This window comes from Callithrix jacchus, chromosome 4 (assembly GCF_049354715.1).
Source record: "Callithrix jacchus isolate 240 chromosome 4, calJac240_pri, whole genome shotgun sequence".
In the NCBI taxonomy this organism is placed as follows: domain Eukaryota; kingdom Metazoa; phylum Chordata; class Mammalia; order Primates; family Cebidae; genus Callithrix; species Callithrix jacchus.
In genome coordinates, this window is record NC_133505.1 from 134,143,112 (window position 1) to 135,215,789 (window position 1,072,678).

The 1,072,678-nt window shown below is 35.8% G+C and overlaps 4 protein-coding genes, 2 non-coding genes and 2 pseudogenes across 26 annotated transcripts; 4 read left to right on the plus strand and 4 right to left on the minus strand.

The window, feature by feature from the left end:
* Positions 1 to 8,198: 8,198 nt before the first annotated feature.
* C4H6orf58 (chromosome 4 C6orf58 homolog) lies at positions 8,199 to 35,974 on the plus strand. The gene is made up of 6 exons (XM_002746943.6): positions 8,199 to 8,511; positions 9,703 to 9,789; positions 11,227 to 11,411; positions 12,156 to 12,256; positions 34,211 to 34,449; positions 35,662 to 35,974. The coding sequence occupies exons 1-6, from the start codon at positions 8,211 to 8,213 to the stop codon at positions 35,739 to 35,741; spliced, it is 993 nt and encodes a 330-aa protein (XP_002746989.3). The 5' UTR covers positions 8,199 to 8,210; the 3' UTR covers positions 35,742 to 35,974.
* A 51,038-nt stretch (positions 35,975 to 87,012) lies between these two features.
* Positions 87,013 to 87,088, minus strand: LOC118153374 (small nucleolar RNA SNORD65). Its single transcript, XR_004742613.3, has one exon. It is a non-coding gene; the product is annotated as a small nucleolar RNA SNORD65 (small nucleolar RNA).
* A 2,477-nt stretch (positions 87,089 to 89,565) lies between these two features.
* Positions 89,566 to 316,091, minus strand: THEMIS (thymocyte selection associated). Of its 5 annotated transcripts, none has more exons than XM_008995003.5 (6): positions 315,875 to 316,091; positions 258,078 to 258,236; positions 227,066 to 227,524; positions 209,279 to 210,327; positions 101,381 to 101,534; positions 89,566 to 91,387 (listed from the first exon to the last, which is right to left on the minus strand). In XM_008995003.5, exons 1-6 carry the CDS (start codon positions 315,963 to 315,965, stop codon positions 91,356 to 91,358), a joined length of 1,944 nt encoding a protein of 647 aa, XP_008993251.4. In that variant the 5' UTR covers positions 315,966 to 316,091; the 3' UTR covers positions 89,566 to 91,355. The 5 variants fall into 5 exon arrangements, with proteins under 5 accessions (XP_008993251.4, XP_054110395.2, XP_054110397.2 ...); XM_035296652.3 differs by lacking the exons at positions 89,566 to 91,387; positions 101,381 to 101,534 and adding exons at positions 151,084 to 162,453; positions 175,729 to 175,781; XM_054254420.2 differs by lacking the exon at positions 89,566 to 91,387 and having other exon boundaries at positions 97,166 to 101,534.
* LOC100402818 (nuclear pore glycoprotein p62-like) lies at positions 148,936 to 150,734 on the plus strand. The gene is given in 2 exon segments (XM_008995009.5): positions 148,936 to 150,547; positions 150,549 to 150,734. Coding segments are annotated over 2 exon segments (1,578 nt in total). The 5' UTR covers positions 148,936 to 149,155.
* Positions 316,092 to 323,649: 7,558 nt separating the features above from the next.
* Positions 323,650 to 325,091, plus strand: LOC100403533 (enolase-phosphatase E1 pseudogene; annotated as a pseudogene).
* A 58,031-nt stretch (positions 325,092 to 383,122) lies between these two features.
* PTPRK (protein tyrosine phosphatase receptor type K) lies at positions 383,123 to 957,168 on the minus strand. Of its 17 annotated transcripts, none has more exons than XM_054254423.2 (34): positions 956,830 to 957,168; positions 823,861 to 823,983; positions 747,459 to 747,730; positions 672,363 to 672,444; positions 669,899 to 670,014; positions 649,829 to 650,003; positions 615,453 to 615,746; positions 514,990 to 515,292; positions 509,679 to 509,788; positions 508,376 to 508,577; positions 504,361 to 504,466; positions 489,146 to 489,419; positions 486,392 to 486,428; positions 425,186 to 425,321; positions 424,108 to 424,149; positions 422,104 to 422,133; positions 417,012 to 417,172; positions 415,157 to 415,192; positions 410,760 to 410,944; positions 408,970 to 409,057; positions 407,514 to 407,590; positions 407,308 to 407,325; positions 404,739 to 404,775; positions 403,352 to 403,449; positions 402,836 to 402,952; positions 397,805 to 397,959; positions 396,414 to 396,549; positions 396,006 to 396,155; positions 394,661 to 394,834; positions 390,895 to 391,026; positions 390,632 to 390,757; positions 387,938 to 388,101; positions 387,307 to 387,442; positions 383,123 to 384,616 (listed from the first exon to the last, which is right to left on the minus strand). In XM_054254423.2, the coding sequence occupies exons 1-34, from the start codon at positions 956,924 to 956,926 to the stop codon at positions 384,563 to 384,565; spliced, it is 4,443 nt and encodes a 1,480-aa protein (XP_054110398.1). In that variant the 5' UTR covers positions 956,927 to 957,168; the 3' UTR covers positions 383,123 to 384,562. The 17 variants fall into 17 exon arrangements, with proteins under 17 accessions (XP_054110398.1, XP_017826871.3, XP_078226202.1 ...); XM_017971382.4 differs by having other exon boundaries at positions 425,186 to 425,324; XM_078370076.1 differs by lacking the exon at positions 424,108 to 424,149.
* Positions 957,169 to 1,024,168: 67,000 nt separating this feature from the next.
* LOC100403894 (elongation factor 1-delta pseudogene) lies at positions 1,024,169 to 1,024,936 on the minus strand (annotated as a pseudogene).
* A 36,057-nt stretch (positions 1,024,937 to 1,060,993) lies between these two features.
* Positions 1,060,994 to 1,061,100, plus strand: LOC118153398 (small nucleolar RNA U13). The gene has a single exon (XR_004742636.1). It is a non-coding gene; the product is annotated as a small nucleolar RNA U13 (small nucleolar RNA).
* The last annotated feature ends 11,578 nt before the right edge of the window (positions 1,061,101 to 1,072,678 follow it).

The following is a 1,072,678-nucleotide window of genomic DNA, read 5'->3' on the forward strand; positions in this document are numbered from 1 at the left end:
ACCACGTGGGAGAGGATTTCCAGAAAGCTGGCAATCCGGCGCAGGTGAGGGAGCACAGACTTATATCCTGGGAGAAACCCCCACCTTCTCCAAGACCCTGGGCCAATGAAAGGAGTTCCTTAGAACTTCCGCTGGAATGATTGACTTTTAGTTTTTTCCCCCGGCTCCCGGGAAATTCAAACCTAAACTGTTGAAGTTCCCAGATGGAGAGAGATGGAAGCGGGGCATGGCGCTGGGAAATTCTTGCCCTTAAAGCTACACCCCGTCATGGACCCGGAAAGAGAACACATTCCCTCAGTGGCACCCTCTTGTTTACAGCTTCTGCAAAACAGAGCGGTGGAAGGAGGAGCAGGTGAGTAATGAGAGATGTTGGAGACCTAATCCTCTCCAGTGACACCATAAGTAGGGGAAAATTTTTGGTTGCACCCACACGGAGCAAAGCTTTTAGCTTCTCACTCATCTTATAAATATTTAATATATTTTTTTGAAATAAATGTTTCTACTTTTGTTGTGCGCCTTTAGGTCGGCTTCCTGGGACTTTAATTGGTTGCTTTTTGGTTTGTTTGCTTTTTTACTGAGGATGTGAAATAATGTAGGGTATTGGCTTCTTTTTAAAAATATTTAAGTATTTTTAAATGCCTTATTTAAAATGTGAACAAATAAATTCTTCATCCTATATCCCTAGTAGCTACTTTTTTGCTTGTCCCATTTTCGGAGCCAAATTTTTTATTAAATTATATTTTCAATTAAAGTAATATAGATATATGCATGTGTGTATGTATATACATATACATATACACTTTTATACTTCTTAATGGTTTTCTTATACCTATGTTTTATTATATTCGTTCTTTAGATGCTATCTCTGAAGTTCATACCATGAAAGATTTAACACTTTTACTACAAACTACACACACACATTTCTTTTTATCCTATATTCCTAGAATTGTTAACTAAAATTTGCTGTGAAATAACGTTTAATTATTATAATTATGTAATATTATTGGCACCTGACCTACAAAGCATAATCCTATTTCTTTCTTATGCAAACTTTTTCTTCTTCCTTAATAATTGCTAAATTTTTCTCTTTTTTTTTTAGTTTTCTCTGTACTGAATACAAGTCACTAACTTTTATAGAGCTCTAAAAGTTTTTCCAATATCATCAGTCACCAGGTAATGTATGTTTTATTTAATATTTTTGAAAGTACTCTTTTTGGAATCCCCCATCCTCATGATCAAAAATATTATTGCTCTCTCCATCTCAAAATTCCCTTTATTAATATAATGGAAATTCCATCTCTTCTGTTTCACATTCCCTGTTTCTCAAATCAGTGTTATCCCCTTTCTTGGTTTGTCTGTTTATTTGGTAGCACTTATATTCCAGGAGTTTTCAGTGAAAGTTTCAGAGGAAGAAAATTTTTTGAGATCTTGCATATCAAAAATATTTATATTTTATCCCTACACCTGTCAGTTCGGCTGGGTATTCAATTCTGGTTCTAGCTAGCTAGTTCTAGCTTCTCAGGATTTTGTTAAGTATTGCTTTATTTTCTTCTACCTCCCAGTGCTTTATCTGAAGAGTTAGTGGATTTCTGACTCATAATCCTTTCAACGTGACATACTTCTGGAAAATTTTGGCGATTGCTATTATTATAATAAAACTCATAGGAGATACTTATTTTCTCAATGGTCTCTGCAGAAATTGCTCTGTCTTAAGTATTGAGTATTGCTGTGGTGAAATATGAATGACTCTGTTTGTTCTGTCTTTCTATGTGTTTTGTTTACTTTGCCTGGATTCCGCTTACTCTGTTTTCATCTGTTATGTTCAGTAATGTCACCAGGATATGGTTCAATGCAGGTTATTCCGTGTCTTTTGGTGCTGCCAGTTCAAAACGTTCTTAATTTCGGGAAATCTTCCTTGAGCTTTTTTATTCAACTTTTTTCTTACTCTCTTCTTCAGATAGGAAAGAAAAATTATATGTACTGGTCCTTTTCTTTCCCTATATGTAAACGTTTTAATAATTGTCATGTCTTTTTCCAATATTTATCCTTTTCTATTTCATTTTGAATGATTTCTTCAGGATAGCGTATTAAGTACCCAACATTATTTATATCATTTATAATTGTCACTTGTTGTTTTCTGTAACAATTTTATATTCTCTTCATCTCTAGAGCCCATCAAGTCTATTTATCATCTTTTCTGATATGTTGCAATTTTTTGAGAGCTTATATCACCTTTTTGTAACACTTTATCTTAGTGATCTTTGTTGTCCATAATTTCTGAGATCATACATAATTAATATCTGAACTCTTTTTTATTAATTTATTTTTATTTAGTTATTTTATTTTATTTTATTTTTTTGAGACGGAGTTTGGCTCTTGTTACCCAGGCTGGAGTGCAATGGCGTGATCTCGGCTCACTGCAACCTCTGCCTCCCGGGTTCAGGCAATTCTCCTGCCTCAGCCTCCCGAGTAGCTGGGATTACAGGCACGCACCACCACGCCTAGTTAATTTTTTGTATTTTTAGTAGAGACCGGGTTTCACCATGTTGCCCAGGATGGTCTCGATCTCTTGAGCTTGTGATCCACCCGCTTCGGCCTCCGAAAGTGCTGGGATTACAGGCTTGAGCCACTGCGCCCGGCCTATTTAGTTATTTTTATCATACTTTAAGTTCTGGGATAAATGTACAGAATGTGCAAGTTTGTTACATAGGTATGTATGTGCCATGGTGGTTTGCTGCACCCATCACTCCGTCATCTACATTAGGTATTTCTCCTAATGCTATCCCTCCCTTTACCCTCTAGCCCCCGGCAGGCCCCGGTGTGTGATGTTTCTCTCTCTGTGCCCGTATGTTCTCATTGTGTCTAAACTCTTTTTCTGTCTTCTAGTATAATTTCTCTTGTGATATAAGTTGTTTATATTTTGATTGTATTACTTCCCCATTTTCCCCCAAAATATGTTTTAAGAATATTTTTTCATCTTATTCATATATATTTCCAATTTCTATTATGCACTATCATTGCTTGCTAAGACTAAGCTTATCTTAAATGGGGTCAGTTAAGGAATATCTGAAGAAAGAACAGAGGAAGAATGAACTAGAAAAGGCTACAGCCTTGATTAAACACAGTTCCCCTAATAAATCTCTATCAAATTTGTACTTATTTTTTCCACAACCATATCTCTCCTTAACTGTCTGAATCTATGTATTTTGAATTTCATCTGGGTAATTATCAGGATCCAGGTATTTTGGGCAGCACACAGTAAAACCCCTCATCTCATCAGTTCTTAGTTGTATTATCTGGTGACTTCACCTTCTTCTCCCTCCTTTACCAAGTGTCATATCTGACAGTGTTCTCTCTCAAAGGGGAAAAATTACAGATAATTACATCACACTTTGGCCTGATGTATATTTCATGGAAGATTTTGAACCCTATCTCTAATATATTTTAAAATCATGTCTCTAATTATATTCCATGTTGTGACTCTAAACCCGCCAAAAAGGTAATGCATTACCTGTATTATGTCAAGGAGTTCAGTAAATATCTTTGTCTTCATGTGTAGTATGTTTTATATTATTTGATAAATATGCTTTATAGTCTGTGATTTTCAAATGTATTCATATCTTTGTTCCAAAGAAGATGTCATCTTGGTGGTTTCTTTCTTGCTTTCATTCTCAGTATTTCATACCATAAGGAAATGAATGAAAATCCTATTACACTGTAAATAGGAACCACTTTCAGAGAAAAAAGTATACCCATAGGGTATTTGATCAGGAAAAATATAATTACTCTCATATACGAAAATGCTTGTATAAATATATGTGATATGACCCTGCAAATTAACTGTAAGATAATACTGCTTCTTAAGTGTCAGCCAGTTAAGTGTTTTGGGATATTTGCCAAGAATGTTTATTTTATGTTAGAAAATAACATAAAATATAGCTTTTCTTTTCTTTTTGTAAATTTTTAAAAAGTTTTGATTCTTACCACTCTACATGTGTGGCCATAAGCTGCGTGTTTTGCATACAAAAGAATCTAAGCTTTTCTACTGTTACTGAGAATGGGAAAAGGAGGAGCATGATGACTGCACTGATGTAATTCAATAATATAACCAAATCATTGGTAAGTCAAGGCATATATTTATTCAGTAATATAATCAAATCATTGATAAGTCAAGGTGCATATTTATTCAATAATATAGCCAAATCATTGATAGGTCAAGGCACACATTTAAACGAATATAGAAATGGATCAAACATATACCAGAGTGGTTGTTCAATTTTAATGAAGGCTTTAAAAATAGTTTTATACTCTTTTACTCCTTTTGCCTACATCTTTTTATTTGTGTTTTTCAGTTCCTCTGTGTAACAGGAAAGAATGGTTTTATTATTCTCTTTTTGTACAGGAGCAAATTTAGAGCCCTCCAATTTACACTGCTAGTGACAAGCTTAAGATAACATAATGGATCCTCTGTCCTCAATCTTCTGACAGTTGCCTTAACATGGTCATCTAAATATACAATTGCAATCAGCATTCTAGGAAAATGAATAAAATATCTGCAAGTGCCATAAAATGCAGATTTTTGAACACAGTTTCTTCTCTTAAGTAAGTTGAAATTTCCCTATCATATTATTTCATCATTATATTGAGGCACAACCCCACATAGCCTACAAGTGCCCTTGCTTTGACATCAGGCAGACCTGGGATCAAAATTCGGCTTTCTCACCTGCAACCTGTATGACTTTGGAGAAGTCCTTAACCCTGATAAATCTTAGTTTTCTTATTGGTAAATTAGGATATTAGTATTTATTTCACATTAATCTTTTTGAGTTTGAGTAATTGTTTGTATGTGTGTGACTCAAACATACATCTATCCAATATCTAATACAAATTATCTTCCTAAATATCACAAACTTACCTTGAAAAGGAGTTATAATTAGATTTAGGAGCATGTAACACTATTTCTACTTTATAGTTTAAAAAAATGAGGCACAGAAATGTTAAAAGACAAAATTAGAGTGTCTGTTCAGATTAGGTTCTCCAAGCAGTATAAATCCAGCAAAAAATATATTGCCTTAAGTTAAAATTTTATTTCTTTCATAGAGCCAGCAATCCAGAAGTAGACAGTATAGACCTGTATGAATACTAGAAACTAAATAAAAGCCTTCTAATTTATTGTCCTTCTACCTTTTCTTGCTCCTTCATAATCTAAGACAGCGTTAGTCGCTAGTTACATTTACATTCTAGCCAGCAGAGGAAGAAATAACAAAGAATAGAGGACAAGGTGTAAAGGAGATTCCTTGAAAGCTGCAACTTAACAATTTGGCCAGAGCTTTATCACATAGCTACATCCAGCAGTGAGACTAAATAATATAATCTTTATTCCTGGAAGAGTGCGTTGTGCTAAGTATGAAGGGTGTTCGTACAAAGAAATAAAAGAAGAGTGAATATCTGGGTATGTATCTATCAGTGCATGCTGTGATATTTTGATGTTCACTTGAGGTTTATTTGTAAGCTTCTAACTTATTTCCTCTTCTATTAATAATTTTTGTATGAGAAGATCCAGATTTTACTCTTGACATTATTTCTTTTATATCTTTAACAAATATCTTTACATCAAGATATAATCTTACTTCTTTCCCACTGTATATGGGGATTCCAATAACTACAACACCAGTAGACACATAAGCAATGTCTAGATCTAGTTACAGTATGGCTCCTCACTAAATTCTTATTTGTATTTTGGTCTTCTTTTTTTTTTTGAGATGGAGTTTCGCTCTTGTTACCCAGCCTGGAGTGCAATGGCGCGATCTCAGCTCACTGCAACCTCCACCTTTTGGGTTCAGGTAATTCTCCTGCCTCAGCCTCCTGAGTAGCTGGGATTACAGGCACGCGCCACCATGCCCAGCTAATTTTTTGTATTTTTAGTAGAGATGGGGTTTCATCACGTTGACCAGGATGGTCTTGATCTCTTGACCTCGTGATCCACCCACCTCGGCCTCCCAAAGTGCTGGGATTACAGGCTTGAGCCACCGTGCCCGGCCTGGTCTTCTTTTAAAATCTTTTTCTTACAGTTCAATATTTCTGGTTGTTTTTTTTTTTTTAATGTGTAACTGGTCACACTATTACATCAGTGACTGTGGTGTGTTACTTTAATTTTTGAGACCTTATAATAATCTTCTAATATCTGTTATGGAAAGTTTCCTTTCACTCTTATTTTCCATTATCATTATTAGAGTTTTTCTATTTTCTTCATAATTTATTTTTTAGATAAACTGTAGTATCAGCTGTTTTTCTAAAAATTCTTCTAGAAAGTATGTCTAAAAATCCTGTTAATATTTTTCATTTATTGTGCAAATTTAGAGATTAATATGGTGATAATATTGAGTCTATTGAGAAACACTGTATGAGTTTAAAACTGTTAATTTCATTTAGTAGTCTTAAAGATTTTTCCAAACAGATCTGCCATAATTACACACTTATATGTTGGCCCTTTTGTAGACTTTATAATAAGGACTTTTCTTCCATTTTCATCCATTACATTTTCCAATTGCTTTTATATATAAAAGCTGTTGATTTATATATAGTAATTTAGTTCTTAACAACTTTAGTAAATTTTTTCTTTGCAGTTACCCTTCCAGTTTATTCTCTTATATTTTTTGAATACTGTCATATCATCTGTAAGAACAGCAGTAGCACATCTTCATTCTCAATTTTATAACTCTAATTTATTGATCTTTACTAACGTTATAATTTGGTATCCTGAAAGAAAAGTTAAATGATTATAATGCTGGTGGTTGGTTTTTTTTTTTAATTTCTGACTTTAAAGGGATATCTCTTAAGATTTCTGTATTGAGAACACCCCTGGCATTTGGTTTAGAGAAAAACATCTTGTAGTACATTTTCATGCATGTATTCCTATGAAGATTTAATATACTTTTTAAATTTCCAGAATGCTTGTGTTGTTGATCAAGAAGATAAGGGCAATTCCTACCATTCCGTTTTATGTTAATACATCTGAAAAATTAAATTATTAATCATCAAGTGGCTATTGGGTAAATAATATGACAAGAAAAAAGAGTGGAATCATGCTATAGGATATTTAATGTGGACCATGCCAGGAGTGAGCAGTATCATTGACCTGCTATGGAGCATATGAATCTAATTATGTGAATAATTGAGCTTTTCAGATGCATTACCTATTAATTAGGCACGAATTTTGACTATGTGTGAATAAAACCCCAATAACAGTGGTTGAAACAAGGGAGAAGGGTGTTTCTTGCTCAGGTAAAACTCATGTGTAGGAATTCAAGGACATCTCATAGCTCCACAGCCTTCTGGAATTCAAGCTACCTCCAGCTTTGCATTCTGTCATCCCTAAGACAGTGCCTTGTGTTTAGGGGTCAGGATTGAATTTCAACCATCACATCAATAATCCCAGCCACAACAAGGAGGAAAGTAAGAGGAATTGACACTGCCCTCCATTTTAGGACATGCCCCAGAAATTATGGACACTATTTCTGTTTATGTCTCAGTGGTTCACACTTAGTCACATGGTTGCTTATGCAAAGGAAACTAGAAATTTAGCTTTAATTATGGGAGACCATGTTCTCAGCTAAAATTCTAAGGCTCTTTTACTAATAAGGAATGAAAATAGATATTAAGAATTAGCAGGTGTTTTTTTCAGCAGGCTGACTTTCATTATTGAATTGAGCTGATTAGACATTTATAAAGTTTCTTTCTTGAAGCAGGAAGTTGTATTACAACTGGTTCACACATATTTTTTAGTACACCTTTGAACATTATTATAAATCCTGGTATTTCCATCGTCAGTTATTTAATATTTTTCATGAAGGATATTAAAGTCTTTTTATGAGAGGAAAGCGTTCTAATGCCATTTGTGATGTATTTTGTAATCACAATGTAGCCTGGGAAATTTCTGGAAGGTTTTTGTTTATACATAGTTTTATCTAATACATTATAAATGAGCCTAACCTTGTATTTAGGTTCTGACACAGTATTCTGACACAGAAGAGGCTGGAAAGTTTAATTATCCTGAATGTTTGCTAATACATCAATTTCCTCTATATTTTCACCCTATCCAGGAAAAAAAGCAAAGTGTTGATAAGCTGTGAGATAAGCAGATATCATGACTTCCTCTTCCATTCTCCAATAAAAGCCCTGCCACAATCTCAATCCCCAGCTCTGGCACAATGGCTTTTCTTCCTTCCTGGGTTTGTGTACTAGTTGGTTGCTTTTCTGTTTCTTTAGCAGGGCCTTCCAACCTCTCAGATTTAGAGCCCCCTCTGTGGAAGGACAGTCCTGGTCAGCTCAGTGACTACAGGGTGGAGAACAGTATGTACATTATTAATCCCTGGGTATACCTTGAGAGAATGGGGATGTATAAAATCCTATTGAACCAGACAGCTAGGTATTTTGCAAAGTTTGCACCAGAAAATGAACAAAATATTTTATGGGGATTGCCTCTGCAATATGGCTGGCAATATAGGACAGGTAAGAATGACTCTTGCTTTCATTGTAATCATTTACCAATAGATCTGTGAAGTATTTGGGAAATAAGACGCTGTATATACTGTACCATGTTTGTAAAAGTTGATTCTTTGTGTTGCTCTCTTTTCCCTTATAATCATTGTTTCCCTACATTTTCTTCTCCTTCTTCACAAATCCTTCTTTTGTGGGTTGTGTGTTACTATTAGAAACTTCATTGAGGCACAAGATATCGTTATCAACTGTGAAAGACATCACATCTCATCTATTGGCATTTTGCGAATATTTATTGAAATTCTACTAAGTGCCACACTCCTTTCTAAGGAATGAGATAAACAGAACAGTCAAGGAGATATACAAAGGGATGTCAAATTAGTTTGAATTTCTTCAAGTTCTAATTATGACTATGGATATGAGGTTATAAAGAAGCATTACATTCTTCATGAGGATCTTTCTCTGCAAATGATTGCTTCTGTTGGAAATAAGGTACTTTACAGTGTATAGACAGAAGTTACATTTTGGGTTAAAATACGGATGAATTGAAAGACACTTTTGTTCTGGTTGATAGAAGCTCATGAGAAAGAGTTGCCCACCCACTCCATATTGATAACACAGCCAACAAAGAAATTATTGTGTGAGACAGATTAAGAAAACAGCAATTTCATTTGGCAAGAAAAACGATGATTATTTTCTAATATTTACATAATGTGTAAATATAGGTGAAACATTTTTGGTGCTTTTTCCTACTTCGCATCACAACCTTATAATGTAGTTAATATTATTATCCCTATGTCATAGATGAGAAAACTAAGGCATTAGAGGTTATTTAGATAAAGCCAAGCTAGTAAGTGGTGGAGCAGGGGTTTGTTTTGACGCTTGACCATCTCTTCTCATCTGTATGCATATTGCTTCATAGTTTGATCAGGAGGTAGAGGGGGAAGTAGAAGAGAAAATCCTTACAAAGAAAGCAGTATTTTGGACCTATAATTCAAAGCAGAAAACTGTGGTGTTGTTAAAGGAAAGAAATTGATTGGGATCTAAAAAATAAAAGATAAAAAGGAGTGATGGGAATACAAACATATCATTCAGAAATAAATGCTTTTCTATCTACAAACAGAATTCATCTGGTTAAGCAACAGTTATAGCCGGTTTCAAAATGTGTATAATAAATACAACTGTGCATCCTCTCTCCTCTAGGGAGATTAGCTGATCCAACCCGAAGGACAAACTGTGGCTATGAATCTGGAGATCTTATGTGTGTCTCTGTGGACAGTTGGTGGGCTGGTATGTTCATTTAAGTGGCAAAATAGTTATTAACCTTTCCCGAAAGAAAGCATTCAAACCTAAAATCTTAAGGACAGAGACAGAACTAAAACAATCCTGTTCCTTTTTTAAAAGGGAATCTTTCACATATATCTTACAGCCTTTAGGTCACATCATAGGATTTAACAGCCACAATGTCAGTAATGATTCCTTAGGACATATCCAGCTTTTCACCGCAGAACTAAAATAAGGTTCTATAAAAGCAATGGCCTCTGAGGGGCCAGCTCTGGCAGTTAGGTGGGAGGTCCGACTGTTGACAAAGAATCTCCAGAATAAGGAAGGATGAGAAGTGAGAAACCAAGACAAGATGCTTTTTTATTTTGCTCAGACCAGATGTGTTTAATATGGAAACCAATAAATATGCCAGAGATTAATACCTACTACAATTCATTATACCAATCTGTAATCTCAGGCTTTAATCATATACTTAATGCTAAAATAACCAGAAGGTATTTTCTAATTCTTTCATTAAATTTTATGCTTTAGTAATGAAACCAATTTATACCACAAATCCTTAGAGGTATTTCTCAATAAGTAGAAACTTGATCACATTAAATTTCACTTTTTCAGAGCAACACACGTCATATGTAAACTTAGGCATTTTCCACTTACTGCCCCTAATTTTTCCCTTTCAAAGACCCACAAATAGTAGTGGTAAAGATCTAGAATTCAGAGTTTGTTATTCTTAGATTGGTTTAGTAGTTTGGAGGATCAGCTTGCTAGGACTCCATTCACAAATGCCTATATAGAATAAAATATTTGACATCACTGATTTCTAGTGGAAATCTGCATAAGCCTAATATTCAACTAATGAAAATGTCTGAGCCTGCTGGAACAGGTTTTATATATAGGTAAATTTTTAAACAATTTAAAAATAGTCTTATTTGATTGTTAGTCCAGTTATCCAATGTCAAAACTTATCTAAAATTTTTGCTTTAAAGGCATAAAATAAGACAAAAATTTAGTGATATTATGGTTACAAATTAAACTTACACACACACACACACACACACACACAAAACAAAAAACATTCATTTACCGAAGCTATAATCATGTTAAAATATTTTAGAAAAAAATGCAAATACAGTTCACAATAAAACCATAATGAGAGGTATTGTACCATTCTGTGGAAAAGTTGATAGCTTTCTTCCATTTTTACTTAATGCTTTGAAAAATGAATATTATACAGTCCATTAAAACATCATCGTCAACTACTTTAGCCAACATATGATATATTTATGATTATAGGGTTATTAACAGAAACACAGTGAAAGTTATATATTTGATCCTTAGGGGGATTTTTGGTCAGTTTTTTTTCCTAGTGCTTAACTTTTATCAAAATATCCTCTTTGAAATTTGTTAGTGCTTGTGGTAATAATAAGTCTTTTGTTCTTACAGATTTGAATTATTTTCTGTGTTCATTACCCTTTCTTGCTGCGGTTGATTCTGGTATAATGGGGATATCATCAGACCAAGTCAATCTTTTGCCCCCACCCAAGAATCAGAGGAAGTTTTGTTATAATGTTTCTAGCTGTCATTCATCCTTCCCTGAGACAATGAGCAAGTGGAACATCTTTTACCAGGTTTTTTTTTTAATACTCTTAGGAGATGGGAAGAGAATTTATTTTGTCATGTAATTCTTTCTAGGATTATTTGTGCATTACATAATATTTTTCTTAGTATGCAAATCTAAATTGCTATGCATGTTATATTAATAATATCTGTTATAGTAGCGTCATGAGTCATTAACACCTACTGCCTCAATATAGCATTACCATAAATCTATCCATTCTTCTTGCCTCAAATACATTATACACAAGTGGTGAGCATACAGGATACTTTGCTGAATGGTAGGCTATTCTGATTAATTGAAACTTCATGCTGACTAGGATATTAAAAAAAATTTAACTAAAATTAATGAAGAAAAAATATATTTATTTGTACTTCAGTAGATTATTGCATTAGTTTAGATTTAATGAAACATTTTAACAAGATATTTTTGTTACTCAAGATTTTATGGTAATTTTAACAATGTTAGTAGGAAAAAATAAAGACCTTCTGATCACTATAAAAATAGACCTTGAAAATACTTTATTTCAAGTTCGATATCTCTAGATGCATGTGCTATTATTAAAACTTATGAATCCTTGTGTATTCTTTAAAGAGTGTTAGGCCTTAAGGCCATATATGTATATATATTTCTTAGAAATAAAATTCTCCTTTTATGTAGAATATTGCTAAATTATATTTCTGAGCATGACTAAATTTCAGGGAGAAGGATTGTCACAGTTGCTCAATTATTAATAAATTTGACCTCTTTATCTTAGCATTTGCAGTCACCTTTTAGTAAGTTTGATGATCTGTTGAAGTACTTATGGACTGCACATACTTCAACCCTGGCAGATACTATCAAAAGCTTTGAAGACAGGTAAGAATGTATATCTAATGTATCTCTATTTAATATGCTAAATAATTTTGGGCATTATTTGTATATTTTTCTTCTTCTAGAGTGTTTTTCAATCTTTATATTAAATAATAAGCCTAACCATTAAAGATTATAGTAAATATGTGTAAATATTTTAACTTGATCAGGCTAAAAAAAGTGTTTTATGAAAGGGAAAATTTTGAGAAAAACAGCCATGTATGAAAAAACAAGCAACATGCAACACATTTTCCTAATTGTAGAAAACAAAAGGAAATATAAATATGTAGATGACTTATTATTTAATCATAGACACTATTACAAGAACAATTGTAGATAAGATAAATGTAGCAGAATTCACTTAAGCATTGATTGATTCATTAATCAGCACCATCTTGAACCAATAGAGGCTCAGAGAGCTTTGCCCAGTGATGTGGGCAGGCAGTATTCGTAGACAGAAAAAGAAAGTGACATGTAGAAACACCTTAATTGGTTATAGCTCAATATTTGCCTTATTTGGATATAGTGTGATGAGAAATTTGCCTTATATGGCATGGTTTGATTAGTTGGCAGCCTGTGATTTGCTGAAGCTCAGCTGCCATGATTGGCTGAGACTTATATTCGTTACAAGAAAATACTCTTAAATTTGGTTGCAGTTTGTTTACAGACTACATTAAGCTGCAGTTTGTTACATATTGTTGCAATTTTAGGCCAAACTTAATTTAACAATTCTCCACCTTTTGGTCTGCCTCTCAAATTTAAGAGGTCAACCAAACCTTGGGCATTGACACCACTCTCTGTCACTTTCATAATGGACTTACTTGGTATTGGTATGGAATTCACAGTTCATAACATCAGGACAGTTGACTGATTATTTATGTTCTCTTTATATTTTCATTATTCTTACTGTAGTGAGATCATTTCACATAGAATGAATAGCTGCATAAAAGGATTTAAGACTTGGGAGGTTAAGGTGCATCAGGGAGACTATTATGATGGCTATCAGGAGGCTAATACTAAGAGACTGAAGAGTACTCCTTAGCCTATGTGAATTGAATCAACCTAAATCAAACATATAAATAATAATCCAGAAGAAAAATCGACTTGTTTTTACCAAGCAACTTGTTTGTTGATTTCTTACAACTGAGTTTCTACCCTACCACATGAATTTATTTAAAAGTACAGCAAGAGGTGTTAGCTAGTACACATGTTCCTCCCTATAGGTAGTCCAAAGCAATCTAGTTACCTTATATACCCTCAGCAAGAAAATCTAAAGAAGTTTGCTGGACAGTTACAGCCTCTGCAGTAAAATCAGCTATGGTAACTAATCTATGAGACATATTTCTAACCGTAACCTCATTTATATTGATGCAAAGCCAGGGGAGAAATTTTGTACCCCACAATGCCTATTAAGAAGAATTTATACCTGCTGGTGAATTCCTCTTTATTATTTCATAGTTCAAATTAAGAGTTGTAGACCAATATCCAGTTTCCAATTAGTTATGGAGTGACCGCAGTACCCTCAGAATCCCTTAATTGCCAGTGGCTCCTTATTTTGCCATTACTGAGACATGGATTTGCCAACATATGTGGTTGGCTGTTAAATTTTCCACGAATAAAAATATATTCTGGAGGGACACTATAGACAGTCTTTTGCGTGAGATGCTTTGTACATTATGAGTCACCAATACGGGAGCATTAGTAATATTTGTCTAAGATCTCATTTTTAATCATTGAATGGTTAGAAGATACTAACAACCAAAAAATTAGGACTATAAATTTGCCTAAAAATGTTGAATTATCTTCCTTTTGTTTTTCAAATTCAATTTTTGGCTTAATTATAAAACTCTTACTATAGGTTTTGCTTACTGTTAGATTTTAAAGAGGCAATCTGAATATTTGAGTCTAAAGGCCCAGCTGTATAGGAAGAACTAGATATTGCACTTGGAATATCAATGAACTTTCTCACAAGGTGAACCAGAGTATCTCTAAGATCATGCGAAGATGTAGGTTTAATATGACATATGTAATACTCAGTTAAGTTCCATGTAGAAGTAATTGATTGTGAAATACTGACTTATCATATATATTGCCATATATGAACATAAAAGAAACATGGGCAAAAAAGGAAAAGGAGCAAAGGCTTCATGTTGACAGAGGAGAAAATACTTTATTTATGATCTTGGGAAAGCTGTCCATATCAAGGATGCCAACTTCTTCTGGGGAAAACACTTCTCTAGTCAGTTTTACCTGGAAGTTTCCAATGGGTGTACAGTACCAAGGGTCTGGAGGGGCTCTCTTGAGTTGAGAAATGTGCATCCAAGACTTAAATCCTTAAATCCCTAAATCCCTAAAGTTTTGCTACAGAAAAGAGCTTAGTATGGTCTCTTCTGATGGAGTTCAAGGGCAGTCTTTCTTTGGCGTCATTTCTAAAAGAACCAATCTCTAGGTTCTAGATCATGAAAGATATGGTTGTTATCAGTTGGTGAGCCACAAAGGGCTTTTTTTATCTGGTGAAAATATGCTTTGGCAAAATGCATTAAAGCCTCACAATTTAAAGTCATGTCAGAGTTTAAAAGAACATGAGATATATGAGGTTTTATTATTAGAGACATAGACCTTCCAATAACTATTTCATAAGAGTCAGTCTGTGTTTACCTGTAGGAGTGGATTTGATTGCTGCCAATCAGTAGGACCTTTGACCAATGCAATCCAACAAAATCTGTTAACTTTGTCTAATGCCACTGTGTTTGTAATACTTTTTAAAACTGTTTTACAACTTTTCCAGTAAAATGAGTACCTATATTGCTAGACATGCTCCAGGAATGCCGTATAAAGACATTATCTTATAACCTTTTCACTATTGTTATAGCATTGGCCTTTCTGCATAGAAAAGCACCTATAGAACCAGAAAATATGCATTGAAGGTGGCAATTGAATTAAACATATCTGTACGTGTTCAAATGATCCAGCATCTGCCAAAAGTGTATCACTTGAGTTTTTTATTGTCTTACCAGCATTATCAGTTTAACAAACCAAGTATTGTTTATAAGGCATTTCTAAATAGTCACTTCACCAATATTTTCTTCATAATTTGGATTATTTTATCTTTTCTATGATGAATACAGAGCTTTTAATAATGGAAGCTTTTAGGACCCAGGAGGGACTCGGAGGCCATCTTTGCTTTCCATGAGTTGACATTGAACATTGAATTTATATCTTTTTAAATGTCAGTTTTGTATTTCCAAATCAGGTGAATAACATCGCTTATTAAATAGGTTTTTGTAGGGAATTTGAATTGAGTCAATCTTATGACATTTGTTCAAATTGCTTATCTAAACAATTTCAGTACTGGCTGACATAGCATGAAAATCTGCCAAAGCATTTTCTTAGTAATCAATTAATTCTTGTTTTACTTGATGTTGCCTTAGAAGTTTTATGCCTTAGAAGTTTTTTAGATAGGAACTTAGAAGTTCATCTCTAAGGGCTCTGGAAAGTCATGCCCTACATACCGTACATTCTCATCAGATGGGTTTTATTTAACTCTATGTTTCATGACTTACCTTCCAATCTGACTATGGCATAACATTATGTGACAATCAGTCTCTTCATAACAGTTCTGGGAATTCTCATTCAGTCCAATGGGATGATCAGATTTCTAGGAATTTCATAAAACTCCTGCAACATATATTAATAACACATCCATACAAATACAACTTAAAGAAGGTTTAACATTACTTATTATTTGACACTGCTTCCCGTGTAATTTACCAAATAGGCCTGATTACTTTAATATCTCTCTTTTTATAAGGAGAGATATCCTTCTGAGATGTTCCAAAGGCCCATCTGCAAAGTTCCAAAGTTAATTTGAGGTCACTAAAAAGACTTGACTTAGAATTTGATTTTTGGAAGCTTGCCAAAAAAATCAAAGATTTAAAATACTTGATCAAAATAGGATCACAGATCATTTAAAAATAATAGTCATTCATTTTAACCAGAGTGATAATTTAAAGACTTTGAAGGCAAATACAGAAAATTACAGTTATAGAAAAACCTTCGATCTTTTATAGAGAGGGCTCAGTTTTTTAAATGATCAAAAAACCTAATAGGAAATTATCTTAGTAAAATGCAGAATCTTTGTTTTCTAGGACAATTTCTTTAACAATAAAGAAAAACTTTGCACAATGTCCTGCTCAGAACAGACCAATACTCTAAGAAAACCTTGGTTTAGCACAGGAAACAAATTCTAGTTTTGTATCAGTGTACCTTTGTTATTAATGCTCAATTTTTAGAAAAATATATAAATAATTCTCTTCTAATTTTAGCCAACTTGATCATACACGGAATTTTTTTTCACAAGATTTATCTTTCAGAAACCTTTTATAACTTTCTTATACATTCAATTTTTGTCCTATACTTCTCATTTTGGCACAACCGGTCATTCTATACCAGGATAAAATTTGCTCTCCTTTTTCTTTAACAAAACAAAACATCCTCATGTATTACAGCTTTTTTTTAACCAAAAGCACATTTTGCCTGTCTATTTGGATATAGCTTTGTTTTTCTTATTTCTAGTGATTTTAATTATGTATAATTAAAAATCTTAACTCTTATTAACCTTAATTTCTAGTGAACACTAGGAAAAAGCAATTGTGAATTGTCCTACCAGTACTCTGTAGACTGATAAATATATAAGTTGTACTTTCTAGAAGCATGTGTTTTCTCATGGTAAATTTGTCAATGTGGCACAAAATATATATTTAACACTCCCAAATACCTGTGGTCCCTCTGTAATAAAAAACTGTAGAGGAAGCAAAATATTATTTCTATTAAAGACTAAGCTCTGATTTTTTAATCTTGCACAAATTCCTATCTAAGGGGTCGGAGAAGTCATGCCCTACAAACCATAAATTCTCATCAGATGGGTTTTATTTAACTCTATGTATCATGACTTACTTTCCAGTCTGACTATAGCATAACATTATGTGACAAAGAAAATCAAAATATTTTATCCCAAAACATGTTTCTCTGCCATATTTTGAAATGGCCTTGCAACACTGTCCTTCCTGGGGGAAATTTGCATTTGTAAAGAATCTCTGATAACATAGCTAGAGCTTTTTTTCGAGGCCCTCGCAATCATGAAGAGATTAACTGAGAGTCCAATACTTTTTAAAGGTCTGTATAGGAAACATTTGTCACCTATTATCTATCTCCAAGGGAAGCTGCTATGAGACTTCAAAAGAACCCGTGGTCACCACAATTTTTATCTTAACCTGAACATTTCCGTTAATCCCAGGTCTTTAGACAAACTCAAATAATTGTCCACCAGAAAATGTTTAAATTTACCTATAGCCTGAAACCACCCCACCCCCCTGCTTTGAATTGTCCCACCTCTCTGGACCAAACAAGTATATTTTTCAAATGAATTTTACTGATGTCTCATGCCTCTCCAAAATGTATAAAACTAAACTGCACCCCAGCCACCTTGGGCACATGTTCTTGGGACCTCCTCGGGGCTGTGTCATAGGCCATCATGACTCATATTTATCTCAGAATAAATCTCTTCAAATATTTTAGAGTTCGACACTTTTCATTGACACTATCTTTTCAGGTTTCTTTCTTTTTGGGCTGAGAATTAAATTTTTGTTTGTATAGGCTTTTCTCAGTCTCAAGTTTACATTGTTGATGATCACGCTGTTAAGAAACATTTTGGTATAAGAAGGACATCTTTCACATGGGAATTTTATCTTGCTTATGTCCATTTAACGTATGTTTGGATGGCTCACAAAGATCAAATGTTAAACAGCTAATCGTTAGCTTATTTTTTTGTCTGACTAATTTTGTAATATAGAGTTGACATAAGCTTATTTGTCCTGCCATTAAACCTGGTAGGAAAAAATCATGCATCCTTATTGTATTTAATGGTGATAACTGTGAGGATATGCCTGTTTTAATCAAACCAACAATATTCTCATTTACCGAAGGTTACCAAAGTCATGTAAACTCGAAAAGCTTACATGACTTTGTTCTGGCTTTTCTGAAAGAATACTTAAATTATATAGGCACTTCTTTTCTTTTCTTTTTTTAAATTTTTTTTATTGTACTTTAGGTTCTGGGGTACATGTGCGGATCATGCAGGATTGTTGCATAGGTACATATATGGGAATGTGATTTGCTGCCTCCATCCCCCATCACCTACATCTGGCATTTCTCCCCATATTATCCCTCCCCAACCTCCCTACCCACTGCTGTCTTTCCCCTAGTCTCCCACAACAGACCCCGGTGTGAGATGCTCTCCTCCCTGTGTCCATGTGTTCTCATTGTTCAATACCCACCTATGAGTGAGAACATACAGTGTTTGGTTTTCTGTTGTGTCCATTTGCTGAGAATGATGGTTTCCAGATTCATCCATGTCCCTACAAAGGACACGAATGTGTCATAGTTTTTTATGGCTGCATAGTATTCTATGGTGTATATGTGCCACATTTTCCTTGTCTGGTCTATCACCGTTGGGTGTTTGGGTTGGTTCCAGGTCTTTGCTGTTGTACACAGTGCTGCCATGAACATATGTGTGCATGTGTCTTTATAATAGAATGATTTATAATCCTTTGGATATATATATACCCAGTAATGGGATTGCCGGGTCAAATGGAATTTCTATTTCTAGGTCCTTGAGGAATCACCACACTGTCTTCCACAATGGTTGAACTAATTTACACTCCCACCAACAGTGTAAAAGTGTTCCTATTTCTACACATCCTCTCCAGCATCTGTTGTCTCCAGATTTTTTAGGGATTGCCATTCTAACTTATGTGAGATGGTATCTCAATGTGGTTTTGATTTGCATTTCTCTAATGACCAGTGATGATGAGCATTTTTTCATATGTTTGTTGGCCTTATATATGTCTTCTGAAAAGTGTCTGTTCATGTCCTTCACCCACTTTTGAATGGGTTTGTTTGTTTTTTTTTCTTGTAAATCTGTTTTAGTTCTTTGTAGATTCTGGATATTAGCCCTCTGTCAGATGGGTAGATTGCAAAAATTTTTTCCCTTTCTGTTGGTTGCTGGTTCACTCTAATGATTATTTCTTTTGCTGTGCAGAAGCTCTGGAGTTTAATTAGATCCCATTTGTCTATTTTGGCTTTTGTTACCAGTGTTTTTAGTGTTTTAGTCATGAAGTCCTTGCCTATGCCTATGTCCTAAATGGTTTTGCCTGGATTTTCTTCTAGGGTGTTTATGGTGTTAGGTCTTATGTTTAAGTCTTTAATCCATCTGGAATTAATTTTAGTGTAAAGTGTCAGGAAGGGATCTAGTTTCTGTTTTCTGCACATGGCTAGCCAGTTTTCCCAAACACCATTTATTAAACAGGGAATCCTTTCCCCATTGCTTGTTTTTGTCAGGTTTGTCAAAGATCAGATGGTTGTAGATATGTGGTGTTGCTTCTGAGGCCTCTGTTCTGCTCCATTGGTTTGTATCTCTGTTTTGGTCCAGTATCATACTGTTTTGATTACTGTAGCTTTGTAGTATAGTTTGAAGTCAGGTAGTGTGATGCCTCCAGCTTTTTTCTTTTTGCTGAGGATTGTCTTGGTTATGCGGGCTCTCTTTTGGTTCCATATGAAGTTTAAGGTTGTATTTTCCAGTTCTGTGAAGAGGGTCATAGGTAGCTTTATGGGGATAGCATTGAATGTATAAATTACTTTAGGCAGTATGGGCATTTTCACAATATTGATTCTTTCTAACCATGAGCATGGAATGTTTTTCCATCTGTTTGTGTCCTCTCTTATTTCCTTGAGCAGTGGTTTGTAGTTCTCCTTGAAGAGGTCCTTTACATCCTTTGTTAGTTGTATTCCTAGGTATTTTATTCTCTTTGTAGCAGTTGTGAATGGGAGTTTGCTCTTGATTTGGCTGTCTTTTAGTCTGTTATTGGTGTATAGGAATGCTTGTGATTTCTGCACATTGATTTTGTATCCTGAGACTTTGTTGAAGTTGCTTATCAGTTTCAGGAGATTTGGGGGCTGAGATGATGGGGTCTTCTAAATAAACAATCATGTTGTCTACAAACAGACAATTTGACTTCCTCCTTTCCTAATGAATACACTTTATTTCTTTTTCTTGCCTGAATGCTCTGGCTAGAACTTCCAATGATATTTTGAATAGGGGTGGTGAGAGAGGGCATCCTTGTCTAGTTCCAGATTTCAATGGAAATGCTTCCAGTTTTTGCCCATTCAGTATGATATTGGTAGTGGGTTTGTCATAAATAGCTTTTTTTCCCCCGGGATGAAGCCTGCTTGATCATGATGGATAAGTTTTTTGATGTGCTTTTGCAGTTCGTTTGCCAGGATTTTATGGAAGATTTTTTGCGTCGATATTCATCATGGATATTGACCTGAAGTTTTCAGTTTTTGTTGAGTCTCTGCTGGGTTTTGGTAAAGGATGATGTTTGTCTTATAAAATGATTTGGGAAGGATTCCTTCTTTTTGGATTGTTTGGAATAGTTTCAGAAAGAGTGGTACCAGCTCCTCTTTGTACATCTGGTAGAATTCTGTTGTGAACCCATCTGGACCTCTGGACCTGGGCTTTTTTTGGTTGGTAGGCTATTAATTGCTGCCTCAACTTTAGCCCTTGTTATTGGTCTATTTAAGGTTACTACTTCTTCCTGGTTTAGGATTGGGAGGGTGCAGGTATCCAGGAATTTATCCATTTCTTCCAGGTGTACTGGTTTATGTGCATAGAGTTGTTTGTAGTAATGTCTGATGGTAGTTTGTATTTCTGTGGAATCAATGGTGATATCTCTTTTAATGGTTTTTATTGCATCAATTTAATTCTTCTCTCTTTTCTTTTATATTAATCTGGCTAACAGTCTATATTGTTGATCTTTTCAAAAATCAGCTCCTGGATTTATTGATTTTTTGAAGGGTTTTTTGTGTCTCTATTTCCTTCAGGTCTGCTCTGATCTCAGTTATTTCTTGTCTTCTGCTAGCTTTTGAGTTTTTTTAATCTTGCTCCTCTAGCTCTTTCAATTTTGATGATAGGGTGTCAATTTTAGATCTTTCCTTGCTTCTCGTGTGGGCATTTCTTGCTATAAATTTTCCTATAGACACAGCTTTAAATGTGTCCCAGCAATTCTGGTATGTTGTATATTCATTCTCATTGGTTTTGAAGAACATCTTTATTTCTGCCTTAATTTCATTGTTTATCCAGTCAACATTCAAGAGCCAGTTGTTTAGTTTCCATGAAGTTGTGCGGTTCTGAATTAGTTTCTTAATCCTGAGTTCTAAATTGATAGCACTAAACAAACAAGCCCATTCAAAAGTGGGCAAAGGATATGAACAGATACTTGACGAAAGAAGACATATATTAGGCCAACAATCATATGAAAAAATGCTCATCGTCACTGGTCATCAGAGAGATGCAAATCAAAACCACATTGAGATACCATCTCACGCCAGTTAGAATGGCGATCATTAAAAAATCTGGAGACAACAGATGCTGGAGAGGATGTGGAGAAAAAGGAACACTTTTACACTGTTGGTGGGAGTGTAAATTAGTTCAACCATTGTGGAAGACAGTGTGGCGATTCCTCAAGGCCTTAGAAATAGAAATTCCATTTGACCCAGCAATCCCATTACTGGGTATATATCCAAAAGACTATAAATTGTTTTACTATAAGGACACATGTACACGAATGTTCATTGCAGCACTGTTTACAATAGCAAAGACCTGGAATCAACCCAAATGCCCATTGATAATAGACTGGATTGGAAAAATGTGGCACATATACACCATGGAATATTATGCAGCAATCAGAAATGATGAGTTCGTGTCGTTTGTAGGGACATGGATGAATCTGGAAAACATCATCCTCAGCAAACTGACACAAGAGCAGAAAATGAAACACCGCATATTCTCACTCATAGGTGGGTGATGAAAAATGAGAACACATGGACACAGAAAGGGGAGTACTAAACACCGGGGTCTATTGGGGGGAAAAGGGGAGGGCCAGTGGGAGGGGGAGGTGGGGAGGGATAGCCTGGGGAGAAATGCCAAATGTGGGTGAAGGGGAGAAGAAAAGCAAAGCACACTGCCATGTGTGTACCTACGCAACTGTCTTGCATGCTCTGCTCATGTACCCCAAAACCTATAATCCAATAAAAAATTAAAAAAAAAAAATTGATAGCACTGTGGTTTGAGAGACTGTTATGATTTCCATTCTTCTACATTTGTTGAGGAGTGATTTACTTCCAATTATGTGGTCAGTTTTAGAGTAAGTGCAACATGTTGCTGAGAAGAATGTATATTCTGTGGATTTGGGGTGGAGAGTTCTGTAAATGTCTATGAGATCTGAGTTCAAGTCCTGGATATCATTATTAATTTTCTGTCTCATTGGTCTGTCTAATATTGACAGTGGAGTGTTAAAGTCTCCCACTATTGTGTGGGAGTCTAAGTCTCTTTGTAGGTTGATAAGAACTTGCTTTATGTATCTGGGTGCTCCTGTATTGGGTGCACATATATTTAGGATCATTAGCTCTTCTTGTTGCATTGATCCTTTTACCATTAGGTAATGCCTTTCTTTGTTTCTTTTGATCTTTGTTGGTTGAAAGTGTATTTTATCAGAGACTAGGATTGAAACCCCTGCTTTTTCTTGCTCTCCATTTGCTTGGTAAATCTTCCTCCATCCCTTTATTTTGAGCCTATGTTTGTCCTTGCACATGAGATGGATTTCCTGAATACAGCACACTAATGGGTTTTGACTTTTTATCCAATTTGCCAGTCTATGTCTTCTGATTGGGGCATTGAATCCATTTACATTTAAGGTTAATATTGTTATATATGAATCTGATCCTGCCATTTTGATGCTAGCTGGTTGTTTTGTCTGTTAGTTGATGCAGTTTCTTCATTGTGTCGATGGTCTTTACCATTTGATACGTTTTTAGAGTAGCTGGTACTAGTTGTTCCTTTCTATGTTCAGTGCTTCTTTTAGGAGATCTTATAAGGCAGGCCTGGGAGTGTCGAAATCTCTCAGTAATTGCTTGTTCATAAAGGATTTTATTTCTACTTTGTTTATGAAGCTTAATTTGGCTGGATATGAAATTCTAGGTTGAAAGTTCTTTTCTTTAAGGATGTTGAATATTGGCCCCCACTCTCTTCTGGCTTGTAGGGTTTCTGCTGAGACATTCTTTGTGAGTCTGATGGGCTTCCCTCTGTGGGTAACCTGACCTTTCTCTCTCTGGCTGCCCTTAGCACTTTTTCCTTCATTTCAACCCTGGTGAATCTGATGATTATGTGCCTTAGGGTTGCTCTTCTTCAGGAATATCTTCGTGGTGTTCTCTGTATTTCCTGGACTTGAATGTTGGCCTGCCTTGCTAGGTTGGGGAAGTTCTCTTGGATAATATCCTGAAGAGTGTTTTTCAGCTTGGATTCATTCTCTCGGTCACATTCAGATACACCTATCAAACGTAGATTAGGTCTTTTCACATAATCCCATAATTCTTGCAGCCTCCGTTCATTACTTTTCATTCTTTTTTCTCTAATCTTGCCTTCCCATTTTATTTCATCGAGTTGATCTTCTACCTGTGATATCCTTTCTTTTGCTTGGTCTCTTCAGCTTTGAAACTTGTATATGCTTCGTGAAGTTCTCGTGTTGTTTTTCAGCTCCATCCATTCCTTAGATTTATATTCTTATTTAAGCTGTTTATTCTCATTAGCATTTTGTCTAACCTTTTTTCAAGATTCTTAGTTTCTTTGCATTGGGTTAAAACATGTTCCTTTAGCTCAGAGAACTTTGTTATTACCCACCTTCTGAAGCCTGTTTCTGTCAATTCATCAGACTCATTCTCCATCCAGCTTTGTTCCCTTGCTGGTGCATTGTGATCCCTTGGAGGAGGAGAGGCATTCTGGTTTTGAGTGTTTTCATCCTTTTTGCACTGGTTTCTTCCCACCTTTGTAAATTCATCTACCTGTTGTCTTTGTAGTTGGTGACTTTCTGATGGGGTCTCTGAGTGGATATCCTTTTTGTTGATGTTGAAGTTATTTCTTTCTGTTTTTTAGCTTTCCTTCTAACAGTTAGGCCCCTCTGCTGCAGGACTGCTGGAGGTCCACTCCAGACCCTACTTGCCTGGGGATTACCTACAGTGGCTGCAGAACAATAAAGGTTGCTGCTGGTTTCTTCTTCTATTATCTTCATCCCAGGAGGGTACCTGCCAGATGTCATCCTGAGCTCTCCTTTATGAAGTGTCTCTTTGTATATATAAGGGTCGGGGAGCTGCTTCAGGAGGCAATCTGTCCCTTATAAGAGTTCAAGTGCTGAGCTGGGAGTTCCATTGTTCCATTCACAGCTGCTAGGCAGGTACATTTAAGTCTGCTGCAGTGGAACTCATAACCACCTTTTTTCCCAGGTGTTCTGTCCTGGGAAGGTGGGGCTTTATAAGTTTCTGATGTGCTGCTGCCTTTTTTCAGAGATGTACTGCCCAGCAAAGAGGTAATCTAGTCACAGTCTGCCAGCAGAAGTGTTGCTGAGCTGCCATGGGCTCTGCCCAGCTGCTGTGTGAACTTCCTTCTCGTTTCGTTTAGAGGTACAGGTAGAACTAACTCAGTAATGGTGGTCTGCCTCAGTAATGATGATTGCTTTGGTAATGGCAGACTGCCTCAGTAAAGGTGGACTGCCTTGGTAATGACTGACTGCCTTGGTAATGGTGGATTGCCTTGGTAATGGCTGACACCCTTTCCCCCACCAAGCTGGACCATTCTGGGTCCAGCTGCACCTGCTGCAAAACTCTCAATCCAGAGCGTTTCAGATTGCTGGTCTTTGTGCGAGTGGGACCCGTTGAGACAGATCACCTGGCTCCCTGTTTCAGTCCCCTTTTGTTCAATTGAATGGGTGGCTCTGTCTCCCAGGCATTCCAGGTGCCAATTGAAATAGTTGCCCAGATTTGTGTGAGTTTTTGTGCAGAGACCTGTGGCACTGGCTGAAATAGCCATGCTGGAAACTCATGGTGCTTTTCCACCTGGGAATCTCCTGGTCTCTGGGCAGCAAAAACTCATTTGGAAATGCAGTGATCACTCACCCTCTGTGTTGTTCTTTCTGGGAACTGCACTCCAGAGCTCTTCCTATTTGGCTCTCTGGGATCTCTCTCTGGCACTTATTTTCTTTAAATCAATTAAATACAGCTCCTCTATAATTTAATTTTAGCACTATCATAAGGAAATAGAAAAATATCACATATATATTATACATATAGACATACATAAACATATAGATGCAAACAGATCTTATTGAGATGGGAGAGTTCCCTGGATCCCTTTGCAGGACTTGTGACAGGGGTGTGGCTTGCTTACTTGGCCACCGTGTTCAAATGCCCTGTGGGATAGGGAGCATGCAAGTGAGCCAGTGCTGGCCCTGGAGGCTGGGGCAAGTGTTTTTGGACTCTGGCCCCATGGTACCATCTAGGGGTGTGTTACAATTGATGATCTTTTACTGTTACTGTTTGTGGATGGGTACGTATTAACCAGCTCAGTGGAGAGTCAGGATGTCAGCCTTTTACATCCTGCCCTTCTGGTACCCAGGTACTTGTCCAGTGTCCAGGAAGAATCAGGTCACGTTGGACTTGAAGGATGGTGAATGCAGAGATTTTATAGAGTGATGGAAGCAGCTGTCAGTGGGATAAGTGGGGAGCTAGAAATGGGATGAAGTGGGAAGATAACAACTTCTCTCTGGCCATCCTACAGTCTTTTCAATATACAGATGCTTCTTCTCTTCTTCTCTGCTACACCACTCTGCTCCTCTGCCAGTGGAGTTTGGGGTTTTTATGAGTACAGGATGGGAGGATGGTGAGCCAGAGTAGTTTCAGGAAAAGCAACTTTTGGGTGGGAAAACAGAGATGTGAAGTTCTCATTTAGGGTCGTGGGACCAGGCTTATAGGTGGGGACTTTGCTGGGGAATTGCCCTTTTCTAGCCAGTATTTTCCTGCCTCCTGTCTGTATCATTATGATTTTATTTTAAAAGTTTTAGACATGTGCCAGATACAGTAATACAAGCTCATTAATTTATTAAAGTATATCTGGATCCAAAATTGTCTTTTTCTGGCCAATGATGCAAGACTATCTGCTGATATGGCCAAAAAAAACCCTCCTTTGTGTGTGTGTGTGTGTGTGTGTGTGTGTGTGTGTGTGTGTGTGAGAGAGAGAGAGAGAGAGAGAGAGAGAGAGAGAGAGAGAGAGAGAGAAAACTTTTAGAAATGTTCACTTACAAGTTTAAGGTTCCATTTCCAAATAGTTCATTTTTTTTCTTTAGCTCTCTCTCTCTAAATTTGCTTTTCTAAAGAAATGTCTCTTACAGAAGGTCAGGTAGAAAATTTACATCTCAGAGGTAAAGAGCTTAGACTTCAGGTTTGAATAACATCATTTGCCTAAACCAACAAATAAGGGTATAGGTAAAGGCCTAGTTAAGACACAATGGCCAGGAAGAGTAACCTAAACAAAGGCAAGGCTTGTTATGTAGATGTTAACCAATGCCTTCTCCATTTTAACAGTTTCTAGTGACCTAGTCCTCCTTTTGTTCCCGTTGTAGAGAAGGAGACACTTTTACAAATTGAGATTTTCCTTAGAGATGTGATTTTTTTTTTCTTATTAGACAAGAATTTTTTTATGCCTGTACTCAGCACAGAAACGTCTAATCTTATAGTCACAGATTAATTCATCTTTTAGGTTAGTTTGTTTTCACAATTGAATGACAGACCCATAAATGGTTGTTTTTCCAAGAAAGAGTTTTGGGGCAAACAGTGAAGATTATGACAGTAAGAAAGAGGTAAACAGATTTGGCAGAGCATATAATGAGCAGGGGTTTTACAAGCAAGGTTTCAGTGGACTGAGAAGTCAACATGGGAGAAGCAGGGTCAAACTGAAAAAACGGAGAGGGCTAATTCTTACAAATGTTTTTTCTGCAAATGGTCAAAGTGTCAATTAGACAGGATTGAACACAAGGACTTTTCAGATTGATTTGAAGCCCCTCTCCTACAAAAATCCACCATTCAGAGAGTTTTTCTGTCTGAGGGAATGGTTGATTATTATACTAAAAGTGAAGCCCTTGTGGTTTCTTTTAGTAGGGAAACAGCACAGACAAAGGGAGTGGAGTCATCAGATGGCTGGTGTAAACATACTTTTTTTTTCTAATGTCTTGGCTGCTTACAATAAAAGCAGACATCTCAATGCACAAGTTTCTTTAGTTTGGGACCCCTTGGTTTGAATTTTAAAATAGGTATGAATAAGTCTTTTTTGTCCCTGTAGCTGTTGTAACTATGAAGATAAGCACCTGTTTGCATTTTGTAAGGAGTTTCCTCACTGTGGCCTATGTAATTCTAAATTATCTTTGGTAAAATGCACCCATTTCTCTAAAAAAGCATAGGTTCTGGGTCCATAGTTTTCTTTTTAAATAACATTAAATTGGCTGAAGTGCCAGATGGAGGAGTTCCAGAATCCTTGGATCCAGATGAACCCATGATTTCCTATCTTTTGGTAACCAGACCTACGTACTGACCACAGTCCAGTCTCTATCTGACCCAGTCAGACACCTGAGGCTTCTCTATAGGACCACTCCTGTTACTGTCATGACTTTTAAATGTAGTCCAGATCAAAAAAATGCTCAAGTGAATTCAAAGAGACTAAGACACAAGTTCTTGCAGCTTGAATCTAAGAAAGAAAGAACTCACAACCCCGGTTGCTGTTAAGAAATCGATGTGCACAATGAGCCCTGGAAAGGACCTTTGCTTGGTTACTTGGTGCTTCTGGGGGTCGCTAGAGGTTTATTTGTTTTGGTGTCTCCCATTCATGTTATAGGTTTTCCTCAGCTATCTAGTAATAGTAGAGTGTCTGCTCCTATTTAAAAAGAAGCACTTAGAAGACTGACTGCATGAGTAGAAGTTTTCTACTAAGAACATACCTCTAGAGTAATCTTGCTGGGTTGTTTAACTGTTGACACTGTTGTAGAAAAAAAACAGGTTCTTGTCACATGACCAGGAAAAGTCAAGCACACAGACACTTTGAAGGATGAGGGGAATGGAATTTATGGGTCAAAAGGGAAAAATAACTCTCAGCAAACCAACTGAGAGTCCTGCTAGCAGGTTTCCCACTTGACAGTTTGAACACTGGGCCAACACTCGAGTGAAAAAAGCAGGCTCCTCCCCTGTGTAAGGTGCAAATTCCCTGTGGCTTCACCCCATCCCCCCAGTGCACATGGGGAAATGCTCAGACAAGGGCCTGGGCAGGTTTCCTCATCCGCACAAAAGCATCTGATATGAACACTTGTAGAGTGGTTTGGGGATTCTCTGGGCCACCCCTTTTTATCTGGCTAGGCATTTGGCTGTCTCAACACTATAGTTCCAATAACTTGAAGTCTTTTCTCTTGAGCCCACCCAGTTTCCAGAAGAGATATTTTCAGTCACCTGCTTCAAAAGTGAAGGCCTGGCTCCCAGTATTACTGAAGTCAGGAGAGAGGGAAAAAGCAAGAGGAAGTGTCTTTGTATATCATTTTCATTTATATCCCCCGTTTCCAAGGTGGTATTTGTACCTTCAACCATGATTAGTCACACAGTTCAAGGGCCCTCTGTTCTACCTTCTCAGGGAGAGGAGTGGCAGTTACCCACTATTTGAAATCTGGGAAGAAATCTTTGTATATGATTGCTTCTTTTTTTTTTTTTTTTTTTTACAAGTTGATTTCTTTTTTTTTTGAGAGAAGGAAAGAAAAAAAAAAGTAAGTAAAGGAGAGGAAGAGAAAGAGGGAGAGTAAATGGAAATATTGCTTTATTTTGAAAAAAATTGGGTATTAATAATGGCCAATCAATGTTTCATTTAAACTTATGGGTAGGTGTGATGTGGTATTGACAAGAATGTATATTTTGTGTATTTGAAGTGGAGAGCTCTATAAATATTTATTAAGTTTACTTGTTCTGGATCTGAGTTCGAGTCCTTGATATCCTTATTAATTTTCTGTCTCATTGAATCTAAGTCTCGTATCTGGGTGTTAGGATCGTTAGCTCTTGTTGTTGCATTGATCCTTTTACCACTATATCTTTGTTGCTTTAAAATCTATTTTATCTGATACAAGAATTGCAACTCCTGCTTTTTATTTATTTATTATTTATTTTTGCTGTCCATTTGGTTGGTAAATCTTTCTCCATCCCTTTGTTTTGAGTCTTTGTGTATCCTTGCATGTGAAACAGGTCTGGATGTAACATGCCGTTGGGTTTTGGCTGTGTCTTTTGATTGGGAATTTAGTCAATTTAAATTTAGGGTTACTGCCATTTGATGTTGACTGGCTGTTTTATCCATTTGTTGGTGTAAATTCTTCTTTATGTTGGTGCTCTTTACTTTTTGGTGTATTTTTAGAAAGGCTAATACTGGTTGTTTCTTTCTGTGTATAATGCTTCTTTCAGAAGCTCTTGTAAAGCAGGCCTGGTGGTAATAAAATCTCTGAGTTCTTGCTTGTTCATAAAAGATTTTATTTTTCCTTCAGTTGTGAGGCTTAGTTTGGCTGGATATGAAATTCTGGGCTGAAGGTTCTGTTCTTTGAGGATGTTGAATATTGGCCCCCACTCTCTTCTGGCCTGTAGAGTTTCTGCCGAGAGATCTGCTGTAAGTCTGATAGGCTTGCCTTTGTGGGTTATCTGACCTTTCTCTCTGGCTGCCCTTAGTATCTTCTCCTTCGTTTCAACCCTGGTGAATCTAACGATTATGTGCCTTGGGGTTGCTCTTCTTGAGGAATATCTTTGTGGTGTTCTCTGTATTACCTGGGGTTGAATGTTGACCTGCTTTGCTAGTTTAGGAAAATTTTCCTGAATAATATCCTGAAGGGTATTTTCCAGCTTGGATTCGTTCTCTCCGTGGCATTCAGGTACACCTATCAAACGTAAATTTGGTCTTTTCACATAGTCCCACATTTCTTGGAGACTTTGCTCATTCCTTTTTATCCTTTTTTCTCTAATCTTTTCTTCACGTTTTATTTCATTAAGTTGGATTTTGACCTCTGATATCCCTTCTTCTGCTTGAACAATTCGAGTGTTTAAACCTGTGCATACTTCTCGGAGTTCCTGTATTGTATTCTTCAGTTTCATTAATTCACTCATACTCCTCTCTAAGTTGTCTATTCTCAATAGGATTTCATCAAACCTTTTTTCAAAGTTCCTAGTTTCTTTACGTTGGGCTACAACATGTTCTTTTAACTCACCGAAGTTTGTTATTATCCATTCCTTGAAGAGTGATTCTGTCATCAGGAGGCGCTCGTTCTCCATCAAGCCTTGTTCCATTGTTGATGTGGAACTGTGATCATCTTTAGAGGGAGAGGCGTTCTGACTTTGAATATTCTCAGCTTTTTTACGCTGGTTTCTTCCCATCATTGTAAATTTATCCTCCTGTCGTCTTTGAAATTACCAACTTTCAGATTAGGTCTCTTGAGTGGACGTCCAGGTTGTTAGTTCCCAGGGCCAGAGCAGCGGCGTTAAAACTGATGGTGCTTTTCTGGCCAGGATTCTCCTGTCGGGCTTCCGTCTTGTGTCCGTAGTAGGTGACTCTGCCTTCCCGGGGCTCCAAACCTCGGTCAGAAGGGGAACCGTTCCCGTTTACTCTGCACCGAGCGCTGCCGCCTCGAGGTGCCGGCGGAACCGCTGCGCCGACCACGAGAGTCGCGCTGGCGACTCGTGTGTTTCCACCACTGGGGGATCTTCTGCTTCGTGAGCGACCAGACTTTGTCTGAAAGTGTGGCGTCCTCTAGTTCTCCGCGCCTTCCCTGAGAGCTGCAATCCCGGGATGTTAGCGATCGGCCATCTTGGATCGTTCTCTCTATGATTGCTTCTTTAAAGGCTTTTAATCTCCCTGATTTTAGCAATCTCCTTTTACCCAGAGGGTATTACTCAGACTTACATCGAGCAGAATTCTACAAATTATATCAGCATTATTTTTCTATTTTCCTTTTTAGTTGCTTAGAATTTAGTTTTCTAGATTCTATTAAATCTTTTCAACTAGTTCTTTTTGATTTTCAGCTTCTAAAATCTTGTGGCTCCCCACAAGTTCTGAGTTTATTTCTTGTGTCATTTTAAAGGCAATGTGGTAGGTTGCAAAAGTACAAGTATTTGTTAAAAGCAGCATTTTTACTAAAAAACTCTTTTACCTAAAAATTCCCTTCTATTGTCTCTTTAATTGGGATCAGTTCAGAATATAATAATGTATTGTGTTATGGATATATTTATATATAGACACACTATTAAGAAAGCTAAAATTACATGTTTTCCATTAATTCACCTCACTGAAATTTTAATAAAAGTTCCTCAGACAATTTAAATATTTTCAAAGCTTTATCTTGGTGAAAGGTAAATCTTTTAATATGATTATTATGGAAGATTTTAAATGTCTGCTTATGTGCTCTGATTTGTTAATCTACCTGTTTATCAGGTCTCTGGTTTGTCAAGTTCTATGAATTCATATTATAAGATTCAAGGCTAATGATTGTTCCTTGAAATAAAGTAATAATGTATAAATTAAGATGTTTTGCTTTGAAGTTCCACAGACCTGAGTCTGAAATACTGGCTCATTTGACCTAGGAATTCAAACAGGGAGAAACTCAATTTTCTTATTTTTGAAATAGCAATAACAATAGTACATGCCACATAGGGCAATTTTGAGGATTAATTAAGAAATCTGTAAGTTATGCTTAATGTACTACTGGCAAATGAGAAATATTCAATATAAAGTAACTATTATCACCATGATAAAGCAGTAGAGAGGAGTAGAAAAGAACATGGTTTAAAGGCACAGTGCCGGGGTTTAAAGCAGGGCCCTGCAATCTACTATGTGTGTGGCCCTGAGTTAAGTTAGCTTTGTTTGAAAGAAAGCACCCCAGTCAAAAATCACTGAACCTCAGTGTCATACAGCTGTGTTTATTGCTCAGGTGTCTGGGGTTTAGCTAAGCAGCTCTGCTGATCTTTCGTGGGTTCACTCTCATGTTGGTTGATTTTGATTGGCTCCAGCAGGGATGACTGGGGAAGCTCAACACTGTTCCACATCTCATTCTACATCAGATAAACCTAGGAGTTTCCCATAGTAATGGCAGAATTGCAAGAAAGAAAAACCAAATTGTGAAAAATGCATTTTAAGTTTAAGCTATGTCAAAATAGTTAATATTGCATTTTCCTAGTCAAGTTACACGACTGAATCAGAAGTGGGAATTTCTGCCTATCACCCAATGTAGGAAGAACCAGTACTGAAAGTTACATGGCAGAAGACAGAACTGTAGGGATTGGTGAAGAACTGGGGCCATGGTTGCTATCTGTTACATGCTGTGAACCAACCTTAAACGCTCATCTGTTAGTTTCTTTAGGTGAATGCATATTAAGGAGTGTTTACTTGAGACAATACTGAATATTTTGTAGCTTGCCTATACTCATATAAAACTCTGTGGCTCTGGATCCTTGGATTGACTGACTTATGTATACCTGCATTTCAACTTTATGTGAACCATTTCAAATGTACTTTAATTCTTTTTTAGTGACATTCTGATTGTTAGGTGAACTGACCAACAAATCATTCAACTGATGCATTTAAAGAGGTTCCTATTCAATTTCTTCACTGCACTTGTGATTTCTTTGTATTGAACTGGTGCCCTCATCTCTTTTCTCCATTCCCAGTGATTCTGACTCACTTGAAATTTGTTTAATACACTGTTACTAGGGCTCTGTGGCTCTTGCTCAAAACCTTTATGACTTCGCATTTCCTTTCATCTTTGGTAGGTAGGTGACTACGATGTATTAAGGGGCATTGGATCCAGACCAAATACTTCTGTCATCAACAATCCAACTCTGCCCACCCTACCACTTCCAAGTATAGGGCAGGGAGGATCCCACAAGCATGTGAGTCAAACAGACAGGAAGTATTATCTGGGTTATGTTATAGTTTAATTTCGACAAGCATAATGCAAGCACTTTCTGTTTAATGGATCCCTTCTATGTTACTGTCAAAATAAAATCAGATAATTAATTTCTAGACATCATACTAGAATATAACTAGAGAGCAAATCTTCAGCTATGTGGATGACATGGTGTTATGGGAATATAGGAGAGAAGAAAGTGGTAGATTCCACCTCAGGTGGGCTGGAAAGTTTTGTGAAGAAGGTAACTATGATGAGACTTGAAACAGAATGTACCTGATGAACCATATGGTGAGTATACAATGTCTCAGGAAGAACAAGTCTGTTTGCAAAAGTACAGGTTGTTTAGCATGCTTAGACAGCTGATAGAAAGAGAAGACATGTATTTTATAGTTCTAAAACTACTGAATATACCTTTAATCTTTGTACTGTAATTACTTGTCCCCATTTCTTAGGAGAAACTAAACTTTCTCACCTATTATGGGGACAAATAGTTACAGAGGCTTTTCTAATAATTATAGTCTTTTTCTAACAATTACAGAGGCTTTTTTCTACCAGAGGCTTCCAGTGGTAGAAAAACTCCAATTATTTAGAAATTAGATAGTAAAAATCAGACATCTATTTTTCTAGAATGTTCTGTTTCTGGAATCTCCTGACTTCAAGAAATCAAGATTCACAAAAGATATTTGAGTCTAGCAAAAATTTTGTCTTAGACTTCTGGTATTTATCTCTATATTGCCAGAGATTATGATTTAAAAATGGCCTTACTTTTGGTTATTAGGTGATATTCAAGTATAATGTGCTTAAAGAAAATAAAATGCAATATAAAATGTAAACAGTTTATGAGATGATTCTTCCTAGATTTAGAATTTTAATAAGCCCTCTTCACATCCCCTGAGGGATGGAATAAAGTCATCACATTATCAAACCTATTTTCTAAATTATAAAATTATGAATTCAGTTTTTTGGCAAGAAACAGTTTTTTCTGAAGGCAATGAGGTTAAAATTCTGAGGTGACTAATTGTAATTAAATACTTTTCCATTTGTCTTTTAGATATGATTATTATTCTAAAACAGAAGCACATTTTGAGAGAAGCTGGGTAGTGGCTGTGGAATATATAGCTGCAGTCCACTTTCCCACAACCTTAATTAGAACATATAACTTCCAGAAGGGCCTGCCACCACGAATTCTTGTTACTACTGATGTAGCCCCTTTCATCAATGACTTTACTACTTTTCAGAATGTAGTCCTGTTACTTCTAAATATGCTTGGCAATATGGATAAGTCTACAGGTAAGAATCTTTAAGTGATACTTTTCAAAATCAGTATTATGTTGAAAAAATAGAGGAAGAAATAACAAATCAGTGATATAAACATTACAGCACTCTAAAGTTATAATTTCCTGTGGGTATCCATTGTATTTCTTTAGCAATAATCACTCTTGATATATGGAAGAACCACTTAATGAGCACACATTTTAATCTTCTTACTCATGGCCTGTCCTTGGAGTCCATGTTGAACTTGAAGTTGGCAAACCAGCTGAAACACTTTTTTTTTGTTCTACACACCCATATATATTCCTTATTTTGCTCATCAGATTTTTTTAAAGTAAAATCCTTCTTTTCTGCTCTTAAATTTAAAGAAAATGAAGACATTTCAAAAGAAACCCTACCATGATTAATGGAATGACTAGCAATTTGGCTTACCTGATAGTTCCCTTCATTCAATACTATTAGTCACGGAAGAAGGCTTTTATTTCCAACCTTCAAATGCTGGATCTTCTAGTGAGTGAAAAAAACAGAGGATTCTTTATTGACCACTTTGAAAATGACCATATCATTCCTATTTGCCATACATGCACTGAACCATTGAGCCAAACTTAAAATGTAATTATTCTATTAGTATTTTTCAAAGCAAAAACATAAAGTCTGAAAGATATAAATGGAGCAAATGAAGCATGAATAAATTAAATCTGTATTTTTAAAAACCTCTGCATCAGTGAGAGTAACAAAAACATCTAAACATTTATAGACTTCATGCAATTGAAGTTTTTCCTTTGGTGCTAGCGCAGCATTCTCTGTCAGTGGGCAGCTTTCCTTCACACAATGAGTAGCAGACCAAGTCTCCTTCATTCTGTGAAAATTTTGGCGGCAGCCTTTTTCTTAAAATGAGTTGATCCAACTGATTCTGTTTAATGGATGTATAGTGTTATTACTAGTTATTGCCAATAATATAACAATGACATTTCATATATTTTTTCTTGCATAATTTATTATTTTACCACCAAATTCATAGAAAAAACATGTAATAAAGTTGATAAGTCAGATATTGCCTAATGGTATTGCCAATAATGCAATGAATGACATGCTATGTTTACTTTTCTTTGTATAATTTATGATTTTACCACTAAATTAGTAGAAATAAAATAAAATAAAATTATGAACTATATATTGCCAAAAGGTATTTTCAAGAGTTTACATGTAATAATTTTGTATCTTTTACAGGTTATCTTTGTACAGAAAAACCTAATGAATATAGCAGTCACTTGGAATCTAGCTCTAGAGATTATGGAAATAACTCCTGAAACATTTAATCTGAAACTTCAGGAAACGATTAATGAATTAAAAATGAAAAACTCTAAATTGACACAGTAATTTTGAAAATTTAATGTAATTGTGACCATGTAGTTTTATTTCTGATATTTTTGATTTATGCTTGTTAAGATCTCGTACATGCATTAAAAACTTAAATGCATTCAAATGGAAACAATGATTATTTTGCTCACGATTTTTAAATTCATTAATAAATAAAATAAGATAAAAGGAGATTGCATTATGCTACCAAAAAATAGCTGAGAAATTAACAAACATATTAAACTTATGTAGCTTTTTTGTTATCCTATTTTCAAATTTCATTACATTTAGACTAAAATATATTGCTGATTTATAACCAAAATCCAGATCGTTTTGAAATAAAATACTGACAGGCAGTTTAAATTTTTAAAATTCATAAAACAGAACTGGATGGTAGAATACACTAACTCATGTGTCAGTTTTTTCTGTGTTTTTGCTGATCACTAGTTTATAGCAATTATACAGCAAAGTTTCTTTCCTTTCACACACACTTGATAATGAATTCATTATATGTAAAATACATTATTAATAAGAATACATTGGCCAGGAAGTGGTGATTTCCAGAGCTGACATGAAGCTTTCATACAAAGATTTTCCCAGGGTCTCATCCGCAGACTAAATCTACCTACTAACTGTTGGGAAATGAAATTGGACAAATTGGTTTGAATTTGTCCAGTATTGGAATTTGTCCAAGCAAATTGGTTTGAATACCAGTACTGGAGTAGGAAAGATGTAGTTTAAATCTCAGCAATGGCTGGGCGTGGTGGCTGATACCTGGAATCTCAGCACTTTTGGAGGCCGAGGTGGGTGGATCACTTGAGGTCAGGAGTTCAAGATGAGCCTGGGCAAGATGGTGAAACTTCATCTCTACTAAAAATACAAAAATTAGTTGGGCATGGTGGCATGTGCTTGTAATCCTGGCCACTTGGGAGGCTGAGGCAGGAGAATCACTTGAGCACAGGAGGCAGAGATTGCAGTGACCTGAGATCACACCACTGCACTCCAGCCTGGGCAAAAGAATGACTCTGTCTCAAAAACAAAAAATATCTCAATTCTGGTTTGCCAGTTGAGTTGAACTTGGACAATTTCTCTAGCACTGTCTGTGATTTCAGTTTACTTATTATTATACAACCTACATTGCTAGATTATATTGGGGAGTCAATAAAAGCATAAATACAAGGTGGCTAGTGATGTAGAAAAAACCGGGTTCCTGTTACATGACCAGGACAGATTAGGCTTGCAGACACTTTGAAGAAGGAGGACGAATGGAATTTATTGGGCAAAAAGGCAAAAACTCAGCAAAGTGAGAGGGGTTCTTGTTGACAGACTCCCATCTCACAGATTAAATCCCAGGTTACCACACAGGAACAGGAGAGGCCAGACTACTACCCTCTGCAAACAGCACGAACTTCCAAGGCTCCATCCCATCCCCTTGGTGTGCAGGCCAGTTGGACTGGAGATTCTTCAAGACCAGCAGTCTGGTTTTTCAGCCTTTGGGTTGTTTTAGGTTTAAGGGCGGGACTTGAATGGGGGACCTTTGGCTTTCTCCTGTCTCTATCATCTCCCCCTCTAAAAAAGTACAGTTACCCACCAACTAAAGAAGTACATCTAACTGCCCTTAGTATAGGAATAAGGATAAGGATGAAGACTGATCTTCACTGCTTCCTGCTGACGGGGGCATTATTTTGGGGAAATGGCAGTTAGAGCTCCCTCAGAGGCCTATCTGTGGGTTCTTGGCAAAAGGAGACATAGACCAAGGCTCTGGTTACATGATTGTTCGGAGTTTGATGGCCTGAGGTGAGAAGAGACAAACTGGATATTAGAAAACATATATCCAAACAGAAGAAGGGAGGATTAAGGACAGCTCAGAAATCCTGAGGCCTTTCACCAGTTTGCACAGTGAGAGGGAGGCCAAAAGCCTGACTGGAAAAAAAAAACAAGAAAAGCTTTTTACCGTTTTGTTAGCATGTTAGGCTTCTGGGTTCACTTCCCCTGAGCCCAATTCTAAGCCAACCAGTTTAAGGTTTGGGAAATTAACGCTTCCCATTTTGGAGGATGCATCTGAGGGCAATGTCCTGTAGTTTGGAAACACAATTACCTATCAGTGAAAGGGATAGATGAGAATAAAGGAAAAAGGAAGGATTTTTTTCAGAGGAGTCCAAGAGGTTCAGGACGCATTCAAAAGGGGTACAAACTAAAGATAAATGAATAGCCACTCATCTAGAAAGAGGGGAGCAGCAGGTGTCCCTGGTTCCTTTCTCTTCCTAGCAAATACCCAGGGCACATGAGAGAGGGAAAATGAGACATTCCTCTTTCTTTCCTCTGTCCTTGTATTCACAAATCTTGATGACCTTAACAGGGTGCCACCCATGTGTGTTAAAGAGGCTTTCACCTATGTTAACAGGGGGGCCTAGGGGATGGGAGTATCCCCTCTTATGCATATGTGTCCTATCACCCCTGCATGAATTCCCTAGACCTCATTTATGCCATGGATGTTAGCATGGTCTTTATCCGTGGAAGGAGAGGCTTGGCTTAATTGGCAGGAATCAGTCACACTCACCTGTGTTGTGCCTTTTAACTTCTGTTATCATCTGGCTCTGCATCCCTCAGATCCAATTTTCTTTTCTAGGGCTTTGACCAGAAGCTTGTAATTGAGTTTGGGACAAAAATGTGTCTTGTGGGGGTTGCAAGGACTTCTTATATCATAAGCAAAAGGCAAAGGTGAAGCTGTGGAATTGAGTCTTCCTCCAACAAGGGAGAGAAAAGGATGTCTTGTGACATGCTCAAATAACTGGTAGCCACATTTATGCTTCCTAAGATTTGAGTGCATTGTGGTTGGCTTTGGTTAGCTCCCTTTGTCTTACTTTCCCAAAAAGGAAACCTCCAAGTTAGGGGCACCCCGTTTATTCCCATCACCTGACAGGATTTGCAGGATAATTGCCCAGAACTAGAATATTGATCCAAATTTTTACATTACCCATTTCCTTTTGCTCCTTCTGAGCCGCAGTCAGAGATGGTTGGTTCACAAGAACAAGCAGGGTTAGTGTAAAATGTAGGCAAAAACTTAAAAAAACTAATGAACTAATGAGTTTAGAACTTAATGACAAATATATGATGAGTTTTTCTCTCTCTCCAGTCCTCATTTTTGTTAAAAAAACAAATCATGAGAAGACTGAGTCATTTGCATAGTAGACTTCAGTCTTATACTTGACCTGACTGTTTGCATAAAGTGCAGCAAGAATAATTATCTCTACATAGGACTTTTAGATTGGCTTTGAGGGAACTGTATTCCAAAAGGAATCTCAGATAAGAGATTAGTAATATGTTTTTATTAATAATAATAAGCTTTTAAAGCTGAGCCCAGCCATGGATTTCTATCTTGAATACCTGTTGGGTGGTCTTCTCTTAAAGTCCCAAGATAAACTTGGAGCTCCTGGTCCTGTTAGAAGCTGACATTCTTCACTGACCACAGGTCAGGAACTTTGTACAGGGACTGTGTAGAGAAGAGTATGAGGCCAGTTTTTCCCAAGAGGCTTTTATCACCTCTGCAAATTGAGCTTGACTCCTTAAAGGGAAGCATATCCTTCCAGTCAAAACCAGTTTTGACTGGTTTCTCCAATTGCGTCCTGTTGCAAAGAAAATGGATTCTTATTGCAGTGATGCAAACAACTATACTGCCATAAGTTAAGATTAGTCAAAACTACTTTCCAGATTATAGAGGAACAAGACAGAGAGAAACAAACATGCTTCAAGTTTTTTTTTCACAGAAGTGTACTTGCCCTGAAAAACAAAACAAGTATCAGCAGTATTCCAAGCAAATGTCAAAAGATTGCTTCAGTTTTCTGAGTTCAGTCCATTTAGTTAACTTGTTTTGCTTGATGTTCATGAATATTTTAGCTCTTCATAGTCCTGTACGTCTTTCCTTTATTCCAATGTCACAATTTCCAAAGTTATTGGAAACGTGTATTTGAGAGCACCTGCCAAATTTTTATAGCTTGTTATAAACCATCTTTTAAAAATGATTATAACAAGACAACAATTGTCTATGAATAACAAAATGTCCAAGGTAGTTACAATTAGAAACACATTTGAAAATGAAGTTTGGTTATGTCCATGATTTTCAATAATTTAACATAACAACCTTATTTATGACTGATAACCTATATTTTAGACATTAGAATTTTTGAAATCCCATAGAATTTTGGAACATATATTAGCATTATTCACCAAAAAAGATTGAACACCATTTTGTTAATCCCATTTACCTAAATATGTCAAATAATTCTGTTTTACCTTCCTTTTGGATACTCTAGGGGTTCTCTGGTCCTTCCAAAAGCCAGGCATTAGGAAAGACAATTTTGAAACTGAAGTTTGATTTTTGGGAAGCCTGTTAAACATGTTAGAGATTTAAAACATTATGTTATGAAATAGAATTACAGATTACCATAAATTATTTTGACAAAATGACTCAGAAATATTAAAACAGCAAATACTTTTTATTGCCCTTTACAAATTTTGCTCAAGAGCAGATTAGTGTCTTAAGAATACCTTGTTGTGCTTTGATTTCACTGCTCAATTTATAGAAATACCTTATAATATCTTTTTGAATTTAGTCAATATTATGTTCACACATGGAATTTTGCAAGATTAAGTTTTTTAATCCTTCCATCACTTGTTTAAACATTTATTCTTATCTTATCTAATTTAAAACAATTATTTAACCCTAGGCAAGAATTTATATTTTTATGTTTTTTATAACCTTTTATTAAAAACACATTTTACTTTCCTTACACACCTTGCTTGGAAATCTATTTCCAGTAGTCTCAATTACATGTCATAATGGTAAGTTTTAGCAATTAAAAAAATTTTTTTCTTGGTTTGTAGTCTTGCTGTGTTGTCCAGGCTGGAGTGCAGTGGCATGATCTCAACTCACTGTAACCTCCACTTCCTGGGTTCAAGTAATTCTCTGACTCAGCCTTCTAAGTAGCTGGATCACAGGCGCCCACCACCATGCCTGGCTAATGTTTGGATTTTTAGTAGAGACAAGGTTTCACCATCATTGGCCAGGTTGATCTTGAACTCCTGACCTTGTGATCCACCTGCCTCGGCCTCTAAAAGTGCATTAAAAAAAAAATTTTTAATGTAAAACCTGGTAGGTCCTTTTGATTATGTGCTAGGTGCAGCCAAGGTATGACTCCTTCTGGCATAATTAAGAAGATGATTGGTTTCATATGTCCCTAGGCCTTACCAATTGTGAAGATGTCAAATTGAAAAGTTCTCAAAAACCAAAAATGCGGTTTAGAACCTTAAAACATATAGCCAACCTGGTATCTGACCTGCCTAATTTAGTCAACCTATTTATATTTTGATGACATCTGCATTTTGCCAAAAATCTTTAGAGCTGTTTTTATTTCCCAAAGATTAAAGTCAAGTGAATTGAAAATTACCACAGCTTTTATCTTTTCTTTAAAAAAATATTTGATTCAGGCCGGGCGCGGTGGCTCAAGCCTGTAATCCCAGCACTTTGGGAGACCGAGGCGGGTGGATCACGAGATCGAGACCATCCTGGTCAACATGGTGAAACCCCGTCTCTACTAGGAATACAAAAAATTAGCTGGGCATGGTGGTGCGTGCCTGTAATCCCAGCTACTCGGGAGGCTGAAGCAGGAGAATTGCCTGAACCCAGGAGGCGGAGGTTGCGGTGAGCCGAGATTGCGGTGAGCCGAGATTGCGCCACTGCACTCCCGCCTGGGTAACAAGTCCGAAACTCCGTCTCAAAAAAAAAAATTTTTTTTTGATTCAAGTGCTTGTCTTCCTTTAGGTCAATTACGATTCTTTTCATAGACCTCACACATAACACACATATAACTACACAGACAGGCAAATCTCCTTTTTGGATTATTGGCATCTGAGTGGATTATCCAATGTCCTCTTTGGATTATTGGTCTCTGAGTGGAGCCCTTTAAAACACAATGCTAGGAAAACATGCAGCTTTTAAGGCTTAAGAAACAGGCATAGATGGGGCAAGACAGATTTTGAGAGGGATCTAACTGCTTTTGATTCCTGGGGTCCCATCAAGAAAACGAAACTGTCTCCCCTCTCATGCATGCATTGAGAGTGACAAGGCAAAATTGAGGAAAAATAATTAAGTCAACTGAGAAAAATACCTTTTAATAGCAAAACAAGGTCCACAAAAAGAAAAATATAAAGACCTTTTAAATGTAACTATAACTTGATGTCCACTTTTAATTAAGCTTAGCACTCCTTAAGAAAATCCTTTTAATTCACTTAGTACCCAAAAGGTGACCAATATTTCTGGCTTTCAAACTTTACTAAAGGCCCAGAGAGAAAGGAAAATCCAAGGCAGTTTATGGAAAAGAAAAGGACCAGCAGATGGCAAAACTCATACTGACACCAACCTGAAAGCACTCATTCCCTAAGTGAGGATTGAATTTGGGCTGCATGGAGACTAAACAAAGCATTGCCATGGGTCTACAGGCGACCTCCCCTTCCCACAAGGATGTAAAATGAGATGGAAGCCTGCAGCAGAGTTTGCTCTGGATCATAAAGAAAAGCATGCAAAACACACCAATTGCCTACAGCTTAAGACCCGCCCCACACATTTTTTCTCACAATTAAAACCCTGCAGAACACATAAACCATGATCCCCATCATTTCCAGCCCAGCAAAACATCTTCCAAAAGAAAAAAAAAAAAACAAACAACCACATTGTTTAAAAGTCAACAGCTGACAGGGTAGAGAAAAAGAAATGAAGGGCTGTGTTAACTGCTGACAGGTGGAGAAGAGAAAAGAAATGACTGGGAAGAACATCTTATTCTTATGCAAGTGGTTCCCCCACCAGGGAGAGAAACTTCATTGCTGTGTGACAGAATTGGACTTGGGGAGGGAGAGACTCCACAGATGCATGGTGGGGAATGCCAGGGGCCCAATGGGGCCTGGGCAGCAAATGACTCATTACTGCTCTGTGTGGCCATTGCACACACATGTGGAAGACATGGACAGCTGGTAGGGAAGGTGCGTGTAGGGAGCTGCCCCACCCAATCATCCATGCAGCCACTTGTAGAAATTGGGTTTGTGTGGACCACCTCCAGTATTGTAAAAAAAAAAAAGAAAAAAAGAAAGAAAGAAAAAAAGATAGATATTATTACTGTCCTAAAAAATAAAAGAGGAATGCCATAGGACCAAAAGGCTCAGAAGCGAAAGTGAGAGGTTTTGGGTCCCCATTTTGCTCACCCTTTCTTGGGTCCCACATTGGGTGCCAAAAATGTTGTAGAAAATAAATGGGTTCTTGTCATATGACCAGAAAAGATTAGGCTCACAGACACTTTGAAGGGTGAGGGGGAATGGAATTTATTGAGCAAAAACAAAAAAACTAACTGGGAGCAGAGGCTCATTCCTGTAATCCTAGTACTGGGAGGCCAGAGCTGGCAGATTGCTTGAACCCGGGAGTTTGAGACCAACCTGGACGACATGGTGAAACCCCATCTCTACAAAATACAGAAAAATTAGCCAGGTGTGGTGGCATGAAACCTGTGGTCCCAGCTACTCATGATAGTGAATAAGTCTCATGAGAACTGATGATTTTATGAAGAAAGTGCACATAATCTTGCCTGCCACCATGTAACATGGTGCCTTTGCTCCTCCTTCACTTTTTGCCATGATTGCGAGGCCTCCCCAGCCATGTGGAACTGTGCACCCATGAAATGTCTTTTTTTTTTTTTATAAATGTGTATACAGACACACACACACACACACACACACACACACACACACACCCCTGTTGGCCATTTGCATTTCTTCTTTAGAAAAATGACTATTCATGTCTTTTGTCGATTATTTTAATTAGATAATAATTATTTTTATTGAGTTGTGTGAGTTCTTTATAAATTCTAGATATTAATCCCTTGTCATATGTATAATTTGCAAATATTTTCTCCTATTCTATAGGTTGTTTCTCTGTTGATTGTTTTCCTTGCTGTGCAGAAGATTTTTAGTTTGATATAGCCCCATTTGTTTGTTTTTGTTTTTGTCACTCCTTCTTTGGAGGTCTTGTCTGAAAAATTCTTGCCCAGATTGATGTCATGTAGCATTTCTGCTGTGTCTTCTAGTTATTTCATAGTTTTGGGCAATAAGGTCTTTAATCCATTTTTATTTGATTTCTGTATACAATGAGAAATAGGTATCACATTTTATTTTATTTTATTATTCTGTGTGTCGATATCTGATTTTCCTAGCACCATTTATTGAAGAGTTTGTCTTTTCCTCAATGTGTTCTTGGCGGATTTGTCAACAATCAGATTGTTCTAAATGTCTAAATTTATTTCTGGGCTTGCTGTTGTGTTCCATTGGTCTTTGTGTCTGTTTTAATGCCAACACCACACTGTTTTATTATAGTTTTGTAGTCTATTTAAAAATCAGACAGTGTGATGCCTCCTGCTTACTTATTTTTGCTAAATATTGCTTTGGCTATTTGGAGTCTTTTATGTTTCGTTGTGAATTTTAAGATTTTTTTTTTATGTCTGTGAATAATGAATTTGAAATTTTGATAAAGATTGCATTGAATTTGTAGATTTGTGTAGCATGGACATTTTAATAATATTGATTTTTCCAATCATGAACATGGGATATATTTCCATTTGTTTGTCTCCTCTTCACCCTTCTTTGAACAATGTTTCATATTTTTAATTGCACAAACCTTTCACCTCCTTTGTCAGATTTATTTTCAGGTATTTTTGTAGCTATTATAAATGAGATTGCTTTCTTGATTTATTTCTTAGGTAGTTTGCTATTAAGGTTTTGAAATGCTACTAGTTTTTGTAGGTTGATTTTGTTCCCTGCAACTTTATTGAATTTGTTTATTAGTTCTAACAGTATTTTTTTGTTGGAGTCTGTTTTTTTCTCTATATAAAGATTGGATTGTCTCCAAAGAGGGAAAATTTGTCTTTCTTCTTTCCAATACGGATACCTTTTTTTTTTTTCTTTCTCTTCCCTAATTGCTTTGGTTAAGATCTCCAGTGCTATGTTAAATAGCTGTGGTGAAAATGGATTCTTGTTTCAGATCTTAAAGGAGAAGCTTTCTACTCCTCCGTTCAGTATAAAGTGGGCTGTGGCTTGATCAAATATAGCCTTTTTCATGTTGAGATATGTTTCTTTTATACATAATTTGTTGAGAGATTTTTATAATGAAGATACATTGACTTTTGTCAAATGCTCTTTCTGCATCTTTTGAAATGATTATGGGTTTTTAATACTTCATTCTGTGAATGTAATATTCCACGTTTATCGATTTGTGTATCTTAAGCATCCATGCATTTCTTGGATGAATCCCATTTGATCATGGTGAATAATCTTTTTAATGTGCTGTTGAATCCGATTTCTAGTCTTTGTCCAGGGATTTTTGCAGCTATGCTCATCACCTTTTCGAAAAACAAATCTTTGTTTTATTGAGATTTTATAGTTTTTGTTTCTATTTTACTTATTTGTGCTTTGGCTTTTATTATTTTTTTCCCCTCTATTAATTTTGGGCTTAGTTCGTTCTTGCTTTTTTAGTTTCTTGCAGTGTACTGTTAGTTTATTGAGACCTCTCTTCTTTTTGGACGTAGATGTTTATTGCTATAATTTTCCCTTTAAAAACTACTTTTGCTGTTTCCCTTATTTTTAGTATACTATGTTTCTGTTTTCATTTGTCTCAAGAATATTTTAGAATTCTTTTTAAATTTCTTCATTGACTTATTGTATTTTAGGAGCATGATGTTTAATTTCCATGTTTTTATACATTTTTCCAAGAAGTTCCTGTTGTTAATTTCTATTTTTGTACCACTATTGTCAGAAAAGATATTTGATATGATTTCATTTTTTTGAACTTTTAAAAACTTGTTTTACCATGGCTAACATGTGATGCATCCTAGAGAATGTTCCATTTGCCTTTTAGAAGAATGTGAATTTCTATAGCTGTTGAATGTTCTGTAAATGTCTGTTAGGTCCATTTGGTCTAGAGTTCAGTGAGAATCTGATATTCCTTTGCTGATTATCGGTCTAGATGATGCATTTATTGCTAAAAGTTGGGTATTGCATTTCCCTACTGTTACTGTATTGCTCTCTGTCTCTTTAGATCTATTAATGTTTGCTTTATATATTTAGGTGCCCCATTGTTAACTGCATATATATATAGATATGATTGTTATATCTTCTTATTTCTTTTGACCCCTTTATAATTATGTAATGGACTTGTCTCTTATAGTTTTGACTTGAGGTCTATTTTATCTGATATAAATACAGCTACTCCTGCTTTTTTTTAAAATTTCCATTGGCATGGAATATTTTTTTCCATTCATTCATTTTCAGTCTATGCCTTCACTTGAAGGTAAAGTGCATCTCTATAGGCAGCATGAAGTTGGGTCTTATTTTTTAATCCATTGAGCAATTAGATAATTTAATACATTTACATTAAAGGTAATCATTGATGGGTGATGGCTTGCTTTTGTGATGTTGTTATGTGTTTTCTGGTTGTTTTGTAGAATCTTTGTTTCTTTCTTTTTCTCTTACTGTCTTCCTTTGTGATTAAGTGATTTTTTTATTAGTATGTTTTGATCTGGTTTTTTATTTTTAGTGTATCTATTAAATGTTTTTGTTTTGCAGTTACCACGAGGCTTACCAAAAATGTCTTACGGCTATAATAGGTTATTTTGAATTGGTAACAATTTAATTTTGATTGTAAGAAGAAACCCGCTTTACTTTTTAGCTCCGTTACCTCCCACATTTTGCATTTTTGATGTCTTAATTTATATCTTTTTATATTGTTTATCTTTTAGCAAAGTTTTGTAATTATTATTTTCATTTGTTTTGTCTTTTAACCTTCCTATGATGGATGTAAGTGATTTATGTTCCACAATTGTCTTATTAGAATATTCTGAATTTTCTTTATACCTTCAGATGTTATTGTGCTAAACATAGCATTTTTTGGTTTCGGTTTGAAGAACTTCATTTAACGTTTCTTTAAATCAGGCCTGATTGCAATAAATTTCCTCAACTTTTTCGTTTGGGACTGTTTTTATTTCTCCTACTTTCTCAGGTATACTTTTGCGAAGCACAATATTCTTGGTTGTACATTTTATGTGTGTGTGTTTGGGGGGTGGTTTGTTAGCACTTTTTCTTCATTTAGTCTTCAATGTCTGAGTTTGTGACCTTTCTATTTCAGTAGGCTTGTTTAGAAATTCTGAGCAAATTGGCTTTTGTATTCTGTGTAACCACTAGAGGGCACCCGATGACCAGGTTAGATGCAAATCTCACAATGATTCTACCACTAACCTGTGTTCCAGCTGGATGGGCTGATAGATTTACAGAGGACCCTCCAGGTCATATGGGAGAGCCAGTCAGGCTCTAGTTTCCAGAGCATCTGTGGACTGTGCTTCCCGCAGTGTGGGACCCGTAAACAGCCTCTCTGGTGTGGGATCTCCTCTGGCCGGGATGGTGAGCCACTGCCAAGTTCCACTGCTGGCTGCCGCTAGCCCCACCCCACCCTCTGACTAGAACCAACTTCTAGTGGTTCGGCCTCATAAGTACTTGCAATGCTCCCTGTGGGCTGATGCAGAGTGAATCTCTCACTGAGGGACCCAAAATAGTGGAGAAGCCTACTGTTCACCTCTGTCCAGCTCATTTTTTCACTGTGAGTCCAGAGGGATTTTCTGCATGTGTTTCCAGAATGGCTTGGAGGGGACAAGCATCACGGTCACTGAGACCCGATTCCCTTACTATCCCACCACAATTGTATTCATCTTTGCTGTCTAGGGGGCTTCATCATCTCATTCACATGTTCAGGTTCCCTTAGCTCTTGTGAAGATTCTTGTGGATAGTGGTTCAAATTGATGTCACTGTTGGAATGAGATGGCTGGAGAGATCTACTCGGCCATTTTGCTTTGCCTGGCAGCTAGAAATAGCATTTTTCGAAGAGAAAATAATTTGTACAAAAGTGTGGAGATACAAAAGATAATAAAGTATAAGAAGTATTTTTACATGTCTAAGTATATGCGCTGGAATTGTTGTAAATAAGACTGTTGACTGTAAATAGGTGGTTGTTAACCACGTCGTGGAAGCTGATATAACTTAATGAGGAAAAGGAAAAAGAGTAAGAGTTTTAATGATGGGGTTGACATGAACCAATAAAAGTATATGTTAAACTTAGCCAATATACTGTAAATTTTACCTAGATCAGGGGATGGCAATCTATGGCCCTGGGCCAAATCCAGCCCACCACTTGTTCTCAAAAATAAAATTTTACTGAAACATACCATGCCCATTCACTTAGATACTGTCTGTTGCTTTTTTGCCCTACAAAAACTGGGTAGATTAGTTGATAGAGACTTAATAGGCTACAAAATTCAAAATATTACTACTTGGTCTTTTATACAAAAAGTCGGATGATCCCCAGTGTAGATTAATAAGCCTATAAGAATGCCCAGGGAGTATTTTTTTTCTAAAAGAACCCCCAAAACCAGGATGAGTCTTCTCTAAACACATATTAAAGTTTATCATACAGACACAATCGTTAGACATGTGAGAACTGAGTAATGCACAAGATGGACAGATTACTAGCTCACTGGAGTAGAATTTATAAAACAGAATTTCTGGATGAAAAAATAATCTAGCAATAGATTTTGTTTTTTAAAAATAGTATATGATAAATATAGGATCATGGAGGAAAGGATTATTACATTTAGGCAATTGGGTTCATTGACTAAATATAAGGAAAAAGGAATAAAGGTGTACCTCTTTCTCAAATTTATACCAAAATAAATTTCATAAACTCTATTCAGTCATTCCACTTTAAATAATATAATTTAAGGATGTAAAAAGACCCATTGTGTCACAGCTTATACAGGAAAGATATTTTGCAGCAACTTTACTGAATGTTCGTTAAGGAATTAATGGTTAAATAAATAACATATTTATATTATGGAGTTTCATGCAACTTTTTAAAATGAAACAAATTATAGATAAGCAGGTGATGATACACAGATAGTTGATGGATAGTTAATAGATAGTTGATAGGTCTGAAAAGGGAAGAACATGTTTATAATAAATCTCTTGGGAGCCTTCTAGATCTGGGAAGTAAGTGCACCTTCCAGGGCTAGCGAATTTCTGAGGGTGTTGGACAGCTAGCCTGAAATGTGGCTTCCAAGTGCAGAGAGGCCATTTCAAGGCCATCCCCACTAACATTCAGATGTGACCTCATGCACCAAGCCCATATTTCCCTGGCCCTAAATCTTTCTAAGGTCAGTTGCCAGGCAACTAGAGAACATCCTTATAGTTCTGAGCTTGCCAGAATCGTTCAATCTGGCCTATCCTAAACTGTTCACTCTGCCCTATCTTGCCTTTTCTGTGGAAATCCCAAATAAAGGGTCTGGCCTTTGACCTCCCCTTGCTTCTGTCATCTGCCTCCTGACCATCCTCACATTTCCTTTATGGGCCTGTTCCCTTCTCTCAGGAAATGTAAGTAATAAATTGTTCTTCTAGTGCAACTGGCCTTTCTGTATCATCACTCAGATATAACTCTATAAATGAAATCCTAGGTGTAATTTTAGATCAGAGGTGTCTCGAAGTGTAGAACCTATCCAGTCATACTTGTTGGAGAAGGCTGAATACCAAACACGTTCCAGCAGATGCCCTACATAGCAGCAGAGGCATACGTACCCAGGGAAGTAGGTGAGAGGTATAATGAATGACTGAAATTAAACTGTCAAGTTCCACTGTCAGGAAGCAGGCCAAACACCTGCTTAAATTAGTCATAGCACAGTGAGGCCAAGAGGATCTAGGCTTGATGCACAGGAGATGGTTTATTTAGAATCCCTGCACTACAACCTGATTTGTGGGCCCAGCCCTGCCCTGGATGCCTGTACTTTGTTTTTATTCTAGTCACATGAGTTTTCAGAAAACCCTTTATCAGAAAAATCTGTCCAAGCCTTAGATCTAATTCAACAGATATTTTTTGAGTAGTAACCTCATTCCTGGTGCTATGTCAGTACTGGCCTACAATAATGAAAAAGGTGGAAAAGATCTGTGTCTCTGAGATATTTAACAAAGGATGACTCTAAAAATGTAATCTCTAACGAAAGCAAATAATTCAAATATGTAATAGAAGAATATTACCCTAAAGCTGACTTCTTATTGTAATTTTTAAAATTACGTAGAGAAGAACCAAACACATAAGCAATGCTAGAAACCACAGAAGAAGAATACATTATTTTAATGTCAGTAAACCTTGTCATTGGCATAAGGAGGGTTATGTTATATTAGTAGGGCAGTGAAAATTTTGTTGTTGCTTTTATCATCAATTATCACATTTTTGCTAATAGCACACTTTTGCTTATAGAAGAAGTGGCAAACCATTTTTTAAAGGGCCAGATGGTAAATATTTCAATTTTGGTGGGCAGCTCTATTATTGTATGCCCAAACTAGAAATGGACAAGATGTAAACTTATGGATATGGCCAAGTTCCACTAAAACTTAATTTACACCATGGACAAGATTAGGCCCATAGGTTGCTGACCTGTGCCTTTGAAGTCTTTTAGACAATATTGATAACACTGATACTTAGAACTCAGCTTGGCCTATCTAAGAACACATTATCAAATCATTCTAAATTCAACAGAAAGCTTCATTTTATTGTTCACCGCTCTTGGAAATGATACCTTGCATCACTTTTCATTTTTAAAAAACCTATTTACTGAACATCTATTAAGCATAAAATTTATGTAATTCTCATAAATAAAAATTTTTATTTTTAGGCAGATATTTTTTAATATCCTCCGGAATATTTCCTTAAGAAAATTGTAGGTTAAAAGTTATGGAAGTTCTGATAAAACAGTGGTATCTGCAGGTTGGGCATAGCAGCAGAATCATTATGTAAGGAAAGATTTTGTGGAGAACGTGGCATAAAAAGGTTGGAGCAGTTGTCTTCCTTCAATCCATTCCCAACTGCCTCTTGAATACCGGTATTTGGGATAGAATGAGTTATATAGAAATAAGTAAATAAATAAATATTTTATTTATACACATAGCAGGTCTTTCTATATAACTTGTTCTATCCCAAATACTGGAATTCAAGAGGCAGTTGGGAATGGATTGAAGGAAGACAACTGAAGCAATCGATAGACACAGTCCAGGGCCCTAAAGTAATTCTTCCAACTCTCCTTATTGCCCTTTGAGCTCATGAATTTTATTTTTCCTGTACAAATTTCCCATTTCTCCGTTTTACATATCTAAAGTAAAAATTAGTTTGTGTGGTATTTTTATTGAGTAAAGAAGTGTTTCCAAAATAATTCTCCACGAATACTTTTGCTTCTTCCCAGTCCAGAGGCAGTTGGTGCATCTATTAAAGGATGAATTCAAGATGAACATGACTTGGATGTTAGATAGCATATTGCTCCAGAGAGAGTTCACATCTTATTCCTGCTAGAATCACTTGTTTACAGTACAGTGTAGTAATCACTCGCTCCACTCTCCAAACTAAAGGTGAGAAAGATGAGATGTTTCTTTTTTCTCTCTTTCTCCCACTTTTGTCTCTCACATGCACACATGCAGAATAGAATGATACACCAGCTGCTCCATATATGTTCCAAGTTTACTTCAGGGTTCATCTCCTGTGATGCAATGCTACTGCATGCCAGAGTGAACATCTGTCACCTATTGCACTACCCCGTGAAACTAAGCATGAATAACTCATGCTAAGGCAATCTGTCAGTAATAAATGTTCTGTTCTCTGATCCAGAGGCAAGATTTCTCTCCTGCTAGAAATTACATATACATGAAAAAATGATATTTGAAATTATATATATACACATATATGTATGAAATAGTTTTTATATATTATGAAGAAATTCTATAAAAGCACAGAAGGCTGATGGGAATAGATAGCAGACAGATTGTCCAAACTGTATGGTCATTTGGGCAATATATGAGACTTTGTTTCCTTTTAATATTTCAAGGGATACAATCACAGCTGCCAGGAGATTATGGATCATTTATTAAAAGTAGAACGTTTGAGTTCACTGACCCTTCTCTAAGTCATTGCAGTAGGGTATTGTGGTTCCAAAATAATTAAAAAGCACAAATAAAAACCTATCAATAAATCATAGGTGTTCACTTAAATCCCCAAGCACAACAATGTTATCTCCTTTGTTAAATGAACTTTAACTTGGTAACTTCGCACTTTCTGAGAATGGGCCCCCATTTCCAAGTTTTCTAAAGGAATATCTGTGGAATTCAAGAAAATTATAGTGTTACCTTTGACCACAGAAGAAATGGTGATAAGTGGTTGTATTCTGGATATCTGAATGTAGTACCAATGTGATTTCTTGACGGATTAGGTATAAGGTATAAAAGGAGGAAGGATGGCATAAGTGATTCCAGGATAAATATTTTTCTTCCCTTCTTTTTCTGAACAATTCAGTGCCAAATCCATCTGGTAGACAAGGGTAAAAAACGGTGGAAAGGGAGTCATGGTGACCAAACATGGAGATCCAGAGCCTAAGCGAGGTGAAGAAGTTGTGTTCACAAAAGGTGAGGCTGTGTGGGAAAACAGAGTATAAACCTGGATAGGAAAGCAGTGTCACAGAGGGGAAGCCCAGCATGAAGGGTCAACATGCAAGCAGTGTGAAGAGGGAATTCAGCAACAGAGGCCATGTAGTATAAGATATTGGAGTCCAAACAGGATGACAAGCCATCCATGAAGATGAGGAGGCTGTGGCACAGATGATGGATGGATTTATATACAGAAAAATTAAACAAGTGCATATTTAAAGCTAATGGAAGCCACATTCTTTCACTGTTAGAGAATGAAGTTTCAAACATTGAAGTGTGATAACTAATCAATCTCTGTGCCGTTGGTTTGGAACTAGCAATATTGGTGTGAACTCATAATTTGTAATATACATAGAAGAGATAGACAATGAGTTCTAAATAAATAAATGATAGACACAGAGATAGATGAATATAGAGGTGAATGTATGCATCAACTGAGAGAGTCTATGAGCAGGAATATCGTATAAGTCATAAACACATCTACCACTTAGAACTTGACTTCTTCAAAATATTATATTTCAATAAATGAAACAAGAGTGTCTTAGCGAAATGGATAATTCTAAGAATAAGACAGGTAAAGTATAATATACACTGTTTTGCCAGAAAGCAATAAAGTGTTCAAAAATAGATGGATATATTGTCAAAGGGAGCTTCCACTGGCCACGACAAACAAATGGAGTATCAAAATAAATAATAAAGCACAGAAATCCACTGAATAAAATGGAAAACATGAATAGAGAGATATAACAAAATAAACGAATGTTTTAAATTTTGATGAGAGACCGGGTGTTTACATAGATTCAAAATACTTCCTCATATACATCTACAATACATATTTATGCTATATAATATATAAATATACATGCAAATACATCTATAATACATGTACATAATATATAGAATATAATAATACACGTATAACATAGGAATGCATTAAATATAAAGAAGTATAACAAATATAGGTAGCAAACATGGAACATAAGCAATAACAAATAATATGAATATAGATATAAATAAAGTATACAGTATAATTGCAGTTAAAATATTGTTCTGCCATTACTGCTATAGTTCATTTTCAACAGAGAAGCTAGATTTGGTCACTCCTCTGCTCAAAAGTCTTCTCTTTCTCTATGTTCCCCATCCTATTCCAACTTTGAAAAAAAAGTTCTTACAGTAGGTTACAAGTGCCTACCCAATTGCTCTAATTACATCTCCTTTTTTTTTTTCTTGTTGCCTTGTTTAATTATCTTGCTGAGGAAGTCAGACCAGCTTCTAATTTCCAACTGCTGTGCTTCCTGTTTGCCTCAAATAGTCTAACTCCAGTTATTTTCCTGGCTCTTTCTCTCTCTTCCTTCATATCTCTGCTGAAATAACTTTCCTCAGCAAGACCTCACTGACAAACCTTTCAAAATTCAAGATGGTTCAATATCTTCTAGTATTCTTTGTTGTTTTTCTTCAAATCTTTTTCCCTTAGCATCGTGTATTTACTAAGTCTGTCATGGGAATGTAACCTCAATGAGATCACAGATTTCTATCTTTTTTTCTTGGTACAATACAACTAGGGTTTAGGACAGTGTCCTTCACAAAGGAAGTACAAATTAGTATTTCTTGAATAAAGAATGTTTTTCAAATTAAATGAGATAAAGTTTCTTTTGTGTAAAATACATTCAAAATATTTAAAAAACTTTCTAATCTCTTTCTTTATTAAACTATAAACCAAGGGATTGTATATTATTCATTCATTTTCCCCACAAAAACCACTGTAGCATTCAATAAATATTCATTTTAATTGATCAATCAATTAATAACTTCCTGAATTAATGACTTATTGAAAGGAAAGTCTAGTCTCCTGAATTCTGTACCATTTGATAAGGTTGCCTAGCTGTGTTTTATTTAGTTCTTACCTCCCTGATACATGTGGTATCAGTGAGTGTTCAGAGATTTTTCCTGCAATTGGCCCCTAATAATGATTTCATTAATACAAAAAAGAAATCATTCTCTTTGCTTCCTTACTTACTTCATTCTTCCTTGTTTTTTTTCTTACTTTCTCACTTAATTTTCACTCCCTTAGATTCCTTTCTTATATAGATTGTCTTCGACTTATGATGGCTTGATGACTTAAGATTTTTCAACTTTATGATGGTGCAAAAGAGATACATGTTCAACAGAAACTGTACTTTGAATTTTGAAATTTTCTTGGGCTGGTGATACATGACACTACGGTCTCGCCTGATGAGGGTCAGTGGCAGCGAACCACAGTTCCGGTCAGTCACACAATCATAAGGGCAAACAACTGACATTTTACAGTGTACCATGTTGCCAGTATTCAATTTATTGAATATTGTGCTCTGTTTTTGTTTCCCATGATGTCTACAAAATGCCCATCTGTGTATAGTATTCAATACTTTATTATCTAATAAACTTTGTGTTAGATGATTTTGCCCAGCTGTATGCTGATATGAGTGTTCTGAGCATGTTTAAGGTAGGCTAGGCTAAGCTATGTTGTTAGATAAGTTAGGTTAAATGCATTTTTCACTTACAATATTTTCTTTTTTTTTTTTTGAGACGGAGTTTCGCTCTTGTTACCCAGGCTGGAGTGCAATGGCGCGATCTCGGCTCACTGCATCCTCCGCCCCCTGGGTTCAGGCAATTCTCCTGCCTCAGCCTCCTGAGTAGCTGGGATTACAGGCACGCGCCACCATGCCCAGCTAATTTTTTGTAATTTTTTTTAGTAGAGATGGGGTTTCACCATGTTGACCAGGATGGTCTCCATCTGTTGACCTCGTGATCCACCCGCCTCGGCCTCCCAAAGTGCTGGGATTACAGGCTTGAGCCACCGCACCCTGCCACTTACAATATTTTCAACTTACAATGGATTTCTTGGGACATAATCCTTCAAGAAGCATCTGTGCTGAGTAATTTGATTTCTAAATGGGTCCTGGTGTTAGCAAAAAAATGTATATTAATCTTTTTAGTCAGGTTATGGAATAGAACAGGCAAATATGTTTTTATTCATTTTATTTATTTATTCAAATATATTTTGGTTATGGAATAGAACAGGCAAATACATTTTTATTCAGCCAAATTAAACATGGATAATAAGTTAAAAATTTAAAATTGAAATTCTGAAAATATTGTGTTGGGTCTTTTCGATTTATATACTGAGATGGAGTTTGGTGCACTATATATTTATAGAGATTGACACCCTGGAAGGAAGAGAGGAAAATAAGTAGAATTGGACAAAGACACAAGTTGAACTGTAGTGCAGCTCTACAAAGCCTCAGCCACTCAGCGGGGAGGTCTGGACGGAATATTGCTGAGTGTGAGCTAGCATGAGGGACTCACACACATAAAATAACTTCTTAAAGTAACAGTAGAATATTCTTCTCCATGGACCTTACTGGGTATTTGCTGGAAAGTTCAGGGACAGCTGGGGAACTAAAAAACCTTCTTTCTTGGTATATACCTGGTGGAAGACAGAGAAGGAAGACAGAGAAGCTGAAAAGGCGCATCCCACCTAGATCATTTTTCCCAATTCTGCTTGATGATACAAAGTATTTAAACTGCTAGTAATGAGGTAGCAATTCCAATTAACCTACTTCATCTGGGAAAAGGGTACCGGAAAGGAAAATCCTAACCCTGGTGGAAGGGCAGGAAGCCAAATGTAATTCAGATAATTAGAAATCCTGTACCTCCAGAAGGGGACACAGTCATTGATAAAGTCCTGAGTTAGATACTTAGAGCCTGAGTATGACTGAGGATGAAGTGATAGAACTGAAGATGAACAAGAAAACAGAGGATGACCCTGAATACCGACTACACGATAGCAAGCATCAAATTACAAGTAACAAACTACTAGCACTGAGAGAAGAGTAAACTCACGGAGAGAGACCCTCACTGAGGCATAGGCTGATGCAGAAAAAGCCTGAAGTTGAGGGTGGAAAATGGCTGTTAGAACAGTTCTCCAGCAAGCTGGGTTTCACCTTAAGCATCAGAGAACACTAGAGACAGATTAAGCTAGTGATGCACTGAGTCATCACAGCAGCAAAACACAAAGCCAGCTCAAATCTCCACAGGGCTTTCTCACCCCTTCCAAACTGAAAGCCTATCAGAATAAGACACCTGCCCCTTACAAGCATATTCTTTGCCATGTTTTTACTGTTCTACATGTGCTGATAGGCTTTCAACCAAAAATTATGTGTCACATAAAAATGTTATGAAATTAAAATCTACTGTCAAGAGACAAAAACAATTAACAGAACCAAAGTCACATATGCCACAGATGTTGAAACTCTCTGGCAGGGAATTGAAATGAGCTATGATTAAATTATTAAAGATTTTAGTGGAAAAGGTAGATAGCAGCATGAATAGATGGAAAATTTCAACAGAGACATAAAACTATAAGAGAAGCAAGAAATGTCAGAAATTAATAATAAGACCCTCAAACAGTATAGAGGTGAAAAACGTTCTTCATGAGCTTATCAGAAAACTCCACAGAGCTGAGGAAAGATCAGTGAACTCAAAGTTAGGTCGATAGAAATTACTCAAAATAAAACTAGAGAAAAAAATAGTACAAAACCAGAACAGAGAACAAAAGATCTGTAAGATAATATCAAACAACTTAACATTTGTATAATTTAAATCTCAGAAGAAGAAAGGAGATAAAATAGGGCAGAAATATTTTCAAAAATATTGATAGAGACTTTTCCAAAAATAAGGAAAGACTGGAATTCCCCAGAGCAAGGACTCTTGAAGAACACCCAGTAGGATAAATATCTTCTTCCAACATAGCTAGGTATATCATACTCAAACTGACATCATCCAAAGATAAAAAGAAAACATTAGAGGTTAACAAAAGACAAGTTACACAGAAAAAGTGACAGTGTTTCAACAGGTATCTCATCAGAAACTATAGAGATCACCAGACTATAAAGTAAAACCTATGTATTTTAAAAAAAAAAGAATGAAAAATTAAGCACATGAGAAATAATTTTTCGGTGAAAAAACAAGGCAAATGCCACCACAACTGCTACCATGAACATCATCAATATAAAAAACAAAATGGATAATTTGCTTCTGGCTAAACATGTTACAAGAAAACGTTAGAAGTTCTTCAGGAAGAAGAAATGTAGTACCTGGCAAATGCTGAAAAAAATGAATAACGCTAGATATAATAAAAAGCAAAGTAAATATAAAGTTCACATACATAACTTTAACAGGCCACTTACTATGTAAAGCAAATATGATAGCAATATGTTTATTTCATCTGTAAAAGTAAAAATTTTCATATATAAAGGTAAAATGCTGCAATCCCTAGACAACCAATATGGATTTTTAACGGGACCTGAATGACAGCAAGCTATTTAGATAAAAGGAAATAATCAAAAGTACTCATTGCAGAACAAGGCAGAAAAAGTAAAGGCAATAATTAAGGGACATACCTCTTTGCTGTTATTAGAATCTAAACATACAAAAATTAGATTGAATATAAATGACCTCAACATACAAGTTAAAGACTGTGATTGTTTAGATAAAAAAAATTGACTCAGTTATACACTGTAAGATAGCTATAAATATAAAGACAGGATAATTAGAAGATTGATTTTATGAGAATTCCAGTCTCTAAAATTTTCTACTTAGAAATTTATTTTTCTTAAAATAATAGTTCAAATATGAGAACACAAGACACAGCATTTTAAAACGTATCTTTCATAGATTTTTAGGCTATATATCCTATAAACTTTACTCTCATTCTGAAGTTTAAAAAATAATTTGTCGAAACCAATAATTCACTTCATAATTTTTCATTATTTGATTTGAATATCAGGTTGCGATGGGCATCTGTGAACAGTTTGGACATAATTATTCAGTTTGTATATCCCTTCCTGAAAACAATCCACAGATTCTCTGAATAAAGTGGAGCATTACTGCCGATTTTTCTAGTCTGTGACTGTATGTGTGTTAGTTCTCTACAGCTTGTTGGAGCCAGTGTGCACACCAAATATAGGGAAACCAATTCAGAGGCTACATTCAACTAGATCATATGTACCTCCAGGGAATGTCTATTTCGAAAATGATGAATCAGTTTTCGGCTGTGAGCCCATAACTTATAAACTGATGTGGACTCTAGAGCTATGGGAAGAAATGATGAATCACATGCAAATAGAGTAAAGGAAGCCAATCTATATAAATCAGGGGAAGAATAAATGCAAGGTACAGAGAGAAGTGAAAATGAATTTTCATAAAGCTCGAGAAACATGGAGTATTTTATTTGGCTCCTGACTTTTCAGCCTTTGGTTATCATATCCAGTGGAAACTGTTTGCTTTTTCATCCTGTTGTTTCTAAGCAATATTATTGCACTCCACATAAATTATAAACTATTTCCTTTGGTTTTCTAATTTGCTTTACTTATTCACTTCATGAAACTAAATTACTGTAATCTTTAATTACTAATTAAGATACTGCCAACTACCATTTCTAATACAAAAGAACAATTCCTATTGTCTTAAAGTGATCAGTAGAAAACACACACTGTTGACTTGAACAACGCTGGTGTCAGGGTTGCTAGATCCCCCTGCAGTCAAAATCTATGTATAACTTTTGACTCCCCCAAACTTAACTACTAAAACCCTATTGTTGACCAAAAGCTTTATCAATAATATAAATGGTTAACACCTATATATAACATATAACATACATGTATATGTTTTGTATGTTGCATTTTTATAATAAAGTAAGCTGGAGAAAAAAATGTTGTAAAGAAAATCACAAGGAAGAGAAAATATATTTGGTATTCATTAAGTGGAGGCAGATCATCATGAAGGCCTTCTTCCTCATCATCTTCATGTTGAGTAAGGTTAAGGAGAAAGAGGAAAAGGAGGGGTTAGTCTTTCTGTCTCAGGGGTGGCTGTGGTAGAAGAAACTCTGCATATAAGTGAACCCAGGCAGTTCAAACCTGTGTTGTTCAAAGGTCGACTGAACATTACTTTGTAATGAGACACTCAAAAATTTATCATATGTTTATCATAGTGCAAATACTAATGTACCACTTTCTTATATCCATCTTTGAATATATACAAAGCAGAGATAATCTTATGAATGGTTTGGTAGTAGCAATAATGCCCCACAAAAGATAGCCAGGCCTAAATACCCAGAACACATGGTATGTTAACTTAAATGGCAAAAGAAACTTTGCAGATGTGATTAAGTCAAATATTGCAGTGGGAGATTATCCTGGATAATTTGGGTTGGCCAGTTATAATCATGGTGTTCCTTCTAAGTGACAACGAGAGGCCAGAAAGTTAGAATTAGTCATTCTACTGGCTTTGAAGAAAGGGATCATAAGCCAAAGAATGAGCATGGCCTCTAGAAACCACAGAAAGCAAGAGAACTGATTCTCCTCTTGAGCCTCCAGAAGGATCTTTTTTTAAAATTTTATTTATTTATTTATTTATTATTTTTTAGGAAGGGAGGAAGGGAGGAAGGGAGGAAAGGAGGAAGGGAGGGAGGAAGGAAGGGAGGGAGGGAGGGAGGGAGGGAGGGAGAGAAAGAAGGGAAGGAAGGAAATCAAGCAATGAGAGAGACATTGCCGTCCTGGATCTGGAGGTCTAGAGTTGATTTCTTTTTTTCTTTTTTTGAGAGAAGGAAAGAAAAAAAAAGGAGTGAAGGAGAAGAAGAAAGAGAAAGAAAAAGAGGGAGAGAGAATGGAAATGTTTTATTCTAAAAAAAAATGGGTATTAATAATGGCCAATCAATGTTTCATTTAAACCTATGAGTAGGTGTGATGTGCTATTGACAAGAATGTATATTTTGTGTATTTGAAGTGGAGAGCTCTAAAAATATTTATTAAGTTTACTTGTTCCGGATTTGAGTTCGAGTCCTTGATATCCTTATTAATTTTCTGTCTCATTGAGTCTAAGTCTCTATGTATCTGGGTGTTAGGATCGTTAGCTCTTGTTGTTGCATTGATCCTATTACCACTATATCTTTGCTGCTTTAAAATCTATTTTACCAGATACGAGAATTGCAAATCCTGCTTTTTATTTATTAATTTATTTATTTTTGCTCTCCATTTGGTTGATAAATCTCTCTCCATCCCTTTGTTTTGAGTCTTTGTGTATCCTTGCATGTGAAATGGGTCTGGATGTAACATGCCATTGGGTTTTGGCTGTATCTTTTGATTGGGAGATTTAGTCAATTTAAATTTAGGATTACTGCCACTTGATGTTAACTGGCTGTTTTATCCATTCGTTGATGTAAATTCTTCTTTATGTTGATGCTCTTTACTTTTTGGTATATTTTTAGAAAGGCTAATACTGGTTGTTTCTTTCTATGTGTAATGCTTCTTTCAGAAGCTCTTGTAAAGCAGGCCTGGTGGTAATAAAATCTCTGAGTACTTGCTTGTTCAAAAAAGATTTTATTTTTCCTTCAGTTGTGAAGCTTAGTTTGGCTGGATATGAAATTCTGGCCTGAAAGTTCTGTTCTTTAAGGATGTTGAATATTGGCCCTCACTCTCTTCTGGCTTGTAGAGTTTCTGCTGAGAGATCTGCTGTAAGTCTGATAGGCTTCCCTTTGTGGGTAACCTGACCTTTCTCTCTGGCTGCCCTTAGTATTTTCTCCTTTGTTTCAACCCTGGTGAATCTAACAATTATGTGCCTTGGCGTTGCTCTTCTTGAGGAATATCTTTGTGTGTTCTCTGTATTACCTGGGGTTGAATATTGTCCTGCTTTGCTAGTTTAGGAAAATTTTCCTGAATAATATCCTGAAGGGTATTTTCCAACTTGGATTCATTCTCTCTGTCGCATTCAGGTACACCTATCAAATATAAATTTGGTCTTTTCACATAGTCCCACATTTCTTGGAGACTTTGCTCATTCCTTTTTATCCTTTTTTCTCTAATCTTGTCTTCTCGTTTTATTTCATTAAGTTGGACTTCGAACTCTGATATCCTTTCTTCTGCTTGAACAATTCGAGTGTTTAAACCTGCGCATACTTCTCGGAGTTCCTGCATTGTATTCTTCAGTTCCATTAATTCACTTATATTCCTCTCTAAGTTGTCTATTCTCATTAGGATTTCGTCAAACCTTTTTTGAAAGTTCTTAGTTTCTTTACATTGGGCTACAACATGTTCTTTTAACTCACAGAAGTTTCTTATTATCCATCTTCTGAAGCTTGATTCTGTTAATGGGATGTGCTTGTTCTCCATCAAGCCTTGTTCCCTTGTTGATGAGGAACTGTGATCCTCTTTAGAGGGAGAGGTGTTCTGATTTTGAATATTCTCAGCCTTTTTACGCTGGTTTCTTCCCAGCATTGTAAATTTATCCACCTGTCATCTTTGTAATTACCAACTTTCAAATTAGGTCTCTGAGTGGACATCCAAGTTGTTAATTCCCAGGGCTGAAATATGAGCAACCCACTGCGCTGGCCAAAACAGCGGCCTTAAGACTGATGGTGCTTTTCTGCCTGGGAATCTCCAGTCTGGCTTCCTTCTTGAGTCCATAATAGGTGACTCAGCCTTCCTGGAGCTACAAACCTCAGTCAGAAGGGGAACCAGTCCCGTTTACTCTGCACCAAGAGCTGCCACGCCGAGGTGCTGGCACAACCTCTGCACCGGCCACAAGAGTCGCACTGGCGACCTGTGTGGCTCCTCCAAACCTCGTTCTGAAGGGGAACCAGTCCCGTTTACTCTGCACCGAGAGCTGCCATGCCGAGGTGCCAGCGAAACCACTGTGCTGGCCACAAGAGTCGTGCTGGCGACCCGTGGAGCTCCTCCACTGGGAATCTTCTGCTCCGTGAGCGACCAAAATTTGTCTGAAAGTGTGGTGTCCTCTCATTCTCTGAGCTTTCACTGGGAGCTGCAATCCCAAGATGTTAGCGATTGGCCATCTTGGATCGTTCTCCAGAAGGATCTTAACTTCATCACCTTTTTGATTTTCATCCAGTGAACCCGTTTCAGAGTTATGATCTCCAGAGCTGCAATATATTGAATGTGTATTGTTTTAAGCCTCCAAGGGAGTGTTAAGTTGTTATAGCAGCAGAAGGAAACTAATACGAATGGTTTAAAATCATTAGGTTTCTTTTAATAGTGAAGTTGCTATAATTTGATATAAGTATGTCTCATGTTCTTTGATTACTGGAGTTGAATGCTATAGTAATAATTAATTTTTGATATCTTATTGGTATCTTGTTCATCAAACGTGTACTCTGTGTAACAATTACTATATAGTATGTGTTATACTGGATGCTCACTACCTTCTGATTATTGAACTAGTCATTTTTTATAATCAAAATCTGTAAAGTCTTCAATCATGTTAATTTTTTCAATAAGGATGTTGAACTACAGACAAATTTCCTAAGTTTCTTAGGTTTAAACAGCTGACACCAGGTGGAAAATGGCAGAATGTCAATGCAAACTTGTCTTTCTGACATCAGCACTTGCACTATTTTATAACACTACTTACCCGTAGGCTCATTTACTCTTTTATTTTTCCAAATAGTGTGTTTGTATATTTTGCCTGTGGATAGGGCTCTCTGTAAATCTGTGGAAACAATCTTTATAATAGCTATTGAAAGAAAGTTACCAAGAAGACAAGCAAGAGGGAGAGCTACCGTTTTGTCAGTAGACATTGTCTCTTCTTAATGGAGAGAAATTTTGCCCTCTGTTACTCTGAAATACTCCAAAAAAGTATGTGCTGAAAAGCAGACATTCATAACATAGTTTTTGGAACCTTGAGATAACTGATAATACAGGCAGAAGACAGCCAAACATGGCCCAGGTCAATGTGCACAAGGGGCTTGCCTAAACATACCCATGGTGAAAAAAATACCCTTAACTCATATGCAGTAAGAGAAATACATCCACGTGGAGTGGCTTAGACTGAGGGCCTGCATGCGCATTGGGAGAATGGGTGGAGCCACCCGGAATTCCTGCTTTATGCTGGGGAGGAACTAGGCCTCTTCAGCTCTTGTGTGGTAGCCTGGTGTTCAGTTTACTGAGATGGAAAACCTGCCTGCAGGCCTTTTTTTTTTTGTTGAGACTTTTCTTTTTGCCTAATAAATCCACTCTTGTCACCCTCCTAACTCTTTCTGGTTGTGAGGCAAGAACCCAGATTTTAGCTGAACTAAGGAGCAAAAAATCCTGTATCACGGACAACCTCTCAAAATACTGATAAAGGCCGGGCGTGGTGGCTCAAGCCTGTAATCCCAGCACTTTGGGAGGCCGAGGCGGGTGGAGCATGACGTCAAGAGATCAAGACCATCCTGGTCAACATGGTGAAACCCCATCTCTACTAAAAATACAAAAAATTAGCTGGGCATGGTGGCGTGTGCCTGTAATCCCAGCTACTCAGGAGGCTGAGGCAGGAGAATTGCCTGAACCCAGGAGGTGGAGGTTGCGGTGAGCCGAGATCGCGCCATTGCACTCCAGCCTGGGTAACAAGAGTGAAATTCCGTCTCAAAAAAAAAAAAAAAAAAATACTGATAAATCAGTAGTACATTCTAAACTATCAGTTCATTTTTAAGTGTTTTAGAATCCAAGTTTATTAACCAAATTTTTATTTAAAAAGTGCCTTTTGACTCATGACCATAAAATCTATTCCCCCAACTTTCATTAAATTAATTTAGGCAGAATAACACCCAAAAGCCCAATCAAGTTTTATTACTTTATTAATTTATCAGCACTTGTCAGTTATCCAACTGAATCAACATTGGATAGTAAACATTTTACTTATTATTGATGTTAACTCAATAATTATTAATTAGTCAAATTAGCAGCAATGTCGGTTTTAATTTTAAAATGCAGGCGTAGATAATGATAAAATTACCTAAACATGAAAAGCCAAGGATAAATTTTTGAGAGAATTGTTCCTCAATAAATTACCTTTGTATATTTTTATTTCATTATATATCTAGAAGCATTTAACTTAAAAAATAAAGGATAAATTTCAAAATTGCTAGAAAATGTTTTCTTGCAACTGTTAACTTCATCAAGAATTTCCATATAGTAAGAAACAATGTTTCTAGAAAAATAATAAATATGTTTAAAAGTTGTAGGACAAATTTCTATTTTGATCTCAAATGTTGAAAGGATTTACAACAAATTCAGTTTAATTAGTATCAAATTAACATATATTCATATACATTCTTTAATAGAACATAAAATGTTTTGCTCTTTTAAATATATATTATGCCTTAAAATTTAAACTGATAAGACACATAAGTAACTAAAAATTAAAGATGACAAATAAAGTGATGTTTAAAGAAATGAAAACCGGTAAAAAATGAAGTGCCATTTTTCACATTTTAGACTGTTGCAAATTAAAGTTTGCTAATACTCATTTTTGATGTCTACATAGAAGTGTAAACCTTAATAAATAGTTTGCATTGTCCTGTCTTTTGTTTTTGTTTTGGCAAGAACATAAGCTATAACATAGTCTTTAATTGCCACTTGGTAATACCTGATTCATACATTCATTTTTAGTATTTCACTGTGTCATTTTTCCAACAAATTAAGCTAATACAAGTACACATTAAATGACACTTTGCATTGCCTCAAAGTGGAAAAATATAAATTAATTCAATAGAAAGTTACGTGTTACTTAATGAGAATGACATGTGTAAATATTTGCCAACTTTCTAATATCCCAAAGATACCTAGCTGTGCCATATATATAATTTATTTATGCAAACACCAAAGCTTTTATCAAACTAATTTTCTTATTTATATTCATTAATGTGTGTAAGATTTTTTTGTAGGAGTGAACCCCAAACATAAAATAGTATGTATCAGTCAAGAATTAGTATATGAAGGTTAGGAGGTGATGATGGAGAGAGTAAGTTTTATTTACATTTAATAACTTTCTGTAGCAATTGAAATTGTGGTAACATATATAGAATAGATTTTTGAAATAAGTAAAATTATAGTCATAAATATCAAATGTTATTAAAATATAGGGGAAAATATTTAGTAATGGTGTGGATTTTGAGGAGAAAAAGTGAGGATGGATTGATCAGTCAATCTGTAAGAAGGAAAGATACAGAACACTTAGGCATAGGCCTACACTAGTAGTAAGCCCGGGCAGCCACACTAGATAAGCAGATTGTTCTATAGACTAAACATTACCTTGGATGACTTTTCCCATCTGGTTGAGATAAATAAATAACTATATTTGAAAATGCTAAAATAATGGAGACTTGAAGACTCAGGAATCTTAAGGCCTACAGACTTAGGATACAAGAATATCCAGTCTAGTTTATGTTGTAGATCAAAATCTTAAATTTCCTGATGTCAAAAATGTAGTTGAATGTCATATCAAAAAGTTTGTTCGGGGTGTGACATGGTGGCTCACACCTGTAATGCCAGCACTTTGGGAGGCCGAGGCAGGCAGATTCCTTGAGCCAAGGAGTATCAGAGTAGCCTGGGTAGTGTGGTGAAATGTTATCTCTACAAAAAATACAAAAATTAGCCAGGTGTGGTGGTGCGCATCTGTAGTCCCAGCTACTTGGGAGGCTGAAGTGGGAGGATCACTTGAGCCTGGAAGGCAGAGGTTGCAGTGAGCCAAGCTCTCCCCACTGCACTCCAGCATGGGCAACAGAGTGAGACTCGGTCTCAAAAAAAAAAAAAAAAAAAAGACAAAACAGTTTGTTCAGTGTATTTTTACTACTATAAATTGAACATGCTCAACTGAAAAAATATTTTTATCAATGGTATCATGTTTATTTTTTTCTATTCTTGAAATAATTAAAAATATGTGCCAAGGCATTGTTTCTGAATTCCCAGCATCAATTAAAGCATGCAATTACTGGAATAGGCTAGGATGCAAACTAGTTAGTTTAATGACATTTCAATTAATTGTTTTGTTTCTCTTTATTATATTCTATAGTTATTAAATTTATGCTATTAAGTTATATTTAACAACTCAGTATAAATACAAAGCTAATTTTAGTGAAACTGGAACTTGTAAAAATCTATAAATATAATCTTTAAATGTAATAAACTCTAAGCATTCAATCCTTGACTCTTTACCTACAAGGAAGTTAGAATATTTTATATTGTCTGAGACTCAAATGAACTTTCCATATCTGAAAATGTGGCAAAGAGAGATGGCAGAAGACCAAATGTTGTGATTTTCCTATCAGTGAGGCATAGGTAAGAAGGAACTTTTTTCAGCTAGGACTTCCAGTACTATCTTAAATAGAAGTGGTGAGACTGGATACATTCTTTCATTGTTCCAGTTCTCAAGGGCAATGCAGCCAGCTTTTGTCCATTCAGTATGATGTTGACGATAGGTTTATCATAGATGGCTCTTATTATTTTGAAGAATATTCCTTCAAGGCCTAGATTGTTGGAGGTTTTAATATGAAGGAATATGGAATTTTATTGAAAACATTTTCTTGAGTAAATCATGTGTTTTATTTTTTGTTTTGTTTATGTGATGAATCACATTTATTGATTCATATATGTCGAACCAACCTTGTTTCCTACGGATAAAGACTACTTGATCTTTGTGAAATTTTTTTTTTTTAACGTGATGCTGGATTTGGTTTGCTAGTATTTTGTTGAGGACTTTTGTATCTATGTTCATCAAGAATATTTGCCTGAAGTTTTATGCTTTTGTTATGTCTCTGTCAGGTTTTGGCATCAGGATGATGCCAGCCTTATAGATTAAGTTAGAGAGGAATTCCTTCTCCTCAATGTTTTGGAGTAGTGTCAGTAGGAATGATACCAGCTCTTCTTTGTACAACTGGTATAATTCAGCTGTGAATCTGTCTGGTTCTGGGCTGTTTGTTTGTTTTTTGGTTGGAAGGCTATTGATTATTAATTTAATTGATTATTAATTTAATTGCAGATCCCCGAAAAGACAAGTATCAGTACTGGTCTTTTCATGTATTTAATTTCTTCCTGGTTCCGTCTTGGGAGGTTGTATGCTTTCAGGAATTTATGCATTTCTTCTAGATTTTCTAGCTTGTGTGCATACAGTTGTTCCTAGATGCCTCTGAGGGATTTTTGTATATCTATGGAGTCAGTAGTAACATCCCCTTTGTCATTTCTGATTGTGTTTATTTGTATCTTCTCTCTTATTTTCTTTATTAGTCTAGCTATTGATCTATCTTATTAATTCTTTCAGAAAACCAACTCATGGATTTATTGATCTTTAGTGTGGTTTTTTGTTTCCCAATGTCCTTTAGTTAAGCTCTGACTTTGGTTATTTCTTGTCTTCTGCTAGATTCGGGGTTGGTATGCTCTCGTTTCTCTAGTTCCTCTAGTTGTAATGTTAGGTTGTTAATTTGAGCTCTTTCTAACCTTTTGATGTGGAAGTTTAGTGGCATAAATTTCCCTCTTAATACTGCTTTAGCTGTGTTACAGAGATTCTTGTATGCTGTATCATTTTTCTTATTTTTTCTAAAACATTTCTTGATTTCTGCCATAATTTCATTATTTACCCAGAAGTCATTAATGATCAGGTTGTTTAGTTTTCATGCAACTGGATGATTTTGAGTAATTTTCTTATTATTGATTGCCATTTTATTGTGCCATGGACCAAGAGTGTGGTTGGTATGATTTTAGATTTTTTGAATTTGCTGATGCTGAGGATTGTTTTCTGTTTGACTGTGTGGTCAATTTTAGAGTATGATCCATGTGCAGGTCTTTGTTAGTTTTCTGTTGATGATCTGTCTAATGCTGTTAATGGGTTGTTGAAGTCTTCCACTGTTATTGTGTATTTATCTAAGTCTCTACATTGGTAAGAACTTGCTTTATGAATCTGGGTGAACCCATGTTGGGGGCATACATATTTAGGATAATTTGTATTTTCATTGAATGGAGCCCCTTACTGTTATGTAATGCCCTTCCTTGTCTTTTTTTTTTTTTAATCTTTGCTGGTTTAAAGTCTGTTTTGTCTGAAATTAAAATAGCAATCCCTGCTTTTTCCTGTTTGCTGTTTGCTGGGTAGGTTTCTCTTCATCTTTTTACATTGAGCTTATGTGTGTCATTGCATGTGAGGTACGTTTCTTGAAGCCAGTATATCATTTGGTCTTGCTTCTTTATCCAACTTGCCACTCTATGTCTTTGAATTGGGGGTATTTAGTCCATTTCCATTCAAGGTTAGTATTTATATGTGTGGATTTGATTCTGTCATCATATTAGCTGGTTATTATGCTGACTTGTTTGTGCAGTTGCTTGATAGTGTCACTGGTCTATGTATTTAAGTGTGTGGTGGTAATGGTCTTTTATTTCCATATTTACTCCCTTCAGGTCCTCTACTAAGGCAGGTCTGGTGGTAATGAATTTCTTTAGCATTTGCTTCTCTAAAAAGGAGCTTATTTTTCCTTCACTTATGAAGATTGGTTTGGCTGGATATGAAATTCTTGGTTGTAATATATTTTCTTTAAGAATGCTGAATATGGACCCCCAATCTTTTCTGGCTTATAGTATTTTTGCTGAAAGGTCTGATGGAGTTTCCTTTGTAGGTGACTTGCACCTTCTGTCTAGTTGCATTTAACAGTCTTTCATTCTGTCCTTGGAGAATCTGATGACAATGTGTCTTGGGGAAGATCTTCTTCTATAGTTTTTTCAGGGGTTCTGTAGATTTCTTGAATTTGAATGTTGACTTTTCTATCAATGTTGGGGAAATTTTTATGGATTATAACCTGAAATATGTTTTACAAGTTATTTGCTTTTCCTCTCTTTCAGGGACACTAGTGAGTCATAGATTTGGTCTTTTTACACAATCCCATATTTCTTGAAGTGTTTGTTCATTCTTCTGTATTGTTTTTTCTTTATTTTTGTCTGAGTTATTTCAGAGAGCTGGTCTTTAAGCTCTGAGATTTTTTTTTCCTCGGCTTGGTTGATTCTGCAGTTAATACTTGCAATTATATTCTGAAATTCTCAAAGTGAGTTTTTCAGCCTTATCAAATCAGTTTGGTTCTATCTTAAAATGGTAATTTCATCTTTCATCTCCTGTATCATTTTATTGTATTCTTTGCGGTCATTCAGATTTGATTTCAACTTTATCCTGAATCTTTGTTCCTATCCACATTCTCAATTCTATTTCTGTCATTTCAGCCATTTCACCCTGGTTAAGAACCACTGTTGCAGACCCAGTGCAATCATTTAGAGATAAGGAAACACTCTGGCTTTTTGAATTGCCAAAGTTCTTGCATTGGTTCTTTCTCATCTTTTCAGGGTGATGTTCCTTAAATCTTTGAAGATGCTGTCCTTTGATTTTTTTTCTTTTATATTATTTGATGTCCTTGATTGTTTGATTGTAGTATAAGGTGGGTTCAGTAAACTGACCTAGTTTCTGGGAAATTTTAGGGGGCCAGCACTCAGCTTAGGACTTCTAATCTGCCTGCTCTAACTCTGGAGGGTTGATAGTGGGCCTCTAGCTATGCCTTCTGGCCACTCATGATTTGGAATTTATATATTTTATTTTTATTTGTTAAAAATATTCACAATTATGCATTTGAGCAAGTTTAAAATAGCTGCTTTAATGTCCCTGTCAGATAATTCCAACATCTATGTCATCTGATTGTAGGCATTATTTTTCCATCAAATTTGACATTTTCATCTCCCTACACACACACACACACACACACACACACACACACACACACACAGATACAAATACATATATATATATATATTTGGCTGTATCCTGGTGGAAATTTTGATTATTATGCTATAGGACTCTGGGTTTTACTTAAATCCTATGGAAATGTTGATATTTTGGGTTTTACAAGCAATAGCTACTTGTTAAAACGAAAGTTCAGGCTACAAATTTCTACTCATCTTCTATAGGCTATAGTTACTGCTTCAGCTCCATTTCAGAGTTTTTGCAGTGGCTCAGTACTTTCTGTATTTCTTCCTTGTGTACACTATTCAGTTGTCAGTCTGGGACCTATATAAGAACCTATTTGTTAGCTCAGTTCTCCAAAGTCTTTGGTATGCTGACTAGAATCAGATTCATGCATATGCAGGTCGAAGTCAGCCCAGAAGTTCACAAACAACTTTATGGGTGTTTTTTCTGAATTCTCATTTATTATAGCATCTCATTCTATAAAATAGATTAAGTGCTGCTCCTGGCATTGCAGCACTGCTGATTTTTGTAAGGTTGGAACAAGTAAACAGAGTAATAAACAAAAATAGATTGGTTAACATCGGGTTACTCCAGGTTACTTTTAAGGGTTAAAGCAAAGAGGACTTTTTAATTACACTGACTCAGGTAGACAGGCCCCTTCTAATTGGTTGCTGCAAATATGCCAATTTCAGAAAAGTGTTATTTAGTATTCCATGACTGAGTTAAATTAAAACAGAGTGAGAACAATGAGTCTAGATTCTGATTCCATAAAAGAGACCCATAATGCAATTTGAGCAAATGGTTGTGTTAGGAATGTTGCTTAAGTTAGCTGCTGGGTGGACTGAAGGATCTCTTAAATAATGTAAAGATTTGGGTTTGGCATGAGAGATTCAACACTCTTCAAGTTACCCACAGAAGCTACTAATTGTGAGATTCTAATGACAGTATTATACTTCCAAGCAAAAGAGGGAAGCGTAAGAAAGGAAAAAAATTAAGAAGGGTAAGAGTCTCATGATGATAAGTCTTATTCTTTTGTCTTTGTAAAAGCTGTCCACAACTTGAAGTTGCCAACTTGTCACCCTGTTTGCAGTATGAAGGTCTCTGGTTATGGCATTTCACATTTCAGTGAACTCTCAAGGCACAAGGTTGCCCCTAGAAATTGATATTGAGTTGTCCAGATTACAGGGCTTCAAGAACAGAACTGTTTTTGTCATTAGTGTAAGCCAGATATTGAAGGAAACATGAAAAGTTTCAAGATCCAGTCCAGTCTACAGGTAGATAATATAAATTCAAAAACCGCCAGGCATGGTGGCTCATGCCTGTCTGCCTGGCACTTTGGGAAGCCGAGGCAGACAGATCACCTGAAGTCAGGAGTTCAAGACCAGCCTGGCCAACATGGCAACACTCCATCTCTACTAAAAATACAAAAATTAGCTGGATGTAGTGGCAGCTACCTGTAATCCCAGCTACTCAGGGAGCTGAGGTAGAAGAATCTCTTGAATCCAGGAGGCGGAGCTTGCAGTGAGCCGAGACCATGCTACTGCACTCCAGCCTGGGTGACAGGGCGAGACTCCATCTCAAAAAAAAAAAAAAAAAAGAAGAAAAATAAAAAACAATGAATAGAGCTATAATCCCAATAACAAGTATACTATAGTTTTTTCTGAAACATAATTTTTCTCCCTACAGTCACCCTAATTTCTACCTAAGTTAATCAAAGTAAGACTAATTTGTTTACAAAAATAAATTCTCATCATACTTTGCCTGATTATGTAAGCACAACAAAAATAGTGATTGACAATATAGACCTCTTTTTTCACATTAAAAACTTCTAGTATAACTATGAAGCAAATCCTTATCTTTCTTTTTTTAAAACTTATTTTTGGTTTAGGGGTACATGCGGTATAGGTAAACTTGTGTCACAGGGGTTTATTTTACAGATTATTTCATGAGCCAGGTATTAAGCCTAGTACACAATAGTTACCTTTCTGTTCCTCTCTCCTCTCATCCTCCACCCTCAAGTAGACCCCAAGGTCTGATTTTCCCTTCTTTGTGTTCATGACTTCTCATCATTCAGCTCCCCACTTATAAGTGAGAACATGAGTTATTTGGTATTCTATTCCTGTGTTAACTTGCTAAAGATAATAGCCTCCCACTCCATCCATGCTCCTTCAAAATACATGATCTTGTTCTTTTTTATGGCAGTATAGTATTCCACGGTGTACAGATACCACATTTTCTTTACTCAATCTGTCATCGATGGGCATTTAGGTTGATACCATGTCTTTGCTATTGTGAATAGTGCTGCAGTGAACATTCACATGCACGTGCCTTTATGGTAGAATGATTTATATTCCTCTGGGTATATACCCAGTAAAGGGATTGTTGAGTTTAATGGTAGTTTTGCTTTCAGTTCTTTAGAGTTGCCATCCTCCTTTCTACAATGGTTGAGCTAATTTACACTTCAATCATTAGTGTATAAGTGTTTCCTTTTCTCTGCAACCTCACCAGCATCTGTTATTTTATGATTTTCTAATAATAGACATTCTGACTAATGTGAGATGGCATCTCACTGTGGTTTTGATTTACATTTCTCTAATTCTCAGTGATATTGAACTATTTTTCATAAGCTTGGCCACTACATACATATCTTATTTTTAGAATTGTCTGTCCATGTCCTTTGCCCACTTTTTAATGGGGTTGTTTTTCTTGTAAATTTGTTTATGCTTCTTATAAATGCTGGATATTAGACCTTTTTCAGATGCATAGTTTGCAAATATTTTCTCCCATTTTGTAGATTGGCTGATTAATCTTTTCATAATTTCTTTTGTTGTGCAGAAGCTCGTAAGTTTAATTAGATCTCATTTGTCATTTTTTGCTTTTGTTAATATTGCTTTCAGTGTCTTTGTCATAATATCTTTGCCCATTCCTATGTCCAGGATGATATTGTGTAGGTTGTCTTCCAAAATTTTAACAGTTTTGGGTTTTACATTTAAGTCTTTAACTCATCTCTTGATTTGATTTTTGTATATGGTGTAAGGAAGGGGTCCAGCTTCAATCATCTGCACATGGCTAACCAGTTATCCCAGCACCATTTACTGAATAGGAAGTCTTTTAACATTGTTTATTTGTTTAACTTTGCCAAAGATCAGATGGCCATAGGTGTGCAGCCTTATTTCTGGACTCTCTACTCCGCTCCACTGGTCTATGTGCCTGTTTTTTGTATCAGTACTATGCTGATTTGGTTACTCTAGCCCTGTAATATGTTTCGAAGTCAGGTAACATGATGTTTCCAGCTTCGTTCTTTTGCTTATAATTGCCTTGACTATGCAGGCTCTTTTTTGGCTCCTATGAATTTTTATATAAGTTTTTTTCCTAGTTCTGTGAAGAACGTCATTGGTAGTTTCATAGCAATAGCATTGAATATATAAATTGCTTTGGGCAGTATGCCATTTTGATAATATCAATACATCCTATCCATGAGCATGGAATGCGTTTCTGTCTCTTTGTCTTTTCTGATTTCCTTGAGCAGTGTTTTGTTATTTTCATTGTAGAGAGCTTTTACCTCCCTGGTTACCTGTTTCCCTAGGTATTTTATTCTTTTAACGGCAGTTGTGAATGGGATTGCCTTCCTGATTTAGCTCTCAATTTGGTTGTTGTTGGTCCTTTTAAGTTTGCTTTGCTGAATCTTTTTATAAGAAATATCAAAAGTTATGCTATTCTGGTAGCTAATCCTCTTCTGTTACTATTTAGACAAGAATTCCACTCCTCTCTCAAGATTTACTTATGGTCATGTGCTCAGAAATGCTCAAATGGGTACAACCATCACCAAGGGTAGGATGGGAGGGCAGAGGGGAAATAAAATACGAAGCATCAGTTCTTGGGAAAAAAAGAGAGAGAAATATCAGATTCGACTTTTAAAAGCCTCTCAAGCCTATAATGTCAAGTCAAGGACTCACCATCAAGCTTTGCTTGCAATACCTATAGATTTTAGTGAATTCCCCTTGTCTTGGGCTCTCCAAAATACCCTGAGGTTCCTGGGCCTGCCAGGAAGTGAAATTCCTTACTCACTATGAGGCTGACAATTTGTGAAGCTAGATGTTCTTTATATCTTCTTAAAGATGGTATTCCAGTCAGAGTCTTAGTAATATAACCAGTATTTCCAACTGTGTGCTGTTTTAAAGAAAACAGAGTCTTTCTGAACTTTTGCAAATCACTATACTGCCATAAAATAAAAAGATCAACAAGTAGCTTTACGAATTCTAGAAGAATCAGGTAGGGAGAAAAGGCAAATATTTTAATTATGTTGACAAAAGTGTGTGTTACCAATGTGCTATAGATGGCTTAAAAGAAAAAATTAAAAGTTTTCTTAGTTCAGGAAAATAAAACATTAAAGGACCTTCAAAGTTTTGAAAAGAAAGTAAAAAAACATTATCCTCAGCAGAATAAACATCACACAATTAATTCTTGTTTTGTTTGATCTTGGTATAGCAGTTGTATGAAGCCATTTGGTTTTTCATTATAATTTGGAAAATTCTTACCCAGTCCAATGATAAGATCATAAAGTTATCAGCAGCAATCTGTATTTCAGAGTACTTGTTAGAGTCTTTTTTATTAATCCCCTTGATGATAAGGCAATTTTGAACTGTAGCTGATTACAAACATTTTCAGAGAAGAATCAAAGTAAAACAACTGTGAATGACAAGAGTTAAATTGCCCATTGTTAAAAAAATCTGATGACAGCTCATTATAATAACAATGTAATTACAAGACTGTTTGGTTATTTTTGTGACATAACTATATTTCAGATTTGGATGTTACTACCTTTGAGCATGTAAAGAAAAAATGATTAAGTGAACTTAGAAGCAATTTTTTTAAAACTTGAATATTACAAATTTTAACTTGCTGTATGTTCCAGCTTAACTGAATGTTAGAATTGAATTCTATATTGTATTTAAAAAACACTGGTGAAAACACGGGAGAAGCAAGCTTTTGAGAAATGCAACTGCTTAGATTTATAAACTAGACAACTAGCAACATCTAGTGGTCATGCTCATGATCAACCCTGTTTTCATTTTCATTGTTGCTTGGAATTAACTTGCATTTCATGGTCGGCAGATATTTTGAATTAAGTAAAAACCACATGTGAAAAAACCCCCCAAAATTAAAGTAAACGTCAGTTTCAATGTTTATGTGTAGGTTTACAATAAACTGAAGTTTAGTTTCAATGTATATGTGTTGTAGGTTTAATGTATATGTGTGGTAAACCTACAACACATATACATTGTCATAGGTAATGTATATATAATTTAGGTTTACCACACAGATACATTGTGTTCACATGGTTTTTTCTCTGTGGGCAATTATTTCCATGTCCGAATTTCCTCTTCCTATAAGGACACTAATTGTATTGGATTGTAGCCCTCCATATACCTCACTTTACTAAAGTACTAGAGTTTAGGACTTTAACATATTAATTTTGGATGGTCACAATTCAACCCAAAACCCTCCAACTCTCTCTGGCCCTCCAAAATTCGTGTCCTCTTTACATGCAAAATATATGTTTCTTCCCAAAAGCTCAAAATATTTAAACCATTTCAGTATAAAATCCAAGTCTAAAAGATCATCTAAATATCTAAATCAGGCAGAGTGATATCCAAGGTATGATTATCGTCAGGCAAAATTCCTCTTCAACATGAATCTATGGAACTGCAAAAGTTATCAGCTTACGAAATGAAGTGGTAGGGCTGGCATAAACATCTTGTTCCCAAAAGGGATAAATCAGAAAGAAGAAAGGGGTCAGAGGTCCCAGGCAAGACTAAAACCTACCAGGGCAAATTTTAGTAGACTTTAAAGCCCAAGAATAATCCCTTTTGTCTCAATCCTTTGTCTTTAGGACCCACTGGGAAGGTGAGCCTGCCCTCCACTGGGGTGGTTGTTTTGCTCCCTATCCTGGATAATGGCAGCCTGGCTTGCTGAAACCAAGGAGGTGGCCCCACCCTTCGAAACCTGGGAACAGACAGTCCTGCCACCCAGGCCTGAGACTCTGGGCCAATGACAATAGTGGCAGTCCTACCTTTGGAGTCACTTTTCTCTTTTCTTGAAGATTAGCACAGATTTTCAGCCGGGTACCCCAATTGACTCATGCTATAGAATCTCAGAATTCTGGTAGCTCTTCTTCGCTCTCTCCCATCACTGTCCCTTTTACTCCAAGCTGGCAGTTTTTCTCTGATATAAAATTCTCAGAAATAACCTTTTTGGTTTCATCGGTATCCAAGCCATCAGACAAGAGTGTCCTCCACAGATCTTTCCTGGTTAATCATATCTCTATTCCTGGCTTTTGCTGAAACCGTTGATTCAATCCATGAGTCACATTGATAATCTCCTTATGAAATGAATGACCAGTCACACCCTTGTCTTCTGTTCGGAACAAGCTTTCTCATTTTTGGCCATATGAATAAACTGATCATTTCCTAAATCTCAAGTTCTGACTCCTTTATTCTTAATGATTCTTTGATATATCTCTCTTCTCTTGCATTTTACTGTAAGCATCAAAAAGGAACCTGGCCACACTTTCAAGTCTGCTTAGAATTCACCTCAGCTAAATACCAGGGTTAATCACTTACAGGTTCTACCTTCCATAAAACACTAGAGCACAATTCAGTCGTGTTCTTTGCCACTGTATCATAGATATTGCTTTTGTTCCGGTGTTTAAAACATATTTCTCATTTCCATCTAAGGTTTCACAGTGGTACTTATCAATTTTTTTTTTTTTTTTGAGACAGATTCTTGCTCTGTTGCCAAGCTGGAGTGTAGTGGCACAATCTCAGCTCATTGCAACCTCTAACTCCCGGTTCAAGTGATTCTCCTGCCTCAAGCTCCAGAGTAGTTGGGGATTACAGCCACCACAACCAGCTCCATGGTAGCACTTTTAATGTCCATGTTTCTATCAACAGTTGCTTCAAGGCAACCTAAGCATTTTCTGACATGGCTTCATCAGTCTTCCAGCCTCTACTCATTACCCATTTCCAAAGCCACTTCCACATTTACAGTTATTTTTACAGTTGGCATCCCACTCCCAGTATCAAAATCTGTATTAATTTGTTAGGGCAATCATAACAAAAAACAAAACACCACTTGCTAGAGGGTTTAAATAACAAAAGTTTATTTTCTCAGAGTTCTGGAAGCAAGGAGTCTGAGACCACAGTGTCAGCGGAGTTTTGTGACTTGTTTTATTTTTTAGGCTGCCCTTCATAGATTGTAGATAGCTTTCTCTCTGTCTTTACATAGCCTTTCCTCTGTGTACGTGTATGTCTAACATCCAAATTTCCTCTTCTTATAAAGGAACCAGTCTATTGGATTGGGCCCATATGACCCTTTTTACCTTAATTATGTCTATCCCAAATATAGTCATGTTCTGAGGCACTGGGTGTGAAGGCTTTGATATATGATTTTGGGGAGGCACAATTCAGCTCAAAATATATGATAACAAACACACAAATGCATGTATGTATATGTAAATGTATATGTACACTACCCTAAAATTTGTGTCTACAGCCTAGGACCCCTCTCCTGACTCAAATATGCAATTGTGTGATGGCTAAAAGGCATACAAAAATTAATGTGTCCCAAACTGAGTCTCTGAGAATCACTCCCAAATCAGCACTTCCTGCACTATTTCTTATTATTCAATGGTAACTCCATTTGAATGGGCCAAAATTCTTCAGGTCATCCTTGACTCCTCTCTGTTTCCCACAACTACATCCATGTCTTCCAAAAATTCTAATAGCTCTACCTTTCCAAAATACGTACGAAATTTGATTCTCATTCTTACCACCAGATTCAAGCAACTGTCATCTCTGGAGGATTGGTGCATTAGCACCCACGCTGATATTATTTTTGCTTCTGCTCTTCCTCGCATATATTGTACTCTCAGACCACAGGCATAACAGTTCTAGGAAAATAAGAAATCGACAGTGCTTTTTCAAAACCCTCCAGTGAGTCTCATCTCATTCATGAAAAGCTAAATTCCTTAATGTTACCTCTAAGGCTTTATATTTTCTGGTGTTCTTTACTTTTCTTTCATTTTTCTTAGCTATTCTCCAATTCAAGAACCCCTGGGTCAACACTGAACATATGTGTGCTTTGACTTCAAGGCTTTTGTACTTGTTAATGTCACTGCCTTGGTACTCTCTCTCCAGATGTTCATATGGGTAGCGTGATCGCTTCCTCAGGATTTTACTGGGATTTTCCTTTTCCTTGAGACTTTTTCTGCTATCTCATGAGCACTGTCACTTCTAGAGCTCCTTCCCTGTATTAATGTTTCTCCTTAAAAATTATCAATATTCATTCTACTATATATTTTATTTGTTTATTTTATAAGTTATCAAGAAACAGTAGATTTAAAATTAACTTTTGCAAAATCAAGTTATTCCTTCATGTTCATTATCCTGGGCTTATATATGTTTTGCAGAATGCTATTATCTGATCTTTGACAATTTAAATTAATGTTTCTCTATACAACTTGATGACTAATAATTTTGCTTTTATGGTCAGTAATTACATAGATTTTGTGACATAATTATAAATCTCTGAGAATATTTAAAAATAGCCATTCAATTTAATTGAATCATTTATGGTTGTTATTGATAACTTGATGTTATAAAATTTTTAATGATAGTCTTTGACAACCTATTGTGAATAGTCAAAACCTTTTAAAATAATGTTCAGATTATTTTTTAACAATGTTTAGGTTTTTAAAACTTTTAATCTTTATATGGAAAATAGAGCACACTATCTGACTCACCAGACTTTTTATAACATTAGGGCATATAATATTTGAACTTCATTATAGACAAGGTAAGAATCTTAATCCATACAGCTATGAGATCAGGGCCAGGTTTGCTGTCTTTTAAGAAGAATGTGAGGACAATGGGTGAATATTCCCTGTTTCCTTAATATCCACTGTTTCAGATGCTATATTAAAATTTTAGTATATCACACAAGTCTATAAGGAAGGTTGCTCTTTCTGGCTGAAAAAATCTGTGAGTTTTCCCTTCCTGTATAATGTCCACCCTTAATTCAATTGACTACGAACAAGCAACAGCACATTCACTGAGATGAAACAATTATACAGGGCATGTTCTCCTGTCATGGGTGTGGTTCAATGTATTTCACAGAAGCTATGTACTACACATTGACTGAAAAGATACCACCAAATTCTTAGTGGGTAGAACTCCCCAGCCAGGTCCAGAAAATAGAAAGAAATTTCTCTACTAAGTTATTAATTTGGAAACTTATTTTCTTCATTTTGTGAGTTCCTAAATTGTATGGCTTAAAAAATCAAGCCAGATAGTTTTAAAGTATTATGACCAGCTGCTTTACTGTTGTTAGTTTTTCACTTTTATCTGGAGAATTAATTAAAATATTAAGGAGATAATTCTAAAGTCTAGAAATTCCACAGCTTAAATTTTGCAGATGATACATTTTTTAAAAAAGGCAAAAGTTTGGTACAAATATAGTATCTACGCTTTCTTCATGTTTCTAGGATAGTCCTTCCTTATTATAATCCAATAAAAAGAGTTGACTTCTCATCTCACAAGATCAATAGGAAATCTAATCTCTTTCAAGGTCTCCTCCCCAAGTCTTTGGAAGGAGGGGGTGTCCTAAAAAGTGCCTATGTGATCCATAAATTTATCTAATTTATTTCTCATCACAGTAAATCTGTCTACTACTCCAGATCTTCTACTGGTCACATTTTGTAGTGTTATAACTATCTTTTTTAGCTGTGTGTGGTTCCTACGTTTCTATAACTTCTCACCAAGTATAGGCCACTCTTCTATAAATTATTTAATTAACATCTCGATGTAATATTTCAAAACACTTCATAGAAAATTTTTGGCAAAAGTAAATAATTAAAAGGTGGGAGAAAAGTACATTGTACATACTAGATGATGTGGCTCCTGATTTTCACAGGATATGTGCTTCCACTAAACATTTCCCAACTTTGCTCACTCTTCTTAAGTCTAAAAAGTGCCACCATATTGCAAGAACTAGACCACGTGGCTAGAAAAGAGATTGATAGAACAGAGATAGCAGAAACAGACTGAAATGTACATGATTCACTGGATTTCAATCAACTTGCAAAGGCAATTCAATAGAAAAAGAAGTCTGTTTAACAAATAGTGATGGCACACGTAAATATCTATTGGGGAAATAAAGTCAGGAAGCAAGAAGAAACAAAGCACTTTTACAACCTTGCCTCCTCATACCATATATAAATATTAACTCAAACAGACCACATATCTAAATGTAAAATCTAAAAATTCTAGAAGAAAATACAGTAGAAACTGTTTATGACTTGTGTTAGGCAAATTTTTTTTACATATGACACGAAAAACATGATCCATAAAATAAAATTATAAATCAAACTTCATTAAAGTTAAGAACTGTGTTTTAATAGACTATTTTAACAAGATGAAAGATAAACCACAGATCAAGTAAAAGTATTTGCAAATCACATTTCTGCTGAAGGACTTGTAAATAATATTTACATACATATTTATGACTCAAATTTCAATAAAAATGAAAACTTATTCTAAATGAGAATTATTAGAAAAAATTAATTATTTTTATGTAATGGGAGAAGGAAAACATTAGAGTAGGCTTCCTCTAATAGTGTGCTATTTAGTCTGATTAGTCTATAAACAATATCAATAAATATTTTTGCTAGTATTTCATTGCTAATCTCTGACTTAGAAATAGGAACTCTTTATGTATCTTTCCATGAATTGGAAATATGCAGCCTAGCATGAGATATCCTCAGAATGCAGAAAAGCAAAAAAAAAAAAAAAATTAAATGTCAGGGTTATGTCTAAAAGGTATAAATATCATATGCATTAAGTACTTTAAGCACTTTGATGACACAGACTAAAGAGTCAGCTTTTACTTTCAATTTGACATACATTGCAGAAAGCATTTATTTCTGACAAAATGATTTGGGCCATTTTAAGGAACATGCTGAAGAAAATGTACTTCTTATCTTTTATTAGCATGTGAGATAAATATAAGAAAATATTTATGAGATCATCTCTATAGAAAAAATGCATTCCAGCAAGATAGCAGAGCTAAAGTATGTGCCTAATAACATTACAGTTGATAAACTAAACTGCACACAGGGGATTCTAGTATGTATTTTATGGGAAGTTTGCTGAATATCTGCATTCTTTGTCAGCCAGATCAAATAGCAATGTTTTCCTTATGTCATTTTTCCTCTATTTATTTTTGTATATATAAGACATTTACATATACAAAACATACACTACATATATAATAAATAAGAAATATAACACTGTCAATACACTTCAAGTCCCTTAGGCTCTCATCTCCAATCTCTCCTCAACCTTTATCCCAGGAGCAAGTACTATTCTGAAACTTGTGCTTTATTACACATAGGCAGTGAAGAGCATAATTCTACAGTGCAAAGCTTCCTTAATTTAAACTTATGTATATTTTGATATAATCATAACACAGATTAATATATGGAATATTCTCTCTATAGAAACACCCAGATACATAAGACCTATAAAAAGACTTAGACTCTCACACAATAATAGTGGGAGACTTCAACATCAATATTAGATAGATCAATGAGACAGAAAATTAATAAGGATATCCAGGACTTGAACTTAGATCCAGAATAAGTAAACTTAATAAACATTTATAGAGCTCTCCACTTTAAATACATAAAATATACATTCTTGTCAGTACCACATCACACCTACTCATAGGTTTAAATGAATATTGATCGGCCATTACTAAGCACAATTATTGGCATAAAAGAGGTTTTCAATAACCATTTATAGTATAAAGCAACATTCCCGTTCTCTCTCCCTCTTTTTCTTCCTCTTTCTTCCTCTCCTTCACTCCTTTTTTTTCTTTCTTTCCTTCTCTCCTTTCTTTTTTTCTAATAAATAAAAAAATAAATAAAATAAAAGAAAAAAAAGAAGATGGAGTTGAGGAGTATGGGGGTTATTCTTTTCCCCAACTTTAATGGAAACTTGCCAAGTTCCACTAGGACAGAAAGAGGGATCAGAATGGAAGGCCCAGAAGATCACCAGCCAGGGCCAGGTAAAAACAAACAAAAACAAACAAATAAATAAATAAATAAATGGAATATTCTTAGCACCCCAGAGACCTCTTGTGTGCCTCCCCAGCCAGTCATAAACAAACCAAATGCAATGTCATACTTCTTTCTATTATCTTAAAGCACTGTTGCCTTTTCTTAATATTTATATAAACCAAATCATACAGTAAATACTATTTTGTCTCTCATTGTTATGGTTATGGTTTTTAAATATATTCATGCTGTTGCATTTTTGTGTAGTTTATCCTTTTTCGTTGCTACATCAATTTCCATTGCATGGTTACGCTACAATGTATTTGTCTATTCTACTACTCCTGGGCATGGGTTGTTTCCAGTTTGAAACTAGTTTGAATAAAACCTTTAGCAGTATCTTTGTACATGTCTTATTGATACGAAGCTAAACACATTTAGTTTTGTTGGATTCACACAAGTAGAAATTCTGGGTCATAGAGTAGGTGTCTGTTTAGCTTTAATAGACAGTGCCAAACAGTTTTCCAAATAAATTTATCAATTTAAACTCCCACCGGTAATATGTGAGAGTTCTGGCTGCTCCATACTTTATTCAAAACTTGTTCTTTTCATTTAAAAAAAAACGTTTAGCCATCTGGTAGGATTATAATGATATATCTTGTGGTAGTTTCAATTTGCATTTGCCTAAAGATCGCTGTGATTTTGAACAGATTTTTAAGTTCATTATCCTTTTGAACATCCTCTTTTATGAAGCTCCTGCTTAGTTCTTTACACTTTCTTCAGATTGGCTTGTCTGAGCCTTTTATACATTCTGGATACCATTCTTTTATCGGTCATATATATTGCAAATACCTTCCAGTCTGTAATTATTTTTTAATATTCTACTTCTTCTTGATTATCAGATTTTTTTTTCTGGACTTATTTTTTTTCTTTGAGTATACTCTTTAGATATTCTTTTACCAAGAATTCAATTGACAGCAAGCCTCCTCGGTTTTGTTTATCTGTTTTTTTAATATGCTGTGTCCAATCTAGGTTTGTTTATTTTTAGTTTTTAATTTTGAAAATCTTTTAACTAGATTAACGGTTCTCACTGGACAGCTTTTCCCCTTGGCACCTCATCTTCCAGCTTTTGTATTAGGCTTAGAAAAGTCAACTGTTTGTCTAATTGATGTCCCAGTCCTGTTTTATATTCTCCTTCTGAAATTTCACTATGAGTTGTCAGGAAATTACTCCTTTATTCTTCTTGAAATATGCCACTGTATTTTCTAAATCTGAAATTTTGTATTTTTTATTATTTCTAGAAAGTTCTCAGGCATCAGCTCTTTGAATATTACTTCTGCCTTGCACCACTCTCTGAATTTCTCCTACTATTCCTCCAATTAAGAAAATATTCTGCCTTCTTAAACTCTTCTCAGTGTTTTTTAACACCTCTTTAATAGTTTTCACTGTCTTGTTTCCTTGCTGCATTCTGGGTAATTAATTAAGGTCTACCATCTCAGGAACTTTCTCTTCTGCTGTGTCTAATCTGGGTTTGTTTGTTTGTTTGTTTTTTAGTTATTATATTCATCATTATATTAGTCCATTTTCATGCTGCTGATAAAGACATAACTGAGACTGGGCAATTTACAAAAAGAAAGTGGGTTATTGGACATACAGTGCTTTGTGGCTGGGGAGGCCTCGCAAATATGGTGGAAGGTGAAAGGCACATCTCACATGGTGGCAGACAAGAGAAGAGACCTTGTGAAGGGAAAATCCCCTTTTTAAAACCATCAGATCTTGGGAGATTCATTCACTCTCACAAGAACAGCATGGGAAAGACCTGCCCCCATGATTCAATTACCTCCTACTGACTCGCTCCCACAACACATGGAAACTCAAGATGAGATTTGGGTAGGGACACAGCCAAACCATATTAATCATTTCTAGTATTTTATATTTATTTTGTACTCTTGCAAAAACAAGACCATTAGAATGAGTTTTACATTCATACTGTCAATCAAACATACAAGAAACAAAATGTTTACCAAGCACTAAGTTTGCTTAGCTTTAATAAAGGGTATGAAACAGATAGCAAGTACTATGTAGGGCAAGAAAGTCCTGGAGGGCTCAGACACCAAGCTGCAGCTTCTTATGTGCTCAATCATTTCACTGTTCTCAAGAAATGACAGGAATATGTTGAGTGATGATCACATCAGCAAACACAAGCCACAGGGACTAGGGTCCCACAGCTTAACAGCTTAAGTAACTTGCTAGTCACCTAAAGGGGTATGTATCTAGCTCCCATTCTTTAGTACCACTTTGGCACATTAATAACAGAATACATGATAAACAATTGTAATAATTATGTAAAGAGTGCTTAGATTTATACTTTCATAAATACTCAGTACAAATTCTCTCTGATAGGAGCATTTGAGGATCAGATAATAATGAATCTCCTTGGCCAGGTCCATCTCACATTGGGTGCATTGGTTTTACAGACCCTACCCATGATCATTTCCTCATTTCTCAGGTTATAATCAAAACAGACACATATATTGTCTCTTGGAACCATAACAATGGTTTCTTGGTTTGTGGTGAAAGGCTATTATAATAAAAAAAGCTGAGCTGAATGAAATTACCTTTATTTACTCCTGGCCGAAGTAATAAATATAAAACAAATGTTGTATTCTAAGTATATTGGCATAAATCACTGCTACCCTCAAAGAATTAAAGAATTCATGGATGATGGACTCTGTCATATTTACATTTAATTTAGCAGCGGGTCCCTACAAAAACTTGATATATTATGTAACTGACAGGAAACTTAGCTAAGTAGTGGCCCTAATAACAGGTACTGTATTTTTACCAGACCAGTAAATTTACTAGACCAGACAAGTTCATTCTTTTTAATACCTTTCAAGAAGGATCAAAAACAGTTCTCATGTCAATTTCACCTCAGGGCAATTCTAACTCTCCTGCCTTCTGCCACTACAGAGTCCAAATGACCAAGTTCACCTGGAAATGCTATAATACATCATGATCGTTCATTATTAGAAAAATACTACGTTATTTTGACAAGGTGTAAAAACTATGGGTTCCCTCATAAGACACATACAATCCAGGGACTGTTAGATAAACCTTGCAAAAATTTAAGATGTTGCCATATGGATAAAATTTTTAGGATTCCAGTGAGCTAAGGAAGCTAGGATATCTCCTCAGACAAGAACAAGTTATGGCACTGTCTTTATTTGTTCTGGATTGCTATAACAAAATGCCTTAGACTGGGTAATTTATAAAGAATAGAAATGTATTACCATTCTGGAGGCTAAGAAGTCTAAGATCAAGGCACCAGAAGATTTGAGGGCTGATAAGGGCTTGCTTTGTTTCAAAGATGCACCTCTTGCTGCATCCTCACATGGCAAAAGGGAGAAAGGACACTTTTCAACCTCTTTTGTAAGATAACTCATCCCATTCCTGAGAGTAGAACCATCATGACTTAATTACTTCTGTAAAGCCCCATATTTTAGCATTATCACATTGGGTATTGGTTTCCAACATATGAATTTTGGAAGACACCAACATTCAGACCATAGCATGTACTTTACACCTCTTTCTACTAAGAAAGCATTTAGCAAGCCTTTTGGAGGTGGATAGGCAGTTTATGCCACACTTGAGTATACTGCTCTGAATAAAATCTCTGGCAAGCTCTAACAGGAGAATTACTGTGCAATCCCTGGAACATGGCCATAACATTTTATCACAGAACTACACGACATTTGAAAAGCAGCTGTCACCATGCTACTTTACCAAGTAGGGAACCGATATATGACAATGGAACATTGTGTAATCATATGACCGAAGCTGCCCTCTTGAGCTGGTTGCTTGAGCTGGTCAGATGCATGAATTCATAAGATCAAGTAAGCCCAGCAGCAGCAGCACTTTGCAAGATAGATGCAGCACATTCAGGACTGGGGTGGAGCAGGTCCAGATGATACAAATGAGCTATCCCAATGAGTGACTGATGAGACCTTCAAGTCACTCACCCACCATTGTTGTACCTGCATTTTTTAATTCAGCTTACACTTCCAGAGATCATGGTGAAGTTCTCTGTAAACATTAATAAAATGAAGTGGATTCATTCATGGATGGGTCAACTTGGTGTATTAGCAGAGGCCCAAAATGGATTACAGTTGCACGAAAGCCCCACTTAGGAGAGGGTCTGAAAGACGAGGATGAACTGAAATCCTCCCGGTGGACAGAGTTGCATGCATCTGGTTGTCCACTTTGTGTGTAAAGAGAAAAACAGCCTGTAATCAGGATAAACATAGATTCCTTGGCAAGCACTTCAATAGCAAATGGCTTAGCTGGTTAGTCAAATACTTGGATACAGATAAAGTTGAATATGAAGGAAAAAAATATCTGAAGAAGAGAATGACTACACCTGTGGAAATGGAGAAAAGGTGTGAAAATTTTGTATAGCACATTAGTGTTCATCAGAGAGCATCTGTACTATCAAATCAATTAGAAAGTTGACTCGATCAGTAGATATCAACTAGCCTCTGTCTTTAGTGATTCCAGTACTTACACAAAGGACTCATGAGTGGAGAAACCATCATGGCAAATATGACTAAGTCATGGGCCAACAGCACGAACTTTCTCACAAAGGCTGACCTAGTTACTGTTACTGTTAAGGGTTCAACTTTCCTGTCACAAAGACCTATGTTTGGCCCTCTCCCTGATAAGGTGCCATCCTTGAAGAAACAATCCAGTCAGTTGGTAAGAATTTTATTACATTAAATCCCTTTGATCCCAGAAGAATCTATGCTTTCTCATAACTGAAATCGAAACATATTATAGGTATTAGTTTACTTTCCCTTTCCACAGTGCCTCAGCCAGCTCTGCCACAGAAGGGTCACAGAATTTCTGTTCTCCCAACATGATATCCTGTTATATCAACTCAGACCAAGTGACACAATTCACCACTACACAATCTGCCGGTAATTCCAGCTATTTTGGGTGATTCCATCATTTGATCAAGTGACACAATTCATCACAAGGGAGATGCAACAGTGGGATATACCTATGGGACTCATTTGTCCTATCATATAGTACATAATTTGGAAGCTGCTTGACTTTGTAACAAATTTTCAAAGGTTCAGCTGAGGGATCAGCATAGTAGTATAATCCATGCTCCAGGATATCCTTAGGATCGGGCTGGAAAGATTAGGTTAGACTTCTCATGAAACCACATATTTATCTAGATATTCTCATGCCCTGCTCTGCTTCTTCCACTTCCATACAGGTTTCTCCTAAGAATACTCCAATAAACCACTGAACAAAGATCTCCCCCCTTAACCTGTGCTTCTAGGGGACTACAGCTAAGATAACAAGGAGTAGATGAGTATTTGTCATGACACATAACAGTGGAAGTGGGAAAGAGAAAACTCAAAGAGAAAAAGATGCCAGACTCCAAAACTAAAAAGCCTTGATCTAACATTTAACATATAATTTAGAACAGATATATATTATAAAATAATAACAGATAAATGTATTGAGGACTTACTTTTTGCCAAAGCTCAAAGCACTTTACATATATTAATTCACTAAATTATCACAACAACTCTACAATGTAGATTCTATTTTAATCCTTATTATATATATATATATATATATATATATAATAGGGATTAAATTCATATATATATATGTATATGAATTTGAAGCAGAAAGAGGCACACAAACTTATCCCAGGCAATCCAGTAAATAGGGAGTCAGTAGTCAGACCTGGGCAGTCTGACCTGAGTTCTCGTATTCCTTACTTTAATCAGTTCACTCAGCAAACATATATTGAGTCCCAGATAGATGCCAGACACTATTCTAAGTGCCTGGATGTAGTGCAGAAACCAATAAGAAATCCTGCCTTCAGGGAGTTTACATTCTAGTTTAAAAGAGACAGAAAAAAATGTGTAAAATATATAATTTGTTATGTTAGATAGAATAAACTATTACAGGGAAAATTAAGGCAGGGAAGGAGATAGAAAGACCAAGAGGAGTTGAGGTTACAGTTTGAGATTAGGGTGGCCTGCCCACACTGAGAAGGAAATATGTGGAAAAGCCTGAAGGAAGTATGGGAGTGACCTGTTTGGAGAGGTGAGCTAAAAGTGTTCCAGGTGGGGAGAACAGCAAATTCAAAGGCCTTGGGGTAGGAGTAGCCCTGGCCCGGTTGATGAGTAATGGTGCATTAGTCCATTCTCACACTGCTAATAAAGACATGCCCACAACTGGGCAATTTATAAAGGAAAGACTTTATAAATTGACTTTATAAAGTCAATTTATAATTGACTCACAGTTCAGCATGGTTGGGGAGGGCTCAGGAAACTTATAATCATGGAAGAAGGGGAAGAAAATACGTCCTTCTTCACATGGTGGCAGCAAGATGTTTTGAGCAAAAGTGGAAAAAAGCCTTTATAAAAGTCATCAGATCTCATGAGAACTCATTCACTAACAGGAGAACAGCATGGGGGAAACTACCCCCATGACTGAATTACCTCCCACTGGGTGCCCCCCACGACATGTGGGGATTATGGGAACTACAATTTAAGATGAGATTTAGGTGGGGACACACCCAAACCATATCAAATGGGACGGTCAGCATGACTTGACCAAAGTGAATAAGAAGAATCCAGAGAGATAATGGGAATAGATTGTGTACACCTTTCTAAAATATGTGGTGTATAATAATAGTTCATTCTGGCTCTCACAATCAGAATAGCTTGATAGGTAGCAAGAGCAGGAATGAGAAGAATTGTTACAGGGCTTTTGCAATAATCCAAAAGAGATGACTGAAGCTGGGACCACAGCCGTAGAATTAGAAGCAGTCAGAAGTGTTACAACTGTGGAAATATTTTCATGGTAAAATCAAAAGAATACTTTTATTCCATTGGATTTCATTTTTAGTATTTCAGCCTACTGGGGTTATAATTAGATCCTAATTCTGACTCTCCCCAGAGTTTTACACATTATCTTCCTTTTAGAGGCAACTTGAACCAAGGACTGTTGGATAAATACCTATAAGTCTCATTACATGTTGACTTTGATCTTAAACTGTTTTTATATTAAAATCCTGGATATAAGAGTTGAGCTAGCCCATCTCAACAATCACATTTTCCTCTTTCCATTTCTCACTCCTTTCTGACAGCCTTTTCCAAAACTGCTTGACTGATTCAATTAGGAAGAGGCCAGTATTAATAATTGGTAGTCTTGGCACCTATCTCTGCAGCTTGACCATGCTGTGAAGTTTGGTCATTATGCTTGAGCTCAGCACTGTAAGTCCACAGGAGATGGAGGGGACACAGGGAGGACAATCTCTCTCCTGGCTTTAAAAAAAAAACAAGCAGCTCCCTCCTTAGTGACCAGTTGATTTCAATTCCAGTTAAAGAATATTTTAACTTAATTGTTACAGGAAGATAGTTATTCTAGAGTTAAACATAGAAGAGAACACATCCAAATAAAAATTAGGAAATTTATTTTCAATCTTCCCAAATCTCCAATAGTTGAACATGAAGTTTATTACACTTTTCAATATTAAGACAACTGGAAATGCAGTATGTGAAAGGACTTATATTTAGAAATGTTATATATGATTTCTATTAGAAAGCTCTTGATAATTTACAACCAAAGTAAGATATGCATTCTCTTAATTCTCTAATCAAAGAGTTGTACTTACTAAAATTACAAATTTAATTGTTCTCATATTCCAAATAAAAATATTAATTATTCACTATTATTTGAAAATAACAAATTATGTGAGTCTAAAACACCCATAATGCATTTGGCCAAGGTTGTTAGGTTGAGTTAAGATTCTCTGTGGCCTTCAATAACCAAATGTGGGGCTTAGAAAAGTTTTTGTTCTTGTCTGTACAGGCAGAATAAATAAAAGTAAAACTATCCCATAAAATTCTAGAAATTGTAGATAAGAAATGATATTACCACAATCAAATCACAAAGCAATTTTTAGAACATTAGAAATCAGGATTCGTTATCATTTAAAAAGAAAAACAATAAGGGAAAGTAAGCTTAATCAGAATATAAACATTGAAAAATCTCTAACTGTATTTCTTTTGTTAAAAAGTTGACTCACAATTTATTGTCTTCAGAAACATTTTGATACAAAATCAACAAATTTCTCCATATACATAAAGTAAGTATGAGATAGGATGTTATCTAACAGATTTTGTACAGAGTATGATCTATGGATGAAGTTCAAGCTTTACTATTAAATTCCTATGTAACATTAACCAGATAGCCTGTCTCTTCATTCTGTTAGAGGAAAAATCATATTGTTCTTGTATGCTTAATACATAATAAGATAAATTATCAAAATGTTGGAGCCCTTAAAGTAATTTTTAATAGATGATGCAACTGTAAGAACATAATTCTAATGTATACTAATTAAGAATCGCTTTGGTTTATTGTCAACCAAATTTATTATATCTCATTATAATTTTATTGCCTTTTTCCTTCCATCAAATGTTATGATTAAGTAGATAATTCTCCTACAATCTTAATATACATTCATCTAAAGAATTATCTGGTATACAGGACATAAAATATTAAGACATCATCTCAGAAATCTGGTGAAATTTCAGTCATGAACTTGTTGGGCATGAAAAAGAAGGTTATGGAAAAACTCCTATGATTCTCAATGGCTTTGGCTGTTGAAATTCAAGCATATTCATCACACAGTGTATTTCATAAATACACTGAATGTGAAGCCAAACTCCTTTCCACAGTTCCAAGGGATGTGGATAAGAAACCTGGACATTTTAAATCACTCAGATACAGTTATTTTTCTTTAGGTCTTGTTAGAAATGATGATAGCACTAAAAATGGCAAAACACATTCTGAAAAAAATGAAAATATTTGGTGGGCTTTTATCCCCTTTCAGACTGGTTTTACTCAGAAACTGAAATACAAAATTATTTCTCAATTACTTAGTTGTTGGTAGCAGAAATAAGAACCCCCCCAAAAATGTGCACCTTAAATAAATATCTCCTAAGTAACAACAAAGCAATACATACAGGTTTAGACACAACAGAATAGACTGTAGGAATTCTATACCATAGGTTTCTCTAAGTTCTATCTGTTAAAACGTTTAAGGTTGTTCTCTTGTTTACAGCGATGAGTCAAGTTTCTTCTGGAGTCTGTTGGGAAATACTTGCTTTTCAGTTAGAAGGCTAGCTTCCTTTTTCACTGCAACATCTATGTTTGCTGCCTAAGTGGCTTCTGTCACATCTTGTTATATTTGATGTTTTTCATTTTTGAACATTTCTATAAATGAAAAAATAAGAAGCATTTATCAGAAACAAGTATTGAAAATAACCAGAAAGGAAACTGGCTGCTTTCAAATACTGTTGACACCCACATGCATATATGCTTTTTGAGAAATGGTTGGAAGTAAAACAGAAAGAGCTAACAAAATAAAATGGGGGGGGGGGAGGAAAACCAGAAGAAAGTAAGCTCTTCAGAAACAAGGTGGATACTTGTAGAAGGTAGGAGACAATAGCTTAGATGTAGAAGTGTTTTTCCATGGACAAAATGCTTGTCTTGGCATTTTAGTTCATCCTTATAAAAACTCTATCATATGGATAATGTAAGGTAGAAAACTGAGGCCTCAATGAAGTTGAGACCTGCCTAGAAATCACACCGCTAGCAAGATGATGAAGCTGATTGTGTCTAACAATGTCTGTTTCTGGACTCAACAGTCTTTGGCTGTGGCACTATGCCTACAGAATAGAATACAAGCTTAGTTAGGAGTTCTAAGAACTACAGAGGAGGAAAAACGTACCGAGTAATTGTTAAACTGAAGAAAAACCAATAGGACTCCAGCATAAGCTGTACTATCTAGTTAGAGTTCCCAGTTAACATATACACAGACCTGGCATTAACGCAACATGTCAGACTCTCAAATAAAGCAAGCTAAGCTACAAATAGGAATTGTGCCTGTCTTCAGGCAAGACACTTAATTCCTTTCTACTGTGGCTTTACGGAACACAATGGATGGGTGATTAAAAGAAGCCCTAAAAGTAAGCACTGCAAGTGTTTAAGAGGAACAGAAAGCCAGAAATCTCTCTGACCTTCCCCTGCCTCTGTTCTACTAGAGGTTAGTTAAGTGCTAGCTGCCTGGACCTGGAGAGAAAGTCTCTGTTGGTCTTCCTCCTGAGTACTCAACAGCCTATAACTGCTTCCCTCCCTCCCTCCCACTCTCTCTCTCCCTTTCTCCCTCTCTCCCTTTCCTTTCCCTTCCTTCCTTCTTCCTTCCTTCCCTCCCTCCCTCCCTCCCTCCCTCCCTCCCTCCCTTCCTTCCTTCCTTCCTTCCTTCCTTCCTTCCTTCCTTCCTTCCTTCCTTCCTTCCTTCCTTCCTTTTCTTCCTTTCCCTTCCTTCATTCCATTCCTTTATTCCTTCCATTTGTTTTCCTTCCCTTCTTCCCCTCTCCCATTTTTCCTCACTTTCTTCCTTCTTTTCTTCCTCCTTCCTCTCTTCTTCTTTGAATTCTTTTTCTGTCACACTAACTTTATAACCTAAAGTAATTTACCTAACCTTTATGTGTCTCATTTTCTCATATTTTTTAAAGGAGAAGGAGAGGTATAAGGAGGATAATACTGCCTATTGAATGGAATAATCACAAAGATAGAATATGTCAATAAATGCAGAAAGATTGAAATTATCTCACCATCTCTTAGCGACTTTTACAATGTATGTGAAACACAGAAACAAAATATGCAGTTCTCTGGCTCCTGAGGAGGTCACAGACTAATTTAGAAAGAAGAAAGGTAATGTCAAAGAAGAAAGAGGAGGAGTATCTCTACACACCAGGTTAATTCCCCTAATGGTCTGAATTTCTTTCTTCTATCAACATTTCCTTCAGTACTATCTGGAGCTGGGAACTGGAGTGGTCAGTGGACCGATGAGGAAGAGAACCCGGACTGCATGTTCTCCTAGATTTTCTTCCCTCTCCTCATGATCCACTGTCTTCAATGGCTGCCTTTAGATTTTTAGATGTTTCTTATATGACAAACAGTAATAAAACCACATACTGTAGAATATTAACATTTTAGATAAAAGAACACAAGATTTTTAGGCAGTATGCCCAGATTTAATTCCCACTTCTATCATTTACTATCTTTGTGACTTTATCTATAAAAAGGAATAACAGCAATATTTCTTCCTTACAGTGCTGCTTTTTCTTAGGGAGCAGGGGGATGGGATGAAGGAAAATGAAATAAATGAATTGTAGTACAGAGAATTGGAATCTGAAGACCTAGATCCGATTCCTGGGTCTACAACTTAACTGGATGTGTGTCTTGAGGAATCTCTGAATTCCATTTTCTTATCAGTGAATAAGTTTTCATTATAATAACTGAATCATAGAGAGTTGAGGAAATGTCAAATGAAATAATGATCTTGCAAGTACTTTGTAAAATGTAAAGTGCTAGAGAAATATTACTTGCTATTACCATCTCAGAGTCATATAAAACTATTACAAGCATGCAGTTTGAAAGTTCAGTCTGTCATCTTGACAGTTATTGGTCTAACTCTCCCTTGTCAATAAGCCGATTTAAGGTAGTACATAATCAAGCAGAAAAATGGGAGTTGAGGTAATTAAAATAATTAGATTATTTCCAAATAAAATACTGGGATTTAAACAATCTTAGTTTTAGAGGGGACCTTTTAGGTCATCTCGCCCTGCCTGATCTAACCCAATCTTCACCCAGTGCAGTGGTCCTCTAAATTGAATCTGTGCTCTGGTGGCAAGCTATACTTGACAGCAGAAGATTCCACATTGAATCAAAACTATGTTCCTTAGCATACCAACTTTCAAGAAATATCAAAATGTGCAAGAACTTTTTTTTTCTGACAATGATTTAGGTTTTAAAATCCAAATTGATTTAAAGCCTTTTTCTTTTTGGCATTCATCACCTATTCCTTTTGGAAATGTCACACGTTTAATAAGAAGATGACGATTTCATTGAAATGAATATTCACTGAAGTAGTTACTCAGATGATCATACTAACTGAGGTATTTATAATCATGTAGACTAAGTTCCTTGGAGATCAAATGAAGTATTTCCCACTTAGAAGAGTAGACATAGAATGGAGTTTCATTTTGCTTTTCTCTCTCAAAAACATGGGCTGAAGGGGTGTCCTTCAATGGTTAGAATTACATCTTTCTAAGAATAATCTACAAAATGAAGTTATGAGCATAAAATTACACCGATAATTATTGGAATAAGAAGGTTAATATGAAAGAAAATTTCCATTTCCTCATATTTTGGAGGAATCAAGCTGAAGTACATCTAGAAGTAATTTACATTATCTTATAAAGCTGATGTTTCCTAAAGCGTTAATTTGAAGGAAAAATATTCCCTCTTCATTTTTCTTTTAGGGAACTTTGAGTGCCAGTCACCTGAAATTGCTCAACGTGATGGCGAACATTCAAACCTGCCATGAGCCATCTACCTCTTTTAGGATGCAACTTGATTATGGTTTCCTGGATTCTCTTCTGAGCAGTTTCAACTGGAATTTCATTCATGTTTTCGTATTTGTACCCACCATTATCTTCCCTTTCCTTATATCTTTTGTAATCAAATTGTTGGCTGAGACTGAACAAACAAGTAATACAAGTTAATAGCTGCTTTATTTCCCCTCTCATTTGAAGTGATGAAGTGGGTATTGGATTATGTTTCAGAGATGAGTCTTTGTACTCTTGGCAACTGTTTTTGCATGCAGAAAATATTTGATGGAATCCACATGTAATCTGTCGAGCACAAGATAGGAGTATGGAGTTCATTTTTGTATTCAAGAAATACTTTTTTTTTTTTAGATGGAGTTTCGCTCTTGTTACCCAGGCTGGAGTGCAATGGCGCGATCTCGGCTCACTGCAACCTCTGCCTCCTGGGTTCAGGCAATTCTCCTGCCTCAGCCTCCCGGGTAGCCAGGATTACAGGCACGCGCCACCATGCCCAGCTAATTTTTTGTATTTTTAGTAGAGATGGGGTTTCACCATGTTGACCAGGATGGTCTCGATCTGTTGACCTCATGATCCACCTGCCTCGGTCTCCCAAAGTGCTGGGATTACAGGCTTGAGCCACTGCGCCCAGCCCTCAAGAAATACTTAATGTGAACCTCTTATGAGCCAGAGACTTTCCTATAACCTAAGGGTAGAGCAAACTGATAAAAATCCCTGCCTTCATAGTGACCTTAGGTGGAGTAGGTGACCAATAATCAAAATAAAAAGAACAGTGAAAAATATGTTAGAGAGCATAAAGGGGGCAGACGGTCTCAGACAGGAGGGTTATAGTTTTAAAATAAGGTGATCACCAAGAAGGTAGCCATTGAAGAAGACCTAAAGGAAGTGAAGCCGAAAGCCAACATGGATCTCTGGGGAAAGACTGTGGCATTTAGATAAAACAGTCTGTGCCAACCTTGAGGATAGAGCTCTTCTAGGGTTTCTAAGAAACCACTACAAAGCCAACATATCCAGAGTAGTGAGAAAGGAGGAGAAGTAGGGAGGCCACTGGAGGATATTAATGAGAGGAGTTACACAATCTGATTTAAGATGATAATATACTTACTCTGGCTGTTGTGTTGAGAATGGACACTATGGACCAAGTGTGGGAGCAAATAGACTAGTTAGAAAGCAACTGCCAGAATCTGGATAAGAGACAGTGGTAGATAGCAGCAGATAGTTTAGACTTGGTTGGTAGCAGTAGCCATGAAAAAACAAATGAGCATATTCTAGATGTGGTTTGAAGATAAAGCCAATAAGACTTTCTGATAGAGTGGGTGTGATAAGTGAGAAGAACAGAAAGGTTGTTCACAATTCTTCTAGTGCATTATTTTTCAAAGTGTGATGTATAGAACCCCTATAGCAGATTCGCCTGAGATATGTTGAAATACATCCCTGTGGTGTATCTGAGAACCTCTGAATCATATTTTTTCTCTAAAGAGCCAGACGGTAAATATCTGCTACCATTATTTGACTGTGCTGAGAGAGCACTAAAGCAGTCATAGACAATGTTTAAATAAATGTAGATGTGTGCCAATAAAACTTTACTTATAGACACTACAATTTGAATTTTATATAATTTTTACATGTCAAAAATTATTTTTAATATTCTTTAACATTTGAAAATGAAAAAGCAAATATTTCTAGCTCCCCAGCCATAAAAAGACAGGCAATGGGACCTATTAATATTTTACCCACAGGCCATGATGGTTTGCTACGCTCTAGAGAATAGATCCCAAGAATATGTATTTTTAACATACACATTAAGAGATATTTTAAAGCACAAGAACTTTCATGTAAGGTAAGTATTTTTATTCTAATTGTAAAGATCAGTAAACAAAGTCAGAAACAAATGTGACATTCTTTGAATTAGAGCTTAGTCTTGGGTCTGTCTCATTGCAAAATTTGCACTTTCTATGATCCCCCAGCACCTTGTGGAATATTTTCCCAGGGGTTAATATTTCTGTTCAACCCTAGATGGAGCAGAGAGCAGAGTAACAAGAAAAGAAAAGGTTGCTTTGCCTAGAGAACTGTTTTTCCCTCTCAATATGGTACACAGTTTTGCTTTTATAATTAACATTCTGCTGATGAGATCTCCCATTGGTGCAGGCTTACGAGTAAGATTTCCATGGAGAGCAAGTACTGCAAGAAATAAATTAATCTCTAGGGAAGAAGAGGGGCCAGGTTGTCAGTGCTCACACAACTGCCTAATAGGAAATGATATTTCAGAACTGTTCAAAGAATGAAATGACTGGGTTCTCCTTGCAGCACTTTCTTAAACATTTAAATCTTCTGAGAAGAGGGAGATAGATTGATATAAAACGAAGAGCAATCTTATAATATTTTTCATTAGGGTATCAGTATTTCCAAACTAAAATAGCATTATCTAGAAATGTAAAATAAATTCTACTAAATCATTATTTTGTTTATATTATGAAAAAGCTGCATTGATGTTAAATATAAAGATGAAAGGATAGATTTTTAAATCATCACTTGAAAACTATGCAATATTTTTAATAACAGGTTTTCTAGACTTTGGAATAAGGTAATTTTTGCACTTAGAACACTACTTAGAATAACATTGAATTATTGAGGTGTTTTTTCATTAAAATTAAGAAACAGCATGTGTTTTATGATTTAAACTACCTGTCTCTTGATTACATATAATGAGCCATTCAATTAAGGTCTTTAATATAGAACGCCCGATTTGTCTAATCCTCAAAATGGTCCTGATAGGGAACTTACTTATGTTTTATTTTCCATGATACAAATAAGATCTGAAGTTTACATTAAACATTTGGGTTAAACTAAAGCTACAGAATCACTCTTTATTCTCTAGCTTCCACCTTGGCCTAAGTGGAGAGCTTTCCCAGGGAGTTTGTTTTTTCTTACCTGTTTAATTTCCCAAATTAAGTAGGATCTTAGATGTGAATCACCTGTATGTGAGTCTCTCTTAGAGACAGGACCATTTGAGTCTAACAATTTCAATGCTGTAACTCAGAATAACCCATAGAATCACAGGCTTTCAGAACCGACAGGGCATATAGATTATCTGGTGTACCCATTATTTTGGTGGGGTGTCTGGGTTTCATTTTCTAGCCTAGGGTTTTTCTTACTATTCGACAAGTCTAATTTATGAAGGACAAGCAGTAGCACAGATTTAGTGTAAAGTGGTAGGAAATTCAAAGAACATAGTCAAAGCTACAGAAGGAGAAAATTACATTAGAAAATACGGATTAGGAGTGTACAGAATTTGCTCATTAGAAAACATTTGTGTTTATGTAGGGCAAAAACAAATAAGCATATTTAAAAGGTCATCCTTCCTGGCAAAGATTTCAGTTTCTAGAGAGACATAAGGAGGTAAAAGGAAAATGGCCCCCTGTTTTGCCAGGAAGATAACCAGAAGCAATGGCAGCAATTAATGAATGACCCACATAATACCCAGATCCGCCTCAGAACTAAATAATCATCCTCTTATACCAAATGGCTGTGCCCTTGGCTGAAAAAATCCACATTGCCCATAGCCACAGACCCTTCTCAGGGACAGCTGCATCCAATGATTGTTTGATGCAGGGGGTATAAAGGTCTGTTCCCCACCTTCTAATTCAGGACAACCTTAAAGAGCCATGCCAATTCCAGAGCTCCCTACAGGATCATTTGAGGTCTTTGTTGTGACTGTGTATCATGGTTCAATTTCTCCCTCTGTCCAGACCTGCTTCTGGGACTCTGCCTGAAGCGCTGTTCTGAGACCACTTCCCAATCAACTTTCCACATGCAAATCAGCCCAGGGAACTGGATGCAACAAATAACTAACTCAATGAAAACATTTCCACTTAACACATGCTATCAACTAAAAATAGGCCTTAAGCTGAATAAACACTGAAGTCCTGTGCTCGTCCTCAGCTATTGCTGCTGAGGTAAGATGGGGAAAGAGTCCATCAGAAAGAGTCAGGGCATCCATGTCGCTACATAATTGGAGTGTTTCTTTTACTCTGAGGAATCAATGACATTAGCAAAGAGGGTTTCTCATCCTTTCCAATATTCATAGCATTCACGAAGGCCACAACATTTCCAAGAGCATACTGTTCTCAAAGGCAAAAAATGCAAACAGAAACTCAAGAGACTGAAAGATCCGTAACATCAAGTGGCCACAGCCAGGAATTTACAGAGCATACTGTAGGAAAACAAAGTTTTCCTTAGCAATCAATTTGTAAAGACTCAGTAGTTAATGATTACAGCTTGACTTCATTGTAGTTTACGATATACTCTAACTTTAAATCCCATGATATATAGCACTACCAGTAACTCAATTTTACAAATAATGGAATAGTCTTTTTAACAAATTGCTCATGGTACATAGCTACCTAATGGGGAAGCCAAAATGTACACCCAGAAATCTCGGTTCAGTCTCTAAAGGTGTGCACTTTGTCATTCTATCACTTAATCACCCTGCTTTCAGACAACTATTTTTTTAGTAATTTATGAATAAAATAACATGTAGAATTAATAATAATGTTTTTAAAATAAGGCATGGGCATCACCAAGCAACCAGAGTGAATCAAGAACCCACAGAAGAAGGTCATCGAGAATATCTAGTGAAATGTTTTCATCAGTTTCTTAGTGAAGATATCAGCGGCTGGCAGCATTAATCTTGAGTGAAGGTTTACTGTACTCTTGGCTGGAATAGAGTCTTATTACACAATTCATGTTCATCATTCACAGCAAAATTCTAGTTGTTGACATTGAATACCAAGATAAATAATTCCCTTTAGTACAATTATTAGATACATACTTGAAAAAGTTCCACCCCATTTAACTGAAAGAATTAGGTCTGGGTATCCTGAAAGAGCAATGCTAGAAAAGGAAAGCAACACCCCTATCTTAATTAGGCTTTTTTTTTTTTAAGTCCGTGATATGCTATAAATTCTCTGCAACTGTTACTCTTATCAAAGAGAATTTAGGAAATGACTGAGTTATGTCTAAGCATTAGAAAGAGGAGAAAGCTCAGAAAACACCTAATCTACCCATCCTGAACTCAAAGGAGGCTACTACATACTCCATGAGCTATCCATGTGAAGTATGGTAAGTGTAAAGTATGGCTCCAATGAGTCTTTTCTTTTTGGAAATGAAGAACATACACTATATTATATAGATAAAAATAAACTTTGAAAAATTATATTTTTGCTCTATTCCACTTTTGCATTTTTATATATAGAATTATCACACAATTATAATCCATAATGAAGAAAGACAGTAATTTATTGCATTTACAAATGGGAAAGCAAATAAAAAATATTGCCAAGATGTTCATACTGGGTAATTTCTAAATAAATGGATGTTAAAATCAAATTGATTTAGGAAAGGAGATTCCATTTTACTCTCTTGAATGAAGTTAAGGAGTGTCATTTGCCTGGAACCACTGCTTTAATTCCAGGTCATCCTTGTCTCTAAAATCATCACTTCCATGTAATATGGTTCAAAGCATGTGCTGCTCTGGTCTGTAACATACGCTGTACTACTCACTCAGGGCACAAAGCTGGGACTACTGCTGTACCATGCCCGAAAGATTCACATACAAGAGAAGATTAGGTAACATTTCCCTCTGATTGAAACAAAAACTTTGATGTCAGGAATTGTGTTATCTGGTACTTTTTAGAATCCACAATCTTAAAGAAAAAGAAAAAAAAAACAGTTTCCAATGAATTAATAATGGCTTGAGACTCTACATGCTGCAGCGATTTCACTGCAGTGGTTGTTTCTTTTATAGTCACACTTGATTAGTATTAGAAATTTGGAGGAATTGCAATATGCATGGTTTTCAAAGCCCTTTACAGAATTTCATTTTTCTCACTCGGAGAGAGTCAATGAAAAGGTAATAAGAAAAGATCTATGGGACGTATTTATAGGAGTGTCAGAAGCCTGTAAGCTAACTACGTGAAAGAACCCAGATTGTGCAGACCGGGTTTGGAGCAGGAACACTTCAGAGACTTTATATCTAGTATTTTGACTTTTACATGTCCTTGGAGAAGAAAGCGTGCTAGCTACAAAACCAAATAAGGAGGAGAAAGGAACAAACCGTATGCTTAAGAATAATTACAGTTTCAATTTTCCCATGAACTAAATGTGAAGTTTCAAAGATAAAGTGTAATAGAAATTGAGGGGGTTTGGTGTGTCTAAAATATTGGCAAGAAACAAACTTCTTATTTCCCTTGCTATCTCATCCCAAATTTCTGCCATATGGAAGTTAGTCTGGGTAGCTTAATTGAATGCTATCAACTCCTCCGCAAGTCCATTTGCTTTTGTTTTGCCCTCAGTAGAGATGAAAAATATCAGATCACAATCTCTATAAATGATAATAATTCAAGCTTGCAGTCAATGACTTATCTGACACTTTCTTAAATTTAACACGTGTCAATTATTTTAACATCTTTTCAAGAAAGTAATTCTTGTTGTTCATTGTTCTAGAAAAAATATCAAAATTTTATTATCACAACAATACAAGCAATCTTAAAACACTTCATTGGCCATGAAAACCATAAATGAGGCGAAAAATCTAATAACGAAAAACAATAAACATTACTATTATTATTGTGAGTGTTCAATATTATGCCTCATGTAAAACTTTATTTCAATGTGATTTGCAGGGCAGGGTAGTCACTTTGGCTGAGCCATATATTCCAAACAAAATAGCAGTAAGAATCTGTCCACTGCACCTTTGTCATGTGGACAGTTAAACTACTGTGGTTGAACTGACCTGTAGTCACATTAGTACTGGCTACTGCTGTGGCCCCGCAGTAGCTCCTCTCGTTCTCTACAGCCATGAAATCATTCTGACTACCAACTGGTACTTTTGAATCCAGGCCAGCTTGATTCTGGTGAAGTTTCTTGGATATGTCTACATGATGATGCTGAAATGACACAGGTCAGAGTGATTGATATTACAAGTAAATTATCAGTCCAAAATAAATGTTTCACAGAGCTATGAACGATTTATCACATGGCAAGTCATTTAGGTATGTCTGAAACAGAACATTCGACATGTCAAAGCAAGTTACAAATTATAGGTTTATCAACTTATTTTGGAAATATAGGTGTACAATTTTTGAAGCAATCTAAGTAACTAGAATAAGAAGTCATTTTAGGCATAGAAAACCATCTTCAAAGACCATTTGTGTATATTACTTTCTTTTTGTGAAACTTATAAAATATTTTTCATTTGGAACATTTTCACTTAGTTTTTATTCTTATAGTTAACTAATCCAGCACTTCATTATCTATTACATAATTACATACTATATAATTAAAGCAGATTTCATTTCTGTATTATCTGTATGCTTTATATAAAACAAATCATAACATCTGCTATAAATTAACCCACATTTTTAGGTGCATTATGCGAATTTGACAAAGTTCCTCTAGTCAATTTTAGAGTAATTAATTCATCATAACAATGAATTATTAAGGCACGGCATCAATGGCCCTATAACTCATCTCACATGTAAGAGATATCACAGCATTTGACATTATACTGACACACTGTATGCTTCAAAAGAATCATCAGATGGGAGCAAAAAATAAAGATTCCAATTGAAAATTCAACTTCCAGTACTTAATTAATTCATACCAAGTCCAGACTAAAATTTTATCAATTTAAATAAAATTACAGAATATGTCAATATTAGATAATCAATTATGGCCATTCAGCCTAGCCATGTTGGCTCACTAAAGGATAGTACAATGGACAACTTCCTGTGAAGTATTTCCAATAGACTGTATATAGCATGAAATTCATTAAAAGCCCGATTTTATAAAGCCAACGGCTTTTAAAGCTTGAGAAGGGCCAGTAAGGAAATTAGGCTTTAGAATGATTAAATAATTCACTTGAGTTAACAAATGAACAATGCTGAGCCTGAACCCTGGATGGTGTTCTTTATGATTGATTTCTTGAGATTTTTAATGCAGTGAACTGGATGCACAGATAGCCCTCACTCTTCACTCCTCTCTGTATCCATGTCCTTTCTAAAGAATTTTGCAGTGCTATCCTACTCTGACTTTTGACCTCTCAAAGTGGCTTCTTCTGGCCTAACAGAATATTGACACAGGGGCTTGAAAGAGGCTTGCACAATTGTTTTTGCTCATTCCTTAACTTCCACTATGCCATGAGGCTATGCCTGTATTAGCTGACCACAGATTAAACACGAGATGGGCAGAGTTAGGTCACCCCAGCTGTCCAAGCTGAAGCAACCAACAACCAGAGGAGCCCGAGACATTTGGGTGAAACCAGCCTAGATCACCTGAGATCAGCTCAGGTCAGCTGAATTCCACAGCTTCGTGAACAAAATGAATGTGCTTTTGGTTGTATGCCATTATGTTTTTCTGGTGGTTATGCAGCATTGTATGCTGACAGATAACTGGTACCTTCAACCACCATATATCTATAGTATCCCAGATACTGGATATCGCGTGAGAATACATTTCCAACATGACATTCTCTCAGACTCAAAATTATTCAAACACAATGTCTTACATTGTTTGTGCAAATAAAGTACGGTAAGTCATTAGTAGATATTTCTCAAATTCCTTTTCTAATGGCAAAGGAAGAGATCCTAGTGATACTACCAGAGACAGCTCAAAAGATTAGTGTTTGGATGCTGGTATTAACTAGAACTAAATACCCTGCTTGTTTATGTTTAGCTCCTCCACAAACCGTAAAAACATAAGTCTAAGGCTGGGCACGGTGGCTCATGCCTACAATCCCAGCACTTTGGGAGGCCAAGGCAGGTGGATCACGAGGTCAAGAGATCAAGACCATCCTGGTCAACATGGCGAAACCTCGTCTCTACTAAAAATAGAAAAAGTTAGCTGGGCACGGTGGGGCGTGCCTGTAATCCCAGCTACTCAGAATGCTGAGGCAGGAGAATTGCCTGAACCCAGGAGGCGGAGGTTGCGGTGAGCCGAGATTGCGCCATTGCATTCCAGCCTCAGTAACAAGAGTGAAACTCTGTCTCAAAAAAAACAAAAACATAAGTCTATCACGGTAATTTTTAAAATTTATTGTCAGGCCTACATTATCATATAGTTTTTGGAAAGAAGCAGATTTCAGCATCCAACTACTTTCCTGATTCTGAATTAGATACCTTGAAAAATATATTATCATTTCAAGTTATGACATGAGTATTAAATCGCAGTTTCTCAGAACCGAGCAATGCAATAAAGAAGGAATAAGCTTCATATTTGTTCATACCAAATTCAATTGGAAATATTAAAACATTGAGGGAAAGTTAAGAATTCATGCAAGTTATGTATATTCTAATATATTTCAGACTGAAAAGAAAGAAATGCTGAACTTATTTACACATGAAAGGATTGTTGTGAATGCCTGAGAGAGAAAATGACCCCTTGATCAGAATAGTTTCTGTATTGTAAAGGTCCTGTGCTTCCTGGTGCAAACCTCTGGCAGACTGGACATTTTATAAACATATTAGTGTATCAGTGATTAAGAACCTCATTTTGCTGGAAACCGTGCCCACAGTGGAGTCTCTTCTTAGGCAAACCCGGTTAGATTTTCCAACTTCTCTTTTACATTACATATTATAGCCAGGCTGCCGTACTGAGGTCCTAACGTAAAGGGAGGTGGGTGTCTCTTAAGTTACTGACCCTGCCACGCTCCCTCTTCCTTGTTTACTTGGCCCCTCCTTCTAGTTCCCTGGGTTTGCATATTATACTCTGGCATCTCTTTTCTGCTACAATAAAATTCCCACAACGTTTCATTTATTTATTTTTGTTTTTTGAGACGGAGTTTCACTCTTGTTACCCAGGCTGGAGTGCAATGGCGCGATCTCGGCTCACCGCAACCTCCGCCTCCTGGGTTCAGGCAATTCTCCTGCCTCAGCCTCCTGAGTAGCTGGGATTACAGGCACGCGCCACCATGCCCAGATAATTTTTTATATTTTTAGTAGCGACGGGGTTTCACCATGTTGACCAGGATGGTCTCGATCTCTTGACCTAGTGATCCACCCGCCTCAGCCTCCCAAAGTGCTGGGATTACAGGCGTGAGCCACCGCGCTCGGCCAACGTTTCATTCTTAACTGCCCAACTGCCCTCCACTAACTCTCAATTCTCTCTCTTCCCTCTTCCCTTTCCTATCTCTCAAATTCTTCCACTGTGTCTTGATAACTTTATGGTTTGCAAGCTTCACTACATATTAAACTTCTCTTCTGAACATTGTCTCTACCTTCTTACACTGACTAAAATCCCATTCTTCTTTGAAGACACCACTTCTGTGAATGATGCTGGCTGCTTATTCTACATCCCTGCCACCCTGAAGTGGAGGATCCTGTTACCCTGAGTGTCGTTCATTGCATCCTTACCTCCTTACAAGACATGCCTACTGCTTTGATGTTCCTGTCTAAACTAGCTATGCACCATCTCCCTTCTTGTTGGTATCATCTATCTACTAATCTCTATGCATCTTTCATGAAAAGGTTTGGCACCTGGAATGTTGTCTTTTCTAGCCCCAGCATCGCCATAATCTTGGACAATATCCACATCTACATAAACACCCTATCTTATTCATCCCTGGATCTCCTTATTACAAATGAATTTCTCATTTTTCTACCTCATGCTTTCAGTCCCAAGATCACAAATGAAGTCTACTGTAATCACCTGAAATGTTTCCACTTACAATATTATTAAATATGTTCCTCTTTCACTTCATCGCCTATCCTCAAGTTTATTCTCTTCACTCCAGCCAAATCTCCCTTCTCCAAGACTGCTTTTACTACAATCCCTGCCAAGGCTATTCATGGACCTCACTGGGATCCACTGATCCCTCTACTTTCTCTATATCCATCACTCCTTTGCTCTTTTTTTTCTTCTCTATTCTGTTTCTGAACAGCATCCATTTCTGTTCAGAAACTTCAATCTGGCCAATAACCTGCCAGACTTAAACTTGTTCGACTTCTCGGCAGCATCTGACATGTCTAGTCACCTCCTTTGGCTTCCAATGTTCCTCCTACCAATCTGAGTGCTTATTCTTAGACTCCTTTTCTGGAGTATCCTTAATTTACTCAAACAGTGAGGGTCAAGAGGCTTCAAGGTTCTGTTATTTCCCCAGCTTTCTTTTTACCATTCCTATATAATTTCAGCAATCATGTGGCTTATCTATCACCTGTAGAGATGGTAGGGGTAGGTAGAGATTTATGAAATGAGATGAAGTGTAGAGAGGCAGGAGCTTACATGCCTTAGTAAGCACTTTGGACTCCAATTCTAATGTCCTTTCAGGTCCACAATCTCACCACTCTACCTTCCTGTCTGAAGGCTTGGCTATTCTGTTTGCCTAAAACATTCTTAGTAAAATTTCCCCCTTAATTTTATGAAGTCTTGGTTTCCTGCAAGTTTCCCTCACTGCATAAACCTTAGCCAGCACCCTATTTTCTAATCTTTGTGCAACTCGTTCTTCTACTGTAATGCAATTTTTAGAATTACAATCAAATAATACCTGTTTTCATGGTTAATATCTATCTCCCTGGCTAAAACTCCCTGAAAGTAAAAGCTATGCCCGCCCTGTTCACTGTCCTCTTATCTCAAGGTTTTAAATATAGTAGGCATTAAATAACTACATATTAAATAAATAGGCAAATTCATGAATAAAACACAGACTTAATTTTTATGACTTTTTATTTAACTAGTTATCAATGATCACTGCTTAGTCACGTTCACAGGCATAAGCAAAGTAATGTATATCATTATTCCTAACAGTATTGCTTATCGTCATATATTAGTAGATAAAATCACATAAAATGCAATTACATTTTACCTTGTTTTATCCATAAAGACACATATTTCAAATCCTGTGCTTTTAAATAAACTCATTACTGAAATCATGCAAAACTATATTTATACAGTATCCCATATAGCTCTGAATCAAATTACGTGGGTTAACTATCTATGGAAGTTACAAATCTAAGAATGGTTATGTTAGGGAAAGAGAATTGAGAACTAAGTGTGTAAAGAGAGTGGCCCCTATTGCCCTCGGTGTGAGAGCATAGCCTGCCAGCAACTGAAGAAATAAAACCCTCTGTCAGGCCCTGCTTCTGTAATGTCAAGTCTTCAACCTGAAGGTAGGGTCCAGAGAAAAATGAGAAAACTACAATGTTTGCAAATAATGGACAGGGACATAGACAAATTTGAACTGCCACGCATCAGGCCTTTGTGACCATGCTGTAGTTGAACTTCAAAAATAAGTTCTATTTATTCTATGTAATTTCCATGTAACTTGTTATTAGACATGAAACATTACAATCCTGTCTACTAATATGAAATGACTATTAAATTATTTAATGTTATTCTTGGCTCGTAGTTCACATGTTGTTTTTAATGTTCCTGCTAAAAGTAAGGATGCAATTATAAGGTACTGAATATTTGTTTCACAAAGAAAGAAAGAAACAAATAAATATTACCCAGAGAAGTTAACCCAGATGTCCGTGAAAAAAATGGAAAGAGTTCTTCAAATCCATCTTTCATCTCATACCTAAGGCCATGCTGTTGAGTAAAATCATACTTTTTCAATTTATTGAGATTCCCAGGTCATGATTGTATTTATTTGTGCCCCTTCTCCCCAAGGGCAAATGGGCTTGTTTTTCCTTAGAGAGCAACAAAGGACCTGTCTTGGCCAGGGACTAAACATCACTCATATTTAAAGCAACATGAAGTATCCCAGATAATGTACTTTCCTTTTTACTTTGTAAAAAAAAAATCAATCCTCTCCTGACTAAAAAAAGCAACCTCCTTCTCTGCTTATATAAACACTGCTACTTTCCACTGCCTGTACTTTTTCACTTCAGAAAGTAAATTTAAGTGAAGAAATTTCAAGTGAAATTTGAGAAGAAATCACACATTAACCAACTTTCTTCAAGAGAATTAAATTCTACTTAAAATACCAACAATAACAATAATTCAGAGACTATACATAAATAAAAGAGAATAAAAATCTAATCACAACAAATACAGGCTTGCTGTGGATATGCAAACTATCATTCTAGAAAATCATGAAGTCCTGTACATAATCTGTCTCTTTGTGTGTGTGTGTGTGTGTGTGTGTATGTGTGTGTTCTATTCTGTTACATGGTTGAATCACCATAAATAATTTAGAAGATGATCAAGTGTTTTTATAAAAACTAATTAATTTCTCATTGTGCATTATAAAGGTCCATAGTGTAATAGAGGCAAATATTTTTTAAAAAGATATAAACTGTGAAAAATAATCTAAAACTGCTCATTCATATAGACAGTCATCTCTTTTGGACAATATTCTGAGGTTTCCTAAATTATCCATATATACTCAAACCGCCCTTTCTGCTCAGAATGTCTTCTTTATACCAATTCAAAGAGATGCTTCTGAGCTTGTTTGACCCTCTCCCAAAGACATGCCATCTTGACCCTTTCCTGTCCCTTGCAGCCTTACGTTGTTTACAGAGGATTTGCTCAAGCCTGTGTTTGGCAGGCCTTGCTTCATTAGCTCATCAGAAACTCATTTCCCTCTTTTGGCTTTTCCTGGAACTTTAGGCTGTGACTTTCCCAGGTGAGAGTCCGTGCTGGTGTCACCCTCCTTGGCTAGTGTTCCTCCTCCCTGAACTCTCACACCCTCTCATTCAAATGTGACCTTGCTGGCTTGGTCTGGGTTGGCAGTTGATCAGGGACTTCACCAGCAGTCACAGGTGTTTGCATGTGGCTTGACACTAAGACATTACTGGGATCAACAGTGGTTAATAGAAGGGACAGACTCTTTCTTCTGTGCTTATTCCAAGTACCTTCAGAAAGTCAGACATTTAAAAGAGTTGGCATCTACCCTGACTTTTTCTTGGGTCAGAGGAGAGCCAGTAGGCCTATGGAAAAGAAAGATGCCTGAATTTATTTCCTTAGTTGCCCTAATAAGAGAAGACAGTACCTCCATCTCAGCCCTTCAAAGATCTATTCTTTTTCCTCAACTAGCTGGGACCAGACCCAAGAAAAACCATCCTTGCTGTAACTGATTAGAAATCTTCTCACAGGCCGGGCGCGGTGGCTCAAGCCTGTAATCCCAGCACTTTGGGAGGCCGAGGCGGGTGGATCACAAGGTCAAGAGATGGAGACCATCCTGGTTAACATGGTGAAACCCCGTCTCTACTAAAAAATATACAAAAAATTAGCTGGGCATGGTGGCGCGTGCCTGTAATCCCAATTACTCAGGAGGCTGAGGCAGGAGAATTGCCTGAACCCAGGAGGTGGAGGTTGCGTGAGCCGAGATCGCGCCATTGCACTCCAGCCTGGGTAACAAGTGCGAAACTCCGTCTCAAAAAAAAAAGAAATCTTCTCACATATCACATATCAAAGATCTTACTGTGTCCTCTGGGAAAGGAATTCTTCATTACTATCCTATTTTATACTTCACTTTCAAAGATATGTTTCAAGAATATATCAAGCAATAAAGTAGGAGATTAACAGCACTCATATTTCAGATACAGCTTTCACTTGCATCTTCCTTTATTTTCCCTGATGAAAGCTGAGATCTAGGTAATTTGATATCTAGAAGTCCCACCATCTTGATTTATGTTGATTTAATCACCCTCTTGGAAAAAATCAAATCCTAGTTCATGGATGCGGGAAGAACTCAATATAATCACATTGAAACGAGTTTAAGAATTTTGATTGAAACGAGTTTAAGAATTTTAATCTACAATGCTTAGGTGGAGAACCTCTTACCATACTTCCATCAAGCTCAAATCAATGTGCTTCTTGCTACTCTAACGTTCTGTGAAGTTAGCCAAAGATGAAATGAACATTTGAAGCAAGGCTTAGCCGAAACTTTTTATTTTAAAATAACACCTGAATTGACAGCTAATCTGTACAATTATTATTCTTAAGGATATAAACAAGAATTTTTTTCTACCCTTAAAGATGTTAGCCTTGTCACTCCAGATATTGGACAATCGTGCAAAAGAATTTTCTATTTTAGAGACGCTGTGGCGAGTGCCTCCTCTTCAAAATGCCAAAGGCGGCTTAGAAAAATGCTGATGTAATGAACACTGGAGTAGCTCTTTGTGTAGAGATAAATCTTCTTCCTTATTTTGTCTTCCTGAAAATTTAGAATTAATTAATTTTCATGGTTATTGTCGTAACCTTCCTAGCTTCTATTTTAATGGGAAACCATAACTCTTAGAGCCTGTAAGTGTAATCTGTGGCCAAAGGGCAGGAAAATTAATCTTATTTCAAATTATGAAAACAGAAATTACAGTGGAATCAGCTATGTGACACATTTTTTGTTAGATGAGTTTTTGGTGAAATTAGTTTTGAATTAGTGGACATATGAATAGCATTTGAACAGTGTCCAGCAGGGTGACAGTTGCTGCAGATGGCAGATGGGAACTCTGGTGTACTTTATAATAGGTCTGTCTGTATCTAGGAAAATTATTCTCAATTCATTTTTTTAATTACCTTTGAAATCATCTTAGCCTTCTGAGTATTAAAATACAGCTTTCACATGAGTCTTTAAAAGGTTTACATCTGGCAATCTGATTTAAAACATTGCTGTATTAATATTTGAGCTAGAAATGATTTTAATGAGTATGACTCATCTCACTATTTCTTCAAGCATTCAAACTACTGGATATAAACTATTAAATGGCATTCTTGCTACCAAATTGTTGCTAAAATATAAAATGCATGCACTGTTGTGACTAGGTGCCCCTCAAGGATGTGGGTCTTGGAGGCTGCTTTCTGTCTCCTCAGCTCAACTTAAGCCTGACAATATTTCTTTGAAACCCCTTCCATAAAAGCTGCTCTTCTGACCTCTTCTAACTCACAAGCCCTATTTCTGATCCCCCTTTTAAGGTATTGTCTGGCAAGACCAACCTTTTCTAAATTTCTATAGATTCCAGGTGTGGCCCTTCATCTTCAGGATCCTTGCGCATTTTGCTCAGAATGGCCTCTAGCTCATGTTCTCCTCTTTGCTCTCCCTCTCCAAACATGACATCAACAGACCTGAATGTTAACACCACTGCTGAACTTCTTTTTAGTCTTTTTTTTTAGCCTCTTGTAAGTATAATCAGAACATGGACCTCACTGTTCATCAGAATTTCTCCATCCTCATGATCTTGGATTCTAGCACTCTCCTCTCTGCTCTCACTTGCTGCTACTAACACTGCTTTTCCCACTCAGTCTTTTTTTTTTTTGCCATTGTTTTACTTTTATTTTTCATCAAAGCAATACATTCACACTGTAATAAATCAAACAGTGCAGAAGAGTTAGAAAGGAAAGCAAAAGTCTCCTGATCCAACATTTCCAATCCCCAAAAGCAACTCTGTCTTACTATTTCTGCTTTTTAGTTTTGCTGGAGGCTACATCTGTAACACTTGCACATCTTGACTTATGAGCTTAAATTACTTTCAAATCCTAACCTAAAAGACAAAGATTTAGTTAATTTATACCACTCCGTTCCCTTTCCACAGTTGCATGATCATTTATTCATTCAGCAAGTATATAATAAGCAACAAGTATGAAAAGGTATTGGGGATATTCTACTAAGAAAGAAGACGCAAAAATTTCCCTGCCCTCCTTGAGCTTATCCTGTGTGTGTGAGTTGGGATCGGGGGTGAAGTGTCAGGGAGGAACAGCCAACAACAATACATCAGGAAAATACATAGCATAAGTGCAATGGGAAAAAAAGAAACAGAGAAGTGGACGGACAGTGTAGAGTAGGGCAGGAAGGTTGCAATTTTAGATCAACATTTGAGCAAAGATCTGAATGGGCAAGTCTTTCATTATATTTGAGCAAAGATATGAATGAAAAACATATTTTCATTCGTATCTTTAAATACACTTAAACCCCCTCTCAGTCTTTCATTATTTTTACCTATTGGCTTCTTCCTTGCCTCACTTGTCTCTCCACCCAAGGGGCTTTAAAACCTGCACTTTCACAACTTTCTTACTGTGATGGTCAGATCTTCACTTTCCATTCTACTCCTTTTGCCAATCTTTCTTTCTTTCTCTCTCTCTTTCTTTCTTTCCTCTCCCTCTCTTCACTCATCCCCAGATGTGGCAAGCACATTGCTGGTTTAGAAGAAAAACAAAACTTGAAATTTTCTATTTGTTTTTGACATACATTCATGTTATCTGGTGACATGTGGGTCCTCAATGTTGCTCAGTTTTCTGAGGATCTCTGCTTTCCTTCTTTTCGCGGGGTTTATGGAAAATATTTTAAGGTTTTTTCTCTTTCATCCAAGCTCACAATGGAAATCTGGCATTCCTCATTTTAGAACATTACTCAATCACTTAATTCATTGAGATTGTGGCCATCTGAAATCAATTCCCATAGCTCTCCTCTCTTTCCTTAGAAACAACACTTGATCTCTTCTGTTTCTTACTGACTCACAAACTGTCCAGTCCTTTTTCCAATGTAAGTGCCTCCCCCTTGGAATATGACCGCTTCTCTTCCACTCTTCCCATGACATACTTAATCAATTATTCTTCCAACTCCTCATGTATTCTCTGATGCTCTTCCTCCATTGCCTCGTTTATTTTTCTGACAAACTTTAACAAGAGCAGGAAGGAAGGAAGGTTGGTTTGAGATGATATTTAATCATTTAATATTTTTATTATTGAGTTTAAAATCCACTGCAACTCTTTGGAAGATTTTATCAAAGGTTAGAAATTTTGCTTCCATGTTTTTAAGGTTTACAACGTGAGAGGTTTTATAGGTTGCACACTATTTTCAGCAATGAAAGCACATAACATCAAAAATATTCCCAAATAATCAATTTCCAAAATATTCTCCATAGAATGATTCTTTTATTAGAGTTATGTTTTCATCTTTGAATTAAACAGCCAGCTCAAGTGTGTATGTGCGTGTTCCTGACTACCAACAGGCACTAATCCTGGATTAAGTAGGCGAATTTGAATGCTCACCATTTTGTGAAATAAAACTTAATGCTAATACATCCTTAATTTTGGAAAAAGTGTTACTTCACAAGATTATTAGCAAAATTTTAGATGATGAAAACAATTCCATAGTCAATCCCCTTCTCACAGAGTATCATGAGGTCCCGCTATATTTTTAAACCTTTGCTTCTATAAATTATGCATATTTAGTATATCCTGCAGAATTTGGTAAACGTCTGGTTATCATTTCTTTGCTGCAATAACATGTCTACAATGACACTGGGGATTTCATATGTGAATTTATTTCTCCAGACTTTTTTAAGGAACACTTTAACAATTCTGGACAATGCATCTACTGTATCAGTGGTTGTACTTCCTCAACTTACCATAAAGAAATGCTTTTACTAAAGAAGTCATTAAGGGATAGAATAATGGCTTCCCCAATACATAAAAAAAATACTTCTTTGTGTATTTCATCATTGGAACACAATCAAGTAAATATAATAAACAGATGTGTCAGGAAAAAAAGAACTCTCATGGAACTTATAGAAAAATCTCCCTCAACTGAGTCATTTGTTCATACAAACTATAGTAACAGCTAACATTTATTTTGTGCTTACTAAGTGTCAGGCATTATTCTAAGCTGTTACATGTATTAGCATACTGAAATCTTCAGCATTTTTTCCTAAGCATTTCCCAAGAGCATTTTCATGTAAAAAAAAAGGTTCTAATTTGTCACCATGTTGTTTCTTTATGTGATTTTAGCCATATTTAGGAAGAACCAGTGTATGTAGCTTTTGTGAATCACTTTTTTTTTTTTTTGAGATGGAATCTTGCTGTGTCATTCAGGCTGGAGTGTAGTGGCGTGATCTCAGCTCAGTGCAACCTCCACCTCCCAGGTTCAAGCAGTTCTCCTGCTTCAGCCTCCCCAGTAGTTGGGATTACAGGTGCATGTCACCATTCCCAGCTAATTTTTTTTTTGTATATTTATATAGTAGAGACAGTGTTTCACCTTATTAGCCAAGATGGTCTCGATCTCCTGACCTCGTGATCCACCCACTGTAGCCTCCCAAATGCTGAGATTACAGGTGTGAGTCACTGCACCCAGCCATTTTTTTTTTTAACTCGTAAGAGTTAACGTTAATTTTGGTGAATCTTAAATGTTATGCAATATTGGGTTGAGTATACCATAATTTTATACAGTGCTGAAAAACTACAGACAAGTACCTTCATATTCTTGTTGCTCAGTTTTAAAATATATTGTTAGTCATTATGGCTTCATTTTCTGAGTGTCTAATATCACATAACATGGTAAAGTCTGTTGTCACTGTGAGTGTTTTAAAATTTTCATTTCAATCATTTTAATTTCAAAATTTTGGCTTATATCTTGATGGGTATGGTTCATTCATCTGTGTTTTTTTTTTTCCTCTTAATACTAGAAGCGTTAAAACTGTCAGGTTTTTTAAAACTGTTCTCTTTTGCTTATAAGTACAATATTTTACTTACAGTAGTATATAATACTTTCAGGAAATGCACAGATAATAAAGACACAGCTCAATGACTTGATATAATTTGAATGCATCATGTAACCATTACCCATATTTGGAAATAAAATATTAATAGGCCCCAGCAGCTTCTTCATGCTTCAACCTAGTCACATTTCCAGTGCCTTTCTCCCAAAGCTAATTCTTATTCTGACACCTAGTCTCATAGTCTAATTTTCTCCCCTGTTTGGGAACTCTATATACCTTGAATCATATAATATAATCTTTTGTCTGGCTTCCTTCTTTATATCCATAGCATCATTCCATTGTATGGCTAAACCAGAATGTATTTACTTACTCTACTACTGAGGATATTTGAGTAATTTCCAATTTTTAGCTGTTACAAATAATGCTGTTGTGAATATTCCTATTCATGTGTTTTTGTGCACATGTAAAACATTTCTATTGGGTGGACATATGAATGTGTTGCTGTAGGTATGTAAGTGCTGGGTCACATGACAGCTTTAGTAGAGTTTGCAAACAGATTCCCAGAGCAATACACTCTCTCTAGGGGTACATGAAGTAGCAGTTTCTCCATATTCTTGCTAAGACTTGGTACTCTCAATCTATTTAACCGTTCTAGTGGATTCAGTGGTGTTCGTGTTATCACCTCATTGGTTTAATTTGCCTTTCCCAGATGACTGATGAGATTAAATAATTTTCAATGTTACGTTGCTCATTGGAAGTACTTACTGTGAAACACCTAAGTTGTGAAGTAACTATTTGAGTGTTTTGCCCACTTTGTCTATTGTGCTATTGTATTTTTATATTGACTGATACCATTTCTTTATATATTCTGAATACAAATTCTCTTTGGTATCCCTTATCTATTTTGCAAACAGATTCCCCTGCTTTGTAGCTTGGGTTTCACTTTCTTAATGTTGTCTCTAGTAATGTAATCTTTAATTTGCAGGTTTTCAGTAATTCTAAAAATTGCTTGTCCATCTTGTGATATTTGGTTTTGTTTAAACTAGTGAATACGATGTTCAAAGAACTTAACCATGTTTATAGAATCTGTAGTCTAATAATTCCCTGTCATCAAGAGTACCACAGTGCAACCCTTAGGTGGGGGTTCCTGCCTCAGAGACACTCAATCTCTGGAAACTAAAAACAAGATCCAGTAGCCACAACTGCCCATTAACTTTGAGTTAACAATGATTATAAACAGCTACCAGTTTTATGAGAAAGAAACAACCAGATGTTACGTAACTCCTGATGAAAATACATCAACATCATACTTACTCTCTATTCCTAAAATATCAAATCTGAATCTATCACGCCTCAATATTTACCTGTCAATTCTCAGGAAAATAAAACAAAAGAATGTTTTGGGAGGAGGCCCACTCACAGACAAAACACTCCTAGAATATACGATGTCTAGAAAAGACTATATCTAGTATATATGATGTGTAGTAAACAGAAAAGAAACCGATATATAAGAAAATCCTGTAAAGTGTAAGGAATCTAGTAACAGAAATATTTGGAAAACAACAAATGGCACTAAAATATCACCAGTTAATTCCAGTTTCTGCATGAGTGGCTCTATGTAACCAGCAAAAGGAAAATTATTTCTACTCACTTTGCAACCATAGCAATACAATCTGCAACATTCATACTGTGACAAACTCCATAAAACAAATCCAGTTTCTCCAACAAATTGACAAAAAATGGAGGAAACCTATAGATTAAAGAAGGTTTTAAAAGATAGCAATCAATTGCAACTCGTGCACCTATGTAGATCCTGATTTGCACCATAAGAAAACATGAGGCAACTACACAAATTTGAATCTTGGTAAGTGTTCAGGTGTGGCACTGTATCGTTTTAAAGAATCCCTACATTTTAGAGTCATGATCTACTGAATAATTTGCTGATTAAATTATGTGAAATGGTGTCTGTTTTGTTTTGTTTCCTCTAAAAGAGCCAGTGGGGGCTAAGAATGAGGAATATAGATGAAGCAAATTGGTCTTGAGTTAACGGTTGATGAGGTCAGGTAATAGGTACCTGGAGGTTCATTACACTACTCTCTTACTTTTTGTATATGCTTGAAATTTTTGTAAGAAAACGTTAAAAATAGTTTGGTTTAAAGCTTGAAATCAAGACAATATTTGGCTTGTGTACATGAAGACACATAAAAAATATACTGGAGTTTAGGAATTACGATATTGTTTCTTAACTAATCTCTTCTAAATTCAAAATTGAAGATCATTATTACATTAAGATGATATTGTTAGATCTGTAGTCTCAGTAGATGAGAAATTTAGAGACTTGATTCTGTACTACTCCAGAAGCTAAAACAGAAGCTATAATTTAGGCATGATTGCAAGAATTAGACAGGGACTAAGGTTGCAATCTAACAACAAGACTGAGCAAATGAATGCTGGGCCTTTAACCTTTGTAACTTGCTCTCAGAAATGTCTTGATAATTAAAGACTAAATCTGTTACAAATAGGGGTGTGTGTGTGTGTGTGTGTAGAGAGAGAAAGCATTAGTCTGTATCCTTTGTAGCAACCTGAGCTTTCCTGAACTTCACGCTATATCTGATGGGAACAATGGCCTTCAGTGAAAAGATAATCCATAGTTAACAGACAATTTGGACACACATGATTTTTTAAAAACACTGATTGCATATTTGTGTGATATGTTTGGGATTTTTAGCCTTTAAGTAGAGGATATGTGGTATTTTCCAAGTCAACATTGTGGACCATGAGAGGCACCTGGAAGAACAACTTTGGAATCAGCTGACACTGTGATCGGGAAGGCCTGGTTCTACAGACCAGGAACAATCTGCCATGTATGTTGACAACTTCAGAAAACTCTGGAATGACAGTTTCCAGGGCAGTTTTTCTGAATTTGTAGGTCAACATTAGTGGGTGATGAAGTTGTTTCACACATGGTCAACTCTGTGCCACCTGCTACAAGATGTTGGAACAGGTATATTTATTTATTTAATGATGATCAATGATTCTTCCAAGGAACATCAAGGATATCAGCCAGTATAGGCTCTTTTTGAGAATTTTCAGCTCCAAATCTTAAAAGCATTCATCAAACTACACAAATTATTTTTTGTTAAGCAAACTATCATAAGTAAATCCAGTCATATGAACCTGGAAGGATTTGCTGGTAGGTACTAACACTGACCACATGTTTCATTGTGGCCAAGCTTACCATCCATCATGGATTTTGTGCTTGGTTAATTACATGGAGTGAAAGAGACAAGGGTGTTTAGCCTAGTTGTCTTTTTTACCTGTATCTAAAATTCTCACTTAGTAAAGAACAAAACAATTAGACATTTTATTTCTCTTTTGGGGTTTTAGTGATGCATGTTTAAAACTGTGTATTTAGAGAAAATTGTTTTTATTATACATAATTTATAAATTCAGCAGAGACGAATTTATAGAGAGAATACTGAATATGTAGTTGTCTCTCACAAACACACAAACACAAACACATATATACTACCTGACATTCTGCAGAAAATGTTTCAACACATTCCCACATTCACTCTGATAGGAGTGAAATTTAGTAAATTAGCAAATAAAAATGATAATAGGGGATACTTAAGAGCTGAGTACTTATTGTTATGGTTCTCTAACACTCAGATCTAACCCCTGGATCACATAGGCACTTTAAATACGTTAAAATTTCTATGGGAGTATGTGATCTAGCATTATCATTTGCCAAGGTGACACTCAGTTGACAGAGGAACTATAAATCTGATCGAGTACAAAAGGATTAAACAATATCCTCAAATGCAAATCAAATTAGTCTAGGCTGAAGACTCATTTTCAGACCTATGTTTAGATTACCTTCTTTATTTGCCATTTAATTAATTTCTCTATTTACTTCTATTTCCTAATGTAGTCTGAGTTGTGAGTCAGGTTGCCCTTTTTGTAACAAGAGGGATTATCCCAGTTTTGAAAACTATGACATAAGAAAAACCAAATGATCCAAAAAACAAATCTTGACATGTCACAGAAAAGATAAAACAACAAAATAAAAGGATAAAACTTCTAAAACAATCAGCCAGTATACAGTTTAACTAACTATTAGGTATTAGTTAAAATGTTTCTCCTTTGATGCCTAGAGTGTTTGGTTTAAATTTTCATTTCACTCTTGCCTTTAAAGTTAGGCTGTAAACAAATGCTTAATAAAGCAACCAGGAGGTTGTGACTTGTATTTTGGTAGTAATTTTATATTCCCACCAGATGGCAGTCTTCCCTGGCTCTTGGCAACTACCTTCCAGAGTGTAGCTATTCCTTGCTGAGGAAGCAGTGTCATTCTATCTACGTACTCAGTTTGAATATGGGAAATCTGCCAGGACTCCATGGCTCCAGGATAAGATGTCTCTCATTTGAAAAGAGACTTCCATGGGCAGAGGTTTTTATTTTTCAAGTCGTACATATATCTTCAGGACAAAGACTATTTACATAAACTCTAGGTTTAAGTTGAGCCTCTCAAGATCACAGTTGGCACCTTTTCTTGATGTTCAGAACTCCGAGAGGCTGGTAAATGTGCTAGTGAATGTTTCAGAGTATTGTGTTTCTTAAAGCAGAGCCAAGTAAGTATTCAAATGCCAACCGTATCTCAAGTATTCTCATCTAATCTTAGCTCCTGGAATATTTACTTAAAACATTTTCATTTTCTTGGCAAAGAGCTATGTAAATACATTTAATTTTACCTTTTTTAATACATATTTCCCTGAGATCTTGACTAATGTGTTAGATATGAGGCTTTTACTCACTAACCACATGGGCACAAATATATTATAAACCAATTAAAGAATAAAAGGCTTATCACAATGATCGGTGACATTTGCATTCAGGAGTCATAAACAACTAAGAATTAATCAACTCTCTTTACTGCTAGAAAGAACCTTAATGTGTTTTTTAACTTACTTAATTTTAATTTGTACCTCTAACAAATTCATACCCCTGACCGGGATCAGTATTAGTGGATGGCTTTTTCAGGACAGGACTTCACACAATCTTAGATACTGTTTATACTTTATACAAGGTGTTTGTGTAGGAAAAAGGAGGGGGGCTTTGGGGAAAGAGACTTCAAGGTAGGGCATGATGATAACTCAGGGAGATACATCTGATGTGGGCCTCTCTCCTTCTCACCTTGGTTTTGTTATACTTACACCTAATAGAAACAGAAGCTATTGAACAAAGTTATGAGTAAATCCTACCCTGGCATAGGGTCTGATTCTCTCACTTCACCTCCACTCAATAATATAGTATGCTGCAATTCTAGAGAATATAAGCCATTTTAATATGCATAATATAAAGCATGAATTCAGTACAACTATAAGTAAAAAATACTCATTACCCAGAACTAAATTCACTGTGATCCACAAAGAATCAGACTGTAATACAATTGCCAAATAATTAGCATATACGGATACAATCATGCATAGAAAAGGAAAATCTATGGCTGGAGAAGTTGGGGCCAAATTATTTAGGTAAACAAAGCAACATGGACAGGCCTTAGTGTTCTTTAGGGCAGTTGAAACTGAGAAAATTTTATCTAATTTCACTAGCAAAGAGCTATAGGGTTTTTCATATACAATTAGAGTTGTCAATTTAACTTCTCTAATTCCTCTAGTCCTTCAATTCTATTGCCTACACTGTAAATTTCAGACTACTACCTATGACCTTGCAGATTATTCTACAACCCTATTTCACAACTCTTCTTCTATGCTTTGCTTTGTAATTCCCTGAGTAAGCCCTGATTTTGCTTATTTTCAAGTCTGGCCTGCTAGATGGTATGCTCTTGGGAGTCTTTCTACTTGTTCACCTTGGAAATTTTCACTGAGCCCTTGATTCACATGTGGTGAATTAATTAATCAATTAAATAACTCAGGAGAGATTTTCTGTCTGGGCCATTTCTATAGAATTTCAAAATGCCTAGAATATATATAAATATTCATATTTATATGAACAGCTATGTTCATAGCTGATAATTCCAAGCTAATTTCTTGGAAAGTCCCATGTATTATATTAGTTTCCTAGGGCTGTTATAGCCAATTACCACAAAGACGGTGTCTTAATGAAAACATTAATATAAATATACTCTAAAAGTTCTGGAGGTCATTAAGTTTGGTATTCCTTTGCTCATGGCTGCACCATTCTAACCCCTATCTTCATTTCCACATTGACTTTTCTGTACTTGTGTGTGTCTAAACTCTCTCAGCCTCTCTCTTACAAGCATATTGTGATGGCATTTAGAGTCCACCCACCATTCCATGGCAAACACCACTTCTCAAGATACTTAATCATATGTTTTGCCATATAAGAGAATATTCAAGAAGAGTCAAAAGAGAAGCATTTGGGAACTAGGTCAGAAGGTGAATAAGAAGCCCAAGATAAAAAATGAATTTCAGTTCCAAGGAGAAAATGAGTTGAGAGAGAGAGAGACAGAGAGCAAGAGTGAACAAATTATGGGAAAAAATTAAGAAATTATTTCTAGCTGCCTTTAAAACTCAGAATAAAGGAAGAACTAGCCAGTTGGAAGGAAGAGGTGATTATGTAAAACAGAGATGGCCTAGGCTGCCTATTTAATGCTGTTACCCTAACAAATCATGACAAGCTTGTCAAATAAAAGAGATTTTGTATGAATCAGCAATCTCCTATTTTCCTGATATTGTTTCACTCTAAGGTCCTAGTATATGAATAGCCAAAAACACACAGTGGTTCTTAATACCATTAATTGCAGGGCTGACATTCACTGGTGTGCACTGCTGCAGAGCAGATATGCATTCATTCTCAATAACACGGGCTCTGATTGGCCGGTGCCCATGTCAATTTTCTCCAGTATCATCTCCAACAGTACCAATGGGAGTATAAGGACAGGGTTGGAAAAGAGCCATTGGAGAAGAGAGCCCTGGACCTTGAGGTACAAATAATTCTCCCCTGATTCCTCCAGGGAAAGAAGTTGGAAATTAATTAGAGCAGTGACAACAGGAACCTAATTGATTTTTTTTTTCTGCTTTGTAGGTTTTTTCTGGGCAGGTGGGAACAAAAGATATTTAAAATCATTTAAAATCCCTGTGAAATAAAATGCTGGAAACTCAAATGTCTTCAGAGCCCATGAAGCAGGGCTCAAGACAGAAAAAAAAAGTAAGGATCATATTTGTGACTAATTCTGTGCTTAAAGTTACCAGTTTGAGACATCTGGTAGATAGCATCTAGTGGATGTGAATGTTGCTAAAAAAATCTTTATTAGAAGTAAAGTTCAGACTGTTCACAGTTATATCCCAGTGATTATTTTAAAAATGCAACAAATGTGTTTTGATCAAACTCTACTGCACAGTCAATCCAACTGCTTTTCCTGAAAGTGGTTCTTAACTGGCCTGAAACTTCCCAATGTCATCAAAAAGGGTGACTATATATAAGTCCAGGCTTGTTTTGCTGACCTGCTTTGGAAGACATGAGAACATAAATAACTATGCCATTTTTTCTTTAACTGTCTGAAAATAAAGCTAGTATGTGCTTACAAATGGCTGTGGAGAAGAAGAGAATTTATATATTGAAGCAATTTGTAATGAACATAGCATTATATCTCCAGAAAGCATTTATGAGTTACTAGAACTCCACTATATAAACTATAAACCATTTACTACTATCTTTTTTTCTTAAGTAAAAAGAAATAAGAATTTAGGGGAGATTTTGTGAGATATATATATATATATTTCATATTACCAGCAAGTACTCTAAAATTCAAAAGGCTTTTTAAAAATTTTGCTTTTGTAATAATGTTTGAAAATATTTCCACTTCTCTCTTACCCTCCATCATATACAGAGAGATGTTTGCACATTTGCTTCCCACACCTGAAAACTACTTAAATTTTATAGATAACATTTATTAGAACCCAATAAAACCCTACAAATACTGTAGCTCTGTAGGAAATTCTGTTTTACATTTGCAGACATAGTATCCAACTTTACTATTTCTCAACAAACATGAGGTTTGTAGGCACAGAAGCTACAAAAGCTAGCAGTTCGCAACACACAAATTATAAACCTATGATGAAGCTTACCATTTCCTTTAAACTTGCTGTTAAGTTTTCAGGCGTATTTTTTAACACCTTTTTAAGGGTCAAATAATGGTATGTACATCATTTAAAATTAAATTATTATTTTTATTTTCCTTGATGCCCCTTCTGATCTTGAAAATAGCTGATAGAATAGCATTGTTTGGTGTTGCTTATCAAATTTTATTTGCAATATTATAGACTTAGAATCATAGAAGGAGGAAAAATTATCTAGACATGTAACATACTCCACAACAAAATAAAGATGCGAAAATAAAGTGAAGGAGGAGAATAAACCAACTAAGGATATATGACACCTTCAGAATGAATTATTAAGGTTTGAAGCACTCAAAAATCTAGAGGTACAGCAGAGTCTTTGACTAGGTATTTAGAAACGTTGATTTCTTGAGTCCTCTAAGTAACCTGTGGAAGTCATTTATGGTTACACTGCCTTTCAGTTAATCCTTTACTGCACCAGTTCATTCTCATAACAGAGATCAAATTAATTTCTTAATCTGCAATATAGGACAAACAGCTTCTGGCTGGCCAAAATAATGGGTCAAGGTTACATGAGACTGATCAGGCTAGATATATAGAAGGCACCATTAAAACCCATTAGGTGACAGTTGGTCCCAAGCAACCGGCAGTAGTGAAAAATGATAAAAGATATTACTGCAGAAGAAGTGAAGACAATTTAAACACATTCTAGGTGGGATGGTGATGAGTATCACATGAAGTATAAGGAGAGTGGGCAAGGAGGAATTGAGCCATTGTGGAAAGCAGCGTGAAGGTCTATCAAGAAATTAAATATAGAATCGCCAGGCTGAGCACCGTGGCTCACCCCTGTAATCCAAGCAATTTTGGAAGGCCAAGGTAGGCAGATCACCTGATGTCAGGAGTTTGAGACCAGCCTGGCAAACATGGTGAAACCCCGTCTCTATCAAATAATGCAAAAAAAAAAAAAAAATTAGCTGGGCATGGTGGTACATGCCTATAATCCCACCTACTTGGGAGGCTGAGGCAGGAGAATCACTTGAAGCCAGAAGGCAGAGGTTGCAAATATAGAATCACCAAATGATCCAGCCATTCTGCTTCTGGCTATGTATTCAAAAACAACTGAAAGCAGAGACTCTAACAGATAGTTGTAACCAATGCTCACAGTAGCATTATCCACAATAGTCAAAATGTAGAAGCTATCCAAGTGACCATCCATGGATGAATGGATCAACAAAATATTTTGTAGACATATAATGGAATATTATTCAGACTTAAAAAGGAAGGTATTCTGTCACATGCTACAATATGAATGAACCCTAAAGACAGTAGGGTAAGTGAAATACACCAGATACAAAAGGACAAAGATTGTTATGATATCACTTACATGAGATATCTAGAGCAGTCAAATTCATAGACATGGAAAGTAGGATGGTGGTTGTCAGGGGCTGGGGGATGGGGAGGAAATAAAAAGTTATTATTTAAGGGGTACAGATTTTTGTTTGAGATGATAAAAACAGTTTGGGAGATGGAGATGATGGTGATGGTTACATAACAATGTGAATGCCCTTAATACACTGAAACTGTAAACCTAAAAATTGTTAAAATGGTAAAAATTTATATTATGTATATTTTTACCATGAATAAAAAAAGAATATGAAGAATATTTCTTCTTGGATTTTGCAAAAATCATTTATTAAAAAGGCCAACATACAGAAGAACAAATTATTTTAGAAATAGCATATAGCACGCAAAAGTTGATTCATTAAAGAAATGTGAGAGAGAAAATGGGCTATTCTCCTGAGGAAGGTAAACAAGCTAATAAGTAATTGGTCCAAAGAATACTAAAAGGCAAAAACACCAGTAGGTGACTGTGTTATCCAGGTTAAAATAATGATATCTCAGATCCAGTGACTGTCTGGCATTAGAGCCCCTTAATTTTATCACTTGACTGCTACTTTTCTGGGCATAAAACATGCCCGATATGAAGCCTAAGCCTAGGAAAATGCCATCACCCTCCATTTTTCTCCCACCCAAAGCCAAGTTAAATGAAAAAGTCTGCTTGACATTTAGGAATTTGTAGGTATGAATGAAATGAAGGGGAAAAGTTTATTTAGAAACATGACTGGTGTTTAAGCGGAGTTAAGAGACTGAGATCTCGGGAAAAAGAGTAAGACAGAATGGTGATATTCAGAGGATGCTCCATTCAGTCCTTACATGTAATGGGAGTATGAAGGGTTTCTTAGGATGGGGTCTCTTAAGAAAAATGTACAAGTGTTTTTTAGTTGCCATGGTATTAGCTTTGTGGGCAGATGCTGAATTCAAACACAACTATAGACATGTTATTGTGCCCCAGGCTGCTTCACATATGTGAAGATGAAAAGGATGATTAAAACAAATCCTTTAATAAGTCGTATCCCAAATTCCTCAGGTATACAATGCATCGCAAATGCAAATCTATTTAGAATCATTTCCATTGAATACAATATATAAATGGTGAAAAGCAAATCTGTTTTTCTATATTTCTCTAGTCATTTCTATATTATGACTATAGATATTTCCTTAGGTTAAAGAGTGACTCACTAGATTTCCTTCCAACAGAAAAGCATGTTATCCTTTAAAATGTTTTTGATCCAGAAAAAAAGTAGATAGTAAAGCCAAGAAACTGAAAACTGGAAATAAGACTTTTATGAAATATTGAAACTGATCCACTTTTCAACATCTGATATCAGGTACAAGGATCAGTGTTGACCCTAGGACGAACTGTTTACTGACTGTACCAGAAAACTACTCTCCAATAAGTTGCAGAAGCTTCAAGTGTCTTTATTGGGTTTACCAGAGTCTGGTCATATCGTTCAGGATGTTAAAGAGGGGCTTATTCTTTGGAAATATTTGGTGAAAACAACATAGGTTTTTTACAGTCTCTTGTTGATCATTTTGTCTCTGTCAATTCCTCAGCCTCTTAATAAACTTATGTTACCACCAGGCTCTTTATACTGCATCACCTCCAAGAAATGTACAATTGAACAGAATGAGCGTAAAGACTAACAGTGACATCTGCATGTCCATGCTCATTGCAGCATTATTCACAGTAGCCAGATAGGGAAATAATCCATATATCCATCGACATATGAATTAATAAAAAACATGATATATTTATATAATGAAATATTATTCAGCCTTTAAAAAGAAGGAAATCTGGGCTGGGTGTGGTGGCTCACGCCTGTAATCCCAGCACTTTTGGAGTCCGAGGCGGGTGGATCACGAGGTCAAGAGATCAAGACCATCTTGGTCAACATGGTGAAATCCCATCTCTACTAAAAATACAAAAAATTAGCTGGGCATTGTGGCGCGTGCCTGTAATCCCAGCTACTCAGAAGGCTGAGGCAGGACAATTGCCTGAACCCAGGAGGCGGAGGTTGCGGTGAGCCGAGATCGGCCATTGCACTCCAGCCTGGGTAACAAGAGCGAAACTCCATCTCAAGAAAAAAAAAAAAAAAGAAGGAAATCCTATCACTTGTGACAACATGGATGGACCTGGAAGGCATCATGCTTAATGAAATAAGTCAGTCACAGAAGGACAAACACTGCATGATTCCACTTGCATCAGCTATCTAAAATGGTCAAGCTTGTGAAAACAGGAAAAAGAACAATGATTGCCAGGAGATAAGAGGAGACATTAGGTGTTCTTGTTCAATGGATTTAAAGTTACATTGATACAAGATGGGTATCTAGACATATGCTGTACAACATGGTGGCTATGGTTCACAATACAATACTGTGCACTTACAGGTTTAGAAGGGTAGATCTCATGTTAAGTGTTCTTAACACACACATACACATGCACACGCAAAAAGATGTAAGGAGACTTTTGGATCTGAAGAATATGTTTATCACCTTGATTGAGGTTTAATATCACGGATGTTTACTTATGTATGTCTAGACTCATCAAATTGTATACATTAAATATATACAGTTTTATTGTATATCAGTTATACCTCCAAAAAGCTGCCAAAAGAAAAATGAAATGAAACAATGGAACTTATGTCAACATAGCTCCTGAGCTTAGAGATATTTGAACAATACTCTCTTTAATGCCAAAAAACAATCAGCCAAGCTGATCCAAGTCTCACTTTGAGGAGCTTAAATTATTCCCCAATCCTTATGGAAAGCATTTTGAAAATGTGTTTCGAGGAGTTTAAATATGACTGAACCCTTGATCAATAATAATTCTACTTGTGGAAAATATGCCTAAGTAATTAATCTTAAATCTAAAATGCTTTAGAGAGAAAAATTAGAAGCATTCAATTGATAATCAAAATACCCAAATAATGCAGAATAACTAGGGAAATTGTGGTGAATCCATAAGGTAAATATTTAAAACCATCAAAAAAGATGACATATGATGTTTATAAATATTTTTATGCTATAATTTTACATGGAAAGAGCAAATAACAGTATGGGTATAGTTGAACAATGTATCTGTACTATGGCATCAAACTACAAGTACTGGCCTGTTGCTATCAACATATTATATAGTTGTTATCAACATGATATATAGTTTTATGCCCTGAGAGTGAATTTGGAGTCCAGTTTTATTTCAACATATTCAACTATGTTCTCTTTCGCACAATGGAAAAAAATTAGTGAGACTACAGGTTGTTTCCTGACAGAAAGATGAGTTAAATAACATCCACACCAGTTCGATCTTCTATTGTTAGTCTTTATTTTTTTTTGTTTTAGTTCTTTAGTTGTGAAACATAGATAATTAGCTAATTGCTATACATGTACAAAAATTTGGTTATTCCACAGAATATGTGCACTCACAAAAGACCTAACTGGTTTCTATTAAGGTGAGAGTCATACCTGTAAATTCTCTTGCTTTGAAGAATTTAACACATTTTGTTTAATTAAAGGGAAAAGTTTTTAACTCAATGTTTAAACCTATTCTCTTTGATTTATAAATATGAGTAGAATTATCAAAGATCATTCATACTATTAGAATAAGCTTTAGAGGCATAAAATGTTTGATATTAATATGCATGTTTAGAAGACTGAAACTATTTGTTTCAAACTCAGTTTATACCCATCTATTTCTCCACGTCTTTCCAAGTGTTTTTTTGACTTGTTCTACTTCCTAGGAATAATTATCTATTAAATATAATTAGGTTTGACAGAAAACCCAAAATATTAATGGCTTAATGAAGGTATTCTATTTCTTTTTCACAGAAAAATACAGTAGAGGTAGGCTGTCCAAGGTAGCCTGCAAGGGATGCTGTGAAAGACAGTATTTATGCTAGAGGCCATACCCTAAAAATCAGGGATTCTATAGTACTAAGGGGAAGCAAAGAACAATCATGAAACTATTAGCAATCTGCCACACAGACACTGCTCTTCATTATATTCCTATAGCACCTAGCACAGTGCTTTGCACAAAATAAGTGCCCAAGAAATATTTGATTAAAATTACCTTTAAAAATGAATTTAACTGAGATAAGATTATTCAATCACAAATTTGGTAATGTGATCTAATTATTTATTTCAAGTAACAAATCAAAGATGTGCTAAAAGATTTAACAAGGGTACACTGCATATTAAAATATTTTTAACACTGAAAAATTAAATTAGAAACAATAAATGACCAACAATACAACATTGACTATATATGTTAAATATAGATATATTATAGATATCTATAATTATATTATATATCTATATATTATATAATTATATATCTATATACTATACTATATATAGTATAATATATAATAAATAATAATATATAATAAAAAATATATAATAAATCTATATAGTATGTCTATTGGAATTTGAAACCACGAAGTCAATGCATTATAAATACAAGAGCTATTCTTTTAGTAAAGGTATGTATCTGGATTTCCATAACAGTGGCACAAAACATAGTCAAACTAGATCTTTTTATCTGATTTGAGACAGAAAAAATCTGTTTGTTCTAACAGTGACTATATAATTGCTGATGCAATTTTAAGTGAATAAAGTTTATGAGAAAGTTAAAGTAGAATAAAGATGCTGCTTAAACAAGAGAAATTTATATAGTATGTCTATATAGATTTATTATATATCTATATATATCTACAGCTATCATATCTACATATTATAGCTATCTATAATTATAGTTATCTATATACTGAGAATATATATTCTCTTATATCTATATATTCTCTTATACTTTTTTTTTCTGAAACACCCTCTCAACACGCACATCCACTTTTGCACCAAAAGCAAATTAACTGTAAATAACGAAAGGAATAAAAAGAATAAACTTCCAAGGAAACCATAACAACAATTGAAAATGAAAATGGTCTCAAATATGTTACATGTTATGAAAATAGCACATACAAGAACACTCAATTTTTCCAGTTTGTTTTCTGCAATTAGCAATGATGCTGAAGTGGAGCTAATGGCTGGCAGAATCCAGTGGTGTTAGGATAATAGCTTGCCTCTATTTGGTGGATTGCATCCATTTGGGTTTATTCACTTGAAGAAAGCCATTTTCTTTTGCTATAACAGTACCTGAAACTGGATAACTAATACAGAGAAGAGTTTTATTCTGGCTCATTGTTCTGGAGTCTGGGAAGTCTAAGAATGAGTGGCTCTATCTGGTCAGCTTCTGGTGATGGCTTTATGCTGTGGCAAAAGATGGAGAAGTGGAAAGGGGGAAGTGGACACATGTGAAAAGGGGCAAAACACTAGGGGTAGTCTCACTTTATAACAACCCACTCTCACAGTAAATAATCCAGTCCCATGACAGCAAACACTCACTCGCTTTTGTGAAAATTAGCCCAGTCCTACAAGAGCAGCATTAATTCCTCTAATGACCTAATCACCTCTTAAAGGCTCTACCTCTTAATACCATCACACCAGAGAAGAAATTTCCAACACATGATTGCTGGAGAAGACAGTCAAACCATAACAGAAGCTCTGCTTTACCAACACTCATACTCAAGATCTGACAGCCAAATGGAGGTGTCATGGATACTGCAGCGAAATGGGACTCAAAAAACAAGGCTTTAAAGCGTTTAATCTCAGTTCTGTTACCACTACTACAAAACCCTGAGAAAGTCACAAACTCTCAGAAACTCAATTTCCAGGTATACCTATAATAATATAAGTATATGCTATTTAGAAGCTTGAGTTAAAATTTGATATTCATACCTGAAATTATTTAATAGTGAAAGGAGACCTAGTTTAAAAACCAGGAAATGTAAACACCCATCTCAGTTCCACTCTGAAATTTTATTGATATTAGATTAGACAGTATGCCAGGAACTAATGGTATATCTATAAATGAGGGAGTGGAGTAAGATGAACTTTAAGGTCCCATTCAGTTTAACATTCCACAGTTCTTCATGCCCGGCCTCTATAACAATTTTTTTTTTTTGAGACGTAGTTTCGCTCTTGTTACCCAGGCTGGAGTGCAATGGCCGATCTCGGCGCACCGCAACCTCCGCCTCCAGGGTTCAGACAATTCTCCTGCTTCAGCCTCAGGAGTAGCTAGGATTACAGGCACGCGCCACCATGCCCAGCTATTTTTTTTGTAATTTTAGTAGAGACGGGGTTTCACCATGTTGACCAGGATGGTCTCGATCTCTTCCCCTCATGATCCACCCACCTCAGCCTCCCAAAGTGCCGGGATTACAGTATAACAATTTTTATGCTAGAATATTACCTTTGGCAAAAATCTTACAGTAAAACTTGATCCAGCTTAGAGGATATTATGCCTTTTGAATCTAGAGCTCTCTGTATGGTGAAAGCTATTTTTCTTATCTGAATAAGACCCTTATTGTTATGGCTATACCCTTCAGAGTATAACTTAACAACAGCATAAAGATATGTGGTGGTTGTAAGCTGCAAATGAAGAAACTGGGCTCAATATTTACTAAAACTCCAGGATTGATGCTTTCTATGTCGAGTTAGTGGGGAAGAAAAGTCTTCATGAAACCAGATATAAAGTATTACACATCAGCAGCTTATTTTGAAAGAAAATTGGAGCAGAAAAGAATGGTCATAATTATTTTTAAAATGTTCTATCATGTTTTCATTTCTCCCTTACAATTTTTGCTGTGTGTGCTATATGCCTTCATAGGATGTGGCATCCCTAATGTAACAGTAAACTTACAGGTAAGTCTTAAACAGATGCTCTGACAGGACAAGTGACTTTAGAGAATTTGTGAAAGGCAGTAAGACTCCAATTAAATAATCTTATTCTATAAGATCCTGACAAAGCATTACTGGGCCATAGGGTTAAGTGTTTCTGGAACTTACTAGATTGAAGATGAAGTTTAAGCCATAAAATAGGCCTTATCCCCTGGACATATAGCTGAACTGAAAATTTATTAGAGCAAAATACATCATTCAGAATTCCTGCTAGCTCCACTGACCACAATAACACCATGTTTTATAGAATGTCGGAGTAGATTTGGAGTTTTGAGTAGAACAAGGTATTAATAGAAAGGCACTTTGCTTAGTCATTTCTCAGGCATTAATAAAAAGTCATTCCTAACCACTGCTCATTTCTGTATAGAATGGGGACACTGCATCCTAGATCACTTAGAAAGGCTTATCAGAAATACTCTAAAAAATGAAATGTTAATGGAGTCATTATAATCTTTGTTGTTATGAAGGATTATCATGTCCAGGTCTCAATCAACTAACTTTATTAAGCTTACGTTGTATTGAGGAGGCTGTCCTTACAGAAGTGAAAAAAATTACTGATATTCCTGCTCTAATGGTCATCTTTAGCTGAGAAAACATATTTTATCTTGAGTGGGAATAAAACAAGAAAATGATATGGTTTGTATTTAATTTTATTTAGTCAGGCATTTTTTTTCATAGTTTTGATCTATAAGTAAAGTCCCCTCAGCTAGACATTACAAGCACTGATTTTATTTATTTCTATACATACCTCATATAATAATTTGTATGATCAATTTGAAAAAGGAAACACAAACAAACCTACGAATTAAAGGCACAGTTTAATTCATGCCTGATCATAAATTTGAAACCAGGAAGTCAATGCATTATAAATACAGGAGGTATTCTTTTAGTAAAGGTATGTATTTGGATTTTTATAACAGTGGCACAAAACACAGTCAAACTACATCTTTTTATCTGATATGAGACAGGAAAAATCTGCTTGTTCTAACATTGACTCTATAATTGCTGATGCAATTTTTAGTTAACAATTAAAGTTTATGAGAATGTTTAAGTAGAATAAAGAAGCTGCTTAAACAAGAGAAAATCCCTGTTACATATAAAAGAATATTCATAAGACTATCAGTAGATTTCTTAGCTGAAACTCTACAGGCCAGGAGAATAAGATTATATATTCAAAGTGCTGGAAAAATTGTCAGCCTAGAATATTTCACCAGGCAAAGTTGTCCTTCAGGAATAAAGAGAAATACTTTCCCAGACAAACAAAAGTTGAGAGATCTTATCATCTCTAGACCTTACAAGATATACTAAAGGGAAGTATTTGAGGTGAAATGAAAGAATACTAATTAGCAACATGAAAACCAGACAGTATGAAACTCACTGGTAAAGATAATGGTATAGTCAAATCTAAAACACTCATGTTACAGTGGAAGTACATAAATAACTTTTAACTCTTGTATAAAAGTTAAAAACAAATGTATTAAAAGTAACTATAGCTATAATAAATTGTCAATAGAAACTGAGAGTGGTAAATAGTGGCATCAGTAACAAAATGTGTGTTGAGAAAGAAGTAAAAGTGTAAAGTTATTCTTTGTGATCAAAGTTCATTGTAACTAGCTTAAAATAGACTGTTATAACTACAAGATCTTTTATGTAAGTCTCATAGCAATAACAAATAAAAACCTTTAGCAGATACAAAAAAATAGAGAAAGGAATCAAAGCATATCACTATAAAAGTAACCAAATCACAAGGAAAGACAGATAAAAGGAACAGAAGAACTCACTTCAGCTTTAAGAACAAAGTGAAGTAATCAAAGAAAGACATTTCATGAAACAGTAACCAAAAGAATGTGGAAGTGGTGGCAATACTTTATATGAGACAAAATAGACTTTAAATAAAAAATTATTACAGGAAACAAAGAGGATCATCAATAACAATAAAAGTGTAAATTTATTGAGAGATTATAACAATTGTAAATATATATGCACCCAACATCTGAGCACCTAACCATATAAAGCAAATACTAACAGAACTAAAGGGATAAATAGACAGCAATATACTAGTATCAGGAGACTCTAATACTACACTTCATTAATGGATTTGTTATTCAGACAGAAAATCAGTAAGAGAATACTGAACTAGAACAACTATAGACCAAATGGATCTAACAGTAATATTCAGAACATTCCATCAAACAAACAGTAGCAGAATATATATTTTTCACAATCACACATGTATTATTCCCCCAAATAGATAATATTTCAGACCACAAAACAAGTCTTAATACATTTAAGAAGACTGACATCATATCGTGTATCATCTTCAATCACAATGGCATGAAATTAGAAACAAGAAGAAGATTAAATGGACCACTATTGAATAATCAGTAGGTCAGAAATCAAAAGGGATATTAAAACTTGTCTTGAGACAAACAAAAACAAAAACACAACATATCTAAACTTATAGGATGTAGCCAAAGCCATTTTAAAAGGAAAAGTTTTCATAGTAAATACCTACATGAAAAAAGGAGTAAGATTTGAGCATACCACCTAAATTTACACCTCAAGGAACTAGAAAAGAAGAATAAAATAAGCCCAAAGTTAATAGAGGGGAGGAAGTGAGTTAGAACAGAAATAAATAAAATAGGGACTAAAAAAGTAGAAAAGAGTAATAAAATGAAGAGTTTTTTTTTTTTTGAAAAATAAAATTAGCAAACATTTAGCTAGAGTAACTAAGAAAAAAGAAGAGTCAAATAAAAATGAATGTACATTAAAGAAAGACCATCACAAGTGATACTACAGAAATATGAAAGATCATAATGGACTATGATGAACAAATATACAACAACATATTGGTAAACCAAGAAGAAAGGGATTTATTCCTAGAAACATGAAATGTATGGTTGCCTTCCTAGAAACATACAAACTACCAATACCCAATCATGAAGAAAAAAGAAAATTTGAGCCAACCAATTATGAGTAAGAAGACTGAATTAGTAATCAAAACCTCTCAACAAAGAAAAGTCTAGGACCTGATAGCTTTACTGGTAAATTCTACCAAACACTTAAAGAAAAATTAACATCAATTCTTCTCCAATTCTTCTAAAAAATTAAAGAGGAAGAAATATGTTCAGGCATCTTTTACAAGACCAGTATTACTCTGCTACCAAAGTCGGACAAGGACCCAATGAAAATAGAAAACCACAGACCAATATACCTGATGAACATAGATGCAAAAATGCTCAACAAAATATTAGCAAAATGAATTCAATAACATTTTAAAAATCATTCACTATGAGAAAGATTTTCCCCTGGCATACAAGCATGGTTCAACATATACAAATCAATAAACATGATCTACCACATTAACAGAATGAAAAATAAAAATTACATAATCATCTCCACAGATTTAGAAAAGCATTTGCCAAAATCTAACATCCCATCATGATTTAAAAAAATCTCATTCATTAGGTGTAAAAGGAACATGCTTTAATATAATACAGGTCACATATGACAAGCCCACAGCCAACATCATACTCAAGGGTCAAAAGCTGAAAGCTTTTCTTCAAAGATCACAAACAGGAACTGTAAAGACTCCACTAAAATACTGTTAGAAAAAGCAAATAAATTAAGTAAACTTGCAGGATACAAAATCAACATACAAAAGTCAGTCTCATTTCCATACACCAGTAATAAGCTATCTGAAATAGAAATTAATAAAACAATACATCTTAAAATAGCATCAAAATAATAAAATACTTGAGAATAAAATTAACCAAGTATGCAAAAGATCAGTACACTAAAATCTATAAAGCATTATTGTGAGAAATTGAAGAAAGCAAGCAAAAGTAAAAGATACCTACATTCACGGATTTGAAGAACTAATACTGTTAAGATGTCCATATTGCACAAAGAAATCTATGGATTCAATGCAATCACCATCAAAATTCCAATGGCATTTTTTTCCCCCAGAAATAGAAAAAAGCAATCCTAAAATTTATATGGAAGCACAAATGATCTGGAATAGCTAAATCAATCTTGAAAAAGGACAACAAAGATGTTCTGGAGTATAATAGAATGCAGACCATAACAGAATACTGATTGCCAGGGGCTGATGGGAGGGTGAAGTGCGGAGGTGGTAGGCAAAGGGTACAATTGCATTTTGCAAGTTGTGTCCTGAAGGTCCTATGGCTAACAACACTGTATTCTTACACTTTAAAATTTCTAAGAGGATAGCTCTTATAGTAATAATAATAATAATAAATGATTATGATGATGAAAATAATAAAGAGGCCAGAAGAAATTTTGGGAATTGACAAATAAATATCCATGGCCTTAATGGTGATGATGGTTTTATGGGTTTATACTTATCCCCAACTCATTGAGTTGTATACATTGAATATGTGCAGATATTTTCATGTCAATTGTACCTCAATAAATTGTTATTTTAAAGAAGTTGCTTAATATTTATTTCACATTTTTAAAATGCTTTACAAAACATATATTATACAAATGTTTACAACTTACAAAAGAGTTTTATTTCTACATTTGGATAAAGGGCTTTTGGAGACTTTTTCTACAAAGCATTCTCAACCATAGGTTTCCAGCCTCTTCTACCACAATTACTTTAATGTAGTTGAACTTTAATACAAATAATATTTGCAAACAAACTCATATTTAGTACATAATGCTTATGATAAAATTGCAAAATATGTTTACAGTTGAAACTCAGGCTCCTGTGGCCTGATGCTGCAACAGACCCAGATTATTCCTCTCTCACCACTCTGCCATTCTTGGCATGCCAATTTTGTCCATTGATCAATTACTCTTATCATCACAAGACTGCTACCAGAAACAACTCAGCGAAATTCTTCTTTGTTCATATACACTGAAACGCCTTTCTCCCTCAAATGAAATAATATAATTTCCTCCATTCAGTCTCAAAGGGCAAGCTTGGATCATGTGCTTACTTTCAAACTATTAATAGTTGTTAGGGAATTGTCTTAAATTAATGATAAAATAACCCTAAGAGTCATGACAGAGGTATATAAAAAAAGAGAGTTTATATTAGGAAAAAGGGGGACAGTAATGCATTCTGGGTATTCAGGCTACAAAGAGTTGTGGGTATAGCAGTGGAGTCAATAAAAACAGATTAGCAAAGGGTAAATGGTGGCAATGGTTAAAATTAGTAAACTGTCTATAAATTATGGCTATCCATAATGTTCACACAAAATATGTATGGAAGGTTGCGTTTCTAGAAATTACTGCAACTCACTGGAGAACTTTCTCAAGAAATCAGGCAAGAATTATCATAAAGCTCCATCACATTCATTCTTTCCCTTTTTAAAACCCTCCTTTAAAAACTATTTGGCAGCTTATTATTTGAGTAACTTCTTTAAATAAAAATCTTGGTTTGCTGTATGCAAGGCATCTTTTCCTGAAAACTGCCAGAATCTACAGACTACATATTCCAAAACTATGTAATGCTCTAGCACTATATCTAGCTTTAGTGTCACTATCACCAATTAGATTTGGAAGACAAAATTGGAGGCAATAGCCCATGTTAGGCATTGAATCCCTAAATTTAAAAAATACTTAAACACTTTTCAATTAAAAGTTGTAAGGGATTGGTTAGTTTGGCTTCCCAGTCTAAAGAAGCTTTGGATTTCTACTGAGAAAACAACATAAAATTCAATGAACAAGAATTGTGAAGCTTACAATAAAATGTTTAATATTACACATTTTGATCCAAAATATACATTTTTTCCATTACCTTATATAAAGCTTGAAGCAACCAGCTAGCATATCAAGGCATCCTTTTTTAAAGATTTTTAAAATTTTGCTTTCAACTTACTATAAGTTTTAATTCTGTATTGTATAAACATTTTATACAATTAAAGTAACAGCAGAAAATAGCAACATTCTCATTATCCATACTTTAGCAATTAATATTCAATCCAACCCATCCAAGTACAAAAAAGTATCCATATAATCAAAATGCATCATTAAGTAACCTTTTTGTTTTTATTTTAAAAAAATACTTTATCATCATCGTCTTTAAAAAAAATTAGGAATTTTGATTGAGCTTGGTGGCTCACACTTGTAATCCCAGCACTTTAGGAGATGGGCAGATCACTTGAGTCAGGAGTTCAAGACCAGCCAGGCCAGGCCAAAATGGTGAAACCCTGTGACTACTAAAAATACAAAAATTAGCTCAGCATAGTGGTACATGCTTGCTGTCCCAGCTACTCAGAAGACTGAGAAAGGAGAATTGCTTGAAGCTGGGAGGCAGAAGTTGCAGTCAGCTGAGATCGCCCCATGGCATGCCAGTCTGGGCCACAGAGTGAGACTCCATTTCAAAAACAAAAACAAAAACAAAACAAAACAAAACAGGAATTTTTAACACCGTTTAATTTAATTTTCTAAAAATCTACTTGTAAAAGAATTGATATGCAAGTAAGTATTCATTTGCATTATATTACAATTATAATTATACAAGGCTGTTGTTGGGTGTAACCAGTAGAACACAAACATCTCCTTGATCTGTAGATCAAGGCCACAAATGCAACTATAAAATCATGGACCAATTTTACTATAACTAACGTCATTTCTAATCAATTTCACTTTTTTGCAGCAGCACAAAAGATGGAAACAATAGTTTGTACACCTGTTATTTCTAATGGCTGCTTTTGATAAGATGATAATAAAAATAAAGTGATGAAAATGATCAATGTAAAAAACATTTCAGAAACCATTATGGCGCTTTGAACTGAAGCTTTTGTTTTTTTCCTCTAACTCCTCTAATTGTCACTCAACTGCATCATCTATTATTTTTACTAATTATTAGCTGTTTATGAATATGACAGCTACTGTACTTAACTGAAGAAATACAGCCTAGAGAGATTATATCTTTCTTGTATTTTAATATGCAGGTCAAATTAATTCCAAAAGTGAGTTTCATCCGACTGGTTCCTTGCTCAGCTTCTATGAGGCTGCAGTAATGTCACTTTGAACTCCTGAATGCAACTAGTTTGCCATCCAATTATTTATATCCAAATAAAAAAAATGCTACGACAATTAATCTGAGATTTTTTTCCTGATAAATGAACATAGACTTTTCAATTCATCTGTCTTCTCATTAAAACATTTCTGTCAATTTGTGATGTATGTGGCAGAAGTAATAATAAATTAGTATTGTATATATTTTTAAAAACACCTTATTTTAGAAAAAAAGTAGAAAATAAAAAATATCTGTACTTCAAGTAAAAAAAATTCTTTTATTCCATAATAAAGTTTTTCAACAGAACTTTCTCTGATGATAGAAATGTTCTATATCTGTGTTCCCCATTACACTGGCTGCATGTAGTCATTAAATGCTTGAAGTGTGACTAGTTCAAATAAGTAAATAAAATTTTAATTTTAGCTAATTTAAATTTAAAAGCCCCAGCTGACTAGTGGCTATATTAGTCATAATCTATAGTATACTCTGTGCCATGGATTTCTGCAATTATTGTTGAAGTACTGACAATGTATCTAAGCCTTGCATAAATATACAAATTTATTCCCGAATGGACAAAAATGTACTAAAAATGTGACAAGTTCTAGAGATACTAATAAGTTTAAGTACTTTGTAAGTAAAAAGAAATTAATTCACCAATGTGTAGATAAATGGCAGATAGCTATAGACGTATAAATATATTTACATATATAAATATGTAAGTGAAAATGACATATGTCACATATGTCACATTTTATTGGCCAGGTCAAGTCATATAGACAAGTTGGATATCAGTATAGCTGAGAATATTATCTTCAGAAATTACCTGGTAGAGGGTGATTAGATAAAAAAGGGAAGCAAATATTTTGACAATAATTATTCTTTATAGATTAATAGGTACATATATACATACAGATAAATTATATTCACCTGAGAACAACCCAGGATTGAAGCTCTCGTTGAATCCGCGGAGAGGTGAGTCAGAGCTGCATTTACAGACAGATCTTTGTTGCCCACAGAACAGGGAAATTCCCAAGTATAAAGGAGATGCGGGACGCCAGGCAGAGGTACTGCCTGGCGAAGCTGGCAGCCGAGGTGGTGGCGGCCGGCCCTACCCAGTGCTCCCCCCAGGGCGCGCTTGTCTGGGTGCCCTGTTGAACCGGCAACCTGAGACTTGAGAGGGCTGGACTTGAGACTGAACGGGACTTGGACAGTGGGCCAGCCCAGGGGACTGCAGGGACACAGCGTTTGGGGCAGCCCAGTGGGACGGACAAAACCGTGATTTCAAACGCTCCCTGTGCAGACGGTCCCTGAGATGCTCTGTGGGGGAGGGGCGTCCACCATTACCGAGGCAACCCGCCCCTACTGAGATACACGCCCACTGCTGACGCAGCCTGCATTGCTGAGGCAACCCGCCCCTACAGAGATACACGCCCACTGCTGATGCAGCCTGCCATTGCCGAGGCAACCCACTACAACAGAGAGATTCTGCCGCAGAGTGTAGCCCGTGGCAGAGACTGCAGCAGAAGAGCAGAGCCTGCAGCAACAGGGAGAACCACACAACAGTAGGGCGGAGCCTCGGCAGGCAAACAGTGACTAGACTGCCTCCTAGCTGGGCAGGACACCTCAACGGACATCCAAAAATAAAACCCGAACCCCCCAAGACAGAGCATTTGAGACAAAAAGGGTTTTTTTAATGAGCTCTGTTGCAGCAGAATCAAACATAGCAGCCTAACAGCCCTGAATGAACAACAGAGTTCACAGCTCAGCAATTGAGCTCCTATAAAGTACAGACTGTCTCCTCAAGCAGCTCCCTGACCCCTCTATATCCAAAAGACTGACATTTGGCAGGCATCATCCTGGGACAAAGATAGCAGAAAAAGAAACTGGTAGCATCCCTCCCTGTGCCACAGCTGCTATAGGTGCACCCCAGACAAGCAGGGCCTGGAGTGGACCTCAGCAGTCGTACAGTGAAGGGGCTAGACTGGTAGAAGGAAAACCAAGTAACAGAAATACTTCATCATCAACAATCTGGGTGTCTACTTAGAGACCCAATCGAAAAGTCAGCAACTACGCAGATGAGAAGTGGATAAATCCACAAAGATGGGAAGAAACCAGCGCAAAAAGGAGAAAAACACCCGAAACCAGAACACCTCGCCTCCTAGAAAGGACCAAAACTCCTCACCAGCAAGGGAACAAAGCTGGGCGGAGAATGACTGTGACGAAATGACGAAATTAGACTTCAGAAGGTGGATAATGAGAAACTTTTGTGACCTAAAAGAACATGTATTAAATCAATGGAAAGAAACTAAGGAACTTGAAAAATGATATGAAAAAAGATTTGAGGAAATGATAACAAGAATGGATAACTTAGAGAGAAATATGAATGAATTAAAGGAGCTGAAAAACACAATACGAGAATTTCATGAAGCATGCACAAGTTTCAATAGCCGAATTGACAAAGCAGAAGAAAGAATATCCAAAGTCGAAGACCAACTCAATGAAATAAAACAAGAAACCAAGATTAGAGAAAAAAGCGCAAAAGGAATGAACAAAGTCTCCAAGAAATGTGGGACTATGTGAAAAGACCTAACCTACGTTTGATAGGTGTACGAGAAGGGGACGAAGAGAATGAATCCAAGCTGGAAAATACTCTTCAGGACATTATCCAGAAAAATTTCCCCCACCTAGCAAGACAGGCCAACACTCAAATGCAGGGAATACAGAGAACACCACAAAGATATTCCACAAGAAGAGCAACCTCAAAGCACATAATCGTCAGATTCAACAAGGTTGAAATAAAGGAGAAAATACTAAGGGCAGCCAGAGAGAAAGGTCGAGTTACCCACAAAGGGAAGCCCATCAGACTCACAGCAGATCTCTCGGCAGAAACACTACAAGCCAGAAGAGAGTGGGGGCCAATATTCAACATTCTTAAAGAAAAGAACTTTTAACCCAGAATTTCATATCCAGCCAAACTGAGCTTCATAAGTGAAGGAAAAATAAAATCCTTTGCAAACACGCAAGTACTCAGAGATTTTGTCACCACCAGGCCTGCTTTACAAGAGCTCCTAAAAGAGGCACTACACATAGAAAGGAACAACCAGTACCAGCCATTCCAAAATCACACTAAATGCTAAAGAGCATCAACATAATGAAGAATCTACAACAACTAATGGGCAAAACAGCCACTTAGCATCAAAATGGCAGTATCAAATTCACACATAACAATATTAACCTTAAATGTAAATGGACTAAATGCACCAATCAAAAGACACAGATGGCAAATTGGATAAAAATCCAAAACCCATCAGTGTGCTGTATCCAGGAAACCCATCTCATATGCAAGGATACACAAAGGCTCAAAATAAAGGGATGAAGGAAAATTTACCAAGCAAATGGAGAGCAAAAAAAGCAGGAGTTGCAATTCTCATCTCTGATAAAATAGACTTTAAAGCAACAAAGATCAAAAGAGACAAAGAAGGCCATTACATAATGATAAAAGGATCGATACAACAAGAAGAGCTAATGATCTTAAACATATATGGACCCAATGCAGGAGCACCCAGATACATAAGGCAAGTTCTTAATGACTTACAAAGAGACTTAGACTCCCACACAATAATAGTGGGTGACTTTAACACTGCACTATCAATATTAGACAGATCAACCAGACAGAAAATCAACAAGGATATCCAGGGCTTGAACTCAGACCTGGAGCAAGCAAACCTGATTGACATTTACAGAACTCTCCACCCCAAATCCACAGAATATACATTCTTCTCAGCACCACATCACACCTACTCTAAAATTGACCACATAATTGGAAGTAAAGCACTGCTCAGCAAATGCAAAACAACTGAAATCATAACAAACAGCCTCTCAGACCATAGTGCAATCAAGTTAGAACTCAGAATTCAGAAACCAACCCAGAACCGCACAGCTTCATGGAAACTGAACAACTGGCTCTTGAATGTTGACTGGGTAAACAATGAAATGAAGGCAGAAATAAAGAAGTTGTTCGAAACCAATGAGAACGAAAACACAACATGCCAGAATCTCTGGGACACATTTAAAGCAGTCTCTAGAGGAAAGTATATAGCAATAAGTGCCCATATCAGGAGAATGAAGAGATCCAAAATTGACACCCTTTCATCAAAATTGAAAGAGCTAGAGGAGCAAGATAAAAAAAAAAAAAAAAACTCAAAACCCAGCAGAAGACAAGAAATAACTAAGATCAGAGCTGAACTGAAGGAGATTGAGACATGAAAAACCCTTCAAAAATCAATAAATCCAAGAGCTGGTTTTTTGAAAAGATCAACAAAATAGACAGACCACTAGCCAGATTGATTAAAAATAAAAGAGAGAACAACCAAATACATGCAATAAAAAATGATAAAGGGGAAATCACCACAGATTCCACAGAAATTCAAACCATCATCAGAGAATATTACAAACAACTCTATGCACATCAACTAGTAAACCTGGAAGAAATGGATAAATTCCTGGACTCCTGTGTCCTCCCAAGCCTAAACCAGGAGGAAGCTGAAACTATGAACAGACTAATAACAAGGTCAGAAGTCAAGGCAGCAATTAAGAGCCTACCACACAAAAAAATCCCTGGTCCAGAAGAGTTCACAGCCGAATTCTACCAGACCCACAAAGAGGAGCTGGTACCGTTCCTTCTAAAACTATTCCAAATAATCCAAAAAGAGGGAATCCTTCCCAAATCATTTTATGAGACCAACATCATCCTGATACCAAAACCCGGCAGAGACCCAACGAGAAAAGAAAACTTCAGGCCAATATCCATGATAAACATAGATGCAAAAATCTTCAATAAAATATTGGCAAGCCGATTGCAACAGCAAATCAAAAAACTTATTCATCATGATCAAGTAGGATTCATCCCAGGGATGCAAGGCTGGTTCAACATACGCAAGTCTATCAACGTAATTCACCACATAAACAGAACCAAAAACAAAAACCACATGATTATCTCAATTGATGCAGAGAAGGCATTTGACAAAATTCAACAGCCCTTTATGCTAAAAACTCTCAATAAACTTGGTATCAATGGAACGTATCTCAAAGTAATAAAAGCTACTTATGACAAACCAACAGCCCATATCATACTGAATGGGCAAAAACTGGAAGCATTCCCTTTGAAATCTGGCACTAGACAAGGATGCCCTCTTTCACCACTCCTATTCAATATAGTACTGGAAGTTCTAGCCAGAGCAATCAGGCAAGAAAAAGAAATAAAGGGTATTCAAATAGGAAAGGTGGAAGCCAAATTGTCTCTATTTGCAGACGACATGATAGTATATCTAGAAGACCCCATCATCTCAGCCCAAAAACTTCTGAAACTGATAAGCAACTTCAGCAAAGTCTCAGGATATAAAATCAATGTGCAAAAATCACAAGCATTCCTCTACACCAATAACAGACTTAAAGAAAGCCAAATCAAGAACGAATTGCCATTCACAATTGCTACAAAAAGAATAAAATACCTTGGAATACAACTCACAAGGAACGTAAGGGACCTCTTCAAGGAGAACTACAAACCACTGCTCAATGAAATCAGAGAGGACATAAACAGATGGAGAAACATTCCATGTTCATGGTTAGAAAGAATTAGTATTGTGAAAATGGCTATACTGCCCAAAGTAATTTACAGAATCAATGCTATCCCCATCAAGCTACCATTGACTTTCTTCACAGAACTGGAAAAAACCACCATGAACTTCATATGGAACCAAAAGAGAGCCTGCATAGCCTAGCCAAGTCAATTCTAAGCAAAAAGAACACAGCCGGGGGCATCACACTACCGGATTTCAAACTATACTACAAGGCTACAGTAATCAAAACAGCATGGTACTGGTACCAAAACAGAGATATAGACCAATGGAACAAAACAGAGGCACCAGAGGCAACACAACATATCTACAACTATACAATCTTTGATAAACCTGACAAAAACAAGCAATGGGGAAACGATTCCCTGTTTAACAAATGGTGTTGGGAAAACTGGCTAGCCATGTGCAGAAAGCAGAAACTGGACCCCTTTCTGACACCTTACACTAAAATTAACTCCAGATGGATTAAAGACTTAAACACAAGACCGGGCACGATAAAAACCCTAGAAGGAAATCTAGGCAAAACTATCCAGGACATAGGAGTAGGCAAGGACTTCATGAACAAAACACCAAAAGCATTGGCAACAAAAGCCAAAATAGACAAATGGGACCTAATGAAACTCTACAGCTTCTGCTCGGCAAAAGAAACAGTCACTAGAGTGAATCGGCAACCAACAGAATGGGAAAAAATGTTTGCAGTTTACCCATCTGACAAAGGGCTGATATCTAGAATTTACAAAGAACTCAAACGGATTTACAGGAAAAAAACAAACAAGCCCATTCAAAAGTGGTCAAAGGATATGAACAGACACTTTATGAAAGAAGACATATATGAGGCCAACAATCATATGAAAAAATGCTCATCGTCACTGGTCATCAGAGAGATGCAAATCAAAACCACATTGAAATACCATCTCACGCCACTTAGAATGGTGATCATTAAAAAATCTGGAGACAACAGATGCTGGAGAGGATGTGGAGAAAAAGGAACACTTTTACACTGTTGGGGGGAGTGTAAATTAGTTCAGCCATTGTTGAAGACAGTGTGGTGATTCCTCAAGGCCTTAGACATAGAAACTCCATTTGACCCAGCAATGCCATTACTGGGTATATATCCAAAGGACTATAAATCGTTCTACTATAAGGACACATGTACACAAATGTTAATTGCAGCACTGTTTACAATAGCAAAGATCTGGAATCAACCCAAATGCCCATTGATAATAGACTGGATTGGAAAAATGTGGCACATATACACCATGGAATATTATGCAGCAATCAGAAATGATGAGTTCGTGTCGTTTGTAGGGACATGGATGAATCTGGAGAACATAATCCTCAGCAAACTGACACAAGAACAGAAAATGAAACACCGCATATTCTCACTCATAGGCGGGTGATAAAAAATGAGAACACATGGCCACAGGGAGGGGAGTACTAAACACTGGGGGCTATTGGGGGGAAAAGGGGAGGGCCAGTGGGAGGGAGAGGTGGGGAGGGATAACCTGGGAAGAAATGCCAAATGTGGGTGAAGGGGAGAAAGGAAGCAAAATACACTGCCATGTGTGTACCTATGCAACTGTCTTGCATGCTCTGCTCATGTACCCCAAAACCTAAAATGCAATAAAAAATATAAAAAAAATTATATTCCCCTACAAATATGTATATATGTGTATATATATAGACACACACACACAGGTATATGTTATATATAAATACACATATAGGTATGTAACTATATATATTTAACAATATATATATTTATATACTTATACATGTTCATTACAAAAGAGATTTTAATTGGTTAATAATTATACATAAAATTAACAGATTACAAATATTAATAATTAAGAATAGGCCAGGCATGGTGGCTCAGGCCTGTAATCCCAGCACTTTGGGAGGCTGAGGCGGGTGGATCACGAGGTCAAGAGATCAAGGCCATCCTGGTCAACATGGTGAAACACCGTCTTTACTAAAAATACAAAAATTAGCTGGGCATGGTGGTGCCTGCCTGTAGTCCCAGCTACTCGGGAGGCTGAGGTAGGAGAATTGCCTGAACCCAGGAGGAGGAGGTTATGGTGAGCCGAGATCATGCCATTGCACTCCAGCCTGGGTAAGAAGAATGAAACTCCATCTCAACAACAACAACAAAAAAGAATAAAATAAAAATAAGATATAATTTAAAAGGAGGGAGTATACAAATATCAAATTGTAAGATATTTTATGGTTGATAGGGTTGGACTGTAAATTGGGTTATGAACTTCCTAGTATCCCAAAAGAGGAAATATATTTTCAATTGCTACACTAGTATTAATCATGACCCACAAAGAGATCAACTTCTTAGAGAAACATGGCTTAATTGGAAAAATTTATGAAAACACTTTGTAATAATGAAAAACCCATTCCTTAACAATTACATTGTAAAAATATATATTATAAATATGTAATACTACAATAAATGAATAGCCCTAATGCCTCACAGGTGCTTAGTACATATTTCTTGAATGGAAAAAAGAAAGGCAGAAATGTCAAGTTCCGTACAGAAGAAAGATGAATAAAAAGTCACTTAATGTAAGCCAAAGATGTAACATTAAAGCTGAAAAAAGTAAAAAATTTTTTACAAGAAGGCAACTATATAAATATGTGTATGAATATGAAGATTTCTAATTGCATGAGTTAATACAAAAATGTTTAGAGTATATAGAAAAATGAATGAACTGCAGGTGATACAGGTAATCACTCATGAAAGAAAGAAAAAATTATTGGATCATTTTGTGAAAAAGAAACTGTTTCTTTATTGAGCAAGTAACACAATCAGAATTGTAATAAAAGTTTACAAGACTTTTGAATCCAAAGTTGTATAATTTAAGCCAGATACTTAGGTAATTGGTACAGTATTATGCATACTTTATGAACTTATGAAATAATTAACCAACAAAAGAACTCAACGCTGGAGATGTCAAGAAGTCTGGAAAGAATTATACTATGAGATAGTCATATTAGATACTCTATTTTGAAATGGCTGTGTATTTCATACAGAATTTGGTTGTATTTTCAGAATTCAAGAAGAGTATCTTTATTTTAATTAGTAATGAAGAGGAGTTTGCTAATTAAGTATAAATTTATATGGGGGAATGAAGTAATACTTTTAAATAAAGAGGTTTGATTATAAGAAAATTTTATATTTATCATTATTAAACTTTTAGAACACAGCACAATGCTCTCAAAATTTTGAGGTTTTCTTGGTCCATAGTCACACATATGTAGGCTGATAACAAAATATACATCTTATCTGTAACCTCTTCCCTAATCACTGGATTCATATAAATTAAATATATTCAACTATCCTCCAAGGGTGATGTTGGATGTTAAAAGGGTAGGAACATTTAATTTCAAATTTAATATTTCAAAAACTTAATTTTTCACTCCTCCTCAAACATATTTACATGCCAGATTTCCCCATTGCAATAAGTGGAAAATTTGTTCTCCCATCTCTGTATGTTAACCTTGGAGTCAGCCTCAACCCTTTATCTCACATTTGTTCATCACTGAATTATGTTGACTTTGTCTTAAAAAACATCTAGCATGTAACCACATCTCATCACATCTAGATCCCTGGTCCAAGTCACCACTCCCTCTTCACAGGATTATTTAAAAGGGTTTTCATATGCTCCTTCTTTCCTTCCTTTCTTTTCTTCTTTCTTTTTTCTTTCTTTCTTTTTCTTTCTTTTCTCTCTCTCTCCCACCCCCCCTTTCTCTCTCTCTCTCTTTCCCTTTATAATCTCTCATTCACAGGGTAACCAAAGGAATTATTTCAAAATGTTAATTAGATTATGTAGCTTCCGAACTGAAAACCCGATGATTTTTATGGTGTCAAGTCTTATGTCCATGTTTCTCATTCATTTTGACTAAACATTTACATATGGTATAAGGTAAGAATCGAATTTCTATGGTTTTTGGGGTTTTTTTTTCATGTGGATTTCTAGTTTTCTCAACACTATTTGTTGAACAGATAATTCTCCCTCCTTGTATATTCTTGTCAATCTTATCAAAGATAATTTGACCACATATATGTAAATTTACTTTTGGACTTTGTATTCTGTTCTGTTCCATTGGGTTATATGTCTGCCTTTATGACAATGCCATACTGTTTTGATTACTGTAGTTTTGTAACATATTTTAAAATCAGGAAATATGGTGCATCCAGCTCATTCTTTCTCAATAGTAATTTGACTATTTATGGCTTTCATGGCTTCACATGAATTTCAGAATTATTTTTTTTCCATTTTTGTATAAACTTCCATTGAAATTTTGATAGGTATTACATTAAATCTGTATTTAATGTGGGGTAGTATGATAATTTTAACAATTTACAATCTTCCAAGCTCAGCATAGTGGCTCAACCTGTAATCCCATCATTTTGGGAAGCTTGGATGAGGGGGTTACTTGAAGCTAGGAGTTCAAGAATGGCTGGGAAAACATAGCAATACTCTATCTCTACAAAAATTTAAAAACCAGCCAGGCATGGTGGTACAAGCCTGCAGTCCTAGGTACTCGAGAGGCTGAGGCAGGAGAATTGTTTGGGCCCAGGAGTTAAAGGTTGCAGTGACCTATGGTCATGCCACTGCATTCCATCCTGTATGGCAGAGTGAGACCCTGTCTCTAAAAAGAGAGAAAAAAAATTTAAATTCTTCTAGACATAAATGTAAGACCTGAAGCTGTAAAACTCCTAGAATAAACCATATTAGAAAAGCTTACTGACATTGGTCTTAGCAATTATTTCATGTATATGACACCAAAGGTACAGGCAACAAAAAATAAAGGAGTCTACATCAAACTAAAAAAGCTTCTGCACAACAAAGGAAACAATTGACAAAATAATAAGACAACCTATGGAATGGGAGAAAATATTTGCAAATAATATACCTGGTTAGGGTTAATATCCCCAAAAAAACCTGATTAAAAATGGACTAAGGAGTTAAGGAGACATTTCTCTCAAGAAAACATACAAGGAAATGCAAATTATAACCACAGTGAGACAGCACCTCACACCTGTCAGGATGGTTATTGCCAAAGAAATCAAAAGACAAGTGTTGGCAAGGATGTGAAGAAAAGGGAATGCTGGCACACTCTGGAAATGCAAAGGTACAGCTGAGGCAGGCAAGCTGGCAGGCTTCTGGTTTTGATGTGGTTTAGAGAAAAAGAACTAATGGCCCTTACTCAAGCTATAGATTACCTAACTTCTAGCCAATCAGCAAATAAAGACCCAAGAAGCTATTAATTACAAGTTCCTGCTTTAGAGGGCTAGGGACTTCCCAGGAGCTCCACATGTGCAGATAGACTTGAACTTCAACTTACCATTACCCCTTCCTCATTTTAATGCTAAAAATCATGCCAAGGGGTGGAAATTTAAAATGCTAATGTTCCATGCAATGAATGAGGAAGTACATAAAGCTCCTGCGCAAGCACTAGAGAAACCCTTCCTTACAGAAAGGACCTATAAAACTAACACACATACTACTCTCAGGGAGCAACCCACCCTTTTCTTTTTGCAGCACTGACTTCCTTGTGCACAAGTGAAATAAATCTTTCTCTTTCTCTCTGCTGGTATATCTGGTGATCTCTCTTCATTTCCATCCTGGGAGATTACAAGAACTCAGGGTACCAATAGCACAGCCATTATGAAAACAATATGGAGGCTCTCAAAAAATTAAAAATAGAACTACCGTATGAGCCAGCAATCCCACTTGTGAGTTTTTTATCCAGAAGTACTGAAATCAGTATCTCAAAGAGATAGGAGCACTTCTATATTCACTGCAGTTGTATTCACAAAAATCAAGATGTGGAAACACCCTAAATGTCTACTGATTGAGGAATGGATAAAGAAAATGTACTCTATACATACAAGGGAATACTATTCAGATTTCTTAAAAAAGAAAGAAATTCCTGGAATTTCCTAAAAAAGAAGGAAATTTCCTGGATTCTCTGCCCGTGGTTCCCCACCCCCAGGGCTTCCTAAAGAGGGCCACGAGCTGCGAAAGCGCCGGAAAGGCGGTTGGACAGGGAGAGGCGAGCGGTTACTCACTCCATGACTGCGGCAGGAAGAGGCAGCGGTGGCCTCAGCTGCAGAAAAAAGAAATCTTCCCAAGGTTGCAGGCACCAACCGATTTGCTTTCGGAGCCGGAGTAGCTGCCGCCATCAGAGTCTGGAGCCATGAGCGAGTTTTATTTTGAAGGCACTGGGGTCGCTACAGGCGGGTTCACGTTTGGCACCGCGAAGACAGCAACAACCACAGCTGCCACGGGGTTTTCTTTCTCCACCTCTGGCACCGGAGGGTTTAATTTTGGGGCTCCCTCCCAACCAGCCGCAAGTACGCCTTCCACCAGCCTGTTCTCACTTGCCACCCAGACTCCGGCCACACAGACGCCGGGCTTTAGTTTTGGAACAGCAACTCCTGCTTCGGGGGGAACTGGATTTTCTTTGTGGACCGGTGTTTCAAAGCTAAACCTGAGCAATGCAGCTGCCACCCCAGCCATGGCAAACCCCAGTGGCTTTGGGCTGGGCAGCGGCAGCCTCACTAATGCCATGCCGAGCACTGCCACCTCCAGCCAGGGCACAGCACCCACTGGCTTTGTGTTTGGCCCCTCCACCACCTCAGTGGCTCCAGCCACCACATCCGGAGGGTTCTTGTTCACTGGTGGAAGCACGGCCCAAACCTCTGGTTTCAACATTGGCTCAGTGGGGAATTCAGCCCAGCCCACGGCACCTGCCAGGTTGTCCTTCACTCCGGCCACGCCAGCAGCCACCACAGCAGGCGCCACTCAGCCAGCTGTGCCCACACCGACTGGCACCACCACCAGTGCTGGGCCCACCCTCTTCGCCTCAATAGCAACCATTCCAACCTCGTCCGCCACCACCGGCCTCTCCCTCTGTACCCTTGCGACCACAGCAGGAGCCCCTGCTACTGGGACACTGGGCTTCATCTTAAAGGCACCTGGAGCAGCTTCCGGCACCTCCACAACAACATCCACTGCTGCCACCACCACCACCAGTAGCACCAGCAGCAGCAGCAGCACCGGCAGCACCGGCTTTGCCTTGAATTTAAAACCACTGGTGCCAGCCGGGATCTCCAGCAATACGGCAGCCGCCATGACTGCTCCACCTGGCCCTGGTGCCCCCGCAGGGGTGGCCACCACCTCTGCCATGACCTACGCACAGCTAGAGAGCCTGATCAACAAATGGAGCCTGGCGCTGAAGGACCAGGAGTGGCACTTCTTCCAGCTGGCCACCCAGGTCAACGCCTGGGACCGCACGCTGATTGAGAACAGGGAGAAGATCACCAGACTGCACCAAGAGGTGGAGAAGGTGAAGCTGGACCAGAAGAGGCTGGACCAGGAGCTCGACTTCATCCTGTCCCAGCAGAAGGAGCTGGAAGACCTGCTGAGCCCTCTGGAGGAGCTGGTCAAGGAGCAAAGCGGGACCATCTACCTGCAGGACGCGGACAAGGAGTGCGAGAAGACCTACGAGCTGGCTGAGAACATGGGCGCGCAGCTGAAGCTCATGGCCCAGGACCTCAAGGCCATCATCGAGCACCTGAACACATCTGGGGTCCCCTGCCGACACCAGCGACCTGCTGCAGGAGATCTGCAAGCTCCTCAACGCGCACATGGACTCACTGCAGTGGATCAACCAGAACTCCGCCCTGCTGCAGAGGAAGGTGGAGGAGGTGATCAAGGTGTGTGAGGCCCGGCGCAAGGAGCAGGAGCGCAGCTTCCGCAACACCTTTAACTGAGCCACCGCGGGTCCCCAGGGAGTTCCACCGAGGGAGGGAGGGTGTGCCCTGTTGTCTAGTGTGGGGTTACAGCAGCATACTTGTTTCTTGCTTTCCTTCACGTGACTGTGCCCTTGAGACAGTTGCTATGTGCTTTGACTTTCTCCACTTAGGAAGTATTCTGAGCCCTCTGCCCAGGCAACAGCCTCATGGGTGTGGTTTCTGTGGCTTTCATTTCAGTGTCTTTGGCCCCTTTTCACCCACGGCAAACACCCACCTCATCCTGCCTCAGCCAGGTACTGGAGAAGGGCTGATGGTCTTGGGCCCAGCCAGGGTCAGGTGGGCAGCTGCTCCATCCAAAGCATAGTCACAGGTGCCATGAAAAACACCAAGCGTAAGAGAACCTCCAAGGCTGGGTGCAGTGGCTCATGCCTGTAATTCCAGCACCTAGGGAGGCCGAGGCAGGCGGATCACATGAGGTCAGAAGTTTGAGGCCCAGCCTGGCCAACATGGTGAAACCCGTCTCTACTAAAAATACAAAAACTAGCCGGGCGTGGTGGCATGCATCTGTGAACCCAGCTACTAGAGAGAGGATGAGGCAGGAGAATCGCTTGAACCCAGGAAGTGTCGTAGTGAGCCGAGATTGCACCACTGCATTCCAGCCTGGGTGACAGAGTGAGACTCCATCTCAAAAAAAAAGAACCTCCCAGGAAACAGCAGCCAAGTTTTGGAGTATAAGATGTGGGTTCCTGAAAGCCGACCACCAAGTCAAAGCACAGTGTGAATAGAACAGACAGTGGGATAGAGAATTTCACAGAAGACAGGTCAGCTGAGGGGCCTGCACACAGGGTATTGAGGAACCACACACGGGAGCTGAGAGGCCTGCCTCGTGCCTGGCCCAGGCTTACCCACCTCTGGCCTCACCTCCTCCAGGAAGCCTTCCCAGCTACCCAAAGCTCAGTCTGGTGGCCTTGCAGGTCCCCATAGCACCCTGAGCCTGCACCTTGGTGGCACTACCTACACTGTCCCTTGCTAGCTGTTTGCACCTCTGTCTCACTGTTAGATCTGAGCTCCCATGGGCAGAGAGACCCATTTGTTCCTGTGCGTCCCCAGCCCAGTCCCTGTCACATTTGTTAAATGAAAGAACAATGAATCACAGCATAACGTCAGTCCACAGAACTGGCCATAGCTGCAGCGGTGGTCACAGACTTGTGAACTTCCTGGCACCAGAGTTCCCCTAGTCAGTTACGGTAAAATCCACTCCTAAGTGTCTTTTGTATTTCTCTTTACACTTCGTTTCATTGTCTGAAATACCTATTACTGTATGTTGCTTTTCTAAATAAATGTGTAAAAAAAAAAAAAAATTCCAAGATGGCTGATCGCTAACAGCTCAGGATTGCAGCTCCCAGGGAAAGTGCAGAGAACGAGAGGACGCCACACTTTCAGATGAATTTTCATCGCTTATGGACCAGAAGATTCCAAGTGGAGGAGCCCCATGGGTCGCCAGCGCCACTCTTGTGGCCAGCGCAGCGGTTTTTGCTGGCATCTCGGTGAGGCAGCTCTTCATGCAGAGTAAACGGGACTGGTTCCCTTTCTGACCGATGTTTGGAGCTCCGGGAAGGCAGAGCCGCTTATTACGGACTCAAGAAGGAAGCCAGACTGGAGATTCCCGGGCAGAAGAGCGCCACCAGTCTTATTGCTGCTGTTTTGGCCAGTGCAGTGGGTTGCTCGGATTCCAGCACTGGGAATTGATAAATTGGACGTCCACTCAGAAACCTAATTAGAAAGGTGGTAATTGTAAAGATGACAGATGGATAAATTTATAACAAAGGGAAGAAACCAGCCTAAAAAGGCTGAGAATACCCAAAATCAGAACCTCTCTCCCTATACAGGGGATTACAGTTCCTCATCAGCAACGGAACAAGCCCTGATGGAGAAGGACTGTGTTCCATTAACATAAGTAGGCTTCAGAAGGTGGATGATAAGAAATTTCTGGGAGTTAAAAAAACTTGTTCTAACCCAATGTAAAGAAACTAAGAACTTTTAAAAAAGGTTTGACAAAATGCTAACAAGAATAGACAATATAGAGAGGAATATAAATGAACTAATGGAGTTAAAAAACACAACACGAGAACTTAGTGAAATATGCATAGGTTTGAATAGCCGAATTGATCAAGCAGAAGAAAGGATATCAGAGGTCGAAGATCAATTTAATGAAATAAAATGAGAAGACAAGAATAGAGAAAAAAGGATAAAAAGGAATGAGCAAAGTCTCCAAAAACTATGGGACTATATGAAAAGACCTAATTTACATTTGATAGGTGTACCTGAATGTGACAGAGAGAATGAATCCAAGCTGGACAATACTCTTCAGGATATTATTCAGGAAAACTTTCCCAATCTAGCAAAGCAGGACAATATTCAACCCCAGGTAATACAGAGAACACCACGAAGATATTCCTCAAGAGCAACCCCAAGGCACATAATCGTTAGATTCACCAGGGTTGTAACAAAGGAGAAAATACTAAGGGCAGCCAGAGAGAAAGGTCAGGTTACCCACTAAGGGAAGCCTATTAGACCTACAGCAGATCTCTCAGCAGAAAACCTACAAGCCAGAAGAGAGTGGGGGCCAATATTCAACTTCCTTAAAGAACAGAACTTTCAGCCCAGAATTTCATATCCTGCCAAACTAAGCATCACAATTGAAGAAAAAATAAAATCTTTTATGAACAAGCAAGTACTCAGAGATTTTATTACCACCAGGCTTGCTTTACAAGAGCTTCTGAAAGAAGCATTATACATAGAAAGGAACAACCAACAATCTAATAAAATATATTAGAAAGGCTAATATATTTTAGCCTTTCTAAAAATATGCTAAAAAGTAAAAAGCATCAACATAAAGAAGAATTTACATCAACAAATGGATAAAACAGCCAGTTAACATCAAATGGCAGTAACCCTAAATTTGAGTCAACTAAATCCCCCAATCAAAAGATACAGCCAAAACCCAATGGTGTGGTACATCCAGACCCATTTCATAGCCAAAGATACACAAAGACTCAAAACAAAGGAATGGAGAAAGATTTACCAACCAAATGGAGAGCAAAAATAAATAAATAAATAAATAAATAAATAAATAAATAAATAAAAAGCAGGAGTTGCAATTCTTGCATCTGATAAAATAGATTTCAAAGCAACAAAGATATAGTGGTAAAAGGATCAATGCAACAATAAGAGCTAACTGACACAAGTACAGAAAGCCAAACACCACATGTTCTCACTCACAGGTGGGTGTTGAACAATGAGAACACATTGTCTCAGGGAGAGGAGCATCTCACCCTGGGAGCAGTTGTCAGGGGGATGGGGAGGGATCACATGGGGAGAAATGACAGATACAGTATGCACCTAAAATTAAATAAATAAATTTTAAAAATGCATAGTGAGGATCAAGACCATTTTTATCATTCTAACACCCAGATACATAAGACCCATAAAGAGATTTAGACTCAACAAGACAGAAAATTAATAAGGACATCCAGGACTTGAACTCAGATCCGGAACAAGTAAACTTAATAAATATTTATAGAGCTCTCCACTTTAAATACACAAAATATTGATTGGCCATTATTAAGACCCATTTTTAGAATAAAGCAATATTCCCATTCTCTCTCCCTCTTTTTCTTCCTTTCTTCCTTTCCTTCACTTCTTTTTTTTCTTTCTTTCCTTCTCTCCTTTCAAAAAAAAAAAAAAAAGAAGGAAATTCTGCAATATGTGGCAAAACGTATGAACTGCAAAATATTATGCTAACTGAAATATGCTAGACATAGAAAGATAAATATTTTATCATTCTATTATATGAAGTATCTAAAACTTGGCAAATTTATAGAATCCAAGAGTGGAATGGTGGTTGCCAGGTGGGAAGAGAGTGAAATGAGGAGTGACAAATTAAGTTTCAGTCAAGGGAGGTGAATAAGCTGTGAAGATATTCTATACCATATTGTACCTGTATTCAACAATATTATATTGTACAGGTAAAAATTTGTTACAATGATCTAATATCTTCTTACCACAACTGAAAGAATAACAAAAACAAAAACAAAATCCTCTATTGGCATCCTGTCTTATTTAGAAAAGAAATCTAAAGCGCTTATCATTCCTTATGCATTCTGGCTCTCTGCCAACTCTTAGATAAACTATACTACCAGTCGTCTCTATTCCAGCCATGACAAGAAACTTCTTACTTCAAGGCCATTGCACTGTCAGTTCCCTCTGTCTGGAAAGGTTCTTCTCTCAGAAGTAGACATCATAGTCTTGTTCACTTCATTCCCTGGCCACTCTAATTAAAATAACTGTCACCATCCCCATCATTTCCTCTAGTCAGTCTAAACAGTTTTTAATACTCATAATGCAGTGAAAACTATAATCAGCCTATGGAATTGGCATTGACCTTGCTTTAATTTCTCAGTTCTATCATCTCCTCTCTGTTACCTGTTCTTGCTGCCATTGTTCTAAGCATTTCTAGGTTATGTACATGGAAGAAATAAACATTCAGTGTTGTCTACTAAACTTCATAAAAATCAAAGAAAGATCTAATCAGCTATTTATCTGCACTGAAAAAAAGATAGCTAATTGGAGACCCAAACAACCATTGTGTAAGTATGAAATAATTGGATTGGGGAAATGAAAGGAAAGACAAAGGGAATGCTTTTAAGTATTCTCTTTGAAAAATTAATCCCAACCTGGGTTTATCCTTTTAGCTATTGACTTTAGACCTAAGAGTTTAAGAAAGAAAAGAATGTGTCTGATTTCTATGAATAACTTGTACACGGGAAGTCCATTTAGAAAGGAAAGGGAAAGCATTATATTTTAAGTGCACTCACCTATAACTCTCTAGGTGATAAAAATGGTCTTGATCCTCACTATGCATTTTTAAAATTTATTTACTTAATTTTAGGTGCATACTGTATCTGTCATTTCTCCCCATGTCATCCCTCCCCATCCCCCTGACAACTGTTCCCAGTGTGTGATGCTCCTCTCCCTGAGTCCCTGTGTTCTCATTGTTCAATACCCACTTGTGAGTGAGAACATGTGGTGTTTGGCTTTCTGTTCTTGTGTCAGTTTGCTGAGAATGATGGTTTCCAGATTCATCCAAGTCCCTACAAAGGACATGAACTCATCGTTTTTTATGGCTGCATAGTATTCCATGGTATATATGAACTACATTTTCTTTGTCCAGCCTATCATTGATGGGCATTTGGGTTGGTTCCAGGTCTTTGCTATTGCACACAGGGCTGCAATGAACATACATGTGCATGTGCCTTTATAGTAAAACGATTTATAGTTCTTTGAGTATATGCCCAGTAATGGGATTGCTGGGTCAAATGGAATTTCTATTTCTAGATCCTTGAGAAATCACCACACTGTCTTCCACCTCACTATGCATTTTATAGTGCTTTATAACTAACAGAATGCTCTTGTGGGCATTATCTCATTGAATCACCAAAAATCAAGATTTGTGTTGTGGCTATAACTTGATTAACTAACACCATCCTTTAAAAAAAAGTTAATTTTGAATACCCCAAAGAATTAATGCCTGTTTGAGACAAGTGTTTCTGCCTAAATCTAGGCTTTCGCATAATAAAGTAGGTTATAATTAGAAGTGACTTTAAACAAAAACAAACAAAAACAGTCTTTGTTTTAACTTTGCTACTCTCCTTACTTATCACGATCCTGTCTTATTTAGAAAAGAAGTTATCCACTTGTAAATGATAGAAAACACGTAACTATAGAGAATTTTCTTTACTATAAATTTCATTTTCTCTTCATATAAATCTATACTGTCCAGGTACCTATTGAATTCTTGAAATGTAGATAGTCTGAACTGAGATGTGTATAATATATGCACTAGATTTTCAAAATGTAAAAAAGTATTTTTTTCTAATAATTTTACATTGATTACATGTAAATCAATGAAACTGATGATACTTTGCAAATATCAGGCTAAAGTATATCACTCAAATAATTTTCCCTGTTTCCTTTTGCTTTTTTGATATCATCACTAGGAAAATTTTAATTACAGATATGACTTGAAATTGTGGCTCACATTATGTTACTATTGAATAGATCATTCAGAGAGGGCATATAACTTACAGATTCCTAAAATCTGGTTCAATCAGATGTAATTAAGGAAGTAACAAATGAGAGTATCATGAGATTTCTCCTAAGTTTAGAAAGAGAAATAGGAAAGTGTGCAAGCTATTTTGTATCAGAAAATTGGTAATAGAAGGCTTTATGACTGGTAACATTTACTGAGTGTTTACTAGGTACCTGACATTGCACATACTTTGTCCCATTTAATACTTATAAAACCCCTATGAGGTAGAGACTAAATCAGGTAAAAACCATTTTCTGTATATTTTTTCCTTTTTTTACTCTAGTAACTTCCATTTAATTCTGGCATGGAACTAAAGAAACATTAAAACAAGGCAAATTTGTTATGAAATGTATGTCTGCAGCAGACTTTTGTAATCAATAAGATTAAAATATAAAAGAAAATGTTTCTTAAGTTTATACAGAGATATCATAGCCTCAGAGAAGGCCTAAATGGGACACTAGTCCACAAATACCTCTCCTCATCCACTCCTTGACTGCTTCAGACGTTATATCCCAAAACAATGCAGTTGGTAATGACATTGATCTAAGACAGTTGTTGCATGCTGGAATTACCCTAAAGCAGTGGCAATCACTGAAAATCAGACTATGGTTCAAGAACAGTTTGTGTATTGTTCTCCCATTACTTTTTCCAATCGATCATTAGATTTTTGAGTACCTTTATTTTTTAATCTATTACAAAAAACCACAAGAAGTTATTTTAACTCTGCTTTTCCTGAAGATTGATATAAATGTTGCTATATGTTTTGCTCTCTCTCTCTTTCCACATTATCATGAAATTAGACCCCCAAACTGCAGTAGGAGTTTATGCTTCACTTTGCTCTGACATCTTCATTTGTATGGGCCCCACCAGGGAAACCTCATTAACTGTGAATTTGAAAACTTCATATAAACTACAAGTGTCTCATAAATCTAATCTTGTTATAGGAGACCCTTAGATTCTCCAGGGATACCCCTTGAGACTTTCAAGAATTCTCCAAGTCAAGAACACTATTATAGCACATAATTTCTTTCTTAAAAATTCAGTAATGTGGAATGAAAAAAATATAAGAGGTCTCTTCAGACTCTCAATGGTTCTAAAAACACAAAGTCAAAATCATGTATAAAGTTATTTGAGAGATAAGAATTGTTATTTTCTTCCACCTCTTTATTACTCACCAGCTTTATTGGCTGACTATTGTCTGCGAAGTATTTCACAATGCAAGAAAGTTTTCATCGTGTCATGAATGTAACTGGATGGAAGATGATAAAGAGAGAACAATAAAAGTCCAAATTGGGATGAATTTCCAACTAGAAAAAATGGATGAAGAAGCTGACCCCAGTTCACTAGCTGTGAGGCACAGAGATTCAATTTCAGTTGTGGTAAATTATGAATTATTACAAGTTATTGCAAATGAAGACTGTTTGTAAACAATGAAAAGAAATTTGTAATGCCAAATGTAAGGAATGCCTACTCAAGGTATTTCATAAAAATTTGAATTGACTGGGTATACAGTCATGTGTCACATTACATTCAGTCAAAAAAGAATCACAAATACAATGGTGATTCCATAAGATTATAATGCTGTATTTTTACTGTGCTTTTTTATAACTAGATAAGTTTAGATACACAATACTTACCACTGTGTTAGAATTGCCTCCAGTATTCAGTACAATAAAATAATGTACAGGTTTGTAGCTTAGAATCAATAGGTTATACCATATAGCCTCGCTGTGCAGTAGGCTATACCATCTTAGGTTTGCTTAAATACATTCTATAATATTTACACAATGAAATTACCTAATGATGCATTTCTCAGAATATATCATAGTCCATAAGCAGTGCATGGATTCCTGGGAAAAATGTACAATTATTCTTAAATTTTTATTGATACTCAATCTAGAGCAAGACTTTATGGAGTGGCTAGTGGCTAATAGAGAAGCAAACAGAACAAAATTTAGCACCCAAAATTCAAAGCATCTGACTTTTCATTTTTTGAGATAGAGTTTAGCTCTTGTCACCCAGGATGGAGCACAGTGGTGTGATCTCTGCTCACTGCAACCTCTGCCTTCCAGTTTCAAGCAATTCTCCTGCCTCAGCCTCCTGAGTAGCTGGGATTACAGGCACCCACCACCATACCCAGCTAATTTTTGTATTTTTAGTAGACAGGTTTTCACCATGTTTGCCAGGCTGGTCTTGAACTCCTGACGTTGTGATTGCCCCCGTCGGCCTCCCAAAGTGTTGGGATTAAGGGTGTGAGCTATGGTGCCCAGCCTTGACTTTCAATTGACAGTACATATTGGAAATTGCAGTCTAATATTCTCTGTCCATGGTGCCTTAATATCACAATTCTAACAAACTCTCAATCATCATCAGTCAGGCCCATTATATTGCACTCTTATCTCCTTTAATATCTTCTTATATCTTTATATCTTTTTAATGCATAACGTGAATCCCCAAAGTCACACATTCCATGTGTCTTTTTTGTCTGATTGATGTTGTAACCAACAGTTTTGCTGAATGAAACATGAAGCATGAACTATTAAGTAGCATTTGGAAATCTTTGATTTTAAACATTTAATTTGATGATACTTTTGGCACAAATAATGAGTTATTAAACAGATTTAGCCTCCTTTGTATTCTACTTCTACATAAGATAATGTTCTTCCTCAGGTAAATAAAAATATAAAATACAGTCACACATTACTGAATGACAGGAATATTTTTGAGAGATGCATCGTTAGTCAATTTTGTCATTGTGCAAGCACCACAGAGTATTCTTACAGAAACATAGATGGTACAGCCTACTACACATGTAGGATATACAGGATAGCCTATTGTTCCTGGGCTACAAACCTGTATGAATATGTACCTGTACTGAATGTTGTAGACAGTGGTAACACATGGTAAGTTGTTTTTATTTTTTGGAGATGGAGTTTCTCTCGTTACCCAGGCCAGAGTGCAATGGCGTGATCTTGGCTCACCGCAACCTCCACCTCCTGGGTTCAAGCAATTCTACTGCCTCAGCCTCCCTAGTTGCTAGGACTATAGGTGTGAGCCACCATGTCTAGCTAATTTTTGTATTTTAATAGAGACGGGGTTTCACCATGTTGACCAGGATGGTCTCGATCTCTTGACCTCGTGATCCATCCGCCTCAGCCTCCCAAAGTGCTGGGATTATAGGCGTGAGCCACCACGCCCAGCCCACAATGGTATTTTTGTAGCAAAACATATATAAACATAGAAAAGATACAGTAAAAATATGATATAAAAGATTAAATATTTTCCATTGATATAAGGCACTGACTATGAATGAAACTCAAAGGACTGGAAGTTGCTTTGGATGAGTCAGTGAGTGAATAGTGTGAGTGACTACGAAAGTCTGGGACATTACTGTATGCTCTTCTAGGCTTTATAAACACTGTAAACTTTGGCTACATTCAATGTATTAAAATATTTTCTTTTTTCAATAAACTAAATAGCTTACTGTAACTTTATTACTTTATCAATGTTTTAATTTTTTACTCTGTTAATAATACAGCTTAAAATACAAATACACTGTACAGCTGTACAAAAATATTTTCTTTTTCCTTTGTTTTTTCTTTTTGAGTAAGAATCTCACTCTGTCACCTAGATTGGAGTTCAGTGGCATGATCTCGACTCACTGCAACCTCCACCTCCCAGGTCCAAGTGATTCTCCTGCCTCAATCTCCCAAATAGCTGGGATTACAAGTGTGCACCACTAGACCTGGCTAATTTTTTGTATTTTTAGCAAAGATGCAGTTTCACTATGTTGGCCAGGCTGGTCTCAAACTCCTGACCTCAAGCAATCTGCTGGCCTTGGCCTCCCAAAGCACTGGGATTACAGGTGTGAGCCACTGCACCCAGCCAAATATTTTCTTTATATCCTTGTTCTAAAAGCTTTTTTTCAGTGTTTAAAATTTTTATTTTTATTTTTACTGTTAGTATTTCAGACACAAGAGCACACATAAATATAGGCCTCCACAGGGTCACGGTCTTCAGAATCACTTTTTACCTTCACATCTTGTCCCACTGGAAGGGCTTTGGGGTAATTAGTACACATGAAGTTATCAACTCTTTTGGTAACAATGCCTTCTTCTGGGGTATCTCCAGAAGGACCTGCCTGAGACTGTTCTACAGTTAACTTTTTTTTAATAAACAGAAGGAACACATTCTAAAATAATAATAAAATATATCCCATCAACCAGTGACACAGTCATTTATTATCATTATCAAGTTTTATTTACCATACATAATTGTATGTGCTATAGTTTTATAACACTGCCAATGCAGTAGGTTGATTTACACCAGCACCACCACCACCAAGTGAGTAATGTGTTGTACTACACAGTTATGACAGCTACGACCTCACTAGGTGATACAAATTTTTCAGCTCCATTATAATCTTATGAGACCACTGTATATATGTGATCCATAGTTGATCTAAAGTCCTTATGGGGCATGTTGACTATTTGTTCAGTGGGTCTGATACAATCTTTCGTGAGTAGCTGTGGATGATTTATGATAGAGGTCCTCCAAAATATTCGTTAATACATGTGCTGCTTTCTTACAATCACTTTCTCTAAACTATACACCCACATGCACACAAACACACAATTTACTTCTAAGCCTAGATATTTAATAAATTTTAATTCACACAGATTATAAATTAATGAACAACATGATACTTCTTTAATTGAAGACGTGTACTTACAGAGTAAAATAAATGTTAACTAACATTATTTGAATTTCAGGGATTCAGCTTCCCTCCCTTCTAGCTAACTTAAATTTCATGCTGTGTTTCTGGATTCTTTATAACTCCAAGCACATTCCCCTCCCCTTGCCTCTGTCAACCCTGCAAGCTGTTCCTTCTGACTTCAAAGTGTAAAGATTTTTGCTTCATCATCAGTTTTCTAATCTGAAGGGAGAGTTGGCTTACCTAAAAAGAAACCGTATTTTGCAACAAAAACAAAAGAATAGAGATGCTAATCATTTCTTCCTTTTAAAATATGTATGCCTTTTCCTCAAAAAAAAGAGGAAATTTTTTTTTATAAAACAATAAAGGCAAAGTGTAAAACAGACCTTCAAATATTATTAATTATATTTTTAAAATTCAGGTTATTGAAATCACAGAGCACAATTAGCTGACTTATTTCATGCATTCAGACAATTATTTAGATCGGATATTTAATATTTTCCAAAAATTAAAATATTTATAAATAAAAGTTCCCAAGTTACTCTCATCATTTGTACAGTTACCTTGATGTAGCTGGATGATGTATGCAAAATTATCACCTTTTAAATGTTGGCTTTGCTTTCTATTAACAGCTTCTAATCCCTTTGGCATCCCCGTTCCTAGCTCTTAGTACACATAATCAATCTTCCTTGTTTATCCTGAAGATCGACACTGAAGATCTTACAACTTGAGACAACATAATGTTGAACTCAATCTATAAAGCAAATGTTGCAGTGTTTCAAACACGTCACCAAAAAACAATGTTCATTTCCAATTTACTTTGCAAACTTCTTTTGCTAGCTGGCTGTCTGTGTTCTGGTCAACTTTGGACTCTGCAGGAATATGAAAACATTAATTATACTTGGGTCCATATTTTTATTTCTTAAATCCACACTTCAAATGAAAGACGTGATGAGGAAAGAAACAGATTACCATCAAATATTTTTAGGATGCAATTTAATTATGTGTCATTTGAATTGGTGCTCCTGAGCTTTCTTCACATTGTTCTAGTCAGTCATGGAAAGAGTTGCTTTAAACTTCTAAGATTGGTGTATTTATTGTGAACAAATGAAAATAGATCAGTTTGTTTTTTTGTGGATCTTGCTTGGAAGTGTATGAAATGTTGTCCAACAATATGTTCTTTGCTTTTTCCTAGGAACTTACTAAATACATTTCATCCCTCAATTTATAAGTGAAGAGAGAGTGATACAGATGAGGCAACATGCTAAAAGTCACAAAGCTTAAGCAGTCGGCATTCTTCTCTACAGCCAATCATGCTTGTTGTTTTGATTTAGGAAAGTTTTATTTCTGGTTCATTAGACAAAGGCCCTTAAAAGTTACCTTTATATTCTATGCCAAATACAAACGTCATGTTGGAAGTTAGAACTGTGAAAATAATTAATTCCAATTCACTTAAGCATTGATTGCTTAAAACCAATGATGAGATTATTTCAAGTTACACCATGGATTTTCCCCCATCCTTTTGACTTCTCCATAATTATAGTTATTATATGTATAGCCCTTGCCCCACTATATCTTCCACTTCCTTCCCCAATGGTTACTGCAATCAGTATGGTACATGTACATCATATCATATACAAGTATCATGAGGCATATATAATCATATGGAAATGTATGGCTAGGGGAGGGATAGCATTAAGAGAAATGCCTAATGTAGATGATGGGGTGATGGGTGCAGCAAACCACCATGGCACGTGTATACCTATGTAATATAGCTGCAGGTTCTAATAATAATAAAAAAATAAAAAAGACAGTATTTTGTTTTGCAACTTGCTTTTTTACTTAATATCTTGGTCACCTTTTCTTCAATATATCTAAATCTGTCTTTAATGTATTCTTCTAAAATGCTTTATAGTATAGATTTTTCTCATTTATTTAATCATCCTCCTATTAATAGATACCTAGATTGGTTCCATGTGCCCATTTTGTGAAATAGTGCAACAATGTTTAGTCTCATGAGTGCACATATGGGTATTTTTTTTATAAGACAGATAATGTTAAGTGGAATTGCTAGCTCAAAAGTACACATACAAAGCACAATATAATTTTTTTTCATACTTTCTGATTGCTTAATTAAAAGTGTTTTTGTTCATTTTCACCCCTGGTGAATTAAAATATCTTATTTAAAATGTTGCATATTCTTGACTTTTAGTGAGATTAGGCAGGGCTTTGTACATTTATTGGTCATTTAGATTTCTATAAATTTTCTTTTTATTGTGTTTCTTCTCAACATACAATGGAGAAACAGGATAATTGGTCTATTTTCCAGAGTGTTCATCTGTTCACTAAGAATTTTTAAGGAAGAGTTTAGTATCTGAGCTAAAAAAGTGTTTTTATTCCAATTTAATTGCTTAAAAATCAAGGTCTTGGTGTTATCCTTTAGAAAGAACTTGGATGTGATACTTTATTTTTGTACAGCCGGAATCGCTCACATATCTTCTTGTTTCTGTCTTGCCAAAGACGACACACTCAACCTATTTAGTAGGCATACTTGCCAACAGATTCTAATCCTGATGGCTCTTCCCTTAAAAGAAAAGTAGGATCTTTCAAATCCAATATTATTATGATGATTATACTCCCAGAGAAGTCTGAAAATGTAAGAAATTCTGGTGAATAATTTAGAGATTTTTTTTTTTAATTTTGATGGCATTTGGGGGGCAGCTCAGTCTTGAAGAAATTCCTACTCTATGGAAAGTTAACATTTGTTTATTAGATTTCTCTTGGCTCTGCCAGTCATGACCTACTTAACATAAAAATGAAGTTAGGTTAAATCAACTAGATAGCACTGGATAAGTTCCAGAATGCAGTGTCTGTATGCATACAGAGATATGCTGACTCAAACCAAGTACCTAAAGCTTCTAAGTAACTTTTTGCATGATTTTGAGAATAGAAAAATAATTAAGAAGCTAGAGGTAATCCCAAGATTTTGCTGATAAGAGAACAGAATTATGCCCTGGAAGGTACTTCCTTGGGGAATAAGACAAAGAATGTAGCTCTTTATAATAGTCTCATATAATTAAACCGATGTGGAAGCATTGAGACCTATCAGAAAGTTTTTGGAGTATCAGCTTATTAAAGAGTCACTCTTTTTGATCATCACAAAGACTCCAGATATATTTCATCTTGGCTAATATGCCAGGTTCTAATGCTAGAAACTTCCACAAGAAGAATTTACATTTTTAGAACGTATTTAAGCCTTTTTATCCAATTTTCACCATTAAAAGAACACCGAAAAATGTTTAGAAATCTTAAAAATACTTTATGTATCTTAAAAATTATCTGTTTCCCTATGACAGATATATCAGTACATATCTAAACTTCTGCTAAAGGATTTTAAAAATATATTTTCATGACAACAAGAAGATTATGGGTATTTTCATCACATATGTGACATCTGGTATCATCTTTCCTGCCAAGATCTATAAATGGCTTAAACTGTCACTTAACTTTGAAAAACACAACCTTAATAAAGAAGCCAAAAAAACCTAAAGAATAGTAATCAATACAACAACAATGTACAAAGCTCTAATATGGGTGGCTACCAATAAAATTTATGTCAGAGAAAAATATTTAAGATTAGTAAAATTCAAAGTGAGGAAATCAAAATTAGCAAACTTTTTCATTTATATTTAATAGAACCTTATGTTCTTATATAGTGAGTGACTTATATTAGAGGCCCAGTATTCTATGGCTGAATAACAAATCACCCCAAAACTTAGTAGCTTAAAAAAACATCATTTTATCATCTCCACTATTTTGTGAATCAACTAGGCCCAGCTCCATGGGCCGAGATGCTAACTGGGTCTGTAACATCCAAGATGTCTCACTACATGCCTGGCACTTTGTGCAGAAAGCTGAGTATCTCAGCTCAGCTGCTGGGATGCTGTGACAACTGCATCTCCAACTCGACTCTCCAACAAAATAGTCAACATTTTCATACAGCGTCATGGGGTTATCCTAAAAAGCAAAGCAGAAGCTACCAGGCCTTCTTATGGCTTACACCAGAAACTGGCCCAGAGTCACTTGTACGACATCCAATTGCTTAAAGCAAATCACAGAGATAGTACATATCTACTATGGTAGAACTGAGACCAAAAGAGGTTCACTGGGGCCATTTTGGGAGAGTAACTGCCACACTTAGTCCTCTAGCCAAGGATGATGCATTTTCCTCTCACTTTCAAAATACACTTACCAATCTCCCTAAATCCCCAAAGTCTCATCACCATCGGTATTATACTTTAAGTTCAGAATCTCATCGTGTAAATCAAGAAAAGCTGCTGTATTTAGCAACTAGATTCTAAAGCAAATAGGATGAGGCTAGTCGGATTAGGGTGGAACTTCCTCTTGATCAGAAGACCATCAAATAAAGAAACAAGCTACATGCCCTCACATTTCCACCTTACAATGAGGAGACATGATCTAGGGAGCCACAATACATACCTCCACTTAAAAAGAGGCAGGACAATATGAGTCCTGCATTGCAGTGACAACATTGCAGTCACTGGGATGACAAAATTCTGAGATCCAGTAGAAACAAGCTACCATTTCACCTGGCTCAGAAGGTAGGGTATATGTTGACTGGGACCCAAATATGTTCCTGGGGTGGTCACACACGCCTGGCCACTCACTATGAACTCTAGTCACTACCCTCTGAGTCATCCTTCTGTTCCTTAAGAAATGACCCACGTTTGCAGCTGAGTAGTGCCCTTAGCCTGCTTCCTGCCCATCGGAAGTTGGGGACTCAAAAGCCTTTTTATGTTTTGAGCAGTATCTGTTCCTTTCAGTACAAGCCATTATAATTCCTTTTAAAATATGTGGACTATGTACAAATTATAATCAAATTCATTAGACAAAAGTGACATCCACCTATTTCTCTGAGTGGAGTCTTTCTCTATTTGGGGTTACTTGTGAAGATGCAGAAGCTCACAGCAGAGAGAGTCAGAATCTTGTCCTTAAAATTCTTAGAAGCATTTTCTACTGAGAGAAAAAATGAGACCCTCTTCCACAATTTCCTGAAATCACAACCAAATTACAACCATAGCTTTAGTTTGATCGTGAGCCTGTGGCCAGAAATTCTACTGGCAGCACTCTGGGTTTGATCTTATTCCCTGAATTTTTTCCCATCACCCCCAAAAATTATTTCATGCATTTTTTTGCAGTTAATATTCTTCACCCCTGGCAACAAATGATCTTCTGTTTTGCCTTTCTATAATTCAGTATGAATGAAATTATACAGTATTTGCTCTTTAATATCTGGCTTCTGTGGCAAAGCATAATGCTTTTGAGAGTCATTTACGTTCTTTTTGTAAAATGACTGGTCAAATCTTTCTCTCACTTTTAAATTGTGTTTGTCTTATTGTCAAGAGTTTATTAAGTATATAACAAATTCAAGCACTTTGCCAGATATATGTATCTCTGACATTTTTGTTTTCATTTTCAGTAGAATATTGTTTTCTTTTCAATTGGTTTAAATTATTTTCTAATTTTCTTTGTATTTTTTGTCTTTGACCCATGCATTTTTAAAAAGTATATGAACAAATGCCAAATAACAGGGGATTTTTCTGTATAACTTTTTGTCATTTATTTCTAATCAATTCTATTGTTGCCAATGAATGCACCTCCATAATTTGTCTATGCTTCTAAATTTTTCAAGACTTTTTTATGTTCCAGCATATATTCTGTGGTAGGCAGCTTTTAAGATGATCCACCAGTAATCACTGGTTCCTGCATTCAGGTCCTTGTGAAACCCCTGACTTTGATTGTAGGCTGCATTTAGCGAATAGTTCTAGGAAATAGAATAAGGCAGATGTGCTGGAATCTCACTTCTGAAATTAGGCTATAAAATGACTACAGCTTCTGTCTTAGATACTCTTTCTTGGGCCTCTCACTCGCGGGTTGGTGGGGGAGCAAGCCAGTTGCCATTTTGGGTGACTGTTCCGTGCAGAGGCTCATGTGACTGACCTTGGAGCAGAGCATCTGGAGCTGCCCCAAGGCAGGTGAATGACCTTGAAAGTGGAAACCCTCTGAGTCAGCAATTTTGATGAGTGTAGCCCCGGCTGATATCTTAACTGCAGTAGCATCATAAAAGACCCATAGCCAGAACCACCCAGTTAAGCTGCTCCCAGATTCTTGACTCACAGAAACTGTGCCATAATGAATGTTTGTTGTTTTTACTTATTAAGTTCGGTAAAATTTGTTATGCAACAATAGATAACTAACACAGATATTGGCTATACGTCTTGGTGAATTTTCTTTTATTTGTGAGGAATGCGTTTTTTTTTTTTTAGAAATTCTTTTAGAATGCAGTGTTCTATAAAATCACTTAGGTCAATTCAGATGACAGTTTGTTCACTTATTCCATGAGCTAACTTTTTAAAAACTTTCTCTATCAATTACTGTTAGAGAAAATTGAAATTTTCAACTACAATTGTGGATTTCCATATTTATCTTTTTACATTAATGTTTTTATTTCATGTATTTTAACATTTGCATACACATATAAGAAGTGTGATATCTTCTTGATGAATTGATCATTATTGTTACAAAATTTCCCTCTTTATATCTTAATATTTCTTGCCCTAAAGTCTGTTATATAGCGTCTCCAGCTTTCTTTTGAATAATGTTTCAATTATATATCTTTTCTCATTCTTTCACTTTTAACCTTTCTGCATTTTTATTTTTACAATACACTTTCTGTAGGCAGCATTCAGCATACAATTGAGTATTTTTTACTTATATTGAAAATTTCTGCTTTTAAATTGGAGTATTTACCCATTAATAAAGTGGTTATTAATGTGTTTAAGTTTAAATTTAACACCTTGGTTTTTTTTCTGCTTGTTTCATTTTTACTTTTTTACTTATTTCCTGCCTTGCATTAATTGCAAATATTTTCAGATTTTGCTTTGTCTATACAATTATCTTATTAGCTTTACCTCATTTATCTATTTTTAGAGGTTGCTTTAGGTTTACTATATTGATTTACAATTTGTGGCAGAGATGTTTCAAATAATATTATGCCACTTTTATATATAGGCCATTCTTCATAATAATACCTGAGATATTACATTCAGGAAAACACATTTTTCAATGAAAATTTCCAGGGCTGAAAATATAAGACTGAGAAAAGATTTGTCATATGACTAGATAGCCTAATAAGGACTAAATCTTTATTCAAACAATTCTATTGTTAATTAAAAAGACAATTCTGGCTATCTGGGATTAGCATGCTAATTACTCTTTAAGATTATGAAAACTGTTTTTAGTGCTGGACTGAGAGCTGGAAAGCAAGGGCTGCTTACCAGATGATGGATGAATACCACTGTGCTTGAGCTAGGCTTGGTTATCTATACATTCTTCCAGGCTTGCATATTCAATTAAGAATTATTTACATGATAAAAAGAGTGGTTATTTGTTTACTACTTTTAAAACACCACTTGGGTTCTCTGAATAGAATTTGCTAAAGATCGCTTTTTCATTTTAGAGTACATGTGGAAAGGCCGAAGACATCCAGAATTCTATAATTGTTTCCAGAGGGGTGAATAGGCTCCTCAACATATGAATCACAAGAATCTACTCTTTGCACAATCAAGATTGTAGGAATGCTGTTCTACTTACGATCACAAAAGTTGGAACTTGACAAATGTACAAATGCAAAAACACAACTGGGTTAGTTTCCAGAATTTTGTTAAATGAAGATACACCTAAAATGAATGTAGAAATCTCAATGCATTCTCAGTGCTGAAGGCATTTTTCAGCAAATGCTGGAGGAATTATTGAGTGAATAAATAATTATATGTATGAATGTATATTTCAAAACCCATGCTCAAATGTAGCAAATCAGTCAGTTCTATCTAACAAACAGAAGCAAATATAAAAGAAAGATGTCTTCAGATAATCTTCCCTATAGCACAAAATATAGAAAATGAATTTGGAACTCAACTGGATTTTTTTAAATGAGCTAGTTTTCCTCCTTCTCAATGGTAGATTTATATATATATAATCAACGAACATCTGTTTCCATTCTTTTACTGTCAACATGTGTTTTTATAATTAAAATACATTATCTGTAGACAATGTGTAGTTGGGTCTCAATTTCTTTTATTCAGTCTAACAATTTCTGCCTTTTATTGAAGTGTTTATCCATTTACATTTAATGTGATTATAGACGATACCTCTTTCAGGGAGTCTACTTATTGGATAAATTTGAACATTTCTCATGTTTAATTTTTTAAAATTTGCCAGCCCATTTAGAGCAGGCAGACATCCTACAGTATGCCACAACAGCGATTTTTTTTCTTTTTTGTCATATATAAGCCATATGTTCATTAAAAGGAAGTCCCCAGAGTGTAATGTTTCATTTTCCTTATGTGTGCAGTTTTGTATTTTATTTTTAGTAAGTTATATATGACAGTAAGTACTTCATCCAACCTGACTATATTGTTTATTAAAGTCTAGTACTAAAAGTCACTCAAGTAGAAAAAATTTTTTAACAAAATGGAAGAAATTGGAGAATAAAGAAATAAAATCTATCAATTTGCTTGAACCCAAGCTTTCATTTTATGATGCTAATTTTATTATATTGCACAGAAGAAGATTCATCTAATTCAGGAGCAACTTCATGTGTTACATCTGCAGGAGGCACATACTAAGTTATTACAACATTCTCTCTCTCCTGAGAAACAAGGCAGAGCCTCCATGAAGAAAAATTTCTCCAGCAAACTGAAACTGCAGACTGCCTACATGTGAGGATCAGTCAGTTCATCAAAAAGATAGTTACTGAGCACATTCAGGGTTCAACATATTCCTCTAAGTGCCTGACCTCACTTACTTTTGACTTTATCATCTTTCAGAAGGAATTAAAAGCCCTTCTCCCTGACTGATCATTCTTTAGGCATTAAACAATGATAAACTATATCTTCAAATAGAGTCTCAGTTTAGATACATGCCCCTTAACGTCACACCATCCTCAAATCTCTCAGTGACTTCACATCAAGTTTGAATTTATTTATGCATTATCTTCCAGAGACAGAGACATACAAGTAGCATTTTCAAGTCAGTTTTGGGGAAGAGATGATTAGATTAACATAGTCTTCTGGATTTGCCAATCCTATGGAGTTAATCATCACTCATTTTATTTTGCTCATTAATTTACCAAATAAAATTTTAAGTCACTGAAAAATATACTACATTCCACAGAATAAGATACCCTCTCTGATTAAAAGAGCTCCAGTGAAAACCCGTATTTCTAATGTTGTGTAGTAAGTGCTATAATATGGGTATGAATTGAAGCTCAAAATCCCTTTTTATCAAAAATAGTGGAGCTTGTCAATCTGCAAATCAAATTAGTTAAAGCTGCATAATATAGAAAACATTTCATGACCTCTCTGGCCTTTAGTTGCTCCACCAGTAAGAGACATTTAAATGAGACCACCTGTAAAGATAATGTTCTAATTATACTGTTTTATATAGCTTCAATTTTCCTAATAGTTAAAAAATTTCTGTTTCATAAGGAGCAGCTCTAAAAGTATACTTCTCCTATGATAACTTTTCCATCAAAAATGTATCTCCTCTGAATAAACTTGTTAATTTTCTGTCTCATTACTCTGTCTAATATTGACAGTGGGGCATTAAACTCTCCCACTATTTATTGTGTGGGAGTCTAAGTCTCTTTGTAGGTCTCCAAGAACTTGCTTTATGAATCTGGGTGCTCCTGCATTAGGTACATGTATATTTAGTATAGTTAGCTCTTCTTGTTGCATTGATCCCTTTATCATTATGTAATGCACTTGTCTTTTGTGATTTTGGTTGGTTTAAAGTCTGTTTTATCAGAGACTAGGATTGCAATTCCCCCCTTTCTTTTCTGCCTTCCATTTTCTTGGTAAATCTTGCTCTATCTCTTTATTTTGAGCCTATGTGTGTCTTTGCATGTGAAATGGGTCTCCTGAATGCAGCACACTGATGGGTCTTGACTCATTTTTCAATTTGCCAGTCCGTGTCTTTTACTTGGGGCATTTAGCCCATTTACATTTAAGGTTAATATTGTTATGTGTGATTTTGATCCTGCTATCATAATGCTAGCTGGTTATTTTGCCCATTAGTTGATGCAGTTTCTTCATACTGTCAATGGTCTTTACAATTTGGTATGTTTTTGCAGTGGCTGGTACCAGTTTTTCCGTTCCATATTTAGTGCTTCCTTCAGGAGCTCTTGTTAGGGGGTACTGGTGCTGACAAAACCTCTCAGCATTCGCTTGTCTGTAAAGAATTATTTTGGCTGGATATGAAATTCTAGGTTGAAAATTATTTTCCTTAAGAATGTTGAAAATTGGCACCAGTCTCTTCTGGCTTGTAGGTTTTCTGCCAAGAGATCTGCTGTTAGTCTGATGGGCTTCCCTTTGTGGTTAACTTGACCTTTCTCTCTGGCTGCCCTTAACACTTTTTCCTTCATTTCAACCTTGGTGAATCTGACAATTATGTGTCTTGGGGTTCCCCTTCTCAAGGAGTATCTCTGTGGTGTTTTCCATATTTCCTGAATTTGCATGTTTGCCTGCCTTCCTAGGTTGGGGAAGTTCTCCTGGATAACATCCCGAAGACTGTTTTCCAGCGTGGTTCCTTACTCCCTGTCATTTTCAGGTACACCAATCAAACGTAGGTTTGGTCTTTTCACATAGTCCCATATTTCTTCAAGGCTTTGTTCATTCCTTTTTATTCTTTGTTCTCTAATCTTGTCTTTATGCTTTATTTTATTAAGTTGTTCTTAAAATCTCTGATATCCTTTCTTCTGCTTAATTGATTCAGCTATTGATACTTGTATATGCTTCACAAAGTTCTCATGCTATGTTTTTCAGCTCCATCGGGTAACTTATGTTCTTCTCTAAACTGGTTATTCTAGTTAGCAATTCCTCTAACCTTTTTCAAGATTCTTAGCTTCTTTGCATTGGGTTAGAACATGCTCCTTTAGCTCGGCAGAGTCTGTTATTACCCACCTTCTGAAGCCTACTTCTGTCAATTCATCAAACTCATTCTCTGTCTAATTTGTTCCCTTGCTGGCGAGGAGGTTGTGATCCTTTAGATAAGGAGAGGCTTTCTGGTTTTTGGAATTTTTAGCCTTTTTGCACTGTTTTTTTCCCCTCATCTTCATGGATTTAATCTACCTTTGGTCTTGGATATTTGAGACCTTCAGATGGTTTTCTATGTGGATGTCCTTTCTGTTGATGTTGATGCTATTCCCTTTTGTTTGTTAGTTTTCCTAACAGTTGGGCCCCTCTGCTGCAGGTCTACTGGAGTTTGCTGGAGGTCTACTTCAGAGCCTGTTTGCCTGGGTGTCACCAGCAGAGGCTGCCAAAGAGCAAAGATTGCTGCCTGTTTCTTCCTCTGTAAGCTTTGTCCCAGAGGGGCACCTGCCAGATGCCAGCTGGAGCTCTCCTGTGTGCAGTGTCTGTCCACCCCGGCTGGGAGGTGTTTCCCAGTCAGGAGGCATGGGGATCAGAGTCCCACTTGAGGAGGCAGTCTGTCCCTTAGCAGAGCTCGAGCACTGTGCTGGGAAATCTACTGCTCTCTTCAGAGCTGACTGGCAGGAACATTTAAGTCTGCTGAAGCTGCACCGATAATATGCTCTGCCCAGAGAGAAGGAATCTAGAGAGGCTGTCTGGCTACAGCAGCTTTGCTGAGCTGTGGTGGGCTACACTCAGTTTGAACTTCCCAGCAGTTTTGTTTACACTGAGAAGGGAAAACTGCCTACTCAAGCCTCAGTAATGATGGATGCCCCACCCCCTCCAAGAAGCTGGGGCATCCCAGGTTGACTTCAGACTGCTGTGCTGGCAGCAAGAATTTCAAGAGAATTTCAAGCCAGTGGATCTTAGCTTGCTGGGCTCCATGGAGGTGGGAATCCACTGAGCTAGATCACTTGGCTCCCCGGCTTCAGTCCCCTTTTCAGGGGAGTGAACGATTCTGTCTTTGGCTTTCCAGGTACCAGATGGGTACAAAAAAAAAAAAAAGACAACTTTTGCAGCTAGCTTGGTGTCTGCCCAAAGGACAACTCAGTTTTGTGCTTGAAAACCAGGGCCCCGAGGTAATCTACTAGTCTGCGGGTTGCAAAGACTGTGGGAAAAGGGTTGTATCCAGGCTGGAATGTACTGTTTCCCACAGCACAGTCCCTCATAACTTCCCTTTGCTAGGGGAGGAAGTTCCCCAACCCTCTGCATTTTCTGGGTGAGGCAACACCCCACCCTGCTTTGGCTCAGCATTTGTGGGCTGCATCCACTATCCAACCAGTCCCAATAAGATGACCCTGTTACCTCAATTGTGAATGCAGAAATCACCCTCCTTCTGCATTGATCTCGCTGGGAGCTGCAGACTGGAGCTGTTCCTATTCGGCCACTCCACCTCCTCTTTCATGCTCATAACCAGGAAGAATCAATATTGTGAAAATGGCCATACTGCCCAAAGTAATTTACAGATTCAATGCTATCCCCATCAAGGTACCATTGACTTTTTCACAGAACGAGAAAAAAACAACTTTAAATTTGATATGAAACTAAAAAAGACCCCAGATAGCCAAGACAATACTAAGCAAAAAGAACAAAGTTGGTGGCATCATGCTACCTGACTTCAAATGATACTGTAAAGCTACAGTAACTAAAACAACATGGTACTGGTACCAAAGCATATATATAGACCAATGGAACAAAACAGAGGCCTCAGAAATAATGCCACACATCTACAACCAACCAATCTTTGACAAACCTGACAAAAACAAGCAATGGGGAAAGAATTCCCTATTTAATAAATGCTGTTGGGAAAACTGGCTAGCGATATGCAGAAAACTGAAACTGGACCCCTTCCTTACACCTTGTACAAAAATTAACTCAAGATAGATTAAAGACTTAAATGTAAGACCTAAAACCATAAAAACCCTAGAAGAAAACCTAGGCTATACCATTCAGGACATAGGCATAGGCAAGGACTTCATGACTAAAACACCAAAAGCAATGGCAACAAAAGCCCAAATTGACAAATAGGATCTCATTAAACTAAAGAGCTTGTGGACAGCAAAAGAAACGATCATCAGAGTGGACAGGCAACCTACTCATTGGGAGAAAATTTTTGCAATCTATTCATCTGACAAAGGGCTAATATTGAGAATCTACAAAGAATTTAAACAAATTTACACAAGAAAGAAACAACCCCATCCAAACATGGGCAAAGGATATAAACAGACACTTCTCCAAAGAAGACATTTAAGTGGCCACCAAACATGAAAAAAACCTCATCATCACTGGTCAGTAGAGAAATACAAATAAAAACCACAATGAGATATCATCTTGTCAGAGCGATGATCATCAAAAAGTGAGGAAAAAAACAGATGCTGGAGAGGATGTAGAGAAATAGAATGCTTTTACACTGTTGGTGGGAGTGTAAATTAGAGTTCAACTGTTGTGGAAGACAGTGTGGTGATTCCTCAAGGATCATTTGACCCAGCAATCCCATTACTGGGTATATATGCAAAGGATTATAAATCATTCTTACTATAAAGACACATGCACATGTATGTTTATTGTAGCACTGTTCACAATAGCAAAGATTTGGAATCAACCCAAATGCCCATCAATGACAGACTGTATGAAGAAAATGTGGCACATATACACCAAGGAATACTATGCAGCCATAAAAAGGATGAGTTCATGTCCTTAGCAGGTACATGAGTCAGGCTGGAAACCATCATTCTCAGCAGAAAAACCAAACACCACATGTTCTCACTCACAAGTGGGAGTTGAACAATGAGAACGCATGGACACAGGGAAGGGAACATCACACACTGGGACATGTTGGGGGTGGGAGTCTAGGGGAGGGATAGCATTAGGAGAAATACCTAATGTAGATGACAGGTTGATGGGTGTGGCAAACCACCATGGCATGTGTATACCTATGTAACAAACCTCCATGCTCTGCACATGTATCCCAGAACTTAAAGTATTAAAAAATATTATCTCCCCTATTTGCATTTCCCCTTCTTCCAGCAAAGTCCAAACTCTCATTTAAGTGACATCCCTCTTGCTTTTTAGTCCATGTGAACTGAATGAAGTACATACCTATCTCCAGAGCAGAACATGTAATCTTGACTGGTCCATCAGCATATAACATCCTGTGGGACATGCATACACAGACATAATTCAGGGATTCATACATTACCCAACAGGTCAATTGGGGGAAACAAAACCCAGTTCTGTGGCTTCTGTTTGAGTCATTGCTGAAGCAGAAATGTTTCTTTTGTTTCTTAATAACACGGTTCTGAAGATACTGGGTCCTGTAATGGAACTGTGAATGGAACTACCCAGATGAGGTAGAGCTGAGGTGGAGTCTTTTGATGAGCTCTTTAAACCAGCAATTCTGAAAGAGCTCAACTCCTGGACTTCTCAGATTATAGGTACACATATGTACTTTTTAAAAAAACTTAGGCCTGTTTGAGAGGAGATTTCTGTCTCCAACAACTGAAAGAGCCCTAACTTTCATGAGGTTTACCTATACAGGCATTCTAATTCCAAATCTTCAAATAGCAAAGGCAGTCACACTAACTATATCTATGTCTTTTTACCCAAGGTACCTACCTACTTATCTATCTACTTACCTGTGAGGCCAATAGCCTTGCTAAGAGCCGGATGAACAACACCCACCCCTCTCTATGCCTGATAACAGTTTATCAGGCAGAACACATTACTCAGCATCTGGCTCCTCCATGTGGGCTCCCCTCGCCCACTTCTGCATTCTGCCCCTAGGTCTATATTCAGCACTAGACTATGTACTCTTAGCACCAAGCTATGCATTTGAACCTCAGCACTAAACTGTGCGCTCTCAGCACTAAACTACACATCTGAACCTGTGAAAATTGAAGAAATCCCACCAAGTTTTACCCAATGGCAGCCCACCCCATGTATCCTAGGCCAGCCCCCCTCTAACCCCCATAAAACCCCCTGCCCTGAGAAGTCAAGCATGACTTCTCTGGTCCCCCTTTCCTTAGGACCACAGAACCTTGCCCGGGAGATAAATAAATTGGCATCTGATTGTTCTTATACTGACCTCAGTTTCCTCATTTTAAACTCGGCAGTAACCATTACATTACCTATCATCTATTTATCTACCTACCCACCTATCATTACCTACCTAATCTATTGTCTACTTACCTATTCTATTATCTACCTATCTACCTTTCATCTATCTATCTATCATCTATCCATCCATCTTTATCTATTTATCTATCACCTACCTGTCAACAGTCTATTTGTCTATCTTTCTATTTGATATCTATGGTATACAGGAACAATTATATAAAACTGAATTGAAATTTTGGTCCTTAAGAAAGAAAACTTTGTCCAGATTGATGCATTTAATTAGAAAGTTTTGTGTGGAGTATATTTCTCTTCTTTAGATCTTATTTGTTTTCATCTTTACCATATGAAAGAATTATAAACATATAATAATTAAAATATTTCAGTTCACTTTTAAAGTTAAAGAACAACTGGTGAACCAGGATAACCATATTTTCTGCTGATTCAAAATTAAGAGCCTTAAGAATTCTACAAATACAGACAAAAAACTAAGAATACCTTTAATGAAGTAACTCATTATGTGAATACTATGCTTAATATTATTTTAAATAATATTAATGTCATTTAGAACAGAGGGCAAACAACTACCATTTTTCATAATTATTGTTAAATATTCAAAATTAGTCATTGTAATTACATATTATATTAATTTACAATATTCCCATTTTCTTACTCTGACAGGCTCAAGTTTGCTGAAATTTAAGGCCCTGAAAATATCTTATCTTCTCACACACTCTCTCTTAGTTGGAGATCTATTTAGGAAGGAGCTTTATTTATTATTACAAATTTAAATATTTCATAAAACATTAATGCCTTTGATAGCTATAGGTATTCAATAAGATATTTTGCACTTTCTTATTTGTATCCTCGGACAATTCTTTCAAAAAGTGAAATTTTATAAGCCACACTGATAAAAGGATGTAAATAAATGTGGCATTCTTATTTTTCTCAGGTAACAGAAATCAAAATTACCCTGTTCCAGTCTACATGTTTGAACAGTAAGTGGAATTCAACAGCCTGGCCATCTGTTACTGTTCCAAAAAGCTTTAGGAATAGTCAGTGTAATGGAATGTAAAACATTATCAACTACTATGGTCTGAAACACTGTGGAATAGAATTTGTAAAACTTTGTAGCTAGATAAACCAATTCTGAAAAATAAAAGGTGAATATAAAACCAAAATTTAAAGAAAAAATACAGGGCTGGTGTGTTGATATCTAAACTTACATATTTAAAATGAATCTACTAATACTGACAGCCGGTGTTGGTTGAATATTCATTACATACTATTCTAAGTGCTTTTCTTGAATGATCTTTCTTAAGCCTCACAACAATTCTCTGAAGCATGTTACTATACTTGTTTTAATAATTAGAAAATTGAGAAAAAGGAGATTAAATAATTTGCCAAGACCAACAGTTAGATATGGCAGGCTAAGTACCTCTGAAAATCTATTTCAGCATAAAAGCAGTGACCACTAGCAAGATTTGTCAGAATCAACTTTTGCAGAACTCTAAAAACTAATTACAAAGAAGTCTTTAAAAATGACTAAATCTTGATAAGAATGTGAGCTTTGTGATGTTTTGAATTGTCCCATAGCAATTCTCCTCAGCTCCATGACAGCCTTGAAGACCAGCAGCCTTGCAATCACAGTAGTTGTGAGGAAAAGCAACTTTGCAACCACCAGAGAGGGGACACTGGGTTTGGAACTCTTCAAAAAACTCCATTTCTACAGCATTACCACTATGTAGCTGTTAGGAATCTTCCTTAAGAAAAATAAAAGTCCTTTTCTAGGACTTGTCTTTACTTGAGCTGACTCCACACTGTCTCAAGGAATAGCCATATCAAAGAATCAGCAGCAATTATTAACCATTGCATCTTCCAGAGGCTGTGATAGTAATTGTGGCAAACAAGAAGCAAGATATAGGTTATTTTTTCATATTCTAAATTCCCCCAACTTTCTTGCTTATCTTGGTCTCTTTCCAGCACCCTTGCATACATAGGCATGCACACACACACACACACACACACACACACACACACACATGCACACACCACCTTCTTCCTTTAGCCAGAAAACTTGCATAGATCTACTCAGGCACATAAAGGGCCTCAGAGATCACTAGTCCACTAGGTCTGCTGTCAAGATGAATCTAGTCTGCTCCTAGCTGACACCCTGCTGTACCCATGTCACCATGTACTTTGCATAACATCACTTTATCTTGGTATGTTTCAAAGAAATTCAAACCTACCACTACCACCAGGGAAATGCTTTTATCTGTATCTCAACTGTCCTTCAAGTATGTGTGTGTAAAGAACTCCATACGATACACAGATTATTACTAGGATCTCTTTTTTTAATGTATTGTAAAGAACACATGATATACAGAATATTTTGACATCTGATACCATAAAAATGATTCTGGTTTCTCATCATTACAAACATCAACATGGCAAAATAGATAGAGACTAATATGACAAAATAGATACAGGCTAATAAAGGAATGATATCTGTATTAAGTCTAAAATTAAGTCTAAATACCTACTCCATTTATAAGGTAAAAAGTCAGTCTGCCATAGTGATAGATAGGTGGGTAGGTAGGTAGGTAGGTAGGTAGATAAATACATAGATAGATAGATAGACAGATAGATGCTATTCTGGCAATAAACAAAAAGTGTCTAGATTAGAAAACAGATACTTGAATGTTTACAGAGCATCTTAGCACTGGGGAAGCTATGAGAGCCTAATGTTATCCTGCACAAACACAGGAAGTATTACACCATGGACTCAAAAAACAGTAACACTTGGAGTTTGGCTGGTACATTGACCAATCCTCTCCTCTGGTGAGGAAGAGTCCTTTATTCTGTGATATTAGCAAATGTTTATAGGGGAGATGTGTCTTCAGCAAGGTACTATCCCATCTTCCAAGACATATTTGTGATTCAACCATACTACAACCAAGTTTGCCAGTGGTCTTTCCTCAGAAAGATTGGACTTAATGGTAATCTGAAAGTATTCAGGAAGAATTGACTCTCAATAATCAGATTCAGGGATTGATGCCAGCCTAGTGACTTTGCCTGATTTATTCTACAGTTATCGTTTATTGAATAATGAAAGGTTGAGAAACTAATACAAAGGAAACTTCTTGTCCACAGGAAAACAATTAAAATGCTTTCTTTGCCATTATTGACATTTTCATTAAACAAACGAATGACATTCCTAATTATTACCTTCACTCAAACTACCAGAACTTTTGAGAGTATTCATTTATTGACAGTAACGAGGTACTCAACTATAATTCAGAATATGGTATTCTACTTGAAAATAAGTTATTTTAATATTTTAGCTCCATATAGTTTCTTGAAAAGGCATGAAAAATGACATCAGCAGAAATTATTTCTTTTATCATTAAAGAGGCAATACATTTTTACATTGTATAAATTCTGCTCAGACAAGGCGATTTCACTTAATCCTAACTAACCCCTGCCTACTCTCCAGGAAGACAAAAGATTACCAAAATACAATTAACTTTATTTACCATAATATAGTAAAAACGTATCAGAATCTCTGGGACACAGCTAAAGCAGTGTTTAGAGGGAAATTTATTGCACTAAATGGACACAGGAGAAGGTGGGAAAGATCTAAAATTGACAACCTAACATCACAATGAAAAGAACTAGAGAAACAAGAGCAAACAAATTCAAAAGCTAACAGAAGAAATAACTAAGATCAGAGCAGAACTGAAGGAGATAGAAACTTGAAAAACCCTTCAAAAAAATCAATGAATCCAGGAGCTGGTTATTTTTTTTTTAAGATTAACAAAATAGACTGCTGGCCAGATAATAAAGAAGAAAAGAGAGAAGCTTAAAAAAGATACAATAAAAATGATAAAGGGGTTATCACCATTGATTTCACAGAAATACAAATTACCATCAGAGAATACTGCAAACACCTCTATGCAGGTAAACTAGAAAATCGAGAAGAAATGGATAAATTCCTGGGCACAAACACCCTCCCAAGACTAAACCAGAAAGTAGTTGAATCCCTGAATAGACCAATAAAAAGTTCTGAAATTGAGGCAGTAATCAGTAGCCTACCAACCAAAACAGGTCCAGGACCAGATAGATTCACAGCAGAATTCTAATAGAGGTACAAAAAAAACTATTTTTTAGGTACCTCTAAAACATAGTTTTTTCCTTCTAAAACGATTCCAAACAATAGAAAAAGAGGGACTCCTCCCTAACTCATTTTAAGAGGCTAGCATTATCCTGATACCAAAACCTGGCAGATCACAACAACAAAAGGAAATTTCAGACCAATATCCCTGATGAACATCAATGTGAAAATCCTCAATAAAATACTGGCAAAACTAATCCAGCAGCACATCAAAAACTTCATCCACCACGATCAAGTTGACTTCATCCCTGGGATGCAAAGCTGGTTCAACATACACAAAACAATAAATGCAATCCATCGCATTAACAGAACCAATGACAAAAAGCAAATGATTGTCTCAGTAGAGGCAGAAAAGGCCTTCGACAAAATTCAACAGACCTTTATGCTAAAAATTCTCAATAAACTAGGCATTGCTGGAACATATCTCAAAATAGTAAGAGCTATTTATGACAAACCACAACCAATATTATACTGAATGGGCAAAAGCTGGAAGCATTCTCTTTGAAACCTGGCACAAGACAAGGATGCCCTCTCTCACCACTCATATTCAACATAGTATTGGAAGTTCTGGCCAAGGCAATCAGGCAAGAGAAAGAAATATAGGGTATTCAAATAGGAAGACAGGAAGTCAAATTGTCTCTGTTTGCAGATGACATAATTCTATATCTAGAAGACCCCATCATCTCAGCTCCAAATCTCTTTAAGCTGATAAATAACTTCAGCACAGTCTCAGGATACAAAATCAATGTGCAAAAATCACAAGCATTCCTATAAACCAATAATAGACAGAGAGCCAAATCATGTGTGAACTCTCATTCACAATTGCTACAAAGAGAATAAAATACTTAGGAATACAACTTAGAAAGGATGTGAAGGACCTCTTCAAGGAGAAGTACAAACTACAAGGAAATAAGAGAGGACACAAACAAATGAAAAAACATTCAATGCTCATGGATAGGAAGACTCAGTATTGTGAAAATGGCCATATTGCCCAAAGTAATTTACAGATTCAGTGCTATCCTCATCAAGGTACTGTTGACTTTCTTCATAGAATTAGAAAAACTATTTTAAATTTCCTATGGAACCAAAAAAGGGCCCAGATAACCAAGATGGTTCTAAGCAAAAAGAACAAAGCTCAAGGCATCATGCTACCTGACTTCAAATTATACTACAAGGCTATAGTAACTAAAACAGCATGATACTGGTACCAAAACACACACACACACACACACACACACACAAACACACACATATATATAGGCATACATACACCAATGGAACAGAACAGAGGCCTCAGAAATAATGCCACACATCTACAACCATTTGATCTTTGACAAACCTGACAAAGATAAGCAATGGGGAAAGAACTCCCTATTTAATAAATGGTGTTGGGAAAACTGGCTAGCCATATTCAGAAAACTGAAACTAGACCCCTTCCTCAAACCTTATACAAAAATTAACTCAAGATGTATTAAAGACTTAAATGTAAGACCTAAAACCATAAAAACCCTAGAAGAAACTCTAGGCAGTAACTTCATATAAGGTATACCCTTCTTTACACATCATAAAAATAACTCAGGATGAATTAAAGACTTAAATGTAAGACCTAAAACCATAAAAACCCTAGGAGAAAACCTAGGCAATATCATTCAGGACATAGACATCAACAAAAACTTCATGACTAAAACACCAAAAGCAATGGCAACAAAAGCCAAAATTGACAAATGAGATCTAATTAAACTAAAGAGCTTCTGTACAGCAAAAGAAACTATCATCAGAGTGAGCAGGAGCCTACAGAACGGGAGAAAAATTTTGCAATTCATTCACCTGACAAAGGGCTAATATCCAGAATCTACAAAGAGCTTAAACAAATTTACAAGAATAAAACAAAACCCCATCAAAAAGTGGGCAAAGGATATGAACAGACACTTCTCAAAAGAAGACATTTATGCGGCCAACAAACATAGGCAAAGAAGCTCATCATCACTGGTCATTAGAGAAATGCAAATCAAAATTACGATGAGATACCATCTCATGCCAGTTAGAATGGTGATCATTAAAAGTCAGGAAACAACAGATGCTGGAGAGGATGTAGAGTTAATAGGAATGCTTTTATGCTGTTGGTGGGAGTGTAAATTAGTTCAACTGTTGTGGAAGACAGTGTGGCAATTCCTCAAGGATCTAGAATCAGAAATACCATTTGACCCAGCAATCCCATTACTGGGTATATATGCAAAGGATTATAAATCATTCTTACTATAAAGACACATGCACATGTATGTTTACTGCAGCACTGTTCACAATAGCAAAGATTTGCAACCAACTCAAATGCCCATCAGTGATACACTTGATAAAGAAAATGTGGTGCATATATACCATGGAATACTATGCAGCCATGAAAAGGATGAGTTCATGTCCTTTGAAGGGACATGGATGAAGCTGAAAAGCATCATTCTCAGCAAACTAACACAAGAACAGAAAATCAAACTGCATATTCTCACTCATAAGTGGGAGTGAACAATGAGAACACATGAACAAACAGAGGGGAACATCACACATTGAGGCCTGTCATGGGTAAGGGGCAAGTGGAGGGATAGCATTAGGAGAAATATCTAATATAGATGATGGGTTAAATGAGTGCAGCAAACCACCATGACATGTGTACACCTACGTAACAAACCTGCACATTCTGCACATGTATCCCAGAACTTAAAGTGTAATTAAAAAAATATATATATATATATATTCAAGTAAATTTCAAAATCAAAACAAAGTGGCCCTAGTATTTAAATCACACTATAGAAACAAAGCTTCTGTATCCTAACCAATACGAATATTAATCCTTTAGAAGCCTCTTGGAGCCATAGTCATGCTTTTAAAATATAAACTGTATCATATCACATTTCTGCCTCAAGCCCTTTCATGACTTTCCAAATGGGAGAAAATTTTTGCAATCCATCCATCTGACAAAGGGCTGATATCCAGAATCTACAAAGAACTTAAACAAATTTACAAGAAAAAAACAAAGAACCCCATCAAAAGGTGGACGAAGGACATGAACAAGAGAAAAAAATCAGAGTCCTTTCATCTTCCTATATAAAAGTCCTACATGTTTTACCTGTCCTCAGTAACAATTGGGGTTTTTGTTTGTTTTGTTTTGTTACATCTACATATTCCAACCAAGTGAAAAATCATTTGATAAATAATTGAGTATGATTAGCATGGAGCTTAGAAGTAAGTCTTACGAATTTTAGCTTTGCACTGAAACTGGAGGAATTCTATATATAAGTCAAATGTTTCACTGTGAGATTTTTCAAGTGTTGTGAAAATGTGTTCTCTTGTTCAACACTAGGCAAAGACTTATTGAGTCCTTTGAGAATAGACAGGCATGCATTTAAAACATAGCATTAGTTGTACAGAATATCCCAGTCTAGCAAGGAGATAAGAACATGAATATTAATATGCCAAATAAAACATCAAAAGAAATAATTAAATGCTAATAAATTCCAACCAATAGTGGCCAAGCTCACTTGATCTAAACAGGAAAATTTTCCTGAGCAAAATAAGGAATATCCAGAAACCTAAATCTGCTTAGAGGAAGATAGAGAAGATGTAAGTGATGTTAATTTCATGATGTTAAAAAATAAGTTGATAGTGATGCCAACATAGAATCCAGATGTTCTTGCTTAACGCAACGTCTTGGTTTAGCTGGTTAGCACACAGAGCTACAGAGACAACAAGGACACTGGTATAAAACAAACCTCTGTCGCTTCAACAATGTCAGCAACACAATTTTTGAATAAAAATAAAAATGCACTTGTTTCTAAACTTTTTATTGATGTACCTAATAACAATACCTTTCACTTACAAGACACAACTTTATTTTAAATCATGACATTTACATATGAAACATGAAAATTAAGTTATCTTTTAGGTAAGGTCATCTTAATTTTCTTTTGATACATATATATATATATACGTATATATATATATATATATTTTTTTTTTTTGACATATATTGTTTCCACCTATTTTGTCTTTACAAGTATTCTGTAAGGAAGATGCTCTTCTCACAGGATCCTTTGGGTGTGTTTTCTGGCCAGAAACCCTGTGGCCAGTGATGCGTTGGTCTGAATTTTGCTCTGGCTTACTGCACTTGATCTGCCCACTCGGCCTGGCAGGCAGCACTCAGCTCAAACTGCCAGCCTGGATCCCATACCTGCCAAGGGTGAGCCAGGCACAGAGCGGTGAGGGGTGTGTGAGTGAGAAAGCATGGGGTCCAGTCACTGCCCACAGATAGGCACTCTGGCTGCAGAACAGCAGGCAGCTCCAGGCACCAGTTCCCACAAGGCTGTGGCTGGACCTGGCGTATGGCAAAGCAGCTTCCATGTCTGGCACCAGGGAATGCAGTGGCACCCAGAAGCTTGGAGATGCCAGGAACCACAGAACCCCAAAAAGTGTGTCACAGCCCTGGCTTGGGATGCTCCTAGATCTGGGTTGTCTGAAGGGCTGAAGTTCTTCTTTCCTTCTTTCTTCTCTTTTTCTTGTTGCCTGCAATGTGGCAAGCAAGGGGTTTATTTCAGCCCTGTTTGTGTTACAGCTCTTTCAGCCCCACCACTTGGCAGGTCCCAAGTTCTCGTCCTGAATCCAGTAAGAATGAGCTATGCAGACAAGTAGTGGGTGAGCAAGGTGATGAGGTGCTTTATTGAGCAAGAGAACAGCTCAGAGGGGATCCACAATAGTTAGCTCCTCTCCATAGGCAGGTCATCCCAACATCTGTTTAGCTCTCAGCGGACAGGAGACCCACAGTGGGTAGCTCCTTTCCACAGGCAGATTGTCCCCCTGCCCATTCAGCTTTCAGCAGAGAGGATACCTACCATGAATAGTTCTTTTCTGCAGGCAGGTCATCCCATTATCTGCCCAAGTCCGGCTGAGTCCAGGATTTTTATGGGCTTAAGAGGGAAGAAAGTGGGTGCTGATTGGCCAATGGGAGGCCGATGGGAGTCATGGGAGGGCCCAGAGAAAGCTCGGTTAAGTTCTCACTCCATGCAGGCTTTAAGCTATCCCTGGCCTGAAGGTGGGGCTTTACTGGGGATCCGCCCTTTCTTCCCAGAAGCCTGTTTGTGTCCTAGCACCATTAATCTGCTGTGCATAGTGCCTATGGCATCCAGGTCCTTTGTGCAGAGGGTTGCCTGCAGGAAGGTGCTGAGCTGCCTTCCCCTCCGCCCCCTGCCCCTCAGCCTCCCTCCCATGCTCATGGGCACTAAAAATCTGGAGGGGACTGAGGTGATGGGGGCTGGTGTTTCAGTGCTGTCCCAAGTATGCACACACCAGGCAGGGTCGCCCAGGCTTGGCCACAACTTTGCTCTGAAATTGGAGTGGGCACTAGGAGCAGGGCGAGGGCAGGCAGTGAGAACAGGTACTTTGAGCCTGCAAGGGCAGGGGTGTTTCCTGGGGTCCTGAGAGTGCAGAGATGCCTGGGCCCATAGCTGGCTGGTCTGCTACAGCTGCACCTGGGAAGGCAAAGCTCCAGCCCCTCCAACTTTTAAGCGGGGCAGGGCTTCCACCTGTTCCGGGCTCCCACCAGTTCTGTGGAGCACTCAGCTCCCACCAGCTCTGTAGAGCACTCAGCTCCCACCAGTTCTGTGGCGCACTCACCCCCTACTGTGGCTGGTGTCATGCCACTGCGCCATCACTATTGCTCTGTCAATGACAGAAGCAATAAATATGATGTTCATGTAAGAAACAAACGCACAGCAAAGTTGAGAAAGACACTCTTATACAGCCTTTCCAGCAGGCATCATGGGACCATAAGCATCTGGGCTCTGTTGGGAAGAGACCAGAGAGACAGGACCGCCCTGACACTGTAAACCTTGGAAACTTGGGTGAGTTTCCTCAGCTATAAAATGATGACAGTGATACCTATCTCAGGGTTATGTTACATGGGTCAAATGAAAAATACACACAACCACTATGTTTTATTATTATAGTTCCTGTGAAAGACATGATTTAAAAATTTTTTAATACAGTTTACCAATAACCTGATAGAAAAATTCTGAGAAACACGATTTTGGATTGTGTTTCTGGCCTTCAAAATGCTCCTCATTTTGAACTTATTTGAACTCCCTGAAAAACTCATGTTGCCAATCAAATATGAATTACTGCCTAGCTCTACAGGCCACTCTCCCCAAAACTGATTACCTTTTAACCATAATTTGAGATTTAGTCTTCAAAATAGGAAATAACAGTTTTGCAGCATGGTCTGGCAGGGCTTTAAAGCACAGCTTCAGTCAGGCTGACGTGTGCTTTTATTAACCATATTTCCTGTAGCTGCAGACAACAAGAAAGCATTTCTGTGAGCAGAACCAATTGTAAGTGAACAGGTACACTTTTTCCCAGGCCTGGTCATGATGTCAAATGCTGGATTAGAAATGTCTTCTGCTTTTAGCTAAATTGGAGTAAATTTCTTTCCATTTGCAAAAACAAGCCATTTCTGCCTTTCATTCCACAGCCTCTCAACATCTAAATTCTCATCTCTCAATGACAAATAGACTCACAAATGTAACCCCTTGAGATGGGGAAACAATATTGTGATATTCGTTTAAAAACAAATTGAGTTAGCTTCAGGAAGGAATAATCTGAACTGTTGCACAGAATCACAAGCATTGTGTGATCCTGGAGAGAAAAGGGGCAAGCTACATGCAAACAATGGGTCCCAGTTGGGGAAACACTGGGATGGATTTGGCAGCCATGGAGAGGAATCTCAAGAAGAGTGACAAATAAAGAAAACTTTAAGATCAAATAGATTAAAAAGCTGTTGGGGCACCACTGTGTACATATCTAATGGAGTGACACAACCATAATAAATCAGGTTTTGGAAGTGCAGGACTAAAGTGGGGGAGTTGAGGTGATTCTGAACAGAGGCAGTTCCTGGGAAAATTCTCCCAGAAAAGGTAAGAAAAGATGGAAACAGGAACCAAGTTTCTATTATATGCAGGATTAAAAAGAGAAAGCAGGCCCAATGAAATCAAGTATTACAGACAAGGGCTCCTATTTGGGTGCCAAGGACAAAGAAACTTAATAGTGAATGCCACCAAGAAGACTACCATCCCCCAAAATACTGCAGGCTCACTTCTTGCAGGGGTCCTTCTTGTTTCTTGTCTTTAAAAATTTTCAGCTATAACAAAGCAATCTACTGATATTTCAAGGAACTCAACTGAAATTTTTTATTTAAAATTTATTATTCAACTCTTAACTAACTAGTGCACAAGTACAGAATCATAGGTTGGTAGACTATTTAGCTAGAAGTAATAGTACTGATCATTTACTCAAACTTCATTTTATAAGCAATGACATTAAGATTATTCCAGACCACAGAGCAAGCCAATTACAGAGCCAGGAATGAGAACCACATTCTCCAAATTTCTAGACAAAGTTGTTGGCTTTTCCCACTATAGTTATCTAACTCCAGATTAAACCTTCAACATTTTTCCCCCCAAAGCATCATATTTAAAGCCTAAAAGAAGATAATTCTATTAATAACAGAACCCAGGTAGAAGTAAGCTAGATTTTAAGTCAGAATTGGAGAAGTTATAAAATGAAGATTACTTAATGAAAGAGGGAAAATGCAACCAGGAAGAAACATCTTTGGCTTTGTACTCAAAACAGGTGTAGAATTAACCATTTTTTATTACCTCCATTGCTATCTTCCTAGCCCACGGCAGTGTCAAGATGGCAATGTCCTTCTAATTGGCCTTTCTCTTTCTATTTTTGCTCGCCTAGTGTCTAAGCTCAACACAAAAGCCAAAATGAGCCCTTTAAGATATAAGTTAGTTATGCAGCCATAAAAAAACGATGAGTTCGTGTCCTTTGTAGGGACTTGGATGAATCTGGAAGCCATTATTCTCAGCAAACTGACACAAGAACAGAAAGCCAAACACTGCATGTTCTCACTCATATGTGGGTGCTGAACAATGAGAACACGTGGACTCAGGGAGAGGAGTATCACATACTGGGGGCAGTAGGCGGGGGTAGGGGAGGGACAGTGGCGGGGGGTGGGGAGGGTGGAGAGGGTTAACTTGGGGAGAAATGCCAGACATATGCACCTAAAGTAAAATAAATAAATTTTAAAAAGAAGATGTAAGTCAGTTTATGTCATTTCTCCACTCAATTCTCTAATTGTTTCATCTTTCATGAAAAATTAAGCCAAGATTACTAAAACAACCTCAAGGACCTACACAATCAGTCTCACGCCTTTCCTCTCTGATTTCATCTCCTTTTATCCATTTCAGTCTCTATATTTCAGCCTTCTGGCCTGCTGGCTTTTTTATTTAATACAGGGTCTTAGTATATTGTCCACACTGATCTACCTCAGCATCGTGAGTAGCTGGGACTGTGACACTATGCCTGGCTCTGACTTTCTTGAACACATTAGACACAGTCCTACCGTAATGTGTTGATTATCTCTTTCCTCTGTCTGGAACACTTCCTTTTACTATGCATATCTCATCTTACCCATTCATGTATTTGTACAAATGTCATCTTCTCAGTAAGGTACACCTTGATATTCTTTCAAAAATTATTCCACACCCCTCAAACTCTTAGTCCTTCTCCTCTTGCTCTATTTTTATAGCACTCTTAATGCTCTAACATTTACCTGATCATTTACTTCCATGACGATGTAAACATTAAGAGGAGTATCAAACCATTTACTGAGGTGTTTTGTTACTGATGACCATGTAGCACATAAAACAGTATGTAAAATATAATAACAGATATTCGCTGAAAGAAAGACTTGACTGAAAGCAGATGATCATCATGTTAAAATGCATAACCTTTGGTTTTACTCAGATGTGAGTATATAAATTCTGTACCATAGACGGTTTCACAGCATTGAAAGTTCCTACTGCTCAAGAAAATGATCTAGTATCTCCAATATGAGTTTATAGATATGTCAGAAGTACACCAGAAATCATTAGGAATGTGCACATGGCTTTTATGAGAAGATCTAGCTAAATAGACTACCAAACCATTTGCCAAGACGGGAAAACAAAATATAGAAATTCAAATTCACCCAAATTCATATGCTTCGTATAATTTTAATAAAAAAAAATCTCATCAGATTTTTTTTTTAGAAGTTCATAAAGCGTTATCGCTTCTCAGCCTTTTGGCTAAGATCAAGCGTAGAAGTTAATAAAGTGTTTTACAGGCTTATTTGAAAGAACAGGAAGCTGAGAATCTAAGTAATTACTGAGAAAAAAGATTAATACCAAGAAGAAGACGAAAAATTAAGTTGGTGCAAAAGTAATTGCAGTTCTTTCCATTGAATTTGCTTTTTCACCAACCTAATACATAGGTTGTGCAAGAAAGTTCTACACGGTGAGTAACTGATACTGGTTTAAGGCAATTAGGTAAATCCTGCTTCCAGAACAGACCAAAGGGTCGTTTAGTCAATATGTGGTACTGTAACTACTTGTGAAAATAGTTTGATCTTCACCTCATACTATATGCAAAGTAAATTGTTTTCAGCAATTAAAAATTTAAATAAGAAAATAAAGATTTAGAATACATGATAGTGGATCTGATTTCAAGGCAAGTAAGGCTCTCTAAGATTAAAAGTATAGAACTAAATATGATAATGAGCATTTCTTTTTTTTTTTAGATGGAGTTTCGCTCTTGTTACCCAGGCTGGAGTGCAATGGCGCGATCTCGGCTCACCACAACCTCCGCCTCCTGGGTTCAGGCAATTCTCCTGCCTCAGCCTCCTGAGTAGCTGGGATTACAGGCACGCGCCACCATGCCCAGCTAATTTTTTGTATTTTCAGTAGAGACGGGGTTTCACCATGTTGACCAGGATGGTCTCAATCTCTTGACCTCGTGATCCACCCGCCTCGGCCTCCCAAAGTGCTGGGATTACAGGCTGGAGCCACCGCACCCAGCAATAATGAGCATTTCTAATGAATTTGATTCATTATTATTATTATTAAGCAAACAACCAATGTAGGTTGATCGTGGGTGGAAAAGCATTTGTTTTGTGAGATGAAAAACCTTGAAGATGGTTAAGATTTAGAGTTATGGGCCATTAGGCATTGGGGATTAGAACTTTTACTTTGTGTCTCTACCTATTATCACCAAGCCTTCACCAAATTTATGTTCACCTACAAGTGTAGTTTAGTGGCTCCTTAAAAAATAAAAAAGGACAAATTTAGTTGATAGTTTGGGGCACTAAAGACCAGATCAACTTATGCAGTTGGAATGCCTGCATTGAAATGACCCAAGGTGATTGAAAACTCAAGAAGAGAAAAGAGCAAGAACGCAAAGGAGACAAAAGGAGAAAATGTAAAGATCCCACATAACTTTTTGGAAATAATGGAGGAAGTACTGCCAACATTATATGAAATTGAGAGCTTATTTGATTTTCTTTAGATATTAAAACAAAATTTGACATTCAAAGAATGACAGGAGATAATTGCATTGTACACACACATACATGAACACTAATATATGTAGACGTACACACATAAATATATGGGTATATACAATATATACCCATGTTCAGTATGCAGAACATATAAACATGCATACTCATCAACAATTTATTGAGTTGAACTTGATAGTGTATATACAAGACCCACCTTGATTTTCACTCTTTTATATCCCTTCAAATCTCTGTGAACTAGTGGTTATTCCAACTCTGCATAAAATCATGGGGAAATCTCACAGTCTTTAGTGAGTAGATGGTTTACTAAAATCCACTTGACTAGAGCTCAGTTTAGCATACTAACAAAGCTCAGAATCCTTCCCTAAGTCAAGGCTTCTTCCTGAAGTGGCTTAATCCCATTTGAGTTTTTTTTTTGAAACGGAGTTTCGCTCTTGTTACCCAGGCTGGAGTGCAATGGCGCGATCTCGGCTCACCGCAACCTCCGCCCCCTGGGTTCAGGCAATTCTCCTGCCTCAGCCTCCTGAGTAGCTGGGATTACAGGCACGCGCCACCGTGCCCAGCTAATTTTTTGTCATTTTTAGTAGAGACGGGGTTTCACCATGTTGACCAGGATGGTCTCGATCTGCCGACCTCGTGATCCATCCGCCTCGGCCTCCCAAAGTGCTGGCCATTTGAGTTTTTTAAGTCTACAGAAGAGAAGCAGAGTTTGGCTGCTTAATGATGAGCTCTGTTCAACTCCTGAATCCACTACTAACTTTTCTTTTTTGATTTCTCTAGCTTAGGGCCTTGGAAGAAGGTGGAATAAGAAGAAAGGATACACACTCTTGAGTCACTAACATATTTGTAATTTCGAAATGGCAGGAGTTGAAAACCAACACTTTTATTCATAGGATACTTCTGCAGATTAATGGGAAACCATCCCATTGGGCACCACGCAAGTTTCTTTGCCTAAGGCTAAGAATTTACCGCTATCACCCTCAGTGCTTCTACTTCAGAAAGGGCATCACTAGTCAAGGTTTCTTTCCATCTCTCAAGTTCACATCTTGTCTTTAGAGAATCCACATTTTCATTTTGTTATTGACGGAAGTGCAGTTTTCTTTCAGTGTGACTTATCCCAGGTAAAAGGGAGCTCTAGTCACAGCCTCTTACCTTTAAATTTTGCAGATATGGGTCAAATGTCAGCTCCTATTTTCTTCCAACTCCCACACCCATTGGCAAGGCCTCCAAATGGATCACTTGAAGATCCCATCATATAACTTCAAATGAGGGAGAAGAACCCAACTTCCTTTACCCATAATGCCAGGGACTAAAATTCACAGGATATGGTTAACAACCATCTGTAAAACAATCTTCTCTCTTCGTTTTGCTAACTTCTCAATGTTTCTCTTATTTGACCCAAGGTGAAAGAAAAACCCTAGCACTTAAAGAACACTTGCTTCTTGCTTCCATCATGGGAGACTAGCTAATACTGCTGGCATCGATTATAGCACATTCACCTTCCAAGTCCTGCATAGACAGTTCTGCAACCCACTTTCAAATGTGGGGGTTCATGGGCCTGCATTTTGTCCTGAGGCTTTGGGTTGCTGGTGCAATTCCAAGAAGAAAAGTCAATGAAACAGTCTGTTAGACCACACATGTGTACATATGCCTATGTATTCATAAGTCACTTTATCACAGACACAGATGAATACAGAATCATACATGTATGCGTGTCTGAGTATATATATGAATGAATAATGGAAATATAATATCAATAGTATAAAATACTGATGTGATGAAATTGCTCCTGATTTTATTTTCTTCTTTCATTTTTTTCTCTTTTCCAAAATAGCATGCCTTACTCTTAAAACCACAAGTGTATATTTATATACAAACACATAATAATGTATCTTATTTTAAAGTTGTGATATTAGTTCAAAAAGACAAAACATCACTGGAAGTGACTAAGTAGTTAAGAAACAGACCTTTATATAATAAATTTATTATGTAATAAAAAAGCATCAGCAAATTGAGAAGAATCATTTAATAAGGGATATTGGGATATTTTGGAATCACCTTTATAAATATCCAATGAGTTCAACAGTGTATACACACTCATGCATACACATATACATATATACAATCTATATGAATGTGTATATATATAAACATATATATGTATACATACACATATGTATGCTTATGTGTCTTCATATGTGTATATATGTGTGTGCATATGTAGATAAATTATTTAAAAACTAGAAATAAACGTATGTGATGAACATGTTAATCACTGGAATGAGGATAAGTTTAAAAGTGGTTTAGAAGGAAGAGCAAGTGAAAGGTGGACAAAAATTTAATACTTCCATGTACCTAAGGGGAAAAGATCAGTGTGACAAATTTTCAGGCTCTTTTTAATATATGGACTGCAAAATAATTAATTGGAAAAAAAATAAAAGAAATTATAATTTCTTCTTCCCACAAACTTTTATTGAGTGACTGCTATGTACCAGAAACTTTCCAAAACACTAAGGAAGCAAACACAAATACAGTCATGTGCTTCAAGACAACATTTCATGTGTCCTTGACAACATCAAGGACAGATCACATACACAACTGTGGTCCCATAAGGTTATAAAGAAACTGAAAAATTCCTATAGACTAGTGATGTTGTAGCTATCATAATGTTGTAATGTAACCAATGCTTTACTCACAGTTTTGTGGCGATGCTGGCATAAATGAACCTACTGTGCTGTCAGTCATATAAAAGTATAGCACATACAAGTATATACAGTACATAATACTTGATCATGATAATAAATGACTGCTGCTGGTTTATGTATTTACTCTACTATAGTTTTTAATCACATTTAAGTATAGTTCTACTTACTAAAAAAAAAAAGTTAGCTATAACCCAGTCTCAGGCAGGTCCTTGAGAAAGTATTCCAGAGAAGGCATTGTTATCATAGGAGATGACAGCATCATGGTGTTTTTTTCCCCTGAAGACCTGCCAGTGGGACAAGACATGGAGGTGGAAAACAGTAATATTGGGGATCCTGACCCTGTATAGGCCTAGGAGTGTGTGTGTGTGTTTGTGTCTTAGTTTTCAGCTTAAATAGTAAAAAATGTAAAAAAAAAACTTAGAAAAAAAGCATATAGAATAAAAAACACAGAAAAATATTCTTACGTACATCTGTACATGGGTTTGTTTTAAGCTAAGTATTATCAAAAAAGTCAAAAAGTTAAAAAAAATAAAATATTTATAAAGTAAAAATGTTACAGTAAGCTAAGGTCAATTATTTTTGAAAAAAGAAAAAGCTTTTCATAAATTGAGTGTAGAGTAAGAGTATGTATAAAGTCTACATAGTGTACAGTAATGTCCTCAGCCTTCACCTTCTCTCACCACTCACTCACTGACTCACCCAGAGCAACTTCCAGTCCTGCAAGCTCCATTCATGGTAAGTGCTCTATACAGGTGTGTATTTTTACTGTATATTTTCTATTTTTAGATACATGAGTTCTACTGTTGTGTTACAATTGCATTCAGTATTCAGTATGGGAACATGCTGTACAGATTTGTAAACTATAAGCCACCTATAATATCCTATGTAACGTATAACACCCTATCGTCTAGGTATACTATAGGTCATAACATCGAGGCTTTCATAAGTACACTATACTCTATAGTGTTCAAATAACACCTAAAGGTGCATATACCTGAGCTATTCCCATCATTAAGCAATGCATGACTGTTTTGGATAGCCCATTATAATGCTTTATAGTAAGAGCTATGGTAGTAATTAGTAAAGCCTGGACTGAAAACCCACATTAAGGACACAAAAACCAGACTTGCAAACTGCGGGCTGGGAGGTAGAAGAGCACATGGAAAATTTTCCAGAACAAGTTACAACGCAGAGTCGTCTAAATAAAGAATGATTTCGAATTCTAGCTCACACTCGAGTACTAGTTCTCTTTCCTCAGATCTTTTACAAACTAAGATTACACATTAAAAAAAAGATTCATGATTATTCTCTGAGCTTCAATGTTCATTTCTATACACTGGCAATATTAATAAATTGACAGGGATACGGGAAGGATTTAATGAGAATTATTTATTTAGATGTTAGTGAGCCCTCAATAAATGGTTGTTACAAAAATAACAAAATAAGAACTGAAAAATTAAGGACCCAGAAGAGAATAAAGTATTTGCAGACTAAAATGTTTAACATAGCCAAATACTAAATGTGTAAAAGTGAGGCAAGGTATGGAGAGCAGAAAGGCTTGAGAAATAAATACAGGATGGATGACAAACAATTGAAAGGAAAGCCACAACTGGTTCTCAGCCAGAGAGCTGGATGGTGAGATTCTCCTTTTAGAATGGTGAAATTGTCAGTAACGTGGATAATAAATTTGAATGTGATTATCAGAAACAAAACGACTAGTTAAGAGATGGTCTCAATAATCCAGACAAGAAATGACAAAGACCTGAATTAAGGAGGTATATATATTCAAGAAATGTCAAATAAATGGAATCTACAGGATTTCATAACTGACAAATGGAAACAGGAAAAAAAAAAAAAAAAAAAAAAAAAAAAAGGAAGGACTGTTCCTGAATATTTGGTTTAGGCAAGTCAATAGATGATGGCAGCATTTGCAAAGATAAGAAATAAGAAAATAAGAGAAGGAATATTAAATCTGAATAATTTTTTTTTCTTTTTCTTTTTTTGGACCTTGCAATAGTTCCTATATTGTTCACTAGTACCCAGTTTCCCTCTACTTCCAGGCTTAAGGGAATGTTATACTTTCTCACTGTAACAAAGATATGGACTATGATTTTCTTTGGCCAGTTAAATAAGTGCGATTGATAGAGATAGAAATCTCACATTTGTGCATTATTCGTAGTTCTTGATTCTCTACCGTCCTTTACCCATACCATGATAACAAGTCATATTCCTGAAAAAGAAGCCAATTGAGGATGATATATTTCAGATACACAATTTTCATTAGGAGAAAAAAAGCATCAATTAGCCATGGCTTGATTTTTGATTCTAAAATCACAAATCTTCATAGTATTGAATCCCTTAAAATGTTGTTTATTATTTATACCTGAAAAGCAATAATTAATAGATACAGTCTTGTAAAGTTATCCACTGTTGATGAGCTTATTCTAACCCGTAAAATTGGGATGATAATAATTATGGGATGAATTTCATTAGTTTTGTAGAGGACTAAATGAGTTGAGGCATACAGAAAACAGAATAGTGACCAATTCATTGTTCGCACTCAGCTAATAAGACCTCTGGTTCTTATCGCTTTTATTTTTTTTTAAATGTATTTCCCTTGTTCCTTATATTTTGGACTTTCTCAGAAAAAAAATTCAATTTTCTTCTCTCATGAGTTACCCACTCTAGCTTTATCTCATCCTCTCAAAGAACATTATTTACCACATATTTGTCGACACTTGAATCATCGTTCTTAGATTTCTTTCCAAACTACAGACCCATGGTTAACATCATACTAGGCATCTCAGCTCAGACATTCCAAACTAAACTAAACTCTATTCCTGCTTCTGTAAAACCATCTGTGATGGTTAATACTGAGGGTTAACTTGATTGGATTGAAGGATACAAAGTTTTGATTTTGAGTGTGTCTGTGAGGGTGTTGCCAAAGGAGATTAACATTTAAGTCAGTGGACTGGGAAATGCAGACCCACCTTTAATCTGGGTGGGCACAATCTAATCAGCTGAGAGCACAGCAAAATATAAGCAGGCAGAAAAATGGGAAAGGGGGGACTGGCCTAACCTCCCAGCCTACATCTTTCTCCCATGCTGGATGCTTCCTGTCCTCAAACATCGGATTCCAAGTTCTTCAGTTTTAGTACTCAGACTGGCTCTCCTTGCTCCTCAGTCTGCAGATGGCTTATTGTGGGACCTTGTGATGCTATGAGCTAATACTTAATAAACTCCCCTTTATATATATTATATATAAGAATGAATGGAATGTATATACATATATACATATATATATACATATATATATATATGTGTATATATATATATATATATATATATATATATATATATATCCCTCTAGAGAACCTTAATACAGATTTTGGTACCAGGAATGGTTCTAGAGGAACAGAATATCAAGGATTGAGTTCTTTCTTTGGTTTGGGGGTTTCTGGAGTTGGCTGCTTAATATGATTAGATCCAAAAGAGATAAGAATGCTACTTCTACTTCTAATAGTGTGGAGAACATTGATAGTCCTTGGCATGAACCATTTAGAAGAATTATGCAATTTAAATGGATTTGACACTTCGCATATACTGCTCATGAGGAGCAAGGAGTTCAGTGACTCTAAGCAAGAAACATACTAAAGCTGCTTAGTCACTCCTAAGTTCAGTGGACAAAGTGATGAAATAAATCAAGAATTCTATCTCCTGGCTTAGCCTCAAATCTGTTAGGATTGCCTGGGTTTCTTGTGCAGAAAGAGCTGAAGTTGTGGAAAAACAGATACAAGCTCTTACCGTATAAGTGCTTGACCTGCAATGAAAGATGCGTGCACAGCCTCACCAGATGTATACTGTTCAAGTGAGGGCATTGACTGGAAAAGAATGAGACACTGCAACTTGGAATGGGGATGTGTGGGAGGACACTGATGAAGCTGGGGACACTGAGTTTGTAAACTCTGGTGAAACTTTCTTGCCAGAAGAAAGAGCTTCCCCATCCCCAGTAGTGACAATATCCCCTTCCCTACCCATGTTGCCATCAGCCTTTCCAACTTTGTCTGAGGAGATAAACCCTGCACTGCTTGAGGCAACAGTGATGTCCTCCCTGAGGCAGTTGCCAGGCAAGATAATGTTGATTCTCTTCAGGAGCCACTGCCAACATCCCTGTTTTCTTCTAGACCTATAACTAGACTAAAGTTCCGGCAGGCCCCTAGAGGTGAGGTTGAGTATGTGACCCATGAGGAGGTGTGCTACACTCAAGAACCGCTTGAGTTTTCTAATTCATATAAACAGAAATCTGGAGAACATGGATGGGAATGGATATTAAGGGGTGGGATAATGTTGGAAGGAACATAGGGCTGCATCAGGCTGAATTTATTGATTTGGGCCCACTAAGTAGGAACTCTGCATTAATGTTGTAGCTTGGGGAGTTAAAAAAAGGTTCTAATAGTTTATTTGCTTGGTTTGCTGAAATATAGATTAGAAGATGGTCCACTGTGAGCAAGCTAGAAAGGCCTGATCTCCCTTGGTTTAATGTAGAGGAAAGGATCCAAAGGCTTAGGGAGACTGGGATGGTAGAGTGGGCTAGTCACTTCAGACCTACACATCCCAGCTGGGAGGGTCCAGAAGATATACCCTTGACCAATGCCTTACTAAATAGATTTATGAGGGCAGCACCTACATATTTGAAGAGCCCTGTAATTGCTCTTCTCTGTATGTCAGATCTAGCAATGGGAACCACAGTCATTCAACTACAAAATTTAAATACAGTGGGAATAATTGGATCCTGATGTGGCAGGGGCCAAGTATCAGCACTCAACCATCAAAGGCAAGGTGGGTGTAGCTACTGTAATAGACAGCAGAGGCAAAGAGGCAATCAGAATAGTCTGACCTGTGTAGAGCTCTGGCATTGGCTAATTAATCATGGTGTTCCTAGATGTGACATTGATAGAAAGTCTAATGCATTCCTCCTTAAATTATACAAACAGGAAACTTCTAGGCCGAATGGACAAAAGAGTAATCTGAATTATAAAAACAGAGAATCATGGCCCCTCAATCAGTTTCCAAACTTGAGCTGATTTACAGATCCAGAACCCCTTGAATGAAGGGAAGGCCAAGAACCCTTGAGGAAGAACCCCATTACATTACCAACAATCTATGCTGTGAATCTTTCTCCCACCCTTGCAGAGATAAAAGGAGATCTCTGGCCATTTGCCAGGTAACTACATTGTGGAAAGGGAAATGTTCTGTCTCTTTAGAGAACCCTGAATAAAACACCATCCTTCTACCTATGTTGTGTTTTTTATTTTAGTGAATTTTCTGAATGTATTTTAATCAATTTCACCACCAACCATTCTGATGCTTATGTCAGAAATATGGATGCTTTCCTTACATTGCACCTTTCTTATTCTCTATAATTTATCGGCCATACATCCTACACTTACCATATGCTAAAATTCTCTTGAGTATGTGCCTTTCATTCACAGAGGCAGGCATCCTCTCTGCTATATTATTTTAGCTTCCTAATTGGTCTCCCTGCCTCTCTTTGAATTGGTTATCTGTGCTATAATTAGAGTATTTTAATAGCTGCATTCAGGTATGATCGATGTCACCATTTTAGGTGTACAGTGCAAAGATTTTCATAAATTTATAGATCTGTGCAACCATTACCATAATCTAGTTTTAAAATCTTTTCATCACCCAAAAACATTCCTCATGCCTGTCTGTCATTCAGTAGGCAGTGTTATGGCTACTTACCTCTCTAGGAATATGCTGATCCGCTTTCTGTCTCTACTACCTACCTCAGTCTTTTACTGCAATTACATAGCTCTAGTTTTCCTCTGTGTAGCCACCATGCACTCTGGATGTAGAACTAGAACTATGTAACTACAGCAAAAGAAAAATTTTCTAAATTTTTCTTTGCTTATTATGAAAGTGATCATTATTCTGTGCTCCTGAACACATTAACCCTTTATTAATCTTCTCCTGTTATACACCCCTATCTACCTCAATGAAGAGAAAACTTTGTATTCTCCCTGGATCTTATATTATCCTCTACTCCATATGGTATTCAAATTAATAGTCCTAGTTCTACTTCTATTCTTAATTCTACTTCATTTCAGCTAAATTCTGAATTGTTACTAAAGAGTTTTGCCGATGCCAAAGTTCATCAGCTAAATTGTAATATCTCTTGGAGAGTTCAAGAAGTTCTCAACTTTCTCTCATCACTGGATCAGGAAAGAAAAGTCCTAAGCATGATAAGCCTACATTCATAAGAATACCATGTTGGTAGGAAGTCTCTTTCCTTACCTGATCACTTCCCCTGACCTTTAATCTCTTCCAGAGGTATAGCTGAAAACTGTAACTGCTGCAGAACAGACACAGAGATACAGCTAGGATCTCTCAGGAGTTGAACTATCCTTAAAAAATGACATTTACATATATTTAAGCAGATTTTAACAGAAAAATAAGATTCCATTTCTGGTTGCCTTCCTTAATGAAACCATATACATGAATAATTCTACTGACAGTCATTTTATATGCATAAAATAAGAAATTTGCAAGTGTGGATAGGAATTTTAAACGTAAGCATAGATAGACAAAAGACTGAAGACTGAGCTCAAAGGCACTTGAACATTAAGAGTTAAGGAAGACTGGAGAAGAGCCACCAAAAAGGATCAGAGAAAAATACAACCACTGCAGTATAAAGAAACCAGGATGGCACAATATTCCAGAATGCTAAGAAAGGATTTTAAAAAGTAGGTAGTGTTCAACTGTGCCATATACTACCAAGTATTCAAATAATATTAGGACTGAGGGTTGACCATAAAATCTGGCAACCTGAGAATCATTGGTAACCATGACACACCTCATATACCCCTCAGCCTAAATTACCTTATCTGCAAAATAGAGATAATCACAGCGTCCATCTCATGGATCAATGTGGAAGATTAAATGAGATTAATACATGTAAGCACCTGGTATAGTGCCAGCCCAGTAATGAGCAGCTGGTGTTTTTATTACAGAAGATTGAGATCAGTTTGGATCACAGACCTTTGGATATTTTATTATTGAACACAGGATGTCTGACAACCTTGTGAGAATTTTGTTGGAGCAGAGTCTAGTATAAATGGAAAATACAGAAATGATTTTAGCTGAGCAGAAAAGCTGAAATCAGAACCAATGAAGAGAACAATAGCTTGGATAGTGTGGTTCTCAGCCTTGGATAACAATTGGGAGAACACATCTTACATGATGTTGTGTTCTATCCTATTTCACAACTGGTAATTGCACACTTTTAAGACATTAATTACAATTCTTAAAAGCATTTGATGACAACAAATTTTTATTAAGGAAAAATGGTATGTAAAGTTTAGTGATCTGAATGAGCATAATGTCACAAGTCAGAATAATATTTGTATTTTTTCAATTACACTAAAAGAACAAATATTTATTCCTTTTATATATTGTTTGACTTCATAATTTTACAATCAGCCCTTTTCAATTTTGTGTGTGTTTTCATAAATAGCAGTAGATTTATTATACATTTCTTGTGGTCTTTAATATACAAATTGATTCTTGTTTGGCTGATTTTGTAGTCAACAGCCTTCTGATTATAGAGAATTCCTCTTATTTTGTTCTCTTCTCATCAGATCTAAAATTGTCTCTGTAATTGGCTCATGGTAAATATCTCAAATGAGAGTAATGGTAAATATCTCAAATGCTCTCATTTGAGCATTTGAGATAGTTTCACCTCTTACTAAGAGGCTAAAAGTAACTTGTCTTATTAGAAGTGTATCTTAATTAAGTATTGCTTAGAAAGTTTCTAAGACATCATGATCATATTGAGGTTAGATTCTGGACGAAGTATATGAAAAAGTTTAGGGCTGAGAGTTTTTCCTTAACGCATGCATGAACCTTTTCTTTATAAGTTTTTAGAGATTTATGCACCCTCTGGTCTCTTAAATTTAAAGTTCATTTTCACTTTCTACTCTCTTCTATTTCTAAGAAAAATCTTTTTCTTATTATGTTTTTTACTTTTCAAAATTTGGAAGAAAAATACTGATTTTAGGAAGCCTATTTTTAGGCATTCTTTCATAGCCATCTTGTGCTTATTTTCTATCCTAATATTTATCTAGCAAAATTTGGTTTTGGAAGCAAAGCATAAATATGTCTATTGATGTAGGTCTGATGATATCAATGAAAATATCACCAAAGATTAAAAGTAATGGTTAGCTTGCAAGAAACTGGGGTGTTGTAGCAAAACTTATTTGCTCAAATATATAACTTATGTCTTATCAATTTATTTTTAGGCAAGATTTTTATTCTAAAATGAACTCACAACTGACAAATATAGAAACGGAAAATTCAGATAAATCTGTTACAAAAAACTGCACAGCCAACTGGAACTTATCTCTTCTACTTTTCTTCAATTGCCCTTTTGATTTTTTTTATTAAAAAGAAAAATTGAAGGTAATAAGCTCAAACAACAGGAACGTAAATATCTAGTGAGCCCACACACAACTTATTGATTACAGGAACTAAAATTTCTATAGAGATAATAAAAAGTTGGCAATTCAAATGCCCTCACTTTATACATACTGTGTTTTGAACTGATCATTCTTCTGTTATTGCCACCATTTCAAACAGGAATTTCCAGGTAGTGGACATGTCAGTAAATGAAAACTATTACAATTTTCTTATAGGCCAAAAATATAATGCAAAGTAATTTAGTCTAAATTTTGCTCAAGCCTTTTGCCAATCTACTGAGAAAATAAATAAATTTTATGAATTCACATTTTTTTTCCTGCCAAAAGAGTAATACTCAGTAACACTGAAAATATAACATCACATATCTGGTGTTGTTTTTGTTCTTGACACTATAGATAAGAGTGGGGAAACAGTGGTAACTAATGTTTTTAATCATCGCCCCCAATGTGAGAACATTCTCAGTTGTTCTATAGTTCAAAGAAGACCAAAATTTTAGTTCATTCAAATATTTCCATTTGGAAGTGTACTCCAATCATGCCAGAATGAAAACCACATTTTTTAGCCATAAATTATCTGGAGAAAATTAGTATTTTATTATTAGTGTGATGACTTGTTCATTGTTTCTTGAAATTTCCCTGAAATCAGGTGATATTTCTGAATATTTTAGTTTAACCAATTCTTTTTCAATTAAAACTCAATTATATCAATCGAGCTATCCAGACAGAAGTAACAACATAGTACATGTCATGTACTATGAGCAAAACTAAAATTTAGATCATTCCTCTCTCACTCCAGAAGCACAAAATGCTTGTAAATATTCCACACGTGCCATCGGGCAGATTTGTACTTTTGAGATTTCAGCTATAACTCGTTTGGCTAACTCTCAACCCAGCACTTCCTTTATTCATCCTTTGCCCTCTTCTCCCACCTTTTTCACTTCCTTAGTTTTCTGTCTCACTTCCTTAGTTCCCATGCAATTACTAGACAGCAGACCTCAGGCAACTAAAAAACTGTGATTTATTAATCTGTATGTGTCTTGCCTTAAGGAAAGCTCAAATAGTCATTTTTAAAAAATGCTAAAATTGGCCGGATACAGTGGCTCACCCGTATAATCCCAGCATTTTGAAAGGGTGAGATGCGTGGATTATCAGGTCAAGAGTTCCAGACCAGCCTGGCCAAGATGGTGAAACCCCATCTCTACTAAAAAATACAAAAATAAGCGAGTCATGGTGGTGGGCACCTGTACTACCAGCTACTTCAGAGGCTGAGGCAGAGCACTGCTTGAACTCAGGAGGTGGAGGCTGCAGTGAGCCGAGATCGCATCACTACACTCCAGCCTGGGTGACAGAGTGAGACTCTGTCTCACAAAAGAAAAAAAAAATGCTAACATTTTATCTCATAGTCAAAATTTGTCTATTTGTTAAAGGAAGTTCAAAAGTTCCCCTTTATTTTTCTTATTTTCAGATTCAAAAACCCAATATTTAACTATGTCCATATCCCACCTTCATTGTGTTGGGTCTTTCAAAAACTCTATAACAATAATCTTCCCTAATTCAGAGGGAAATAAGAATTACAGCTCCTATGTTACATGAAAAGGACCTACCACGGGTTGAAAGGTGTGTGTTCAGAAGTTCAGAGTTAGCTACAAATTCAAACACTCTTAATGTATTTATATTACATCAGGTTAATGAAAACAAAAAGAAGTCACATCGTTTGTGACCAAACCCTATTGATAACAAACAAGTGGATATAATACTACTCCTCTAATGATCTAGATTTAGCCCAGGAATGTGGATTTCTCTAGCACATTTTAGCCACTGTAACTGTCACACCAGATCAGACGTGACAATTTAGCACCAGCAGCAGCTGCTGAAGTGTTCTCTCTGCATTTCCCAGAAACCATTGCTTTCCTTCTGCCTTTTTCAGCCTTCATTCTAATTCTGGTGCAGGATTTTATTTTCCTGCTCATTTCACAGTGCCTTGCCATTACTGCCTCCCTTGCTCTTTGCCTTAATGTCTCCTATGGGTGTTCTTGTCCAACAGAAATCTAGAAATTCAGGAAGCAAAGTGGACACTTGGGCATTAAATGGCCAAACAGAGTTAGTGAAATACAAGATTTCTGGTCCAGCTGCAGTCTCTGAAGACATGGAATATCTCATCTTTCAACCAAAGGTTTGTTTTTCTGTCTGGTTATAGGCCCTTTCATCAGAATACAGAAGTTGCATTTCTCCTGTGTGGCACTCAGAAGTCATAGCTATATATATCCACGACAGGCAAAAACCCCAGTGAGGATATGTTCTTCCAAACTACCTGAAACCACTTTTGACATAGAAACCAAACTTTAAGGAAGGAGAATCTACCAGACAACATTTCTATTTAGGACAGAATTTCAGGCTCAGATTCATTTATTTAGTCACTTTATAATATTGTTTCCATCAGATTAAAAATTCAGATGCACAGATTCTAAAGACATTCTTTCTGCATTATGTCATCGACCTAAAGGACATTTTGAGGAGTCCCTTGGCCTATTCCCACCCCTTTGTTAGATTCCATAAATATTCTCACAAACAGTTAACTATCACATTTAAAGAACAACTATAATATTTCACGTAAAACCTCATAGGTCTTGAAGTAGGCTGTCATCCTGTTGGTAACCATCCCCCCACTCTTGGCCTTTCCAAACTGAAATTATAATTCTATAGTTTCTACAGAAATATATTCTTTTCTTTTTAGATATTGATAAGGCTGGAGAACAATTGCCAGTCTTACCTTGGAAAACAGTTCTTTCTGTTTCCACAAATTCCTGTAACCTGTCTTCATGTATTCTTAATTTCCAGATTTTTTAGATGAGCTTATAGTGTTCACGACCAACAGCAGATGCCTGCTATAGGTTAATTTGGCTGATGCGGAGTGAATTTTAGATTCTTATTTAGACTGCCCATACCTCTGTCTGTTACTTAACAATGCAAGAAACGATTTAGTAAAGTTAATGACCCATTGGGAAGGCAAAAGTAAATTCATATAATGAAGCATCTAGGACTCTTCTCTGTGCATGTAAAACAGCATTTTAATGAGCTAAACGAGTTTGAATATTTAAACCCTGAATAATGCTTACCATTTGTTATCCAAATTTAAAGCAATGTTCCATATATAATCCATAATCTGAGAGGCTTTTCAGTGGCTGCTTCCTACCCACAAAGTATAAAAAATGTTCTTCAAATGCACACATGATAGAAGAGGGTACATTATAAATATCAGAAGAAACATAAAAGGAATATAGGAAAGAATGACTTTGTGAGAATAAGAAATAGTTGCAAGACTTTTTGGAGTAGATTATGACAGAACTGAAAGAGCTTCTGTTTAAGTTCTATAAACAATGTACTAAGCAGATTCCTGCCTTCACGGTGAAAAATAATTGCTGAAAATAAGTAGGTCAGTAGGTCTAAATACAGGCAAATTATAGCATCCTTTGACATTTTAAAGTGATTTCAGAGAAAATATAATGCTTTATCACATTAGAATTAAAGGAACTATTCATAAACAAAGAATTGTAAACTCTTCTCAACTGTCTGATAAATTCTCAACCAAAGCAGAGATTCCCTGACAGAATCACTGACATAATTTCCTATCTTCTGCTAAAAACATTTCAGTGACAAGAAACCTGTTCCACATATTACACCAAATTTGTCCTCCCTTTAACTTTCACCCAGTGTCGAAGATGTTATAATGGAATATAAGTCTATACTCTATCACAAAGCAACTATTTGTATGTATAAAATAATTAATATCATCTAGTATCAAGTCATCCAATTTCAGAGTATCACTCAATGTCTTAAACAATTTTTAAAATAAAAATGGCACCGGAACCTCTTAACATCTTTAATAGCTCTTTACAAACTCCAGTTAATAGTCACTAGAGTGGACTCAGAATTGAACACTAAGAATCCATGTGTGATCTGACCAGTTAAAAAAAAAAACCAGGAATTATTAAGTATCTGGAATCCTACTGGAATTCCAGTAGAGTGAATTTCTCTCCTAATAAAACACTTAAACCATTTTTATCTGATGGTCTGGCAAAGAGCAATTTTTAAATTTTTAACCTTTTCTTCCTATGAGTGCTTTCTGTGTGGTCTAGTATTTTTTCTTTTTCCGTTCTTCCTGATGGTAGTGGACATGTATTATTTGTATCTCAATATCTTCACATCCTGCAATTCTATATCTCTAGATAACTAGAGGCAAACATCCTCATTCTCCCCCCAACTGCTGTGGTTTAAATGTTTTATTCCCTCCAAAATCCATAAGCTGGGAACTTAACACCGTTGGAAGGGGGGGTTCTAATGAGATGTGCTTATGTTATGTGGGCAGAGCCCTCATTAATGGATTAATGCTACTAAGAAAAGGGCTTATGAAAAGGTTTCCCCCACTTCTGCTGTGTGACAACACAGCATTCCTTCTCTCCAGTGAATGGAACAATAAAAGGCCATCTTGGAATCAAAGACAGAGCCTGCTGGCATTTTGATCTTGGACTTTCCAGCCCCCGGAACCTTAAAATAATACATTTCTGTTCTTTATGAATTACTCAGTCTGTGGTATTATGTTATAATAGCACAAACAGATACCCTACAATCATGCCTCTAGTTGGAGTAAGCAATAAATTGGTCGAGTCAGGAGATGAGCATTAATCCAGTCAAGGTCCTTTCCTTTTTAAATTTTGAGCCAAAGAGATTATCTTCTTCTGTAGGTTTGAAACTATGAGAAGTGAAATGCAGGAACTCCTAGAAGGCCTGGGGAAAAAAACCTAAGAAAGTTAGCCTGGGAAAAGAAAGCCAATATGGAGTTCTGGTTCCAATTATTCCTGAAGCTTAGCTGTAGCCTTAGGTTCTCCATGGGTGCATAAGCTAATAAATTCATTTAAAGCAAAAAAAAAAAAAAAAAAAAACTTTTCCAGCAAAACTAGTAGTGACTTGCATATAGATTTTGCTATCTACGGTTTTTACTTATTCCTCTTTCTCAATTTGATGTTCTATATTAGCTTTCTATCATTACTGTAATAAATTATTAACAACTTAGTGGCTTAAATAATACAACTTTATTATTTTTCAGTCCTCTAGGTTAGTAGCTGGCATGTGTCCCACTAGCTAAAACCAAAGTGCTAAACTCCTTTCTGGAGACTCTGGGAAAGAATATGATTCCTCATCTTAAAGAGGCTTCTAGATGTGTTCCTTAGTTCAGGAATCCCTTCCTCCAGATTTAAATGCATCAGTGTTGGATCTCTGACCATTCTTATGTAGTTACATGCCCCTCTAACCCTGATCTTATCTGAAAAGATTTTTGTAAGGACTCATTAAAGTGGACCTACCTGGATAATCTAAAATAATCTCCTCATCTTGATGTCCTTAATTTTAAGCACATGTGCAAAGTCTCCTTTGCCATGCAATGTAACATATTCATAGGTTCTGCGAATTTAGGCATATACATATTTGATGAGGGTGGAATCATTCTGTCTACCACTAAAAAACAAGAAAGGCACTTCATTTCTCATTATTCAGTTCAGTAATAAAAATATGTTAAACAGGAGAAGTCAAAGATACCCTTCACAATGACAGCAACATGTTAATCAGCACTATTTGGAAACCATTGTATTATATCAAATAACTCTTTCAAAACTGTTTTTCTAGGGAGAAAATTTCTGCTGGTTTTATCTTTTCATGAAGATGCTTTTGGAGATCCTTACTGGATTTCCCCAGCTACAATCAGAATGCAATCTCTGAGATGTAGAGATAAAAGTATTTCCATATCCATATAGTTGAAGCCTAAGGCTGCTTTATTCCTGAGCATAGAGAGTAAACACAGCATCTCTTTGTTTTACTAATTGCTTTGTTTCTCTAAGCTGCAAGTACAACATCTGCCAGACCAGAATGCATTCCTTCCACACACCACAGAACCACGGCTGGATAAACGACCTACACATCATGGTGTAAGGGCAAACACTTTGCAGGCAACCAGAAGGCAGTTTTCAAGAGGCAAAGACCACAAATGGAAATGAAGCTGAATCACCCTCCAAAATCTTTACAGTGGTTATGGAGTTGTTGATTCTGTAATGATTTCATACTGTCTGCAGTTTTATTGATTTTGTTTTTCAATAGAACTGTTAAAGATTACAATTCTAAGATAAGCAGAATGTGGGCAGATGCTCACATTCTCACACACAGTTCTGCCAAGATATTTTTACATCTTTCTGCACATAAAACAAAATGAAGACATGTGCTATAGATGCATGCTACCAGTAACTCCCCCACCCCCACCATCACCATCCCCAGAAGAAGGGAGTTTACTGTATGGTAATTTCCTGGATGAGATATTAAATTTTACTTAGAAAAAAAATTAACAGCACTTCTAAAAAAAAAGACATTTGCTTCTAAGGCACTTTATAAAATATTCTTAATTACCAAAAACCATTGAAAAGGCAATTTTAGTCATCATATCCAAATGTCATCTCTGCTATTTCTAATTCAATATTAAACTTCATGCCACATCAAAATATAAAATGCTGCAACAGCTTACATACGGTTGATGTTAATTCATCTACTGCATATCAGAATAGCTCATTGCAAATATGGCATGAAAGAAAGAAAAGTAAGCAAAACACACTCAGAAAAGACTTGAAACACATTGCCTCAAGGAAAACACTCCAGAGGAAAGATTGCAAAACCATAGCCTTACCTTGGGAGACTTGGGCAGGTCCGCAGTCCTTCCTTCTGCTAAGGTTAGCAGGGTTAACTTTGTTTCTTCTACTGAGGGATGTTTGGGAGGGCGAGGTGGAGGGTGTGAGGCTGAGCTTTCATATCTCCGCATCATGTAATATTGCTCTTCAGTGATCTCTTCTACCAGAGTCCGGACTAGAAATGGTTCTGCATCCCTAGAGAAATTACTAACTAACTGAACAGTCATATTCAAGCGGCCCACAGGAATTTCCCAGCACTCCGCAGGGTTGGCAAAGTCACTTATGAGTAGGTAAGAGTCTGTGATGTTCTCCTCCAACTGCAGTCCTGGTGTAGCAGCCAGCACGTCCTCTTCAATGGAAAGATCCCTGACAGACACCTTCACATTGAAGGGCAAGCGGAACTGCTTACAGAGCTCAGAAATTGGGTACTGCTTCTTATCATGAATCACCTCTACAAAACCTCCTTCCATGTACAAAGGGAGCAGCACTGCCTCATAGGATTTTTTGAGAATTTTTTCACAGGCCAGAACATTCACCACTTTTTTTATTCCCTCACACAGGACTTCAGCCATCTCTGAGTGATGCACCAGAAACTGGTCCCCAACCGATACAGATGACAGCTTGTCATGAGGGGAATGAAAGGCTTTGGTGGCCACCACATGAAGAGGCTCCTTTTCACTCTTAGCGATCTCTAGGTCATAGGCCGTTGGGAACTCCCTCGGTCGCCGCTTGAACTTGCCTTTATAGCTTGTGGGGATCAAGAAGTGTCTTTTAGGAAAATTGCTTCTAATTTCTGAAGCTAAGATTCTTGAGGCCTGGTACTTTTTGTGAATCACAATGGTTTTTCCAGGCTGTAAAATGCTTTGGGGCAGGTGGTTTCCTTGAGGTGCTTCTATGACTTCAGTCACTATGGGGAACTCTTTACTGGTCATTTCAAAAAGGTCTTGTGTTGATAACAGCTGAAGAAACCAGTTAGCATCAGAAGAATCAGTGATGTCTTTGACTTCGACATCTAGACTGGGGAGGATGCGGACTACATCCTTTCGAACTGAAAAGAAAAAAAAATCACTATGATATTTTGTACTTCAAACTGTTTGCTTCAAGATACTCTCCTGGTGCCATAAATTTCTTTGTCAATATAAAGAACTCAGATGACCATAATATATCATTTCTTATGTGTGATTTTCATTTTTTTTTCAAATTTTAAGATGAAAGAGATTGAATAGAAAACCAATACCCATAAGTCCATACTCAGTTTAAGAAATGGCAGTAGCCAATACCTTGGAGCTCTAGGAAACCTCCTCAAAATCACATCCTCACTTCTACTGACACACAATCACTCTCTTGATTCTAGTGTAAAATATTCCTGTGTTTATATGCGTACTTTTATCATTTGTGACATACATACGTGTGTGAATATGTATGTAAATATGTTCATAAATTTTATATGAAGGTTTATAAATTACTAGGTCATTTTAAGTCAGGCTCTTGAGGTCTAGACTTTATTTATCAAATTATCATAGAAGAAAGTTTTGACCAAAAACATATATATATTCTTTATACCAAATCATATCCTGTGAGATGAAACAATACCGCAAAATCATGATACAAGCTAGTTGAGATTAATATATGAAAATAAATACGAAGATGCAATATTTTTCCAATGTCAAAGTTATTTCTTCCTCCACTGGTGTTATATTATACCTGCCTACAAAAGGAATGGTGTAGAATACAGAGGAGCCATTCAGAAGCCCTAGGTATGCTGGAGGGTACTCACCAATGTATTCATTGCCTTATGCATCACTGGGGTTAATGGACATCTGTATTTTTTCCAAGCACCCACTGTTTCATGAGTCTTTCTTTGAGACTACAGAGACACTTAAAATATTATCCTGCATTTACTTATCTGTTCCTCATATACTACCTAACATAGTATCATTATAAATGGTCCCGAATTAATAAACTTATGTATTAGCCAGGCACTGTGTCTCATGCTTATAATCCCAGCATTTTGGCAGGCTGAGGTGGGAGAATTCCTTGAGCCCACGAGTTCGAGTCTAGCCTGGGCAATATAGTGAAACTCTTGTCTTTGTACAAAAAATAGAAAAAAATTAGCTGAGCCTGGTGGTATGTTCCAGCTACTCAAGAGACTGAGGTGGGAGGATCGCTTGAGCTGAGAAGAAAAGGCTGCAGTGAGACATGATCACACCCGCTGCATTTCAGCCTAGGTGACAGACTGAGACCCTGTCTCAGAAAATAAAAATAATAAATAAATAATAAAATTATGTGTTAATATTGACAAGGTATTATAATAGTCTATATTTTCTTGATAATTTGCTGACATAAGTTTTATAGTATTTTCATGACCTGGCATTGATTTGCAATATCTCTAGCCACCCTTCTGTCATTTTTTCTTCTCTCCATGCTTTTAAAAATGAACAATATGGAAGACTTACAAGATAGAATATCTTCTTATAAAATGTTACATATATTACTTTTAATATTATTAACCATTTATGCAGCATCAAAAACCCTATGATTGACATAATATTACTTATATATCCAGTGTAATTATAGATTTTCTGAAGATGCAGCATGAAAAAACGTATTATTTTCTTGTAAAAAAAATAAAAAATCAGTGGTTGCCTATAAGCTGAGGGTCTGTAAAATCATAAAGAATTTTTTAATTTTTAGGAAAAAGAGAAATGGCTGAAAGAACACGTCTTACATTAATAAGTTATTTTATAAAGTTTAGCATATACTAACTTTTGACATTGTTCCTACTGGCTTCCCTGAACCTCAAGATAAGTTTAGAAATTAAAATCCTCATTGTTTGAATCAAAATGAACTAGGTTTAAGAATTCTAGAGCTAGCTCTAGGTAGGTTCATTCCTCAGGTCTAGGGAACAGCTAGAGATTGTTAGAATAGATCCCATCAAGAACTTCCTGAGAACTCTGAATTGATACACCAGAATATTAGAGTTTCAACACAAGCCAGTTCCCAATCTTTCTTTGTACACAGTGAGTGCTGTGGGCTAGGAATAGCTTTAACGCATTGGAGGACTTTGCTGCTGCTGGAGGAATCATACAGGCTATGCTCTCTAAACTCTTGAAGTTTTGTATTCAATTACTGACCTATCTTCAATACTTCTGTGCCTAAATCTACTGAAGTAATGCTAGCCTATCTTATTTTACTTAAGATACCAGTAGCATTTGACAAAGTAGATTAGACTCCCTCTTCTCTGATACACTTTTCTCACTTATTTTCCTCTTATCTCACTTGTGATTCTTCTCGGTTTTGCTGGATTCTTCTCCCTATCTCCACCCACCCTTCGCACACACCTTTAGGGTGTCTTGGTTCTCTTTTTCCCTCTCTACACTCACGCCTACACTGATCTTAAGTGGTCTTATGTCTTTAAATATCATCTCTATGCTGATGACTGCCCAAAGTATAGCTCCAGTCAAATCATTTTCCTGAATGCGGTATGTCTACTTCAGATCTCCTCTTGGACATCTAATAGATGTCTCAAAATTAACATGCCTAAACTGAAATCTAATATTCCCCCAAAATCTAAGCTATGCTGTCTTCCCAGTCTCAGCTTTTGGAAACTCTTTTCTTTTTTTTTTGGTCTATAAATCTCAGAGATAGCCTTAGCGTTTCTCTTTTTTAACACCTGAAATCTCTTACATCAGGACTATCCTGGTCTAAGCCACGTTATCACTTGCATGGCCTGTTGCAGTGGCTTTCTAAACAGTATTATTGCAGTCACATCTGAAAAGGGAAGGCAAATATTATTTTTAGATGCTAAATAAATTATGTCTGTCTTCTGTTTATAAGCCTACAGTGTCAGTCCTTTCACTTAGTGTAAAAGCCAAAGTCCTTATCTGGCCCCTGGCACCAGCTGGACCCCATCTGCCACTCCTGTCTCACTCTGACTCTCCACTGTCTCCCAGACCTCCTCACTGTCAGTCAGATCTTTGCATAGCCTATTTCCTCTGGCTGTTACATTCTCCACCCAGACATGTTCACAGCCAACTCCTCTTCTTCAAGTTTGCTTAAATATCATCTTGGCAATGAGACCTACTCTAGATGCTCTATTTAAAATTGCAAGCTTCTCTTCTATTTGCCCTTTTCTGTTTCTCTGTGTCATGTCACCCTCACCTTCTGTCATTCCATATAACTTGCTTTTTTATATTATGATCATTGCCTATTGTTTGTTTCCATAAACTCAAACATATGCCTTCCCAGAGGCAGAAGTCTCATTATTTTCTTCATCAATACATCCCAATGTCTAGAGTAGTGCCTGGCACATATTGGATACTCAATAAACGAATTAGTGAATAAAAAGTAATTGCCAGAGCAAAGTCCATGAGTGAGTATTAAAGGAAGCAATTCAGTAAACAAATTCTACATAAAATTTCATTGGAGAAAAAAATGTTTTCAATGTTAAAATTTCTGCTACTATTCACAGCAAGTATTGCATATTTAAGACATGTCTCTTAAGGTTGCAATTTAACTTAATCAGTGGCTGTTCGATGCAATAAATACTTGTGTTGTTTAATTTTCACAACATAATAGAGATACTGAGGTATAAATATATGAACTAAGTAAGATATATTTCATCTAAATTTTTTTTAGTAAAAAAAATTAGGCAAAATCGTGACATTTATGCCTAAAGAGAAGATTCAATACAGGGAAATAGCATGTGTGGTGAAAATCAACAACTCTTCTTAGATTAACCAGAGAATTGAGAGAATTGAGGTCACAGGGCAAACCACCACTCCAGAAACTAGACAGGTAGGTGAATACAAACAGTCATAGCTCACTGGAAGCAAAAATCACTGCTGGAGGCAGCACCTGGAAGAACACAAGGGTACCTGGCGACTAATAGTGGAATCATTTAAGAGATAAAACTCCCAGGGTGGCAGGAGCATGTTCAGGAGGACCTCCCCTACTTTTCTGAGTCTTACTTTCAGCGGCCCATCCAGGTTCTCAGGGTGAAAACTTGTGCTTCTGGCAGAGTGAGAGAAAAAGCAACCATTCTGAAATATTCACAGAACATTCTGTTCTCCTTAAAAAATGCCTGTCCTCCAGACCCCAGGTCCTGGCGGCCCCCAGCCACTGCCCACACAGCAGGGACAGCAGCAGGCTCATTGAATCGAATGAATGTAAACTTCGTCATCTGTGAAAAATCTTTATCTTTTTTTTCCATTTTGTTCTGTTTGAGGGCTCCTGTTTTGTTTGGCGAAAGAGCGATGGCTGCCAGGGGGAGTATCGGGGAGCCCTCGCTGCAGGCGGGGTGGGGGGCTTGGGGGCGTGCCGGTCCCTCGCTCTCTCGCCCATTCTGTGTCTCACATGCCTTTTCTTTCAAAATTGGGATCCTTTATGTTGAGCCAGCCAGAGAAGATAGCGAGATCTAAATCTCTGCCAAAAAAACCTTTAAAATTATAAAACACAAAGAACTAAGCAGAACTTATAAAATTATATATTTATGTCTCTATTCTTCACCCGCACGCCTTCCTGAACCTGCCTATCTGAGGATAAAGCAATTCATTTTCTCCCACCCTCGGCCCTCTTCTTGTTTTTAAAATAAACTTTTAAAAAGGAAAACAAAAAGCCTGTCCTCAAGGAAAACTATTTTAGCACAGCCTAACCAACTTGTGTTTTCCCAGAGCCTAACTGTGATGAGGAAAAAGAATTAATTACCCAACCAAGTCACTTCTAATATTCTATGTGGGGAAAAGGCAATACCCAACTCCAACCTCCTCTGTACTTCCACATAAAGGAAGGGGAATACCCACTCAAGCCTCCACCAGGCATTCTGTTTCTTCCAAAGGGGACAAAAATGCTGGGAAACTTCTGAAGGTCACAGCCTAGAGACACAGGCTCATTAAAAAACTGAAACCTAATAATACCATTATAGAAATCCCCCCTCAATACCATAGGACCATGTCAACAGTGCTCCTGTATAAAAACAGGAAATTACAACTCAAAGAATGGCATTTAATACAGTACCTAAGGAGTCTCTGGAGACTAAAGTCAACAGGGCAGACAAAAACAAGAGCGCTACATGAAAATGTAGCCACCGACACCTCCCATTATAGTAAACTATAAACACAGCCCAATTTCCATAAAGATAAACATAAAATATCACATTAAAAACTATTTAACACAGTTTTGTTTTACCTGAGACATCATGTCTCGCTTTCAAAAAAAAAAATTACGACCTATAGTATAAGGCAAAAAAGCACACTCTGAAGAGACAAATCAAGCACCAAAGCCAGATTCAGATATAGCACATATTTGGGAATTATCAGACCAGGAACTTAAAATTTAATTAATCATGCTAAGGAGTATAATGGACAAAGGGGACAACATGCAGGGAAAGATGGGTGATGTAAGCAGAGAGATGGAAACTCTAGGGTAAAATCGAAAGGCAATGATAGAAATTAAAAACAGAAAAACAGTCTTTGGTGGGTTTCTCATTATACTGGACACTGCTGAGGAAAGAATCAATGAGCTTGAAGATATGTCAGTTAAAAACTTCCCAAACTGAAAATAAAAATAGTAAAAAAAACCATAATACCCAAGAAATGTGAGACAATTGCAAAAGAGAGAGTATATATGTCCTGGATATACCAGAAGGAGGATACAGTGGGCATGGAACAGAGGAAATATTTGCAGTAGTAAGACTGAGAATTTTCCAAAATTAATGAAGTTTCAAAACATTAAGCAAAATAAATATTTTTAAAATCTGCACTTAAGAGTATCGTATTCAAACTTCATCAAATCAAAGACAAAGCAAAAATTGAACCAGAAGGGAGAAAACACCTTACCTATAGAGGAAAAAGGATGAGATTTACCATGGAGTTTCTTTGGAAACCGTGCAAGCAAGAAGAGAATGGAGTGACAAATTCAAAGTGTTGGAAAAAAACCAGCAACCTTGAATTGTGTATTCAGTGAAATCATCCTTCGAAAGTAAAGGAGAAATAAAGACTTACTTATATGAATAACAGTTGAAGAAATCTGTCACCATCAGACCTGCCTTACAAGAAATATTTTTAAAACATTCTTTAGAGAAAAGAAAAATGATAAAGGTAAGAAACTCAGATGTACACACAGAAGGAAGAGTGTTGGAGAAAAAATAAATGAAGGCAAAATAAAGCGTTTTCCTTTTCTTATTGTTAACTGAAAACAGCCTGTTAAAATAATAACTGTGGCAATATTTTGGATGATTACAGCTCACAGATAAGTGAAATGAATGATAGTACTGTTTTAAGAGACAGGAGGGAGGAATTTGGAAGACTTTCTTAAGATAACTGCAGTACTCATGAAGTTACTAGTGATATTTGAAAGTGACATATATTAGTCATAAATATATGTCATACAAACTCTAGGGAAACAACTAAAATGTTTTTTACAGTATAATTGATATGCTAAGAGAAAAGAGAAAGTGAAATCACATAAAAGCCCCAATTAAAACTACAGTAGGCAGAAAAGGGGGAAAATAGCACATTTAGTTTGAGGATGAGGATAAAGACGTTTTATGAAAGGCATGGCCAGAACACGAGACTTTCAGAATGAAAAGTAATTGCAGGCCGAGAAAGAATAGGAGAGAGTATAATTCAGATGGCAAGGACACCATGATCAATGATAAGAAGGGAAATTGAGTATTGTCAGTAATTAACAAAAAGTTCAGCATCTCAGGATGTTGAATTAGAACATAGGGACTGGATGGGAGACTCACTGAGAGAAACACTATGAAAATGAATTGACACTTTGAATGCTAGGATGAGGAATATGTAACTACTTCAGGAGGAAATACAAAATATTTTGGATTAAGAAAGACCAAATTACAACCAGGAAATTGGTAGATTAATCTGATAACTCTATGGGAGGAAGAATTGAAATCAGGGAGTCTACCTTTCTTTCTCTACTAAGTGTCGTGAAACCTGTAGATATCCAATTTACTAGCAAGTAAATCTGCCTCATCACTTTTGCATCAACTTCGAATTTTTCATATTATTCTCTCATGTCTGTTAATACATTAAAATAAACCTTTTTTGTTTCTGTTTTACTATTCTCTTGATTTTTGTATATGTTTTATGTTTTTCATAGTCAAAAGTTAAAATAAAAACTCATTATTTGCATAAGGTTACCTAGAATTTGGCAATGACATCCTCAAGTTTTTAAACTGAAATAGGTTTCATTAATTTTTATGGCACATATTATATCTAAGAATCTCTCCTAGAGAAAAATAAGGACACCAACACTTATAGTGCTGTTTTTCTTACAAAACAAAAGGTGCCATGCCTTTATAGAAATATTTTAAAATATAGGAGAGGAAAAGCAATTAAAATATTTTATAGATTTATAAAAGTTTTAGATTACTATTGCTTTTGTTGTGGTATATTATAGTTCTAATCGTGTATGTGTATGTATGTGTGTGTGTGTGTGTGTGTGTGTGTGTGTGTAATTCTTTAAGCAAGCCTTTGTTATTTTACAACTGGGAAAATGTAATTTCCTCTTCATAAAAGGACTAAAGAGTACAAGCTAAATTAGGAAATGTCACTTTCCAAAAAAGTTCTCTTTGATTCCAAAATGATAAAGAGATAAGAAGGCAACACCAAGAGCGTGAGAATGAGAGACATTCCTGGAGGTTTTTATGACAGGTTTTTCGGTTCCAAACTACACCAAAGTAAAAACATTGTGTCCTTATCAAGCTTTAGTTTAGACTTCCCAGAATTTCTTTTTGAGTGAACATGAATTATTCTTGCTGGGTATGTTTTCTTTTTATCCAAAAGGAGCTCCTGTGAAAAACAATTTTCATTCCATTTTTTTCTGAAAGGCTAACAGGTTACCTCTTTAGATTGCTGAATTGTTTCACTACGTTTTTTGGGGGGGAAAGTCTCTTCACAGGGTGAATGCTAATCATAATGTGGTGCTTTTCTGTATTTCCCACTGCAACAACCCTCTTAACTAAGTTTGAATTTGAGGAACCCCACTAAAAATTGTCTTTGAAGAAAAAATAAAGAATTGCCTTTAACCTTGGTTGGTAATGGGCAACATATGATTCCCTGGATACTTAATATTCAATTCTAGAATACTCTTGGCTTCAGCTCACTATGTAAGGACCAGTCTTTTGTGACTGGTCATAAATTAGTACAGGGTTGGAAATCTGCTGAGACACTCTTATTCAAGACTTGAAGATAATATGATATTTTCTACATATTTTTCTCCAAATCAATTTTATAAATTCTAGATCTATAGTTTCTCCCAACTTCTAGTTCCTCCATATGCTTTAATAATAGTAATCTGTGTATTTGTTAGGCATTTTTACCGTTTAATCTTTGTCATTTACTTTCTAAGACTATGGTTGTTTTTCTCAAAAGTACTTTGTGAACTTCATCTTCATCTTTTACCTACTCAATGAATTGTTCAGTTACATATTTGCATTGCATTATAATCTTTGTTATTGGATTAACTAATACTTTCTGAGCTCTGCCTTATTACTGACTTTTAAATTAAAGTGTGCTTTACAGTTAATTCATTTGATCTCAATTTTCTTTATGGATATTCTGTGAATTAATTATTTTAATTTATTCAACTTCATTTCAACTTAGGAGAAGCTTTACTGTGATTTTCTATTTTCTTAGCTGGTTCTCTTCTGGTTCATCTGTTGTCCATATTTCTAATCAAAGAGTGCCTTTTGAATGGCTCTGTAACTTCTGTATTAGAAAAATATCATCATAACCCTCACTGAGAAATCAAGAGTTATTTAAAATGAATACACTTGCACTTGACATTGGTTTATTCATAACACTACTCTGCCTTTTACATTTTAATTTAGTTTATAAAAATCTAAGAAAAGAGAATAAACACCTTTTAGATAACATAATTTCCATTGATGTTTTTAATGATTAGTTTTATATATCAACTTGGTTAGGCTATAATATTTTAACATAATTTTTAAACATAATTTCCATTGATATTTTTAATGATTAGTTTTATATATCAACTTGGTTAGGCTATATTACCTGGTTATTTAATCAAACACTAACCTAGGTGATGATGCTGTAAAGATATTTTATACTTGTAGATGTCATCTACAGTCAGTTGACTTTAGGTAATGGATGTTACCCTCCATGATGTAGGTGGTCTTTGACTAATCAGTTGGAGGTCTTAAGAGAAAAACTGAATTTTCCCAGAGAAAAGGAAAGTCTGCCTCAAGACTGCAGCATTAACTCATGCCTGAGTTTTCACCCTGTACAGCCCGTCCTACAGATTTAGATCTTATCAACGCCCATACTTGCATGAGCCAATTCCTTAAAATAAACAAATAACACTGTGTATATTAATGTACAAGTAGGTATATTTAGCACACATATATATTCTGTTTATCTGGAAAATCCTAATAAGACATTAATAGTTGGTCAGGTAAAAATAAATATATACATAATAAAAACTAGGTACCTTCCTCTGCTTGCTGTATGATATTTCTATTAACAGTAAGACTACACCTTAAAGGAACAAAATGAAACAGGAGCTGACTAGAGTATCCACTGGTACTAAATATCATGTTGTCATTGTATTTTCATGGATGCATTATGAAAAGCATCACTAACAAAAATTGAAACTATATGAATATAAATGATATAAACTTTGGTACCATGAAGTTTATGTTTTCCTAGGCTATTGAACTCATAAATGTCATCATAATAAATCAAATCTGGATATGGTGAGTGAGAAAACCCCCATGCTACCTAATGAGGAGCTTTGTACTGTGAAACATAAATATACATGCATAAACAATGTGTTTGTTGATTTATTCATTCTTTCATATACTCGACTTATTGAATGCTTACGGAACAGTTACTCTATCTCAGGCATTGAGGAGCTACACATACATAAGAAATTGCGATATTTTTATAAATTATAAAAGTTATGTTTTACTAAATATATTAAATTTATAAATTATACTTATTATTTAGTGGGCTTAGCAACCAGTCTTTGGAGAAATTTTAATAGATCCAGGCAAAACTCTGGGCTAGGACTAATTTAATTAGGTAATGAGGTTTACGGCTAAAATAGATATCTTTTCAATCCTTTCTCCCATCAAATATACCACAGGGGTAAAAAGTCAAACAAGAAAGTTTTTTTAAAAAGGTTCAATGATTCTAAAAGATATCTGCAATCCTGAATCTAAATGAAGACAGAAATCAGAGGGAAGAATGACAAATGACTTGGCAGAATAGAAAAAGGAATGCCTCTTTAGGAGGCTGAAGCAGGTGGATCACGAGGTCAAGAGATCGAGACCATCCTGGTCAACATGGTGAAACACTGTCTCTACTAAAAGTGCAAAAAATTAGCTGGGCATGGTGGTGCATGCCTGTGATCCCAGCTGCTCTGGAGGCTGAGGCAGGAAAATTGCCTGAACCCAGGAGGCGGAGGTTGTGGTGAGCCGAGATCACACCATTGCATTCCAGCCTGGGTAACAAGAGCAATAGCTCCGTCTCAAAAAAAAAAAAAAAAAAAGAAATGCCTATGTGCCTGAGGAGCCAAAATCCAAAGAAAAGTGAACCACTGTTGTCCCATAAGACCTCCAAAGACAGAATTTGGAGACTTAAGGCCCCTGGAAAGCAAAGGGAAGCTAGGGTGCTAAAAACACGGGGATTATTCAAACCTCTGAAAAATGGTTGAGCCCAGGTCTCCACACTAATCTAGGGAAGATAGGTGAACACCCCTTCCACCTCTCTGCAGGAAACAGTATATACAGGACCTCAGAACCCTGGAAACCAGACACAGGTTAGCAGGAGGGAAGCATAGGATTGAAAGTAAAGGAGTTAATTCTAAATCTATAAGTGCGAATGGTGAGATCTTCAGTTCCTTCCCCATTTAGCTCCAATAGCCTCAGAACCCCCTGAAGAAACCACAAAGATTCTTCTCAGGTGAAACTGAACTCAAAAAGGAAAGACTCACAAAACCTAAATTTGAGGACTGCTCCAGTGAAAAGGCTGGCATGATAATATCTAAAAATCATAAACACAGGGCTTATATAGAAATAGTGAAGGTGCTTGTAAATTTTTGTTTAAAGTGACCCCTGTAAATATGAACATATGACAAATAATCACAAAGTATTTGATAAAAACATTGAACACTCAATAATAAACCACAACTTTAAAAAAAAGGAGCCCAAAAAGAGGGAGATAAAATGTAGTGAACTACCGAAAACTTAAAAAAACTCTCTAAAATATTCTCAGTGAGATAAGATGTTCTATATTAAAAGCAAGAACGGTTTAAAATATGTAAAATGATGGAAGAAATAACTCTTGGGAATTAAAAATATAACTGAAATTAAAAATTCATTAAAACATTTGGAAATGTAATTAAGAAAAATTTCCCTGGAGATAAACAAAAGACAAAAAGACATAAAATAGAAAAGAAAGAAAACCCCAGAAGATGAGTATGGGAATTTCAATATGAGGTGTGAAATTAAAGACAGAGAGAAGAGAAAATATAATAGAGCAGATATTATCAGAGAAATTATTCCAGACATGAAGAACCTAAATATTCAGATTGATAACTGCCATCACAATGAAAGAACAGACCCACACAAGTCACATTATTGTTAAACTTCAGAATACGGGGTATACTATCTCCAAGGCAATACTGGATGGGAGAAGATAAAGGAGTAAAGTTTTCAAACTTCAGAGGGGAATTTATTTTCAATCTGGAATTCTGTAAGTAGCCAAACTATCACTCTTATATGTGTTTAGAATTTTTTTTAAATATGCAGGCTCTCTAAGTAACTGCTAGTCCATGCATCGTTTTCAGGAAGCAAGTGAAGGCTGGCTTCCATCAAAATTGAAGGAAGTCAAGACAGAGGGAATTAGTTATTTGATTTCAGAAATAGCTAGTCAACACAGACACAAGTGACAGGGAACCACCAGGATGATTGTTAAATGAAATTCCCAATACAGAACCTATGCAGTTGGTCTCATGAATAAGCAATTCCAACTGGAACATGAAAATGAAGAGTTACAAAGGAATACCTTCAGGAAAATAAATTAATAGAAAAGGTAGCCTTCCTGACAGTTTGGGCTCTGTGGAAAATTTCACTGGCCTTTTTTTATGGAGTTGTTGAAGAATGTTCTTAAGACTTAGGATAAGACTGAAGAAAATCAAGCAAAGAAAATGATAAGGTCATCATTACAGAAAAACAGTTATGCAGAAATGGAATTATACTCATTATAAACCACTTGGTTAAGCAGTGAATTGTTACAATAATGAAAATATTAATGCTTAGCTATAACTTACAATATACTGAGAGAATAGGGAAGGAGAAGTAGGAATATAAGAGAATTAAGTCTTCATTGTCTTATGTGAAAGTCAATAGTTACTATTTTAAAGTTGATGACTTGAAAAGAGCAATACTCCTTTATTATTTAGAAATGTACCAGAAAGTAGGGGAAAAATATATAAAGGCATTACCTAAAAAGAGCAGTATATTAGGAAAATTCGGCCCTTGTGTCAAGGCATAAAGGTTTGCTGATAAAGTTGTTATAATTCTTTTTACTATTTGACTGTTTGGACTTTGATAAATATTGAAATTATTTTTAAAAATTAAATGAGAGAAAGAGGAAGTCTCAGAATTCTAAAGACCAAAGTGTTATTTTTCTGCTATTCATCTATCACTGATTATACAATATCAGATACAACCTTTCTGATACCACTTTTCATTTGTGTGATTTCATTCCTCTGCATATTTTATATATCTGGGCTAAAATCATACCCCCAAAAGTTGGGAGGCATTAAGGTTTTTTTTATAAAAGAAAGGGAGTCATACAACTCTGAAATTTCACTTAGGGAAGAACTAATTGTCAATCTATATGTCAAAGCATGATACATTATAAAAGTTTTAATGGTCAAGACCTCTCTTTTTCGAAGGCAAATTTAAATAGCTCACTCAGTTTTCTTCATTTGCAAATATTATGTATTCCATTTATTATGCTATTGAATTTTATCTTCCTGAGAAAGGCACAATACACGTTATGAAGTGACATATATAAGACTAGTAGTTCGAGGTTTGCACTGTTATATCTATCTATTTTCCAAAGAGGGATAATTTTTTCTAAATCATTACATATGTGGTAAGGGTTGGGAGGTTCAGGCCTATAACAGAGGTTTTGGCTAAGTTTCCAGACACAAATACTTTATTTAAACACTTTCTGTTACTTTTATTTTTTATGAAGCTCAAATTTTCACATTAATAATTAAAAACTGGTAATAGGAGCAGAATTTCTTATATTCTCTCTTATCTTATTTATTGGTTATGTTCTCTTTCCAGCAAATCAATATTTCATGGCTCCCTATAGTTCTCAGTATTTTTCATCTTGCTCTTTCCCCTAAGATCTCCATAAAACTTCCTATTCCCTGCTCAGACCTACTCTTTTTCTTGTCACTTTGGAAAGGAAGCACTCTAGCCAAGAATTTGAACTGTGCCTGACATTCAAGGCCTGTAGAAAGCAATTCAGTAATGTTTCTTGACTTCAAGGCAAGTTTGAATCTTCAGTGTAAGAAACAATCATGTAGGCCGGGCGCGGTGGCTCAAGCCTGTAATCCCAGCACTTTGGGAGGCAGAGGCGGGTGGATCACGAGGTCAAGAAATCGAGATCATCCTGGTCAACATGGTGAAACCCCGTCTCTACTAAAAATACAAAAAACTAGCTGGGCATGGTGGCGCCTGCCTGTAATCCCAGCTACTCAGGAGGCTGAGGCAGGAGAATTGCCTGAACCCAGGAGGCGGAGGTTGCGGTGAGCTGAGATTGCGCCATTGCACTCCAGCCTGGGTAACAAGAGCGAAACTCCGTCTCAAAAAAAAAAAAAAAAAAAAAAAGAAAAAGAAAGTAACAATCATGTAAAACAAAACCATGATGGATTCAAAACATGGTCTACATTTCATACTTGGGGCAAAAATGCCTACAACAGTAAAAATTTTTTAAATCAGGTATTTGTGATAGACACCCATCCTCTATTTCCAGGGAATATTCTTCAGTAAATACACATGCAAGCCAGTCCCATACAATATCTGTCCTGAAATTGCTGTACAATAGGAACTAATGTTTAAAATAATCCCTATGAAATTATAATTAAAATTGAAATTTAATTTAAATAGCATTAAAGAATGGGAATTGGACTAAAACTGAAAAAGGGAGGGCTGAAAGAGCACTTCTTACATTAATAAATTGTTTTATAAAGTTTAGCATACATTAACTTTTGATTTTGTTCCTGCTGACTTCCCTAAACCTCAAGGTAAGTTTAGAAACTAAAATCCTTGTTGTTTGAATCAAAATGAGCTAGGTTTAAGAACACTAGACCTAGCTCTAGATAGGCTCATGCTATTTCTCAAGTCTAAGGAACACCTAGAGATTGGTAGAACAGATCCCATCAAGATCTTCCAGAGAACTCAGAATTGATCTACCAGAACATTAGAGTTTCAATGCAGCCAGATCCCAATCTTTCTTTGTACATGGTGGGTACTGTGGGCTAAGAATAGCATTAATGCACTGGAGGACTTTATTGCTGCTGGAGAAAGCTTACAGGCCATGCTACGTAAACTCTTAAATTTTTTGTATTCAATTATCGACCTATCTTCGATACTTCTGTACCTAAATCCACTGACAAAATGCTAGCCTATCTTATTTTACTTAAGATCTCAGCAGCATTTGACCAAGTATATTAGACTCCCTCCTAAAACTATAACACTTTGTAAAGGGTATTATTTCAACCAAGGGCTTTCTTCTGGGTCTTGGTTAACATCAATTCACAGTTAAGTCCTACTTAAACAAATATGTTAACCTCCCCTGATTTTCTGATGGTTACATTCAATAAACTGCACTTCTATCCAGTAGATCAAGCCTGAAGACTGGGAACAAGTTTGGCCTCTTTCCCCTTCCAATAGACCTTCACATTTTGTTCACTGTAATTCTTAAATACCCATAAAGCCCAACTATGTTTTCTGTCTTTCCCACTGATGTCTCTATTGTACAAATCTATACCCGGGCACCCAACTGGCCTCACTACTCTCCTCTATTCTTGTCTCTCCCTCTTAAAGCCTTTTACTGATTTGCCCTTATGACAAACTTAGCCTCTTAGCATATATTTCAAGACCCTCCATGATTGATTCCACTCACCATTGCATATGGTCATATTAGTTTCAACCCCTGCCCTCTCCATTTTTTTCCTCACATCAGCTATATTAGAGTTCCCATCTCTTGCTCACCTGCTTCCCCCACACTGCTCCTGTTTTCTCCAATCTTGCCCCCTTCTTCTTGGCCTGGTTACCTCCTAGCATCATCTGAGTATTCCTTTAAATGCCATTTCTTCAGAGAAGCCTTCTTGCTTCCTAATTTAATTTATTAAATGTTATAACCACCTTATCCGTGTGCTTAGGTTCTGGGTTTACCCTCATTTGTAACTATGCAATAGGCAGGAGATGCCAATAGTTTTAGAAAGTAACAAATTTTAAAATGAGAAAATCCTACATATTATTTATAAAAATCAAAGAAATCCAATTACTCATCTCAATTGCACAATTAGGGACTAACAGAACATTAATGTGGGGTCTAAAATTTGCTGTGGCCTCAATTTTTTGTAATACTTTTAGTATTCATTCAAGTGGAATTCCTTACCTGTACCTTTAGTTCAAAATGAATCAATTAATTTCTAGTTAAATAGTTGTTTGTGACAGAATTCAGAATAGATTAGAATTAGGATAGATTAGAATTCTAATACTTACCAAAAGATTCATATTGATTTTTAAATAATTGAATGTGGCCAACAGTATTAATGGGAGCAGAGTAAAATGCATTTTTTAAAAGATACCTTAGGATGACCATTTGAACAATTATTTTTACATACTGCTTTTTATCCTCAACTGCATAGCATAATAGTACCTTAATAAAACCTTAATTTCTCTCTCAAAACAACTTCAAAAGGTTGGCAGAAGAGTATCATCATTTTCTTTGCATAAACGGAGTTTAAAAGGTGCACTGAAACCCACCACCTATTAAGTTATTGATCTAGAATTAGAATCTAGGTCTCCAAGTTCAGGACTCTCTACTCTCCATCCTACTCATGTGTCATAATCCTGAAAACTCAAGGTATTAATAACTTTGCAGTAAAAATACTCTCTCTGGATATTCCTATTTCAAAACACAAATAATGCTATGAAGGCTGCATATTAAAACTTGCCTATGTGTGAATTAATTTAGCTATCATTTTCCCTTAAGACAGAGGAGCTCTGGGCTAGGAGAGATTTGTAGCCAATAATGGGTGGCTGGAAAAATAAAAAGGCCGTCAGAAAAATAGAAGGAATGAATGCGTTAAGGGAGCTTTGCATATTTACCTCTTTTCTTGACTACCTCCATATAAAAAAAGCCTCATTCTAACCAAATGTGTTCTATTTTTTAAAGTAGCTCTTTTCTAGCCATATTTAACTGGCATGAATAAAAATAAATTAGTATTTTGATCTATCTGTTCCTGATAGTTACAGCACCTCACATGTAAATAGCACCATACAATTTACAACGTATCTGTATATTCATCATTCAATTTGATCTTTGCAACTGATATATGGTTTGCTTATTGATTGATGAGGAATCTAACTTTCAGAGTCTTAATAGTTGAAATAAAGACCAAATCTCCTTCTTCTGGGTCTAAAACCTTTCATTCCCAAACCCCACAATGCTCATACTTATAGAGCATCATTCTCAGTGGATACTCACATTTCATCACACCTTGAATTTCATAAACAGGCTTGAGAATCAGGGTACCATAAAAGTCTTTAGGAAATGGATTCATTGAGTCCCACTTATTTGAAAAATCTGTAAGTTTTACAGTTCGTGTTCTGTTCTTGGGAATCTTCCATTCAACAATCTCCTTTAGAGTATAAATACGTTCATCTTCACACTCGTAGAATTCTCCTTCTTGTGACAAAGGCATATTAAATGAATGATTTTGATGATTCCTTACCACTGCACAGCTCACCATTATTTCTCCATCGATCTCTTCAACTGAGTTGAGCATGATTTGCTCACCTTGCTTTATGATGAGGTTCTCTAGTTTTATATCCTTCTGATGATAAAAGCAAGGATGCCCTAGTCTACTTGGTCCAATATGAATGGTCCTTGTGATTTCTTCCATAGTAAGATATGGAGTTTTATCAGCCACAGTCTTAAAAAGACCTAGTAACAGAAGTATGTGAATTAAAAAGAGAGTTCTTACAATGAAAATTCTCACAAGAAAATCACAATGAGAGCGTTAAAACACAAATACCACGTACATTTTTAAAGTGATACTGTTTAAAAGATTAGAAATGCTTGTTTTAATCCAGAATTCTTCTAGGTAAAATTATAAGGTATTGCTTATAGATCACTAGATCATCAGACAAGACAATACAAATTAAGACAAGGTGAAAATACCTTGTAATAGAAAAGACTTTTCGGCCGGGCGCGGTGGCTCAGCCTGTAATCCCAGCACTTTGGGAGGCAGAGGCGGGTGGATCACGAGGTCAAGAGATCGAGACCATCCCGGTCAACATGGTGAAACCCCGTCTCTACTAAAAATACAAAAAACTAGCTGGGCATGGTGGCGCGTGCCTGTAATCCCAGCTACTCAGGAGGCTGAGGCAGGAGAATTGCTTTGAACCCAGGAGGCGGAGGTTGTGGTGAGCCGAGATCGCGCCATTGCACTCCAGCCTGGGTAACAAGAGTGAAACTTCATCTCAAGGAAAAAAAAAGACTCTTCTTGGAAATAAGAAATCTGGATGAGATACTGGCGGTGTTCCAACTACTTTGTGATCTCAAGCAAATCTAACCTCTCAGTCACATTTTAAATTTTTATTTTTAAAATGAGAAGATTCAATTTGGCCAACTTTTTAATGAATATATTCTCTAGACACACCAAAATTAAAAGATATTCCCAAAGGGAACTGATTTCTAGTCACATCAATGATTAAAAAGCTGTATAGCTGGGCCTGTAATCCCAGAAACTTGGGAGGCTGAGGTGGGAGGATCACTTGAGGCCAGGAGTTTGAGATCAGCCTGGGGAAAATGACAAAACCCAATCTCTACAAAAAATACAAAAATTAGCTGGGCATAGTGGCATGCACCTTTAGTCCCAGCTACTCGGGAGGCTGAGGTAAGAGGACTGACTGAGTTTGGGAGGTGGAGGTTATAGTGAACTGAAGTCACTCCACTGCACTCCAGCCTGGGCAACAGAGTGAGACTGTATCTAAAAAAAAAAAAAAAAAAGCTATATAGCTTGGACTAGATAGATGGTAGTGATGGTTGCACAATATTGCAAATGTACTTGATGCCACTGAACAGTACACTTTAAAATGGTAAAGTTCATGTTATGTGTATTTTACCACAATGAAAAAATAGCTGCATAGATCCAATTAACGCAAGACTTCTCAGAAACTTTAAATGCACTGTGACTCTCCAGAGGAGAATATGAGATGCAGAATTTCCCAAATTTCTTTGATGATAAAACTTTTGAGGAAAACACACATTAATAAATCACAACATAATATATCACATAACGCTCCTTGAAAGTACCAGGTTTTGTAGTTATTCTGGTCTGACTGCTCTTGACGATATTTCAATCATTCTTCTCATTTTCTCTCATTACTTCCGTAATTTTTCCGTCAGAAAATTGTGCTATTTGTGCTATTACACTGATATCTATTTCACTAATTTCAGTATGTGAAATGTTTTCTCTGATTCTATCATGATAATCAACTAGTACAATAAATTTTTACTATTTAAGATATAGCTTTTTGCACATTGGATGTCTAAGGGGTTCTGTTTGATTTATTTTATTTTTATTTTATGGGCTACATCTGCTTTGCATCACTTTTAGAAATTCATTTATTAAATATATTTTAATAAATTCCAGAGAAAATGAGAACAAAGAAGAAATTAGTTAATTGCATTCTTAACCCAAAAGTAATTAATTATATTATCTACTAGCATGCTCTAAGAAGATAGTTTTTAAAAAAACTTAGTAAAATTATATAGCTTCAAAAAGTCATTTATTATTTCATCAACAAATATATTTGAGTGAAATTCATCTGTATATCAAATAATTTTAACCAGATTATAGTGTCTTTTAAATAATTTTTGGTTACTTTTCAAAGATTATCCTAATCAGTTATTTGCATCCTGAAAAAGTGTGAGTGATGCATTCTTGGCAGGAATGAGCAAGGTAGCAAATGCAACCTATCCTAAAAGCTTTTAGAAAAGGAACAGTGTTCATTCACTGCATGGTGTGCCTGACTAAAAAAGGGAAAGACACATTTACTTTGAAGGAATTTCTCATTTTATTATATCTTGTATCAGGGAGAATTCAATAAAATAGTGTTCTTGAATTCACCACAGTAAATGAATTTTTTGTGTGTGTGCGTGCCTGTGTCTGTTTAATCTAATTTGTCTGTGTGTGAAGATTTATTTCTAAGAGTCCACAATCATTATCAGGAAATAGAAAATTCAGCAGTTTTTGTAAAATAAGTTTTATTTTTTTAAAAAAATAGCTACCTGGAATCTCATAAAAGGTAGAGACACATAGATTTATTTCTATCCTAGCTATATCGGTGACAAAAGTCACAGAAGAATTAATTTGGCATCATCTTTCTTGGGGAATAGAGCTCACCTAAGGTATAAAAGACCTAAAATATGAAGTAGGAAAAAGCTAAAACCCTAAGGTCCACCATTATTTCAGTTAATCAAACTATCCAGAGCTGTCTTGTTAGATGTCTCTGTTGTGAGAAAAATATTTTTGTGAATCTGTGTGCTTTTCCTTAAAAGATGATGAAGTACACAGTTTAGCATACTAAGTAGCACAATGTAGGAAAAATATTTCATTAACTTATCTCTTCATATACTATTGCAGCCAATCCAAATAATTCCTTCTGAAAGCCATAAAAACTAGGGCATGTTGTTGCTGCTTTTTTAAATATGATGCCGTATTGGAACTTCAGTTTCACAGTGAAGAAAGTTAAATATAAATTAAAGCACCATTGGGACTGATGAGATCTGAATATGACGAGTGTTTTTTTTTTTCATCTTTTTCTCAAAGTGTACAACAGTTTTGTACTAGGAAAATATGCTGTGCTATTCTTCCAAAAAAAAGATAAGACCCATTCCAAGAGTTGAGTAATCAAGTTAGTAAAATAAGCCAATATGCAACCTTTATAAAACAAGTTAACAGGAGAAAATAGATGTCTATTTCCACCTTAAATTGTTAGATCTTTATTATTATTATTATTATTATTATTTTATTTTTTATTTTTTGAGATGGAGTCTCACTCTGTCTCCCAGGCTGGAGTGCAGTGGCATGATCTTGGCTCACTGCCACCTTAGTCTCCTGGGTTCAAGCAAGAACCTCAGCCTCCTGGGTAGCTGGGATTACAGGCACACACCACCATACCCAGTTAATGTTTGTATCTTTAGTAGAGATGGGGTTTTGCCATGTTGCCCAGGCTGGTCTTGAACACCTGACCTCAGGTGATCTGCCCACCTCGGCCTCCCAAAGTGCTGAAATTATAGGTGTGAGCCACCACACTGGCCTGTTAGCTCTTAAAAGGAATTTATTTTTATTTTTGAATTAGGAGACATTGTTCATAAAGAAAATGTCACTTAACCAACAAAAATCATGGGAAATGCAATAGATTGAGCTGTTAATTAATAAATGAATGTAGTCTTTCAAGTGTTTTCCTTGAATCTTAGGTTTTGAGGGTGTTTATATTTTTAATCCATTCTTAATGGTTTATAGTTTTTATTAACAGTAATTGCAGCAACTGAAATTTGTTTAGAAATTTACAAGTTTGAGAACTTTCTTATATGCATCGTTTATCCTTACAATAATCTTTTGAGGACAATGAAAGAAATATTATCACTGTAGGGGGATATAAAAATGTCACAATTTTACAGCTGGTGGTCATAGCTCTGGAATCTCAATCTGAGCTTTGACATCTAAGTTTTACATCCTGCCACCAAGCCAGGCTTGCCTCCCTGTTGCATGCATGACTCACAAGGACATTGCTCATGAGAATAACGTTTATAGGTCTCACCAGCCAGCCCTCTCTTTGAATGGATCAGCCTTCCCCAGATGCCACAGTATGAGAAGAACAATAATAATCTCCTGGTCCCACTTCAAAGGTTTTGATAGGTCATTTCATGCACACCATTTCAATCTGAAGAAGATACTTGAGCGAAAATTTCTAATGGAAGCTGGATGTGGGGTAGTCTTGAAAAAGATAAATTTATAGAATATATCGACCTAAAAATTGCCTTAGGAATGTAACACACTGATAGAAAAGCCACAAGAAACATGTGAAATGAGAAATATATAATAACAAGGAATGTTTAGGTTGGCATATTCTACAAATCTATCAAAGCAAAAAGTTCAAAACCCTCAAAGTATTGGAATATAAAATAATAATGGCCTGAACTGAGAAGAGTCTCCAGATTTTGGTGTCAATTACAGATCACTGAACATCATCAACTAATGAGTGACTCCAACAATCTTCATAGAAGAGTCTTTGAGAGCAGAAATAAACAATGTGGGGAAAATCAAAGTTTGGGATAAAGAGATGTACAGAGTAATTTAACTGAGTATTTGGGAGGGAAGAACATATGTCAAACATGGTGACCATGTTTCTTAAAATGTTGAAGGAAGCTAAGTGAGGCCATAGAATGCCTATGTTCAATTGTCTTTACATTAATAATTGATTTGGGGCCAAGTAGGGTGGGTCACGCCTGTAATCCCAGCACTTTGGGAGGCAGAGTTGGGCAAATCATTTGAGGTCAGGAGTTCGAGGCCAGCCTGACCAACATGATGAAACCCCATCTCCACTAAAAATAAAAAAATTACCTGGGTGTGGTGGTGTGTGCCTGTAGTCCTAGCTACTAGGGAGGCTGAGGCAGGACAATTGCTTGAACCTAGGAGACGAAAGCTGCAGTGAGCAAAGATCATATCATTGCACTCCAGCCTGGTCAACAGAGTGAGACTCCATCTCAAAATAATAATAATAATTGAATTGAAACTGTCTACAATCTATTAGCAGTTTTTCATATTTATTTTACCTAAGAAGGTAAAAGAATACATCACAAAATCTTTCAATTCATTTTTACCTTATTGGTTCAACCATTGCATGGGGAAAACAAACTGCTTCCCAGTTAACATTTAAACTCCTTGAAAGGAGGGACTGCAAAATCTAACACATTTGGGATGCTTAACAAATAACTTACATTAATAATGTTAGTTCTTAAGATCAAATGACACAATCTGATTTCTAGGCCTAAAGCTTTATTGTAATCATAGCTTATTAATAAATGTGCCACACACCATACACACTTGTTCATGTTAAAACTTTCTCTCTCCCAGGCAGTGAGCGTGAGTAACAGACCTATGATGAGGAGAGAGAATGTGAAAAATTGTTATTCTCATAATCTTGCTGGCAACACAGCTCCCTGGATGCTCATTAGTTCTGCAGAGCACTGCTCCTGTGTTTTGAGAAGACACATAGAGGTATCAGGGCTAGAAAGAACCTCCACAGACCGTAGGCACCCCTAAGTCTAAGAAGATCTTCACAATACCACAGATTTGCTGTTCCTAGTCCTAGGTGATTTTAGGTAGTAGAATTTTCAGGATTCCTGACCCTAGGTGATTTTGGGCAGTAGAACCTTCAGGATAAAGGGAACACAACCAGAGGGGGGTGGTTTCAAGATTATGGCTTGCCAATTCCTATTAGCCTCATTTTTAATTCTGGCCTCAGCCCCTTCCTTAATGTGTAAACTTCAGAATTTAAACTCTCAGGGCTACAACTTCCTTTTTCATAAAATGCAAACACTTCTATCACTTACCACATAAAGTCATTGTGGTGATTTGATAAGTTAATACATGTAACATGATTAAATAGTACTTAACACTTAGTAAGCACCAAATGTTTAAAACATAGTAGTTATTAAATCTCCTCATTTTCCTTTACTCTGGGATTCTAAGCCATTGTAGGATGGTTATGAGTTTGAACTATGTAAATTCAATGTCAACGAGGACAAACTAGATATTCTAGTCTGGATCAAAATTGAGGTAACAAAATATATAGAATCTACAGCTCAGCATCTGGCACAGATTGAGCAAAAATTTCCAGCAATGATAATTTCCACAGATTTCACCAGCATGTTTGAATATGGAAATGAGCCTCAGGTGACCTCTTTAGGTGACTGCCTTTGGAGAAATAGTTCCAGGTTGCTTTGAGGAACTTGTCTGACCCCATGCTTTGATAAATTACTTAGAATTTAACCATCATAGTTTTATGTCCATAATGAGCAAATTATAGGGAGAATAAAAGATGTAAGCACATTTTAAATGCAAATATTGTGCTGCTTGTAGTTATTCTCAAGGTATACATTATACACAGTTACTGAAGTTCCCTTGAACAAAGAAAACAGCAAAATGCCAAGGCATTTTTGAAAACGTGTTTTATTCATGACTCTGAAAGGTAGCTGAAGCCAAATGAGGGAGCAGTACACTCTCCCTGTATTTTAATGATCTTAATTTTGTTAATGGAATATTAGTAGAAAGAGTTTGGGAGCCATGTGGAGCTGACTGTGTTGTTCAGTATTGATGTTGCCTGCAAATTAAATGTACCTAAGTAGCCACCTGTTTATGCTTATGATTATGTAAAGCCCCATATGTTTCTCTCTCTACACATGGGAGGTAAATATTGAAAAAATTATTCTGGTGTGAAGGGTGAAAACAGCAGCAATTCTTCTATAACTGTCGACATATGCTGTGGTGTTTCCTTGTAACGTTGTGCTTTGTCTGACATATTTGCTAATTTTTACCATGCAGTGTTCAAAAAAATCTGTTACCCATGGTTATACAAAACAATTAAAAATCAGTTTACATTAAATTCAAATTAGGAAGAGGTATAATTTCTGGATGTAACCATAAGTATTAAATGGAAAGTCAAAGCTTAGAATTTAAATAGATTTTGATTTGCACAATAAAGAAAACTGAACTTTTTCTTTCTAAATTCACCAGCATATAAAAAGGAACATTTTCTCTCTAAGCACATTCTTTTGGTTCCACATTACTAGGTAATAAAAACTGACTTTAATAGCATGAATTTGAAAATCCGCCCACCTAAAATCAGCATTGGGACTGACCCACCACTATCCCAGTGGGTTTGACTTGGAAAGGAGCTTACTGGCCCCTGACAGTCCTCTCCGGAAGCTTTGAGCTGGTATCTGGTCAGCAGGAACAACTTAACCACTCTGAGATGAATTTCTTCAGAGCGAGCACTGGAAGATCTCGTTCAGGTAACTCCTATGGAACTGCCTCAAAACTAATCAGATTGTCCCAGACAGTTGCTTTCAGGAAAGATCCCAGCCTTTGGACTTGCTATTGTTGATCACTTTAGATACTGAAGATAAACAAACTGGGGTTTTCCAAGGTTTGCATCTGATTAAGAGAGATTTAAATGCTGACCGTCTAGCAGCCCTGGTGACCTCCCAATAAAGTATACACAAAAAGACACAGAAAATCATAGAAAATGATGAAAACTTACCATATCATCAAAAGAATAATAGACCAACTATTGCAAAAAGCCAAAAGGAAGTTACTTTCATAATAAAGAGGATAGAGTTGCACTGAGAAAATTCAAGGCCAACCCATGCTGGGTTGAGCCCCTCCACATTTTTAAAAGATGATAATGAAAATAATGATGTTACCACTATTATTGAATACTTGTTATGTGCCAAGGTCTGTAGCAAGCTAATCTCCTCATTTAATTTACTTAATCCTCAGAATAATTTTGTTAGACAAATAATAGTAATGTTTTCCCTACTTTATAATGAGAAAATTGTTAAATCAAAGCACAAAAACATACCAAGGAACTCTAAATTTTTATTTGTGTGTTGGTGTTTCTCTGTATGTGTGTGTAGTGTGTGTGTGTATATATACGTATGCATATATATATATTTTTTTCTTTAAAACTTTTTTAACAAACTTAAAATAAAATTAAAATCACTCAAATGAACTGAAATAGCCTCTTTTAAAATTTTGACTTTTTTTTTTAACTTGATATATATAGAGAGAGATAAAAATATTTTGAACAACATTGGACTCTACTATAGACAGTTCATTTGAATTTAATATTGAACCATTAATAAACCCCAGGCTTTAAAATATTTTTCACAAATATTGTTGTTAATAGATGAATAATACATTATAAGGGATGTATCAGAATTTACCTGATTACTCACTTTTGGACATTTAAGTTGATTCTACTATTTTCCTATTATAAATAATTTTAAAACTGTTATTTCTTTGGAGTTGATTCTGACAAGTGGAAGCACCGAGTTAAAGCTTTAAACATTATAAAGGCTCTTTTCTCAGCAGATTGCTGGTTCCAGGATGGCAGAACCAAGATTAAGTATACCCCTGTCATCAATCATTATCTCTGTACATGCATAAGATGTAGATGGAACTTAAAATATATCACAGGCATTTTCAAAGAGGCTACTCACTCTATTATCAAATGTATTTTCAGGAAGCATACACTCTTTACTTAGGTTTAAGAGTGACACTTTTATAATATTTTTCTCAGTTTCATAATTGCAAAAGCTTAGTTAGCTACATATGTGAAACAGTTGTCACTGTGTTCGTACAGACTAATTTTCTACATAATTACAAACCATTCGAATTTCCTCTAAGCTTTGTCCATTTTCTTATTAGTGTTCCACTAGAATTTTTATTGATTTTTTCTGTTTTTCATTTTAGTGATAGCAGTCTTTTAAAAACTGAGTTATTTTTCTGTGCTATTAAACATTTCTTCCTCAGTATCATTTCATGTACTCAAATATATTGTGTCCTTATAGTTTTCCGTTATATTGGCAACTTGAAAGCTGTTTCAAACATAGACATAAGATAATGTTTCTTAAAATGTAATGTTTTCATCTATTTGAAATTTATTTTGCTCTCTGGTATAATATTGATGATACAATTTGATCTATTGTTTGCTACATTATTAACTATACTAGAACAATGTACTAAATAATTCTTCCTTTAAACACAGTTGTGTAGTAAAAACTTTATCAAACAGAAAGTAATACTGTACATTAAAGTCTGTTTCTGAGCTTAAGTGCATGGCACTAGAGTCAAATAAAAAATGCTGCTGCAATGGTTATTTTTTTCCTTTCTGAGACAGATTTTCAGTTTTGTGGCCCAGGCTGGAGTGCAACGGCACAATCTCGGCTCACTGCAACCTCTGCCTCCTGGGTTCAAGCGATTCTCCTGCCTCAGTCTTCCAAGTAGCTGGGATTACAAGCATGTACCACCGTTCCAGGCTAATTTTTTGTATTTTTAGTAGAGACGAGGTTTTTCCATGTTGGTCAGGCTGGTCTCGAACTCCTGACCCCAGGTGATCCTCCCACCTCAGCTTCCCAAAGTGCTGAGACTACTGGCATGAGTCACCACCCTTGGTCATTGCAATGCTTCTATAACAACTAGTACCACTATTGTTAAAGTAATTTATTGATGCAGTTTTTGATTTTCTGTAAGCAACATATAGTACCATTTATTAGAACTTTGTGTCAGGCGTTAATATTGTTAGGACAAGTATTCCCTCATTATTCTATTTTTTAAATAGTTGTTTGAATATGTTCACTTGTTTATTCTCCCAAGTGATTTTTACAATTACTCTCTCAAGAGGCAACATAATAATAATTATGATTATTATATGGAAATTATATTCTGCATTGTGTTGAATATAAGTTAATTCATATGCAATTGATAAATTTATAATATTCAGTTTTCTGATTCAAGCACATACATCTGCTTATTTTTAATAAATAAGTAAACTTTTATAATACTTTTCAGGTAAATAAATGAAGTAAAGTTGGAAAATATTCTAAGTGTTTATAAATGGAAAATTATAACTATGTATTTTTAGATGTAAGTATACATCCATTTATTTACATACAGCTGTTTAATGTGTTCATCTCGTCATCTTACCAAGTTTCAGTATTTTGTCTCATTTGATCTCTTTCTGGGTAATGCTACTATTTACAAATAATGATTATAATCTCTTAATATTTAATATTTTTTATTTTTTAGATAGGGTCTTGCTGTCACTCAGACTGGAGTGTAGTGGTGCAATCATAGCTCACTGCAGACTCGAACTCCTGGGTTCACGCCATCCTCCCACTTCAGCTTTTCAAAGAGCTGGGATTATAGGCATAAGTTACAGTCCCCAGCCAATTGACAATTCATTTCTAAAATATTTTTAATTCATTCATTTCTGGCCATATTTACTTACAATTCTAGAAAGAAGCAGGTCAAAACAAACACCCTAATAAGAACAACTCTTCCCTTGCACGACTCACCTAAGCACTGCACATCTTGGTGCCCCTGCCTGGCTACAGGGCATTGTTGACAGTGTGACCCTCTGCTACATTTGTCAGGCCCTGACATTTTCAAGGATGCTGAAGATTTTAAATTTCATGTTGCTAAGAAAAATGGAAACAAGGATACTAAAAGCCATTGAATTGTATCTTTTAAACAGGTGACTGTTGTTATGTGGAAATTATTATAATGCTATTAACTCAAAAAATGAGATGGGAAAGACAAACAGTTAAGACACAGCCTCAAAAAAGCAGTTAGATTGGCCCTCTCAAAAGTTCCTGATTGTAATGCAAACTGGCAGAGCCTTTATAAAATGTGATTGACAATATGTATCAGATCTTTAAACTCATTTTTACATCTATGTATATAAAATAATCAGAAATGCAGACAAAGTTTTCGTTTAAAAGGCTGTTCATCATAGTACATATTGTATAAATGGCGATGTTCAGGATGGATTGAATAAGTTATGGAATATGCATCTGATGGACTATTATCTAGAAAATAAAAATTACGCTTTGAAGAATACTTAATAACACAAGCAAGTCCTCAGAATAGGGTATTTTTCCCATTATGTTTCCTAAAACATGCGTCTAAAAGTATGCAGGTATACAATGTATTGAAAAACAACAGAAATAAATGTACCTAATATTAATGCTAGATAACTCTGGCAATGATATTATAGTGAGTTTTATTTACTTCCCTGCATTTTCTTACATTTTCTGATTTTTTAAAAGATGCATGTGATACTTGTAAAATAGAAAAATAAATATATCTTATAGCTTTAAGAACTGGGGTTCTTTATCTTCACGCAAAATCCTGCACATGAATGTTCATAGCAGCTTTATTCCTCACTGCCAAAGCTTTGAAATAATCACAATGCCCTTCAGCAGCTGAATGGATAAACTGTGCCACATCCAGACAGTGAAATATTACTCAGCACTAAAAAGAAATGACTTATTCTGTCATGAAAAGCCATGGAAGAACCTTAAATACATATTAGTAAGTGAAAGAAGCCAATCTTTTAAGGCTGCATACTATATTCCAGCTATATGAAAAAGGCAAAATATGGAGACAGGAAAAGGATCAGTGGTTACCAGGGATTAGAGAGAGAGAGGAATTAACAGGCAGAGCACAGAGGATTTTTAGGGTAGTGAAACTATTCTGTATGACACTATCAAGGTGGATATGTGTCATTCTACATTTATCAAAACCCATAGAATGTACAATACCAAAAGTGAACCCTAATATAAACTATGAACTTTGGGTGAAAATGATGTGTCATGTAGGTTCACTACTTGCAACAAATGTACCACTCTTATGTGGTATGTTGCTGGTGGGGGAGGCTGTCATATATGGTGGGTGGGAGTTAAGGAAGTATAGGGAATTCTGCTTGCATTCCAATGGCAGAACCTCTAAATCCCCAAAATGTAACTGCGTATAGTTATAGAAATGTGCTCTAACAGTATTCAGTTAAGATGCAAGGAACAGAAGATCCAATTGTTTAAGGGAAATCTAGCTTCTCTTATAAGAGTCCGTCCCTGCTGGTACTGTTAAGGTAACATCATAACAAACTTTTAGAATTGTGCATGAAGGAACGAGGGATGGTAAGGACCAGGAGTGATAAGATAAATCTTAGAAGATGGACATAAAACATTAATAGTAGGAAAAACTTGCTGGGCGCTGTGGCTCACGCCTGTAATCCCAGCACTTTGGGAGGCTGAGGCGGATGGATCACGAGGTCAAGAAATCGAGACCATCCTGGTCGGCATGGCGAAACCCCATCTCTACTAAAAATACAGAAAATTAGCTGGCGGTGGCGCGTGCCTGTAATCCCAGCTACTCAGGAGGCTGAGGCGGGAGAATTGCCTGAACCCAGGAGGCGGAGGTTGCGGTGAGCTGAGATCGCGCCATTGCACTGCAGCCTGAGTAACAAGAACGAAACTCCATCTCAAAAAAAAAGGAATAAAGAGAAAAGAAAAAAAAAATAGTAAGAAAAACTTATAGAGCAGCACTGGCTGTGGAACAGCCTCCTTTAAAATAATCTTTCTGATAGAATTCTGATCTGATGCTAAAATGCACATACGTGAGTAACAGAATCATTTTAACCTAGAACTGCAAAATCTGTTTGTCTTTCAGCTAATATACATGGTAGTTATCCAAAGATAAAGAATGCAGAGAAACAATCTGATCATGTACTAAAAAGCAAGAGAAAAACTACAGGCCAAAAGATAGATCTTAAAATTACTTTAAAAGCCTGACTTTCTTCCACATGTTGATTAATTTCCATTTCTTGCATGTTTATACAAAATACCCTTTTGTCAAGGAAAATAAGTTGTAAGGTAGACAGCTGAGTTTACTCAGCTTTAGTGATCATAGTGGGAAATATGTACCTTAAGAGAAGTTGACCCAGAAAATTTGGAAAACTGGCCCCTGATTCATTGGACAGTGAGTTATCTAAAAGGCAGGGAGTTCTATTTAGGGCTGCTCTGAGTCATGTTTCATTATAACATCCAGATGGAAAAATAGTAGCAACTTCTGACTTACATACCTTGCTTCTTTTAAAAAAGTCTCTTTAAAAACAGAAGATTGAAAGGTTATTTAAAGCTAGGAAATGTATTTTATATTTTTGCATAATGATTTTCCAACAGGTCCTCTAGAAATATATTTTAGTCAAATAAAAAATCAGCTACAATCATAAAATAGTTAAAGAAGAAAGATTGATCATTTCAATAGATGAAAACACAATGAATGATGATTCAATGTAATACATATTTTTTATTGATGGAATATATAATTCTCCAAATGAAACAATGGTGATTGTTTTTTTTTTTTGTTTGTTTGTTTTGTTTTTTTTGAGACAGAGTTTCGCTCTTGTTACCCAGGCTGGAGTGCAATGGCGCGATCTCGTCTCACCGCAACCTCCGCCTCCTAGGTTCAGGCAATTCTCCTGTCTCAGCCTCCTGAGTAGCTGGGATTACAGGCATGTGCCACCATGCCCAGCTAATTTTTTGTATTTTTAGTAGAGACGGGGTTTCACCATGTTGACCAGGATGGTCTTGATCTGTTGACCTCGTGATCCACCCGCCTCGGCCTCCCAAAGTGCTGAGATTACAGGCGTGAGCCACCGCGCCCGGCCCAACAATGGTGATTGTTAATGTGTTCGAATTAACAATGTTAATATATTATATATTTGGTACCCAGGCATACCAAAGCAGATTTTATAAATTTTAGCCATTTAGCCTTAATTAATTTCTTATAGAAACAATTCTATTAATTCAATTTCTGTCATCAGTTATTTTAATAGTTTTCTAAATTTTTCACATGTATAATAAGAATGATTTTTTTAAAAGTCTTACTGCTTAAGGGATATAGTTATATTGGAAGAGAATTCTTTATGGCATTTCTGTACACCTCGAGAGCTAGAGGTAGCAGGTTTGTTTTCAACTAGTATAAAAATGATAATGTCTCTCTCCCCAGAGATATTCTAGGATTGTAAAGTCTTTCTCCTCTACTCAAAGGAATTATTTTATATTCCAGGGTAATAAATATCTTTGCGAGGAGGGCAAAGGTTGGCAATTCTCCAGCAACCCCTTCTATGTTTGGGGTTTCTAGGCTCAGCATTCCCCAATTATGTGTTCAGCACCCCCCTGTGTTGCCTAGGGGGTCTTAGTGGTCAAAGACAACCTCTGAGACCTGACGGTTATTCTGTGTGCTGTGCAACTCTGGCTCACTGTCTCCTTAGTGATATAATTCATGGAAGGGTGGTATCAGCCTAGTAGCTACATGGCTACTTAAGAGTTTCTTGACAACTTGATGGATAAAATCCATTTATCTGGTCGAAAGTAATTGAAGTAGGAAGCACAGCCCAAAGCTTTGTTTTAATATGTGGTTTAACTCCATGAAACATATGAAGGAAATTATATATTTAATGAAAGTAAATTTTCTAACATTCATCTAAAAATTTTTGTTTCTTCTTGTTTTAGGAGTGATATTAGTTCAAATCTTTTTAATGCTACAATTTTTTATATACAGTAGAAAAATTCCCTATTATGAATTTGATGTTGCTTGACAAAAAAAAAATCACCTATTTTTTTTTCTATGATTAAACAAGAAGTGCTTGAGAGCATAAATCTCGACCTATACATACTGTTCAGATCTGTTATTTCCAATATAGTACCAATAATGTAGCCATTGTGTTGAGCATTTGAAATATAGCTACTTAATTTGGACAGTCTAAATTGAGATGCACTATAAGTGGAAAATATATATCAGGTTTTAAAGTGTTAGCATAAAAAGAATGTAAACTATCTTGATAATTTTATATCAATAAGTTGTTGAAAGTATAATATCCTAGATACAGATTTTAAATAAAACTTATTAAAATTAATGTCACTTCTCTTTTTGAACTTTTTAAGATATCTGTGATAGGTAGCCTCCGAAATGGTACCATTATTTCTCCCTCCCAGTGGTCATACCCTTGTTCAGTCCCCTCCCAGACTGCACTAGCATTGATCTGTGTGATCAAAATAGTATGGTAGAAGTGATGTTATGTCACTTCTGAGATTAGGCCATAGAAGACTGGTTTCAGTCTTGGGTTTGCTCTCACTCTCATACTACTAACTCAGTGAGACCCCTATGGTGGGAACCATGTGGTAAAGAACTGAAGCCTCCAAGAATAGCCATGTTAATGAACTTGTGAATAGCCATGTGAATGACTTCCAAATAACAGTCAAATCTTCAAAGACTCCATTCCCTGCCTACAGCTTCACTGCAACTCCATGAAAGACCCTGAGGCAGAACTATAGCATCTAAAGCACTCTCAATTCCTCACCCTCACAAATTATGTGACATAAAAAATGTTCGTTGTTTTAAGTTGCCGAATTTAGACACAACTTATGATACAAATATATGTAAGTAGTAAATATGGATATTGAACATTTAAAATCACATATGAGGTTCACATTATATTTTTATTGGACAGAGCTAGGGCAGACTCAACATAACCACTTGCTATGTGATTTTTGGTAAATTACTTGGTGATTCTGTTTTCTCATCCGTAAAATCTAAATTCAATTAGTAATTTATGTATACATAAACGTGTTTAGAAAAGTTTTATATGTAAAAATATTAAAATCAATGTCTGGCACATCGCTCATCTCTTCTTTGGAGTGTGTGCTGTGGACAGAATAGGGTAAAGGGTGGTTAAGGACGTTCCATCTCAAACATTTCCTTTATGCCTGCTACCTCCTGAAACAAAATTCCTAAATAGCAACAAAATTCAGAGTATGGTCTAAATATTAAAACAGGAAAATGTCTTGATCTGGTTTGTTGTTTGGGAAAAAAAATCTGTGTTCATCATAAAAAAAGTATTTAACATTCTCAGGCTATTTCTCATGACAAAGAGAATACATTTATTATTCATGCTTCATAACACTCTGAAAGAGGGACAAATCTTTCCAGGAGGCAACCTAGAAATTTGGAACTTCACTATAAAGCACACATGACATGATTTACCAATCTGTGGAGATAATGCAATCAACTACCGAGTAAGATATGTTTTTGTTGTGTTTGGCAAGACTGGCATGTTTTCTAGCTCATAAAATGATTCGGCTAGAAGGGCTGTTTTGTAAAAGAACAAATTGTGCTTCTAAAGCAGTATGTTTTGTTTCATTCATTACTGAAATGATTGCTTATTATTTCTTTTAATATATTTGAATATTTTTGAGGTGACAAAAGAGACATATAGAAATACGATGTTAATATAGGATGCAACCAGTGGTGTATATATTTGGAGTTTAGTTCCCCATTCAGATTTTAGTAAAAAATTAGGCTCCAGTTTGTCCCCTGAAAGTGTGCTTGTAAAACTCTTAAAACCTTTCCCTTCTTGACTTTTATTGATCTTGCTTTTGCTGAAGCTGCATCTACAGAGCTATGTTTATTGGTCAAAGGCTCGGTATCTTTCCTCGGTAGATTTTCTTTATTTACAAATAAGTAATTCTGGTCACTCTTTCCAAGGTATTATCATCGTCAGTACTTTTAAAGTATCATAAAACTGAGGATATAAGAGTTTACATATTTTAATACAAAAGAGTGGGTCAATTGTTTTCAAAATGCTAAAAATTAACTGAAGAATTGGAGCAATCTGGGAAGCATATTTATTGAAGAAAAATGGCTGAATCTTGGAAAGAACAGCAAACTTTGTGGCACTTTAACTCGTATTCCCATTTTCCCTTCCCTCACAATCGGGTCCACAGTAACCTTGAAAACTAACAACCTGTAATCACGAAAATATCATCACCTTGACAGCCACAGGAGAAAGCTATCTTCAAAGCTCAACCCCAGAGAATTGTCATTATTTGACATGTCTGGTGCCTCTCTGGAAGATCATACTTGCATGCCTCTCTTGTTGATCTCATTTTGAACTCATTATTGGGGAAAGACTTTTTCTCAGAGTACTTGCCAAAAATAATAAAAGAAAATTGTTTAATTTGTGGCTACCTGCAGTGGTGGGAAAAAAATAATAGGCTAACCCAAAAGCTTAAAGACAATAGTTGGGAAATGAGATATCCATAAGAACATTGAAAAGTTCCAACATATTCCTGAGAATCTAGAAAGTCACATATATAATTCTAAACACATGTTCAGGACTGTGCATACTCAGGAAAGACCCACGAAAGCCCTCACCTCTCAATTCCAGCTGACTTTGAGGCTCTCCCTGAGCCCAAATTCAAGGCTAAGCTAGAATTTCCAAATGCCTGGCTGAATTTTGAGAGAATGTTCCCAAATGAACACAGAGCCCTTCAACAAATACTGAAAATATGGTTTCAACTGTTTAAGTAAATCACTGTTCAGACATTAGTTGCCCACTAAGCTAACTAAGCAGGGACTTCTGTGGCCACACATGATGGCGAATGCAGATTTTACAGATTAAGTTCAGAAAATTCACTAAACAAACAACTACCAATAACACTAAGTCCTGGGAAAAGGAAACAATTTGATTCTACAATTGCCACATTATATCATTTAAAATATCCAGTTTTAAACAAAAGTTAAGAGAAGGCAAAGGAACAAGAAAGTATGACCTGTACACAGTGGAGGAGGGCAAGCAATCAATAGAAGCTGTCCCTGCAGAGTGAGATTAACCAAGAAAAGAAGAGAGAAGATTTAAATAAGCTCAGTTAGAAATGAAACTGGGGATATTGCAACTGAAACCACATAAATACAAAAGGGCATTCAAAGCTGCTATGAATACCTTTACGTGAACCAACTAGAAAAGCTAGAGGAATTGGATAAATACCTAGAAACATATAACCCTCTTACATGTTAAATAACAAAGAAATAGAAACCCTGAGCAGACTAATACCAAGCAGTAAGATTGAGTCAGTAATTTAAAAATTGCCAACCAAAAAAAGGCCAGGGCCAGATAGATTCACAGCTGAATTCTACCAGACATTCCAAGAAGAATTAGTACCAATCCTACTGAAACTATTCCAAAAGATAGAGAAAGATAGAATCCTCCCTAATCATTCTATGAAGCCAGTATCACCCAACACCAAAACCAGAAAATTACATAACATACAAAGGAAGCTACAGATAAAAATCCCTGAATATGATGCAAAAATCCTCAACAAAATATTAGCTAAACAAATCCAACAGCATACAAAAAAGATAGACAGGATTATCACATGGGTTTCATTCCAGGGATGCAGAGATAGTTTAACATACATGAGTAAATAAATGTGATACATCACATCAACAGAATTAACAACAGAAATTATATAATCATCTCACTAGATGCAGAAAAAGCAATTGATAAAATACAGCATCCCTTTATGATAAAACCCTCAATAAAATAGGCATAGAAGGAACTTAACTCAAAGGAATAAAAGCCACGTATGACAAACCCACAGACAACAAAATACTGAATGGGGAAAAATTGAAAGCATTCCTTTCCACTGAGAACTGGAACAAGACAAGAATACCCACTTTAACCACTTCTATTCAACATAGTACTGGAAGTTCTGGCCAGAGCAATTAGTCAAGAGAAAGAAACAAAGGGCATCCAAACTGGAAAAGAGGAAGTGAAACTGTTGCTATTTGCCAATATGATTGTACATCTAGAAAACCTAAAGACTCATTTAAAAAGCTCCTAGATTTGATAAGCGAATTTAGTAAAGTCTCAGATTACAATATCAATGTACACAAATCAGTAGCACTGCTTTACACCAACAATGACCAAGCTGAGAAACCAAGAACTTGATCCCTTTACAATAGCTGCCAAAAAAACCCCCACACAAACCAACCATATATTTTTAGCCAAGGAGGTGAGAGAACTCTACAAGGAAAACTAAAACATGCTGCTGAAAGAAATAATAGGTAACACAAACAAATCAAAACACTTCCCATGCTCATAGATGGGATGAGTCAATATTGAAAAACTGACCATACTGTCCGAAGGAATCTACAGATTCGATGTAATTCCCATCAAAATACTATCATCATTCTTCACAGAAATAGAAAAAGCAATTCTAAAATTCATAAGAAACCATAAAAGAGCCCACAAAGCCAAAGCAATACTAAGCTAAAAGAACAAATCTGGAGGCATCACATTACTCAATTTCTAATTATACTACAAGGCTATAGTCACCAAAACAACATGGTACTTGTATGAAAATATGCACGTAGACCAATGGAACAGAATACAAAACCCAAAAATAAAGCCACATACTTACGGTCAGGTGATCATCAACAAAGCATACAAAAAATAAATTGAGGAAAGGATACCCTATTCAATAAACGGTGCTAGAAAAACTGGCAAGCCTCATGTACAAGAATGAAACTGGATCCACATTTCTCATGTTACACAAAAATCAACTCAAGATGGATCAAAGATTTAAACCTAAGAACCTAGAACCATAAAAATTCTAGAAGATAACATCAGAAAAATTCAATTCACGACTAAGACACCAAAAGCAAATGCCACAGAAACAAAAATAAATGGAACCTAATTAAACTTAAGAGGTTCTGCACAGCAAAAGAAATAACCAGCAGAGTAAACAGACAACCCACACAGTGGGAGAAAATATTTGCAAACTATGCATCCAACAAAGGATTCATTTCTGGAATCTCCAAGGAACTCAAACATTTCAGAAACAATAAAATAAATAATCACATAGAAGTGGGCAAATGATATGAATAGACATTTCTCAAAAGATATACATACGAACAACAAACATATGAAAAATGCCCAACACCACTAATAATCAGATAAATGCAAATTAAAACTACAATGAGATACCACCTTACTCCTGAAAGAATGGCCATAATAAAAAAGTCAAAAAACAATAGATGATAGATGTTGGCATAAATCTGGTGAAAAGGAACACTTTTACACTGCTGGTGAGAATATAAATTAGGATGACCACTATGGAAAACAGCATGGAAATTCCTTAAAGAACTAAAAGAAGAACAATCCAGCAATTCCACTACTGCATATATACTCAAAGGGAAAAAGTTATTATATGAAACAGACACATGCACACACATGTTTATAACAACACAATTCACAATTGCAAAATATGGAACCGACCTAACTGTCCATCCACCAAGAAGTGGATTATACACAAGAAGTATATATACACCATGGAATACTACTCATCCATAAAAAGAAATAAAATAATGTCTTTTGCAGCAACTTGGATGGAGTTGGAAGCAATTATTCTAACTGCATTAACTCAGAAAGGAAAAACCAAGTATCATCTGTTTTTACTTATAAGTAGGAGCTAAGCTATGAGGCATTAGAGTGATAAATGAACTTTGGGGACTCAGGGTGAAGGATGGGAGAGAGTGAGGGATTAAAAGACTACATTTTGGGTACAATGTACACTGCTTTGGTAATGGGTGTACTAAAATCTCAGAAATCACTACTAAAGAACTTGCCCATGTAATCAAAAACTACTTACACCCATAAATCTATGGAAATAATAATAAAAGAAACTGTCTCTAAGGAAGCCCAGATATCAGACTTACTAGAGAAAAAAAAGACTTGTTAACTATTTTAAAATATATACAAAGAACTAAGAAAAATCATGTCTCCATAACTAAGACAAAAGTATGAGAATAATGTCTTACCAAATAGATAATATTAATCAATTTGAAGATAAGTCAATTGAGATTATACACTCTGAGGCAGAGGAAAAAAGTACAAAGAAAAGAACAAAGTCTCAAAGACCTATGGGTTACCATAAACCATAAGAATATGTGAATAATAGGATTCCCAAAAAGAGAGAGGAGAGAGAAATGTATAGAAAGAATATATTCTTTTTAAAATGGCAAAAACTTTCAAAATTTGATGAAAAACAATCTACACATTCAAGAAACTTAACATACTTCAAGTAGACTAATCTCAGAGATTCATGCCTAGACATATCATTATCAAATGGTTGAAAATCCAGACAGCTTTGGAATTAACCCAAATGCTTATCAATGATAGACTGAATAAAGAAAATGTGTCACAAATATGCCATGGAATACTATGCAGCTTTGAAAAAAGAACAAGATCACTTTGCAGGGTTATAGAGCTGGAAGCCATTATCCTCAGCAAACTAACAGAAGAACAGAAAACCAAACACCACATGTTCTCACTTATAAGTGGGAGCTGGACAATGAGAACATATGGACACAGAAAGGGAAGCCACATACACTGGAGCCTTTTAATGGGAGGGAGACCATCAGGAGGAATAGCTAATGCACGTTGGTCTTAATACCTAGGTGATGGGTTGATAGGTGCAGAAAACTGCCATGGAACACATTTACCTATGTAACAAACCTGCATGTCCTGCACATATATACCAGAACTTGAAACAAAATAAAATTAAATTTAAAAAAGAAAAATAACAAAGACAAATGAAAATCTTTGAATATAACAAAATAGAAACTACTCATTATGTACAAGAGAGACCCTCAATAAGATTAAAAGCTAATTTTTACATAGAAACTATGGAGGCCAAGAGCAGTGGGATGAGATATTTATAATGCTGCAAGAAAAAAACTGTCAACAAAGAATTCTCTCCAAGAAAACTGTCCTCTAAAAAGTAAGGAGAAATTAAGATATTTCCAGATAAACAAAAACTGAGAGTGTGACACTGTCAAACTTTCCACACAAGAAATAGTAAAGGGAATTATTCAGGCTGAAATGAAAGGGCACAAAACAGAAACTCTATCCCACATGAAAAAAATAAAGACTATAAATGAAGGATAACTACAGAGGTAAATGTAAAATACAGTTTAAATATACATTTTTGTTTGAAAATCTTTTCTCCTACATGATTTAAAATTGCATAAAGAACAATTACAAATCTATATTGATGGGCACACCACATCTGTCAAAAATTTAGATAATTGTAAAGAGAAATACATTCATCCACTATTGTAATTGGAGATTTTAACACCCCTTTAGAGACATAAAAAGATCCAGCAGGCAGAAAAACTAAGGAAGGTATTGTTGAACTCAACAGAAACACCAATGAACGGAATATAATGGACAGCTATAAATGACTTCATCCAATCACAGCAGATTTCACATTCTTCTCGGGCTCACACAGTTATTCATCAAGATAGACCACATTCTGAGCCATAAAACATACTTAATGAATTTAAAAGAATGAAAATTATATAATATCTCCCCTGAGAAAGAATTGAACAGGAATTAGTAACAGAAGGAAGTTGAAAAATCCCAAAATACTTAGGATTTTTAAACAACATACTTCTCAATAAACCATTGATTAAATACAAAATCTCGAAAGAAATTTTAAAAATATTTTGAACTCACTGAGAATAATAATATAACATCAACATGTGTGGAATTCAAAGAAACCTGTGCTTAGAGGAAAATGTATAGCAGTGAATGCATATATTAGAAAAGAAAAAGGATATAAAAATCAATAATCTAAACTTCCACCTTAAGAAACTTGAAAAACAAGAGCATGTTACATGCTAAATAAGCAGAAAACAAAATTAGAGCAGAAATAATGCAACTGAAAACAATGAACCACCAAAGAAAATCAATGAAACCTAAGGCTGATTATTTGAAAAGATCAACACAATAGATATGCCTCTTGCCAGGCTAAGTTAAAAAGGGTGTAGATAAAAAATTTTTAATCAAAAATGAAAGGGGGAATCATTAAAAAATCCCATGGATATTAAAAGAATACTAAAGCATTGTCAGGAGCAACTCTATACCCACAAGACTGATAACCTATGTGAAATAAGCCAGTTCCTCAGAGACACTATCTGCTAAAACTTACACAAGAAGAAATATACAATTTGAATAGGACTATACCTATTAAATAAATTGAATCAGTAATTAATCACCTCCCAAAACAAAAAAACATCAGGCCCATATGGGTTCACTGCTAAATTCTAACAAATATTTAGGGAAGAAATTATACACATATTTACAATATCTTCTGGAAAATATTAGCAGAGGGAATACTTCCTAACTCATTCTATGAGGCCAACATTATCCTAATGCCAAAACCAGGCAAATGTGTTATAAGAAAACTACAGACCAACATCTCCATTAACATAAATGGAAAAAACTCTCAACAAAATATTATCAAATCAAAGCCAAGGATACATAGAAAAAATTATATACCATGTGGTGGCTCATGCTTATAATCCCAGCACTTTGGGAGACTGAGGCAGGCAGATTACGAGGTCAGGAGATGGAGACCATTTTGGATAACATGGTGAAACCCCATCTCTACTAAAAATACAAAAAATTATCTGGGTGTGGTGGCACGTGCCTGCAGTCCCAGCTACTCGGGAGGCAGAGGCAGGAGAGTCACTTGAACCCAGGGGTGGAGGTTACAGTGAGCCAAGATACCACCACTGCACTCTAGCTTGGGTCAACAGAGGAAGACTCCATCTCAAAAAGAAAACAAAAAACACAACTAAGTGGGTTTTATCTGTATTTGTATAAGAAGCTTGACATTCAAAAATTAATTAATGCAATTCATCACACCAAAAGGCAAAAGAAAAAAGAATCACATGATCATATCAATCTGTGCATAAAAATTATTTGACAAAATTTAACATCCATTCATGATTTTAAAAAAACAGCTTTCAGCAAATTAGAAATAGGAGAAAGTTTCCTTAACTTGATAAATAATATCTTTTCTTAAAAAAGAAAAAAAATTCTACATTTAACATCATACTTCATGTTGAGAAATTAGAACTTTCCAGCTAAGATCAGGAACAAAGCTAGAATGACCCCTCTGACCACTCCTTTTTAATCTTGTACTAGAAGTCCTAACAAATGGAATAAGACAAGAAAAGGAAATAAAAGGGATACTGAGTGGGGAGGATAAAACTGTCTTTGTTCATAGATAAAATGATTATGCAGAAAATCTGAAAGTATCGAAAACAACCTCCTTGAAGTAATAAGTTATTATAGCAAAGTTGCACCTGGAATAAATCATAATGTATAGTAAGATTACAAGATATAAGGTTGATATGAATGCCATTTTATGATATGCCAGCAATGAAGGAAAACTGAAATTTAAAATGCAATACTGCCAGGCAAGATGGCTCATGCCTGTAATCCCAGCACTTTGGGAGGCCGAGGCAGGTGGATCACAAGGTCAGGAGTTTGAGATCAGCCTGACCAACAGGGTGAAACCCCATCTCTACTAAAAATACAAAAATAAACTAGGTGTAGTGGCAGGTGCTTATAGTCTCAGCTACTCAAAAGGCTGAGTTGAGGCAGTAGAATCCCTTCAACTCAGGAGGCTGAGGTTGCAGTGAGCTGAGATTGCACCACTGTATTCCAGCCTGAGCAACAAAGCAAGACTGTCTCAAAAAAAAATCAACATTAAAATACTCAGATATAAATCTAACAAAATATGTACAAGTCCAACATGAGGAAGACTATAACATTATGATGAGAAACATCAAAAACTGAAATAATGAAAAGGTATTTTATGTTTGTGGATAAGAGAACTCAACATTGTCAAGATGTTAGTTATTGCAAACTAGATCTATGGATTAAATGCAATCTCAACAAAAATCTCAGCAAATTATTTTGTGGATATTAACAGATTTTATAATTTATATGGAGAGGCAAAAGACCCAGGATAGCCAACACCATTTTGAAGGAGAAAAACAAACTTAAAAGACTGGCATTACCTGATGTCAAGACTTACTATCAAGCAACATTAATCAAGACAGGGTGATATTGGTGAAGAATAAGCAAATAAATCAAAATGCAACAGAATAGAGCGCCCAGGAATAGTCTCATGAAAATATGGTTAACTGATTTGTGACAAATGCAAAGGAAATACAATGGAAGCAAATATATCCTTTTGAACAGATGATGCTGGAATAAGTGGATACTCATATGCAAAGAAATGAATCCAGGCAACATACCTTATGTCCTTAGTAAAAATTAACTCAAAATGAATCACAGTCCTAAATATTAAATGCAGACTCTTAGACAATAACATAGGCGACAACCTAGATGACCTTGGATTTAGTGGTGACTTTTAGATACAATACCAAAGGCACAATCCATAAAGGAAAGAATTGATAACCTAGGCTTCATTAAAGCTAAAAACTTATCTTCTATTGATACTCTCAAAAGAATAAGACAAGCCATAGAATGGGAGAAAATATTTGCAAGAGGCAAATCTAATAAAGGACTGTTATCCAAAATATGTAATGAACTCTTAAAACATAGCAAAAAAACAAGAACCCAATTTAAAAAAATGGGCAAAAGACTTGAACAGACACTTCCCCAAATAAGATATATCAACAGAAAATAAACATAAGAAAACCATATGCTGAATACATGCCATCAGGGCATTGCAAATTAAAACAATGATATACCATAGGTGTCTACTTATAAAATGTACAAAGTCCAAAATATTTGACAAACCCAAATACTGGTAAGGATGTGGAACAAAAGAAACTCTCATTTATTGTTTCTGAGAATGCTAAATAGTACAGCTACTTTGGAATACAGTTTGGCAGTTTCTTTAAACTAAACATACTCATACTATAGAGTCCAGCAATCACACTCCTTGGTATTTACCCAAAGGAGTTGAAAACATATTCTCAATAGACAAATGAGATCTAATTAAACTTAAGAGTTTCTGTACAGCAAAAGAAACTATCATTAGAGTGAACTGGCAACCAACAGAATGTGAAAATATATTTGCAACCTATCCATCTGACAAAGGGCTAATATCCAGAATCTACAGAAAACTTAAACAAATTTACAAGAAAAAACAAACAACCCCATCAAAAAGTGGTCAAAGGATATGAGCAGACACTTCTCAAAAGAAGACATTTATGCAGCCAACAACATATGAAAAAAAACTCATCATCACTGGTCGTTAGAGAAACGCAAATCAAAACCACATTGAGATACCATCTCACGCCAGTTAGAATGGCAATCATTAAAAAATCAGGAGACAACAGATGCTGGAGAGGATGTGGAGAAATAGGAATGCATTTACACTGTTGGTGGGAGTGTAAATTAGTTCAAACATTGTGGAAGACAGTGTGGCAATTCCTCAAGGATCTAGAACTAGAAATACCATTTGACCCAGCAATCCCATTTACTGGGTATATACACAAAAGAGTATAAATCATTCTATTATAAAGACACATGCACATGTATGTTTGTTGCAGCACTGTTAACAGTAGCAAAGACTTGGAATCAACCCAGATGCCCATCAATGATAGACTGGATAAAGAAAATGTGGCACATATATGCCATGGAATACTATGCAGCCATAAAAAAGGATGCATTCATGTCCTTGGCAGGAACATGAATAAAGCTGGAAACCATCATTCTCAGCAAACTGACACAAGAACAGAAAACCAAACACTCATGTTCTCACTCATAAGTGAGTGTTGAACAATGAGAATACATGAACACAGGGAGAGGAATATCACATACTGGGGTCTGTCAGGGGGCAGGAGGCTAGGGGAGGGATAGCAGAGGGTGGGAGGATTGGGGAGGGATAGCATTAGGAGAAATACCTAATGATGGGGTAATGGATGCAGCAAACCACCATGGCACATGTATACCTATGTAACAAACCTGCATGTTCTGCACATGTACCCCATAACTTAAAGTAAAATAAATAAATTTTAAAAAGAAAACATATTCTCATCATAACCTGTTCGTGGATGTTTATACCAGCTTTATTTATAACTGCAAAAACTTGTAAGAAACCAGAATGTCCTTCAGCAGATGAGTGCATATGTAAATTAAAGTATGTTCAGGCAATGAGATATTATTTAGCACTTTAAAGAAATGAGCTATTAAGCCATGAAAAGACTCTACAGGGTTTTTGTAGTGAGGAGGCTGTGTGTATATGAGAATAGGGAATACAAGAGAAATTTGTGTACCCTCTGCTCTATTTTACTGGAATCTAAAACCATTCTTAAAAAAAGATAATTTATTTGAAAAGAATAGGAAATTAAAATGGCATTCTAGAAAATGCCCACTTAACAGAAAAGAAGGCAGGAATGGACAAACATAGGAACACAAAAGGCATAATAAGATATATGGTAAACAAATGGTAAAATAGCAGCTTTTTGGAACTAGTATCAATAATTACATTAAGTATAAATAGATTAAATACTCAAATTAAAAATCAGTGATTAGGAGGTTGGATTAAAAAGCATGATCTAATCATTTTCTCTCTACAAAATATGTACTTTAGATTCAAACACAAAAATCGTCTGCTTTTCTGGTAATGGGGTTACAAGCCGATAAACCTATCATATATTCAAAATATCATAAGTCAAAATACATTTAATACTCTTAACCTTCTAAACATTATAATTTAGCCTAACCTACCTTGCATGTGCTCAGAACACTTACATTAGCCTATGGATAGTAAAAGAGCAAAATTCAAAATTTGATGTATGGTTTCTAAGGAATGTATGTTGGTTTTGCGTCATCATAAAGTTGAAAAATTTAAATCATCGCATCATAAGTTGGGGACTATCTGTAGTTTGGAAGTAGAAGAGTAAAAGATGAGAGACCTTGCAAATACTAACTGAAAGAAAACTCAAGTAATTATACAATACCAGACAAAATAGACTTTAAAACAAAAATCGCTACTAGAGAAAAAGAATATTATATAATGATAAAAGGGTCACTCTATCGAGAAGAGACAACAGTTACAAATATCTATACCCCTACCATCAGGGCCACCAAATACAGGAAGCAAAAGCTGACAGAATTGAAGGGAAAACAAACAATTCAACAATAGTAGCTGGAAACATCAACACTTCATTTTCAATGATGAATAAAACTAGACAGAATATACACAAAGAAATAGAACACTTGAACAATACACATAAACTAACAGACATCTGTAGAACTTACCCAACTAGAATAGAATACACATTCTTCTCAAGTGAATATAGAACATTCTCCAGATCATATATGAGTCCCAAAAAAGTCTCAATAAGTTTAAAAGCATTGAGTAATACAAAATATGTCATCTGACCATAATAGAATAAAATTAGAAATCAATAGCAAAAGGAAATTTGATAAATTCACAAAAAGGAAGAATGTTTTAAAATATTCTTTGACTTTTTGAGTCTAAAATCTAATTGGGAACTTAAATAGTTTTTAATATAGTATAAATAAAGAGATGCTGCTATTAATATTTTTGAATAATATTTGTGTCCTTGATTTCTATCTTTCTCCCTAGTGCTGATGTAGAAGAATTATCCCTGTATCTGGGATCCCTTCTGTCATTATCTAGGAGTTCTCCTTGAAAAAAGAAACTATACCCTGACCAGTGCCAATCACTTTAGCCTTCTGTTTACACGCTGTTCTTTACAACAAAACTGTAAACATCATTTTCAAATTGTTACTCAATAGATGCAAGATTATTATGTCAATTGAACATTCAAAGGAATATTCTACATAGCAACTCCCCAAGTTAAACTCTTAGCCAAAAACTAAGTGTTTTCACCATTCAAATAAGAAAAACTCCTTCTACCAAAAGATTCTAGTCATTTTCACTTACTAAGTACTTATTATGTATATCTTTTTCTAAATACCATGGGGATTATAGCAATAAATGAGATTCAGATTCTGCCCTCAGCAACCTTGTGGTCTATTAGACAGATGGTGGTAGTCAGACAAGTACACGAATAACCTCAATTACATGCAAAATTTAATAAATGCAATAATTAAGGCACAAAAGTCTACAGTGACTTAAAAAGGGAATTGTTACATCTAATTAGAGTACTTAAGAGAGGCGTCTTACAAAGTTATAGTTCTCAACATTGGCTTCTTATTAGTATCACACTGGGAGCTTTAAGAAATCTTGATGACCAGACTTTGCCACAGAGCAAACAAATCAGAATATCTCATGCAAGTGGCCTGAACATCAGAATTTTTTAAAGCTCCCTAGGATGTGCAGCCAAATTAGAGAACCATTATTATAAAAGATGGGTAAGAAGAAATAGAATTGAACAATGGTTAAGGTTTCAGTTGAAAGGGGACTGGATACTAGAGCACTTGAAAAAACCCTTACTTCCATATAGCTAATATATTTTCATTCTTCAAACCTCAGCTCAATTAAAACATTCCTTAAAAGCTTTTCCTGACTCCTCCAATGATAGTAATAATTTCTTAATAATGGTAATGAAAGCTGAAACTTTTCACTGCCCCTTGCTTTGCTGTATGCCACGTACCATTCTAAACACTAAATAAATATCAATATATAGTGTTCCCAATAACAGGAGATAGATACTATTATTATATCCATTTTACATGAAAGGAGGGTAAATAACTCACCAAAGTTATACAGCTAAGAAGTGACAAAGTTGGCATTCAAGTACAATGGCTCCAGAATCCCTGTTTTGAAACACAACCAACTGTAGTCTGATGTTCCTTATCAAGCCCCACATAGAACACAAATATACCTCCATCATACCATGAAATCATTATATTGTAAAGGTTTATGAGATTTTTCTCTTCCACTAGTCATTCATTCATTCATTTAGTTAACAATTACTGAGCACAGTTTGTGCCAGAAATTGTGCTTGCTATCAGAAATAAAAAAAATCACATGTTCATATTTCATGTCAAGGAGTTTTAGTCTATAGCAGAGGTCAGCAAACTACAGTTGATGAGTCAAATCCTGCTGGTCACCTTTTTTTTAAAATAAAGTTTTATTGAGTCATAGCATGCTCACTGGTTTATGTATTATCCAGAGCTGCTTTTGTGCTCCAACATAAATAGCATAGTGAAATAAGTGTGACAAAGAACCTCTGGCCACAAAGCCTAAAATATTTACTATCTGGCTCTTTATAGAAAAAGTTTGCCAACATCCAGTGTAAAAAATATGGCAAATAAGAAAATCATCAATGACTATCCAATGAGGTGTATGGTATGAGGCCCAAGATACCATGGGAACACAAAAGAGAGAAATCTAGATTAGGTTAGAGGGTCAGCAAAAGTGTTCTAGATGGCATGAAATTTGAGCTAGTTTTGGAAGGCTGAGTAGAGTCAATTAGATAAAAAGACCAGGCAGACTTTCCAGTAATATTAGACATGGAAAGTCAACAGTGATCCAAGGGACTAGAGTAATGACAGTTGGAATAGCAAAGAAGGTAGATATGCTTAAATGATGTTACTTAGTTCTACAGAATTTATGAAAATATATCTTTGATTTCTTAGTTCTCATTATTTAGCCTAATTAGTGATGTATATAGTTGAAACTCACTAAATGTTTGTTAACCAAAAAGATTAATCTTTTTTTTTTTGAGATGGAGTTTCGCTCTTGTTACCCAGGCTGGAGTGTAATGGTGCGATCTCGGCTCACTGCAACCTCCGCCTCCTGGGTTCAGGCAATTCTCCTGCCTCAGCCTCCTGAGTAGCTGGGATTACAGGCACGCGCCACCATGCCCAGCTAATTTTTTGTATTTTTAGTAGAGACGGGGTTTCACCATGTTGACCAGGATGGTCTCGATCTGTTGACCTCGTGATCCACCCGCCTCGGCCTCCCTAAGTGCTGGGATTACAGGCTTGAGCCACCGCGCCCGGCCCCAAAAAGATTAATCTTAAGTAAAAAGTAAACATCTTTCACGTTAAAAAAGGAGAAAATAGTTGCCATCCATTCGTTCTTTATCAGACTATAGTAATGTCAGACTATAATAATTCTGGATTTTTTCACTCATTATCCTCGAGTGAAAAAAGACCTCTCTTTTCTTGCTTTCAGTTGTATAGATATATCTAATATTAATATAGTTGCACAAATAATATGTCATTGCAAAACACCGTACCTGGAAAATTCATAGGCAGTTCAAATGGCTGTAGAGACTCACAACCTTCAATGTGTTCACAAATTTCAGCTATGATCTTCTTAATTTTGAGACCAGTAATTTTAATCACTTCTCCTGTCGAGAAACAGCATTCATTTCCAAACATTTCATAAATAGAGCCTAAAAGGAAAGAAAAATTAAAACAGATGTTTAAAAAGAAAACAGTAGAGAACAAAGAAGACTCAAGCTTCATATAAAGTGTTTTAATTCAGTTTCTCTCTTAGCTACCTGCTAAACAGGAATTTAATCAAGCTTGGCGAAATGTACCGCATGGACGAGAAAAATATTAAATTTTCACTTTATCCACTGGACCAAGTATAAATAAATCTTATTTTCTTTATTTTTGTAAACTGAATTTATGGTTTATTCAGCACCCTCAGTTCATCTTACCAAGGTCAAACTACAAACATATCATCTGTTACTGAGATTTATGATCTGTTTTTGCTGGGTCACAAAATTAAGCTCATATGACTCAAAAATGATCGAAGTAACGACTGCAAACAAGGTTGTCATATAATCAGGGACAAAAAGAGGGTCTGCACACCAAGGCTTCATATTAAGAGGATCATATTTATTTATTAGATCTGGTTCTCTTTATTAGCATTAAAGTAAAACTTTTTGCCCAGTTTTGTCGCTTGGTTTTTGACAAGCTGGAAACCATTCTGAATATTTTTATGGCAATAGGGGGCAGACCAACCCAGATAAACTGAAAAGCTTCGATTTAGTCAGGATTTCAGTTTCCTTCTTGACAAATCTTTTATCATAGATGCTACTGCTAAGTTTTCATTCACTTATTTTCCTTTTATATTCCCTGATGGAAGGACTGTGAGGAATAAAATAACCAGAAGATGAGCAACAGGCAAGAGCAGAAGCAAAAATTCTGGATAATCTATCCTCAGTGAAAGGGGGAAAACCCAAAAACTGTATCTCTGGCATATTATTGCTTTACAATCCAACACTAAACTTCAGGCTGGTATAAATAAACATTATAGAACTGTGGGCTTTTAAATATATCAATTTTTCCTGACCTCCAAGATGGTTTATGTTGTCTTTGCCATACTAAGTGTAAAGTATATGAGCACAGGGTTTTAGGTTTCCTTGTTTGTTTTCTGAATTTTTCTGTATCGAACCAGTTCCTCATAGAATTGTTCCTGATATACAGCATGCACCTAAAACATTTTTATGGCATTCATGGTTGTCAGAAAAGTTATTAAGACTGGCATCCAATCTAGCTCTGAACAACAATTCTGGGGTCATATCAGAGTCCCAATAGGTAACAGGGCACACTCAAATTAGAATAATTTCAGGAGGTTTATCACAGGGGCCATCTTTAAAAAGAGGCACAGTTCTAAGCAGCCAAAGAAAATAAATGTCCTGACCTCACTCTTATCCCATTAGCCAAATTCTGCCAGAAGACAGAGGATGAGGGAGCTGCTAATGTCCCCACAGAAGTCAGCCTCCCAGGCAGAGTGGATATGAAAACCCAGCACACACACTACTGTCCATATCTAAGTAAGAAGCATTTTTGCAGACAAGAAGAATACGTCCAAAGAATACATCTTAAGGATAGTCAGCAATTCCTCAATGTTTGAGTATATATTTCCATAACCCTCTCCTTTTCTCATACGATTCCCTTATCTACATATGTGCTCACACTTTCATTAACTTCAATGCAGAGTGTTATCAGCAGGCTCAAGTCCTTTGTGGAACAAATTGAGGTATTAAAAATATTAATAAATCCACAGTGACATTTTCCTCCAATGGACTCAGAATGGTTATTTGCTATGATCCTCATTTGGCAATTAATCACATACTAACATTTTATATCTTTAGTATTATCTCACCTTGTACTTAACTTTTTATGAGTTTTAGTTTTTATGACTCCCAATTCAATTTTAAACTTCATGAGAAGAAATATTGCATTACATTCTTGCATGACTACAACACATCAACTTCCCCTCTTCATTCATTCAGCAAACTTTGATTTAAAAAAACAAACCTACTATGTTGGTGATTGGCAATAGGAATCAGAGATAAAATACATTACTTCTTCTCCCCAGAAGCATTATCTTAAAGGGAAAGAACAATCAAGCAGACAATTGCAACAGATTATGAGAAAGGTGTAATAAAGGAAATACAGGGCATTATGGGAGTATACTAACGGCATTTAATTGTGCAATTACATGAAAAAGAGATCAGAAAAGAATTCCTGGAGGAGAAGACAGCAGATCTGAGTTTTAAAGGAAGAGTCACAGGACGCCAGGACAGGCAGAGGAAATAGTATTGGAAAAGGCACTGAGATGTGAAAGAGCCCAATACATTCTGGAAACTTCAAGTTCTTTGTCATATCTAAAATGTAAAGTAAGAAAGAGGAAGTGGTAAAAACAGAGACTAGAGGAGTAGAGGGAGTCCAGATCGTTCAAAGCAATCATGAAATTATCAAACAAAAAAGGCAATTCAAAGTATGAAGCAACCTCAAAGTCAGAGAATCTACATTTCCAGTTATATTGGTCCAAGAACACATTTAAGGACAGATCATTTGTACTCTAAGTGTTTGCTATATGAATCTTGGTCCACTGCATCACCTGAGAGCTTATTAGAACCTTAGACCCCAGACCCACTGAATCAGAACCTGCATTTTTAACAAGATCCCTAGATGATTTATAAGTTTATTAAGGTTTGTGAACATTGGCATAGGCAACAAATGGATAACAAAATAGTCTCTGTTTTGAAATTGTTGCAAAACTAACAGAGAGGGAGAAGCGATAAGCAGAGAAAGCATTGGGGGTCATTGAGGTAGACAGAGGATGCTGTAAGTGGAGAGGGAAAGGGAAGGATTTTAAGTAAAAAAGCAAATAGCAAATTTTTTCTTTGCACATTAAATGGAACATAATTTAACCTAGCCCATTTCAGGTGAAGTCTGTCAGGGCTGATTTCATTGCAATGGACATCTAATTGTTGATGTAATGTATATCAAATTGGCCAAGTTGGAATGTCATCTTTCTTTTAAAGGTTCAATTGGAATTCAAAATGAAAAGATAAATTTGTCTGAGATTTCATATCAGTTCACATGGAATGGAAGCCAGAGAATTCTATAAAAAGAAGTTTCATGGGTTTCAGTCACCATAAGCTTTTGACTCCTCAGGTCTTTTTCCAAGCAAGTCTTTCCTTTTGGAAGAAAAAAGCTCACTTCTTTCAGACACATAAGGAAAAGAGTATCATGTAAATGCTAATCTTTTACAATTTCCCTTTAATATTTTGTGACTTCCAGTTTTCTTCAACCAAGAAACCTATACCTTGTTTTTAATAAAGAAAGTGTTCAGAGACATTCAGCACTAGAAAGTTATGTCTATGATAGGTGACAGGGACACAGAGCAAAGCTCAAGTCGCTAAAACTGGAAATCTTGTACTTTGTTATCACCAATATAGTGTGTCTTAAAATATATTTTTTCTTTCGTGATAAATGGTGAATTTTAAAAATAGCCAACTTTCATTATCTCAAAACAAACACATAATATGTGTAATTGCATTTCAAAAAATTGCTGAGATGTGTGTCTGAAATATATCTGTGTATATGTAGACACACATATTAAAATGGCTTTCGTTTCATTTTAACCATAAAACATGTATTTTGAATATGCAAATCTCAAATCTATTAAATCTTTACAAACTGATTCTTTCCAAGTCAGAGCATATGTATTTGGGATAATGCCAAACATCAGAGAAAGCTGGAACAAAGCAGCCTGTTTTCAGTGATCAAACATAGCCCCTGAAGGCTGTAATGAAAGAGCCATGTGCCTTTGAAATCACCTTCTCTGTAATGCTACTTTGCTCAATAAAAACGACACATTAATATCCTTTTATGAGCTCATCCCTTGTTTGACAACCCATATAGCAATGCTGTGATCACATCAGAACAGCCAAAACAGTTGGTTCAATAGATTTTCTTCCATCTTCCCTACAAAGTTAAAAATGTGTGACAGTCAGCAAAGAGGAAACTGTATTGGATGTTTTTCCCCTTTACTCAAATGCACTCTCCCTCCACTACTGCCTGCCCTCCCACCCCCTACCACTATACCAGGCCACTCATCCCTTTACATCCTCATCAACGTGTCAAAGTCCAACCAATTCCAAAGCTTCAGCTCATATTCATCATTTGCTTCAAAGCCTTCCTTGATTCCCACACCTAAGTAAGAATTAATTCTCTCCTCTGTGCGCTGATAGCACTTCATGCATACCTCCATTATAGCCCTTATGTGATTATTATCCCTGCTTCAATTGTGGTATTATGTATATTTTAGTATTATGATTTTCTAGAGAAGAGACATAACCTTAATTATATATATACCTCCCCCACAGCTAGTTACACAATTTTTATCACTTGTTAGATTGTTAGTGAATGTTGTTATAAATTAGCTTTACTGTAAAATGATAATTGTTGTGAATATAATAGTGGTTCTTCTACATAAACAGTTTAAAGCATGGTCAAGACAAAGGTTTTTGCATTGGTTATATCTTTATTTGGTATGATTGACATCAAATATGCAAGCAAAGTATATACAAGCTGACCATGTTGTGAATTCCCTAGACAAGGAGTAATGGGGGTAGTGGTTCTACAATCTGAATCTCTATTGTTAAGTTTGAATGAGGAGGGAGCTCATGTGATCATCTGAGATAAGATTTTTGTAAGTTAGGAAATTACTTCTGCAAAATATGGTCGATAGTGTCTGATAGAACCATATCCACTGGGGTTGCCTGTGGAGATGCACCTTTGCTCATTGTAAATAGGTGTGATTACTTTTTGCTTCAGGATAGCACAAATTATCAAGAAGGGGCATCCCTCTAAAGAAAATGTTTAAGAGTAAAACTGTTTTATTGGCAATTGTGTACCTAGACATGGCAGTTAATACGGCATTGAGACTGTTATAATGATAAATTCAGTTTTCCAAATGAACTTCTAGAGAGTCAACCACAGGAATGAGGTTTGAAAGACTATGGTTGCAATTGATAGTTATATGGTCAGTCTTCCATAAAGAGATGGTCTGCTTTTCCTGTAAGGCAGAGACAGTGTCATTCCCACTCTATGAAGAATGTGTCTAAAAATAGGTGAGCATGATATTTTAATGCAGTGTAGGTATAAGTATACATGAAAAAGCAAGCTTTCAGCTTTACTAAGAGTAGATTCTCTCAGTTGGACACTAGATACACTACTAAGAGGTACATCTATGCAATGCTAAGAAATAATCTTTCCGGGCCATAGAGGATCGACTCCAAAATATCAGTATTAAGACGGCAAAATATTGGGATTACAGTAAGAAAAGTTACAGCTGTGCTATGAACTAAGGTAAAATCTCTCTAACCTCCAAGAATATAGGTTTCTTCTTATGAATTGGGGGTTTAGGTATTATTCAGGAAGTCGAGCCTAAGGACAGAAATAAGCAAAAGACTGTAGTAAATGTTGGTGAGTCCTACTTAACAAGTCTGAACATGGGGAAACAATAGAAGTTTCTACAGATTGGAAATGCTGAGGCCTGAGAGCCAAAATAAATAATAATAACAATAATAATAATAGTAATGAAATCAGATTAAAATAGTACTAGGACCAAAATTCAGAAAAGCCCAACATTTCAATCACTTTGGGTGATGTGCAAGAAATTCCAGTAACTAAGTGTCAGGGATAGAAAAATAAATCACGGTTTCGTGCATTAGCTAAAAATCTGTTTGTTTAATGGAAAATTTATTAATTTAATAGATTAAGTGATTGTCATGATAGAAGTCATCATTATGGCTCATTGTGTCAACATTATCAGAGCAAAGGGATTTGAGGGTGTGTGTATGAAATAAATATCCCTCCTATGTATCCACAAAATATTTATGATTGTGGAACAAATCAGTGATTCTGTGTCTTCTGACACGATTATTTACCAAATATTTCCCACATTTTGTCCCAATTTAACCCTCAAAATGACATAAATAATATCACAATTCCCTGTATAAACAGTATTGCATTGGGTGTTGACTTACAGTTTTAGGAAAGACTTGGTTTCAAATACATTTTATGTACATTGACATCTCTGCCTACATGTTATTTCTTAAATAAATTTAAAATAGACTTCTATAGCCATTTAAAAATCACAAACTTTTTCTCTATTTCCATTTAATGAACACAAATGTACTGACTGCATTGATTACACAGGGACCCTAATGGATTATAGTGTGTTCACACAATACATATAAAACAAAGCTTCATGATATCATTTATTTTCCTAAGTTCGTTAGTATTAATTAAACACTCCATTAACCATTCTGCTTGTGAAATGTAGTTTAGAAATTGAGAGTACAGGCCAGGCACAGTGGCTTATGCCTGTAAGCCCAGAACTTTGGGAGGCAGAGGCAAGCAGATAACCTGAGGTTAGGAGTTCAAGACCAGCATAGTCAACACAGCAAAACCACGTCTCTACTAAAAATGGAAAAATTAGCCAGGCATAGAGGCAGGTGTCTGTAATCTCGGCTACCTGGGGAAGCTGAGGCAGGATAATCACTTGAACTCAGGAGGTAGAGGTTGCAGTGAGCTGAGATTGTGCCATTGCACTCCAGCCTGGGTGACAGAGTGAGACTCCATCAAAAAAGAAAGGAGAGGGGAGGGGGAGAGGAGGAAATTGAGAGTAAAGACTTAAAATTCTTAATAAAAAGTTTGGAGGTCATATTCATTGAAATTGTGCTTATAATTTGCATTTTTAAATTTTATTTTTATAACTCATTTTTATTACATTTTATCAAAGTTCTAATTCATGATGGATTAGAAAAAGAAATTGACTTAGGTCTTCAGACGGATAGTTTTGGAGACACTTCCAGAAGGAATTAATTGCAAACATATGACCACAGTCAAAGCAGGAAACAGGGATTGAGTCTCAGGGAGTTACAAAGTTAAAGTAAAATTTCAACGTCCTAAAAAAGGAAATTTATAACCTAATACACAAACTCTTAATCAGTATTATTAAGTCATCTATCTCAATGAAGCAGCAGCCTGAGTGCCCTAGCTCAAAGACTCAGGAATTTTAATCAACTTGACAGGAATAGTTCTAATTGCAAGTTATTATACTGGCATCTGATTTCTACATTATACTCTTCTGAGTTGTATGCGTTAGGGCTGATCCTAATTGACCATGGGTGCTCTGAGTTGCAGGACCTATACAGCTCAGTTCCAAAACCATAAGTAGGTGAAATCTCCCAGGAAGTGTGAATTCTTTTTTATTTTTTTTGGCTCTATTGCCTAGGCTGGAGTGCAGTGGCACAATCTCAGCTCACTGCAACCTCCACCTCCTTTATTCAAGCAATTTTCCTACCTCATCCTGCCAAGTAGCTGGAATTACAGGCACATGCCACCACACCCGTCTAATTTTTGTATTTTTAGTAAAGACAGGGTTTCACTATGTTGGCCAGGCTAGTCTTAAACTTCTGACTTCTGGTGATCCACCTGCCTCAGCCTCCCAAAAGTGCTGGGATTACAGGTGTCAACCACCCCAAATGGCCCTGGGAGATGAATTCTATGCATTCTACCTAAATAACATGACAAGTAGTCTCTATGAGAGAGATAACAAATATGTGCAATATATTCTACCATTTATCTCTCCCATCACTAATCCTCCAAGGTATATTTTGAGTTGAATCCAGATATGGCCAAATAATCCTTGGCATCAAGTACGAGGTGACTATCCATCAGCTGAAGATGGCATGTCAGGTATTAATTATGCCCAGCCCAGTCCTGCACTATGACTTACCTTGCTCTCTTTAAGCCCCCTTGGCTAATATTTATTTAAAAAAAATTTAATCCTCAAATTGGGCTAATTTACTCCCAAAGCCTTAGTCAAATGAAATCTGGCAGAAGAACACAGAACCCCTCATTCAATCACTTATTCCAGGTCAGCTGTCTGAATTGAGGCATAAAACTCTAACTTGATAATAATCACAATAGTATATAACCTATTGGCAGTTGTAGAATGAGTTTATATTTCATTTATATCTCTAAGTAAAGTGCCAGCAATTTTAATGATCTCTCGAATCACTGCATCACAGACTGGAATTTAAATACTCTCTTACCCTATTAATGGATTTGAGTCTCTATACAGTTTCTGTACCAAGCAGTTGTCCAAATTTTATTTGAGCACCTTCAGTGATAAAGTTTCATTTATGTTTGAGGTGATCTGCTTTACCTTTGAGCAGCTTTCACTGTTAAACATTTCTTCATCTTATTAAACATAATCTATGTTCATATGGGATATACACACTAGAACCATTTTAGCCTTTGAAATCATACTGAAAACAATTATTTTAACTCTTCTACATAGCAGCCTTAATGTATTTGAAGACAGCTGTCCTTTCTAGCAAATAAAGCTGTCAAACAGTTGGGGTATATTCAGGGCCACTGCTTACTGCATAAGTTGCTCATTATGAAACTACTTGAACCACAACTTACATGGATGTGAATGGCATACTTGGAGTTGTGGAACATGGAATCCTGCTTCTCAAAAATATGTGTACTCCAGTGTTCCAGGAAAGACTAGACAGTAGATGTCGTTGGAGTTGTCCAAAGGACGTTTCCTGCCAGAAAACTAAACATCTTTTTATGAGGAATAACCAGCCATTTCATGCTAGTGACATTTGGCTTTGTCAACCAATGGTCAAAGTAATACCTATAGTAGAAAAAGTACAAATGTCTAAAGCAGAGCAGCACTAGGGAAATAATACCTCATCAGCAGCTGAATTCTTCCCCTAAGTCCCTTCCACCGTTAAAGCCAAGACATGAGGATTATTTCTTCAGGGAAGAAAGAAAGTGTTAGTCATTGTTTAGCTCTGAGACTCAAAGACATTTTGAATACTTAGAGATAATTATCTTGACAAAATAGGCTTTATTAAAATTGAAAAATATTTTTCACAATTGTCAAAATATTTTCATATGAATATGAGTCAAATAATGAAAGAATATCTACAGTAGATTTTAGACCAAGAGAGACACAGTGCATGACATAAAGGAATTTACCACCATGCTAAAAAATATTGGTGTTTTTCAGTACAAAGAGAAAAAATAAATCATACCATGTTTTACTTCTAAAATCAACTCTTTGTGCCAGATCAGAAAAGAAAAAAAAGAAACGTTTTGAAATCAAAGCTTTTGATTTACAAGAGCTGCTTCTTATTGACAGAAGTATAAGCCAGGTCTTGAGGAAGGTCATAGAATTTATGTTTTGCAGTTAGTTTGAAAGGGAATAGAAGAATCTTAGACTATCTTCTGCGGGAGTGCCAGGGAAGCAGAGAGGTGAGTTCAATGGAGAAGCATCTTGGAGAAGATGAGTTGGGCCTGATTTGGAGACACCTTGTGCAGAAGTCCAGAGATTTCTATAAATAGCCTACTGAGCATCCTCTGTGATCAGATTCAGGAAGCTGTCACTGTAGATTAAGACAAATGACCATTCTAACACATATTAATCAACCTAAAGACACTGAGACAAGATCAGTGTCTCAGCCTCTCAATTCTGTTTGTTGAAGGCCTCTATCAACACTTACCGGAATATCCAGCAAAATTATGTTTATCCATACATATCAAAGGTCCCATATCCACCTTCAGGTTAATGATTGATTAGGATTCATAGAAGCCAGAAAAGCTGTTATACTCATCGTTACAGTTTATTCAGAGAAAGAATCCAGATTAATATGAGTCAATGAAAAAGATGCATAGGGCAAAGTCCAAGAGAAACCGGGTACAGGTTTCCAATTGTCCTCCACCAGTGGCATCACATGGACAGAGCATTATTCACCCAGCAATGATGAGTGACAACATGTACAAACTGTTGCTAACAAAGAAAGTTTACCTGAGCCTTGGGGTCTAGGGCTTTTACTGAAGGTCAATCACAAAGGCACACACAACTGACCTTAACTACTAAATGTATAGCACTCCCTCAGAGATCGAACTCATACAGTGTGGCCAGTGACCTCAGGTGAAAAACAAAACCAATAATACCCAAAAATAGGCATTCACCAAAAATTATCTTGTTAGCATGAGCTATCTAGAGTGGCCCAAGGTCCAAAGTATATAAAAACACTCACTGGGCAGGATGATCCAGGGATTTATAAGGTATCTCTAAGGAGCCAATCAACACCAGTCCTCTCTTTGGAATGTACATAGAGTTTAAACACCCAAAGACTGCTGAGTTAACTCTTTACTAAATACCATGTTTCAAGACTTTGTTAAAATTTGTCAGGAAAAAAGTTTTCCAAGACTTGAAAAATACAAAAAAGATTACTACATATCCTCTCAGTGGAGAGCTAGATATTACTGATTCTACAGAGGTATACAACTTATATTGCCTTATAGAAAATTGATAGAAATGTAAATTATCTTTATCCATAGTAATATAAACGATTATTTTCCACTGCAATAAAAATGACTTTTTTCCAGTAGATAGGCAATTGATCAATGCCTTGCAGAAAAGATACACTAACATTTTATGTTTAAGGTTGATAATCAGGTTTGACTATACTGTGATTCATTTTGGCATTTCTCATTGTACTTTTGCTTGTGTGTATGTATGTGTGTTTGAACTGGATTTAACATCTCACGGATTCCCTCACTTAATGAGTTAAAAATTATTTGCACATTCATTGTATGTTTATTTGTCAGTGGGGTTTTTAATAAAGTGAAAAAATTTTATCACTCTCATATTAGTTGCACAGCATTTGAATGTTCTTTTCAATAAGTTTAGTCATTTGTAACAGAATGGGATCCTTGAATGCCAGAAGTGCATTGATAATATAATGAAAATCTCCAGTATTTACATTTGGGTAGAAATGCAGTGTTGTAACTCATACACCTTATATTTTTAAAATATTGTACTTGATTTATACTATAGATTTTCTTCCCTATATCTTTTTTGTCCTTTTTCTTCCCTCATTTTCTAATTTATTAGAGATTCTTTAATTGAAATAATATAATTAATGATTTAGCTTGTCCTTAAAATATATTAAATTTGATCATATCCTACACTATTCACTATAAGTTACCTACATATAGTGTCTATAGTTTCATTCAATAACTAAAAATTCTAAAACAAATACTGATGAACATCATTGTATACATATATTACTTAATAGTTTATTTTTGCAGTCAATTTTCTCTTGTAAGTCTTTTCTCAGCAGACCAAGTGTAAAACAGACAAAATTTCATTATTATTTACTTTGAAAAATGACAAATATTTTTAAACTTTGTGCTCAAAAGAGTCATTGAGAAATTTTAAAATATAATACATTCTAAAAGATTCTAAAAAATTAAATTGCCCTTTGGTGGATGAGCTCACTCTCCCTATATTTCTGTATATTTGAAACCAATGAATAAACTTTCACAACAAATTGAACTGAGCGATATAATATTTAAAAATACTAAATATTCACTCTTACTAACAGTTTCTATCATCTATAGAGGATCTAATATCATCCAATTCAGAGCACAAAACCAGATATTATCAAAAGACATACACACAAAGAAATAACCAATAAAACCCAAAAGATCCCTTTTCTTGAAAAAATTACATTCCATATGGCTGGAGATAGAAGGCACACACAAATATATAAAGAACAAAAACAAGCGGGTAGACACTAATGCTGGGCACAAAGGGCTTTGGCTAAGGCTACTAAGATTTTTATTTTTATTTTATTTATTTATTTATTCATTTTACTTTTGATATAACTCAGTAGCCAAGATAGAAAAAAAAAGTTTTCTGTGCTATAGAAAAAGAGATATGGCTATTCTTTTCTATAGACTGTTCCTTTCTTTTTTCTAGGGGGAAATCCTAAAGAATTCTTTTAGTTATATTTACCATTGTATTCTTGGTAAAACTTTGAGACAACTGATTTGAATGCAGCTGTACTTAGGCAAGCAATTTTTCTATAATATCAACTGATGTGTTTGATTCTTTGGAATACAAAGTAATAAATAGAAGAGTTGGTTATGAACTCACCCCCACTAAAGAAAAACCTAGTTCCACTACTAAAATGAATCCCAAAACAGTTGCTTAAACAACAAAAGAAAATGCTTATTTCTCTCTCTCAAGCAGCATAGAGAGATAGATAGATATGATGCATAAATTATATAGAATTAAATATGTATATAGAATTTATGTTTATATATAATTTTTATATATAATGTATATGGAATTATATACAAATATATAATTCTATATGGATACTACTTAGTGATAAGTAGTCGAGGTTTATATGGAATTATCATAGGATCAAGGACTTTTTATGTTGCTCTCTTCAACAGATCTCCCATCTTATGTTCTAAGATGACTGCTCTATCTCCTGCCATCATGTCTGAATTTCAGCTGAGAAAGAGAAATGGAGAACGGAAAACATTTCATTCATTTTATTAGCTGCAATGAATATTTGACACATCAAACACCTCACAACCCACTGGCCCAAACTTAATCAAGTGGCCACATTAAGGTTCAAGAAAGCTACACAATATCACCTTTAGTTGAAACTCTGATACTACAGAAGAAACAGAGAACAGACATAGTTTGGGAATAGCTAACAGTGCCTAACCTAAAAGGTCAGGGAAAGGCATGTATATTTAACTATTTAAATTAGACTATGCTATGCCTGTAAATTTTACATTGTCTTATAAGGAAAAATGTGTATTTTTATTTGAAACACCAAAGTTAAGAGGTGTGTTGCTGAGTATGAGACTATAGAATGAAATTTCAAGACTGTTGTTTATATCCATGGAAGGAATTACTATTAAACACACACACACACACACACACACACACACACACACACACAAATTTTCTCTCTCCATTCATTCCTAGGCATTTAACTAGTTAAAAGTCACAGATGAGAATGCCTTTTCTAGAGTCAAGTTCAAATCCAGAATCTCCTTGAATAGATGTGTGACCTCAGATAATTTCTTATTTGTAAAATAGAAATGGTGCCTCAATTTCCTTACCTTTAATATAAGAAAAATAATATTACCCCAAATGGCTTTTTTGAGAATTAAATAAGATTAAGTGCATAGCTGAGCACCTGGCATCTAGTTAGGGTTAATAAATACCAACTATTATTTAGGCTTAATAAATATAAAGTATTATTATTTTGCCATTATTACTTTACATGATGTTTAAGTCTGAGTAATCCAGTATAATATTATACTATCATATGCTGGTGTGATTGTCTTGATCAAGATGCAGGACAGTGTCCTCCTATGGATGGGGCTTGAATTTCCCTTAATAAAAATTAGTATTTTCTTTGCCAGTAATCTTAAAAAAAAAAACTGGAGAAGATGGACTTGGATTGGGAATAAAGATGCCTTCAAGATCAATGTTTCTCAGCCTTCTACAAATGAACTCTGGTGTGCCACAAATTTGTTATAGGTGCACCAACATATTGAACTTCTCATTGTTTAAAATGACCAGCTTAGATATGTCTGGGATACTGGTAGCTTTGGCTGGTGATGTCTGGCTGCAACTTGCCGTGTTTATTTATTCTCAGTGTGTCAAACAAATATTCACATTGTGTATATATGTATCTGTCATAATTTAAAGGGTTGAGAGGAATAGTTCAGGAGAATTCCTATTGGAGCAGATAAGCTATTGATTTTCATGTAGTGATTGGCTGAAAGTAACAGTTATATCAGGCAAGGGTAGAATCTAACTTTTCATAGAGAACCCATGAAAAAGACTTCATTTGTTTATGAATTGACTTTTGAAAATCGATTCAACAAATTAATATATGACATATGCCAAACAAAATAACTGTGCTATGTACTATTGATATATTGGTGATCAAATGATGTTTTCTAAACCCTTATGAAATTTTAATATATTAGAAGCAAATATATTAATCAAAGAATCATACAAATATAAGATTGCAAAGTGATAATAACTATGAATAAATATTGCAAGATTCTAGAAAAAAGGGTCTAAGCTTCTGGGCTCTGAGAATAGTATATATGTATTATATTTATTAAACTATTCAACAGTATTGATGTTCCTCAACTTACACTAGGGTTACATCCCAATAAACCCAATATAAGTTAAAAATATCTTAAGTTGGAAATGCACTTAATACATCTAACCTATTGAATATCATAGCTTAGCCTAAACTACCTTAAACATGCTCAGAATGCATAAAGTAGACACAGTTGGGTAAAATCATCTGGCAACACAGTGCACTGTAGAGTATCAGTTGTTTGCCTTCAGGATCATGTAGCTGACAGGGAGCTGCAGCTCACTGCCACTGCCCAACATCCAAAGAGAGTATCATACTATATATTGTAGGACAAAGAAAAGACCAAAATTCAAAGTACATTTTCTATTAAATGCATTCTGCTTTTGCACCATTATAGGGTAAAAATGTTGTAAGTCAAACTATTGTAAGTTGGGGGCTGCTTTTATTTGCAGAGTTCCAGGCATATTCATCTCAAACTTACAGTAAAGTTGTATTCAAAGGCTTCAGCTGGGACTTTCATTTCTGGGAAGATGGAGTAGACATACATTTTCCTACCATCATATGTTGCAGATTTGAAACTGAAAAGCTGAAAACCTAGAAATGCCAATGGACACAGACCAAGAAAACCTTCAACAAAAGCCTGTTCTCTTTAGCCAAAGGGCTAGGAAGGGAACATCCTAAGCAACAATAAAAGAAAACCTGTTAGACAATAACCATTCAACTCTAGCCAAATACACACACACACACACACACACACACACACACACACGACCTTGTGTGTATGCCCACTCACACAGATAAATGCTCAATAGAGAACTTAGGCTCTGCTCTTCACTAGGCAGTAACAAGACACTCCCCCATTTTTTGCTTGGGTGCTGTCAGAAAAGGCAGAGTAGAGAGCTGGGTCTTACATCTTTTCAAGGAAATAACTGTTCCCCAACCCCTGTCAGGGAAACCAGAAGGAAAGCCTGGACTTCCACTCCCACACAGAGGCACTAATACATCCTTTCTTCTTCCCACTGAGGTTGTGTCAGAGGATGTCTAGTGAAGAATCAGGGCCTTGTGCCCAGCACAATCAGACACTTCCCTACTGTATGATGTAAGTGGTGGCCAAGTGCGGCCCAGTGATAAGGCAATGCTCATACCCCTCCCAACAAGGGTAGTGTCAATGAAGTCATAGTGATGGGTCAGCACTCCCACTCTACATAGTAATAAGAGTTCTCTCTTCCTAAAGTGTCACAGACCCTGAAAGGGAAATCTGGCATTTCTACCCCACCTGGCAATAATGAGACACTGCTTCCTGCTGTACCAGTGTCAAAGAAACAAAAAACAGAGAACAAACAGAAAATTAAAAATAAAGCAGATGTAAGCTTTGCCATATCAATAGTTACATTAAATGTACATGATTTAAATATATTTTTTAAAAAACAGATTGGTAGAGTGGATTAAAAAACATAAACCAAAGAAACGCTATCTAAAAGAAACTTACTTCAAATATAATGAAATAGGCAGACTGAAAGAAGACGGATGGAAAATGATATATTGTGTAAATATTTATCAACAGAAAGCAGAAGCAGCAATATTAATCCCAAAAAAGTATAATTTAGAGGAAATAAAATTACCAGAGATGGAGAAAAACATTACATAATGATAAAAGTATCAATCTATCAGAAAGATAATCAATCCCAAATATGTATGCATCATCCAAACAACAGGGCTGAAAAATATGTAAAACAAAAACTGTTCTAACTAAAAGGAGAAATAGACAAATTCACAATTATAGGTGGAGTCTTCAACAGCCCTCTCTCAACAATTGACAGAAGAACTAGACAGATTACCTATAAGGATATAGAAGAACTCCACAACACCATCAAATAACAGAATCAAATCTTCATTTATAGAACACTTTACCTAACAACAGCAAAATACACATTGGTTTCAAGTACCCACAATAACGTATACTGAGATATGTGCCATAAAATAAATCTTAAAATAATTGAATCATTCTATGACAGCAATGACTTTAAACTAAAAATCAGTAACAGAAAGACAGCAGGAAGTTCCCCCAAACACTTGAAAACTAAACACAACACCTCCAAATAATCTATGAGGCAAAAAGAAACATTAAGAAAAAAATGTATATAATACATTTAATATGTATATAAAACATATAATACATATTTATACCTACATGCATATACATACACACACATATATTTATATACACATACACTGAACTTAATAAAAATGAAAATACAACGTATCAAAATTGTGGGACATAGCTAAGGCAGTACTGAGAGGATAAGTTTTAGCACTGAATGGTTTAGAAAAGAGCAATAAGCTCAAATCAGTAATCTAAGCTCATAACTCAAGAATATGGAAAAAGAAACAAAAAAATAGAGAAAATCAAAACATTGGAAAAAAACAAAAAAGAGAAGAGAAGATTATTTGAAAATATCAATAAAATTGACAAAACACTAGCACTTCTGAAAAAGAAAAAACGAGAAAAGAAACAAATTATCAATAAGGAGATATCACCACAGAACTTTTAGACAACAAGAAGGTAACAAGGGAATCAACTTTACCACATAATTTGACAATTTAGAGGAAATACACCAATTCCTCAAAAAAAGATAAGAAATCAACAAAATATACTACATCTTATCCAGTATTAAATAGATAACTTGTTCAGTCCAATAACTATAAAGAAAATTTAATTCATATTATAAAACTCCCCAAAAAGAAGTCTCCAGGCCCTGATTGTTTCACTGGAGAATTCTGCCGAACTTCTAAGGAAATATTTTCACCAATTCTAGATAATCCGTTTCAGAACGTAGAAGAAGGAATACTCACCAATTTAGCTAGTGAAGCTAGAAGCCAGGAGTTTCAGACCAGCCTGACCAATATGGTGAAACCCTCTCTTTACTAAAAACACAAAAATTAGCTAGGCACTGTGGCAGGCACCTGTAATTCCAGTTACAGCCTCTGGAGGCTGAGGCAGGAAACCCAGGAGGTGCAGGTTGCAGTGTGCCAAGACTGCGCCATTGCACTCCAGCCTGGGTGACAAAGTAAGACTCTGTCTCAAACTAAAAATAAAAGTAAAATAAAATAAAATAAACTCTCAGAAAAACTAGGAGTACAGAGAAATTGCTCAAACTGGTAACAAGAATCTATTAAACAAACAAAACAAAACAAAAATCTTACAGATAAAATTATACTTGGTGGTCAAAGCCTGAATGCTTTCTCCTGAAGATCAGAAACTAGGTTAAGTCTAGGCTATCCACTTAACCACCCTTATGCGATATAGTCCTAGAAATTTTAGCCTGTGCAATAAAGCAAGAAAATAAAAGTTATACATCTTGGAAAAAATAAAACAATTCCTATGTCTAAATGATATAATTATCTACAAAGAAAATCGAAAGGAATCTAAAAAAAAAAAGCACTATTAGAACTATTGAGTTCACCAAAGTTTTAGGATGCCAGAATAACATTCGAAAATACATTTTATTTGTATAACTAGCTATGAACATGTGGACAGTGAAATTGAAAATATTAGTAATTGCTCAAAAAATAAAATACTAAGTTGAATATGTAAATATGTATAGAACTTGTATGCTGAAAACTAAATAATACTGATATAAGAAATTAATGATCTTAACAAATGGAGAGATGTGTTGTTTTCATTCACTGGAAGTCTCAACAATGCAAAGATGTCAATTTTCCTCAAATTAATATACAAGTTAATGGAATTCTTATCAACATTTTTGCAAATTTTTTGTAGATACATAAATATTCTGAATTGAATATGGAAATACAAAGGAACTAGACAAGCTAAAACAATTTTGTGAAAGAAGAACAAAGGAGGTAGGAATCCAACTACCCAAGTCAAGACTTATTATTTAACTACAGTAATCAGAACTGTGTAGTAGGAATATATACACATATTAAGGGAACAAAATGTGCTCCCCAAAAACAGCACCACAGAAATAACACATCTGATGTTTGACAAAGTTGCAGAAGTGATTCAAAAGCAAGCTTTTTAAAGAACAACAAGGTACTGGAAAAACTGGGATCTATAAAATTAAAATAATTAATCCTGTACAGGTGACCCTTAAACAATGTAGGGGTTAAGGGCACTGACTCTGTGGAGTCAAAAATCCATGTTACAATTTTTGACTTCCCTAAAACTTCACTACTAATAGGCTACTGTTGACTGGAAGCATTACCAATAACATAAAGTCAATTAACACATATTTTTTTTATGTTACATGTATTACATACTGTATTTTTACAATAAATAAGCTAGCAAAAAAAAAAGTCACTAAAAAAAGCATGATGAAGAGAAAATACATTTGCTGTACTGCATTTATCAATACCATATGTTTACATCATTTGTTTATAATATCTGTCTGAAATGGTGGGCAGCCACGGCTGCAGACCATAATCTATGTACATATCAAGGAATTCAACTTTTTCTTGCAATGTTGAGACTTTTCTCTCCTTTTTGGGAGCAACAATATCACTAATAGCACTTGGTAAGTTTCATGCTGACTTTCGAGGTTTATGGTATAGCACTATGATGAAAAGTAAACAAGAATGAGATCACTTTTTACTACAATTCACAATTTGTGGGAGAGAATGACTACTCAAACCCAGATGATTAGTGTGACAGGGTGTTTTAACCAGACATTTCCAACACTTGAGCTCACTATAATAGCAACAGAACAGGCCTACAAAATTACTATGGTAGTACAGTACTACGACAGTTAATTTTATGTAGCTGTGATTTAACACTGCATCTGTTACAAGTGTTTACCTTTCTCTTAACTGTGACTAGCACCATATACAGTCTGTAAAGGTCTGTGTAAATTTGGAAAATTTTTAACTTTTTATAATAGATTTGTGTATATTTTATGGTAGTATATGACAAAAATAGATTAGTAGCTACATATATTGTATGGATTCATAACATATCTAATTTTCTTAGTTTGTAATTTAACATTTCTAGGCTACATAGTTTGTGAGTTTCTTCAAATTATTTCAAATCTCCAAAAAATTTCCAAATTTTAAAAAAATTTGCATATAAGTAGACCCATGAAGTTCAAACCTATTGTTCAAGGATCATATGTAGTAAACTTCACATCACACACACACAAACTTAAATGTAAAACAAAATAACTTTTAGAAATAGAAAAAATAAAATCTTCAGGACCTAGTGCTAGGCAAAGAATTTTTAGACTTGATATTAAAAGTATGATCTATAAAAACAAAACTGGACAAATTCGTCAAAATTAAGAACTTTTGCTCTTTGAAAGCCAATGTAAAGAGGAGAGAAGACAACACTACCAATTGGGAGAAATACTTGCAAACCATGTATCAGACAGAGAACTTATATCCTGAAGTATAAAGAACTCTCAAACAGAAAAAATAAAAAAGAAAAGAAAAACAATACAATTAGAAAATGGGCAAAAGATATTAACAGACATTTCACCAAGAGGATATATATATGGCAAATAAGCACATTGTTAGCCACTAGTAAAATTGAAATTAAAATCACAATATCAGTCCATACTATCAAAATAACTAAAATTAAAAAGTAGTGACAATACCAAATGCTGGCAAGGGTGCAGAGAAAATGAATTACTTGTACATTTGCTGGTCAGAATGTAAAGTGGTAAAGCCAGGCAACAAAACAGTTAGGCACTTTCAAAACAAAACAAAAAACACAAAACCACTAAACATGCTGCTATCATGTGACCAGCAATTTCACTCATGAGCATTTATCCCAGAGAAATGAAAACTTGAATTTTCACACAAAAATTTGTATACAAATGTTTATGGCAATTTAATCATAATAGCCAAAACCTGGAACCAGCCAAGATGTTCTTCAACATCTGAATAAACTATAGTACATTGATACTGAGTGGACTACCATTCACAATAAAAAAGAACCAACTACTGATACCCACCTACCCCACTTCAAAACCTGGACGACTCTCTAGAGAATGATGCTAAGGGAAAAAAGGCCATTTCCGAAAGGTTAGATAATATATGATTCTCTCTTTTACATAACATGTTTGAAATGACAAAAATTGTAAAATTTCCAAACAGATGAATGTTTGAAAGGAGTTAAGAATCAGGTGGGAAAAGTGGGAAAGAAGTAGGTATGGCTGGGAAGGATCCAAGATGGCTAAATAGGAACAGCTCTGGGGTACAGTTCCCAGCAAGAACAAAGCAGAGGGTTAGTGCCCACTGCATTTCCAAATAAATTTTCACTGCCCACAGACCAGGAGATTCCCAAGCCGAAAGCACCACGAGTTTTCAGCATGGCAGTTTCAGCCGGTGCCAGCTTGGCACACAGAAACTCACACAAATCTGGGCAGCCATTTGAACTGGCACCTGGAATGCCTGGGAGACAGAACCACCCATTCAACCAAAAGGGGGAGCAGAGACAGGGAGCCAGGCAATCTAGCTCAGTGGGTACCACCCCCACAGAACAAGCAATCTGAAACTCTTTGGATTGAGAGTTTCCCAGAAAGTGCAGCTGGACCCAGGACGGTCCATCTCAGTGGGGGGAAGAGTGACCACCACTACCGAGGCAGTCCACCACTACCGAGGCAGATCACACAGTAGCTGGGCAGAGCCTGTGGCAGCTCAGCAACACCTCTGCTGGCAGACTGTGACTAGACTACTCCATGCAGGGCAAGGCATCTGTGAAAAAAGTCAGCAGCATGACAGGAACTTATAAATAAAGCCCTACCTTCATGGGGGCAGAGCCTGGGAAAAGAAGCACTTATAAGTTTCGCTGCAGCAGACTTAAAAGTACCTGCCCAGCAGCTCGGCAAGGAACAAAGGAGATCCCAGCACAGCACTTGAGCTCCTATAAGGGACAGACTGTCTCCTCAAGCAGCTCCCCAACCCTGGTATACACAAAGAGACACTTCATAAAGGAGAGCTCAGGCCGACATCTAGCAGGTACACTTCTGGGATGAAGATAACTGAAGAAGAAACCAGCAGCAACCCTTACTGTTCTGTAAACCCCACAGGTGATCCCCAGGCAAGAAGTGTCTGTAGTGGACCTCTGGCAGTCCTGCAGCAGAGAGGGCTGACTGTTAGAAGGAAAACTAAGAAACAGAAAGAAATAACTTTATCATCAACAAAAACGATGTCACTCAGAGACCCCATCTGAAAGTCACCAACTACAAAGACGACAGGTAGATAAAGCCACTAAGATGGAAAGAAACCAGTGTAAATAGAATCAAAACACCCAAAACCAGAATGCCTCTCCCCCAAAGGATCACAACTCACCAGCTAGGGATCAAAGATAGATGGAGAATGAATCTGATGAATTGACAGAAATAGGCTTCAGAAGGTGTGTAATAACAAATTTCTCAGAGCTGAAAGAACATGTGCTAACCCAATGCAAAGAAACTAAGAATCTAGAAAAAAGGTTAGATGAGATGCTAACTAGAATAAACAAATGGAGAAGAATATAAACGACTTGCTGGAGCTGAAAAACAGCATGAGAACTTCACGAAGCATACACAAGTTTCAACAGCTGAATCGGCCAAGCAGAAGAAAGGATATCAGAGATTGACTATCAACTCAATGAAATAAAACAAGAAGGCAAGAATAGAGAAAAAAGTAAAAAGAAATGAATAGAGCCTCCAAGAAATATGGGATTATGTGAAAAGACCTGATCTACATTTGATAGGTGTACTTGAAAGTGATGGAGAGAATGAATCCAAGCTGGAAAACACTCTTCAGGATATTATCCAGGAGAACTTCCCCAATCTAGCAAGGCAGGCCACCATTCAAGTCCCGGAAATATAGAGAACACCATAAAGATATTCCTCAAGAAGAGCAACCCCAAGGCACATAATCGTCAGATTCACCAGGGTTGAAATGAAGGAAAAAATACTAAGGGCAGTCAGAGAGAAAGGTCGGGTTACCCACAAAGGGAAGCCCATCAGACTCACGGCGGATCTCTTGGCAGAAAGCCTATAAGCCAGAAGAGAGTGGGGGCCATTATTGAAAATCTTTAAAGAAAAGAACTTTCAACCTAGAATTTCATATCCAGCCAAACTAAGCTTCATAAGTGAAGGAGAAAGAAAATCCTTTATGGACAAGGAATTGCTGAGAGATTTTGTCACCACCAGGCCTGCCTTACAAGAGCTCCTGAAAGAAGCACTAAACAAGGAAAGGAACAACCAGTACCAGCCACTCCAAAAACGTGTCAAATGGTATAGACCACCAATACAATGAAAAAAAAAAATACATTAACTAATGGGTAAAGCATCCAGCTAGCAACAAAATGGCAAAATCAAATTCACACATAACCATATTAACCTTAAATGTAAATGGGCTAAAGGCCCCAATCAAAAGACACTGACTGGCAAATTGGATAAAAAGTCAAGACCCATCTGTGTGCTATATTCAGGAAACCCATCTCACATGCAAGGACACACATAGGCTCAAAATAAAGGATGGAGGAAGATGTACCAAGCAAATGGAGAGAAAAAAAAAAAAAAAAAAAAGCAGAAGTTGCAATCCTAGTCGCTGATAAAAATGGACTTTAAACCAACAAAGATCAAAAGAGACAAAGAAGGGCATTACATAATGGTAAAAGGATCAATGCATCAAGAAGAGCTAACGATTCAAGATATATATTCACCCAATACAGGAGAACCCATGTATATAAAGCAAGTTCTTAATGACCTACAAAGAGACTTAGACTCCCACACAATAATAAGGGGAGACTTTAACACTCCACTGTCAATATTAGATCAACAAGACATAAAATTAACAAGGATATCCAGAACTGAACTCGATATGGACCAAGTGGACCTAATAGACATTTACAGAAATCTCCACCCCAAATCCACAGAATATACATTCTTCTCAGCACCGCATTGCACCTACTCTAAAATTGACCACATAGTTGGAAGTAAACCACTCCTCAGCAAACATATAAGAACAGAAATCATAATAGTCTCTCAGACCACAGGGCACTCAAATTAGAACTCAAAATTAAGAAACTAACTCAGAACTGCACAGTTTCATGAAAACTAAACAATTGGCTCCTGAATATCAATTGGATAAACAATGAAATTAACGCAGAAATAAAGATGTTCTTTGAAACCAGTGAGAATGAAGACAGAACGTACCAGAATCTCTGGGACACATTTAAAGCAGTGTCTAGAGGGAAATTTATAGCAATAAATGCCTACATGAGAAGCAAGGAAAGATCTAAAATCGACACTCTATCATCAAAATTGAAAGAGCTAGAGGAGCAAGATAAAAAAACTGAAAAGTTAGCAGAAGACAAGAAATAACTAAGATCAGAGCAGAACTGAAGGAGATAGAGACACAAAAAAACCTTCAAAAAATCAATAAATCTAGGAGCTGATTTTTCGAAAGATCAACAAAATAGACCACTAGCCAAATTAATAAATAAGAAAAGAGAGAAGAATCAAGTAGATGCCACAAAAAATGAAAAAGGGGATATCACCACTGATTTCACAGAAATAAAAACTACAATCAGAGATTACTACAAACAACTCTATGCGCATAAACCAGCAAATGTAGAAGAAATGGATAAATTCCTGGACACTTGCACCCTCCCTAGCCTAAACCAGGAAGAAGTTGAAACCTTCAACAGACCAATAACAAGAGCAGAAGTTAAGTCAGCAAGTAGTAGCCTACCAACCAAAGAAAGTCCAGGTTCAGACGGGTTCACAGCTGAATTCTACCAGACTTACAAAGAGTCACTGGTACCATTCCTTCTGAAACTATTCCAAACAATACAAAAAGAAGTAATCCTTCCCAAATCATTTTATGAGACCAACATCATCCTGATACCAAAACCCAGCAAAGACTCAACAAAAAAAGAAAACTTCAGACCAATATCCATGAGGAACATAGATGCAAAACACTTCAGTAAAATACTGGCAAACCAATTGCAACAGCGCATCAAAAAGTTTATCCATCACAATCAAGTAGGCTTCATTCCAGGGATGCAAGGCTGGTTCAACACATGCAAGTCTATAAACATAATCCACCACATAAACAGAACCAAAGACAAAAACCACATGATTATCTCAATAGATGCAGAGAAGGTCTTTGACAAAATACAACAGCTCTTTATGCTAAAAACTCTCAACAAATTAGGTATCGAGGGAACATATCTCAAAACAATAAAAGCTATTTACAACAAACCTACAGCCAATATAATACTGAATGGGCAAAATTGGAAGCATTCCCTTTGAAATCAGGCACTAGATAAGAATGCCCTCTCTCACCACTCCTATTCAATATATTATTGGAAGTTCTAGCCAGAGCAATTAGGAAAGAAAAAAAAAAATAAAGAGTATTCAATTAGGAAAAGAGGAAGTAAAATTGTCTCTATTTGCAGATGACATAATTGTATCTTTAGAAGACCGTATCTTCTCAGTCCAAAATCTCCTTAAAGTGATAAGCAAGTTCAGCATGCTCAGGATACAAAAATCAATGTGCAGAAATCACAAGCATTTCTATATACCAATAACAGACTAACAGAGAGCCAAATCATGAGCAAACTCCCATTCACAATTGCTACAAAGAGGAAAAAATATCCAGGAATACAACTAACAAAGGATGTAAAGGATGTCTTGAAGGAGAACTACAAATCACTGCTCAAGGAAATAAGAGAGGACACAAACAGATGGAGAAACATTCCATGCTCATGGTTAGGAAGAATCAATATCATGAAAATGGCCATACTGCCCAAAGTAATTTGTAGATTTAATGCTATCCTAATCAAGGTACCAATGACCTTCTTCACAGATCTCAGAAAAACCATCTTAAACTTCATGAGAGCCTGCATAGCCAAGGCAATCCAAAGCAAAAAGAACAAAGCCAGAGGCATCATGCTACCTGATTTCAAACTATACTACAAGGCTACAGTAATCAAAACAGCACGGTACTGGTACCAAAACAGAGATATAGACCAATGGAACAGAACAGAGGCCCTAGAGGCAACATCATACGTCTACAACCATCTGGTCTTTGAAAGACCAGACCAAAAAAAAAAAGCAATGGGGAAAGGATTCCCTATTTAATAAATGGTGTTGGAAAAACTGGCTAACAGTGTGTAGAAAGCAGAAACTAGACCTGTTCCTGACACTTTACACTAAAATTAACTCCAGATGTATTAAAGACTTAAATGTAAGGCCTAATACCATAAAAACCCTAAAAGAAAACCTAGGCAAAACCATTCAGGACATAGGCATAAGCAATGACTTCATGACTAAAACACCGAAAGCATTGGCAACAAAAGCCAAAATAGACAAATGGGACCTAATTAAACTCCAGAGCTTCTGTACAGCTAAAGAAACAATCATTAGAGTGAACTGGCAACCAAAAGAATGGGAAAAAGTTTTTGCAATCTACCCATCTGACAAAGGGCTAATATCCAGAATCTACAAAGAACTGAAACAGATTTGCAAAAGAAAAGCACACAAACCCATTCAAAAGTGGGTGAAGGACATGAACAGACACTTTTCAAAAGAAGACATATATGAGGCCAACAAACATATGAAAAAATGCTCATCATCACTGATTATTAGAGAAATGCAAATCAAAACCACATTGAGATACCACCTCAGGCCAGTTACAATGGCCATCATTAGAAAATCTGGAGACAACAGACGCTGGAGAGGATGTGAAGAAATATGAACACTTTTACACTGTTGGTATGAGTTTAAACTAGTTCAACCCTTGTGGAAGACAGTGCGGCAATTCCTCAAGGACCTAGAAACAAAAATTCCACTTGACCCAGCAATCCCATTACTAGGTATATACCCAAAGGATTATAAATTATTCTATTATAAAGACACATGCACACATATGTTCATAGTGGCACTGTTTACAATAGCAAAGACCTGGAACCAACCCAAATGCCCATCAGTGATAGACTGGACAAGGAAAATGTGGCACATATATACAATGGAATATTATGCAGCCATAAAAATTGATGAGTTTGTGTCCTTTGTAGAGAAATGGATGAATCTGGAAACCATAATTCTCAGCAAACTGACACAAGAACAGAAAATCAAACACCGCATGTTCTCACTCATAGGTGGGTGTTGAACAATGAGAACACATGGATACAGGGAGGGGAGCATCACACACTGGGGTCTGTTGGCGGGAGGTACAGCAGGGGTGGGTGGGGAGGTCAGGGAGGGATAACAGATGTAGGTGGGGAGAAATGCCAGATGTAGGTGATGGAGGCAGCAAACCACATTTCCATGTGTGTACCTATGCAACAATCCTGCATGATCTGCACATGTACCCCAGAATCTTAAGTATAATAAAAATAAATAAATAAAATAAAGAATTATGTATGGCTATAACAGAGCAACATGAGTGATGTGACAATATAAACATTGTGTCTCTTGAATCAATGTCAATATCCTGGCTGTAATATGGCATTATAGTCTTGTAAGACATACCCATTGAAGGAAGTTGAGTAGAGTAAGGGTTTACAACCCCTGGGCCACAGCAGGGGTCGAGCAGCTGGAGAGCCAGCAAAGTTGAGCTTCACCTTTTGTCAGAACAGTGGGCATTAGATTCTCATAGATGCAGAAACCCTATTGTTAACTATGAATGCAATGCTCCTTATGAGAATCTAATAATCTAATGATAAATGTGTGTTTGGTCCATCCCATAAACCTCTGCCCCTACAGTCCATGAAAAAATTCTCTTTCATAAAATCAGCCCCTCAAGGACCTTGAAATAGAAATTCTAGGCACCAAAATTTGAGGACTGCTGGAGTAAACGATACATGGGTTCTCTTGTGTTATTTCTTACAACTGCATATGAATCTGCATTCATCTCAAAATAAAGTTTACTTTGTCTGTCTAAATTAAATAAATGTGTGTATGTATGCAACATTTGACACTAGTGACAGAGAAAGTGTGTCAAACACAGAAGCACGTATATACAAGGTGAAGTAGTAGAAGCCTCAGCAAAATGGAGAAACCCCAAAACTGCAGAAAGCCATTAGGGAAGTCAACATAGCAAGGAGAGAGGCAAATAGGTTTTCTTGATATTGGAAATGTGAGTCTTTTCCCACCTTGAGACTTTCAGAGGGATTCACAGTGGAACTGCCCAGTAAAACTTTCTGCAATGTTGGAAATATAATCTGAGCTGCCCAGCACTGCAGCTAATAGCCATGTGGAGGCTCTTGAGCACTAAAATGTAACTAATGTAACTGAGGAACTCAAGTTTTAAATGCATTTACTTCTGTTTAATTTAAATTAAAACTGCCACATATGACTACTGACTACTGTATTGAACAGCACAGTGCTATAAAAAGATTAGGTGACTTGCTGGCAAGATGGCCAAACTGGAGCAGCTCTGGTCTGCAGCTCTCAGCAAGAGGTGAGACACAAAAGGTGGTTGATTTCTGCATGTCCAAATGAGGTACCAGATTCATCTCACTGGGACTGGTTAGACAGTGAGTATAGCCCAAGGAGGGAGAGCTGAAGCAGGGTGAGGCAACGCCTCACCCAGGAAGTACAAGGAATTGGAGAACTCCCTCTATTAGCCAAGGGAAGCCATCAGGGACTGCTTCATGCACTCTGGCCCAGATACTGCACTTTTACAACCTGCAGACCAGAAGATTCCCTCCAGTGCCTACACAACCAGGGCCCTGGTTTTCCAGCAGAAAACTGGGTGGCCCTTTGGGCAGGCACTGAGATAGCCGCAGTTTTTGTTGTTGTTGTTGTTGGTTTGTTTTTTCATAGTCCAGTGGCACCTGGAACACCAGCAAGACAGAACCATTCACTCCCCTGGAAAGGAGGCTGAAGCCAGGGAGCCAAGTGGTATGGCTTGGCAGGTCCCACCCCCAGGAAGCTCAGCAAGCTAAGATCTACTGGCCTGAAGTTCTCACAGCACAGCAGTCTGAGCTTGACCTGGGATGCTCGAGCTTGGTTAGGGGAGGGGCCACTACCATTGCTGAGGCTTGGGTAGGTGATTTTATCCTCACAGTATAAACAAAGTCTCCGAAAAGTTCGAACTGTGTGGAGCCCACCACAGCTCAGCAAGGCCACTGCACCCAGACTATTTCTCTAGATTCCCTCATCTCTGGGCAGGGCATCTCTAAACAAAAGGCAGCAGCCACAGTCAGGGACTTATAGATAAAACTGCCACCTCCCTGGGACAGAGCATCTGGGGGAAGGGACAGTTGTTGGTGAAGCTTCAGCAGACTGAAATGTTCTTGCCTGGCAGCTCTGAAGAGAGCAGCAGATATTCCAGCACAACATTAGAACTCTGATAAGGGACAGATTGCTTCCTCAAGTGGGTCTCTGACCCCCATGTATGCTGACTGGAAGACACGTCCCAGTAAGGGCCAACAGAACCTCATACAGGAGAGCTCTGACTGGCATCTGGTGGGTGTCCTCTGGGAAAAAGCTTCCAGAGGAAGGAACAGGCAGCAGTCTTTGCTGTTCTGCAGCCTCCACTGGTGATACTCGGACAAACATGGTCTGGAGTGGACCCCCAACAAACTCTAGCAGACTTGCAGCAGAGGATCCTGTTAGAAGCAAAACTAATAAACAGAAAAAAATAGTATCAACATTAACAAAAAGCACATCCACTCAGAGACCCCCTCCAAAGGTCACTGACTTCAAAGACTAAATATTCACATAGATAAATCCACGAAGACGGGGAGAAACCAGCATAAAAAGGCTGAAAATTCCAAAAACCAGAATACCTTTTCTCCAAAGGATCACAGCTCCTCAAAGGAAAAAAACTGGTTGGAAAATGAGTTTGACAAATTGACAGCAGTAGGCTTCAGAAGGTAGGTAATAATAAATTCCTCTGAGCTAAAGGAGCATGTTCTAACCCAATGCAAGGAAGCTAAGAACCTTGAAAAAAGGTTAGATGAATTGCCAACTAAAATAAAAGGTCTGAGAGGAACACAAATAACCAGATAGAACTGAAAAACACAGCACGAGCCCTTCATGAAACAGACACAAGTGTCAATAGCTGAATAAATCAAGCAGAAGAAAGGATATCAGAGATTGAATATTAACTCAATTAAATAAAGGAAGAAAACTAGAGAAAAAAGACTGAAGAGAAGTGAATAAAGCCTCCAAGAAACATGAGACTATGTGAAAAAAACCAAATCTACATTTGATTTGGTGTATCTGAAAGTGACAGGGAAAGTGGAACCAAGTTGAAAAGCACTATTCAGTATATTAGCCGGGAGAACTTCCCCAACTTAGAAAGGCAGGCCAACAGTCAAATTCAGGAAATACAGAGAACACCACAAAGATTCTCCTCAAAAAGAGCAACCTGAAGACACATAATCATCAGATTTGCCAAGGTTGAAATGATGGAAAAAATGTTAAGGGTAGCCAGAGAGAAAGGTCGGGTTACCAACAAAGGGAAGCCATTGGACTAATAGCTGATATCTCAGCAGAAACCCTACAAGCCAGAAGAGAATGGGGGCCAATATTCAACATTCTTAAAGAATAGGAAAAACCAGTACCAGCCACTGCAAAAACATACCAAACTATAAAGACCGTTGACACTATGAAGAATCTGTATCAACTGACAGGCAAAATAACCAGATAGCATTATAATGACATAATCAAATTCACACATAAAAATAGTAACCTTAAATGTAATGCTAAATGCCCCAATTAAAAGACAAAGACTGGCAAATTGGATAAATGTCAAGACCCATTGGTGTGTTGTATTCAGGAGACCCATCTCACCTGCAAAGACATACATAGGTTCAACATAAAAAGATGGAGGAATATTTACCAAGTGAATGGAAGGAAAAAAAAAAAAAAAGCAGGGGTTACAATCCTAGTCTCTGATAAAACAAACCTCCAACAAAGATAAAAAAAGACAAAGCGCACTACATAATGGTAAAGAGATCAACACAACAAGAAGAGCTAACTATCCTAAATGTATACGCATCCAATACAGGAGCATGAAGATTCATAAAGCAAGTTCTTAGACCTGCAAAGAGACTTAGACTTTCACACAATAATAGTGGAAGACTTTAACACCCCACTGCTGGTATTAGACAGATCCACAATACAGAAAATTAACAAGGATATCCAGGTCTTTAACTCAGCTCTGGACCAAGTGGACCTAATAGACATCTTTAGAACCCTCCACCCCAAATCAACAGAATATACATTCTTCTCAGCACCACATCGCACTTGTTCTAAAATTGACCACATAATTGGAAGAAAAACACTTCTGAGCAAATGCAAAAGAATGGAAATCATAACAAACAGTCTCTCAGACCATAGTGCAACCAATTAGAATTCAGGAATAAGAAACTCACTTAAAACTGCACAACTACATGGAAACTGAACAACCTGCTTCTGAATGACTACTGGGTAAATAATGAAATTAAGGCAGAAATAAAGATGTTCTTTGAAACCAGTGAGAAGTAAGACACAATGTATCAGAATCTCTGGGGCACATTTAAAGCAGTATGTAGATGGAAATTTATAGCACTAAATGCCCACAAGAGAAAGCAGGAAAGATCTAAAATTGACATTCTAACATCACAATTAAAAGAACAAAAGAAGTAAGAGCAAACAAATTCAAAAGCTAGCAGAAGACAAGAAATAACTAAGATCAGAGCAGAACTGAAGGAGATAGAGATAAAAAACCCTCCAAAAATATCAACCAATCCAGGAGCTGGTTATTTGAAAAGATCAATAAAATAGATAAACTGCTAGCCAGACTAATAAAGAAGAAAAGAGAGAAGAATCAAATAGATACAACAAAAAATGATAAAGGGGATATCACCTCCAATTCCACAGAAACATAACTACCATCAGAGAATACTATAAACACCTCTACACAAATAAACTAGAAAATCTAGTGGAAATGGACAAATTCCTAGATACATAAACTCTCCCAGGAAGAAGGTGAATCTCTGAATAAACCAAAAACAAGTTCTGAATTTGAGGCAGTAATTAATAGCCTACCAACCAAAAAAAAAAAAAGCCCAGGACAAGACAGAGACACAGCCAAGTTCTACCAGAGGTACAAAGAGGAGCTGGTACCATTCCTTCTGAAACTATTCCAAACAATAGAAAAAGAGAGGATCCTTCCTAACTCATTTTATGAGACCAGCATCATCTGAATACCAAAACCTGGCAGAACACAACAAAAAAAGAAAATTTCAGACTAATATCTCTGATGGATATCAATGCAAAAATCCTTAATAAAATACTGGCAACCCAAATCCAGCAGCAAGTCAAAAAGCTTATCCACCACGATCAAGTCTGCTTCATCAGTAGGATGCAAGGCTGGTTCAACATACACAAACCAATAAACATAATCCATCACATAAACAAAATGAATGGCAAAAACACATGATTATCTCAATAGATGCAGAAAAGGCCTTTGACAAAATTCAACAGACGTTTATGCTAAAAACTTCTAATAAACTAGGTATTGATGGAACATATCTCAAAATAGTAAGAGCTATTTATGACAAACCCACAGCCAATATCATACTGAATGGATCAAAACTGGAAGCATTCCCTTTTAAAACTGGCACTAGACAAGGATGCCCTCTCTCACCGCTCCTATTCAGAAAATTATTGTAAGTTCTGGCCAGGGCAATCAGGCAAGAGAAAGAAATAAAGCACATTCAATTAGAAAAATAGGAAGTCAAATTATCTCTGTTTGCAGATGACATGATTGTATATTTAGAAAACCCCATCATCTCAGCCCCAAATCTCCTTAAACTGATAGGTAACTTCAGCAAAGTCTCAGGATACAAAATCAATGTGCAAAAATCACAAGTATTCCTATACACCAATAATAGAGAGCCAAATCATGAGTGAACTACCATCCACATTTGCTACAAAGAGAATAAAATACCTAGAAATACAACTTACAAGGAATGTGAAGGACCTCTTCAAGAAGAACTACAAACCACTGCTCAAGGAAATAAGAGAGGACACAAACAAATGGAAAAACATTCCATGCTCATGGATAGGAAGAATTAATATCATGAAAATGGCCATACTGACCAAAGTAATTTATGCATTCAATGCTATCTCCATCAAACTACCATTGACTTTCTTCACAAAATTGGAAAAACTACTTTAAATTTCATATGGAACCAAAAAAGAGTCCATATAGCCAAGAGAATCCTAAGCAAAAAGAACAAAGCTAGAGTCATCACACTACCTGACTTCAAACTATACTATAAGGCTACAGTAACAAAAATAGCATGGTACCGGTACCGAAACAGACAGACAAATGGAACAGACAAGCGGGCTCAGAAATAACACCACACATTTACAACCATCTGATCTTTGACAAACCTGACAAAAACAAGCAACGGGGAAAAGTTTCCCTATTCAATAAATGATGTTGGGAAACTGGCTAGCCATATGCAGAAAGCTGAAACTGGATCCCTTCCTTACAATGTACACAAAAATCAACTCAAGAGGGATTAAAGACTTAAACATCAGACCTGAAATCACAAAAACCCTAGAAGAAAACCTAGGCAATACCATTCAGAACATAGGCATGTGCCAGGACTTCATAACTAAAACACCAAAAGCAATGGCAACAAAAGCCAAAATTGACAAGTGAGAACTAATTAAACTATAAAGAGCTTCTGCACAGAAAAAAAAAAACCCAACAAACTATCATCAGGGTGAACAGGCAACCTTCAGAATAGGAGAAAATTTTTGTGATCTATCCATCTGACAAAGGGCTAATATCCAGAATCTACAAAGAACTTAAATTTACAAAAACAAAAAAACTGCATCAAAAAGTGAGCCAAGGATATGAACAGATACTTCTCAAAAGAAGACATTTATGCAGCCAACAAACACATTAAAAAAGCTTATCATCATTGGTCATTAGAGAAACGCAAATCAAAACCACAATGAGATACCATCTCACACCATTTAGAATAGACATTATTTAAAAGTCAGGCTGTAAAGATGTGGAGAAATAGGAACGCTTTTACACTGTTGGTGGGAGTGTAAATTAGTTCAATCATTGTGGAAGACAGTGTGGCAATTCCTCAAGGACCTAGAAATAGAAATTCCATTTGCCCCAGCAATCCCATTACTGGGTATATATCCAAAGGATTATAAATCATTCTACTATAAAGACACATGCATATGTATGTTTACTGCAGCACTGTTCACAATGGCAAAGACTTGGAACCAACCCAGATGTCAATCAATGATAGACTGGATAAAGAAAAAGTGGCACATATGCACCATGAACTACTATGCAGCCATAAAAATCGTTGAGTTCGTGTCCTTTGCAGGGACATGGGTAAAGCTGCAAATCATCACGCTCAGCAAACTAACACAAGAACAGAAAACCAAATACCTCATGTTTTCACTCATAAGGGGGAGTTGAACAATGACAACACATGGACACAGAGAGGGGAACACCAGGGCCTCTTGGGGTTTGGGGAGCTAGGGAAGGGATAGCATTAGGAGAAATACCTAATGTAGATGATGGGTTGAGGGGTTGATGGGTGCAGCAAACCACCATGGCATGTGTATACCTACGTAACAAACCTGCATGTTCTACACATGTACCCCAGAACTTAAAGTATAATTTAAAAAGATGTATAAAGAAACAAGAACAAGTCCAGGTACATAATAAATAGAAGTTATTATTGTGAAAAAATGATTAAAAACAAAGATGAGAGCTGAAGTTTTGCCATTGGTAGACTGTTTCAGAGCTTTGGTAATTTGGTTGTCTATGTGTCATGTGTCACCTTGATTGTTCTGTCATGCCAGTGAAGTTAGCAACAAACAAATCAAAGTATAATCCTCTACATATGTAGTAGTTGACATGTGATTATAGTCACATTAAGTCAGTCTGGATGTCTGGTTATTAATATTGATAGGGTATTACAGAAAGTTAAAATACCGCTTTTCTGATTTGAATAAATAATTGTATTAAAAGATTATCTGACATCCAGTGTTTTCCTAGATGATCTGGTTACAAAATAAAAATTCAGTGGTTGGAGAAAACTCAAGGAGAATATATTGGAAATGCAGGCAATATAGAATTATTATTGGAAGAAATTTTTCCTGAGTTGTCATAGAGTGGCAAGAGACACTAGAGGCAATGAGATGTGTTACAGAGTAAACCAGGCATCACAAGCATCTAAATAAGATGACAGCTGCAAACTTCAAAATGATCCACCACCAGGCACTGGTGAATTGCAAGTGAAAAAAAAAACAAGATCAAACTGACTTCCAGATTGTGGTGCTGGGGTATTAGGAAAATGATAGGGGACTAAGATTCACTGATGCAGAAAAACTGGAAAGGAAGCAGAGTTCAGTTCTTGATATATTGTGTCTTATATCAAATGGTCATCCTTAAGCAGAGATGGTCCTGTCTAGTTCATTTTCAACAATTGTTTACATACAGACTGCCTTAGAATCAATTGGGGAAAGTTTAAAATACAGATATTTTGAGTTATCTTCCAAAATTCTCAACCAGATTCTTTATGGTGACACCCAAAAACACGTAATATTTTAAAGTTCCCTAGTAAATATCAAAGATTGGCTAGGTTTACAAATATTGTAGCACATTAAGCAGATAAAGGAAAGTCAGGAGACAACATAAATCAACTTGGAATAGCACATGGATTTAGGAGTTAGTTAAGGTATAGTATGAAAACAAAACTAAACAAAAGCAACTAATTATGGCTACATCTGCCTCCACCCAGAGTGAGTATGTGAAAATAAATGTTTAAGATTATTATAATATCCTTATAATTTACTTAAAACTTCAGCTAGATAATGAGATACCTCCAGGCATACCTCAGAGATACTGCAAATTCAGTTCCAGACCACTGGAATAAATTAATATTACAATAAGCAAGTCACACAAATTTTTTAATTTCTCAGTGCATATAAAAGCTGTATTTATACTATAGTCTATTTAGTATGCCATATAATTATGTCTAAAAATAATGTATATACCTTAATTTAAAAATAATGTATTGCTAAAAACTATTAAAAATTCTCTGAGTTTTCAGAGAGTCATAATCTTTTTGTTGGTATAGGGTCTTGCCTTGGTGTTGAGGGCTTTGATCTGAATTAGGATTTGGCTAAGACAATGTTGTAGCTGATGTGATCTTCTATTCACACCACTAGAACTTTGTTTCTATCAGCGATAAGGCTGTTTTTCTTCTTTATCATTCATGTATTCCCTGGAGTAGTACTTTCGTTTTCTCATGAACTTCTCCTTTACAATCACAGCTTGGCTAACAGCTTGGCACAAGAAGTCTAGCTTTTAGCCTATCTTGGCTTTTGACATTTCTTCCACACTAAGCTTAATCATTTCTAGAGAATATGACTCCTCCTTTCACGTGAACACTTAAGAAGCCAGCGTAGGGCTATTAATTTGCCCAATTTTGATATTATTGTGTCTCAGGGAATATGCAGACACAGGAGAAAGAGAGAGATAGGGAACAAATGGCTGGTCAAGGGGGCAGTTGACACATAACTTTGATTAAGTTCACCATCTTATATGCTCACAGTTTGTGATGTCCCAAAACAATAACAATAGTAGTATCAAAGATCATTGATTGCAGATCATTCCAACAAATATTGTAACAAAGTTTAAAATATTGCAAGAATTACCAAAATGTGACAGACACAAAAGGAGAACACGTTGGAAAATTTGGTGCCAATAAAATTGCTCAATGCAGGTTTGTCACAATCCTTCAATTTGTTTTTTTTTTTAAAAGCAATATTTATTTGTGAAGCACACACAAAAAATGAAGTATGCCTGTGTGTATGGGTTTAAGAGTTTTAACCATGGAGGGTCAGGAGAATACCAGTTCACATTTGAGATGCACTAATCAGAAATAAAACCCAGGGTGGCTAGACAATATGCAAACACTAATCAGAGGTCCATGTTCATAAAACAACTACCACAGATATCACATGCTTTGGCTTCCTATTCATACAGGCTTTGTTAATTAGAATAATGGTTTTTAGTAAGGCTGCTTCCTGGGTGAAATCAGTGGTGTTCAAAATGTGTTCATTAGTTGCAAATAGAACAGGCATTCCTGTTCTCGCAAAGAGGTGTTAAGAATCTGGTGAACCCAACGTGGGCCCTATGTTCTGCAGTTCCAGCTCAGCAGCTGATTAAAACAGTTTTGTTATCTGAGTCTAAGGAGAAGGGTAGCTGAATCCTGCTGCTGAAACACAGTTGCAGAAGTCTCTAATGAACTTTTCAGGCAAGGTAATGTCAGAGAGCTTCAAAAGACAGCTGGGACCACACCAAGCTGACATGTGGGCCATACAACTGTTATTATGTCTGTTCACAAATAAAAGACAATGTTTTTACATTTGAAAAAATTTGATGTTAGGCTTTTTTTGGTTATACTAGGCCTTTACCTTTATGCGGTAAGAGACTGATAGCCATCATCTACTTCAAAGAACTTAAGGCTATTTGTATCCACCAAAAATAACCAAATTAGGGTGAATGACAAGATGAATTCTGGGCAATATGCAACAAAAGTAATTTTCTCCAGAAAGTTTTGCATAATTTTTTTTCTAGTGACTTTGAATAAATGAGATTAATATTCCTCAATATATCAATAAATAGAAATTTCTGAATATTATTAAGCAACAAGCCTATGGTTTTCTAAAAACATGACGCTGTCTTGAATAATTCTGTTTTGTCTTTCAAAGGGATCTGAATTAGAAAAGCAACTAGCATGAAGCCCAGCAGTAAAAATACACTGCTATAGTCACTTGTCAGATGAATGGCATCTATACAGTTAATTTGCACTGTCAGGTTTTTAATGAATTGCTTATTGTTCCTAGTAAGAAGAGAAAAATCTTAAGAGCAGAAATTAAAAATCATATTCTTGTTTCTGTATTTGTGGATTAAAATATTTAAACTTTAAAGCATGCATTACAATAAGTAACTTGCTAGACGTCAACTTAGAAAAAAGGTCTTTTTCAAAAGAATGCTGTTTCTAATGCATGGGGAAAAATGTTATCTCAGGTATATAATATGAAAATTCAGGTGATCTAATTATAGTTGACAGAAACAATATCAATTCAGGAATGATCATCTAACCTATTGAGCATATGTTAACGAACAGCATATCTTAAAATGCCTTTGTAACTCTTATATCTGACTCTATAATGGAAGCTTGGATTTTTTTTTTAAGAGTTAGGGCCAGGATGATTGTGTGATCTTTATTGCTCCAAATTCAGCATTCTGACAGGTATTAGGTAACCATTCAAAGAGTGTCAGCGGGATAAATGAATATTCCTGGACATTCATTTACTCACTATCTGTTTCCTTATATTTAAGTATCATGAAGAAAGATAATTGTTGATACTGTTAATATGAAAAGAAAGTTTTATTCTTCTCTTTATTGATAATGGCTGAATGGAATAATTTTCTAAAAATGTGTGTAAACACCTCTGTAAAATCAGTTTCAGTGATCTAGAATGCTGTGTCACTCTTAAAAAACCTAGCAGATTTACTAGAAATATAGAACATTACTTCTTTTAAAAAAATGAGCGAATTACTCGTGGGAAGGGTGTAGAGAAAGAAATAAAAAGAAAAGAAGGACTCAGTGCAGTTGGGGAAGAAGGGTGGAGAAGCTGCTTCTGGCCTTTCACGAACTGGAGCTGCTGAATTGGATCCTAACCCTATGTCTCACTGAGCTGGTCTTCAGCTATTTACAACTTGGCCTGCCTTGGCCAGTTCCACAGTTTGCTACTTTCCCGACCAGCACCGGAAAATGTACCCCCATTAATCTCCTTGGGCACCTAATTTCCTCCCAGCTGTGGAGCCCACCTTGCCCAGATGCTTCCACAGGGTCTAGCCCAGTCACGCGGGTCACAGCCACCTCGTTTTCCTCAGTTTTTAAGTCACTCAATGCATGTTCAGTTGATCTGCTACTATTAGGTGCCGTCTCTATTATTATTCTCTAATTATGTGTCTTGTCTTTGAATGAAAAATTTGATGGCTGAGCGTTTTATTTTATATATTTCCCTTTTCCATGTATTATGTTTAACCACAGCACACAACAGATGCTCAAAGAGTACTTTAAAATTATCCGATTTGCTTCAAGGAGTACCTTAAAATTATCCAATTTGCTTCAAAGAGTACCTTAAAATTATCCAGTATCAATTGTCTAAAGTAAAAAGGAGGACGGAAGGAGGGAGAAAGAAAGGGCAAGCCTGTATCTATCTTATCTAAGATTAGTTCAAGTTACCATCATTTCAAAATTCCATAAACTGAGCAAGCTAAATAGTTGCTATTTTTTTTTAATTACTGGAATAAATACAAATGCTATGTTTAGATAAGAAGGTTAGGACAACTGTTACTAATTTTAAAAATCAGAGTGGTTTCTGCTAATGAATGGTTATTTCTGAACTCACATGGATTTCAGGAGTCCTGAAGAAAAAAACCATTTTATTAAATATGTTTTAAGCTTTTTCTGAAACCAAAAGACAAGTGAAAGAAAAATAAGCACTTTGGTCTGTGGTTAGAATTCACACATTGTTTACAGGGCAGGTGTTCTTTCCTCAACTGACATAAATGCTGAATCACTAAAACCAACCCTTCTAATGTAGGCAAAAACCCTCTTGAGGCCTATTTATTTTCTGTAAGAACTAGAAAATCAGACAGCCAATTTGATTATATAAAGTAGTTGAAAATCGTCCCCCAAAAAACTTGTCATAAGTTATATTTTAAAATAACAACAAAAAGTATTTTTAAATAATGACTGATCGTTTCCATGTAAAAAGTTTTATATTTTGTGACAAACTACTTCATTTAAATATATTTCATTTCACAACTTTTATTAAAATCTTGGTTTTAAAAGATAAAATGATTCCAAGTATTCATTGAGTGTGAAACAAATTAGATGTTCTAACTAAAATTTAAAGTTTTTAAATTCAAAAATTTGAATATTGCATCAAAGCCGACATTTTTAAAACCCAAGTTTTATCAACTTTTTTTGCACACTAACTGGCAGTCACTTTCCCTCTCATTTCAAAACTTATTCACTAGTCATTTAGCAGTGCCTAACAAAACCTACCAGTATCATAATATACAAAATCATAAAACTACTAATCTTAAAGTAAACTTTGATTTTATTTTTCTTTAGTAAATGTTTCAGTGTTAAATAATTGACCAATAATTTGTACTTGTTAAAAATGAATTGAGCTAATTAATATCTTTAACCAAAATTTTCATCTCACAGCAATTGAAAATGTGGCAGATAATAAAAAATAAAATTATACTTACTGTCTTGCTCATTATTTGTTTATACTTACAAAATGAAGAATGTACATATATAATCTATATAGGATTATAAGAGAAAACATTTGCCAGGACTCTCTTTTGTGACTTTGTATTGCATGGTCAAAGTTGGTACATTACAACAAAGAACTTAGGTATTTTTAAGTATGAACACTCTACTATAAATGAAAATTATATACTCCATTTTACAAAAATGTCCACATTTTGGCATTTCTTCACTTAAGTAAATAACACAGAAAGTATTCTGCCAGTTATTTTCCTCCACAGCTTTTGGAAATAATACAACTGGAATTGCTTTTATCTAAGCTTACTTGCCTGTTTTTAATGCACCTATTTTAGGGTTTTTTTCCCTACAATAAGGCTTGCTTAAACTAAATTTTAGGGAGAAGTGTGTTCCATTCAAGAGCGTACAAAAAAATGCACTAAACTTTTAAACTTCAAATTTACATTCTTAAACTTCATATTTTTATTTTTAAATATGTAATGTCTACACTAAAGGTTAACTTTTTATTGACTTCTAGAATATACTGCCTAAAGGCACTCTTGTAGACAAGTTATACAGTAGCTGGGAGTGTCATCTTACACAGCAAAAAAAAAAAAATGATTTCAAAGTTTTTAAAGAAAAAACCTCTTCAAACAAGATTATCTTTTTAAGTATGTAGCTAAAATTACTATTTTTGCATATAATAAAATTGAATATTTGAAGTTTCCAAATTCTATTCTGACAGTCATTTTAGTGTCCAACTATACAAAATTGACATAAATAGAGCAAATTTAAATTTATGTAATAAATTATTATGAATTAAGTTTCAGGATATAATAAATTTTACATACTTTACAAGCTTAAATATAAAAAGTTTACAGTTTTCAACATCTGTGAGTTTAGGTTGTCCTTCCTATCTACATATAAACATGTAAAAAAATTCTACTTTAGAAATGTAATGTTTGTCTTCAGTGAAGGTTTAAAATACAAACTCATGTATAAAAATACTGGTACTCTCTTTTTATTTAGTTGAAATTGATTTTTGAAATGTGATAGACCATATTTCATTGGACTTTATACAATTTCTTTCCACTTGAGTCTATATGAAATAATACCAATGTTGTAAATTTTAAGAAATCAGAAAAAAAGCTTTTATTTTGTCTAAGTATTTAAAACCTGTGAAATATGAATACCTGTGAGTACAATACAATACTGTGATTTTCCAATTTGTCCTGATTTTACTAACACATCACTGCTTGGTTTAATTGAGCTCAAAAAAATTAAATTCATTTAGCCATAAAATAATCACATGGGCATTAATGTAGGCATGATTTTTGCTGTATAAACTCTTAGATGCATCAGATCCATAAAAGTCATGTTCATACAATACATAATTTACTAAGTACCATTATTTAATATGTGTATTCAATCCATTGTAGAGTTAATTCTTCAATATCACATTTATCAAACTTCAATTAGTAATAAGTTATTGAAAGACAAGACAAACATAGTTACTACTAGTTATTTCCTAGGCATGTTTACTTCAACAACTAAATTTGGGTAGCCAAATTGCCATCAATATTGTGTCATAAAATATCTTAAATATGGTTTTATGATGATAGCATGTCTGATACATTCATACGAGATGATTTTTTTCCTCATGCTGCCATAACAAAATACCATAGACTAGGTAATTTAAATAAAGGAATTTATTTTCTCATAATTCTGGAGGCTAGAAGTCCAAGATCAAGGTTCTGGTTGATTCTGTTTCTGGGGAAGGTTCTCTTCTTGGCATACAAACAGCTGCCTTCTCTCTGTGCTCATGTGGCCTTACATAGCCTTTCCTCACTGAGTGTGTTTGTGTGCACACGCATGTGTGCATCTTTAGAGAGAGCTTTCTGCATCTCTTCTTATAAGGACACTAATCCTGTCAGATCAGGGCCTCTCCAGTGTTACTTCCTTGAACCTAATCGCTTCCTTATAGAGGCCCTGTCTCCAAATATAGTCACATTGGGGGTTAGAGTTTCAACATATAAATTGGTGGGGGTGGGGAATACATTCAGTTTCATAATACGTATTATAAAAATAATGTATTTTTGTAGTTCCTTATTGATTGGAAATTCAAAATCCTCATTATCATTCAAAAGCCCCATTTAAAATATGACCACAAATGAGTTGACTTTCTACTACTCCCTGAGAAGTGTTTGAACCCCCTTTTGAATTTTCAAACTTGTATCATAATCTTCTAAACAATTTTCTCTCATTCTGAAAGTTTCTTAGTTACCCAGTTATCTTCTATTTGGGTTTCAGGTCCTAGTGAAATAATCATCACATCTTGTTAAGCTTTCTCTGACTTCTCTGGGCAGCAAGTTATACTCTCCCCAGTGTTCTCAAACAGTTTATGTCAGAGAAACTTCCATATTGTTTTATGAATACTAATAAAGAAATAAAAACCACTATCTACTTTTACTAGTCTTTGGAATTTTTAAGGATAAAGACCATGCCTTATTCATTTTCTAGAAGAAATTAAGGAGGGAAAGAGGAAAAAAGAAAGAAAAGAAGGAAGAAATGAAGTTAGATAGATAAACAATCTTAGGGAATAATTTTCATGATTTTAACATATTCTTTGCAGGAACAAGAAGTAGGAACATATTATTTGTAGGAACAAGAAATTTAATATATCCAAAATATAGTACTTAAAAATCATAACTCTGAAGAGGGGAATAACAGCTTCTTGGCATTTACAAATTGTTACAAGAAAAACTTTTGAGCATCATATTTTTGGGCTCAGTTAAACACAACTATGCTTTGACTTTTACAAATGTATATGTGGCTTCATCAACGTTTTTCTTTTTGATAAAAAGTAAAAATAAGTGACTCAAGTTCTCTAAATTCATAGTTAAGAAATAAGTTCTAGCATTAGGTCATGTGATTTTAGCTAATTTACTTTAGTATCTATAGTTTACCCACTGGACATTGCAATCCCCAAAAGAGCTGAATGTGGTTCTCTACCATTTTGTCTCTAATATAATTTCTGATCACTCTCCCCCTCCTTCCAGGCTCATTGGTTTCTCACTTTTCCTATAATATGCTAACACATTCTTGCCATACCATTTTGCTAAAGATGTTTCCCTCAGCTTGAAACACCATTCACCCAGATATTTGTTTGGTTAATTCCCTCACTTCTCCCAGCTAGAGACAGCCTTTTCCACCTGAGTTATTCCCAGTATGCTTTGCAAATGGACTGATGGTTGAGTTGGTTTTTCCATTAGTTGGATTTACAGATCAAGAAAATTAAGGCTAACTCAAAATAGATTATAGACCCAAAGATTAGAGAGAAAAGTCTCCCAAAAGAAAACCAGGCAGCAAAGCGTTAACTTCACAGACTTGGAGTACTCAACCCCCACATATTCCAAAGAAAGAATTCGCTCTTGACAGACCTTGGAGAATAAGAAATTGAGGCTAACTCAAAATAGATTATAGACCCAAAGATAAGAGATAAAATTCTCCCCAAAGAACACCAGGCAGCAAAGGGTTAACTCCATGGACCTGGAGTACTCAACCTCTACATAATCCAAAGAAAGAATTTGCTCTTGACAGACCATGGAGCATAAAAGTATTTTGGTGTATTTGGAACATTGGGCCAGAAGAAAGTTTATGCTAACAACATGACTTCTTAGGTAAATTCCTGCTTTTGTTCACCTGGGGTCCTGGATCACACAGTGTAAGTTTGACCTTTGCAGGGGCTGGAAACTGAATAACTAAGGTCAGTTCCATGGGCTCGCCATGTTTATGAGGCTTCCCACACAAAAAGCCTTGGACTTGAAAGTATAGATGAACTTCTCTGGTTGGAACTACTTTGTACATGTTGTCACACATCATTGGTGGGAGAATTAAGCACTGTCCATATGTTTCCACTAGGATAACTGACAACTCATGTCTGGTTTCTCCTGGACTGCCGTATACTGCCTTTTTCCTTTGCTGACTATCTTTTCCCTGTAATAAACCATAACCATGAGTATAATAGCTTATGTGAGTTTGAGTCCTTTTATAGAATTAGTAAACCTGAGGGTCATCTTGGGGACCCTTATCAGAAAAACAGGAGAAAGGTTTTCTGATCTTAAGTTAGGCAACATGATGCCAAAAGCATGAGCCCTAAAAAACAAACAAGCATAAATTGGATTTCACCACAATGTAAAACCTTATGCTTCAAAAGGCAACATAAATAAAATGAAACCACAAGTCACGAAGGAAAGCAAATATTTGCAAATTGTACATCTAATATATTTGCAAATCAAATATCCAGAATACAAAAAGAATTCTTATAACCCCATAAAAGGAAGACAACGCAATTACAAATGGGTGAGTGATTTGAAAAGACATTTGCTCAAAGAAGACAAATAAACTGCTAATAAGCATAAGAAAGAGTGTTCCACATCACTTGTCATTAAGGAAATGCAAATTAAAACTATAATGAGATATACCACTGGCTATATAAAGGGAAAATACCAAGTCTTAGTGTGGATGTTGTGAAACTGGGATCTTCATACATTAGTGGTAGAAATGTAAAATAACACATTATTCATAATACTTCCAATCATGAAACAATCTGAGTGTACATCAACTGTGTTAAACAAAATGTGGTATGTCCATATAATAAAATACTATTTACCAATAAAAAGGAACAAAATACTGATGTATGCTACAATAAAGATGGACCACAAACACATACTAAATGAGAGAAGCCAGATAACAAAGATTGCATGTTGTATGACTTACTTTATATAAAATGTCCATGGAAGGCAAATTTATAGACAGAAAGCAGATCAATGGTTGCCTGGGGCTAGAAATGGCAATAGAGATTAATGGCAAAGAACCCAGGCCAGTTATTAAGATCATGAAAATGGTCTTAAATTGGTGATGACTATACAATTCTATCAATTTACTTAAAACCATTCAGTTGTATACTTATAATGGTTGAATTTTATGGTATAAAAATTATACCTTGATAAAGCTATAAGAAAAATCTAATGAGAGGATAGAAAAACATGCTATATGTAACTTATATGTAAGAAAGAGCTAGGTGCTTCAGTACAGAAGAAAATGAAGACCAGGATATTGAAGACAGGGAATCTAGGAAAAGGGGAGTGGAAAAATTGCAGGAATAAAGAGGTAGTTGGGGTAAGTCTCATAGAGAAGGGAGTTAGTCAAGACGATATCCTGAAGAAGAGTTTTCCAGATGAAGAGTGTGAGCAAAGCTTTAAGGCAGGAGAATATCTCCAAATTTGAGGACAGTAAAGTGGTTAGTATGGCTGGAAGAAGCAGATTAATAAGCAAGAAATTCAGATAAATAATGCAACAGGGAGACAATGTAGGGCCTTATTACCCATGTAAGATGTTTATATTGAGAAAAAATAGAGTGTTTTTAACAGAGGAGTGACATAATCTGACATCCATTGCTCTAGATGCTATGTTGAGAATAGAATTTAGAAATGAAAGAAGAAAGAGCATTTAGGAGGAGATTTTGCTAATCCCAGCAGTAAATTATGATGGTTTGAACTAAGGGGATAAATGGAAGTTTTGGAAAATGATGAGATTCCTTAGAAAGCACGGGGAAAAGGAATTTGGGCATCAATTTTCTTTTCTTGAAAGCTCATTCATATTTTTATAAAAATTACAAGAGAATATGTCAAAATGTTAACAATATTTCTTTCTGTTTGGTGGTATTACGAATAATTTTGTGTTTCTGCATTTATAAAATTACCAACTGTGCACACGTGTTTTTCTAAGGCAAAATAAATTTAATATCCAGCTCATCAAAAAGATCATAATGCAAACCAATTTTGTTTTTTGCCAGATTTTTAAATCAACAACAAAATGGTTACAAGTACAAAGTAAACAGCAGTAAGTGGTAATGTTAGCAATATGAGGAGTAAAGAAGCAACAGATGTTTCCTGAATAGAGTGATAAAATCACTTTATGGGAACATGTGGTAGCATTGTTACCCAAGTAACTTTTCTGACATGATGTGACTCTCTTTAGAATATGTCTGGTTTCCAATTTTTAAAATTAATAATTTCATTTCCAGTCATAATAAAAATAATTTACTGTATCAAGAAAAGTGTAGCTCATATTAAGATAACAACCTCAAAAATCTCAAAGATTGAACAGTAAGGTAGATTTATTATTTCACTGCACATCCAATACAGGTAGGTGAGGACACGGTCTCTGCTAATTGTAGTCACTTAGCAACATAACCTATTAAAGGTTTCATTTTGTCATAATCTACCATGATGAAATATGTTTAATTATGAACTGGTTCTTAAAGCATCTGTACCAAATTATACATATTATTTTTGTTCTCAGTACATTTGCCAATACAAGTCATGTGATCATGTGACCAGAAAAGGGCTGGGAAGTACAAGCATATCATGTACTCAAAAGAGGAGGAAAAGTAGAAGAGATGAAAATCATTTTTTTCCTCAAATTTTTTCTTTGGTTATAAACTGCTGGCTTAAAGAACTGAAGATGACAAGATGGCACAAGTCAATTAATCTATGACATATTTCATACATAATTACACAGACCTTTAATCTAAGAGGGACTCATGATGGCAATTATGTTAGCTCCTTGTAGGGATCTCTAAATTGGGCCACATATTCTACAGAGTATTACAAGATATAAGGTTAAAGAGGAAAATACTACAATTTCATATTCATTTCTGCATAAAAGAAACAAGAAAATTAAATTATACTAATATTTAACAGAAACATGTACTAATATTTAATTTCAAACTTGCTAGTATTTAATATTAAAAATCCTAATTTATCTCTCCATCAGATAGTCATATGACAACCTATAGTATGCCACATACTGAGACAGATTGGGAATTTCAAAAAAATGAGTTAAAAGAATTGTTGTAATTCTTTCATTTGCTTTCAATATACTAAAACATAATGCAGTTGGAGTTAAGTTGATTTAAGAATGTTATAATCTAATTTTATCTATACTTGCTCTCACAAAAAAGACAAAACTTCACAACATGCCAACACAGTCATTTGAGAATTGAATATTGAAGGCCTTATCAGGAAGAAAATGACAGAGTGACACGTCTTCTATTAGCACAAGCTTGTCATTGCCTGCATACAATTGCTATCTAATGAAATTGCCAAAATCAGATTTATGACAATTATTCACACCCTGAAATTTATGAAGATTATTTCACATATAGAGTGGTAGCTACAACTATTAATGATAAACCTGCTCTATGAGTAGATTACATATAATGTATATTGGACCCTGATGAGGTATCTTCAATAGCTTTCATTCAAAACAAGTACTAAAATAATTAGAACCATTCGCAACACTGTGTCACATAATAATCAGCATTTTCCAAAACAGTATTCAGTAATAAAAACATGTAATATTTTAAATAATTTTCAGTAATATTACTTCCACTAATAATAGATTAATAGTTAATATGTTATATTATCATTCATATGTGGGAACTCAAGATATTGATCTCATGGAGGGAAGAGAGTAGAAGGGTGGTTACCAGAGGCTAGAGAGGGGAGAGGGGAGAAAGAGGTGAAGTGAGGTTGATTAATAGGCACAGAAATACAGTTAGATAGAAGGAACAAAGTCTGGCATTAATTAGCACAGTAGGGTGACTATATTGAGTAACTTATTGGCTATTTCAAAATAACTGGAAGAAAAATTTGAAATATTCCCAAACAAAGAAATGATCCACGTTTGGGGTAAAAGTTATCCTAATTACCCTAACTTGATCACTACATGTGGTATGCATGAATCAATATATTTTATGTACCCCATAAATATGTACAATTATGTATCAAGTTAAAAACTGATTAATATGCTATGATAGAGTTAATAGCTTTTGTGAGAAAAAAGCTTATATTAACAAAAATTAAAATTATATAAGATATCAATTTTATCTTTTTTTACAGTTTCATTATTATGTATGTTTTGGAATGAATATAAATATCAGTAAAGAAATACACATATGGAAAGATTTATTCTCTTTTTTTAATTAAGTTTTAAAATTTTTATTTTATGTATTTTTTAAATTATACTTTAAGTTCTGGGATACATGTGTAGAACGTGGTTTGTTACATAGATAAACGTGTGTCATGGTGGTTTGCCGCATCTGTCGCTGCATCATTTACATCAGGTATTTCTCTTAATGCTATCCCTTCCCTAGCCCCCACCCCCAACAGACCCCAGTGTGTGATGTTCCCCTCCCTGGGTCCATGCGTTCTCATTGTTCAACTTCCACTTATGAGTGAGAACATGTGGTGTTTGGTTTTCTGTTCTTTTGTTAGTTTGCTGAGAATGATGGCTTTCAGCTTCATCCATGTCCCTGCAAAGGACATGACCACTTGATGAGGTTTTTGGTCAAATTTCTGATCAATTAGGTCATAATGGACATTCCAACCAGAAGCATCTTATCCGCCCAAACTGGCTTTTTAATTGCCTAACTTGAAATAGCTACTTGGCTGAGTGATAAATATTTACATATATTTAATATGTCCAAAACAGAACTTTTGTTTTTCTCACTAAAACCTATTTCCCCTGGTCTTCACGACTCTGTCAAATACACAAACATTTACCCAGTGGTTTAGGTCAAAATCTTGAAGTCATCCTTTAGTCTTCTCATTTTCTCACAGCAATTTCAAGCCCACTAGAAAGTCCTGACCTTTCAGCCGGGCCTGGTGGCTCACGCCTGTAATCCCAGCAGTTTGAGAGGCTGAGGCGGATGGATCACCTGAGGTCAGGAGTACAGGACCAGCCTGACCAATGTGGTGAAACCCCATTTCTACTCAAAATACAAAAAAAATATATAAATAAATAGGCCAGCTACTCGGGAAGCAGAGACAGGAGAATCACTTGAACCTGGGAGGCAGAGGTTGTAGTAAGTCGAGATCGCACCACTGTACTCCAGCCTGAGTGACAGAGCGAGACTCTGTTAAAAAAAAAAAAAAAGCCTGACATTTTTGCCTCCAAAGCACCTCCTGAACTGTTCCTTTCTCTTTACACTACATCAAGCACCATCACCTCTCCTCTAGATTATTGCAGTCTGCTAATGTCATTCCACTTTTGCCTCCCTATTGCCTGTTCTCCCCAAAGTAGCTAGTGATCTTCCTCAAATGACAATCAGGTTTTGGTCTACTGCCTCGAACTGGTCAATTAGGTCATACATGGGACATTCTCATAAAATCCAAACTCCTGGAAATGCTCTTGCCCATTCCTTAAACCTCTTCTCATATGCTCTTCTCCTTGCTTTATACATGCTCAAGGTACAGGGTTATGTTTTCTCTTCCTCAAGCAGGCTAAGCTCCTTTTGGTCTCCAGATGTTTGCACTGTCTGTTCACTCTGGAACACCCCAGAACCTAGATCTTTACTTGGATGATTCCTTCTCAATATTCAAGTCTCTGTTCCAAAATCATTTCTTCAGAGTGACTGTCCCTTACTACATGTCTTACGGGTCCTACCCATTTCCCAGCCCATTGTGCACCACATTCAGTGTCATTCTGGCCTTCAAGACCTACAAAGTCTGGCCCTGCCCATGCCTCAGTCTTTCTCCCACCAGCCTTCCCTTAATTGCTTGCCTTCAGCACCACTGCACTGCTCCCTGTTTCTTACCCAGACAAAGCAAACTCTTCAGTAGTTTGCACTTATTCTGTCCTCAACAGGGATGTTCTTCCAGATGAGGGCATGGCTTATTTCATCATCTCATCAGAGATAATCTGCCCTGGTCACCCTATCAAAAGATCACTTTTCACCTCACCTTGCTTTACTCTCCAGTCAGTGCTTCATGAAACTTGTATATATTCTAAATCTATCATTGGTTTGTCATTTGTCCCCTTCACTAGAATATAAGCTCCAAGAGGGGAAGGCTTTATTTTTTTTCCCAACTATAATTCTTGACCCTTTGACAATGCATGATAATGCATTATTAGAATGTATGTAAGCTGGCCAGGTGCAGTGGCTCATGCCTGTGATCCCAGCACTTGGGAGGCCGAGGCGGGTGGATCACCTGAGGTCAGGAGTTCAAGACAAGCCTGACCAATATGGTAAAACCCTGTCTCTTCTAAAAATTAGAAATTAGCCAAGTGTGGTTGCACATGCCTGTAGTCCCTGCTGCTTGGGAGGCTGAGTCAGGAGAATCACTTTAACCCAGGAGGTGGAGGTTAGAGTGAGCCAAGATCAGGCCACTGCACTCTAGCCTCGGCAACAGAGCAAGACTCCATCTCAAAAAAATGATAATATATGTAAGCTATTCCATTCCAGCCTTGCTTAAAATTTTTCTATAAAACATGCTTCGATGATATAATCATTAATTTGCTTTTTGTAATTATATTTTAAAATTAATTTCTAGTGGTTGTATGTTCATAAACATTTTTATCTATAGATACATATTACCCAGTTGCAACCTAGAAAGTCCACAACTGTTTACACACCACCAACTGGGCCTTGCTTCCTTTCCACACATTCCTGCCTACAATGACTTTTGTGAACTTTTTAGTATCTGTGACCTAAAAGAGAAATAATGATTGTTTCATTTGCATTTCTGATAGATTTGCCTTTTTTAATATTAATATGGTATGTGAGCTGCCCTTTACATCTTTCTATTTACTTTTGTGTATTGTTACTTAGTAATTCCTTATACACTTGGGATAGTTACTGTCTGTCTGCCCTATATTCTATAAACATTTCCCTAAGGTAGAGTTTGTCCTTCTTCCACTTTATGTATTTTGGGTTTTTTTGGAATAAGGAAGTTTTTTATTTTTTAAAGTTAATTTTTTTACTTTTTAAAGTTTGTAGTTTCACACTTTTATGTGGTTTAAGTGGTATTGTTAATGTTTTATTTTTTACTGTTTTTCTTCATATTCAATTTACGTTGGTGTGTGTAGCAGCAGACAAATTCAAATCAGTTTTATTTTACTTTTTGAAATAATTTCCCAGTTTCTTTATACTATACCAGCATTAAAGTAATAATAATAGCTATGATTTACTAAAAGATTACTATGGGCCAGTCATTTTGATAAATACTTATATATGATAGCTCAATTAATCTTCACATCATGCCTTAGGGTTATGATGAAACCTATTTTTCCTAACAGAGGACAAATGTTGAATGCTTTAAGTTGACCATGGAATCATGTCTCATTTATAACTTATCCAGGAGGCAGAGTCCTGAGTTTATAACCCGCAAGAAGCACATTCTTATAGGCATAAGTGCTTCACATCAATAGGGCTCCTAAGATAATAAATGCTTGAGTAACATGTTCTTGAGAACATGCTCCCTATTGCCACTGCGGTTGTCAACCGGGAGTATTCAAACCAATACTTGAATTGGGTTGGTCACATGACTTGACCTCAGCCTTTTTCAAATTTCCTCAAACCTCCCATCCCCCAAAATTTGTTAGAGTATCACCACCACAGGGTGGGTGGAACCTGGCTCCACTGCCTGAACTGAGACAAAAGGCAGAAAGGGAACGAAGAATATGTTTCCTTGCACATAAAACAAAAAGGCTTCGAAATATTGGAAACATACACCTCCAAAAGGATATACCAAAAGAAAGCCGGAGTAGCAACACTTTCTAACAAAGAAAAAGGATCATCAAGGAAAAAGGATGATGATAATACAGTAAAAAGATGTAACTCTAGAATTTAGGCACATGGAACAACTAAGCCTCAAAAATAATCTGATGAAATAAAGGAAATGAAGAGTGAATGAACTAGATAGATATGCAACTATAAAGTAAATAACAGATTAAGCATATACAAAATAAGCAGTGAGAGAAATGATCTGAACTAAATAAATAAAAACTCAAGCTATTTGGCACATAAAGAGAGGTGTTATACCAAAACACAAAGCATACTTTTTTGAGCACACAGGAAGTATTTCCAAAGTAGAACATGTTTCATATCACAAAGTAAAGGAAACCGCAATCAATTCCAAAGAAAGACTATCAATCTCCAACCAAATATAATAAAATTATTAGTTAAAAGCAAAAGGATGGCAAACAAAATCTTACATGGTCACTAAATAAACAAAATTAACAGCTAGTGGATTTAAAAAGAAATACAGTATAATTAGAACTGAGGAATAATAAAAATGTTACATGGAAAAATTTATAGAAAATAGTTTTAAAAGTACTTAGAGAAAAATTACAGTTTCAAATACATTTATCAAGAAGCAAAAACAAGTATTAAACACGGCTGCTGATTTCACATAGGAGGCTGGAAAAGGAGCAAGACAGAAAAAAGACAAACAAGAAAATAAATGAGACTGAATCAGAAATAATAATGGAAACAAAACACAGAGAATATTAACAGAAGCAAATTCTGGCTTCTTTCCAAAATAATTCCATTCTCAGTAGGTCATCCAAGAGCATTCTTAACAAATTTTTAAGAAGACTGTTAAACCTATTTTTAGAAAATTATCTCAGAAAATAGAAATAACACAATTTATGTAACTCATTTTTGGAAGCTAATGTTATCTTAAATCTAAAACGAGTAAGTCTATTGGCTCATTTTAATCATGATTAAATTTTAAAATCCTAAAAATAATATCAAACTCGTACCTTGTATTTCAAAAAAGAAATACCTTTTGAAAAAAATATATATTTATATATGATATATATATATATTTATGAAAGGATTCTCCAACATTTGAAAAATCTTTAACATTAACTCACATAAACACACTAAATAAAGTAAATCACATTATTATCTTAATAAATGATGGAATAGCATTAAGTTCAGTACCTATTTATTATGAAAATACCTAGAAAGCAAAGAATAGATGGGAACTTCCTTAATTAAGTAAAGGTTTAAATACCAAAATGCAGTTCATAATATATTAATGAGAAACTTTAGATGATTTTCTTTATGACTAGGAATAAGACAAGGATATCCACTATTGTTTGACATAATACTAAAGGCTCTAACCTATAATAAAAAGGTAAAAAAACAAAAAAACAAAAAAACATTTGTGGTAAGAAAGAGACACAACCCAATGTTTCTGATATTAATATCTATTTAGGAAAACCAGTGAAATAAAAAAGATAAACTATTAGAATTAACAAGGGAATTTATAAATATCACTCATCATATTAAACTGCATTTCTTCACTTTAGTGACAACCAAGGGGGAACGGACAAAATATGATCGTCAACATAGAAACATATAGACACATATGTGTGTGTGCATTCTAGGAACTAGCCTAGGATACTTAAGAGCTCTACAGAGATACTTTTTAAAACTGTAACAAATTATGTGGAAGACATTTTATTCTCTTTTTTTAAATAGAGATAAACTATGCTTGTGGATGGAAAGACTTCACTATTAAAAAATTGAAGTCAGAATTTAAAACATTTCTGTATTAGAAAGCTCAGCTCAGAAGGCCTTCATTAAAAATTCTATTAAATATTTAAATAACAAATATTACCAAAGTTACATAAAATCTTTAGGAAAGTAACAAAAGACGCTATCCAAGAATTTCCATAAGTTCAGCTAACTTGATACTAAAGCCTGGCTAGGATATTACAAAAAATAAAGACTATAATCCAATAGCATTCCCTAAAAGAGATACATTCTAACAACAACAAAAATTAAGGCAAATTCAGTGACATATGACCCAATTGGTCATGTTCCACAATTAAAAGCATGTTTAACATTTTTTTAATGTTAAAAAAAAGTAATCATCATAAGAGTTACAAAAAGAATATTTGACAAACATCAAACAGATTCGTTTTTAAAACCTTTTAGAAAACTAGAACTAATTTAATGAAAAACAAACATATTTAATGGTGAATTACTGAAAATTGCTTAGTAGTTTTGAATGAAATAAGGAGATCTTTTTTATTATTATTACCTCTGTTTAGTATTATACCACAAGCAAAATCCATCAATATTCTCAGACAACACAAAAGTACACATAACATATCCAAAATAAGTTAAACATATATTCTTAAAATTCAATAAGTACAACAAAGAGAAAATGAATGGTTTTAAAGATATCACTTAAAATGGCATGAAAAAATCAAATAACTACAAATAATTCTGAAAAAGTAAAAGATCTGCATTAAAAATTATGAAATGTTACTGACAGAAATGAAATAGACTTAAATTACTAGAGAGCTATACCAGATTAGTGGGTCAGAACACTTAATTTAAAATGATGCCAATTTTCTACAACCAATGCATAGCCAATCAAACTTACAGGAGTACTTTTGTGGCAGTTGATAAGTTAATTCTAAAATGTATGTGAAAATTCAAAGTGCAAAACTTGAAGGGGAATAATAAATTGAGAGAACTCATTCTAAAGTGGTAGTTATCAAATTGGCTGTGTGTTATAATCATCAGGAAGATTTTTTAAAACTTGATGGTAATGCCTTACCCTTTTACATAATTAAATCCTTATCTCTTGAGCAGAATACTGGTGTTTATGTTTTTAAATTATTCCAGGTATTTGTAATGCCCAACCAAGTTTGAGAACCATGGCTCTGCAGTGTATTATTATATATAATCTAATATAAAGTATATATCAGATATTGCATATCCACATTATTTAAGACAGGGACAATTGATGTAAGGATAGCAAGTAGATGAATAGAACAGCATAAAAATAATGGAAAAAGACCCAGGCATGTATGGACACTGTTTCTGAGTAAGGTTAACAGAGTAAGGTGATAGAAAAAAGGCAGCTTTTTATGAACTGTCACTGCACCAATTGGCTCTATAAAAAAAAAAAAAAAAGCATTGGTCTCAACTTAAAACCATATACAAAAACATAAACCCAGGTAGGCTGCATATCTAAAGGTGAGAGTAAACAACAGAATTCTAGAAGATAATAGATAATATTTTCATGAACTCAGAAAAAGAAAAATAACTACATATTGACTACACTAACACTAAAGTGGAAAACTTCCATCCTTTAAAAGACAACATTTTGAAAATGAAATATGAAGCTATAGACTAAGACAGTACATTTGCAACACAGAAAATGGGCAGAGTAAGTATCCCAAATATACATACACATAAACTTTATCAAATCAATATAGAAATTTATAAAATTCAACAGAAAAATGAGAAAGAGATATAAACCACCTCTGCAAAAATGAACATCTCCAAAAATCAAATAAATATATGAAAAAGTGCTTGATCTCATTAGTCATCAGGGAGATGAAAACTAAAACCATGAGCTACCACTATACTCATGCCAGAATGATTAAAATTAAGAAGACTGATAATACTGTGTTACTAAGCATATGAGTTAATTGGAACACACATATACTACTTGTAGGAATGTAAACTGGATTACACAAAAAGCTTGTTTTTCATTACCTTTCATGGCTGATGTACACATACAATATGACATGGTAATCCCACTTACTTTTATGTCCTATTTAGTGCATATATATGTAGGCACACATGTACATAAATTTTCATGACAAAGTTACTGGAAACTCCAAACCAGAAATAATTCAAATACCTATTAGCAGTAGAATTAATAAGTTGTAATGTATCATCCAATGGAATAACATACATACTGAAAATGAATGAACTATATAAAACAGAATGGATTAATTTCACAATTATAATGTTAAACAGATACACCAACCAGAAAAGAATACATGCTATAATTTTCCATTTATGTAAGGATCATAAATGGACAAAAGTCATATTCGTGGTTATCCTTGAGGGAGACGGTAGATAATGACTGAGAAAGAGCACAAAATAGGGCTTCTGGAAAACTTGGAATTTTCTATTTCTGGAGCAGGGTAATGGTTACATGAATGTGTTTACATTGTGAAAATGATCAAAGTATTCACTATTTTTTCCTCTTAATTGAAGTACAACATAGTAGTAAAAGTAGTAAGGTGTAAAGAAGATGATCTGGACACATAGAGGGACATACTTTGTTCTTTCTTAAAACAATATAAAATGTCAATTCTTTCCAAATTAATCTATCAAATCAATAAATCCAATAAAAATCCCAGTTGGCAGGAAACTCATTTGGAAAGTCATAAGATATGTTCTCACCCCAGTTAAAATGGCTTTTATCAAAAAGACAAAAAATAATGGATGATGGAGAGGATGTGGTGAAGAGGGAACATTTATACCCTGATGATGGGAATGTAAATCAGTACAGTCATTATGAAAAACAGTGTGAAGTTTCCACAAAAAACAAAAATAGAACTACCATATAACCTAGTAATTCCACTGTGGGGTATATATCCAAAAGAAAAGAAATCAGTATATTAAAGGATATCAACATTTATATGTTTATTGCAGCACTATTCACAATAGCCAATATATGAAATCAACATAAATGTCCATCAATATATGAATAGACAAAGAAAATGTGGAATATTATTCAGCCATTAAAAAGAAGGAAATCCTGTCATTTGCAACAACATGGATAGAACTGAAGGACATTACCTTAAGTGAAATAAGCGAGGCACAGAAAGACAAATATTATATGTTCTCATTCATTTGTGGGAGCTAAAAATATCGATCTCATGAAGACAGAGACTAGAATGATGGCTACCAGGTACTGGGAAGGGTAGTGGGAGGGGGATAGAGAGGGGTTGGCTGATTAATGGGTACAAAAATACAGTTAAAAGGAATAAGATCTAGTGTTTAGTTCTATGATAGGGTGACTATAGCTCAAATAATTTACTATATATTTTTAAATTACTAGAGTAATGGAACTGAAATGTTCCTAACATGAAGAAATGGTAAATGTTTGAGGTAATGAATATCCCCATTACTCTGACTAGATCACTGCACATTGTATCAAAATATCACATGTATTCCATAAATATGCATACATATTATGTATTTGTAAAAAAAATTTTAAAGTCTATGAATATCTAAGCCAATTTAGGAAAAAAAATTGAAAACAAGGGATTGGTCTATACACTGTTTCTATACTAACATTTATTCCAAAGCTACAGTTACAAAAATAGTGTGACTTGGGGGCAATTAAGAAAAAAAAGTAAAGTAATGAAATAGAAGAGATATTTTAGAGACAGACTAACACAGAGGAGAATATATAATATGATTTAAAGGAGGCAACATAAGTCAATGGGTGAAAGATTGTCAGCTTAGCAAATGGTAACTGGAAATTAGGTGAACTGTATAGGGACAACTAAAATTGGATCCCTGTATAATTCATAGCAGTGTCCTGCAAATAGACTAAAAACTAAATGCAAAATATAAAACTGTAAAGCTGATGACAACAATATAGGAAAATTTCTTTTTAATGTAGACATAGAGAAAGACTTCTTACATAAAGCCTAAAAAACACAAAGCATGAGACAAAAATGATTTGGAGCTGGCTTAGAAATAGAGACATCAATAATATGATTGAACATGGCAAAACATAGTCTGATTCCAAGAATCAACTTATGAATAAATTGAATAAAACTGTACACTAAGCTGATGACAGCCCATATTAATTCACCACTTGCAAGTATGTGTGTATATTTGTGTGTGTGTATGTGTGTGTGTAAGTGTGTGTGTATAAAAAAAAACTGGAGCTGACATTTGTTAATTTTTCTTTTACTTTGCAACATAATATGTAATATATTATTTTGTCTATAAACAGGAAAGTCCTACCTACCAATACTTAAGTTATTTTCCTGGTAGTTTGGCTTGATCTGATTCTACAGCTGCTTCAATTCTACCATTTATTGGTGGCTAGAAATACACCTAGAAAATTGCTCATTTTATTGTATGTATTCAAACTAACTACGTAAAGATTTGGGGTTCTATATTGGAGATTTTAATATTCTTTTCCCTTAATTAAAATAATAAGTTACACCAAAACTCATTATCTTATTATTCAATAAGTTTAATTGAACTCTGAGTTTTCAACATCAATTTTTTAAAAATTATCTTGTAGCAATAATTTTTATACTTTCAAATGAAAATCTTCACTATTTAAGGAATTCAGAGTTAGGCCACTACAGAGTGAGAAAAACATGAGTATGAGCAATATTTAGAAGTTAAAAGTTTGGGAAATATTTGGAAATACTTCCTTCTAAACACTGTGCCTTTGATAGTTGCTTTTGTTTTAGCAAGCTAAATCTTTTTTACATTGTAGAAACATAAATATTGGTAACTAAATTGTCATTCTTGATTACAACCAATTTCAAAGCAAAGGCAGAAACAGTTCACCATTCAAGGCCTAGAGAAAGCTCAAGAAGCTTCACTCAATTCCTTATTTCTGTCTGTCCCAGAGTTCTATCTAGTTTCTCCCTTCTCCAACACCATTGGCTCTTGACTATTCATTTGTCAGTTCATTACTTTCTCCATTTTCTGATCACTTTTCCTTTACCAGAACTCACATATTTGCTGTTAACATTTCTGGCTGGAATGCTCTAGCCAGTCAAGGTTTTGGGGAGTGCTTACCTTCAAAATAGATGCCTGCCTGGATTTCTAGAACCCTGGGTAGGGTCCTGAGGTCCAGAGAGTGGACGAATTCTTCCAGAGATAATGCCATTGCTATGCCTTGGGTAGTCTGTAGGCCTGATGCTTACAGAAACTTGTGGCTTCTGGGTGACACTTGTCTGCAGTTGCAGTCCCTGCTCATTGTTTCTTCCTCAGGCAGGCAGGGATGTCACACTACAGTCAAAGTGGAGTAGAGTAGCTCTATGTGGGGAGGACAGTGAAGAGGAAGGGAGGCAGCAGGAGACAAAAAAAAAATGTTAGAGCTCTTTTGTTCACATTGTGGCTTCATTTCCTTCTGACTTTGAAGTAGAACAGGATGGGGGTGGCATGAACAGACAATGCCAAAAAAATGAGATGTGGTAAGTAGCTTATTCTGTCCGTTGCTAATCCAGGTGTGCATCTATTGCGGTAGCAAAACTGAGGTCAGGGTTGCTGTGGCTTGTCCACCAACAAAGAATAAGAACACATGACTAAAGTCTAACCTTAAAAATGGCACCATGTGAATTCATTATCTCTCTTCATTTCTAAAGCTTGGCTTTGTGCCTTATTAGCATACTGTCAGTGCCTTTACATTAAAATTGCTTATAAAATGCTTTGTGTCAGCTCTTTTTAGAAATCTGATACTCTGGAGAGAGTATCAAAACCACTTTTTATTCTTCACATTAAAAACGTTGCTGAATCTTAAAGGAGGATAGGGTAGGGAGAGAATATGCAAAGTGACACGGCAAATTAATAAAGTACGTTAACATGAGTTTTCTAATCTCTACACTATAGTAGAAAGTATTTACATTGTTTGTTAGGAAACCTGAGTTTTCTGGGTTTAGTTCTGCTTTTGATTTACAGACTAACTTCAGCCGTGTCTCCTCTGATTCTCATTTGTTTTACTTACTAAATGGAGATGAAGTAGAAGACTCCAGTAAATTTTATACTTTCTTCCACGTTCAAAATTCCACAATTCTGATCTTGTTGTTGAAATTTAGGAGGGGAAAGCGTTAAAGGATCAGCATTAAAGGAAGCCAAAGAAACCTCATGAACATTGATCTCTTCAAAATCCTGCCCCTCTAATATTTTGCATGTAAATGAAACAATATTTAGAATATGTACAATCAAAGGTGATAGTTCCTAAGTCTCTTTAAGGATCAGTAAAACAATGTTGGTTGAGGCTGAGGCTTATACCTGTAGTCTCAGCACTTTAGGAGGCTGAGGTGGGAGAATTGCTTGAGGCCAAGAGTTCAAAACCAGCCATGGCAACATAGTGAAATTCTGTCTTTACAAAAAAATTAAAAAATTAGCTAGGCATGGTGGCACATGCCTGTAGTCCCAGCTCTGAGGAGGTTGAGGAAGGAGGATCATTTGAGCCCAGGAGTTGGAGGCTACAGTGGGCTGTGAACATGTCACTGCATTCCACACTGAATGACAGAGCAAGATCCTGTCTCAAAAAAAAAAAAATTATAATACTGGTTCGTATGTATACACCTGAAAGATGTTCAAGAAGCTGCATGTTCTCTTTAGTATATAATCCAATAAAAAATTAAAAAAAAAAAAAAAAAAGAAAACTCTAGGCTTTTGTTTATGATCTATTTTGGCCTGAAGCTGCAGAGTGCATAGGCAGATACAGAGGGTCAGGGGACATCTCAATTCTACCATAGCCATCATGTAAATTACCTAGAAAGATAAATAGTGCCTAGTTTTGATATGGCACTTACAAAACTGTTTCAACTTGTCATAATGCTATTTGACATTTTCAATAATCTGCCCAGCTTTATTTATTTCTTTATAAAAGTAGAATTTATGGTTGGCCACATCAACAGGTTTTCTATCAGTAGATTCAACTTCCTAACTTGAAACTTTTTTGTCCAAAAATTTCCTAACCTTGATCTGTCTGTCTTCCATAGCCCTCCCCACAGTTTACTGTCTAGTAGTGTATTTCATGCAGTTGAATATATGAAAGAAGCTTCTGTGGACTGCTCCTTAAAAATCATGAATCTGTTAGAATTGATGCCACAATACACTTCATTTGATATCTAATGTAAGCTGGATTTCACTTTTTTTTTTTTTTAATATTCCCAAGTCAAATTTCTATCCTACTAGCCAAACAGCCATTTCCTATCACCAATCTCTTACAATTACCTAGGTTCCATCTGCTTCTGCTCTTGGTACAGATGCCACTCCCCCTGTGATAATCTTCTTCTTTGTATTCTCAATCTTAATTAATGACACTACTATCCTCTTAGTTTCCCAAGCCAGAAGACTTAGAATCATGTGAGATGCCATTTTTTTTTCTCTAGCTGTTAAATCCATCAGGCCCTATAGATGGCAATACTAAGTACCACTCACTCTGTCTTTGCTCTATATCCCCACTGCTACTGCTTTAGACCAGATTGTAATCACTTCTGACATGCAGGCAAAAAAAAAAAAAAAAAAAATTCTGATGTAAAGCAGCCAAGATAAAGTTGACAAAGAAGAGCAATGAGAAGTACTTGAATCATCAGGCAGTGAAGTGAATTACTGAAGTTTGGTCATTAGAACAGCACTTTATAGGTGTAATAATAGATTAATGAGAATTCAAAAGAAAACCCAGACTTATATAATAATTTACTATTTGATACAGGTGAAATTCCAAAGCACTGGGGAAGAATTTTTATTCAACAAATGGTTAAATAATTGCGGGGGGAAGTGTTTTATTCAACAAATAGTTAAATAACTGGGGGGAGAGTTTCCTAACTTTCCATGAGATAAAATTAGAGTTAGATAAATTTTAAAATTAAATGTAAATAAAAATAAACCAGAGGGAAAAAATAGGAAAATGTCTGGAAAAGGGTAAGAAAATAACTATTTCTGAGCACCAGTTGAAGTCTTAAAGGAAAAGACTAATAATATATTTGACAACTAACTTATGAAATACTCCTGTAAATCAAAAAGAAGTTTGAACAAAATGGAAAAAAACCACATACTTCAAATAAAAATTGTCTTAGGTATGTAAAGGCCACTTGTTAATCAATAACCAAAATAAAAATATTCAAAGACTTCTACTTCTGGCTATGAGCTTGTATCTGACCAACTTTCCTATCAAAGGCACCTGGAAGAGCTGTATACTTTTGAAAAAGCTGTTTTAAGAAACGAGAGAGCTGTCAGCCTGCAGGACACGAGAGGCCATGACCCTGTAAAGCAGAGCAGAACCATTAGAGGAACCCCATATTCTGCACTTCTCTTCCCTCAAGGCTTTTATGGATTAGTAACTGGCACCAAGAGGAGAGGTTGAACAAAAACTGGTGGTTCAGGAGGAGAGCCCCTGAGTTGAGTTTTTGGCAATTTCACATAGCAAAGAGACCAAAATAAACTGGAATTTGGGACTTAGCAAGTCCCCCAGGAAAAGTTGGAGAAATGTGTTGCTCAGCACCATTTTTTCCCCTTAAAAAAATTTTGCCCCTTCAAAGCAGTACAAGGTTGATTGTATGAGACACAAACAAAAGCATGATTGGTATAAAGCTGAAAAAGCCAAGTAGTGCTTTTAGCAGTCTTACAGAACTGGGAAGCCAGGGCCTGCCAGCGAGCGAGATGGAATCCCAGCAAATGCCTACATTCTCAGCTGGGGATACTGAAGGCCGCTTCCTAAGAGAAAGGGTTGCCTATAAGGCCGGGTGCGGTGGCTCAAGCCTGTAATCCCAGCACTTTGGGAGGCCGAGGCGGGTGGATCACGAGGTCAAGAAATCGAGACCATCCTGGTCAACATGGTGAAACCCCGTCTCTACTAAAAATACAAAAAATTAGCCGGGCATGGTGGCACTTGCCTGTAGTCCCAGCTACTCCGGAGGCTGAGGCAGGAGAATTGCTTGAACCCAGGAGGTGGAGGTGGTGGTGAGCCGAGATCGCGCCATTGCACTCCAGCCTGGGTAACAAGAGCGAAACTCCGTCTCAAAAAAAAAAAAAAAAAAAAAAAAAAAGAGAAAGGGTTGCCTATAAATAGAACAAGCATTATAAAACCCAAAGCCCAGACTAAGATGGGCTCAATCCCTCAGTGGATTAAAGTGGCCTGCCCCTATTCTCACTGCCAGATAGAAGCAAATTTAAATCCTCCTGTTGAGGAAAAGCACCCAGAACGTCTATAATATTTAAAAATACAACATCTATAATTTAGTATGAAATGAACAGGAATGCCAAAAGACAGGACAAAGAAAGAGAGAGAGAAGGGAGACCATAGAAACAAACTCATGGGGTGATTCTGCTATTGGAATTATTACTCCTGCAATTTAAAATAATGTTGATAAACATGTTCAAAACTAGAAGACAAGAAGGAGAAAAGAAGGAGAAGACACCTGCCATCTATAGAAAGTATCATATGGAATTTCTAGAGATAAAAAATACAGTAACTGAAATTATGAAGTCAATAATTGGCTTTAACAGCAAATGGGACATATACAGTAAGAGAGGATTGTTGAACTGGAAATGGGAATGTAGGAGGATATCTGCTCTCTCTCTCTTTCTCTCTTTTTCTTTCTCTCTCTTTGTCTCTCTCTCTCAAGAAAGGCATTTCAGCCATAGTGGAAAGATCTTATGTGTAAACTGAGCCCCAACATGAGAGGAGAAATAATAGTGGGAGAAGCAATATTTTAAGAGATAACAGCTGAAGATTTTCCAAAGCTGAAAAAGACATCAATCCATAGATTCAAGCCTTGCCAACACCATCAAGGAGGATAAATGCAAAGAAAGGCATACTAAGGAACATCATACTAAAATGTTAAAAAGCCAAAGTCAAATGAATGTCTTAAATGCCATTCTGAAGAAAAGAAATCGTCAAAGCATCATTAAGAAGATGATAGCTGACTTACTAACAAAAACTAATAAGACTAGCATGCAGTGGAATAGCATCATCAAAATGCTGAAAGAAAATAACTACCAACTTGATATTCTAAATCCAGAGAAGCATGAAACCAACAGCAAAATAAAGACATTTCAGACAAACAGATACTAAGAAAATTTGTCACCAGTAAACTCTTGCTAAAAGTAATACTATGAAGGATGTTCTTCACACGAAGGTGAAATGATCTCAGATAGAAAATCAAGACCACAGGAAGGAAGGAAGAGGGTGAATAGGTCAGTAAATTGAAATATTGAGTTCCCAAAACAATAATTAATGGCCTGTGGAGTATAAAATACATTTTTACTACATATAATTCATGCAGTGTATTGTAAAACATAGCAGTAATGAAAAAGCAAAACTGATAATGAAGTTAAGATGTTCTAAGGTAATAGGCTTCTAGAGATGTTGCAAACGTAATGTTTAATATCATATTTAAATAAATAAAAACATGTAATTTCTAGGAAAGCCACTAAAGTATAGTAAATGGAATTAAACTTACTTAATCCAAAAAAGTCGAGAAAGGAAAGAAAAAGAATCTCAAAATTGCTAGCACATAGCAAGATGGTATACATAAACTCAATAATACTCTTAACTTAAATGAAATAAATATACAAATAAAAATTAAATAAATTAATAGTTCAGGTAATTAATGTTGGCAGATAACATTTAAACAAATACATTTACTTAAAAATAGGCAATTTAATTATAAGTCTCTGAAGATGGAACAATGGGAAAAGATATACTATAAAACATTAAGCAAAAGAAAGTTCATGAAACTACACCAATATTAGATGAATTAGATTTAAAGGCAGAAAGTGTTATAAAAGATAATAAGATTATTCATTTAATAATGAAAAAGTGACTGATTCTTGGAGAAAATTCACAGCTCTAAATAATATAGCCTCGAATATCTAAAGCAAAATTAACCAAATGAATAGAATCAGAGTAAAAACCTTTTACAAACTGATTCAAAACCTGACAGAAAAAACAAATATTGAATTCATAAAATTGATACTGTTAACAGTGTAATATTTATGCATTCATATATACTACAAACTGTTGTGATCTATCTTGAAATCAATTTGATGTAGCAATTTCACATTTAGCTATAATCAGATACACAGAAAGATTTGTTCATACCATCAACTGAAGCATTTATTATTTTAATGACCAAAAAAAGAAGGAGAAAAAGAGAAGAAAATGCGTTTCACATTACGCTAATAATTTAAACAGGGAAGTTTCTGTTGAAAAAAAACTTGTCCTCACACCGGGCTTGCTACTACTTAACACATCTTCTTAAAATTTCCACTGAAGAATGGAAATAGACTTGTCTATCAAATGATGATTACATTATTGTTAGTGTTATTATTGCCAATGATTTATATCCCAAAAGAAGTATTGTTGAAAAGAAAGAAAAATTGCTCAAAGCAAACTTTATATAAGATACCAATTCCTTTGCTAAACTATAGCTGCTTTCATAAAAAAGCAGAACTGGCTGAACGTTTAAAAAACATGACTCTCACAAGCAGAGAAATAAACTTCAAAAATAGAGGCTTAAAACTATATTATAATATCTGAGTGTAATGTAATATTTCTTTGAGTAAAGAATAACCCCTTATCTCTAAGTAGACAGTATCAGAAAAAAAAAGAAAGAATAAACCTTAGAGATTATTCTGACTGGTATTTAAATCATTCATTCTCATTCATTGTTCGCTTCTAAAGAAGCAAAAATTAGGCTTATAGGAATCATTCCTGTCATTTTGGATTAAATAATATATGCCATTTATTGGTTTAAGTCATTGAAAGCTTGCTTGTTCTGGGGAATCATACAATACCACTGGGGCACTAGGCTTGGATTTTTTTTTTTTTTTTTTTTCATGAGCAACATTTCAGGGAGATCCTGCTGTTGTGTGCACCTGGAAGCTCAAGATTTGTATCTCATAGATTCAAGTACAATGGAAGAGACTACCTTCTCCTAGTTATACCAGGGAAACTCCCAGGATAAGCTCTGATTAATCTAACTTGTACATGTGATTGGCTCACATGCACGTGACTCAGCCAATCACTATGCCTAGAAAATGAAATATACTAATTTCCCATAATTTCAAGTTTATGGGCTCTACTATGGATTTTATTAGGGAGTTATCTCAGCTAAATCACAAAAAGAATTGGAAGAGGAGATATCTCAAAGGAAAATCAGTGAGCTATTACCCAAAAGAGAAAGAATGGGTGTGTGATGAACAAAATCATAGTACACCCACCATAAATGTTTCCAGTGCCATAAACGGCTTCCATCTGAAATGCCTTGATCACCATTCTCTTCTGTCCCCAACCGTATGTACACTCCTAATTTGTAAAAATGAATATGAATGATTTTAATAATCTTGAAAGAAAATAAATTCCTTCTATAACAAAACAATTTATTTTATCAAAATGCAATGGCCTATGAATGTGTTCATTCGTCACCACCTGGTTTGCAATGAAGCCCTTGCTTCCCAGCACTTTTAGTTTCCTTTTGAATTAAACTCAGTATAGGACTCATGATTCTTCCCAGGTAGGTTTATTTTTCTGGTCATCCGGCCTCCCCTTTCCCTGCCCACGTGGTCTTGGGCTCCTGCCCCAAACTGCTCACACAGTTCAGGGCTCCTGGGTGGCCGTCTTTACCAGGTCCAGGTGTGCAGAGGTATCCTCTCCCGACACGCAGCAGGCTGCACGTGGTCGCTGCTGACTCCGAGATGACGGAGATGATGCGGGGCCTTCAGAAGCCCAGGACTGAATGGGGGCGGGGGGAGGGGGTGTGTTGCACAGCCGCAGCCGGCGCCGCCCTCCGCCCTCCCCCAACAGCAGGGGTCGTATAACAGCATCTCTTAGGGAAATGGTCGTGCTTTCTGTGCCCACCGAAGTCACCGTGATCCCATTAGACATGGAAGGTACCACACCACTGTTGCTTTCTTGAAGGACATTTTATTCCCTTACCTCAAAGAAAATGTTAAAGAGTATCTGCAGACACAGTGGGAAGAAGAGGCCAGCGGGAGGTCAGTCTTTGGAGAAAACAGGCTGAAGAGGACGCCCAGCTGGTTGGACTGTTCCTATCTCTGCAGCGTCTGAGAGTGGAGTGGATGATCCGCAACAGATGATCCAGGCCGTGGTAGATATGTGTGCTGGCAGATGTACCTGGATCGAAAGACCATTGCACTCAAACAGCTGCAGGGCCACGTGTGGAGGGCGGCGTTCGCAGCTGGGAGCAGGAAAGCAGAGTTCTTCGCAGATATAGTTCCAGCTGTCAGGAAGCGGAGAGAGGCTGAAATGAAGATGTATATCTATTCCCTAGCGAGTGTGGAGGCACAGAAACTGTTGTTTAGGCATTCTACGGAGGAAGATATTCTTGAGCTTGTTGATGGTCACTTTGACACCAAGATTGGACACAAAGTGGAGAGTGAAAGTTATAGAAAGATTGTAGACAGCATTGGGTGCTCAACCAAAAACATTTTGTTTCTGACAGACGTTACTCAAGAGGCCAGGGCGGCTGAGGGAGCAGCTGTCATGTAGCTGTAGTGGTGAGCAACACAGGATTAACAGATGATAAGAAGACTTGCTACAGCCTCATCACATCCTTCAGCGAACTATACCTGCCTCCCTCAACCTAGAGGAGGGTTGCTAAGGCAGACCGCACTGTTCCCAGAGTTGTCCCTGTCACATCCGGGTTTATTCTAATGGTGGAAGTAACTCACTTAAAAAACATATACATGTACACATTTATATGCAAGTATATATGTAGGCTCAAATTAACTTTCACAGGTACATAAGTGAAAGAAGATTCAGTTCAGTTAATACAAAACTTATTTAAAGATGCTTTATAGTTAGAAATTGTTTGAAATTATACTCTAACCCTTACTGAGGGCAAAGCGTAGTTGATAGAAGAAATTAAGTACCTATCTAATGTGCTATGTGTACCAAGTCGTATACTAAAATGGAAAGCTAGTTTTGAGAAAGTATTTAGAACCCTTGTTATTTTAAAAAAGAAATATTTCAAAGACTTATTTGCAATAATAATTCATTGCTCCTGTTTGTGATTTTGATTATAACAGCTATATTTTATATTTGCCTCTCTATATATAATCAAAGATGAAGGTATTTATTTCTGCTCCAAAAGAGCAAAATTGGGAAAGAAAACTCACTTAAGTCTTGATCAAACAAGTGTCTTTTACTTAAGAAGAAACTTGGTAATCATTGTGGCACCCACAACAAGCATTTGCCTTACCAGTAAAAAAGGTGCACTGATTTAACAGCTAGAACAGAGATTTGGTTCTTAATGTTTAACAGAACAGTTCTAATCCCATGGGGTGTTATCATTATAGATTTTATAGTTGCCTTTCTAACTAACATAGTTTGAGAATCTTCTTTGCTATTTACTATTAAAAAACGTTTTACAGAAATCAGTCCATAGGATTAAGTTGAGCCCTAATATGTAAGATTTTCCTCTGGAATGGATGTGAGAAATATAAATTTTATAATAGCAGTATTTATCTTGGTTTAATTCTAATAGGTTGTCATGTTAATTTCATGTCATGATTAATAAAAGCATTTTTCTGGTCATCCTTTCTTCTAAATTAATGTTTAATTGTCCTTTCAACAAACAATTGAACCCTTCCTCTATTCTTGTAGAATACGAGGCACTGAGAATATAAATAATCCCTTAGAGACATTACATTTTAGCTGATCATGCCCACAAATTAAGAATCACAATCCAATGTATACAGTTCAGGAACTTCAAGAATTAGGAAGGGGTCTCCCCAGGAAGAGTGTTCCTCAGGTTAATCTTAAAGGGTAAAAAGCAGTCAGGTAGATGAGCCTGCTTACCATGAGGAGACTTTAGTCAAATGGTTGGATCTTTGGATTTTTTACACTTGGTTCTGCCTATTGCTCGATGCCATGGAACAGACGAACAGGTTGAAATGTGTCTTGCAAAGTGCAAGGTGAATGTTGGTGTTACCGTACGAATTCTGCCCTGACATTTTCCCTTGCTATAGGACTCAATCTTTCCTCAGAACCATGAAATAAAAAATGAAGCCCCTATATTCATAAAAGATTTTCCAGTTTTTCTCTTTAAATGGTGGAGGCCCTGTGATGTAACTCCAACATTTTCCTCTGACTTTTACACAGCATTTGTTGAAAGCTTAGCTGCAATATGCCTGTAGAAAGGATATTCCCACATTAACAGTTCTTTTCTCTTTTTTGCACATTTATTATCTCTTATAACTGAGAAAAACTCAAAGATGTCATTTGCTTTTTGGTATGATAACATTTTAGAGCCTCATAGAAATAATTCAGTCCTGCATAATTAAAAATAGAACTTAAAACACTTAAAATAATTATCTATTACAAATTAAACACTGATGAGTTGCCAAATTTTTACAACAAATCAAGTCTTTCCTTTTAGATCTGAGACCTAAAATTTAAATAATATAGTAAGTATATATATTACAAAAATAAAATATTAAAATTATCTATTTTGGTAAACCTAATTTAGGCTATGTATTTCTTTAACTCGAGTTATTTTATTGGACAACAGACCATTGCTTAACCTGACAAATGTATACATGGAACTGTGAGTTACAAATATCTTTTTTTCACCTGGTGCCACCAAAATGAGTCAGAGAAGTTCCTACGTGATATGATTTGATTCTGTGTCCCCACCCAAATCTCACTTTGAATAATCCTCACATTTCAAGGGTGGGACTAGGTAGAGAAAATTGAATCATGGGGTGGTTATGCCCATGCTGTTCTCATGATAGTGAGTGAGTTCTCACGAGATCTGATGGTTTTATAAGGGGCTTCCCCCTTCACTTGTCACTCATTCTCCTTCCTGCTAACATGTGAAGAAGGACATGTTTGCTTCACCTTCCACCATGATTGTAAGTTTCCTGAGTCCTCCTCAGTCCTGTGGAACTGTGAGTCAATTAAACCTCTTTCCTTTATAAATTACCCATTCTTGACTATGTCCTTACAGCAGCATGAGAACAAACTAATACACTAGGTACCCAAAGCTTTGTAATATTAACAGCATATTTAACTGTCCAGGTCAAATGGATTAGGAGGAAAGTAATAAAGATGGCAACAAAAACAAACACACAAACATAAAACAACAGTACACACACACACACATACACACACAAAGTGGGAGTGGTGATGGAAGCAGCTTGGTAAGGATTCTTATTTCCAAAGTGTTCAAAAAACCTGAAGAACCTACTTTGTTCACTTGATAGATCATGGTTGAGGACATTATGCTTCTCAAAAGTGTTCCTGTTTTACAAACTAAGATAATGATACACCTACTTTGTTCACTTGATAGACCATGGTTGAGGACATTGTGTTTCTCAAAAGTTCTTCTGTTTTACAAACTAAGATAATGATACGCAATTTGCCTGAGATAATTTTCAAAGTTGGAAAACTCATAGATCCAGTAATAGAAAAACCTGGGCAGGAATTATTATACTTATCCACAAAATTCAATCTCTTGAGAAATTCTCCTCTCAGTAAAAAAAAAATCTCAAAGGGATTGAAAAAGTAGCAACAGAAGAGATTTACAGATTCACTTTATAGAAAAATAATAGCTTTAGCTTTCATTACTTTCTAGTGTATATAATTTTTCTTTTTAAATATATAAACTAGCTAAGAATAAATTAAGTAAAAGGCTTGTTGTAGATGATAACTTTTTTATAAAGAATTATAGTCATAGTTCAAACTACCTTCCCACTGTCTTTGTTTTACAATTAAACTCTGAGAGCATTGCAAAAAGCCTCATTTTGTAAACTCATTGTCTTAGAAGATGTATTTATTTCATTCTTAGTAATTACACATTTATCTTCAAGAATTTTGTTATTAGGAAAGAAAATTCTTGCTATAAAGAGTTACAATCTCATTACATAAGTATTTGTTTTCTGATAGCAAGTATTCAAAAGTAATTGAATATTTTTATTCATTTCCCACAATGTTATCTCCAGAATAAAGCTGTCTGAATAGAGCCAGGAATTGGAGAATCTGTTTTTACTATTACCACACCTTAGAGAAGATAATTAGATGACTGTACCTTTGAAATGGAGTTTATAAAGCGTAGCAACCATAATTTTTTAAAATAATCATTTGCCAAAGGTTATAGAGTCACAGAAAAGTTTCAGAGATAGTACAAAAATTTCCTGTATACCCATACAAACACCTGTTTCCTTAATACTTTATATTATGACGGTGTATTTGTCACAACTTAGAAGCCAATATTGAGATATTATTATTAACTAAATAATAATTAACTAAACTCCATACTTGACTAGAATTTTATTAGTTTTTTGATAATGTCATTTTTCCTTTCTAGAATCCCACTCAGGACACCCCATTGCCTTGGCCATTATGTCTCCCTAGGATCCTGGGGGATGCCGCAGTTTCTCAGTCATTCCTTGTTTCTGATGACCTTGATAAATTAAGGGATACTGGTCAGGTATTTTGTAGAATGTGCCTCAGTTTCCATTGTCTGATGTTTTTCTCATGGTTCACCTTGGGTTATGGGTTTGGGGATGAAGACCACACAGGTAAATTACGGTTCTCATTCTGTCATATTAAGGTTATAGGCTGTCAACATGATTTATCACTGATGATGTTAACTTTATCTGACTAAGGTAATGTTTGCCAGGTTTCTCCACAGTATTGTTACCCTTCTCCTCTTTTCACACTGTCCTCGGTGAAAGCAAGTCATTAAGTGTAGCCTACACTTAAAGGGTAGAAACTTACACTGTAGCTCCTTGAAGGAGGAATATCTACATAAATAATCTGGAATTTTACAGGAGATATTACTGTCTTCTCCTTTATTTATTTATTCAATAATATATTTATTTATACAGCATAGGTTCATGGATATATATTTTATACTTTAAGTTATAATCTAATGCTTTTAAAACTTATTTTGTGCTCAAATTGTTCCAACTTTGATCACTGTATATACACACATATAAATCTTTCTACATGTATTCACCTGTATTTATATAATAATGTAAACATAAGTTCATACTGATATTGCCTACTCTAATCCAATACTACATGGTTTATTCTAGCCTTCCTCCTTTCCTTATTTCTATCCTTCCACTCCAGTTGTGAGGTTTGGGAATCTCTGCCTAGATTTCAGAGGATGTCTGGAAATGGCTGAATGGGAAGAAGTTAGCTGTGGAGGCAGAACACTTATGGAGAACCTCTGCTAGGCCAGTGCAGAAGGGAAATGTGCAATCAGAACCCCCACACAGATTACCCCCTGGGGCACTGCCTAATTCAGCTATAAGGCGGCCATCATCCTTCAAATGCCAGAATGGTAGATCCACTGACAGCTTGCACTGAGCACCTGGATAAACCACAGACACTCAATGCCAGCCCGTGAAAGCAGCCAGGTGGGTGGTACCCTGCAAAGTCATGGGGTGGAACTGTCCAAGGCTGTAGGGACCCACTTCTTGCATCAGCATGACCTGGATGTGAGACATGGTGTTAAAGGAAATCATTTTGGAACTTTAAGGTTTAATGACTGCCCTACTGGATTTCAGACTTGCATGAGTCCTGTAACCCCTTTGTTTCAGCCAATTTCTCCCATTTGAAATAGATTTATTTACCCAATGTTTGTAACCCCATTGTATCTAGGAAGTAACCTCCTTTTGATTTTATAGGCTCATAGGTGGAAAGAACTTGGCTTGTTTCAGATGATACTAAAACTGCCACTGCAAAATCATAACTGAGACAGTGAAAGGGATTTGGCCAACTCCATCTTGCTTCTAACCTCCAAGCTGTCCTTGTTCATTACTGGGAGTAGACTCAGTTAACTTTGGGATGAATTTATAGTTTAAAACAAAGACAGTAACAGCCCTTTCCCAAAACAAACCTTCTTCTTGCCTGGGCACTAGGCTGCCTTTGTAGGACTAACAAATTAGCAACAAGATTAGAAATTATAGTTTAGAAATCATGCAGCTGGAGGTTAAAAGATGCTGACCCTCCCTAAACTGCTCCTGAGATCAGTGCCTGAGATATTTTGGAGACCCTGCAGCTGATGGATCAGCTGGCATCACCCAGACTGATTAACTGGCTCATCTGATTTGTGGCCCCACCCAGAAGCTGACTCAGTGCAAGAGGACAGCTTCAGTTCCCTATGATTTCATCTCCTGCCTAGTCAATTTGCACTCTTGGTTCACTGGCTTCCCCTGACCCACCATGTTGTCCTTAAAAACTTTGACCCCTGAAAGCACAGGGAAACTGATTTGAGTAATAATAAAACTCCAGTATCCTGCACAGTTGGCTCTGTGTAAATTACTCTTTCTCTATTGCAGCTCCCCCGTCTTGATAAATCAGTTCAGTGTAGGCAGTGGGCAAGGTGAACCCACTGGGTGGTTACATGACTTTAGACATGGACTTTTGAGTGAATGCTGGAACAAGCTAAGATTTTGTGGGACTGTAGGAAACCTATAATTGTATTTTGAAATGTGAGGACATGAGATGTGGGAGGAGGAGCCAGGAAAAGAATGATACAGTTTGGCTGTATTCCCACGCAAATCTCACTTTGAATTGTAGTTCCCATAATCCCCATGTGTCATGGGAAGGACATGGTGGGAAGTGACTGCATCATGGTGCAGTTTCCCTCATGCTGTTCACACAATAGTGAGTGAGTTATCATGAGATTTGATGGTTTTGTAAGTGTGTGGCATTTCCCCTGCTTGCACTCATTTTCTCTCTTAGTGCCCTGTGAAGTGGTGCCTCCTGTAAGTTTTCTGAGGCCTCCCAAGCCACGTGGATCTGTAGAATCAATTAAACCTCTTTTCTTTCTAAATTACCCAATCTTGTACATTTATTTATAGCAATGTGAGAATGGTCTAATATACTGTATTTCATCACTTAGGTGTTGGGGAATTTCTGCTGATCCCAACATTTATGTCATTCTTAGTGGATTTATCTTCAAGAGTTTGTTCCCATAATAAAAAGTTATGATCTCTTCACTCACGGAGCTTACAGAATAATGTGTGCTTGTTTGCAAGAAATAGGAAACCTGAAATTGTCTCCAAAAATGCCTTGAGTTTTACAGCCATGGAAACAGTTTGCTCACTTGGTTTAATTTTTGTCTACCTCTTACTTAAGTTCTGAGGATCATAAGTAGGCTGAAAGGAGTGAAGAGCTGTCTGTGTAAGTTACCTTGCTATTTCCAAGCTTCCATATTATCTTAGACCAGGGATGTCTTGTGTCCAGAACTGGTCTGAGAAGTGCCACCAGAAACTGAAACCTGTCTGAGAATTCTCAAACCCCTTAATCTAGAATATGACCTACTTCTATGGCCTAACTTAAATCATAAATACACATAATACATAACTAAAAAAAGTTTAAAGGTGTTAAGCAAATGTAAGAGGAAAATCTATAATATTCCTGAATATATCATAAGTTTTATTTACCTATTTGCATTCTATAATAATGCTTGTAGAAAAAATGCTGTTTTTTTGCCTTAAAAGTCCAACAACTTTAATGTTGAAGTTCAAGCTTCCAGATCATAGCCTAATTCCAATGCTTCCACCATGAATCTCCTTGTCTAAGCAAAGTGGATGACTTGCTTTTCCATATCTATATCCTTAATCCAGTGGGAAAAGATTGTTATGAATTACTTTTCTCAGGGATCTGACTAGGTTATTTTTCCATGCCCGAACGACATCAGTGGCCAAGTGAATGTAATGCTCTGCTGGCCAGATTATGTCAAAGGACCATTCTGCCATTGAACATGAAACACCTGGACAGAGGGTGGAGCATCAAATAATTCCTCATAAAAAGGCAAATAGATACTGGTTGTAAAATAATAAAGGCTCCAAATCTCATCATTTAAGTTTCAGCCTTTACCTCCATGAAGCCTTTAAATTATTTTCAAAATTATCTCTTCCTTTTTAGAGATTCCATTTGCTGAATATTTATTATGTAGTCATTTGCATGCTTTATTCTCTGTTTCTGAATTCTAAATTTGGGAGAAGGAGATTTGGGTCTATTTTGGTTGTATGAACTCAATAGCTCCAAACACCTTCACCAGCACTATGCTAAGGAATGTTATCTAAAAAAAAAAAACAAATAAATGGCCTTCACTTATTTGTCGTATTGAATTGAATAATCTGAAACTGAACCAGGTTAAATTTTACCTACATTCTTATCTTCTCCTTCCCAAGATGACAGAATAGAGTCATGACCAGACCTGGACACAGGCCAACGCTAGAGTGTTTTATACACTGAACGATTTCTCTGTTGAAGTAAACTGTACATTCAGGCTTTTAATCCCCAAAGCATTATTTAATCTGTATTTGAGGTAAATATCGACCTCATAAAGAAGCTGAATATTTTTCTCTTGTGTAACATTTTATAGTTCATGCATTAGAAATCAATCACAGATATTCTATTTTAGAATACCAGTATTGATTGGTAATGATGATCAAGGACTGTGTGCTTACTAGAACTTAATAGGGAGAAAATATTGCTCCTAAACTTCTTAGCAAACAGCACATAAAATGGTGGAAGCCAAGTCTTATACAGGTGGAGATTTTATCTGATATGCTTGGGAACAAAGGTGTTTCAGATTTCAAATTCTTTTCAGGTTTTGGAATATTTCCATATACATAATGAGATAACCTGGGGATAGGGGCCAAAGTTTAAATACAAAGTTTATTTATGTTTTATAAACACCTGGTACACATAGCCTGAATGTAATTTTATACAATATTTTATTTATTTATTTATTTATTTATTTTATTTTTGTAGAAAGGGAGGAAGGGAGGGAGGGAGGAAGGAAAGAAGGGAGGGAGGAAAGAAAGAAGGGAGGGAGGGAGGGAGAGAAGGAAAGGAAGGAAATCAGGCAATGAGAAAGACATTGCCGACCTGGATCTAGAGGACTACAGGTTGATTTTTTTTTTTTTTTTGAGAGAAGGAAAGAAAAAAAAGGTGTGAAGGAGAGGAAGAAAGAGGAAGAAAAAGGGAGAGAGAATAGAAATGTTGCTTTATTCTAAAAAATATGGGTATTAATAATGGCCAATAAATATTTCATTTAAACCTATGAGTAGGTGTGATGTGGTATTGACAAGAATGTATATTTTGTGTATTTAAAGTGGAGAGCTCTATAAATATTTATTGAGTTTACTTGTTCCGGATCTGAGTTCAAGTCCTTGATATCCTTATTAATTTTCTGTCTCATTGAGTCTAAGTCTCTATGTATCTGGGTGTTAGGATCGTTAGCTCTTATTGTTGCGTTGATCCTTTTACCGCTATCTTTGTTGCTTTAAAATCTATTTTATCAGATATGAGAATTGCAACTCCTGCTTTTTATTTATTTATTTATTTTTGCTCTCCATTTGGTTGGTATATCTTTCTCCATCCCTTTGTTTTGAGTCTTTGTGTATCCTTGCATGTGAAATGGGTCTGGATGTAGCATACCATTGGGTTTTGGCTTTATCTTTTGATTGGGAGATTTAGTCAATTTAAATTTAGGGTTACTGCCATTGAATATTAACTGGCTATTTTATCCATTCGTTGATGTAAATTCTTCTATATGTTGATGCTCTTTACTTTTTGGTATATTTTTAGAAAGGCTAATACTGGTTGTTTCTTTCTATGTGTAATGCTTCTTTCAGAAGCTCTTGTAAGGCAGGCCTGGTGGTAATAAAATCTCTGAGTACTTGCTTGTTCATAAAAGATTTTATTTTTCCTTCAGTTGTGAAGCTTAGTTTGGCTGGATATGAAATTCTGGGCTGAAAGTTCTGTTTTTAAGGATGTTGAATATTGGCCCCCACTCTCTTCTGGCTTGCAGAGTTTCTGCTGAGAGATCTGCTGTAAGTCTGATAGGCTTCCCTTTGTGGGTAACCTGACCTTTCTCTCTGGCTGCCCTTAGTATTTTCTCCTTTGTTTCAACCCTGGTGAATCTAACGATTACGTGCCTTGGGGTTGCTCTTCTTGAGGAATAGCTTTGTGTTGTTCTCTGTATTACCTGGGGTTGAATATTGTCCTGCTTTGCTAGTTTAGGAAAATTTTCCTGAATAATATCCTGAAGAATATTTTCCAGCTTGGATTCATTCTCTCTGTTGCATTCAGGTACACGTATCAAATGTAAATTAGGTCTTTTCACATAGTCCCACATTTCTTGGAGACTTTGCTCATTCCATTTTATCCTTTTTTCTCTAATCTTGTCTTCTCGTTTTATTTCATTAAGTTGGACTTCGACCTCTGATATCCTTTCTTCTGCTTGAACAATTCTAGTGTTTAAACCTGTGCATACTTCTCGGAGTTCCCGTATTGTATTCTTCAGTTCCATTAATTCACTTATATTCCTCTCTAAGTTGTCTATTCTCATTAGGATTTCGTCAAACCTTTTTTCAAAATTCTTAGTTTCTTTACATTGGGCTACAACATGTTCTTTTAACTCACAGAAGTTTCTTATTATCTATCTTCTGAAGCCTGATTCTGTTAATGGTATGCGCTTGTTCTCCATCAAGCCTTGTTCCCTTGTTGATGAGGAACTGTGATCCTCTTTAGAGGGAGAGGCATTCTGATTTTGAGTATTCTCAGCCTTTTTACACTGGTTTCTTCCCATCATTGTAAATTTATCCACCTGTCGTCTTTGTAATTACCAACTTTCAAATTAGGTCTCTGAGTGGACGTCCAAGTTGTTAATTCCCAGGGCCGAAATATGAGCAACCCACTGTGCCGGCCAAAACAGCTGTGTTAAGACTGATGGTGCTTTTCTGCCCGGGAATCTCCAGTCTGTCTTCCTTCTTGAGTCCGTAATAGGCGACTCTGCCTTCCCGGAGCTCCAAACCTCGGTCAGAAGGGGAACCAGTCCTGTTTACTCTGCACCAAGAGCTGCCGCGCCGAGGTGCTGGCGAAACCACTGCACCGGCCACAAGAGTTGCGCTGGTGACCCGTGCAGCTCCTCCACTGGGAATCTTCTGCTCCATGAGTGACAAAAATTTGTCTGAAAGTATGGCGTCCTCTCATTCTCTGAGCTTTCACTGGGAGCTGCAATCCCGAGATGTTAGCGATCAGCCATCTTGGATCGTTTTTACAATATTTTTAATAATTTGTGCATGAAACAAAGTTTTGACTGCAACATCAGTCTAGGTGTGCTATTTTCCACTGTGTTGTCATGTTGGTGCTCAAAAAGTTTCAGATTTTGGAGCATTTTGGAATTTGAATTTCCAGATCAGAAATGCTCAACCTGTATTGTTCTCCTGGAAAGGCATGTCTGTGAAGACACTAAGAAGAATAGATTTTTTTCTTGTCACTTTGTAAATTCCTAAGGAACAAATTCATTATGAAATATAGTCATATGTCACTTAACAATGAGATTTGTTCTGAGATGCATCGTTAGGCAATTTCATTGTTGCATGAATCATAGAGTGTACTTATACAAACCCAGGTGTGTACTTACTGCACACCTAGGCCATGGAGGATAGCCTATTGCTCCTAGGCCTCAAATCTGTATAGCATCTTACTGTTTGAACACTGTAGAAAATGATAACACAGTGGTATTTCTGTGTCTAGACATATCGAAACATAGTAAAGGCACGGTATAAACATGTTATTATAATCTTAAGGAACTACCATCACATATGTAGCCCATTGTGGACCAAAACATTAATATAAGGAATGAAAGGAATTTTTAAATGTATGTAAATGCCATTTGCCTCATTTGTTCCCACTTTATAGTAAAGTTACATACTTTCTACAGTAGAGCCAGGATGTAACTGTATTGTCTTCACTAAATTCTATTTTGTTTGAAACAAAGTAATTTTACAGGTAAAGTGCCAAGTAAAATGTTTCATGTGTACATGCTATGGTTATCACAAGAGTAATTGACTAGAAACACAGTTTGACCTGATTTTACATACTACCAGTGAATCTGAAAAGCTGCTAATTATTGAACCATTTTTAGAATCAATTTTATGTAATTTTAATCTTATGCAGATTGAGGTCCCATTGTAACAGTTCTTCATTGATGAATCCATCTTGTGCCCTATTTTTAGGAAATTGACTTTTAGAAGAAGCACAAAAAACACTTTTGAAGCTTTTATTTTGGTGTGAAGGAGGTTTGTCATACTTTCCCTTTGGAAAGAAACAAAATTAAAGAGAGACATAAGAAGCAGAATGATGACAGCATAGTATCATTTTGTCGTTGTTTGTTTTGGTACAACCGGGCTAAAGAACATATCTGCAATCATGGGCTAAAATTGGAGCTTCCAACCACTAACCCCCAAGTCTGTGGCTTGGTATTGACAGCTGTAAAAGTTGAAGTTTCAGATTCTACACTTAGGAACATTCACAGAATACACAGGCCTTGTTTGGGCCTATTGCTAGAAAATGGCCTTGGGCCCTGATTCGGTTGGACTTACTAAGTAAAGGCAGGGCAGATAAAGATCACGTGCTCTGTACTCTGCTGCAAGAGAGGGCCAGGGGTGGGGAGAGAGAATGTCAGAAAGAGAGAGAGAGAGAACCTGAGCTACACATAAACCTTTTTACCAGTCATGCCAGAAAAGAAACTTCTCAGGGAGAAGCACATAAGAAAAAATAATGAGCGGCCAGGTGTGGTGGCTCACACCTGTAGTCTTAGCATTTTGGGAGGCCGATATGGGTGGATCATCAGAGGTCAGGAGTTTGTGATTAGGCTGACCAACATGGTGAAATCCCATCTCTAATAAAAATACAAAAATTAGCCAGGCATGGTGGCACATGCCTGTAGTCCCAGCTATTTGGAGACAGACAGGAGAATCATTTGAACACAGGAGGCAGAGCTTGCAGTGAGCCGAGACTGTGCCGCTGCACTCTAGCCTGGGTGACAGAGCAACACTCCATCTCAAAAAGTAATAATATAAAAAAGAAAAAGAATGAGCAAACTTGTTTTTTCCCGCTAAAACTAGATGTCAGAACTTTCTACTTTGGGCTGAAGTCTGCCCAAAGTAACAGAATTAGCCTATATTTGTTTAACTAAAAATATAATTTTATATTTTGAGACCTAGAGAAAGGGTTCGAAAAAATTTAATTTTTTAATATTATAATTAAATACCTCTATGAAAGAAAAAATAAGCCTAAGGAATGGATCAGAAGTATATAGATATGTATGTATATATACATATACACATATATATTTACAACAAAATACTTTTACTGAAAACAATTATGGCTATGTTACAATAAAAATCATGCCCATCCAGTCTCCACCACTATCCTCTATCCAACTCCAATTTTCGTTTGTGTTTCCTCCTGTCATGGCAGAGAGGCAAGTAGAATTCTGCCTGTAGTGAGGTGGAGACGATTAATGGTATCTTCCTATTCCTGTTCACTGGAATGGTTGACACAGAGGTCCTTCTGCCTAGCTCAAGAGGGGAGTACATGATCAAAGCTAGAACCATATCCTCTCTGTGGGAAACTTAAATGTTGAGTACAGTAAGACAAAGAGAGCAAGAAAAATAAAATGGATAGAATTTATTCATTTCAGTGGCTGACAATGCTCAAAATAGTGAATTATTGCTTGCTGTGCTATTAGATTCTAAATCTCATACTTCCACATTCTAGTAGAGCCAGTGAACTCTCTAATATCCATAAAATAAATTTCCTTTTTGCTTAAGCCAGGGTTGGTTTCTGTTTCTTGCAGCCAAGGACCTCAAATAATATACTACTAGGAAATTATTTCTGATTTCTTGGAGTCACAGGACAAGCTATTAGGCTGGTGCAAAAGTTATTGCGGTGTTTAAAACACATTAAAAGTAATGGCAAAACAGCAATTACTTTTGCACCAATCTAATAGAAGCTGTTACATTAATGGACAGTACATCTAGGCTTAAGTCCATCAGAAACTTCAAGTCAATGACTAAAATTAAGGAGTTTGCTCCTGCAAAAACATTGATGTTAAAATTCATTCTGTAGGGTCCAGGAAAAAAGAATCGAGAAAAACAAACAAACAAAAAAAGCTTTTAAGAGTTCCCCCCCCACACACACACACAGAAAACTAAGCTTGACAAAGTGGTGGATTAGTCAGTTGGTAAAATCTTCCCAAGTCTCACAAATCTTTCTCCTACCAGGAGAAACATTACAAAATGGGATGGTCCCCAACGCTATCTGAGATGTAGCTGGAAGTCATAGAGAGCAGAATGGAGTCAGTCCCCCAGTTACATTTTGGGTCTGTAAGCATCCAATAGGTGCTTCTAGTAACAATTTCTATATCAATTAGGATCCTTTGGTTGCAAGCAACATAAACCAACAACCATTAAAGAAATATGGGGAATTTATTGGAAGAATAAAATATACAGAATGTATAGGATGCTGAAAACAGGACAGAAACCTGGGCAATAGAATCTGGAATGGGTGAGTACTGAAGCTAGTCTTTCACATTAACTCCAAAATCAGCAGGGAGAAGTGCTTCCCTGTATCAAAGATCCTCTTGATTACCATTGTTTTAGGTACTTTCAATCTATCTGCCCAGCCCCTAGTCATGAGAATTCTTCTTTTGGAGTAATCAGCAGGGATGCCCCTTTCAGCCACATTTATATCATCTGATCACTTTCAAGACCATGATTAGTTGAAAAGGGACCAACACCTGAAACAAGCCAGGCCAATCACATTCCCTTCCCCAGAAATTTAGAATTTGAACTAAAATATATACTGTAAATCAGCAATTGTGTCATTAAAGATAAAACTTCTCAAGAACTAGCCACAAATTCCTGCTTCTGAGGAAGCTGTTATCTTTCCTGACTTCCTCATTCTAAAAGCCTAGTGATTCAACATTTCCTTGGATTCCATGAGCTATAATAGGTTTCTAATAAATTTCTCCTTTCCGCTTATATTTGCATGCATCAGCTGATTTCACTGATAACTGAGAGAACCCTAATCAATACACTCTAGTCAAAGTTCTCATTGCAAGAATAAGTATTGATTTTTAAAAATCATGTACAATTAAATTTGGAAGCCATGCTTCTTTAGCTATATTCTTGAATAGGTCCTAATCCCAGCTAGAGAGTGGCCCATTAATAACTAAACACTGAAAGCTCCAAAGCAAGGACTGGCAACATTAAAAATAAACAAATCCAGGCAAAACAAACACATGCCTGTAATCAGCATTCTAATCCTAAAGAAAGAACATTTGAGGATTATCATCTTGACCCTGTTGGTAACTAATATTTTTCAGAGAAATTTTATTCTAGACTAGGTCTTTATAACTGCCCATTTAAAGCAAGAAAACCCTGAGAGTATATACATAGTTAGTGATAACCCTGGCCCATAAAATCTTATGGAAGAGGTATTATCCCACAAAGAGCTGTACCTTTGATCAGAGAGACTGATGTTAATGATCATGATCTGTGTAAGGGCATTGGCACATCCTAGGTGTTTTCCTCCTTTCCCATAGAGAATAAGGGATCCAGGAAGAGCCTCTCACGTCCACCCACCAGCCAAAAAGACTGATGTAAATATAAACCTTGTAAATGTAAGTATAAACCTTGAGCCTGCAGACACTTTATTTGTGAACCTGTTGTGTCTATGAAGTGGGTGGAGCTTCTAATTTTGACCCAGTTAAACCCATTCCTGCTGTGCTAACTGGAAATAACAGCAACCAATTCCAGTTAGATTAACTTAAAGATTAAAATTATTACAAGAGTTCAGAATTGTTTAAAGGCAAGCATGCTCTTGTAAATCAGGTAAAAACTGGAACCACAAATTGAAAGCCTTCTGGAACTTAAAGTGTCCTGTCTCCATCTTTCATACTTCTTGTCTCTGTATGTCATGAAAGAGCCTAAGTAGCTCACCCACATTCATTCAGCTAATTTGTAACAGAGGTGAAACTGAAATCCAAACCTTTTGATTTTAATGTTGAGCAATTTCTACTTTCCTTTACTCTACATCTTGAGGGCAACTATATAAAATCAGCTATGCAAATCTAACTCCTTCCATGTTTTACTAAATGGTAAATTGCTCCAAATAAATAGGTACCTAATGAGGTTGATGAGTAGCTGCACAAAAGCTCACTAATTCCATTTTTCCTCCTGTCTGCTTGTTGTACATGATATGTAGTAGTAGGTAGAGTCCTAGACCATGAAGCTATATAGTCCCAGCTCTGCACCTCACTAGGCAGATCCTCAAGAGAGAACTTTGTGCTAAGAGAAATAAGCCAGGCACAAAAAACAAATACTTCATAATCTCATTCATATGTGGAATCTAAAAAAGCTGAGATCAGAAGTAGAGGGCAGAATGGTGCTTCCCAGAGGCACCTGCTACAAGGCAGGGGGAAAGAGTTGGTCAAAGGATATATAATTACATTTAAAGAGGAGGAATATTTTAAAATGTGTTCAGAATAGGCACAATTATAGAGATGAGAAAGAGGTAAGTGATTGTCTGGGGTGAGCGTGTGGGATGGGATAGGGAGAAGAGAATAGATGGGGAGGGAGGGATCACTACTAATAGTTATGGAATTTCTTTTTCCTGTGATGAAAATGTCCTCAAATTGATTGTGGTGATGCTTGCACAGCTCTGTGACCATAGGAAGAATCATTCATTATACACTTTAGATGGATGAATGTGTGATACATGAATTATGTCTCAATAAAGCTGTTTTAAAAAAGAACAAATAATACTAATAAATTCTCCAAGTTTTGGCTTCCTCATCTTAAAAAAAAAAAAGATAGCAATTGTATCTTCCCTAGGGAGATACAACTTACCAATGAATATTTATGAAAGATTATGAATGCTGTGAGAGTTAAATGAGATAGCATACATCCACAGTGCACCAGTCCATGGTAAACCTTTTGAGGGTAGTAGCTATCAGTATCATGAGTCTCATGCCAATCCTCTAAGCAACTCTTCTATCCCATCTCCAGTTCAAAACACACATACTACGGCTTTGAGAATTCTCAAAGCAGGGAACTTTATGTTGATAAAAACAATCTTTTAATGTTTTGTGGAGGAGGAGGTGAGGTAAACAGATAAATTGACATTCATTTTGCCTTAATCCAGGTGTCAAAGTCTGGCTTCCCAAAGAGAATGGCCAGTATTTTGGGGACAGCTGTCAAATCTTCCCAATTTACGCAGATGCAGCAGCACCTGCTGAATTAACCTGTGGCATTTACCAAAGCCAACCCCTGCCAAAAACAAATCTCTCTCCTCCTGGTATACTGAATAAGAGATAGGGATACATTAAACATTTACAAAGACACTTCAAGAGATCTCAGGTAACAGGAAGTGTTCTGAGATTGATTTGCCATGCTTTGAGTGCACATAAGACAGAGGGAGACACATAGGGAACGTTCCTCAGACTTTTTCTTTTCAATCATCCTCCTCTGTGACTTTTACCCTATAATTTATTTTTAAAGAGGCATCATAGTTTTCTGGGTGCCATAACAAAATCTAAAATAAATGTTTTCACCTAGAGAAGCACTATTAAAAGGAAAGGATACTGAATTCATTTAAATACATTTGCAGAAGATTGATTTTCCCAAGGGAAGGTACCTATCCTATTTCTTTAATTATTCTTGAAGTTTTGCCTATCAACTGACAACTTCTTACAGAAAGAAAGCAAAACAACCTGGCTTTCCTGACAGCGAAGAATTATAATAATACTAGAATAAAAACGAGTTTGTCACATTCCTTATCTGTTCTAATGTCTGAGTTACTGGGAGTCAGAAATGTAGTAACCCGATCCCAATAACACAGTTATTCAGAATATGTTAAATTGAAGGATAAATTCAAAGTCAAATTTCTCTAGCTTTTAAAGATCAGTATATGCATTCCTAACGACAAGCAGCCAGTATGATTAGTTATACAAAATTAGAGAAAATTTGGTCATATTCACTTTATTTTTCCAACTGATTATCTCCTGATTAGAGAGAAGCCCATTTTGTTTCACATGATTTACACTCAGCAACAAAACTGTTTACTGAAGCATAGGAAGGCTAATCTTTGTACTAAAAAAGAGCTGGGAAGATTAAACTGCTTATGATCTTCATTGCTTTGGCCTCTGCTGCACAGCGTCTTTGTGAAAAATTGGTCCTGATCCTGGCAATCAGTGCTTTCCCACTGCAAAGGGTGGCCTGGCTTCATTGTGCCATTGTGACTGCTAAGGGAAGGGTTTCTCTGCAGTACGTAAGCACCAGAACAAGCCCTCCCCAACCATCCACCAAGGACAGGTCTGCAGTCCTAAATTGTTTCCCCATCTTATTCCAGTTTCTCTTTGGGAGCTGTGGTTTCTTTCTTGTGGTTGAACATGGTTCAGCTCTTCCTGAACCTGATCCTCCCCCACAAAATAACTATCTGTTGGAGAGTGGTGGTGGTTGGAGAACACTGTGAATATAAAATACCACTGAATTGGACACTTAAATAGTAAAATTTATGCTATGTATATTTTACTACAGAAGAGTAATTATCTCCAATGAGTATTCCTAGGTAGCAGAGAGGCTGTCTTCTCAGAGGACCCTGAGCTACCTTTTTCAGTTAAGTCCACCACCTCTGTATCTTTGCATGCTAACAATATTTTTTTTTGAGATTTCACCTCCTGGGTTCAGGCAACTCTCCTGCCTCAGCCTCCCAAGTATCTGAGATTATAGGTGCTTGCCAACACACTCAGCTAATTTTTGTATTTTTAGTAGAGATGGGGTTTCATGTTGTCCAGGCTAGTCTCGAACTCCTGACCTCAGGTGATCCTCCTGCCTCAGCCTCCCAAAGTGTTGGGATTACAGGCATGAGCCACCACACCTGGTCAACAAAGACTTCTTCTGCTAATCACAGATATACCAAATGAAATACCCTTTCCCTTCCTCAAGAGATGAAATATGATTTTTCTCTCCTTGAATCTATGTGGGCTTATGATGCTGGACAACTTCTGAAGTTCAAGAATTACAAGCAATTAATTCATCTTCTTTTTCACTTGCTTGAACTCCCACATTGGATCCCTGAAGTACAACTGCAGCAGTTCAACTGCCCTGCAGCCACCATGCTGCAAGAAAGCCCAGAGTAATGCATGCAAGGAGACCAATAGAGAAGCACGAAGACTACATGAAGAGCCAGAGAGAGTGCAGTCCTCTGTTGCAGCTCTTGTCACCATCTAACTGCAACTTATAAAACCCAGAGCCAGAACTACATAGTCAAACCCTTCCCCAATTCCAGATGGGCTGAAATCATGAGGTAATAAAATCATTATCATTTTTGATGCATTTTTGATCATTTTCCAGATACAGGTAACTGGAACTGAAAGTGGAGTGTCATAATATATATGAAAAATACACGACTTTGGGTATGGGATTAGGCAAAAGCTGGAAGAACCCTGTGAACTATTAACAAAAGCATAAAGGGCCTGGAGAAAAACTTAGCAGAATTTTAAAAGGTCTCAAGCAGACTGTCAGTCAAAACTTGGAGGAAAGTGAGAACATTATCAGATGGTTCAGGAAAATAGATCCTTTCATGCAGTTACAGAACCCTAAGCACAGCTGTCATCTGAGGTAACATGGAAAATAGAAAATGTATCTAATGAACTGGGTGATCTATCTAAGGAGATTTCCAGGCAGGGTTGAGATGGCTGCCTAGTTTTTTCCAGCCACCTATAATAAAATGAAAAGAAAGACATGAACTAAAAAAACAAATTATCCAGGGTTTGAATTGAATTTGAAGAATTTGCAAAGACCCCCCAAAATAATCTTTTCATCTCACAAAACTTTCCAAAATAAGAAAGTGTCTCAGGCCAAAGATCAAATCCAAAATGTGACTATGAGATGATCAGAAAGACCTAAGAGAACTAACGTGGACCCTTAAGACACTTTTCAGACAGACAAAAAGGATCTAAAGGTCCTTAAGAGTATGGCTCATGGATCTTTTCAATTAAACAAAAGGGTTTCTAAGAATCATAAAGGCAGCAGCCTCACAGGTAAACCCCAAATAGAAAGGGGTATATATGAAAGAGATATGTGGGTGTGGCTTTTGTCAAATGAGGTAAATCATAAATTAATGCAAAGAAAACCTACACAATTTTTAGAATTGTATTAGAGAAAATTCAAAATTAAAAGAGGCCACTGGACTCTGAAACTTCTAAAGGCAGAAAGCAGGAAGAGAAAACTAATCAACAGCAAACACAAGAGACTTTAATTAGGAGAGGAAAGCTAACTCCAAAGATAGAAACAAGAGCCTACATATACGACCAGGCCACATAGAGAACAACTTGCAGGAGGCAGGAATAAAATCTAATCAAAGAATTGTAATCATGCGTCTGGCTAGATTCCAGAATTGCCACAGATCAGTGACGGCTGTTTGGCTCCCTTTTGCCCCCTCTTTGAGTGGAACGTCCATTGCTGCTCTTGTACACCTGTTTCACCACTGTACATTGGATCTACATGTGGAAGAGAAGACCTCTCTTTGGCTCATAGATTTTTTGGCAAAGAGCAGTATTAAGGGACCAAATCCACCTGACAACCTTTAATTGCCACTGGACCTGATTTAAATGAGGAGATCCTGGCCTTTGAGCCAAAGCCTGATGCTATAATGGGATGAGAATTTTGGTAGGTCTTGGGAGGGTGGATGAGTGTATTTTGCATTCAGGAGAGATATAAATGGAGATCAGAGGTCACTCTGTGGCAGACTATATTTTTCAAAGATGATTGCAAGGATATATTTCATTCCATTTTCTCTTATACAATACTACTACTCTTCCATCAAGAGGGGAGGTCTGATTTCCCTTCTTGTGAATCTAGGTAGGCTTGTGACTCACAAACTCACTTAAAACCAATAGAATGATGTAGAAATGACATCAAGAGACTTCTGAGTATAGGTGATACAAGGTTTTTTGCTTCAATCCTGTTCATTGAAGCCATAAACTGTTCTATGAAGCAGGTTGACTATACTAAGTTTGCCATACCTGATGGAAGTCCAAACTAGCCCACACAATGAGATCATATGGAGAATTCCTGAGGGCTTATGAAAAGAGAAAGAGGGAGAGAGGGGGGTGAAGGGAGGTGGGGAGGTGGGGAGGGGAGAAGAAGGGGAGAGGGAGGGAGAGAGAGAAAGCAAGAGAGAGGGAGAGGGAGAGAAATCAAGAGCTAGTCTTCAACTGCTTTAGCTCCAGCCACCATTTGACTGTATGCAACCACATGAAAGACCCCGAGCCACAGCCCCTTCACTCCATTCATGAATTTCTATCCCACAGAAACAAGGTGAGTTAATAAAGTAGTAGATGAAAGACACAATTTTGGGTAGCAACAGACACCTAAATACCCAGTCTTCCTTATCTCAACAACATTACCAACCAAGTTTTCTTCTTACTCCATTTGCAAAGCATTAGAAAATAAAGCCCATTCAACTTCTAAAACATAAACTGAAGCCCAATGCTTCTCCTTTTCTCTCCTGCTTCCTCAGTCCATATTACTATTATCTGTTTTCTGGCAACCACCTTTCTATTCTCCCAGCTTCCATGCTTGTCTCCATAAAATCTATTCTTCACACAGCCCATAGAGTCATCATTTACAATGTAAGTTATATCACTTATCTACTTGCCTAAAACCTTCCACTTTTTGCCTTGCAATTAAAATAAAACCTTAATTTTTTTCGTGGTCTATAGGTGTTACATAATCTGGCTCTGAATCACACTGTAACCCCACCTCATGTGGATCTCCCCCTTGTTCATTCTTATCTAACTTTACTCAACTAGTTTCAGTTTTTTGAACAAGCCAAGCACTTCCCTAGCTAGGGGGTTTTCATTCATTTTCCCTTTGGAATGGAAATGTCTTCATTTAGATCCTCCTGTCGTTGACTTCTCCTTATCATCCAGTACCAAATTCAAAGGGTATCTTCTTAAAAAGACATCCTCTGACCACTAATGCCATCTGCTCATATCTCACATCCACCTCAGTCACTGAATCATTACTGCATTTTATTTTCTTCATAGTACACATGACAATTTGAAATTAATTTGTTCACCTCATTTTTTGTCTCCTCCTAAATTAGATTATGTGTGTCATGAAAGAATAATTTCTCTTCTACCTACAACTTAGAATATTGCATAACATATAGTTGAGATACATTATTTGTTAAGTGAAGGAAGGAATGAATGTGATTCCCATGACCTATTCTGTTAGAGTAACTGTAGCAGACACTGCTAATTGGATGACCCTAAACCAATTAACAAAACCTTACTTCCTGCATATTTCTCAATGACTGCTCTGCAGGTAGCCATGTGACCCAGCTCTAGACAACGTGATGTAAGTGGAAAATACTGCATGGCAATTCTTAGAAAACTTTTTTAAAGATAAAATTTCTTTGACATAAACTGTTTGGTTTTTCATTCCTTCTTGTTCTTGACAATAAGTAATGTAAGACAAGGAAATGGAGCAACCACCCTGCAGCCATAAATACAAACCCACATGCTAAGGATGGCAAAAAGGAATGATAATACAAAACAGCCCTCACCAAAAGAAGCAAATGTGCTCACCTAAATAACTTTGGAAATGAGTGGAGTCTGTAAGACTAAAGGAAAAAGGAACTGCATATAAGCATTCTACTCTTGATGGCAAAGTTGTTTCAGAGGTATTGCTTAACAAATCATCTATTGTTATACATGTAGACTTCTATTAAACAATTAAGTAAATAGATGGCAGATGGTAGGAACTAGGTTTCTCAATGTTGGAATAGGAAGCTAGAGATAAGCAAGAGGAGGAAACTAGAATGATTCATGTGGTAATATCCTTATGGACTTATGTTTAGCTTAATATATGCAGATATATATAAAAATAGTTACAAATGTATGTGTATATATGGGATACTATATACGCATATATATTTTTTGCCCTGTCATCTGAAAAAGCCTACAAGCAAGAACACCTCAGCAGCAATGAGCACATCTAGGACCCAGATCTTGGTTACTAATACCATTCTCCAAAAGGAACAACGGTTCCTTGGAGAAATGGTTGCTTTTAGGACTAGGATAAAAAAATACAAGAAGCCTGTAGTATTCTGTAATGCCAGAAAGGAAATATTGGAAAAAAATAAACAAAATAAAGCACACACAAACATTGATGGGGTAGGTCAACAGGACATAGAAGCCAACTGAATGAGTATCAGTGGCCAAATCTGGAAAAATTTGGAGCAAAAACTTAATAACATTAGATTATAACCCTATGTACAAAATAGTTATGAGTCTATAGCGATGTAAAGAAATGATTGAATAAATAAATGAGGGAAAAGAGACAAATATCTTAGGCAGGATAATTTCAAGTATTTTATATAGACATTGACCCCTTCAAGGGGATGGACCATAATTTCTCACACTTTACATATGACATGTGCATAATGACTTCCTTCCAAAGGGTACAGTATGGAAAGGAGAGAAAAGTTTAGCTTTCCAGTTGAGAGGCTTAGGATTAGCAAACAATACCTTAATCAGGTAATCAAAGTCAACATCAAAAAGTGATAAGTCATGTTGATAGCACACACCCTTGATATTGATGCAGGACTTTTCTTGGCCACTTTCCCTGCTGGAGACCTCCAGTTGGCAACACCTCTGCACAGTGGGCCCAGTTTCACTGCTGGAGACACCTGGTCTACTCAGACCACCAGGCTGCACCTGACTTGCACTCCAGTGCAAATCCTGTGGCCGCTGAAACTGCAAGCTCAGCCCCTGTGTTTAATGCATTCCAAGTTCTTGTCCTATGTCCAAGAAGAATGAGGTTACACTGACAATTGAAGGATGAGGAGGGTGGAGAATAGTATTGAGCAACAAAACAACTCTCAGCAGAGAAGGGACATGAGGGTGGTCTCACTCCCTGTGTGCCTGAGTACAGGGCTTTTATGGGCTCAGAATAGGAAGTGCATCCTGATTGGTTTGTGAGTATACAAAACAGGCTAAAACAAAGGCACCATTCAAAGGTGGGCTTGGCAATGTAAAAAACTAATCAGGGAAGGCTATGAATATGTAAAACAGGTGAAGGGTGAAGATCAATCAGAGGAAAGCAAGCTTAATGGAAAGAGAGGTTCTCAATCTGGTCTGTGGATTTGACTCATAGCTTGGCTTTCAGACTTTAAACTGTCTTTAGCTTGAAGGTCAGGGTTCACTGGGGACTCTCCCCTAGCTGCCGATACATATATCTGCCTCCTGCCACTACCAATATGATATAATGTGAACAGCACTTTACCTGTGTAGTCTTCCTCCTAAAATTCTATAACTCCAGTCTAAAAATGAGAAGAACATCAGACAAATCACAATTGAGGAACAGTCTACAAAATTCCTGACTGGTACTCCTCAAAACTTTCAAGATCATAAAAAAAAATAAAGTTAAGAAAACATAACAAAGTAAGTGTGATATGGCATCCTGGAACTCTAATAGGACATTAGAAAACAAAGAAAATAATCCAAATAAAATATAATAATAATAATGTTTCTTTTTGTCAGTTGTGACAAACATGCACTCTAACATAACACATTAACAACAAGAGGAACTGGATGTGAAGTATATGAGCAGTTTGTACTATCTTTGCAGTTTTTCTGCAAAACTAAAACTATTCTAAAATTAAAAGTGTATTTAAAAGAAAAGTAATTTTGGAGGGAACTCGGTCCTATTTTGACATCATAGAGGTGCTATACCAATCCTGTATTGCCTGTCATTGGACTTATTGCATCATATAAATTCTTATGTTTTTAAATTACTTTGATATAAAATTCTCCCTGTCAGAGCAAAGCAATGATAAATGAATAGATTGAGTCTCAGAGGTGTGAGAAGAGAATGGCAGGACTGAAAAGAAGAAAGAGGCATAGAAAAGACCAAGTTTTTTCAGAAGCAAGGCTATTATCTCATTTACCCAGATTCTAATGTCATAATTATGAGAGCAGCTACAGTTTTTTTTTTAAAACCAAAAGTAGTCACTTCCCATGGTTAAAGAAAAACTCTGTTGTGTGTTGTATGAAAAACATGAAGATTAGAATCTAGAGACATTAGGAGGTAGCAAATGGGGTTTGCTGGAGACAAGATGAACAAAGCTGGTAGAGTAATTAGGGGAAATTGTTTAAGATGTGCTGCAAAAGGAGGATAATTGCATGTAAAAGTCCATGTCACCTTAGTCAAGGATACCTGGTGTTGACCTGTGAATCTCAGAGAATTATTCTGGTTTGTCAGGCTTGAAGCCCTTACTACCTGCAGAGCAAAGGAGGTGATGAATCCTGCTGTTTGTCTTTGAGATATTAAGCATCTCTAAACAGGAGCCACAGAGACCCACTTCATGAGTGGATGTCTCATGAGACTCTCCAGAAAGGATCTAGGCCCCTCTTGTTAACTGTTTGGGTGGTTCAACCAAGGTCAAGAATGCCACATCCAAATCATCACTTAAAGAAGCAAAGAAATGGGCTTAAGTTAGAAGGAAAGTACAAGCAGCAAAAGAGAAACACAATGAGATCAGAAGTAGAAAAGCAGAATGTGGTAACCAAGTGAAGCTTGAGGTAACCCCAGCAGTGAGGGTGTGGTGAAGCAGAGGGATCATGATTTTTGTTTCTGGGAAAATAAGAAAGAACACCCAAAACCAGATCCATTCAAAGAGTTCATATCTGTTTGCTTTCAGTTATATTTCACCTTCTAGAAGCCTGTGAAGATCATCCCCACATCATCTCCATGAGATTTTTTAAAGGGGTGGATATGGAGGGACAATTGTGGTTCCAAATTTTGATACCCTAGGAATGGAAGAGGTTCTAGGAGAAAACTTCGTATTTTATTTCCTTTCTCAGAAAGCCCCATGTCTCATTTCATAAATTATAAACTTGGCATTATATATTTAATTGTAATGTCTTCCTCGGCCTATGTAAAGTTCAATCTGAAACAATTTCAGAGTGTTTCATTTTAATGACTGAAATGTGTATTCAATTCCTATAAAAATCCAAAGTTCCATTCCAAATGTAGTTGACATTCTCCAGCACATCATTTAAATTTCTCTTAGTAATTTTGTGCCTTCTGTGAGACAGTGATATTACATTGCCTCAAGGCATTTTGCATATTTTGTTGATTTTAACATTTAAAGTCCTGGTGGTTTCTACACTCTCATTATGACTCTGTTCATGTCCCAAATTTCCCTTCACTCCTTGCTAAGGAGCAGTGAGAAGGTTTAAATAATTTGTGTGATTTTTAAAAAGCAATTTTTCTGGGATGGGGACAAGTGAGGGTCTGAGATGGAAGTATTGATGAAGATGTCAGAATTCAGGGAAACTTGTTCTGCTTATGATGACTATCAGCAAAAATAATGGGATCATTCTACCCATGATGCAGATGTCCTAAAAATAAAATGGAAGCCAAGGGCTACAATTGATTTAAGAGTTTAGGGAAAGAAATAAATTAAAAATTAATTTTAACTTTTCACAGGTAAACCCTGTTGAGTACAGAAGAAATATTTGGATGAAAACAGCAAACAAGAATATGCTAATTTCACCCAAAGGCAGTGCCAAGAGCTATTGTGTCTATCACATTTTTCTAGAGAGTTCTATTCCAATGTACTAATCTGAAAAGGAAGGCCCTAGCTCATGTCTGCTCATTACTTATATATGATATATTTTACTTTATATATTTTACATAATAATATCTAGGCTATAACTACACTATCTGGTCTATAATATGTAGACTATGTTTTTAAATAGTAAGTATATAGAGGGGAGACATTATGATACAACATATGAGCGGGTTCAAATCCTATCTCATCTTCAATAAATATGTATCTACCTTAAGAAGTCATAGTAAGAATAAAATGGATAATACATTTACACTCATTAAGATGTGATGTTAAATAAATATTAGTCATTTTTATCATCCTTAATGATTATTACCACTGGCTAGTAAAAGTCATATAGTTCAGGTAACATGCTAGTCATTTTTATATGTTATTCATAAGCCATTTAAACCATCCTCAATTGTAATCATTACCATTTCTATGGAAAAAAGTTGAGCTTCAGAGACAGTCAAATTACTTTTCCATTTCTAGCAAATAACTGATGAAGTCAGATTTAACTCATATCTGGCTCATTCCAAACCTCATTCCCTTTCTACTCTGTCATTGCTTCTTCAAAAACAATACAATTGAGCATAAACAGGAAACAGCACACATATTCACCTTATTAGGGTTGCCAAATTTGGTGAGTAAAAATAAAAATTGTTGTCTGGCCCCGGTGGCTCACACCTATAACCCCAGCACTTTGGGAGGCCAATCACTTGAGGTCAGGATTTCGAGACCAGGCTGGCCAACATGGCGAAAACCCATCTCTATTAAAAACACAAAAATTAGCCAGGCTCATGTCTGTAGTCCCAGTTATTTGGGAAGTTGAGGCAGGAGAATGGCTTGAACCCGGGAGGCAGAGGTTGCCTTGAGCCAAGATCAAGTCATTGCACTCCAGCTTGAGCAACAAAGCAAGACTCTGCCTCAAAAACAAAATAAAAAAGTAAAATAGGGGCTGGGCGTGGTGTCTCCAGCCTGTAATCCCAGCACTTTGGGAGGCCGAGGCGGGTGGATAATGAGGTCAAGAGATCGAGACCATTCTGGTCAACCTGGTAAAACGCTGTCTCTACTAAAAATACAAAAAATTAGCTGGGCGTGGTGGTGCGTGCCTGTAATCCCAGCTACTCAGGAGGCTGAGGCAGGAGAACTGCCTGAACCCAGCAGGCGGAGGTTGTGGTGAGCTGAGATCACACCATTGCACTCCAGCCTGGGTAACAAGAGCGAAACTCCATCTCAAAAAACATAATAATAAAATAAAAATAAAAAATAAAATAAAAATTTAATCATTTATCTGAAATGCAAATTTAACTAGATATCTTATATTTATTTGGCAACTCTACAGCTCAAAATATTTTTAGCTTTTAAACCTAGATGCTTTCTTGCTAACAATTGAAAATCAGGGATCTCACCTTTTGGTAGGTATGTCTTCATTTGTTAGGTGAAATTTAGTTGAGGAAGGAATCTTGTTCTTTATTAGACATCTCCCACCCATAGACTCACAGATTAATACCCAAAAAGATAAAAATTGCTCCTTGGAGACTCTGCTTCATTCATGTTTGTGTCTCCCAACACAATATATAATATATATGGCCACTCAAAACACTGCCCAGGGAATGAAAATGATCATCAAGTGTTCTTAGGAGTACTTGAGCTGGGAAGATTTGTGTGGCAAGAAAACATTTAGCACATGGTGTACACAGCAAATATGAACCAGCAAGAGCTTTGTGTAGCTCTTTGGCAACTTAGAAATTAACACTCTCCTCCCTTCTACAACCAGAATAAACTTCAAATTCACCTGTCTACGCCCTATGTAATTACATTAACTACTCTTATTGAGTTACAGCTCAAAACAGAGAGAAGAGACTAATACTATTATATCTGGAATGTTGAACTATAAATTGTTAGTTTATACAACTATACAACTATTCTGTTGTAGTAGAAATCATCATAACCACCACCATCATCATCATCATATCACATTATACCTAGTTGCTCATTGCACCATCTTTTGAATTCTATTCAGTAAGAAAATTATAAAATAAGAAAACCTTTTGTAAAAGGCAAAGGAAGCCCTGCTTGGTTTTGTCACAGGGAAGGGCAATGGAGTCTCTAAAATAAAATCACAAGAGACAGAGGCAGTGGTTTGGCTTGGAGGAAAATAAAATAAAATCGTTTTTGATCTGTGAACTGGAAAAACTGGAACAAGAGCTGACAAGAATAGACTCACACTCTGGGAGAGTAAATGCATCTAAAGAGCCGCAGTCCTCACAGCCCTGGCCAGTTTTTGCCTGGAGCTCTTTGACAGACTGTCTCTGGAGGGATGGGCTTATCTTTTCTCATGATGCTGGGAATATCTGCACTAGTAGCCATCAGAATAGCAGAAGTGGGTTAATCCAACCAAACTCTCTGAACTTGACCATCAGCAATGGTAATTATTTACTACAAGCAATTCTTCTGCCTTATATGATCTTACGCAATATTCTTACCATTTCTGTGCCCCCATTTCCTCATCTGTAAAATGGCGATAATAATGGTACCTATGTCAGGTCTGTTGTATGAGCTAAGGTACTCAAATGTTCACTGTTACTATCACCTGTTTTTCATGGTACAAACCATCTTATGCAATGACAGTGCTTTAGTATTATAATTTAAAAAAATGCTTTAGCCTTTTGAACCTAAAACAGTTTTGGCCTTGAACTTCCCTGATTCCATACTGAGGAAGTGGGAGGGGATTTCTCTCTTTGAAGACCCATCTCTCCTGGGTTGCAGAGGAAAACAGTGTTTTCAGCCTTCCCTCTGTTTCCCACACCAATTCTCAGGCCCAGTGACATAGAGAGTGCCCGAGCTCCTCAGAAAACTGACAATATGGTGGATGCAGGGCATTCCCCAACTTCAGAATATGCACTTGGGTGTAAATACCAGCTCTGAGACCTGGGAGTACACAGGATGGCTACACATGAAGATTCCTGGCCACATAAAGGGAGCTCTTGATAAGGTTAAGCACCTGTTAAACCATTAAGCTTTCATCACATCCCTATGTGTAATAGATACTCCTCACCCAGTGATGCAGGCACAGAAAAATAAATAGTAGCATCAGATATTTATTCAGAAAGGAGCAGAGGTACTTTTTATGAAGAGAAAAAAGAGGAGCATTGCTGGGGTCAAGAGAGGAGAACAAGGTCCATCTTTTCCTATGGACCACTGATAATGAATGTCTCCTATATGTTACATTGTGATCAAGGAAAAAAGGACAAAACCTCTGCAAGTTCTTTTGCAGTACCAGATCCATCATTTTTCTTAAATTGTGAAAGCTGTAAATAGATTATTTTATGTTTTAATCATGTAATATAGCATGTTTTAAATTTTTAGCAACTTCTAATTATGGATAGAGACAGGAATTTAATAATAGAATAGCAATGTGTGACATTTGATTTTTTTAAAGCAATATAGGAAGATGTCTTTACCCTTTGAGATTTTATTTGCTTAAATTCCAAAGAATTTATTTTGAAAAATGTTAAGACTAGTAAAACAAAAAATAATCTGGTATCTGTTCATTATTTCCTTCCTCCTGATGAGTCATCTTGTTTTCATTTTTCTGACTCACTATTTCTGGGAGTGTTGTGATCCTAAGACAATTAACTCTCATGTTTTTTGTTTTTGAAACCACAGTCTCCTAGTTAAAGCACAGTTACAACTGTTTATTTTCTTCTTTTTCCCCATCAGCTCTCAACACAAATATAGCAGTTACAATTGATAAAATTACAGTATGCTCTGCCCTTTTCAACACTTTCAGAAATACATTTAGTGGTATGTTTGTGGATGGCAAAACAATGTCAGTGCATTTATCCAGCTGCCTTTCTAATAAACTGTAGATGGACTCAGAGTGTTTGATGTATACTGTGGATTATGAGTGCTGTCCTCAACTCTTCTGAGAATGGGTTATACCAAAAGCTATACATGTGAATTAATCATATTTTATTTAGAGTGGGAAATCTATAATCTCAGAATACTGTAGAGGAAGTATGATCTCTGGAGATTATTATGGCTAGAATTTTCTCTCTGAAAAACAAAGCAGGCTGGACGCAGTGACTCACACCTGCCCAGCACCTTGGGAGGCAGAGGCAAAAGGATCACAAATTCAAGAGATCTAGATCATTCTAGCCAACATGGTGAAACCCTGTCTCTACTAAAAATGGAAAAATTAGCTAGACATGGTAGTGCATGCCTGTAGTCCCAGCTACTCGGGAGTCTAAGGCAGGAGAATCACTTGAACCCGGGAGGCGGTGGTTGCAGTGAGCTGAGATCACACTACTGCACTCCAGCCTGGCAACAGAGTGAGACTCCGTCTCAAAAAAAAAAGAAAGAAAGAAAAACAAAGCAAACAAACAAGATTGTAGTAACCTCTTTCTCTCTTTCTTTCTTTCTTTCAGAAAAGCTATTGTAAGTTTTTCTAGGAACAAATAAATAAAAGCTTATCAGATTAGACTTCCCGGTTCACTTCTGTCACATAGACAAGCTGTGTGATAGCACAGGTTAGGGCTGACCAGTTATTCCACTGAGAACACCTAGAATCACCTGTATTAAATAAATAAGTAACATATTTTTTGAAGGCTTTGGAGAACTGCTAAGACTCGTAGAACTTGACTATCTGAGATACTGGAAAGAAGGAAAATAGGTATTTCCTTCAGGGCATTTGCCAAATTTTGGAGCACAATGAGAGGCTGACTGGGAAGAGGCAGAGAAGCTAAAACACTTTTGAAAATATCCAAGTGCTAGAGAGACAAAATTTGGAGTTCAGGACTGCCAAAAACTAACACTTATAATAACAGATAGGTTTTTAATTGTAGAGGCCACTTTTTCCACATCACAATGGCTAAACTGAAAAAGACACAGTACCAAGTATTGCTGAGTGTGCAGAGTGACTGAAACTCGTATGCTGCTCAGGGGTGTTTGAAGTATTACAGCCACTTTGCAAATCTGCTTGGCCCTCATTATTTACTAAGGGCAAACATGCATATTCCACTCCTGGGTATATACTTAGTGTAACTCTTAGCAGAAACTACCACAAATGGTTATGAAAAGACATGTACTGTAGTGCATAGCAATGCTATTCTTAATAGATGAAAAGCAAGAAATGATCCAAATGTTCATCACAATAGAATGGACAAGTTACATTATATTTATCCAAGAAATCCTATGAGGAATGAGGAGGAATGAACTACTTCAAGATGCAACAGCAAAGCTTATCTTCATTAACATTGTTGATTGAAAGAAGCCAACAAAAAGGAATTTCTCCTATTGGTTTTATTTATATAAAGTTCAAAAACAGGCAAAAGTAATCTATGCTGTTAGAAATTAGGATAGTAGTTACCTTAGAGAGAGTAATGACTAGAAGTGGTCATGAATGAAGTTCTGGGATGTTGCCAGCATTCTACTTCTTGATCAGGTTGCTGGGCACATGGGTTTTTTTTTTTTTTTCTCTTCATGAAAATTTATTGACCTATACATTTATAATTTCTAAATATTCTATATGTACAGTACACTTTAATTAACAATTACTTTAAGAACTTGCCCCTATAGTTTAATGGGTTTTTCCTCCAGACACTTTATTGAGTTTCTACAGTGAAGAGCCAAAAAATATTCTATCTTGGTTCTAATATGGGGAGGACAAAATGTAACCATTAGAAATACACTTAGGGTACTCTTTTTTTTTTTTTTTAAAGATGGGGTTTCACCATGTTGGTCAGGCTGGTCTTGAACTCCCGACATCAGGTGATCTGCCCACCTTGGCCTCCAAAAAGGTACCCATTTTAACAAAGACATACTCCCCAGCAAGGGAAAAAGACTTTCCCAGAGCCTTATCCCAGCTAGAAGGAAGGGAATTTATCCGAATCCTGTTTCTTCTAGTCTTCCTGTTCCACTTAAGAGAGAAAAAAGAAAGCCAAGAAACATTGGTGAAGGTCAACGCCCAGGGACACAGTTTGACTGAAAAACTGAGATTTAATCATAAGATTATAGTCCACTTCCCCTCACTTACACCTTACTGCCACACCAACAGAACTTCAGTGTGGCCATAACAGATTACAGCAGAAAGAGCTGCAATGTGCAGATCCTATCTAAGGAAGAGTTCTTAGGGAGGCTCAGAAACAACAGGGATATAAAAACAAGGACATGGGAGGAATCTAAAGATGAGGTACCTACAACTATAGTAAACACTAAACACAGCTCAACTCCTAGCCAGACCAACAGAGAGCCTCACAGTAAAGTCATGTTTCCCTCAGTTCCTATTACTTCCTATTAGGCTTTCAACAAAATATGACGAAGCATGCTAAGAAGCAAGAAAATTGTTATATATTGTTATGTTATATTATGTATTAAGTTACGTACACTGCATAAACCATCTCCTGAAAAACTGAGTTAATTTACCCAACTTAAGGTAGTGTTTCTTCATTGCGTATAAGGCTTAGTTACCTGTTGGAGTCATAAATAATACTAAACTTTTGGAGGCTGTACTCCTGAATTTACTGAACACATTTTCTGCTGACATGCTGAATAAAATATTCTCTACCTCCCATCTCTGCTCAAATGTCACCTCATCAATGAGTTCTTCCATCAATTAAAATAGCAGCACTTCTCCAAACTTTTGACCCACTCTCCCTGCTTTATTTTTCTCCCTAGCATGTGTCTTTTTCTGATATATTCTTACTGTTATGTTTTATTAGTTGTCTCTCTCCTCTAAAATGTAAGATTCATGGAGCTATCTTTTTAAATTCATCAGTCCTCCCAAAGTTCTTACAACAATTAAGTGTTTTGTAAATATATGTTAACTAGATGATTTAATATATATGGGTATCTATCAAAAGATATGTTTAGTTAAGTAAATACACCCTATAATATAATAGTAGCTAACACTGATTATATTATATTCTTAGGGTGTTGTAAAAACTGTGCTGAACATCTATGGATTTTGCATGGATTATTTTGTTTAGGCTTCACAGCAACATAGATACTACTATTGTTCCTTTTTTAAAAAATGAGAAAATTAAAGAAAAAGATTAAATTATCCAATGTCCTCCACAGATAAACTGAAACTTTCTTGATTTCTCATAATTTTGGCTAAATTACCAAGACAATTATCAAAGTTATAACTATAAATGATAGAACCCACTCATTTTAAAGCAGGGCCAATATATACATCTCTGTAAAACTTCACGGAAAGTATATTAGTCTTACCATCGGTATTAGTCCATTTCCACGCTGCTGATAAAAACACCGAGACTGGGTAATTTACTAAAGAAAGAGGTTTAATGGACTTACAGTTCTACATGGCTCGGAGGCCTCACGATCATGGTGGAAGGCAAGGAGGAGCAAAAGTCACGTCTCACATGGATGGAAGCAGGCAAAGCGAAAGAGCTTATGCAGGGAAGCGCCCCTTATAAAAACCATCAGATCTTGAGAGACTTATCACTATCACAAGAACAGCATGGAAAAGACTTGATCTCGTGATTCAATTACCTCCCACCTGGTCCCTCCCACAACAAGTGGAAATTCAAGATGAGAGTTAGGTGGGGACACAGCTGAACCATATCACCATCATCAGATCATCACCTACATCCAAAGTATACAAAGTGAAGACTAGGAATTTGCATTGTCTTTTCAGGTAGTCATTAGTAGATTGATGGAGATGACTGTGGCTTTTCCCATCTTCCCTATTCCTTCCCCCAACCCCCCTCCAAGGGTTATGCTGCCCAAGAGAACAATCCAGAGATGCCGCATCTTTCTCCTCTACTTGCTGATCTTCAGAAACTCACAGAGCAGCTGTAGCTCATTGCACTAAGATGAAGTGCAGTCAGAGAATTCTCAGTAGCTTCATTGGTGTCCTCTGAAGTTTGGGAGCATGCGTGACCATAGAACCAGACATCTGCCTCCCACTGCAGAATGCTAGAGCTAAACTGATAGCTGAAGCAGCCCCTGATGGTAGGACTTGAAGATGGGGAGCCACACTTGGCTACAAGTTTCAACAATTTGCCATGGCAGAGCCAGGCTTAATCCATTTTGAAGGCCTCTATTTATGAAGGTGGACTACTGGGTTAATGGAAGGTCAACAGGTAGAGAGACCATGGTAAAAACTCCTAGGTGTTGGATCTAAAATAGGCATGACCAGAAATCAGCCAGAGAAGACATCATCAGTATCAGACAACCTTGCTGTGCCGAAGTCCCCACAAATCCTCCAAGGATCTAAACGTGATACAACCTCGAATCTGGATGTCTCCCCCAACTCAGATGTTGACAGCCAATTGGTTATTGGTAGCCAAGGGAAAATAAAATAGCAGGACCGAAGAGGTAAAAATAAGTAAATAAAATGTTTGCACCCTTGTTTTTAATTCCTTCTCTTCATTATACTATTTCAGATTTCCTGTAAGTCAGGTAGGAAGGAGGGAGGATAAATGAATGGGCCCTCCACCAATGCAAGGCCACAAGCCCCACACTCAGCATGAGGTGGGATAGAGAAGATAGTTGCTTTTAACTAGATTAATATTTAAATCATGTTGTTGCAGTCTCTTCTGAAAGGTATACAGCTCTATGTAAAAACTCTTTTAATTGAAAGTTGTCAGAAATCTAAGCAAACCGTCCTAAATCTTACATAATCAAGGGATGAAGAAGGCAAGATCAAAACAAACATGTTGAAAGCAAAGTCAGAAAAATGTTTCTCTCCTTTACCCTGAGATCAAATCATCCTATAAACAAGTTATAATGATGATATGCATGCTATATAGACCTTAACACATAATAAAATGAATAATTAAAAAGGAATATGAAATAATCCTCATGATCTTTAAAAACACTAAAGCATTGCAAAATCTGAGCTGGAAAGTCCAGTTTTCTAGCTTGGTATCAAGGGTCTAGATTTCTGGTGTCAGTCCTGGCATAAACAAACTATTTTGGACACAGACTCCACAATTTCAATTTTGCATCTGTTTCAATAGTTATATATGAAATCTGAAATATACAGCAAAGAACAACTTACTAGGGAAGACACAGTTAATATCATACTTATCTGTTAGGAAAGCATAAGATTACCAAGACTAAAACACCTTCATAAATACAAAATAGCGGTACGCCAGTCTGGTAAAATATATTGTGTTTAACTTTTTAATTCTCAAACTCCTGAGGTAGGTTCATTGTTATTCCCATTTTACAGATGCAGAAACTAGGCATGGAGAGATTAAGAAAATTGTTATTAGCTAGTAGGTGACAGACAAGATTCAGTCTATGCTTCCTCTTACATTTATGCAAATGAGACATCTTAAGTAGCAAAACAAAACTAGCCCAAATTCTTCAAAAGTTGAGATGAAATTATAAGAGAGTTACTCCCTTGTGTTTCCCTAAGAGCCCAAGAATCCTAATGCCAGAGGTGTCAGTTTTGAAAAATTTCCGCTGCCCATAGTTGATTATAACGCTATTATAAAATTCTCAATGCCTGTCTCTTCTGAGTTTTCAAACACAGTACAGTGGGCAGGGATTCCTTTAAAGCCAAATTTAGCTGGAGGGAATATATTAATCATTAATGTTTGACTGGCCCCAAAGGCTTGGTTTTTCTATTCTTTTATCTTTATACTTACTTCTTATAATACAAATTGTACAAGGATACATATTCCTGCATATTTTTTTTATTCAAAAGCTTGAATATATATTGTGTCATGTTTTTGATTATTACTTTAGTAACAGTCCAGCTGATACAAATGTTAAGTGTTCAGAACTAATGCATTAGCTCCCGAAGCTGCTAGGAGTGTTACTGCCAATGGCTCCCAGTTGAGTTTATCTCTAGGAATTGTCCTTGGTTGAAAGAAGTTGCCTCAGTCAAGATTAAGACATTTCCTTGAAGGCTGCTTGAATTTAGTGAGTAGTCAGAGGTGTGGTACAAAGATCTGGATCCCCTGACTCCATAGATACAATCATGAAGGGCTACCCCAGTTACAGGAAGCTCCACGGGATCACTTGAAGCCTCTGGTGCAATATGTCGCAGCTTAATTTTACCTTCTGCCCAGTCTTGCCTCCCTCATCCCTTACTTGTGTTGGTCTCTAGTAAAGGCACTCAAAATAAATCTACCCTTAAATCCTAGAGTCCTGGAGTCTGTTTTCTCAGGAATCCAACATAAGAGAGTTGGTTCTGGGAATGTTCCTAGGAAGCAAACCCCAGAAATGTGATTTTAGAGCTAGATTTGCTGTGGGTCATATGGTAATAAGGACACCATCACTGGAAGTAGATGAAGCACTCTGGCATGTATTTGCAGGGCAATTAAAACTTATACCAGTGATGAACGAGGATGAGATACTAGTGAAATGTAATGCACTGGCAGGTGTAATGTCTTAGGATTTGTAGATACTTGGGGGAAGTAATAATTATAAGAATGATAGGATCAGATGGTTACTGATGAAACAAATGACATTGGAAAAAGATAGTGGAAAGATGAAGGTTATTAATCACCAACATAAGGTAAAATGGTAAAGCCCAAGAGTTTCCTTGACATCACATAGAGGCTCTCATTTCCTTCAGCTACAGAGTAGAAAAGGCTGAGCATGAGACCCAGGAATTAATTATAAGAGAACCTGCTTCAGAGCAGGTTGCATTCTCAACTCTGGCAGATCTGATATGCCAAGGTCAGAGCACTGATTGAGAGAGAGTGGGACCCTGAAACTTGGAATGGGAACTCCTGGGACAACGTACTAAAGGATCCTAAATTTCAATAATCCTCTGAACTCCTAGGCTGCAATGTCTCACTTCTCATCCTTAATAATCATCAATCTCCTCTTGTTTTGAAGACAATGTATAGATTTTTGATTGACAGACACCAGTTTCTCTACTCAAGATATAGCACCACTTTCTCTACTGACTGCTAGAAAAGTAACTGAAATTGGTTTATAATCCAATCCATAATTCCTAGCCATAAGCAGGCCAGAAAAGTGCAGGGCCTTCTAAGGGAAGAAAGCCATTATATACCAAAGGTACCAAAGGTACCAAAGGACCTAGGCAACATGTATGGGTAGTAGCTTGGAGATTACATATGAGCCTGAATCTTGAGAGTGCTACAACAGGAGGAATGGAATGCGAAACTGGGCAAGGACGTGTTTATCATATGCGATCACTCTCTGACATAGACTTAATATGCCAGCACGAGCCCTGGAAGATGGTACTTTTATACTGCTAGACTGGCCTTAGGATGCTTGGATGCTTGGAAAAAGTGGTAACCCACACTAAGTGAAGTGGAAATTATGAAACTATCAGAACAAACGGTGAAGGAAAGAATTAAAGAGCTAAAAATACCATGTTACGTTCATAGTCTACTCTGATAACAAGTCACAATTCACTCCTCAGTTTCCAGACCCTTAGGTCTGGAAGCTAGTTCTTAAATCTGGAACCACTACCTGAAGGAGAGGCTGATTGACAGTGAGAAAGGAACCTGCAGCACCATGGCAGGCAGACAGATGACAATTTCGTCAGTCCCTCTCCAAAGGGAACCACTACCATTTGCTCAAGTAACCGTGCATTAAAAAAATGAGAATACTCAAATGTATAGATGACTGTAGAAAGTATCCACATTCCTTACCCTTATTAGATTGATGGGTATGGGAGTAAGATGATAAATGTAGTCCTGTCCCGGATCCAACTCAGAGTGAGATCACTTATTCCATGGACACAGCCTGTAGTCATTTGTCTAGTCTCCAAACGTCTGATTCAAATGGATATCTTGGTGGATGGCAAAATCTCCACATTGGTTTCTTGAGCTATAAGATAAGAACTATGTGTAGTGAGGGAAATCAGGGGAATTCTCTGAAATTTTCTCACAAGAGAGTAAGTCGAGACTAATATTGCCCAACTCAATGAATGTGCTAAAACACATTGAATTATGCAGTTTAAATAGATGAATTGTATGATATGTTAATTGTGTCTCATTAAAATGTTTAAAATTGCAATTTGGGAAATGGCATACATTAATGTTACCTTTAGACACCTAGAAGATGCATCTTATCGTATCTCTATTTCATTTACCAATCTGGCACTTAGAGATACCAGATACATCCTCTAGGTAACAGTGGTTACTGAAAACTCAGTTAAGTAGCAACTCCAATTAAAATTGGCATTTCAGATATATTATCTTTACTAGCATAAATTAACATGGACTTGGGGACATGATATATAGCCACTGACCTAGCAAATTTGTTCTTTACATTTCTATCAGGGAAGAGGATCTGAAGTAGTTTATATTCACATGAGATAAACAGTAGCATATAATTATGATCTTGCCCTAGAGCTGCAGTATTTCTGACACTCTGTTGTAGTATAGCTGGAAGTAACCTGCACATTTGGACATTTTCAAAAAAAATCAGATTTGTTAAATTAAATGAAAAAATGCCAATTACACCCGATGAACAAGAAATGGCAAATACATTTTAGGCTTTGATAAGAAAATTATTTCTGATGGCAGCAGAAAGACTCTACAAAGCATCAGTGACATGCAACATTGGTAAAGATTTTGAGTTCAAGAGGGAGGGATTGGTTGGAATCCTGTCATGACCATCATTTTGAAGAAAAATAAAGAGTTCAGTGGTCTGGGTCAGACTGAGACATACAAATATAAAGCACAAAGAATTGTCCAAATTAGAGAACAAAGAACTGCATTTTGAGCTAAAGTAGAGGGATGTGTAATGCCCAGCAGAACTCTTCCAATTCTGGAGGCAGTATATACACCACGCTTGGGAAAACTATATCAGCCCATTTACTGACAAGGAAGTTTGCCGACTTTGAGTGGGGTCCAGAGCAGGAAAGGGCACTGCAACAGTTCCAAGCTGTAGTGCATACAAGCTTTCCTGCTGCTTGGGATCTGTGACCTGGCAGACCCTCTTATATTAAAGTTATCTGTGGTGGGAAATATGCCATATGGCATTTAGGATACCTCCAAGTAGAAGAGTAAGAGGATGGGTTCTGGAGCAATTCCATACTGTCTCATGTTTAGATGATTGAGCATCATTCTAAAAATAGATGTTGGTTTTCAACTAGGTACTGGTAGAAATGGAGCATGTGAACCTGGATGCACAGTTAAAGAGCTACCTACCTTGAGTTGGGTTATCTCAGACCCCCCAAGTCATAGGGTCAAACAGACCTAGCATTAATCAATCCATTGTAAATTGTAATTGGTATCACTTGGAACAAGCAAAAGTAGTGAAGCCAATTGCACAATGGAATAGTTCAGAAGTCTGTGACAGGACCACTGCTGCACCAGTACCCGTCTCTCATCAAGCAGCTATAGTGAATGAGAAGTCTCTTATGGCCAGCTGACACAGGAGGAAGAGAGCCAAGTAAAGTTCACAAATTGGTTGGTTCAGCACAAGGGTGCACGTTGACCATAGACTTTCTACTGCAGGGCCCCTTAGTGGTCGCCTTGAAAGACGATGGCTAGAGGAAATTATAGCACTTAGTAAAGTTTTGGGCAGTGCCTCTGGTCATGTACTTTGCATGAAAATATAAGTAGTCATATATGCATGGTTTCACGGATAATGACCAGTGGGTTGGGTATTTGTTTGGGGCCTTGGAATGAAAAAAATTGTAAGATTGCAAACAAGGAGATTTGGGGAAGATATATGTGGGTAGAATTATCAAAGAAAGCATAGAGTATGACCATTTTTATATTGTATATTAATACTAGAGAATATCCGCAGAAACCAAGTGGAAGAATTATGTAGCTAATCAATGGTTACACAGCTTCTGTTCTTAGCCAGTGCCAAATGGCTGGGGTGATAGCCACTGACAGGGAGCTGCAAGTTGAGTACACTGGATTTCGTCTAGGCTGGAATAACCAGTGACTTGTGTTGACTGAAATCAAAGGTTATTCTGGGTATAGGTTACCTTTTCTGCTTGTATGGCTTTAACCAGTGCTATTCTCCAAAGGCTTACAGAGTTTTGATCCACCAACATGGATCCCACATACAGCAAATAAAATTAAAGGAACCATTTTGAAGCAAAGGAAGTTCAGCAGTGAGTTCATGGTCATAGGATTCACTGGCCCTCTTACATTCTATACTACCCAGAAACCACCAGCTTGATGGAGTAAGAGTAGCTTATTAAAAGTACAGATGCAGCACCAACTTGAATGTATGGATGAGGCACCAGCTTGGATGATAGGGCATTATCTTTCATGACATGACACCACATTGATATTCACTATATTGTATTGTGCTCCCAATATGTAAATACGCTGCAACAGGAACCAAGGGGTGCAAGGAACAGTGGCCTCAATGATCATCAAGCTGAGTGACTTACTAGTTTGTGTTCTGAACCTTTAACTCTAAGCTCTTTTGGCTTTAGAGATTTTTGTTCACAGAGAAGGAACACTTCCTCCCATGAAAGGATACTGTGAGAATCCCTTTAAACATTAAGTCAAAGTTGACCTCTGGTCACTTTAGTCTCCTTACACCTGGAGCTCAGTGGGAAGGGAATGGTGTCCACACCTGGCAGGTATAATTGATCCTGATCTTCTGGGACAGACAAAGCTGATGGCACACAATGTGGGCAGGGAAGGATTCATCTGGCATCCACCTGATGCTCTGGGGTATCTATTAATAGTGGGGGCTCACTATTAACAGTAAATAGGTAAAGCAGCTGTGCCTGAGAAATACATGGGTACTAGGAGCTCTCACTCCTCGTGGATGAAGGTCTGTATCATCCAACCACGTAGGCATCAAGACCAGCAGAGGAGCTAGACAAGGGTGAAGCAAATTTATACGATATATATCATTGAATTTTGCCCCACATTGGAGTTTGTAGTTTGTGTGTGAATCTTCCTCTTGTATGTTTCCCTGGTAGTAGAGACCAACCATAATATTGTAGGAGCTGCCTCCAGACAGGGTGAATTCACTAGATGATATGAAGTTAAAAGATCAGAGACACACAGCAGTGAACTGTAGTGAATGCTGTAGTGTTACACCCAAAACTTTCTTTAGGATCATGCACCTATCAGTCACCTGCTGGAAACGTTGACTATTGACAGCACTTAACTGAATGCCTCTCCAGGTATCACCCATGGTTTGTGGAAGCTTCCTCATTTAAGGTTCTGTCCTTTGCCTCTGGGTAGCTTGCAGCCAACGACTGGTTCATGAAGGGATACAAAGGCTTGGCCTCTGCCTCAATAGAGGCAGCCCTGAAGAGGCATCCCAGCTGTTAGAACTGCCTGGTGATTAAACTCTTCCTTCTGCTCAATCCTGCTTCCCTCGAGCAGATCAGCACGTGTGTTGTTCTCGAGATCACTCCCCAATGCACTGCCTGCACGCTAATCTCCATTTTAGGGTCTCTTTTTGGGGAAACTAACCTGAAGTGTTTGCCAACTCTGCTAGAGTAATACTTCTTTTATTTCTTACCTAGTCATTGTAAAAGTATACCTGATGTTATTCTTTCTAGGACAATAAATAGTCCTTTTAAACCCATATTTAAATAATTCTTTCGGGTCTCCTGAAAGTCTGGTGTCAAATTTCACTGAGCCATCTTTTCTTTGCCTCTTCCTAAGATTGCCAGACCCGGGTACCTGCAGGCACAGCTGAGGAGACCCGTCATTGACTCATCTACTGTTCAAAAGTGCCACAATCTAGTGCCTCTATTGCTACAGCAATGGCATCAAACCTTGCAACAGCCTCTTTTAATATGAAACAACTCAGTTTTTGCTTTACCAAAGCCACCAATTTCCTGTGCTTTTAAGCCTTTGTCTCACTTCAAGAACCACAAAACACAATCATTAACAAATGCCAACAGTATTTCTCAACCTTAATTCAAATTTGATGTTTCAGTTTAGGTTCTACCACAGGAAAAATGTCTCCAGAAAACTGCCTTTTTCGGTTGCATGGATAACTTCTCATTGATAATAAAATAAAGTCCAAACCCCTGTCAATGTTAGGTCCTCTGTGCTTTGTCTTTAAATGAATCTCTGCTCTGATTCTGCTAAACTGGTTGGTATTCAATTAATATCTTGTTCCTTTTTTGTAGTCCTCTCCTCTCTTATAACTCTTCCACCCATTAGTCAAGCCCTGTCTCTGATGTCATTGTGATGAAGTTTTGTATGACCAACAGAGAAAAACAGAGTGGTGGGTCTCCATTGCTCATGGGAGAAAAAACATCATCCCTCCCACAGCTTGGAAGGTCCTGTATGGGACAGCTTCTCTGTCTAACTCCAGCTTTCTCTGGAAACATTGCTTTCTGAGCTTCAGTTCCATTCACATTTTTCTCTTTATCGCACAGATGTTCTTCCCACCAAAGGGTTATTTGGATGCCTTTCCTCATTCTTCTAACATTACTTCTGTCCTGGAAGCTCTAGTCTTTTGCAAGAGCTTCCTCATATTCTTTCAGATCTAATACCATTTTTCCCTTCTTCAGGGAAATTTTACCTTATTTCCCAGAATAGGTAAGAATTCCATTATGTGCTCTCACAGAACATATAATTCTGCTCATAGCTGCAGCTATGTACTAGTTATACTGTATTTCTTATTTAGTGCTTTTCTTACTGACTTAGTCAAGGTTTGGGTAGAAAATCAGAAATAGGTACTTTAGGCCTGGCATGGTGGCTTGCACCTGTAGTCCCAGCAATTTAGGAGGCCGAGGCAGGTGGATCGCTTGAACCCAGGAGTGTGAGACCAACCTGGGCAACATGGCTAAACCTCATTTCTACAAATAATACAAAAAGTTAGTGGGGCATGGTGGCATGCACCTGTGGTCTTGGCAACTCAGGAAGCTGAGGAGGGAGGACTGCTTGAGCACAGGAGGTCGATGTCGCAGTGAGCCATGTTCATACCACTGCACTCCAGCCTGGGCAACAGAGTGACATCATGTCTCAAAAAAAAAAAAAAAAAAAAAAAAAAAAAAGACATACCCACTTTAGGTATAACGAGGAAGAAGGAACTAAATATAGGAATGTAAAGCTTACACAAGACTTGGGAAGGGTGAGAAGAGCAAAGCCTGGGAGGAAACTGACATCAGAATTCAGGAACCCATAAAGTGCGGGAGTCATGTGTGATCTGGGCTGAGCCTCTGTGGTGAATTTCCGAGCTAATGCCTAGAAGCTGCTGGCAAAACCTCCTATGAGCCATCTGCCGAAACCCATGCAGTTTCCTTACACGCCATAGGAGACTACTACCTTCTGCTTGTTTTCTTCCTTCTAAATCTCTTGTAAACCCCTCTCATTACCAAAATCTAATATTCTGGTAGGCATTTTAACCAATGTAGTTCCAAGGCATCTAGAATAGTTTTGACAAACATTTCTATAAAAAGCCAGATAGTCAATATTTTAGGCTTTGCTATTATAGTGTATAAAGCACCCATAGACACTAAAATTTGAGTTTTGGATAATGATTACATGTTACAAACTCTTATTTTTCATTTGATTCTTCCCCGAAACCATTTTAAAATTAAAAATGATTCTTAACTTGTGATCAGGACAAAATAGGTAGCAGGTTAGACTCGGCCCACGGGCAGTTGTTTGCCAACCCTTCTTCCAGACCCTGTAAAAGAGAAGGGTGGAAGTGGAGCTGACATGTCAATAATCTTATACCTAACTAAACAAAACTGCAATTATTTTAGCATTTCAACGATGTCATAGATGTGAGTTCAGGAAGAGGCAGTGAAGAGCAGGAGCGGACACTATAGCAATCTGAGCCACCATTCCTGAAATTTACATGTGGCTTCTTGACCTCCTCAGACTCAGTCTTATGTTAATATATATCAGCTACAGTCAATCATGAAAAATTTGCACACATCCCATTTTATACTTCTATGGTTCAGATAGCACTCAGTTCTTTATGGAAGCTCCATTCCTTTAGTCACTGGTGTTCCATACCACAGTCAGCTGCTCCTTTACACTCAGGGCCAAACTAAAAGCAGCCTAACCAATGGAGGATAGTAGTTTGCAGAAGAGGAATTAGCCTTACTCTAAAACCTCAGGGGTCTGTGTTGTGATGTCATTGTTGCTGGCAACAGACTTTCTCCCTTTCTGCTACAAATACTTCAAGTACAATTCACACCGAGGGGTCACAGGCCTAAGTGATGGGTCAGCTTGCGCAGAAGCCTGGACATGCTGCATAACCTCATTTTGCTCTAAATATGTCTTGGAACAGGTAGCTGTATAGGTTACCTGGTAGAAGGACCAGAGCTGTATACCCAAAGGTGGAATTTGTTGCATCCCAATTTCAATGGCACATGCTGAATGCTAGAGCTCTTTTTTCCATGGGCTTTGAAAAGTGAGACAACTTGTCTCTCATTTGAAAAAGAATATTCTAGCATTTTCACAGCACTGTCACACTAGAAACCTCATATTATCACAAGCCTATGAACTTCCACATAGTTTGTCTCCTTTACTTGGTCATGTGTTTTTCTTCCTAAGGCGCCGGGTTAGTTTCTTCCTGATGACATGCTAAAATTAATATGCTCCAACATGGTATTCTGTAGGGTATCAAGACAATCAAGATCCCTCTAAACCTGGAAGCAGCTTTTCAAAGTACGTGTCTGCAACAATAAAGTAAGGAGCTTCCACCAGCATATAAAGCAATGTACTACTCTTTCATCAAAAAAGGAAAAAAATTGTCAGCTGTGCAAAACAGTGTGCTTAGCGGTATAGTTCACATTCTGGTGCAAACTTCCTAATTCACTGGGGACAAATAAGAAACATGGACCGGAATACAGTGCACAGATGACACTTTGAGGATCATTGCTCTAGTCCAGACCTCAACACGACAGAGATCAGATATTGTCTTGATAAAAGACAGCAAAGTTGTACTGCTAACCCTCTGGGCGAAGGTGAGGTGTTGTAGGTTATATTTGTTGATGGAAACTAAAAAGGAAGCATTTGCTAGGTCAGTAGGTTCATATTGCATGCCAGAGGCTGATGTGTTTTAGTAAAGGTACCAGCCATTTCTTGCTTCAGATTTCCAGGTTTCCACTTCCTCAGGGCAAAAACTCTGTCTATGCAACTCATCAAGTGTTTAAGTGACTCAACTCCATATACTATTTGATGAACTGTGTTTTAGGGGAACTTCTGGAACCAATTATAGTACAAGTCAAGAGATCAGCAGGAAATTGATGGCATACTCAAATAGTTAACTGAAGGAAGGATGTGTTTACTTTTTAAAAAAGACTATTCACAGTAGTGCTAGAAAGGCTAGGGGACCAATAAGGGTTGGTAAAGCACCCAGGAAGTAACAAAATCTAGAAGTTATTATCATCCCTGGGCCTGAAAGGGAACAAGAATAAAGCAGTATTATTGGAACCTGGAGAGCTGAAGCTATGGGACAAATGGCTGCCTCCCAGGACATTGGTAGAGGAATGTCAGCCATTATAAAATATGTGGACCAGTATGGGGAATGTGCCACTTCCGTTTCCTCCCACCAACTGGTCTTTTGTTGGTGCCTCTTTGGCCAAACCCAACTCTAAGGCAGACGGCAAGGGACCCCAGGCAATGCAGTTAGTTCCAAGAGGTTAGCCTCTCATGACAGAGAACTAAGTAGAGAATGCAAAAACTGATGCTTAAGAGGCAAATAGAGAATAACATTCATTCATCCATGAGAAAGTTTTGCTAAAATAGGTTATATCTCAACAATCAAATATCATACAGCAATTTTTAAAATGAACTAGATTTCCAATGTAAATAAATCTCAAAAACATCATAAGAGAAAAACAGCAAGCAGCAGCAGGATACTCACAGTCTAACATTTACATAACATTTAAAATCCAGTAAAACCATATTTTATGGATATATAAATATGGAGGAAAAAGATGTTCTTGCAGCTGGGAATGCAGTTCTGTATACATTACTGTTATGGGTTGAATATATCTGAAAATATCTCCATTCTATCCTCACACTTGAATAATTTGGCTGGGTGTGTTACATATTGCTGCATGTTGTGGGTTGGGCTGTATCCTCCAAAAATATATATTGTCTGAATCCTCAGTACCTTAGAAGGTGATCATATTTGGAAATAGAGTCATTGCATATACTATCAATTAAGTTAAAATGAGGTCATATGATAGGTGGGCCCTTAATCCAATATGGCTAGTATCATAAGGAAAGAAGAGACGTTGGGAGAACAGCGTGTGAAGATGGGACAGAGAGTGGCGTGACGTGGCTACAAACCGGGAATGCTAAGGATTGGAAGCTAGGAAGAGGCAAGGAAAGATTCTCCCCCTACAGGTTTCAGAGGAGAAATGATCTCGCCAATGCCTTGATGTCAAACTTCTAGCCTCTAAGAACTGAAAAAATAAATTTCTGTTGTTTTAAGCCACCCAGTCTGCAGTACACTGTAACGGCAGTGATGGAAGTCTAATACATTCTCAGGACTGTTACCCAAGATGAGTGACATGCTTTGAGGCTATCCAGCTCTGATGGGTACAGATGGATGACTCAGTCCAGCTTAAGCTTTCAGACAAGGGCATCTATTTCTTTCCTGCCTGCTGTGCTTCAGGCTCCAGCTGTGCAGACACAGTTTGACTCTATTCTCTCCCATCTTCTCTGGCACTCCCCAGGTCACACAATTTCAGCCCCCGTTCACTGCTATGGCTTTCTCTATGTTTCTTTTTGGAAAAGCTTCTCCATTTCTGATTTATGAGATTTATCTTTCTAGTTTTCACAGTAGGCTCTATATTTATAAAATATGTTTGTATATTGCTATCATTTGTGAGTTTGGACTGGAATGGAAGAAGATTTTGTTTATGTTCAATCTGTGATATTGAACTGGATGCATGCAATAGTCTCCTTAGGCCAGATTTATTTTTTGTTTCTCATGGTCCTGAGTTAATTTACTTACTAAATTCATTGAATTCAGGAATACTATAAATGAAGTGCCAAAGTACTTAGGGGAATGAGCTATCCAGTGTACTCAAAGGAAAATCCTGGAAAGTTCCCAGGAGCTGATGCCTTGGGGTTTCATTTATTTGTCTGCTTTTTTAGAAACAGAAACATTGTATGATATAGTGGGGAAAACACAGGAGAAGAAGGAAGCCTGGATTCTAGGCCTGGCTTAAATTATATCTAATAAACATGTATTGAAACTTACCATGTGTGATGCAATGCGTTAAGCTCTCAATTATGCAGTGTGAGGATGGAAAGAATAGAAGACAGTGATGAATAAAATATTCAAAATCCTGGCTCTGGCTTGCAAAGCTCTGGGCACTGTGGACCACTCTCACTGACCTCATGTACCACTGCCAGTGTGCTCCAGCTTTGTTAGCCACTTTCTCTTTCTTGTACACATCCAACTTCTTCCCATTTTTAGAGCTGTGGATTGAAAGCATCCTTTCCCTCATTCTTTCTGGAGATTCAGGTCACTTGTCAAAACACCACCCTTTTTGAAATCACTCTGCTTAGCACATATCACTATCCAACATTTATCTTGTTTATTTGATGTACATATTTTGTTGGTCTTTCTGCCTTTCCTCTCTGGTTTCATTTCCATGGGTATCATTTTAGACAGCACAAGATTTTGATTTAAACACTGTTCTATATTCCCTTTCTTTGCATACTTCTGTTAGGTTGGCGCAAACGTAACTGCGCTTTTTGCATTGTTGGAATTTGCCATTTGATATTGGAATACATTCTTAAATAAATGTGGTTAAGTTATACATCATTTTAATGGGAATTTTTTGCTAATGACTTATTACTTGCTGTTTATTTTAGACTATGGAAATGATGCTGGACAAAAAGCAAATTTGAGTGATTTTCATATTCAAGTTCAAAATTGGTCATAAAGCCGTGGTGATAACTTGCAACATCTACAGCACATTTGGTTCAGGCACTGCTAACGAACATAGAGTGCAGTGGTGGTTCAAGAAGTTTTGCAAATGAGCGGAGAGGTGAGAAGCTCATTTTGCAAATGAGCTTGAAGGTGAGAAGTGTAGTAGCTGGCCATCAAAATTGAAGGTGAGAAGTGTAGTGGCCGGCCATCAAAAGTTGACATTGACCAATTGAGAGCAATCACTGAAGCAGATCCTTTTAGAGCTACATGGGAAGTTGCTGAAGAACTCAGTATTGCCCATTCTGTGGTCATTCAGCATATGAAGCGTATTGGAAAGGTGAGAAAGTTTGATAAGTGGATGCCTTTATGGGCTGAGCAAAAACAAACAAACAAAAATCATCGTTTTGAAGTGTCATCTTCTCTTATTTTATGCAATAACAATGATCAAGAACCATTTCTTGATTGGATTGTGACATGTGATAAAAAGTGGATTTTATATGACAACTGGTGAAGGTCAGCTCAATGGTTGGACCAAAAAGAAGTTCCGAAGCTTCTTGCACCAAAAATAGGTCATGGGCACTTTTTGGTGGCCTGCTGCCAGCCTGATTCACTATAGCTTTCTTAATCCCAGCAAAACCATTACACTGGAGAAGTATGCTCAGCAAATCGATGAGATGCATTGAAAACTCCAATGCCTGCAGCTGGCATTGGTCAACAGAAAGGGCCCAATTCCCATGACACTGCCCCACCACACATCACACAACCAATGCTTCAAAAGTTGAATGAATCAGACTACAAAGTTTTGCCTCATCCGCCATATTCACCTGACCTCTTGCCAAATGACTACCACTTTTTCAAGCATCTTGACAACTTTTTGTGGAAAAAACAGTTCCACAACCAGCAGGATGCAGAAAATGCTTTCCACGAGTTCGTTGAATCCTGAAGCACAGACTTTTACACTATAAGAATAAACAAAGTTATTTATCATTGGCAATAATGTGTTGATTATAGTGGTTCTGATTTTGATTAATAAAGATGTATTCAAACCTAGTTATAATAACTAAAAATTCATTGTGCAAAACCACAATTACTTTTGCACTAACCTAATACTCTAATAGTAAGAAAAGGACTATACTGCAAAAGGGTACTTCTTCCATTTGAAAAAGAGATTATGGACTCAGGGGTTAAAGGTTACATACCATTTTTTTTCTCTAGATTCAATAGGTGGGATTTTATTTATTTGGATTATCTACCACTGGAGAGTGGCTAAAATTTTTTATGATTTTATATTGGAAATAGTTTGATGATCTGGTAGGTCATACATGTAGCGGGGCATATCTTTGGAAACATGTTAGAAGCATGTATTCAAACATACACACACAGGTGCACATATATCCCAGGCTTCCTAGGAATGGTGGCTTCCTAGATCCAAGTGGATCCCCACATGGCTGTGCTTGTGCTTCCTGCCCCTAATTGACTGGACCAGTGATACAAGCAGCTGGAACAAAGAATGAAAGTAGAAGAGGTTCTTCTCATTACAGCCCATGAAGCAGTCACAGTTTTCTGCTTTCCATCCCTGACATTTTCGTTTTTTTGATCTTGGAATTTTATTTCTCAGAGGACCCAATAATGATTTCATTGAGCTGGTAATTGACTCTGCTGCTTGGCTTTCAAGGCTCCTTTTGAGTTAAACAATAGATGTGGAAATGGACAGGGTGTTGGGTTTTTTGTACTCATTGGGTGATTGATACTAATTGTCAAGTATATGGTTGCTGGGGCCAGGATAACTGTTTAGAATTCAAAGGCTTTTCTGGAGCACCTCTGTTGTGGCTTGAATGTGCTCCCCACCCCCAACCCAAAAAGGATACAGCTATCTAGACATGTGAATGTAATATTATTTGGAAAAAAGTGTGGGTTTTTTTTGTTTTTGTTTTTTTTACACTCTAAGTTAAGGATCTTGAAATGAGATCATTCTGGATTATCAGGGTGAACCAAATCCAGTGGCAGGTGTCCTAAAAGAAGACATGATCAGAGGAGGAAAAATGCAGAGGAGTAGTCCACGAGAAGGTGGAGGCAGAGATTAAGGTGGTATGTCTACAAGTCAAGACTGTTAAAGAACCTAAGAATGCTAAAGGTCACCAGCAGCCAAAGAGGCTTGGAGAGAAGCCTGGGACAGATTTTTCCCTAGGAGCTTCAAAAAGGAATCAACAATGCCAATACAGTGATGTCTGACTCTGGCCTCCAGAACTGTGAGAGGATAAAGTTTCATTGTTTGAAACTACCAAGTTTGTGGTCATTTGTTACAGCAGCCACAGGAAACTGAAGAAACCTCTTTGAATTTCCATGTCCAATACTGAGAGTTAATGGGAAATAAAAGCAGCCCAACAAAAGCAGTTCTAGATGCTTCAGAAATTAAGATTTGGGTTACCCCACCCTCTGGTGCTAGTTGAGGGCAATGGGCCAATGGGCCTGTATCTCATAAAAGGGAAACCATAAATACCAAAGATGGCCTGATGGCCCATTACGGAAATGAGGATTATGGATTATAGGAGCCATGTGTATTTTCTTCATTGTTTATAATGCATAGTTTTATATACATTAATTATATTCTTCTTTTTTTTCCACTTTTGCTTGCATTAATTTTCCATGCAATGTAATGAATTACCACAAACTCAGAGACTTAAACAATAGTATACTTATATGATCTCACAGTTTCTGTGGATAGGAAGTCTAGTCATGACTTAGCCGGGTTCTCTGCAAAGCTGCAATCTATGTACTTTCCTGTCCAGATCTTGGAAGTTCAAAAGTGTTTTCTCCTCTCCTATTTTCTTGGAAAAGATTGCATAAAATCAGTGTTAATTCTTTACATGGTTAGTAGAAATTTCCAGTGAAACAATCTAAGCTCAGAGATTCCTTTTTTGAGGATTTTGAATTATAAATTCAATTTCTTTAATAGTTCTGCTTTCATTTTCCATATTTTCCAAAATATCAATTTTATCTTAGTTGAGTTTTAACTGTTTATAGTGTTTCAGAAATTTTTCCATCTTTTATAAATTGTTCAATTTGTTAATATGAAGTTTTTTTGCAGTATTATCTTTTTTTCAAATTTTGACTTTTATTTTAGATACAGTAGGTATATATACAGGTTTGTTACATGGGAATATTGTGTGATTCTGAGGTTTGGGGTACAGATCCTGTCACCCAAAAAGTAAGCATAGTACCTGATAGTTTTGTAATGCCCCCCATTCTCCAGTAGTCCACAGTGTCTGTTGTTCCCATATTTATGTCTGTGTACTGTATGTTTAGCTCCCATTTATGAATGAGAACATGTGGTATTTGGTTCTCCGTTCCTGCATTAATTCACTTAGAATTATGGCCTTCATCTCCATCCATGTTGCTGCAAAGGGCAAAATTTCATCCTTTTATGTGGCTGCATGGTATTCTATCATGTGTATGTACTCCATTTTCTTTATCCAATCTATAATTGATGGGCCCCTGGGTTGATTCCATGTCTTTGCTATTGTGAATAGCATAACCATGAACATACAAGTGCATGTGTCTTTTTGGCAGAATGATTTATTTTCTTTTGGGTATAATGGGATTGCTGTAATGGGCTGGTTGTTGGCTCAACTATCTTTTTAATGTGTGTGGTATCTATAATGATGTCCTGTTTTAACCTTGATATTAATTTTTATTTTCTTTCTTTTAATTTTTGTTTGTCTTTTTAGAGATTTATTTATCGTATTGATTTTTTTGGGAATGATATTTTTGTTTCATTGATATTCTCTAATGTTTTATTATTTTCATTACCAATGATTTCTACTCTTATATTTATTATTTCCTTACTTCTGTTTGCTTTTGTTTTGCTTATTCTTTCTGTATTTTCTTGAGACAGGTTCTGAGGTAATTGATTTGAGAGCTTGCATATTTCAAATGTAAGCATTTAATGCTATAAATTTCCTGCTGAGGACTATGTCAGTTGCCTCTTAGAAAATTTTGATTTACAGTTCTTTCATTTCTGTTCTTAAAGAGTTTTCTTTGAAACTTACTCCGTGACTCATGAATTACTTAGTAAAGTATAGCTTAATGACCATATATTTTAGACTTTCCTACTGTCTTTCTGTTAATGAATTCTATTTTGATATCTTAATGGACAAAGACCGTAATCTACAGAATTATTTTAAATATGTTTTGTTGAGGTTTATGTTATGGTCCATGATATAATTTATCTTGGCAAATGTTCTACAGGAACTGGAATAAAGTATATTCTGCTGTTGTTGAGTATTCTATGTTTCATCAATTAGATCTGTTGATTGATTATATTGTAAGATTTCTATATCTTTGCTGATCTTCTGACTAGTAATTCTACCAGGTGCAGAAAGGGGGTGTTTGAAGTTTCCAGTCATAATTGTAGATTTCTCTACCTTTATCTCTATTCGTTTTTGTTTCATGCATTTGGGGTTGTGCGTTTTGGTATGTATAGTTAGCACCATATGTCTTCCTTTGGATTAGTTAACATTAGTTAATCGCCCTCTATGTCTGTAGTAATTTTATTTGTGCATGAGTCTACTTTATCAGATGTTACTACAGCTACTCATGATTTTTTAATTCACTGTTTGCATTGTGTACACCATTTTCCTTCCTTTTACTCTCAACTTACCCATTTCATTGAATATGAACTGAGATTCTCATATATACTATACAGTTGCATCATGTTTTTTATTATTGGCTTTTATCCAATTTTTCAAATTACATGTTTTATTGGCTTAAAAAAAACAACTTTTACAGTAATGATTGATACATCAGCAATTGTCATTTATTTGTTTTCTGTTTATTTTCTCTGGTTCTTATTCATCTGTTTCTCTTTCCTTACCTTCCTGTGGGTTATGTGAGCATGTTTTAGGATTCCATCTTGATTCATTTATAGTGCATGTTTTCATATACTTTTCTCAGTGGTTTCTTTGACAATTATACTGAAACATGTGATGTATTTACAATCTAGTGGTATCAGTACTTTACCACTTCAAGTGAAGTATAAAAACCTTACTTGGCCAGGTACAGTGGCTAATGCCTGTAATCTCAGAACTTTGGGAGCCTGGGGCAGGTGGATCATGAGGTCAGGAGTTTGAGACCAGCCTGGCCAATATGGTGAAACCCTGTCTCTACTAAAAACACAAAGATTAGCAGAGGGTGCTAGCGCACACCTGTAGTCCCAGCTACTTGAGAGGCTGAGGCAGGAGAATCGCTTGAACCTGGGAGATGGAGGTTGCAGTGAGACCAAATCTTGCCACTGTACTCCAGCTTGGGTGACAGAGTGAGACTCCATCTCAAAACAAAAACAAAAATAAAAACAAAACCTTATTTCTACTTAGATGTCTTCCCTTTCCCACTTCTAACTATCATTTTATTGAGCATCAGATGGCACTGGAATTTTGTTTCAATAATCAAAAATGATCTGTGGGACAAATACATGTAAAGAATGTTTTCTTAGGTACCCATAATTCTGCTATTCATTGTTCTTTCTCCTTTCCTGATAATTGAAGATTCCTTCCTTTTTCAATTACTTTCTGTCTGAAGAACTTCCTTCAGCAAATCTTCAAGGGAGGGTCTCCTGGCAACAAGGTAACATAAGCCAATGGCCCGCAAAGCTTAAACTATTTACTAGATGGCCTTCTTCAGATAGACATACGACTTCACTGGGTTTTAATTTCTTAACGACAACAAGGGCACAAGGTTAGATCATTTCTAATGTCCATCTAACGTTCTATAATTTCATGAGAAAAAAATCAATTCTCTAATTTCAAAATGAGATTTTTTTCCCCTCAATGACCACGTTTGATCACAGGCAATAAAAAACGTGACACTGGAAAATAAGTAATAAATGAATACACATTTACTTTATCATTCCAAGAATATAACATGAAGGTGAAGAGAAATCAATTTTGGACTGCTGACTGCTTCAGGTAATTACATTTATAGAACCAGAGTTCAGGTTCCCATTGTGAGCTGGCAATGGCCCACACTGCTTTACACCTGCCATGGCAACCAGCAGGTATCATCACAATCTGGAAGTGCGGGCTTCCACAGATGCTGTTCTGCACTTGTGACTAAAATGGCTCTGGCCATCCCACTGCTCACAGAACAACTGCTCCTCTTTTGAGTTCTCAGTACTATTATTTCCAGAAGAATTATTTCCTAGTCATCATTTTGGGGAGTGCTTACTAGGTAAAATGTGAGAATTATTTTCTGAAACATGCTTTTCTGAAGTCAGTTCAAATACAAAGGAGCAAAAAGAGAAGCTGATTTTGTTTTTGTTGTTTCGTTTTTACCTTAGGAGTCAAGATTCATCTATATGTATTTTTAAAACAGAAAAATATGTGAGGAAATAAGGCAAATAGGAAAAAGAACAAGTATGGAAAACAGCTATGATAGCTATTTTAAGACCGCTAAAACTCATATTTCTTTCAAATGATTTTAAAAGTCAAAACAGTAAAACCAGTTATTCCATAATGGAGGTCACAGACTGGAAGCCTGCAGCTCTTGTATGACTGCAGCAGGTGTAGCCTTCGGATAGGTTGTTTGTTCAGCACAGAGTTGGGCCAGAGGTTTGTTTTTGTCTATATTTCTAAACGTAATTGTTTACCAACATTCAAACAATTTTTCAATTAATCTAAACATTTTGATTTCTACCTTCTCTTGGGAAATGGGACGTGCTTGGGTCCATATTCCTGTGCAGCAAAGGCTGCTGGGAGGTATGTGCTGCTGCAGGTGCTGAATGTGCTTGTGAGTCCCAGTGGGGGCAGCTTTCCCACTGCTCCCTTTGTCACCATGTCAAACAGCAGGTATCATTTATCATCACCCACATTTTTGTGTTTCTTATTGTACAGCTGAAGATTGCAGAATATCTAGTATCCATTTTTGAATCAACAGTGGGAAAATGCAAGATTAATCAGTAGGAACATGTGTTTTAATAAAACCAGGAGGCAGAATTTTTTTCTAGAGATGAAAAATATTTCTATTAGGAAACATACAAGCTAAGGACATTTGTTGTAATAATATGACCTGAGTGACCATTCTTAAATATACATGGCTCACTTCCCACACTCATGGTTCCTGCTTGTCTAGCAGGCGTGAATTTCCCACTCCTTTCTCAACAAATAACAGGTGGATGTCATGACATTCATATTTTTCCTCTACTTTCTTAGTTAGATTTTATCTCCACAACCATGCAGTATTGTTTACATGCATAGTTTTTGGCCACCTGTACATTCTAATTTCTATTTAAGAAAAGAGGCTGGGTGTGGTGGCTCATGCCTGTAATCCAAGCACTTTGGGAGGCCGAGGTAGGCAGATCACCTGAGGTCAGGAGTTTGAGACCAGCCTGGCCAACATGACAAAACCCCCCCATCTCTGCTAAAAATACAAAAATTAGTTGGGCATGGTGGCACATGCCTGTAGTCCCAGCTACTCAGGAGGCTGAGGCAGGAGAATCACTTGGACTCTGGAGGTGGAGGTTGCAGTGAGCCGAGATCATGCCACTGCACTCCAGCCTGGGAGACAGAGGGAGATTTTGTCTCATAAATAAAAGAAGGTACTGGCGACTCAATTTAGATATTCCTCTTCTTCATATTCTACATCTTAATAGACTGCATAGATTACATTTACGTACTGAGGGTTGGAGTCTTTTGGCCTAAATGCTACTTATTCCTGATGTAATCAAGACTAATATAACCTAAAAGACTAAATAAATCTGCCCAGAGAGCATGAGGGGGAAGGCATTTTATGACAGGTAACATCTCATGATGATGGACTTGCCAATTGTATTAAATGATTGATAATACTTAACATCTAACACAGAATATTGAGTGCTGATTTATTCTGATGGAGTTGATTAGTTTCAACATAGTCGTAACATTAAAGAGGGCGCTTTCAAATACTCCATAGGGACCTATGTTTGCTTCAGTGGTTTCAAAACTCTCCATTGGTGTCTTTCTGGATTTGATAACAACAGGGTCTCTCTGTGGTTTGTTATCTTCCAGGTTAGCACTTCAAATCACGTTGGAGGAGACTGGAAGTTCAGAAGTGTCATATAGATCTACCACATTTCCATTGATTTTTGGGGAATTTATATTCTGAAAGCCACTTATAACTTACTTAAAGTGGATCATCCCAAGACAGAGCTTTTCCTTTTAGTTTCAGAGATATAATAATACTCTACAGACTGCTTGAATAGACCAGAGTTGTAAACAAATTCAGGTATCTCTACTACTCCAAACCTCCCTACACTGTGAGACTATGAAATAATATGCAAATAGAAATTATTAAGGGAGGCATAGCCAGTTGCCTTCTATCTTCACTTAGTGTTGAATGAAATAGCACACGGACTCCACATTAAATAGGGGTGTTTACTAAAACACTAAAATAAACCTAGGAAGGATGTAGAGCCTCTCCCTGTAAAAACATTTTACAAGGTAAATATTACATATTATACCCAGGGTATGTGACAGATTATTAATTTCTGGCTATTTTATTATCAAAAAGAAAGCTTGCCAAAGTGCAAAGAAATTAAATAAAAATGCTCAATTGTCATTCCTCTATGAAAGTTAGGCAAATCTCCAGGCACGGTGGCTCATGTCTGTAATCCCAGCACTTTGGGAGGCCTGGGATTCCACCTTGGTCTCCCAAAGTGCTGGGATTACAGAAGTTTGAAACCAGCCTGGCCAACATGGCAAAACCCTGTATCTAAAAATACAAAAAATAGCGGGACATGGCGGTAGGATTACAAATCCCAGCTACTTGGGAGACTGAGGCAGGAGAATTGCTTGAACTCAGGAGGCAGAGAAGGCAGTGAGCCAAGATCGCCTCATTGCACTCCAGCCTGGCGACAGGAGTGAAACTCCATTCCAAAAATAAAATTAAAAAAAAAAAAAAAAAAAAAAGGCAAATCTCAAAGGTGGTCCTTTAAAGCTAGTAGACTGCCCATCTCATATATCCAGTTGAGCTACAACCTGCCACTGCTCTCCTGCATTTTAGTATTTACTGGTATCTAGTAAGTTCAGATGCTAAGAACCTCTTCTTTCATACCATTTTCTGGGAAAAGAGTAGATATGAGAAGGAGCGGCAACTGGTTATCTGATTCCAAGTTTACAACATGAATGCCTGGAATCCAAGAGATTCTTGTGGTAAGATGAATACTGAATGAGCACATCAGTATGGAGGGAAACATGTGGCCTCTCCATGTCCAGGCGAAAAATATCCTCTGTTATTTTTTTATCAATGTCAGAGATCATTTGGCTGCAACACAGCAAAACTTTTATCTAAAAACTGATGGTTAATACTAAGTGTCAACTTGATTGGATTGAAGGATACAAAGTATTAATCCTGGGTGTGTCTGCGAAGGTGTTGCCAAAAGAGATTAACATTTGGCAACACCTTCCGTGGGTTGGGGAAGGCAGATATGCACCCTTAATCCGGTGGGCACAATCTAATCAGCTGCCAGCCAATATAAAGGAGGCAGAAGACTGACCTACCTGGCTACATCTTTCTCCTGTGCTGGATGCTTCCTTCCCTAGAACACTGGACTCCCAAGTTCTTCAGTTTTGAGACTCAGACTGGCTTTCCTGCTCCTCAAGCTTGCAGACAGCCTATTGTGGGATCTTGTGATCATATAAGTTATTACTTAATAAACTCCTTTATATACTTATTCTATTATTTCTGTCTCTCTAGAGAACCCTAACTAATACAGACTCCAAAGCCTAAGTATTAGAAAAGGCTAGAAGACAGCTCTAAGAGAGCTAACACTTATTTTCAAGAATGATTTTAAAACTTAAAAATTCCCAGTTGCTGGTTTGTCTCTGGCCCATATACTTCCAACATTTCCTTAGTGATAATTATAGAAAGGCGATCTATAAAATTCAATGACATAACAGCCATTTAACAAATAACTAATTTAGGAATAGGATGCCATAAACGAATGAAAAAGCATGTAGAGCTCTGCCAGGACATCTGCCCAAAGGGGCATGGCTGGGGGTTTGGGAAAGCATAGTTAAGACTACTTGGGGAACCCCTTAAGGATATATAAAGCACGAGCTTTTGAATTTGAGTTTTGAGAATAGCAGGCAACCCCTCTCCCATTGTCTCCTGATAAAGTGGCTTCTATGGTGCCCAAACAAAGCAAGCACGATATTTTGTTGCAAAGAAAGAGAACTCTTGTTTTTTGCATTTCAGGGGCTGCATAGACCTCTGAGCTTTGTGGAAAGTTGTGCTCATAATGATTTTGCTGGTGTGTGGTGCAATCATGTGAGTAGAAATGAAGTCGAGGTCACACAGTGAAACAGAATCCTCTATAGAATAATATAGTAAACATAACTGGGTAAAAAAAATTTTGGGCAAGTTTGTGGATTTTTTGTTAAATGCCTTCATGATTAAATGAAAATCAGCTTTACTAGGAAAAGTTTGCTTTATCTGAATTTTTTTCAAAAGAAAGACACAAGTTTTCTAATAAAGCACATAGCAAATGGGAGATTGAAGATGCCCATGAGGATACTACTACTTTAAGAGAAAATTGATGAAGAACCATAGAAATGAAATTCTGAATTTTCTTTGTCTATCTTTGTGACATTTGGGAAACAATGTGTTTAGTGATAAAGACATAGATGCTAAGTAAGAATGAATCTGTTGACAAATCATATACCTTTTCATTAGCTTCCATTTCACCATCTGTAAAATAGGGATGATAAGTACTATTTGTCATGTTTGTTATAATAAAAAGATGTATATTACATAAATGGATAGTGACATACATAAATAGAAAACACATATTACATAGATAGATAAATATAGAAACAAACAAAAAATGATGTCAATCTCCAGGCCTTTTCTGCCTCCATGTACTGGATATTTTGGCATTCAATTAAGAAAATAAAAAATGAAAGAAACTAGAGCTTGGAGATTAGTTTTACTTTGAATAGAGTTTTTGTGGCCTACTTGTATCAGTGAGTGTAGGAATAAGCTATTCATTTAGTACTGAAGGCATGAACATTAAGAGGAAAAAATGATGTGCAAACAGGAACTATGATAATTATAAAAACTTTATTTCATTCTTACTTTAATTAAATCTTTATAAGCACCATGTCATGAACTGGCAATCTAGAAAGAGGACACTGGAATGCTTTAGTCAATTACAAACTGCAAGCTGATGATGTGAAGTTACAGCTACATAGAGCATGTGAACAAGACCACAGTTAGAAAGGTTCACTTAAGAATCCCATGATGATGCGCAAAACAGGAATCTGGCATTGATTTGTTCACACTTTTTATAGTCAGAACCCAAAGCTTGTGCATGTAAACATCAAGAGAAACATTTTATCATCCTGACAGTTTACAGTTTGCTAAAATTTGACCCTGAAAGCATATATGTTGCCATCTTGTTTTCTTGATCAGAGATGGCCCACACACACGGGGAAAAAATCAATTCCTTTAAAATTTAAATGATGCTTAAAGATTATGTTCAACATTGTGCAAGTTGTCAGCAAGGCCTTTTAATGTGTACATTTCTCATGTATGATCACCGAACCATTATTTACCTAATGAAATTGTGAAAAACTATACATTTTCAGCAAAATGTTTTAATTTGGTCCTATATTAAAAGACCAATTGCCAAGGGATTTTACACAAATTTAATTCACAAGCATGTACACAGGAGAATCACTATAAAGAACATTGCTTCCTGGTTTATGAATAAAAAGTTTATCCTCTACTTACACTAAAACATACAAAAAATAATCTACAAAAATCGTTTACAATTGATTTCAGCTAAAGAAAAAGCTTCTTCAAGAAAAAAAAGATGATTGTGTGGTGGTAGTATTTTAGCCATCAAAAAAGGAATGTAAGTAACCAATAAATATAATGTGCTTTCTCCATATAGACATATTTACACGTGAGTCTTTGGCTTATGTTATTTTCTAAAAAGAACTTTAAATGATCCAGCCATCATTGCACATTAAAAGAAAATAAGCCAGTTATATATATTTATATATTTATATAGAGATCTGCTACACTTGAAACATATAAAAAATGAACTTTACTATGAATTTGCACAGCTTTTCTTTTTCCTTTAAGATTGATCAGCTTTCATTTTACAAAGGGAGAAAAATGCCACGTAGAAAGTATGAACTCATGCAACATGTGGTAGCTGCTCTACTGAAACCACGAGAGCAAAGGTGGCATGTTCACTGTACATACACCGATAAGTTCTCATTTGAATCTGGTTCTTATTCAATATAATTTATGTGGCATGAAATGTTGATGCTTTAATATAGTAATAAAAACTAATTAAGTCCTTTTTATTAAGATACACAACGTCATAAGAAAAATACTTTTACCTCTCAAATGTAAAAGTCTCCCACCCCCCACATTAAAATCTTTCTGCACAAGTGTAACAGGTACAACAGCTGCTGGCTCAATAGATGAACAGGTTTCCTCGTGGATGCACTTTAAAGAGTCTCACCCAACTAAGATGATTCCAGGTACTCCAAAGCTACATCATAGCAGAAACGGTATTGCTCCTGAAAGATATCAAAACCCAAAGACTGAGAAAAGTTAAGAAAGAGACTAATGGTGAATAACAGTTACCAAATGAAACTTGATAATCAATTTAGATTATTCGAGGATTACAATTTAATTTTTTCTATATACAAGATTAATAGCTAAGCATACATATTTTATACTTGAGTCTAATGATCCATTTAAGAAAAAGATTTATCTTAAAAAGACATTTTATCTTTGCCTCATATTTTCCATCAATTTTTAAACGTCTAGAATTTTTTTATCTGATTATAATAGTAATACTTGATCATTACAGAACAATTCTTCAGCACAGAAAAATACAAAGAATGAGAAAAAGAGCTATAATTCTATCATCAGAAGAAATTGAGTAGTTTGCCTCAGTTCTTTTTGTGCATGGTTGAAATAATTATCTTATAATAAATATAACTATGTATATTTCAAATATAATTTTAAATGTAACTTTTAAAATTTAACATTGTTACAATTCTTTTTCCATGTTATAACATCTATTAATACCACATAAAAATCAAACATATGGATTGTTTGACTATTAAGTTACTTTTATTTTTTTTCTCAATTTTATAATGCTGCAGTGATCAACTTCAAATGTTTTTCTCCATATATTTCAGACAATTTCCTTGAGAAAAAAAAAAAAGCCAGCCATTTTAAACAGCCCTTTACACAATTTCAAGTTCTTGACTTTTGGCATTGTTTTCTTCCATCAGAGTAAGGACAATTTTGAGGAATGGTTAGTGGGTTTTAGATTTTGACCCTACTCGTATCTGAAAATTTATTTCTGCTGCATTTATATGTTTAAGACAACATAATGGCAATACAATTTTTGAGTTAAGACTGCCTTTCCTCTAAGCTCATCTATGGACTTGCTTCATAATAAGATTGTAGAAAAATTCAGAGACCATATCATAAATTATTACTTAAAATATGTAATTCATTTAAAAATTCCCAACTCAATTCATTCAAGTGGGTAAAATTCAGGCTGGAGAACAGTCTAAAATACATATTATTTTAGAAGACAAGTTCCAGGTGTCTCCAGCAATAAACTAGGGCAGGAAAACTTTCCTTAAGAGGTCTTTATCATTCCAACACTATTTACCAAGTAGGTATGTTTCAAATTCACCTACCACTGTAGGAGTGCATTCAAGGAACCCAAAATGTGCCTAAAAATAGTTATGTCTCTTTAAGCAGTCTCCAGTAATTTTGCCTACACTCTAAATCTCCTCACCAAACCTGTCAGCTCAACTCCATAGTCCATTAGATTAATCATCAACACTGATTAAATACAAATCAGAGGTGGGGTGATCAGGATTCATGAGACATGAATGTAAAGGAAAATAGTAACTTTTTGGAAGGTTCCAGAATGGCAGAGTTTAACCATAGATTTATTTATTTTTATTTAAAAAGGTGGGAAATCAGTTAGATTTGGAGGTAAAAGTTGAATCCTGCAGTCAGAAGTGATCCCAATAATGATTTTAAGACTTGATCTGCAAAATGGAGGCAGAGTTTACATCAAGAACTCTTCAAACTGAAAAGAGTTTAAAGACATAACCACTATTCAGTCAGTTGCTAAGAGGATCTGAGAGTTCCACCTCAAAAAATCCCTCCAATTCATCCCCCTTTCTCATCTCCACAGGTAACACCCCAGTCAAAACCAATGTAATCTTGTGTAGACAGCTGCAACAACCCAGGGGAATGAGGTGGTGCAGAGATGGAGCTTAAGGGCACCTGTAGAAAGGGTGGAAGTCTGGTACCGCTTGTCAAAGTGAAACAGTATAAACCTAAGTCTTCAGATTTTTGTCTCAGGAAGCAATGCAACTCTTGTGTGAGCAATCCATGAGCAGGAAGTGGTGAAATACTTTAAAGGTTTATTGAATTGCTCATTCTAGTTATCTGATCATCTTGATAAATGTAGGGCAAGAAACAATGATGCCTTGGTTTTTCTGGTTTACTTTTCTGTGAGCATAAATTACACAGGTGCTCCTAACCTGATCCCACCATGCACATACATACACTTAACCCACAGATAGCTCTTTTCAGAAGTAAAATGTGTTACATAAGTGTAACTTTCTTTCTTACTCTGCACAGAGCTTCACCTAGATGAACTGTCACACACACATATCTATCAGATCTTATTTTGTAAGCTATGTTCTGACTTTATGAGCCTTGATAAGCTCAAGTAGCATGATACGAACTGCCCTCTAGAGTTGGTAAAAGCTGAAAACTTAAAAATGATAGTTTAAGCATTTATAATTTGATTAGAAAATGAAGAACTAATGACAAAACTAAATTTCAGTTGCCCTTTAAAAACACTGGTATCTAAGGTACTGAAGAAACCTATATCCCTTAGACATACACTTGATGCAGGATTTATTCTTATAGGACCATTTACTAAAGTTTACGGCAGCAAATATTTATTGGTTATAACAGAAAAAAAATCCTGCGAATTTCCCATATTAAATGAAATTAGTTTCATGATTAGCAGTTTATGTGATATGTGATTGTCTGTGGGTAGAGGGGGATGTTCAGCAATCCATTAATTAGGCAGGAAAGTCCCCGCAACGTCTCATTTTCACATCGGATTCCCTATGTCTGTGTGAAGTCAAATCAATAAGTAGGTATATGACTAACTAATCTCTAAGATGCCTTCCAAGTCTAATGTTCTGTGACTCACCGGGGCTTCCACCATGTTTGGCTTGCTGTTCCTTAGTGTTTTTACCGCATGGAAAACATCGACAACATTTTGCCGCTTCACCATTTCAACGACAATGCCGATAGCACAGAACATGCCACTTCGTCCACCACCGTTTCTGAAAGCAAAGAAAGCAAAGGCATTTTACATAGCAGCACCAGGTGACCACATGTCACATCATCACATATGTTTGGGAAAACAAAAGATTATATTTTTAATTGTTTTTCATTTGTGTCTTAATTTTGCTTTCTATGTGTACAAGGCAGAGAGAAGGAAACTTGAGGATGAGATTATATCAGTGGCTTATACTTAGGAATATGCTATAGGCATAAATTGTTGCAATCTAGACCTTGAGATTCTGATATACTAGTAAACTGTGTAAATCAGAAGTTGTTCAGAGTAGTGTTCCAAAGAGTCTAAATAATATAGCTATGTAATAATATTTAGAAATTATACAAAATAAACTTAATTATAGACTGATGAGACAGGAAGACTGTTAAAAGATAACATCTATGGGAGGTCCATAAAATGCAGGTCAGATAGTCTTTAACACTGAAAATGAGAAAATAAGCATGAAGGCCCCGTGAATGCCAGGCTGAGCTGCCCTACTCACAGGCAGTGGATAATCGTCCGGCCTTCCCCTTCCTCGCATTCCTCCTGCCACTTTTCCACCTGCAGTATCAGTTTCAAGAATGACCTTTTGGATCCAGGCACTTCCCGATGAGAAGCCCATCCTAGGTACTGAAACTGTTGTACCATCAGATAACCCTCCTGTGGCTGTAGAGGGAAAAATGTTTTTATGTAAATAAGTTGGGACTACAATTTTTACTAAAAAGTAAAAGGTGCATACAATTTACAATACAAATGACATTTACCTTGGATTGAGTCTAGCTGATATAAATCCTAAACATGTACATGCTAATACAAAAACATTCTAAGTGACAACAGCAGGAAACATAGCAATCATCCTTTATACCTTCTTCTCCCTCACACTATGTATCCAGTAATTCATTCCTATGATTACATTTCCTAAATAACTTTCAGATTCATTGCCTTCTCTTTATCATCATTGACATCAATGCACTACCAGTCATAGGTTCTGATAATTACTTCCTAGTTGATCTCCCTGAATAAACTTTGATCTCCTTCCAAACCATTTTTACTATAGGCATGATGATTATTTCAAAATGCAAATGCAATCTTGTCATTTCCTGCTTTAATGGCTTTCAAATGATTTTAGCATAAAATCCAAATTGTTGTCATGGCTTAAAAAAATTTATGTGATTTGGATCTACCCCCTTCTTCAACCTTCTCTTGGTCTTCTTTTAATCCATTTATTAAGTCACTTCTTGCCTTGGGGACTTTGTATATACTGTACTCTTTGCCTTGAATACTTCTTTCTTGCTTGCTCTTCTCAACCCCAAATAGAATGTCCAACTTGTCCCAGGTTTGCCTGGGACTTCTCTGGTCTCAGCATTGAAGCCTGTGTGTCTTGGGAAAGCTCCCATCCTCGGCAAACCAAGTCGATTGATTACCTCAACCCCCAAACTAATTTCTATTGATTCATTAAATTTTGGCTTAAATACTATTATCTCAAAGAAGTCATCTCTGATCACATAGCTATGCCAGATCACCCAGTTAAGCGTTCTATATTCTTTACTTTTTTGCTGTAAAATGCATCATCTTTTTACAACAAGGATTATATAACTTTTGTTTAATGCTTTCCTTCCTATAAAAGATTCCTTAAATACACAGAAATGTTTTTTTCCTACACTCTGCATCAGTAGAACTTTGCATAATACTTCCCAAAAAGTAGTATCATTGAAAGAATGAATCAAAACCTTAAACCTTAAATAAAAATATCAGGAAGAATATGAAATACATGAATAAATCACATTAGACTGACAGGGGCCTATGCATCTTTTGGTACTTTACAAGCCCTACTTAGTACTCCATAAACTTGTTCCTGGTACATGTTAAATACATTAAATATATTAAATGATGAGAGTGAGAATGGAAAAAAAACATAATGTACTACTAAGGACCAGAATATCCAATACTGAGGCAATTCAATAAGTAAGCAAACAAATAAATAAATATGCAGACAAAAATATAACATTTCAGTTCCCATTCCTAGAATATTTTTTCACAGAAACTGCTCAATTGACAAGCCTTACTGTCTTCAGCAGCTCTGGTTTTTTTAACCAAAATATTACTAGAATCATCACGCAACAGATGTGCAGACATAATGAGATTCCATTTAAGTTAACATCTAGGATATGCATGAATATTATGAGATGATTGAAGTTATCCTCTTTTTCTCCACTGAAATGAGCAATAGGAGTCTATATGATTTCATTCCCTGCTCATAGCTATATACATACAGACTTATTAACCAGATGCACACGCAGTCATTTTGATATGAGAGACACTGAAACACGACAGTCCTAATCACACACTCAAAATAATACACATCCATGGAGCTGGTGCTTTAAAAACAGAGTAATCTTTCTCTCTAAAAAAGAGCTTAATTCCATGAAAGTTACTAATTCTTTTCAAATTCTGCTTGCTATTTGGTTATATAATCTAAATCATTTTTATTAGTACTTTTTTTTTAAGATCTTCCCCACCCAAATTTAATTTGTCATGTAATGGAAAGCAGACAAGGAGTCAGGGGAAGAAAGACTTCTGAGAAATACAGTTACTACCTTACTGCTGGGAAAAGGTATCATCGTAGCAGCATTGGTTCTACCTTTAGATGTACGTAGAGCCAGAGGTTTGGCCATTTAGGGAGATGAAATTGCAGGTAGGAGGATAGGAGAATCAATAATGAACTTGGAACAGTGACATGAAATGCTTCCATTATAATGGCTGATCCAACATATCTCTCTTTCCTCCTTCAGTACAGCTTTTCCATCGTTATTGTTATTGCAATGTTCTTATTTTTTGATCGCATGCCATTTCTGGGATGGATGTCAATACTAATAAAGCATGAAGTCATCCTTAAGATAAATCTACATACACTCAGAGGCCAGGCCTAGGCTATCAAACTTCATTGAGACAGTTCATCTCTATTTCCAGAGGGAATATGTTAGTCTACAGACTGACCAAAAAAACCTAGCTTCCAGCATTTCTGCGTTTCTGTATTTTTGTTTAAGTACTAAGGCATAGGATGGTTACTAGCTTTAAAATGGATTATAGGGTGCTTATTAATTCTAGTCTCCCTGTTATCTGAATGAAATTATACCACATCTTGGTTATGACTGACCTATTCTAGATGAGCTCAAAGGATCCAATAGTGACTTACTCTTGTTAGATTGCATATCCTAAAAATCCGGTTGATCACATCACAATCCATTGAACAAGACATACATTCCACTTGGATGGGGCCATATCGTAGCATCCCTTCCTCTGGCCAGTACTGAGGGCAGCCCTAGATGATGAAGGTTTTAAAAGGGAAAAAAAAGCATTATTTTTTCTAATTACGATAGTATAAAGTAGATTTTAGCATTTCATTATTACTTTATTAAGTTGTATATAAGTACACAAAAGCAACCCATAGCCATTAACCTGGGACAAGTCGACTTCATTTAACATCACAATGGAGGTGCAGCCATAATCATATACTAATCTCCAGAAGTCTTTCACAGTGTTTGGCAGAGGGTATTGTGTGACGATGAAAGCAGCTGGTTGCCTGTAGCTCTGTGAAGAAACAAGGTAGATGGAGAAACATAAGAACTTAAAATGTATGATCAGTTGTACAAACAGATTCAAAACACTTCAATGTAGGACCAGTAAGACGGAATAGCTTCACATGCAGAGGGAACCAGAGTGATGCTTAAACCATGGAATTAGAGATTCAGGCCACTGGAATGAACAGAACTAGTATGGTAATGAATCCATTTGGTGGAAGACTTCAATGTGTCCGAAGCAATTCAAGTCAATAACTGAATTTTTACTTTACTGAAAGATGTAAATACAGGACAAATACAAAAGAAAAAAACCAAAGAGCTTCTGAGGTTAACATCCTCTGTAAGGTACCTGTTGGGCTATTTCAATTTTCCAAACGTAATCAGTCTCTGAGAGGCTGAAGGCAAAGTAAGCACAAAACCCCTGGTATGTCTATCAATCATTTGTATTTGTGTATAGTGTGTGTGCCTGCAAGTAAAACTGTTTTATTCTTCTCTACTACAAATAAGAAAAACCACAAGTAGCTCAAACACTTGTACTTTTACATTATGTGGACAATATCAGGATATTCTGCACATCTCATAGGCAATCCACCTCCCACAGCTTCCTGGGCATTTCTAACATATACCAAAGTTCAGAAAGACAGTTTCAACCATTTAAGATCCCAAAGCACCAAAGAGTAACAATGCACTTCCTGGTCCCACAATGTGGAGAGATAGCTCCTTGTTTATCTCTTAATAAACAATATATTATTTCTTCCCAAAGGGAGAAATAGTAAAAGGAATGTTTATCTGGACTGGACAATATCATTTGATTTAAAATAATTATATGTAACAACAATAATAATAATTAGACGGTAGCCTGGGATAGGTTTTCCTAATGTCGATGAAAATTTTCAATGACTTTATAACTCATTTGTATCATACTACTATTTAAGTTGTTCAAGAATCTTAACATCAGCATAGGAACTGGTTCTTGGGCTTCATTTGGGAAATGCTGCTAACCAAGGCATTCCATCCTGCTGAGGACTGCAAGATAAATCTAAGTAGATGACAAAAATAATTTACCTTGCTACTTCTAAATGACCTCAAGACCTTACCAAGTTATACACGCCACTGGGATGAGTGCCTCCTAAGAAAGGTACAAAGGTTTATGAGTGATATTGTTCGGCTATATGTGCCCACCCAAATCTCACGTAGAATTATAACAATCCCTAATGGCTCAAGGGCAGGACCAGGTGGAGATAACTGAATCATGGGGGTGATTTCCCACATGCTGTTCTTGAGATAGTGAGTGAATTCTCATGAGATCTGATGGTTTTATAAGGGGCTTCCCCTTTTGCTTGGCACTCCTTCCTCTTCCTGCCACCGTGAGAAGAAGGACAAGTTTGCTTCCCCTTCTGCCATAATTGCAGGGTTCCTGAGGCCTCCCCAGCCCTGTGGAACTGTGAGTCAATTAAATCTCATTCCTTTATAAATTATCCAATCTCAGGTATGTTTTTATTAGCAGCGTGAGAACGAACTAATACAGTGAGAAAAGTTAGAAGAAATGAAGCTCTCTTCCCAATTGAATGTCTGCTCCATGGAAAGGTAAGTCAAAGCAGACTGCTGGTTATTTACTCAATTTTTGAGTCAAAGTGGAGGGGACATGCATGAGGAGGAGCTGATAAGAGAAAAGACTGAAGATTTCCTATTCTTTTTCTCTCTAAATGTAGGAACATATGTAAGGCTCTGAAATCACAGAATCCTCGGCCTTACCTCCTAATATTCCATAGGCCTGGCAAAAGGGTATCACACTAATGATGGGGATAAAGAATAGGAAGAAACAGGATCAAACCAGCTTTACTTTTCTGAAGGTTCATTTGCACTACTAAATAATGTATTTTTTTAATCACAGCGGAGTATGCAGACAGTAAGAACAGGCGGATTACAAGGTTCAGTCTTCATGCTGAAATGAAGACAAGCTTGGACAGAAAGCAAGACCCAATCTTTACAAAAAAATAAAAAAAAATTAGCTGGGCATGGTGGCATGCACCTATAGTCTTTGCTACTTGGTAGGTTAAGGTGGGAGGATCACTTGAACCCAGGAGATTGAGGCTGCAGTCAACTGTGATCATGCACAACACTCCAGCCTATGCTACAGAGTGAGATCTTGCCTCAAAAAGAAAAATAAAGAAAAGCAGACAATCTGGAAATTGAGAAGAATTTGACAAAGATGCCAATGGCAAAAATTTCAAAGGCATCAATGCTTTTCTAAATATTATTTTTCTTGTTTACACATGCGTTTTTTCATTCCAAATCTAGATGCAGAAATGAAAAAGCATTGCATGCCATCTCTGTATATTTAGTGTATTTGCCTTTCCAGACAGCCTATTACAAAAAGAAAAGGTATAATTACGATCTAATGTGATTTAAGTGGATGTGATTAATGGCCAGGCAAGACTCCGATAACAGCAAGGATGAGAGCCTGCCTTTAGACTATTCCACTTTGTGGCACCAAAAAGAGCAAAGTGACTGGTGAAGACGACTCGTAGAAATAGAATGTGAGCCTAAAAGGAAGAACAACTTAGAAAGCCTGCTTATAGTCAGAAAGAAATGAACCGTGGCTTCTAATTTCTTCTTGCTATGGTTTTATAGGATAAAGGGCAAAAGCTAGAAATGAAGCCAGTAAACTCTTTAAAAAGATTCTAAGCCTTTATGGTTTTCTTGCTTCTTTCTAAGGTAAGCAAAGTAAAGTGGTCAAAGTCATAATTTAAAACTTTCTTTCCTTGGTAGGCCAAGGTGGGTGGATCACGAGATCAGGAGTTCAAGACCAGCCTGGCCAACGTGGTGAAACCTCATCTCTACTAAAAATGTTAAAAAAAAAAAAAAAAAAAGAAATAGCTGGGCTTAGTGGTGTGTGCCTGTAGTCCAAGTTACTCAGGAGGCTGAGGCAGGAGAATCGCTTGAACCCAGGAGGCAGAGGTGGCAGTGAGCCGAGATTGTGCCACTGCACTCCAGCCTGGGTGACACAGGGAGATTCTATGTCAAAAAAATAAATAAATAAAAATAAAACAAACAAACAAAAAGCCTTTCTTTCCATATTGTTCTGTCTATGGGCTACAACACTCTGCAGTTTAAGACTAGAATGGGGCAAGATCGTTCTTTCATTATGATGGATGTTTAACATAATACTATCCATCCCTTCTCTAGTTACTTATAATAGTATTTCTTGTTTAATAACCAACAAGTTAATTGTAAACTATGAAAACAAATGTCGGAAATAAAAATTTCCCAAATTAACACAATTTTTGTAGAATTTGGCATTCTGTAATTTAAAAAATTTATTTCTAATTATATTCAAATAGGTAAGGCATGATTTTCTTTTCTGAAAATAATTAAGATGAAATTTATAACATGTAATATTTACTCTATGAATATAATAACTGACAATCTCTAAATCTATAATAAAGCTATAAAAATGATAGTTCTGAAAAATTCCTATAGGGAAAATCTAAAATCATTCTCCAAAAAATATATTTCAATAAAAGTTTCCATTTTTCTTTTCAGGTTATTTCAATATTCTTGAAAAGAAAACTAGCTAGTGTTCAGTTGCATTACATAGCTTTTCACAGCACTCTACACTAACAAAGAGGGCAGTCTCTTACATCCATAAGAGCAGCATTGATGTAGTTACTGCTCTCCCCATCAATTGTAATTAAAAAAGGCAGACATCTGTCAGGTGGCAGCATGTCCATGAAACGGTTCTTGTCATGGTTCCTTGGCAGGCATGCTATACTGCAGTCTTCAGCTTGTAGTCGAGGGGTGACTGAATTCAGAGTCTAAAACGAAAAGGGAACCCAGGTTAAATGACAGTGACCCATTTAACAGTATAACACAGATCCATCAGATATTTATTAGACCAAGTGGAAGTGAAGGATTTGTGCAAGGCAATGGCATTTGCTACTCTGACAAGCTGATAGACTTTGGGTTAAAGCTAATGACGCCTGAGAAGTGAGAAAGTGAAACAAGACACACATTGCTCCTCTTCTTAAAAGGAAAAGGGAAGCTAAACAGCATTGCTACATGTAAAATGCATTGCCTTGACCAAAGAAAATACAATCAGGAAGTCCATGATGATAATGACCCTTTATCACAGTGGGAAACGGTATCATGTGTAATAACTTCTGGGCTTACCATATTTGAAGATAAGCTATGGCATGTTGGAAAGAGCACTGGGCCAACAATCAAACAATTTGGTCTTTCCTATTTATTTTTTCAGTCACCTTCAGAGATGTTTTAAGGGCAGTAAAAACATTTAGGGCTATTTTGAAATAGTATTTACTACCAACTTCATTTATTATTATTTTTTGAGACAGAATCTTGCTCTACTCCCCAGGTTGGAGTGCAGTGGCGGTATCTTGGGCTCACCACAGTGTCTCTGCCTTCCAAGGTCAAGCAATCTTCCCATCTCAACCTCCTGAACAGCTGGGACCACAGGCTTGTGCCACCATGCCTGCCTATTTCTTTGTATTTTTTTTGTAGATGAGGTTTTGCCATGTTGGTCAGGCTGGTCTCGAACTGCTGACCTCAAGATCTGCCTGACTTGGCTTCCCAAAGTGCTAGTATTATAGGTGAGAACCACCACTGCGCCCAGACTTGGTTATTGTAATTAATGTGCTTGAACTACTCGCATTGTGAGTGACACAGGTCAAAATCTGTATGACTGTATGAAAAAAAGTCTATAAATACACAGAAATCACCACTAATTTTGACTTTTATGATACCTTTCCCTCTTGCTCTTCCCTCAGTCTGAACTTATTTTAGATATAGTAGATATGAATTCATTAATAGAAAAGTGACTATATAATATGTATAATGAAAGAGACATGTATTATATTTAAAACAGAATCAAAGGTTATACATTTGACTTGAGACCTTCCTTAAAAGGACTGATAGTATCCAGAACAAAATGAATTAAGTCATAACAGAGGTTTGAGAAATAGTTAATACCTGAAATTCATCCTTGAGATGTGAAGAGTTAGTCTGAGAGTCTATTCTAATCATATCAAAATATGCAGCTTTAAATTCACAGACAGGTATGGCAGTTTCTCCACATAAGCAGGCTTCTAAAATGGCATCATGAATAAAAATGTATTGTTCCTACCAAAAGAATGACAAAGAAAATTTTGTATTATTTTTGGTACCACTTTTCTGTCATCAAAGGTAGAGAATACAGAAAATTTTCTCTATATGAAAATATGAATTGAAGTACCAATATTTTTCTATATGACTGAGCTAATATTGATTACATATGAAAAAAAATCTACTCTTTTGGTTGAGTAGAGTATATATGAAAGACATCTACCCTTGCTTGTTTTTTTAAAAAAAAAAAAGTCCACTACAGGTAAATCTACATACCTCTGTCTGGACCATATTGATACGACGAGACCTTAAGGCTTTGACACAATTGTAGATATCAACAACGCCCTCTCTTTCAGCCATGTCCAGCATGATGTCAATCACAATGTAACAGCCAGTTCTTCCAGCACCAGCACTGAAAATAATTAAAACAATTGTAAGAAGCATGTTAGTTAGCCTTCATAACCTTAAATAAGGAGCACTTCTGAAGCAACCAATTCATAAGGAAGTAAACCTCTCTGATAAATCAAGAAATCCCTAAACTGAAAACATATTTATCTCATTTTCTACTAACTCATATCTGTAGTTAGATAGGCTAATAACATTATTTCCTTGTTATCCAGATTTGGTCACTTCTCTTAAACTCACTGTTCTTTTAGAAATTTAAGCAAAAGATATTATGGCTGTCTCTCTTTATTTTTGTCCTCTACCATCTTCTCAATCATAGTTCCCAGAGTTGGAAACAGGGATGTAATTGAAGAGTACATCAGAGTTCATGAGGAGGATTGAAAGGAAGATTTTTTTGTTTGGTTTTCAGGGTACATATTATCTGATCCTATGGGATGTTTTACCTTTATTTCATTCTCTGCTTCCCCCTCCCCTTTTATATATGGTTATCTAAATCATGAATAGATTGGATTTTCAGAAAGCAAAAAATGCTTAATTACAACCTATTATGTAGCTTGGAGGGAAGAGCATTTGAGAATGGTGTGCAGCATCATTTAGGAAAAGCTTTTCAGATTCAGTACTTATTTTTCTGGTCACACCTCAAAATGAGCCCATGTAATTTGCTTTTAGAATCTCTAAATGCCTGTTTTAAGAGAAATTTCTAATCAGAAGTAAGTCTGGATATAATGTTTGTGTTTTTTTGGCATATATTTGCTGAATCTCACTGATGCAGTTCTCAAGGTCCTCTAATGTGAAGTCTTAAAAAAAAAATTAAATTGCTGTTTTATAGCACAAATTCTTGCAATTTAGGCCATTTAGTAACTCTGTGTGTCTCAAATTTAGTTTTAAAAGCTGGAATTCTACTGGGAATTTTCTAGATTGACAAGAAATGTCTATTTCAACCTAGCATTCTATACAATATGGGATTTGCAAAAGTGATAAAAACAGAAAACAAAAAAACACAGATGTTGCCACTAAAAGCAGAGTTTCTACATTTTAAATTGTGGGTAACACTACACACATTAAGATGAATGTAAGTATTTCTTAAGTTCCTGTTTTATAGCCTACTTACAGCCAACTTTTACTTTATTGCTGTTCTGCTTCATCTGTAATACAAGCAAGCTGAAACTTTGTAAGCAACATTAGTTTTTATGCTCAAATGCCTTGTTTTGACACTCTTAAAAAAAGCTGATTGGATACAGTGAACTTAGACCACCACTCACCTGCAATGTACAACGATGGGGCCGGCACTGGGAGGGTTGGATAACTTGACTCGCCGGATAAAGGAAAGAAGCCCTGTAGCATGGTAGGGCACTCCATGGTCAGGCCAGCCCGTGAAATGGAACTGTTTAACTTCACGGATTTCATTGTATCCCCTCTGTGCAAAAATGGAAAGAAATGTTTTCAAAAGCCATTTTCATGGCCAAAATAAAGCCATTAAACACAATTATGGGTACAGACCCAACTGACAATGATAACAATACAAATTTTACCAAAGATTACGTCTTTTCTTAAAAAAAAAATTTAAAAAATGAAGGCCTAATGTGGATTAGGAGCTTACCTTTATTGTCAGACAACTGCCAAACAAAAGAAAATTAGAAGTCTTGCTCAGTTCTAAAAGTCTGGGTAAATTTTATTTACTTTGACAGCTTGTTTCTTGCTGAGAATGACAGCACATTAAATTATTAGGGGAAAAGAAGGAAACGCGAAATCTAAAATGCTGGCCTATTGACCCAAAGCATTGAGTTCTCAAGTGGTGTATAAAAGCAACTTTCCAGCTTCTCACCTCACAAAGAGATTTTAATGCCTTGCTTATCCATGTTGAAAATGGTTTTGAAGCATAGCATGTAGGGATTTTCCAGGACAGTGCTGCTCTAGATTGGCTTGCGAAAATATACAGGCAGCTAAACTGTTCTTTGGGCAAACTATTTTTCTTAGCTCTGTGAAATAATTCAGCACAAAGTATTATTTATAGTAACAAAAATACAAAATGAAGTAAGTGAAGCATCTGCTGTTTGCTGCTCTTCTATTGGGTTAAGAGAACCCTGTAAATGCACATTTCAAAGCTTTTTCCTTCCTTTTTGTTAAGTCTGTAGACTGAGTTAGCACAGCTTGGAAGGTATAGATGAAATATTGCAGAATTTATTTTTAAGAATTCACATTTGTAGAAAAAGGAAAACAAATCCCACTATAATCTATATAATTCAAATTCTACTGTGAGCTATCTGTGAAATCTCAATCTCACTTGTTCAATCAGAAAAGGTAGACACATTATATGAAATAAACAAAATTGAGAAAAACAGTTTAATTTTAGATTCAATCTTATACAGACCAGTATCACCAAAACCTTGGAAGTTAGTGATCATTTCTTAAAGGTTTTCTTAATTCTAATTCCTAGCACAATACCCTATACAAAGCAGGGATCAGGAAATATTTGTAATAGTCACAATGATAAGCATCACCATGAAATCACCCCAGTGAAAAAATCACCTTTTTTCTACTTCTCCACTCTAGTGAGGAAGGTCAAAAACAGTTTCGAGGCCTATTTCAGACAATTACTTTACTCCTTCTATATTAATTCTTTTACTGGAGTTGCTGGATGAGCCTTGCTCCCTTTATCTTTCTATTACATGCTTAGGATTTGCCCTTTTTAGTACATTTTTATATGTCAGTGCCTATTCTCTTATTTTTTTAAAAATTTTTATCTGAGTGATTTTCAAATATATGGTTAAAAAAAAGCTCTCTCTATTTTCTAGTTCTAAATAACAAGAAAAATAAAAATCCAATGATTTTCCAAATAGGATTGTATTAAATCCATAGTGTTATTAGTATCAAGTACTCCCATATTCTGGAACATGGTGCATGTCTCTACTCATTCATATTTATGTATATTCATAAGTACACTTTTGTGGTTTTATTCGGTCAGGAACTGTGTAATTCTTATTTAATACATTCTGAGATATTTTGGCACTTTTTATTATTTTTAAAGATCACTTAGTGATATTTTCTTACTTCTGTTTGTCCCTAATATAAAGAAAGCTATAACTTGTGAATATTTATGCTGATTTAGTCATTTAAATAAATGTTTATACATCCCAGTTAAAAATGTTACCTCTAGTTTTCAGTATAAAATCCTTTTATCTTAAAATAATTTGTCTTTTCTAGTAGTTACATAGTTGATTCCTTTTGCTGACTTATTTATTTGCTAAAACTTCCAAAAATGTTGAAAACTAGTGAGATTGATTATCCACATAACATTCCTTATTGTAAAAGCAATAATATAGTCTTTATACTAGTTTTTTATGATAAACTAATAGTCTTTGGTTCTTCATTCCATAACATGACTGCTACTAGGTAATGCTGAATTACCTTTATCGTGTTTAGGATGCTTCTTTATTTCCCTAATTAGAGTATTACTGTAAAGATTTAAAAAATAAAATTAAATGCATTAATCTATTAATAAAGTCATACAGTTTTGGTCCTTTAAGGTACTGACATAATGAAATATCCTGTTAGATTTTCTACTACAGTTGAAATATTCTTGTATTCTTAGGGAAAAAAATAATAGGTCATTTAGTGATATTTTCTTAATTCACTATTAGATCCAAATTTTCAATATTATATTTTAAATTTTTTCATGTTCTTGAATGAAATAGGTCTGCAATGTGTGTGCCTGGAGAAGAGAGGGACAGAGAGAGAGAGAGGGAGAGAGAGAGAGAGAGAGAAAAGACTGTGAAAGAGAGAATGAAAGCTTGAGAGAGTGCTATCGTTATCTGATTCTGTTATCACCATTATGCTTTTTTTTTTTTTTTAAAGATAATGTCTCCCTTGGTTGCCCAGGCTGGAGTGCAAACTCTGTTTCTGGGCTCGGATGATTCTCTTGCCTCAGCATTCCAAGTACATTATGCTAACTTTTAAAACATATTTTGGTTTTTAATTTTTTTATGGCCTAAATAGTTTGAATAACATAGACATTAGCAATTCCTTAAAGAATAAGGGAACTTCAATATTAAACCCATAGTGCAATTTTAATGATAAAGTTGAACAATCATTCTGTTTTCTTCTACCATCTATTCTGGCTTCTAACTCTTTGTGACCTAATTTTTGAGAATTAGTATTTGCTAGAAAATCACTATCCCAGATTAAAATTTGTATTTCTATGTTTATACATAATATTTTCTATAGCTTTTCTAGTAGCAAATATAACAGCTATGTCCCTCTGTGTTTTCTAATACTGTATATTTTGTTTTCATTTTAGCTCATTTAGAATTGATGGTGGTTTAGTTACTTTATTGATCTTTTCAATAAACAAGATTTTAATTTCTTTCTCATTTGTTTCTTTTTTATATTTAATTTTTCCTTTGTTCTATTTTTTTTGATTTTCCAATTTTATAATTTTTCACATGATTTCAAAGCACATTTCAAAACAGAAATTATGAATGGATATAAATTTTTCTTATAGAATAACAAGGTAAATTTTGATATAAAACTGTTGATCTATACAATGTAATTTTAGTTTTGAGAAAACAATTCAAGGATTATTCGGAAGGGGCAATTTCTAAGAGGCTACTTTCTGGGGTCATTGGTCTGTGATTTCTTATTGCTTTCTAATGAATTTTTGAAATATCTAAACTTTTTGTTACGTATTCAGGTTCTTCATTGATTTATATAAGACTTGTATAAAGTTAAGAGACCACATATTCCATAGTTTATTTTTAATAATATGATCTAGTTATTCATTAAATTAAGCTTAATGGTTCCGAAATCTCTCATATCAATTGCCTGTTTTATTCTACTTGATTTGTCTAAGAATTTTTCATATATATTTATAGTCATAATAATCATGATTGTGTTGTTCTGTATAATGCTGCCTTCAACTTAATATTTGATCTAATTATTTTCATGTTGGTAGAATAACTTACAAATATTTTTGTAAAATACTATTCGACTATTTCTCTATTTCTAGACATGTATGGTTATCTGTAATTTTCTAATACTATAAATGAAGTCATTGTATTTTAAATAAATTCCTTAGGAAAGACTCATGAAAGTTAACTTCTCAAAGAACATAAATATTTTAAAGCTCTGGAGATACACTGTTTTATTGACTTACAGAGGGTTTGTAGTGATTTAACTATGATGAGTAATGTATAAAAATGTTTCAACACACTGTAACAATCAATGAGGATTATTACTCTTTTTAAAAGTTCTTGCTGATTTGAAAGGACAAAATGGTATGTAAGTACACTAGGTTGAACAATTTTAATAGGCATGTTAACAGCTGCGTTCCTTCAGAGATTCTAGTGTTTTCCCTTCTACTGGTACGAGCATTATAAATTAAGGACATTAATAAATATTCACATGGTTCTTTTGTGTGTATGTACCTTTGATGTTTTTTGGCCACAGGTAATTTCACACTTTTGTGTGGTCAAATCTACCAAGTTTTACCACAAAATGTATGTCACTGTTACTATGTTCCACTTCAGTCTACTATACTGGCCACTCCACCTTATTCTTTGCAATATAACACCTTGAATTATCCTTTTAGAAATAAAATTCAGAACATGTTATTCCTGGGTTCACAAACCCTGCAATGGCAGCCTAACTCAATTTTAGTATGAACTAAAATCATCATGGCCTACAAGGTACCACTTATCCAATTTTGTGATTTCTCTGCATTCATTTTGAATTTCTTTCCCCTTCACTTATGGATCTCTGAACATCCTGGCCTGCTGACTGTCTAGCATCCTAACAGCTTTACACAGGTCTCCAGGCTTCTGAAATGACTCTTCCCTCTGTCAGAAACTTTATTCCCCTGGATATAACCTGTCACTCCCTCACTTACTTCAGGTCTCTACTCATATTACTTTCTCAGCAATGAGTTCTTTCTTGATCATCCTTTCAAAATTGTAAGCCATTTCTTCCCCTGCCTCAATAATATTCCCTCCTTCCTTTTCCAACATTATTTTTCTCTATAGCACTTGTCAGGATGTATGATATAGCAGTTGATTTATTTATTTTTATTGCTGTCTTAATGCAACAGTCTATAAGATCCACAAGAGTAGAGATTTTAACATGTGTTCTATGGTTTTGAAACATATCTGGCACATAGTAAACTCTCAAATAAACAGCTGTAAAATTAATACACAAATGAATGGATTTTATGGAATCCATCAAAAGAGAACTTGACAAAGATTTTAAGAAAAAAAGCAGTTTTGATATAAATTTTTAAAGTACAATTTTAGAGTACCTACCCTTTCCAGGGTAAATGTCCTAACTACATATTCTGCAAGTGGTTCCATCTCTACACAGGTTACTTTGAAGTCACCATAAACTTCAGTATCATCAGGCCAGTATTTATAGCATTTAACCTAAGAAACAAAAAGAATACATAGATGGACATGAATACATAATACTAATTAGCCAAGATGATTTAATTCCAGCAGTAACTCTTTGGATCACAATTAAAACTTATTTAAAAAATCTATACATGAGAAAAAAATCTAGTATACAATAGAGTTCATATAATCTCAAAAAAATTCACAAGCCTGATAATGCAATTAGATTCCAGTACAAAATTAAAGCTTACCTTGTTGCTCAATGAGAAATCAAATAATTTCTCAGCCATTTAAAGTCTACTTAGAAGTCAACCGAAACGTTGTGCCTGTAACTTTTTCAAACAGTTGGATAATATTCTACTTTAAATATCTATATGTTGCTTTACAACTATACTCATTTTTATGACAAAAAAATAGTTTTCTTCCTCTTACCCTGCCAACTTCAACTAAATTTGTAACCATCACAATGCAAGCAGATTGTTCTTGCCAAATCATCCTCCAGAAATCATACACTGTTTCATGAACGGGACCTAGGAAGAAATTAATTTGAATATTATGTTATCAAAGGAATTCTGTAGTTAGTAGGAAGTTTAGCTAAGATAAAAACAGAGTAAACTAAGTGATTCCAAAAAAAGGTCTAATAAAAAATGTCACTGAAAGTACTTAAATTAGTTCATATCTAAATTCCCACAATAGGCAAAAACATAGGCATATATAAATTTATGTATTTTTTTCAATTTGCCCTCTATACTTCCCAATTTAGAAGAAGTTATTGCTAGTTTCTTGGGTATTTATATCTGTCACTAAGTCTCTTTAATGCATCGTCAAATATAAGTAAAAAAATAAAACTCTTATGCTATCATTAAACAGACAGCGTATATTACCAATTTAAAAAATTCCCATCATTTATAAATAGTGCATGTTTAGGGATTAATAAAAACTTATCCTTACACACAAGGATACATCCTAATTTTACCATATATTATAATCTGTAAACTGCAAAAGCATGTGCTGGGCTATTCTCTACTGAATACCACAAAATCGAATATCATTCACCACCGTGGTTGGTCTTTCTAACTTTAAAGAGTACACAACTGAACTCAATTACTCCAAAGATATATGAAAAAACAGAATAACGACCCCTGTCAAAGGAGTAAACCTAGTTTTTGTTTTACTTTCCTTTTATATAAAATAGATGTACAGGTTTCTCTTCCGAGGGCTAGTAGTCAATTTAGAGAGATAACTACAGATGCTTTTTTTTGGTTTTGATACTTTTATTCCCTAGTGTACCACTATAAGAACATTTCCCTACTTTCTTTTTATTTTCTATGAAGAATTAACTTGACTAAATACCCTCTAGCTCTTTGTTTTGTCTCAGTCTTGACTTATCAAAAAATTGCTCAGTATAACATCTCATTATAACAATAATGGTCTTGGGTACCATTAACAAACTTGCTGCAAGAAGACAGGCCTCTTATTTGAGACTTCTTTTTCCTTTTCTCAAAAATGAGTAATTCCTCTGCCTGGCACTATTGACTAATGCTCTGACCTATCTGTATAACAAGGATTAAATCATAACAACCACTAGTAGCTTTTCTTTTACTTTGAATTGAAAATTAAATCAAGCTTAAATTTATAGAAGCTTTACACACACAAAAAACTGTACCATACAAATGAGTAATGAGCAGTATTAATCAGAAGGGCTAATGTTTTTCAGTTACTAAGATTAAATCCACCCCCCCCGCCAGAAAAAAAACCCACCATATACATGAATAAGCAAGTTTGTTTTTCTGTAACATTTAACAAAGCAAAGTTTTACCTTGGGTTGCAATGTAATGACTTGGTCTCTGGTAGCCCTAAAACAGGAGAACAAATTAGTTATCATTTTACATCAATAGCAGAAATAAATAATGAAGGCATAAAAGGATGAAGACAACCACCTGTTAAGATTAAGTTATAATAAAAAGTCCAAAAATGAGTAGTGAACACATAGTTCACTTCTCAAACCTACATTATCTGAAAGGTAAACATAAAACAACAATTTTAAAGGCTTTGATTGGAATATATATTGTATAATTGATTTTTATTTGCCATGGAATAACCTCATAGATTTTGTTTAGTTTCACTAAAATGTTTATGCCTTCATGTTCATCTTTAGTCATTCATTCCTGGTAAAATAGTGTTTAAAAATATTAATTCTCATTTTATCATCCAAAAGTACAACACACTGCATTACAAATGGACGAGGACATATTAGAACCATAAAAAAAATAACAGAACATTCCAATGTTAGAGCTGGACAATGCATGTGTGCATCCAATCAAACTCCTGCTGAGATTTTTCAGAGAATATTCCTGTTCTATAATATGTTCAGAGATAAGCAAAAACTATTTTGTGTGGGCTCACCATGTTAATTTACACACACAAAATTATAGGTACACACATATATATAGGGAAAGCAGAGTTTTTAAAAGTACATCTTATCTCAAGCAAAAATTTAGTATTGTTTTTCAATGTGCCAAAAGTTCTGTTGCGGGGGAATAAATTGTTAGTTGCTCTCAATTGGTTTGAATAACAATAAGCCATGAGTTGCAAAAATCTTAATAATATGATCCTAAGTTCTGGATTTGTTGCATATCTACAAATGGGTCTTAGTAAAAGTCTGTGGTACAATTTGTCCACATATTGGTGTGGGCAAGTCAATACACATATAAATACATGTGAACTGAGATCTCCAACATAAAGTTTAATAGTGTGAGCATCACATTCTTACAAATTTGGAAGATTTCAAATTTTTAATATACCAAAATAGTACAGTGTTTTATGGAAAATTTTTTCCAAGCTTTACAAGTATTTCATTTCCAGTTCTTAAAAAAATACCAATTGAAGAAGTATATACTTATATCTTTTACATATAATGAACTAATGGAAGAGGGAAAATTATGAAATTGTATAGAAACTGGCCAAAATACACTGGGGCCTTAACAGAAAGGTTGGACAAGAAGTCTTATTTAAAATACAGTCCTACCGTATGAACAATAAAATAGTTTTATAACAAGGCTCCAGTGTACATGTCCTAGCAGAAAACCCAGGTTAAATTAAATAGGTAAGAACAGTTACAAATTTGTCATAGAACTGTTGATTATTTTATTCTAAAAATTAGACCATTAGCTTAGTTTTACATAATGACATGTTTGACAAATTTATATAATGAATAAGAGTGCAATTCGGATCAGAAATTGAACCCATATACTCATATACTATGCTTTATAAAATATATAAATTCAACTAAATACATAATTACAATTCATAAAATAACTGTAAATGTGAACTTAATAAATATGATGAAAATTATTTCCTATTTATGAAAATTAGAAATGTTGGGTCCTAGGTTTCCTACCTTTCATGTCTATAAAATTATACATATGCTGCCAAACTTAATACCTCTAACTTCTGTCTTATAATTATACATATTATGAATTGGTTTAATTACAGCACACCTCTATTTTAATTGTAAAAAATAGTTGAAGTTTAACGAGTGCTAAAAATGAGCTAGGCATTGGGCAAAATGCTCAACATGCATTACTTCATTTAATTCTCACAACAAAGTGATGAAGTTAATACTATTATTATTATCCTCACTGCAAAGATAAGGAAACTGAGGTACAGAGAGAGAAGTAACATTCCCAAGATCTCCAGTGTGATTATGGACCAGGTGGTATGACAAAGATCTGTCCTCCTCATAGGTAATGTAAAATATTGCCCTTTAAGAATTTTTATATTTTGTTTGATAGTTACTTCCTTTAAATAAAGAATGTGCATGTAGATATATGTGACCAAAATTTAACAGTGAGATATATGATCTAAGCAAACTATTCCATTTCTGTGATTCGATATATATGTGTGAGATGTGTATTTTACAACTGCAATTTAGTAATTATTTTGCCTGAGTAATTTTATTACTTTAAAAGCCAATACAACACATCACAAAATAGTCTCCCTACTCATTTTAACATCAGAAGTCTAATGTAAAAAGTAAAATTTCAGTAACACTAATACACATTATACTATCCAGCTTCTCACATGTTTAGGGAAGGGTAAGAATAAAAGCCAGAAACAGAAATCATCAACAAATAAAACTCGAGTACATAATAAATTGTCAAAGCTAAAAATGGTCCTGTTTTTCTACACAAGAAAAGGGAAGGAGGTAAAATAGGTTTTTACGCATGTGAAAGAATTACAAAAAAACGAACAGAGATATACTGTATGAAGCTAATTAGGTGAAGCATGCAGAAATAACTAGTAGTAAGAAAGCATTAGTAATAACTGTAATTAAGAATATTTGTATTTATAATAGGGTGCCGTTATTTACATATAGTGGTACTTACATCCCTGTACAGCCAAATCTACAGGCAAACCAAAGTCAGGTGTGAAAGAAAGCACAACAACGTCAGTAAGTACTAGGACGTAGAACAAGGAAAAGTGTACAGTTTGCACTTTACTTAAAAAAGCTAGCAATCACTTTATAGGTAATAACAAGTGAAAATATATAAAAGTCAATAAAGTAGACATACTGAACTATAAAAATACTTACATCAATATAGTTGGCATTAATATAATCTGAGGAAGGATCATCCTCTACAGGTTGCAAAATTACTCTGGAGTGATCATCTAAAAAATTTAAATAATAAATAAAAGCTGTTAAGTGTTCCCCTGTTCTGAGGCAATGTCATTGGTAAAGAACAAAGAATTCAGTGTTGCTCATCGTCATCTATAGTATACTACTACCCAATCAGTCCTTTGAAGAAATACAAGAACTTTAGCGAGCCTTGCTATTACAGTTATAATACTCTGTGACTGAAGCTTCACTGACTTGAACCTTCATAGTTAGCAAGTTTTTAGGAGACATAAAATTGTCTGGTAAGGAATTATTTGAGTGACAGAATTGTCTACATAAATGAAGTATACTTAACTTCTAATTTTGCTTCTTAGTCATAATCTTTAAATCGGTTGGATCCTTTTCTTCTGCACTTTGCAGCAAATGAACCACAAAACTAAAAATTGATTTCTGAATTCCTGCTATCAGTTTCTTATTCCCTGAGAATCAAGGTCAGATTTTGAGATATTCATAAGATACTTCAAAATAATTTAAATTCAGAATAGAGTGGTCTAGGTAAATCAGCAGCTAGTTACAAGCTAAACTATCTGCTACTTTCCTTACCAATCCTGTGGGTTTTTTCTGCTAATGACTTTATTATCCCATATATATCTTGAAGACTTACTCAGGAGGAAGTTCCTAATGATAAATAATATTGAACAATAGGAGTTTAGACAGTGGGTCCAAGTAAGAATTAAAGGCATGTGGAAAGAATAACACCCCAATCTTGAATATGTTTGATGGGAGTATTAAAACAATTTATAACTGAAAAGATCTTATTTTTTTCATTAGCCCAATAGTCTCAGCTGTTTAATAATACCCTATGCATTTATATACACATGAAATGAAAGAAGAAGTTATCTCCACAGGGTGAAGTGACTGACTCAATTTAATTAATGAGGATGATGGCAATTGCAGAATCATTGCTAATAGCCAATGCTCTTTTCCTTTGTTGTTGCTGTTTTTTGAGGAGTCTCACTTTTTCGCCTAAGCTGGAGTACAGCAGCACAATCTCTGTATACTGCAACTGCCACCTCCTGGGTTCAAGCAATTCTCCTGCCTCAGCATCTTGAGTAGCTTACAGGCGCATGCTACCAAGCCAGCTAATTTTTGTATTTTTAGTAGAAATAGAGTTTTGCCACGTTGGCCTGGCTGGTCTCAAACTCCTGACCTCAGGTGATCCACCCCTCTAACGCTCCCAAAGTGCTGGGATTCCAGGCGTGAGCCACCACACCTGACTGTAAATGCTGTTTTAATATTAAATAAATTTCTTCCTAAACAGACACACCACTCTCTGGGATTTTTCTTAATGTTTAAAACCATAAAAGTAGCTCACTATTTACCTTCGTATATATAACAATTTACATTCATCAAGAACTGTATAAGAACTTACATGCTATAATGTTTCCATATCGGTTTTTTGCTCTATTTTGATCTTTTTTAGCTACATCCCAAGATGCTGACTGTCCTTCAAAGAAGCTCTGGGAAAACAAAATAAACAAGTAGACTGAATTTAATTCCTTCTTAAAAATCAGGTTTATCTGTTCTGAAGCCCTAAATAGTAAAAACCACTTTCTGAGAGAGGAAAGGAGTCCTACAGTAGTAAACAAGGTTCACTCTCAGACCTCAAAGCCGCTTTGTTGGATTCATACTTGTTCACCTTAATTTGGATTGAGGTCAAATTAAAGACAAAAAAAAAAAAAAAAAAAACAAAAAAAACTTCAGAGAAAAAAATGGACCTTGAAAGTATTTCAAATTTAAGATCACTATAATGTTGAGAGGTAGAAGTAGAAAAGTATCATTCTTTTCCAAATGTATTGAATGATAATGCATCAAAACTGCAAAAAAACTTTTAATGAGTATCTTTCAAATGTGAATCGTTTAGCATTTATAACAGTGGAAAGAAAACCTGATTCCTTCCACAATTATTCATTAAATTGTGTGCAATACATCACATTTGAGTTTCTTTGAAGATCACGAAAAGGATTGAGTCTTTACAATAAGAGACCATATGGAAATTAAAATGGGGTCCCCTTCTTCAAGAATCTGGGAATAGATTAATTCGTTGACTAGTTTAATTACCATATACAGCAATTTAAAACATGGGTCTAAATTTCATTTTGCAAAAGAACTTAAACTTTGCTCAGCACAGGAAATGGGGTCTTCTAAGAGCCAGTGGTCTTTGAAGAAAGGTACGCAGGAATACACATGAAATGAACAAATAGAACCAGGTCTGGCAGAATAGTCTAATTCCTTGTACTTATTTTGTTTTGATGGCGTAGTGTTTCTCGCCATCAAATGGCGAGAATTTTTGAGAAAATCAATAATTTTGAAAATTATTTCAAAATTCAGAGATAATTAACACTCCGAATTTAAGGTATAAATGTAATCCACAAATAAAAATATTGCTTGGATTCTTTCACTTTAAATGTGTGCATACTGTGATGTGTTCATGGGTGGTGGACTGGCTTCCTTCCATGTCCCAGATTGGATTTCTCAGTAAGTGAAGGGTGGCAAAGGAACTATTTCCCTTTTGCTAAATTATATTTGTTGGAATGTTTGGTTTTAAATCACTGCCTTTGTAAGATACATCCCGGTATTTTGGTTTGAGTAGGAAGGGGAAATAAGGTTGGAAGAATTTCCTACTGCCTTCTTCTGGCTTCTCAATGTTGTTTATTGGATTTGCAGTGCTCTCTTTTTCTTCTCAGCCACTGGCAACCAATAATCCATAATTTAACTGCGTGACAAGTAGTACATTTAGAGCACGAAGCTTTATCTGATTTCTCAATCATAGGGTCAACAAACAAAGAGGCAGAGAAGTACCTTCTACTTGATTCATTCAAATGATAGAATCTGTAATGGTACAATGGGACCCAAGGTATCTTGCTACTTGATTTTTACATGGGGAGATATACAAAGTGTTTTTTTAATACCATAGTAAAATAAATTATGGAATCCAATATTAAAGATTCTTGTAATGAATTCAGTAGACTCAGATATATCTCTGGAAAGTGTAATTTTCTCCCCCATACTACTTTGTTGTACATTCCTAAACACTAGATTAGATAGCTTACAGAGAACTCCTCTCCTTGCTGTGTTAAAGAGAGGGAAAAGATGTTAAAATCCACTGAGCAACCTATTTAAAAATCAAATTCAATACAGTATGGAAGGAAGCATAGTCACCTCATATTCCTCTTTGAACCCATAGCTGTCTGAGGTCTTCATGAGATTAATGTGCTGCAGTAAATCAGCTACCCTGATGGCTGGGTGCAGCTGTCCTGTCTGGTAAGGGGATTCCGTCCCCTCACAGAGGTAGCGAGGTACGTCTAGAAGGCGACTGGACTCTGCTGCAGCACTGTGGTTCTCATCTGGCATTTTTCAGATTTCAGAAGATTAAAAAAGAGACAAAGTTATCTTGTTTAATATACATATATATACGTCTATGCAATGAAGATTTCAAGACCTTAGGATCTTTCTGATAACAAGAGGAATTCTGGGAACGAAATATCAGACATTTAGGCCTAGGCAGCATCCCCAAAGACAAAACTCAAGGTTTGAGGTCAGAGTATATTATGTGTGTATCAGCAAGACAACAGATGCTGTGAGATGCAGGGAGACATCTGATAGACCTTTTAAAAGCTTAAATGGGAGATTTTGCTGAGTTCTTTTTCTTGCATCTGCAGTCACAGCAGTATAGCGTGGGACCAGAGGACCCAGCTGTCAAGTGGAGAGGTATTTTCACTGTCGATTAAGTTGACCAAACTCCTTCCCACCCATATCCCAACCTCCCTCAGAGAACCGATATAGGTGACCCATCCCCAAAGGGCTGCTCTTCTTGTTCTTATGGCCCCTATTCTCTGGGGCTTCTTACCACAACATACTGCACTGGGAAACATGGGCATTCTACATAACTATCCCCTGATGCCACTCTGTCTGCTAGACAGACTACATGTGCATTTATATTCAGTATCTGCCACCTTGACTTACTACTATTACTGTTTTTATTGAAAATGTATTTTGAGTCTCCTGGCCACTCTGTGAGAGAAATCAGCATGTGCTTCTCAAATTCTTTTCTGGCCCCTCCAGGTTGAGTTACAAAACTCCTTATGTTCCCATGACCTCTTATTCATTTTTACATGTCATTTCACTTACTCTATATTTTGATCATTAATTTACTTGTCTATTTTCCTCATGAATTCTGAACACAGAGGACAGAGACAGAATACTTTTCTTTCTATTCCTAGTGCCTGATGCCTAACAGTCACTCAATAAATATTCCAATGAATGAATTAAAGTCAACTGAATCCCTGACCACCCACGATTAAGTGTAAGTCCATTCCCAATTGTATTATTAGCTTAAAAAGAAAAAAAACTTTAAATTCTTTTTCTGTCATAAGAAGGAAGAAAAAAACAAGAACATTTTTGCCTATGAAGAATAAACAGTATTTTAATGACCAAAGTACTAAACATTACAATGAGAAGCATGCTCATATTTATCACATTTAAACTTACCACTTGAAAAAAAAAAACAAATGTTTTAAGAGGTGTTACTTTGAAAAGCATTATACTGTCATATTCATTAACAGAAGAGAAAATACACTCTTGAGGGAACTTTTTTTTAATGATAATGCATACTGTAGAGAACGATATTTAATTAACAGTGAAACATATTTCAAGTGCTCGTACATTTGCCTGTTCTATTACCGACTCTACAAATAGGATATGGCAAAAAATGAATTGTTGTCCCCATGATAAACATTTTTTCTTCCTGGAGAAGGAAAAAAAAAAAGAACCCTACAATCAGATTTGTGTGCCTCTATAATTTAGCCTGATTGCATTTATCTTTACTCCCTCTTATTAAGATGAATGCTTTTTTTTTTTGCATTCATTCCTAAAAATATCACATTGAAAAAAAAAATCCCTGATAGATTCTGTTGTGACCTAATCACCCAAGTGAATGCATGTCTTTTACTTAGATTTTGCCCACCCATCTACACAAAAACATTAGCTAGCAAACATGATTCATGAGAGTTTCTTCTTCTCACTATGAGAGCAAAGTCAATGGATCTACTTCTATTATAATATTACAATCAAGAGACTCACATAAAGAATATACATCTCCGCAGAAAAATTAAATTCAGAAGCAACTGATTTGGGCACTGCCGCGGAATACACAGTTAAGGATGAGAAGTAAAGAGAATAGATAACGTCAGAGAGGAAAAATGCAATCACTCAAGCTGGAAGAAGGCAACCAGCCCCAGAGCTCACTTTTACTTGCTGGAGTAGCAGAATATTTACAATTGAAAAAGGCTCAGTGGGAAACACAGAATTCACCCATATTCTAAATCTTACAGATGATTGTTTCCTAATATAAAATAGACAGTGCCTTATGTTTTGCATTAAGCTTTAATACAGTAGTACAATGAACAGTAAGGTCTTTAAAATAATCACAAATGCATTATTAATCTCAATACATTTCCACCTCATTAAATCACCGAATAATGTGACTAGTAGTGAGGGTACATGTACTAATCATTATTCTTATTATACATTTAAGAATAATAACTTAAAATACATTCTTGATTGAAAGGTTTTCTGGAGTTCTTTGCAATACACTTACCTGTTATAGGGACTTAAACCCAATGAAGCAGTAAAACACAAAAAACAAAACTATGAATTAATATGAAAAGTTTCTAAGCCCTTTTAAATCAATATTAGCATTAAGCAATATTTGAAGTGATTTCATAAACTGCATTATAAATGCAAAATCGATTGGATGCAAAACTCTAAAGACCACAATCCTAGGAATAATGAAAAATACAGCAAATCATTTCTACATCTAATATAATTAATGAGATATTTAGCCTTTAAAGAATGCCAGTATTTTTTAAAAACCAGCTTGACTTTCAATATGAAATAAAATGCATAATGAATGTTTACATAATTAGATTTTACGACTGTATTATATTAAATCAAGACTTCCTTGAACATGAATATCCTTTTTCACAGGGAAAATTATAATAATTACTTATAGTTTATAAAACTTGTACACATGATCTAATTTTCTCTTTATAATAAAACCCCATGAAAAAGGTATGGTAGGAATTATTATGCTGTTTTACAGATGGAAAAACAAAGATGTAAGGTATTTTTATGATTTCTTATTGTAAATCCACAGGAGGGCGAAGACTTGGACTTAATTCTATATATGTATAGAAAAATTAACATTTAGGCAATTTTTTTTCCAATTAGTTGTCAATATTTTAATTGAAATTTATTTATTAACTTTATACTGACAGCATTTGACAGTGCTTAGCAGAAGATGATATTTTCAGAGGCATCTGATGTCTCCCTAGTGATCCCCAACGATTATCATTTATGGCTCCTCCCTGGGTGATCAGACCACTCCCTGGGGCAAATCCCCCAGTTCACTTCCTATCCATTATTGGTGGACATCAAAGGGAGAGTGCGAGCAGAGATGAAGAACACTGACTTTCAGATTATTTTTAGAATATATATCCTTTATAATAATTATAAAATTATAATTTTAAGCATTTATTTTAGTGAATAAGAGGCATATTTTACCTAACTCAGTTAGTTGTGTTATGCCAAAATATTTTAAAAATGCAATTGAACATTGATTGTGTGGATAGCAAAAAAAGAGTATAAGTTAAAGTTTTATGTTCATAAGAAATATTAAATATAAATTACATGACAGTTTAGAATTTTAAATATATATTTATCTGATAATTTCCATATTTCTTTGGTTAAAGTTTAACTAGAAACACTGGTAAAACTGATATGAAACCTGTGAACATACAGGCAATCCGATTATGAATCATCAGTGTATAGTTAGTCAAGGAATAGGGTCCAAACTGAAATGAAACCCATTCCATTCTTAAATATAAGGGTAGATTTAAAAGTTAACAAAATTTTATATCTGAAAGCGTCTTAATTGTCATTAGCAATAGTAGTTTCTTAGATGTTGCACAGTAGTAACCCAAGTAGCTTGTTCTAAATTTCTTGAAAGATAACACTACTTATCAGATAAGGTTCATGTAGAATGTCAAACCCCATGTCAAGATTTTAGCAACTTTACCTATATTAAAACATTCTTAATAAAGACAAAGACTAAAGCAAATGCATATAATCCTAGTGTTCACTTGTAAACTTGTTCTTTTGTGGTTATAAATTAGGATTTAGAAAAATCCCTTTCTATCATGTAGACTTTTACATATGAACTAGTTATTCAGGCAACACTGAACCCTGAGACATATGCATTTGGCTTCATTCTACTAATTTTGACATATTAGTATTAGTCATACATTAAGGGCCATTGTACTTTTGCTCCATATCTAACAACCAAGAATTAAGAATACATTAAAAAACATGCCTTGCTAATTTGAAATCCAAACTAGATCTGATATTGTGTTGAACATAATTGTTCTCTTTGATAATACCATGGCTGTCTATTTTCAAAATCAAGCTGCTTCCTGCACTATAAATAAACTCTGTGTAGACAAACCCATGCAAGGAGGTGTGATCCATGCAATGAAAAGTGATAAAGATTAGGGCCTCACCTAACACAGCAGTCGGTACAAGTGGATCATTGGGCACTGCAGAAAAACAAAGCTCATGAAGGAATATATTGCTCTAAAGTTGTTTCAAAAAATTTTTTTCTTTAATTTATGCTTTCTTCAGCAATATAATGATTAAACTTTCTCAGATTACTGTATTCTGCAAATGTAAAATTTTTCTCTCCTAGCTTGGGTTATATCTAAACATGCAGAGAGGTATATCTATATTTTAGTTCAGAACTCTGTTTAATTAAAAAGCCAGAAGATTCAATTTGACATTATAAAAATTATGAAAAAAGAAACCATGTACTTTAGATCTATCAAGTGTAAGATATTTAAAGAAATAATTATTGCATAATTTTTTTCAGTTAGCTGTGGGAAATAGATTTAATCCTTTCTGTAAGTACATAAGCTGATGTTTACAGTTACACTGCTGAATTCAAACTTCTGAATAAGGTCCTAGCATAGGCAATAGATAGACAAGTTTGGGATACATGAATGCTTTTAACTCCTTAATTGACTAAATATAAATTAAGCAGTAAAGAGATAATTCATTTTTATTTTCAGTAAAACTTGCTTTCAACAGTAAGTATATTTTATGTTTTTCTCCATCATTTATCTACAGTGACCTAAAAATAAAATAGATCTGAAAGGCCCTGTCATGATTATAACTAAATTCCAAAATGATTTATGCATAGCATTTCTGACTACTAATTTGGTATACATATATATCATAGAAAATGATGGGCTTCATTTTAGGTCCTATAGTCAAAAATTTTACCAAGCTGAACAATTCAGAAAAAAATTTCCCTCTCTGAAAAGATACACAACCATACAACCTACAAATACTTTGTTTCCAGTCTTACTAAAACATATGTTCATAGTTCCTAGAGGAGATAATACTTATATTGTTTCTTTCCTTATACTCATGTTTTCCAAACTGGGGTGAGCATATATCTGGGATCTGTGCCAAATATCATAAGGCCCAAGTTATACAAGGCCAGTATACTCAGGAGATATACTTGATTTGCCTGCCCCAAGCATCAATTTTACTTGAGGATTTGAAGAAACAAAGTTAGGCAATTGACTAAATTTAATTAACTTAAACAGATGCACTATAGAACAGAATACAAAATTCATATGAAATTTGAAAATAAACAGTAATATTAATACTGGGATAATTATTAAAGTCATCTGCTTTTAAATGGTACTTCAGTGGAAATATTTTAAAAGCCTTGCCTTCATAGACCAACATTAGAATTTTCTAGACAAATGGATAAATAAATTTCACTATTTCTTGCAAATCCCCCAATTCAAGTATACTTTTGGACTTCGCACCAGATACTTAAGAGCATGTAGACTAATCTTTCCCTGAGTTAACTTTTTAGTATTGCAATCCTCCAGGAGTTTATAATATACTACTTTAATGAACTGATTTTACATGTGGTAATAATTCCCAGGAAGAATTACTGTTTCCTCTTATCACAAAAGAAACTTTCATCTTACACAAAGGAAGATGCAAATAGAAACAATTGTAAATTCTGACATGAAGTAAGTTTAGGTAGGCAATCATGTATTCTCACTTAGAGCAATGACATGTGCTATGGACTGAGTGGTATATGTTTGGTATATCTCTTGGATACAATAATAAAATTAGAGTTTGAAGCTGAACTAAATCCAGTATCAATCCTGTTGAGAATCCTTGTAAGTTCCATAATATCCTCCATCTCTTTTTTTTCTTTCTAGCTGCTTCTTCCCTCTCTCTTACTTTCTCATTATTCAAAAGGTAACGTGTAGAATTGCAAGCGAACTTAATGAACTGCAACATCATTTATTAAAATTTTAATGAAAAACTTACATCTTGGACTAAAGTTATGTTGGTCCATGAAGGTGATGGAAAGAGGATCTTCTGCGTGCAGAGTGCTCTGATCAGCATAGCTTCGATCCATTGCATTCACCATGTGAGTCATCTCCTGCCGGGTATTCCCCATGGCATCTTTGCGTTTTTTAGCAAGTTTACTGCCAAGGCAAATACAAAAGGGAATCCTTAGTGTTTGAGGGTTGCAGGAGAGTTAACACCAGGAAAAGGCGGTTCAAGGGAGCCAGAGGATAAGGTTACAAACATGGGTTAGAAACCCCAAGTGTTGGTCAGAATTTCAGGAATTAAGTTTGACATTGAAACAATTATATTTGTTCTCTGCTATAAAAGTATTTTGTCAGATGGATATTTCAATATTCAAGCTGTCAACTCAAATCTCTCATCATTTCCTATATTTTATTCCATTAATATCATAAAAATTATATTTATTAAAAGCAAAATGAATACCTCTTTACAAGAGTAATTCAACAAATATTTCATCTTAAGCCAAGTTTTGTTATTCCTCCTGGGTAATTCATTCTTTTAGTTCTTTTTAGAAATAACATGACTAACTTTTCAAGTCTGTTTTACTGTGGCCACGAAATTAAAACAAAGAAATGTCTCATGCTTCATTCTCTGTGCTATTATTAAGTAAAAATGCAACGTGTAGTATTAACTTATTTAGGAATATATTTATAACATTAATCAGAAGCTAATCTTAAGACTTTTAGAATAAACCACTGCTAGAAAATTTCAAGTACACATTAATACATGGGATTAAATTTTATGCTGTGTAAGAAAAGTACTGAGAAAAGTTTTAAAAATGGTATGTGGAGATATGCAAATTATCATCGTGGAGTATTCACATGGTCGAATCTTAAAAATGTGTTTTCTAAGTAGAACCACATGGCATGCTATCACCTACTGCAATGCTTTATAAATGCAGAAAGGCATATGATTTAAGGGATTGGAAATGAACAGCATTAGAATTATGAACTACTCAAATATTGGCATGTTTATCTTACATATCATGGATGTAAAATATATTTTAGTTCTTTGTGAATATTACACATGAAACATCCAAGAAAAAGGCATATAAAATATTTAAATAACACTAAGAAGAACATCTATATATAAATAAAGGTACTCTAAAAAGCCTGTAATCGGCAAATTATGTTACTGAGTTTATGGCAGCAGTTTATATCGCCTTGGAAATAGTCTTTAGCTGTTTTAAGAACACCATTCCTCCACTAGGTTATAAGCTAAGCCATTTTCTTCTGATCGTCATTAGTATCTAAACCAGAGTAAATGTAGTACAAATACTACAAAGTCTCACTTAATAGACTGAGTTTATATATAAAGACTTTTCCTTTAAAACATGAATCTAGCAATTGGAGGACTGCTCCAGTGTAGGATATTTTTCTCTGAGAATTATAATATTTGGCTTCAGGGTGGTACATACACAACACACACAACACATGGACACATCAGATCTTACGCTATGTTGTTTAAGGTAGTCAAAAATTAAGATTCAAAGATGGAGATGGCTATTTTAGAAATAATGAATAAGGATAATCACAGAGTCACAGTATTAGTAATAAGAAAACAATGACAAAGTATAACAAGAACTATTACCACCACTAACATAACTACCACTACACCATCACCACCATCATTAATTAGCAACAGTTGCGCTATACATTCAAAGAGCTATGAATCTCCTTTTTCTAGGCTTGAGGGTAAAAATCCTGTATGAATATGTAGGTTTCTGACAGGTAATGTAAATGGGTGCTGCTGTCAGGGCAAGATGCCATAAGGAAGGGTAATGGTTGTGAAGAACTGGAAAGCAGTTTAGGGGCAACTTTCCTAAGTGACTACTGGCATTTGATCCTAATGTTGAACTTCTGACTTAATTTTTTTTAAAGACAAGCTATGAATCTGATTGTTTATATTAATTTTCTTGATTTTTTTTTCAAGTCGTTTTATTTTTCAAAACAGTGTATAGACCAAATGAAACATCATCAGGCCACTTTTAGCCTATGAGCTTTCACTTTCCAACCTTCCCTCTAGGCCATCATACAGATGTTTGTTCTTTAACCTACAACATTATTTGCCTGTAATATCTGGCTAACTTCTACCTGTTCTGTTTCAGTGTAATAGACACTTCATCAGGGAGGCTTTATATGACTGACTTCAAAACAACCTTTCTTGCGTTAGGCTAGGTATTTTCTATAGCACCACATTCTTCACCTGTAATGAATCTTATTGATTGATAAATGCAAATATCTTTCAATCGTTTTCCCCACTGTGTGCTTCACAAAGAGAAAAATGATCTGCATGGCCTTGGCACTTGACGCAGTGTCTGGCACATAGGAGGCATTCAGTAAATACTTGTTGAATAGATGAATTAGGCCTGTTATATACTTGGCACTTTTCATTTGTTAACTCAATTCTCAGATCAATCTGCTGAAAAAGGCACAAGGATTCTAATTGTATAGATAAGTTCAATGAGGCTCAGGGGAGTTAAATAACATGCCCAAGGTTATTTATCTAATAAGCAATGACGAATGACCTGATTCTACAGCCAAAGCTCTTATACTATATCTGGTTGCTTACACTTTTTAAACTGCCACATTTCAAAGTGGAATTGCTTACTCTAGCAGTTGAACACTAGTTAATATAGAGCACTATTTACTCTAGCAGTTGAACACTAGTTAATATAGAGCACTATTTACTCTAGCAGTTGCACACTAGTTGTTATCAATTTCAGCAAAATATAAATATAGCATAAATGTTTTGCCATTTTAAAATTTTAAAACAGCAAAAATTGCTTTAGGAAATAACTTCCAATCTTTGTGCCTTGGAAAAGAAAAAAGAATAAATTCATTTCTCAAAAAACATGAGACTGTATTGAATAAAAATAAACTGAAATTTGGATTCAAAATAACGTTAAAATTTTGAAGATGGGCAGTTCAAAGCCAATAGAAAAGACAAACTTAAACCCTGAGGCTTTACTTTAAAATATGTTTAATTTATAGGTATTTCAGAATTGGGGAAAAACAAGAAGTAATTAATTTGTCAAATGCATGACAGGTTAAAATTTTCATGCAATGATGGACTTTAACTTTTCAGATTCATAAACCTAGATTAGTTGACAAATTATGGGGGAATATAACCTTTGTTAATATCTGCCAGCCATGAATTATCAGCTTGGTTTTTATACCTTAATCCTCACAACAACCCTGTGAGGTAGGCTTTCATTCAGGTTTTTCTAAAACAAAGAAAAATTAACATCAGTGTTAAGTGTTGTTGGTGAAAACCTGATAGTTACTATGACAATGCCAGTGAATAGTAGCTCAAAGACCACATCTGATTTTCCTTTAATCTCTCCTCTGATTTATATCTATTTTTATTTTAAAATACTCTCTAATCAAGAAAAGCATCACTAGGTATGATTAAGCATCCTTTAAAAGCATATCTCTGTGACAACCTTTGTAGTTTTGATTAAAATTGCCAGTAGCCCTATGTACTACAATAATATTAGTACAACCTGTTACATTGTCTGGAACACAGAAATGCTATCTATCCACCAAAAAAGGGAATCCCATTCTAACATCAGAGCTACACAATGGTTAATGTTAAGCTTATTGACGGTCTCATAATTAAATACTTATTGATTCCAGTATGTTTGATGCTTTGTCTCCTTCTGAGCAACTAGCATATCTAATGTGCACTTCAGAACAGTTAAGCAATTCATTTTGCAACTACTTTGAGTTTGACAGATGTGCAAATGACTTTCATTATCAAAGCAGCCAACAGCATAAACTTCTGCAGGTGGATGTATGGGTGGGCCATAAAGGGGAAAAGTGTTCCATCACTGTATGAAATGGTACAGCTGATTATCTCTGGCTTCATCAAACATAATTTAACAAGGATATTATGATTCATCACAATAAGTTAGGAGCACTGTTAGTGTACAGCTGCTTGGTTTAGCAGATTTTAGGAAGCAAACCCTTTATAGTATTTAAAATGTTGGCAGAATTGTGTTATAGTCATGGAAACTCTTATAAAGGTTTTTTGGTAAAGTTAGCCTAAGTTTACTTAATGGTTTAAATGCTGTGGGATACATATTCCAAACATACTTAATTGCAACCCTTAAACCTTCAAAGTCGGTGGATCAAATACTCGTCAAGCAAAGTCCAAGAATGCTTTGCTGTATTGTTCCTTTATTTGGATGAAAAACTACTCTGGCATATAAGGTGATAAGCTGAAAATGACTCAGGAAATAGAATGGACCATCTTCTCTATCCTTATCCAAATGAGCCATTCCATGCTTGAGTCTAGGAAGAGTAACAGACTCTGGAAGAGACAAGAGCAATGTGATGCCTCTATCTGTTTCTAAATAGGTCGACAAAGGTTTTTTTGGCTCTGGTTTTAGAAAACATTTGTCCTACTTAAGTTACAATAAACCCATTTTTTTCCTTTAAAAATAATTTTTCTTTGTTGCTGTAACATCATGATTTTTCCACTTTTTTTCTTTAACGAAAGCACAATAATTGCCTTAATGGCCAGACCAAAGATCTTCTGAAGTTATAACCCATCCTATATTCCTAGAAACACGGAGAGAGATGTTATTACATGCAGACCTGCACTAATTTGTATCCTATGAAGGCATTTTGAGTGTTCCATAAATACACTACTTGGCTCATTTTGTCAGATACAATGATGCTACATAAAGATAGTGATTTGTGAGTTACAACCACTATCTCTTCTTTATCAGATGAATGAAGTGCCATATTGCTCAGATAAGGTACAGGTTTAACTTGAGTAAATAAATGAGTTTTTGGCTCTAGACTAAAGCTACTTATGGAAAATTATAAATAAATTAAAAGTAGCTAGACATACAGAAATACAATATCCCTTTTTAAAAAGACTGGCAAAATAGGTAATAGAAAAAGTTTATCGTTTTATAGCCTGGAAAAACTTTTTTTTTGAAATGTCACCAAAATTGTAAACGTTCTGTTTTGTTTTTGAAAAGGGATATTGCACCTTTAACACATGTAAAGTTGTACATCACCCATTTTCTACTTACAGGTAGTAGGAGTAAGAATAGTAGCTCCTCCTGGCAAGCAAATCACAGACAGTGGAAAAAGAGAAGCAATGGTGAATGAAAAGCGTGACTCTGTCACATTCAATAAAGCAGAAAAATGTGCGTTAAAAAATGAAATAAAATAAAATAAAATTCATGTTTTTTTGCTTTGCATTTCAATTTGCTCATGCATTGTTAGATTTTTTTGCCATGCAATTAAACAGACAGATATGCAATATAAAAATAAAATTTAAAATACATAATTTGGAAAAAATAACATGCTGATATTTATTATTGCCAAAAAATTGAAAAATTAAATGGATCATGTATTTTCAACATGCAGTTAAGCGTAATATCATCCATTACCATCTAAATATGTGACAGATGGAACAGCTGTGTATAAAACTTGTGTACTATATAGACTATTTTTCTTTAGATACAAAACATAAAGATCTATTATGTTAATAAATATATCATATATACAGAATAACACCTAAATTTCTACAAACAAGTTATTATATCTTAATGTTACACAGGCATATACATATATTATGTGAATATACATATATACCATATACTATATATACACAAAGAAACTTCTACAGTAGATGCATGTGATTATGATATCATACACATTTACTGTATTAAAACATAATTTCAAATTTATGCTTGAATTATTAATGTGTTCATGCTGTGTATGTAAAATATAATACACAACCAATGAAAAAATGGCATACATTTGGAAATAATTGAACAGCAATTAAATTAAAAAATGACATTGCTTTTTGAATGATGCAATATCCCTTTTCTCAGCCTAAAAACTTACTTCATATATATCCTTAGCTATAAAACTTAACTCAATTGAATTACACACCATTCGTTTGCAAAACAACCAAAAAGACATGGAACTGTTTTCCGTATAAGAAATATACCTACATATATTCATCCCAGTGAGGGATAAAGTCAAACTTAACAATTTCCCATTAAAATGTAGAAAAGAGGCTAAAGTAATTTGCTTTTCCATTATTTTTATTATAAATTTATATATTTAAAGGGAAAGATTTTATATTAATAGTTTTAAGCTATCTTTGATGATACTATCCAATGCAATGCCACTATAATATCTATGCTTTTTTGTATGTATGATAAACATACTTGTGATTAAAGCATATATGGTACATGTGTGACATACACTACATATAAGTAAAAGTCATCACAAAGTTGCTTTGGTAAGTAAGGAATTCAAGTAATGTAGATATAGTACTATATGTCAGAAGGTAACACATCTAAATAATGAAACTATAAAAGTGCAACTTTTCCTGGTTATAAAGGTGATGGTGAGGAGCAGAAGCAAAAGCCCTAGCATACTTTCTATAAAAAGACAATCAAAGCATAATTATGAAAGCCCAAATGTTAACTATTTTAATAGAGAGGCTCATTAATTAACCATTTAATATATCAACCAGAAAAACAAGTTGTCATATTACACAATTTTAGAGAGCTGTCAGAGCATTTCACCTCCCCGCGCAAATCTTGCTTAGTGATGGCTTTAGCTTAATTTACAAAATTTATTTTTCATTTTTTTTCATTATTGCTAAAACAGAGCCCTGGATAAGGAGGGTTATCAAGACAAATGAATGTTTTCAAATAAAAGTGAATAGTTTAGCCCAATTCGAACTGAATGATGACATAATCAGAAGCCACTTTCCTGTGGCACACAATCTGAAGTGACCAGAACATTGTGAAGCAATGTTAACTCTACTCTCTAAACTGTTTAGTTAACTGTCCAAATACAAATTTAAACTAAACAGAGAAATAAGGTCTGAAGGTTATAATTGGTGATTTTTATTGATCTTTACTGGCAAATTTTTATGGCTAAAATACTTAAAACTTTTGCCTCACATATGATGTATTTTCCAACCACAGAGGGAGACAACAGCGAGAGAAAGCACTATTTGGGGAAAGCACGTATGTAGCTAATTTAACACAAAACACTATAATGCATACCTAATGTTTCTAATGCAGATGTGTCTTCTCCAACATATATATCTCCAGGGGATAATCGTAAAGAGGCAATATATTAAAATAAACTCTGATGGAATCATTAAAACATGTAGTATGAGTCTTATCTATAATGTTAATGCTTTATTTCAAATATAAAATAATTATAATAGTATACTAAATAATTTAATGTAATATAAGCAACATCATTTATTATATTTCTCAATAGAGTTCACCGATTACAACCATTCTATACACCAAACTACTTTAGGACTTTACTTTTGCATATAAAGATGTTTTTTTTAAAGTCCTTCCAAATTGCAACAATATCCTCCCAAATACATGATGGGAAGGATCAGAGTGTTATATTAGTTTCTAAGACAGTGCCTTAAAGATTTATGACATTTTACATAATCTAAAAATGCTCAAATTATAAAAACTGTGTACTTTGAAATGCTTTTCAGCAGGAATATACTTTGGTCTCCAGAGCAAAGCCCAGTTTAGTTTCCAGTAGGTCTTAATATCTTCATGTAATTCCAGAAGATGGCGATATTGGTTGATATAGTATAAAAAATTAAGGTTCAATTAAAACAATTTACTCTCTATTTTAAAAGGCTAAAATTTGTAGTCAATGAATATTTAATATTGAAATAATGTTTATATTCTTTTCACATCTTATTTGTAGCCAAGATGTAGAAAAATACAGAGAAAGAGCACAAAATAATTCATAGATCACAGCCCAAGTATCACAATATATCCATATTTTGCTATTGTTAATAATAACACTTCAAATATAAGATAAATTATCTCAAGTACCTTTGCATTTGAGAAATTTAAATTTGGACATTAATTTCCAGGTCAACTTAGCAAAAAGCGTATGTTTATATCCAAAATTAAACTGCAAATAACCAAATAAGAATTGATTAGAAAGCATGTCCAATAGACTCAGGTGCCGAAAATGTTGTTAAAATTAAATTTTTCTTCTTGTTGTTTGTTCTAATTGAGAGGATCTTGAGAAAAACAGGTTTTTAAAACTAGAGACACAAATGGTAAGTGAGCGGGACAGGACAATATTAGGCCTTACCTCTTTTTTACAATTAATATGACAACTAGGAGAAGGAGGATGAACACCAAAATTCCAGCACTAATTCCTGCTATTTTCACCACTCTGTCTGTCTGCTTGGCGGGATCTGGGATCACTTCTGGCTCTTCTGTTGCTGCTGCTAAATAAATAAAAATAAATCAGTTACTGAAAACCGCTAATGATCACAGGAAAAAAATATTCCCAGTAATTATTCCCAATAAACATAACTTGTTTATTGCATATTAATAACAAAAACCCCACAATGTAAATACATTGAAGAAGCAGGCTAAACTACAATATGAGACTTAGGGTAGAGGTAAGAAAAACCTTTCTGACAGGAGGTTTTGTTAATATATATATAAAAAAACAAACCTCCAAAATAAATATCAAAGAGAACGATGAACTACTTTTCTGCAAGTGTCCTTAAAAGTCAGAACACAAGGTTTTCTAGAAATTGGAAAGAGATGGGGTCAGATTTCAAGGTTTATCAGTCAATGTAGCAAGTGCTTCTTGACTCAAATGCCAGGTGCTGTGCTTGGTGCTTTGAGGCAGTATCAATGGCACTTGTTTCGGACAGAAAGGTTTAGATTAAATAAATGCCTACTCTAACTGCTAGAGGCATGAGTTCATGATTTACTATACGAAATTTGAGATGAATAGTTGATTTGGCATGAGAAGAATAAGCAAAGAAAAACAGACACATCAAGAAATATTTCAAATTATTTTATTAAAACGCAGATGATAAACTTCAAAAACAACTTTGAGAAGATGATTATTTTAAAAAACTTTGTATGCCCTAACTTTCTTTATTCCTCAAAATCATTAGACTCCTCATCATACACACACACAATTACAATTATAAACTTTAATTAATTTACAAGCCCCAGTAACTCTCTGAAGACATTTTTCTTTTACTTCACTTACCTTGAAAATTGACAAGGAAAGTATTATCACCACAATTTGAAGGAACTATCCTTAGAAAGGATAAAGAAACTGAAGCTTACACAGATAAGGATAGCTTATAAATTGCTCAAGAACAAGGAAAAAATCAAATATATCTTCTGTCTTTTAACACAAAATTTCTCAATGTTTCTAGATCTATGGCTCCTACTGCTAAAAATTGGTGTAACAAGAGTCCAGTTGATTCTCAGGATTAGACACATTTGTAAAACTGCCTTGAAGCAGCCATCACAGCGCTTTCACCAGGAGTCAAGAGACGGTGTCCAAATGAACAGAACCACAAATCTCTAAACCTAACCTCATATCTTTCCAATGGACATTTTGTTAATTAGCTTTTAAAAACCAACAATTTTTCTACATTCTGACCCTTTCTTCTTTACCTTCTCCTCTTGGCTTATCTACCCCCAACCCATAGTTCTATACATCCAAGTATCTGCTCTACTTTTCCAACCAGCCAGAGATTTTGTCAAAAGGAGACTGTTGAGGTTAACTATTCCTTTCTCAAAGTAAAAATGTGAAAGAGTAAATATGTCTAATGTCAATATCATTATATAAAATAGTAATTTAAAGCTAAACCAGTGAGAAAGACTGGTTTCAAATAAAAACCAGTTCAAATAAAAAAAATAGTTCAAATAAAAGCATCAGAACAGTTAACTTTGTAAAACAATTCAGTATAGCTGTCTTAGTTTATCTTATTTCAATTGCATAAAACTTCCCCATGGACTAGATTCAGTAACTATTTTTCTCAAACAAAAAAAGCAAGTCTTTGACTGGTATATTTTGGAAAACTAAGGGAGTTTTTTTGTTTCCCTTTCTGACTTGACACTTTCCATATATTCCGGCTGTAGGGAATATCTAACCTCATAATTATGAAAACAGGTATCTTAATGCTTTCAAACTATTTTATGATTCAATTTATCAAAACATGTAAATATGTTAGAGATCTTTTCCTTTCCCAGGGCAACTTTAGAAATATATATATATATATACACACACACACATATATGTACACACACATATACATACACCTACACGTACATATTGAAAACAAGTGGAATATATTACAAAGTTGAATGTAAAAATCTAAAAGGAACATAGTCATTGCTTGTAACTCTCAAATAGGATTGGTTTGGCACAGATACTACTTCAAACAGGAAGAGAAACAGAATGTTTGAGGTAGAAATCCCTAGAAAAAACTTTAGTACATGCAACAAATCATCACCATCCACTAATTAAAGCCTATTTTCTTCAGGTTCTACATTATACTTGGCTTTCAGAGGGTAACGATAATGATCCCTTAGTGATTTTCTGACATATCTGAGTTACAGAATTAAATGTTTCTAAAAATTCTCTGGAAGAACAGTTCTTGCTTAATGAAGCCAGTATGTTCCATAACATTTTAATTAAATAAGATATATGCTATTATTGTATAATTTTCTAAATATATTATACTATATGTAGCATATGCTATGTTTTACAAAAATCTTCAGAGCTGCTAATCCCCACCAGATGCAGATAATGTATATAGGTACAAATATATTATATATGATGGTGCAAATATAAACTATCATCATGAAGTAAGAACAGCAGCTTTAATACTACCTAGGTTTAGTAATAAAATAACAAAACTGACATGAGGGCGATGGGTAAACAATTTCAAAGTCAGGGGATTCAGAAACTGTTAGGGTCTCATAAGTAATATAGATAGGATAATGAATTCATGTAAACATATTTCCAGAAATAAAAAGACAAATCTGAAAGTAAATTTTTTTTTAACACAGATTCATACTAAAATGCTTGCAGGTGTACTAAGAATACAAAGAGTTGAGACTTTCATAATCTATTACGCAAATCATAGACATTACTTTAAAGTCATAGTCTATATGTCTTTAAGACAAGACTTCAATTCACATTTACCAAATGGTTAATAAAGAAAAAAATGTCCATTAAGTTATTTATTCAAGTTGGGTAAGGGTGCCTGTCTGTGATGATAATTCTGTGCCAAGAATTGTTCATTAATCTACAACATAATGATTAAACTTAAGTATAGAAGTCTAATAAAATTCTCCAAATATATGTGATTTGGTGGTTGTTTTCCTTGATTGTGAATTCTCCTCAAAGTCATTAGCTGTGGCATTTATTATCATTACTATCACTACCATGAAATGTGTCTGTATAGATTTATTAGTTTGGATACTTTCATCACATGGATCTTTTAAAGTTCTTGGCCTGCTATAACCAAAGAACATAAATAGCCTATTTAAAATCATTCAAGCTTAGAAGATTCATTAAAGAAAATACAAGCAGTAGCCCCTAAGTGAGCATTTTCTATTTTCTTCAAAGAGAGCAAAAAGCTATTATGGTGGCAGCGCCCCTGAGTCCTGTTCATAATTTATGCACATACACAAAGACAATGTGGAGCACCTTTTTCAGAAATGCTTTCCTTGGACATAAATCTTTCCTTTTTTATCTGCCAAAGAACATTTAAGGAATTCCCAGTGTTCTGAAGCCAAGTGCAGCATAATTCTTTGTACAGTGAAAAAAAGAAAACAAAAAACTAAGGCACAATTATAGTTTTATTGAGCAAATTTCTAGGATGCATTTTGGGGGGCAAAAATAACTAAAGTGACTTCATCAATTGTGTCCTTGCTCCCACTACTTAAAAATGACATAGCTTTAAAGTCACACAAATTCACCTAAAACTGTTTTAATAGCTGTGATTAGATAAATTCATTCTTCTACTTTCATAATGGACATTAGATACGGACGCCTCTAAGTACAATGTATTAAGTAATCTTATGATGTCTTCAGAAATATTACTGTCACTCAAATTCTGCAAGTCCTCCTGGTATTTCATCAGTGCTTTCTTTCTCAGTTATAGATCTGAGAAATTGTTCACAGTTATGTCCCAATCATTCCTTAAAATCCTACCAGCAGGCTTATGTCCCCCATCCACACTAAACCACCTAATGTCTCTAATGACTTGCTAGTTACTGAATTCAAAGTGTACTTTCCTAGTCTTATTTTTTGTGACCTCTTAGTAGAATGTGACATTTCTGTCTACTCCCTCTTTCTTGCAACACCCTTTTCCTGGAACTTTGATGAACTTGGGTATCTCTTAGTTTTCTTAGGACCCTGGTCTCTCCTTTCCAGATTTTTGTTTGCTCATCCCTTAAAAATAGGTGTCCCTTTGAGTTCCTCAGGGACATAGGCCTCTTGACACCATGTTCCATACTTTCTGGCTTGGTGATCTTAGCCATTTTCATCTCTTTAGTTATCATCCTGATAGCTGATCACTCTCTAATCAATATATCTCTGAGCAAAGTTTGCAACCTGAATTCCTGACCCATGGAGTCATGTAATTAGTATGTCTTCACGTCAATGTATGACAGTCACCTTAAGCACACCATGTCCAACCTGAACTCATAATCTTATCTCATGCCAGTTCTTTTTCTAGTGTATCCCCTTTCATGAACTGGAAAAACTATCCATACAATTCTTCAAGGCAGAAATCTAGGCATCATTCTTGAATCCTTCACTTTCCTTATCTCTAGGATTAACATTTATCATCCAAATTGGGATGCTTTTGAAGGAAAGCAAAAATTGGAATTAGCTGGAGCAAACTGGGATGCATAATCACTTTACTTCTCTTTCTCATACAATTAGTTACAAAGCACTACTATTCCCTAAATATTCTTTGTTGTCACTTTCCCCATTCCCACTGCTACTAACTTCACTCAGATCAGTATCATCTCTCAGCCAGATCACACAGCAGCCAACTATGTTAAATCTCTAAACATACCTACCTTCTGCCTATTCCACCTCAAAACCTACATTGTAGTGCATAGCATTTTCTAGGGTTTCAACTGTATCACATCACTCCATTGGTTAGAGACCTCTGATAGCTTTCCATTGCTGTTAAGGTAAAGCCCATGAAAGCAGAAATCATATTTATTTTGCTCACCATTGAATTTCTACTAGGACCTAAAAAGGAGCAACACAACAGAAAATATCAGTTGAAAGAATGAAATAACATCACTAAGCGCGCCTTAGCTAGGTTGCACTGGCATACAGAAAATCAGTTATGTCCTTAAAAACATAAGGATGTCTCTGATCAAACATTTCTCTTACTGTTGTGGATATTAACATAAGGTGAACTTGATACATACATTTCTGAGTTGTCTCTGAAAATTTCAAGCCCCTTTGTTACATTCCTTTACAGAGCTAACCGTTTCCACCATGTACCACCACCTATCACCAAACCAACGTGCAAGAAAAGTCCAGTGTCATGGAAAACACAAGAGATGGGATCAGCAAGACCCTGTTTTGATTCTTAGCTCTTTCCCTTATCTGTTGTGCAACAATGAGCAAGTGAGAATCTTTGAGAGTGAATGCCTTCATCTATAAAATTAATAACATTACCTATGTTACATAACTTTTAGGACTATCAGGTAACATGATGATGTGAAAGGTTTTTGTAAACTAAAACACTTGGGATAGTAGAAATAGTAGTAGATGCTGCTGCTCTAGGTAGAGGTAACCTAGATGTCAGTTCTTTGGGTCCAATATATAGAAATGAAAAACTATGAATAGGAAAAATGAAATCAGTGAAAAACAGCTTTTAAAAAAATCTTAGCTATCTATTATATAAATATACAGTGAAGGGTTTTGTAAAACACGTTATTAATTACACATGCTGCCACAGTGGACGCCTAAAACTTCTGGGTGTCTTGAAGTATATGTTATTTAACTCAATGATCCTTTGAAGTAATTTGGCTTCCTCATTGCATGTGATCTTATGAAACTTGCCCCGTATTAGATCACTGACTAAAACAAACAGAGTCTACCAGGGCTTTTACTGGTGAGAAATTGTTTTAACAGTAGTTGGAAAATAATTTATTCTCCTTTAATAAAGATATGAAACCCAAAGATTTCTGATGTGGAAAACAGTACAAAAGTCTATGAAGCCTTTAAACAACTAAAAAAATAAAATTAGAGATTAATATTGCAGATATTTAAAATTAATTTCACATTGCTTAAAGCATCTCTAGTCTATGAGTCTCTAAATTTGTTTTGGTTTTAAAGGCACAGCTCAAATGCTGTATAAAATTCTGAAGTGACATAAGTGACTTTCTTAAAAAGTGACTTTTTAAGAAAGCAGTAAGTATCATGTTATAGGAATGTATATAATGGTAAAACAAACACGTAAAATATTGTTTTGGTTCACAGTAACTTAATGAAGAAGAAATGTTGTAATGTGCCTATTAATTTTTCATCAAGCTTCCCATTAAATTCATTCAATTATGTAAAACAGAGCGTTACTGTACTGTCTTACTTCTTAAACACAGATGATTCTATCTGCTAAGTTCTCTCTGAAATTGGTTCTGAATTCTCCACCTCACCTTCAACTGCCTTCAAGACCCAGTCTTTTTTTTTCACTAGTCCTCCTGCTTCCCATGTTAGCTACCTCAGGTTTATCCTAGATAATGCTAATTGGATGAGTTTTCTAAAATGTAAATGTGATGAAATGACTACTTGCTTTACAAGAGGAAAAGGCAAAAGTTATGGCATATAAGGCCTTTCACAAACAGGCTCCAATCTTTCAACCTCATCTTCAGAGACACTTTCATTCACACACTCTTATCATTAAAATCATCCACCATTTCTCAAATACTCTTTATTCTATTTTAGGAGTTGACAAACTCTGGTCCTTGGGTTGTATATGGCCCATTTTGATGAAACAAAGATTGTAAATATTCGACTTTACAAGATAATACCAAACTGTTACCAACTTATATACCCACCAGCAGTGTATTCCAACCCCATTTAAATTATATCTTACCACTTTCCTAATTTTTGTCACTTGAGCAGTAGAAAATATGTAATGCATATTTGATTACTACTAAAATGACTTTTTGAGATACTTGAAATATCCCTAGCTGTTTTTTTTTCTCTGAAATGCTTAATATATAGCTTTGACTGAAATTTGTATTTGAGTATCTTCTCCTATCAGATTGTGTAAGGGATGAAAACCATCCTTTCCTTTCAAGATGTTAAAAGTTTGTGGCTAGCACCCCTACTACAAAAGACAGATTAAGAAGAGAAAAATATAAATTTATTAATATAAGTTTTACAAAACATGGTAGACTCATGAAATGAAGACTTCAAGCAACAGTTAAACCTGAGTGTTTGTGTAGCAGATTTGATGAAGGGTGAGCATTATAGGGGACTTAGACGGAGCAAGGAGTATGTGCTAAGTATAGTAAACTGCAGAAATCTCAGCAAGGTCTGTTTGTTCAGATTCCTCTCTGTGTACCTTACCTTTGGAAAGAAGGGTGCATTTTTTTCCCCTAGCTATAAGGAGGACATTTCTCATATGAGGGTATTATGATCTGCTTCAAAAGAAGGTCGGAGAGATCTTTTGTTTCTGTCACTTTCTCAAATATTTTTTAGGTAAAAATATTTAATATGCCAAGGTGCCATATTTTGGGGTAATGTGTCCTGGAAGCCATCAGCACCTTTTTTTTCCCACTTTACTTATGGTATGAATAAATTAATTTTAATAAAGTCAAATATATAAATCTTTTTTTATGATTAGGGCCTATTGTTTAAGAAGTCCCTTTCAAACCTGAATTAAAAAAAAAAATCCTCCTCCCTCCCCACTACATATCCAGTTACCTGTGGATAACTTTTAAATTGATCCAGTGATCTACACAGCCACTTCTGTGCCATATCAAAATTATGTAAATACATGAGTCACTTTCTGGAGTTTCCACGATTTTCTAAGAGGAAGCATATTATTCTGTGCTGATATTACATGATTTCAATTACTACAGTTCTGTAATATGTTGTATATATGATGGAGATATTTCCATGCTTAGTTCTCTTCCTGAGCATCTTAGCTATTTTTTATGTTGTATTCTGAGTAACTTCTTTAGATTTATACGCTAGCTAATAAATTATCTCTTCACTTTTGCTGAATCTGCTATTAAGGCCATCCAAAGAGTTGTTTTTAGTTTGAACAATTATGCTTTTTCTTTCTACAAGTTCCATTTAGTTCTTGGTAAACGGTTCTTTTAGTTATTCCTAATAGCATCTTGTTAATCTTTACGATTTGCACTTTATTTCTTGAGAGGTTTTGTACAAGGCTATTTGTATTTGACAATCCCAATACCTGCAGTTTTTTGAGAATTTACATCTGTTGTTTTTTGCTAACTCTCACAGTGAGTTACTTTCAAGAATGCTTGGTGACCTCTGATTGTGAGTTAATTGCATTATGTTAGTCTGTGGGAACCCTGCAGGCCTAAATTGATCATGCTTTCATCTCAAAGATAATTTACATCTCCTACCAGTAGCTATGAGATGTCCCAGACCTCAGACCACCTCTGCCAGCTCCATATGGGAGTCCCAGGCTAGGCAACATTTTTATTACCAGTCTGAAGATAAAAATCTCAAGGGCAATATAGTTTTAGCATCCCCCTTCAGGGATTACCAACCTCTCTTTATGCTGTCGCTCACTGTTTTCAGCTCCAGTCATATAAAGACAAATATATATGTGTGTGTATATATACACAACTGAAAGTATATATATATATACACACACACACCCATACACATATATATACACACACACACACATATATATAAGTGTATATATATATACTTTCATATTTATATGACTGGAGCTGAAAACAGTCAGCAACAGGCATAAAGAGAGGTTGGTAATCCCTGAAGGGGAATGCTAAAATTATATTGTGTATAAAGTATAGATCTGTGTGTATATGTACACGTGTATATAGCAGAATAGTGGGTCCTGAGATATCTTCCCCAGCCACTCTAAGTCCAGCAAAGTATCCAAAGATATGTCCTATCCAGGATAGGATTGTTCTGCAGAGGTCCTCTGAGAACTGAATTTGCCAGGCTTCCAAAATGGGAAGTCAGATCATGGGCTTCTATGTTCTTTAGTTTTCCTAACACCTTTCTTTAAACTACCCTCTCACATCTAAACAAAAGTTAATCATTTTCCCATAACCCAAATAAAAATTGTATTGCAAGTATTTCTCAGCAAGTCTACAACTAACACTGGTTCTGGAGAAAACTGAGGGCAAAGATATAATCTCATTCAGGTCTTTATTTCTAATAATTTTTGCATAGTTACCAATACCTTATAAAAGTTTAATATATATTTGTCCAATGAATAGGTAACAAATGAAAAATGCTCATAATTTGTCAAGGTATGCTACCTATATAAGAGCATTTATCAACTATAATACACTGTTTAAAGTTTTAAATTCTTTTTGAAAAAATACATGAATGCTAGGGTTAATTGAACTAATTTATAAAATCTATAACATTCTGAAGAGAAAGAAATTCTGCTCTTCATAGTATGTGTTGGTAAAGAACTTCAACATCTCTGAAAAACATTCAGAGAGAACACTCTCATCAGGCGGCCTTAAATTATTTTTGATAAAACAAAATTATTAATCAGAGTCTGAATTCCAGCTTTGCCACAAGTTGACTTTAAGTAAGTTAACCACTGCTCCTCACTTTTTTATTGGGAAAATGGAGATTCAGTATACCTCCTAGATTGATTCATAGATTAAATGTGTTGAAACATGTCAAGTGCTAAGGACAATATCTGGTACTTCATAAAGCCTAAATAGGTATTAAGGAATGTATAAATAGATTCAAATAAAGTTCTCTTTCTAAATCTAGATTTCTGCACCATAAATACTATAACATCACAGAAGCAGTATTAGATGGAGAGAAGTCTACCCTCTAAAAATATAGAGACAAGAGTTTGTTTATGTTTATCATTTAGTACATATTTGTTAAGTACCTGATGGGTACAAAACACTGTACTAGGCTAAAAAACCAGAAAGATGAACAAGTATTCTTCCTTAGAGAGTGTATAAACTAGAAGAAGAGTATGGTAAGTACTCAAATGACTGTACTTATTAGCAGAATACTGCAATACATACAATGGCTACTGGTATTAGAGAAGAAGCACAGATGGGGCTCCTCCACAGAAGGATGAATTTGTATCTGATTTGTTGATACCTTAAAACATTTCAAAAGAAGACATTTATGCAGTCAACAAACATACGAAAAAAAGCTCAACGTCACTGGTCATTAGAGCAATGTAAATCAAAACCACATTGAGATACTATCTCACGTCAGTTAGAATAGCGATCATTAAAAAATCTAGAGACAGCATGCTGGAGAGGATGTGGAGAAACAGGAATACATTTACACTGTTGGTGGGAGTGTGAATTAGTTCAACCATTGTGGAAGACAATGTGGTGATTCCTCAAGGATCTAGAAATACAAATACCATTTGACCCAGCAATCCCATTACTGGGTATATACCCAAAGGATTATAAATCATTCTATTATAAAGGCACATGCACAGGTATGTTTATTGGGGGACTGTTTACAATAGCAAAGACTTGGAACCAACCCAAATGCCCATCAATGATAGACTGGACAAAGAAAATATGGCACATAGACACAATGGAATACTGTGCAGCGACAAAAAGGGAAGAGTTCATGCCCTTTGCAGGGACATGGATGAAGTTTTCTCAGCAAACTGACACAAGAACAGAAAACCAAACACCACATGTTCTCACTCATAAGTGGGTGTTGCACAATGAGAACACTTGGACACAGGGAGGGAAACATCATACACTGAGGCCTGTTGGGGCATAGGGGGACTAGGGGAGGAATATCAGGGGGTAGGGGGATTGGAGAGAAATAACATTAGGAGAAACACCTAACGTAAACGACGGGGAAATGGATGCAGCAAATTACCATGGTATGTGTATACCTATGTAACAAACCTGCACAATCACACATGGACCCCAGAACTCAAAGTATAATAATAATAATAAAAATCATTTCTTAGACTCATTCAACATAAAAGTCCAACTCTGGTTTTCAGATAAAGAAAGCAAAACTCAGGGGAGGGAAGTGGCTTTTTCATAGTCGCAGTATTAACTTCAGGCACAATTAGAAATACAGCCCATGCTTCCTGACTCCCATCTGGCACTTTCCCTTGGGAGGAATGTGATTCACCACCTATATTAGGTGCAATTTTTAAAGTTGCCTTTTCAAACAACGGGGTGAGGTGGCGGATACAATAGCGGTATCAACCCCACCCTAGCTAACAAAAACCTCACTACCTAACAACAAAAAAGAAAAAGTTCGAGTGATATAAATATGAATAAATTAGCAGTCAGTCACATCAAATCATTTTGGGGAGAAATGAAAGCAGACTTAAATGGATAGACGAATGAATGGAATCTGGGAGGGTTCTGAAAGGAAGCCTTAGAAGCAAAAAGAAAAAAAAAATACATATTCCATGCCCCATCTTTTTTTTTTTTTTTTTTTTCAATACTTTGGGCTCTGCGGTACATGTGCACATTCTGCATCCTGCAGGATTGTTGCATAAGTACATACATGCCACATCCCTCCCGCCACCTGTTGCCTACATCTGGCATTTCTCCCGGTGTTATCCCTCCCCATCATCCTTGCCCACTGTTGTCCCTCCCATCCCCTTCCCTCCCCTCCCCCTCCCTCCCCTCCCCTCCCCTCTCTTCTCCTCCCCTCTCCACCCCTTCCCACCTAGCCCAGTCAGTGTTGTTCCCTTCCCTGTGCCCAACTGTTCTCATTGTTCATCACCCGCCTATGAGTGAAAACATTCTGTGTTTGGTTTTCTGTTCTTGTGTTAGTTCGCTGAGAATGATGGTTTCTAGATTCATCTATATCTCTATAAAGGACACAAACTTGTCATTTTTTATGGCTGCTTGGTATTCCATGGTGCATATGTGCCACATTTTCTTTGTCCAGTCTATCACTGATGGGCATTTGGGTTGATTCCAAATCTTTGCTACGGTAAACAGCACTCCAACGAACATACATGTGCATGTGTCTTTATAATAGAACGATTTATAATACTTTGGGTATATACCCAGTAATGGGATTGCTGGGTCAGATGGAACTTCTATTTCTAGATCCTTGAAGAATCGCCACACTGCCTTCCATAATGGTTGAACTAATTTACACTCCCACCAACAGTGTAAAAGTGTTTCTTTTTCTCCACATCCTCTCCAGCATCTGTTGTCTCCAGATTTTTTTAATGATAGCCATTCTAACTGGCATGAGATGGTATCTCAATGAGGTTTTGATTTGCATTTCTCTAATGACCAGTGATGATGAGCATTTTTTCATATGTTTGTTGGCTGCATAATACCACAACAGAGATATAGACCAACGGAACGGAACAGAGACCTCAGAGGCAACGCCACACATCTGCGACCATCTGATCTTTGACAAACCAGACAAAAACAAGCAGTGGGGAAAGGTTTCCCTGTTTAATAAATGGTGTTGGGAAAACTGGCTAGCCATATGCAGGAAGCTGAAACTGGACCCTTTCCTTACACCTTATACAAAAATTAACTCCAGATGGATTAAAGATTTAAACATAAGAACTAACAGCATAAAAATCCTAGAAGACAATCTAGGCAACACCATTCAGGACATAGGCACAGGCAAGGACTTCATGACTAAAACATCAAAAGCAATGACAACAAAAGCCAAAACAGACAAATGGGAGCTAATTAAATGTAAGAGCTTCTGCACAGCAAAACAAACTATCATTGGAGGGAACCAGCAACCAACAGAATGGGAAAAAATTTTTGCAATCTACCCATCTGAGAAAGGGCTAATATCCAGAATCTACAAAGAACTAAAGCAGATTTACAAGAAACAAACAAACAAACAAACCCATTCAAAACTGGGTGAAGGATATGAACAGACACTTTTCATGCCCCACCTTAAACCCAAAAAGGAAACATTTGTTTTTATTTTTTTTGTTTCCTTCTTTTCATTAATTAAATTATTTGCTGTCTCTGGCATGTGCCTAGCACATTTCTAGGCTTTGAAGAATCATCTCTGAACAAGACAAAGAATATCACCCCTCTCGTGTAGTATACATCCCTGTGTTGTTTAATAAATGATAGACAAGTAAACAAGGATCACCTGATGGCGAAGAGTTCCATAGTGAGAATTACAATAGAAGGATAAGGTTGACTGCCTTGGTGACCATGTTAGATTTGGAGAGGAGACCTTTCTGAAGAAGACACAGAAGTAGATGGTGTGTGTGTGTGTGTGTGTGTGTGTGTGTGTGTGTGTGTTTGAGATGAAGTTTCATTCTTGTGGTCCAGGCTGGAGTGCAATTGCATGATTTGGGCTCACCACAACCTCCGCCTCCCAGATTCAAACGATTCTCCTGCCTCAAGCTTCCGAGTAGCTGGGATTACAGGGATGAGCCACCATGCCCGGTTAATTTTTTTTTTTTTTGTATTTTTAGTAGAGATGGGATTTCTCCGTGTTGGTCAGGCTGGGCTCGACCTCCTGACCTCAGGTGGTCACTGGCCTCGGCCTCCCAAAGCGCTTACAGGTGTGAGCCACTGTGCCTGGCTGATGGTGTGGCTTTTTAATAAGTTGAGGAACTGCATCATCTCAAAAGCAAAAAAGCTTGAAGTGCCTTGTTTATGTAGTAGGTGCTAAAGGGAGTTCAGTAATTATGGAGTTGTTTAATTGACAAAGAAGACTTTTCTGCACACCTGAAATAATAAAAATCAGAGAAGAACAATAGGATGAAATTAAAATTTAATTTGGGGAAGTAAAAAAAAGAAGTGAAATAATATAATGCTATACCCTTGAAAATAATGAGCTGGTTCACATTTATGCCAAAGGGAAGGGAAGGAAAAAGTGTAAATAACAAGAAACTACACCTTCCACATGCTGATTATTATATGTGGGACATTCAAGTAGTAGTGGCCTATTATGAGTAAAACAAACTGAGCTGAACATTAGTGGGAAATAAGTGAAAGAAGTTCAAACAAACATTGCGTGGTTATATATCCAAACAGTGTTTATGGCAAAGTAGGCTACAGAACAACTAAACCTGACCCTTAGAGTGAAATTTTTTTGAAATGATAAATGTGGATATCTGAAGATGTTGGGGGGGGGGAAAGCTTTATGATAATGTCAATGATTTTTTTCTCTCCCACAAACTACAGGAACAGAAAAGTCTCATCTTCAGGGAAAAATCTAAAATATTAAAATCTAGGCACTGTATGTAATTAAAAGACAAATGCACTTGACATTTTTGTTGGCACAAACTCAGAATGCCAGATCTGGGCCAGTCATCCAAACATGCCATTTAAAGCACAAACCGGAACAAAATCACATTTGAATACTAGAGAAAGAAACAGAAAACAAATAGAGCCTTTAATAGTGCTCAAATTACAAGAATGTGATGTGATCTAAAATAGTAAATGTGGTCTACCTTTTAACCTATTCCCCCTGTTCTTATTTAAGAAATGAAGGGTTAAGATTAGCAGTTTTTTGGGATGCTTTTAGTTATGAATTCTATTTTCATTTTGAGCAGGTCATTTTCCACCAAGGCTTGGATAATTCATTAATCTGGTATATCTCAGGAGAACATACAACATAGTTTAAATCACATTAATAGAGGTTGGACTGCAATTTTCCAAGGTGTTTATTTACTAAATTAGAGACTGCCTTAATATTAGATGAACCAGATTTAAAAATAATTTTAGTTGAGCTCTAGCCTTTCCAAGATAACTTAGTATAAAGTCTAAATTATTAATAAACATTTTAGAGTTTGAGATTGGTTTTTAATCCTAAACTATTTTTTGGCCTTCAGTGAATGAAAAGATTGGGAGCCTTATTTGTTTCTTTGTTTGTTTATTTATTTATTCTGAGATGGCATTTTACCCTAGTTGCCCAGGCTGAGGTGCAATGGTGCGATTTTGGCTCACTGCAACCTCTACCTCCCAGGTTCAAGTGATTCTCCTGTCTCAGTTTCCCTAGTGGCTGGGATTACAGGCGCCAGACACCATGCCCAGCTAATTTTTTGTATTTTTAGTAGAGATGGGCTTTCGCTATGTTGGCCCGGCCACCTATATCCAAAATACTTTTATAGGCTATAGATTGTTCAATTCTACATAATCGACCTTTTTATACTCAGCAGCTTCCCCTTGTCTAAATTGGACCCTTTCGATAAGAAAGTTTCATCTCTTCCACAAAGCCTTTTCCAGCTCCTCAATCTCCCCAGGGTGTTCGGAATTCTTATGCACTTGGCTGTATTTCTCATCTGAACTCTGAATCACAGCCTACCTAGAGGTAGGCTGGAGTTTTAGAAGGAGCAAGGCTTTCTGAAGTCACCATTCACTAATGTATAGACCTGGAGAAGTTACGTAACTTGAATCTCAGTTTCTTCATTTATAAAATGGGGTAGCAATATTTTTTTATATAGATGTTCTAAGGATTATATGAGATAATGTTGGAGAAAGTATATAAAGGTTTGTTTCCTATGTGTATTTTCCACTTTTTTCTTCTTGGAGGGCACAGGAGCAGCACCTATCTTGACTCTCTAGCAAAGAGTAAGAATTCAGGAAATATTTGATTCCCAAATCTCTGCTTACATTAGAGATTTGACCACCAACATTCTGTATGCCACTGTTTGGAAAATAGAGTTTTACAGTGTAAATGCAAATTGGCTTTTGCCTGCTATTTCAAAAGCTAGGGTAATTGGTATAAATTAGTTCTCAGAAGAAATTAAGTGCCTGTTAGTGGCACAGTTGGATCTCTTATACTCCTTTCCTCTTTATGGCTGCTTCAGATTCTCCTGCAACCACTTTATAAAACACTGTGTGTGCTGATAGAGGGGCTGAAAGGTGGGGGACAGAGTTGTGCTTGTTTTGTCTTTTTGCTACGCAAACTTTTGGTTCCTTATGTTTCTTCTCTTAATATCTAACTATCAGCAACCTTTAAGCGGGTGACTTCATTTTTCTTTGATCTTTAACATATTCACTTTTTCAATTATTTTCGAATGCACTGAATCCAAGTGGTTCACATATCCCACTTAGAGTTTTGCATTCCTTAAAGCCAGTTTCTATGCACCTCACTCCAAATGTGTCCCACTACAGTCAGTGACTTCTAGCTTATAGAATAAAGGAAAAGTCTTCATTGATTTTGAAGAGATCGCTGAGGCACTGTCCTCCAGATTGCCAGATCACACAGCTGCCTGGGAGTCTTCAGTATTCCCTGGAACAACTATATCACCCGGATGATCTGAATTATTCCTCTTGCATATCCCTCACTCTGAGTTTGCTCTTTCTCATGGATTTCACTGAATTTATATTTTATGAACATGTTTCTTTCACAATCTACCCCAATATGTTTTCACAATTTGGGAGAATAGAGAGCTAAAATATTTAAAGGAAAATTGTGTCCTCTCAAGTTTACACATACTTAGCAGGCTAAGACACTGGAACCTGCCTCACCTCAGCTACTTGGGATCACTGTATGAACCAAAATGCTCAGATACGGAGATTAAAAACTTAACTTACAAAATCCCATCCTCACTGCATTTTCTGCTTTACAAATATTGAATACTTCTCTGACCTGTAGTAAACTCAGAAGTGGAGCTGGAGGAGCAAAAAAAAAAGAGGCAAAAGAAGAGTCAAAGCAAAGGCTAAAATCTGTAAAACCAAGAACAATTTGAGAAATAGGATCCATAGAGCTATCCAATAAATTGTTAATAACATCACTTGTGATAATTAACAATTTTCCCCAAATCTTAGCTGAAGAGTGATTTCTAATTTTTTTGAAATTAGAAACTTCAAGCTGAAGTTATAAGAATCGGGTGAAAGGACAGACCTTACTCTGTTTTTCTTACTAGTTTTTTTTGCAAGATAGTAATTCCTTCAGATTTGCAAGAATAAAGGCTAGTCTTTTAGGCAACACACCTCAGAAACATAAAATTTTTTGCTTGTTCTGCACAGCTGAGTGAAAAGACCCAGTCCAGGGCAAGAACAAAATGGGTGCCTAGCCATATTTGTGTTTCAATTTAGGAATGGAAAGGAAGGCAGAGCACCTCTATCTGAGATCAGTGGTCACCAGTCTCCTGGGAATTTGTGTGGCCTAAACGAGATGTAGTAGTCAGCAGCAGACCTCAGATATCACTCCTCTGTTTTTATGACGTAAAATCTTTCTGTATACATAACTCACTTCTGACCTTAAATTCACAACTTCCTAAAGTCAAATTTTCTTCATCAAACCTCTCTGAATGTTAGATTGGCAGTCTCAGCCCGTTCTAACTTTCTCTGCTCTCCTTCTGCCCTGGAGCTGGTGTTGCCCACCTTTTCTTAACATTCAGATTATCTTCACTTCAAATTTGCCTCCAGCATGTTCCTTATTTTGCTATGGTTTCCCAATAAAACTCTACTGGGAAATATTCTTTTAAACAACATGATAAAAACAAATAATCACTTCTCACCTAGTATATTTTAAAACAGAACTATTCGAGATCTCATTTTATTTTTTTGAGACGAGGTCTCACTCTGTCTCCCAGGCTAGAGTGCAATGAAGCTATATAGATCAGCAATAATAGTTTTGCAATTTTTAAACATGTACCAAAAGGATGAATATGAGAGAACAGAATGTAAATTGTAATATTTACCTTTTCAACTAAGATCACATAGTACTAGTTTATTTTGCAGTATAATAAATGTGTCTTTGACATATATGGAATAACTTCTACGAAGCTGAATTCTCAATGCAGCCTCATCTTCCTGGGCTCAAGTCACCCTCCCAGCTCAACCTCTGGAGTAGCTGGGACTATAGGGACGTGCCTGGCTAGTGTTTGCTTTTTATTTTATTTTTTCGGTATAGATGAGGTTTCTCCATGTTGTCCAGGTTGGTCTTGAACTCCAGGATTCAAGCAATCCACCTGCCTTGGCCTCTCAAAGTGCTGGGATTACAGGCATGAGCCACCGCACTTAGCCAATCTCTTATTTTTAGCTCAAGTGGAAACATCTCTAGGGCAATCAGATAATTCACAAATTTTAATCTCTGTTCACTCATATTGTTTTTCTTTCCCAAACAGGCATTTATCATACCTGTGCAATTCAAAGCTACTTAAATATTCCAAGTCATCACAGTAACTCAATCCTTTAAGCACATAACATTTCAATCCATATGAACACACTAAAATAATTTAGGAACACACTAAAATAACTCCCTGTAAGAGCTTTGTAAACATCTGGACAAATCTTATTCTACCATATCACAATGTACTTTAATCAATAAGTCTATTCTAAGCACATGCCCACAACTAGTATTGTAACAGATGATGTTCTCAATATAAGATTATGTTGCTATGGCATCAACAAACCATGATCTTACGAATCAATTCTTATTTACCAGGATCATTTTTAAGGAAAATAAAAGATTACTGGTTCCCTATGATATGTTTACATTTACGATAAATTCAAATTTAGCACTAAGTATGAAAATTAGTAATGTGACATTTTCTTACAGTGCAAAACCAGACCTATGGCCAGGCACGGTGTCTCATGCCTGTAATTCCAGCACTGTGGGAGGCTGAGGAGACTGGATCAGTTGAGGTCAGGAGTTTGAAACTAGCCTGGCTAACATGGTGAAACCCCATCTCTACTAAAAATACAAAAAATTAGTGGGGTGTGGTGTCAGGCACCTGTAATCCCAGCTACTCGGGAGGCTAAGACAGGAGAGAATTGCTTGAACCCGGGAGGCGGAGGTTGCAGTAAACTGAGATGGCGCCACTGCACTCCAGCCTCGGTGGCAGAGCAAGACTCCATCTCAAAAACAGACAAAACAAACAACCAGGTCTATAATCACTAAAATTGCTAGAATTTATCATTAGACTTTTCAGGATCAACAATATAGTTTTGTAATTTTTTAACATGTACCCAAGGAGTGAATATGAGAGAACAGAATGTAAATTGTAATATCTACCTTTTCAACTAAGATCACACAGTACTATTTTACAGTACAAGTGTGTCTTTGACATATGTGGAATAAATTCTACAAAGCTGAAAGAATTTTCCAGTCCTTTTAAATTAGATTATCTCAAGCTATTTCCAAATTCTCAACAAACTGAAACATGGTTTTTGCATTCTGCATGTAAGAATGTGGCTGACAACAAAGATTTCATAAGACACTCTACTCTCTCCCTGTGAGGCCAACTTTTGCATTCCTTCATTAGTTTGTATGAATTTATATTCTGAAGTCTCTGGTTCAGACAGATTGTTTTATCTAACGCTTGTTATATCAAGATTATTTCAGCTGAACCTGAAAGGAGACAACACATTCTTACACATTTTTGCAAAATTGTCTTATACGTCTTTTGCAAAATTAGAGGAAGAATAAGTAAACACGTTTAAATCAAGATGAAATTCAATGGTTTGTAGATTACAAAACCTTGGTTCTATCTAGCTCAAATATGATAAAATGCTGACTAAACAACTGCGTCTAAGAGAAACAGTCATAAAATAATTTTCTATGTCTGTTTTAGTTTCTCATGGCCACTGTAGAAAACTGCCACACACACGATGGCTAAAAACCACATACATTTGTTCTCTTATAGTTCTGGGAACTAGAGGTCCCAAAAGCAGTATTACTGGGCCAAAATCAAGGTGTCAGTAGAGTTACCCTCACTGCTGAGGCTCTAGAAAAGAATTCATTCCTTGCCTTTTCTAGCTATCAGTGGCTGCTGGCATTCCTTGACATGGAGTTACATCACTCCAATCTCTGCCTCTGTGGTCACATTGCCTTATTCTCCTCTGTGGTCACATTGCCTTCTTCTCCTCTGTGTGTCAAATCTTCCTCTGCTTTGTTTTTATAAGAATACATGTAACTGGATTTAGGGCCCACACTGTTAATCCAGTAAAATCTACCTCGTCAAGATCCTTTACTTAATCACATTTGCAAAGATCGCTTTTCCCTAAAAGGTAATATTTACAGCTCATGGGGATTAGGACCTGGTAGCTTCCAGTGGCTATTATTCAGCCTGTTAAAATCTACATGCTTTCCAATGTATTTTTAAACAGAATTTTTCAAGGTATAGGCTTTAAAAAAGAGAATCCCAAGTGATCTAAATGGTAAGAGAGAGGGGCCTAAGTGATGATATTGAATCGTAATGAACAAAGGAAGACAAAGATGATCGTCTGCCATGTTTGATAGGTGTTGGTAGGCAACATCTTGTCTTCATGTTCCATTGTTTGTTATTTGTTTTTATTGCTACCAGAACCTCTTATCATTCTCTATGCAGTCATGTAAATACTAGCTGCAGAAGGCCTGGCAACTTGGCTCAAATGTTACTTTTCTCCTATTTGTTTATGTGTAAAATGATCTTTCCCTTACATCAAGTAAAAATTAAAAATTAAAAAAGATACGGTTGTAATAGCTAATTCTCAATGGCTGATGGGTTGCATTTGAAAGAGGAATGAAAATCACTCCAGGTACCAGGAAAAACCACTGTGTGATCTGGGATAAGTTACCTCCTTTTTTTGAGACCTGCTTTTCTCATCTTTACAATGAAATAACTAAATCTTGCTCTCTGTGCTTGTTTTGAAAATTACTGAATATACATTTAAAGTACCTAGAGGTATTTAGCACACAGCAGGAACTTAATATACAATTATTGGTATTACTATTAGAGAGAAAGAAATTACTGGCATGTAACATATTGTATATTTGATACGATTAAATCATCTTTAAAAAAATAAGAGGGATTCTTTTTGAACAGTCACACCAACAGTCCTGTGTTTTCTTTTAACAGAAAGGGGGGTCAGTAGTAGTTTAAGGAGGCTATTATTTATTTTATAATATTTTCCTTCTCACTGTGATATGCAGAATATACACTGAAATTGTGGTTGACCCAACACTCTAACCAGTGTCCTCTTTTATTCACGCTGTATTTCTTTTTTTTTCTTTTCTTTTGAGACAGTCTTGCTGTGTTGCCAGGTGCCAGGCTGGAGTGTAGTGGCTCGATCTCGGCTGACTGCAAACTCTGCCTCCCAGGTTCAAGCAATTCTCTTGCCTCAGCCTCCGAAGTAGCTGGGACTATAGGCACGTGCCACCACGCCCAGTTAATTTTTGTATTTTTTAGTAGAGGCGGGGTTTCACCATGTCGGCCAGGATGGTCCCAATCTCTTGTCCTTGTTTCACCATGTTGGCCAGGATGGTCTCAATCTCTTGAACTTGTGATCCGCCTGCCTCGGCCTCCCAAAGTGCTGGGATTACAAGCGTGAGCCACCGCGCCCGGCCTCACTCTGTATTTCTTAATCCATTTAATAAACATTAATAAATCCACTTGCTGTGCTAGATGATAAGGGAGGTGTAAGTATGACACAAGCCTTGCTCTCATGCAGCCTGTAGTCTAGAAGGGGAGGCAGACATTAAACAAATAATTAACTACTGTCAATTTTTCCTGCTACACAGGAAAAAGACAATTCACTCCTTTCTCTGACTTCACTTACAGTTCACAGTGCCTAGAAAACTGGGATTCTTGATAGACTGCACCACATTATCTCCTAATAACCAACACTCACTAGTTTGGCCCCATAATGTACCCAGCTAACACACACTTTCACTGGCAAGAGAAGAAAATACTTATCACCATGTTATGACCAAAGTATTTTTACTTACTCATTATTTCTTAGAATACTGCATATAGCAATTCCTTTAAAAGCAGACTCTACTAGCATGCTTTCCACTGAACAGAATTGTTTGTCCATTTGACCAAAAGGTATTTATTGCCTGGGAATTCATTAGTTCATTATTTGAAGAAATATATATATTTCTTGCCATATATATAATGAAAATGTATAAAACAGCATCCATATTCAAAGAATTCAAAGAGTACTTTAGGAAATTGGATGCCTAAAAGTCAAAGTGAATCTTTAAAAATAAAATGTTCAGTGCTTCCTCTGTTAAATGAATGATCATTTCAGAGCTTTGTAAACTGCCAGACTCTTTTAGTATATTATTTCAATGAGCTTTCCCAAGCACCTATGAGGCTTGTTGTATCTTCTTCTTTTTTTTTTGATATAGTCTTGCTCTGTCACCGAGGCTGGGGTGCAGTGGCAAGATCTCAAGTTACTGCATCCTTCTCCTGGGTTCAAGTAATTCTCCTGCATCAGCCACCCAAGTAGCTGGGACTACAGGCACGTGCCACCATGCCCAGTTAATTTTTGTTTTTAGTAGAGACAGGGTTTCACCATGTTGACCAAGCTAGTCTCATGCTCCTGGCCTAAAGCGATCCATCCACCTTGGCCTCCCGCCTTGCAGCTCTTAAGGTGTCATTTTTCTAAAACTTAAACATGATCCTATCATTGTTCTGCTTAACAGCCTACAATGAATTCAGGGAAAATGAAAATGGGAAATGATGTAAATTACAGTGCACACCCTATTTATAATAATATTTAGCCACTTAAAATGAAAACAAATAACAATGTGAGTAAAGCTCATGGTAAAATAGTAACTACAAATAATCACAAATTACAATCATTGCAATTATGAGGAAAAGTAAGCATTTGATAAAGGAAAAAAGCAAAAGTGGTAATAGTTCTTTAGAATATTGTATCAGAACACTTTTTAATGTTACTGTTTTAACTTTTAAAGCAGAAGAGAAAGTGAAACCCTAAAGCACTGCTGATAGCTGCCACCCGCTCTCAAGATAAAGTAAATCCTGAGTCTTTCAGCCTTTTCTCATATCTGTATCAACATGTTTGAGCCTAATTTCTTGCTAACTCCTCAATGTACTCTTGAACACTGCATTAACTTTCATGTCTAACAGCACACTTCTGGCCATGTTGTTACCTGTGTGGATATGGTCTCTGGTTTTTCTACCCATTTAAATGCCACTTTGTATGGAATTCTATTTCATGTTTAGGAACACTGCATGAAATTATTAGTTCATCTCTCAGGCTCTTTCACTATTCACAACTTCTTGGGAGCACGGAACATATCTTACTTATTTCAAATATTTTCTCAATGCCTAGTATAGGGCATATGGCAGAGAGTAAGTGTACAACAAAATTGTGTTGATTTAACATTCTTATAATTTTTCACAAGTGAAAACAATTTTTTTTCCTTGTCACGATGCTTTGGTGGTTTCTGATTTAAGGTTAGGATGTTAAATGGAGTCCATTTTTACATGACCAGAATTCTAGTCCTCAATTCTGCCATGTTCCTAAGTCTTCAGTGAGTGAAGAATTCGGATTCAGGGTAAGGTTAGAATTGTGTGCTGGACTACTTGTGACTTCAACTATCAATCTTCCATGGTCACCTATTGGCCAACTAATATAGTCTGGGTATTTGTCTCCTCCAAATCTCATGTTAAGATGTATTCCCCAATGTTGGAGATGGGACTTGGTGGAAGGTTTTTGGTTTTTGGGGTTGGCTCCCTCAGGAATGGCTTGGTGCCATCCTCACAGAGTAATGAGTGAATTCTACTAAGAGTTCTAGTAGGATCTGGATGTTTAAAGAGTGTGGACCTTCCCTCTCCTGTCTTCCTCTCTTGCCATGTGATATACAGCTCCCCTTCGCCTTCTGCCATGATTGTAAGCTTCCTGAGGCCCTCACCAGAAGCAGATGCCAGTACTATACTTCCTCCACAGCCTGTAGAACCATAAGCCATTTAAACCTCTTTTCTTTATAAATTACCCAATCTCTGACTGGGTGCAGTGGCTCACACTTGTAATTCCAGTACTCTGGGAGTCCGAGGCAGGTGGATCACTTGAGGTCAGGAGTTGGATCCTGAGGCAGGTGAATCACTTGAGGTCAGTTTGGCTAACATGGTGAAATCAGATCTCTACTAAAAATACAAAACTTAGCTGGGTATGGTGGCAAGGCAGAAAAAGTACTTGAACCTAAGAGGCACAGGTTGTGGTGAGCTGAGATTGTGCCACTGCACTCCAGCCTGGGTGACAGAGTGAGATTCCAAGAAAAAGAAAAGAAAGAAAAGAAAAGAAAAGAAAAGAAAGAAAAGAAAGAAGGAAGGAAGGAAGGAAGGAAGGAAGGAAGGAAGGAAGGAAGGAAGGAAGGAAGGAAGGATTATGTACTCTCACATATTGCTTTAGGGCAATGCAAGGACAAACGAATACAGTGAACAAAAGCCAAATTTCCTACTTTGCTTACTCTTCAAAATACTTGTAAAGCATGATGATCCAGATGTGCTGGAGATTGATGATGAAAAACAAAAGAAGAAATAATCTATGCTCTCAAAAATATCACTGTCTTAGTTTAGGTTCCCTACAGGCAGAGCTTGAGACAAAGATTTTGATGCACATGATTTATTAAGGGATAGTTGTCAGGTGAAAAGGAGAGAGGAAAGTAGGCTAGGAAAGGGAAAGCAGCGAAGTGAGAATGTGCTCTCAGTGTAAGTCTAACTTCAGCCTGCAATCATGGGGAGCTCTAGAGCATGAACTGTCTCAGAGTTGACCTAATCATGAAGTGAGGGCCCTGGCCTTTGTATTCCCCATGTCAGTTAGTCACTGGACATGAGCTGATAGTGTTGGGAAGTAGGCACATAAAATTTGGGTAAAGCAAATGTTTTTCAGCTACAACTGACTCTGAAGAGAAGTGGGGGCTGTGAGCCATTAGCAGCTAACACTGACAGAAACTGGGGGCTTTCCAGGCTTGCTAAAAGGAATCTGGCCAGCACAGCAAAGGTGACTGTAGTCACAGAAAAGCATAACCTCCAAGTAACAACATAATTGGCTCTTTAAAAAAATATAAAGCAGCAAGAAAAGAGACATTTTGAAGAGTAAAAATCATAAGATTTATAACTTAACCAGCAGTGTTTCTAGCTCAATCAGCAGTTGCTCGTATTTATCTGTATATCCTGACATTATCTGTAGATGGTCCTTAAAACCTGATTCTTCCCTTAGCTGAATGCATCCTGTAAGACATGGATATTTCTTAGCTCCTGTTTCTAGCTGTGCATCTTGAAATTGCCTTCTTGGATTATTTTAATCTTATCAAAGCCTTTATATACGTGACTCTGACTAAAAAAGGAGGGCTTCTTCATTGCCACAGAACAAGTCCTACCTGGCTGATCAGATAGCAGCTGGATTATTCTTTTAAAAGCAGCTGATTCTCTGTATAAAGCATGTGCACATTGGGTTTGCTTTTTTACCCCCAAGCCAGAAATCAACTTCAAGAATTTCAAGCTGACATAAAAATAATTCCTCTCAAAAGTCTAAAATGTCATTCTCTACAGCCTAACTAAACTTTTCACATGGAAATGGTAATGAACATCTGAATATTGCATGACTGAACTACAGCATTCATTTTTTTCTCCAGCAAATATTTATTAGACACTTATTAGGTCCAAATATATACACTAAATGGCATGACAGATAAAATAACTAAATCAAATGAAACTTCATGTTTGAAAGAAATACTAGACACTATCACATCTGTGAAACTTTTATTAGTGGAAATTTAAAAAATAAAATCATACATATGAAACACTGAAAGCGCATACACAATAGCTGAAACAGAAATAAGATGCCCAAGTGTTAAAATGCTGTGACTTCATTTTTCCCCACATTCTTGAAAATCATTCATTCAAGTGGATTTATAGTTTGGGGAAACTAGACTTGAACGGTGATTTGGCTAAGGGCACATAACTGCTTTGTAGAATCCAGGTCATCTGACACAAAGCTTGGTACATTCTCTTTCAAACTACAGCTAAAGATGTACTTCCCATCCTCTGGCACTTTGCTTGCAAAGAAAATAAATTTTCAATAATGATACAAATCGCATGACACTAATGCCATATAAATGCTGCAGATTAATTTACATAAGACTGGGAAATGTAAAATAAATCATTCGCAGAGGAAACTGATGAAGCAATTTCAATGTCTACATAAAATTTCTCAGTGTTCCACGTGAGAACAAACCATGGCAACTATCTTTTGTTGTTATTGTTGGGGAGGAAAGTAACTAATGAGTAAATGACAAGTAACCCAAACTCCAAATCCATTTTTAAAAATTAACTATGCTCCTTTCTGCTACAACTCAAATACTCCCAAATGTTTCTACAATCAAAACTGCTTGAGCTGGGCTATATTTATCCTCCCTTCTTTAGCTTTCAATTTGTAGATCTTGAACTAATTTATGACAGCTTAAAAAACACTAAAATTTAAGTGACAAAGACAAAGAGATGCATTGCCTCCTACACTCTCCCTATAAGAAAAACACTGGAATGGTCCAGTGACCTGTCTGAGTCAGCATCCTCAGTCTCATGTCCTGTCTTTTCCTGCACCCTCACCCAGTGTCAGGTCCGCTGGCTGTGACAAGCTCCCAAGCTGCAAGTGTCACAGCTTCAATGGACCAGTATAGCCACAGTCACAACAGCAAGGACTTCCTGTGGGAGGCAGGTGCTATTTCAACAGTTCAAGTGCTTCTGGTTTGCTGTGCCTGCTCTGATCTCAAAATTCTATCTGCTTTTGACCTGTGACCTATCTCTAATGTCCAGCTTCTTGTATAGTGCAGACTCCTGAGGCATCCTCCAGCTGCTGCCTCTCACCTTCAGATGCCCTTTGAGCCCTGCCTCCTGACTTAATTTTCCCTTCCAGTCACTGCCAGTTGGTTTCTGCCCCACCTTACCACTTGCTTCTGGACTCAGGACTGTGTTTTTCAGCCCCTTTATGGTTTTCTTCTTTCTGGCATCTGGTTCTGTGTGAAGAATCATGCTGCTTGCACGAGTTTAGCCAGTTACACAATTCATATCAGCAACAGGAGATGGGTTATTCCATTAAAGGACTGTAAAGGCCACAGCTCTAATAGCGTCCTCTTGACACACTTCTAGGAGGATAATTCTAAACTCTGATTATAGATAATCCAGGAAATTTCTAACCAAATATATAAGTCATTATTTATTATGTTAACAGCCTATCTAGATATAAAAAGTAACTAGATATAAAAAGTCAGGAAAACATCACATATGAATAGTCAACTTAACTATACAGGTGAAAACATTCCCCTCTTTAAGAAATAAAAAGATGCAATAATCCCAGCTTCCAAGGATGAAAGGCCTCCAAAGTTTTGTAGATTCTACATTTTAAAAAATATTTTAGATCAATACTACTAAGAAAGGAGTCAGTAGCACATATCACAGACATAGACATGGTTACTGAAGCAATATCAGCTTAGCACGTATTATATCACATTACTGCAGGAATATCAGCCACGTGGAGAAGAAAAGAACCCTCAGGACAATACTGCCTGGACCTGGCCCCAGATCTTATTTCCTTAAATGATATATTTTTAAAAAATAATTTTTGGTAATCCAGAGGTATATCGTGAACTAGTTCTAAATTATGTAATCTTCCCAGGAAGAAATCAGCCGTTTTTATGTCTGAATTGCTGATAGGAAGGTAGGTGAAGGTAGTCCAGGGCTCTTTGGGAAGTTGATAGGGATAAATGTGGGAAGCCTAGAAGAACACGGTTCTAATATTTCTAATTTTTTCTAGTTGGTTACATTTCTGAGTAATAACTTAGAAAAGCACTGATTTTGGAATATAAGGGTATCACTTGTGGCCTGGCACACATGGCAGAACTAAGCTTTTAATTTGACAGTGGATTTTGTTGGGGAATATCAGGAGACACTGAGGTATAATGGATACATCTTGGCAGAAAGTGAAAGTTGTTGAAGTCAGATTTAGAGCATGAAAATCCAGCTGACAAATCTCGCATTCCAAAGTGTCTAGGACTATATTCACACTTCATGAGATCATAACTATCTTCACAGTTTTCACTGCCAGATTTCTGAAGATTTTAGAAGAGCATATGTCTGCTATTATTGCAATGAGATAAATTTTCGTTTTATTTTACTGACACACAGATTTGGAAGTCAAATGAAATGGTGACTTCATATTTAATGAAAGATTTTTGTATTTAAAAGGTAAAGTTGGGGTAGCTGAACACAGCAGCTCACGCCTATGATCCCAGCACTCTGAGGGGCCGAAGTGAGAGGACTGCTTGAGCACAGGAGTTTGAGCCCAGACTGGGTTATGTAGAGAGAGTCTGTTTCTACAAAAAATACAATTATTTAATTAGCTGGGTGTGGTGGTTTGTGTCTGTGGTTCCAGCTACCTGAGAGACTGAGTGGGGAGGATCCCTTGAGCCCAGGTTGAAGCTATAGTGAACTATAATAGGGCCACTGCACTCTAGTCTGGGTGACAGAATGAGAACTTGCCAAAAAAAAAAAAAAAAAAAAAAACATGCCAGGCGCAGTGGCTCACGTCTGTAATCCCAGCACTTTGGGGGGCCGAGGCGGGTGGATCACGAGGTCAAGAGATGGAGACCATCCTGGTCAACATGGTGAAACCCCGTCTCTACTAAAAATACAAAAAATTAGCTGGGCACGGTGGGGTGTCCTGTAATCCCAGCTACTCAGGAGGCTGAGGCAGGAGAATTGCCTGAACCCAGGAGGCGGAGGTTGCGGTGAGCAGAGATTACGCCATTGCACTCCAGCCTGGGTAACAAGAGCAAAACTCCGTCTCAAAAAATAAATAAATAAATAAATAAAATTAAAAATAAAGATAAAATTGGGGATAAAAGATGAATTTCACACATCAGAAATAGTTTAGTACACAACATTGGGTTTGACTAGAATCCTCTGAATGCAAAAGAGGATGTGGTCACCTCCGATACCACTCATATTTCTATTATTTATATCTCCATATGAAAAGATATACTTCTGTACACTTAGTTTCATTTTCTTGAATACAAACTGGTCCTCAAGTGCAAGCTGTGCCTCTTGTCAATAACTGTGTAGACTAAACCATTCTCAAACTTATGTTATTATCGTGATCATGTTTTTAATACAAAGGGCAGTACATTCTTTTCACCAGAAACATCTATGTGCACAGTTAGAGGGATTAAAGTCTAAATGCCTCTCTCACTATAGAAAAAGGCAGCTAAGGCAGCTCAATCAACTTCTCCCTTGCGTTTTCAGAAATAAACTAACAACACGATAGAAAAGCTGTAAGATGTATTCAGATCGATGACCAATTTTTGATCAGCAGCATTTCAACCGCCACAATGTTTAATACAACTTCCCTTTGGTAAGTAAAAAGAATCGGTAAGATCTTCTTGAAGAAATATACTTGCATGTTTAACAAGCTGTATTCATTCACACATTTGTACATTCATGCAGTAGTACAAAATTTTAAATATACACAGTACAGCAAATGTTTTGGATTAGGGAGTGATACAGGGGAAATAAAATCAAAAGCAAGCACACCAAGGCTGTAAAACCACAATCCCTTTAGATTTATTAAGTAGGCCATCAAAAAAAAAAAAATAAGACTGTTAAAAGTTTTATATTTTACAACTTCCCTTTGGAGAATGGAGTAGTTGTATAAGACAGTAGTTTTGTTTTGTTTTGTTTTTAATTTGAAAACAAAGGATTAGGCAATCAGAAGTAGGTGTGCAAGATTTGATGATTGAAACAATAATTGGTGTTATGTGAAGTATGTCAGTCCTTAATAAATACTTGTGGATTCAGTGAAATGTTTAAACTGAAAAGTGAAAAATTTGTTAAAGATGCACATTTTAAGTGATATTAAATGTTTCACAGCAATGTCAGAAAACACATTACCAAGGAGAAAGATGGAATAGAAATAGACATGAAAATTTGAAAATGACTTAGTTTACATCCATTTATGCTGGTTAAAGAAAATTCAGGAAGTGGACATTTTCTGACACTTAAAATGTCTTTCCATTCAAAAGATGTTGCCACTTAAAAACAATAACATCAGTTCGTCATGGTGGCTTATGCCTGGCAGCACTTTGGGAGGTCGAGGTGGGCAGGTCACTTGAGGTCAGGAGTATAAGACCAGCCTGGCCAATGTGGTAAAACCCCATCTCTACAAAAAATACAAAATTAGCTGGGTGTGGTAGTGCATGCCTGTAATCCCAGCTACTTGGGAGGCTGAGGAAGGAGAATTGCTTGAAACCAGGAGGCAAAAGTTGTAGTGAGCCGAGATCGTGCAATTGCACTCTAGCCTGGGCAACAAAGCAAAACTCCATCTCAGAACAAAGAAACAAACAAAAAACCAAAAAAATTACATTAATGATCTTTCTATCGAAACATTAATGAATCTTTCGGTGCTTACTGACAATATCATCTGGACACAAAACAACAACATGGTAATGATACCCTATAAGGCAAATTGAGATTTCATGATATGATCTGCCACTTGAAGATACACTCATAAAAATATATCATATTCCTAAGTGTGGACATATCTGGGTTCTATTTTAGGAAACAGAAAAACAAATCTTCCAAGTTTCTATGTGCTCACGGAAAACTGAGAGCAAAATCTTCTTCAGAGCAACCAGAGACGGATGTTACAAATCAGAAGTTGCATCAAAGGCAAGGTTCTATAGCAATGGTTCTCAGCATAGCAGACAGTGTCTTCTGGAGGCCTCTAGGAAATGTGTAGGGATACTTTGGTCTCCCAATGATTAGATCAAGGCTCTATAATATTTAGTGAGAAAGTAGGGCTGACAGGCCTCCTGAGATCTGCAGGACAGTCTGCATAATTAGTAGTTGTATTTAGTGATGCTAAGAATAGTGGCAAACATCAGAGCATTCTTTACGCCTTCTAATGTGGTTGTGTGCAATAGTTCAGGCAGTAAGCATATATTTTGTTTCCTTTAGCTCTTTTTAATGTTAAAGTTAGGTAAATTTGGTTATCTTTTAAAAATATGTATGTTGGTAAATGGAATGGAATGGATTTTGCCTTATCACAGTACAGAGAATCTTACAAATGGTTGTTATATGTGGGGCCTCATAGGGTTGGGAAACCTTTGTTTCATAAGCATGCCTCATAATATGAAAAAGAGATACAGGCAACCAAGGGCTCTCCCAGGGCTGTGAGAGAATAAGCCCAATAAGACTACTGAGTTTTATATCGATTCATACTCCACTGTGGCTATATTGTCTTCATGGAAGCAGCTACATCCAGGAGATGTTTTTTTTAGAGACAAAGTTTGTCTTATTGAAGATGGTTGCTAGCAACAGAGTTGTACAGAGAATAGTAATTTTGTAGGCAAGAAATAACAACAACCGCAAAAGAATTTATTAAGAAAAAAAGTGATAATTAATAGCCATGAGCAAGAGAGAAGGTAACCTTCATCAATGGAAAAAGGCAAAAAAAAAAAAAAAAAAAAAACCACAGAAAAGTACTATGATGTGAGTGCCTTAAAGTTAATAGACATATCTTAGTCACATTATTCTTCAGTCTTTCAGTTTCTCTATGTTTAATAACATTGCAAGTACTTAATAAACTAAGCTACTGAAATAAATATAAGAAAACAAAGAGTTAGCAAAAATGGCGAAAAAAGAAGATACATAAAAAACTATAAAGGAACCTACCACTCATTCTTTATCAAATTTTAAAATAAATAAACTGATTTCTTTCCATGTCCTTCATGTCCTTCCTAACTCTCGTTCTTTTTTTTTTTTTTTTTTTTGAGATGGAGTTTCGCTCTTGTCACCCAGGCTGGAGTGCAATGACTGGATCTCGGCTGACTGCAACCTATGCCCCCTGGGTTGAAGCAATTCTACTGCCTCAGTCTCCCTAGTAGCTGGGATTACAGGTGCGCACCAGCATGCCCGAATAACTTTTGTATCTTTAGTGGAGATGGGGTTTCCCCACATTGGCAAGTCTGCTCTCAAACTACTGACCTCAAGTGATCTACCTGCCTCAGCCTCCCAAGGTGCTGGGATTACAGGCATGAGTCACCGCACCTGGCCCTTCCTAACTCTTTTTTTTTTAGTTGTTAGTGGGTGCAAATCTTATTTACTGTGCTGCCACCTCCCTTCCCTTTCTCCTTTGGATTAATCACATTTTTCTGCCTCATCTGAGTCAATAGGACTATATATTTGATCTCTAGACTTAGGTTTCTGTCACCGATAAACTCTCTTTTAGAGAAACAAGAGACATTATATACTAAGTTATTTAAGTCATCTCAGACTAAGACTGAATTAATTTGGGTCTCAGGGGAAATTTAAAACTGGATTCTCCTATTCTGAGGTTCCTCTACTTCCTGCAGACAAATTAATTTAGGTCATTTTATGATACCCTGCATGATGGGCAACTTTGTCTGTGAATGAAACCAAACACAAGCATGATGCAAATGTGGGGCAAGTCAGTCCTCTAAGAGGGTTACACAATTGAGCTCTGTTGGAGCCTCCTAGAATGTCTGCCTATCAAGATTTAAGAATGTATATCTTAATATTTACAAAATAAAATTTGGAGTTTATTATTCACTTAACATCAAGACTTTTGGGAAATAAGTCTAGCATTATTCGAATTTTACTATGTATTTATTTCAATGAAGTCTTGATTAGCAAAAAGAAAAATGAAGAGAAATCCAGTCAGATTTAGAGTATCTGCAGAAAACCTCTTAGCATCATGTCAGTAAATAAATAACATGCTAATGACAGCAGATGAGGAAGATGCACACATTACTGGTTATTTGGTTAAATCTAAAACTGAATTCTTCTAAAAAAAGGAAGTAATCCGGAGTTGAGTAATGTATAACATTCTTCTATTTGTCACTCTAATAAACTCCTCAGACAGCTGTATATATCATAGTGAAATTTAACATTTTTAAAAGATGTTTAGAACAATTATTATACTGAGAGTAAAACTAAACTTTTTCACTTAAAAATTTTCATGTGGTTTTAACACTGATTTTCAAAACCATATGTTACTTATTAACAAACAGGATCTATAGCTTAGATGTTTCACAGCAACGTGAAGGCACAGGCATTATATTGAACACTGAAAAAGAATTCTATCAAAACATCTGGTAAACAGAAGTCAAAGTGAACTTAACTGGTAATATGCATATTTATCTAACTTTTTTTTCTAATTTGGTTATATATCTTGGAAGAGATGTAGCAGTTTTTTTCCAGGAGAAATTTAAAATACTAATGTACTTTATATACATTTTTTATGATTGTACTGGCATTTACCTTATTGTCATTCTTCAAAGCATTAGGCAAATTTAAAAAATAGCAACTTTAAGCTAACATTTTTAAAGAAATTTATCTTACAGTGAATTTAAAAATATTCTTCACATTTGCCTCTACCAATTAGTTTATCTAATGAATCTCAGTTTATTTGTATGGCTACTCATGCTTTCTTCCACCTTGATTATTTTGAGACACTTTATTTTTTATTAAGAGTAAAAAGTACAGTTCTTACAACTTCTAGAGATATCGCTCCACTCAGTGACAATGTCTGTAGAATTCTGAAATCAGACTGTCAGTGATTAAAAAAAAAAGCCTATCTTAAATCAAGATGATTTAGAATCTACTGCAGCTCAGGAAATATGACAGGACCACTATGCACTTAAAGACATTCCAAAGCAAACTAAAGTATTTCCAAGCTTTTTGTAAGGAGCAGCTGTCAATTAAAAAACTTTAAACATTTAACTTTTTTCATTTATCAAATTGCAACAAAATGCACCACATAAAATGAACAGTTGACTGCATTTGTCTTTCATTTTTCATGCAACAGTTTTACAACAATCAGTGGGATCATTAACTGAATCATGTTATAATGAAACGTCACAAAATGTTAACCATATTTGCCCATCAGATAAGCAAAACTTTTAAAGACTGGTACTATTTAGTAGTGATAAGGATATGGAGAAATAAGTATTCTAACATATTGTTTAGAATGTAAATTTGTATAGTTATTTTTGAGGGTGATTTGTCTGTAATTATTAAAATATACACATATTATATGACCTGGCAATGCTGCTTCTAGGAATTTATCCTATAACAGAGAATGTAAAGGTCTTAGCCAAGGAAGTTTATTGCATCATGGCATGTAATAGCAAGAAATTTGAATAACCTAAATATTCTTCAATATAGAAGGTTTAAACATACACTCATGCTATGGAATATATATATATTCTTACTTAAAAATAAATCCTAGATATTATTTTAAGTTAAAAAATGCAAGCTTCAGACCACTATTTTAGGTTAACAATTTAAAAACAGCCTATTTTTCTATATTCAGATAGATGTAGAAATATAGATAGGGTCTACGACCATAAATAAGTCTAAAAAGAGATGCCCACATTAAGTAAATATATAATAAATGCCAACTGAAAGTACATATAGAAAATTTTCTATTTAAAATACAACATTGAATTAGTGATTTATAAAAGTGAAACCAAAAAACCTATATACATTTTGGAAAATCATATACTTGTTTAAATGAAGTGTTAGTAAGTTCTAAGTTATAGGAAATCTATAACTTGGACTGTAAATATTCTACCCAAATGAAAAGTGAAGCAACTTCTTCCAAAGAACATATCTTGGCATAGCTGGGGAACCGTTGTGAGAAGGGTCATAACTCATAATTTAACACAGATGTGACCAATGTCTATTTTTATCCCAAACCTGCTCTGCATAGTAACTGCATACAGGTGTGATGCCTTCCCTCCTACAACCCTCTTCTTTGGAGTACAATAACTGATCCAGTGCCTTACAGACAGGAAGCACATAATACTTTCTGAATGGATGACCAAATAGTACCAATATTTAGTAGCTGGTGGAAGAGTTAGGTGTAGGAAATTAAGCAACTAACAAAGATATATTCAAAGGATGGCTGTTGTTACCATGATGACTTGAATTCTAAATAAAAAAAAAACAAATTAATGAAGTGGTTGCTGTTATTATCATTGCTAAGAAGTGTCGTGCTAGGAAAACCAAGAGAAAATACCTGAATTACAAAAGGCAAAATTTTAGCTACATACGTCTTAGGAACTTTAAATTTTATCCTCTGTTTTCCTTCTCTCTACTAACATTTTCTTATTTGCATTAGTCTTTAGACATTGTTAGGCCACAAACAATGAGCCACATTTACTTCAAACTCCAGTGGGTGAACTTGTCAGAAAAAGAATAGCTGCACAATATAAAGCAGATTTTTTTTTTAAATAAAAGAGTCAAAACCAAGATGATGGTCATCAGGGTGAACAGAGGAAATATTTACTAGGACAGTGAAACTGTCCCTACCTCAAAAGCATAGCCCAATTCGGTTTTCACCTGGGAAATAACAGCTGCAAATAGACCAAGAAGGCAGGAGGTATACAAGAATCGGGTCGTTTACTCAAACAGAGGCCAAGACTTGTAAGTAGCACAGATGCAAAGCCAGGTGCTGTAAACAATTGCAGACAGCAATTACATTGTCTGAATTGAAAATATGGAAGGCACACCTGTACACATGAACATCTCTCAGGAAGAGTAACATTGTTTTAATAAAAAAGATAATCTGTATTCATACATAAGGGCTAGTAATACTCATACTGTAAACCTTTTCCTGCTACTACTAAGTATATACAAAATGTGACGAGGATCACTTTGTCACCTCCACCACCATATCTGCAAGCACCTGAATTTCTATTTGTTAAACAATGAATAATATAGAGTTTCTACATAAGCCAAGCATAAATGATAACGTCTTTACCAGTTAATACAGAATGAGCTCTTGAATACAGAATAGAAAACATAAGAACTGGAACAAGATTCCAAAATTAGTTCAGTTGAGATCTGTGTCAAAAATAGTAGGTGACAAATCTAGAACTAGCCAGATGTTTGGGATAATATTCATTTTCTCTGTGTGCAAACTAAAAACACATTAAACTACACATGTGTTCCAGTATGTGACTTTTTTATAACCTATTTTCATAAAATTTAAGATATTTTTATTATAAAATGAATTAAAATTTCTCCATGGTTTTTGTAAGTTCAACAGGGCTTACATAATTTATTTGAGAAAACTGATCATACAAAAATTAATTTTCTAATCTTAAAGTTTTAAACACTTAAAATAAACTCAAAGAATATGACATTCTATCTTTTCCTCCTATCAATCACCACATAGTGGTCACCATTCTTCAGGAAAGATCCAATTAACTTTCTACTCTAATGCATTTATTAAATCAGTTAGATAATCTTTGAAATAATCCACATTTCATTAAAAACTGAATAGAAGCCATAATTTCAGTCACTAAACTGATAGAGGATAAAGAATACTTTGTCTATAATAGAGCAATAATCATAAACCAATGCACTATAATACTCTGCAAATGTGCTTCAATGAGGCCAAACTGGATTTTAATATTTTTCCTTACAATTGGATAAATATAGAAAAAAGAGAGACAGAAATCATGTGATCATAATACTGCAATAAAACTAATGTAATCCTTTTCGTGTAGAGATTTAATAAAAGGCCTGTTTTTAATTGCTAAGAATAAATATACCTAAGAATTTTCTGTAGCATTTGCCTACTTCATGATCAAAGTGGAGGTTGAACTTCTACTAATATAAAGGCAATAATATTAATAAATTATACATATATGTGTATATATATATATTTGTGCATGTGAGACTGTGTATGTGTGTGTATATATATAGTTTTATAAAAGAGTGTATATATATAATACACATTTGTGTGTTAATGTCTGTGTATATATAGCTATATATATAGTTTCACAAAAGTATGTATATAGAATATACATTTGTGTGTGTGTGTCTGGAGAGGCTACACCTTCAACATTGCTTGGAAATAACCTTACCTCATCCATATTCATAGTTTATAAATTTGGCTTTCCACAGTACTGCACAATTCAGCTAAATTTCTGCCCCCTAATAAGAATCCCCTCTCCTCTAGTTTCCAATATGTTCTTTATCTTCTTCTGTACCTTTGCCACACAAACTGTAACATTCATATTTCTAACAGTCTGTTGAAGGCAATCTAGGCTATGCATTATGTGATTCAAAATTATTCCCAGCTTCTGCCCACTGCCAGATTCCAAAGTCACTTTCATGTTTTTAGATATCAATTAAAGTAAGACCATACTTGCACGTGCCAGAATCTATATTCATTACCCGTTATTGCTATAACAAGTTATAGCAAATTTGTGGATTAAAACAACACAAATTTATCATCTTACAGATCTGGAGATCAGAAGTTGTAAATGAGTCTTATGGGACTAAAATCAAGGTGTTGGCAGGGCTTTGTTTTTCTGCAGGCTTGAGGGGGAGAATCTGTTTCCTTGATTTTTCCAGTTTTTAGAGGCTGCCTGCATTCCTTGGCTCATGGCCCCAATCTTCTTCAAAGCAAGTCACTTCTGCCTTTGCTTCTGTCATCACATCCCTTCTCTGACTTTGATTCTCATGTATCAGCACTCTTGTGATTACACTGAATCTAACTGGAAAATGCAGATTAACTTTTTCATCTCAAGAGCTTTAACTTAATCAACTGCAAATTCTTTTTTTTAGGAATGAAGGGGAGGAAGAAAGAAGAGGAAGAGGGAGAGAGAACAGGAGTGTTGCTTTATTCTAAAAATGGGTATTGAAAACCTCTTTTATGCCAATAATTGTGCTTAATAATGGCCAACGAATATTTCATTTAAACCTGTGAGTAGGTGTGATGCAGTACTGATAAAAGTGTATATTCTGTGTATTTAAAGTGGAGAGCTCTATAAATGTTTATTAAGTTTACTTGTTCTGGATCTGAGTTCAAGCCCTGGATATCCTTATTAATTTTCTGTCTCTTTGATCTATCTAATATTGATGTTGAAATCTCCCACTATTATTGTGTGGGAGTCTAAGTCTCTTCATAGGTCTTATGTATCTGGGTGCTCCTGTATTGGGTGCATATATATTTAGGATCGTTAGCTCTTCTTGTTGCATTGATCCTTTTACCATTATATCTTTGTTGCTTTAAAATCTGTTTTATCAGAGGCGAGAATTGCAACTCCTGCTTTTTATTTATTTATTTATTTTTGCTCTCCATTTTGTTGGTAAATCTTTCTCCATCCCTTTGTTTTGAGTCTTTGTGTATCCTTTCATGTGAGATGGGTCTGGATGCACCATACCGATGGGTTTTGGCTGTATCTTTTGATTGGGGAATTTACTCGATTTAAATTGAGGATTACTGCCATTTGATGTTAGCTGGCTGTTTTTGCCAGCTAACTGCAAATTCCCTTTTGCCATGTAACTTAACATATTTACAACATCTGGGGATTAGATGTAGACATCTTTGTGGGGGGCATTATTCAGCCTATTGCAGAGGCCCAACCAAGAGTTACCATGATTACAAGTAACATACATATCCATTTGACGCAACATGATTCTCTAGAAATGTTAACTGGCTCAGTTTTGATTGACAGCATTAAAATATGGGTTGTGAGGATGGATAAATTCATCATCAAGTATTTTTCCATCTTTTCTCTGACATAAATGTCTATGAAGATGTTACATGGGCAGTAGTTAATTCCGTTTCAATAGTCACTTAATACAACATTCCTAGAATTAAAGGTAATAAGTAATTTAGACTTTACTGTTGATGAACAAAACTATAATTGTAAAACTCTCCCTAATAAACAAATGGCATCTTCAGTTTGATGCTATCAGTATACTCTATCAAATAAAAGTCTCTGGCTTGTTCTTTAATCACACTGAAGAAATAATTATGAGAGACCTCTGGTAATTATATTACTCGTACTACTCTTGTTGATATGAAAATAGGGATTGAACAAATAGGAGCATTTTAACTCATGATTCTACATGGACAGTGTGAAATACATGTGGTGCATTGAAAAAAGCAGAGGGAACTGATTTGTTCCCACACTTTCAACTGTCTGTCCTACCTCAGAAAATCAAATCATCAGTGTCTTCTCATCCATAGGAAGAGAGTATTGACTTAGGTCAGGGATTCCAAACTTTTTAGCATGAAATCATTTTGAAAAAGAAATACTAAATGGAGTATAAGTATTTTTTTAATAAATTTATAAGTTTAAATTCACTTATGACCAATATCATTTGCATTTCCTACTATAAGGCCAATCAGTGAAAAGAAGTGTTGTAAATTTGAAACCAAGGATTAAAAAAGATAGTTGTATAGGGTTAAAACTAATTCATTTTTGTTGCTTGAAGGGGCAAAAAATGAGAAAGATAGCTGTAATATTAATATCCTATTTGGTTGCACGTTATCAATATATAGAATGTAAATGATATTACATATTATCATCTTAGTAACTAACATTGCAATTTTAAATTATACATATAACATTTAGAAGAACACTTTTTTTTTTACATCTCTTCAGGAATAAAGAAACTTTATGGCAAAACTTAAGGGACCATATTAGTTAATATTCTGTATATGACAGATTTGTGTATTTAAACATTGTTTTTAATTTTAAAAATAGTTAATTACAAAATTAGAGCAAATGCTCTTGAAATCCCTAAAATGCCTACAAAAGAAAGTAGAAAAATATTTGGAATATATAATGTTAAAAAACTCAAATTTGAAAATTCTATAATTCTATTTTCTAACAACAATTGATTTTCCTACTACATCAAATCCAGCATTTACCATCCTCACCCTATCTGTGAAAGAACTCATAGATTTCAACTTACTTAGATTTCAAAGAGCTTATTTTTTGCATAATGTCACAAAGCCAAATGAAACCGCAAACTCATCCACTTAGTTGCTTATGCCAAAAACCTATCATTTCTCATTTTACTTTCCTTGCTACATTTCATTTAATCTATCAACAAGTACTATGTATGTGTTTCTAAAAGTATTAAATATATCCATTTCTCTCTCATGCTACTGCCATTTCCTAGTCCTAGCCACCATTATAGTAGTGTGTGCTCTAAACACACCCTGATGAACTTACAATTTCTTCTCCAGGGAGCATCCAGAGTGTTCCTTACAAGCACAAATCAAACCATGATTCCCTGTTTATGTGGAGAACCCTGCTCCAGTGGTTCTCCTTCACACTTAAAACACAAATTCTATACCGTGGTTTTCCAGGCCTTCATGATCCTCTCTATTCCTTGAATATCCAAAGTTTGTTCTTGATGATCAAGGCTTTTGCATCTGCTTTGCCTTCTCCTTGGTAAGTTCTTCTGGCAACTTATATGATAGGTTAATTTTTTTTTTCCATTTAAATTGCAGCTGAAACATCAACTCAGTGAGGATTTATCTGAAATCCTTTCAAAATTAGTTTTACTCAGGGAACTCACTTAAAATCACATTATACTGCTCTTTTTTTCTTCACTAAATTATGTATCAAAACTTTAAAACTATGTTGATTACTTAATTTGTGTACACACACACACACACACACACACACACACACATATGTATAGTTGGTTTTCCCATCTGAAATATAAGCTCCTTGAAGTGACATGTCTTGTTTACCATTTTAATGCTATCATCTAAAATCATGTACATAGGGAGAGTTCAAAATTTTTTTTGTTGAATAAATGAATCATTTTTGGGGGAAAATCCTCCTATAGCCTGTTTGTGACAACCTTTCTGCTTCTGCTTCTGCTTCTGCCCAGTCCCAGTTGAAAGTTCAACTGACTTCTTAAGGCGTAGATGAGAATTCATCACTTCCAAGAAATATTCCACAAATAATCATTGCTGTTCTTGAAAACTTTATATCTCTGTAGTAGAATACTTACATATAGTATGCATACTTACATTACATACACACATTTTTGAGGTATTTTTTCTAGACTTTAATTTTTTTCAGATCTGGTTATGTGTCATGAGTTGGAACATAAACTTCTTGAAGTCATGGGCTTCTATATCATTTGTTTCCCCTATTTACAGTAATGACAACAGTCATTACTCTATCCAGTAGGTGGAGGCAAGGTAAAAAAATCAATTACCTTTTAAACCTATTTTTCTTACAAAAACAGGAGAAAATTTATATAAGATGTAATGAAATTAAGAACTCAGGCAAAAGTTTTCTCCCTGTATTTTCTCCATTCTAAGAGGGTACAATAGGTTAGATGGGTGGAGGGAGGGGGCAGAAGCAAAAGCAAAGGCAGAACTTCTATTTATAAACATTTTCTTTTTCTGTATTAGATTAAAAGAAAAATGACCATTTCACATTGTTTCTAAGTTATGTCAATTAAATTAAAATATAGCAGAAAAACCACTGATACATCTTCAGGGCATTGAAAAGAATAATTATAAATTATTGTACTAAATAACATTCTGAATAATATTAATTAATTCAACCATTCCAAAGAGATTAATACATATCTTTTAAATATCAGGCACAATTATAAGGAGGCTGATATCCATACTGTCATGAACTTTACAGTCTACCCAGACAGTTCTTCATTTCAATTAGAAATTCCTGAATAATTAACAATTTGACCACTCGTTAGCCTTTGAACCCACTGTGGTAATATTACATTTAATTCTTTTCCAGTTTTTCAAAAGAAAAGAGAGACTTTAGCCTTGCAAACAAGTTGAAAAAATCTATTCGCTGTTAAATTTTTAGTACCTTTATATTTACACAAAAAAGAATTTATAATGATAAAGATATTGACAAACAAGCAGGCAATATTAGTGCCTAACAATAGTCAGTTCTAAGTTATAAACCACTGATTTAAATTTCATTAAAATTGTACTTGTTCCTGGCTTTGCTTTGCTTAGATATGCTTTCATCTGCCCCAGGCTGTAGTATATTCCTCTATTACTAATATACTTTTCTGTAATTTTCTCCCTTCTGAGTTCAGGAAAATAAAAACCTTAAATCACATTAATTTTTGACAACTAGTGCATAGATCCAACAGGCAGGAAGAATGATACACACTTGTTCCCTTGCAGGAGAAAAGAGTGTATGTATCAGCAAGAGTGCTTAGGCCCTCAGAGGAAAACTACAAAATTCTCCACACTGATTACAAGTTTTCAGAAGGGGTAGCAGCTTCCCTCAAGGCAATCCCATCCTAGGGACCAAGAAAAGCCACACCTCTTACCAAAGTTTCTGAGTGGCTGGGCTAACCTACCAGAGTTGATCCTAACTTCTATCCCTTTAACAAAAATGGTAAAAAAGTATCTGAAAAACTTATTGCTAATGCTTTCCTATTTCCTTCAATGTTCAGCAGGCTAAAAATAAAGCATCTTAGTACAATTTAAGAAATTAAGATTAGGGTTTCAGGCTCCGAAGCCCACTTAAATATGTATTTTTTTTCACCCTTGCTTTTAAATCACCCTCATCCTTTATAAATTCTGTGAGGGATGAAACACAAGAGTGCAATTTAAGAGTAGAGACTGTGGAGTTGTACTCAAATTCACCAGTGGTCACTATGATGGGAATAAATTCAATCAAACAGTTTCTAAACACATCGAGTACAACCAAATGGAGCTTCCATAGTTTTACTGTATCTTCTTGACAGATAAGACTGTTCTTTCCTTCTCATGTTTGTTAGTTTTGAATGTCTGTCACTTACAAAAGCATTTCATCCATCTGCACAGAAAAAGGGGCACCAATAAAAGATTTGACAAAAGCAGCATCAGACAAACTTAAGATTATGAAGACAATGGTTTAAAAAAGCATATTCTTCGTCAAGTAATTAGGTATTAGATCACAAAGAAAAGAAGAATGGAGAAATTAGACAAAACATTATCAGTGCTTGTATGTCTTATGTATTTGGATAAAATCTTCCATGTACTTCTAGTCTTTTACTCTTTTGTGACAAGTGAATTTTTCTTAATACTGGAATACATGTTTAAAATGCATGCTAGCACTGAAGTCAAAGATTTTTAGAGGGAGTGGGGAAGGACTTACATCATCATTGCTTACCATAGTAATTTCCAGCTATATCTGGAAATCAGGTGCCAGTGAGGATAAGTTCCACCAAAGTACCTATGGCAAGGCAGTCAATGTGTTTCTGGTATTCTAGACTGACACCAAGAAGGACAATCACTATTTAAAAAATATTATGGTAATGATTAGGTTACATGAATTTTAAGTACTTTCTTGCTATCATTTGTGAAATTCCTGAAACTTTACACTTCATATTGGAAACCAGCCACTATTTTTACTAAAATTCTTAAGGGAAAATAAAAATCTAACATCAGTTCAGACATGCTGCAAATAACAGATTACCCGCTAGTAGTGATTTCCATAATAACCTTGTTTTTTTTCAAACACAGATAACTAAAATTAAGAAAGTCCAGTAATGGATAGCTCAGAACCTTATGGTTGTTAGGGCTCTGAGTTGGCTAATTTGTTTAGTCAATTTGGCTCAACTTTCTGAATTCTTATCCTGATAAAACAATGTCCCAAAGCAAAAAAGATGAGCTGATGGCTGTCCTTGTCACCTGTCTGTTTATAAATCAGGAAGGGAAATATTTCTTTGAACACCTGCATTCTAAGAAGATGTAGCCTTAGATCTCTCATGCCAAGACTGGATTACCTCTACAACACTAACCCAATCACTGGCAGAGGGTGAATGGGATTTGTTGAGAGCAGTTGTTGATCCAACCAGCAGCATCGGGGGTAACCTTGTTAGAAATGCAAATTCTTGGGCCTCTTCCCAGGCCTAATGATTTAGAAACTGTGGAGTTGAGGCCCAGCAATTTGCTTAACAAGCCTCAAAGTGATTCTGACCCAAGCTTAACTTTGGGAAGAGCTGATTTAGACCTTTCTAGCTCATCCCCTTGGTTTGACCTACCTTCCCTGAGCAGCTAAGAAAAAATTCTCCTCAAGGTTCTGCACACATTCCCTCTGCTTCCAATGCTCCTCCCCCAGATGGGTGATGCCCTTATTCCTTCAGGTTTCTGCTCAAACATTACCTCACCAGCAAGACTTTCTCTGATAACTGTATATAAAGCAGTAATGCTCTAGACACATTCTTCCAGCACTTCCTATCCCCTGACCCTTTATTTTTCTTCAAAGGATTTATCACCATTTGACATGCTACATACAGCCAGCCCTTTGCATTTCCAGGTTTCTGCATCCAAAGATTCAAACAACCACAGACTTACATTGTATTTGGTATTATAAGTAATCTAGAGATTAAGTATACAGGAGGATGTACATAGGTTATAGGCAAACACTATGCCTTTTTATATCAGGGATTTGAGCGTACCTCATTTTGGTACCCTCAGGGTCCCGGAACCAGTACTTCATGGATACTAAGGAATGACTGTACTTATTTGTGTGTGTTTGGTCTATTTCCCTCAACTAGAATGTAAGTTCCATAAGAGCAAAGGCTTTACTCTATTAATCCACTTTTCTATCCCCAGGACCTACAACACTGTCTGGTATAATATGGACATAAAATAAATATTTTCTATAGAAATATTGATATCCAAATGAAATTAGAAATAAAAAATGGCTCTTGAATAGACAAGCAACATTATTAAATTTAAAAAAAACCGCTTTCACCATAAATACTATGTTAAAAATTTTCATATGGAAATTTTTCCATTCTATCAAATTTTACAGGCTTTATCTATGGAAATATCAGGCTTTTTAAGAAATAGATTTGACTAACATGCTACATAATCAGGTTTGTTCTAAAAAATCCAGAAATTCACAGGAGGGGGAAATTGGATACAACCAAAGTAGTTTCAAAATGTAAACTACTTACATAAACAGATTACAATACTTGCAATTTCCCATACTGTTGGTTTTGTTTCTTAGTTTTATTCTAAGGATTATTCAACATTCTGATTTCTTATCAATGCCCACTTGCTTTACTTTAAGAATAATTTTATGTAAATAAGTACATGGTTCCACAAATAACTATATATTGAGAAAATTTTAAATGACATAATATGTTAAATATTATTAAAAAATATAAAATATTCAATTGAAATGTACTTTTTGTTAGTTTAATATGGATAAAGAGTATTTCTAGTGAAGTTCTTTTGAAAATCCCTTAAATTTTCGTGTAATTTATATATTTGCATGATTCAGAACATTTAAATCTAACCATAAAAATGTTACTTGTTAAGATACTTTCCTTAAGAAAAAAATATTCACAGTATAAATTCTGGATGGCATCATGGCACAAAATTCTTAGCTGTTAATTTACAAATAGTTGTGTGCGTGCATGAGTGTATAATGAATTAGGGCACTTCATAAATTATATATAAAAAGATAGAGCAAATCAATATCAAATAACACAGTATTTTTTCAGTAGAGAGAACTGAACCTAAAGACACTGAGCATGCAAGTTGCACAATGATCCTGTCTTGTTGTACAAGTGACTCTCTAGTGTTGCTCCATGTTCTTAATGTATCACAAACACTTTTCCCGAGACTTACTCTCCTTTTTGCTTTCAAATACACAACTAACCAAATTCCCTTTCATATGTTAGAACAATTCTGGTTTTGAATAGGTTATTTTATAAATGGAAAGCCGTTCTTGATTTCTAGCACAATTTACCTTCACTGCATTCTTGAAGCATATCTTCTCAGTGACTTCTTGCCTAAAGGAGTTAACAGGCAGAGCCACTGGTCTCAACTGCAATGAACATAACTACCAGAATACCTCTTCTCTTGCATCATAATATGTAACCACGTGACTATTTATTTTAAACACTATGATGCTGATTATTTAATACATATGTTCCTTTAACAGTCAAACCGTTGTGTGTATTCCCTTTATGTGCTGGCTGTCACCAGAGATGTAAGTTTCAAGAAGGCAGGAAACAAACTATTACACTAAGCATTGTTAATTTTTAATTTAATTTTTTGTAGAAATGGGTCTTTCTATATTGCCCAGGCTGATCTTGAACTCCTGGGCTCAAGCAATCCTCCTGCCTCTACCTCCCAAAGTGTTGGGATTACAGGCAAGAGTCACGGCATACAGCCTATACTGGGAATTTTTTAGAATGATTCTCACATGCTCAAAGAAATTTAAAAAAAAAATTTATTTATTATACTTTAAGTTCTGGGGTACATGTGCAGATTATGCAGGTTTGTTACACAGGTATACATGTGCCACCGTGGTGGTTTGCTGCATCCATCACTCCATCATCCACATTAGGCATTTCTCCTAATGCTGTCCCTCCCCAATCCCCTCACTGCCTGCTATTCCTCTGCTAGCCCCCCACCTCCCAGCCACTGGGGTGTGATGTGTCCCTCCATGTCTCCATGTGTTCTCATTGTTCAATACCCATTTATGAGTGAGAACATGTGGTGTTTGGTTTTCTGAAAATTTTCAAAATGATGTTATTTCAGTATGTATGCTAATTGTTCTTAGATTTAAATTCTTTCACATTGTCCTTCAAGAATTGTCACTTTGTAAAATTTCCTGGTCTCTTGTTCCACATCTGATACTTGTACTCTCTGCACAGGACTTCATTTAATTTGTTTAAATGGATCATCTAATATACTTCTCAATTTTTTTAATTGGTGTCACTTGTCCTTCTGCCAAGGAGGTTCAATTATCCCCTATTGTTAAAAAATAAATGTTCCTGCATTTGTTTAATTCTATCACTTCTCACTTCCTCTAGAAATTTATTTTCTTATATATATTCAATATTTTTGGCTCCTCTGGCAGGTTTCCTCTGATAAATAAAATGTACTCATGTCTCTATCATGGTTAATAACTCCTAAATTAAATTCCTAGTAATCTTCTTTCTATCAGTAAGGTATTTCTGGAAAGGATAATCTCCCTAAACCACCTTTATTTTCTCAGCTACTGTTCACTCTAAAGTTTTGTTTCTATCCACTATCTTTGTGCCCAGTCACTCTAACTGAATGCTCTCTTTTCTAAACTCAACCAGAGGTATCCCAATTTGCAAACCCAGTTGCCTCTTCTCAAACCTATTTTATCTGAGCTTTCTATGCTGCTTAAAACTATTCACTATCGTTTGTAGGCTCCTTCTTGGTATATCTTCCTTTCTTCAATGTTGTGACAAGGCATTCCACTAGTTATGCACCTTTCAATGTAGTTGCTTCTATTCTAGCTTCTCTCCAACTTCTTTTCTTCCTCCTACTGTTTAAACATAGGTGTCCTCCAAGAAGCTCTCCCTGTCTTCCTAGTCTAAGTTCTCTAGTTCCAGACATTCTCCAAATTTTTATTTGTTTTTCCAACTGCATTTAAGCTAGCTATTTTTTTGGTACCCCATACTTGGCTTTTCCAAAATGAAACTTTTTTTTTTTTTAATTTCAGCCTTTGTTTCTAGTCTTTTCTGTCTTTTTCACTAACATCACGTCTTCCTTGTGTGGTTGGTTCAGGACAGAAGTTTAGCATCATATTTAAATCCTCAGCTTTGTTCTCAGCAGATGCACACCAAGGCATGTTAACTGGTACTCCACCATTACATCCTCCATATCCTTATTCCTATTCTTTCACGTAATCACTTATCTCCTCCCATATTTTAGTACAACAGCTTTAAAATTCACTTTTATGTTTGAAAAAACACACAAACTTACAGATAATTTACAAATACACTACTCACATTTTTCACTTTACTAAGCATGAAGAGTAAGTTACTGCCCTGATGCTTCCCTTATCCAGAATACAGCAGTATTTCCCATAAACAAGAACATTTTCCTATAGAGCACAAAATGATGTTTAAACTTAAGGAAATTAATTACTGTCTAAAGTCCAGATCCCATTAAAATTTTGCAACTGTCCTGATGATGTCCTTTTTCTCTAATTGACCCAATGAGGATCATGTATTATATTTAGTTGCTAGATCTCTTTGGTTCCCTTTAGCCTGAACAGTTCAGACTTCCCTTCACTTTCAAGGCCTTACATTTTTGAAAATTATAGGTCAGTTATGCTATAGAATGTTCTCACTTTGGATTTGTCTGATATTTTTTAAATGTTAGATTAAGGTTATACATCTTTGGCCAGAATATCACAAAAGTGATGCTGTGCTTTGTCTGCATCCTAGTGGGAAACCATAGTGACTCTCCCAATATGTTGACTTTCATCATTTGGTCAAAGTATCTGCTAGGCTCTTCCACTGTGAGGTTAATCTGTACCTTTTATAATTATTAAGTTTTGGGGAGTTACTGTGAAACTATGTAAATAACTGGTTTCTCATCCATCTTTCTCTATATATTAATTATATCAGTAAGTACGTGTGCTTTCCTATTTTATTCAGTGTTATCATCAATCACCATCTTTATTTTGATTCTCAAGTAACAGACCTCTGGTTCAGCCAACGAGGGGGCCCCTTGAAGTTGGCAATGGTATTCTCTTGATATGCCCTTGTTATTTTTTTAGTGCTTTCTGGCAAAAAAAAAAAAAAATTTAAATCTAGTTTCATGTTGTACTTTCCTGGATCCAGCCCTGGATTGAGCTATTTCTCCAAACATCCCCAGGTACTTTTATTGGATAATGCTATTTAGACACCAAAATCTGGATGTTAGGGGTATTTACCATCAATGTGTTATTGCTCCCAGACTCTCACTCTCAACGGACCATGTGTATGGAACACACGCACAGAGACACCTATACACACACAGTTTCATCTGTGTTTTTTTTTTAACTTTCTCCCCACCCTGCCACATACACACATAATCTCTGCCATCTCTGGTGTCACATTCTCCCCTGTGTGGCTGTGCTCTTCATTCCATGCAGATTCAGGTACTCTGCACACGACCAACCTCCACCTGGAAGTTCGCCTTGGGCTCTCATTTCCCATGCTGGACTGTCTACTGTGTTGATATTCTACATGCCCTAGTTGTGCTCCTAAATCCTAGCAGTTCACCTCCACATGTGGACATTCTTCTCCCTGTTCAAGTTCTGATTTCCCACACAGGATTGTGCCATCCACTGTCTCCGTGAAGATGAGCTGAATTTGATTAGTTTCTGAGATGCTGCACAAGGCTGATCCTCTATGAGACTGTCTCCATCTGGCTCAGGCTCTGACAAGGTCTGTGGGGCCACTGCTGCTGCTTCTGTCTCCCACTGGTACGTGAGGGTCCAACCATGCTCTGCCCACCCCAATGGTTGTGAGATGAATTGTTAAGGAAAAACAGTAAGAAAAAAGGTTGAGAAAAAAGAAGAGCTATACCAGGCTTTCAGCTTGTTTCTTTACCTGTACTATTTTACTGCATCAATCTAACATATATGCTATTGAGATTTTTTTTAACCCAAAATGTTACATATAACTGGGATTAAGTTACTTTCACTTCAAAAGCTTTCAGTGATGTGCTGTTGCCTTTGCAATGTAGTTTGAATTCAAGGTGCTGCCAAATATGAACATAAACTTTCCAGCTTTTCTTTCTCTGCATTGATGTGAATGAGACAGAAAACTTTTATTCTTTAGATGTAAAATATATTTTCTAGTCCTATAGCTTTTATTCTACCTAATTACTTCTAACTGGATTATCTTCCCTTTCATTTCCAACTGTCAAAATAATGTCCATCTTGGAATGTATGATTTAATGTTACTTCTTCCATAAAATTATTCTCTTAGCTTCTCCACCACAAGTAATTATAAATATTAATAATAGTAGCAATGAGTTATAAGAATGTATTAAAAACGTCTCACATGTACTTTACTAGAAATTTCACATCTAATATTTCTGCTCTTTTGTTAGTCCTGAAAATTAATTATTTTTGACTCCAATTTCATTTTACATACAATAAGAAAACATCAGCATAGAGAGTTCAGATGAGTTGTTCAAGGCCTAAGAGCCAATAAATAGAAGAGGGAGGGTTTGGATCTAGAATTTAGTCTGAATTGAAGGCTAATGCTATTTGCAGTGGGACATAAGCATTGGTCACTACAGGTCTCCAGCCACTTTGTCTTTTTTCTTCTGAACATAGCACATTTGCATCATACTTTACTTAAGTTTCACATATTACTTAGAAGAATAAAAGCTCCTTGAGGACAAGGTTCATTCACGTTTAATTTCATATCCCTACCATCAGAGAGCCTTGATCATGGAGAACATTTAGCACAAAGAAGAATGAACCATGGACTGGGAGTCAGGAAGACCAATTTATAATCCTGCTTTGCCACAGGTCATGAGGATATGAAATGATACTTTAAATAGACACTTAACTTCCCTGACCCTAGAATTCCATGTTTCTAAAAGGTTATGGTTATGAGACTGTATGACTTTTATTTCTATCCAAATTAAACTCCTGAGTTGCTTGATTTAATAAAGAAATAAATAACTTTTAACATAAGAGAATAAAAAATATTCAATCACATCCATCATTCTCTTTCCATATATTTGAAAGTTTTTTGGTGCTTTCAATTTTGAGAAACTACTTCATTAAAAAGTCAAATTTGATCATTATCTTTAGTGAACTGAAAAGTCACAAAGTTTATTTTGACAAACAGCAATGTGAATTCAGTTTTTCAAGTAAACATCCCCCAAAGCACTTACAAAGAACTTACAGAATAAGAAAAACATATTACATATTACAATAATAGCAAAAACTAAAAAGGGATATATATATATATTTAATTTCTGGGGTACATGTGCAGAATGTGCAGGTTTGTTACATAGGCATACACATGCCATGGTGGTTTTCTGCACCCATCAACCCATCATCTACATTAGGAATTTTCCCTAATGCTATCCCTCCCCTAGCTCCCCAACCCCCAACAGGCTCTGGTGTGTGATATTCCCCTCCCCGTGTTCATGTGTGAGAATATGCAGTGTTTGGATTTCTGTTCTTGTGTTAGCTTGCTGAGAACAATGGTTTCTAGCTTCATCTATGTCTCTGCAAAGGACATGAACTCTTCCTTTTTTACGGTTGCATAGTATTCCATGGTGTATATGTGCCACATTTTCTTTATCCAGTCTATCATTGATGGGCATTTTGGTTGGTTCCATGTCTTTGCTATTGTGAACAGCACTATAATAAACATACACATGCATGTGTCTTTATAGCAGAATGATTTATAATCCTTTGAGTATATACCCAGTAATGGGATTGCTTGGTCAAATGGTATTTCTGGTTCTAGATTCTTGAGGAATCACCACACTGTCTTCCACAATGGTTGAACTAATTTACACACCCACCAACAGTTTAAAAGCATTAAAAAGGGATATTTTAATCTGAAAATGATGTACAACTAACATATAAAAAATGAACTGGCCCTGTGGCATTTGGTTTCATATTTATAATTTAAACATGGCTTAAGACCTAAGTAATGGGTGGAGAGTTGGATATATTTTTTCTATTGGATTATAACCATTCATGAATTTGGGATTCCTATCTCCTCTTCATTTTCTTAAGGTCTTGTATTTGCCATGATTGTTGCCTAAATATTTCCTGCATTGCTTATTTTTTTTTTGTTTTGCTTTGTTTTTGTTTTTGTTTTTTACAGATGGGATCTTGCTCTGTTGCCCAAGCTGGAGTGCAGTGGAGTGATCATGGCTTACTACAGCCTCAAACTCCTGGACTCAAGTGATCATCGTCCTTCAGCCTCCCAAGTAGTTGTGACTACAGGTGTGTGATACCATGTCCGGTTAATTTTAAAAGTAATTTTGTAGAAATGGGGTCTCACTATGTTATACAGGCTGATCTCAAACACCTGGCCTGCAGGGATCCTCTTGCCTTGGCTTCCCAAAGCGCTTGGATTACAGGCATATGCCACCATGTCTGGCCATGTTTAATGCAATGTGTGTTTAAATTTTTCCAGCTCCTTTACTAGAAGGGTCCATTATTTGGGAGATTTTTTTTTTTAATCTTGTAATTAGACTTGTGTAGCTCTGGCAATGTGGTCTTTCTTTTCTGTTCTTATCTTTTTCTTAATTTACATCACTGCTCATACTGAGCATCCTATGGTTTTGGAATGACCTGTGGATGCCTTAGTGAAGCTTCCACTTTGTTTTTCCATCCCTCTTTCCTCTTTAATTCCTCTGGTTTCCTAGCTTTTATTCAGCATATAGCTAAAGATTAAGGAGTAGTCAAACTCCTGAGACGAGCCTACGGTCAGGTTTTTAAAGGGCCTAAGGTCAGGTTTCTTTTTTTCTTTTTTTTTTTTGAGACGGAGTTTCGCTCTTGTTACCCAGGCTGGAGTGCAATGGCGCGATCTCGGCTCACCACAACCTCCGCCCCCTGGGTTCAGGCAATTCTCCTGCCTCAGCCTCCTGAGTAGCTGGGATTACAGGCACGCGCCACCGTGCCCAGCTAATTTTTTGTAATTTTTAGTAGAGACCGGGTTTCACCATGTTGACCAGGATGGTCTCGATCTGTTGACCTCGTGATCCACCCGCCTCGGCCTCCCAAAGTGCTGGGATTTCAGGCTTGAGCCACCACGCCCGGCCAAGGTCAGGTTTCTATACTTCCTTAAACTTCTGTTCAATGCTATATCTACTTAGCACCACAATTCAGACTTCATGTCATCATGTATTTTTATTCCTTAATCTTTCTGTTGTTTTCTTTATCCATACCTGAAATATGCTTTTAAATACCTGTTCTTATTTACTCAAGTAAGAGTTTGAAAATCTGAAGAGTATATATATTGGGTGTAGAGAGATAGCAAAAGTATGAATGAGTAATGGATAAACATAATTTTTTAGGATTCTTCAGCAAATAATTAATGAATCAAGGTATTATATAAGCAGGTATACAATCTGAATGGCAAATGACTAAATGGGCTGTCATTTCTTAGAAGGTTCTAAAGACGGTTTTCAAGAAATCCTTTTCACAAATATTTCATATGGAGTAGGCCCACATCCTCTACTTAGAGAAGGATTTGGCAAGATACAGGCTCTGGGTGACCTTAGCCTACGTCAAAACTCTTTATGTAAAGGTCTTTAAATCATCACTCAGATTCCTCTTTCCCTTAGTGTCAATAATGATTAATTTTCGAATTATTCTTCATACATCCAATTCTCTACTTCCTTAATTGTATTTCTAACATTTGGGATTTTCTCTAATTTCTTCAAATATTCTTTTAACTAGCCCTTGAGACACTAGATATAGATATTTTACAAAAAAGAGTTAGCATAGCAGGACTAAGACTGAAATTCTTGGAAAGGGCTGCTTGCAAAGTTGACCTTGGCCTGATGTCCAGAAACTCGAATTTGGGAGGGTTTCCATCATTCCCTAACTGAGAAGAGTGGTCCCTTGAGCCTAAATTGTACAAACAATGTGTTTTATGCTAAAAATCTGCTTTCCTTCTGGGAGTAGGGAATCTTGGTAGATGCTAGCAAGAATGGGCCCATGTGACCAGTCTCACTAAAAACCTTAGAAACTGAGTCTCTAATAAGCTTCCTTGATAGACAACATTCCACATGTGTTGTCCCAATTTCGTCCTGGAGAAATTAAGTATGTCCTGTGTGATTCCGTAGAAGGATGCTCTTGGAAGCTTGCACCTGGCTTCCTCTGAACTTTGTCCATGTGACTTCTCCCTGTCCTGACTCTGTTTTGTATCCTTTCACTGTAATAAATCATAGCCACAAGAACAGGACAACACACAGTATAACTGAGTCCTCCTTGTGAATCAACAAATCTGAGGGTAGTCTCGGAAACCCCTGAGACAGATACATATCTGGATAATATGATATCTAAGTCATAATACATCTATATAGGTACTGCATATACCTTTTAACTTTTATTAGTTATTTTATCCCTTTTTTTTTTTTTTACAAATTAAACAAGAAAGTGTATATTCTTTGTTGTCTGGCTGTCACTCAAATAATGTTTGTTATACTTATGTATATTATTTTGCATAGTCTTAGTTTGCATTCTTTGCTTTAGAGCATGGCATGATGTGAATATACCCAACTTATTTACACAGTGTACAACTGGTTACTGCTGGGTTATTTCCAGTTTGTTGCTTTTATAAATAGTGCTGCCATAAATTTTGTAGTCCGTGTTTTTGGGAGTATTAACATAATATTTCTTTGGTGAGTATTTCAGGAATGGAATTTGTGGAACAGAGGTTAGTTTCCTTTCAGTCCATGTTGCTAGACAGTTTTCCAAAGTGGTTGTACAAATTTATATCCCCACCAGCAGATGATGTGAAACTTCCCATAAGTTTACATGCTTCTTAAGACTTGGTATTTTCTACACTTTTTTATTTTAGTAATTTTGGAATGGGTGTAGTGGAATCACACTGTGGTTTCAATTTGCATTTTCCTGTTGAGTACCATTTCATAGGTTAATTGATCATTTTATATTTCCTTTTCTCTTAAGTGTCTGCTCAATTATTTCCTCTATTTTCTAATGGATTGTCTCGTTTCCTTACTAGTTTCAGTAGTTTTAAAGTACATTTTTGATATGACCTATTTGATATATATTTATTACAAATATCTTTTCGTCTCTGTAAATTCTATTTTACTCTCATAATGGTATCTTTTGATGGAAAAGAGGTCTTAAATAGAATTTATCATTTATTCATATTTAGCATATTTCTGTCTCCTATCTAAGAAATCCTCACTTATTCTTTTTAAAAAATTGTTTAAATTTTATTTATTTATTTTTTGTAGAGGATGCAGGCAACAATCTTTGCCTAATATAACATCAGAAAAGACATTCTCCTATATTCTTCTAAAAGCTATACTGTTATATCTCTTTTAGGTAGCTCTATATTTTTTATATAGTGTGAGTCACGGGTCAAATTACAATGTCTTCTATTTAGACATGGAAAAAGTACCATTTATTGAAAAGAGTATCCTTTCCCCTCTTCCCAACAGTTTCAACTTTGTCATAAATATGGTGAACATGTATGTGTGCTTCTATTACTGGAGTTTCTCTTTCACCGGTCAGAATTTTTATTCTTGTGCTATTACCAGACTGTCTTAATTACTGTAACTTTATCGTGGACCTTGATAACAGCCAGGAACCCTATTTTTGTTGAAGAATAGGCTTGCATGTTCTTGGTCCTTTGCATTTTCATTTGGTCTTTAGAGTCAGATTGTTAAATTTTTTTAAAACAAAATTGGGATTTTTGATTGTTTTAAATTTATACATTAATATAGGAGAACTGACATTTACCAGTATTGAATCTTCTAATTCATGAACGTGGTGTGTCTTCCCACTAATTTAGGTATTGTTTAATTTCTCTCAATAAGGTTTTGTAGTGTTCAGTGAAGAGTATGTATAATCTATCTTTTGCCAGATATATTCCTACTCTGATTTTTAAAGATCCATTATAAATGGTGTCATCTTAAAATACTGTTTTGTTGCTGCTATGCTACTCATTTTTGAATACTGATGATATAATAATCAACCACCTTAGTGAATTTTTTTCTGAAATGGATTATAAGTTAGTTCTCCGAGGTTGTACCAATTTATGTTTTTCCAGTCTCTTCTAAGTATGTGATTATAGCATTGTAAATTAGGTTGGAAACTCCATCCTTTCCACAGTTATCAGCGACAGTTTGATCAGTTTACGTATAAATGTCATCCCTCTTCTCCTGTAGATGTAGCCATAAATGTAAGGTACCTGCAATAGGCTTCTCAGGAAAGAGAGGGTCATAGATCAAAAATTATCCCATAAAACAGTTTAATTTCCATAAAAGCAAAATGCTTGAATCATCTTCAGGTCAGTTCTAGTTTTTCCATTTCTCTCTACATCTTAGCATCCCAGTTACTATCATTCTGTATGAAATTATTAGAATAGTAATATTCCATATGCAAACAATAATAGTTTGTTACTTTTAAAGCAAAGAAATAGTTAACTTCCATCTAACTTGTCATTGGGATGAAAACAGTGATCATGCATCTTCGAAGGTCTTTACCTCATATCTTTTCTGTTTCAGTGACTTGGCTATTTCTCTAGGAAATGGTGGAGAAGAGTCTATTTATATTAGCAATGAGAGAAGAAAGAGAGGTTCCAGGGTCCATTTTGAAGTGAATTAAGAAGAAACCAGTTAGACACAGGGTATTTCAGACATAACAGTTGTAATGGGAGAACTGTCATCAACTTTAAGAATAATTCAAAATGTTGGGAAAAGCTGAATGTTGAAAATTAGATGTGATACTCCTTTTTAATTTCTCGTTCTGATCTTATGCTTGAGAACCATAAAAATATTCAGAGCTATTATTTTTACTTTGCCTGTAAAATTTAAAGACATCCACCAATGAAGTCAGAGTTTCTCATTTTCAAAACACAGTACATTCTTGTGCTACTTAGTTATGTTCATCCTTATGACACTTAATAGAATTTTAATCTCTCTCCATAATGTCCTGCATCGCGAATTTAAGTAATAAGAGGTAATAATAGCTAGATTCCCTTTGGATTCGGTGCTCTAATACATCATCTCGTTCGTTCTAGTTAATTCATTTGAAATAGGTCCTTCACATCGAAATGAGAGTACCAGGAAAGCAAAAAGACTATAGAATATAGTCATAAAAAAAGCAGTGATTACATTGAAAAGAGAATTTTCGCTAAACTGTCTTCCTATTAAGTAGCCATTTGGGTTAATAAGAAGTCACTGATTATCACAGAATTCAGCAGAAGAAAACTCATTTGAATAAAGCTGATGTAAACACAGACTAGGATTAAATTAAATTTAATTCACATTAGTTTATAGATTATATTTTTAACAGACTGCTTTCTTACTAGAATCAAATAAAGTCTTAGCTTTGGCCAAAATATATTCTATATTAGAATGTGAAATATATATCACAATATAAATACACAGTTAAATAAAAAAAAACTCTAGTTATTTAATAAATTTGCCTTAACTCGCATATAAACTGCTCTAATAATGTCCATAATTACAGACAGTACTATAACTAGTTTCACTAAACATGAAAGCTGAAACATCTACCTTAAGTTTTGTTCAAATTCTACTACCAATTCAACAAATATTTATTGTATCTAATATGACTCTCACTTTATACTTGTCCTTGGCATATAGTGATATATAAGACTATTAAATCAGAGCTTGAAACTTGGCTAAATAAGTATTTTTTTTTTTTTTAGTTTTAGTAAAATGTTTTATTTTCTATTATAAATATGATACTAACAGGTAACAATGAACTCTTCGGTGTTTCCATACAAAATACAACTTTTTCTAAAATAAAGGGGCTAGGCTGGGCGCGGTGGCTCATGCCTGTAATCCCAGCACTTTGGGAGGCCGAGGCCGGCAGATCATGAGGTGAAAAGATTTAGACCATCCTGGTCAACATGGTGAAACCCCATCTCTACTAAAAATACAAAAAAAAAAAAAAAAAAATTTAGCTGGGCATGGTGGCGTGTGCCTGTAATCCCAGCTACTCGGGAGGCTGAGGCAGGAGAATTGCCTGAACCCAGGAGGCGGAGGTTGCGGTGAGCCGAGATGGCGCCATTGCACTCCAGCCTGGGTAACAAGAGCGAAACTCCGTCTCAAAAAATAAAAATAAAAATAAATAAATAATAAAATAAAATAAACGGGCTAAAAAACAATTTCCTGAGGAGGAGAGAGTGAGTGAAACACATACTTTGTTCAAGATACTTTGTCCCAGAGTACATTTGGAATGTTTATAAGTATTCATTTTAAGTTTTCAAAAAATGAGAGAAAAGCAACAGACTGTTGCACATGGTCTGAACAGAAAATTTGTGTGGTAAAGGTCACACTGCAAACTGGAATGTTTTATGGAGGGACACCAGATTTTCCAGAGAACTAAGTTATTTTTAGCAAAATTGATATAAATACAAAGGATATTAGGAAAGCAAGGTCCCAGCTCTTCAGTAATTACAGCCGAGGCTGGAAAGAGGGTGGGAAGGCAGGGGAGGGTTTGACTGTGGGACCGGTGGAACACAAGACTTGCCCATAGGAGTCATCTAGGAAGAAAGGTCCTTTCTAGACCCTTTCCATTCAGCCCAGGGATTCCTGGACAGGGTTGTCCTTCTCGTGGGAAGTGGCTTATGTACTGAAAATGCACTTCATCCTATAGAAGGAAACCTTTACTAAAGCTAACAAGGGGAGCCCTTCAAACTCCAGAGACTCTTCTATATACTCAGTGCTATTTCTAACTCTGGTCATGCAATTTTTAATGTTTAATTCATTTTTTATATTGGGAAATACTTTACCTATCTACCCACATATCTATAAACAAATTTATAAGAGTGAAGTGCATACATTTTAAATACGCAGTTCAACAGATTTTTACCTATGTCTGCACCTGTGAAATATGGAACCATTACTTCACCAGAAGGTTCCTTCATGCCTCTTCCCAGTCATATAAGTATGCCATTTTGACTATTAAATGTGTCTTCAAAATGCCCTGTCAGAAAACTTTTTCTTTTCATATGGAAAAATTTCACACCAAAGCTGACCATACTTGCATGACGTTAGTTTAAAATGTAGGGCTGGGTGCAGTGGCTCAAGCCTGTAATCCCAGCACTTTGGGAGGCCGAGGCGGGAGGATCATGAGGTCAACAGATCGAGACCATCCTGGTCAACATGGTGAAACCCTGCCTCTACTAAAAACACAAAAAATTAGCTGGGCATAGTGGCGCGTGCCTGTAATCCCAGCTACTCAGGAGGCTGAGGCAGGAGAATTGCTTGAACCCAGGAGGCGGAGGTTGCAGTGAGCCGAGATCATGCCATTGCACTCCAGCCTGGGCAACAAGAGCGAAACTCCATCTCAAAAATAAATAAATGTGGTAGTTTTTTTTTCATCTCTTTTCTTTTCTTTTTTTCTTTTGAGACAGAGTCTTAGTCTGTCACCCAGGCTGGAGTGCCATGGTGCAGTCATAGCTCACTGCAGCCTCAAACTACTAGACTGAAACAATCCTCCAGTCTTCCAAGTAGCTGGAGCTACAGGTGCATGTCACCATGCTTGGTTAATTTTTTTAGTTTTTGTAGAAATAGGGTTAGTTTTTCACATGTGGAAATAATGATAAATGTTCAGAGAAGAAAGTGTATTAGATCTGAACAGAAACATTAAAAAACAAAGAAACAAAAACCCTAGTTTCTCCCTTTCCCTAACAATCTCTATCATGAAAATTTAGTTTTGTTTTTATATATATTTCATTCAAAACTGTCTAACATAAATTATGTTCCTCTTAAGTAAAGTACAAAATTATTAGTATAACGATAAGATAGTAAACACATATACTATTTATAATATGCTAAGCACTATTTAAACACTTCATACATATTTTATTTTTTCATTTTTAGTGAAACAAGGTCTTGCTATGTTGCTCAAGCTTATTTCCAACTCTTGGTCTCAAGCTATCCTCCCACTTTGGCGTTGCAAAGTGCTGGGAGACACCACGTCTGGCCTCTATATGCTATTTTAATCCTCACAAAAATAAGTATGAACACTTTATTATTTAATGTTTGGAATGAGTGTTTACATAATTTGCTCAATGCTAAAACACTCCTAAGAGACCCAGTCAGTATTTGAACTCAGATAATGTAAGGCCAGAGTCCTTTCTCTTACTCAGTATACCACACTGCCTTCCTGAGATCCAGAAGTGCAACAGACCTAGATTATTAGAAAAATAATGGACTATTTCTTACCACCTCAAAGTTTCTGGCAATTATTCCATGCCACATGGGTAAGACTATTTCCAGGATCTCAATCCTCGTATAGTTTAACTATCATATGATATTTGTCATATGTTTCTTATTTGTATTGAGAGAGAGATATAAGGACACAAACATCTCAGGCAAGAGCAAATAATGAGATAACTGAAAAAAAAGTTATGTTAGGATAATATATATCTATCATTGCTCAGTTGCAGAAACATTCTGTAGCATGACATATCTATAGAACTTCACAGGTCGATTTGGGACCCTTTTACAATTTTGGTTCTACTTTAAATCTGGAAAAATACAGGTGATATAGACCTAAATGCCTCTGCTATTATCTTTTAAAAATTTCAACTCTAGTTCCTGATTTGTAAGCTAAATTTTTAAAATAAAATAAATCCTTTATATCATATGTATCTGTACATATTTTCTCTTTTAAAATTGCTTTTTTACAAACGCTATCAAAAGGAATTTTAATATGTGAATTGAAAAAATTATGTATTTGTTTTCTTCCATGGAGCTTCTTTAAATTATTCACAGGAGTCAAGGGGAAAGTCTTTCTTAATCATTGTCTTACAAATCAGGAGTAAAGCACAAATGCTGATTGAGCCGATTGATGGAGAAAAATGACGAAAGGAAAGATCCCAGTACAGAATATGGCCGTTCATTTCTATTCCAAATGAATCAACTACTCACAAATGTGGATCTCCTACTAATTCTGACAACAAACTGAGGGACTACATTAACTTCTCTTCCAGGGTCCACAAGGGGCGTGGTTTCAAGAACTTCCCAGCCCCACGCCTCCATCCACTTGCCCATCCAGGAACCTAGAGTTCTTTGTCTAACTTTCCCACTCTGGGGCTAGGTAAAATTCCAGGTGAGCTTCCTTTGTTCAGAAAGTCCGCCAAAAGCCCTGGAAGGAGGGGCTCTGTTGTGGGCCCAAGCAACCAATCTGGGATCAGAGTCAAAGATCAATCACTCCAGAGGAAGTTTGAAAGAACTCCTCTCATTGGATAAAACATGAATGGTGGGAATAACTTCAAAGCTAAAACTCCATTGTACCTTATCTGTGCGGATTTTCCCTCTCTGGGATCCCCTCCCACAACAGTGTCGGAGCTCTCTCTATTTCTCTCTCTTTCTCCCTCTCTGCCAAGTAAGTCACTCTCTGCAAAACTCTTTGGGTGTGGTATTTACTTGACTGGTAAGCTCACGGCACCGCCAGGGCCTCTTTCCCATTCCTGGGGCCAGAGAGCCCAAGAACCTCAGGGCACATACCATCCGGGAGACAGCTGAGTCCCATCCACGACCCGGTTACAAAACCACCCAAAGAACCAACCCTCTGAGGAGGCCCATGTCTGCATGCAGACAGCTTTTTCATGTTTCTCTTGCTAGAATACATCAAGTAGCCATTTCTCCTTTGTTGGCACAATCAAGTAACTCTTGAATGAAGAATTAAAAACACAGAGAATGTAGGAGACTTTCTCTCACTTGGAACTTTACATACTCACTCAAAGACACAAGTGTTTCCTCGTCAAAGAAACTAGGCAAGTAAGCCATAATACTCCCGGTTAGCAGGTATTGCCCTGGCTATTAGCTAGCCACCACAGATCTGATTTCTCAGAATAAGTTTAAAAAAAGTAAATGTAACTGTACTACTGATGAAGATATGGACCAATCTCTACCCCTATAATCTTATATATATATATATATATGAATTAGCTTGGTTCTTTTTATGTTTGATTGTCTACAATGGAAAGTAATAGAGGTTTTTAAACAAGTGACTTGCTATTTTCTTCGGCTGGATATGCTGTTCCTAAGATATTGGTTGATCAGCAGCACAAGACCTTTCAGATACTAAATGGCAGAAATAAGCTCTTTCAAGGTTTTCTAGATCTTTCTTATTCTGATAATAGGATTCCTTCAGTCAAGTACTACAGGATGGAAAGTAGCACCCCATTACTTGTTAAAGATGCCCAAGTGAGTCACAGAACTAACTGTAATAGAAATGCCACATTGAATTAGCCCTGAAGCAGGGAACAAAGTCCTTCCATTTTAGAAAGGGGGAAAGTGTAGTTAAAACAAGCAAAAAAAGCAAACCTCTTACCTTTTGTAGCAATGCGTACACACTGGGTTTTAGTTTCCTGATAGAGTAAAAATGAAAGAAAAGAGTCAATGGATAGATAATATTTCCTGTTTCATAAACTATAATTATTATGAAGATCCATCTGGGGTCATAAAAAGAGATTATAAACAACAGAACTTTAATATTAAGAAAACTTTAAAAAATATCCATTTCTAGGGATATTTTTTAAAAATCTAAAATAATAACTTTGAAAAGTATTTGTTTTTTATAAACATGTAAATATCTGTTTTCACCTTGCAATGAAATAGTCTAGTTTGTGACAAGTCATATAGCATTCCACTTTCATGTATAGTACTGTGTAAACTATCAGAAAGAAAAATGTATTTGCAAAGCTAATACAAATCCGGTCTAAATATAAATTTAATTTTCATCTGAAAGCTGTAGACTCAGATCAAAGCTGGTCATTACATACTTTCATTTGGATCCTAGCATGACTAAAGAGCTAAATGATAGTAGTTAGAAAGATCATCAAAACATTGCATCATAGTTGCAGTGTAATTTATTTGTTCTTTTAATGTAGCTATTAGGAGTTAAATGTTTCTCAGCATTTATAATTTTCCTCCTCTTGCTAGACAGAGGGGGTAGACAATGTAGAAGCAAGAGGAAAGGACAAGAAAAAATGTCTTTATTATTTTAATGCTGTAGGGTGGCAGTAGGAGACACATATTCCCGCCAGCTACTTGTGGGCCTACTCTTCACTTCTCCAGGCCTTAGTTGATTGAGTGTATATCCTTGAATAGACAAGAGGTGAGAAAAGGTATCAAAGCTTGTGAACAAACCAGAGGCTGTTTGCAAGTTGCATTTATAACTCCAACTTGGGTAGTTCTATATGTTGATAATTTATAAAGGAGTTTATAATTTCTGCTTAAGCATTTTTTATTTTTAAATTAAAATAAAGCAGTGAGGGGAGAATTAGTAATTAAAAATAAAATTTTGCACTTCTATTACTTGTGACCTCAGACCTTCATGGTAACCTACAAGAGATTACTTCACATTCGCATAAAGGCTCAAAAGGATATTCATTTCCTAAAAGCAATTGCTGTTAACTTTCTATCAGCATTACCAAACTCTGCTGGCAGAAGCCATATCAACTTTAAAACTCTTTGCCAAGATAACTGTGAAATATATTGTTGCCATTCTGTATTTTGATAAAACTACAGTGTAGATATATTAACAATTGGAAGAGAAAATTCATATCAAAGCTTTTAAAGAATGACAGAAAATCCTTTATAAGTAACAGATATTCATTAACACTCCTCTGGTATAATAGAACAAATAACCAAAGTTAATTTGGAACCTCTCTAAAGATGAAAACCCTCACACAAAACTATGCTTCCTACAAAATGCTACATTATACTCAGAATGGATTAATAACTTCCATAGTGTTCTGTTTTTAGAGCAGCCTCCTTGCAGCAGTGGTATGGAATGCTGTATGCGTGGGAAGTGAACAATAGACTACTCTCTAAAGAGCCCAGTTCTTTAAAAGCAAACCAGAAGAAAAGAGCATCTTCAACCGTGAGCAGCCTCTGACTCTGGAGCACACCTTAGAAGATGCTGTGCCCTTTCTCTTTGCTACCTACAAGCCAACCATAAAGGCAAGTGAACAATAAAGCTTTCATTCAAAAATAGCTAATCAATACCCAAAGCTCTCACAGCCCCTGCAGAAATGCAAACGAATTGTTATATCTTCCAATTAAACTCTTCCAAGATATAATATGACTGACGCAATTGTATATCATGTATCACTCCCAGGTGCTCACCTTAGGGCTCAATTACATAAACCCAGCAATTTCCTATATGGCTTCAAGTCCATTAAAATATCATCATTCTATTGAATTTTAAATTGTGAAAATTTCTATCCTCAACATTTGTTTTCCCTCCATCTCTGTCTGTCAATAAATAAATAAATAACAATAAGTTTTAGGAAAGAAAAATCTTTCAAATAGAACAACATGAGGCATGAAAGGCCAGGTTGTTTCCTCACATATGGAACTGCTGGTTGTTTCTAACGTCCTGTTGTGTTTTCCTCTTCAATATTCATTTGGGATCAGCGGCAGTGTTCAAAAACAACTGTGTCCAAAATGGGAAAAGGAGGGGCAACCAGGGAAACAGAAAGCAGCCTTTCGTAATGGCTCAGCAGCCAGTCATCGCCAGGCTGTCTTTTGTTTAGGTTCTGTCAGATATACCACAGGCGCCCTATTACTTTGTAATCAGAGGATTTTTACTTGTTATTTACTATTTGGCTTGAAAACCCTGAAAAGTTTATAAGGGTTTATTAGCCTGCTGTGGAACATGCATTCTGTTTATCCTGCAGTAAATTTAATCTCTTGAAGTGTGCCACCACTGAACAAGGAAGACAGAACAATGCCTGAGCACTACTCGGGGTGGAGTCCCAGCAGCTGCACACCCACCTTTTCAAATCCTTTTACTCTCAATTGCTGTTGTGGGTTTTCCAGAGGAAGGCTCAAGTAGAAGCAGTTACTAGGAAACAGGAACCCTGTGAAATGGACCTGGCGTGAGGCCTCAGCCCTACAGTAGGCCTAAAACTGTGCACACTGTTGACAACAGAACCAACACCCACTACACGCCAATTTTCTTTTTCTTTCTTTCTGTCTTTTTGTTTTTTCCTTAACAGATGCTACTGAGTATTTATAAAAATTTGACTCCAGCTTGTTTTTCAAAGCAGGGAAAAAGCAAATATTGGAGGAAGCTCACCTTCTCCACACTGCTCATCGCCTGGAAATAGATGTTGTATCCTTTGCGTGGAGCCAAAGGAGGGTTCCAAAAGCCTTGGTAGGTCCTATTGTCACCCACAGTGAATGGGGCAGGCTCAGGTAGGTTTCCCGGGGGGAGCTCTGCAGCAAAGTAATAGGGTGCACCTCCGCTCATGGCATTTTGGTATGTGACGGGAACCTGGTAGCATTCCATGGCTCCAGCTTCTCTCTTGGTTCGGTGTGGGTGCAGCTCTTCCACAACAATCTGATAAGCACTTTTGGGAAAAAAAAAAAAAAAAAAACCACACATATACACACACATTTAGAGATTTGAGACGCTAACTTTTTTTTTTTAAAGGAACAAGGGGTTTAAGGGATTGAATGTTGACACACCACATTTAAAAGTATTTAAAGTCAGTCTTAACCTGCTACAGTCTTGTTTTCAGCTAAATAAAATAGAATTTTCACATACATGCTGCTCTCTCTAACATCACTGTAGTTACAAGGAAACTGAAAAAGTAAGAACAATCACCTTAGGACTTTCAACATTTTTAAATGTTGAGGAAGAAGCCACCTTAATAAGGATTCTGACATTAACCAGAGACACATCATAGATTCAGTTCTTTGTCTGATATTTTTAAATGTTTAAAGTTAACATTTTCCCTGGAAATGATATTATGGAAAGTCCAGCTCCAAGGTCTAACAGAGTGACTGCCTCAGGGCGGTGCTAGAAGCACCCATTTGTGGTTGTCACAGCCTTAGAGACAGAATGTACTGACAGGCTTCTCCACCTCTTGACCTTGCCACGGCATCTACATTGGCTCAGAGCTATGTAGATCTAAAATACAAGTGACATGCGGCAATACGGGCACAGATGGACAGAAATCTGTCCTCACAACCAAAATAGACCGCCTCCTTCTTCTGGAGTTGTTAATAATAAAATGTTACAAATTGTAGAAACAGATGGCATTTGGCCTATTAAAACTCTAACCTAAACCTTCTGATATCTAAGTTTTAAAACTTTTCTGTAATTACAATTACTTTATAGAGGAGAGAAAAAAAAAGAAAAACAAGAAAAAGGCAAATATAAAGTAAAGATCTCCAATAATATTTTTTTTAACAACTCCTGGAACGGGTATGTTAATAATATTCTTTCTCAGTAGAAAATTCTTTAGGTCAAAATTTTTTCAGATAACATATTACCAGGAAGGTTGATACTATTATTATAATGTATTTTATATATTATGAATATTTTTAAAAATGTTTTAAAATTTCTAAAAATTCTGGAAAAATATATGTGATATCTTTTGTAAATTGAACATAAATTGTGTGTAGGGCTGCATGTTGATATTCAATGAACCTCCAGGAGGAATAGAATATATTCTTTAAAAGACTTTCATGAAAAAGAAAGAGGTGGGTAAGTAGAGGAGAATGAGGAGGAGAGGGCGAGGGAGAGAGAAAGAGAGATTGAGATTGATAGATATACTGAACATGCATCTATGAAAATTAAAACGGTTTAGACTCTGGTATGAATTTCCAATTTGATATAAACTTTTAAGCCTACAAATAAAAGATCTTCATAGATTAAACAATAGGACATCAAAAGAAAGAATTAAATTATAATTTAATTGATAAATTGAAGATGTTCTTTTCTTCCTAATTATTCAAGCTCCCATTTTCCATTAAAATATTGCAAATAAATTGGTAGGTTGGTATCCATCTCCTTTCCTCTAAAGAGAGAACAGAAGTTGTATTAATTTCAGAAATCGAAATTTGAGCAAGCAAGGCGGAAGTCTATGTTATTTCAAATTATGTGTGCTGCATCATTCCCTATACCTTTGCCAAGTTGGGTTGCTAAGCTTCTAAGAACGCTACTGACAAGATGCATGTTCTCTGAGGCATCCATGGAGCAGGCATTTGTCAATTTTAAGATACACAAAATACATAAGCATAGCCCTGGAGAAAGAAGAGAATGATCATAGCTGACATATGCTATCTTTTATTTTAAATTTATAATTCATATTTGTATATTATACATTTGCATGTCCTGTGTATACATTCTCATATGCATATAAACTCTCTCGTACATGCTCTCCAAACAAATGTAACCTTATATTCTTGCTCTAAAGAATAATAATGATAATTACCTATCCTTGTTAATCATTAATCTAATCCTTAAAAATAGATTTCTCATTAATTATCCCATACCTCTAGAAAAAAACAGAAAATCTAGTGAACATTCAATCTTAACTAATTCTATTACATTGACAGAGATTCTACATTACAAATTAAGGATACTTCATGCAAGACAGCTTGTCTAACCAGATCTATTAGGAGTAAAGTAAATTGCCAGTGTTGGAGAAGAGTGAAGGAAGAAAAGAGGCAAAAGGCTCCTTGGAAAAGAACTTTAAGTATGGTCCTACAGAAAAAAAATCTACACCTTGGGTTGAACGTTCAGATTTGGCCCTAGTCCCAATTAAATGAAAGATAAATTATTTCAATATTATACATAATACACTAAATACAAGTGACATGCTTGTTTCATAAAGAATAAGAAGATGATTTCCACATATATACAAATATAAATTACAGTGCCATGCACTTTAATCTTATATATCTTTTCTCTACCAGTATTATTCATTTATTCTTTGAATGGTCATTGCAGAAATGAAGTATTATATTTTTGTTACTATTGAAACTGAGGCAAAGAGAAATTGAGCTCCCATTAAAACTTACACCAGGAGCCTCACTTTGTTCTTTCTCTATTTTATACTATAGTGTTAGCAACTGAATATTTGTGTCCCCCCTCAAATTCATGTTAAAACCTGAATTCTCAATGTGATACTATTTGAAGATGGGGCCTATGGAAAATAATTAAGTTTAGATGAGGGGCCCTCACCAAGAACCAAATTTGAGAGAACCTGGATCTTAGACTTCCCAGGGTCCAGAGCTGTGAGAAATATTTCTTGTTTAAGCCACCTAGTATTTTGTAATAGCAGCCTGAGCAGACTAAGACACATACATACAAAAAGACTTCTGAGAATTGGCTTCCAAGCATACTTTCTAAAACATTTTTTTGTGCAATGAGTGACATTAGATGGAAAGCTACTTGGAGATAAAACCTGATCACCACACTCTAAACTTCGCCCACTCACCACCCATACCTGGAGAAATGTCTTCATGAAATAACATTCACCTCAGTTTCTAAATGTTTTTTAACCTCAAATATGCTTAAATCCAAAAGCTGAAACAATAGCACTTACATTTTCACATATTATACTTGCTTTAATGTCCATTATCCTATTTGAAACCACACTTAAATATGTTATTCAAGCTTGAATATGTGGTTTCAAATAGGATAATGGGCATTTAAGTAAATGTTTGTGAAATGAATACACCGCTTTTGCCTTTCCTCTTGATATTTTTGCTTAGGACATATCTAAGATATTCTTTTTCTTTCTCCATCAAAGTATATTTTTCAACTGAAAAATCCTGAACATTATTTGAACAGTAAGAATTTTCCCAATTATCTTTCTTCCTGTGACACTGTATCCATTCATTCATTTTTATTCAACAATTATATACTTAACAGCTATTATGCAGGCTCTAAGGATAGAAAGGTTAAAAAAAACCCCAGCTTTCATGGACCTTGTATTTACTTTTCTTTATTGAAATTTCTAGTGTTCTACTATTGTTAGAATGCTTTCTGCCTCTCTCAAGTTTGATACAGTTTAAAACAACAACAAAACTAAAATATATACTTTCTTTCAAACTTTGTCCACTTAGGAACCTGTGACTGTCCACTGTAAGCATTTAAAGTGACTCAGACAGCTACCCAGGAGATCTTCAGAGTCATTTCTCATATTCTCTTTTGCTTTTACACCCAAACCAAACTGAAATTATACTACTAGTAATAAGCATCACCCAGAAATACCCCTTTCAGTTTATAATCTTGATACACACCTGTCTGCTGTATTGCTATCCTTCCTTTCAGGACCTCCTCTGCATGCTACATTTTCAGGATGCTGAAAATATGAAAACTATTTTTCCTTGTACTTGGGTATTGTTCAAAATCCTCTAGTGGCATTTTACTATCCTTAGCTGGGCTTGGTCTTTAGTCAGTGTCTTTCCGGATGCCTCACTTTGTGCATCTATTTCTGCCTTTTTTCATGTGCACTGAAGAGGCATTTGTAGAACTCATACACAGATGAACTGTAATCATGGTGAATCTTTAAGAAACATTTACATTTAGTGAAAAGCAACTATAAAAATAACAAAAGTCATAAGATAATCCATGTTTAAAAGAAACTACCTTTCCTTCATTGTTCAATCTGAGAAGTTGTTCCCTAACCACATTTCCACTTTTTAAATGTTTCTGTCCTTGTTATTGTCTTATTTATCAATACAAATTAATTAAAGGATAGAAATAAGAAATGAGAAATTACATTATAAGTGAGTTGACTAATTACATGAAATGGGCTTGTGCTTCCTTCATTCTTCTGGTTGTCTAATTACCTAATGATACTACACTCTAGCTAAATCTAAATATTACGTGAGCTCAGTACTTTTTTTTTTTCTTTTGTCGTTGTGTTGTTTATTGTCAGTTTCCCATTCTAACTTGCAAATTCCATAGGGAGGCATTTTTGTTTGTCCTGTTCCCTGATGTATTCCAACCACCAGCAACACTGTTTTCTCCATCCCTATTTCCATATTGAAATATGAATCTAGCTACGAGTATTACTTGCTTAACCTTTATGTGTGATTAGTCTTCTTTTTGCTCACAGCAACAACAGCAAAGATCTTCCCAACTGTCTCTTCCATTCAGATAGTTAATAGCTTTGATGACAGTGGGTTGCCTATACCAAAGTTAGAACCTGCTGTTTGAGTCTAAGGACCTTGGAGCCAGCAATCTATTATTTTTGTGCATACCAGAGTTGCCACTGAAACAACTTTTCTATGATCTTAAGTGCTTGATTACTAATAAACTTAATTCCAAATTAATTTGAAAAAATCCTCAATTCCTTTTGCAGTCTTGTCAAATTATTTTGGAAACAAGGTCAATATAAGTAAATGTATAAACTTGCTGTTGAATTACAATTTCTTTTTCTACTTACTTTGCATTTTTTTTGCTAAGGGAAATCTTTTCCTTAAAAGCAGTATCAAGATCCTTTTATTTCAAAGAACTGTAGCATTGTGCAGATCTCATGTTTTCCTCATTTACCATTCTTTTTTTGTTTTTTCCTATCACATGGGACATTTCTCTGTGCCCATCCTGTTCACTGAAAGTGCTGAATAACTATTTTCCAACAACACTGCACTGTGCCACCATGTACCCCAAGTGCATTTTCTGTTGTTGTTTTTTTTTTCTTTTCTTTTTTTCTTTTTTTTAATGGATTGGAGGTTTCAGTGGGACAGGAGAATCACAAGGAATCAGGTGTTCAGAGGAATGTATTGAGTAGGGGTGAGGAACTAGGATGTTGAAAAGTAAAAAAAGGAGAGAAGGAGAGGAAGAAAGAGGAAGAAAAAGAGGGAGAGAGAACAGGAAAATTGCTTCATTCTAAAAATGGGTATTAATGGCCGATCAATATTTTGTGTATTTAAAATGGAGAACTCTATAAATATTTATTGAGTTTACTTGTTCTGGATCTGAGTTGAAGTCCTGGATATCCTTATTAATTTTCTGTCTCGTTGAGTCTAAATCTCGTTATGGATCTTATGTATCTGGGTATTAAGATCTCTTATTGTTGCATTGATCCTTTTACCACTGTATCTTTGTTGCTTTGAAATCTATTTTATCAAATGTGAGAATTGTAACTCCTGCTTTTTGTTTATTTATTTATTTTTGCTCTCCATTTGGTTGGTAAATTTTTCTCCAACACTTTGTTTTGAGTCTTTGTGTATCTTTGGATATACTATTAGGTTTTGGCCGTATCTTTTGATTGGGGGATTTAGTCGATTTAAATGTAGGGTTACTGCCATTTGATGTTAACTGGCTATTTTATCCATTTGTTGATGTAAATTCTTCTTTATGTTGATGCTCTTTACTTTTTGGTGTATTTACTGGTTGTTCCTTTCTATGTATAATGCTTCTTTCAGAAGTTCTTGTAAAGCAGGCCTGGTGGTAATAAAATCTCTGAGTACTTGCTTGTTCATAAAAGATTTTATTTTTCCTTCAATTGTGAAGCTTAGTTTGGCAGGATATGAGATTCTAGGCTGAAAGTTCTGTTCTTTAAGTATGTTAAATATTGGTCCCCACTCTCTTCTGGCTTGTAGGGTTTCTGCTGAGAGATCTGCTGTAAGTCTAATAGGCTTCCCTTTATGGGTAACCTGGCCTTTCTCTCTGGCTGCCCTTAGTATTTTCTCCTTTGTTTCAATCCTGGTGAATATAACGATTATGTACCTTGGGGTTGCTCTTCTTGAGGAATATCTTTGTGGTGTTCTCTGTATTACCTGGGGTTGAATAGTGTCCTGCTTTGCTAGATTGGGAAAATTTTCCTGGATAATATCCTGAAAAGTATTTTCCAGCTTGGATTCATTCTCTCCATCACATTCAGGTACACCAATCAAGTGTAGATTGGGTCTTTTCACATAGTCCCATATTTCTTGGAGACTTTGCTCATTCCTTTTCATCCTTTTTTCTGTATTCTTGTCTTGTCATTTTATTTCATTAAGTTGGTCTTCGACCTCTGATATCCTTTCTTCTGCTTGATCCATTCTGCTATTTAAACTTGTGCATATTTCACTAAGTTCTCGTGTTGTATTTTTCAACTCCGTTAGTTCATTTATATTCCTCTCTATATTGTCTATTCTTTTCAGCATTTCGTCAAACCTTTTTTCAAAGTTCTTAGTTTCTTTACATTGGGTTAGAACAAGTTCTTTTAATTCCCAGAAGTTTCTTATCATCCACCTTCTGAAGTCTACTTCAGATAATGGAACACAGTCCTTTTCCATCAGGGCTTGTTCTGTTGCTGATGAGGAACTGTAATACCCTGTAGAGGGAGAGGGGTTCTTATTTTGGGTATGCTTGGCCTTCTTAGGCTGGTTTTTTCCCTTTATTATAAATTTATCCATCTGTCGTCTTTACAATTACTGCCTTTCTAATTAGGTTTCTGAGTCGACGTCCAATTTATTGATTCCCAGTGCTGGGATTCAAGCAACCCACTGCGCCAGCCAAAATAGCAGCGATAAGACTGATGGTGCTCTTTTGCCCGGGAATCTCTGGTCTGGCTTCCTTCTTGAGTCCGCAACAAGCGGCTCTGCCTTCCTGGAGCTCCAAACACCGGTCAGTAATGGAACCAGTCTCGTTTACTCTGCATGAAGAGCTGCCACGCCAAGGCGCCGGCAAAACTGCTGCACCAGGAACAAGAGTTGCACTGGTGACCCGTGGGGCTCCTCCACTAGAAATCTGCTGGTCCGTGAGCAACAAAAATTCGTCTGAAAGCATGGCATCCTCTTGTTCTCTGAGCTTTCACTGGGAGCTACAATCCTGAGCTGTTAATGATCAGCCATCTTGGATCTCTCTCTACCATTCATTTTTATGCAAATGCAAATTAGTCTCGAGCTCAGTACTTTAGTAATTAAAAAAATCCCAAAGTAATCTTAATGTTTTTAATCACTCTATCCATATTTTATATGTTCCCCATTCCTTTTAATAAACTTCAAAAATATTTCTGTAATTAGGTTAAATCAAAATATTGGTATCATGAATCTTCATTCAGTATACAAAATGTGACTTTTTTATTTTTAAAAAAATTAAAATGACATAGTTCACATTATTTGGATGTTTTTAGACTTATGATGGGGTTATGCTCCAATAAACCCATTAAAGTTAAAAATATTGTAAAGTGAAATTCATATAATACACAACCTACTGAACATTATAGCTTAGCCTAGCCTACCATAAATGTGCCCAGAACACTTAATTTAGCTTATAGTCAGCAAAATCAGCTAATACAAAACCTATTTTATAATAAAGTATTTAATATCTCATATATTATGTATAGCTACCACAGGATAATATCAATATTTAAAATTTGAAGTACATTCAAATTTCAATGGTTTTGAACTATCATTTTAAAAACATCATAGTTGAACCACCAAAAGTTGAGGATCATTTGTAATCTAATTTGATTACAAACATTGGTATATAGTCACTTTTTTGTTTTTAGAGAGACCAAATAATGACTTCTCATCATATAAATTCCCCTTAGTTGTAAGACTGTAAAAAAATGCATAAAGGGATCTTGCCATTAACTTAAAAAGAAACTATGTGATGCATAAGGTAGATAGTATTCTTAATTTAATGCTTAAAAAGGTTGGGGCTGAACCCAAAATTACCTATAATAGCCTGCCATAGATTTTTAAAAATCCATTACTAAGTAAATACTCTGTCAACATGATTATAGTTTTAGTTTGCACAACCTCTTGGCAACAGCAAAATAACAAGTTATACAGTGGTACATAAACAACCTTAAATATAATCTAAAATGTCTTGATAAGGTTTTAGGAGAAATTCTCTAGCTCCAATATTTTACTATTTATCTTATAAACAATCTTCCCAATGTCCCAAAGTCATAGCTGCTTGTACTGCCAATATTTTAGTGCTCCAGGGGGTAAAGATTTAATTATCATCCCTGGTTATCTTTCCAATCCCTGTTCTTTACCTTAACACTCCTGAAACACATAAGCCAATTCTCTCATGACTAACCTCTCTGTAACAGAAACTAATAGTTACCAAATGAATACGGCTCAAATCCTGGAATTAACTGTAATAATTCCTATCTTTAACCAGGTTCTATCTCCCTGTAATTTTTCTTAATAATGCCTTTTAATATACTATTTCTCTCTATCCTCATTTCTTCCATTCCTTCATAAGTCAAAGTTTTTACACTGGGGTTGATAAATGATCACGTTCCTTAGCTGACATCTCCATTCTTGTTTTATCTTCTGATATTAATTTTCCATTTGAAGTTGGTATGATCATAGTTACCCAAATATACTAAACATACAGTCAAGCATTTCTTCCTTTCTTGTCTAGGTTTTCTACTTCTGCCATGAAGCCTTTTTGAACTATCTCATTCTTCAGCACTCTGTCTTCTAAAGACAATGGAGTAATTTTTGAGGTGAAGATGATTGAAGGATGACACAGTGGTAGAGTCATAATCACATGGACACATGTTTAATATAGTTCTTCACCCACTGACAACAATTATAATGTCAAAGATCCACTGATCATAACCATAGTGGTATCCTGAAAAACTCTGGGGTTGAAAACCAAAGGCCCAGCATTGCTCTCTTATAATATGTATTGCTTAAATGATCCATCACTATATGACCATCGCACATTACAGGTACCAACATGGTACATTATAAATATTATTTGATATTATACTGTTATAAATAGTTTTTCAAGTATATGTCTTTCTTTAGCAGGTTATAAGTTTACTACAGAATATGGCTATTATATTTTTAGCTCCAGTTCATTTGTTCACCAAATATTTATTGAGTATCTGTTACATGTCATGCATTATTTTAAGTACTGAGGTTAAAATAATGAAAATAGTAGTGAAAGTATCTGCTCTCATGAAGTTTACATTCTAGTAAATGTAAATACAAATAAAATAAATTCAGAAAACCAACACACATCAAGAAGGGGTAAATGCTCTAAAGAAAGTTAAAGCAGGCAGAGGGAAATAGGGAATGATGAGAATGCAGAGAGCTATTTTATATGGGTTGGTCGAGAAATCCCTACGATAAAGTAGTTATTGGGCAGAAATCTGAAGAAAGAGAAGATTTACACTACGTAGGTACATGTATTATCTTCTCCTGCACAACATATTACTCTACAATTCTGTGGCTCAGAGCAAGAAACATTTATTATCTCGCAGCTTCAGTGGGTCAGGAATTCCAGAGTAGCTAGGCTAAGATGGCTCTGGCTCAGGGCTTCTCATGAGGTCTCAATCAAGCTGTGGGCTGGCACTATGGTAATCTAGAGGCCAGAAAGAAGATTTAACAGGAAGGGCATACCTCCTCCTATTTTCTGTTAGAGAAATCTACCAATTCTACCTACTATGATTCTAGAGAATAAAAATAAAATTAAAGTAACATCTATTTGATCTAACTTGGACCATATGACCTTTATGCCCATAAAATAGGGCAAAAATATTATTTTCATCTCTGGTTAAATTTCAAGACAGTTTTATTTGGAATTCGAGTATGCTCTAGGTCAGGATAGTAGTTAAAAAAATCAGAACTATTTAGTATCTTTAAACTTATGTGATAAAATAGACTATTCTGCAGGTGGATAAGGATAGCAGCCCCAAATTTTAAAGCTGTAAATATGTAACCAAGTGACCCAAGGAACACATACAACCCTAACATACATTTGCCTGTTAAGCTATCAGTGTACTTAGAACATCAATTTCTTTTCCTAATTTAACTGTGGAGGTCATGGTGGTTTTGACTTTATTTCATGACTATATTTTAATTATCAAACTAAATATTTGGTGTTTAATGTTTTGAAATGCAAATTAGATGTTTTCCATGAAACAAAGTAACCCTAGAATGGGTAGCTTCCTGCAGCTCAAAATGGGTAGAGTTTCTATTTGGAAAATGCTGAAATAAAATACATATTCATTTATTAACTTTACAATAAACAGCCTCAGTATAGAGGAACTATTTTGTGTGTTTACAATATGCTGCTGTTATTCTCATTCTTTCAAAACACAGCTACATTGTGTCAATCTTCTAATAAATGGGACATTCTATGCATTATAACTTGTAATTATATTTCCTCAGGTTAGAATTTCAATTCATTTATAAAGAAATCTTTTACAAAAAAAGAAAAGAAAAGGAATTATGTATTCTAGGGAATTGATTCTAAATGTAGAAAATATTCATTTTGAGTCACAGTAATGATTGTCAAGTGATGACAGTTGTACCGATAGATCTCAAAAAGTTGGTAAGGAGTTTCAAAGTTCTACTTAAGTCAGGCAACAATATTCAGTTTTTAGAATGATTATAAAATCAAAAATTAATTTTGTCAAAGAACCACACTTGCCAGCACTGTATCGCACATGTTCTACATTAGCATAGGGAAGCAGTAATGGGTAACAGAAGGACAACATGATTGGTGAAACTTAGCACTGCATTATGCAGAATGGGATTTTTCACTGTGGTCATTACTTCTTATGTAAACACCATGATCTCTTAGAGATTAAAACTTGGTAAAAATGTTGGTGAGATAGGCAAAAGATACAAAATAACTCCTCTTTTCATAGATACAGCATTACTTTTTTTGATTTGTGGTAGCAATACTAAAAATATTTGCTATTATTTAATAACCTCAAAAAACAAAAACTTGAATTTTGAGATGTCGTTTTACTCTGCTACCACTTCAAAAATAAAAGCTACCATCTTCTTCCTAAAGTTTCCACTCAAACTCTCTTCCCACTAAGCTTTACACATCCTACTGATCTAAAACCTTATGTAGGAGGCACAGCCTTGCCTGAATTTCCATTGCTACTTTCATAATATGGCCCTAAGCACTTCTCACACAGACCACTTCAGCCTTCTGGATTATCCCAAGTCCATTCTCTGTGTTTCTATCACAGTGATCTTTCTAAAAATGTTAAACTGCTCATGGTAATTTCTGCTCACAGTCCTTCTGTGCCCACTTTAGTTTTGGGGCTGGCACTAAACTACCTCTCCCTTTGCTCCCTGTTCATCATTCCAATTTCAGCTGCTGTCAATTCTCCCACAGACCCTTCACTCTCAAGAACCTAAGCTATTTGCAACTTGTAAATGCATCATTGTATGTCACATAGCCCATCATTTGCATTGCAATTGTTTGAAAGGCCCCCTGTCCCTTCTCTTCTGAGTAACCTGCCCTGTCTAGTGAAAGTAATCCTTGGCCATGGTCATTTCTACTTCTCCTCACAAATTCAGCTTTAGCACATTTTCTAGCTGCTATCATTGCATTTATCATACAACACTGTTACCAGTCATTAATTTAGGACTCTACCACTCACATGAGTATACAGCTTAGCTCCTGACACGTACAGAATGTTATTGAATCAAAAAATTATAGAAACCATTGGCAATTTTAGCTTTCCTAATAGAACTAAACATGTGAACTCTGTATAACAAGATTTCCTAGTTGCTATGACAGAGACTGTAGAACTAGAGTTTGTTCGATACAAGGAAGACCAGGTAGAAAGAATACTTATTTCCATTGGAGGTGGGATGAACAGCTGGTGAAATGCAAAATGGCAGAGGCTAGTAATGGTATAATTAGGGAAGGACAGAACCCAGAATTTAGAGTCTATGACAGTCGGTAAGATAACTTCTGGATGCTCTCATAAGATAGTTGGATAATATGTAGTCCTGGTTTATGTGAGAAAGTGAAGGGGTTGTTGGGGGAAGGGTCACAGAGTAGAATAGCATCAAGCATTAGCAGAGAAGCGATTTTGGTAGACTGACATGAACAAAGAAAAAATTGAGTGGGAAGTAAAATCTCTTAAGTACATTTGAAGTGAGTGATGGGAATCCAATCAAGATTTGAGATACCAGACCATAAATTCAATACTAGGAAAATTGATTACATCAAATTGAATCCTCATTTTCAAAAAATTAGGGCACTGAATCAGATAAGCCTCACAATAAGGCTACAGTTGCTGGTAGGAGACTGATGGCAGGAATGTAGTCAGAAGAAAGAAAGACAGTACTACCTGACTGAAGGATCCAGATTACCTGACTAGACCAGTTTAGTCCCACCACCTGGCACCCACCTGTAGGTGATCTGGGCAAGTCATTACAAAAAACTTAAGATTAACTCAGTGGGATAAGCATATCAGTTATAAAACATATATATATATTTTCCTGATGGTAACATTAAATTCCAAAAAGTCTGTTATTTGTTTATATTATTATTGGATTATTTCTTCTTGTAATATTCCAGGATTTAAATTTATTTTTCTGAGCATGAATCTCCAACAATGTATAATTTGAAGTTCTCAGCTGCTGGCTCAATTCTAGAAAAGGTCAAAAATCTTGCCAACAAATACAAAGAGGGGTGTTTCTAATTGATCACTAGAAATTATGTAATAAATAAAGGTAATAAAATAAAAGACTTTAAATTTTAAAATGTGTATTAATAACATACTGAGTTAACAAAATTCCCAAACACCAGTTACAAGGCTGCAGGCACCTCTGACAGTCTATGACAAACCTGGGCAAAGATTCTGTGTTTTGCTGTGGTCACTTCATGTTTGATTTACAATACCTTGCACAGTGCCTGGCATAATAAATAATCAATGAATGTTTATGGAAAAAATTGATTAAATGAATAAAGAGTTAATGTAAGTTATGTTATATAGTATAACATAATTATGGAAAATTAATAAAATTATGCTGTGTTTGCAACTTATGCAAAATAAAGCTGAATTCACCCAAAAATCTAACTCTTAAAAGATAAATGCAAATAGCTGGTAGTTCCTTTAAGCACCAATAACAGAACTGAAGGCCTAAAAGGTAAATTTTATCACAGATAGGAACATGTGAATGACCCTGATTACTTGTCAATAGAAAAAGATGTTGAGTGCAGGCATTTTCCTTTTCTACTTTGGATCAGCAATCAGATTCACTCACAGATCATTGATTCATGAATAGCACTATATACTTACTTTGAATTTTCAAGTAGCCAGTGTTTCATAAGTGTTTATATTATAAGTACACCCTCAGCCATCTCTTTTTCTCTGGTACAGTGTTCTTATAATTTTTAGCCAGATAAGACCCAAGAGTTTCCTTTATGACTTGCATTCTTTAATCAATACATTTTTTTAAATTAAGAAAAAAAATTTCTTCATTTCCAGTGATATAGGATTATTTTTGGTTACTTGAATGGCTAATATGTGTTTATGAAGTCAAATGTATTCCTTTTACACAAAGAACAAACATTGGTTTTATTTTTAAGTGACTATGTAAACAACTTGATATAACCCAATTATGAAGTGCCTACATGAATTTCTGCGCCTTCATTTATTTCTCATTAAAAGTTTGATAACAAAATGTCCACAAAATGATTGTTTCAAATGGAAACCTGTTTAAGTTTTGGATATTCATCTAATTACAAATGTGCAGAAGTTAAATTGGTTGAAACAATCAGACTCAGTTCCTAAAAACAACATAGCTCACAATTTTTTGAAAGATGGGGATGTTAGATAATATGAAAGATTTTGCTATTGAAAAGATAAACAAAATGGCAAACTGAACTTTCATATTTACCATGGAATACTTGATAAGGAAAAATTCGGAAATTAAATGGTCCCACAAGGTTCATGTGTTATAACTATTCTGCTTTTATTTCCACAAAGCTTCCGATTTTTCAATCATTCATACGAAATTATTTATAACTGATTTATTGCATTGAATAGGAGTTATTTTCTCATCCTATTTCTGACAAATATCTTCAAAGCTCTTATAACACAGATACCAAGAAAGAAAGTGAAATGAAATGGTAATACGGGGGGGAAAGGGCAAGGCTTTTAAGTCAAACAGCACAGAGAGGTGAATGGTTTAGTGTTTGAATATCTCAAAAATGTCCTTAGAATTTTGCTTTTAACTACATGTCTATCTGCAGGCTTTGTCGAGATGAAAAACTAACAAACCAAAGCAAACCAAACCAAACTAAACTAAACACAAATAAAACTTTCCTGACAGAAATTCTCCAATGAATGTCTCTTAGAAATGAACCACTTTATTAGCTGCTAAGCAACCTTGAGAAAACACTTTTCCTTCTGGCTCCTTTTTCTTTAACTCTTACAGTAAAAGAAAAATTACTCCCTGCCCCACCTACCCACAGTTTCTTATATCTCAATTTTAGTTACCTGTGTTTCGATTACCTACAGTTAATCACCTACAGTTAACTGGTCCAAAAATAGGTAAGTGCAGTACAATAAGATTTTTGAGAGATCACAATCATGTAACTTTTATTACAGTATACAGTTGTTCTATTTTATTATTAGTTATTGATGGTTGTGAGTCTCTTACTGTGCCTAATTTAAATTAAACTTTATCATAGATTTGCATATATAGAAATAAAAACATAGTACAGTCTGTATAGGGTTTGATATTTTCTCTGGTTTTAGGCATACTTGTGCGTCTTGAGAAGTATATCCCTGTGGATAAAGCAGAACTATTGTAGTTTTCTTCTCTTACCTGATAGGAGCACCTTTGGCTTGTGCTGGTCTCAACAATACAGTTATTGTGGTAGCAGTTTCATTGAGAGAGGCATCAACTCCTTCATAGTCAGGTAAAGTGGGAGCTGATGAGTGATTAAAGAGACAAAAAAAGTTCAATTAATTTACAGTTATATATCATAGGTCAAAATGAATAGATGATCTTTAGTTAGGAAAAAAAACAATTCACCAAATTATCTACAAAGTTCTTTGTTTTATAGCGTAACATCTGTCAATGAATTTTAACTCTGGAAACCTAAAACATCAAAAGCTAGAAAACCAAGATTTGTTGTGGAAATTTAAATAATAATCTGGCAATTTATGACACATATTCCAAATATTTTGTGAAGATGCTTACCTTTTAGTTTCCTGAGACCTTCAAGTGAATAATGATGGTAGGGAAGGAAGGTAGTAACTGAGAAGACTGGGCAGTAGTGATTATGGAGTCACATATGGAGATCAGGAGCTAAGAACAGCAGGGATTGGGGTCAAGCGCTACCTGATGAGATAGTGCCATTTAAGATCTTACGGTGTTGAAAGACCCAGTATTCTTATCCTAATGTTTTTCACAACTGTAGTCACAAGAGAAACATATCAAGAAGTGTGGTGAATAAGAAGGGAAATCTTGGATTTTGTTCATCAGGGACATTAGTTGCCAGATTCTTGAAAAGAATGAACGTATAAATTTTTAAAATATTTGATAATGCTTAACTGGGGACTGGGATCTTGAGTGGGAGAAAGAGTTACCTCAAATGGCTTTGGATGACTCCCATGTAGAAAGGTGTGTAAGCAGTATATACTCAATGACATGTGTGCATTATCTCTATCCATTCATCGAACATTTACTGAATATCTACTATGTGCCAAGTTTTATGAGAAATGCTATGACTATAAAAACAAAGCATGGTCCCTGATATTTATAGAATTAAAGGTAGGAATTTACACTTTATGAAAAGTGAGAGTCTTAGAAACAAAAAATTATAGCCAAATGTTAGTAGCCAAAAGCTGAAGACCATTTGCCAAAACAGTGGTTCCCAAACTTGTAAGATGAGAAGCACAGGAGGGCTTCCTAACACACAGATTACAGCCCCTCTCCCCTAGAGTTTCTGATTCAGTAGGTCTGGGAGGGACCTGACAATGTGCATTTCTGGACAGTTCCCAGATGATGCTGATGACGATAGTCTGGGGGTCACACTTTTTACATTAGTATTGGCAGTGGGATGATGAAACCAGAAGGCTCAGGTGTATATTGATGTTTAAGCCAAATATTAAACATAAGGATAAAACCTCATCAGGAAGAGAAAGGACGAACTAGAATTCTGAGAGAGGAAACAATATTTGAAGGGAACAATATATGAAAGGACATGTGTTTTAACAGCTATAAGCCATTGGCTGTGCTGCAAACTTTGGGTTACTGGGGAAAAGTGGAGGATGGGAGAAGTCATGCAAAGAAGGACCCTGAATGCCAACACCAAGTGGATGTTTAGATTTCATCCTGCTGATTATAAGATGTGAGATTTTGAAAATATTTAAGATGGAAACATCTGTGGTAGAAAGATAGATATAGAAATACAGTGAAGAGGCTGGGCATGGTGGCACACACCTATAATCCCACCACTTTGGGAGGCCAAGGTGGACAGCTCATGAGGTCAGGAGATTGAGACCATCCTGGCCCACATGGTGAAACCTCATCTCTACTAAAAACACAAAAATTAGCTGGGCATGGTGGTACAGGCCTGTAGTCCCAGCTACTCAGGAGGCTGAGGCAGGACAATTGATTGAACCCAGGAGGCAGAGGTTGCAGTGAACCAAGATTGCGCCACTGCACTCCAGCCTGGTGAGAGTCAGACTCTGTCTAAAAAATAAAACAAAACAAAAAACAGTAAAAAGAGTAAAGATGAGTAAGTCTGAAAGTAGGGGTACCACTTAGAAAGATATTTCAATAATTTATTTAAAATACTGTCCAGATGGAAGAAAAAGAGCAGTGACATTAGAAGGAGCTAATTATTATCTGAGAGTTTTTAGGAAGCAGAAACAACAAATATTAATTCAATACATACACAATATGTAGTTGAATGTGTGTACATGTGTATGTGTATGTATGTGTGTATATAAATAATTCCTCTAACCATTATGTTTCCAATAACTTGATTTCATTGTTATTTAAATTATTTTTAAAAATGCTGGGGAATATAATTACTGGCCTCAGGGAATAATTAACAATAAATTATGTGAAAAGCTCAAGTAATGCTGAGAACCACACTACCCATAAATTTTATTAATCTTAGATGTGATTAATAATTGTTCTCAACATAAAGTGATTGCAACCAAGTTTTTAAAGTACAATCAAGTACTCATTGCACTTAGGTTAATACAAGTGAAACTGAAGTGAAGTAATTAAAAGAAAAAACTAGATGGAAGTTCTGGTTCTTTCTATATACTTTCTGAGTTCAACACACTATCTGAGCCTTGAGATACACACACACACACACACACACACACACACACACACACTGCTCTCAAAAATTTACATTTGTTCAATGTTCTCAGTTTTATAAGTTTATGTAAATTTTGTAGCTGCCTCTCCTGAAAGATCTTACTACTAATTCCAGAGGGTAGAAAACCTGTCTCAGTACATCATAAAACATCACAAAGTCTTATTTTCTGGTGAAGTGATTCAATAAATATTTTAAATCATGATTTGTAATTGTTCTCAGGAAAGAAAATTGCAATTTTAAAACATTATTATTTTATAATATAATAAATGATACTTTAAAATTACTTTTTATTGGAATATTAAGATAAATGCTACTCCAAGCAATTATAGCTCATAATGGAATAGCTAATTTTATTTATGATATAAATTTTTAAAGTTTGTATTATATCGAACACATTTGCAAATAACATTTTTGACTCAAATTTGGAGAGTACATATCTTCCTTTTGATTCAAATGGTATAGATTTAGAAAAATGAAAGAAATTTTTATGGGTATTAATGATGTATCATTACTATTTGCCATGTAGAACTACAATAAAAATGAAAAAAAATCAACAAAAAGAGTTTACAAAGTCAAAATTAGTGCTTTATTATATTGTGTGGCTGACCTTTAAATAATTTTTGTTTCAAATTTAACTCTTCAGCTACATATAGAGTATGTATTTATTTTAGTAAGAAAAGATATTATATAAACTTTAGTAGATTTAGGGCACATTACAATGCTAATTCCTTGCAAAAATTTAATCAGGTTTAATTGATGATCTGACTGAAGGAGAAATAAGATCTGTAAATAATCTAGTCAAATATAAACTATGACTGTGAATCCAATGGAATGTAAAATTTAATTTATCAACCTAAAATTCTCCTGCATGTTCCCATTCTGAAACTTATATATATTTATGTAAGATTTCTAAGTACAAAAGAAAAGCCCATATTTGTTTAAAATCATCATAATGTCAGGGAAAAAGAAACAGAAACAAGGTACATAGTACTATAATATCCTCACCTCTCTCAGTTTTCATAGAATTGAAGAGTGTTACAGACTTGGCTGGGTTGGGCTTTTGCCTAAGTGAATTTTGTAGCTGATTTGTCTTTGACTCAGACAACTGAAATTTTATCCCTAGGGAAAGGATCTTCTACCATTTTTTGATAACATTCATTTATGGTAAAGGCCTGATACCATAATAATTATCAACTCCTCAAAAGTATTGTAAGGTCTGTTAGCATTTGTAATCAATGTTGAAAGATTTCTAATAAAGATATAGTATAATTTTTTTAAGACCACTGTCAATCAAAAGTGACTATTTGAGATGTGTTTTGGTTTGGACATATAATGCATATTCAAATAATTCTTTAAAGTACCTTCAATTATGCATAACTCTATTAAAGCTTCAGTAAGCAAGATGAACCACACTTGGTTTATATGTGATTCTCCAGGATGTGCCATTAGAAACCAGTGGCATAGTCAATCCTATTTGTATTTTATTCATTTGCATACCTGAGATATTAGTGGTGACATTGATGGCCGTGGCTGGCCCGAAGCCTTTGACTGTGCTGGCCCTTATGAAAAACTGGTATGTGGTTCCAGGGTGGAGATGCATGAAGACATGGTGCGTACTGTTCCACAAATTTGATACAGTCTGGGGAGGTCCAGCCACCGGAACTGCAGGATCAAATGACCTTATACTGCTATAGCTGATCTGTTTTAAGAAATACATTTATTACATATCTGGTATCCATCATAAGAAACTGTAAATAAACTCTTTTAAATAAGGTAGTATGCAAGGGCATCCATGTGGAGTCAATGGTAATTTTTTTCTTCTTTTCTTTCTCATGTTGATATTGTTATTTCTCTTATTCTGATGTTCTATCTATATATCAATCAATCAATCATCTACTTATCTACAGATACACCTGGAGATATATCTGACCAAACCAATATACATCTATTTTTATCCATCAAAAAAACCCCACAATAAATTATGTATACATAAAAAATCATATATCTACATACTTTAACTCATATGAAACACAGAAAGTATTTAATAAATGTTTATTGTTAACATATTCTATACTTTGTTCAAGTTACATAACAAATTTCATGTAAATATTATTCAAATATGTGAACACAGTTGCAAGATATAACATTGCACTAGTGATCCCATTTCCGTAATCCTCTCTGTAGCCATTAGAAATTTAAGCATTTATGCTCTAATCAATGCTGACTATGTAGGAACAGAACTACACAAATTAAATTTGTGTAATTTAAATGATTCTTTCATTTCTTCTATTTAGTTTTTTATATTTGAAAAGATAATGATTTATATTCAAAGTTGAAATGAAGCTCCGGAAAAGTCGGCTTTATAATCTATTTTGCTTTTTGGGTGTTATTCCTTAGTCTTAAACAACTGAAATTCAATAACTTCTCCTAAATCACAGTAGAATTAGAGTTTCTTAATTTTATAAAAAGGAAAATGAGGGTTTTTAACATGTGATTATTTATTACTACAACCATCATAAATCTGATAAGGACTATCCTGCTTTCTTAAATCAACAAAACAGCAACAGAAAACATGCATTGACTTTAAGAATTTGAAAATTCTAGATGCCCTACAAAATATTTATTTTGATGCTTAATTTTGGAATCAAAGAATTTGTAAATTAAAACAAAGGAGAATAATGATTTTAATCCCCTAATCCTCACTTACTTCTTTTTCATTATTTCCCTCTAACTTTTCCTTTTTTTCTCCCTTTTATTCCTTCAATCCACATTTCAATTAACTTCCTTGTTCTCCCAATACCTCATATTGAGTGATGATTCCATTTGGATCCAAAGGTTCTTTCCAGTTCAGGAAGATCTTATTTTCAAAGGATGTTCCTTGAAGAGATTTTACTGGTACGGGACCAGGCACTACAAAACACATGAATTTTTTTGTTATGAAAATGCTTACATTAGAAACAGAAAAAATAAATCAGACAAGCTAGATAAATAAGATTAAAAATAAATAAAAATAAAAAGAAAAATGTATCCTTAAAAACAAAATAAACTATATGACTAGTTATCTGATTTTACTTTGATTTATGGGAATTTAAGCAAGGTTCTAAAGCAGAAAATGTAGAAATGCAAAGTTATTTATATTCAAAAGATATTCTATCACCTTAGAGAGCTGCACAAATTAGGTATTCTAGTTTTCTCTGTTGTATACCTCTAATAACATGAAGATCTTATTTGTAATTTGTTTCAAGAACAGAGCAGTATTTCCCTGAAAGATTTTTTTGAAGATTATGCTAATCCCCCGAAGAGTCTCCATAAACAAAGTTGATAAAATAAGGAATTACAATAATAATTAACACTCTTTGGTCTAGAAAGCTGAATCACATAGCAATGAATTGAAATATCCATTAGTAGCCAACCTGACTTTTATAGCTATACTTATTAAATATTCTGTAATTTTTAAAAAGGCAGTGTTGATTATTACAGTATTCAAAGAGTTATTACAGATGAATAGGTTCAAATGTCACTGCTTCCACCTTTTAAAGGAAATTCACTTTTTCAAAGCCAAAAGAATCAAACTAGTTTATAATGGCAGACTTGTTTAGAACTCAACAATCTGCACAACTACTTTTGAACTGTCCCCAGCTATAACCATATTTAAGAGCCTTCACTTCAGTCCTTATTTGTAAATGTCATATAACTGGCAATACCCAATGGCGACAATGAATGATGCATCAGCTTCTATTGCCAAAATACCAGATATAAATCTTTCGCTATTGTGCATTTTCCTTTTACATATTTTATTTAAATACTTAGCTGCTATTTATTCACATGAATATCCAATTTCTAGTTCTGGTAATGTCTTAAAATATACATTATCTACCCCACTTGGCTCAAAAATGTGTTTCTTTTTGAAAATATCAACTGAATATTGGGCAAGCATAGTTTTTAATTAATGTTTTCCCTTAATCTAACGTTTCAGTGAACTTGACACATGACATTATCTAGAAATGTAGTTTCAAAGTATATAGCAATTTTGTGAGGACTGAAATAAATTAAAAATCACTGGATCAAAGGAAATGCATTGCATCGTGGCTAGGAGCATCAAGAAATTCTGAATGATATGTCATGAGAGTAAGCTTTATTTCAATCTACAAAGAGAATGTGAATGATATTATGACCTCTGAGACAGGCAACATAATTTGACACATTAAGGAAAAAAACCCACAGTAAACAGAAAAGATGCCAGCACTAAACTTCAGAGGATATGTTCAACCATTGTCAGCTGAAGACTCAGAGAGAAGTTAACTGAAGGCATCTGCTCCCTCTCTTCTCCATAGTATCAGCAAGGCTGTGCAGCTGATCCAGGCAGGGGCCACTCAGAGCCCCTCTGCACATCTGTGGCAACTACTGAGGCTGCCATGGGCATTGGTTTGTTTTGCAAGAGTACCTGTTGTTCTATTACATACAGATGACATACACTTATGATTATATTGAAGGAAATGATATTTCTTCTTCCTTACATAGCTCTCATAGAAGGTGGCTAATGGGAGGAGGAGGGAAGAAAATATCTAATTTAATGAGTAAATGCTGATTTGATGGCATTATAATGACAAAAACTCCCTATGTTTACCTAACACAAAGTAGTCTACAAATACTATAAAATGGAATGGATTTATTTTATTAAACATCATTTAATAATAGGGATGGTTTAAAATATTTGTATAATTCTGCATTGAAATAGGGGTAGAATTGGAAAGTACCTTCACTAGAATTTTTGTATTTCTATGCTCTTATATTTTTTCTATTTTGATGATAGAATTCACTGTGAGTACCTATAGGTTGCATTTGTAAGAGAAAAAGTTTGTGGGAAAGTTGTGGACAAGAGAGTGCCATACTATTTGTCGTGTACTTTGATGAGCAGAGTAGATGAGAAAAGGAACTACACTCAGATGAACTAAAAAACACACACAAACAAAGGTGAGGTGAGGTGTGGGCAAAACCCAATTACATTCAATCACTTTCTACATTTGAAGGAAGATCGTGCATACATTATAGACAGAAAATGTCTCTATGTACCTATGATTTGTGTAAATACTATATAAAGTTACTAAAACCATTATCATGGCAGTCTATAGATTGTAGGGAATGTCACTTCACATTTCCACATCAACAACTTTTAATGGAAAAGGAATGCTGACTTTTTTCCCCTGCTTGATATTTATATGACAGCTGTTCCAGCTACTTTTTTTTTGAAAGTCCTTTAAAATATAACTCTCAAAATGGAAAAGAGGGAAAATAAAATATGGGTGGGACAAGATTATGTTACATGAAGCATTATAGACTTTAAAATGTAATAAATGTTCATTTAAAAATAGTTTTGTAGTCTCAAAAAATGTCCCCAAACCAGGCTTTTCTGCTGAGCTAACTTCATAATATTGATTTTTATGAATGCTGGCATAAAAAATGAAAATAAAACCTCATACAGAAAATTCTGCTCAAGCATTAAAAAATGTATGCAATAAATTACATACAAATTCTACCTTAGGGTTCTGGTGAGAAATGGTTCTAGCTTTGCTCTCATGATTTATGGATGTTCCCAGAATTCTTTTTAGAACATTATGTCTTTCTATTAGGTGGTTGATAATTTATTCTTTTTCTATGTATATAGGGCAGCAACAATTTAGTAATACTGACTTAATCAGATCATCATAATCCATCAATCTCTGCAACAAAAGATTATGATTTAGGTATTCTTTCCCACCTCAGAAACATTAAGACACAACAAGTTTCTATGTAGAAAGTGAAGCTCATGTGCCGATATGAAGACTTATGAGTTACTTGTAAATACTTCATGGAAGAGTTTACATATCAGTCATTAAATATTATATATATAACAAAAAGAAAAAAATTACCCTCATAGTAGAAGGGATTAGTTTGTGACAATACTATGAAATAATAATATAAAACAATATCATTAAAATAGGTAAAAATTCTTCAAAGCAGAGATTAAAATAAAACTAGGAGTGAAAATAATATAAAAATTAGAATTTATAATATATTGAAAAATAATGTCATTTTATTTTTACAAAACTATTTTAAATAAAATAAATAGCACAGTCATGAGTTTGATCAATGTAGGGCATAATTTAAAATTTCAAAGCAATTCATTCCTTATTAGTCTAGTCATATGTATACTGAAAAATGCATTTAAAAATTTAATGCAATTTGAAAAAGATTATATAAGCCTGGCTGCATTCTTTTGTTTGTGGGAAAGAAGGGCAAACTAACAAACCATATCAAAGAATACCTTCAAAATGAATTGTATTACTAGAGAGTGACTGGCTAAAGCAGCACAAAACTCATGTAACGGAGTCTATCATTACCCATTAGGACATGATTCTTTTTAAGTGCAGGCAATAAAACATGTGAATATACTTTTATAACTGAAAACATGGGCTACAAAGTGCCTAGTGTGACACAGATCTTGTAACATCTATCCCATTTTAAAAGAAAAGATAGAGATTTTTGGAGCTTTTGAATCTGTACTTAGACTTCTCATTTTTCTCTTGTTTCTGTGAAACAATTACCCCTAATCATTCTTTCTTGCATAAATATGTGTTGAGTTTTTTGCGTGTGGCAGGGGTGAGATATATGGATGTTTGTATGCTTATAAATTAGAAAAGGGAGTGTTGATTACGTGTTGTTGCTGCTTCAATTAGGTGCCAGTTCAAACACGATAGCTAAGGTAATCATCTCCGGTTACCTCAAACATGACAAAAGTGCATTCATCAAAAATAAATCTTAGGTTTATTTGCAGAAATTTTAGGAACATGAGAATAACTCCATGTATAATTTTTGAACTATAGTCTTTCCTTTAAATTTTGAGTTAAATGTTGTTAAAGGGCTCTGTCTTCCTTTGTTATAACAAAAACAGTAAAGCAAATGAGGGTCATTTTTACTTTTCAGAGTGGGAGAGTTTGAAGTTATAAGTATTTATAGAAACCATGGCATATTAACCTATTTTATGGCAAGCTAATAGTAGGTAGGCACCAAAAGACACACCTGACCTAAAGTTCAGGACTTGAGGGAACTTGGGAATACATGGTTATAAAATATATCCTATTTTCTGAAACCCAAATAAGTAGCCCTACTGTCAAGCTACTTAAGGAGAACTTTAGAAGGGGGCAGAACCTCAGAGATCACTGACTTTAAGCCCTTCATTTAGATGAGAACTGACTCCTAATTTAGCTTTGCCTCAGTCCACCATATGGCATACCTTTTTTATTCCTACATGCCTTTATTCATAAAAGAAAATTTTGAAAGGAAATATCTTACATCAAAAGAGTGCCTTATTGTTCTTATTAGATTATCATTTGTAGATATTTTATATATGTTTTTGTTAAATTAGGAAATATATTCTTATTTAAATTATAATATACTATAGTGTTATAACAGGTATGCGAACATTAAAATACTAACATAAATATTTGTTTCTCCTATTTACAAAGAAGTAACACACAATGAAATTAGACAAAGTACAGTTTAGTTATTTGGATGGCAACAAGATATATAAAGAACAGCTAGCTAATGTCTAATAAAGGCCATTATATTAAAGATATGAATGTTTGCTTTCTTTTATATTTAGACTCACATAAAACCATCTAAAATGAATAGAAAGGGTAAACAGTATAATCTCTGTTGTTTGCAAATGTGAGAAAAATAAAAACAGCTACTATTGATTTATAAAATACAAAAACCTAAAATTTTTTATCAAGTGCATTTTACCAACAGGCAATTGATACAGTGCCATGGATAGTAAACATTATTTTTGAATACTGGATTAAAAAAAAACCTTCATTTAAGTTTTTAGTGTAGTTGCCACTTCCGTATCATTGTATAAGAAAGGACAACAGATGTACATTGCATTTAGTATTTGGATGCTTCTCTGAAGAATATTAGGTTTTATAAAAGGCAAACTTTTTCCAAAGTTAACTTCATTAATAACATTTAGATGATTTCAGAATCCAATTCAGTATTGGACAATCTTAGGAAAATTGTAAGCAATCACATTATTTTTGTTAGAGAATTCCCCCTTTTTAAAAGTATGAGCATACCATCTTCATCAGTTTGAATAATTGTCTCTTCACTCTCCTTCCTTCCCTCTGGATTGGTTAGGATCATCTTGAGGCTGACATTTGTATAAGGTGGCAGATGGTTCACAACATGCTGAGGGGCTTTGGGGTCCATGTCCAAACAGTCTGCCTTACTCTCATTGTGACCACGGAAGTAATGGTAGCAGATAGTGACATTAAAAGTGTGGCAACGTGTAATATTGTAACCCAAGGATTCCCAGTCCACAGCAATCCGTCTTGCCTGTATTTCAGCAATCTTTAATGTCTTTGGGGTTCGCATAGGTTCTGAAAAATAAATCAAAGTTGCAGACAGCTGTCAATTTTATCATGAATAATCTTGGAAAAATTAAACACAAAGTATAATATAGCATATGCAAATCTAGAAAATGTGAAAGTCATGTTTTATTTTCCTTTGCTTTATTTATTCATGATGCTATTCTGGAAGGTTTTAATCAGGGACTAAGTTTTAACAACAGGACAAGAAATGAAATATAAAATGTCAACAACTCACAGTACTCAGGAACCTGGCAGAAAAATAAAAACTGGAAAATGTAGCCACAATGCCTTTATAGTTGTTGCTGTTATTACTGCCCATTTCTCTGCCTTTCTTTTGTCTTTATTGAGCAAGTGAATTAGCTAATATATCAAAATGGGTAAGAGTCAACACATTCTACTCTGTGATTTATCACGTCACTAAGCTATGCTGTATACTAATTATTCTAATTGAACACTATACTACTATTTACAAAAAATGACACAGATATTAATTAACATTAATTATTTACATAATGATGTTGTTCATCAAAGCAAAAAACAATGGAGAAAAATTACAACAACATATGTAGATATTCACATTGTCTTCTTTCCTTATTGCTCTCTTTCTGTCTTTTTCTAGAAAACACTCAGGTCTGACAATCCATTCACTGTCACCCAAACCAAATTGGGAGGTGAATTTTCCATTCAACGGGAAAATATTGGCAGAACTAAACACTCCAAAGACTAGAATCCAACCTTCACTGCTTCCCAAGTCCATTCTCTCCTCATTCAAGACTAACTTTAATCATCTAACTTAATCAACATAATTACTCTATGAAAGTCATGACCATGGCAATATTTACACAGTAAAGAAACTAATACAAAACAAAAACTCTAATTCATTGATCTGACAAAAAGAAAAAAGTCATGGCATTTCTGATGCCCCCCCTTAACTCACTAAAGATCATCAAACCCTTGCTAAATGGAAATCAGTAGGGAAAGTAATACAAAAAAGTCTGACTTGAGTGTTTTCATAAATTATTTTTACAGTTCTGTAAAAATAATAAGCATGCTACACAGATGGCAAGCCCAAACTGGGATTCTAGTTCAATGTATTTAATGTGCTGTCTGAAATGAACTCTGGTGGCCATTTAATTTAAAATCTTAGAATTACAAAAATCTATGCATATGCAAATTAGTCTTCCATAGAATCTAATGCTTAGGTTTTAAATGCTATTTGTCAGTCTTATGACTATCCATAGTATCCAGCCTCACTACTTTACCACTTTTTATTTCAAATGTTACCTGAAGCCCACAGGCTAGAAGAAAGATGTGGCTTTCTAATTATTTAAAAAATCGTTTTATATGTTTAGCTCTATGCTAAGATTTTCCCCACCAGACACAAGAGTGAAGGGATACTTTGTCAGTTTCGTCTAGTTAGGCTGAAAACACAGTCTTTGGTATGCCTGCCCACCAGCTAACCAGGCAATGAGAACTAGGATCACCCTAAAAATTCCCAGGTACTCTGTGATTTTGCTGCCTGCTAGGTAGCAACTAGATACTATTTAGTAGCCATGGTAAGATTCAGCCATACCTTGTTCTAAAATTATATAGAATGAGAAAGTAAGATTTCCCATGAAAATACCTAGAGTATAAAAACAAACAATGACCACACAGCAATGAGAGAAAACACCATAAATATTTAATTCCCTAGTTTTTAAATTTTTTATTTCTTTAGGTCTAGCTCTCTTATACACTTGTTTTAACACACCCTTGATTTTGAATCTGACATTTTCTCCTTTTGTAAATTTCTCTATTTCTAAGTCATCACTCTCTCTCACCAGGTGTTTTTATTTTGTCTATTTAGTCTGCACTCACTCTGCATTTTAATACTATTTTCAAAAGATATCTAGACATCTTACACACTATAAAGAAGACAGAGTAATTCTGCATCCCCAATTCTTAAATATCTAAGAGTGGGCAAATGATTTATTTATTTTCTATTATGCAGAAAATGCATAGGATTTACTGTGAATGAGAATTTTATTTTGGTGTATTTAAATGCTGCTTACTTTGGCACTCGTATTAAAAATTCATTTAAAATTGGGAAACAGTAGCTTTATTAGTCCTACACAATGTATATAAAGTGCAATCATAATTTCAGTGACCAATACATTATTAACTGATATAGAAAAACAAGGAGTTGTGGAAAGAAACAGCTTTCTAAGAATCAACAAAGTCAATATGTTATTTGAAACTGACATTTTTTCCCACAGTTTGAATGTATGCTTTAAAGTGCCCCATTGTTGATAAAATAGTGACTTGACATAATTTTGCTCTCACCTTAGGATAGTATTCAGAAACATATACACAACCAAAGTACATACACAGGATTAAAAATCAAAACTTGATTCGTTTGAGCTGCATTGAATTAATAACTCAGAGGAAATCACTTTGTAACTGCATTTTTTTCTTAATTGGCATGTACCTTAAGTTTCTTCAGTTTTTATTGAGGTGGGAACTTCTCAGGGTTGTGTGTATTCATACATACATACAAATATACACATATACATCACATACATATATATCTATATGTGTGTATGCTATTCAAAGCAAATTTTCTCAAAGAATCAAACAATAAAATTGCCTAAATTGTTTACCTTAACCCATTATTTTTCATGCCTAACAAATAACTGCATTGTATTTCTGAGGTATGAATACATAAATAAAAATAATTACTTGAATTGCTATAGAATAACTGAAAGTAGAAAGACATTGTTTGGAAACCACTGATATTTACAAACTGGCCATAAGGGCTATTTTAAATATTAAATAATTTCAAGATATGACCTAGCTGGGTCAGTCACTCATAGAGGTACTGCAGCAAATTGTATTTATAACAGCATAAAAAACCATAATGGTGGTAAAACAATGGAGAACACATTTATGAATGCATTATCTGTAAATTGTTTTGGAAACTGCTACATGTTCTTTCTTCTCAATTTTTTGACTTCCTTTTTTGAAATCTTTATTGGGTATCCCATATATTATAATTTTATATAACATTTCTTTTTTTTTTTTGCATTTCTAGTAAAAAGAAAGAATTGAAAAGCGTTGTAGGGTAAAATTTTATCAGAAACTTTGAAAGAAACAAAGTAATGTTGGGCATGGTGGCTCACACCTGTAATCCCAGCACTTTGGGAAGCCAAGGTGGGTGAACTGCTTGAGCTCAGAGTTTGAGACCAGCCTGAACAACATGGTAAAACCTTGTCTCTACTAACAATACAAAAAATTAGCTAGGTTGGTGGTGCACGCCTGTAGTCCCAGTTACTTGGGAGGGTGAGGCAGAAGAATCACTTGAACCCTGGAGGCAGAGGTTGCAGTGAGCTGAGACTGCACCACTGCAATCCAGGCTGGGAGACAAAGCAAGACTCCCTTTCAAAAAGAAAAAAAGAAAAAGAAACACAGTAATTGAGTGACCTTCATGCAATGAGTGGTTATATTTAAATGTTTAGTTCAAGTCATCCATCTATAATGAAACATAAAGAGATTTTATTATTATATCTGGTATATTATCCTAAGTATTCTGGAAGGTACTAAAGTGAATAAAGTATAATATCTGACCCCAAGGAGCTTCCATTTGTTTATTCAAGATGATAAGCTAAGAAAAAAAGATAAACAATATGTATAAGTGCCATATAAGTAGAAATAAAATGCTATAGGAATTCAAGAGGGAGAGAGAACTTCCACCATTCAAATGGAGGAGATATTTGTGTTAGGTTTCAATGGATAGAAGCAAGATCTTTAGACCTCATTTGGCTAAATGATATAAAAAATGAAAGGAATGAGATGAGTAAAAATGTAGAATACACTGGAGAAAATCTGTAATCTCGTTTGGTTGCTATAAAAGTATCATACAGGAAATAATGTAGGAAAAATTGGTTGGGAAAAGGCTCTGTAAACTGGATGTCATGGTAAGAGGTTGAACTTACTTAATGGGCCATGAGAAGTCACTGAGTGTTTCTGAGCAGGAGGTTAACATAGTAAAATAACATTAACAAGATTAATTTGAAGCCTATCTCTACTGAATGTAAAGAAATCAAAAGAATTCAATGTGTTAGCGGAGAGGCTGGGGCTAAGCAAGGAGGGGGAAAGCAGGCATACGCAGGATGGGGGCTACTGATGTGGAAGGACAACTGAAAAACTTGGTAGTCACTTGGATTTGAGTTATGTGGATGGATATAATACAGCTAATGTGTTCATTCCAAATGATGAAGAAAATTAAGGTACTCTTAAATGAACAGAGAAGTTCAAGAAGAGACACATTTTGGGGGGTAAAATGATTCAATACTTTCTTACTATTTATTTATTGCTTTCTGTTGGCCAAAAAGTATACTAGAAACTAAGGAGGCAAAGATCAATTTGATAGTGTCCTTGGCTGGGAAGCAAGGTATACAAGCAATACTTGAACTGATTTCTGTGTTTTAGATAACTTGGGGAGCATTAGGAATTAAAAGAGGTCTAAGTGGAGGCATAAATTCACCTTAATCAGGAGTTGGGGACTCCCAATCATTCCAGAGATAAGAGGAAGAAGGAGAGAGAAGGTAACAGATAAGGAGAGGGTGAGAGAAAAAAGAGAATAAGAAGAAGGAGAGGGCAAAGGAGAAATGGAGAGAAGAGGATGATCCGAGAGAGAGGGAAAAAGAGAGAAACAGAACAGAGACAGAGACAAGAGCATGTGCTAGTGAGCATGGCAGGGAGCAGGTGAGCTCAAAGGGAAGATGGTGTTAAGCACATATCATGTTACAAATTCATTCACAAGAGAGGACAAAGAGAATTACATAAAACTTAGTGTCTGCCCCATTTTTCAGATTAAAATAAAAAAAGAATTGTAATGAAAGCAAGCTGACTTTTCTAAAAAGACTCATTAAATCAAAAGCAGAGGTCAGTACCAGAAAGAAATCAGACCTCATCACAAAAAAATATTAAGTGTTTGAGGTGATGGATATGTTAAGTAGCTTGGCTTCAGTATTTATACGTTATAACACACTTTGGATATTATACACTTACACATTTATAAATTGTCAACTTATAACTTTAAAATAGAAATACCATGATGTCACTTTCTCAGGTCATTCTACATTTATTTTTTTGAAATTTGTGTTCAGTGTACTCAAGCTTGTCCAACCTGCCTTATTTTGTTGTTGTTGTTGTTCTGTTCTGTTTTGCTTTAGTCTTTTAGCAGCCTGAAGCCATGTTGTTTAGTTTCTATTTATAGTGATTAGTGGAAAAGAGGGATGAGGAAAGGGTTTACTGGCCCAACCAGAAACATAAACTAGAAAGCTATCACATGACTCTTTTGTTTCCCTTGGACCCCCCCCCCCCCGCCCCATCAATCAGGAAGTTCAGACTGGGTAAAAGCATGACATTGGACAGAGGGAGGAATTAATAAGGCTGGAGGTCTTGTATGTTTTGATATACTTGTGGAACAAAGTGGGGTAGAGGGTGGGAGTGCAGACAGAACACTGAGAAGCTGGTAAAAGGAATGGAACTAGAAGTAAAATCTAGTCCTCTTCCCATTCTTCTCTTTAGCTGATGAATCTTGACTTATTTTACTATGCACTCTTATCTACAACCGAAAGGCATAAAGCTCTTTTCCATTATTTCATTTCCAGTAAGCCCAAGGAAAACAGTTACCTATTAAATTAAAAATACATACGGGCCATAGGAACTGCCAACATCACCTGGTTTTCTTTATCTTCCTTGTTGACCAGCAAGGTTTACTAACCTTTCCTACTTCTTTTTTGCTTTGATTGTCCACCTAATTCTTAATTGTTACAGTGAGAAAGGCTACATGAAATCAAGATGAAATATAAATAAATGGAAGAAAATTTATATATTAAATCTTTGACCAGTATTACATAATTAGCAGGTAAATAAAGAAGTAACATATCACTGCCCTCAGTTAAATTCTAAATAGATCAGTTATGGTATTTATGCCTGTAATAATTTGTGTGTTAAATGTTTAACCCAACTTGATAGGATAAAATGAAGAACTTAATAATTCTCTCAAGGTTAATAAAAGTGAAGACAACATGAACAAATGAGCAACGTGAACAAACAGAACCTGTCGACTCTGAGTCACCTCTCAAGAACAAGATGATTTAATATGCAGTTCTAAATAACAGATAAAGGAAATTTAATTTTGTTTTTGGTATCTTCTAAACAACTCCGGACATGACAGGTCAATATCCCTGTTTATTGTAGTGATAATCTCTAGTTATTCTGAAAAAGTTGTGAAAACAAAAGCTTTAGCATCGATAAAAGAATGGAAGGCAGGGATTATATTTCCCTAGGATCAGTTCTTAATGATAAAACTTATTATGCAGCTGTCATTCAGAGAAAAACAGAAGATGTCCCAAAGCTCGTGCCAAGGGGAAAAAAAAAGAAAGATCTTGTCAAAGATGTACACAAACTAAGAACACTGAAGCATGACAGGAGCTTCGTGCTCCTGGCTGCCTTTTCATCAGAAGTCTTAGAAGCTGACTGCAAAATACAACTTTCATTCCATTTATCAAAACAAATACAAGAAAAGTGAATTTTCTGACTGCCGGAGAAAATATTTGTTAGTGTAAATAAAAAATAATTGAGATGAAATTTCTGGACAAAGGTGAAATAAAAAAGAATAAAAATAAAAGCAAAGAAAACAGTGCTGCACCTTGGGGAAGGAAAAACTTAAGGTCTTTGAAAGAGATTGTCTTTTACTCTTATTTTTAGGTGCTTTGTAATTTTTATTCTTTTCCCCATGGTAAGGGTTGCGGATAATCAAGGTTTTACATTTTACATCTTTTCAGTGTTACAGCATCATTAGTCTTGCCAAAAAGATTTCATCTCTGCTCCCCTGGGTCAAATTGAGTTAATGATAAGTCGGTGAGATGACTTGATTAGTACTGTAACATGAGGGAGCCTCAGGTCCAGGAATAATCACAAGCCAACTGTCAGCTATTTAGGCTTTCTGGCTGTGTTGCTGAAATGACATGCTTGGACTCGAGGGATATAAAGCAACAGAGGGCGGATGGCTCACTCAGCTCTCCTGCAGAATCACAGTAACATTTACCCAGTGCCATCAGAACCACACTGAGCACATCATCAATTTAAAACAAAACAAGTCATCACCACTGCTCTCAAGAGTCTTACTGAAGTTTATCAGATAATTCTAATAAAATTAACTCTTGGATCCTCTCTGCATTAATGCCAAACACACTGTTTATTTTAAAGGACAGTACTACCAAAATGACATGGAAAAAAGGCAAAGATAATTTTTTTACCAATAGATAGATAAATCCCACTAAATGTCTTATCATGAGAACTAATTCCCAAAATGTGGGTGGCTGAAAATTTGGGGACCCTTTAATATTTTTCACTTACATTTATTGGCAATGTTATTAGACTATTGAAAATTATGCAACTACAATCAATGAATCTACTTTGATTCATCTCTGATATTGCATATCACATTTACGTGTTATTTAAAAAAAGCTTAAAAAATAAAACCTTTTTCTTTTTCTTTTCTGATTTGATGTAAGTTTTTTTTTTTTTAATTTTTCATTGGATTTTAGGTTTTGGGGTACATGAGCAGAGCATGCAAGACAGTTGCGTAGGTACACACATAATAAAACCTTTTTCTATAGGTAACTGTCTAGACTTGGAGGAAACATAAAAAATACATTTTCTTAATTTATAGAATAAAATAAGAAAAGAATAATCTACTTCTGTAGGATCAAGCTTTATTTTTCATAAAATATTTTAGCAACAGTACAAATCATAAACATGAATAGGTAGAGTGACTTTTGTACAACCCTAAAAAATGCAATATGGAAAACACTGCTTCATAATATGCAGTGTAGAAAGTAAGGTGGCTTCAGAGGAGCTGTACATAGCAATGACAAAATTCTAACGGGGATTTTCAAAGTCTTCTTCATCTCTAAAGGAAGATGAATTACCTCTTACTTGGGTTGTTCTGAAACTGAGGTAAATATTTTGCATGCCAAGTACACTGGTTGATCCATAGCATATGGTTGGAGTTTTTTATTTTCTGAACCATAAAGTAGGTAGTTTCAATACATTTCAAGCTTAAGAGCTAATGAACATGAAACCTAAAAACCCAGTTCTCTGTAGCAGTTGAAATAACTCTAATTACTTATTTCTTCTTGTAGTCACATTGTTAGCCATGTGACTTTGCAATTGCTCACCCCGAATGGGGTCTGCTTCCCATGCTTTAATTTTGGCCTCACTGTGTAACTTGCTTTAGTCAGCAGAATAAGGCAAAAGTGTGGGTGTACTAGTTGTCAACCTATGTCTCAAAAAGTCCTGTGCTCTCCTGCTTGCTCATATCTCTTTAAGAATATGAAGTACATGTGGAACAGAGATGAGTTACCCCAGTCATACCAGCAGAAGCCAATCTATATCGGCCAACAACCAGTCCATCAGTGGATGTGTAAGCCAGCCAAGGACATCAGAGGCTACCAGCCAACCATCCTATAAGTATAATCAATGCATACTTGCTCTGTGCCACTGATGAGAGTTTGTGGTTAGTTGTTACTCAGCATTTTGACACAGGCATTATTTCTAAAACCTTCATTTGGTAAAATACCTTAATATTTATGTGAAGATTCTATCAGCGATATCTACAATACAGTAGTACAGTAATTTAAGAATTGCATTGATCTACTAATTTGTTGAGCTGAACTTAAACAGTATTCTGTTTTTAAAAACAGAAAACACTTACTAAGTGCTTAAATGTCCCAGACACCATGGTAGTACAGTGTATGCCTTAAAACATGACTTTTAATGGATATATTTTTGTCTTCATTTTCTGTATGCTCTTTGAGGAGGGGTTTATTTCTTTACCATCCTCCCACAGAGAATAACAAACTAAATATTGGAATAATAATAATTCTATAAGTAATAAGAAATAGCAATACTTTGTTACAGACTGCAGCAGGTTACCAGTAACTTACTCCTCCAGCACTGCAACATAACATTTATTAAAATATTTTAATTTTTATGGCAATATGACTTTGTAGATATATAAGAGAATCTGTAATATAGTTGGAAGGTCTTTATTCTTGAATAGGACTGACAGAAAATAAGACATTTATTATATATTATTTTTTATCCAAATCCTTCTAATACTGCTTAGGTGCAGAAATAGTACATGTTTTTCTCAACTACATAACTCCATTGCAAATATTTTATATCTCGCCTTAAATTGGTCAGTCAGTTCAGTCTATGAAAATCATCATGAAGTATACTAGTTGATAAAATGCTAAAAGAGGGCCCAGTTTTAAGTGAGACTATCTCGTGACATGGAGCTCCCCTCCCTGCTCCTAAATAAACCATTAAAATTACATTATAATAATATTCCAAGTATGTACTTCTCATTTGGTTCCTTAGAAAGATTATGATTTCAATACATCAACTTAGTTCCCTCTTTCCTTCTAGAAACTTATTAAAGAGACTAATCTGCTTTTGACCACACATCTGGAAGATAAAGGGAGCAATTCTAAATTATAATAGAAATAGGACATACTATTCAAAAGTGAGCATGACTATTGATACACACTTTAACACCTCATTTGATTTTATAAAATGTAAGTGTCTGGTAACATGCTTGCTTCAGGGAAGAGAAAGACAGATAAGGACTGCAGTGTTGATGATTATTTGTCCATTTCCTTTTCTGAAGTCACCGTTTATTCCATGCCTTCATGCATGATTAACAGCTTGCGGATCCTTCACATATAATCAATAGTTGTGAAGTCTTATATTAGGTTTAGAGATTAGACAGCCTTGATTATAAATTTTATTGATTTTTACAGCTTAGCTGCAGAAATCCCTCTACATTTTTCAGAGATTAAATTAAAAGGAGATATATGGCCTGCACATACTAGAAATGCTAGTGTGATTATAAGGTGTGACCTCTTTATACTGATTCCTCTAGATGAATAAAAGCTATCTAGTGCACTAAAACATGAATCAGCATGTCAGCAAGCATCAAGCTGAGATAGTAAACACAGTGATAATGTGACAAAAAGAATTACAAAACTGCAAATAAACCTGCCTTAGTCTATAATTAATGCAGGCAACATGTAAGGATTAATTTCTTCAGCTCATTTGTAAATTAGGAAATGGACAGAGATAAGAATAATGAACTCTTTAACTTCTACCTGGAAAATCTGAGTACATATTAAAATTGAAGATTCATAATCTTTTTTGAGATAATGTAATGAAGACAAATTTTTTTTAATTACTAGAAAATATATGGTCATTTGAAAGTTAGCAAATAACTTAGGGACTATTAAAATCATAACAAACTCAGCCTTATGAATGTTCTCATTTTAAAAGCTTTTATAGTACTGCTATATATTTTATGTCCAGTAATTTTAAGGTCTGAGGTTGTCCAGAAAAATATTAATAAACATCCATATACTGAAACATTAGAGGCTAATATTTTCCAATGTCAAAGTCTCACCTTTCTCTTTTCACTTTTGTAATTTTTTTAACATTAGTTGACCTTTGTTCCTTTTGAAATCTCTTTCATTATTCTAACTGATTATATCTCAGATCTGAATAACTCTTTTATAGGAAGACATATAAAGTGTAAATAAATAAAATGAAATTCATCTTGATATATATCCTAAATAATTCATTTCTTTTGAAAAGGTATTCAAAAATAAGTGTTAGAGCATGGACTGCCTGAAGCCAGTCTACAGTGTTAGTCAAATGTTCCAGTGTCTTTTATATTGGACTTAAAATAAAATCCCCTTACATTGTATAAATAAAAAAGTAATTTATGTATGAAATACTTTATGCAAGGTATTTAATGAAGATATCTTCTATTAAAATCTACTAATGTCTTCAAAGGGTTCTGTTCCACAGGAAATCAGAAAATGTTAACAACACATAGAGATGACAATCTAGAAGACTGCTTTCCTTTATTTCCACAAATATATCTAGGTAGGGCTACCTTTTGAAGTATTATGTAGAAGGTCCTAATCTGTATAACTACTCACAGAAGAATAATAAACAAAGAAGCAAGTATATAAAAGTATAAAAGGACTGGGGGATTATTTCATGCCTATTCTGTAAATATACTACCAGTATTCACATTTTTTTTTTCTATATACAAATCTATACTACCAGTTAAAAGCTATCTCTTGAATTCTGGCTCTGAATTTCAAACTGCCTGTGGATTTCCATCTGGTGGCTAACATACTGTTTAAAACAAGATTCATCAACATCTTCCTTTCACAAGCACCTCATTCTAACCTACCTGCTTCCATTAAGGGTGTTAGTTCCCAGGTTACAGACATCATTGGCTCCTCTGTTTTCCACATAGTCCCTCATCTGTTACCAAATCTACTTAATACATCATTTAATAAGATACCTAGCATTTCTATGTCCTTTTCTTTAATTCAGGTCCCAATTTTTTCTCACCTGAACTATTAGGAGTTCTTACTACCACCAATATTTGTAGTGTATTGTTTACCTAGACCTTTTAAAGGTCAGTTCTAATTACATAACGTGCTCATCCAAATAATTGTTGGAGATTTTCTATGATGAACAAAATTCAGTAAAATTCCCTTGCCCTAGAACCCAAAGATCTTTTAATGCACAGTGCCACTTCATCTCAATCATTCTCCCAATGCCCTGCACTCCTGCCAATGTATTCATCTGCTACCAAAACTAATGTAGCACTGTCCAACATATGTACTATTATCTATTTCATTCCATCTATTCGGAATACATTCCCCACTACTCATTGCCCTATTGAAACACTTCAGTCTCCAGTGAGAATATACTATTTCTTCAGTGAAAGTTTGGTCAGGAAATCTGACGAAGTGACAAATAATCCGCAGTTCTCCTGTTTTTATCTGTACCTCCATTAAAGAATTTAATGCATCATGTCTTCCATTCATTTGGGTTTTTGGGTGTCCTACATTAACATGTAAACTTAAGGTCAGAACTATGACCTATCTAGAGATAAATGGTTTGGGGAAACTGAGTCTTGAAGAAATAGAGCTCAATAAATGTTAAAATAGTCAGCTAATATATTTGCAATATATAGCTGATTTAAAAAATATAGAAAAACTCCAACATCAGTTGCCTAGTAACCATTTAAATGTCAAGAACAATTATCTTTATCAAATAATTAGCAAGAAATTACAAATTTGCTTAGGATTCATAAGTGTATAAGACATGACTCCTTTTCTTATGCAATTCACCATGCGATAAAAGTGAAGGCCCACAGAAAGGTAAATTGTATTTTAATGTAATAAGGTGAAAGCGCTACTGGAAAAGATAGGTAAATAAAATTTTTTAAGTCTTAAGACAGGAAAACTAGGTTGTTTCCTCACAGGAGTTACAAATGAGCTTTTTCCAAAACATGACTACATGCTTTCATTGTAAAGTAAGGGGGTATGAAAGACCTTCTGAAACAATAGGGTTGCAGAAAATCCTCCCTGCCATTGTAGACAGGAAAGGACTTCTATTCAAATTGCCTGTATTTTTCTACTACTATAATCATTCATCCCAGGTGGAAGAAATTACCTACCAAATATTTCAACTTATTTGTTTAAGGAGTATCTCAAACAAAATCTCCAAATTCGAGCTAATATGATTCCATATCATGTTCCCTGACCAAGCTTTCCTGTCTCAGTAAAATCAGTCCATTATTCCAGATGTTAAGTTCTAAAACCTGAGAATCATCCACAGGCCTTCCTTTATCTTGATACAGACAGGAGGCAGGGAAATACTGGGTAGAAGAGGGCAGTTTCCCATTCAAGGCCCCACCCTCAAGCCTGGAAACACATGGCCCTAAATGGAAACAGGTAATACCGTTTTTGCATCTAAATGTTGCCTTTTGGCCTGCCATACCCCCTTATCCTGTTCCCATATAACCCCCAGGCTCCATGAGCAGAAGAGCAGACAAGCAGAAATGCAGAGGAACAAAAGAGTGGAGCAGCAGAGAAGGAGAGAAGACAAGAAGAGTCTGAACACTGAGTAGTCTGGCTGGGGAAAGTTGGTGAGGAGATTAGCAGTGGGACAGTCAAATTTCATGGGAAGATCATCTTTGCAGCTCCCCAAACATTTCACCGAGAGCCACAACCACTTAATAAAACCCCCTCATACACCATCCTTTAATCCATGTGTGACCTGATTCTTCCTGGACACCAGACAAAGACATGGGTACTAAGAAGGCACTGAGCTGGTTAACACTTAAGCTGTCTGAAGATGGCAGAGCTAAAGGAGCACTGTTAACACACCCACTGGGGCATCAGGAGTCACAGATATCCACCCCAGATGCTACTGTGGGGCTGGAGCCCAAAATTGTTTGCCCTGTTCCTGCACCTGCCTATCTGCATGTTCACTTTCCTGTAAGGGGTTTCAGTTGAAAAGCTGAGCCACACCCCCATCACACATCCTGAAACGGGGGTCAGGGAACTCTCCCATTTCAATCTGACACATCGCATCCATTTCATCAGTCAATTCTTTATCTTCCCTGCAACATGTTTAGATTAGAATCTATCCACTTGATCATGACTTCCACCAATGCTATTTATTTTATTTTAGCCATTAGCACCTGAGGCCGCAATCAGTGATACTCCTAACAATATCACAAATGAGCCCTGCTTCCTCTTTGACCCCTCTTCTCCCGAGATTTGTTACGGGGATCCTGAAAAAGGTCCCAGTGACTTCCCACTTGAGTAACAGTAAGACAGGAAGGCTAGGTCCTGCACACTGCGTCTCCCCACCTCATCTCACCTTCACTGACCTCATCACCTCTACTCAGCCTTGCTCGCTCCACTCAAACATGCCAGCTATACTTCTTGCCTCAGGCAGGGCCTTTGCACTTGCTTTTCTCTCTGCCCAGAATGTTACTCTGCTAGATATTCATGTGTCTCCTTTCCTCACCTCCTGTAGGGCTTTATTCAAATGCTACCTTCTTAATGAAGCTTTCCTTGATGGCTATTTACTTCTTCATTTTTCTCTCAAGCACTTCTCACCATCTAATATCATTTATATTTTACTTAACTTTATTATATCCTGTCTTGCCATACTAAGATACTTGATACATAATCATTGCTCAATATATGTTTGGGCTGATAACTGACAGAATAAGCAGAATGGATCATCGTGTATTCTTCAGTCAGTAAGTTTGTGGCCTGTAAGTGACCTACACATTTTTGCTGATTGAAGGTTACTTACTCTTTGATAACAGAAAAGTCGTCAATAAAAGTTTATGTCTGAATGTCGTTATAAAATAAAATTTAAACAACTGATCAGAGCAATGCTCTAGAAAAAGCTTTAACATGTTTGAATGTTAAAGAAGCAAAGTAAAAATTTTAACTAGAATAACAAAGATGTCAAATTACTGGGTGCAATCAACTGAGAGGAGAGGAAAAGGTCATTGTAAAACTTTCAAATTTTCCAAAGGTGAAATATCTTGGACTGAAAAAAGCATACACATAAGATGAAAATTTGAAGAGCTTAAAACATTTTATCTATCATGAACATCAGACTAGTTTAATAATATTCATTTTTAACTCTTATTGTTTCTTGATCTTTCAAATATTTTTCTTGTTTCCTCAACTAGAGAGCAAGTTCCCTCAGGGCAAGAAATATATTTACTACCTCACTTATTTCTTATTCAGCTAAGCGTAGAGTAAGACAGTGATGAATATATTATCTTTAAACAATTTTGCCCTAAAGGAGGTGTTACGAAATCTAACGGCTTTGAACATAAAATATCAAATAAACCTCATGAAGACAGAGAAAGAAAATTCTTGAAGTCCATGGTGTTATTTTCACAGCAGAGGAAGAACAGATTAGTGGTATCTTAGATTACTTGATGTTCCTGTTTAAAAATTAGATGCCCTGCATAAATTAAGTTTAATTCATAAGGAACTGATTTTGTTTCAGGTTACAATGTAGAACAGATGCTGCCATTAAATGCACATTAAGCATCTTTTTCACTCACATGGAGACCTAAAGAGTTAGTTCTTTAGAGCCTGAATCATTACCATTTACCTTGAATTTAATGTCAATTATGTTCTACGATTCTGGAGATCAGGTCCCATTGTACATTGCTTTTAATTTTACCAGCCTGAACAAGTTTCCCAAGAGTATTTCCTGTTTCTATGTGTTTTCCTCTATTGCTGAATAGGTCATACATATATATGAAATTCCTTAGTGAATATGCTGTGGAATCAGACTACAGGTTACTTAGTGCAAGTTTCTTAACATCCACAGGCATCCTTCCCAAATCTATGAAATGAGAAGAACAAAAAACAAACAAGCAAAAAAAAACTAGTATCTACCTTATAGAGTTGAATTAAGGATAAAATAAGATGCTACATGCAGAGTACTTAGAAAACTACCTGGCAAACTTTATGAATAAAATGTGGTTATTAACTTTATTGTAGTTGTATATTAGTGATCTACTAGCATTATCATTTATAAGAATAAAATCCTTGAGAATTTTGGAAAGAATTGTTTAGTGGTTTTTTTTTTTTTTTTTTTTTACTTTTTCTTTCCCTAAACCGAATTAAGTGTCGGGCTGTTTATCCATCTTCTACACTCTGAAGAAAGCAAAAGCATTGAGTTTTAATTTTCAAAAGGTCAAGCTAAATAATTCTGGGAAAAAAAGCATGATTTCTGGATTACTTTGCCCATTTTCAGGTGCTTGAAAAAGCATGTGTAGGGTGCTAGGAAAAACATCTAACTTGAAAAATAAATACTAAAATCGAATAGAAATCTGACATATAGAGAACTACACAAAAGACTAGACAACACTGATGAACTCAAAGCTTTTCCTCTAAACCAAATCCCGTGGGCCCACCCACTCATTTTCATACGTGAATGCAAACTGTCTTCTTCTCTGCAAGTGAAACTCTCAATATATCATTAAACATTAGTACTGAAGATTTCAATAATTCTTTTGAATGTAAAACTATAGGGAGAAATGTTTTAAAAGTTTTGTTGTTTATTTATCTTCAATATAAATGAGAGCTCAAGAACATTTCTAGCACCCAAATGTCACGATCAAACTTCAGCTGTTTATAATATACCAATACACGTTAATTATTTCGTAGAATATTTTAGTATTTTTTTGTAATAATTAAGAAAAAAGAATTTGGTAAGTATAAATGATCTGAGGATCTAACAGAGGTACTTTACTATAAATTCTTCAAAACGGGGTTTAATTTAAATAAATATCCACATAGATAATTTTTGGATTGTTCTGAAATTATAATGATTTGTTTTAAATACAGGACAATATGCCTAGACATTTACTAATACATTCTGATAAATAACTCAAGCAATCCAGGTCATTATACTTCAAAAGGATACTCATAAGTCACTAGCATATAAGTTTATCTCATATAGTATTATATAATATATAAGCATATAAATGGTCTGTTTTTAGTAAAATTTTATGGCATAAATGGAGGGCCTTAAGAAAATCATGAAAATGTAGTACTTAGCAATTAGAGTATGACAGTTTCATCTCTCTTTCTTTTTTATATGCTTTGAGAATACACTTTTGTATACATTTTCTAAGAAAGACTATAATTCAATTTTCTGATTCACCAAGGAATAATGTATATCAGAAATATGTATTTTAAAAACATTTTGAAACACCTCCCCTAAAGCAGAAGAATGTATTAATTCCTCTAGCCCAAAGCTGTATAATCTAAAAAGGAATAGAGAAATAAATAGTATTTATTCAAGGCCTTTAAAATTATTCATATTTGAGTAAAAAATACATAATTTTAAGCAAAAGAATAATCAGTTATTTCATCAAAGTTAAAATATAGAAAAAGCATTTGTATATCAATTTGCCATAATTAAGTAACACACATACTATTTCATCAAATTTCTTTTAAAAAATGTAACAAAAATATCTGTATTAAATCATAATACTTGTGACAATTCAAGAGATGCGGATTTTCAAGCTTCTTCAATAGAAACCTGACTCTCTCACTGTGGATCTGCATCATTGGACAAGGATTCACATGGAGAGGCATAATTGAGATGGCACCTCCTGATGAGCAAGACAGAAGTCCCCTACATGGGCACATGCCAGGGACTGTGTTACAAGAGCCTTCCATTTTCTCCTTGACATAATCATATTTCTTTTCATTTGTCATCCATCTCATCATTGCAATCCCCTCTCAATTTTACATGGATCAGAACGTGATCTCTCAACCATTTCATTATGTTCCAGGCCATGCCAAAAACAAACCAAATCCCTAAATAACAACACACACACACACACACACACACACACACACAAATTTCACTCAGAATTAGTTATTCCTAAAGCACAATCTTTAACTGCCAACATTGTTTTAGTGTCAGTATTGACTTTTTAAAAATTGTAATAAGTTTAGTGATTCCTTCATATGAAGTGAAAATAACAAGCTGATATAATCATTTTAATGAATAAAAAATAGCTAAGACATTGTAAATAAAAATGCAAAAATGCAATAAAATAACAGAAGAAGAAAAGAATTAACTTTTGATTGTACCTACTGCAGAAAAAGAGAGTGGAGGGAACAAGGTATGTGCTAGGTGCCATGGAAAAAGCTTTATATATATGTATTATTTCATTTAACGCCCGTATGAACTCTAAATGGCAGATTTTCCTTGCTAACTTTTATAAAAGAGGAAACTGAGTAGCTTACTGATAGGGGATTAAATAATTTCTTGATAGTATCTCTGGCGAGATAATTCACCAGAACCTGTCCTCACATGGCCAGAATTCAAATTCAGTTTTGACAGATGCAAAAACAATGTTCTTTCTAACACTGTAGAGTTTAATTTAAAAATATGGAAAATGTAAGTAATACTATAAAAAGAGTTTTCCAGTGTTTTAGTCTGCTTGGGCTTCCATATCATGGTCTGGGTGGCTTCCAAAGCAGAAATGTATTTCTCAGAGTTCTGGAGGCTGAGAATCTGAGATTCAGATGCTAACAAGGCAGGTTCTGGTGAGGTACTTCTCTGAGGTTACAGACAGCTGGCTTCTATTTTTGTCTTTACACGACAGAGAATGAGCTAGTTCACATCTCTTACTCTAATAAGGACATTTATCTAATCATGGGGGCCACATCCTTATACTTCATTTAAACCTAGTTGCTTCCCCAAACCATGACCTCCAAATGCCATCTCACTGGGGTAGAGGACTTCAACATACGGATTTTGGGGGAACACAAACATTTAGCTCATAATACAGAGAATAGAATCACAATTTTCAAGAACATTTTCAAAAATAAAAGAAGTACTGTGTGTCAGTGATTACATTTAATTTATACTATTAAAACAGTAAACTTTAAAAAATATTACAGCAACAAAATGCAAATGAACAGCTTCAACAGCCTTCTAAAGGCTGTGATGAGCCCCATGCTTGTTATACTTGCTCTTTTACATGTTTCAAAAGTTTGAAACGTAAGATTAATTATGATTTTCAATGTAACCCACATACATTCTTAATAATCATTACATTATTAATGGCTCACACCTGCCACAAGGATTGTGCTGGTCCATTTGTCTTATCTACCTTATTTTTAAGTTGTATTCATTATTTACATATGTTAAATGTGTTTATTTAACTTATTACCCTTTTCTTGCTATATGACAACAATTTAAAAAGACATCAATGTTTCAGAATTGCTTCTGGCCTCAAGTCATTCTCCCACCTTGGCCTCCCAAAGTGCTAGGATTACAGGTGGGAGCCACCATGTCCAATCTATCAACCTTATTTTTGAGTTGGCCCGTGAGAAAATTAATGATAAATATTATGCACTCAAAGAATCAGGATGTGCTCCTGACAAAATGTCTACATCAATGAAAAATGTTAGATATTGTCTAATGTCAAGGTGAAGGGGCCATACAATGTGGAAAAGTACTCAATCCCTGTCTTTTGGAAGTAGTGGCAGACATTTCATTTAACAGTTGAACAAGCCACTGATGCGCAGAGGATATACTCTTGATAGAAGTGCGGAATGAACTAGAGGGCAAAAGGCTCCATATCTTTTGGTACCAGTCATCCCATAGAACTAGGACTACATATGCAGGAAAGAGGCAGTGGATTCAACACTAGAGGAGCACAGATATTTATCCAGAAGGGAAAGTTGGCATTTTGAAGAATTAAATAAAACAATGTCAATATCGATATATTTCATTCACTTGCGAAGAGCCAAGAGTCAAGCACAGTATTATCTGATCTTGATTCAATGTTGAAGGAAATGATAAAAAACAGTGAATATAATCATGTATTTTCAGTGTATGGAGTGAAAAAATGGCAATAAATGCAAGACTGCCTTACCAAACTGAAGTATATTGACTATCAAGGGGAAACATGCTCACATGCAGTTTCAAAATGAAGGTTGAGATTATCACATTGCTTGCTGACACAAATGCTATTTAAGACCATTTGAATTATTTCAAGTGGTGTGCCCAAATAGTCCAATTCAGCAATATTTTCAATTTACTGAATGTCAGGACCTATATAACACCATGTTTGATGGTGAGGATCAGCAGTTCAAATGACACAACTGTTGCAAGTTTAACTCTAATCTACATCAACATCATAATAGTTTTCCACGTTTCTGAGAAAGAAATTGATGTCCTATTGGTAGGCGTATTTAAAAATGCATCCAATGCTGTAACCAAATATAAAAAAAGTTTGACCCCTGAATACAACCAAAGAGCATTAAAAATCTATTTATCATTATGTCTTGGTTTAATACATTTAACCCTCTAGCTTTTGAGACAGACATGCTTGCCAACTTAGAAACTGACAGTTTGCCAAAAGTATTGTGCAGTAAAACATCTCTTCACTATTTCTGGTTTAACTCTAGATTGAAACAACCAGAACTGCCAGTAACTAAATATTTGCTAGAGATCATTCTTATTGATCTGGTTAGAGGGAATAAGGAAGAAGAGAAAAAACAGACTAGCTGTAGAACTTAAGCTGTATCTCAGAATATTTCTCTTAAATCTGCATACAAATGACAGTAAAAATTGCTATTATTTACAACTTTTTTTATATTAAACAAATATCACTTTAAAATTGAAATATACTTCTATATTTACTTAAAATGTACCTTTAACTGGGTTTTTCAAGTTTCATTACATTCCCTGTGTCACTTGTAGATATCAAAGTCAGGAAAGCACTGACCCACTGGGGTGAAAACAAAATTCCTTAGCAAATTATGTCATATCCTCAGTAATGCAGGCTCTGCTTACCTCTTTTTTTGTCTTTTTTTGCCAGTGTCTACCTCCTCTTTATGTTTTGGCATACCAAACTACCTGCAGTTTTCCATATCCACATGTATTTTTCTTATCTTGATAATTCTGTTCTTGCTGTTTTCTCGGATGTAACACACCTCCCTCCATGGGAGTTCCTCTCTCACCCAACCACCCCATCTGGCTAACTCTTCTTAATTATCCTTTAGTATCACTCAGCTCAGGTGCTCTCCAGGATTCTTTATTTGATTCCATATCTTCTCCATGCTCAGCTAGAGCCATTTATAATGCTTTGTGGTATGGGTATGGATCTTGTATTTTTAGATTATCAGTTCATATGCTTGTCTCTACTACTGGAGTGAGGGCACTTCTCATTTCTTTTCTATTTTTATATTTCTAGAACCTAGCATGATATCTAACACATAACAGGTGTTAGATATGATTGAATGAATGCTCAATTTTTCCTTTGAAGATGAAAGGGAGGGTGTTGAAAAAGGTTTTACAGCTTTAATAAATTATTCTAATGTTATTACTACTCTTACTATCCATGTTTGAGCATGAACAGTAAAGTAAATCTTGACGAGTCAGAAAGCTGGTTGTGAGGGCTAGTTACAGATTTGCCCAACAAATATGTTAATTTTAGAAACTGACTTTTATTTACTATCCAAACTTGTTACTATAGCATTCTTGAAGGGTATTTTATTTTAATGACACTAAGTGTCTACTTCAGCACTTAGTTTGGATCACACTGAAGAGAAATGTAGTAAAGAGTAAAGAGAATGGGAAAAATAGGTAAAAATATGTAACTGCATGTAAGGCTATACATATGATATAGTTTCTTTAAGTGAATATTATAACTTTCTTGGTTGGAAACACATTTAAAAAATTAGGTATTGAGTCATTAGTACTTTTATGTTAATATGAGATCTCAGCATTTGATTTTAGGATGGAGAGAACATAATTTAGTAAGTTACAATGAAATCTTGGCTCAGCAAAGGGAAAACACTTACAAAAACTGTGGCACACTAAAAGCATGTGACAGAGGAAACATAAATCTAAGTGTATCACAGGTTCAGAGATCTGGAAGAGCTCTTGACAGGTTATCTGGGCTGGCAATGCCCTGCCTTGGCAAGTTCATCTTCAAAACACAGCAGACAAATGCTTGTGTGTACTTACAAAATATCTCCAGGGGAAGAGGAGTCATAATCTCCCTTAATAATTCATGAAGCTTTCCTAACATGGAAGCTAAATATAGTTAAACACATAGAGTTCAGAGGCCGTTCTTTTGCTTTCACTTAGATGGTGAATTGGAATAGACTAATAATTAACTGGGTAAATGCAGTTTGATTGTTTACAAGCAACTCAAACTCATGTTGGTAACTGAATTCATGTTTCCTAACTCTTTTTCCAAAAGGCTCCTATTTCTATAGTCATTTACTCACTCAAACCTGGGAGGCATCCTCCATATGCTAGTGGTTCCCCTCTTCCATACACTTTACATCAAATAAAATTCCAAATCTTGCCATTTGTTACTCTGAAATCATCCTTCCTCACAATTCTGAGATCTCACTAAGAGGAATGAAATAGCCTCCTAACTAATAATCTCCTCGCCTCCATTTCTATCAGCTTCTCTTTGTTTCTAATTACACCAGAACATACTCAGTATATTAGTTATGCAAAGATGGACACAAAATGTCTATGGTATTGTGCCAAGTAACTACATACAGATAGAATACACATATTTACACAGACAGAAAATAAAACTTGAAAGAATTATACCAGTATTAACAGTGTTAGCTGTTTCTTTGTGCACATACGTAATTTCTAATATAAGTATGTATTAGAAATTACATAAATACATATTATATATATAATAATATGTATAGTCAGACCTCAATATCTGTAGGTTCAACCAATTTGCAGATTCAACCAATCATGAATTGAAAATATTTGGAAAAACATTTTTAAAAACATAAAAATACAGTAGAACAACTATTTACATAACATTTACATTTTCTAAGTACAATAAATAATCTAGAGAAAATTTAAAGTATATAGGAAGATATGCTCAGGTTATATGAAAATATTGCACCATTTTGTGCAAGAGACTTGAGCATCTGCAGATTTTGTTATCCTTTGGGGTCCTAGAACCAATTCCTTGTGTATATTCAAAGGCAGTTGTAAATATAAATAGCAATTCTCCTGCCTTGGCAAGATCTTTTTAAATTCCAGTAAATAAATGCTTCTGTGTACTTAAAAAATACCTCACAGGCAAGAAGTCACAATCCTCTAAGTACATACAATGTATACATACATGCACACACACATATATATATAAGTGCACACACATATACATCCATCCTTAATAACAGAATGTATCTTTATGGCATCCAACAGTGTTTGAGTGAAATTGTGATTAAATTGTTATAAATTTTTATAACAACTGTTATAGAAGAAAACTGTTAGGAATTATAATTATAAAATAACAATTATAAAAGAAATTGTTATAAAAGAAAACTGTTAGGAACTATGACAACATATAACAAAGAAACCTTGATTGATAATAAGACAGCAAGAAAGGCTTCCTTGAAGAAAGACCATTTGAGTTGCATCGTGAAGGCTGAGAGGCAGAAGTTGATTAGTTAGAGGTTTGCGGGGAGTGTTCCAGTTTGTATTAGTTTTTTTTTTCACACAGCTATAAAGGACTGCCTGAAACTGAGTCATTTATGGAAGAATAAAAAGGTTTAATTGACTCATAGTTCTACATGGGTGGAAAGGCCTCAGGAAACTTACAATTATGGCAGGAGGTGAAGGGGAGGCAAGGCACATCTTACATGGCAACAGGAGAGAGAGCGCAAGTAAGAAGGGAAGTGCCACACTTTAAAACCATTAGCTTGGCCAGACGTGGTAGCTCATGCCTGTAATCCCAGCACATTGGCAGGCCGAAGTGGGTGGAAATCTGAGGTCAGGAGATCAAAACCAGCTTGGCCAACATGGTGAAATCCTATCTCTAGTAAAAATACAAAAAAAAATTAGCAGGGTATGTTAGCACACACTTGTAATCCCAGCTACTTGGAAGGATGAGGCAGGATAACCACTTGAACCCAGAGGTGGAAGTTGCAATGAAGTGGAGATTGCAATGAAGCAAAGTTGCACCACTGCACTCTAGCCTGAATGACAGAGTGAGACTCTGTCTAAAAAAAATAAATCAGTTCCAGCAGGAACTCACTGACTATCACAAGAACAGCCTGGAGGAAACCACCCCCATGAACCAATCACCTCCCACCATGTCCCTCCCTTGACATGTGTGGATTACAATTCTAGATGAGATTTGGGTGGGCACACAGCAAAACATATCACAGGTATACAGCTCAGAGGAAAGACCCAGAGGTAGAGCAGGCCCAAGGGGCCACTGAAATAAAGACATGCCAGGAGCAAAAAGAAAGGCAAGTGTAAGTGGCGTCTATGTCCACTTGTGCCATATATATAAGTATCACAGACTTTGGTTTTCTTCAGTCATTCCTCTGTTTATATATGCATCTTAATCTATGATTTTTAAAAAATAAACCAAGACACAGTCCCCCAGAGTGATATTCCTAAAATGAAATTCCATTATGTCACTCCTTTACTCTTTGTCACATTCAAGATAGTATCAGGCATCCCAGGACATATACCAAGCACTCTGCATTCTGGCCAACTTCCAGCTACTGGACTGCACCCTGCACCATACCCCACAATCATACATGTCTCCAGCCAACTGAACAGCTCAGTGTCCCTGACTGGACACAGTCATTTACTCTTGGTTTCTAAGTCAAACATACTTGTCACCTAGGATCTTCTGGCTCATAATGTAGGACATTAAGAACCAAGGTCCCACCTCCTATAGCAAGTGTTCTAGGAAATGTACCTTCTATACTCACATATAAAACTGGAAGTGCCCACCTTTCTTCACTTTCCCATACATGTCTCCTTGCTACAACTGAAACAGACACTTAGGTAAAAATGTACAGAATGCCTAAAACATACAGACAGGTACAGCCACAAGAGTAGTGATTTTATATTAAAAAGCTGATCATAAAAATAAAATTAGGAAGTAGCTGGTATATAATAAAAGTGATTTAAGAGTAGTTAAGAGAGTGAAGAGATAAATTTCACACTAAAGTTTTATAGATGCTTTTCTCCATCAGTAAAATGGGAATGTGAATCCCTATCTTATAAACTTTCAAGGTTAAAATGAGTACGACTTAGAATAAGACATAAAAGGGATTTCAAAAAATAATGTATATGATATACATTTTATTATTAGTTTATAACATATATTAAATTCTGAGTGTTAATGTTCACACAGTATTATAGTGAACAAGTCTTATTTTAAGATAGTACAGATGGGAAATAAATGCATTTCTTATTAAATGTATACTTCTTTTACTCTCCCATATTTAATGCATACTAGTCACTAACTTGAATATATTTTTTATCTGCAAAATCAACACATAGAATGATATACATTCACAAGTAAACATCCACTTCACCCTGAAACCTCACTAAAGCCCTCCTCAACATTCCTCCCCAAAACTAATCATAAACTATGGCTAATATATGTGAAAGTCACAGCTTATCTCAATCATTTATTACTTTTTATAAGATTTCTTCTATTCTGTTACACTTGGTGCTCCTAATTGTATCTTCTATACTTGATGGTCTAATCTGTCTTTTATTTACAATATCAGTTACTGGTCAGGGATGGGTTAAGGTTAACAGGGACACAGTATTATTTAGATTTAGGACCTGCAGCCTCTTAGAAATAAATTTTCTATGCTTATCTGTATTTAATTTAAAATTAATTAATTTTATCTATACCTAATCTTTGAAATGTAGTGCAGATATAATCTGACCCTTGTTCAAAATATCAGGCCATTTGATTTATTCTTGAATTATAAAAGGGTCATGGGACAGATATATGTGAACATATTATTAACTATATATCTCTGGAAAAATCAGATGTTTTCACACAATCTTTTAAACAGATAAGATTTGTCACAATCAAAGGGGGACAGATAAGATTTGGCAGAAAAGACATGGTGCAACCAAAGAGGAAAGAATCCAAAGTTTGAGTAAAAATAATTTATTCTTTCTAAGACTGCAAAGGAAATTCACATCCTTCTACCTATAGCAGCAACAACAACATGGTGCACTGGATAAGAGGAGAGTTTTGGAATTTGTTGGCTTCCAATTTGGATCCACAAATAATCAGGTGGACATTGGCAAGATATGTAATCTTTCCAAGCCTCAATTCATTTGTCTGTAAAATGCAGGGAGAGAATAGATCTTGTATTGAGCAATCATTTGTGAAGAGATAAAATTGTCATTATTGAAACCTAGTTTCCAAGTATTACCATTAATATATAAACTAATTAATGGAAATAGCAAAGCTATGATGAACGAGGACATGTCAATTCCAGATTTATGGATTACAGCATTTATGATCCCCTAAAGCTCCTCTAGGAAGACATACAGTTCTGTAAAACACAGTTTGAAAGCAATTTTCCTGTTAGTGTTAGGGAGATTGTAATTTGGAGTGCTAACCAATATGTAGTCAATAACAATGAAGCAAATCAAATTGACTAGATAAGGTTTTCAAAAGGAATATAACATTTACAATGGTACAACATAAACTTTAGAAGAATCTCAAATTAGTAGGTTTGAATCCATTGTCAACAGAAATAGTTGTTCCCCAAATATAACATTTTATAATCTGCTATATTTAAATTCTGCAGCTATCTGTACTTTTTAGTCTCCAGATTAGTTCTATTTTACAAATTCAGATTTGCAAAGCTTTTGTTTTATGCAATCTAGTTTTCAGGATATAAATATTCATATTATTTTATTTATTTATTTATTTTTGAAATAGAGTCTCATTCTGTCACCCAGGCTGGAGTGCAGTGGTGCAATCTCGGCTCACTGTAACCTCTGCCTCCTGGGTTCAAGTGATTCTCCTGCCTCAGCCTCCCAGGTAGCTGGGATTACAGGCGCCTGCAACCATGACCAGCTAATTTTTGCATTTTTAGTAGACGTGGGGTTTTGCCATGTTGGCCAGGCTGGTCTCGAACTTGTGACCTCAGGTGATCCTCCCACCTCTGCTTACCAAAGTGTTGGAATTACAGTTGTGAGCCACTGCACCTGGTCCATATTATGTTAAAAATTCTTGTATTTTAATAATTTATTTACTCGTGACAGGGCAAATACAATCCAAGAACCAGTAAATGCACACATTCAACAAGAAGTCCTCCTCATTGTGGAAAACACAAGAAATCCACTCATCAGTCAATGATTCTTTGATTATGAAATGTTCCTAGGCAAACAACAATAATATCAATACATAATTGTCATAGTGACCTATGATTCCAATCACTTCATTTGCTTTTCTATCCATCAGAGTTTCTGATAGAGGGATCAATGGCATGATTTGCACCTAATGGGAAAAAAACCAGGTCACAATGGACTTCCATGATGGCATGTTTGTGTTGCACAAATGCCCTGGCACCTGCCTTGGCCATCCAGTTCCAATTTTTGAAGAAAGTATGCATGCATATATTTTTTCTCTAATATGGCCACTTCCATTTGACAAATACAGGACATAGAATTGAGAAAAGCAAGAAGAATGCTGAATTTTACATCACTTTTTATACTAACAATAAAACTAAAGAAGTGTTCCCTTATCAATTTCCTTTGAAGCATGAACACAGGAAAGCCACATGTTTGGAATGGACTGTTTTGACTTTGATGTTCATAATGACCTCTTAATTTAAAAAAAAAAAGGTTTTTCTTTTAGCCATGTTCTTAATCTATCCTTGTTATTGGTATGAGAGGCAAAATGATGACATCAGCAAAATATCTCCAGCTTGTCTTCTGACTCATTAATAGCTTTCATGCTACCGCTATTAAAATTGATCCTGAGGGCATTCCCAACATTAACCTTTCCCACTTGAGAAATCTGTCACATATTTCTCAGCTGCTTTCTATTTACTCTACTGTTTTAATCTGAGAAGAAAATTTTCCTCTTAATCCTTGGTCATTGGCTTTCCTCAGCTTTATTTTGTAAAAAACTGTTTCGGAAGTTCTGAACACTGGAAGTCTGAACTGCAATGGCATTTTCTTTCCCAAAGAACATTTGCCAGTTGACTTCATTTACTGAATTTCTCTCAGGTGAGGTTCTATTTAGGCTTGAACAGAACAGTCAGAAACATTATTTAAATACTCTAACATCATAAATCAGCTGTTTCTAAAAAGCCAGGTGAAGATATTAAGTGATGACGTGTGTAAATTTAAATTTCTAGTCTATTGGCTAGACTAACATATAATCTAGTAATTAAATGAAATCTAAGCTAGTAAAGTGTATTTACAGGGTCTTTATTCTCTCTGGAAATAAAAACATACTGAAAAAACTTAAATATATCTAAACAAGCAACAAACAACACAAGTCATGGATGTGTTTTAAAAAACTTACATTTCTTTGATTGCTGTTTCTTTACATTACATTTCAAAGATCACAATAAATTGTTTTAGATATCGTTACTTAAGTCCCAATTTTATACTCCAGATGAAGAATGCAAAAATCTCCTAAAATATAAAAGGTTTTGAATAATAACCTTCTTGCTAAAATATGTTTCACAAACTTCTTTAGGTATAATGATAAGTTCAAGACTATATAATAGAGCCTTGAAAATATTTTCTCAAAAGATTTATTTTTCATAGAGCTGTTGACTTTGTCTGTTATTTCCAGGAGTAAGCTAAAGCTGTCTATGATAAAATATTAGCTAAAAATAAAAATTTACTCAAGACCAAATTTACTTTATCCCAAAAGAGAAAAACTTCTGTTTTACAGAGTTTTCTCAATCATGATTTCTTCTCCTTCCATATTAATTCCAGAATACCATGATGAGGTTAAGTATAATGGAAAACCAGTAACTACAATGCTTATGAGAACAGATCGTAAAATATTTATGCTAGATATTCTCTATTTTCGAACAAACCAATGGACATATTTTAAAAATTAAGGACAGTGTGGATGTATTAAGCAACTGCTAAATCTCAGGCAATTATTTAGGTTCTATATGTGTCATTTTCTTTGATTCCTACACCAACCGCACAAAATGGTTCATATCCTTCTCTTTGTATTAAAAATAAGGTTAAATATTTTTTTCTAGTCTCAGTGTTTCAGGAAGAAGTCTGATTCTTCAGTATTCCATTGTAATCCAATGAAATCTGAAAAAATGTTAACTGAAATAAATGTTCTTAACTAATTTCCCTGTAACTTTTCAATTTGATATTTTGTTATCATTACACAATTTTAAACCTAATCCTACTTTCAAGCATGACTAATATTAATTTTTTTGCATGTCAATTCTAGTATTTCCTATGCAAATTTATTCTCATAGATATCTTTAGAATTGACATTATATTACTACTAATAATTTTGGGGTTTCAGATAATATATAAAAATATTATTCTTAAAGGTATTCTATGCAGAAGTACAACTTTTTTCTTTAACAATTTCCACCTCAGAAACTTCTAAATATTTCTAATATAAAATGAGAGTATCATGAAACATAAATCTTTATCTTAATTTGAGGCTCTTTATTTATTTTGAATATAGTAATCCCAATACTGGAAATCTATCGAAAAGACAATGCATACATGTTGCCACTTGGCAAGTTGTGACAAACGTTAAATGCTAAGAAATTACCAAACTCATAAGCCAGTAACCAGAAAATATTAAAAGTGCTTACTGATGGTGCATTTTATGTATGTATTGCTTATGGAAAATTTCCTTTACTAACTGAATATTAATCACGAACAATGCAAAAAAGTATAATATTCTTAACTGCACAAGAAAAAGAAGAAAATGAAAGCAACAGGTTTGCTGGTTAGTATCTTAGACAAAGAAGTCAAAACTTACATTTCAGTTTAAATTTTTTTAAGACAGTATTTCAACGTGTACTTAATTTCAGTTGTTATAAGGAATATAAGGCTAAAGGAAAAGTATGGCATATTTCACTAAAATAACATTTCTACTACTAAAAACCTAACTTTTCATTATAGGGGAAAAGAGGACTATAGCACAATAAACATGTTTCCCCGTAACAATCTGCTTCTGTATATAAGGTGGGTAACTTACTTTAAACAGTGTTACCAAAAATGTGTTCTAAAGTAGTAAATGAATCTAAAGTTTAGAGGAAAGAAGCCCATTATCTTATTATCTTTTTTTTTCTGAGACAGAGTTTTACTCTTGTTGCCCAGGCTGCAATGGCGCAATCTCGGCTCAATGCAACCTCCGCCTCCTGGGTTTAAGCGATTCTCCTGCCTCAGCCTCCCCGGTAGCTGGAATTATAGGCATGTGCCACCACACCTGGCTAATTTTGTATTTTTAGTAGAGGTGGGGTTTCTCCATGTTGGTCAGGCTGATCTTGAACTCCCAACCTCAGGTGATCCGCCCACCTTGGCCTCCCAAAGTGCTGGGAGTACAGCCTGAGCCACCGCACCCAGCCTATCTTTTTTCCCTCAGAATTGGAAGAGAAGATAAATAATTTTAGAAAATGGTTATTTGAAATAGGCTTTTATTAATCAATCAAAATATTTATTGACTACAACTATTATTCAGCCATAAATAAGATATTTGAGAAGAGACATTCTTGTTTTCTAGAATTTTACCAAGTAGTTGTAAAACTATTACTATGTATAACAATAAATTCAAAAACTTTGAAAACATAATTAAAAAAATAAAGGTAACATAAATAAGTCTTAAATTATAATGCTGAGTATAGCTCAAATTCAGAAATTTAGAGATAACTCAAAGGTAGAATAGAAGGGAGAAAATTTCCAGTTTTAACCAGACAATATAACTTCTAGTAGGGATTGATAGTCATTTAATATTTCCCTGGACAGATAGCTGCAAGTGATACAAATGTTAAATGGAAGTAACAAATATTTACTGTTCACAGTAGAAAATAAAAGTAAAATGACAACAGTTGAATGCCATAATTTGTGTGTGGGGGGAGTGGCTATCTACGTTTTCAAATATTTCTGGTCACATGTTTGAAACATTATAAATGGTAACATTAAAATTATATTTTCTCCTCATTCTAGTAAAATAATCTAAAGGCTATAAAGAAATGTAAACTTATCTGCACAGAAAATTTTTTTTAAAAAAAAAACAAGCTTGGTAATACTATTTTGCATATGAAACTAAGGTAATTTAAAGAAACTGAAAGGAATAAGTCTTAACAGCTGCTTCCTTCTCTCTATGATTGCCTTTTTGGACTTTGTACCTTCCAAATGTTGAGTGAATTTTAAATGTCTTTTAATGTGCTGAGATTTTTTTCCCATCCCAGCAATCATCTTGAAGATTACACCACACCTGCTCTCCTGTTTAAGTTTCACTTTTATTGAACTTAGCACTATGCTCCAAAAATTGAATTTAGTTTTCTGATTCTTTCCTAAAAAAGGAGCCAATACAAGTTTTACTAACTTGTGACCATCAGTCATTTAATCGTGCTTCTCTAGTGTTCAGAGATGTCTCATTCCATAAAGGACAGTTAACACCTGTAAGGTAATTATACCTACCAAATGCTGTTGGCCAGGAATATGAATATATAATTACTGCTGCCATCTGTTAATTGTTCTATTTGAATCACTTAGTTCATCATATACATTTACTTGACATCTACATATTTTAATAGCCTCTAGAAATGTTACGTCTGCTTGTAGCAGAGTTTAAAAGTTTTTACATTATTAAAACGAAATTTTTAAGTCTTTGGGGGAAGACATAAGTTAAATAAATAAAATAGCACATATGTGCATGTATAGGGGTGGGGATGGAGCTTGTGGTTATTCTACCGAAAAGAAAACCTGAATAAGAGGTAAATGATTTTCAGAGGGAAACTATTCTTTTTAAGAAAAAATGTCTATTATTTATTACACTGAACAATTCTGATCACCAATGACCAACAGGGAGTGGGAGAGAAAAACATCTTGCTCAGAGAGAAACATTTAATAGAGAAGGTAAGAGTATATTAGAAGATAGCTGGATAACAGAAGTGGAATCTTACCTGAAATCCTATATATTGAAAGGCACCATTGAGTTCTACCATAAGACCCCTCCCCCGACCCACAAAAGAGACTGATAAAACTTCATACCAAGAAGCTGAAAAAACTTTCAATGTAAACCTCTCTCTCATGGCTTTAAATCTTCAAGCAGAATCCTCAAGTTCCACAGAAGGATTCGGAGTTTCTGCAAATGTTTGATATACATTTTATTTGCAGTTTTAACTGCAATAAATGCTGTTAACACTGGGAAAAAATTTACCAGCTGTATGGCTTTAGGCAAATTTCTTCACTACTCAGTGCTTTGGTTTTATCACCTACAAATGAAGGATAACTGCAGTATGAAAATTAAGAGAGAATGTAAGTAGAGCATGCATTTCAGTGAATACTATATAGTAAGAGTTCAGCAATTATTACCTACTATTATAATTATTATTAAGAAAATTCTAACACTTGGTAGAGCAAAAATATACTCAATTGTACTGTAGATTATTTTTCTGCAGGCTTCTTTTGCCCAGTTTATGCAGATGGTTGAACACTTTATGGACATGGCATGGTGTAGTGGGTGGAATAGTTGGTTCCAAAACAGAAGTCAATACCTGAAACTTCAGAATGAGACTTTATTTGGAATAAGGCTCTTTGCAGAGGTAATTAAGGATCTTAGGATAAGATCATACTAGATTTGGATGGGCCCTAAATTCAATGATGAATATCCTTTTAAGAATCTGAGAAGGAGAAAACAGAAACACAGGAAAGGTGAACATAAGAAGATGAAGGCAGATTGGAGTGATGTATCTGGAAGCCCAAAAATGCCAAGGAAAGCCAGGAGTCACCAGAGGCTGGAAAAGGCAAGGAAGCGTTATCCCTAGAATCTTTAGATGGAGCATGGCACTGTAGACACATTGATTTTGAGCTTCTGGTCTCTAGAACTGTGGGAGAACAAGCTTAGGTTGTTTCAATTCACCCCGTTTGTGGTACTTTAATAAACAGTTGTAGAAAACTAATACACAGATTAGGAAATTTGTTTGTACTGTTTTTTTTTTCTTTAACGGTCAAGGCTGCATGTACACTCCAATAACATTGCTCAAGCAAGAGCATTACTTTTTTAAAAAATAAAGTTTTAGAATAGTTACGGGTTTACAGCAAATTTGTGAAGATAGTACTAAGTTCCCATTTATCCATATAGCATTTCCTCTTACTAGCATTTTACATTAACATGGTACCTCTGTCAAAATTAATGAACAGATATTGGTACATTATTACTAACTAAACTCCTCATTTTATTCAGACTTATTTAGATTCACTTAGTTTTTACCTGTACTTTTTCTGCTCCAGGTTCCCAACCAAGAAAATTAATTATGTCATATCTCCACCTTCTCAGTTCTGTGAGTTTCCCAGACTTTTCCTTGTTTATAGGACTTTAACAGTTTTGACGAGAAATAGTCATTAGGTATTCCGCAGAATGTCCCTCTATTGGAATTTGTCTGAATTTTTTTCGTGATTACAAACTGAGCCTATGAGTTTTGGGGATGGAAACCAGAGAGGTAAAGTGCCATTTTCATCATACCACAGCAAGAGCACATACTAACAACATGACTTATCACTGTGGATGCTGACCTTCATTACCTGGGCAAAGTAGTCTTTAGAACCTAGACAGTTCCAAATGATCTTTTCATTAAAACTTAAAAAAAAAACTTTTTTTTTTGAGACAGTCTCACTCTGTTGCCCAGGCTGAAGTTCAGTGGCACTATCTCAGCTCACTGCAACCTTCGCTTCCCAGGTTCAAGTGATCCTCCTGTCTCAGCTTTCGAGTAGCTGGGATTACAGGCATGTACCACCACACCCAGCTAATTTTGTATTTTTAGTAGAGACAGGGATTTGCCATGTTGACCAGGCTGGTCTCAAACCCCTGACGTCAGGTGATTTCCCACTATGGCCTCCTAAAGTGCTGAGATTAAAGGTGTGAGCCACCATGTCAGGCCCTCTTCATTAATTCTTAATCAGATGTGGCTTTAGTCCTTAATCATATAAACACATCTGTTTAATAAATTAGATAATACATAAGGTGATATTCACGTTTTTGCCATATAAGGTAATCGCATATTCTAGGAATTAGGATGTGGACATATCCTTTTGGGGGGTCATCAGTCAATCCACTACACCACAATTACAGTGTTTCAGGGCCCTTAAAAAATCCTCAGTATCTTACCTATTCAAATCTCTTCCCCTCCACAAACCCCAGGCAACCATTGATCTCTTTACCTTTTGAGATGGTTATTTTTTTTTCCTGCCAACTTAAAAGTTGCTTGTGTATGAGACTAACATTTAAAATATGCTTAAGTAATCATTTTGTCCTCCATAATGTGGGTAGGTCTTATCCATTCCGCTGGAGACCTGAATAGAACAAAAAGCCCAGCCTCCTGGAGCCTAAAAGGAATTCTCCAGCAGACTGCCTTCAGATTTCATCTGCAACATTGGCCCTTTAAAATTCATTCGCAACACTGGCTCCTCCATGAGTCATGAGACTGCTGGCCTTTGAACTGTAACTGCACTATCAGCTCTCCTGGGTCTCCAGGCTGCCAGCCTTCTAACTAGAACTACCATTGACTCTCCTGATTCTCAAACCTGCTACTGCAGATTTTGGATTTGCCAGCCGACATAATTTTGTGAGCTGCTTTCTATAATTAATCCCTTTCCACAAATAGACATATTCTATTGGTTCCATTTTTCTGGACAATCCTAACTTATATATTGTCTCTACAGTTTTGCCTTTTAAAAGATGTTATATAATTCTTTAGACTTGGTGATATAGCTTCAATCTGTGTCTCCACCCAAATCTCATGTGGATCCCCGATGTTGGAAGTGGGACCTGGTGGGAAGAGATTAGATCATGGTGGTGGTTTCTCAGGAATAGTTTAGCTCCATACCCTGTGATACTGTCCTCATGATAGTGAGTTCTCATGAGATCTGGTTATTTAAAAGTATATAGCATCTTCCCCCAACCATTGCTTCTGATCCTGCCATGTAAGACACCTACTTCCCCTTTGCCTTCTGCCATGATTGGAAGCTTCCTGAGGCTTCCCCAAAAGCAGAAACCACTATACTTCCAGTACAGCCTGCAGAACTATGAGCCAATTAAACCTTTTTTCTTTATAAATTGCCCAGTCTCTGGCCGGGCGCGGTGGCTCAAGCCTGTAATCCCAGCACTTTGGGAGGCCGAGGCGGGTGGATCACGAGGTCAACAGATCGAGACCATCCTGGTCAACATGGTGAAACCCCGTCTCTATTAAAGATACAAAAAATTAGCTGGGCATGGTGGCGCGTGTCTGTAATCCCAGCTACTCAGGAGGCTGAGGCAGGAGAATTGCCTGAACCCAGGAGGCGGAGGTTGCGGTGAGCCGAGATCGCGCCATTGCACTCCAGCCTGGGTAACAAGAGCGAAACTCCGTCTCAAAAAAAAAATAAAATAAAATAAAAAATAAATTGCCCAGTCTCAAGTATTTCTTTATAGCAATGCAAGAACAGACAAATACACTTGCCTTTGGGCTTTTAAGAAATAGTTACACAATTTGAATCATACAGTATTTAGCGTTTGCAGACTGACTCCTTTCACTGAGCAATATATATTAAAGACTCAACCATGTTTATGTATAGCTTGATAGCTCTTTTTCTTTTCTCTCTATTTTAAAGCTGTCTTTTTTTTTTAACTTTAATTTCTGGGATGTATGTGCAGAACATGCAGGTTTGTTACATAGATATATATGTGCCATGGTGGTTTGCTACACCTATCAACCCATCATCTAGGTTTTAAGCCCCATATGCATTAGGTATTTGTTCTAATGCTCTCCCTTCCCTTGGCCCCAACCCTCTGAGAAGCCCCAGTGTGTGATGTTCCTCTCCCACATGTTCTCATTGTTCAACTCACACTTATGAGTGAGACAAGCGACAGCTCATTTCTTTTTATTCCTTTTCATTACTGAATAGCATTCCACTGTGTTCATATAACACCACTTCTTTATTCATTTGCCTATCAAATGAATAGAGGCATTTGGTTGCCTCTAGCTTTTGGTGATTTTACATAAAGCTGCTTATAAATATTTGTTTGCAGGTTTTTCTCCAGAAATGAGTGTTTTTTGTTTTTCTTGATACGGAATCTCCCTCAGTGGCCGAGGCTAGAGCACAGTGGCATGATCACGGATCACTGCACCCTCGACGACCCAGGTTCAAGTGATCTTCCCAACTAGCTGGAACCATATGTGTGCAGCTCCACACTCAGTTAATTAAAAAAAAATCTGGAGAGATGGGGTCTCATTATATTGCTCAGGTTGGTCTCAAACTTCTGGGCTCAAGCAGTGCTCCCATCTCAGCCTCCCAAAGTGCTGAGATAATAGGGATAAGCCATGGCACTTGGCCCAGAAATAAGATTTTGAATCAATTAGGCAAAAATGTAATTGCTAGATAGTATGTTAAGACTATGTTTAATTTTGTAAGAAATATCAAAGGAGTTGTACCAACTTGCATTGCCACTAGCAATAAATGAAATTTCTGTTTGCGCCACATGCATGTTAGCAATTGGTACTTTCACTTTTCTTGATGGCTATTAGTCATCCTAATAGGTTTATAGTGGTACAGTGTTTTGCTAATTTGCAATGTTGAAAAGACTACTTTCTTCTTTGGCTCATATTGTGTCTTTGTCACAGAGCAGTAAACTATATTTGTATGTGTCTATTCTGGGTTTTCTGTTACGTTTCACTGATCTATGTCTAGTATTTCCCCAGTATCACATTATCTTGACTACTGTAGCTTAACAGTTATTCCTGAAATTGGCTGGTTGTAGGACTCCAATTTTTTGGTTTTTTTTCTTTCAGTACTACTATGTTGGCTATTATAGGTCTTTGCCTTTAGAATCAGTTTATTGATTATCTACCAAACAGACACTGAGACTTAAATTGGAATTTTGTTGAATCTTAAGATCAAGTTAGGAAGAACTGACATTTTAACAATATTGATATCAAATCTTCCATTCCGCAACACAGAATATCTCTTAATTTAATTAAATGTGTTTGTATTTCTTTCATAAGCGTTTTATAGTTTTCTCAATACAGACACTATATGTATTGTATTAGATTTATACCTAAACAACTACAACATGGATGCAATGTCTTGGCCTGCTTATGACTTAGGATTTTATCTAGCTGAACAAGCTCACTTTCTTGAGGCAAGGTCACAATGTTACCTGCAGGGAAAGTGTCTTTGATAAAACTAGAACTTGTAGTTTAGACTCAGAATGCAAACTAAGGTAAAAATGACTATTTACAAACTCTGAATATCTGACTGAGCAGAATATTGACATTTCTGAGGTTACATTAATATTTTGTTACATTATCTTTCAATAATGACTGGTGTACTCCATCCAAATTAAACTCTTTGCCTGGTAAGCACAGTAAGCAGCAGTTACATTCTTTTAATGACTCAGCATTAAAATAATTTCCAGTTATTCCTCTTTAGCTTATGGATCAGCTTCCTAAGAGACTGTCCTGTGTTTCAAAATAAACTATTACTATACCCTTCAGTATTATTTTTACTAATAAGGATTTCCCAGACACCATGAAACCAAAACAAAATGTAGAAATCAATGAGATGTTGAGGCCAATATATGATGGCTGCTGTCATCTAAAACCAATAAGGTTTTATTTTTGTTTTTCTCAAAATACTCTATTTTCACTTACTGGCTTATAAGAAAATTTTATAAACTTTTAAGATAATTATATATTTATAGAAGTATTTTTTGAGCTTTTATACTGATTTCATTTTTTAAAGTAACTTTCAATGCTAAAGAATCAATGATGTATTATATAAGGACTGAAATCTGTAGTTTGCATAGCAAGTCAAACAAGGGGATCTCCAGTGATCTTTCCATCTTCTTCTTTAGAATCTCACCCCATCCTCCAGCCTCACTGCTTAGGCAAGCATAGGCACTGTGCTTCAGCTTGGAAGACCCTCCTCTTCTTTTTCCCCTAGTTTACGAAAACCATTCCTATCCAAACTGCCTTTCAAATGGACACAGGTATAGCTGTCGATTACCTTCCCTTGATTCCGAGAATGCTTTGAGCGAACATCATTTTAGCACATCATGGTGAATTCCTTCATAGAACATCTGCACAATACTGTGCTTCTCACATGAGAATACTTGTGTATCCACAGGAGAAAGGAGAAACCACAAGAGAAGTGTGGTGAACCTACTCTGGATTCTAAAAAGGTTGAGGCAGAAATCACAATAAGATGCCAGAAGAAAGAATACAGAATTCCAATAAAATTTTAAGATGCAGTAAAAACTTTTGAAGAAATTTTTCTGTTGCAGATGAAGAAGTCAAGCCATACACTCAACTCTCCAGAGGTAGTCATTCCTTTCTAACACTACATTTACTTGATGGAAAGGTTACTTTTGTAAGTTCACAAGCTAATATAAAGTACCAAAAAGATGAACTTGAAATAGATGATAAATGAGTGCTGCAAAGAAATGACATGAACCAATACTTCAATGTACTGCAACAAGAATTCTTTCTATCAAAGATGTTACTAGTGCCCATTTTGAAAAGTAAGGCCAAATGGGGCCTACTGATTTTATCAGGATATACTTCCACTAATTGCACATACTGCTTATGGGAACCATGATTGGTACAGATAGAGATCTTGATGTATTTTAGGTCTTTCTTGCTTTGAAAATTATTACCTTGACTTGATTTATCAATAATCTGTCTAAGTTGGCTTGTAATTCTGAATACATGTATTTACTTATTGTTATTCTGATTACTACACACTTAAGCTCAATAATCTCCTCAACTGACTTTTCTGTACCTCTCAGAGTAAGCCATCTCATCACTGCTATTCAAGAAAGAGGTAATATTCACCAATGTTATTCATGTGTGGTACATATTTGCATTAATAATGTGGCTTGTCTGAAAAACAAATTATTTCTTGCCTTATTACAACAGATTCTACTGTTATTTCATGATAGTGCTAGACTTTTTTTTTTCATTAGATCACCAATTAGCTTTGATCACCAGGAATTAAGTTTTCACCTAAATTTCATTGATGTTTTCAGGTTCTTTTTGTTACATTCATATTAGAAACACTTGGCACAGTAACTTCAACAACAACAACAACAACAACAAAATGCTCAGTAAACATCTGCTAAATTGAACTGAAGTGAATAAGAAACACCATCACTTTTCTGAGATACAGGAGTCAAGCAAAAGTAAGGTCATATATCACTCCTAATAAAAACAGTGTATACACATGAATGTAGAAGCATAATGGCACATTTACAAGTTGAACATCATTACCTTCAGAACAATCTCAAACTAACAGTATTTAGAAAAAAATTAAGGTAGTGCATTTTATTAGGCATGTCCGTACTCCCATTTTGTATATACTTTATTGTCATTTCATGGCTAGATGTGTCATCATGTCAGTTGAGAACATTAATCTTGCTTAGGCTGAAAGGAAAAAATGCCATCCAAGGAAAGCAATGAAGCATTTCTCTATATCTTTTATGTTTAAAGGCTTTCTGAGTGTCATCAGATAATGTCACATTCAGAGAATCATCTTGCCAGTTCTGAATGTACAACTCTGTATTGCTTGGCAAAAAGACAGAAGAATACAGTTACAGTTACAATATAGTATATTTTCTCTAAGTCATAGAATTTTTTTCAGATGACAATATTGCTGACATTAAATAACTGCTTAAGTCTAAACAGCAGGGCATCTTGATGTAGAATGTAATTTGTTCTAATTATTCTGGTTATAGTTTTTCTAGCTCATATTTTAAGTTTTATTTCCTTACATAGCTAGAATACCAAATCTCTTTCTGCAAAGATTATATTTTCTCAAAGGTCATGCTCTCAATAATAAATCTCGCCTTTCTTCAAATCAAAAATACTTGAGATACATTGTTGCCAGGACATACATGAAAGTCCTAAAAAAAAATACTCCAGTGTCTCATCTCTGAATAGTCCCACTGAGTTACAAGTTAAAACCTAGAAGACTTCCTCACCTAACCCTATATTCCTTTCTTACCAAGTCCTACAATTTTTTCACTGTATCTATTAAATCTGTACAATCATCATATCTACACATTAATCCAAGATGGTGACATATTAATATATATTATGGGGTAAAAGGGTTTTATTTAGGAAATGCTGGCGAAACAAATTAATCCTGATTACCATTAGACTGTGAGCCTTTAACATGTTTTATCGTAACTCTCCAAAGCACATTTTGAAAATTCGTTTGGAAATTGCATTAAACACTCAGGGACTGCTTAACCAAACAATGCGATGGTTTTGGTATAGAAATGGAGAAATTTCACCTATAATTTAGATACCCAAGGCTCTGGAAACAGACACATTAAGGAATAAGAAACTAGTGGATATTTAAAAAATTGAATAATTGAGTTATATTCTAAGGAATTTTGTCTGAATGCTGCAAAATTCTGAGATGCTCCTCCTCTCCAGCATTATATAATTTATTGTTCCATTAATGAGTAATGTTTGTCTTCTGTCTTATACTTTCCATCCATTTCATATCCTTATGGATTTACACATGCCTACTTTTTGTTCTACTTCTCAGACACCTTGTGCACCATTTTCTTTCTCTTCCATTTTAAGGAGAGATAACTGAAAGGGGTGTGGTATGCTGAAAAGAAAAATCAATTCCCAAGAAGCAGTAAAAAGCACAGCTGAAATAACATACTACAGATTGAACAGGGACAGAGCTTTGAGCATTCTATTCACGCCATGGCTTTCTTTCAAAGTCCCTAGAAGATAAAGAAGCAATTGTGACTTTAGAAATTTCCAAATATAAGCTGTGTGTTGCTTGAAAAACTGCTTCTCTGGTAGCAAAATATGGGTGATCAGTTTCAGGGGTGGGGTGGGCTAAATAACCATGCCTGACTTAATAAAAATCAATGGGGAGCCTCATTAGATGAGCAATCATCACTATGAATGCTCTAGTTTGCATATTTGGGGTGGCGGGGATGGCAGGTGCATATTTGGAAACAGGTAGCCTATTAACTACTTTTCAACAGTAAAATTAACTCTTCACTTTTTCCTTTTTCTTTTTTTTTTCTTTTGAGATGGAATATTGCTTTGTTGCAAAGCTGGAGTGTAGTGGCGCGATCTTGGCTCACTGTAATCTCCCCCATCCCCACCCCCGGGTTGAAGAGATTCCTCTGCCTCAGCCTCCCAAGTAGCTGGGAGTACAGGTGTGTGCCACCACACCTGGAAAATTAGCTTTTATCTGTTTCCAGGCATCTGAGCATCTCAGCATAAATAGGAATTTATCTCTCACTGCAGTTCTGGGTGAAACTCTTCCAGTGTCCCTCTGACCAGAAGCAAAATTATGATGCCTACAGAAAATTATGCCCTCCTATAAGTCAAGTAGAATTGTATAATAGTGTTTGTTTTAAATCAACGAGGCTCAGTTTTAAAAGGGGTATCTCCAAACCACCATCTCCCCAATTATAAGAAATCATAAGGCCGGGCGCGGTGGCTCAAGCCTGTAATCCCGGCACTTTGGGAGGATCACGAGGTCATGAGATCAAGACCATCCTGGTCAAAATGGTGAAACCCCGTCTCTACTAAAGATACAAAAAATTAGCTGGGCACGGTGGCGCGTGCCTGTAATCCCAGTTACTCGGGAGGCTGAGGCAGGAGAATTGCCTGAACCCAGGAGGCGGAGGTTGCGGTGAGCCGAGATCGCGCCATTGCACTCCAGCCTGGGTAACAAGAGCGAAACTCCGTCTCAAAAAAAAAAAAAAAAAAAAAAATCATAAATAATCTTTCAAAGATTTTTTTTACTGTATTTATTTAATGTCAAATTAGAGCCATTGAATACTATGATAATGTTTTATAACAAAAATTGGAAGTTAAAAATAAGTCATTTTTTTTTTGTTATTGTTCTTGGCTCTGATCGCTATAAGAAAAATATCATACTGGTTAATAGTTTTGTATGTAAACTATTTAAACCAATTAGTCCCACTGATGCACAAAAATTATGTCTTTAAAGGTCGAATCAATTTTTTAGACAAATAATTGCTGGATGCTGTGGCTCATGCCTGTAATCCCAGCTCTTAGGGAGGCACAGGCAGGAGGTAGCTTGAGCGCAGGAGTTTGAGACCTGCCTGGGCAATATACCAAGACCTCATTCTCCACAAAAAGGAAAAAAACAAAAAAACAACAAAAAAAAAGTGTAAGACAAGTAATTGTAAACAACTTTGCTCCTATAATCTCCACATTTGTACTTAAAGCTGTGAAATAAAATGCTCAGTAAAATGAAATAAAAGCACACTGAAAATACTATGTAAGACAAAGGGTCAAATAGTTATAGGCTGTGTGTTTTAAAAATGAGAACTAGTGCCATCAGTAATAGTCTCTTTCTCGGACTCTCCCTCTCCCCAACTGAAGCCCCCACTGGAGAACAACAGTCATCTTGGGCTGAACTGTACATCTTTCCTGTATTGCACTGATGACACCACTATTATGTGAAAACATAAGTGGCATTAGTTAAATTTATGGCATCCTTGACTTTTACTTAGTATGTGAGTATCATACTCATTCTATCCTCTACAAAACTTTTCCCACCACACACAACCTGTGTTCTACATATGCTACTATGAGTCTAATAGATAAAAATGGCAAAGACTAATGGATATGACAAACCATCCTTCATGTACTTTTATAATGCTGTTACCTTATAAAATACAAAATTTTCTTGATTTTTTTTCCATCAGCCACATTTGAACATCTAGGTGTCAACATCTTCCATTTTAGTATGATAACAACTTTCTACAGAAAGGCACTCAAAAATTACTGAGACTGACTCACATGAACACCTCAGCTATAAAATGAAGTAGAACTAATATATTTCTAACAAAAACTCATTAGTCAAAAATTCCATCTTAAAAAAGATAGGTGCATGCTGACAATTTCCACTCAGGATACTTATACAGAAAGAGATTAGTAACACCTATTTAAAATTGTATGTTGAAAAACAAATAGAGCTTTGACATGTAATTTATAGTTTGATTTTCTTCTTATGCTATGCTACATAATATTAGTTTAGACAAGATGAATAGAATGATATGATTTACAAGGTATGATCCTAATGACAGATCTCTAAGGTTTATTCTAGCCTTAAAATTTGCATTATTTTATATCTAATGATCAAAAAGAATATATTTTCATATATGACACATATCAATAAAAAAAATTTGAGAATATTAGGAATCTTGGTATTTCTCATTTTTATGGACAAAATTTTAAAAGTAGTATGCAGATATTTTAGATTTCATTTTTTGCCTTGAAATATCCATATGAAGTGGTTATATTCAACTTAAGTTTACAAGTTAATCATTTATGATCAAAATTATATCTGAGCTAATATTTTCAAATTTTTGGAAGATAAGAAACATAAGACTTATGTTTTGGTAAAACACATTTCACAGTGCCAAAATTAAAATTGGATTTACCATGTGATAGAAAACAGAAAAGTTACAAGACAGCAAAAACCAAAAATACTTTCATAACTTTCTGTGTGAAATAATAACTAAAGAAAGAGTTATTTTTATTTTCTCTTTTCCCTGAGACAAGGTCTTGCTATGTTGCCCAAACTGGTCATGAATTCCTGGGGCTCAAGTGATCCTCTCATCTTGGCTTCCAAAAGTGCTAGGATAATAGGCATCAGCCACCACACCTAGCCTTAAGAAAGATTTTAAACAACAAGAAATACATTGATGTTTTGGGGCCTCACATATTTATGGTAACCCCTTATCCTTTATTTCCTGAAATTAATAAGAACAATATAAAATTCCAATATTTTAAGATTCACAGTCTACCCCTTGCAACCAAAGTCACAAAACGGTTTTGGCAACCTATGAGTTTTTTTTTTTTTTCTTGGCCCTAAGTAGGTCTAATAATACTATTACTGTAATATCAAATAAATATATTTAACAATAATTAGCAATAAACTATATTTGTGGGAAAGGATATATTTCTATTTCCATACTCAAATGCATCTGTATAAACAAAACAAACATACTTGTATATTTATAGTATTTATAGCTTTTCTTAGGACATGCATATATTTAAAAATTATTCCTGAGTTTGAATTGCTCCTTGGTCTGTCTTATCTCTTGTCTCAGAGCCCATATATTTCTAACTCTGCTGATGATATAAAAATAATATTTTCTAGAGAGTTTTGTTAAACATCTTGTTCTACTCTGCCTTGTGATAACTGTATTTTTCAATACTTAAATTTCAGAACATTTTATAGTCACCTGTGATGGTTAGTTTTATGTGTCAACTTGGCTAGGTTACGGTACCCAGCATCGGGTCAAACTTTAGTCTAATTTGCAGTGAAGGTATTTCTTAGATGTGATTAACACTTAAGTGGAGCCAGGTGCAGTGGTTTACCATGTCTATAATTCCAGCACTTAGGGAGGGTTAGGCAGGCAGATCACCTGAGCTCAGGGGTTCAAGACCAGACTAGGCAATATATAAAATCCTGTCTCTACAACATTATACCAACATTAGCCAGGCATGGTGGTGCATCCCTATAGTCCCAGGTATCCGAGAGGCAGAAGTGGGTGGATTGCTTGAGCCCAAGAGGTCGAGGCTGCAGTGAACCATGATTGTACCACTGTACTCCAGCCTGGTTGACAGAGTGAGATCCTATCTTAAAACCATCCAACAAATAAAGAAAACAATCAACCACTTAATCAGTAGACTTTGAATTAACAGATTCCCTTCCATAAAGTGGGTGAACCTCATTCAATAAGGTGAAGGCCTTAGGAGAAAAGACAAAGGTCCCCCCAGTAGAGGAAGAAATATGCCTCTAGACTGCCTTTAGACTTAAGATGGCAACATCCACTATTGCTAGAATTTCTGGCACGCCCTGCAGATTTCAGACTTACTAGCTTCCATAATCTTGTGAACCAATTTTAAATTAATCATTCAATCACACACATACATACATACACACATGCACACACACACACACACACACACACCCCTCCTAATAATTTACTTATATTTCTCTAGAAAACCCTAGTCTATCACCACATTTCCTTCTTTAGTCTTAGATAAGGCAAATTCTAATCTTGATAGATGTGTATTCACGAAACATATGTGAGGATTCCTTTGTTCCACTCTCATTCTTCCTTGAACTACCTTTGAACTCTGTTTCTTGACCAGCTGGAGGACTGGTTGATGGAGAAAGCTGGAACCAAGAGCAGTGGTGCTCTTCCCTGGTGGTTTTGTAAAGCCACTGTGCTGTGGTCCACCTTTCACTTTGGCTCCCTTATATATAAGGAGTTGCTGTGTCTAAGCAACTTTATGTTGCTTGTACAACAAAAATGCCTGTTTACATTTGACTTGTTATCACAGGAATATAAAACTTGGGGATTCCCAGAACTGTTTTTCAGTGCAGTTGAGATTCAGCCTAAGAAGTGACCCTGAAAGGTGTACAGCCAGCTTGCTCCACTGAATTCTCATGCCCCTTTGCTCCATTCACTCTGTTTTAGAAACAAGGCCTTCTTACCTAATCCTGCATTAGGATATCACTGTGTCCTCTTAGCCTCAAAATGCTGCTAATTCCAAATGTTGTTATTTATAACAGTGAAACCAAGTCTCTGCGATGTGCTCTGGGTTTACCCTGAGTGCCACAATCACGTTTACATTTAGAGGTTGGCCATTGTGATTAAGTACTCAAAATAATAATAATAATAATAATAATAATAATAATAATAATAAAACAGCATCTGGTAGAGTTTTAAGAGGTCATCAGATACACCAATGAATATGATGTTATGAGCTAAACTTTGTCTCCCCAAAATTCATATGTTGAAGCCCTAACCTAACTCTTTGTACCTCAGAATAGGACTTCATTTGGAGATATTAAAGTTAAATGAGGTTTTTAGGGTGGGGTCCTAATCCGGTATGGCTGGTGTCCCATGAGAAGAGAAAGAGATACCTGAGATGTGAATATGCATAGGAGAGACCACTGTGAGGACACAGTGAGGAAGTGGCCATCTGCAAGCCAAGGTCAGGCCTAGGAGGAACCGAACCTGCTAACACTTTGATTTCAGACTTCCAGCTTCCAGAACCATGGTGTTTAAGCCACCCAGTCTGTAATATTTTGTTATGGCATCTTAGGTAGACAAATACCTATGGTATCAAAAATAAAGAAATAGAATATGTGAGAAAAGCATTACATATAGGTATTAAGGTGTTTCCCTGAGCTGCACAATCTACTTATCAAACACGCATCCCATCTAAGTTTTTGCCATCAAGGATCAGAATGTGCAAGGGAAGATGTACAATTTGTTTAATAAAATGGCATCCTTAGGCTCTTACTTTTGATTCAAGTATATGTTTTAATGATGTTGCATTGGGGTATACTTTCTAATCTTTAGCTTTTTTAAAAATGCCTTTTTATGGCCTTCTCATGTGAAGAGTTATCTGAGCTGGTATAAAATTCTTGGCTAGGTACCTGTCTGCAATAAACAGTTGATGCAGTTGTATTTTCTCCAGGATTTTACTGTTGTAGAGTAATTCTGAAGTATTTTTTTTAAAGCCCCTATCTTATTTCTTTTTGTTTATGTATTTCTGGACAAGGGTGGCGCTATACTGAACTTGGGTAATAGCCAACAAAGAAAATACGTTCTCTGCTCTTTGCCCCACTCCATATGCCCTTGAGTGATGGCCAAATCCATTACTTAGAGGGAGAAATGGATAGCTAGTCCATGTGTATGTTTCTATCCACACCCCAGAATCTATCTTCTAATGAAGGTCCACAGTTCTGAATTGGACCTTATTCTTCTCCAATAGCCCAGTGCACTAATGTTCAGAACTGCTAGAATGTGTACAAAACTAGATACTGCTGCATAAACCACGACCTAGCCTCTTCCTATCTGTTTTGCTTGTTGGCTTCTACTTGTGAGAGCTATACTCTGCAGGGGACAAAAGATAACCATGTCTGCTCCTCCCTATTTCTCATTCAATTACTTTCTGAATACATACTGAAACAGACAGGTACTTGCAGAAGGGGTTTGCTTTGAAAAACAAAATTTATACAATATATGAGTAGCTTCCCGTTTTCCAGTTTAAAGAACCCTTTTATTTTGAGCCATACAGCATTTTATTTATTGCCTTAGGGCAAACTTAGCACTACTTCCGGAAGTATATATAGGTAAGCCACCAATTGCATTTGAAAATCCAGTTCCATCAACAGAGTGGTAGATAAGCACGTAGAGTAAAAAGATAGCAGTTACATATAGGTGGTGGGTATGCAAGTGTCCACTACAAGATTATCTTGGTTGCTATAGTTTTGAAATTGTATGTAACTAAACATAGAAAAACAATTCCAGAATTCCTTCCAAATTTTGGCAGTAACCTGACAATCAGTCTATATTTTCCATACTGTGAACAGGTATCTTTTTGTGTGTCTTTATACTCAATTTACTGAAAACTTTTGGGAGGCTGTGCCCAGGGCTGCTAGCCAGACACCATTTAAAATAGAAATCTGGGAGGGGGTAGGGAGGGCGCCAACATGGCTGAGAGAAGCCAGCACCAGAATGCAGCTCCCAGCGAATGGGACGCAGAGGGCTTGAGGGTTTCACAATTCCAAACAAGGTGCCCGGTTTGTTTCTGTGGGACTGACAGGGCACTGAAATTAGGCCCAGGGAAGGAGCCGCAGGATGAGAGCCACCCAGGGGGGCAAATCAAGATGGGGGGAGGGGCACATCCCCACCTGAAATGTGCAGCCAGCTCGGAGGGTCAGGGAACTCACCCCCTCGGTGCTTTATTTCAGATCCTGTGCTTACCTCATCCCTCCTGCAAACCACGGTCCATGAGAGCCCTGCCAGACAGTGGAGCGCTGTGGGTAGTCAATGCAAATCTGAGCAGCAGCTACTGCCAGAGGCAGCAAGCTGTTGCAGGGACCTGCGTGGGAGTTTGGAATAACGCAGAGGGACAGACCCCCCCACAGAGGGAGGCAGAGTTGAAAGCAGGGAAAGAGACCATAAAGCCTGGCAGGTCTCACCTCCACAGAATTCAAACTGAAGCCCTCACTAGAGAGCTTGGCAGCAAATACACCAGCTTGACCCCAACCAGGAAGATTGAGCTCTGGGAGAGACGTCATGGGGAAGGCGGGGCCAAGCTCACCTGCAAACAAACTCCAGGGAAGGACAACCCCCCCAGCAACCTGACTGAACCAGAGAGCCCAGCAACGCCCTCTACAGGCCAAAAAAGATACAGCTCCAACCTCAACAGAAAAAAACATCACTCAAAGACTCCTCCTGAAATCACCAACTTCAAAGATTAAAGGAAGATAAAACCACGAAAAATAGGAAAAAAAACAGTGCAAAAAGGATGAAACCATCAAAGAACAGAACACTTCTTCTCCTCCCAGGGATCACAACTCCTCACCATCAAGGGAACAAAAAAAGACAATGTATCTGACGAATTGACAGAATCAGGCTTCAGAAGGTGGGTAATAATAACAAACTTCTCTGAGTTAAAAGACCACGTTCTAACCCAATTCAAACAAACTAAGAACCTTGAAAAAAGGTTAGACGAAATACTAACTAGAATAACCAGCTTAGAGAAGAACATAAATTACTTGGAGCTGAAAAACACAGCACGAGAACTTTGCAAGACATACACAAGTTTCAACAGCTGAATCGATCAAGCAGAAGAAAGGATATCAGAGATAGAAGATCAAATCAATGAAATAAAAAGAGAAAGCAAGATTAGAGAAAAAAGAGTGAAAAAAGAAACAAAGCCTCCAAGAACTGGGGGATTATGTGAAAAAAACCTAATCTATGCTTGATCAGTGTACCCGAATGTGACAGGGAGAATGAATTCAAGTTGAAAAACACTCTTCAAGATATTATCCAAGAGAATTTTCCCAACCTGACAAGGAAGGCCACCATTCAAATCCAGGAAATACAGAGAACACCACAAAGATATTTGTCAAGAAGAACAACCCCAAGGCACATAGTTGTCAGATTCACCAGGGTTGAAATGAAGGAAAAAAAAATCCTAAGGGCAGCCAGAGAGAAATGTAGAGTCACCCACAAAGGAAGGACCATCAGACTCAAAGCAGATCTCTCGGCAGAAAGCCTGCAAGCTAGAAGAGAGTGGGGTCCAATATTCAACATCCTTAAAGAAACGAACTTTCAAACCAGAATTTCATATCCAGCTAAAATAAGCTTCATAAGTGAAGGAGAAATAAAATCCTTTACGGACAGGCAATTGCTGAGAGATTTCATCGCTACAAGACATGCCTTACAGGAGCTACTGAAGGAAGTACTCAACAGGGAAAGGAACAACCAGTACCAGCCACTGCAAAAACGTACCAAATGGTAAAGAATAATGATGCAATGAAGGAGCCCTGTCAATTATGGGGCAAAACAACCAGCCAGTAAAAAAATGACAGGATCAAATTCAACCATAAAAATATTAACGTTGTATGTAAATGGCCTAAATGCCCCAATCAAAAGGCACAGACTGGCAAACTGAATAAAAAGTCAAGACCCATCTGTGTGCTGTATTCAGGAGACACATCTCACATGCAAAGACTTACACAGACTCAAAATAAAGGGATGGAAGATGATTTACCAAGCGGATGGAGAGCAAAAAACAGAATGGGTAGCAATCCTAGTCTCTGATAAAACAGACTTTTAACCAACAAAGATAAAAAGAGACAAAGAAGGGCATTATATAATGGTAAAAAGGATCAATGCAACAAGAAGAGCTAGCTATTGTAAATATTTATGCACCCAATGCGGTAGCACCCTGATACATAAAGCAAGTTCTTAAAGACCTACAGAGAGACTAAGACTCCCACACAATAATAGTGGGAGACTTTAACACTTGACTGACAATATCAGACAGATCAACGAGATAGAACGTCAACAAGGATATCCAGGACTTGAACGCAGATTTGGACCAAGCAGACCTAATAGACATTTATAGAATATTCCACCACAAATCCACAGAATACACATTATTCTCAATGCCACACTGCACTTGCTCCAAAATTGACCATATAATTGGAAGTAAATCACTCCTCAGCAAATGAAAAAGAATGGAAATCATAACAAACAGTCTCTTAAACCATAGTGCAATCAAATTAGAACTCAGGATTTTGAAAAGCACTCAAAACCGCACAATCACGTGGAAACTGAACAACTTGCTCCTGAATGACAAATGGATGAACAATAAAATGAAGGCAGAAATAAAAACGTTCTTCAAAACCAACAAGAATGAAGACACAACATACCAGATCCTATGGGACACATTTAAAGCAGTGTCGAAAGGGAAATTTATAGCAATAAATGCCCATATAAGAAACAAGGAAAGATCTAAAATAGACACCCTATTGTCAAAATTGAAAGAGCTAGAGGAGCAAGCAAAAAAACTCAAAAGCAAGCAGAAGACAAGAAATAACTAAGATCAGAGCAGAACTGAAGGAGATAGAGACACAAAAAAAAACCCTTCAAAAAATCAATAAATCAAGAGCTGGTTTTTTTGAAAAGATCAACAAAACAGACCACTAGCCAGACTAATAAAAAAGAGAGAAGAATCAAATAGATGCAATAAAAAACAATAAAGGGGAGATCATCACAGATTCCTCGGAAATACAAAGTACCATCAGAGATTACTAAAAACAACTATATGCACGTAAACCAGTAAATCTTGAAGAAATGGATAAATTCCTGGACACTTGCATATTCCCAAGACTGAGCCAAGAAGTTGAAACCCTGAACAGAACAATAACAAGGTCTGAAGTTGAGGCAGCAATTAATAGCACACTGACCAAAAAAAAGTCCTGGTCCAGACAGGTTCACAGCTGAATTCTACCAGACATACAAAGAAGAGCTGGTACCAATCCTGTTAAAACTATTCCAAACAACACAAAAAGAGGGAATCCTCCGTAACTCTTTCTATGAGACCAGCATCATCCTGATACCAAAATCTGGCAGAGACACAACTAAAAAAGAAAACTACAGGCCAATATCCATGATGAACATTGATGCAAAAATCTTCAATAAAATTCTGGCAAACCAAATCCAACAGCATATCAAGAAGTGCATCCACCACAATCAAGTAGGCTTCATCCTGGGGATGCAAGGCTGGTTCAACACATGCAAATCTATAAATGTAATTCACCACATAAACAGAATCAAAGACAAAAAACGTGATTATCTTAATAGATGCAGAAAAGGCCTTCGACAAAATTCAACAGCCCTTTATGCTAAAAACTCTCAATAAACTAGGTATTGAAGGAATGTATCTCAAAACAATAAAAACTATTTATGACAAACCCACAGCCAACATCATACTAAATGGGCAAAAGTTAGAAGCAGTCCCTTTAAAAACTGGCACTAGACAAGGATGCCCTGTCTCACCAATTCTATTCAATATAGTATTGGAAGTTCTAGACAGAGCAATAAGGCAAGAAAAAGAAATAAAGGGCATTTAATTAGGAAAAAATGTCAAATTGTCCTTCTTTGCAGGTGACATAATCATATATTAGAAGACCCCATAGTCTCAGCCCAAAACCTCCTTAAGCTGATAAGCAACTTCAGCAAAGTCTCAGGATACAAAAATCAATGTGCAGAAATCACAGGCATTCCTACACACCAATAACAGATAAACCGAGAGCCAAATCATGAGCAAACTCCCATTTACAATTGCTACAAAGAGAATAAAATACCTAGGAATACAACTAACAAAGGATGTAAAGAACCTCTTCAAGGAGAACTACAAACCACTGCTCAAGGAAATAAGAGAGGACACAAACAGATGGCAAAACATTTCATGCTCATGGTTAGGAAGAATCAATATTGTAAAAATGGCCATACTGCCCAAAGTAATTTATAGATTCAATACTATCCTCATCAAGCTACCATTGACATTCTTCACAAAATTGGAAAAAAAACACTTTAAACTTCATATGGAACCAAAAGAGAGCCTGTATAGCCAAGACAATCCTAAGCAAAAAGAACAAAGCTGGTGGCATCATGCTACCTGACTTCAAACTATACTACAAGGCTACAGTAATCAAAACAGCATGGTACTAGTACCAAAACAGAGATATAGACCAATGGAACAGAACAGAGGCTTCAGAAGCGACACCACACATCTACAACCATCTGATCTTTGACAAACTGGACAAAAACAAGCAATGGGGAAAGGATTCCCTGTTTAATAAATGATGTTGGGAAAACTGGCTAGCCATATGCAGGAAGCTGAAACTGGATCCCTTCCTTACACCTTATATAAACATTAACTCCAGATGGATTAAAGATTTAAACATAAGATCTAACACCATAAAAACCCTAGAAGAAAATCTAGGCAAAACCATTCAGGACATAGGCACAGGCGAGGACTTCATGACTAAAACACCAAAAACAATGACAACAAAAGCCAAAATAGACAAATGGGACCTAATTAAACTGAAGAGCTTCTGCACAGTAAAAGAAACAATCATTAGGGTAAACCAGCAACCAATAGAATGGGAAAAAATATTTTCACAATCTACCCATCAGACAAAGGGCTAATATCCAGAGTCTACAAAGAACTAAAGCAGATTTACAAGAAAAAAGCAAGCAAACCCATTCAAAAGTGGGCAAAGAATATGAACAGACACTTTTCAAAAGAACACAAATATTTGGCCAACAAGCTTATGAGAAAATGCTCATCATCATTGGTCATTAGAGAAATGCAAATCAAAACCACACTGAGATACCATCTCACGCCAGTTAGAATGGCAATCATTAAAAAATCTAGAGACAACAGATGCTAGACAGGTTGTGGAGAAAAAGGAACACTTTTACACTGTTGGTGGGGATGTAAATTAGTTCAACCATTGTGGAAGACAGTGTGGCAATTCCTCAAGGATCTAGAAATAGAAATTCCATTTGACCCAGCAATCCCATTACTGGGTATATACCCAAAGAATTATAAATCATTCTGTCACAAAGACACATGCACACGTATGTTCACTGTGGTGCTGTTTACAATAGCAAAGACTTGAAACCAACCCAAATGCCTATTGATGATAGAATGGACAAAAAAAAAATGTGGCACTTACACACTTTGGAATACTATGCAACCATAAAAAATGATGAGTTCATGTCCTTTGTAGATATATGGATGAACCTAGAAACCATCAATCTCAGCAAACTGACACAAGATCAGAAAACCAAACACTGCATGTTTTCACTCATAGGTGGGTGATGAACAATGAGAACACTTGGGCACAGGGAAGGGAACAACAATCACAGGGCTAAATGGGGTTGGGAGGGAAGGTGGGACAGAGAGTGGGGGGTATGGAGACAGCAAACCCCCATGGCATGTATGTACCTATACAACAATCCTGCAGGATGCAGGATGTGCACATGTACCCCAGAACCCAAATACAATTTAAAAAAAAATAGAAATCTCAGTAGTATACCTTAGCAATAATACATAGTTATTTACTGACCAAACAGCATCCAAGATAAAGCTTTTAGAAGTAAAGAGAGGCTCATAATCCAATAAAGAATAGCCAAAGTAATTACACTAAATGTTTCCACTAGCTAAGATAATATAGTAATGACAATTTAGTAGGTCATATGAAATGTTCCAAGCAGTAAAGGTAGATATTATATAGCTCTTATGAATTCTTTAAAATAATGGCAAGTATTAATAAAAAAATGAAGATAATTCCACAAAACTCGTATATCCCACATCAGGTATTTTTCTTGCCCATTTGAAATATAAACACTGCCACATATTTGGAAAGACACAGATATTTGATTTACAAAATATACAGCTTTATAAAAATAAACGCTTATTATGACCAAGGGAGGATGTGTATTTGGACCTGTGCCAAATGACATTTCCTGAAAGAGCTAATATATATACCTGGTCCCCAAATTAAAGATGGAAATAATCCATGTGTTCTTATTTAGATATTATGAAACAAAGGAGTTATTGAATATGTATTTTCACTATAAATACTGGAGAGTGGTCACAATAATTTCATCATGCTTAGCAGAGATGGTTTTCTGGCCAACCCCAGATGAATATAAAGTAGTTATACAAACCCTATTATTAAGTTACACATCTGATTATTTCCCTTTTCAATTCTTTCCTGCCTTACGACAGAAAAAAATAGAAGTGCAACCTGGCTCACTGAGCAGTGATAAACAAGGATGGGGTAATCCTCATGAACTCTGATTTATGTCTATGACAATTCCATAATTTCATTCCTTATTCAAGAAGGTTCAATGGTTCTGATACCTTAAACATTGTTTTCCTATGGACTTACCTAAATTCTTCCTTTCTCTAAAATTCTCCTTGGTGTGTTCACCACACTGATTTTTTTATTCTTATGTTTTAAAAACAGCTCTGACTTTTCTAATCTCTTCTTCAGTTAAGTTAAATCACCCTCACTTGTCTTTATTTCTATGTGATTTGCTAATCAATTTCACTTTTTTTATACAAAAGCACTATTTCTATCAATCATCTGGGACTCCAAGCAACTAGGTAACCTGGCTTTATTGCATCAGCCATACTGAGCCTTTCACAGCCTACGTTTAGTTTTCAGAGTGGCAGCATAACAGGAGATAAAGAGTCTTATAGTTGGGAAACTTAATGGACATGTTCTTTAACTTAATTACTTGAGTGCTCTCTCTGCAGACAGCACTCCTCATCATACAAGTCACATGGGAAATACAAAGGAAATGCCAAGTCCTATGCAGCCCCAAGAGTGATGTGAATAAAATGGGGTATGGTGTATAGGCAATTAAGGAAAACACACAGTGGAATCTATCAGTGAAAGTTCAGAGAAGTGGGTAATAATGTGAGCTAAAGCAGCCTATAGAAAAATAGCATGAGGTCAGGGGACAGTGAGGAATGAATAAAGAGAATGTGTCTGGCAAGAGTTTATGTTCTGGTCAGAAAACAATGGGAGGCACAATTAGACGGATGGAGAACAACAACATTATGAAGAATCTTAAGCACTTGATAAAGAATTTGAATTTCCTACAAGCAGTGGTAAACCTTTGCAGGTTTTGAGCAAAGGAATCAAGAATGCTAAAAACAGTATGAAAAAAAAGTAGCTGCAATAACCCATCTGTGAAGTGGTGAGAGTCCAATAGCTAAAAGCCATCTAAGACATTTTAAGAATAAAATGTCACATACACAAAGTCACTAATATAAAATGAGTGAAATTTCACTAAAGTATAGTTTAAAGGGCTCCTCTCCTCTTTTTGTTCTCTTACTGAGAACATAGATAGGAAAACAGGTTTTAACACTAACAAAGAAGTGTGAAACTTTGAGGAAGGGCTTTTGAATGGTAAGGGTTCCTTTTAATTATAAAGTCAATGAAGTCAATAAATCTCTTGTCTCCTCTTCCCTTTTCTCCCCATCCATCTCTGCCTCTCTCTTTCTAACACAAATCTGAAGGTACAAACATATCTAAATCCATGTTGCCCTTCATTGACAGTTTCTGAGGAGTCATCTGGACTTCAGAATCAACATCCGGGAGCTCTGGGTAAACCACACAGTACTAAAGAGTTCACGAGAATAGAATCTGTTCTACTTCTCTAAGTCTAAATTGTATGAGATACTAATAATTTGGTTTCAGTTCTATACTTTACAGTGCCAAGGTTTTGCTTTTATTTCTCTAGCAACAGTTTTTAAAAATCCAAATACACTGGCATTGATTATTTTTTAAAAATGCCAACAAATGCTGGGAACACTCTTGGACTACTCAGACACTGTCATCCCATCTCCTGTTCCGCAACAGAGAAAGATGTTTACCCATCTCCTGTATAAAACGCTATCCCCTCTGTTGCAACATAAGTTGCAACATTGCTTCCAGACTCCTTAGCACTAGAATTGTTTAGAACTCATTCTATACCTAGCCACCTACATGAATAACATTTATGACAGCTAAACACCTTACTTTACATTATTCTGAAGAATAACCCTAAGCCTAAGGCATTATTTGCAGTCATATCAACAAATTGAAGGAAAATATATTTAAAATCCTATAGGGGTGAAAGAGAATTTGTACAAGTGGCCTTTGAAAATTAAAGAATATATAAACAGTAATTTTTCCTCTTAATCTGAAGCATTACTTTTCAAATAAATACCTCAAAGTATGCTTTTTAGTGGTCAAATATCTCATTACAAATATCAAGAGCTTGTCTACAATACTTCTACTTTACCAGGTCCATCCATAGGTTGGATTGTTGCTACAGTGTCTTTAGTTCCATGATTCTTGCAACAAAAGTGATTTGAATACACTGACCATTGAGTTATATACCTGTAATTTCCCAACAATTTATATAAAAATATTTTTTCAAGAAAGAGTGAATTATTTGAGCTGCTAGATTTATGCTCAGAATTATCATCATCATCACTGTCATCATCCAGATGCCCATTTTATAGTGTGGGCCAAATCAATACACAGTTGACTTTTCATACTTAATTTTTCCTCGGTTTTCACACTAGACAATCCCTTAAATTCACACAAAGGCTTAGTTTTTATTTTAAATAAATAGTTTTATATTGGCAGGAACGACCTAATATCGCTTAATGTGAAGGATTAATTATCCAAAGATGAAGGTGGACTACTGCATTTTGCTTTTACCCAAAAGCGTAAGACATTATTTAGTACCATGTATGAGGAAGAATTATTTCTATGGCTTTAAGACTATCCCTGTGTCTCTCTTTTCTTCTAGTACACCTAATAACTTGTATCTTTATACTTAATGAAGTTTGGTTACCTATTAAACACAACTTGATGTCTTGATTGGTGAGAAAATTCATGCACAGGAAGACCTGATTCTTGATAGAACTAAACTACAAGGGAAGATCTAGATTATTTTATATTGCTTGCTATTTAATTAAATAGCATTCAACACTCTTGTACAATAAATGAAACCTTGAAAATGTATAACTAACAATTTATTCTGTTACAGTAATACAAATTTCCCTAAAGGTCAGGGAACAGTCTTGACTAAGAAACAAAATTTCAGTACAAATTGTTAACAAATAATAATAACCTTTAACAAGCACTGGAGAAAAGATATATATAATAGGTTAACATGGAATGAATCATTATTCATATCTTTACCTCTATAAAAGTTACTAAGAACATGATGGCATAAACTCCTCTAAAAGACATAAATATGTGAGGTGATTTTAGCTGTCCACATACACCTTAGAAAGAAAAGTAAAAGCATAAACAAAACAAAACTTCTCAACCAAAATCCTGTTGAGATTTGGGGTCTGGAGTCCTCCAACAGCAAAAGCAATATAAAATAATATTGATCTGAGTGCAAACTTGAGGTATAGCATTTTGACTATCTTTTAAACAGCTTTACTATGTGTTAAAGCAACGATTTTGAGCAGCTAGAGATGTATATATTAACTCAATTTTGGTCGCAAAAGCATTTTATATTTATTTGCTTTGTTAATAAAATTGTTCCACTTCATCTTGGGCTTGGGTCTATTAAACTGCCCTTTTTGAGCCATTGGGATGAATTTTACAATGTGTTCAATCCTCACATATAGAAGCCAGAATATTTATTTTCTTGTTTTGCTTTCAATTTTATAAGACTGTTCATTTGTAAACAGCAGATGGTACAATATATTGCCCCATCTAAATTAAGATAAATTTTTCTTCCTTCCAAACATCGTTTCTGATAATCAACAACCACCTCTTCTCTCTTACTCCTTAAACACATATTATGCATTAATGTATATGTGTATTTAGTTATATATTATCACTATATGTATATATATACACACATATATATTCATATATAAAGTATAATGTAGACCATGTAGATACAATACAGCCATTGTAAATGACAATCTATGGCCTTGCTTTCTCTACTTATCACCCTAGAAATTGAGAGCAGAAGCCTTTCAGAACATAGGCTCAACAAGCAACACAAATGTATTCATTTTTACTTTAAAATTCAAATTGAGAGGCCTGCAAAGAAACTGATAAGCTGTCTTGTAGGGTATAAAGTCTACCACAGGCCATAAGATCTTGCACAGATAGATTATGTGTAATGAAATAAAAGGAATACATATCATCTACGGTGAAGAAATCTATTATAGCTTTCAGCTAGATGAGTCAAACATTGGAAATGCACTATAACGTTCCACTAGAAGTAAAGAAAACAAATACTGCCAAGTGTATGTGTATATATACATATATATACACACACACGTATATATACACGTATATATACATACACATAAATATATACATATACATGTGTATATACACATATATACACACACGCATATATATACATACACGTATATACACATGCATATATATGTGTGTATATACGTGTATGTATATATATACATTAGATACACATATATATGTATAGTTTTCACAGACATGTCTCTTCTGAATGCAAACATATTTCTTATAGATAAAATTTAAGAAAAAATTATAGTTTTTTAAAAAAGAAGTGGACTCAAGAAAATTAGAATGTGGGCCGGAAGTGGTGGCTCAAGCCTGTAATCCCAGCACTTTGGGAGTCCAAGGCGGGTGGATCATGAGGTCAAGAGATCAAGACCATCCTGGCCAACATGGTGAAACCCCATCTCTACTAAAAATACAAAAATTAGCTGGGTGTGGTGGCATGCACCTGTAGTCCCAGCTACTGGGGAGGCTAAGGCAGGAGAATTGCTTAAACGTGGGAGGCGGTGGTTGCAGTGAGCCGAGGTCTCGCCACTGCACTTCAGCCTGGCGCCTGGCGACAGAGTGAGACTCTGTCTCAGAAAAAAGAAACAAAAAGAAAATTAGAATGCGTAAAGAAAAAAAGTAGCAGTAAGTCTTACATTTCAAGAAAAATAAAGATTAATTTTAATAAGGTGTGATTCCCCTTCTATTCATGCAATGCCTTATCATGACACTAGGATAGTGTCATGCATATAAAATGCATTTCTACACACAAAGAAAGCTTTGATACTATCATATAGAGGGCATGCTATATTTTAAACCAAAACCAAGTAGCGACAATTTGGCCCATTGTTTCTTCACATAATCATAATTTCAAATTACTGTAATATAACTAAGATATTTATGGGTTTTGATTGAAAATATTGACTTATTTCTCAAATACTTTTCAAAGTTACTCCCCATTAAAGGAACTGAAATATTCAACAGTTTGTCTAAAGTTGATTGGTCCTGAAACTTACTACACTTCTCCCCTTTCTCTTCTATAACACAGATCTCTCCATAAATGCCTTCCTTTCACCTTCCAGACGAAAGAGAGGCTAAAGGCAACAGCAACAGATTGACACTGAAGTACAAGACAGTAGATACTAACAGAATAACTCAGCACCTCACCACCGTTTCCATTCTCCAAGAATTTTGATTCATCTCCCTACATTCCTCTCCAAATAAGTTCACCTCTCACCATATGCAGAAAAAGACAGGAACTATACATTCACTTAAGAAAAACACTTGATAAAAACCTTTGTAATTATGTGATTGTTAATGCTAAATGTCATAATACATGAATGATTTATTTTTGATAGCAACTGATTCCACCTAAAACATGGTACTACAATAATAATGCTACTCTGACCTACGTAAGTCTGAAACTGAGGCTTTCTATCACTGTTTCAGAATATTACCACAGTAAGGTGACTTCTTTTCCATCTCAGTCATTACCAACGATTGCACTATTTCAAAACACAATTTGGGCATCCCTCTCGCAGAGTTCTTGCCCTTACTTTTCAGCTCACAGCCTCATTGGCACTTCTAGTCCACTGGCCTTTCATTGGTCATAACCTGCCCTTATTTCACTCCTTATCCAGCTTTGGTTCCAAGGAAATCATTCTAATCACACCCTTTTATAAGCTTTCAACTATTTTTCCCCTCTTAAAATATTTTGCTTGAGAAACCCCAAATCTGAGTTAAATCTTATTCTCTGCCTGCTTTGCACTTGTTATGGGACCACTGAAATTAGCTGGATTTAACAAGGACAAACTTTTAACTATAATGACTAGTTTCACATTCAATTTTTGATTACAAACCTGAGGTGGGTACTCCCCACAGTCAGGCAACTCTACTTCCTTAAATATTAACTCTATTTTATACCTCCTTAATTATTTTTTATCCATTTTCACTCTTAGCTGCCCAGGTTGATTCCTTTTGCACTGAGAAGAGAACATCCTCATTGTCCCACCACAGCTAAGTGAACCAAGGTCTCTCTCCTAACTCACCCAAGTGGCCCTCCTCTCTTCCTCAAACATGATGCTTCTCAGATTATCTGTAGGGAAGGACAAGCCGCCTTCCTGAATTGAGTGTGAGCCTAAACTACTGTGAAATACAATAAAAATAACTTATCAAATAATGAAATAAAAAAGTAAGACATGCAACTTGTATCAATTACTAGTTCAATGTATACAAATATTACACGAAATTGCTTTAAATCTTGTTGTACATTAGTAATAAATGATCAACATAATGAGCACACTTCAAGTAGCCCTGCCCCACTACAGCAAATATTGCCCATGGCAGGTCTAATGCATGTTGTTTACTATGCTGGAACATTCATCCCCCAGAGAGGCACATGGCTTGTTTCTTATCTTTTTCACTTCAGTAATCACCTCAGAGAGGACCCATCTGATCACTGTATCTTCTTTCTCAAAATAAAATCTTGCCATCACTTTCTATCTCCTCACCTAGCACTATTTTTCTTAATAGCACTTAAAATTCACATGACATTCTTATGTAATTATTTTGTAATGCTTGTTCTTCAATATAATTTCAATTCTATGAAGACAAAGCCTGTGTTTACTACTGAGTTCTTGGTATTTAAATTATATTTGTCACAAAGTAGGTACTTCACAGTATCGAATAAATGCACATATTGCACAAAAATATAACCAAAGACAACTAGCATGTTATTATTACAGATTTTTGGAGAACTGCAAAAGGTTTCCACAGTTTCATAAATACCCATGTATGGATTCAGTTGCAATAACATATGTTCAATACTTCTCTACCATGTGTCTCACAATTAGGGGAAAAAATCAATGACAAATCTCTCTCAGGAAGGACAATATTGTGGTGGTAGTGGCTAAATTTTAACTATCAGATGTGCTGTTTATAATAAAGTTGAATTCTCAACAGCTACACAATAACAGGATTTTTTAGTTGTTTTAGGCTGCTTAGGGTAAAATCAATTGGAATAAACCTTTAGATAGAAAAATCTCCTAACGAAATGAAGGTATGAACAATCAAAAGGGTACTGCCTTTCAAGAAAGCTGGAGGTGAATTTGTAATATTCTGTTCCTTAAAAATTTGTTAAGGGAGTAGTTCTTGCATTCCTATATCTCACACACACATACACACACACCCCTCAGTAATACCAATAATAATAATAAATATAGATGGTGAGAGAAATCTTGTGGAGCTGATGGAGAGATTATGGTATAGATTGTAGTGACGGGTACATGAGTATACTCTTAGGTCCAAACTCATAAAGTTGTGAATATTAAAAATGTACAGCTTTGACATGTCAATCTTGCCACAATAATGTGGTTTAATAAAAATGTTAATGCTCCTTCATTTACAAAGGAATCTGAGTCTATTTTAATTTATTTCAAAACTGAATTATTGTGTACTCTCTACATTAAAAAAAATATAGGTGAAATTCAGAATAGGAAGAAAACATATTGAAGAAATAATTGAGTGTTTATTCTTGAGATTTAAAACAAAAACAGAGTGTAAAATGTATTGTTTTGAGGAGTTAAAAATGATCAAAAAAGATTACTCCTATTAAAAAATTAACCATAAACTCTTTGAGATTGTATTTATGCCTTGAATATTTTCTATTACATTAGATATAATGTGCATTCTATTACCTCGCAACACATACGTCTTAGAGTTAGCATACTAAAAAGTCATTTCTATCATTAAAAAAACATTTTTAACTATCTCACTGAAAGTTATTAACTGATTTTTATCAAATTGGTATAATATGGGTACCCATTACTTCATGTTCCCAGCACTCCAAGTCTCTGCCTAGGGAACAGCAACCATATTCTGGAAAATGCTTCTTCCTCCATTTGGTGTGATGCCAGCTCCATCTCTCTCTGCACAAATGCAATCTCTGTTACAGCTGGGTCAAGTGTGATACCGCAGCCTGCTAACTGGGGTTGAAAGGTCTAGAAGTAGCCCTTTCCCTAGATCAGGCAAGCCAGGGCCTTCCAGCAGATCAAAGGTAGTGGTTTAGTCCATTTCTGGCAGCAACACTGTAGGATGGGAGAGAAAAAGGCTACTGACATTGACATTTGACTACTAAGGGGCATGAATGAATACTTTTTGGGGTGATGAAAATGTTCTGTATTTATGGTAGCAGTTTGTGAAAACTCATTTATAGACTACAAAGAATCAGTTTTATTCTATATAAATTATATTTCAATAAATCCGATTTAAAAATTCAAAAATCCAATGTACTTCTTTAGGTAATTTGTTTGGTATATATACCAAGCCCGTTCATACTGCTCTCATCACTCCTCTCTTCCTCCTTGTTCCTGCCAAACTAAATCAGCCTTGGATTTGTGTACATGTAAATGATAGGTAAGAAATAGTTATACCAATTTGGCTAAAATTTATTGTTTACATTCTAATCTGCAAATATGACATAAGAGACCATGCCAAGGTACAAAATTAATACTTTAAAACCATTCTGTGGAGCAGTGTATAATACTTAACAATTACACATCTTGTTTGCAAAATCTACAAGTATCATACAATTGCTTCACTTAGGAGCATGTTTTAATACAAATGAATAGTCTGCAAACCAGGCACGGGAGAACCAAAGTGGGAACATTTTTCCTGTTCCAATCCAATTAGCTCATTTTTCTACTCAGTTTGCTCTACTGTTATCTTCCGAGATATTGTCTTTGTATAAAATGAATATTGCTTTCATTTCTGTGTGCTAAGTAGTAAATATATTGTTAGTTATCATAGATAAATGTATGCTGTATAGTATGTGAAATTTATACAGAGATTATATGAACGGATATGGGAAACATTTATGAATAAAGATGATAATATTTAGAAATGCTTAATTATTCTGGTAAAATAATGATTTGGTTAAAGCTAAATAGCTACAATAATCTTTACAGAGTTTTTTACCTGGAATTACAAGAAACCAGGAACATTTTATGGTTTTGAAAAAACCATTCATCATTCTTTGGTACTAAATAGCAAAACTTTAATTCTTTCAGGACAGACCTTCAGATATTCATATTCAAACACATTTATCAGTGTTTCTGTCCCATAGATTAGCTATTTCCAAATATTTATACATTTTTCACTCTTAAAATTATAAAATAAAAAATATCATTAAAAATAAAAATTATATAAATAAAATGAATCCCATAAGAAAATCTCAATAGTTTTCAATACTCGCACAGAGGCTTCTTCCAATCAGCAGCATGTCATTGATGTGAGGGTTGGCCACAGATTGCTGCAAATGTTTTTAAAATTCTATCATACAAGTACATGTGAGGTTACCCTGGCTCAACAATAGATCATACGAAAACAACACAGGATAAAACAAAACAATAAAATCTTAGAAGTGAGGAAGTGCTCTGCAAAATAAAATATCTGATGGACCAAAAATCATTAACATAATCTCCTTTCTTTCTCTCCACCGACTAAAGCAAAGGCTTTTCTTTCTGCTCTATTTTCTCCCTTGTTTCAGTAATCTTAAAATGTGTAGATTCTTTGTTATTGTAGACAAGGTTAAAAGGTAAATTTGTATGATAATAATGTGATGGAGAAAAATAACAACCACAACAACAACAAATACAAAAGAATTTGAGCTGACTGCTAAACTTGAGCTAAGAAAAGGCTGACAAGAATGTAATCTTGGTGACCAGAGAAGGGGAGGTGAAAAACAATTACATGCCATGTTTAGTTGAACCACAGCATGTGAAGTTCACTTCTCCATGTCATATTTTAAGAGGGGCACTGATGAACTTATCTCAATGATGAGTATATGCTGGGCCATCATGGTAGAAGAATCAGTTTTGCTCTTTAGTACCAGAAAGATAAGGAGAATACATTTTGCTTACATAGGTAGATGCTGCCTAAAAACAAGAAGGGTTGCTTTGTGAGGTAGAGAATTTCTGATTACTGGAAGTTTAAAACAGTCATCGAATAATGTCTTTAGCATATATTATGTAAATACTATGCAAAGCATTATGAAATTCCAGATAGTAATAATAATAATATATACTTCTTCCCTCAAAGCATGTCTACTACTGCATTAATTTGGAAGATACAGATAATTGCTGTGTTGGGATTACTGTAGGTTATCCTCTCTTGACAGGGAAAGGACACAAATGTTCCTCTATAATGCTTTTCAAACAGTTAATGCTGATCATTAGCATTTTATTATTCCTTTCCTGAAGAGACTTGATATTCCCTAACAGGTTACAGTTATTCCATTAGCATTTCTTCAATGTAACAATCAGAGCAGAAACCAAGAGCTGGCTGATTGCACAAAAAGAATACATTAGCCTTTCGTTCCTTACCTTTGCAAAATTTCAAAACATTTTAGAGTTATCAAAACATAAAAATAAAAAAGTTCTGCTTAAAAATGATATGTTTGGTTACAATGATTTACTTAGTTAAAAACAATCACTAGGCCGGGCGCGGTTGCTCAAGCCTGTAATCCCAGCACTTTGGGAGGCCGAGGCGGGTGGATCACGAAGTCAAGAGATCGAGACCATCCTGGTCAACATGGTGAAACCCTGTCTCTACTAAAAATACAAAAAATTAGCTGGGCATGGTGGCGCGTGCCTGTAATCCCAGCTACTCAGGAGGCTGAGGCAGGAGAATTGCCTGAACCCAGGAGGCGGAGGTTGCAGTGAGCCGAGATCGCGCCATTATACTCCAGCCTGGGTAACAAGAGCGAAACCCCATCTCAAAAAAAAAAAAAAATCACTAGTGTATAGAAAATGTATTTGAATATCAATTAACTTTGGGGGAATTAGACTTGGTTTACTCTAGGATTATATTAAGTCTTTCCAGGAAAAGAACAAAGCCAAAGTTTAGGAAAATGACAGGATTTAATTACCTGCTTCCATCATTTCAAGGGGGATTCATCAACCATATCTGACATAAATGACTGACACATTTTAATCAAAGTGAACCATGAACCAAATCAGACTGCTTGATATAATGGTATAGACTGCCAATGAATAAGAAAATCTTTATGGCATAGCATAGCTAATGAAATAATAATAATAATAATGACAATAATTCTAAAACAAATATATTAAATGTAAAATGTACTAAAATGGTGTCTTAGATTTGTCTTACTTGAAAACAATATTTTAACTTTTGAATAGTTGTTATATTGCAGTCACAATGTAATGTTACAAACATGCAGTAGACAGCTTTGGAATTGGATAAGCATATAGTCCAGTTCTAATCTAGTAGTCACTGTGTGACACCTAATCTTGCTAAGGTTATTTCTTCATTTATTTTAAATGGGCTTAATAATACTTACATCACAGAGCAGTCGTGAGAATTAAAATAGATAAGGTCTGCATGCAGAGTACTTGGTAAAGAACCTAGAACTTGGTATGGTTTCAATAAATGGAAGTTGTATATAATGTTTATAATATAACTTTCTATTTTGATAAATGGAATCCCATTCATATTGCTCTCATCACTTCTCTCTTCCTCCTTGTTCCTGCCAAACTTAATCAGCCTTGGATTTGTGTGCATGTAAATGATAGGTAAGAGAAGAGGTAGTCATTGCTGAAGGCCTTTAGAACAGAGATTACCTCCAACTAATCGTAGATGGTCACTATGGCGGTTAGTGTTCTGGGAGTTAGAATGACAAAATCTTCCTCAATAACCCTAAGTGAATCTTATTCTACTGGATGATGAAACAGACATATGTTTGCTCATGAGCTGGAAGCATGATGTAGTCTTAAGACAGTCATTAGTATCAATTTGGGTTAAAAGGAATGCCAAGAAATTTAGTGGATTTGGCTGTGATTTTAGCTACAATCAATACAGCAGTAAGCCATAGAGTCAAAACCCCAGGGCAAGAGTGGGGGTGGGATAACAGACCCATAATTACTGCACTGGGCTTAGTGTTGTCTTTTGAAGCTTTAAATATCACATAAAATCATTTCTGATTTTATTCCTTTTGACTTACACAAATATATACTGGGCAATAGGCCAAATAAATGAACAGTTCCAACAAAACTGGATTTAAGAGAGGAGCTATACAACTCTTTTATTGTGTATAAAGCAAACAAGTAAAACCTAATAAATTGGTATGTGTCCTACATTCTAGCCTCACTGGACCCTGAAGGGCACATACTTTGTACTCACTATTCCCTCACTCGGGAATATGTTACCTTTTCCCTCCCCGGCCTTCCCTGCTCATTTTTCTAAAGGCATTCCAAATGTTACTCCTTCTGTCAACACTTCTCTGCTTCCTTTACACTTTTAAACAGCTGACTGCTATTAATGCTTTGAAAATGTACCCTGTTAGAATATTACATAAACATCTGTTTATCTCTTTCTTCCTGGATATTGCATTTTCATTAAGGAGTCACAAGTGTATAAGTATACAATTATTAAAGACAGGAAGGGCAATGCTATGAAAAAGAGATTTTATGTCAAATCTTGGCTCTATCTGTAGACCTGGGAAAATTTACTTAAATTAGAGGAGGATGAAAACATTCTTTTTTAGGTTTTAGGTTTTTATAAAAGATGAGTTATAAATTATGTAAGGTGATTAGCATAGTATTTGGCAAAGACAATTATGGTATAAAATGTCAGTTATTATTGACAATAACTGAAATATGAAATATTACAAGGGTTTCAGTGGGACAAAAACAAAATATTAAAGGAATACAAGGTAAAAAAGTAATTTTGATTGAGATGTCAGACTGTGAAGCTTTACTGAATTCAACAAATGTTTGTTAAATTGACTTGAATTTCTACATCTGTTGCAAATTAAACTCAGAATCTAAGCATAAACAGAAGTTAATAATTCTAAATAGAGAGGAGGAGATTTTTACCCCATTTTATGGATTTCAGCTTTCCATTTGTCCATTTGTAATGTATTTGGAACTATATCAAAAAATCCTATATGATTACTCTATTGGATTTTATGAATGTATACAGCCACAACAAAATTAAGCCAAGGGTAGGAGAGAAAGGGGGAGAAAAATTAAGCATTCTTAAAGAAAAATAGCCCTTCATCCTTATCTATATACAGCTTTAAACATCTCTTTAGTAGATTATTTTGTTATACTAAATATGAAGAGATATAAATGGTGAAAGAGCCCATATAAAGTTAAACATACAAGTGCAAGAAGTAGTAGAAAAAATCATAAATTCTTCACAGATACAACTGTGGATCAGATAGTTCTTTTTTAAAAAAAAAAAACCACACACACACAGCTATTTGTCAGAAGGAAGCATAAATATAAGCAAGCAACATTCACATAAATTAGATTCTATAAATCTATGCTTCTTGTACGTTACACAAAGACTTCCACTGTAGAGAGGTGATATCTAAGAAAAATTACTTAGATTTGCTTTCTAGAAGGTTATTACAAACTTCTAAAAAAGAAGTTTGAGTGGCATGATCAAGGAAACAGAATAACAGATGATTAATGAGTAAATACTATAGAGGCAAGAACTATAAAAAGGTAATTCTTTGAAACTTTTATTAATGAAGGAAAAATAGAATAGAGTAAAATAAGAGAAAACTGAGGTCAAATTAAAGGGCTTTTTTTTTCTTGATGATATTTAAGAATATGAATACTTGTGGCTGGTTTAATAAAAAGAAATATTTAAGATAGATTGGTTGATAGAAAAGGTCCCTGCAGAGACTACAGAACCAAAGATTAAGGAGACCTAGGAAGGGGCTATTATCTCTGAAAAGGACACAGGATATAAACGCCACAGGGTCAGGAAGAAGGTAGGAGGAAGGGCATTCTAAAAAATGTTTTGTCGAGAACAAAAAGAGTAATCGTGGAGTTGACATTAGATGCCTTTGATTTTTCTCACTAAAATCAAAGGGAAGATTTGTAGCCGAGAGTTAAGAGAGTGGTTAGATGTTTTAAAGAACAGGACATCGTCTGAGCCATGAGCTTCTGTCAGAAATAAGAAGTGGAAAGAGATGAATCAAAGTACTAATGGTAAACTGGGCGTCTACTAGAACCAATCAGCACAGTGAAAGGACTTCAGGTCACATCATATCATGGAGGGGGATGGTGGGGTTTATTCAATGACGTCTGACAAAAGGAGGGATAGCAGCGGAGAGACGCCCTAGCTAGAGTGAGTATATTCGTGAAATAATCCAAGAACAGATCCTGACAGGGTGGGGAGAGGAAAAAAACTTAGACTAAGGGTTTTGCAAAGAGACTGTGTAGGAAAAAAAATATGTAATGGGGAGGAAGAGGTTTCTTTGATAAGTTTAATCTAGAAATCAAATGGTCTGAGCAGTGCCTGGGTGCTCATAAAAACAGAAAAACTAGGAAATGGGTTATCCATTTGGCTACTTAAGTCTCCTAAGACAGTGATAATGTGAAAAGTGATGGGAAAAAGCATGACCCACATGGCAAAAGGGTGATTAAAAATAAATAAGTTCTGCTTAGAGTTGACGGATCCTGACAGAGAAAGTGTTAAATTATCAGCATTTATATGATGTGACTCACAAAGGGGGAACAGCTTGCGAAAGACAGAGTCACAGAATTATCAGGGACATCCTCTAAGTCTAGAACCTGGTAAACTTCATGGAATGGCCTGGAACTCAAACCTACAGGACTGACCCTGTAACACCTCTTTTTTTAAATTACAAAATTCAGTTAAACTAGAATTTGTTACGTGCCTTTCATCTCTCTAAAACTGAGAACCATGAGGAAAATGACCCTGAATCTAGGACGGTTTTTGCCCTCGAGGTAAACAAGAATGTGGTTTGGGAAGAAAAGTAAAATATGTGAAGAAATTAGTTGATTAACAAGACAAAATATAAATAACTGCTGTGTATGATACGTGAAATCAAAATCAAAGAAAGACCAGAGACATGAGAAAAACGGGACTTCATTAAGTTACAATGATAATGGTAAGAAATGGCAAGACAGTGAAGACTGATTTAAAAGAAAAACAGACAATAATCTCAGTAAGGTATAGTACAATGTTCTGCAGCAGCTGGAACATGGTTGAGAAAGCTATTAATTTATAGCATAAGAAAAATAATTTAATCTATTCAATCATGTTCATCATTCTCTAGCATGTGGGTTTTCCTATTAGTTAAGGCATATTATGTATATGCCAACAAAAGAAAAAAAGTGTTTTCCGGAATTTGATTTAAATTATTTGGGTGTAAAACTACTATAAGAAGGTGCCTAGGCTTTTCAAACTACAATTAGCATTACATTTTTCACAGCAGCTCTACAGTTAGAAATCCATCTGTCAAATTAACAATCAAAGTAAGCAAATACATTGTCCTCCTCTTCAAGAATCAGCTAGTTTATAAAGAATTTAAGACAAAGGCAATAGAACACTGTTCTGACAGACAAGACAATATTTAGATACAATACCTGCTTAAAAAGAAACATGAAATTCAGCAAGACTTTGTTAATCATTTCATTTTATGGAAATTTGTTCATTCAATATTCCCACAAAAAATGGGCTTTTCCTGTGAAATATTAAAATAGCTAAAAAGGCTTCTATACTATCCAGCATAACCTGTATGGTTTGCACCTTCCTTTATGAAAAATGTGCTTCACTTTCCATGGTCCCAAGAAAAAAGTACAACTCCACAAATACTATTAATAATGATGATGGAAGCTTCGGAATTCAGAAGCATGTATTCTTTGGCTAAGAAATGATTTATGATTACAGCAGGCCATGATTGTAATAGAAGAATTACAGAAGAAGGATAGAAAAAGCTAAGACAGGTTTACTTCCTATGACTTAACACAAGAGTCATAATTGTTATGAATAATTTAGTGATCTCAGTTGCATGTCACATCTTATCTAGGTATTTGTTAATAAATCATTGATATATTAATAATTAAAATTGAGAATTTGTATATTGACAAAAGAGAAAATTCAATTCATAATGAAGGCATAACAAATATTAATCTCTACAGAAGCATATAGCACCAGAATGTCAATGGGAAAAAAGAAAAATTGAGCAAAATTTAGTTTTATTGATGTCAACCATTAGTATCTGTTAAAAAAATCACTGCAACCAAAAATGATCTAGCTGACTTTAACAATATAATGACAAAGAAGGCTTAATGATAGTAAACAACCACATTTTAGGTAAGAATTTCTTCTTTAATAGTCTATATATCTTTTTTGTAAACAACAAAAAACCCCAGCATTTACATGGTTAATGAAGTTAAAAATGTTCAAAAACACACAAATAACACTACCTCATTTTCTGATCACATGTAATACAATAATCAAAACCAACAAGAGAGTTTTTCTTAATGGCTCACCTAAGGGATTACTTCATCAAAGAGGAAATAAAAATGCAGTTAGATAATTTCAAAAATAACGAAAATAACCCAATTTCCAGCTGGTATAAATTCTCATAATTTTTTACTTGCATAGTGATGCAAGATGAAAATACAGGTAGATGTATAAAGTTTACTCCATTTTAATGTTTGTTTTGGAAAATGTTAAACATAGAGAAAAGTAGATAAACAATGTAACAAACCCATATGTACCTAGCTTCATTAATTATATTAGTCAATTTGTTAAAATTGGAATCCAAACAATGTCCATCCATTGCCTTTGATTGATAAGCCATTTAAGTTGATCTGTAAGTCATTTCTCTCCCTCCTTCCCCATTCTCATACCAAACTTTATTGTTTAAAGAAACCTGAGTATTAGTATAAGAGTATTAGTACATCTTAGCATTATTTATACATTATATAACAGAGTTTCCTACATCCCAGATTCCTTTGCTTAGTATTATTTACACATCTCTCAATGTCCAGAATATCTTGTAAACTGGTGGTTATACTAGAAATTTGATAGGATTCGAGCTTGAATATTTTTGGCAAAAATATTTCGTAGGTGTTATATATTTCTATTAGGAGGCTCAGAATGTTCAGTGCTCCCTTTTTTGAAATATTAACAGCCATTAATGGTCATCACCTAAAATCCATTTAAGTTTTGCATAGTGAAAATATTATAATTTTATCATTTTGTCTTTATTCATTCGTTGGAATAATTCTATAAATGGAAGCTTCGCTCTTCAGCTATTTAGTTATCTTGAGTTATGGTTAATATAGGAAAGAAGGTTAAATGTTTCTTTCTCTTTAGGTTTTCAGAATATGTTGGTTTCCTACTATCATCCAAATATTATCACAATTTTATAATTTATAAGTTGGTACTAAATAATTGCAGGTTTTGCCATTACATTCAATTACCCATGATTACTTTTGCACCAACCTAATATTAAGACTTTTAAAACATATTTTATGTGATTCAATCCATTACAGTTTCTTCATTTTTATTTTACCTCAAACTGGCTAGTGGTAGCAATTTCAAGCTGGTTCTTCAATTCTTATGACAGAACTTTAGTAAGCTTTGATACTTTCCTTATTTTCTAGTGTTATGAGATGTTTCAATAAGTTTTTTATCACTTAAATTTTATAGTTTTGACTATTTTATTCTCATGATTTACCATGAGTGTTTGTGTTTGGTCATCTATGTATTCTTCTTTAATGAATATGAAATTTTTCATGTCACAAACATGAAATTCCCAATATAAGCTAATATTTTATAAATTGGACCTGAAATAAAACCAAAAATATGGAGTGTCTTAAATATCAAGCTAAATACAGGCTTTGATAATAATCTGGAGAATAAAAAGCATAATACATACTGAGTATTTGTCCATTCTCATGTTGCTATTCAGAACTAACTGAGACTGGGTAATTTATCAAAAAAAGAGGTTTAATGGCTTCTATACAGTTGTATGGACCGAACAGGAAGCATGGCTTGGGGGCCTCAGGAAACTTATAACCATGGGGGAAGGTGAAGCGGAAGCAAGCATATCTTACCATGGTAGAGCAGGAGAGAGAGAGCAGAGTGAAGGGGGAAGTGCCAAGTGCTTCAAGCAACCAGATCTTGTGCAAACTGACTATCACAAGAATAGCAAGGGGGAGGGTGCCTCCCCATGATTCAATCAACTCTGACCAGGCCCCTCCTTCTACATGTGGGGATTACAATTCACAGTAGATTTGAGTGAGGACACAGAGCCAAACTATATCATACTGGCAACAAAAAGATGAGAGCAATATGCAATAGTTATTTAAGAAAATAACCTTTATTTAAAGTAATTATATAAATGTATAGAATTTTTGGGATCCACTTCTAAATGGTTCCTGAATGCTTATTTATACCTTTGTCTGTATGTATATATACATGCATGTCTGCCATACTGGCAGTGTAGCATCACGTTTAAGAATACGGATTGTGGCCAATGCGGTGGCTCACCCCAGTAATCCCCAGCACTTTGGGAGGCCAAGGTGGGTGGATCATGAGGTCAGGAGTTTGAAACCATGCTAACATGGTGAAACTCCATCTCTACTAAAAATACAAAAATTAGCCAGGTGTCGTGGTACGCACCTGTAATCCCAGCTACTCAGGACATTGAGACAGGAGAATTGCTTGAACCCAGGAAGTAGAGTTTGCAGTGAACCGACATGGTGCCCCTGCACTCCAGCTTGGGAGACAGAGTGAGACTCTAGTCTCAAAAAAAAAATAATAATAATACAGACTGTGAAGTCAGACTGCTTGATTCCTTTTCATAACTGTGTGACCCCAAAAGAAGTTACCTAACTCCTTTTTCTTTGGGTTTCTATGCCTTTAAAATGGGTATAATAACATCATAAGAATGCAAATGAGTTAATACAGGCCCATCACCATTTGTCCAACGTCAGGAATATAAGCTCTGAAATCAAAGTTTATTCAAATTCTAAACTATGGTGAGGCAGTTTATAGTATTTAATAATCCCTCTTGCTTTTGCTGCAGGGATACTAATATGTCTGATCAAAGTAAGTTGTTCTAGACTCCACTGGAGAATTAATAAGCTTTCATGTCTGAGCATAGGCTATTGATTTTTCATAAAGTCTCTTTAAACGCTACTGTATCCTTTCAATGCTTTCTTCTACTTTTTTCTTAAATGGGAAAGATTTTTAAGACTGTCAGGGTTACCTTATTTCTTAAAACATATAAATGATATTATTTGTATTATCTTTTGTTAATATATATTTATATCAGCATCATGAAGCACATCACAGTTGACTAAATAAACCATAAAACCTATAAAGAATAACATTTCTCTTCTTAACTAATAAAGTGACTTGATATTTGTTTTGGATTATTATGTGTTATTACACAGCTTGTGAACAGTTAAAAACATTCCACAGTCATTTAAATTTCTAATTTTATTTCTTTTCCAAGAGCATTAAATATAAATACTCAAGAAAAATAAGGTTTAAGATATCTACAGGGAAATGACAACTTATTAAGTGAATGGCTTCCCTGTCTACTTCCTACTGGCTGAGCTGTACATTCCCTGGAAAAGGAACAAGCTATGCATTTAATAGGGTGAAGAGCACTGGAAGAAAGTCTAAATTTTTCATCCTCAATACACAGGCACTTCAAAATAAAATAAATCATCAAGAGTTAATTTATGTAGGTCTTCACAAACTTCTGGTTTCTATTTCCTATTTTCATTTTTTCCCCTTCATATAAAAACCACTTGAAGCATTGCTGCTCTCAAATACTTGACCCGTTAAGTCACTGAGACTGTATCTGCACAGTGGCCACTTCAGGTTTCCCTTTCAAAACCTTTATCAAATAGTTAAGAGTTATAGCTTTTTAAAAAACCTTCATTTGCATAGGAAGTTTGTTTAATTACTCCACTTTACTCAGATATACAGTATACTTCTTTTCTATATGTACCTGGAAAATGTAATGGCTGGCATGGGCTCCCTCACAGGTAATAATTTTTGAAGTTCTTCTTACCTCCTCAAGACTAATACAGATCAAAATCATTTAAGGGGTCAAAAATCCTTCACTTAATTAATTGACTATATAGAAATTATTTTAATTTCTGAACATACACGGGGTAGTCAATGAAATAAAAATTAGTTTTGAATTACAAGAGACACTATAAAAATGCTTTATTTATATCTGAAGGGTTGTAAAATTCATTATAGAACAACAATAAAAACCTTCATGAAAACAAGAACTGGAACCATTATAGAAAAAAAGAAATTCTAAAACCTAAATAATCAGTTTCATCTATATGAATTCACTATTAGGTATAATTATGAAATGATATAGCAAGTTTCAAATATTTAATTTATCATGTTTTTGATCCAATGAAGTAGATCATGAAGCCCTAGATTAGGAACTTTCTATAAACTACAAATATAGTGCCAAGTAATTTTCATCATCTTCTGGTTTCTCTCCCAGTAGAAGAACCTATCAATGAGGTTTCATCCCTAACTGCTGTATTTTTGCATAACATGATAAAGCTGAATATGTTCAGTTACCACAGTTTCTTGGTCACAGGTTATAAGCTCATTTTATATTTAAAGTATGAAAGTTGTGGAAAACCCATTATTTGAATTTTTTGCAAAGAATCATAATCAAATGTGGTTTTTGAAGGAAATTACGGAATGAAAAGCGAAATCTTTACACTTCCTAAAGTATCAATTTGCAACTCCTGAATTTTAAAAAAAAGACAGATGTAAAAACCTGCACATGATCTTTAAAAGTCTGCTGGTACCAATAACGTCTATTTCTTCCTGACAGTCTCCTTATGAACCTGCTCTGAAGACATGAAGATAAATGTAAGCTATCAATCACTTCCATGGCAATAGATTGTGATGTCAAAACAGAGAGGACTATAGATTTACAGTAAGATGGGATGTCTGTGGATAAACAAAAAATTTAGCGAAAGGTTAAAAATAGTTAAAATGGGCAGGATTATATTTACTTACATCCTGAGGGTTTTTAGTAGCGCAAATTATATACTGTTATAAAAGAATTAAACTTCATTTATATCTTGATATTTATATACTTCTTCAAAAACATTCTTATTTCAGGGCATTGGAAAGCTCAGGTAACCTAAAAAGTGGATAATTACTATTGATATTTTAATATTCTTCATACTCTAACAAATTAACATTTCATATTAAGTAAAGGAATTGTGTACTTATGTAATCAAAACGGTAGAGTAATAGTGATACACTACATTCATTCTAAAATGGAGCAATAATTAGTCCCAACGGGGTAAGTGATTCTGAAGGGACAAAAAATATTACTCATTTTACTCATTTTATACACATACATAAACAGAAACACAGCATATTTGTTGCATTAACATTTTCATCAGAAGAGATTAGAAAAGTAATTTCAAAATGACTGGCATGCATGATAATAAAGAAAAGTTTGAAGAATACAAGGTGTACTCCCATTAGTTGAAAAAAGAGCACTGTAAGATGCTACAAAGTGGATGAACAACAACGCGATGAAAATTCTGCCCTAAGGAGTTAAGACTCTAACAGTGAAGAGGTAGGTCAGTAGGAAAAAGTTTACTCAAAAAATTTAAGTTACAGCAACTCTTTTCATCAGCCATGTACTTGGCCACATTACTTAACTTTTCTTAATCTTGCTTTCCTAAATTCATAATGGAGAACAAAACCTAAGCTCATTAGGCTGTTGATTTGAATGCAACAATGGAGGTGAATACTTACTACGGTGCACTGAAAATAATAATATGTTAGAAATAAATACTGATAATACATATTTTGATATAAATGTATATTGGCAAATAACTTAAGGCTAATCTTCCAAAGCTAATACATGTTAGAAGATGAACTTAATATTAAAATAATCTAAATATAAAATAGGATCCCTTAACAGCTTTAGTGACCAAATTCAAGAATAAGATACAGAATGAAACTGTAGAACCTCCATTTCTATAAAATTTTAAGTGACTATACCTCCATCTGCTCAAGATGATTAATACGTTTATAAGTCTTAAGGAGAGGGCTAGACCAGATGGTCTTGCATTCTCTTCTACCTCTATTATTAATATTTTTTGAGATGGAGTTTAGCTGTTGTTACTCAGACTGGAGTGCAATGGCATGATCTCGGCTCACCGCAACCTCCGCCTCCTGGGTTCAAGCAATTCTCCTGCCTCAGCCTCCCGAGTAGCTGGGACTACAGGCACGCACCACCATGCCCAGCTAATTTTTGTATTTTTAGTAGAGACGGGGTTTCACCTTGTTGACCAGAATGGTCTCTATCTCTTGACCTCGTGACCCACCCACTTCAGCCTCCCAAAGTGCTGGGATTATAGGCGTGAGCCACTGCTCCTGTCCCCTACCTCTATTATTTTAAAACCCCAAATAATTTTGGTTAAACAAATATGCTCACTCAAAATCATATATAAGGAATATAGTAGAAAAGATAAAACTTTTTAGCCCATGTTTAAGAACACGATAGGTTATATTTTGAAACAATGTGTCTTGCATGTGAATTTAGTCAAAATAACAAATGATAACTGCATTCATAATTAACAGTTCCGTGACTTTCTTTAATATAAATCAGAAAACAACAGTATTTGAGTAATGCATTAATGAAAGTTCGTGTTCTAGGAGCCTTATGCGAATTGTCAGTGTGTATTCTATAGCTCGTTATGATTTATCTTCATCAGCCATAGGCCAAAATTACTAGACTCCAATTACTTTGCTTCCTAGTTTCAAGAAAGAGAGAGAGAAATGATGTTAGTCCTACCACAGGAGATGGTTTAAAATGCCTGAGGTAAAGAAAGTAATCTACTGTTCTCTGACATTCACTGCCTGAAAGTCATTCACATTAACAACCATTCAAACTTGTTTAGTGCAAGCCAATTGCTTCTATTTCCCTCTTGTCAGTTACATTAGCTCCAATTCAAATTTAACTCTAATAAAATTAAAAAAAATAAAACTTTCTCAAAGCCAGACAAGGGTATATGTGGGTCCTGACAGAATATAATACTTCTAAATTTACCAACATTAATAAAACAAATTTCAAAGTTTGATTTTCAAAAAGAACTCTGTACCCTTATATGCTCATATTTGTTCTTTTCTAACCCTCATAAACCTGGGTGTAATAAATGGGCAAATAAACATATTTGTCAATTTAAAAAGAAAAAATAAAAATTCTCATTTATACTATGGACAGCATCAACAGGAAAAAACCAAATGTCCCTAATTTCAACCAAGACTATGTCATTACTTATGATTATGAGGTAGAGATCAAGTTACATTTCAAACTGCATAATATAATCTAATATTCTCTCACTAAGAACTATTAAACTCATGTAACAGACCATTAACTTCCAGACAATTTAGAGCTTACAAGGTTAACATCAGCACTACAAAAAGGAAATGGAGATGACATTTAAATAACAGTAAGTGCCAACATACCATTATACAACCTAATGAGGATACTAGTTTTGATGTTTATCTTTTATGTTGAACTATAAGACTTATGTTTTACAAGCAGATGAACTGTTTAAAAATACTATTCAACACATAAATCTTACATGTGTGACTAAAAATATATGATACAAAATACAGATACCAGTGAACTGAATCTTACATTTTTTTCTCTAAATTTACTCTACTGTATCTTGTTTTGTCCTCTGTGTCTTTAGGTGTGTTTATGAGTTTGTGTATGAAAGAGAAAAAGAGAGGATTCTGATCTCTTTTTGGGCTTTCCCATGTCTGTATGTGTTGGGAAAGCCAGAATGTGGGAACAGTTCATACATTCCTTAAAACTGTCTTAACACTTTTCATATATACAGAGAGGTAAAAGCAATAGATTCCAATATATTTAGAAATAATTGATTGTCAAATCCTTGCTGAAAGCTGTATTTCAACTTAAGAATGAGCCACATACTTTATGTGCTCAATTAATGAAAGGAAGAGTAGACATACACAGTAAAATCTATTTGGGAGAAGCCCATTCATCGTGAACTTTGAGTTGTAAAACAAATTGCAGGAAGCTGCAAATATTGATAAGATCTGCACAGACTCTTGCTCAGAGATTGTGGGTAACCCCCCATACAGGCACCGAGGAATGAGAGCTAAGCAGAACCGTGGCACAGTTAGGGCTTGAGGAATATCTCACTGTATAGTGTTACTACTCAGCTATTATATGATTATATATAGAGGGTTATATAAAGGGATTCGTCAAGCCTTTATATTAGTTTATATTATAAACTAATATAAACTTTATATATTAGTTTCTATAAACTAATATATGATTATGTAAAGGATTATATAAGAGGAAATAGCTGAGTAGTAACACTATACAGTGAGATATTCCTCAAGCCCTAACTGTGCCAGGGTTGTGCTTAGTTCTCATTCCTCAGTGCCTGTATGGGGGGTTACCCACAGAGATGGTGATCAAATCCTCTGAAAACAGCAACATGGACATCAACACTGATAGGCTTTTGTGCTTTCTGTTTTTCTATGTGATTAGCTCAATTCTAAGTGTTACTTATTACTTGAACACTGTGCCAGTTAATCTTAAATTATTAAGATCATCAAAATGAAACCTGTTTTCATTTATGTTTAATATGTTAATATTTTATATAAAACTTAATACATTTAATATTCATTATTAATATGAATAATGTAATGCTTAAAATATTTCTATTTATTAGATACAATACCTTTTTCCTACCAAGACCTATTTGTAAAAGCAGTTATCATTCTACCTTTACTTCATTGTGATGTTTTGACTGCCTTTGGGCTGGGATGGCCTTAAATGAGCTAACAATTTTTCATTTTCCCCATTCTATTGGGTAGATTTATTCTATTTAAAAAAATGCATGATTAAATAGCTTGGTACAAACATATTTTGCAATTTCTCTTATAACTTTATGCTTGATGACAGATAAAATGAAGAGATGTTGTCACATTAGGAACAGAATAAAGGTTAATAACAAACTGAATTAGCTTACTGATTAGAATAAGGGTTTTATATGTTTTATGCCATGGTTCCCTTTGGCAGTCTACTGATGCTTAGTCCTTTGTGAGAATAAGGTTAAAAAGTACTTAAAATGCAGAGAATTCCAACAGAAACTATACTACATAACTATATTGCTTTACCAATGCATTAAATAGAGGAAAGTATAATAAATATTATAATTTGAAAGTAGGGAACAATAAATCATATTCTAAGCTATCTGGAACATCTGTAATGTGATATAAAAATATCTGCAATGTTTGTTGAAATGAAGTCATTGTTGCTACTAACACTATTGCAGTTTGTGGACTATTTGCAATTAAAGGAAATGCTAAATTAGAGAATAGTAAAATGAGATATATATTATTTTCATATACAAGTTCTCCTATGGCCTAAGTACAAATGATGGTCACACATGTTAAGAATTCTCATTTTAGAATTCTTTTCAGTCCTCTCCATCATCTTCCCTTGACACATCCAAATCCCTCACTCCTCATTTTCCTCTGGAAGACACACCATCACCAACTCTAATTATGCATTTCCCATTAATGGCTAAACTGAAACTATTACACAGCAACCACTGTGTTTACATATAAATATGTATACAAAGATAAAGATATTTGAACAGGAACATGAATGATGAATCAGAGATAAAGATAATACTAAGTCAGTAATCATTCAAGCTCACTATAGAGAAAGCATGTTTACTGTTCTTAAATAAAACATGACACTGTAATCTTAATTCTTAAAAGTTATGACCCTATGCTTATTCTCAGATGCTCTATTAATAAAATAAAGTCTTCACTTACTCGTTGTATAGAATTATTATTTGAGACGAAGTCTCGCCCTGTCATCCAGGCTGGAGTGCAATGGCACGAACTTGGTTCACTGCAACCTCGGCCTTCTGGGTTCAAAGGATTCTTTTGCCTCAGCCTCCTGAGTAGCTGGGATTACAGGTGCCTGCCATCATGCCCAGCTAATTTTTTTTTTTTGGATTTCTAGTAGAGATGGGGGTTTCACCTAGGCAGGTCTCGAACTCCTGACCTTGTGATCTGCCTGCCTCGGCCTCCCAAAATCTGGAATTACAGACTCTATAGGAATATTAATTGGGCTTTTGTATATGATATTACTATTAAATTAACTGTCCAGTTCTATTATGATGCACTTTGATAAAACTTTAACTCTCCAATGCCTCTAATTTATAATAAAGAACTAAACAATATGAGTTCGCTTCAATACTAGTAAAAAAGATTAATATTTTCATCTTTAAAAAGATTTTATAAAACATAGAACTAAGTCTTAAGTTAATTTCTGCTTTTCAATCTTTAGCTGGCATAAACTAGTTTGCTTAAGTGCATATAACCAATAATGCTTTAAAACGCACAAAATTAAAATACGGGAAGGGGGGAAGATTAAAAATGTAACAAATTGTTGGTGGTAGAAGAAAGGCCAGAGGAAAAGAACATTTAAAAAATGGCAGAGAATATATATTACTTGGAATGTAATATACATTAGAATGGAATTAGCTGAAAAAAAAAAAACAGGGAAATACTCAAATATTTTGAACATTTTCAAATACATTTTAGGAAATAAAAGCTATCTAAATTATCAAAATGGAAGTACAAAGACCTCATTGACTAAAGTGGTTTCCCCATATTACAGCAAACATAACAGTCCTTCATACAAATTTTACAGTTGAAAGTTTATATGTTTGCTTTAATTTATGTCTCCCCATGAATTCTATGTGTGCAAATTATGCTAAAATTATTATTAAATCCCACAAGACTTTGGTCTACCACATTTAAAAAAAAACCTAAATAAAGGGAGAAACAAATGACAGAAACACATGTGATGGGAAAGTTTTCCCTAGCCAACAATATTTCAGGTTTCCCTTAGTTTCCAATTTTGTGGTATGAAATAAAAATAATTTTTACTAGGAAGTAGTACATATAAAGTATATTGTGTACATTAATTTAATCCAACCATTAATTCTTTCCCTTTTTCCTCTTTACATACAGTATGCATACAGGAAGAGAGGTATGAATTTCACCAAAACATAATAATGTTTTCTTTCTGCATGAGAGAAGTTTTGGTTAATTTTTTTTCCTTTACTTTTTAAATGGAGAGGAAGAAAAGCATTCTATCCCAAGATAAGGTCTCGGTCATTAGGTAAGCCTGTGTCTTTCTGGATTATCAAGTCAACCATGGCTTTGCAGTATTCTTATATAAATATATAATAGATATTGATATGGACATGTAAATACCAATGTAAACATAAATACAAAGTAGAGCCAAAAGGTACACAGAATTAGGAAAGTAAAATTATGGAGCTGTTCATAAGATAATTTTTTTCTTCATTACCTTCACCAAAATAAATTTTCAAATATTTCTCTTCCTGAATAAATCTGTAATAAATTTATCATAAATTCATAAGGTACTATGAATACACAAGCATTTGTGAAAAATTAATAAAACTAAAACCAAATCTATATTTTTTGTAAGAGTTTCTATCACAGAACAACTGTAGTTCTATAGGTAAGTGAAAGATGATACAAAAGTAAAACATATATGTAAAGAACATTTAAAACTAAAAATAGCAAAATTCTGCAGGACAGATCAATTTCTGGATTTAGCTCTCAGTTGCAAGAGTATTTCTCCTAGATATCTGTAAGGACAAAGTTACCATAATTTTGACCAGCAACTCTTCCCCTTGGCTTTAATATTAACTGTTCATAGGAGACACAGCTTTTAGAAAGTCAATTTGCTCATAGCCTTAAGACATAATAATTTGGTAACAGCAAAGAGTAAAGAGATATTCAGAAGGATTGCCTGAAGGTTATATATTAGACATTCCCCTAGACAGGCTCCATTCTACCCTTGAACCAAGCATAATTCCCACAGAATTTTTTTTTCTTATCCTTAGAATTAATACAAGGTATGTTTTTCTGATTTATTAATATTTTATTCCCTTAAAAATGTTTCTTCTATGAATAAGAGCATGGATTTTGGACTCTGACTTCCCAGTTTAACCAATTAATAGCTGTGTGATCTCCGGAAAGACACTTAACTTCTTTGAGATTCTGTTTCTGCAAATGTAAAATATAACAACATCAGGATGTCGCAGGGTCATTGCAATAATTAAGTAAGATAATTGTATCAAATTCTGAACAAAGGTTTTAGAATGTTATGAATGACTGGTAAGCATTAGCTGTTATATTATAAATAATAAATACTGTAGTAATTGATACAGATTTTGCTTTCATTACTAGTAAATTTAGCATCAAATCTGTGGTGCCTTCTAATAACATCAGACTCTCTTCTAGTAACTCTAGAATGCTTTTCCTTCTCCCCATATAAAAACATAAATTTTTGTTTACTCTGATCCCCTAAGTTTATTTATTTTACCTTCAGTATCACTTTTTCCCCAAAATTACTTATCAACTTACTATTTTTCTGCTAAATCTTTTGCGTTTTAGTAAATAACTTAGAATTCTTCTTGAAATTAGGAAGGATGTAAATTACACATACGTATATTTGTGAAGGATGTAAATTACACATATGTATATTCCTATGTAAATAAAGAAGACTAGTTGACTAACATTTTATATTCTGTAAAATTAATACTGATATTATGTTTTCTGTTACCTTGGGTACCTGGAGTTGTCAATACCATGTGGAGAGTACTAGAAATAAAGTATAGCACTTCTGGAAAAAATATTCAACTTCCCTCAAAATGATTAAAAATGATAGAAAAAAACTTTCTTAAAATCAGTCAAATGTTTTACTTGAAACGCAGACTGTGCTATGACTTAATATAAATGAAAAACTCACATGAACAAAAAAAGATACTATTTTAATTATTTGATTAGAAAGCTAAATGGCACAAATAGGTAAACAACCAAAAAATCCATTTTTAATAGTTAAGATTACATTAACACAGTGTTTCCTGGCAAGCACTCTAAACAAACAAAATAAATCTTAAACATACAAGTTTAAATTAAAAATCATCTCGGAAGTTAAAAACTTAATTGCATTAATATTTGCCATGCAAAATATCTGTGATGACTTATTTCTTAATTGAACAGAAAGAATATATAAAATTATTTTCATATATATTATTCTAGTTTTTTTTCATCTGAGGTATTTTGGGATTGAGTTTGTAAATGTCCATATTGCATCCCTCCACTAATAGGGTTAAATTAAACTTTGAGTTACTTGATTGCTACCCATGAGTAATATAGTTCATATAAGTAGGTGGATTATAGCAAAATTTCCTATAAAGATAATTTCTAGATAATTTTAAGTTAAACTGAATTACCAACAGTCCAACTGCAATAAGATTCACTGTGACTAAGTACTCTAGTAGAGCAAGATTTTAAATCTGAATAGACATTTCATAAACTTGATTCTTGCAATTATCACATGTTCTATTTGTTAATAATATTTCTATCATACAACTGATGATTCACCTTCCTAATATTACTTCTACCTATATGCCTTCCTCAAATTCAATTTAGGACCAATTTTACCTCCTGTACCTGACCTAGTAGTATTTTATTAAATATTAAATAAAAACTTGTCAAAGCATTTACTGTTACCAAAAACCCACTTTTAAATAAACATTTAACTGGGTTCTAGTCTGGGGTAAAATGTTTACAGTTTTGAGAAACGTTAAAAAGTTTTATTTAAAACAATATCCTAAAAGCAGAGCAAAATAAGCGTGGTACTCAGAAGTTAAAATCGTCTTCAAATGAAGTCACTGGAATGAAATGCTTCTGGATGAACAGCAAATGTTAGAAAATGTGTTCTTCTCACAAACGCTTAGGAAGTAAATCTTGTGCCATCTCCTAAATAAGCAGCACCACAATTTAATTCTTTCATGCATTTTGATTGAAATGAAAGTGAAAAAGGATTTTGCTCAAAATATAAACAGCCCTAAGTGTTGGTGAGGTGGTAGAGAAAAGGGAAACCTTGTTCTCTTTTGCAGGTGGAAATGTAAATTGATTGAACCATTACAAAAACAGCATGGAGGTACTACAAAAAAATGAAAAGTATAACTATTATATGACTCAGCAATTGGTACCTTGTGGCGCTCTCTGTACTCCAATGTTCACAACAGGAGAGGTCTCCAAACCACTAGTGACACACTGGTAGTGGTCCATGGCCTGTTAGAAACCGGGCTGCATACAGGTGAGCAGCAGGCTAGGGAGCATTACCACCTGAGCATCACCTTCTGCCAGACAAGTGGTGGTATTAGATTCTCATAGGAACACAAACCCTATTGTGAATTGTGCATGCCAGGGATCTACGGTGCGTGCTCCTTATGAGAATCTACCTAATACCTGATGATCTGAGGTACAAGAGTGACATCCTGAAACCATCCCCGCCACCTCCCCAGTCCATGGAAATATTGTCTTCCATGAAACTGGTCCCTGGTGCCAATAAGGTTGGGGACCACTGCTCTCACAAAGGCCAACAAATGAAAGCAAGATAAATGTCCATCAGTGGATAAATAAAGAAATTGTGACATATATCTATATAATTCTTTCCTAAAAAAGGAAATCCTGCCATTTGTAACATCATGGGTGAAACTGTAGGACACTATGCTAAGTGAAATAAGTCAGACACGGGCAGAAAATGCAGTGTAACCTCACTTATATGTGGAATTTTTTTTTAAGTCAAATAAATAGAAACAGAGAATAGGAAGGGGAAGAAAACTGGAGAGACAGGTTACAGGGTATACATTTGCAGTTAGGTTGGACCATTAAGTGGAAGACAAAATGTACAGCATGAAGACTATAGTTAATAATATCATATTGTAGACTGAAAACATGGCCAAAAGAGTAGATTTCAGGTGACCTGACACCCCACAAAAGGAATAACAATGGAAGGTGATGGATAAGCAAATTTGCTTAACTATAGTAATGATTTCAGCATCTACATGTATATCAAAACGTTACATATTTTAACATATACAATAGACAATAAACAACCCCAAGCCTAAGTCAGTTGTACGGTTTAAAGCACATGACTTTATAAAACCCTCAATTATACTTCCTAACAGAAATGTGTGTGTGTGTGTGTGTGTGTGTGTGAGCATGCGCGTGTGTGTATCCTGACTCAGAGTTGAGTGACTTGTAATATCATTAACATATTTAGTCCTTAAATAGGCCCTTTATAACAATACTTTCATGATGATTTTAAAGATAGGAAAACCCATCTTTAAAAGAAAAAAAAAAAACAAAGAAAGCTTAAGTAAGCCATGTGTTAGTTAAATTCATGCCTATTGCTATAGATCAATTTCTTTATTTTCTTTCTGCTATATTTTCTCCTTCAAAAATATTTTTATTAATGAAATGACTTCAAATAAAGTTAAGAGATGAGAAAATTCTCCATACAATTATTTCCTGATCTCCACAATTATTACATAGGGTATTTTTTATCCTTATTTCATCACACCTTGATTCTCTCATTTAACACTGTATTATATTCATCACTGGATTAAAACGTTATACATGGAACTTCAATAGCTAAAAAAATGCTTAATATATAGATATAATTTATAAAGGCATCTTGCTATTGTTAAGCATTTAACTTCTTTCCAATTCCCACTTAAACATGTTAATTTTTAAAGTGTGTGTGTGTGTGTGTGTGTTATTTTAAGGCCACTATTACAATGAAGACAAGGAATATCCATAATTTTATAATAAATGCCAGGTACTGCCCAGAAAAATATGGGATAGTACATTTTACTTTTTATTTGAAAAATAAAATAAATTAATGGTGACAAAATAAATGTTGAAATCTTAGTGAATGAGTATTTTCAAATTATAGTAGGCATTTTTCTTTGGTGTTTTTTACTCAAATTTTAATTAAATTAGACTCTGAACAAGTTTTAATAGTGGCAATATGATTTTCTAAATTATTAATTGAGCTATCAAACATAAAATTTTAATTTTGAGTAACACAAAGCCTAATCAGAAACTTCATACAACAAACACCACAAAATAGACCAAGGCAGATTCTAAATACTGCCTGTAGGAGCTTGAGTGTTGGGTATGAGTTAAACTCCCCTGCAGGTCACAAATCAGTGACTGGGAAGATATCTACATCTCTGTCTCTACCTCTACGCTTAATTTATATCTATCCATTTCTACACTGATAAGTCTATTTCTATGTTTTCACTCAGCCAAGACTACTTTACTAGGTGGTAATGATTAAAAAAACAAACAAAAAAACCTCATGACAAGGGTAATTCCTTTACAATCTTATTTGGGAGGGTGAAAAAAAAAACTATTGATTTGAAGTGGCACTTTCTAAAGGTAGTATTTCCTAAATCAATCACTTTATTTAAAATACAAACAGATCTTACCCAGCATATTTATTTACGTGAGAAATTACTTCTTTCTTAAGAGTGCCACTTTGGGTGTTAGCACTGAAAATTCATGGTCATCTCCTAAATTAACAATATTGTTTCTTTCATTTTCTTCCATAATAGATGCAGATTTGTCACAAAAGAAGGAGAAATTAAAACTATAATTCCTTCCAAACTACAAAGGATTGTAGAGAATATTTAAGGAGTACAAAACTTATGACTAAAATCATAAAAGTAAAAAGGCAGAATGTTTATAGTTCATATCAATTGACAGATTATGAATGACTTTAAAATGCTAGGGTTATAAATACCGCAAACTAACCTTTTTAGACATAAGCCCTAGTAAGAAAGCAAAAAGAAAAAAACTATTAACACTTAGATTGTGCAGTGATGCATACGGACACATGTGCAAATACACAGTGAGAAAATAATAAAAGAAGCAAATTATACATTTCCATGAAAAGCTTCCTTCAGTTTCACTATAAGATTTTCTCCCATAAAATGTATAATAATGTACCTTACAAAGGAAGTAGGATGAATCTAAGTTCAGGGAAGGAGTGAGGTCGGTGGGATAGGGAGAAGAGTGAGAAATGGAAAGAAAAAACACTCCAAGTAAAATTTTACTTTCGTCAATACAGTGGATCCAAAGTCATTTCAGTCAGCATGTCACAACCTACTTATACATCAACTAGGTTTGAGTGACAAAAATTCGCCAAGCCAGAAATGATGCAGTATTTGTCAAAAAGATTGAATTGCACTTTCATATTAGTACAAAAAAACCGACAGTGCATGATTATTGCCAGAAGCATGAGGTTGTTTAGGGGATAATGCAAGTACCTTAACAGTAGGTAGCAATGGAAAATGTCTAACTCTCCTGCTTCCCTTTCAAGGCAGGCACTTGTAATATGCCTTGTTATACTGCCAAACCATTTCTCACTCCAAACTCTTTAAATACCACCTGTCCAAGCTGAGAATATATTTTTAACTGAAGACATATACAATGTTCCTCACTAAAAACCACAACATAACAAATGCTTCACTAGTCTCATGAAAATTAAAATATTATGTACTGTTTATATTAAGGGAGCAGCTCTGTTTTGCTGTTGTGCTGCATGAAGTAGACATTGATTTCTCTATTATTCAGAGACTGCTGGTGATTTGTATATTAAAGAGCTATAAGTATGCCCTATTGTTTTAGAGAAGAATATTTGTAATTCTGGATGAATTTCTTCATTAGATCAATTCTTGATGTTAAACTTAAGATAAAGGTAACATTTATCTCATTTTAACTTTATTGTTATGAGTATATGTATGCACATTCCTGTCAAAAATATATTTCTAAAAGTGTAGATTTCCAAATTTGATTCTCTTAGAGCCAACTGCATAATTGAGGCACTACTAATCTTCTTAAAAAATAAGAAATTGGTCAACCAATTCCTTAGTATGTTTTGAAAATCTTTTCACTACACAACTAAATAACTGATTTGACTAAGTAGAGCTTTAAAAATGGGCTTACTGATTATTTACAAAATTATAATTATAAAAATATTGGAACTGAGATAAAAAGAGATCGGCCATAAAAGTAGAAATCAAATTAACCTACCCAGTGTAATTAGCATCAAACTCAAAGACTGGAACAGCTTAGAGAATGAGTCACTAACAATTCTTCCTACCTTTGTTTTAATAATAGGCAATTGTACAGTCATTTTCTTAAGATGATATTTGTACTGCTGTTCTTAATAAAACAACTCAGTCTTGCTGACCTACTTTTTAGTTTATAATAACATTGCACTAAAATCTGAAAGGGTAGAAGCATTTATTTTCTTCTCTTCACTGAAAGAGAGATAGGTGCTTTATCTCCCCTGTGCTACTGAAAATCCTGGGAAAGTCTAAATATTTAAGTTTGTTCTACAGAGGCTTCTGACTCAATGGTTTAAAGGAACCAGGGTAATTATTTTTGTTCATTACCAAAACACTCAAGTGTAGAACTTGATTTAAAAAAAGTTTAAAAGTAAGTTGTTCTCATTGGAAGTTGTAGTAAGATATCAAGGTAATATGGATATGTAGATATATCTAGTACATATACATAGATATAGGTATAGCTATGATTGTATCTATGAATATATATACTAGATACATGTGTATGTACACATATATTCATACATGTACATATATGTATATGTATATGTACATATGTACTTATGTCACATATACTATATATATCTAGTATATGCACATATATATACCATAGATATATGTATATCTATACACACACACACACACACACACACACACACACAATAGGTATATCTACATATTCCAAAGAACAGGCATGCCAGCACTGCTGTTAATCATATGTTCAGGTCCTTCACCTGTCATCCTGTGGAGGCACCTGAAGGGTATGCATACAGCACATGAGCACCAGGAACCACTGGGGTGAGGGACAATGAGAAGTAAGAGAGCAATAAAGGAAAGGATATAGAAATGTGCTCAACACACATTCAATTACTTGCAAGTATGCCTGAGATTGGATGATGAAAACCAACAGTAAACTACATTTGATTATGCCCTTAGCATCATGCTCTGAGCTACCCATTCTGGGGAATAATTAAAATGCAGCTACAGAAATCACAATTCAACAAACTGATCACTCTATACACTACATATTGAACAAATTTAATATACTTGTGAACACAAAACAATCTGCCATATATTTCTAAGTTGCCTCTATGTAAAATCATTACCAGTTTCTGCCCTTGAGCAGGGAGGCTTGAGTAATCAGAATAGTTCATGCAATAAGATAATAACGTACACAGTATAATTTTTCCTACAAGAGTATAATTTCTAAAAATGTGGTTGAAAGAAACTTACTTCAATTTCCAATTCAAGGAAATTACAGTATACTCATGACTCTCACAAGAAGAATTAAATGGTGGTGACACTTAAATCTGTATATCCTGCTCTCTGCCATCTCTAAGAACCATAAACCCAGAAATACAATTGCCTACCCAATACCTCATTTTTAAAAATAAGCAGAGATTTTCCTTCTAATTTTTTTTCCAATGTTTGAGCCCTTCAAGTTAACACCTGTCACTACACCTTAATGTTTCAAGCCAGAATTCACTTCCAATGTGTCACCAAATTCTACTGATTCTACCTATCAAATCTCTTTCAACACCTGCCTCCTCATTGAAATTCTTATCTCCTCTGCTTCAGTTGAAGCGCTGATCAATTTTTGCTTACACTGAAGTGGTAGCCTTCTAATCTCTCTGAAACCTCCTTTCAGTCCTTTTCCTAAACTATCACTAGAAAAATCTTTCTAAAAAACAAATTATTTTAAGTATTTTAATAAAATTTCAAACAATCCATTCTTTAAAAAATTTATTCCCCTACATAAAATATTTTAATGTATTAATTTAGAATTAAGATGAACTGATGGAGGAATAAAAAATACATAGGTAGATAAACATGTGATATAGCAAATACAGCAAAGGTAAATTACAATGGCAGACATAGGAGTGTTCACTGCATAATTCCTTCAGATATTCTGCATTTTTATAGTTTTAAAAATATTAGAGAAAATTATCTTTAATGAAATGACTTTTAATGTAGTAATGGCTAATATTTACTATGGATTTCATACATGGTGCTAAGTAAGCACTCTGCAGGAGTCATCTTCATTTACGTGAAGGAAAATGTTTAATATTTTAAACATGTTCATGGCTATCAAAAAAGAAGGAGGAGTGGGCAAGGAAAAGAAGCCCTGATTTGTACCACTTACCAATTTCCACGTTGTAATGCTGCCACTACAGTAAAAATTAGGAAGAGGTGAGCATTAGTGGATCATTATTACTACTCCAACATATGGATAAAATAGACATAAATAACCTCAAGAAAAGAAATAATGGTAAAATATCTTAGAATAATTAGGAGATTTAAGTGCATGTTCTTTTGTTTAAAATATAATAAACGTGTGTGTGTGTGTATATATATATATACACACACACACACACACACACACATTTATTTCAAAATAATCATTTCACACCAGCTGGCAAAATTCCTGCAAATTTAATAATTTATTATTAGCTTTAGTACATGCTTAAATAACTCAAAAATATCACATTGGGCAGGTTCAGTTATTGATTTTTATTTTAGAGATGACGAAGTGAAACATTAGATTAAATTACTTGCACATCAGTAAGCATTACAGCAAGATTTGGACCTAGATTTTACTGGCTCTCAAACCTTAACATAAACAATTTTACTGATTGGCTGCTGATGAAATTCTACTTATGTTTTAGAGATGTTTGGTGCAGTCATAGAGCCTAAAAGCACATCTATTTTGCAGCTTATTGGTTTAATTATTAACCTGTATGTCTACCTTACAACCTTTTTGGGTGGCTCAGCACAGAAATGCATTCAGGCAGCCTCAGTTTGCATTTATGAGTTGACACTAGTGTCTGACACACAGCAAGTACTCAGTACTTGTGAGCCACTGTGATCATAATCCTCTAGACTTTGAGTAACTAGAGAGCAGTGTTTTCATCTTAGAATATCCAGCAATTTAGACAGAGTCTGTAATACAGGAGATACTCATGTAAAAGAAAAGTTTAAATATGCGAATACAAATGATAATCTTGGTTTTCTCATACAATAGCTGTTTGATATTAATTAAATCACCTATTGAGACTAAATGCTCAAATGATGATTAATAAAGGAGTTGGACTTGATAATTATAAAGCATTTTCTTGCACTAAAGCCATGTGATTGGCCTCCATGGTGTAGGTAAAGTGCATTGATACAATACTTTCAGAAAGTAGCTGAATAGCATTTGTCAAGAACTTTTAGTTACATGGAAGAAAGATACAATCATAATCTTCACTTCAGTGTTTACAATGGCCAATCGTGGGAGTTAGTTCAAACGTTCAGTAAGATCAGAATGGTTAAATAAATTCAAATACATATATATCCAACAGAATATTAAGCAATCATTTAAAGTCATGGTGATAATGTCCTGCAGAAACACAGGAAATGGGTTGGCATGATGGGAAGTAAAATAAACACAATGTAAAATTGTATATGCCTTTACTTTAAAACACTCCCAGGCACAGAGAAAAATAATAGTGCACTGAGAAAAATGACAATAGTTTAATAAACATTGTAAAATAATGCATTTTCTTCTAAATTCTACTTGCAAAATTTGATATATTATTTTAATATATAAATAATTATAAAAGTAATTTGGGTATATAAACTCTATGCAGTCTTCACAGAATCTGGGACATCCAGTAAGGGCCCTCCAAAGAAATCAAGGTTAAGGACAGCTAATTCACCCTTGCCACATTTTCTCTACCTGAACAGAATAGAGGTGGTTGTTGAAGAAAGAAAACTCTAAATCAGTGTCTGCCCCCTACCCCAAATAAAAGCACCCAAACATGCAAAATGCACACACATGCATGAGATGCAAAATTCGCTGGAGAAGAGAGATGAAGAAGCAGGAAGGAGGACTCTGGGACCATGATCCCACTTTAGTATTCTTTAGCAATATAATATTTAAGGTGGTGTCTAAATTTTTTAATTTAGTTTTTAAAATTAATTACTCTTAAAAGAAGTGTGTGCATATATATATATATGTATATATATATATATACACACACACATATGCAGATGTTTGTGTATATATTCCTTGTTTTAGCAAAATGTATTATAGGTTCATATGTAACAAAAATATGATGTTTAGTAAATTTCTGGTAGGTTGAATTGCAAGGCAATTTAGCACCTGTTTAAAATAATTTAATTAACAGGTTACAATAAACTGTTATCTGCTTGCTTATTATTATTTTGTTATAGTGAAGGACTATGTAGAAGTAGGAAATAACATAGACAAAGAATGAAATACGAGTTCTTTAAACTCAACTTCATTGAGATGATTTGGCTGAGACAATTAAAATGGACATCACTCAATGATTTCTAGGCCATATCATATGTAGTGACAGTTAAATTTGCACAGCTCTTGCTTAGGGTGACATGAAAAGCATGAATTTCTGCCCTTTGAAGTTCATTTTTTACTGTTTCACAAAGTCTACTATAAATTAGAAAACTTGGGATTAGAATTCACTCTTTTTCTCTTTCCTTTGAATATGCTTTTTTCCCTCTGCAGTTTACATTCAGCTTGGTGGAGAGGAAAGAGGACTGAAGAGTTATCCTCTAGCAATTAGCTATGATAAGGCCGTATCTTGCAGGAAGACAATAAAGACCAGAAAGTGAGATCCTAAGCTGATGATTCCATGTAGTTTGAGTCAAATTAAATGATGTTAATAATGAGAAACATCCTTATGTCATTTTTCTTCCACCAAGAAATTGCACAGAATGACCAACATTCCCCCGAAATGCTATTGATACCTAGGATAGGTATGGATAAGTGAGATCAAAAAATAATTATGAAGCTGTGCTCCTCCCCTAGCAACCTCTGCCTGAAAAAAAAAAAAAAAAGTGGCTGCATTTTTTTCCTGTCAGAACCTGATTTAGAGATTTCTTTCATATTTCAAAGCAAAGAAAACAAATCACAATTCAACAAAGATATGAATTTGGGAGTGAGAACTAAAGACAGAAGTAAATTCTCAGATAAAGAGAATTAAAATCAAGAGCAAGTCTATATCTCATAGTGACCCCAATGGCACCATCAAAGAAAAGTCTCAGACTCACAGGCTGCATCTCTTGAACGTGTCTTTGTGACTAACACATCCCTTTGAGTTTGATGCCTGGATCTACATCTTGAAAATTCTATCTAGGTCATTTTCTTCATCAGATCCTCCTGGTGTTATCATCTTTTAAGACATCATAAATATGCCATTTTACTTCTGCCATGGGCTATAAAAGTAAAACCCAGGACTTGAGGTGAAAGAAAATTTCAGGAGATTGATGCTGTTACTGAAACCATTTCTACCTGAAGATTTATTGTAGTTATGCAAAATTCAATAAAAACAAATGAAGCCAATAAAAAGAGTACTTAATGATACAGTTAACTGAGTCCACATGTGGTAAAGTACCATGAATAAATAAATACAGTGTCATTAACACTGGTTCCCAAATGCTTTTCACCAAAAAGTCAGTCAGATGACCCAATTTTTAGCCAAAAACAACCCAACTCTGTTAGTAAAGTTAATTACATTGCTACTGATGATGCCACCTATAAGGAAATGTGTCATGAATTGGGATGTACACCTAACTGTACAACCTGCTCCAGAGATAAAACCCAAAAGGTACTGGACAAGACTATTTCCTATTTGCTCAGCTTTCATGACTCTTAGGCTGGGAGCTCCTAACATAATAGACTATTAGCAGAATGTACAGGTGTTGATTACCTTATAAGGCAGTGTGTCTGTCTGTCTCTCGATTTCCATAGAAATTTTGAGTAACATTTCTATACTTCTATGAATCCCAGAGGTTTTAAAAAACACAAACAACTTTGATAATTTAAATTAGAATATGAATTATATCTTTTTTTTTTAATTTTAATTTTCATTTTTTTTTTGAGATGGAGTTTCACTCTTGTTACCCAGCCTGGAGTGCAATGGCGGGTTCTCGGCTCACCGCAACCTCCGTCTCCTGTGTTCAGGCAATTCTCCTGTCTCAGCCTCCCGAGTCGCTGGGATTACAGGCACGCGCCACTATGCCCAGCTAATTTTTTGTATTTTTAGTAGAGACGGGGTTTCACCACGTTGACCAGGATGGTCTTGATCTCTTGACCTCATGATCCACCTGCCTCGGCCTCCCAAAGTGCTGGGATTACAGGCTTGAGCTACTGCGCCCGGCCTTATATCTTTTATTTTAATACTTTCATCTGTCCATATAGATTTCCTATTTGTGAGTAGAAAGGAAAGAGGAAAGGCAAATCATCCGTAAGGTGATTACTGACTGGACATTGTTTTATGCATTATTTCACAGGTAAGGAATTATGGATAAAGCCATGGCTTTGTTCAACAGAAAACCATTAGCCTAACTCTGTTTACCAAAATTAATAGAGTTAGACAAAAATTATTTTTAGTCAGAAATTATCCCTCTCTTCCTTGGATTACTGAAGTATATCATAGTTTTAACAACATATATCAGTTATTATGTTATTTTTTAATTATGGTTATAAAACTAGCTTGTCAATTCCTACTAAAGAGTAGAAATATTGTCTTCTTAATGTTTTATCTTCTGTAGTCCTGGGTGTGGCAAAGTTTACAACTTGGGCCCTCACTAAAATTTGTGAGATAATTAAACATCCCATCAAATACACAGTAGCTCTTGAATTACTCTACAATCTCTCATGATTTTTCCCCTCTAATATAATGTATTATATCATTTTTCATGTTTATGAATATCAGACAATTCACATAGTTGAAAAAGAAAGCAATTCAAACAATGAGGTTATTCACTTATAAAATATCTTTAAAATCCCTTTATAAAAGAAGCCTTCCTGATTATTTATGAATGACAATGTTCTCCAGGAATTTATGGATTTCCTTTTTCCAATTTGAAATGCAAAAGATGCTGCAGAGAAGACAACAACCATATATACATATATATGCATGTTTTCATGGCCTTTCTGCTTCTAGTCCTTCCTGAGCTTCCAGAAATAAGATCATCCCTTTACAAACAAATTAGTATTGTCAGTCTCTCTCATAAAAAACATCTAGGTATCAGGTGGATGATGTTAGACTTAGCTGCAGCTTACCGGCCAGCCTCAGTTTTACCACAAGCCCAGAATTAGCCAGTAATCCAGCTGAATCCATCTATTTTCAGAACCCCCAAAATATCAGCAATATTTACAAGTAGGTAAAAACATGCAGTTCACTCTAATTTTATTCATTTCATTTTGCATTTACTCTTTTTATAGGACTGGTCCCTAGTGACTTCTAGGAGCTTAAGTGCGAGACATTGGTTGTATCACTTTGAAGACCTATTAATTAACACAGCACTGTTAACAAAGAAGCCAAGAGAAAGTTTTTTCTGAATAAATATTTGTCAAACAGAAATGCTCTCTACAGAATCTAAAAACCAAAAATTAGGTTATTACTCACACAAAAAAAATCTAAATGGGATTTTATTCTTAGATTCCTAAGAAATTTGAAAACTGTCTTCCATTACGGTTCTTATGGCTTTTTACCTTTAGTTTCTTTTTTTTTTTTTGCTTCAATAATAATGATAGTATTGCCTTTTAAAATTCTTGCTCTATAAAGAGCCATATAAAGATCATATATAAGTTCATACATTTCAAAACATTTTAAAACAAGCATTGACATAGCTGACAGTTTCAATCAAATAGTAAGCCACCCTTACATTGTGAAGCTGAACCAATTCTTAGAAGAGCTGTTTATTTTGTTTTAACCTCTAGGCTCAGTGTTAATGGTTACTAGTCTTTGTGATTGATAACCATTAAACCACAGTTAAAATCAATGTATGGTACCACTTTGCTGATAATGCTATAAAGGCTAAAATTTAACTTCTCACTTTGTGGTTTCTGGCATATGCCCGAGTATTCTTTTGTTTTGTTTTCCCTTCCATTTTGGATTTAGGACAAGAAAAAAATGCATTTTTAATAAATGCTTACGTTTAAAGTAAGACACTCTCCTTTTCACTGCTTCATAGATCTAAATGTTTCACTGAAAATTGCCAACAGCACTGAACTTCAATATAAGAGTAGAGAGTAGTTTTCCCAACTGTGTAAATATATTATGTTCTGGACACTCTGAACTATTGACCTTCCCTATGAGAGAGATGCTGCTAAAATGTCAGTTAATCATAAAGCAGTTCCACAATTGGTTACCCAGAAGCAGAAGGCAATTTAAAAGAGCAATTTTAACATGCAGTTGCCAAAGCATGCAACACAGACAATTTCTGATGATGGCATATTTTATTTCCATTTAATAAGAGAAAGAGAAACTGTGTTTTTCTAGCTTCTATACCAGATGGTATACCCAGAGGAAATAGACACACAGAACAAAAGCAAGCATACTTTCTCTGATTGTTCATTGGAGTTTCTGAATTACTTCCCTTTTAAGACAACTTCACATTTATACTTTTTTAAAAATTTATGAAGTGCCTGAAGAAACATTACATGAACAATAACATGGGTCAGGGTATAATGTAACAGTGAAATAATCATATCCCTCAGGTTTCTAAAGAAGCATGAGGTAGGCCTCAGTGGCTTCAGCCACCAGAGGCTGTAATTACCACCTCTCCTAAGTCAGAGACCCTGAAGCAAGTAATTGCTGTTACCAAATGATTATAGTGCACTTTGGGAGGAAAACAAAAAATAGCTTTGTCAACCAGACAGTATATTTTCAGAAAAGGATAAAATAAAATACTCCTATACTTTAACTGTTTAAAGTATTTAAAACACAGCATTATCTGAGAGTTAAGCACCAATCAATTGGGTTTTCAATAAATGTGAAGTTGCAAATATTAACCTACGTTTTCTCAGAGAATAAGATAGCCATGAAGATTCTATTTTTAAAATGTACATCTCTTCCAGATTTTACTTGTTGTGCTTTAATTTACTCACGGTAGGTATACTATTATAAGGGGGATGGGGGAAATCCCCTATGACAGGAATAAGAGAAAATAGTATCAAGGCCATTAAAGTCCGAGAAAAGGAGCTGAGGCCCATCTGTCTGATATAGGACAAGGCACTGTTTCCTTTTGGTTTCCCGAGTCTTAAATTCACCAACTAAAAAGTGAGAAAATAATATATCTAACTTACAGAATTGGTGTGAAAATAAAATATGACAGATTTACTTCATATGTTGATTTTAAAGTAGCATTAATCAATACTTGGCCACAAAAAAATCTACATTTTCATTTGAAAATGTAAAATTTATTTATGAATATAAATAAGGAAAACCTTTGTATTGACTTCTGGAAGATTATTTATTGACAGATTTCCATCAAATATTTACTAATACCAGAAACAGAAGGTCAATGCCTCAAATACCTTAAAATGGAATTTTAAAAACAGTAAACAGTAAGTAATTTACTTTTTGATTGGTACTTAGTAAAAAATAATTGTTCCTCTATAATATACCAAAATAAAATGAGAATTTCTGAAAAGCAGAAGATAATTATTATTCCTTTGTTACTTTCAAGAAATTCACATGAAATTGATATCTCAAACACACATATAGCCAAGTATTTATACTTATTTTTAAAGCCACCTAGTCTAACATGCAGAAGTATTAAAATAGCTACTTCAAAATAATCAGCATTTATTCAATCAGGCGATATTAATGGCAAACTCTACACTTACAACATAGAATTAATTTTAAAAGAATGATTATAAATCTAGTATTCAGTTCCTCTTATAGAACCAGTATTTAGGCATGCAGAATTTAACAGAATTAGATGATAACTTCCTCCAAAGGTTATGTTTGGAGTCTCAAAGATATTTCCCAAGATTATGAAGCATTTAAAGGTTTTGAAATCTGTACTAAATCTCAGTTAATATCACAGTTAACAGAAACTGTGTTCTATTTTGTTTATATGAGCTTCTGGGTTGAGGCCAGTAGTGGTACTGGTAATTTCAAGTCTACGGACCTGAGATTTGGGGTAAGGAGATGGACAAACATCATAATTCTAATGAACACTGATTCTGTATTAAATTATACAATATATATCAATTATATTCAATTTCTCCTTTTTAGAGACTGTTTAAAAATTAATACAACGTACACTTCTATAAGCTTCTCCTTCTTTTCTAATAATAGAACAAGATTAGGAGACATTCCTGATGAAATGGTAACCATGGTTTCTCTCAGATTTACAGTCTACTTGAAAATTTAGTCTATAAGCACTTCCCTCTCCCAAAATATTGCAGATATACCTTATGAGGACATTAATTAACTATAATAAACATGTGTGATAAAGACTCATTACGTGTGAAAGATAGTTTTAAAAACAAATAAACAATACAGTTAGGAGTAAAACTACAAGTAATAGAGCCTGATAGCAATTTATGCCACAAAAAATACACAAATTAAATGTTTCTCAAAAAAAGAATCAGATAAGAAGACTAGTATAATTCCAAAATACCAAGGCATTTATAACTTAGAAAGTAGCTATGGGCTGGGCAAGGCAGCTTATGGCTGTAATTTCAGCACTTTCGTAGGTGGGGGTGGGCAAATCACTTGAGGTTAGGGGTTCAAGACCAGTTGGCCAACATGGTGAAACCCCGTTTCAACAAAAATACAAAAATTATCTGGGCATCGTAGCACATGCTTGTAATCCCAGCTACTTGGGAAGCTGAGGCAGGAGACTTGCTTGAACCCTGGAACCAGAGGTTGCAGTGAGCCAAGATCATGCTACTGCACTCCAGCCTGGGCAAAAAGCAAGACAAGAAAGCAGCTATGAGTTAAGTTAATTTTACTCTATCCCCTCTCACATAGATAAGGTTATTCTCAGAATAAAATACTTCAAAGCACTTTATAGTCATATTTTTGCTTAAACAGTTCACTCAGAACATAGGCATAGGGATAAATCAATATTCATTAGCATGTTTTTATGCACTTAACATGGTATAACTAGATTTAAAACACAATATTATTTACATGCACTCACCATGGCTTTCACATTAGGAATCAATTTCAAATAATTCCTAAGTTAAACAAAAATTACCTCATACTAACAATACACTGTGTGGTACTGCTAATTTTTTAAAGACCTATTTTGATGAAAATAAAAAATAAAGCAGGTGAAATATTTAAAAGAAAATACTTTGGGCAAAAGAAGTCAAGAGGGAAACCACTGGAATACCAAATTGTCAACATTGTTATGATTTATATATAAGTTATAAATATATATATATAAATGTAATTTTATTAGAAAACGTATGTAGATAATATTCTTAGTAAAATGGACTTCATAGTTCAACCTTTCACATCAGCATGGGATATTAATTTTGGAATAGAGAGTGAACTAGTTTTTAGTTTCCAAATTGCTTCCTCTTTAAATGATTTCTCTGACTAGTTGAGGTTATGGCATCAACTTTCCTCTCCCTCAGAAAGTTTATCTTCTACCATAAAAACAATTTGTCACATGACCTTGAATGAAAGGACGTATCCATAGAGAATATTTGAAAAGCAAATTGTGATATTTAGGCTGAACCATGGAGATTTGCCCAACATATTTTAACTTAAGCTCCTTTTCAACCACCAGATAAATGTATACAGCAATAAGCAAACTATTGAACTCTCTACCTTCTAAATCTCAGACTAACAGTTGAAAAGTTAAACTTCCTATTAGTGAACATCTTTCAGCAGGAGCTTTTGATACATAAGTATTATGCTGGATTAAAAACATTTAAGTATTATAATATATCAAGTAACTAAATGGGTTTTGCTTGGGTGGTAGCTCAGTACTCCTGGTGGGTAGCCCAAGAATGCGTCAATGATAAATACATGCTCAAGAAACAAACAACAAAATAAAAACTCCACTAAAAATGTACTCCAGTGACTTAGATATTTAAACTTTATACTGGCTTTTAATTAACAGTTAACAATTCCTCCCACTGTAACATGGTAAAGAACCAGGATGTATGGTAATATATAATTTTTTTAATTTTTATTTTTTGTGTTTTCTCCATATGCTATTATTTTCACTGCCCAGTTTTAGTCATGAGGAAGGCAACAGCAAGGCTTGGAGTGTAAAGGTAATATCCCTGTGTTCTGCAGCTGAGTGTCAAGCTGCTGAGGTAATCCTCAACAACAGGACATTCTGAAGAAAATAGTTATCTCACCACAGCATTGTCCAAAGTAACTTTTCTTATCCATATTATAAAATGTGGCCTTTACACTGACCGTAACAAAATTATTGAGGTAGAGAATTTCCACATGGTAAAAAGTATTCAGTATTTGCTTGAACTAAAATGATCTTTTGTCTTAATAATACTTTAAGTTGCAGCTATCAGAGATTTTTGTACTGAATATGTAGCAGGCTCACCAAAATTGCCATGTCAAAAGAAGACTCTAGATTCATAATAATAATGGATTGATAATAGATAAGCATTCCCATGCCCTCAAATCAGTAAAATAATGACATAAATAAGATGACGATTTACTTAATTCATTATAACTCTTAGAATAGTGTGACTATATCAGAAATCAAATGAGAAACCTTAATACTGCGTGCATTTGTATGTCTTATGCTAGATTCCTCCACAAGGTAGAATGGTCTACTACTCAGTCTTACCTGCACATTTTGTTCTGGTGATTAGTGGAGGTCCTGGGAGCCCCGTTCCACCTTCACCAGGTCTTGTAAGTAGAACTCGGATCTCATATTCGGTATCTGGATCTAAATGCCATAATTTGTAAGTTGGAGCATTGACTGCGTGGGTTTCTGTCCAGGATCCTGATGTCATTCGGTACTCTACCTCTTTTAGGATGATAGGACCATCACCAATGATGGAGTTGGCATTTAGCTGGATCAGCAAATATGTAGGTCCAACACCAAGCAGCTGAGGAGGAGCAATGGGTCTTGGTGGTTCTAGGAGAGATGAGTGTGCACTCCAATTAGTGAGATTTAAAACAATATATAGATGTACTAATGTCTCATAAGGCCTAAATGCTTAATGGATCATTTATTAGAAATGCATAATAAATACTTAAAACTAGAACATGAATGATCTGGCAACTGCACTTTTAAAGAATGTATAATTTTGCAGGTGCATATGACCATTTTAACATAACTTTTCCTTTACTGAAAATACATTGTTTTCAGGAGATACACTTGTAAAGGCACAGTATACATAGGAAATAAAAAGAAAACATTTAGAAATGGATAGCTCTATTTAGCTACTAGGAGAGTAGAGTAGATCTTTGACAATTTATTTCATTCATGAACTATGACCAAGTGGTATTTTTCTTTTTGCTTTCCTTGTTACTTCTTCACAGTTTCTACAGATGAGTAAAAGAAGAAAGAATAGAACAGCTGAACTCAGAAACTGATGCCAGGTGCTACCTTGTTTCTACAAACCTACCTCACAGTGTGACAAATTTAAAATTACACCTAGGCACAATCACAAATCACTACATATCACTGGTCTTTGGGAGCAGCATAAGATAAGGCAATGCACCAACTTTTAAACTCAAATGTCAAAGGCACACTGCAATTAAATTTTGGATAGCTTAAAATATTTGCTTGAAAGAAACTTTGGAAAACATTTTTTCAATGTTTGAATTTACAGAAATGATGAATGATATATTAAGGTACTTTTTTTCTTTCATTAGAACAATGTCACTGAAATAAGACATTGGACTTTATGAAGGACTCAGCAGCTATCACTCTGTTCATATGGTCTGTCCACAATTAAGTCATGAAGTTCCTCTAATTCCTGAAATACTTCTCACTCTTCTCAGAAAAGTGAGAAGACCTGAAGAAAGTGTTAATCTTAATAAAACAGTAATTGCTCAAAAATTGATTTAAAAGTTTTTCTTAAAGAGTTGGAACAAATCACATAAAGAACGACTATTAAATACAACCACAAAATGCTCCCTCACCCCAACCCACTCCAGGAATGGGCTGGACTGAAGAAGGCACAAATAGAGGGAAGTCGTGAGCACATAACCAATATCTTTCTAATTGGATTTTCTATTTCAGTGGTAATGCATTGCATGATTAAAAAAAAATACAACGCAAACAAGTCCTGCAGACAGGTTTTACCTCTTAAGAAGGTTTAAATGAAACAAGAATGTCCATGTGCAGACCACAATTTTCTTTTAAACCCTGATTGTAGAAAAGTGCAGTTTCTAGCTTAGAAGCCTCTGAATTACAAACGACCTTAAAATTAGGGATAAGATTACCTGGTCTGGATAGCTACAAAGGCTAAAGAAATTTTCAAGAGATTATTTCAAAATGCATATGACAAATATTAATTGTTAGGCTGTCCTACACATTGGGTATCCATATAACATTGTAGAAGAGACACAGTAAAAAGAAAGTGATGAATTCATTATTTTAAACAGAGATTTATATAGGAAATGAAAAGAAGACTGTGATAAATGATGAATGTAATATTTTTTTCAGTCCAAAATCACTTGAAGGACATAAGTTACTCCCCACAAGTATTCATGGCTTACTATGGCAATAACTTTTAAACTAATTACTGGTAGAACCACATGACCTTGGGATTCACTGTGCTCATGTTTAAAACAAAAACAAAACTAATATCAAAGATGATAACATACGCTATATAAAGTGTAAACATTTATATTTTCTACAGAAAAGTGGTTTTTAACACGATTTATAAACTTCAACTACAAAATCCATTCCTGATAGTTTGTAAATTGTTTCAACAACATGTAGTAAAAATTGCATAGCAGGTGAACTCTTTCCACTTTCACAAATGAATTCAATGGAGAAGTTATGCACAAAAGAAAAAAGTTTGAATAAAATAAACACAGTTTAAAATTTTCATTTATCAGCTACAGAGATAGACATTTCATACCATGGAATTTTACCAACTACTCTAACAACTTTTATACTCAGAATTTTAAAAAGATTTAGTAGAAAGTTGGTATATTCTCAAACCCTAAACTAAAATGAAACTGAATTGAGAAATGAACATAACAGATAAAATGTAAATGTCTTCCGAGACTACCTAAATGCTGCACATATTTTAAGAAGCAGTATGTATTTTGTGAATAAACTAAGTTGCCTCATATGTGCAATGTTTGTTTTCATTCCAGATGGCTCATATACTAACTAATTTAAGTAGAAAACAATGCTAAATTCACAGCTCACTGGGGTTCTACCCCAGCGTATCAATGCCCTGTTCTTTAACTCAACAATGAACTAAGAGGTCTGATACTTAACACAATAAATATACAGGAACAATATGCCAAGTGATTATAAACAGCAAACCTTGGTTAGTCACAAATTTATAGATATTCTGAAACCTGACATTACGCGTGTATATCAAATGTTAAATCTCACCAATCAAAACTCTGTACACTCTTGCTGTGGAAAATAAAGAGAAAACCTAAGAGGTGAGCAGAGATGGCAGAGGAAGGAAAGAAAAAATAGTTAGACCCCAACATAAACAAGTGAAAGAAAGAGAAACTAGTGAAAAAGTAAAGCACAACATTTCTATCTTTAAGGAAGTGAAATATAAAAGAAAACAAAAATTCGTAGTCCAGAAACCTAGTGTGAAAAAAATGCATATACATTAATAGCTGTGTAATCTTAAATATGTTATCTAACTTCTCCATATTATAATTTCTTCATTTGTGCCCTAGGCATTATTTGAAGAATTTTTAAAGATTCTACCCTTAAATACAACAAGCCCTATGTGATGCTAGGTTGCTTTGTTCTGTTTTGCCATATGGCATACACATTTTAACACTGAAAATTAATATTCAACACTAGTGCTGTTTTTATCTGAAGAAATGAGTTTGATGTAATCAGTCTCTTGGTCAGAAGGGCAGCAGTTCACTTTGACTAGTTTTACATTTCACTTGCCATAGTCAGGCCAAAAATGGGGTCAGTCCAGCAATCTAAGCAATAGCTCGAATTTGGAAATGTGGCAATGGTAAGAGAGGCTTAAAAGCATACATATTGATTAAAAGCATGATTTTAAGACGTAAGATCTAGCATTACTGTGGCTAATATACAACTACATATTAAATTTTTATGACAGAGGTAAAAAGTAGCTTTATATTAGCACATGTATTTTGTTTTCAGGACCTTGAGAACAAAAGGACTTATTTATAAAATCTCTATTCATTTCAATAAATTATGCATGAATTTTAATCAGTTCGCAAATGAACAAGTAATTGTTCTGCAGCAATATTAATATTCTTCATAACTTAATACACAACCAGACCCAGAGGTGTGGTGTGAATAAATCCCAGTTGTACTCGAGGTATCAACTGAAGCGTGCAATCCCCAAAATATAAGATAAACTTTGCCGATGTTACCAATTAACTTTCAATTAATGACTTACATTCATTATTCTAGAACGGAACCTATTATAAAACCCCAATTATATATTCAAATTGTTTTTATTTCAAATAATTTTTAGAAGTGTTTTGAAATCAAGCAAATCATTATGAAATACTCCCACTCAGTTATTCCTATTATAATGCTATTTTATAAACACATGTGTCACTTACCAAAATTCAGTTAATTAATAAAATGCAGAAAAAGTAACATAAACAACAAATCCAGGAAAAGTCAGCAACATTGTAAATCTCAAGGCAAAAAAAAAAAAACAAAAACCACTTCTACATTGATTTCCCAACTAGATAAATTACTTTTATTTATCAATGAGGCCTTGACATGAAGTATTCTAGGATTAGCCCTACCACTATAGAAGGAGGCAATGATATTACATCATTCTCCTATAGCTGCTGCAACAAATTACTACAGACTTGGTGGCTTAAAACAACAGAAATTCTCTCCAACCCCTGGACCGGAAATCTGAAATCAGTACCACTTGGTCGAAATCAAGGTGTTAGAAGGCCACATTTCCCATAAAGGCTTTAGGAAAAAGTCAGTTGATCCTCTAACTTCTGGTGGCAGCTGGTATTCCTTGTCTTGTGGCTACATCCCTCCAAATTCTGTTCATTTGTTCACATTGCCTTCTCTCCTGTCCGTATAGTCAAATCTCCCTCTTCCTTCCATATGGATATGGATGCTTGCGATTGCAGTTAGGCCCATATGTATAATCCAGGATCTTCTCACATTTTGGACATCTTAACTTAATCACATCTGCAAACATCATTTTTCCATATCAGGAACATTCATAGGTTCCAAGGATTAGAATCTATTTGGGGGCCATTTTTCAGCTACATGAACTATGATCTCATCCTTCTTCTGGCTAGATATTTCAACTCCACTTTTTCTCCAGTTGGTAGAAAGCTTGTGAGCAGAAAACACTTCACCTAAGAAAGTTTTCACGGTGGCTCACGCCTGTAATCCCAGCACTTTGGGAGGTCGAGGCGGGTGGATCAGGAGGTCAAGAGATCGAGACCATCCTGGTCAACGTGGTGAAACCCCATCTCTACTAAAAATACAAAAAATTAGCTGGGCGTGGTGGCGTGTGCCTGTAATCCCAGCAACTTGGGAGGCTGAGGCAGGAGAATTGCCTGAACCCAGGAGGCGGAGGTTGCGGTGAGCCGAGATCGCGCCATTGCACTCCAGCCTGGGTAACAAGAGCGAAACTCCGTCTCAAAAAAAAGAAAGAAAGTTTCCAAACTAGGTCCAAAGTAGCAGATTGTTTAAAAGTTAATAACTTATCTATATCATATTTTTATTTCTACTATTTATTATAAAAGGAAATGACAGAGATGATGAAAATTATGTTTTATAGGAGTCGATTGCTCTACTAATACATTCAACACTAGAATATTTGCCTTGGAGATGGATTTTTTTTTTTTCTTATTTGTTACCATTTGTTTGCTTCAATGAAAAAAACACTTCAAAGTCAATTTTATTCTGTTTCTTTATTATTTTCCTCACTAAAATTTTTATCCAGTTCTGGTTCCTGTTAGACAACAAATTCACAGTGTTTCTCATTGTTTAATTTTCTTCCTCGTTACCTACTGGAAGTGTCAGTAAAGGGGAATAGACATGAGAGAGGCTAAAGGGAGAGAAAATGATATCACTGAACCATCAAATTCAGGCATTTATCAGCTACCCTACATTAATTTTTAAATGATTTTAAATTATGTCAACAAGTTGACAACATGATTTAATAGTACTTGAGCATTTCAAGAATCTTAATATCACTGATGAATAGAAAGGTGACCTTTGCTCCCATCAGAAACAGAAAGCAGATTATTCATATTTCAAAGCAATTTATTTGGACATTTAATATCATATGCATAACAACGCAATTTATTTTTTCCTTAGATGTTAAAATGAGAAGTATACATTTGAAATTTTTTAAAATTAATATGGTTTCTCCTACACTGGCAGCTAAAAAACTGCAACCCTGATATATTTATGAGAATTATTTCATTATTTCATACTGTTATTTTTCTGATACTTCAAATTTTCAGTCCTCACAGGATCCTTAGACAGCCAAACAACTCATCATAAATTTAGCTCATATTTTAGATCACAATGTAGTCAGCAAATTCTGTGAATCTTTTAATATAAATTACTAAGTTTTGTTTACATATTTATACACTCAACTATATTTGTAACTATAGAATTGAGTTAAATCTGTTTTTACTTACTATATTAAAATATATTTTTAAATCATCAATTCAAGTGATACTTTTTTTTTTTTGAGACAGAGTCTCGCCCTGTGTTGCAGGCTGAAGTGCAGTGGCATGAGCTTGGCTCACCACAACCTCAGTCTCCCAGGATCAAGCAATTCTCCTGCCTCAGCATCCCAAGTAGCTGGGATTACAGGCACCATGCTCCACCATGCCCAGTTAATTTTTTTTGGGGGGGCGGGGGACAAGAGTTTTACTCTTGTTGCCCAGGCTGGAGTGCAATGGTAAGCTCTTGGCTCACCGCAACCTCCACCTCCTGTGTTCAAACAATTCTCCTGCCTCAGCCTCTCTCAGCTGGGATTACAGGCACGCACAACCACATCCAGCTAATTATGTATTTTTAGTAGAGACGGGGTTTCTCCATGTTGGTCAGGCTTGTCTGGAACTCCCGTCCTCAGGTGATCCGCCCACCTCAGTCTCCCAAAGTGCTGGGATTACAGGTGTGAGCCACTGCGCCAGGCCTATAATTTTTGTATTTTTAGTAGAGATGGGTTTCTTTGTATCAGCCAGGCTGGTCTCAAACTCCTGACCTCAGGTGATCTGCCCACCTCAGCCTCTCAAAGTGCTGGAATTACAGGAGTGAGCCACCAGGCCTCGCCTGAATACCTTTTTCAAATGATATTACTCAGGTGACTCATAAGCTTGTACTGGTCAAATAAAATTAATGCTAAGACACCACAAAATTTGGATGTTGGCCAACCTGAGTCCCCTTTGCCAGGTAAGTGTACCTTCATAGGTATAAATCAGAAGGAGCTAATACTATCTATTACCACCTTAAGAAAATTAGATAGGTGTCTGTATACAGCTATGATGAACTAAGGAAAGAGTGTGTACTGTGCCCCACTGACTATGCTTACAATATTCCACACATAAATAACTTCTAAGAGCCATGAAATAGGCATACATGATTTCGCAATGGGAAGTAGGGTAGGAAATTTTAGATAAAAGGGGAAAAAAAAGACTTCCAAATAGTCTCCATTTAATAAGATATTATATATGTTTGTTTATACTATGTAGTTTTGTAACTATTAATTATATTCAGCTAAACAGTTTCTTCATTCTCTCCCAGTGGCTCCCCACTGGGGCAACTGTTCAAAAGCCAGGCATAGGAAGACAAATACTGCATGATCTCACTTATATGTGAAATCTAAAAAACTTGAACTCATAGAAGCAGAGAGCAGAATGGTGGTTACCAGGGGTACCAGGGTCCGGGTGGGGTGGGGAGTTTGTAGGGAAACAGGGAGATGTTCAAAGCATAAAGAATTTGTTAAAATGAATAAGATTTGGAGATCTACTGTGCAGCATGGTAACTATAATTAATAATATGTATTGTATACTTCAACATTTCGATGAGAGTAGATAATAAATATTCTCACCCTGTTGAAGAACATTAAGTTTACCCTGCCCCCATGGCTCCTTTGTGGAGGATACCTTTTAGTTTGTAATTAGTGGTAGGCAGGTAACAGCTGCCTACTTGGTATATTCTGAAGTTATGTGTATATGTAGAACACCTGTGTATTGATGAGAACAACCTGTCTAAGAGCAAATATATACGTGGATGAAAGTCTGCTCAGGACCTTCAGTCTGGAGAGCTGTGATAGATCCACTCTGTTGGCTATCTGGGTGTCTGCCTCTCTCAATACCTTCAGCCCATCTGGGTGGGGATCTCCCCACTGAGCTGATTCTTGGTTTCACCCCAAAATTGGTAAGTATGTGAGATGATAAATGTGATAATTAGCTTGATAATTATTTCAAACTCTGTGTGTTTGTGTGTGTATACACATCAAAAGATCACATTGTGCAACTTAAATATATTGAATTTTATTTGTTAATTATAACAATAAATCTGAAGCAAAAAATAAATAAATAAAAACAATAGGTTCCTCTGGACAAACAGCTCAACAATGTAAAAAGTAATTTCAACAATATTGAAAATAATAAATTCACCTCTTATCCCTACCTAAAACTATGTCACTTATATTTCTATTCTTTTTTTTTTTTTCAAAGCAATGGAGCAGAATTTTGAAGAGGAGAATGCAAGCTCTGTGCCAGTGAAATACAGGTAAACGGGCATGTGAGTACACAAATTACTCATAGGCAAGTGAACTGATAACAATATTTTTGGAAAATAATTTATATATCAAGAAATAAATATGTATACATAAAGTAATAACACTGAGAAATTTATCAAAAGGAGATATTTTCAGTCTTTGCTTAAAAGAATAAAAACTGATCAAAACAATCAATGATGGGAAAATGGTATCATGGTATAACTTGTCAACAGAACACAAGTTATAAAGATTATTAGTTTTCATTTTTAAAAGTTAAAAGCATATCCCTGATAAAACAAAATCAGCAATCACCAAAACCAAAGAAAAAGCTAGTATCATTGGCCAGGGAATTCCAAGATCATGAGTAACTTAGCTTTTTCTTTTATCTTTTTTTTTCCCAATAAAATTTGTCATGGGCCCATAAAACAGTCTCATCATTATATTCCCAGTGTTTCTTGTAGCAACTGACAAAGTTTAATGCTATTATTATAGAATGAATGATTGACTTAACAATGCCCCAAAGAAAAAAGTTACCCATGACACTGTAGGAAAATATTATCAGATGGGAGCAGCGGCTCATGCCAGTAATCCCAGCATTTTAGGAGGCTGAGAAGGGCAAATTGCTTAAGCCCAGGAGTTTGAGACCAGCCTGGGCAACATGGTGAAACCCCATCTCCATAAAAAATACAGAAATTAGTCAGCTATAGTGGCAGCTGTGATCCCAGCTACTTAGGAGGCTGAGATGGGAAGATAACCTGAGCCTGGGAAAGTTGAGGCAGTGAGCCAGGATATGTAACTGCACTCCAGCCTAGGCAACCGAGTAACATCCTGTCTCAGTAAAAAAGGGAAAAAAGAAAGAAAGAGAAAAGCTACACAAATTCTACCTATTGATATTTTAAAATGTACATCTCAGTATAAGAATAGACATTTAGAGAACACAATAGCAAAACTTTATTTATTTACTTATTTAATTTTAGGTGCTAACGTTAAGCCCTCAAAAAGTTAAGATTTAACATCTCACACTTTGAACCATGTAGCAAGCCAAATGCCCTGACATTGATACACAGCACCTACAAATTGTTACTATTTAATTAAAAGAGTTAGTTGACTGGAACAAAAGAACACTTTCTAAGCAATTGCTTAGTGACCAAGTGGCAACAAAAGATTTATCCAGCTTGTAAAAAAAAAGGCACAGCTACAAATCTAGCAAATATATATATTTATTTTTTTTGCCTTTTTGACAACTCACATCAATTAAAATGTTTTAAAAAATATTTTTCATGTCAAGACATTTTAAAAATAATTTGACTTTATAAGATCAGTAAGAAATTGTATCAAAATGTGTAATAACACTAATACATGTGTGTATGTGTATGTATGTATTCCTTGAACAAAAATTTAATTCAGGGTAGGAGAAAATTCCATGCTAAATATTCGGTTCTTCATATTCAACAATGATTTTGTCTCTCAAGCCCCTGTGTGATATGTGTTCATTTTTTGAACTGCAAAATCTGTAGGATTACAGTATTTATTGTCTATGACATGGCTCTTTCCTGCTACCTAAAATGCTGAAAGAAGAAGAATCATTTCGTCAATGAAATTGCAAATTTTGCATACTGAATTTTATATCCTATGCATTGTCATGTCATTTTATTCACCTTGATTTGAAAACACTGCTGCAATAACTTTATTACCTGCTTAAAATAAAAAGACACAGCTGCAGCACACTGTTTGAGATGTCAGCAGAAACTAAAACAAGGTTAGGTTCATATTTAGGGTAGATGAAAAGGTGGTGGTATTTAAAAAAGTGAAGTTTATTTGTCCTTTAGCCCATAATCAAACTACATGAAAACTAAAAATCTGTATCTCATTTTCTCCAAAACTACTCTCTTCTTCATTAATATCCATGCAGTGAATTGGTTTAGAATTATAAGTTATCGCAATAATTTTTAAAACTTTATGAAGGCCTCTCTCAGTACTACAGTCCACATCGTGGCAAATCATGTTATGATGAAAATTATGAATCCCTATGAATGAGTTATAAGCTAACAAATGTAGAATATTTTTCTTGTGGTCATTTAATACCTCATTCCAGCTTTGTCAGAGCTCAAATTGTTCATAGCATTTCAAGAAAAGAACATCCAGTGGATCCCAGTAACAACAATCAAGTTAGTAATGACACTGGGAAAGCCTTTAACTCTGTAGAGTTCGCTGAAGTCTAGGGCCATAAACAGGTGATCACCTCACCATATCATCAGTCACCTTTATGAGTTAGGAGATTTTTTAAAAATATGGTTGGAGAAAGGAGAGGAACTGTGTTTTGCAATGATAACATATGTTCCAGTAACATGTTGAATATGCCTAGACGATATAGTACTGGCTACTACTGCATTCTAGATTATAGGCAAAAGAATTTTCAGCACAATAATACTATTCACATTCATTTTATGTTGACACATATTAAGATACAATAGCTAAATCCAGTAAACAAGGAGATACCAATTTTATTTTTAAAAAATTCTACTGTAAATTGTTTATAATGAGAATATAATCTCTCTATAGATGTATGTGTGTAGTATATGTATATGCAGATATATACACATATAAGTATATGTACTATGTATATATAACAAAAAGTTTAAAAAATATCCTCAATCTTTTACATCTAGAATATAAATACATTTGTAAAATGTAATCAGTCTAAATTCCAAATTTTAAGAAATTTTAAAACTACGTAATTAGATTTTTCTGACACTTAATTGTAATCAAATATAATCTAAGTTTTCCAACTTGCTTCCTAGGTCTAAACACTCCATTGTGTTGAATCTTTATAGCATATAACATAACAAGCATATGTTCATTATAAATACATACTTCGTAATCATTTCAAGTCAATATCAAATAATGAATGAGGTTATTATGTACATGAAGCCAACAACCAATGACCATTTCTTCAATGTAATGACACAGACCTGTAATAAATCAGGAGGCATTACCTGCTTCCTCCACTCAATGACCCTGACTTCCAGTCAGGTAAAATATTTATTTACCCTGTTAATCAGGGGAATTATTATTTACCTATTATTTCTACATGCCTATGTAGGGTACAGAGTTGCCATCTCTTAGCAAGGCATATCCCTGTATGTACTACTAATATATTCACTTTTTTTTTTTTTAATGAAAAAGGGATTGTGATGACATAGTAAAAATAATGGAACAAGATCTCAGTCATATATAAAATTCCACTAGATAACAGGATTGATATGTTTACTACTAACTCCAGAGCAGTCATAATTACAAGCCTCTCTTTGGCTCAAAAAAACATAAATCTTCAGATTTATTTAAAAATCTTCATAGCAAAGAAAATTTGTCATTAGCTTATAGAGCTACAACTCAGTTTTATAATGTTAAAATTCCCAATATGTATTTATTTAGGAACATCAAATGATATAAATTAGGAATTGTCCAAAATAGCCTCAATTTTGGAATTAAAGCAAAAAAAAAAACCATATGTCTTATTAGATTAAATTAAGAGAGAACTTTCAAGGAGAAATGAGTTCAGCACATGTAGTCACTGACTTTAGGTAAGCCATTCCTGATGGCAATGATATAGAACAGTCAGGTAGACTGGATCTGGGAACCAGAGGACAAGTTATTATGCATGTCTAATAAGTCCTTCAACTAAGAAAGGCAGGTTTTCATGCGTAATTAGAGAGTATACAGGTATAATGATGGGTGGGGAAAAAAAGAGAACACAGTAAAAGCAGATCTATCAATATGGTTACTATGAGGACTTCTGAAAAATCATTTTAATCATCTAATTCCATTAGCATTCCTTCGAGGGCCAAAATACCTGTGCTCAACAGTCAAAGTGCTATCAAAATCACCACACCTAGTTTTATAAACAGATGGAAGCTGAAGGCAGGCAATAGTTGTAACTATTATAAAATAACAAGTTAAATGCTTAATAATGTAAATAGTTACTGTTCAAGGACATTTCATACCAGTGTGACAGCTGAGCCAGCAAAAGACCTTCTATTTCAACTCCCTTTGAACACACCCACTTTCACACCTTAATGGGGCATATAACATTCATAATATCAAAATAAGTCATATTATCTAAAATATGAAATATTGGAAGGCAGTCCTAGTTCTACAATCCATTAGTGCACAGAAACATAAAGTTTCTAGACTAGTAAAATAGTTTCTAGAGCTTAAGTAATGCAGTTACACAGCTAAGGAGTTGGGATCTTCTTTCACAGCTACTGTTCCTAAGTGACAAGAAAGCTTCCTAGTCTACTTTGATGAATATCATGTACTTAAAAGAATAAGGACATAAAGTGGCTACCAATTCAGACTATTCATATATTATTTTCTGTGAATTTCAAATTCCCTATCCTTTTCCATACTCAGCCAGATCAGCTGAAAATTTGGAGGAAAAAAACTATATAACACATAAAATGACACTAATATTTTCATAGATACTGAAGATTCTTGAAAATATTACCTCAATCAGTGGATGTAAGATGAATAAAGAATTGAGAATGGAAGAACGACTATTTAAAATATTATAGAAGAAGGTCCCATGTTTCTTTGGCATGAAATTTTGTAAAATGATGCAGTAATGCAAGTTGATAGCTCAGAGATCTCCATATTGTAACTGAAGGGTATCAATTCCTGCTCCTCCAACCCCATACAATTACATTTTTAAATCTCTCTCTCTCTCTCTCTCTCTCTATCTCTCTCTCTCTCTCACTTTTTTTTAAAAAATTACTTTAAGTTTGGGATACATGTGCAGAATATGTAGGTTCGTTACATAGGAATACACGTGCCATGGTGGTTTGCTGCACCTATTAACCCATCATCTGGGTTTTAAGCCCCCCATGCATTAGCTATTTCTAAATGTCTATGTCCACATTAGACTTTGTTTTAAATTCAAAGTCTGACACTGGACAAATTTCAAGACACTAAACTGGAAATTAATCAGAGAAGTATACCGTATGTATTATTACTATGTGGCATAATGATTTGCTTAAACTATAAAGGCACTAATTTGTACCTGGATATTTTAAAATCTTCTTTCAAAAGTTGTTTTATTTTAATATACAAATGCAAACTATGTTAAACAGATATAAATATACTTGTATATTTTCTTCTTTATAAAACCAATGTCAATTATGGTTAAGACTGTGGTCTCTAAACCAAGGTGTCACCTAGGTGATATTCAAATTATAGTCAGAATGGCTAGGGAGGGGGGACAATCAAACCATACTAGACAGATTTTGTGACTATTACAATAGATAACACAAAGAAAATGAAAGGCACAAAATAACATTAGTCACTGCAATGGCTTGAAAATGCAGCTACAAATTCTCTGATAGCACTTGCATTGAGAGGGTCCTTCAATCCAGAGAGACCTCATTCCTGCCTTAAAAAGTAGAGTGCAGAGGAAATGATGTAATGAGACCTCTAAGGCTAGTCAAAAAAAAAAAAAAAAAAACCACATAACTTTCCCTTTGTTCACTGGAACCTACAAAACTTTTTCTTATAGGTTCTGAACTCTTGCTCTGAGCCACAATTTTACAATTTTTAATTAGCCAGTGGCATCATCCCACCTCAAGTGCTAGACTTGTGCCAGATGATTTTAGTCTCCAGGAGTTTAAATCACCTTTAGCTGTTTAATCTGAGACTCCTCAGCTTGGGACTCAAATATCATATTTGACTGATATATACATATCACCCAAATTTATAGCCCATAGAAGATGTGAGCATTATAAAATGGTTATTGTTTTATGCCACTAAGTTTTATGGTGTTTTATCATGCAGCAGGTGATAAATGTAACTCTATGTCTTATTAAGACAGCTGAAGGTAAACTTCCAAGAAAGATGCAAACATTCTAAAATAAAATGCACTGTCCTTTCATGATCTGTCCCCTGCTCACCTGTCCAGCCTCATGTCTTACCACTCAAGTCCAATCATATGTTCGCATTTAACAACTTGTATTTTCCATGGAAAACTCTTCTTGTAAAATCATCCCACCTTTATCTTATACTTCCTGGAGTGTCTTTTTGCCATTTATACACTTAGCAAAATTATCTATCTTCAAATCTCAGTTCACTTATTACTGTCTCTGAAAACCTTTCTCAGCAAATTCTCGTCAGCCTGAAATAAATGCACTTTTTCTGGTAAGGGATTTACCTATATTTTTTGCCTCTCTCTTCACTTACTGAGTTTCTTGAAGGCAAGGATTGTATCTTATTTGCCTTTGAGTTATGTTTATGTCTTTAGTGTAATCATTATTTGTTGAATGAATGCACTATGAGCAAATAAAAGAATTAACATAAGAAAATTAGAAATGGAAGGTAAGATAATGTCAATTGTTGGTGAAAATGTGAAACTTTGCGCTTGCAAGCTGGAGTATAAACTGTATAAGAAATTCAGAAATTATTTTGCCAGTACCTTCTTGAGCTGAAATAAGCATACCCTATGACCTAGCAATTCCACTTTCAGGTACATACCACCCCAAAATGAGCATGTCTGTTCCTGAAAAGTCATATAATAGCATATTCATATACAGCTATTGTGAGCTCAAGGTAAAAAAGAACCAAATGTCTATTATCAGAAAAATGGATAAATTGTGGCATGGTTACATAATAAGATTTCATAACGATGTTGTATGATGCATAGCTGAATCAGAAAAAACAGATAAGAGTATTAACTATTCGTATGTAAGAAGCCATTTATCTGTTATTTATTAATATTATAAAGCAAGAACAGTGGTTACTCTGGGGGAGGAGGTTATTAACCAGAATAGAATGAGGTAGCACTTCGGGGTTGCTGGCAATATTCTAAAAGCTATACATTTATCAAGCTATACATTTAATATACACTTCTCCATATGCCTACAATATATCAAGGAAGGGAGGAAGGAAGAGTGGGGAAAGGGTGGCGAAAGGGAGGAAACAAACTAAATTCTTAACCAGAAAATTCACCAACCCCCACAAAGGTACAAGTGGACTCTCATCCTGAGATTTAACATTTAAAGTCAGCATTTATGACAAAATCTAATTTCTTCAAAATTTCTCTTGAAAATTCCTACAGCAATCACAAATATGGGTATATATGTTTTTCCTTATATGTTTCATTGCACCAGATCATTTGACTTCAAAAGTATGAGATACCCCGAAATCAAAAGAAACATGAAGAAGAGCCATTGGCAAAAGTTTAGACATTCAAATGTTTCTGCCTAGAAGAAGAATCAAGTACAGGTCAGAAGGAGCAGCTGAGTTCTACAGCCATCTTTTTATGTTACATACATTGTGATGTGACGATACCACATAAAGGATCAAGTAAACTCTTTTCTGCTTTGTAACTATAAGTTCTTTAGAATTACTTATTTGAATTCATCTATATATGATAGCTCATGCATTTCCCATAGCACCTCTCCGTTATGAGAATATATTTCCTTTATGTAACATTATACTAGAATCATGCCAAGTGAGGTCTTCAATGTCTTGACATTATTTGTATTCTTATTGCATTGCCACTGTTAATTCAAACTCTGTGAACTCATCGAAAAACATCTCTTAAGTAAGGTAAGCAAATGTAGAAATAGAACTGCTCTGCAAATGAGTCATGTGAAAAAGAGATTTAACTCATGATTTGACATTTATCATGAAGAGATATTTAGACTACGTCCCTACATTAGATGTAAAAATAGAACAAACTTTCTCCACAGCATACATTTAAAGATCTCTAGGCCAGGCACAGTGGCTCACACCTATAATCCTAGCAATTTGAGAGTCTGAGGCAGGAGGATCACTTAAGGCCAGGTGTTCAAGACCAGCCTGGGAAAGAGTAAGAGTCCTGTCTCTACAAAAAATAAAGATAAAAATAAAAATAGCCAGTGTTGTGGTGCATAGCTATGGCCTTAGCTACTCAGGAGGCTGAGGTGAGACTGCTTCTATCTAGGAGGCTCAGGCTGTAGTGAACTACCCTGGGTGACAGAGACCCTGTTTCAAATAAACAAACAACAATAACAACGAAAGTTTTCTAATGCTATTTTATCAAGCTGAAAATAATAAGTCTACAATCTGTAATAATAATAATAATAAAGAACAAGACAGAGGGTCTGAAATTTTCATCTGACTTAATCAAAGATGGCGGGGACATCAAAAAAACCTACCTTACTAAGTCCATCATGGAAGGTGTTTTTAATTTTAATATTAAATTTAGAATAGGTGCTTATGGACTTTCTTTGATTACCAAGCACTATGACTTTAAAAGAGGATAGGCTATTAAATTCTATGTGATTTATTTTCTCTACAAACAGGAAAGTGCTGAAAGTCAAAGAATCTCATGATATTATTAAATACATTGAAAGTATTTCCAAAGTTTTCTTAGAGCTACAAAGGCAATTCATAATTCTTGACATAAAACCCAAGAAAAATGTTCAGGGAAGAGGGGAATAAAATTGCAGGAGGAATAGCAGAATAATTTCTTAACTTTTCATAAACCACATTTATGCCAGACTCTGCCTAGATTCTAACAAAGGCATGCTGAAATCAAGGTCGAGTGAGCACATCCGTCCATGTGCATGAGTGTCCGCCCATTTTTACAGTACATCAGAATCTAAAAAAAGGACATGTATGGTAGTCCTAAATAGTTTCAAATATAAACTACACTTGATTTAGAAAGAACCACACATCTCAATCCTGTATTGAGAATCTGCTATAAAATGATAGGTTTGACTGAGTGTGGTGGTTCATGCCTGTAATCTCAGCCCTTTGGGAGGCTGATATGGGAGGATCACTTGAAGACAGCATTTCAAGAACAGCCTTGGAAACATAGTGAGACCCTCTATCTATTAATTACGTGTGTGTGTGTGTGTGTGTGTGTGTGTATGAATATGTATATATGTATATACAATTAAATTTTAAAAATTAAAAGTATAAAATAAAATGGTAAGTAGTAACTATCATGATACTTGTTTGGGCAGGAATCAGTTAAAAATAGTAGCCAAGCAACTTAAAGTAAATGCATCATTTCTAAAGACACAAGATAATGATCACAGTAACACAGTAGTAAGAATCACTGAAATGTAAGAGGTAAATCTCACAAATTTATGCCTTATTTATATTTATGTAAATCTTGCTTCAAGTAGCAAGATTATTATTAATAAAATAGTTAATAATCTTATTAGTTGGAGGTTTGCTACCAATGAGTATAGAAAGTGAAGACATTGATATATATGCTCAGGAAAATGGCTGAATAGAAGCAGATGCCATCTGTGGCACTTACAGAGAGGAATGAAAGCAGAGAGTGAATTCAGCACCTTCCACTGAAATTTGTTCTCATACTGGGACTGACAGGCAAGCAGCTCAACCCATGAAGAATGAAGAAAAGCAGGGTGGGGCAATGGCCCACTTGAGAGAGATACAGAGTCAAAGGAAGACCCACTTTCAGCCAAGAGAAGCAGTGAGTGATCAGGCAACCCTGCCTGGGAAACCATGCTTCTCCCACAAAGATTTGCAAGCTGTGCATCAGGAGATCCCCTTGTAAGTCCAGGCTACTAGCGCCGTCGGCACAATACACATAGCTGCATGATATTCTGGCAGAGCAGCCACTCAAGCACATAATGAGTTTTGTAAACTCTGGCCCTGGGATTCTCAGCAAGGTGGGAGTTGGGTCCCTACCTACTCCTAGGAGGGGAGCTGAATCCAGGAAGCCAAGCAGTGTTGCTCTGCAGGCCCCATTTCCATGGCACTTCACAAGTTAAGACCCACTGGGTTGGAATTCCAGCCAGCCAGTGGTGACAGGCTGGAGTCCACCTGAGAAGGACAGAGCTCCCCAGAATAGGGGTGGCTGCCATCTCTGCAGATCAGTCAACTCAGAAATTGAATTTGAAATTGAATTCCTGAATAGACCAATAACAAGATCTGAAATTGAGGCAGTAATAAATAGCCTACAAACCAAAAAAAAGCCCAGGACAAGACGGATTCACAGCTGAATTTTACAAGAGGTACAAAGAACTGGTATCATTTCTACTAAAACTATTCCAAAAAATTGAAAAGGAAGGATTCTTCCCTAAGTCGTTCTATAAGGTCAGTATCATCCTATACCAAAACCTGACACAGATACAACAGACAAAAAGAAACTTCAGGCCAACATCCTTAATGAACATTGATGCAAAAATCCTCAAGAAAATACTGCCAAACCAAATCCAGCAGCATATCAAAAAGCTCATACACCATGATCAAATTGGCTTCATCCTAGGATACAAGACTGGTTCAACATAACACAAATAAATAAATGTGATTCATCACATAAACAGAACCCAAGACAAGAAAAACACATGATTATCTCAATGGATGCAAAAAGGGCCTTCAATGGAATTCAGTATCTCTTCATGTTAAAAGCTCTCAATAACCTACGTGTTGACGGAAAAGACCTCAAAATAATAAGAGCCATATATGACAAACCCAAAGGCAACATCAGCAATATCATACTGAATGGGCAAAAGCTGGAAGGATTCCCTTTGAAATCCAGCACAAGATAAGGATACCCTCTCTCACCACTCCAATTCAACACAGTATTGAAAGTTCTGGCCAGGGCAATCAGGCAAGAGAAAGAAAGATTATTCGAATAGAAAGAGAAGAAGTCAAATTATCTTTGCTTGCAGATGACATGACCCTATATCTAGAAAACCCCATCATCTCAGTCCCAAAGCTTTTTAAGCTGATAAGCAACTTCAGCAAAGTCTTAGGATAATCAATGTGAAAAAACTGCCAGCATTCCTATACATCACCAACAGGTAAGCAGAGAGCCATATCATGAAAAAAATTCATTCACAACTGCTGCAAAGAAATACACCTAACATGGGAAGTGAAGGACTTCTTCAAGGAGAACTACAAACCACTGCTCCAAGAAATCAGAGAAGACAAAAACAAATGGAAAAACATTCCATGCTCACGGATAGGAAGAATCAATGTCCTGAAAATGGCCATACTGCCCAAAGTAATTTATAAATTCAATGCTATTCTTATTAAACTACCATTGATGTTCTTCACAGAATTAGAAAAAAAAATTAATTCATATGGAAACACAAAGAGCCTGAATAGACAAGACAATCCTAAGCAAAAGAACAAAGCAGGAGGCATCACACTACACAACTTCCAACTATGCTATAGGCTACAGTAACCAAAACAGCATGGTATTGAACAGACACAGATCAATGGAACAGAATAGAGAATTCAGAAATAAGACTGCCCACCTACAACCATTTGATCTTTGACAAACCTGACAAAAGCAATGGGGAGAGAATTTCCTATTTAATAAACAGTGCTGGGAGAACTGGCTAGCCATATGCAGAAAATGGAAACTGGACCCCTTCCTGACAGCACACACAAAAATTAACTCAAGATGGCTAAAGACTTAGATGTAAAACCCAAAATTATAAAAAGCCTAAAAGGAAATCTAGGCAATACCATTCAGGACATAGGCATGGGCAAAGATTTCATGATAAAGATGTGAAAAGAAATCTCAACAAAAGCAAATATAGACAAATGGGATCTAACTAAAGAGCTTTTGCACAACAAAAGAAATTATCATCAGAGTGAACAGACAACCTATATAATGGGAGAAAATTTTTGCAATCTATCCATTTGACAAAGGTCTAATAACAAGAGTCTACAAGGAACTTAAGCAAATTTACAAGAAAAAAACATTAAAAAGTAGGCAAATGACATAAATAGACATTTCACAAAAGAAGACATATATGCGGCCGACAACCGTATGAAAAAAAAGCTCAACATCACTGATCATTAGAGAAATGCAAATCAAAACCACAATGAGACACCATCTCACATCAGTCAGAATGGCTATCATCAAAAAGTCAAAAAAAACAACAGATGCTGGCAAGATTGTGAAGAAAAAGGAATGCTTATACACTGTTGGGGTGTACATTAGCTCAACCCTTATGGAAGACAGTGTGGCAAATCCTCAGAGACCTAGAGGCAGAAATACCATTTGACCTAGAAATCCCATTACTGAGTATATATCCAAAAGAACAGACTCATTCTTTTATAAAGATACATGCATGTGTATGTTCATTGCAGCACTATTTGCAATAGCAAAGACATGGAATCTGCCTAGATGGCCATAAATGACACACTGGATAAAGAAAATGTGGTAAATACACACCATGGAATACTATGCAGCCATACAAAGGAATTAGATCATGTCCTTTGCAGGTACACGGAGAGAGGTGGAAGCAATTATCCTCAGCAAGCTAATGCAGGAAAGGAAAACCAAAAACCACATTCCTTACTTATAAGTGACAGCTGAATAATGAGAACAGGTGGACACATGGAGAGGAACAACACACACTGGAGCTTGTTGGATAGAAGAATGTTGGGGAGAGAGAACATCATGAAGAATAGCTAATGGACTCTGGGTTTTAAATCTAGGTGATGGGACAGTCTGAGCAGTAAACCACCATGGTACACATTTATCTGTGCAACAAACCCAAACATCCTGCACATGTACACCTGAACTTAAAAGTTGAAGAAAAATAAAAGGAAAGAAAGTGAAGAAATTTTAAGCAAAGGCCAGGCACGGAAGCTATGCCTGTAATCCCAGTACTTTGGGAGTCCAAGTCAGGTGGATCACCTGAGGTCCAAAGTTTGAGACAAGCTATGGCCAACATGGCAAAACCCCATCTCTACTAAAAATGCAATATATATACACACACACACACACACACACACACCACTCCGGGAGCAGTGGTAAGCGCCTGTAATCCCAGCTACTTGGGAGGCAGAGGACGATGAATTGCTTGAACCCAGGAGGCAGAGGTTGCAGAGAGCGAGATCGTGCCATTGCACTCCAGCCTGGGTAACAGAGTGAGACTCTGTGTCAAAGAAAAAAAAAAAAAAGAAATTTCAGGTAAAAGAAAAGAAAGAAGGGGAAGACAGTCCCTGAGGACATGCCCTGCATATTGATCTATTTCATTCAAAAGAAAAGTCTCATTTCCAGATAACTTCACATTTTCCATATAGTTGTTAGCAACTGAATATGGAATACACTTTCTTAGTTAGAAATACAAAAACACAAATAGAAGTTTCATTTGCTTTTTGGACCCTCATGAAAAGAGCCTAGTGGAGAGAAAGAAATTGTAATTTAAAAACTAGATTATCCTATAGTTACTTATGGCACTATAACACCCTAAAGACTGTGTATAGTACTCATTTTATTAGCAACATATCTAATAATTCATCTATGGTGATCATCAAATTTGTTAATCAAATCAATGAATATATAGGGTTTTTATGTTTATAATAAAATAATATTATTTAAAGTGACCTAAAAAGAAGGTGAAGAGAACAAAGTCTGGTGATATTTTAAAGAAACTTTTATTTTGGTATATCAGAAACAGTATGAGAATCAAAACGAAGACACACATTCAGCAAGAGGGCACACTTTCATCACCCAGCAGAAAGTTACATGCTGCTAATGATAAAAGGTGTACATTAAAAAAAAAAAAAAAAAAGAAAAAAGAAAACCTCAGAGTATCTCACACAGTTCCTAAGCCATTCAGTCAAGGCACTGGTAACAACAAAACACTATCCTCAGTATAAAAAAGGATTATCAGTATTAATTGCTGAAACTCACTGTAGATAAACTAGAGACTTTAAAAAATATATAAGCAGATAAGGCAAGAAAATAAAAAATTGAAGTGTTAGAAATTATACTTTAAAAGGGATTATGATACTTTTTTTTGTGATCATCTCAAAGGTAGCTTCATATAATACCATAGGCTCAAAATGATGAAAGGTCAGTGATGTATTGCCAATGCATTTTTATGAGACAAATTCAATTATAATTGCTGTGCCTATTCCAGCCACAATGTAGACATAGAATCCAATTATCCATTTCATTTTCATTTATACCTCATGGGCTAGATCATTTATCATGTTTCATGATAATGATCAGAAGACACATGGAAAGTGATTTCTGGAGGTAACAAATTACCTTCCATATTAGCATAGCTTACAAGTTCCTGTCAACAACTACTATGCATAAATATGAGGTAATTAAATTTACAATGTGCAGGAGTGTTTGATATGCTACTTGCTTCCTTCACAGCTGCCAAAAAACTGGGTTGTTAAGTGCAGCAAACCCCTTTGGTTGCAAATCAGGAATCATTATGCCCCAGAACTCCAACAGGTAGACAGCAGGCTAGGGCTCAAGGTGCTGAGATGCATCTTTCATCACCTGGTATTGTTACTTCTTGCCACCAAACCATCCATCATTACTGCTGAGACAGCTTGAAATAACTGTCCAGGACCCTCACATTACTGCTCCTTGAACTCTGTCTCATCCATCTTTTGCATCATTCTTGATTCACAACTAAGTACCTTCTCCCAGCTACAAAACCAAGTGTGAACCTATAGTCCCTTTAAACTACAATGCTTCTCTAATAGTAACTGACTTCTCTTTATTATGGAGCTACTATTCAGAAAATACTATCCATGATTGCTGATGCTGATGGTTGATTTTTTAAAAACCTGATGTACAGAATTGTAATAGTTGTAGGCAAACGCACTCTTTTACTTGCAAGCTAGGTTTCAGAATTGCATTAGCATTTCTGTTTGAATATTTACCTATAAACCTTAACAACACAAATATAAACAAAGACATATAAAGATGCCTCTGAGTGTACACCAAAAAGAAAAGATAGCCTGTACCATATATACAGAAGTAGTATTTCAATCTGAAAATTACTGATCAAAGTTTCAATAATATTTCACCGTAAAATTCAAAACTTTATGGTACCTAATATGTTGAAATTGTAAAACATGTTTAACAGTGACACAATGCAAACAAAAGAGGGCTTTAAAGTTAGATGCAAGAATACAAGTAAAAGCTTCCTTTTAAAGTAAGTATCTCAGATATACACCCATTTTTTCCCCTTTTCACTGACGCTAAGAGAACCTTCAAAATGATACCAGTAACACAGTGGTTGGTGTCCCATAAACTATCCAAGACTAAAGGTTTTAATTCAGCTCCATCTGAATGCTGTTATAAAAGTTTAATAAATCAAAATGATCAAAATGTTCTCAGTTGCAGACTGGGATTCAGTTTCCAATTCAAATTCTCTTTAATATATGGCTTCTCTGACATCTTGCATTTCTACCATCCATGTTGAATTCCAAACACCCTGCTTTATATAATTACCATGCATCAACCAGTCTGTTCATGGTAACTACGTTTTAGCAATCCTGCACAGTACATAGAAATGTCAAATTGAGTGTGGATTTTAACATAGAAAGATTATGGCAGGTGGGAACCCTTTATCCACCCTTCAGTAAATATTTTCAAACCACCCACTACAGTGAATGACATCCTCTGATGATGAGAAATGCTGTTAGCCAAAAGTCCTACCAAAAGAAAAAAAAATCCTCTCTCCCAACCCTTTAAAACATTGATGTAAGTAAAAGACAAGTCTATGAGCATTATTATCATGGGCAATCAAATTCTAAAGAGCAGAGAAAGTAGAAAGCCTTTAAAGAGTTTGTAAAACTTTTCACTTTATAGAAATAAAGCAAAGAGGAAAAAGATTTCCACTTAACAGACAACCACAAATACAGTCAGGAATTTACATGAAGCAGTAGGGGAAATATTTGCATATGATATATCTTACATGTGTTTTTATGTACAGATAATGTCAGGAATAAAAAAGACATCATATTTAACTTTGGTTTCTCTCTAAATTTCCCATTTAGCTAAAAACCAATGCTTTCATCCAAAGTTTAACAACATGAAAAATTCCAATAGTATAGGCTAATGGCTAAGAAATAGAAGGTTAGGAAATACAAATAATTTCCATGCACTAAGCACCTATTATTCACTTCATCGTGTGTTGTATCTTTACTTAATGCCCTATGATTAGTTTAAGGCTTACCCACATACCTAAAGATTTTAAAACTGGATATGTTCCTAGCACCCAAATTGAAAGTTTACAATTAAACATATCATCTATGCTCTCAAATAAGTTATTCTATAAGGCTTCCAAATCTCTGACCATAATAACATATTTCATCTAGTATCCCAAACAAAAATCTAGAAGTCTCATTTGACCCATCTTACTGTCATTCCACAATGCTTTAACATTGCTGCCTAATCTCTATCCTTGACCCAGTCTTTCTACCATAACCCCCCACCCCAAGACACTTAGCTCAAGTTTTTAAAATTGTAAGAGCCCCCTTAACTTACTCCCTAAAAATGCACCATTTTCCAAATCATCTGCCATCCTGGTTTTGAGCCAGATAACATGTAAGTAACCTACTTCAAAACTCCTAAAGGTTCCCAAAATGATTAACACAATGTATTTATATTTCTTAGTAGCACTCAAATTATTCCACAGTAAGGCCTCAAAGTACAATTTCAGGATCATCTCAGATGTTTTCATTGGAAAACACTGTTGTAAATCAATATTTATGACTAGTCCACAAGAACATGTTTTCCAGTGACAGACCCTCTACCCAGAATGCCATGTACTTGTCTTCCACTATCCAAATGCTACCGCCCTTGAAGGATCAGAAAGAACTTCTACTCCTTCTCAGCACATTACCTGACCAGTCCCTCCTCATTCTATACATGAAATTCATTCTATACATGAAATTCATGTCACGGCACTTTATACCCCACAATTTTTGTTTCTTTGACAAGTATTTGATGAGATCTGCTAGACTTTGATCATGGTATTGGCTACAGAGATCTAACCAACAGTAAGCAAAAGGAAAGGGTCGCTCAGTACATCAGTCTCATGGATGAGGCAGATGTTGTGAATGAAGTTATATCTTGAAGGAGCAGAGCAATTAGAAAAAGCCAAGACCCTAAGGCAGGAGAGATCAAGGTATCTTCATGTAAGTGAAAGAAAACCAGTGTTGCTGGAGTTTGGTGAGCAAAGGAGAGTCTTATGAAGGACTGAAGGCGGTGAGCACAGCTAAAAGCCTAAGAACAAACAGAGCCTTGGAGCTATGATGGCACATCTGGAATTTATACCTCATGAACAGGAAGCTGGCAGTGCCAAGGAGAGCATATTCTGACTTACTGTGTCATATAGTCACTCCGGTCTCTGTGTGAAGACTGCCTTGGAGGAGGTAAGAGCTCATGGAGGGAGATCAATATGAAGGTTTTTTTTTTATAGAAGTACAAGAAAAAGAAGATGGTGACAGAGACAAGTGGTGGCAGTGAGAATAAAGAAAAGTGCTGGGCACTCAAAGGCTATGCAATAAAATATGAATAAAGGAACCTATATACATATTACAAACAAATTTCAGACATATAGATTTCTATTCACTGCATTTCCAACAGCACAAAAATCTTTGAGACCATTTTATTGTTCTGCATATACTTACTGGGATAGTAGGCATTACATAAAGATCTTTCAAAAACTTTGACCTAAATAACTCTGGAGAAAAAAATGGTAAAACAAAAATCAATGAATTCTCTCTGTATTAGAAAATAATGGCCATTTGGCCTTTAGGTGTTTTGAGGGGAAAATGAGAAGAAAGCTGAAAGGAATAAGAATGTAAAAGCATGCATCTAGTCCAGAAAAAACAGGCGAGGGTGGAAAGAACAGGAAGTGTAAAAGCCCAGAGACAGAAGTATACTTGGAAGAGCGGGCTTTGGCTGCTGTGGATCAAGGAAGGAGTTGAGTGATAAGGAACAAATGTGGAGTGGCAGCCAGGAGATATTTCATTTAAGGCCACTTACAACAGGAAAATACTTTAATTTTTTTATTCTTTCTTTCCCTAATGAGAGGGGAGGCCAATGGAGGGGGTAGCACAGCAACATCAGAGTAGCAATGGTACCCTTCATATGTGTAAAAGGACTGAAGAAAATGCCAGTGGCAATTAGCAACATGTAAATAACCAGGTGGGTAAAATTTCTTCCCCAAAAAGATGTAAGTAATTATCCATTTGTTGTTTTGTTGTTTAACACAAGGACAGATTCTGTGGCATCACTGCTAAATCTATGACTCCAAATCAAGCAACAATAAAGAAAAACATCAAAATATTTTCTCAGTTTAGGGCTCAGAAAGCAGAAACTAAAGAGGAAAAAAAAGTTATATGCCTATAACTAGAATAAATTATATCCGAAAGTGTAAAATAACTGTTCCTATGTGTTCATACAGCTTGTAAGAGATGAAAACACATCTACAGGCCATAATTTCTCTAAAAACAAATATCAGAGCTAAGGTAAAGCCTATATAAGAAGATTGTTTTACACTTAAATGTTGAGGAAAGCCACCATATTTTCTGCCTTATTATTTAATTTCTGTCCAGCTCTCCATCCCCAAGTTCTCACTTTTAATACTGAAATGGTACATTTCCCTTTTTTTAAAATTAATAATGAACTAAACACAATCAATGCTGAGGAGTAACAAAATATTCTTTTTCTGTATTTGTGTTGATCTTACACTTGGTTTTAATTCTTGTTAGACTAAATATTTCCTAGAAAAGGGTAAAACATCATTTATCTTAACCCAGATGGGAAAGCAAGCAATTTCTGTGCTACTATCACAAACTTTGAACAAGCCAGTTTTGATCAACATATTAATAATAAATAATTACATATTAATATCTGCTTTCTTTATAATGCTTCTACCTAACATTTTATTAATGTTTTCTGTTTTCTGAGTATTTCCTTGTTTGCATTCTTAGTAATGGTCAGGTTCCTGATCATGCTTTACCGGTCAGCAGAATGTATATTGGCTAGCTTTTTAAAAGATGTGACTACTTAAGTGGCAAATAATTTATGCTAACTGCAAAGCTAAACACAAAAACTCACCTATAAGTCATATACAGTAGGAAATCCTGCTACTAATGACTCTCTTGAAGACGAAGTGGAGGGGAGAGTGGGAGAGACTCAAGAACTCAAACTAATGAAGTAATGTCCCACTACAACACTTCTATTGCCCATCCTTACTCATTATACCACTAAACACTCTGATTTATCTCTCTGGCCTCACTGATTGATTCCAGTTTGTCAGCTATAGAGCTTCTGTTCAATTAACATTCTATAAGACTGCCAGTGTAATTTTTTTTAACTAAATTAGTTCTTAATGAGGGGTTTCAATAAATATCTGCTGTGGAAGACTTTTTATTTGTAAGGAAACCTTTATTATTCTTATAGAATAAAATTTATTATAGAATGTGATCAAAACCTAAGTAAAAATTCTGAGCCATGATACTCAGTAATTATTTTCCTATAGAATTAATTAAATTATGAGTTTCTTAAGCACTGAGACTACGTATGTGACTTCTTTGGCATTTGTCTTTATTGAATACTTAACATCGTAAAATGCACTTGCCTATTACCTCGTTAAGAACTCAATAAAGGCTGCTAGCTGAATTTTTCAATGAAGTTGCAAAGAAACCCAGAAGGACTCCAAAATCTTAGTTCAAATTGACACTGTTGCTTTCTCTTTCGTTTGGGGTAAGAGAAAGAAAAATGATTAACAGGGAGGAGAATATAAACTATGAACACAATCAGTCCGTGTAGTAGATACAAGTCCCTTGGTAGACAGAAATGGGCCCAAGTCACATTTATCACAAACTCGAAGAGAAGAGAATTGAAACTTAGAAAAAGTGTACAGGCCTACTGTCAGCAATCTGAAATCAAATTCCCTTGAGTTCAGCAGAAATAATTATTTACTATGCAAATGATTTTGCTTCCTCCGGTTCCTTTTCATATTCTTAAGATGAAAGCTCCATCAAAAGCAAACTCCCCTAAGATTTATTCCAAAGAGCAGTGACCAGTACCCTACGCACTCAACACATGAATTGCCTAGGAAAATAAACTGAGAATTCTTTAGGGAAAGAACTCTCACTGCATTTTTATTTTAAAAGCAAACTGAAGGAAAATAAATAAAATGAAAATAATCACTCTCACAAAAACAACTGCTGCACTTTACTATCCTTTTAGAGTGGCTATAAGGAAATTCAGAGAAGGAGAAAATTAATAGAAAAAAAGTGGCCAAGGCGGGTGGATCATGAGGTCAAGAGATCAAGACCATCCTGGTCGGCATGGTGAAACCCCGTCTCTACTAAAAATACAAAAAAATTAGCTGGGCACGGTGGCACGTGCCTGTAATCCCAGCTACTCGGGAGGCTGAGGCAGGAGAATTGCCTGAACCCAGGAGGCGGAGGTTGCGGTGAACCGAGATCGCGCCATTGCACTCCAGGCTGGGTAACAAGAGGGAAACTCCGTCTCAAAAAAAAAAAAGAAAAAAGAAAAAAAGTATTTGGTATAACGGTGTACAGAAGTGGACCAAGTAGAGTTTCAGTAGTAATATGAAGTCCCAGTCAATATTCATATTATATTTAAAAGCCATAATTTTTCTATTTTTAAATAAACATAGATACTATCATTATTTTTTAATGCATTTCAGATTTGAAAATATAAGCCTTAATGGACTATATGAACAATTCAAATGAGCATTCAGTTTCTGGTTGTACCAGAATATACTACCTGAAATAAGAACATCTAGTACTCTTTTGCTCATTTAGAATTTAAATAAGTACCAGACATCTTGAGCACTGAATCACCTGAATTACAAGTAGGTACTATGAATGAGAGGAGACTTCAAATGTTTCTTTTATCATACTCAAGGGGAGTAAAGTAAAATTTTTAAATATGAGACATTTGGAGATGCCTCAAAATTTGACACATTTGGTATCCACTGGCTGCATAGGCCTTTTTCCCCCTAATATTTACGGGTATTTAGGGGAAAATTAATATCTGACTCAGTGTGTTCTGAAATGTTCATTATATTTCATTTTTTATAAAACATAGCTGTTTAAATTACATTCTCCAAGATAACTACAAACTTCCTGTCAAGTTGACCAGTTTTCACAATAGAAGAAAAGGAATCTCAAGTCACCATTAAGAAAAAAGATCTTTATATGAATTCATGAGCCTGAAAGCTTTGCTATGAAAACTAGTTAAAAATCAATACTACCTGGTATTAAGCAGCTTGCTAAAGGTCTCAAGCTAGAAATTCCATGGTCTTTAGCCACCAACTAGCAAAATCCTTATAAAGTGTTTTCCATTTCCCAAATGACCTTGCTTCTTACATTAAAAAAAATTTCAGATTTAATTTTATGTGCTAAAAGATTATAGTACTGGAGTAGAATACCGATCAAATTGATACTATTTTTCAAGTGAAAAGTATTTATACTAAACTTAAAAGTCATCCTTATTGGTCCACTTGAGAAAGGAAAGAGTCTGGTTCAGACACTACAAACAGCAACTGGCATCATCACTTCCTTTATGCCAGAAAACTTGACTCCATCTGTACAGAGAGAATATGTGTTTCATCACTCATCCCCTCCATATGCCAAGGTCAGTCCCACTCTTCTGATTTCAACTAAACAATTGTATTTGTTGATTTTGATAAAAGTGCTGAAAATCTTTGTGTAAATATTGTGCTAAGTGCTGAAGCAAAGATGAACTAGATAGGCTCTGATAGGACATAAACTACAGCCAATTACAGTAAAAGCAGAATCTGAAAAGTTCAAATAGGTTTTGACTACTTTCCTTCTTCATATGCATAGTAAATAACTGATATAAAGCAAACATTTCATGAACCATTCACTATTGATCAAATCAGCTATGATTCTACTGATTACCTATAACTCATATCGCTAGTTGACTTAGTACAGTAATACCCTTCTCAATAGTACCATATTCCAAACTCTGTATGTCCTTCAAGATTAAGTTGTACCTTCTCTTGAAATTATTTCCTCAGTTAGCATCTTATCTGAATAAAATAAGGATCTACCTCTGAGTAATACTGCTTATGCTCTGGAGTCCTGTGTACAAAAGCTCTCTACTGGAGATACTAGTTTTTTATCCAATAACCAGTGATGCATGTTTTTTAATATAGTTGTGGTAGGTACTGCCCTCTTTACCCCTAACTGGATAAGACCAGGGAAGCATGTGGTCATTTTGCTGTCCTATGACTAGAAGGTGGGTCTGACTTATGGTAGAAGCCAAAATCATAGGCTACAAAGTGAAGAATTAGAAAGAACATGCATCTTTGATGACTTGATTAATAAACACAAAAGCCTATCCTACACTCCCCAATTAAATACCAACTCCGAATAAGGTTGGGTAATTACCCTGAGAAAAGTTAGGTAAAGGAATTGATATTAACATCAATTTATAGCTAGAAGTCATTATTATTCATTAGGAACAGGCTAAAATATTAACTAAATACTTTTGTGTCCAGAGCATTTTGATAATGGCTAACAGTTGACACTAAAATTTAAAACTCAAGCTATTAACAATGACAAACAAAAACCTGTGCTTTCAAACTGAAGTACTTAATATATAGTTGTAGTTTCACAGGTAAAACATAACAAACAATTTGGAATAGAAATTGAGTGTAAGGTATAGCAATCACAGAATTTTATAAAAATTTACTCAGGTCAGCTGGTTAGAGACTTTTCTCAGGCTTTTCTCCCAGTACTTTGGGAGGCCGAGGCGGGTGGATCACGAGGTCAAGAGATCAAGACCATCCTGGTCAACATGGTGTAAACCCCGTCTCTACTAAAAATACAAAAATTAGCTGGGCATGAGTGGGTCTTTGATTTAGACAGACGGAAACTGATGGAGGAGAAGATCACAACTGAGGTAGGGAATGGCAAAATGATCTGCAATATAATTAGACTACAAAGTTGATGCTTTCAGTTTGAAGCTTGTGAACACCACTTCAACCTGTATCTCACACATTTTACACTTCAATTTTGTAAAACACTGAGAAAAAATAACTGCTCTTCATCTCATCTCTATAAAAGCTTCCTTGTCAATAAAAATTGGCTTCCATAAGCTGAAGACATTATCATTATTCAAAATGATCAGGAAGTGAAGCTAAAGTCATGACAAAGTAAATTCTGTTTCTTGGTACTTTTTAAAAATTCCTCTGTGGGAAAACATAGATCAATACTCTTCAGCATGAATATTTTGCAGTGAAATTGTCATTTGTAACAAACAGCAACAAAAAAGCCTTAAGCATTCCCTGTCACTTTCAGTTTAGGAGAAAATGCACTAATAAACTCTTACCCTTGGGTCATCTTTGACAACAGGCAATACCATGCCAGCTCTTATTAAAGACTATTCATATCACTGCCCCAAAAATTTCCTTTAAAATTACCATCTTTTGTATCCATGTAACAGGATGTCAGCTTTAAACGTGCCAATGAGAGATAGGACCTGTCAGCACAGTTAATACTCAGCATTGTTTCAACACCAGGACAGCTGACCCCCACGGGTATGTTTTTGGTTAGTAATATTTATTTGGTGGTTATCTCAACAAACAAGAAAACTTATTCCTCTTTATTGGTTTTCAAATAAAACAGTAAGCAAAGTCTCACCTGTAAGTATTAAGTATAGAACAACCCAAAATGTGTTGAAAGAAAAATAAAACTGCCAAAACTATCAAAAAAATTTTTTCTAAAATGATAGCAGACTCTGGATAACAAATTCAAAATGCCATCATCTTTAAACTCAATCTTTCCAACATAAAAATCACAAAATTCATGGCAGGACTTTCTTTAAAAAAAGGAATAAGAAGGCCAGTTGCAGTGGTTCATGCCTGTAACCCTAGCACTTTGGGAGTCTAAGGCAGGTGGATCACAAGGTCAGGAGTTCAAGTCTGGTTAAGGAGCCTGAGAAAAGTCTGGCCAACAAGGTGAAACCTGTCTCTGCTAAAAATACAAAACTTAGTGGGGCGCAATAGTGCACACCTGTAGTCCCAGCTACTCAGGAGGTTGAGGCAGGAGAATTTCTTGAACCCAGGAGGCGGAGGTTGCAGTGAGTCGAGATTGTGCCACTGCACTCCAGCCTGAGTGACAGAGTGAGACTCTGTCTCAAAAAAAATAGAAAAAAGAAAAATAGGTCAAATTTTTCAATGAAAATTAAGAATCCTCTTTTTATAAATTTTATTGAAATAATTATTAATTTAACAAGTAATACTGAGGGAGTAGCTGTAATGTAGTTGTCTCCAGGTAAAGAAAATGAGGCTTTGATAAAAACGACAAAATCTACTTATCAATTAAGATAAAGAAAGAAGATCTAGTAATGACATAATGACTCTCTTTTAAAATAAACAGGCAGAAAATGTTCATACGAAAGAAGAAACTATAGATGTAAAGGGAGCACCTGGATAAAAGCAACAACAGGTCTTCTACAGTCTTTTGATGAATAGTCATCAGGAGTGACTTTTCTTGAAAAAATATAGATAACTATATAGAACATATGTAACTATGTATTATATGTAAAAGCATTCTAGGTACATTATTAAGACATTATGTCCTTCAGTGGTTGCAAATTGTGAATGCATATACAATAAAAAAAAAGTTCCAGTGAGCATGATAATTCAATAGCATACCCACATTCCTGTATCCACAGCATATTAATCACCCTGAAGATTATCCAAGGACACCTTCAGGCTTTCCAAACTAGGCTCGGTGAGAGGGATGCTGGAATGGGACTTAACAAAGATGCATGTGTGAACATGTGATAAATTGTTTCTCTCCCTAAATACTGAAGTCAAATACTATCATATTTTCTTAATTGGAGCTGTGATCTCATAAATTTGTGCAGGTGATATGAGCTAACTATAGAGACATCAGAGAAGTTACATTGAAAATAGTCATATTTAATCTAGAAAGTTTTTTTAAAAATGAGCCATAGAGTCTACCAAGACAAAAGTTTACAAGAGGTTGATAGCACTATCCAATAATGTTAATGTGAGGGAAAACTGTATTGGAAAAGAATGAGCTCACCATTAGTAATCAAGAAACAATGGGCTCTATTCTGGCTCGATTGATCATTAGATTTAATTGGCTCTGGGTAAATTATCAAAAAGTCTGAATTTCAAATTCCTTTTCATTAAAAATATCAAAGGTTAAAGTATTAAAATCAAGAAAATATTAAGTAATATATGTAAAAGATATTTGATGCTAAGTATTACAAAATACATTGACTAGAATATGGACATATCTCATACTCTCCTTCTAGCTCACAGGCCTTGGCATGTGCTGTACTCTCTTGCCCCTGACCCTATGTCCATAATCCCTAAGTGAGCACCCTTCTCTCAACCTTCAGATCCTTACTCAAAGAAGACTCACTTGCAAACGCCTTGCATGATACAGTCTTGCATTTACAGTCTCAGCTCCAGTTTAGATATTTTTGCTAGAGACTCCCACACTTCTCCTTGAAAAGACTTAAACAGTTTATAATTATTTTCATTTGTGTCAATGTTGATTGATGCTTGATGTCCTCCTCAATGGAGCTGCTTTTCATATGACTGAAGTCTCTATTTTTTTTAAGCTTTCAGCTCCGTTGTTGCTTTCTCAGAGTGGCCTTCCAGATCGCCTTAACTAAAATACCAATTTCCACATTTTGTGTCTTTTTTTTCCTTCATAGCACATACCATGACTTGATACTATGTTTTCAATACCTGTCTATATAGCCTGCCTTACATACCTCAATATGGTGCTCCATGTGGGCAGGAACATTGTATTACATTTACAATTTTATCTCTAATATCTATAATCTAGAACAGTGCTTAGAATATAAGAGACTCTGTACATTTTAAATGAATGTAATATATTTTTTATACTTGTATTTTTCCAGTATTCACTACAAATATGTACTGATATGTCATAATCCCTGACATTCTTCTAGTAACTTTGGTATCTAAGAATATTGGTGAGGACTGTTTGGTAGTTCTAATTTTCTGAGATTCTACAACAGACATGCATCCGTGAAAATTCACTGTTGGGTTTTGATGCCAGTAAAATTTGTAAGTCTACATGGAAATAGAAGCTTTGACCTTGACTTGATTGCCACAATGCTTTGAAGAAAAGTAGGTATCTGAAGAACTGTTTTAAACAGGAAGAACTAGATCTAAAGTTAAAACACAAACTAGGTGATTAAATACTTTATTCCAATGGGGAATAAAGTATTTAATATATTTAGTCCACTTAGAGCATTATAAAATAGATTTCTTTCAATGGCTAACACTTATTAGAAACTTCAAACACTTTACAAACTACAGTCTTAATTCTACCTTCACACATTCTCAGAAACAATAATGATATTTTTATAGTGATCTGACACCAAAAACATTACGGTTTAAAAATCAATAAAAGTATCTATGGAGTTGCTTTTGTTCTAATAAAGCCATGCAATTTTGTGAAATGAAAACCTTACCTCTCACAATAAGTTGAGCAAAATTGGACACACCAGAACCTCGTTCTGACTGAGTTACACAGCGATACAAATCCTGGTCAGTTTTTGTCACTTCTTGCAATCTGAAGGAAGCGGCAAATCTTCTGTGATTGATGTTCTTAGTCTGGGCTACTGGTATATCTTCTCCATTTCGTCTCTGCAAACAGAAACCAATCTTTAAAAACAGTATCTTAACCTTTCCATAAATCTATAAAGCATCTTAGCAAGCAATATCTGTGATAAATTATTCTTGTTGCAAAAGATCCACACATTTTTTTCCATTGTCATTCAATCACGAAAAGGATGTAAGTAAATACTGGTATCCTCTAAAGCAGTGGTCCCCAACTTTTTTGGCACCAAGGACCAGTTTCTTGGAAGACAATTTTTCTATGGAACAGTGGGGGAATGATTTCAGGATACAACCGTTCCACCTGAAATCACCAGGCATTAAATTCTCATAAGGCATTCACAACCTAGATCCCTTGCATTCACAGTTCACAGTAGGATTTGCTCTCCTATGAGAATCCAGTGCCACAGCTGATCTGATAGGAAGCAGAGCTCAGGTGCCAATGCTTGCTCACCTGCTGCTCACCTCCTGCTGTGTGTCCCTGTTCCTAACAGGCCACAGACCAGTACCAGTGTGCAGCCCAGGGGTTGGGGACCCCTGCTCTAAAAGGTATACAGCTGACACTATGGTAGTAATCTCAGTTCTCAAAAAAACTGCTATTACATCAGAGTAAATGAATTAATAAGAGAATTAATGAGTCTATGGCAAATGATTCATTGCCCCCATGCTCTCAGAGTAATATATAGAAGCTTCTTTTAGCCCTTATGCCATACTACATGTGCTGTAGCATGTTTATCCCCATCAGAAGAGTAAGACCATGGCCTGTGCATCTCTATATTCCAAATGCATAGCATGTACTTGCCACAGAATGATAATATAGTAATGATGAATAATTTAGAGTCAACCCAAAATCTGTACTCTTTGCAAATGACTCTCACTTTGGCATTAATGACAGCCAATTTATACATTTTAGAGAAGTAGTCAAAAGAGCCTAAACATTAAAAGCATACCTGTCAAATTTCAAAATGAAATACTGGAAACCATATTTATGATATCAGCATATCCCAGAAAAGAGTAATAAGCATAAACTAATAGGAAATGACTGAAAAAATTCAACTATAAAAGTTTATAACTTCTGCATGTTCAAAGACATCATATATAAAGTGAAAAAAACAAGTCACAAATGGTGATAAGTTATTTGTCAAGGAAATGCCCATCAAGAAATAAATAGCCAGAATATATAAAGATCTTCTATAGCTCAATAAGAAAATAGATAATAAAAAAAATAGGCTATAAAAAAGAGAAAATGTGTATTTCTAACCACCATAAAACAAGACTGTCAATCTCAATTTTAAAACTTCTATATGTCAAAGACAGCAAAAAGGACAATGAAAACCCACAACCCTGACAAAGAATTGGTCATGATCCACAAGTTCATTTCTTGTTGGTGAAATGCTAACTACCCCGGTACATTTCATACTACTTGAAATAACATTTCATAGGACTATATATGGTAAACAAAAATGATAACATTCCTGTTGCAAATGTAAACTGCTAGAGTGACTTTAGAAAATGATTTGTTACCATCTAGTAAATTTGAGGATGCATAAACCTCAGGACCCAGCAATACCACTTACAGATTTCTACATCTGAACCACCAGTGTATATGTGATCAAGGAGATATGTACAAGAACTCTGAATTATCTGTAATTGTGAATATGGAAAATGTCCCAATATTTCTGAGTAGCAAATAAACTGAATTTTATTCATTCAATAAATTGCATTATAACAGTTAAACTAAGAAAAGTAAAACCAGCAATGTATTGATAAAATTTGAAACTGCTAGTTCTTCACTTAAAAAACATAAAATGCAAGCCTGTAGTATTTGTTCATTTCTGCGGAGTAAATTCTCCACTATGGCAACTTCAGTTTATCAGGAAGTTATTCAAACTTTCTGAAAACTTAGCACATTTTTGGTATTCAGTGGCTCCAGCATTCCACTGATTAGTAGCACATGTATGCATGCTTAAATGTTAAAAAAAAATCCTTAAGAATAAGATGACATGAGATAAACTGCTAACTTCATTTAAATTAGGGTGGAGGTACATTAATAGCTATTTTATTGTTTCCTATGATTTTTTGTACATTTGAAATAATTTGTATTTTTTAGAGGAGTAAATGATAAAGAGAGGATATTCTATCACTTTAATAATTTTCTAAATCCTAAATATACTGTATCTTTAAATATCCTTCTCCATATCTGAAATCATGTATATACATATTGTGTAATAAATACATATATGTGTCTGCATATCCACACTTAAATATCTAATAACACCAAATCCCAATTAGGATTTTGCTATTTTTTATTCATTGTTTTTATTAAAATTTCTCTGCTTACCCACCTATTTCATGATTTTTGCAGCAAGATACCCTGATTATTCTCTTGGATAATAAGGAAGTGAAAAAGCAGCTTATAGTCAAAAACCCTTAAATACAAATCCATAAAATCAGTCTAAACTCTTTCTCTACAAACCACATAAACAAACAAACCAAAGTCATTACACATACAAATCTCGGACTGCTTGTTTTTTTTCAATTAGCACGTCATTTCCACACAGTCTTCCTAATTGGAAAGCCCACCATGACTCCCTGCTCCTTACTTTTGTTAAACAACTCATCTGGGTATCCTCTGTCTTCTCTTTCCAGGTGTGTTCTGAGACTGTCTCCTTGCTCCCTGCCATATGTATTTCTCAGTTCTTCGGCAATACTAGCCAATTCCTGCTGCCTGCTTTGCCTTCCCAATTCTCTTGCACATGTATACACCTACCCAAGTCTTTTCATACTATGCTTTTCAAAATCCTTCTCTTGTGAAGAGATTCTGAGTATCCTTAATGTTTCCTTCTCAATAATCATTATTCCATGTTTTCACCTTAATTGGCATTCCTCTCACAACACTACTACCTCAAAGGAGGTACATTTTCTAGTACCCTACACCCTCTTTCAGGGAGAGCTACCATTTGAAGACAACTCTTCCTCGTTCCCACTCAACCACCTCCCAAACTTTGGAATTCCCAGTGTGCCCATATATCATTCCCATCACTGGGAATATTCACAGACCAGATTATCCTCCCTATCCCAGTTCTGTGAATACTCCCATTGATTCTCAAACTCACTTTGGCCTCAGTGATCACCAACAGCTTCCTCTGCCATCTTGCAATACCCAAGTTCTTGTTCTGCAATAGTTTCCTCTCAAATCACAACCGTCTGTGCAATTCAGTCTTCACTCCTTCAATCCTCTGCATTGGCAAAGACCTCATTTTGTGACCCTTTACTTTATAGTAGCCATTTCAAAGAGACAATCTCTAGCCTGAAAGAGCTCTATATTCTTTCAACTTTCTATTGTTTATGCATTGCCAATATTGAATTTGCACTATTTTATCAACTATTCTAAAACTACTGACCTTTAGAGATATTGGTCATTTGTTCTTATGAAAAATTTCTGTGTTATCCAAAACTGGAGATTAAAAACTTGCAGAGATTCCTACTTGATTGCCACAGTGACCTGATCTATGGTATCTAGCTCCTTCTCCTCTGCCTCAAGTTCATATTCCATCAGCTCATGTATACTCTTCCCTTTCTACTCCTGCTGACAGGGTCATGGATACGGCCTTAAAAACTCTATAAAAGATTATAAAAACTTATTAACTGGCTTTTCTATCTTAAATCCTTTCTACCAGGATACTTCTATAAATGTCTTTTCATCTCTTTGTATACTGAAATCATTTTGAAGGTAGAGTGTCATGTCTCACTTATACATAGTTTTTCCTCCATGACATCTAATATATATTATCTTTATTTAGTGGGTGGTTCAAGTAGTTTGTTAAAATAAATTAAATTCACTGAACATTTTAGAGATAAGAGTTGCATAAATCCTCCTCAGGCTTTTATAAGTTATAATAAAATACATTTTAATCATCAATCTAATTTAATAATAAAGGGAGGTTATAAAACTATTTAATTTCTAGGACATCAAGAAATCACTATACCAAGCTATTTATTTCAGAAGTAATTATACCACAACTCAGAGACTGAGGAGTATACTTAAGCTCATCCAGTCAAGATATCACAAAGTTGATATATTACATGACATTTATATGTGTATTAATATACTAACATAAGTTTATATAGGATATACGTTACACAATGAGTTATAATTAATATATCACAAAGTTGATATATTACATGTTTATATGTGTGTATTAATATACTAATATAAGCTTATATAGAATGTATATTATACAATTAATGAGTACAGAAGACTTATGTAATATTTCTCTCTTGAAATAACAAAATTAACAGTCATAATATTCAGGTTTATCTTCAATAATCATTTAATAAGCACTTCTATGTATCTTATGTTAGCTATTACTGGTTCTGTCACTTCTCTTTCTTGTGAACTTCTATGATATAGTGATATCCAATTAAAGTTCAGAAAGATTAGAAATGTGATACATAGCCTGCAAGCAGCAGGACTAAAACTCAAAACTAGGTTTGATGACCTAAAATCCAGCAGATTTTCCTCTAAACTAAACCAAAGCTGTTATGTTCATTTTGGTTACAGTTCCTATCCAACAAACTGATTGTTGTTGAGGTTTAATCAAGGCATTCTTCCAATGGGCTAATATAATCTATTATATTAGACATTGCTTTCTTTATTCAGCTTCCAGTAACTCATTAGAACTAAAGGTAACAATTTAAAACATGTACATTCTAGAAGTCAAAAATATTTGTTTTAAATCCAAAATTACAGGTCTTTCCCTGACTACACATCATCAACTTATCAGAGCAGGCAGTGCCAGTGGAGGACGACGTAAGAAGTAATGGTAACTTTCTCTTTTATGAAGCAATGTTTGCATATTTCTCTGCCTTTGCTATGTTTTTCAGTTCTAGGATCTTTATTCTGCTTTGAGTTTTTATATATGATTTCTCCATTGCAAATATATACCTAACTCTGAGAAGTACTGAAAAATGAATCACACAATTATATGATCCAAGGGATTATAACCTAGCATGATTTTTTTCCCTGCTTCCCACCCCACTCCCCAAACCATCTCAGGCTTATGTACTTATTTTGTCTCCAATACAAGTTGTTAAATAAAACTTGTCACTTACCAAGTAACCCTGGGCAAGCCACTGTAATTCTCAATGTTATCACTCCTCTCCTCTACTATACCAAGTAAGCTTCATCATTCATAGTACATGCAGTGTTCATTTGACAAGTTCCATTCCTAGTAGAATATAGTGATAATAATGGTTGATTCTCCAACATCTATTTCAACCAACCAGGCTATTAACTAAACCCCTTGCAATGTGATCTAAAGACCAGTAGCATCAGCATCAACTGGCAGATGGTTAACAAATGCAGAGTTAAGAGATCACTTGATCACTTTAGATACACTGTATTGAAATCTGCATTTTAGCAAAATCTCTAGGTTATGCATCAAGATATTACACGTGGAGACACACTGGGCCATTAACACTAGGTTAATGTATGTCTTTTTTCCATTAACAGTGACATGCTTTAAAAGTGGAGTGTATGTCCATATTCTGGCCAAGGAGGTATAATAGGAATTGGTCAAGTTATTTCTAGAAAGGTTTCCTCACTTCTGAGGAGACATATAAGAAAAATGGGTTTCTTTTGCTTTTTCTTACTGTCATGCCTAAAATGGGAAGAGCTGACTCATCACCATGAAGCAGACCAATCTAAGGGAAATGCTGAGGCACTCAGGATGGCATATCAGATAGAAAGACAGAGGAAGTTATTGATCAAATTTCTGAAATGACATCAACAATTACTAGAGCCCACTTATTTTTGGACTTTTTGTTAAATGAAATAATACATTTGGTTTTCTATTACTTTCAGCTTGAAAGTATCCTAAAAGAAATACAGTACAATTAAAATATGGTACACTTTCCTTCAGAGTCTCTGTTTTCAAAATTTGAGGAATAAAATTAATCCACTTTCATTTCAGACTAAAAAGAGCGGCACTGACAATACATGCCGAGATTATTTCAACCCTATTAACTTGAAAATAATCAAATTATATTTATTATATATTTATTTTCTCATTGACTTTTCTGGGAACATAATAATACATGATTCTCTCATCTTCTTAAAATTGTAGGACTTAGAAAGACACTATTTTCTTATATTTGATATTTAGGTCCTTGTAGAACAGCATCAATAAGACTGCTTATGAGTTGCCAAAACGAATTCCAAGGTGAATTCACACAACTATGACCAAGCGAAGCTGAAATGAAATTTACAATATTCCAGCCAAATTAATCCCAAGGACCTGAGAGTTTTTATTAGGGCTTGTCTGATCTACGAGGTTTATATAAAATTTTTTCAATCTCCCAGGATGATAAAGATATTTTCATCACTATCTCTATTATTGAAGAAAAAAATAATTCTATAATTTTAAAAACATGAAATAATTTAAATGACAATTTTAAAAACATAAAAGGATTTCACAGAAAACTTAAAAATAATTTAGAAATTTCTAAATTTAAAATACTATGTTATTATTTTGAGAAAAGTACTTATTCTTATTTAGGGCCATAGAAATGATTATAATTATTTCAGTGGAGTAAGCAAATAGTGTTCTCCTAGAAAAAAATATGCTGAAATGACAGTAATAAGTTCAAAGTATTGACGTTCTGGCAATAGGATGGAAGAAGGTAAATGGCATCTGACAGAAAGAGAAAGAGGTGATGAATATTATAATTCTGAAATAAAGCAGGGTAAAAATGTGCTGGAGATAGCAAATACTAGAATCAGAATTATTAATCAAGTGTAACAAAATATAACATCAGCTATTAAACAAGAAAAGGAGTTTCACTCTAAGAATCATGGGTGTCTTTGAATGTGGAGAAAGGTGACCAATAAGATGAGACACAGAGAGAGAGAGCATGTGTAAGTAGACAGAACCATGTCTGCTGGGGATGATACCTAGCTTCTAGCCCTGAAGCAACCATTTGTGAGCTGAACAATTTCTCATCATTTCTCAAATCTCTACCTTTTCTTCTAAAACTGGAGATATGTATTTGGACCTGCTTATTCAACAGAGATGATGAGAATACTCTGTGAGATTATTGTGCAAAAATATTGATAGCAAATAATGATAATCACAATATTATGAAGATGATAATCCAAACAATATCTAAGCACATCATCTGTTTGATAACTGTGACAGTCTTTTGATGTTTGAATTTGCCTATGCTATAACCTCCAGTTATTTTATTAAACACTAAATTAGGTGATCCTGTGAAGGCATATTGTGGTTGGACTTAAAATCCAAAACCTAGCAAGTAAAATTAACCTATATAATCTGAGTGGACTGGACTGAATCAGTTGAAAGGCTTTTAGATAGGAAGTGAGGCTTCTCCAAAGCAGAAAAAATTCCACCAGTGAACAACAGCTTTAGTCTGTGCATGAATGTTTTAGCCTGCCCTTCCCAAGGGCTTACCCTACAGACTTCAGAATTGCTTGGCCAATCTGCACACGCACATAAACCAATTCCTTGAAGTAAATCTCTTCAATTTTGTATATAAAATCCTACTGTATGTAATCTTATAATTATATATATACATATACATATACATTTCTATACAATCATATCTATCTCCTACTGCTTGTACTTTACTTTCTTGAAGCCCGAGGGATGCAGATGATTTTATGACCAGAAGTGCTTCTAGAGAATCAGATTTTTATGGATGAACTTTCTGATTTGGTTCTGACTCTGGGTTTACTGAAATTTATTTTTCAATCTGATTAGACTTAAACCTGTCTTGCCAGTGGCAAAGAAGACACTACTAGTTCATGACATGATGTAGCAGTGGAAGCATGTAAAATATCAGTATTAGATATACTCCTAATCAAGAATCTATGGAAGGCAAAGTTTTGGTAACCATTTATTCTACCTTAGAACATTTTAGTCAAACAAAGAAATATAATGGGATTGGCTGGTTGCTTCCAACTGCACTGTAGAAGGCAGAAACATGAGGCACATGAGTCCACAACTATAAAACCATGCAATTCATAGTGAGAGGGAAGGTGGATGAAGCAAGACGACAAATGTAATGAGACCATCAGATCTCAGGGATTCTGGGAAGCTGATGGCAGTAGCATAGACTTTTTCATTTTTCTGAACCTGCCACATATAAACAGACTCACAAGAGAGTACGGAAATAGAAGGACTAGACAAAAGTGGGGAAATCTCAGAAATCTCAAAAGGTAAGCTGCCATATTTTTAAAACATAAAACAACAGAAAAGAGAATCTGTAAAATCAGGTAAAATTTCCTGAACCCCACCTAATTTTAAAACTTCCAGAAAACTTATTTCACATAAAAATGAATAACTTAAAATTATCAAGATCAAACCTCACATAAAGATTTTATAAGATTAAAGGAAAATAAAGAGCAGAGTATGATCCTTAGTTTCAATGAAAGTTGATCAGAAAAATATGTCCACAAAACAGATCAAAACCACAACATAATGTTTCAAGATAAGCTAAAACATATTAAGAATATGATTCATGAGATGTAACAATATAAACAATAAAACTTAGAAAAAAATGACAATTCAGGAAAATTAGAAATTAAAGAAATATTTCAGAAATTACGAGTAATTACAGTAAACTTAACAGATGAGTCTCGAAGAATGACAGAATGTGAAAAAGGAGAAGTTAATGTTTACAATAAGGAGAATAAAAATATTTAAAAGTAATCAATGACGATAGGCAAAGATTAAACACAGAGCTAACAAGTCTCTACAGGATCAAGGGAACAGAAAAAGTACTAAAAATTATAATTTTTAAAAACTTCTAAAATTTACAAAATGTTTATAAACTATACAATGAAAGAAATACAACATTCCTGATGATAATAACTCAGAGTGACCTACTTTGGTACATACTCTGGTAAGAGTCAAGAGAAAGAAAAATTATTTCTGTATCTAGAAAAAATAGGTACAGATAATCACCAAGGCTTCATGGTGACTGACTGTTACCTATTCTGTCTGTAAAAGAAAATGAAGTAACATTATTTAAGTTACTCAAGAAAAGAAAATGTGAGGGAAAGATTTTATAAATTGACTTAAGAATCAAGGACACAAAAAAACTATCATCAACATTTAAGATCTCCGGGAATACTATTTCCATGGGCAGTTCCTAAAGAATCTGAAACATAGAAAATACATTTCTGACATCCAAAATTACTAGACATGACAGGCGAGCTAATATTGAATATTAAAAACATAGTTACATTTAGAAGACTAAATAGGAGCAAAGTAGAAGAGACTATATTATCCATGCAATAGCTATATGGTGACAATGAAGCTTTAGTACAACTTTTCAAAATAATATTAGATAAAACTAATGTATAATTATGATATATTCTAAATCTATCTTCTTGTATCACTGACAACCAAGAATATCAATGTGGAAATAAAATGTAACTGAGAAGTTGTAATAGGATAAATACAGAGTAAAAATCTTTAGGCTTCAATTTGAAATATCCCTATGAACTTATTAGTTATTTTATCATTAAATACATGTGTATATATATTTTAGTTCTATTCACTGAAAAGATCTAGAAGTGAGTATTCCTCAGAACCCACATTATGATCTTGAAATATAATTTCTTACTAAAACTAAACAGGGCATCATTGAAAAAACAACTGATCCCACATCCAGAGGAGAAAGTGAAACATCTCACAATACCAGGTAGCAAGGAAGTTCTCAAATCCTACTATAATCACATCAAAAATAATCAGGAGCAAATTTGGAGAGATGCCCACTAAGCAAAGATGGGACAATTTAAGATTTAATAATAGTAATATTTGCAACAAATTAAACTCCATTAAATATGTGTAAATCCACGAGTTTATAATGACATTAAAATAAAAAAAGAATAATATGTCATTTTTGCAGGATGATAGGGAACCAACTCGTTATATTAAAAACTAGTAAATAAAGCAAATACTGGAGCATTTATCTTCTCTTTCCTTAATGATCTGTGTTATTAGGTAACCAAATAGTAGATTAGAGTGATTATGTATCTCTTCATTAACTAAACAAATACGAAAGAAATAAGAAACAAACGAACAAAAAATGTTAGCATGTCACAATTTTCTCTCCCCAGGAATAAATATAGACATTAATCATCAGAGACTGCCAAGATCACAAAAATAAAGATGACACATTTTGTTCCTCCTGTTATTATACCAAGCACCTCCTACGGTGTTGCCAATGGATCAAACTTGACCCTGGATCTGGCTGCCAATTTGCAGGAAATAAAGAGGAAAGAGGCACATGTGGAACTGAAGAGGGTATTAGTATGCAATCAGCAAAATGTGGATAGGGAATCTAGAAGTAAAACATCCTAGGCTCAACAGATAAATTGTGAGGAAAGGAATAAAGGACAAACCTACGGATTAAAAGAGACTTAAAAAGATGTCTACTTTAAAAAACTGATAAGACTATGGTGTCTAGGGATGCATATACAAGTGAAACAAACTGCAAGGGCTAAAATTCATTGTTATTTGTAGGAGCAGGGAGACTCTCTCTTGTGCCTGGCACACAGCATATGGACGACACCTCTGGGATGGCTGGCAAGCTCTATTTCTTGTCCTGTGTGATGTTTACCTGATAAAAATGCATTGAGTCATAATAGTCTTTATTTTTGTGTGGTTTTCTGTATCTATGTTTTATTTTATAATACAATAATTTTGTAAATTTTAGATCTTTCTAGCAGATTACTTTTCATAAAGAAGAAACCAAGCCTGCAAATGCTCCATGTTGTAATACCGATCCCAGGAGCTCAATGGGAAAGCTATAAAGTGCTTAACATGACACACCTAGAAACACACTAAAGAGGCAACTCTACAAACAGTAGGAGATCATATTGTTTTTGCACAGAAAGAGAAGTAAATTGTTATTTCTAGATACCAATAAGAAGCAATTCTTGAACTTCTATGACTGCCAGGTTTTTACAGTCCTGTTCCAAGAATAGATAAGAAAGGTAAAGAATATTATACACATTATTCATCTATAATCAGTTATGTAATCTGTAGACATTACAGAGTTTATAAATTATTAAAGAAGGAAAAGAAAGCATTATATCTGTAAGGCAATGAGCTCTTTATGATAGAAAGCCACACACAAAATCAACCAAAATTACCTCAGCGTATTTATCAATTCTAAAAATTAAATATTATTAAACTTTCTGATGCTCATTGTTATATATCCAAAATGCCAGAAAGTGAAATAAAAACCTTATAATCCATGATAGGAGATCAGTGACTTTATCTCAAGACCTGTAAGCAGAATTCTTTATATAAAGCTATGCAGGAAGAAGATAATGCCGTGAATTAGAATAAACCAATGGCCCAGGGAAAGCAGGACTGTAAAGAGTGTTGGCTGTTAGCTACCAAAGAGAATATGGTCTCTTAAGTGGATCAGAATTAACTGTAAACCAGTATATACATGGCAAAATCACTACTGCTTAAACAAAAGATAGAGAAAATTCGAATTAAATAGCAAGCTAGTATTCATCTGTCAGCTAAAGTTTAGAGCAGATGACAAGAAACTAGGAAAGCACAAGGGATATGGTTTGCACTATTCACACTCTTGTTTTATGAGCCATAAGTTACAAAAGCAGACAGGGCTGAAGGCACCAACAGTTTTCCCATTGATTTGTTCTCCTCAGTGACACCAGGGCCACTCAGAGGTTTAATTTGGCCACAAGCTTCAAATTATATTGGTAAACTTTTATTCAAGCAAAAAGAGTCAAAAGAGATTAAAATATCTCCTCATTTTCACTCCTAATAGGATCACTTACATGCAATTATGAAGGTAGAAAGAGGTAAAAAGTAAACAATGGTTCTAATAGACAAATGAGCTCCAAAAACAGAAATTGAGAAAATAAACTCATTGACTATCTTTTAAAAAGACACTCTGAGAAAATGTACAAAGCTTTCTTTACTATTTCATTTTCACATCTTCCTAAATACTCTAAAATGATACAAACCAGGCCCAAAACCGTTTTGTTTCTTAATTTGTCCTCTCCTTTCCTACTCATGGATTTTCCAATTCCACTGGCACTGTCCACAATCAGGGCCTCATTCCCTGACGACTGTACTGAGAACAGAAACCTCTTCCTCTTGCGGCAGTCTCCATCATGGTCTAGTACCAACTTTTCCATAAACTCTGTTTACCTCCATGCCTCATGGTGAACCTTCCACTTCAGTAAGATCCTTCTCCTTGGGTTTAGATCCCATGTCGCCACACATACACACAGCGTGCTTTCTGCCTTCTGTATCTGCAGTAGTAACCATGCCCACTTTTGTTTATTAAAGTGCTATGTACACTTCAAGGTTTCAATATCAAGTCTTCTTTAATGATTTCACACTCCAGCCTGTGTTACTCATGCTCAGCTCTGAAATAGTATAGTCCTTAAATTCTGTATGGACTTCCCATACTCAGTTATGGAATCATCTGTCACAGCAAAAAGTATCTTAAACAGTATTTAGCCTCAGGCTTGAATGTCTTCTACATCTCTAGCATGTGCTTATCCAGATTATGCTTGGATACTTGGACTAATTGTAATTTTACTACCTCCTGGAGCAGCTCATTGCACTTTTCAACAGCCCTACAATTACAAATTTCTCCCTTATAATCAGCTTAGAGCTCTCATCATAAGCTTCAAATCGTATCATTATTATATTTAAGGATCTATAAAGGGCAAATTAAATCCCTTTTGTATATTTCTTACATTACAAGGTAGTAAGTCACTTACCCAGTCTTCCTCAGATCTCAAGATATATTTATGCCAGTTCCCTTCAGCAATTCTGACATTGTTCTTCAAGTTTACTATTGGTCTTGGTAATTATACATTACCTTTTGTTATTTTAATATTTCAGAAGTGTGTCAGCCATTCTTAAAGTCTCTTACCTAGAAAATGTCAGAATTTTGACCACATCCAGACATTGGAACAACTTTTACTATATTGCATTGCATTGTTTTTTCTTTAAGCATATTACCTAATATTAATCAAGTTGACTTTAAAAACGTCCTCTCAAATTAGTTTCCAAAGAATTACCCACTGTAAACTGCAGTTTCTAAGCATAAAGTAATTTCTTCAGAAAGCTTACCTTCATTATAAGTGGAAAATTATCAAATTTGTTTTCTTAAAATAAACAGTGTCAGGATAGTAAAATCTCTTGCAGAAATTAAATATGTTACAAACATCTGGGCCTGCCAAATGGCAATATAAATAAGCACAGAAAAATGCAATTGTATGGGGACATCAGAAAGAGCACTGTGAGCATAACTACTAGGCCTTTGAAATGGTGCGGTGCTATGTTTTCATCAGTTACATCTTTGTGCTTCCAAATTAACTCAGTTGTTTAGATCATGCTTTAGATTTCCACTATTATGTGGTGATGTCTGCATGAAGTACAAGAACAAGGCTTTGGCATTTGCCTAGACAGGTAAAACACTATTTGGTCAGAAGTTTCTGACCAACCACTTTCACTGCCCCTTCACTGACTAGGGTTGTACTGTAGGGGATCAGCCTCTCTCTGGTTGCTTTTGGAAGCAATTTGCATCTCATTTTACTGATTTCACTCTCCAATTACTACTCTCAAGCCATTGCTTAAATTATGTGTGGCTCCATCAGGAATGACATTTCCTTTGGCTGAGCAACGAGCTGTATCACACTATTCTAGCAAAGATGAGCCTCACCAAAGGCAAAACGGCGGCTGACTCTCCTGTTTTGGCAGGCCCATGGAGGAGGCACAGTGCCAGAACCTGCAGCGATCACTGACAGATTGGCCCAATTGCCACAGCTTTCATGGCAATCTGCATAGGATTACCAGTCACACATTAAACAGCCTCATTTCAATTCACCAAAACAAATGGTGCCACCAAATCTACCCACACAATTCCCTACTTTCAATAACTCTGCTGTTGGATTTCTCTGCCCAATTCAATGATGCATGCCAGCCAAGTGCTGTAATGATGGATGGAGTCATTAGTATTTTAGTTTCTACACTGAACCTGAAGCCAAAGCATATGGTCTGACAGATGTTCCAGCAATAGGCTCTATTTGATTTACCATGTAGGTGTCCACTTATGCTGGACCTTCATGACAGAATACTAATGTATAACTTTCAGTCCAACCCCAGTTACAACCCTTTCATATCCTCAAGTTATAAGGGGTTCTTAAAGCAGAACATTCAGAACACGTTTATTTCAAGTGAGAGAAATGACTGTAAATTACCTTTGAACCTAATCAAATCACTTGAAATGGACAAGATGGATGAAAGTGCAAGTAATGCCTGTAGGCTATTTCCATCTATGGCTTGATTAGCACTGCCAGTAAGTTGGTTAAGTTGGTTATTTAATAAAATGTGTCATATACTCACTTTTTCCTCATATGTGTTTTATTCAGGTAAAAATAAAATACATATACTAAATTGGACAGATCTTAGTCTTTTACAAATACATGTACACTCACAGACCAACATCCCAGTCAAGGTATGTGACATTAACATTACCCTAGAGAATTTTCCTCTGCCCACTTCCAATCAATCCTTATCCCCACAGGCAACAAGTATTCTAATTTCTATCATCATAGGTTAGTTTTGTTTCTTCTCAAACTTAATGTAAATGAAATCAGAAAGCATACAAGTTTGGTGTCTGTCTTCCTTCCAAAACCTAATATTGCTGAGATCCATTCATGCGGTTATATTTATCTGTAGTTCATTGTTTTATTGCTAAGCAGTATTTCACTGCTTGAATGAGCCATAAATTGTCTATCTTTATCCTGTTCATGGACATTTAGTTTTTTTCTAATTATCAGTTATTATGAATAAAGCTGTTATAGGCATCCTTGCACAAGTCTTTTTGTGGGCACATGCCTTAATTTCTCTTGGGTAAATACTTATAGATGGAACTGGTACACTTTTGTTCATTTGTTGCTTATTCACTTTTTCCTACAATCACTTTATCCAGTATTCATAATAGTAAGAGTTACAATCTAGTGTTCAGGAGCACCATAGGGTGACTACAGTTAACAATTTATTGTATATTTCAAAATAACAAAACGAATGGAACTGGAATGTCCTTAACACATAGAAATAATAAATACTTGAGGTTATGGATATCCCAATTACCCTCATTTGATCATTACACATTGTATGCTTTTTCCAAAAATATCACTTGTACCCCATAAATATATACAACTCGTCTGTAGTGATAATTTCAAATTAAAAAATAAAAATAATTCAAAAATATTAATAATTCAAACATTAAAATATTTGAATAGTTTTTAAATTTTTGAATTTGAAATATTTTCAATATTGTAAATAATTCAAAAAATAATTCAAAATGTAAAAATAAATACATAAATTACCAATATTATTAACCTTTAAAAGTGTACTCTCTAATTTTTATTTTTCCTGTAAGAAAATTATTTGACATTTCTCAGGAATATAACCAGATGCTTTTATTATTTCATTTCAGTATAAATTATGTTATGATTTCTTTTCGATCTTATTTCTCATAACCAGAGCTTTATCATAGCTTCAAGTTATGAATCACAAATTCCCAATCATTGAAATGTCCTCAGGAATACAGAAATCCTTCCTTATCCAAGGTTGCACTTTAGGCAGATGTAGTTACCTTCTGTCAACCACAGTCTGAAAATATTAAATGAAAAATTCCAGAAATAAACCATTCATAGGTCATAAATTGCACTTCACTTTGCATAGTGTAATGAAATCTTGCCATCCCTCACTTGTTAGTCTTCAACATTGTGTGTTTCTGACATCCCAACCATCAAAATTGTCATGGCTCAATGATGCAGGGTCACCCCAAGCAAATGAACCTCCCTCTGACATATTCTCAGGAGGTTAATAGTGGCCTAATGCTGCATCATACTGCCTATGTCATTCACCTCACTTCATCTCATTATGTGAGTACTTTATCATTTCACCTTATCCTAAGAAGCGTGAGTAAAGTACGAAGATAGGCTGAGAGATCACTTTCACATAACTTTTATTACAGTATATTGTTATAATTATTCTATTTCATTAGTTATTGTTGTTAATCTCTTACTGTGTCTAATTTGTTAGTTAAACTTGACGTACAAATGACTTGATGCATACGTAGAAAAAAACAGAATATGTTGGGTTCAGTACTATGTGTGGTTTCAGGCATCCATTGGGTTTTTTGAAATGTATCTCCCATGGATAAGAGATAACTACTATAAAATTAAAATGGCTTAGTTCTAAAACTTATAAGATTTGAAAAACATCTGTTCTTGTGGGAAAAAAATTACAAGTATTGTGTTTATATCCAGATTATATGCTACTTCACTGAGCTCTCAATTAAAAAATAATCTGGAAGTTCTCTAAGGGTGACTAAAGACTTTATTCTAAATTTCCTTTACTGCATAAACGTACTGCATAATATACTTTTAAAAACTATGTTCCAGAAAACCTCATGATTTTATCATATTTTAGTCTACTGACACTCAGACTTATAAAAATATTAAATGGTGTTTTATATATCATTAGTTCATTTAGCATGTGACTGGTTTATGTATTTTGTCACATATATATATATATATATGTTAATATATTTCCATATACCTACAAATTTAGAAAACCTTCAAATACTTTATAATTATGTAATTATAATTATATTTTCTAAATATCTAGAAATATAGAAAACCTACTTCAAATACTCCATAACTATATAATCTGATTCTTACAAGAAAGAACACTCCCTATAGATACTTTCCAAACCATCATGATATGCATTACGAAATTATCCTAGATTAACTCAGGCAACTCATTGTTTGTGTTTCCCCCACCATTTTTTAATTTATCCAATTAGTATTTCATTTTAGACAAAAAAATTGATATATGTATTATAACCTGGAAAGAATATACTAGTGAGAAAAATTATTCAGTTTTTCCAAAACAAATTATTTAAAATATCAAATATGATCAAGTATATGTTCTGTATACCTTTTACAGAGTTATAGTGTATCATTTTTCCTTTGAAATAGAAAATTGGCTCTTTTTCTAGTTTCTGTTACTTTAGCCCATATTTAGACAACATTTTGCCAATTGAAGCTCAGTACTACATAAGCTAAGTTATTTGAAGGACATAGAAAGTTGATTGCCATTTGGTATTTTGCCTGACCATGGCATGTATAACAACTATTCTATTCCGTTACCTCTGTGATAGACTGCAGTGACCTTTCATTGAGTTGCTTCAAGTACATTCATTCTCAGTACTATCAGCTGATATTTTGAGCTTTTGTTCTTACAATGATACTTTATTTAAGGTACCATTTTTTCCCATGCAAAATAAATACCAAGACTTTTACATTCTTCCACACAAAAAGGCTATCAAGGTCATGTTTAAAGCCACCAAACATAATGTAAAGACCTAGTTTAGCATATTACAGCTAGAAGAGATTTTAGTGTCTACTCAGAATCTCCTTTTATAAATAAGCAACTTAAGGCCCAGAACACTTAAATGAACCTCTAAGGCCATGGCAATTAACTGGGTTAAAAGATTTATGAGGGTTAGAATTAAGAACTAGTCTTCCTGAACTCTAGGCTGTTATTCTACATGAAATGGAAACAATTTGACATCTGTTTGCCTGAGTTAGCTGGTAATTTCACTTTGGAACCAGAATTCTTTCTGCTTTATTATGGTTTTACTACTTTCAGCAAAAGGTGGGCAAGATTTTTATGTCACTGCCACCTTTTAATTGACTGACATATGGATAATGATCAATTTTATCTGGTTCATTTTTACATAATTTCCATAATAATTACTTTTTATTTTAATTTGAAAATGCTTAAGTAATTGATAGATTTCAATATTTCTTATACATGGAGAATAGTGATATAGGAGAATAGTGATATAAGAGAATAAATTAAGGTAATTGATGTGGCATTACTGAAAAAGGCAAATAGCTTTTGAATAAATTAAGGTGAATATGTACACTACTAAGAATGAGGCAATGCCCATGTCAAAGTGGAAGAGAAATACACAATTTCACCATTCTGTAGCAAATGCCAAAAAAAAAAAAAAGAAGAAGAGAGAGAAAAAGTGAGGTGAGGTAGGGGAGAAAGCAACATAGAAGTCTCACCTCTGAAAAATGGCAGGAGGAGAATGTTTTAAAAACCTCATGAAATGGATTATCTACAATATAGGAAGCAAACAACAAACAAAAATGAGCAGTATTTGGCCTACAACCTACTCAGACCAGCAGGGTCCAGAAAGTCTTTGTTGCCACAAGGCAGCTGGTGACTGAGGATACAAAACCCTTTTTATTTCAATGTCACATTAAATCCTGAGGCATAAAATCAAGGGCAGACCCACAGAGCCTCTAGCTCTCCAAGAAAAGACTATCTAGCTCACAACTAAAGCCAAATGCCAGCTAATGTTCCCATCTAAGTGAAAAAATACCTAGCAAAACAATTAGAACATATATCTAAAATCATTTTTAAACTGTTTATTTAGGCATAGAAAAAGAAATAAGAAAACTGACTTGACATTTAGTTGATAAGACAGGTTGCACATTATGCAATATGCTTTCCAGGAAAAATTATCCTATTTTTCAATCTCTGCGGGATAAATTAGCACAATCACAGAAAAAAGGGACCCTCATTTCCTTTTTCATATTTGGACACAAAATATGGTATCCTGATACTTGAAAATCAAATAAATTATAAAAGTGGCAATAATTAGATTAATATGAAGTACACCTGTTGTAATCTCCAACTGGAATGCTGTAAGAACTTGATGAAGCAACACACATATAACACCCAGCAAAGTATCAGACATTATATTAGGTATGATTTCAATATTCATTTATTAACACCTTTATTACAAGCATCTGCAAACTAATAATTATCCCCAACACTACATTCACCTATCTAAAGGATGTCAAAATAAATCATGATGCCTAATGTTGAAGAAACTAAGCTCATCTTATGATTTTTTTTGTTTGGGTCTCTATTGGCATTCTCATGAATTTAAAACTCACAACTAATGAAATCTCTTTCCTCATTCTGATGCAGAGAACCTAAAAAATAATAATAAAGGTGCTCAGAGAATATTATTACTTACATATCATCTAGCTTCAAATATTTAGCCCAATTAGCCATCACTTTTAGGTTCAGCCTCCCGGCTTTAGAGCTGCTCTCAGCTCCTCCCAGCCCCCCGGCACCCTGGCACTGACAGATTTACTTTCTATAAATTTTCTGAAGGCAAGTCATATTTCTTAGTCTACAGTTTTCTCTCAGATTCTTTTAAATCTGTTTACATGCACCATTTACAGTTCCCCAACATGTATGTCAAATCATAATTAAATACAGATGTATTAAGGACTTAATATGTGCAAGGCAAATGTCTTGACCTCAGACATGTGATTAACCCTCAAGCACAAAAGTTTAATTGGCTTTCTTCCAATTCATACTTCCTGAAATATTCCCCAGGGTTTCTTAAAATACTTAAAAAAATTTAGAAGAGCATGACACCTCCTACTTATTTCTTATAAATTCAGTTTTTAAAATGCTATTAAATAAGAAAAACATCTCATTTTTATTCATATTTCAAATGGATCTAGAGAATTTTTTGCAGTTTGAATATAAAATTACTATGTTACACTAGATACTAACAAAAACACTTATTAATTATTTGTCTATGCATTTTATTCCAGAAAAGGAAATCTCTAACATATGCAGTCAAACTCACACAGACAGCCTGCCCTACCACATGCACACACACACACACACACATTCAAGAGGATGAGACCACAAACAGTCCAGTTGTAATTTTTTTAAAAACATAAAGTATACTCTTTAGCTCAGCTGCCAATCTGGCCTTACCTGCAGCCATAACTTGTTATGCACAGCATCTCTCCCTGTGGCAATGCACTGAAAGGTAGCATTCTGCCCTGCATTCACCTCTACATCCCCTAGACGGAGGAAATGAGGAGATTTATCTGCGGAGGGAGAAAAAAATGTTTGTTTTCATATGAAGAAAATATGCCATGTTACTTTTCTCCAACTAAATATTATCGTTAGTGCTTTTACCTTTGGTTGAGACTAACATCATAAACAAGAAAACTGAGGGGCTTTTTTTGCACTGGAAGACACCATTTCCTTTGTGACTCTCATAGTTCTCTTTTTCTCAGTAGCTCTATTACTTACTGTTTCATAATTGCTGGAGTATTGTTCTCTACAAAGTGAGCACTCAACAATTGCTGCTGAACTGCTGCCATAGCTTGTTGCATATGGATGATAATAAAACAGTTACAAGTCAAAGCAACCCAGAGATTAAATTGATACAAAATCAGAGTCTAATCTAAAAATATAATGAAAACATATAATGATTTCTAAGCTGCCGACAGTTACATGGCCATTGAACTTATTCGGCTACAATTTAAGCAGTTAAATCTTTCTTTTAAAAAAATCAATGGTTATAACCCTCTAGCACTTCAAAGAATAAGGGAATATTTTTGTTTCTTGCAAATAGAGCATCAACTAAACTGTTAAATTTGCTTCTTATTCCATTAGAGCCATAGTCTAGTAGTCCGGAAGAAATATCCATATTAGACCAACAAAAATGATGATCGCAGTCAAAATGCAAGTGAGATTTATGACTGTCAAACAAGTATTCTCTGAAATTACCTTTTAAAACTGAAGCCTCATCCATGTTTCCCACTGAAAGGAAATTTATATAAAAAGCAAAGGCTAAGCCTCAGAAGTAATAAGAAAAGCTCATAGAGGACCATATCACCCTAAAACGGCTATTGGGCTCAATTCACAATTTTCTATGTACTTATGAAATCCTTTCCTTGATACTTATCATTCAATAAGAGAAAAATGAACAGTAGATAAAAACACAGTTCTCTTAAACTACAGACTTAAAGAACATAGTAAACCGGCTTGAACTTTAAGTGAGATGATTTTGTTCTCTTTTTTCTTAGAATTTACCAACAAACATATGGTATATATAATTTGACACTGCCTACATCTTTCTCTGGTACCTTACCTCTCAGGAAGAGATTTAAAATAAGGAATCCCTAAGTTAGAACATGAGCTAAAGCAGCAGTTCTCAATTTATAAACTCTAGACCAGCAACATCAGCTGCACTGGAATCAGAAATGCAAATTCTCAGGCCCCCACCCCAGGCCTATTGAATCAGAACCAGGGGAAGAGCAAAGCAATCTGTGATTTACCACAGCTATAGTTTATCTAAAGCACACCTGAGTTTAACAACCACTCAGCAGAAGTACAAGCCTTGGCCCTCACAAGGGGCCCCAGACTCCTGCTTACAATGTGTTAGACATGCTTCTACTAGGGAGGATTGAAGAACAGTAATTCGGAATTTGCAGGCCATATAAAATGCTGCCGTTGGGAAATATAGGTAAAGTCTGAATTTATGCCAGCTGTTTTGTGCCTGGCTCTATTGAATGCATGCAGTAATGAATTTTCACGGAATGTGATGTAAACACAAATTTAGGTACACCATATGAAAACCAATCAAGGTGCATTAAAGGCATAACAAGACTGTATTAACAAACCAAGTTTCTTGTTTTGTTTGCTCTCTGTCTCTTTTTTTTTTTTTTGAGACCGAGTCTTCCTCTGTTGCATAGGCTGGAGTGCCGTGGCACAATCTCAGCTCACTGCAACCTCCACCTCCCACATTCAAGTGGTTTTTCTGCCTCATGCTTCTGAGTAGCTGGGATTACAGGTGCGTACCACCATGCCTGGCTTATTATTATTATTATTATTATTTTAGTAGAGACAGGGTTTCACCATTTTGGCCAGGCTGGTCTCAAACTTCTGACCTCATGGGTTAGCCAGATATTTATTATAATAAAGAAAAAAAAGTCGTCCTAAATTTGGAATGAGGTGAACTAATTATTTCTCTTCATTTCACCCCAGTCCTCATTAGCAGATCAAATAACTTCATGAGGCTTCTTTTTACTTTCCTTTCTGTTGAACTCTGATTTGCTACTCTTCTCTGTTTTTCTAGACAATTTAATAATGCCAAAAAAGAACAATTCCTAGTAAGAGTTGCCTTTGCATGTATATTTTTGTTCTCAGTAATGTAATCATTTAAAAGAATCTCCTAATATGTGTGTAATTAGTTGCAAGTCTGAAAAATATTTGATTCAAAAACTCTAGAAATATATCTGTTTTCTTTTAAAACTCAATATTAGACTAGGACTAACAATAACAAGAGAGACAGCAATGACCAAGTGATAAACAATCAATAGTCACTGCCAATATAAGGCAAGTGGTGAAAGGACATAGAAAAACACAATTCTTAATCACAACCTACCACAAGGATAACTCAGTACTTGGATGTCATCAATGGCAATATAACCACTTCTCCCTCCTGAGACTTCAGCTTCAAATATTACCTGTCAAAAAGAAACAGAAAATATTTACAACAGTCATTTTCAAGGGATGTCTACAGTGGAGGGGAGTAGTTATATATATGCAAAAGTAAATCTAATTTTTGTTCAATAAAAATTAAAAATTTAACCTTTAATGTACAATAATTTCTTAAAATTTGTACATGTAAACAAACCAAAAACCAAAATTTGAAGAACAGTTACATTACTGAGGTTAAGCAGTTTAAATTTTTAAAGCAGCTATTGTCAAGTATTGTTATTTTCCTGAATAGGTAACAAATAGAAACAGAATGACTAGGCAGACATAGCTAGTCTCTTTAAAAGTAAACTTTCACATACTGACTTTCTCCATTTTTGTTGTTTACTTAACATATATGGAGCACCTACTATGTTCCAAGCAGTATGCAAACCACTGAACACATCAATAAAATAATCTGTGTTTTAAATAGCTGAATTTTCAAGGATGGGTGTCAACCGATTGATTATTGGTGTTCCAGACCAAAGGAACAAATACAGTGAAAAAGATTGGGATGGCATGTTTGAAAAACTAAATAAACATAATCTCTGTGGCTACAAAGGCTCAAATGGGAAGAGATGAGATTAGAGAGGTAGGCATGGAAGGTCTCAAATACCATGGGAGTGAGGTCAGGAGTAAGGCACTCAATAGTTCCATATCTAAGAATGTTAAGAAAAAGAAGGCTTCTATGTTTAAATACGAGCTCATCTTACAGAGTTTTGCAGTTATAGTCAACAGCAAAGCTTCACATGACCTTTGTTTTAATGTGTACTGTGGCTGGGTGCAGTGACTCACACCTATAATCCTAACACTTTGGGAGGCTGAGGCCAGAGGAACACTTGATCCCAGAAGTTCAAGACCAGCCTGGGCAACATAGCAAGAGACTGTCTCCACAAAAAAAAAAAAAAAAAAAAAATTAGCTGGGTGTGGTGGCATGTGCCTAAAGTATCAGCTACTTGGGAGACAAAGGTGGAAGAATTGCTTGAACCCAGGAGTTCAAGGCTGCAGTGGATTAGGATGGCACCACTGCACTCCAGCCTGAGCAACCGAGCAAGACCCTGACTCTTAAAAAAAAGCATAACACTAATAATGTGTGCCGTGACTTTCAAGAGAAAACATATTTAGCATTCAGCATTTCAATATTGTATTGGGTTCCTTTATTTATGGGGATACATACATTATATTAGAGTATTTGCAAAGCATTATAGAAAATGTAATGAAAATAAGAATAGAATAGGATCAAATTGGTCTAATAGAAACTTTTGGCTATAAAGTGAAAGATGACCTGGAAGAAAAAAGTGATAGTTAATATGCTAGAAGTAGTGTGAATGGTGAGATGAGAAGAAAAAGGAAAGATAAAAATAATTCTAAGGAAGCAGAGAAGGTAGAACGCATTGACTCAGTTGTGAAATATGGGACAACTCAGTGATTTCTACTTAGACTACTAGGTGAATGATGCTGTCAGGATTCCTTGTCAGGACTAACAACACAGAAAAGGAAACAAATTGAGGAAGAAAATAATGAAGTATGTTTTGGACATTTCAAATATCATTTGCCTATGATACAGGGGAAAATGCTTAGGTGATAACTAGATAGATTTGGAAGAGAAAATTATGAGCATACAATAAAGGCATAAATTTTAAAGTTGTCTGATGAAGGATATCAGATAATTCCATGGAAGGGAGTCAGCTACTGATTGAAAGTTAAAGTGACTGGTGAGTAAGATGCCATAAGAAGATAAATAAGAGGAGAAAACTACTAGAAATGAAAGGTCAAGACTGAAAAGTCCACCAGGAAAGATAAAGCCAACAGCAAACGGTTAAGAAAGGAAGAGTGGTACCAGGAGGTTTCAAGCAGCTCAACACTCTCAATAAAAGGATTAGAAAAAGCCAGGAATATTATAATAACCATAACTTAAAGATTTCAGATATGTGTGTAAACAATGGCATCTAGATGCACACAGATTTCAGGAGGTGAGAGCCTCTCTGGTGTTATCTAATAATCTCTAGCCATTTTATTTTTTCCCATAGGAGTATTTGCCAATTCTGAGATCAGGCTACGGTTCTAGCTTAGCACAGACTGAAAACCTCTGGTAGGAGGAGGTGAAAACAGTCAAAGCTTGGTGCAGCTGTGCAGAAACAGAAAAACAACTTGAAAATTTGGGAGGCTGACTTTTGCAAAAAGACAGAGGTAAAGGCAAATAATGTCTAACATAAGAAAGAAGTCAAGAGAAACTGAAAATAGTAAGTATTACTTGGGGTTAGCTCTTAGGTAATCTCTGGTAAACTCTGCCAGGACATTTTTATTCTGGTGGAGGAGAAGCTTGATTGACTGGGTTAATAATGAGTAACATTTGTTGAGCACTTACTATATAAACTAGACTGTCCCAAGCTATACACACTTACACATTTACACAAAAATGAATACATTTAATCCTCATTACAATCATACCAGGTAGGTATTATTTTCATGCTCATTTTAAAGAAAAGTAATTGAACCAAGGCCTAAAAGCTAACAAGTGGTGAAGGATGGCGTGTGCCATCCTGCCTCCAAGTTGCTTTTGAAAATTTTACTACATTGCCTCTCAAGAAAAAGAAGACACAGAGTATTTAAGTAGACTTTAGAGTTTAAATTTCCTTTAAACATCTAAAAATGTTAAGTAAATCTTAAATTTAAAACATGAATTTTTTTTTAACTAGCGCACTGACTAGATATTATATTGACAAGACAGCAGTATGGTTCCATTAAACTCTTCCCATTCTCACACCATACTCTTACAACCAACCCAAAGTCAATAACAATGAGACAAGGTAAGCCGCTGGAATGGATGGCTCATCTCCCTTCCATCTCACCCAATCATAAACCACCTATGTTACTTCTTTTCTACTCCAATTTTGCCCTTTGTGACAATTGATTTTACTGGAATAAGTTGAAGGTGAAATGGAGGATGGGGTCTTTGTCATGAGCAGGATGCTTCATGATAGGATAGTATCTATAACACTGAAGTATGTGTAATATGTATGTGTATATGATTTACATTTCATATAAATGCATTTAGTGTGAACGTAATTCCTACGTCATTTTCTAAATATTGGAACAAGGGCTTAGCAAGAAATAGAGGATAGGATCAAAAACTTTAAATAGTGTATAACTTGAGACAACTGTGGTACAGACGACCTTCACACGAGTGAAAAAAACCTGTGTTATACTCCAAGCCCTCCTGTTTACAAATTCTTGAGGATTTACATAAATTTGAGATTTGAAACTTTTAGTGCTGTCAACCCTATAACATGAATATAATACAGCTTTCAAAACGAAGCTTTCTAAGGATTAAATAGTAGCATATGCAAAGGTGCTACCTAGACTAAAAGGTGTGATTATCAACATTGTTAATACCTGAAGTCTGTATAAATGTATCCTAGGAAAATAGGTTTTATTTGTTTGATTAGTGGTTTAAGGAAAAAAAGTTTAATAGAAAAAAAGTTTTTACAAATGATTTTTTGAAAAAAATTACATTCTAATGAATAAATCACACATATTGTTGGTTATTTCAGTTTTGTTGTTGTCAGTATTCATTAAGTTATTTTAACTTCTAGGTCTATCTTAGCTTCACTTTCTTGTTTAACTTCTTGTACTTTAAACAAGATTACTACACCCCTGAGAAAAAGTTTCTTATGTGTTCATTTAAACTGAGCTTTATTCAGGACAATAAATTGAGGCCTTGATTTAAAAGGAGGCAAAATAATTGGTTCTTTATTTAAAAAAAAAAAAAGTTTCTCTTCTTAGTGACCTCATTTTCCCTGCTAAATGTTGTCTTTGCCTCATTAACGAGAGCTAGAAGAAATTTCTAAGATCAGATTCCTTTACTGCTAAGGATCTAATCAGCTTTATCACTTCAACAGAGCCCTCACCTTGTAGGGCTCTTCTGTCCAGTCAGGGAAAACAAATCTCAATAGCTTAATTATGCAAAGCGTGCTTGGGCTAATGCTTAGGTCAGATCTAATGCTTGATGTCAAGTAGTCAACCAGCCTTCCCAGAAGAAGAGAGCAGTGTAAGCCACACCAGTTGTCAATTTTAAATCATCCAGGAGGCCAGCCTGGGAGCAGAATGAATGCGCTCTGCTTTCCAAACCATTTTTACTCCACTCCATTACCTGAAACACTGAAGGTGATGATTCTAATCAAATTTTTGCTACTCCAGCAACAGTCCTGGGTTATTAACTAAATAAGTGAAATAAAGTTGAATTAAATTTGGGGGAGATGGGAAACCCTAAAGAACAAAGATAACTTTATCCTCTAGGAAACAGAATTAACCCAGAAGAAGTGTCTCCTAAAACGGAAAGCTGAACTGGATGTCCAGAAGCCTGGGATCTGGTTGTTGGTCTACTAGCACATGTAACCCAAGCAAGTTATTAATACTTAACTTGGGTCTTTGTAGTCTCATATTAACAATACTGCCTTTCCCTACATCATAAGATTCTTGTGAAGACTGAATGGTATATATGAAATGATTAAATAATATGTGAAATATGTAATACAAGATATTATAGATACTAGAAAAATCTGAAAAAAAAAAAAAAAAAAAACTCCCCTTAATATTCTTTCAATATATCATAGTGTTAAGAGCCCAGGCTCCAAAGTCACACGTGTATATAATTAATACTCTTTTCCTTTTTCTTTTTTTTATGAGGCAGACTCTTGTTCTGTCACCCAGGCTGTAGTGCAGTGGCACAATCTTGGCTCACTCTAACCTCTGCCTCCTGGGTTCAAACAATTCTCATGCCTCAGCCTCCCCAGTAGCTGGAATTATAGACATATGCCACCATGCCTGACTAATTTCTGTATTTTTGTAGAGACAGAGTGTCAACATGTTGGCTAGGCTGGTCTTGAACTCCTAGTCTCAAGTGGTCTGCCTGCTTCAGCCTCACAAAGTGCTGGGATTACAGGCATGAGTCACCATGCCCAACCTAGTTCATATCCTTTAACTGTAACTTTAACTTATACAAAATGTAAACTTCAATTTCCTTTTCTATAAAGGAAACTTTATATGGAAGATTAAATGAGATAATGCACATAAAACATTTAACACATCTCCTGACACACAGTAAGCATGCTATGTTAAGTAGCACCACTGTTATGAGCAGAAAATAACCATAAAAGACACACGTACTAATTATATTTTTTCCATTCCCTTCTTCCTCCACTAAAAACCTAACCCCCAATCCCAGATTGAAAAAACATAGAATAAACTAGTGTTCAATTCCTATAAACCTCCTTAAATTCATGGTTTTTTATTTTAATATTTAAACACTAAATTTTGCTAAAGTTCAAAACAAATTACACATCTGCCTTCAAAGAAAGAACAAATGTGCCAAAATCAAAGCCTATTTTTAAATATGTATGTCCAAATTTCAGTAACAAAAAAGATAGTCATCTGTAACATATACAAAGACAGATCAATGCTGCAGATCCAACCCTATGAATACATCGGTATCTCTCATCATAAGGTGTGACCTCCAATTTAGGAACTGTAGTTAAAGTTGTATCCTCAGAGTTCATATATTGTCTATCACAAAGCAGAAATTCAACAAATAATAACAAGACTATATATGTGTGTATGTATATGTATGTATGTATTCACATTACTTAGATGTATATATATAAACATCATTAAATATAATTGAATTCTACCATGTGAAACTTAAACACTGTAGTTCCACAAGATGTGTCCTCAGTCTTTTTCTCTCTTTGCCCTATACTTTCAACTCTGATCGAAGATTAAGGAAGATGAGGCTACAAAGAGGACAGAGGGAAATGAAAAAAAATTAAATATGTAGAAATACAAAAGGAAAATGGAAGTACAAGGCATCACAAAATCTGATGAAAGAGTTTCCACAGGAGAAGAGATGTCAGGAACTAAATGCTGGCCAAATACTACATTAAATGGTTATTGAAAATGCCCCTTATTTGTGCCATTGAGATCAGAAGTGTTCAAAGAAAGAGTGGTCTGTATGAAGAATAGAAGTGGAAACCATATTGGGCAATGAAGAACACAGTGAAGGCACAGAGACAGCATGTTTAAGAATGCTTACAGAAAGTTTGTCTGAATGGATAAAGAGAAATTTGACTAAGAACAGAAGAAGATATGAGACCAAGGAAGCGTTCTTTTCTTTTTCTTATTATTTTTAAGATAAGAAACACTTAAACATGTTTAGATATTGATGAGGATAATTCAATTTGGTAGTGAATATTTGCATGTACATATGAAAAAAGTGATAACTGTTAGTGTGAAACAGGATAAGATTCAAATCACAGGTTGTAAGAGAGGCTCTGCCTTTTTTATAACAAGAGGAAACAAGAAGATGCATGAAGATATAATTTCTAGGACTGACAGCTAAGGAAGTTCCTATCACATGGTTTCAAGTTTCTTAGCTATAAGTAATGGGCTGGTGAAAAGAAGGAGTGGTTGAAGTCTGGAGAAAATTGAAAGGAGCTGAAATAGAGAGTAGAAGAACAAAGAGAAGAGAAAAATATAGTAGTAGAATTTCCAGTTATTTGGATCCAATTGAAATCGATAACCCTGAATTTCTTGTGATCAAATCTATCATTAGTGAGATTTTTTAAAAAACAGTATATTTTTTTCATTTAAGCCCAGAAAAAGTAGATAGAATAAAAGAAAAAAGTTTATGCAAACAGCAATTGTATAACAAAAATAAACCTAATGAAATCAAATTTTGATATGATAAGCAGTTGATGATCTAGCCAAAGATAGATGGTTTGATGGCTTGGAGCTCTCCATAAAGTTATTAGATGATCTAAGCAAAATGAGTATAGTAGAGAAAGATAGGTTTACATTTAGTCAGTAAGGTACATATGCATAAAGTTGGAGCAGTTGTGAGATATTACAACATCCAGGTAACCAGAGTAGTAAACAGAGAGGTGACCTTTGGAAGTGGTGAAGTCAAAAAACTATCCAGGTGCATTCCACACATATAGTGATGTCATCAAGAGGACAGTGAGTTTTGAAAGTGGAGAGAGAAACTCTAAATTATGCTGGTACCCAAGTTCATGATGAGTAAAACAAATTTAAAGTCCAGTGAAAAGTAATAATAAGGATGATGACATGGCTGAAAGAAAAAAAAAAACCTCAAAGGTGCAAAGGTGTTTCCCACCTGATATGGTTTGACTGTGTCCCCACTCAAATCTCATCTTGCATTGTAGCTCCCATAATTCCCACGTGTTGTGGAGGGAACCAGTGGGAGGTAGCTGAATCATGAGGGCGGTTTCCCCCATTCTGTTCTTGTGGTAGTAAATAAGTCTCACGAAATATGATGATTTTCACAGGATCTGAAGTTTCCGCTTTCACTTGATTCTCATTCTCTCTTGCTGCGCCATGTAAGACGTGCCTTTCACCTTCTGCCATGATTGTGAGGCCTCCAGCTACATGGAACTGTGAGTCCATTAAACCTATTTTTCTTCCCAGTCTCAGGTATGTCTTTATCAGCAGCGTGCGAATGGACTAATACACTACCCATTGATCTAAGCTACTTGGAAATTAATATCTTCTCTCTTAGAGAATATTGGGAAAAAGTGTCTCTAGGCTATACACACAAAGAGATTATGATTATAATTACATAATTAACTCTAAGTAAACATTTGGTGTTTATCTCCTCTATTAAAATATAAACTCATTGAGGACAATGGCCTGTCATGTTCCTCACAACATCATTGAATGACATGAATCCCATTGAGCGTCGGGGCTGAAAAAGTCCCAATATATTACAGAAAATAACAATGCAGTATTTGTGGATTCTAGTTAAAGGTTTTGCCTGAAAGGAAACTATGGGGATAGACATTTAGCTCATTTTTACTTAACTCACAAAATTGTGCTGAAATAATATAATGACACTCCCTTGAGAAAGTTCTAGATAATTTTCCCAAGCTATAGTAGTAATTATGAAAACATAAACCTCCCTTGCACAGCTAAATAATGCTACAAGGCATAAATTTCTGCTGATAGGTTGCAGAAGATTTTCTATAGAGTAAGTCAAGTACCTACTTGAAAACTTAAAATTCTAGAATCTAGTTACTTTTCAAATGTGAAAGTTCTATTTTCATCCATACATAAAGATGAAGATATATATAACTGACAGGTGATACCAAAAGTGCAATGCACAACTAGCAGTTACTGTCACTCACTGTAGCTCCTCACATAGACACTGTCAATTTGAAATTGTGGTTTCTCAACTAAGGATCAGCAGAAAGCATTAGAGAAAAGGAACTTCTGTTCGTCAGATCCCTGCAAGCCAAGCTGGTTTGCCTATTGACCCATGTCTGCTTCTAAGAGTCTAAAGTGTGAAAGGACGTTAGTCAAGGACTTCAGACTTTGAAACTGATGAATTCTTATTAACCTTTTCCTATTGATTGTTTACTTGTTTATTTAGTTCATGAAGGAGATATATACCTGCAATTACAAAAGATACATAGATAAAATATGTAAGCAAGAGAAATATTTGTATACTCTTTGACTTTAGAGTTGCTAAAGTTAACTATTTGACTATTTGTAAACTCTTTGATTTTAGAGTTGCTTGAGAAAGTAATTAGGGGGTTCTAGTTATATGTCAACTAAATATGGAAGGCAATTAAGACATATAATCAAGCCCAAATCAATTCTTCATCTAACCCCTATGAAATTTCAGATTTTAGCTATCCTTAGCACTTCCATGACTCATAGATGTATAATTTTCCTTAAGATGTCCTGAGATTAAAAATGCCTAGTTCTTTAGAAAAATCAGTCCTATCAAAACTTTGCATCAGGATTTTACTGTCTACAGGGAGTAATTAGGGCTCCAGAGATTCTAAAAACCAACATTCTTGTACCTGAATACATATAGGCCTTTTGCATAAAGCATCTGCCACTCAGCAGAAGCTACCACATAAATTTAAATATTCTTTCACTTTCACTGTGTACAAACACACACACACACACACACACACACACATAATTCTATGTATCCATCTATCAATATAATTAATATTACAGTGACAAGTTGATTTTAGAATGCTAATACTATGTATAATGTCACCAGCTATTCTTTAATAAAACATCAACGTATCCAATTACAAGGGCTTTGATTACAAAAATATCCTGAAGTTTAGCATTACCAATTGCCTACATGATGAGAAAGACTACTACATTATCTAACAGGGATGATATCAGGTATAACCAGAGTGTAGTTGCATGAAAAGCAGCTACAGCATCCACCCAACTGCAATCCTTTCAACAGTGATGTTGTGTTTTGCCTAAGAAACAGCAGAATATCAGTCAAAGCACATGGCAGTGTCCAGGTAACTGTAAAAAGTCAGGACCACAGATCAAAAGGAGAAAATAAAACCTAAGAGAGTCATACCAAGGAGGCTGTGTAAAGAAAAGCCCAAAGAAGGAGATTTTCAGAAGGTTCCATACTGAAATGAATATGCAAGCATAGTACATTCCTATGTTTCAAATTAGCCCAGGGAGTTGGCTATCCCTAATGTAATCACTAAAACTATCTAGAAGATCTAAATAGAGGAATGAACAATAATCATTTCAGAGCATTGCTAGAATGTTAAAGTTATAATAATAGTCCATTAGTTACTTAAATTAATTCTGCATTCCTGAAATCTTACACTTGTAAAAAATTATCAATGATGTTTTTAATTAGAAAGATGTTGATGCAGGTTTATATGTATAAAAACACATGACTTCTTATTCTTAAAGTGACTAAGACAGACTTCTCACAAACCCAAAACCTGAACTGAGAATGAATGATATAACAAAATAACCCATAAAAAGTGTTTGTGTTCTCTGCATGTTCTCTGTATCATTAAGATGCCTTTGGGGGTGGAAAGGATCATATACTTGCTTTCTCAAAATAGACCCTTAAGGTAAGATGGAGACACACACATGCACACCCACTCAACACAGAGCACACCAGAGTTCCCAGCCGCAGAGCCCCAACTCTGAGCCACAGACCTCAAGTCAGGTCCTAGTTCTGACCTCATGAGGTCATTGTAGGGATTAAAAGAATTTATATACAATTTAGGAGATTTCCCATAAATGTTAGCCCCTTCTTCCCTTTCCTAACCTTTACCAGAAACTGATTCATCATAGGTACACCTTTGAGTTCTTCTGTGCTTTAAAAACAGCACCACAAACTCACTACCTTCCTCATTCCTAAAGTCTGACATCCCTATCACTAAACCCCCTTTCCATGATTCCTTTTCCAGTTCAATTCAGAGCCTAAGGGTGGTGAAAATGCCCGAGACTAGAGGCCACAGTATAAGGTATGCCAACCCTCTTCTCTCTTTAGAGGCTTCCCAATTCCAATATAGGCAGATGGACAGGCAGAGCATAATAATATATCCCAAATGCCTTAAAGATGAAACTCAGAAATAAAATTGAAATAGGACCCACTATTCAAGGCTCAGTCTAATTTATGTTAGAATATGAGTTTAGCAAAAATTGAGGAAAAAACAAAACGGCAATTAGAAGAGGAAAATAAAAGTTTACTGAAATAATCCAAGATCTAAAAATGTCCTTAAACACATTTTTCATCCTATGGATCTGTCCTTAGATACATAAGCAAGCAACTTACACCATAAAAGATCTGGTATAAAACCGAAAGCAGGGAAGCAAAGAGTAGCAGAAAATTCATCAGCAAAATGTCATTTCTGTATCTTTACTATCATAGCTCCACCATCTGGGTTATATTTTATAGTTAGTTGTCTGGGCCAAAAATAAAAGATGACTGGTTAAGGTTTCTATTTCTATCAACATGACACTGAATTACAGTACTATCTTTCCTCGCTTCCAGAGATGTGCCATTTGTCTTCCTACAATCCACAAGCAGAACCTTTTAAATTTTAACACCAATAGTCCAATCTTACACATAGCAGAAGTAGATCACTTCACCTGCACAACTACATCTGAAAAATAATGCTTTCGAACTAACACAGTAAGTCTGTTCTTGACAAATTTAAACAACTCACAAGAGCTTTAATTTATACTTATGAAACTTAGGAAAATTAAAATTAGTAGTTCAACCTCCACGTACCATCATACTAAATATCTATTAACATATGATATCTGATGACAGTATGTACTTACAAAGAAAAGCAACCTTTAAGTAAACCAGATGATTGTTAGTGAAGAGATAAGATAAATGGATTTGTCTACCTATAGGCAAAGTTGAGCTAGATGCTAAACTTGAGTTTTCGCATCACAAATTCAGACATATTAATGAGTAATTGTTTTGTTTAAAACTCTTGTAAAAAGAGACCTCTCTACTTACATAATATTGATTTAGGAATTAAGTAATTTTAAAAGTACCATGAACTTTTCTATTGAAAAAAATAGTTACGGTTAAAGGGGAGAGGGAAAGGTTTTGACATAAAGTTTATAAGAGTAACAAGTTTGTGTACTCTTGGCTGGATTTAGGGACAGAAAGCCTGTGAACTTTTATTTTCTATTTTATTTTAGAAGACAAATAGTCAAGTAGTGATATCTTTATATAAGATTTAAATAGTACAAATATAATTACATATTATTATATAATTTATTATGTTAGTGCTTTTAACTAGTAAAAAACCTAGTCAAAACTGAAGGAGAGATGTAACAAACAATACATTTGATGTTCAGTTTCGACAGGAGAAAATAATGAGGAACTTTGGAAGATATCCCAGTGCAACTAAAAATAATGGGTGCATATACACAAATATGCACATCTGTATTTGTCTTGACTTTTTTTCTTAAAACATATTCAAGATGAAGACACTAAAAGTATATGGTTCATTTGATTCTTTGCAGAAGATGAACTCAAACTTTTGTCTATATGCTTAAAATATTCATGTGTCATAAATCAGAAAAAGATGAAGTTTGTAAGACTTTAAGAATCTTGCTAAAAATTATAAGGCAAGACATTTTTACCTAGAATACTCATAGATTATTCAGAAGTTAGTCGAGAAAAGAAAGAAACGACATCCTTTCCATATCACAAACTTTCTGAAGAATACCTATAACATCTCTGGGTATCGGACAATCAGTAAAAATGGGTTGACATAGGTAATTTAAGAAATACTAGGGAGAAAAAAATCCTTGGAACTCTTTGTGCAGTTACGACGGCTTGAAACTATATATTTAAAATGTGGCTGATTCACAGACCAATTTTGTTACCCATATAAAGCAAAATAAATGGAATAAAATCAGGTTTTAAGGATAGTTGGAGAGAGATAAACTCCTCTTCATTGAGAACACAATATGGCAGATGGTGAAAAAGACAAGGGAAAGCATTAATTTTATAGGCAGGATTTAGTTATAAGTGAGAGAAAGTGATCAACATTATAATGACCAAGTATGTCCTTTATTGAAGAGTGTATAGAATAGAAACTAAAATCACTAACTAAAGTGATTTTGGAGGACTGAGAGAGCCACTCAAATGATTTTAGATGTTGTCTATGAAAATAGAAGGCCTTTGCCAAAGACATCAGGAGACATTTAAGCTGTTCAACCTTTGCACTGATTCCACCTATTGGCATTAAAGTATGAACAAATTATCAAGATGCTGAAGGATGAAAAGTACTGGTAAGACAGATCAAGTCAAAAGTTATCAAAACATAGTCCTGGCATCAGTAGCATCAACAACACCTGGAAACTTCTTAGAAACTCTGTGGGTGGGACCCACTGATCCATGTTTTCACAGTTCCTGCAGGTCATACTGATGCAGGCTAAAACTTGAGAACCACTCATCTAGGCTGATCTCCAAACTGAGCTAAAAGTTACGTGACAGTTTCTTCTATCGGTAGCTGTGGAGGAACTGGTTCCAAAAACCAGTTTGCTTTCTTCAGTACTTTTTCCTTTTCAAGAAAAAAAATAAAATAAATCCATAAATGCATTCATGAGTTTTCTTTATCAGATACCCAGCTAAACAAAAATATAAGCCTGTATAAAATACCAGTTTTTAAAAATTTGAGCAATTGGCCATGTGTTTATTCAACAACAACAAAAAATTTTGGAGTATCTAATATTTGCGGGACTAATATTTGACAGAAAGAAATACCTAAATTTTGGTCCCTGTCCTCAAGAAAGTCACAACGTGGTAGAAGAGATAAGCATGTTAGGAAATAACTAGAGCACAGTTATTTGTGATAAAGCAGTTAAGAGAGCTAAGAGAGTTCAGGAGAGAGAGAAAATTACTCCATCTGGGAAAAGTGCAAGACTTCAGAAGAAGCGACCTTTGAAACATCCTTCATTTGCCCAGCACGTAGTAAGCATACACTAAATATTCTAACCGCTAAGGAAACAAAGATGGATAAAAGGCTGAGCCACACCTTTTATGTGGTAAACATCTATGGCATATGTAGAGCAGTAGTAACATAGAACAAGAGAGAGTGAGCAAACTATTTTCTATCTGGGAAAGCAGAGGATGATTCAAAAAGGAAATGATTCCAAGCAGTTTTAAAACTGCAAAAAAAAAAAAACAACAAAAAAACAAAACAGGGCATTACAGACCAAATAAGGTGTATTTTCAAAAGATCGACAAAAGGAAACATAATGATCTATTGCCACAGCAATTTTATAGAACATCTAGTTAAGACGAAGAGATAAGACCTGGGAGACTGAAACCTGGGACCTTATATTACATGGACTTCTATGCTACAAAAAAGAGTCTGCCCTTTTTGTTTTTTGTTTTGAAAGGTGTTGTAATGCCTTTAAAGAGTTTTATAAAAGGGATAATGTTATTTGCACCTTAAAAATGTCAGTGTGGTAGCAACAAACAAATCAAAGAGTTGGAATCTCTTCAGAAAGACCTAAACATGTAATAGTATACCTGAATATGCTTGGATGTTAGTCAACCAATCAGGAAATATTTATTGCATACCTACATATACAATAATGTGAAAAGACTTAGATTTTAGTGCTATATTAACATATGTATTTATGGAGAGATCAAACATATTATATATTCACGAATACAAATATGTCTGTATGTAATTTTTAATCCAAAATATAATAACAAAACAAAAACTGTTTAAGATAAATAAAAGTCTCAGAAAGGCTTTACTTAAATTTAATTTCAGACTTAATGTTCATTAACATCATGTTCACTCTAAGATTTATAAGATAAGTGAAATGATGTAATAAAATGCCAACTTTTCACCCCTTTCAATTTAAGCTAACTCCAGTTTTCACAGATAGGAGAGTGAATAGAATTCATTTTTAATTTTCTCTATACTTCATGTCACCAGAAAAAAAAACTTGATTTACTCAACTAATCTAGTTCAAAGTTCCAGTTCTCAAAAATATGAAGGTTCTCTGATTTGTAAAAAGACCTAAAATTTACTGTCATGGCTCATAATAAATCCTGGGAAAAAGAAAAATGGCCAGAAGATATTTTATTCAGAAATCGATTAGAACCACTGAGAATTATTTAAATGTGATAATTTGACGAGAAGCACCTGGGGAGGAAAGTGTCTGGAAATAAAATCATTTTCTTTATACGTAAACTAAATTTTATTCTTTTTAAGAAATAATGCTTTTAAGAAAATCACCATTCTGTTTGTCCCTAAATTCTTCTATAAGAAAATAGTGGTTTTGTGAAATTTCTTAAAATTTCTATAATAAAGACTAAAATATAATGCTAAATCAAGCAAGGTATTAAAACATCCACTTTACTATGTTAAAAAGATCAAAATATGTTACATTTTCACTGATATGACATAGTAATCGTGCATGGTTTAACTGGCTAATATCTCTCCTTTGCCTCTTCCTGAACTGCTCATGCTAATACTAGAGATAATTGACCAGGAAAAATGAAATAAAGTAAATAAATATGGAATAAAAATGAAAAATGTTAGTTTTACTATGTACTTTTTTCATTGCATATTTGCTTTTTTCATTGAACAACTATTCATCGAGCACCTGATATGTACGAGAGATGAACAACATGAAACAAAGCTGATGTCTTCATGGAGAACAGGCTAGTATGGAAGAAAGACAATAAACAAGCATATGGAACAGTGATCAAAGTGCTAAAGCAAGAGGCAAAGGAGTAAACGAACAGACGCATAGAGATGGGGTAAATAAGTCAGCCTCTGAGAAGTTAAAATATGAGTAGAGACTAGAATGGGAAGATAGAGGGAATGCTATTCAAGGTGGAGGGAATGACAGGCACAAAACCTTTAAGACACAAACAGTCTTGGAGCATTCCAGACTCAGAAAGCTAAATGAGGGAGTCAGAGAACAGAAGACAATTTAATGTGGAGCTAGACAGGAATTAGACTTGGATTTTATTGACTCCATTGAGAAGCCAGTGGAATATCTGGGGTAGCATTCCTAAATTCCTGAAATCTGACATGTATTTTTAAAAGATCAGTCTGCTGTGAGGAGAAGAGCCTCTGAGAGGTAACAAGGGAAGCTGGGAGGAGCGGGGGGAAGTCCATGTTTGAGGTGAGAGATGGGGAAAGCATAGATTTTTAGCAGTGCTTCCCTAATGCTTTTATATTACGAAAAACAGAAAATGACAACATCTGTGTGGCACTTTGAAGTAAATGGAAAACTCTTAATAGTTCCAGGCTTCATGCTATAGGCTAGGTTATCACACTACAAATTTCCTCTATACCTGTAATACCACTGCCAGAAAATACCTGTATGCCACGGCTCAAAACCACTAAACTAAGAGTGAGACATGGTCAGATTGGGACAGGTTGCTTACAAATAGAATATGAAGAGGAAAGCTCTTCCCAAGATGCTAATTAAAGAAACCAAAACATCATGTATTATGATTCAATTGAATACGTATTTTAATGTGCACATGTACACACATACATGCATGTACATATATGCACATACATATGTGCATATGTATGTCCCACTCATCAAAATATTAGGGTCATCTCTAGAAAGAAAAGAGGGTGAGATTATGGATTACTTTCACTTTCGGGATATTTCTTCAATGATTTCATTACTTATAGTAAATTTGTACAATGATTTCATTACTTATAGTAAATTTGTACTGGTTTAGTAATAGTAATAGAGGGAGGCAAATAATTTCAAGTATGTTTTAGAAGTATGATTCAGTGTTTCTTCAATTTTCATTCCTTTATTGGAAAATCAAAAATCCTTAGGAAAGGACCATAAAAATTCTACTTTTCTAGCAGTTGAAGATAAAACTTAAAACATTCTTTCCTTTTCATTTAAAGAAAGTTAAAATGAAACTTAAAAATGTCACTTCCTTCTGTAACATAAGAACCCTTCCACACAATTGCTTTCATTTTCAAGTTCATAGCATATGTAAAGCAAATGTACGACATAAATGTAATTTCATAGAAAAGGCCTTAAACTATAGAGAACCAATTAACAGTAGTCGTCTTGGGGGAGAAATTGGATGAAATGGGTGAAATGAGTCTCACTTTTCATTTTACTGACGTTTGTGTTTGAATATTTATAAGTATTTATCAAAATATAATTGTATAATTTAGAGAATCTTTTCTTAGACCTAGAGAGTATATTATTCTCTGGACTACACTTCTGATGACATGACTTTCTAAAATATATATGTATATATTTTAAATTCTATTTTGGAAAAGATTGGCTTTTATTCTAATTGTAATAGAACATGCTTACAGCAGAGGAGTGACATAATCTGAATTATGATCTGAAGAAGTTTGTTTTGATGACTATGAGAAGTGGCTTGTGGGAGAGCAAGATCCAGAAGCAGAAACAAGATTAAGGAGACCACTACAGTTGTTGAAAGAAATGATGATGGCATTAACCATGGGGATGGTCCAAAAAAAACGGAGAAAATGGCCTTTAACATTGCTACCCACAATATCTAGCATAGCGAGTGGCATGTAGTATGCCCCCATTAGAGTAAGAAAGTTAGGAAGAGAGGCCAGCCATCCAGACAGCTGGGCTGGAGATTACTGCTTTTCTAATTGGAGCTGGAGAGGTGGAACATTTTTCTTAAAGATGCTTTCTTGAAGATGCTTGTATAATGTCCATTTATGAAAGCAGTTTCCTAATCTGCTAATAAATTAAAGTTTATATAAACACTATCACAACAAATTTAGAAGCACATACAGCAAAAATTATTTCAAAACAAACTTATTTCTCAATTCAACTCCAGTATTAAAGCATGTGGTCACTGAAATTTCAAGTACATTAGAAGATGTTGCAAAAAAACATGAAGTTGTAGTAAGTTACTTTAAAGACATCTAAAAAATACTGCTTTAGTAGGCTTAACATTTAATGATATAGTTGTCCTCGAAGATCTGAAAATAAAAATTTAAATTGCAAAACTAATTTGCATTTTCTTAGCTTTTCCATCTCTTTTTAGGTCTAGGCTAAGGTCTCTAGTTAGTATTTCACCCTGACCTTACATAGCAATAGTTTCCTTTTTATCCCTCTTGATCTGTCAATCTGTCAAGCCTCTAAACTTCACTTTCTATTTTACCCATCCAAAAATAAATTCCTTGTAGTCTTTATTTATTTTCTATACCAATAAAACTTTCAAAAAAGAAAAATCCTTCAATTTTTGTTCAAACGTATTAGATGATTCATAGTTGTATTTCTTTTGGCTAATGTGATTAAAGATATAAAAGCAGAAATCAATACAGATTTTTCAATAGTTATATGGACTTAAAATCTGAGAATAATGTTCTAGAGGGCAAAAGATCTTAAAAATACTGTAACAAACAACAGCAAATTTTCCAAGCTAGCATTTAAGATACTTTATTAGATGATATAGGTGAAACACTACATTGTACATTGACAGGTATGTTTTTTTATAATTTATTTATGAAATCTGTTGTCTCCAAATTTGAATTAGCAAAATGTTTGTAACACAGTAGATACTAGCCAGATGTCTATAGTTATTAAAGGGGAAGTACTGTCTGCAGAGCTTCTGTCTAGAGCAGAACTGTCCAACAAAACTGTCTACCACAATAAAAATGTTCTGTATCTGTTTACATAGTAGCCACTAGCCAGCCACCTGCAGGCATCAATAACTTAAAATGTGTTTAGTGCAAATGAATAAATATACTTTAAATTTTATTTAAATTTAAATAATTGCATCTGGCTAGTGGTAGCTCATTGAACAGCATAAATATGAATTTTGACAAATTTGGGTAATAGCTTTTGGAGATACATTAACAGTTAAATCAAAAGCAAAAAGAAGCAACTGGTATGTCAAGCAAATTTTCATATAAAACATAAATTCTGTAAGAATTAAGAATATCCGCTCTTCTCTCAAGCACACTGTGAAGATGGGCCCTTACATGGTAGACTAATTATTTCATGGCACCAACAAGCAAGAGTGACATGATTATGCCTAGAATCCAATACCAGGAGTTCCACAGCCTGAGAAAAATCTCTCCATGTGTGGAAATGACAAAACTGATCAAGTGTGCTTTATGTGGATGCTGTATGGCTTGCTATTACAGTCAAATATTACTTTCCAGGTTTGGATTCATCCCAATTTTATGGATGACAAATTAAGCCGCATAATGAAAGTTATACTGCAACTCAAAACTGTTGATACACCAATTTTATGTAGTTTTCAACCTGTTTCCTCCCTAGAATCAAAATGTGGGACAGCCTCAACATTAAATTATTGAAACCAAATAAGTTCACAAAAGTGAAAATATAAACTATACTCTCTTAAAAGAGGATTTTTATCTCAAGGGAATCACATTGAGAGACTTAAGACGTAATCATTGATCGTCAATATCTGTTACCTTATCCTACATTTTTGGTCTTTTATTTTTGTTGTTTTCTAGAAGTGAGTTGTTTTAAAGAGTATTAGACTCCTCAGATACTAAAACAACACTAACTCCCAAAAGAAAAGAACATTAACTTACCAAAGTTTGCCCAAGTCTTTCATATAGGTAAATTCTAATTAGACCCAACTACAGATCTATGGAGGGGACAAGGTAAAGAAGGAGAGAGAGGGAGAGAATGATAGACACTATCTCCAAAACCAACTAAATGCTTAGTTGCTTTGGAAATTCAGTTTAGGACTAGAGACTTAGACATTAGGAATTCCTACCATTTTGTTTAATGTGATACATTTATATGCAAAGTTTATTTTGTGAAAAAAAAATTTTAATGAAATACTCTTTTGTCCTTTTTTATAATACAAAGTTAAATGGTACTTGTATATTTTTCCAAGAATTTTTAGGTGGGTCCCAAAACCAATGACAAAATGAAACAAAAAATTCTAAGTGCTTTACATTCTAGATAATTCATAAAAAACTGAGCCAATCTTCTTTGAATATTTGCTGGGAGGTGGCAGACCCAGCCCTACCACAGCCCTTCACCTTCAGACACCCAGCCGATCTGAACTGAGCCCTAAGGACAAGGCAGAGAAGTCCAGTACCATAGTGATGAGCTTCCCTGTATCCATGAAGGAAGGGCAGCAAGTGCTTACCCCACAGGAATGTTCCGTGGACCAAACACAAGGAAGACTCTAGAAGCATCACTTAAGACTGGGGTGCCTATGAGAAGAGGATGCTGGCAACTGGCTTCAGGATAAATGCTTCATGAGAGAGTTCTTGAGAGGACTTGGTAAAAAGTCCTAAGAAGGAAGAAGCAGTTTCTTTCTTACTGTAGAGTATTAACAGGGGAACACTTGCTGTTGTAGCTTGTAGCAGTAGAACCGGAAGAGACCGGAATACAGTGAGCCCAGTGGTCTGCTGGTAAATGTTCAACAAATGGTGGGGAATGACAGATTATGGTTTGTGCCACTTGTTGATTTCAGAGGTAGAAATGCTCTCACCAAGGCCAATTTCAAGCTACTAGTGTGAAGTTTAAGAATGTGAAATTGGGAGAGATGTGCATTAGCATCATCTTTGCCATGGTGAGAGCATTATACAGGATTTTCTACCATAAAAATACAGCAGATAAAAAGCAGTGTCAAGGGCATAGGTAATAATAAAATGCAGAAAAACAATAAAGTGGTATTTTAAATATTTATTAATGTTTCTAAAATAATCTATTTGATTAATCACTTACATGATACATGATATAATTAGTAATGACTGTGTTAACAAGATCACAACTTCCAAAAAATTTAACAGCACATAAGAGTCAGTGCAAGCTGCTCTTGCCATACCACTGGTGTGCCTGATAAGTGGATGAGGATTTCTCTGCTGTCATGAGGACACAGAAGAGGTTCCCTGTCTTCACATGAAAGAACGCCTTGTGAGGTGGAACAGGGACTCTAAGGGCTTCCCAGGCAGCATCTAAGTGAGATACTACCACTTTTGGAATGGCCAGAGTAGTGAATCACTTTGCTCTGGAAGAAGCACAGCTGTCTCTTTCCAAGGAGGTCCTTGAGGACAGAGGAAGTTGGTATGAAGCAGACTACTACATCAAGCAAACTACCCTGCCAACAATGAAAACCATAGCCATCAGTAGATATTTGCTGCAAAGCTAAAACATTGCAAAAGAAGAAAAGCCAGAGTAAGATCAGGGTGTCCTAGCCAGAGTAAGATCAGGGGGTCCTCCCCAGATACGTAGGCCCAGTTAAAGAAGAAGATACCTGCCTCCTTTATATCTATTCCAAACTCAGGAGTGATATTATTTGAAATACTGTACTAAGCACCCACTACTAACAAGGAAATTAAAAATAAGCAAAGATAAGTTTTTCTTTAAAGAAAAACAGTCCACTATTTTAAATACTGGTATCAGATAAATAGTGATATATGTAGTTCTGCTATTTCTAGGTATTTTCCCATCATGTATTTACAGCAAATGCAGAGAACTGTACAGTGCTTTAAATACATGTCATCATCATTAAGAATATATTTACTTTGGATAGGTCTTTATAGTTTACAAAGTATTTTTATTTATTTATTTTTTTAGAGATAAGGTCTTACTGTATTGTCCAGGCTGGAGTGCAGTGGCTAATCACAAGCATGATTATAGTGTACTACAAACTTAAACTCCTGGGCTCAAGCAATCCTCCCACTTCAGTGAAGAACTGGGACTACAGGCATGCACCACCATGCTTGGCTCATAGAGTATTTTCATGAACATTATTTCATTTGATCCCCATAAAACACTTGCTAGGTGTTAATATGGTTTGGCTGTGTCCCCACCCAAAGCTCATCTAGAACTGTAATTCCCACAATTACTAAATGTCCTGGGAGGTACCTGGTAAGAGGTAATTGAATCATGGGGGAGTGGAGGAGCAGAGATTCCCCATACTGTTCTTGTGATAGTGAGTAAGTCTCATGAGATGTGATGATTTTAAAATTGGGAGTTTCCCTACACAAGCTCTTTCTTTGCCTGCTGCCATACATGTAAGATGTGATTTGTTCCTCCTTGCCTTCCACCATGATTATGAGATTTCCTCAGCCACTTGAACTGTAAATCCATTAAACATTTTTTCTTTTATAAATTGCCCAGTCTTGGGTGTGTCTTTATCAGCAGCATGAAAACAGACTAATACACATGTGTAGAACAGCTGTTGATAGTCACATCTTATTAATACTAAAAATAGAGCTGAGAGAAACAAACTGACAAGCTCACTTAAAAGCCAAACTTTGAATCCACTCAAAGATATACACAATTATCCAATATACCTTGTCCTACTCTGTATATCATTATATTACCAGAAAATCAGTCCTACATGATTTAGGACTGATTTCATTATAACTGAGAAATAAATTCTGCTAAGATGAATAATTAAGTTTTGAAACAGACTCATCTTTCAATGTTCAGAAAATTATAAATATAAATAACTTCTTAATTATTTATTAACAAACAGATAATAGTGATCACGTAGTAGAAATTCTTCTAATCTCTTTAAAATATTAATTCATTTGTTTCTCTTAACAACCCTCTGAGGCAGGGGCCAATATTATTGATCAAGACATAGAAGTAAAGAAAGGTGAGTACCTCTCCCAAGGTCATACAGCTATCCAGTGGCAGCACCATGTTCTAACCCAGATACTCTGGTGCCACAGTTCTTGCACTTTGCTTACTATGCAGTGTCATATATAAGTGAATTCATCAAATGGAATTACCTTTCGAAACTGTTTCCTGAATTTAAGTTTGAAAGTATTTAAATCTCTAAGTGGTACAACATTTAATTAATTCCTTTTAAGGGTATTTTAGAGACATTAAAAATTTTAAAATTTGTACATGCTGTGATCTAAGTATCTGTGCCCCTCCAAAATTCTTACATTAAAATTCTAATTCCCAAAGTGATGATATTAAGAATAGAGGTTTCTGGGAGGCTATCAGGTCATGAGGACTCCACCTTCATGAATGGGATTAGTGCCCTTCTTTATGAGAGACCCTTGCCTCTTCTGCGTGTGAGAACACAGTGAGAAGGCACTGTCTATTAAATGAGAAAATGGACCCTGATTTGGCACCAGTCTGTTGGTGCCTTGACTTTGGATTCCCCATCCTCCAAGACAGTGAGAAATCAATTTCTGTTGTTTATAAGCCATCCTGTTTATGGCATTCTGTTATAGCAGACTGAAGTCACTAAGCTAGCATACACATTTTCTTGCAGAAAGGACGGCAGTAGGTTGTGGATACAGAACAAGAATCAAACAAGGCTAAAGCTGCTAGAAGAGCAAAAGGTCCTGAGGCTGGGAAAGGACACAGAAGTGCTATTGCTTGAATTTTTGAAAATTATCACTAAAATGCTACACAGTGGCACATAGCAAATGCCTACCAAATGTATGTTTCCCTCCACTTTCCAGTGGTCTGGCAGTGACTGGAGACCCAGACAAATGGGCTAATGAGGTTCAGTACACCAGTGTGGAAAAAGTCTAAAAGGCCCTGGATCAGGCAGTTTTTAAAGAATAAGGTTCCACACAATTTGCTAAGGAACACTGAATTTAGAGGTCAAGCCTGAGTTTGAATCTTGGCGATGCTATTTATTCTCTCCAGAACACAATTCCTTATTCTATGAATTTTCATCCGTGGGCCACAATATCTAAGGTCTTTCCTAGAATAGAATCATGAGACTATAACTCCAACATGGAAGGCAACGCGTCCAAAAGCGCAGGATACTGAATACACATCTAAGCACACACAATACCAAAAGGAAGAATCCAAGCAAAGCTCACAGGGAGTTAAGAAACAAAACAAACTTGTGCTGAACCAGCTCTCAACTCAGAAGCTTTTATCTTCTTCCTGAAAACAATGTTTCCAAGCTAGCCTAACCAATAGAGCTTGTGCATGGAAGTGAAAGACCAAAACTGAAGTGGGATATGAAAGAGAAATACAGCAAAGAGTAATTTCTCGGGGGAAAAAAACTTCCAAACAACCTGAGTGAAAATTGTATCTTACTTTGTTCTAGAAATTACCAACAACTGTAAGGAAACTTATTTATTATGATATTGAATATTGTATCATTAATCTCATAAAAATATGAAATCACATAACTAATTCAATGCTAATTTGATATTTAAGTTTTTCACAAGCAGAAACAAAAAGGCTCACATATTAATGCTGATTTGTTATTTTTCTGGGTGTGCATCAGTGATGAGTCAGTATAAAGTAAATGGAAAAAAGAATAAAGTGTGTGATTTATCTACCTGTCATAAATGCATCTTTGAACAGGCAAAAATGTAACTCATTTTTTCAACCAATTTACCAAGTAGAGAAATCACTAGACGAGTCAACAAAATATGAATTATTTTATGTCCTTTCTCTCTCATTTCTTCTATGTTATTTATTATTTCACCAAAACCTATTGGCTGCTGTACCGTTTAAAACCTATGTATTCCGTAAATAAAGGGAAAAATCTCTCCTTTATTTTTGTACATTATATCCATAACAAAAAAAGAGAAAAAAAAACACATGGACACATATATGTAAAACATACAAACCAAAAATAGTGCCAATTATGTAACCTGGTAAACATATAATATTATCTTCTAATATGAATAAGCTGACTTTGTAAAGGAAGCCTGGGTTTCTTACTTAGTTTATCATTCATCCTTATGCCACCCGGGCTGAGACCCAGGGCCTTCACTTAAATTGTGACTCTGAGAACATTGCTTAGTCTTCCCACAGCCCCACTTCATTGTCTGAAACACAGGGCTATTCAGAGGAGGTCATGCAGTAAAAAGTGATCTGTTCTATCATGGAATACTCATTCAATAAATTCTTATCTTCCTATTAAATCCCTGTTATGAAGGTCATATCTTCAGTGAAGTTTCCTACACATGACAGCTCTCAGCAAAGACTTTCAGTATGATGACAAGAAACTGTTATACTGACCTCGCTGAGGAGACTGAAGTCACTCCTATTATCCCCAGGATTTAGAAGCAAAGCCTGTGTGTCCTTATTCCTGTTTCTTATACAAAGCTATTAAAAACCAACTCTACCCACCCATCCACCCAACACACATACTCCAACAAAACTTAAGAACACAATGGCAAATATGAGAATGAGAAAACAAACTACTACCATTTCTTGGGCACTTATCTGCCAGACATTGCCTTAGGCATTTTTGAACAGAGTCCCAGACACAATAAACAAGCTGTAAGGAAAGAGATAGCAAGTGATTCCACTGGAATTTTATTATAACTGGATTTGATCCTAAAGCCAATGCTTTTTAAAACTGTGTAACTCTTTCTCCAATATTTGGCTATTACCAATAATTCACAAAAACCCTTCCACAAAAAAGTTTACATTGAGTAATTGACTAAACAAGCCACAAGACACCACAGTTCACAGTAACAACATATACAATCCCTTGTCTACGATCCTGGAACTATGGCTTTGTAAAGTCCTTGAAATACTGAGTACCACGGTAATTTTTAGCCTAAATATTCTACAGATAGTAAAAACTTACAAACACATGAACGTACATCAAAATTGAAAGTAGCAACAGAATATGAATTCAAATTGGAGATTTCTGGAAAAAGGAAATCTGATAAGTTCTATTGGGAAAAGTGTGAATGAAAGAGTTCAAGATAAATTACATCAACTACCGAGGCTAAGAAACCATTCCTATTTCCAAGTGATTATATGAAAATGTACAGTTCAACTAAAATGTATACTGAACCATCATGAAACTACCAGCATCATATTTTAGCACACAAGAAAAACTATATTATTCTTCTCCCAGACTAACAGAATGGGGGGGAATGGGATAGTAGTGGTAGGGAAAAAAATGGAAGCATTCATTTATTATGAAATAATCATTATGTCAAAGGAATAGATACATTTACCTGAACCTTTTCCATCCTTATGCCCTAGAGGTGTGTGATTATCTTATAATCATTGCTGTTCCCCAGAGAAACACATTTTGCTTCATGATACAATTTTTAAAAGTGAAAAACGTATTACCAGAGGTGCTTGTTAAATTGATGGTGATGACTTAAATTAACCCACATTTGTCACTAAACTCTAAGGGTCATCAATTATTAAGCACAAAAAGACATATTTTCTACATGAGAGGAAACATAAAATGCAGAGAAAGTGAGGGAACCATTAATTAAATTTTATATGAAAGAAGATAGAGCTATTAGAAATGCTTGATTTCAGCCTTTCTTGGGAATAGGGTCCACATTCAAAACGACAAAGCATCAAAGACAGACAAAAAGTGTAAGACAGTTTACTTATATTTGCCAACAAAAAGTCATTATTCTGTAATAATTACTGTGCCCCAGTGAACAGTAAAATTATTTTTAACCATTCATTTGTTTTACAATCTCTAAAATACAATGGCTCTAGTAAAATTACTGTACAATCACTTGATCACCTACCTACCTTTAAATCAGTCCTTTGGAGTACTAAGTGCTCTTTAAATATAGCCATCTAAAGTAAAAGATTTTCAATATATTGAATTCATACTTTCTATTTTATTCTTTGCTAGCTATATATTCTCTTAAGATAAACTAAGATTACTAAAGCGTTTCTTGAAGAGTTTATGAACAGACACAGAGGATTTAAATATGCAATTGAGAGATACTTTTCAAGCTTTTTTCTGCCTTGGTAGGAAATCAGGAATTGAATGCTTAACATTTCTGAAGGGAATAATTATTAATTTTATTACTGGCTTTCCACCAATAAATTGCAAATATGAACTCTTAATGAAGATGACTTGTGACCATTCATCTATTATGTGATTTTCTTCAATCATTTCCTGTACTATTACTCTCATCAAAAGAAACGATCTGGGTGAAATAATATGCAATAAGCGATCATTTTTATGTCACATACAGAAAGAGAGATCACATCAATCAGTAATATCCTTGTCAAGTAAAAATCAGGAGAGAACAACCTGGTAATAAGTGTCTCATATCTCACATGCTAAGGGCTAATTAGTTCTAGCAAAGTCCTGGGGAGCAGGACTCTATTCTCTTCAATAAAAGAAAGGCAGTTTAATGAAATGTTCTCTAAAACTCAGCTCTAAAACACCAGAGTTTATCAATCTTATAAGAAAAGAATTAGTATCTATATGTCCTGCAAAAACATAACTAATTTATTCATTATATTTATTAATTTTTCTATTATTAGACTAGGGATTAAATTGCCTAATTCTACATGAAAAACTATAAGTAAATGCTGTAAATCTGTCAGTGAAAAACATGAAGAAACACTGTTTTCAAAATTCCATTTATAAGAAAACTTATAGGATATTTTAAGTAATAATACTAATAAACAGGTAAATATTGGTGAAACAATAAAACAACACATAGCATAAATCAGGAATATCTAAGTACTTAAATTGTGATGAGGACTCAAGGGGCAATTCTTAACTTTAGCACCAAATTTTATGCCCAATACTGTGCAAGGTAGTGTGCAGAAGGCAGGATAGAGTAGAATACATGGCTCTTGTCCTCAATAGAAGATAAATTCTCTTAGAAAGCATCTGTAATGTGTCAGGCACTGCTGCAGGGCACTGGGTTACAAAGCTAAAACAAAGACAATCCCAGCAGCCAAAAAGCCAGAGACTAGATAGAATAAAGGTACAAGAGGACATAATTTGGCCTATAACAGAGATATCTACATAAATCTGCTGAAACACAGAGGAGAGACTGTCAGGTGAAGCTGAAGAGGCCCAAGAGAAGGTTAAAGAAAAAGGGGGTATGATTAGAGAGGCTTAAAAATCAGGCAAAAGATTTTGATTCTGCAAAGATGTTTAAAGAAAACGCACTTAATGGCAGCTTGCAGGGTGCTCTAAATTTGGATGTTGATGCCCAGGGAGGGCAGTTAATTGGGCGAATATAGAACTCTATATGATGACGGAACTAGAGAAGTTTACTGAGTATGAAACACATTACAAAGACAATGTAATTCATCAACTGGTTAATCTAAAAAATGGAGGAGTGAGAGATTTAGATTGTGATAAAAGTTGACTCAATTCCAACTACAAAGTTTCCAGCTAATTCCAACAACAAAGTTTGCTAAAATCATTGGTTAGTCTGCAAAGGTATTATAGTCTTCAAAAGCAACTCCTCTTATATAACGTGCTACAGTTTTTCTATAGAGAAAAACAAAATCAATTTAGCACTTTCTGTGGCTGCAAGAAAGTCTTTAAACCAAGTAAATTCACTTTCCTTTTTGCTGATTATACCTGCTAGTCAATTATCCTTAGCCCATAATAGGCAGTCCTGGCTTTTGGGCTATGATCGTTTCCTGGAAACCACTTCATAAAACAAGATAGCTGTAAAGGGGATTATGCTTCCTCATAGTTATGTTACAATTTTGTTTTTAACATCAATAAATGACAACAATATTGACTATGTATTATTAAAATGAAAGAAAATGCAAATATGTAATCATCATAAATATAATCATTTTGAGCAGTAAAATTATATTCTAAGTCACCTCCTAGGATTTTTATACTGAGGAAACCTTAGAAAGTATCTAAAATGCATCATCATATTTTCCAGGATGAGAAAAGTGACACATATAGCTTAAATAGGATTCCAAATACTTCATTACATTAGAGACAAATAAAAATGTAACTTAGTGCTACTGGTTCAAAGGTTAAGATATTTTACATTCTGTTATACTTCAACCCCTAACATTGCAAAGGCACATACAGTGACCATAAATCATTACTGCACATTGAATATAAAAGAAGAGTTGATGTATTACAAAGTGAACATATTCCATGAAAAATACAATTCTGCCATATTCAATTCCAAGCATTTTCCATGTACAATGCAGATGCTAGCAATCTCAGAAACATCAATTATATATGTGTCTTTAGAGAATGTATAGTATGCAGCACCCAGTTGTCTTAATTTTAGAATGTATTTTTGCAGATTTTTTAGGTAGTATACATTTCTTCAAAATGCTATTCAGAAAATTTTAATTTATTTCTCAGCCAAAACCATCTCAGGAATTATTCTGTTTAAATATACCAACCATACCATTTGGATGTGAAGAAATCAGTGTACCAATCAGGCATTAAGAGACCAAGATTCTAACTCTTGCTTTGCTTTTTAGCTGCACATATGCTATATAAAAGGAGAGGGCAGGACTGGTTAGCTAAGATCTTTAAAAAGAAAGAAATCTTAAAAAGCTATGACTCTGACTACTTCAATTGTCCACTTTGGGCAAGTAAGATTTGTTTTCTTTAGGTCCTTAACATCAAGAATAGCCTTGAAGGAATTTTAAAAAAGTATAGACAAAAGGCTACACATGTTCCGACATCTATGGAGGTAGGGGATAGAAGCTGCAACCCAACCCTCAAAAAAGTCTTCTGTCGTTAATCCAAGGTAACTGAGGTAGCTGGCAGAGAACTAGCTGCTGAAGAAGCCACAGTGGTTGCCAAGTCAAAAGCAAAGGAAACATGGTACCTGATTATTACAGTCAGAGCAGAGATTACTAGTTAAGTGCTTTAAACTCTGACAGGGATGGAGAGGGGACCAACCAGGTGTCCAATGTAGACATGGTTCTCCTTGGTTCTTAATACAAGATGAAAGCACGGCAGGGAGGTTGAAAGCAGATGATTTTATTCACCCCTATCCTGTTATCAGCTTTATAAGAGCTGTAGCTGGAAAATGGCTGATAAAACCAATATACTAATCTCCCCTGCTATGCTTTGATCTGGTTTTCTGGCAAAAGTAGCTATTAACTACTCAAAAAAAGAAAGGTCTGATCAGGTGCAAATCCCTACTGGCAGCCTGGCCAAAGCTCAGAAGACCCCCTTCTCAATCAAAGTTTAAAGCATTCACAAAACACTAGCAACACATTGGTGTTGTCAATTTTGAAAGAGTCATTAGACTTGGCAAATTGTTATTATAGTACCTTTGGTTCTCCTCCAAGACTATAGATGCATAATCTCTGGCCAGTGCCTGTGCTTGTGCCTTTAGCACATTTGACTGGTTTATTTACTTTACTTCAAAGAGTTGGAACAAGTACCCTTAAAATTAATAATAAACTGAAAGGTTTAATGTGAAGTTTATCAAGAAAATAAAAAAAGATCACATTAATAGAACTCTTTAATATAATAATAATTCAATTTCCTAAAGCAAGGATCTTCATGTTAACTATAATGAAATTTTGCATGAGTGATTATAACGGATTTATCCACATATGCATTAGTCACTAAAACATAAAACCAACAGATGAACTTTACTTTGTATCAACTGTTTACAGAAAGCAGTGACACTTAATATTTGCAAACCCCTATACCCATTCTGTGAAAAGTATCTATCCTTCTTCCTATGTAAAATTGAGTTGACATGTCTTTGAAGCTCAAAACTAAACAACCTACTGAGATTCACTGTTCCTACATTGTGAACCTGAATCTCTAAAACACCATCAGACATACAGCCTAACATGCAACATCTTCTGCTACAATCACCTCAAGATTGAAATCCAGACCAAGACATTTCTATGTGTCCGGGGCCAAGAGTCCTTCCATTTCAGATTCAGTAATGAAATGTCTAGGGTCATCTTTTTTAGTACACTCGTGGACATCCTAATAAGAAACATTCCAGTAAAGGTTACATGGAAAATTAGTCAATACATAGTCATAATTTATTACTGTAATGTCTCCAAAGCAGCAAAATAGTATGAATTTTACATGCTTTCTTCTCACTATAAAAATCAAACAGTGGTTCAGCAAGCAAAATAAAAATTATTAAAATGTTATACTCCCCCTTTTCACCAAATACATACAGAAAGAGATGTGCCTCTTTATTCTTAATGAACATATTTTGTTGAATTTCTTAATAATATGGTAAGAGTGAAAACAATAGAACCTACCAGATTAACAGCCCTAAAGGATCAAGACTCCATTATGCAAGGTACAAATTTTTCCTCTTCAAAATATTTACATTATACCTTTACAATGTGATTAAAATGAATATTTGTCAATAGAATTGCAAGTCTAAATAATGACCCACCACTTAAAAGAAACAATATATTTTAAAATTATAACAGTAAATTGTTGTTTTTGCTGCTATTGCCTTAAGTTTCTTGCAAGAACTGCAATCCTACAACACAGAATACAGGGTTTACTTGCTCAGCCTAGAATGTTTCATGACAAATCAAATTCCATTTTCCAGCACTTAAAAATAGTCACATTACCTAAAACTCAGAAAACTACAACTATAAACCAGTGTTTTGCTAAGTCTATTATGGGCCTATGAAGATAACTTATTAATTATTGAAAATATACTGTGAAAATACTACTGAGGGCATTTTAAAATTTACTATTCATCTCATAATAAACTGCATTCTGGGATCTACAATTTCACGAAGTAAATCTAAAATTATGTTACAGCCCCATGAGCAGATTATCTAAAAAGCAATCATCAGCATTCATACCTAGATTTAAAAACAGGTTGTTCATTGATCACTAAATAAATAAACTTGAGAATATTTTTACTCTGCATCCAAACAAATGGTTTAGAAATGCCTCCAAAAAATGACAAGTATGTTGTCTCAATATTACATTTGTAAGCCAGATTATAAGAGAGCATAAACTGAAATGGAAAAAATCCAGCTAAAATTAATGTCTGTTTGAACCATTTTAGATTTTCAAGAAAAAATTAAAAAGACAAATTTCTGGCCTCAACTGACCAATAAAACAATATAAATTAACATGGCCTTTTTGGTGCTGGTGAGGTCTGACAACTATATTTAATAGACTCCTCTTTGAAAAACCTTATAATACTATAATTCAACTATAGGATAAGCCAAGTTATGTTCCTGTTTCCAAAGAGAACAAAAAATAAATCGGTGTGAATGCAATATACTAAATGCTAGAATGAGCACTTACCATGCATATCTCCTTAAGCTTTACTAGCACTCTACAACACACACTTTTATTTTAGTCAGAACAAAACACTTATGATATAGGTATCATCCCTATTTTACAGATGAAGACACCAAGCTACAGTTATTCACTCACTTGACCAAGCTCACAGGAAATGACAGAGAATGAGGACGTGAACTCAAAGGATTCTGATTGGAGCTCTTACGTGGTACACAATGTTGCAAGCATTATTTCTCTAAGTTTGTTTACCTTTTTCTATGTGAATCTGAGTGTTCAGGTCCCTGATATGTTAATCTATTTACATTTATTTGTTTGGCTGTATTTTTCTTTGTTTTTTTAAATCTATTTATAACCAACGAGCAAACTCCATAATGTTACATGGCAAAAGTAAAGAAAGAGTTCAAGGGCCTGTGGCAGCATTTTCACTTGAGGTCTATTTGGTTGTAAAGAAAAAAGAACTAATCAATTGCTAACTGAAGACAGTACAGTTTAGTTATAATAATGGTTACAGTAATGAGAGGTTAAAAGGATCAAAACACTGAACCCGGTGTTAAAGTTCTTCATGGTAGTCTTTGGGAATAAACATTAGACTACTCAACTCTACTTGAAGTTATACAGGGGATGAATATGGTGCTAGTGAGTAGGGCTTCTAATACATGTCTGAATGTTAGAAAATTAGTTTGTTTTCATTCATAAAATGGGAAGGCTGGACAAAGTACTTTCTAAGGTCCCTTTCAGTATTAATGTTTCATAAAACTAAAAGGCAAACTATACTTGATGAGTTATGTCTAACTCGTAAGGTTCTTCAAAATTTAATGTCTTATTTATCTTTGACATGTGATATATTCTTTGCTTTTTATTTTCTGGCAAGTCATAACCCAACCACACCTTTAAAATGGGGGTAATACACATAAACCATGCCTACTTTATAGAATTTTCCCATCAATATGATGATATATGTAAACTTAAAAAAAATTAAGAATGCACATAACATTAAATATTTAATTAAATATTAAATGACTCACTATTAAAATCATGTTAAAATAGGATGTCTTAACGCAAATGCCAATCTACTAAATTATTCAATAAACAAGAGCATAAGATTCTATTTGAGGCAATAGATATAAAGTTTTATGGTATATGTAAGCAATTTAAATACTAATTTCTTTATTTGTCTACTGACAGCATTTACCAGGCCATTTTAAGACAGCAGAAATATTGTCTTTGACCACAGAAGTTCAAAAGAAAAACAAATTCATTTTTTTCTCATTATCCTTTTCTACTACAGATGTTTTGTATTTGTTTATTTAGATTCTGCCCCCATTCTAGAAAAGATTAAAGAAAGCTGAAAGGATATATTAACCACAAGAAAATTTCAGAAGTGTAAAACTGGATGGAAAAAAGAAAGAAAAACAAGAATAAAGCCATTAATTAGAGCCAGGAATAAAGCTCAAACTGTGTTTACCATAAACATTTATATACTTCTTATTAGAGAGCCATAAACTGGCTCTAAGCTTTCTGGCAATAAATGCAGCAAGCAGCTCCCAGTGTAATGTGATTCAGTAAAACAATTCCATTGGGAGGTAAATTGATGTCTTCCTTGTGCCAGTCTCTGCAGATCTGGCTTGATTTAGGGATACATTTTTAGATAATGAAGAAACATAGAAGTAACTGCATATCTTTCCAATAATCTTCCCCAAATATTATTTCTGTAAGCTGTGGGCACTATTGAGTTCAAGACTATTCCCTGATAAAATGTACAGCATAAAATTACTCAACAGTGGCATTAAATGCAGATCCATGCATCTCAACAAATTCTACATTTTAAGAAACTGCGTATATGAGCTATATACACTCTTTCAAAAATTGAGGATTTGATCTTTAAAAAGACTTGGCCAAGTCCCAGAAGGCTTTGTAGAGGGCAACACCACGGGAGCACTAGCTTAGAAAAGTTTTTCTAAATCTCTAACTGACCTCTGACTGAAGAGTCTGCTCCTTATAGCTTGGCACAACAATGTCAGTCTGGAAAAAAATTCTCACTAACATAAAAACAGCTGTCCACTCAAGGTCATATAGAAAGTAATTCAATAAAACACATATGGAACGTTTAACTTGGCACTAAGCGTATATAAACTACCTATTAAGTATAAACCAATTTGCAGAATGGTCTTTTAAATAAAAGTCAGTCATAGTACATTGAACCGAATGAAATAAATTAACTTGTACAAGTAGTTGTCAATTCATGCCACTGTTAGATTGAGATAAAATACGAAACTGTCATAAAAAAATGATTGTCTTATCCTCTGTTAGGGAACAGGCATGCAAGAACTCTATCAAAACACTGATAATTAAGTTAAAGAGAAGAGAGGTCACAAAATAATCACGTTACTCTAATGCAGTATGTGACCTGTTCTCTCAAAACAATATTCCTGCTGTCCCTGACACTAGAAACAGTAATACGGGGTAGATTCTGATAGGAGATCAATACTCAGGGTGGGAAGTCCACGTTGAGCTTTGGTCTCCTGACCGAAGAAGTGAAGGTTGGGGAAAGGATGCATATTAATTTCTGTGAGGTTAAAACAACATTTTAACATGATTTATGAATCGACTTCAGCCAAAGGCTTAGGTTTGAAGTAACAGCTGTCTTGAATTAATGCCAGTCTTCTAGTCCAAACAAATAACATTCTACCTGGAGAAAACCTGCAGAAGTACCTGGCCCATCTGAGGTACTTAAAACTGTTGAATGAATGGCTGAATGACCTAATGTGCTATTTGCTAATACTGAGAAAAATTTGCATGATATGAGAACATGAGAACAAATACAGTCCCAATATTTTTAAAATGGAATAAATTGAGTTTGTTTAAAAGAAAAAGACTACAAACCAGTGCTTCCAAATTATCAGTGAAATCTATTGACATTTTAAATGAATACTTCCTAGCTCTTTTCCCAAAAAAAGCTAGTAGTACCATAATAATAGGTAAAGGAAATGATGCAGGTCTTAATATGTCTACATTTCAATAAAGCATTTGAAAGAATCTCTCACCCTCCACTTATGGGCAAGGTGCAGAAATAAAAGCTGGTTAATAACAAAGTAATGCCATTTTATGAGCAGTCTAAGCTCTTCACTGGAAGAAATTGATTAATGCATTGTTATCAACCAGGAGGATGCCATCCTGCACAAGGCCACAAGGCTTGGTTTTTAGACTTTGTCTATCTGTTACTTGATATTATTATCAAACACTTGAAGAGAACATAACTAGCTAATACTTCTCAAACACACAAGACTATAGAAAACATCTAATGCTCTGGATGAAAAACTTAGTATAAAAAATTCTTAACAGGCTACGAGAATGAAATACATCCAATAAGAAAAAATGTAGTAGAGACAATGTACAAGCTTGGTTCAAACACCAACCTCCTCAGTTCTCAGGTCAGTGCTCTTGTTACTACACTTCAACACATTCAGACAGGTCAGTGCTCTTGTTACACTTCAACACATTCAGACATCAAAAGAGAGATGACTTCTAATCAGTAATAACAGTCCAGGATGGGTCCTGAGCAAAGAGGCCAGGGATGGGGATAGAACCCAGACTGGTTTGATCTGGTCTTTAGTTCACCAAGTGCAGTGTGTTTAGCTTTCCCACTCAGTCATTAATCACTCTGAGATATGGCCTAAGCACTTATTCAGAGGCTCAGATTGTGAGCCATTAGAAGTTGACTGTAACAGAGCTGGAAATCATACAAATCCCTGGGGGAACAAGTCTCCCAAATTCCTACTGAGGGTAAATTAAAAAAAAAAAAGATATCTGGAAAAAGTGTTTATCACGTATACCTGTTCTATGAATGTGTTACAGCCCGATCTTGATTAACAAAAAAAAAAGTAGTCAGCCCCTAGATTAAGAAAGGCTAAAAAAAAATATTGATTTGTGATGTTTAAGAAAATGGAAAAACAACAGGCATTCCAGCATTAGACACCTTTAATTAAAAACACAAAGTAAATGGACGCATCCCCCAATGAATGGCTTTCCTTAGCTGACTGTACAATTGCTTATCAGTTAGATCTGTTACGGCAACAGCCACTTTCAACAGAGATCAATGCAGTTGGAAGCCAAGTAGACATATATGCCAGACATTAACCAAAGAGCTATTCTTTTTTCTTTTTTTTAACTTGAAGCCACTGGAAGAAAACACTCTTACCAAGTGTCTTTTGAAACATTATTTCAGAAAGTTAGGCATAATGGGGAATGTAAAAAAATGCATACCAAAAGTGAGGATTAAAATATTACCTATTTTCATTTTGACAAAAATGGCCATACAATTTCTGCTACATGTTTACCTCCAAAATTTTGATGTACTGAATGGAAGAAAGTATCCGTGGATCACAGTTAATGCCTTTATTATTAACAACTCCTCACATTCCATCCCAAGCCATTTCCCATGTCAATGACAGCATATTTATAAATACTGGTTACCATCAGCCTGGAAAAGCTTATCATCAGGCAGTAAAGTCTTTGTTAATCACTGACTGACTAGAACAGAACCATTGGGCATGCATGTGTGTAGGTGAGTTGTGTTAAGGGTTTTTAATGTTTTCCTTTATTAGCATTAATTTTTTTAATTCATGCATTTGTGAATAATATACACAGAAACAAAATTAACCTCTACCTCATCTCTTAAATCTGAAAACACAGCTTGAGTTAAAGTACTATATTTCCTTATCAGAGTTAATACCTCCTACTCCAGCTCCCAATTCAAAACTCCAGGACTGCACGTAGCAAGCTTCTTAGTAACCAGCTGTCCTATGCCAGAGTCTCTTCTGGACCTGTAAAGTTAGGGACAGAGTTCTGCATACTCATCCCTGGGAGGCTGGCACTTATTCCAATAAGGAGCTCCTAGTAGCTTCTCAATGTCAGTGAATAAATTTTAAAACACTGTTCCTATATGATGTCAGTAGCCAGAAAATTATCACCGTCCTTTTCCTCCTTGTGACTATCCTGTCAGGAAATGTTATCAGATAAAATACTATTATCTAATAAAACAGAAGCTTAAAAGGTAACTCGTAGTGGCATGATGCTTTAAGAAAGGAACTTAACAATAAGCCCATTGGCCATACTTTCTGAGTTCAAAAGTCACCTTTGGAGAATTAAGTTTATGGAAATAATATAAAATGTGTTTTTAAAGATAAATGTAAAATTTAAGAGAAAAAATATGGAACCATTAGGATGATAAGTTGGTCAACTGTAATAATTTATGAAGCATATGTTCCAGACTTTGAAAATTATGATCACAAAAACTGTATCAAAATAAGGTGGAAAAACATTATTTAATTAAAACATTTAAATTTTCAAACAGAGTATGTTTAGAGTACACACAGAATGTAAAACATATAATTTAGAAAAATCTGGAAAATGTGAATATATTAATTGTGGCTGTTTTCGATGTTTAGGACTTTGAATATTTTTAAAGCCTATTTTTATACTTTTTGTAGCATACTATTTGAGTAATTATTTTCAAAAAATACTTTTCTAATTAATCGAATTAAACTTTTTGGGAAAAACAATCTCAGTGATAGTGATTTCTTATTTTGACCCTTTAAGAGGATTATAGGAGGAAAAAGAAATCTGTATTTGCAAACATTGGGTCATATTATAGCACAAGGCAGCAATTATTTCTCTACATCAATACAGAAAGGCAGTTTGATATCCTGCTGACCCCCGTAACATGATCCAATCTGCTGAACCCTGCAGAGCTTGGCAGTTCAAGGCCAAGTAGACAAGGCCAGTATCTGAGAACAGGGCCAGCCAGATGTGGACTTCTCCAAATAAAGCAAAGGCAGGAGGTGCTGACTGAGCTTTCAGGTCTAATGGTAAAGAAAACAATCTTTAGGTTTCACTTATCCAAAAATGATCTGTATCTTATGCATATTTTATAAAGAATATAATTATCCTTCCCCATTCCTTTTTCTTCCCTCAAATATTCCTTCCAAATAAATGTGGGGCAAAGGCTGAAGGAAGAGAGTTCAGGTGTCAAACAGGAAGCCTCTGAGGTTAAGTTGATAAATTAGTTTTCTCTTAATTTCACTTTTATCACCCTATTCTTCTTCTTAGAAACCTCCAGGAACACCCCACGCCTGTCACTTCAGTAGTCTAGAATCAGGGAATATATACATATATATATATAAAGTAGTCTAGTGAATTGTGTGCTAAGTACCCTACACAGCCCTATTTACCTCATAGGGATTCTGTAAAGATTAATTAGTAGATACCTCCAGAAGGCACTGTGAGCTTTTCTGCAAAATTAGTGTACTATATATATGCATATATAAGTATATATATATACACATACAAATCTTATTTTCCACAAGTCCTTCCCTGGAAGCAGCACTGTAACTCGGTGATTAGAAAACTTCCCATCTTCCTGGAGCCCCTTGCCTACAAATGAAAACCCCCTATCTCTGCACTTACCATCCCACCAATTCCAAACACACTCTACATCCCTCTCTCTTGAAACCCTAATGGATGGCAAAGAGGTGCTGACCAGTGGCCATATACTTATCCACAGACTAAGGTTTCTTTCAACATCCAAGTATCCCTGTCAGAATTAATCTGCTATCTTTGCATATTTCACTGAAATACGAATCCACAAACAGCCGCAGTTTTCTACATGTTCATTAGCTAAAAGAGTTAAGAAGGTAAAGAGAGACACACAGAGGGAAAAAAAAAAGAAGGAAAGTGATAGCACAAGATTAGCAAAGAACTGATTCTCTAGCTTTTCTTTTCTGCTGCCTGGTTTATTTGTGTTTTTCCCCAGTGAATCCACATGCTACAGTGGGGGAACCACCACTAAAGCATCTTATGACTATCTATTCATGGCTGTTGACTGAAAAGAGTGAAGCTCCCTCCCTAAAGGAGAAAACTCTTCAGGATGTTTGCTTTTGTAGAAAAGGTAATGCAGATAAACCACACCAAACTCTATAAAAGCATAAAATGCCTGACTAGGTTTCCACAAATATTATCACTATATAAACATAAAAATACTAATTATGTAAGTCAATTAAACTATTATATATATGTAGATGAATTACACACAAGCCAGAGGAGCTTGCTGTAATTTTTAAATAATGTGATCAAGAATCCGGGTTTGTCACTTGCTGAAATCCCAGAAGTTCAGTAGCTTACTGCTCCCTATCACTCCCCAAGAGGCAAGATAAAGAAAACAAGCTATCCAACAGAGGTTTAATGTGCAGATCTGGAACAATTCTTTAAACACCAAAAGTTGATAAAAAACCTGCTTTACAATTGCAATTTCATGCTACAGTCACGTTTGTATTTTTGCCAAGGGATTCGGTTTACATCCATCTCTACAAATTTATGTATTTGGTGTATAAACATTTTAACATAATAATAATCCTTTATCATAATAGAGAAATAGCATGGTCTAGTGAATTGTGTGCTGAATACCCTATCCAGCCCTATCTACCACATAGGCATTCTGTAAAGATTAATTAGTAGATAACTCCAGAAAGCACTGTGAGCTTTTTTTGCAAAAATAGTGTACAAACATCACTTATTTATCATACCACAACTTGTGAGATAAAGAAAGGGCTGTTAGTGTAAAAAAAAGGAACGGTAGTTGGGATAAAAATGAATGAGATGACTGCTGAAAGAGATTAGAGGGCAGAATAAGTATAAAAAATATGAATATACGAGTCCTACATAGAATACAAGAAAGAGTGGTGCCTTTCCGCAGTAGTATTGCAACAAAACACCCCGACCACAAAAGGTTAAAACAGGTCATACTCTCCTGCAGCAAAGTGTCCTGATTTCTCCAGGAAGGTGAGGACAGGCAGAACTCAGCTTGTGTTTGACTTGTGCTCACCCCTAAGGCTCACTCCTTACCTGCCCTGGTTCCAGAGTCCTCAGTGCACACTTGTCCTTCACAGACCATTTCCTCCAAGGGTGCCCCAATCAATTTAGAGAATGACAAGGTGAAACAGAAACAAAAAGCAGAAGCTCTGAAATAGAGCCCATTCTAGTCAACAAACAGGACTCGGAAATATATATGAACCAAGAAGCAGAAGTGATTTAGGAGGGCTCAAAATACAATTAGTACATTTTTGATTCGTCAGAGGAACTTCTCAGTTATAAAATCACATATAAGGCTGTACTTCCTTCTCATATCTCAGAAGTAATACTGCTGAAGGAAAGAGAGGGCTTTTTAAAAAGCATGCACTTTTATATGTAAGTGATTACCACTATAAATTATTAAACATTGTCTGGTAAATTAAATAATTTCCAATGTTCCAATCAATAAAATATAATCATTCCTAAAATATCATTTTCAGATACAAGTATATAGACTGAAAAATAATGTAAATAGAAGCAATGCACATATTCACACTAAAATTAACATCAAGAGCATTTATTATATTAAGAAAATAGGTTTAATAGTTAGAAATAGTTAGACTGCCCTTGAAAGAAGCCACAAAGCAGCAATTTACCCAAAAATTTACTCAATTTGTAGTATGGTATCAGCAATTCCTAAGAATATTTCTGGTATCTATCCTTCATTTTTCTTTTGCATTGTATTTCACTGTTAGGCAATTAGCTCACTATACCTAGACTACCACAATGACCCACTAACAAGTCTTCCTGATGCCATGTGGCCTACATATGGCAAAAAATTAAATTTCCCTGAAGCAAGACTCTGAAGATATTCATTGACGGTTAAAACTTAAGGTTCTCGCTCTTTTTCAAAAACTGGATGCAGCTCAAACTTATTAGGCTGGCATTCACAGCTCTTCACAATCTGGCTCCATTCAGCCTCTTATGTTTTCAATTTTTTGTTCCAAAACAAAGCCCAACTCCTACTTAATTTGGACTTCTATAATTCACAGAAAATGTCCATCTCTCAATTCCCAAAGCACCTTTTAAATGCCAGTGCCTGTGCCTATGATGTCTCTCTCTCCTGCTGTCACCAGGGTAAATCCTAACAATTGAAATGCCTTTCATCTTCGTCATCTTTTCCACGTTATGTAGATTTGATTTCCACCTCCATTCTCAGCACCCTGACCCCACCCACCCTTCACAATCAGGGCGCATATCCTGGACTCATCACATGATACTTTTCACATACTGATTTGTTTATAGATACCGACCCATGTGTGTTTGTTCTGAGAGGACAGAAATTCTCTTTTATACAACTCCGTCTCATGTGGTACCCTGCTTCAAATGTTCACTCAATGAGAAGTGTCCAATGCAAGAATGAAGTTTTCTACTTTGCAACAAAACTCCTAAAGATTATTCTGTATTTCACTAGAGTTAGGAAAGATGAAAACAAGATGACCTCTTTTTTAAAATCTGCATGATATTTATAGAAAAGATGCATTTACAGAATATTTTTTAAAGTACATGATGTCTTATAATTATTGTTCATAATGCATACAAAGTAGGTCAGAAGCATCACCTTCCCTTTAAAGCTAAGGAAACTAGACTGCAAATTTCTGTAGGGCTTCACTATACAATTATTTAATAAAACTTCATGCCATTCTTCCTGTGCTTGACTGGGAAGTATGTGGGGTCTGTTGTCAACTTGAAAAACTTTAATTTGTTTCAGGTACTAAAGAACTGCCACCAATTAAAACTGAGTATAAAGAAGTTCATTAAATATCTAAGTCCCAAGTTATGGGCTAGACATTGTATTACACAAAAAAAGATAAAGTTGAAGGCAAATGTAGACCTTATTATTTCTCAGTTTAGGTGTCAATACTCTCTATACATACACAAGATACTAAGAGGAATACTCTTGTCTTCTTAGCCAAATTTTACAAGAGATTAAAAACTGACTTTTGCCATCCCTGTGCAAATGTTGTGGCAAATTCTAATGTTCTCAGGCCACACTGGTCATGATCTGAGAATCTCAGCAGTTATACTGAAATGTCATAGGAGGCCAGGCATAGTGGCTCGTGCCTGTAATTCCAGCACTTTGGGAGGCCAAGGAGGGTGGATCACATGAAATCAGGAGTATGAGACCAGCTTGGAAAATATGGTGAAACCCTGTCTCTACTAAAAATACAAAACTTAGATGGGCATGGTGTTGGGCACCTGTAATCCCAGCTATTTGGGAGGCTGAGACAGAAGAATCACTTGAACCTGGGAGGCAAAGGTTGCAGTGAGCTGAGATTGCACCATCCCACTCCAGCCTGGGTGATAGAGCAAGACTCCGTCAAAGAAAAAAAACAAAATCCAGGTGCAGTGGCTCATGCCTGTAATCCCAACACTTTGGGAGGCCAAGGCAGGTGGATCACGAGGTCAGGAGTTCAAGACCAGCCTGGCCAATATGGCGAAACCCTGTCTCTACTAAAAACATAAGTTAGCTGGGCGTGATGGCACATGCCTGTATTCCCAGCTGCTTGGGAGGCTGAAGCAGGAGAATCCCTTGAACCCGGGAGGTGGAGGTTTCAGTTAGCCGAGATCAGGCTGCTGGACTCCAGCCTAGGCGACAGAGCAAGACTCCATCTCAGAATGTCATACGAAAGTTAAAAATACTGAGGTCATTCTTTATGACCTCAATCCTTAATCCTAGACACCGGAAAGTTCTACTTAATCTTATGGCTCCTTTACTTCCCTGTTCCAACCCTGATCCACATACCCTCTGGAAGATCCTACTATTGTTAAATACCCCTCTGTGTGGGACCCAGAGTCACCTACTTTTAAAAGTTGTTGTCTGTCTAAACCAAACTCAAGTGAAGACTGGGGTCCTCCCCTGCCTCTATTATGCACCTTCCCTCCCCACAGCAGCAAGTGGTGACCCTGTCATTTTTTTCTCCAACTGCTTATAAAATTTTCTCTTTACACCAGTATTCAGCCACTGGTGTTGTTTTCTTTATATTTACTCTGCTTGGGATTCATTAGGCTCTTCGATCTGTGTGTTTATAGTTTTCATCAAATTTAGAAAATATTTGGCCAATACTTTTCCAAATATTTTTGTTCTCCTTCTCTTTTGCTGTGACACCCAATTACATGTCAGACTACTCAACACTGCCCCACAGTGCACTGAGACTATATTAATCTTTCTTCACATTTTTTTGTTTCTGTTTCATTTTCAATAATTTCTATTGCTATGACTTGTATACAAACTATCTCTAGAAGTTCCATTTGATTCATTTGTGTACCTTCCACTTCTTTCCTTATTATGTTCATATTTCCTGTCTCTTGAGTACCTGGCACATATTTTTAATTGCTATTTATCATCTTTGCTAATCTGATCATCTCCTCCTTTCCCAGCTAGGTTTCCATTGATTGTTTCCCACTACTGGTTACCGTTCATGTTATTCTGCTTTTTTGCATGCCGATTTTACATTGTTTCATGCTGGATATTGTTGTATCCCTTTAAAGAATATCAATCTTTTTGGGGGTACACACTGTAATGTGTCAATTAATATAATCCTCACAAAGAGTAATTTAAAGCTTTGTTAGTGTGGCTTTCAGACTAAAGCCAATTTAGTATCACTAAGGCAATATCTTTTTGAACACCCTATCCAATGCTTTGTGTATTATGAAGGTTTTCTAGCCTGGCTAGTGGGAATGCCAACTAGTACCCAGATCTGGGTAAACTTTGAGCATTGTTTGTCCTACTGCTTTTCAGTGGTTTTCTGTCCTACCTTTTAAAGTTTTACCTGATATATATTCCAATTTGAAATGACTTCTCTGTTAATCTCTGGAGGTCTTTCTGTGCAGCGTCTTTCTCTCTCTAGTTCCCTGCCCACAACTTGTCACTGCCTCAGCCCTCCCAGCTCTGATCTCAGTCTCCTCCGCTCAAGTGAAAGTGCTAGATGCTATTAGCTTCCTCTCCCTCTGCCAGGCCCAGATACCACCAAAAGGCTGTAAACTGGGATAAACATAGGGAGCACCTCATTTGTTTCTCATCTTTCAGGAAGAGCAGTACTGTGTTTCCTGAAGACCAGTGTCTGAAAACACTTGCTCAGAAAGACAAATGCAGCAGTTACTCCTTCATGAACAAAAGTAGGGTTTCTCCCAAGCATGGTTATCCAAAACCTCCTTTCTCTGTCTGCCCTTTCACCTCAGAGGGACTTCCAAACTTTTATCTACCTTCAACCCCACAGTTGATCATCTAAATTTCTCTCACCTGTAACCTCAACATCACAAACCACAGTATAGCCACTCTCTTGTTTCAAACTTTATCAAGACAAATCAACAAAAGCAGACACCATTGGCCTTAACTTCTCGTCACCAAGCTAAAAGTCTTCTGTGCATCCTCTCTATTGTTACTTCCTTTCCATCATTCTGGGAAGAGGAGCTGACATTAGTTGTTCATGGCTAAATCTATGCATTTGAATATTTACTTTTCCTGGATCTCATTCCATCTGTCATCAATTTATTCTGTATGTTGAACATCCTCTTTCTATTTATTGCTTTCCAGTAGCCTTTTGTAAATATGCTAAAGTATTTTCTTTCATTTTTAAAAGCCTTCTGATCATAGTTATCCTGTGGCTACTGTCCAAACATTCTCTTCTTATCCAAATTTCTACTCCCCACTTACTTTCTATTTTTTATCATCTCCAACTGTCTTGTCATCCCACTGAGATAGGGCTTCTTCACTCAAATCTCTACTGGAGGCTTTCTCATTGAAGCAGACTGTATAATTAAATACAAAGATTATTCTTCAAATTTCTGGCTCTGTAATAGCTCACTTCTTGACACTTAACTATATTAGCTTTCACAAAACTGAAAGTTATTTCATTGTATACTCATTGGCTGTTCCCATTGTGGGATTCCTTGTATTTCTTTTATAAATATGGATGTTATCCAAGATTAATTTCTTGTCTCACACACATGCCTTTCAGCACATTAAATACTAAATTTAAAATCAGTTCATTGACAGATTTTTTTGATGTCTACAACTATATGCTTTGGATCTTTGGATATGATAATACAAAAGTTACTGTAGATTATCTCCCCATTTCATGTGAAAATGTCTGTCTGCATGTTCAATTTTGTACTGAGAACTTTCTAAAATAATCATTTTCCATTTATGTGCTGAAGAATCCTAGAATTTCCATAGTGATGCTTTAAGAGTCATCTACTTTAGAAGAGTATGGAATACATGAAACAGAAGATAAAGGAGCATGGAATTCAGCTCTGTTAGAAACCTAACCAAAGATTTTAGGCATCTGGTTCTGCTTTTGATGTTAGAATCCCAAGTAAGATAGCTCTCAAATAAAGATGATGATACCAGAACATTTTAAACCTACGATATTAAATTACAAATACTCTCAGGAAAAAACTGTTTATTCATCCTCATATTCTTGAAATACTCTATAGTCAGTTAACATTAAGTATATGTTATATAATTTAGTGGAACCTAGCTTTGACAACTGAGAATTCCTTAAAAATTGACAGACACCACTTTAGCACTTTTAAATTAAAACTTATGAAGTACCTTTATAATAACTTCCTCAAGCTCCTGACTTGTCTTCTCTCTTATCACTGTGTTGGCTTTCTTCCATTTTCCATCTGAATCCCATGTTCAGCAACACATTCTTACTCCCACCAAATCTATGGTCACCGTGGCTATAGCATACACCAGTGCCTCTTGAGGTGGGGTTTCTGAATTACTTGCATTAGAACCATCTAAAATATATATTATAAATGAACATTTCTAAGCTCTACTAAAGATATATAGTGAGTCACCATTTCTGAGTGGTAGGGCCCTTGGACCTGCATTTTCGAAAAGCATGCCAGGTGATTCTTAAAGACTCTAACATCTAAACCACTAGAATAGACTTGAAACTCTTGTTAACAGCAAAGTTCTAGAAGCAGTGTCTCTTTCAGGGTCAAGAAATGTCCTATTATATTGTCTTACTAAGATTTCAATCATTATTAACACTACACCATTATATGTACTACTACATCATTATATGTACTACTCTTCCAGGACATGAGCATGAGCCACATATCAAATGTATAAAATCTAAGTACAGTCTTAGTTCAAAGTATTGAAACAGAATGTCTGACTTACAGAGTTTAAATTATCTAAAGGTCAAATTTCTTTAATAATGTGTTTTATTCACTATTGTTGTTCAATCAATGCAATGACACTAAACTTATTTAAAAAATCATGGTTTTAAAAAAAGAGCAATTGATCCTGTGGGACACCTTTTAAATAACATACTTGAAGGTTTTAGTGAGTCATCTCTGGGCTCTTTTTCCTCCTTTTAAAGCCTTAACTGATTAACATATAGATAAATCCAGAAAATTTGATCTTTGCCACTATAATATATTTTATGGAGACGATAAGCTTTCAGCAACTTATTCTAGGTTCCTATATCAAAACAATATGAGTTTAAATATGACACAAATTGTTAGGTATTTTATACTACCATAATTCAAGGACAGTTTCAAGGATGTGTCAAACAACATTATTAATTTAACACTTTATTTTTCATGCCTTATATAACAATGAAGTATCTTTGCACTGCATAAATGTCATGTGGCAAAAAATGGCACTATGTTTAATAACTTCAAGACAGTATTATTAAAAGACATTTGATTTGTGAAGCAGCAACACAATCGAATGAAAAATCATTCCATTTTTACGATTGAAAAACAGTCAGCTAAACTGACTGAACAAAGATGGGTAACAACCAAAATCTCCTTTTGAATCCTGGCCAGATACTCTTCTTTGGCTAGAAAGGCACAGATTCTGATATCTACTCTATGGTTACAATTTGCTTTACTTCATTCCAATAACAGTGCTTTTGAGGACAGATATGCATTCTGGGATAAAGAAAAATGTTTATGCATTGCCACTTAAAACTGACATTTACTACCACTTAGCAGACCTTGTTAGTATTTGGAGAGCTAGCAGCCAAAATAAAAAAACACACACACAAAGATATGCTTAACCGCACATGGGAAGAAAGCCAAGTTAACCCCATCATTTCTGTAGCAGTAGTTCTCAAACTGGTCACAGAACAAAGGCCTCAGTATCCACTGATGACTTGTTAGAAATGCAAATTCTCAAGTCCTTCCCCAGTTCTACCCAGTCAGAAACCCTTGGCATGGGGCACAGAGATTTCAGTTTACCATGTTCTACAGGCAGTCATCAGAATACCTTCTTGGACTTGGGAAACCCTGGTGTAGAGATTAGAGGAACAGGAGACTTAGACTCTCTTAGAGGACTGGAGCTGCTTTAAAGGATTCTACATATTAACAATTTAATTTTTTAAGCTCTCAGCATTTCTAACTTATTTAAACTTATACCCCTGCATGTTTATTAGTGTAAAAGTAGCATACTGAAGGAAACTCCTAATCAGAGAAAAATATCTGAAGATTGATTTTGAAAATAGAGGATCACTATAAGCCAAAAACTAAGGTTGTAATAGGAAAAGCAATGCAGGAAGCAACATCAGATAACACTTACTGAGTTCCGACTATATGCCAGCCATTAAAAAAGCACTTAACATACTTTCCTTTTTTTGCTGTTAATCTTCAGAACAGCCTCATTTTACAAATAAGGAAACAAATTAAAAGATAAGTGTAGTAGACACAATGGCTCCTTGAAAAACGCCTACATATGAATCCCCAAAATGTGGGAATGCTGTTACATGGCAAAGAGGATTTAAGATTACCAATCAGGTGACCTTGAAATGGGACAATAACCTGGATTGCCCAGGTAGCTCCAATGTAATCATAAGAGTCTTTAAAAGTAAGAGAGAAAAATGAGACTCAGATGCAATATAGCTACAGAAGTGGTCAGAGGGATTCAGTGGGAGAATGGCTCAACCCTGCTGCTGCTGCTGGTCTCGAAGACAGAAGGGGCCATGAGCTAAGGAAGGTCTGGAGCTGGCCTTTTGAGGCTAGAAAAGGCAAGATTCTTTCCTGGACCCTCTAAAAGGGAACACATTCCTGTCAACACCTTGATTTTAGACCAATGAGACCCATGTGAGACTACTGACTTATTAGAACTGTAACATTATAAATGTGGTAATTTTAAGCCACTAAGTTTGTTACCATTTGTTATGGAAGAAATTAGAAAACTAATACTATAATTTATATGTCCAAGATCACAGTACTAGTAAGGAACTGAGTTATAATTTGAACTCAGTTTCAAAATCTCTGTTCTTTCATTGAGCCCTCTTGTTTTGCAATCAATAGCCATTGATATCAGATAATTTAGCCCCTCTTACAGCACAGTGATATTTCTCCCACTGCTCTGTTTATAATGAGCAATCTCTTAAGGAGTACTGTACCCTTTCTCAACGAGGCTCACCTCCATCAGTCCTTGACCTGCATCAAGCTTGCAGATACAAGCTTATGTTGTTTGTTTGGCATGGTATTTTAAAACAATACATTCTCGATTTCTCTTGCTCTGCCATTTTCTAAGTTCTTACCATTGTCCCTGTTCACATATTTATGCTACAGTGCAGTACTGGTAGGCATTTGTTTTTAACTACTCTTGTAGAAAAAGGGCAAAATTCTCTCACCATAACTTTTAACTCCTTCAACCACTTGGAGAAAAATCTATGGTTTTAAAGTTCATACTAATGTAATATATCATGAAAAAGAAATAAAATATGCCACTGTTAGAAATAAAAAGATAAATATGGCATTTTTTACAGACAGTATCATCAGCTACCATTAAACAACTTAAAAAACTATTTTAATTAAATAAATAGGTCAGATATCAATAAGATACATTACTATATATTACATGGACTTGTAAAAAGCAATTGAGGATACCCAACGAAAAATTATTTTGTTCGTAGAAAAATAAAATAAATATCAGTAATACATATATAAATAAGTTTTAGATAATTCTGTATTGCTGACTTCACACATTACTCATGGAAATTACGCCACATATTGTAAACATAAATCTTCTCATAGTATTTATTTAGAAAAGTCCAAATGCATTTTTAAAAAGACTTTAAAGAGTACTGACCTAGATGAATAACAGAATATTTTAAAAATATATTAAATAACAATCCCATTGCTATTCTAATTGCAATTTTATCAAAACTAAAAATTAATTTGTGAATAAATTAGAGCTTAACATATTTTCCCATTGGAAATACTGGTTTCTATTTCAGATATTATTTTACATTTATTTTCCCCAGGCAACAGACACAAAGAAATGTAATTCTCAAAACATGTCTTTCACAACTTGGTGGATTTATATGTGTTATTTTCTCTTGTCATGACCTTCCTCCTCTTTTCCTAAAAACAGGATGCAGTTTATAGGGCATCTGTCCTATGAATTCTTTCTTTGCCAGTCTCATGTAATACACAATCCTACTCTGTGTTAACTATTACATTGACATATATTCATTATAGCATTTGAATTTTAATGCAATTTTTTGTTGACAAATTATTCATAATTATTTGCACCCCCTACAAGACAGGAAGCTACACAATGGCAACAGATGTGGATCATTTATATTTTTATTCCAACATCCAAATGAATGCCTGTTTTGCAAACAGAACTTCAATAACCTTTGCTAAAGAAACAAAAGTGTCCTGGTGGTCAAAGAATAGCCAAATAGTGAGATGGTTTGAGGTTCAACAGCCAATTGGTGTTTACTAGCTTTGTGACCCTGGTTAAGAAAATTTCACCAAGACTTTTATTTTTTTCTTTATAAAATGAACATATTTCACTTAATCTAATTGTTATGAAAGTCAAAGTAGATAATGCAATACATATATCAGTATAGAATAAATGGAGGTAGCCATTGTTTTGCCATAGTTCATTTTATGCTGCTATAACAAATACCCAAGACTGGGTAACTTAAAACAAGTTTATTTCTCACAGTTCTAGAGGCTAGGAAGTCCAAGATCAAAGCACTAGCAGGTTTGGTTGTCTGGTGAAGGCTGCTCTCTGCTTCCAAGATGGTGACTTGTTGCATCCTCAGCGAGGAGAAATGCTGTTTTCACATGGTTAATAGCAAAAAAAAAAAAAAAAAAAAAAAAACAGCCAGCACCTTTCATTCAAGCTTTAAACCCATTTATGTACACAGGGGCTCTCATGACTTAATCATCTCTTAAAGGTCCTACCTCCTAATATTATCACATTGGCAACACCAGAATTTTGGAGAGGATATATTCAAACCATAGCAATAATGATCCTCTATGGCAGATCTCCATAAACCTTCACTCCCTTATTGTTTCATTGGACTGGGATTTCTAAGACCTTAGCAGAAATACCAAACATCATTTACCAGTCTATCTTATGACAGAACTAAAGTAAGTAATAAAATTTTAGGAAATGCAAAGGTCAGACCTATTCCAAACCAATATGCCTGATCAAAACATTTTTCCAGGAATTATCTGAATTACTGGCTCTTAAGTTCACAATAATTAAATAACAATAATAATAAAATTATCTGAGGAAAAGAGGTACAATTCAATTCATTTCAAACATTTTTTTGCAACTTTCTAGTACAGACAACTCATGCAAAAAGCACAAAAGAGACATACAATCATAACATAGACTCAGTTCTTTGCACATGCATTATAATCAGATGGACTCAAGCAGACAATAACGCATATGACAGAACCTAAAGGAAACCTGCTTGATATCCCTGTGATGAAGGCTTTGTGCTTATAGCTGTGGATATTTTTCTTTCTTTTAATTTTTTACTTTTTTGTGCTTCCCCATCTCCATCATGTTACCTATTTTTCCACAAGGACAATCAAAATGTTTATTGTTCCTTTCTTTTAATTTCTGATTTTTTTATGCTTCCCCATCTCCATCATGTTACATATTTTTCCACAAGGACAATAAAAATGTTTATGTTTGAAACATTAGCATACTAAGTACATTATTTAAATGTACACTGTAAGTATGATTTATTTTAGGAAATTTGATCATATAAACAAATTTTAAAAAGAAGAAATCAATATTTGCTTTGCCTTCTGTGAGCAGATTACTTTGTTATTCCTAACCCTGGTGCTAAGAATCAGTCTTTCTAAGGTGTCCATTATTGATTAAATCACAGCCTTTCCTCCAGACACAGGTTTCTTCTCCCTATTTCTCTTGGAATAATGTCTAAAAAAGTCCCTCTTTCTTTCTCCAGTGTACCCTCAAGTTGAAATGCTGTTTGGTGTCTATTTCTCTTCTGTCACCTGAATTACCAAGCTGGTCTTCTTTAGGGTCCTCTTGGGTTTCACAGACTCTAGCATCTTGTTTCCATTTATAATTCTTGAATTCTGGAAATGTTTGCCTGCATATTGCATACAACATGTTTATTAATTTACCACATTACAGTTTTCAGACAAGACACAAAGTGTATTGTGTTTCATCTCTTTATCATTTCATCTCTTTATCATTTTGGGAGAGGGAATATCTGAAATTAACTAAAAATATATCTGCAGTAACTAACAAAATTTTAAGATTTACCTAAATTTCACATTGGCTAAGACTCCAATTTTTGCTTTTTTATCTACTATAATGGCTTAAGGCATGCTAAGTTCGTTTCCATAACATGTGTATAATATACATTCTACTTCTGCTTTGTCATAAATTCAATTAAGTTTTATTAAACAACTTACAAATACAGACATAATGATAATTTTGTAAATATGAGTAAGTAACAGAGAGCTGACCAACTCAGAAAGAAATCATAGACTTTTAGGAGCAAAGCCAGAGTCATTAAAATATACATATGTTTAGAATTAAAATATGAAACAAGAAATATATAGCATCCCACATAAATAGATACATAATTGCATATGCGATTCCATTATACTGTTTGGAAATCCTTAAGTCAGCAATATGTAATTTCCTTTCAAAATTTAACCATGTGATTAATTTCCATTTGAAATTAAAACTATGAAATAAACTATGAGTCAATATATGAACATGTTCAAACTACTGTCCTCCAAATTTAAAATATTTTTCTAAAAACTTGGTAGTACCAGGCTGTTCTAACAGGGGAAAAAAAAAGAAAACAGCAAAACAAACAAACAAACAAAAAAACACCATTTCGCTAGACTAAGGAAGAGATTGCTCAGAAAATTAAGATGTAAAATATTATTAATGTGATTAACTATCATTTGTATAAAATAAGAATTTTCTTCAAAGACACCTAAGTCACAGGATAAACAAGAGCATAAAGAAGATTTTATGTAGGAAAGAAAGATTGGAAAAGGGGGAATGGATAGATATTTTTATATTCAATATACTCTGATAAATGTTGAGTATAATACATCATCTTAGAATAATCTTAGAATAAATTTCAAAGATTCTTAGAATAAATTTCATTCTAATAATCTTAGAATAAATTTCTAAGATTCAATATGCTGGGACTAGGTTCAGTGCTTGGATTAGAGACAACCCCTTTGACCTTCTTCCTTCAAAATCAATGAATTACTATAAGATGGGGCAAGATAAACTAAGATAGACAAGAAGTTCCAGAAAGCCCACATTAGGGCAGGGCTCAGTCTGCATCAGGTAGGATCTGCATCATCTGTGAACTGAAGTTTGGAAAAATGGAGCGTCTCAGGCTCCATCCAATAGTGATGAAATCAGAATATCTGGAAGTGATGCCTAGGAATATAAATTTAACAAGACTCCTGGGCAATTTTATGCATAGTAAAGTTTGAGAAGCATTGCTCTAGGACAGTTGTGGTTGACAAACTTTTTCCTAACAAGCCTAATAAAATAATTAGGCTTTTCAGGCCATATGCTCTCTGTCACTGTCACAAGCATCAAGTTCTGCCATCTCAGCCAACAGCACCACAAATAACACAAACAATAGGTAAAGGAATGAGCACAGCTACGTGCCAATAAAACCTTATTCATGAACACCAAAATTAGATTTTATATAATTTTCACTAGTCATAAAGTATGATTCTTCTTTTTCCCACCACCCCAACCACTTAAAAGTGTAAAACCCATTGTTGGATAACGAGATAGACACAAACAAGCCATAGGACTTGGCCTCTGGTTGTAATTTGCCTTGTAATTGATTACAGGTATTTCTCAGGTAAGTAAAAAAGCAAGATTTTTTAAAAACTTGGTACTAAGAAGGAGGATGGCTTTTTTTACCTAGTAATTAAAAAGTAAGACTAAGTAGTAAAAGCAATTATATACTCACGCCTGGCCAAAGAAATGTGTAAAAGATGCAGCAATGTCATTTAAGTGGGGAAAACTGAGCCGAGATTTGTACAAAATAAGTAAAGCACTGAATACAAATCTAATCACGGTTGATACTTTTTGGTTCTTGCTTCTTATTCTCATTTATAGTCAGGAGACCTAAACCTTAATTCTAGCTCTAGTCAATCCAGTTGAATAACCTTAGGCAAGTTAGTTTTCCAAAACTACAAATTCAGTTGATTATTTTACGTAAATCTTGCTTCTCCAAAATTAAATTTTTATGATTCTGGAAACAGGACATAAGCAGAGCATACCTCAAACTTCAGGACAATTCTGTTTATGGCCAGTAGGCTACACTGTAACAGTTGTGTATAGCTCACTGTTGTAAACATTAAGAAAAGTTTAGACTTATATTCTTTCAGAGTGTGCTCTAAAAAACATAAAAACTGATTAACATCACTGAAATCAAGTTCCTAGCAAGTCTCTCTACTCAGAAGCTTCCGGTGACTCTCCATGGCCTCTGAGTCAAGGACAAGTCCTTCGAAGCAAAACAAGTTTATAAGTGACCTTGCCCAGTTCCTTCCCTGATCTTACCTCCTTCTCTTTCTCCTCTTCCCCTGCTTGCTCACTGCCATCTAGCCGCAGTGGTTCCTTGCAACCTATAGACAAGCATGCTTCCACTACAGGGCCTTTGCCCTGGCTCTTAAGAGTAGATATCTATCCGGCACATACCCTCGTCTTTTTGCTCGAGTATCAACTGAGTGAAGCCCACTCAGACTGCTCAATTTAAAATTACAATCTGTCCTTAACTCCTAGCTTTCAACAGACATACCCCACCCACACCACATTGCTGTGTCTTCTTTTCTATAGCTGTACTACCACCTAGTCTTACTTATAATGTTAGCTGCTCTCTGTTTGTAAACCTTCCCCAACAAAAGAGCTTTTTCAGAGTCAAGACTTGTTTCTTTGATCCACTATTACATTTTAAGCACTGAAAATAGTAAAGAAGATACTAAAAAAAATGTTTCTTCAATAAACAAGTGAATATTTTCCTTAATGGAGGGTAGATATCACTATTTCTATTTTTAATAAAGCCACAAAAATACAGCAATGTATCCAACTGTAAAAAATTTCAGCATTTCTTTTAATACAATTCATTTTTCCCAAAATAATGCTTTTACCCTTAAAATCAGAAATTTTATTTTGTTTGCTCAAATGCTTAAGCCAAAACGATAATTTTTCAATACCCTCTTAATTTAAAAAAAATAGGTAAAAGTATGTATCACTTTAGAGTGTTGGTAACTTTTTTGTTTTACTTGTTGCTACTTGCTTTAAAACACAGGATAACATGTAAGAGGCTGAGAGAAATGTAAAGCACATACATTAATATTATGAGTTATGATAATAATAACAATATGAATCACTAACATTTTATTTCACACTATGATCCAATCAATTTTTAAAAATACATCACAACTTTAGGCATATAGTATCTTCATTTTAAAAATAACATTAATTTATTTACATTATAAAAAGTCTTTTTTCCTTTTCAGAAGAAAGCAATTCTGTAAATGCACATCTAATCATCACATACACTAAATGAATATGTTTTTAATTCATCTGAATATACACACTGTTTGAGTTTACTTTAGAGTTGGAGATCATCATTACTGATATATTATTTGATAATTAGACTGCCTTTCTTCCACTGCTGGAAGACTATATTACTTTACTCTTTCTTTTAGGATAGTGATATTATCTCATGATTTATGTTTTGGATCTATCTAAGCAAAAATAAAATTATTTACATTGTCTTGCCTGCTTTAGGTAGATTATTTTGTAGCACATTCAAAAACTTGCCTCCTGTTAAGAATAGCAGATAATGCAGATAATTTTATTGTAAGTTCCTGATGCTAAATTACAAATAAGTAAAGAAAAAAAAAACTCACCAAAAACAAACCAGAAGAGCTCATCATTTTCATAAAAAAAAAAAAAACAAAAAAACAGGAAAGAAACAATATCATCTGCTTCAGAACTACCCATGCTTCCTTTGCTCTGTTTATTTACTCAAAACATGCATTTAGAAGAAGTTAAAACCAGTCTTCTAGGCTAAAGTTAATAAATCTTTTTAATTTTATCTTCTTTGAGATTTCTGTAGGATCTCTCAGTATTACCTGTTCCTTTCTTGAAACCTTCTCTTCCTTTAAACTTCCTGTCACTGTCACTCAACATTGTGGCTTGTTCTTAACTCGTTAGATCTTGCTTCTCTGGCCCCTTTTGGAGGCTCAATGTTCTGGCTCTTCTATAGACTACCATAGCTCCTCACTTCTATCACTATCTTTATGCTAATGGTTCCTTAGTTAAGACCCTTCTCCCAACCCTTAAGATATTCAAATTTTGAGTCAATGTCACATGGCTGGCCCATAGTCACCTAAACCAGCATCTTCTACCCCCACAACTCACAGTGTACACACACACACACACACACACACACACACACACACCCCAACACAAAATCTGCCTCCTCTCAACCCATGTATCAATAAATGGCATCATGATTCACTACACTTACATAATTAGAAAATCAGGCAACATCTCTGCCTTCTTTCCCTAAACTCACATGCCAGTAACCTTCTACTCCTATCAATTTCATCTCCAAGCCGTTTCTGAAATCAACTGACTTCACTCAATCTACATCACCAGTATTTCAGGCCTTCCATCCCCATCTCTGACCTATAGTCTCTAAATCAGCAGTCTAAATCCAGTCCTGCCTATTGGCTTCCCATTTCCAACTAGAGCTTCCAAAGCTGGTCCCCCTTTTTGTTCCACTAAACTCTACACCCTAGATTTGCTGGGATATTTTCCTATGAATCCCTATTACTGGCATTGCTTTAAGGAGTTGAGGTCTCTATCAGACTATGAGAAACCCTTAGGGAATGAAGGCAGCCCTATGGCTAAGAAGCAAGACAGAGAATAAACACTTGGAGCTTATATCCATTAGTGTGTTAGACCTACTATATTTCTCTTCCATGCCACTGCCTAGGTTATATTTGTAATTAAATGATTTAATTACAAATATTGATGCTATTCAATATTAGTGCATGGTATTCTGTTATAAATCATACATTCTCTAAGTAGATATGATTCTTTGCTACCTCAAGATTTTAAAATAATCTCTGTTATGGTTGATTAGAGCTGGAAGCCTTGTTAAAGCTGTGGCATAAAGAGTCATTGATTAATTTCATTCCATTAAAATAAGTTGTTCAAGCACATTTCTGTTTTTAAAATGAAAAGGTTTTCTTCAAAACACTTAAGACTATTTTATATAGACTTTAAAGAGCATACAATTTTCACAACAACTGTAGTTCCAAGGGCTGATTATCTCGATTACAACACTCCTTTAACAATTATTTGAAGTCTAGATACCTGTTGAAACAACAGAGTTTACCTTAAGAAGACAAAAACAACACTGAAGTTAGCCTGAAGCGCAAAAATGGAAGATGGTTGTTTCACAACCCCATGACTTAGGCAATTTTGGAGAATTAACATTATTCTGAAATGTGCTCCATCTTTTGCCTGGGGCTTACTTAAAAAGACCAAGAGAGCAGCACCAGTGCCTTTTGCTCTTCACTGCTAAGCTGGGGAGACGTAAGACCTCTTTCCACACAGGCTTGCCACGTGAAACCTAAGTATACCATTTAGAAGGAGAAACACAACTGTTTTTTATGAGAGAAAGTATTTTAGAATAACTCACAAAGTAACAAGTTTTCTTTAATTAATGTCACTGAAGGTCGCAGCATTTAACATCATGGAGGCCCAACTTTACCAACTATATTTTAGCTTAAATAACTATGTATGTTTTATTATATCATATAGAACAAGTAATTTCAATGGATGTAAATGATAAAAATATACAAAACACCCCTTTGGTTGGACTTTAAGAGAAAAAGTTATCAGTGAAATGCATAAAACAAAGTTTTTTGGAAAGTAGTTAAAAGGCTCACTAAGAACTCTTTCTATGTGTGATACACACAAATCCAGTGGCTTCTTCTAAGTCTCTAAAATCAGGTTGTTAGAGAAAATAATCATTAAAGCTTTTCAGATGAAAACATATATAATTATACCAATTGCTAAGTTTGATAACCATTATTACCTCTTTAAAGAAATGCAACTGTGCACAAAGGAAAGCATCTCCAGATTTATTTGTTCAAGAGAATTCAGAAGAACGCTAAATTCCCAAGGAGTTCATTATCACATATAATCAGCATATGCTCCCAAGTCCTGCTAGGAAGACCATAACAGAAAGATAAACAAGAAGGGAGAAAAAGACAAGACTTTAATAAAACAAACCTTGTGAGAACCAAGACACTCTAATTCACCATGGCATTTTAAGAAATGGATTGTATAGCACTGTGCTGCTCAAAAAGCAGTGGCAAATGGCAGTTCTCTGTCATGCCTATTTTGTTGCTTCTCTATTTCTTAAACAAACTTTTTCTGAAGATAAAAATAGCTCTTTATTCTACACAAGCATTCTTTTTCTTCAATGCTATGAAGATGACCTAAATAGTAAGTTTGAAAAAGTAAACAAGAAAGAGTTGATATGCTTTTAAGCAGATTTTTGAAGAATTCTCTCTTCAAAGTCATCATTTCATTGGTTTATCACTATCATTTTAGTGCAGACCAATTAATATCTGAAATGAAGTTGACTAATGGAGGTGGCTTGAACCAGATTTTTCTCCTTCCTTTATTATTCTTCTTTACATGAATCACCAAATGATATTTGATTCGCTTTCTACAGCATTAGTAGCTTAGAAGATTTAGTTTCCCTTTTTCCACAAAGAGTCCATAAACACATCAGGCTTGAATAGTTAGTCTAGGTACTTTTACAATGACTCAGCCTGTTCATACAATATGGAAATGTAAGAAAACAAGTCTACTAGAATCTAAATTATTTATTTCTATGGTAGCATTACTTTTCTCCAGCTGAGAAAGTCAGGAAGCATACAAAAATAAAAGACATCAAGAAAACAAATAGAAATGTTGCACTTACAGTTATCATTTAAAAAAAAAAAACAAGTAATTTAGGAAAGAAAGGCTGTCCAAGCAGGTTGAAAACTGGATCTCTCAGAAAAATATAGAATCTATCGATTATGCTAAGTAAAACTCAAATAGTTTATTTTTGCCATAATAAAATTAATAGCATCTTGTAAACTCTAACTCCACAAATGAATTGTTTTTTAAAAGAATTCACCCAGAGAAGCCCAAATACAATTTCATTGAATAAGATCAGTATTCTTCTACTAATCAATCACTCAATATTTATTAATTATCTGTTATGTGCTAGGTATTATGATGATGCTTTAGGGAATGTATTAGTTTGTTCTCAAACTGCTATGAAGAAACACCCAAAACTGGGTAATTTTTGTTATGGCAGAAGCCAAAGGAGAAGCACCCTTCTTCACAGGGTGGCAAGACAGAGTAAAGGGGGAAGCCCCTTATAAAAAACCATCAAATCTCTTGAGAACTCACTCACTATCACAAGAGCAGCATGGGGGAAACCGTCCCCATGATTTAATTATCTTCACCTGTTCAGCCATTGGCATGTGGAGATTATGGGGACTACAATTCAAAACAAGATTTGGGTGGTGACACGAAGCCTAACCATATCTGGGAATAAAGGAAATACAAGAATCTGTAACTTATTTATTTCAACAAAAACATTCAAGAATGTTATAACTCACTGAATCATGAATGCAAAAAGAATGATAGAATTCTCTTTGCTAGAAGTAGAACAATGTATACAATGGAATGAGCTAATAAGTGAAAACAAAAACACAAGATAATTTAAAGAGAAACTAAGTTAGAAGACAAATGTTGTAAAACAGAATTGGGGCTAGACAAGAAGAAGAGAGAGCTTTAGGGGCAGGCCACTTTACCATGACAAAGAGGAATTAATAATGTTACTTTCATTTGAGAGAATTGGCCAGGTGTGGTGGCTCATGCATATAATCCCAGCTCTTTGGGAGGCTGAAGCAAGAGGATCTCTTGAGGTCAGAAGTTCAAGCCTAGCCGGGTCAACATAGGAAGATCCCATTTCTGCAAAAATATTTTTTAAATTAGCCGGATGTGGTTGCACGTGTCTGTAGTCCTAGACACTCAGGAGGCTGAGGCAGGGAGGATCACTTGAGCTCAGGAGTTGGAGACAGCAGTTAGCTATGACTGTGCCACTGCATTCCAGCCTGGGCAACAGAGTGATACTTTGTCTCAAAAGAAAAAAATTAAGAGAATCAAAGTTTTGCTTTAAAAAGATTAATACCAACATGGTGTCAGCTGCACATTATCTATGTGGGGAAAATAGAGATGCAAGAAGTGTACTTCAAACATTTCAGAGGTCTGAGGTTCAGGTCACATGGTATGAATAGGATGGTAGTAAAAATAAAAACTATCAGAAAAACTCATTTCCAAATCACATGTTTAAAGGATCTACATGCCAGTTAGATGTAGAGGGACTAAGAAAGTGAGAAATTGGTTCAATTTTAGATATGATGAGTTTAAGGTGATGGAACATGGAAATTTCTAGTAGGCAGATAGAAAGAGGGCTCAGAGCTCAGAAGAAAAAAATATATAGATAGGATAGACACTCAGACAGACACACACACACACACACACACACACACACACAGAGACACAGAGAGACAAGAAAAAAATGTTTATGCATGAATCCAGCACTAAGGAAAAGTATCATAAAAGACCCTACTTACTTTATGCTATATATAAAATCAAACGGAAAGTCATCAAATATTTAAATTTGAAAGGCAAATCATAAAATTTTTAGAAGAAATATAGAATAAAATAACCTGAGTGTTAGGAAGAGCTTCTTAACCAAATTATATTTTTATAATTTGTAAAGTAAAAAAAAAAAAATCAATAAAATCATCAACACTAAAATTAAAGTGGGCCAGGTGTGTGGCTCATCCCTGTAATCCCAACACTTTGGGAGGCTGAGGCAGGCCAATTGCCTGAGCTCAGAACTTCGAGACCAGCCTGGGCAACACAGTGAAATAAAATAGACCCCTCTCTACTAACATACAAAAAATTAGCCAGGCAACATGGCAGCGTGTGCCTGTAGTCCCAGCTACTTGGGAGGCTGAGGCAGGAGAATTGCTTGAACCCAGGAAGCGGAGGTTGCAGTGAGCCAAGACTGTGCCGCTGCACTCCAGCCTGGGCAGAGCAAGACTCCATCTCAAAAAAAAAAAAACAAAAAACAAAGAAAAGAAAAAAAATTAAGGCTTTTTGTCCAAAGAACTATAAGGAAGTGAAAAAGTAAGCCCAAACCAAGACAAGCATGTATTATTTTCAAATGATTACTATATAGACTAGAAAAAAGGCTTCCCAATTGATAAGAAACAGATAAACCAATAGAAAACTGAGCAAAAGACATAAATAAAACCCTGAAAGGGGTAGAAACACAAAGAACAAATATTTGGAAACATGCTCATCCACAACAGTAGTCAGAGTGACTCAAATTTGGACCACAATACTACCCTCACCGAATGGGAATCTGAAAATGTGCAAATAAATACTGAGGGTTGGTCAGCATATGTATCAATAGAAATGTATAGTGCCAATTGGAATGCCAATTGTTCAATCATTTTGGCAAACAACTTAGAGTCAACTTAATAAACTGAATACATATACCACATGCCTCAGCAATATCACTACTTAGCAATATCATACACATGTACCAGAAGGCTCATAACAACATTTTTAAAAATATAACACAAATAAAATCTGGAAACAATCCAAATATCCGTAGACAAATGACTGAATAATCAATTTTAGCTTATTCAAAAATAAAATGCCATTCAACACTAAAAAAATAATTAATTACCACTACATAAAAATCCTGGTGCCAGACGTGGTGGCTCACGCCTGCAATCTCAGCACTTTGGGAGGCTGAGGTGGGTAGATCACAAGGTCAGGAGTTTGAGACCGGTCTGACCAACATGGTAAAACCCTGTCTCTACTAAAAATACAAAAATTAGCAGGGTGTGGTGACTCACCCCTGTAATCCCACCTACTCAGGAGGCTGAGGCAGGAGAAACGCTTGAACCTAGGAGGTGGAGGCTGCAGTGAGTCAAGATCGCACCAATGTACCACTCCAGCCCGGGCGAGAGAGCGAGACTCCATCTCAAATAAAAAAAAAAAACAAAAAAAAACTGGATGTTGACTGAGAAAACAAAAATTGAGTAGCCAAAAAATATACAAAACATGATAGCATTTATAAAATATTTGTTAACTGTATAAAACATTTGCTTAAAGTAAATTTAACAAAAAAGAAACAAAATGATGAACAAAAATTCAAAATACTGTAATTCCTTGGGATAGAAGGAAAGTTTTAATGGAGAGGAACACTTGGGAAGTTCTGGTGAGATTATTTAAGTTGATTTCCATGAAACATTACATATTTTATTATTATTTATATCTCCTTCATACTCATGTATTATAAAATATTTCACCAAAAGTAACTATTAATAAAGAAAAAACAAATACAGAGAACTGCAATCAAAGATGCTGGAGAAGGCAGATCATTGTTAAGGTTGCATGCCACTTATAAATAAATAATATTGTAACTTTGGGCATTAAAAAATGATAGGGTGGCTATTCTCTATATTAAATGTCTCATCACTCAATAATCAAGTCAAAAGGTTATCAATTACAATCCTGCTAGAGAACAACTTCTTAGTTCAAGTATTTAACATTTCTCTTTTCTTTTATTTTCATTTACCACACAGTTCAATCCAATTCATTAGACCTTTTGAAAAATTGAGACCAACTAAAAAGGACATGGTACAGGCATCACCTCTCCTACTTTCCAATTCTCCCAGCCCCTGGTGCAAGCACAAAATTTTTTCCTAATCGGGACATGGTTCCACTAGGAATAGGAGTGGGAGGTGAAAGTTAGGGTATAAATGGGGTTTCCTGGAACAAAGCTGAAGGCAGAGAGGGTTAGGAGAGCCTAGAGTCCAGGAGGAATCAGAAGTCAATATGGAGCATCTAAACAGGAGGGAAGCATTAGAGACCAGACGCAGGAGTCATAGTCTGCAAGCAAGGTTCAGACCCTACACAAGGCGATGGCCATGCTGAAGTGTGGTAGCTGCTACATAAAGCAGCTTGCTGACCTCCCCTCACTGGAGTTACTGCCTCTAAAGTCTGTTACATCAGCAGCTGAAATAACTTCTCATTAGCCTCTTTGTTTTATATTCTGGAAGGAGAGAACTTTAATAACACTTAATTAAATAATTTTATGTGGCCACCTTGTAATAAAAAGTACAAGTGTCACTCTAATTCATATTTTCCAACCCATTCCCTCTGAATTAAGATATTCAGATTTTTTTAATTTCTCCTTCTTCAAGGTTAATAAATTAACACCATTTTTATAGAAAATATTCCATTCTTACTGGTACCAGTTCACTCCCTCCCAACAATATGATAAATAATGGTTTAAGTAATCTCTCTTATCCACTGTTTTTCTAGTAGAGGAAAACAAGATTGAAAAATAATATGGAAAGCTCCAATCTCAATGCCTACCAAAAAAAAAATGTCATCCACTTATATGAAGGCTAATCAGAAATACAAAGGTACTGGACAATGAACACCCTTTCTCTTACCTTTCTTTTGTAAGCTTAGTGAGCTACTCTGCCTTTACCCAACAAGCGCATGCTTTATTAAGTTAGTTAGAGATGACCAAGCTTTTACCTAGATAACAGGCTAAGTAGATTATGCCTTCTTTCTCTCTGATTTCTGGTCACTCCCTAAGATAGCTGATAGATATACATGGTCTCATTTGGTGTAGAGATGACTTGTTAGGAGGATGTATTGGGTGAGATGAGAGGATTGTTTCTGCAACATGAACTCTCTTTGAACTAGAGTGAGACCCAAGGCCGAAACTCAATACAGGGTATAACCTCTTGACAAGGGTAGTCCACTGAATTTCACTTAGCACAGTGATAACTAAGAAGCATAGGATAACATTGACTTCTATATCCTTTGCTTGATGCTTTTCTAGAAAGAGAACCTGACCAAGGAAAATCCGAAAACAAACTCATTTAAAACTGCTGTACTTTATGCAACTCAGACCCATAACTAAATAACTCAACTGGCTCCAAACTGGGAAGCAAATGGCAATGAAAAAAGCAGAAAGGACCTTTTGCTACACTGTGAAGGCAGCCCACTGACAATTCTCAGAGGCAAGCAGCACTGCAAAAAGGAACTCTCAACATGAACGAGGAGCTTCCTGCTGCCAATCAATGGGGCCCTCCTGGCTGTATACTGAGTGAATGCCATTTATTAACGGGGCTGCATTAAAACCAGCAGGTCCATTTGTGAACAGCAAACCACTTTATTTTCCAGGAGATCTTCGGGAGTAGCATGCCCTTCTGTGGCACAATAAATCTTACTTGGCATATTGGACACAGAACTTGTCCGACTTGGAACCACTTAGTACTTAAAGCAAATAAAGGATTAGAACACCCAGGTGTAGGAGATTAAGGACTTAACAGGCAGATGGAGGAGAAGAGCATCATCTGGACATCCTTCAGTTTTTATTATTAGGGAAATTCCTCAGGGATCCCAGCAGAAAGAACAAACTTAAATGTCCAAAATTTAGCAATTCTGCAGACAAAAGAATCTTTGAATAGACTTTTAAAAAATATGAGTTTGTCTGCCAAAAACCTGATTACCTTCATAATAAATAAATAAATTTCTACCCAAGAGAAAGGGAACTAAGTAACAAAAATATGCCTTGCCCTCCACAGGTCATCATCTAAAAATGTGAATGACACAACTTCACGGGTCTAGTTCAGACAGATGGGGCTTGAATCATACAGTGTGTGGATGGCCAGTAAACACTGTGTTATGGGCCCCCTTTGATCTGCTTAATTCAGTCATAAGAACAACTTGTAAAAATCATCACTGTCATTACACTGCTCTGATGATTAGTCTCTTCTGAGTGGTCCAAACACCAAGGAGTCAAAAGACAAATCTCCCATCCTGGATTTGGAAACTTCTAAATAAGTTACAACTTACTCGACATACTCCTGACCTCCTCATGGACCCTCCATGTGGGCCAGAGAGAGAGGTATGGCTGTCCTCTGACACAGTATGATCACTCTCATTTCTGACCACCTGAGACTGCTATCTATACCTGATAATTGAGAAACCTCAACTGCCTTTTACTCCTGCCTTTACACACCCACCAGTTTTATGCCCACAATACTACCTCAATGTTTTTAAGAGACAGGGCCTTGCTATGTTGTGCAGGCTGGATAAGAACTCCTAGGTTCAAGGGATCCTCCTGCCTCAGACTCTCGAGTACCAGATCAATTTTTACCTGACCCCAGAGCTTATGTGTTTCTTCCTTCTTGGAGCTCCTTTATTAGTACTGTTTTCTCCACAATACTAATACTGGGATCCTTTTCCTTCCCATCTAAGGATCGTGACCAACACCCCTATCACAAAAAACAGGTTAACAGGAGAAAAACAACAAATGTATTTGATCATAGTTTACATGACACAGGAGCCTTCAGAAAGAAGACCCAAATATATGGAAAAAATTCCATTTTACGTTTAGGTTCAATGATGTGTGGACAGCCATGTAGAAATATGATTTCACATAAAGGGTATGGTCTAATTAATGTTAGTCGACTGAGGTGGAGAAACCCAGCAAGGTCAATCTGTTCAAATTCTTCTTGGCCACTTGTGCAGCATTTCTTCCTTCTGGGTACAGGGCAAGATGCTTTCTAGTATTTGGGTCTTTTGACCTACATGCAAACAAGATAGGTCAGAGAATTTCTTCACGGCCAGTTATTTCACAGAAAGGAAGGAGAAGGTTAGAGCAATTGTTTTTAGGTGTTGTGGCTGGCTTTGAAGAAAAAAAGAGGTTATGGTTTCTATGCCCTGCCATGGCGAAGATGTTCCTGTAGAAGCCAACCATAGTTTCAGTGGCTAAAGTTGGGGGAGTGGAAGTGAGAGACAGGAGGGAAGGAGGTCAGAGATAAACTTTTATTCCTGAAACTGCTTTGGAGGCCGTCATTTTGGAGATTCTTTTCTGAGCTCTAACAATTCCTTTGGACATTTAATTAAACAAAATACAAGGCTGCCAATATGGATGTTTTATCTCTCTCAGAAGACTTTTTTCCCTCATTGTTTAATTATGGCATTTTCAAACATATTTGGAGTTAGAGATAATAGTATAACCAAGTCTCATTTAACCATCATTTTCCATTAAAAATTAATGATATATAAGCAATTGCCTTAGTGGACTTTATATTCCCTAAAGAAAAGTATAAAATTGTTTCCAGACTTTTTTGTTGATTTTGTCCCTAAACCCAGACTAGTACTAACTATGTAGTAAAAACTCAACACTTGGTTATGGGAATGAATTGAAATCCAGTTAATCGAAGCTCTGAGCAGTCCATGAAGTATTCAGCTTTGTCCAATCAATTCTTGGACACACAACCCATGAAACCATTCAGTGTTTTTAAAGAAACATTAACACACAAAATTAAAGAATAAGTCACCTGAGAAAGTATGTGTATATGAAATAATTATAACTTTACTCTTGTACAATCGCTGAATACTTAATCAGCTAGCCAATTTTCTTTTGACACCAAGACTGGAAAATCATCAATACAGCCTGGCGCAGTAGAGAGGGACAAGAATTTCACAAGAGAGAAGAGAACTAGCTCAGTTCTCAATAGAAACATGACCTTAAGCAAGTCACTTATCTTCTCTCAGTCCTTATCTCTAAAATAAAAATAGTTGTACTTTTCCCAGTGACCCCATAGTGCTATTATAAGAATGATTTTCTTTTAATTTGTACAATTGCTTTCTGAAATATAAAGCAAAGTATTATTATATTGTCTTTATGGGACACCCAGACCCTTTTTTAAAAGGGTCTATAATACCTTTGGGGGGAAAATACCTGACATACATGTGACAAGCTAAATGTCTAATGAGCAATGCAGGCAGCACACAACCAAGGAGAAGGGAGTGACCACTGAAGGTGTTATGCAAAGGCTACATGGTAGAAGTGGATATACAGTTGGGTCTTAAAGGATAAACAGAACTTGGACAAGGGAAAGGAATAAACAAAGACATTTCAGGACGTAGATATATTACATCCTAAAAAATGAATGGTAGAAAGTTTGGAGCAGTTGCCTGAGGCTACATGACGAAGGACCTCAAATAAAGGTTGAATGTTTTGACTTTAAAGGAAACACTGGCAAAATCTGAGGAGCTCAATATTAGCAAATTAACATCCCCCAACAAGTAATTGACATATAATCGATTTTAAGGTGAGAGAAAACTATTACAGTTATCAAGACTGGACATAATCAGAGCTGTGAGTAAACAGCAACAACAAAAACAAAAAATACTAAAGAAGAATATAAAAGGGAAGCACGTACAAGATGAGACCAAGAATGAGTAATTAAGGTCCCTTGATAAAAATCCTCTGAAAGCATTAGAATCCTTTCATCGGACTGCAAATCTCCACATGACTGGAATCTGCCCATCTCATCTTGAAAAAGGTAACCTTTGATCTCTGTACCTGTGTCTGTCCCTCTGCAATGCGAATTTCCTTCCATATTTAGGTCCTTTTTTTTTTTTTTTTTCCTGTCTCTAATACATTTCTCCTGATCTCTGCATGCCTAGCTCATTTTCGTCATTCAGATCTCCAGGTGACAGTACTTCCTCGACCACCCGGTCTAATGCAGGTTTTAAGACTTCTGCTTTCATATATTTTTTTAACTTTAATTACCTCTTAGGCACTTACTGCATTCTAATCTTTTTCTCATTTACTAAACTGGGTTTCCTCCCCTAGAATAGAATTCCTGGGAAAATAGGAATCTTGAGACTTACTCAACACTGTCCAACCCCAGCACCCAGAAGGGTGCCTGGCATGGATTATGTTGCTCAATAACCACTCACTGAATAGGTAAAATAAACAAGTCAGTGTAGGAATCCTTCAGAGAGAAAGTGTTTCTGTTTTCTTTGGATCTATTTGGTTCCTATGCCTTCTTCAGGATGGGAATTCCACTTCCCTTAAATGCTGTGAGTGATTCCCAAATCTTTTCATTTCTGTTTCTTTTCTACTTAACTAGCTCTAGTTGGTGTCTTGTTATTTGTAAATAAGAGCTTTAAATAGACAGCTTTGTGAACCTAATAAAACACAGTAAACTAGCTATCATCCCATATTGCAGGGACTGAAACTCAAAAACTCCCACAATATAGTCACTCAATGAGCAAGGAGGCCTTGACAGAATGGACAAGAACACATGATAATGGATATTAAACACAGGTCAAATGACAACTAATCCAAACCTTTACCCAATATACAAAATGGCCTCAACTTTTTCTCCATCACTATTAAAAAAAATGAGAACTTCTAATTCTCACATATAATGTGACAATAGTAATAAATAATCTACTAGTAAATAGGTAATATAATATACATACCAGAGAAACAATTATTTGGTTATCTTTATTGTTCTGCTTACAATGGGTTTCACTCCATCCCCCGAAGACACAGAAAGAGGGGGTTAAATGAAAGAAAAAAAAACAAAAACAAAGAAACAACAACCAGGAACAAAATACAGAAATTCATCCTGGTATTTATGGAGCTAAACTGACTTCATCTCTTTGTAAGCCTTATATTACTAAAGTTTACAACCAAACCAGAAGTGTCTTTTAATAAATATAAGCCCAGAGACCTGTGGTATCTGTTTTCTAATTATTATATTTGTGATGTTGTTGCAAAATGCCAGGATCTGAAGATATTTAAGCTTGAACCAAACTTTGTCTCTAGGTACTAGAATTTTTTCTTTCTTTATTATTTTATTGAATTATTACTCAGTATAAATTTGACTAGAGACCTTGTTTTTAAACATAAAATGAGAATTGATTTACTGCTTCTAGAGGGCTGAGAAGAACGATTTAACAGATCATTCAAAGAGTATTAAGAACCTAATTCTCATAAGAGAATTCCAGTGGTGTGTGCAATGATAATTTATAAGTAAGTGCAGAAATAACATGTAGTAGCTAGTTTTATAATGACAGTTTTAAGAACACCTTTTGAAGATCAAGACAGCTAAAACTATAAATTGTCTGCCAGATGATATAAGTAGAATTTAGCAACGAAAGTTTGTTTTCCTTTATATTTCAACCCCAATAACATCAGCATAATTAGACTCTATGTAGTATAATGTCAAAAATAATAAAATTGAAAAGACTACAGTGTCAGACATTTGCTGTATATTTCCTTCTTCCTACATTCTCTCAAATGAAAAACGTATTTATTTTGTAAGAATTGAAACTGAAATCACCACAGCACAAAAGTTAAATTTTAGATAAAAAACACATTCTTTTTTGTTTTTCCTTTATACCACCAATGTTTTGTTCACATATTATATGCAGATTAAAGTGAAGAAAAATAGGTCTTCAAAATGAAAATGGAAGTCACACAGAAATTCAAGTTGTTCAAAAACCAGAAAGCCCTAAAAACTAGACCAATTCCACTTAACTACCAAAGTCAGCAGACAACATAATTGAAGAAAAAATAAATTAAAAATTGTTATCTATTTGTCATGTATTATATGAAATGGTATATAGCATTTTCAAAACATCATTAAAATGATTAGAAGAAAATGGTTCTCACATTTATCTGCCTGATCAATGTATGCTAAATAATTAATAAAGAGGTATGCAAAACAAGAAATTAGAAATGTATTTTTTCAGATTCAGCAAACTGAAGTGAGTTCAAATTGAGTACATAAGCGAAGAACTGGCACCTCTTTCACTGCTCTTTTTAGCATCTGTCTTCCCTGTTCCCCTTGGATAAAACAAATTCCTAAATTAAGAAAAAGTCATACATTGAATGAACAATGCCTATTTCTCCATTCTGCTCATTATTTGCAATCAGTTACAAAAAGAGAATTGAACTAATTTATGGACATATTTCTCAAAAGAAACAAGGAAGGGTCTGTGGCAGCTCCCACCACCCTACATAACAGCACATATGACTGAGGAAAATAACAAGAGGCTTGTCACATATTTACAGTAATTATTTTGTTAACAGGATTCTTTTGTTCATCTGTTAAAATTTATTTACACAGCCATAAGTTTCATCAATGAATCAACCACAACCCCTTAAAACCAAAGTAGAGCATTTTGTAACAAAAGCAAATCACCATCAGGAACCAGAGAAGTCACCTCACAGCGTTCTAAGTTTTAAGAAAACAATGACTATAATAATATAAGACCCTTTCCAACCAATTTGAGGTACTCCATTTGCAATGAAGAAAACTGCGAAGATTAAAAAGCAGCAGCAAAGGATGCTTTGTTAAGAGCTTATCAAATAAAAGGTATTCTGCAAGTGTAAAAATAAGCCACGATGACCATGTTAGGTAAATACTCTTCCCATAAGTAAAATAAGTCTATCAAACTCATAAAAATCATACTATTTTCCTAAAGACGAAAAATGGGAAATAATTTTGATCCACCACTAAATAAGTATGACTTTAACCATGCATGAAGGTAAGAAACATTTACTTAGCACACGTTCAAATATTAATACAAATAAAAGATGACAAACATGAAAGTATCCAGCCTAGAATCTCACATACAGTAGATACCCAACAGATTTTTCGTTCCTTCCTTTCTAGTGGTTTTAGTCAGTTTTCCTAAATTAAGGCCTCACAGCCCTGTTTACATTTTCAAGTATATAAGTGTGCCTTCTCTCTCCAACTAGACTGAAAAACAAAAACTGCTTCATTCATTGGTAGATATATACATATATTTTTAATTCTGACATATGTCTTACATGTGCTATCCACAAACAGTATGTGCTGATAGGTAGGATTGCTTGAAAGCGTAAGAAAGACACAATATGATGTATAACAATGCTTTTGGTTGCAGAGCAGAATATTCTTCTACAAATTATTTAAATAATAGTTTATTATTATTATTACTTTGTATGAGCACAGGACCTAGGCTACTTGAATGCCTTCTTCTGTCACCCTCAGTTTGTCAGGAAATCGCTGACAAAATGACCACAATGGCACCAAGAGCCATGATCCCATACAACAACACTCTCATTATTACTGGGGAGGAATATCTTTCCCAGAAGTTTCCTGGCAGACTTTCCTTCCTAACTAACTGACCAGAACTGTGTCACATATGGCCATCCTTACCTGCAAAAAAGTTAGGAAAGCAAGTAAGATGGTTGGAACTCCTGCCACTATGGAAGAAAGTGATGAGAATAACTAATAAATAGACAACAAACAGTATCTGCAACACTACTATACAAGAGCATGAGCCAGAGTCACTTACAATATTTACACATGAAGTTACCTCTATATGATATATCTAGAGAAAAAAGATCCTGCTGCATGCCTTTCTAACATGGGACTTGATATGGGTGAATGCAGATCAGCAAAAGATTGGAAGAGTTCTGAGAGCTATGACAGAGGAGGGACATCCCCTCTTTTTACTCTTTACATGGATGGTTCATGAGTATGTTCTTCTTACACAGGCCACTGTGCCTGATGATCAATGTTTTAGAGGCTTTTTATTCAAGTAAACAGTCACTTGGTTTAAGCTCTCATCTATTCAGATTCAAAGCCTGTGGAATCTCTGAAGTCCAACAATCTTTCTAATCTTTCTATTGCCAAAATATCAATATAATACACATTAATATAACCTTTAAAAGGAGACAAAAACAGAGAATCTCAGGCCTGTCAATTCTTAACATTTTTTTCAAATCAATGGAAAATGTTAAGAAGAAAATGCATTGCAAAAGTTGTGTTTGTTTCTCCATGTATGGGGAGAGAAAAAGGCACTTTGTGGTATATTATCACATTCCAATTTCTGGCCAAACCCCTGTAGTTTTCAGCACGCATCATTTTTGTGATTAATGATGTGCACCCAGTTAATGGAAAACAGCAGATTAGGTTTCCACTAATAGTTTTCCAAGTTACATATGTCTGCCTGCCTCATTTAGTAACAACCTCACTGTTCAGTAAGAAAGTAATGGATTTAATCCCAAAGCAGAACTTAGTTTTATGAATACAAGACAGGTCAGATTTCCAGAGTGGAGAAAATTATGCTTTTAGAGGTATGCTGATCTTCAGTTGAAATTTAACATGGAGATGATACCTCAGGATATGGGTTTTTTCCTTGTTTACTTCTATTTAGCAATCAATTTAAGAATCTACAGCACTTATCTGCAGCCTATAAAATAGGTAGAATAGGCGTCTTTCAACCATAGCAAAATAAAACAAATGAAATACGATAATTTCTATATTCAGTATACTAGGCTGAAAAGACATCTATTGTTCTAAAGACAGAGATGAAAAACACCTTGTTCCTTATATGTTAGTGGATCACTGCAATGATTGTCAAAAAGCAAAATTTACACTTGCTTGTTCGGTTCAACCATAGAAAGTGTTAGCTCTAAGTAACTGTGATTTAAGAAAAAATACATAGTACAGTGGAAAGCATCTAGGAATAGAGGAAGCAACAGAAAAGAATTCTAGTCTCATTTCTGCTTCAAATTACTTTGGAAACTAAACTATCTTTAGTTTTTGCTTTCCCCGCTACCTTTTATATTTACCTCTCTTATGTCATTTAACAATCGCTATGGTATTTCAAGTTATATCTATGTATATCTCACATTTCCCATCTGGACTAGGCTCCTTAAGAGCAGAGCAAACATCTGATTTACATTTTTATCTCTTACAGTGCAAAGCTAGACTGCGAGTTTCATGAGAAGAGGGACTTTGCCTGTACATCCCCAGGGGTTGGCATGATGTGACCTCACAATATGTGTCTGATAGTAGATGTTACAATAAATGAAAAACTTGAAAAGAATGCCATGCTTTCAAAATAAAAGAAAATGGGGATATTCTTTAAGAACCATACTAAGTTAACTAATACCAAGATGTTAGGGAATGATCCAAAAATTTCAAAAGAAGAAACTAAATAAAAAATACAAATGGACAATGACTAGCAAATTTGTTAAGTAGACTAAGATTATATCATTACAGCTGCAAAAAGGAAAAAAAAATAATAAACAAAACTTGTCAATGGCTCTCAACACCTACTAAAATTTCAAATTACTTTGTCTTGGTGGATTTTCCCTTCAAATTCTTCACCCTGTGTACATTGATCCTTCCTCAGCTATCTTCAAGAGAAGATTCAAATATCAAACCTCCATTAAATTTTTGCTTCTCCCTTGATTCACCTGGACAGAACAATAATCTCTCTATCCTCTAAACTTCCAAAAGGGTTTATCTGTGCTTCTCTACTAAAATATAGCACTTATTTATGATTTTTTTCCATAGCACTATGCAAACAAGACTAAGATCAAAATAAAATGACTATAGCTTAGGAAAATAGAGAACATAAAGCAATAATAATGCTGACTTTTGTAAGCTATTCTTTTTTTAACTAGGTATTTTTAATGTATATTACTTAATATAATATATCACATATTCAGTATCCTGAAGTTTAGCTGGTAGAGTTTCTTTTTTTTGAGACAGAGTCTTGCTCTGTCACCCAGGCTGGAGGGCAGTGGCATGATCTAGACTCACTGCAGTCTCTGTATCCCAGGTTCAAGCGATTCTCCTGCCTCAGCCTCCTAAGTACCTGGGATTACAGGCACACACCACCAGGCCCTGCTAATTTTTGTATCTTTAGTAGAGACAGGGTCTCACCATGTTGGCCAGGCTGGTCTCAAACTCCTGACCTCAAGTGATCCGCCCATCCAGCCTTCCAAAGTGCTGGGATTATAGGTGTGAGCCACCGCGCCTGGCCTAGCTGGTACAATTTCTAAGTGAGCAGTACTTCAGCATTTGCATTTTGTTATAACTTCCCTCCAATCTTAACAATAAATGTGCCTTTTCAGAACATTCTTGAGGCGAGTTCTAGAATTGATAAAGCAAAGAATAATTTACAACTGAACATAACCCTCTTGCAAAATGTAGTCAAGGCAAAAGATGCCCTTGACTTGCTCAAAGGTAGCTGAACTGAAAAACACAATCTGCTATTCGATGTAGCCAGTATTCTCACCCATTCATGAGTTGGACAAAGCTTGAAGAAGAATAATTATTGTCAGAACAAACAGATCTCCATAAATCATGCCAAAAACAAAGTATGAAATACTAAATAATGAAATCCAATGAGTCAACTCCTGGTTAAGATAGTCTACAATCTGAAGCTAATTCATTTTGGCAAGTCTAAGATGTTTAATACAAAGTTAGATGTTTCACAGGGGTCAAGACTGAATTGTTTTATGGTCAAAGCAGTCAGATAGCATTGTTTCTTCACTAAGGATAACATTATTTTCTTTAATACTTTTTTACTTAAAAATCTTTTTAAAAATTATATGAAATATTTATGAAACTTTATTCAATTATTTGACAAGGCTTAATAAGAGAGAAAAGAAACTTCTACAGGTGTGTCCCTATGTAAAGCAAGTCTGACACATGCCTCTGTATACATATGAAGTGGTTCTTTTCTTACACAAGAATAGAAATCAGGCCTCCAAATTTCCTTGTGGAATCTCAAAACTGGCCTCTGGTATCTGGTATTTAAAGCAGTTGAGTTTCTCTTTAAATGTGGAGACATCAGCACCTAAAACACCTACCAGAAAATTCTACCACGTTTTGCCTGCAAACCAGCACCTACCAAACACTTGATAGGTATTTGATTTTGAAAGCTATCAAAATGTATGGGAGATTTAATGTTTTTCATGTTACTTTCCAAGAGAAAAAAAAGCACATGTTATGTTGGTTATTTCTAACAACTAATATACAGGTACAACTAATCATCTAAATGATTGAATTGATAAAAACATCAAGTAATTTACTGAGCACTAAGCATGAGAATTAAAAAGTACTCTGTTGTTTGCTCTCATTAAGTTTTACAAGTTAACGAAAAAGATGTGAGAGCAAAATAATCACTTAAGAAATTAGCTATGGCTCAAATTTTAATCTACAATAATGAGACACTTACCCACAGGTTCCATGTATTTATTTAGTCATCTTTTTCTCTGACAAAACATCTCCAAAATGATCTCACTGGCCAGCCTAAAACTCACTCAGGCACTTTTTGCACTTCTTGCTTAAATACACCACAAGCACATATAATGAAGGGGGTTTTGCCATGCAAAATGAGACTGAACAAAGAACTATCATCCAGTTCAAAGTACTGTAACTTAACAGTAGAATTAACACCGCACTAATCTGTGCCATAAGAAAATATTATTAACATCAATGATTCAAAGATAGATCTTTAACAACTTAGAAAAAAAACTATATGTATGTTATTTCTTAGTTACGAGGAAAAAGTGTATCATAGATTATTTCCTGCATTTATCATTTACTTCTATGTTGTTACTGTTGTTGTCTTAAGGTACAACTAACAGTCTGATTCCTTGTTTCCACAGGAAACAAGTTGTGAACAGGGTTGAATACAGGCAATCTGACTTCAAAACCCACTTTTTAAATGAGTTTGCTAGACGATTAATTTTTATTTGGGGCTTTAACTTGTTTTGTGGAGACTGACTCCGTAGATAATTTTATTCTGCTGAATCAGAGCTTCTTTCCAGTACTATGTTAAAGCTCCTATGACAGATTCTCATGAAATCAGTGTAAAGATAATGCATTCTGAGAATGACCAGGAGATGACAGCCATCAACCCACTTTTGTCAACCCACTGATTTTGCCACCAGTGCTCTAGCATTAGTTTCACACACTCCCATCCACCTACTTACCATATCATGTCATACATGCAGCCCTCCTGAGGCTGTGGGCCCTGAAAAAGCAGACGGCTCTCCCAGACTGAAGAGAAACATCTTTATGCTCCAGAATAATGGAATTAACTAGTACCTAATGAAAATCCATTGAAAACTCAATAGACACATAACCTTGTACTGAAAATCTTATCCAAGGAACCACGGCTACAACGTAGGAGGCTTTTAATAAAATAGAAAAATCAACTCAAGACAAAGCAACTAAAGCCAAGCATTTTTCTTCTTCAAAAATAAAGACAAACCTAACTTAAAGAAATAATTTACTTTTAGAAGGCAGAAATAAAACTGTTATTTTATATACTGCTCGTATTTACCATCATAAAATACACTTTTACATGAATGCATTCTCATTAGGCTTTAAAATAAGCTACAAAGAAAGAAGTTCTTTAAAAGTTTAAATCTCAAGGTCTAACACAAAATTGACATTTTAAAGAGATAACAGTTTCCAGGGACTGAACCTCATAGTGAGAGTTCCTGAACAAACTCTCCAAACTAGTAAATGGGCCTTTTTCTGTTAGAGCATATAGACTCATTCACAGAAACATAAAATCAACAGGAGTGAGAAAGAAAGAGGGGTAATCTCTCGTTACCATGGGATGCATATTTATATCAATGTATGATACTTCCCCAACAAAGGGGGTCGGGGAGGCAAGAGGGACAATCTCTCATAACCATGAGATGGATATTTATATCGATGTATTACTTATATAGTGAGATCTGATGACATCAAAACATACACCAGAAAAGTACATATGATTACCTGATATTCATTGGGCCAAAAGGTGCTCACTGCTAGCTCAGCCCGAAGCCAATCTCTACCGGTGAATCCAGTCACATTCCAAATTGGGTTGGCAAGAGGTCCTTTATTCACCCGAACTAATATGTTCAAAGTGCCAGGATTCAGCCCTTTCTGGCTATATAATAGGTAACTGAAATCAATGCAATGAGTGTCGTTTTCCTTCATTGTAGGCAGTTGAAGTCTGGCTTTTTCACCAGGGTCATGATCTGAAGAGTCCACTATCATATAGGAACCTGAAATGACATTAAAATTATAAAGCTAAAGAGATATACAACCAAAGGGAACATATAACAACAATAAAAATATGCCAATCCATTCTGAACATTAAATTTAACTCAAAAAGACTGTTTTCCAAAACATAGCCATAGAAATATATCAATCAAATAAGTAGATGAATTGAATTCTTACTAGAGAACAATGTTCAAAGTACACATTATTATTTAGTCTGCACAATAACCTGTTATTATCCTATTTTACAACTTAGGAAATTGAGGCACAACTGGTAATACTCAAAGCCAGGTTCAAATTCAGATCTCACTCTAAATCTCTGGTCTTACTGGACACGAGTATTTAATATAAAAAATATATATAGACACAAAAATGATACCTTATTGGCCTGGTTTACATAGAGGGTACCTTTCTTTTTCACTATCCAGAATATTATTGCAGGGAGATGTGCTTAGAGTGCAGACAACAGAATCATTTCTAATTTCATACTGCAAGATCATCATATATACAAGTCACATGATAATTTGTAACACACTAACTTTGAACCTCAGTCCATGGAATGAGGCTAATTTGTAGTGTCAGTATGAGGGTTAAAGTTAAAAATGCCTAGAGCTGAGGATCAGGACATAGTAGATTTCCCCACTTGGAGTCTCACCCACTAAGCTGTCAACTAATCACCACTGCTGTTGGCCCTAATTATGTAGTAGTCCTAATTATGTATAGTAGAAAATAGTTGGGCCAACTGCTGTTGGCCCTAATTATGTATAGTAGAAAAAATACTTTTTTTCTACTGTGCTCTAGTAGAAATACAAGAAAACCAGTTTAAAATCACCAATCTACTCCATTCCCTTTGACTTAACAAGTGTTCATTGGTTATCTATCATGTGGAGGCATAGGACATAAAGATTCCCACTCTTACAGCTCACATACAGATTTTCCATTGCAGGCAAAGGTCAAATAGTGACAAATTACAAAAATGATACTTGAACATTGGGCTGCTGCTTTTAGTCCCAGAAAACTCTCCAGTAAAACAACCAATTGTTCTCATGTCATTACAGATTTTAACAAAGACACATATCACAAAAATGCAAATATACCTATTTATTACACTGAAGACAGAACACAAGTTTTGTTGTAAAATACCTTTTTTTTCCTTTGCTAGGGTGTAATTTTAACCAAAATATATCAGATGTAATGTTACAGAACCCAGTGTTATAAGAGTTACGCTTGACCTTTTCTTCCTAACAACATGTAAAATCAATCAATCTTCTGTATTCCCTCCCCAAAATTTGTACACATGAAACATTAAACATTCAGTTACTACTAGTCTAACTAGTTCAATTAACCCTCAACAACAGATGCAAATCATGGCAGAGAGGATAGCATCAACTGTTTGAGAAGCCAAATTTCAAATGTGACCAATTCCACTGAGTGGTAGGTACCCTCTGGTTCAGAGCTTTTGGGAAGTTTTCTATAGTACTTTAGTAAAATCGAATTACTGAATAAACAGATCATAGTGATAGTGGCTGATATTATTGTTCACTTCATTTTCCTACTTCCCATCTTCTCTTGTAAGCTAGGATTCTTTTTTTTTTTTCTGAGTCTCACAGATGGCACATAAATAGAATAATTGTGTGCATGTTATTTTGGAGAAACTGTGTCTTTATTTTTAAAGACAATATCCCAGATCTCAACCCAATTTATAGAAGCAGGATGTTTCTATTCTTTATTATATTCACATTCTGAAGTCAATGGATGATTTAGCAAGATGTCTTTCAGATTCACCACTGCATAGCAGACCAATTACCGCTTTTATTTATTTTTATTTTTTATTTTATTTTTTTTTTGAGACGGAGTTTCGCACTTGTTACCCAGGCTGGAGTGCAATGGCGCGATCTCGGCTCAGGGCAACCTCCACCTGCTGGGTTCCGGCAATTCTCCTGCCTCAGCCTCCTGAGTAGCTGGGATTACAGGCACCGCCACCGTGCCCAGCTAATTTTTTGTATTTTTAGTAGAGAAGGGTTTCACCATGTTGACCAGGATGGTCTCAATCTTTTGATCTCGTGATCCACCCGCCTCGGCCTCCCAAAGTGCTGGGATTACAGGCTTGAGCCACCGCGCCCAGCCCAATTACCGCTTTTAATGAGGACCAGCCTTGAGATCTAGGATAAGTTACTTAGTGTTTGTTATTGGGCCTCAGCATCTTCACAAACCTGTAGCATATTTCTCCACTACTGTAACAGTTTTTTCCCCCAATGGATTATTATGGCAGTAGTGCATTTAACTTATTTTTAGAGGTCTGCATCAATTATGGCTTCTGAATGTCAATTTTAAAGGAGTAGTCTCTAAATGATTTACTGGCTTTTTAATAGTCATTTTCTCCTGTTATATAATAAACTTTGGAGGAAAAATATGCCTTGTGTTACATTTTAATTATATGGCACAATATTTACTATAAATACCTTTTAGGAATTTTCAGTCAGTTGCACTCTTAAGCTACAGTAATTATTTTTCCTATCAAGGAAACAGAATGGTCAAAGTATATTCATTTATAAGCATTATCCATTTAATCATTAGGAAGACAAAAGTCACAAAATAAAAGCATGTCTACACTATTTCAGCATTTCAAGCAAGTTAAATAATAAAGAAAAATAGTGTTGATAATTCATCTCTATAGGATGTTTCTGCTAAATGGCCCTCTTTGAATGACACCTCACTACTGCCACATCTCTGAGTGCTCTGGAATAATAATGCATTTATCGCACAGTTCCAGAAAGGAAGAAGCAAGCACTAGCACCAAAAAGCCATCTAAATCCTTTCGTCTACTGACTTGATATAATGGCAATTTACCCAGTAGGCACTATGGAGGGATCTGCCTGTCTGACACAAGGTTCCCTTCCATCATCCCAAACACAGAAAATACTGTGCTATTTTTATCAACATCTAAAAATTACTTCTGTAGTCTCCCAGAAAAACTGTCGCCCAATTCTTACACTTGGGAAATAACACAATATGCACTTCCTTCAACCTTTATGTTATAATTTAAGCTTATTTACAATTGTTCTGTTACCAGAAAACTAATTCCTCAGATTTCTAACAAGAGTTTAGTTACCTCAAGCCTTAATGAAATATCCATGTTCACACACATACAATGTGTGTGAACATATTAGCTTTTAATTAATACAACTTCTTTAACATGGCCTTACAAATATTTCTTGCAGTCTCTTGAGCAATAGAGTTCTCAAATATATCATTCAAGACAGAGAAAACTACAGATGCTTTTTGTTTGTTTTATGTGCAACCTGCGCAGAGAGCAATTTGACATCAAAAACCTTTAAGAGATATTCATGACTAAAACAACAAAAGCAATGGCAACAAAAGCCAAAATAGACAACTGGGATCTAATTAAACTAAAGAGATTCTGCACAGCAAAAGAAACTATCATCAGAGTGAACAGGCAAACCGCAGAGTAGGAGAAAATTTTTGCAATCTATCCATCTGACAAAGGGCTAATATCCAGAATCTACAAAGAACTAAAACAGATTTACAAAAAAGAAAAAAAAAACAAAGAAACCCATTCAAAAGTGGGCAAAGCATATGAACAGACACTTCTCAAAAGAAGACATTTCGGTAGCCAACAAACATGAAAAACAGCTCATCATCACTGGTCATTAGAGAAATGCGAATCAAAACCACAATGAGATACCATCTCATGCCAGTTAGAATGGTCATCATCAAAAAGTCAGGAAACAACAGATGCTGGAGAGGATGTGGAGAAATAGGAACACTTTCACATTGTTGGTGGAAGTGTAAATTAGTTCAACCATTGCAGAAGACAGTGTGGCAATTACTCAAGGATATAGAACCAGAAATAACATTTGACCCAGCAATCCCATTACTGAGTATATACTCAAAGGATTATAAATCATTCTACTATAAAGACACTTGCACACGTATCTTTATTGCAACACCACTATTCACAATGGCAAAGACATGAAACCAATGCAAATGCCCATCAATGATAGAATGGATAAAGAAAATGTACACATATACACCATCAAATACTATGCCACCATAAAAAAGGATGAGTTCATGTCCTTTGCAGGGACATGGATGAAGCTGGAAACCATCATTCTCAGCAACTAATACAGGAACAGAAAACCAAACGCCACATGTTCTCACTCATAAGTGGGAGTTGAAAAATGAGAACATATGGGCACAGGGAGGGAAACATCATACACCAGGGCCTGTCTGGGAGTGGGGGGTGGGGAGGGAAGGGGTAGCATTAGGAGAAATACCTAACGCAGATGATGATGGGTGCAACAAACCACTCTGGCACATGTATACCTGTGTAACAAACCTGCATGTTCGGCACATGTGTCCCAGAAGTTAAAATAGAGATTTATACCTTCTGATCTGGCAATTCCATATCTACAAATGTATACTAGATAACCAATCCGGTATATATAAAAGATACAGTTTTAAAAGATTCCTAATTCATTACACTATTTAAAATGGAGAAAAATTAAGTATTCTCAATATTCAGTAATCAGTAATTTGCAAAATTACGGCACATCAATTTAACGAACAATAATGTAGTCATTAAGAATTGTATTATTTTAAAACATTTTGTGGAAGATATTCACAATACATTAACTAAAATATGCAGGTCATAAAATATTACACCCACTTATGAAAAATACATATCTATGTTAAAGAAATACATCTGTGTAAATGTATATGTATTCACAAATGCACACACATAAACTTGTACATATGACTTGAAAAATATATAGCAAAATATTAACAGTATATGATCTGTAATTGTCTTCTAGGTTTTTAAAAAAGTTTTTGCATATGTACAGTTTCTGAGAGTTCTATAATTAATAGGCACTAGATTTGCACATTTTTTATTAAAACAGAAACTAAATGAATACTATCTTACAAGAGGAACATCAAATGAATAATGATAAATACTTAGTAAATAAACACAGGTGGGTGTTTTTAGTCTTTTAAAAATAAATCCTATTTGTATCCTACAGATTAACAGCATCCTGCCATTCAAAAAAAAACACAATATAAAATCGAGCACTTCTTATTCCAACTGATTAAAAAAGAGAAAGGCAGAGAAGACTTAAAACAAATGACAGTTTTTACTAAAAAGAATGGCCAAGGAAAATAACATAATCTAATATTTAGATGAATATGTAATGTCATATGGATTTTATATATTAATATTAATGACTGTTTTATCTTTAAGCTACAGTTCTATGAATAATGTATTAACATGGGAAATTGCATTAATAGCAAAGAAAATAGTTAATGATAAATAGATTTCCATACTTCTAAAACTCCTTTATATATGTATGTGTTGGTATACTTTAGTACACGAATATAATATTTCTATTGTCAGTTCTTATTCAAAAATCTATTGAATCTCCCCTATAAACTAAAAGAAAAATTTCAACTTCTCTGCTTAGTATTCTCAACCTTCCATGATCTTATTCCAAAGTAACTTTGGCCATTTTACCTCCTACTTCTCTTCACAAACCTCATTCTCCAATATGACAGGCCCCTCAACTATTTTCTCCACACATCATGCCAGTTTTCTTTCCTTGAACTGTCTCGCAGTTTCTAAATGTCTAATTTTGGCTCCCAAATATACACTGATTTTGTGCCAATTTTAAATGGTTTATATAGACATTATTTGTCACCCTCAAAAGGGTAATTATGTTCTCTTAGCACTTGACTTATTCAGAGTCCAATCAGAAGGGTGAAGCCACACAGTAAATTTAACAGTGAAAATGTAACATAAATAATTCCTACCTATAAGAGGGTAGAAACTTTAAAGCTGTGAGGAAAACCTTAAAGAATAATCAAAGTACCCAAGAAAGAAACAAATGTAGAGCCAGGTGCGGTGGCTAACGCCTGTGATCCCAGCACTTTGGGAGGCCGAGGTGGGTGGATCATGAGGTCAAGAGATCGAGACCATCCTGGTCAACATGGTGAAACCTGTCTCTACTAAAAATACAAAAAATTAGCTGGGCGTGGTGGTGCGTGCCTGTAATCCCAGCTACTCAGGAGGCTGAGGCAGGAGAATTGCCTGAACCCAGGAGGCGGAGGTTGCCGTGAGCCGAGATCGCGCCATTGCACTCCAGCCTGGGTAAGAAGATCGAAACTCTGTCTCAAAAAAAAAAACAAAAACAGATTTCCTTAAAGAAGGTGCAGTTGCAGCTCACAGGATGATAAAGTCTGCGGGGTCACAGAGCCAGTCCTGCTCTAGGGAAGCAGGGAAAACAGGACACATTCTCCCTGCAGCAAAATGGCATGAGGCCTGGGGTATGTGTGTGCCACAGCAAGGTGGTCACCAGGCCAGGCTGGGGGCTACAATCTCACTGAGGGACTATGCGCAATACATGCACACAGCTCTGTCCACTAAACAGTACTACTAAGAAAAAACAAACTTAGGATCAAAAACAGACGCTCCTTCTTTCTTAAGTGTCCCTCCAGTGCCCTCTACTGACAAAGCTTAACACAGCTGTAAAGCACAATCACTTAAGGGTCAAGTGCTACTATTCCATAGCAGGTAATGAAGGGTAAATCTTAAGCTCTAGGGCAATAAATTGATAACTGGTACCCTATCTAACAAGTGCTTTGCATACAGTAGAAGTTTTATAAACGCTTGTTACCTGATTAGTTAGATTACCCATTGAAAGAGGAGACAAGGACAGTAGTTAATAACATTAACAGTTGAGGGAATGCTAGCTCTAACTATATGTGAGATAAATTAACAGAAAATGTCAAAACAACAACAAAAAGAAAAACAAAACTAGTTTACGCTGCTTCCAAACATAATGATTTAGTGAAACAGTATAATGTTTGGAAGTACATACGTAATGTATTTGTCAGAGCCACCTGGTATATATAAGAAACCTTCTACTAGAACAAAGGTTCTCAAATGTTTCAGTCTCAGGACCCCTTTGTACTTGTAAGTAGTATTGAAGATATCAAGCAGCTTTTGTTTCTGAGTTAAATCAATCTTGATCGTATTAGAAATTAAAATGGAAAAATTTCAAAAATAAGAATTTGTTTAAGATTAGCAATGATCTCATAATTTACTAACATATTTTCATGAAAAATAATTATTTCCCACAACAAACAAAAAAAATACAGTAAGAAGATAGACATTGTTTTACTTTTTGCAAATCGCTTTAGTGTCTGACTCAATAGAAGACAATTAGATTCCCATTTTTACTTCACCTTTCTTTTTTTCTTTTCTTTTTTTTAAAGAAAGAAAGAGAAAGAGAAAGGGAAAGAGAGAACAGGAGTCTTGCTCTATTGCCCAGGCTGGAATGCAATCCAAAAATAGGTATCGAAAACCTCCTTTATGCCAATAATTGTGCTTAACAGCGGAGACAGGAAGGAATAAGGGAGGAAAATAACAAACAAACAGCCAACCAATATTTCATTTAAGTCTGTGAAATGCTATGCAAATGCTGAAGAGTGATTTACTTCCAATAATGTGGTCACTTTCAAAATAGGTGTAATGTGATACTGAGAAAAATGTATGATCTGTGGACCTGGGGTGAAGAATTCTATAAATATTCACTGAGTTTACTTGTTCCAGTTCTGAGTTCAAATCATAGATGTCCCTGTTAATTTTCTATCTCGTTGATCCATCGAATATTAACAATGTGGTGTCAAAGTCTTCTGCTATTATTGTGCGGGAGTCCAAGTCTCTTTATAAGTCATTAAGAACTTGTCTTATGTATCTGGGTGTTCCTATATTGGGTGCATATATATTTATGATCATTGACTCCTGTTGTTGCACTGATCCTTTTACCATTATGTAATGTCCTTGTTTCTTTTAGTCTTTGTTACTATTAAAGTCTATTTTGTCAGAGATGAAAGTTACAACTCCTGTTGTTTTTTTTTTTGCTCTCCATTTGATTGATAAGTCTTCCACCAACACTTTGTTTCGAGACTTTGTGTGTCCTTGCTACTTCATCTTTCAATCTGTTGTGGTATCATACATTACGTAACCTCTGGGAAATTCTTTCACACATTTATGAGAAAATTAAAGAGAAAAAAAGAAAACAATATCTCAATGTTATTGATATACAATTTTGACCTCAACGATCACCCAAAAGAGTATGAGGGTCTACAGATGCCCATACTCTTTCACATGTAGACAGGATCACATGGAGAGAACCCTGTATTTTAATACGCATAATTCATTTCATTGCCCTACTCTAATAAGAGCATTATTAGTGCTTTTATTTATATTAAGTCTATTTCATTCATTCAGTCTCTTCAGAGGATAAAGATGTATGCTATAATATCAGTCAGAAAACAAACACTTCACAGGAGTGTTGGATGTCTGAAGAATGAATATGAAAAAAGCTGAAATTTTTTACCCTAGTACAAAGGATTTATTAGTCAGGGTTCTCCAGCGAAAAGGAATATATAGATAGATACACACACACACACACACACACACACACACACACCACACACACACACACACACATATGAAGAGATTTATTATAAGGAATAGTCTGATATGATTGTGGAAGCTGAGAAGCCCAGACTCAGGAGAGCTAATGGTATAATTCCAATCTGAGCCCAAAGGCCTGAGAAATAGGAGAGACAACGGTATAAATTCCAGTTCAAGTCCAAGTCTGAGTCCAATAACCAGAGGAGCCAAGGGTGTAAGTTTCAATCCGAGTCCAAATCCAAGGGCAGGAAACTGATGTCCCAGCTTGTAGACAGTCAAACACAGGGGGACTTCTTTCTCCTTATTCTACTGAATACTTCAAGCGGTTGGATGAGGCCCACCCACATTGAAAAGGGCTATCTGCTTTACTCAGTGTACCATTTCAACTGTTAATCACATCCAGAAACACCCTTACCACACCCCCATATGTACACCCAGAAATAATGTTTAACCAAATATCCAGGAACCGTATTGCTAAGTCTAATTGACACATAAAATTAACCGTCACAAGATGCTTTCTTCCACTTTAGTCTCCCACCATCAGAGAATCAGATTGTTATGTATGAGCAGAAGAGTACAGAGGATGAAGTAATATTATATCCTCATAGGAAAAGTATTTTTATGTGTTCTTAAGACCATTTTGAACAGCTACCAAAGCACCAACGCACTGTGCAAAACAGTTAGCTCTTGGCATTGAGTGAGATTTTCCCAGTAGTAACAAAGAACATGCCAGAAACTGTTGGTGTGAGAAAACTAGACACTATACAATAATATTGCTTCATGCTCAGGCAGCTTAAGAAGCAATAATCAGGATCTGTAAGTAGAAAGAAGAGTGACAAGTGAAATCATGATTTGGGTCTCAGCCCATCTGGGATATTTTTTTTCTTTGTAATAAAATTAATCTCTCTAAGTATTTCTGTTGCTATTACCTTTCTGCTGAAGGCAACACCATTACCTCTTTTTCATATCTTCCATCTTTTCATTTCCTCTTCTCCTACCACCATTTTTTTTTCATCTGATTAAGTGGCAACAAATATATCCAATTATTAAAACTAAGGACACAGGAATCAAACTAGGAATCAGTCTGATTTTTCCCTTTTCTTCACTTCCCTCTTGTAACTAACTAGCAATTCTTATAGTTTTTACTTCCAAGCTCTCTCCTCAATCCATTCACATCTCTTCATATTCACTAGTTTTACCAAAGTCCTATTACCTCGCATGATGACAAATAGAATGAAAGACTAGCAAGTTTTATGATTACTACACTAGCAGCCCTACAATCGTTTCTGAGAGGCAGCCAGGTTAATTTTTTTTTAATATTTTCTCATCCTCACATAGCATTGAGAATAAAATCCCAACTCTTTAGCCCACCCCCTCAGCTTCAATATGATCTGGTGCCTGCTTTCCTCTCCAACATCATCATTTCCTACACCTCTCTTACCTTACAAAAGCTGTTCTAGATACAGTGGGCTTTCTTTTGTCCTAAGAAAAAAAATCTAAGCTTATGCTTGCCTCAGTCTCCTTGTACTACACCATCCTCTGAAATGCTCTGTCCTCAGCTGGCTGATTTTCATCATTCACCTATGGGTGAAGCATTCCTAGGTCTGTTAAATACAATAGTTCCTTCTAAGATTCTTTTTAACATATCACTTTTTATTGTATCCTTTATAGCACTTGCCACTTACTGAATTTATTTGTCTACTTAACTGAAAAACTCCATGAAAAGTTGGGATTTCATGTATGTTTTGCATCCAAAAATCTACAACAAGGTCTGGAGTATTCAGTTTGAAGTTGGATGTTTTTATAAAAAAGTCGGACAACTATCTATTTCTGTTGCCTGCTCTGCATTCCCATAGCACTTACATAATGCTCTTTTATGTATGAAATATACCATATCTGTCTATGCATCTCCCAAACTCTAGTGCAAGCTTTTTAAGATTACAAACCTCTTTGGCCTCGCCAGCCCCTAACAGAGGGACTTTGCAACTTATAAACTCTCAGCAAGCTCCACTGAAATAAGCAAAAAATAATTTTTTTAAGTATTGTTTTTTTCAGAGATAGTTGAAGAGAAAAAAAAAAGGTAAAATTTGGAAGATATTAAGCAAAGTTTTTAATCTTGAGGATACCCCTAAAATATTCCATTAATTTGGTAAGATGGACATCAGTGCATCACTTTTTGTAGTCTATTTTTAATTCTTCAAGCTTTCACAGTCTATCATTTCTTAGTGCTTCTCTTCTAAGGGAAGTTTATCCCCTACATCATACAGTTTGTTTCTAAAAGACAGTATGAGGCACATATTACAAAATGTCAGAAAAGGTTAAAAAAAGTAAACTTGTTCCCCAAACTCTAAAACAAAAGAACTGCATTTGCATCTTTGCTGGACTCTCCTTCCAAAAACTTTAGTCTCCCTAAAATGTCCCTCCCATTGCCTTATAAAAATATAAACCCATATCATTCACAGTCTGAAGGACAAAATTTCTCTTACTCTCTGGTTAAGGGCTCTATATTTGTTTTAGGTACCCAGCTTATATTTGAAAATAGAAGAATGTATGCATTTCAGATAATAGCTTCTAAAAACCTCCAGGCAACACAAAAAAACTAAAATGAAAGTTTCAGTAGAAAGTAGGACATTTCTCCTTCTTGGGAAGCTAGTGTCCTCATGGAATTTACCTGCTACACATTAAGCTTTAGAAACTTGGCCAAGCATTGTTCTGTAGTTTAATCCCCTTCCCCTACTACATCTTAGGGGGAAAAAAGCAAGTACTCGGCCATTACTTTGTCGATCATAATTTCCAGTTTCACCTTTATGACATATGACATAAATTGTTAAAAGGATTACTGTCATATGTTTCCTTTTTAAAAGTGGCTAATTTTATAATAGGTTGTGCTTTCCTTTCCAGTACCTTCCAGGACTCCAGTTTTCCCTACTTCCTATACATCTATTTACTTGTCTAGCCTGGGCAAATAATTTAATCTCTCTCTGTCTCGTTTCCTCATCTTGAAGGGTCCACCCCTCTGAGGACTTGTGTGAGGACTAAATGAGATGACCTCCAGGCACACTGACTAGAGGAAGAGATGGGACCTCAATACTTGTTCTTTTAGACATATTCATTCCTTTCTCCATCAAACAGTAAAGAAAATAAAACTAGAAAATGTATGAAGAGAACACTTTCGAAGTTTAAAATAAGATGACAATGTTAAAGGGCAGTACACTTAAAAACTTCCAATTTAGTGGCACTTAACCTTCATAATCTTTCTTAACCCTTCCCTTCACAACTCTTCCTAACCCCTTTCATCCCCCTGTGAGGCAAGCCTTTTTCTCAATCCTATCCTTCCTATTCCTCTCTAACCCTCCCTCTCTCACTCTTTCTTTGAAATCTGAAGTAAACTGCCTCAATGCCCACTCCCAGAAACACACACACTTACTTCACCAACAATTTTAAAGGACTCACAGATCTGAGTTTAAGAGCTCTTGTTTTAAGATTTCTCCAATTTATGAAATCCTGGCACTCTCCTATAGCTATCCAACATGCATAGCCTTTATGTTACATGGTAGTGAAATGTTTTGAGAAGTGGCTGCTAAAATGAAAAGCAACTTAAGAGAAAATAATCAGAGTTACATGACCCTAAAAGTCAAGAAAGTCTTTGTCCTGTGGCCAATTTTGTAATCATCACTCACCTTTTCAATACATCCAATATTGAAATGAACAATGAAAGGTAAGAAAAGTTAGTGTGGCCTGTAGTCCCTGGAAACTGCCTGAAGAATAAAATTATGCTAACAGTTCCCACCTGTTGTCTGGATATACTTCAACACTTAAAATTTAAAGACCAGAACTCAAGGTCTAAACAGAATGAATGTACAACATGTCTATAATTTCCATGTAAATGAATATTCTCAAAGTCAAAATATTCTACTCAGCAGTCACATTGTATCTGAAGGTATCAAAATTTTATTTTAACATACCAGCATACAAAGATATTGTGGGTTTGGTTCCAGACCATTGTGATAAAATGAGTATCTCAATAAAGTGAGTCAAATGAATCTTTTTGTTTCCCAGTGCATATTAAAGTTATACTTACACAATACTGCAGTCTACTAAGTGTGCAATAGCATCATGTCTTAAAAAAGGTATGTAAGGTATATAAAATGTATACCTTAATTTTAGAACAGTTTATTGCTTAAAAAATGCTAACAATCATCTCAGCCTTCGGCAAGTCATTATCTTTTTGCCAGTAGAGGGTCTTGTCTCAACGCTAAGGGCCTTGCTGTGGATTAGGCTTTGGCTTATGGGAATGTTGTGGCTGGTTTCATCTTCTAACCAGGCTACTAAAAACTTTCTTCATTGTCAGCAATAAGGCTGTTTCACTTTCTTATCATCTGTGTGTTCACTGGAGTAGCACTTTCAATTTCCTTCAAGAACTTTTCCTTTGCATTTGAAACTTGGCTAACTGGCACAAGAGGCCTAGCTATCAGCCTATCTTAGCTTTTGACATGCCTTCCTCACTAGGCTTGATCATTTCTAGCTTTCGATTTAAAGTGAGAGACCTGCTGTTATTCTTTAAGTTGAACATGAAAGGGCCACCGTAGAGTTATTAATTGGCTTTATTTCAATATTGTTGTGTCTCAGAGAACAGGGAGGGCTGAGGAGAGGAAGAAAGATGAGAATAGCTGTCAGGTAGAACAGTCAGAATACATACAACATTTATCAATGGAGGTCACCATTTCATAAGGGAGCTGTTCATGATGCATGAAAAAATTAGAACAGTAACATCACAGATCACTGATCACAGGTCACCATAAGAGATATAATAATAATAAAGTATGAAATACTGTGAGAATTACCAAAATGTTACAGTTTGTTACACAAAATGAAATACTGTGAGAATTACCAAAATGTTCAATTTGTAAAAAATGCAGTATCTGCAAAGTACAATGAAGCAAAGCTCAATAAAACAAGGTATGCCTGTAGTTGTACTGAATGATGTAACTTTCCTTCCAACTCAGCTAGTCTATTATTCTTAAAGTTCCTACCTTTCAGGCAACTATAACGTAGAAGAACTAAAGTACTTTTAGTACAAGAAGTACAAGAAGAATGAAGCCTTACTGTAACTCAAAACTAATAACAATTATAACTATTCAATTTTATAATAGTAACAATGGCAACTGCTCCTGAGTAAGTAAATGGCAAGTAATGATCAATTAGAGAAGAATTCAGATTGAACAAAGTTTTTCAACTCAGTTCTCAGGTCCAAGGATAATCAGGTCATAGGGGCAGTTTAACTGACAACCAAAGTTTCTTCCTTTATTAAACTTTAAGTCCACTAAAGTTCTTAATTACAATAAAAGACACTTTACAAAATATTCAAAAGGAATGAAAAACATAATCTCACATCATCCAAATGAAAGCGTATTCCTGTTTATGAAATGGTTAAGGCCAGGTGCGGTGGCTCATGCCTGTTATTCCAGCACTTTGAGGCCGAGGAGGGTGGATTAAGAGGTCACAAGCTCCTGAACAGCCTGGCCAACATGGTAAAACCCCGTCTCTACTAAAAATACAAAAATTAGCCGGGTGAGGTGGTGGGCACCTGTAATCCCAGCTACTCGGAAGGCTGAGGCAAGAAAACCACTTGAAACGGGGAGGTGGAGGTTGCAGTGAGCTGAGACCACACCATTGCCCACCAGCCTGGGTGTCAGAGCAATACCATGTCTCAAAAAAAAAAAAAAAAAAAAGAATGAAAGAAATGGTTAAGAATTCAGGCTCTGAAATCAGAGGCCTAAATTAACAGCCACGATCTGCCACTTTCTACTACATGTCATCTCTATTATTTTACTGATGAAAATATCCCAGAACAGATAAAATGTCTTAGATATAATAAAAGCACTGTTTGAGAGGATTGTTGCAAGGATTACGGAAGTGGAAACTGTCAAAGGAAAAACAACTTTTCACATTTTTATTTACAGAGTACTATCACCTAAACCAAAACTCGGTCTCCTTGTTTGAAACAGTTCTGCCTTAGAGGTTCTAAGACAAGGAAAGAAAAAAATAAGCAAAAGGGAATGATAACAACAACAACAAAGAGAGATTGGGCATAACAAAATAAAGAAAAGAGTTCAAGTAGTGGAAGAAAAAAGAGATGAAATAAGTGCTTACACTTTAAAATGTTAAGTTCTGGGAAGAAGAGAGAAAAAAGAGGAAAACAGGGTGGTAAAGAAAATAGGATTATTTTATTTTTCATCTCACCAGTAGCTTCATAAACCATACAAAATAACAAAAGAAACTGAGGTCCTAGGATATGAAAAAGTAAAAGAGAATGGTGTCGTCTCCTCAAATTTTGAGACTGTTGCTTTTGATCACAAGATAATTAATCTTCTAGAGCTCAAAGTTCTGGTATAAAATATATACTTTTAAAAAAACCTGAAAGCTTTAATGGAATTACTGGTCCCCAATAATTGAGCAAAATATAATACTAAATCATATCCTAGGTCTCTGTCATAAGCTATTCTACTTTCAGTGCTAGCAACACAGTTATTATTTTGAAAAACAAAATTTAGAAAATAGCCAGAACACATCTGGTCAATTATGAAATGCCACATTCACCAACAGTGAGGAAAAAGAAGATCATGCAAATACTTCTCTGATTGTAGCATACGATTAATTCAACTTCGTCTTAGCAAATACAATCACCCAAAGATATTCCTTCAACAAAACATTCCTTTTAAACATAACCAGAAAAGCTGCATGACGCAAGTGACCTCCATTCCAACAGTGTTTTGTTTTTTGTTTTTTTTTTGCCCTAGAGAGCAACTGAGAATTGTACTTTAATGTTTTCATAAATGCTAAGTTAAGGCTCAATGGGTAAACACAAACATTGAGAAACTGTAGAGCTTTAGTTCCCACACTAATTTTTTAAAGCTTCCCTCTGGGGTGTACTGTAGAAACTAAAATAAAAAATAACTTCAGCCAAAACAAGTAACAGTTGGAGCTCTGACCAACAATCATGCACAGGTGTCCCTCCCCCACCCCAAGGCGATGGGAAAATGGGAGGTGATTTTTCTCTTATAGGAGGTAAGAAGAAACTTTCAACAGTTTCAAAAATTTCACTGTCACATCATTCAATTTACTATTGAGATATACTTTCAGGTTTTCAATAACAGACATAAGCTAAATGGATGCAACTCAAGCACACAGATAGGATCGGATTTCTCTCCCTTGAGAATAACCATAAGCAAGAATATATCTCAAACATTTTCTTCTTCTAACTACAATATTACCAAGTATCTCCGTAAGAACTACTAAGCAAACAAATAAACAAACACTTCTTTTGCTTTACAGTGATCCTACAAGCTTTGCAAACACAGAACTGGTAGTGATTGCCTCAGTGATATTGACACACATTCACCAGTAACAACACAAATTCTATTGGTTGAAGGAATTAATTGTATGCTCAAGCACAGGTAAGAACCACACATTCCATCTGGCACTCAAAATTCCTCGTGAACTTGGTTCATAAAAACTTTGCAATGCTAACTTTCCATGAACCGCCAGCAGGAACTCATAGCTTGTAACAGTTCACAGTTTATAATAATAATAAGCATTTTTGCCTTGGTGTGCCCCTCCTTCTTGCAAAGCTTGTATTCTCTTTTCTCCCCTAAGAACCTTTATTCCTACCTTCTTCATAAGCTCTTTATCTGATTATACAACTTTTTAGTTCATTAACAAATTTTACATTTCCCACTTTGTATTTCTTAGAATGTGTGGAATTTTCCAAGCTCAATAGTCAATAGGTAAGGGCTATTACCTCTCATTAGGCCCTTTTGTGTAGAGATCTATAGAAAGCTGATACTCCATAAATGGAAGTGTTGATGGCGACTTACTGGCATATAATTAAAAGAATAGCTTAAGACAGTAAAAATATTTAATTCATCTACTCCTCCAGTGATAAAGGTACTGAATATGTAAAATGCTAAATACTGTACAGGCAAATGGGAGGTGCAGAAGAGTTAGGTAACTTTCTCAGATCTCAATTTGAATCTAACATTAATCTCATCTTCCTTAGCTCCTATATTATGCCTCCTATCAAAGTGAACAAGAAGTTTATTGGCTTAAGGATTAGGTGATGTAAACATTGTTTAAACTGCATGGAAAACCCATGAGGATGAATCTAAAGTAATCTGACAGACACCATTTCAGCTGTTTTCCTTCATGGCACTTCTTCCGAATGGATGCAGCATCACAAGAATAATCAAAGCATCAACAAAATGTGTGTCAAATAAAACTGTGATGACCTCTACACAAGACAGTCTGGCTATGAAATCATTTAATGGGGAGATATAACTTCATCTGGAAGGTGAGAAAATCTCTCTGAAAAAGTGATGTCTGAGCTATGACCTGAAAAATGAAAAAGAGTTATTAGGAAGATCATCTCAGGCAGAATAAACCACCTGTGCAAAGGACCTAGAAGAGGGCGGAGTATAATGAATAAGAAAGACTGCAAGTTTCGCAGCAGAGGAGAAAATGGGGAAGATGACGATGGAGATGATAGAAGTAAGTAGACCAAGCAGGACTTGCAGGCAAAGATAAACAGTTTTGTTTTTATCTTAAATGTTATAGCTAAACACAGAAAAGATTTAAGCCGAATGAGCTGAAGGTTGCTATCATAAGTCAGATTTTCATTTTGGGAAATTACTCTGGCCACAATGTAAAAAACAGTTGAGTGATAGGGTGGTGAGCAAAGTAGGTTTGGGAGACTTGGAAGATAGTAGCTGCAGCACTCAATAGAGGAAAAATGTTTTTAATTATGGTAATAGACGATGGAGATGATGTGGCAGCTAATCAATACCTATACAGGAAGTGAGAACAGCAAAATTGGTGAAGCATAAGATATACATCAGACATGTATCCAGAATGTACAACTATATTTCTTGTTCCTATACACAAATAAATAGCGGTGCCATTCTCTGAACCACGGTACACTGGATGAAGATCAGGTCTAGGAGACAGATCAGTTCAAGTTCTTCAATGTGAACAGCAGAATCCACTGTATCACTCTCAACACAAACAACCCAAAGAAAGTATTAATGTGAGGAAGCCCAAATAATAACCCAAGTATATCTCAACCCCCCTACCAGTGGAGACCTACTGCTAGGTGCAGACAGCATTCTCCCAACACCCAGGATGGATCCTGTGCTTTGCTGCCCCTGGATGTCTATGCTTCCCTCTCTGCAAGAGGAAATCTTTATGATGCCTCCTCCTACTCGATAGCTTCCTAATCGGTGTTCTTATAGGTGTTCTGAATTGTGAATTGGTCTCCTGTTGATATCATAGTTATAAGGATGGCTGAGAAAGTGAGTTTTTTACTTGTTTCTGGGACCATAAAAACTCATAAGGCAAGAGATTCACCAAATTTAGGAAAAACTGTCATCAACAAAAATAACAAATACCATCTAATGAAGGAAAGGCATTAATTTTGTTGAGACATCCCAGGAAAGACGCTACAAGCATATCTGTAAATCATCTATATATGCATTTACACATATATATCCCATAATGCTATTGTTTTTTGCTTTTGAAAAGTTTTCAAAAAAAAATCTTAAATAATTTTAAATAAAATACAACAGAGTAAATTTACTTTATCAAAATAATGCTGCTCTGTATTGCATTATGGAGCATGGAATGCAACAATCTGATTACAAGCCTTTCTTCACTAAAATACTACAGAGGACAAGGGAAATGAAATTCATTCTAAACTTCTAACTTCCACAGCTAAGTTTTACAATTATAAAATTTCTTATTTTTTGCCAAAATGTTATTTCAATAGTTATTAACAATTTGGGTGACTTCCAGGAATCCACAACAGACTCTATCGGCGGTTAAATTAAAGCCATTTAATCTTGCACTATCAAGCACATGTAACTAGTTCAAGTATCTGAAACATAGTCACCTCTTGACCCTCACTAAACACATCTTGAATCTGAATGGCCATCTACTTATTTATTCTTCCCAAATATAAGACAAAAATTCCCCTATGAGTATGTTATATATTCATCCTGATCAGCATTCAACTTAAAAGACAATGTGTGTAGGGGAAGAAAAACTGACAAGCTGCTACAACAGACATATGTATCTGAAGAGGCAAAATTGGAACTAATTGTGATTGAAACACAATCATAATTTTCCTCTCCACAGTAGCATTGACAAAAATTGCTTCCTGGAACACAGAAAAAAAAAAAATATCCTTCTGTACCTAAGAAAAATAGCACACGTAAATAAATGAGAATCTTAACAAATAAGTTTATGGTGAAAAATTGCTGCAGATAAACTTTCTGCCAGGCTTCCAGAAACAGCTTGACCTGAAGGACTTATTTAAACTTAGAAAAGGTCCCACAAGGGACATCAATAATATCACAGGACATCTGCTTCTTCTTTTATAGGTAACAGTAGTCCAACAACCAAGTTTCTTAGGGTGAGTAACGAAGAGTAGTTTTGGTCACTGTTCTAGTTGCCCAGAATCAATATTTGGACTAAAATCCAAAGGTCAAAATTACTGCCATCACCCCACCCCCATCCAAAATAAAACCAGTACAAGAGAGTGGGGGTGCAAGACAGGCAAGTTGTTAAGGAGCTAAGCAAAAGGAAGATGCAAAAATATGAAGAATCTGATTCTTAGACAAACTTAACAGATTTATTGAGAACTTCAAGAAGCACTGGATTTCACCAGTGGCTAAAATAGCCTCCTAAAATAAGTCATTTTGTCTAAGTGTACACTATTTCTTGGATCTCTATCAAATTTTTAAAAATAGCTAAGAGTTCACTGGTTCAAACTCTCAGAATATAACCATATGGCCCTTAGCATAAACATGGACACCAGACAGGGCTTTAAGACTTTCTCTGTTGACAAACATTTCTTTCAGACACCAGTCTCAGTAAACCAATTTCCTAATGGAATTCCCCCATTCTAGCAGACCCAGCAACTGGGGAAGCATTATTACTTTTACTTTAACAACCTCCGAGTGTACAAAAAAGCATGCTCTGTTAATTCCCTAGGGGAATGAAAAAGTTTAGAGTTTAAGGGTGAACTCCTGATTCAGTGTTTCTCAAACATACCAAGCTTTGAAAAAGAAAACCTTCTCACAGACTTCAGTGTTAAACTTTGCACAAATATCTGAATATTAACGTACTATAAGTTTACTCATACAACAAATGTATAAGATCAACAAAGTTTAGGCGGGGCACGGTGGCTCATGCCTGTAATCACAGCACTTTGGGAGTCTGAGGCAGGCAGATCACCTGAGGTCAGGAGTGACCAACCAGCCTGACCAACATAACATGGAGAAACCCCATCTCTACTAAAAATACAAAATTAGCCAGATGTGGTGGCAGGAGCCTGTAATCCCAGCTACTCAGGAGGCTGAGGCAGGAGAATCACTTGAACCCAGGAAGTGGAGGTTGCAGTAAGACCAGATTGCGCCATTGCACTCCAGCCTGGGCAAAAAGAGCAAAACTCTGTCTCAAAAAACAAAGATCAATAAAGTTTAAATTAACATCTTTTGTTATTTAATATAAAACGATGTTTTGTAGAACCAAAAATGCAAATAGATTTAAGAGTGGAAAATATGTACTAGTTTTTATATTTTACATTTCACTTTCAGGTTTCATTCTTTTGGTTTTCATCATAATGAAACATCATTTAAGTCAATGTCATCATAATTTTTGTTATTTTTCTTTAATAGTAATTTTTAGCCACAGATTCATGCTTTTGATAGACTAATAAATATAATTGTACATTCCAAAATAAATAGGAAAAGTTTAAATCTGCTTAATAAAAACAGTTCTCTAGATATTTACTATATTTATTATTAGTAAACTTTTCCAAGTTATTATGTACAAAATCAGGAATTGCACAATATCGGTAATTTTAAAAAATCAGTATGATGTCAACTAGTATTTCACTGCTTATCATACCTTTTGCATGCTTATGGTATGCGTTATCTGCCACTTTTTTGCTTTTTTCTGTATGTACTCTAAAATATGATACAATTCATCCTTTCACTTAGCACAGATATAACAAACACAAATGCAAATAATGCCTCTGAATTATTTCTCAATGATTAAGAAATAATTATCAGCTAGGGCAGTGGCTCGTGCCTGTAATCCCAGCACTTTGGGAGGCTGAGGTGGGCGGATCACGAGGTCAGGAGATCAAGACTATCTGGGCCAACATGGTAAAACCCCATCTCTACTAAAAATACAAAAAAATTAACTGGGCGTGCTGGTGCACGCCTGTACTTCCAGCTACTCAGAGGCTGAGGCAGAAGAACTGCTTGAACCCAGGAGGTGGGAGATTGCAGTGAGCTGAGATGACACCACTACACTACAGCCTGGGAGACAGTGCAAGACTCTGTCTCAAAAAAAAAAACAAAAAAAAAAGAATTATCTTAACTATATGTATATTAATTTTAGACTCATAAAGTAAAAAATATATAATTTTTAAAGCTTCATAGAATTCAGATAATTCTGCATTCACACTAGTTTGTAACGCATTGCCTTCACTCAGTAATAGACTTAGACTCAAAGAAAATTTGTCACATACAATACCAATAACTGTAGATTAACAAAAAAAGTACAAAAGGCATATTGGAATAAAATTATGTCTACACAAGCCTAAATTAATTTTTGTGGAATAAAATCCATAACTTTCTTTAATTTTTCTGGAGAAAACATTTTTTCAAAAAAAATACTTCAAGAGATTCAACCCCTTAAAACATGTAAGAATCACTTTATTTTCTATGCCTTTCTCTTTGTTTGCCTACACCTTTAGAACTTGATGCTAGGAAAGGCTTTCCTTCCCTTAAAAAAGTAAAGTAAAAATTAAATAAGTAATAATATGTTTCCTTTTCAAGTTGATTGGCAGGAAGCTTAGTATCTCATTTAATGTTCAAGTGGAACAGCAACTCCAGCCTTACTGCCTGGAGAATATAGGTTTATTAGGCATGAACTTGATTTTATAATTATATTTGCATTCTTACAGCTCAAGAGTCATTTTTCCTTATTTCTCTTTGCTATTTGGCCAGTTATCTTAGTTATCTGAGTGATAAGTAACTTCAAATTATTTGCATAACAATGGAAGGTATAAGAAAGTCTATAGGTTGGGTGCAGTGGCTCACACCTGTAATCCCAGCACTTTCGGAGGCTGAGGCGGGTGAATCACCTGAAGTTAGGAGTTCAAGACCAGACTGGACAACATGGTGAAATCCCTTCTTTACTAAAAATACAAAAATTAGCTGGGTGTGGTGGTACATGCCTGTAATCTCGCTAGTCAGGAGACTGAGGCAGGAGAATCGTCTGGGCCCTGGAGGCAGAAGTTGCAGTGAGCCTAGAACTCACCACTGCACTGAAGCATGGGTGACACAGTGAAACTCCAACTCAATAAATAAATAAATACATATATACATACATACATAGAAGGTATGTAGATCCCAGGTTTCAGCACCAAAAACACAGGTATAAAAATTAAATAATAATAATTAACATGAAGATAACTTCTACTTGCTAATTAAATAATAATTATTAACATAAAGATAGATTCTACTTGTTAATTAAATAATAATTACTAACATGAAGATAATTTCTACTTGTTTCAAAGACCAAGGTTTCTATAAGTGCCTACTCCAGCTCACCAAAGCCCCAAAAGCCAATTATACATAAAAATGTGAATAGAGATAGTCAGCTGTAATTGCCTGCTAAGCAAGACCCAAGGAGGATTAAAACCAGGTACTGGTTATTTATCTCAGTATTGAAGTATCTAAATTGAACACAGTTATGACCAAAAACAAAAAAAAAAGAAGGCCATTAGGTAGTTATAGCTCTGTCCCATCACCACCCTAAATAGCTTGTGTATGGGCTCTCTAATACATTTTCATGAATTATATAAAAATGTATTATAAATTGTAAATTGATTTCCACTTTTAGAGGAAAATAGGAAATCTAAATTGTGAACAAAAGTAAAATGGTAGAGCCAAGGGAAAAGTTATAAATTCAAAAGAAATATGTACAAATTATTAATTTTTTTAAAGAACAGATTTAAGCCATGCATAGTAGCACACACCTGTAGTCCCAGCTACTTGAGAGGCTGAGTCAGGAGGATCGCTTGAACCCAGGAGTTTGAATCCAGCCTGGGCAACATGGCAAGACCTCATTTTTAAAAAACAACTTAAAAATTAAAAAACAGATTTCTTACAGAACATTTTTAAAGAAAAAACTTTTGGTGGGGGAATAGAGACTGTTTGAATTAAATCTTTCTTATTCTAAAAAAGCACAGCTACAAAAAACTATATTAGTCAACATTTTCATTGGTGAAAATTCAAAACATTTCTTTTAGGATCAAGAATGTACAAAAGATGTCTACTATCTTTTTATTTAATGTTGTTCTGGATGTCTTAATGCAGTAAGAGAGATAATATAAATGTCTACATAAAAAATAGTTTGTTATTAATAAGAGTAACACAAGGTTTCTAGCATTTAAAGACATAAATAAATATCTAGATGATGAATAAATTTAAATAAAAATTTATTCATACATGTTAACTCTATAGAACAGTTAAAGTTCTATTAACAAACTCCATTCAAATTAGGAATTTAAATATAAAGTCAGTTGTGAAATGGTTTATCCAGAAACATTTCATAAATTTTGTGAAACAGTTGTTTGCATTTTTAGCTGCTTGACAAAATATACAAAGCCAAAGTTCTTATATCTCCCAAGTCCAGCTGAAATAAACAGGACAGATCCTAAGCTAAGAAACATCTGCAACTTTGTCTATTTTTCTAAGCATATAGCTAAGAGAATGAACTCTGGGGTCAGATCAACCTTGGTTCAAATCCTGGCACTGTAACTTAAAAGTTAAGTGATTTTCCTAACACTTCCCTCTGTACAGACTTGGACTCTTTATTTGTAAAAGAGAGATAACACTATCTGCCTTATAGGAATGTTGGGGCCATACATAGAACGTGTTTATTCTATTAAATGTTCCAAATTTTACATAGAAACAAAACAAAACAAATTTCTATGCTTTGGCTTCTACTGTCTCAGCAATACTGCCCTGGTCTTCTCACCTAAAATGAAGGTAAATTCCTCACATGGCTTCTCTGTTCTGAATGGGTAAATGACTATATTCTGACCAACAGCACCAAAGTGAATATGTTTCACTTATGCCAGCCTCTCACTATCCACTAATACTGCTCCCACTCTCAGAAACCCTCCATTGCCATTTAGTCAATGAAATCACACTCATCTTTCAAAGGTCAACTCCAGTTACATCAGGATTCTGATGCTGAATTCACTGACAATTAGAGATATGTGTTTATCAAAATAGTGTAAAACATAAGATGATACCCTACAATGTGGGCTTTATGCAGCCTGATTCAGCAAAACTAGACTATGATTATTCAGACTTTTATCCACCCTCTCCAATCACGCCTCATGACTTTTTTTTTTTCAAAGGTCTCCCTTTGCTGCCCAGCAGATCATGGTGATCACCGCTCACTGCAGCCTTTGACCTTCTAGGTTCAGGTGATCCTCCCAACTCAAGTCTCCCGAGTAGCTGGGACAACAGGCACGCACCATTGTGCTGACTTTTTTTTTGTATTTTTGGTAAAGATGAGGTTTTGTCATTTGCCCAGGCTGGTCTGGAACTCCTAGGCTAAAGGGATCTGCCTGCCTCAGCCTCCCAAAGTGTTGATATTACAGGTGTGAACCACGGCACCTGGCCAGCCCCTCACTTCTACAGAGGACTTTTGTCTGCAATGCTCAGCTTTTGTTGGTACCTCTGCAGACAAAAGAAAAAATGGTGAGAACTTTTTAAATTAATCTAGAGAAATAAATTTGATTACATGATAAAGGGCAAAACGTTACTTGGGGAAAAGAAGAAAATTATTCTGAATGTAGGAGAATGGGGGGGAAAGAAAGTAGGTAGCAACATAAACCAAGTGATTTTTTTTTTTTTTTTTTTGGTGGATACACACAAAATCAGAGTAATCACTATGGGACATGAAACTCTGAGAAGTTAGAGAAAAAAAATTTTTTAAAGGAAGTTTTCCTGCTTATTATATGTCATGCATACATCCAAACATAAATTCATAGATGTATGCATTCATACACATGCTGAGGGAATCTTCAGTGAATGCATGCTATTTTAAGCACTTTCTTTTCTTTTTTTTTTTTTTTTTGGAGACGGAGTTTCGTTCTTTTCACCCAGGCTGAAGTGCAATGGCGTGATCTCAGCTCACCGTAACCTCCGCCTCCTGGATTCAGGCAATTCTCCTGCCTCAGCCTCCCAAGTAGCTGGGATTACAGGCACGCGCCACCATGCCCAGCTAATTTTTTGTATTTTTAGTAGAGATGGGGTTTCACCATGTTGACCAGAATGGTCTCGATCTCTTGACCTTGTGATCCACCCGCCTCGGCCTCCCAAAGTGCTGGGATTACAGGCTTGAGCCACCGCGCCCGGCCTTAAGCACTTTTTAATATGGAATATATACACTTTTTTTTGATGTGACACCAAAGGGAATTACACATTTACATACAAGCAAAAATATGTACTTATGTTACCACTACATATATTAAACAAAATCTCTGAGAGTGGCATAATGTAACTATCAAATAAACAGTAGCTGCCCTCATCCTGTCATCTGCTTAATTATTCTGAATATGTTCATGATCTCCTCACGAAGAGATGTCATCTTGCTGATGGCAATACCCTGTACTACTTCAAACTACAGAATCCAGCATTGTACTAAAGATGGAGTCAGGGATCAATAAGTATTGGCTAATTGAATCACTGACATTTGAGAAAATCCCAACATCTGAGACACAAATAATTAAGTTATGATGTGAAGCTTAGCTTCAGGAGAAGCAAGAACGTTTTTCAATTTATTTCTCCTCCAATGCAGTCCAGAATTCCTCTTCAGTACATAACTTGGGCTAGAGAGATAATATATGTGCTAATCACCATACAAGGGGAATATACACTACATGCATTTGTATCCCTTCTCACTGATATATCTTGTTTCCCATTAAGATGTTCAATGAAACCTTGTCTGTTACACCAAAGGCTGTGAGATAATGAATCTAAATGTATAAACCTTATTTCCATTAGAATTAAATATGTCTAACTCTCAAAATAGAAGCACTCAATCTTTAACTACAAAGGAAAGTGGTAGGTGTTTTTTCTTAATATCCCTTGTATCTATTTTTTTAAGTTATATTTTAAAAGGATATATATTTCAGGCTATACATGTCTTCTTTATCTTGCAGGAAAGAAACTACTTTCACCTTGGTATAGACTTGCTTTCTGAAAAATTTTCCAATGAATAACAATCAGAAGCAGGAAAGAAAAGTATACCAGGATATTATATTACTGGTGTCTTCCCTGCCATGCTCTGAGTGGCCACAATCTCACAGAATTCTATGGTTTTTAGGGACCATGGAAGATCATTTGATTATGCCATATATTTTATGAATTAAAAATCTGAAAAGCACTGAATTTAAGTGACATGTAGAAAAAATATTAATATTCAAAGAAGGAAAAAGATAAAAATGAAAACTGAGAAGCAGTCTTTTATTTTTGTCAGATCTTAAGTAATTCTGTCATTTTTAATAGTTGAAGTTTTCAACCAATTTTCTGATACATTCTATCGTATAATAAAACTTTACTAATAGACAGTCTGATATGAAGTCCCAATCTAAAATATTTTATACATTACATGCTTTCTTTTTCAGTTGCCTAATAAATTAATCCAGTGAAGATTGCATTTCTCTCAGTAAACAGACAGATCTTACAGAAAGATGAAACATTTACATAGGTTGTAATTGTTCCCTTCAATACAAATGGAGTAAGACCAGTAACCAGTTTAATTACCGGAACCCTCCTTGTCAAATGTGCACTCTTGACCAAGTTGTCTCCCCATTCTGAAAGAAAGACTTTTCATCTGTCAGACAGAGATAATACAGCCAGCTTCATAGGATTGTCATGACAAATATATTAGAAAACATCAGCAAAGCGCTAAACATAAGGCTTGACACATAAGTAATCTACAGCAAATGACAATCTCATGATTGTTATCCCTATAAACATAGGAAAGGAATAAAAACATTAATTTACATGCAATAAAATGCTGATCTTAAGTGACAATACTTTAACTAATTAAAATGCTAAAAACACTAAGATTTGCTTGTTTGCTGAGAGACATGGAATCTGCGTTGTATTGTCAGCAAAAGAAAAGGAAGACGATTCTATTTCATATAATTTATAAAATGTTTTGGATTGAGATCCTACACCAGTAAATAAATGACTAATATAATGTTGTCTCACTAGAAACAGTAATACGACTTTATATTTTAACCTTGATCTTTGCCTGCAAAAGAAATCTTAGTGATTCACCAGGAAGCTTGATGAGATCAGAGGGAACAAAGAGAAGAGAGGTGAGACGAGGAAACACGTAAACACGCTGATTCAGAGAATCTGGTTCTTTCCCCTTGTGACAATGAGAATGATATTATTACAGGACTATTTATACCTTCTCTCTTATCATATGGTATCATAAAAATCCTGCCGACTCATGCACACTGCCATGTGTGTACCTACGCAACTGTCTTGCATGCTCTGCTCATGTACCCCAAAACCTATAATCCAATAAAAAATTAAAAAAAAAAAAAAAGTCCTGCCGACTCAAGCAACTGAAAGAACTGACTAAATTAATTGCAGGATGAGTGTATACCATCTTATGGTCCTCTAAACTTACAGAAACTGGAGATCAATTTACAGTGAAGGGTCAATGTGGTATGTTGACTTTTTTTCTTTTGTTTGTTTATATGTTTTTAAGAAGAGGAAAGTTATATGTTTACCAGGGACCTTTATGTTTTTCATTTAAACTGTAAAAGTCCCAATGTGAGTATGTGTATCTGGACAAGGAGACAATAGATACACACAAGATAAAGCAATCTCATATCTCAGAGGTTTTTTAAAGCTCATTTATTGTTCTTTTTCTCATACAAAATATGGTTTTAAAGGAGAGAAATATATTAATATCCAACCGATTACAAACTGAGCTACTAAGTTACATTATCTAGAAATAAACTTTTTAAGGAATCTGAAAATTTCCTACATTTTATTTATAACACTCCGATCTCTACATTGTGAATAAAATTTAAAAGTACAAACAGCGTAACATTTCATGAAACAGTAACATTAATACATTGATTTTATTTTTGTTCATAAGGTTTATTCTAAGTTTCTGAAATCTTGCAATATCAGAAATACAACAATACCCATGGGAATTAGATTATGTCAGTAACCCTAAGGATATGACAAACAATGCTAAGATATGGCTTTCAAGTATAGATCACCTATTGTAGCTTTGACACAACATGTATACTTTAATAAAAAGCTGTGGAGAATAATAATATTCAAAAGTCATTATAGCACTATTATTATAGAAACATGAAATAAGGCTATATTATTTCTAAATATGTACTTATTAATATAATATGCGAATAAATTTCCAATTAATCAACTCAGTATATGAAAGAATGTAATATTAAAGAACAAATCAGATTAAGCAAAGCCACAAAATGTAAATTTCTGCCAAAAATAAGCTACTTTGGTCAAATCCTGATGGAGACTACTAAAATTTTGAATTCAATATCTACCATCTCTAGGTCAATAAAAAAGTGTCTTTCACTTGCAAATTAGTTGTTAGATATATTAAAATAATTTCTTTTCATTATATTAGCATAACAAAAATCCTTCCCCAAATGTTTAAAATATATTTGCACTTAATAACTGTGTTTATTGTATTTTATTCATATTGAATACTTAAGCCATAAGTCTATGAAAAATTTCTGTAAGTGTGACAATTCAAGGATCTTTCTGTAAATTAAAATAATTTACTTTGTTAACAAACATATAATCTATTGTTTTCCCCTATTTCCATTCTTTGAGAAGTTTCACTGGATATATAATCCAATATAATGGTCAAACTAAAGAAAATTACTTTTCATCTACTTATTATTTTTAGCTGTGTCTTTACTAAGTTATGTATGAAAACTTGAAAGCTCTACAACAATTTAAATTAGAGGTGGAATAAATCAAACTTCCTGTTGAACACTAATAAGAAAAATAATCACTACTTTGGCTACTGATGAATAAAAATATGTAGGCACCACAGCATAGAAATGACTGCATCCTTATTAAATAAGAAAGCAAATAAAAATCCACCTATCTAAGAATGTTAGTAATTGCTAAGGGCTTTTGCAAACCGATTTTTATATTACACTCGCCCCCCTTATTCTACATCAGAAGGTAGTTACTAAAAAGAAAGAAATGATGGTAAAATCATGAAAAGAAGTATGAATAAGGTGTAAGACAAAATTCCCAAGAGGATCCTAAAGAACTCAAATCTGAAGTCCAGAAACATGAACAATACTTCACAATCAACCTCGAGCAATGGAAATTATTATAGCAAACCTAAAATCATGGGCTGTTACTATTCCTCACACCTCTTCTGTATATCCATTTAATCAAGTGTAAGCAGGAAATAAAACATTGAAATATATTTGCCCATAAATATTCCCTAGTAGATTTTTTTTTCGAGAACTAAATCTCCCTGGATAGTGGTTTATAATTGAATATACAATTGCAGATGAATGAGAGATTATATCAACAGGAAAACACAGAAATTCATTGTAGTTTAATGCTTTCGTGATGTCTGCCTTTTTATCTTCTCTTTTATTGTACCAAATATAAATAATTGAACAAACAAAATGTGAGGTGAGAGGCACCCACTGCAACATTTTAGGTGAAGACCTGCTGTTGTTTTACTGCTTTAGTTAAAAAACAAGCCAGCTTATCCTCAGAAGCTGATTCTGTTATAAACAAGAGAAAAACAGAAGTATATTCACACTTAAAAAAAAAAGAACAAAAAAAATCATTGTGTCATAGGCTTTATTTGTAAAATACATGAAAAATTCTGATGGAAAGAAGAGTTGTTGAAAGAGTGTAGGCGTTATAGTCTATCTGTTCTGTTTTACTTGGGGAATAAGGCAATTTTAAGCATTTAAAATTATTTAATCATTGGAATTTGAGCAAGGTTGCTAACTGTGGAAACTCCTTAATGATTATAGAAGGCTCAAAAGCAAAACACAGAGTATGCACAGACAAATAGGGCATTATTAATAAATATTCCCAGGCTACAAGTATGAACCACTACTGTCCCAGGAAAATTAGCACATATGGGCAATCCACGCACTAGTTTTAGAACATGGAGTAGCACTGAGAAACAATCACGTACTAAGAAATCTATGTACTAAGTCCATGTCTATTCACTTGATGGGGATGGCATTCACTTGATGGGGATGGCAGAAAGGGAGAAATAAAAACTCCAGGTAACAGGATGGGAGCCAGAAATAACAGGCCAGAAAAAGGAGTTGGAAGATCAAAGAGACTAGATTTTTACAAGGTACCCATAGACTAGCTCACAGCAAGGTAGAAGGTATTAAAGGTAGCAATCAGGGTCAGATATAAAAGTGTTGTTAAAAATGTAAAGGCTTCAGTCTTTTGTAAGAAGCAATCAGCAGGTATTATACATATTGGGGTGCAAAAGTAGAAGTGGAAGATGGTAATTTTGTTAAAATTCAAGGGCAGGAGACTTATCAACAGCATCAACTGCCCTTAAAGGAAAAAGAAAACAGAAGGTAGAGGCAATGCACAGAACAGTATTCATCAATCCAACTACCACTGATAGAATCCAGTAATTCATATGCTAGATCAAGGCTTCCAAATAGGTAGATAAAAGGTGCAATCTGTCCCCAGAAATGTTTTGTTTGACCTGCACAGTGCTTTGTCAATATTTAAGCCAATATTTTTTAAAGAAAAATTCAACATAACAATTGGGATTTCTAGTTACTCTAGAATAACTTAAAGTAATGCAAACAATGGGCCTATACTTTCATGAGGAAATATGCAGAATTTGAACACACTTTAATATTTACTCTTAAAATGAAAAGTTATCACCAAGAAAACTTATATTACCTGTTAACTAGTAGATCTTTAAATTTGCAAACCATATTAACTCCTTTAGAGCCAGTAAATGAGTCTTTAATCTCCAGTTTAATGTCATACTCTTAGCCTTCTAACCTAAAAGAAGCTAAGCAAAATTTTTAAAAAGTGACAGAATATTTGAACCCTTCTTGAATTTCTAAGTACCTCTATAAACAAGTATGTCTGATAGTTTGCTAGGTGCTGAATCATAACAGGGAGGCAAAGCCTGAAATTAGCTAGGAATCTAAAAGAGACAGCCCTGAGTCTACAGTTGAAACATGACTCATTCAGTCTTAGAGTTGTAACTTCTACCATCTTCTACTCTTTGAAGTGCAAGGGCCTGATGAATGAGATTGTTAAACCTAATCTTAGCACTTAAAGTAAATAAGAGGTGGCATTACTGTGTCAAAATAAATGGTGGTGATACAAATACAGAAGGATATCTGCAAATCCACATCAACAGTATTCTTATTTTATAGATGCAGGGAGGTTAGTGTGTATTATGTGGTAGAAAACGAACTGTGAATTTAAACAGGACATGTTCAGACAAAAAGGAAAGAGAGAAAATCATCACTATACTTCCTTAAAGATTTGAAGGAACATTTGATAGAAAACTGTAAAAGCTAAAAACTTCAGCTTCAAAAATTAAAAAAATATATATCATAAAGTATAGATCATCAGCTTTTCACACAATTTTCACAAGTAAATTGATTAAATGAATGTTCCTGGTAGTTCACTTTCTCATCTACTTCTTACTAAAAATGTACCCCCAAGTTTAAAATTCTCCTTCTTGAAATTAGAATTTACCAATCTGAACTCCCCAAACTCTAAAACAAACATAAACACCAAAACAGCTTTGAATATAAACACTACTATAAAATATTAAGTGCTTTGGCTGCACTATCTTATAATTCATTTTCCATTTTGCAGCTAGAGGGTTCACTGTACAGTCCAGATTTGATTGCCTCTTTCTTTGCCCTAGTATAAAGATAAGGTATTTTACATAGACTATGTCTTTTTGACCCACCCACTCCTACCTTCAAAGCTTATTTACTGCCCTTCTTGGTCTATGCTGCAGCCATAGTGAAATTCCTTTACTTTCCCTCTAAAGGGCCATGTACTATAATTTCTCCAAGTCTTTCACTTTGCATGGAGGACCACCCTCCTTCTGTCTCTGCCTGGAAAATTTTATTCAAATACATATCTCAATTGAGACATCAAATTCTCAAAGGCAATGAGTTTCCACAGCAGTATCCCTAACAAAGCACATATTACATCTTTTAATGACTGCCAGTCTTTACTTTGCTAGTAGCACAGAAATATGAAAATGATATGCTTGTCGAAACTGCAAATAAATCTTCGTAATAATAAAATAGATTTTCAATGTCCTTTGAAAATTTGTCAAAAACACTAAAAAAACTCTTTTTTTACAAATGTATACAGAAAAGAGGCAAATTGTGAAACTCAGTTATTTACTATACTGAAATATAGAACATTAAAAATGTTGAAAACATCAATGAAGAGGACACTCAACACTTTAAGAAAATATTCATTTGGCAAATACAGACATTTCACTAAAGATATTTCAAAGTTGTTTAGCAAGCACATGAAAAAGATATTTGATATCATTAGCCATTGGAGAAATGCAAACTAAAATTTCAGTGAGATCACTAAACAACTATTGGAACAGCTAAAATATAACACAATGCTTAGACCAAATGCTGGTGAAGATGCTGAGAATATGGATTACTCATACATTACTAATGGTAATGTAAAATGGTACAGCTACTCTGAAAAAATAGCTTGACAGTATTTTATGAACCTATACATGTATTTACCATGCTAGATAGCAATTGTACTCTTGTGAATTTATTGCAAAGAAATAAAAATTTATGTTCACACAAAAACATGTAGATGAGTGTTCGTAGCTTTATTTGGAACACCCAAAAAGAACAACAAAAATGCCCCTCAATAAGAAAACAGTTTAACAAATAATCGCATAAAGTGGAATACCATTCAGCAGTAAAAGGAACTATTAGTATGCATAACCACTTGCATGGATCCTCAGGGAATTATATAGATTGAAAAAAGTTAACCCAAAAGGTACACAGAATATATATACAGTATACATACATATATATACACATATATATTCCATTTATACAACAATCTTAAAATGCGACATTACGGAGAAGTAACGATGAGTGGTTCTAAAGGAACAAGGAGAAGGGGCTGTGTCTATGAAAAGGTAGCCCTTGTGGTGACAAAAAAAAAATTCTATTATATATCTTGATTGTAGTTTTAGTTACTATGAATCTACACATAATAAAACTGCAAAGAACTTAATACACATGCACATATGACTGCATATAAAACCGGTGAATTCTGAAAACGATCAGGTTTTATCAATATCAATTTTCAAGTTATGATAGTATACTACAGTTAATGCAAAATGTAAAATAATATATTTGAGGGAAAATGAATAAAGGTTCACAGAAACTTCCTGTATTCTCTCTTACAACTGCATGTGAACATAAAATTTCTCAAATATAAAAACTGAATTTAAAAATGAGTAGTTGAATAATGCTACCTTTGTTTACTTGGTAAAACTTAGCATAAGGAAGCGAGTATATATTTTATGCCTCTGAAAATTGTCACATTCCTTACTAAGTTGGAATAAGCCTCTAGCATTTAATCCTTTACACATTTAATGTTATGAAATATTTCCACAGATCTTTTAATTTGGATATTTTACTAGTGTGGCTTCTTCTGGGACATCTTTTTCCCTTTTGTCACAACTGCTCTCCTTTATGTGAATAAGTTCACCTTCACTAAGTTTCTCTGGCTACATACATACAGGCTCTTGAATGTCAGAAAAGTCAACATTTCTATAGTCAGCAAATTCTTTCATAACTCCATTTATGTTTGATTCAAATTTTACCTCCAAGTTATCACTTTCATTTCTCTGCTTCACTTTCATCTTTGTCAACCAATTCCTTTGTAAATTACCCATATTTATAAAATTTGATGTAAGCTTTAAACTGAGACAAGGAGGCAACACAAGTAAATGCTTGCTGTCTGTGCCTGACCTGAATAACAGATGAGCAGAGACCACTCACTAACAGACATAAGTTATGTGATTAGTCGCTTATCCTAATATACATCTGCTATTTACACAGTGATTTCGGGGCTAAAGACTTAACAATAAGGTTAGCCCTTCATGCAATTACTCACTGTTAACATATCATGGTAACTAAAATTTGGACTGTGTTGTTAGGGGACTGGTATCACTAAATGTAATAGTACAAGTGAAGAACGCATGTGTGTCCTTGCTTCATATACTGACTAGTATATGATCTCTTGTTTTTTTAGGAGATCACATATTAGTACCTATTAACATTCACAGGAAGAAGTTCTTCATCCTACCCTTCCTATTTCCTCCTAGGTAAATACATAGACTCTGATGAGTGTTTGTGATATATTTGCACTCTCATAACTAATATAAAAACATAAGCTTGGAAAGAACACAGTCACACTGGTATTAATAAACATTTTAATAATGAACTCTAGTGAAAAAACACTATAAAAATAAATCCTGGGGTCTAAAATCATTCCATGATTATCTATAGTTAAAAACAAAAGAACAGCAAAGCAAAATACAAAAAACAAAAAAGCAAAAAACAAAAATACCAAACCTCCATAAATAATTTCATTTATACATGGTGTGCTTGTTTTATGTTTTTTATTTTATTTTATTTTTCTTTACTCAGCAATGTCCTTGATTTCCATGCTAAAATGCTGGTTTTCACTCCTTGAACAGATACCTGCAGACATCAGGTTGAGCCATCTCAAAATTGTACTGCAGGGTGGCAAAAAAAGTTATGGTAAAAGAATATTATCTCAGGATGTGAACTCTGCTAAACATGTCCATTTAATTACTATGCTCATTGATTAAATCCAGAAACTGCTTCAGTTTCTTAGAAGGGAATTGCATCTGAAATATAAAAAGACCTATACTTCTAACTTTGCTTTTAGTGTTCAAATATTTCATATATGGGAAGAACTGTATCATTTTATAACATTTGATACATATATTTAACAAGGGTAATATGCATTCCTTATAGAAAATATGAAAAATGCAAAAATACCAAAAGAAAATTAAAAGCATTCATAATCACATCACCCAAAGACAAAATGTTTATATTTTAACATATTTATTTTTTCTAAATATAGAAATACTATTTCCCACACAAACAAAATTGTATTCCTATAATACTAATTCTTATAAATTACATTTATTTACAAAAAACATTCTAAATTTGTTGTACTTTTACTCCTCTTTTTTTTTTTCCACCTAACATAAGCATCCATATAACTGGCAATATGAATAGCGAACATAATTAGAAAGAGTAAGGCAATGTGCTAAGTATTTTATAAGTATTAACTCATCCAATTCTTATGACAGTATGAGGGCACTAGTATTATTCCTGTTTTACATGGACAATAAGGCCTAGGAATTTAAACTAACTTGCTTCAGATTACACAGCTAATACATGATGAAGCTCACATTCAAGCCTAGGTGACTTCCATCTAGACTAATTTTAATCACACATGCTTTCGGCTTCCAATGGTCAGTACTTATCTGTTCAAGGTCAAGCTGAACTAATTACATGAAAATTATAGCATGTTTTTAAAGTAAATATAGTTATTTCATCAGCAAATATTTTACAGAAATCAGAACTCATGTAGTAAAAGTTTTAATGAATGTTAACACTTACCGGAGAGTTACAATTATTTTTACAGAAACAAAAAAGCTGGTTTCCCTTATAGTAACTTAACAGCTAACTCTAAAATTCTTAAGGGTATATTGACTTCTATGTTTTACACCACTTAAACACTCTTTAAATGTTGTTTACAATCAAAATATTCTGATGTGAAAATGAAAGTTTTCTTACACCTACATGCAGTAATTATACAATGTCCAAAGGTGAGAATAAAGGGTAAAGCTGCCAGCAAACCATTTTATCAAAGATTATCAAAAAATAAATTTCTATCCCTGCTATCTAAATTATTTGAAATTTTAAATGGTAGAATAAAAACACTTAAGATTTGACATTAAGTCAGTCCTTTAATTTCCATTTCCTTCCTTATTCAGAGAAAAAAATATTTTTTGTGCCTTTAACACACATTCAATACATGTGTGTAAAATAGCCTCTCTTTATCAAATAATAATAATAATATACACACACATTCATGTGGGTGTATGTGCATGTATCACATTGTAATACTTAGCAACTGGGAAATGAAAAAAAAATCAAGTAAATTTTTTAAAAATATATTTTTTACCAAAGTTCCCAATTTTTCTACACATAAACATATTTTCTACTAGAATTTCATAATCTAAGAATGCTGCTGAGGGCAGTTTTCCTTTTGTCATTTTCAACTCATCCTTCTCTGAAATGGTTAAAAATCAGTGAGCCAACTAAAAGGCAAATAGCATTGGAAAAAGTAAGTAAATGGAAAACCAGTCTATACACAATATATTTATCTTAGCCAAATAGAGAAATGTCTAGGTCCCAGGTGTTACTTATACTGTTTAGGGCTAACCCTTCTCTCTATTTGCAAGATCTCATTCCCTGTATTTTCTTCCAGGCCCTCTCTCCACATCAATTATCCCCCTCCCTCCTGTTTGTTTACTCTACCTCCTTGACTAATCTGGCCCCTGCATAGAATCTCCTCCCTCTTAACAACAGCAACAACAACAATTCAAGTCCAGATCTACTCTTTCTCCTTTCTTTAACCAAGCTTATTGAAGGTATAATCAGTGGGCTTCCTCATTTGCATGGCGAGCTCATGTCACCGCAACTTCAGTCTTGCCCCTTTGGACAGCTAAAACCAGTTTCATCAAAGTCATCAATGAGCCCTTAATTAATGATTAAATTAGGCATTTTTCATTTCTCATCCTACTATATCTTTCCAAAGCAACAAGATGAATGTACTTTTTTCTGCTACTTTTCTGATGATCCTCTTCAATTTTCTCATGAACTTCTCTTTCTCTGTCCATCCTTCAAGTAATTATTTTCATTTAGGTTTCTTTCTCATATCATAAATTGCAATGTTTAATGGACAACTTATCACACCCCATGGTTTCAGCCATCAATTCATTCTGATGATGCATAAATTTACATTTCTACTTCGGGTGGCTTTCCAAATTAGAGTGAACAAAAAGGGTCTGGAACTATGTTATTCATTCTATGTCACTCTGACAACCAGGATCAGAGTTGAAATTGTAAGCCATGCCTCCTGAGTCCACTTTTAGTCCTATGCTTTCTAACATAGTATATAGCTTCTCTAGTTCTACAATTGCAGCAATGCTGTTTCAAAGAAGTAGTAGATGAAATACAAACTCCAAGATGTTACACAAGAGCAGTACTCTATGGTGGAGTTGGAGCTTGAATACTAGAGAGGCTCAAGAAAGGTAAAAAAGAGAACTTCTAGACACAATTTAAGAAAGAGGATGGAGGCTGGAAGTCCAATAAGATAAGACAGGGCACAGGGATCCATCCTTCCTAAACCAAGAAACAGAAAAATTTTCTCTTTCACATTGCCTGTTGCCTGTATTTTCAAATACCTAATGAAACAGTGAAATTTAGCTACTATCAAGCTTATATTAAATCTGAGTTTTTTGTTGTTGTTGTTTTTTGTTTTTTTGAGATGCAGTTTCGCTCTTGTTACCCAGGCTGGAGTGCAATGGTGCGATCTCGGCTCACTGCGACCTCCGCCTCCTGGGTTCAGGCAATTCTCCTGCCTCAGCCTCCTGAGTAGCTGGGATTACAGGCACACGCCACCATGCCCAGCTAATTTTTTGTATTTTTAGTAGAGACGGGGTTTCACCATGTTGACCAGGATGGTCTCGATCTCTTGACCTCGTGATCCACCCGCCTCAGCCTCCCAAAGTGCTGGGATTACAGGCTTGAGCCACCGTGCCTGGCCTAAATCTGAGTTTTAATCCTGCTTACTCCCTAGGTATATCTCAGGAACTGTTTAATCAGCTATGATTACAGTGCAGATTTTAATAGTTTCATATGGTATCACAATATTAACCACAGGAAATAAACAGACAGAGATCATAGACCTCTGATTACCAACTGCCTTTTACAAGTTGTATAACATGATCTAGGAAGTAGTCACTTCTCTGGGAGGGCAAGAGAGGTAGGAGTAGAAGAGAGAGAGATGGGGAGGAGACCCACATTTCAGGCCTAGGTGGGGACTCCATATCCCAGGCATCTAGCTCCACTCTAAGTCTTAAGGATCAGCATTTCTGGCCACTGCCACTGTACACGCTGTTCCCAGCCTCAGTCTATTTATATTTATAGACTAGTTAGCTTTTTGTAGCCAGAAGAAATCAACACCACCCAAATAATTATAAATATTCATAGTCAAGAGCAACTGTCTTTGTTTTTCAAAATGATAGAAATATAAAAGCTACAGTGTTCCCATTCCTAGCACCTTACTACAATTATCTTACTGCTGATTATGCTGATATTGTAACTATTTATAATATCTCTGTCCAAATTAACTGTAACCATTTCTTTTACCAGTGCATCCTTTCTAGAATGCACTAGACATTCTGGACACAGCCTCACCTTTGTAAATAGGTAACATATTGCTACATTTTAACAGTAAGTGGTAGTGATGTTACAGAGATATTATACCATTCAATCACCTCTTCTGCCATCCCTACTCACATAGCATATATTCATGAAAAACATTAGCATCTACCCAGGATAAGGCCACTCACAATTTACTTCAGATCTGTGAGCTTATCCCAAAAGTTAAATTCAACATATTTTTATAACTTTAATACTGAAGTACATCAAAATTGGCTACCTCCTTCACAAATTAGAGTGGTCAGAGCAGCCAAATGAAATTTAAAACAATTATGATAAGTCAGAAACCCAATTCCATTTGACTTATAATAACCACAATTTTCTATAATGGTCCTTGGCCGTGAGCGGAGAGGGCATATTCAGGCCAGGCCCTACAATCCCATTCAGACACCATCAGTGGTGAGGGGTGGCAGTGCACCCGCACTCCCTTCTTCATACAGTCCCTTACTTTCCATTCACCCTGGGTCATAGGGTTTGTGCCAGTTGAAGAGTTCAATACTTGCTACCTATTCAGAGCAAAGGAACAGTCTGCAGCTGAATAAAAACACTGCTCCAACCACAGTGAAATTTTAATAGATGGGGTCATGCATCCCGAAGTTTCAGACACAGTACAATAAAAAGAATAACACTAAAGGGAGAATCTTGAGCAGAGCTCTGGGTATTTTTCAAATAATGGGAGGTTTTGTCTACCAAAAACTCTCACTGGACAATACAGTACAATAACTCAATAATGCAGTGCCGTCTTTAGTAGCAGACTACCTAAAAGTGAGATGTCTAAGTCTGCTGTTTCAAAGCAAATAATTATCTTGATAAATCATGCAAATAGAACCCTTGCTCAGCTGAATGACAAAAATATCCAGTGCATTATCTCAGCACACAGATTGGTAGAAAGATAATATGAAATGAAGGGCTTGTTTCAATTTTTAAGTATCTGCAGGCAGCAGCTGGAAAGTAGCAATATATTTCAGTTAGAAAGAGCAGCTCCTAAAATTATAATAGACTGTTCAGAATTTGAAGGCACAAGGAGGAAAGTGGGGAGAATGATATATATGGAGATAACAGCTTTTACTTATATGATACTTATTGCTCATGGTTTCTATCATGACAGCTAGTTAAACAGGATGTGTGCTATAGACAATACCCTATTTGCCCTTGCTTTCACTGAGATACAGACTCCTTCAGGCAACTGGCACTCAAATGTAGCATAGGATCTCACTGGAGGGCAACCGTACAACTCAATGGCTGCCTGTTAAAAAGAATGATTTCACCTGGGCGTGGTGGCTCACACCTGTAATCCCAGCACTTTGGGAGGCCGAGGCGGGTGGATTTACCTGAGGTCAGGGATTCAAGACAAGCCTAGCCAACATGGCAAAACCCCATCTCTACTAAAAATACAAAAATTAGCTGGGTGTGGTGGCAGGCACTTGTAACCCCAGCTGCTCAGGAGGCTGAGGCAGAAGAATTGCTTAAACCTGGGAGGCGGAGGGTGCAGTGAGGTAAGATCACGCCACTGGACTCCAGCCTGGATGACAAGAGTAAAATATTGCCTCAAAAAAAAAAAAAGTTGGGGGTAATTTCCAGGTTCCACATCCAGGTATTCTGATTCTTGGCACCAGAGTCTCCCTTTTAAAATAAACACCCTAAGAAAATCTGTTGGGTTCCTGAAATTACACTTTGAGAAACAGTGACATGATCTCCTAGCACCCTGTACCCTCCCCATCCCTGGCAGCCTAAGAAAACAAATGGTGGATGATGTCATGAAAATTTCAGGAAAGCTGGTTTAAATAACACTACAAAAATTACTACCTTGGTGAGCCTCAGAGAGTTTTATTAAGTAAGAAACAGTTAATTTTAGAAATGGTTTCCCTTTTGAAGTTTTATAGCCACATCATATTGTTAATGTTATGCTTTCACCTTGTGCTTCATGGATTACTATATTATACTGTATTTTGTAGATACAAATAAGTATTTAAGAATCATGCACTTCAACTGCTTACAAAATTATTGTTTTAAATTTACCATAGTACCTATACTCTACACTTTATTAATATTTTCATTGTATTCCATTTAAAACAGCGGTCCTCAACCTTTTTGGCACCAGAGACCAGTTTCATGGAAGACAATTTTTCCATGGGGTCATGGGGGGACATGATTTTGGGATAAAACTGTTACAACTCAGATCATTAGGCATTAGATTCTCATAAGAAGTGCACAATCTATATCCCATACGTGCACAGTTTATAACAGTGTTCATGCTTTTATGAGAATCTAACACACCACTGACTGATCAGACAGGAGGTGGAGATCAGGTATAATGCTGGCTTACCTTCCACTCACCTCCTCTTGTGCAGCCCAGCTCCTAACAGGCCATGGCCCCAGGGGGGTGGGGACCTCTAATTTCAAAGGTGGTATTTTCTATTTTCGTTTTTCTTTTCTTTCTTGGTTTTTTTTTTTTTTTGAAACAGAGTCTTGCTCTGTTGCCTAGGCTTGAGTGCAGTGGCACAATCTTGGCATACTGCAATCTCTGCCCCCCCAGGTTCAAGTGATTCTTCTGCCTTAGCCTCCCAAGTAGCTGGGACTACAGGCACACACCACCAAACCCAGATAATTTTTGTATTTTTAGTAAAGACAGGGTTTCACCATGTTAGCCAGGATGGTCTCCATCTCCTGACCTCATGATCCACCCACCTCGGCCTCCCAAAGGGCTGGGATTATAGGCATGAGCCACCGTGCCCGGCCAAGGCAATATTTTCTATCTTTGCATACAACATATTCTCTGTAAGGTGGTATACTTCAATTTTCCCTAAAGAATAACATTTAATAGTAATCCAAAAATGAAAATTATCTTTTTGTTTTTGCAGTTCAATAAAAAAAGTCCACAGCTGGGCACAGTGGCTCACACCTCTAATTCCAGCACTTTGGGAGGCTGAGGCAGGCGAGTCACCTGAGCTCAGGAGTTCGAGACCAGCCTGACCAATATGATGAAGCCCCATCTCTACTAAAAATACAAGAGTTAGCCAGGTATGGTGGCATGCACCTGTAATCCCAGCTACTTGGGAGATTGAGGCAGGAGAATGGCTTGAACCTGGAAGGCAGAGGTTGTAGTGAGCCAAGATTGCGCATTTGCACTCCAGCCTGAGCAACAAGAGTAAAACACGGTCTTAAAAAAAAAAAGTCCATAACACATCTGTGAATGAGTATTTGCCTACTAGCTCAATTAGTAAGTGAAGAATTAGCCATAGGGTACATGGCAATAATTCAGTAGATTGCTCAGGTGGCATTATCTTTTGGTCTACAGTCAAAGGAATGCTGGTCTCCTTCACTGGCATTTTCCAAGGTATTAGTTCAATTCACTGCTTCTTGAGTGTCCAAGTTAGAATGCCTTCTTCATCAATAAATATCTATTTCAAAATAAAAACTAGTTCTCTTTAGACATAAGCAATTATAACAGAAAAAAGCATTTAAGACAACCCATGATCTCTGGAGAATGGCAGTGCTTAAGAGATGATTTCATAAAATTACAACACTGTGAGAAAAATGTATCAAAGTTTAAGAAACTAACTCCTCCTATTACCCCAGGACCTGTTCACTTTAAGTGAGAAAAACAAACAACAATTTATAAGACCAGAGTACTAAAACCTGGACACATTATCATTTCATTTAACCCTCATTAATCTCTGTATTTCAGATGAGACACTAATATTCTTAAAATCATGGGCCGGTAAGGGGCACAGACAATTTCCAACACTTTCCCCTACTCAACACCATCTCCAGAAATTTCATCAACTGGAGCCAAAAAAGTAGTCACAAAACATTGAGATGTGATGACAGCTGCTATTATATAATGTCCAGCTAAATCACTAATTAGCATTTGAGAAACATATACAGAGTATTAACCTAATAAGTATGGTGAATATGAAGCCAGTAATTCACCTCCAAACCCATTCTTCTATATCTTCTACTTTCCTTGGCAGAATTCCTAGACTAATTCTGCAAAATGTTTATAATCCAGGATTTAATATGTGACTCCCTTCATGTTGATACGAGCATCATTTAAACTTTAATATGCTTTTAAATAAATACTGATAAAACTAATAGCTAGGGAACTAACTAAAAAGGGTGGGATGGCAATGTTATTCCACAACCCTACACAACCAAAACTAGCCTTAGTTTGTTTTCAACATACTACAACTGGCATTAGAATTCTTTTTAGTTTCAGTTATAAATATTACCAAACAGAGCCCCTGAGTAATATGAAATAATCTGTAATTCAGAAATAATACAATCTCAATTATATTATATTTCATTTTTCTGAAATATTTAAAATGGAATATAGGTCCCCCACTGCCCCACTATAGCTTTCTTACACCCCTGTCTTGGTTTATAAATTGCAGTCTCACCAGAAACAAACATAAACTTTGTTTCTTATTCAACCGGGGATCAGTTAGCTGGTCCAGCATTTCTATCTACCAGGTTTACCACCAGTGACTAAGCAAATCATGGCAAAGTAAAAATATTCTCAAAACAACTCCAACAGTTTTTTAAATTCAATCAAAAAGGTGGGTCCTCCTTTGTAAACCTATTTGGAGAATTTTCTGTGTGTCTACTTTCAGGGCCAGAATTTAGATTTACAGCACTCTCTTTTTACTTGCTGCTTTTGACAGAAGACATCCTTCCAAATGGCATTTCCATACAAACATCCATAGTTACCGTATCAGCCAATGCTACATTTCAAAAGTAGAAGAAATAGATAACTTACTCTCATTCTTTTATAGGTGAGAGAACAAAAACCATAAGGGTTAGTAATTAGCAGAGTCAAAACCTAAACTTTTGGGTATTACTATTAAAACTCTGTATTACATAGCTGTTTATCAAAAAAAAAAAAAAAAAACCCAGACCATACTCAAATTTTCTCCTTCAATTTTTATAAAATCATATTATTCAACATGAAAACACTTTTTATCCTGTGATATATAACAAAATTCTAACAAAATTGTGATTTTGAGACATGATGGGTTTAAGTTTCAAATTTTAATATATTTATCAAAAGCAAATGGCATTCAAACAATTACGTTTTTTACCTTGTCCCATTGTGGTGACAATGATCCCTACCTAAAATTGCCAGTTAGTTATAGAAGTTTGCATTACATTTACTGAATACCTTTTATATATAAAAACATATACTTAGAAACATATAATTGATTTGAAACCTGAATGCAAACATTTCAGTTTATTGTCATGAACATCTCCCAAGTCTTGCTAAGCTGCTGGTAACATTCACAAAGGAAAGCAGGGGACTTAATAAGGCTTTGTTAAGTAAGCTTTATTAACAGTTAGTAACGATTATTGACTTCTTCCAAATAAATTAAACAAACAAACAAATAACCTCCTTCTAAGCAGCAATGCTTAGCTATTTTAAAGTATATGGATAATTATTAATCTCACCTATCTATCATTTCACATATATAAACACAGCCTAAATGTGAATATTTTTAAGAAACATATAGTAATGGATAGTCAAAACCTTGCTCCTGCACACTGGTTTTCCTATCAGGGTAACACAAAGGCCCACAAAGTCTTTAAAATTGTGAATCAAGTTTTTAAAACTTTCCTTTTCCTATCATCTTGTATATCTAAATCTGAGCTTATTAAACAGTGCTGCTATAAACAGTGCTGTGATAGAATCAATGACTTCATTTTTTCCCAGTTATGGTATGAGTTTGATAAGCTGTATTTCTGTATTATTCATGGTAAATTTAAGAATAGGTTTGTAAAGTAGACTGTATCTGCATATATCTGCATTAGATATATTTTGAAAATGGCAAAGAGTATCTAATGAGCACTGTGATTCAACCTCTTCTAATTTCTTGGAAGTATCCTACAGAGTCTGGCATAATATACGACACAAAGTAGATGTGAATAAACACTTGTAAACTTGTAAACATTATAGGCCAAATTCAGGCTCTTGTCAGGCATATTGTCTGTATATTTAATTTTCTTTTTTCTAGGAAAATTATGTATATCTCCATAGACAAAAACAATCAGTCATTTGGTCAGTTTAAAAGTCATTTCTGGGTTTAAAGTTTAAGTGCCTGAAATGCCATTTGAGATTTGATTTCATTTGAATGGAGATAAGAGAAAGAAAGGCTGAGGTAATATTTAACTGAATAGCAATGAAGTGGTAAAATAAAAATACTTTCAGAGAATCAAATATTAGATTATAAAAGGCTGTCCAAAGTCTTTCATAATTGATATGAAGTGGAGATGGGATTATTTTTTTTTCCTAGTCAAGTGACCATTCATACTCACATGCCACAAGCACCTCAATTTTATATCCCCATCAGCCATGGTATGCATAGCTTCAGCTAATGATAGCATATTAAGTGGCATTTATGAGTTTGTTATGTAATTTGTTATCAATATCAGCCTTATCTACATACTTTCAGAACACAGAGAACAGGACCTCTTTCTGGCTGAAGAATTTAATGGTTTCCAAGCCAATGATCTTATGCAATGTTTAAGTTAAATCAGTAAGAGAAAACGTGATAAGATTGGTTTAAAACCTAATCAGGTTTGATACCCAAATGCTAAGCTATTCTTGACTATGTTCATTAAATGCTCCCAGTAGTGCTATAGATGTAATACTTGTGACACAGTCTCAAACAACAAAGACTCATGTTTTAGTAATCTCTGAATCTTTCTGCAAACATTAGGTAACAACTGAGCCAGATTTCCTCTAAGTTTCAGATCAGTCACAGGGAATGAGCTATTTGAGTGGAAGACAGATAAGCCTTTCCATAGAATATACCTGATGAACTAGCCCTTACCATTAGGAAAACTTGTCAGTAAAGGGTCACACAAAGATAAGCACAAAAATGAAGTGAGCCTTAGATACTTGTGGGAGTACTATGCCACTCTAGCTCTTTAGGTACTAAATTGTAGGTGTTATATGATACTTTTGGAATACTGCAAAATAGAAAACTTGGATCACTTAAGAAAACACACTGCAGTTATCTAAGAAAGTTCTAACTAATACAACAGATTTAATTAAACCCTTTAAACCCTAAATGAAACAATGTACATAAACATATCTTACATCTCTTCTGTTGTGGTGTTAAAGTTTTAATAATTTCCTTATTTCTCAATTTCAAGTATTAAATAAAAATTGTGGCTCTTCCGATACTAACAAAAACATCTTTATTTACTAACCATCTATTTGTACCAAGTACTGGGCTAAAGGGGTTGCATATCTCAAACATTCAAAGACCCTTACAAAGTGGATATTATAGTATCCACTTTACGGCTGAGTAAATAAAGGCTTAAGTTTAAGGTAATTTATCCACTACAGGAGACAGAGTTGAGAAATGAATCAAGTCTATGATCCCAGAGACTGTGACAACAATGCCTTACATATTTACAGCATTAATAACACACAATGAGGATGTGGAGGCATGTCAAGTGTGCATTCAACATATACAAAACCAACTGTGTGGGTTTATGAAACAGAAAAGAGAGCGAATTAGAAGCATGGGGATAGTTTGCCTGCTTTTAGACTTAATGAGCATGCAAGTCAGATTGCAAACACAGATCTGCTACTCTCTTCATCACGTTACTTCGCTCCTACCTCTCATAGTATTAGCTTCTTTGGATTCAGAGAATGACTCCAGTGTTAGAAGATACATGCCTTCATAGAAGCAGGCTCTCAACACCAAGCAAACTTCTCATTTGATACTCAGCAGCCCCGACCCTGCAGGGAAACTAGCTGGGTTGGACCTACTATATTATAGTACCTTGGTTTCTATGTGCCACCTTCTTTAAGGATGTAAACTCCATAAGGGAAGAATATTTTACTACTCTGTTGACTTTTCTAACCCATATGCCTGGGATATGGTAGGCCCTTAATAAATATCTGTTGATGTATGGTTAATTTAAATGCAGTTCTACTATATTCTGCGTGCTGATTTTCCAACACTGATGACTGGTGATGCTGAATTATCCATGACTCCATTCCAACCACTCCCCATTTAATTCTAGCCAGTTTGGCAGCATTTACTCAGAGAGATTTCCAATATCACAGGATTCTAGGATTCAAGGAATATGTAAAGCCAGCCATTAGAATACCCACTTGGGCCCAAAGTAGTAGAAGCCTCAAAACCAACTATTGACAAATTCAGTGACTTAACCTAATGTATCCAATATTATCCAATGTGACATAACTTAAAGCACCTTTAAAAACACCAATACCTTGGCCCTCATTTGAATTTAAGTGATCTCAGCTCAGGCCTGGCACAGGTTTCTTCTTTAGCTTTCAAAAGAATCTAAACTGTCAAGTTTGATCACCTCTGACCTTTGACTAATCTCTGAGTCAAGTGTTGGCAGAAGGCCAATATTACAATAAAAGATAATATTAATTGTGGCAATAGAGAGTGTTTCTCCTTCTAAACTGTTTCATATATAAATCAAACCACTAACTTGGGCCTCATTAATACTAGGTCCCTATATCAAACACAGATTTCTCAGCACATAATAGCAGTACTGAAATGGAAACCATTAACTACTATAAAAATTACAAAGTAATGTCCTACTTGAGAGTTTGAGAGAGCCTTCAGGAAACAATATTCTCACTTTAATGATTTACAATGTTAGCTCAATTTTATAAAGCAATTAAATGAAGCAAGTCCAGTACTTAATTTTTGAAATTTGACTCTCTAATGTGCATGTATAACCTTCCCATGTTCACAATAAAAAATAATGCAAAATGCACAGATGTCCTCTCATTCCAAAATTGCTGAGTTTATTTTGTAAGTCACTGGATTTAAACCTACAGGTGTCAGAAAATTATTAGGTCCCAATTTCACTGAAATTTACACATGAAAAGCAAAGGCTATTGGGGTACACAGGGACAACAGAAAGCAGAGACTAAATTTAAAGAATAAATTTAGGGTGACAGAGAGCAGAGAATATAAACTGGAGGAGGAACTGAGATGAAAAAAAAGGCATAGGGCCATGATCAGTACTCACTCTATTTAAACAAACAAAAGAAAATCAATTCATGTAAGAGCAATTCCAATAAAAGGAGAGCTGTCTTAACAAAGAACTATTCTGTTAAAAAAGAAAAAACAAGTCAAAGTGCACACAATGATGTGACAAGGCAACGACCAAGATCCTGCTTTTACAGGCTGCTTCCTCTGACTAGTGGGAGCTTCCTTTGAATAGTCCTCATTTTTCCCCAATGAAGCTTTATCATTCTTTTCAGGTCACTTCCAATTTATTTTTAACACAAAATAATGCTACTTACCTAAGATTGCTACTAACTGGAATGAGGAGTATCTGAATCTAAAGTTATTGTCCTTTAACTCTTTAGGATCACAAAACTTAGAATGAGGGATGAGCCATGACAATTGTACCCTTCACTCCAAGTAGCTACAAGCTCTCCATCAAGCAAGTACTGCTACTTCTCTGCAACTAAGTTTTCATGTCTGTAAAGTAAGGCAATTGGACCAGGTTTCTACAGTACTCTCTAGTTCCAAAGCACTATACAATTATAGACTACAATAATGGTCTTTAAACTGCAGGCACCAGGAAATCTTTCCATTATTCAGAGGCTACAGAAGAATAAAACTCTTCACTTTCTTCAAAAAAAGAAAAAAAAACAGCAATAACAACAAAAAAAATCACCCAAGAGCTAAACTATAGAGTTGACTTAATTCACGTTCTTTTAAAGAGACTTGGCTTTGCATGCAATTGAAATTCTACCATCACTTCACAAGTCAAGCTTCCTGCCTTTAAAAGAAATACTATGCATTTTACCAAGGGAAAGAAGTTATCCTGAAAGTACATTTATATACTGATATTTCCCCATTACTGTCCCACCACTCTTTTCTTGAAGTTTTACTGATTTCCCACTTCTATATTCCTGAAGAAATGGTGGCAGTTTTGAGAAGTGCAGAAATGATTATAGAATGTGAGCTCTTTTCCAAAGTACAGTTTAACTGTGAAGAGCTTGGAAGAGAAAAATGAAAATCTTCCATATGTAAATAAAGTTTAAAGGCAGGGAACCCTCGGTAAAACCTCAGCTATAAAAACAATATAGATGGACATTTTACAAGAAATTCAAAATAAATCAGACCTTGGTGTGATAAACAGGAATTCAAGTTAGCGTTTTACCTGGTAAGACAAAATACCACACGTGAAAACTGACTATTCTTTATTCTTAAATACTTGACATACACAAGAATATTTAAACAAATCTAGCTGTATTCTATGTTCAAAGAACCATATATAGTAGATTAAATCTTAATAAATTTATAGAAATTACTGTCTTCCAAACTCACATGTATTGAGAAGTTGGATAGTAAACGTTTAGCAAATTTTTAAAAGCTTTAGAAATTCATTTAGTTTATATCCTTTCTCTTATATTTTAGTTAATGTTCTTATAGTATATGCCACAAGGATGCGGATGTCATGTTTCTAAAGAATATTCTGTAGCTATGCTTGTGAGGAAATCTATTCCAGAACAGATCACTTTGTTCCAATGATGGGGAGTAAGAGGATAGTAGCAAACAGAAGTTCCTTTCTTTGAAAGCTGACAGACAGTCTTGTAAGAGAAACAAACCATTCAAACTTTAAAACAGTTCAAAATATTCATGGTCTAAATAAACATTAGTTGATTTTTTTACCATGTAGAAGATTAAAAGCAAAGCTTGAATGGACAGGATACAATAATGAGTAAGAAATGAAAGCTGCATTTCAGAGGCTTAGAATTTACAGAAAGGCATGTCATTTGTTCCCTGGTACATAACAGAACCAAAATAAATATTGTTAAAGTAAGTATTAAAACAGAAAGTGAATCAATGATAACAGCTTCTGTTCGTATTGTAGTACATGCCTTCCCACTCACAGAGCTTAATGTACAAAATTATAAATATCATCACCCACCGGGGCATCCCTGTTATTGATGTAGCTGGAAAGTATTATCATTCCTTACCCAAATGAGGAACAGATTTTGGAAGGTTAAATTAGTTGCTCACAGCTACAGAATAAACAGTAAAATAGGGAATAGAACTCAGGGGTCCCTAAGCTATTGCTCCCAATATATATTTTTTCATTTCCTAAATAAAATATTTCTTCTTTATAGGCCTTTAGAGTCTCAAGTATTTTTACATAGTAATATTATTCATAAGGAGAGCCTTTTTAACATCAAGATAATTTATCATATCATGTTAGCATTTTTTATTTAAAATTTACTTAAATGAGCATTTCTTTTCTCATAAAAAATTTCTACCAGTAAAACTGTTATTTGAACTATCTCACAATAATCCAAATTTTTACATAAAAGTTCTACCAAAATCATCATTTGCAAATTAGTTTTAGACTTTGTCATTACCATTTTAAAAGTCAATTCACCTCACAAAAAAGCATGTTTAGCTTATTATTTTGAAGATTAAAAGATTCCCTTCATGATTTATTATCAAAATTCATCATAAAAGTCAAATCTGTTTGCCTCACAAATACTTTTAAATATTTGGTTCCAAGCAATAGCACCAACACTACTAAATACAAATCATGTTTTCCCTTTTTGTCCTTTGTTAACATCAGCAATAAGTTTACCATGTCTTGTGGCTATTGTTTCACTACAATTGAATTCTTAGAAGAGTTCATTTTCCTCAAAACATTTCAAGAGAACAATATGAACAACTCAATTACAATCAGACAACTCAGTGAAATGAAACTGAATACACAGAAATACTGAGATTTGTCTATGAATTACACCATGCTTTCCCATATTCTTTCACTCTCACCACCCAATAAGCAAAAAAACTCAAAAAACACTTGCTTTGCCTTTAATTCTTCCCTTTACAATTATTATACTGTCAATTCATTTTATTAGTTACATCTGTTTAATCAGTTTGGATTCTAGCTGTACTATAATGTGAAGTTAGTAAAAAACAAATGGCTACTTTAATATCAATCAAATGAAACAACACTTTTATTGCCAAACATTTCTAACTCAAATTGATAGCTTGTTAGCATATGTTAATTTTACATATTCTCATAAAATGTTTTAATGCAATCTAGATTTAGTATTTTGACTATAGTTGCAATGTTGTCATTACAGATTTGAAATATAGTTCTACTATTAGTTACTATTAAAACCTGGAACACTTCAAAATCCATTACAATCTGCTGCTATCATTCCCATATTTCATCAATATATTTCAACTGTAGTTTATACCTTAGTTAAAGAGCCTCCTACCTTCCAACTGCGGTTGTAGCGTCAACTCTATGATACTGAAAACACCCTAACTACTAACTCACCCAGTGAACCACCATCTTTATCTTTCCTGAAGAAGAAGTAAATGTATTAATCTCAAGAAATCGAGGCCAAGGGCAGCCAGGCACCATGATGCACACCTGTAGTTCCAGCTACTGGGGGCAGGGGAGGCAGAAGGATTGCTTAAACCTTGGAGGTTGAGGATGCAGTGATCCCAGATCGTGCCACTGCACTCCAGCCACAGTGACAGAGTAATAGCCTGTCTCGAAAAAAGAGAGAGAGAGAAGCCATTCTAGATTTTGTTCTTCATCACCAATTTCTCAGCATTTTTTTTTTTTTTTTTTTTTTGAGATGAATTCTCGCTCTTGTCTCCCAGGCTGGAGTGCAATAGCTCAATCTCGGCTCACTGCAACCTCCACCTCCTGGGTTCAAGCGATTCTCCTGCCTCAACTTCCCAAGTAGCTGGGATTAGAGGTGCCTGCCACCATGCCCAGCTAATTTTTGTATTTTTAGTAGAAATGGGGTTTCACCATGTTGGCCAGGCTGGTCTTGAACTCCTGACCTCAGGTGATCCCCCCACTTTGGTCTCCCAAAGTGCTGGGATTACAGGCATGAGCCACCGTGCCTGGCCAGCTTTTTAATTACTCTGCTTAAGCTACGAATTCTTACTACAAGAAAAGCTGCTTAGAGATTAGAAGCTCTGAGACACACAACTGCATGAAATGAACATTTGCCTAGTCATCCTATATTGGTCCATTATTTTGGGTCCTTTCCAGTTACTGCTTTTCTCTCACATCAACTTAGAGATTTCCCTAGCAGTAAGTCTAAATTCTCTTTCTATTTCCAAGTTCTGACTATAAGACTTTTAAATTGTCAAAAAGGGTTTTTCAGAAATAGGTCTGCTAGCAGTTGCCTATGGCATAACAAAGGAATGGACTTCAAATGCACAGCACAAGAATACCAGCAAATGGTGATAAAAATAAATTAAAAGTGAAGAAGTAGAATTGAGGGAGAATCTGTAGAAAGGAAAGGATTTTTTTAAATGCTTTGGGTGTGGTAATTAAAATTATGTTCATCCTCAAGAACAAAAGAATCAAGACAAAAATTAGGCTTCAGTATATTCCAACATTCAATCTATCAAGAAACCCAAAGATAAAGTGACAGAGGTACATTAGGAACATTGTATACATTGTTCATTTAATCCTCAAAAAGAATCTCCAGAGTTGAAAAGTAGGCCAGAAACCTAAGGGTAAATAAGGTCTCTATGCCTGTAGTTGGTCTTTCCTATAAATACTTGATTTTACGTTATTGAGGACACATAATGATAATAAGGACAGTTAAGTTTCATTATGTTGTATTTGAAGCACTCACACATGATACTCTGACAAGCATGAATGACTGGTATAAATGGCTACCCCATAGTACATGGACAAGACCCCTACCTGGCTCTCAGAAAAGTGTCTAACTTTCTGGTACAATCCAAACACATTTCTGATAAGTCAGTGCCCTGAGTTTCTTCACTATACGCTGTCAAATTTTGAAGAGAAAAATGAAATGAGAAAATGAACAAAACAGAGTACTCTGGTGTACATGAGTATATGTGTGTATATTACACAATGTGAATGTACCATATGCTGTAATGTTGGGAATTAAGGAGGGAGATAATTTTTTTTTTAATGGTAACCTAAGAATGGAAACATTCCAATACATTTTTAGTTAGTATTTTCCAGTAAAAGCACAAAGTGTATGTGGCACATGTAAGGGCCTATCAAAGATTTTGTGCTAAAACTACTAACCAACCAATCAGATTAATTCCTAGTGGTCACATGCTGTTTTTATAAATTTTCTATATACTATTTAAATACAATTGGAAGGCTTAGGCCTTGGGCTTTATTCTTTGCAAAGCTGTATTAGTTCACATTTTGATGCGCAGTACACAGATACCAATTAGGCACAGATGCATATTCAATAATCTACAAACAAAATCAGGATAACATATTGCAACACAAAGTGCTACAAACGGTTGACACAAAACACACACATCCTCACACACACTGCCTTTGTTTCCATTACCTTGATGTCTATCATTAGTTGTACATTAAAATCACCTAGAGGACTTTAAATACTAGTCCTAACTCAAACCAAATTTCAGGAGGTGTGGCAATAGAACTTTATAAAGAATGTCCAGTTTTTCTAAAATGCAGCCAGCTTTGAGAATCTCAGTTTTGCTTGAAATTATCTTTTTTTCTAGGCCTAGTATTCTGATTTTTCATTATGCTAATAATAACAGATAACATTACAAAGTACTAAAGGTAACTGTACAATCAATATGCATCTATGTACAGTGGTCTAGAATGCAGGCTTCTCCATGATTCATTCACCCTTGTGGTAGTGACCACTCCAAATTTCTGCTTATGACACAAATCTTTGCCTGCCTATGAGTATCATTTAGTCTCAGTCCTAACAGTAGTCACCAATCTCTTGAGCAACAAAATTGTTCTACTGATGTTTGATTGTCTTTTAGCTTATGTTGCAATTGATTATATTCCATTTTTTTCTCTCTCTCTGTTTTTTGTTTGTTTGTTTGTTTTGTTTTTTGGATTTTTTTTGACGCGGAGTCTTGCTCTGTTGCCCAGGCTGGAGTGCAGTGCTGCATCTCAGTGCACTGTACCCTCTGCCTCCCAGGGTCAAGCAATTCTCCTGCCTCAGCCTCTCAAGTAGCTGGGATTACAGGAACACACCACCAAGCCTAGGTAATTTTTTGTATTTTTAGTAGAGATAGGGTTTCACCATGCTGGTCAGGCTGGTCTCAAACTCCTGACCTCGTGGTCCATCTGCCTCAGCCTTCCAAAGTGTTGGTATTACAGGCATGAACCACCATGCCCAGCCCCGTTTTTCTTACTATGAAACAAGAAAGGGGAAAAAGCCCTCAGAAATACAGATGTAGTCCCCATCCTCTGATTTTCCAGTACCTTTCCAGTATATATTTTAATATTAATCTCACACCTTGTTTGTTATTTTCCTTCTTTCACTGATAAAGATAGAAAGGCAGACAGATGTTTAATCATTCTATTCTAAATTCACCTGAATCATTCTTAATATTTATTGGTATATTTGTCAATATATCACATATTCCCCTGATGGCACAGTCCACTAGTGTTTAGTTTCCTTTGTATATTTCTCTAAATTATTGAACTCTAAACACTAGAGTAATGAATGCTTCAGTCCTTGCAACTCTTCTGCTCTCTATTTGTTTGTGATCTCATCCAGTCTCATGGTTTCAAACACCATCTCTACAATAAAGACTCCCAAGTTTGTATCCCTAGCATGGTTTTCTCCCCTGATAAGCAGGCATACATATCAATTAAGTATTTCAAACTTAACATTTCTAAAACTTGACTCCAAAACATCTGCCTCTCTCACATTCATCCTCATCTCAGTTCACAACTATTATGTCCTTCCAAGTGCTCAGGCTAAAACAATATTTATTCATCCATGACTCCTATCTTTCTGTCACACCAGAAATTCAATCTGTCAGCAAATTCCATTTACCCTAATATTTAATAACCACCTCTGATTATATCCTGGCCCTAAATTATAATCTTCTCTGACTTGGATTATCATAACTGCCTAACAGCTGGTTTCCTGATTCCACCCTTGCCCCATCCCAATGTCTGCTCTGCACATCCTGCACTCAGTATGACCCTGTCAAAATAAAATCATGTCACTCCATTGATAACCTTGTGAAGTCCCAATAATAGCCATATACAATTAGTCCCCTATCACTACTCACACCTGATCTCCTATGACAACACTTTCCACTCTTTCTTTAAACCAAACTGGTCAACTTACTCTTCCTCAAATGCCAGGCATGTTCCTAGTTCAGGGACTTTTCACTTGCTGATCACTGTGCCTGGAATGCTTTTCTCCTGATAACTGCATGGATACTCCTCCACATCTTGTAGGTCTTTAATTGTCTCTATAGTACTTAGAAACACTCCATATTTTACTGATAACTCTTTATTATCTTCTTCCCCTTCAAGGTATAAGCTTCTTCAGGGCAATGAATTTTGTCTATTTTGTTCAGGGACTTAGCCTAAGTACCTGGAAGAATACCTGCCACACATATTGTATTAGTTAGTTTTCACTCTTCTGATAAAGATGTACCTGAGATTGGGTAAATTATGCAGGAAGAGGGGTTCAATGGACTTGGCAGTTCCACGAAGCTAGGGAGGCAGAAGGCAAGGAGGAGCAAGTTATGTCTTACATGGATGGCAGCAGGCAAAGAGAGCATATGAGGGCTCTCTTCAAAAAGGCAAAAATCAGATCTCATGAGACCCATTCACTATCATGAGAACAGCATGGGAAAGACCTGCCCCTATGATTCAATTATCTCCCTCAGGGTCCCTCCCACAACACATGGGAATTATGGAAGCTAGAAGATGAGAATTGGGTAGAGATAGGGCCAAATCATAACATTCCATCCCAAGCCCCTGTCAAATCTCTTATCTTCACATTTCAAAGCCAACCAGCCCTCCCCAATAGTCTCCCAAAATCTCAGCTCATGTCAGCATTAACTCAAAAGTCCACAGTCCAAAGTCTCATCTGAGATTAGGCAAGTCCCTTCCACCTGTAAGCCTATAAAATCAAAAGCAAGTTAGTTACTTTCTAGGTGCAATAAAGGTACAGGACATTGGGTAAAGACAAACCTTCCAAATAGGAGAAATTGGCCAAAACAAAAAGACTACAGGACCCATGCAAGTCCAAAATTCAGCTGGGCAGTCAAATGTTAAAACTCCAAAATGATGTCCTTTGATTCTATACCTCACATCCAGGTCATGTTGATGCAAGAGGTAGGTTTCCATGGTCTTGGGCAGTTCCACCCCTGTGGCTTTACAGGCTATAGCCCCACTCTGGGCTGCTTTCATGGGCTGGGATTGAGTGTCTGTGGCTTTTCCAGGAGTACGATGCAAGCTGACAGTGGACTACCATTCTGACATCTGAAAGACAGTGGCCCTCTCCTCGCAGCTCCACTAGGTGGTGTCCTAGTAGAGACTCACTGTAGGGGTGCTGACCCCACATTTCTCTTCTACACTTCCCTAGCAGAGGTTCTCCATGAGGGCTCCGCCCCTGTAGCAAACTTCTTCCTGGGTATCCAGGCATTTCCATACATCCTCTGAAATGTAGCTGGAGGTTCCCAAACTTTAATTCTAGACTTCCATGTAACTGCAGGCTCAACACCACCTGGAAGCTGCTGGGTTTCCACCCTCTAAAGCAAAATCCCGAACTACACCTTAGCCCGATTTAGCCATGGCTGGCACCACTGGAACACAGAGTACCAGGTTCCTAGGCTGCAGAGAACAGGGGAGCCTTGGGCCCAGACCACAAAACCATCTTTTTCTCCTAGGCCTCTAGCCCTGTGATGAGAGAGGATGCCATGAAGACCTCTAATATACCTGGAGACATTTTCCCCATTGTCTTGGTGATTAACATTCAGCCCCTTGTTACTTATGCAAATTTCTGCAACAGGCTTGAAAAATCTCCTCAGAAAATGGGATTTTCTTTTCTATCACATTGTCAGGCTGTAAATTTTCCAAACTTTTATGTTCTGTTTCCCTTTTAAAACTGAATACTTTTAACAGCACCCAAAGCACTCTTGAATACTTTGCTGCTCAGAAATTTCTTCCACCAGATAACCAAAATCACCTCTCTCAAGTTCAAAGTTCCGCAAATGTCCAGGGCAGGGGCATAATGTCACCAGTCTTTTTGTAATACATAACAAGAGTCACCTTTGCTCCAATTCCCAACAAGTGCCTCATCTCCATCCGAGGCCACCTCATCTATATTTCATTGTTGATATTCTTATCAGTATTTTGGTCAAAGCTATTCAACAAATCACCAGGGAGTTCCACCCTTTCCCACATTTTCCTGTCTTCTTCTGAGCTTAACTGTTCCAACCTCTGCTTGTTACCCAGTTCCAAATTGCTTCCACATTTTCAGGTATCTTTTTGGCAGCACCTCACTCCTGGTACCAATTTACTGTATTAGTCCATTTCATGCTGCTGATAAAGACATACCCAAGACTAAGTAATTTATGCAGGAAAAAGGGTTTAATGGACTTACAGTTCCATTTGGCTGGGGATACCTCACATGGCAGAAGGCAAGGAGGAGCAAGTCACATCTTACATGGATGGCAGCAGGCAAAGAGAGCTTGTGCAAGGAATCTCCTCCTTTTTTAAAATCATCAGCTCTCATAAGAGCCATTTACTATTATAAGAATAGCATGGGAAAGCCCTGCCCCTGCAATTAAATCATCTCCCACTGGGTCCCTCCCATAACACATCAAAATTATGGTAGCTACAAGGTGAGATTTGGGCAGGGACACAGAGCCAAACCATATCCTATATCATTAAATATATATTTGTCAAATGAATATATGACTGGCTTACAAGTATAAACTGGAACTGCCTAAATTTTCCTCATGATAATACTTTGATTTGTATTTCAAAATAATATTCAACATCTTGAGAAAAGTTAAAAGGGATATGAAAGTGATCAACTTCATTAAAGCAAGAAGCAACCAAAAAAAAAAAAAAAAACCAGAATCAAAGTTTACTAGAAAAAGAAAATGTTCTTAACTACAAAATAAATGAAAAAAATGTCCTAATTAACATGGAAGGTCAACTAAAATGAGAACTACATGTAATTTTCATTCACTCTACAGACTTTAATCAACTTCAGAACTGTTACAAGCATATAAATTAGGTTGAATTTTAAACACATTAAAACTCTTTCTTTCTTAATGTTGGAAAAGAGCACATGTTTCTTTGCTCTGCTTAACTCCAATATAGTCAAGAATTATGTTTCAGAAGTAATATGTGATCACAGTTTGCTTTTTAGGCTGTGCTTCACAAATCTTCACAGAAATAGAATGAATTTAATCACATATATTAAGGTGAAAGTTATATTTCAATAAACACAAACCGTGTTATTTTTTCTATCTATATATTAATAAATTATTACATTTATGAAATAGAAAACAAATATAATTAAGTAAAACATTAGTTAGGCCTTGCTTCTGGACAAAACTTAGTAGTCCCTATTGAATCAATCTTCCCAAAGATAACAACTATAAATAACAGAATTTTTGGATATTTGATGCAGCATTAATTTTGAAATCCAAAATAAATATGTACATGCTATTTGGCCATGATTTCATATGTAAATATAGACAGACATACACAGAGATATACACACAAACAAGAATGCACACAGACTTATTAAGGGTAAAAATGACATCAAAAGATTGATGGTGATTTCCTCTTGCTTATGAGACTTACGTATAATTTTCATGTTTTCTAATTCATTTTCATTTCATTCATATACATGTTCTAATTTTAACATAAGAAAATAAGCACGAAAAAAATTTTCACTGAAAATACAAATAAGATTTGAGAAAAACACCATCAGAAATCTGATAACAAAAATCAGATTCTAAAATAATTACTGCTAATGTATATGTATACATAAGGTATGCATAATCTTTCAAAGAAGTATACATATACATAATATATGCATAATCTTTCAAAGAAGTCCAAAGAATACCATCTGAAATATGCCATATAACTGAAAATATATACATATCTCACTTTGGGAGAAATTTTACAGAGTAGAATTTGTAACTTCCTGATTTCACCTATTTTTTTTTTTTATTAATGCTCTTTTTACCTATGCATAAATATCTTCTACTTTGGTCTCCACTCCAATATAATTGTCACCCTATGCAAAGTTCAAATAACATTGAAAATAACACAGTATAGTAATAAGTTATTTGTTATAGTTAAAATGACCTTAGAGATTAAAAGGATATTTTAATCATTGAATGTCTATCACAGTAAATTAGCATTCAAGGCACTAGTAAGAAAGAAAGAATATAAATAATATAGTACCTGATTATTTGCCACTTGCTGCATCTTCCTGATATCTTCCTACTAGTCTATCTAGTTACTGACTAAATGTTCTACTCCCTGTTCTTTGGAAATTGGACTCCAATTCCAGTTTACTTGGTTCTTCCATTCTATTCTCTGTCTCTACACTCTGCCATTACTATCTATAGTCATGGGATAAAATACTATGAGTCGACTAAATGTTATATGAAGTACTGCCATGAACCATGTGATTGAGTCTCATTCTTTGAAGTACTGACTAGTAAAATGGCATGTAATAATTAAAGATTCAAGGACCACTCCATTTACATTACCACCACATTTGTTACTTCATGGGATAATTAAAACATACTTTCACTGTTTTCAAAGTATGTTCACAATCATGTATTATTTTGTTCCTTACAATTACTTTCTGGGAAAAGAAGGACAAATAGGAAAGTCTTGATATTACCTTTAAGAAAGAGAGGATAACCAGTCCACATCATATGGTGTAAGCGCTAGAGTCGAGAGCCTGAGTCTTCCAAAATAAGAAGTTCTTTGGTAAAAATGCCTCAGTCGCTTTCTTTTACTTCATAAGGTATTGAAGAAAAGGAACAATTTTTTATATTTCCCCAAATATTTAAATCCTTTACAAGTTGTATATATTCTCAGACTTTTATGAAATATTTGCTGAGTCACATATTCCTTTCTAAAGCTAGTTGGCTAAACCGAGGGAAAAAGCCTTGACCTTCCAGGACATTCACTTTAGGAATGCATGGCAAACTCTCTCAGTGTTTGTTATTTAATAATATTTGCTATCTAATATTTTGTTGTTTAATAATATCTGTGTGCTCATTTGTTTTTACTTATGGCTTTGCTTGTAATAATCAACAGTGAGTTGCAGGAAATGAGAAACACAATGCTCAAAGTAATTTATCTAAGCTTTCCCATAGACAATAGGTAACTACATGGAGGAAAAAGGATGAATGGGATTTTCCAAATCTTTTTGAGCTTGGATATAAGTCCTAGAAAAACGAGGCTTTCATCCCAATAGTATAGCAAGCAGGACATAAAAAAGATGTGTTCATCGATAACAAAAAAAAAAAACCCTACAGATATTAGTCTTAAGAGAGAAAAAAATTCACACAATAATTCTTTGAGAATAAAGAATTTCAAATCCTTTAAACTCTGGATATAACTAACTCTCCTTGAAAGGAAGAAAATAAAATTAAATGGGTGCAAAGGAGACTTTGTAAAAAAAAAAAGTATCATCTTTGATTGAATCAGCACAAGATACCAGACTAGAAGATAAGCAAAGTGGGAGTTTCGTTTCCCATTATAAACTCAACCTTCCCTAAGGACTGTGCCTTAGGTACCCACTCAATTTTGTATTCTAAAGAGTTCTGCTACTATTCTGTGTGATTATTCTGATATTCTGTGTCTAACATATTCCTGGAAAGTCACATACCTTCCTACACACAGATATATACAAATACATAGATATGTAACATTACAATTTAAAGGATTTATAACCCCCCTAAACACATCTATGGATCTGCACGTTTAAAAGAATCTGCATTTGACATACAAGGTAACTGAAAACACATCAATTATCACATTATGTAAAAGAGACCTACAAAGAGCAGAGATAATTTATCCTTCTCTCAATCTTCAACATACATAATCAAGGCATAGCTAGGACAGCCAACCTAATCAAATTTCTCATTTTAGAGCAATAACTCATAACTAACAATCTCGGCACAGCCCTAACATCTGATAACAGGTTCAAAAAATTACTCAAATATGTAGAAACCAAGTAAGGATCTTTACAAGTTCTACTTTAAGCCATAAAACCAAAATGTTTGCATGATAGAATATCCAGATTTTTAAAAAAATGACAATAAACCCTATCAGATAGTTTTAGACCCACTTTTTTCAAATCTAGATATTTGCTGGTGCTTGCTTGTGTTTCTGCAGGGTGAGATACTTTTAACAATTTTTCCCAGTGTCTCAGCTTTAACCTTTGTTGCATAACTTCTTCCTCTGCCTTAAAACATTATAGACTGCAGCTGCTGTCAAGATTAAGTAAAATTCAAGGTAAAATGTTGTATTTCATTAGAAATTTTTTTTAATTAGAATCATCACAAATCAATTCAATAACCCACATGGAATAACTATGTAAAAACAGTCTTAAGACTTGAAAATTAATAAACCTTTTCCCAAACTACTTCCATACCTCATTATTCTATCTTTGTTATATAAAAATCATTTCCAGATATCATTATGTGTTAGAGTACAAAGCAACTGTACTCTGTGAGTAATTATGTAACAAAGGTAATTTTCAGAATTGGACATAAAATAATTCCTAATGAGTTGCTGAAAAATTGTGATGAGAAAATGAAATTTATTCCTTGATTTAAAAAAAAAGTAAGTGAAAATAATTCAAATCAATTTCTTATAGATTAATGAGATTACTAACCAGCCATGTCACCTTGGGCCAGTGGGAAAAAGGCAAATAATATTCATTCACCATCAGCTACATCCCAGATACTATCCCAGATGCTGCATAAACACTGTATTTCACTTCACTGGTACAACATTTAGAGAGAGAGAAATGTTATTCTTCCGAATTTACTGATGGGAAAATGGAAGGTCAGAAAGGTTATATATATCATGACCAAATCTCAAACAATAAAACCTAGGTTTAAATTCAGGTTACTCAAGTTCCTGTGTCAGTTTGTCTATTTCCACATTATTCTTTATTTGTAAAACATAAGTTTAGACAGAGAAAATCTCTAGGGTCTCTTTCAGATTTAACATAAACTAATTTCAGGCCAGGCATGGTGGCTCATGCCTGTAATCACAGAACTTTAGGAGTCCAAAGTGGATCACTTGAGCCCAGGAGTTTGAGACCAGCCTGGGCAACACGGCAAAACTCCACCTCTATGAAAAATACAAGAATTAGCCAGGCATGATGGCATACACCTGTAATCCCAGCTGCTAGGAAGACTGAGGTGTGAGGATTGCTTAAGCCATGACTGTGACACTGCACTCAAACCTGGGCAACAGAGGAACATCCTATCTCAAAAAATTAAAAAAGGTAGGGGGAGAAAAAATCAATTTCAATTATGTTAAAAGTATTATACTGATGCTAGTATCAAAATGATTTATATGATATGATGAGTTTGGAGATTTTGTGTGTAAAAATACTAGGAAAATTGAGCACAAAGAACTATGACTTCTATTACAGAAAACTATCATTTCAACTATATGTAATTGTGTGTCCACTTAAAAATGGACAATAAATATTTAAAAGCAGCAAAAAGAAAACCTATATGAAAATTATATATTATATATATATATGTATGTATGTGTGTATATATACATATATGTGTGTGTATACATCTACATAAATATATATATATATATATATATATATATATATATATATATATTTTTTTTTTTTTTTAAACAGAGTCTCACTCTGTCACCCAGGCTGGAGTGCAGTGTCATGATCTTTGCTAACTTCAACTTCCATCTCCTGGGTTCAAGAGATTCTCCTGCCTCGGCCTCCCTAGCAGCTGGGATTAAAGGTGCATACCACCATGCCTTGCTAATTTTTTGTTGTTTTCTATTTTTAATAGAGACAGGGTCACCATGTTGGCCAGGCTGGTCTCAAACTCCTGGCCTCAAGAAATCCTCTCATCTTGGTCTCCCAAAGTGCTAGGATTACAGATGTTAACCACTGTGCCTGGCTGAAAATCATAAATTATTTTTACTGACCATCCATTTCTCTTTATTTCTTCCACTCTAATGATTTCTTGGGACCTGCACATGTCCTCTTCCTAAGCATAGATGTAGAGCATTTAAAATTTCAAAACAACTTTTGTACCACTGCTACTGGTTCAGTAAAAAAAAAAAAAACTGCTTAGCCTGTACAAATAGAAAGTAACATAAAAACCATCCTATTTTTCCAATAAGGTTTTATATAAATTTTATTATTAGGGAGAAACTTAGACTTTATGATAAGGAATGTGACATATAGCAACAGTGAGCTCTTCCTACTGGCTTTTCTTCATTGACTTTAATTTTGAGTCAAAGAGAGCAGAAGAAATAGTCATCACTACTAAGCTAAGAAGATTCTGTTTCTTGGTTCCAATGTCAATGAATACACCTGAATAATCCAGTTTAAAAAAATTAAAATCAGTGCCTATTTTATAAAGCAAGATATTCTGATCACAATAACATTCTTAAGAGCAAAGTTAAACTAACTATAAGACATAACATGAAAAATATAATCTTCCAATACTATGGCAAAGATCTAAATGTCCAAAGATTTCACAGAACATGCAGAAGAAATCATAAACACAATTAGTAGTTTTTACAGTGTTACACAGGGCTGGAATTAAACTCAGTCAGACAATCCTCTTGACCAGCTCCACCACATTCATTCATCTACATTAAGAAGCTTCAAAAGGCCATTTTACAATTGTATAGTGCATTAAGAGCAGTTAAATCCAAATCATTTTCTAAAATATTCCCTTGTTTCCTTCATGCAAAGTTATCATTCCATTTATGTATTCATTGAAAAATAATTTGAGTTCCAACGTAGTTAAGACAGGTTTTCAAGAAGAAAGTTGAGAAAAACATGTTTATATTGTTTAAACTTTTAAGCTATTCATAAAACAGTTATTTATTGTAGGTCTATGTGCCAGACACAGTACTAAACTGTACAACACTGTATGGTGGTATTGGTTCACCTTATTCTTAATTTTAAGTATCAATTTCTTAATTTTATTGTCAAGAACACTGGTATTGTTTCTTATTTTTTGGCACTTGTCTTAATCAAGTGACCAATGTCCTGTGATAACTCTTCTGATTCTTCCTTGCATGATAAACAATAAATTCAGAAAAAATAAAAATTTCAAGAATTATTTTCTTCTAATCTGCCTTTGTGATTTCCTATGGGTCTTTGCACAGCCACAGGAATTCATTTTCTTACCTTATAAGATTAGGAACAATAAAAGTAATTAAACTTGTTTGGTATGTTTCATATTTTTTAATTAGCTCAACACCATTATAAGGCTTGCATAAAAAGAGCTTCAAATCAGAGAGGTTCACTTTCTGTGCACTAATTTTTTCAGGTAATACAAAATATGTGTCCAAAATAATTCATCATGCTAATCTAAAATATGTGTCCAAAATAATTCAATTTGCAGGAAGAATATGGCAAGCTGTTAATACAGTCACTGTCCATATATTCTTACTTTCAGAGAAGCTGTTAAGCAAATCCTAATTAAATAGTAAGTCTTACACCCTGATAGAGAATTCTTCTCTTTTCTATTCTGATATGGTTGATTACTATAATAAATTAATCACAACCATTCAGTCACTCAGCAGGTGGTTTCTGCATTCCTCCATACTTGCCTGAAGGCTCTGCTGTTAACTATAGGTTCCAGAAATTAGGTCCTCCAATAGTGACCTCAATAGAAAGTACCAGATCAGGTACATAACTATGATGTCTTCAAGGACCAGACTCAAAGGTACAAGCTTCAGAGTTGATATCACTTACACATATCAGCCAGACTATACTAAGTTACCAAACCAGAATTTCTGGGACTGATGACTTCATGAAATAAAATATAATCCCCAAATTCAAGAGATCAAGAATTAGTTAAATATAACTAATGGGCCGGGCACGGTGGTTCAAGCCTGTAATCCCAGCACTTTGGGAGGCCGAGGCGGGTGGATCATGAGGTCAACAGATCGAGACCATCCTGGTCAACATGGTGAAACCCTGTCTCTACTAAAAATACAAAAAATTAGCTGGACATGGTGGTGCGTGCCTGTAATCCCAACCACTCAGGAGGCTGAGGCGGGAGAATTGCCTGAACCCAGGAGGCGGAGGTTGCGGTGAGCCGAGATCGCGCCATTGCACTCCAGCCTGGGTAACGAGAGCAAAACTCTGTCTCAAAAAAAAAAAAAAGTAAAGAAACTTAAAAAAAATGTTTTACTGAATATCTGAGATGTCAGTTGGAAGCAGATATCAATTAAAGGACCTTTATTAAGTCAAATATTAAAGTTAAATAAAGATGAATAAAAAGCTTTATTGTTATAAATACCAATTAAAAAAACAGGACAGGCTTGAGCCACCGTGCCCGGCCAGTTTCTTTACTTTTAATGGCAGTTAACTGGATACATAAGAATCTGCCTTTTTTTTTTTTTTTTTTTTTTACCAGAATATAAGTTGACGAATCAACTGTACAAATTGATTAAGAAGAACTTTTTACTAAAACACATATGATAAGCTCACCAAAGAGACAAAGCCTGTATATTTCATATATGGAACTAATCAATACCAACAGAGTCCTGCCAGTAACTGGATCTGTTTTCCCTAGTCTGAGTTTATAGGGTCTGGCCTGAGAGGAAATAAGGAAGGTCAATTTCTGGCAAGCCAGGAATCTCAGCTCATTTGGGAGACATAAACGAGAAAGGAATTTATTCAAGTGAAATACTCCTAATGGAAATGGTTATTTTGAGTTTGGTTCCTAAGCTTCTGAAAAGCAGAATAAACCAAGATTTGCTTTTTAATATACTGTGAAGTAATAAAGGCTACTGAAAACACAATTCTAGATTTCTAATGAAATCTTCAAATAGATCCGCTCTTACTAATTGTATAATATTGCATGGCATTGGATATTTCAATCCTACTACAAAGCTATGTCAATAAACACTTCTTGCTGCACCTATTTAAAGGAATGAGACCAGGTGCAGTGGCTCATGCCTGTAATCCCAGCACTTTGAAAGGCTGAGGAGGGCAGATCACATGAGATCAGGAATTTAAGACCAGCCTGACCAACATGATGAAATCCCACCTCTACTAAAAATACAAAAATTAGCGGGGCATGGTGGTGCACATCTATAATCCCAGCTACTCGGGTGGTTGAGGCAGGAGAATCACTTGAACCAGGGAGGTGAAGGTTGCAGTGAGCCAAGATCATGCCACTGCACTCCAGCCTGGGTGACAGAGGGAGACTGTCTCAATAAATAAATACATACATAAATAAATCCGACAAAAACAAAAGGAGATCATTTTTTGTTGTTTTTAACAAGTATCATCCTTGGATAATATTGACGATCCTAGGGGAGAAGTTTTAAGAAAAATGTTCAAAATTTGGGACCCAGCACAAGAATGACTTTATATACATATCCTTCACCAAAGGATTAGCTAATTCTTTAAAAGTATATCACTTCATCTGAATCACTAATTACCACTGATTAAGGTATTTTATACCTGTGAAAAAAGACTTAATTTGTAGAACATTCATTGCAACATAAATGATACTTATATAATAATAATGCAAACAAATTCTGTCTAGTACAGAGGAAAATGATTTGTCTGTTAGTAAAGATAGACTTATGGTTTCACTTTGATTGTCTTATTGGACATTTAATATAAAATTTAGGAATCTTATTCCACTATTCTTTCTCTCACTGATTATAAATGTTTCCCTATTCCTACAATCCTTTTACCCAATCGTACTATCCTGCTGGTTCCCCCAATAACAAATTAATCTATCTTTAGCATACATTCACTCACGTATATGCTGCATAACACTTGACTCTTTTTGAAATTTTTGACTAGTTTTGGAGTTTTTTTAAATAAAGTATGTTCCCTTATTTATTCCATGCCATAACAATCTTAAGGAAAACAAGAGAGAATGAAAAATCATTGTGAGTAACAATGGCAGGTTAGAAAGGTAAGATAAGCTTACTAGGGGTAGGAAGATTTCCTGCTTTTCATGTTACAGATGCAGTAAATTCATGAAATTAAGGGAAACCTGATGCTAGGCTGCCCAATGCATTAGATCAGGGGTGTCCAATCTTTTGGCTTCCCTGGACCACACTGGAAGAAGAAGAATGCATTAACACTAATGATAGCTGATGACCTTACAAAAAAAAAAGAAAGGGAAAAAAAATCTCATAATGTTTGAAGAAAGTTTACAAATTTCTGTTGGGCCAAATTCAAAGCCATCCTGGGTAGCATGTGGCCCACAGGTTAGATAAGCTTGCATTAGAGAATACCATGCTGTTCTAATAAATGCTTTATCTGTGGATTCTTCTAAATCCCACAGCTTTGAAATTCTACCTACAGGTCTATACTACCTTATCTGTATCAAAGAATATCCCAGAAAAGTTTTCTGTGTTTATTCATATGTATAAGACATAAGGAAGAGACAAATAATAACCTCTTTTTCTTCAGGATACAGTCCTGTCTGAATTTGGTACCTACAATAGCCATAGATTTTAGACCTTTAAAGGGAGATAGCCTGAGGTAAAAAGTTGACCTACTGGAATAAAGAAGCAAAGAGATAAGAAAAATCTGAATTCTTGATAAAATCACTGAGCCACTGAATCAGCCAACTCTTGTCCTTTTGTTATGTAAATGTAGCCTTCCTTATGGTTTAAACACATTCTAGTTGTGCTTCCCATTACTTGCACTGAAAGCATAAGAGATACTTGAAAGCATAAGAGATACAACTTCTACCACACCTCCAAATCAGCCCTGCAGCTTTTTGCTGCAGTCTCTAAAGAAGGATCTCTACATATACTTGTTTAATAAAGTTCAAAGGTTAAATCCTTATCCTATATCTCTACATACCTGATTCCCAGCCTTGCCTTTCCCAAGACATAAAACTCCTGGCAATTTACTTAAACTCGCTTGACTTCAGTTCCTTCATCTACAGAATGAGGTTAATACATACTCCAAAAGCATTTTGGGAGAATTAAATGAAATGACATATATTAAATGTTTGGGATAAGACATAAGTAGTCAGAGGATAATTTTTTAAGTCTGCAATAAGTCTGACCTAACATGGATAAAAATCACACACTCAAAACATAACTTTTGAGTAGTCAAATTTGCCACCCTACTTTCCTATTTAATCTCCAGCTCTTAAATAACTGAGGTGGGAGGAACATACAGAAATACATAACCAGCTTGATGAAGTTTGTAAAACAGTCCTATTTAATTTTATTCTCATAAACCTAGAAAAAGCAAGCCAGCCACTTTTTAATCAGCATTGCTAGGTGGAGATTTCATGATGTTCTTAACATTTCTAAGTTGTCGTATGCTCTACATTTACAGAATGTTCACTTTTCCTTGAAAAATATATCTCAGTCAATAATTTCCTCTTTGGGGAGAGAACAGAGGTAGTACACTTGGCAGTAACTAGGTTTGAAAACTAAGATTCTTTGAAGATTTTAAAGCATCTTTAATATGTAATGATAATCTAATATATAATCATAACTCCATATTTTTCATATTAACTATATGAGATTAACATTGCATATTTATTTTTCATCATATATATATTCATCATATATTTCCCTGGTATTTTGTTGTGTTTGAAAGATAAGCTTTTAAACTGAGATAGTCCCTAGCTATCTTAAGTCAAGTTTATTTTTGGAGAAGAGACATATAAGGTCATAACTGTATTTCCGGTCACACTCCTCCCAAGGAAAAGTCATTTTCAGTCTTTGGACTATGTATTGATTTTAAGATATATGTTAAAGGTGACAATATAGTCTTTGAAATTGCTATATATTCTTATCTTAATTCATCTAGGATGTTGGAAGTACTCTAGCGCTGACACCTACATTAATATTTTTCTTTTCTTTTCTTTTCTTTTTAATACAAAGCTGTTCTTTTCCCATGAAATATATTGGGACATATCTAACTTAGATGCATTATATGCCTGAAATATCAGGGAAAAATTCCAGTCTCAGCATGCCATTTCTTTCCACTGTAATTTAGACATGCTTCATTCTGCATTTATGTCCACAAAGGTAATAGTCCTTACATTAAAAACCAGCCTTCATTAAGTGGCTCACCCTTCAAGTAGTCTATTACATCCTTTTACTCTCTCACCTTGCACTGTTTCCAACTCCCACTGTTTTTAATAAGCAACTCTAATGTGGCAAACTATCATCTCGGCGCTGAGGGAGAAAGCATCAATAGACAGAAGATAACATGGTTTTGAAGAGCACACTGAAACAAGCCCATAATTCTCATCCTAAAATACTTCACTGTAAACAAAGACTTAAAATTATTTTCAAACCCTAGCCTTTAGTCTGATTCCTTTCGTCCATGATTTTTTCTTTTACCAAACGTGCTCTAATGAGACAGCAGATAATATACATGTTTCTAAAGGTTTGCTTAGACAGACATGCAGCAAGTGTTTACCAAATAACTAAAAATAACATTCAGGTAAATCAAAGGAAGGGCAAAGTGTTTCCCCAAGGGATGAAATAATAGAGAAAATTCTGAAGTTTGACAGCAGTTTCAAACAACAGTGAGTCTTATTCCATTTCCCATGAAGAGTAAGAAACAGTCATTTAAAGCTTTCGAATTGTGGAAAGAAATATTTTAAATGAAGTGGTAGAAGATCATTCTGGATTAAATCAAATTAACTATATAGCTCATTATATAGTAGATTTAAATGCCCATGCCCAAGGCAAGGAAATTTGTCAACTCAACTACAATGATGAGGCAGGGTGCTACTGGAACAAGAGTAACTCTTATATAGGACAGATATATGTTCCTATTCTGTCCCTGGGTCACATTTATTCTACCACTCTCTGCCATGTTTTGTCTCTAGTAGATTTGCTGTTAAAATATTCACTCCACTTATCTCTAAAATATCACCAATTTTATAAGGCTCTTGTGGGGATTAAAAGATACATATCATGTCCCTAGTATATAGTAAAATTCAGTAAGTGACCAGTAAGTGGTAGCTAATAGTAGTAAGTGCTTTCATCTCAAAGATGCTTATCTGAAAGTGCTTGAGTTTGTAGCATCATTGTTTTCAAACTGCCCTTTGGAGACATGTCTCTTAAGTGTTTTTCAGAGAAGCTACCTTGATGGAGGCAAGGCAGTATAGAGAAAGGGGTAGGGGTGAGAGTTTAGGGAATTATATAACAGATCATTTTCAATCAATTCATTCCTTGTCGTTGATTTTAAATATTAAAGTAATGGAAAATATTCTTTTTGTAAAGAAATAATATTACTTAAAAAAATCTGAAAATCATGGCGTGATATAAAACCTTCCAGCTTTAAACCTCTGCAGTTTTCAAGCTCCTTAGAATCTAACACTTAGATCCAATACTTATTGAGGTTTTCCTATTTAATGGCCTGATGTTAAGCTATTCCCTTCCCTTCTTCCCCCCACTACCACCAAGTCTCTCACTTCCCCTTAGGACAACTGCACATGTAATGCATATGTTCTCTCTCTCTCTCTCTCTCTCTCTCTTTCTCTCTCTCTCTGGTTGTGTTAACAGAAAATGCTAGCCAGATGATGAAAAGAAAGTAAACCAACATTTTGGCCTGATTTTCTAAGACAAAACTAGCCATAAAATTGCAAGTCAATATTCATTGCCAATACTATATGCACAGAACTTTATTCTACCACTCTCTCCCATGTTTCGTCTCTGACAGATATGCTGTCTAAATAATTATGTTAATTCAGCTGTGTGAGATTTTTGGCAGTTATGACTTTGGAAAAAAAAACATACTTTATTATTAATCATCTATAATAGGGAGATGAAAACATTAGTCAAAGTGATCCACTACTTTTAGTAACTGATCACTGTCCTCAGAAAGAAAGCACAAGTCAACATAAGAACTTCCTTGAAATTTCTTCTCAGATGTATTAAAATGTGTTACATGGCATACATAACATTATTTTAATAAATTATTACTAGGTCTTCTCCTATAAAACTAAGGGACTCATCATTACTTAGAAAACTAAGCTGAAATCATGTTACCTATACCTTTTATTGTATGCGTCAAATTATGGGCACCAATGTCTTATTTAATAATCACTTCATCATACTATCAGAAGAAAGCCAGGTACAAGATCATGTGACCCATGAATGCTCCCAATTGAATAAAAAAGCACACTAAATCTCTCCAAATAATTGAAGAAGGGAACCCTTATTTTAACAACCTGGCTAATAAATCTAAGGGAAAAAAAGATACACAGTTCTGAAAGTAACAAATTAATAAAAAGGTACCTTTCTTTCCTTTTCTTTTTTTTTTTTGTTTTGATGAAGTCTTGCTCTATTGCCCAGGCTGGTGTGCAGTGGCATGATCTGGGCTCACCACAACCTCCGCCTCCCGGGTTCAGGCCATTCTCCTGCCTCAGCCTCCTGAGTAGCTGGGATTACAAGCGTGTACCACCATACCTGGCTAATTTTTGTATTTTGTGTAGAGACAGAGTTTCACCATGTTGGTCAGGCTGATCTTAAACTCCTAACCTTGTGATCCAGCCACCTCAGCCTCCCAAAGTGCTAGGATTATAGGCGTGAGCCACCGTGCCCAGCCAAGTCACCTTTCTTAACATCATTCATTTATCTCCCTTTTCTGTGTAATCTCATTTGCTCTCTAAATTTTAGTTTTGAGGCTCGACAAGGGGGTAGAATTGAGATTTAATTGAGATCTAGATAGGCCTTAACCTACTGAATCAGATCTCACTAAGTTTTATAAGGGAGGAGGAATGATTCCTTACTTTAATCTTCAGAGTAATTTAATGACACAGGGCTTTCATTTTTTACTATATATACAGTGTGTGCATTTTAAATAAGAGACCCTGTGTAGTTATTTTCATTATTATCAGTGAAAACACTAGAATGAAAGTGGGATACAATGCAGTCATAATTTTAAATACTATCAAATAAGTTCTCTAGAGAGTCTCAACTAAAATTCAATTAGCCATTGTACAAAATCCTTTTTAAAAGAAAAAGCAGTTATAATTACAGTCAAACATAAACATATTGACATGTCAATCACAATCCCTACTCTCAAATCTACGATAGAACATATAGTAAAATGGTCAAATAAATTTGTTTCATGAGGTCATAAGCATAAACAAAAAGACAAACAAGGTCAAGAACACACATGTCTTTGAGATCAAAGAACACTTCCTAGTTCCATGCAACAGCTCTCATTCTCTATGGGTTTTGAAAATATATACACAATAGATTTTTGAGGAACAGAAGACTGGGATTTGACAAGCAAAGGCCAAAAACAAAAAGAGAGAAATATGAAAAGAGCACACTTTTTTGGTAGAAATAGTAACATTTAAGTGTATCCAAAATAGATAATATTTATAAAGACAAAGATCAAATCTTAATCATTATGTGAATGTTCTAATTACATAAAAATCTCAACTCAATATAATGTTTGGTAAATGGGGTATTTTTTAATTCAATTAATTTTCTAACAAGAGGAAAACTTCTTAATTCTTGACAAAAAAATATTTTAAAACTTACATTTATAGAAGCTGACATTTTGTCTAAGTAAAATAAAATGTTGTCTTGAGAAATAAAGATAAAAAATATGGTCTATATTAATAAGGACTTTACAGTCTAATGGACAGAAGGACATACAAAATATATACTATAAAACAGCTACAATTTAAATGCTACATAGTACAGTAGGCTGCATATTCTGATATGAGGATAGAAGAAACAGAGTTTCAAGCCAGTCAGGAAAATTTTCTCAAAGCAGGTAGAATGTGAGTAGACACAGTAGGGGTAAGAGACTGATGAATGGATAAGCAAAGAAATATTTCAGCAGAAGGAAGAGAACAATACAAAGCCCACATAAAGATATCGACAAACACAGTATTTTTTTAGTAGGGAGGAGAGAATCCAGGATGGTAAGAAAACAGGAAGTTTGGACTCATTTGAGTATTTCTATTTTATATATTTTATTCTAATCCATGACATTTTATTTGTTAGTTTCATTTTTTTTTTTTTGAGACAGTCTCGCTCTAGAGTGCAGTGGCATAATCTCTGCTCACTGCAACCTCCACCTCTGGGGTTCAAGTAATTCTCTGCCTCAGCCTCCTGACCATCTGGGATTACAGGTGCCTGCCACCACACCCGGCTAATTTTTGTATTTTTAGTAGAGGTGGGGTTTCATCATCATGGCCAGGCTGGTCTTGAACTCCTGACCTCGTGATCCACCTGCCTCAGCCTCCCAAAGGGCTGGGATTGGTGTGAGACACTGTGCCCAGCCTGTTATTTTAGTTTCCTAGCACTATCCTTGTGTGCACTTGTTTTATATATTTTTATCAATTTATATTGACATATCAGATGCATAAAGAAAAGTATACAACTCATCACTGCATAGCTCAATGACTTTTTACAGATTTCAGCACACCTCAAACTGTAAAATGCCATTCAGATTAAGAAATAGAATATCACCAGCATCTGGAAGACTCCTTCATGCAACCAACGAGCACTAACCATTTTCACCTAACCCCTCCTTCAAGTAAGCAATATGCTGATTTCTAACATCATCAATTAGTGTTGCCTGATTTTGAAACTTATATAATTTATATAAATGTATACAATACATACTCTGGTATGTATTGCATCTGGTTTGTTTTCCTTAAGATTGTGTTTGTGAACTTCATTCATATTATTGTATAAAGCAATGGTTCCTTCATTTATTTGCAGTACAATTTTCCACTTTATAAGTATGCTGCCATTTATTTATACATTGTACTGCTGACAGAAATTTGGGTTGTTTTCAGCTTGGGACTATTATGAATGCTGATGCTATCAACATTTTTGCACATGTCTTTTGGTGAATAAGTATACTCAGCCCTACTGGGCTTATACCCAAGAATGGATTTGCTGGTCAGTAGATTGTAAAGATTTATGCTCCAACAGTAGTATAAGAGGGTTTTACTTGCTCTACATTCTTACTAACACTTGGAATCATAATTTTCACTTTTCCACCGCGTGTACAGTAGTTTCTCATTGTGTTTTAAATTTGCATTTCCTTGATGACTGAATTAAACAGGTGCTAGTAATTTCATATGATTTGGGGACATTAGGACTACCTTATAAAGTACTCATTCCTTTGCATGCTATTTTTTATTCTATTTGCCAGACCTTTCAATCATCACCATTGTAATCTGACAAAAGTATATATGAACTGTAGAAGTAAGCAGGAACTGCTGCAGAACATTTTAAGTAATGATTGATAGTACTGTATCTCTTCATGAGTAAACACAATTTTCTTTCTTTCTGTTCTTCTCTTCTACTCATCTTCAGTCTTCTTTCATTCTATTTATTCATCCTGTCTTTTTTCTCTTACTCTTGGCTTTCAGTCCAAAAAGGTCAATAAACTGAAGCCAGTTAACAACACCAAGAGTCATACAGTTCAATAACAAGTTTGCTTTGGAAAGCCAGCCTTCATAGAGTTGCCAAACATTTGGGGTTTTTTTTTTGTTGGTTTTTGTTTGTGTCTGTTTTTAAAGTAAATAAAGAAAATAAGCATGCTTTCTAATTTACGTGACAATAAAAAGATCATAACATTTTAATATGATAAATCTAAATGTCTCCTTTTAGCCAATTTATGAGCAAGGAATGTCCAGTCAGCACTTTAAAGGAATATCAGAAGGTAAATGGAAAAAAAAAATGGTATATATTATACAAAGAGGCGAGTAAAAGAAGAATATACATGAGTGTTTTCTCTCACCTCTCTGAAGACTAAACACAATTTCATTTGGCAAAAATAAAGTGGCTGTGACCTCTTTCCTCCTCTGCATGATTAATTACTTAATGTCCTATGAATTGGAAGATACGGTTGAATTTCAAACACTGTCTTTTTCTGTGCATATCATCCTGTACTGTAACTACCGATTAAGCTGTTCATCAAAGGTGAGCCAACAAGGTCATCTGAGCAGTAATTCTTCAACTATTCATTACCCACCATCAATGGTAATTAGCAGTGGTAACATTTCCATAAATCAACATCTTTCTTATTATTCTCTGATTATAAACAGTCAAAATGTGTGCATCCCAGGCCACCCCCTTTAATTTTATATGAAAAGTTTAGTCTAAATGTACCAGAGAAAATTCAGTTGAAAAATTACAGTAGTTTCTTTAATTAAAATGAACCAGGAAAATAAGGTTACATGCCTTTGAAAGAAAAATACAAACCTATGCACAAAATTAAATGAGCCTGCTGACAATGTAGGGTCAAACATAAGAAGTAAAAATTGTCTGCCACATAGTTCCAATTTATCCCTCTGCAAAGGAAATTATGGCTCCGTTAAGCCTCAAAAATAACTGTTTGCCTACTCAGTCATGGAAAGTGACAATTCAAAGTAAAAAAGCAAATTTAATTCATTCTACTATAAGTGTACACAGCACAGGGAACCAAAAAAAAACTTTTCAAGGACATATTTACCATATTCATTTACAAACAAAAAATTATATCTAGAAACGTCATATTTGGGTTTAATTTGTTTTGCACACTTGTGATAAATGGTTTATTGTTGATGTTTTCCTTTTCCGGGCTGGAGTGCAGTGGTGCATGCTAGGCTCACTGCAACTTCTACATCCTGGGTTCAAGCAATTCTCCTGCTTCAGTCTCCTGAGTAGCTGGGATTACAGGCACCCGCCACCACATCAGGCTAATTTTTGTATTTTCAGTAGAAATGGGGATTTCACCAGGTTGGTCAGGCTGATCTCGAACTCCTGACCTCATGATCCGCCCCCGTTGGCCTCCCAAAGTGCTGGGATTGCCAGGTGTGAGCCATCATACCCAGCCTACCTTGTGTTTTTTAAAATCATATTAATCAGCAAGTTCAAAGATGCTCCTAATACAATTTTCTCTCTTCAATAACCAGAATTAACATTTTCCCTTCTAATGGCTATGTCTAAAATTGTCAGGAAGGACTCACAACACCCAAAATCAAAGGATATAACAAAGTTAGGTAAAAAAATGAACAGATGCTGGGCCTGATGCCTCATGTCTGTAATCCCAGCACTTTGAGAGGCCGAGGCGGGTGGATCACATGCTCAGGAATTCGAGACCAGCCTGACCAACCTGGTAAAACCCCATCTCTACTAAAAATACAAAAATTAGCCAGGCATGGTGGTGCAGGCCTGTAATCCCAGCCACTCAGGAGGCAGGAGAATAGCTTGAACCCAGGAGGCGGAGGTTGCAGTACGCTGAGATCACACCACTACACTCCAGCCTGAGCAATAAGAGCAAAACTCCATCTCAAAAAGAGAAGAAAAAAAAAAGAACAGATTTGGCCCTACTTCTCTACAATTTCCACATAAAATATCTCCATTTGTCACTTTTTTCTCCATGCTGCTTCCCCTCAGAGTCATTGGCTGCTCATGATCAGTGGCAGAAAGACACAACCTCTCCCTGCTATGTAATAAAAGCCTTTCCCTTCCGTCTGATTGGACCCAACCTATATAATTTAATTGAATAACTACCAAATGAGCTGATCCCAAATTAAAGATTATTTTGATAAGGTTTTTTTTGTGTTTATTCTGTTTTATTTTAATCATTTTTATTTTTGGTTTGTCACTGCGGTTTTTATTAAATAGAAAAAAAAATAATACCTTTCTTTTTCAAAGATGGAAATAACAAAGGTATAGTGAGCATTCTTGAAGAATAGAGAATTACAGAAAGTTATTATAAGAAAGGCAAAGAATAAGGCTCCTAGATGTGACTCAGTAGCACAATAAATTAGCTTATTATAACCATGAAATTATTGTCGTGACACCTAAAATAAGAAAATCATAGATATTGCAAAACTATTCCCCCAACACTGAGTAAACAGAGTGACTCTCACCTTGAGGCATCTCAGGTGGTAGATAATGAGGCTCCTGAGCGCTAACATGCACCCATTCAAAGTCATCATACAGATCCTGGTGGTAATCACAGGCTCCTGGACCATCATCAAATGTACAGCCACCTAGAAGGAGAAAAGAGGACTACTGTTACATTCTAAACGGGTTGTCCAAACATTAAAAAAAAGCTCTGGAGAAGGAAATGTTATATTGAGATATATATAATATATATAAAATACACACACACACACACACACACATATATAATATGGTACTGACAATCTGAATAATAAATGGTACTCCTGTTTATCACTATTTTTTTTAATTTTCATAGAAAAATAAATTTCCATCAGTACTCTCTGTTTGGAAAGGAAGCCCATTTGAGCCCCAGAAGGAAGACTGCAGCATAGATTTTGAATTATTAAAAATAATAGAAGATACATGAATAAGTGAGGCTTTCTTGAAATATACAAACTGTTATTGGTAGAGGGACTTGACTGCAAGTTGTACAGGTTCTTAGCATTCTTAACCAAGAATTGGACAAAACCCACAACAAAGCAAGGAAAGAATGCAGAAGGAAAGCAGAGATTTGTTGAAAATGAAAGTACATGCCACAGTGTGGGAGCTGCCCAACCAGCAGCTCAAGGGCCTGAATACAGAATCTTCTCCGGTCCAAATAGCTCCCTACAGGTTTCCCATTGGCCACTTGGTGTTCACTTCATGTAACTGAAGTGGTGGCCTGCAATCAACACTTGACAGAACCTTCTGCAACCAATCAGAGATACTTTCAATTTTTCCTTCACCTCGCAGAAAAGGTGGAAGTTAACAAAGGGAGTAACCTCTGGTCCTTTTGTTACTTGGGCCTGGAAAGTTGGGGTTGTCCTTTCTATTTAGTCCTAAGAAGTCAGCTGAATTGGCCTTAGGTTACCTGCCTCCAGACCCTATTCTCCGGCCTCACAAACCAAGTATAGTCTAACTAGTTTTTAATAACTTTATTGATGAGAAGAAGAACAAGAGTGAAAGTTGTCTTCCTCTACCATGCAAGTTCAAAAAAGTGAAATAATTTAAGTTTACCAAATCTTTGCTTTAAAATAACTCTTTGAAATCTCATAATAGCCAGTTAAACATAAAGCTTTTAAGGGTCTAAAGTGTTTGAGGTCTGTGATATCTTTCATGCTTTATTTTTTTTATTTTATTTATTTTTTTATTTTTTTTTTGAGATGGAGTTCCGCTCTTCTTACCCAGTCTGGAGTGCAATGGCGAGATCTCGGCTTACCGCAACCTCCGCCTCCTGGATTCAGGCAATTCTCCTGCCTCAGCCTCCTGAGAAGCTGGGATTACAGGCACGCGCCACCGTGCCCAACTAATTTTTTGCATTTTTAGTAGAGACAGGGTTTCACCATGTTGACCAGGATGGTCTCGATCTTTTGACCTCGTGATCCACCCACCTCGGCCTCCCAAAGTGCTGGGATTACAGGCTTGAGCCACCGTGCCCGGCCTCTTTCATGCTTTATTTAGGTTACCTTCATACACAATTATGATTTAAAAGTAGGTGGTGACTCAAGCATAAAACCAATCAGATTAGCCCACAATCACTCTCAATGCTCCTACTTTATTTAATAACTTGGTCTTTTTACATGGGGGTAGCATTTCCCTTTTGTATCAGTCATGGTTTTTCTAGCTTTATTTTCAGGAGTAATTCCATGGCAAAAGTTAGAAGGATTACTTTTGCTTCTCAGTCTATGTGTACAGGAACACACGACTCAACACATTTAGTTTATTCAAATCATGAAAATAAGAACTGGCCTATATGTCTCATCTTGAAAGAAAATGCATTAGAATTAATGAAAATCCAGCAGTGGGCTTAATGAGAAAAACCAATAACTTGTCTCCTTTCAAATAGCTTATTTGTTTAGTTTCCATGGGGATCTCTGTGAAGAAACGCAGTGAATTCTCTGACCAAGAAGCAGACTAAGTAGTAAACGTCAATGCTGTAAATTCTTCTCTGTAAAAAAGAAATTTACTTTCTTCATCAAACATTTGGCAATTTGAATATGAGTGAAAGTTATACTCTTCACCAATGACAGAGATGGGTCAATGTCACAGGCAAAGCAGAAAACATCAGAGATGTCATGATGGCACTATAAGCTCTAAAATATTTTCCAAAAGTAGAATATGTTGAGCATATTCTTCAAACACTCTTATGACTACAGCAATCCTACAAAATAACCAAACTCAAGAACTTGAAAGCTTAAAATTTCCTTTTAAATATGCTTAAAATAGACCTTTTATAAATGCTCTCATTAAAAAGATGTACTTTTTAATTTAAAATTAATCAATGAAAATAGGTTCCTAGGAAATGTATCTTCCCATAGCAAGGGGAAACTTTTTCTCAAAATATAATTTGCTATCAAACCCTAAAATAATTTACTGCTTTGTAATACGGGCCTTCAGGCCCCCATTACCCTTTATAATAGTGAGAATGCCCTCTGTATATAAATTTAAACTACCTGTGGGACCCACATGGAATCATTTGAAAGACAAATGGCCTTAATTGCTCTCCTTCATAGCCATTGTTAATTTTAGACTACAGGATTCTGATTAGCAATAATAGCTAGGAGTAACTGTAAAAAGTAAGTGGGTCAGCCCATGTTATTTGTTGCACATCCCTTCCCTATCTGAAACTTGTCAAAAGAGTTTTGAAAATCATTACTGGTCTGCTTGACTTGAGCAGTAAGAAAACTTTTTAAATAATTTTTAGGAGGGATCCAAGATGGCCGATTAGGAGCAGCTCAGGATTGCAGCTCCCAGTGAAAGAGCACAGAGTGAATGCCACATTTCCAGACGGATTTTTATTGCCCATGGACCAGGAGATTCCCAGGCAGAGGAGCTCCACGGGTTTCCAGTGTGGGCGCTTTGGTGCCTTTTCAGATCCAGCACCTTTTCAACAGGCAACTGGAACACCTGGGAGAGAATTGACCCTTCAACTAAAAAAAAGTCTCTGAGCCACGTTATCAGGCTCGGCTGGTCCCACCCCCACAAAAAGCAGCAATTGGAAATGCTCTGGGTTGAGAGTTTCACAGCAAGCAAAGTTGAACCCAGGATGGTCCAGCTCTGTGGGAGAGGGGTGTCTGCCATTACTGAAGCTCTCCACCACAACGGAGGTAGTCCGCCATTACTGAGACAGCCCACCATTGCCGAGGCAACTCTCCATTACAGACAGAGTCTACCATTACAGAGGTGGGTCACCATTGCTAAGGCAGTTCTAACTACACACCTATAAACAGGACTCCAAGGAAGTTCACACAGCAGCTGGGTGGAGCCCATAGCAGCTCAGCAAAGCCTCTGCAGGCAGACAGTAACTAGGTTACCTCCACGCTGGGCAGGGCAGCCCTAAAAAAATGCAGCAGCACTACGGAAACTCATAAACAAAGCCCTAACTCCCTGGGACAAAGCACCTGGAAAAAAAAGGGGGTTTATCAGTTCTGCTGCAGCAGACTTAAACATACCTGCCCAGCAGCTCTAAATGAACAATGGAGATCACAGATCAGCACTTGATCTCCTATAAAGGATAGAAGGTCTCCTCAAGCAGCTCCCTGACCCCTGTATATCCAAAGAGTCACCTCATAAAGGAGAGCTCAGACTGACATTTGGAGCATATCCTTCTGCGACAAAGATAGCAGAAGAAACTGGGAGCAACCCTTACTGTTTTGCAGCCGCTGCAGGTGATCCCCAGGCAAGCAGGGCCTTGAGTGGACCTCAGCAGTCCTATAGAATAGGGGCCAGACTGTTAGGAAGAAAACTAAGAAACAGAAAGAAATAACTTCATCATCAACAAACTGGATGTCCACTCAGAGACCCAATCTGAAAGTCAACAACTACAAAGACAAAAGTTAGATTAATCCACAAAGATGGGAAGAAACCAGCACAAAAAGGATGAAAGCAACCAAAACCAGACGCCTCTCCTCCTATAGGATCACATCTCCTGACCAGCAAGGGAACAAGGCTGGATGGAGAATGAGTGTGATGAACTGACAAAATCAGTCTTCAGAAGGTGGGTAATAAAAAAGTTCTCTGAGCTAAAAGAACATGTTCTAACCCAACACGAAGAAACTAAGAACCTTGAAAAAAGATGTGATGAAATGCTAATGAGAATAGAAAACTTAGAGAGGAATATAAATAAATTGATGGAGCTGAAAAACACGAGAACTTCGTGAAGCATATACAAGTTTCAACAGCCAAAGTGACCAAGCAGAAGAAAGGATATCACAGGTAGAAGATCAACTCAATGAAATAAAATGAGAAGGCAAGATTAGAGGAAAAAGGGTAAAAAGGAATGAACAAACTCTCCAAGAAATATGGGACTATGTGAAAAGACCTTATCTACATTTGATAGATGTAACTGAATGTGACAGAGAGAATGAATCCAAGCTGAAAAATACTCTTCAGGATATTATCCAGGAAAACTTCCCCAAACTAGCAAGGCAGGCCAATATTCAAGTCCAGGAAATACAGAGAACACCACAAAGATATTCCTCAAGAAGAGCAACCCCAACGCACATAATCATTAGATTTACCAGGGTTGAAATGAAGGAGAAAATGCTAAGAGCAGCCAGAGAGAAAGGTCAGGTTACCCACAAAGGGAAGCCCATCAGACTGACAGCAGAACTCTCATCAGAAACCCTACAAACCAGAAGAGAGTGGGGGCCAATAGTCAACATCCTTAAAGAAAAGAACTTTCAACTTAGAATTTCATATCCAGCCAAACTTCATAAGTGAAGGAAAAATAAAATCCTCTGCAAACAAGCAAGTACTCAGAGATTTCATCACCACCAGGCCTGCTTTACAAGAGCTCCTGAAACAGGCACTAAACATAGAAAAAAACAACTAGTACCAGACACTCCAAAAATATACCAAATGGTAATGAACATCAATACAGTGAAGAAACTGCATCAACTAATGGGCAAAACAGCCAGTTAGCATCAAAATGGCAGTATCAAATTCACACATAACAATATTAACCCTAAATGTAAAAGAACTAAATGCCCCAATCAAAAGACACAGACTGGCAAATTGGATAAAAAGCCAAAACCCATCGGTGCGCTGTATCCATGAAACCCATCTCACATGCAAGGATACACAAAGGCTCAAAATAAAGGGATGGAGAAAGATTTACCAAGCAAATGGAGAGCAAAAAAAAAAAAAAAATGCAGGAGTTGCAATTCTCATCTCTGATAAAATAGACTTTAAAGCGGCAAAGATCAAAAGTGACAAGGACATTACATAATGGTAAAAGGATCAATGCAACAAGAAGAGCTAAAGATCGTAAATATATATGCACCCAATAAAGGAGCCCCCAGATACATAAGGCAAGTTTCTAATGACTTACAAAGAGACTTAGACTCCCACATAATAATAGTGGCAGACTTTAGCACCCCATTGTCAATATTAGACAGATCAACGAGACAGAAAATTAACAGGGATATCCAGGACTTGAACTCAGACCTGGAACAAGCAAACCTAATAGACATTTATAGAACTCTCCACCCTAAATCCACAGAATATACCTTGTTCTCAGCACCACATTGCACCTACTCTAAAATTTACCACATAATTGAAAAGTAAATCACTCCTAACCAAATGCAAAATAACAGAAATCAAAACAAAGAGTCTCTCAGACCACAGTGCAATTAAATTAGAACTCAGAATTCAGAAACTAACTCAGAACCACACAGCTTCATGGAAACTGAACAACTGGCTCATGAATGTTGACTGAATAAACAATGAAATGAAGGCAGAAATAAAGATGTTCTTCAAAACCAACAAGAACGAAGACACAACATACCAGAATCTCTGGGACACATGTAAAGCAGTGTCTAGAGGAAAATATACAGCAATAAATGTTTTCCACATGAGAAGTAAGGAAAGATCAAATATTGACACTCTATCGTCAAAATTGAAAGAGCTAGAGGAGCAAGATCAAAAAAACTCAAAACCTAGCAGAAGACAAGAAATAATTGAGATTAGAGCAGGACTGAAGGAGATAGAGACACAAAAGAACTCTTCAAAAAATCAATAAATCCAGGAGCTAGTTTTTTGAAAAGATCAACAAAATAGACCACTGGCCAGATTAATAAAAATGAAAAGAGAGAATAATCAAATAGATGCAATAAAAAACGATAAAGGGGATATCACCACAGATTCCACAGAAATTCAAACCATCACCAGAGATTATTACAAACAACTCTATGCACATAAACTACTAAACCTGGAAGAAATGGATAAATTCCTGGACACGTGCATCCTCCCAAGCCTAAACCAGGAAGAAGTTGAAACCCAAAATAGACGAATAACAAGGTCTAAAGTTGAGGCAGCAATTAAGAGTCGACCACCCTATCTGAACACAGGTCTGGATGGGTTCACAGCCAAATTCCACCAGACATACAAAGAGGAGCTTGTACCATTCCTTCTGAAGCTATTGCAAATAATCCAAAAAGAAGGAATCCTTTCCAAATCATTTTACGAGACCAACATCATCCTGATACCAAAACCCGGCAGAGACTCAACAAGAAAAAAAACCTCAGGCCAATATCCATGATGAACATAGACACAAAAATCTTCAGTAAAATACTGGCAAGCCAATTGCAACAGCACATCAAAAAGCTTATCCACCATGATCAATTAGAATTCATCCTGGGCATGCAAGGCTGGTTCAACATACACAAGTCTATAAATGTAATTCACCACATAAACAGAACCAAAGACAAAAACCACATGATTATCTCAATTGATGCCGAGAAGTCCTTTAACAAAATTCAACAGGACTTTATGCTAAAATACCTCAAAAAATTAGGTATTGACATAACATATCTCAAAATAATAAAAGCTATTTATGACAAACCAACAGCCAATATCATACTGAATAGGCAAAAACTGGAAGCATTCCCTTTGAAATCTAGCACTAGACAAGGATGCCCTCTCTCACCATTCCTATTCAATATAGTACTGAAAGTTCTAGCCAGATCAGGCAAGAAAAGGTAATAAAGGGTATTCAAATAGGAAAGAGAAAGTCAAATTGTCTCTATTTGCAGATGACATGATAGTATATCTAGAAGACCCCATCGTCTCAGCCCAAAATTTCCTGAAACTGATAAGCATCTTCAGCAAAGTCTCAGAATACAAAATCAATTTGCAAAAATCACAAGCATTCCTATACACCAATAACAGACTTAAAGAGAGCCAAATCAAGAACGAACTGCCATTCACAATTGCTACAAAGAGAATAAAATACCTAGGAATACAACTAACAAGAAATGTAAGGGACCTCTTCAAGGAAAGCTACAAACCACTGCTCAACGAAATAAGAAAGAACACAAGGAGGGGAGGACTCAAGATGGCGCTGTGAGAACAACCCAGGATTGGAGCTCTCGTTGAATCCGCAAATAGGTGAGTCGGAGCTGCATTTCCAGACTGATCTTTGTTGCCCACAGAACGGGGAAACTCCCAAGTATAAAAAAGACACGGGACGCCAGGCAGTAGGTCTGCCTGGCGAAGCCGGCAGCCGGGGCGGCGGCGGCTGGCCCTACCCAGCAATCCCCACAGGGCGCGCTTGTCCGGGTGCCCTGTTGAACTGGCAACCTGAGACTTGAGAGGGCTGGACTTGAGACTGAACGAGACTTGGACAGTAGGCCAGCCCGGGGGATTGCAGGGACAGAGCGTTGGGGATACCCAGTGGAATGAACAAAACCGCGATTTCACACTATCCCGAGCAGACGGTCCAAGACGCTCTGTGGGGGAGGGGCGTCCACCACTACCGAGGCAACCCGCCCCAACTGAGATACACGCCCACTGCTGACTCAGCCAGCCGTTGCCGAAGCAACCCGTCCCTACTGAGATACACGCCCTCTGCTGATGCAGCCTGCTGTTGCCAAGGCAACCCATCCCTACTGAGATACACGCTCACTGCTGACGCAGCATGCCATTGCCGAGGCAACACGCTACAATGAAGAGACTCCGCTGCAGGGCGTGGCAGAGACCACAGCAGAGCCTGCAGGAACAGGGCGAATCACACAACAGCAGGGCAGAGCCTTGGCAGGCAAACAGTGGCTAGTTTGCCTTCTAGCTGGGCAGGACACCTCAACAAACATCCAAAAATAAAGCCCAAACCCCCCAATACAGAGCATTTGAGAAAAAAAGGGTTTTTTTTAATGAGCTCTGTTGCAGCAGAATCAAACATAGCAGCCTAACACCCCTGAATGAACAACAGAGCTCACAGCTCAGCAATTGAGCTCCTAAAAAGTACAGACTTTCTCCTCAAGCAGCTCCCTGATCCCTCTATATCCAAAAGACTGACATTAGGCAGACATCATTCTGGGACAAAGAGAGCAGAAAAAGAAACTGGTAGCATCCCTCGCTGTGCCACAGCTGCTAGAGGTGCACCCCAGACAAGCAGGGCCTGGAGTGGACCTCAGCAGTCATACAGCGAAGGGGCTAGACTGGTAGATGGAAAACCAAGTAACAGAAATACTTCATCATCAACAATCTGGGTGTCCACTCAGAGACCCAATCGAAAAGTCAGCAACTACTCAGACGACAGGTGGATAAATCCACAAAGATGAGATGAAACCAGCGAAAAAAGGAGGAAAACACCTGAAACCAGAACACCTCGCCTCCTAGAAAGGACCAACACTCCTCACCAGCAAGGGAGCAAAGCTGGACAAAGAATGACTGTGACGAAATGACAGAATTAGACTTCAGAAGGTGGATAATGAGAAACTTTTGTGAGCTAAAAGAACATGTATTAAATCAATGCAAAGAAACTAAGGAACTTAAAAAAAGATATGAGGAAATGATAACAAGAATGGATAACTTAGAGAGGAATATGAATGAATTAAAGGAGCTGAAAAACACAATACGAGAACTTCGCGAAGCATGCACAAGTTTCATAGCCGAATTGACCAAGCAGAAGAAAGAATATCTGAAGTCGAAGACCAACTCAATGAAATTAAATGAGAAACCAAGATTAGAGGAAAAAGCGCAAAAAGGAATGAACAAAGTCTCCAAGAAATGTGGGACTATGTGAAAAGACCTAACCTATGTTTGACAGGTGTACCCGAAGGGGACGAAGAGAATGAATCCAAGCTGGAAAATACTCTTCAAGACATAATCCAGGAAAACTTCCCCCACCTAGCAAGACAGGCCAACACTCAAATGCAGGAAATACAGAGAACACCACAAAGATATTCTGCAAGAAGAGCAACCCCAAGGCACATAATCGTCAGATTCAACAAGGTTGAAATAAAGGAGAAAATACTAAGGGCAGCCAGAGAGAAAGGTCGAGTTACCCACAAAGGGAAGCCCATCAGACTCACAGCAGATCTCTCGGCAGAAACACTACAAGCCAGAAGAGAGTGGGGGCCAATATTCAACGTTCTTAAAGAAAAGAACTTTCAACCCAGAATTTCATATCCAGCCAAACTGAGCTTCAGAAGTGAAGGAAAAATAAAATCCTTTGCGAACAAACAAGTACTCAGAGATTTTGTCACCACCAGGCCTGCTTTACAAGAGCTCCTAAAAGAGGCACTACACATAGAAAGGAACAACCAGTACCAGCCATTCCAAAATCACACTAAATGCTAAATAGCATCAACATAATGAAGAATCTACAACAACTAACGGGCAAAACAGCCACTTAGCATCAAAATGGCAGTATCAAATTCACACATAACAACATTATCCTTAAATGTAAATGGACTAAATGCACCAATCAAAAGACACAGACTGGCAAATTGGATAAAAATCCAAAACCCATCAGTGTGCTGTATCCAGGAAACCCATCTCACATGCAAGGATACACAAAGGCTCAAAATTAAGGGATGGAGGAAGATTTACCAAGCAAATGGAGAGCAAAAAAAAGCAGGAGTTGCAATTCTCATCTCTGACAAAATAGACTTTAAAGCAACAAAGATCAAAAGAGACAAAGAAGGCCATTACATAATGGTAAAAGGATCGATAAAACAAGAAGAGCTAACGATCCTAAACATATATGGAACCAATCCAGGAGCACCCAGATTCATAAGGCAAGTTCTTAATGACTTACAAAGAGACTTAGACTCCCACACAATAATAGTGGGAGACTTTCACACTCCACTGTCAATATTAGACAGATCAACCAGACAGAAAATCAACAAGGATATCCAGGGCTTGAACTCAGATCTGGAGCAAGCAAACCTGATAGACATTTACAGAACTCTCCACCCCAAATCCACAGAATATACATTCTTCTCAGCACCACATCACACCTACTCTAAAATTGACCACATAATTGGAAGTAAAGCACTGCTCAACAAATGCAAAACAACTGAAATCATAACAAACAGCCTCTCAGACCATAGTGCAATCAAGTTAGAACTCAGAATACAGAAACCAACCCAGAACCGCACAGCTTCATGGAAACTGAACAACTGACTCTTGAATGTTGACTGGGTAAACAATGAAATGAAGTCAGAAATAAAGAAGTTCTTCGAAACCAATGAGAACGAAGACACAACATGCCAGAACCTCTGGGACACATTTAAAGCAGTCTCTAGAGGAAAGTATATAGCAATAAGTGCCCATATGAGGAGAATGGAGAGATCAAAAATTCACACCCTATCGTCAAAATTAAAAGAGCTAGAGGAGCAAGATCAAAAAAACTCAAAACCCAGCAGAAGACAAGAAATAACTAAGATCAGAGCTGAACTGAAGGAGATTGAGACACGAAAAACCCTTCAAAAAATCAATAAATCCAAGAGCTTGTTTTTTGAAAAGATCAACAAAATAGACAGACCACTAGCCAGATTGATTAAAAAGAAAAGAGAGAACAACCAAATAGATGCAATAAAAAATGATAAAGGGGAAATCACCACAGATTCCACAGAAATTCAAACCATCATCAGAGAATATTACAAACAACTCTATGCACATAAACTAGTAAACCTGGAAGAAATGGATAAATTCCTGGACTCCTGTGTCCTCCCAAGCCTAAACCAGGAGGAAGCTGAAACTATGAATAGACCAATAACAAGGTCAGAAGTCAAGGCAGCAATTAAGAGCCTACCACACAAAAAAAGCCCAGGTCCAGACGGGTTCACAGCCGAATTCTACCAGACACACAAAGAGGAGCTGGTACCATTTCTTCTAAAACTATTTCAACCAATCCAAAAAGAGGGGATACTTCCCAAATCATTTTACGAGACCAACATCATCCTGATACCAAAACCCGGCAGAGACCCAGCAAGAAAAGAAAACTTCAGGCCAATATCCATGATGAACATAGATGCAAAAATCTTCAATAAAATATTGGCAAGCCGAATGCAACAGCAAATCAAAAAACTTATTCACCATGATCAAGTAGTATTCATCCCGGGGATGCAAGGCTGGTTCAACATACGCAAGTCTATCAACATAATTCACCACATAAACAGAACCAAAAACAAAAACCACATGATTATCTCAATTGACGCAGAGAAGGCATTTAACAAAATTTAACAGACCTTTATGCTAAAAACCCTCAATAAACTCGGTATCGATGGAACGTATCTCAAAGTAATAAAAGCTATTTATGACAAACCAACAGCCAATATCATACTGAATGGGCAAAAACTGGAAGCATTCCCTTTGAAATCTGGCACTAGACAAGGATGCCCTCTTTCACCACTCCTATTCAATATAGTTCTGGAAGTTCTAGCCAGAGCAATCAGGCAAGAAAAAGAAATAAAGGGTATTCAAATAGGAAAGGTGGAAGCCAAATTGTCTCTATTTGCAGACGACATGATAGTATACCTAGAAGACCCCATCGCCTCAGCCCAAAAAATCCTGAAACTGATAAGCAACTTCAGCAAAGTCTCAGGATATAAAATCAATGTACAAAAATCACAAGCATTCGTCTACACCAATAACAGACTTAAAGAAAGCCAAATCAAGAACGAACTGCCATTCATAATTGCTACAAAAAGAATAAAATACCATGGAATACAACTCACAAGGGACGTAAGGGACCTCTTCAAGGAGAACTATAAACCACTGCTCAACGAAATCAGAGAGGACACAAACAGATGGAGAAACATTCCATGTTCATGGTTAGGAAGAATTAATATCATGAAAATGGCTATACTGCCCAAAATATTTACAGAATCAACGCCATCCCCATCAAGCTACCATTGACTTTCTTCACAGAACTGGAAAAAACCACCATGAACTTCATATGGAACCAAAAGAGAGCCCACATAGCCAAGTCAATTCTAAGCAAAAAGAACACAGCGGGGGGCATCACACTACCGGATTTCAAACTATACTACAAGGCTACAGTAATCAAAACAGCATGGTACTGGTACCAAAACAGAGATATAGACCAATGGAACAAAACAGAGGCACCGGAAGCAACTCAACATATCTACAACTATACAATCTTTGATAAACCTGACAAAAACAAGCAAGGGGGAAAGGATTCCCTGTCCAACAAATGGTGTTGGGAAAACTTGCTAGCCATGTGCAGAAAGCAGAAACTGGACCCCTTCCTGACACCTTACACTAAAATTAACTCCAGATGGATTAAAGACTTAAACATAAGACCTGGAACCATAAAAACCCTAGAAGGAAATCTAGGCAAAACTATCCAGGACATAGGAGTAGGCAAGGACTTCATGAACAAAACACCGAAAGCATTGCAAACAAAAGCCAAAATAGACAAATGGGACCTAATGAAACTCCACAGCTTCTGCACGGCAAAAGAAACAGTCACTAGAGTGGATCGGCAACCAACAGAATGGGAAAAAATTTTTGCAGTTTGCCCATCTGACAAAGGGCTGATATCCAGAATTTACAAAGAACTCAAATGGATTTACAGGAAAAAAACAAGCCCATTCAAAAGTGGGCAAAGGATATGAACAGACACTTTACGAAAGAAGACATTTATGAGGCCCACAAAGATAGGAAAAAATGCTCATCGGCACTGGTCATCAAAGAGATGCAAATCAAAACCACACTGAGATACCATCTCACGCCAGTTAGAATGGCGATCATTAAAAAATCTGGAGACAACAGATGCTGGAGAGGACGTGGAGAAAAAGGAACACTTTTACACTGTTGGTGGGAGTGTAAATTAGTTCAACCATTGTGGAAGACAGTGTGGCGATTCCTCAAGGCCTTAGAAATAGAAATTCCATTTGACCCAGCAATCCCATTACTGGGTATATATCCAAAAGACTATAAATTGTTCTACTATAAGGACACATGTACACGAATGTTCATTGCAGCACTGTTTACAATAGCAAAGACCTGGAATCAACCAAAATGCCCATTGATAATAGACTGGATTGGAAAAATGTGGCACATATACACCATGGAATATTATGCAGCAATCAGAAATGATGAGTTTGTGTCGTTTGTAGGGACATGGATGAATCTGGAGAACGTCATCCTAAGCAAACTGACACAAGATAAGAAAATGAAACACCGCATATTCTCACTTATAGGCGGGTGATGAAAAATGAGAACACATGGATACAGAAAGGGGAGTACTGAACACTGGGGTCTATTGGGGGGAAAAGGGAAGAGCCAGTGGGAGGGGGAGGTGGGGAGGGATAGCCTGGAGAGAAATGCCAAATGTGGGTGAAGGGGAGAAGGAAAGAAAAGCACACTGCCATGTGTGTTCCTACGCAACTGTCTTGCATGCTCTGCTGATGTACCATGTACCCCAAAACCTAAAATCCAATAAAAAATTAAGAAAAAAAAAAAAAAAAAAGAGAGAACACAAACAGAGGGAGAAACATTCCAGGTTCATGGTTAGGAAGAATCAATATGAAAATGGCCATACTTCCCAAAGTAATTTACAGAATCAACGCTATCCCCATCAAGCTACCAATGACCTTCTTCACAGAACTGGAAAAAAAAAAAAAAAAACGCCTTAAACTTCATATGGAACCAAAGGAGAGCCCGCATAGCCAAGTCAATTCTAAGCAAAAAGAACAAAGTGGGCAGCATCACACTACCAGACTTCAAACTATACTAAAAGGCTACAGTAATCAAAACAGCACAGTACTGGTACCAAAACAGAGATATAGACCAATGGAGCAAAACAGAGGTCTCGAAGGCAACACAACATATCTACAACAATCCGATCTTTGACAAACCTGACAAAAACAAGCAATGGGGAAAGGATTCCCTGTTTAATAAATGGTATTGGGAAAACTGGCTAGCCATGTGCAGACAGCAGAAACTGGACCTCTTCCTGACACCTTACACTAAAATTGACTCCAGATGGATTAAAGACTTAAACATAAGACCTAACACCATAAAACCCTAGAAGAAAATCTAGGCAAAACCATTCAGGACATAGGCGTAGGCAAGGACTTCATGACCAAAACACCAAAAGCATTGGCAACAAAAGCCAAAATAGACAAATGGGACCTAATCAAACTCCACAGCTTCTGCACGGCAAAAGAAACAGTCATTAGAGTGAATCGGCAACCAATGGAAAGGGAAAAATTTTTTGCAGTCTACCCATCTGACAAGGGCTGATATCCAGAATTTACAAAAATCTGGAAACAACAGATGCTGGAGAGGATGTGGAGAAATAGGAACACTTTTACACTGTTGGTGGGAGTGTAAATTAGTTCAATCATTGTGGAAGACAGTGTGGTGATTCCTCAAGGACCTAGAAATAGAAATTCCATTTGACCCAGCAATCCCATTACTGGGTATATACCCAAAGGATTATAAATCGTTCTACTATAAGGACACATGCACACGAATGTTCATTGCAGCACAGTTTACAATAGCAAAGACCTGGAACCAACTCAAATGCCCACTTATGATAAACTAGACAGGGACAATGTGGCACATATACACCATGGAATATTATGCATCCATCAAAAATGATGAGTTTGTGTCCTTTGTAGGGACATGGATGAACCTGGAAACCATCATTCTCAGCAAACTGACACAAGAACAGAATCAAACACCACATGTTCTCACTCACAGGCAGGTGATGAACAATAAGAACACATGGACACAGGGAGGAGAGCATCACACACTGGGTTCTGTTGGGGGAAATAGGGGAGGGACAGTGGGGGGGTGGGGAGTTAGGGAGAAATAGCATGGGGAGAAATGCCAGATATAGGTGATGGGGAGGAAGGCAGCAAATCATACTGCCATTTGTGTACCTATGCCACAATCTTGCATGTTCTTCACATGTACCCCAAAACCTAAAATGCAATAAAAAAATTTTTTTTAAAAACTTGATCCCTTTAAATACCAAAGAAAAAAGATTTTTTAATTTCTAGTTTACAACAAAGTCTAATCTAAGAGGTGTAAAATATAGCATACTAATAAATCTTTTACAAATCTTTTTGCAAATATTTTGGTATTTCAAGGTTAAGAGCAAATACAGTATACTGCAGTAGATGATAGGAAGTACCAAAATAATCATACTGGACTGATAAATGAGACTGACTATGGGGGACTTATGTATTAAAATAAATACAATGTGCTATGTGGGATAACAATATAATGAACATTCCAAAGAACACACAAGAATTGGCTACCCACACCAGGGTTGCTTAGGGAAGGTTCCATTGAGTTACTCGTAGTGAATATGAGGAAGGATATACCAACCACTGGAAAGCCAGATGGCAATGGGACTAAAAGTAGAGAAGAAGCAAGAGCAATGGCATATAAGTCTAAGGGAACATCATATATTGGGAAATCTCAAATAATTCTGTAAATTAAGCATGCATAATATGTAGGAAACTAGGAAGAAACAAAACTAAATATGAAAGATTTTAAATGTCAGAAAAAGGAGTTCAGAGTTTGTTCTACAGTTGTATTAAGTTGATTCCTGAGCTAATTCCATGATATACAGTTCATATTGACCATTTACGACTGATTAGAAAGCCCAAAACACCAAGTCTACTATTATACACAGTGTTCTATACACGTTGAGTTCAAGAACTTATATATATACATCTTTATGTATAGTATAACATAAATCTATTTAAGAGAGAAATGTTATAGCAAGGTCCTAATTCATAAATTAAAACAATACCTTATGAATTTAAAGTTTCTCTGAGCTGGATGGCAGATGCAGAACAGAAAGAGGTAATATCAAATTGGTGTTCAAGAAATTTAGTTAGGCAGAGGGAAAGAAAAATGAGCAAGGAAACATTCCATAGCTGTTGCATCTGCTACTGGTGATAAGGCTACAATGAGTAGCCGCAAATCATGCCAGAGAAATGGTGACCACAGTTCCTTGACCTTTGGAGGAAAATTACTTCTAAAGAGCATTTCACAGATTGCTAATTCTTCTACACCAATCAATCAACCAGAACAAATCTATCGCCAAAATGGTCTGCTTCTGCTTCAGCAAGCCACTTAAGGCGTTGGCAACCTGTTCATCTAAAAATAAAAACCAAGCTGATTTGAACGTGCCAGAATTTCTTTTTATTCTTAAACTGCTCATTGAAAAATCTGGTGTTAAGTAATATTAGACATCAAAAAAATTAAAAGTAAAAAAGAAACGAAAGTAAGTATCCATGGCCCCAAAACTATATTGCCTAAACATCTAGCATTTAGATTCTTGAGTACTTATTTAAACAGAGAGTCAAAAGCTCTATGAGAGAATATGGAATTAGAGACATTTTCTGTAGAATCAGGGAAAAAAATAATACTAAATGTAAGTCCTTTCTGAAGTCAAACTTTTTAATAAAACCTGGGGTCAGGTTAGTTTAAACAAAGTTGAATTAAAAAAAAATGAGTGAAACCCCGTCTTTACTAAAAATACAAAAAATTAGCTGGGCATGGTGGCGCGTGCCTGTAATCCCAGCTACTCGGGAGGCTGAGGCAGGAGAATTGCCTGAACCCGGGAGGCGGAGGTTGCGGTGAACCCAGATCGCGCCATTGCACTCCAGCCTGGGTAACAAGAGTGAAACTCCATCTCAAAAAAAAAAAGAAAAAGAAAAATGAAAAGTCATTAGATCACTAGAGAGCTGTGAACATTTTGTGAGGGTTTAAAATCTTTCACATTCTCCCCTTCGTGGCACCTATATATTCTTAATTTTCTGACTGAGTAGAGTAGCAAGAAACAAATAGAATTGTCTTTCATGTCTCTTAACTGTTTGTAAAGAACAATCTTCCTTTAGCTTAAGATAATAAATATTTTCTTAAACTTTTGGAATATATGTCATTTTTTTCAAGTAAAAGGTAAGTCCCAAACCAAATATGATGGAAAATACAATATCCTTAGCAACGTTGCTTGATGGTCCTCAAAAATGGACAAATTAATCTTCTCCAATTGTGAATTAAGCTGTGATACATAACTTTGCTCATTTAAGTGATTATCGACTTGGAATGAGTTTCCTTCCATTTAGGACAGAGAGAAAGATTAATACATGTCACATTAGGATGCATGCAATACTGAGTTTAACTTTGAATGAATGATCTATCTACGCTAATCAGAAACCGTAACATAAATTTGTTGGTATAATCTCCAAAATTCATTATTTAAAAAGCCAAAATATTTCACAAATATTTTGAAAGAACAAAGAAGGAATTTATTACTAAATATTTAAATGCAGCTCTTTTGATAATATGAATAATACAGTTTATTTCCAGAAAAATACCTTACCGAAGTATAGAAATTAATACTTTTAAATAAATTTCATATTTCCTATGAAATATACTGAGATATCTTAATAGTTTTTTTTTTTCTTTTTAGCTCTACACATCTTAAAGTACTAAAGGACAAAATAAAAACTGGCATACCATGATACATATTTAGGTTCTTTATACTTGTTCTAACGACAAGCAACACTTTTTTGTTCCAATTTAAGTACTGAAATTAAAATACAAAAAAATTCAAGTAGATACAAAGAACAAATGACTTAAAGGGCATATTAATGAGTCCCTGGTCATAATATATTGCTCTGGTTCAACACCAAAGAGGATCTACTAGAAAAAAACAAAAATTTGTGAATAGGAGTTCTTTAAATGATAATCACTTGAGATTCAGAAAGTATCCTTTGCCCTATTTGTAGTTAATTAGGGTGTGAATATTATTTGGCTCTAACTCCTTCTAAAGGAAAAAGAACTACAGACACATTTTAGGAAATCCAGACCCAAGATTTATTGATAGGTAGAAATAACTTTTAATGATGAGTGAAGAACTCATTTCAAACATAATTATTAATTATCTAATTGTTCATCCCTAGAGTTCTATCGCTAGCCAAGAATGTATGTTTATATAATCCAAGATTATTTCGCTAGTAAGACTTCTATTCAATTTGTATATTATTCGAAGCACATGCTCCACTCCAACTAAACAAGCATCCTTCAATAAGAGAGAATTAACCAGAAAGGAACAACAAGTTCAATTCCACTCCCCTCCATCTTTAGAGAAACAACATTAAAATCCCTTATATCTCTCTTAATAAGGCTGTAAGAATTTTAAGTATGGGCCATACATCATCCACTTAGCTGACACAAGAGAGACAATGTATCTAGACACAGCTAGGAGTAATGGCTAAATACATACATAGCTTTGATATTTTACTTCTTTGAGCTTCAATTTCCTCCCCAGTACAATCAAAATAAATAGTTATAGCACAGTGGTGTTAGGATTAGTCATAATGCATTTCAAGCTCCTAACACCCAACAAGTTTTTTTTTGTTGTTAAAAAAGCATCTTTACTTTTTCATGTTTTATTCTTTATAATTTATTCTGTATATGCAATACAGATGTAATGCTATGCACATATTTGACAGCTAAGCCATTAATAAAAAGAGAAATAGGGTTTCCATCTAATATACCCAGAAAGAGTAAAGAGAATTTATATAAAGGCAACAAACCAATTTTACCTGAACACTCATCAGATATACTTTCAGTCAGGAAATGCCTTCCTTTAGAGTAGGAGTCAGCAAACTTCATGTGCAGAAAGCAAGTTAGTAAATGTTTCCAGTTTTGTGGGTCATGCCATTTTTGTTGTAACTACAAAACTCTTAGAGTATCAAGAAGCCACAGAGAATACCTAACAAATGGGCATAGCTAAAAACTGTATTCACAAAACAGGCCACAGTCTGAATTTGGCCCAAAGTTCACCAACCCCTGGTTTAGATCACTCTGATCTTAAACTGTAGGCAGACCATAGGCAGAACATAGTCTGGTTAAAAGCTTACAACCAAGAAACTTTGACTTCTGTATCATCTCAATATTTTCTTTCTCACATATTAAAAGTAGTAGCAGTGAGCCACAGCCAAGCAAGTGAACCAGAAATGGAGTCTGAATGATAGTGCTACATCTGAAACCAAATCAGTTGTCTTGCTGGCAAGCAGTATGAGCAATGAAGTGAGACTAGAAAAAGTGAGAACTAGAGACACTTTCAAGGGCCTCCAGTCCAAATGCTTCAAGCTTGTAAGGTCACAGAAGGAAATATCTCATGCCCTAGCATATACATGCAAACCTGCATGCAAGCTATCTCCTACTATGCTTCACCAGTTTAGTGCCCTTTCCATAAATGAAATAAAATGAACAATAGTTAGGTAAATCAAGGAAGCAGCTATTAAAAGGAAAAAGGTCAGCAGTCCTTCATTTTAAATACATGTAACCACATGTCCATTGTAGCAGGGGATCCAGAAGTGTGATCAGTCCAAATCTTACCTAATTTTTAGGTCTCAGGTACAAGTTGGAATTCAAAAATAAGCCTCTGAGACCTGGGCAGCTCTGCCAGTTTGTATGTGACTTCATCCAACCTCATTATGAAGCTAATGGGTAATTAATTATATGCCAAATACCCATAGAAATGATTTCACAGATGAAAAGAGGTTTTGAAAATGTAAAAGGAACATATTAGTGAAAAGTACCCAAAGCAGAAAAAAAACTTGCCAAGAGTCACAGAGCAAGAAAGTACCAGAACCAAGGCCTAAATCTAGGCACTATGGGTTCTTTACTCTTAAATACTACATTAAGTATCTTCTAAAAGTGAGGCAGGATTAGCCATTTTCAGAATGATTCAGTACAGTTGCCTCCAATGGGCACAACCCGCCCATTGTGTGCATTGGAGGGAACAATGTTACCCATCAGAGAAGGGTATTCCCCATCTCACCATTTGATTGGCACGGTGGTGCTGCATCCTGTGAGAATAAAAATGTGGTAAACTTTGAACCATATAATACGTCAAGGTCTCTCAGGCATCCTTGATATCAGAGAGAGGAAAGGGTCTTTATTTGAAAACGCTGTAAAAGCCTAGCTAATTAACTAAAATTTCTACAAATAATTTTATTTAAATAGAGTGACTTAAGGCTGAAATTTTATATGATCGTTAACACTGTCCTATCACTTTTGCTTGGCAACCTTCACTTTTCACCTCACCTCCCCTAAAACATGTATAAACCAGTGAATTTTCTATCTTTAAAGACATTAAAAACAATTTTGTTTGGACTATTTTTGCAGCAGCCCTTGCACTAACCGTAAGGTAATAAACCAGGTGTTTTCCCAAATATCATTAGTGAATATATTTATCCAAGTTTCTTTTCCTATTTTTTTATACGTTTAACTATTCCAGTAAAAGTTCTTTTTCATTTAGTGTTAGATACACAATCTAGAGAAACTCACTGAACAAAGTAATAGAGTAAATGTAGTGAAAAATAAAATTCTCAACTGAAGTCATATTTACATTTTGGTAATACTGGAAACCACCCAAGCTCACATTTAAACATTTCTTTGTTTTGTTTTGATTCTCATGGAGGGATTACTGATTACTGGAAGGCTCCACTTCATCCATGTAAGACACTGGCTTATTTCAGCAATTGCTTCTGACTTAGCTTAAGCATGATGGGAGAGAGATCATTTCTCTTTTACGAAGGGAGTTCTGTGAAAGGCCGAAAGTATGCAAAACAGAATTCCATGACCCAACCTCCTAGAGGAAGGGCAAAGACTTGCTTTGAGGCTTTGAATTTCAAGTTTTACAACAGATTGGCAAAGGAAATTTAAATATACGCAACTGCATTTTAAGGAGGTCAACAATTAAGTTTTGTAGGACTGTGAAATACACTTCAAGAAAATATATAACCAATTAATTTAAATAAATAAAATGCATCTTGAAATTTAATAAAACGAACAAAACAAAACACTTTTTAAAGCAGGATCACTTGGGCCCAGAGTTGGAGACTACCCTGGGCAACATAGGGAGATCCTCACCTCCTCAAATAAATAAAGTAGCCAGGTATGGTAGAGTGTGACTGTAGTCTCAGGTACCTGGGAGGTTGGCTGCTTGAACCTAGGAGGTGGAGGCTGCAGTAAGCCATGATCACAGCACTGTACTCCAGTCTGGGTGACACAGTGTAAACCCCATCTCAAAAAAAAAAAAAAACTTTAGATAGATAAATAGACAGACAGATAGATATAAATATACCTTTATCTTCCTATGTTTTTCATTAATATAAAACCCCTTGCATACTAGGTTAATGTAGAAGGTATATGGGCCAAGATTTGGGTTTTTCAAACTTCTTAAAACAAAATTCTTAAGAATAAAGAATAGTAAAGCTTTTCGCACTTCTTAAAACACAGTTCTTAAGAGTAAAGAATGATGGTTCTTTCTGTCTTCTTTGGTTTGAATAAGATAACTGGATATCATCCTCTTTACAACCAGTATATTAACTACTGCTGTTGGATGCATTAACCAGTTTAGCCTTCTCTATAGTCTAGAGCAAACAAGCCACTCACACAAACACCAGCAAATCGTTTCATGAATGTTGACTGACGTCAGAACCCTGAATGTCAGGGGCCTTTGCTCCCTTCCTCATAAAGACAGCATTCTGGGCTTTAAAGGAAGTTTTAGTGAGACTTCTAAGACAATCTTTACGAGTGTCAACTTCTGACCAAATCAATGCTGAAACCTGAATCACAGTCACTTTCTCCTCAAATTTCTTCCCTCAGGAGAGTGCATATGGTTACTATTTAGTGGAATCATCACATAAAGATTTTTCAAGCAGCAAAAAGCACTGCTTTGCACAGACATTTAAGTGACATGTAAGTCAACAGCCATTCTAACCTAACAAAGACAGTGTTAAAGGGGAGAATAGTGAATAAAATTTTACATTGGATCTCACCAAGATTCAGGTTTGTCTGTGTTTTGATTTCCTCATTTCTATACCAACAAAGAAACTATATGGACTCACCTTTCTTTTCTACTTCCAAATACTACTTAGAAATGATGTGCCAATTAATTGGAAAATCTCTACACAATATCCTATGATATTAGAAGCTACGTGCTGTGTATATTTAAGTCATTATTAGTTAGGATTTTAGTTGGGAAAACATCTAGATCAAGCTTGTCCAACCCACAGGCAACAATTCAATGGAAATAAGAAATTAACTTTCTTTCGCTGTTTTAAACTCTAGTATACATATGAAAAGATCTCCAAACCTGAAATATCCTAGTCTCATCAGATTTAGATGATTAGGACCAGGCACAGTGGCTCACACCAGTAATCCCAGCACTTTGGGAAGACAGGGGATTAGATTGCTTGAGCCTAAGTGTTCAAGACCAGCCTGAGCAACAAAGCGAGACCCTCATGTCTACAAAAATTTTAAAGTATTAGCCAGGAGGAGTGGCACACACCCATTGTCCCACCTACTTGGGAGGCTGAGGAGGGAAGATCTCTTGAAGCCAGAAATTTGAGATTGCAGTGAACTATTGCACCACTGTATTCTAGCCTAATAGAGCAAGACATAAAAGAAAGAGAAAGAAAGAGAGAGAGAGAGAGAGAGAGAGAGAGAGAGAGAGAGAGAGAGAGAGAGAGAGAGAAAGGAGAGAAAGAAAGAAAAGAAAGAAAGAAAGAAAGAAAGAAAGAAAGAAAGAAAGAAAGAAAGGAAGGAAGGAAGGAAGGAAGGAAGGAAGGAATATTCGCTAAAGTGAAAGAAAGGAAGGAAGGAAGGAAGGAAGGAAGGAAGGAAGGAAGGAAGGAAGGAAGGAATATTAACATTCCAGTAAACTTAGGAAAAATATCTCAACTTCACTATACAAGTAAGGGCAAACTGCAACAAAAATGAAGAGTTCATCCATATCATTTGCAAAAAAGCAAAGGATTGATATACACGTAGAACTGATCAGAAAGGAACTAGTAACAGAAGGACAATTGGTACTTTCTTTGTTTGAGGACAACTTGGTTTTATTTACCAAAGTTGTTAATATACTTGCCATATGATCCAGTATTTCATTTCTAAAAATCTACCCTACACAAATGTTGGCATATGGTTAGTCCTGAGTCCTACAAATACAAGCTAGGGCTACCAATACTTCGAGAAACAAAAGCAAAATGGGTCTTTTGTTTCTATGGGTCTTTTTAATGAACCCAATGGCTGGAGGGAAAAATGGAAAGAACAGACTCGAAGGGCAATGACAGCAAAATGGCTTGCAAACATACCCTCAAACTTTGGACTAATGAATAATAGTAAGGTATCATAATAGTCAATTCATGAGGAGAATCTAAATATTCAACATTATCAATTAATAAAGACAAAGCATATTTTAAGAAACAAATAGGATCTAGCAATTATTTGGCCAACTGCTGACAGAATAAAAGATCCAAAGATGCTACAGAGATAACGAAATGTTGACTCAATTACTAAAATGAAAAGAAGAAAGTGTCATAAGAGATCCGTGACATAAAAGGATCCCTTCCTAGCCAGGAATTGTTTCAGCTAGCAATTTAGTGGATTGAGAAAATAAATACAGGGAAACTACTTATGAGAAGTGACATTTTATGATAAGCTATCCAAGATAAGATTGATTACACCAATAGCATTTTAAGTCAGCCAACAATAAACTTATCTAAAAAATGGCTGTGAGTATAACTTCCTAGTATTCTCCTGACATCTAATAAGAAAACGTCCCTCCTTTTCACTTATCATTTCAGTAACTGCAGGTCTTATCTGATGATACAACCAGAATGCAAAATAGATTAGGTATAAAAGAGATAGACACATCAAAATTATTTCCGATGCTGCTTTATCTAGATGGGATGGGTTTATAACTTTGCCAGAAGATGTAAATATGTGTATTTTCATTAAGAAATGCTTGAACTATGACTGTAATTATCTAGCTACAATTACTCATAACATTATTTTTACTCATAGTCTGGCATTAGTAAAATAAAATCTGTTCCTAGAAGTAGCATTTTCAATTAGTGGCCCAATACAATCAACTTGTAAAGTTGAATTCCCAGGTGCTGTGGGAGGGATCTGGTGGAAGGTAATCAAATCATGGGAGCAGGACTTTCCCATGCTGTTGTAGTGACAGCAAGTCTCACGAGATCTGATGGTTATTAAAATGGGGAGTTTTCCTGGACAAGCTCTTTTTACCAGCTGTCATTCCATGTAAGATGTGACTTGCTCCTCCTTGCCTTCCGCCATGATTATGAGGCCTCCCCAGCCATGTGGAACTGAAAGTTCATTAAACCTCTTTCTTTTGTAAATTGCCCAGTCTCAGATATGTCTTTATCAGCAGCATGAAAACAGACTAACATACATGTTAAATGTATTAGGAAAAATAAGAAAATACCTTCCAAAGTCAAGTCCTTTCTTAACCCCTCCTCTTAGCCCTCAGCATTATGATTAATTTTAGTCTGCAATTTGGTTATTACTATAGATTTTACTCAGATCAAGAAGGTACATGGAAGAACTCAGGCTACAGGAAGTAAGGTATGAAAATCACAGTACAGAGCAAACAATTAGCTGATATTTCAAGTAACTGTTATTGTCTAAGATTCTTTCATGAAATGCATTCAGGTTGTTATTACAGCTCTTAACCTCCAGCCAGTGAAGGACTGCCATATCTAGAAGGAAATGTGTCCACTTAGGAACGCTCTCCTTGCTGTGATCAGGTTTAGTAAATTTACTCCCAAAACAAGAATCATCCATTTATAGGAGTCTACAGTTCACCCTCAGTCCCCTTTAGTAATCTATAAAAAAGGATTGACTATGTTTCACATGAAGATTTGTTTTTCATATATTCTGACCATATTGTAAAAGAGACAAAAACTTCTTTTTGCTGAGGAGATATTGGCAATAACATAGTCATATTTTCAAGAAATATTATTTCTACTAAAACATTAAAAATCAATAACAATGATTTGTCATGTGGCCTTGCAGCAGGCTGTGGTAACCTCCACAACAGGCAGTCCTAAATTGGAGTATTTGTGATTTCTTTAAAGACCCTAACAGCGCAATGAGTGCTACTGAATCTGACTCAGCGGCATTAATTACATCTCCAAGGGTGATGTGAGAATTGTGTGAGTCAAAGAAAACTTTATAGTACTATAAAATACTAGTGAAGAAGTCACAGGGGAGGGGAATTGCAGGGTAAGGAAGGGTGAGAGCTGACTTTCTGCCCAATCACTAACTTGGCTGAGGCTGGGTAAAACCCCCTTCCCAGCCTTAAGTTTGTTTGTTTGTTTATTTTCTTTTTGAGAAGGGATCTCGCTCTGCCGCCCAACCTGAAGTGCAGTGACATGATCTCGGCTCACTGCAGCCTCAGTCTCTAGAGCTCAAATGATCCTCCCACCTCAGACTCCTGAGTAGCTGGGATTACAGGTGCAGGCCATAATGCCTGGCTAATTTTCGTATTTTTTTTTTGTGTGTGTAGAGATAGGGTGCTGTCATGCTGCCCAGGATAGTCTTGAACTTCTGAACTCATGCGATCTACCCACCTCAGTCTCTCAAAGTACTGAGATTACAGGCATGAGCCACCACACCCAGCAAACCAGCCTTAAGTTTATAATTGTAATCACAACTACAGCAAATGAAGCATTTCAGACACAAAGTTAAGCTCTCCAAAAAGTCAGGGTGCCAGGCATATTGTACTTTTTCTAAATTTCAGTGTTACCTGGAAGAAAAGTTAGATGTAAACTAGTCAACATTACTATATACATTGAATGCAGAAAATATAAACACACATAGAAAATAGAAACATCTTTTCCCACAGATAAAGTAGGTGGGGCTTTAAAATTTTCACTCCTAAATTGAGAGCAATTTTACTTCAGTCCTATGATCAAACGTATTCTCTACATATTGACAGCTTCAAGCATATATAAGTAGCAGCGAATGTGCCACTTGGAATGCAGTTTTACAATTACAATCTTTAGATGCATTACAATTTACAAAACTCAGAAAGGCTTTATGGATCTCAAAGAGAATTAATGAAAATATTTGGTGAGAACACAAATGAAGTGTAAAGCCAATAGTTATTTTTTTTTAATACAAGAAATATTTAACACAGTTCACAGCACATAATAAGTACTGAGTAAACCATAGGGCTTTTTAAATTTATTTAAAAGATCACATATATTCCCAATAAACAGAAGTAGTAAGTGGTAACATTTTCGTTTACATTTATTTCTAGCATTTCCTACATTATATTTTATTGTTGATTGATGATATTTGGGAAAGTCACCACTTTTTGAAAATTTGCAGTCTCTAATCATTTTGCTAATGATCTAAATCTAGAAATTTTACAGTTGACACTACTTGGTCTTCTAAGTATAAATTCATAATGTCTAAATAATACTGTTTGTTTTCCTCTGTGTATGTGTAAAATTATTTAAATCCATAAAACTTTCTAAAACAATATTAGTAACGGTGATATGGAGCCGACCTTAATTTATTAGTGCTCTTCCTATGAGATGGAGTGTTAATTTGTTGGTAAATTAATATCTCTTTCCAATCATCTTCAATGCTACTTTCAATACAGAATATTTAGCAGCCATTGATGGCAGAGTGGCCACATGCCAGGCACGATTCTAAGCGATCTGAACAATTCATTTAATTCCCACACCTTGGGGCTGGGGAAAAGGGGGAGGGCGGTATGTTAACATGAGGCAATTTATTTAATCCCCACAACACCTAAAAAGATGGGCATTATTATCATTCCCATTTTATTGGTGAGGAAACTAAGGTAGAGAGAGCTTGAGTAATTGGCACAAGGTCTCATCACCAGTAAAGCACCAAGTCATAGTTCAAATCCAAGTGAAGGTGACATTTCCAAACTTCTTTTCAGATGCATGGAAATAGGTACTGCAAGGGAAAGAGAAACATCACACTTCAGGAGAAAGCCAACAAGCAGGCCAGGTTTTATCAAGTCAAAAAAATGAATTAAAATGATAGGCCAGCAGCCGACCTCAAATGATAGTCTAGAGAACACCAGCATTCCTGCAATACAGGAAAGATATCTGGATAAAGAAGATACATTTTTGTACAAACTATGGCCAATGATAAGAGTTCTCTAAGGAAAGGCAGATTTCATGCTTAAGACATTCCACATAGTAGAGTTATGGCTTCCCATAGGCCCAGGAATCTCATAGACTTCTCAAGCCAGTGAATTTTAAGTAAGCTGTTGGCACCTATTCTCTTTCACTCCTTTCTCCCTATTTCTTCCCCTCACGAGAGGGAGGGAGGCATGGTCTCATTTTAGCAGCTGTGACTCAGCTGTCTACTCTACATGCCCACACTAGGAATTTGGACAACTCTTTAGAGATGCCATTTACAAGTGAGAAACTGCTGGGAGAACAAGGATGCATGCCTCTTTCAGTTAGCATCTCTTTTGTATAATAAATATTTTTAACCTAGTTTATTTCAGCGTCTATAACCCATATATTTCCTCAGGAAGGGCATTTAGTTTACTAGAACAAGCTATTTGAAAATGATAACTGTATTTAAGCCCGCCTACATATCCCTAAAGCAGGACAACTGTCTCCTGCAAAGTTCAAAGCAATCCCACACAGGAAGAGAAAGGAAATATCAAGAGTATCTGTCAAGTGTCCATATGCATACAGTACTGCACAGACCAATGCATAAGAGATCCTTCACTGGTCCCTTTCTTTCACGAATTCCGTCCTAGTTTTTTAGGAGAATGCAGAGCTCTATTTATTCTAAATGCTCATTTACTGAAAATGAAAAAATAAATAAATAAATGTGAGGAGTTGCAAAAGATACTCAAGCCTACTTAGTACAATTCTCCACCCATTATAGGAATGTCCTCTAGAGTCTCAAGACAGATGGCCTCTCTGCATCTGCTTGGATATTTTTCATACCCTTCATCTTAAGAAAGGGCAGGACTTCTGTACTATCAATGGTATTCCTCCACGATGTCTTTGAAATCACTGGACTACTCAGATGGAATGGTACAGCGCGTTTCAGAAATTAGATCTTTCCAAAGGCTACACCCTATTGAATGTAGCATAACCACTAGAAATCAGAATTGAAAATGACTTTAGGAATCATTTAAGCACAGGTTGCCACAATGTAGGTCAGTTTAGTAAGAAGTCCACAGGTGTATATATGTGATGCTTAACTAGAACGATCACTTTGTAAGGATTACCTTCCTGTACTGATCCAACGTTTCAAAACATGGTTTTATTTCTGTTGCCTTTTTCTTACTCAAACCGATGTCTACTTCATTTTTTCTCTTTCCTTCCTGTTTAATTGACCTTAATAACCCTATAGAAAAAGACTAGCAGTAGTTAATAAATTACTAAAAGAAAAGAGAAACTATATAGTACTGGAATTCTTATAGCCTGTGGGTCACTGGGAGAAAAATAAAAATAGATTCATTCAGCCCTTAAGAAAGAGAGCAACAAATTTCATGTGATACTCCCCAAACTGTAAGGCACAATCATATTCATCCTAAATATATTTACAACAGTAAGTAAATAGATGCTTACAGAAGAAGTCCACATTTTCTCCCACTCCTAGTATTAAAGTGTCACAACCAGAAGGAATGTTAAGATTTTACCTGAATCAGCTCCCCATCTCCAGGTAGCAAAGGTATCACAGTCTTCTTCCACACCCCAGACTCTCTAAGGTTAACTAACTTTCTCAGCCTCAGAGTAAATGATGAGGGTCTCCGTCACAAGACCACTTCTTCCTAGTGAGGTAATTCTTTCCCTTGTGCACACCACCTGCAATGTTTAATTATTCAAGTTGCCTCTCTCAGCTGATTTTATTTTTTTAAGTATATTTTGCTAGTATCTACAAATGAAATAACCCCAAAGTGAATAAAAATTAAAGACAGCAGTTATTTTATATCATTCACCTAATTTTTAAAAAAATGAATCAAATATGAGAAGTTGGATTGTCTTGCCACTACTTATTTGTAAAACCTTATCTTCTGGAGATTTGTTCTTTTCTTGTTCTGTCCAGTTGATCTAATGTAACAAAGTCATTTCTAAGCTTCACTAAGTACAGTACACAGAATATGTGAAACCAAACACTTGTTTCATAAAGTAACCTAAACTGTTTTATTAAGTCACATATTATGTGTTCAGAATGTAGGTGGTACTTTCTCTTAATATTTACAAACATTTCATTTAATATTTATAAATTTTATATCATTTAATGTTTATAAATATTAATTTCCATTTTTCACTTGGTATAAAATTTTAACATTTCATTTAATAGAAATATTCAATTCCATTTAATATTTACAAACCAGGTCAATGAAAAACTTCTCATTTTGCACTCAGAAAACTCATAGACAGAACTGTTCATTGACTTGGTCAAGATCACATAGGTATTAATCGGTCAATTGAAACATATTATCTGATGCCAAAGCTTGTGTACTTTTTAAGCAAAAGCAACAGGGGTCTTGATGACATATCGGAATGAAGAAATGGCAAGGACTCTTCAGTAGCACACAGTTCAGACTAGGGAAGTCTTATTAAATCAGGTAATCTTGTTTTTTCTTTGATAAAATTTCTTTAACTTGCACTCACTTGCTCATATGATTCAAGGTTTGGTACAACCTGGCAGAAAACCTAGACAGTCAAGAGCTATTATCTACAGATCACTGTCAAAAGTTCCTTCCAACAATCTCAGAATTATCTAATGGCAAGGCTTCTATGTGAAAAACTGAAAGAAAAAACGGTTTTTCTCTAGGAATCTTAGTTTTTAATCCTCAGAAAAATCTGGATGAGGAATCATATAAAAATTTAATTTGTATTTAATGTCCAAGGCCATAAAACAATTGCCACAATTAAAAATGCCTTTTCTTTTAATGAATAAGTTAGCTATTATTTTTTAATAAATACAAAAGGACCATCTTCCTATTTTCAGTGGTGAGAAACATGCTATTTGAGATATGCAGTGAGAAAAAAAGAAAAAAAAACGTTATTCTCACAAATCCCTTCCACAAAGCCTTCTTGCAAAGGTGACTCTTTAGGATAATGTCCATCTGCTAAGTTCTCCTCTCCTTAGAGAGAATAGGCTAGAGCCACGGAGCAGCACCTGAACCCAAGAGGCAGCAGATGAGCCTTGTTGAAGATAATGGCATGATAAACAAACCCTAATCCAATCAGTATTATGATTACAATAATATTAAATCCCTCTATAAACGATTCTTGATGTTTATTCACTGAATCACAGTAATCTATTTGAAACCAGCAGGGTCCATGACACATAGCAAGGCTTAAATAAATTACTATTCAAAATAACTGAAAATAAAGAAAAAAAATTCCATTCCTATATATATATGATAAAATGGTGGTTGTGCTAAATTTTTGATGGTTGAGATTAAAATGTCTGGGGTTGACATGAAAATGTATTTGTATTTGCAGATGACATCACAGCTCACTAAATCTAGTTCACGGTAAAGAATTTAATTCAATAAACATTTAATGAAGTACCAGCACTGCATTTGATTTGGAGAATACAGAGATGAAAAGTGGCTGTCCTAAACAGGGCTAGAGAAATATAAGTAAATAATTACAGTATAAGAAATATATGCCATGTGTACAAGCAGCAATAGGATACAAGGTTAATAGGCACTTATACTTTGGTGGGTAGTAAACAAATGTCACAGAAGATCATCACATATTAACCAATTTTTGAAGGAAATGACCACCATAAATAAACAAATCAATAAATAAGTACAAAAGCAGCATGATTAACAATTAATGCAGCATTCACTTTGTTGAAAGACAAGAAATGGAGAGGTAAGCAACATTCAATAACAACTGGCTTTTATGCCACGCTGAGTATCCTGGATTGCCTTACAGTGAGGTACATCAGTGAGATTTGTGTTTTAAAAAGGCGACATTAACAATAGTATGCAAGATGGATTGTTGAAGGCCATACACAGAGACAAAGACAAAATTTGAAGATGTGATAGCAATATGATACCAATAGTCTGGGTGAGAGTTGCTGAAGAGCTAAACTAACTCAGGTTTAAAACCAGATCTACTGTTGGTACCATGCTATACACATAATTTTATAGATATAATAATTATGTATATAATAAAATTATATACATAATTATTATTTATATAATTGGTAATTATATAATTACCTCTATAATTATAATTATCTCAGATAATTATCTCTATAATTTCATGTATATATGTATATATAGACTGTAAAGTAGAAAATTTTATCTAAAATCTATATTTTCCCCTTTTTTTTGTACAGTACTCTGCAATTTCATGAAAACTAATTCCTTTTTTTCCTTGGGCTAATGTTTATATTTTCAAAACAATCTCATTAGTTTTAACGAGTGATCAAGTATTAAAGATGCAGAGTATGTGTGAGGGGTAAGAGAGCCAAGAAGTTCAAGTACCTGGACAAGATAAGCCACTATGCAAGTCACGCCTAGGAGGACGATAGAGCACTAACCGGTAATTTCAAAATTTCTCTATGGCTAATAAATTCTCCCTGCAACCTTTCCCAAGAATAGGCCATTAAATATCAGCACCTCCAAAGAGAAGTTTATACACTATTTGTACATAGAAAAAAAGTAATGGTTAATAATGCAAATTCAAAAGCAATCATGTTAGAATGGAAAGCATGGGAGTCATTTAATAATGTCAACAGGTACAGATCATTTAATACAAGAAAACTAATGTGTTGGCATATCATTAAAGGTTCTTTCTGGGTCTATCACTATTATAAATCATTCTGACTTCACCAACAAACATATAATAATTAGGCAATAAAGCTGGGCCTTCCATTTTAATTTGCTTAATAACAAGAAAATTTCTTCAATCATCATAGTATTTTCATCACTCACTATCTCTTCCTTAATTTTCTCATTGCCAATAATATTTCCAGGAACTCAGGGTTTGCTTTTCTTCCCCGAGGAACAAGAATTCCACAGCAAATCTTACTTATGTGGTATGAGAAGAAAAAGGAACGTGGTCCTTTTCATGTCTAATTCCCAGACACACTCTCAGCAACCACTTTGTGTGTGTGTTCCTCTCACACTCTGGACATTCTGGGAAATGTGTCACATTACTTCCCACCACATACAGAGAGATGAAAGGGAAAGGAAAAATGCCTACGTGCAAGTGAATTTATTTGTTTTTAAATTATTTTTAGATGCAAAGATAGATGCTAACATTCTATTAGACATTGTATCTTGCCAAAAAAACTGGTTTATATTTACTAATACTAGGCTTTATGAATTCCATTTAGTATAAAGTTACAACCATTTAAAACCCATTAGTTGGTAATTTTTTTTTCATGACTCTGATTCAATTTATTTTTGGCCCCAGGTCAGGTCTCCCAAAGGGTTTCCCACTGGTCACTTCAGAGTCTCCTGCAGTCACCATCAAGCAGACATCTTCCTCAGGAGGCCGTGTCATCGCCCCAATCTTTGACTTCTAGTCATTAGGTGGTAATTTTTAACATAATCACAGTTCCTTCAAACCACCCCCCACCTCCTGAAAATTCTAAACACTCCAAATAAAATGTTACCTTTAGGAAAAAATTTGGTCTGAAGTAGAGGTCACAGTCCTCATTACAAACTTTTTATTCATGTCCTAAAGCAAGGGTCCCTAACCCCCAGGTCACAGACTGGTACAGGTCTGTGGCCTCTTAGGAATGGGTCTGCACAGTAGAAGGTGAACAGTAGCCAAACGTGCATTACTGCCTGAGCTCTGCCTCATGTGTCACATCAGCTGAGGCATTCGATTCTGATAGAATTGTGAACTGCACATGTGAGGGATCTAGGTTGTGAGCTCCTTATGAGAATCTAACTAATGCCTGATGGCCTGAGGTGGAACGGTTTCCTCCCAAAACCATTCTTTTTCCATCCCCATTTTTATGCCTGTCCTTGCTCAGAATACTTCACTGTAATGATCCCCTCTAGCTTTGTAAAGCACTCTATTATGTCACCAATCCACACTACTCCCCAATATACTCCCAGTCACCTAAGAGCTATGCCTTCCTTTTCTGAAAATTCTTAACAGGACTTTATGGAGAAATCTCCAAATGTCTACGAATAACTAGTATCCAGTAATTCAATGAAGTATAAATGGTAACACCAAAGTTATTCTGTTTTGTTGGTTTCTGAATGCTTTTAATGTTTTTGTTTTACTACATGATGTCTAGAGAGCTGCAAGAAAAACATATGGGGCATGGGGCCATTACTTGAAATACTGGAGTCTACTAAATTTGTGCACTACAGGCCAAAGAAAGATTAAATGAAGCTAAAAGGGTAGGTGGCCTTGAGCTACCTCTTTTAAATAGTAGAAAGTGAAAAGACAGAGAACGGAAATTCAATAGTAAACCAATCTGAGAACCTGTTTAAAACTTAGATTTCCAATAATCTTGCTGTTCTGGGAACCTCTCACTGCCAGTGCTGAGGAGCCAAGGCAAGACTGATTCTGGGGCTGAAGAGGATCATATACTCTTTATGTTCCCCAAAAGAAAAAAAACTGTTAAGCAATAATAGTGACAAGAGTATCTGTTCCTCTAAAGTCTGCCCTCTAAAAGAGAAGGTAACAAAGGATCCAAAAACTGTGCTTCCAAACTTCCCAAGATTAACTCTTTCTTCTTGTGGAAAAACATAATGTTGGTTTAGTTAGGGAGGAAATCCTTCATAATAGCTGTCTAGTACTGAAACCCGATTAGCACCTAGCCAATCAATAATCACAGGTAACACTGAATATGTATAAGATCTACTATGTTGTGGGTTTATACCACTATATTTCCAAACTTTTTTTGAGTGTATTCAGCTTACCTTGCATTTTGCTTAAAATGAAGTTACCTGTTCTCCCCCAAATAGGAATGAGAACACTGTATAAAGTATGTCGAGGAAAACAGTCATCTCAAATAACTGAATCAAATTGAAAGAAAAAATATAAATTGTCTCAAAGAGGTTAAAATTCTTGGAACGATCCTTTTTTCTATGCATAGGGAAATTAATCAATAAAATAAACACAAGGCTCTAAACTGAATTATTTGCACAATTTTGCCTGAAATTCTCGCAGCAGAAAGCTAAAATATATATTTTTTCCTTCTTTATGAATCAATTGTTGATTTTCAATCAACAGAAGTTTAATTACCACCCACTAAATCCCAGACCTTACCTTAGGTATATGGAACATGCTTTGATGAATGAGACTTTGCTATTGCCCTCAGAATGCTTAAGAGTTCCCTGGAGAAGCCTGGGCAAAGAAGCAAATAATGACAACCCAAGGAACTCATGGTAAGTATTAATACAACAGAAAGTACAAGCAAAGTGATGTGAGCATTTAGAGAACAGCAGAAATTTTACATTTGCCATTTATGTTCAGAAAGAATTTACAAATATGACAGCACTAAAAATAAATCATAAAAGAGTTTGTCGATTAAAGCTGAAGAAGGACATTCCAGAGGTGGGGAAAGTATAGACAAAAAGCACACAGTGTATGTGGAGAAAAGTGTAACACATAGCTTAGATTTGAACCAAAAAACAGTGGCAGAGATAAAGATAGAAATAAGGTGGTGGGACTCCCAGGCCTCTGAAATCCCCTCCCACATGGTGGGAGCAAGCAAGCAAGGAAAGAAAGAAAGGAAATAAATAAATAAATAAATAAATAAATAAATAAATAAATAAATAAATAAGGTGGTTATTCTCAGTATAATCAATTTCAACTCTGGATAAAATTATAAAATTCAATTTTGGTATTTGGAAGAGACTTCCTGTGCCAGGTAAAATAGCCCACTTGCTATGTATTTGTTATCATTTGCTAGCATGTCTTAAACATCAATGTCATCTTTCTATATTGGCTTCTAGTTGCTTATAAGAAACACAATCATTCTTTTCCAGATTCTTTAAAATCAGTATTGATCAAATCTGACAGGTGTATTTTTCCTAATGTCATTTATAAACAAGTAAAATTCACTGGTCTTTAGTACATCAACTGGTAAAGAAAAGTATTAGAATATTTTATCTTAAAATTATAAAGCAATAATGTTTGGGGGAAAATAAATCTTACCATGTGGAATAAAGTTTGAAAATATAATTTGGGGTTTATGAGTTTGGAAAGATGGGAGCAAAGGGGGATATGAAAACAAAATAGGGTCAGTTGCCAAAAGCAGTCCCATAAATATTTTTAAGAGCATTGGTATTTGTGGCAGAAGATATTAGTCAGTCTATCTTCCAAAAAAGTGAGAATAAGAGAATGGAGAGATTTTTAAAAAGTGTTTGTTGTTTGCTTATATTCCTTTTTTTTTTTCAATCTAATGCTAACACTCCTCTGACAAAGATTCAAAACTCATTGAATATAAGAACAGAATTTTTTTTTACAAATCATTCAAGACTACTCTTCATGAGTATTCACTTTTCTGGAGTTACAATTCATTTCAGGAAGCCAAGAACTGAGTAACTACAAAATAGAGCACCTCTCCACTTTCCACCTTACACAACATACCCAAAATGTACTGCTGCACTCTTTTACTCAGGATTACAACGATAGGCATACAAACGGCAGAGAGGAATTGATTATAAATGGCACAGTTATCATGAAATATTTCTTCAAGCTCCACAATCAATCTAAGAAGCTAAAATAATGTTCTTAAAATCCTTCTAGCATAAAAAGTGTTTGGGTTTTGTTAATGTTTTCATCCAGCTCATAAGAACACCTTACTCTTATAAACTAACAATTCATGATTCATGAGGCAAGGCCCATTCAAATAAGAAACACACATTGCTAAGCAAAATACAGAGGCTCACCCACCTAAGAGCCCTGGCCAGCAACCAGGAGCCAACAGAGCTGCTTTGTATTTCTTCAGGGAGATCCCTCTGCCTACAACTATATTTTTGTGTTATGTATTTCCGCGGTGTGTTGTTGAAAGTTATATTTAGTTTTTCATGATGCATTATTTTTCCTCACGCACACATTTTTAGTATGTTATTTCAGGTATGAATTTAATATTTTAGTTTCTGCATGTGTGCACATGCATAGGTATGTGTAAATTGATTTTGATACTTTCAATCAGTAAAAACTTGCTCCTCCCACACCTTCTCCCAACAAATATAACTCTACTGTGAAAAGCTGAATCACTACGAAATTCAATGGTCATACTACTGCATGGAGAAAAAGAGTGTACCACCAAGAAGAAAAAAATGAAGCCAACATGCAAAGAGAAATAGGTAAGTAAGATGAAGATATCATTAGGGTGTGTGTACCATTTCTAATTGTTCCATTTCTAGTTGCTCTCCATGGCTTGTTTATCATTCACTTCATCTTTGGACTTCATTAGATTCCCATGTACCTTTCCAGTATATTCCTTTTTCCCTTCCAAATAGTCTGATCTTTGTTTATAATCAAAAGGTTTGCATTATTGGTTCCATTTGTTACAGCATGGGAGAATGCTTTTTCCTCAAAGAACTCAAAATAGTTTGTAACATTTCATGGATGTTTTAAAAAAAACTGAGCATTTCTGATGTTTAGAAATATTAAAAAATAGAAGAGATTGAATGTCTAACATATTAATCTGGTCAGTTACTGACACAATACTGAGCTAATACTAACGTTTTCAAAATGACTCCTCTTCATTCCCTAATCTATTTGGTTCAAACTCAAAATGGGCATATGGTCATCTTAACACAGGTTCAGCTCTCTCTAGCAATTAAAAACCCTTTTAATGAATAAACTTTTTCTAAGCACCTTAGATCAAATGAATATGTCTGCCTGACAAAAATTTGGGAAGTCCAGCTTTCTGATTTAAAAATAAGAAACTGTTTGTAATTTTAGTCCCTTGTTCTTAATGCAGGATCTGACCATTGGTTAGTAATGCAACAGCTGTGATTAACAATGAAGAAGAACTATCTTCTGACTCTTCTCACGACCTAACCACATTAGCAAACTAAAAATAAAAAAGGAAGTTTTAAAAAGCTTAACCTTTTATAAAGTGACTAAACTTCATAAAGCCATCACAAATAGATTTCTAGGACTTTTTTTGAGAAGAAGAAAATAGAATCATTAATTTAATGAAAATAACATTTGTGCAGGTATACAAACAACATATATGTCAGAACAATTTAAGAATTATATACTGAATATGCTTTATGCCTTTTTACAGTATATTGTTGAATCTATATTTGTTTTAGGGAGTTTTGTTTTACGTTTTGTGTGTGTGTGTGTGTGTGTGTGTGTTCTCTATTTTAAAACTATTTCTTGAGTTCTTTAGACCATAAGAACATAATGTATAATAGTAGACACATATTTCAATTTATTTAAGTCTTTTTTTAAAAAGTAACATAGATTGGCCAGGTGTGGTGGCTCACGCCTGCAATCCCAGCACTTTGGGAGGCATAGGCGAGAAGATCACGACGTCATAAGTTTGAGACCAGCCTGACCAAGACAGTGAAACCCTGTCTCTACTAAAAACACAATACTTAGCCAGAGGTAGTGGCACGTGCGTGCAATCCCAGCTACTAGGAAGGCTAAGGCAGGAGAATTACCTGAACCCAGGAGGCAGAGGCTGCAGTAAGCTGAGATCACACCACTGTACTCCAGCCTGGGTGACAGAGCGAGACTCCGTCAAATAAATAAATATATAAGTAAGTAAGTAAGTTACATAGATCAACTGACTCGTAAGAGAACTATAGCAAATAATATGTGGTACATAAAAACATTTATTATGGCTGAGGGCAGTGGCTTACACCTGTAATCCCAGCACTTTGGGATTCCAAGGCAGAGGACTGCTTGAGGCCAGGAATGCAAGAACAACCTGGTCAACAGGGAGACACAACCAGTTTCTACAAAAAGTAAAAACAAATCAAAAAAATTTAGCCAGGCAGGCTGGCAGGTACCTGCCTACCAGCTACTTGGGAGGTGGAGGGAGGAGGATCACTTGAGCCCTGGAGTTCAAAGCTGCAGTGACCTGTGATCACAACACTGCATTCCAGACTGGGTGAGAGACTGAAACCCTGTCTCTTAAATAATTAATAAATAAATAGGCCGGGTGCAGTGGTTCACGCCTGTATCCCAGCAATTCACGGGGCCAAGGCAGGCGGATCACTAGGTCAAGAGATCGAGATCATCCTGGCCAACATGGTGAAACCCCATCTCTACTAAAAAATACAAAAATTAGCTTGGCATGGTGGCGAGTGCCTACAGTCCCAGCTACTAGGGAGGCTGAGGCAGGAGAATTGCTTGAACCCAGGAGGTGGAGATTGAAGTGAGCCAAGATTGCGCCACTGTACTCCAGGCTGGCGCCTGGCGACAGAGCAAGACTCTGTCTCAAAAAAAAAAATTAATAAATAAATAAATATTTTAAAGGTTAAATTTTACAGCTACAGACAAAGATACAGTGCAGAAAAAGAATAGTGGCTGTGGAAAAGTCATTTTGAGACAGGAAATTCAGGTTTGCTTATCTGGGCAAGTTAGTATCTGGAAAATGGAGGCTAAAGCCCACATCTCTCAAGAAAGTAGCATTTTTCTTAAAATTACACAATTCACAGCTATATAAATTCAGGCTAGTAAGTAAATAAATGAGATGTGGAAGTTCAGAGGGATTCCTTCTATTTTACTGACAGGTCAAAAAGTCTTTTAAGAGCTGCAAAGTCATGAGAGAATCCTGGTTCTGACATTCATTTGCCCTTTTTCACTGATCCAAATCAGCATCTCCTTTGGCCCAAAGGCTGGAGGATACTCTTCTAGTGTCACTTCTCTTCCAGAAAAGGGAACAGTTTACTGTTAGAAACTGCTAAGCCCCAAGTTACTGTCAGGCTACTGTACTGCTTTACCTCAAGAATGTCCCTGACAATACAGTATTTCAGTAAATCTGACTTTATACATCATTAAGAATGAAGGACACTGGCAATTAAACAGTGACTAAATGCTAAGAAACTTCCTGATTTTAGAGATGTTAATAAGTGAAAAAAATGCATTTAAGAATCTAAAAACCATGTATTAGCCACATACAACTAACCTCAAAGAACTGCCAGCTATACTCCTTTCCTTTTATATAGGTTTTTTGGGGAACAGGTAGTGTTTGGTTACGTGAATAAGTTCTTTAATGGTGGTGATTTCTGAGATTCTGGTGCAGCCATCACCTGAGCAGCGTACACTTTACCCAAGGTGTAGTCTTTTATCCCTCACCACCCCTCACCCTTTTCCCCTGAATCCCCGAATTCATATGCCTCTGCATCCTTACAGCTCAGCTACCACATATGAGTGAAAATACACAATGTTTGGTTTTCCATTCCTGACTTACTTTGCGTAGATTAATGGTCTCCAATTCCATCTACTACTTTCCTTCAACTACTACCACAACTATCCCAGGTTAGACCAACATTACCTCAGGCCTAGTCTGCTAAAAAACAAAAAAGGCTTACTATTGGATGCATCCCTACAAACCTCCTCCAGGTCTCTGATCCATTCCATGTTACATACAGTCTCCAGATTAACCCTCCTTAAAAAGCATACCAGATCATGGCTCATCCATGTATCTGAAAAGCTTTCATTAGAAAGCTTCCATAGATCCACCCACTGACTCTTCACTGATGTTCAGGCATTCTATTACTTTGACCCAATCTACCTTTACAGGCTAACATTTCCCAGTAAGTATCAGTAATAAATTGTTTCAGAGCATTTTTATGTATTTTGCTTAAAAAGAAGGTTTCATAATTAAATAAGCAAGCATAAATACCATTAAATACTTTTTTTAGTAGAAGACTGTTCAGAATCTTTAATATGTAATGTTTGAAAAATCTCCAGGAGGCAGATATAGTACCCAGCGTTTCCAAAACTAATTTTACCATAGAAACCTCTGTGGGCATGTTATTTCTTGGGACTAGTATTCTTGGTGAAATGAACTATGACTTACTGCTTCCCAAAATTATTCCTCTGATTTCTAGTTCTTGCGCATTCAAGTCGCTTTAAGGATGCCTTCCCTCACGTGCCTCCAATGCGCATCAGTATTTATCAATTTCACTTTTTTTCTAGGCCTAGTTCAAATATCAGTTCATTTTAAAAGCTCCCCTTGAGGTCTCTAGCTGTAAGTAACATCTCCCAGAGAACACAGATTCTACTTTTCTTTCATTACATAATACTTTCTGCTTTTCTATTACAGCTATTTTTACAGTATTTTATTCAATCCCTGTAATCTCTTTGAAAGCATCATCTAGACCTTAACATTTTATTCTTCTCAGCACCCAACAGAAAAATTCAAATATAGCTTAACCCTTTTAGCTTCTTATAACTCTCTCATGACCTCTACACAGACCAAGCTCCTTCAAATACTCTCTGCTTTGAAAACAAATGAATGAAAAGAGTCATCATAATACTGTCACATCTTCAAAATCATACAGGAACAAGATATAACATTTTCAAAGAAAAATAATGTAGTTTTAAAATTGTACTGAATATCTTGCCACTCATCCTGTCATTTGTAATTAAAATGGCTTTTCTATAGCCCATGTCTTAATGGGAAATGTGAAACAAAAACATTTGTTTCTCCATAAGATTGGCTTACAACGTTTTTTTTTCTTGATTTATCTTAAATTAAATATATAATGTCCCTATTGCAAGTAAAAACTATGAAGGAACACTTTTTACATAAACTGATAAGATTTCAGAGCCTTGATGTTTGCTGGTACTCCTCAATTTCAGGCTTTCCTTGATGGAATTTTCCACACAGCCAACACTGCAACTGGTGAGGCCTAAGTTTTCTTTTCAAAACATAAACACACTACTAAGTTGAAAGATTAGATCTTCCTTTCCTGTAGCTCCCCATTATGTGTTCTAACATGCATTAGTACCGAACAGGCACAGGTTAAAGGTGTAGAGCTAGCATTGATTTAGTAATAATAACAGTAATAGCTAACACTCGATGCCACTCTGCACCAGAGAGTACTTATGTGCTTTGTGTGCATTATCTCATTTAACCCTCACAACAACTCTTTAAAGAAAGTGCTATTATTACCTCCACAAATAAGAATACTTTAAGAGGTGTCATGTAATTTAGCCAAGTTCACACAGCCAGTAATGATAGTTCCAAGATTTTAATCCAGGCAGTCTGACTCCAGAGCCCAAACTCTAAGCTACACCACTTCCTTGTCTGCCTTCTATTTGGGAACACAGGAAATACTGTGCAGTTACATTCATGGCTGAAGAGCCACTCCTATCAACCCTATCAATAAGCAAACTTCTTGGTGCCATTATTGACAATCAGATGATATGTCACAATATCGGAAAGCAATAATGTCTGTGCTTCTCCCAGACAAGTAAAGTATGTCCTCTTGGAGAAAGACAATGTAACATATGAACATGATTTTTAATTTTTTATGATTTAATTAATCCATTCATTAAATACATTTAATGAAGCTGTTAATTACTTCTGTATTGCTCAAAGTAAAGCTAGGTATCTTCTTCAATTCCTGGATAATTCATCAAAAGCAGTCCCTTCTCCTTAAGCCCTCCATCCACATAGCCTCCACAAAGCCAGGACCAACCACCACCATCAGCTAGCAAGACAATATAAAACAAAACATTTGGCATCATGCTTTCCATGTACAGTGAAATAAGAAATCATATGAGAATCTGTGGACACTGTGAAATGACAAATCCTCTGCCTAAGAATTCCATGGAGTTATTCACTCAGGGATAAGACCAAGTCTATTCTTCAATTGAAGAATTAGCTGCTCAGAATTATAGAGCAAGATTTCAATCACTGAGCATTGTATCCCAGCTTAGGAGAAAGCAATTATAGCAATTTAAAGATGCACATCATTCGTAGAGTACTAAGGTCTAAAGCCTATCCTTATCTATTCTTTCAACTTGCTCAGTAAATATGTATTAAATGTAGACATTATTCTAAGCATACTGATATCAGCAAAGACAATGAAATGTTCATGGAGTCTACATTCCACAAGCAATGGCAGTTAGATCTGGGAATGTCTTACAGAATGGTAGAGGAAACCTCCCTGAGGAGGAACTAGGATGACTGGAAGAAAAATGTCAATGTGGTAAATAGTCATTCCTGACAAACTAATAGCAAGTAAAAATTACATCAATAAGTTAACTCATCTAAAAACAATTAAATACTCAGAATGAATTTCAATTATCTATCCTGACTAGAGTACAGAGGGTCCCCAACCTATGATGGATTGACTTGCAATTATTCTACTTAACAATGGTGCAAAAGTGATATACATTCAGCATAAACTGTTCCTAGAGTACCCATACAGCTATCCCGTTTTTCACTTTCAATACAGTATTCAATACATTGCTTGAGATATTCAACACTTTATTATAAAATAAGCTTTATGTCAGTCGACTTTGCCCAACTATAGGCTAATGTAAGTGTTCTAAGCATAATCAAGGTGGACTAAGCTAGGCTGTAATGTTAATTAGGTTAGGTGTATTAAATGCATTTCAACTTACAATATTTTTCCTTTTATGATAGGTTTATTGGGATGTAACCCCTTCGCAAGTCAAGAAGTATCTACACATTTGTTAAGAAAATTTAAGGCCTTAAATACAAGCTATGGTACTAGAAAACTAAGGTAAGTCACTTAGCTTCTGTGCATGTCAATTTCATCATCTTAAAAAGAGGGACAGGAACAAGTCACCCTCTGGTACCTTCCAAATGGAAATTCTTACAATTCTATGGTCATGAAGTCCGAACTTGGAGTTGCTTATTCGAAGTAGATAATTAATGTGTACTTCCACCACAGCCTTGCCCTACCTCCCTGGTGACAGAGCTGACAGGGGCTATGTCAAAGATGTGCTCAAGAAAGGGCTAACGCTATGGTCCACCATGTGATAAGCCTATGACCTCCAAGTGACTAATACATTATTCCAAGCAACTGCGCTAATGGCTGATATAAAAACATTCTTGGTTTTTTTGATAAAAATAAAGATCTATACTTCCTGGTTCTGACCTACTAATTAAACTACAATAAAACAAAGGTAATAGTGCCACTTTCAAAGTTATGGCAAAGTAAAATCTGACAACCAAACACTTCACCATCATCTAATTTATAAAATATATATCTTTTTACAATGCATTCCATTGCATTCCAGTGGCAAGACATGGGAGCAGAGAAATATTTTCTGTTTAAAAAAGAAAATCCTAGAGGCTCTTCTAGAAGTTTGCCTTAGTGACTCAGAATGTAAACTTACTCTATTCAGTGAGGTGTGCATAATTAATTAGATAATTTCTACCTTGAGAGGCTGACAATAAAGATCAAATAGACTGAGAACATCAACCATAATGAGATATATTTATATAATCATCAATGCAATACAAAGTTAATTTTAAACTACAGGCATTTTATCACTTTTGAATTCACTTATTAGGTATGAAACTTTGTTTACAAAAGATCAGAATGAAATCTTGAGTAGTTTGTAAGAGATTTTACATGGAATTGTGATGATGAAAAGGTTCCATGTGGGAATAATAGAATCACCTTGATGGATGAGTATTGAGTATGTTTATATAATATGAGCGATTTAAGGGAAGAAACTTAGTTTTGAAATTGTACACTCCACCAAGTCACTTAGCAATGATTAAGAAAAAACGGCTCTAAAACCATGGAAATTCAAACTCTCAGGAAGCAGCTCAGTACAGCTTTGACAGGAAACAGATGGGAAGAAAGCCTAATTATGTACTTTTTAGCTCCTTAGTTTCCTCAACTGTAAATAGAAATAGTGTCTCCTTTCTCCCAAGATTATTTGAATGACTGTATGGGCATTGAATTATAAAGTAACTAATGAAGATATTAACATATTTTATGAAATCAGTATGTGTTAGCTGTCCTCCCAAGTCATCCTCTTTTGAACTCTTTGACTTTACTTGATTGAACAAGCATTTAGTGTTGTACTTAATGTACTCTATAGTGTTCATTCTATATCAGAGAGTATATTAAATACAAATGATACAATGAGACTAAAATATATGACCTACCTTTAACAACAGCAGAAAAGACACGACAGGATAACTAATGAAGCAGCTTATGCACTGGCATGAGAGTATATAAAACATATGCAAAAAATTTATTTCTGCTTTAAAAAAATAATAAACAAGAAAAGTCACAAGAGGGTGACTTTAAGATTTAACCTTGAAATATAAGCAAAGACTTGTCACAGCAAAGAAACAAAAAAGCCCCATCAGGATAAATGAGACATTAATTCAGGAAAATTTAGATTAGGAAGCCTATTGTGTGCTAGATTCTGAACAGGCACCACGCACCCCCAGGCAGATACATGGAGATGTGAATATACCTGGTGTCTTCCACAAAGAACAAGCACATCCCACACACACAAACATTTAAAGAAACCTTTATTAATAAACGTGTAATTTAAAATTTTTCTTTTCTTTTCTTTTCTTTTTTTTTTTTTTTTTTGAGACAAAGTCTCACCTTGTGACCAGGCTGGAATGCAATGGTGCGATCTCAGCTCACTGCAACCTCCGCCTCTCAAATTCAAGCAATTCTCCTGCCTCAGCCGCCAGAGTGGCTGAGACTACAGACACCCACCACCATGCCCCGCTAATTTTTGTAGGTTTCACCAGGTTGGCCAGTCTGGTCTCGAACTCCTGACCTCAAGTGATCCGCCTGCCTCCGCCTCCTAATGTGCTGGGATCACAGGCATGAGCCACAGTGCTCGGCCAAATATTCCTAATTATTGTGCAAATGTGCAGACTTTGTATTGTGCTGGGAATGTTTTTCAGGGTTCTTTATACATTTTAAATAAATATGAAGGCTTAAAAACACAAACAACCATGATAAATAAAATATATTTTGAAAAAGAATTCATAATATCTTGGTGAACTAAGAAGTCTGAAAATGTCTTTTTTAATAAATAATGATTTTCATTATAAAAACTGATATCTCCAGCTCAACTAGTGGTCATAACTGATGGTATAGAAATGAAATCGGTTTTTAAAAATAAATATGGTTTAGAATTTAGCAGATGTCACCAATAATGTCAAGAGCATATCAACCGAAATGAAATGCCATTTTAGTTAGGGCAAGCCTCATTATGAACTGAAAACGCTCATGACATGTTCATGTTAAACTATCAAAAATCCTAGCATTTCGCTGGATCTAATTGTTTGTTTTTCTTTCTTCCTTTTTTAATGAAGCAACAGTCTTTTACAAAACCTCATTTAAGTGCATCTAACACAGTAAAAGCTCAAAATGAGATCTCCTTTTCAATCATAAGTACCTAACACTAAAACTGTTTCCAAATGTAAAGCCAAAAGACATAGCCAACTGAATAACGGTTCACCTATCAGGTAAAGCTATGTGGCAGGCTGACATTTTCGTGGAAAATGTACTGTTCTCCACCTCCAACTCTTTTAGACATAGTGGAAAGATGTAATATTATTTATGTTCTTACCCCAATGCAAAAAGGAAGGAAGGAAGGAAGAGGGGAAAAAAGGGAGGGAAGATAGAACAGGAAGAGAAAAAACACTGTTGAAAACATAGATTTTTCTAATACAATTTGTTAAAATTGTCATAAACTATTGCAAATCACTAACTACTATTTTCAAAAAATTTTAAGTGCCCAAAATAGGAAATCCAAAACCCCAATGAAAAATAAACATTGCTCCTCACTTACAAAATAGTTAGACTGTGATAACTTTTTACTGTATGAATAATACTTGGATATATTTTAAATAGGATTCCATTTTCAAATTTAAAAAACTTATATAAATTAAATCTTTCAGGAATTACTACTGCAATATATAAATCAAACTGCACTTTTGATGCCTTGGCAAATGCCATAACAAAAGTTCCTAGGAGACAATGGCTAAACAAATGTACATTTTTTTCATTATAAAACTCTGTCCATTTATAGTTATGTAGTAATGAGTCTTGACAATTTAACATGCTTTATATAAAACTGTAGAATCATCTAGGCCCATTTACAAACCATTAAGATTACCAGCTCTGATTTGAATCATACAAAAATATGCCTATGTCCCTGTTTCATTCCCAAGATAAAACTATTTTAAATGAGTCATCAATTCCAGATTTTCAAAGTCAAAATATCCTCAAAAAGGGCTGAGATGAGTCTTTTGAACACAGGTATGAAGTATAGATGAATCTAAACCAATGTTACCCCTACCATATAGGTATGTTGTGTTCACAAATATACACATGTACATACACACACACACACACACACACACACCCCTAACTCGATGCTGTTTATTCAATTTTATTTTTACATTTTTATTATAAATTTTTATTCGGTATTTATGTTATTTTAAATTTTATTTCCTTAATCCAGGTATATTCATATATCGGTCTTATGATTTTATAACTATAGTTTATTTTACCCTGATTTTAATATTATTTTAAATATTTTATCCCTTATTCTTTATTATTCAATTTCCATGGTATTTCCTTTAACTATTTCATTAATATATAATGTTTGTACACATTTATGTGGTACATGTGATATTTTGATACAAGTATACAATATGTATTGATCAAATCAGAGGATTTAGGATATTTATCTATTCAAAAATTTATCATTTATTTGTGCTAGGAACATTTCAAATCTTCTAGCTATTTTGAAATATAAATATATTGTTGTTAACAATAGTCACCCTACAGTGCTATCAAACACTAGAACATACGCCTTGTATCTAACTGGATGTTTGTACCCATTAACCAACCTCTCTTTGTCCTCCCTCCTCACCCCCCAACCCACACACACCCTTCCCAGCCTCTGGCAACTATCATTCTACTCTCTACCTCCATGAGATCAACTTTTTTAACTCCCACATATGAGTGAGAACATGTGATGTTGTCTTTCTGTGCCTCACATGTTTCACTTACCATAGTGACCTCCATGCTGTTGTAAATAACAGAATTTCATTCTTTTTATTCCAGGGAATTTCTGAGAGGCTTTTTGTGTGTGTGTGTGTTTTGTTTGTTTGTTTGTTTGTCTTTGAGGCAGGGTTTTGCTCTACCACTGAGGCTAAAGTGGGACCATCTTAGATTTCAGCTCATTGCAATCTCTACCTCCCATGCTAAAGTGATCCTCCCACCTCAGCCTCCCAAGTAGCTGGGATCACAGGGGCATAACACCACACCCAGGTAAATTTTTTGTATTTTTGGTACAGACGGGGTTTCACCATGTTGCCCAGGTTGGTCTGGAACTCCTGAGCTCAGACAATCCTCCTGCTCGGCCTCCCAAAGTGCTGGGATTACAGGTGTGAGACACCACACCTAGCCTCTACGAGTTCTTTAAAAAACATTTATAAGTAACTTTTACTTCTAGATACTTGAGCACAGCTGAGAAAGTCATAGGTATACAGTCCAAAAGCTACAAAGAAAAGACAGAAAGAAATCTTTGAGTGATTTTGTATTAAATCACACCAAATCCCAAGTCAGTGATCTCTTAGGCTAATGCTGGATAAGATACTTTATCCTAAAACCATTATTAGGCAACAATGGCTGACAAACCCATTTTGTTTCCATTTAGACAACAGTCTAAGAACTACATGGATAAAATTACTCCTGCAGGAAGATGACACACTGGCCTCAAAAATAGCCCAGGTGAATGGAAACCAAAAGATTATCTTGTCTCTGGGACAATTCACAACCTCTCTGATGACTGATGAGGCAGGTAGATATACAAATAACATGATTTCCTAGCACAACTGTATAATTGTGAACTTTTCTCCTGAGCAAACCAGCCATAGACAGACAAGAAGGCATATAGGGCTTTCCTAAATGAGACTTTCTACTCAGTTTCAAAATGACTCATAATACAAATAACTGAATAGTTCTGAACCTCCCTTTCAACATTTTTGGAAAGATACACAACACAGAGGGCAACTGAATATAGCTGTGAACAATGGCAGAGCAGATTCCAACACTACATAGCCATATGACTTGGAGCAAACTGCTTACCCTCCAGAAATCTCAGTTTCTTTACTCACTATACAGCTCAGTCATAGAATTTGCCTCACATACTGTTGAAAGTGTTAAATGAAACCACAAATGTGGAGTATGTCTGGCACTCAAAGAAATCAATAAATATAATTAGTTAAAAAAAAACTAAGCATCAAAATTAAAGTACTGGAATCTTCTTTATGCTGGCCCATTCCAGAATAAACTTGAATAAATAGAATTATTTCACTTCAGGGAAGGAAATTAGCTGGGTACAGTGGTTCATGCCAACACTTTGAAAGGTCAAGGTGGGAGGATCACTTGAGGCCAGGGATTCAACACAAGACTTGGCAAATAGCAAGATCCTATCTCTACAAAAAATTAAGAAAAAAAAAATAGTGGAGCATGGTGGTACATGCCTGTAGTCTCTGCTACTCAGGAGGCTGAAGTGGGAGGATCACTTGGGCTTAGGATGTCAAGGTTGCAATGAGCCAAACCACAGCACTACACTCCAGAATGGGAAAGGCAAGTCCCTGTCTCAAACTTAAAAAGAAGAAGAGAAAGAAGAAAGAAAGGAACAAGGAAGGGAGGGAGGGAAGGGAAAAAGATTGATTTAAATATTCCTCATACTTGAGCCTCTCCAGTCTTCTATGTTTATAACAAGAATCAAGAAAATGCCTTTGTTGGATATGCTCCAAAATAGGTTCTACAATTTCTTAAACCAATTTCAAACTTTAAAATTTTCAAAATCTTAATTTGCAGTGGACCTCCTGACTGGGTCTAAAATTGCAAGTCAAATGAATGGGCAATAAATAGTTTCCCCTAAACTAGTTGGTCTTCTGAGGATGAAACAAATAGTATGGATTTACTTTTTGTTATTTAAAAAAGAAACTTATTTTCTTGATATGGAATTGATCTCGACATAACTAGCCAGTGGTTTAAATCTGAATTTACTATAGCACCCAGGGAGAGGCTGGGCAAAGACCAAGAGTTGTACAGAACAACGTGAGTCAGCTGATGAAAGCAGAAGAAAATGATAGTTTTCTGTCTCTCTGGTGTATAGTTTTAAAGGAGTTCCGTATCTGTTACTTGAAAGACAAATGCTAATCCAGAGAATACTCAGAGACTTCTCTTAAGAGACCAGTCACAAAGAGATGATGAATAAAGGCTGGGGCAAGACAGGACTGCTTGTGAAGGACTATACCCCTCTAATACTGGAACAGCTTGGCCCCTGGGTGAAGCTGGACAAAAAATTTCAGAAAAGCCCCAACTCAGAAATTATAATGAAAGTAAGTTGTGGTGTGCTTTCTAGTCATGAAAAGCGTTCTCATAAAAAATGAGCTCTCACATAAACCACATGAGAAATAAACATTTTGGCATTATAACAGCATATAGTTTAATTAGAGAAGTCAACTAATTGACCAAATTATTCAGTCAACTGGCCAAAATGAGAAAGAGAAAAAAGACACACACGACAATATATAAGGCAACAATTATACCTCTTAAAAGTCTGTGAGAATCCCAGGTTAAGCAACAAAAGATATGAAAAAATATCAACCCCATGCTTTAATCCAAAAATATAATTTGTAAGTTGCTCTTTGAGTCTCAACCAACATTTTTCCTAAGCACTGTTTTAAAATCCCAAGATAGCTCCCAAAAGACTGGTAGATAGTTTAAATTTCATTTCAAAAAGTTTTATATTAAGATTGGAAAATAATAAAGGAACCATACTCGCAATTAAAACTATACTAACAAGTAAAATAATCCAACGGAAGGAAACTTTTACAATATATTTCATGTATTGGTAATTAAAGAAAATCAGATTTGAAAGTTTTGTGGAGGAGGAATATTTAGAGACATATAGTTTCTAAAGACAACTTCTGGCATTGTTGCTTACTTTAGAAAATTGGTGTAAAGCTACTTTCTCTAAAACAAGTTTTATTTTCCATGCTTTGAGTATATACTGACACTAATTTCATCAATTGAGATTATTTATGGGACTTAAATAAAAAGGTGCAGTGGCAGCTAAATAATAAAAGCTAACAATCACTGTTGAATGATTTTTTTTCATAAAATGATATGCTGAGAACTTCACATGCATTATTTTATTTTAGCCTCCCATTTTATAGGAAACAAAGGCACAGAGTACCAGGTAACTTGCCAAGATCATGAGATAGTAAGGGGATTAAAACCCAGGTATTTGTCCTTTTGTGACTAATATGATTTTGCTTTGAGTTATCTAAATTAGTCAAACTCACAGGAACAAAAAACAAAATGGTGGCTGCCAGGGTCTGAAGAGAAGGGGAAACAAGAGTTGCTGATCAATGGGTATAAAACTTCAGTTATGCAGGACGAATAAGGCCCAGGGATCTGCTGTACAACATTGTGCCCATAGTTAACAATACTGCATTGTGCTCTTAGAAATTGTTTAAGAGGGAAATCTTGTGTTTTTAATTTAAAAATAACCAGAGCGACACCATCTCAAATAAAGGCGGAAGAAGCCAATCCGCTGGGTTACACATTCCCAGGCAGTTCAGCACTCTTGGTCACAAGATATTTATGGTTGAGGGACTGAGTTAATAGTGCTAACTAGCACAGAACTTAAGCAAATACCCTAGTACTTTAAGAACAAAAAGCATTCCTAGTTTCAGAATAGGTTTGCTTTTAAGATAACAGTAACGTAAGAAAGTAGCAATACTAACAGCCTGCCACAAGCTAATCGTATACCTTTATAAAAGTATACTATTCTTAGCAACCTATCTATACAAGCAACAATATGAAATAGGCGTGTGCCTCCTCTTGCATTCTAAGGATATCCTACTCTGTAACTTAGTCTTAGACTAACTTAGTCTTAGACTACTTAGTCACTAATAAACTATCCTAACTTCACTATACTATATTCTGCTACTGCCCTGAATTCTTTTCCATGAGAGATCCAAAAACCCACTCTTGGAATCTGGGACAAGAACCCTTTCCTGGTGACATTACCACAATAAATAAAAATAAATTACATAATGAAATACATTTTTTAAACAAAAAGGTGAACTCCAAAGCCTTAGCCATTATTTAAGTTATAATTAAGCTGACCCAAAGCAGGAGGAGAGAGTAGAATAAAGATGTTCTCGCTAGAAAGAATAGAATGAGACACAATTAAATGAGTAGCAGGTGGAGAAATAATGAAGGCACACACAAAATAACAGTATGGGCAGGACTGATGATTGTATAGCATAGCAAATGAGGTACAGCATAGCAAATGGGCCATAAGGAGAGTCAATTTGTGCAACGTGAAACAGCTCCCACCTTCAGCCAGATGTGTTCGCGATTCCCAGAAGGGCAGGGTTCAACAGGACACACTCATCCCTCACATAGGCAGGAGAGATAGGTTCCAGTACCTCTGCCTATACCAAATTCTGCATACTAAAGTCCCACAGTCAGCCCTGCAGAACCTGAACATCCAAAAAGTTGCTTCTTCCTATAGATAAGGGTTTCCCACCAGGGATACTATAGTTTCAATCACCATTTGGATGAACAAATATCTGCATTGACCCACACAGTTCAAGCCCGTGTTGTTGAAGGTTCGACTGTGCATACACGGGGGCTGATTCGCTCAGTCAACCACCTAGTATCACAGACATTTCTGAAAGGGAGGCTTGTTCTACCCTTGCTAAGGAGGAAAGGAATAAATGAAGATTCTGCGTGCCACTTTTGAATGGATGCCAATCCTTGGCTCTTCACTCTACCTACTCTTATACACACAGTAACACTCTAAACCATAATAATTCTACTGTAAGTTTCTTCTTTGAAATGGCAATCGCCAGCAGGGAATTCTCTAAGAAGAATCTACTTTATCACTGCCAGGGCGCACAGAATTTTGAATTAAGGAAACAGCTGGCTGCTTGCCACAGGCAGGAAATGGAGAAGAGAGAGCCAGTCAGCATTCATCTCTCTACTTCTGTCCAACTACTTCTAGCTCTCTTCATCTGCCTTCATCTTACCGCTTTTGATTTGGGGATGGAATCAAAGAACTGTTATACACCTCAGATGCAATGCAGTATCAACTTACAAAAAGATACAAACAGTGAACTAGGGCTGCCCCAGGTGCCAAGTTAGGCTGAGAAAAGCCTAAAGACAAAGGAGTTCGGGCTCCAAGACTGAAACCTGAACACACTGCCAAATACAGTACCACTGCTTAAGCTTTTACTGATCAGTTGCTTCTGAATTAATCACCAAATAATGGTCAGCATTTACAGAGCTCCTAGTATTCCTGGAACACAAAAGATACTTCCAATATTTTTATCAACTCTGGCAAGTAGTTTTGCTTTTCCATTGAAACAAAAGTTTAGAGGAAAAAAAGAACCTAGAATATGGTCATATAATTATTCAGTGGTGGATCACTATTCCAATCAGAACTCCAAACTTGGGTTCTTTCCATTATTTCTATTGTGTAATGGAATAATACCAGGGAAACACTGAGAAAGTACTTGCTTAGAAAGTACTTTGGAGTAATCAAGGAATTGCTTTTTAAAAATGGTAAATTTTCTTAGAAGATCAAGATTCCAGTAAATGGTCATATGTTCTTTATTAGACGAGAATCAAACACTTAGGGGTTTTTGATTGAACAGTTACACATTTTCCCTCTCCCTTCCTGCATCACACATTTTACTAAAGACTATTTGTTCATCCAAATAGTGATTGAAACTACAGTACCCCAGGTGGGAAACCCTTATCTATAGGGAGAAGCAACTTTTCGGATGTTCAGGTTCTGCAGGGCTTCATACATTTTTCTGCATCACACAAATTACTAAAGTGGTGGGGAGACAGGTGGGGATGGTGGGATATGAATGAACACAGTAGATAAACACCTATATCTAAAAGACTACAAAGAATACAATGAGTGAAGAGACTTTGATTCACAACTGAATCCCCAGAGTCAAGAACAGAGTCTGGCCAATATATGTTTTATATATAAAATAATTCATTAAGAAAAATGAAAAACTATTCCCACTAACATAATTTGAAATGATAATCCTTAGTACATAGAACTAATTCAAGCATGAAAAAATTACAGTAGGCTTCGGATAATAGAATCTCCTTCAAAATGCTTTATTCATGATTTCTGCTATGGTTTAAGAATTATAAAACCTTTGCTTAGGGCTAAAGAGAAAGTATCATGAAAACAGGCAAAACACCATGGACAAAAGCCCACTGATTATAATGAATGACAATCTGTGACCTTGCAGAGAATTATATACTATCCCTAATTAGTCTTCCAAAAGTTTGAGAATTCATTTGCTGAAAGTGAAAATGCAGTTGGAAATAGATAGACTTCTAAACATCAGAATGGTTTCCAGAGTAGATAATTAAATATATTTGGTCTGTAATGGAACTCAACCAGGTGCTAATTCAAAGCTATGACTTTATATTCACATTCTGATTGTGATTTAAATTCTGATTCACACTAGAAGCAGAAGAATAGATAAGAAATAAGAATATACCCTCCTACTGTTCCTTAGTTGGCTGTAGAAAATATTCAAAGTATCCTTGAGCCGTGAACAACAGAGCTTCAACTGCACAGGTCCAAATATGTGTAGTTTTTTTTTCAACCAAACTGGAGAAAAAATACAGTATTTGTGAAACTCAAAACCTGCATATACAGAGGGCCAACTGCAAGACTTGAGTATACATGGATTTCAGTAAAGGCAAGGGGTTCTGGAACAAATCCCCGTATCTACCCAGAGACAACTGTGTTGTAAAATAGCCTTTGGCATCCTTTCACCTCCATTTTCTTGCAAAGCTCATGCCACTTAATTTCTTATCTCTCAAGGGTTCCAAGCTGTCTTCATGGTAGGTTATGGGTGAGAGCCTGCCTCACCTAAGGATTCAATGCTCTGCAATTGCTTTGATCCTCTTTCCTTCTCAATCAAAACTCTTTTCCCCTGATTTCAGATGAGTGTTAGAAAGGAAACAATGTAATTAACTCATGCTAAAGTATGATTTTTAAATCTAATTTTTCAAATATATTTGTATGTTTCAAAAAATTCTTTTAATATACTAAATGCAATATAGTGAAATTTTCCGATTCCGTAAGTAACTGCTGCCAGTAGTATCTTGTGAATACATACTAAATTTCTATGTATGTATGTATACAAACTAGTAGAAATATACGTCATTTCTCTCCTTCTTAATAGAAGGTAGTACACTATATATGCTGTCAGACACCTTTATTTTCATCTTTAATGAAATGCCTTGACCTTTCCATATCAGTATATAAAGAACTGCCTCATTATTTTAAATTTTTTAACAGCTGGGGAGTATTCCACTCTATAAATGGACAGCAATTGATTTAAGTAGCTCCATGCTGATGGACATTTAGTTGATTTTCAATCTTTTCTATCAAAAAAAAAAAAATACTGCAATGAACATCTTACACATAGACATTTTGAATAAATCCCCAGGGAAGGTTGTTAGATAAACCCATCTGTATTTGATGGATGGTGCCAAATTACCCTCTACATTGTATGTTCCAACTTACACACCAAACAACAGCATATAAGAATGACTGTTTCCAAAACAGAGAGCCACATCAAATTTCTGGATATTTGCCAACCCTCTAAAGGTTAAAAAAAAAAAAAAAAAAATTCTTATCATTTTAACTTGCATTTCTTTGTTTTAAGGATTATTGACCCTCTTTTTAAAAATCTGCTTAAAGAGGCCGGGCGCGGTGGCTTAAGCCTGTAATCCCAGCACTTTGGGAGGCCGAGGCGGGTGGATCACGAGGTCAAGAGATCGAGACCATTCTGGTCAACATGGTGAAACCCCGTCTCTACTAAAAATACAAAAAATTAGCTGGGCACGGTGGCGCATGCCTGTAATCCCAGCTACTCAGGAGGCTGAGGCAGGAGAATTGCCTGAACCCAGGAGGCGGAGGTTGCGGTGAGTCGAGATCGTGCCATTGCACTACAGCCTGGGTAACAAGGGCGAAACTCCGTCTCAAAAAAAAAAAAAAAAAAAAAGCTGCTTAAAGGTTTCTATTTCCTTTTCTGTAAATGGTTAATATCTTTCTTAGAAAGAGTATGAATTTGGGGTAGCCACTTAAACCTCTGAGAAGCATTTCATGTTTTCTAAGGAGACTTAATCACCCAAATTAGTCCCTAAGTGGTGCTATTTGGAAAAACATGATGTGACATGAAAACCTTATGCAGTTGTGGGGAGAACATACTACTGGGCTAAAGTAAGTAACTAAGAGATAGTTTAGCCTGGTCTAAGTGTCTTTGAAGTGCTCTTTTGTTAATTACCAAAACCCAAAGATTAGAACGTTAAAACAACTGGCAAATAGCATTGGTTTTCACGTCAAGGACCAGAGCCCGCCCTCCAGGCCCCTCTCCTCTCCGCCCTTCATCCCTGCCCAGCTAGTCTCTCTAGACAACCTAGGAAAAGGCTAATAAACATAAGCTTCTGAGTCATATCTGTCTTCCATGAAACTAACAAAAGTATAACACAGTCCTCAAAAAAGGATTCACAAGACAGATTCACTTGACTCAATCACAAAAAAAAGATACATACAGAAGGGTTTACACATGAAAGAAAGGTAGACAGCTGGTAGGTAGACACTACTGCAGTAATTACAAAAGATTAGGAAAGCACACACTGTCTGTACTATCATTCCAAAGAGAAGCCATCAGAAAAGAAAGCCTAGAAAAACAGTTCAGAAGAGACCACAGCAGACACCGACACTGAGTAGCTACAATAAGCCCAACAGGTAAATAACAAGCAAAACTAAATCTCCAGAGACCTTAGACTTCCAAACCCAGACCAACCTAGGAGTCATCAAAAGTCAGATATCTCAGGTGTTAATTCCGTATTTGAATAAATATCAGAAAAGACAAGTAAAGATGAATACTGGTAGACATGTCTTCAAAATACTTCAAATTGTTCTTTAATTTTGAATAGAGTTGTACATTTGTTTAAAGTTTAAATATGCAAATGATGGTTGTGGAATGAAGTAAAGCAGATAGACTTTCCTCCCTTAATTTCCTCTACTCTGTCAGGTTAAATCATTCTAGTTCTTGGAACCAGAGTTACCTCATTTTTCAATACATTGCCTACCTCATTTTGTAGCTCCCTCTTGCATTATTTTATCTCTGTCCACCTTCTTTTCCTTCAGTGGTGGTGGAATCAGCATTGACTAGGGATCTATAGTCCAATTTCTAACCTCCTCCTAGACCCCATACTCACCTCAAGGAAACTCTACTTCAAATAAGTAAACATTTGCATGTTATCAAATGCAGCTTCCAAACGAGTCCATGGCCCTCCCATCTATAACTATATGGCCACCCATAAGCCCTCCTATATAGAAAACTGGCCACCAGTGCCCATAAAATATACCTAATTATTTCTGGCCCTATATACTCTACCAAATATCTACCTCATTTCTCCCACACCACGGTGAGCTTCTAAAGAATACAAGTGTGTCCTCAAACATGACAAAACATATCTTCAAATTAAACTTGTGCAAAAATGGTAGCACCGTCTGTACTATGCAGCCTCTACTATGTCATTAGTAGAACAACTGAGGACAGTTAGAGGCATATAAAGGGTTAAGAAAACAAAGTCTAATTCATTCACCAATGGACTCTTCCATCTTCATGGCTCTAATTAACATAGCCAGTACATTAATAGAGTATCAGTTAAAGAACATACAAGAAACTTAATGACTAATTGAGATGAAAAACTAAGAATTTATCGTAAAAAGAATTTGAATTTTTATAGCCTTGGTGAAGTGCAAACATATGTGTACTTTTACCAGAACTATAAAGTTCAGAGCTTTAGTAATTGTTACCATCTTAAAATAAAGCTAGCAAATCAAGTTAAAATAATGTAATAACACAGTACACTTCACAAAGAACAAAACATACAAAAAACAAAAAGATTAATTATTTTAAATGGTAGCAGAAAGGAACATTGAGGTCACTCTGAAAAACATAAATTTTTTGAAATTTCACATGGTTATCAGTACACTGTCTTTAAATATGCTCAGTCTGAATCAGTAATAAGTACCACTGTTTACTGAAACACACAAGTCTTCATGATTCCATCTGCCAGATACATGAAGAAGTGAGAGGTAAGAAGGAGATAAGGGAAGAGGGGTGAGGAAGAGAATTGAGAAGATAAAAAGGGGAGAATAAGGGATGCAGAGACTAGAAAAATAGAGGAGGAAAGGGGAAAGAGGAAGAACAAAGTGGGAAAAAAAATAAAATTATGATAATTATAATTCAAAGGTACAAGCTGTCTGGAGCCTGAATTTGAGGGAACACTAACTAGATTAGGGAGCAAGTATAGTCATTTAAGTGGCATAGACTTAAATGGTAAGGTTGGAGTGAAATGCAAAAAAAACCAGAAAGATCTGATATTAAACTAAATAGAGCTTAATACTTGAAAGTGAAGCATAAGAAAGAAGGAGAAATTATGACTCCCAGGTTTCTAATATTAATCACTAACTGAATCAAGGCTAGAAAGGAAGACTGGAGGAAGAAAATACAGATTTGTACAGGAATGTAATTATTTCGGTTTGCTATGCCTGGGAAATAAGCAAATGGAGATATGGAATGAGTGAAAGGTTCTGGGGCTTGACAGAGACACTCTCCTAGACCAGATTTTATTCAGGCTCTTCTAAGCCCATTTCTCAACTAGGCCCCAAGTGTGCCAGATCTGAATAGCCCAATGTTAGCAAAATCCTGCTTATCAGTTTAGTGAGAATCCTCCACCCTATTACATATCTGATCAAATTCCTCATTCCCCCACTCCCATCCCAAGGTGATGTCCCATCACCCTGGCTTGCCTTTAGCAAGAATCCTGTTAGGTCTGTGTAACCAGAATCCCCTCTTTCCTCTGACTTTTCCTCTTAGTAATTTTCCATTCACTGACCCCCAACCCTGCTTCTTTGGCTATAAATCCCCACTTGCCCATGCTGTATTTGGAAGTAAGCCCCTTTATATGCTGAGCCCTCTTTCCCTCTATTGCAAGACTTCCTCAGTAAAATCTCTTTTTTATCACTTTAACTACTGTTCAGCTCCAGTTTTCTTTAACAGGTTCAAAGAGAGGTCAGGACTGTAGTAATAAATTTAGAGTAATGAATGGATTTCTAGATGGTAAGTAAGAGACAATGACTTCCCAGGTTGAGCCAGGAAGAGTGTCCAGAAAGGTAAAAGAAAAAACAGAAATGAAATTATGAAGAAAATGGAAATAGCTTCCTAAGGAACTGTTGCCAAAAGAGTATTGACAATTCAAAGAACAATAGGTCTTCCTCCAAAGCCAGGATTTTCATGCACCACTATATGAGCAGGTGAAATTATTAAGGAAAAAGATTAAGAATTTGAGTCTTATCTCTTCATATATAAAAAGTACTTCATTAGACTGCTAAGAAAATTAATGTACATATATTCCATATTTATATACAATAGCAAAAATATATTTACATATAAAGTATGTGTATATAATATATATATATATAAAATTTCTGGCACACACCGATGCTCAAAAAATGAGAACTCCTTTCTATTATAGAATAAAAGGTCCAGTTGCAGTAGCTCATGCCTATAATCCCAGCACTTTAGTGGGAGTATAGCTTGAGCCCAGGAGTTGGAGACTAGCTGGGCAAAATAGCAAGATCCCATCTCTACTATTATAGGTAGGTAGATAGGTAGATAGACAGATATATATGTAATTTATTTATATAATAGTATAAATACTACATATATAATAATATATAACTACTATATAATAGACCTTATTCTCATCCTTGCACATATGCGTATGCAATGTACCTTATTCTCATCCTTGCACATATGCGTATGCAATGTACCTTATTCTCATCCTTGCACATATGCGTATGCAATGTACCTTATTCTCATCCTTGCACATATGCGTCTGCAATGTACCTTATTCTCATCCTTGCATATGTGCAAGGATGAGAATAAAAATGCATTAAATGCATGTAGTTCTACTTATAGTATACGTTTTTCTTCCTAACATTTGAAAAACTTTTAGAAGCAAAGCAAGGGCAATTATATATTTGATTTTTGAGTTTTTTAGTTTTGCCTTAGGAATGTATACTGATATTTATATTATCATTAGAGCTCTATGGCCAGATAAACCATATAAACAATAAGGCTGCTTACTGTCATTGATGGAGTCCTCCAAATAATGACTATTGGATGGGTAATAAACTGCTCACGATGCTGAATTGTTTTGCCTGTTTTGTTGTGTTTTTGCAACTGAACAACAATTACCCTTGATACGGTTGCTACAAAATTGAATGTGTATATAGGCCTAACATGTTCTATCTTATATAGGTTAAGACGGGGCCAGTTTTCTTCACTTAGAATCCTACACTGGCCTCTCACCAAAAGACACAATAACTGCAGAATCAGATGTAAGAGAAAAAGAGAAAAAAAATCTACAGTTCTCTAAGTAATGGTGAACTCACCTATGACTTTTCAACCTGCACTTCTCACTAATGTTCTAAGATGTCTGGCTAGATAAGCGATTTCCAGATAAACAAGAGAAAGGGTAAAACCTCTTTCAGAAAACTCCCTCAATTAGCAATCACCTTCATTTAGCAGCAGCACCTCTACCATGCCAGCTGCAGGGGGAATTAATTAAATTTAATAGAAGCCACGGGGGAAGTAATTAAATTTAATAGAAGTCATGGATTCCAAATGAAGATAAACTGTATTTGTAATCAGACCTACTGTGTCACTTACTAACAGTACTGTAAAAGCATGAGCCAAGTACTGTACAAACCACCTTCCACAGACACACCAAGTTTCTGAATTACTCTTTCATTCTCACTTCAAAATGTAGAATAATTGATACGGCATACTATGGTAAGCATCTCTAATTTTTTAAAAATTCTTTTTGCAAAACGAGAAATCTGTGACACTGTTACATGTCAATTATGTGTAAACGAGCAGATCTGAATAGCACAGAAGCCGTAGCACAGACAAGAAGTAATGAGAGGTTGGCATGTTTGCTTTGGGAAGGAAAACTAGCAGCCCATTCATCTAAATGCAGTTATGTTTCAATTTAACTAAATTACAAGGTTTGAAATTAGCAATGCTTCAAGCGCTCTGGGCTACTGCTCCCACCAGAACACTTCATCTTTAATACCTGCTCCAGCTTGCAAATAAAAGTAAGGAAAACAGTAGGAGAAATGCTCAAAACATCTTTTTAACAAAGGCCTTTTCTAACAACTGCAATCTTGTGTTTTTTACCCCTCAGAATATCTAAAGCTTAAATAAGACAAAGCTAAGTGATACTTTTTTGTTTCAAAACTATATAGTATATTCTACTGCATAGTTACTTAAATATTTATCTTATTTATCATAATAAAGTGTAAGCTTCTTAAGGACAAGGATAATTCAAGTTTCAAGTTTCTTATTTCTAAAATACTTAGCACAGTGCTTTGTACATGGTGAGGGGTTAGAAAATGCTTATTATCCCACTTTAATGAAGAAAAGATAGCATCACTCTCTATGAAATCATTACCAACACTAAAAGCAGCTCCTGGTTTGAATAAGCAAGCTGTTATCTTGGTTGATAGTGAAGAGCGCTGCAAGAATGCCAAGATTTCTACCTGACCTGTGAAATAAGAAAAATCCTATTTTGGAATTATTTTGAGGATCAAATGATATGCAATTTATTAAAGTACTTTAAGAGAAAATAATAAGAGCTAACATATAACAAGTTTCTACCATATGCCAGGCACCATGCTAAGCACTTGACATAGATTATCTCAATAAATGCTCACAAAACCCCTAGGAGTTGCCTACTTTTTTTTTTAATCTCTCATTTAAACAGAAGAAAGTAAGATTTAGAGATGTTACATAACTGATCCAGAGACCCAGTAAATAATTAGTGGTGGGACCCAATAGCTAATGAGTGGTGAAATTTGACCCATGTTTAATCTAAGGTAGTGGGAAAGCCATGGCCATTTTTCAGTCTGCAGATTCCAAACCGTACTTCTTAAAGATAAGAAACACCTGTAACACAAAAGCAAAGACCCCTTTTTATTTGGAAATATTGTAGCGAAATAAACATAATTAAAAACTCCATGACTCATAAATATCCTTCTTTACATTGTAGTTAACGCAAATGTCTCGTTCACATCACCAGCCACCAGCCATGTTAGATGCCCCATTATGCGTTTACCACTAGGGCATGTACACACTACAATGACTCTCCCAGTAAACGATGGCCCGCTATTCATACCAGCATCTAGGGCCTGCCATGTTACAGATGCTATAGATACTTCATAAATGTTTCTGAAATAAAGAACTATTCATTTTTTATAACCTTGGTTCTAGAGTTCTGGAGAGATAATAAATGATGGCTACTTATAATTATTAACTTATCTGAGTACATCTAATTCCAACTGGTTAGTTGTTCTGCAAAGAATGTTTGGTCTTTTCATTTCACAGCCTCTCTCCATTAAGCTGAACTGTAACCAAGTTCCCCTATACATATTCCTATTATAGAACTCATAACATTTTTTTGCCCACTCACATCCTCCTCTGCTAAACTATAAAGATCTTACCTTATTCCTCTTTTATCCTCAGCACTCAGCACAAAGCCACATATTGGGCACTAAATAATTACTGGAAATAATTTATGCACAAGGTTTTTTATTAATAAAATGCTAGCTCCTTACCAACAGCAATCAAAGATTTTTTAATGTTTGGTATGAGATAGAAACAAGAAATTATGAATACCATTTACAACTTAAACTCTAATCACTAAACAAGAACAAAAATACTAGCCAAGCAGAGCATTTAAAGGGGTTCCCTAACAAAATATTTTGCCTTTTCTAAGTTGCAAAGATGAAATCAGTTTCTTATGTGTTACTGTCCAATGCCACGCCAGTTTTATAAAATATGTTTAAATGTTTGTACTCAAGTGATTTTTTTAAGCATAAGCAAACACACATGCTTCTGGAAAGGGCTTACAAATCTCATGCTGTACACCATTGAAAAAGAGACTTCTTTAAAACCCTTTTAACATTTTCTTCACCTATATCACTTAATACTCCTGAAAAGAACTTAATACCTATACTTCATGTGTTATTTTATGAGAATTTACTATTTTGGTCACTCATGGTGTTTGATATCAATCTATATAACCATTCTTAATGCACCGAGAAGGACATCTTTTTTCAGGGTTCTACCTCATTCTTAAATGTTGCTTTTTCCTCCAAAAGGGAAACCTGATTTTTAAAAAGTAAGGGGAAAATAAAACAGTAGAAAATTCTGGAAGAAATTCTAATAAAATAATCTCATCTCCACTCTCTAGGTAAAAAACAATGATTTTTTTTTCTAAGGTGCAATTTTTAAAATTGACTATTAAGCAAGGGTAGGGATAAATATTTAATACTTGCATGTGAATTAGGTGCTGTGTTAACTGAATAACTGAAAAGTCCAACACATTCACACTTAGGCTATTTTTGCCCATATGCTTACTTTGTGAGATTAAACCATAATAGCACAAAAATCATACAAAGAACTCTATAAGCTGGCTGGGTGCAGTGGCTCATGCCTGTAATTCCAGCACTTTGGGAAGCTAAGGCAGAAGAATCACTTGAGGCCAGGAATTTGAGAACAGCCTGGCCAAAATGGGGAAGCCTCATCTCTATTAAAAATGGGGGAAAAAAAAATTAGCCAGGCATAGTGGTGTTCGCCTGTAATTCCAGCTATTTGGGAAGCTGAGGCACCAGAATCACCTGAACCTGGATGGGGCAGAGGTTGCAGTGAGCCAAGATCATGCCATTGCACCCCAGCCCAGTTAACAAAGACTCTCCATAAAGAACTGTAAAAGCAGAGAAATGATTAATACTTTAACAGTGGAGAGAAGTATGTCACCTGCTTATACCATATTTGTTTCCAAGGATGTGCACACAGTTATGACGATGAGCAAGATCACTATTAAGAAATTCACTGTGAGGCATTATTGTACTTAATTTGTTTGAGAATTAAAAACAAATTATCCTCTTCTCTGTAATAGCAATTTAATTTTTCCAAGCTGTTAATGAACCAATTAAACAAAACTACTTATTCTAATGCATGGAAGAAATTCTACTCTTAGAAACATATACCAGAAGAATTTTTTGACATACAAGTATAATTGCTTTATTGTACACAATAACCTCCCCTACACCAAATCAAAGATACTCAAAGTGAGTGTTTCCCAGGCCCCTTTTCTAGGGGTCTGTGAGGTCAAAACTATTTCCATGTCATATTAAGACACTATTTACCTTTTCCATTGATGGTACAATGAAACCCCTGATGGGTAAAACTGTTGATTCCTTTAGCAAGAATCAAGGCAGGGGCAACAAATTTTACTGGCAGTCATTCTATTCTTGACTGACATGCAATCATAGCAAATAGAATGCAGTTTCACAAGGACAATATCCTTGATGAACCTGTAAAATTAGTTAACTTTTAAAATCACAATCGTTGAGTATGTCATTTTAATATGCTGTATGACAAAGGAAAATATACATAAAGCATTTCTTCTGCATATCAAAATAAGATGGGTTGGTTATCTCAAGGAAAGCACTTATAAGACTCAGATATGAGCTGAACTAGTTATTCTTTTCATGAAGCACCATTTTTACTCGACTGATTGAAGACAAACTATTCTGAAGTGGTCATGACCAATATTTATGAAAAAAAGAGTAAGCCTGTCACCTCAAGAAAAATAACTAACAATATCTGATGCCAATGATAAAATTTGAGTTTTTAAGCTGAAAATGGCATACTGAAAAATTTAATCTACCATCCTGAGCTTGATAGCTTTCCAACACTTAAAATGCCTTGATATTAATAAATCTGATCGTTTGATACATAATAAAATATGCCTACATGGGAAACATCTAAATAACTTAGTTACTTGATACTTTCCAATTGACCAATACATGATGTTACCAAACCACGCACAGGTAAAAGATCCATCCAAACTACAAAAAACACCAATGTATTTTTAACAAAACAGCATATAAACTGCTCACTGATAAAGTTTTAGATTCTGATTCAAACTCTTAAGAAATTATAATCTGCAGAGTTTTGGTATAGTATCAAAGAAGGATATACACAATTATTTGAAAAGTTTATAAAACACACTTCCTTTTTCCAACCACATATCTGTGGGGTGAGATTTTTTTTCATACATTCAAATAAAACAAAATATGAGAATGAATCCAAAGGAAATATAAAAATTTAGTCTTTTAATAAGCTAAAAATTAAAGATTTGCAAAATATGTTTTTTAAAAAGCCTTCTCAGTAAATTTGTTTTGTTTTTGTTTTGGATATGTAGGGTTTTTTTCCCTACAAAAATACATTTACTGCTAATATGTAATGGGTTTTTAATTATTGGTTTTTTAATCTCTCAGTTTTAATTTCTCCTATGGTAAATACAGACAGACATAATCACATTAACAGAAATGATTTTAGACTGTCAGTAATAATTTTAGGAGCATAAATGGGTACTTGGGACTGAAAAGTTTGGAAACCATTGAACTAAAGTCTAGCTATCTACCATATAGCATGATTTTCAATAGAATTTTTACCACAATCCTCTAGTAAGATGAAAATACGCTTTTCATGCATACACATAAAGAGAACCTAGCAAATGCCAGGCACCATGTTTAGTCTTCATGATGCAAGATGAACATACTTCATTTTTGCCAAGTTGCTTATAGTCTTGTAAAAAGATATGCTAGTAATTCTAGAACTATTTGAGGATAGGCCATGTAACAGCTGAGGCCTCTGCCAAAGTCTCCACCACTGTTCTACCTGTTGAAATGCTACTTACAGTCCTATTGACACCATTTATCTCTGTTTATTTCATGTGTATTCATTTTGATCCCGTTTCACTTTCTCTGTATTACTCAAATCTCATATAAAAGGTCACCCTCCCCCTTAACTAAACATGGTCATCGTCTGAGTCCTCTCTTCTTTTCACTTCAAATATACACAAGTGCATTTGGTAGTTTTTCCTCAATTAATATGTAGCTGGTTGTTGGTTTTGTCTTCACTTCCAAAGAGGCTTGTAGGAATGCATTACATTCTCTTTACAAGCATTTAATTATCAAATATTTTTGAAAAGGTAAAATTACGTACCTATACAACCTAAACTTTAATTACTGAAAAAAATAATCCAAGCTTACTTTTCTTAAATTCACATTCCACAAGTATAACGAGGCAAACTACTCAAGACACAACAAGATCTTTTACTGAGTGCTCAATTCCAAATAATGAGCAACATCTATTGAAAAATCACAGCAAAATTCCAAACTGATCATGCTTAGTCAACACCTTATTCCTTCACTGTCCAACACCAGGGAGAAACTGAAAAATGAAAACAAGCACACTATAGAGATATGACCATGTTTTCATGCTGAGGTAATTAATTGGATCATATTCTATAAAATTTGTGTTGTTCATTGCTATGTAGGTCTCCTGTTTTGGCTAGAAAACAACCTTAAATTGGCTTCCAGAGAAGGCTACTCTCCAAACACTCTTAATTCCTATTAACTCTTCCTCTGCCTAGTCAGTATAATGTGATTAAGAATAAAGATTTACGTAATGAGAGGAGCTTTGGTTCCAAGTTCACTGTGTCACACTGAACACTCAATTTTCTTAAGCCTATTTCCTCAGTCACAGTTAATAATAGCTAACCTGCAGATTTAGTGATTAAATGCTATCAGGAAGGTAAGTAAATAACATTGTGTCCATCACTTTATAACCACTTTGAAAATGCTAGCTATAATGGTCTAATTAAAATACCACCACTATAGACAATGGTATATATTTCCATTTTCCTATGGCAGAATCTGAATGTTACAAACCCATTTCTTTGTCTCAGAATGGAAATAGACAAAATCTGCAGGGGAGATGGGATTAGACATGTGAAATATCCCACTCTGAGAGGAGCAGAGAATTGGGACCCACTGCATAGGCTTTAGGTCTCCCAACGTCTGCACCCCTTAGCTCCAGCTCCACCCTTTGCTGGACCCATAACTTTAGACAAGTAAATAAATTTTAGCTTCTGTTGCATGAAAAATTAGATTACCTATCTCATGAGAGTAAATAAGCTAACGGTTGTAAAGGGTCATGCTCAAAGCCTGGCACAAAATAATTCCTGAACAAATGATAACATTATTATTTTTTGGTTGCCTTTGGAGTGTTTCCTCCAGAATTCATTTACCTTAGTTTGTAGATTAGCAAATATAACAAAGCACCTCCCAAAACACTCCTATAGAAATGCTTCAAAAGAAATCCATATACTCTGACAAAGTTTGGCGAGAGAATATATAATGTGGCAAAAACAAAACAGCCATCCTGTAAATGTACTTTTATAATAAGTAATAAAACTTTGGAATCTGGGATGTATCCAAGCTCTATATTGGTGTTCCTCTACCCAAGTTGCATGTAAGAATCACCTGGAGAGACTGAAAACTATGATGCGTGCAGGGCATCAATATAGTATACTGAAAACTGATACATAGAAAAGAAAATTGTTCCACCTTACCATTACAGACTGTAGTTCCAGGCAACCAAATAGCCCTGGCAGGTAAAGCAAAGTTCTTCTAAATAAAGTCATTGCAGATACTATGTGGATAAGAAAGAATAAGACATGAAACACAATAATATATGGATATATAATAAGAAAACCTCCATTTTGCAGCCTTTAATGGAATAAAGCAACAGCAACAGTCTTCAGTGAAGGGCAAAAGCTTTAGTTTTAAGAGATCCCAGAGAGCTCCCTTGCCCCTTCGGCCATGTGAGGAGATAGCCAGAAGACAGCTTCTATGAACCACGAAAAAGGGCCCTCACCAGACATCAAATCTGCTGGCACCTTGACCTTGGACCTCCCAGCCTCTAGAACTGTGAGAAATACATCTGTTGTTGATCAGCTACCCAGCCTATGGTATTCTGTTATAGCAGCCTGAGCAGACTAAGAAAATTTTAATGATGATTCAAAAAGAGTTAACTAAACAGCAAAGATTTGTGTTGTAATAATGAAACATCTCAAAAGACACAGGTCTTAGGCCAGGCTAACGCTAATCTGCCACCTTTTTTTTTGCTTTATCAATCCATTATTTAAAAGCATTTGTTATTTATTTGTATTGCAATATGATTTACATACCATAAAATTCATCATTTTCTAGTGTACAATGCAGTGGATTTTAGTGGATTCATAAACCATCTTGTCTAACTCCAGAACATTTTCATCACCCCAAAAAGAAACCCATACCTGTCAGGAATCACCAATTATCCTTTAAAGAGATATGCATAATAACAAATGCTGTATATACTAATATAGGTATCTCAGCACTGTTCTTTTGTGTAGATCCATATTTCCACCTGGTAGCATTTACCTTCTGCCTGAAGGAAATACTTGAATATGTCTTATAATGTGGGGCTACCCATGATAAGTTTGCTCAGCTATTTTGCTTTACTTTTTGAAAGCCGTATTCACTTGATACAGAATTATATAACCAGCTATCTTGTCCTGAAAAAAAAATTTTTTTTACTGTTCTCCTTTTACTCCAGATTGACTAGTCTGAAAAATAAGGATTTTCTTAGGGATTAAATGTAGGGTTGTATAGGAAAGCCTTTTGCAAAGAGTCAATCTCTAGGTAAAAAATATTAAATATTTTAAAGGCAATTAATAGCATATAAAACAACCTATTTTAAATAAGTAGCTCAGAAGCTTAGTTTTTCTAGCTCCTAAATGTTACATTAACTATGTATCAGAAAAATAATAAAACTTAATTTCTATAAAATTATTCTGTGATTCAGACTTCCAGTTAATTCAAACAGTTGTTGCCCACAAGACAAATAAATTAGAAAGTTTTTACTGCCTTGTTATTAAGTTGCACAGAAAAAACATTAAATGAATCCAAAATGGGTATATTTGCTGATTTGAAATCTCATTATAAATTCTTATTATTAAGTACACTCATTTTCTTCTTAGTCTCATGTTAATTCTTTGCTTTTCTGACCTCAAAAGCAGGTATATTGCAGGTAGAGAACTACCGTTCCCACTTAGGGGCTACAGTAATATATGCTCTGAATTTGGAAAGCTCTCCTTTTAATACTGAAAACAGTTAAAATTAAAGTATAAGCAGCATATCCTACTTTAAAAATGATCTATCAATCTCTGTATGAGCCCAGTAGCAAGTGACCTGACTCTAGAATCAGACTCAAATCCCAGCTCCTCCACTTATTTCAGTGTGTGATTTGAAGCACGTTCGTGCACATTTCTCTACCTCTCCTTCCCTCTCTGTTTTAATAGGGAGACAACAGTCATATATAAATTTGTAATATTCACACTCTAATATCGTAAGTGATAATTAATGGAAGGTCGAACATATACAAGCCATTTTAGAAGAGGGAAGAACATAATTTTTGGTGGTATTTGTCCAGCACAGTTAAGAGTAAGAAAACACTTTCATCCTAGAAATGGCTATCAGGTACCTGGATAGAAAAAAGTGCCCAGAGACAAGTTATACAGCAACCACAATAATTTTGAACACCTACTTTAGGAACACCTAATTCCAGGACTGGTTCATCTAGGAGCTGTATCATCTACAATGTGATCCCCAAGTGTGAAATCAGTCATCAAACGAAGTTAATAAAGAGAATCAGGGAATTATTGCTAATTATGCATAATAAGTCAGTCTCTTCAGCTTATTTTATCATGAATCAGGATCCTTAAAACAGGAAAATCAAAATTTTAACCCTGCAAAACTCAGGAATTATCACCAATTATTCAGATAAGTCAGTCTCTTTTCAGTTTGTTTTATAATGAATCCAGCTCCTCAAAACAGATAAATCAAAATTTTAACCCTGCAAAACTCAAGATCCAGCAGTGGAATGGAGTGACATCATAGATAGTCTGAAAATCTGCCCTGACAAACTGTGAGATCATAACTACTTTTCAACATACAGACTTAAAGTATCCACTATGTGCCAGACACTATGAGTATAACAAAGACATACTTCCTGCCTTCACATTCTAGCCAGGGAAGGTAGAAGCCCAAATACACTTGAATATAAGACCAGCCTTGACAAGTTACATACCAAGGGTTACAGAGCAAAAAAGAATGTATTAGAAATATTTGTAGATTCAAAAAGTTTGTTAATAGGAATCAAATTTAATTGTTTACTCTGAATAATAAAAAAATGAGTAAAACCATATCGGGGTAAGTAATAAAATACTACATACTCTTCAATGCAGCACAAAAATGACATAAAAAGGAAGGCAAAGTACCAAAACACTCTGAAGTTCTGCAGTCTGTCAAGTATGGAAGATAAGATGACTATAATTATTATATCCTAAACCAAAGACACAGAGATTACGTAATTTAAGGCTGGGGCAACATATACTTTTATTTATATGCATTACTTAACTAAAAGTATGACAGTTCCGAACATGTACTATTGACAACTGCTCGAGTCTTTTATGTTTTTAAGCAAACTTTAGATCAGTTTCAAAGTTTTACTTGCAACCGCCACAGAGAAAGCAAATGTCCTTCACTGTCTTTTTACATATAGAAAGAGAGAAGAACATTCATTTATTCACTTTATAATTTAGGCTTCAAAGGTAAGTCTAAATTTGAAAGATACATTCCCAAAATGTTTCTATTTCCCTTTCTTAAAGACTTGTGTTTCAATAACAACTCCCAACCCACCCCTGTAATCCAAATCCTATTTGGTCCTGCAGTGAAGTCAAACGTAGGATCCTGACATCAATTTGTTGCCATGGAAATAATTGAGATGTCAATGTTTCTGCATTATGACTGTACCATAGGCGCAGATGGGCTGAGAAGGGGAAAATTGGCAAATATCTCTCTAATAATTAGCCAAAATATGAGGCAATATTCAAAATTTACATTATTATAAAAATTTCAGTCTTATCTATCTACATAGCACAGAATACAACCAATTTCAACTTCAATATTTACTATGGAAAATACTTTCAAAGTATACAAACAGGAAGGTTTGCCATACTCTTTTATTCACTTGATTACATTTCTTGCTTGTTGCATCACTTTTGGTGCTGCAGAAAAATCTATAACCAAGTTCAGAATAAATCAGATTTGACAAAAGCAAAACTCATTTCACATAAAGAAGTAGGTAACAATGTTGAATAAGTTGAAGAGACAGACAGACCATCAACTCGTTTTTCTGTCTTATTAAAAATATTTCCTTTGTGAAGAATACTGGACTTAGCTAAGTAATCATATAGCTAATTACTTGCAATAAATTTTTGCCAGGTCCTGTATTTGCTATTATGCTTTGAATTTGTCCCAGAATACTGAATACTTGAATACAAAGGCCAAATTCTTTTCTACATCCTCCACAGTACTTAGCCACATCTCCCGGACCAAGCTGAATTAATAGTCACTTATGCATTCACATACAGATAATTATTTTTCCTAAAAATTACAAGAGTTAGTTTACTTAGATAAAAATAGGTCTGGAGATTATATATATGTGCACATATGCACAGATATATGTCCAAATCATGAATACTATCACTTGCCTGATCTTTATAAGATACTGTCATTTGGAACCTCTTATTCTACCACCTACAGTGTGCCCTTTTTATCCAAACACGGAAACATTGTTCTTCCCCATTGTGGGCTAATTGCACCATCTGTTTAGCCACAATACTATTAATGTTAACTCCTTAACATTTCCACATGCACTGCCCTGAAACACCTTACACTGCCAAATGTACAAATAGCAGAGAAGGCAAGAATATTATTCTCACAATTATATTCTCAACTTTCTCTACTGGGTCAACACTAAGGTCTCCATAGGGACTTGAGCATTCAGAAAATTTCTCTCCATCTCTTAGTTTAGTGGTACAAACTGTCAAGATGAATAGCAACAACAAAATCAATCTCCCTACCTCCATCAAAACTAAAACTCAGAAAATATATAAATGATTTGGGCAAAAGAAGGAAACAGAGCCAATACATAGAGTGGAGATGAAGAGTCAATCATCTTACAGAGATTGCTTATTCTTAAGATTAAGCCAGCTGGTTTATTCACTTTATTATAAAATAAGTTAATAAAAAGATAAAACTCTCCTTACAGATATGAGTATGCAGCAATACATCCAGAATATGTGGAAGAGAGCATTACACCAAAAAATTAAAAATATAATCTCAGAAGAACATAAACTACACATTTGTATAATATATTGACTCAAAATAAATGTCTACCACATTTAAGTTATTTATAGTAGGAAACCATGCCATTTGAAGCAGATTTTAAGTGTCCTATCCATGTGTGCAAATACACACACATGCTCAAAATGGCAACTGTGTGAATGGTGTATTAATCTGATTGTAGTACTCACTACACAATGTATACATGCATTAAATCCTCATGTTGTACACCTTAACTATATACAATTTGTATTGGTCAATTAAAATTCAATAAAGCTAGAGGAAAAAAAGAAACCATACCATTCAAGAGAACCACAGAGCATTTTTCAGTGTATTTCTTTGCTTACATATGTGAAAGAAATCTATTATGCTCTTCTGATGCTCATCTCCACCACCAATGAAAAGGCACACACACAGAATTATTAATGTTTCTCATGGCCATTCAAATATTCTTTCTATTATTAAAGCTTGCAGAATTTTGGAAATACATGCATTGACACTAACATTATATAGACACTTAAAAAGCCATCCTCATGGCTTGATAATTTGAATGTTTAAATATGAGTACTATAGGTTAAAAGTATAGGGAATCTATCCCGAAGGAAGAAAAAGATTAATGGTAAGTGTGTTGGAAATCTTTGACAGGCTCCTCATTTGGAAAATGAATAAGATAAATTTCATTATCTCTATGTTCCATCAAGTTTTAATGTACAATAAATCAGTAACATCTTATAGTTATATGAGCACACTAAATTAGTATACCGGGCTTTTTTTTTTTTTTTTGAGATGGAGGCTCACTCTTGTCACCCAGGCTGGAGTGCAGTGGCATGATCTCGGCTCACTGCAAATTCCACCTCCCAGGTTCAAGTGATCCTCTTGCCTCAGCCTGCTGAACAGCTGGGATTACAGGCTTCCGCCACCATGCCTGGCTAATTTTTATACTTTTAGTAGAGACAGGGTTTCGCCATTTTGGCCAGGCTGGTCTTGAACTCTTGACCTCAGGTGATTCGTCCACCTCAGCCTCCCAAAGTACTAGGACTACAGGCATGACTCACCACACTGGGCCTTTACCAGGGTTCTATAATAGTCAGGGCATGCTACCAAAACTTGGCAAATTTCATTGTAGCCCATAATTTTTAGGCCCACTGCTTACAATGTGACAAAAGAATAAAGGAAGACAGGCAGTACACCCACACCACCAGTGCACCTTGTTCTACCTCACCAAGTTTCACCTTGAAAGCCATTCTCCCACCACTCAGATCTCTGTGGATCACCTATGAACTCTGAAGTGATGGCTTTGACAGCTTCATACCCAAAGCTGCTACTAAAACACAGACACCCACAGCAATCACAAATGGAGTCATTTGGACCAGTGAAACAGCACAGGCCAGAAGTCTGGCCCTTCCCTTTATAAACTGCAAGAAGATGCTGATAGTCTACTGCTATCATTCTTTAAGTTCCTCTAAGTAATAAACTTTCATGGGCTGCCATTTCTAATAAACAAGACAATCATGGTGCTTATCTATCAAATAAATAACATTACACTGAAGATAACAGTTGTCTATAATTAATGGGAAAATATTCAAAGAGGTTTTATTAGTCTGTTCTTGCATTGCTACAAAAAAATACCTGAAAGTGGGTAATTTATAAAGAAAAGAGGTTTAATTGGCTCAGGATTCTACAAACTGTATGGGAAGCATGGTAGCATCTTGCTTCTGGGGAGTGCTCATGGAGCTTTCAATTATGCAGAAGGCAAAGAAGGAGCGAATCATCTCACATGGTAGTAGCAGGACCAAGAGAAAGAGGCAGGAGGTGCCACACAATTTTAACAATCAGATCTCATGAGAACTCTATCAGGAGAACAGCACTAGGGGGATGGTGCTAAACCATTCAAGAGAAACTCCCCCATGATCCAATCACTGCCTACCAGGCCCCACCTCCAGCACTGGGGATTACATTTGAACATGAGATTTGAGTGGGGACACCAATCCAAACCATATCAGTAGTGGAGAATCAACACACGTTATTGATTAGAGTCATTGCACAGCCCAGCTGTGGTTTGAAAATCAAGAATGCCATTTTCCAGCTGGGCATGGTGACTCACAGCTATAATTCCAGTGCTTTGTAAGGTCAAAGTGGATGGATCTCTTGAGCTCAGGAAGTGAGGACCAGCCTAACAACACAGTGAGACCTCATCTCTACTAAAAAGAAAAAGAAAGAATTATCAGGGCATGGTGGTGCATGCCTAAAGTCCCAGCTATTCAGGAGGCTGAGATAGAAGGATCGCTTGAGCCCAGGAGGTTGAGGCTGCAGTGAGCAGCTGTGATCATACCACTATACTTCAGCCTAGATGAACTTGTCTTTAAAAAAAAAAAAATGAAAGAACACCCTTTTCCTTCCAAAAGAAGTAATCATTAAAGACAAATAGAGTTGTCAATTTGGGGGTGTTCCTTCCTCATTAAGTCACTGACACAAGTCAACTGTCTAGAAAATTCTTCACTCTGGAGAATCAAAGCACACCTAATTTAATGGAGACACAACAGCTGTACCAGTGTAGCTGATAGAGAAGAGGAAAGCAAAAGGCTTCAAACTTCTGTAAGGAACTTTCATTTCTCCATCTTTGCTTACTTAAGGTCAAGCTGATCAACATTTATATTAGTTTTACACTGGTTTACTTATATATTTATTTTGAAGGTTAAAATTAGCCATCTCAAAATGAAGGACAGATAAAATAATGAACACTTAGTGTTATAAATATAAAAAAAATAATAAAAATGATAAAGTTGCCAATTTGGGGGTATTCCTTCCCCATTAAGTCACTGACACAAGTCCACCATGTTTCCTGTACTATTAAGTTAATATTAATATAACAAGTTCACAGGAATCTTTAAGGAAAGACAGCAAAAGAAAAAAATGAAGCTGGAAAGAATTATTTTTTGAAATACTCCTTTATATTCATCTTTTTTCATTTCTTATAATGGACAAATTTAATTAAAGTGTTTCTCTTCAACACACCAACCCCCATATTGTCAAGATTTGTTAGAAAAAAAATACATACTTCTACACTTGTAGTATAAATAGATAGGTATAACCATCTTGTGAAAATTTTTTCTTTTTTTATTCATACACACACACACACACACACACACACACACATATATATGTGAAATCCAGATGTCCTAATGAAAAGCCACAATGCATCAGATGTTGTAACATCACTGAGGCATAAAGGAACAAATTAAAGCTAAAAAAATGCATTAAAAGGACACTTAAATACATTTGCCTAACAAGTTTCCATGGGGAAAAAAACTGCACTAAAATAGCTTTTGCACACACAGACACCAATTATATAAAGGAAGTGATTACTTACAAAAGTTCCAGCACACAGTGCCTGGTTTTTGTTTTTTTCATTTTTAAGATGAAAGCACCTGACCAATATTGACATCAACAAAAACATACACTTAAATTCTAGCAAAGTTAAATTGATTTTAATAAAGGATAAGGCAAATTTGTTTTAACAGTTGTTAAGACATAATTTACACACCACAAAATTCATCCTTTTAAAACGTACAATTCAGAGGCTTTTAATATATTCAGAGTTGTGCCACAATCATCACTATCTGATTTTACTTTCCCTCTCCTAAAAGAAACCTAGTGCCTACTAGTAGTCTCTACACATTTCTTCCTCCCTGCTATCCTAAGCAACTGCTTCCCATCTCTACAGATTTACCTATTCCAGACATTTTATATGTAACCAGAATTATGTAGAATAAGGTCTATTGATTTGTTTATTTTGGCATAATGTTTGTGATTGCATTTATCAGTGCATCTCTGATAAATAATATAACATCTAACATTTTTAAAGACAAGTTTTAGATTTGTTGGTATTTTTTTTCTTTTCTTTGTTTTTCTAAATGACAGGGTCTTGCTGTGTTGCCCAAGCTAGACTCCAACTTCTGGGCTCAAGCAATGCTCTTGCCTCAGCCTCCCAAGTAGCCAAGACTATAGGTGTATAGGCCACTGTACTTGGCTAGATTTGTCAGTCTTCTAATTTCAGGTCCCCATGAAAATATTTTTTGAGTAGAAGAAAATGGGCATGAAGGTGTCCTAAGAGAGTTACTAGAAAAAAATAAAAAGCATCTAGAGCAGCTCTCGCCAATAAAAATATAATTAAATCTACATACATTACTTTAAATTTGCTAGTGAGTTGTATTTTAGAAAGGAAAAATCACATGTAATTAATTTTAATAATTATGAAATTCAATATAGCCAAAATATTTTCTTCAATATGTGAATAATATAAAAATTCATGAGATATTAACACACTTTTGTTCTTATACTCATGAGGTAACTTAACATTTATTACAGATCTCAATTCAGACTACCCACATTTTAATGGCTCAAAATAGATCTAGAGAGTAGAGGGACATCAGAGATAGATGACAATGACTAGAAAGGTTGAGCAGCATGAAGTGAAAACAGTGGAAAATGACAGATTATCAGGGGAAAAAAAGGTAAGTTTTATTTATTTATTTATTTGAGATGGAAGTTTGCTCTTGTTGCCCAGGCTGGAGTCCAATGGCACGATCTTGACTCACTGCAAACTCCACCTCTTCAGTTCAAGAAATTATCCTGCCTCAGCCTCCTGAGTAGCTGGAATTACAGGCGCCCACCACCATGCCCAGCTAATTTTTGTATTTTTAGTAGAGTCAGGCTTTCACCATGTTGGCCAGGCTGGTCTCAAACTCCTGATCTTAGGTAATCCACCCACCTCAGCCTCTCAAAGTGCTGGGATTACAGGCGTTAGCCACCATGTAATGTACCCAGACAAAACTAGGTACATTTTAATTTCTACATTAAATATTTTTTTAGTCCCACATCTGGCTGCACCTAGAACACTAATCACAGCACATGACATATGGCAAATTAATTCACTGAGTTATCAAGGGACTATAAAAAAGGAACAATATATGCCTGTCCTCAATAAGCATATCATCACGAAACGTAGAACATTTAAAAAACTGTTAGAAAGTAATGCCCCTTATACGACAAATGCAGACAAAGTGTGGAAGAAAAGGTTCAGAGTTTATTCACAACTAGAAAAATAAAGCACTGCCCTTCCAAGTTTGTCCTATATTCTCTCTGCTTGTTTATACTATCCATTGTCTCTCTTACAACAGTTAAAATTAAGTCTGTTCGGCGCTAGTGTTTGGATCACCTGGCAGTCTCCAATGTGCTATTCCCAGGGTTAACAACCAGTTTAGGATTGGGGGTTGCTGCTTACAAATGTTGAATGCCTGTGATGTACATTCCCTTCTTCAAACCACAAAGGCATCAACTTACCTGTAAACTGCACCTTGATGCCACATCTACCCAACTTTTACCAACCATTCAAGGCCCCTTAACAGCATTTAGCTCTATAACATTGGTAATCTATCTTAAGTAGTTTTATATAAAATAAATTTATACTTTAAAGATATGTACCTTTCTAGATAACAACATAAAATTAATATAGCTATTAGAAAGTGGGAAATAGAAGTATTTTATTCAAATATTATTTAGTTTCTGCAAAATAATTCAGCCTTCTGTATAAAAGTCAAACTTTACTTTTAAATAAATGATTCCTCCATGAATTACAAGACGAAAATTAAATTATGCCTGGAATACAAAGCACGTACTCACTATTGCATAATATTTTAGGCAATGAGCCAAATCACAAAAAATACAAAAAAAAAGTATATATCTTTAGATAGCTAAACAGTTTCTTCAACTGTAAAGTCAGGTAAAAAGTCATAAATTCAACTATTAAGTCAAAAAGGCAGTCTAGTCACTAGATGGAAAGAAAATGTGAAGACATAAACTAGATGAAAGTGGGCACAGAAGGCAAAGTAAATTACTTAAGATCCCTAAGACTTTTGAGCAAGAAAAGTGTGCATTAACAACCTAAAATATTCATTTGTGTGATCTGCCTTAGGAGATACAAAAGGAAGGAAAAAGTTAATTTGGAAAAAAAATCAACAAAGCAGATCTCTGAAGTCTGCTGTGCTGATAGGACCATAAATCAAAAGTAATAAATTAAGAATTTTTAACATGTTACTATGTACTTCACCAGGAGCCCTCTAAAGACTTTATTTTAGTTTTTAAAAAAAACAACAACAACAACAACAACAACAGATGGTCACACAACAGCTCCAGCACATTCCCCAGTGAGTACCTGTAACACCAGCATAACCAAACCTTCCAACTTGTGACAGAGGAGAAAATTTGAGCTTTAACACCATGTTATTTTTTTTTAATTTAGAAGAAAATAAAATCACTGTAGTTTAAAAAAAAAAAGACAATAACAACACAACAAAAACATTGCAGGTCTACAGGAGTGGGAATAACAGAGATCACAAAGGTTATGGATGGAAAGATTAAAGACAATTTGTTCTCTCTCTTGGGTTTGTTTTTTGCTCTGAAAAAAGGTCTGGGATTTTGCCATGGACAGCCCTACGCTACTCTAATGTATCAAAAGTCCTCATACAAAGCAAATATGTCCTACAATAAAACAATCAAATAAAATTTATAATTTCCAACAAGAGCAGTTTGGTAAAAACCAATTGAGGGTAAAGGCAAGGCTGAAATGAATGTGAGGGCCCAGGGAAAGGTAGTGAAAACACGGGAAAGCTTTATGTAAAAAAAGTCTTCACATACTAAATCACGAAATAAAATGAAAATTTAAAAAGATCGTGAAGAATTTTAATTAAACAAGTTGCTTATTTTTTCAACAATTTTAGGGTAAAATAAATTGTAAGTTTTTGATATTAATTTTGCAAATTCATGTTTTAAATTCAAATTCCTTTTGTTAGTACTATAAGGATATAAATAGCTCAATTTCAAACAATTTAATCTGTGGAAAGACAATTCTTATCATACAATATTTGGGAAATCTGTGGAAAGACAATTCTTATTATAAAATATTTCGGAATTCCTTAGGGTTCTAAGTACAACCAAATCTATTCAAATACCATGTTTAAAAAAAGAAGCTGTAAAAATGATGGGAACCAATCAATAAGCTCTAAGGTGAGGTTTGTTTCCAGGCACTAGTTCACTATTAACAACTGTCAGGGCCCACTTTATCACTTGACCAGAACAAAATGAAAAAGCAGGCCTTTTATTCAAAAACCAGGAAAAAGAATTCCTTTATCTTTCTTCCCAGGTATCTCTCTCAACTTGTAACAGTATTCTTTATTTGCTACTGAATGACAAGCTCTCTTGGGCATGGGACTATCCATGAGGTAATTATAGACCCTCACAGGTACCTGGGGCCCTGTATCATAACACAGTAAGCACCTGTCAAACTCAACCATCCCCACACCTGTGCCCAAGCTCCCTGTAGGGGCAGAGGGTAGACAGTCCCTGGGCTGGGTGGGAGCAGGAGAGTAGGTAGCCAAGAAGTTACCCTAGGAAGGCAGGAGGCATGGGAGGCAGACTATATGTGAGCTGAGGGTCCAGATCTCAAGCTCTTGGCTCATTGTCTCATGGGGCTTCATTTATAGCACCCAAATCAAATATAAAATTAATTAAAATATCAAGACAGCAATACAGGATATTAAACCCCAAGTGTGGGCCCTCTTCTGAATTTGGGGTCCTGTGTCACTGCACTGGTTGCCTGCCTATAAAGTAAGTCTTGGCAGTTGTTACTCAGACTAAAGGAAAAAATTACTAAATGTTTTTTCCTGAATGTTTTCTTGTAGCAACTACTGTCAGTTTACTTGGCTAAATCTGTCTTCATAGTATCTACTGCCAGATTTTTGTCAATGCCACAATTACAGAAAAAGAAATCTAACAGGAGAAAAAAAAAACACTGGATATACAATATTTTACCTATTAATTCACGTGTCAGACAATCCATACTAAGTGTAAAGCAAATTAGGTCTGAAGCTTAAAGAAGACAATAGCATAGGCAAGAATGGCAAAGATGAATATACCATCAAATAGATTTTCTTCATCTAGCAATTATATTGAAGCACTTTCTATGCATAATGTACAAAAGCCTCCTATAGGCACAGGGTAACAACTGTGAGTAGATGCATTTCAGGTCTTTGAAATGTCAGAGTCTAGAAACACAGAACAGTTAGGTTCCTAATAACTAGCAAGGGAGATAGTAGGCATGGCCAGATATTTAGACATTTAAAACTAAATCATTTTAATTTCAGATGAGAAAAACTGATTTTGTGAGTATACAAAAAACCAAATATGGCTCATTTTAATTGAATGTACAATGAAAATGAATCAAGAAGAAAGGTAGAGTACACTTCAAAGCAATGCACACAGTATTTTTTAGCTAAGGTACTTAATAAACATAAATTTTAAATAAAATGTAAAAGAATAATAATATACAAATGAATAAACCCTTAAAAAAACATCAGAAAGACTAAGGTTGAGAATCAACTAAAACTGAAAGATAGTAAAAAATCACAAAAGAGGCTATCATATTTTGGACAAGAGGATTAAAGAAAATTATGCTCATAACAGGGCAGACAGTGTACTGTTTGTTTGTTTGAGGCAGAGTCTCACTCTGTCTCCCAGTCTACAGTGCAGTGGTGCAATCAGAGCTCACTGCACATCCTTGACGTCCCCGGGTGATCCTCCCAACTAGCCTCCCAAGTAGCTGGGACTACATGTGCGCACCACTACACCTGGCTAATTTTTTTGTATAGACGGGGTTTTGTCACATTGCCCAGGGTGGTCTAAAACCTCCTACCTTGGCCTCCGAAAGTGCTAAAATTATAAGCACGAGCCACTGCACAGGCACAGTGCACTGTTAAAATGGCAAATGGCAAATGGCAAATGGCAAAATGAAACTGAGGGTAAGTTTGATTCTGAGAGGTAAGATAAATATCACATACAAAAAGAAGAAAGTCAACCCTGTGTATAGATGAGACTTCTACAAAATAGCAAATGTTCACTTCCAATAAGTTTAGATATCCACTCCCAGAAGAATTACATTCTATCATTAGAAAATTGTGTCATTGAAACCACTTTGTCTAAGGTCAGATGACTTTCATATCACCAATACAATGCAATACATGTTTTCAGTCCTCACTGTTCTTCATATTTCAGCAAAATTCAATATCAGTGATCACTTACTTCTCTTCACATTCTTGATTTCCATTATGTAAATCTACTAGTTTCTTCCAACCTTTCTAGCCACTTATATGTTTCCTTTGCAAATTCTTAGTCCTCTCATTGGCCTCTAAATGTTGGAATTCTTCCTTAGTATCACTAGCTTCAATAACAAGCAAATGTAGCTGAACCATTAAAATTCTTAAAATTCCATAATCTAGACATAATCCTTTACCCTCTATAACTATATATCCAACCACCTAATTGATTTATTGACTTGTGTGTCAGTATAAACTCCAGGAGGTCAAGGACCACATTTGTTTATATTCAGTATCCTACATCTAACTTCTAGCATCATGTGTAGCAATTAGTGTACACATAAATTCTTATTAAATAAATAAATTAAAACTATTCTGATTAGAGAAATCTTAGTTGACAACAGAGAGGGCAACACTTTAGCTGCTGATTGAGCCATCAGTACAAACTAATTTGGGGCTCACATTTTGTAGGAATATTAACAGGTTGATATGCATATGTTACTTAAACTTGCGCACATATACACACACAATCTTCAACAAAATTTCAGTATGGAAGCATCACACACATCCTGAATTTCAATTTTTTAGTTAATTAAATTCGTTTATTAGGACTTTCATTTAAGTGCCTGACAATAGAATACAATAACATTTCTTAACAGTAACGTTTATTTTGAAGCAATTTGCCTCTACTTAGACTGACATTTTTTTTTCTGTTCTCAAGTTTATATTACTGTTAAATGTTATCTTTGATAGAAATTTTCATGAATAGAAAACTTTTCCTAAGATAGCTTTGCAGAAAAGAATTTCCCACCTTGTTGGTAATTCATTTTTAGAGATGTCTACACATCAAGAAACAAATTTCTATTGTCTCTATTTTATTTTCTCCTAAATTATCTCTAACTTAACTAGTATTTGGCACTTCACTTTAGTCAGAGATTTCTCTAATCCTTTGACAAATTCCAGTGTTTCTATTTCAATCAGAAATAATTTCCTAAAATCTCTGTACCAAATGAAAACACTGCCCCAAGCCAGGGAAATTCAATATACACATTAAACACCTTTTCAAAAAAAAAAAACTTAATGTATTTAATTTCACTAACACAGGGTAAGTTTCTTTTCCACAGAAGTTCTCATTAATAAAGAAATATCAAAACTTTTTGAAATAAGGTATTTAGTTGATAGCAATGATAAATGTGCTTTTCACATTTGTAGGAAAATAAAATCACTGTATCCATGGCAAGATTAACAAAACCAAACCAGTATCTAACCTTGAAGAAATAGAAATGACCACTATAAGAGAGTGCTTTCCTCCATTTATTTTATCTAGCTAGAAAGCATATATTAAACCATCTAGCAAAAAACAAAAGGTTATCTTGTGTACTTAGCTGTAGATGTATGCCAAGGGAAGCTGCTGTTAAAATTAATAAAGTAAGAATGCAGACAAAGAGAGCATGCTTGATGCACTTGGCTTCTATTAACCTAAAAATACCTCCAAAATAATATATATTCCAATGCAGAAACCCACTTCAAATCCATGAAACAAAATGCTGGCCATTTCTTATATTTTTATTATTTATTAACACCCTAGACTAACTTTAAAGAGAAATCCTAGCATGAGGATTGAGGATAAGAGAAGAAACAGCAGGGTAAAACAATCAAGTAACTTGACATCTATGCATCCAAACAAATAAGCATTTAGCTGCTTCAAGTCATATTTTTATTTTAATGTGAATATTTAGATTAGACTTGTGGTAGGCTGAATAATGCCCCCCAAAAAGTGTCTATATCCTAATCCCTGGAATTGTGAATATGTTAGGTTATCCGGCAAAGAGGAATTAAGGTTGCTAATCAGCTGACTTTGAGACTGGGAGAGTGTCCTGGATTACCAAGGTGCACCCAATATAATCACAACTGTCTTTAAATGTGTTAGAGGGAAGCAGAAAAGAAAAGAGATGACAGTGTGGGCCTTACAGACAGAGAAAAAGGTCCATGAGCCAAGAAAGATGGGTGACTTCTAGAAACTACAAAAAGCAAGGAAATGGATCTTCCCCTAGAGACTCCAGAAGGAACCTAGCTCTGCAGACATTTTTATGGGGCCAGTGAGACTCATCTGACTTCTTACCTCCAGAAATGTAAGAGAATACATTTGTGTTGTTTTAAGCCACTAACTTCGTTGCAATTTCTTGCAGCAGCCATAGAAAACTAGTATAATACATACTTCAACAAGAAAACAACAAACTAACAACAACAAAAACATTATACATCCTGTTATTCCTAAGCAGAATAATAAACTAACCATCTTATATAACTTACAGTTGAGGAGATGGTCTATTTCAGACCCCATTAAAACAATTAGTTAATTATCCTTCCGTCTCAGATTTCTTTTACACACACACACACACACACACACACTCATATATATATATATATATATATATATATATATATATATATATATATGAGTTTATTGGAATGTTCTACGGTTTTTCAGAGTTCTGAAGTGTTTTTGTGTCCTGAATCCTAATTTGAAGTGTTGAGTTTTGACTTTTTCTATGAAATCGTTTCTTTAACCTCTAATGAGCTTCTTTTTTTTTTTTTTAACAAAAGTAGTCATGTTACAATAAATCCATTGTAAGCTCACAAAATTATTCATAATAGCCTAGTGCCTTTCACGTTAGGTCTCAAACAAAATCTCTGCTTTACTATAGCACTTCTGTCATCTTTCAAAAACACTAAGTTCAAGTAAGAGAACTTGATGTTGAAAGAAAGAGAATGCTTCAGTTAATACTTGCCTGCAGCTTTCTTCTATGTCAGAAGAGGCAAGACAAAAAAAGAAATCAATATTGTGCAGAATTTTGCTTTTAAATAATTCTTAACATACATACTTTACAGGTTCAATAGGCATTATCTAGAAGAAGAAACAATCTCTCTCTCTTTTTTTAACGGCTAAGAAGCCTTTCCTGTAAACTATGACAAGCCTGGACTGTATAGCTTAATGTCTACAGTTAAAAAGAAAGAAAAAAAGGCCGGCCACAGTGGATCATGCCAGCACTTTGGGAGACCAAGGAGGGTAGATCACGAGGTGAGGAGTTCAGGACCAGCCTGGCCAATATGGTGAAACCGGTCATTACTAAAAATACAAAAATTAGCTAGGCATGATGGTGGGCACCTTTAATCTCAGCTACTCAGGAGGCTAAGGCAGCTTGAACCTGGGAAGCAGGGGTTGAAGTGAGCTGAGATAGCGCTACTGCACTCCAGCCTGGGCAACAGAATGAAACTCTGTTTCATAAATAAATAAAAAGAAAATAAAATAAAAAGAACAAAAAAAGAGAAACTATAGTATACATTTTCACTGCATTAAACCATGTAGTTAATTCCTTTCTTTCTTTTTTTTTTTTTTAAAGAGAGTGAGTCACCAAACTGAAAATAAGCCAGACAAGGAAAGTTAAAATTACATTATATTAAGAGCTAGGCTGCCTCCTATAAGTTAGAGAATCAAAATATTCTTAGAATATATGATAATGCCTTCAATAAATATCACTGAAGTACATCATTTAAAAGCAAATTTTATGCAACAATGTTCTCTGGGCTTTAAAGAAATTTAATATTTCTGGGAATAACTGACAGTCAAGGCCAATAGTTGAAAGTGGTCAGAGAATATACATATTCGACATTTTCCCAACCACTGTTATAAATATGTCACATGTAAATGTTTTTTACAGGACATCTAGTTTTCTGATTTAAATACTATTAAGTTCCTTTTACATTTTACTCAACAAAATAAAACTTTACTTTTCGAGACATTTGGAAGTAGAAACTGAGGCAGTAAATGGATAGGGGAAAAAAGTGAATGGGGCAGAAGATTCTAGCTATTAGGGAATATGAGCAGAAAAGGCTGAGAAAAATCCTGTTCAAGAAAAAAATAGTAATGATAGAAAGTTCCCAGAAAGAGTTTGGGGCAATAAGAGATTGATAGAGATAATATTACAGAGGAGAAAAGAGAAAACTTTAAAGAAAAGCAATTATAAATTAATGAAAATTTTTAATTAGAAATGCATTCACTAGATACAAAACAACCAAAAAAAAAAAAAAAAAAAAAAAAACCCACAACAAAAGCAGGTCAATCAATAAGGAGAAAGTGGCCTGGCTGTGAAATGGACCAGGCAAATAGACTCACTGGTAAGGTATATTCCTTTTTGTTTTTAATCACAAGCTAGTGGCCCACCAGGTATATGTGAGTTTGTATGAGGTTAACACTGGATATTTTCATGCTGCATTTTGAGTTGGGTTTCAAGTGAGTTGAATATCATCATGATTATGGTTTCTCTTGAACTATTTTAACTGAGCTAATGTATAATAAGAATATAACATAAGCAAATAAGTCTGTGTGCCAGCTTATAAACAGGTGATAAAACACAGCCAAAGAAAATAAGATTGAAAAAAGACAGTTGCAGAAACAAAAGAGAGAGGGAGAGGAAAAGAGAAAGGGAGGAGGAGAGGGTGGAGAATGGGGAGATGAAGGAGACAGCTAAAGAGGTCAAATAGAAGTTGACAGCAACACAGCCACACCTTGCCATCTCTCCAAGGCTGCTTCTTCCTTCAAGAGAGGATAAAGCCAAGTGAAATCAAGCAATTCTGCTGAGCTTTTGCTTCTAATTCTGTTCTTTGTTTCTCTGAGTTTCTCTCCTCATGAATTCTGTGATTTATTTGAATAGTGCCCCAGAAGCCTGGTTGTGTTGCTTCTGTTTATTCATATGGTTCAATATGTCACAGATGGTGCAACTGAGCTAAATGCAGCAAGAGGGTGTGTGTACATGTGTGTTGCTTGTTTGTTTTGTTTTCTGACATCCCCCCCACCCCCCTCATTTAGTTTAGGGAACTCCTGAATTTGTTATCTTTTAATTTTGAAACAATTTCAAATTTACAAAAAAGTTGCAAGACTAATACAAAGAACTCCTGAATATCCCTTACCCAAGTTCACCAATTTTCAATGGCTTGTACTAAGTATTTTCCATCTTTCCATATATTTACCATTTATTATATATAATGCTATATATTTATATTTTCAAAACAATTTGATAGTGGTTGCATACGACTTGCTCTTTAACCTCGAATAATTCAGTAATATATATTTCCAACCTATAAAATTATCTTATATAACCACAATACTAATACCAAGTTAAGAAAACTTAACATTGATATACTACAATTATATAATCCAGAGTCTGGGAAACCTGTGAACGAAATCTAGTCTGCCACCTGATTTCATTAATTCAGTTTCACTAGGACACAACCATGCCCCTTCTTTTCTGCATTATGTGTGGTAACAGTGTAAACAACAGCAGAATTGAGCAGCTGTTACATGAGACAACAGTATGGCCTGCAAATTCTAAAATATTTATTTGTCCCTTTATTTTAAAATTTTAGATATCCCTGATATAATCACAGTCCATATTTAATTGCCAATTTTCTCAATAATGTCCTTTTTAAGTGTAACTTCCAGTCTAGGATTAAACTCAGGATCCTGCATGGCATTTAATTGCAACTCACATCTCTAAATCTCATTTAATGCAAAACAGTTCTTCAGCCTTTTTTGTCTTTCATGACATGGCCATCTTGAAGAATACAGGCCAGGTATTTTTTAAAACAATTTCTCTATTTGGATTTGTCTGATATTTCCTCATGATGAAATTCAGGTAATGCATCCTTTATCAGAATGCTACAAAAGTGGTTTTGTGTTCCTAAAGTATAATACCTGAAGGCACACATGATATCTGTCTGCCTCCCCTCAGTGATGTTAACTTTGACATTCAGTTTTTCCACTATACAGTTACCAATTTTTTTTTCCTTACAATTAGTAAAAAGTCTGTAGGAAGGTGTTTTAAGACCATGCAAATATCCTCCTCTCTGTCAAATTTCTACCTACTCCAATTTAATATCCAATGATGATTCTTTCCCAAATCAATCTTTGCATCTATGGATGCAAAGCAGTAATTTTCCTAATTCACTTTTAATATCACAGAATCCAACATGGTATCAGTTTATGATTAGAAATCAGATGTTCAGAAATATTAAATGACTCACCTCTTGCTATTTTTCAAGGATTCTTTAGTGAACTTGAGAACTTTCAACTCTTAATTTCCATGACCTTAAAGTCTCTCAGAGTACAGAATGCCTGAACAAATGCTCTCAAGACTATTTCAAATAACTAGAATCTCCTGCTCATCAGCATACAAACCTATCTTGTGAAGCTACTACTGTGTTAAAAGTTACATTTTTGGGGAAACTCCATTATTTTCATTTTAGAATGAGCAACCATAATGCAAAGTAGAAAACAAACATTCAAGATGAAGTAAAACAAAAACAAAACCTGACATATTTTGTATAATCTGAATTTTGAGTCTGTTCATGAATCACTCCTTTCCATTTAACCTACTAGAGTCATAGATCGTCATGCAATAACCGCCGTCTTAAGCCTGGGAAATAATAGAACAAGGTATAGGGACCGATAACTAATTTATAAGATCACTGTCAGTATTTATCTAGGTAACACTAAACCATATCCAATTATACCCTTGAGTCTCCTAATTCAAAGGGAGAGCAGGATGGTGGGGAAAAAACCCTGAAAGTCACGTTGTAAAAGGAACATGAATGTTTATTTAAAGCAGATGTGACACCACAGGACATGATGGCTGTCATCTAATAGATGGGTTCTCATATGAAAGAAACATTAGAAATTGACTTAAGAAATTCACAAAAGTTTGAACTGTGTCCTAGAAAACACTACAATCTTCAATGGGGGGAAAGAAAAAAAAACAATCTTCCTAACTTGCCTGATCCTAGAAGAAAAACCAGTGACCTCAGAAAATAAAATAAATGCTTAGAATAACCTGCAGACTAAATAAATGGCAAGGAGTTGGCAAAATAAGGCTATGTATTTGTATTTATATACTTCTTTTCTCAAATGAAAATTAACTTCAAGACAAAGTTTTCAGTGGCTCTGTTCATCAAAATATAAAAGTTTTCTGAAATTCTGCAACAACTGAAAACTCACAGCTGCCTCAGGCAGAAGAAAGAAGGGAAATAACTTCATACCAATGCTCACTGTCATTATATTTTTCTCTGCAGCAAAATGTATGCCCTAAACTGTCAACAACACAAGGGCAGGAAAAGATGCTGCTAAAAGGAAAATGTCATGTATAAGTGTTGGGAATACATTTAAAAACACCCAATGTCTCTACTAAAACGGAAGCCATACAAGGTAACAAATAGCTTAAGAACGATTAATACTTGTATCAACTCAGGGGACAAGAACTATTGCCTTTCAGCATTAAGTTTATACCATTAAATTTAAAATAATCTCCTTTACACACCGTGGCAAGGCAGGCCACATTCATTGGTATAGGATGGCACAAGATGAGCCCATCCTCTCTTGGTTCACTTTGAATTTCTAACTCTGCCTTTATGGGAAGCTAAGAAACTAGAAGGATCATTACATAGTGTTTATACACAGGGTATCTATCATCAGACTGCTTGGGCTAAATCCTGGCCCTGCTATTATCAGCTATGTGACCTTGAGCCAGGTACTTATTTTCTCTGTATTTGTTTCCTCATTTGTAAAATAGTGATAATAAAGGCAAGTACCTCATTTAGTTGCTGTGAGGATTATACAATATAATATTCTTAACAGTGTCTTGCACACAGAAAACATTTAAGAGGTAAAGCTATATTCTGTTGGCAATAGTGAGGCAGTGTACATTTAACACAGGACTCCCATGATTAGATTTGTATTTCAGATAGATCACTTTGAGAGAACAGTGAAAGACAGACTGGTTAGGAGACGTTATTTCTGCAACCAAAGAAGACGGGAGACTACTGCTGTGGTCTGGGAATGATACTGTGTAGTCTTAACTACAGCAGTACTGGAATATGCAGGAGGCATAGGCATGAGAAATTTTAAGGAGACAGTGCAAGATTTGATGTAAGGAAGATAGGAAGAATCAAGGCCAATTGACAAGTTTCATCTGCAAAATTAGTAAGAAACTAGCTTGGGCACAAATAATACAACTGCTTTTAAGTATGTCGAGATTCAGGTACTCTTGGGCATCCCTGTGGGTTATGATCTTAGATAAATCTGAAGCACAGGCTGGGCTGAAGCACAGAGGACTGGGCTGGGATATTTATTTGAGAGTCATCATTTCACTAATGAGAAAAATATTTTAAATTTATTTTAGAGAAGAAACAGATAGCACTTCCTTAAAATAGATAGTATATGGCCATATCCATTATACATGATGTTCAGTGTCAAGTATTTTTGTATAGTATTTAATACTGACACTAAAATCCTCTTATCAATAGCATTCTACTAAGTCTTTGAACTCAGAACTTAGAATTTTTTCTTAAAAGAAATTTAGAAGGGATATTTTAGCAAAACAAGTTTGCCATTATAGTTCAGTCATCATGTCATTCTACAATTCTCCAAAGAGGATATTCACAGTACAGATTTACTTCTTCTGCCCAAGAACTACACCCTCCCTCCCCATGGCAGTCTCTGTGCATTTTTCCCTCTGATATCAAGAGCCTATCTCCATCATTTTTACTGGGGTTATATAATCAGACATTCAACAATATCTTGGGACACACACATATACAAAAATGGTAACTATGGATGAAGATAGATGTGTTAATTGATTTGATTGTGGTAAACATTAGACAATGTATATGTATATCAAATCATCATATTAGAACCTTGAATATATATTCTTTTTATTTGTCAATTAAATATTTAAGAAAACAAACATCTTAACAGAATGTCCTGTATGCTGAGAACCATCCTTCTTGTATGTGGTCAATGAATCCAAAAATATGGATGAACTATCAGCTAAGCACAAATCTTTAGAAAGAATATGTATAGAGGAGAGGCGAGAGGTGAAAGAAAAAGAAAGAATGTGTATAAACATACACTGGAGATGCAACAAAGTCATTTTAATAAAGCAGGCTTAGTTCTATAAGTGTATACCATATGTATACTTAATTTTATTTCACCATTCTTTTTACTGTGGCTGGGTAGTGATTTAAAATTATTTAGTCTTATTCATAGTTAAGAAAACAATTTCATTTTGGTTTGATTCGTAAGATGCCTCCATAATTTTCAGGTTTAGCACATATTTAAGTCCTGGAAATCTGAAAATAATTAGTGGGGAACTTAGGATATGTGATATTAAGGTCTAGATGATGACAAATTTCAACAAGTATGGGTACTTTCTAAGCTGCTGTTCTTTAAAAAAAATTGAGAATGAAAAAGAATAAAATCTTACTAGGATGTTCCCACAGTATGTAAAATAAAAAGGCTTCCATGTGTTTTCCAAGCACTTAATAAAGAGGCAATCAAAAGTTAAAATATGATTTCCAAATTTTATGAAGAAGTCAGAGCAATCATGAAAGCCAAGAAGAATAAAAATGTTTACCCATTTTGGTGTGAAATTACCCTGAACTAAATTTTAGAAAAAGCAACAAACTTACGGCAAATAAAGCAAGCTAATTTTATTTCAGGAAGCGAACAAATTCTATTAAAGAAAATATACACGTTACACTTAGTAACTAGCAGATGTGTTACAGCTAGGCAAGAGATCTGAAAAAAGGTAACATTGTTTTCATGGTTGCAGTCAACATTTACCACAAAGTTGCAATCTCTTTTCTGTACCCTATAAACAAAATTCTAAAAGCTAAACTTCAAGAATAACCGCCATGTTTCAAGTAATAATATTTAAAAGTACCAAAGAAAAGACTTAGTTCATTCAAAAAGGCTAAGTAATGAAAACCTGTGTAACTCTTTTCTACTTTTTCTACTATTTGTTACTGTTTTTGCCTTCTGATATTTGTGATAAAAATGATATACACATGGCCGGGCGCAGTGGCTCACGCCTGTAATCCCAGCACTTTGGGAGGCCGAGGCGGGTGGATCACGAGGTCAAGAGATCAAGACCACCCTGGTCAACATGGTGAAACCCCGTCTCTACTAAAAAAACAAAAAATTAGCTGGGCATGGTGGCGTGTGCCTGTAATCCCAGCTACTCAGAAGGCTGAGGCAGGTGCCTGAACCCAGGAGGTGGAGGTTGCAGTGAGCCGAGATCGCGCCATTGCACTCCAGCCTGGGTAACAAGAGCGAAACTCCGTCTCAAAAAAAAAATGATATATACAAAAAAAATTCAAATATACAATTTAAACACTGACCATTTTTGTCCATTAGTAAAAATCCAACCTGATTATTTAAAAAAGATTATAATTAAAAGCCATCTTTCTTTCACATGACAGAAAGAAGAAACAATGTTCAATTCTGAGGCATTTGGGGATAATTTAACAAATCTTCCTCCAGCTATCACTCTCCATATGCCATTGCCACTGCCACCAAAATGAAGAGGCCTAGGAAAGGAACTGCACAATATATGTAAAGATACAGTTTAAGTATCACCTTACTTAGCGCAGATGTGTTGACGTCATTAAAAACTCATTGAAAGAGGGGGTGTGGTATTCCTACCTACTTGGGAATTAATGAATTCAGGCAATCTTTGGAGATAGTTAGTGTTCTGATACCTACCATTCAGTGAAAAAGAAAGTAGAACAAAGATCGAAGAGTGTGATTTTGCTTATGGCTCATAAACTCCTTCACAGCTTACTTACACTCTCCTTCCTTACTCTTCTCTTCTGATAGAATACCAGCAAATACACAGGACCTTCCTTTTGTGCCTTCTCACCGGATCCATTCTGGAGCCATCACTGTGCCTGAGTATTGGTGCATCTGCAAGGGGGTGCATCTGACCACACCTCAAGTACTGCTTGGTACTTTTATTTGATGTGCTTTTTCTGGGACTGCTCTAATCTTCTTTGGTCTTCTTTCCACACTGGAGAGTGCAATACAGATATTCAGGTAGCCCAAACATGACCTTCATACTAACAAATGCAAATGAAATAATGTTACAAACAAGACCATGAATACAGGCCATTTTGGATTTTTATGATACGCTGCCACTCTTAGGAAAAGATGATTTCAAATACATGTGAGTTTTGGGAGTTTTCTGTTTTTTGTTTTAGCAAAAGTAAAGATGACTGTGCCTTGGGCATTTGTTAGCAGAACATTTTCAGTTACTTTCCTTTCACTTGCCCATATCAGAGAAAACCAGTATTATGGATACAAAAATAAAATTGGTAAGACAATGTTAAAGTTTTATTAATTTACAGGCAAATAAGCAAGTGTCTCCAGTTGCAGTTTAAGGTATATTGCTAGGAAATAAAATTCTTAAGGTACAAAATTCCTTATAGTACTTCCTCTTTCTGGACTCACAGGTGAGTTAGCAATCAATGTCACCTTAGCCATCCAGCTGGCTGACTCTTCCTCACCCAGTGCAGCTGGGCTCCCACTCCTCCCTAGAGAGCTACAAAGCAAGCCAAATGTTCGCAGTAGGTAGGGGGATACATTTGAAGCTGGGATAAATGCTCAGAAAACTGACTCTACTAGGGATTAGCTGGTATTGTTCTAGTTGGGAAAAGGGTGCTTAATGACTAGCCCAGAAAACTTCTTGTCTTTCCACCAAGTTTATGGTTTATTCAATGGCCCAGTTCGCTGAGGCTTTACTTGCCCAGCATCAATAAAATTGTATGATTCTGGTGCAAAGTTATTGCAACTAATTCAGTGTCTCAGATGGAAAAAAAAAATCTGCATTTTATTTCTGAAATAATTATGACACTGAAAATTAGGCAGAGGGGAACTCAGTAATTTTAGCCAACCTCGTGTAGATCACTTGCTTTAAGCCCTTATGAACTAAACAGTTATAAAATTCTGTTGACGCAATCCCGATCAATGTCCAAATTCCACTGTAACAAAGTCCATCTTAATTCACACATAGTGTTTACAGAAGGTGGTGATGACACCAAGTGGACACTGGGCCTCTTTGTAGTAAACAGGCTGGGAGAGGGTACATTTTTAATTGCAATAGGAGTATTAAGAAGGAGGTTTCACACATAGGTTTTTTTCTTTCTCCACCTTCCTAAGAGAGAGATGCTTTACACATGGGTAGATGGTAAAGCAGTACAGATAGGATTTGAAAGAGAAATGATAAGAGAGGATTGTTAATTGCTCATTGAAAGCAGAATTAAAAGGGAAAAAAAGCTTTTCTTTTCTCACAGCAAACAAATTAATTAAGTGTCTTGAATTTTACTTAACACTATTTTCCTATCTGCTAGAATGTCAAACTTCTGTTTTTTGGTTAAAATAAAAACTCTAATAATTTTCATTATTTCTCCACATTAATATTCAAGAAATAGCTCAAGGCAGTTGCCCAGAATCCACCTAGTATATCTCATAACCAAATCAGTGGCTTTCTCAACCTCTCAGATACCTTTTGCCTTTTCCATTTCTCTGTTTGCCCTTGACTTCGACACATACTGGCTCTGAATTACTCGAAAGCACTTCCCCCACTCCCACTCCAATACCACATCTTAGGCCAATGTTCTTTTTTTCTGATTCCTTCCTCAGTGAGTTCACTGATCTCATTCACTTTCTGTTCTAATGACAGCCTGACTGTGGATGAAACCCAGGAGCCATCACCAGGCTTGACCTCCCTCATTCCCCTTTCATGCTTGTTCTTCCAGATGCCTGCAGGACATCTCACTCACATGTCAACTAAAATTGGACATGTGAAAACCTGAGCTCTTCTTCCCCCAACAATAAGCAAGTATTGGTAAATTCCCCATAATCTTCAGTGTTACTTTTGTCTTCCCAAATCCCTGGGCTCATAAATTTAAAGTTATCTGTTGTTCTTTCTCTTCTTTATCAACATTCAACCCATCTAACAAATTACCATTTCGACCCCTGCCATATCTCCCTGCATTCTCCTTTCTTCTTCAGTTTTAAACGCGGTTCAAGCTCAAGTCCTTATTCCTCAAATATGAATTAGTCCCTAGCTCATCCACACACCTTCAGTTTCTTCTCAGTACTGAATTGACAGAATAACCTCACACAACAGGTAAGGCATCTTATAGAGCAGTTTGACACCCTCATTTTCCTTATGAAAAGCTAAGACTCAAAAAGACAAATTAACTGTCACAAGTTCATATATATAGTTGGCGGTGAAGCCAAGTCTACAAAACCCAGGGTTCATAACTTCCAGTCCAGTGTTCTGCCCTCTTTATCAGAATAATTCAATACCACATCAGCCACCCATGGCCAAGGCCCACTCTGAATCTTCATGCATCACAAGGAGCAAAACCTAAAATCTTACACTGTACTATTCAAGCCATTAAAAGTACTTTCACTGCTTCTCCAAATTCACTTATCATCACTCATCACTAAAATCCCTCTTCCCTAAGTCACTCTGTTTATCACACTCTTAGCAATATAACTTTAAACTCCACTGATAGATTGGTACACATACCATACTTTGGACAGTCCTCTACTTTTATACACAGTACAGTCCTGAGAACAAGCTGTAAGACACATAAAGAGTCAAAGAGGTTTGCATTTTCAATTCTAATTACAGAGAGAAAAAAAATTTTAAAGCTCAAATTATACCTTATCTTTTGAAGTAATTTTGAAATGTATTTTCTTCATTCATAAATAGTCTTTAATTTTATTCAGATGTTAACATGAAATACATAGCCAATTATTTAGGTTCAACTGTTAACTGGTCACTTACCTTACCTCACTGCCAAGATTTAGAACATGAAATCCTGTATCTTTATTCATATTTGCCATTTTTGCATGCCAAATGCTCTGTGTTTTAATTGCTTTATGTTGATGGATGTTTACAACTTGCAAAACTCCCAAGAGACTAACAACCAATGCAGATTTTGAGATGATAAACTAAGATCAGAAAAATGAATGGAAACTTACTCTTTAAGTGACAAAGTAATTCATTATTTTTCTATTATAATGATGTCTCTTTCCCCATGCAATACTGTAACTGCATTGCAAGGATTGAGGTATTAAAACCTCCTTTATTAAGAATCCCTTCCACATCCTTTTCCTCCCGTTTTAAATCTACCTCCCTCTTTCTTGACCCAATTCAATATCATTCTTCAGTTGCCTTGGAGATATTGTTTTAAAATATTATAATTTTAAATTATAATATTGCTAACTTCTTGATAGGTAGTCTACATCTTCTACCAAGAATCTTCATGAATATACATTTTAAAAGAATCCAACAAGACTTACATCCTTCAGAGAACTGGGTCTATGGGTCTTTTATCTTTTCCAGGACTATATAGATAGCATTTGGCAAAAATCAAGCACATAACAAAGGCTTGCTAACTAACTCAAGGCGGGAGTTCTAAAATGGTCTGTTTGGCTACTGTACATTTTCTTCTTGGAACTGACTTTTGTTCTAACCAAATATGCTATCCCAAAAATAAATAAGAACTAATGAATGAATCCTGTTTGCATGGATTTCAGGCAGTAGCACAAATTAGCAATTTATACTGTTTCTTTTTTGTTGTTTGTTTTTAGCACTTGCTCCTAGCAGTTCAAACAAGAAAATTGACTGTGCCAGCCCTGACGAGACCTAGAACTGTGCTGAATGATGTTGGAAAACATTCCCAGACCTTTTAAGAGGTGAAGTGTAAGTGAAATAGGCAGCACTTGTAATATCCACCCAAACCTACAATGAATTTGGAAATACATTTCAGAGTTGCATCTCTTTCTACATTTTCTCATAGTTCATATTGCACTGTAATATATTTGTTCTTAGCCACAATGTATTGCTTAAGCTACTCTGAAATGGGAGCAGCCTTTAAGAAAACTCTGCCTGTGAATTAGATGTGGTCAAAAGATGAGAAGGAAAAGGAGGTGGAGAAAGAAGAGGACTAGAAACAGAGACCTGTTTCAAATATAATGTATACACCAGAAGAGAGAAATAGAAACACACTTTAGGAAAAAGGCTCAACGGAAAGGCTAAAAGTAAACTAGTAATGTGGTCATCTTAGATAGTGAGCAGTTAACTCAAAGTAATAACCGCCAAATCACAGAAAAGCACCTCAAAAGCCACCCATATGCCACTTCAGCTCGAAGGTCAGTGAACAGTTTCTGCTACTGATGAACACACACCAACTGAAAAAGCAAGGTGCTAGGAAATACAGAGAATTCACTCTTCTACTATTTGCAATCAACAAGACACCAATTGTTCTTGGTTGAATGGCTTATTCTGGGAATTATTCTGACAGGAGGGATCAGATAGCATCTGTCTCTTGCAAGCAAAGGCATTAAGCCAATGAAGAGTTCTTATTATTCCAGACAACAACAAATGAAGTCAGAGCAAGGAGGAACCAGGTGATATCCTGCTCATAAAACCACCTGATGCATTAGCATCATCCTTTTTTCTTAGCTGAGCCAACTAAGGGCTAACTTCCTTAGATGCATAATTCTTAATTAAATTAAAATTTTACTAATCTGAATGTCTATTAAATATTTAGACATAAGTGCTCAACAGTGTACTAATGCCAGCAATACTGGGCCCAGCAACTTACCTATTTATTTTCAAAAGTTTGAGCAAAGTACTACCTTGTTACATTATCAAGGCCCACAAGTCATATTTTTTCTACAACATTTTTTATCCAACATACTCATTTACATCTTGTTTTCTACCACTCCGAATGTTTAAAAGCAAAAAGGAAGCATGTCTTTCATTAAAATAATGTAATTCAATAATAATATAATTCTGATTTTACTTCCTATGAGAGGTACTTTTTTTTGTAGCAACTTGCTTTATCCTATCAATTCATTTACATCTGATACTTTGTGTGTTTAAAAGCAAAAAGCAGCATGTTTCTTATACAAATAATTTAATTTTAAAATAATACTAATTTTTATTTTTAATTTCATTTTCCTTTTCATCTTCTTCTCCCTCTGATGTTACAAATTTGCCTGGATTAAGTGTAGTAATATTGAACCTGACTCTCTTACTGAGTAATTATGTATTCATAAGGCGAACAAGAGAAGATAAGAAAACATAGTATTGGAACTCTAATGTGACTAAAGGAACTCGCAGGTTTCCCTAATCTTAGGTCACAGATGTTACACAATGCATTCAATGTAATTTTGCACCCAATCATGGCTATCCCTTGATATGAAGAACCAGCCTGTCCTAAATAAAATGTCTGCACTCCCTCATTAGATACTTAGTGCCTGCAACTAGTTTGGAATTACACTATAATTAAACTGAAACTCTAATTAAAAGTACTAGGCTAACATGATATGAAATGTCTACAGCCCAATTATGTCTGCTTGCCATTGTCCTCTGGTGTGTATAGATGGTATCTTTTAATAAAAATAACGGAACACAGATTTAGTAATGACATCCTGGGCAGGATGTCCTAATAATTTCCAGGGTCAGTCATTTCCTTTCCAATGTATTTTCCCCTCTTCGTGGTTCTGTTATGCGGCCCTGGTTTCTTTTGATTCCTCAAACACATCCTAGCTACTGACCAAAGTGCCCTTCAAACATAATTAACTGATAAATCCTAGATATACACTTTATGGTTACCATGTTTACATACATGGTATGTAAACAAACAAAACAAACAAAAAACCCCTGTTTTTTCTCATTTGATATTAATGAATGTATTCATCATCATTGGTCCTATATTATGCTGAAGACATATTAAAGTACATTTAATGAGCAGTGATCTTTTAGCAAACATATATTTTCTCAAAAAATAGTGGGTTTCAGAATCACCAACCCTCCTTTTTACTTCCTTCTCTAGAACCCTTAATGATAAATGCTTAGCAAGATTTTTAAACTCCTAACAGTAAAATTATAACTATTTTGAAAAAGTAATGCTTGCTACAGTTTAATTTCAATCCTGTTTGCAATCTTAAATTTTAAAGTAAATTATTAACCTTCAATAAAATTCTACCTAGAGGCTTTATACTAGCTTCAACAAATTTGAATAAGTCTGAGTTTGTGATGCTAATTTCATTGTTGTTGATCCAGTTATCAAGTGATAATACTTACATATATTTGTTCCCATGGTTAGAAGTAAACTAGAGAAGAAACCATATCCTGACTAATCTTTCATAAAGTAAACTTTTAAAACACAATTAAGTTACTTGTAAATTTTGTTAATGCTTTATTTTAAAAACAAAGTGTTGAGAAAATATTGAATTATACTTCTGAAATACAAAATGAGGCAATGGAAAATTGCACCAATTTATATTTTTTCTGCTAATAGTGTCCTCAAAAATAAATTTAATTAGCATAGTTTGTTCAAATCAAATCACATTTTTAAACTCAACAGTTTATTTTCCTTTCAGAAGATACAAATCAAATCCACAACTCTAAGTACTATAATTTTAACTTGCTGCAAAACACATACAAACCTCATAAAAATTAAATGTCCATTTAACAAGCAGACAGTCTCAATAGGAGGCACATGGGATCAAATGCATTAGCGAGGTCTCTGAACCCACAATGAAAAGGAAGAATGAGGTCCATATACCAAATGTAAATTATATGAAGTTTTAATGCTACCCACAAATAAATACAAGCTATATAATTACAATTCAACTATATGATTAGGAAAATTATCAGAAATACCTAGCAGTCTATAAAAACGTTAACCTATGACATTGTTGCAATCAACCCATAATCACTTTTAAAATCACTTAAGTAATGACATTCTAAATTTAGAACAATTTGTTATATTAGTACACACCACAAATTTATGGTCAGGTTCTAAGCAAGTAACCAGCTATTGTGCTATTTAGTCTTCATATAGTTTTGCTGCCACCAGATTTTCAATCACGTCTTTCACAGGATGAAACAAAAAACAGAGTGAAGGGAAAACTTTCCTGGTTCCCAGACCAATGTAACCTTATAGAGATCTATATAATTAAAATGTTTTATCTAGTAAATCACTCATTGAAAATGCATGCACAGGCACAAACAGATAATGCCTGATACATAACAATCACTGTTATTACAAAGGCAAGTTCCCAGTCATGAAGAGACACAGAGATAATGTGTCTCGTGTGTTGCTATGATAACTAAAATAAAGTAAAAGGAAAGAGGACTATTTTACACAGTTGCCATCCCCCTTGAGGAATGCTAGTAAAGGAAGGAAGAGCCCATGGAAGAACAATGGAGTAGCTATTCTAAGGGGACTAAGATTGAAGGTAATCACCACCAAAGAAAGGATTTCCAAGCAGAAGAGGGGATGTTGACAAGGTCCAAGAATAAACAGAATGGTGCTTGTGCTGGAAATATGTTATTAAGTAATAAATTACCAATCATCAGACACAAGCAATGTCTGATTCTATGAAAATACTTGTAAAAACAAAGAATAATCAGCAGTCTTTCTTGGGTGATAAATACACTTTTTTAAATCTACATACCCTCTTTTCATTTCATTTTTGTATCAAAGCCAGAAGACAAGCTATACTCATTTGACCAAGAAGTAAACAATTGTCTAACTAATGCCACTTAAGTAGTGACTGGAAGAGTTTACATTTTTGTTCAATTTTATTTGAATTCTAAAATGTATGTTCATTAAATAGCTTCATCTGTTCTCAATAATCCAGCTGTTAGAAATAAACCCACTGAGTACTACTAAAAATACACAATATTCTGTTTTTAATTTTTCTAAAAAAAAAAACTAATAAAGGGTGATAGAAAACCTAAGTATGTAAGTAACATGGCAAAGTGGTAAACTATGACAATAATTAATAGACAGACTTTTAATGACAACCATAAAGAAAAAGTTTAGGGAAAAAAATCACGTGTCTATTGAATGTATTACTTCAAAAAACAGAAAACCAAATTCTGTCTATACTCTGATAATTATTGAAATAATTTATGAATATGGCCAGGCAAGGTGGTTCAAGACTGTAATCCCAGCACTTTGGGAGGCCAAGACCGAAGGATTGCTTGAGCTCTGGAATTGAGACCAGCCTGGGCAACATGGAGAAACTCTGTCTACAAAAAAATACAAAAACCAGCCAGGCAAGGTGGCACATGCCTGTGGCATCGAGCTACTTGGAAGGCTGAGGTGAAGGTTGCAGTGAGCTGAGATCATGCCACTGCATTCCAGCCTGGGTGACAGAGCCAGATCCTGAAAGAAAAAAAGAAAAAGATAAAGAGAGAGAGAGAGAGAGAGAAATAATTTATGAATATGAACACAGAAAAAATATTTAATTGACATAGATATCACTTTGGTTGTGACAGAAATTGAACTCAAACTTGCTCAGAAAAAAGAAAAGTATTGACTTGTGGAATCAAAGGAAATGCTGAATAATTAAACTGCAAGATACACAAGAAAGCAGCTAGCTCTCAACAACAACTGAACCAGGGAATTTTAACATGGCAGAGCACCTCCAGTTTCTCTCTCTCTCTTCTACTGCTTGCTTGACATGGCAGGAAAGCTGCATGCCATGAGTGCTCGTATTTTAAATTTTACAATGTTCACTACCTCTGAGAGGATGGCTTTCCCTCTCCCTTCTCCATCCTTCCCTAAAGAACTTCATTCCAGAGGGGCCCTACAGCATAGCCCAAAGGAAGCAATACTACACAGAAAGGTCAAGAAGGAGGACAGACAGGTTTTCACAAAAGGGAATGATCTAATCGTAACAGAGTGATGGGGGAGTGTCCATTCTTCATCAATCCTAAGCATAAAAATAGAGTTTTCCCTGAGTCTTTAGGTTTTCATTTCTGAAGACTCCCAAGTCACATAAAACTTGATTAAATAAATTTGTTATGCTTTTCTCTTGTTAACCTGTCTTGTGTAATAGGAGTGACGGATGACACCCTTAACACCAGTAAGAAAAGGTATCAAACCTTTCTGCCCCCAAAACTGCACTCAATGAGGTGTAGATTCCTATATTAGTCAGGGTTCTCTAGAGGGACAGAACTAATAGAATAGTTGTACATATTAAGGGGAGTTTACTAAGGAGTATTAATTCACACAGTCATAAGGTGAAACCCCACAGTAGACCCTTTAGAAGCTGAGAAGCAAAGAAGCCAGCCTGAGTCCCAAAACCTCAAAAGTAGGGAAGCCAACAGTACATCCTTCAGTCTGGGGCTACAGGTCTGGGAGACCCTGGCAAATCACTGGTGTAATTCCAAGAGTCCAAAAGCTGAAGAACTTGGAGACTTATGTTCAAGGGCAGGAAGCATCCAGCATGGAACAAAGATGAAGCCCAGAAAATTCAGCAAGTCTGCAATTCCGCTTTCTTCTGCCTGATTTTTTCTAGCCTCACTGGCAGCTGATTAGATGGTGCCCACCTATATATATGGTTTGCCTCTCCCAATCCACTGACTCAAATGTTAATCTGCTTTGGCAACACCCTCAAAGACATACCCAGTAACAATACTTTGCATCTTGCAATCCAATCAAGTTGCCGCTCAATATTAATCATCACAACTCCCAAAGCAAAATCTGGATGCTGTTACTAGAATGGAAAATAGTACTGGGCATCCACAAGCCAGATGCCTACTCTCTAGGTGCCAAGAGAATATGCTATTTCTAACATAAACAAAAGCAGATAATTTTCTTTGAAATAAGGGTTCCACCCCACCTTTCTTATTGAATATGCTGGATAATTACATGCTAAAATTGCTTACTGGAGCACTCAGAGCAAAACCTCCACATTTACAGTTAGTTTTGCCAATAAGTAGCCTGTATTTAGTAGCATTTCTGGGAGTAGATAGTAAAGGCATATGGTTCAAGAAGAAAAGCATCATACGTAAGTTGGCATAATGGTACTGAAGTTTTGCAATAAATAAATATAATGTCATTTAATTCTTTGAATGCTAAAGGGAATTCTTAAAAGTGAATCTCAACTATGAAGAAAATGAAATAAATATTTTTTCAGCTTGTACGAACAAATAGAGAGTTTTAAAACTAGGATATGTTTACTCACATAAAAAAAACTACATTAAGCTATAAAACCACTGAGCTCTAATGGGAAAGGAAGAAAACTCTCCCGTATATTAAAATAATCTTTTTCTCATAATTTACACTTCTTTATTTTTACCATGAATAGGCAGGAGAAAAAGGCATACTTAAAAAAATTAATAATTCATGTGATTCTCTGGTACACTTTCTACAAATCATAAACTTGAGTTCTGAAAATATTTCCACAGCAACCAATACTAGTGCCATAAGTTGAGGAGTGCACCTTCAGGTATTAAATAAAGTAATACATAAGGAGAAATATTTTATTTAGAATATGGAACATATTTTCTACTGAAATTATATGCAGAAATAGATAACAAATTGGTTCCATGATGGAAAAAAAAACTGCATAAATTATTCCAAAGGCAGTTTATGTTTATTTTCACAGTTAAGAGTAAAACTCAATCCTGTTTCATCTTATCCTGGGAAGAGTCCTGTACACAGAGCAGATAATAGTTGATCCATGAGCTGGGAGCAAACTTCACTTGGAAATGATACATATACTCAGGCCTGAATCATAATAACTAAAGTGATAGTAACATGGTTTCAGAAATTAAACAATACTTCTCCTATAATGCTTAGTCATATAAAATTAAGGCAAATATAAAATCTAATTTTATTGTTTTGTCTGTGCCTATGTATCTGTATTAAATTAAACTACATGAAAGGCACATGACCCTGTATACACTGTATGCTTTTCATTTAATTCCATCATTAAAAGGAGGATCAGGAAAAGAGTCCATGTACGCATTATAAGTTTTGTTTTCCTATACAACTGACACAACTTCAAATTTGTAGGAAATGTTTAATGAGTACAGAAATAAATTTTTTATAATTTCCCAGATCAACCTCAATGTAGATATGTATACAGTATAATCCATTCTGCATCTGCATTTTCAGGAAAGCTTCTCACACTTACTCACCCTCAAAGGTCATTGTATTGCATTTTATAACTGTATCATTTCTTCAGGTTTGCTGAAGTTCAAGTGTCTACCAAAAAAAAATGCTACTACATTTTAAAGACTATTTTAAAACATGTAACATACTAAACATATTCAAGTAATTAAAAAGTGCTCAATTCATCACACCAATCATAGGTGCTTACATTGTCAATTTAATCGAAACAAATGCTCTTCTCTCCTTTTTCCTTTTTCCTGTCCTTTCACCAAATACCTCTTCCAAAATATGACAGGCAAGAATAGACTAAAAAGCATTCTTTAACTGAATCAAGGAGACAAAAGTGGGGCAGGGGAGGAATGAAGCTGAGTTTTGCTGTTATTTGAAAAGTTAATTCACGATAAAGAATGTTAACAGTGTTTGCTGACCCTACTCATTCTGAACCATGAAATTGCTCAAGCCAGAGCAAACTGCCAACCATGACAAGAGTAAGGGATTCTGCAGATGCATCATTCCTACAGAGTATAGCCCAAGGTAAATAGTCCACGAGTATTATACACTAGAATGCAGAGGGCTGGATACAGAAAATAAGAGGAGGGAAAATGCCAGAGGCAGTATATGGTCATACCACCCAGGCCTCAATGCTGGAAAGCTCTATCTTCATGAGAAGCGGTACAGCATGGTGATTAACAGCACGGATTCCATAATCCCACTCCCCACATGTGAATCCTAATTCTGTCATTTTCTAGCCATGTGACCTTGGGCCAGTCACTCAACCTCTCTGCCTTCATTTTCCTACATAGCAAAATGTGTATGTATTAGTATACCAGGGCCAACATAGCAAAATACTGCAGACTTGAAGGCTTAAGACATTAAGTAATTTTCTCATAGTTTCAGAGGCTGGATCAAGATACCAACAAGGCTGATTTCTCCTGAGAACTCTCCTTGAGTTCTGAAGAGCCACCTTCTGGTCTTCTGTCTTTATTTCTGTGAACACACATTCTTGGAGTCTTACTTTTTTTTAGAAGGCCATCGGTCATAGTAGATTAGGGCCCCACTCTCATGACATTGTTTAACCTTAATGACCTCTTTAAAGGCCCTATCTACAAATACAATCACATTGGGGGTTAGGGCTTCAACATATGAATTTTGGGGAATACATTTCAGTGTATAACAAACAGCATAAAACAATAATAGCTACCTCACATGACTGTGGTGATGATTAGATGTATTAATATACATCAAGTGCATGGCACATGGGAAGTTCTACACAAATGCTTACTATTAAACTAAGCGCCATTAAATTTACATGTCTAACAAGTATCCACAAATCACAGCATCAGGTGGATGAAAACAGACATTTGTAGTCTGTCTTTAAGATTTCTTGTACTGGGATAATGATATCTTTGGGGAAAATGGAGGACATATCTTGCTGATAACATCTGTCTCAATTCAAAACCTGGGTGGTTAATATAGAAATGTTAGTGGTTCCTAACCAGGACCAAAACCAATAAATAGCTTTGATTTTCTCACATTCCCAGTGGGAAACAAAGGCTTTTTCTGTCTCAGGATTATGTGCTGATAAAGAATGCAGAAAGAATGTTTATGAGGAAGCAGACAAAAGAAGCCTGGCTCCCGTGTATCCACACTTGGCAGCTGTAATGCAGTTTCGGCTACACCAATAATTTCCAATTATTTTACCTGAGGTCAATTCCTGAGCTAAAAGACTGTGGTGAGAACATAAGATTAATTTAGACAGGCTCAGATACTCATGTGAACACCAAAATCTGCCAGTGAAACAAACATCAGGCTTACGTTAACCTATCATTTCTTTTCTCTTGTTACCTTTTCAATCACCCTTTATGATCCTGGCTAAGGTTCTGTGTGAGTGACAGATGGAGAATGGAATGGTGGACAGCAGAAGAACAAGTGTAGCAAAAGTTACCAACCACAAGCACAGACACTAAAAACAAAAGCTGCTTGGTAACTAACAGGCTAATCTTCAAGGCAGGAAGAATACTCGGCAATGAAACGTCCCATGGGAATTGATTCACTACTGTTCAAATTTGTTTAAATGAATTTCATAAAATCTTCTAATTGTGGAAGTCTGATCCTATCATTCTCCTGCCTACCTGCCAAAACCCTTCCACATCATCAGGTTGCCTCCAAGATAAAGTCATCATTCCCTTCATAACACCCACAAATTGCCACATTCATCTCTATTACAGAATCTTCAAATATACCAGTAGCAATTCCTAGTGCTTTACTTCTGGGCTCTTCACATGCTGCCCTCTCTACCAAGAAAACCCTCCTCATTAGCTCTCTCTTATCCTGATAAATGTTCTATGTCTTCGGGTCTTAATGCTGATATCACTTCCTAGGAAGATTCTATCCATCCACCCCCAACTGAGTAGTTTGCCTCTTCAACATGTTCCCAGAATACCCCAAATCTAACATTATTATGGAATTTATCATACTGTTACATTGCGCATATTTAAGCAATTGCCTACTCAAAATTTTCAACAGTAACTTGTAGCCTAACCATCCAAAAACAAAAATTCCAATATATTATGGTGGTTGAGATCAAGTATTTCTACATCAGACACACCTGTGTTTGAAACTTATTTGTCATTTACTACTAATGTGGCCCCTAGAGAAGCTGTAACATAAAGACACAGTAATATTTATTTTATGGGATTTTTGAGGGATTTAATAAGTAAATTCACTTGCCACAGCCCCTGGCATGAGGACAAGTTCATAGCTGTTATTATTTTCATGCACAGTATCTAATTAATTCCTCATACTCTATTGAATATAATCCACCCTTCAAGTTGGACTGTTTGGCCTGAAAATAGTCTTAAGTTTTCTCTTCATTTGAAATGCCCCATCTCCCCATCTTTGCATATGGAAACCCTTGCCTTTCAAAAACCCCCTGCTAGCACACTTTCCACTCAGCCTTTCCAAGCCTAGACCTGCTTTCTCCCTTCTATAGGATAGCCCCCTTATGCTTTTTTGGAGAGGGTGCGAGAGACTGATGTTTGCTAATTTTTGTGGCAACCCATACCCCAAATTCTCCCCAATCCAGAGGGTGGTGTCCCATGTGCCACAACATGTAAGCATTTTAGAAGCCAGAATATGTATTTTTACTGCTCTCTCACAATATCTAGCACATGCTAGGCACTCAACAATATATGTTAAATGAATGAATGAGTTGACTGCTTCTACTGCAAAAGAAAGCCAGCACTCACCTCCTTTACTTTTTCCCAGGAGCAAATTCTATTTACCAAAATTCACTAAAAACTGGAAATTAAAATTGCAATTTAAAAAAATTTATTACATATGAACATCTCAAGCACCTCCCTTCTTCCTACACACACACACACACACACACACACACACACACACTGTACTTATACTGTGGTCAATTCATAGAACTAGAAGAGAGTTTAGAAATTACCAAATCCGGCCGGGCGCGATGGCTCACGCCTGTAATCTCAGCACTTTGGGAGGCCGAGGTGGGTGGATCACTAGGTCAAGAGATCGAGACCATCCTGGTCAACACGGTGAAACCCCGTCTCTACTAAAAATACAAAAAATTAGCTGGGCATGGTGGCGCATGCCTGTAATCCCAGCTACTCAGGAGGCCGAGGCAGGAGAATTACCTGAACCCAGGAGGTTGCGGTGAGCCGAGATTGCGCCATTGCACTCCAGTCTGGGCAACAAGAGCAAAACTCCGTCTCAAAAAAAAAAAAAAAGAAAGAAATCATCAAATCCAAGTGCTTTATTTGAACCACGTGGTAACCAAGCACATTGGGTGACTTGGTGTCATCAAGGTACATTTCCTCCATCTCTTCATCTGGAAACTCCCAAGGTAACTGTACCCTCATCTATGATACTTTATCCAGCTTCTCCAGATACAGTCAGTAACTGTCAATCTGTCTTCTCTAAGCACTTCATTTCTATGTGAGTTGTAACATTTATCGACATGCCCATTTCTCCAAACAGACTGAAGCTCCTAGAGGGCAAAATCTAAACAAAGACTAACATAGTGCCTGGTACACACTAGTGTTTTACCACATTTGTTAATGTTAAATAGACAAAGAGTAGTTACTAGAACAGGTGTCTGTAGTCCAGCTACTTGGGAGGCTGAGGCAGGAGGATCGCTTGAGCCCAGGAGTTTGAGGCTGCAACGAGCCATGACCTCAACTGTGAATAGCCACTGGACTCCAGCCTGAGCAGCACAGCAAGACCCTGTATCTTTAAAAAATAAAAAAAAAAAGCATAGTTTATTGAACCTGCTAATTGATAAATTTGCTCTATTTTTATAAGATTACGTGTTATGCTGATGTTCCCCATAACCATTTTTTAAGGATATAATGATTTAGCTAAACTAGATTTTATATTTAAAAGATAAAATAAGCTCCATTTTAATAAATTTTGACAACAATTTTCCTTCAAAATATATGCCTGAAATCAGTATACTGTGCTTCAGATAACATATAGGAAGCTTTGTGATCAGCCAGACTTGCAGTGTGTAAATAGGGAACAACTTTGAAACTGCTGCCCAACAGCTGGAGTACTCAGCGGGAGCACTGAAGTGAAAAAAACACTTTTGTTTCCCAGGGTCAAAAGGCTAGAGCCAAACACAATAGTATAACCGAAACAACAAGAGGAGAAAAAATGTTTACAGGATTTATCTTGACTCTTTGGGAAGGAAAATAAAATATTACAAGACTTCAATGGAAGTGGCACCATGCCATCATGCAATCCAAAAGCATTTTAAAACCTGCCCATGATGTTTTTTCTAGTAAACATTTCCAAAAGATCCTAAAACTTGATTTATGTGCATGAAAGAGAATTAGAGTATACCTCCCTACATTTTACAACTCACATTAAAACTGTCATAATGCCCTGAAAGTATAGGGGAGAAAGTAAGAGCTGAATTGCTATTTTTCTGACATTAGTAAGCAGTCACATTGCAAAGTTTTTGCTGTTCTCACAACAGAACAAAAATCTCAGTTCTCAACTCACTGGCATGTGTTCATTTTCCAAGACAAACCATGAAAGAAAATATAACAATTTTTAAATATTTCTTTGTTTCTTCATATTTTATTATACATCAACTCTCCACAATTTAAAGCAAACTATCTGTGTGGGTGAGTATCTGTATCTATCCATTCATACACAGTGTAAGGAAGAGAAAGTGAATAGGCAAAGAACTTCAAAAATAGCAAAGCTTATTGTTCAAGGAAGTTAAAGGAGAATCAATATAGAAAGGTGCCTGGGGTAAAGACCCAGTTGTTTAGAACCAAATTTTAAATGACTACATTTTAAACAAATGCGTATGTACATAAATACATGCCTTAAATCATAAAATGACATCATTTTGGGAAAAAAGATAAAAGAATATATAGCCATGTTGCCTAAAACAGAATTATGTAAACTGTAAGGAAAAAGTAATTTGCACATTTGTTTTTAAATCCTCATGGAGGCAAGGGCCTAAAAAAATCCAACTTAAATGTTCCTTATCTTTTAAATGTTACAGTTAAAATCAAGTACTCAGGGAGCATCTGTCATCCTTCCCTCTCAGTAAGTCCCCCCAAATCTAGTAGCAAGCCCTATTACTCCCACTTTCAAAATACCTTTACCTTTACACTTCTCTCTGACCCTACAATCACTTAGACTGCAACAAAGTTCTTCTAACTGGTCTCATCAAAATCCATATGGCCCCTCAAAACCCTTTATCACATTATGCTGAGGGCAATATTTATAAAATGAAAATTTGATCATGTCTTTTCCTTAAAGGCGTCAACATTACTTACAAGGTCCCATATGGTCTGGCTTTTACCTGAATCCTTGGCCGCTCTCACCAGACTTCCTTCACAGCCTCTTGCCCAGCTATGGTGGGTGGGATCCTCTCAGTTGCTGCAATGCCCTGCATTCTCCAATCTCCATGTCTTCACACAGGGTGGGGCTCTTTGCTTGTATCTCCTGCCTAGCTTTCCTAGTGTCAAAATTCTTATGTACTCCTTGGGTAAGACACATTCTCCTAACCCGCCTACATTTTTCACTGGACTTTCCAAATTTAGGATTACATATTGACAAGTATATGTTTACCATTCGTCTACCCTAGATTGTAAAAGTCCAGGATGAAAAGTCCACAATGAAAAGGACTATGACCTCCAGTCCCTAAGGCATGCCACAGTGAAGGTGCTCAATATGCAGTTGAAGACTGAGAGTGTCTTTCAAAATCTTGAGAAAAAAATGCAGACCTGATGAGGGAATTCCTCTTACATTCCAGCAATGTGATTATCGGAATAAAGATTTTCCTAAATCTTAAGGTAGAAAAGTAGAGCAGGGATGGAGACTAGACCTAAAACCCAGTCCAGTAGTAAAATAGAGAATAGAGATATAAATTATAAAATTCCACCTATGATTATTATATACTATATCTAAGGAATTTGTCATATACTTTGTAACCCTACAGTTCCTCAGAGAATGTTGTAAATATGGTTAGCATTTACTGAATATTTGATGAATAACCATTTTTCAGATAAAATATTAAACCAAAGTGAAGTAACAATTTAAGACCTTGAGATCTGAGATTAGGTCCAGATATTATCGTTACATGGTCCTGTCCAGAAGGATCAGAAAGGCAGTCATGTTTGAAATAACATAATTTATTTTAGTTTGATCATTAGTAACAACATTTGCAGCTTTTAAAATTATTAGCATCCTGCACGATTTATTATCTTCTAAAACAATATTGTATAAGCCAACTCTAACTGCTTCTTGATTTATGAAAAGGACTAAGTGTTACACAGGTATAATAAATTAATGATGTTTTAATATGACATTTTCAGGTATGGCTTTTAGAATTACTCTCATAATTATTTATAAACAAACAAGACTATAATTTTTCTCACAAATCTTACTCAAAATATAACAGTGCTTGGCATTACAATAAACCAAAGAAAGCCAAAGTGGTTCTGGAATCAGTAAAACATCATCAGTAACAAACATAAGGTTAGTTATAAAATAAAAATGGCAACATCCAAAAAGGACACCAAAATAACTCTAAGCCATAACCCTTCCATATGCACAAAAGTATGTGATTAAACACTTATAAAATTGTCTTATGTCAGCTGTCAGAAATGAAGGTGACTATATTCTATACGACCAACAAGTGTTCACATTAGAGGGAAAAAATAAACATGCAGAATCCAGTTGGTAGCAAAACGTTAATTTTAACATTAATCATTTTGTGACGCCAGGAAGTGGAGGAAAGAAGTAACATTAAACTCACTTTTAAACTATTTTTAATTTAATTATGCCTGGAATTTAATTATATACTTGAAAAACAACCATTTTATGCTTCATATGGTGGTTCACATCTGTAATACCAACTACTCTGGAGGCTGAGGCAGGGCTATCCCTTGAGCCCAGGCATTTGAGACCAGCCTCAGCAACAAAGGGAGACCCTGTCTTTAATAATAATAATTTGAACACAAACTAGACTGAAAATACGTTGCTCTAAATACTTGAGATTTTTATCTTGCTTTGAAATGAGTAAATAGAAAATGTCAAATTTCTCTCAGATAAACATTAAAATGAAAGGCTCACCCATTTAAACACCTTGGCTTTCCTGTTTTGACTGAATTCATCCTATTCCCTTCTTTTAAAATTTTTTACTCCATCATTCTTATACCTTCTCTCCCATTCTTATAAATACTAGTATTAATACATCCATATTTTAACGAGCTCTGTTCTCTTAATTTGGATCCAAATTTTAAGTAATTATCACCTATCAAAAAGGTTGTTTTTTTTTTTCTTTCTATTTGATGTAGCTAACAAATAAACAGTAAAATCTCATTAACTGGAGGTGGAATGAGATGACTCCAAATCACTGTAAAGTCTGAATTGCAGAACAGTTTAATATACTACGTTGTTTATATTATGAAGTGTTTTTAATACGTATTTTTAACATGTTGACTAATATGCATCCTTAAAAATTTTTTCTCATGAGTAGCTATAGATACTTTGCTATTAGCATAGTGTTTATGTCTGAATTGTGGAAAAAATAAAAGAATTTTCTTAGGAGCTGTAAATAAATCCCCTGTAACTGTAGTCATCCTGCTTCCTTAACCCTCCTTTTCTGTCAAGAATGTTAAAAAGACAAATCATAGCCTAGCTTCCATTCTAAGCATTCTCCCATCTAAACTATGGACAGTTTCAAAACATAGCCCTTCCCAACCTGGGCTACGGGATACTGGGGGGACTTTTCAGGCCTGCTCCTCATTGATGTAGCCCAGAGAATCTACATTTGGAGTATTTATTTAAGAAACCTCATCACTTGGAAGAATACTGGCTTTTTCCGCCCGCTTATATGAACCAGCTCTCTCCAACCCATGGAAGAGACATTTACTCAGTTCAATAAACAGCACTTGGCAAAGAGCCCTTCCTCTACCTTATTTGCATCCCAATATCCTCCTCTGCTTTTAGCAACAGGAGGCTGAGGGAATGCTGGAGAACAGTGGCATCAATGCTCCTCTGTCCAGATAACTATCTGATCCTCTAAAGGCTGACAAATACGGCTAAGTATGGCAATGTGCATAACTCAAAGTCCTCAGGATATATACCGAATTATAAGGTTATGCCATACTAATACATAAAATGCAATATATATATATAAATTATATTTTATGATTATATTCTGGAATTAAGCCACAGAATAACTATGGAATAAAAACATATATCTTGACAAAAATTCAGCTGGATGTCCACTTAGTTAGATAAAGAGAATGAATGGCAGAGTGACAGAAGACAGGCAGCAGACAGCTAACTCTGCTGGCTATTTTTAATTACTGAAATATCTCTACTAACAAGTTTTACAGTTGATTGGAGGTTTTATGTTTCTTTTTTGTTCCTTTGTTGTTGTTTTTAAGTCTTCGATATATTTTTATTAGACAAAATTATGTCAATGTTTCATTGAATATTATCATGGGTATTTCAACATACATTTTTTAATCAGGTTTTATTTACAGAGTGTTATTTTGTTTCAAAATCAATATGCAGCTTTATTTAAAGACAAATGCGAATAATGACTTCATACAGGTCTGTCCAAAGTACATTTGCCTTCCATTGTTTTCGTCAAGAGTAACACCAAAATAGGAAAAGTAAATAAAATTTAAAAAAAAAAAACTTTATTCACAACATCCTGTCATAAAGAAGAAACAAAAGACTGTGTAAGAAGTACTCAACACGACTGATCTCTACAAGTGAAACACTGAATTGTAAATCTTTAAGTTCTAAAATGTTTTAAAAGACAATCCAGTCTTCTCAAGTGAAACCTGGTAGTCAATTAGTATTTGAAGACCGAAGAGCAAAGCATTACAATCATAGTAACTTACATATGTGTAGCTCAATTTGGAAAAGAATATCCAACATAAATTACCTGGTTTGATTCTTGCAACCCTGTAAATATCTACAAACTATGAACGAATTATGGATAAGGCAACAGGCTATATAAGTTAAATTACTCATTTACCAAATTACGCAAACTCTGTGCTCTTTGCACTCTACCAGGAAGTGCCACGACATAATAGTTAAGAGAATAAACTTGGAGTTCATAAAGTTGTGTGAATAGGATTTATAGTGAACATTTTATAAAAGAAGTGTAGTAGCTTTCCCACATTTTTGGCCAGAGTTAGAAATCCTTTTTGCACTGTAACTCAGTATACAGACACATAAAGATACAGAAATCTATTCCATTAAAACCAAAGTTTCATGAAACAATAATTCTCTCTTCCTCTACAAAATGTATGGTTGTCTTTGCTGTTGTTTTTGTTATATTCTATTCTATTTCATGGTTGGTCTGTTTTTTCTTTCCCTAAACTGGTTGCTATCTAGTGTATTGAATTCAATACTCACCAAATGGGTGGTTACATACAATTTGAAAATAATGAACTGATACTTAGCTCAATGCTAGGACCAGTAAACACTAAAATGTTAGTTATAGAAAATATATTTTTTAATTATGTCCCTATAGGTTGGTGGACTCAAAACATTCAAAAGGGATATAATGTTTACCCCTGAAATACTCAGGTAAGACATGTAAACGGCCCAGAGAAACATATCCCAATGAAGTGAGTCTCTGAGGCAGAGGCAGGTAAAATCCTGAAGCCCATGCATTGTCATCATATCATCAGGCTGCAGTGAGGGAGTGGCTAAATATAGTGAGAAATGAATTAAAAATCTTTATCAGGCCCCGCTGAATAAACAGAAGGTTGAGATACAGAGTAATACAAATTAGAAGTTGTCTGTCAAAAACAGATGCTCTAAAATGGGTCATCCTAGTTAATATAATCATGTGATTAACTGAAAATTTGGGGTGGGGGTGGTGTCTCATTCCAATCACTGTGGCCACTACTGGTAAGCTTTCCAGCCTTATGAATTACAATTTACCTAGCATAATTACATCTTTGATTATGCTTAGCTAATTCAGCCATCACTCTGAATATCAATTAATTGTTAAAGTTTTATAGGCATAAAGGGAAGAGATTGAGTTTAGAGTCTACTGATCCCAGGTCATACAGTAGAGATTGATTTTAAAAAATAAATCCCTGAGAGTTTATATGAACATATGTATTTTTCCTATTACATAACCATTTAAGTGTAGAAAACAAAGCTTCCAATCAACTTAGTGTTATATATTTATTAATTCTGAAAAATATTTGTCTCTCTGTCTTCTCCCACTTGGCTTCTTCAAGAGGAGAGACTACTAATTGCGAAGAGTTAAAAATCTACATTTTGTTTTGCACAGTCTGGGAAATATTTGTTAGGAAATCTACACCCTGTTGCCCAGGATAAGTACAGGCATAATCTCAACTCATTGCAATCTCCATCTCCCATGCTCGAGCAATCCTCCTGCCTCAGCCTCCCAGGTAGCTGGGACTACAGGTGTGTGCCACTATATCCAGCTAATTTTTCTATTTTTAGTAGAGACAGACTTTCACCACGTTGGCCAGGCTAGTCTTGAACTCCTGACCTTGAGAAATTAGACTGCCTCAGCCTCCCAAAGTGCTGGGATTACAGGTGTGAGCCACCACACCTGGCCTGATCATTTTTAAACTGTATTAAGTTTGGAACACTTATTCTTGAAATGGTTCATATATAAGGGAAAGTAGAATTTTTTCAATCTACATAATAAAAGATTTTATATAAGACATACAAAGAGAAATCATACGGAGAAAATCCATTTTCCCAAAATAAGTCACTTGGGGACCGTCAGCACTTTGTCATATATTACTAAACTCAAATAGCACACACACACCCTTCCCATTAAAAGGGGAAAAAAATACATATACAACATATTCACAATGTCAGTTTCAAGAACTTTTTTACAATATACCTTAAAACGTAAGTATCTGAGTTTTAGACACTAGATTTTTTGCGGGCAGGGCCTAACAAAGGCATGTGGAGCATAGGACTTTCCATTTAGCACTACATTAATCTTAAAGGACACTTTTTTGGAACATAACATATTTTTGTCCTATATAAACAAATATTGTAAAGCATATGCTAAAACAACATTCCACTATTTTAACACTGATACAGATTAAATAATGAAAGAATTTTGAAACTCAAGTAAAATAATCTAAAGTAACTTTAGCTAACACATAAATAGTAATAACTGCTTAAAAGTAACTGATAATTCAGTAGAAAATAATGATAAAAGATCATTAAATCAAAAGTCTGAGTGAAGTATTAAGATGAGAAACATGCTCTATATTTAATAATGTATGTTTTGTATTTGTTAACAATTTCACATACATACATCCAAAATAAAAATCCATCAAAGTGACAATATATAGCAGAATTGGAAGAAAATCTACCTACTTTTACTGACATGTTTATTCCTCCAATATTTCTGAATAACTTAAATAATGGGTGCTCTTGTGAGCCACACGAGGTTTGTTAGTACAAGGATTATGTAGCAATTTACAAGGTATATTTGCTGAAAACTCACCACCTACTGTGTAATGTTAGGGACAGATGGTGTGTTTAGCATGAAAAATGTACGTAATTCAAAGACATTAAAAAGGTTGCCTTTTACATAGATAGTCCTAGCAAGGCTCTAACTGAACAGGCCTTAAGGAGAGCTTAAAGAGTCATATCCACACCTACGACCAAAGAGAGTCATCCTGTGCAGTGGGGAAACTTGAGTTAAACAGAAAAACAGTCTTATTCTTGGGGACTTATTCTTGAGATTAAGATCCACAGTATATGCATCAAAAGCCTTCTGATATCAACATTTTGCATCAATGAACCTAAAGTTTTTTTTAACTAAACCCCAACCAGGAAGTTTCAAAATGGACCAGACTTTCTTACTGTAAACTTTTCAATTAGGAAATTGTTACAGAAAGATCCCATAATTAAAGAGGATTATCTCACTGGATCCCTCACATCCATATCCCAGATTATAAGGCATGGAGTAGTGAGCTGAAACCAGCCTATACCAGCTCCTGAAAGTCAGTTGCTAAAATGTTCAGGAATTTTGTGGACCAGTTATTAGTCAAAATCACTATTTAAAATTAAATTCTACAAACTTACAGCTATATTAAAAACAGAAGTAATAACTCAAAACATCACTTTCTAATTATTCTACTATTATTTGTGTTTGCCGGTTATTTACTTCTCTTGTATCTGTATGGTGGAAGTACTGGATAAGGGTGTGTCACTATGTATCTCTTCCTAATTTTGTGTTCAGTGATGTCACATTGGTCCTTTGAATTCAACCATGGTGGCAGTATTTATACCATGGAAACTGGCAAGTGCTAAAACCTGAACTTTGGCCGGCCTCAGTGGCTCATGCCTGTAATCCCAGCACTTTGGGAAGCCAAGGCAGGCGGATAACAAAGTCAGGAGTTCAAGACCAGCCTGACCAACATGGTGAAACACCATCTGTACTAAAAATACAAAAATTAGCTGAGTGTGGTGCTGCACGCCTGTAATCCCAGCTACTGAGGAAGTTGAAGCAGAAGAATTGCTTGGACCGGGGAGGTGAAGGTTGCAGTGAGCCGAGATCACACCACTGCACTCCAGCCTGGGTGACACAGTGAGACTCCGTCTCAGGAAAAAAAAAAAAAAAAAAAATACCTGCTTTTTGAGAGCTGATTATTAAACATTTACCACCAACACTATTACTTCTTTATTTTCCCAAGTACATTTTTTGCCCATTCATAAGGACTTTGCCAATTGATGGCCCTCTGATCCAAGAAGCCTAACTAATCACCCAGGAGTAAGTGACTACACTTTCTCCTTGTCCTGATGGCACTTCTTACTGTACTTCCCACTCTTAATTATATCTTACTTATCTAGATCTTCTAAATAGTCTGTGAGGTCATTAAGTGCAGGGACTTAGTCGACTAAATCATTTTGCCCTTTGTGCTATACACACTGCCTGGCACAGAATGAACATGCATTTACTATTTGATTAACTTTACCAAACTAACATGAAATCAGATAAACTCTGCCATACATATTTTGTTGAACAAAGAGACCACTAGCTCAGCAGACTAACTTTATGTATTTTGTTTTAGAGACAAGGTCTTGCTCTGTTGTCCAAGCTAGAGTGCAGTGCCCAAGCATCACTCACTGCAGTCTTTAACTACTGAGCTCAAACAATCCTCCAGCCTCAGCCTCCAAAATATTTGAGACTACAAGCATGCTCCACTATGCCTGGTTATTATTTTTTTGTGTGTATGTAGAGATAGGGTCTTGCTATTTTGCCTATCAGCCTAACTTTATTAGGGATAGTAATCAATCACATAAATGCACAAATCCATGGTTCTTGCCCCAATAAGGTGTTGCCAACAAGACTATATTAATAACTTAGACTGCTATCACCTGTTTTAACAAGTTTTGAAAGATACTAGATTTGACACTGTGTCATAAATGCAAAAATGTGCACTGCTCACATAACAGCCAACACTTGATGTAACTGTAATACCAATAGAGTAGATGACAAAAACAATAAGAGTCTGGACCTAAAAGGACACCTCTTATTCTTTAAAAGCATTAGCCTCTGAAAAGGTAAATGCTAATCTGACATCCTCCCCTTCACTCTCCCCTACCCTTTACTTGACTACATTTGAAAGCAACAGGAAACACACTTAACAAAATTACATGCTTTTCTAAAATGTGTTGGCAACTGGAAGAAGTCTGTAGTATAATTGTCAATGAGCAAAGAACAAGAATAGAGTACTTTCAGCCAATAGTGTGCCAAATTGTGAACAAACTATGGAGAGAGTCCAGGAAAGATCTCAAGTGGATACTTCAGTGAACAGTATGTAACTGAGAAATTCAAAGGATTGCCCTACAGACTCCTGAACCTAAATTAAAAGTAAAAACAACAGCCCTCAAAGCAATTCGAAGGCTTCACCTGGCATCTGTATTTCTGATAAGAATTAGCCTGGAAAGGGCACAATGTACGTTGCAAAATCAGAAACATTGCCTGAGGAATAAGCAATCAGAGCACCTGGGTTCTTCTGAAGATATCTGCTCTCACCTTTCCTGGTTGTGGGTTTGTTCAATACCCTAGTGCAAATAGATTGAAAGCCAGAGCCTGAATCACACTGGTTAGAAGTTATGGTTTCTCGTGTACATTAATTATATTTAAGTACATTACTATCTAGTGTTTTCATTATATAGATCTCCCATTCTCAGTTAATCATTTTCTGATTCAATATCTTTTAGGTATTATTTTGACAAACATATGTAGCAGTCCACTTTCCAAATAATAAGTGAGTCGTGATTCTGAGTCCAGGACATGCAACTATATACATCCCTACTTTTAGAACTGTTCCATATTTCAATTTAGATACACCACAGAAGTTTGAAGTTTTGTTAATTGCTTCCTTTTATTAAGTCTGAATCTGTCCGGTGGCTCAAGCCTGTAATCCCAGCACTTTGGGAGGCTGAGGCGGGTGGATCACAAGGTCAAGAGATTGAGAGCACCCTGGTCAACATGGTGAAACCCCGTCTCTACTAAAAATACAAAAAATAGCTGGGCACAGTGGCGCGTGCCTGTAATCCCAGCTACTCAGGAGGCTGAGGCAGGAGAATTGCCTGAACCCAGGAGGCGGAGGTTGCGGTGAGCCAAGATCGCACCATTGCACTCCTGCCTGGGTAACAAGCAAGAAACCCCGTCTCAAAAAAAAAAAGCAAAAAAAAAAAAAAGACTGAGTTTGTCAAACAGTATACCCAAATGATAACAATTTAAGTAATTTACTGTTTAAATGAAAATGAGTTTGTGAATACAGCGGCTGCCACCACAAACACAAAGACCTAGGCCAGTAGGAGCACTCAGTCAGAACACAAAGTCACAAATATTGTAAAGACGTTATTCTCAGTGAGATTCAAGCCTGCACTGTAAAGAGAATTTCTAATATCTGAAGTGCAAATATTTTCACAAGTATAACACAAGGAAAAGAGAAGTTGGTGTCAATTAAAGCCAGAAAAGATATTGTTAGAAAAAGGTAGAAAAATAAAAGAAATCTAAAGCTTGAGTCAAATATAAAATCCTTCTCGAAGTTTAGAAAGGTTTTCCTCTGTGTTGATAGGCCAAAGAGCAATTCTGGAAATGAGCTAGTAATTGTCAAAACTTTAGCCAGACCTTTCCACCATGTGCCAGGAGTAAGTGGCTTTACCCAGAGGACAGCAGCTTGAAAAAGTCTTGGGGTTCAAACAGATTGGAAACTATCTCATTGCTTTGTGAACTAAGAAAAATTAAATAACTAGGCAACCTTCAAAAAGAAAAAAATGTTATATAGAATTCATAGATAAATACATGTTCTAAAAGCCAGTGTATGTGTTTAGCATATGTGTCAAATGCAAACAGAAGCAATAGTGACATCTTTCTCATTCTACAACCTTTGGGGAAACAACATACCAACATTCTTAGGCATTAAAGAGACCCCTCTTATCTTGTTGATTAATTCTAATTCTCATTTGTAAATCTGAGTGCTGCTCCCAGATAGGACATAATATTTACTGGGATGGGCACAGCTCTGAGTGGCAGAGATTTCATTCCTCCACTTTCTGGTCAATTCTTACTTTAATCATATTCCCAATTTAGAGTTTTCATATTTTATCACCTGAGATTAAATTATTCTAAAAGATAAGCAATTCCTTCTACGCCAAAACTTCCCACTTCCCCCAACCTGCCTAGAGAATTTTAAATGCATTTTCCAAAGATGTTGGGTAGGTTTTTATACACAGCGAGACCCTGATTTCTACAAAAAAAAATTAAAATTTTTTAAGTAGCCAGGTATGGTGCCGCACACCTGTGGTCCCAGCTACTCTGAGGGCTGAGGCAGGAGGATTGCTTGAGCCCAGGAGGTTGAGGCTGCAGGGAGCTATGTTCACACCACTGCACTCTAGCCTTGATAACAGCAAAACACCGTCTCAAAAAAAAGGTTATCATAACCTCTAACATAAAGAAAGAATAAATTTGCCTCTTGTTTTCATAAACACTGGATTATATTCTACAAAATGATGCTTGTGGTTTTGTTCATCAGCATATTGAGTTGATTTACTTCGAGCATCCTATTATCTATTCCTTGGTGGTTTTATTTTAAAGTAAAAAATAATGAATGTGGTTAGAAATTTTAAAAGAAAACAGCATGAAATTAGATATGTTACAAACATTGGCAATTTCATTAACAATAACAACTAAATGAACTAAAACTAAACTAACTAAAACAAATTTTATTTGTGTTAGGTACTCATTTAAGCACTGTAACTCAATATTCCTCAAAACTTATATCTTAAATAGGTACTTTCCCATTTTGAAGACATGGAAACTAAAGGAAAGTGGTCAGATCATGCAGTAAGAACATGTTGAAATGTATATTCTCACTCGAGCAGTCAAGTTCCAATGTCCACACTCTTAAACACTATGCTATATATTACGTGTGGTCAGTATTTGATAATTATTCTCTTGCTTAAACATAAAATGGGCATAAAATATTACTGACTCAGCTAACACAAAATGGTTTTTTAAATTTCTATTTTTGAACTTGGGTATATGTAATTTGGCAATTTTTATTTGGCTTAGAAAAAATTTACACTTCCCCAAAATTGCTTTTCTCTCCTTAATTCACATACTAGAGGCCATGTGGACCTCCTTTAAGAGAGAAGTTCAAAATCCCCATTTCCTGGCAAGACAATGAGTGTACTGAAATAACTACTGTCATCCCCGTCACAACGAATGACCAAAAAGTGCCTTATGTGATGCAGGTACCAGGGCAATTAGGTGAAGGTCACAGCCCACCCTCATTCCTGGCTGCTAGGACTCTCTTGTGGCTGCCCACTGTATAGAGCAGTGCGCTACAGAAACAACAGCAGAGAGAGGGCTGATCAAAGTCCAGGCAACAGTGGCAGTTCATAAGCAGCTGAAGGTCAGAGCAAAAATGATTCCGCAGCGAAACAACCAATGATTCTGCACATAAATGTTGAGGTTGTAAATGCCCATTGACATACACTGTAGTCTAAGAGGCTGTCCACCAATCTTCCTGATCCTGCTTCCAGAAGGGAGAGTTAGTGACAGCGGACCTCCAGAAAACAAATGTGCTCTCTCCTCTGCCTGACTTTGTTTACATTTCAGATTACTCAACTTTTGGGAAATTCCACTTGGTGGAATTTTACTATCATTGTGGCAATGTTTTTGGAATTCTTTTTTGGTAGTCTTTTACAAGAATATGGAAAGACTACTGATGGACTGGAATTATCCTAGGCAAGTTCTGAAGTGAATCACCAAACTGTGAGACAGACAGAGCTTTGAGACTTGCCACATCTCAGCAGTATGGTCAGTTACAAAATATATGGTCAGCTACAAAAAAACCCCAAGCTTCACTTGTGAATCACTAGATGTGGGCAGCTATGCAAAGATTACCATGTTTTAAAAGTCATTAACATTATAAATACTTCACAGGCACTGGGACAAGGTCTGGCTAACTTGCCAACATACCCAACACCTAGCACACCATGGACACATAGTAAGGTGCTCAAAGATACACAGAGTGAAAGAATAAACGAAGGGATATAAACCTCATCAGAATCATGCTCTCAAAAAACTAGGCAGAACAGCTCATATGGCAAGAACATGTTCTAGCCCTTCATGAAAAATTTTAAAAGGAAAAAAGTACACACACAACTTTCTATATGTGTGATATATAAGTACTTAAAACATGCTTACATTTCTTCAATAACTTATTTTATAATCACATAATCTATATTGAATACCTGGAGGAAATACAAATACAGTAGGACCTCCTTACCCACAGTTTCACTTTCTGTGGTTTCAGTTGCCCTTGGTCAACTGTGATCCAAAACTATTAAGTGAAAATTTTCAGGAAGGGTGCTGTGGCTCACACCTGCAATCCCAGCACTTTGGGAGACCAAGACAGCACTTGAGGTGAGGAGTTCAAGACCAGCCTGGCAAACATGGCAAAACTCCATCTCTACTAAAGACACAAAAATTAGCCAGGCATGGTGGAGGCAGGTGCCTGTAATCCCAGCTTCTTGGGAGGCCAAGGCAGGAGAATTGCTTGAACCCAGGAGGCAGAGGTTACAGTGAGCCAAGATCATGCCACTGCACTCTAGCCTGGGCAACAAGAGCGAAACTCCATCTCAAAAAAAAAAAAAAAAGAAAAGAAAACATTTTAGAAATAAACAACTTTCAAATTACACACCGTTCTGAGTAGTGTGATGAAATCTCATGCTGTCTCACTTTGTCCTACCCAGGACATGAATCATCCCTTTGTCTATTGTGTCCATACTGTACAGTCCACTTGCCTGTTAGTCACTCAGTAGCCATTTCCATTATCAGATTGAAACAACATGGTATAGTGTATATAAGGGTGGGTTCTATATGAGTTTCCAACGTCCACTGGGCACCTTGGAATGTATCCCCCACAGATATTGGAGGGCTGCTGAACTATTTGGTAGCATTAAAGTTTATTTATGCATATATAGAAAATATATATACATTAAAAAATTGGGGGGACTGCGCTTTATAATACATGATTGCAGAATCACCCATTATTCACAAGAACTCTGCTCACTCTTCTTTATTACACTACCTCTCCAACATCAAATCCACTAGCACAACATGTGATTAAGACAGCCTGGGTAAATCTCTCATTAGGAGAGGAGGTAGCTAGGCAAACAGCTGCCACTTCTCTACATTTTATTCATTATTCAATACCCCAAGATATTTCTTATAGCAACTCTTGCTAATATCCCAAGTTGCTCAGAGATCCATAACAAAGTTAGGGAGCAGAGGTTAGAGGATCAAAATTATAAATAAAATCACCATCATCTCTTGAGGTTTTCAAAAATAGTATAGTTAGTAAGTTTTATTTGTCTATGTCAAATATACCATTTTCCCCCAACATTTTTTCCTTTTTCTTTCTTTCTTTTTTTTGAGACGGAGTTTCGCTCTTATTGCCCAGGCTGGAGTGCAGTGGCACTCAATCTTGGCTCACTGTAGCCTCCGCCTCCTGGGTTCAAGCAATTGTCCTGCCTTAAACATGCAACTATTTGAAGCGTTTATTGTTTTCATTTCCATTCTTCAGCATATAAGCTTTTTGTGCCTTCGGCAATACCTTCCTTATCATCAAAGTTTCTATTCCTGACAAAATTTACATTTTTATGGTAGTTTACAAATATAAAATTACTTTCACATATATTATTCATTTTCACCTTAAAAGTGTCTGGTTCAGTAGACTAGACAAGACACTAAAGTCATTCTTCATTGTAATATTCCCATTTTGATGATAAAGAAATGAGGGATCAAGCAGAAAGGACTGCTCCCAAATCTCAGAAAGTGACAGAGCTTAAGACTGGAACACAAGACCTCCTGTAGCAAGGCCAATGCTCTGTTCATTAAACAGCCTCCTGCACAGATCTCCAAAGGCTTTAGCTCCGAAGTAGGTTGCTGCCAGCCCTTTCACCTGATGCATTTATTTCCTGAGTATTTAAGTGTTGGTTTAGATAAAGGGGCATAATGAATCAACACCAGATAGCAATCTGCTCCAACTGACCATGTGGTTAGGGCAAATTATTACAAACTTCATCATTTAGGACTGACAATCATCACATAAAATATAAATAAGAAAGGGAAAGAGTCATGCCAATAGCAGGCAATAAACAGGGAAGAAAGTGATACTATAATAAGTTATTTGTGATAATAGACAAAAGCGTATGAAAACAAGCCTCCAGTGACAGAGGGAAGCGTCACGAAGTCAGTAAACTTTCCTCATCAACCACTGTCTTCACCCCTATGTGCCAGGCCACCTGCTCTAGCCATAGAAGAGCTATGATGGACCTTAAAACTGCCTGGGGACTTTTCTCTGGCCTCAACTTGCACAGCCATGGTCATCAGTCAAATCCACTAGCACTAACATGTGATTAAGACAGCCTGGGTAAATCTCATTAGGAGAGGAGGTAGCTAGGCAAACAGCTGCTACTTCTCTACATTTTATTCATTATTCAATACCCCAAGATATTTCTTATGGCAACTCATCCTAATATCCCATGTTGCTCAGAGATACATAATAAAGTTAGGGAGCAGAGTTTAGAGGATCAAAACTATAAATAAAATCACCATCATCTCTCGCGGTTTTCTAAAATAGTAGTTAGTAAGTTTTATTGGTCTGTGTCAATATCATTTCCCATAGCTTACCTTACCCTTTATTTTATATTAAAAATAAATAAATGCATGTATGCAAACACCTATACATGCATACATGTATAAATTGTCATGATATCTGAAAACCAAGCAGTTATCTAAGATGGTCTCTTACATTTACAGACATATTATCAACTTATATTCAGATTACTATTCTAATCAAATACAATCATTAAATCAGGTTTATATTTGGAAACATTGTTCCAGAAATTTACAGTACAAACCAAAATATTTTTTAATCTTAAATAATAATTATCAATATAGATTACTCTTAAGGAAAATGATATCTATTATATATATATATATATATATATATATATGAAGAACACTGACCTATACATTAAAATCTTTAACTTGAGCTCAAGTTCTTCCTACCTGTGTGACTGAGCAAGTTATGTCAAATGAAGGGATCATTAATTTCTAAGGTCTTTTATAACACCAAATTCTATGACTTTTTAATGTCAAATTCAATACTGAGGCAAGGAAAATAAAATAATGGAAATAAGATAAATTCATACCTTAAAGTCGTTCTTAAAAGGAAAGCCAATAAATAAATACTCCCAAATTATGAACAGATAATCTGTAAATGTATACAGGCCTGACAGAAACAAATTGCCTCTTTCCTCTCTTTCTCTTTCGCCCTTCGCCACTTAGAGATCACCTAGTGGTCCACAACAGAGAACTATCTGATCCCACTCTCTCCTCCCCACCATCTCCCATCTTCTTTCTTCCCCATCAGACAGATTATAAAACCTGGGCTAAGCCAATCAGCACACTAACTTCCCCTCAGAGTCTTCAATTCAATGGTTGGATACATAATCTACTACTGGATTCAATCACTGTAAACCTTAGAGCCTTATCAGGTGCAACCAGCAGATAATTCACATTTCCTTAAAGGACTTGAACCTGGGATCTTGTTGGGTGGGCGCTGCCATAGCCATCGTGCCTCTATATGGAGCCTAAGAAGCTCCTGGAATACGCTAGAGCTAAATTGAGCAGGCAGAGAAACATCATGTCTCAGTGGAATTATGTCAACTTCTGAATCAAGCTCCATCTGAATTGCATTTAGGAGAGACAAATAAATTCACCTTTTGTTGCAACCAGTCTGGGTTACATTTTCTGTCAAGATGTAACCAAAAAAAAATGTCTACTCTTTAAACATTTGTGTACATTCATTAACGAATCTTGACTCTACCAGTGACTCATATAGCCACTTGGGACAAGTTATTACTTAACCCCTCTAGGCCTTAATTTATAAAATGGAGATGATCCTCATCTTAAAGGATATTGTGAGGATTTAAAATTATGTAAAACACTGATTACAGGGCCTGGCAGGTCATGGGCTCTTAGTAAATGGCAGCTCATAAAAATTGCTGTTTTTGCAATTGCTTTGGGAAAAGCTCTCTTTGCCAACATGTAAGAGAATAAATGAACCTAATTATTGCTCATAAGCATATAAGCAGGACTAGTAAAAAAGAGAAGTTCTAGAATTTGGAGTAAAATCAGTAAAAGTAACTGTAAAGTTCTTGAAGATATATGAAAGTACCCTCTCAGAGTTTCTCCATCACTATTTCTTTAAAAGTGATCAGGCTCCTAAGTAAACCTCTTTCTTTAAACATCAGTTTCTAAATTAAGTAAATATGAAAATCATACTGATTTATAGTTTATTAATTCAATAAATTATGTTTTATATTTAAGACAATATAGGTTAGACAGACATTTATTTACAGTATCAAAGATGTAGAGAATGTTGCTATTATCCCAAACTCCAGCTTCTGATACAGCCAACTGTAATGGGTTAACATTAATTTTTACTTGTTTTTTATTAGTCTCTGCCATAAACATGTCATTATGCCAGTATTTTCTGAATCACTAGTGAATGGCAAAAACAAATATAGCAGTTGTGATTTAATCAGAGACATCACTGTTCAAACAGCTAGCACAAGTAGACACATTTAGAATAGTAAATGGATAACAAAAAACACTTACAGGCTCATTAATAAGAAGGCAATTAGGTCTTCTGGGAAAATTGATTTTCTAAAAGAATGCTAAAGCAAGCTATAAAATGCAAGTAAAATTGTGTTTTGACATGAATAGTATACACTGTCTATTACATCATAATTTTTCTCTTGAGAAAACTTACAAGAATCTCTGTTCTTAAAAACGAGCACAAAAAATACTAAAAAGAACACCAGTTATATTTAATGCATTCTACCTACTAACTCTCATTCATTAAATTTCACTGTCCTATAAATGAGCTCCTTATTACAAAGATCATAAATTACACTTAGATGAAAAAGAGAATTATAAAGCAAGAGACTGCTACTAGTAACATCAGAGGGAATAGTATTTTCTGTATCAACATAACATTATGCTAAAAATGATTTGCATACAGCATGTTTGGTTCCTTAAAGAGTATGTTTATCTTTAAATATTCTTATATAAAATATTCATGACCAAAACTACTTAGTCTTATCATTAGTTACAAAAATATTTTTTATTTCAAAATTGAGTATTCTTTTAAATATCTTATATAGTACTGTTGTCTTGATGTGTCTTAAATGATAAGTAAATATTGATCAGAAATATAAATCCAGGGCTGGGCACTGTGGCTCACACCTGTAATTCCAGTACATTGTAAGACTGAAGCAGGAACATTGTTTCAACTCAGGAGCTCAAGACCAGCTATGGTAAAATCCCCTCTCTACTAAAACTACAAAAATTAGCTGAGCATGGTGGTACACCTATAACCCCAGCTACTTGGAAGGCTGAAGAAGGAGAATCTCTTGAACCCAGGAGGTGGAAGTTGCAGTGAGCAGAGATCGTGCCAATGCACTCCAAGCTGGGTGACAGGGCAAGACTCCATCTCAAAAAAAAAAAAAAAAAAAAAAAAAGAAAAATCCAAGTAAATGTGTTTCATGTTATAATTAATCCTTTTGCAATACTCTTGAAATTCTATAGTAAAGTGCATGTGACAGTCTTTTTAAGCTGCGCTTTCTTTTTTGTTGTTGTTGTTTTTGAGACGGAGTTTCGCTCTTGTTACCCAGGCTGGAATGCAATGGCGCGATCTCGGCTCACCACAACCTCCGCCTCCTGGGTTCAGGCAATTCTCCTGCCTCAGCCTCCTGAGTAGCTGGGATTACAGGCACGCGCCACCATGCCCAGCTAATTTTTCGTATTTTTAGTAGAGAAGGGGTTTCACCTTGCTGACCAGGATGGTGTCGATCTCTTGACCTCGTGATCCACCCGCCTCGGCCTCCCAAAGTGCTGGGATTACAGGCGTGAGCCACCGCGCCCGGCCTTAAGCTGGGCTTTGTTTGTCCTAGAGCAGTGTTTCTCAGAATTAAATATTCCATCAAATCACCTGGGGATTTCATTAAAATGCAGATTCTGATTCAATAGGTCTGGGGTGGCTCTGATAGATGATCACAGATCATTACAAGTTTCCAGATGATGCTAATTATATTGGTCCATAAACCACAAAATCACAGGACATCTTGCAGTGAAGCATCCAATGACCACGAAGCAATCAGGCATCAATCCCTGGGTGGTTGAGGTCCTCACTTTCTAGTGAGGACCCTAGCAAGCCTTCCTCTCTACTCTTGAATTTACTGAATGGCACATCAAGAAACTGTTGCCAGTCTGCCACTTAAGCAGCTGCTAGGTCACCTCCACTGTCCAACAAGGATTAGGGGAATTTCTGTGGCTGGTCAGCTGCTGCCTCGAACAGTGCTTGGAGAATCAGTCCATGAGCAGCTGGTTAAGGGGCAAGCTGCACTGTGAAGGGTTTATATAAATAGATACCAATCTGGAGAAAGATGTATTAATTTATCCTTAAAAGTATAAAAGTATGGTATAGTATACAGTATAGTATAGAATATATACAGCTTATTTTCCACTTGTTTCTCCATCTACAAAATAAAGTTTTCACTACTCTTTCCAAAAATGTATCAAGTTTTGATACCATCTCTAGATGCCCTTACCTTCTTTCTAACCTAAACCTTACTACAACTAAGTCCTAGTATTGTTAAAATGTGTGTTTGTTTTCATACAAAGGACTGCATACTTACATCCTTCACCTTCCCCAACAAAATAAACAAAAGCAATAACTCCACTACACACTATTTTATTTGGCCTTATTTCTGAATTCCCCGTATTAAAACAATTCCTAGAATGACACCTGTTGGAGGATTCAGCCAGCATTGTCCTGTTGATCATTTTCATTATCAGAGCTCACTAATCATATCAAGTGGAAACACAGATTATTCCATTTAGGACAATTTAATTTGATCCTAAAACAACTCTAAGTGACAAAATAATCCACTTGTAATTTTTATGGATTATCAGCGCACAAAGAAGAATGCCAAAAAATTCAACCAGAGTTAAGTGGGGAAATGGCAATGTTCCACGAGAGGATCTATGTGATCCTTAGATCCCAGGCCCAGTGTTTTCCCAGAACCTCAACAATCTAAAACAACCTCATAACATGCAGTTTTAAAATTGCATACAGTTAGTTTTCATTATTAAAATATTAAATACAGATCAAAAGAATTCCCACAAGAATACAAAAAAAAAAAAAAATACCTCCTACAACGGAATCTTCATGAAACTTTAAAACCTTTTATGTGAAACTATGTTTCTGTAGGAATATTTTCACAAAATACATTTGCACTAATGTAGAGTGTGAAGTTTATAAACTATTTACAGTTCACACTGATATCAAACATTCAAACATAACATTTTTTAAGTTTTCCAAAGCATAGTTGCATGTAACTTATCTCACTTACCTCAAAATATCAAGCAATGTGATTCTGAAATTGTCTACCCCCATTTACAGAAGGGAACGTAAATAGTTTCAGAGACAAATAGGCACAACAAGTAAACATTCCGTGACATTAAAAGATTAGTTTATGAATATGCAAGTTTGCTTTTTGCTTCAATTGAAATAAAAATTAGCCTGATTAATGTATTATTCACTGACATTGTTATCAAATACTGTTTTAAGACCTATCATGAATTGGTGTCTTGTACTTTTTTTATTCAGTACTATGACAAACAGCATGAGTTTTGATTAAAAAAACAAGTCATGTTCAAAAGCAATTACAACCTTTTTAGGCAAAAAGAAACACTATTTGATAAAGGAACACAGACCAGATACATATGATCAAAGCATAAAGACTGAGAGAAATACACAGAGGGAAATTTTTACATTGACAGAATAAGAAATAAATGTGTTTGGGCAAAGGCTGATTTCAATAAACAAGTCAAAAATAGAACTTTTTTCCTCCTCTGAAAATTAAGTAAAAGATCAAAGACACACACACACACACACACACACACACACACACACAGAGAATCCCTGTGTTCTTTGTTTTGTCTTTAAGAACAATCTGTAAACTCTCTTGATGCTTCCTGCTCTCAATCTTCCCGAATCTCTCTTCCTGCCCTCCATGAAGAACAAGTAGGGGAAATAGGAGCAGCATAGAACCTTATTTTGCATGATTTACACTGTCTTTAATACCAGTTTGAGTAGACCCGATACACTGTGCTTTAAAAATATTAGTAACCAATACACTTTTTCTATATGGAATCATACCACATGAATTAAATATTCCCTAAAGCCCAGAAAAACCTGTAACAAACCAACATTGCCAGAAATATGAGATTTGGTGGGAATGTTGGCATTAGCTTTGGTTAGTGCATGAGTCATATTTCCAGTTTTTAAGGACATGTACAGCACTAAAATATATCTGGCAAAAACAAAAGGGCTGCAATCTTGTGTACATGTATGTGGGGGCTCTGTTTTTGCCAGAGAAGAGTAGGAGGGAGTGTTGGAGAGGCGCAAAGCGGCAGAGGGGTTGATTCATTTTTCAAATTCACATTTATGAACACAGAGAAGAGCTGTCAGCAGCTCACATGCCAATGTCCAAACAGCAGCCAGACTTGCCCCTTCCCGTCTGGGTAGGCCAGACACAAAACTACATCTCGCGATTCAGGGAAATCAAGAGTCAGATATAAGGGGACTAGAGAAAGAAAAATCAGTCCTGGAAATGTCCAGCTACATGTGATAGCTAGTGATTAGAATGTGGAGTTTTAATGAATTGAGGGACTGAGGGATATTTAGCCAATAAAAACCAAGAAAACTAACAGGCAAACCTTAAAGCAAGCTTCTTAGTAGGTAATAAGTATACGAGAAATTAATTTCACATAAAGCGACAATAAGGAGTTAGACACCAGGACAGTGGTATTGCTTAGATGAGTTCCAGGGTCCTAAGGATCAAGTGAGTGCACATCAACAGTGTGACACGTAAGGAACTATAGACAAAGCAAGATTGCGAGCTGTATTTCCAGGCTCCTATCATACAAGAGAGACAATAGTCCCTCTCTAGGTCAATGATAAGACTGCATCTAAAGAGCTACATATTATTCTCAACACAGAGTTGAAAAGGCTGGACCAACAGTTATACAAACAGCTAACGAAACTGACTAAAAATATTTTTTTCTGTAGTTAGAATACTAGGAATGTTAATAGCGACTCTTCCACAGGTTTAACTCAAGTAAGGATTTATATGAGGTAAGTTAAAAAATTTAACGATAATCTATCATTGTGCTGACAAAATTATGGTCTGGCCAATCTAGCATGTTTATGTTTAACAATAATTAAAATGAATGAATAGCTCAGTGAAAACACACACACACACACACACCACACACACCACACACACACACACACACACACACACTTCTTGAACAGCCTGTACTTACTGGAGAAAGAATTTGGGAGTAGTAAAAAGCAGAAACTAAGGCACTTAATGATGATTACACTCCAAGCAGCTGCCCAGTGCTTTACAATTTACAGTGCTAGTTTCCATAAATTACTTCATTTAATCACAAAAACCATGTGGAAAGGTCAAGATAAGTATTATTATCCCCATTTTACAGATGAGAAGGCTGAGTTTCCAAGTCACCTTACCTGCATCTGGTTTCATCAGTCATCTAAGTCCTTCTACCGACAACTTTCTTACATTATGATATCAAGGGATCATAGCTATACAACCCAGTGAATAAACCTTAATACTTCTGTATTCTTCTAGGCTTTGGTTTCCCCAGATATGACATGGCTGTCATTTTAAGTGAGAGATTAAACTGAAAGAATATATGAGTTGAGATTTATAGAAAGTTCTGGTTTTAAAAAGGCTCACCATGCAGCAGTTTTACACTTTAACTGCAAAAGCTAAGGAAAAAGTCACGATAATGAAAACACTCTTACATTTTTGGTTTTAAAAAAGCAGACTTTACGTATATGATATATTGAAGTCCCAACAATGCTCTGCCTTTCAAAATTTGCTTTTAAAGCTTATTACATTAGGAACCACATAATAATATTGGAGAGTAAACTGACCTTAATGGTTATGATTTGAAAGGCATATTTAACAAAGTACTTTTAAATTCTCAACATGAATTTGTCTTGGACTTTTAAAGTGTGCTTGTTTAATTTTTCAAAAAGAATAAAAGTTCACTATTTAAAGTAAAATATAAGAAAAACCAGCAATATAGAGTACACCTCCAATCTCCAATACATCTCTAATCTATGTCTGCAACAAATCTGAGTGCCATAGAATTTTATAACAATAAATTATCAAATGATTTATGACAGCCAGAAAAAGGAAGTATTTACAAAACAGACTTATAATTTGTGGAGAAAGGCAAATCTACAATCTGACTTTAAACTCTCAGAATAAAAGACATTCACTTCTGGGCATATATTTCTAAAGGGCAAAATCTTGAGATACAATCCTGTGATTACTAGTTTTTAGGACTGCACATTTTATTAATTACATATAACAAATGTCAAATGTTATCCTTTGTCACTAAAGAAAAGCCAGGCATATTTAGTTAAAGTACCTAGAACTAGGTATCTAAGAACTCAATTGTTTATTGTATGTATCTAAACTCCAGGCATCAGAAAAGCTCATCTGCACATTCAGCTGGAGGAAATGTAATATTTACTTGTTAATTAAACGGTAAATATCATTTAAAAAGAGAAAAAGAAAAGTTTCTTTACTGCTGAAAATATACCCATCAGCTGTTGAGACATTAATAGCTGCAGCTCTTGAATACATGTAAGTTTAATCATGCCACTGGTAGAGTTCAAACTTTCAATTAACAAACTACAAGCCTTTTCAAGCGTAGGTTCTCCGTGCACTGACAAACACTGTGCAGAAATCAATACTCGCTCCAACTTGCCTGCATATAATGAGTTACATCAAGCAGGGTTTCAATACTAACGGGCATTATATGTCAGAGATGCCTGTAGTAATGCTTACTCCAGGAAGAATTCAATAAAACCATCGGATGATTCCTTGCATAGAGTTGTTACCCTCTGCATACATCACCTATATACAGGGCTTTTCCTCTGCATGCTGCCATTTAATAATCTCTGCCTGAATGTACGATACATGATGCCACCTGAATCTGTTGTTTAACTCCCTTTACAGAGTTCTAAAGGGGGCAGAAGTAGGAGGGCAACGAAAGGGAAATGAACGATTACTCCCGAAAACAATTTGAGTTTATTTCCAGGAAACAGGAGAGCCACAATAACGTGAGAAACTGTCAGGTACAAAATAAGTTCTTTGCATTCTGCGGCTTCAGCCAGGAGCGCGGCTGTCGCTTTTCCCGTCTTCTCCATCACCCTGTGGCCACCTCTGCGCCTCCATCTGCACCGCGAACCCCAGCAGCAGATGCGCTCGCCAGCCGAGCTGAGCTGGATCGGTTGGCCAGAAAAGTTGTCAGGACTGGCGGGAGGTAGACGAGTGCTCGAGAGCCCGCTCCCCAGCGTCCACCTGGTGAAACTTCAGAGCCCCCAGAGGAGAGAACGAAAGAAGCAACCAGCCTACAAGAAGGATAACAAAACTGGAGGGGAACAGAGGGCGGGACCGGGAGAGCTGGGGTTCACGGACTCTGAGCGGCTTAACCAAGAACCCCGACAGCTACTGCAAGACCGCTCCCTGTCCCTCCTTTGGGGTTCCCCGGAGGAAGGCAGTCACTTAGAGCCCGCTTCCAGCCCCAGGACGGATCTGGGGAGTACGGGGCCAGCCTGGCGGTGGCTTTGCCGGAGGAGCGGGCTCCCACGCGCGGATCACGTTTCCTCCCCCGGGCGCCAAAACCTCGATGCCCAGGACCGCTCGGCGTGGGTCCTTAGAACCGCGTTTCAACACATCTCACAGGGCTCCGCCAACACACACACGGAACAAGCTCCAAGCAGTGCCCGGGCGCATAGGGCAAGCCCGGGAGCGACCGAGCTCTGGGGGAGGAGAAAGGCGACTCGGGGAGGGACCAGGAAGTAGTCAGACAATAGTCAAGGGAGGTTATTCCCGGGACAAAAAGCACCTGGCAAAGCGCGCCGAGGTCAGTCCCTTCAGATCTCCACATTTCTGACAATGGCTTCCCAGGGAATTTGTTTAAACACTCAAGTGGCAGACAGCAACAAGCCGCACCACAAGCAACAGAGTAGCCGTCACCGGAGTCGAAACTACTTTTTCTCTCTTCCCCACTAGCCCGGCGCAGGCCAGGCGAGACGCGGAGGCCAGCAGGTCCCCACACTCTCCGGCTCGACCGGGCCAGTCTGCGCCCGGAGCCAGCTTCGGAGAGGAACAATGGGTGCCCCGCGTCCCACCTGGCAGGAACTCTGGGGACAGCCCTCCTCCCTCTACCATGTGTCCCCCACCCCCGGACCGCGATAGCTCCCCCACATCCCCGTCCCCAGCCCTGGCGGGGAGCCGGCTCACTCCTCGTGAGCCCAGGACTCCGGGCGTTCGTCGGGGACGCCCCCGGGACACTCACCTGCGGAGAACTGGCCTTGGACCGACCCCAGGAGAGGCCAAGGGGAGAAGAGCAAGAGCGCTACAAAAGCAGGCAGCGCCGCCGCCGCCGTATCCATGCCGAGTTTGGGAGAAGTTTCAAGCAGCTTTGCAAAGAGCTGCCGGGGGTATCGCCGCGAAATCCACTACGGAGGCGCGGGCCGAGCCTCGCTGGATGAGGACAGGGAGAGGACAGCCGCCCGCCCGCAGTTTTTCCTTCTTCACGTTCGCCAAACTACCTCGGGGGCGAAAGCGTTGCCAGCGTCGCCGGCCGGCCGCGGCGGCAGCTCTCCATGCTCGGCGGAGGCTGCTCCTGTTAGTCAAGAGTTACTTTGCTCGGGGAGGGACGGAGGCGGAGCCGAGGGTGACGTCGCCCCGCGGGCTCCGGGCGCTTCTGAGGAATGCGAGCTCGGGCGCGGCGCTGCCGCCGCCTCCTGCCAGAGAGACGCGCGCCAGCCCCGGCCGCGCGCCCCGCGCCCCTCGCGCCGCCTTTGTTCACCGCCTGGGCCCCGCCGCCAGCCGCTTCTGGTGGGGGAGCGAGCGGGAAAGGGGACCCGGCACAGCTCGCTTCCCTGTTCCAGAAATCAGAGTTTGAGAGGAGAGAGTTCGGTAAGCCGTGCGGCCGGACTACTGAGGACCCCCGCCGTCTGAGGAGAGGCATCTGGGGGTTCCGTCCCCAAGGTGGAGGTCCCCCGAGCGGTTGCGGGTAGAAAGGAAGGAGCGTGTGGGAGCGCCCTGAGGAAACACCCGCCCGCCCCGAAAACCCCGTTCCCTATTCTTTTAATATGGAATAAGACACCCCACCCCCATCGAAAACTTGTCCCTTATTCACAGAATAAATAAAACTTGAACCAAAATAAGCATTCGGTAACTTTCCAGCGTGAACAGCTGGCGTGTCTCCTTTCTGGTTTGTCATTTGCCAAGTATTTGGATTTCCTCTGCTTCACCGACTTTGCTTGTTTTGAAACCTTCCGGCCTCTTTCCACTTCTCACCTAAGAACTGCATCAGGGCTTAGTATCCTTCCTTGCACCTAGTTCTGGTGGCGTAGGAAAGGTTTTGTGTGTGGTGTGTGTGTGTGTGTGTATGTGTGTGTTAATATCTTGTAGCTAGTTAAGACATTTAACAAAAGGACTTTACACTGACCATAAAGACAGCAAAGAATGATTCATCTAGAGGAAAATAATGCTATATTATGACAGTAAAATATTTCACAGTTAACTACTTCAGCAGCTTGAAGTGGTTTCGCCATATGCCATCCTGCCTTACTTCTGTGGTAAGACTGTACGGTGCATACTTTATTCATTTTTGTAAAATACCACCCAAAAAAAGGTATGGTCGTAACCGAGTAACATAATAACTTTGATCCAGAATTTTTGTGTGTTATGTACAATCGCTAAAACGAGTCTGTTGATTGACATCTCATCAGTTTCTCAGACATCTTAACCTTTGTAAATCAAGACAATATGAAGTTCATTTTAATATAACATTCACATAATTTACCAAGCCACATAGTCCTTTAATCAAATGTATGCTATTAATGACCAGGCATATGACAGAGCCTGTGGAAATAAAAATTAATAAATATACACACAAATATGTACATATATATTATACACACATACATATCAGGCAGAAAAGGCTGTTAAAAAATTCTGTGAGAACAGTAGCCTGTTCATTAGCACACTGACTAGCCCAACACCTGTCAATTCAGTTCAGTATAGTTAGGTTCATCCTTCCTTAGGGTGTAATGTAGTTTTGTAAAAAAACTCGTTAACCTATACCTTTCAGCACACCACCACCATTCCATTTCTTTAATTAAAGAACATTCCTAGATCCCAGGTAACAAGAAAACTGAAGGATGTAGTTTTCTTTTTGAGGACAGCAGAAATCCTAAAATTTAGCAGCTATTTGTCCCAGTAAAAACAAATGAAACCCTACCATCTATATACTAATTCATCTGTTCTACTCTTGTAAGAAATGTAAAAGCAGTTCATGACGTGGTAATTTTTTTGTTTAAACATACAACAAAAAACTTCTTTAAAGATTTTCACAAAGTGCCAGGACAAAGTGCACACAATTCTTACCTCACCCATTTTGGGCGACAGCTGATAGAAGATTGATTTCATGAAACCTTATTGCTTTCTCTATCATGGAGGTAGGAATTGTAGCAGGTAATGTTTAGAAAGTTCTTCAAATGTTCTAGACACTGTCTTAGGATATACAATGTCACATTGAGACATCAAGATATTCAGTGTTTCCCTGAGTACAGACAACAATTCTAAGAAGACATTGGTGCAATTATTATTCCCATTTGACAAATGAGGAAACAAGGTTATAAATTAAGTAACTTATCCAAAGACACATACGTAAGTGAGAAGTGGGGGAGGCAAAGCAAAGAGAAGAAAGGAAATTCTCAAATCAGCAAACAAACAAAGACATTTTCTCCCTAAAAATCAAAAGAATGCAATAAAACTTTTGGGTGAGTACATCATTCCTTTAGTTCATAACTAATGCTGACCAGTATGGATTGAAATCACTTGAGTAGAAACGTTGAGGATCTTCTACATAGCTAAGTGCTTGGCAAATAGGAATTAGTAGACTTTTGTTTGAAACAGTAAATGAATACATCAATCAATATAAATTTTGTTAAATCATCAAGTATAAATTTTGTTAAACTTTTAGAAAAAAAATTGTCAGCCTTCATTAAAAATTACCAAAATTTTCATATTCTTTAATCTAGAAGCTATTGCAAGTAAATAATCCAAAATGTGAGAAAATGTTATTTATAGTAAGTTTATCATTTACAAAAGGGAAAGGTGGAGAAATATAAATATTCTATAATATGCAGATTCATAAGCATTATATGGTAAAATATCTCATAGCCATTAGAAATGAAAGTTATGAAAAAAGAGTAAATTGAAAGATGGAAAAATGCTTATGATCAAATGTTGCGTAAAATAATCTTTCAGTTTAGAAAGATAAAAAGTTTCTGGAGAGTCATAGTGGTAATGGTTGCCTAACAATGTGAATGGACTCAATGCCACCAAACTGTATACTCAAAAATTGTTAAAATGGTAAAGTTTATGCTATATATATTTTACTACAATAAAAAAAAGAAGACAAAAGTCTGTGTACTATGATCAAGAAAAAAAAGAAGACTGAAAAAAATGACAAGCCGTAATATTAATATAATTAGCAATAGATGTCGGATACCAAAATTTTATGGCAGCTCTTCTCTACTTTCCTGGCATATGGTTACGGTATTTCTTTTAAAAGAAGACAGCTTTGTGTTTTGATTGCAGATCTACCACACCCTAACTCCAGTCATAAGCTTAGATCTGTGATTGGCAAGAGTTTTCCATGGAATCCCAGTTATTTCACATTTAAATAAGTATAATTCAAAAATACGGTCTCAAGATTAAATTAGCTTGGAGAACTCTGGACTGAGCAAAGTTTAACAGAATTCTTCAATATAGCAGGCTTCTTTATTATAGGATCTTTCCCATGGTTACCAATATGGTTTTTTGCACTATAAGTCTATAGGAGAAGGAAAAAGAATGCATTGTTTCTCAAAGTTTTGGATCACAGAACCCTTTAATAGAGGAGTAGGTATCAGGACCAGGGTTCCAGGTAACAGAATTTGGGAGCACTGACTTAAGCAACATTTAATACCACTGTATCTCAATTTCCTTCATGTGAAAATGAAGTAATCATATTTTTAAAGGATTAAATGAAACATATATGTTTTGTCATAGAGCTGCAGATTTGCTTATAAGTATAGACATGAGACTGGGCATGGTAGCATACGCCTGCAATCCTAGCACTTTGGGAGGCCAGGGTTAGAGGATCATGAAGTCAGGAGATCAAGATCATCCCAGCCAAGATGATGAAACCCCGTCTCTACTAAAAATACAAAAATTAGCTGGGTGTGGTGGCACACACCTGTAGGCCCAGCTACTCAGGAGGCTGAGGCAGAATTTCTTGAATCCTGGAGGCGAGGCTGCAGTGAGCCGAGATTGTGCCACTGCACTCCAGCCTAGCGACAGAGTGACACTCCATCTCAAAAACAAAAAGTTTAGACATGAAAGGGCCTAGTTGATAACAGCTGCTAAATGTTATTTTCCTTCTCTTGTTCACTGAAGGACTATGCACAAATTTATACTGAGCAGAAGCAAGGTTTTATTTACACAGTGGCAGATCATGAGTGTACACACAGCATGTATTTATAAGCAATTAGATAATATTCTCAGCTTGTTAATAATAACTAATTGCTTATATTACGCTTTTTAGTTTGTAAAGCATATTCACCCACATGAATATGATAGATCATGATCTTTCCTCACTCCATCTCTGCGAAGGAGGCAAGGCGGGTATGATTAATTTCACTTAACTGAGGAGGAAAACAAAAGCTTAGAGGGATTAGAGTACTTGCCCAAGGTTATGCTGCTGGCTAATAGCAGTACTGTAACTCTGACCTGAGTCCTCTAAGAATTCTAAATTTCATTTTCTTTCAATTCCTATGTACCTATTTCTCATCTCTAAAAATTTTTATTTGAGTCAGGTGTCAAAATCCTCAAGCCAATTCTTCTTGTAGAACCTCTTGACCTGATAGGTGGAAATAAACTTCTATTTTCTCTTTTAAAGAAGAAAAACATACCTATAAACATTTTCTTACAGTAAACTTTTTGCATGGCTATGTATGTTGTCAAGAGAATCCCTAGGGACAAGAGGGACGGGGAATTTCTGACAATAAAGCCCATGAATAGAGCAGGGACTTCCAGAGGGGAAAAAAAGTGCTTGTCATACCCTTAAAAGCTATTGCCCTGGATGGGCATTGGAGCCTTGGATTGTAAAACAAAGCCTAACTCTTCCCTGGAGTTGCACTGTGACCTGTTCCGTTAGCTCAGCTCTTAGATCTTGACAACAAAGCATCCAGGAATAAGAATGGTGATGCCACTTGCCTGCATTTCTCAGGAAATTCTCCTCTTTATGTGGTCTTGGGCAATTTCTGATCAGATGGAAAGACATACACTGTATTCCCAACCAGAATTATTTTGCAAGTCCCTTGAACCCTTAAAATATCCATAACTGAGGATTAGTTCAGAAACACTAGTCAAGAAAATACATGCTCCAAAGGTTTTATCAAGGGAAGCAGAAAATGTGAGCAGCTTGAGAGCTCAGTATTGCCAGTTTGGAAGAGCAGTTTGCCTACAGCTGGATATAATTAACAAGCATGGGTCAAAAAGGAAGCCAGTCGTAAAAGTGTGAATTGGATTAGGGTGGAGGAATGGGACAGGGACAGTCACTTCCAGAGCTGATAGATTCCCACTGGCGAGTCTCTCCCCATTTTCAAAAAGCCTAGTCCAATGCTGTTAATAGCAGAATAATCTCTGAAGGAAAAAATCCCTGGTCTTCACAGTAACCCAGTATGTGTTTGACAAATTCTTTTTTTCTGATACACTAAATGAGTATTTTCTATGCCCACCAAAATGTATTATGTGTTTCCTGGCTCACTGTAAGTAAAAAGGTACCGCCTCCAATTGAATCCTGTTTGAATTCTTTTGTTCTGAATGCATAAACTATCATGAGGAATTTTGTTGTTGTTGTTGTTGTAGTTGTTTGTTATTTTAGTAAAAACCAGGAAAGAGGATAACTTAAAACTAATTAAATACATCATGCATTCAGTAATAAATAGATCTTGTGTGGTTAAGAGCTCATATGCAAAGTTGTAGAATGGTGAGAATTAACACAGATGAATAATAAATTCTCTAATAATTATTCTCCTTTCCTCCTCCCACCTACTTCTGAGGGGGGCTGGGGGACTGGCTTCACATATGGAACCCTGTGGATCTTGCCATCTTTCTTCTCTGCTTATTCTAGTCTTGAGACAGAAAGAAATAGAAGTCTGAACACAAGATGCAGTGCCTCCAAAGCTTTGGAGATTTTTCTAATCCTCCAAATGTTCTCCAATAAAATCCTCCCTTTATACTGCTGATGCTGCCACAGCATTCATAACCAGGGGAAGTCTGACAAGAAAATGAACCATTAAAACCTACACACAAACATAGGGGCTCATTTCCATGCTGAAGTCATCTTTAACCGAAGCCAAGAATTCATTTTGTCATTTGCAAGCACTTATTAAGTGCACAACACAGTGCTAGTTACTCTGTGGGGGATATAGGAGAATTAGTAGTTTACATTTGAGTTGAACAGGCAAAAATAATAATAATGATAAGAGACAACAAACCATTTGAGGGAAGAGGAAGATAAATAAATAAATATGTATTAATGTATGTATATGCATGTGTACATATATATGTAATCTAAATGTGACGGAATAGAAAGCAAAGTATTAATTCATGGTGAAGTGCAACTAGCGGAAGAAACTTTCAGATATGGCTAGTTTTGAGCAAGATCTGAAAGAAAGTGATAGTTGTTGCAGGCAGGAAAGAAAAGGCCTGAGGGTTAAACCACTACATGAAGCTTGAACTTGTTACTTGAACAGGCTTCCTGGGAAGTAGCTGGTTGTTAGTATCTGACCAAAGTGTGCGTTTCGTTGACTGAACACTTGTCTATCCTGGGGATGAATTCTCATTTTTCATTGACACATTTTTTAAATCACTTAAAAAGTCTTGTTGGAAGATGCATAAAATACATAACAGATTTCTCATAACATCAGTTTATAAGCATTTAAAACTTCACAACTGTCTAAATAAGCCCAGAGAAGAGTTCATTAAGAAATAGCTGCACGAGCACTGCGGAGTATTAAAATCAGATACAATTTCTTTGGGGCCATAACGAAATAGTCAATTAACTTTTTTACTTGTTGACAGCTACAGCGGATGTAAACTAATGGTCTACTGATTTCAGCAGAAAGTCAGAGAACAACAAGTTAAAACAGTCTGGGAAAAGAATCAGAGGCTAAATTGGCCAAAGCATGGTTTTATTTCAGTTTCCACGAAATGTAAAATGGCCACTTAACTATTTCATATACACCTTAGAGATGCTTGGTGAGCAACATTTCTAATATTTTTCTTGTATATACCTCTAACACTGATCAAAAGAATGCAGACTTACTAGTCTCATTTTTATATTCTTCCTGCTGTCTGAATATGAAATATTTTCCTTTATGCATAACAAACAGCCATTAACATCACTCATTTATACCTAGAGATATTGAAGACTTATTTTCATAAATCATGTGTGATACCCAGAACTCAGTACCTGCTGGAGCAATGAGAGCTTCGAGTCTAAATCCAAGGCATCAGGGGCTGGGCACAGTGGCTCATACCTGTGATCCCAGCATTTTGGGAGGGCAAGCTGGCAGATTTCTCAGCCCAGGAGTTTGGGACCAGCCTGGGAAATACAGCCAAACCCTATCTCTACCAAAACAAAATAAAAATATGAAAATTAGCAGATGTGGCTATAGTCCCAGCTACTTGGGAAGCCAAGGTGGGAGGATTGCTTGAGCCAGGGAGGTAGAGACTGCAGTGAGCCAAGATCGCACCACTGCACTCCAGCCTGGGTAACAGAGCGAGAGAGACCCCGTCACAATAATAAGTAAATACATAATTAATAAATAAATAAATCCAAGGCATCCAGGATAAAGTGAGACCACACACTAAGATAGTTTAGGGTGGTTTAAGTCATCTTAGATCTCAGATTATTTAAGGTTTCCCCTTTCCTAGATAACTTCAAGAAAGGAAAGCTAAGTTCACATCTCCTATTCACTATGCTGTCTTTCAGTGGTAAAATTCCTTAGTAAGCAAACCATGATCAGACTGACAGCCCTAGGATCCAGGAACTGGTTATACACTCTTAATTCAGGGTGGTTTGACTAAGATATGGCTTCTGCCAGCCTGCCGCATACAACCTTATTTCTTCATTTATTTGGTAACTATTCACCATGTGCCTCACAGGTGCCAGTAGTATTCTAGATACTGCTTATATAACAGGGTGCAACAAGTAGACAAAAATCTGTGCCCACAGTTACATTCTAGTGGAGGGAGACAGTCAATACACAAATAAGTAAAATGTATAGATGGTCTAGAAAGAATAACTGCTATCGTTACAATTAGTATTTTAATAACTGAAAAACATCAGGAAAAAGAGGGACTTTTTTTGTATTTTGCTCCCAAACCAAGATTAGATTTAATGTGACAATGTTATCAAAAGTAACATTTTAATTCAGTATAAGAAAAGAATAAGTTATGAATAAATTAAAAATTTTTTTTCTTCTCAATTTTGGATGTTTATAGTTTATAAATTATAGTGTGACAATTTGGGTTTCCTTTTTTACTTTGGCTGTTAGGAAGCTCGGATCTAAATTTTTAGTCACAGTAATTGTGCACAACTTATTGGTCTTATTGGTCGGCACTGTTATATGCTGAACTTCCAATAGTAATATCTTACTATTCTGCCCTGGTTTTTCATTCACTTTGATTTCTCTATTTATTTGTATATTAATGTAATTGGTTTCATTTTTGTTAACCAAGAGCTAAGTCTACTGACCAATAATGAAAACTACCCCAGGAAAACAGGTACTTCAGTTTTATATACTCACAGAATTAAGGAAGAGATTCTGCCTTCCTATTTCTTAAATCTTTTTGGCTGAAAAATACCAGATCACACGAGGGTAAGGTGCCTTATCCAAGATTTCAGAGTGAATCCTTAAGCGTGGCTTATTAACTACCTGTTAAACAAGTAGCTAATTAACAACTTAGGGTGAAATGGGAGTAAGATTGGTTTCTACATTATGAAGGCCATTGGTTAAAATGTAATCTAAGGTTATTCTTCTCTAAATCACAAAATGATATGAGCTTTTAAGTTTATGTCTGTTCTATGTGACATTCTGCCATTTATCTTTGAGTTTCCATGAGAAAAAGAGATTAGAATGACCAACTGTGTTCTCCATATTTTTACCAAAATTGTGAATAAGAATAAATGTAGATACAGAATATATAAATCACAGCACATGGACATGTTTGAGGAGACTGGGTATGCCATTAGAAATGCCTTTAAACTATTGCAACATACTCCTGCCTTTAAAATATATTAATTATGCGATTCAAATTCAAAGGTATGGTTTTTCAAAGAAGAAAAATGACATCTGAGTTGGTGGTAAGTGACAAGACCCATCACAGATATACTTCGTCCAGTAGCAACACAGCTGCTGTTCAGTTTACTAAAGAGCCCAAGGGGCAGATTAATTATTTAGCAGTGGAATAAATTGAAAAGTTGGCCCTAATGACTTCAATACAAAATGAAACACCAGATTCTGCAAAACTCTCAGCAATAATCACAGAAAATGTGAGTGAATTTGAAACCAGGTTTTGCAAATGGTCTGATGTCATCAACTTCTTTTCTTTTCTCTTAACACTCAACCTCCAGTTTCCCATACTCCAGCTCATCCAATTACCCACTTCCCCCAATCCCCACCTCCACTAACATTGCACTAACCCATACCTTCCTAGTATGGCAATTCCTCTTTGCATCTTCAATCCCTTCCTTCCTATATATAATGCTTTATATTGGACATTGCCTGTACACCCCTGTACCAAGATAGGACGCAGGATATCATCCTCCAAAAGCATAAATTGCCATCTCATGGAAAATACAGCAGGCAGGGAGAATGCCATGTAAAACAAAAAAGTAGGAATGAATGCAAAAATGATAGGCACAATGGAGGTACAAACAACCTGCTGTGAAAACACAGAAGAGGCAATTAATTCCTGTCATTTTCTAGCAAGAGTGGGTGACAAATATCTTCACTCTGCTTATTCCCCTCCCATCTGTTTCTCTCACTTCTAATGGGGACAATTTGGGATCTGGGTTGTCAGTTTCTTCTACTGAAATGTGAAACTGGAGGATGAAATTTATTCTGATGTCAACCACAGAAGATGTTGTGTTTAACTTAATATAGTGAAGGAGCAGTTTAGTGACCAATTTTCTGTAAGAAATAAAGATCCTACATCACTGTCGTCAGTGACTGCTTTAGGGCTCCCAATACTAACCACTTTCAGCCAGGTTTTCTCATTTCTCCCTCTCTCCTCCAACTTCCCAATCTCTTCCCAGGATTTCCCAGTGTTTTTCTTTTGCTAACTCACTAGTTTCTTGTACCAGGCTATTCTAGCTGACTTAAACTATAGACCAGTCTGTGTATCAAGATGACCTGTTTGCCTATGTGTTATGAGTTTAGAGGCACTCTCCAGAGTCACTTTGCCTAAAATGCCAACATTTTATGTGTCTTAGACATCCAAATGTCCCCGTGAGGGCAAAGCAGAAGGTCCATCAATCATTTACACCTCAGTTAAAATTATTACATAATATTATTTTTTTTAAACAGCTAGCAGAGATGAGCTACCCTGGGGAGGCTAATTCACTCATTCAGCCACTATCTATTTAGCATCCTGTTATATGTTAACTTGTTTCTAAAATGAATAAGACTTGTCTGACTCATATGCCAGTTGGGGGAAGAAATACAATTGTAATTTTAATAAGTGATAATTGCATGGAGGAACTGCCAACACTGCCCTGGGCATTGGGTAAAGGCTTAAAAGAGGACCAAAGATTTTAGGTAAATCTTGAAGTGTAAGTTGGAGTTGGCCAGAGTGAGGGAAGGAGGGAAAATAACTAGAATTATGAACACCCTGAAATGGAAAGTGTTTGAGTGAAAGCTGAGGTAAAGACTTCAAACAACCAAGAATAGCATAAGACATTATGGATAAGGAGGAAGAAGTAGATTCAGTATTTGGAAGAAAATGTTTAAAGGAAAAATGGGTTATGGGAGAATTATAAGATGGACTATAGCGTTTCGAATTTTTGCCATTAAGAGCTTGTTTTAAAAGGCAAAGAAACAAAGCAGTTAGGATTAGATTAGTAGGATAAATTGCATGGAATTAGAGTATGAATAATGAAACTGACAGTGCATGAATTGTCAACATTCCTTTTAATCAATTCTTTCTCCCAGTCCCTCAGGTCTGTATTTGTTACACATAAGCATATTGAAAAGCACAGGAGTCCTGGTTCTATCATTAACTAACTGCTTGCAAGTACCCTAAACACCCGGCAATCCAATTTGCATATTTCACAGGAAAGCACCAGAAATGATGATCCTTAAGATCTCTTTTAGTTCTAAAGACTATTATTATTTTTATATCTTGGAAGAATTCCACTGTGTACAGCACTGCCTAAATAGATACTATCTCCTCCTACTAGAAGCCTAAGCAGTACCAGAGCACTGACATTAAAGAACTCAGGGTTTTATTATTTGAAATTTTAAAAATAACTCCTTATTTTAAAAATAATGCATGTTCATTACAGAAAACAATTAGAAAATAAAATTGTAAAACATCACAATTTCTACCCACTCAGATATAACCACAGTTAATACTTGGTATAGAGCCTTACTAAGAAGATTATTATTGCATGTAAGATTATATTAAATAATGGTAAATTATTCTTGACTAGAAAAAGGTTGTTTGTTTGCTTTTTATAGAGCCAAGTAATTTTCACACAAATAACTATTGAAGATTTCATGGGGCTCAATGAATCTAGGCAGATTTCTTTCTCCCTACAAAGTCAATCAACACATTAACTAAAAATAAATAGAATTACAACCCAGTATAAATTTCTACCCTGTAGCTTCAGATTTATGCTTCCTAAGGCCCTTTCAAAGAACACACTCAAATGTTAATAGGAGGGGAATTGTGGAGTATGTACTAGGTACTGTACAAGGTACTTTCTATGTGCTAACTTTAACCTCATAATAATACGCTAGAGCAGGTGTTTTGATCCCAATTTTACAGATAAGATTCAGTGGCTTAGAAAACATTAATTGACTTTATTATAGCTACATTGCTAGTAAAGATCTGAACCAAGATTTGAACCCAAAACTGCCTCGTGCCAAATCTCCTATTTTTACCACGATACCAGCATTCACTGAACAGTTTTCCAAATAATACTAGTATCGAGTGAGATAATGTTTCATGAAAAAAGGCTCCATTGTCAACTATGTTTGGGAAACATGACATTGCAGGAAAGAAACATGTTTTCTCAGTTTAACACTTAGTTCTTATTTGTCAGTGAAAATTCCCTTTTTCCTAGAAGCATACATTGGTTATAAAGGATTTGAAAATCTTTCCCTCTTTCCATCAGCAATACAGAGATAATGAAAAAATACGGCATCACTTATGATCTTTTACAGATTCAACTCCATGGCTTGGAGTTATTATGGACTGAAAGGAAGGATTTGGAGACCAAAATAAACTTACTGTTTACCTTTAATTCAAGGATGATTACAGGTTGCTGAGCCAGATGTAAATCTGTGAAAATTTCTCAGAGGGCAATATTTTTCCTAACTGAATGAACTTCAGATTCCTTGTCTGTGAAATAGGGTTGATGATGTTAATACATAACTAATATTAATTATGGGAGACAGGTACCAGATTGTGGGAAGATCTTAACTGCTTTAAATTTCAAGACAAGAAATGTGGACTTGGCTGCTACACAACAGGAAGCCATCAAACTTTTTTTTTAAAAGCAGTTTAGTTTTAAGAAAATTATTGTGATGGCAGTGCGTAGAAGAGATCAGAGCAGGTTACTCTATTCTGTATCTACAATCTGGGGAGTCTGACATTACACCCACTGTCTTTCTCCACTTCAGCGCAGGCTGTACCTACTGACCAGAAGATGACCACTTTTTATTTCAGGATACTCAGTTATTGCTTGTCACAGGGATTTAATTCATTGGCTCAGAGTTTACATCCCCAAGTTTCACTTTACTGTACCGAGAACTTAAAATTTGATAATGTTATGACTACAATTTTAAGTTGTTTCATAAAGGGGAAGATAAAATTGTCTAGACCAGGAAACTTGAAGTGAATATTTTTAGAGGTAGCAAGAACTGTCAATATGAAAGAGCAGGAGGAGAAGGAAAGTTGGTCTTGGCTTTTGGACCTCTTTCCAAAATTCTGGGAAAGCCATAACAGTGTCTTTGTACAATTACACACTTTTAGTAAAATTTGTAAATAAAGATATTGTACCTGCAAAAAGACTTTGTTTCTTTCCTCATCAACTTGCCCTGTGTATTTTGGTATGAGAATAGTGGTGGGCATTTTTGACATTTAATTAATAAGATGAGGCGGGACGATGGTGAGATTTGTATAATATAGTAGTTTTTTTGCCCCCTGCCCCGGGAGACATTTGGCAATGTCTGGAGAAATTTTAGGGTGTCACAACCAGGACAGTCAGAGGAGCTACTCACTTTTGGTGGATAGAGGACAGGGAGGCTGCCAAGCATCCTGGAATTCACAGAATGGCTCCTCTTTCAACAAAGAATTCTCTGGTTCCAAAGGTCAGTAGTTCCAAGGTTGAGAAACCTTGGTTTAATGGAAAGAATTTTAGTGGTTTGCAAACAGTTTTAGGTAGAGTTAAATTTCTGGTTGTCTGGATACAGAAATGTTTACCAGAAATACTCTATGCTGACTTATCCTATGTCATGACCTGAAGATAGAAGACCAGAGATTGTATCATTATATGCACTTGCTCTACAGTAATTAGCACAAGAGGTCTAAAGGTGGTGGAGGAGAAAGGTTTGAAATGAGCCAGGACCTCGTCTGTGATTATTTTTCCAAACATTAAACATGTAAAATTAAGGGGAAGATGACTACTTCAAACAGAAGTCCTCTTCTGTCAGGAAAATAAGCATGAACAATTATAAATATACCACATTTTTTTCTCTTTTGTGAGATGGAAATTATGCAAAATTGAAATTATGGAACTCTTGTGATGATAGGGTACAAATCTAGAGCAAATAGTACATTGAGCACCATGTATGTCTGTTTTTAAAGTCACATATTTTATGCATGCAAACATATAGGGGAATCTCGATGTGACTGATATTACCGAACATGGATTGTGAAGCTGCAAGAAAGTTTTCTAGACTATTCTTTGTTTAAAACATTTTTTGATCTATCAGCCTAGAAGACAGACTGAATTATCTTTCTACTGCTGCTATAGAAAGTGTAAGATTGTCGTTACTGAAGGGACCAAAGGTATGCGACCTAAAACGCCATGGAAAAAGTATTAAAGAAGCACATTAGGCAACTAAATAATAAAAACCATTACTCTTGAATTTTTGTAATGTTCATTTTGCCAGGTTTTAAAAATGTACAATTTATTGTGATTTCTTTTATCAATTTAAATATGAACTTTTAATCTCATTTTTAATTTGTAACTTTAATCTCTTTTTCTTGAAAAGGATCCACAAATTTAAATCAATGTCAGATGTCGCTGAACCTGGATATTCTCCTCCATAGACATTTTATTTTAAAATGAAATATTAAATTGAGATTTTCTTTGTTTTTTAAAAGACAATGCTTGTTTCCTGCTCATGGCTCATTTCAAAAAGCAGCCCCACTGAGAAATCTATTTTTTCTCTCTTTTGCTCTGTCTTTCTAGGACTAAAATATTCTCTTCCATTTCCCTTACTTATTGGAAAATGAAGAGGCAAGAAAAAAAAATCCTATTACCTCTGTGAAGCCTGCTGCCCTGAAGTCACAAATATAATTTATGGATTCTAGCCATGCTTGCATTCCGTGCCATGCCAATAAAGTTTATTGAAATTGGAATTGGAATCTAAAAGCTTAAACCAAAAGAACCAGTCCAGGAATTGGAAAAATATATATATGTAGCCTATACCCAAAATCAGAATATTGTTCTACATCCAGACAGACTGCAATGCAAGTTAGCAAAAAGTAATCCGTTTGATTTTCAAGCCAATCTAATCATGTTAACATTGAAGAGAAAATTTTCATTTTGATTTAATATTTTATGATCTAAGACTTGTCATTTCATATTAGAATTAGGGTCCAAGAGAAACAGCACTTTTTGCCTTATGGTTCAGAGTTCTAGGACTTTAAGATTTAAAGAGAACATGACAAAAAATATCTATGGTAAGGCTAAAATTACTAAGGGTGAACATTATAAAAAGGTAAGTAAAAATGAATTTTAAAGTGATATGAGTACATTGAATTGGTTGAAATGTAAAATCCCACAGAGAAGTATTTGAGGATTGCTGCAGGAAATGTACATTAAAGTACATTATTTCACGCAGCGAGAATCTTACTGAAATTATAAAGTACTCCTATGGCAAAAAGGAAAGAACAACCCACAGCTTTACAGCAGCAGTCAGAGTAACAGCACACATCTCAAAATAAATCCCTCACACTTTCTGAGGAATAACTCCTGCTAATCAAATGTTTCAAAACATCTGGGCACTACTTGCAGTTGCCTGAACATTCTGGCCAGAGACAGAAATATAGATTGCAATAGGGCATAATAACATTTCAGAGACTCTGATTCCTAAGCATTTCTAACTTCATTCAGTCTCAGAAAACCCCAGACTAACAGGGAAACAGAAAGGTGATGGGCATCAAGAACCTCAGATTGCAGATTAGGGAACATTTAAAGCTAAAATCCGTTTGGAAGGCTGGCTGTGTGTGGATAATCGCACAGATAAAGTGTTTGAGCTCCTCATTCAACTTCCTATACTGTACTTCGTATAGCTCTGGAGCGATCAGACCGTCTTGTTCTCAGAAACTTTTAGGGAGTATCTGTATACTCTGAGCTTTTAGTGGAGAATTTAGTTGAGAATTCTACCAATCACCTGCCATTAAGAAAAATACTTAGATGGCTCTATACACTTAGTATTTTGCAGAATAAAGAAAAAAGAAAGTGGTTTGCTACAAAGAAAAAGCTACCAATCCAGAGACAGAGAAACTGTGCATGACTGTGACCTGGCTACATTTCTTAAACTTGTCTGCAAAATATTCAAAAGCACACATCTGAAGGAATGGCGATGAAGGTTAAACAATAGTATGTGAAACAACTTCACATGGGGCCTGGAACAAAGTGGTTTTGTTGTTGCTGTGGTTTTAACAGCGATCCTTCTCTTCCTTTCTCTGCCCCAACTGTTAATACTTAGGTAATGATGCTTGAGAGAAAGCTGTTTGTCTACTACATTTTCTTTTCATTTTTAAAATATATGTATTTTACTGCATTTTAGGTTCTGGGGTACATGTAAAGAACATGCAGAATCGTTGCATAGGTACATACATGGCAATGTGGTTTGCTGCCTCCATCCCCATCACCCATATCTGGCATTTCTTCCCATGTTTTCCCTCCCCAACTCCCCACCCCCCCCACTGTCCCTCCCCTAGTCCCACCCGACAGACCTCAGTGTGTGATGCTCCCCTCCCTGTGTCCATGTGTTCCCACTGTTCAACACCCGCCTATGAGTGAGAATATGTGGTGTTTGATTTTCTATTCTTGTGTCAGTTTGCAGAATGATGCAAACTGGTTTCCAGGTCCATCCATGTCCCTACAAAGGACACAAACTCTTCGTTTTTTATGGCTGCATAGTATTCCATGTTGTATATGTGCCACATTTTCCCTGTCCAGTCTATCATTGATGGGCATTTGGGTTGGTTCCAAGTCTTTGCTATTGTAAACTGTGCTACAATGAACATACGTGTGCATGTGTCCTTATAATAGAATGATTTATAATCCTTTGGATATATACCCATGTCTACGACATTTTCTAGTTAATCACAATTACTTTGCTTCCTCATATGGGTAAATATTTGAAATTTGAGGGAAAGAATGCTAACAAAATGAAGAGAAAGATCTGCTCATTAGATGATTCACAGGATATCATGAGTTTTTCATTTTTTGTTTTTGTTTTTTTGCTATGAAAATGCTTTATTAGGCAAAACTGCATACTATAAAAATGCTTTAGAATACAACAGAAGATGTAAAGACACAAAGAAGTGTGTAGTGACACGTGGCTGTCAGAACACACTAAAAAATGCACACTGCTTCCTCCCTTTACCCGGAAAAGGAAGCTTCTAGGCTATCTCCTCCTCAGCACAGTCCTCAAACTCCTACTCCTCCTCTGCTTTGGGGTCCTGGTAGTGCTGGTACTCAGACACCGGGTCGTTCATGCTGCTCTCAGCGTCGGTGAACTCCATCTCGTCCATGCCCTCACTTGTGCACCAGTGCAGGAAGGCCTTGCGCCTGAGCATAGCTGTAAACCGTTATGAGATACGCTTGAAGAGCTCCTGGATGGCTGTGGTGTTGCCAATGAAGGTGGCCAACATTTTCAGCCCTGGGGGTAGGATGTCACAGAGGGCTATTTTTTACATTGTGAGGGAGACAGTAAGCAAAGTAGTGGCTGTTCTTGTTCTGAATATTGAACATTTGCTTGTCCACCTCCCTCATGGACATGTGACCTCTGAAAATGGCAGTCACCGTTAGGTAGCAGACATGATGGGGGTCACAGGCAGCCATTATATTCTTAGCATTGAAAAGTAAGAATAAAATACCTTAACCTTTATAAGTGCCCAATCTCTGGCTCAATGCAACCTCTGCCTCCCAAGTTCAAGCGATTCTCATGCCTCAGTCACCCAAATAACTGAGATTACAGGCCTGCGCCACCATGCCCCGCTAATTTTTGTATTTTTAGTAGAGACTGGATTTCACCATGTTGGCCAGGCTGGTCTTGAACTGCTGGCCTCAAGTGATCTACCCATTTCCATGTCTCGAAGTGCTGGGATTACAGGTGTGAGACGCTGTGCCTGGCCACTCAGACTACTTTGTGTGCCCAGTATTTCTTTTTTATCAAATAACTAAATGGAAATCAAATTTTTAAACAGAAAAACAATATTACATATGAAAGCTATGCTAAAATTAAGTCAAACTATTGGAAAAATAGGTGCATATTTTAATTTAAGGGAAACTTGAGCTAACAATTTATACCATCACATGTAGAAATGTCTAGTACATTATTCATCAGAATGAAAAACTCTTGGATTTCTTTCTTATTTACTTTATTAACAAGCTTCTGATGAAACAGAAGGCAGTTGGGCCTCAATACAATGTACTAAGTTTTAGGTCTAAAAACTTCTGTATTTCAGTATAATAGTCTTATCTGTAAGGTTGTCCTACATAGACCCTAATCACAGCATCAAAAGGAGGTTCCAATGTAAAAGAAACATAGTATGCTGTCTTAAATATAGTGTAGAAAGTATACATAAAAGTATTCTTAAATATGCTATCTGAAATGTTATATTATATTTCTTACAATTCTGCCTAAGCTACCAACATTCATAATTCTTGAAAGGTTTTCTCTAAAAATAGCATCACTGGTAGACAGACACTAATCCATCTGTATTCTTTTTTTGTCTGGTTCCCCTTCAAACCACTAACTAAACCAGCTGTTATTTGATTATAATTGCTGGTTTAAAATGCACAAAGTAACCAGGAATGGTGGCATATGCCCATAGTCCCAACTACTTATGAGACTGAAACAGGAGGATTATTTGAGCCCAGGAGTTTGAGGCCAGCCTGGGCAGCATACTGAGACCATGTCTCTAAAACATAAACAATAATAAATAATAAAATACACAAAATATAGGCCAGGCACAGTGGCTCACTCCTGTAATCCTAGCACTTTGGGAGACTGAGGTGGGTGGATTACGAGGTCAAGAGACCAAGGCCATCCTGGCCAACACGGTGAAACTGCAATTCTACTAAAAATACAAAAATTAGCTGGGTGTGGTGGTGGTGTGCGCCTATAGTCCCAGCTATGCAGGAGGTTGAGGCAGGAGAATTGTTCAAATACAGGAGACAGAGGTTGCAGTGAACTGAGATGGCACTACTGCACTTGAGGCTGGGCAACAGAGCAGGACTCCATCTTAAAAAAAAAAAAAAATATATATATATATATATACACACACACACATACATACACGTGCAAAATGTAAATATTGGTTTCATAAATCCATGACACTTTTCAGAAACTACATGGCCATTCTGTAAAAACCCTGGAAAAACAAAATTGAAACATGGTAGTGAAATGCTTAGCTGTAATTTTATATTATTAGAACTCTTAAAGTTAAAGGAGTCTGTTAATATGCATGCATTTTCAAAAAAAGGTTTAAACTTCTCCAGTTTTATGCTATGACTTTCTTCTCTTCTTAGGGTATTAAATGATAGGTCTGCAAAGCCTTATATGCATATCTGAAATCCAATATTATATGAATACTAAAAGTTTTTCTGAAACTCATTTGATGGCAAGTCTCCTCTGATGGCAAATAGTAGTTTATTTCTAATCTCTTATTTTGCACAGTTAAGGGTAATCCTACATTTCCATGCAAAAATAAACATGTCTCTCATAATGGTGGATGTATATAATCTAGGTATATATACTACAACACTGTTTTAAAATCCTAAAAGTTCTTAACTTCGTTATACATCTAGACCCAGAGTTCAGGACAAATTGTAGACTTGGATTTCCTTCCGAATTGCTCTTGTCTCAACTCAACTTTTTTCTTTATTTCTATTTTTAAAGATTCAGTAATTTGGATTTCATTAAAGGTCATGTGTGCTTAGAAATTTGACCAGGAGTTAATAATTCAGGACATCTTGTGAGTTATTATAAGTAGAACTGAAGTGATTTCTGTTAGAGGGATGGGGGGTGGGGCAAACACTAGATACCAAACAGGAGTATCCATTTGAAAACAAAGAAAAAGATACAATTCCTTATGATTGAAGGAAGCAGGATACTAAATGTACGAGTTTTATTTTATCAATGCATCTCAAACAGCAGATGCCTGTCACTGTATACTAACTGCTAAAAATTGTGTGATTTTCTACCATAATCCAGCTGTTTTTAAAGTTTTTGATAGATGGCCCTTGCTGCTCTGCCACTCTGCTCTGTGAATCATGTAATTGTTTACTGTCCTGGTCCATTTAACTCCTATTTAGGACCATATCTCATACATATCTAGAGCATTTATATTTCCTTTCTTTGATCATAAAAGAAAACATTTTATGTTTTCTACATATGGGATTTCAGAAGTCAAGTTATTACTGCAATAAAGTAAGTTTTTTGATCTATATTAGAGCCCTCCCTTCCTCCCCCCCTTTTTTCTCTCCCTCCTTCCCTCCCTCCTTCCCTTTTATTCTCCCTTCCTTCCTTCAAATTAATATTATCTTTAAGGAACTTTGATACCTATGGAGACTTTCTCTTGAAATACAATGCTTTTTTCCCACATGGAAGTTAAATGTACATAAATATTGCTCTATTTAAAACAATTGTAAAGAACTTTTGTCTTTCTTATGGAAATGCTATAAGAATAGTACTGGATTAAGTGATTATATTAATTAAGCAAATGGAGACCATGAGTTAATAACATTTGGTATGGATGTAACATAGGAATTTGAAAGAGAACCTTTCTATCTTGATATAATTTCCAAATTAACTCAGAGAAATGATAAAATATTACTCAATAAACTGCACAGATTTAAAGTGTGCAATTTCAGAAATGTTGAATTATGTATACACCTGTGAAAACATCAACACATCAAGATCATGAACATATTTATCACCCCCAAAAGTTTCTTCGAGATTCTGTCAGCCTTTCCTCCCATCCCTCCTGGCTCTTTTCCATATCTTGTCCCCAGGCTGCTACTACTGATCTGCTTTCTGTCACTATATACTTTGCATATTCTAGAATTTTGTATAAATGGAATCATACAGTGTATACTTCTGGTTTTTTACTGACTTCATTTGATATAATTATTTTGAGATCCATCCATGCATTGAGTGCATTGGAAATTCACTTCTTTATGATTCTGGGTGGCATTACATTATATGGATATGCCACAGTTTCTTTATCCGTGTACCTGTTCATGAATCAATTAGGGCATATTTCAGTTTGTGATATTACAAATAAAACTACTGTGAAGATTTCTGTATAAGGACATATGTTTGAGTAAATATCTTGGAGTGGAATAGATGTATCATCTGGTAGGTGTAAATTTAACTTTTCAAGAACCTGCCACACTGCTTTTCAAAGCAGTTAGACCATTTTACATTCCCGTGAGGCGTCTATGAAACTCCAGTTAGTCTACATCTTCAACAACATTTAGTATGGTCAGCCTTTTAGTTGGGGACATTCAAATAAGTGTATAGTAGTATCTAATTATACTTTTAGTTTATGTTTTTCTAATGACTAATAATGTGTAGATCTTTTTATGTGACTGTTTTTCATCCATATGTCTTTTTATGGAGATGTGTCTATTCAAATTTTATACCCATTCCTTAAAGGTACACTTTAGTTTTTAGAACAGTTTTAGATTTAGAGAAAAACTGAAAGTATAGTCCAAAGAGGTCTCATATATCCTGCATCTAGTTTCCCTTAACATCTTACATTGCTATAGTATTTTTGTTCTAATGAATCAATATTGATATTTTATCATTAGCTAAACCATATAGTCTATTCATATTTCCTTAGTTTTACCTGATTTTCTATTTTTTTAAGAATTCCATCTAGGATACCATATTACACTTAGTCATTGTTTCTCCATAGACCCCCCTTGTCTGTAACAGCTTCTCAGACTCCATTTTTGATGGTCATGGCAAGTTTTGAGAAGTACAGATCAGGTGGTTTGTAGAATGCTTCTCTAATTTAGTTTGTCTGGTATTTTTCTAATAGTTATACTGGGCTTACAGTTGTTTGGGAAGAGGACCACAATGGCAATGTTCCATTTTTATCATATTATACTAAGAATGTATACTATCAATTTGATTTATCATTGTCAGTGTGAACCTTGAGCACTCAACTAAGGTAATGTTTGTCAAATTTGTCTGCTGTAAAGTGACCCTTCTCCTTTTGTCTTTCCATAATTTTCTCCTTGTAAAGAAGTCACTATGTGCATCCCACACCTAATGAACAGGAAGCTATGCTCCCCCTCCCTGAGGGTGCAGTGATTACATACATTATTTGGAATTCTTCTGCACAGGAGAGTTATCATCTCTTTTCGGCTATTGTTCATTTGATCATTTATTCATATCAATAGGAACTGATAGATAACGTTTTATTTTATACTCTGGGTTACATTTCTTTAAATAATCTGATTTGTTGTTGTTGTTAACACTCAAATTGCTCCAGCTTTGACTACTGGGAGCTCTTTCAGTTGGTTCCTGTATTTCTTTGACACAATTTCATCAATAAAGGGTTGTGTTTTGTTTTGTGTTTGAGCACCTCCTTCCTTTCTTGGATAAAAGGTGTTTCATCCTTATCCTGCTTATATCTATTTTTAATGTGATTGTTATTTCCTTATTTATGAGATTTGATGAATCTTTATGTATTCTGTATAGTCCTTTATTAACTATATAATAGGCATATATTTTCTTGAAGTCTTTGGTTTGTCTTTTCATTCTCTTAACAGTGCCATTTGTAGAGGACAAGTTTTTAATTTGATAAATTCCTATTTGTTTTGTTTTGCTTTATGGATGATACTTTTAGTGTTGAATCTTAAAAATCTTTGTCTAACCCATTGTCACAAATTTTCTACCATGTCTCGTTAGGATTTTTATACTTTGGAATTTTATGTTTAGGCCTGTGATTTTCTTTTCATATATGGAGTGAGGTATGGATTGAGGTTAACTATAACATCATTTTGGCATACAATTTTTTCAACAACATTTGGTGAAGAGAGTACAGTAGTACCCCCTTACCTACATTTTTGTTTTCTAAGGTTTCACTTACCCACAGTAAATGAAGTTCCAAGAACAGGTAAGAACAATATCATAGGATATTTTGAGAGAGAGATCACATTCACATAAATTTTATTACAGTATATTGTTATAATTGTTCTATGTTATTCATTATTTTTGTTAATTTATTACTCTAATTTATAAGTTAAACTTAATTAGATATATGTTTATACAGGAAAAAACAGTATATATTGGGTTTGGCACCATCCATGGATTTAGGCATCCACTTGGAGTCTTGAAATGTATCTCTTGTGGATAAAGGGGAACTAGTGTATGCTTTCTTTAGTAAATTCCTTTGCATCATTGCCAAAGCACATTCCGTTATATCTAAGTGCATTTATTTGTAGGCTTTGTATTCTCTTCCTTTGATTTCTTTTTCATCTTTATCTCACTGTCTTGATTACTACATCTTTATATTGTCTGGAAATCGGGTGGTATAATTCTCTGAAATTTGTTCTTCTTTCTCAAGTTTGTTTTGACTATTCCAGGTTCTTTGAATTTCCAGGTAAATTTTGGAATTAATTTGTCAATTTCTACAAAGCAAAGATTGATGTATCTTTTATTAGAATTGCATTGAATCTATATCTCAATGTGACAAGTATTGACATCTTAATAATATTAAGCTTCTGATCCATGAACATAGTGTATATTTCCATTTGTTTAGGTCTTTGATTTCACTTAGCAATAATTTGGAGTTTTCAGTGTACAGATCTTGTATGACGTTTGTCAAATTTATTCCTTATTCTTTGTTATATTTCATCCTATTGTACATGATATTCTACAACTTCAGCTTGATTGTTCATTGCTAGCATATAGAGAAGCAATTGTTTATGTATATTGAACTTAGATACGAAATACATGCTAATCTAACTTATTAGTTCTAGTAGTTTTTATAATAAATTCCAAAATATTTCTTCCAAATGCCCACATCACCTGAATATAAAGATAATTGAACTTTTTTCTTTTCTTTGTGCATTACTGTGCTAACTAAAACCTTCAGTATAATATTGAATAGAAGTAATGAGAAGAAACATCACAACCTTGTTTCCGATTGAGGGAAAAAGAATTCTGTCTTTCTTCATTTAGTATAGTGTTATTTTATATTTTAATCAGAAAGCATTCAGTGTTTTACTGTAAGTAGCTGTAGATTAATTGTACATTATGGCCATCATCAAAAGATTTTCCTCTTTTTGGGAGTGAGGAATAATAGGGTCTTGCTATGTTGCCCAGGCTAGCCTCAAACTCCTGGGCCCGGGTGATCCTCCTGCCTCACTCAAGTAGCTGGGACTACAAGCTTGCACTACTGCCCCTAGCAAAACTTTCCTTCTATTCCAAGTTAATTGAGAGAGTTTATCAGAAATGGATGTTGGATTTTGGCAAATGCTTTTTTTGTATTTATTGAGATGTCCACAGAGTTTTTCATTTTATTTTGTTAATATAGTGAATAACATTAATTTATTTACATATTATTTGTTTCAATTTCAGTAACATTTATTAAAGAATTATTTTATCTATGTTTATCATAAATATTTATCTGGCTTTGTTATTAATATAGTATTGCTAGAATTATAGAATGACTTGGAAAGTATTCCTTCATCAGTTTTCTAGGAGATTCTGTGGACAGTTGATTTTTTCCTTCATTTTTGTTTTAAGCTCAAGGGTACATGTACAGGATATATGGATTTGTTACATAGGTAAATGTATGCCATGGTGGTTTGTTGCATAGATTATCCCATCACTTAGGTATTAAGCCCAACATTCATTAGCTGTTCTTCCAACAATTGATATTACATCTTCATTAAAGATTTGATGGAATTTAGCAGTGAATTTAAGCCCAATAGGGGAGGGTTAAATTATCTAACAAATGATATTAAAAATTGGCTATATTAAAAAGTAAATTTAAATGCATCAAATTATAACATTATTGGAAGGAATATGAGTACATATTTAATATAGTGTTGGTGTGGAAAGTTCCTTTTTTTTTTTCCTTTAAGCAGTATGCCCTCCCCCTGAAAAAACCCTTTAACCATTAAAAAATGATGGACAAATTTGAATACCAAAAAATTAGTCATCCAAACAGCAATAAACCAACTAATTTGCCAGTATAGAAGTTCAGAAAACAAACAACAGATTGGAGAATAAGAGGAATAACTCATATTTCAGAGAGTACAAGGTACTAAAAGCAGAGACTTGTGCCAAACCAACTGGGTTCAGATCCCACCTGTGCCACTTTATTGCTTATTAGGCTTTGGATGACGGATATAAACACTCTGCCTCAATTCTTATTCTAAAAAACTGATAGTAAGAATACTTTGTGTATGGGAGTTAGTTTTTAATACTATGATTTCTATTATGAAGGCTATACGAAGTATGCCCATTATAGTTTTGGGAAGTTATTAAAGTTTTGAGAAATCTATTGGAAAGATGATTAATCCACTTGAAAAAAGGGACAAAGAGCATTTAAAAAGCAAATCAGGAAGTAAGAAATACAAATAAAAACAAAAAATGCCTCAGGTCATTAATAATCTAAGAAATTAATATTTGTGAAATAAGATACTTTTCAACTCTTGAAAAAAAAATGTATTTTAAATAATTACAAATGTCCAAAATTGAAAAAGGCATGGGAAAAAACAGGCATTACCATATACTCCTGGTGAGAGGATAAATGGTCAAACTTTGTGTTTTTTTCTCTGTTTTATATGTTGAGGTTTTTCCTCAAATGTGTTGGGATTTAATGCTGGTGTTCTTGGACACTGACAGTGGAAGAATTGGTGGTTCGTGAGGTGGGAGTTAGAACTATTCAGCAGCCTTTCACTTAATTGATTTCATTTTCATCCAATGCCTTCCTTTCAATGACCACACCTAAGGTTTTCTACTGTTGTGGAGGCAGTAATCTGAGTGTCAGCCGGTTCCATGGCATATCGAGGCCTGCACCAGTACTGCAGATCTCCGTGTTCCTAGTCTTTCTGGGATTCTGAAGGGTGAACCAGCTAGTTCCTCTTTAATATTCTCCTTTGTAGGTCTTGGATTTTATCTTGCTCTGACAATTTGATTACCACTCTTCCATCTGCTCTTCAGCTTCCAAACACTTGTTTACATCTCTTGCCTACTGTCATCTTCTCTCTAATTCTCTTGTTCTTATGCTTTTATTCTTTTATTAGCATTATTTTTCAATTACTTTTATTTCTAGAGGGAGTGTAAGTAAATGGAAGAGTTCAATCTTCCATGCTTGAGTGCAACCTGTTTCCTAAAATTACCACGAGGAATATGATTTAATTTAAAACTTTAAAAAGTTATTTAAAAATTTAAAAATGAATTCATTTTAAAATTCATTTTTATCTGCTGGCTTTGACAGATAAGACAATCTCTTTTTACATTTCTAAGATCCTATAACTAGTCCTGAATCAAACACAGAATAAATTGATTGTTTTCCAAAACCCACATCCCATATATTCAACAGAACTCTATCAAGTATAATATTTTCACAGTTCCCTTTCTGGTTGTAGGTTTGATTCTTAACATGCTGAACTGTTGTTTATATTTGATGCATGCAGGGATGTCTGTAGAGTACTTGCATATCGAGGGACTGTCAGTACCTTGGGAAAGAAATCTTCTGGACTAGATGGTTGTCTAGTCGGTATTTTTTAAAGTCCAAATTATGGAGGTATTTATGAAAGAAATAACTTATTAACCAAATTAAAAATGTAAAAGCCAGGAGCAGTGGCTCATACCTGTAATCCCAGTTGTTTGGGAGGCCAAGGTAGGAAGATCACTTGAGCCAAGACTGCCAGGCTGCCATGAGCTGTGATGCCACCATTGAAGTTAAGCCTGTATGACAGAGTGAGATCTTGTTTCAAAAGAAAGAAGAAAAGAGAAAGAAAGAAAGGCGGGGGGGGGGGGAGGGAAGAAAGAAAAAGAAGGAAGAAAGAAAGAGAAAGAAGAAAGAAAAGAAAGGAGAAAAGAGAAAAGAAATGTAAAAAAGTCAAATAACTACCAGTAGTTTCTAAGAAAATGTTAATTGTAATAATAATTGTTTTGAAAAGTCCCCTGACTTATGTATGATGTTACTGATTTGTTGGCTTGGGTCAGCTCTCGCAGAGCCTGGGTTACATTATTTTGTTACCTACAAAATTTAAAAATAGAAATTAAGTTCAACTAGTGCCATCTGATGTGTAAATGCCTACCTTATATATGTATTTGTCAGTGTATATATTTTCAAGGGGTATAATACAGGACTTTCAATGAAAAGCTTGATCTTTTCTGCTCTATAATTGTTTTCATTTCCATTAAAAGAGAAAGGCACAGATAACAGATAGAATAAAAGCATGCAATCTACGTTATGTCAGTAAATCCTTGATTTCTATTAAAACACCACCTAAACTTGCAATTCTTTTGACAGGGCATGTAGGAAAGCCTTTCTCCAGCTGCTGTTTTTGCTGATGAGATGCCAAGTATCTCTATAGATACATCTTCAAGGAGAGAGAAAGAAGGACAAGAGATAGAGAGAAAGAGAGTGAGTAAAAGCAAGAGATACGGGAAGGCAATCACAGAAACTCTGCTTTTAAAAGAAGTGGTTCAGAAAAGGCGAGTGAATTTATCTTATTAGATTACCATGTAAGGATGATTTTAAATAATGTTCATTAGCAATAAAGGAGAATCTGATCTGCTTTTAAAATATTAGTTTGTATCTAACAAATAATGTGTGAAATAGCCATCATCTGCCACTCGAAAATATGGAGCATTAGCCTGTCATAAATTTTTCATTAAAAAATTTTGCAATTTTAAACTTCGTACATTCTTTACATTTACTGGGAATTCAACTTAGTTTTACACATCAATACTCCCGAGCTATACTCTGCAGACCTGTTGAGTATAGAGGCACTTAAAGTATGCATTCTGTTTATTTTCAGGCATATTTAATTTGTATATGTAATAATGTAACAAGGGAATAGTGTAGTGTTAAAAATATAAATTCTATAGTTTAAAACAAAAATTTCAAAAATTTTCCTTTTTCAATTATAAAAATCCATGTAAGTTTCATTACTCCTGCTTCTCATACTACCTACCTTCCAAAAAACTTTCTCCTTCTATATGAAGGGTGCTGGTTTGCACCAATATTCATATTCGTGAACATAGTATTAATAGTCTTTGATGAGGATCAGCACATAAAACTTGCAAGTTCAAACTTGGGATTTTGGAAGTATTTATTGTTTGTTTATTGCTATATTCTCTAGGAGTTTACAATCAGAGTTATAACTTGGTACAGTTATGGCAAAATAAATAAAAATCTTAACAACAAAAAGTAAAAGAAAATGACAATATTCCCCATTACTGGTTTTCTCTCTTCTCTTCATTTTCTTTCTCTCCCTTTTCTCTTCCTCCCATCCTCCTTCTCCCTCTCTACTTTTTTTTCTATAATAGTAAACACAGCAAATTGAGTTCACAGCTATTTGAGATTGGAAGATATTTTCTATTCATCACTTTCTAAGTTAGATTATACATCTGTTCTTTAAAGCATCAAACTGATACAAAACTGTGTATAAAAAATAAAACTGCCTTTGAGGCCGGGTGATACATTTTTAGTGTTCTTGAATATAGGTGTAAATTGAAATGGAATAAAACAAGCAAGAGCAAACAGGGTAAGAATTAAAAACACTTTATCTTTGTTCTTTCATTTCCTTTACTACAGAATACAATCAATACTTTACAACAGGGTTAATATAGTCTTCAAACATGTTATTATTCTTACACAAGAGCACAATAACTTTATTAGTTATGCTGCCTGCAATCTTCCACAGTGACAGGACGAGTGGGCGTGCTGATCACAGGCAATTCTTGGTGCCCTCTGTTGGAGTATTTTCAGTGTATACCAACAATAGCAACAAGCACAATACAGCTGCAGGTAATTTTAATGGTGGGAGTTCTAATTTTAATTAGCATAATTAACGGAAACAAATAAAAGAGAGGTTTACTCTTTCTGCTCATTTGTTATCGAATATTCAGATCTTACATCTGCTCTCCATTCATGGGAAACCTGAATGCATTACTTTGTTTCAAAGCAATCTTAATTCATTTGAAGATAACTCAACTAACTCCCAGATATTTTAGCACAGTTCAATGTAACTTTTTGTAAGTAACATTCATATAAGGGTTGTAGTGTTTCCAAAAATATATTTAAAATAAGTGAAACATCATTTGAGCAACATATAAGACCTCATTCCTAAAACAGGTATTTCAACTTGTGTGTTTTTTTTTAATTGCGATTTGGGTTTTGGGGGTTTTGGGGTACATGTGCAGAACATGCAAGATAGTTGCATAGGTACACACATGGCAGTGTGATTTGCTACCTTCCTCCCCTTCACCCACATCTGGCATTTCTCCCCAGGCTATCCCTCCACAGCTCCACCCCCCGCCACCGCTGTCCTTCCCCTATTCCCACAATACACCCCAGTGTAGTGCTCCCCTCCCTGTGTCCATGTGTTCTCATTGTTCAACACCCACCTATGAGTGAGAATATGCGGTATTTCATTTTCTGTTCTTGTGTCAGTTTGCTGAGAATGATGTTCTCCAGATTCATCCATGTCCCTACAAAGGACATGAACTCATAGTTTTTCATTGCTGCGTAATATTCCGTGGTGTATATGTGCCACATTTTCCCAGTCCAGTCTATCATCGATGGGCATTTGGGTTGGTTCCAGGTCTTTGCTATTGTAAAAAGTGCTGCAGTGAACATTTGTGTGCATGTGTCCTTATAGTACTATAGAACGATTTATAGTCCTTTGGATATATACCCAGTAATGGGATTGCTGGGTCAAATGGAATTTCTATTTCTAGGTCCTTGAGGAATCGCCACACTGTCTTCCACAATGGTTGAACTAATTTACACTCCCACCAGCAGTGTAAAAGTGTTCCTATTTCTCCACATCCTCTCCAGCATCTGCTGTCTCCAGATTTTTTAAATGATCACCATTCTAACTGGCGTGAGATGGTATCTCAATGTAGTTTTGATTTGCAATTCTCTGATGACCAGTGATGATGAGCATTTTTTCATATGTTTGTTGGCCTCATTTATGTCTTCTTTTGTAAAGTGTCTGTTCACATCCTTTGCCCATTTTGAATGGGCTTGTTTGTTTTTTTCTTGTAAATCTGTTTGAGTTCTTTGTAAATCCTGGATATCAGCCCTTTGTCAGATGGGTAAACTGCAAAAATTTTTTCCCATTCTGTTGGTTGCCGATTGACTAATGACTGTTTCTTTTGCCATGCAGAAGCCGTGGAGTTTGATTAGGTCCCATTTGTCTATTTTGGCTTTTGTTGCCAATGCTTTTGGTGTTTTGTTCATGAAGTCCTTGCCTCCTCCTATGTCCTGAATGGTTTTGCCTAGATTGTCTTCTTGGGTTTTATGGTGCCAGGTCTTACGTTTAAGTCTTTAATCCATCTGGAGTTAATTTTAGTGTAAGGTGTCAGGAAGGGGTCCAGTTTCTGCTTTCTGCATATGGCTAGCCAGTTTTTCCAACACCATTTATTAAACAGGGAATCCTTTCCCCATTGCTTATTTTTGTCAGGTTTATCAAGGATTGTATGTTGTAGATATGTTGTGTTGCCTCCGATGCCTCTGTTCTGTTCCATTGATCTATATCTCTGTTTTGGTACCAGTACCATGCTGTTTCGATTACTGTAGCCTTGTAATATAATCTGAAGTCTGGTAGTGTGATGCCTCCTGCTGTGTTCTTTTTGCTTAGAATTGACTTGGCTATGCGGGCTCTCTTTTGGTTTCTCATGAAGTTCAAGGTGGTTTTATCCAGTTCTGTGAAGAAAGTCAGTGGGGATAGCATTGAGTCTGTAAATTACTTTGGGCAGTATGGCCATTTTCACGATATTGAATCTTCCTAACCATGAACATGGAGTGTTTCTCCCTCTGTTTGTGTCCTCTCTGATTTCTTTGAGCAGTAGTTTGTAGTTCTCCTTGAAGAGGTCCCTTACGTTCCTTGTCAGTTGTTTTCCTAGGTATTTCATTCTCTTTGTAGCAATTGTGAATGGCAGTCCATTCTTGATTTGGCTCTAAGTCTATTATTTGTGTATAGGAATGCTTGTGATTTTTGCACATTGATTTTATATCCTGAGACGTTGCTGAAGCTGCTTATCAGTTTCAGGAGTTTTTTGGCTGAGATGATGGGGTGTTCTAGATATACTATCATGTCGTCTGCAAATAGAGACAATTTGGCTTCCTCCTTTCCTATTTGAATATCCTTTATTTCTTTTTCTTGCCTGATTGCTCTGGCTAGAACTTCCGGTACTTTATTGAATAGGAGTGGTGAGAGAGGGCATCCTTGCCTAGTGCCAGATTTCAAAGGGAATGCTTCCAGTTTTTGCCCATTCAGTATGATATTGGCTGTTGGTTTGTCATAAATAGCTTTTATTATTTTGAGATACGTTCCATCAATACCGAGTTTATTGAGGGATTTTAGCATAAAGGGCTGTTGAATTTTGTCAAAGGCCTTCTCTACATCAATTGAGATAATCATGTGGTTTTTGTTTTTGGTTCTGTTTATGTGGTGAATTACATTCATAGACTTGCATATGTTGAACCAGCCTTGCATCCCTGGGATGAATCCTACTTGATCATGGTGTATAAGCTTTTTGATGTGCTGTTGCAGTTGGCTCGCCAGTATTTTTTGCGTCTATGTTCATCATGGATATTGGCCTGAAGTTTTCTTTTCTTGTTGAGTGCTCTGCCAGGTTTTGGTATCAGGATGATGTTGGTCTCATAACATGATTTGGAAAGGATTCCCTCTTTTTGGATTATTTGGAGTAGTTTCAGAAGGAATGGTAGCAGTTCCGCTTTGTGTGTCTCGTAGAATTTGGCTGTGAACCCATCTGGACCTGAGCTTTTTTTGTGTGGTAGGCTCTTAATAGCTGCCTCAACTTCAGACCTTGTTCTTGGTCTATTCATAGTTTCGACTTCCTCCTGGTTTAAGCTTCAGAGGACACAAGTGTCCAGGAATTTATCCATTTCTTCCAGGTTTACTAGTTTATGTGCATAGAGTTGTTTGTAATATTCTCTGATGATGGTTTGAATTTCTGTGGAATCTGTGGTAATTTCCCCTTTATTGTTTTTTATTGCATCTATTTGGTTATTCTCTCTTTTCTTTTTTATCAATCTAACTAGTGGTCTGTGTATTTTGTTGACCTTCTCAAAAAACAAGCTCTTGGATTTATTGATTTTTTGAAGGGTTTTTCATGTCTCTATCTCCTTCAGTTCTGCCCTGATCTTAGTTATTTCTTGTCTTCTGCTAGGTTTTGAGTTTTTTGATCTTGCTCCTCCAGCTCTTTCAATTTTAACATTAGGGTGTCAATTTTGGATCTCTCCATTCTCCTCATGTGGGCACTTATTGCTATATATTTCCTCTAGACACTGCTTTAAATGTGTCCCAGAGATTCTGATATGTTGTGTCTTTGTTCTTTTTGGTTTCGAAGAACTTCTTTATTTCTGCCTTTATTTCATTGTTTATCCAGTCAACATTCAAGAGCCAGTTGTTTAGTTTCCATGAAGCTGTGTGGTTCTCAGTTAGTTTCTGAATTCTGAGTTCTAACTTGATTGCACTATGGTCGGAGAGACCATTTGTTATGATTTCAGTTGTTTTGCATTTGCTAAGGAGTCATTTACTTCCAATTATGTGGTCAATTTTCAAGTAGGAGTGATGTGGTGCTGAGAAGAATGTATATTCTGTGGATTTGGGGTGGAGAGTTCTGTAAATGTCTATCAGGTTTGCTTGTTCCAGGTCTGAATTCAAGTTCTGGATATCCTTGCTAATTTTCTGTCTGGCTGATCTGTCTAATATTGACAGTGGAGTGTAAAACTCTCCCACTATTATTGTGTGGGAGTCTAAGTCTCTTTGTAAGTCATTAAGAACTTGCCTTATATATTTGGGTGCTCCTGTATTGGGTCCATATATATTTAGAATCGTTAGCTCTTCTTGTTGTATCGATCCTTTTACCATTATGTAATGGCCTTTTTTGTCTCTTTTGATCTTTGTTGCTTTAAAGTCTATTTTATCAGAGATGAGAATTGCAACTCCTGTTTTTTTGCTCTCCAATTGCTTGGTAAATCTTCCTCCATCCCTTTATTTTGAGGCTTTGTGTATCCTTGCATGTGAGATGGGATTCCTGGATACAGTACACCGATGGGTTTTGGCTTTTTACCCAATTCGCCAGTCTGTGTCTTTTAATTGGTGCTTTTAGCCAATTTACATTTAGGGTTAATATTGTTATGTGTGAATTTGATACTGCCATGTTCATGCTAGCTGACTGTTTTGCCCATAGTTGATGCAATTCTTCATTTTGTTGATGCTCTTTAGCAGTTGGTATGTTTTTGGAATGGCTAGTACTGGTTGTTCCTTTCTATGTGTAGTTCCTCTTTCAGGAGCTCTTGTAAAGCAGGCCTGGTGGTGACAACATCTCGGAGTACTTACTTGTTTGCAAAGGATTTTATTTTTCCTTCACTTATGAAGCTCAGTTTGGCTGGGTATGAAATTCTGGTTTGAAAGTTCTTTTCTTTAAGTATGTTGAATATTGGCCTCCACTCTCTTCTGGCTTGTAGGATTTCTGCCGAGAGATCTGCTGTGAGTCTGATGAGCTTTCTTTTGTGTGTGACCTGACCTTTCTCTCTGGCTGCCCTTAGCATTTTCTCCTTCATTTTAACCCTGGTGAATCTGACGATTATGTGCCTTGGGGTTGCTTTTCTTGTGGAATATCTTTGTGGTGTTCTCTGTATTTCCTGGTCTTGAATATTGGCCTGCCTTGCTAGGTTGGGGAAATTTTCCTGGATAATATCCTGAAGAGTATTTTCCGGCTTGGATTCATTCTCTTCGTAACATTCAGGTACACCTATCAAATGTAGGTTAGGTCTCTTTACATAGTCCCACGTTTCTTGGAGACTTTCTTCATTCCTTTTTGCACTTCTTTATCTAATCTTGGCATCTTGTTTTATTTCATTGAGTTGATCTTCAACTTCTGATATCCTTTCTTCTGCTTGGTCAATTCGGCTGTTGAAACTTGTGCATGCTTCGCGAAGTTCTTGTGTTGTGTTTTTCAGCTCCTTCAATTCACTCATATTCCTCTCTAAGTTATTCCTCTCTGTCCATTATTGTTATCATTTCCTCCAAACTTTTTTCAAGGTTCTTAGTTTCTTTGCATTGAGTTAGAACATGTTCTTTTAGCTCACGGAAGTTTCTCATTACCCACCTTCTGAAGTCTGATTCCGTCATTTCATCACATTCATTCTCCATCCAGCTTTGTTCCCTTGCTGGTGAGGAGTTGTGATCCCTTGTAGGGGGAGAGGTGTTCTGGTTTCAGGTGTTTTCCTCATTTTTGTGCTGGTTTCTTCCCAACTTTGTGGATTTATCCACCTGTCGTCTGTGTAGTTGCTGATTTTCAGATTGGGTCTCTGAGTGGACGTCCAGATTGTTGATGATGAAGTATTTCTGTTTCTTAGTTTTCCTTCTAACAGTCTGGCCCCTCTGCTCTAGGACTGCTGAGGTCCACTCCAGGCCCTGCTTGCCTGGGGTACACCTGTAGCAGCTGTGGAACCATAAGGGTTGCTACCAGTTTCTTCTTCTGCTATCTTTGTCCCTGAATGATGCCCACCAAATGTCATTCTGATCAGTCCTTTGTGAGGTGACTCTTTGGATATATGGGGGTTGGGGAGCTGCTTGAGGAGACTGCCTGTACTTTATACTTGAGGAGACAGTCTGTACTTTATAGGATCTCAAGTGCTGAGCTGCGAGCTCCATTGTTCATTCAGGGCTGCTAGGCAGGTACATTTAAGTCTGCTGCAGCAGAACTCATAAAGCCCCCTTTTTTTCTCAGGTGCTCTGTCCTGGGGAGTTAGGGCTTTATTTATGAGTATCTGTTGCACTGTCCTGCCCAGCAAGGAGGCAGTCTAATCACTGCCTGCCTGTAGTGGCTATGCTGAGCTGCCATGGGCTCCACCCTGTTGCCGTGGGCTCCGCCCTGTTGCCGTGGTCTCTGCCCTGCTGTCGTGTGTAATTCCCTATAGTCCTGTTTATATGAGTGTGCTGGCCTCTGTAGTGGCGGACTTTCTCTGTTATTGTGGGTTGCCTTGGCAATGGCAGGTTGTGTCAGCAATGGCAGTGTAGCTCCGTAGGGGTCGAGTGCCTTGGTAATGGCTGACGCCCCTCCCCCACGGAGCTGCACCATCCTGGGTTCAGCTGTGCTTGCTGTAAAACTCCCAACCCCGAGTGTTTCCAATTGCTGTTTTGTTTGTTTTTGTGGGGGTGGGACCTGCCAAACCTGATAACCTGGCTCCCTGCCTCAGAGACCTTTTTTTTTTTTTTTTTAAGTTGAACAGTTGACTCTCTCCTAGGTGTTCCAGTAGCCAGCTGAAAGGGCACCAGGATCTGCGTGATTTCACATGCAGTGACCCACTGTGCTGGCAGAAACAATGTTGCTGCCCAGGAATCTCCTAGCCTGGCTTTCTGTTTAAGTCCCATTTAAGCAGATGAATGTGCTAATCTGCCTTCCAAAATCTCCAGTTGCCGGTTTAACAGGGCAACCAAACCAGTGTATTTTGTATGGAGTGCTGCTGCGCTGTGGCCCTGGCCCAAACAGCTGTGCCGGCCCAAACAGCCATGCTGGCGATGCGCGGGGCTCCTACACCTGGGAATCTCCTGGTCTGTGGGCAATGAAGATCCGTCTGGAAATGCAGCGTCCACGCACCCTCTGCGGTTTCACTGAGAGCTACAATCCTGAGTTGGTTCTACAGTGCCATCTTCTCCGAGCACCTCAACTTGTGTTTTACAGATGTAAGCAGAATACTGTTTCTCTCTGACAATTACCTTATGACCATTACCACCAAAATGACTAATAAAAAGCATTATAAGCATAGCAAATGAAATGAAATAATGTGAATTAAACATCAACAGTTTACATAACATCATATTAGATAATTTATCACTGTGATTTCAAATGAATAAAAAAAGGAAAGAAATTTTCTTGGGTTGAATTGTGTCACCAAAAAAGATGTTGAAGTCCTAACCTTGATATCTATTAATGTGACCTAATTTGGAAATAGGATCTTTGCAGATGTAATCAAGTTAAGATGAGGTTTTATTAGATTAGAGGAGACCCTGATTCAGATACTAGTGTCCTTATAAGGATAAAAAACAGAGACACAAAGACATAGGAAGAAGGTCATGAGAAGATGGAGGCAGAGATTAGAGCCATACAATTTGTGGTATTTGCTATAAAAATACTTAGAAAGGTAGTAAAGTATCCTCTGGCTAAGTGACATTACGCTTACCCAAGAAGATTCTGTTATATATTAAGGTCCTTAGAGCCTTAATACCACACAATTCTGCTGGGAATGCAGGCAATGCTGAGAGAACAGTTTGTAGAAGAGACAGAGCAACTACTTTTGTGTAAGAGTCAAGAGGACAATTATTCAACACCCAATTGCTAAAATTAATAGTATCACAATAAGAGGTCTCATTCCGACTTTCCTCAAATATCAAGTTTCTAAAAAGACAAAATGCAACATGTGCATCATCACTAATAGGGTTTCGATGTGTGTTCCCTTTGAATCTCATACTGAAATGTGATCTCCATTGTTGGAGATGGGCCTAGTGAGAGGTGTTAGGGGGCAGATCCATCATGAATGGCTTGGTGTCCTTCCTTTGGTGATAAATTCAGTCGAGCTGGTTGTTTGGTACTTCTCTTGCTCCCTCTCTTGCCAGGTGACACGTCTGCTTCCCCTTGGCCTTCCACCATAAAATCTTTGTGGGTCTCACCAGAAGCCAAGCAGACACTGGTGCCACGCTTGGACAATCTGCAGAATCATAAGCCAAATAAACCTCTTCTCTTTATAAATTATCCACTCTTAGATATTCCTTGGCAATGCAAACTGATTAACACAATCACCTTATCAACTACTTAACACAACTGGTGTTCTCTTTTAAAAGCATTCTTTCAGCAATTATTGAAGTAGAATCATCAAATATAAAACAGACCATTGAGTGAAAGTTTCAAATAATTTTAGGGCTGAAAATCTTAGTACCAATCCTTGTTAATTTAAGAACCTGTCTGGCCTTTTCCCCTAGTGGTTGTTCTTTTGCATACAAACCCTGGCCTATTACAGTCCACAGTAGGCTTGCAATATTATTAGGTTGGTGCAAAAGGAATTGTGGTTTTGTCATTACTTTTAATGGCAAAAACCACAATTACTATTGCAGCAACCTATTTGTAACTACTAGGAATTTTCTAACATTGAGAGAGCAAAACACAGATGATCCAGAGAGGATCATGGATTAGACTGAGAGAATAGAGGAAGAAGAAACAGAACCTTATAATTAACGATGGTATACTACTTCAAAAAGAGGGAATCAACATTGGAAAGAAAGCCGGAGAAAGAAAGAATTAGAAACAGTGCCCTGGAAAAACAGGAGAGATTGAAACTACATCAGAAGTAGAAAAAAAAAAAACAACCTAAACTGCATTTGAGAGCAATATTTTAAAATAATATATAGGATTATAACTTCACAAATATCTTTAAGAGAGTGATCATTTAATTCCAAAGAATTATATAATTATGTATGCATAGTTTCGTTTTAAAAATCAGATGTGCTATTGCAGAGTTGTAAAATAGAGGAGAATCGATGTTTAGAGGTCATAGCACTATTGAAATTGGTGTTTTATTTATACTTGTCAAATCTCAGGATTTATAGGTTCACTATGTTGTTTCTCTTTTGATATTGTTAGGAGGATCTTCTGTGATATTTAGCTCATGAGTGTTTATAAAATACTCTAATCAATTTCACAAACTATTATCGGAAGTTTGTGTATGTGCTCTTCGTGTGTGTGTTTGCATGTGTGTCATAGTATCCACCAATAAGCAGTACAGCACCTTTTTGGCAACAAGCTTTATTTGCTCAAATAATGTTCACACTCAATTACTCATGTGATAGGAACAAGCTTATCTGTCATTGTGAACAGATAAGAGGCACAAAGTATCCAAGAAGAGAATGGAGTGGAAGAAACATTTTACAGTTAATCAAGATCTGCTGTCAGTATTTTAAAAAAACATAAACATTATTATTGCAAGACCATTTCATCCGTTTGCTTTTCTACCAGCTACGCTGTTTTCTCCCCTTTGTTCCAATTATTTTCCATTTTCTACATTTTGACAGTTAACTAAACCTTTAAAATCATTAAGTTTCTAAAATGCTGTTAGCCTGGAAAATGTATATTCTCTCCACCCACATTGATCTACTGTACCTCATCTCCCATTTTTAGTCATTTTTTTTCTATTTCTTAGAAAACTGTCCGTTGTGTCAGAATTCTTCCTGCTATGTATAATTCCATAAGGTAAGGGCAGATCCCTTAACTCTAGGATAAACAACTCAAGAATGTGGAGTGATGAGGGATGAGAAATATTAGATTTAATTAAAATCTCCTTGAATTACTCTACATTAGAGGGATATAAAATACTCCTTTGGAAGGGCATCTTATTATATATTTCTTTCTTTCTTTCTTTCTTTTTTTTTTTTCAGACAGGATTTCACTCTGTCTCCCAGGCTGGAATGCAGTGGCATGATCACCATTGACTGTAGCCTCAGCCTCCCCAGCTCAAATGATCCTCCTAACTCAGCCTCCCAAGCAACTGGGAGTACAAGCAAATGACACCATGCCTGGCTAACTTTTTTTCTTTATTTTTTGTAAAAATAGATTTTTGCCATGTTGCCCAGGCTGGTCTTGAAACCCTGGGTTCAAGTGATCCGCCTGCCTTGGCCTTCCAGACTGCTGGGATTACAGGTCTGAGGCATCATGTCCTAAAATTTTTTAAAAAGGTATGTATGTGCCTTAGCCAGCCTCTTTGAGACTTTAAATTCCATTCAGTTGCTTTTTGAACACTAGTACTAGATGCATTTGTCTAGTTTCTAAAAGGGCTTGAACAACTGTTTTACATTTAAATGCAAAACACATTAATTTCTTATCAACTAATATTTAATGGAGACTATCTATGGAGATTACTCCAGTGCAGGCCTTGGGGAAAAGAGATGGAGAACTTAAAATGCAGTGAACCTGGGAGGTTAGAGGGCCTCAAAGGGAAGGAAGGTGAGGTGGGACGCGCTTGAGTCAAACTGCCAAATTTTGATGATCCTGCCAAGCAAATGTGCTAGAAATGTCCCGTTATCCAAATCTTTGCCACAATTTCCCTAATATTAATATTTATTTCCCACCTGTTGCTATAATTTAGTTTTTTTCCACCTGATTTGTGAGCACAGGCAGGTTCCCCTGTTCCATGTCAGGTCAGGTACTTTCATTCTGACACTGTTGAAAGCCTATGTTTGTTTTGGCCTCAGATATATTAAACAAATTTGCTAAATGTTATGTGAAAATGTGTCGTAAGTATTTGCGTCCTTCTTCTGAGTTTTGTTGTACTTTGAATTCTCTAAATGATTAATCTTTTTTCTAAGTTCAGTTATCCTTTCTCTAGCACCCCATCCATTCCATTGCTTCCCTCAGTAACTTCTACACAATAATATTAATTTTACTAACATCTCTTTGGCTACTTGTTTTCTTTTCACTATTTTTTTAATGTTTAATTTTTTTCTTTTCCTCGGTAAGCCTATATTCTTTACATTCTTTTACAGGGTGTTCAAGTTGCCACCAGTCAAGATCAGCTTTCTGCTCATTCTTGTTTATCTCTCTTTTTTTATCAAGCTGCCTATAATCCTCCCTGCTTCTCATTCTAAACTACACTCCGTCTTAGCCCTTAGCTCTCAGTAATTGTTAAGAGCTCCCTCTTCTTTGCTCTGATACCGATCACCTCCTTGTCTTTAATTTTCTTGACGGATTCCTTTTAGTCCATTAGTCTCCCACTCTCCAAAGACTTTGTTCTTTCCAAGTGTTACATTTACTCAATTTATTTCTATATTATTCGGCATTATAAAGAAATATACTTCATATCTAAGGTTCTTCAAACTCCTTTGCCACTTCCTAAGCTTTCCCTTTAATATCCGTATTACTGATTTTGTTAATTAACGAGGTATATTGTGCACCTATTGTTTCATTTTTGTTTTTGAGACAGGGTTTCACTCTGTCATGAAGGCTGGAGTTTCATGGCACCATCAACAGTCACTCTGGCCTCCAACTCCTGAGCTCAAGTGATCTTCCCAACTTAGCCTCCCAAGTAGCTGAGACTACAGGCATACGCCAATCTTCCCAGCAGTGTCTGTTTTTAAAGCCTGATCAGTCTAAAGAGAACTGGCAAAATAAAGTGTAAAATTAGGAAAACAATTCAAAATGGTTATAAATGTGCAATAAATGCTGTTTATTCAATAACAGCTAACAACAGACTCATTGTTGAAACTGCAAGCATTGAGGGTTTGAGTAGCTTGATTATGTGGATGAGATAAAGCCTGATTTATATATTCAACTTTAACAGGTATTTATTAAAGTTTTGTTATATACATGAGTGTGCTCCTATGTGATGTAAAAACAGAGCCATGGTTGAGAAACTATGAATACCTTGTACAAACAATTTAGTAGCTTTATCTTTGAACTTCTTGTATTACCATGCCTTCTTTCTGTTTAAAAGGAATTATTGCCCGAGTCAGTGATTATCTGGGTGACATAATTAATGTTCTAGCTACAGCACTGCACCGTTTCACAGGATCTATTGATTTTTTTTTTAATTCTCATCTGTCCTGTTCTCACTATTCTACTATTATTTACTTTTTGGGCCTTATTTAACAATTAACTAAATAATGATATTTGCCCCTCAAATGGTCTTCCTGCCACTTATATTCTCTCTCTCTCTTTCTCTCCACTCATCACTTGTCTACCGATATATTTATTTCTACTATTTTACATGTTCCTCATTCATTTCTGGTAATACTAAACTGATGCCAAATGTTGCCTCCCTTAAGAAACCGATAACCTAGTCCAATTTAGTACTTTCAATAGAAGCTTGCATCTTTCTTCTTTAAAAATCTTTAACATCTTGCAGTGGCTTTTAGAAAAGGGTTCAAATTTATCAAAGCTTTTGATGCTCTTTACATTTTGACACAATATATTATTATTATTATTATTATTATTATTTGGGGGAAGGGCAGGAGTCAGGGATGATTGATTTCCTACAATGTGCAGGAGAGTTCAATATAACAAAATTCTTTGTCCGACATTTTACATGACTTTCAAATGCCCCACAAAATGTTCAAAAACATCAAAATTTCATCTGAACTCAGAAGTCAGCACTGTTTTTCACGATGTACAAAGCTTTGATTTTATTTATTTTTTTTGGAATCCTTTAAATATACACTGATGTTGATGCTAATTTCAACCCAACTAAAATTCCTAGCCCAACTGCTAGATCCATCTTCCATTTTTAAACTTTAGGAAGTAGAATAAGTCAATGAAGAGCATTGTGCTAAAAACGCTGGGCATTTTCACATGATTGCCTTCTCAACAGGTTTTTAGAGTGTGTGTGTGTGTGTGTGTGTGTGTGTGTGTGTGTGAAGGTGGCATTTGCTGGGATCGGATGCCACCCCACAAAACAGTTGGAGAATAAAATAGAGTACAGTTGGCATCCTGTTCTTGCTCTTCTTACCTCCATTGTCTTGTGACAAACAGTGCCTGCTCCAAATCCCCACTCAGGATTCTTAATTCAGTATCTCAGGAGTGAACTCTGGGCAGTAAAGGGGTTCTTTCCTTCAGAGGAGCTAAGAAAAACAGGTGGAGACAATCTGATCTCAGGCAGGTGATTCTCTGCCCCTCATTTTCCAAATTCTTGGAAGAGTGGTATTCAGTCTTACTGCACAGTGATTTATCAATGGGACTTCAAGAAATACTAATGCCTAGGTCTCATTCTAATGGCTTTTGATTTAATTGCTTTAAGGCGTGGCCTGGTGATTCTGAAGTGGTTCTCTCACAACCTAGGACTAGGGAGTTATACCCTAAAGTGTATGTCCTCCAAATGCTGATTCTACTTAGGCTGGTGAAGAGTGGAAACTGAAGACTTGACCTGAGATTTTGGCATTGTGGAAGAGAAAGGATTTTTCTGGCATTTTAGGCTCTTCAACTTAAGAGTCATCACTCTCCTACTTACACTGTCAGACACATTGGGCTGACACATTCGAAATACACATTGCCTGACTGGCTAATACTCCTAGAGAAGCGATTTTTAAATTTTATAGCCCATTGGAATCACTTGGACATCTTTAACTAACACTGACACCTGACTCCTACTCTTAGACATGCTGATTTAATTTCTACGGAGTGAGACCTGGCTTTGGGATTTTAAAATGTTGTGCAGCTTATTCTAATTAGCAGCAAAGCTTGGGACCCAGTCCCAGTGAAAAAGAGCTCATAGAACAATACAACAGGACATTTAAGGAGCACAGCCATTTCAGAACAATATTCTGTATTATAGATATCCATATAGCAGAAATAGTAAGACAGACTGTGAATTTAAAACTAGGGAAGATATTTGAAAGATAAAAGAAGACTAAAAAAAGGAGTGGGGCTGGGCGAGGCGACTCACACCTGTAATCCCAGCACTTTGGAAGGCCGAGGCGAGTGGATCACAAGGTTAAGAAATCAAGACCATCCTGGCCAACATAGTGAAACCCTGTCTCTCCTAAAAATACAAAAATTAGCTGGGCATATTAGTGCATGCCTGTAGTCCCAGCTACTCAGGAGGCTGAGGCAGGAGAATCACTTGAACCTGGGAGGCAGAGGTTGCAGTGAGCGAAGATCGTGCCGCTGCACTCCAGCCTGTCATCAACAGAGTGAGACTCTGTTTCAAAAAAAAGAGTTGGATAGCCAAATTCATACCATATATACATATAAAGGTTTCCAGGTCAGAATACCAACAAAGACAGACATTAGATTTTTCAACAGTAAATCTTATATGCAAGAAGATAACAAAGGGATATTTTATAAGTTCCGAAGGAAAATAATATAAAACACAGAATTTCCTATCAAGGCAAAGTGTCTTCTAATATTTCAGCATAATAAAAGTATTCAGAAGGATGGAAAGCCCCAAGAGGTTTGCCATGCAGAGACTCACATAGACAACAGTTTTGGACAAAGTTAGTGGAAAGAAAAACACATGAGATGCTGCAAAAGATATTTGAATAAAAGGTGATTGAATAGATTGACAAAGTTTTCTTTTGTCTTGGCAATTTACTTAAAACCAAATAAAAAGAGGAAAAATATTCATAATCCAGAATTAAAAGTCTAGAAAAAAATGTCATGGGGATTTTTGTGAAGAACTAAGGAACTTAAGAATTTGCCAATTTCTTGTCATAATAGGGAGTAAAATTTTTTTTAGGGGAATGCATTAAAAAGAAATGGAAAAGGTAAAAATAAACAAAGAATGTTAAGTTTGGAGAAACATGTCCAAATATATCAGTAATAATGATTAATGTAAATAGTCTAGATTAATCCATGTGAAGTCCAATATTGAAAGATTGAGTATTTAAAAAAAGCCAGATATATATTGTTTAAAAAGCATATGGATGCTGGGCATGGTGGCTCTAGCCTGTAATTCCAGCACTTTGGGAAGCCAAGGCTGGTTGACCACTTGAGGTAAGGAGTTCAAGACCAGTCTTGCCAACATAGTGAAACCCTGTATCTACTAAAAATACGAAAAAAAATTAGCTGGGTGTGGTGGTGCACACCTCTAATTCCAGTTACTTGGGAGGCTGAGGCAGGAGAATCACATAAACCTGAGAAATAGAGGTTGCAGTGAACTGAGATCTCACCATTGCACTCCAGCCAGGGACACAGTGTGAGATTCCATCTCAAAAAAGAAAGAAAGAAAGAAAAAAGCATATAGACTTCGTTTGTATCCAACATAGAGCAACAGAAACCAGATTTACCCTTATATCTGAAACAATGGATATATATATCTTTCTATATGAATATATATCTTTCCTATATGGATACATATAGGAAAGAACAGTTTCAAGGCATTGGCATCAAACAACTGTGATTCCTGGCAGACAGGAAACAAATGAGGTAAGCCCTCTGATCTTCCTCAAGAGAACATCCAGGCCATCAGAAGGGGAAACCCAGGTGGAGACAGGTGGACTCTCTGAGTGAAGGGGATGAAGCTAAGAATCTAGGAAAAAGAATGCAGCTAAGGTTAAATAGCAGCTCTAGCACCAGAGGAGATATAGCCATACAGCAAATTATTGATCAGTGCATGTATTTGAAGAAAAAAACCACAATCATAATTGACGGAAAATAAACTACCCCAAATGATTAAAGGGAACAGGACTCAGCACTCGCCCAGAATGGGGGAAAGTGCTTGTCCCCCACGAAGCAGACTGGAAAATCACACAACTCACAGGGCTTTGGGTAAGGGATCTTGTCTTAGCAGTGGGGAGTAACTAACCCTAGACTGAACATGGTGCTGTTGTTGCTTAATAAGTCTTAAAAGCAGGACATCAAAGGGTCAAACTATTTCAAGTAGCTTATTTGCATCTCAGAAAAAGCTCATGATACTTTTAGAATACAAAATATTCAACATCCAACAAGGTAAAATTAACAATTCCTGGCATCTAATTAAAAATTACTAGGCATAAAATAGTGGAAAAAATACAGCTCATATTGTGGAGAAAAAACAGTTGATTAAAATTATCAATCAATCAGAACTGATAAATCAATCAGAATAGATAAAGATGTAGTGATTACCAGACAAGAACATTAAGATACTTAAACTCTACCTGCTAAAAATAGCAAAAGAAAGATTGAACATGTGTTAAGAGAATTGGAAGATATAAGAGAACCAAATAGAACTTTCAGGGATGAAAACTGCAGTGTCAGAGATGAAAAGCACACTAAATGGTATTAACAGCAGACAAAACACTGAGAAAAAAACAAGTTTAGTGAATTTATAGGCTTAGCAACATAAATTATCCAAAATGAAAGAAGTAGAAAAAAAGACTTGAAAATGAAGCGTGTTAATTAGCTGTGAGACAATTTCAAGTTTCCTAATGCATGTGTAATTGTAGTCTCCGAAGGAGCAGGAGCAGAAAAATAGTGGAAGAAATAATGGCAAAATATGTTCCAAATCTGATGAAAGCTGCAAACCCACAAGTTCAAAGAAAAGCAATTAACTTGAAGTATAAGAGACATAAACCTGGTTGGGCGCGGTGGCTCACGCCTGTAATTCCAGCACTTTGGGAGGCTGAGGTGGGAAGATCATTTCAGGTCAGGGGTTTGAGACTAGACTCACTAACATGGTGAAACCCAGTTTCTACTAAAATACAAAAATTAGCCAGGCACAGTGGCAGGCGCCTGTAATCTCAGCTACTAGGGAGGCTGAGGTAGGAGAATCGCTTGAACCCAGAAGGCAGAGGTGGCAGTGAGCCAAGATCGCGCCACTGCACCCCAGCCCAGGCGACAGAGTGAGATTCTATCCCCCCCCAGAAGAAACAAAAGAAACATAAACCTACATATAATCAACTTTCTTAAAATAAGTGATAAAGAGAAAAATCTTAAAAGTAGTCAGAGAAAGAAAAGACATTACAACTGAGGAACAAAGATAAGGATAATAGGAGACTTTGCATTGGAAAATCTAAGAGGATAGTAGAGCAGCATCTTTAAAGAATTTTGGGAAAAAATAAACTTGTGTACTAGGTGTTCTATGATTAACAAAAATATATTTCAAAAATAATGTGAAAATAGAGATTTTTCAGATTAGGCACCAGAAGGAAGAAAACCACAAATAACACTGTGGGTTCATGTAAAATAATTTTTCTTCTCATCAAAATCTCTCCAAAAGATAATCAATGGTTTAAAAAGTTATACAGTGATTTTGGGAGGTTTAAAACATATCCATAATTAAAATGCATATTATCAATTGCATAAAGATGAAGAGGTAATGCACAGAAATATAAGGACATAAGAGTGTTATATGTGAAGCGGTAAAATATTGCTAGAAGTAGGCTGTAATAAAATAGAAAAAGGCTCAGCTAAAACATAACAACAATCAAAGGTTGGAAATAAGGTCAATTAAGAAAAGCAGGTGTAGGTATGTTAGGATTAGATAAAATAACATTTAAACATTAGAGATAGAGAGGAGCACTCCATAATGATATAGGCTTTTAAAACATGCTTACACTTAATACCATTGTTTTCAATTATATGAAGCAAAAGTCCATAAAATGCTATATAAATAAACTGATAAATCCAACATCAAAATGAGAAATTTTAATACACCTCTTTAATTTTTAGTTGGTCAAAGTGAAGAAGATAAAAGCCAGTATATAAAAAAGATGAAAATAAAATCAACAAAGTTGACTTAATCAACACGCATAGAATTCTGCATACCACAATTGCAGAATACACATTGTTCTATTGAAGACACAGAAAGCATATAATAGGCCCTTAAAAAACCATGCTTTTTCATAAGACAGTTAAAGTTTATAACCAAAGCAATAAATTACTAGAAATTAAGAACATTTTAAGAATTTTCTAAGCAGGTAGCTTTGGTGCAAATAACAACATATTTTGTTTGAAATTTTATGAACAGTGTCTCACCATTTTGGAAAATGATGTCACAATGTCACATTAACTATGTTAACGGTATGTGAATTGGAGTGAGGAAAGTGAGGCAACAAAAGTACAAAATTCAAAAAATCAACCACCAGTGGAGTCATGTAAATATCTCTTCACATATTTTTGTCCCACAAGCTTTACATGTTCACCCTAGTTCTGGCCCTAGTATTTGAGTCATCTCAACAAGTCATTTGTATTAGTCTACATTGGTAGTGTGGCATATAAATATGTTAACTAGGAGATTTGTGGCTCATTTTTAGCAGATTTAGAATATCCTTAAATTAACAGTGAAACAGCAAAGTTAGGTATGCTATTACATCTCACTAGTAAAGGTCACTTGAAAATACTTCATATTTTCCAACCTACATATTTTATTATTTATTCTGGAATCCATTCATAAATTAATCTGCTGTGAAAGAGCACAGTAAAATTATTTATATAATTTTGAGTTGGCAATCTTTTTCAAATTGACTCAGATAAATGTCCTGGAGGATAATTTTACAGTTTCTCTATATTTTCATATTTTATAGTTGGGTTGTTTATATTTCCTCTTAATCTATCCTTTATTACCCATCTTCAATAGATATACTTCAAGTTTTAAGCACCAAAGCCTAATATATGCTTTGACAAGTAGTAGGCTTCCCCGAGATGAGGTGTGCCTTCTGTCATGATACGTTACTGTCTCATTCCATGCGGTGATACAAGGAAGTATTTTGACTTTAAAATCTCAGCTCATTTGTGAGGGTATTATATTTCCTTTTCCTCCCCTATGTCAGTTTGTCATTTGTCTTATCATCCCTACTTCAATTAAGGTTATGACCCTCTTTCTTTTATCATAGAAGTCATACTAGTCTGTTTTACTTATTGCATCCATTTTTTTTATTGCTGCTGTGACAAATCTTCGCAAACTTGGCTTAAAACAACAAATATTTATTACCTGATAGTTTTAGGTTTTACTGGGCTAAAATCAAGGTTTTGACAGGACAGTGTTCCGATCTAGAGGCTCTAGGGATGAATTTGTTTCCTTGTGTTTCCTCTAGAGGCTGCCAGCATTCCTTAATGCGTGGCCTCCTCGGTCCATAAAGCCAGCAAAGGTGAGCCATGCCCTTCTCTCATCTGCAGCACTCTCACCTGGCTTCTCTCTCTACATTTCTTTCTCTGGCTCTGACTCTCCCTTACACTTTTAATGACCCTCGTAATTACACGGGGCCCACCCAGACAATCCAGGAGAATCTTTTTAAGGTTAGCCAATTAACAATCTTAATTCCGTCTGTACAACCTTAAATTCTCGTTGCCAGGTAACATAATATATTCACACAGTCCAAGGATTAGGATGTGGACATTTTTTGGTGGGGGCATTATTCTGCCTGCAATATATTTTTTCTAGCACCAGTGGTCATTCTAGCGTTCATGCTTGTGTTTGCTATTTCATTTTCCTAGGCTTCTACAAAATGTGTTCACCTCACTTGTCACACATTGTATCTTACTCATTTCTTGTAGGTACATGCATTTGAAACTGTTATACATCTTCTGGTGTACACAAGTCCCTACATAATGAAATGTAAATTATTTTAAATAATTTTCTGATTAGGCTTTAAAATTGTGTGGTTAGGGCATCCTCCCTCCCTCTCTTCTTCCCTCCCTCAATTCCTTCCTTGAAATTACATGTGTTGGTAGGTTAGATTAATCATCAATTTTATTCCAGGATCACAAAAGGAGTGTAACAAAATAAGTATAATAAAAAAGGAGTGTTGGATGTTTTATGACTGAGAGGTACCTTAGTAGAAGCCGAAAGTTGACTTTTTGGAGTATAAGAGAAGCCTCTGCAAGGAAAATGGAAGTGCTCTGTTCATAAAAAACTGTGCAAACACTACCTACCCCCACCGCCAAATACTTTGGTTATTCAGGCAAACCCAGAGCTACTGTCAGTGGAAATATTGACCTTAGTATGTCATTTAATTATCTTAGTTCTATCGAGAACCTTGCAGACCTGTGAGCATAATGTGAAATAGAGCTTGCCTAATATAGTTTGATAAGAGCTCCACAGAGTAATAGTGGAATTATTAATCAAATTCCTGGACAATTTCAATAAAATGAAATTTTAAAAATGGTCTATTTTAAAAGTTTTTTTGAATAAAAATTAAAAATTTTTGTTAATTTTATTTTGGTTACTAAATGATAATGGGTATACCTTTTCAAAATTAAAATAAGGATTACATTCTTCTTGTGATAGTTTTAATTTCTGCTTGGATGATTTATAATGAAATTAATCACCAAAACATTCTTAGATTTTATGATGGTAGTTTACTTATCAATTAGAAACTGTGCCCAGTTTTAGGTTGGGCACAGTGGCTCACACCTATAATCCCAGCACTTTGGGAGGTTGAGGTGGGTGGATCATTTGAGGTCAGGAGTTTGAGACCAGCCTGACCAACATGATGAAACCTCGCCTCCACTAAAAATACAAAAATCACCCAGGTGTGGTGGCTCTTGCCTGTAGTCCTAGCTAATTGGGAGGCTGAGACAGAAGAATTGCTCGAACCTGGAAAGTGGAAGCTGCAGTGAGCCGAGATCACACCACTGTACTCCAGCCTAGGTGACAGAGCGAGACTCTGTCTCAAAAAACAAAAGCAAAAAAAAAAAAAGAGAAAGTTTTAGGTTTAACTTTTTTTTTTAATTCTCTACATTTCCCAATGGAGTAATTATATCCCTGAGTTACAAATCAAATACTAGCCTCCACCAGATTTCTTGGCTGTCTTCTTAAAGACAATAGAGCAACTCATTATTCTGTTTCAGAATTTTCCTCCCAACTTTTACCCTTCTCTAGCTATGTAGTGATGGGAGGAGAGGTGGTGGTAGGAGAGGGTAGGCACAAATTCCTAATTCCTAAAATTCCTATTCATTTCATGACTGTTTCACAGTTGCTTCATTGCAGGCACATGCTACAGAAAGAATACACTACACGATCCAGAAAGAGTTAAATAAAGATAATTGTGGAAATTGTATCCTTTAAATATCCTCAGGGAGAGGTGTCCTCAGCAATTTCCTCTTTCTATAGGCAAATTGTGCCTGGGTAGGTGGTGGTCTTCTGCTTCCAAGAAACTGGCAGGCAACAACTCAAATTGCCTAACTTCCCTATACAAGTCCCAGCAAGAGCCTAGACAGATTCAGTGAAGTAATTCATCTTCCTGCCTTCTTCCTGATTTATGCAATAGTAATTATAGATCAGTAGTGCCAATTATTTTTTGTCAGACATGATGCTTTTTACATAGTTTCATCTAATGCTCACAGAATCTCTATGTGGTTAGAAATACCATTATTTTACAAATGAAAGAAAGCAAAATACAGTGAGGGATGTACATAACTCTCTCAAGATAACACAGTAAATAAAGAGTGTTATTGTTTGGCTGTGTCCCCACCCACATCTCATCTTGAATTATAGCTCCCATAATTCCACATGTTGTGGGAGGGACCTGGTCAGAAATAATTAGATCATGGGGGCGGTCTCCCCCATCCTGTTCTTGTGATAGTGAATACGTCTCAGGAGATCTGATTGTTTTATAGGGGTTTCCTCTTTTGCTTGGTTCTCATCTTCTCTGTTGTCTGCTGCACGGAAGATGTGCCTTTCACCTTCCACCATGGCTGTGAGGCCTTTCAAGTCACGTGGAACCGTGAGTTCACTAAACCTCTTATTCTTTATACATGACCCTGTCTGCAGTATGTCTTTATCAGCAGCATAAAAGTGGATTAATATAAATGGCAAGTCCCATAAATGAACTCTAGTCTGTTTAACACCAGTTTGTATTATTCAGCAAAATAATTCAGTCACTCAAAATGTGTCAAGCAGTGAGTTAGGGATTGAAAATGAAATTATTAACCAGACAAGAGAAGATACCTGTCTCCTGGGAGGTTAAATTTTACTGAATGAAATAGAGGGAAGCAAGGAAATAAATTAAGTAGTTACAATAGGTAATGATTTTGATGAAGAAATAGCATAAAGATCCTCAAGAGAGCAGAAAGGTATTTCAAGTAGAAAGTTCAAGGAAGGTGTCTCTGAGTAAGGACCATTTAAGCTAAGTCTTTTGGAAGACAAAGGATGTGGCCTGGAGAGGCTGGTGGGGGCAGAGAGAGGGTTGCAGGGTGCACACCAGCCCGTGTAGAGGATGACTCACCTGCAGTTCGGTGAAGACTGAAGGGTTCATAAAAGTAAAACATTTTTTGGAGTGTAATTTGGCAATAGCAATCTAGATTTTAAGCATATTTAAATGTTTTCTGGGTGTGGCAATTTCTTTTCTTGTGGGCTTTAAAGTAAGTGCTGCATATGCGAACTAAGCCACACCATCAGGTAGACTTTCCCTTTCCCAATGGTCAGGAGGACGGGGATCTCAGGTTTTTCTTGCTGTTTTTTTTTTTTTTTTAATAATCTTTTCTTTTCCTTCTTCTTTTTTTTGATCTTTGGGGCTGTAAGTTATAATGTTCCTTTTAGACTTTTTTTTTCCCTACCCTGCAGGCAGTCACCTGATAGAGTACTTCCCTGTAATAGAAAAATAATGTACAGCAAAGCTGACACACCACATGCCAGGCTATACTGAAGGCACAGTCATAATTTTTAATAACAAAATTTATTTTGGTAAAATAATTTATTTCCAGCTGTCCTAACAGATACTAATGTAAAATGCTCCCTTGGGACAGGAGAGTGGAGAGGAGTCACCCCAGTTCCAAAGGGGCATGACCTTGGCACAGAACCTCTGAGCACTAACACACTGTAGTAGTAAGATTGCGGCGACACCAGTAAAACCTGCTCTGTAGGACTGTACCGGGCTAGATTTTTTTTATTTGTGATTTTGTTTTCCTGTAAATCACTTCTAAGTTTCTGTTTCTCAAGTCTGGAAGCAGCAGGCGTGTAATTTCGGCAGAACTTTTACCAGTCATTATCCAGTGGTTTATTGTTTATTAGAGTGTGGCAGTGAGTTATAATAAGGAGATTGGCCCTATAGGTTAAGACTGGGCACATTTCTATTTACAGTCTGACCAGGTCTTCACATTCTAGGCAAATGAAAGGGTTAAATCAGTTATCCAGACAGTTCAGGCCAAAAGGTAAACACAGAGGATGACTTAGCACTGCCTCACCTCCTGCTTATGCTACTGAGGTAACAACAACAGTGTTCTGCTTTGGTTTGGCGATGAAAACCTGAGTTCTCCTGGCTGTGACTTGTGTTGGGAATGTAGAATGTAGACTCTGTCCAGCTCAGTAGGCTGTGATACAGAGAATACATGAGGTTAACTTGGGCCTGGAGATAGACATGATCCAATTCCTGGTTTAAAACTTACCCCTGTGGCCGTGCTTCTTTTCCTTTTGTATGCTCCTACGTCTCTAGTGAAGCTTGCCATCAATATATTTAGTTCTATGAAAAATTCTCCAGGTTCAGTTCATGTGGTCCTTTTGGGTACACTGTGACATATATTTGCATGAATTTGATCTCCCTCCCTTCTTTTCCCCCTTCCCTCCTCCCTTATTTTTTTCTTCCTTTCTTCCTCCCTCCCCTCATCACTTCCTTCTTTCCTTCCTTTCTTCCTCATTTATTTAGTGTCTATAACCATAAACCATGCTACATATTAGAGAAACAAAGTGAAACAAAGCATAATTCACATTCTAATAAACTCACAGTGCCATTGTTGGGGAAAAAGACAAATAAAGAAAGAATTATAATATTTTGACTAAAATATACATTAGAAGATGCTGGAAAAGAATTCATGAAAACAACTCAGTTGTTTTTAGTTTTACAGGACATGAACCTGATATACAACTATTGGTGGTCTAGAAATACAGATGAACCAGATAAAATAATTTTGAAAAGAAGGTTTAATCTGTCTTTCTTACTGAAAGTCCATAGCAGTATGGAGCATACTTATTTCTTCTTTGAATGATATACATTTTCTAACACGTAATAGATGCTTAATTAAAATGTTAAAAAGAAGGGAGATGTAAATACTACAATTTTAAAAAGTGACGATTTGGTTGGGCACAGTGCCTTGTGCCTGCAATCTCAACACTTTGGGAAGCTGAGATGGGAGGATCTCTTGAGCCCAGGAATTTGAGATCAGACTGGGCAACAATGTGAGACCTAGTGTCTACAAAAAATAAAAGAATAAAAATAAAATGTAGCCAGGCACAGTGGCTCATTCTTGTAGTCCCAGATACTCAGGAAATGGAGGCAGGAGGATTGCTCTAGCCTGGGAATTGGAGGCTGTGGTAAGCTAAGATCATGTCACTGTAATCCAGCCTGGATGACAGAGCAAGGCCCTAGCTTAAAAAAAAAAAATAATAATAATAATTCTTTTTTTGTAGGGAGTATTTAGAAAACATTTTATTCCATGCTTTTCTGTATTACTAAAGACAAAATGAATATAATTTACCTTTTCTTTGAGAACTCAATGATTATTATGAGCAAGGATTACTTAAGTGAACTTTAGGTGTTCAGGCAGAGGAAGATGTAGGGTATAGGGCCAGTGGGTACCAACATGAGCAAGTGCATCATATTCTTTCTTGAAATGATCTGGATTGCTGAATGCTTGCTTTCAGTTTGTTTTTATTGGTTAGTTTTCTTTCTCACATATGTGGAAGAAAACCAATGTATTGCTTGGTCCCCAGGGAAGTATAATGTGGCTACTCTTTCTCGATGTAAATCATGGAATAAAAATACACAGCCTTCTCTCAAATTATTTTCTTGCCCTCCAGAAAAATTTTTCTCTCTCATAACCAGTTGATTTCTCAGTAGCATTCAGATCGTTATCTCTTTTTCCAAACCGTCACTATTAACATATCAACCTCAATATATTTTACATTATATTTACACTAACATTTATTGAACAAATATTTATTGAACACCTGCCATGCATCAGACATTGTTCTATGAGTTGAAGGTGCATCAACGAGCAAAAGTTAGAATCCCTAACTTCACAGAGTTTATGATCCAGTACATATAACCGAAGTGTCTCTCTCACTGTCAAGAGTTTATGTTAGTGTAATTAGTAGGGCCCTTCCTTCCTTCCTTCCTTCCTTCCTTCCTTCCTTCCTTCCTTCCTTCCTTCCTTCCTCCCTCCCTCCCTCCCTCCCTCCCTCCCTCCCTCCCTCCTTCCCTCTGCCTTCCCTCCCCCTGTTCTTTCTCCCTCCCCTATCCCCTCTCTTTCCCCTCTCCCTCTTCCCCCTCCCATCTCCTGTCCCCTCCCCTCCTCTCTCCTCTCTTTTGAGATGGAGTTTTGCTTTTGTTGCCCAGGCTGGAGTGCAATGGCACAATCTTGGTTCACTGCAACTTCCATCTCCCGAGTTCAAGTGATTCTCCTGCCTCAACCTCCTGAGTAGCAGGGATTACAGGTGCCTGCCACCCTGCCCAGCTAATTTTTGTATTTTTAGTAGAGACAGGGTTTCACCATGTTGGCCAGGCTGGTCTTGAATTCCTGACCTCAGGTGATCCACCTGCCTCGACCTCCCAAAGTGCTGGGATTACGGGCGTGAGCCATTGCGCTCTGCCCCAGGGCTTTTTCAAAGTGTATTTCATGATAACAAGAACGCCTGTTCTTTGAGGATTTTATAATATTTTACAGTTGACAATGCTCTTTTAGGGAATACAATTTCATTGGAATTTCACAGTAACTTGTAAGATACATAGGATAGGTATTATTATTGTTTTTGTAGTGGGCAGATGCAGAACTTGAGTCTAGGCAGAGTATATTACTTCTCAAGATCCCACAAGTATAAGTAGCAGGGCTGATGCTTGAGTCTAGAATTTTAAAAAATTCCAAAACTGCCTTCGTACTTTTTAGCTTGAAAAATATTTTTATATTTATTATTTAATTAGTTCTTCAAAATGATCTTAGTGGTAATTACTGATTTCTCTCTAATCTTTGTACCTGATGATGTGGAACCGTTGCATTATCTGCCCAGATTTATCTAGCTGGTAATGGTGGAACTAAAAATCCAACTATGTTCATCAAAAAAATCAACTGTGGATGCTGAACACAAATATTCTTTAATCTATATTCTTATAGGAGAATGGAATTGCAAACATTTATTATAAATATAATAGATTTTAAATGCTTTATAAATTAATTTCCCATGAAGTTAATTTTTCTCCTAACATTATATAGTCTAAATAACACCCAGGTATACAGTTTGAACATGAGGTGACAGTGGCAGGGAGTAAAATCATGAAATTATTACCTGACACATTCTGCTTTTCAGAGTATATCCTACAATTTTCTTAAGTCAACCTGTCAGACAAGGTTTAAAAAAGCACATTTCAGGTTCCAAAATAAGGTTAAAACAACTAGAAAAACAAAACAAAACAGAACTGTAGCACCCCTCCATTAACACATACCTTGTAAATATAGAGCTGGGAATGTACATTATTTTTGATGGATAAAGCTTTTAATAGTGAAAGTTGTATTACATAAAAGACAGCAGGAATGGTATATGCAAAAGCTGTTAAGGTCTCCCTTTTCTTCTTAAACTCAGCAGTTTCTGATTATTACTATTTGGCAAGCAGGAGTAAACTGGACCACAATTTCAACAGCCTTGTAGAAGTATTCCAGTAGACAGTGTTGATAAATGAGTCCTAGAATGTCACATAATTTTCCTGCAGCTTCATTGTTTGATGACTGACTTTTCATGGACACATTCCACCCGCAGGTTTCATGGCCTGCTGCCAAATGTGAAAGCTGTTTGTCAGAAATCAACAGGTTCAAGTGGCCCATCAATAGCTTCTGCCTTTTTGTTAATAGGAAACAATGTATAGGAATCTGCTTTCTGGAGAACTCATTGCTATCCCTTTTGTATATATCTGAACCTTGTCCTGGCTGTTATTATGACTTCCTTTGCCAGGGGATTCCCCAGTGAAGGGTGCTCTGCCCAGTACTGCTTGGGATAATCAAGATGACAACCCCTCTAATACAGCAATGACCGCAAAGCTCCTGTGGCCAATAGGATTCAGAGTGTCTTCTACCAAAAGCCTGAGCTAAATATAGCCTAAATATATCTTTTTATATTTTGTTCTACGGGGTCATTGAGGTATTTAGGGTAAGTGACAGCTAGGAAATTATCATATGTTTTGAACCTATTATGTAGCAGACACTAAGGTGCTTTCCACATGCTATCTTATTTAATTGTTACACAAAAACTCTCTATAAATTATATATTATCCCAATTTTACAGATGAGCAATCTGTTACTTAAGAAAGACGATGTTTGCTGAAATCAAATAACAGAGGTAGGATTTCAAATCTAGTTTCAACTCACTCTCAAGATCATGTTCTTTCTACTTAGCATGAGGTTAACTGGGCTTAATTTGTGCTGAGACCAAATGACAGTGAAAGAATTTCTCTTCTGACAGGCAAACTGACAAATCATATTTATTTTTTTTAGTCTTTTACTTCCCATGACTCTGTTTTTTGTTTGTTTTCTATTGGTGAGAATAGAACACATCCAGTCAAAAGTAAGTCTGGTCAAGTTGGGATTTTGAAAGTTGGGTGGAAGTGAAATGCCTGACTAGGTAGTTTTGTCCACTCTTTGTCCCAAATCTCCATTGTGACGGATAGGCTCTCCTCAGTCCAGGTGTCTGTATGTGACAATAGGTTAGAAAGATTCTTATACTTGAGGCTTTATGAAGTTGACCAAGAGACTATTAAGAGTGACTAGGCAGGGCATGGTGGCTCATGCCTGTAATCCTGGTACTTTCAGAGGTCAAGGCAGGCAGGTAGCTTGAGGCCAGGAGTTCGAGACCAGCCTGGCAAACATGACCAAACTTTGCTCTATTTAAAAATACAAAATTTAGTTGGGTGTGGTGGCCCATACCTGGATTTCCAGCTAGTCAGAAGGCAGAAGGCTGAGGCATGACAATCACTTGAACCCGGGAGGTGGAGGTTGCAGTGAGCCAAAATTAAACCACCTTATTCCATCCAGCCTGGGTAACAGAGTGAGCTCCATCTAAAAAATAAACAAAAAACAAACAAACAAACAAACAAACAAAAAACCCAGAGTGACTAATTGCACTTAGGAATGGGGAATACATTCATTTTCTGTATAGATACTGGAGGTCTTAGTAGGGGGTTGTGGTAACAGTTTTCATATGTAATTGTTCGAAATGCTTTGCAGCCTCATAGTTTTGAGTCTTTTGATTCCTTTGGTGGTATATCCAAGCTTAACTGCCTGGAACTTTGTGACACTTAGTTTCAGAACTCTTTGTTGTTTCATTTTTGTTTTTGTTTTTGAGACGGAGTTTTGCTCTTGTTGCCCAGGCTGCAGTGCAGTGGCACGATCTTGGCTCACCGCGACCTCCGCCTCCTGGGTTCAGGCAATTCTCCCACCGCAGCCTCGTGAGTAGCTGGGGTTACAGGCACGCACCACCATGCCCAGCTAAGTTTTTGTATTTTTGGTAGAGACGGGGTTTCACCATGTTGACCAGGATGGTCTCGATTTCTTGACCTCGTGATCCACCCGCCTCGGCCTCCCAAAGTGATCTCGGTTCTTGCATCTACAAATAGCTAAAGTTCACTTTAAGTAGCAAGCCTATCAGTAGATTTTTATGGAGACTGTGCCTCCCTTCAATATGCTTCTTGCTTGATTTATTTATTAGCTCTCATCTCTTCTTGGCTTTATCTCTGTCTAAGTAGGAGTTTTTTTTCTCTTTTGATTTGTTGTTTTATTTTTGGTTAAAGTAACAGAAAACCCAACTCAAATTGGCTTAAAAAGTGAAAGTGGTCAACGTTTTTGTGGTATTGTAGGCTTTAGCTTCTGATCAATGAAGAATCTGGCTCTATTTCTCTGGTATTCTTTTGGCTCTGGTTTTGCTGTTGTAACTTTGCGGTAAGTCTGGCTTGTCCTATGGTTATAAAACAGCTGCCAGCATCTTCTGAAGTGACCTGTTTCTCTATTCAGGTTTATAAAACAGAAAGGGAATTGCTTCTCAAGCCATTGAATTGAAGTTCTACATTTTTCTCTGAAGAAGTCAATCATGGATGCTTGGGGTAAGTGAGATTAACCTAGCTGATTTATTCTAATTAAGGTGCATCCCTGAAAGAGGTCAATATTCTTTCAACAAAAGAATTTTCTTGTTGTTTTTTTCTTGTCTGTTTTCCTACTAGCAATGGAGCAGAGAAAGTCGGAGGAAGGTTATTGGGATCTTTTTGAAGAGGGAATCACATTCTCATTGGTAAGCATGATGAAAACCTATTTTCTTCCATGTGTAGGTCTGAGACAGTGTCATAAACTGCTTTCAGCAGTAGTTAGTATAGTCTAACCAAGTGGTTCTCAATCAGTTCTAATCAGTGGCTCTTTCTCCCAGGCCAGCAGCATCAGCATCTCCTGGAAATGTTTAGAAATGCAAACACTGAAACAGAAACTCTAGGGATGGGGCAAATCTGAGTGTTAATGAACGCTGCCGTTGATTCTGATCATGTTGAACTTTAGAAACCACTAGTCTGATGCTTACTTGCATGGTTACTCTGTGGTTTACGTATGAGTTTGACAGGCTCATTTACTTTCATTTACTTGCTCTTTGAGATTGTGTGTGGCTAGACAACTGAGCCTCAGATAAATTATTTTCTTACTATATTCTGGTAAATACCAAAAAAATTTGAGTACAACCAACATGAGACAGTCAGTTCTGCTATTATGATTTTTAAAATGGGAATTTGTTTCAGTGCAATTAATATATTTGGAAACAGATTTAGCATAAGGCAAATTTTGCATTTATTTGTGCACTATTTCATCTGCTAGACCAACTAGGTGAATGCAGGAAATCCAGCACAGCTGAGCCGCATCTCATAGGAACACACAAAACACACACACACCTCACAAGGACAATCAGTGGCCCACACCCATGCACATCTACTATTACAACTTCTTGTTCATTTCTACCACTCACTATTATTAATACAAGCTGCAATTCTTCCACAAACAAACTTCAGGTGGTTTTCAAGATAAAGTGACATATTTCCTGTAGTCTTTATGTATTTCTTAATCATTTAATGAATATAAAACTATGCTACCGTTTATTAGCCACTTCTTTCTGAAAATGTTCCACTGACAAATGTTTTGAGTATTATGCCCCAAAGCCTGTGATTTTTATTGTGTTCTTTTGCATTGCACAGAGATTTTTAACATTTCCTATGTTGCATAAAAGCAGAATTCAGACTAATTTGAGCAAAACTTAGCAACTTACAACTGTTAGCAATCCTTATTTCAGGGCAAACGCTTCATTTTATAATCACAATTTTTCTCCTCATGAGTAGTGCACATGTGCATGCGTGTGTGTACACACACACACACACCCCTAAGGTGTTCACCATCACAGAATAATAGCCTTTAAAATGTTTGTCAGTTTTCATATTGATATATTTTGTTTGACTCTGTCATTCCAGGCTTTAGGTACTAAAATATATTAGTGTTTTTCAGAAAACATTCCAAGAAAAAGTTGAATTTCCCCCTTAGTTTCCTCTCTCTTTGATAACCGATTATCATAGTTATATACAAATACCTGAAAATTGCCCCAATTATTCCCTTCTTCTTGGAACACAGATTTTTTGATATATGCCAAATGATTTTTACAAAAACATGAGCAGTTTGACATCACAGTAAGATTTAAAAGAAAAGGCTTTTTATTATTATTATCATCATTGCTATTACTATTCCTTGAATATATATTTATTCGTATTATTTATCCTTTTCCAAAAGATTTTTGTTCTTATATTTTTAATTAGCTCTTTAAAGAAATCAAGAAATGCTTGTTGATTATAGATCATCCTTATTGTAAAAAGTGGGAGAAGTTCTTTGGCAATGAGCTGTGTATATGCGCTATTCAAACAATTGGCTTAAGTGAGGTTATCCAGAAAGAACCCTTGTATTTCCTTGTTTTTCTGTATATTCTCCACTCCATCACACCTCTTTTTCCAATGATGCAGTGCTAAGAAAGTACAATCTCTGGAGTAATTAAAGCTCAGTGAGAAAATGATAACACCTAATGGCTCTATGAAGCATTTAGCAATTAAAGGTGAGTTGTCCAAAATGCATTTATCCTGAACAGGAATACAACGAAACTACTAAGTTTTATCTGTATAATTATTTGTTGCTTATTATTTTGTTGTTTGCATATGTTCTATTTCCCACATCAGTGTTGTTTTAGATTATGATTTGTCTTGACCTAGGCTCTGTTCTCTTTTTTTTTTTTTTTTTTTTTTTTTTTTTAATTTTTTATTGGATTATAGGTTTTGGGGTACATGAGCAGAGCATGCAAGACAGTTGCGTAGGTACACACATGGCAGTGTGCTTTGCTTTTCTTCTCCCCTTCACCCACATTTGGCATTTCTCCCCAGGCTGTCCCTCCCCACCTCCCCCTCCCACTGGCCCTCCCCTTTTCCCCCCAATAGACCCCAGTGTTTAGTACTCCCCTCCCTGTGTCCATGTGTTCTCATTTTTCATCACCCACCTATGAGTGAGAATATGTGGTGTTTCATTTTCTGTTCTTGTGTCAGTTTGCTGAGGATGATGTTTTCCAGATTCATCCATGTCCCTACAAACGACACGAACTCATCATTTCTAATTGCTGCATAATATTCCATGGTGTATATGTGCCACATTTTTCCAATCCAGTCTATTATCAATGGGCATTTGGGTTGATTCCAGGTCTTTGCTATTGTAAACAGTGCTGCAATGAACATTCGTGTACATGTGTCCTTATAGTAGAACGATTTATAGTCTTTTGGATATATACCCAGTAATGGGATTGCTGGGTCAAATGGAATTTCTATTTCTAAGGCCTTGAGGAATCGCCACACTGTCTTCCACAATGGTTGAACTAATTTACACTCCCACCAACAGTGTAAAAGTGTTCCTTTTTCTCCACATCCTCTCCAGCATCTGTTGTCTCCAGATTTTTTGATGATCGCCATTCTAACTGGCGTGAGATGGTATCTCAATGTGGTTTTGATTTGCATCTCTCTGATGACCAGTGACGATGAGCATTTTTTCATATGATTGTTGGCCTCATATATGTCTTCTTTCATAAAGTATCTGTTCATATCCTTTGCCCACTTTTGAATGGGCTTGTTTGTTTTTTTCCTGTAAATCTGCTTGAGTTGTTTGTAAATTCTGGATATCAGCCCTTTGTCAGATGGGTAGACTGCGAAAATTTTTTCCCATTCTGTTGGTTGCCGATCCACTCTAGTGACTGTTTCTTTTGCCGTGCAGAAGCTGTGGAGTTTCATTAGGTCCCATTTGTCTATTTTGGCTTTTGTTGCCAATGCTCTTGGTGTTTTGTTCATGAAGTCCTTGCCTACTCCTATGTCCTGGATAGTTTTGCCTAGATTTCCTTCTAGGGTTTTTATGGTGCCAGGTCTTATGTTTAAGTCTTTAATCCATCTGGAGTTAATTTTAGTGTAAGGTGTCAGGAAGGGGTCCAGTTTCTGCTTTCTGCACATGGATAGCCAGTTTTTCCAACACCATTTGTTAAACATGGAATCCTTGCCCCATTGCTTGTTTTTGTCAGGTTTATCAAAGATTGTATAGTTGTATGTATGTTGTGTTGCCTCCGGTGCCTCTGTTTTGTTCCATTGGTCTATATCTCTGTTTTGGTACCAGTACCATGCTGTTTTGATTACTGTAGCCTTGTAGTATAGTTTGAAATCCGGTAGTGTGATGCCCCCCGCTGTGTTCTTTTTGCTTAGAATTGACTTGGCTATGCGGGCTCTCTTTTGGTTCCATATGAAGTTCATGGTGGTTTTTTCCAGTTCTGTGAAGAAAGTCAATGGTAGCTTGATGGGGATAGCATTGATTCTGTAAATTACTTTGGGCAGTATAGCCATTTTCACGATATTAATTCTTCCTAACCATGAACATGGAATGTTTCTCCATCTGTTTGTGTCCTCTCTGATTTCGTTGAGCAGTGGTTTGTAGTTCTCCTTGAAGAGGTCCCTTACGTTCCTTGTGAGTTGTATTCCAAGGTATTTTATTCTTTTTGTAGCAATTGCGAATGGCAGTTCGCTCTTGATTTGGCTTTCTTTAAGTCTGTTATTGGTGTAGACGAATGCTTGTGATTTTTGCACATTGATTTTATATCCTGAGACTTTGCTGAAGTTGTTTATCAGTTTCAGGAGTTTTTGGGCTGAGGCAATGGGGTCTTCTAGGTATACTATCATGTCGTCTGCAAATAGAGACAATTTGGCTTCCACCTTTCCTATTTGAATACCCTTTATTTCTTTTTCTTGCCTGATTGCTCTGGCTAGAACTTCCAGTGGCTCTGTTCTCTAAATTGCTCTGTGCAATTAAATGCTTTGTGATCATGATAAAAAGCATCACGATAACTGAGGTCTCCATACAAAGCTGGGTCCCATGAAGAACAACTACTGTCACTGAGCAACAGCTAGAGATACTCTACATAGGGAAGGGACTGACAATCATTCAGCTTAAATCAATCACTTGTGCATATATATCAATAGAGAACACCAGATTAGCGCTGTGTGTGTGTGTGTGTGTGCCTGTAATTCACGGCTTACTCTATAACAGAGGGAATACAATGAAATTGGGCCATACAGGAAGATCAATTAATGCATTTGTTAATTGAGGACTTTTTGGTGGCCTTGTTGATCTCTTATGGTTTGATCTCTTAAATCTGTAGTGTTTATTAGACTCACTACAGACTCTCAATAAATCATAAGGCATTTACATCTATAAATGTATTTTAAAATATCAATTTTTAAATGTTATAGCACTAAAATGTTTCAGACAATATTCTCAATTAACTTGCATTAATATTTGCTTAGTTTCTCATAAATTATTGGACAAAATATTCTACATATCAACAAAATACTCTTCCAAAATTAAACTAAAATTAAACTAGTATCTGTTAAGACATTCACTTTTTTTACTTTATTATTTTTTAAAAATTTATTTATTATACTTTAAGTTCTGGGGTACATGTGCAGATTGTGTAGGTTTGTTACATAGGTATACATGTGCCATGGTGGTTTGCTGCATCCATCACCCTGTCATCTACATTAGGTTATTTCTCCTAATGCTATCCCTCCCCAATCCCCCTACCCACTGCTATCCCTCCCCTAGCTCCCTACCCCCCAGGCCCCAGTGTGTGATAGTCCCTTCCTGTGTTCATGTGTTCTCATTGTTCAACACCTACTTATGAGTGAGAACATGTGGTATCTCGTTTTCTGTTCTTGTGTCAGTTTGCTGAGAATTATGGTTTTCAGTTTCATCCATGTCCCTGCAAAGGACATGAGCTCATCCTTTCTTTTATGGCTGCATAGTATTCCACCACATTTTCTCTATCCAGTCTATCATTGATGGGCATTTGGGTTGCTTCCAAGTCTTTGCTATTGTAAACAGTGCCACAATGAACATACATGTGCATGTGTCTTTATAATAGAATGTTTATAATCCACTGGGTACATACCCAGTAATGAGATTGCTGGGTCAAATTGTATTTCTATTTCTAGATCCTTGAGGAATTGCCACACTGTCTTCCACAATGGTTGAATTAATTTACTTTCCCACCAACAGTGTAAAAGCATTCCTATTTTTCCACATCCTCTCCAGCATCTGTTGTCTCCAGATTTTTTAATGATGACCATTCTAACTGGCATGAGATAGTATCTCAATATGGTTTTGATTAGCATTTCTCTAATGACCAGTGATGATGGCCTTTTTCATACATTTGTTGGCTGCATAAATGTCTTCTTTTGAAAATTGTCTGTTCATATTCTTAGCTCACTTTTTGATGGGGTTGTTTGTCTTTTTCTTATAAATTTGTTTAAGTTCTCCACAGAGTCTGGATATTAGCCATTTGTTAGATGGGTAGATTGCAAATTTTTTTTCCCATTCTTTTGGTTGCCAGTTCACTCTATTGATAGTTTCTTTTGCTGTACAGAAGCTACAGAGTTTAATTAGATCCCATTTGTCTATTTTGGCTTTCGTTGCCATTGCTTTTGGTGTTTTTGTCATGAAGTCCTTGCCTATACCTGTGTCCTGAATGGTATTATCCAGGTTTTCTTCTAGAGTTTTTATGGTGTTAGGCCTCATGTTTAAATCTTTAATCCATCTAGAGTCAATTTTTGTATAAGATGTAAGGAAGGGATCCAGTTTCAGCTTTCTGCATATGGCTAGCCAGTTTTTCCAACACCATTTATTAAATAGGGAATCCTTTCCCCATTGCTTGTTTTTGTCTGTTTTGTCAGTGATCAGATGGCTGCAGTTGTATGGCATTCTTTCTGAGGTCTCTGTTCTGTTCCATTGGAATATATCTCTGTTTTGGTACCAGTATCATGCTGTTTTGATTACAGTAGCCTTGTAATATAGTTTGAAGTCAGGTAGCGTGATACTTCCAGCTTTTTTTTTTTTTTTTTTGCTTAGGATTGTCTTGGCTATGTGGGCTCTTTTTTGGTTCCATATGAAGTTTAAAGTGTTTTTTTCCAATTCTGCAAAGAAAGTCATTGGTAGCTTGATGGGGATAGCATTGAATCTATAAATTACTTTGGGCAGTATGGCCATTTTCATGAGATTGATTCTTCCTAACCATGAACATGGAATGCTTTTCCATCTGTTTGTGTCCTTTCTTATTTCCTTGAGCAGTGGTTTGTAGTTCTCCTTGAGGAGATCCTTCACATCCCTTGTTAGTTGTATTCCTAGGTATTTTATTCTCTTTGTAGCTGTTGTGAATAGGAGCTCACTCATTATTTGGCTCTCTGTTTGTCTATTATTGGTGTATAGGAATGCTTGCAATTTTTACACATTAATTTTGTATCCTGAGACTTTGCTTACATTGCTTATCAGCTTAGGGAGATTTTGGGCTGAGACAATGGGGTTTTCTAAATAAACAATCATGTCATCTGCAAACAGGGACAATTTGATGTCCTCTCTTCTTATTTGAATACATTTTATTTCTTTCTCTTGCCTGATGGCCCTAGCCAGAAATTCCAGTATGATTTTGAATAGGAGTAGTGCGAGAGGGCATTCTTGTCTTGTGCAAGGTTTCAAAGGGAATGCTTCCAGTTTTTGCCCATTCAGGATGATATTGGCTGTGGGTTTGTCATAAATAGCTCTTATTATTTTGAGATATGATCCATCGATACCTAGTTTATTGAGAGTTTTTAGTATAAAGGGCTGTTTACTTTTGTCAAAGGCCTTCTCTGCACCTATTGAGATAATCATGTGGATTTTGTCTTTGGTTCTGTTTATGTGATGGATTTTGTTAATAGATTTGTGGATGTTGAACCAGCCTTGTATCCTTGGGATGTAGCCTACTTGATCATGATGGGTAAGCTTTTTGATGTGCTGCTGGATTTGGCTTGCCAGTATTTTATTGATTTTTCCATCAATGTTCATCATGGATATTCGCTTGAAGTTTTCTATTCTTGCTGAGTCTTCGCTGGGTTTTGGTAGCAGGATGATGTTGTTCTCATAAAATGATCTGGGAAGGATTCCCTCTTTTTGGATTGTTTGGAATAGTTTCAGAAGGAATGATACCAGCTCCTTTTTGTACATCTGGTAGAATTTGACTATGAACCTGTCTAATCCTGGACTTTTTTTGTGTGGTAGGCTCTTAATTGCTGCCTCAACTTCAGACCTTGTTATTGGTCTATTCAGGAATTCAACTTCTTCTTGGTTCAGTCTTGCACTTGAGGGTGCAAATGTCCTGGAATTTATCCATTTATTCTTGATTTACTGGTATATTTGCATAGAGGTGTTTGTAGTAATCTCTGGTGGTAGTTTGCATTTCTGTGGGATTGGTGGTGATATCCCCTTTATCATTTTTTATTGCATCTATTTGAATCTTCTCTCTTTTCTTTTTTATTAGTCTGACTAGTAGTCTATCTATTTTGTTGATCTTTTCAAAACACTAGCTTCAGGATTTATTGATTTTTTTGAAAGGTTATTTTGTGTCTCTATCTGCTTCAGTTCTGCTTTGATCTTAGTTATTTCTTGCCTTCTGCTAGCTTTTGAATTTGTTTGAGCTTGCTCCTCTAGTGCTTTTAATTCTGACGTTAGGGTGTTAATTTTTTATCTTTCCTCACTTCTCTTGTGGACATTTAGTGCTATAAATTTCTCTCTAGACACTGCTTTAAATGTGTCCCAGAGATTGTGATACACTGTGTCTTCATTCTCATTGGTTTCAAAGAACATCTTTATTTCTGCCTTCATTTTATTATTTATCCAGTAGTCACTCAGGAGCAGGTTGTTTAGTTTCCATGTAGTTGTGCAGTTTTGAGTGAGTTTCTTAACCTTGAGATCTAATTTGATTGCACTGTGGTCTCAGAGAATGTTTGTTATGATTTTGTTCTTTTGCATTTGCTGAGGAGTGCTTTATTTCCAATGATGTGGTCAATTTTAGAATAAGTTCAATGTGATGCTGAGAATAATGTATATTCTGTGGTTTTGTGGTGGAGATTTCTGTAGATGTCTATTAGATTAACTTGGTCCAGATCTGAGTTGAAGTCCTGGATATCCTTGTTAATTTTCGGTCTCATTGATCTGTCTGGTATTGACAGTGGGTCTTAAAGTGTCAATGGGTCTTAAAGTGACAGTGGGTCTTATTATTGTGTGGGAGTTGAAGACTATTTGTAGGTCATTAAGAACTTGCTTTATGTTTCTGGGTGCTCTTGTATTGGGTGCATATATATTTAGGATCGCTAGCTCTTCTTATTGCATTAATCCCTTTACCATTATGTAATGCCCTTCTTTGTCTCTTTTGATCTTTGTTGGTTTAAAGTCTGTTTTATCAGAGACTAGGATTGCAACCCCTGCTTTTTTTTTTTTTTTTTTTTTTTTTTTTGCTTTCTATTTGCTTGGTAAATCTTCCTCCATCCCTTTATTTTGAGCCTATGTGTGGCTTTGCATGTGAGTTGGGTTTCCTGAATACAGGACACTGATGGGTCTTGACTTTTTATCCAATTTGCCAGTCTGTGTCTTTTGATTGGGGCATTTAGCCCATTTACATTTAAGACTAATATTGTTATGTGTGAATATGATCCTGCCATTTTGATGCTAGCTGGTTGTTTTGCCCGTTAGTTGATGCAATTTCTTCACAGTGTTGATAGTCTTTACAGTTTAGTATGTTTTTGCAGTGGCTGGTACTGGTTGTTCCTTTCCATGTTTAGTGCTCCCTTCAGGATTTTTTTAAAAAAGAACACTACTACACAAATGAAGCCAAGGAGCCCAAGTCAGTTGACAGAAATAAATATTTGGGACCCCTTTTCTAAATATGTTATAAAAACACTTGAAGAAGATGGGTAGTAATTTGCTTTCTTATTCTTAAAAATCCGTTCCCCTAAAAAGTGTTTAATCTTCTACTTGCTACCAAATACGAACAGGACTTTAAAAAGGAGAGGGGGACAAAACAAAACAAAACACCAGACACAAATGGTTCATTCATGAATGTAAACTTTTGGTTTTCTTTTCTCTTCTCCTCTTCTATTCTTTTTCTTGTTCTTTTTGAGACAGGTCTCACTTTGGCCACCAAGCTAGAGTTCAGGGGAACCATCTTAGCTCACTCACTGCAACCTCCGCCTCCCATGCTCAAGCCATCCTCCCACCTCAACCTCCCAAGTAATTGGGATTAGGTGCAGCCACCATGCCTGGCTAGTTTTTTTTCCTATTTTTAGTAGAGAGATGGTTCACCATATTGCCCAGGCTGGTCTCTAACTCCTGGGCTCAAGTGATCCCACCTCAGCCTCCCAAAGGGCTAGGATTACACCCTGCACCTGGCTAAACCTCTGAAATTAATGAAGTGCTCCTAAATCCTTGATGAATGAACATCTTGAATGACAAATTAATTTTCAAGTGACATATAAACCAACAAGTATTTCTAAATTTCTAAAATAAATTTCCAAATTTGAAGTCTTCCTTCCTTTCTTTCCTTGCTTTCTTTCCTTCTTTTCTTCCCTTTCTTTCTTCCCTTTCCTTCCATCCTTCTTCCTTTCCTTTCTTTTCCTTTCCTTACCCCTTTCCCCTTTCCTTTTTTTTTTCTTTTTTGCCGGTCAGTTTTTAATTGAGGCGGGGCTACTGCGCGCGCGCACACACACACACACACACACACACACACACTCTCAGACTTCAAATCTTGTTGAAAACTGCGTTGTTGACACTGCACATGCTCCTCAAACTTGGTGATCTTCTTCTCCCGCAAATCTGTCCCCACCTTGTGGTCCTCCACCGCACACTGAATCTGCAGCTTCCAGATACCGTAGGCAACGCGCATCAGCTTGAAGGCCCCGCTCATCAGCCGGTCCATCTGGATGGAGTGCACACATGCCTCCGGCTGGGCCATGTCTGTCTCATCGTCCCAAGGCTCGACATCCAGCAGGATGGAGGACTTGGCCACTCACGTGGGCTTCTTGACCTCTGCATACTGCTGCAGCTGCTCCTCCCCCAGCCACGCTGCCTCCTTGTCCTCCTTTTTATTACCGCTGCCAAAGAGGTTAGTGTCATTGTCCTCCTCATCCTCTGCTGGTGTGGATGGCTCCTGGGGTAGGGGGGAGCTCCACTTGGAGCATGGGAGACATGTGCTGGGTCTGCAGGGCTGTGGCACGGTGGCCGGGCGAGCTCTTCTCCAGCATGTTCTGCCCAGCCTCCAGATTGGAGACCGCCGGCTGCAGCTCCTGCACTAGGCTGTGCAGGCTCTGATTCTCCACTTCCAGCTGGCGATCTGGATGACGAGCTCGCTGTGGTCTCCACTGGGGCCGCTGAAGGTCTCCAGTGCCAAGCTCTGACAGGAGGGCCGGCCACAGGCCCATTCATCTGCTCCTAGAATTTCCTTTCTGCATTGTCATGTTTGAATTTGTCAAACCAGAACTTCTCATGTACTAGGAAGTCCGTAGCCATTTTTCTTACGCCAGCCAAGGACACCGCTACCAGAGAGGAGGAATCTAAGGACGTGGGATGACTAAGGGCGAAGTTATTTTTTCATAATGTACAAAACCATAAGTTTTCAACATAAAGTACCTTTTTTATTTAAAAGAAAATCCTGCAGTTTGAAAATAAAAGTTTGTATTTCAGAGAGTTGGTGAGGAAATAATCCATTAAAGACTGCTTTTGTAAACATAAACTGATGGGAATAAAGTAAAAATTTTTAAAAGACAATGAAAACATCTGACATCTCAACAAGAGTTAGCCTGATGAATACATCTCATACCAGAAGTCTTTGTTTTCTATTTCTGGCTTCTTCAGGAGTTCAAGGTTTGACCTTAGACAGGTCATTTCGTCTCTCAGAGCCTCGTTTCTCCCTTGTCAAAGGAAGAGTCTTGTCTATAAAATCTTTAAAATTCTTCTGTTTCTAAAATTCAAAATTATTATTCAGCTCCTCATGAAATAATATTTTTAAAATTATTTAAATGTTTACAGAAAAATGTTTTAAATATTTTTCTATATACTGAGCTATGAGGTTGAGAAATCTGAGGCAACATTTAAACATACTGTTGCTCTAATGAACAGCTACTACTGGAGAGAGGTACTATTTTTTCTTTAAAACTTGTGTATTCTCCTCAAGTACTGATGGAGGAAAAAGTACATGAATCTTTATAGTAAAATACTGACAATTAGATGTAATTGATTTTAACAGATCTGTAGATAATATGGACCATTATCTACATATCATTTGTTAAATTGAATGTCCTCTAGTGCTCACCAAAACTAACTGTATTGTGTATGTGTATATCTTAAGTAAAGTTTATTTCATAGATCAGTGCCCCTGGGCTAGACAGGAAAAGGTCAAAGCTCTTAAATCAGTCTAGTGTATGTCAACTAAAAGCCTCAGAACTAGTAATATTTCTCATTAGTCTTTCAACTGCAGGGTAGAGAAAGAAAGCAAAATTACAAGGCAGATATTTTACTACAACAGTTTGATTCAGCAAATGTTGGACGAATAAACCATTAATTAAATAAAGTATTGCAAGTATATATAGTTTTGTGTGTTTATTTTCTTGTCTGACATCCTGACAACTAAAGGGAAAATAATGTACTTGTAGAAGTAGGTGAACTTTGTGTCTCTGAGTTTCCTGGGCCTGAAATAATTGGCAGGGTGAATCTGAAATGCAGACACAGAAAGTCACCCTTGGTTTGATGCCTCTTTTTTTTTACTTTTCATATTTATATTTTGGTGCATTTTCCCCGATATCAAATATTACCTTGGTACTAAAAAAAAGTCAAGAAGGGAAAATGCAGGCAGGAAAATGAGGAAAATCAGCTCATTACTTCTCTCCCATGTATGATTGGGCTCATGTGATTGGTGCATTAGACTTTGTAGTGTCATTTCACTCCTTTCTCTGTAGACATCAATACTAACAAATGAACAGCAAAATCCTAAAGTGTGAGGATAAACACCAATTATTTATGTATGCACATCGTTTGTACAGATTTCTAACTATTGATCTTCAGGTAAATGTCTAGACAGAAGTAGATTTAAATGTATAGGCAGTTGTGCTATATTTTTACATTTATAGTAATATAAAGATATTAATATCTAGAAAAGCAAGAAGAGAAAGACAAAATGTCACTATTATTATTTTTCCTACTTGCATCTGCAAATGAAATAAAAGGATTGCTTTCTGTCTACCTGAGACAGACATTTAGAGTATAGCAAATTCAGAATCTTTAGGCATTCTCCTCAAAGTTTCCTTCAGTGAAAATTGATAATTGACATGAATCAAAAAATTATGTTAAAAAAATGGCAGGGCTAATGCTCCTAGCAGAGTTATCTGAATGATATCCTAGGTCAAGCAATCTGTCAACTATTTTCCTCTAGATCATAGGATTAGTACATCAGCCCAGATTCTTATCCTGTGCAATGTTGAGCAGTTATTTTTGGAATCTGAGAGATTGTATGATTTGACACTCCTAAAGGAGACTTTCTAAGACTTTACTTCACAAAAGCTGAGTGGATATTATAGTAAAATATAATTTCTATACTAAAATACAGCTGTAAAAACCAAAATGCAGTTTGAATACATTCAGAAGGAGTCTTCAGTGCTTTGTCCATTAGATAAAAAGATTGCAAATTTAAAGTACTCAAAAATTGCAGTTGACATTCAGAAACTCATTAGCTTCATTCTTTTCCAAATCACCATAGCAATTAGTCTAAAATTTAATTGGTCACAATTATTCATCATTAAAACACTGATTTCTAAAAGACTATTTTTTTCCCTATGCCTTAGACTTAAATTTTTTAGGAATTTAAATCTACTTTCTCTATCAGTTCCTGAAATGATTAAGCACATTTGCATTTCATCTGTCCGGAGAAGATATTCCTTCCCTTGATCTCTTTCATCTGGCCTCATCTGCTTGGTCAAATATGTGTGGAAATTCTGCGCTGATCATCTACAGATTACATGCTAATCTATATATATTTTTTTTAAATATTTTTTTATTTTTTATTTTAATTTTTTTATTGCATTTTAGGTTTTGGGGTACATGTGAAGAACATGCAAGATAGTTGCATAGGTACACATGTGGCAGTGTGATTTGCTGCTTTCCTCCCCTTCACCTATATCTGGCATTTCTCCCCATGCTAATTTATATTTCCTAAGAAAAATATGTACATAGGGTTCAATTTGTATTTAGAAATCTCAGGATCTTTTGTCAATTTTTACCCCGTTTTCATGAAAATCCCTATATTTTTATCTAAATTTAACTTCTTGAGTTTAAGATGCAGCTTCCTTATTAAAATATTTATCACCTTAAAATTATCCACTACAATTTAACATATACAAGATTTTATATTTCTTCCTTCCTTCATTTGTCCAGTCAATTAGTCATTTGTTCTTTCACTATCTTCCAGTGACTGCACTGTGCTAGAAACATGGAATAAAAAGAGGAAAAGAGGTGTGTTCTATGATCTAAAAATGCTCTTAAAGGTCAGGTAAACAAATAAGTGCATTTAAATGTTAAGAGAACAAAGACAAGAGAATATGCAGGACATGCTGCAGGTCCAACAGAAGGTAGAAATTTCCCCATCTGGGAGGCAGGTGGTGAACCAGAAGGGTTGTAGGTACAGATGATGCTTAAACTGAGTGTTCACAGGTGATTTTTGCCAGATAGTCAACAGATTAAGGTGCTCTCCCTACAGAGGGAGAACCAGAGGGCTGGAAACTGAAGGATGAATTCAGGGAAAATGATAAGTAGTGCAGTCTGGGTAAAGCAGAAAGGCATATCAGTGAGGCAGGGACCAATTAATATTATCTGGATAATAAAAAGATAGTGAGTCTGGATTTCAAACCACAAAATATAATCAGAGGAAGAATAAGCAAAGTTAAGCAAGAACAATAATCTGATATGTATTTTTTTCCCTTTAGACAAAACATACTGAATATTTAAAGAAATAAAAATAAAATGTTTAAGAATCTAGCTTTCCCTTCTCATTGACAAAGTCATCATTAAGACGGAATAAAAATGAAAGCATGGAACAGAGGGAGAGAAGCTGAGTTTCGTCATGGGATGACAACGAGAGTAGATGAGGCTAGCCTAAGTACAGTGATGTTTACAACTAATTGATCACAACCAGTTACAGATTTCTTAGTTCCTTTTCTACTTCCATTGCTTCACTTGACTAGCCTTACAAATGAAAAAAGAAAAGAAAAAGAGTGGATTATAGAGTTTAGGATCTGTGCTTGGACCTCCATATTTCCAATCCTTTTCACCAATGCTTGGTAAATACGTGGTAAATAAAAAATTATATTTAATTAATTGATTTTTTTAAGTTAAACAAAATTGGCAAACCTTTAGCCAGACTAAGAAAATAAAAGAAAATACAAATAAATAAAATCAGAACTGAAAAAGAAGATATTACAACTGATACTCCGGAAATTCAAAGGATCAGTGGCTACAGTGAGCAACTATATGCCAATAAATTTGAAAATTTAGAGGAAATGGACAAATTCCTAGACACATTCAACCTAGCATCTTTGAGCCATGAAGAAATTCAAAACTTGAACAGACCAATAACAAGTAATGAGATTAAAGCTGTAATAAAAATTCTCTTGGTAAAGAGAAGCCTCAGACTTGGTGGCTTTATTACTAAATTCAATCAAACATTTAAATAACTAATACCAATTCTACTCATACTACTATTAACATTCTGAAAAATATAGGAGGAGAGACCACTTCCAAATTCATTATACAAGGTCAGTGGTTACCCTGAGACCAAAACCAGACAAAAGCACATTAAAAAAAGAGAAAAATACTGGTCAATGTATCTGATGAATATTGATACAAAAATTCTCAACAAAATATTAGCAAACAGAATTCAACAATACATAAGACAGATCATTCATCATGACCAAATGAGATTTATCCATAAGATGCAAGAATGGTTCAACATATGCAAACCAATCAATGTGATACATCATATAAATAAAATGGACAAAAACTATAGGATCATTTCAACTGATGCTGAAAAAGCATTAATAAAATTCAACATCACTGTGTGACAAAAACTCTAAAAAAACTGGGAATGGAAGGAACGTACATCAACATAATAAAAGTCATATACATCAGACCCATAGCTAGTATAATACTGAATGGGGAAGAACAGAAGGCCTTTCCTCTAAGATCTGGAACATGACAAAGATGTCCACTGTTACCACTGTTACTCAACATAGTATTGGAAGTCCTAGCTAGAGCAATTAGACAAGAGAAGGATATAAAGAGCATCCAAATGGAAAAGGAGGATGTCAAATTATTCTTGTTTGAGATGATATGATCTTATATTTGGAAAAACCTACAGACTCTGCAAGAAAACTATTGAAACTTATAAGCAAATTCAGTGAAATTGCAGGGTACAAAATCAACATATAAAAATGAGTAGCATTTCTATATGCCAAAAGCAAACAATATGAAAAAGGAATAAAATTGTAATCCCATTTGCAATAGCCACACATACAATTAAATACTTAGGAATTAACCAAAGAAGTGAAAGATATCTGTGAACTATAAAACACTGATAAAAGACATTGAAGAGGACACAAAAAAAAATGGAAAAATATGTCAAGGAATTAATATTGTTAAAATGTTCACATTATCCAAATCAATCTACAGATTAAATGCAGCCCCTATCAAAATACCAATGACATTCTTTACAGAAATAGAAAAAAAAAAAAAACCCTAAAATTTATATGGAACCACAGAACACACAGAATAGCCGAATCTATCCTAAGCAAAAAACAAAACAAAACAAAACAAAAAACACTGGAGGCGGGGAGTAAGTTGAAGATGGCACTGTAGGACCAGCTCAGGATAGCAGCTCCCAGTGAAAGTGCAGAGTGTGAGTGGACACTGCATTTCCAGATGGATCTTTATTGCCCACAGACCAGGAGGTTCCCAGGTGGAGGAGTCCCACAGGTCACCAGAGTCGCTGTTTTGGCCAGCATGGCTGTTTCAGCTGGTGCGGCTGTTTCAGCCGGCGCCACAGCGCAGTGGCTCTCCATACAAAATACACTGGTCTGGTTGCCCTGTTAAACTGGCCATTGGAGATCCAGGAAGGCAGATTAGCCTGTTCATCTGATTAAACGGGACTGAAACATAAAGCCAGGCCAGGAGATTCCCGGGCAGTGACATTGTTTCAGCCGGTGCAGTGGGTCGCCGCATGGGAAATCACACAGATCCCAGCGCCCTTTCCACAGGCAACTAGAACACCTGGGAGAGAGTCAACCATTCAACTTAAAGAAAAAGGGCTCTGAGGCAGGGAGCCAGGTGATCAGGCTCAGCGGGTTCCATGCCCACAAAAACAAACAAACCAACAAAAATCAGCAATTGGAAGTGCTCGGGGTTGAGAGTTTCACAGCAAGCACAGCTAAAACCGGGATGGCCCAGCTCTGTGGGGGAGGGGCGTCCACCATTACTGAGGCACTCCACCCCTACTGAGGTAGTCAGCCATTGCTGACGCAGCCTGCCATTGCTGAGGCAACCCACCGAAACAAAGAGAGTCCGGCATTACAGAGGCAGGCCAACATTGCCGAGGCAGTTCTAACCACATCCATATAAACAGGACTGCAGGGAAATACACATGGCAGCAGTGCAGAATCAGCAGCAGGGTGGAACCCACAGCCACTCAGCAAAGCCTCTACAGGCAGTGAATAGGCTGCCTCCTTGCTGGGCAGGACAGCCCTGAAAAAAAAAAAAGGAAAAAAAAAAAGAAAAGGCAGCAATGCAACATATACTCATAAATAAAGCCCTAACTCCCTGGGCCAGAGCGCCTGGGGAAAAAAAGGGGGTTTATCAGTTCTGCTGCAGCAGACTTAAACAGACCCGTCTAGCAGCCCTGAATGAATAACAGAGCTCACAGCTCGGCACTTGAGCTCCTATAAAGTACAGACTGTCTCCTCAAGTATAAAGTACAGGCAGTCTCCTCAAGCAGGTCCCTGAACCCTGGATATCCAAAGAGTCACCTCACAAAGGACTGATCAGACTGACATTTGGCAGGCATCATTATGGGACAAAGATAGCAGAAGAAGAAACTGGTAGCAACCCTTACTGTTCTGCAGCTGCTGCAGGTGACCCCCAGGCAAGCAGGGCCTGGAGTAGACCTCAGCAGTCCTAAGGCAGAGGGGCCAGACTGTTAGAAGGAAAACTAAGAAACAGAAATAACTTCATCATCAACAATCTGGACATCCACTCAGAGACCCAATCTGAAAATCAGCAACTACACAGATGACAGGTGGATAAATCCATAAAGATGGGAAGAAACCAGTGCAAAAAGGAGGAAAACACCCGAAACCAGAACATCTTGCCTCCCACAAGGGATCACAACTCCTCACCAATAAGGGAACAAAGCTGGACGGAGAATGAATGTGATGAAATGATGGAATCAGACTTCAGAAGGTGGGTAATGAGAAACTTTCATGAGCTAAAAGAACATGTTCTAACTCAATGCAAAGAAACTAAGAACCTTGAAAAAAGATTTGATGAAATGATAACAATAATGGACAACTTAGAGAGGAATATGAGTGAATTGATGGAGCTGAAAAACACAACACAAGAACTTCGCAAATCATGCACAAGTTTCAACAGCTGAATTGACCAAGCAGAAGAAAGGATATCAGGTCAAACAATCAACTCAATGAAATAAAACGAGAAGGCAAGATTAGAGAAAAAAGCACAAAAAGGAATGAACAAAGTCTCCAAGCAATGTGGGACTATGTGAAGAGACCTAATCTACGTTTGATAGGTGTAACTGAATGTGACAGAATGAATCCAAGCTGGAAAATACTCTTCAGGATATTATCCAGGAAAACTTCCCCAAGCTAGCAAGGCAGGCCAATATTCAAGCCCAGGAAATACAGAGAACACCACAAAAATGTTCCTCAAGAAGAGCAACACCAAGGCACATAATTATCAGATTCACCAGGGTTGAAATGAAGGAGAAAATGCTAGGGGCAGCCAGAGAGAAAGGTCGGGTCACCCACAAAGGGAAGCCCATCAGACTCACAGCAGATCTCTCAGCAGAAACCCTACAAGCCAGAAGAGAGTGGGGGCCAATATTCAACATCCTTAAAGAAAAGAACTTTCAACCCAAGATTTCATATCCAGCCAAACTGAGCTTCATAAGTGAAGGAAAAATTAAATCCTTTGCCAACAAGCAAGTACTCAGAGATATTGTCACCAGCAGGCCTGCTTTACAAGAGCTTCTGAAAGAGGCACTACACATAGAAAGGAAAAACCAGTACCAGCCTCTCCAAAAACATATTAAATGCTAAAGAGCATCAACAAAATGAAGACTCTGCATCAACCAACGGGCAAAACAGCCAGCTAGCATCAAAATGGCAATATCAAATTCACACATAACTATATTAACCCTAAATGTAAATGGGGTAAATGCCCCAATCAAAAGACACAGACTGGCAAATTGGATAAAAAGCCAAAACCCATCAGTGTGCTGCATCCAGGAAACCCATCCCACATGCAAGGATACACAAAGGCTCAAAATAATGGGATGGAGGAAGATTTAGCAAGCAAATGGAGAGCAAAAAAAAGCAGGAGTTGCAATTCTTGTCTCTGATAAAATAGACTTTAAAGCAACAAAGATCAAAATAGACAAAGAAGGTCATTACATATTGGTAAAAGGATCGGTACAACAAGAAGAGCTAACGATCCTAAATATATATGGACCCAATACAGGAGCACCCAGATATATAAGGCAAGTTCTTAATGGCTTACAAAGAGACTTAGTCTCCCACACAATAATAGTAGGAGATTTTAACATTCCACTATCAATATTAGATAGATCAACCAGACAGAAAATTAACAAGGATATCCAGGACTTGAACTCAGATGTGGAACAAGCAAACCTGATAGACATTTACAGAACTCTCCACCCCAAATCCACAAAATATACATTCTTCTCAGCACAACATCACACCTACTCTAAAATTGACCACATAATTGGAAGTAAATAGCTCCTCAGCAAATGCAAAGCAAAACAACTGAAATCATAACAAACATTCTCTCAGACCACAGTGCAATCAAGTTAGAACTCAGAATTCAGAAACTAACTCAGAACCACACAGCTTCATGGAAACTGAACAACTGGCTCTTGAATGTTGACTGGATAGACAATGAAATGAAGGCAGAAATAAAGAAATTCTTCAAAACCAATGAGAACGTAGACACAACATACCAGAATCTCTGGGACACACTTAAAACAGTCTCTAGAGGAAAATATATAGCAATAAGTGCCCACATAAGAAGAGTGGATAGATCCCAAATTGACACCCTATCATCAAAATTGAAACAGCTGGAGGAGCAAGATCAAAAAAACTCAAAACCTAGCAGAAGACAAGAAATAACTAAGATCAGAGCAGAACTGAAGGAGATAGAGACACGAAAAAACCCTTCAAAAATTAATAAATCCAAGAGCTGGTTTTTCGAAAAGATCAACAAAATAGACAGACCACTAGCCAGATTAATAAAAAAGAAAAGAGAGAATAACCAAATAGATGCAATAAAAAACAATAAAGGGGAAATCACCACAGATTCCACAGAAATTCAAACCATCATCAGAGAATATTACAAACAACTCTATGCACATAAACTAGCAAACCTGGAAAAATGGATGAATTCCTGGACACTTGTGTCCTCCCAAGCCTAAACCAGGAAGATGTCGAAACTATGAATAAACCAATAACAAGATCTGAAGTTGAGGCAGCTATTAAGAGCCTACCACACAAAAAAAGCCCAGGCCCAGATGGGTTCACAGCCGAATTCTATGAGACACACAAAGAGGACCTGCTACCATTCCTTCTGAAACTATTCCAAATAATCCAAAAAGAGGGAATCCTTCCCACATCATTTTATGAGACCAACATCATTCTGATACCAAAACCTGGCAGAGAGTCAACAAGAAAAGTAAACGTCAGACCAATAGCCATGATGAACACAGACGCAAAAATCTTCAATAAAATACTGGCATGCCGATCGCAACAGCACATCAAAAAGCTTAGCCACGATGATCAAGTAGGATTCATCCCAGGGATGCAAGGCTGGTTCAACATATGCAAGTCTATAAACGTAATTCACCACATAGACAGAACCAAAAACAAAAACCACATGATTATCTCAATTGACACAGAGAAGTCCTTTGACAAAATTCAACAGCTCTTTATGCTAAAAACCCTCAATAAACTCGGTATTTATGGAACGTATCTCAAAATAATAAAAGCTATTTATGACAGACCAACAGCCAATATCATACTGAATGGGCGAAAACTGAAAGCATTCCCTTTGAAATCTGGCACTAGACAAGGATGCCCTCTCTCACCACTCCTATTCAATATAGTACTGGAAGTTCTAGCCAGATCAATCAGGCAAGAAAAAGAAATAAATGGTATTCAAATAGGAAAGGAGAAAGCCAAATTGTCTCTATTTGCAGATGACATGATAGTATATCTAGAAGACCCCATCATCTCAGCCCATAAACTCCTGAAACTGATAAGCAACTTTAGCAAAGTGTCAGGATACAAAATCAATGTGCAGAAATCACAGGCATTCCTATGCACAAATAACAGAAAACAGAGAGCCAAATCATGAGTGAAATTTCATTCACAATTGTACAAAGAGAATAAAAAACCTACAATACAACTAACAAAGAATGTAAGGGACCTCTTCAAGGAGAACTACAAACCACTGCTAAATGAAATAAGAGAGGACACAAACAGATGGAGAAACATTCCATGTTCATGGTTAGGAAGAATCAATATCGTGAAAATGGCCATACTGCCCAAAGTAATATACAGATTCAACGCTATTCCCATCAAGCTACCAATGACCTTCTTCAGAGAACTGGAAAAAAACACGTTAAAATATATATGGAACCAAAAGGGAGCCTGCATAGCCAAGTCAATTCTAAGTAAAAAGAACACAGTGGGAGGCATCACACTACTAAACTTCAAACTATACTACAAGGCTACAGTAATTAAAACAGCATGGTACTGGTACCAAAACAGAGATATAGATCAATGGAACAGAACAGAAGCATCGGAGGCAACACTCCATATCTACAACCATACAATTTTGGATAAACCTGACAAAAACAAGCAATGGGGAAAGGATTTCCTGTTTAATAAATGGTGTTGGGAGAACTGGCTAGCCATGTGCAGAAAGCAGAAACTGGACCCCTTCCTGACACCTTACACTAAAATTAACTCCAGATGGATTAAAGACTTAAACATAAGACCTAATACCATAAAAATCATAGAAGAAAATCTAGGCAAAACCTTTCAGGACATAGGAGGAGGCAAGGACTTCATGGCCAAAACACCAAAAGCATTGGTAACAAAAGCCAAAATAGACAAATGGGACCTAATCAAACTCCACAGCTTCTGCACGGCAAAAGAAACAGTCACTAGAGTGAATCAGCAACCAACAGAATGGGAAAAAATCTTTGCAGTTTACCCATCTGACAAAGGGCTGATATCCAGAATTTACAAAGAACTCAAATAGATTTACAGGAAAAAAACAAACAAGCCCATTCAAAAAAAGGATATGAACAGACACTTTACAAAAGAAGACATATATGAGGCCCACAAAGATAGGAAAAAATGCTCATCATCACTTGTCATCAGAGAAATGCAAATCAAAACTACATTGAGATACCATCTCACACCAGTTAGAATGGCGATCATTAAAAAATCTGGAGACAGCAGATGCTGGAGAGGATGTGGAGAAATAGGAACACTTTTACACTGCTGGTGGGAGTGTAAATTAGTTCAACCATTGTGGAAGACAGTGTGGCGATTCCTCAAGGACCTAGAGATAGAAATTCCATTTGACCCAGCAATCCCATTACTGGGTATATATCCAAAGGACTATAAATCGTTCTACTATACGGACACATGCACACGAATGTTCATTGCAGCACTGTTTACAATAGCAAAGACCTGGAACCAACCCAAATGCCCATCAATGATAGACTGGACTGGGAAAATGTGGCACATATACACCATGGAATATTATGCAGCAATCAAAAACGATGAGTTCGTGTCCTTTGTAGGGACATGGATGAACCTGAAGAACATCATTCTCAGCAAACTGACACAAGAACAGAAAATGAAATACTGCATGTTCTCACTCATAGGCAGCTGATGAACAATGAGAACACATGGACACAGGGAGGGGATCACTACACACTGGGGTCTATTGGGGGGAATAGGGGAGGGACAGTGGGGGGAGGGAGTTGGGGAGAGAAGATAGCATGGGGACAAACACCAGATATGGGTGAAGGGGAGGAAGGCAGCAAATCACACTGCCACGTGTGTTCCTAAGCAACTATCTTGCATGTTCTTCACATGTACCCCAAAACCTAAAATGCAATTTAAAAAAAACCAAAAAAAGGCACTGAAGGAATCACATTACCTGAGTTCAAATTATACTATAGAACTATAGTAACCAAAACAGCATGGCACTGGCATAAGAACAGACACATAAACCAATGGAAATGAATAGAGAACCCAGAAACAAATCCATGCACCTACAGTGAACTCATTTTTGACAAAAGTGTCAATAACTTACCCTGGGGAAAGGACAGTCTCTTCAATAAATGGTGCTGGGAAAGCTAGATCATCATAGGCAGAAAACTGAAACTAGACCTCTATCTCTCACCATATACAAAAATCAAATCAAAATGAATTAAGCACTTAAATTTAAGACCTCAAAATCTGAAAGTACTACAAGAAAACTTTGGGGAAGATCTCTAGGAAATTGGTCTGGGCAAAAATGTCTTGACCATTACCCAAAAAGCATAGGTAAACAAAACAAAAGTGGACAAATGGAATGACATCAAGTTAAAAAGCTTCCACACAGCAAAGCATACAATCAAGAAAGTGAAGAGATAACCCACAGAATGAGAGAAAATATTTGTAAACTTCTCATCTGAAAAAGGATTAACAAACAGAATATATAAGGAGCTCAAACAATTATTTTCTATAGAAAAAAAACTAATAATCTGATAAAAAATGGGCAAAAGATTTGTGTAGACATTTCTCAAAAGAAGACATACCAGTGGCAAACAGTCATATAAAATATGCTTAACATCATTGATCATCAGAGTAATGTAAATCAAAACTGCAGCGAGATATCATCTCACCCTAGTTAAAATGGCTTTATCCCAAAGACAGGTAATAATGAACGCTGGTGAGGATGTGGAAAAAAAGGGAATCTTTGTACACTATTGGTGGGAATGTAACCACAACCACTATAGCGAACAGTTTGGAGGTTCCTCAAAACAACAAAAATTGAGCTACCATATCATCTGGCAATCCCACTTCTGGGTACATAGCCAAAAGAAAGGATATCAGTATATCAAAGATATTTACACTCATATGTTTATTGCAGCACTGTTTACAATAGGTAAGATTTGGAAGCAACCTAAGTATCCATTTACAAATGAATGGATAAAGAAAATGTGGCACATAGAGACATCAGAGTACTATTCAGCCATAAAAATGAGATGTGGTCATTTGTAACAACATGAATAGAACTGGAGACTATTACATTAAGTGAAATAAACCAGACATAGAAAGACAAACATCATATGTTCTCACCTATTTGTGGGATATAAAAATCAAAACTATCGAACTTATGAACACAGAGAGTAGAAGAATGGTTACCAGAGGCTGGGATGAGTAATGTGAGGCTGGAAGGGAAGCAGGGAATGAAGAATGGGTCCAAAAATTGTAGTTAGAAAGAATGAATAAGACCTGCTATTTGATAGCATTACAGGGTAACTATAGTCAGTACTAACATAATTGTGCATTTTAAAATAACTGTGCATTTAAAATTAAAACAGCGTATTTGGATCATTTGTAATTCAAAGGATAAATGCTTGAGGGGATGGATAACCCATTCTCTATGATGTGCTTATTTTGCATTGTGTGCCTGTATCAAAACATCTCATGTACTCCATAAATACATACATCTACTATGTACCCACAAAATTAAAAAAACTAAAACAAATTATATATGTGTATGTACTAATAACAGAGCTTCAAATTTAATAAAAAATAACCCACAAAACTTGAGAGAATCAAAAAAAGAAATAGTCAATTTCAATAATTTTTATCAGTTTCTCTCATTAATGTAGACCAACTAGACAAAGGAATCAGTAACTGTGTGGGATATCAGAACACAAATATCAGATACTCTCAGCCAGCTGACATCAACAGAATACATCCAACAACTGCAGAATATACATTCTTTTTAATTGAACATAGAACATTCACCAATGTACTAAAACATGTCTAAATAAATGTTAAAACCTTGCAGTATTGCTTGCAGGATTCTGAATTATAATCTCTAACCACAATGGATGTCAATTAGAAAAAAATAAGATGCCTAGGAAAGTCTAAAATTTTTGAAAATAATCAACTCTAACATCATCCTCAGCAAACTGACACAAGAACAGAAAATGAAACACCGCATATTCTCACTCATAGGCGGGTGATGAAAAATGAGAACACATGGACACAGAAAGGAGAGTACTAAACACTGGGGTCTATTGGGGGGAAAAGGGGAGGGCCAGTGGGAGGGGGAGGTGGGGAGGGATAGCCTGGGGAGAAATGCCAAATGTGGGTGAAGGGGAGAAAAAAAGCAAAGCACACTGCCATGTGTGTACCTACGCAACTGTCTTGCATGCTCTGCTCATGTACCCCAAAACCTAAAATCCAATAAAAAATAAAAAAAAAATAATAATCAACTCTAAATAACATTAATATCTGGCTCAAAGCTGAAATCTCAAGAAATATTAAAAAACATTTTGAAATGAATGATAATGAAAGTATAACATATAAAAATTTGAGAAATGAAATGGCAAATTTATTTTCTTTCATGAGGGAGTAACTAATATAGAATTGCCCCGTTTCTGTAAATAATTCGAAAACTGGACTAAACGTGTAAAACACTTATTTTTACAGATTCGCCTATAGATAACAAAGGACTACTATTTTTATAACAAATGAGTTAAGCCCTACCAGCCAGAGGAAAAACAGGTAAGGATGAGCACAGATTTCTCTTCATAGTTCAACACCAACTATGTGTTGTCTACATGAGTACACTTCTAATGTAATGACCCAGAAATACTTAAAAATAAAAGAATGGGGATACATATACCATGCATTTAAAAACTATTATACCAAGAAGGCTGCAGTACCACTTCTGTGGTATTCCTGCCAAAAGTGTGTATCCTGAATCTAATCATGAGGAAATATCAGACAACCCAAGGTGAGGGAAACCCCACAAAATGACTGACCTGTCCTGTACAGTAGTGTCAAGATTATAAAAGTCAGGGAAAAGCCGAAGAGTTGTTCGAGACTAAGAAGACTAAAGGGAACTGTAAAGGGTGATTCTGAATTGAAGTTGTTTTTTTTTTTTGAGATGGAGTCTCACTCTGTCACCCAGGATGGAGTACAGTGGTGCAATCTCATCTTACTGAAACCTCCATCTCCTGGGTTTAAGTGATTCTCCTGCCTCAGTCTCCTGAGTAGCTTGTATTATAGGCACCCAGCACCAGGCCTGGATCATTTTTGTAATTTTAGTAGACATGGGATTTCACCATGTTGGCCAGGCTGGTCTTGAACTCCTGACCTGAAGTGATCCTCCCCAATTGCTGGGATTAGCCACTGCGCTTGACTTGAACTGGAACTTTTAAATATATGTCCTGTTGGAACAACTGGTCAAACTTGAATAGGATTCAAAGAGGTGGCCTAAAGAGTTAAAAGAATTAAATGATAGTATTGCATCAGCATTAATCTTCTGATTTTGATGGCTGCATTTATTATTGTAAAAGAATGTTACTGTCTTTCTTCATAGGAAATACACATTAAAGTAGTCAGGGTGCTGAGGCTTTAGGTTGATAATTTATTCTCAGATAGTTTAGGAAAAAATTCTTTCTGCTGTTTGTGCAACTTTTGTGTATGTTGGAAAAATTTTGTACAAAAATCAACCTCGATATTGACCATATAAATGAATACCATTAAAATCTCATTGTAAAACCATTGAAACTTTCAGTAGTAACATTAGATGCTAGAGATAGTGGCAACTGCTGTTCATCACTGGATCAGACCCAGATCACCTCTCAGTCAAGCGTGAGGTTAAAAACAGCAACATCTTCAGAGATACGAGAACTCAGAATGCCCATCCCCTCTATTAAAAGCTGGAGAATCAACCTATGCAAATGAGGCAATATAAAATGCATCCAGTGGTGAAGAGAAACATTAAAATGACAGTGCTCTGTTGGCCTAAGGAGCTAAAAAGAGGGGCCAAAGAGTAGCAGAATGCGGGAGCGTGCAGAGATGTCTGGAAATTAGTATTTTCCAATGTAGATATTTAAAAATGGGTGTAAGCATTACTTAAATGATGATTTAATAAGTTATATTTAATATGAATTTAGGGAAGTGAGTGGGGAAGTGAAGATGGTAAGTTAAGGCTATTCTTTTTAACAGCAAAAGAAAGGAGAAAGCAGAGAAGGTAGTTAAAAAGGAATCTGTGTTTGAGAGACTGTTTTTCCTGCTAAATTAAGAGAAATAAGCATGGTACTGTGATCTGAAGGAAAGCCAGAAACTGGGTGACCAAATAAAATGCACTAGAAAGTGCTTTTTCACTGAGGCTGATAGAAAGGAGGTGGTGTACCATGTAGATAGAAATAATTTGTAGTCTAGTGTGCTACAGAGAGCCTCACTTTCCTTTATACAAAGGCATATTCTAAGAAAAAAATAGGGCATAGATGGATGAAGAGGGTTGCAAAGCTTTGCAAAAAGTTGAAATAATATCCGTGCCTCATAGTTGAGGGAGCTAAAAGAGGAACACATGGAAGAACTGCCCAGCAGCATGGATGGTCCCGCTGAGGAGGAGAATGTGAATTTTTAACAGCATTAGCCACACATTTGTATGGTGTTTTTAAAGTTTATATTCGAATGTTTTTGGCAGCCTAGGTGTAGCTACTAAATTTAGATTGGGGATTTGCCCAGTCTTGCAAACAAGTAATAACCCAGGGTATGTCATAAACTAAAAAGAAAAAAAGGAAGAGAAACTATGCAAGTATGTCAGGCAGAATTCAACTGGAGGTCAAAATTTGCTGAAATAGCGGGTGAAGAGGGATTAAAGGAGCAAAAAGTGGGGATTCTGTGAAGTTGTGGTCCACAAAAGAATGAAAGAAGGAGGGGGAGAAATTCAGAATTGAAACAAACTACTCAAAAGACTTGCTGGTTAAAAAAACCGTCAATAAAAAATCAAGCATCCTTGTATACAAAGAAGAAAATCAAAGAGAGATGCCTAGGGACCTTCAGTTGTTTTCAGGGAGTTAAGCTGGCCTAGAGCTTCTGGGTATCCTTGCATTCTTGGGGATGACATTTCTTGGACAAAGCAAACTTCCACCACATCAAGCTACCTGTGGATGTTAAAGCAAATATGACGAAGTTGGCTTTTTCCAGGTTTCTGCCTTGGCACCAATTTAACACTCGAGTCCTTTCTAGCAAGGCTGTTTTTTATTTGTTTTGGATTTCCTCTGCATTTCAGTGATAGTTGTCTTGGCACACTGTCCAAGCTGCAGACAGTTTTTATTTTTAGGTTTCCCTATTCAGAAAGAGTAGTCCCTGTTTAGGGATTTCACTGTCATTCTAAGCTTTCCACTGAGCTACGACCCTGTAGCTTTCTTCAAATTCAAGTCACTGGGGAGGGCTTTTGAAATGCTCAAAGAATGAGACAACATTTTGTACAAAGAGAAAAAAGCAACCAAAAAGAGTTTCCAGAACTGAGAAGATACCATGAAAAGGAAGGAAAAGAGAAGGCAGTGACAGGATCCAAAAGGACGAAAGACAGTACATAGAATCTGTAATAAGCCAGCCAGAAGCCCCAAGACAAGTGCAGTAACCTGTAGTTAGAGGTTTGCACACAGGGAAAGAAATTCTTATGTCGTAATTCCCAAAAGTACCATCCAAGTTACCAGAGGTGACAAAAATACTTCCTTTTATTAAAATAAGGAAGTTATTTTGGGACCACATTATTAGTGAATGGGTTAGTATTAGAGCGCTCTCCTAAAAACTCACGGAGGTATAGATTTTCAAAGTAGTTAAGTACATTATTTGAATAAAATAATATTATGTTTAACCTAACTTACAAAAGGAAAAGCATAATTAAATAGACTCGTGCATGGAATTGAAAATATACTTAGCTAAGCATTGCTGTATTTTACAAAGGATATTAGAATCCCCTTTCCCTGTATTTAGCAATCCTAGCTGTGATGCAAGACAGATTAATAGATAAGCCACAAAGTAATTGTAATAAAACGTAAAGGTACAATTTAGGAAATGGGCAATGTACCTATGGATGCCTGAGCCAATATTTACTTCATATGACACCCTAATATGCTGCAGTTTTGGTCTGTTGGAGTAGCATGAAACCAGTGAAGATCAGGAAATGATTCAGAAAGCAAGTCCTAAGGCAGTTGCAAAGCTGCAGAAGGAAAGTCCTGGAAAGCTTTAACATTTTGGGCTTACAAATGGGTCTCTTTGTTCTCAAATGTTTTAAGAACAATTTTTCAGTCAATCGTTTTGTAAAAACCAATGGTATTTTCATCAAAAATATTTTGGCCTCTTGACTTGCAAAATATACTGCAATGCCACTTTTGTGCCCCCGCTAACCATTCAGATGAACTCAGCTGCTGCATCTTCTTTCCTGCCCTCCCCCACTGATTCACTCCTGGTTACCGCCCTTTGTTCTTAGTCTATATGGTACCCTGCCATGGCTCATTCATTCTCAGCAGGGAGACAAGGAACTCAAGAACTAGCAGCACCAGAACAAGCTGCCTCAGCCCAGGGCCCACACCTGGCTGTGGGTCTCGCCTTGTCTCCTCTCCACTTTCTCCATTTCTTTGGTTCTCCTGACAATTTCTCATAGCCTCCCTGTTTGATCTCACATTTTACTTTTCCCTTTCCATTTCTATTGATCATCCAGAAGCTACTTGCTGGGGCCTCTACAACTCCCAGCTTGCAATATTTATGTCCATTCTCTTGATACCTCTGTGTATCCATTTCCCTGACATTTTAAAATGTTTCCCCACAGTTTTTGCCCTTCTTCTGACTACCACTTTGCCCTGCCCCTAGATATTCTGCCATAATTAATGCTGAATGAAAATCTAATAAACCAAGACTTTAAATTCATATGGGCTTTGAAATGGGAATAAAATCTTACATTTGTTTCTAGTGTGTACCCATAGATTTGACTATTACCCTTTATACAGGGGCATCAGTGGCATTAAGTGAGAAATTAATTCTGGGAGTTGTGGGATGATTCTGTGTCAAGCTCTCCACTGAGATCCAATGAGTCACTAGTTCCTGCTTATGAACTTGCAAACTCCAGCAAGAATTTTGAAGACAGTCCACAGTTACCATAAGAACTGGCTTTGGAATAAGTTAGGCTTTGGTTCCTATCCCAGCTCTTCCATGTCATAACTTTGATCAGGATAACAACAATAATAATACTTCTCCTGAGACTTACCGTAGAGTTTGGTACATAGAAAGCACTTAACTACATTTTTATGAGGAATAAAAATAGAAAGCACTTAAAAACATTTTTAAGAGGAATAAAAATGTTTGATTAATCTCCAAGATTTAAACTGAGTTTTAGAGGAACTTTCTTAGCAGGTACCCAGTTCTTCAAAGTTTCTCATGTCCATTGCACTCACTATAACCTTAGCAAAGGTTATCAGGATCTTCTAACGACGGTGCTGTTCTCTCTGTATTTTTGGCTTCATGTAAACACTGTCCCTTCCAACAGTCCAAGCTGACAGTTTCCAGCTGGTGTGATCCTGTCTAGTCACATGCTAACTTTCTGCCTCCGGAAGTATGTTTCTCAAGGTTCATCAGCTGACCTGAGGAACCGCTTGGAAAGATTCCTTCCTTCAATATCTCTGGACGAGCCATGCATACCTCCTCATCAAAGACAAATAGAAAACAAGGTCAATAGGAAAGCAGTGCTCACCTGTCCTACTGTCTGTACCTTTTCCTATTATGACTAGCCTCATAATCTTTAGGTTAGAATGACTTGTGCTAACCTGTTCCTAGAGTCCTTCCTTGTCCCTTGTGGCACTTGCTGTTTTTGATTGCAGCTGGTGTTTTTAAGCATGTCTCCACTTCGAAACCATAAGCTTGATGAAAATGAAGATGTATGTACCATTTGATTATTGTTATATCCCCAGTTTCTTGCCCAGGGATTGGCATTATTACATAGTGGTTAAGAGCTTGTGATCTGGAGCCAGCCTTCTTGGTTCAGCTTACAATTCCACTCCATACTATTTAGGTGAATTTAGGCTTAAACTACTACTATTTTTTTTATGTGAATTTAGTACTTAAATTACTCCTACTTTGGTTTCCTTTCCTAAAAAATAGGTATTTTCATAATAGTGTTTACCTCTTAGAAGAGATTAAAGAAGTAATATGCATAAGCACTTAGGACAGCGCTTGGCACAAAGCAAATAACTATTAAAATAGGTACTCAGTAAATATTTGCCGGATTAACAAATGCCACAGTAGGTCCAGTCATCAGCATTCTGCGTACATCATTTAATCAACCTGAATAGTCCAGCTGCTCTAGAGTCTCTTGATTTTTTTTCACGAATTTTTTTCATTGACTGCTTCTTAGGCTTTATTGTATTTGTGTCAAATCCACTTGTCTAAACATTTAAAAAAGCAAAACTGTGTTACATAGTTTTAAAAATCATTATAATTTGACTCTATGAGTTCCTAAAACTTCATATACAAGGGCTTGTCTCATTTGAGGATTTACATTGCTGATGAAATCCACTCTGTAAGAGATAGGTAGTAATGCAGTGTGCAGGGTGTAAAGTTGCTAGGGGTGTGTGTAGGTATGTTTGCATATATGCGTGCCTATGTATATTTTTATGTGTGTGTGTTAGGGGTAGAGCTGGCTATGTCAAAGGTGAATCAGATGAAGTTCCTGCTCTGTAGAATCTTGAAATTTAATAAAAGAGATATGCAAACAACTAATGAAATCACAAGGCACAATCCTCCGTGAGCCTGTGAGTATCTGCATCCTGCTCTGGGAAAGTGTAATAATCTCTTTTTGTGTCTGCAGTTTTACCTCGGCTGGTATCGGAGTTAGACTGCAGGCTCCTAATGTTTCACTTTATCAGTTTCTACAATGTCCCACATCTCTGTGAGCTAAAATAAAATGTTGCTATTAGCACAATGTGAAAAGAATGTTTTTTTTCCACTGAAAGGACAAAAGCAGTACCATGAAGCTATAGAATAGGCAAGTCTGTCAGTAAAGTAGCTTTCCCTAAAAGGATTTCCTAAGGAACATCTGAAGGTATTTAAATAAACAAAAAAGTAAGACAACTGAGTAAAGTTTAAGTCTGTGCCCCTTCCATATTTTCTAGTCCTGGTTCTTTTGATGTTCAGTGAAACATTTTTGGGGTTATTTATTTCCACCCCCACTCTGTTGTAATATTAAGAGAATTCCCAGAGGGGAGACTATAGAAGTCTGTCAGCAGCAGGCTCTATTCTGGCAGGAAGACTATTCTATACAATAAAGAAGAAATGGATTTCCTCTCCTTGTAGTTCAATATTTTCTTCCTCTACACATTGGATCAATTCCTCCATCCCAATTCCTTGAAAATGTCAGGGTTGGGCTGCCCCAATCTCAGACAGCTCTCTTCATTATGATTATCAGTGTTAATGCCATGTCATTAATCCTCACGAGTATATGGAGGCCTCACACTGAATGAATGGGGAAGGTCACCATGGAAACATTTGTCTCCATAGATGACTCACAGCAACCCCCATAACTGCTGAACCACATCCTCTCTCCCAAATGCACTGGATGAAGCCACAAATTTGGCATTTCCTATAGGACCATATTCTTTTTAAAAGCTATTAAAAATCTATGCCAGGGAGACATTCTTCAGACTCATGGTAGTAATACTCTTTGCAATGTGTTTAAGTGGGTGATGCTATGCAATTAGTTGTTAACACCTTTTAATAAATGCACACAGTAAACATTACCTTTGGTTTTTTCAGCTCCTGGTTTCTTTGCAATGCTATCATCTCCGGAGACAGGCACTGGCAGGGAGAAAAGTGCCCAGGTAGAAAATAAGCAAAACACCAGCATTCTCACATTTCAGAAATGATCCTCCTTAGGGGTTAGTGTGGTCTATCAACCTGCATCACAGTGAAGTGGAGGGGAAAAAATGGTCTTTGCTGGATTTATTTTTTGGCTACCTCAATGAAAAAAGCAAGCAAGATAACTCATGCAGAAAAATTACATTTGAGGACTGCAGACTTCTCACTTAGCCTTATCATGGAACGGCAGGATATCAACATTTCCTAGATGAAAAATTAGGTCTATGTTGGGAGATATCAGGCTTAAGTAAAATCACATGAGAACTACTGTGTATATCCCAGTCACCTCGGCACAGCTACAACGAGCAGTCTTTCTAGGGTTGCTATGTTCAGAGTTGGCTGTAACTATGCAGACCCTAAGCCCAGTTGGAGAAGCAAACCTGGGAGTGAAAAAGGGAACAGACTATTTCCTAAGCTGTACACATTTGCTGAATCTTCACTGAGGCAGGTTGTCATTTCTTGTTTATTTCTTGAATCCTAGATGGAAGTCTTGAGTGCTAATAATAGTAGACATTAGCTAACTGTACATATAATTAGCTAATTTGTTTCTGTAAATGATCATATGGGGAGTATTCTTTACTTCATTTGACAGATTAAGAGACTGAGGCATGAAAAGATTTAAGTAACTTTACCATGGTCACATAGCTCTTAAGTAGCTGAGGTGGGACATAAACCCAGGGGTAGCTGGCATCCAGAGTATATTTCCTTTAACATGAAGCCATATATTTAACTCTGATAGAGACATATTTATTCATTTTCTCTTCTTTCCTATCTTCTTCATCTCCCTCTCTCTTTCTTACCATTTTTCTACTACTCTATCACACCTGCCTCCAATCTTTCCCCTCAAGCCCACACTTGCTTCTCACCTCTCTCCTCTCCTCCCTATCATTGGAAGTGGTAGGCCTCACCTGGGTACACCAGCTGGCCCGAGACAGGAGATTTTGGCCTCTCTTACACTATATCCTACTTGTAAAGCAGGAAAAGCTACTTCTCGCTTCCATATCTCCCCTTCCCAATAACCTTCTCTTGTCCCTCTGGCACCTTCCTTTTTTTTTTTGCATAGGCTTCCAGTTCTCTTGTACTCTTCCCCTACACTTTTCTCCAGAAAAAATGAGATTTCTTAAAGTCATCCGTTATGGTTTGGCTCTGTGTCTCCACCCAAATCTCATCTTTGGTTATAATCCCCACGTGTAGAAGGAGAGAGCTGATTAGATTGTGGGGTGGTTCTCCCCATGCTGTTCTCATGATGGTGAATTCTCACGAGATCTGGTGGTTTTATAAGGCAGTTTTCCCTGCTCTTTTTTGCTTCTGTCTCCTACCACCATATGAAGACGGTCCTTGCTTCCCCTTGTCTTTCACCAAGATTGTAAGTTTCCTGAGGCTTCCCCCGCCATGTAGAACCGTGAGTCAATTAAAACTTTCCTTTATAAATTACCCAGTCTCATGTAGTAGCTTTATAGCAATGTGAGAATGAACTAATATATTATCATATAATAAATTCAGTCTCTTCATTTACATTAAGGTTACCACTTTATGAACATTTGCTTATTTTAAAAACTTAATTATTAAACTACAGTTAACCATATAAATGCTGTCATGGACTGAACTCTGTCCCCAAATTCATATGTTGAAGCCTTAACTCACCATGTGAATGTATTTGGAGATAGGGCCTTTAAAAGGGCAATTAACGTCAAATAAGGCCTATAGCATGGAAACTTAATCCAATATGACTGATACCCTTATAAGACAGGGATGTGTATAAATAAAGAAAAGACCATGTGAGGACACAGTGAGAAGGTAGTCAGAGACCTCAGGACAAACCAAATCTGTGAACACTTTGATCTTGGAATTCTAGCTTCCAGAATTGTGAGAAAATAAATTTGTTGTTGAAGCCACCTAGTCTATGACATTTTGTTATTGCAGCACTAGCAGATTAATACATATGGTGAAATACACAGAAATACACAAATCTTAAGTGTACAGCTTGCAGGATTTTTACATATTTATAAACCCATGAAATCACTGCAGATCAAGAAATAGAACATTTCCAGTACCCCAGAAACCTCCCTCCTACTCCTTCCCACTCACTTTAGCAGTCTGTGCCCATATTTTCAGATGTGCTTGCCTGCAGAGAGGGTTCACTTAGGCGCTCTCTCTCTCTCTCTCTCTCTCTCTCTCTCTCTCTCTCTCTCTCTCTCTCTCTCTCTCTCTCATACAGGAGTGTTTTTCTTCTGCAAGTGCTCCTGTACCTGGGCCTGGATATGTGAGTCAATTTTGGGAGTCAGGGTTGGCAGGGCCACTTGGCCAAAGATTTAAGACAACATTTTCCAAGCTGTTTTCATAAGTGATAAAGATGACACTATAATCTTCATCTGATTTCTGCATCTATTTCTCAATTGTTTCTGAACTAGGGAGAGGAAAATGGTATCATTATCTCCTTGAAACCTAACGTCTTGGTGGTTGGCTGTGTTCAAGTCTGGAATTTTAAAAAATAACCTACTATTTTTATTATAAAATATTTTAAACATTCAAAAATATATATACCAATATAATGAACTACCACCCGATTTCAATGAAGAAAGACAATTTACTGTATTTGCTGAAAAACATTTTAATTTAAACTACTTTAGTAAATCAGAGTTTATTCTATTCTTGAAACCTGAAGGCTTTGGGTCTTTTGAACAAATAATGAATGCCTCTAACAATCAAATAAAAAACACAACATGACACAAAGCTCTCATAATTGTTAATTCTACTTTTTATCTAATGCACTTTCCATCATGTTGCATACCATCTGTTAACTAATGAAATGTTCCAAGGCTCAAGTTGATAAATAGAAAAATCTCCCTTTCTTTGATATGTGATTGAGGATTCCATGCTGGTTTGGGTTAGATCTTTAATGAAGTAGAGGCAGCTGAAAGTTTAAGCAAATTTGGGATTGTCCTACATCACTAATATTCTCCAAGCAGAAATGGGTCTTAGAATCAGTTTACTTGCCCTTCTCTCCAACCACACATATAGGAAGAGTACATGGTGCACACCTTGATGATCAGGCAGCTACACCAAATGGTTACAGAAAATCTGAATAGACTTGAGAGGGGAAGAGCATCATACATTCTTCAAAGAATTGCTGTATGGGTGTAGAGGAGATACAGCTAGTTGGTGAAGAGTCTTCATGGAAAGACCTGTGTCCTGAATGAAAACGCTCAAAACAATGAGAAAATTGGGACTTCAAAGATAGGCATAAACAAATTGAAGCATATTACAAGTGAACCAGGCAAAACATCAAATTCAGGCCAGGGGTAGTTATAGTTTTGGAGGAATTATCTAATCTAGGGCAGTGAATATGAACAACTGCGAATGATTTGGAACATAAAGAACTCACTGACTTCATGACATTACTCAAGAGATCTAAACAGCATATTTGAAAAACAAATGGCCAAGCTGAGAGAGAGAAAGAGAGAGAGAGAGAGAGAGAGAGAGAGAGAGAGAGAGAGAGAGAGAGAGAGAGGAAAAGAAATGACTGAAAGCCTGCAAATGGTGAGAGCCCTACATTAGATTGAGAAGAAACAGGATGTTTTAAGAAACAAGTTAAACTGTTAACAGGGACATGTCTTGATTTTCTTGTGTGATTCTTTTAATTCTTTGGAATTATCAATATGAATGATAACTCACATGAATCCAGTAATAAAAAATCCCAGGCTACAGCTGGTGAAGGTACTCAAAACCCATTTTGGTGTTTGAGTGAGATACTTCTGCCAGCATGCAGCAGTAGTTTTGCAAGGACTTAGTCTGGCGTCACATCCCTAGTCTCGATCCAGCCCTCATATCCACCTTCTCTCAGGAGGAGGAGGAACTTACCTGATTGGTGGGTTTAGGAATAGTTAGAGATAATCAATCCAGCCCATTCCTCTCTCTTTTTCTTGAGTCTGTGTGCCAGGAGAAGGGATGTATTGTGTGTTCTTTGCCATTTGATATATACCCTGCTAAAGTGTGGTGGGTCTGCAGCTTTCTGGCTGTACTTATGAACAGAAGGGGAGGGGGTAAATTTGTTCATTTCAGAGGTGAAGTCTTAACAAGTTCATGCTGCCAATATCTAAGCCATAGTCTCCAATCATTTTTGTTAGTAATAAAAATGTATTTTGTTAGTAATATACCTTTTTCACTTTTGTTAATAATAAAGGTATATTTTGATGTTATCCCAAAGTTGAACATAGAGGAAAGGTATATTTTTTGCCAATACTCTTAGCAGTACTCTGCTTTATTTCCTAAATGACTGCATAGAATTAAAATAAATTTGTAGTGATGTACTCATATAAATAAGTGAACTATCAATAATGAATATATGAATTAAGATAGAGCATATAGCCTTGAACAAATTGGGGAACAGAATATATGGTCTTGTAATAATAATATTAATGGCTAATATTTGCCAAGTGTTTATGCTGTCCAATTAATTTTGGTAATATTGTGAACCCCACTTTTTGTGAGTCCCAATATGTGAGATGAGAGCCAAAAAGAGGTGAAGTCTCTTAGAGTATACTGGAAATTTCTGAAGACAAATTTGTCTCTGAACTTCCTGAAAAATACTTTTGTTATCAGTGCAAATACTTCTTTCCTTTTTCCTTTTTATATTGAGATATATTGCCAGGAGAAAAATACATGATCTGTTAGGGCATCCTGCAAGAGTATACTTCAAAAAGTTTCCTCTAATTTATTCTGTCAGTAAGGGGACATAAATGTGCAAATTTTAATCTTTGGATTAAAATTTATTTAAATCAAAATGTATTTAAAAATAGGCTGTTGTCACTCTTTATATTTAATTTCAGTCAGGACAGGCTATCGTCATCCACAGTATCAAGCAGCCTCAGAACTTCAGTGACTTAAAACAACTTAGATGTATTTCTTACTCAAACTACATATTTTCTTGCAGGCTAGATGGGCACTCTGTTCTCTAGCATCATTTCTCTGAAATCCCACGCAGGAGAGCTCTATAGGGTTTCGCATCAGCTATTCAATGTTCTTTTCCAGAAGTAAAAAATATCACTTAGTTCACAATCCCATTAGTCATAACAAGTCATCTGGCTTCACCCACTTACAAGTTGCCTAGAAGTGCAAATCTACCATGTAACAAAAAGGAAGAAAGCTAGACAACACTCTGTGATCAGCACTAGGATTGCTACATGTTTTTACAAGTTTTATAGCTGAAAAATGGCAACTAGCCTTATTTGGCTTTTACATTACAAGAGAGGTTATGCAATTATTTTCTCTTTTGTGAATTGTTTGTGCATGCCCTTTTTTTGTCTGACATATTAAAATGGGTATGTTGGCAGAGTTCAGTAGAAAAGTTGGTTGAGGAATTTAAGTTATTCTTAAGTAATTAATAAGGATTATCCCTGCTTCTCCCTGCCCCTTACCCCCTGCTGTCTCCCTTTTCCCTTGAAACTGAGAAGTTCCATATAGGAAAATATTCCAGAGGGTGGTGATCACCTCATCTGTAACATACTATAAGCTACATGTCTTAGAATGGTTTCCATGGGGGCATTGATCATTTAGTGTTTCTTAACCTGTGATTGATTCATAAGTACATCAATATCATATGTCAGGCTACTTCAGGTACTCTGTAAAAGATACCTGTTTTTTCAATGTGTATTTCTTAGGCCTCTCTCAATTTGAAGTGACATAATTCCAATCTGAAACCAGTTTTTAAAAAAGCAAAAAGGTGTGTCCTCAAGTAAAAGTTATAGGGATTTCCTAGGTTTAGGCATGGCTGGACATGTGAAGTCAAATACTATCATCAGAACGTATTCATTTACCACTAAGATCACATTGGGAAGTTATGTGAATCTTCACTTCCTCATCTGTATGAGGAACATCTGCCTCCCAGGTTCAAGTGATTCGCCTGCCTCAGCCTCCCAAGTAGCTAGGATTACAGGCATACACCACCATGTACAGCTAATTGTTTGTATTTAGTAGAGATGGGTTTCACCATCTTGTTCAGAATGGTCTGGAACTCCTGACCACTCCTGACATGTGAGCCACTGCACCCAGCCCATGCAAAACTTTTAATACAATGCATAACATAGTAATAGAAATGGAAGATAACTGCCTACTATTATTCTTACTACACCTACTATTACTGTTTATTGTTCTTAGGTATAGATTGTTCAATACACTAAAATGACCTAATTGCATCTGTTATTCATAGATTTGAATTTAGCTGAACTATTATCTTTAGACTTTATCATTGACATATAGAGGAAGGCGATGGGTATAAAAGACTTGAAATATGTTTTTCAAATATGTCCTATAGCAGGTTTCAGGAAGAGACTAGAAACTGGACTTGCCAGATGACACATATCTCAATGTTGAGTGTGTTAAATTTGATGTGCCTATGTGGTAACAAAAGGCATATATCCAGTTTACAGCTGGAACTCTGATTCTGTACATAGGTCATGACAGGTCAGGATAATAAACAGTAATTGCAGAGTCATTTACTTATGTCAGAGATTGCAGACTGCAAACTGGAGGAATGGAATGTGTACTTTCCCCCCCTAAATAGATCTTAATAATAAAGGGGCTACTTTAATATCATATTACATAAAAATTAAAAAAAATTGAGTTTTAAAAAATAAATTTGCTTGACATGACAAATATCAAAGGGAACTGAGGAGCAGCTACTTCTCTGGCCATGATTCCAACTCTTCATTCAGTATGTGTGCACGCCTATTCCCCATTCATTTGGGTCACTTTCTTCCCCTCTGGAGGAATTTGAGTGCTGAGTCTGATCAAGGGTAATAGAGTCCTTGGCAAAGTTCATGGCTAAGGCTAGAGATGTAATTGAGGTTGCCATTTGGAAACAGAAGAAAAGGTGGCTAATTATGCAAGTGGGGAGAAGAGCCATCCAAGGAAATTGAGAAGGATCAGGTAGTAAGAACATCAGGAGAGAGCAGTTTCACCCAAGTCAAAGTAGGAGATGGTGTTATTTATTTATATTATTATTGCATTTAAATTTTCTAGATGAGGTTTTGCTCTGTCGATCAGCTGGAGTGCAGTGATGGAATCATAACTCACTGCAGCTGCAATCTCCTGGGCTCAAGCAATCCTCCTGCCTCCATCTTGCAAGCAGCTGGGACTATAGGCATGCACCACAGTGCTGGTTAATTTTTTGTCTCTTTATAGAGAAGAATGGTCAGTGCCATATTCCCAGGTAAATATAATAGGCTGAGTTAAAATAATATATGAATTTCATTAATTAAGAGATAATGACATACAATGAAAGCAGTTTCACTCTTGTCATAGGGCTGAAATGTACAATAGTTAGAGGACATGAGGATGTCTTTTTTTTTTTTTTTTTTTTTGAGACGGAGTTTCGCTCTTGTTACCCAGGCGGGAGTGCAATGGCGCAATCTCGGCTCACCGCAACCTCCGCCTCCTGGGTTCAGGCAATTCTCCTGCCTCAGCCTCCCGAGTAGCTGGGATTACAGGCATGCGCCACCATGCCCAGCTAATTTTTTGTATCTTTAGTAGAGACGGGGTTTCACCATATTGACCAGGATGGTCTCGTTCTCTTGACCTTGTGATCCACCCGCCTCGGCCTCCCAAAGTGCTGGGATTACAGGCTTGAGCCACCGCACCCGGCCGAGGATGTCTTTTTAAAATATATTTCTAATTTTTTAAGTCTTCTGTCTAATGGTATGACAACTAAATGGGGTTGTAAGTAGGATTGCTTTTTTGAATTATAGAATCAGAAAATATATTGTTGCCTAACTGAGAAGACGTTCAAACATGAGTTGCTGCAAATAGAGTGAAGTCACAGAAACAACTAATGGAGGCTGATTCCAGTTGAGATGGATTTAGCAAAATTTTAATCACAATGATATTTATGAGTTTTAAGACTTGTTGTTCTTAAGGTGAATCTTCAATAAATTCTTGGAGCTCAAATATTTTGCAATTAATTTCATTCATTAATTGGTCCTACCCACCCTCAAACAGAGTTCTTTATCCCCTCTCCTAGCTACCCAATCTCCAAAATAACATGAAAGTCATTTTATACTTCTCTCTATTCCTCTTACCTTTCCTGACGCCTCCCATGCAATCAGACACAAAGTCCTACAGATTCTTTTTTAAAAATATATACTGAGTCTTCACCTTTTCTTTTCTTAAAAACACGATTCTTATATTTTCTGTCATCTCCATTAAACTGGAACCTCCTTGAAAATGATGCTTATACTTATTCATGTTTTCCCTCACTTTGTAAAAATATATGTAACATAATATTTAGTAAGTTTTGTAGAGATGAGCTAAATGATCCCATTACTAGTTTTCACCCTTGCATTTTACGCTCCAGCCATAATGAACAACCAACTCTCCCCCAATACTCCAGAATGTTCTTTTGTCTTTGTACGTGTTTCTTTGTCTTTTCACAAGCTCTTATTTCTGCCTGAAAGGCTCTTTGATATGCATTGTTCACCTGGAAAATGGACCTCATCTTTGAAGAATTGGAAGAATTTACTCCCCTGTGAAATTTCTCTTTGTCTCTCTACTTTTGTGCAGCCTCTGCTGCAGAATACCAAATACATTTTTTCTCCTTTCTGGCACAGCCAGAATTTCCCAGCCTCATTTGTTGTTTGAAATGACCACAGAAGGTGAATGGAAACAATGTGTGGACTCTCAGACTTGGTGGGTAAATTCCTCCCAGTTGTGATCCTCCCTATTGTTTTCCATATTCTGGTGGCTGATCTAAAGAACCCTCTCAAGGAGATAAAAGGAACTACATCTTGAAAATGGTAGAGCTGTTAGAGAAAAGAGCTCAGGTCCCCCAGTCTCCTTAAAAGAGAGCTGCCCAACCAGTAACTCCTGCACAGGACCATTGCGAGAGTGGGAAATAAAGTTTTATTGTGTTAAACCACAGAGTTCAAATTTATCTATTATAGTTGCTCAGGTAATTTTAACTAATGCAGCTCTCAATGCATCTTATATGCACCTCTATCATAATTCATTATGTTAGACTATAATAATTGGTGGATATGGCTATCACTCCACCAGACTATGCCTGTCCTATAAACTTTGTGTGTATCAATGTCCCCAGTATCTGCTACAAAATATGTAGTGTTTTACAAACATTAACCCTAAATTGTATGAGTGCACCACAATTTATTATCTTTTTCTCAAATTTACTTTCTTTCTGGGAAATTTTTTTCAATTCTTTTATTGTGGTAAAATACACATAACATAAAATTTACCATCTTAACCATTTTATAACTGTACAGCTCAGTGATATTAAGTATATCCATGATGTTATGCAACCATCACCACCATTCATCTCCATAACTCTTCTCATCTTGTAAAACTGAAACTTCATACTCATGAAACAATGCGTATTGCCTCTTCTCCCCGCTCCTGGGAACACTGTTCTACTTTCTGTCTCTATGATTTTGCCTACTCTAAGTATCTCATGTAAGTGGAATCATATAGTGTATGTATTTTTGTGACTGGTTTACTTCATTTAGCATAAAATCTTCAAGGTTCATCCCTGTTGTACCATATATCAATATTTCCTTCCTTTTTAAGTTTTGTATTTAAAAAATGTTTTTAGAGATGGGGTCTTACTATGTTGCCTAGGCTGACCTTGAACTTCTGGACTCAAGCAGTCTTCCCACCTCAGCTTCCCTAGGAGTTGGGACTACAGGCATGTACCACATTTTGCTCATCCATTCATCCCATTGATGAACACTTGAGTTACTTCTTTGTTTTAGCAATTGTGAATAATGCTGTTGTAAAATTGGTGTATAAGTATCCCTTCAAGACTGTTTTCAATTCTTCGGGGTATATACCAAGAATTGGAACTTTTGGATCATATGGTAATTCTATTTTTTAATATTTGAGGTCTTGCCATACTGTTTTCCACAGTGGCTATAACATTTTGCATTCCAGTAACAGTGCAGAAGAATTTCAATTTCTCCATGTTCTTGTCAACATGTTATTTTCTATGTTTTAAAAAAAAATTTAGTATCCCTCCTAACAGGTGTAGGGTGATATCTCACTGTAAGTTTTGGTTTGCATTTCCCTAATGATTAGTGAAGTTGAGCATTTTTCATGTGCTTATTGGTCATTTACATATTATCTTTAGAGAAGTGTCTGCTTATGTCCTTCGCCCACTTTTAAATCAGATTGTTCATTTTTTATTGTTGAGTTTTAGGAGTTCTCTATATATTAATATATTATCAGATATATGATTTGCAAATATTTTGTTCTGTGGGTTGCCTTTTTACTCTGTTGATATTGTCTTTAAAAATATATATTTAAAAAATTCTACCCAGCTTTAGTAATATTTTATTGACAAATAAAATGTATACATATTTGTAGTATGCAACATAGTGTTTTGATGTATGCATACAGTATAAAATGATTAAATCATGTTAATTGACATACATATAGCCTCACATAAGTATTTTTTTGGTAGTGAGAACATTTAAATTCTCAGTGGTTTTCAGGTATATAATTTATTATTAGTTATCATGCTATACAAGATATTATCTTTTAATACACAATTTTTTTTTCATTTTTATAAATTTCAATTTGTGTGTTTTTTTCTTTTGTAGCCTGTGCCCTTAGAATCATATCCAGGAAATCACTGCCAAATGCAATGTCATAAAACTTTTGCTGTATGTTTCTTCTTAAGAGTCTTATAGTTTCTTAAGATTTTAAATGTGCATCCTTGATCCATTTAAATAAATGTTTGTATATGGTGTTAAGCAAGGGTCCAACTCATTCTTTTGCATGTGGATATACAGTTTTCCCAGTACCAGTTGTTGCAAAGACTCTTTTCCTCATTAAATGGTCTTAACCCTCTTGCAAAAATCATTTGACCGTAGATATAGAAGGGTTTATTTCTGAATTATTTATTCTGTTCCATTGGTCTATATCTTCCATTGGTCTGTGTCTGTGGTTATGACAGTACTACACCATTTTGATTACTATAACTTTGTGGTAAGTTTTTTCTTTTTTTTTTGAGACAGAGTTTTGTTCTTGTTACCCAGGCTGGAGTGCAATGGCATGATCTCAGCTCAGCGCAACCTTCGTCTCCTGGGTTCAAGCAATTCTCCTGCCTCAGCTTCCCGAGTAGCGGGAACTGCAGGCATGCACCACCATGCCCAGCTAATTTTTTGTATTTTTAATAGAGACGAGGTTTCACCATGTTGACCAGGAAGGTCTCCATCTCTTGACCTCGTGATCCACCCGCCTCGGCCTCCCAAAGTGCTGGGATTGTAGGCGTGAGCCACCGCACCCGGCCTGTGGTAAGTTTTAAAGCCAGGAACTGTGACTCCTCCAGATTTGTTCCTTTTTCAAGACTCTTCTGGCTATTCGGGGAACTTTGATATTCCATATGAATTTTAGGATAAATGTTTCTATTTCTGTAAAGAGTATCATTAGGATTTTCATAGGATTATATTGAATCTATAGATCATTTTTGGTAGTATTGATATGTTAAAAATAATTGTCTTCTAGTCCATAATCATAGGATGAGTTTCTACTTTTTTAAGTCTTTAATTTCTTTACGAAATATTTTGTAGGTTTTTTTTTTGCACAAGTCTTTCATCTCCTTGGGTAATTACTATATATTTTATTTGCATTCAGAAATACTTATCAGGTGCCTGCCCTGTTCCCCATGTTATCCCAGGGAGTTGTTACAAAATGATGCACAAGACAGGCAAGAGCTCATGGGGCTTCCTTCCGCATGTCTTTTGGAATTGCCAATTTACCTCCTGTGGCCTGTGGCAAATGTATCATGTCATTCTAGTCCATGAGCTTAGTGTACTTATTTTCAGGTACTCAGCTGTACTTGTTTTAAAAAAAAAATACCTGAAACTTGATTTAATTGTGTGGATATTAAGAGTAAATAAACTATTCCACACATGTAAAGTACATTTTATTCTCCCTGTAAAACTCTAAATGTTTTTCATCAACATATACTCTATGATGTATATATTTACTATTATTTTGAGATAGCTGGGAAAACGAAGGGCCCATAATTAGAAAGAGATGGAATATTTGATACATTATGCACCTGCCTGTTTTTACTCTCATCACCTAGTCTCAGTTTTTCAGTTTTTCTAAAATGTTAGAAATGCACAGACATGTACACACACTTACTTAATTTCTTCTTAATCTGTGATCTTCCAGATTTCTATTATATAGATTAATCCAAGTATATTTGCTAGTCTTTTTAAATTAAAGAAAGTAAATGACAAAAGGACCATCATGTGGACAACCAGTGGGAAATGTTTCGCTCACTTTTGCGAGTTACTTGTTCTCAGTGCAAAAGTTTAAAAGGAAGTCCTTTTATTTCTTCAGAGTTTGAAGGTTTAAAAATCATTTTCTTTTTAGCATTGGAAACTGTCAGGAAAACCAGTATATACCCCTAATGACTATTTCAGGAAGAAATATGTCCTTGTTTTAAATAATCGGATACAGTATATAAATGCTGTTTTGTAAAGTCTAAATTCTACTATTAACTGAACAAAATATAAACCAGAAAATTAACGTAGAAGAAATAATCACATTCACCTGTTCCTCTCATTTCTAACATTCTGCTCTTCCTTTGCTCTGTAGAGTAACCCTGGTGCGAAAGGTGTTGATGGCTTGGATGGAGAACAGGTACAGAAATTTCTCATTCTATGTTCCCCCTCTACTAGTTTGGCACTTACACATGTCCTGATTAATCTAGAAATGTAAACACGCATATTTAATAATGTTTAAAGTGTATCTATATGTTTTTTCTTATCCCAAAGATACAAGAACCCTAGAAACCTAGCTCGAATCAACCTCTCCCATATTATGTTTATTTCCATCTTATTTTTGTTAAATCTTATCACATAGAAATGTTTATTATTATTGTTTTGTATAGTCATGCTTATTTAGCTCCACCATCATATTTCTTCAATTTTCTGGAAGAGTTTGAGAAGGATTACTATTATTTCTTTAAATGTTTGGTAGAATTCACTGAGGAAGCCATCAGGTCCACAGCTTTGCTTCAAGAGATTTTTTGATTACTGATTCAATCTTCTTACCAGTTATAAGTCTATTCATGTTTTCTATTTCTTCAGGATATAGTCTTTGCAGGTTTTGTGTTTCTGGAAATTTTTCCATTTTATATAAGCTACCTAGTTGCTGGCACTTGTTCTTAGTATTGTCTTATAATTTCTTTTCTTTCTTTGAAACTGAGTCTTGCTCTGTCACCCAGGCTTGAGTACAGTGGTGTGATCTCGGCTCACTGCAGACTCTGCCTCCTGGGTTCAAGTGATTATCTTGTCTCAGCCTCCTGAATAGCTGGGATTGCAGGTGTAGGCTACCATACCCGGCTAATTTTGGTATTTTTAGTAGAGAGGGGCTTTCACCGTTTTGGCCAGGCAGGTCTCAAACTCTTGACCTCAAGCTATCCACCTGCCTCGGCCTCCCAAAGTGCTGGGATTATAGGTGTGAGTCACCCAACCCAGCCTATTATAATTCTTTTTGTTTATGTGGAATCATTAGTAATGTCTCCACTTTCACTTTTGATTTTTTTTTTTTTTTTTGAGACGGTGTTTCGCTCTTGTTACCCAGGCTGGAGTGCAATGGTGCAATCTCGGCTCACTGCAACCTCCGCCTCCTGGGTTCAGGCAATTCTCCTGCCTCAGCCTCCTGAGTAGCTGGGATTACAGGGACGCGCCACCATGCCCGGCTAATTTTTTGTATTTTTAGTAGAGACGAGGTTTCACCTTGTTGACCAGGATGGTCTGGATCTCTTGACCTCGTGATCCATCCGCCTCGGCCTCCCAAAGTGCTGAGATTACAGGCTTGAGCCACCGTGCCCGGCCTCACTTTGATTTTATTAGTTTAAATTTTTCTTTTTTTCTTAGTTCATCTAGCTAAAATTTTATCAATTTTGCTGATCTTGAGGAATCAATTTTTGTTTATATTGATTTTCTCTAGTTTTTAATCCTCTATTTTATCTTTGCTCTAATCTTTATTATTTCCCTTTTCACAAGTTTTGAGTTTAGTTCTTCTTTTTCTAGTTCCTTAAGGAATAAAGTGAGGCTGTTGTTTTGAGAGATTTTTGTTTAACATTAAGCATTTAAGGCCACAGTTTTTTACTTTAGCAACAATTTTGCCGTCTACCGTACATTTTGGTATGTTGTAGTTTCATTTTCATTTGTCTTTAATTATTTTATATGTTCTTTTGTGATTTCTTTGGCCCATTGGTTATTGAAGAATGTGCTGTGTGATCCTTTTATAGCTCACAAGCCTGATGATTGGGTTTTCATGTACATGGATGAGATGTGCCTTTCTTAAACCTGGTTCTTGAAACATAGGCACATTACTTGCCTGATGTGAAAAATAGGAAAAAGAAGTGTGTTGTGCAGTTTCCAAAGATTTGCACAGTTTCTGGTTTACCTTGTGTTATTGAGTTCTAATTTCATCCTGTTGTGGTCAGAGAAGACAATTTGCATAATATTTATCTTTTAAAATCTATGGAGAATTTGTGACTTAATATATGATATATCTTGGAAAATATTCCATGTGTACTTGAGAAGAATGGGTATGCTGTTTATGTTGGGTAGTGTTTTGCATATGTCTGTTAGCTCTGATTGGTTTATTGTGTTGTCTTCTATTTCCTTTCTTACCTTGTGTCTGATTGGTGTCTTCATTATTGAGAAGGGAGTATTGAAATCTTTATTATTGTAGAACTACATTTCTCCCTTCATTTCTGCCAGCTTTTACCTTATACATTTTGATGGTCTGTTATTAGATGCTGGAGTGTTTAGAGTTTTTATATCTTCTTGCTGTATTGAACATTTTAATTTATAATGTCCTTATTTATGTCTTTTTAACTTTTTGGATTTAAAGTATATGTTGTCTTATATTGGTACAGCCACTGCTGCTCTCTTTTGGTTACTATTTGCATGGAATAACTTTTTCTTTTATCTTTTCTTTTTAATAAACACACTTTTATTATTATTATTTTTTTTTTTTGGGGGGAGACAGGGTCTCCCTCTGTTGCCCGGTCTGGAATGCTGTGGTACACTCTCAGCTGACTGCAACCTCTGCCTTTGGGTACAAATAATGCTCATGCCTCAGTCTCCAGAGAAGCTGGGATAATAGGTGCCCATCACCACCCCTGCTAATTTTTTGTATTTTAGTAGGGACAGGGTTTCACCATGTTGCCTAGGGTGATCTTGAACTCCTGACCTCAGGCAATCTGCCCACCTCTGCCTCCCAAAGTACTAGGATTACAGGTGTGAGTCACAATGCCAGGCCAGAATAGCTTTTTCTATCATTGCACATTTTTTTTTTTTTTGAGATGTAGTTTTGCTCTTGTTGCCCAAACTGGAGTGCAATGGTGCAATTTCAGCTCACTGAAACTTTCACCTCCCGGGTTCAAGTCATTCTCCTGCCTCAGCCTCCAGAGAAGCTGGGATTACAAGCCTGCGCCACCATGCCCAGCTATTTTTTTTCCTGTTTTTAGTAGAGACAGGGTTTCCCCATTTGGCCAGGCTGGTCTCAAACTCCTGACCTCAGATGATATACCCACCTTGGCCTCTCAAAGTGCTGTGATTACAGGTATGAGCCACTGCACCCGGCCTATCATTCCACCTTTTCACTTTCCATCTGTTTGTATTTTTTAATCTAACATGAGTCTCTGTAGACAGCGTTTAATTGGATCATGTGTTTTTAAAATCTATTTTGCCAGTATGTGTCTTTTGATTGGAGAGTTGACTCCACATTTATTTAAAGTAATTACTGATAAGGAGAGTCTTACTTCTGTCAGTTTGCTATTTGTTTTCTGTATGCCTTATATTTTATTATCCCTCAGTTTCTGCATTATTTTTTTCTTTTGCGTTTAGTTGATCTTTTGCAGTGAAGTGTTTAAATTTATTTCTCATTTCCTGTGTATATATTCTGTATTTTCTTTATGGTTGTCAAGAGGATTGCATTTAACATCTTAAAGTAATAATACTCTAATTTAAATTTATATCCGCTTATCTTTAATAATATACAAAACCTTTGCTCCTTTATATCTTTATCCCCACTTATTTCAGTGGCTGATGTCATAAAATTACATCTTTATATATTATGCACCCCAAAACATAAACAAATAATTCTTTAAAATACATGAGTGTTTTAAATTATATAGAAAATGAAATGTGGAGTTACCAACCAAAGTTACAATATTAGGTTTTTGAGTAATAATTTTTAAAATGTTTTCTCTTAAATTGTGTAGAAAACAAAAAATGGAGTTATAAACCATTACTACAACAATACTTGATTTTATGATTGCACATGTATTTACCTTTACTGAGATAGTTATATTTTTTCATATGTCTTTGAATGACTATCCAGTGTACTTTCCTTTCATACTGCAGGCTTCCCTTGAGCATTTCTTTTGGGGCAGCTCTAGTGGTAATGAACTCCTGAACTTCATCACTTTTGTTTTTTGTTTTTCTGGGAATATTTTTTTTTTCCTTAGATGCAAGATCTTGATCTGTCACGGAAGCTGAAGTGAAGTGGCATAATTGTAGTTCAGTGCAGCCTCAAACTCCTGGACTCAAGTGATCCTCCCACTTCAGCCTCCCAAGTAGCCAGGGCTACAGGCATGCACCATCATGCCCTTTTTTTTAACTATTAGTTTTTGTAAGGATGAGGTCTCAGCATGTTCCCATGTTGGTTTTGAACTCCTGGCCTCAAGCAATCCTCCTGCTTCAGGCTACCAAAGTACCGGATTACAGGTGTGAATTACTATGCCCAGTCATCTGGGAGTATGTCTTAATTTCTCACTTTAGAAGGACAATTTGGCCAGAGATAGAATTTTTGGTAAATAGGGTTTTTGTTTGTTTGTTTGTTTGTTTGTTTGCACTTGGAATATACTGGCCCAATGCCTTTTGGCTGCCAAGGTTTCTAATGAGAAATCTACTTATGATCTTGTTGAAAATCTCTTTTATGTAGTGAGTCTGTCCTTGTCAACCAAAGATTTGATTATAATGTATCTCAGTGTGGTTCTCTGTGAGTTCATCACATCTGGATTTTGCTGTGTTTCTTGGATGTTTATATTCAAGTGTTTCATCGAGTGTCAGAAGTTTTTCAGCCACTATTTCTCCAAATATTCTCTCTACCTCGTTCTCTCTTCTTCTAAAACTTCCACAATGTGTATGTTGGTTTACTTGATAGTATGCTACAGGTCCCTTAGGATTTGTTCACTTTTCTTCAATATTTTTTCCTTTCTGTTCCTTAGACTCAATAATTTTCGTTATCTTACCTTCAAGTGAACACTGATTATTTCTTTGCCTGTTCAAACCTGCCTTTGAATCTCTCTAGGAAAATTTTTTTGTTTTAGTTATAACATTTACATCTCCAGAATTTAATTTTGGTTTCTTTTTAGGTTTTGATATCTTTACTGATATTTCTATTTTGTTCATTCATCATTTTCTTGATTTTTAGGTTTTAAAATATATTTAAGGTAATTGTTTTAAAGTCTTTATCTAGTGGATCTTCCATCTGTGTTACTCAGGGACAGTTTTGGTTGATTTATTTATTCTTTCCTTTGAATGAGCCATTGTTTTGTGTTTCTTTGTATGCCCTGTGATTTTTTAATTGGGCATCTAAATTTAATAAAGTGGTAACTCTAGAAACCAGATTCTCCTCCCTTTCCCTGCGTTTGCTGCTTTTTGGCTATTTGTTGTTTAATGATTTTTTAAAATTTGAGTGTTCTAGGCTATCTCTGTGTCAAAATCAGACTGAGGTATATACTTAAGGTCTTCTCAGGTATCCCATGGGCTTGTGTGGTGATAAAAGAAAAATATCAGCTGAATGGAATTTAAAGGAGTTTAACTGAGCAATGAATGTTTTGCAAATTGGGCAGCCCCCAGTATCATAGCAGATTCCCAGAGACTCCAGCACAGCCATATAGTGGAAGAAGATTTATAGACAAAAAAAGGGAAATAGCCTGCAGAAATTGATGCTGAGGCACAGAAACAGATGGATTGGTTACAGGCTCATATTTGCCTTATTGGAACACAGTTTGAACACTTAGCAGTCTATGAGTGGTTGAAGTATGGCCTCTGGGATTACCCAAGACTGAGTTATTGTTACAGGTGCATACTCTTAAATTAGGTTTTCACTCTCATTTGACTATTAAGCTAGGTTCATCCACAAGGATGCAAATATAGAAGTACAGAGTTCTTCTCACGCTATATTTAGTTTGCTTTAACAGTGGTCACTTTCTAATTTTCCTCACATATACAGCTGCTTTTGAACGTCACAGACTTTAATGTCTGGCTCCCAAAAAGGCAAAAAGAGAAAAATAAAGGGAAGAGGGAAGAGGCAGTGGCCCTTAAAATCCCCTGGAAGTCGATTCATTTGGAGGTAGGAGGGAATAGCAGCAATTTGAGAAGGTACAAAGCAATAGCTGCCTGCTTCTTTGCACCTCTGAGATCAGAAACAACAATCAGTAATCAAAGCTCAGATCTTGATGCTTGGAGAACAGTGTCCTTTTTGTCACACTGATTCCCACAAATTGCATTCAAGCTGCTCCAGGAACATGTGCATGGCTCCCTGCCAAGGAACTAGGTGTGGGGGATGGGTAGTTACTCCTGTGCTAAGAACTAAAATTGACAAAAGTAATAGCAATTCACTAAACAAGCATTCCTTTGGAAGGTGCAAGCCTTCAGTAAGCTCCACAGTTTCAAAATAGTTACATCAGATAAATTCTGTCAGTACAGTTGTTGTTTAGGTAGGGAGCTAGATTTCTGGTTATTCTTAGTCTGTCATCCTGTCTTCTAAAAATACTCCTATTATTATTATTTATTTTTGAGACAAAGTATCTCTCCATTGCCCTGGCTGGAGTGCAGTGATGCAATCTTGGATCATTACAGCCTCAATCTACTGGGCTCAGGTGATCCTCCCACCTTAGCCTCCCAAGTAGCAGGGACCACAGGCATGCAACACTACACCTGGCTAATTTTTGTGTTTTTTGTAGAAATGGGGTTTTACCATGTAGCCCAGGTTGGTCTCAAACTTCTGGGCTCAAGAGATCTGCCTGACTTGGCCTCCTAAATTGCTGGGATTACAGACAATGACCACTGTGCCCAGCCCTAAATTTATTTTTTAAAGGGAAAATTCACAAAAAAATTGACCTTACAATTATAGGTAACTAGATTTTTTTTGCACATGAAATTTGCCTATTAGAAAGTATATTAGGTATAAGCAATCATATTTTTACCCAGAACCACAAGCTGTTCTTTCTATTCAGAGTAAAGAGTAACACTGGGCATATTTCCAAATTCAAATGTCATTCTAAAATATATTTGTATTTTTATCAGTGCCAAGTGCAATGGTAGTTTGTGCAAATTAGTGCTCACAGTAGGAGTGTTTTAGTACTATTAAATAATAACAATGTAATTTGAAAGGTAATTTTATTATGGCAAGCTTCCTGGGAAAAACAAGTGGTCTGGCTTATAAATTTGGACTCATTGTTAGAAATTACAAGTTTATTGAATAATAAATACAGCAGTCACTGGGCCTTTTAGAAGTGAAGCTTTAAATTGATGATAAAAAGAGGTAGTTTCATAGAATTTCTTTAACTCTTGTTTCTTTTTTCCCCAAATTATCAAAACTTGCTTTGGCTGTAAGAATGAGTTGTGAGGGGAGCAAAAGGGCGACTGTTCTTCATGGCAAAAATAATCACTCATTTAGTTTTTCTAAACATTCTCTTTGCTCCAGGGTAAATAAGATTTTCAAGCCACTTTAATTATAATGAGTGATTGTTAAAATCACAGAGAACAAAAATGTTATTGTTATTCAGAATTATTCTAGAAAGTAATTAGTATAAGTAGATCTAGGAAATATTGGCTACTAGAATCTAATAAAAGGTCATGTAAGCATTATTTTTATATAGAACTTTTTATATTTTATCTTCAGAGTAAAAGCTTATTAATTTGAACTGACGATTACTTAGAACTTCTAAGTCAAACATTTCAGTCTTAAGTTTATTTTATTTATTTATTTTTAAAAGTTGATGGTAGGCCGGGCGTGGCGGCTCAAGCCTGTAATCCCAGCACTTTGGGAGGCCGAGGCGGGTGGATCACGAGGTCAAAAGATCGAGACCATCTTGGTCAACCTGGTGAAACCCCGTCTCTACTAAAAATACAAAAAATTAGCTGGGCGTGGTGCGTGCCTATAATCCCAGCTACTCAGGAGGCTGAGGCAGGAGAATTGCCTGAACCCAGGAGGCGGAGGTTGCGGTGAGCCGACATGGCGCCATTGCACTCTAGCCTGGGTAACAAGAGCGAAACTCCGTCTCAAAAAAAAAAAAAAAGTTGATGGTAAACATAAAATTTCAGGAAACTTGTTTATCCTACTTGCAGTGTTTAGAAAAAGAAAAAAGGCCATAGGTCCTGTTCCTGGAGTTGGTGCCAATTACAATGAAATCACAGCTGTTTACCAGAGTGAATATAATGATATATTGATTTACCAAACTGAGTTTATGTTAGTACATATAGCTGGGGTGGATGCAACTTTATTTCTTTCAAAATATCATAGAATTTTAGTTTTCTTTGATTCATTTTTAAAATTAAACAATAAGGAACAAGCTGACAGAGTTTAAAAGATGCATATTGAAACTCTTCTGTTGGGAAAAAAGAAAATGCCTCTTCAAGTTAATGTGCAAAGATTCAAAACAGGAGACTCTAGGAAGACAGTGACCTGAACTGGGTGCTCTTCTTCTCTGCTACCTGCTCCATTCCAACTGTGTGCATCTCCTGAGGCAAATGGCTGCTGAGACCTGTGAAGGTAAGGGGAAATGAGGTCTTTGTGTATCCTCCTCTGGTGTAATTACTGCCCAGGGCCCTCCAAAGGAGCCTTGGACTAGATTGTTTATCACTGGATTTTATAGAGATCTGTGTAGAGTCTAGTGGAAACTCAGTGGAAGGTTAACATGTTTGTGGCTTTGTTTTTTAGTGGTTTCCAAAGGGGAAACTTACCTACACACATATACGTGTACAGGGTGGGAAAGTAGACAGCACAATGGAATTAGAGCATCTTGGCTGAGGAAATGGTTATTGTACCAGTCAGTTCTCACACTGCTGTAAAGAAATACTGGAGACTGGGTAATTTATAAGTGAAGAAGTTTAATTGGTCCATGCTTCTGCAGGCTATGTAGGAAGCATAGTGGCATCTGCTTCTAGGGAGGCCTCAGGACGCTTCTAATCATGGCAGAGGGCAAAGGCAGAGCAGGCATATTACATGGCAAAAGCAGGAGTCAGCAAGGGAAGGCAGGGTGGTGCCATATACCTTTAAACAACCAGATCTAGTGAGATCTCACACACTATCACTAGAATAGCACCAAGAAGATGGTGTTAACCATTCATGAGAAATCCACCTTCCACCAGGACTCACTTCCAACACAGGATTACAATTCAACATGGGATTTGGGGGAACACAGATCTAAACCATATCAGTTACTATTTGTTTTTTAAACAGTAGTGGGGAGACAAAGATAAAGTGTCTGATTAATAATATCATTAATCTAAACGTTAAAAGTAGAAAAATAGAAAAAATACCAATTAACATGAATAAAACAATGAATTGAATCACAACCATCTGGCCAGAAAAAATAAAGAAAAGGAAAGAAAAAAAAGATAATATAAAATGCAGCCACTTCTATATTAATATTCATTGCAAGAAATGACTGCCCTCTGCAAAATAATGAAATTAAAAAATAGGACCAGGCATGGTGGCTCACAACTGTAATCCAGGGTAATACTGGAGACTGGGTAATTTATAAGTGAAGAAGTTTAATTGGTCCATGGTTCTGCAGGCTATGTAATCCAAGAAGGCCAAGGTGGGCTGATCGCTTGAACCCGAGTTAGAGACCAGCCCAGGCAACATGGCAAAACCTCGTCTCTACAAAAAATAAAAAAATTAGCCAGGCATGGTGGCATGTGCTTGCAGTTTCAGGTACTTGGGAGGCTGAAAGGTGGGAAGATTGCTTGAGCCCTGGGGTTGGAGGCTGCAGTGAGCCATGTTTGACCCACTGCACTTTAGCCTGGGTAACAGAGCAAGACACTGTCTCCTAAATAAATAAGTAAATAAATAAGACAAGTTTTATGGGGAAAATGGGGTTTGAAATAGGACATTCAAAAACTTCATCAGTTAAATATTAATAAAAGATAAGCGCCTAATAAAAACAGAACAGTTTTATACATGTTAAATAGTTAAAAAATACGTCAATATTTACAATATGACAATTTACTTTGAAATAGTCTACAGTTTGCTTGTGAAAATGAAAGTTGGAAGGATTGCAGCTTGTGAGTTACTACGTAGTAGTGAAAAGAGGGTTGTCAAAATTTGTAGTCTTTTTGCAGCCTTAAAAATTGGGGCACATTTGCTTTCCCATTGAGATGCAGTTATTTGGAAGCCTATGTTTATTATAGATACCTATGTCATAAATATTTAAAATTTGATCCAATGCGTAGTGTTCTCCTTTAACTAACTTTGGTAGCCCTGCTGGAAGTCTGTGACTTTCTCATCTACACTCATAGCTTTACTGATAAGAAGGCTTTAGGAGTTGTAATGGTGTTTGAAACCACCAAACAAGCCTCTAGTAGTACTGAAAGGAGCCAATTATGCAGGATTTGGTGATTACGGTCTTTGTATGGAGATAGTGCTTTCTATTTGAGTATGATTTTTCTTTGATTGTCAGAAAGGTTGTTTTTGATCATTGCACTATTTGGTCTTCAATTCATATGCTCAACAATATTTCAATTTCTTGTATTTCTTTCGGCCTTGTTGTTATTGACTTCACAGTGCTTGAAGTCATTCAAGATGTAGCCATGCATTTTTGCAGAGTTGTCCCTGATGGTCGCTATGTGGATTCCTTTATGCTTGTTGCACTGAAGATATCACATATTCTCTACTTTCTTTCAAAACACTTTAGTTCAAGATGATCTTCAATATCATCAGTACTTAAAGATTTCCTTTCACATGAGTGGCTTGTTGGTTTTAAACACAGATGCTTAGATATGTTTGAGAGGTTAATTAAAAGAGTGTTTTTTGGATAGAAAAGTTCATAAATTCAAAAGAATGGAAAAACAGAACCATGTAGGCTAACACATGCTGTGGACTGAGGTAACTGGTAGACAGCTCAGGTCTGAGGATGTATGTGTTTTACGTATTAATTCCCTCATGGCTTCATCTAACCATACAGTTTTCTGCCTTCAGTATTTCTTAAGAGGTAGTGATTTATAAGGAGATACAAAATTTGTTTTAAGCTGAAATCATTCCCTTGTATGTCAATCATGTTGAAACAAATTTATGTTTTAAAACAAGTGCTACAGCAGAAATGACTGTGATAAAACAGTTTAAAAAGGAATAAAAACTTATGTCTGTCATTACAGTAAGTGTTAATTGACTGAAATCTCACTTTACAAGACCATCAGATTGTAAAAAAGCACAACTATGTACTGCCCTTACAGGAAATACATTATAACAGGAGATGAGCAGAGAGATGTGTGCCAAATAGAAACAAAATAAAGCAAGTGGGGTGGTATTATAAATATTAGAGAGGCTAAAATTTAATGGTAATAGCAATAATCAGGATAAAGAAAGACATGATATAATAATAAAATTACTATTAATGGAGTACACTGTCATAAACTTTTATGCACCAAATATAACAACTAAGCATAGAAGCTAAAATCTATTAGAAAAAAGTTAAAATCTATTTGAATTTATATAATGAAACTTTGGAATACTGGTTTAAATTTCAAATACGTCCAATAGAAAAAAATTTTTAAGAGATGCTTTGAATAAAACAATATTAGACAAACACATAAACAACACACATACATACTTGAATATAAACATAAATTTAACATTTTACAACCCTTAAGTAGAGAAAAATATAGTTTTAGATCTTAACAGATGGGTAAAAAATATTAGATAAAGAATCCTAGAGTTTATCAAACAATTGATATACTATGATAAAGGTTTTGTTTTGGGAATGAATGGTGGTTCATTGTCAGGATTGTCACCAAAATTGTTTTTCATCAACTTTTAAGTTCTGGGGTATATATGCAGAATGTGCAGGTTTGTTGCATAGGTAAATGTGTACCATGGTGGTTTGCTGCACCTATCAAACCATCACCTAGGTATTAAGCCCAGCATCTGTTAGCTTCCTGATGCTCTCCCTGACCCCACTCCCCGACCCCACTCCCCCAACAGGCCCCAATGTGTGGTGTTCCCTTCACATGTGTCCATGTGTTCTCATCGTTCAGCTCCCACTATACGTGAGGACATGTGATGTGATCCTCAACCTGACAAAAACAACAGTGGGGAACAGATTCCTTATTTAATAAATGGTGCTGGGAGAACTGGCTAGCCATATGCAAAAAATTAAAGCTAGACCCCTTCCTTACACTGTACACAAAAATTAACTCAAGGTGAAATAAGACTTAAATGTAAAACCTAAAACTATAAAAACCTAGAAGAAAATCTAGACACCAGCATTTAATACAACATTTAATATTAAACTTAAAGGGAATAATCATTTGATCATAACAGCAGATGATGAAAATGACATTTTAAAAATTTATCAGGAATTTCTAATAAAACTTGAATTAGAAAAAACAGAAAGACCATTTACCAAAAACATAGGTGAAGTTTTATTTTCTTTTGTAAGTGAAGAAATACTAAAAATTCCTTAAAATTCATTGAGGGTATAGTTTCCAAATGAAAAATTGGACAAAGGACATGAATGGGCAATTCACAGAACAGCAAATCCAGAAGAGCAACAATATATAAAATAATGTGCAAATAGGCCTGATGCAGGGCGCATGTCTGTAATCCCAGCATTTTGGGAGGCTAGGGTAGGCAGATCATTTGAGATCAAGAGTTTGAGACCAGCCTGGCCAACATGGCAAAACCCCGTTGCTACTAAAAATGCAAAAATTAGTTAGGCATGGTGGTGCACACCTGGAATTCCAACTACATGGGAGACTGAAGCAGGGGAATCGCTTGTGCCCAGGAGGTAGAGGATTCAGTGGGCCAAGATAGCACCACTGCACTCCAGCCTGGGTGACACAAAAAGACTCTATCTCAAAATAAATACATAAATGATGTACAAACTCACTGGGAGTCAGGGAAATGTGAACCCAGGAGGCAGAAGCTGTAGTGAGCCAAGATCACACCACTGCATTCCAGCCTGGGTGACAGAATGAGACTCCATCTCTAAATAAATAAATTAGTAAATAAATAAATAAATTAAATGATGCATAAACTTACTGAGAGTCAGGGAATGTGAATTAAATTGAAAATGACATTTTTTTTTTTTTTTTGAGACGGAGTTTCGCTCTTGTTACCCAGGCTGGAGTGCAATGGCGCAATCTCGGCTCACCGCAACCTCCACCTCCTGGGTTCAGGCAATTCTCCTGCCTCAGCCTCCTGAGTAGCTGGGATTACAGGCACGCGCCACCGTGCCCAGCTAATTTTTTTGCATTTTTAGTAGAGACGGGGTTTCACCATGTTGACCAGGATGGTCTCGATCTGTTGACCTCGTGATCCACCCGCCTCGGCCTCCCAAAGTGCTGGGATTACAGGCTTGAGCCACCGCTCCCGGCCTGAAAATGGCATGTTATATGCACCTAATTAAATTGGCCAAAATAATAAAATACCCATATCTTCCTACTATTTGTGGTGGCACAGAGAAAAGAGTATTTCCAAATATTGCTAGTGGATATATGAGTTATTACTTTCTTGGACAGAACATCTAGCAATAGATATTAAAATTTTCTAAAAGCTGTCATATGCCCTTTGATCCAGCAATCCCAAACCAGATATATAAGCTAAAGAGTTAAAGCACCAGTATGTGAATATAAGCATATAAGGATGTTTAATTAATAATATAGTAATTATTTTT

What these genes read in the sequence shown, in the direction of transcription:
- C4H6orf58 (XM_002746943.6), top strand. Translation starts at nt 8,211, where the DNA reads ATGGCTTTTCTTCCTTCCTGGGTTTGTGTACTAGTTGGTTGCTTTTCT. An exon ending in TGGCTGGCAATATAGGACAG is followed by an intron (nt 8,512 to 9,702) that starts GTAAGAATGACT and finishes TCTCTCCTCTAG; the next exon opens with GGAGATTAGCTGATCCAACC. An exon ending in AGTGGAACATCTTTTACCAG is followed by an intron (nt 11,412 to 12,155) that starts GTTTTTTTTTTA and finishes TCTTTATCTTAG; the next exon opens with CATTTGCAGTCACCTTTTAG.
- THEMIS (XM_054254420.2), bottom strand. Translation starts at nt 315,965, where the DNA reads ATGGCATTATCTCTGGAAGAATTCGTCCACTCTCTGGACCTCAGGACC. An exon ending in AATTCAAGGTGTGATGAAAT is followed by an intron (nt 210,328 to 227,065) that starts GTGAGTATCCAC and finishes TTTTCTTTTCAG; the next exon opens with TTCGAAAGGATGTAGTCCGC. An exon ending in ACCTGCCCAAGTCTCCCAAG is followed by an intron (nt 101,535 to 209,278) that starts GTAAGGCTATGG and finishes GTGTCATTTCAG; the next exon opens with CATCATCATGTAGACATATC.
- PTPRK (XM_017971382.4), bottom strand. Translation starts at nt 956,926, where the DNA reads ATGGATACGGCGGCGGCGGCGCTGCCTGCTTTTGTAGCGCTCTTGCTC. An exon ending in TGTCACCACTAATATCTCAG is followed by an intron (nt 504,467 to 508,375) that starts GTATGCAAATGA and finishes ATCACTCATCAG; the next exon opens with CTCCCACTTTACCTGACTAT. An exon ending in CGATGAGCAGTGTGGAGAAG is followed by an intron (nt 486,429 to 489,145) that starts GTGAGCTTCCTC and finishes TTACTCTATCAG; the next exon opens with GAAACTAAAACCCAGTGTGT.